At 45.8% G+C, this 842,363-nt stretch overlaps 328 protein-coding genes across 328 annotated transcripts; 156 read left to right on the forward strand and 172 right to left on the reverse strand.

The window, feature by feature from the left end:
• Nucleotides 1-6,815: 6,815 nt before the first annotated feature.
• N7478_007065 (uncharacterized protein) lies at nucleotides 6,816-9,178 on the forward strand (the record flags this gene model as incomplete). Its single annotated transcript, XM_056923279.1, has 3 exons — nucleotides 6,816-6,973; nucleotides 7,497-7,712; nucleotides 7,792-9,178. The coding sequence occupies 3 exons, from the start codon at nucleotides 6,816-6,818 to the stop codon at nucleotides 9,176-9,178; spliced, it is 1,761 nt and encodes a 586-aa protein (XP_056781316.1).
• Nucleotides 9,179-14,085: 4,907 nt separating this feature from the next.
• Nucleotides 14,086-14,371, reverse strand: N7478_007066 (uncharacterized protein; the record flags this gene model as incomplete). Its single annotated transcript, XM_056923280.1, has 2 exons — nucleotides 14,086-14,293; nucleotides 14,358-14,371. 2 exons carry the CDS (start codon nucleotides 14,369-14,371, stop codon nucleotides 14,086-14,088), a joined length of 222 nt encoding a protein of 73 aa, XP_056781317.1.
• Nucleotides 14,372-14,894: 523 nt separating this feature from the next.
• Nucleotides 14,895-17,054, reverse strand: faa4 (long-chain fatty acid-CoA ligase FAA1; the record flags this gene model as incomplete). The annotated part of the gene is made up of 2 exons (XM_056923281.1): nucleotides 14,895-14,984; nucleotides 15,048-17,054. The coding sequence occupies 2 exons, from the start codon at nucleotides 17,052-17,054 to the stop codon at nucleotides 14,895-14,897; spliced, it is 2,097 nt and encodes a 698-aa protein (XP_056781318.1).
• Nucleotides 17,055-17,841: 787 nt separating this feature from the next.
• On the forward strand, nucleotides 17,842-19,275 carry N7478_007068 (S-adenosylmethionine-dependent methyltransferase; the record flags this gene model as incomplete). The annotated part of the gene is made up of 3 exons (XM_056923282.1): nucleotides 17,842-17,902; nucleotides 17,972-18,133; nucleotides 18,536-19,275. The coding sequence occupies 3 exons, from the start codon at nucleotides 17,842-17,844 to the stop codon at nucleotides 19,273-19,275; spliced, it is 963 nt and encodes a 320-aa protein (XP_056781319.1).
• Nucleotides 19,276-20,037: 762 nt separating this feature from the next.
• N7478_007069 (uncharacterized protein) lies at nucleotides 20,038-21,636 on the reverse strand (the record flags this gene model as incomplete). The annotated part of the gene is made up of 2 exons (XM_056923283.1): nucleotides 20,038-21,162; nucleotides 21,250-21,636. 2 exons carry the CDS (start codon nucleotides 21,634-21,636, stop codon nucleotides 20,038-20,040), a joined length of 1,512 nt encoding a protein of 503 aa, XP_056781320.1.
• Nucleotides 21,637-26,606: 4,970 nt separating this feature from the next.
• On the reverse strand, nucleotides 26,607-29,064 carry N7478_007070 (Hsp70 family protein; the record flags this gene model as incomplete). Its single annotated transcript, XM_056923284.1, has 7 exons — nucleotides 26,607-27,111; nucleotides 27,166-28,175; nucleotides 28,238-28,404; nucleotides 28,466-28,570; nucleotides 28,695-28,760; nucleotides 28,825-28,948; nucleotides 29,038-29,064. 7 exons carry the CDS (start codon nucleotides 29,062-29,064, stop codon nucleotides 26,607-26,609), a joined length of 2,004 nt encoding a protein of 667 aa, XP_056781321.1.
• A 1,237-nt stretch (nucleotides 29,065-30,301) lies between these two features.
• Nucleotides 30,302-32,956, forward strand: N7478_007071 (uncharacterized protein; the record flags this gene model as incomplete). Its single annotated transcript, XM_056923285.1, has 5 exons — nucleotides 30,302-30,321; nucleotides 30,413-30,481; nucleotides 30,567-31,046; nucleotides 31,104-32,813; nucleotides 32,872-32,956. The coding sequence occupies 5 exons, from the start codon at nucleotides 30,302-30,304 to the stop codon at nucleotides 32,954-32,956; spliced, it is 2,364 nt and encodes a 787-aa protein (XP_056781322.1).
• Nucleotides 32,957-34,561: 1,605 nt separating this feature from the next.
• Nucleotides 34,562-35,011, reverse strand: N7478_007072 (uncharacterized protein; the record flags this gene model as incomplete). Its single annotated transcript, XM_056923286.1, has 1 exon — nucleotides 34,562-35,011. One exon carries the CDS (start codon nucleotides 35,009-35,011, stop codon nucleotides 34,562-34,564), a length of 450 nt encoding a protein of 149 aa, XP_056781323.1.
• A 1,575-nt stretch (nucleotides 35,012-36,586) lies between these two features.
• On the forward strand, nucleotides 36,587-40,706 carry N7478_007073 (SKI complex RNA helicase subunit SKI2; the record flags this gene model as incomplete). The annotated part of the gene is made up of 4 exons (XM_056923287.1): nucleotides 36,587-36,816; nucleotides 36,878-39,386; nucleotides 39,441-39,965; nucleotides 40,026-40,706. 4 exons carry the CDS (start codon nucleotides 36,587-36,589, stop codon nucleotides 40,704-40,706), a joined length of 3,945 nt encoding a protein of 1,314 aa, XP_056781324.1.
• A 647-nt stretch (nucleotides 40,707-41,353) lies between these two features.
• N7478_007074 (putative nonsense-mediated mRNA decay protein (Nmd5)) lies at nucleotides 41,354-44,881 on the forward strand (the record flags this gene model as incomplete). Its single annotated transcript, XM_056923288.1, has 6 exons — nucleotides 41,354-41,443; nucleotides 41,523-41,601; nucleotides 41,698-42,158; nucleotides 42,227-42,411; nucleotides 42,486-44,650; nucleotides 44,712-44,881. The coding sequence occupies 6 exons, from the start codon at nucleotides 41,354-41,356 to the stop codon at nucleotides 44,879-44,881; spliced, it is 3,150 nt and encodes a 1,049-aa protein (XP_056781325.1).
• A 1,000-nt stretch (nucleotides 44,882-45,881) lies between these two features.
• Nucleotides 45,882-46,109, forward strand: N7478_007075 (uncharacterized protein; the record flags this gene model as incomplete). Its single annotated transcript, XM_056923289.1, has 1 exon — nucleotides 45,882-46,109. One exon carries the CDS (start codon nucleotides 45,882-45,884, stop codon nucleotides 46,107-46,109), a length of 228 nt encoding a protein of 75 aa, XP_056781326.1.
• Nucleotides 46,110-46,479: 370 nt separating this feature from the next.
• vip1 (putative actin cytoskeleton protein (VIP1)) lies at nucleotides 46,480-47,433 on the reverse strand (the record flags this gene model as incomplete). Its single annotated transcript, XM_056923290.1, has 3 exons — nucleotides 46,480-47,104; nucleotides 47,179-47,265; nucleotides 47,354-47,433. The coding sequence occupies 3 exons, from the start codon at nucleotides 47,431-47,433 to the stop codon at nucleotides 46,480-46,482; spliced, it is 792 nt and encodes a 263-aa protein (XP_056781327.1).
• A 364-nt stretch (nucleotides 47,434-47,797) lies between these two features.
• N7478_007077 (zinc-binding alcohol dehydrogenase family protein) lies at nucleotides 47,798-48,886 on the reverse strand (the record flags this gene model as incomplete). Its single annotated transcript, XM_056923291.1, has 1 exon — nucleotides 47,798-48,886. One exon carries the CDS (start codon nucleotides 48,884-48,886, stop codon nucleotides 47,798-47,800), a length of 1,089 nt encoding a protein of 362 aa, XP_056781328.1.
• A 638-nt stretch (nucleotides 48,887-49,524) lies between these two features.
• Nucleotides 49,525-50,564, reverse strand: N7478_007078 (uncharacterized protein; the record flags this gene model as incomplete). Its single annotated transcript, XM_056923292.1, has 3 exons — nucleotides 49,525-50,094; nucleotides 50,155-50,228; nucleotides 50,342-50,564. The coding sequence occupies 3 exons, from the start codon at nucleotides 50,562-50,564 to the stop codon at nucleotides 49,525-49,527; spliced, it is 867 nt and encodes a 288-aa protein (XP_056781329.1).
• Nucleotides 50,565-51,650: 1,086 nt separating this feature from the next.
• N7478_007079 (uncharacterized protein) lies at nucleotides 51,651-53,285 on the forward strand (the record flags this gene model as incomplete). Its single annotated transcript, XM_056923293.1, has 1 exon — nucleotides 51,651-53,285. The coding sequence occupies one exon, from the start codon at nucleotides 51,651-51,653 to the stop codon at nucleotides 53,283-53,285; it is 1,635 nt and encodes a 544-aa protein (XP_056781330.1).
• A 990-nt stretch (nucleotides 53,286-54,275) lies between these two features.
• Nucleotides 54,276-58,094, forward strand: N7478_007080 (carbamoyl-phosphate synthase (glutamine-hydrolyzing) CPA2; the record flags this gene model as incomplete). The annotated part of the gene is made up of 3 exons (XM_056923294.1): nucleotides 54,276-54,627; nucleotides 54,856-57,911; nucleotides 57,987-58,094. 3 exons carry the CDS (start codon nucleotides 54,276-54,278, stop codon nucleotides 58,092-58,094), a joined length of 3,516 nt encoding a protein of 1,171 aa, XP_056781331.1.
• A 714-nt stretch (nucleotides 58,095-58,808) lies between these two features.
• N7478_007081 (S-adenosylmethionine-dependent methyltransferase) lies at nucleotides 58,809-60,547 on the forward strand (the record flags this gene model as incomplete). Its single annotated transcript, XM_056923295.1, has 3 exons — nucleotides 58,809-59,072; nucleotides 59,200-59,496; nucleotides 59,579-60,547. 3 exons carry the CDS (start codon nucleotides 58,809-58,811, stop codon nucleotides 60,545-60,547), a joined length of 1,530 nt encoding a protein of 509 aa, XP_056781332.1.
• A 200-nt stretch (nucleotides 60,548-60,747) lies between these two features.
• Nucleotides 60,748-62,944, reverse strand: N7478_007082 (tat pathway signal sequence domain-containing protein; the record flags this gene model as incomplete). The annotated part of the gene is made up of 3 exons (XM_056923296.1): nucleotides 60,748-60,952; nucleotides 61,017-62,667; nucleotides 62,740-62,944. 3 exons carry the CDS (start codon nucleotides 62,942-62,944, stop codon nucleotides 60,748-60,750), a joined length of 2,061 nt encoding a protein of 686 aa, XP_056781333.1.
• Nucleotides 62,945-64,446: 1,502 nt separating this feature from the next.
• pex1 (AAA family ATPase peroxin 1) lies at nucleotides 64,447-68,270 on the reverse strand (the record flags this gene model as incomplete). Its single annotated transcript, XM_056923297.1, has 4 exons — nucleotides 64,447-67,679; nucleotides 67,743-67,821; nucleotides 67,872-68,102; nucleotides 68,160-68,270. The coding sequence occupies 4 exons, from the start codon at nucleotides 68,268-68,270 to the stop codon at nucleotides 64,447-64,449; spliced, it is 3,654 nt and encodes a 1,217-aa protein (XP_056781334.1).
• A 316-nt stretch (nucleotides 68,271-68,586) lies between these two features.
• On the reverse strand, nucleotides 68,587-70,551 carry N7478_007084 (cytochrome P450; the record flags this gene model as incomplete). The annotated part of the gene is made up of 6 exons (XM_056923298.1): nucleotides 68,587-68,989; nucleotides 69,048-69,319; nucleotides 69,377-69,621; nucleotides 69,699-69,850; nucleotides 70,166-70,295; nucleotides 70,353-70,551. 6 exons carry the CDS (start codon nucleotides 70,549-70,551, stop codon nucleotides 68,587-68,589), a joined length of 1,401 nt encoding a protein of 466 aa, XP_056781335.1.
• A 1,735-nt stretch (nucleotides 70,552-72,286) lies between these two features.
• On the forward strand, nucleotides 72,287-74,773 carry N7478_007085 (vWA domain-containing protein; the record flags this gene model as incomplete). The annotated part of the gene is made up of 2 exons (XM_056923299.1): nucleotides 72,287-73,763; nucleotides 73,842-74,773. 2 exons carry the CDS (start codon nucleotides 72,287-72,289, stop codon nucleotides 74,771-74,773), a joined length of 2,409 nt encoding a protein of 802 aa, XP_056781336.1.
• A 2,336-nt stretch (nucleotides 74,774-77,109) lies between these two features.
• On the reverse strand, nucleotides 77,110-78,501 carry N7478_007086 (C6 zinc finger domain protein; the record flags this gene model as incomplete). The annotated part of the gene is made up of 1 exon (XM_056923300.1): nucleotides 77,110-78,501. One exon carries the CDS (start codon nucleotides 78,499-78,501, stop codon nucleotides 77,110-77,112), a length of 1,392 nt encoding a protein of 463 aa, XP_056781337.1.
• A 1,008-nt stretch (nucleotides 78,502-79,509) lies between these two features.
• N7478_007087 (DNA replication licensing factor MCM7) lies at nucleotides 79,510-82,136 on the forward strand (the record flags this gene model as incomplete). Its single annotated transcript, XM_056923301.1, has 4 exons — nucleotides 79,510-79,824; nucleotides 79,896-80,029; nucleotides 80,098-82,012; nucleotides 82,068-82,136. The coding sequence occupies 4 exons, from the start codon at nucleotides 79,510-79,512 to the stop codon at nucleotides 82,134-82,136; spliced, it is 2,433 nt and encodes an 810-aa protein (XP_056781338.1).
• Nucleotides 82,137-82,530: 394 nt separating this feature from the next.
• N7478_007088 (putative adhesin) lies at nucleotides 82,531-82,878 on the reverse strand (the record flags this gene model as incomplete). The annotated part of the gene is made up of 1 exon (XM_056923302.1): nucleotides 82,531-82,878. One exon carries the CDS (start codon nucleotides 82,876-82,878, stop codon nucleotides 82,531-82,533), a length of 348 nt encoding a protein of 115 aa, XP_056781339.1.
• A 1,633-nt stretch (nucleotides 82,879-84,511) lies between these two features.
• N7478_007089 (acid phosphatase PHOa) lies at nucleotides 84,512-86,109 on the reverse strand (the record flags this gene model as incomplete). Its single annotated transcript, XM_056923303.1, has 4 exons — nucleotides 84,512-85,314; nucleotides 85,370-85,660; nucleotides 85,720-85,864; nucleotides 85,927-86,109. The coding sequence occupies 4 exons, from the start codon at nucleotides 86,107-86,109 to the stop codon at nucleotides 84,512-84,514; spliced, it is 1,422 nt and encodes a 473-aa protein (XP_056781340.1).
• Nucleotides 86,110-88,934: 2,825 nt separating this feature from the next.
• Nucleotides 88,935-90,489, forward strand: N7478_007090 (secondary metabolism biosynthetic enzyme; the record flags this gene model as incomplete). The annotated part of the gene is made up of 3 exons (XM_056923304.1): nucleotides 88,935-88,955; nucleotides 89,033-89,513; nucleotides 89,591-90,489. The coding sequence occupies 3 exons, from the start codon at nucleotides 88,935-88,937 to the stop codon at nucleotides 90,487-90,489; spliced, it is 1,401 nt and encodes a 466-aa protein (XP_056781341.1).
• Nucleotides 90,490-91,472: 983 nt separating this feature from the next.
• N7478_007091 (uncharacterized protein) lies at nucleotides 91,473-92,183 on the forward strand (the record flags this gene model as incomplete). The annotated part of the gene is made up of 1 exon (XM_056923305.1): nucleotides 91,473-92,183. One exon carries the CDS (start codon nucleotides 91,473-91,475, stop codon nucleotides 92,181-92,183), a length of 711 nt encoding a protein of 236 aa, XP_056781342.1.
• Nucleotides 92,184-93,107: 924 nt separating this feature from the next.
• N7478_007092 (uncharacterized protein) lies at nucleotides 93,108-93,763 on the forward strand (the record flags this gene model as incomplete). The annotated part of the gene is made up of 3 exons (XM_056923306.1): nucleotides 93,108-93,254; nucleotides 93,307-93,708; nucleotides 93,758-93,763. The coding sequence occupies 3 exons, from the start codon at nucleotides 93,108-93,110 to the stop codon at nucleotides 93,761-93,763; spliced, it is 555 nt and encodes a 184-aa protein (XP_056781343.1).
• A 465-nt stretch (nucleotides 93,764-94,228) lies between these two features.
• Nucleotides 94,229-95,062, forward strand: N7478_007093 (uncharacterized protein; the record flags this gene model as incomplete). The annotated part of the gene is made up of 3 exons (XM_056923307.1): nucleotides 94,229-94,597; nucleotides 94,663-94,989; nucleotides 95,015-95,062. The coding sequence occupies 3 exons, from the start codon at nucleotides 94,229-94,231 to the stop codon at nucleotides 95,060-95,062; spliced, it is 744 nt and encodes a 247-aa protein (XP_056781344.1).
• Nucleotides 95,063-96,469: 1,407 nt separating this feature from the next.
• On the forward strand, nucleotides 96,470-98,291 carry N7478_007094 (cytochrome P450; the record flags this gene model as incomplete). The annotated part of the gene is made up of 4 exons (XM_056923308.1): nucleotides 96,470-96,976; nucleotides 97,040-97,736; nucleotides 97,801-98,064; nucleotides 98,125-98,291. The coding sequence occupies 4 exons, from the start codon at nucleotides 96,470-96,472 to the stop codon at nucleotides 98,289-98,291; spliced, it is 1,635 nt and encodes a 544-aa protein (XP_056781345.1).
• Nucleotides 98,292-98,672: 381 nt separating this feature from the next.
• Nucleotides 98,673-99,238, reverse strand: N7478_007095 (Nucleotide-diphospho-sugar transferase; the record flags this gene model as incomplete). The annotated part of the gene is made up of 2 exons (XM_056923309.1): nucleotides 98,673-98,774; nucleotides 98,807-99,238. 2 exons carry the CDS (start codon nucleotides 99,236-99,238, stop codon nucleotides 98,673-98,675), a joined length of 534 nt encoding a protein of 177 aa, XP_056781346.1.
• Nucleotides 99,239-100,579: 1,341 nt separating this feature from the next.
• N7478_007096 (uncharacterized protein) lies at nucleotides 100,580-101,664 on the reverse strand (the record flags this gene model as incomplete). Its single annotated transcript, XM_056923310.1, has 3 exons — nucleotides 100,580-101,105; nucleotides 101,161-101,533; nucleotides 101,598-101,664. 3 exons carry the CDS (start codon nucleotides 101,662-101,664, stop codon nucleotides 100,580-100,582), a joined length of 966 nt encoding a protein of 321 aa, XP_056781347.1.
• A 930-nt stretch (nucleotides 101,665-102,594) lies between these two features.
• Nucleotides 102,595-104,378, forward strand: N7478_007097 (uncharacterized protein; the record flags this gene model as incomplete). The annotated part of the gene is made up of 6 exons (XM_056923311.1): nucleotides 102,595-102,604; nucleotides 102,659-102,826; nucleotides 102,888-103,171; nucleotides 103,232-103,925; nucleotides 103,987-104,096; nucleotides 104,325-104,378. The coding sequence occupies 6 exons, from the start codon at nucleotides 102,595-102,597 to the stop codon at nucleotides 104,376-104,378; spliced, it is 1,320 nt and encodes a 439-aa protein (XP_056781348.1).
• A 657-nt stretch (nucleotides 104,379-105,035) lies between these two features.
• Nucleotides 105,036-105,807, reverse strand: N7478_007098 (RTA1 domain-containing protein; the record flags this gene model as incomplete). Its single annotated transcript, XM_056923312.1, has 3 exons — nucleotides 105,036-105,114; nucleotides 105,186-105,675; nucleotides 105,741-105,807. 3 exons carry the CDS (start codon nucleotides 105,805-105,807, stop codon nucleotides 105,036-105,038), a joined length of 636 nt encoding a protein of 211 aa, XP_056781349.1.
• A 984-nt stretch (nucleotides 105,808-106,791) lies between these two features.
• On the forward strand, nucleotides 106,792-107,144 carry N7478_007099 (uncharacterized protein; the record flags this gene model as incomplete). Its single annotated transcript, XM_056923313.1, has 2 exons — nucleotides 106,792-106,899; nucleotides 106,956-107,144. 2 exons carry the CDS (start codon nucleotides 106,792-106,794, stop codon nucleotides 107,142-107,144), a joined length of 297 nt encoding a protein of 98 aa, XP_056781350.1.
• A 526-nt stretch (nucleotides 107,145-107,670) lies between these two features.
• N7478_007100 (uncharacterized protein) lies at nucleotides 107,671-108,839 on the forward strand (the record flags this gene model as incomplete). Its single annotated transcript, XM_056923314.1, has 2 exons — nucleotides 107,671-107,763; nucleotides 108,153-108,839. 2 exons carry the CDS (start codon nucleotides 107,671-107,673, stop codon nucleotides 108,837-108,839), a joined length of 780 nt encoding a protein of 259 aa, XP_056781351.1.
• A 330-nt stretch (nucleotides 108,840-109,169) lies between these two features.
• Nucleotides 109,170-111,575, reverse strand: N7478_007101 (fungal specific transcription factor domain-containing protein; the record flags this gene model as incomplete). The annotated part of the gene is made up of 5 exons (XM_056923315.1): nucleotides 109,170-109,274; nucleotides 109,332-110,762; nucleotides 110,824-110,913; nucleotides 110,980-111,336; nucleotides 111,390-111,575. 5 exons carry the CDS (start codon nucleotides 111,573-111,575, stop codon nucleotides 109,170-109,172), a joined length of 2,169 nt encoding a protein of 722 aa, XP_056781352.1.
• Nucleotides 111,576-112,975: 1,400 nt separating this feature from the next.
• On the forward strand, nucleotides 112,976-114,431 carry N7478_007102 (uncharacterized protein; the record flags this gene model as incomplete). Its single annotated transcript, XM_056923316.1, has 2 exons — nucleotides 112,976-113,472; nucleotides 113,546-114,431. The coding sequence occupies 2 exons, from the start codon at nucleotides 112,976-112,978 to the stop codon at nucleotides 114,429-114,431; spliced, it is 1,383 nt and encodes a 460-aa protein (XP_056781353.1).
• Nucleotides 114,432-114,655: 224 nt separating this feature from the next.
• On the reverse strand, nucleotides 114,656-116,227 carry N7478_007103 (IQ calmodulin-binding motif protein; the record flags this gene model as incomplete). The annotated part of the gene is made up of 4 exons (XM_056923317.1): nucleotides 114,656-114,875; nucleotides 114,943-115,088; nucleotides 115,147-115,962; nucleotides 116,156-116,227. 4 exons carry the CDS (start codon nucleotides 116,225-116,227, stop codon nucleotides 114,656-114,658), a joined length of 1,254 nt encoding a protein of 417 aa, XP_056781354.1.
• A 4,594-nt stretch (nucleotides 116,228-120,821) lies between these two features.
• Nucleotides 120,822-121,455, forward strand: N7478_007104 (S-(hydroxymethyl)glutathione synthase; the record flags this gene model as incomplete). The annotated part of the gene is made up of 2 exons (XM_056923318.1): nucleotides 120,822-121,069; nucleotides 121,128-121,455. The coding sequence occupies 2 exons, from the start codon at nucleotides 120,822-120,824 to the stop codon at nucleotides 121,453-121,455; spliced, it is 576 nt and encodes a 191-aa protein (XP_056781355.1).
• A 281-nt stretch (nucleotides 121,456-121,736) lies between these two features.
• On the reverse strand, nucleotides 121,737-122,105 carry N7478_007105 (uncharacterized protein; the record flags this gene model as incomplete). The annotated part of the gene is made up of 2 exons (XM_056923319.1): nucleotides 121,737-121,942; nucleotides 122,009-122,105. 2 exons carry the CDS (start codon nucleotides 122,103-122,105, stop codon nucleotides 121,737-121,739), a joined length of 303 nt encoding a protein of 100 aa, XP_056781356.1.
• Nucleotides 122,106-127,847: 5,742 nt separating this feature from the next.
• On the reverse strand, nucleotides 127,848-128,291 carry N7478_007106 (uncharacterized protein; the record flags this gene model as incomplete). The annotated part of the gene is made up of 2 exons (XM_056923320.1): nucleotides 127,848-128,019; nucleotides 128,077-128,291. The coding sequence occupies 2 exons, from the start codon at nucleotides 128,289-128,291 to the stop codon at nucleotides 127,848-127,850; spliced, it is 387 nt and encodes a 128-aa protein (XP_056781357.1).
• A 101-nt stretch (nucleotides 128,292-128,392) lies between these two features.
• On the reverse strand, nucleotides 128,393-129,779 carry N7478_007107 (uncharacterized protein; the record flags this gene model as incomplete). Its single annotated transcript, XM_056923321.1, has 6 exons — nucleotides 128,393-128,569; nucleotides 128,617-128,720; nucleotides 128,776-128,920; nucleotides 129,335-129,430; nucleotides 129,497-129,601; nucleotides 129,741-129,779. The coding sequence occupies 6 exons, from the start codon at nucleotides 129,777-129,779 to the stop codon at nucleotides 128,393-128,395; spliced, it is 666 nt and encodes a 221-aa protein (XP_056781358.1).
• Nucleotides 129,780-130,154: 375 nt separating this feature from the next.
• N7478_007108 (uncharacterized protein) lies at nucleotides 130,155-130,633 on the reverse strand (the record flags this gene model as incomplete). Its single annotated transcript, XM_056923322.1, has 2 exons — nucleotides 130,155-130,408; nucleotides 130,597-130,633. 2 exons carry the CDS (start codon nucleotides 130,631-130,633, stop codon nucleotides 130,155-130,157), a joined length of 291 nt encoding a protein of 96 aa, XP_056781359.1.
• A 709-nt stretch (nucleotides 130,634-131,342) lies between these two features.
• ayg1 (heptaketide hydrolyase ayg1) lies at nucleotides 131,343-132,836 on the forward strand (the record flags this gene model as incomplete). The annotated part of the gene is made up of 5 exons (XM_056923323.1): nucleotides 131,343-131,435; nucleotides 131,507-131,581; nucleotides 131,657-132,405; nucleotides 132,460-132,592; nucleotides 132,657-132,836. 5 exons carry the CDS (start codon nucleotides 131,343-131,345, stop codon nucleotides 132,834-132,836), a joined length of 1,230 nt encoding a protein of 409 aa, XP_056781360.1.
• Nucleotides 132,837-133,544: 708 nt separating this feature from the next.
• N7478_007110 (uncharacterized protein) lies at nucleotides 133,545-133,822 on the reverse strand (the record flags this gene model as incomplete). Its single annotated transcript, XM_056923324.1, has 2 exons — nucleotides 133,545-133,724; nucleotides 133,814-133,822. 2 exons carry the CDS (start codon nucleotides 133,820-133,822, stop codon nucleotides 133,545-133,547), a joined length of 189 nt encoding a protein of 62 aa, XP_056781361.1.
• A 548-nt stretch (nucleotides 133,823-134,370) lies between these two features.
• N7478_007111 (GNAT family N-acetyltransferase) lies at nucleotides 134,371-135,100 on the forward strand (the record flags this gene model as incomplete). The annotated part of the gene is made up of 2 exons (XM_056923325.1): nucleotides 134,371-134,782; nucleotides 134,850-135,100. 2 exons carry the CDS (start codon nucleotides 134,371-134,373, stop codon nucleotides 135,098-135,100), a joined length of 663 nt encoding a protein of 220 aa, XP_056781362.1.
• A 1,022-nt stretch (nucleotides 135,101-136,122) lies between these two features.
• On the reverse strand, nucleotides 136,123-136,878 carry N7478_007112 (DUF899 domain-containing protein; the record flags this gene model as incomplete). The annotated part of the gene is made up of 2 exons (XM_056923326.1): nucleotides 136,123-136,763; nucleotides 136,854-136,878. 2 exons carry the CDS (start codon nucleotides 136,876-136,878, stop codon nucleotides 136,123-136,125), a joined length of 666 nt encoding a protein of 221 aa, XP_056781363.1.
• Nucleotides 136,879-137,205: 327 nt separating this feature from the next.
• Nucleotides 137,206-138,237, forward strand: N7478_007113 (D-2-hydroxyacid dehydrogenase family protein; the record flags this gene model as incomplete). Its single annotated transcript, XM_056923327.1, has 1 exon — nucleotides 137,206-138,237. The coding sequence occupies one exon, from the start codon at nucleotides 137,206-137,208 to the stop codon at nucleotides 138,235-138,237; it is 1,032 nt and encodes a 343-aa protein (XP_056781364.1).
• Nucleotides 138,238-138,746: 509 nt separating this feature from the next.
• On the forward strand, nucleotides 138,747-139,265 carry N7478_007114 (uncharacterized protein; the record flags this gene model as incomplete). The annotated part of the gene is made up of 1 exon (XM_056923328.1): nucleotides 138,747-139,265. One exon carries the CDS (start codon nucleotides 138,747-138,749, stop codon nucleotides 139,263-139,265), a length of 519 nt encoding a protein of 172 aa, XP_056781365.1.
• Nucleotides 139,266-139,491: 226 nt separating this feature from the next.
• On the reverse strand, nucleotides 139,492-140,265 carry N7478_007115 (uncharacterized protein; the record flags this gene model as incomplete). Its single annotated transcript, XM_056923329.1, has 1 exon — nucleotides 139,492-140,265. One exon carries the CDS (start codon nucleotides 140,263-140,265, stop codon nucleotides 139,492-139,494), a length of 774 nt encoding a protein of 257 aa, XP_056781366.1.
• Nucleotides 140,266-140,526: 261 nt separating this feature from the next.
• On the reverse strand, nucleotides 140,527-141,183 carry N7478_007116 (uncharacterized protein; the record flags this gene model as incomplete). The annotated part of the gene is made up of 1 exon (XM_056923330.1): nucleotides 140,527-141,183. The coding sequence occupies one exon, from the start codon at nucleotides 141,181-141,183 to the stop codon at nucleotides 140,527-140,529; it is 657 nt and encodes a 218-aa protein (XP_056781367.1).
• Nucleotides 141,184-141,780: 597 nt separating this feature from the next.
• Nucleotides 141,781-142,377, reverse strand: N7478_007117 (uncharacterized protein; the record flags this gene model as incomplete). Its single annotated transcript, XM_056923331.1, has 1 exon — nucleotides 141,781-142,377. The coding sequence occupies one exon, from the start codon at nucleotides 142,375-142,377 to the stop codon at nucleotides 141,781-141,783; it is 597 nt and encodes a 198-aa protein (XP_056781368.1).
• A 1,360-nt stretch (nucleotides 142,378-143,737) lies between these two features.
• Nucleotides 143,738-144,164, forward strand: N7478_007118 (uncharacterized protein; the record flags this gene model as incomplete). Its single annotated transcript, XM_056923332.1, has 2 exons — nucleotides 143,738-143,884; nucleotides 144,096-144,164. The coding sequence occupies 2 exons, from the start codon at nucleotides 143,738-143,740 to the stop codon at nucleotides 144,162-144,164; spliced, it is 216 nt and encodes a 71-aa protein (XP_056781369.1).
• A 1,124-nt stretch (nucleotides 144,165-145,288) lies between these two features.
• Nucleotides 145,289-146,173, forward strand: N7478_007119 (uncharacterized protein; the record flags this gene model as incomplete). Its single annotated transcript, XM_056923333.1, has 2 exons — nucleotides 145,289-145,384; nucleotides 146,012-146,173. 2 exons carry the CDS (start codon nucleotides 145,289-145,291, stop codon nucleotides 146,171-146,173), a joined length of 258 nt encoding a protein of 85 aa, XP_056781370.1.
• Nucleotides 146,174-148,131: 1,958 nt separating this feature from the next.
• Nucleotides 148,132-148,967, reverse strand: med7 (mediator complex subunit MED7; the record flags this gene model as incomplete). The annotated part of the gene is made up of 2 exons (XM_056923334.1): nucleotides 148,132-148,641; nucleotides 148,704-148,967. 2 exons carry the CDS (start codon nucleotides 148,965-148,967, stop codon nucleotides 148,132-148,134), a joined length of 774 nt encoding a protein of 257 aa, XP_056781371.1.
• A 265-nt stretch (nucleotides 148,968-149,232) lies between these two features.
• N7478_007121 (phosphatase PAP2 family protein) lies at nucleotides 149,233-150,387 on the forward strand (the record flags this gene model as incomplete). Its single annotated transcript, XM_056923335.1, has 4 exons — nucleotides 149,233-149,376; nucleotides 149,450-149,543; nucleotides 149,602-149,941; nucleotides 150,003-150,387. 4 exons carry the CDS (start codon nucleotides 149,233-149,235, stop codon nucleotides 150,385-150,387), a joined length of 963 nt encoding a protein of 320 aa, XP_056781372.1.
• Nucleotides 150,388-151,135: 748 nt separating this feature from the next.
• Nucleotides 151,136-152,815, forward strand: N7478_007122 (Zn(II)2Cys6 transcription factor; the record flags this gene model as incomplete). The annotated part of the gene is made up of 1 exon (XM_056923336.1): nucleotides 151,136-152,815. The coding sequence occupies one exon, from the start codon at nucleotides 151,136-151,138 to the stop codon at nucleotides 152,813-152,815; it is 1,680 nt and encodes a 559-aa protein (XP_056781373.1).
• Nucleotides 152,816-153,267: 452 nt separating this feature from the next.
• Nucleotides 153,268-155,210, forward strand: N7478_007123 (uncharacterized protein; the record flags this gene model as incomplete). The annotated part of the gene is made up of 2 exons (XM_056923337.1): nucleotides 153,268-154,398; nucleotides 154,455-155,210. 2 exons carry the CDS (start codon nucleotides 153,268-153,270, stop codon nucleotides 155,208-155,210), a joined length of 1,887 nt encoding a protein of 628 aa, XP_056781374.1.
• Nucleotides 155,211-155,711: 501 nt separating this feature from the next.
• N7478_007124 (F-actin-capping protein subunit alpha) lies at nucleotides 155,712-156,978 on the forward strand (the record flags this gene model as incomplete). Its single annotated transcript, XM_056923338.1, has 7 exons — nucleotides 155,712-155,768; nucleotides 155,856-155,874; nucleotides 155,977-156,062; nucleotides 156,149-156,238; nucleotides 156,302-156,354; nucleotides 156,428-156,565; nucleotides 156,627-156,978. 7 exons carry the CDS (start codon nucleotides 155,712-155,714, stop codon nucleotides 156,976-156,978), a joined length of 795 nt encoding a protein of 264 aa, XP_056781375.1.
• Nucleotides 156,979-157,477: 499 nt separating this feature from the next.
• Nucleotides 157,478-158,274, forward strand: N7478_007125 (PEX11 domain protein; the record flags this gene model as incomplete). The annotated part of the gene is made up of 3 exons (XM_056923339.1): nucleotides 157,478-157,625; nucleotides 157,678-157,832; nucleotides 157,900-158,274. 3 exons carry the CDS (start codon nucleotides 157,478-157,480, stop codon nucleotides 158,272-158,274), a joined length of 678 nt encoding a protein of 225 aa, XP_056781376.1.
• A 467-nt stretch (nucleotides 158,275-158,741) lies between these two features.
• Nucleotides 158,742-161,014, reverse strand: N7478_007126 (putative C6 transcription factor; the record flags this gene model as incomplete). Its single annotated transcript, XM_056923340.1, has 6 exons — nucleotides 158,742-159,012; nucleotides 159,064-159,788; nucleotides 159,847-160,541; nucleotides 160,597-160,682; nucleotides 160,747-160,865; nucleotides 160,919-161,014. The coding sequence occupies 6 exons, from the start codon at nucleotides 161,012-161,014 to the stop codon at nucleotides 158,742-158,744; spliced, it is 1,992 nt and encodes a 663-aa protein (XP_056781377.1).
• A 1,706-nt stretch (nucleotides 161,015-162,720) lies between these two features.
• On the reverse strand, nucleotides 162,721-166,681 carry ncr1 (sphingolipid transporter NCR1; the record flags this gene model as incomplete). The annotated part of the gene is made up of 3 exons (XM_056923341.1): nucleotides 162,721-162,833; nucleotides 162,885-166,326; nucleotides 166,409-166,681. The coding sequence occupies 3 exons, from the start codon at nucleotides 166,679-166,681 to the stop codon at nucleotides 162,721-162,723; spliced, it is 3,828 nt and encodes a 1,275-aa protein (XP_056781378.1).
• A 1,181-nt stretch (nucleotides 166,682-167,862) lies between these two features.
• On the reverse strand, nucleotides 167,863-168,890 carry N7478_007128 (tudor domain-containing protein; the record flags this gene model as incomplete). Its single annotated transcript, XM_056923342.1, has 3 exons — nucleotides 167,863-167,951; nucleotides 168,023-168,770; nucleotides 168,840-168,890. The coding sequence occupies 3 exons, from the start codon at nucleotides 168,888-168,890 to the stop codon at nucleotides 167,863-167,865; spliced, it is 888 nt and encodes a 295-aa protein (XP_056781379.1).
• Nucleotides 168,891-170,465: 1,575 nt separating this feature from the next.
• On the forward strand, nucleotides 170,466-172,413 carry yap1 (putative bZIP transcription factor AP-1/Yap1; the record flags this gene model as incomplete). Its single annotated transcript, XM_056923343.1, has 3 exons — nucleotides 170,466-170,930; nucleotides 170,986-172,166; nucleotides 172,263-172,413. The coding sequence occupies 3 exons, from the start codon at nucleotides 170,466-170,468 to the stop codon at nucleotides 172,411-172,413; spliced, it is 1,797 nt and encodes a 598-aa protein (XP_056781380.1).
• A 1,416-nt stretch (nucleotides 172,414-173,829) lies between these two features.
• N7478_007130 (uncharacterized protein) lies at nucleotides 173,830-176,227 on the reverse strand (the record flags this gene model as incomplete). The annotated part of the gene is made up of 4 exons (XM_056923344.1): nucleotides 173,830-175,621; nucleotides 175,752-175,863; nucleotides 175,923-176,076; nucleotides 176,219-176,227. 4 exons carry the CDS (start codon nucleotides 176,225-176,227, stop codon nucleotides 173,830-173,832), a joined length of 2,067 nt encoding a protein of 688 aa, XP_056781381.1.
• A 774-nt stretch (nucleotides 176,228-177,001) lies between these two features.
• On the reverse strand, nucleotides 177,002-179,226 carry N7478_007131 (putative glutaminase; the record flags this gene model as incomplete). Its single annotated transcript, XM_056923345.1, has 2 exons — nucleotides 177,002-178,722; nucleotides 178,788-179,226. The coding sequence occupies 2 exons, from the start codon at nucleotides 179,224-179,226 to the stop codon at nucleotides 177,002-177,004; spliced, it is 2,160 nt and encodes a 719-aa protein (XP_056781382.1).
• A 1,553-nt stretch (nucleotides 179,227-180,779) lies between these two features.
• On the reverse strand, nucleotides 180,780-181,205 carry N7478_007132 (uncharacterized protein; the record flags this gene model as incomplete). Its single annotated transcript, XM_056923346.1, has 2 exons — nucleotides 180,780-180,862; nucleotides 181,082-181,205. The coding sequence occupies 2 exons, from the start codon at nucleotides 181,203-181,205 to the stop codon at nucleotides 180,780-180,782; spliced, it is 207 nt and encodes a 68-aa protein (XP_056781383.1).
• An 831-nt stretch (nucleotides 181,206-182,036) lies between these two features.
• Nucleotides 182,037-183,165, reverse strand: N7478_007133 (putative NAD binding Rossmann fold oxidoreductase; the record flags this gene model as incomplete). The annotated part of the gene is made up of 2 exons (XM_056923347.1): nucleotides 182,037-182,777; nucleotides 182,839-183,165. 2 exons carry the CDS (start codon nucleotides 183,163-183,165, stop codon nucleotides 182,037-182,039), a joined length of 1,068 nt encoding a protein of 355 aa, XP_056781384.1.
• Nucleotides 183,166-183,686: 521 nt separating this feature from the next.
• Nucleotides 183,687-185,768, forward strand: N7478_007134 (uncharacterized protein; the record flags this gene model as incomplete). The annotated part of the gene is made up of 10 exons (XM_056923348.1): nucleotides 183,687-183,727; nucleotides 183,780-183,793; nucleotides 183,861-183,875; nucleotides 183,929-184,081; nucleotides 184,133-184,461; nucleotides 184,515-184,776; nucleotides 184,830-185,240; nucleotides 185,301-185,407; nucleotides 185,470-185,569; nucleotides 185,623-185,768. The coding sequence occupies 10 exons, from the start codon at nucleotides 183,687-183,689 to the stop codon at nucleotides 185,766-185,768; spliced, it is 1,578 nt and encodes a 525-aa protein (XP_056781385.1).
• Nucleotides 185,769-185,942: 174 nt separating this feature from the next.
• Nucleotides 185,943-186,476, reverse strand: N7478_007135 (EXPERA domain-containing protein; the record flags this gene model as incomplete). Its single annotated transcript, XM_056923349.1, has 3 exons — nucleotides 185,943-186,022; nucleotides 186,080-186,314; nucleotides 186,366-186,476. The coding sequence occupies 3 exons, from the start codon at nucleotides 186,474-186,476 to the stop codon at nucleotides 185,943-185,945; spliced, it is 426 nt and encodes a 141-aa protein (XP_056781386.1).
• A 1,729-nt stretch (nucleotides 186,477-188,205) lies between these two features.
• On the forward strand, nucleotides 188,206-189,354 carry N7478_007136 (uncharacterized protein; the record flags this gene model as incomplete). Its single annotated transcript, XM_056923350.1, has 1 exon — nucleotides 188,206-189,354. One exon carries the CDS (start codon nucleotides 188,206-188,208, stop codon nucleotides 189,352-189,354), a length of 1,149 nt encoding a protein of 382 aa, XP_056781387.1.
• Nucleotides 189,355-189,819: 465 nt separating this feature from the next.
• Nucleotides 189,820-191,567, reverse strand: N7478_007137 (AATF family protein; the record flags this gene model as incomplete). The annotated part of the gene is made up of 3 exons (XM_056923351.1): nucleotides 189,820-191,269; nucleotides 191,327-191,429; nucleotides 191,501-191,567. 3 exons carry the CDS (start codon nucleotides 191,565-191,567, stop codon nucleotides 189,820-189,822), a joined length of 1,620 nt encoding a protein of 539 aa, XP_056781388.1.
• A 223-nt stretch (nucleotides 191,568-191,790) lies between these two features.
• N7478_007138 (Mrp/NBP35 family ATP-binding protein) lies at nucleotides 191,791-193,123 on the forward strand (the record flags this gene model as incomplete). Its single annotated transcript, XM_056923352.1, has 3 exons — nucleotides 191,791-191,892; nucleotides 192,049-192,184; nucleotides 192,468-193,123. The coding sequence occupies 3 exons, from the start codon at nucleotides 191,791-191,793 to the stop codon at nucleotides 193,121-193,123; spliced, it is 894 nt and encodes a 297-aa protein (XP_056781389.1).
• Nucleotides 193,124-194,134: 1,011 nt separating this feature from the next.
• On the reverse strand, nucleotides 194,135-194,926 carry N7478_007139 (uncharacterized protein; the record flags this gene model as incomplete). The annotated part of the gene is made up of 1 exon (XM_056923353.1): nucleotides 194,135-194,926. One exon carries the CDS (start codon nucleotides 194,924-194,926, stop codon nucleotides 194,135-194,137), a length of 792 nt encoding a protein of 263 aa, XP_056781390.1.
• Nucleotides 194,927-195,399: 473 nt separating this feature from the next.
• Nucleotides 195,400-197,094, forward strand: N7478_007140 (MFS transporter; the record flags this gene model as incomplete). The annotated part of the gene is made up of 3 exons (XM_056923354.1): nucleotides 195,400-196,006; nucleotides 196,069-196,276; nucleotides 196,350-197,094. 3 exons carry the CDS (start codon nucleotides 195,400-195,402, stop codon nucleotides 197,092-197,094), a joined length of 1,560 nt encoding a protein of 519 aa, XP_056781391.1.
• A 761-nt stretch (nucleotides 197,095-197,855) lies between these two features.
• On the forward strand, nucleotides 197,856-199,025 carry N7478_007141 (cytochrome and DOMON domain-containing protein; the record flags this gene model as incomplete). Its single annotated transcript, XM_056923355.1, has 1 exon — nucleotides 197,856-199,025. The coding sequence occupies one exon, from the start codon at nucleotides 197,856-197,858 to the stop codon at nucleotides 199,023-199,025; it is 1,170 nt and encodes a 389-aa protein (XP_056781392.1).
• A 1,786-nt stretch (nucleotides 199,026-200,811) lies between these two features.
• On the forward strand, nucleotides 200,812-201,249 carry N7478_007142 (uncharacterized protein; the record flags this gene model as incomplete). The annotated part of the gene is made up of 1 exon (XM_056923356.1): nucleotides 200,812-201,249. The coding sequence occupies one exon, from the start codon at nucleotides 200,812-200,814 to the stop codon at nucleotides 201,247-201,249; it is 438 nt and encodes a 145-aa protein (XP_056781393.1).
• Nucleotides 201,250-201,262: 13 nt separating this feature from the next.
• N7478_007143 (uncharacterized protein) lies at nucleotides 201,263-202,269 on the forward strand (the record flags this gene model as incomplete). The annotated part of the gene is made up of 3 exons (XM_056923357.1): nucleotides 201,263-201,710; nucleotides 201,771-201,973; nucleotides 202,081-202,269. The coding sequence occupies 3 exons, from the start codon at nucleotides 201,263-201,265 to the stop codon at nucleotides 202,267-202,269; spliced, it is 840 nt and encodes a 279-aa protein (XP_056781394.1).
• Nucleotides 202,270-202,798: 529 nt separating this feature from the next.
• On the reverse strand, nucleotides 202,799-203,230 carry N7478_007144 (uncharacterized protein; the record flags this gene model as incomplete). Its single annotated transcript, XM_056923358.1, has 1 exon — nucleotides 202,799-203,230. One exon carries the CDS (start codon nucleotides 203,228-203,230, stop codon nucleotides 202,799-202,801), a length of 432 nt encoding a protein of 143 aa, XP_056781395.1.
• Nucleotides 203,231-203,568: 338 nt separating this feature from the next.
• Nucleotides 203,569-204,797, reverse strand: N7478_007145 (putative transcription factor; the record flags this gene model as incomplete). The annotated part of the gene is made up of 2 exons (XM_056923359.1): nucleotides 203,569-203,773; nucleotides 203,827-204,797. The coding sequence occupies 2 exons, from the start codon at nucleotides 204,795-204,797 to the stop codon at nucleotides 203,569-203,571; spliced, it is 1,176 nt and encodes a 391-aa protein (XP_056781396.1).
• A 591-nt stretch (nucleotides 204,798-205,388) lies between these two features.
• N7478_007146 (MFS transporter) lies at nucleotides 205,389-207,000 on the forward strand (the record flags this gene model as incomplete). The annotated part of the gene is made up of 2 exons (XM_056923360.1): nucleotides 205,389-205,717; nucleotides 205,779-207,000. The coding sequence occupies 2 exons, from the start codon at nucleotides 205,389-205,391 to the stop codon at nucleotides 206,998-207,000; spliced, it is 1,551 nt and encodes a 516-aa protein (XP_056781397.1).
• Nucleotides 207,001-211,145: 4,145 nt separating this feature from the next.
• Nucleotides 211,146-212,154, forward strand: N7478_007147 (EGFR-like transmembrane domain-containing protein; the record flags this gene model as incomplete). The annotated part of the gene is made up of 2 exons (XM_056923361.1): nucleotides 211,146-211,758; nucleotides 211,829-212,154. 2 exons carry the CDS (start codon nucleotides 211,146-211,148, stop codon nucleotides 212,152-212,154), a joined length of 939 nt encoding a protein of 312 aa, XP_056781398.1.
• Nucleotides 212,155-213,415: 1,261 nt separating this feature from the next.
• On the forward strand, nucleotides 213,416-213,816 carry N7478_007148 (uncharacterized protein; the record flags this gene model as incomplete). Its single annotated transcript, XM_056923362.1, has 2 exons — nucleotides 213,416-213,612; nucleotides 213,690-213,816. The coding sequence occupies 2 exons, from the start codon at nucleotides 213,416-213,418 to the stop codon at nucleotides 213,814-213,816; spliced, it is 324 nt and encodes a 107-aa protein (XP_056781399.1).
• A 48-nt stretch (nucleotides 213,817-213,864) lies between these two features.
• On the forward strand, nucleotides 213,865-214,119 carry N7478_007149 (uncharacterized protein; the record flags this gene model as incomplete). The annotated part of the gene is made up of 1 exon (XM_056923363.1): nucleotides 213,865-214,119. One exon carries the CDS (start codon nucleotides 213,865-213,867, stop codon nucleotides 214,117-214,119), a length of 255 nt encoding a protein of 84 aa, XP_056781400.1.
• A 719-nt stretch (nucleotides 214,120-214,838) lies between these two features.
• Nucleotides 214,839-216,661, forward strand: N7478_007150 (MDR family MFS transporter; the record flags this gene model as incomplete). The annotated part of the gene is made up of 3 exons (XM_056923364.1): nucleotides 214,839-215,018; nucleotides 215,082-215,515; nucleotides 215,593-216,661. The coding sequence occupies 3 exons, from the start codon at nucleotides 214,839-214,841 to the stop codon at nucleotides 216,659-216,661; spliced, it is 1,683 nt and encodes a 560-aa protein (XP_056781401.1).
• Nucleotides 216,662-217,863: 1,202 nt separating this feature from the next.
• Nucleotides 217,864-219,205, reverse strand: gprD (the record flags this gene model as incomplete). The annotated part of the gene is made up of 2 exons (XM_056923365.1): nucleotides 217,864-218,553; nucleotides 218,630-219,205. 2 exons carry the CDS (start codon nucleotides 219,203-219,205, stop codon nucleotides 217,864-217,866), a joined length of 1,266 nt encoding a protein of 421 aa, XP_056781402.1.
• Nucleotides 219,206-221,223: 2,018 nt separating this feature from the next.
• On the forward strand, nucleotides 221,224-221,893 carry aspf13 (allergenic cerato-platanin Asp F13; the record flags this gene model as incomplete). Its single annotated transcript, XM_056923366.1, has 3 exons — nucleotides 221,224-221,250; nucleotides 221,380-221,562; nucleotides 221,720-221,893. The coding sequence occupies 3 exons, from the start codon at nucleotides 221,224-221,226 to the stop codon at nucleotides 221,891-221,893; spliced, it is 384 nt and encodes a 127-aa protein (XP_056781403.1).
• Nucleotides 221,894-222,270: 377 nt separating this feature from the next.
• N7478_007153 (NADPH-adrenodoxin reductase) lies at nucleotides 222,271-224,003 on the reverse strand (the record flags this gene model as incomplete). The annotated part of the gene is made up of 3 exons (XM_056923367.1): nucleotides 222,271-223,137; nucleotides 223,187-223,618; nucleotides 223,713-224,003. The coding sequence occupies 3 exons, from the start codon at nucleotides 224,001-224,003 to the stop codon at nucleotides 222,271-222,273; spliced, it is 1,590 nt and encodes a 529-aa protein (XP_056781404.1).
• Nucleotides 224,004-224,275: 272 nt separating this feature from the next.
• N7478_007154 (uncharacterized protein) lies at nucleotides 224,276-226,593 on the forward strand (the record flags this gene model as incomplete). The annotated part of the gene is made up of 3 exons (XM_056923368.1): nucleotides 224,276-224,449; nucleotides 224,509-224,700; nucleotides 224,761-226,593. The coding sequence occupies 3 exons, from the start codon at nucleotides 224,276-224,278 to the stop codon at nucleotides 226,591-226,593; spliced, it is 2,199 nt and encodes a 732-aa protein (XP_056781405.1).
• Nucleotides 226,594-226,916: 323 nt separating this feature from the next.
• N7478_007155 (Lectin C-type domain protein) lies at nucleotides 226,917-228,852 on the reverse strand (the record flags this gene model as incomplete). Its single annotated transcript, XM_056923369.1, has 2 exons — nucleotides 226,917-228,701; nucleotides 228,790-228,852. 2 exons carry the CDS (start codon nucleotides 228,850-228,852, stop codon nucleotides 226,917-226,919), a joined length of 1,848 nt encoding a protein of 615 aa, XP_056781406.1.
• Nucleotides 228,853-229,166: 314 nt separating this feature from the next.
• N7478_007156 (Sec62 family protein translocation protein) lies at nucleotides 229,167-230,546 on the forward strand (the record flags this gene model as incomplete). The annotated part of the gene is made up of 3 exons (XM_056923370.1): nucleotides 229,167-229,653; nucleotides 229,751-230,304; nucleotides 230,382-230,546. 3 exons carry the CDS (start codon nucleotides 229,167-229,169, stop codon nucleotides 230,544-230,546), a joined length of 1,206 nt encoding a protein of 401 aa, XP_056781407.1.
• A 918-nt stretch (nucleotides 230,547-231,464) lies between these two features.
• On the reverse strand, nucleotides 231,465-233,939 carry N7478_007157 (peptidase family M20/M25/M40 protein; the record flags this gene model as incomplete). The annotated part of the gene is made up of 1 exon (XM_056923371.1): nucleotides 231,465-233,939. One exon carries the CDS (start codon nucleotides 233,937-233,939, stop codon nucleotides 231,465-231,467), a length of 2,475 nt encoding a protein of 824 aa, XP_056781408.1.
• A 627-nt stretch (nucleotides 233,940-234,566) lies between these two features.
• N7478_007158 (4a-hydroxytetrahydrobiopterin dehydratase) lies at nucleotides 234,567-235,166 on the reverse strand (the record flags this gene model as incomplete). Its single annotated transcript, XM_056923372.1, has 3 exons — nucleotides 234,567-234,728; nucleotides 234,810-234,872; nucleotides 234,996-235,166. 3 exons carry the CDS (start codon nucleotides 235,164-235,166, stop codon nucleotides 234,567-234,569), a joined length of 396 nt encoding a protein of 131 aa, XP_056781409.1.
• A 1,270-nt stretch (nucleotides 235,167-236,436) lies between these two features.
• Nucleotides 236,437-238,284, reverse strand: N7478_007159 (uncharacterized protein; the record flags this gene model as incomplete). The annotated part of the gene is made up of 2 exons (XM_056923373.1): nucleotides 236,437-236,744; nucleotides 236,808-238,284. The coding sequence occupies 2 exons, from the start codon at nucleotides 238,282-238,284 to the stop codon at nucleotides 236,437-236,439; spliced, it is 1,785 nt and encodes a 594-aa protein (XP_056781410.1).
• A 3,405-nt stretch (nucleotides 238,285-241,689) lies between these two features.
• On the forward strand, nucleotides 241,690-243,972 carry N7478_007160 (uncharacterized protein; the record flags this gene model as incomplete). The annotated part of the gene is made up of 2 exons (XM_056923374.1): nucleotides 241,690-243,195; nucleotides 243,397-243,972. 2 exons carry the CDS (start codon nucleotides 241,690-241,692, stop codon nucleotides 243,970-243,972), a joined length of 2,082 nt encoding a protein of 693 aa, XP_056781411.1.
• Nucleotides 243,973-244,455: 483 nt separating this feature from the next.
• On the forward strand, nucleotides 244,456-245,791 carry N7478_007161 (uncharacterized protein; the record flags this gene model as incomplete). Its single annotated transcript, XM_056923375.1, has 3 exons — nucleotides 244,456-244,887; nucleotides 245,016-245,415; nucleotides 245,628-245,791. 3 exons carry the CDS (start codon nucleotides 244,456-244,458, stop codon nucleotides 245,789-245,791), a joined length of 996 nt encoding a protein of 331 aa, XP_056781412.1.
• Nucleotides 245,792-246,756: 965 nt separating this feature from the next.
• On the reverse strand, nucleotides 246,757-248,981 carry N7478_007162 (carnitine O-acetyltransferase CAT2; the record flags this gene model as incomplete). Its single annotated transcript, XM_056923376.1, has 4 exons — nucleotides 246,757-246,889; nucleotides 246,947-248,609; nucleotides 248,766-248,805; nucleotides 248,901-248,981. The coding sequence occupies 4 exons, from the start codon at nucleotides 248,979-248,981 to the stop codon at nucleotides 246,757-246,759; spliced, it is 1,917 nt and encodes a 638-aa protein (XP_056781413.1).
• A 1,097-nt stretch (nucleotides 248,982-250,078) lies between these two features.
• Nucleotides 250,079-254,008, reverse strand: N7478_007163 (uncharacterized protein; the record flags this gene model as incomplete). The annotated part of the gene is made up of 2 exons (XM_056923377.1): nucleotides 250,079-252,828; nucleotides 253,630-254,008. 2 exons carry the CDS (start codon nucleotides 254,006-254,008, stop codon nucleotides 250,079-250,081), a joined length of 3,129 nt encoding a protein of 1,042 aa, XP_056781414.1.
• Nucleotides 254,009-255,647: 1,639 nt separating this feature from the next.
• N7478_007164 (uncharacterized protein) lies at nucleotides 255,648-256,025 on the reverse strand (the record flags this gene model as incomplete). Its single annotated transcript, XM_056923378.1, has 2 exons — nucleotides 255,648-255,723; nucleotides 255,814-256,025. The coding sequence occupies 2 exons, from the start codon at nucleotides 256,023-256,025 to the stop codon at nucleotides 255,648-255,650; spliced, it is 288 nt and encodes a 95-aa protein (XP_056781415.1).
• Nucleotides 256,026-256,795: 770 nt separating this feature from the next.
• On the reverse strand, nucleotides 256,796-258,369 carry N7478_007165 (NAD(P)/FAD-dependent oxidoreductase; the record flags this gene model as incomplete). The annotated part of the gene is made up of 4 exons (XM_056923379.1): nucleotides 256,796-257,061; nucleotides 257,121-257,706; nucleotides 257,769-258,058; nucleotides 258,120-258,369. The coding sequence occupies 4 exons, from the start codon at nucleotides 258,367-258,369 to the stop codon at nucleotides 256,796-256,798; spliced, it is 1,392 nt and encodes a 463-aa protein (XP_056781416.1).
• Nucleotides 258,370-258,779: 410 nt separating this feature from the next.
• N7478_007166 (uncharacterized protein) lies at nucleotides 258,780-259,598 on the reverse strand (the record flags this gene model as incomplete). The annotated part of the gene is made up of 2 exons (XM_056923380.1): nucleotides 258,780-258,909; nucleotides 258,991-259,598. The coding sequence occupies 2 exons, from the start codon at nucleotides 259,596-259,598 to the stop codon at nucleotides 258,780-258,782; spliced, it is 738 nt and encodes a 245-aa protein (XP_056781417.1).
• A 435-nt stretch (nucleotides 259,599-260,033) lies between these two features.
• On the forward strand, nucleotides 260,034-262,098 carry N7478_007167 (Amino acid/polyamine transporter I; the record flags this gene model as incomplete). Its single annotated transcript, XM_056923381.1, has 7 exons — nucleotides 260,034-260,292; nucleotides 260,354-260,393; nucleotides 260,451-260,589; nucleotides 260,658-261,009; nucleotides 261,075-261,538; nucleotides 261,596-261,874; nucleotides 261,931-262,098. The coding sequence occupies 7 exons, from the start codon at nucleotides 260,034-260,036 to the stop codon at nucleotides 262,096-262,098; spliced, it is 1,701 nt and encodes a 566-aa protein (XP_056781418.1).
• A 1,125-nt stretch (nucleotides 262,099-263,223) lies between these two features.
• Nucleotides 263,224-264,526, reverse strand: N7478_007168 (uncharacterized protein; the record flags this gene model as incomplete). The annotated part of the gene is made up of 4 exons (XM_056923382.1): nucleotides 263,224-263,832; nucleotides 263,891-263,976; nucleotides 264,038-264,384; nucleotides 264,441-264,526. 4 exons carry the CDS (start codon nucleotides 264,524-264,526, stop codon nucleotides 263,224-263,226), a joined length of 1,128 nt encoding a protein of 375 aa, XP_056781419.1.
• Nucleotides 264,527-266,487: 1,961 nt separating this feature from the next.
• N7478_007169 (putative MFS monocarboxylate transporter) lies at nucleotides 266,488-267,928 on the forward strand (the record flags this gene model as incomplete). Its single annotated transcript, XM_056923383.1, has 2 exons — nucleotides 266,488-266,561; nucleotides 266,617-267,928. The coding sequence occupies 2 exons, from the start codon at nucleotides 266,488-266,490 to the stop codon at nucleotides 267,926-267,928; spliced, it is 1,386 nt and encodes a 461-aa protein (XP_056781420.1).
• Nucleotides 267,929-268,684: 756 nt separating this feature from the next.
• N7478_007170 (acyl-CoA desaturase) lies at nucleotides 268,685-269,979 on the forward strand (the record flags this gene model as incomplete). Its single annotated transcript, XM_056923384.1, has 2 exons — nucleotides 268,685-268,904; nucleotides 268,964-269,979. The coding sequence occupies 2 exons, from the start codon at nucleotides 268,685-268,687 to the stop codon at nucleotides 269,977-269,979; spliced, it is 1,236 nt and encodes a 411-aa protein (XP_056781421.1).
• Nucleotides 269,980-270,483: 504 nt separating this feature from the next.
• Nucleotides 270,484-271,636, reverse strand: N7478_007171 (uncharacterized protein; the record flags this gene model as incomplete). The annotated part of the gene is made up of 2 exons (XM_056923385.1): nucleotides 270,484-271,497; nucleotides 271,550-271,636. The coding sequence occupies 2 exons, from the start codon at nucleotides 271,634-271,636 to the stop codon at nucleotides 270,484-270,486; spliced, it is 1,101 nt and encodes a 366-aa protein (XP_056781422.1).
• Nucleotides 271,637-271,962: 326 nt separating this feature from the next.
• Nucleotides 271,963-273,984, reverse strand: N7478_007172 (putative lipase; the record flags this gene model as incomplete). Its single annotated transcript, XM_056923386.1, has 1 exon — nucleotides 271,963-273,984. The coding sequence occupies one exon, from the start codon at nucleotides 273,982-273,984 to the stop codon at nucleotides 271,963-271,965; it is 2,022 nt and encodes a 673-aa protein (XP_056781423.1).
• An 828-nt stretch (nucleotides 273,985-274,812) lies between these two features.
• N7478_007173 (battenin family protein) lies at nucleotides 274,813-276,290 on the reverse strand (the record flags this gene model as incomplete). The annotated part of the gene is made up of 3 exons (XM_056923387.1): nucleotides 274,813-275,320; nucleotides 275,376-276,120; nucleotides 276,182-276,290. The coding sequence occupies 3 exons, from the start codon at nucleotides 276,288-276,290 to the stop codon at nucleotides 274,813-274,815; spliced, it is 1,362 nt and encodes a 453-aa protein (XP_056781424.1).
• A 736-nt stretch (nucleotides 276,291-277,026) lies between these two features.
• N7478_007174 (acetylornithine transaminase) lies at nucleotides 277,027-278,586 on the reverse strand (the record flags this gene model as incomplete). The annotated part of the gene is made up of 3 exons (XM_056923388.1): nucleotides 277,027-278,091; nucleotides 278,165-278,410; nucleotides 278,464-278,586. The coding sequence occupies 3 exons, from the start codon at nucleotides 278,584-278,586 to the stop codon at nucleotides 277,027-277,029; spliced, it is 1,434 nt and encodes a 477-aa protein (XP_056781425.1).
• A 267-nt stretch (nucleotides 278,587-278,853) lies between these two features.
• Nucleotides 278,854-279,282, forward strand: N7478_007175 (succinate dehydrogenase assembly factor 4; the record flags this gene model as incomplete). Its single annotated transcript, XM_056923389.1, has 1 exon — nucleotides 278,854-279,282. One exon carries the CDS (start codon nucleotides 278,854-278,856, stop codon nucleotides 279,280-279,282), a length of 429 nt encoding a protein of 142 aa, XP_056781426.1.
• Nucleotides 279,283-279,500: 218 nt separating this feature from the next.
• On the reverse strand, nucleotides 279,501-280,355 carry N7478_007176 (shikimate dehydrogenase family protein; the record flags this gene model as incomplete). The annotated part of the gene is made up of 1 exon (XM_056923390.1): nucleotides 279,501-280,355. The coding sequence occupies one exon, from the start codon at nucleotides 280,353-280,355 to the stop codon at nucleotides 279,501-279,503; it is 855 nt and encodes a 284-aa protein (XP_056781427.1).
• A 925-nt stretch (nucleotides 280,356-281,280) lies between these two features.
• N7478_007177 (uncharacterized protein) lies at nucleotides 281,281-282,210 on the forward strand (the record flags this gene model as incomplete). Its single annotated transcript, XM_056923391.1, has 2 exons — nucleotides 281,281-281,359; nucleotides 281,429-282,210. 2 exons carry the CDS (start codon nucleotides 281,281-281,283, stop codon nucleotides 282,208-282,210), a joined length of 861 nt encoding a protein of 286 aa, XP_056781428.1.
• A 526-nt stretch (nucleotides 282,211-282,736) lies between these two features.
• Nucleotides 282,737-283,666, forward strand: N7478_007178 (shikimate dehydrogenase family protein; the record flags this gene model as incomplete). Its single annotated transcript, XM_056923392.1, has 1 exon — nucleotides 282,737-283,666. One exon carries the CDS (start codon nucleotides 282,737-282,739, stop codon nucleotides 283,664-283,666), a length of 930 nt encoding a protein of 309 aa, XP_056781429.1.
• A 316-nt stretch (nucleotides 283,667-283,982) lies between these two features.
• N7478_007179 (putative pathogenesis associated protein Pep2) lies at nucleotides 283,983-284,749 on the forward strand (the record flags this gene model as incomplete). Its single annotated transcript, XM_056923393.1, has 2 exons — nucleotides 283,983-284,110; nucleotides 284,176-284,749. The coding sequence occupies 2 exons, from the start codon at nucleotides 283,983-283,985 to the stop codon at nucleotides 284,747-284,749; spliced, it is 702 nt and encodes a 233-aa protein (XP_056781430.1).
• Nucleotides 284,750-284,924: 175 nt separating this feature from the next.
• N7478_007180 (sugar phosphate isomerase/epimerase family protein) lies at nucleotides 284,925-285,923 on the reverse strand (the record flags this gene model as incomplete). The annotated part of the gene is made up of 1 exon (XM_056923394.1): nucleotides 284,925-285,923. One exon carries the CDS (start codon nucleotides 285,921-285,923, stop codon nucleotides 284,925-284,927), a length of 999 nt encoding a protein of 332 aa, XP_056781431.1.
• Nucleotides 285,924-286,425: 502 nt separating this feature from the next.
• N7478_007181 (uncharacterized protein) lies at nucleotides 286,426-288,457 on the forward strand (the record flags this gene model as incomplete). Its single annotated transcript, XM_056923395.1, has 2 exons — nucleotides 286,426-288,296; nucleotides 288,364-288,457. 2 exons carry the CDS (start codon nucleotides 286,426-286,428, stop codon nucleotides 288,455-288,457), a joined length of 1,965 nt encoding a protein of 654 aa, XP_056781432.1.
• A 324-nt stretch (nucleotides 288,458-288,781) lies between these two features.
• N7478_007182 (uncharacterized protein) lies at nucleotides 288,782-291,220 on the reverse strand (the record flags this gene model as incomplete). The annotated part of the gene is made up of 1 exon (XM_056923396.1): nucleotides 288,782-291,220. One exon carries the CDS (start codon nucleotides 291,218-291,220, stop codon nucleotides 288,782-288,784), a length of 2,439 nt encoding a protein of 812 aa, XP_056781433.1.
• A 1,803-nt stretch (nucleotides 291,221-293,023) lies between these two features.
• Nucleotides 293,024-293,507, forward strand: N7478_007183 (uncharacterized protein; the record flags this gene model as incomplete). The annotated part of the gene is made up of 3 exons (XM_056923397.1): nucleotides 293,024-293,076; nucleotides 293,144-293,233; nucleotides 293,354-293,507. 3 exons carry the CDS (start codon nucleotides 293,024-293,026, stop codon nucleotides 293,505-293,507), a joined length of 297 nt encoding a protein of 98 aa, XP_056781434.1.
• A 1,874-nt stretch (nucleotides 293,508-295,381) lies between these two features.
• Nucleotides 295,382-296,387, reverse strand: N7478_007184 (F1F0 ATP synthase subunit 5; the record flags this gene model as incomplete). Its single annotated transcript, XM_056923398.1, has 4 exons — nucleotides 295,382-295,495; nucleotides 295,561-295,650; nucleotides 295,718-296,032; nucleotides 296,226-296,387. 4 exons carry the CDS (start codon nucleotides 296,385-296,387, stop codon nucleotides 295,382-295,384), a joined length of 681 nt encoding a protein of 226 aa, XP_056781435.1.
• A 679-nt stretch (nucleotides 296,388-297,066) lies between these two features.
• N7478_007185 (Mob1/phocein family protein) lies at nucleotides 297,067-298,129 on the reverse strand (the record flags this gene model as incomplete). Its single annotated transcript, XM_056923399.1, has 4 exons — nucleotides 297,067-297,308; nucleotides 297,376-297,509; nucleotides 297,571-297,664; nucleotides 297,733-298,129. 4 exons carry the CDS (start codon nucleotides 298,127-298,129, stop codon nucleotides 297,067-297,069), a joined length of 867 nt encoding a protein of 288 aa, XP_056781436.1.
• A 576-nt stretch (nucleotides 298,130-298,705) lies between these two features.
• On the reverse strand, nucleotides 298,706-299,182 carry N7478_007186 (uncharacterized protein; the record flags this gene model as incomplete). Its single annotated transcript, XM_056923400.1, has 1 exon — nucleotides 298,706-299,182. One exon carries the CDS (start codon nucleotides 299,180-299,182, stop codon nucleotides 298,706-298,708), a length of 477 nt encoding a protein of 158 aa, XP_056781437.1.
• Nucleotides 299,183-299,444: 262 nt separating this feature from the next.
• Nucleotides 299,445-300,469, reverse strand: N7478_007187 (putative 3-hydroxyisobutyrate dehydrogenase; the record flags this gene model as incomplete). The annotated part of the gene is made up of 2 exons (XM_056923401.1): nucleotides 299,445-300,200; nucleotides 300,263-300,469. 2 exons carry the CDS (start codon nucleotides 300,467-300,469, stop codon nucleotides 299,445-299,447), a joined length of 963 nt encoding a protein of 320 aa, XP_056781438.1.
• A 619-nt stretch (nucleotides 300,470-301,088) lies between these two features.
• Nucleotides 301,089-303,692, reverse strand: N7478_007188 (putative intracellular protein transport protein (Sat1); the record flags this gene model as incomplete). Its single annotated transcript, XM_056923402.1, has 3 exons — nucleotides 301,089-301,969; nucleotides 302,021-303,088; nucleotides 303,152-303,692. The coding sequence occupies 3 exons, from the start codon at nucleotides 303,690-303,692 to the stop codon at nucleotides 301,089-301,091; spliced, it is 2,490 nt and encodes an 829-aa protein (XP_056781439.1).
• A 654-nt stretch (nucleotides 303,693-304,346) lies between these two features.
• rrg9 (mitochondrial ribosome assembly protein RRG9) lies at nucleotides 304,347-305,126 on the reverse strand (the record flags this gene model as incomplete). Its single annotated transcript, XM_056923403.1, has 1 exon — nucleotides 304,347-305,126. One exon carries the CDS (start codon nucleotides 305,124-305,126, stop codon nucleotides 304,347-304,349), a length of 780 nt encoding a protein of 259 aa, XP_056781440.1.
• A 349-nt stretch (nucleotides 305,127-305,475) lies between these two features.
• On the reverse strand, nucleotides 305,476-306,169 carry N7478_007190 (short-chain dehydrogenase; the record flags this gene model as incomplete). Its single annotated transcript, XM_056923404.1, has 2 exons — nucleotides 305,476-306,095; nucleotides 306,166-306,169. The coding sequence occupies 2 exons, from the start codon at nucleotides 306,167-306,169 to the stop codon at nucleotides 305,476-305,478; spliced, it is 624 nt and encodes a 207-aa protein (XP_056781441.1).
• A 1,027-nt stretch (nucleotides 306,170-307,196) lies between these two features.
• Nucleotides 307,197-315,071, reverse strand: N7478_007191 (putative polyketide synthase; the record flags this gene model as incomplete). The annotated part of the gene is made up of 4 exons (XM_056923405.1): nucleotides 307,197-310,806; nucleotides 310,867-314,293; nucleotides 314,374-314,507; nucleotides 314,578-315,071. 4 exons carry the CDS (start codon nucleotides 315,069-315,071, stop codon nucleotides 307,197-307,199), a joined length of 7,665 nt encoding a protein of 2,554 aa, XP_056781442.1.
• A 1,527-nt stretch (nucleotides 315,072-316,598) lies between these two features.
• N7478_007192 (cytochrome P450) lies at nucleotides 316,599-318,316 on the reverse strand (the record flags this gene model as incomplete). The annotated part of the gene is made up of 4 exons (XM_056923406.1): nucleotides 316,599-316,793; nucleotides 316,899-317,140; nucleotides 317,201-317,840; nucleotides 317,906-318,316. The coding sequence occupies 4 exons, from the start codon at nucleotides 318,314-318,316 to the stop codon at nucleotides 316,599-316,601; spliced, it is 1,488 nt and encodes a 495-aa protein (XP_056781443.1).
• Nucleotides 318,317-319,358: 1,042 nt separating this feature from the next.
• On the forward strand, nucleotides 319,359-320,566 carry N7478_007193 (zinc-binding alcohol dehydrogenase family protein; the record flags this gene model as incomplete). The annotated part of the gene is made up of 3 exons (XM_056923407.1): nucleotides 319,359-319,650; nucleotides 319,707-319,974; nucleotides 320,038-320,566. 3 exons carry the CDS (start codon nucleotides 319,359-319,361, stop codon nucleotides 320,564-320,566), a joined length of 1,089 nt encoding a protein of 362 aa, XP_056781444.1.
• Nucleotides 320,567-322,084: 1,518 nt separating this feature from the next.
• Nucleotides 322,085-323,907, forward strand: N7478_007194 (cytochrome P450; the record flags this gene model as incomplete). The annotated part of the gene is made up of 3 exons (XM_056923408.1): nucleotides 322,085-322,300; nucleotides 322,352-322,422; nucleotides 322,509-323,907. The coding sequence occupies 3 exons, from the start codon at nucleotides 322,085-322,087 to the stop codon at nucleotides 323,905-323,907; spliced, it is 1,686 nt and encodes a 561-aa protein (XP_056781445.1).
• Nucleotides 323,908-326,401: 2,494 nt separating this feature from the next.
• On the reverse strand, nucleotides 326,402-327,281 carry N7478_007195 (uncharacterized protein; the record flags this gene model as incomplete). The annotated part of the gene is made up of 2 exons (XM_056923409.1): nucleotides 326,402-327,162; nucleotides 327,221-327,281. 2 exons carry the CDS (start codon nucleotides 327,279-327,281, stop codon nucleotides 326,402-326,404), a joined length of 822 nt encoding a protein of 273 aa, XP_056781446.1.
• Nucleotides 327,282-330,152: 2,871 nt separating this feature from the next.
• On the reverse strand, nucleotides 330,153-331,121 carry N7478_007196 (ankyrin repeat domain-containing protein; the record flags this gene model as incomplete). Its single annotated transcript, XM_056923410.1, has 2 exons — nucleotides 330,153-331,060; nucleotides 331,112-331,121. The coding sequence occupies 2 exons, from the start codon at nucleotides 331,119-331,121 to the stop codon at nucleotides 330,153-330,155; spliced, it is 918 nt and encodes a 305-aa protein (XP_056781447.1).
• Nucleotides 331,122-331,392: 271 nt separating this feature from the next.
• On the forward strand, nucleotides 331,393-331,739 carry N7478_007197 (uncharacterized protein; the record flags this gene model as incomplete). Its single annotated transcript, XM_056923411.1, has 2 exons — nucleotides 331,393-331,524; nucleotides 331,575-331,739. 2 exons carry the CDS (start codon nucleotides 331,393-331,395, stop codon nucleotides 331,737-331,739), a joined length of 297 nt encoding a protein of 98 aa, XP_056781448.1.
• Nucleotides 331,740-333,648: 1,909 nt separating this feature from the next.
• On the reverse strand, nucleotides 333,649-334,513 carry N7478_007198 (uncharacterized protein; the record flags this gene model as incomplete). Its single annotated transcript, XM_056923412.1, has 2 exons — nucleotides 333,649-334,144; nucleotides 334,218-334,513. 2 exons carry the CDS (start codon nucleotides 334,511-334,513, stop codon nucleotides 333,649-333,651), a joined length of 792 nt encoding a protein of 263 aa, XP_056781449.1.
• A 1,690-nt stretch (nucleotides 334,514-336,203) lies between these two features.
• N7478_007199 (uncharacterized protein) lies at nucleotides 336,204-336,786 on the forward strand (the record flags this gene model as incomplete). The annotated part of the gene is made up of 2 exons (XM_056923413.1): nucleotides 336,204-336,501; nucleotides 336,566-336,786. 2 exons carry the CDS (start codon nucleotides 336,204-336,206, stop codon nucleotides 336,784-336,786), a joined length of 519 nt encoding a protein of 172 aa, XP_056781450.1.
• A 2,429-nt stretch (nucleotides 336,787-339,215) lies between these two features.
• Nucleotides 339,216-343,595, forward strand: N7478_007200 (NRPS-like enzyme; the record flags this gene model as incomplete). The annotated part of the gene is made up of 1 exon (XM_056923414.1): nucleotides 339,216-343,595. One exon carries the CDS (start codon nucleotides 339,216-339,218, stop codon nucleotides 343,593-343,595), a length of 4,380 nt encoding a protein of 1,459 aa, XP_056781451.1.
• Nucleotides 343,596-344,191: 596 nt separating this feature from the next.
• On the reverse strand, nucleotides 344,192-347,272 carry N7478_007201 (formin-mediated actin nucleation enhancer; the record flags this gene model as incomplete). Its single annotated transcript, XM_056923415.1, has 2 exons — nucleotides 344,192-347,125; nucleotides 347,210-347,272. 2 exons carry the CDS (start codon nucleotides 347,270-347,272, stop codon nucleotides 344,192-344,194), a joined length of 2,997 nt encoding a protein of 998 aa, XP_056781452.1.
• Nucleotides 347,273-349,720: 2,448 nt separating this feature from the next.
• Nucleotides 349,721-353,388, forward strand: N7478_007202 (putative PAB1 binding protein (Pbp1); the record flags this gene model as incomplete). Its single annotated transcript, XM_056923416.1, has 6 exons — nucleotides 349,721-349,875; nucleotides 350,214-350,397; nucleotides 350,456-350,723; nucleotides 350,799-351,736; nucleotides 351,795-353,121; nucleotides 353,180-353,388. The coding sequence occupies 6 exons, from the start codon at nucleotides 349,721-349,723 to the stop codon at nucleotides 353,386-353,388; spliced, it is 3,081 nt and encodes a 1,026-aa protein (XP_056781453.1).
• A 2,359-nt stretch (nucleotides 353,389-355,747) lies between these two features.
• Nucleotides 355,748-358,579, forward strand: N7478_007203 (COPI-interacting protein CEX1; the record flags this gene model as incomplete). The annotated part of the gene is made up of 9 exons (XM_056923417.1): nucleotides 355,748-355,870; nucleotides 355,945-356,082; nucleotides 356,167-356,277; nucleotides 356,336-356,482; nucleotides 356,537-356,910; nucleotides 356,965-357,259; nucleotides 357,308-357,511; nucleotides 357,562-357,734; nucleotides 357,790-358,579. The coding sequence occupies 9 exons, from the start codon at nucleotides 355,748-355,750 to the stop codon at nucleotides 358,577-358,579; spliced, it is 2,355 nt and encodes a 784-aa protein (XP_056781454.1).
• A 789-nt stretch (nucleotides 358,580-359,368) lies between these two features.
• N7478_007204 (uncharacterized protein) lies at nucleotides 359,369-361,663 on the forward strand (the record flags this gene model as incomplete). Its single annotated transcript, XM_056923418.1, has 1 exon — nucleotides 359,369-361,663. One exon carries the CDS (start codon nucleotides 359,369-359,371, stop codon nucleotides 361,661-361,663), a length of 2,295 nt encoding a protein of 764 aa, XP_056781455.1.
• A 331-nt stretch (nucleotides 361,664-361,994) lies between these two features.
• N7478_007205 (peptide alpha-N-acetyltransferase complex A subunit ARD1) lies at nucleotides 361,995-362,801 on the reverse strand (the record flags this gene model as incomplete). Its single annotated transcript, XM_056923419.1, has 2 exons — nucleotides 361,995-362,374; nucleotides 362,438-362,801. The coding sequence occupies 2 exons, from the start codon at nucleotides 362,799-362,801 to the stop codon at nucleotides 361,995-361,997; spliced, it is 744 nt and encodes a 247-aa protein (XP_056781456.1).
• A 734-nt stretch (nucleotides 362,802-363,535) lies between these two features.
• N7478_007206 (uncharacterized protein) lies at nucleotides 363,536-364,302 on the reverse strand (the record flags this gene model as incomplete). Its single annotated transcript, XM_056923420.1, has 2 exons — nucleotides 363,536-364,150; nucleotides 364,213-364,302. 2 exons carry the CDS (start codon nucleotides 364,300-364,302, stop codon nucleotides 363,536-363,538), a joined length of 705 nt encoding a protein of 234 aa, XP_056781457.1.
• A 1,363-nt stretch (nucleotides 364,303-365,665) lies between these two features.
• N7478_007207 (fungal specific transcription factor domain-containing protein) lies at nucleotides 365,666-367,157 on the reverse strand (the record flags this gene model as incomplete). The annotated part of the gene is made up of 3 exons (XM_056923421.1): nucleotides 365,666-365,809; nucleotides 365,836-366,430; nucleotides 366,478-367,157. 3 exons carry the CDS (start codon nucleotides 367,155-367,157, stop codon nucleotides 365,666-365,668), a joined length of 1,419 nt encoding a protein of 472 aa, XP_056781458.1.
• Nucleotides 367,158-368,098: 941 nt separating this feature from the next.
• Nucleotides 368,099-369,688, reverse strand: N7478_007208 (fungal specific transcription factor domain-containing protein; the record flags this gene model as incomplete). Its single annotated transcript, XM_056923422.1, has 3 exons — nucleotides 368,099-368,633; nucleotides 368,690-368,916; nucleotides 368,978-369,688. 3 exons carry the CDS (start codon nucleotides 369,686-369,688, stop codon nucleotides 368,099-368,101), a joined length of 1,473 nt encoding a protein of 490 aa, XP_056781459.1.
• A 1,047-nt stretch (nucleotides 369,689-370,735) lies between these two features.
• On the forward strand, nucleotides 370,736-372,055 carry N7478_007209 (FAD-dependent oxidoreductase; the record flags this gene model as incomplete). Its single annotated transcript, XM_056923423.1, has 2 exons — nucleotides 370,736-371,260; nucleotides 371,321-372,055. 2 exons carry the CDS (start codon nucleotides 370,736-370,738, stop codon nucleotides 372,053-372,055), a joined length of 1,260 nt encoding a protein of 419 aa, XP_056781460.1.
• A 622-nt stretch (nucleotides 372,056-372,677) lies between these two features.
• On the reverse strand, nucleotides 372,678-373,322 carry N7478_007210 (bZIP transcription factor; the record flags this gene model as incomplete). The annotated part of the gene is made up of 1 exon (XM_056923424.1): nucleotides 372,678-373,322. One exon carries the CDS (start codon nucleotides 373,320-373,322, stop codon nucleotides 372,678-372,680), a length of 645 nt encoding a protein of 214 aa, XP_056781461.1.
• A 1,081-nt stretch (nucleotides 373,323-374,403) lies between these two features.
• N7478_007211 (M20 family metallopeptidase) lies at nucleotides 374,404-375,672 on the forward strand (the record flags this gene model as incomplete). The annotated part of the gene is made up of 1 exon (XM_056923425.1): nucleotides 374,404-375,672. The coding sequence occupies one exon, from the start codon at nucleotides 374,404-374,406 to the stop codon at nucleotides 375,670-375,672; it is 1,269 nt and encodes a 422-aa protein (XP_056781462.1).
• Nucleotides 375,673-376,032: 360 nt separating this feature from the next.
• N7478_007212 (uncharacterized protein) lies at nucleotides 376,033-377,543 on the reverse strand (the record flags this gene model as incomplete). Its single annotated transcript, XM_056923426.1, has 3 exons — nucleotides 376,033-376,256; nucleotides 376,316-376,915; nucleotides 376,994-377,543. 3 exons carry the CDS (start codon nucleotides 377,541-377,543, stop codon nucleotides 376,033-376,035), a joined length of 1,374 nt encoding a protein of 457 aa, XP_056781463.1.
• Nucleotides 377,544-378,518: 975 nt separating this feature from the next.
• On the forward strand, nucleotides 378,519-379,692 carry N7478_007213 (SUR7/PalI family protein; the record flags this gene model as incomplete). The annotated part of the gene is made up of 2 exons (XM_056923427.1): nucleotides 378,519-378,960; nucleotides 379,040-379,692. 2 exons carry the CDS (start codon nucleotides 378,519-378,521, stop codon nucleotides 379,690-379,692), a joined length of 1,095 nt encoding a protein of 364 aa, XP_056781464.1.
• A 576-nt stretch (nucleotides 379,693-380,268) lies between these two features.
• Nucleotides 380,269-381,114, reverse strand: N7478_007214 (uncharacterized protein; the record flags this gene model as incomplete). The annotated part of the gene is made up of 1 exon (XM_056923428.1): nucleotides 380,269-381,114. One exon carries the CDS (start codon nucleotides 381,112-381,114, stop codon nucleotides 380,269-380,271), a length of 846 nt encoding a protein of 281 aa, XP_056781465.1.
• Nucleotides 381,115-381,902: 788 nt separating this feature from the next.
• Nucleotides 381,903-383,518, forward strand: N7478_007215 (WD40 repeat domain-containing protein; the record flags this gene model as incomplete). The annotated part of the gene is made up of 4 exons (XM_056923429.1): nucleotides 381,903-382,119; nucleotides 382,189-382,210; nucleotides 382,293-382,788; nucleotides 382,859-383,518. 4 exons carry the CDS (start codon nucleotides 381,903-381,905, stop codon nucleotides 383,516-383,518), a joined length of 1,395 nt encoding a protein of 464 aa, XP_056781466.1.
• A 613-nt stretch (nucleotides 383,519-384,131) lies between these two features.
• Nucleotides 384,132-384,804, reverse strand: N7478_007216 (dynein light chain Tctex-type family protein; the record flags this gene model as incomplete). Its single annotated transcript, XM_056923430.1, has 4 exons — nucleotides 384,132-384,416; nucleotides 384,482-384,556; nucleotides 384,625-384,663; nucleotides 384,775-384,804. The coding sequence occupies 4 exons, from the start codon at nucleotides 384,802-384,804 to the stop codon at nucleotides 384,132-384,134; spliced, it is 429 nt and encodes a 142-aa protein (XP_056781467.1).
• Nucleotides 384,805-385,759: 955 nt separating this feature from the next.
• Nucleotides 385,760-386,263, reverse strand: N7478_007217 (uncharacterized protein; the record flags this gene model as incomplete). The annotated part of the gene is made up of 1 exon (XM_056923431.1): nucleotides 385,760-386,263. The coding sequence occupies one exon, from the start codon at nucleotides 386,261-386,263 to the stop codon at nucleotides 385,760-385,762; it is 504 nt and encodes a 167-aa protein (XP_056781468.1).
• Nucleotides 386,264-388,043: 1,780 nt separating this feature from the next.
• N7478_007218 (uncharacterized protein) lies at nucleotides 388,044-389,705 on the forward strand (the record flags this gene model as incomplete). Its single annotated transcript, XM_056923432.1, has 2 exons — nucleotides 388,044-388,548; nucleotides 388,612-389,705. 2 exons carry the CDS (start codon nucleotides 388,044-388,046, stop codon nucleotides 389,703-389,705), a joined length of 1,599 nt encoding a protein of 532 aa, XP_056781469.1.
• A 197-nt stretch (nucleotides 389,706-389,902) lies between these two features.
• Nucleotides 389,903-391,628, reverse strand: N7478_007219 (Zn(II)2Cys6 transcription factor domain-containing protein; the record flags this gene model as incomplete). Its single annotated transcript, XM_056923433.1, has 4 exons — nucleotides 389,903-390,700; nucleotides 390,751-390,825; nucleotides 390,886-391,502; nucleotides 391,565-391,628. The coding sequence occupies 4 exons, from the start codon at nucleotides 391,626-391,628 to the stop codon at nucleotides 389,903-389,905; spliced, it is 1,554 nt and encodes a 517-aa protein (XP_056781470.1).
• Nucleotides 391,629-392,215: 587 nt separating this feature from the next.
• N7478_007220 (alkyl/aryl-sulfatase) lies at nucleotides 392,216-394,021 on the reverse strand (the record flags this gene model as incomplete). Its single annotated transcript, XM_056923434.1, has 1 exon — nucleotides 392,216-394,021. One exon carries the CDS (start codon nucleotides 394,019-394,021, stop codon nucleotides 392,216-392,218), a length of 1,806 nt encoding a protein of 601 aa, XP_056781471.1.
• Nucleotides 394,022-394,412: 391 nt separating this feature from the next.
• Nucleotides 394,413-396,156, reverse strand: N7478_007221 (MFS general substrate transporter; the record flags this gene model as incomplete). Its single annotated transcript, XM_056923435.1, has 6 exons — nucleotides 394,413-394,682; nucleotides 394,742-394,834; nucleotides 394,883-395,377; nucleotides 395,433-395,645; nucleotides 395,712-395,831; nucleotides 395,896-396,156. The coding sequence occupies 6 exons, from the start codon at nucleotides 396,154-396,156 to the stop codon at nucleotides 394,413-394,415; spliced, it is 1,452 nt and encodes a 483-aa protein (XP_056781472.1).
• A 919-nt stretch (nucleotides 396,157-397,075) lies between these two features.
• On the forward strand, nucleotides 397,076-398,352 carry N7478_007222 (TauD/TfdA dioxygenase family protein; the record flags this gene model as incomplete). Its single annotated transcript, XM_056923436.1, has 5 exons — nucleotides 397,076-397,244; nucleotides 397,306-397,823; nucleotides 397,873-397,921; nucleotides 397,975-398,106; nucleotides 398,174-398,352. 5 exons carry the CDS (start codon nucleotides 397,076-397,078, stop codon nucleotides 398,350-398,352), a joined length of 1,047 nt encoding a protein of 348 aa, XP_056781473.1.
• Nucleotides 398,353-399,092: 740 nt separating this feature from the next.
• N7478_007223 (fungal specific transcription factor domain-containing protein) lies at nucleotides 399,093-400,487 on the reverse strand (the record flags this gene model as incomplete). Its single annotated transcript, XM_056923437.1, has 1 exon — nucleotides 399,093-400,487. The coding sequence occupies one exon, from the start codon at nucleotides 400,485-400,487 to the stop codon at nucleotides 399,093-399,095; it is 1,395 nt and encodes a 464-aa protein (XP_056781474.1).
• A 1,075-nt stretch (nucleotides 400,488-401,562) lies between these two features.
• On the forward strand, nucleotides 401,563-405,588 carry N7478_007224 (hybrid sensor histidine kinase/response regulator; the record flags this gene model as incomplete). Its single annotated transcript, XM_056923438.1, has 7 exons — nucleotides 401,563-401,639; nucleotides 401,710-402,912; nucleotides 402,970-403,698; nucleotides 403,749-404,786; nucleotides 404,842-405,145; nucleotides 405,212-405,326; nucleotides 405,377-405,588. The coding sequence occupies 7 exons, from the start codon at nucleotides 401,563-401,565 to the stop codon at nucleotides 405,586-405,588; spliced, it is 3,678 nt and encodes a 1,225-aa protein (XP_056781475.1).
• A 190-nt stretch (nucleotides 405,589-405,778) lies between these two features.
• N7478_007225 (MFS transporter) lies at nucleotides 405,779-407,274 on the reverse strand (the record flags this gene model as incomplete). Its single annotated transcript, XM_056923439.1, has 3 exons — nucleotides 405,779-406,483; nucleotides 406,552-406,953; nucleotides 407,035-407,274. The coding sequence occupies 3 exons, from the start codon at nucleotides 407,272-407,274 to the stop codon at nucleotides 405,779-405,781; spliced, it is 1,347 nt and encodes a 448-aa protein (XP_056781476.1).
• Nucleotides 407,275-408,450: 1,176 nt separating this feature from the next.
• Nucleotides 408,451-411,608, reverse strand: N7478_007226 (NEDD4 family E3 ubiquitin-protein ligase; the record flags this gene model as incomplete). Its single annotated transcript, XM_056923440.1, has 10 exons — nucleotides 408,451-408,550; nucleotides 408,609-409,004; nucleotides 409,053-409,190; nucleotides 409,264-409,557; nucleotides 409,612-410,857; nucleotides 410,932-411,065; nucleotides 411,145-411,250; nucleotides 411,315-411,353; nucleotides 411,453-411,475; nucleotides 411,589-411,608. 10 exons carry the CDS (start codon nucleotides 411,606-411,608, stop codon nucleotides 408,451-408,453), a joined length of 2,496 nt encoding a protein of 831 aa, XP_056781477.1.
• A 1,034-nt stretch (nucleotides 411,609-412,642) lies between these two features.
• N7478_007227 (polyadenylate-binding protein) lies at nucleotides 412,643-413,471 on the reverse strand (the record flags this gene model as incomplete). Its single annotated transcript, XM_056923441.1, has 4 exons — nucleotides 412,643-412,780; nucleotides 412,848-412,935; nucleotides 413,013-413,269; nucleotides 413,400-413,471. 4 exons carry the CDS (start codon nucleotides 413,469-413,471, stop codon nucleotides 412,643-412,645), a joined length of 555 nt encoding a protein of 184 aa, XP_056781478.1.
• An 853-nt stretch (nucleotides 413,472-414,324) lies between these two features.
• Nucleotides 414,325-415,157, reverse strand: N7478_007228 (vacuolar protein sorting-associated protein 29; the record flags this gene model as incomplete). The annotated part of the gene is made up of 4 exons (XM_056923442.1): nucleotides 414,325-414,450; nucleotides 414,514-414,927; nucleotides 414,985-414,999; nucleotides 415,101-415,157. 4 exons carry the CDS (start codon nucleotides 415,155-415,157, stop codon nucleotides 414,325-414,327), a joined length of 612 nt encoding a protein of 203 aa, XP_056781479.1.
• Nucleotides 415,158-416,529: 1,372 nt separating this feature from the next.
• On the forward strand, nucleotides 416,530-417,803 carry N7478_007229 (alanine--glyoxylate transaminase; the record flags this gene model as incomplete). The annotated part of the gene is made up of 2 exons (XM_056923443.1): nucleotides 416,530-416,618; nucleotides 416,732-417,803. 2 exons carry the CDS (start codon nucleotides 416,530-416,532, stop codon nucleotides 417,801-417,803), a joined length of 1,161 nt encoding a protein of 386 aa, XP_056781480.1.
• A 240-nt stretch (nucleotides 417,804-418,043) lies between these two features.
• Nucleotides 418,044-419,217, reverse strand: N7478_007230 (uncharacterized protein; the record flags this gene model as incomplete). Its single annotated transcript, XM_056923444.1, has 2 exons — nucleotides 418,044-418,716; nucleotides 418,808-419,217. 2 exons carry the CDS (start codon nucleotides 419,215-419,217, stop codon nucleotides 418,044-418,046), a joined length of 1,083 nt encoding a protein of 360 aa, XP_056781481.1.
• A 1,420-nt stretch (nucleotides 419,218-420,637) lies between these two features.
• On the forward strand, nucleotides 420,638-422,339 carry N7478_007231 (uncharacterized protein; the record flags this gene model as incomplete). Its single annotated transcript, XM_056923445.1, has 3 exons — nucleotides 420,638-421,018; nucleotides 421,159-421,403; nucleotides 421,484-422,339. 3 exons carry the CDS (start codon nucleotides 420,638-420,640, stop codon nucleotides 422,337-422,339), a joined length of 1,482 nt encoding a protein of 493 aa, XP_056781482.1.
• Nucleotides 422,340-423,126: 787 nt separating this feature from the next.
• On the reverse strand, nucleotides 423,127-425,232 carry N7478_007232 (uncharacterized protein; the record flags this gene model as incomplete). The annotated part of the gene is made up of 1 exon (XM_056923446.1): nucleotides 423,127-425,232. The coding sequence occupies one exon, from the start codon at nucleotides 425,230-425,232 to the stop codon at nucleotides 423,127-423,129; it is 2,106 nt and encodes a 701-aa protein (XP_056781483.1).
• Nucleotides 425,233-427,466: 2,234 nt separating this feature from the next.
• N7478_007233 (uncharacterized protein) lies at nucleotides 427,467-428,690 on the forward strand (the record flags this gene model as incomplete). Its single annotated transcript, XM_056923447.1, has 1 exon — nucleotides 427,467-428,690. One exon carries the CDS (start codon nucleotides 427,467-427,469, stop codon nucleotides 428,688-428,690), a length of 1,224 nt encoding a protein of 407 aa, XP_056781484.1.
• A 357-nt stretch (nucleotides 428,691-429,047) lies between these two features.
• On the forward strand, nucleotides 429,048-430,865 carry N7478_007234 (Zn(II)2Cys6 transcription factor; the record flags this gene model as incomplete). Its single annotated transcript, XM_056923448.1, has 1 exon — nucleotides 429,048-430,865. One exon carries the CDS (start codon nucleotides 429,048-429,050, stop codon nucleotides 430,863-430,865), a length of 1,818 nt encoding a protein of 605 aa, XP_056781485.1.
• Nucleotides 430,866-432,668: 1,803 nt separating this feature from the next.
• On the reverse strand, nucleotides 432,669-433,806 carry N7478_007235 (uncharacterized protein; the record flags this gene model as incomplete). The annotated part of the gene is made up of 4 exons (XM_056923449.1): nucleotides 432,669-432,925; nucleotides 432,984-433,327; nucleotides 433,403-433,632; nucleotides 433,702-433,806. 4 exons carry the CDS (start codon nucleotides 433,804-433,806, stop codon nucleotides 432,669-432,671), a joined length of 936 nt encoding a protein of 311 aa, XP_056781486.1.
• Nucleotides 433,807-434,606: 800 nt separating this feature from the next.
• Nucleotides 434,607-434,984, forward strand: N7478_007236 (uncharacterized protein; the record flags this gene model as incomplete). Its single annotated transcript, XM_056923450.1, has 1 exon — nucleotides 434,607-434,984. One exon carries the CDS (start codon nucleotides 434,607-434,609, stop codon nucleotides 434,982-434,984), a length of 378 nt encoding a protein of 125 aa, XP_056781487.1.
• A 900-nt stretch (nucleotides 434,985-435,884) lies between these two features.
• On the reverse strand, nucleotides 435,885-436,970 carry N7478_007237 (class I SAM-dependent methyltransferase; the record flags this gene model as incomplete). The annotated part of the gene is made up of 3 exons (XM_056923451.1): nucleotides 435,885-436,342; nucleotides 436,406-436,505; nucleotides 436,581-436,970. The coding sequence occupies 3 exons, from the start codon at nucleotides 436,968-436,970 to the stop codon at nucleotides 435,885-435,887; spliced, it is 948 nt and encodes a 315-aa protein (XP_056781488.1).
• A 218-nt stretch (nucleotides 436,971-437,188) lies between these two features.
• N7478_007238 (uncharacterized protein) lies at nucleotides 437,189-438,009 on the reverse strand (the record flags this gene model as incomplete). Its single annotated transcript, XM_056923452.1, has 3 exons — nucleotides 437,189-437,347; nucleotides 437,420-437,716; nucleotides 437,899-438,009. 3 exons carry the CDS (start codon nucleotides 438,007-438,009, stop codon nucleotides 437,189-437,191), a joined length of 567 nt encoding a protein of 188 aa, XP_056781489.1.
• A 629-nt stretch (nucleotides 438,010-438,638) lies between these two features.
• N7478_007239 (N-terminal protein methyltransferase) lies at nucleotides 438,639-439,367 on the forward strand (the record flags this gene model as incomplete). The annotated part of the gene is made up of 1 exon (XM_056923453.1): nucleotides 438,639-439,367. One exon carries the CDS (start codon nucleotides 438,639-438,641, stop codon nucleotides 439,365-439,367), a length of 729 nt encoding a protein of 242 aa, XP_056781490.1.
• A 757-nt stretch (nucleotides 439,368-440,124) lies between these two features.
• Nucleotides 440,125-441,728, reverse strand: nemA (Nem1-Spo7 phosphatase catalytic subunit NEM1; the record flags this gene model as incomplete). Its single annotated transcript, XM_056923454.1, has 2 exons — nucleotides 440,125-440,267; nucleotides 440,339-441,728. 2 exons carry the CDS (start codon nucleotides 441,726-441,728, stop codon nucleotides 440,125-440,127), a joined length of 1,533 nt encoding a protein of 510 aa, XP_056781491.1.
• Nucleotides 441,729-442,354: 626 nt separating this feature from the next.
• On the forward strand, nucleotides 442,355-443,879 carry N7478_007241 (translation initiation factor eIF2B subunit beta; the record flags this gene model as incomplete). The annotated part of the gene is made up of 4 exons (XM_056923455.1): nucleotides 442,355-442,452; nucleotides 442,523-442,818; nucleotides 442,894-443,734; nucleotides 443,807-443,879. 4 exons carry the CDS (start codon nucleotides 442,355-442,357, stop codon nucleotides 443,877-443,879), a joined length of 1,308 nt encoding a protein of 435 aa, XP_056781492.1.
• A 756-nt stretch (nucleotides 443,880-444,635) lies between these two features.
• rps23 (40S ribosomal protein uS12) lies at nucleotides 444,636-445,209 on the reverse strand (the record flags this gene model as incomplete). Its single annotated transcript, XM_056923456.1, has 2 exons — nucleotides 444,636-444,814; nucleotides 444,951-445,209. 2 exons carry the CDS (start codon nucleotides 445,207-445,209, stop codon nucleotides 444,636-444,638), a joined length of 438 nt encoding a protein of 145 aa, XP_056781493.1.
• Nucleotides 445,210-445,651: 442 nt separating this feature from the next.
• N7478_007243 (DUF5315 domain-containing protein) lies at nucleotides 445,652-446,548 on the forward strand (the record flags this gene model as incomplete). The annotated part of the gene is made up of 1 exon (XM_056923457.1): nucleotides 445,652-446,548. One exon carries the CDS (start codon nucleotides 445,652-445,654, stop codon nucleotides 446,546-446,548), a length of 897 nt encoding a protein of 298 aa, XP_056781494.1.
• Nucleotides 446,549-446,851: 303 nt separating this feature from the next.
• Nucleotides 446,852-447,289, reverse strand: N7478_007244 (MICOS complex subunit Mic12 family protein; the record flags this gene model as incomplete). The annotated part of the gene is made up of 2 exons (XM_056923458.1): nucleotides 446,852-447,205; nucleotides 447,269-447,289. 2 exons carry the CDS (start codon nucleotides 447,287-447,289, stop codon nucleotides 446,852-446,854), a joined length of 375 nt encoding a protein of 124 aa, XP_056781495.1.
• A 376-nt stretch (nucleotides 447,290-447,665) lies between these two features.
• N7478_007245 (mitochondrial 54S ribosomal protein bL17m) lies at nucleotides 447,666-448,429 on the forward strand (the record flags this gene model as incomplete). The annotated part of the gene is made up of 2 exons (XM_056923459.1): nucleotides 447,666-447,881; nucleotides 447,998-448,429. The coding sequence occupies 2 exons, from the start codon at nucleotides 447,666-447,668 to the stop codon at nucleotides 448,427-448,429; spliced, it is 648 nt and encodes a 215-aa protein (XP_056781496.1).
• Nucleotides 448,430-448,676: 247 nt separating this feature from the next.
• On the reverse strand, nucleotides 448,677-449,195 carry N7478_007246 (uncharacterized protein; the record flags this gene model as incomplete). The annotated part of the gene is made up of 3 exons (XM_056923460.1): nucleotides 448,677-448,711; nucleotides 448,771-448,821; nucleotides 448,901-449,195. 3 exons carry the CDS (start codon nucleotides 449,193-449,195, stop codon nucleotides 448,677-448,679), a joined length of 381 nt encoding a protein of 126 aa, XP_056781497.1.
• Nucleotides 449,196-449,558: 363 nt separating this feature from the next.
• Nucleotides 449,559-450,718, reverse strand: N7478_007247 (aldo/keto reductase; the record flags this gene model as incomplete). The annotated part of the gene is made up of 4 exons (XM_056923461.1): nucleotides 449,559-449,928; nucleotides 449,987-450,521; nucleotides 450,584-450,622; nucleotides 450,673-450,718. The coding sequence occupies 4 exons, from the start codon at nucleotides 450,716-450,718 to the stop codon at nucleotides 449,559-449,561; spliced, it is 990 nt and encodes a 329-aa protein (XP_056781498.1).
• A 1,531-nt stretch (nucleotides 450,719-452,249) lies between these two features.
• N7478_007248 (sterol desaturase family protein) lies at nucleotides 452,250-453,308 on the forward strand (the record flags this gene model as incomplete). The annotated part of the gene is made up of 1 exon (XM_056923462.1): nucleotides 452,250-453,308. The coding sequence occupies one exon, from the start codon at nucleotides 452,250-452,252 to the stop codon at nucleotides 453,306-453,308; it is 1,059 nt and encodes a 352-aa protein (XP_056781499.1).
• Nucleotides 453,309-453,567: 259 nt separating this feature from the next.
• Nucleotides 453,568-457,518, reverse strand: N7478_007249 (uncharacterized protein; the record flags this gene model as incomplete). Its single annotated transcript, XM_056923463.1, has 4 exons — nucleotides 453,568-455,327; nucleotides 455,385-455,498; nucleotides 455,555-457,172; nucleotides 457,231-457,518. 4 exons carry the CDS (start codon nucleotides 457,516-457,518, stop codon nucleotides 453,568-453,570), a joined length of 3,780 nt encoding a protein of 1,259 aa, XP_056781500.1.
• Nucleotides 457,519-459,118: 1,600 nt separating this feature from the next.
• Nucleotides 459,119-461,910, forward strand: N7478_007250 (alpha/beta fold hydrolase; the record flags this gene model as incomplete). The annotated part of the gene is made up of 2 exons (XM_056923464.1): nucleotides 459,119-460,928; nucleotides 460,979-461,910. The coding sequence occupies 2 exons, from the start codon at nucleotides 459,119-459,121 to the stop codon at nucleotides 461,908-461,910; spliced, it is 2,742 nt and encodes a 913-aa protein (XP_056781501.1).
• An 854-nt stretch (nucleotides 461,911-462,764) lies between these two features.
• N7478_007251 (glutaredoxin) lies at nucleotides 462,765-463,755 on the forward strand (the record flags this gene model as incomplete). The annotated part of the gene is made up of 3 exons (XM_056923465.1): nucleotides 462,765-462,839; nucleotides 462,925-463,345; nucleotides 463,439-463,755. 3 exons carry the CDS (start codon nucleotides 462,765-462,767, stop codon nucleotides 463,753-463,755), a joined length of 813 nt encoding a protein of 270 aa, XP_056781502.1.
• Nucleotides 463,756-464,417: 662 nt separating this feature from the next.
• Nucleotides 464,418-465,460, forward strand: N7478_007252 (60S ribosomal protein uL6; the record flags this gene model as incomplete). The annotated part of the gene is made up of 4 exons (XM_056923466.1): nucleotides 464,418-464,463; nucleotides 464,768-465,071; nucleotides 465,174-465,351; nucleotides 465,410-465,460. 4 exons carry the CDS (start codon nucleotides 464,418-464,420, stop codon nucleotides 465,458-465,460), a joined length of 579 nt encoding a protein of 192 aa, XP_056781503.1.
• A 517-nt stretch (nucleotides 465,461-465,977) lies between these two features.
• Nucleotides 465,978-468,009, forward strand: N7478_007253 (triacylglycerol lipase family protein; the record flags this gene model as incomplete). The annotated part of the gene is made up of 4 exons (XM_056923467.1): nucleotides 465,978-466,061; nucleotides 466,150-466,289; nucleotides 466,362-467,169; nucleotides 467,239-468,009. The coding sequence occupies 4 exons, from the start codon at nucleotides 465,978-465,980 to the stop codon at nucleotides 468,007-468,009; spliced, it is 1,803 nt and encodes a 600-aa protein (XP_056781504.1).
• Nucleotides 468,010-468,307: 298 nt separating this feature from the next.
• N7478_007254 (uncharacterized protein) lies at nucleotides 468,308-468,684 on the reverse strand (the record flags this gene model as incomplete). Its single annotated transcript, XM_056923468.1, has 3 exons — nucleotides 468,308-468,428; nucleotides 468,504-468,574; nucleotides 468,640-468,684. The coding sequence occupies 3 exons, from the start codon at nucleotides 468,682-468,684 to the stop codon at nucleotides 468,308-468,310; spliced, it is 237 nt and encodes a 78-aa protein (XP_056781505.1).
• Nucleotides 468,685-469,418: 734 nt separating this feature from the next.
• Nucleotides 469,419-471,065, reverse strand: N7478_007255 (putative amino acid permease; the record flags this gene model as incomplete). Its single annotated transcript, XM_056923469.1, has 2 exons — nucleotides 469,419-469,456; nucleotides 469,544-471,065. The coding sequence occupies 2 exons, from the start codon at nucleotides 471,063-471,065 to the stop codon at nucleotides 469,419-469,421; spliced, it is 1,560 nt and encodes a 519-aa protein (XP_056781506.1).
• Nucleotides 471,066-472,112: 1,047 nt separating this feature from the next.
• On the reverse strand, nucleotides 472,113-474,503 carry N7478_007256 (uncharacterized protein; the record flags this gene model as incomplete). The annotated part of the gene is made up of 3 exons (XM_056923470.1): nucleotides 472,113-472,243; nucleotides 472,322-474,343; nucleotides 474,473-474,503. The coding sequence occupies 3 exons, from the start codon at nucleotides 474,501-474,503 to the stop codon at nucleotides 472,113-472,115; spliced, it is 2,184 nt and encodes a 727-aa protein (XP_056781507.1).
• Nucleotides 474,504-476,499: 1,996 nt separating this feature from the next.
• N7478_007257 (uncharacterized protein) lies at nucleotides 476,500-476,955 on the forward strand (the record flags this gene model as incomplete). Its single annotated transcript, XM_056923471.1, has 1 exon — nucleotides 476,500-476,955. One exon carries the CDS (start codon nucleotides 476,500-476,502, stop codon nucleotides 476,953-476,955), a length of 456 nt encoding a protein of 151 aa, XP_056781508.1.
• A 612-nt stretch (nucleotides 476,956-477,567) lies between these two features.
• Nucleotides 477,568-478,977, reverse strand: N7478_007258 (Mob1/phocein family protein; the record flags this gene model as incomplete). The annotated part of the gene is made up of 4 exons (XM_056923472.1): nucleotides 477,568-478,111; nucleotides 478,182-478,296; nucleotides 478,366-478,634; nucleotides 478,955-478,977. 4 exons carry the CDS (start codon nucleotides 478,975-478,977, stop codon nucleotides 477,568-477,570), a joined length of 951 nt encoding a protein of 316 aa, XP_056781509.1.
• Nucleotides 478,978-479,269: 292 nt separating this feature from the next.
• N7478_007259 (Paf1-complex subunit LEO1) lies at nucleotides 479,270-480,750 on the forward strand (the record flags this gene model as incomplete). The annotated part of the gene is made up of 3 exons (XM_056923473.1): nucleotides 479,270-479,448; nucleotides 479,507-479,684; nucleotides 479,755-480,750. The coding sequence occupies 3 exons, from the start codon at nucleotides 479,270-479,272 to the stop codon at nucleotides 480,748-480,750; spliced, it is 1,353 nt and encodes a 450-aa protein (XP_056781510.1).
• Nucleotides 480,751-481,163: 413 nt separating this feature from the next.
• N7478_007260 (Zn(II)2Cys6 transcription factor rglT) lies at nucleotides 481,164-482,527 on the reverse strand (the record flags this gene model as incomplete). Its single annotated transcript, XM_056923474.1, has 2 exons — nucleotides 481,164-482,359; nucleotides 482,428-482,527. 2 exons carry the CDS (start codon nucleotides 482,525-482,527, stop codon nucleotides 481,164-481,166), a joined length of 1,296 nt encoding a protein of 431 aa, XP_056781511.1.
• Nucleotides 482,528-482,717: 190 nt separating this feature from the next.
• On the forward strand, nucleotides 482,718-485,036 carry erb1 (ribosome biogenesis protein ERB1; the record flags this gene model as incomplete). The annotated part of the gene is made up of 1 exon (XM_056923475.1): nucleotides 482,718-485,036. The coding sequence occupies one exon, from the start codon at nucleotides 482,718-482,720 to the stop codon at nucleotides 485,034-485,036; it is 2,319 nt and encodes a 772-aa protein (XP_056781512.1).
• A 507-nt stretch (nucleotides 485,037-485,543) lies between these two features.
• Nucleotides 485,544-487,837, reverse strand: N7478_007262 (putative AAA family ATPase/60S ribosome export protein Rix7; the record flags this gene model as incomplete). Its single annotated transcript, XM_056923476.1, has 3 exons — nucleotides 485,544-487,412; nucleotides 487,477-487,716; nucleotides 487,784-487,837. 3 exons carry the CDS (start codon nucleotides 487,835-487,837, stop codon nucleotides 485,544-485,546), a joined length of 2,163 nt encoding a protein of 720 aa, XP_056781513.1.
• A 171-nt stretch (nucleotides 487,838-488,008) lies between these two features.
• N7478_007263 (ESCRT-III subunit protein VPS20) lies at nucleotides 488,009-488,872 on the forward strand (the record flags this gene model as incomplete). The annotated part of the gene is made up of 3 exons (XM_056923477.1): nucleotides 488,009-488,052; nucleotides 488,199-488,562; nucleotides 488,645-488,872. 3 exons carry the CDS (start codon nucleotides 488,009-488,011, stop codon nucleotides 488,870-488,872), a joined length of 636 nt encoding a protein of 211 aa, XP_056781514.1.
• Nucleotides 488,873-489,118: 246 nt separating this feature from the next.
• On the reverse strand, nucleotides 489,119-490,057 carry N7478_007264 (PITH domain-containing protein; the record flags this gene model as incomplete). The annotated part of the gene is made up of 3 exons (XM_056923478.1): nucleotides 489,119-489,539; nucleotides 489,741-489,852; nucleotides 489,919-490,057. 3 exons carry the CDS (start codon nucleotides 490,055-490,057, stop codon nucleotides 489,119-489,121), a joined length of 672 nt encoding a protein of 223 aa, XP_056781515.1.
• Nucleotides 490,058-490,581: 524 nt separating this feature from the next.
• Nucleotides 490,582-492,710, reverse strand: N7478_007265 (putative ATP dependent RNA helicase; the record flags this gene model as incomplete). The annotated part of the gene is made up of 3 exons (XM_056923479.1): nucleotides 490,582-490,713; nucleotides 490,773-492,431; nucleotides 492,486-492,710. 3 exons carry the CDS (start codon nucleotides 492,708-492,710, stop codon nucleotides 490,582-490,584), a joined length of 2,016 nt encoding a protein of 671 aa, XP_056781516.1.
• A 1,389-nt stretch (nucleotides 492,711-494,099) lies between these two features.
• Nucleotides 494,100-495,544, forward strand: N7478_007266 (CUE domain-containing protein; the record flags this gene model as incomplete). The annotated part of the gene is made up of 5 exons (XM_056923480.1): nucleotides 494,100-494,120; nucleotides 494,177-494,486; nucleotides 494,539-494,781; nucleotides 494,855-495,124; nucleotides 495,180-495,544. The coding sequence occupies 5 exons, from the start codon at nucleotides 494,100-494,102 to the stop codon at nucleotides 495,542-495,544; spliced, it is 1,209 nt and encodes a 402-aa protein (XP_056781517.1).
• Nucleotides 495,545-495,939: 395 nt separating this feature from the next.
• On the reverse strand, nucleotides 495,940-496,326 carry N7478_007267 (mitotic-spindle organizing protein 1; the record flags this gene model as incomplete). The annotated part of the gene is made up of 3 exons (XM_056923481.1): nucleotides 495,940-495,990; nucleotides 496,069-496,146; nucleotides 496,249-496,326. 3 exons carry the CDS (start codon nucleotides 496,324-496,326, stop codon nucleotides 495,940-495,942), a joined length of 207 nt encoding a protein of 68 aa, XP_056781518.1.
• Nucleotides 496,327-496,882: 556 nt separating this feature from the next.
• Nucleotides 496,883-497,377, forward strand: N7478_007268 (GNAT family N-acetyltransferase; the record flags this gene model as incomplete). The annotated part of the gene is made up of 1 exon (XM_056923482.1): nucleotides 496,883-497,377. One exon carries the CDS (start codon nucleotides 496,883-496,885, stop codon nucleotides 497,375-497,377), a length of 495 nt encoding a protein of 164 aa, XP_056781519.1.
• A 568-nt stretch (nucleotides 497,378-497,945) lies between these two features.
• Nucleotides 497,946-500,756, forward strand: N7478_007269 (putative transmembrane glycoprotein; the record flags this gene model as incomplete). The annotated part of the gene is made up of 1 exon (XM_056923483.1): nucleotides 497,946-500,756. One exon carries the CDS (start codon nucleotides 497,946-497,948, stop codon nucleotides 500,754-500,756), a length of 2,811 nt encoding a protein of 936 aa, XP_056781520.1.
• A 1,019-nt stretch (nucleotides 500,757-501,775) lies between these two features.
• N7478_007270 (PP2C family serine/threonine-protein phosphatase) lies at nucleotides 501,776-503,851 on the forward strand (the record flags this gene model as incomplete). The annotated part of the gene is made up of 7 exons (XM_056923484.1): nucleotides 501,776-501,811; nucleotides 502,214-502,532; nucleotides 502,664-502,737; nucleotides 502,808-502,892; nucleotides 502,950-503,156; nucleotides 503,211-503,453; nucleotides 503,535-503,851. 7 exons carry the CDS (start codon nucleotides 501,776-501,778, stop codon nucleotides 503,849-503,851), a joined length of 1,281 nt encoding a protein of 426 aa, XP_056781521.1.
• A 1,591-nt stretch (nucleotides 503,852-505,442) lies between these two features.
• N7478_007271 (choline-phosphate cytidylyltransferase) lies at nucleotides 505,443-507,193 on the forward strand (the record flags this gene model as incomplete). Its single annotated transcript, XM_056923485.1, has 4 exons — nucleotides 505,443-505,945; nucleotides 506,143-506,493; nucleotides 506,589-506,997; nucleotides 507,065-507,193. 4 exons carry the CDS (start codon nucleotides 505,443-505,445, stop codon nucleotides 507,191-507,193), a joined length of 1,392 nt encoding a protein of 463 aa, XP_056781522.1.
• Nucleotides 507,194-508,199: 1,006 nt separating this feature from the next.
• On the reverse strand, nucleotides 508,200-509,345 carry N7478_007272 (uncharacterized protein; the record flags this gene model as incomplete). Its single annotated transcript, XM_056923486.1, has 1 exon — nucleotides 508,200-509,345. The coding sequence occupies one exon, from the start codon at nucleotides 509,343-509,345 to the stop codon at nucleotides 508,200-508,202; it is 1,146 nt and encodes a 381-aa protein (XP_056781523.1).
• Nucleotides 509,346-510,776: 1,431 nt separating this feature from the next.
• Nucleotides 510,777-512,983, reverse strand: N7478_007273 (Zn(II)2Cys6 transcription factor domain-containing protein; the record flags this gene model as incomplete). Its single annotated transcript, XM_056923487.1, has 2 exons — nucleotides 510,777-512,430; nucleotides 512,487-512,983. 2 exons carry the CDS (start codon nucleotides 512,981-512,983, stop codon nucleotides 510,777-510,779), a joined length of 2,151 nt encoding a protein of 716 aa, XP_056781524.1.
• A 1,113-nt stretch (nucleotides 512,984-514,096) lies between these two features.
• N7478_007274 (DMT family transporter) lies at nucleotides 514,097-515,610 on the reverse strand (the record flags this gene model as incomplete). Its single annotated transcript, XM_056923488.1, has 2 exons — nucleotides 514,097-515,056; nucleotides 515,254-515,610. The coding sequence occupies 2 exons, from the start codon at nucleotides 515,608-515,610 to the stop codon at nucleotides 514,097-514,099; spliced, it is 1,317 nt and encodes a 438-aa protein (XP_056781525.1).
• Nucleotides 515,611-516,424: 814 nt separating this feature from the next.
• N7478_007275 (UTP25 family protein) lies at nucleotides 516,425-518,763 on the reverse strand (the record flags this gene model as incomplete). Its single annotated transcript, XM_056923489.1, has 4 exons — nucleotides 516,425-517,337; nucleotides 517,405-517,979; nucleotides 518,046-518,607; nucleotides 518,663-518,763. 4 exons carry the CDS (start codon nucleotides 518,761-518,763, stop codon nucleotides 516,425-516,427), a joined length of 2,151 nt encoding a protein of 716 aa, XP_056781526.1.
• Nucleotides 518,764-519,018: 255 nt separating this feature from the next.
• Nucleotides 519,019-520,264, forward strand: N7478_007276 (eukaryotic translation initiation factor 3 subunit F; the record flags this gene model as incomplete). Its single annotated transcript, XM_056923490.1, has 3 exons — nucleotides 519,019-519,120; nucleotides 519,205-519,917; nucleotides 519,985-520,264. The coding sequence occupies 3 exons, from the start codon at nucleotides 519,019-519,021 to the stop codon at nucleotides 520,262-520,264; spliced, it is 1,095 nt and encodes a 364-aa protein (XP_056781527.1).
• A 1,563-nt stretch (nucleotides 520,265-521,827) lies between these two features.
• N7478_007277 (uncharacterized protein) lies at nucleotides 521,828-522,404 on the reverse strand (the record flags this gene model as incomplete). Its single annotated transcript, XM_056923491.1, has 2 exons — nucleotides 521,828-522,261; nucleotides 522,317-522,404. 2 exons carry the CDS (start codon nucleotides 522,402-522,404, stop codon nucleotides 521,828-521,830), a joined length of 522 nt encoding a protein of 173 aa, XP_056781528.1.
• Nucleotides 522,405-523,732: 1,328 nt separating this feature from the next.
• Nucleotides 523,733-525,502, reverse strand: N7478_007278 (glycoside hydrolase family 76 protein; the record flags this gene model as incomplete). The annotated part of the gene is made up of 4 exons (XM_056923492.1): nucleotides 523,733-524,317; nucleotides 524,461-524,913; nucleotides 525,018-525,265; nucleotides 525,403-525,502. The coding sequence occupies 4 exons, from the start codon at nucleotides 525,500-525,502 to the stop codon at nucleotides 523,733-523,735; spliced, it is 1,386 nt and encodes a 461-aa protein (XP_056781529.1).
• Nucleotides 525,503-527,539: 2,037 nt separating this feature from the next.
• N7478_007279 (putative transcription initiation factor TFIID subunit 13) lies at nucleotides 527,540-528,546 on the reverse strand (the record flags this gene model as incomplete). Its single annotated transcript, XM_056923493.1, has 2 exons — nucleotides 527,540-528,027; nucleotides 528,120-528,546. The coding sequence occupies 2 exons, from the start codon at nucleotides 528,544-528,546 to the stop codon at nucleotides 527,540-527,542; spliced, it is 915 nt and encodes a 304-aa protein (XP_056781530.1).
• Nucleotides 528,547-529,518: 972 nt separating this feature from the next.
• On the reverse strand, nucleotides 529,519-531,960 carry N7478_007280 (pentatricopeptide repeat protein; the record flags this gene model as incomplete). Its single annotated transcript, XM_056923494.1, has 1 exon — nucleotides 529,519-531,960. The coding sequence occupies one exon, from the start codon at nucleotides 531,958-531,960 to the stop codon at nucleotides 529,519-529,521; it is 2,442 nt and encodes an 813-aa protein (XP_056781531.1).
• A 336-nt stretch (nucleotides 531,961-532,296) lies between these two features.
• On the forward strand, nucleotides 532,297-532,881 carry N7478_007281 (CCDC12/cwf18 family protein; the record flags this gene model as incomplete). The annotated part of the gene is made up of 1 exon (XM_056923495.1): nucleotides 532,297-532,881. One exon carries the CDS (start codon nucleotides 532,297-532,299, stop codon nucleotides 532,879-532,881), a length of 585 nt encoding a protein of 194 aa, XP_056781532.1.
• Nucleotides 532,882-533,235: 354 nt separating this feature from the next.
• N7478_007282 (zinc finger CCHC-type containing 10) lies at nucleotides 533,236-534,191 on the reverse strand (the record flags this gene model as incomplete). The annotated part of the gene is made up of 2 exons (XM_056923496.1): nucleotides 533,236-533,905; nucleotides 533,986-534,191. 2 exons carry the CDS (start codon nucleotides 534,189-534,191, stop codon nucleotides 533,236-533,238), a joined length of 876 nt encoding a protein of 291 aa, XP_056781533.1.
• Nucleotides 534,192-535,014: 823 nt separating this feature from the next.
• Nucleotides 535,015-537,625, forward strand: N7478_007283 (putative R3H domain protein; the record flags this gene model as incomplete). Its single annotated transcript, XM_056923497.1, has 4 exons — nucleotides 535,015-535,065; nucleotides 535,124-535,932; nucleotides 535,994-536,134; nucleotides 536,206-537,625. 4 exons carry the CDS (start codon nucleotides 535,015-535,017, stop codon nucleotides 537,623-537,625), a joined length of 2,421 nt encoding a protein of 806 aa, XP_056781534.1.
• Nucleotides 537,626-538,608: 983 nt separating this feature from the next.
• N7478_007284 (IQ calmodulin-binding motif domain protein) lies at nucleotides 538,609-541,563 on the forward strand (the record flags this gene model as incomplete). The annotated part of the gene is made up of 1 exon (XM_056923498.1): nucleotides 538,609-541,563. The coding sequence occupies one exon, from the start codon at nucleotides 538,609-538,611 to the stop codon at nucleotides 541,561-541,563; it is 2,955 nt and encodes a 984-aa protein (XP_056781535.1).
• A 481-nt stretch (nucleotides 541,564-542,044) lies between these two features.
• On the forward strand, nucleotides 542,045-543,391 carry cia1 (iron-sulfur cluster assembly protein CIA1; the record flags this gene model as incomplete). Its single annotated transcript, XM_056923499.1, has 1 exon — nucleotides 542,045-543,391. The coding sequence occupies one exon, from the start codon at nucleotides 542,045-542,047 to the stop codon at nucleotides 543,389-543,391; it is 1,347 nt and encodes a 448-aa protein (XP_056781536.1).
• Nucleotides 543,392-543,713: 322 nt separating this feature from the next.
• On the reverse strand, nucleotides 543,714-545,627 carry kexA (serine-type carboxypeptidase kexA; the record flags this gene model as incomplete). The annotated part of the gene is made up of 3 exons (XM_056923500.1): nucleotides 543,714-545,078; nucleotides 545,158-545,524; nucleotides 545,617-545,627. 3 exons carry the CDS (start codon nucleotides 545,625-545,627, stop codon nucleotides 543,714-543,716), a joined length of 1,743 nt encoding a protein of 580 aa, XP_056781537.1.
• Nucleotides 545,628-546,624: 997 nt separating this feature from the next.
• On the reverse strand, nucleotides 546,625-547,674 carry N7478_007287 (SAM-dependent methyltransferase; the record flags this gene model as incomplete). The annotated part of the gene is made up of 5 exons (XM_056923501.1): nucleotides 546,625-546,681; nucleotides 546,766-546,884; nucleotides 546,946-547,056; nucleotides 547,182-547,199; nucleotides 547,353-547,674. 5 exons carry the CDS (start codon nucleotides 547,672-547,674, stop codon nucleotides 546,625-546,627), a joined length of 627 nt encoding a protein of 208 aa, XP_056781538.1.
• Nucleotides 547,675-548,372: 698 nt separating this feature from the next.
• On the forward strand, nucleotides 548,373-549,096 carry N7478_007288 (endosulfine family protein; the record flags this gene model as incomplete). Its single annotated transcript, XM_056923502.1, has 3 exons — nucleotides 548,373-548,408; nucleotides 548,468-548,551; nucleotides 548,707-549,096. The coding sequence occupies 3 exons, from the start codon at nucleotides 548,373-548,375 to the stop codon at nucleotides 549,094-549,096; spliced, it is 510 nt and encodes a 169-aa protein (XP_056781539.1).
• Nucleotides 549,097-550,941: 1,845 nt separating this feature from the next.
• N7478_007289 (ICE2 family protein) lies at nucleotides 550,942-552,335 on the reverse strand (the record flags this gene model as incomplete). Its single annotated transcript, XM_056923503.1, has 2 exons — nucleotides 550,942-551,745; nucleotides 551,814-552,335. The coding sequence occupies 2 exons, from the start codon at nucleotides 552,333-552,335 to the stop codon at nucleotides 550,942-550,944; spliced, it is 1,326 nt and encodes a 441-aa protein (XP_056781540.1).
• Nucleotides 552,336-553,677: 1,342 nt separating this feature from the next.
• On the forward strand, nucleotides 553,678-553,920 carry N7478_007290 (Zn(II)2Cys6 transcription factor domain-containing protein; the record flags this gene model as incomplete). The annotated part of the gene is made up of 1 exon (XM_056923504.1): nucleotides 553,678-553,920. One exon carries the CDS (start codon nucleotides 553,678-553,680, stop codon nucleotides 553,918-553,920), a length of 243 nt encoding a protein of 80 aa, XP_056781541.1.
• Nucleotides 553,921-554,631: 711 nt separating this feature from the next.
• On the forward strand, nucleotides 554,632-556,377 carry N7478_007291 (amino acid permease/ SLC12A domain-containing protein; the record flags this gene model as incomplete). The annotated part of the gene is made up of 3 exons (XM_056923505.1): nucleotides 554,632-555,808; nucleotides 555,856-556,196; nucleotides 556,255-556,377. 3 exons carry the CDS (start codon nucleotides 554,632-554,634, stop codon nucleotides 556,375-556,377), a joined length of 1,641 nt encoding a protein of 546 aa, XP_056781542.1.
• A 705-nt stretch (nucleotides 556,378-557,082) lies between these two features.
• Nucleotides 557,083-558,226, forward strand: N7478_007292 (MYG1 family protein; the record flags this gene model as incomplete). Its single annotated transcript, XM_056923506.1, has 2 exons — nucleotides 557,083-557,138; nucleotides 557,212-558,226. The coding sequence occupies 2 exons, from the start codon at nucleotides 557,083-557,085 to the stop codon at nucleotides 558,224-558,226; spliced, it is 1,071 nt and encodes a 356-aa protein (XP_056781543.1).
• Nucleotides 558,227-558,947: 721 nt separating this feature from the next.
• On the reverse strand, nucleotides 558,948-559,517 carry N7478_007293 (Yae1 family protein; the record flags this gene model as incomplete). The annotated part of the gene is made up of 1 exon (XM_056923507.1): nucleotides 558,948-559,517. One exon carries the CDS (start codon nucleotides 559,515-559,517, stop codon nucleotides 558,948-558,950), a length of 570 nt encoding a protein of 189 aa, XP_056781544.1.
• A 181-nt stretch (nucleotides 559,518-559,698) lies between these two features.
• Nucleotides 559,699-561,705, forward strand: N7478_007294 (methionine--tRNA ligase MES1; the record flags this gene model as incomplete). Its single annotated transcript, XM_056923508.1, has 2 exons — nucleotides 559,699-559,832; nucleotides 559,902-561,705. The coding sequence occupies 2 exons, from the start codon at nucleotides 559,699-559,701 to the stop codon at nucleotides 561,703-561,705; spliced, it is 1,938 nt and encodes a 645-aa protein (XP_056781545.1).
• A 348-nt stretch (nucleotides 561,706-562,053) lies between these two features.
• Nucleotides 562,054-563,282, reverse strand: sonA (putative nuclear pore complex protein (SonA); the record flags this gene model as incomplete). The annotated part of the gene is made up of 2 exons (XM_056923509.1): nucleotides 562,054-562,881; nucleotides 563,019-563,282. 2 exons carry the CDS (start codon nucleotides 563,280-563,282, stop codon nucleotides 562,054-562,056), a joined length of 1,092 nt encoding a protein of 363 aa, XP_056781546.1.
• A 2,047-nt stretch (nucleotides 563,283-565,329) lies between these two features.
• Nucleotides 565,330-566,078, forward strand: N7478_007296 (uncharacterized protein; the record flags this gene model as incomplete). Its single annotated transcript, XM_056923510.1, has 4 exons — nucleotides 565,330-565,486; nucleotides 565,558-565,609; nucleotides 565,660-565,843; nucleotides 565,914-566,078. The coding sequence occupies 4 exons, from the start codon at nucleotides 565,330-565,332 to the stop codon at nucleotides 566,076-566,078; spliced, it is 558 nt and encodes a 185-aa protein (XP_056781547.1).
• Nucleotides 566,079-567,054: 976 nt separating this feature from the next.
• On the reverse strand, nucleotides 567,055-570,812 carry rgsC (putative intermediate filament protein (Mdm1); the record flags this gene model as incomplete). Its single annotated transcript, XM_056923511.1, has 2 exons — nucleotides 567,055-568,088; nucleotides 568,154-570,812. 2 exons carry the CDS (start codon nucleotides 570,810-570,812, stop codon nucleotides 567,055-567,057), a joined length of 3,693 nt encoding a protein of 1,230 aa, XP_056781548.1.
• A 419-nt stretch (nucleotides 570,813-571,231) lies between these two features.
• N7478_007298 (bifunctional phosphatidyl-N-methylethanolamine N-methyltransferase/phosphatidyl-N-dimethylethanolamine N-methyltransferase) lies at nucleotides 571,232-572,102 on the forward strand (the record flags this gene model as incomplete). The annotated part of the gene is made up of 5 exons (XM_056923512.1): nucleotides 571,232-571,280; nucleotides 571,356-571,395; nucleotides 571,457-571,473; nucleotides 571,545-571,971; nucleotides 572,030-572,102. The coding sequence occupies 5 exons, from the start codon at nucleotides 571,232-571,234 to the stop codon at nucleotides 572,100-572,102; spliced, it is 606 nt and encodes a 201-aa protein (XP_056781549.1).
• Nucleotides 572,103-573,064: 962 nt separating this feature from the next.
• N7478_007299 (RXT2 domain-containing protein) lies at nucleotides 573,065-574,849 on the reverse strand (the record flags this gene model as incomplete). The annotated part of the gene is made up of 4 exons (XM_056923513.1): nucleotides 573,065-574,272; nucleotides 574,338-574,491; nucleotides 574,597-574,718; nucleotides 574,777-574,849. The coding sequence occupies 4 exons, from the start codon at nucleotides 574,847-574,849 to the stop codon at nucleotides 573,065-573,067; spliced, it is 1,557 nt and encodes a 518-aa protein (XP_056781550.1).
• Nucleotides 574,850-575,449: 600 nt separating this feature from the next.
• On the reverse strand, nucleotides 575,450-576,395 carry N7478_007300 (uncharacterized protein; the record flags this gene model as incomplete). Its single annotated transcript, XM_056923514.1, has 2 exons — nucleotides 575,450-575,888; nucleotides 575,962-576,395. 2 exons carry the CDS (start codon nucleotides 576,393-576,395, stop codon nucleotides 575,450-575,452), a joined length of 873 nt encoding a protein of 290 aa, XP_056781551.1.
• Nucleotides 576,396-577,367: 972 nt separating this feature from the next.
• N7478_007301 (glycoside hydrolase family 127 protein) lies at nucleotides 577,368-579,370 on the reverse strand (the record flags this gene model as incomplete). The annotated part of the gene is made up of 5 exons (XM_056923515.1): nucleotides 577,368-577,607; nucleotides 577,674-578,099; nucleotides 578,159-578,489; nucleotides 578,542-578,895; nucleotides 578,964-579,370. 5 exons carry the CDS (start codon nucleotides 579,368-579,370, stop codon nucleotides 577,368-577,370), a joined length of 1,758 nt encoding a protein of 585 aa, XP_056781552.1.
• Nucleotides 579,371-579,927: 557 nt separating this feature from the next.
• N7478_007302 (uncharacterized protein) lies at nucleotides 579,928-581,951 on the forward strand (the record flags this gene model as incomplete). The annotated part of the gene is made up of 8 exons (XM_056923516.1): nucleotides 579,928-579,965; nucleotides 580,060-580,253; nucleotides 580,301-580,394; nucleotides 580,449-580,505; nucleotides 580,569-581,055; nucleotides 581,128-581,499; nucleotides 581,562-581,690; nucleotides 581,751-581,951. 8 exons carry the CDS (start codon nucleotides 579,928-579,930, stop codon nucleotides 581,949-581,951), a joined length of 1,572 nt encoding a protein of 523 aa, XP_056781553.1.
• A 497-nt stretch (nucleotides 581,952-582,448) lies between these two features.
• N7478_007303 (zinc ribbon domain-containing protein) lies at nucleotides 582,449-584,481 on the reverse strand (the record flags this gene model as incomplete). The annotated part of the gene is made up of 4 exons (XM_056923517.1): nucleotides 582,449-583,052; nucleotides 583,100-583,231; nucleotides 583,522-583,686; nucleotides 583,805-584,481. The coding sequence occupies 4 exons, from the start codon at nucleotides 584,479-584,481 to the stop codon at nucleotides 582,449-582,451; spliced, it is 1,578 nt and encodes a 525-aa protein (XP_056781554.1).
• A 1,140-nt stretch (nucleotides 584,482-585,621) lies between these two features.
• N7478_007304 (uncharacterized protein) lies at nucleotides 585,622-585,977 on the reverse strand (the record flags this gene model as incomplete). Its single annotated transcript, XM_056923518.1, has 2 exons — nucleotides 585,622-585,736; nucleotides 585,802-585,977. 2 exons carry the CDS (start codon nucleotides 585,975-585,977, stop codon nucleotides 585,622-585,624), a joined length of 291 nt encoding a protein of 96 aa, XP_056781555.1.
• A 573-nt stretch (nucleotides 585,978-586,550) lies between these two features.
• On the forward strand, nucleotides 586,551-587,142 carry N7478_007305 (uncharacterized protein; the record flags this gene model as incomplete). Its single annotated transcript, XM_056923519.1, has 3 exons — nucleotides 586,551-586,679; nucleotides 586,752-586,871; nucleotides 586,996-587,142. The coding sequence occupies 3 exons, from the start codon at nucleotides 586,551-586,553 to the stop codon at nucleotides 587,140-587,142; spliced, it is 396 nt and encodes a 131-aa protein (XP_056781556.1).
• Nucleotides 587,143-587,219: 77 nt separating this feature from the next.
• Nucleotides 587,220-589,634, forward strand: N7478_007306 (DUF2293 domain-containing protein; the record flags this gene model as incomplete). The annotated part of the gene is made up of 3 exons (XM_056923520.1): nucleotides 587,220-587,234; nucleotides 587,296-589,424; nucleotides 589,508-589,634. 3 exons carry the CDS (start codon nucleotides 587,220-587,222, stop codon nucleotides 589,632-589,634), a joined length of 2,271 nt encoding a protein of 756 aa, XP_056781557.1.
• A 482-nt stretch (nucleotides 589,635-590,116) lies between these two features.
• Nucleotides 590,117-590,421, reverse strand: N7478_007307 (copper metallochaperone ATX1; the record flags this gene model as incomplete). The annotated part of the gene is made up of 2 exons (XM_056923521.1): nucleotides 590,117-590,268; nucleotides 590,334-590,421. The coding sequence occupies 2 exons, from the start codon at nucleotides 590,419-590,421 to the stop codon at nucleotides 590,117-590,119; spliced, it is 240 nt and encodes a 79-aa protein (XP_056781558.1).
• A 416-nt stretch (nucleotides 590,422-590,837) lies between these two features.
• N7478_007308 (uncharacterized protein) lies at nucleotides 590,838-593,961 on the reverse strand (the record flags this gene model as incomplete). The annotated part of the gene is made up of 3 exons (XM_056923522.1): nucleotides 590,838-591,831; nucleotides 591,901-592,615; nucleotides 592,665-593,961. The coding sequence occupies 3 exons, from the start codon at nucleotides 593,959-593,961 to the stop codon at nucleotides 590,838-590,840; spliced, it is 3,006 nt and encodes a 1,001-aa protein (XP_056781559.1).
• A 336-nt stretch (nucleotides 593,962-594,297) lies between these two features.
• N7478_007309 (kinetochore Spc25 family protein) lies at nucleotides 594,298-595,141 on the forward strand (the record flags this gene model as incomplete). The annotated part of the gene is made up of 2 exons (XM_056923523.1): nucleotides 594,298-594,529; nucleotides 594,597-595,141. The coding sequence occupies 2 exons, from the start codon at nucleotides 594,298-594,300 to the stop codon at nucleotides 595,139-595,141; spliced, it is 777 nt and encodes a 258-aa protein (XP_056781560.1).
• A 122-nt stretch (nucleotides 595,142-595,263) lies between these two features.
• N7478_007310 (SKI complex subunit WD repeat protein SKI8) lies at nucleotides 595,264-596,537 on the reverse strand (the record flags this gene model as incomplete). Its single annotated transcript, XM_056923524.1, has 7 exons — nucleotides 595,264-595,447; nucleotides 595,506-595,692; nucleotides 595,751-595,844; nucleotides 595,898-596,064; nucleotides 596,126-596,386; nucleotides 596,440-596,476; nucleotides 596,535-596,537. The coding sequence occupies 7 exons, from the start codon at nucleotides 596,535-596,537 to the stop codon at nucleotides 595,264-595,266; spliced, it is 933 nt and encodes a 310-aa protein (XP_056781561.1).
• A 477-nt stretch (nucleotides 596,538-597,014) lies between these two features.
• Nucleotides 597,015-597,448, reverse strand: N7478_007311 (mitochondrial 54S ribosomal protein bL32m; the record flags this gene model as incomplete). The annotated part of the gene is made up of 2 exons (XM_056923525.1): nucleotides 597,015-597,052; nucleotides 597,151-597,448. 2 exons carry the CDS (start codon nucleotides 597,446-597,448, stop codon nucleotides 597,015-597,017), a joined length of 336 nt encoding a protein of 111 aa, XP_056781562.1.
• A 329-nt stretch (nucleotides 597,449-597,777) lies between these two features.
• Nucleotides 597,778-599,186, forward strand: aspD (septin aspD; the record flags this gene model as incomplete). Its single annotated transcript, XM_056923526.1, has 6 exons — nucleotides 597,778-597,916; nucleotides 598,001-598,129; nucleotides 598,202-598,283; nucleotides 598,351-598,488; nucleotides 598,572-598,785; nucleotides 598,842-599,186. 6 exons carry the CDS (start codon nucleotides 597,778-597,780, stop codon nucleotides 599,184-599,186), a joined length of 1,047 nt encoding a protein of 348 aa, XP_056781563.1.
• A 684-nt stretch (nucleotides 599,187-599,870) lies between these two features.
• Nucleotides 599,871-601,810, reverse strand: N7478_007313 (putative Golgi matrix protein; the record flags this gene model as incomplete). Its single annotated transcript, XM_056923527.1, has 6 exons — nucleotides 599,871-600,115; nucleotides 600,177-600,283; nucleotides 600,355-601,070; nucleotides 601,136-601,531; nucleotides 601,589-601,707; nucleotides 601,780-601,810. 6 exons carry the CDS (start codon nucleotides 601,808-601,810, stop codon nucleotides 599,871-599,873), a joined length of 1,614 nt encoding a protein of 537 aa, XP_056781564.1.
• Nucleotides 601,811-604,772: 2,962 nt separating this feature from the next.
• Nucleotides 604,773-605,069, forward strand: N7478_007314 (uncharacterized protein; the record flags this gene model as incomplete). The annotated part of the gene is made up of 1 exon (XM_056923528.1): nucleotides 604,773-605,069. One exon carries the CDS (start codon nucleotides 604,773-604,775, stop codon nucleotides 605,067-605,069), a length of 297 nt encoding a protein of 98 aa, XP_056781565.1.
• Nucleotides 605,070-606,575: 1,506 nt separating this feature from the next.
• On the reverse strand, nucleotides 606,576-608,001 carry N7478_007315 (Glycerol-3-phosphate dehydrogenase mitochondrial; the record flags this gene model as incomplete). The annotated part of the gene is made up of 5 exons (XM_056923529.1): nucleotides 606,576-606,812; nucleotides 606,871-607,139; nucleotides 607,197-607,561; nucleotides 607,632-607,783; nucleotides 607,834-608,001. 5 exons carry the CDS (start codon nucleotides 607,999-608,001, stop codon nucleotides 606,576-606,578), a joined length of 1,191 nt encoding a protein of 396 aa, XP_056781566.1.
• Nucleotides 608,002-608,254: 253 nt separating this feature from the next.
• Nucleotides 608,255-610,576, reverse strand: N7478_007316 (glycerol-3-phosphate dehydrogenase GUT2; the record flags this gene model as incomplete). The annotated part of the gene is made up of 4 exons (XM_056923530.1): nucleotides 608,255-608,334; nucleotides 608,408-609,736; nucleotides 609,799-610,058; nucleotides 610,146-610,576. The coding sequence occupies 4 exons, from the start codon at nucleotides 610,574-610,576 to the stop codon at nucleotides 608,255-608,257; spliced, it is 2,100 nt and encodes a 699-aa protein (XP_056781567.1).
• A 1,892-nt stretch (nucleotides 610,577-612,468) lies between these two features.
• Nucleotides 612,469-614,265, forward strand: N7478_007317 (cytochrome P450; the record flags this gene model as incomplete). The annotated part of the gene is made up of 4 exons (XM_056923531.1): nucleotides 612,469-612,837; nucleotides 612,898-613,655; nucleotides 613,777-613,895; nucleotides 613,955-614,265. The coding sequence occupies 4 exons, from the start codon at nucleotides 612,469-612,471 to the stop codon at nucleotides 614,263-614,265; spliced, it is 1,557 nt and encodes a 518-aa protein (XP_056781568.1).
• A 757-nt stretch (nucleotides 614,266-615,022) lies between these two features.
• Nucleotides 615,023-615,370, reverse strand: N7478_007318 (uncharacterized protein; the record flags this gene model as incomplete). The annotated part of the gene is made up of 1 exon (XM_056923532.1): nucleotides 615,023-615,370. One exon carries the CDS (start codon nucleotides 615,368-615,370, stop codon nucleotides 615,023-615,025), a length of 348 nt encoding a protein of 115 aa, XP_056781569.1.
• A 1,429-nt stretch (nucleotides 615,371-616,799) lies between these two features.
• N7478_007319 (DASH complex subunit DAD2) lies at nucleotides 616,800-617,353 on the reverse strand (the record flags this gene model as incomplete). The annotated part of the gene is made up of 3 exons (XM_056923533.1): nucleotides 616,800-616,900; nucleotides 616,958-617,017; nucleotides 617,152-617,353. 3 exons carry the CDS (start codon nucleotides 617,351-617,353, stop codon nucleotides 616,800-616,802), a joined length of 363 nt encoding a protein of 120 aa, XP_056781570.1.
• Nucleotides 617,354-617,712: 359 nt separating this feature from the next.
• N7478_007320 (shugoshin family protein) lies at nucleotides 617,713-619,742 on the forward strand (the record flags this gene model as incomplete). Its single annotated transcript, XM_056923534.1, has 4 exons — nucleotides 617,713-617,761; nucleotides 617,837-618,254; nucleotides 618,306-618,817; nucleotides 618,889-619,742. The coding sequence occupies 4 exons, from the start codon at nucleotides 617,713-617,715 to the stop codon at nucleotides 619,740-619,742; spliced, it is 1,833 nt and encodes a 610-aa protein (XP_056781571.1).
• Nucleotides 619,743-620,332: 590 nt separating this feature from the next.
• Nucleotides 620,333-620,939, reverse strand: N7478_007321 (PPP1R11/YPI1 family protein; the record flags this gene model as incomplete). The annotated part of the gene is made up of 2 exons (XM_056923535.1): nucleotides 620,333-620,670; nucleotides 620,732-620,939. The coding sequence occupies 2 exons, from the start codon at nucleotides 620,937-620,939 to the stop codon at nucleotides 620,333-620,335; spliced, it is 546 nt and encodes a 181-aa protein (XP_056781572.1).
• Nucleotides 620,940-621,560: 621 nt separating this feature from the next.
• Nucleotides 621,561-625,518, reverse strand: N7478_007322 (exportin CRM1; the record flags this gene model as incomplete). The annotated part of the gene is made up of 10 exons (XM_056923536.1): nucleotides 621,561-621,801; nucleotides 621,899-622,070; nucleotides 622,148-622,526; nucleotides 622,637-622,866; nucleotides 622,930-624,172; nucleotides 624,263-624,975; nucleotides 625,071-625,142; nucleotides 625,195-625,267; nucleotides 625,340-625,369; nucleotides 625,453-625,518. 10 exons carry the CDS (start codon nucleotides 625,516-625,518, stop codon nucleotides 621,561-621,563), a joined length of 3,219 nt encoding a protein of 1,072 aa, XP_056781573.1.
• Nucleotides 625,519-627,214: 1,696 nt separating this feature from the next.
• N7478_007323 (uncharacterized protein) lies at nucleotides 627,215-627,487 on the forward strand (the record flags this gene model as incomplete). The annotated part of the gene is made up of 1 exon (XM_056923537.1): nucleotides 627,215-627,487. One exon carries the CDS (start codon nucleotides 627,215-627,217, stop codon nucleotides 627,485-627,487), a length of 273 nt encoding a protein of 90 aa, XP_056781574.1.
• A 1,287-nt stretch (nucleotides 627,488-628,774) lies between these two features.
• Nucleotides 628,775-631,014, forward strand: N7478_007324 (uncharacterized protein; the record flags this gene model as incomplete). Its single annotated transcript, XM_056923538.1, has 2 exons — nucleotides 628,775-629,576; nucleotides 629,789-631,014. 2 exons carry the CDS (start codon nucleotides 628,775-628,777, stop codon nucleotides 631,012-631,014), a joined length of 2,028 nt encoding a protein of 675 aa, XP_056781575.1.
• Nucleotides 631,015-631,722: 708 nt separating this feature from the next.
• N7478_007325 (porphobilinogen synthase HEM2) lies at nucleotides 631,723-632,909 on the reverse strand (the record flags this gene model as incomplete). The annotated part of the gene is made up of 2 exons (XM_056923539.1): nucleotides 631,723-632,625; nucleotides 632,691-632,909. The coding sequence occupies 2 exons, from the start codon at nucleotides 632,907-632,909 to the stop codon at nucleotides 631,723-631,725; spliced, it is 1,122 nt and encodes a 373-aa protein (XP_056781576.1).
• Nucleotides 632,910-633,563: 654 nt separating this feature from the next.
• Nucleotides 633,564-634,363, forward strand: N7478_007326 (GPALPP motifs-containing protein 1; the record flags this gene model as incomplete). Its single annotated transcript, XM_056923540.1, has 2 exons — nucleotides 633,564-634,097; nucleotides 634,166-634,363. 2 exons carry the CDS (start codon nucleotides 633,564-633,566, stop codon nucleotides 634,361-634,363), a joined length of 732 nt encoding a protein of 243 aa, XP_056781577.1.
• Nucleotides 634,364-636,986: 2,623 nt separating this feature from the next.
• On the reverse strand, nucleotides 636,987-637,193 carry N7478_007327 (uncharacterized protein; the record flags this gene model as incomplete). The annotated part of the gene is made up of 1 exon (XM_056923541.1): nucleotides 636,987-637,193. One exon carries the CDS (start codon nucleotides 637,191-637,193, stop codon nucleotides 636,987-636,989), a length of 207 nt encoding a protein of 68 aa, XP_056781578.1.
• Nucleotides 637,194-637,195: 2 nt separating this feature from the next.
• Nucleotides 637,196-637,764, reverse strand: N7478_007328 (mitochondrial carrier; the record flags this gene model as incomplete). The annotated part of the gene is made up of 2 exons (XM_056923542.1): nucleotides 637,196-637,624; nucleotides 637,684-637,764. 2 exons carry the CDS (start codon nucleotides 637,762-637,764, stop codon nucleotides 637,196-637,198), a joined length of 510 nt encoding a protein of 169 aa, XP_056781579.1.
• A 666-nt stretch (nucleotides 637,765-638,430) lies between these two features.
• On the forward strand, nucleotides 638,431-643,526 carry N7478_007329 (putative vesicle-mediated transport protein (Imh1); the record flags this gene model as incomplete). Its single annotated transcript, XM_056923543.1, has 4 exons — nucleotides 638,431-638,466; nucleotides 638,538-639,122; nucleotides 639,913-640,423; nucleotides 640,504-643,526. 4 exons carry the CDS (start codon nucleotides 638,431-638,433, stop codon nucleotides 643,524-643,526), a joined length of 4,155 nt encoding a protein of 1,384 aa, XP_056781580.1.
• Nucleotides 643,527-644,470: 944 nt separating this feature from the next.
• On the forward strand, nucleotides 644,471-645,773 carry N7478_007330 (uncharacterized protein; the record flags this gene model as incomplete). Its single annotated transcript, XM_056923544.1, has 4 exons — nucleotides 644,471-644,524; nucleotides 644,734-644,749; nucleotides 644,938-645,212; nucleotides 645,285-645,773. The coding sequence occupies 4 exons, from the start codon at nucleotides 644,471-644,473 to the stop codon at nucleotides 645,771-645,773; spliced, it is 834 nt and encodes a 277-aa protein (XP_056781581.1).
• Nucleotides 645,774-646,154: 381 nt separating this feature from the next.
• N7478_007331 (GMC family oxidoreductase) lies at nucleotides 646,155-647,970 on the reverse strand (the record flags this gene model as incomplete). The annotated part of the gene is made up of 3 exons (XM_056923545.1): nucleotides 646,155-647,104; nucleotides 647,160-647,876; nucleotides 647,928-647,970. The coding sequence occupies 3 exons, from the start codon at nucleotides 647,968-647,970 to the stop codon at nucleotides 646,155-646,157; spliced, it is 1,710 nt and encodes a 569-aa protein (XP_056781582.1).
• A 560-nt stretch (nucleotides 647,971-648,530) lies between these two features.
• On the reverse strand, nucleotides 648,531-651,359 carry N7478_007332 (ankyrin repeat domain-containing protein; the record flags this gene model as incomplete). Its single annotated transcript, XM_056923546.1, has 3 exons — nucleotides 648,531-649,926; nucleotides 649,995-650,546; nucleotides 650,593-651,359. The coding sequence occupies 3 exons, from the start codon at nucleotides 651,357-651,359 to the stop codon at nucleotides 648,531-648,533; spliced, it is 2,715 nt and encodes a 904-aa protein (XP_056781583.1).
• Nucleotides 651,360-653,088: 1,729 nt separating this feature from the next.
• N7478_007333 (uncharacterized protein) lies at nucleotides 653,089-654,087 on the forward strand (the record flags this gene model as incomplete). The annotated part of the gene is made up of 1 exon (XM_056923547.1): nucleotides 653,089-654,087. The coding sequence occupies one exon, from the start codon at nucleotides 653,089-653,091 to the stop codon at nucleotides 654,085-654,087; it is 999 nt and encodes a 332-aa protein (XP_056781584.1).
• A 609-nt stretch (nucleotides 654,088-654,696) lies between these two features.
• On the forward strand, nucleotides 654,697-655,299 carry N7478_007334 (uncharacterized protein; the record flags this gene model as incomplete). Its single annotated transcript, XM_056923548.1, has 1 exon — nucleotides 654,697-655,299. The coding sequence occupies one exon, from the start codon at nucleotides 654,697-654,699 to the stop codon at nucleotides 655,297-655,299; it is 603 nt and encodes a 200-aa protein (XP_056781585.1).
• Nucleotides 655,300-655,620: 321 nt separating this feature from the next.
• On the forward strand, nucleotides 655,621-657,070 carry N7478_007335 (M20 family metallopeptidase; the record flags this gene model as incomplete). Its single annotated transcript, XM_056923549.1, has 4 exons — nucleotides 655,621-655,713; nucleotides 655,788-656,587; nucleotides 656,647-656,786; nucleotides 656,853-657,070. 4 exons carry the CDS (start codon nucleotides 655,621-655,623, stop codon nucleotides 657,068-657,070), a joined length of 1,251 nt encoding a protein of 416 aa, XP_056781586.1.
• A 727-nt stretch (nucleotides 657,071-657,797) lies between these two features.
• Nucleotides 657,798-659,601, forward strand: N7478_007336 (uncharacterized protein; the record flags this gene model as incomplete). Its single annotated transcript, XM_056923550.1, has 7 exons — nucleotides 657,798-657,925; nucleotides 657,992-658,085; nucleotides 658,133-658,257; nucleotides 658,307-658,465; nucleotides 658,516-658,885; nucleotides 658,939-659,346; nucleotides 659,401-659,601. 7 exons carry the CDS (start codon nucleotides 657,798-657,800, stop codon nucleotides 659,599-659,601), a joined length of 1,485 nt encoding a protein of 494 aa, XP_056781587.1.
• Nucleotides 659,602-664,031: 4,430 nt separating this feature from the next.
• fphA (putative sensor histidine kinase/response regulator) lies at nucleotides 664,032-668,334 on the forward strand (the record flags this gene model as incomplete). The annotated part of the gene is made up of 2 exons (XM_056923551.1): nucleotides 664,032-667,979; nucleotides 668,035-668,334. 2 exons carry the CDS (start codon nucleotides 664,032-664,034, stop codon nucleotides 668,332-668,334), a joined length of 4,248 nt encoding a protein of 1,415 aa, XP_056781588.1.
• A 963-nt stretch (nucleotides 668,335-669,297) lies between these two features.
• On the reverse strand, nucleotides 669,298-670,083 carry N7478_007338 (uncharacterized protein; the record flags this gene model as incomplete). Its single annotated transcript, XM_056923552.1, has 1 exon — nucleotides 669,298-670,083. The coding sequence occupies one exon, from the start codon at nucleotides 670,081-670,083 to the stop codon at nucleotides 669,298-669,300; it is 786 nt and encodes a 261-aa protein (XP_056781589.1).
• Nucleotides 670,084-670,216: 133 nt separating this feature from the next.
• N7478_007339 (uncharacterized protein) lies at nucleotides 670,217-670,429 on the forward strand (the record flags this gene model as incomplete). The annotated part of the gene is made up of 1 exon (XM_056923553.1): nucleotides 670,217-670,429. The coding sequence occupies one exon, from the start codon at nucleotides 670,217-670,219 to the stop codon at nucleotides 670,427-670,429; it is 213 nt and encodes a 70-aa protein (XP_056781590.1).
• A 1,320-nt stretch (nucleotides 670,430-671,749) lies between these two features.
• N7478_007340 (uncharacterized protein) lies at nucleotides 671,750-673,076 on the forward strand (the record flags this gene model as incomplete). The annotated part of the gene is made up of 3 exons (XM_056923554.1): nucleotides 671,750-671,773; nucleotides 671,837-672,072; nucleotides 672,155-673,076. The coding sequence occupies 3 exons, from the start codon at nucleotides 671,750-671,752 to the stop codon at nucleotides 673,074-673,076; spliced, it is 1,182 nt and encodes a 393-aa protein (XP_056781591.1).
• Nucleotides 673,077-675,070: 1,994 nt separating this feature from the next.
• Nucleotides 675,071-676,771, forward strand: N7478_007341 (uncharacterized protein; the record flags this gene model as incomplete). The annotated part of the gene is made up of 6 exons (XM_056923555.1): nucleotides 675,071-675,674; nucleotides 675,739-675,895; nucleotides 675,957-676,121; nucleotides 676,177-676,316; nucleotides 676,375-676,660; nucleotides 676,720-676,771. 6 exons carry the CDS (start codon nucleotides 675,071-675,073, stop codon nucleotides 676,769-676,771), a joined length of 1,404 nt encoding a protein of 467 aa, XP_056781592.1.
• A 377-nt stretch (nucleotides 676,772-677,148) lies between these two features.
• N7478_007342 (dihydroxyacetone kinase) lies at nucleotides 677,149-679,111 on the reverse strand (the record flags this gene model as incomplete). Its single annotated transcript, XM_056923556.1, has 3 exons — nucleotides 677,149-677,816; nucleotides 677,891-678,937; nucleotides 679,006-679,111. The coding sequence occupies 3 exons, from the start codon at nucleotides 679,109-679,111 to the stop codon at nucleotides 677,149-677,151; spliced, it is 1,821 nt and encodes a 606-aa protein (XP_056781593.1).
• Nucleotides 679,112-680,911: 1,800 nt separating this feature from the next.
• Nucleotides 680,912-682,198, forward strand: N7478_007343 (uncharacterized protein; the record flags this gene model as incomplete). The annotated part of the gene is made up of 1 exon (XM_056923557.1): nucleotides 680,912-682,198. One exon carries the CDS (start codon nucleotides 680,912-680,914, stop codon nucleotides 682,196-682,198), a length of 1,287 nt encoding a protein of 428 aa, XP_056781594.1.
• A 663-nt stretch (nucleotides 682,199-682,861) lies between these two features.
• N7478_007344 (uncharacterized protein) lies at nucleotides 682,862-684,738 on the forward strand (the record flags this gene model as incomplete). Its single annotated transcript, XM_056923558.1, has 5 exons — nucleotides 682,862-683,239; nucleotides 683,304-683,581; nucleotides 683,661-684,179; nucleotides 684,233-684,444; nucleotides 684,497-684,738. 5 exons carry the CDS (start codon nucleotides 682,862-682,864, stop codon nucleotides 684,736-684,738), a joined length of 1,629 nt encoding a protein of 542 aa, XP_056781595.1.
• A 450-nt stretch (nucleotides 684,739-685,188) lies between these two features.
• N7478_007345 (amidohydrolase) lies at nucleotides 685,189-686,677 on the forward strand (the record flags this gene model as incomplete). Its single annotated transcript, XM_056923559.1, has 3 exons — nucleotides 685,189-685,560; nucleotides 685,613-685,857; nucleotides 685,906-686,677. 3 exons carry the CDS (start codon nucleotides 685,189-685,191, stop codon nucleotides 686,675-686,677), a joined length of 1,389 nt encoding a protein of 462 aa, XP_056781596.1.
• Nucleotides 686,678-687,533: 856 nt separating this feature from the next.
• Nucleotides 687,534-689,080, forward strand: N7478_007346 (aldehyde dehydrogenase family protein; the record flags this gene model as incomplete). Its single annotated transcript, XM_056923560.1, has 3 exons — nucleotides 687,534-687,557; nucleotides 687,613-688,392; nucleotides 688,547-689,080. 3 exons carry the CDS (start codon nucleotides 687,534-687,536, stop codon nucleotides 689,078-689,080), a joined length of 1,338 nt encoding a protein of 445 aa, XP_056781597.1.
• A 752-nt stretch (nucleotides 689,081-689,832) lies between these two features.
• On the forward strand, nucleotides 689,833-690,216 carry N7478_007347 (uncharacterized protein; the record flags this gene model as incomplete). Its single annotated transcript, XM_056923561.1, has 2 exons — nucleotides 689,833-690,090; nucleotides 690,154-690,216. The coding sequence occupies 2 exons, from the start codon at nucleotides 689,833-689,835 to the stop codon at nucleotides 690,214-690,216; spliced, it is 321 nt and encodes a 106-aa protein (XP_056781598.1).
• A 603-nt stretch (nucleotides 690,217-690,819) lies between these two features.
• On the forward strand, nucleotides 690,820-692,522 carry N7478_007348 (putative carboxylesterase; the record flags this gene model as incomplete). Its single annotated transcript, XM_056923562.1, has 2 exons — nucleotides 690,820-691,068; nucleotides 691,146-692,522. The coding sequence occupies 2 exons, from the start codon at nucleotides 690,820-690,822 to the stop codon at nucleotides 692,520-692,522; spliced, it is 1,626 nt and encodes a 541-aa protein (XP_056781599.1).
• A 540-nt stretch (nucleotides 692,523-693,062) lies between these two features.
• N7478_007349 (uncharacterized protein) lies at nucleotides 693,063-694,244 on the forward strand (the record flags this gene model as incomplete). The annotated part of the gene is made up of 1 exon (XM_056923563.1): nucleotides 693,063-694,244. The coding sequence occupies one exon, from the start codon at nucleotides 693,063-693,065 to the stop codon at nucleotides 694,242-694,244; it is 1,182 nt and encodes a 393-aa protein (XP_056781600.1).
• A 271-nt stretch (nucleotides 694,245-694,515) lies between these two features.
• N7478_007350 (putative glycosyl hydrolase) lies at nucleotides 694,516-697,266 on the reverse strand (the record flags this gene model as incomplete). The annotated part of the gene is made up of 2 exons (XM_056923564.1): nucleotides 694,516-695,931; nucleotides 695,995-697,266. The coding sequence occupies 2 exons, from the start codon at nucleotides 697,264-697,266 to the stop codon at nucleotides 694,516-694,518; spliced, it is 2,688 nt and encodes an 895-aa protein (XP_056781601.1).
• Nucleotides 697,267-698,077: 811 nt separating this feature from the next.
• On the forward strand, nucleotides 698,078-699,732 carry N7478_007351 (aldehyde dehydrogenase; the record flags this gene model as incomplete). The annotated part of the gene is made up of 3 exons (XM_056923565.1): nucleotides 698,078-698,136; nucleotides 698,186-698,227; nucleotides 698,283-699,732. 3 exons carry the CDS (start codon nucleotides 698,078-698,080, stop codon nucleotides 699,730-699,732), a joined length of 1,551 nt encoding a protein of 516 aa, XP_056781602.1.
• A 565-nt stretch (nucleotides 699,733-700,297) lies between these two features.
• N7478_007352 (glycoside hydrolase family 1 protein) lies at nucleotides 700,298-702,487 on the forward strand (the record flags this gene model as incomplete). The annotated part of the gene is made up of 6 exons (XM_056923566.1): nucleotides 700,298-700,464; nucleotides 700,514-700,724; nucleotides 700,784-701,267; nucleotides 701,327-701,387; nucleotides 701,458-702,036; nucleotides 702,127-702,487. The coding sequence occupies 6 exons, from the start codon at nucleotides 700,298-700,300 to the stop codon at nucleotides 702,485-702,487; spliced, it is 1,863 nt and encodes a 620-aa protein (XP_056781603.1).
• Nucleotides 702,488-702,959: 472 nt separating this feature from the next.
• On the forward strand, nucleotides 702,960-704,956 carry N7478_007353 (mediator of RNA polymerase II transcription subunit 17; the record flags this gene model as incomplete). The annotated part of the gene is made up of 2 exons (XM_056923567.1): nucleotides 702,960-703,231; nucleotides 703,291-704,956. The coding sequence occupies 2 exons, from the start codon at nucleotides 702,960-702,962 to the stop codon at nucleotides 704,954-704,956; spliced, it is 1,938 nt and encodes a 645-aa protein (XP_056781604.1).
• Nucleotides 704,957-705,488: 532 nt separating this feature from the next.
• On the reverse strand, nucleotides 705,489-707,055 carry N7478_007354 (NAD(P)/FAD-dependent oxidoreductase; the record flags this gene model as incomplete). The annotated part of the gene is made up of 3 exons (XM_056923568.1): nucleotides 705,489-706,373; nucleotides 706,439-706,983; nucleotides 707,034-707,055. 3 exons carry the CDS (start codon nucleotides 707,053-707,055, stop codon nucleotides 705,489-705,491), a joined length of 1,452 nt encoding a protein of 483 aa, XP_056781605.1.
• An 833-nt stretch (nucleotides 707,056-707,888) lies between these two features.
• Nucleotides 707,889-708,222, forward strand: N7478_007355 (uncharacterized protein; the record flags this gene model as incomplete). Its single annotated transcript, XM_056923569.1, has 2 exons — nucleotides 707,889-708,003; nucleotides 708,050-708,222. The coding sequence occupies 2 exons, from the start codon at nucleotides 707,889-707,891 to the stop codon at nucleotides 708,220-708,222; spliced, it is 288 nt and encodes a 95-aa protein (XP_056781606.1).
• A 242-nt stretch (nucleotides 708,223-708,464) lies between these two features.
• N7478_007356 (uncharacterized protein) lies at nucleotides 708,465-709,406 on the reverse strand (the record flags this gene model as incomplete). The annotated part of the gene is made up of 4 exons (XM_056923570.1): nucleotides 708,465-708,650; nucleotides 708,721-708,877; nucleotides 708,933-709,040; nucleotides 709,096-709,406. The coding sequence occupies 4 exons, from the start codon at nucleotides 709,404-709,406 to the stop codon at nucleotides 708,465-708,467; spliced, it is 762 nt and encodes a 253-aa protein (XP_056781607.1).
• Nucleotides 709,407-710,045: 639 nt separating this feature from the next.
• On the reverse strand, nucleotides 710,046-711,414 carry N7478_007357 (uncharacterized protein; the record flags this gene model as incomplete). The annotated part of the gene is made up of 3 exons (XM_056923571.1): nucleotides 710,046-710,668; nucleotides 710,738-711,258; nucleotides 711,332-711,414. The coding sequence occupies 3 exons, from the start codon at nucleotides 711,412-711,414 to the stop codon at nucleotides 710,046-710,048; spliced, it is 1,227 nt and encodes a 408-aa protein (XP_056781608.1).
• A 1,705-nt stretch (nucleotides 711,415-713,119) lies between these two features.
• On the forward strand, nucleotides 713,120-715,545 carry N7478_007358 (ATP-dependent 6-phosphofructokinase; the record flags this gene model as incomplete). The annotated part of the gene is made up of 2 exons (XM_056923572.1): nucleotides 713,120-713,860; nucleotides 713,932-715,545. 2 exons carry the CDS (start codon nucleotides 713,120-713,122, stop codon nucleotides 715,543-715,545), a joined length of 2,355 nt encoding a protein of 784 aa, XP_056781609.1.
• Nucleotides 715,546-716,356: 811 nt separating this feature from the next.
• isn1 (IMP 5'-nucleotidase ISN1) lies at nucleotides 716,357-718,066 on the reverse strand (the record flags this gene model as incomplete). Its single annotated transcript, XM_056923573.1, has 6 exons — nucleotides 716,357-716,449; nucleotides 716,513-716,652; nucleotides 716,730-717,573; nucleotides 717,618-717,776; nucleotides 717,966-717,976; nucleotides 718,042-718,066. 6 exons carry the CDS (start codon nucleotides 718,064-718,066, stop codon nucleotides 716,357-716,359), a joined length of 1,272 nt encoding a protein of 423 aa, XP_056781610.1.
• A 709-nt stretch (nucleotides 718,067-718,775) lies between these two features.
• N7478_007360 (uncharacterized protein) lies at nucleotides 718,776-719,483 on the forward strand (the record flags this gene model as incomplete). Its single annotated transcript, XM_056923574.1, has 1 exon — nucleotides 718,776-719,483. One exon carries the CDS (start codon nucleotides 718,776-718,778, stop codon nucleotides 719,481-719,483), a length of 708 nt encoding a protein of 235 aa, XP_056781611.1.
• Nucleotides 719,484-720,058: 575 nt separating this feature from the next.
• Nucleotides 720,059-721,934, reverse strand: N7478_007361 (putative MFS quinate transporter; the record flags this gene model as incomplete). Its single annotated transcript, XM_056923575.1, has 4 exons — nucleotides 720,059-721,126; nucleotides 721,188-721,316; nucleotides 721,381-721,570; nucleotides 721,657-721,934. The coding sequence occupies 4 exons, from the start codon at nucleotides 721,932-721,934 to the stop codon at nucleotides 720,059-720,061; spliced, it is 1,665 nt and encodes a 554-aa protein (XP_056781612.1).
• Nucleotides 721,935-723,600: 1,666 nt separating this feature from the next.
• N7478_007362 (uncharacterized protein) lies at nucleotides 723,601-725,348 on the reverse strand (the record flags this gene model as incomplete). Its single annotated transcript, XM_056923576.1, has 3 exons — nucleotides 723,601-724,437; nucleotides 724,500-724,979; nucleotides 725,262-725,348. 3 exons carry the CDS (start codon nucleotides 725,346-725,348, stop codon nucleotides 723,601-723,603), a joined length of 1,404 nt encoding a protein of 467 aa, XP_056781613.1.
• Nucleotides 725,349-727,973: 2,625 nt separating this feature from the next.
• Nucleotides 727,974-729,166, forward strand: N7478_007363 (putative endo-1,4-beta-glucanase; the record flags this gene model as incomplete). The annotated part of the gene is made up of 2 exons (XM_056923577.1): nucleotides 727,974-728,169; nucleotides 728,265-729,166. 2 exons carry the CDS (start codon nucleotides 727,974-727,976, stop codon nucleotides 729,164-729,166), a joined length of 1,098 nt encoding a protein of 365 aa, XP_056781614.1.
• Nucleotides 729,167-729,557: 391 nt separating this feature from the next.
• On the forward strand, nucleotides 729,558-730,013 carry N7478_007364 (GNAT family N-acetyltransferase; the record flags this gene model as incomplete). The annotated part of the gene is made up of 1 exon (XM_056923578.1): nucleotides 729,558-730,013. One exon carries the CDS (start codon nucleotides 729,558-729,560, stop codon nucleotides 730,011-730,013), a length of 456 nt encoding a protein of 151 aa, XP_056781615.1.
• A 441-nt stretch (nucleotides 730,014-730,454) lies between these two features.
• On the forward strand, nucleotides 730,455-731,856 carry N7478_007365 (cobalamin-independent methionine synthase II family protein; the record flags this gene model as incomplete). The annotated part of the gene is made up of 3 exons (XM_056923579.1): nucleotides 730,455-731,003; nucleotides 731,082-731,470; nucleotides 731,535-731,856. The coding sequence occupies 3 exons, from the start codon at nucleotides 730,455-730,457 to the stop codon at nucleotides 731,854-731,856; spliced, it is 1,260 nt and encodes a 419-aa protein (XP_056781616.1).
• An 863-nt stretch (nucleotides 731,857-732,719) lies between these two features.
• Nucleotides 732,720-733,758, forward strand: N7478_007366 (5'/3'-nucleotidase SurE; the record flags this gene model as incomplete). The annotated part of the gene is made up of 3 exons (XM_056923580.1): nucleotides 732,720-732,909; nucleotides 732,973-733,181; nucleotides 733,240-733,758. The coding sequence occupies 3 exons, from the start codon at nucleotides 732,720-732,722 to the stop codon at nucleotides 733,756-733,758; spliced, it is 918 nt and encodes a 305-aa protein (XP_056781617.1).
• A 625-nt stretch (nucleotides 733,759-734,383) lies between these two features.
• On the forward strand, nucleotides 734,384-735,166 carry N7478_007367 (NPP1 family protein; the record flags this gene model as incomplete). Its single annotated transcript, XM_056923581.1, has 2 exons — nucleotides 734,384-734,613; nucleotides 734,674-735,166. The coding sequence occupies 2 exons, from the start codon at nucleotides 734,384-734,386 to the stop codon at nucleotides 735,164-735,166; spliced, it is 723 nt and encodes a 240-aa protein (XP_056781618.1).
• A 441-nt stretch (nucleotides 735,167-735,607) lies between these two features.
• On the reverse strand, nucleotides 735,608-740,331 carry N7478_007368 (putative ABC multidrug transporter; the record flags this gene model as incomplete). The annotated part of the gene is made up of 12 exons (XM_056923582.1): nucleotides 735,608-735,706; nucleotides 735,761-736,200; nucleotides 736,266-736,425; nucleotides 736,493-736,699; nucleotides 736,753-737,060; nucleotides 737,118-737,211; nucleotides 737,264-737,439; nucleotides 737,499-737,773; nucleotides 737,840-739,751; nucleotides 739,810-739,972; nucleotides 740,029-740,073; nucleotides 740,128-740,331. The coding sequence occupies 12 exons, from the start codon at nucleotides 740,329-740,331 to the stop codon at nucleotides 735,608-735,610; spliced, it is 4,083 nt and encodes a 1,360-aa protein (XP_056781619.1).
• Nucleotides 740,332-741,160: 829 nt separating this feature from the next.
• Nucleotides 741,161-743,574, reverse strand: N7478_007369 (Zn(II)2Cys6 transcription factor; the record flags this gene model as incomplete). The annotated part of the gene is made up of 6 exons (XM_056923583.1): nucleotides 741,161-741,718; nucleotides 741,784-742,007; nucleotides 742,057-742,325; nucleotides 742,411-742,565; nucleotides 742,679-743,372; nucleotides 743,462-743,574. 6 exons carry the CDS (start codon nucleotides 743,572-743,574, stop codon nucleotides 741,161-741,163), a joined length of 2,013 nt encoding a protein of 670 aa, XP_056781620.1.
• Nucleotides 743,575-745,598: 2,024 nt separating this feature from the next.
• On the reverse strand, nucleotides 745,599-745,805 carry N7478_007370 (uncharacterized protein; the record flags this gene model as incomplete). Its single annotated transcript, XM_056923584.1, has 1 exon — nucleotides 745,599-745,805. The coding sequence occupies one exon, from the start codon at nucleotides 745,803-745,805 to the stop codon at nucleotides 745,599-745,601; it is 207 nt and encodes a 68-aa protein (XP_056781621.1).
• A 1,380-nt stretch (nucleotides 745,806-747,185) lies between these two features.
• On the reverse strand, nucleotides 747,186-748,861 carry N7478_007371 (Glycoside hydrolase family 29; the record flags this gene model as incomplete). Its single annotated transcript, XM_056923585.1, has 4 exons — nucleotides 747,186-747,828; nucleotides 747,892-747,943; nucleotides 748,011-748,117; nucleotides 748,194-748,861. The coding sequence occupies 4 exons, from the start codon at nucleotides 748,859-748,861 to the stop codon at nucleotides 747,186-747,188; spliced, it is 1,470 nt and encodes a 489-aa protein (XP_056781622.1).
• Nucleotides 748,862-749,268: 407 nt separating this feature from the next.
• N7478_007372 (GNAT family N-acetyltransferase) lies at nucleotides 749,269-750,090 on the reverse strand (the record flags this gene model as incomplete). The annotated part of the gene is made up of 2 exons (XM_056923586.1): nucleotides 749,269-749,528; nucleotides 749,586-750,090. The coding sequence occupies 2 exons, from the start codon at nucleotides 750,088-750,090 to the stop codon at nucleotides 749,269-749,271; spliced, it is 765 nt and encodes a 254-aa protein (XP_056781623.1).
• An 830-nt stretch (nucleotides 750,091-750,920) lies between these two features.
• N7478_007373 (DUF1115 domain protein) lies at nucleotides 750,921-751,811 on the forward strand (the record flags this gene model as incomplete). The annotated part of the gene is made up of 1 exon (XM_056923587.1): nucleotides 750,921-751,811. One exon carries the CDS (start codon nucleotides 750,921-750,923, stop codon nucleotides 751,809-751,811), a length of 891 nt encoding a protein of 296 aa, XP_056781624.1.
• Nucleotides 751,812-752,734: 923 nt separating this feature from the next.
• On the reverse strand, nucleotides 752,735-753,821 carry N7478_007374 (dienelactone hydrolase family protein; the record flags this gene model as incomplete). The annotated part of the gene is made up of 6 exons (XM_056923588.1): nucleotides 752,735-752,777; nucleotides 752,857-752,924; nucleotides 753,009-753,153; nucleotides 753,208-753,269; nucleotides 753,323-753,654; nucleotides 753,728-753,821. 6 exons carry the CDS (start codon nucleotides 753,819-753,821, stop codon nucleotides 752,735-752,737), a joined length of 744 nt encoding a protein of 247 aa, XP_056781625.1.
• Nucleotides 753,822-754,893: 1,072 nt separating this feature from the next.
• On the forward strand, nucleotides 754,894-757,644 carry N7478_007375 (alpha-L-rhamnosidase; the record flags this gene model as incomplete). The annotated part of the gene is made up of 1 exon (XM_056923589.1): nucleotides 754,894-757,644. One exon carries the CDS (start codon nucleotides 754,894-754,896, stop codon nucleotides 757,642-757,644), a length of 2,751 nt encoding a protein of 916 aa, XP_056781626.1.
• Nucleotides 757,645-758,449: 805 nt separating this feature from the next.
• N7478_007376 (sugar porter family MFS transporter) lies at nucleotides 758,450-760,026 on the forward strand (the record flags this gene model as incomplete). Its single annotated transcript, XM_056923590.1, has 3 exons — nucleotides 758,450-758,498; nucleotides 758,552-759,001; nucleotides 759,089-760,026. The coding sequence occupies 3 exons, from the start codon at nucleotides 758,450-758,452 to the stop codon at nucleotides 760,024-760,026; spliced, it is 1,437 nt and encodes a 478-aa protein (XP_056781627.1).
• An 883-nt stretch (nucleotides 760,027-760,909) lies between these two features.
• On the reverse strand, nucleotides 760,910-761,230 carry N7478_007377 (alpha/beta hydrolase; the record flags this gene model as incomplete). The annotated part of the gene is made up of 1 exon (XM_056923591.1): nucleotides 760,910-761,230. One exon carries the CDS (start codon nucleotides 761,228-761,230, stop codon nucleotides 760,910-760,912), a length of 321 nt encoding a protein of 106 aa, XP_056781628.1.
• A 2,368-nt stretch (nucleotides 761,231-763,598) lies between these two features.
• Nucleotides 763,599-765,302, forward strand: N7478_007378 (transposase; the record flags this gene model as incomplete). Its single annotated transcript, XM_056923592.1, has 1 exon — nucleotides 763,599-765,302. The coding sequence occupies one exon, from the start codon at nucleotides 763,599-763,601 to the stop codon at nucleotides 765,300-765,302; it is 1,704 nt and encodes a 567-aa protein (XP_056781629.1).
• A 662-nt stretch (nucleotides 765,303-765,964) lies between these two features.
• N7478_007379 (uncharacterized protein) lies at nucleotides 765,965-767,821 on the forward strand (the record flags this gene model as incomplete). The annotated part of the gene is made up of 1 exon (XM_056923593.1): nucleotides 765,965-767,821. The coding sequence occupies one exon, from the start codon at nucleotides 765,965-765,967 to the stop codon at nucleotides 767,819-767,821; it is 1,857 nt and encodes a 618-aa protein (XP_056781630.1).
• Nucleotides 767,822-768,982: 1,161 nt separating this feature from the next.
• On the reverse strand, nucleotides 768,983-770,169 carry N7478_007380 (uncharacterized protein; the record flags this gene model as incomplete). The annotated part of the gene is made up of 4 exons (XM_056923594.1): nucleotides 768,983-769,736; nucleotides 769,817-769,887; nucleotides 769,946-770,003; nucleotides 770,156-770,169. The coding sequence occupies 4 exons, from the start codon at nucleotides 770,167-770,169 to the stop codon at nucleotides 768,983-768,985; spliced, it is 897 nt and encodes a 298-aa protein (XP_056781631.1).
• Nucleotides 770,170-773,773: 3,604 nt separating this feature from the next.
• Nucleotides 773,774-774,157, forward strand: N7478_007381 (uncharacterized protein; the record flags this gene model as incomplete). The annotated part of the gene is made up of 1 exon (XM_056923595.1): nucleotides 773,774-774,157. One exon carries the CDS (start codon nucleotides 773,774-773,776, stop codon nucleotides 774,155-774,157), a length of 384 nt encoding a protein of 127 aa, XP_056781632.1.
• Nucleotides 774,158-774,890: 733 nt separating this feature from the next.
• N7478_007382 (uncharacterized protein) lies at nucleotides 774,891-775,202 on the reverse strand (the record flags this gene model as incomplete). Its single annotated transcript, XM_056923596.1, has 2 exons — nucleotides 774,891-775,074; nucleotides 775,135-775,202. 2 exons carry the CDS (start codon nucleotides 775,200-775,202, stop codon nucleotides 774,891-774,893), a joined length of 252 nt encoding a protein of 83 aa, XP_056781633.1.
• Nucleotides 775,203-778,560: 3,358 nt separating this feature from the next.
• Nucleotides 778,561-780,606, reverse strand: N7478_007383 (uncharacterized protein; the record flags this gene model as incomplete). Its single annotated transcript, XM_056923597.1, has 4 exons — nucleotides 778,561-779,366; nucleotides 779,431-779,644; nucleotides 779,700-779,891; nucleotides 779,956-780,606. 4 exons carry the CDS (start codon nucleotides 780,604-780,606, stop codon nucleotides 778,561-778,563), a joined length of 1,863 nt encoding a protein of 620 aa, XP_056781634.1.
• Nucleotides 780,607-782,246: 1,640 nt separating this feature from the next.
• Nucleotides 782,247-782,686, forward strand: N7478_007384 (CVNH domain-containing protein; the record flags this gene model as incomplete). Its single annotated transcript, XM_056923598.1, has 3 exons — nucleotides 782,247-782,384; nucleotides 782,438-782,625; nucleotides 782,680-782,686. 3 exons carry the CDS (start codon nucleotides 782,247-782,249, stop codon nucleotides 782,684-782,686), a joined length of 333 nt encoding a protein of 110 aa, XP_056781635.1.
• Nucleotides 782,687-783,327: 641 nt separating this feature from the next.
• Nucleotides 783,328-783,966, forward strand: N7478_007385 (uncharacterized protein; the record flags this gene model as incomplete). The annotated part of the gene is made up of 1 exon (XM_056923599.1): nucleotides 783,328-783,966. One exon carries the CDS (start codon nucleotides 783,328-783,330, stop codon nucleotides 783,964-783,966), a length of 639 nt encoding a protein of 212 aa, XP_056781636.1.
• Nucleotides 783,967-785,111: 1,145 nt separating this feature from the next.
• N7478_007386 (M4 family metallopeptidase) lies at nucleotides 785,112-786,356 on the reverse strand (the record flags this gene model as incomplete). Its single annotated transcript, XM_056923600.1, has 2 exons — nucleotides 785,112-786,034; nucleotides 786,083-786,356. 2 exons carry the CDS (start codon nucleotides 786,354-786,356, stop codon nucleotides 785,112-785,114), a joined length of 1,197 nt encoding a protein of 398 aa, XP_056781637.1.
• A 1,621-nt stretch (nucleotides 786,357-787,977) lies between these two features.
• N7478_007387 (uncharacterized protein) lies at nucleotides 787,978-788,389 on the reverse strand (the record flags this gene model as incomplete). Its single annotated transcript, XM_056923601.1, has 2 exons — nucleotides 787,978-788,171; nucleotides 788,227-788,389. 2 exons carry the CDS (start codon nucleotides 788,387-788,389, stop codon nucleotides 787,978-787,980), a joined length of 357 nt encoding a protein of 118 aa, XP_056781638.1.
• A 7,245-nt stretch (nucleotides 788,390-795,634) lies between these two features.
• N7478_007388 (uncharacterized protein) lies at nucleotides 795,635-797,392 on the reverse strand (the record flags this gene model as incomplete). The annotated part of the gene is made up of 1 exon (XM_056923602.1): nucleotides 795,635-797,392. One exon carries the CDS (start codon nucleotides 797,390-797,392, stop codon nucleotides 795,635-795,637), a length of 1,758 nt encoding a protein of 585 aa, XP_056781639.1.
• A 787-nt stretch (nucleotides 797,393-798,179) lies between these two features.
• Nucleotides 798,180-799,115, reverse strand: N7478_007389 (uncharacterized protein; the record flags this gene model as incomplete). The annotated part of the gene is made up of 2 exons (XM_056923603.1): nucleotides 798,180-798,299; nucleotides 798,369-799,115. 2 exons carry the CDS (start codon nucleotides 799,113-799,115, stop codon nucleotides 798,180-798,182), a joined length of 867 nt encoding a protein of 288 aa, XP_056781640.1.
• A 38,841-nt stretch (nucleotides 799,116-837,956) lies between these two features.
• N7478_007390 (C-terminal helicase domain-containing protein) lies at nucleotides 837,957-838,371 on the reverse strand (the record flags this gene model as incomplete). Its single annotated transcript, XM_056923604.1, has 2 exons — nucleotides 837,957-838,011; nucleotides 838,037-838,371. The coding sequence occupies 2 exons, from the start codon at nucleotides 838,369-838,371 to the stop codon at nucleotides 837,957-837,959; spliced, it is 390 nt and encodes a 129-aa protein (XP_056781641.1).
• Nucleotides 838,372-839,544: 1,173 nt separating this feature from the next.
• N7478_007391 (telomere-associated RecQ helicase) lies at nucleotides 839,545-840,011 on the reverse strand (the record flags this gene model as incomplete). The annotated part of the gene is made up of 2 exons (XM_056923605.1): nucleotides 839,545-839,932; nucleotides 839,992-840,011. The coding sequence occupies 2 exons, from the start codon at nucleotides 840,009-840,011 to the stop codon at nucleotides 839,545-839,547; spliced, it is 408 nt and encodes a 135-aa protein (XP_056781642.1).
• Nucleotides 840,012-840,183: 172 nt separating this feature from the next.
• On the reverse strand, nucleotides 840,184-841,683 carry N7478_007392 (uncharacterized protein; the record flags this gene model as incomplete). Its single annotated transcript, XM_056923606.1, has 2 exons — nucleotides 840,184-840,414; nucleotides 841,018-841,683. Coding segments are annotated over 2 exons (897 nt in total), but the record flags the coding sequence as incomplete, so codon positions are not given.
• Between the last annotated feature and the right edge of the window lie 680 nt (nucleotides 841,684-842,363).

Here is an 842,363-nt window from a genome sequence, read left to right on the forward strand (position 1 = left end):
ACCGTGACCGTGAGACGGGCGTTGAAGCATATCGACCAGAAGGGTATGTCTTCATGAAATACCTTCTCGGCCGCGTGTCGGTGAGCAGGTTTTTTATCCTTGGCTTTATTCTCCGTGCAACGATATCTGCGCCCGGGTTGGTTGATTCATTCGTCCGGGATGGCTGGCGATAGCTCAGACGGATTGCCACGGCGCCAGGAAGGAAAGAAACAGAAACATTGCGATGTGAAGTTGATGACGAGATGCGCTTCTTTAGCCTTGCCTGCTTGCATATCCATTCCAGCTGCCTCTCATCTAGTTTCAATTTCAAGCTCCTGGGCTTCTTTCCTAACGTAAGATGCTCCCACGACAGCTCTTTGTCTTGATACTTCCGCAGTACTCATCCTTGAGTTCCGTCTGGGTCCATAAACTTCCCCTGCTCGGGAGAGATCAAACCCTGGCTTCACATCCTTGTTGTTTTGGCTGCCCGAGAGGCGTTAGGGGGCGAATTCTCGAACCCCATAGACCCGAAGCTGGAGCTAGGATGTTGATTTTCATCATTCTGATACGATCGGCAGCATCGGCTCAAGATCCTGGGTGGATCAAAGTTCAGGATAGCAGGACGCACATATAACCAATGGGAGACTCTATAGTTAATTAACCTCTCCCTACCAACCACCTAGGTAACAGGCAATAAAGTAACAGGTGTTCCGAATAGATACCGTCTGCGTCCTCCCTTACCCAGGTAACCGTCTCAGGAGTACACTACCGACAGTAAGGTCAAGTGTTGCCCCAAGTAACCCTCTAATGTTTGCAATACGTGATACACATAACCTTGTATCTAGATGCGGGGGGCAACACGCGTCGGTATGAAGCCATAATTAAGTTTTGGTTCATTGAGCAGGGAGAAGTTTACGGCCCCCGAAAAAGCCGTTAGTATGCTCCCGCAAGCCACCAAGCATAGTAGATCCGAGGAACCAGGGAAGGGGGTGGTCGACTCTGCAAATCCGTGAACTCGCTTTCTCGCAGGTCGCAAATCATCTTGCGAGCCCTTGTCGCGGTTGTGGAGATTACTCCCCGTTGAGTGACATTCATTCTTTGTCTTAAACTTTATTGTGGTGTTTTCGAGTGTCGTTCGTTGGGGGGGGGGGCAAGCCATGGATCCTGGATGGGGTTAAAAGTCAACGAGTCCACATTTGTCTTGACCAGTTCAGCCGTGGGATTCCAACGGCGTCCTTGTCCCGAGTCGCAGGAGGTAGAGGTGGTGGACTTCGGGAGATTTTTGGTTTTCATAATTCAGTGTATTAATTGTTTTTTCTCTTTTTAATTTGTAATTTTAGTGTTTGTAGTCTTTTTTTTCTGTTCATCGGGGCGATGCTGACACCCTACTAGGATGTATTCTACTGACCGGGCGAGAGCCATTGGATGCGGATCCACTGTGCGGGATCAAAAGATCCTAGACCAACGGGCATATTCTAGCCAGGATGGCGAGACAAAGAATGGAAATTGAAGAGCTCAACTCTAGAATAATACAGGCTTCAAGTACTTGTCTAGTCTAGTATCGAACCAATGGGAGACTCGAAAGGTTAAAATAAAATTAAAAATACCACAAATCCCGAAAAAGCCCACCTGCATAGCATGCCATTCTCAATTGAGAGAGTAATGACACTATACCTGGTTTTGTTTCGGTGGTCAATGGCATGCGCGTTGCTTTGTCCCTTGTCTCCGGTGCCGGTAATCGTTAATCAAGCATGTAGCGCTTCAATTTTTGATTTTGCTTCCCTGTCGGAGGGCCTGGTGGACATTCGGCCGGGTGCAGGCGAGGCATTGACGCGGAACTGGTCATGGCTATTTGCGTGGAGGAAACTATCAAGTCGTACATGGGAAACCGATTGGAATTCTCCTCTTGATCTCTGTGCGGTATCTGTCACGTCGAGATAACAACTCATCCCCCGCTAGAGCTCGACTCTCCGATCGTCGTCCACGCCAAGATCGACCACCAGATCCGGTGGCACGTGCCCACGAGAAGCCCTGGCAAGAAGAATTAGAAACATCGAGATTGAAATCCAGCGGGGTTGTCTCAGGAGAATATGCAACCTCACAGTCTCAACAAACTCAGCTCTGTTTCCAGCTTTTGTTGCCGATTTGCGTGGGCCGAACCATGGTTGGATTAATGAATTCATCCATAGAAAGCCTGCTAGTGATGCCTGGCGTACGAAAGTCAAAATCTAAAGCGGAAGATGCATGGATTATTAGCAGGCGAGTCAAAGTCCCAAACTGTAAAAGTCAAAATGTTCCGAAAAGAAAATAAAAGGAGCATGGCGTTTACAGTCTTAGATAGACACCCAGGTACCTGCAGAGAGGAACTAGAGAACGGGTAAGGTTTGGCCACTCTTTACGCTGCAGAGAGACATCAAAAACAGGTGGACGGTGACTCTTCACACGTTGCTAGATTCGGACAATTCTTTAAGAGCTCGTTCTCTTTATGTGTCTCATGCTTGGGACCTTTTGTCCCCTGGGGGAAAAGAAAAAAAGGAGGAAAAAAAGTGATAGATCGGAAAATGGTGGAGACCGGGAACTAGATTACGGGCTAGTGGAGCTCGGGTGCGGGTACGGGGTGGATTCGACATCTTTGGATCTGATAGAGTATTGGATACTTGAAAGTTGCTGTCAAGTAAGAAAGAAAAAAGAAAAAGCCACCAAAAATCACTAGTGGCCGTGACAAAGAAAAAGGCTTTTCCAATTTCCCATTTGGTTATGCAGAAGGTCGGGGTCAATTCACACATCTCGCATTCTTTACATCTATAGATTACTTGAGACTATGTATCTTGTACATGAAACTCCACTATTTGGCATCGTTACTCTCTCGATGTGTAGTAATTGGGTGATCATCTTAAGCGGAATACGAGGTTCTTCAAGTAAATAGTTCCACGTATACACTGCCTATGCACACTATGTACTCCAAGTACCCAGTACTTAGACCGTTCCCTGTTCACCGCCCTCCACAGGTGCCGCTCCAGTGATCCAACAGTCCGGGTAATGTGGATGTGGATGATCTTCTCCCCCCCAACTTGGACATGCTTTGTGACGCTTGGACACTCAGCCCTGGCTCGGCACTTGATCACTTCTAATCACCTTTTTTCATCACTTGTTGCCTGAACTTTTTGGCTTCTAGCGTGACGCCCCCCATCCCTGCACTTGGTACCGAGCTCGGTATCCTAACTTAACTGGTTTGCTGTATTCTACTTCTGGATGATCCATTGGGGGCGAAGGGGCACAAATTTCCAGTTGCTGCACAACATACCCTCTTTTGCCCCATCGTCCACACTGACTGGTCCTAAGGACTGTGATTGAAATTCCGATCCGCCAATCATTTCCCGTCGGGTGCATTAACAGTGGCCCTGAGCTTTGTCATTTGAACCAACTAGCCCTGCTGCAGGATGGACGATCTTTAGCCACTAACGCAGTTTCGTCTACACGATCAGGACTAGAGGTCCCACTTATGAGGGCCGGGATCGTGGATCTATGATACTATACTCTCCACCATCCAGCAGAGCCACGAAAGCTGGGCTAAAAGGTCTTTTTGTATTTGTATTCTATTGTTGAGCTCTTTTTTCCTTTTTCTTTGTTTCCTTTTGACATTCTCGATCTGACACTCCCATCTTCATTCTCCTACTATGGTGTTTAAGCTCTCGGTCCTTCTGCCCCTCCCCTCTTCATTTTCCGGGCTCCATGGGGGATTTCCATTTGTGCAATCCGGTGGGTCTTTCTGAAGCTCGATTCTGGAAAAAGCTGCCGGGTACGGACCGCACACCATCACCCTTCCCGCTGCAGCTGTTTTAGGCATGCCCCGGTGGAGCCACGGTTTTCTAGGTTTCCTACTCGGGAAATGATTTCATCCGTCATAGTCTGGAGGGGCCGGTCCCTAGCTCTTCTCCCCGAAAGTGGTGGAGGCAATTGGTCCGGAGGAAACTAATCGTCGCCAGTGCTGCCTTAATTCTTTTTTATTAGATCTGTCGGTGAAGAGCATTGCCAACATGCACGATGCAGCTGGCTCAATGAAAATTGCCGATCGCCTGATCGTCCGCGTTTTTGCTACTTATTTTTCATTTTGTCATGCAAGATACACTCGTGCTTCGAGCTAAAGGGGAAAAAAGGATAAATAATAATAACAATGAAATGTCACTGGGAAGAACTCCGACAGGTGTTGCTTCCTGCCCCAGTACGGAGTAAGCATGGGTTCATTTCCAAGGAATCATGATGATTATTTGCCCAGGGTTTATTCACACGGACGAATGGTCTTTTTTGGACTGGCTGGTCCTGGTCTATTGGCCTGCAGATCCTTAAAGTCTGATACATCAACCACAGGGCACTTGGAGGTAGAGGGGAGAGAGTGGATGAGGGAAAGTCTGCACGGGTATCCTTGGGTAAGTTAATCATCGCCTCTATCCTACCTAGTTTCATCTTATTTGGTGTTTCCTGCAGCGACCCGTCTTCGGGTGTTCGCGCTGGGACATCTGACTTCATCAAAGACCTCTTGTAAAGGAAAATACATCCTGCCTTGTTGTTATTGCACGGGGGCCGTATCGTGCCTTATCCACTTTGGATCGGCCACTGTCCGTGCAGCTTCCTTTCGGGTCCTCCCAGGGCACGTAACATGGTGATTCTGACCAATGCCATGCTCCTTGAACAATCAAACTGTCTGGAGCTCGGGCCAATGATTCAATGCTACAGTTTCCATCCTATGGGAATCCGTCTCTTTTTTTTACCCACCCCCCACAGCCCATTTTAGCGGGCTCCATAGACCGGGACCAGGATTACAAAAAAAAAAATTTAGTTAAATAATATTAATATTAATATTTAATGAATAATATCCATGACGAAAAGAAAATAAAAAGAAGGATTTATTGATTTATTAATATTATCATTATTATTATTCAACCAAAGGAAAAGAAGGAAATCCTGGATGCTAATTATGGTTGGACCCCTTATGCAAAATGACTGCTGCCACCCACTTGTCGCTTCGCCGAATACAACGTATTTCGTTGTCCCTGACAGGCCCAGAAGTTCCAGATTCCCAGAACCTCGTGGCGAGAATGATCCTCGGCCGATGACAACCTACGGCTAACAATTTGAGGGTGTTATTCCGCATCTAGGTTGCTAGCAGGGCACCAGGATCCACTGTCAAGCATCTCCATCTCGCAGGAAACAAATATCAATTGCATGCGCACTCCATATTTCAAGCAAAGCATCTTCCTTGGTTTTTATTTTTATTTTTCCTTTCCAGCCCAGCCACATCTTTTGAACCCCTCCAAAAGAAATTATTCTGATCGCTCAGGACTCGAGAGGCTCTTGCTCTTGCATTGGTGCCGGGGTCTGTACTCTTTTTTACCTGGAGGGTTCCCCCGATTTTCCCCACCAGAAAAGAAAACTGAACCTGAGCTTGTATCTGAATCAGAACGGTAACAAGAACAAGGTCATTGGTAATACCAGTGAAGTATACTATAGATCAGGGTTGCAGGGGACTTTTGGAGGGGTTGGGTTTTCCCTTCCTATCTTTACAGTACATTCCAGTCCATCAAGCTCGTTTGATTTGTGGACGTAAGTCACACCGGATTACATCAAGGTGAGTTTTCTTTTCCTTTTCTAGACTCTTTTTGGGGATTTTTATTTTATTTTGGTTTTTTGCCCCTACGATGTCATTATTCCATTTCTTGGTGGACATTAGGAAAAGTATATCATTTGTATTTTCTTCTTTAACTTTCCCCTCGTCTTTTTTTGATTTTCCATGATTTTATTTTTATTTTTATTTTTGTTTCTTGTTTCCGGGGGACTGCAAATATCCATCCGCGGGCTTTGCTTGGATCTTCACGATCTATTGCTCAGGTACTTGGATATGATGTCTAGTCCCTGATCTGATTGTTTCATTTCGGGAAATCAGAGCCCATGACCATAATGATGAGGACTATCCCTAATTAAGGAAACCAATGTCTATCAACCCTGACGCATCCTTTTGGGCCGAGCGAATTCCGTTGAATACTTCTACTTTCCGGTTCTACTGAACACGCAACATATACCCCCTTCACCTTCTTAGTCCTTCCCTGAGACATGCTCTGCTTTTAATTCTCATCCTCACCCTCTTTGTTCATTCCTTTTTCTTCTCTTCTTCTTTTGATCTAATCAGTGATTCTTTTCTAAAGCTGCTCTATACTATCCTTCCTCTATTGTTCCTTCCCCCCATGCTATATTCAACCGAAGATTCATACATCGTTTGATTTATATTGGCACTTGGAAGTCTCTTCAAGTTCTTGGTAATTATACAAGTCTGGCATTATCACCGACCTTGTGACGGGTGAATCGTGGATCGGATAGGATATATACATTTTCTGTCCATACGCACACCATCATATACACACTCATTCATTATTCCGGGGTTCCTTATCAAATTTGGGAATATCCTCGAAAACACTCAATTCTGTGACTGTGAGGCGAAGTCGAATAAAGCTGGACTTGATCCTGGCCCTGGTCACTAACTAGGCTGATTTCTCTAGACTATCATTCTTCGCCACGAAAAAAAAAACGTCAAGGGCCAGACACCAGCTTGGGCGTCTCGCTGGTGTTACCTCACTTAGCCATTCCTCAGGGTCTTTGAGCCACCTGCCATCATTTAGTTGAAAATGAATCCTTGTAAGTCACTCATTTTTTGCCTTTCCTTTCTTACCCTGTTCTTCGTCATTCTATGAGGCAGTCGGTTCAATATCATGACTAGTTTTGTAAATGAACACTGGTATTCAACTTACCCTTTCTTTTCAGCCCTTCTCCCCGAATCCTTTCCCATGGACTGCCCGGTCACTACAGATGGCGATTATATCAACTCTCATGTGACAGGGTTTCCAACCGACGAGGACGACAACCAGCGAGTCGGAGGCCTCGCCTCCATGCCTGTCACCAACGGCGTGCGGTACCACGCACAGCAGACGATGCAAGACTTACAGTAAGTTATTTTTTCCTTCTTTTAATTCAGGCTGCTCGCTCCACTTGGGCAGTCTCTCGACCCCTTGTCTGCTGCGCTTCCTCCGGGTCCGGGCAGCTTGTACTTTAAACTAGGCTGGTTCGGTACCTTCCATACCGATCCGCTGCGCGCATGCATTTCTTCCGATGTTTTTTATTTCATTCTGTTTTATTCTGTTTTCCTTTCTTGGTTCTTTCTTACCTGGAACTCGTCTTGTCTCGTATCTTCGTTGGGTTTCTTTTTGCCATTACCAGCTTCTCTTGCGTTTACCCTGGTTTTAACTTTTCTGGATTTGGTTTTTGATTTTTCGATTTTTATTCTGTCTTTTTTTTTGAACCCTTACCCTCTTTGTTTTTTACTTTTATTTGTATTGCGTTGCAGTCATAGTGGCTGCTTTGCGCTCGGATGCCCTTGGTTTTATGATTTCATGCTTCTTCAGTCCACTGAAGTTGCTTGCTATGAATTGGTGGTGATGTGGACATGCTAAAAGGATTTTATGTCCCAGTTATCCCGGCTCTTCTGCTCTTGCTATGACACCTCCTGATTCAGGCTCCGGTATGGCTTTTCCCTTCAGTGGCAACTTAGACGTTGGCCCCGGCGCTGATCCGACGTGCTATTTAATAGATTCCTTCTCACCAACCTCTGGCCCTCTCTTCCCTTACCTGTCTCAGCAACAACACCCATTTGACCGCATGACAGAGTTCCGACGTGGTCTATCACTGTGAGTATCTTCTCCATTCCAGAAAGTCAGCAGGTAAATCAAGAAGAGAGACTGATGAGGTCAACTTGTGTACATTTAGACAACCTCCAGTTGGCATGTCAACCACAATGCAAGCGCCATCTCATGGCGTCAGTTCTATTCCGGCTCTAATGGGACGGAATAACGCCTATTCCTCATCTTATGCCTTACCCCGAGGCATAGGGCTGCCCTTGGCGGGAGTGAATGATGTTTCCCGCTCTCACTCGTATCCCAGTGCTCCTCGAGCCCTAGAGGGGGGTTTTGATCGCTCACAGACCATGTTCCAGCAGCCTATGGTAGAAACCCCACAGCGATCTCCAGCACAAGTCGAAGCCCCACCATTTGACGAGACTAATATCCTCGAGTCCATCGTGGCCGATTATGGCGGTAACCAGACAATTGTCAAACCCGAGATTCACGCAAAGATCGGTCGAGGCTTTTTCGCATCTGACGGTAAATGGACATGCTACCGCCGCAATTACTTCGCCGTAACTTGCAGCTTTACTCTCGCACCATGGCCTGCAACCGTACCTCTTTACGTTCGACACGAAAATGGCCATCTAGCACCAATCAGAGGATTTCAAATGTCCATTTCAGCAATTGTAAATGAACAATACGGAGACACACGAGAACTTGTCCAACACACACCAAAGCGTGACAAGCAATCAGAACGAAAACCAGGCCCAGTAGCTTTGCAGCCTTCGCCACCCCCTTCCCTGGCTGCAGGCACAACCGGAAATGGCACACACTCCACCTTCTCCCTCAACTCGCAGTCTCTGGATTACCATTCGTCATTCTCGGGCGCGCCTCAGCCCTGTCAGCCCCCCACATCGACTATGTTCGAGCGAATCCAGTTTCAGAAAGCAACCGCTAATAACGGCAAGCGCCGCGCCCAGCAGCAATACTACAACCTCGTGGTGGAGCTTCATGCAGAAGTCTCGGATCCAGTGACTGGGGAATTTGAGCCGATTATCATTGCCCGCCGCCACTCACACCGGATGGTTGTACGGGGCCGTTCTCCAGGTCATTACAAGGACGGACGGCGTGACAGTACAGCGAGCATGGGACCCGATGGAAGTGCCGGGGATGGGAATGGTGGTTTGCCTCATGCAATGGGACCGTCCGCACGTTCACATCTTCTGATGTACGACTCTGCCCACCGTGGTTCACTTCCGTATGGAAGAACGGATTATCGTCAAATACCTACTGCGGAGCACTCTCCTTTGAGCGATAGTCCTCTTGTTTCGTCATCGTCTTCTTCCGGCTTTGACTACTCCATGATTAATGATACTATGGACCCGATGGATACGCTGAAAACCGACCCTTATCAAGACTCAGTGTTTGCTGGTGTTCCGCACCATCGTTCTAGTACGGGAGGTTACGACCCAGTTTACTCGACCTATGGCCGTTATGATCCAATTCAGAACTCGCATAGCCTATGCACCTGAGGTGTCCTTTGGGGTTCTTTGTTTTTGCCTTTTTATTCTTCTTTCCCTTTGTTTTTGATGTCATCTCTCTATGATCATTTTACGATTTACTTGGTTCTATTCGGGGTTCGAGGGATTTCATTTTTGCAGAATTGGGAAATGGGGAGTGGCTTACGGAGCGGTGCAGAACGGCGCGGGAGACGATTTTACGGCCCTTTTTTGAATTTCTTCCTTGTCTGATCACCATTGATTTTACTTTTTTTGTTTTCATGTTTTATGAACTATTTCTTCTCCTTGGGAACTTCGGATTCTTCTCTTCATTCAACCCTACACCACCTTTTTGTCCTGCCTGTCTAGTTTCTCAATCGGGAAATGGGGCAGTGCTCATCACCAAGAGTTAACAATTGGAGCATCACGCTCCAATTCAACTCATTCATCTACGTCAACCTTTTCATGATTTCCTTTTTTATTTTTTAACTTCTTGTCATGTGTTCCTACCTTCTAAAAGGAGAGCATACAGAATGTCATTACCAGCCTTCCATTTATTCAAGGTTCTGGAGTATCATAACTACCCATACTTATTACATACTCTATCTAAAATTAATATTGAAAATAAAACAAACGAATACCTACTTACATACTGAATACCTAGTTAGGTGTTGAGTTTCCCATCTACATGTGTTTGCCTGCACACTCCCATAGTACCGCCGCAATTCCCCGATTCGCGTAGCCCGTCAGGAAGCGTTATTTGCTGCGGTCCTGGTCCAGTTGCCCATTTTACCAGGGTGATGCAGATAAGTACAGGAATCTCTCAGTCCAGTTTCAATGGAACATCTTCTGAGACTACGATGTAGAGCTTAGACCTATCCAGATGTTTATTTTGTCTTATTGGTGAAATACTAGTACATACATCATACTACGAGTGGGTCCGGATCTTTAAATACATCCATACATACATCAGACATGCTGAAAGGCTGAAAGGCTGATGCAACAGGGCGCAAGCTTCCTCCTTCTTCTTTAGATTTATGTTTATTTTAATTTCGTATTTGGTTTTGATCTAGTTTCAGAATATAATAGAAGGCTATCATTGCCACTCGGCACCGTGTCCCGTATCAGGCTATGACTGTATGCGCATAGAAGCCCGGGGTAGTCAGCGGACAGGGCCATGGAGGGGAAGTTGCAAGGTTGAGCATATTAAGGGCTGGTGGCGTTTATGTAAGTTGCTTCGTCCGTTTAACGAGGTTGGTTGGAGGAAAGTCAACATGCACTTCTGGGATAAATAGGTAGCCAATCAGTTTGTTTAGCAATATCTTCTTTAGGTAGGATGATGTTTCTGCTTATTTGGTAATTTCCAGGCAGCAAGGGTTAGATGTGGAGTTTTTGGTGAAGGATCATGCGGAGTAGACTGGAGTTGATGTATACGGCGTCCAGGTATGTACGGGGTATAACAGGGCATGGAACATGGAGTGATGAATCCATGGATGTACATGTATGGGGTATTGATTGTGGAGTATGAAGAACGGATTAACTAGATCTATGTAAGGACGGCTTAGTATACTGATTTGAATAGGTACCGGATTAGCATCACTATTACGGTCGTGAGTAAACCCTAATTTTGCTTTCTCTTGCTTATTCAGGGTGTATTAGGGCGCACTGTTATCGTCACTGATATTTACAGGTCCTGCCCAGTGGAGGATGTGAATAGTGTAGATCCCGTGCCCTGATCGCCATCGGATCGACGGTGCGTGCGCAGGTGATTTATTGCGTCTCAGCTCAGCCCAGTTGCGGCTATTACGAATTCATGCAGGACTGGGGCCGGGCGCCAGTGGCGAGGCACTACTAGTGTGGGTGAAGGAATACGTTTTTATGATAAGCATAGATATGAATTCAAGTTTTTAATTCTTATTTCATAGGTAAGACATATGCGGGCTACCTTAGGCCATTACTAGTCTACTAGATGTATGTCAAAACATGACCCTAAATCTGCCTACTCTACTTCAAGTTGATGTCTTGAGTCATCAAATGCCAAGAAAAACATAGACATAGACTGCATACCATGTATCACACGCTATTTGGCTAGCCTCTCTCGTGATTCTGGCTTCCTGCGGCTCGGCAAGTTCCGGTGCTCAGCGCCCCCTGCTACGTCCTCATGTTGGTACGTTTTTTGTCTAGGCTATAGTTCCCGGTTTATGGACCAGGGTCCTGGTCCTGCGATGCGAGCTAGTGAGAACCTCATCTGGTCTGGTGTGGATGGAAAGTTTTCCTTTCCATGTATTTCTTCGTATACAACTGTGTACTTTGAATGAAGTACCAACTTAATGACCTCATCTAGGTAGTCTATCGCAAGCAAAATATCTCTCATTGACGAAATACCGTCTCTAAGGAGTATACACCATCACAATCACAAGGCGATAGTAGTTCAAGATTGGTTCGTACTTTTGTATATAACTTTGGGGAAAGACTTAATCACTTCCGTCAAGGTTTGTCTCTCTTAGCCTTTCCTAATTCTGATTTTAATCTATGTACATCCACATGTGAAAATGTGGCAGGTGTAGGTGGCAATAGGAAATAGGTCATTGGAAACAAAACAAGAATCAAAATCAAAACTGCCTTGGAATTTGGAGCTTGAGCCTGAACCTTTCAAGATCAAAATCAAATCAAATGAAATAACCTGATTCTGTGCATCTGGGCAGGGTTCACCCACCCTAAACACCAGTGTTGCACAAGAACTCCGGCCGAAAGGTCAGAGCCCCATGCCCGTGCTCATATCTACAGGTGCATATTTGCATGTGCAGCACGGGACGTCTTAGTCCAAATCATCGGATATAGAGATCATAGATGCCTAGTTTACCTGGGTATTGCCGATGGCTCAGCCTTGTTAGGTGTTTGGACTCACGAGGGGTTGACATGGGGTTGTGGTTTCACGGCAGGTTTCAGGCGCCTAACGATCCGATCAAATCGGGGTAAGTATCATAATCTGATGGAATGGGATTTGGAATATATTTGGAATATGCATATGTATGCAATCATAATCTGCTCATTGGTGTTATTTTGGTTTTTTTTTCCTTTGCTTTTTCCCTTTACGTGGCTTGAAATTGGATCTATAACCGCATTGTCCCTTATCAATCAAGGATTTTTTTGTTTTTTGTTTTTATTACAAGTTCTGATCCTTGGATTGTAAGTTCCTTGATCTGAATCGTGTTAATTGAACTATTGAACTACTGATCCTAGTTCAACAGAGCATATGCATAGGGTCTTGTTTAAGACACACTTGGACCCTGGGTTGTCGGTGCTACAGAAACATTTTGTGCGTAATTTATCTTCCCGGACAGAATCATGGGTGACTAGGATCTTGATTGCTGTAATAACTGTAGGGGATCTCAACAGTCTGTTTCTATAGCCTTCAAAGGTTGTAAGCTTGAGTAGGCGGCTCATTCCGAGGAAGTTGCCATTGGGGCGCTAGTCATTTTCTGCAATATACTTTGTCTAGTACCACATAAATCATTATACATAATACTTTATGGGCTGCATTAAACTACCTACTATTTAAGCACTTATTTCCAATATTCCACTATCCAATGCAGATCAAACAAGGATACATACTCTCGTTATGTATCAGCCCTTATGCCCAAGTCAATCACAATCACAATCACTTTCACTTTCATGGATCCAGCCCAGTCGATGAGATCTAAACCAAAAACCCGTGGACACGTTCGGATACAGCATCGTGAATTTTTATCTGTCCGATCTAACCTTTCAATATAGAGGTCCTAGCTTGATGCAATACCAACCGGTCACTCATCACCATCCACGGCGGAAGGTGGATTTCTCCGATGTGCCACATCAACGGCCTCTGAGTTATAGGTTGTACCAATCTCCCCTGATCCGCTCTAAGAGACCCGATAGCTTTACAAAAGGGTATGGGAATTTCGACCCTTGAATGGCACGTGAGAGTGTTGTTCGGGGAGTTGGATTGCAGTTCGGACTCGGGTGTCGGGGTAAAATGGAAATGGAATAAGTAGTCCAGATATGATCTTCAATATACGGTGCATGAGCGGGACAGGCTAAAGCTTGGTAGCGGTAACATGCATTTGCTAGGTACCTAGGGCTTAGAAAGCGTGGTATATCTCTAGTCTGGATAGGTAGTTACCAGGTACATAGGTACTGATCGGGAAGAACAAGGGTACCTATTCAGTGATGGTCGGTATAGCCCGGATAGAACAGAAGTATCAGAGTACCGTCGAGACAATATAAGACAATTGCCAACGTGCATTGAGTACAGCACAACACAACACAACCAACCAATCACTCCACCAACATCAGCTCAGAATCAGCATACTGGCTACCGACTACTTGAGACAGCAAACCAGCAAGCCTGCGGCTCGCAACCGCATCTCAATTCCGACCCCATCAAGCCCGGAGAATAAAATGTGTCGTCATTGGCTTCTTACAGCTTTGACCAGCTAAATCGCGATCTGGACTGGCCACACCACCTGCTCTTCTGCCAAGAAATGGTTTCCGGACTGGAAACAGCACAGCATTGTCATGATTTCCTGAATCAACTAACGGGAGTGGCGATCATTAATGGATGGATGAGCTTCAGTTTGTCGGGGATGGTCTTCATGCGCCAGCACAGACTTCATGCAAAGTATAAGACAAAATGTCAACATGGTCATGGATACGATATAGCATGACGGAGATGATTGTATCTGCGTTGAACCGGCCGAAGCTTTGCGGTCTGAGCGTATATGTCCGCGGTATGTTGACGTCGTTTTCGTTTTGCGTACCGGCGAGGCTGCAGTATGGCTCTGCTAGACCACGAATGAATATGAATCCAATTTGAATATCCAGACAAGGTACCATACCCCCTGCAGTTTGGGTAAGGCCGTACTCGAGAAGAAAAATAAGAAAAGAACACTATTTCAATCTTAATTGGTCTCATCCTTGTTATCTTCGCGTCCAGCTCTCGATATCCGCACGGCAAGCTGGCGATCCAGTGCCTCCTGCTCCTCCTTTGAAGCGTGCATCCCAAGCGCATCCTCAACTTTAGGCGAAGTCCACAATCCAATGGTAGCCCATGCCATTACGCCGACGCCGAAAAGCGCGCGTGTTTTCGGGGTTAAGCCGCGGTAGGTACTAAGGGTCCCGTTGTTAGTATACACATCGTAAATATCGGGGTTTTATTGGACCTTTAACGTACCTCCAAAGAGACATTTTGAGTGCGATCTGTTCTGTATGATTTGATTGGAATCTTGAAGACAGAAACTTGAATGAAGCAAGAGTTGAGAGCTCCGCGGATATCACGTGCCGGGCGGTCTAACCGCTTTTGGATATAGAATAGTTGGAGGTTCAAGTTTGGTTCCTGTGCCTGGTGGATGTTCCTGTCAGGTACATGTACCACGCGGTGGGTTGGTTTGGTGCTTTTGTGGGTATGGTGTAACTGTGGTTCATGTACTTTGATTTGCTTGGGACTTTGGGTGGCAGGGTTCGAGGTTATGTGTGATATAGTAAAGAAAGTTGCTACTTCATGTAATGGTGCGAAGATTTCTAGATAGAGGATCTTAGAATAATTTTTGGTTTACAGTATGGGAATGTATAAGTGTAAGCAATCATATCCGCATTCATTACTTAGCTCGTCTGAATCATGGGCGAGACAAAAAAAACAGGACAAACGAAATAGATGCCCAAGCAAATCGAAATAAATGTAACAATATGTTCCGTCTTTTTAAACAAGAGTTTATTTCTTGCCGTACGCCTTGTCAACCTGAGACTTGTACTGGTCAACGATCTTCTTGCGCTGCAACTTCTGGGCGGCAGTCATGAAACCCTAGAGATGATATTAGTATGCTTTTATTTTATTTCATCGCATCTCAGTAGATCAAGAACTTACGTTTTGAGGGGTCCACTCCTCATCAGACAAAACAACACCACTGACAATCTCAATACCCTTCAGACCTCCAGCACGGCCAGAACTCTGGAGTTGTTGAAGAACAAGACGTTGGATCTTCTCATCGTGCACAAGGGTCTCAAGGGTGTCACCATTAACTCCGTTCTCGCTGGCAATCTTCTTCAGAGCAACTTCAACGGGGACAATGATAGCAATTGGCTTGTCCTGATCTTCAGCAGCGTAGACGCAAATGTTACCAACAACGGGACATGAGCGGTAGACCGACTCGAGCTTCTCCAGTGCAATGTACTCGCCGTTCTGAGTCTTGACCAGGTTCTTCTTACGGTCGATGATGCTCAGGTGGCCGTGGGAGTCGAATTCACCAATGTCACCAGTCATAAACCAGCCGTCCTCGGTCAATGCAGCCTTGGTCTCCTCCTCGTTGTCGAAATAGCCGGATGTCACACTGCCACCGCGGATGAAGATTTCTCCCTGGGGAGGAGTGTTCTTGGTGAAGTAGCCGGCATCGGGGAAGTCGACGAGCTTGACCTCAATTGAGGCGGGAATGTCACCTAAAGCCTCGGGGTTCCATGCCATAGGGTCGTTCAGAGCACCCATAGCAGCGGTCTCGGTCAAACCGTAACCACCAATCATGGGGGCAATGGCCATAGAGAGGAACTTCTGGGTTTCCTTGGAGATGGGACCACCACCGTTCATCAGGATACGGAGACGACCACCGGTGGCCTCCTTGAGCTTCTTGAAGACAACCGCGTCAAGGATTCCAGCACCGAAGTTTGCGCCGGGGACACCGTTGTTCAAGAGGAAGGTCTTGGCAGCCATAGCACCCCAGAACATACCCTTGATGATGAAGCTGGTCTTGCCGAGGTTGTTGAGAACACCCTTCTTAACAGTCTCCCAGACAGCTGGAACACCGACTAGAATAGTAGGCTTGAATTCGCGAATATCACCCTTGCAGTTGCGCACAGAGACATCGGATAGTGTCTTAGGGTTACCGTATCCCATGGTACCACCCCAGTACAAGCAAAGGTTCTCAAACATGAACTCCAGAATGTGAGCCTGAGGAAGGTATGTAAGAAGAGAATCGCTGGTGTCGATGTAAGGCCCGACGACCTGGTTAACACCGGCGGTGGCGGCAATAACGTTGGCGTGAGTCAAAGAGACACCCTTTGGTGCGCCCGTTGAGCCAGACGTGTACATAATACAGCAAAGGTCCTCGGGGGTAGGTGGCACAGGGTCCACAGGGTTCTCCTCGCCAGACTTGCGAAGGTCCTCAATGCTCAACACCTCGATGTGGCTGAAATCGCTCTTCAGCTTGTCCAAATCCTCCTGCTTAACCTCGTTATCGGTGTTATAGATAATGCGCTTGATCGAAGGGATGTCTCCCAGAACTTTAAGGAGCGATTTGATCAGAGCAGGGTCCAGGAAGATAGCATCACTAGCAGTTTGCTTCAGAGAGTGCTTCAGACCCTCCTCACCCAGAGTATCGTAGGCAGTGACAATTGTAATGGACTGCGATGCAGCACCGTGCGACATGGCCAGCCAGTGTGCGCTTGTGGCGCCGTACAGGTGAATACGGTTATCCTTCTCGAGACCGAGCTTGCGCAGACCAGCGCCGAGCTGCAGACACAGCTGCTCATACTCTAAGAAAGACTTGTATGTGTATCCGCTCAACTCAAAGTATGTCCACTGCTTCTCGACCTCCTGCTCCACACCATCGACCATCTTCTTAACCTTCTTATTCTCGACATGGGTCTTGATCAGTTTGCGACTGGCGACCGCTTTGGCGTTACCGAATACCCGAGCGGAGCGGCGGAAGTTCTCGTATGTGGTGGAAACATCCTCTGCTGGGCGAAGGATGAGGCCGTCTTTGGCTGCTGGGTGTCGGCGGGGAATGGTCTCGCCCTGGACTGGTTCGTAGCCGGGTGCCTCGACGGAGAAGGGGCCCTTCTTCACCATCCGAGGCTGGATGTGTGCCTCGCGCTTCGACATGGTGAGTGTAAGGGACTCGAAGAAAGCGAGGATATATGCGTTAAATGGAAACAAAGAGGTGGCGCAAGTTCAAGTTGGAGAAAATTTGATACGCTGGACGAAAGTGACGTTAGTGTTGCTCCGAGGGGGGCGGTCTTGTGTTGGTCCGGGAAAAACAAGGGAAGCTTGGTCGGCAAAGCTCTAGCGTGCCTAGAGGTACACCATACCACGTATCTCCAAAAGGAAAACCTTACCTCTTAATCCGACTTTATATTATGAACAAAGTACAAGCCACCTCATAAATCCTTGGCAAAGAAGAGAGAGAAGCTGTTCCATCCGATTATATGATGTGGCTGGGTCGTCTCTCCCGCAGAATGACGCACGTCTTCAGGGCTAGCAGGATTCAAAGATATTACAGTAAGGATAGAGCTACAAAGAAGGATCCATTTTAATCCTAAATTAACGCAATACAGCTTGCAAATTGGTATTCTCTCTCGTATTTAGCGTGATGCCGCGGTATTATGATGCACCGTGCTATGCTTCGTATAAGATTTCTGTAGTTTATCCCGCAGATCAATTACTCTTTTCTTCATTTGTTGGGACCCAACGATGATGTGGGGACACCGAGTCCAATCACAGTCTTGATACTGGAGATGCTTCATCCAAGTACTCCGTGCTTCCGTACAAGACCGTATACTCCATCTGCACAGACTTCAATTATCTTGGCCATCCACGTGATCTCCACAGCAACAACTTCATTGTTCGCGGATAAACACGGAGCTTAGACTCATGCTCCATTCGAGTCTTTATGTCTTCCACCATTCCCTCCCTCCTCTCAATAGGGGAGGAAGTCACCGACGTCGAAGAGGGTAAGCTCAGAAGTTACTGCATTTCCTAATTTCGAGTCCCGCCCTGCTCACGGCCCAAGCGCGGTTTAGAATCCTTCCTTCTCTTCGCCCAGGATATCCCCACTACCAATTTGGGCTTCTTAGATTCCCGCGCAGCCGCAGTTGAGGTGTCGATCCGTGGCAACGAATACACCATCCACCAATCTCCAACTTTACTCTCCTCGTCTCGCGCTGGGGGGACGACAGGCGCCGGTAAGTTTTTTCTTCTTTAATTTTTATTGCTTTTATCTTTTGTGCAGATCTAGACATAATTAATGTCTATCTGAGTTTTTCGCCCACTCCCCGCTTCGTGTCCGTGCATTATCCCCGCAGTTTGTCTCGGTCCAGGTACGGTACAATGGGCAAGCCGAGGCTCTGCTTCCGTGTTCTGGCCTTTGATTTGAAGGAAAGGCGAGGCTGGTTCATTCTGGTAACCTGTTCGTCTCTGAAGGCGTTATCTGACCTTACACCTGCCTTATTTGCCTTATTATTGGAGCGACGGGAGACCATTTTCAGGACACTCAGCACTCATCTATGTTATCACGCAATCTATAAGCATTTTTTGTTTTTTCGAGCTATACTGAACTATTGAACTATGTATACTAACATCATCAGTATTATGGAAAATCACACCTCTCTTCGCAGAATGGATCTCCTCCCCCGATAACCCCCTCTGGACCTCTTCCTTCCTAACCCACGAATCCATCATCACAGAGCTAGGATGCGGTATCTCGGCCCTAATCCCACTTGCTCTCTCCCCATCCATTCAGCACTACATTGCTACAGACCAGGAATATGTCCGTCGATATTTCCGGACAAATATTGACGAAAACATATCTGCAAATAACACAGCCGCAGCTACGTCAAAGAAGAAAGTAAAGGGTGCTAGTAAAGCGAAGAAGGCGTCTAAATCATCTACATCTGCATCTGCACCTTCCTCCAATGTTACGTTCACGACGTTAGACTGGGAAACAGATCAACCGTCCTTTCTAAAGGGGTGTATAGAAGGGGATGAAGGGATACAGCGTCATGGAATCGACGAAGAAGATAAAGGCTTTGATCTGATTCTTTCCTGTGATTGTATCTATAATGATGCGCTTGTAACGCCTTTCGTACGCACTTGTGCTGAGATCTGTCGATTGCGTCCAGCTTATAATCCTGAATCTGAACCTGGTGATCGGAAACCGACGGTTTGTTTGGTTGCGCAGCAGCAACGGGCACCGGAGGTGTTTGATGCATGGTTGAAGGAGACGCTGAGAGAGTTTCGGGTATGGAGGGTGAGTGATGAGATCCTTGGGGATGGGTTAAAGGTCGGTACGGGGTATTTGGTGCACATGATTTTACTTCGAGAGTGAGGTTGTGACTTGTACAGTTGATTCGAGTTTCAGCATCAGTTCATCTCAGTGGGTTGAGATGATGTATATAGTGAGCGTAAATTTCCAAGTACATAAACCGAATTTAAGAGTGGATGTGAGGAGGTATGCACATCAACTTGAAGTTGACTACTACTTTGTGTCATGGCTAGATATCTCAGGCTGTATCCCTGGCTCGGCGACCACCATGGGGGTTTATTGGCAATAGAAACTGGAATTAATGTCTTGGAGGTAATATATCAACCTTAGAATAGAAGTGATACATCAAGAAACGGCATCTTATCAATCGTACTATTGCTCATGCAGGGGCATTTACGTTTCAGATAAAAAGCCAAGCTTAGCATTAGACACAGTCTAGATCCAGGGTCCAGATCACTGAATTTATTATTCACAATACGCTAAACATGCAAATTATGGACAAGCATCCGCGAATCTAATAGGGCGTTGCGGCTAACGATAACAAACCGGAGCGTCAAGCCACCCAGCTGAAACAATAGGGTATTGAAAGCGGACAAGAGCTTTGAGAGCAGAAAATATGTCAATGGAACTGACTGTTCAGTTCCACCTGAAACAAAAAGCAAATGCTAGAAGATGAGACGAGGCGAGATGATGCAAATGCGCTTTTTTGATATCCAACGATGGATGCAAGCCCATATAAGGGTAAAAGACCATCGAGATGATTATGTTGTGTTGAATTAGGTTTGATAGATGAGAATATGTAGGTAATGAAATATAGCAGCGATATTATTCAGGTGTAGACCTTTCCTTCGGCTCTGTATTTTCTTTCTCGGGTGAGTACTCGAATTTCCGCTTAACAGGCACCGTTGACTCGATGGTTGGTGTAGGACCCTGAGAAACAGGTTCAGAAGGTGGTAGAGAGGCCAGAGCTTCCCTTGTCTCTGGTTCAGGGGATCGATCAATAATAGACGAGATAGACTGCTTGGTTGATAAACCGTTCGACATATGATTAGGCACAGGAGACATATCGTGTTGTGCGGGCATATCGTGTGCGTCTGAAGGGCGATCCGACATTTCAGTCTTAACCCGGTAAGACTCCGGTGAGTGTTCGTCTTCCATTTCAGAGTCGGAGTCTAAATCTTCGCCTGTTTCGCCGTCGTGGTCCATTGGTGTTGCGCTCTCTGTTGAGCCGCGGTGGGCTTTGACGGGTGGCAGGGGTGAATTGGGATCGTATACGAGTCCACAGAGCTCGAGGGCTCGGGACTGGCTGCCCAGTGTGCGGTCTTTGTGCTTTTTTGTTAGGTGGCACATGAAGCCGTGGAGGGTGACGAAGTCGGATTTGCTACAACCTTGGATGGGGCATGTTAGGTAGACGAGACTGCCGTCTGATGGGCGCTTCCAGAGAGCTCGGCCTGAGGGGTCGTGGGCTGCTGGGCGTCCGTGACGCTCACCCCATGCTTCGACGTTTTTGATGGTGTATTTTTGCTTGCGGCGGATGGATCCTGGGCCGTTCATGGAGTCGTGATGGACTACTTGGTGGGGAGGTTGAGGTTGTGTAGTTTGATGGTGAGGTTGGTGAGAAGGATGAGAAGGATGAGGCTGATGTTGCTGGTGAGAAGGGTGTGGTTGATGTTGCTGATGTGCGTGGTGAGGATGAGAAGGATGGGCTGGGTGGTGAAGATGAGCTGGTGGGGGCATAGGAGGAGCTTGTTGAGCCTGTGATACAGGTGGAAGAGGAGTTTGACGTGGTTCTGGTGGGCTCTGTTGCTTGAAAAAGGCGAGTGTAGTAGCTGCACTGGTCTCTGACAGTCGGCGAGGTGGTGTAGGTCGCAGAGGAGGCGAATCAGCGGCTCCATTAGGTCCCAGGCCCATAGACTCTCTCTTGATCCGTTTGCGTTGTCTTCGAAGATCCTATTGCCATGGAAATTAGTATATCATCCACAATGTCCACAGAAAATAGACCCAAGAAATGAAATTCCCATAAGAGTAAATCCATACCTCTTCTTCTGCTTCAGCATTTTCTGTCATCCTGCGGAAATCTTCATCTTCCCGTTTACGTATCGCCAACAAATGAGTACGGGCTGCCATCCGGCTCATCTCCTCGTGTTCCAATTGCCGTAGACGCTGTTCGATCTGCTCTATGTTGGTTGGGCTCGGGGTGGGCGGTACAGCCGGGGGTCCAGCATGATGATCGTGCAATAAAGGTGGTGCAAAGTGACGGAAATGATGATTCTGAACCATTTGCTCTGGAGGAGGCATGGCTGGATGAGGTGAAGGGTTTGGATTCATGGCGATAGGATGGTAACGTTGTAGACCATTGGCAAGAGACGCAGGTCCATTCATACCACTGTCTGGGACAGGGTGCACCGGCGGCGCAGCAGTCATGATGTGTTTCTCTCAATTATTTCCTCGTATTTGAATGCAAATGACTCTGACGTGTTCTGGATGAAGATTTCTCTGTTTTAGTTTCCCTAGTACGGTGGGTTGCGGGTTGATGGGATGCTTTTCCTTATTAGGTCCCGGGTTACAGGGATTTAGGAAAGAAGCTTTAAGAGAGAAGAAAGATGTCTTTAGACGAAAAGAGTAGAAGAAAAACAGTACCCCATGCAGAACCGAGGAAAAAAGGGAATCGAGGGAAAAAAGAAGAGAGAGACCCAGTCTCGATCTATGGGTCGACGGTTAGGAAAGGATTGACAAGTCTCCATCCATCACCCCCACTGCCAATTATAATAATCAGAATTAAAATAAATAAATAAAATCCCGGGATAGTGGAATCATTGAATACTCAACCAGGAAAGTAATAAAAGCAAGTAATCCGCGCTGGTTAATTGTTCAAAGTCAAATATAATTTTATTATTATTATTTCTCCCCAAAAGGCAAAAATTGAAATTTAAGAAATGACAATATTCACTAGCGCGACCCTGCTGCATCCCCGTTATGATGGAAAATCACAAGAAGTAAAAAAAATTAGAATTCAAAAGTTATTAAGAAAATGAAATAAACAGGGAAAGGCCCAGCTAAGAACAGCTGCCCAAGGATCATCTTCACGGGCGTATCGCGATCTCCATCGCTCCAAGATCCTGCTGTAACAACCGAGCGTATCATCTTACTTTCTAGACCCCTTAGTGCGTTTAGTATGAAGCAAAACCAGTTTGAACACGATGCGGTCAGTGGACAGCTGCTCCCATGGATTGGACCGGCGCTAGTGGATGTAATCAAATCACAATCACAATCAGTTGGCCTAGCTCCATTTAGGGGGGAAATAAACACGAAACTATTTTTACTTTACTACAAAGTAGCCCGGGAGGTCTGAAGTTCATCCTATTCGCATCTCAATTTACTCCGTATATAGAAGAAGAGATGAAACAGACGAAAAAGAAAAGAAATCATAAAGTCCATATCCATGAGGAAGAAAATAGAAATAGAAATAGAAATAGAAATAGAAACAGAAACAGGTCACTTGACTCGCCTTTCTTCTTCCTACTTCTACTATCCACAGCAGAAGCTGTCTAGACTACTTAGTACTTTTGTGCATATACTTCCCCTTGCTACCCAGTATGAATATGTAGGTATGCCCAGGTTATATTATATTATATCATATCATACAGTATCATCATAAATGGAAAGCTTTACCACCTTTAACAATAAAGACACCCCCCACCAATAACCCGTCCCGGAACTTACCTAAAAAATTCTCTGCATTCCCCCCTAACCCCGTATAGCAAATCCAAAACAATCACATCTCTCCTCCAATCCAAAACAGCCAGAAAATTAAGATTACCGGAGGCTGTCCGTCGAGCGGAGAAAGGGACAACAAGTATAGCGAATACCCCGTTGATCTATCACCTTTTTTTTCCAGCTCCCGCTATGATGTGGGGTGGGTCCAGGGCCCAGGGCAAGAAGGTTTGCAATTTCCAGTTGTAGCTGTAAATAATCAAATAGAATAAATTCAAAAAAAAAAAAATTCAAAATAAGCAGCGTAAAATAAGCAGCCCAATAGGTACAAATCTTTCCGGTCAGAGGTGTCGACCAATGAGCGCTTCTAGATCTACCGTGGCCCGCCAAGGATGAAGTCGAGTTCATTGGAGAATCACATTATGTAACACAGGGGAAAGTGGAAAAATTGAAAAAGTGACCCCTAAGTCAATACGGAGTTCCAGCATTTGAAGGTGGGTTCCATGGTTGGAGAGAGAAGATGCTGGAACAAATTGAAGACCCGTGGATACACTGTTTTTCTTTTCTTTCAAAAAGTGTTTAATTGCTTTAACATTATACTGCATGTGTTGAGACTGAAAACATAACATACCCATCATTCTAGAATATTCAAAATGTAAATTAAATTAAATGGAAGTGTTGTGCTGGTTACACGGCTATATAGTACAGGGCACATATGTACGACTCCTAGCACCAGCATAATTGGATCGTGATCATGATACTCTCCTGAAAACGTTGTTGGCATCCATGATGGACAGAGTCATTCCCTCCCTCTAATGTCTGTGTCCCCTCAATCTATTGATGACTGGCTCCAATTGTTTTCATTTTTCATAAGAGATCCCCCTTCCTACCCTCCTCCTTAACCTAGTTCGTCAGATGCGTACCCTAAAACCCCAAAAGCCTAAAAAGGGGCACCGTTGAACTCCTGCGGCAAGGGCATCGAAATTGTACAGGATTCTGCCGTGAACGAATGGGCGATGACGACTAGGAAATTCATTTCAATGTCGGGAAATTGGTTTGTTCCCACTCCAGGGCTGCGAGATTTGTCTCCGCCCACCAACAAGGCTACTCTTTCCCTCTTACCCCCTAATTATGGAATGGAATTATGGATCGGATCCATTAGGTTCCTGAATTTTGTTCAGGTGACTACATACCGGTATAGAGTACATACATCGATTAGCTGGGTGACTGTCCTGTAGACTAATTGTATAGGATTCATTGGCGGTTCTATTGTAGTTCGGAGACGCCAGGGCGATGTCTAGTTCTGAGTTACTCTATTTTTTGAGTTTTCTTTAATTAAAAAAAATCGAAAAGAATAGGTACAGTATTGAGTCAATCGAATAGTGAAAAAATGGGAAAGAAAAAAAGTGGGAATCAATGCAAAGTGGAGCTCCGATGGGAAATAATCATAGACAGCACTAGGGGCACGCTAAAGCGGATGGTCTCACAAGACAAGCGTGATCGACGAATGATGGAACACGTACGGAGTAAAGTGATGTGAGCGTTCGAAAATTTTCGAGCTTGATGATTTTCACAGGTAGCTATTGCCTTGGTTTTCATCTGCATGTTAAAGGGGAGTATGTACTACGGATCCGCGGTACAAGCTTGAACCTCGGGTGTCGTCTGTCCATCATAAGGAGATTTCCGAATCCCTCAAACAATCTCCTAATGTACTTCCTTCGAGATCCAGACAAGATTGACAAAAACCCTAATATCACAACCCGAGAATTAAATTTTTATTTTAAAATTTAGAAGAAGACAAATAACTAAAATAAAAAAAGATCCATCCACTGATGGAACAGGTGGCTCCCCCCCTTCCAGGATCTCAGGCCTCGTAATTAACAAACATCATCATAGCCAAGCCCCACTTTATAGCCCAACTGGTGTGTACAACGATGATTTGTCCATCCACCGCGCCGATGCAGGGAAGCCTGCACCACAGCAACACTCTGTCACCGGCGCCTCGAATCCAGATTGGTCCAGCATGAAAATGTCTGTGTGCTTACTCGTGTACATCCCTATTTATATTGAATCCATGATGAAAAACTCACAGATAAAGTAAGAAAGTACGGAGTGCAGTATCCGTACCTAGACCTTATAAGATAATATGTGGCGACATTATACCTTCTTGACAAACGTCAAACTGAAGAAATGGACAGCTCTAGATTTCGATGATTGTCTCCCTGACACTGACGACCTCGCATCAACCTCGACACAATTTAGCTGTTGCTGTTTTAGCTTCATAGCCATTTCGCTGATAATGTATCCAACATCAAGCATAATAGGCGCCGTTGCATCGCATCATACATATGTACATGGCCCGGTTCTGTCCGGTAAAATCAGGATCATGGGTACCTAATGACCAGCTACCGCATGTATGTCCACTGTACTGTATCCACCCAACAATAGCGGAGGATATCATAACCTGCCCACTGAAGTTCATGTTCATGTTCATGTTCAAGTTCCGCCTACAGTACCCCGTACCCCGTACACAACTCGTCCATGCAAGGAATCGAGGTCTAAAGAGGCGATTGGTCCATCTACTTACACCTTTTTTTTTAACAAATTCTTGGTTAAGGTCGTGCACAAGAAGAGAACAAAGCTCGAAGAGCGAATCGTTTGAATCAATTTTAGTTTTTGCTTACTTTGGTCATGCTCTTCCATCCTCTTGCTGGGATTGGTCAGAGTGTACCCCGTAATTGAAACGGGGCTCGATAGTTTCGAGCTAATGAGCTAATGGCTACTCTCTCGGTTAGCTTCTACAGTACTCCGTACATACGTCAGGTGTGTTGGCAGGGAGGGTTTCCGACCTATCATTTTTTTTTTCAAAGAGGAGTTACTGTATTTAGCTATGTACTTTGGGGTTTGTTTTGATTTAACGGGAATGGGATAGAATAAGGGATACAGGGTGGAAAGTGTCGAGTGCGAACGAGGAAGTACTTTGGTACCTTTTATTAAATGGGCTAGTCGTAGGATTGACTACATTAGACTGGCTTGCATGATGCATTCGGATGAGAGAGCGTACAGCCGCGCCTTAATCTCATTTGTCCAGCTGAAGAAGGCTGGGTTTCGGGCATGTCATCGTGGCGCTTTCAGAGCCACAAACAATCCCAAGTTCCAATCATCCTCTTTGGGTCTCTCACCGTTACATAGTCGGAGTTACGCATTAACGGTCTTCTAAAATAGCTGGAAGTAGATTTGAATTTCGATCCAAAAGAGAGGAGAATGTCCGATTTCTATTGTCACATGCACCCAGATAAGCCAAAGCCTGCATCCTTTTTGGTGGCTACCCCCTTTTTGCCGTAATGTCATTAGATACAATGGTAGACAATGCCGGCATACACTCTGGTTGGCAATTTTGCCAATTCCTAGAGGTACATGGCCAAGAGAGAAGAAGAGAAGAAAGAAAATAGTTCATACAAGTTGGCAATCAAACACCGATACACCAGGGAACAAGAAGGGGGATAAAAGAGCCTTGAGAAGTATGTGTACAGTTGATGCGAGTAGAAGATGCCAGCAAAGAAAAAGAGCAAATCAGGGAGTCTCTAACACACACATAGGAAATAAAAAAACATAAGAGGGGAAAAAATACAAGGGCATATCAATAGCCTAGAGTTGAACAGCCGGGTTTACGAACGCATTTACTGCTTGTTCTCACCCTGCTGCTCACCCTGCTGTTGCTGCTGCTGCTGCTCGTTGTTGGCCTTGTGCAGCTTGTCGAAGAGAGACAGAGAAGCGGTCTGGAGCTCATCGGTCTTCTCCTTGAGCTCTTCAGCGGTAGCGGTGCCCTCGCCGGCCTGGTTCTTGGAGACGAACTCGCGGAGGGTAGCAATCTTCTCCTTGATAACCTCGGCCTCGGTCTTGTCCAGACGGTCCTCGAAGTCCTTCAGGGCCTTCTCGGTGTCGTTCAGGACAGAGTCGGCACGGTTAGCAGCCTCGATGGCGAGCTTGCGCTCCTTGTCCTGCTCACCGTACTTCTCGGCATCATCAACCATGGACTGGATCTCGGAGTCGGAAAGACCGGAGCCGGAAGCAATGGTGATGGACTGGTCCTTGTTGGTAGACTTGTCCTTGGCGTGAACGTGGACAATGGAATCGGCATCAATGTCGAAGGAAACCTCGATTTGAGGGGTACCACGGCTCGCACTATAACATTGTTAGCTTCAAATTCAACGCAAAAAGGACTCAGAAATGGCTTACGGTGGAATTCCGACCAACTGGAAGTTTCCTAGCATCTTGTTGTCCTTGACAAGTTCACGCTCTCCCTGGAAAACCTTGATCTCGACAGCGGTCTGCATGTCAGCGGCGGTGGAGAAAGTCTGGGACTTCTTGGTGGGGATGGTAGTGTTGCGGGAGATCAAACGGGTGAAGACACCGCCCAGGGTCTCAATACCCAGAGACAGAGGAGTGACATCAAGCAGCAGAACGTCAGTGACTTCACCGGAGAGAACGGCACCTTGAATTGAGGCACCCATAGCGACAGCCTCGTCTGGGTTGACGGACTTGGCAGGGTCACGACCGAAGATGGACTTGACAGACTCGGTAACCTTGGGCATACGAGTCATACCACCAACAAGGATGACATCCTGGATCTCGCTGGCCTTGAGACCGGCGTCGGCAAGGGCCTTCTTCACAGGGGCAACAGTCTTGGAGATAAGAGGGTCAACAAGAGCCTCGAGCTGAGCACGGCTCATCTTCTGGTTGATGTGGAGGGCACCAGCAGCGCCGGCACTGATGAAGGGCAGGGAGATCTCAGTCTGCAGGGAAGAAGAAAGCTCAATCTTGGCCTTCTCGGCAGCCTCACGAATACGCTGGATGGCGATTCTGTCGCCAGAGAGGTCTACGTTAGACTCCTTCTTGAAGTTCTCGAGAATATGGCGAACAAGGTGGATGTCGAAGTCCTCACCACCAAGGTGGGTGTCACCGTTGGTGGACTTAACCTCGAACACACCCTTCTGAATCTCCAGCACGGAGATATCGAAAGTACCACCACCCAGATCGTAGACAGCGACAACACGGTCAGCCTCCTTCTCGAGACCATAGGCAAGAGCGGCAGCAGTGGGCTCGTTAACAACACGGAGAACGTTCAGACCGGCAATCTGACCGGCATCCTTGGTAGCCTGACGTTGAGAGTCGTTGAAGTATGCGGGCACGGTAACGACAGCATTCTTAACTGGCTTGCCCAGGTAGGCCTCGGCGGTGTCTTTCATCTATGAAGAGTTAGATTTTGTATTTCCATTGTAGCGGATTATGTCGGCATGTAGATAAATACCTTGTTGAGAACGAATCCACCAATCTGCGAGGGAGAATAATTTTTACCAAGAGCTGAAACCCAAGCATCACCGTTGGTGTGCTGGACGATCTTGTAGGGAACCTCCTTAATATCACGCTGAACCTCGACATCGGTGTACTTGCGACCGATAAGACGCTTAGTAGCAACTGAGGGTTTGAATCCGCATTAGTGACATGACGAATCGTCGGAAATAGACGGGGGTCTTACAGAGAGTGTTCTCGGGGTTGACAACGGCCTGACGCTTGGCGGCAACACCGACCAAACGCTCACCATCCTGAGCGAAACCAACGACGGAGGGGGTTGTACGGGCACCTGGAGACAAAACAATTGTTAGAATTCGTCTTCGGATGTGTTGTGATGGAATCCAATTGGTAGAGCAAGATCTTCGAGATTTGGACCTCTGCCAGCACGGACGAAGAAAAAATTGTTGACTCACCCTCAGCGTTCTCGATAATCTTAGGAATCTTGCCCTCCATGATGGCAACAGCGGAGTTGGTGGTACCTATCATCAATGATATTAGTATAGTCCATTACGAGATGGTGAACGTGTTGCGACGATGACTTACCCAGATCGATACCAATGACCTGGCCCTTCACCTTCTCCTCGCCACCCTCTGTGGAGTTCCATCGGCGGAAAGCAGCGCCGGGGACTCTGGAGGAAGGAGCGCGAGCGAAAGCAGTGCGCGGGAGCTAGAACATTGAGTTAGTTGTATTGTTCGCGACGCGTGATAATTTTTTTTCCCTTCCCGCGAAAAGACGAAAAAGGGACTGGAGCTTACCGCGCGAGAAATGCGAGAAGCAAGCATTGTGAGTTAAATTAAATAATACAAAAAAGAAAAAGGGGTATGGCACTCAATACGAATCAACCGCAGAGTGATGGGAGTTAAGGAGAAAAAGGGGAGGATAGATATAGAGATGGAAGGAGAGGAAGGAGAAGAAAAGAGAAAGGTTTTGCAAGGTTTGGAAGCTTATGGAATCACGGGAACACTGCCGGATGGCCGAGCTCACCGCCCGGGTTGTGCCGGCGTGTCCGTTTTATGGTGACGTTGGTATAGAGTTCGCGTTGGGAATGATGTTTAAAGCTAGAATGGGAACTAGTTGGATCGGATTCTAGCTAAATCCTAATTCTTCTTAGGAGCTACAGTGCATGATCAATTTATTTTATACTTTTTCTCCCCCGGGTTGTGGTTACTACCCCCGTTTGTCTGCCTCCCTCTATACCTGCGCATAACAACTATAGGAGATCGGGTGCCGATTTTATTTTCTCTTTTTTTCAGAATATTTTCCCGTGCCCATTCTCTGCTTCTTCGTAATCATTTGACCAGCTTTTTGCTTCGGCATATTTGTATCTTTGGAATATCCGACCTATTTGATATCTTTGTGCTGCCCAATTGTCTCTCAATTTGAGGTCCTGCCGGGGAGTGTCGTGTGACCCTCCCCGGTCTTCGATTGCGAAGGAGCCCATGATCGGGACATTGGGTGCATTGGCTTAGAGTTACCCCGACTGGAGTAGCCTGGGGTATGCGGAGCCTACTATGAGTAAAGAGGAAGAGAAGAGAAGAGAAAGAAGAACTTGAGGTTCTCCTCGGCGGCTCATCGGAAGGGTACATAGGTAGGTATACTATTATGTGGTCTACTATATACCTTGCAAAGTATTGTTAGCCCAAATTGTATGAATCCATTCATTCTGTGCCTAATCTTCCCTCGGTGTACAAATTTCTTTGAAATACAGAACACAGGAAATAAACACAAAAAAGATAGCGAGCAAAATTGACTTTCCCCCCCCCCCAAGTGTCAAATTTCCCTATCGCAACCGGCTCTTCCCTCCACAACCGCATTCATTTGCATCTCCGGCTTTGAGCTCCACCCAAGTCTTACGTCATCCGTTTGAAAGAGTACATGCTACCTACTGTACGTTCGGTACTTGGTCCAAGTTCAGCTTCACCCCCAATATTCTTCATAGCTCTATCGGGGTCTAGGTGGTGCTCTCAGTCTTTGCCCTTTTTGAATCGGACAATGTCGCCGCGGGCGTAGCTGCTCACCATGACCTCGGACTCTCTCTCGTGAGTCTTGGATTTCCCCCTCTCCACTTTCTCTCTCTCTGGCCCCCTCCGGTTTACCTGTCGATTGGAGTTTCTGACTGATCGATCTTAGACATCGCCCGACCGAGTCTCTCGTCCTGCCCAATAAACGCCGTTTCTTCCCTTTCAGGATCCCCAACTTGTATGTACCCAGCTAGCCATCTCACCACACCTGCGGCCCCCCCATAACGGACCTGATCGCTCTGACAAATAAATTTGATTTCTAGCCACTCCCAACTTCGACACTACATCAGCACAGCAGATCCGGACCGTATCTATGTCGTCGTCGATCGCATCGTCTATGCGATTCATATTTCTGCACAAAAGCGGGAGGGCATAGCTGTTCTCCCGTTCGAGCCGCGATGCTTGGCGGCTGGACACGGGTGGATCGCAGTGGGTGGGCCGGACAGCGGCGAATGCGCTTTCATTAGGATCGATGAAAGGGGTCTACAGGTTCATGACGAGTCATCTCCACTCCACGCCTCCGATGTCGATAGTGCGCTACCGCTCGACCTCGATCTACCCTCTGGGTTCCATTCCCCAGGTACGTCCGGTAGTGATACCGGCTTGCCACCTCGTTCAGGGAGAAGAACATTGCCAGAACTCGTAATACATAAATTTGGAGGTAGTATTGTCAACTCGGTGACAATTCACCGTTTTCCAAATAATGGCGAAGGTACCTCCCATGAAGATGTCATGATACTCAGGTACTTCGACCCAGGTTAGAGTTGAACTCGTATTTATTGCTAACTATTCGTGAACAGTAACAACGACAAAACAGTGACTGTCTACTCCCTAACTCGTTCCAAAGTTTTGAAAAGCTTTATACATACAACCTGCATGAACTATGCGACAGTTTCCCCGGATAAGACGATTTTGGCAGCGGTAGGGGATGAGAACCAAGTCTATTTTTACCGAATCTTGCGTGAGTGGAGATCAACATCTGCGGAAGCTGGCAGAAGACTTGCGAGATGGGATTGGGAAGTCCTTCCATGCATTGAGATGGACATTGGAATGCGCCAAGAGGATGCATGCTGCTTTACTATTGCCTTCTCGCCATCAAGCCACTTGTGTGCCATTGGCTCCCAATCGGGTGTCATCACGGTCCTTGATGTGGAAGTCATTCGAAAATATGATGGGGAAGGCTTCGATGAAAATGCTATTCTTTACCAGTTCCTAGCGTCCAGACCTTGCCAAGAAGGCGGTGCTGTGCGTTGTTTGACTTTCTCGCCTGAACCTTGGGACCTTTTGGTCTGGCTCGAAGGATCCGGTCGGGCAGGAGTTGCAGATGTCCGGCAGGTGTTTTGCCGAAGACAACTTCTGCGCCTGGACCTCGATGATCCAGCACTGCAAGAGTTTCACTTGGAACCTGTAGAGGATGAATCTGATGGACAGCTAATGGATGATGACGATCCAATCCTGCCGCCTCCTCCAGCCCCTCGATTGAGGATCCATGGCACTGATTCTCCACATGAACGAGATACTGGGGAGTCTGAGCGTTCTTCGCTTCGCGAAAATCTAGCTCAAGGTCTTTCTGAGCGCGAGAGATTGATCATGGAGTTTTTGAACACGGCACGTTGGACCTCAAGATTGGAAGAAGGACTAACCGAGCGACCTGAAAGGCCAGCAAGAACAACAGTACACCCACATCCTGCGGCTCGCTCGCGGCAACACGTTGCTACAGACCAGACTAATCGGAACTCGCGTGCTACTCCACTCCAACACTCCTACGACTCTCCTGATAACATGCAAGATGGTGATGATGACTTGTTTTTACCTCCGCCACCTCCACCTGTCCAGCGTCTAAGCCATATAAATCGATCAGGCGCCCCTGAGCGTTTATATCACGCGAGACGTCAAAGCTCAGTCGTCCTATCTCAAGGAAGTCGATCTTCAGAAGCAGGGACTTCTAGTCATGATCGGCAACCAAGCATTACTGTTAGCCTGACAACCTCACCTTCCGAGCTTCAATCCACCAGCTCGGATATCGCCTCCAGAGTTGGTGACCCAGATGTTGCCAGTCACGAAGATAGCTCAACCTCAAGAGCACCAGACGCGCCAGGGTCACCAGGAGCGCCTTCTTTGATGATGGATCCTATAATGCGTTCAGAAGCTCTGGCTAGACTCCGATCCCCGCGATCAAGTTCTACACCGCGGCAGACCGAGCGGCCACAGTCAACTACGGAAAGGAGATATGATGCATCTCGGCTCTCAGCGCACGAGATTAGAGCCAACCTAGCAGCTGAGCGTCTGCGACGTCATCGTCTGGTACCAAGCGAGATGCATAATCGTGCTTCCCATGATCGGGAACAGCGACACCGCCAGCAACTACTTGGTTTTGAACAAGCTCATTCCCCTCGGTGGATCAGGAACATCATAAATGACCTCCCTGATCGAAGTTTGATACATGCCAATAGTGCCATAGAGCCGGACGCCACAGCTGGAGTGGGGTGGGGGGCCGACGGGAGATCACTGTACGTCCAATTGCTTACAATTACTTATAAACAAATTTCTGACTTACCATTTCAATAGGTACATTGCAACCGTGGAAGGAATCTTTGAGTTCCAATTGAATGTCCACGACCGAAGAACCTTTCCATCCTTCTCATACCGATAAGAACATGGTGTTCGAAAAGCCAACCGACTAAATCAAGCTTCCTCAGTATAGGGGAATAGGCCAATTTCCTTAATGTTTTATGGCTTTTTGGGCCTCAACTTTTATCTTTTGTATTTTGTGATATCTTGGTTTTCTTATCAGGTGCTTTTTGATTCCCTGCATATCCTTCTGGCGCTCGGGGTGTATATTTCTTCAGCCTTTCCCCCAAATGTCTTTGCACAGTTTCTTTTGATGGCTGGACCCGGTACAAAAGTTCAATGCAAATGATAGTTTCTAATTTAAATATTTCATATAAATTTCAAACCTCATGAATCCAGCCAAACGGTCATAAACTACATCTATATGTCCTTTCAAACGTCCCAACAGACATCCAATTAATTAGTAGCTCATCGATGAAGTTGATACTTCCTAACTAAATTATTGACTGGATGGCCTTGATTACCCCATCGTGCCCATTTATTTCAACTACTAATATTCGGGATGTCTCTTACATTTATAACCTTCTCTCACCCCGTGACAAGTTAAAGCTACACAATAGCTCGAGTGAATAGACAGCGGAAGATGCCGACTTGGAATTTACACCCCCAGGGCCACCTCCCACCCTCCTTCTCTTTTCCTGTGCTCTATACAAGTACCTAATTACTAGTAGTATCTGATACTGATGCGAACTAGATATATCCAAGGTCACTCCTGGCCGCATGCTCATATTTACTTGCTCATCTTTTCAAACCTTCTCTCATGTTCACAGTTACTGAGCTAGTAGCCCTCGCTAAAATGGCGGAAAGCACAACAAGCAATGTCTGGTACGAGTGTGAGTGTGATGGATTGTTCGACAACTTTGCAATCGATCCAGACCGGGCCATGAATATGGTATGGTGTTTGACCTAGAACGATATCATAGCTGATCCTCACTCGCTAAATCATTGAAAATAGTCGTCGATAATCTGACAACTGGAAGTGTTGGACAAACTCCCTAGTGATGGACAAACACGTTCTCATATTGCAGATTCAGGTCCCTATCGACTCTTTGACAACCGTGCCAGAAAGGCTTTGAATGCATTTCATGAGCTATCAAACCACATCATAGTTCAAGTTTGCGATCAAGTGCTACGTATATGTCTCGACGATGATCATATCACAGACTTCATGTTGAGTTACACAGTTCGACAGCTCACAGTCAATAATTCGAACTACTCAAATGAATCAATGGAGCCTCTGAAACAGTACGTGATGTTGACTAGTTAGCGTACTTGGCGCTTCAAGTTTCTCTGCACTGTGCCTGGTCAATTGTGTTTATCTATTTTCAATCAAGAGAGCTAATTTGTTCGATGATGATACGTGAGGCGATTTTGATGATGACTACTTCTACAGCAAAGCATGAGCATGGATTATGCGTGTCTTATTTTTGAGAAATATAAGTATCTAGAATTCGAAACGGCAAGCAACTAAATGGTAGAAGCAGGGCCATAAGTCGTATTCAATAGATGGGTACGTCGTAACGCGTCTCGATTTTGACTGTAGCTTTTTATCCATCTATGAACAGCTTAGGTTTTAGCCGCAATGTTCATATAAATGGTAATATATCAAGTACATACACACCCTTGTTTAAGCTTGAGTCAAGATAAACTCTTCTTCCGGGGTCTGGTCCCACCCGGCAACAACCAATTGGCCATTTTCAGCACGCAAGAAGTACCCGGAGTCTCGTGAAACAAGCTGATACGCGGTGTTGGAAACTTTCTCCGGGGTATAAACCTGTGTCTCGTTGCTTCCAGCTACACAAACAGAGCCCTCGGCTTCACCACAGTTAAGCGAACCACCAAGGGTACTTGTAATTGTGAATGCATCTTTCACAACTTGATCGGGAGCGAAGAACCAGGTTTGAGGTGGGGTTCCGTCTGCGTCCTGAAAAACAACAGGCTCGTCGGCAGCAACGTCGGTCAGAAGTTGAGAGTCAAGGGCAGCAGATCCGATTGTGTAGGTCCCTTCTTTGAAGGCAGCAAAAGCACATTGGGAAAGGGCAGCGAGAGTACAGGCGAGAGTGGCAAAGGTCCTCATGTTGATGGTGTTGAGATGTAAAGTTCCAAGCAAAAATATAGAAGGGTTCGATTGAAATGGAGTTGGAGGTGTAGAAGGTGTAGAAAGGTCTTGGATTTGTGAAGATATGATTTACACAATATGCCCACCCAATCTTGCTCTTATTTATAGGATTCCTGAGATCACCCCCCAGGTCCATCATAAACAATATGCAGTTCAGCTTCAGCCACCTTTTGATCGTGTTGCTACCATAACAAGATATTACTACATTAGGATGGAATATTATGCATGAACTATTGATGTGCACGTTCCAACTCTCAGCCCCTTACCCATTTTCATGTTACACAAAGCCTTCCTGCAAGGGATAGAATTCATTACTTCCCTACGGTAATAAAGTAGAGCAGATCATTCTTCGTGGAGACTTATGGCCCGTGCTACTCCCGAGAAATGTTGTTGGTTGTAATAAGCCTGAGACTTGTAGCTTCCCTCGAGGGCTGAAGCTTTGATCAACTTTTATTTCGTATTTGATGGGTTGCTGCACGATTCAATGATCGGCCAAGCTGGCGTTACACAACCCCACATATTTCAGACAAATCAAGAATTTACGAAAGTACGATGTAGATCAAATCACGCATTAGTGACTAATTAAGTAGCCCCATTGTTTTATCAACTCGCAAGGTTGTCACTAGTAGTCGACAAGGATCCCGAAGTTGATCTTCTTAGTAATATCCATTATGCAAACAAAGCTCTTTTTGGCGGCTTGGTTGAGCTCTACAGGTAAATAAATACTTTATTTCTATTTGTTGAGGTAATCACTCTTCTCTAGCATTCACAGAGTGCTCTACTTTTCTTAGGTACATACCAGGAAGCCCAATGTCCTACTATTCAGTGTAGCCCCCCCCCACTGGCAGCTTCCTAAATAAAACCCGTTCCTTGAATTTTTGGATATAATTCAAGTGGTCGCTTTAACAATCTCACGAACATGCCAGTTTTACGTACATATATAGTTTAGTCAAATACATGCCAGCTGAAAGAACTTTGCATACACACTAGTAGCAAGTCAATAATAGCATCATGATGTACTATTAATTGTGTACACGGCTTCTAGTAGTGCCTCAGCCTGACAGTGGCACACTAAAAATCCAATTATTCTAGTATATAGTACTAAATACTACTCTATGACTATTTATAGCCAACATAGTACCTAATAAGAATGTTAACAATGATGGTATGTGCTTGCGATCAGGGAATATAACGTTTAGGTGGTGTTAACATCAACTTAATTCCAATATATGAAGCCCCACACGACGTCAATGGATGGGTATATTGCCGGGATGTACCGCCTAAAGCTTCAGCTATCGGGGTGCGGACAACACCGTTAGCAATATTGACCTTGTCGGCTGGAGCATTGGCTGGAAAGCGAGAAGCAGAACTGAGAACTAGAAAAGCGTCTCATAGCCAACACAATTGTGAGCAGGGGCTCAAGAGACGCCGCCGTCGATCACTATCCCAAGCACGGACCAAGGTGGGGTGCACCGTTTGCCGAACTGAATTAAGCATTATAAGCCTTCGCCCATTGCACGCCCCAATTCCGAAATGGCCGACTCATTAGCCTCAGCGCTGGGCCAGCTAGTTCTGAATGCAAAGTCGCTGAGTCCTGAGTCCATGGAAGCTCGACTTGTCGAAGAACAGAGTGGAACATTTGAAAAACGCAAGCCTTGCAAACAAAACCGACAGAATGCGGAGGATCTCTTGAAAGAACTGGAAGATGACTTCCTGACACCTTCAGCTAGCTTCAGCTCTAAGTGGCTGAATCAACTGCAGAAGTAAGTGCTTGACGATTGTATTCTACCCCAAAGGGCTGTCCTAGCTAACTCATGCATTCAGGCGCTGGGGCGTCGAGACAGACCCATCCGACCTCTTCGAAATTGCACCCACACAAACACGCTCCGTAACCCGCTTCACAAGAGAAGGATTAGAAGGACGGGTAACCGGATATCAGGAAATCACAGTTCCTGCCTCAAGTGCCAATGCCAAGAACTCGACTTCGCTTACGCGCCGGCCGGCTGGTCGTGCGGATTTTGTTCGAGGTGCTGCTGGATTTTTCCCTTTTGCACCGGGTGGTCTGGAAGGAGTTGAGGCTCTTGCTGAGATGGAAGCGGGCGCAGAGTCTGGGGATCAATCGCGCTCAGGAAGACCGGGTGGCCTTGATCGCATCATCAACTTTGGGGCTGAGGGTGGACTGTTGTCAATACCCCCTGGATTTGACCGTGGCATGAGCTTTGAAGAAGCGAAGTTCAATCAGAATGCTAAGGAAGACGAGGAGGTTGAAAATGCACTCAATCAAGAGGAAAGTGAACTTAAGGCTGATAAACCCGAGGAACCCCAAGATACGGATGGAGGGGTCAAAATTGAGGAAGAGGGAGAAGTCAGTGATGAAGATGAGGAAGATATTGATGCGTTGTTACCAGTGGAATTTCCGTCACTTGAACCGCGTAACCCATTGCTGTCAGGTCTTCAGAGACAGAAAGGCCGAGAGTGGGCACATGTTGTGGATGTAAACAAGGAAATCACTAATTTCCACGACCTGGTTCCCGACATGGCCCGTGAATGGCCATTCGAACTTGACACTTTCCAAAAAGAAGCCGTTTACCATCTTGAGAATGGTGATTCAGTTTTTGTGGCCGCCCATACATCAGCCGGAAAGACAGTTGTGGCAGAATATGGCATTGCCCTGGCAGCAAAGCACATGACCAAAGCAATTTACACCTCGCCTATCAAAGCACTCAGTAATCAGAAATACCGAGATTTCCGTACCGAATTCGACGATGTGGGTATTCTGACGGGTGATGTCCAAATCAATCCCGAGGCCAGCTGTCTGATTATGACAACTGAGATTTTGCGAAGTATGCTTTACCGAGGTGCAGATCTTATTCGTGATGTTGAATTTGTTATCTTTGATGAGGTGCATTATGTAAACGATCAAGAGAGAGGTGTTGTCTGGGAAGAAGTTATCATCATGCTTCCAGAGCATGTAACCCTCATTCTTCTATCTGCCACTGTACCTAACACCCACGAATTTGCATCCTGGGTCGGTCGAACAAAGAAGAAGGACATTTATGTTATCTCAACACCCAAGCGACCTGTACCTTTGGAACACTATCTCTGGGCCGGGAAAGAAAAGTACAAGATCGTTGACTCCAACAAGAAGTTCATCGAAGGTGGCTGGAAGAAGGCCAATGAGGCTATGTCTGGCAAGGACAAGGACAAGGCCAAAAAGGAGGCTGAAGCTCAGGCACAAGCCCAGAATCAGCGAGGAGGGGGAGGAGGTCGGGGAAATGCCAGAGGTGCTCCTCGAGGAGGTGGCCAGCGTGGAGGTCAACAGCAAAGAGGTGGACGCGGACAAGGTGGGCGAGGCCAGCCTTCCAATCGGGGGACTGGTAACATTGCTCGTACTGGACGTGGAGGTGGCCGTACGACTGCTGCGCAAGATAAAAACGTTTGGGTCCATCTCGTTTCGCATCTCCGCTCAAAAGATCTTCTCCCAGGTTGTATTTTTGTTTTCTCGAAGAAACGGTGCGAGGAAAACGCAGACTCGTTGTCCAACCAGGACTTCAGCAATGCTACAGAGAAGAGTTTGACTCATATGTTCATTGAGAAGTCCCTCACCCGACTGAAGCCCGAGGACCGCACCCTTCCCCAAGTTATTCGCCTCCGAGAGCTTTTGAGCAGAGGTGTTGCTGTGCATCACGGTGGTCTTCTTCCAATCATGAAAGAGGTGGTCGAGATTCTCTTTGCCAAGGGCCTGGTCAAGTGCCTTTTCGCGACAGAAACTTTCGCTATGGGTCTGAACTTGCCCACCAGGACAGTTGTCTTCTCCGGATTCCGTAAACATGATGGCAAATCTTTCCGGGATTTACTGCCTGGTGAGTACACACAGATGGCCGGACGTGCGGGGCGTCGTGGTCTCGATACAGTAGGATATGTGATTCTTGCGACAACGGGCAGAGATGAAGCACCACCTGCTGCCTCTCTGAAGAAGATGATTCTCGGAGAACCCACCAAGCTAAGATCCCAATTCCGACTTACGTACAACATGATTTTGAATCTTCTTCGCGTGGAAGCCCTTAAGATTGAGGAAATGATCAAGCGGAGTTTCAGCGAGAATGCTACACAGGCTCTCCTACCGGAACATGAAAAGCAAGTCCAGCTATCTGAAGCTAGTCTCGCCAAGATTAAGCGAGAACCCTGCGACATCTGTGACTTGGATTTGGAAGCATGCCATGAATCTGCGATAGAGTTTGACAAGTCAACAGCTGAACTACATACAAGTCTGCTGGCATCGCCTGTTGGAAAACGACTATTCTCTATGAAGCGACTGGTTGTGTACAAGAAGGTGAGTATGCTCGGAGGAGTCGGAGGGGTTAATTATCCGCTAACTTTAAACTAGGATGGATTGCGCACGGCGGGTGTCCTCGTGAAAGATGGTGTTACTGGAGGTGCTATGCCCTGCTTACATGTCCTTGAAATTGGCACAGTTGGAAGCAAACGGAGTCCGAGTGACATTCTCCCATTCGTCCCAGTCTTCCGACCACACTTCGAGGCCCTTCCGTCCAGTGCTGCTTCTATGCAGCTGAAAGTGGCTAAAGTCCCACTCGCCGACCTCGAATGTGTCACAAACACACAGGTCAAGGTTGGAGGGCCGATCTGGTACCTGAACATCAAGAAAGGTACGGATCGATTTACGCCAGAAGGCGGACAAGTGCGCTTACAAGATATTCCGACAGAGGCCGCCAAGTTCGGTGACAAGGAGTTGACCAAATTTACCAAATCGTGGGTCAATTCAGCGTGGGATGAGATAGACTGGTCCCGTATCAAGGAGCTGCAAGTTCGTGATATTCTCAGCAAGCGGCAAGCCCAGGCACAAATCATACAATCCGCTCGCTGCCTGTCGTGTCCAAACTTTGTCAAACATGTGAGTCCAACATTCATCCTTTTCCTATTCCCTAAACTATTGCTAATATATTTTCCAAAGTTCGAAATGCAAAATGACGAGTGGCAAGTTAAGGAGAACATCTCGCAACTCAAGCAGCTGATGTCGGATCAAAACCTTCAATTACTTCCTGACTACGAACAACGCATTGAAGTGCTGAAGGAACTTGGATTCGTTGATGATCAATCTCGCGTGCAGCTGAAGGGCAAGGTCGCTTGTGAAATCCATTCCGCTGACGAATTAGTATTGACTGAATTGATTCTGGAGAACGTCCTCGCAGAATTTGAGCCCGAAGAAATCGTTGCGCTCCTATCTGCCTTCGTCTTCCAAGAGAAGACTGAGAGCACTCCTACCTTGACCCCTCGCCTGGAAAATGGCCAAAAGACCATTATCCGCATCGCCGAGAAGGTGAATAACTTCCAAATTCTACACCAAGTGATCCAATCTAGTGAAGACTCCAACGACTTCGCCAGTCAGCCCCGATTTGGTCTAGCTGAGGTGGTTTACGAATGGGCCAAAGGAATGTCGTTCAACCGCATTACCGACCTGACCGACGTTATGGAAGGTACGATAGTCCGCTGTATCACTCGACTGGATGAGACATGTCGTGAAGTAAAGAATGCGGCCAAGCTTATTGGAGACCCCTCTCTGTACACTAAGATGCAACAGGCACAAGAGTTGATCAAGCGGGATGTGATTTTTGCCGCGTCCTTGTACATGTGAGCGGGCCCCAATGTCATCATTGGCGCTCAGCAAGGTCTTTTGTCTGTGACGCCTTTAGGCCCCCATGCTTGAACCCCTCCTATTTGATTACTGCTTTCCAATGATATGGTTATCCTTGGAATATAGTGCTAGAAATAACATAATGCATTTATGACCGGGATCTTATACATCTTCTTCGTTCTATAGGGCAGATGGTTGGTTTATAGTCTTTAATGCAGATAGATAGGAGTAATTATGTGGCAATAGAATCAGATTGAAGCGATAAAGGGTGATAAAAAGCCTTTAACTCGATCACGTATAATATTGTAATTCACATATAGTATAAACACACACCATTCTTATACTATAAATCTAGTTGGCAAGGGCATAGAGTCATCCGAGTGGAGTCTCCCAAAATCGTTCAGTGTGCGCTGATTAGCTGCGGGGCGACCGCCTACGAAAATCCCAAATAATCTTTCTCCGTCTTTTCCCCCTCGAACATTTGAACTTTTGTGTACTTTTCCTTTTGGTGTTCACCTCCCTGTCCGTTTCCCTGGGACTACTCGAATCTTTTAATCTCCGCCATATCCTCCCCCTCCCGTGCTTTCTCGGGGTTCCTTGGAGTTATCATTGTGATTTTTTTTTCTGGCGCTGGGGTGGTTTGAAAGATGGACGTCACGGCCCTGCGAGACCGCATCCAGGCGACTTTAGACCCAAATGCGGAGAATCGCGGACAAGCGGAGTTGGATCTGAAATATGTATGTTGCTATACACATGTTGGTGGGGTTGATGCGTGAGACTGACCTCGTGGGGGGCATTTACCCCCTCTATTTCTAGGCCGAGACTCAGCCCGGTTTTATCAATGCGCTACTAGATATCTTGCAAGGGGAGCAGAACAATGCGGTTCAGCTGTCTGGTGTGTCTATCCGTTATGGATGAGTGGTTATAATCATGGAATGAAGATGATTTAAAAAAAAAGGTCACGGTTGTCGCTAATCCCGCCTCCTTTCAGCCGGTGTCTACCTGAAAAACCGAATCAGCCGCGGATGGGCGCCTATCGACGACAGCCCCTCACGAAATCCCATCCCTGAATCCGAGAAGCCTAGTTTCCGCGAGAGGCTGATTCCTGCCCTCGCCTCTACCCCGCCAAATGTTCGCGCCCAGCTGGTCCCCCTTCTCCAGAAGATCTTGCAAAATGATTTTCCCGAGCAGTGGCCTGGATTCCTGGATCTCACCCTTCAGTTGCTTGGAACCAACGATGCGAGGTCCGTTTACGCAGGTCTGCAGTGCCTGTTGGCAATCTGCCGTGTTTACCGATTTAAGGCTGGAGAGAAGCGCGAGGAGTTCGATAAGATTGTGGAGCACTCTTTCCCACAGTTGCTGGGCATTGGTCAGAGATTGGTCGATGAGGAGAGTTTGGAGGCAGCGGAGATGCTCCGTATTGTTGTGAAGGCTTTCAAGCATGCTATTTACGTGGGTGGATTGTATCCCTGGTTAATAAGTTTTTGGGCGAAAAAAAACTGACTGGGAATCATCTTTAGTTCGAGCTTTCGCCTTCTCTACAGACCCACCAGGCCACAGTGGATTGGTGCACATTGTTCTTGAGAATCATCTCCAAGACACCCCCTGCTAACTCCATGGGCGACTCAAAGGAAGAGCGGGAACTGAACCACTGGTGGAAGTGCAAGAAGTGGTCATATGCCAACCTGAACCGTCTATTTATCAGGTATGATATTCACCGCGACACGGAGTTGAGACATCGAACTTGTATATTGATTTGTGGCTTTTTCCGTCCCTTAGATACGGCAACCCCACCACTATGTCGAAGCAATCCACACCTGACTACACCCCCTACGCGAAAACCTTCATTGGTACATTTGCCCCGGAGATTCTCAAGGGATACCTGCAGGAGATCGAGAAGTGGGTCTCTAAATCCCAATGGCTCAGCAACTCTGCCATCTCATACACCTTGGTCTTCATGGAGGAGTGTGTTAAGCCCAAGGCAATGTGGGATCACCTTAAGCCTCACATGGAGAACTTGATTGCACACTTCGTCTTCCCCATCTTGTGCCAGACGGATGAGGATATTGAGCTGTTCGAGGATGACCCGTCAGAGTACCTGCACCGTAAATTGAACTTCTACGAGGAAGTTTCAGCACCCGATGTTGCCGCCACCAACTTCCTGGTTTCACTTACAAAGAACCGCAAGAAGCAGACCTTCTCCATCCTCACATTTGTTAACAGCGTTGTCAGCAAGTACGAGTCCGCCCCTGATGACCAGAAGCAGCCCCGCGAGAAGGAGGGTGCTCTCCGCATGATTGGATCTCTCGCCTCCGTTATTCTCGGAAAGAAGAGCCCAATTGCTGACCAAGTTGAATACTTCTTCGTTCGCCACGTCTTCCCCGAATTCCGCAGTCCCCACGGCTTCCTGCGTGCCCGTGCTTGTGACACCCTGGAGAAGTTTGAGCAGCTTGATTTCAAGGACCCTAACAACTTGATGGTCATTTACCGCAACATTCTGGAGTCCATGACTGACTCTGAGCTGCCTGTCCGAGTTGAGGCTGCTCTGGCTCTCCAGCCTTTGATCCGCCACGACGTCATTCGCACCTCAATGCAACAAAATATTCCTCAGATCATGCAGCAGCTTCTCAAGCTGGCCAACGAAGTCGACGTTGACGCCTTGGCCAATGTTATGGAGGACTTCGTTGAGGTTTTCTCCGCAGAGCTTACTCCTTTCGCTGTGGCATTGAGCGAGCAGCTCCGTGACACCTACATGCGTATTGTTGGTGAGCTCTTGGAACGCAACGCTACTAAGGGCGGAGATGAAGAATTTGGCGATTTCCTGGATGACAAGAGTATCACCGCTCTTGGTGTTCTGCAGACCATCGGAACTCTGATCCTTACTTTGGAGAGTACACCTGATGTCCTTCTGCACCTGGAAACCGTTCTTATGCCCGTAATCAGCATTACCCTGGAGAACAAGCTTTACGACTTGTATAACGAGGTTTTTGAGATCATTGACAGCTGTACTTTCGCTTCCAAGAACATTTCGCCCACTATGTGGCAGGCATTTGAGCTGATCCACAAGACCTTCAAGGCTGGCGCTGAACTGTACCTTGAGGACATGCTGCCTGCTCTTGACAACTACGTTGCTTACGGCTCTGACATGCTTGTCCAAAGCCCGGCTTACCTTGGTGCCATTGTCGGCATGGTGGAAGACATCTTCCGCGATGACAAGGTCGGCGGTGTTGATCGCATTTGCGGCTGCAAGCTTGCTGAGACTCTGATGCTCAACCTCCGAGGTCACATTGACCAGTACATCCCGCTCTTCATTGAGCTTGCTATGACTGTCATCGATGCCGGTGAGGCTCGCACCAAGTCTTACCGCATTCACCTGATGGAGATGGTCATCAATGCCATCTACTACAACTCTGTTCTCAGTCTCCAGGTTCTTGAGGCCAAGGGCTGGACCAACAAGTTCTTCAGCAGCTGGTTCTCCAACATTGACAACTTCCGTCGTGTACACGACAAGAAGCTGTCTATTGCTGCCATCAGCTCGCTTCTCACCATGAAGGCTGGCGATGTCCCACCAAGCGTCCAACAAGGATGGCCCAGACTTCTGCAGGGAGTGACCCGGCTCTTCCAGACTCTGCCCGCTGCGCTCAAAATGCGCGAGGACGCCACCAAGGAGTCTGACTTCACCCTTGATGATGACGATGAGATTGACGATGATGAGGATAATGACTGGGATGGTGAGGTTGAATGGAACGAGGAAGAGGTTGAGGGAGCCCTTGAGGATGACGTTGCCGACGAGAGCGCAGCCTACCTTGAGTTCCTCAACCAGGAGGCCCAGAAATTCGGCTCTTTCGTAGACGACGAGGACGATGAGCTGGATGAAGAGAGTCTCCTCGAAACACCCCTGGACAAGGTCGAGCCATACGGCATGTTCAAGCAGGTTTTCCTGAGTATGTTGTCCCACCCTTCTAATCCCAATTGATCCTTGACTAACTTTCCCTTTCTTTACAGACCTCCAGTCAGAGCAGCCACAACTGTACGAGAGCTTGATCAAGGTTCTCGGCCCCGATGAGCAGCAGGTCATCCAGTCTGTCTTCCACGAGGCCGATGCCAAGGCTGTGCTCGCTCAGCAGAACGCTGAAGCCGCTGCCGCCGCCATGCAAGCCAACGGCGCCCAATAGGCCACCCATACATAGCGAGCATCAACAAAACACATCCAGCGAGTGTCTGAAATGCTCACTATCACTACAGGTCTCTTGTGGGGATTTCCCATGATTCCTTATTCACGAGACATATGCCCCTTTTCATGTCTTTCCTCCTACATTCTAGATCATGTCTACCTCCCGTCCATACTTGTCTTTGTTCTTTTTGTGCGATTTACATTTCTCCTTTCAACCCTTTTTTTTCCAACTTTTTTTCATGTCCGCTCTGATGTGCCCTCAAAAGTCCCGACACCCCCTCCCCCTTCCTAATCAACCTCATTGCACAGATTCCCCAAAGATACCTTTACCTCATTAGGTCTAGGTGGTATATCAGCTACTGAAAATTTTTGAGTGCATGATACTTTTTTTCTAGTAATTTTTGTAGATCCTGTTCTCAGTAAATATAAATCAGGATTAGAATCGATCATCCTGGTGATCTGCAGTATTTCCCCCTAAAATTATCCGAAAAGCTTCATCTATATGGCGGCACGTGATCTGCAGACAAATGCTGGAAATGATGTCACTCAATCCCACCTGGGTACTTATTTCCTTGTAGATCTGGTAAGAAGCTTAAAACAGCCAAAGAATAACTCACCGTGGAATACTTGATCTGCATCCAACGTTATGGCAGGACCACGCATAGCACAATTTAACGTCATCATGATGAACCACCCAAGTGACCGGTTTAAGACTTCGTCACGTCAGCTCAATCGAGAATTCAACTACTAGAAACAAGTTCAATGATTCAGCACTTAACACTTTAAAGATTCCAATTATCTTCTTTTCCTACTAATTATTTCTGAATCTATCATCTACGATCATCTACTCATACTTGCATCCTGACAAAGTCACTCATCCTCATACATACCAGTACTACCTCCCAAGGTTAGTCTTCAAATTTCAGTCCAATGCATTATACTCTTAGCATCTAACAATATGTCATTTAGCATCCGAAAGCTATATCAAATCAAACACCACAATGTCCGCTCCCAACGCAGGCCGTCAATCTCCCTCCGAGGACCGCCAATCAGGTGCCCAGCAGCGCGATGTCCCAGGAAGTGGCAAGATCGGGGGTTCCTCCTCGCGCCCAGAACCTGAATTCTCGCAACAGTCATCCGACAAATCGAAGTCTGATACATTGGAAAGTAACCCGAAGCACCCACTAGAGGATATCGAGGCGGCGAAGTATGCGAAGGGATCATCATGAAGATAGTCACATCAGAATTGAGAAGTTTATTCCTGTTGGCATCAATACTTTAACGAAATTATTACACGTTTATTCACAAATTTTTCACAAATTTAAGAAGGCTTATCATACATGCATTTTCTTGAGTAGAAATTATCGTATTCATTGTAGGAAATTGAGAAGTCGTATGTCCGAAACTAATTTAATAACTTAATAAGACTAAAAGGGAATCAAGTCGCTACAGAATCGAAATCACATCGCAATCGTAAGCTCGTCCCGGAAACATGTGTAGAGCAGATTGAAATGCCCAACACTAGAAAAAGCATGATAACGCAGGAACCCAGTCTTCAGTCTTGACCTCCTATCTACTTCCAGTGGTTTAGAAATCAATCTAAGCCTTAGGCTCAGTAAGGGTAGCCTCAGTAGAAGGAGCAATGACAGGGGCAGCAGAAGTAGTAGCGTCAGTAGTAGTGGTAGCTGCAGGAGCAGACTCATTCTCAGCACCACGACCAAGCTTCAGATCCGCAAGACGACGAGCCTCATTGTGAATATCACGAACCTGCTTATCACCCTGGATGTAGAAATCACGCAGCTTCTGGCCGGTGGGATGCTCAAGAGCCTTCTCAAAGTAAGAGCCCAATGAAGACCAACCGGTAGAAGCCTTGTTGGAGATCTGGTAGCTTTCATCAAGACCACGAGCACGCTCGGTAGCGTTGAACTTCTTGTCGAAGTTGGCCAGGGCAGATGTGAACTTGGATGAGAAGCCGTGCTTCTGGTCTAGTGCGATGGCCTTTTGAATTGCACCATCGCTGACGACATATCCGTGCGCAAGGTACTCGGCTACAATGCGGGAGCGGGGCTTGTCTTCTTGTTCGATGTGTTCGTGCTCGGCTTCCTTCTCGGAGTTCTGTGCGGCTGTAGCGCCAGCGAGGTCGTCGATGTTAGAGGCGGCTTCGACGTGGACTTGGGAAGCACCTAATTGGGTTTGGTCGAGGAGGAGAGCGGTTCTCGCGGCGCTGTAATAGAAAGGTCAGATTTTATTTGTTCTTGGTTGGGGTTCGGCTTGACTAGTGCGGGGTAGTTGGCTTACGCTTCCTTTTCGAAGGTGACGGTTGCGGACTTGGGAGAGTCGGCTTCGGAGGTGGTTGGGGTGATGGAGAGGGAGGTGATCTTTCCACTGTGAAACTCGTTAGCTAGGATGATTTTATTTTTTATTTGATTTTCTTGTTGGCTTCGTAAAGCTTGTTTTGGTGAGGTATACGAACCAGAAGCTGAAGAAGTCGCGGACATCCTTCTCGGCGGTGGCGGGGGCAATGCCCGAAACGTGAATAGTGGTGCCAGACATGTTGGAGGTTTGGATATGCAAAGTAAGGAGGTATTTGCAGGGGATTTGATTATTTTCAGGAGTGAGAGAAAGGAGAAATGGGTGATGTCAAGTATTTATAGACCTGCGCCACAGGTGACGTAGAGCGGGGCAGCACCGCCTCGTCATACTCTATACAATTTAATCTAAAGTGGGCACGGCCAAGTTTAATGCTGAGCTAGTTCGATTCAAGCTATTGGCGATTTATTAATAGCATGCGAAATAGGCAGTAACTTTAGTTTTGTTTATGTGTTTATACTAACTTGATAGATCTGCGCTCAAGTTAAATACATGTGATCCTCAAGCTCTATGCTGATCTGTGGCAAGAGTTCAACAGCTGCCCTGATCAAAAATGAACTTGCCACTGACCAGTCACAGTTCCATTCGAATACCCATCCAAAGTCTTGTTAACAATATCTAGATCCAGACCTTTGATAACCTGGAAGCTAGTTGGCTTTAGCTTTTCTTCTTCAATCCAGCCAACAATATTTTCCCATAGCGGGATAGTAGTAATAGGACTCCCAGTGGACACACCCAGTACATCTAGAGTATCGAAGCCTGCGGGCTTTTGCGACGACAATTTTGATACATCAACCGGTCCCAAAGGTATCAGACGAGCAAGCTTGCCAGTCTTTGTATTCGATAAAGCCTCAACGCCAACATATTGGTTCCCCGGTTCGTTGATCGTGTCAAAGGCGTATATCAAATTATCTCCGACGATCTCTTGAACTTCAGCAGCAATATCCGTAGCTGACAGAGTTCTGTCAATGACATGCGTTGCTCCCAGTGCTTGAGCATCTGCTGCACCTTTCAAGCCAGCGACAACTATAATTTTACCAATCCCTACCAATGCAGCCAATTGAATGCCGAACTTTCCAGTATTCGAACCACCACCAAGAATCAGTAACGATGTACCTTTGTAATCAAACTCTGCTGCTACTGGATCCCAAGGTGCAGGGATACCAAAGCAACTTTTGTCGAAGAGAGCGACTGCAGCAGGCACGCAATTGGTAGGCACTGTCGCCATTTGAGCATCGGTAAATCCTGAAGGTACTTTGGCTGAGTATTTGATATCTAGAATTGCATATTCTTGGAGTCCTTGGGTGTCAAAATTTGGCGCTCCGAAATTGAAGTAGCCCCCTAAGTTCGGTCCTAGCAATCCAGCTTGTCCGAAGACATGGTCTCCTTCCTTGAAGCGAGTGACATTAGGACCTAGGCTGGTTACAACGCCGACGACATCTGCGCCTAGGATGGCAGGAAGATGATCTTTAATGAAAAGGCCGTGATCTCGAGATTTGGCATCGTGCGGGTTCAGACCTGCTACTGTGACTTTGACGAGGACTTCTCCTTCCTTGGGTGCAGGTATCGAGCGCGAAACCTTGCTGAGGGGCTCGCCGAGTTTTGTCACAAGAAGAGCAACTTGGGTTTCTGCCATATTGTATGTGAAATCTGGTTGAGATTAGGGAGACTGGTGAATCAGTATATCGCCACTAAAAGCCTAAAGGTGATAGTTGCTTCTTATATGTTGGTAATGACTGGTGAACTTTATGTAGTCCGAACTTAGATTATAAATCATTCTCAACGAGCCGTAGGCGTGATGACAAGACCTTCCACCAGTATGACAAATGGTCTTGGAAGGGTCATTATGCAAAAAGAATAATTGTGAACATTAAATAAACCGCCCCCACGACACAGCATAAGTGGCCGGCGGGATGGCATATCCTGACTTCCGGCCCAGACGGCCTAAACTAATGCCGGTCTAGTTCAAATGTTGATGTGATGAGATCGCATTCATATACACTACATGATAAGAATTAAGTGCCTTACAGACCTATACTTACTAGAAAATATAAATGTCAAAAAAAAAGTCTTCTGGGTTCTTTCACAATCTCTAGATAAAAGTTTGCCTGCAAACCATACCCGAAGTAAAAAGATAAGCATAGAAAGAGAGAAAGTCTGGTAAAAAGCACTGCTCCCGGCAGACAAAGTGAAAGGAATGCAAGAAAAGAATGAGAAAAAGAAAAAGAAAAAGAAAGCCTGAATGAAAGCAGGGCCCGAAAAGAAAGTAATTCGTCAAGAATTCGCCGTTTCCTCCTTTTGTTTCTTCAATATCTGTTCCAACTCCCGTACCCGCCGTCGCAGCTGCTCATTCTCCCGTTTGGTGGTTTCCAATTCCGACTTATGTAAAGCGGCCTCTTCATACCGGGCTAGAGAATTGCTGGAAAGACCCAAGTGTGTTTGAGATACCGACGTTCGATGTGGATAGATCGAAGGACTGTTTCCAAAATGGGACACATGATCTGGATGTGGGTGTTGCGTATATGAATTTAGTGATCCGATCGATGGGCGACGGTGAGTGAGCGATGGTTCACGGCTTCGGGGCGTGCGATGATGCTCAGTTCTGGAGGGTGCGATTCCAGTCACGCTTGCTTGGCTGCCCTGGACAGATGGGGTTTGGGAGCTCAGGCTGGATGAAGAGCGTTGTCGGCGGTATGAATGGGAGTGTGTGGAACTGCCCAACGATGGGGAGCCATGGGTGGTGCCATCTGGGGGCTCGTTTAGAGTTGAGGTTGAAGATGTAGTTGATGCTACGGATGCAGTCTGCTGGCGGAGAAGAGAGAGCTCTCGGGTCAAGCGATTTACCTGTTATTGAAGTTTTTGTTAGCGGGTGGGTATAGTTGTTTGTGAAGATGTTTGACCTACCATCGCCTCTTGCTCTTTCTCCAGAACCGAGTGCAAGTCAGATGGAGTCAACGGCTTGGGATGTCGCAGAGGTCCTGTAGTTCATCATTCTGTTAGTGTCCAGAAATAGAAACAGCGAGAGTAAAAAAAATCAAATTCAAAAATAATTGAAGTATGACATAGCCATGAATGTGGTATATTTATTTACCTTGAGCGCTACTAGTGACATCATGCTCAGTCGATCCCAACGGTGGACTTCCCCCATGAAGAGAACTGGAACTTTGAAGAGAATGTCGCATAATGGGAGATGGGGGAACCACAGTGGGGAGAGACGTGGTGGCTGCTCGGGGCCGTTGAGGGGTAGAAATGAGGTCGGTCATGGCGGAGGTGTTGAGATGAGTGTCCAGCTCTTCTGGGCCAGCAGAAGGCATGTCAGTCCGGAAGAGGGGGAGACTGTGGAACTATAAAGGCTGTTTTGGCGTTGGGCAGCGAGGAAGGCAAAACACTGCCCCTTGATCGGAATGCCGCGAGACATTCCCGGGGAGAGAGGGAGGGTATGATGGGGATGCAGGTGAGTTCATTTGACGCACGATGCAGGCAGCTACCTAGTTTCAATGTAGAATTGAATTGATGACAGCTTGCAAATAATAATGCAATAGCGCAATAATGGGACGGGAATTGTTTGATCGGGTCATTGTTATTGGCTGGTCTTTGGTACCTGAGTTAGATCCGAGTCCTTTTATTGTTGATATTGTTGATGTTGATATTGGGATTATCTATTAAGCTATAGACTTATTTTCTATATACACTTGTGATATACAAAGTCAATTCATATTTGACAGAATCTATGTCTTCTCGCCCGTTACCGTTACCTGTGTATACGTTATGTAGTAGTATGCGAGCAGCAAGGTTCTTTGTACATGCGTTTGCAGATGGATGTATACATCAACCCTTCCTGAGTGAACGAGGCAGATTAATGTACATAGAACCAGTTGTCCTTTTTGTTTAAACATTCCGAAAACTACGCAAAAGCCTCGATCGCCATGGCAAACAGGCGAAACACAATTTAATTAAATCATTGCTGGAATCTCGTCATTAAGATATGGATCTTCTACCTGATCTACAATGACGATGTACAGTGCTCGGGCCTCTTATGAGATGTCTCAACTCTAGTTGCCAACAGAGCCACAGCTAGATGACCGATCATACTGTAAACATCAAAACTGAAAAGACGCATCCACTCCTCCTCACAGCAGGCAAACGAGCTATATTCCCACTAGTATAAACAAAAATAACGTAGATAAGCCCCAAAATAATCCCAAAATAAGCTCGCGGATCTGCGGTTTACATAATCTCCACCTCCGCGGAACCAAAACAATCGGGGAAACAAGCTGCGTCGAATTCATGCAAGATAAAAGACAAACAATGATCGGAATCATATGAAACGTCTCCTCCCCACTGTTTCAGGAATTCATACACAGTTGCCGACCGGGGGAAAACCCTCTACCAATGATACCATGGCCCAATCTTACGAACCCTACGAGCCCAACGAACCCCCTACCCACATTCCATCTTTCGTGAGGCAGCTCACTCCTTACGTCAAGACGGAGCAGGAAACCCTCCGCATCCGCCAGGTCTTGACATCCTACCTTCGATCCCTGATCGTCTTCAACGACGACACTGCCCATGCCTCCCACCTTGCTCTCTGCGCGCCCGCAGACGCAGTCCAAGATGTTAAGCGCATCCCGATCGAACTCACCGGCCTGAGGAAAGAATACCTGAAGGCATTGCAAGCAAATGTAGCCGCCAGGAAGGAGTTCAATGGCTTATCCGACGATGTGGCCTCCCTGAGACGCCAGAGGGTGTCTCGCACACGCCCTGCTGACCCCGCCGATCCGCAGGAACCCGGCGCGGACCTGCGTGATTACCTTTTGCTCCTGCGGGATCGCCGACGCCATTCCAAGCTCCAGATCTTCCAGCATTACTTGGAGGAGTTTAGACAGAAAGGAGCTACAACGGTGGATCTGGGCGAAGAGAGCATCGCGCAGCAATCGGTGTTACCAGAGGGACTGGAAACGGATACAAGTGGTGGTCGAAATGGGACCGATACAGATCTAGATGGACTTGTGCACAAGCTCGAAAGAGCTGTGGTGCGTGCCCGTACACAATTGGACCAGGAGAAACGCTTGTTCGAGAAAGCTAAGGCGCAACACGATTCCCGAGAGGAGACATCTGAAGATCTCACAACCGCTGTAAAGGCACAGGCATTGCAGCGAACACGCGATGAGTTGGTACAATGGGTTGAAGAACGGCTGGTCAGCGAGGTAGACCCCGATGAAAGTCTGGTGCAAGATATGCCGCCCGAGGAGATTGAAAAGGCCCAACGGTTACTAGAAGAGCAGAAGGCTCATATTAAAGAACAATATGAGGCTTATCTACAGGCTCGACGGCAGCTTCTCGATGTTGCGTCTAGGGCTTGCCAACCTGCCACTGTGCCTCCGAAGCCACCATCTCGTTCTACCTATAGAATGGAAATCCCCCCAGAGGAGATCTCGCCTCCAATCCCGGTTGATGTTTTGTCCTATGCAACTGAGACTCTGATCCCACTGTCCAAGAGCCAAAAATCATTGGCCCTCCAAAAGTCCTACCTTTCTGCACTCCTTGCTAAAGAGAAATCCACAACCCTGCGAGCTTTACACCGTCTCCGCGACGAGAGCCACCTGCTCCACGAGTATCCCATGCTCGCGCACCAACCCCGCTTCAAACATGCTGTTGCAGCCCTTAGCTCGCGCAATTCTTCCCAATCACCCGACGAGAAGCAGTCCGACGAACTTGTCAGTCTGGCTGAGGCATGGTCATTTGCCTCTGATGCTGCGGCCTCTAACGAGCGAGAATACATTCAGCAAAAACTCTTATTGGGAACTGAAGTCAATCAAGATGCACGGAAGGTCTTGGGTGATGTTTATGGTACTCTTAATCAGGATCTAGATAGTGTTTTGCAAGAGGGTGTGGATCCCGAACAAAGAACGACAGATATCTGGACCTCCGAAGCTCGCACCGTGCGAGGGACCGGCGACCACAGTGGGTCCCGTTTGGAGAAAAGACCAAAGGGTCCCTGGTCGGGATTGAGCGGGCGCATTGGAGTGGAATGATGATAGGCTGGATCTGAAGTATGTTTGATTGCGAAGAGAGAGAAAAAGTCTGTCAACCACACATTATAACGGGTTGGAATGAATTGATCTACATTCCCCCTCGGGGAATACAAAATTGTATATAATATTTCTGTGAACTGGATTCTGTATAATTACATGTAATTCCTTCAATTATGAAATTGTTCTACCTTATCTAAGATACTTCCAGTAGGTGCATGTTTACGTATTTACAACAGTAAGATCGAATAATCGAGGCTTATGCTGGATTGTGTGCATGTACTAGTCTCCCACCATTACACTTAGAACTTGAAATAGACTAGCGAAACCAAATGACGTACCTATAAAAAGGGAAAATCTCTCGTAAGTTGAACACTTTCCCGGCCCGGGCGCACACAATCCATATCTTTTTATCTGTGGGGATTTGCGCTAAAGGGGACGAGTTCCGGCATCGGCATAGGGAGGAGATATATGGTCCATACTGACAGATAGGCACATCCAGTCTGGATATTTGACTTTCATATGGTCTTTTTCTTATAGAAGTTTATGGATGGGGTGAGCAATGTCTAATTAATTAATTTAATTAACTCAATCTTGTTCAATTGCTCTGCAGGGGCAGATTGGAATTTATATGTGCTCGGGTGTCTCCACTAGCTAAACATCCACTGGATTTAACGATTGACTCATACTTGAAGAAATAGTAGGAGATAAAAAAAATTTACTAAAAGAAATAAACTCATTCTTGTAGTTTCCTTTCCTCTTTATTCATCTTTGTATTATACTTCAATTGTCCTTCCTTCGTCCCTTTTCTCCCATCGAAGAAAAAAAAAGCCAAAAGAAAAAAAAGAGTGGACCCGATACGGTGAAGAGGACGAGCCAATTAGCGAGGCCGGTGGGGGAAAAAAAAGACCTCCCGTCGGCGACTCATCCTCTGTATTCAACTTCCCACCATTGAGCCATTGAACCTATCTAGTTCTTGGAACTTGCGGCGCGATGGTTCTTGCAGCTCGCTGTGGGCAGGCAGCTAATTTGCTGCGCCAGCGATGTCTCGCTGAGACTCGCTCGGCTCTCCCTCTCCGTGCCTTCTCCTCTCAACCCTCCATTCGATCTACGGCCTCTGCTCTGCGTCTGCAGAAGCTCCCTTCCCCGGCCCGTTCTCAGCAGCTGCGTTCTTTCTCCAGTTCGCTTCTTCGTTTGGCTGAGGCTCAGAAGACTCCTTCCGCTGAGTCTTACCTTGCCAGCGGTGTTGTCAAGCCTGGCAGCAACCTTGTTGATGTGAAGAAGGTGCTCGTCATTGGTAGTGGTGGTCTTAGCATTGGCCAGGCTGGAGAGTTCGATTATTCCGGTACGTATTGAGAATTGGCTCCTGGAAACTATTGCAATGCACTGTGGTGTAGCCTGTTACTCCCTGAGGAGATGGTGTTGCGGATGCGGAGACGCAGGCACACGATAGCTTTCCCTTTTCAATACGCTGCGCTCTCCGCGGAGAATCGCATTGAGCTTGCCCACTTGCATATGAATTGTTTGTAAATATGGATCTGGAGTGCTGACATTTGGATTTTCTGTCAAATAGGCTCCCAGGCACTGAAGGCCTTGAAGGAGGCTGGTATCCAGTCCGTCCTGATCAACCCTAACATTGCGACCATTCAGACTGACCACAAGTTGGCTGATGAGGTCTACTACCTCCCTGTCACCCCCGAATATGTTACCCACGTTATCGAGCGCGAGCGTCCCGATGGTATTATGCTTACCTTCGGTGGTCAGACCGGTCTGAACTTGGGTGTCCAGATGAACCGCATGGGTATCTTCGAGCGCTACGGTGTCAAGGTTCTCGGAACCAGCATCCAGACTCTGGAGACTAGTGAGGATCGTGACCTCTTCGCCCAGGCACTGAATGAGATCAACATCCCCATTGCTGAGTCTATTGCTGTTAACACCGTTGACGATGCTCTGAAGGCTGCCGAGACCGTCGGCTACCCTATCATTGTTCGTTCCGCCTACGCTCTCGGTGGTCTGGGCTCTGGCTTCGCTGCCAACGAGCAGGAGCTTCGTGACCTCTCTTCTCGCTCCCTGTCTCTGTCTCCTCAGATCCTCGTCGAGAAGTCCCTGAAGGGCTGGAAGGAGGTCGAATACGAGGTCGTCCGTGATGCTGCCAACAACTGTATCACTGTCTGCAACATGGAGAACTTCGACCCTCTCGGTGTCCACACCGGTGACAGTATCGTTGTTGCCCCCAGTCAGACTCTGTCTGATGAAGAGTACCACATGCTCCGTACCGCCGCCATCAAGATTGTTCGTCATCTTGGTGTCGTTGGTGAGTGTAACGTCCAGTACGCTCTGCAGCCTGATGGACTCGATTACCGTGTCATTGAGGTCAACGCTCGTCTGTCGCGTTCTTCCGCTCTGGCCTCCAAGGCTACTGGTTACCCTCTTGCCTACACTGCTGCCAAGATCGGTCTGGGACACACTCTCCCTGAGCTTCCCAACGCTGTGACCAAGACCACCACTGCCAACTTCGAGCCCAGTCTGGATTACATTGTTACCAAGATCCCCCGTTGGGATTTGAGCAAGTTCCAGCACGTTAACCGTGACATTGGCTCTGCTATGAAGTCCATTGGTGAGGTTATGGCTATTGGTCGTACCTTCGAGGAGTCTCTCCAGAAGGCTATCCGTCAGGTTGACCCTAAGTACCTCGGTCTCCAGGGTGATCACTTCGAGAACCTCGACGACGTCCTGGCCAACCCTACCGACCGCCGCTGGTTGGCCGTTGGCCAAGCTATGCTTCACGAGGGCTACTCTGTGGACAAGGTCAATGAGCTCTCCAAGATCGACAAGTGGTTCTTGTACAAGATCCAAAACATTGTCGACTGCCACCACGAGCTCAAGGAGATCGGCAGCCTTTTCGGCCTCAAGCAGGAGATGATTATGAAGTCCAAGAAGCTTGGTTTCTCTGACAAGCAGATCGCTCTCCTGGTTGGTTCCACTGAGGATGATGTCCGCGCTCGCCGTAAGTCCTTCGGTATCACTCCCTGGGTTAAGAAGATTGATACCCTGGCTGCTGAGTTCCCTGCCGATACCAACTACCTGTACACTACCTACAACGCCACCTCCCACGATGTCACCTTCGATGACCACGGAACTATCATCCTGGGTAGCGGTGTTTACCGTATTGGTAGCTCCGTTGAGTTTGATTGGTGTGCCGTTAACGCCACTCTCTCCCTTCGCAACATGGGCAAGAAGACTGTGATGATCAACTACAACCCCGAGACTTACTCCACTGACTTTGATACCGCTGACAAGCTGTACTTCGAGGAGCTGTCTTACGAGCGTGTTATGGATATCTACGAGATGGAGGCTGCTAGCGGCGTCGTTGTCTCTGTCGGTGGCCAGCTTCCTCAGAACATTGCTCTCCGTCTGCAGGAGACCGGTGGTGCCCACATTCTGGGTACCAACCCTCTGGACATTGACAAGGCTGAGGATCGTCACAAGTTCTCTCAGATCCTGGACAGCATCGGTGTTGACCAGCCCGCCTGGAAGGAGCTTACCTCCGTCTCTGAGGCTGAGCGCTTTGCCGAGACCGTTGGCTACCCTGTCCTGGTTCGCCCCAGTTACGTCCTGTCTGGTGCTGCCATGAACGTCATCTACAGTGTTGATGAGCTCAAGGAGAAGCTGCTCAACGCTAGCGCTGTCTCCCCCGACCACCCCGTTGTTATCACCAAGTTCATTGAGGGTGCCGAGGAGATCGATGTTGACGCTGTTGCCTCCAACGGTAACCTCCTGATCCACGCTGTCAGTGAGCACGTTGAGCCCGCTGGTGTCCACTCCGGTGACGCCACTCTGGTTCTGCCCCCTGCCAACCTGGACGAGTCCATCATGGCCCGCGTCAAGGATATCGCCGAGAAGGTTGCCAAGGCCTGGAACATCACCGGTCCCTTCAACATGCAGATCATCAAGGCCGATGCTGAGGGTGCCGAGCCTCAGCTGAAGGTCATCGAGTGCAACCTGCGTGCTTCTCGTTCCTTCCCCTTCGTCAGCAAGGTCCTGGGTACCAACTTCATTGACGTTGCCACCAAGGCTCTTGTTGGCCGTGATGTCCCCGAGCCCCTCGATCTCATGCAGGAGAAGCGTGACTACCTCGCCACCAAGGTTCCCCAGTTCGCCTGGACCCGTCTGGCTGGTGCTGACCCCTTCCTGGGAGTTGAGATGTCCTCCACTGGTGAGATTGCTTGCTTCGGTAAGGATCTTGTTGAGGCCTACTGGGCTTCTCTCCAGTCCACCATGAACTTCCGTATGCCCGAGGCTGGTGAGGGTATCCTCCTCGGTGGTGACGTTAGCCAGGCTTACCTGGCCACTATCGTCGACTACCTGAACCCTATCGGTTACAAGTTCTACGCTGCCAATCCCGAGGTCAAGGCCCACATTGAGTCTACCTGCAAGGACAACGTCTCGGTGCAGGTCATCGAGTTCCCCAAGAACGACAAGCGTGCTCTCCGTGAGGTCTTCCAAAAGTACGACATCCGTGGTGTCTTCAACTTGGCCAAGACCCGTGCCAAGACCCAGCAGGATGAAGACTACGTTATGCGCCGTAACGCTGTTGACTTCTCTGTTCCTCTCTTCATGGAGCCCAAGGTAAGATATTCGCCCCCTTCCTAACATCCTCCCCTCAGATCTTTTCTATCTAAGATACTAATGCATACTCTACAGACTGCCCAGCTTTTCGCTCAGTGCATGAACGAGAAGATGCCCCGCGCCGAAGGCATCCCATCAGAGGTCCGCAGCTGGTCCGACTTCGTTGGTGGCAAGCTTCTGTAAATCAATGGCTCCTTGCACAAAATTGCCTAAACATCCACCTCGACCTGAACCCGTGTAGAGTGTACTCTACCGTCTGAATGTCACCGTGAGGTGGAAGAGTCTCTTGTCGATAGATGGCGTGCATTTACTGAATCCTCGAATTTGTCTTTTTCCGGTTTAATTATGTATTCAGGTTATTTTATTTTACCCTTTTCCCCATGGCGAAACAAGGTGGGGGACCTAGAGTTGGACTGTTCAACTCGGATGGATTCATATCTGTGCCGGACAATTTGGACCTGTTGATTTGGTCTGGTTTTGGGGTCTTTTTGTTGTTGTAGTTGGTTTTTGTGTTTCAGCGACAAAAGAATTTATTTTTTCTTCATATAATTTTCTCTTCTACTCCCCCGTAAACCTGGAACTGTCCATTGTATTTGCTTTTCAGCTCGAAGTAATTCATAGTGGTATGTAAACGTCGAATGACAACATTGCATCGAATCATGCAGGGATAGCTTGGGCGTACCCGGAATGGGAAAAACGCAAACATGGTGGATAGTATGATAACTCGAAATAATTGATTACTATGAGTAGCATATGTCCATCCCTAAGAATGTTCATGACCGAAAAGGTGGAATTTCATTTTGCCGTTCCGCACGGATTTGACACCTAAGATCCAAGGTAGAAACAAAGGGGACGCGATCAACATCAATTTGATTAATCCAATATATTCCCAAAGAAATGTCTTCCCAGGGCCATTTGCCATCAGTAACCACAAAGACTGTACCGGGCCCGGCCCCTAATGGCATGGGCAATGGCTTGTTCGCCACCGCAGATTTCAAGGTTGGCGAAGATGTTGTGCATGCTAAAACGCCCTTTGTGGCGGTTCTTGACTCCCCACGTTTGGAAGATACTTGCTCCGGCTGTTTTGGAAAACGTCAAATGGAAGGGAATTCGGATTTGAAAGCTTGTACTGGATGTCGAGTTGTGAAATATTGCGACCGGGTGAGTTTGATCAGTGAATGATGTTGTGACGGCTGCCGAACTATTCCGACTTTATCTTGGTGGTTCAAAATATTTCTCTTGATATGTTGCCTCGGTGTTGAATTTGCTGACATTGATATGGAATCAGACGTGCCAATCAAAAGACTGGAAGTTCGCTCATTCTTTAGAATGTAAAATCTTCCAGAACCTTAGGCCTCAGATCTTGCCCAACAATGCTCGTGCCATTCTGCGTATGGTTCTGCGCACTGGAAAGGGAAAATACACTACACAAGAACTGGGTGTATTCTCAAATCTTGAAACACACATTGCCGATATCCAGAAACACCAGGCCCAAATGGACCGTATCTCTCTCACTTCTCAGGCTGTCAAAAATTATTCAGAAAGTGACATGACCGAGGAGGCTATTTCTGCGTATGCCGCAAGAGTATGTTTAAAGATATATCTCTCACTTCTTGAATTAATCAGCAGAGGCTGAATGAGGATATGCGCTAATCGCTCACCACCAGCTGGACCTCAACTCCTTCAACTTGACGACAGCTATGTACGACCGTATTGGTCTGTATCTCCACCCATATGCAGCCCTCATCAATCACAGCTGCGACTACAACGCAACGGTCGGCTTTGAAGGAGAGGAACTCTATGTTAAAGCAATCAAACCTATCAAAAAGGACGAACAGATATTTGTCTCTTATATCGACACAACTACTCCCCTCGAAGTCCGCCGGGGTGAGCTTTCCGAGCGCTACTTCTTCAAATGCGACTGCACAAAATGTCAAAGGGGCACAAAACACGACGCACCAGAAAACGAATCCCTCTCTTCCTCACCTCTTTACCAAGAAGACAACCCACTAGCGTTCGTGGAAACCGCCGAGCGCGATGCCCTGGAGCTTCTTCAAACTGCCACAAAGCCAGAGACTAGCCCCGAAGAATCAATCAAAACACTCAAAAAAGCCTTAACCTTCCTCTCTTCAACATCTACCTGGCCCTTGACGAGACAACCGTACCCTCAGCTGAGAGACCAGCTCATTCTCTCATATCTCTCAACAAACAATTTCAGCGCTGCTTTCGTCCAGGCTGCGATCCGGTATCTGCGCACCGATCCACAGCTGTTTAGTCCCGCGCATCCAATTCGACAACTTCATGCGTGGATTTTAGCCAAACTCGCTATTTACCTTTCGCAGAGCTTTGAGACTAGTCCTGAGGATGCGGTGAGATTGAAGGATTATGAGTTGAACTTCCATTTTGTTCTTTGGTATGTGCTTGCGGATTTGGCGAGTAGGCAGATGGAGAGCTGTACCGTCCCGGCATTTAAGAGGTTGGTCGGGTCGAACTTTAAACAAGTGAATGATGAGTTCCGGGCTCAGGGGATTGACCTGGCAACTAACGATCAGGCTAAAGCTATGCTCAGTGGGGCGTGGGCGAAGCTTGAGAAGGTTGTTGAGGCGGCGTTGGAGAAGGAGAATATTGGCAACTAGTGGCTTTCAGGTCTTTACTTGAGACTGGATATTTATGGCTTTCAAGACTTGCTAGAGGTATTAGAACGTAAGATGGAAGACCATGAAAAATATCATTCAGGCGAGTCAGATTTTCTCGTTACAAAAACTTCAATCAATGAAGACAATCAAACTATATACATGTCACTGCAAACGTCACAGCCTGATAAGTTGTGTATTCCCTATTCAAGATACTCATTTGGAATATAGAGCGGCATAGAGTCCTCCCAGATAGTATCGGTGAGCAACTTCTTGTTGGAACCATCGTAATCCATGATCATGATTTGACCGTAAGGCTGGAAGGTGTTGTCGAAAAGAGCACTCTCGTCCTTGAAGCCGTACATACCGGTGCTCCACATGATGCGACCATCTTGGGACCAAACAGCGCTAAAAGAAAAAGATATTAGTATTTGGTGTCTTATCAAATCTGGAGATTCATATATAAACTTACTGTGCGTCGTTGGACAGACTATCCGTAACCCGGTTCAAGTCCGAGCCATCGGGCTTAATGGTGTAAATATCGAAGCGATCCGCGTACCAGCGGGCACCGTACGATTCAGTCCAGTTGTTGTTACGGGTGAAGACGATACGTTCACCATCTGGAGACCAGCCGGGGGTGTTATCCCAGCCCGTAGTGAGCTGGGATGAGGTGTTGGTAGTGAAATTGTGGACGATAAGACCCTCAGGGGCACTGGTGGTCATATTCCACAGACGGTAGACGTATGAGGATCCATCGGGAGACCAAGATGGGAAACCGGCATTATCAGACCAGCTTGTCAAGGTACTGAAGGTGCTACCGTTGGCCGTGGCGCGGACGATGGCAGAGGGAACGGTAGTACGACTCGTGAACCAGCCACCGAAACCAGCGAGAAGCTCGTCACCATCAGGGTTCCAGGAAGGCTGGAAAGCACCTGCTTCACCTTCGAGAAGCCACTCGACTTCACTGGCGTTGCTGGTTGAGTAGATCTCGTAGGAATCAAGTGCGGTGACAATATCCTTGTAGAGTGGATCGGTCGATACCAATGAACCATTTGCAGCTCCCAGAACCTTTTGGGTGCTGGCAATACGGTTCACGACGGTGTTGTGCATGGGGAATACGTCCATGTAGCGGTAGGCCCAGTCGTTGTCGTAGCTGAAGAGCTCGAGGTCGGCAGCTTGTTGGGTCCAGTTGGGAATGGAGTATACGATCTTGGATCCGTCGGGAGACCACCAAGGGTCACGAAGGTTGGTCAAGTTGAAAGCCTTGTGGGTGGAGTCGACCTTTGTGTAGTGAACACCCTCAAGATCACCGGCCTTGATGAAGTAGCCAATGTTGCTTGAGCTGCCCATGTAGTGCTGGCCGAACTTGGGGTACGAGCCCGAAGTGTGTGCCACGATGTTCTTGCCGGTAGCGAAGTCAACGCTATAGATTTGAGAGGAGACGGCAGCTTGTTGCTGAGAGACACCATGGGCACCGTATGTGTTCTCGCGGGTGATGTTGTTGTAGATGATACGCTTTCCATCGCTGGACCACTGAGGAGTGCCAAATGCAAATCCTTCCTGGAAAACCACTCTGCGCATCTTCGTGCCATCCTTGCGGATCACGTACACGCCCAAGTTCTGTGTGTGCTCCCAGCCAACGCCCTCAGAGTGGCCAGTCCAATCCGTGTCACGATCAGAGCTGAAGGCAATCCACTCTCCGTCAGGAGACCATGAAGGTCTGAAATGGCCGGAGGGCCAGGTGTTGTCGGCGCGTGTCTTCGCGGTGTCGGTCAAGTTACGGGCAATCCCGGTCTCCAGATCCTTAACCCAGATATTTGTAGTGTAGTTACCTTGGGTTGATACGTATGTAACCTCTTTGCCGTTTGGTGACAGAGAGCCAACATCTTCGACGGAGTCTGTAGAAGCAAGGCTCTCTAGCCCTGTGCCATCAACTCGCACACGGTAGAGATCAGACTGACCAGGTGCACGACGCTCACTTGTGAAGACAATCCACTCACCGTCTTGAGACCAAGAGGGGTGATAATCAAAAGCATTTGTCTGGTTGGCCATTAACTGGGTCTTGTTGGTACCGTCGGCATTAGAGATCCAGAGTTGCGATCCGGAAGGTCCAATTCGGTTCACTACATAGTGGAATTAGTATATGGTATTTCTTGGCCACCTTCTTTCTTCAGGAGATAAAATGGAATACTTACTATAGAAGATACCCTTTTTGCCCTCAATTGGCCCTCGACGAGCCAATTTGGTTGGTTTGGCTGGTTGCTTCTCTGCAGCACGCTTGGCATATGGGCATCCTGCAGGAACAACAGCGTCAGCAGCAGCCCGCTCTGCATAGGGGCAGCTGTCGGCAATAGAGCCAGCAGCCAGAGCTGCAACGGCAATGGCGGCGGAAAATCGCATCGCGCCTGGTTGAAGCAGTAGAAGAAAAGAATATACAAAGAAGAAAAATATGCTGAAGGGCTGATCAACTGCCGAAGATGGAGAGGATTGACAGTGTATATATACGAAAAGTTGGCATTGGCCTTCTCCACTTAAGGGCTTCGGGACCCGCTCCGTTTAAAGGAGATGGAACGAGTGCACGGGTTCTGCAAGTCACAGAAGAAACGGGGAGCGGCGGAGAAAGATAAAAAACGTATATTGGGATCTGCAGCGGGATAATGCGACTTCGCTTCGACGTGGCGCGCTACCCATCCTCATTGGGTTGAAGGAAGGCAGTCATGGAAAATCTAAGTTTATTATTGGACTTACATACCTACGTCAATCTGAATTGAAGCATAATAATCATTGCTGCCTTCCACACAGCCACCACGTATTACAGTTCTAGCATTCGATAGATCTCCACACCGATAGAGGTCAGGAGATAGATGGGAGGAGGGCAGAGGAACAGCGTTGCTGATCATTTCCCCACTGATTGATATGCTACGTAACAGGCTTAGTCTCCTGTACCGAAATCTAACAAGGCCGGCAAAGCAATCCTTATTCAGAAATTTAAAATCGTGGTGGAACCGTCGGATAGATGCAGGGCACGATACAGACAGGATGAGTTTTGTCCTTGATCATAAACAAGGGAGATATGATTTGACCCGGGATAGATAATCATGCTTTACTCTATCTCTGACTGGTCTAGGCTATCTGCAGGGAGAATTCCTTCCGTCCGACTTTATAGGTCAGTAGGACGAGGCATCTTAACTATATGCGCCACATTCTCCGCCATATATTAACATCGCATGCGGTTAAGGACGTGGGTACCACACTCTTCAACTTCATTTCCACCACATATTGTAAAGCCTTGGCCTTTTTTTGAAGACTTATTGCGCCAAAGATTCTAATTCATGAAACCTGATTTCTTTCCATGCTGCTGCAATAAGCAGTCCGAACCCTTGGCATCCCCACAAATAGTGGACCCCCTGACGGAGACTCCGTCCGGCTCCGTGAGGGTTCGATTACTGCCCCCACTACAATTGGACTTGGCAAATGTCTTCCATGCAATATACCTATTACATCTACAGGGGCTAGTAGTGCATGCATGTGGTTTGTTACCCTGATGCCTATTCTAGATTTGAATCGGGCAGTGTATTTCGGCTTGCGATGACGAAGTCTCAGTAGGCTTATCAGCCAATTGAATAGTTTGATTTGTTTCGTTTGAGTTGTCCAATGATTAGAGCTGTATTGGCATTGAAAATTTTCAAGAATTTCGAGAATAATGGTGATGAGTGGCATTTGAATATACATAGGTATAGGTATGGTATAGTGCCTATTCAAGTAAAGGTCAATAAATACAAGAAGAGGGCGAAATAAAAAGAATAGTCACAAATAAAAGCAAAGATGTAATATATACAGATATACAAGATCCTTCTTCGCTAAATGGGCCGACGGGGAAAAAAAAGTATTGCTAAGCCCGATCACATAAGGCTTGTCCGGCCTCCAATTTCATTTCCGGCTTCGCCATTGGGCATCTCGCCATTACGCCCGACCACAAATTCCCGGTAAATCCCTTGCAAACGGCGTCGCTCGGTGGAGCTGAGAGATGAACGGGTGGTATTGAGGGCTCGTTCCACATGTTCCCATCGCACGATAATTTCGTCACGGAGCTCATCCGCCGAGGCCTCGGTGCCATTAGCTGCAGGCGCTGAAACAGAGGCCGGAGCAGAACCGGCAGTGCCGTTTTCAACTTGACGTTGCCGACGACGAGAGTTTTTGATTGCATCTAGCTTGGCTGCAACGACGGCTGGAGGAGGCATCGTGACCTTTCCAGACGCCTCTTCAGAGGATGAGTAAAGGAACTGGATGAAGTTTCTACTTGAAGGATTTGACGAAGGCTTGGTGGCGCCTGGCTTGGTGTTGTTGGGCTTGGCATCATCGCCAGTATGGTCACCTAGCGCATCGTGCACCGCTTCCAGGTGCGCATTGTACACCACGGCCTGGAGGTCAGCACCAGAGAATCCTTCCGTCTGGGCGGCGATCTCGTCTAAGCGAGCTGCAACCTCATCACTCATCTTTAGCTTCTCGCTAACTGCCCGAACAATGTCGACACGATCCTGCTGTGACGGCATGTCACAAAGGAGAGACTTGTCCAAACGGCCGGGACGAAGAAGGGCGGGATCAATCAGATCAGGTCGAGAGGTTGCAGCCAACACATACACACCAGAGAGTCCCTCAGCTCCGTCCATTTGGGTAAGAAGCTGGTTAACAACACGATCGGTGACACCAGTTGAGTCGTGACCACGCTTAGGGGCGATACTGTCAAACTCATCAAAGAAAAGCACACATGGTCGAGCGGCTTGAGCTCTCTCGAATAGATCACGAACACTCTTTTCACTAGCACCAATGTACTTGTTTAGAATCTCAGGACCCTTGACGCTAATAAAGTTCAAGCCACATTCACCAGCAACCGCACTTGCTAGCATTGTTTTACCGCAACCCGGGAATCCGTACAACAACAGACCCGATCGCAACCGTAGTGGACATTTTGCAAAAATTGGCGCGTACTTCGTTGGGTATTGTAGTGTTTCCAGCAGCATTTTGCGAGTCTCGAAGAGACCGCCAATGGCTGAAAAGGTTGTAGTAGATGAAGTGAGTGTGACATTGCGGAGAGAGGCGGGGGTAAAGCCCTTCAAGGCACTTTCAAAATCCTCAAACCCAAGACTGATCATCTTAGACTCTGCGGCAAGATCCTGAACAGATCGGATGAGTGCTTCATTTCTAGCACGAGCAACCAATAGTACAAGGTCACCTGGCATGTAACCGTCGGTCTTCCCAGCAAGTTCAAGAAAATCTAAGTCTCGGCTTAGAGCAAAACCATCACCGCCGGAAGAGCTGGGACGACTACCAGGATTTGAAGGGTCAAGCCACGAGTCTTGAGTAGAAGTACTCTCCGTGCGGTCATGACCGTTCATAGTTTCTGTGGGTTTGTCTTGGCTGGTAAGTGTCTCCAGTACCTTGCGCCGACCTTCCTTATCTGGGGCTCTCATGTTGATGATCTCTCGGACAACGTGGCCCCCGATAATGACATTGTTCAAAGACTCTTTAGCTTGGGCTGTTGCTAATAGGACCACGGAAGAGTTCATAGTGCAGTATTCTCGAACCATAGAACAAATGACTTCGCTATTTTGACGACTGCGTCCATTGTCTCCGCCCACCTGCAATTCAGTCTCTAGAGGACAGAGCTTGTCGAGGTCATCCAGAATGACCACAGCCTTTCCACCGAGACGAGCACACCAAGAAGCAGACATGAACAGTCGATTCAAAACCTCCTTGATGTTTGAGATGCGAGTTTCATCAGTTACGAGCTTGCGACAGGAGAAATATTTAACGTTGAAGAGATGATCTTTGCGCAGACGATGAGCAAGAAGATGCGTCAGGGCTGTCTTTCCTGCGCCAAGTCCGCCAGTCAACAAAATAGACGATGACTTTGTCAGGTTGTTTAGCGACTGGGAGATGAACTTGTCAATTCCAACCAACTGGGGAGCAGTCTCTGGGATGGGGTCATCTGTAGGAAGGGCCGATGAGCCTGCGTCGGATGGCTTGGGTATCTCTGCCTGCACATCGAGATTGAGAATGGCCTCAGAGCCCAGGAGCCATCCAAATATGGTCTTGGTTTCATCAGGACCTCCCTTCAAGGGTGGATCAAATCGTAGGATCGCACCATCAAATGAAGACACAGCAGGATGATTCTCCACTTTAGGTAAAACCATGCCATCTGTCAGTGGGCCTGAAAACAGTCCAACGTCAGACCCAGTGCTGCCGTAGATTACTTTGAGACGTTCAGCCAAAGCATCTCGAGAAGCGATGGTGTCTGCCCCAAACTTGAGCCCATCCTTCTTCTTGGATGCATCGGCCATAAACGGATAGACCTTGAGTGTCTTGACAGTCGATCGATGCAGCTGTGGTGGGGCAGCTTCCACGCGGACAACTCCTCCTACCATGTTCTCGGCACCAAGAGCCGTGCAGAGTAAAGTAGACATCGCTACATGCTGAGTATCTGGCGCCTCTTCCCATGGAAGCAGTTTCGCTACCAATTTTGTTGTAGGCGACCCAGCCTCATGCGAATTCTGTTCCTGTTGGGCTAGTTGCTGCTGAGGATCAACCGGTGGTTTGAGTCCTGAAGGCTGGACAACTGAGATGGATGCCCATGTTGTGCCACGGAGTTCAGGTGTTAATAACAACTCTGGATCCACCCATACGCGAAGTCCATCATTCTCATCCTCTTCCATCTCGGCGTCGAACAAGTCGTCGGCTGCGCGACGATCCACGCCGCGGAGGTATACAGACCCTCTACCAGAGTCAGGACGAGAGCTCTTCGGGCGCACAGTACTTGAAGCACTGCGGCCTCCGGAGCTTTTCCTGCAACTCCCGGCATTGCTCCGGCTGTCTCCTCGGGATGATTTGCTAGTCTTAGATCGGACCTTCGGCGCAACAATGACCTCCGCGTCGGGCGCAATCTTGGCGAACGGGGCGGTGTTCGATGGAGCGGGAGTGAGTGAGGTAACAACAATATTCGCTGTCGATGTGGGCGACAGGTGGAGGGCGAGTGGGTGCATATGCTCCACTTGCGTGGTAGTATAGGATGGATTGGGGAGGGCGCGGATCTGTGACAAGAGGTTGAGTTCCAGAAACGTGGCATGGAGTTCGATAACTATAGCAAGTCATGTAAATTAGTCGGTCACTCTTATTTTCAAAAGCTCATGTCAAAACTTACTCTCCCAGTCCTCTGGGGTCAATGGCTCGATATTGATGGTATGCGCGACGGGAGGATCAAGATGCACGAGCAGGCCGACCTGCAAGGAGTTAGCCACATGAGCCAAGTACATATAGAATGAGCATATACCTTCTGCCCATCGGCAAGCCCGAGAAGCCTTCCGAACGTTGTGTCCAGCTCAACGGTTGAGATCTCTTGCTCCCTGGAGTTATTGATCCCCTCTCGGCCTACTACCGGCGCAAGCCTTCGCTTGCTCGGCATGCCAGTCCATCCCAGATAGCACGAGCGCTGCGGCGGAGCTGCATTGGCCTTCACACTTGTCGACTTGAATTGCAATTCAATGATGACATTCTGTGCAGTCTGTAATCACATGAGAATTAGCCCGGAAGGTAGAAGTGACCGATTTGGGAGACCAACCGTGTCTGCATTGACCAGCAAGGAGACTAAAGACGGCGGGAGATTGACAAGACAGTTCTTCAAGGGAACAAGAGCGACTTCCGCCGTTGTGGAGGGCTTCTTGGGCGCCATAGTTGAAGCTGTGTATAGGAAAGACGGAGGAGGTGGGGAACGGGGCATTCCCCGGGGGGATCTTGTGGTTGTCACCGCCCGGGAATCGGTCCGCGGTGAACCTCGGCTGCTTTGCGATGTTATGCCTCAGGCATAAACAATATTCCGAAATAGTTAGGTACATCAAGTCCGAGTCCCATATAAATCGATAGTGACTACACTTTGAAGATGGATTGCAGAGTTCTCGAATAGGAAATCTGGAGAACATATTATATACACAATTATCTCGTATAAGCCATCTTATCTACTTGATTCTTGCGACATTGAGCTCTGATCTTTAAGACTTGGATACACTCGCGAGTAGATCGGCATCACTGTTTTCCCATGGATAACGAGTCTCTAAGGATTCAACAAGGGCTCGATGCTTCGGGCTTCGTGGATAAATAGATACTTTGTAAGGTGCGGGGTGGCTGATCAGTCCTGGGTTAAATACTGCGGTAATATCTTGAACCTTGCCATTCTCTACCGGCTTCGAAATGTTGAATGTAGCCAGGCATTGGGCAACGGTGAGAAAAATGTTTGAATCGGCCAATATACGGCCTGGGCAGGCCCTGCGGCCAAAACCAAACACTAAACGGTGCGGATCTGGTGCCGGCGGATGTCCGTTCAGGGAGTCCAGGAAGCGCTCCGGTCTGAAGGACATCGGCTCCTCGTAAATGCTTGGATCATGAGTCATACCCCTAGGTAAGTTAGTTTTGGAAACCAGTTGTAATCAGCTTTATAATTCAAGAGAAATACCAGATATTTGCTATAACCCAAGACCCCTTTGGAATGAGAAATCCCTCGCAAACATCATCCTGTGTTGACACATGGGGTATGTTGACAGGTACAACGGGGTGCCATCGAAGCACTTCTTTAACAACCGCGTCAATATATGGAAGCTGTTTTCGATCCTCAAGTTGAGGCAACTGGCAATTTCCGATAATCGAGTCGAGTTCCTCTTGGGCCTTGCTCTGTGCCTCAGGGAACAAAGCCATGGCCAAGAAGAAGCAGGAGATAGAGGAAACAGTCTTAGATTTTGTCAGTCATAGTATCTCATGTGCGCTCAGCTTTGCAGGTATCCTCACTGTATCCGATCCTCCGGCATACATTGACCCAGCCGACCATTTAAGAATGATTTCTTCTTTGGATCCAGGCTCGACGGGGTGTTTTTGGAGAACTTCAGACAGGAAAGACGGGCTGAAAGAGCCATTCTTCATTTGTTGTGTTACAAATTCATGTGGCACCTCAGCAAGTGCCTGCGCATCAGTTTTGAACTCCTGTGCTAGTTTGAGAAAGCCTGCCCCAGGAAACCAAGTCGGTAGGCTTTTCACTAATGAAACATTGGTTAATATATCCTCAAATGTACTATCTATATACATCAAGAAGGTTGCTTGAAATGAAGCTTACATATTGGCATAAAGTTGACTGCCCATGTTGTTGAAGAAAACGCAATAGAAAACCCTTGCATTGCCTTATCAGCTAGATTAACAAGGGGGTCGTCGTTGTGGGGTTCGATTGTGTAGCCATATGCAATCTTCAGAATAATGGCTCCGGCCTCTCTAGCTTGAAGTTAATGTGCTGCGCTGTTTGATATGAGGGCCGAGTAAGCTTATGGATTCTTACTTTCTTATATGAGCTTGGAGCTCATCTGGCTTCTTTAATAGCCTCAGCAACATACGTCCGACTTCTGCTGATTGAATGTCGTTGAAACGAGAAAGAGACCTGGCCGTTCCAAGTTCTTGATGAAAATATTTACGTGTTGCTCGCACATCGTCGGCATTTCGAAGTGCTCCGAGAACTTTATCCCAGCCCGACCTTCAAGGAATCAACAATGATGGTTTTTTACATACTTGATCAGATTATTTTTGACTTACATATCGAGAAATGCATGGGCTGGGCGCGATGAGTGTATACTAGAGCGCTTTTCCAATAATTGTAAAGCTAGTTTAGCGTCGTTGAGCATCATAAGCGAGTGCCCCCCAACATTCATGTAGCTGATAGGCCCTGCATGTGGATGGTCAATGATCGCTATATGCTATTTTAAAAACGCAAGCCTCTCACCATATATTTCCTTAAGTTTGAAAAAGTGCTCCCACTCCTGCTGATTTGGGCTTGAAAGATCCCACAAGTTACCAATGAACGGCTTTCCAGGTGGACCAGGTGGTAGAGGCGGACGCTTCCATTTAGAGAGACGAAAGACGACCCCAGCGTAGAATGTAGCTAGAACAAAGATAATAGTTGCTCCCAGGGCAAACGACATGTTTTCCTTCTATAAATTTGGAGAGGATTTGTGAGTAAATACAATCCAGAGCGGGGAATCCTCGACATCAAATATACCCCTTTTGAGCCAGGGCCCTCCCAGGCGAGGAGGGGTATCAGTGATATGCATCGTCGAATATTTCCATGAAAAAAGACTGGCCAGATTCAGAAGCTAGATGGTGGTACAGCAGAAGGTAATGCATCAGACTGCAAAGCAACCTCGGAAGTTCTGCATGATGGGATGAGTGGGGTAGAGTAAGGCATCATAACAAGGCCTAGATGCGTACTTTTGTAACACCCCTGCTGTATGCAGCCTATCTGCTTCAACTTGAATATCCTTTCAATATATACACAGCATATGACTGGTTTAATCACTGTTCAACTTCCCAACGCGACCCGACCTGACATCATTCTACAGCTTTTAGATGGAGACATGCATGCGACAAAAAATGAAGTTGATAGATGTCCATTTGTTCGGCCAGGCTGGAGTCATGCATACTATATTCACATGGAGGTAAAACGGCGGAGAATCATAGATGGTTCATGATAGGTCATCCTGGCCTGCCTTGTGCTGTAATATTATTGGTGTTTCCATCGTTAGGCGACTGTAGGGTACATACTATCACAAAGTTCCCCAGACTGGTGATTTCGCTCATCTCTTTTGTCCTGTCTCCGAGTCGTTCTGTCACAACATTTAAATATGCATATTTAATCAACACCTAAGCGGGGAAATACTGGAAACCTGACTAAAATTATTTTGACACCAGTTTAATTGGAAGCTTTAAAGGTTTTGAGCTAATTTTTGAGATGAAAATTGTGGACTTGGTTGACAGGATATATGATCTGATCATGCCCAGGTGTTTTCAAGTTCAACTTGAAGGTGTCTAGTAGTAGTATAAAATCCATGGATCTTTTAGTAATACTTGTGCTACTAGTTAGTAGTTAGTACCAGTAGTACGCCCCACCTCAAAGTCAAAAGCTTTTGTATTTTAGTCATCCCAGGATGATTTTATTCAAATTATCAAGTATCAGATCGGAAAATTTCATTTTTAGGTAAAAGTGGGCATTAGCATTGCCAAGCTCGGACTAAATCAGCAATCTATCTATAGCAGGCGAGGTAATCCGCTGAAAATAAGCCAGTTGGATCATTTTGTCACCTGAAAAGCCTCTCATCATTCTGATATGGTGAAATCATGCTATCATTAGGGCTGCAAATATTATCCCCCACTGATACTCCATATTGAACCTCTGTGGCTCCCCTATCGTCTATATTGGCCCGGGCTTGGACCGCCGAGCCGCAATCACCCACTGAGCTCCACCTCGTAAAAGAAAGTAAAAATGACCCACTAATCGGAGAGATTCGACCCACGTGCTACGATATAATCATAGTATAGATTAAACGTGGCTGTGGTATGTCGCTCTGCAGGGAGGGGAAGGCACTGACGAACTTATATCTGTCATCTGGAACTTGAATGTATCGACGATCTTCACCTTTTCAACACCTCCCCCTGTCGCATTTTTGCGGGGGCTAAGCTGCCCTTAGGAAACAACCTAGCAACCTTACTTTTTAGCCATTAGGCTTTGTGCTGGGGGCGAACGAAGCAGCAGCGCTTTTATCTCTGCAGGTAATTATTGTAGAGGACCACCGATCGCTACTTGACTAACTATGCCGAAGGGAGCCGAAGGAAGCCAAGTGTCAGTCAGGCAGAGAATCGTTAGTTTCACATGATGCCAACATGGACAAATACAATAGCCACCGTCCACCGTCATCTGTACGAAGCCTAGTCAACACATCCAGCTTTCATCATGTTGCTCCAACAGTAACACCTCCTGCATCACCTCCCTCTTATCCCTCCCACCCGCCTGCATCCTATCCGATCAGCCCACCAAGTACCCGCGCATCAATAGCGAGCGTAAAAACGAATAACACGAACTTCGCAAATGAGCAACGAAAACCACATACTAATCCCATCATTGAGGCAACGAATTTACGAGCACAAGATGAGCAAGATATGCAAAGCATTCTCCATAATGTCCAATTGTCGTGTCAAATCTGGAATGCCGAAATCGAGCCGGAACACGAGACGACCGATCTCTGCGATTGTGCTGTTCACAAATACTATAAGAAAAAGATCGATCGACTAGAAGTTCAGGAGATATGGTCAAAGGCTGTTTTGTATCCTGGAGAGAAATCATATCATGATTGCACTCACTTGCGTCTGTTCAACAACAACCCATACTCAACCGAGATCATTTCACCATACGGCTTCGGTGGTGTGGCACTATCCAAGATTGCCAGAGCTAACCCCGAATACCATGTTGAGTTTCTCCACCAGACAATAGCACTTAACACAACTCTCAATGCCAAAGCAAAAATAGCCGTTCAAGCTCTGGAGCCCTCTTTCAATATATGGGACCTTGAACAACTGGAGTCGCTGGTCAAGAATATGTCTGGGCCTCGAGCAACGCCCGATGACGATACTCACGATCATAAATTATCCAAACGGGCAACTTTCAAAAAGGCCTTGTCGGTCAAGACATCCGACGAGAGAGCTGCCGGCAAGATAAAGAAGAAGTTTTCCGGTGGCTTCGAACTCCGCGAGGCAATTCTCAAAGAAGAGAACGGTCGCTGGCAGAATGAATGTGATAAAGGAATAGTGCAATCATATCAGCAGGTGATCGGCATTTCATCGCAAATCAATGAGCTACGAAAAAATCACCCCCTTCAATATTTGCATCTTCTACGTGCAGGATACTTCGAACCTATTCCTATAGCATGGACTCGAGACTCTCAGACATCCAACGTCCTCAAATTCTCAATAGATGCTGCTGTGGGATGGAGAGGAATAACCCCTGCATGGAGGGGATATGAAACTACTGCTGAAGAGAGACTGTACTGGGTGTTGAGCCATCGCAACGGAGGTGGTGTTGTCATGAAGCCTGATATAGTCTCCGCTTTAGACACGGCTCGCGCTCGTATGGCTTCAGCTGTTGAGATACCTCCAGCCTATCATTCAACGGATGATACTTGCCATATTCAGAACACCTCACAGGGATATTCAAAGCAAGTCAGGAATACTTTTAGATCCTGGAGCGGCGCCCTGTCGCGCATGGACGAGACAATGATACTATTGGATGCGTCTGGATCTATGGAATTCAACCCTGCACGACCAAAATACAACAAGTATCTTATCACAGGCTTCTCCAAAGTGGGTCAGCCAAAGAATAAAGGTAGATACTAGCCAGCTGCTTAATTTTAACACAAAGCTGACGTTACTTGCTTGTATACAGATCTCGCAAAAGCAATAATTAGTCGATTCGTTGACGCCATGCAAACCTTTAGTAATTCATCATACGGCTATCATCTGGTCACATTTTCAAATCAAGCAAGCGATATAGGTCTTGTGAATAGGTGGAACATAAATCAGATCTGGGGAAACGTTCAATTTGGAGGACGGACCCGAATCATGACCGGATGGAGCAAGATTAAAGAGTTACATTTCCAGAAACATTCCCAAACAGCAAAATATCATCCCACATATGGGTGGCAAGCAGGACCTGAGACCCCAAGTCTAAGGCTAGTCTTGATACTCGATGGAGAAGCCAACGACATGGATGAATTTGAACTTGATCTTCTCAGCCTTTCTTGGGCATATGTCACTATCTTTTTGATCGGCGTCGAAGGAAGTCTTAACCATCATCGGCACGCCAACAGATTACAACGAATAAGTGAGATCAACCCTCGAGTATCCTTTGTTGAAGCACAAGGAAACATCTCTGAGCGATTTGTCCTGCATGAACTCCTCAAAAGACATATCGGCCGTGAGATTCCCATGTCCGAATTGAGAGACCTAGAGCAGTCCACGGCGGAACTACCATCTCCACAGCAGGTCCGACAAGAAAGACACCCTTCAGTTGGGGTACAAATTGAACAAACCCCGGTCGAGCTGCCTTCACTAGAAGAAACAAGACATTGGCAAGTTCGGCAGCAACATGGCTCAGCGCTGGTCGAACTACGGGCGGATCGCGATCCCATCGAATTACCTGCTACAGAGACGTTGTCGATATCACCAACCTCGGGACGATATTCACCATTTCCGCCACCGGATAGGCCCCTACCGCCGCTCCCTGCTCTTCCCCGGCTTCAACGTCCGAGCCCATTACATCCCGAACAGTCGCCACAGGGACCACTGCCTCCATACTTTGAGAACTTCATACGATAGATGAAAATTATTGATGCCTGTCGACGCTGAATTTTTTTACCACGCATAAAACCTTCTTTTGGTTATCCCTCTGATTGGTAAAACCTTAGAACTTCAGAGAAGCTGCAAAGTGTTAAACGTTTAAGCGACTTCAAAATCACAGGCTCCATATTAGCGCTTGCCCCATAAATACATGAATATTACCACAGTGTTATAGTCTTATCACTTTTTCGAGGGCGAGTTGTTGGCTAATTAGCGTGTGATATGCTTTGCATTAGTGCTCGCCAACGAACAAGGATAAATTGACAAAGAGGTCATCAGTTGACACCAGAAGATCGCAAGGAATTTTTCATGAGAAAAGACTGAAAAACCAGGAAGATTATCCTTCGTCTTCGCACCCCCTCTTCTGCAACCTGTAATTCTATTGGTCTTCTTTCAAAAGACATGCTTAGAAATATGGAAAGTGTTAACTACTTAATTATAGCGTTTTTCGCTTTCTTTCTTGGCTGGGTAGGATACCACTGTTTTCAATCGCTCAAGGGTTACCAAGTGAGTACAATAATACCCCTAAGTAGAGAGACTAAGGCTTATGTCTCTTATGGGTGCACGCTACCCCCAGAGCTACCAAAACGATGGCCGCTTGGGATCGATCGCATCAAAGACCTCTGGGATGCAAACGAGGATAGACGACTTCTGGCTTATCTCTGCAAAGCTGCAGAGAATTTAAATCAGGGAACAACCTATTTCATTTCTTGCTTTTTGAACCTCGGGCTTCTCATATCCTACACCCTTCAAATCTTGAAGCTGTTTTATCCACAAATTTCCAAGGTAGGACCTTGCAAAAATCATTGAACCTGAAATAGCGTGAAACATAAAACCGATATGAGGTGTCGCTTTAAAGACTTTGGCCTTGGTGCTAGACCTGCTATATTTGCTCCGTTTCTGGGGAGCGGAACTTCCACTCAGGAAGGGGCAGCATGGAAGCATCCACGGGAAGTTTTTCGAAAACAATTCTTGCTAACACATTATCAAAACTTTGATTTCTTTCGGGAACATGTTGACAACTTGCTTAATGTTCTCCCGAATGACGGGGTGATTGGTCTTCAACCGTTATTCTTTGATCTGACCATGGAGACCTCGACTGCTCTCTTATTTGGGAGATCTGTATATGCCTTACGAGCCGGCATTGATCAACATCAAGAGAATAGGATGTTTTCAGAAAACTTCGAGATTGCTCACAAGAAGGTTTAGCGAAGCGGTTTCGTATGACGTCGTGGCATTTCCTCTATAACCCGCATGCGCATCTGTTCATCACTTTGTTGAAGACTATATCAACGGTCTAGAATTGGAAAATACAGATGATGAAGATAGACGGCACGGATTTATTAAGCAGACTGCTGCTGAGTCCATGAACATCGCGAATCTTCGAAGCCAGCTTTTGAATAACTTATTAGCCGGTCGAGACACGACTGCATGCTGTTTATCTTGGATATTGTAAGTACGACCTAAGACTCTAAAATGTCGAAAGAAGGTACTGATTTCTCTATCTATGGTGGAAATCGATTCCTTTTCTGACACGAGAAAGTATTAGTACGTTTACAAGAAGAGATCAGCATTGTGACGAAGGGCGAAAAAGTTCTTACCAGAGAACAAATCAGAAAAATGCCATACTTTTCCTGTGTGATCAAGGATATTCTCTACCTATTAATTCTCTTCAGAATCACTCATTATAATATTAGCTCTTCGTTTATACCCACCTGTCCCTTTAAACAATCGGGAGGCAATACGAACAACAATATTGCCAACAGGTGGAGGACCTGATGGAGACAAACCGATATTGATAAGAAAAGGGGAGCTAGTGGTCTTCTCATCATATGTCAATTCTCGAAAGCGGAATATTTATGGAGATGATGCTTATGAATTTCGACCTGAGCGATGGGAAACTGGGGAACTGGACAAAATTGGCTGGGCATAGTTTCCTTTCAGTCGCGGGCCCCGACAATGTCTGGGAGAAGAATTTGCTACTATGGAGATATCTTACCCGGTTGTCAGACTGTTGCAGGGATTTCAGACTATTTCGCTTCCCGCGGGCGAGGTCAATGAGCCCGCTGGACAAGAAAGGCAGTTGTTGACTCTTGTTCTTTTGAGTGCTGATAGCTGTCCGGTTCGACTTCAACGGAAACGCAGGGAGATCTAGAGAAACGAGCTTAGGCATGAAGTTTGATCAAATAACATCAAAAGCCATAATAGAGGGTTATGGGAACACAAATATCTGAAAGGTTTAACGGCATATAATGCGCTTCAATCAAAATTTTGGAAAGAGGAACAACATGAATCACAGGTAGTTCATAGGGACATTATATTACTTCCATTGTTTCCCATTCTAGATATTCCCACCATATCTTTGGTGCTTTATCAACCCCATCTGGCTTCGTCATCATAAACACCGGAACCGGATTACTGAATACGCCATCCTTTGGAGCCGCATAAGCTAGACATACACGTTGGTGCTCAGCTGGAATTCTTTGTCCAATAGGCAGAGAGACAAGAGGAGCTTCTTCATATTCGAGAACTCTTTCGACTACCCTGAGCAAAACTTTCGCATTCCAGAATCCTTCTGTTCTGGAATGGCGCGATAGAACGGATATGGCTCTGCGTTGAATAAAAGGATCGCGGCATCTAGCTGCCGCCCACCAGGCCATGGGAATCACTTCTGCCTCCATGGAAAAAAGATTGGAAAGTGGCGAGTGAGTAACGTTCTCGTTCATGCCGAGAAGGAGTATTTGTTCTGCCCCATTGACTATGCCTTCCCAATGATACATGTGTGCATCATAGGCTGTCTCGGTTAAAGATGCGGCCGCCTTTGTATATACTGCACATGTGTGGAATGCAATATCGACAATTAAGAGGGACCGAGGATCGAGAGGTTTGGCCTTCTTAGCTGAATCCACGATCAATCTATGAAAGGCCGGCTCCCACTGGTCATACATCTGCAATATCATGGCGTATTCTTTTTGTAGTTCCGCGCCTATCAAATCTCCCTTTTCATCTGTTGATATCGATGTATTAAAATCTGTAACGCGCCGCTGCATCCGCGTAACCATCTCCCTGGCCTCCTCGATCGTGTTAAAATGCATAGCTTCCCCTGGCTGATGTTTGGGCTCGGGTAGGGGAATTAAAGGTCGACCGAGAAATGGTAGTTGACTGTTGAGGCGAATGAGTAATTGGGCGACCGCGGTCTTTATGATACGATCCCCTACTCTCGCTTGATATTTATGCAGCAGTCGTAGCGCGCCCTCTAGATGATTTACTGCCCGGCCTCGGTCACCTTTAACCATTTCCAGGCATGTAAATAAGACACAGGCAACGAGTACATGCTCGAATTCCGAGGCCTCGGCTGTAGCCGTAAACTCAAGAAAGTCTTTAATGGCTTTGTTATACTGTCGGAGCGCAACCATTCCATTTCGCTCTTTAGCCTCTAACTGGGGACAAAATTGTTGTAGACAGGTAGCGCTGACGGCTGCGACTGCATGTCGAATCATGGGTCTGTTTTGGACGAGTTGCGGAATGAGTCGATCCCAAAGATCGGATGGAACATAGCCTCCTACACATCCTGCACCTTGTTCGTAGAATGTGTGGAGAAATTGGCGCTCTTGCCTACTACCCGGGACGATAATTAGGGTGCGATCTGCACCGAACTCCGCTGTTGGACGATATGAGGCCATGTCAAGTCTTGCTCGATGTTGCATTTGTGTTTCTGTGCTGTAACCATCGCATTTACGACCTGATAGTAAGCATTTCTGGCAGTGTGGTTTTTCCTCTCCGCATTTAACGTGACGGATCCTGCCCCTCGTTAGTTGTGGGTGATCTTAAAGTTTTTCTCTCTCTTTATTTTCAATCTCATGTTTCAGTGCTTACTTGCAAGTAATGCAGCCAGCTCTCGACCTGGCACTACTTCGTCGGGCCTGCTTGGCCTGCTTCTCCAGCGTGACCTGCCGTTCCTGCATGGTGGGATTGAGACCTATGAAAACTCCAGACCGTGGAAGGTACAAGCTGGTACTTCGGCTTTCAGGGGCTGATCATTTTTCCTGGCTCTGTTGTGGCTGAATGGGGGCCGAATTTGAATCCAAATTACAGCGACGCTTATTGAACAATGATCCTTGTTAGTGGATATGTGTGTAGATCAAACCCCGGCATTTGTGAAGCAATCTAGTGCATTTTAATCAATTTTTTCCGAAACTTAAATCGGAAAGCGTACATAAAGAATAGCTTGCGTTAGACGAGTTCAATGCATGTTGTTGATCATGCTAGGAGTACATTTATAAGCACCTGAGCAGCCTTACAATCCGAAGAACTACTCAGCGACGTAGAACCTTTGTAAATTTACCGAAATATCCAGTTGTACACACCATGATATATCCATGGGTTTTAAAAATACAATACGTATGGCATGTGCAGCTTGCATGTATATTTCCGACAGGAGAGACGTCAAGAATGTATAGAAAGCCAAAACCGCGGAGCCAACTGGTCGATTATTACTAAGCAGTGCTTCCCACCAATCACAGGCGAGGTCTCTGGAATTTCTTGGCGCGTCACTCTCTCAAGTGCTAACCCGCTTGGACGCGTCGACGTGTTTCGCGTGTCTCTAGGGGCTGGAGATCCATCTTACCGCAAAATCCACTCCCCACCACTTTTGCGTTCTCTTCTCAACCGAGCGCAACTTCTACTATCCCACATCAACCTCCCCACCTCTCAGCATGGCTTTACTCTCATATCATGCTCCGGTTGATTATGCCGCCCAATTGGATGCCTTCAAGGATTTCTTGAAGCATTTCAAGACCCTGCAGTCCACCTCCGAGGCTGCTGCGACCGAAGCCTTGGAAGATTTGAACATCGACGGCAACCGCACCAGCGATGAGTACGATTTTATGGACGATGCGGAAGAGGATGGAGCTGCAACTCGTGGAGCCAGGAGGCGCCGGGAGCCCAAGCTCAAGTACATGCAGATTCTGCAAGACGTTGCTAATCGCGATGTTCAACATATTTTGATTGAGCTGGACGATGTCGAAGTTGTGAGTTCACCTGGAGGGAATGTAGCTCATGTTTCTGCACCGGGCATACAAGCTAACAATTGCGATCCTAGTTCGAGAGATCGCTCCCCGACGACCAGCAAGGCATGAAGCTAGTTGAGTCCATCGAAAAGAACACTAAACGCTATATCGATATTGTTTCACAGGCCGTGGATGGAGTTCTTCCTAAGGAGACCAAGGATGTCACGTATGTTATCTCGATAGTCCCAGTGGCTTTTTATCGCAATAATATTTTCTCATATTGACAACACGCAGTTTCAAGGACGATGTGTTGGATGTTATCATGTCCCAGCGTGAAAAGCGCAACGAAACGATGGAGATGGCCGCGGAAGCTGACATGGACGCTGCCGCTGCTGCAAGCATGTTCCCCCCTGAACTCACCCGCCGATACACCCTCAACTTCAAACCCCTCACTGCCTCCGGATCCAGCACCGATCGAGGCAAGGCCCTCGCTGTCCGAAATGTCCGGGGCGAACACCTGGGTAGCTTGATTACCGTGCGCGGTATTACAACCCGTGTGTCGGATGTGAAGCCAGCCGTTCAGATCAATGCCTACACTTGCGACCGATGCGGATGTGAAGTTTTCCAGCCTATCACAACCAAGCAGTTCCTTCCCATGTCCGAGTGTGTGTCGGAAGACTGCAAGAAGAACAACTCCAAGGGCCAGCTTTTCCTCTCGACCCGCGCCTCTAAGTTTGTGCCTTTCCAGGAGGTCAAGATCCAGGAAATGGCAGACCAGGTTCCCGTTGGCCACATTCCTCGTACTTTGACAATTCACTGCCATGGAGCTCTCACCCGTTCTTTGAACCCCGGCGATGTCGTTGACATTGCTGGTATCTTCCTGCCTACCCCCTACACTGGTTTCCGGGCAATTCGCGCTGGTCTCCTGACCGATACCTACTTGGAGGCTCAGCACATCACCCAGCACAAGAAGTCCTACCAGGACATGGGTATGGACTCTCGAACATTGCGCAAAATCGAGCAGTACCAGAACTCAGGTAACATGTACGAGTACCTATCCCGCTCCATTGCACCTGAGATCTACGGCCATCTCGATGTGAAAAAGGCACTTCTTCTGCTCTTGATTGGTGGTGTTACTAAGGAGATGGGTGATGGTATGCACATTCGTGGTGATATCAACATCTGCTTGATGGGTGACCCTGGTGTTGCTAAATCTCAGTTGCTTCGATATATTACAAAGGTTGCCCCTCGTGGTGTGTACACTACTGGTCGTGGTAGCAGTGGTGTCGGTCTCACAGCTGCTGTCATGCGTGACCCCGTCACTGATGAGATGATGCTGGAAGGAGGTGCTTTGGTTCTCGCTGACAACGGTATCTGCTGTATCGATGAGTTCGACAAGATGGAAGACTCTGACCGTACTGCTATTCACGAAGTTATGGAACAACAAACCATTTCCATCTCCAAGGCTGGAATCAGCACCACTCTCAACGCCCGCACTTCCATTCTGGCTGCTGCTAACCCTCTATACGGCCGTTACAACCCTCGTATCTCCCCCGTTGAGAATATCAACCTTCCTGCTGCTTTGCTTTCCCGTTTCGATGTTATGTTCTTGCTCTTGGATACTCCTTCCCGCGAATCCGATGAGGAACTGGCCGCCCACGTCACTTATGTCCACATGCACAACAAGCACCCAGAGAACGAAGATTCCGGAGTTATGTTCACACCTCATGAGGTCCGCCAGTACATTGCCAAGGCCCGCTCCTACCGCCCTGTTGTGCCTTCCAACGTCTCTGACTACATGGTCGGTGCTTACGTTTCCATGCGTAAGAGACAAAAGAAGGATGAGGCCAAGAGACAACAATTTTCGCATGTCACTCCTCGTACCCTTCTGGGTATTGTTCGTCTCTCACAGGCCTTGGCCCGTCTCCGTTTCAGCGAGGAGGTCGTCCGTGAAGATGTTGATGAGGCACTTCGTCTCATTGAGATCAGTAAGGCATCTCTTCACAACGACGGTGACTCTGGAGCCGACCACACCCCTACTAGCAAGATTTACACTCTTATCCGTAACCTTTGGGAGAGTGGTGCTGCTGTTGTCGATGATGACGAGCAGAATGCTATGAGCATCAGACGCATTCGCGAGCGAGTGTTGGCCAAGGGATTTACAGACGACCAGCTCACGACTGCCCTCCACGAGTACGTGGAGATGAATGTAAGCTTTCTCCTTTACCACAATCAATAATCACAGGAAACTAATTTTTTTCTAGGTATGGCAACTCTCCGACAATGGCGCTCGTCTGATTTTCGTCAACGCTGACGACGAAATGATGGGTTGATCACTGTACTACTACTTGCTGTTTTTTACGTTGGTTGAGCTTTCTTTGTTTTGTATTTCTCTTCTTGTGCGCATCAGGCTGCATTTAGTGGAACCGGTAGATGATTCCAGGCGATGGGTGTTATAGGTGTATTGTGGATCAAGGGCCTCTTGTGATTTCTTGGTCAATGAAGATCGATGTCAAACTACTTTAATTCGACTAAAAATTCCATATTGATCTCAGAAGTATCATCATACTAAAATTTTGAATATCCGGAACAAAGACTTTCATCCACTTAATAAAGGAGTGACATGTAACGACCCCAACGTATCTACTCATAACCCGAATTCAATATCCACAACCCCATCGGACCTCATATCTTCAAAGTCCATTCCAACCCATTTCAGCTCCTGGCTCAAACCTTGCACTGATCGTAGATTGGCACTTCCTGGCAAATAGTATTTGGTGCTCCGAACGGATTAGCGCACAAGGTATCACAGGCCGTGTTCTCAGGCACAAACACCAAGAACTTGTAGTCGGGCATATTCAGCCTGAATTGCGAATGGATATCATTGTTGTGGCTAGATGCCTTGTAACCCGCGCGACAGGCACAGTGGAAGGCTTTGCCCGTGTTGATGCACGAGGTCGTGATGTCGCAGCTGTTTTGCCCTGAGACGGGGTTACAGGTGCCGCATGTTGGGGGTGTTGGCTTTGCAAGAGCAAGTCCCGCGGCACTGAGGAGGAGGAAAGCTGTGAGTTGCATATTGAAGCTGGTAGCAGAAGTTTTTTGATTGAATCCTTTGCGTGTGATTGATTCTTGACTTTGGATTTGAATTGGAGTTAGGTGGAATTCGGGCCCTTTATATAGTACTTGTATCGAGAAATTCAGATAGACAGTGCATGCCCGAGGTAAGGACTCATGCGATGTCTTTCTGACATGGACACTTACCTGTTTCCATCATTATCAAGACCAATCCATACTGCTCGTTTATGCGCAGTCCATACTAAACACACTCAAGGCGTCCAGCCAAGTCACCGGGATTCCGGCAACAAAACTCAGACATCAACCCTGTCACTCCTGTCTAATGATTTTAAGACAGTACCATAGTACCCACGGCAAAGACAAGGATCCCAAACCTAGCTAGACTGTTCTTCCTAGATACCGACAGATCATATGCTTCTTCACAGATCGGAAAAAAAGGAAAGCCCTCGATCCGGACCAGGATTCGACGCCTGAATACGAGATCTGGAACATAGTCAAGACACCACCAATCCATGGTCTCTGATGATTTCAGTGGCGGCAAGAAACAAATATAGATACGACGTATTGGTTTCTTTGCATAGAGTTTTATCGTATTGCTCAAGCGGGGTACATGTCTCGGTTCGACAACCCTATTGCGGGACCCTGCGTCGGACCCTGTGGTGGTTTTGATAAATGCGGGGAATACTTGATGACATGTCATTGCGTATGTCTCAGGTACACCGCTTCGAGAATTTGTTTAGGACAGCTGAGTGGTGAGGTGAAGACCCTGGTTGGACCCTGGTTGGACCCTGTGCTACTTGAAGTTGCCACGCCTCTACCTGGTAACGAAAAGGCGGGTACGTATTTCCGATGTACCATTGATCCCTTAGATTATTTATATGCCTGAACTGAGATGGTGCTGCCCTGAATGATCATGATTTATAATGCCCAATTGAATGATCCTTGTAGGGTTAATTACGTACTGCTTACTTTTTCTCTGTTACATGCTCTGCTTACATGTCATCAGGTAAATGCATGTATCATGTACTTAGGTGGAGATATCTTAAAAATGTCACTACGACTCCTCTCTCTGATTCAAATTCCTGAGAGCTCACCTCATCTTCAATGTAGGATTTTGTAATGATCCGGTAGAATATCTTACATATGCAATTATTGGGAGGTCAAATGATCGGCGGCCAATTGTGCCTCTTGTGGGAGTGGCTCTCGTATAGTACACAATGCAGATAAGATATTGGGTAGATCAGATTGCCGATCGATAATACCAGTTTTCCATGGTTTATGTTCCATTCAATATAGTTAATTGGGGCGTGAAAGCTGCGCCTTGCCTCGATAGCCCACTTCCACGAAATTATGTGTCATGATGGATTCAGCTTTACTCAATGACCGTGCATAAAACATTGACTTTACGAGAAAGGTCTGCTGAGATTTCAGATTTTCCAATTCGAGATCCATGTAAACCTGAGCTTGAGTACGCCTGACAGTGTTGTCTTATATTTCTTCATGCTAAACATAGTATCAACAACTTGAATTGTTTATAGATAAAAAGATAGATGAATGCCTATATATCGTAAACAAAAATAAAATTCATCTTTTATAAAGTCATGAAATCACGGAATATTCGTTCAATGCCAATTTACAGGAAGGCAGCAAGAGCAGCCATAATAGCAGCAACAGAGCCAGCAGCGGGGATGGTCATACCCGAAGCCGCAGACCCGCTGGTGGAGGAAGAAGCAGCTGAGGAAGAGGTAGTGCTGCTAGATCCATTGCGAGTATCATAGACAACGGTACCAGTGGAGTTGACACCAGAGACGTAAGTAGAGCCATTACGAGAGTAAGAGATACCAAGGTCAAGGTCATAGCCGGTGTCATATGGGAAAGGAGAGGTGTAGTTGTAGGTAGGAGTCTGGTTCTTGTAGGCTTCAACAACAGACTGCAAGATACCGTGACCACCGGAGCAAGTCTCGTTGGTGGCGGGGACAGGCCAGCTAGCACGGTACTTGTTCAGATCGTTCTCGGAGAGAGGACCGGGAAGGGACTCGTTGATGTAAAGGTTAGTGTTGTCAACGTCCCAGTTGGTGTAGCCAACCTTGTCGGCGACAATCTTGAGCAGGTTGGCACCGCAGTCCCAGCGACCCAGGGAGGGGAGACCCCAGTTAGCGGAGACGGAGGCAATGGTTGAGTAGTGGGTGTAGACTGTGTCGTCCTTTGTGCCGACGAGGTCATCGGGGACAGCACCACCGAGAAGAATACTGAAGACGCGGTTACGGACGGCGTACTCCTCGTCAGTGGGGACGTCGTAGGTCTCGGTCTCGTCAAAGGTCAACAGAAGCAGCGTGTTGTCCCAGAAGTAGGTGTTGTTCATGAGGCCCTCGACGAAGCCGCGGAGCCACTCGGAGCCGAAGGTAATGTTGGTGTCGTGGGCGTCGTTAGTCATGTCTGGAAGTTTGTTAATTTTATCTTTTGGGATGGGAGATAGATAGAATGGACTTACTAGGGGTGATGAAAGCCCATTGGGGTAGAACCTTGTTGTCAATATCCTCGTAGAGCATAGTGAAGTTCTTCATCAGGCGAAGAGCGGTGTCATTGGCAGATACATTGTCGAAGGAAACCAATGGGTTGTGCTTGCGCATGTAGTCATTGGCATAGGTCTCCTGGTTGGAGTAGTTGTATCCCTGGTAACCGGGGAAGGGGATGTGCTCCTGGTACTCAGCCCAAGAAATGCCCTTGGTGTAAAGCAGATCGGCAACGGTCGAGACGTTAGAGGGAATGTCGTGGAAGTCATCTGGACAATGTAATGGTCAGCTTTGAAAATGTGAAGTTCCAATTGCTTGGAGAAATTACCGTTGTCCATGCCGTAGTTATCACCACTTGCGGCGGCGACATAGTTGGGCTGCGAAGGGTGACCAGTTCCATAGTAGTTGGTCAATGTGATACCCTTGCTGGCCAACCATTGCTGGTTTGTGTCGTTGGCAGCATTGTCGTAATCCTGTTGCGGAGGTCAGCTATTGATTCGCCATGCTCGACAGAAGGTTGAATGCATATACTTACGACATTCTCCAGCCAAACTTGGTAGAAACGGTCGAAGACCTTACCTGTGACATTGGAAGTCCAGGTCTGGGGGGTCACGGTCGCCTGAGCCTTCGCGATAGCAGCCAATGCAGGCTCGGTGGTGGTGATGGTAGCACCAACAGCCATACCGGCCAAGGCAAGGAAAGCAGTGATGGAAGCCATTGCGCGTCAAGCTCTAAAAGCGAGGAACAAGGACAATTAGAGAAGAAGAAAGTGGCACGCGTCCAGGAGATAAAAATCGCAGATCGCTGGTTCCTTTTATAATAACAATCGGTGCCTGTAACATCACGCAGGTGCTGGTAGCTACCAACGGAGAGTATGCATGGGGCGGAAATATCGGCGATAGGTTTAAGCCAATTAAACTCGCGGGTCGATAGCACGTTCTTGATTGTCTCACGCCAGATAAAAGCACCGAATGGAGCAGAGCGGAGAATTGTGCATTAACTTGATGTTGGTTGGTTGCTATATGTCCCTAGTGGAGACTGAGCGGGGAGGGCGGACGCTTATGTTTGGTAAGCAGCCAATGACCATTTAGAACAACCAGCCTCGTGAACAACCGTGATTCTATCTGGGACTTGCTCCTGCACGGCATCGTTTTATTATACTTCCTTCGCTTTGAACATATTACTCTCGCCCTGAATTCTGACGCTAGAAAAACCCTTCGGTGCCACTAGATGTTGGCCCGGACAAGCCATACGAGCAACCGGTTGTTCGGCACGCAGAGCCGTGAGATATTGGAGCGTGAGCAGCCAATCGGTCAACTTGCATTTCGCGTTATATTTTCTATTGGTTTATCTTTGGCTGCTCGTCTGCCTGCGACGATCCCACGTGCTCAGCCCTAGTCAACATCTCGAAAGATCGTGGTGCCACTTCCTCCAAGTTTACATACGCCCTGTATCCACAATGTGTTTAGTTGTCCCAAGTTCCTATGGCTCGCATGCGACAAACGGAAATTGGCTAAATCGAGGAAAGAACAAGCTTTCATATGGCTCAATAAGTGACGGATATCCTATCCGCATCCCCACATCGAAAATAGACGAAAAATTGCAAGCCTTGAAGCTCCCCATAATGAAAATCTTTCCTCTATGACAGCATAACTTGCTAATTTATTTTTACGACTTGGTGATTTGAAAAGAAATATGTCTTCAATACTCACTCGAGAAACGAAGTAAAACAATATCCAATAAAGTGTCAATATTGAGCATTCAAACATTAACATCAAGCTATCTCAGGCACAACATCAGAGTTGGCAATATACAACAGTTGCGAAGGTGGATGAACGATGATCATATGTACCAAGCTTTTATTTTTTGATCGTCGGCTAGTATAATAGAAATATCTTCATGGCCCAAGCACGAGAGGAAGGAAGAAAGCGGTGTCGATTGTCTGGCTTGATTGGAAGCTTCAAGTTTCACGGAATCGTTGCGATAGGTGAGGAACATACGCAGCGTTCTCTAGATAAATACCCTGCTTGGAAGATGCCAGTGAAAAGGTATCGGAAGTTTTCATGCTCGGGTCAAACGCCAGATATATCATGGCTCATGAAGTACTACTACTAATAGGTAGTATCCGTTCGGTAGTCTGGCACACCGATAATTTAAGCTTGGCCATACAAGGCCTTACATATCAATTCTCGAGCCTGATCAAAAGCCGAGCGCCTTCCTCCGATTCCAATATTTTTGCACAAGTATCCTCCTCGCTCAGTCTAAATTTTTTCTATTGGATGTTTGGCAATGATTTAAATGCCAGTCGGCTTATCTGACAACTGGAAACACTTTAGCCGCGATTGCGCGCATCACCTGCTGCAAGAAAATAAAAACCATATTTTACTTGCATCCAGAGAGCTTGCCAGCAATTACAAACACAGCGCTGAATCATTGATTTTATCTGAGCCGTCCTTTTACCTAGGAACGTGTCACTAAAGGCTCCAAGATAATATCGCGATTTGGTCCTTAGGCTTGTGAAAATTGGCCATCACACCGGCTACTTTCAAGTTGGCAGAAACGGGATCGGATAAGTTCAAGTTTAGATCTTTCCCCGCCGCAAATCTAAGTCCGGATACTAAAAATCAATGTCAGATCATCCCCGTTAATGAAAATCAGATAGTACCGGATACTCAACCTGCTCTATCTAGAACTAAAGTCGCTCAATTGCAGTTGCAAATCAAATACTCGGCCGGAATTTAGATTGATAGGTTTCGTCACAAGAATTATGTAGAGTTCAGAATACAAAGGAAGGTCCATGGATATGCCCTTTCCTAAAATGGTAGAAAATCTACATAAAGGGTATATGCCACGGATTTAGGTTTCTGTCTCTAAGGTTTATATCTTTCCAATCCTTTTAACTATCTCTAACCTAGATAACTCCCAAAAGGTCATGCCAGACACAATTTTGCTCCCCCCTATCATCAATAACAGCTATAGCCACGTAAAAGAATACCGGACTACTAAGTCGTCCATAATCGAAGAGCCATCGCGGCAAGGTTAATAAGTCGGGGTAATCTAAGATCATATGGCGGCATTTAGTAGAGATGGAGCTGTAATTCTAGACTCTTTTGGATAGGTCTTGCTTCCTGTAATTTGTTTGGAATAGCGAATCGAGGTTTTAAATATACTATGGCTCAGAAGGTAGGAGGGGTTTCCCGTCGTTAGGATATCACCAAGGAGAATTGGACGAAAGTCCCGGGCCTAAACTGAGAGGGGTAAGATGTGCTTCTCCTGTATGGAGTTGAATACGAACCACAAGGTGGCTTGTAATAAAAACGCTCGCAATATAATAAAAGTGTTGACTCAAGCTGGGGCCAAATCCTGTCGCCCCCTGTGGATTCTCCAATGCGTTGGGTGCTAGTAACGCGCGGGCAGTATCAGCCTAGTATCCTTGGCATGGATATAGATTACCAGCCCTTCAGAGACTCCTTTGACTTAGAAGATGGGTTTAAAAGGCCCGCTCATTCCTCATTTCTCTCTAATCCCAAGGATCACCGGAAAATGTCTAAAGATCAGCAGCAGGTCAGTATTTTCAATTCCCCCGTCTATATTTTGCGTTTTTGTTCTGAGTGCTACATCCCAAGCTAACAGAAGGACAGTTCACCGTTCCTGATGCCGTCCAGGTAGTGGATGGTCCGGGGTGTGAGCAGTTCAGTTATAGCCGTTTGATACTCGCCCTCGTGGGAGTCCCCATTGTGGTAGCGCGTCTCCTTGGCGGAGGACTGTGGATAACTTCCGGACTTGTTTGCGCTCTCTTCGTCCCAGCTTTGGTTTTATTTTGGACTATCACCTCAAGAGTTCCAATTGACCGCGAAGGGCTTGATGCGGACAAGCAACCAATTGAAAACTACTTAGACTTCAAACTCGACTGCGACCGCGAAAGGTACCGGGGCGATCAGAAGATTCCAATGACTCAATTTACTGAAAAGTACTTTGATAAAATGGTGGACTTCAAAATGGATTGCCATGAAGCTCTTGAGCGGCGATACGACTGGGCAACTTTCGCTTTCACCCCCGAACTCTTCAAGTTCTTCCTCTTCAAAATGGTTCCCGATGTTTTGTTACACACAAAAAGCCGTGGTATGACTCAAATTACTTCCAAAATTAGGAATACACAACATTCAAACTGACATTTTCGCTTGCTCTAATGAATTCAGATCGGAAACAGACTCACGAAGTATATGATCGTGGCAATGACTTTTATCACTTTAGCCTCGGCGATTCGATGACATTTTCGTCCGGAATCATCTCCGATCCACACAGAGCTGAGTCAATTGAAGAGATGCAGAGGAATAAAATGACAGTCGTATGCCAAAAACTCGGATTATGTGAAGGGGAAACCGTTCTAGATATGGGATGCGGCTGGGGAACTTTCAGTACATTCGCAAGCGTGGAACACAAAGCTAGAGTCACCGGCGTGACCTTGAGTCACAATGGTGCCTCTGCCGCCTCAGAGCGCCTTGAAAAGCATGGCATATCCTCAGATCAAAGCCAGATTCACTGTATCGATTATCGCGACATCCCTACATCGCCTCGTTTTGATAAGATTGTTTGTCTTGAAATGGCAGAACACGTGGGTATTCGCAAGCTACCTGCATTCCTAAAACAGATGTACAATCTTCTAGAAGACCAAGGGGTATTTTTCTTGCAAATCGGCGGTCTGCGCAAACGCTGGCAGTTTGAAGATTTGGTTTGGGGTCTTTTCATGAACAAATACATCTTCCCTGGCGCGGACGCGTCGGTCCCACTTGGCATGTATATCAGCCTCGTGGAGAATGCTGGGTTTGAAGTCAAAAGTGTTGATACGATAGGCATCCACTACGCAGCAACAATTTGGCGCTGGTATGATATTTGGAAGGGCAATGAGGCTGAGGTTACAGCTAAGTATGGCGCGAGATGGTACCGCATTTGGTTGTACTTTTTGTCTTCTGCAACTATCCAGGCTCGCAACGGTGGTGCAACAGCATATCAAATCACTTTAGTAAAGAGCAGAAATCGAACGGAAAGGGTCTTGGGAGTTAAGAATCAGCTTGGAGTTCGAACTAACCAGGCTTGATTGGTTTGTTAACGGCTTATAGTATGAGCTTTCTGGGAGCAAGCTTATCGAGGGTGTGAGTGGGTGGGAACGTTTAGAATTGTGACTCGCCATTTGTCAGATATCTCTGCTTGAATAATATGACGATGTAATTTAGTACCCAAATATACGTTGAAGACTTTTACCTAGTCAGTACCGCGTTCCAATTCAATTCCTGATACGGCGACCCCCGGGCTATGAAGTCCGTGCATCAAACATAGACAAAAAATAGCGCATGGTGGCTTAATTAGTAATTCCGCTCTCTGCGGAATGATGTGAATGCCAGTATCTTGCAACTGTGTGTGGATTGCTACTTATCTTCCGGTGGCCTCCTAGGCGTGCAGTGGAGGTCGGATCATGGAAGAGTGACATTGCAGTGTATTTGCCTCACTGGTCACTGGTGACCGACTTGCATTGCTTGTAGCATAGCAGTGAAATAGGTCTTGGTGCTTAGAGCCAAAGGGATCTTCTCCGATAGCGTGCTCAATTGTCAATTTGAGCACCAACCTCATCGATTGCTGGCTTCACTAGTCCTCAGACTTGAGGTGTATCGCAGCCACGATACCCTTTTCGCCAAGTCATCCCACAAAGCAGAATTATGTTTGGCCCCCGGGCTTTGGGGAAATTGTTGGTTGGCATTGGCATGATAATGTACTTGAGTGGCTTTTTAGTTGAATCCTTCGGGTGCCGAGATTTAGCGCTCACAGCTGAAACTGGGTTGACCATGCGTGGTCGTGCGGCCTGCGTCGTGACAGCCGACTCAAATTGGAAAGCATTATGTGCCAGGAAGTAATCTGGTTTGAGACTTTGGCGGAAAACGTAGATTTCCTAAAAGATCATTGTACTGCCATCTTCTTCTTGTACAAAATTCCCGCCGCTGCTACCTTTGACACCGAACTTCGGCCGCGCGTCCATGACAACCCCAAGTGGCGCACTACCAAACGGAGAAGACAATTGGTGCGATAATGAGATCCTCTACCAAGACAAGACCAAATATACGACCAAATATACGAACAAATCCCGATCGTCGATACAGTGCTCGATATTTAATTCTCGTTTATCACGGCACGCGGGCGCATTTTGACCCTCTGGAAATTCAAAGACTAGTAGCAGGAGAGCAAGCAAAATGTACCATCGTTCGACAGTCTGAGGACGACAATATCTTCAACTATTTCGCTTTTATCGACTTCTCTGGGAAGCGTTTTCAGACTCGTAATCTTGCGTTTTTCGATATTCAGCAATACCATCCGAAATGGATACATGTCACATCATCACCATGGCAGAAATTAGACGAAATGATGGCCCAAGGGGACGTCCTATGGAACGGAATTGACCGACCAAATAAGAGACCCTCTGCCGATCGCAGGAAACATGCAACTGGTAAACCACCTTCTTCTGGGCAATGGGAGCTGCTAGGCAGTGTAACAGACGAAGCTTCGTTCGAAGAATTACTCAGAAAGGAAATGAGCAGAAATGAATCCGAATCTGAAGATCCGTTAATCGAAGACTTCGAGTATGAGGTCAATCCAGAGGATGGTCAAACAGAGATGGCCCGCAACGTGCAATACTGGCAGGACGGCTATCGAGCAGGCTACAAAGCCGCAACTTCGAAGTTCGCTGCTCATCAAACACCAGACAAGAATTTCTCCAAGTATGATATCTGCCATCTGAATTGACAAGGACTTACTAAATTATAGATTTAGCACCTCGGATATACCATACTCTGATAAAGTGGGGCGCTTGTTCTCGCCAAATGGAAGTGATATTCTGGACGCAGGTGGTTCGACATCCCATAGTTTATCACATCTTTTCACACAAACAGATACACAGATCCAGACAGAGGCCTCGCAGATAGACTGGAATCTTGAGCTAGATGATGTTTGGAATAATCAACGAGCCCGGTGATAATGAGGCTCAAATGGCCTTCTGAATTGATGTTCGATATTTTGCAACATATAAAATTAGTAGTATATATTTGTTCTCTTCCAAGCACAAGAATAGAATTAAATTGTAGTACTATATGGTTGGAATCATGGCCCTCCTGTTTGGTAGTGTTTCTCCAGATGCCCGAGCCTTTCAAGCTTGGTTCAATTGAGATTCTCTGGCTGTCAATAGCTCCTGGTGAACGTGTGCCCTTTGTCGAATATACTTACTAACGTGAGAACCATGCAGAGCCACGCACCCGGATTTTAATGCAGGGAACGAAGAGAATTCCCAGATTGAATTTCAAACTTTATGAATAATAGTACCTTTACGCAGCTTTGAGACGCGTGGGGAGCTTTGGTACTTCGAGTCACAAATCGGGCTACTACTAATGCCATCCTTAAATTCATTGCTAAATAATCGTAGTATTAAGTAAGCCGAGCGAGGGAACATCTTACTGTCGTTGTCACAAATGAGACACCGTCACCGTGTTCCATATGTCCCATTCGAGCCATTTAGCTTTCAGCATGTGGAAGGTTCTATCTTCGGGATCACGGGATCACTCGAGGGCATTCTCCGCTTCGTCGAAAGAGAGAGAAAAAAACACAATATAAAACTTTTGATATCCCGAGTACATACTGGTCTGTTTAACTTCATAATACGATATTCCAATAGCCATGGAGACCGAAACATCACCACAAGTCACATCACAAGAAAAGGAGTCCACGCAGCTACCCCTCCGTTTCTACTTTGCATTTTCTTCGCTGTCAGCTCTGGCACTGGCTGCAGCACTGGCTACTACATCGCTTTCTATTGCTCTCCAGGTAAATAGCCTGTTTTCAAGTCACTGGTGTGGTGGAAATATTTCATTTCCAGGCTAAAACAAGTCAGACAATCGAGGAAGATTTTCAATTATCGACACCCAAAACTTTCTGGCTTGGGACATCAACTGCTCTCACTTCCACAATCATTCAACCATGTTGTGCAACTCTGGCCGACGTCTTTGGTCGCAAGGCGACGTTGACCGGGAGCGCTGTGCTCCTCGCTGTTGGGTCTCTGATCGGTTCTGTTGCCCCTAGCTATGCAGTTATCCTCGTGGGTCGGGCATTGCAGGGCCTCGGGTCCGGAGGTATCTCTGCACTTACAGACATAATCGTAACTGATATTGTTCCTCTACGCGTTCGCGGGAAATGGTTCGCTTTTATTAGCGTACCGTGGGCCATCGGCACGACGATAGGACCGGTCATCTCTGGCATACTGACAACATCAGGCTCTTGGGTAAGATATTCGTTCTCCGAACTCTGCCAGAATATAAGTCCATTATCAGACGTGAGCTGACGTTGCCTCTCAGAGGTGGGTTTTTGCAATCAATGTAATTGCCAGTAGTATTGCAACCATCGCATGTTGGTTTGCGCTTCCACCACTTCCTAGTGCTCGGCACTGCGTATCAAGGTTTCGACAGATAGACTTTGTTGGCTTCTTGTTGTTAGCCTTGTCCTTGGTTGCAATTCTAGTACCAATTATGCAAGTAAGGCTTTCCTCCACTTTCTTCCGCTTTGCACAATGAGCTGCTTACAGATGCTAAATGAACGTCAACCAGGCGAATGTAGTATATTCTTGGCGAGAAGCTGCCACTCTCGTTCCACTACTCTTGGGAGTTTTGGGTGTCTGTCTTTTCTTTCTCTTCGAGCTTTTTTGGGCCCACAATCCCCTTATACCACTCACACAGTTTCAAAACCGATCGTGTATTCTGACCTTCTTTTGCACTATACTCCATGGAATGGTTCTCTGGTGCATTATGTACTATTTGCCTGTTTACTACGAAACCATCAAGGGATTCAGCAGTCTCGAAAGTGGACTTGCTGTATTGCCCGAAACGTTGTCATTAGTCCCTGCATCTATTCTGATCGGATATCTGGTAAGCTGGACTGGTAGTTACCGATGGGCAACATGGCTAGGCTGGGTGATCTCAGCCCTTGGTTCAGCACTCCTGTACCTTCTCGAATCAATCACTTCGAAGGGTGTCTGGATTTCTTTGAACCTCCCGATTGGAGTGGGAATGGGCCTACTGTTTGGAGCAATGGGCTTTGCAGTCCAGGCAGCGGTAGACGTTGAGATTGTCCCATTGGCCGTGACCCTTTATTCTTTTTGTCGTGCATTTGGTGCCGTAAGCTTTCCAACCCAGGGTGTCAAATTGGTCCATGTGTCATTTCTAACCAAGGGATATACCAGGCTCTCGGAATCTCAATCGGTACTGCAATTTTCACCAATGCAGTTGGGGGTCAAAATTTGAGGTCCCGTAGCTTGGAATATAATGGAGCTGCCTTTGTCAAGAACTCATCCTACCAAAGGGGTCTTGGGGAAGACTCTTCCCCAAATAAGATTTCAACATTGGCCAATTCAGAGATGACTGCTTTGCGACATGTTTGGATTTTCTGTGCAGTATCCTGTGCTGTCGCACTGGTCGGAAGCTTTGGAATTGAATCCATTTCTCTAGACCAACCGCTCGCCAAGAAGAATGATCATCACCATACGCCGTGTGATCACCCTGAAGCCATTGTATGAGATTTATTCTTTATCCCAGGAACGATTTATGGAAGGGCTTGAGAGTGACCTGAGTATGACCAATTAGTAAACTATCCATGCCTTGAAGTCATTGATTGGACCCCTTGACGCGTGCAGCTAGATATGAAATACGTACATGGGTGCTTTTAGGCGATGAAATATACCTAGCCCATCATGATACAGCATTTGATGATGATCCTCGAGCCGGAACTTGAAGCTTCTAAGCCCTGGGGACCGCCGGTGTTGGTGCGCATGGACTCTGGAGTATCGAAATGTACGCAAACTGAAACTTGGATTACCGTCACCCACCCCGAAACCGTGAAATATACTAGTACTTCCAATCTGGTTGAGCTTATATTAATGAGCTGATGTTACAGACCCTTACGTCGAAAATAGATATGGCAAATTGATGGCATGTGGATGAAAAGACCGCGTATAACACGATATCAATAGCGATACAAATAGAAAAAGAAACGTGTTTCATTATTATTACTGTCGTCATGAGTGAACCTTGGTCGATATGACGTGAAGTACCCACCAGCGGCTGCTGAGGGTTGGGGATTGCGGCTTTAAATTTGCCAGCGTCGGGTTGGTCGGACTCTAAGAAGTTGAATACCACGGTAGATGATTCGATCAATTATCATTCTTCAAAAGGTCAACATGTTTCACTTTTTTCAATGTATTGAAGGTTTGTTGAAGATAGTGGCCCATACCTCCGCACGTGTATACTCTGATCTTCCCTCATGGATTCATGCCTTTGTCGACGAAAAACATAGTACTGTCTCGGGCGATCAGACAGGGAGGAACTTCGTTCTGTAGGGCAAAAGTAGATTAGATCCTTTCAATTTCAAGAACCATAGTTCAAACATTATTGTTCTGGCTCTCTTTTACCTCGTCTGATTGGATATGTTTGGGTATTCACGATAATAATGAGAATATCGCGGGGCATCATATCTATCGTTCCTAGCTGATGCCGATCAAAGTGCAAAACCGAATGCACGCTATCTTCTATATAGCTCATTAGATATGAAAGTTTGTAGTCATCCTAGCCGAAGTCATATTTGCTTAGGCATTTTATGCTCATGTTTACCACTGAGTGAGGCAAGTGGCACACTGCGTCCCAGCCCCGACTGCTATCCGTCACAACCGAGGCAAAGGATAGTGACAAATTGAGTAAACCATTACAACTTGAAACAATTATTGTGAGACTTTTGCTCAGAGCCCACTGTGACGAGACTTGCACAGGGTGTAGTGATACTCGGTTTTTAACCCTCTGTCATTCATACGGATGTGCCAACCAAAATTTGAAGCCAACTGGGAATGTTAGGCCCGGGGTGAATACTAATGAACTTTGAACTCCGCCAGTCAGGAGAGCGACCTGCATCAGTATATAAACTGATATATATCCTGATATGTATGAAGCTTATTGTATCCAAGTCGCAACCCCCCGCTCTCTACTACTTCGTGTAGGGATATGGACAATTCCTCGTTATCCTGGGCTATGCCTGTCGCTCTCCGTCCCCACGTTCCCTCTACTGACAAAAGTCATGAGATTATCCCTTCGTACCGCTTCCTGGCATACTTTATTACTTTGGCCGTCTCTATTTGCAGTTTTATTGCGGTCGCAAAACTGAAGCCATGGCTTAAAGTCGCACGCTCCCAGGAACTCCACGAAAGGCCGTTGTGGTACCCTCACAAAGATCCCATTCTCGGCCTCGACATCTTGTTTGCCATGGCCAGAGCAGTTTACAGCCATAGGTTCCTTGAAGTAACGGCAGAACTCATTTCCCATTTTGGCGGAACAGTCACCTACCTTAGTCTCGGGCGACAGGGTGTATATACTATCGACCCAGCTAATCTGTACGCCATGCTTTCCGATCGAACTCGATTTCATGATTTTGGCCTTGGAGCTACACGGAAAAATAGTTTGCAACCACTCTTTGGTAATGGGGTTTTCAACTCGGATGGTCCAGTTTGGCAGGTCTGTTGGGAATCACTCTAAAAGTTATCTATTGTGAATCTAAAAGTTTAAATTATGTTCTAGCACCACCGCAGTACATTGCGACCTATTCTAGCTCGGGTTACGACGGCCGAAATTGATATATTTGAGATTCATCTGCAAAAGCTGATCAAATCTGTGCCCGCAGATGGTAGTACGGTTGACCTTCAGCAGGTGTTCAATGCTCTGGCCCTGGATATTTCAACACACCTTTTCATGGGGACATCGACAAACACAATTCACTCTCTTAGTGACAAAATATCCCCTATCTCGATAGGGCAAAATTTTGCTGCAGCATTTGAGCATTGTCAACGCGCTGTGTCTGGAATTGATGATTTCAGTTTGTCGGGGCTTTGTTGGAGAATTCTATTTGGTGATAGAAAATTGAAAAGGTCTCTTCAGAAAATACATTCCTTTATCGATGAAAGCATTGAGCAAGCGAGTCAATGCTTTGAAGAGCAATCCAAAATGTCGCCAGCCGGTGTTAACGAAAGCCAAACTGTCTTCGACAAACTTCTTTGCCAAGGAAGATCTAAAGAAGATATCAAATACGATATTCTAAATCTCCTCTCTGCCGGAAAAGATAGTATTGCTTCCTTTCTTTCGTCAACATGGTACGTTATTTGCCAACGACCGGATGTGTGTGACAATCTTCGTGCGGAAATCGGTGGTCTCAAGGGGCAGCGCCCGACGCTTGAGGGTTTGTTCAAGCTTCCATACCTTCGTATGGTCCTTCAAGAAGGTATAATTTTGCTCTCATATACCATCTGCAAGACTAATGCTAAGTCACTTTCTAATATTACCAGTACTGCGACTTTATCCCCCCGTTGCAGCCAACCAGCGAACGGCTGAGGTCGACACAATTCTGCCTCGTGGCGGGGGAGCCGATGGAAAATCGCCACTGCATGTACCACGCGGCGCATCCGTGGGGTACTCGGTTTATGCGATGCATAGACTTGAAGAATTCTTCGGAGAAGACGCTAGTGAATTCCGACCCGAGAGGTGGTTGGAGATCAAGCCAAAGGCGGCCTATATGCCATTCCATGCGGGCCCTCGTACTTGCTTAGGGCGTAAGTTGATAAGACACCTTCCTGCCTTGAGTGACTGGCATATTAACAACTGTCTGGCAGAACATCTCTCATTGTGTCTTGTGAAATATGCCACAATTAGACTATTGCAGTATTACGAAGGTGTGGAGAACAGGAATGTGGAGCCGTGGCAAGAAAGGCTAGGACTTAGTTGTAGTTCGCGGCACGGAGTCAAAGTTGGACTTGCTGCGTACACTCCAGCTCGATGAGAGATTATTGGAAATTTGTTCATGCTCTATACCAGCTTTTACTCACGTTCTTTCCAAACAAAACACACATGTCTAAAGGGACTTGTATACACCAACTTCTTGCTCTTGATTCAATATCAGATTTCATGCCTTAATTGCATTTCTCGCATACTCGGAGTTTTATTGAGATTGGCGTGATATCATGATGTCAATTCACCACGGAGATTTAACGAATAATTTTCACCTCTCCATGTTATGGTGTTTCCGAAATTTGCAGCAACCCATATGGGAAACGCGAGGATCTCCCGTGTCAGCCAGCACACCATCCATCTACGCAGACTCAGCTTAGCATAACCCCCCTGTAATTCTGGGAATGTCGTTTCTTCACCCCCAGTGAGAGCTTCATTTCTTTGATGCGTATCGGATATCAGTTGAAAGAGATGATAGTCCATCGTGATCCACATAGAAATGGTGGTTACCATGAAAATTGCAGAAAACGACCCTCTGTATATCGTTGATAATTCATTTGAGCTTACTCGAAGCAGAAAGGAGAACGCCAGTGATGCTGCAATATCGCAAAAAAAGAATTCCGTTGTTGGTTCCAGAAAGGTGCCCAGCGGAAAGTTCCACTTTCGCGCCCGTACCCATCTCATATGACGAATGCAGTATTCTCGAAGTCCCAAGTTCACAGGCTGAATTGCAAGTTCTCCCAGAAGGAGACCATGTCGTTGGCGACGAGAATGATTCTTCACGTCCCACATAAAGTCGGCAATCATTTGATCTTCGCATAGAACGTTAGAAAGGGTATCGAGACCTGTATGACTGCAGCGTTTTGGTTCGTGTTGCTGCTCAGTAATGGCAGTTTTATGTAGTTTGCATTCTCTGGTATCAAGGTCAGACCGACGGAGCATGGTCGATTTGCCCGTAACACATGGACCGATTTTCCAGAAGTTTATCGCAGTGTACATTTTCGAAAAAGACGTCGATGAGTAGAGTCCTTCGACCTCCCCTCCAAAAAGGGGAGTGTCTTGTGTACCATTATTGTCTTCTGTGGGTCTTACTGGAACGTATGCTGGAAGGTGATAAACCAGGTTGTATGGGCACTCAGCAGAGTTCGTGTGAGAAATCCCTTCTAGCTTTTCTACCATTCGCTGGCAAGCACCGGGCCGCACCCAGACGTTGCAATCCAGGATCCATATTATGTCACTTGATGCAGCTCGATATGCTTGACTCATATTGCGGACTTTAGGATTTGGACCAAGATGGACATCAATGGGACCTTCATCTTCGACAAATATTCGAGTACAAAGTTGGGGGTAATTTCGACAAAGCCGTTCTAGAAGAGAGAAAGTTGGCTCTTTTCTGGATTTAACACAAAAGAATAAGGTCAACTTTTCAGCAGGATAGTTTTGTCGAAGAGAAGAAACAAGACACTGCTCAATATACGGGTCTAACCCGCTGCAGGGACGAATGATCGTAACACGAGGGAGGTTAGTTGACGATTCCTTCGACTGTTGCTTTCCCCCGTTTGATGGCCAATGAAAGTTTTGAACCCTGTTTTCCCATTAGTGCGAATTTCTTTTCTCATTATTATTCTTCCCTATGATCGTATGTCGAACACGTACAAGAGAAAATACCCGGTCGCATTAAGTGTCAAAACAATGATAAACCATAGGATTATCAAAGATGACAGAGCAACGGATAAGCACAGCATGGTGAATTTGCCACTTGAAAGGACCAGGGTTTTTGAGAATCCTCGATTCTCTTCGCTGAATGACTTATTGGGGCCGAAATGAGAAAGGGGGCCAGCTAATTAGTATTGGGACTTTTGATGCGATTTCATTCCAAATCTCGCTTAGTCTTATCCGACGGAATCCTTCGCAACCCATCGGCTATTGTTTTTGTTTTGATTTCACTCGAGAATTGAAATATTTATATACGGAGGAAATTTTGACCCATTTTCATAGGAGGCCCCACGCCGTCTCTATGCGAAATTTCGAATTGGGTATACCGTGACTGCAGTAGAAAAGGATTAAAGGAATCACCGTCGGTAGTCCTTCCAGTTCACGCGTCATTTAGGGAGAGCATCACATTTGAAGCAAATTCATAAATTCATTAGCTCTGAAGACCAGAAAGGTTGTAACAAAAGTGGGTATATAAGATTAATCCATAATGAGCATACTGAGGTAGACGGAAAGAAAACTCGAGAATTCTTTGCTTTACTGATGACCGTGACCACGCATAGACTTTCACCTTGACTCCTGCTACCCCGATATTGTGTTGTGGAAATAGTTGACAATCGTACAAGTCTATGCCTCGGAGTGAATCGGCCGCTGGTGTGAGCCACTGACAGGCCCAGCGTCCAGTTCGTGGTAAACCGGAATGGGACTAGCAGGGTATGCGGCTTCATAGATTGAGCGACCGTCTAGTAAAGCCGGTGGCGGGCCGATTGGTTTTCGAGGTACAAGCATCTCCTGCTCTTTGACTGGACTAGACTTGTTCTCAGGCTCGAGAAGCTTTTCACTCCCCAGCGCTGTTTGAGGAATAGGTGAATCTGTCTGAAAAGTCCTCCGTCGACGCGGTTGTCTTTGTCGACGCTGCCGAAGTACGTACAATACAGCCAGCAATAGGAGGATAACAACGGCAATGACACCAACCGCAATACCGGCTTTGGCACCTGCGCTGAGAGAGGAACCTCCACCGTCGACTGAGCAGGAATATGATCCCCTGAATACATCGCTGGACCGTAACGCATTCAAGGTAGTGCAAGACATGGGACTTTTACCTTTTATGGTAGTGGAGCCGTCGACCTGATCGAGGGATGGCAACAATACGCTAGACGATGATGTTAACTCTGCTAAATGATATGTCTGTCCTTATCAAAACTTACGAAGTGAAATATCCAGTCAAATCCAATTGACCATCAACTTCCTCTAAATTTTGAAACTCCAATGATTTTAGGTTTTTATTGTTCGTGATTGTGATGCCGGACTCCACTTTGGACAATGAAGCCATGGATAGCTTCGTAAGGGAACTCATATTGTCGATCGTCAAAGCACTGCTAATGCCAGTTACATCTGGAGCAGAAATTTCCGTGACGCTCGAAGCGCCTTGTGCCGTGAATGACCCTTTGATTTCGGTGATATTGTTGAAAACGATAGAACCGCTTGCTGAGGATGAGAACGTGATACTACCCTCGAGGGAGTCGCAATCCGCTAGACTGTCCGCATCGCTTTGGCTGGATATTGTGGTGCTGCTTTTGCCTGAAGAGTTATTAGCAATCATAGAGCCCCGTGTAAGTTGACAATTTTTTGAGGAGACCCATACAGGAACTTGAATCTGCAATAACTTGCTGCCAGGCACTGGCCAGCAGCAAGAAAAATAGAACATGCATTGGTCACAAAAGCACGACCTCTCCCTTCGACCAGCTGTGACTTTTGAATCAAAACAAACTACCTTTCACGCGCATGGGACACCCCACTTAGAATATAAAGGAAAGCGGGTGTAGTCTTGGCCAGCTGAGGCGCAGTGAAGATTTTAGAGAATTCCAAGACTAACCATCATTTCGGCTAATTGAATGCAGTTTAGCTTGTTTTGATCCATACTAGTAATGGCAAGGTTCTTTGACATATGTTTGGTCCATAAAGCACCCCATATTTTGCGTGTTTCTTGTGTTGGTACTAAATTTTCCGTCTAGGCCCACCGGACAGGCCGAATAACCGGTGCCGAGCAGATTCGTGCAGTTTAGCTGCGGCACCATATCAGTCCAAGCTCATTATCGGAGATTGAAATTGCTAGAGGATCCACTATCCATCGATTTTCAACCATTCAATTATCTAATAGGATAAGTGACGTCTGTTCTCAAGCAGGCTTCTGAGTCTGTGCAAAAATTAGGTAGCGATGATTTCTATTTTTGATCAGAGGCCCACAGGCAGCAAAATTTAATGATCAACAATCAAGGCCGGAGTGCGCCGTAGAACATATCGGATCTCATGTTTGGAGCATCTAACCCTGAAGAAGTATAGCCGTATGTAGTGGCGGGAGATTTGTCTTCTCATTCGTCTAATATAAGAGGGCATGAATTGGTGGCGAGACGCCATTTAATTGCGTGGGCCCATTCGGCGATAGTTACTTATTAATAGAGAGTGAAAGTGCAAAATGTTTACGTGATCGATCTACGAGGGGATATCATGTGACCGGCGTGTTCATAAACGGTTAGTATATGCGGGGAAGACCCCATTCAATCAATTGATCTGATGGGAATCTACATGAAGACGAGATGAACAATATTTGAGGATCCGCTTCATACCTCCATGCCAACTTCATGAGAGTAGGTAAGGGCTGTGAAAGGTGCCGCCATCGCCATATTCGCTGTGTCATCCCTCCAGGGGCATCGTCTTGTGCTCCCTGCACTCGCCTGGGCCGCATCTGCCACCTTGACCCTCGATTTCAGTTTAAAGCTGTTCACCATGTCTATCAGAAAGGTGATGGCGCCTCCGCTCGATTTGACTTGAATTGGGATGATGAACAGATTTGGGTTGATGTATCCAGGCCTGGTAAGGCTCTTTCTCTCTCCGGTCGTTCAGTGATTACTTGAAACTAATCCATGTCCACTAGTAACATTCATCCTCGAGACCGACGACCTGAACTTAGACGAACCTCCCGAAGAAATCGATAATGCGTCTCCGCTATTCAATTTGACTAAAAACAAGCCTCCTCCTCTTGCACAAGCGCCCACCCCGGATAACCTGCCAATTGTGAGCCCTTCTTCGCAGGTGCCTGCTTTGCAACATAACCCCGCCAGTGCTAGTCCCTTATCATGTAAATCGGATCAAGACTCAGCGCTATCGCATAGGGAGGCGTCTCTCATGCGATCTTTTATCCAAAAGATTGCGCCCTGGGTGAGTAACTCAGCCGCCAACAGCCGCGGTTCAGAACCATGAACTAACATCCAATGTTAGGCAGATATTTGTGACCCCCAATCCTCGTTTAGCACCGTTGTACCTCAAAGGTCCCTACAGGTCCCCATGGTATTGAAGGCGTTGCTTGCTCTCGCCGCCCGACATGACGCGATTTTGACTGGCAATAGTGACTGGGAGGCCTCTTCTTACCATGGGGAATGTCTGGAATTACTGATCCCGGCGCTGAACGAACCAGAGCATACATATAGCGAGAATCTCTTGATAACTGTTGTCATTTTGCGGATATGCGAAGAATTGGAAAATAACACAGATGAAAAGTTTCATCTGCTAGGATCAAACCGTTTGATCAATTTGATGTCTCGTTCGGCATCTTCTGGTGGATTGGCAGAAGCTGTGAGCTGGCAGTTCTTACGACAAGCCATATATTCCTCCGTCGTGCAGCATCAGCCACTGCAGTTGAACTTGCGTAACTATGAGAGCTCAGCTATGTTCCACCGCAATGACGATGCCGCATTTGCCAACATGATAATTTTTCATTGCGCGCAAATTATTCAGAATTACCGGGATGTGCATTGGGCGTCGGTCGATGCAGCCTCCTGGCATGAATCTGCCAAATCCATCGAGATGTGGCATCAATCCAAACCTAGCACCTGGCAACCGCTTCGTTATCAAGCTCCAGATGCAGCTTCCGATCGACCGTTTCCCGAAATATGGATGATGTCACCCCCAGCAGGTTCGTATTTTGTTGAACCCAAATTGAATACTTAGGCTGAAGGTTCTAATACCGTGTCTAGTTGTCGGTATGCAATACTATCATGCCGCATGCATATTTCTCTCGGCGTCGGATCCCCTTTCCAAGCCGACTAGTGACTTTGAGATGGCGCGTAGTCGGCGTCTAGCTGAGGTATGAGTTGCTCCCCATTCTTTCTACTCTGGGAAGCTGAGAACTAAAGCAAGATATAGAGAAATATTGCTACCCATGTCGTGACTGTCATTGGTCTGTCTTGGTCAAATGAAAGTGTGCAAAATGCATACTTTATGGCTTGTCATTTGCTGTATCGCTGTTCGTATACATCCTTCCATGAAGCTCATCTCGCATGGAGTACGTACTAATTCACTCTTTTGGAAACAGTTGGATATTGCCTTCGACATCCTGCAGAACAACAAGGATCCTTGCGGTTTTTAAGCCGCCTCGAAAAGGTGTTAGGATGGCGAACATGCTGGATCAAACGAGGCCTTGAGAAACAGTGGGCTGATTTAGCTGAGTTAGATCAGCCACATCTTTGATTTCCCTCCATTCTCGTACTGTGTCTATATCGTCTCATACTCATTTATGATACCCCGTATTTTATGAACAGCCCTACGCATATTTACCTACACATATTTTCCTGAATCTGCTAGAATAAATATCCCATAAATTTGGTCATATCAATAAAATTGCATAACAGAATATATTAACAGTAAGATGGGACGGACATGCCAGGGAAAAGTCTATGAAGGGTGTAAACCCAATTATGACATAATGTGCAATTCGAGATAAGACATTTTGTATCCCACATAGAAAAAGCACTCGAAACTTTAATGTTCATCAAGCACCTCATGGAGTCGAGGTTCGGCTCATGAAGGCGATGGCTCTTTGCCTCTACGCCATGCTGTGATATTGAGTTTTCTGTTCCAATAAAACCGCATCCTCTGTCACCTCCTTTTTACTCGTATTACGCATCTGCTGAAAACAGTACCCAGGATGCGCTATGCATAGAGCTAGAACTGCTAAAGCACACATGCTGTACGTTTTATCCATTAGCAAACTAGGGTTTATTTATGTTTGGATGTTGAATAGTACTCACACAGACTCGAAAATGATGAACCCAGTCTCGTCTTGCATGATTTTGTTTCTCCAGCCTCCGGCCATCTCGGCAATTCTACAAAAGCAATACCATATTAGTACTGAGCGTGGTAGCTATTCATATCATTCAGATAAGGCGATGCTTACCGATAAACACAGCGAACATAAGTGGTGGTAAAAGCCAGTACAACTCCCCACCAGAAGAACCAGAACTTCCGATCCTCCCAAAGCTTCTGTGCATCGACAGAGAGCTGGTACTTTGGTGTTCCCTTAACCAGAAGGAAGAATTGACAAGAAAGGAGACCGAAGACAGTCAAGGTGATAACTTGCCAAACGATGCCTGCGAGCATAACATCGCTGCCGGTTGCACTCCCTTGGCTTGTGGTAGCGGTAGCTGCTAGGCCACCTCCAGCTCCCTGGAGTGATAGTGAAATAAGATCACAGCTCACGAAAATGAAAGGGTACCATTTGGGCTTCAGCGGAGAGAATTTCGTTCCAAGAACATTCACCTCGTGCTTCAGGGTCAGATAGATGGCCGCTGACCAGAAAGCGGGTGCCATTGTCAAGGTGCAAATCTGAGTTTCGAATCCGGTGGAAGAATAGGCATTCTTATGCAGTAGAATGCGACCAACATAGCCTATATCCGATGGGGAATTGTTGGTGGGAAATTCAAAGTTTTTAGTAAATTCTGAACTTGCTTACCTGCAACTTCTGAAATAGCTCCAAGGAAAACAGCAATGCCGAAGGACCACATTCGCCATTTAATCATCTGCAGAAGCTGTACCAAGGAACAAATACCGAAGATTATGCAGAATGCATAACTCGCTATTATATTCGGTGCGTAACCATATATAGTACCCTCGACTGTACAGTCAGGAGTAATGTCCGTGCAATCATTGGGAGATTCTCTAGCGAAAATCATCGTTCAACCCGTAGAGTAGATGACCGTTGAATTGGTTCAGTGAAATATAACCTAACGAGAAAGAAACCTACTCGTAGTGAGCGATATGAATCATTTGTATTCTTCCAATTCCATATCCCTCTAGTTATGACTAGACAGTGCCCAGAAAACTTTCCTCCAGTAGCATCGGCAATGGTCCTCCAAGTTTCAGCTCGAGAGGAATAATACGAGCTAGACCATGGTTTTGGTCTTGGCTTCTCTCAAAGGCGTTGGCATAGCTGAAGTGTTAGTGGTGCGGTCAGAAATATCGGCCGTATAGAGTCTATAATGACCATAGTCAATAACGGGACTAGACTGGCATAGCTGACAATGTAAACTAGAAAAAAGTATTGCATCCGTGACACACTGAGCTAAAAGTAAATTGACCCGCTTTTTAGCATTTCACGTGTTTATAATTGGCTCGCTCCATAATTTGTGGGTCTGTATTTACGGCCGTAGGCTTCACAGCCCCACATCCGCCTGTTTCTAGTGGGAAAAGATTGTTAGTGAACGTTGGTTTTCTTACTTGACCGTAATACATGTTCAAGCCTTCCATAGCTCCATATTGCTGCTGATTGGTTTGTTGGGAAGAAGCATCTCTCTGATAATCACCGCCGTAGTATTCGCGATTCGACATTGTGATGTAGAGTGGATTGTGAGGATGCGGGAAAGAAATGATAAGCTTGTTTTAACTGAGATAAAACCTTGTTTGAGTCTGGTCAGATTCCGAAGTGAGAATATATACTAATACTCTCCGATATTGCGAGATTAAAGCCGAGACTTAACTTTGTCGGCTGTATGCTTCAAACATACATGAACCAGGCTCAGAACCTTTGGCAGGAGACTTCTAATCCCAACACCATAGGTGAGACTCCGGAAGGTGAAAGAGGGCTGGGTGCAACGGTCTTTGGTGGCACAGGAGTATGTATATGAGAATATAACCCTCTATCGAGTAGGCGCTTATCATTATATTTTAGGGCACGATCCTCGGACATCATTTCGGAAAGAAGCCAGATCATGGCACTTTAGGAACTGTGGGTGGTGCCTTGGCTGGCACGGTGCTTGCGAATATGGCTGGGAACGCAATTAAGGGGAATCACGGTCACCGAGGAGCTGGTGGACGTCGGCGCGAGAGATTAGAAAGGAAAATTGATCGATTGAGTTAATTTGTCACTTATGAGGTTGATGATTCTATAATTTTTGTATCTTTACTTTCTTTCATAGTGTTGTTCCATTTATGAGATATCGTTTGCAGTCTGGAATGTTTTCTATGTAGACATATTCTAATAATACATATTGACATCAACTTGAATCAGTGATGAGATCCGATCGTAACAGTTCAATACTACTCTATCGTATCCAGTGTCCAAATAGCAAACGCAGAAAATTCCGGGGCGGAGTTCCCGTTTCTTGCACAGGGATAATAGAAATCAGTAAGACGATCTTCTAAAGATTGAACATCTTCTTAACGGTGGTAGTGTAATCATGCTGTAGCTTCATTCTAAGACTATTCAAATGGATCAATATTAGTCATTATCAGGGAAATTCAAAAGGAGATGAATAGAAGGGGGGGGACTAAGGGCTCTGCTGTCGGTAGATTCGTTGGGTGACTGATCTCCCTATGCGACGCAAACTATAGTATAACTGTAGATTTCAGCCTAATGACGATTCCTTGAAACTCAATTATAAAAAATGTCGATCTTCTCCGAGCTTGTTGGCACCATAAAGCCCCCAAGCTTAACAGCTGAGCCGCGCCTTTACGGCCGTAGAGGATGGGCTGGAACGGTAAGCAATCAGGGTTCACTGCCAAGCAAAAGTAAGCCCAAAGCTTAACTTAGCGCCCAGCCGGTTCGTATAGATCCAAGAAGAAAGTTTTGAAGATACAAGTATATATTAAATTTACTGTGTCCTCCAATTTGAATTATTCAGAAATTTAATTAACAAAGTATAGCAAACTATCTTCTAAGATTTGAATGATATGCAACCCCACGAGTCTTTGGCATGTGTAGAGCTTGCTCTTTACGTTGCTCTTCTTCCCCCAACTACATTCTGCACCATACACTACCTACTTCGAGGACAAACGGCATGGCTATACCTACATGCTTTCATTATTGGTAACACTCCTCGCATTTCCCAGGTAGTACTACCAAGTACTAACAATTTACTTAGCCAAGATTGCTGGTCCAGCTCTCCTAATTTACATATCTGAACATTCCAACCCGTCATCAGATATGCAAATGGCCACCCAAATTCTATACCAAATTGCTCTCGGTCCCCTGATGTCTTCCACTCTCTCTTTCGCCAACTCTTCATTAAAGACAGACAAATATAACTCAGGGCCCTCATATTCGCCCCTAGGAGCTCTAGGCCAGAAGAAGGGCCCATCATTCTTCCTCCTTCTGGTCCACCCCATTATCATGCTAGGTCTTGTCCTCGGTATAATCGGCGGTATCGATCGCTCACCGAGCTCAGATGGCACAATCAATGAAGACAAATATGATCATGGCGCAACCTTCTCCAAGGCCTCCGCTGCATTGTTCATGGTCGCTTTGGTGGCCACGACCCTTGGTTGTCTGTTTTTGTGGAAGATAAGAAAAGACCTAGCCATTAGCTCTCGCTATATCTTTGCGTGTTTACCGGTTGTTTTGCCCATGCTTCTGCTTCGTATTGTGTACTCTGTTCTGAATGCGGCGAACTTGGACACTTCGACTAGTTCGGGACACACGACCAAGTACAATATTATGAATGGGAGCTGGGGTATATATTTTGTTATGGGATTTATCCCGCAGGCATGTATCACGATTGCTTATATTGGAAGTGGTGTTCTGGCGTGGAAAAGGTCGCGTGGTGGCAGACAGTAATGTGTATTCGTGAATGAGGAATATGGGTGGTCGGTGAGATTGCTTCGGTGAAAGGGCGTGTTTTGTTCCATGTACATGTAGTATTGGGGCTTTTCTTTTCTTGGGATTTAATATGGGTGCTTTTGCTTTGCATTGTCTTTAATGAATTGGAATTTTCAAAAATTCAAATTGAGCTGCCTAGTATTGCGTATTAGAACCTTGTAATCATGTGTGTTTATCTCGATCGCCTAGAGTTTTAAGGTATTCACAATATTGGAAAGTCTCAAAATCAATTGTTATTAAGATACGTTCTTCTGATCAATTCTCAATCTTCATTTTAATAATATTTCTTTAAGTCATACCGTTGAATGAGTTATACGACTGCCGCATTGAGTCATCTGAGTAATCCAGGTGGCCGTCGTTGACTTGAGGTGGAAACATCGTATCCCACAGATTCTGCATGGTTATTCAATGTTAGGAATTATTTTTCAAAGTTTATATTGACGAACATACCCAGTCAATCTCGAGCATATTCGAGTCAATCTCATGTCCTTGATGATTTCCCTCATTAGAATGAGAATCCAAAGAGCTATTATGCGTCGTTGGACTAGGAGCATATCTATGATAATAGCCTGTATGCAGTCCTGCATTAGGCTCACTATCCACATAGTTTCCTGGATTTTCAATCCAAGGCGAAATTGACCTGGACGATGAAACCCACGTGGGTGCCATGTACTCCATATTCTGAAGTGCTGGATTCCATGACATGTCGGGCGGACCTGAAAGGTTCACTGGTAAATGTTGCATTGTAGGATCCGGGCCTTCTGGGTAAGCTGATGAGTCTTCAACGCTGATTTCAATATTACTGGTATGGGTTTCAGCAGTCTGAGAAGGTGGTTCAGCTTGTGGCTCTCCGTGGGCAAAATTGAGAGGCATATGAGGGTTCGAGGTGTCGCCTTCCTTTTGTGGTGTGATGATGATCATAGAGTCATCGAATTGAACTGGATTCTTCAAACCCTTGGCCTTATGATAAGCACGCATCCGCTTGCAAAGTAGAGTGAGAATGTATCGCGCTTTTGTATCGCGGTGCGCGATGATGTCCTGAAGTGTGGGGCCATTTGCGCCCGTATTCAGCGGCTGTACATGCACTAGTACTTCAGCGAAAATAAAGTCTAAGCATCTCCATATCCGGTTCGCCTCCCTCCGCATCGGGTAGGTGAACACCTCAACCAGTAAAAGAAATGCTGCATGGTACTGTTGGTAGGAGCCACTATACCATGACCATTCTTTGAGATCCTCGGATGTCTCAAGTTCAACGGCAGCTTCAAGAGCATCGGTTCCTTTGCTCAGCACAATCTGACGCAGTCTGTCAGGTACCCTATACGTTACGCTATTCATGTATCTGTGCAGCGTGATAAGATATAGAAGGTTGGTGAAAAGCTTCATGACCTGATGTGCGAGCCTCTGCATTGCGCTGGGTGATGCTGCGTTGAGAAAGGGACCGTATTTAGAGTCCATGGATACGCGGAATGCTTCAATCTTGGATAGTGCTTTTGTCAGACTTGTCTTTTTCAGGTCTACTCGATCTCGCAATACTAGACATTTGCGCTGCATTTCTTGACATTCAAATCGGATCATGGAAAAGATCATGTCGTTCCAAGCCGGCTTTCCGCCAGGGGATGTCTTTGCTAGTAAGGCTATATCGAGCGGCAACTTGGTTGTATAGCCATCGTAATGAATGAATGGCCGGGGCCCCTGAATCTCACTCGTTTTCAAATCGAGGTAGCAAATCTGATACCAAACCAAACCTCGGACTTGGCATTCAGTCGATGAGAAGCCATACTCAGAAGGATCGCGGTGCAGGCCCATGCATTCTGCCTGGCGTACCACCATTCCAGTCAAAACAGACAAAGCCCGAGAGACATCATCAATACACATTGCTAGCTATGAAAGATACTGTCAATTTGCGTCTCCTCTATTTCTCAGTTATTATCTGGCTACTCACCAAATATGCCACAAATGCTTGTAAGGGTTCAAGCTTGGTGGACTTTAGTAACTGGGATCTCCCAATTGAAGCCTCCACCCCCAACTTCAGCTGTTCCATCAAAGATGATCTAGAAACTTGGCATGTTTCCAAAACCTGTGACTCAGACATACTGACCACAGCAGAGAATAAGATAGCGCAGACCAATGCGGCAAGTGAGGGCGCCACTATATTTCCATTATCGATGTTTTCCCATAGGGTCTCGTACCGGTGTGCAAATGAAGGCCCGTGAAGAATTCGTGCGACGGGGTGCACACTTGTCCAGTACCGCGATAACAGTCTGTCAGAAATTTTGCGACTGGGGATATAGTTCACAAGTGAGTCCTGAGAAGAATGTTGAGTAAAAAGGGAATCGATCGATGCAGCGGTGAAATAAGGCCCAGGTTTTGAAAATCCGTCCTCCGATGTTATAACCACTGGCACTGACACATTTGAGGAACCCCGTGTAGGAAATCCTTCAAGAGAGGACATGATCTACATTTCTTTCAGTTAGCAGCGATTGACCCCACGTGTTCAATTCCACGTACTTCATCAGCTATCCTTGGGCGATACAGCCCCCCAATTCTCTCGCCAAGTCGCATCCGTCCAATTCGGAACCCCAAATCTTCAACATCATCGGCCACATTATCTGCATATGCAGCATCCTGAACTGCAAGTGGCGTAGGCTGCAAAAATCCATCGTCTCCAGAACTATCTGAGTCCTCGCTTGGCATTTCATCCGGGAGCCTGGAGCGCTTGTGGCGCGATGCAGATGCAGCACTTTGCGCTTTCGGATCTCGGGCATCTATGTTAGTCCGCAACGTACTATCAATCGCATCTTTGGCCTCCTTCACCAGAGTCAATTTTTGACGTAGTTCGGCATTGCTCTTAGCGGCATTGACGTAAACGCACGTCTCTCCTGATGTGCCGCAATTTTGACAAGGTTCCTATCGTTGCTATTAGAATACCAGTAACTACAATGAATATTCCGGTTTATAAGTACTCCTCTGTCACATTTCAGCTTTCTGCGACGACATTCCAGACAAGAGTGGATGACTCGATTGCGCCGTGCCCGTTCACGCGCCTTTGGAGCCCCTTCTTGTGACTGGTCTCCCGAGCGGGGTCCGCCGCCGGGTAGTATGCTGGGATCTGGTTGAATACTATTTGAATCCATGTAATTTGCTTCTTTGCATTAGTACAAAAAGAAATCTGGTCGCAAGTCGGACGGGAAAAAATAAAATTGCTATGCAGCCCTGAGGCTATGCAGGGTTCACGTCAGCAGCAAAGTGGGGTCCACCCAACGAGCGCCATGATTTACGCAGCCAATTGGGAAATTAGCCTGAGAATGACACATTTTTTATTTTTACGTTGAAAATTTCTGTTTAATTGATATACAGTATGCATAAGTACTATTATTCGTGACTGGTGCAATATAAAATGGTAATTTAACGGTGTGGAGTATATGGAGTACTCGGAGACGCTGCATATTACCCCACGGCTGACTGATCTTCCCCGCACTCAATGCCGAGATTGGTTGAAGAAGAGAGTAGTTTCCCAGGTGCATCTGCCATTTGAACTTAGCCTGGTTCGTGCTCAAGCTGCTAGTAAATATTTGTTCCTCGCATAATTATAAAGTGACTGGTGTGCGGTTCTATTAGCAGGAGGATCTCTGATCTTGTGTAAGATGGTTGGCCTAATCACGAATCTAGGAGATGAGAGTGTAACAACTTGAATTCGAATTCGACAGCATAATGATATCTGGAATGCCTATCAAGGGGTGATACAAATATGAAGTCATAGTCCGAGGCGTTTGACTCGTATTTTCGATTGTTTTGAGGTCAAATCATCTGAGCGACCAGGAGAGATCTGCCGATCGCACTCATACAGCCTACTTGGAAAATGACAATAATAAAGAAAAAGGCCACAGCCCAATATTTCTTCTGTCGCTACTAGCATCTAGATCCCCATTGGTAAATCGGCTGCCCTTTGAACGCGTAGCAGCATAAATGAGGGGCTTACACTCTTTGCCTCGGATCCCTCGGCTACAGCACATCCCTCGTATTTGCTGCTTTCCCCTGAGAAATCCCAGTTTAAGAACTTAATATAATCTCCAAAATACTCACATATTCCCAAAATGGCTTCACAGAGCTCCCCCACGAAGGCTTATGTGCTTGGTGTAGGCCTTACCCAGTTTCTCAAGCCACGTCGCACTCGAGAGTATCCCGAGCTCGGATATGAGGCTGGTGTCAAGGCAATGACCGATGCCCAGATCAACTATGATGATGTACAGATCGGTATCGGATGCTACTGTTATGGCGATACAACATCTTCCCAGCGCATCTTTTATCAATTTGGGATGACAGGTATTCCCATATACAATACGAATAATGCATGTGCTACAGGGTCCACCGGTCTTCATTTGGCACGTACCATGATCCAGGGTGGTCTTGCGGACTGTATCCTTGTTGTCGGATTTGAACAGATGCGCCCGGGCTCTATTAAAAGTGTCTGGGATGATCGACCTAGCCCGTTAGGTCCCTCAACCACAATGATGGAAGATACATATGGAAAGCATAAGGCGCCACGAAATGCGCAATATTTTGGGAATGCTGGACAGGAGTATATGGACAAGTAGGTCATTGTTTCTCTCTTTCTTACTGGTTTCGCAATGGTCTAGGATACGTCCCGCTGACTCTTCGTTCAGGTTCGGCGCCAAAGCTGAAGATTTCGCGGAGATAGCACGCATCTCTCATGAAAATTCTCAACGTAATCCCTACGCCCAGTTCCGCACAGCATACTCATTAGAAGAGATTCTCAACTCAACTCCTGTCTATGGACCTCTCACAAAACTCCAATGCTCCCCAACAAGTGATGGCGCTGGATCTGCGGTGATAGTCTCGGAGCGCTTCCTAGCTGCTCGCCCACACCTGAAGTCACAAGCGATCCTGATAGCTGGACAGAAGCTTATGACCGACGGTCCTGAAGTGTACTCTCGCAGTGCGATCGATCTAGTCGGATTCAACATGTCCAGGCAAGCAGCTCGACTTGCGATGCAAGAAGCCCAAGTCCGGCCCAGTGACATCAAAGTATGCGAGCTTCACGATTGTTTCTCAACTAATGAACTGCTGCTTCTGGATGCGTTGGAATTCTCAGAGCCAGGGAAGGCGCATGAGATGATACGTCGCGGCGATATTACCTATGGTGGACGTGGCCCAATTATTAACCCCTCGGGTGGGCTGATCTCCAAAGGGCATCCTCTGGGAGCAACAGGGTTAGCTCAATGCGCTGAGCTTACTTGGCAACTCCGTGGCTGGGCAAATAATCGCCTTGTTCCTAATGCAGATGTGGCCTTGCAGCACAATCTTGGACTTGGGGGCGCAGTTGTCGTAACTGTTTATAAGAGAGCTGATGGTCAAAAAAACAGCAAAGTATCTGATAGTGATGTGGAAAAGGGTTCTTGGATGAGATACAATCCCGCTGTTGAAGCTCAACACATTACTCCTGAAGATGGTGAGCGTGTTCGTAGCAGAACCAAACGCCACCAATATGTGCTGGAAGATACTGTGAGAAATCTCCGAGCCAGAATCTAGTGGCTGAGATAAGCTGGGTTCGAACTGTTAAATTAAATTAAGATACTCTCCAAGGTGCTCATCGCTTTATGAGTATAAGATAAACCCACCCCTTGTAAAAGTGACCTGGAGAAAGAGTTTTATTTTTCACGAGTCTCCGTGTCCTTCCAAGCTTGTACCTAGTTGCGATTTTAAATGCGGTGATTTGATATATGATTCCTATCTTCGCCTTATTCTTCCGCGTATCATTTTTGAGCGGTTTCTTCCGGGTGACGCGTCGGATGGATTTTTTGCTTGGCTCCCTCAATTTTCTCGGTCAGCTTGCGTTTTGTCAACGTGTATCCCTCGATGCCTGCTAGGATAGCATAAGACTTGCTTATAGAGACTCGGGATAGATCAACTCCTCGATCTTGCAAGGAATGATGAAAAGCTCGGAAATTGGCAAGATGGGGTCGATAATGACCACTGTAAGTAGTTAGACCTGTTCAGCACTGAATAATGAATTAGTTCATTCTATGAATGTAGTTCGTACCTAAGCGGAGCTAAACTTCTTAGTTTGCCGTGGCGAATCTTGAGCATTCCAGCTGCTGCAATGCGACCTCCCCTAAGAAAGGAGGAGTGTTGAAAAGCACCGGGCTCTTTAATGCCAATATAAATACGAAATGAGCTGTCCGCAACCTATTCCACGCAGTTAGAATAATGAAAAATGAATCATTTTCAATCTTGAATGGCTCACAAAAATCCACATTCCATCCTTTACAGAGACGGTGCTCGCGAAATGGTCATAGATCGCCTCAGGTTTTATGCGAGAGAACTTCTTGACTGCTTTCCCAAGCTCGTAGTCCTGTTCAGTGAATAATTGCCCTTCTTCACTGCTGCGTGTGCTGATGGTGTGTTTGGGAGTAGATTCTGATGAGCTTGATGGGTTAGATTCAAATTCTGGTGTCGAATTACCAGTAGTCGAGTTTCCTTCAAACTTTGGCGCCTTATCTTCCATGTGCACAACTCCATGTATGCTATCCTTGAACTTGTTCCTGTCGGTCTCCACAAGCTCATTGTTCTTCACCCATCTGAAAAGGCCCTCATCATCTATCGTCACCATGTACTTCAGGCGCTCTGCGGGCGAAAGATATCGGACCTGCTCCTTTTCAAGCTTCTCGCGCGGGCGCTCTGGCAGATCCACCTCCTTTCCATCTCCATAGTCCAACCAATAAAAAAAGTTTTGGTTTGACGGGGAGTTCTTCCACACGTTGTGATAAGCCCGTAGGTTGCTTCCGTGTCGGTGTTTAACGTCCACCATCTCCAAGAAATATTGCAGATCCATTATATTTGGGGTTCCCCCAGGTATTGTCTCGGGACTTTTGGTCGGTGCGTGTTCGGAGTGGCTAGCTGAGTTTATCATTCGATTATCATCACGGCCAGCTCTGATCGCGACACTAACAGCTCGTTGCCAGTTTTTATGAGCCGCGCTCTCGTTTCGATTGGCGCTATCATCAGGTGGTTGATTTTCCTCATTTTCAAGATTCTCATCGTAATCGTCAACTTTGGGCTTCTATCAAAATATCAAGGTCAGTTGCACTGCAGTAAACTAATTAACTGGGTTCCACCCACTTGTAAATTTCGTGTTGATGCTGCTACACCGCAGCCATGAATTTCACGTCGAGTCCGATGTCCACGGTATATTCTCTACAGAGGTTTCAAGTCAGCAACTCTGTTCCACTTTGACAACATCTCATTGAATTTACCTGTATTGTGCGAGCAGCCCCTTCCTCGCGACCCTTGCAAGCTGTGACGTCACCCACGATTTGAGTACCCATCTTGTCCGTTGACGTGAAGTATGTTTTCCAACGATGAGAAATTTCAGTCTAGCTCATGTTTAGAATGGTATGGGCAACGATTTCATTTGGGATCCGTGTCTAAAAGCAACGGAAATTCTTGAATCTGGTGTTTATGTTGGAGCAGGAACAGGAAAGTGGTAAGAATGGTATTCGGTCCAGTGACCCACTCTGGTCCAAGGCTGGGCCTGGGGAATCTTATCGATAAGATAACGATAAGTGGCTCATTGTATGCTTGTCATTTCAGGTGTCAATTGTCCCTTGTTAACGTTAACTTAAGTTAGTTAGTTAACTAGTTAACTAACTAACTAATGTAACTAATTCACCACTGAGTCGATCAGCTAATCATACCCTACCATTTCAAACCTATTAAAATCAACTAAAATGTAATATAATTAATAATATAAGCTATCTAGGTCTATTTGAACATGCTGTTCTTCTATGACCCTTATTTCCACAGGCCCTGTACTTCGGTAAACTCTTAGACGTAGTTATAATAGTAGTCGGGGCTGCCGAGGCTGCCTTAGTATCAATACTATCGGTAGTATAGGTAACGGTCTAACTATAGTTATCTTGAAGTTCTGTGACTAATAGACCTATTCCGCGGCACTGAATATTGTGGTTGGGAGAATAGTATACATAGTGTAGTGGCGAATCAGCATACAAGTAATTGTTTTTTATTTGACAGGAGGTTCCTAGCATATGTGGGGTTGTCTATCTACCTCTGCGGTAGCAAAATACCGGCTCACCCCCGTTTAACTCCGATTCTTTAATATCCTTGCTCCTGATATCAACATCCAAAATGTATTCTCTATACTCATCGATTATTACTTCCCTCACAATTTGCACGATACTTGGAGAACTTTCTCTCCGATTGGATGGTGAGCCTGCGGTGCATTGTTCGACCCTGCTTTCATACAGAACCAAGCCGAACTCGTTCAGATTCCGGTAGAACTCATCGGTGATATTCTGGGAGCTGTGGTGAAACCCAGTCGACTTTTCCGTGGCCCAATAAACCTTATGGGTAGACCAGTGAGTCAAGACCAAAATTTCGAAGAGCCTTTCCATCCGTATTCCATCGTGTCCGGATTCTTGCATCTTTAAATCTGCCTACGTCCCACATGTTAGTCACCCAAGACTTTGAAATCTGATCATGGTGGTAGTTGGCAACTGACCGGGATACTAGAGATTCTGGCACCATCGCCGTCCCTTGAGCTGGATATCTTTAAAATTCCAATCTCGAAGATCGGAGGCTGTCGGACTAGCATCTTACGCCAGCTTGCGTCCTTTCGTATGAGTCGAGCCATCAATGAGGCGTCTTCAATCATAGGCAAGCTACACAAGGGGAATCGGCTACCCTGCCGTCCGTCTCTAACAGGAAAGAATGATGGAAAAACTTCAATCAACAGTGGGTTGAAAAATTTTCTTTTCATTCCCCATTCGGAGTTCCTAATCGGAGTGAAGAAAAGGGCCTTTTGGATGGATGGCGATTTGCTAATCATGTCTAACCAGCTACGGGAGACGCGCTGAGCAGACGTGAGAAGCGTGCGTATATCCACCCGAGCCAGAATTATGTCCAAGATTTCTGGAGTATCCAGACATTTTTTGGTTGCAGGTCCATATTTGAGACATTTCTCAGTATGACTTGGCATTGTTTCTGGTTGGAATCTCGATGCCAGAAAATGGCAAAGGATGGTAAAAGCGGGGCAAAGACCGAGATTATATCTGCATTTCTGAAAATAACCAGCATCTCACGTCATCAAGTCGTTCTATAAATAAAAACCAAGTAGATATGAGGCATGATTATTTACCGCTAAGCGAAATATGGATAAGTGTGGCTTCGGGTAGAGAAAGATTCTATTAAAGCAAAGAGGTGAAAATAATTTCGATCCATCCTGTATGCCAATCTAATCAGACGCAGATGGCCAACTTACCACAGCCTAGCAAAGTTATTCTCTCGGTATATGCTGAAGTTTGAGTGACAACGTCTTTTTTTTTCGTGTTTGGCTTGATTGGGATCACAGTCGATACCTTGTTTTGCTTTAAGGTTGGCTTTGAAATAGAGCAATTGAAATCTTAGTCCATTTCTTGTAGATCGCATTGTGATGCGCTTCAATGAGTCGCATATTCTAGCAATCTTTTACTAAAATTGTGAGCCTTCTCCCGTACGGAACATATTATGCTCTTCGTCTGCCAAATGTACTACACATATTAATTCACTCTCACGACAATGTGCTCAAGAGCACTATCTCAAAACACAGCTCTATCTATTTCTGTGTGTAAGGTAGAGGATTGCTTTATTATCCGTTTCGAAGCTGGGTATTGCCAGTAATAATGACCTAATCTCGTCGGGATTTCCGTGTCGTAGTTAAGCTACAGTACTTTGAAGGACTCGATTATGCTTAGACAACTCAAGAAGATAGCTTCGGTGTTGTTGATCGGAGAGAGGATCGACAACACAGCTATAACCCTTTTCTGTGCATTTTGTACAGAGTATCTCTCCAGAATACTGAAAGTTTTCTTAGTTACATACCTGAGGGAGTTAGCGTCGCGTTCAAATCTTGACTCGCTTCTTTTGGCACTTCCTACATGCCAGAGAGACCTTTCTCTTTTTCTCTTGATCTAGGCTGACTTGTGATCCAAGAGGAATATCTCCTCGGGCAGGTAATAGTGCACGAAGGCCCTTATCTTCTGGTATTTTCGGTTATTATCAATAGATAAAGGTATAAACTAAAAAGAGAATAATCAAGAACGACTAAGAAGAGAGGCTTACTATATTTTATGGTGCTTGGCTTTTAATAATAGAATCGTTTCCTTTCTTGGTCCTGATAAAATATTTGCCAAACAAAGAAAGCCGCCAGGTGACACAATTGCTATTAAGCGGCCCATAGGTTCCATCTCGCGGGTGTGTAAGGATAGCAAACAAAGAATTCAGCCTCACTTGGTTTTATAGACTTACCTTTCGTACTAGGCTCACCTCGAGCACCTAGCTGATTATTTTTACTTCTTACTATATAGCATAGGAGACTGTCACTGTCCTAGCCCAGAGCAAGTTAGACAAGATATTTAAAGAGGTAGAGTCAGTCCAAGACTCGTCGGAACTTATCTCTTAGTCCGAATAGCAAAGTACAGGTCAGTCAGCCAATTTCAAATAGTATCCACAACAGTATCTTGGTAACAGCAGTAGTGAAACTCTCACCATGTGTTCTAACACATTAACACACAATACTTTTCAAGAAATACTGAAACCGTCTTATTAGAGGAGCTATCAGGAAGAGAACGGGAAGTAGGGTAAATCCGCCAGTTCGGCTGTTGCTTCGTTTGCTACGTTTTGAGACGGTACGTGCAAGTTTCTACAGCTCCCTGCTTCTAATTTTAGGCTTCTATACCCCTGCTACAATACAGTCAACTGACTGGAACTACTATCAGTAAGGACCAGGCATATTTTCCCACTGTACTATGTTAGTAAGACTTGCTGAATCCTTGATGAGTACTTGTTTGTCCGCAGAAGAAAATAGGTACTGGATGTATTGAATTTACAAGCTAACGCACATCTGAAAATTCTATGTACTGTTTCGCGTATAGAGGAGATTTCTTTATTCTTATAAGCCTAGATAGCCAGTAATATTGCTACCCTCTTTCTCGGTAGAATTCCGAGAGGATTGGGCGCGAATTGGTGGCATAGTGGGTAGTTGAAGACAAAGAGGTTGAAAATTGACTCGTTTTCGCCTCAGCTGACCCACTCGGTGGTGAATTACGTTAACTGAGTCTCAAGTGCTCTCTATTGTGTGTACGCTCACAAGGTTGGAGGGACCTTGCGGGTGAAACATTTATATTACATATATAAAGAGCATTCATTCTCTTAATTGATACCACTCTTTGTGGCGCTTGCTTTTGACAGGAGCCCAAGCTTCTCAGACTTCATTCAACCAAGCGACATTGTGGAACCTGGAAAGATCTCAACGACCTACTTGTCGGATAGCATAAAATCGCGTACAACCTTTCATTAACTATGGATTTTGATTATGTGAATTGGAAGGAACGGCCACGTTCCCCGAATCACCGATTGATGTTATCAGCACCGATTTCTGTCAGGCTGTGGGACATGATGATGCCATCCGATGACTCCCTTGAAGGACTGCAGCTTGGAACAAAAGTCGATCTTCGCGACAAGTGAAAACGATCAGATACGTCGATTCCTTGCGATTAAAGTCTCGACTTCGTGTGGAATCTCACAGAAACCCGGAGTTCTCGGGCGGCCTCCCGGGTTGGAGAAAGGATGCCCCTCAAATCTCACCGCGGGATACGGGATTCCCCTACCGCTTTGGTCTCGGGTCCCCGCAATGAAGCTCAATCACGTCCCGTCAAAGCCATAGTGGGTACGGTTTAGATTAGAATGCCATGATTGCCCCGGAGGACGGCCCGCTCCCCTCGTGAGGAGAAATTGGAGCTGTGAGGAGGGATATGGAAATTCATGTCAATATCAGATCCGAAGACACCATCTATTTATACTTCTAGTACGCGCTGCAGTGTTTATAGTCCCATATCCAAAACTTTACAAAAGTCCGAATTCACAATGGCACCTTCTATCCACCCTCTTATCGACAACGGCCTTACCAAGGGAGACCCCAGCTTTGCTGGAGGCTCTCTGCACTGCCGCTGCGCATCCAACCAAGTCGTTGTTTCTTTGAAGGGCAACATTGCACACAACCACGCCTGCGGCTGCTCCAAGTGCTGGAAGCCTGCCGGTGCCCTTTTCTCAGTTGTCGGTGTTATACCTCGTGACCAGGTCAAGGTTGAGGCCAACGAGTCTAAGCTTCACGTGTATGTAGACCTTCCACTGCAATTCTTTACTTCGTATGATTTTCTAACTTTGATTTAGCGTCGATTCCTCTGCTGTGATCCAACGCCACGCATGCAAGGAATGCGGAGCCCACCTGTACGGTAGAATTGAGCGCGAACACCCTTTCCACGGCCTAGACTTTGTGCACGCTGAGTTGTCTGATCAGAAGGGCTGGCAAGAGCCCCAGTTCGCTGGCTTTGTTTCATCAATCATTGAACAAGGCTACAACCCCGAGGGAATGGATGCTGTTCGTGCTAAGTTCAAGTCTGCTGGACTGGAGACCTACGACGCTCTTTCACCCCCTCTTATGGACCTGATTGCCACATTCACTGCCAAGAAGGCTGGTGTGACCTTTGCCAACCTGTAAGTGGATATGTATCAAATAAATTTATATTCATAAAATGAAACAATGGAATGAGAAATGTCAAATGTCTAGGTAGATATTGATGGAAATTAAATTAAGACTCGAACCTATCGCATGAATCCCCATAAGCCATCTTGCTTTGCGTTTACACACCTCTAATCCATATCTCTACGTAGGTCCATCAAACGCGGCGAATACAAGTTATAAACAACTTGCCTTGTTTAAAAGAAGGCTCTCCGCAGTCTTGAGATGATCTGTATATAATGACTTTATCGACGGCAGCATCACGCGAGCTTGCTATCCTCAATCTTCTCAGCGGTAGCACGGAGCATGTCTTTCTCGCCATCTGCCCTCTCCGCCTCCGCAGCCTCGCGATTTGCAATTACCTGGGCAAGTTTTGCTCTTGAGCTTGGGCCAATGATCCAAGAGTCTCCGCTCTCCTCAAACATGACAGAGATATCTTCCAGTGTTCCGTTTAGTGTCTCAGGAACTGGATAATTATGTTAGATTTCAAAAATAGTTATTTCTCGTTGAATAGAACGCTCTTTCGACTTACTCAGGAAATAGATTATTGGGATGAAACTAAGATTTGTTCCGCACCACAGCACATAAGTACCCCATTGAATGCGACTAATCAAAACGGGCGAGATCATCACGACTGTAAGAACCAGAAAACAGAAGAACTTTCGTACGATTTAACTAAAGTATCAAAGATAAGGAAAAAGGAAAGAGGGGAGTTAGGCTCCCACGCGTTATTATATAGGAGAATCAGACAGGTATAGGATTATGTGATCTGTCATATAATCCCGCAACCTCGTAACCTCGACATTAGTATTAACTCAGTATTGGTTTGTTATATTACCCCCCCCTCCGAAAAAAGCCTAGCCTCTAGGCTTTAGCTATTAGAATATTATCGCTTTCATTATTATTAACAAATTTATTCTCCTCTGCCGCCTTAAGCTATATAGGTAGATATATAGAAGACCCTGGCTTATTAGGGTATTAAGTATAGAATTCTTTTAATTTCTCTAGTATATTCTTAAAGTCGCCTGTAGGGTACCATTTAGTATCCTTATTTCCAATCTAAGATACTTAATATTGTAGACGTCGATAGTATATACAAGAATCTTTAATCTTATTAATCTTGTAAGCCTCCTCTTTATTAACAATAATTAGTGGTATTATATCTAGGATCTATCTGATAAGAGGCTCTATATATACTATAGGATATAGCTTATCTAGTAAGAAGATAGGATATACCTTCATAGAGTCTAATAGCTTTAAACACTATAAATTACCTTCTTTTTTTACGATTTCAAACAGTCTATATTACTAATTAGACAGCTTCCTACTCTATCTTCCTATCTTCTAGATATATATAATAATAAAGACTAGCTAACTAACTCTAAATTTATTCTTACAGCATTATATATCTATATATCTTTTCTAGCTTACTTATATAACTCTTATCGCTTCCTAAGTATCATCCTATATATTCTTTATATTATTAGTAATATCTCTCACCTACTATATATCCTTAGAGAAGATAGCTAGGATATCTAATACCTAATTAAAGATTATCTTAGGATTAAATCTATATTCTATAAAAAAAAAAAATTATCCTATACTAGCCTAGGGAAGTATAACAACAATATAGTCTATCAGTAGAAGATATTTAGACCAATCATCTTAATAAAAGTTTATATAGACCTATAACTATTAAGCTATCTATTTATTTATAATTTTACTCTAACTATCTATCTAAGTATAGTAAGCTATCAATAGCTTCCTTTTAATACCCAGAACACATATTAATTCTATCTAGAATTTAGATATAAACTAAGGTCCCTAATCTAATACAATCATATCCGGAATACCTAACTAAGGGAGAATCCCTTAGATAAATAAATATACTATCTCTTTTATATTAGTAGTTTTATAGTATAGAATCAATACTTATCACTTCGATAGATAATTAATAAATACTAAAACTATATTATATCTATATTTATTCTTAGGGAAGGATTAGAAATCTATTAAGAGATATTTACCTAGGTAAAAAGGGATTAGAAGTAGTTATAATAGTCTAAGGACTTTATTCTACTAATACTTTATATGCTTATATATCAGATAGTTATTGATATATTGCTTTATGTTAACTATATATCCAGCCTAGTAATAACGATCCTTAACTAATCTTAGTATCTGGTTATATCCGGGATATACTATATATAGTTATTAGTAGATTTCGTCTAAGAGTCTCGCTCATAGATCTCTATTATTAGGGACTACTAGATATTCTTTAAAGAGTAATAGATCATTCTTAATTATCTATTAGGATTCTTTCTTATTTAAAGTCTTTACCCTATAATCATTAAGAGAAGTATATACTTAATTAGCTAAGAGAACACATTTTACTATAATTAGTAAGGTATTAAGATCTATTAGTATAAGAGATAACTCTATTAAGATATATAGCTCTACTATTTTGGTTAAGAAGATTAAGGACTATTTATCTTTTCACTTAAGCTTCTCTTTATGAAATAGAGTATTAGCAATAATATTTATCTTACTAGGTTAATATCTAATAACGAAGTAGAATTAAGAAAGAAGTTTACTCTAATATATTTATCTAAGGCTAAGTACCTTCTTTATTATAAAATATTATAAGATATAGTAATCTATATAGATACTAAACCTATTATCCTATTATAACCCTTCTAATTCCGGGCGCTACTTATCTAATATATGTACAATAGTAAGTAACTCTTAATCTAAAATACTATAATTCTACTCTACTGAGTCTATTAACTTCAAGAAGAAGACTATAGGCCTCTATAGATCATCCTTATTTATTTATTAAAAGAGAACTATATCTATATATCCTTCTAATATATTAGTCTTAATCTTTATTTCTAGACCCAGTTCGTAGTATTAAAAGACTAAAATTTCTATTAGTCTTCTCTTAATCTCTTTAAACACTATCTAATAACTAGTATCCTATTAAAAGGTAATATCTTTCTATATTAAGAGATATAAAAACTATGTAATATGACTATAATCCTTGATAAATCTCTGATAGAAATTATTAAATCCTAAGAAGGATTATATACCCTTAACTATCCCTAGTTATTACTAATTCTATATAGCTTTAACTTTCTAGGGATCGACTTCTAGACCTTCTATACTAATAAAGAATCCTAGGAATTTAGTATAAATCATATAGAACTTATATTTCTCTAGAGAAACTTATAAACTAATATTAATTAGTTACTATAGTACTTTATTTATATATTTAATATATTCCTTTAGTAAGTTACTATAAATTAAGATATTATCTATATATACTATATAAAAGTTATCGAGATATTTTACCAACATCATATTAATAAAACACTAAAATATAGCAGGGATATTAATAAACCTAAATAGTATTACTTTATATTTAAATATCCCATATTGTATCCGAAAAATTATTAAATCCTCTAAGTCTATATATATCTAGATATAGTAGAATCCCTATTAGATATCTAATCTTATAAAGATCTTTACACCTACTACTTACTATAACAGCTTATCAATCAATAGAATAAGATATTTATCCTTCCTAATAATAGTATTTAGCCTCTAGTAATCAACATAAAAACACATCTTCCCACTAGATATCCTAGCTATCAGAACAAGTAATATAAAGGACACAAAGCTTAGCTCAATAAAGCCAAGATAGAGCTTCTTAGTAATATACTTCTTATAGACTTTCAACTCTTTAAGAGATTACTTATAGAGAAGGTAATATCCTAGATCAAAAGTACTATCTATCTAAATAATATAATTAATACTACCCTACTATAGTAGTATACCATTTAACTCTAGCTTAGAAAATACTTATACTAAGTAGTAGTATACTATTAATATCTTCTTCTTAATCTCTATAATCTCTTCTTATAGAGATATCTCTTCAATAATACAATCAATCTTATAGAATAAAGTTATAAAAATCTCTATACCTTCTTTCTTTATATATTAATAGAATCCTATTACTTTAATTATTATAATCTTAAGGAGAGGAAAGAGATAGAATAATACCTCCTTAAGCTACTTCAAAAGTAATTCAATACTAGTTAAAGCCCTATCTATCTTTACTTATAATTCTTAGTAATCATACTATTATCTAACTAAATAACTATATCTTAATCAAGACTCTAGAGACTCTTCCTAAGATATAGGCTCTTTAAGTATAGGAATAAGATTATTCAGCTAAATAAGCCTATCGTTATAATAATCTATCAAGATATAGTATCATACAAACTAGTCCCAACCTAGGATTATATAATATTAACCCAGGTCTACAATTAAGAAAAACAACCTAATCATCTTCTATCTATCTATTATTAAATTTAATTATACTTTATAAGTAATAGACTTACCTTTATATCCATTAAAACCCTTTAAGATTATTAAAACTAGAAAACAACGGTTCTTCAATCCAAACTTTTCTAAAGATATAATAAATACTATATCTATATATACGAATCTAGTAGCTCCAGTATTATCTAATACTAATATAGAATAAGAATATTTATTAAAGGCTATCTTTATCTTAAATATAAATTTCTTACCTATAGATATATCTTCTATATTTAACTTAGAGATTAATATCTCTCTATTTATTAAAAAGACTAATAACAAGCCTAATCTTTTCCTACCTTAATATTTACTTCCAACTCTACTACTTTAGCTACAATAAAGATCTTTCTAGCTATAGTCTCAACTATAAAATAAGCTATACAGATAGAATAATCCTTATTATAATAGCCTTATTTATTATACTTATAATAATATCCTTCCTTTCACCATCTCTAAAGTTTAACCATATCTAACTTTAAGTATAAGATAGCTAAAAAGAACTAGTTAGAAAGGTCTATAATAGACTTTATATTCTATATATTCTATATCCTACTAGTATTATTAGTAATATTAATAATAATAGCTATAGTTACAATAACCTTTATAGCCTTTATCTACTAGATATTAGTATCTATAATCTCTAAGATAAATATAATACAATAAGCCTTCTCCATATAGTCCAAGAAAGTAATACTAATCTTTAAGACCTTTCCAATAAGCTTATATTATAGCTTAGGGGTTAACTTCCGATAGAGAAGTTTTATATATTTCTTACAGGAAATAATAGTATTATTAGCCAATCGGGTAAATTCAGTAAAAAAGACTATAAATTTCTCTATTTCCTTTATATAAAGCTTCTTAAAATTAAATTCAGTACAGTCCTAATAGACTAGGTCTCTATAGATCTACTCTAGATAGTCTAAGATATTATTACTATCGTTAAGGGTATTATCATTATTATTATTTAGAAGAAGTATAATCTAATTATATACAGCTCCAGTTAACCAACTTATTATATATATCTTATATAGATCAGGGGTTAAGAAATAATCTATATTCATACATAGCTTTAATTCTATAGCAATATACTAACTATAGAACTTTATATTAGTCCCGCTTCCATCAATAAACAACGGGGGATCAATAAACTTATAGATCTTTACTTTAGTTCTCTTAGATATTAGTACCTCTAGTTAGGAAGTATTATATATATTATTAAAAACCTATTAAAGTTTATCTCTCTCTTACTTAGCTTCTTAAAGCTATTAGAGATACTACTTTAAAAGATCCTAGAGCTAAGTAATATCTATATAATTCTACTTATAGGTATTAATCCTCTTATAAACTATATTTAGTTTATCTACTATATCTTCCTAGATATTAAATAAGTATCTATATCAATATAGATCCTTCTATAAATACTCCTATAGATCCTTAGATTAGCCAAACTTAATAAAACTATCCTCTAGATCTAGTTCAAAGAGATCTAGATTAGTAAAGATAAATAATCTTTAATCCTTCTTTAGGCTTAGAGGATTAAGCTCCTCTATATTATTAGATTATCTATAACTACCGTTACCGTCAGTGGGTTCTTCAGATTTAGTTCTATATATTAGTATCTTACCGATAGTAGAGGTTTCACAAACCATAGTAATTCATTCATTCAAGAAATATAAGATAGGTAAGACGTAACCTAATTAGCCGAGACACACTTCCAAATAGATATAGGTCTATACAGCTTTAAGTAATATAAAATAATCTTTAATACAATATAAGAACCAGAAAATAGAAGAACTTTCGTACGAATTAACTAAAGTATCAAAGATAAGGAAAAAGGAAAGAGGGGAGTTAGGCTCCCACACGTTATCATACAGGAGAATCAGACGGGTGTGGGATTATGTGATCCGTCATGTGATCCCGCAACCTCGCAACCTCGACATTAGCATCAACTCGGCATCGGTTCGTTACAACGACGAAGAAGTCTATTTTCATGGATTAGATACAATCTTGTCATCATGGATGAAGAAAGGCTTATTGCATAGCCAGAAGCAGCCCGTCGCAATGGAAACAGACTTGCCACGAGTCTGAAGGGGAGTAAGCTCTACAGGGAGCAAAAATGGGATACCATCGAACCCAATTCCAAAAAAGGTGTTGAAGACACTAAACAGTGTCATTATTAGCACCGTTCTTCACTTATCGAGAGGAAAGAAGTCATACAAGAGAAATACGGATGCAATTACTCCGGCCGATGTACTGTCCGGATACGCGGTGGATCCTGCCAGAACCGCCATACTGATAGTCTGGCCAATGGCAGAGAATAGAAGAAGCGGGCGACGCCCAAGACGATCGATCAAAGGGATTGGGATAAAGGTTGCCAGCCAATACTCGAGTCCATTGAATCCTGATAGAAGAAGACTCATCCTGTGAGACATATTTAGGCTATTTTGGAAAATTGTGGGCCTGTCGTCATCGTTATAGTCAGATTTGTACATGAATTTGGAGTACTTCAAGTTCCATTGAAGAATCGGACTACTCACGCATAGTAAGTAATCAGGTTTATACCGCTTAATTGCATCATACTCAGTGATAAAACAGCCAGCACCAACCGTTGGAAAAATTTGGGTCGGCCCTGGGTAGTAATATCGCTCCAGCTAGAGTTGCTCTCGGCTTCTTCTGCAAGGATTGTCTCGATGGCAGACATATGAACGTTCTATCAAAGATGAGTACAATATTTGGTAGGTTTCGTTAATTAGTTACCGTGGCATCTTCCCTCTTCGAAGGGTCTGCTTCCAGTGATAACATATCAATCACATCTCGGGCCTCTTCTATGCGACCTTGCTTAACCAATGCTCGTGGTGAATCTAAAAATCGTCAGCAAACACTTGGGAGATAATGTAGAGTATAAAGTTATGATACCTGGAATGAAACTTGCTAAGAAAATGGTTAAGGCGGAGAAAAGCACTTGAAGAGATAACGGAAATCTCCATGACCAATCCGTGTTTCCTGTCAACGAGGATTCATTGAGGCCAAAATCAACCCAATAGGCAAGGGCAACGCCGAACTAACGTAAAAGATATCAGTATATGCAGTACCCTTTTGACTTTTCTCTTGGAATAACGCACAATGTTTACGTTCAATTGCCACATGACAGCGCGGCCTCGACTAGTTGGACGCGAACCTGTCGAGATATTATTAGCACCTGAGTCGAAACTTTAACGAGGCATGCAAGATCATTACATTCACCGTTCCATGTTGGCAAAACAGCAACAGCCATTCCATTCCCGACGCCAGCTATCGAGTTTTCAGTACTATATCTCCCATCGAGAGTACCGCTATCACTCACTAACAATGCGACCGACAATAAGTTGAGCAAGTGAGTATGATGTAAATTGTAGCCTATTTTGTGCTATTCGTTAGTTGGATTCCCAGCAGGCGATGAGCAATTCACTGACATTGCCCCAACTATAAGAATAACCTGTCCATAGATCACAGTCGTTCGTCTGCCGAACCGATCGCCACCAAATATGACAGTTAGGGCACCAAATGCGCATCCAATCTCATATACGGCCACCTATAATGTTTAAATGTGTTACTTGAAATAGTCGCCATCCGGATCCGTTCGGAGTCTTGTGCTTACTGTAAATCCTTGCAAGGTCGAACTGCCCGTGGTTGTCGCGATAGAAGGGAATGTATTTTGAAACGGTATACTGTCAAGAAAACCACCCATCACACCTGGAAAGGTCTATTAGTTATGAATGATTGAAACAGAAAGTAGTTTGGTCGAGCTACTTGCCTTGGTCATACCCAAACAACATGTTCCTGTTTCATTCAAAACCTCCATTCAGTATCATGACTTTCCCCCTTTGAATTGAGGCGCTTACCCAATAGCACAGGTTGCTGTGATCAAATATTCTATCCATTTTGATGATTCACCCCTGCCTCGCAGGCGATTCGTCAAGACAGTATACGGGGCAGTGAACGGCTTCATCTTCGCCTGGATGTTTTAAGGAGGTTCACGCAACAAATTCAAATAAGCGCCTAAGATATGAATAAAGAGTCCAGACTGCTGTCTTTATTAAACAATTCCCCATCTTCTGAAATGAACTCAATTTCCTATCAAAGCTTGGATTATGTCTTGTGGGGAAATCTGGGGTGAGGGGCCGAAAGACCATGATGCCTCGTATCGAGGATGTGGATACTTGCTAACGTCTGAGTGGCCCGTGGTTGCAGGATTTGCTTCGTTACTCACCAACGAATAAGTATCAAGCCTCGCATGGCTCTTTTATTCATTGTGGTTAGGGATCATGTGGAGATAGATTGACTAGCGTCTTCCTGATGTAATGTTTTCTTGGACAATCCGAGATCATCTCATCGTAAATGGTGCCTGCCGAGCTGAGAGGAAAAAGCTTGTCTACCAGAACAGGTCCAGGGCGACTCAACCCGGTCGGGATAACCGGCCTGTTTAATATTGCCTGGGCGATGCCATCTTCCAATTGACTTGACATTTCACTAGAGATGTTGGGTCTCATAAAGTCATTCTGTAAGACATCTGGTTATAAGAGAAAAGTTGAACTTTCTCGCCTCGTTCATCTCGTTCACCTGGTTCCACTCTGTTCCTGCAACAGTACACTTTGGCAAGATCAAATCATCGCGTGATCAAGCGCGGTTATTGATGATGATCCAGTACTTACAGAAATAATAAATTTAGAAGTTCTATTGCTTTTTGATGCCGCGTACCTGTTCCGATCAGACTTTCATCGCTCGTGGACGGCATGTTTTGATACCTTCTACGTCCAATAACTCGAAAATATACACCCTTTCATTTTGGTTAGCGTTCTTTTCCCACGAAATGTAATGCATGCCTTATGTTGCTTTAATCTTGGTTATCGTGTCAGAATGTGAGATACGCAAGGGGTCGGTACATAGCCTTCCGCATGCGGTAATAAGTACAACAGAGCATTCCACAGCTCTTTCCCAACTTCAGAACACGATGAAAAAGAAGATAATTGTTTCATTATTTTGCAGAGATTACTTTCATTGAACGGAATTCTAACTTCGGGGCGAATTCAGGTTTAAGGTGTAAAATGAGGTCGACATAATGGGTTGTATATCGAACTTGCTGCATTCGGACGACAAGATCCTCGGTCTCGATGGACAAATGTCTCAGAAATATTGGGCAAATCAGGCGGCTGAGATATGCCGATCCTCACTCAGCCTGCAGTATGTAGCAGCCAATGTGGTGAATCTTGCCACAATTCCCCACTTCTTTCCGCAGACTTGCTGTTTTCATACAGCTATATCACTTCATCTTCCGCTACGATACTAATATACTAATCCGGACAGTATGTTCACAGCTCCCTGGAGGTACTTATAGTAGCTACCCCAATTCAAATGCTTTCGCACTTTAATGTACTATTCTGGTCCTCACTAAATCCTAGCATTGTCAACCAAAGACATTCATCCAACTAGTATCTATTCTCATCATGGTAAATTGGATTTTAGGCGACCGGTTTGATACCGTGTATCCTCATAAGGGTTCGATCAAGGCTCTTTGGGAATCGAAATGGAAATTTTGTGTGAGTTTTCGCTTTCCCTGCACAGGCTCAAAATAAAGTGTCAACCCGCTGATCTACTCATCTGCATGCAGAGCCAAAAGTCTATTTATCCATTTCATGATGGTGAATTTGAGGATTTTGAGCCTATCTTCGAGGAGCTGATTGCCGTAAGTTGTGCCGCGCTCTACATATTGCCTCATTCCAAAATAACTTCAGAGCAAATAGCTTATTGAAATTACTAGAAAAACATCAATGATCCCTTCACGGACGCCTACACCAATGCTTTCTCTCCTATTGTTGACAAACTTGAAGAAGAAGCAACCACCGCACTGAATAACAGCCACCCAGACCGTGCCGCTGATCTCTTCCGCCGTGCAGCTGTAGTGCTTCGTATCTCCCGTTTCCCCTACGTGAGCCCAACAACACGTCCAGACACCGTAACTAAGCGTGCAGCTTTGGATCGCCAGAAATACCTCTATATGAAGGCTGCTTCACTCTGGAATCCAGTTATCAACGAGGTTATCATCCCGCATACCCGCCGCTCAGCTAAGGATGGACCTAGCATCCCGCTGTATATCCGTGTGCCTGAGGAGGCTAGCGCCGATCGCCCTGTGCCTGTCATTCTTCTTATGACCGGATTGGATGGGTACAGACCTGATAACAGTCAGCGAACGCACGAGATTACCAACCGTGGCTGGGCAACAGTTATCTGTGAGATCCCAGGCACGGCAGACTGTCCTGCAGATCCTGCAGATCCGGAGTCAGCAGATCGCCTTTGGACTGCTGTGCTAGAATACATGGCTCAAAGACCTGAGTTTGATATGACTCGTGTTGCAGCTTGGGGACTTAGTGCCGGTGGATTCTATGCTATCCGGGCAGCTTGTACTCATCGTGACTTTCTTGCCGGCTCTGTGGCTCATGGTCCGGGTTCGCATCATTTCCTTAGCCCAGAGTGGCTAGCCAAGGTAAATGATCACGAATATCCATTCACGTAAGTTATCAATACCTTAGTGAGAAGCTATCTCTATTAACATAGATACTATAGAATCACCGATTCCTGGGCAGAGAAGTATGGCTACGCTACTACTGAAGACTTCATTCAGAATTCCCAAAAGAAATTTTCGCTTGTTGAGACAGGTATCATGGATCAGCCTAACTGCCGATTGCTTTTACTTAATGTTTGTTGCTTCCTTCTCGCGATAAAAAAATCCACTATATCACGGTGCTAATAATTTATTCTAGGGCGTGGACGATGGTGTTGTCCCCATTGAAGATTCGATGGTACTTTTCAACCATGGAGGTCCTAAGGAAGGGCGATTCTTCGAGGGTACAGTTCACATGGGATATCCACACAGCCTACCAGTCGCCTACAAATGGCTTGAGGATGTGCTGTCTCCCAACGCAACACAGGTCAAGAACTAGGCCTTGATGTGGCCTGTGGTTTCAGGAAGAGGTTTTGATTTATGTTGCCCTGCTCAATTGATTTGATGTTATGATTTCCTTGTAACCAAGATTATATTCAAGTCGCTGCGTATCTTAAAATCACGTATTATTATATTCTAGTCCGGCTTGATCTGACCTGCAAATGGCGTTTTAACTTCGATGATGGATCCGAACCTCTTTGCGAGGCTCATTGCCACCCAACCGGTCTTGGTTATCATGATATACCTACTTGCCAAGGATCTCATCTTATTAGTATGATTTGTAGCTTGGAAGCTAATATTCATGGTGCCTGAGACTGGCTCCTAACTGGCGGAGAATAAAAAAATGCTTAGTTGATAGTATGGGCAGCCAGATGCGAACCCAATTGTGAAACTGAAGCTCACTTGCCAGGGACTCTAAAATGAATCATGTTCATTCAGTAGGTAGGACCATTTTTATCTCACTGAACCACCTAAACCATCTGAAGAGACGAGGACTAGCTCTCTCTCTCCTATGTAGTTCAGACAATCGTACATCCCAATGGTACGATTGGGTAAAACGCGAGTTCGACCATAAACCACGGGGAAGAGTGACGGGTCCACAAAATCCACCAACTTATTTTCTGAGCTAGGGCGATGGCCTTTTTGTTCTACGGAGATGTTTTTCCTGTTATTGAAAAGCTTCACAGCATTCTTGAGTGCTTGTTGATCATCTTTGAATACTATTGACGACACCAACGTCAAATGACAGAACAAACCCATTTTCTTTCAACGTTTCAGCCTTCCGTTGAAGCTCTCTGTAGATCCAGTCCATCATTGAGCGTCGCAGGTCCTGGCAGCTTTGAGCTATTTCATCACTCCAATCTGCGGTGATGTTCTCGTCGAAAACCTGCCAAGTGTCAACTTGAAAGAAATACATTTCTAGGTATGCACCACTGATAAATATAGCACATACCTTCTCATCCCATGAAGTCTCACCCTACACATATCTAGAGAGACGCAGAATTGAAACCAACAATTCAAAAAAGAATTGATTTACAAAAATGATCCGACATTATGAATCAATCCGAGAAAATCATTCGCCTTCACAGAGCGCTCATGGTTATTGTTGACCCCCGCACGTCCACTATCGAGATTTATCAATTCAAACATCATGAAATTTGTGTACTAATTCCTGTGCTCTAATTCTATCTTGCAACTATCAATTACTTTGATACCAAATACAAAACTATCTGAGTAGATTTAATGGGCCAATCCCGAGGGTGCAACAGGCCAATGAGAATTCAACATTCCTCTATCTTAGGGCCCACATTTTAGGCCATCCTCAACTAGGAGCCCGCAATATGGCGGGGACTGAAGGGCGTGACCGAGGTTACAGTCAGCATCATCCCAATGAGTCAACCCTGTCTAAAGATATACTATTCGTGAAAAGTCTTAAAAGCCCCATATATTGTCGGCAGTTAATGAGATCACTCTTCACACATTTTCCAATTTTCTCAATTTGCAAACGAAGCTATCACACGCGATTCTCCAAAATGGCATATCAAGTCGAATACGCCACGGAGCAGGATGCCTCAGAATTAGGCATCATCAACAATGACAGCTTCAGAGAAAGGGCACTTCTTCCGGTCATATTCCCCAAGAGCAGTGAGCCTAGTCTACGCGCATACAAGGCTATACATGTCCCCAAGCACCTGGCGGACCCCAAAACCCATGTGTTGAAGGTCACAGACCCCGCGAGTGGAACCATTGTTGGCTATGGCCGTTGGTATATTCCAACAGAGCTGGGAATCGAACCGCATGTCCCCGAATTGAGCGAACAAGGCCAGGTCTACGCTAAGGATCCTGTGGCCTTTGCGCCTCAGCCTATGAATATGCGCGTATTCACAGCTTTCAAGGCAATGCTGGAGGAGGGGCGTAAGCGCCATACTACAGAGCGCGACATGAGTAAGTTTTGAATGAATCTTGCTCTCTTTTAATTGCTTATTACTTCAATGCTGATCAAAATGTTTAGTGCTCGATATATTGGCTACTCTGCCTAGTCATCAAGGCCGTGGTGTTGGATCCGCCATCCTCCGCTGGGGTTGTGAGAAGGCGGATGCATTGCAAGTCCGGATTTACCTTGAGGCAACTCCTGAAGGATACCCTCTGTATGTGAAGTATGGATGGAAGGCAGTCGAAAACGTTGATTTTGATATGAATGAACTGGGCGCTCATGGCGTAGATGATTTTGTCTTTATGATTCGAGATCCTAAGCCAGCTTGAATTCTAAAAGCCTTGAGGGTGTATACTATAAAGAAGCAGATACCGAAGGCTGCCTACGTGGTTATATGATTAATCATGGAATCAGTATAATTCTTGGCTTTCAATTCTATTCATTTTACCACCGCTTGCACATGTGCTATAGTATGCATCGGCATGAGATTGCTTTGGTATTCTCTAGCCTGAGGGCATTTGATTTTAATCGCAATGAATCATTGAGAAATCCATAGAAACTGATATTGAACGGATACCATGTATACGGATGGGAGATGGTATGGACTTTCATGCCCTCTAGACCTCGGGACTAATGACATGCAACTGCAGTGTACTGTTGACATACGGACTATACGAAGTATTGATATGCAGATTTTACCGTTGACATGCAGTCTTGGCCATTGACTGGCTGATTGAACCATTGACCATACAAATAAGCCATTGACTCCCGATTGACCTCCGATTGATTTCAAGTTATTGGCCTCCAGATCAATATGTTAACCTACTGATCGGGTCTCGATTAAACTCAGTCTCCTGGTCCCCCAGTCGGATACCCGATTAAACTATGAATCTCCTGGTTACATGCCGATTATTCCATTGACCTCTCGGGCTCTCAATTGAAGGATTGATCTTGATTTCAAAATTGAATCTGATCTGACCAATGTCAATATCTCCCGAACATACGATGATTAGCTGTTTTGGCTCATAGAACTCACTATTCCAGCTCATATGATTTGAAGCTATGTTAACACACAAGGCTAAATGTAATAGTATATGGAAAATCACACTCCAATACTTCGGCTTTACATATAAAAAATGCCAGATATTTTGGCACTGAACTGAAGTTTTTGGATTATAAGTTGTGTTCAAAGTTACACAACAGTATTTCTCGTGGACAATTGACCAAGTTATATGCTCTCCGTCATACACAGATACCACTCAAGCTGGACAGGCAGCTTCTACCCAGAAAAATTAAGCGTGGTGCAGGACCAAATGTTCACAAGTTTTTGCTCTTTTTCGATATTTCGCCTTTAGTATTCGTCATGACGACTGAAGTTGTTCATTCCATTTCCCACCTCTTGCCGGCCATGCAAGGTCATATCCAGCAAGTGATATGTGGACAGTATAATCTCCAATCCCCGAGATGACGTCTCATAAGTATGAAATACCTCGTCACCTTCCTGATAAAAAGAGCAAAGACCAAAGTAGCCGTTCCCAGGCTTCCAAGTAACAAGTTCACCCCGTGCCTCGATTTCGGCCCATGTCTCATGCGTTCTGGCAGAACTATAAAATGGGAACTTCCAATTCATCCGATCTTTATAGGCCATGAGATCATCCAATGGCGCAGTAGCTACGGCAGCGAAGGAAGTTTCCCTACTCCAGAGGTGGCCGAGGTCTGGTATATGGTCCATGCAGAATGAACAACCCACGCAGCCCTGAGTCTCCTGGGGTCCCAACATGAAATGGTAAAGTATGAGCTGTTTACGTCCATCAAACAAGTCTAACAGGCTCTTTGATCCTTCGGGGGTGTCGAATTGAAATCGTGCTGGATCTTTGATGTGCACCATAGGCAACTCACGGCGCAAGGCTGCAAGCTCCTGTAGCTGGCGGGTTACCGCTTTCTCTTGCTCGAGAAGATGAGCTCGAGCAGCCTGGAATTCTTCGGGGCTGACTATATTTTTCTACTCGGATATTAGAGAAGCTCATCAAAAAGTTGGGAGGATAGAGGTATACCTGGCTCTCCATTTTTGCAAGTTATAACGTGAAACTTGACGAGTGTGGTCCATTTCAAGCGGGAGCTGATGAACTCAATGCGGGCTTATGTAACCATCCGAGGCTCGATCTAACTAATAATTGAAAATTATTCTCTACAATGTGGCAAGTATATAATTACAGGTTGAGAAATAATGCGTAGAAGTATATCAATTGGATTTGGTCTCAAGACTGTATGACGTGCGATCAGCGATGGATAGCTTCATCTCCGAAGTCTCGGCTAAGCTATTAAGCCCAGGCAACCCTGCTTCCGTCTCCAAATGTGGGGAACAGCGGGGTTGGCTATACAAAAAAAACGACTTCTAGACAGCAACCACCACCACTAAGCCACTTAATATTTCATGGCGAACCCCAAATTCGCGATCCTGGACGATTACCAGGGCATTGCGACTCAATACTTTGCCCACCTCGAGTCCCGCATCGACATCTCCAGTTTCCCCGAGACTCTTGACCCGCGCAACCCCGCCCAACACGATGCGCTCATCCAGCGCCTCGAGCCCTTCGACGTGATCCTAGCCATGCGCGAGCGGACCCCCTTCGCCGCAAAAACAATCAATTCCCTTCCAAACCTAAAACTCCTCCTCACAACCGGCCTAAGAAACCTTTCGTTAGATCTTGAAACCTTCACCGACCGAAAAATTCCCGTAGCGGGTACGGAAGGTCGACCACCCGGCGTGAACAGTACAGTCCAACACACTTGGGCATTGATCCTCGCCTCAGCACGGAATATAGCGCGGGATGACGCGGCTGTCAAACAGGGTGGATGGCAGGGATCATTGGGAATGACTCTCTCTGGGAAAAAATTGGCGTTATTGGGACTCGGAAAGCTTGGGTCGTGGGTGGGCAAGATCGGCATTGAGTCCTTTGGAATGGACGTCATTGCTTGGTCGGCGAACTTAACGCAGGAGAAAGCCGATGAGCAGGCGATTGCTCATGGTCTCCCCGCGGGCAGTTTTACAGTGGTCCCGTCTAAGTCGGAGTTCTTTGCTAGTGCCGATATTGTCAGTGTGCATTATGTGCTTTCTGATCGTAGTCGTGGCATTGTGGGTACGGATGAGCTTGCAGCGATGAAACCCAGTGGCATTATCATTAATACTTCTCGTGGGCCGTTGATCGACGAGTCCGCTCTACTGGGTGCGCTGAATGCCGGTCAAATTCGGGGCGCTGCATTGGATGTTTTTGATCCTGAGCCTTTGCCTTTAGATAGTCCGTGGCGTACTACAAGTTGGGGACAAGATGGACGTAGCGAAGTGCTTTTAACTCCCCACATGGGATATGGTGAGGAAGACTTGCTGCGGGGATGGTATAAGGAGGTCGCGGAGAACCTGGAGCGTTGGTTAAATGGCGAGACACTATTGCGTAAATTAAATTGATTCTCTCCGCTTTGAGAAACTCAATTGGGGTCGGTTATAATTAGTCTTATGTTATTTACCATATCGTCCATGCTCACATGCAAGACCACGGGTCTTTTACCTATTGTAGCCGTGATTGGTTTCACCGAAATCGTTCCGGAGGCTGATCACCCGCTAGAAGATTCCTAGCGCGATCTCCGTGGAGTCTAATGGGCGTTAGTTTGGTCAGTTTGGCGTGGTTTGGCTTTGATTCCGGGTTATTTGCTGGACAAGGAGCCTCGGTTTGCGGAAACCAGGCATTCTTGGCCGTGAAGCCTCCGACTCCACCGTACATTCCCTCGGTTGAAGGGAAACCAGAAAGTTAGATCATCGTCTAATATGCCTTGCTATAAAGAGCAGTTTATTTATTCCTTTCAATTCCCCGCCTCTTTGTCTTCATTCATCTCGTATTGAGCCTCCGATCACTCTCAAAGCTCTCTCTCCCTCTCCCTCTCCATCTCCCTCAAAGCTACATACCTCAGTCAATAAAAATGGCTCCCTCTGCCGATCCAATCCCCGCCGTTCCGGCCCTTCGCGAGGAATTCCCCTCACCTACCCATCCCGACCGGTTGCACGTTAATCGGAGCTCGAAGGCCTTCGGAAGTGGGGCATACTCATTGATCGACCTTCCCGCCGGCGCATTGTTCGCCAAAATTACTACTGCCACTCCGGGCAAGAAAGCATACACAAGCGTCCAAACAGGTGCCGACACGCACATTGAGCTCAATTCAGACTTGGTTTTCTGCAACCATTCCTGCGCTCCAACAGTAGTCTTTGACATGGCGCGTATGGAGGTTCGAGCGGTGGATGACCGACCATTGAAGAAGGGGGATGCATTGACCTTTTTCTATCCGAGTACTGAGTGGGATATGGATCAGGCTTTCCAATGTACTTGTGGTGCGAACGAGTGCAAAGGGTGGATTGCTGGGGCTAAGGATATGCCCTCGGCCGTTTTGGATGAGTACTGGCTGAACCCGCATATTACTAGCTTGTTGAATGAGCAAAAGTGAGATGACTGTGGATACGATATACTATCCGGGCAGGTACCCGGGGTTTTCAGCGTTGAGATGATGTTTAAAGATACCAGGGTTGTTTATTAGAAAAGAACTAGATAAAAATAGATTATATGAATTGGCGAGAATGACTTGAATTGCGCTGCGATGACATAGATGTAATGTAGATGGAGAATCAAAGAGAGAAAATAACTCGATAAATCAAGTACCATGAAGAACAAGTTCAAGAACCACCACCAGCTCCTCCGATTACAGCGCCTTGAATCACGCGACGTCGGTCAATCTCTCGCTTAAGCATAACAAGACATGTTGCGACGACGACAGACTCGTCTAGGTTCAGTAACTGCAGCTCTGCCTCATCGACCTGTAGCTCCCCGCCATTACCGGCCGTGCATTTAGATGTACCGGGTGTTCGAGAATCGGAGCTGCGCACCAACTGTGCAACACGGCGATCATTTTGTATCTCCTTTCCATTTTCGTCTGAGCCAGAAACGTGTCGGAGAACAATGAGATTCAATTTCTGCCCATCGGATCGCTTCTCCTTCGCATAACTCCATTCATATTCAGCGCCAGTCGACATGGTAAAGTGTGCAGAGCGCGAGGTCCATTTGCCGGACACTTTCACTTGCTCGGCGAGAACACTGGAAGTTTGTAACAGGCATAGAACGGGATCTCGGTTCGGGCCGAAAAAGTAGTCTGTACGAATCAAGTTTCCAAGCTTAGGATGTGAAAGGACGCTATTGCCGGACCAACGCCGGTCGCGGGTGGAGACATATGCCGGGTTGCCGTCGGAATGGGTGATGGTGATTTCTTTCTGGTTAGGAGGGAGCGGAAGGCGAAAAGCGCTGATTCCATGTGCATCAATGTGCAAGATGTGAGATGGGAAAAAGGGGCTTGAGTCGTTGGGGAGTGTGCATAGAGTAGTACTAGAACTGCCAGCGGACAGGGATGTGCGAGCTTCTTTGCATTCTAGTTGGGTGGTAGTCGTAGTAGACATGGTGTATTTGCAGTGTGTTTCAATTTTCGTGGGAATGTTTTGATTTCGTTTGTCTCTGATCTTTTTTTCTTTCTGGTCTTCTTCATGGCGATTTTCCGAACATTTTATATCCGTGAGGTCATCTTGGTCATGTTCGCCCGGATACGAGAGTTGCCTCTTCAGGAAGAACGGGGCACCAGATCCGCGGAACTGTCGATCGCGGGTTCCAATAGAGGTTTAAATTGGCTTGGCCTCGTACCCGGTTCAAGAAGGCGGTGCAGCTTACATATGACCTCTGACAATACTTCCAGCCATAAGGTCAACAATGGGAACATATGGGGTGTTGCGATATTCCTTCGTAATGGCTTGGGTCCACTGCCCCTTGCCATGCTTCTGATCCAAGAAAGCTCGTGTGCCACCCTCAGCTGTACGCCAGTCCATGGCAACAACTGCATTTGTCTTCCATAACTCATCGAATGTATCATGGCACCACATCTTGCTGTCAAAGCCGCGTGCTTTGAATTGTATGCGATCGTCACTCTGGTAGATGTGAATATCCGGGATGACCTCCTTCAGCTTTTGCATCGATAGAACCTTTCCAATGACAGTACACACGAGTACACCAGTGTCGCGGTCAAGGTCGGGCACGTTCACCTCTTCAAAGCACCATGGGTGGGTGATCACGCCGTCAGTTCGTTTGACGCCGCGTTTAATGTGGTACTTTGTGCCTTGAATCGGCTCGATTTCTTTCTGTGGATTCTGACTTCGACCTTTGAATTTTGGGGTGACAAACAGCGCGTAGTGAGGGGATCCGGAATCCTTGGGCTCAGCATAGAGGGCAAGAAGGAGACGCGGTTTGTTGAGCCTCTTCAGTTTCGTTTTGATGTTGAGGACATCAAAAATACTCAACATGTCGTTGGTATTCTTTTGCATCGACATAGCGGCCACGTGGAAATAGCAGGACACTGGGGGGCCCGGTAGAGAGTGAAAGAGGAAGAGAAAGTGGGTTGGATAATGATGATCAAATAGGTGGGCTCACAATCAACAAGTGGGATTGTGCACATGTATCAACAGGAGCCTAACGTTTCACTACAAGCCACCTAGGCACACTATTTACTTATTTGCACAAACAATGATAAATTTCCAACTCTATCGCTCATCAAAGGGTTGAATCAGAGCTAGGCGTAGCCAATACCCATGATTTACTAGGACTCACTATACGATCAAGCTGCACAGTCTCCCTGGCTGAGGTCTATTCCCAGTCTAATTCCATGATTTGATGCAATACGACGAAGTGCAACGTTCGCCTGCTCGTCCTGGCTCTGACTTGCATATCCACTTTGTGAAAACACTGAAAATGGGCCAAAGCAATCCGAAGCTTTGAATCGCCTTAGCGCCAGTCTGGATACCATTTGTATAAACACTCGGGGCGCCAAATACATCCACATCGCCAAACGCAAAGGGCAAACTTTGACAAATTTCAGCTACCATGTCTCTGATAATGTCTTCAGGTCGATCGGCTATCAAATTTCCCTGTTATAAACCGAGCCCCAATGGATCGGGAACGACACGGTGATCGATACAACGATGCAACTGCAACATCGTCATCTGAAGAAGTATTCTTGTCCCCCGGCGATAGTTCCAAACTCCAGCTGATGTGACATCTGGATACAGAAGAAGGACCTCCTGTGCGTTTGATGTATGTTTCTGCGGAAGCCACGCCTCGGGCAACCCACAATGCCATTGAGCGGACTCATTATCAAGATGATGTCCGCGATCGAGCAAAGAGGCAATGGTCAGTTCATCTGGCACGTTGCCTTCCTCACATTCGGAGAATGTCTTCGAAGCTGTCGCACAGAACTTACTGATGTTGATATTCGCCGCCATCATATGATAGATTGGATGCGGGATAGTGAGTGCCTCTAATAGCCAATCCAAGTCTATCTGCAGAGGATCTTTCAACGCCTTGAACTGAATGACCATCTGCGTGAACGCAAGGCGGAAAAGCGATCGAGTCGCTGGATCCGCCAGCTGTCCGGGCCCACGTATTTTCAACAGGTATTGGGTCCCAGAGACACGCGTACTCATCAGACTATTCAGTTCGCCGTTGATGTCTTCAAAGCGCATCAGCATGACGATAGCGCCGAGGGTCTCCGTTCGTGTGGCATCTTTTACTGAGCACAGCCGACATGAGCACAGCGACAGGCTCAGCTTTTGCAGAGCCTCTCCATACCTTCATCGAGCTTGAATACCAGGCACTTTGCCACGATTGGCCAGCGACGCAAAGGCCGCTGCGTCTAGTGAGGCCCGCAAGCTCGCAGCGGGTGCATCATTCGATTTCCCCTCACACAACGTATATAACAATGGTATAGAATCAAGAGGTCCTGGGCTCCCATCAGGCTCAGTAGGTAAGGTGAACTCGTCAAGAAAATAGCAGTGGCCATGATGTTCACAAGAAGAATCCAAGAGGAAACGTGGAACAGCCAATTGATCTTTTATCAGTTGACGGCTGGGGGCCAGGAGCACAAGCTCTGATCCATTATTCCTGGATTCTACTCTTGTTCTGTTCCGGCGAGCTTTTCGAACCCGCTGCTCCGTCTTTTCATTCTCACTGCGAAAGATCAGGGGCGGCGTTCTATAACACCCTGGACACTCGCTGCCATAAATAAAGTAGTTTCGGCAAAACGGTCTAGTTTCGTCACACTGTGGCTGTTTATTGGCTTTTGCATGAGACGTAACTGGATCTCTGCATTACCTTGACTTTGCGTTTTTTACAGAGAAAACAACCTTGGCTGCGCGGGCGGCTGACCAGCATGGCGAACCAACATGGCACTGTGCTAATGTTGCCAGCCTCAATCCCTCGGGAATGGGAAATGTACTCCGTCTAGGAAATCGGGCAGTCGCTCAGCCCCGATCGCTCATCAAAGTTGAACCCACCCGAGAACCATGCTGGGATGGATATGCGTTTATTTTGGTTGATAAGGGCAAAACATGAGCCGACATATATCAATTGGGCTTGTGGTTTAGTGGTATAATACTCCCTTAGCATGGGAGTGGTCCGGGGTTCGATTCCCCGCGAGTCCATCTTTTTGCCCTCCTCCCACCTGGGAAAGTTTTTTTTTTCTCAGTGGGGTCATGTGTGAATGTACATGAAATAATATGATGACTTTTCTTCAAATCACGCATCTGTGGTTACATTAGAAGTATGCTACAATATATAGATGTTAGCCAAACCTGACAATTCAATTCTTCTATTACTACTGCTGCTGCTTTCGCTTCTCTGTAGATCTTCCAGTCCATGGTCAAAGGGCCCGCTATCTAAATCCAAAACTCTTGATCGAGCTTGACGTGCGCAACAGTATGTCCAAAACATCTGCTCGCATGCAAAATCCTGACTTTCATATCAGCCTAGGCGGCCTGGTATTCTGTGATATTTTACTACGGCCTTGTTTTATCCCCAACTTCTATTGTTTGCAACTGCGGCCATGCCAAGATGGTATTTACAATCGTGTCTGAAGAACCGAAATGGAAGTTCTTAATCCTTATTGATCTCATTGCTGACGCTTCCAATTCTTCTTCGCAGATCGCTTTGCGAAACATCTCTGCCCTACCTCGATTTCCCATGTCCTCGTTCACAAATGTGAGCTCTGCTGTTAGCGCTGCTTTGCATATCGCATGATCATTGCCTGCTTGCATTGCCTTGTGGAGCATCTCTCTCATGTCTCATGTCTCATTTCCCCATATCTCTGCTTACAGATGGACTAAGCTATTAGTATTGCTATATATAGAGTATGATTGACTTCTACAATCTAGCTCGCAGGTACTATACTAACATAGTAATGGTAATATAGGCCATTTTGCGTTTTGTCCAGGAGGCTATGCCAATTGTGGCCCGCATGGCCATCGAGGCCATACGCTAGGTAATTCCTTCATCATCATCAGTCATCCCGCTGGGACCTGTCTCGACAAGTACAACCGATCATCAGCAACTATCACACCTCAATACCTGGTATTCAGACTCTGTTCATATTTGCCTTCATTGGTCGTGGAACGCTCGGCGGTTCCCAACACCAAAGCGAAGTTTCATTTACTGCCAAAAATGGAAAAAAAATATCAGTTGGCAACAACTAAGACATTCGCTATTGGGAGAAAGTCATATAGACGTCCTTGCTATCCTGGATTGTTGTCTCTCGGGGCTGATAGAACCTCGATTACAAGTGCCCAAACAATCAGAGTTATGACAGCGTGTGGGGCCGCCGAATAGGCTCGTTCTCGACAATCCCGAGCAACATTTTCGCCGACTTGGAAACGGCGATAAACCATGCGACAAAATTCAAACCTTATCGAAAGACAGCAGTAATCGCCTTTCATTGGGAGAATGATGATATGAGGGTGCAGTCCCTCGAGAGAGAACTCCTGAACGTCTTCAAATCTGTTTATGGGTTTGAGACCGAGAGTTTCCCGATTCCGCTTAGATGCCTGGGCCCGCAATCAAGGTGTTGATAGTGATAGTGATAGTGATAGTGATAAAACGGATAAGGGAATGACGTCGGAACCCTAGAGAGGAACAGGAAGCTACAAGGCTATATATATATAGTGAGCCATGAGTGATAGCATGGTTATCGCATCAGACACTTGAACGCTCACGCTCCACCGACTCGGCCTGATTATTCTCCGAAGGCAAGAGGTAAAAGAAGCAATGCCCTAAGTATGAAGTGAGGAACGCGTCTTGGTTTATTGACTCGGCGCCCCACTTGTAAGGTGAAGACTCACTCGACAGAGAGGAAGAGAGAAAGAGAAGGGTGACTGCCTAATTCGGTATATTTATATTCCTTTTTCATGCCTTTATGCACCGTATAAAAGCACGCTCTTAGGGGGTTTTGATTTCTTTCCTTCTAAGGTTCTAAGATTTCTAACTCCCGAGGTCTCTCGCACGCAAAAATACCCGCGACCAATTTTCGCTTCCTCGAGAGTCTTTCTTGCTTATTTTCTTGCCTCTTTTCCCTTTTCTCATTTTTCCCTCGTTCATTTTTTCTATTCAAAAATGAACGGTACTAGCGCCGCCGGTGCCCCCGGTAGCAACGATGATCGTCGAGACGGCGGCGCTGGCGATGATGAAGAAAATCGGCTGGTGGCAGAAGTGAGTTTATTCATCAAATCATTCTTTGCCCATTTATGAGTAGCGATTCATGTGATCTGCCATTTCCCTCTCCCTTTGCGCGTTAGACACCCCGCTATCCATACACAGCTTGCCCTTTTGTGTGCCCTTGCAGCTCCCACGCCCACCGCAGGTAATAAAACATGACGATTGCTTTCTCACTCCGTGCCCTCAAAGCATATGTGCCCACATTCAAGCCCCTCCCCCGTTGTCACCGCTTGCAAATTGACGATTGCTGGCCCTCATATGGGCATGACATATTATTGCTTGCCCACCTTCCCTTATGAGGCATCACTGTCCTGCCTCTTATATGTATACCAATTATATATATCATATATCCGACTTATTGTGCCTGTTCTCACTCATGGATTACGCTAGTAGCATTCCTATACGTCTTGTGTGATGGTACAATACTAACATGATATGCGGCGATATAGGACCTTTACCAGCTCTATAAAATGTTGGACCGTTTTTTTTTGCTATAGCTCTCCATGCTATCGAATTTATTGGACAGGTGATTCCTTCCTCATATATGCCTGCTTGCCTCTTCCACCACGACACTATTCTCTTCGCACTTATGCATACCAAATATTAACGCATGTGGTTTAGGATGAGGAGATTCAGGCCGCACTTGCGGAACTGATACGGGTTAGAAACACCCGTGGTGATGCAACAAATACCCATGACGGTAGAAATGGCCCCGGCTGTCCTGCTCGTCGTAGTCGCCGTGGTAATTCTGGCCGTCGTGGTGGTCGTGGAGGTAAGTTCTGAATGCACATAACCCTCACTGTTGAATGAAGAAGCTATATTAATGGCAGACATCTGTTGCAGGCTTCCCCAGCTAGTAAGGGGGTTGTTACAGGAACAAAAGGCTTTCTGACACAGTAAGGGAAACTATTTCTGGCGGTAGTGGATGCTTGTTATATTCTTTGTATTACTATTTCTTTCCAATTAAGGTATGTACCGATGGGTCGGTGTCTTGGTTTTCGTTTTTGTTTTATCTTTCTCTTCCTTGATTTTGTAGAGTTATTGGGTCTACTGCATGCATTTTACTAAAGTCGCAGGCGAAGAGTACTAATAATGCTGAGGAATGGGGAGATTGTCTATTATACTGTGTGAGTCCCCTTCTCGCTCCGTGCTCTCAAAGGATAGTAGTATATACCCCACATTCAATCCCCTCCCCCTGTGTCACTGAGGCTGCTTATGAATTGACTGTTGCTGGCCTCAGGCTTTCTATGGGCATGGCATACTATTTATGCCGCTTCCATCATCTTCAGCATCTTGAAATTAATCTACCCAGTCCTAGCTGTGGACATGAAAGCTGGCCTGCTGATTCAGTTAATGAAGAAAGTTGCAAGGCACTTTTGGAATATTCCCGTGAAATCCGGTCTCAGTTCCCACCTATGCTTTCATCTATGCACGTTAAACTAGGGAACTGGGAGAGGTTCAACCACGGATTAGGCTTTGATATGCTTTGAAATATGTTATTGCTACTTGGTGAATGCGAAGGCTCTAGTGAGATGCATTTCCGTCGGCTTTGTCCTCATCGTCGCACGGGGATTTTCAGCGACAAGGAGTGGAGGAGATCTTTACCGCAACACCTTGGAGATAAACGTACTCAGTGCCCCAGGTCTTATGGACAACGACAGGCCACGCATTCTCCCATTCAGCGCAGATTGGGGCTTCTTTCCATGAAGGTTCAGAGAGCTCCGAAGCTGTTGAGGTGGTTGTAATTGAACAAGATATCAGGAATTTAGATCTCGTGGTCGCTCTTCTCGTAATTCGTGAATAATTGTGGAAAGGGGTGGTAGTAACCTGGCACCCGGGCACTCAAATTTCGAGTTTCATATGGGAAAATCCAAAAAGAGCTGTGGGTCAATTCAGGTTTCAACATCCAAATCAACACACTCCCATTCTTTTCCGTATTACTTCAATATTGCAGGGTTAAAGAAATAGTACAAACTTAGACCACATACAGGAAGTGTAACACGGACATGCAGGCAATATTGTCTAGATATGCGGAGATTCCATGCACGGTAAAGGTAAAGGCTCAAGCGTTAAATGCAGCCCCAATCCGAGCAGTTCCGATGCAGCAAGGACCCGAAATGCTTGAATGGGTTACCGGCATTTTAGGGATTAAAGATAGTGGTTCTCCAAGCAAAATATCTCGGCCAATGTGAATGAAAAGAGAAGTCAACCGGCACGAAGCTTTTTATTGTATCATAAGGGTATAACTAATCAGATCTATGAACAGATTATACGTGTCCAATATACTACTAATATCTATATCAGTGTAGTAAAAACTCCAAAGGACTACTTTGAATGCTTGAGGACAGGGAAGAAGCCCACTTATCCATTCAAAGGGTGGGTTTGTTTCACTATGCGTATACCTGGCACATTCAGTCCTCTCTCTGTAGGTCACATAACAGCTTTCTCGTGGTTGCTCTTACAATTGTCCAGCCGAAACTGAAAAAAAAGAGATCGGATCCGAAGAGAGATTTGACTGGGGGGCATGATATCCCGGGGATTGAAGACCAGCACATATTTGCAAGTATTTCCGCCATCGTCTCATAAGCTGTGGTAGCCAGTGGAGAGCGTGCGAGCTGCACCATCGGGCTGGCATTGAGTGGCCACGCTGACAGGTTGGTGAAGTGTAATGTCTCAGCATCTTGGTCGATATATAGGCTGATTGAGTTCGATGTCTCAGAAGCGCGTTGAGTTGTGTGTCATCAGTTGTCGTTCTCCAGAAGCTCCCACACCAATCGCGCATCTTCTGCCTTTTGTAAACTGATATCCGACTGACTGCTTCCATTCGCTAGCTGATCAGCCGAGGTGATACGGTAGCCCTCTGTTTGTAATTCTTCAAGGGCAGCTTCAATGTCGGTTTTCATCTTGTCCATCTGTTTGATTTCATCCTTGGTCCGCTGTAGCTGTTCCTCCATCATCATGATGAGAGATTCGCGAGCTTGATGTGGGCGATACAGGTTGAGTAGATGGTGTGCGTTTATAAACATATTGCGCATATCATTGACCTTTGGCTCGAATTGCTCTGGTGATTCCGATAAAATTCCGACGAACTCCAAGAAGTTAAGAAGAAGCGATTTGCTGATCTTCAGCAGGTAATAGGCATGGTTCAACGGTTGAGGAGGCTTCGAAGGGTCTTGGTTGGGATCTGCACCAGGTTCGGGGTAGAGCTGTTCGATGTCCTGGTCTTTTAAGGAGGGTAATGTTGTAGAAAGCTAATAACTAAAAGTCAATATCCAAGATCCCGACGATTGAGTGCAGGTCTGATCTAACTCACGCTTTGTAATTCACCAAACACTGAGTATTCGCTCGTTGGGGCCTCTGGTGGCACGAGGAAGCGAAGTTCTGGGGGGACATCAAGCGCACGCAGTTCTTCCCCTGACCACTGCTTAGTCCGATCAGGCTGGCCGTTTTCTTTCTTTGACGCCTCGTTCTTGATCTCATCTAGCTTATCAAGGTTGTCGCGCGTGAAGTATTTCCACAGTGGTGGGGGCGGCGCAAAGGCTGTAGGCACTGCACGTTGCTGATTAGGATCGTCCATTTTGTTTTTTAAAAAAAAAACGCGATTCAAGGTTGAGCAGGGAGCTCGCCAGGTGTGCGGGGGAGTTCGAAGTTGAATGGAGCAACTGGGGTGGTGGTTGGTAGAAACGCGGCCGGAGCAAAAGTGGGTCTGTGCAGGGCGCGGACTTGGCCCGCCCCGGCCCCCGGCACAAGTAACAATCTTACTGACTTCCTGACACGCGACCTCAGTGAAGGAACCCCTGTTCCTCCTTCACTTATTACTTTCCGCGCATCTTACCTGCAAGATGCCTCGCAATGGTTCCGGGAACGGAGGCCCAACGTCGATGCTCCATCGCACAGGGGTTATTGGAGCAGTAGCTCGGTTTTACCAGCGCACCTACGCTGGTGACTATATCGCATTCGGAGTTTTGGTGGCAGCATGGTTTCTGGTAAAGTTTCAACAGTGGCTTATCCCGGTTTCCATGGCGTCAAATCCTAACATCAATTGTTGCTTGTTATTAGATTCACGCCTTTATAAAACCTTTCCACCGCATGTTTTCCCTCGATAACAAGTCCATCCAGTACCCATATGCTACTCAGGAAAGAGTCCCTCTGAGTAAGAGTCCAAATATACCTCTTTTATTATGCCAACGGCTACTTATTCATCCTCTTAGATATGATGTTTATATGTGGAGGCTGGATTCCTCTTGGTGTGATCCTCGTATGGGCTGCGCTTAAACGTCCTGGACTACAGCAGACCCAGGCCACAGTGATCGGCTTCGCTGTATCACTACTCCTTACTACCGTTTTGACAGACATCATTAAGAACGCGGTGGGAAGGCCTCGACCTGATCTGCTAGCGCGGTGTAAACCCGCTCGTGGCACCCCGGACAATATACTTCTCACTTGGGAAATTTGTACGGAGCCCAGCAAAGGATTCCTCCACGAAGGATGGCGCAGTTTTCCCAGTGGACACAGCAGCTATTCCTTCAGTGGCTTGGGATATCTTACTCTGTGAGTATATCTCTATGTCAGAAGCAGGCCTTAGTTATATTCTAACAAATCGTTTTTATAGTTTCTTGTGCGGTCAAATGCATGTCTTTCGACCTCGGACAGACCTGGGCCGCAGCCTTATTGCATTCGTCCCCCTCTTTTGCGCCCTCCTGGTAGCATTGTCTCGTCTGGCTGACTATCGTCATGATGTATGGGACGTGTCTAGCGGTGGAACCCTTGGAATGCTGGTAGCTTGGTTTTCATACCGTCGTTACTACCCGTCCCTGCGCTCCATCCACTGTGATGTTACCTATGACAAGGCCAATGATGTTCCTAGTCGGGAGCGGTTTCATAGAGCGGATGATGAAGAGCAGGGCGCATCGCAACCCTTCATCTCACGCGACGAGCATGGGTCTGACGAGAATTTCCAGCTGGAGGAGATGGATTCGCCCCGCTCAATGGCATAGGACCTTTTGTCTGTTTTTACAGAACAAGACCACAAGTGGAATATTTGAACTTCAATCCTGCATCTGAAAAAAGAAACCCGCGGCTGTTTTGGACGAATGTAGTCTCCCTAAGCTACCCGTTATTCAAACAAGATGGCCTTGCTTGCACTTGCTGGGTACACGAGGACCAATATATATGTACATACACAGCATAACAAATGCCTTCACTTACATGTATATATATCAAGATTCGACAATTTTTATCATTAAGACTGAGGTCTTTAGAACGTGGCATGCATATAGCCCTAGTAGCTGCCCCAAAGTACCGATTCAATCAAACTTGGAAGCTTTGGTGGTGTAAATTCTTCCACAAAGTAGTAACCTTGAAACTTTATGGGCCAGCTCGAAGAAGACCAGTTTTGTTGCCCCCGCTTGAAACAAATATGGTAGTATACGTCCGACAATTATCCATTATCACGCTAGCGACTTGGTGAATAAGGGTCCTGCATGTGCGGGGTGGCCACTAAATTATTAAGCTTCAACTCTTATCGCCACGCGGGGACCCGTTTTTTCTTGCTTTCTCGGCTTCCGTCCAACTAACTTCACCCCGCGACACTTCAAATCCTCCAAATCTACGGTGGCCATTTCAAACGTTTGAAGACCTATCACTTGCAGTTGAGCCGACTTATATACACCGCTCCCTTTTCCTGATGGACGCCTGACTCGTCCTCCGACCGGGTCCATGTAATATTCGCCTTCGACACATTGGATGCCGCGCAGAAAAGCCGCCGACCGTACGGGACCGGTGAAAACCCGGTCTCGTAGCGGCTGTCAAGAATGCCGGACTAGTCGAGTGAGATGTGATACCAAGAAGCCTGCTTGTACACGATGCTGGGAGAAGAGGCTCCCATGCACGACGGGTCTCGTCCTTAAATGGGAGTCCGAGTTTGCCAGTCGTGGTGTGGCGTTTGGCCGCGCAGGAGTATGGAACAAAGCCAGATCAGATGGAAGTCAATCTGGAGCCTCACTTCCTTCTACCCCGGGGCTATCCTCAGATGAGATGAGTCAGTGGTGTCTACTACCGAAAATTCAGCCATGGGCATTCCTCAACAGTGGAAGAGGGACATATGAGCATCCCAACGATGTGGATGTGGTCTTGAATGATTCAAATAGGCTTTCACTGGCTCTTCGCAATGGTCCAAGCGATCTTTTTGTTGCTTCACTTCCTGAGACTAGCATTAGACCGGCTCTATCATTGTTCCCGCAAGCATCACTGGTTGGACACGGGGAACTTCTGGACTATTACCTCCGACAGGTTTGTCCTCGTACCAGCGCCAGCTCGACCATGTCTTCGCCGTTTGCCTCTGTTATTTTGCCGTTCAGTGTTTCTGGCTCGCCTACACTTTTCAAAGCTATTCAAGCGCTGGGCGCTAGTCATTGGTCTCGAGTTGATCCCTCATACGCTGTGCTTGGCCTTCGTTTAAAGTCTGAAACATTGAGGGATCTCCGATGTCGTTTATCAAGGGAAGGGCCACTTGCCTGTAGTGCCGATCCCGAAGTTTTGGTGATAATGATGATGCTATGTCTTTATGAGATCGCAGACAAATGTGACCAACAGTGGGTCATCCACCTTAAGGGCGCCAAAGACTTGATTCGATTGAGGAGACAGCGCACAATTGAATTCCCGGAGGAATCAAGTGCCCTCGAACCCGCTTCCGACTTTGCTGAGCATTTCTTTGCCTTCCAAGATGTTATAGGGCGGACCGCCTGTGCGAAGGAAAGTTTATTTGGGAGTGACTATTGGAAGGCGGAGGATCGCAATATCGATACTTGGATGGGCTGTAGCCCTGAATTGGTCTCGATTCTTTTGAAAATTACTGATATGAGTGGCGCTCGGCGACAGCTTAATTCGGACTCTGCCCGGGACTCTTTTCATGCTCGAGCGAAGTCCATTGAGTATCAACTCGAACATCTAATTCAAGAGGTTGGCGATGGGAGCGAGAGCGATGACACCCTCGCATCCGCTGCAGAGGCCAAGCGACTAGCGACATTGCTTTATCTACACTGCGGCCTTTATGGGGCTGGTCCTACTACACCGTTGGTTGTGGACTACGTGCATCAGATCCTACGATTGGTGTCTGGTCAGTTGGATCGAGGAATTCCGGCTGGTGTGACATGGCCTCTTTTTGTGGCGGCCGTTGAACTCGACCCGTCGCATGATGAGCTATGGTCTACTGCTGATGGGCCTGTCTTCGGTCGCTCAATGATTCTCCGCGCATTGGCATCTATGGCGGGGTCAACGATATCAAATATTGCCCGCACAAGGGCTGTGATTGTACAGGTTTGGCAGGCTCGCGATCAAGATCTGCTCAAGACACCACAATTGAATGGGCTGAACGACTGGGAGTGGTATGTCGTGCCAGTAAGTGATGCAATGAGCTTGGCATAATATGATATTTGTATAAATAAGACGAATTTTGTTTGGTGGGTTTAAATTTAATGGTTGTTGTTCACTCGGTTTATATCATGCCCAGGCGGCCTTGTGTGCCATTCGTATACCAATGAGAAAAAAACCAGAGAATTAAAAGACAAGTGAAAAAAACCATGCAACTCATTCGTATACATTGATATCTATGCCACTCCTGAACATTCATTTCTTTCACTGCTAGTACAAATTTACATCGTAGCCGCGGCTAGTATTATACATTCTTAAACTTAACTGGGTCTTAACTATGTCAAACACATCAAAATCGCCACTGCGGGGCGACTCCGCTTTCGGGTTAGCCGCCCATCATCATCATTTCGCGATAACTTCACGCGTCGAGTCCATTTACCCATTCCTCCGAACAATGCCGATTGTATAAGAAGATACTGTATACCATTAACTATAATTCTTGGAGAATGTCCCAGATCCGACCTCTCGGGCCCGAGCGAAGCGCATCAGCTCACCCATTTGAGAGCAAACTAAGCCAGCAATTGCAGCCCGAGTCCTCATTTGCACAGGACCCTGTACCGCGTTCTCCCAAATCACGGTCCTTGTCAGACGCATCGAGACCAACTTCTGGTCTTACTACACAGCCATCGACGGGTGATCTAAGCCGCCCTCCGAGTAAGGATGATAGTTCGCTCCCAACATTACCGGCTACGCCTAATCGTTCGAACAACCACCACCCGAACTTATCCTTGAACCTCCCCTCAAAGGCCTCAACATCCCCCTCCGTATCTCGTGCCCCGCTTTCACCCAAACTCGACTCCTCCCAAATTTATGGTTCGCCTGGCTCAGTTCTACCGCGGCGCTCCCGTGGCCTCGACTTCTCACGCGCGTGTACCAACCTCCATCACTCTACTCTCGCCGAGTCTTCCCCGGATTCATCGCCAACAATAGGAGGCCGCGGTATGGCGATACCCCAGCGACGTGGGTCTCTTAGCTTGACTTCTGTTCCACCTTTCTCTACCTCTGGTCCAGCAGATCGAACTGCCATTTCAAGCTCTGTCTCTAGCGCCAACATGATGGAATCGGATACCAGCAGCAGTGAAGAGGATGAAGACGCCATGATGGGCGACCGTGAGGATGTCATACTTAGTACACCACAAGCAACACGGAATAGTGGTGGATCGGGTCCCTTTGCTGCGGGTAACATCCAAAGTCCTGGGAGTGAATGGATGGGCGGTTATTCTCACGCAACTGCCAGTCTTATGAGTTTCCAACGCGCACGGCTCGGGAAAGGGCGAAGCCGGCACAGTTCCAGCAGTGCGAGTGGTAATAGCTCCAAACCCAGTCCTGGCCCTCACTCTCCTCCCGTCATGAAGAGCGTGGAGAATTCGAATGGAGGATATTTCGGTCGGCACCAGTCTATCCACTCCCGCAGAGAAAGCTTAAGTCTTGGAACACGAGATCTTCGTCTGTCTGATTTGAGCGACGATGGTGAGAGCCGCGCCATGCGGACCGGAAGTCCCACGGCTGGATCACATTCGGATCGTGGGCCGTTGGGGGTCATTCGTCGTGCAGTCACAAGACGAGGAAGCTTATTGGTATGTTTATTTTCTGAATATTGACTCGTGGATGTCTGTCTAATGATATAATACAGCCGAAAAGCAAGGGATTTGCTCGTGTTCGCGCGGACCTGATGGAAGAAGGCAAACCTGTCGACAGTGATATCAAACGTGAAGCCGAAGTGATTCGACAGGTCCGAGACACCGAACCGGAAACATCTCCTACACTTGGAACTTTTCCTTCTCTCCAGCCATCTCAGCCACTTGAAGAATCACCAGGTGCCGAATCCACGCCCTCAAAATCGACTCCGTCCACGAGTAGTTTCAGCAAGCAAGCCAGTCGTAACTCAGGAGGGGTTGAGTTCTGGGACTCATTTGATGAACGTTACCGCACCCCTCCACCTCCACCTCCGAGACGGTCTGCCTCATCCGTGCCTGAAAACGATATGATAATGGATATGACACCATCCACAACGATGGGCTCCACCACCACCGACTCCAAACCTCGTTCTCGCTCCTCGACACCTCATCCCCCTGGAATGTCCATTGTGAGCGAGATGCGTCGGAAGCGGGGCCGCGAGGACGATTTTGACCCCAATCTCTTCAAACGTCGCGCGGTCTCACCCAGTGTTAGTGCACAAAGCAGCCCAGTGCTCACTCATACTTCCACTGTGGTAGACAATGGGCCTAATATCTGGGGACCACCATCCAAACTCGGCGCACCTTTTTCAGAGCGACCTAGCACTGAAAATGGAACCCGTACTACACCTCATAGTGCTGGAACAAAGCGTATCGGTCTGCAGGGCATGACTGAGACTAGTGATGGCTTTATGAACATGAGTATTGACTAATCTCGGCGTCAACTTTGTTTTCCCTTACGGGTTTGGGATTTTTCTGGCTGATTGAATTGGCTTACTGTTTTCTCTTGATTCTTTTACTATTTTGAGCTCCGGACTACATCCATTCCATTTAGCGGGGGCTATGGCGGTTTTTTTTCTTTTGAGATATCGATTACAAGTTTGATTATCTATGCGCAGGGTGTTTAGGGACTTGGTGCACACATTTGCTTTTATTGTTATTCTTGGGTCTTTTTCTGTTCTTTTTTAGCGTCAAGATACCTTACTACTATCATGAAGAATCATGAACTGCATAATGAAAATTTCAAACAATTTCAAACTTGAAGTTACCATTGACGCTGCACTACTTGAATATTGTTGTTGATATTATTGTATGAGCAGAAGGCGGAACCACGTGCGGGTCCCCGCCCAGAGCTCGACCTGACCTCCGCAATCACAACTTCTCCTCTCCGATCTCTCCACGAATTCTGTCACGTTTCTTGTATTCTTTGCAGCATGGCTTCTACTGTTGAACTCGCATCATCATTCATTGAGGGAGCTCCTCCGGGCGAGGTACGCATCTTGGTTGCATCGGGGACCGCCCCCGTACCCCTCCACTCCGTGTTTGTGATCTGGCTGACCCTTTGATTTCCTTTATAGCTCGCCGACGTTGTCGCTGGTAATTGAACCCTATCCTATCCATCGATTCAGTCTCGAATGCACCCATGCCCCCGCGCGGCCTACCTTTCCCTGTTGTAATGCTGAACCCCCATCCCGCTAGATGTCCAGGCCCTGACCGAGGGCGACGATATCCTTCCCTCTCTCGTGCCGGCGTTTGAACGATACAATGAGAGCCAGCTGGCGACGGTAAAGCTGCCAGGCTCAAGTCAAGAGGTGGGGTGATCCGTGGCTCTTTATTTGGATGACACCGAAATGCTGATGTCTGAGGATAGGTCATCATCAGTGAATTTAATAAGCTCGAGGACAACCGCTACTTCGATACCGAAAGTCAGACTTCATTTGAAGTTGATCATACCACACAAGTAGGTCGGAAGGAATTATTGAAGTGGAAGGAGATTATTGGAAGCTAACGCATCGCGATTTAGACTGCCTCCGCAGCGCAATCATCTCCGTTGGACTCTCAAAATGCCGACTTGATGTAAGGACCATGGACCACATTGCTAGCCTATTTGTGCAAGCATCAAAATGAACCCATTCTTACATTTATCTAGTAAATCCTTGCTCAAGTCTTTGGGCAACCACGCCCGTGAACATTACTCTAGCTCCTCATATGGAGTCTACCCCATTGAAAACGATTCAGCCGTTGCGATTCTGCTGGTCGCAAATCGCTATTCGCCTAACAACTTTTGGTAAGTATTGAGTCTTACCACGGATTCGCTTGACAATATGTTAATCGTTGGATTTAAACAGGAACGGTCGATTCCGCGCTATTTACACAGTCCCCGTCTCTTCCTCCTCTACAACCGTGACCGGCAAGATCCACGTTGACGTCCACTACTATGAAGATGGCAATGTAGCCCTCAACACTATCAAGACCATTAACGTATCCGTTTCCTCGGTCTCTGCCGAGTCAATTATCTCCCGCATCGCTTCAGCCGAACGTGACTACCAGGAGGAACTGAACCGAGCTTTTGTCGGTATGTCTGAGGGGGCTTTCAAGGGTCTTCGACGACAGCTTCCTATCACCCGACAGAAGGTTGAGTGGGAGAAGGTTGGTGGATACCGATTGGGACAGGATATCTCTGGCGGCAAGGGCCGGTAAACAATCGATCTGGGATTAAGTCAAATACATGGATCAATTGAAGAATACACCCAAATCACGACTGTCATATTTCAGTTCCCTTGGATTGTCCAATTAGGAACATCGAATTTTGTTGCTCAAGTTATTTGCACTGAAATACACAATTCGAGGTTATGGTTCGTCAGTAGATCAGGGAGTTTGTTAGCTCTGTTAAACATCTTTCCTTGTAGAAGGAACAAAACCCATGAAACGAACAATCGACAGAAAGCATAGAGGACATTTTTGTAACAAAATTCTCCCCCACCCCGGCCATATCAATCAATCAATTTGCTTTTGTTGATCGACTAGTGGAAGCTGAATAAGCAATACCATGAAGAACCTTGGGAGGACATCTCTTCCAGTCCGGGAAAGTCTAGGCGACTCCTAAGATAGGGTCTATTGATTGACAGCGCATCCCCCTCCACCCCTTTCACACTCCTCCAAAAAGGATAAAAAAAAATCCTATTCACTGCATTCAAAGATGGCTCGAATTACCCGTTTCATCAATGATGGCACCGGCCTAGAAAAGACACTCCGTCTAATCCAATCCATCGCGCAGATCGCCGCAGTCTTCACCGTCGGCAGCACCGCCGTCCGGCTAACAACCGCCAAACTGCAATTGGCTTTGAGTAAGTCTGCCATTGGATCTTCAAAAACCATGACCTAACTCAGAATGTATAGGTCGGCGATTCTTTCGCTTTTTCTGCTTTCTAGGGTCATTCGAGCAAGTGTCTGCTCTTCTCACAAATGGCGGGAGAAACTCCGTAGCCGGTTGGCTGGACCTAGGCAAATGGACATCTTTCGGTTTGTATTTCATAACCGAAGACTTGACTATCGTATGTTCTACCCTCTCTTTTAACGCTGAAAACATTGAATCGTGACTTATCAGAATGAAATACACAGCTTCACGCTATGGGTGTTTGGACAGTGCCCTGGGAAGAGCGTGTTATGCGCCAAGCCAACACTTACTGGTTTTTCGCACTTTGCTTCTCTTTAGCTGGGTCACTTTATAAGATCTTTTTCTCGGCACCAGCTAAGTCCGCAAATAAATCTAGCTCTAAATCTAAGTCTAAGGGTGGCAAGGAAAAGAAGACCGAAGAGCCGGTTGTTGAGGCGCCGAAGACTTCTGCGCTTGTGCAGCAGTTTGTTGTTGATAGCTGTGATCTTTTGCTTCCTTTGGAGCTATTGGACTGGTATCCTACTGGAGATTTGGTGCTGGGTGTTACTATGGTTTTGAGCACTATTTTGACTGGGTGGAATGTTTGGACTCGTGTTTAGAAACTTCCAGGTCTTGGGAAGAACATTCATGGAAATTTGCACCTGCTAGATAGATGGAAGCATTGAATCATTGGGGTATATCTAAGATAGAGATGTGTATAGATGAAAGTACATAGGTGAAGGAACTACCGTCTTTGGCGACGCGAAATGTGGAAATGAGTGATGCCCTCTGTAGAGGCCACATCTGTCGCCCTAAGAAGGGTCAAGAATTACATTTTGCTCTTTTCGGAATATCGTGAAGACCATAGATCTAGACATGGGACAGTGAGTATTGAAGTACCATCGTGTGATCATGGATTTAATTTGTGCATGTGGCTTAGGCCAATAAGTCTATCATTAAGTATATGTTGCACATTCCATGTGTATTCCCTTAATCGCTGATAACTATGGATGCAATCCACATACTCCGAGCGCCCAGGGCAAAATGAAGCAGAATTAAACAATGAGAGGAGAGGAGAGAGGGGAAATCAGCGTGCTGAAAGGGCGGCGCTGCTTTGTTCACGCCACGCCTTGTCAATGGCACATTCAGCTAGACGTTTCAATTCCGACACGAAGTCAGCCACCAGTTTGAAGTGAATAATTTCTTTGTTAGGGAGATTTGGGAAAAACATGCGCTCCATTATCACCGTCGCCATCTTAAGACGGCCTAGATCTTCATGGGAGCGAGGATCCAAAGGGTTCGAAAGGATACTGCAGAAAATACTGAGGAGTGCTGACATGGGATAGAAGAGAAGGGTCCTAGTCATTGGTTCAGTATAATGATTGTTGTAAGTAGGAAGCATTGCTTACCAGAAAATACCATCGACGAGGACATGTTCAGCCGCGCCGAGATAATAGAGGGTTGAGCGGCTTGCCTCGACTGATAGTGCGAGACTTGTATTAATTCCGTCTAGCATTCCAGTTCCTTCTCGCCATGATTTGCATCGACTGCTTGCTGAGTGAATGATAGATACGCATAGGTAGTAGTTCAAACGTAACAAGACGGTGTGCATACTGGCGTTAGGGTCCGATGCGGCGGAGAAGGACATGGTTGGACGCCAGCGTGGCGGGATGGACAGTCGCCATCCCTCCAATTCATCGTCAAGTTCCCGGATTGACTTCAAGAGCTCAGCATCTGTCTTTTGAACTCCGCTCACGGAGTAAAGTGCACTGTGAGTGCGGGACTTGATGATGCTCAAACGTAGGTCGAAAGGGAAACTTGGTTGTGTGAGATTTACTGTTGGATCTTCAGGGTCTAAAAATGCATTCTCAGCATAGTCCGGTGGTAGAGTAAGATCGCAGTTCTCATCAGCAATGGCAGGTGGCTGGCCTGTGCGAAGAGCAATATCTTTGTCCATTGTATAGCAGACCCAGAACAGATTACGTAGCTGCTTCTGCCTTCTTTGGGCCCGCTCGCCATGGGAATAGTATCTGGTATGTAGGATGTTTCCGCCAAGCATGAATATGAGACGTGCTGCTATAGCACCATAGTAGTTTGTGGCTCGCATATTCCCTGATGACACTTCATACAGTGTCTGAAAGGTTAAATTAGCAACTAGCAAGCTGTGTCATGTATCACAACTAAAGACGTACCATCATGATGACTGCCTGTACGCCTTCTAAGCTTGCGGGCTCTTGTATAACCTGTGACAGTAGGAACTGAGCCTTAGAAATCAGAACCTCATGGTCCGGATGGAGGATATCGTGTGAGGTACTCGCGACAATTTCCTTAACGGGCGGAAGACGGGAAATAAAAGCGACGAAAGCAATAATGCAAGCTCTGGTGCTCGCTTGACCAAATGCGAAGCTTGAATGATGCTGCTTATAAGCTTCATCGATGGTTTCCGCGAATAATACCTCATCCACAACAGGGAAAACAAGCGGCATCACCACGGAGCGTTTGAAAGCGTCAAAGTACATATCCACGATTTGCCTGTCAGGTAACTCGAACAGATCTTCATTTCGTAGATTCATCAAAATGTCATTGTAGCTATGGCCTCTTTCTTTTTCCCATGGTGGCCGAGCAGGACTGAACTTCTCGCTTGAAACAGCCTGTCCAGTGCGAGCCTGGATCCAGTCCTGGCCTTCTGGTAAAAGAAATGGGATACCAGTGAGTAAGCTGATGACACCTAACTCTCGACCAGCAAAGTGCACCCCGGCTGAGGCTGAGAGAAGATCTTGGTTGTTGCCACTGGTGCTGGTAGTGGTGCTAACACTGGTGGCCGGAGAATTAGCCGCAGTCGTATTCTCCGTGTTAGTTCCAAGAGCATCCGAGTAATTCATCGGCTCTAGTTCAAGTCAAACATCAGTCCTTGAACACCATGAATCTAGCAGCAGACATACCGGCGCTAGCCCCACGCAGAATTTGCTCCTCCAGAAGCTGTTCAATGCGACTAATCCGCTCTGACAGTCTGGAATTTTTGCTACGCCTGCAAAAGACATTAGTATGCAACATCTTCTATATATTCAAAAGATTCCAAATGGTAAGCTCACTCGTTGTCTTCATCGTCATCTTTTTGTTTTCGTTTGCGTTGCACCACTCGGTCGAATGTGCAGGGGAGATTATGGTGGCTACACCAGTTACATTTTGGTGACGCTGCGTCACATTTTATCTGGCGGGGTCAGAATAACCGAACAGAGCGCCGTTGATCCACTGAATACGTACCTTGCGTTTGTAACAAGAATCGCAAGCGCGTGCAGTGCGCTTGCGAGATTCGTCAAGTTGATCCATCGCCGTTTGAGAGAGATAGATCGCGGGCATTACTGATCGTCACGGAGGCGCGGAAGCCACAATCAGGCGCTGAGTCAGCGGGATAAGGCGGCCAAGGGTCCACGGGTGTTTTTTGGACGCTATGAGGGATCTAGTTGGGACTTGGGAGGATGTTGTGGGAGATTTTTATATGGTGCACATGGCATGAACTTTATTTTGAATGTTTCAATAGGTATGCATTGTCCAACAACCAAAAATGGTGTGGTATTCGTAACCTGGAGTATCGCCATCGTAGATCCAATAGGTAAGGCAGAAGGGGATATATAGAACAGTTAAGCGAGAAGTGAAGAGATAGCAAATCTGCGAGACAAAATCAAAGACGACAATACACAAAGAGGTTTAGGAAATGACAATCCCATCGAGATCATTACAGAAGCCTTGCCGACGGACAAATATTCAGGACGGGCACACTGGTGCCAAACATCACATCACGGTGCAAACACAACAATCGCATTCTTCGTCTCCGCAGTCACATCCAAAACATGGCTTGGAGACTGACTTAATGGGCTTTTTCACGGAACCTCCTGAGCTGCTGGAGGGAAGGATCCAGTTGAGCGGAGTGGAAGCGTTAGAGATCATCTTGAGTGGGTAATGTCAACTAGCAACTAAGTACAACCAATAAAGAAAGTTAGTAAGGTCGGATCTGGGGTGGATGTCTAATTTGACTCGGATATGGAGCATAGAGGAGATCTTACCTGAGACACAAGCTGGTTTTTGCGGGCGGAAAGAAGAGAGAAGCCTGATTCTCAGGGTGAAAAGTTTCCATGCTCTTTAGATGCAGGCAGCCATTTTTATGGTTAAGTATCCACAGGCCAATCAGACGGTTCGGCACCAGTTCAAGGGTTCATAGAAGGTCCGACCACATTTATAGCTATACTTACGTTGAAAGAGCCATGACTGAACAAATAAAAATAATGTGTAATTGAAACAGAGCTCCCTATATATTAACAACCTTGGAAAGTAACTTGGATAGTAGGGCTGCTTTTGCGTTCGACAACAGTGCGTTTCTCTAGACGCTTGCCCTCGTATTACTAGGATTGTCACGACTACCCCATATTGTTTAGAGAAGGTATAGTCAGCGAAAGTCCTCGAAGCTGGGCAAGAGATATGCATCCTAGGAGACAACCCCGAAAGGAAAAAGCGAACCTTGTGGGACAAATTTGCGCAAGACCGCAATACAAGGTACAGTGTATGAATTTCCCAGCTTTCTTTGCACGAATACTACTAGCAGTAGTACTAGGCCAGCAACATAGAAAAAGATATGTTAGGTACTACAGTTCACCCGATAAATAATCTCACTCGTTGTAGTACGAATGGCACATATGCAGAATCAATTGTATTGCTCATGTAAAACTACAAAAGAGTCATAGTATGTCATTTCAATCCCACCACATTAAATCTTACACTGTTTACCATCTCCTCATTGGATTCACATCTATATTAGCTTTAATGAAAGGTTTATGATATATTTTTCTATCAGGTATACAGTTCCGAGCTTCCAAGGTTAGATACAATCCAAGGCAATACCAGCCAAGCCAACAAAAACCGAAAAAGAAAGACAAAAAGAAGACCAAAAGAAGACCAAGACGCCTTAACCGGCTCTTGCAGTAACTCCAAATCCTGCACTAATGAGGATAGCCAGTCGCGACTGTATAGTTTGTGGTGCGCAGAAAAGGGTTCAAGATTAAAGGAGGATATTAGAATCCATCAGAATCATAATCGTCATAATCGCCATCAACTAGTAATGAGCGGTATCCTCGGGAAGCAAGGTTGGCCTCTAAGCCACCATCAGAGGCCGGATCAAAATATCCTGGTTATGGTTAGTTTAATATCTAGGGAGAAAGTCGCAAATATAACTTACCTCCGCCACCAAAGTAGCTAAGAGCGACTGGTAGAAAGATGAGGGCGTGGATGGCAGCAAAAATGACCAGTGCCAACCAGACACGGAAGTAATAGATCTCAAAGATCTTACTTCGAGTGAAGGCAAGGACGCATACACCCAACAGTTTTGTTACTGTGATTCCACTGAAGACGCTTCCACCAACGTTGACCAATGCTGTCCAGGCCCGAGCATCCTTGCCGCGGAATTTGGTGGGCGCCTTTTCCAGCAGCGTACGAGAGGGGAACATGAATGCCCGAGCAATATGGGCACAGAATTCGACACCAATACCAACGCAGATGACCAGATTTACCAAAGATACGGCATTCAAGGATACCCCAGCAATGGCCATCGTGCCAATAATGTCCACCACTGTCATCACCACAGTGGTTGTGACGACAGCGCCAGTGGCCACGGAGCCCAGTATGATTGAGGTCAGGGCAAAAATGATAGCAACAGCTGACCCCAAGAGAGTACCAGTCAGCTGGACAATTGATACATATTGATCGAAGAAGATATAGAACTTCGAGTATGGGAAAACGTCGATATCATGCTCTTCAGAGATACCATCCGCGATTCGACGAGCCGCGATGTACGCCTGAATGAAGTCGTCCTGGGTTCGGAGAGGGGTATGGCTAGTGCGGAAGTGACTGGCGTTGATCATGGTATGTTTATCGTCGATGACAACAGCAGTACTATATGGTGCTTTCCCACCAAGAGGACAAGACGCTTCGGTCGGGGAATCGATCCATTTTTCGGCATAATGAATGAACTCTTGTCCCGTCGGCATTCCGGAAAGAGTCAAGTTCCATGGAGGCACACGATCTTCGAAGCATAGCTTGCCGTCTTCCTTACAGCAATCCTGCTGTGGGTTCAACCAGTAGAAAAAGTCATCGATCCAACTTGCAGCAGAACCAGAAATATAAGAGACTTCAGGCCTCTTGGATTCTTGCTCTAGGACGAATGGCAAAGAGTATTCTTCACATGTTGTGAAACGTCCGCAAAGTTGTTGTTGGTGGTGGCGCTCTGTAATATTGAGATTGCGAGTCACGAAATATACAGGTGGACCCGTGCGGAAATAATCGTTGAGATCGTCGAAGTATGAGATAAGGTATGAGTCGCTTGGGAGGGCGATCCTTTGATCTAGCCCAAGGGGAACCCCCGGGATCAAAGCCAAGCCAGCGGTCAAGAAGCCCAGGAAAATAATCACAACAGCCGCCTTCACCCGTCTGTCGAGAATGAATGGTGCATATACACGACGGATGAAGGTCTGCAAAGCACTCTCGGCTTCCTGCTCATCGTAGATCTGCTCGTCGGACAGTCCAGAAGAGTTGGCTTTGCGCACTGTTATACACGGGAAGCAGTCTGCGCGAAGGCTTTGTACCCGCCGTTGATTAAGCGCAAGAACTGATACAAACATGGTCATTTGAAGAATGGCATTTATGAAGACAGCCCCGGCAGCATATGCGGCGAAGTTCTTGACAGCAGGCATGCCGACAAAGGCACCCAGGGAAAATGCCACGGTCTCAGTCAGAGCAGACAGGAAAACGCTAGGTCCAATTCTTCCCACCGCACGAGCGACCCGTTCGTCAATCTCATCATCTGGGTGGCTGAAGTTGACCCGCTCGAATTCATGGACGATCAAGAAAATGTTGTCCACGCCGACAGCAAGGACCAAAAATGGAATGACCTCAGCAATGATTAGTGTTACCTTGACACCCGCAGCTGAGAATAGTCCTACTGAAGCAGAGACTGACATCAGAACTATGAGAATTCCAGCAATTCCAAGCGTGAATTTGGATTGTACCAAAGCATTGGCGGGATTGGTCAGAAGGGACTTCCAGGTGACTGTCACAGACCCCAAGGCCATAGAAGCATAGATAAACATGATCACATAGCTGATAACAACGATTTTGGCATCTGTATTTGTAGACTTGTTGAGTTCTTGTTCCAAGCTGACTTCCGCGTTGAAAGAAACCCGCAGGCCGCGCTCTTCCGCTTCCTCTCGGACAACATCAAACACGGCGCGGAAACTATTTTCCCAGTCAATCGCCCTCTTTTCCCCTTCGGTACCTTGGTCAAAGTTGTTTACAACCCAAGTAACAACCAAGGCCTTGGCGTCTAGAACATTTCCACTGTCGTCATATCCACCGAGAATCATTTCTGGTTTCAAGGGCTGTTGGAAGTCAGGAAGACAGGTGATATCACCAGGTGAATCAGTGCAGTGCACGAGTCTATCTTGCCAATCATCAGGATCAAGATTGAAGACCGACCCGCCGAAGTATCCAGTTAATGATTGTACCACACAAGCATCGCCATTCGGTTTGAAGCAAACATCGTCCAGGTTCAAGCCTTCGTCTAGAGAAATCATGCGTCGAACGCGTGACTCGACATCGAACCACCATAACAATGTCTCGTAACTCAAAACAGGACCATTGTCATTTACCAGGAAGGCTTGTTCAGCTCGGTAAAATGGGCCGAAATTTTCATCAAAGTATGCCTTTTCCTGAGCTGCCGCGGATGTTGGGCTCACCCAAAGGCGAACTGGGTCAGTCTCGACTGTAAATCGCAACCAACCTAAGCTCAACAATCCGACCGCTAGGATGCTTGAACCGATTGTCAGCGCAGGGAAGCGCGCACATGCTCCGCCGATTTTGTAAAATAGAGTCGATAGCAAGGTGTTAAGCTTGTACACGCCTTGGGGCTGCTCCATATATCCCCCGCGATGTACAACCTCTCCTTCATCCTCCTCATCACTGGGAGTAGGGTCTTGAAGAAGGCGCACTCGTTCAGGTTTGCGGAAGCGGCGCTCCTTGAATGTGACATAGCTCGCAAAGGTCATGACCAAAATCAAGAACGTAGAGTAGACAATAATCACTGCAAATGATAGGCATGGTAATAGCCCGACGTGGCAAGCATTGTGAACGGACACAGCAGGTAGCTCAGGGCATACCTCGGGGCAGTCGACACAGGAGCAACGGAATTTCTCATCGCGGTCATTGCAAGCTTTGGGTTCGAGCGAATTGGCCTTCATACCATCATGATCGGGAGAACGAGGCTCAGTAAGGTAGTTGATCTGGAAGGGGCTCCCAAGCAGTTTCTTGTCGCCCAAAAATTTCATGAAGTGAGTGTAGTCCTTTGCACCGCCACCAATGAAGTCGATCGCTTTGCCGCCAGATGCACCATTCTTGACGTTCTTGCAACTGTCAAAGAAGCCACTCTGATATTCCTCCGACCAGATGTTATCCAACTCGGTCACAAGTTTCTTTCCGGATTTTTCTGCAGTCTGGGTTACGTTTATAAATACAGATTGATCGGGCGAGCATGTAAATGTGCAGAATGTGTTGAAGAAGTTTTCCCGGCAGGCAGGACAAGATGAAATAATGCCTTCGGCGAGCTTCAAGTTGGTAGCAAGGGTACCGATCTATAACAGCAGCATCCAAATCAGTATAAGTCATTCTTTACCACCTTATGTGAGCATGTTCGCTTTGAGGGGTTTCTTTTACCTGTTCATCAAGACAGCAGACTGGACCTTCCTGCCACTTTGGACCACACAGATCCACCAACTTCTGTCTTGTTGATTCCTCCGGTTCACGTGCAAAATCATTATCTGGGCAGGGAAGTTCACCACCAAAGATTGATTGTTTCCCACAATTCCCGCGAATAGCGCAGCGGCCTTTCTCGTGAATCACTGTTTCACCGCTTGCGCTGACGAGCGATGGCTGGAGGGCAAGGGAGCCCAAGCCCACGATCGCAGCCACAAACCCTACAGACCGCATCCTGCGGTGAGATAACAATCAAGTTCCAAACGGCGTTATCGGGATCGCGTGTTTCTGTAATTTATATGGATGTCGCAGTCACTGTTGGGTATTGTTGACGGCCATGGGCCAGCTCCGAATGTGTGGAGATCGGAGATCGGAGACGCTAAGCTCGGTTCGCAGGCGCAAGGAGGCGAGCAAGGATAGGGTTGAAAGATGTGAAGCCGGAAATTTATCACAAGCCTCCACGCAATGGGTCCATAAATCGAAAGAGCGTTGAATTAGACGGCGTCAATGATCACAAGAGTGATAGATGATAGATGATAGATGGTAGGGGAGAGCCGAAGTTGGCGGCCCATGACGTGCACGGGCAATCAAGAACTGAGTGGGTACCACGTCAACCCACGTCGGCCCCGCACGGCAACCACATCACAACTTGGCATGTAACTTTCATGGAGCCGAGAGAACTAAGGTGAAACAACTAACGTCAGGCACACATGCTCCAGATTCCCTCTGATTTGGCTAGCAATCGTGGCTCAAATTCTGGCCCTAGATAATCGATTCTTGGCTTGCATATCTTCAACCTCGGCATGAACTGTCATGGGCTGGGGTTAAATAGAAATCCTGCTTATTCCAAGAATTCATGCCGCCGTGTCAGCTTATCCCCTTCTGTGATAAGATAACACGGTGTCCACAGATATGTACTATCATGGCTTTACATACTTTGAAACTGATATAGTTTCACTATTAAGTGATTACTACGTAGCAACTTTGGCTCCCAAGGTTGGATTATTCCAAGGAAATCGGCTTTGAAATAAGGATTAAACCCCTATGTAATCTTACTTGTATTCTAGTAGGATTAAACTGGAGAAAAACATAAAAACATTTGAAGAAACTCCAAGTTAATGATTTAGGACAACTTATCATGATATCGTTTCGTAGGATATCAAATCCCACATCAAACCACAACTCTCTATGAATACAATCAACTCCGAAGAGAGGAAAGAAATAAAGCCCGGGCTTTATCTGCATCGCCGATCCAGTTAGCGATGAAGAACATTCTTGGCCAAATAAATCAGATAAAAAAGAAAGCAGGAAATGTTTCTTGAGAAAACCGTGAGAGAGCCTTTGAAATCCAGCTTCTTAGGTATAGGGTATCATCTTATTGCCGGAGACATAATGGCTGGACCTGAAAAGCATGTTCAATAGCCTTCTTCTTCACCCTGCTGGTAGATATGTCGAGTCCGAGTGGGATCCTTGCGCATCGATTGACCAGATCCAGTAAAGCCCACTGAAGTTGAATTGCCGAGGTTAGCTACAGGAACAAGATAATCATATTGGAAGGGAACCAGTCGATCTTACCTCGTGCGTTCACACCTTCGCCAGTGCGGAACATGCTGTCCTTTTTGCCGAGTTTTCCTTTACTCATTCCTTTGCTCTTTGCGGCAAAGTCCTGCCACTTGTTCTTGCCGGCCTCTAGCTCCTTGTTGGCTTTCACCTTACGCGGGGCTTTCGCAGGTCGAGCAGGTCCATCGGTGGCCTTACTAGGGTCCATACGGGCCTGATCAGCGAGAGCGGGGTTGATATCAGCTGCAGCAGAGATCACATTGGGATGTGCCGCGGGCGCGGGTGCGGGTGACGGCGACGCTGAACTGCTTGGGATTCCATCAGCCTTGCGCTTGCGAGTGTCATTTCCAGAGACCGGCCGGATATCCTTGGCCGTCAGGTTCTCCACCGTTGCATAAGACTTAAATGACACCAGATACACAGGGTTACTAGAAGATCCAGTAATGGACGTGATACGGGCAGGGTAGAAGCCGCCGTCGCCTGATACCCAACGGGCGAGGACAGTATCATTAACAGAGAAGGAGACGGGAGTTTGCGGAGTGGCGTCTGCATTGTCTGTGGCCTGTTTTCGGGAATCGGGTTGTTTGGACCATTTGTCTGAGCTTGATGAGGGTTGGGACTTTGATGAGGCCGGGGCAGTAGGCGGTTTGAGTTCGACGATCGATGTTTCGGTGAGGGTTATGAGTTCTTCGAGTTCAGCTTTGAGACTTTGCAGCTCTGTGTTATCGGGATCTACCTGTAAGCTGGACTGTATAGTTTCAAGCTGTTCAAAATTCAGATTAGCTAAATGGTCTTTCACAGGATGGGCCAAGGCTTTTTTGGTATTTTTTACCTGAAGCTTGAATTCCTTCACCTCCGCCTCCAAGGCTGTGACGTCGGACATGATAACGAATTCAAGAAGAGGAGACAAAGATCAATAGTCTGACCTTAAAGGAAAATAGCAAAAATGAGAGAAATGGTAGAAAACAAGACGGAGTAAAGGTCAATTCAAGCACTACATGATGCGGAGATAGCAGTAGAATTGATGTTCGATTGGGCGATACGGGGTCATGTGACCAACACTCTATTCTGCCCGGTCGCGTTAAGGTGAGATACCCCATGCTGCGAGATCGGGGATCTACCTGATGTGCCGGTTTATTATTTATTATAACTAGATTTTAAGATTGATATTATTCTATATTATTATAGCTAGTTAGATCCACTTCCACGCGAATTCAACATATCAATAAACTAGATGTCACGCTATAAAATATTGATGTACAATAATCAGTATGCCTACGGAAGGCTACATAATATCCATTTCATCGAATTATTCCATTGAGGCTGCTCCTGTCTGATAAGCGATAAGACCGAATCCATCATCTTACATAAAGTAGGGATCGGCAGCAGGCCTGCTGCAGTTTGCAGCATAGCGGCCACGAGGGGGAAGGCTTGGACGGAGTACGGGGTATGGAATTATGCCGTCTTACATCGATAGGTTTTTAGCGCCAATTCCAACAATTGCAGGTATAGTCTCTTCTTTGCCCATATGAAACACCAGCATGAAAATGAAGGATGCTTCGGGAGTGGACCGGAAACGGCTTCACATTTGCCACGCGGGACTAGGATTCACAGATGGTCTGATCCTGGCTACTCCGTAGTGGGGCCCAGACCCTGTAGGCAGTAAAACAAGGCCAGGGCAATACGAGGTGAGTCACATTGCTATTGGATTGAGCATTCTGGGAGCTATACTCCGTAGAAGAACTAGGATCCGGTTTCTGATCTACCCAGAGAGGGAATAGTCAGGTAAAAAGACTTGTCTTTCGTGGGGTCATGGATTCATGGACTCATGAGAGAAGTCCCCGAATCCTGAGTATGGGTAAGTATAGTTCGTAGCTCAGAGTATGTAGAACCAAGTACTGCGTGTACACTTGATACTGTAGTAGAAAGAGATCGAACTGGATTTCTAAGCAGGAATTCAAACCCCGCAGGCCCCGCTCTGATTGGCCGTCGATCACCTGTAACATTCGGGCCAATAGTGCCGCCCACAGCAAGATCTCCTTCATCATCTTTCCTTCTTTCACGCTCGCAATCTGGCCTAGTCTTCTCTTTTCTGCTTAAGTGGAAAAAGGCGGAGCTCAAGACCGATTAAAAAAAAGTTGGGAGCCTCAGGCCCCCCAGGTCGTAACCTTCAAACCCATTATTCCTCTTTCCTCTTTTCTTAGCCTCTGCAACCCCGAGTCCACCGCCCCTCTTCAGAGGATCATACATACCCTCCACCTAATTTTCTCACCATAATCCTGGGTGATCAGTCTTGCCCTGATCCCCCAGAGTCAACTCTTCAGAATCTTACATTTCGACTGTCATTGACGAAGAGGTAAACTCACAGCCCCGCAGAAGCACTTGCATCTTGCATCATCACATCTTGACATCCCGCCGTATAACGCCACCCCACTTATCGTCCCTTCAACCCAGCATCATGGGCGATTACGATCAGCTCTATCAGCAGGGGCTTTACAACCTCTCTCCTGATCAACAAGATCTATTGCTGGCAGCCCTTTCCTCCAATAACCCAGCTCCCAAGCAACCCAATCACCACAATGTCAAACCAGAGGGAAGCCCTGACCAGACATCCTCAAACGGCATGAGTGCCCCTCCATCTGGGAACTTTGACAACCCCCAGTCTCACTTCAACGCTTTTGGCTTCGGAAATGACGAGAGTCCATTCCTTGAGTTCAATAATGATGTGGATTTCGAGTTTCCTGGATCGGGTGAGTTGATTGGAGATCTTCCAGGAGATACTCCCCACGACTACGAATTGGGAGAGAAGCGAAAGTCGATTGATGGCGAATCAGCGGTGGACGTCGAAGAGACGGCCAAGAAACGCCGTGATAGTGAGGCAAAGAAGCCCGGTCGGAAGCCACTAACCTCGGAACCCACAACTGTAGGCACTCCGATTGCTATGTGTGGTTACAGCCATGGTGACTAACCTCTTTTAGAAACGCAAGGCTCAGAATCGAGCTGCCCAGCGGGCATTCCGTGATCGGAAGGAGAAACACCTTAAGGATCTGGAGACTAAGGTGGATGAGTTGCAGAAGAACTCTGATACAGCCACCCAGGAAAACGGTGTTTTGCGTGCCCAGGTGGAAAGACTTCAAACAGAGCTCAAGGAATATCGCAAGCGACTCTCATGGATGACAAGTGGAAGCGGTGTTTCCGCAATGAGTGCAATTCCAAGTGCTCACTCCCAGGGAGCGTACGGCCTGCAGAACAACGAATTTATATTCGATTTCCCCAAGTTCGGGGATCTGCCTGGTTCACATCTTTTCAAGGGACAAAATAAGACTGATCAATCCAATGCTAAGGCCAATACGCCTCGTGCCCCTGGAGTTCTTAGTCGCGAGAATTTGCACGGTCTCGTCGGAGCCCCCATTTCTCCCCCTACCTCCAAATCCACTTCCAGCACCCCTACCGCCAGGACAAGCACGTCAAAGTCGACGCCGAACAGCGCCACATCAGCCAAAGCCCCATACGCCAATTTCAAGAAGTCGAACGCACCGACTCACGACAACTCAACGTCGGATTCTCCGTCTTCTTCGTCCGATTCGCACCAGAGCCAAATGCTCTCGTCGAGTGGCACCTCACCTGAGCCGAGCTTGAATTCTCCATCAGACCCAAAGAATCATGAGTCTGCGTGTAGCATCCACGGCTCCGTCAATGGTGAGGAATCTTTCTGCGCCAAACTTGGCATGGCCTGTGGCAACATCAATAACCCTATCCCAGCTGTACGGGATCAACAGGCCACACCTAACGGTGCAAAATCGAACGGTGTCACACCAAATGGTGCTTCGAACCCCCAGCACATTGATCAGCAAGACTCCAACGACGACCCATTTGGACTTGAGTGGTTGACCCAGCAAAATGGCGGTCAGTTCGACCCAGTGCTTTTCGGAGACTGGCGAGAGCCGCAAGATGCCGTGCTCTCCCAGGACTTTGGAACATTTTTCAACGATGCCTTCCCACTGCCAGATCTTGGTAGCCCATCACACAATTTAAGCCAGGCAGCTCCTCAAGCACAACAGCCCAAGAAGGACCTAATCTCTCAAATCGATAGCAGATTGGAAGAAGAGATGGTTCCGGGCGAGGACAAGGCCCAGATGCTGTCATGCACAAAGATTTGGTATGTTTTTAAATCCCCTCCACTCCTTTTGAAGTCCATTTCCTCTATTTTACAACCCGTGAGACTGGTATGACAAAATACTGACTTTTATTCCAGGGATCGCCTGCAATCCATGGAGAAATTCCGGAATGGTGAGATTGATGTTGACAACCTATGTTCTGAACTGCGGACCAAAGCTCGCTGTTCAGAAGGTGGTGTGGTCGTAAATCAAAGCGATGTCGACGATATCATGGGCCGTGCCAATTAGTCGCACTGGTCCATTATAGGCTTAGTCGACGACATATTGCCCGACTACTCAATTTACGATTCACGTTCAAACTGTACCTACCACGTTGTTTCTACTCATACCCATTATCGAAATCATTTGAAAACCAATACGGCGTCATGAATACGGTCAGGAGAAAACCAAAGAGGAAATATTGGCGGTCCTGCACTCACTTTTTATATTTGGATGTTTTTTTTTTTTTTACAATTTTCTCTTCGAAATTAAAGTCTACGCTGTGGTCTCACTCATCCCTGGAGAACCCATCTTCCTTCCCTTCTACCCTTACCTGTTCTTTTTTCTTCTTGCTTCGGCCCGAAATGCTTGTTTGAGTTTTTCATGGTTTTTAGTAGTCTTGTTTGCCATCTGTTTTCGTGTTCTTTGGGATGTCATCAAGCTCGGCGAAAGGGGAATACGAGAGTTTTGGTGCGGCTGGTTGGTTTCTCGTTTCAGCCTTTCCTTCAAACACACGGTGTCTTGCCATCCTTTCGAATATGACTCCCGTTCCTGGGGAATATAGGGTGGGTGGAATGGTTTGCGCTCCTTAGGTAGTTTGTCCTTTGGCATATGCCCATGTACACAATCTGGATTTCATATCTTATCAATCTACTTGTTGTTTGATCAAGGCTTGACAACGTGGAGCAGTATGTACCTCTACAGCATGATACTCGGCTACCTATACTATACTACTAGTATTTATGGGATGCAATCAGGAGATTCAAATACCACCACACTCCAAGTCTACACCCAGAGGCTGGCAAACATTATGGTAGATATATAGACTACAATTACCTATCACGAAGACTCTACATCTAATTACTACGGTCGTATCCAGCGATAGGTTTTTACAAAGAATAGAGTCTAGATTTAAAAGTCTACCAAGAGCACAAGTCAAAGTTGAAGGGTATCGATGTTGGTCTCTTCCATGAAGAAAACTAAAGTACAAAGAAAAAGGTCCCCTGAATAACACAAGGGCAAAGAGGACACGCAAGAGATGTTTTTGGGAAATTCTTTTTTTTTTCTTTTTCACTTTTCGGCTTGCATCTTCCACGGTCCTGTGAACATCAACCGTAGCTTGTGGGCTTTCCTCCTAGCCCATCTTCCTCAAAATTCCATCTACCCAAAACGCCAGGCCGTTCCAGTCCCATCTGGATTTTGAGGTGTAAATCGCGACGTGACGAACGACCAAGAGAACATGGGAGGAGAGGGCCATTTCACAGAGGCAAAACCAGACAAAAACAAAAGAAGGGGAATTTGGAAATGTGGGAGGAAAAAAAGACACAAAAGAATTAGAAAGGAGGAAAATTGACATTGATGCGCATGACGTAGGTGCAAGACTATCCATTGGAATGAATAGCGTGCAGGAGGGGGGTATGGTAGAAATATGGATTGCCTCAACGTTTAGGCATCGCCAGATGGGGCGGGCTTGTCACCGGATGGAGTCATGGGGGCAGAGGAGTCGTTGGAACCTCCGGTCTTGAAGCCGCCACGGCCGCCACGTCCTCCACGACCTCCACGGCCTCGGTCACCGCGGCCACGTCCACCGAATCCTCCCCGACGAGCACCCTCGCTGTCACTGGCACTCTGGTAGCCACGGGGGCCGGTGTTTGAGCCACCACGGCTGCTGCTTCCCCATGTACCGGCGTTGCCTTGGCCACGAGTGCGTTCTTCAAAGAATTTGAAATGAGGCTTGCGAGGTTGTCCACCGATTGAGGGCTTCTTGTTCTCAATGGGTTGACGGTCCAGGACGGCCTTGGCGTCCTCCACACTGGGGAACGTCACAATATGGTTAAACTTTCCATATTTCTCAATCTTCTCAACTTTGGCAAGGTCTTCTTCGGAAAGAAGGTCACGAACAGCCTGCTCGTTGTCGACATTAGCCAGGAAAAGAACGTTGTTTGTCTTCCTCTCGCCGCGAGGAGCAGGAGAATCGGCACCCTTGTCAGTTTGTGTGGTGCCGTTGGTATCGGCGGCGGCGTTATCATCTCCGGCAGCTTGACCTGAGGCAGTTGAGGGCTGGGGGCTCGGTGCTTTGGGAATGACTGGGATAGGTGATGCGCGAGCAGGCTGGCTCTTGGCCTGCTGGTTAGGAACAGGAGCACGGGCAGGGGGAGCCTGGCCAAACTGAGGAGCCACCGTGGGACGACCAGCACCGGTAGGGGCTGGGGAAGCAGTCGTAGCAGGCAGACCGCCAGAGACGGCCTGAGAGCCACCAGGAGCAGGCTTGCCGCTGCGGTGAGCAAAGTTGAAACCTTGTGCCCGCATCTCAGTGGCAATACGGCCTCCTTCGATTTCCAAAGCCAGATACCCGAAGGCGGCATCGGCCAAATTAAAGTTCCACATATTCTTGAAAGCGCTCTCGTCAACTTGGCCTGCGGCATTTCCAGCAGCAACGGGGCCACCAAATGGGTTTCCACCATTGGCAACGGAAGGCATCTTGTTGACAACGTCAAGAGCATTGTCGAGCAGGGTCTTCTGAGCTTCGTTGGAAGAGATAGCAGACTCCACCTCGCCTCGTACGGTTTCCCAGACATCGGTGAAAGATGCCTTGGAAGCAGCAAGCTTTCCGCGGTAGTGATCTAGCGTAGGGTTGACGGAGAACTCGTTGTAGGAAGACCCGTAGCGGAAGTGAAGACCAGCAGAGATAGAGAAATCGGCCTTAAGAGTCACTGAAAGCTGGTTCAGCATACCCTCACGAGCTGGAGAGGCATGGGTGACGAAAACACGAGTCTCTGACGGGTCATAAACTCTGTTGGCAGTATCGATCAACTCGCCCATTTGCAAAAGTGTGGTCCACATGGTACCCTGGCCGCCAGCAATGGTTGTCTTACCCTCACCATTATCGAAAAGCTTGTGCATCACCACAGCACCACCCAATCCGAGCAAACGAAGCTTCACACCGCCAATGTCCAACAGCCGCGAGTTGGCCTCATCAATAATGTGCAGCTTGTCAACTTTGTATTCACCCGATCGGAACTTCTCCAGTACGCGAACATCTTCGCAAGCGCCCCAAACTGTGTAAACTGGAACTTCGAGAGTAATGCGCTTGTCGAGCAGCATGGACAACTCAGAAAGAGGCAGCTGGTCTGGGGTGAAACGTTGCTTAATCGACTGCTGAGGAGGGGTTTGTGCGATCGTTCGCTTCACGTTCTCGGGCAAGAGAGGGGAATATTGAGCGACATGCTTCAAAGTCCTGCACGTAAGCCATGAGGTTAGCTGAGTTCGTTGGGTTTTAAGGTCGGTGCCCAGTTGACGCGAAATGTGTTGTCTCGCGTCGGGCAGCAAAGGGCGGCTGCCCCGAAAGAAAGTAATGTTACACTCACTTGTCTGCAATGCGCTCCAATGAAGTATCATCATAGAAACCAAAGTCACCGGTGTGAATGATATGGTCAGCGCGAGCCTGTTTGGCCAGGTCGTTCAGAGATTTCAGATTTCCTATATGCCCAACTTGTTTAGCCTTGCTCTGAGTTGAACCAATTCTCGCTCATTCGTACCTCGGACATCCGCAATGCACAGAATTCGGGTGGGCCCGTTCTGAATTACTCTGCCATTGTTGGGAAGAAGTGGCGTGGCTCCGGGCGCCGGAGCCGCCTGGGGAGTACCGTTCGAAAGAGGGTAGCCTTGAGGAGCGAAGGTGTGCGGGCGGGGCTAGAGAGATAGGACGAGATATTAGTTTATGAAATTTCGCGAATGTGGGTATTATCAAAGGCTGGAAGCTTCGGGGGGTCGGAAGCTCAAGTGAAAGTCCGCGGCCAAGAGGGGAGAATGATTTGAGGGGGGAGGAACTCACAGAAGCCATGAGGTGGTAGGAATTAATATTTCAGGATGTCCTTGAGAGAAGCGGAGATGAGAAGGAAGGAGAAAAGCAAAAGAAAAGAAATAAGGAAGTTGGTTTCAGTTGAAGGACAGGGAAGAGGAATAGATTCACTGCGCATTGATGAAGCAACGGACGTGACTGAACGACGCTTAGGTAAGCCACCCCTGGCAGCCCACAACAAGTATCCCTTTTTGGGTGTGAAAGCTTTGAGATATCGTATGAGGTAGCCTAATCTTCAAGGATGTGTGAAGGAAGAGTCAAAAGAGAATTTGGTAAGATGTTGATATATGTTGAATCTGAAAATACAGCAGCCTTGTGGTTCTACTTATACTCTTCGAGCTTCATGTCAGCTTAGATCCTATTTCTTCACGCACACTCCACCACTACTATCTATATACTACAAGTTCATTCTTCTAAGGCTAGAAAGCACTACGTATCGTAAGCCTTTACTTTTCCATCCGTATCTCACATGTAACCTATAATATTGATTTTTTTCAACTCTTTTGCTCTCGTATGTGGCCTTTAGTGTTCATTCTTTGATATCCATACACCAGTCTCTTAATTCTCAAAGAGTTCATATAGTCACGAGATCCATGGATGCTTAGTGAGAATTGAAAGCTTCTATGGTGAATGCCCGGCATAAAGTTATTTGTGCCTAGGTATACACAAAAGAGGTGGTACAAGGTCTCAATAACTCATGTAATGGTTTTGCTGGGCTCACTTTGGCACCATCAATATTTATGCTATGGCTATTCTTCACAGCTCGGAGTTGCGATCAACCCCCATGCTGGTATTCTTCGATTGTTTGCTAGGCTTATGAGTGGTTGATAGAGAACTCATTAAAGCCGGGCCATGTAAGGATAAAGGAGCAAAGTGACCACCAACCGTTGGCCGAGCTCGACACAGAATTGGGACACCCGGTTCATTGCCATGAGCCGACGTTGCGACATAGCGATCTGAAAATGGCCAATTATGCTTTCCATTGGTCATGAATGCCCACAAGTCATCAATAAATTGGCCTTTTGTTTCCTTATCGAATGTGCTTGCCAACCACATATTCCAGTCTGACTTCGCCCAGTCTTGCCTGTTATCGAGCGGTACGCCGTACTCTCCTCTCACGGAAGTTGAAAAGAAATCATTACTCATTTTATGTGCCTCTGGGGGGAAGGTTTCCAGATCCAAAAGAAGATCGGGATATATGTTGTATGGTGTCTTCCATGAGTCAGGGAAATCGGGATACTCAAGGACAAAATGGGTTTGCTGTTCATCGGTACCTAAGCCTTGAGTAAAGAAGAGATCTGCATGCTCATCGCCGACGGAAGAGTAGTAATTGATGCCACTCAATTCACCAAATGCTTTTATTCCGACAGCTGCCTTGATTGCTAGATTAGTCTCGTTTGGCAGAGGCCCCGCGGCATCATTGGAAGAAAGTTGATTGGCGATATTGATACTGTTGTCCACAAGATATTCGGCGTACTGTTGAAAAGTCTCCAAGTACTGGTCGGTCCAATCTGTATCTCCGGTGGCTTGTACGTAGGCCAGTGCGAGTATCAGCAGATTCCCACACTCCTCGATTGGCATCGCTTCAGCCTTTTGGTCATCATGGCCAACAGCATGTGGATAATGTGAGCCCAGGTCGTGGATAGTGTACGGTAACGACCAACGACCAGCATCTAGGTATTTCATCACTGGCTCGAGTAATAAGCGAATCCAATCGGGATCTAGAACCCAATATATTGGGAATGCCGGCATAATCACATCGATAGTGTTGATATTTCCATCACTAGAGAGCTCCTTGATGAACGCTAACACATCATCGGTGTCAAGCGAATTGTAAGGGATTGTCAAGTCAATTCCTCCGTATGCCTGCCTAGTTGACAGAGCAACAATATCTGCGTACTTAGGACCGGCGGCAGCGGTAGCAAAAGTCTTCAACTCTTTGTCAAATTCTAGAGACTCCCAGAAAGCGTCCTCATAGTCGTCAAAAAAGAATGCGAGCGCCTCATGTGTCGTTGGATAGTTGGCCCGATAATAGCCTGTATAATCTTCTCCCAGGTAGTCAATGGCTTCTTTTCTTTCATATCCCACTGCAAAATTGACCGAAGCACCGCCAATGACAGATCCCAGATCATGGGCTAGAGCTACAATACCTCCAGAAGACCAGGTTGAGTCTTCTCCTGATATATCGCCCCCGTCGGCAAAAAGTCTCCGAACGGTCTGGGGATGCCCGGCACCCGCGGAGAGAGAACTCCTTCTCTCTGGACGAGACGCTAGAATGGCTTGACCCCATAATGCCATGTCATCTTCTTCCGCGTATTTTTCTGCGTTATCAACTAAAAGCAAATGAATAGCCAGATCACCGTGTTCTTCAAACACTCGCGTAGCACGACTTTGTTTGCCCGTCCATTTGCCATCAATATCAGTGTAGATTTGGATGTCATGCCCATGCGACCTGGTCACTTCGACAGTCAAATAACCTAATGTCGCTCTACATTAGACCCGTAACCAATACCCATTGGAGCGAATAGGATTTTGTACTTACTGAAAGGCAGCGATTGGCGCTCATAGTTTGATGGCGAAACAGGAGAAAAGAAGTCTAGGGCAAATGAAACCGGTCCAGTCGTGAGATGGAAGATAGAGTGGGTTGCCGTGAACTCCGCACGATGAACACTTGCTGCACGGATACCGCTGTCCTCTAAATCGGGAACGCCCATTAAGCTGTATGCATGGCCGTCCACACGCACGATCACCGACCAGCCAAGCTCCTGGCCAGCCCAAAACTGAGAATCGGCATAAGGAAGCCGCTCCACTCGATCACTTGGCATCCATGTTGATAAATAGGGATTTCGTACTGCTAACGGGTAGGATGGGGGCTGAGCTGGGTGATAAGTGATATGGCCCTTGCCGCCGTAACCAAAGAACGATAAGGCCGATGTGCACAGCGTCCCGATCTCCAGCAAATTCCGCAGCTTAAATTGCATCTTGCTGAAGACCTGTCGTTGGAGATCATCCAAGACTCACAAGTCGAAACAGTCCAAATGGGGTCGTCCTGAAGGCTTCAACGCAATTTTGCAGGTACAATTCCAGTGTTTTTTTTTTGTTTTTTTTGGTTTTTTTTTAAAAAAAAAGGGCTGGAGGGAGTGCGAAGAGGCACAGAATAAAATCGGTTTTTTGTGGTTGGAATCTCAAGTGAGAGTATTTGGGAAAGAGGTAGCTAGGAAGAATGCCCCTTGGGAAGCTTACGACGATTCGACCTGTCGTCATCGGAGAATGGGGAACTTTCCCCACACATCACCTCATGCTGGCATTGCGAGACGGGACCATCTAGTCTCAAACAAGTAAAGTGGATAGGTCCACCAACCCGAGCCCGCATTTTAGTATTTGCGACAGTCAATGCCCTGCCTGTTGCGGGGTTGACAACGTAAGACGTCCAGTGGCGGGCCGAGTTGGGAAAGGGACAGTGCACATCGCTCCGATCAACTAGTATGTATATCCTGACAGTCGAATTTGATATGCTCCCTCTACTTTGGCAACTTATCTGAGAGAGGTTGCCGAATAATAAGGGATGTAGTAAGTAGATATCTCCAGCTTGAGACAACAAATATTGTAATACTACACTGGCAATTCTCCATGTCTCTAGCCTAGCCCCCCCAAATGGCCATATTTGACAAGTTTGATATTTGAATATGATCTTAAATATAAAAATGTACAAGGCTATCATTACATCCACAAACATTTCCTGTATCTTCTCCAGGCTTTAGAAACGGGACTCGGCTCAAACCTGAGCCTAGTCAGCTACCTAATAGTACATAACCTTACGTGAAATTCTTTGTAGTACAAATCTTCCAACGGTTCTAAGAGCCAATACATAAACCAGACTCACTAAATACCTAGCGATCCCCAATTCAAGTTTATGTCAACGTAGTATCGACTTGATTCCACAGGCACCGATCTGTCGAATAATCTGCGGAGGGAAGCCTCCCCTGAACTATCTTCCTCGTTTTGGTATCTTCGAAATCAAAACGCATATCCCGATGTTTGTGGACTTTGCAACTTTTGTCAAAGCTGCGACCACAAACAACTTGAAAATAAAAAGACCCTGCCACAATGTTCATTTGGTCGTCCAATCTGTAGTACTTGTCCACCGATATTGAGTGAAGCCAGGTAGATACGAGCGAGCAGCTCTTCCATGTGTCGCAGTCGACAAAACCCAAAATGCGGGCTTAAATTTCCAGCGGAAAATCACCTTTCGATTTGCATACTGCACGGCGGCTCGCGGCTGCTGCAAAGAAATTTACCAGGGCCGGGAGACCAGGATTTTCCTTGACTGACACCCCCCTTCATCATCACATCTTCTGTCAAACACCTTTGTTGGTAACTGAATAAACTTAATCTGGTCAGAAGCAATTGAGACAAGGGCAAAGGCCAATTCACGAAAAGGCATTGATTCTGGGCTTCATTCTGCGGCAAGATGAACGATATCTCCCTTGTACTGACGAATCGTATTCGCAAGAACTTGAGTGAGAAATGCCTTTCAAACATCTACAATGTTTGTCTTCGGGGTCACAAGGCGAAATTCATGTTCGAAGTTCCAGTCTGGCTTGCGCGGCTGTAAGGCTAACGAGACGGCATAATGTTCTGAGATAATATTGAAGTCAAGGGTACGATGTGGATATATAGCGCTATCGCAGAGAGCATTGTACCATACCTGCCCCTGGCGTGGAATATTATTCAACTTCATATGTATGGTATTGAAAATAGTAAAGATTTCATTGTCAAGGTTTATGATGTAATTTGTGTGGCAAAAGTGGCCTTCATAGAGATTTTGAAACTCACAAGGAAGGTTACATTTAATTCCTAGCTTTGGAGAAATGCGTCTAGGGTTGTTGCGAATCTCGTAGACAATTTTCCCAAGGGCGCTTTCCTTGGCTGATAACGGGCGCGCATCATCTTCGGCCATTCTGAAAGCTGTTAGTATATCTCAAAGCATAAGGTCCGCTTCAAAATATACCTTCATACTCATGGGACTCAGTGGGGATCTCTGCAACTATTTGCACGTCCTCAATGCCCGGGGGCCTAGTGTCGCCAATACATGGGTTTTTAGGCACATCTTTGAGCCGACTGTGGAAGTAGTGGCGCTTGTTAAAGCGCACTAGCCTCAAGATTCACCTCGTATGTGGTTTTGCCATAGCTTTAGAACCCTACAGCAATTTTGATGGTCCAGATCCAAACACTTTGTGGATCAGGATGGTGAAAGGGTTGAGTACAAATGAGGTAGAAGATTAGCAAGATGAACATGAAGGCAGAGATATAGCCAGAGATGAATGAAGATGGAGGAGATAGAATCTTGGAAGTATTTGTAAAGATGGAAATCTGTCAAGCCTGGAGCACTTTCAGGGAAGATACGTTGTATTCAAGTGCCATTGTTCTCTGCTGAGATTCCAATTTATACGAATAGTTGATTTTGGAGATAGCCGGCAGAATACAAACGCAAACATTAGAAAGTACCACCTCCTCCAGGGCTTCAAATTATTTACCTAATAATACTAGGTGATGATATAAGCTGGTTGCTTACGCTCTGCGCATTCTTCCCGAGCGCAATTTTGCAATTGCCGAACACTCAGATTTTACGATCTTCCAGGCTTGTTACACTTGGCCTGTTGTTTCGGCAATAGTGTAGAGTAATAATTTCTAAGTTTAGTAAACTTCAATCCTCGTAGTCATTTCTTTTTCGTAAACATAATGATCTCTAAATAAATAAAGGAATTTGTAAAGTAAAGAACAATGTTCATTACAGTTGCGCCTTTTCAATGCGACGACCAATTTCATCAAAGTGAAGCTGCTTTCCTGTAACCAGCGCCTCCTGCAAATAAGCGCCAATCTCAACTGCCTTGACAGCATTGCTCAATTTCATAGGAAGAGGAGTGTTGTCCAGACACGCGGCAGTGAACTCATTGGCTTCTTGCACGAAAGCAGCACCGAATCGACCCATGAAGTTAGGAGGGACCTCACGAATGATACCACTAGAGGTGTAGGTATTGACTAAGTTGCGCTGAGGGTTGGTGTTGACTGCGATCTTGCCCTCGGTACCAATAATCTCGGTGGTGTCCTCTTGTCCATGAGCCATCATGCGAGAGCAGTAGTAGTTTGCGATCTTGCCGTTTTGGAACTCGACAATTCCGACGGCGTTGTCATAATCCTTGTGCTTCTTCAACTCGGGTTGAACAGCGGTAATACCGTGTGCTGAGATGCTCTTTGGGATGATATCGTCACCAAAGAACCACAATGTGAGATCGATGTCGTGCACAGACATGTCAACGAAGACACCACCTGACCAAGCTGCGTATTCAACGAAGAAACCGGAGGGGTCAAGCTTATCGCATGTCTGGCTGCGGATGATGGAAGGTCGCCCAATGATTCCCTGCTCAATCTTGCTGTGGGCTTCACGGTAGGACTCGTCGAATCGTCGGGAGAAACCGCACATCACCTTAAGGTGAGGCTTCTTCTTGGCAGCTGCAACAACGGCCCTGCACTATTTCAGTTGTTAGTTTGGAAAATAAATGCGAGTTGCATGAAGATAATTTGACACTTACAACATCGATATGAATAGAGAGGGGCTTCTCACACAGAACGTGCAATTCCGCATTAATGGCCTTGATGGCCTCTTCGGCATGAACTGAGGTGGCCGTTCCAATAGCCACGGCTTGGAGACCTGGGTGCTTAAGCATCTCATCGTAGTTATCGTATAGAGTGACACCGTGGGGTTCGAGGTTCACTCTTCCCCAGGCAGTCTCAGCTGGGTCCGGGGTAAAGGCTGCAACAAGTTCGGCTCGAGGGGTTCGTTGAAGGAAGTTCATGGCGTGGAACTTGCCAACGCGACCGAGACCGGCCATACCAACTTGGAGCTTCTGAATTCCCATTCTGATGTTTGTGTATACGATCTTTAGGATTCAAGGAATGAAGGGAATTGTTGTTCTTGATTTCTCCCAATTCGAGTCCTGTCGACGGGGTTTAAATACATCGAAGCAGTGCGGAGCTGTCCACATAATGGTTTCTTCTGTTTCTTTTTCTGGTGATGTTAGGAAATTCTTCCCATCTATACTGAATACAATGAATATTCTGGCCGCTGCAGCCTGAGAAGATCGACCGGAAAGAATTACTCGATCAACTCAAAGTGGCAACTCCAAACCCCCGCAAGCCAAGACTCAAGTGGAGCACTTGAGACTTTCCCCCAATTTCCCCCACGATGATTCGATTGACTCCTTCGGACCCATAGAGCCTCAGGTTTCTGCTGAGGGAGAAGCTACGTTCTTATTTCAAGCGGGTCTTTAATAGAGAATTGCGGGGGACTTCTTCCGACTCCCCGCATCCCGGAGTCCTCTCCTCTTCCAGCCCCTGAATAGCAATTCTCTCCGTTTCAACATGCTGCTAGGATGATCCGATGTCTGCACCACCGAAACGAAGCCGGCTTGTGACGGGATGGTAAGTTCCGAAGCTTTCTCTATGATGCGACTGCATATTAATCAAATCATAGTCAGCGGTGTCGGGGTATGCATTATTCAGTCTAAGACATACAGGTTGAATTGCTAATTCGAATTTGGTTGCATATCTACAGTTCGGCATCTAAAATGTGAGTTTTGTGCAGGGTATAAATAATAGCATTTATCTAATGACGCCCCTCAGGTGATATTCATTCGCAAGCTTGCAGACATTGCCTCAGTGCTGGATTTGAATGCGATCGAACGGCGATAAGATTTCGCAATGGGCTGGCATTACCCAAAAACCCGGATGTTGCATTCCCCGACCAAAAGGATTGGCCTCGAATTCACGGGAGAGGTATGTATTACAGCCCTATTTCTTGAATCCAAAATACCAATATTTCTATAGTCCGTTTCCACGATGAGACACCGGAAATTGTCAGCCTGTATTTGAGTTCTTCAGAAGATGCCAATCATCACTGGAATCACGAGGTAGAGAGAAGTGCAAGTCCAAAGCAGAGAGCGCCCTCCACCCAAGCGAATTTACACACACCCCAACCCGTTCCCAAAGATGGCGTATACCTTTCGCCACATAACTCCATTGATCTCTCACCCCCTGGCGCTTCCTACCACTCCGCTGCATCTACCAGATCGCGGGCTAGCTCAAAACCATTACAACCGTTCACCGAACGGGAATCAATATTGCTAAGGAATTTTGTTGAGAACATGGCCTTATGGGTAAGTCCTTTAAGTAGCGAGAAAAAGCTTACCTCTAACTGATCCGTGTTAAGGCTGATATCACCGATCCCCATCGACATTTTGAAATTGACGTACCTGTGAAAGCATTCAAAGAGCCCGTTTTGCGCTATGCAATCTTCGCGTTCTCATCGCGGCACTTGAATAGACAAGAGACGGGTAATGTTGAAGAGGCATTGGAGTACCATAACCGTTGTGTGCAGATCCTCATCCCGGCACTTTCTGATCCGGAAGAGCACATTACAGAGGACATTTTGGCTGCAGTAGCTATTCTCCGCCAGCATGAGGAGATGGATGGTAAGCCCTTTCTACTCATTTCAATTGATTTCTGGATACTAATATCTTACTAGGGGAGGACAATCAGTTCCATCTTACGGGGACAACTCACATTCTCAATACCGTCTCTACCTTCGGGTCACTGGGTAGTCTCGGTGAAGCAGCGGCGTGGCTTTGTCTACGTCAAGACATATATGTATCATTAACAACTCAACAACCCCTTCGAACCAATTTAGAAAACTTCTACGATTCGGACATTTTCCAACGGGATGATGATTTTGCATGGGCCAGCAAAATGGTATTCTTACTTGCCAAAGTGTTACAGATTGCATTTTCCGACTCGCCAGTACTTGACACTATCAACGAGGATGTTGAAGAATGGTTTCGCTCTAAGCCACATACCTTCAATCCACTTCGAACTGTCTCGCGTGCACCTACCCTCGATCGGCGTTTCCCAACTATTTGGATGTTGTTTCCTGTTCATGGTAGGTGGAATTCTAATTTCACCTTATACCTAAACCCGACCAACTCATCATTTTATACAGTGATTGGCCTGCAATATTATCACATCGCAAAGATTGTTTTAGCTCTATCCGAATCGTCGCAGCCGTCATCTGCATATGATAGTTTGCGGCATTCCCGAATGATTGAAGTCAGTCATAAGTCTCCGCCCAGAAATCTTGAGCAACTTTCTAATACTTTCATTGTGTGAAGATAAATGTTCGACATCATCTCCTCACAATTCTAGGACTGGCTCAGTCAAATACTCGAGCTGAAAACACCCTCTTTACTGCAAGGCACAGCTTAGTCGCATGTAAGCTTTTACTTGAAACTTGGGAGAAGCTACTTGGCTAACTTCTATCAAAGGGGGTTGGGTGCTTCGGCATCGTAGTGATCAGGAAGCAGCGGAGGCTCTTTTACATGATATGCATGCAACGACGGGATGGAATATGGATGGCTTGATTCAATCATTGCGAGGACAGTGGCAAGATGAGGCAGATATCAACGAATGACTAGGCTGGAACTAGCTTTGTATAGATAAATGATATTTTATATTCGCTTTTGCCAATGTTTACTCTATCTTTGTCCTGTAAACTTTCTTTTATCATATCCATCTAATGATATATGCACCCTGAGACTTGAAGTCATTCGAAGTGGTCTCCCAATGCATTCGAAATTCCCCTTGTTTACAATTTCTTCTTTTCAGATTGAGATTCGGACTTTCGAAATGCTGTGACGAACGCGGACGAACTCTGGTACATACAATCTACAAATTCAGTTAATAAATAGAGCCCAATTTTCTTCCGAAATTCAGATCACTCACAAGCTGGAATTGCAATCCAGAAAGCATTCAAGAAGATAAAGTAACCCCAGTAGTAATAACCCTCGGGACGAGAATAAGACCGTCCATTGTAATAATCTTCTAAAATGCTCGTCCCGTAGTACAGAACATCGCCGTAGAACTGACCCATGGAGACCAGAATTTGTGTCGGATGACGATAAGGAGACTTGACAAGAATCATCCAAGCGATGATGTAGGAAAGTGGACCCCAAAAGACCTGAAAAATAATTAGTTTTCAGTTATGGAATTGAAATGAGCGCATACATACAGCGGTGACTGTTTCCATGCTAACCACAAATGGTTCAATCGTCATGTATCGAGAGTCGGCTTTTGCGTATTCTTTCCACATTTGACCACCTAGGTCTTGCATGAGGGGCATAATTTGGTGGTTGTAAACGAAATAGCCTTCAAGGAATAAATGGATACATCCAGCTGGATTCGCCCGTTAAAAGTGCTCGGTGTTGAATTGTACATACTATTGTAACAGCAATTTTGAGGTTGCTTACTGAAAATAAACCACCCGAAGAGGATCTTGTCCTGGCGAGTTATGCTCGGCTTGTACCATTTCAAGATAATGGATGTGAATGCAATCACTGCCAGCGTTGAGAAGGTAAAAAAGCCAAGAAGTACCTCCACCCGTATTGTATTAGGGACATACTCGGTAAGACGAATGTCTAAGGGGTAAAAGGGGTGATCTGAACTCTCCGACATACTGTCACAAAAATTGCATTCGAATCGAATTATTGTAAGCAGCAGAGAATCTGGTCGGAAACTTTTTACGTAAAGTGTGATCTGAAGAGGAGGGGAATACTATCATTCAGCGGGCTTTAAGTAGACATCCAGCCAAGTATATATATTATCAGAGACCGGATTTGAAGCATCCTGATTCTTGAAACCCTTGGATGCCTCAGGCCTTAGGACCTCGACAATAACTATCATAAACATAAACTACTCCAGCCAATAACAATGAGCGTATCTAGTGGCGCCATCGGCTTGACGGCGAGCCGAATACGCCCCCGGTTTTTTGAATCCATTGACAACTCCTTTATCTAGTGGGGCCCAATGGATGCACCATTCATTTTGATTTAATTACCAAGAAGGATTGAAATGGATATATCGGGATTGAATCTAGAATTTTTTGAGTTGAGGCAGGGTAATTATATGCTAAATTAATGGCTTGGAAGTGGACTTTTGAGGGCTGCCTGGGAGGCTGTTTGTTATCTTGGCCCAACGCTTTCTTGAATAACCCTAGAAAATCAATTCATTATTCGGCGGAGAGAAAAGCGGACGAAAACAACGGACGAAAAGAACGTTCCCGCACGATTGGCTTTTGCGGCAGGGTATTGTGGCAAACCAGCCAATTTCAGCAGGGGTATATAATTTCAAGATATCGATGAAGTATCGGCACAGTTAGGTGTCTCGGGGACATGACACGAATCATGACATTCGCTCTCACTGCAAGCTCTATCAAAGTTAAAATAATCGTGGGCCTGGGGATGACGCAATCAACAAAGTCAATAACGTTACTACTCCCCGACAATCTGACAATCCTACAATTCTCCTTCAAGTTTTTATTATCATTATATCTCCGATGAATATTCTAAATTTGACTACTTTCCTCAATCTTAAATTCACTAATACCCTAGAATTCAATTGTTAATTTAAAAAATTATTGGAAAATGATCGTATATTATGGTTGAAACACACTGTAAGTGGACCCGATATTTCAAGATCATTATGGAGACCCGGGCCTTCCGAGCCGCCGAGCCGCCCACTTATGTCGTAGTGCGTCCTAGAATTTGGTAGGAAACACGTTAATGGGTAGTCATCGCTGCAAACAAGTATCGCCAAGTGCTGGGTTTGCTCTACTATGTGGATGAGGTAGATATCTACGGAGTATGATTGTCATGCTTATCTCCGCCTATGTTGACATCGATGATCATTGCAATGCAAGTTTGGACCTGGGAAAGAGGTTGAAATTTTTATATAGGATTCGATTTCGAACATAAAAAGTCATGTCCCTTTCTCTAGTCTCGATAGATTTGGCAAACCTTATTAAGAGTTTTTTTGGTGCTAATCTCATCACTTTTGATAATTTGCTCTCAACAATGTATCAAAAGGCTGCTCTTTCGATGAAGCTACTGGGCATCATCTATTTAGCGCAATGGACGCTTGCAGAGGCTGGTGGAATATATCCACATCGTGATCAGGGTTGGGGAGATCAACCCGATTGCTTTTTCTCATCTACTACAGTTCCTTGGCCACCCGTTACAAGCACTAGTAGTTCCACCACCACATCTGATATTATTCCTACCACAACTACTCCAAGTTCTACTTCGACAACATGTACTACTTCTACTACTTCAAGTTCCACAACTCCTACGGACTCAACCACATCTACAACCATAACACCTACCACGACTTCTACTACTACAACTCCAACATCAACGACGTCCACTGATTCTACCACGTCTACTACTAGTAGTACAACATCTACTACTACATCAACAACTTCTATTCCCTCCACCGATTCAACCACATCTACAACCATAACACCTACCACGACTTCTACTACTACAACTCCGACTTCAACGACGTCCACTGATTCTACCACGTCTACTACTAGTAGTACAACATCTACTACTACATCAACAACTTCTATTCCCTCCACCGATTCAACCACATCTACAACCATAACACCTACCACGACTTCTACTACTACAACTCCGACTTCAACGACGTCCACTGATTCTACCACATCTACTACAACGTCAACAACTTCTATTCCCTCCACTGATTCAACCACATCTACTACTACAACACCTACCACGACTTCTACTACTCTTACTACCACAACCACCACATCTACCACCTCTCCAAGTCCGACTACAACATCAACATCCACAAGTACCACTACTACTTCGAGCACAAGCACATCAAGTTCTCCTGTTCCTCCACCCTGCGAAGTCTGCATTCCCGACCCTGATCACAACAGATGTGATGCGTCTGCAACCTGCAATGATTTCGGTGCACACAATAACCAACCCCTTTGTGCTTGCTCACCTGGCTGGAAAAATAGCGAAGGTCTCGGATTCAGGCTACCCGATGATGTCGCTGCGCCTAATTTCGAGTATGAGGTTTTCGTGCCACTGGAGACTGTATGTGATGTGCAGTGTGATTATTATAATGTGGCTCCAGCTCAGCTCTGTTTGGATGTGCCGGTTCTTGCAGATCAATGCACACTTGTGCCACTTTAGCCTGCAGCAAGATAAGTTACCTGGAATTCGGGTGGGGAGGCAGATCGAATGATAATTTCAATCAGCCTGGCTTCTAGCGAATGAAAGTCAAAGAACTAGATTCAGCTCTGGATATTGGGATATTAGATAATTCTGGGCTTCAATGTAATTCTTAACTTTTCGATGATGTTCCAGAAAAATAAGTATCGTTTCCATTTACTTTCCTACCCAATAAATGCCATACTAAGAGGGGAGCACCACGGATCAGTACCTACTGTAATCATTGTAACTTGTGGAAATTCAAGGCGGCATAGACATATTTAGATACACAAGGAATCAATTCTGTAAAGCAAAAGTTGGAACATGTTTATCATGAAAAGGTATATGCAAATTGACCATCTGGAAATTGTATTTTTGGATGCTGTCTAGGCAGAACTTTCCTAGAAGCTTCTGTACATTGATATGTTACAGAACAATGGTTGTTGTTCAGTTGCGAAATAGTTTCAAGCCACCTTCTTCGCGGTCGTTGTCACTCTCTTCCTCGCTACCGCTCTCATCACCTTCGCCCAGGAGTCCACTCGCAGTCCTGCCAAGCAGAGAAGCGAAGAACTCTTCACGGGCACCCGTCGTCCATACGCCCCGGTCCTCGGGGGCCATGAAGTTCTGAAGTTTTTCGTGAACATTGAAACGCATCTTGCGACCCTTTGATGCGCGGGTATCAATGTCTCGTTTGACTTTGTCGTTACGCATACCGGTGACAGGATGGATAGGTAGGCGAGATGGCAGCTGGTGGAGGGTATCCATTCCACCAGTCATGGCATCCGATGAAGACATGCGTTGCTCAACAAGATCGCGCAGAAGCGATTGGTAAAAGATAGTGTCGTCATAAATTGGTTGAGGGGCATCAGACGAGTTGGCACCGGTAGATTGACGGGCACGTTTGGACGATCGATCGCCAAGTTCAGTAGCAACGTGGGCATCGAGAACAGCAGTAATGGTTTGCTGGCCAGAAGGACCAAGCAATTTGCCTCTGGCGTTGGGGAGAGAAGACGAGTTGCCTCTGACCTTAGACGACCATTTATCGAGGGTAGAGCGGCGGTGAGCCAGCGATTCGGATTCTAAATCAGCCATGCGTTGCCAAAGTAAATCAGATTCGGTGGCAGGAGTGACAGGCGAAAGTCTCTTCCTTTTCTTGTTACCATCCTTGGTGTGAGCGTCTGCAAGCGCAGTGCGTAGCTCCTCAAGGGTGGACCAAAGAGCAAGTGCTGCGGACTCAGCTGATTTGATCGCATCCTCATCTGCCGCCCCCTCATCACTGTCTGCCGTCGCATCTTTCTCGCCACTCACTACAGAGCTAGACATCTCGTCAATTGCTGACAGTCCTTTTTGAAGCTTGATGCGTGTGTTGAGCAACGAGTCAAAAGTGATACGTTGCGCCTTAACAGCCTTTCCCTTGGCAGCGTCTGCTTTGGCCGCTTGAGAGATAGTAGCAGCTATTGTTTTCTGATCGGAGGCCATCAATCTTCGCAGTTCCTCTCGATCATCGGGCTTCGCACTGCCGTGCTTGACAGATTTCGCATTCCGCTTCGCCGTCGGCGGTGCGCCTTCGTCGGAGTCATCGCTCTCACTCGCTTCAGTCCCGTCATCCTCGTCCCCCTCCCCACTAGTGATGTCGTCCGAATCGTCATCATCTTCATTTTCGGACCCGTCGAGGTCTACGTCAGACGCAGAGTCTGAGCCTGTAAGTGCGCCGTCGTTGTCCTCCTCCGCGTTGGAGTCGATCTCCTCGTCTGAATCTTGATCGTCGTCGCTCTCCCCAGAGTGGGCCGCAAACGGGTCATCATCACTATCGGCGTTGAGAGCATCCCTGCTTACACGAGCACCTGCGTACTCCTTTCCCAGCTTGATGCCCTCTTGTTTTCGGAGCTTTCCCTTCCTATTCGAACCCATTAGTGCCCTGTATTTTTTCAGTAGGTGTGGAGTCGCAACCTACCCAACAGCCTGATAATGCTCTCTTCCAGCATTTGCGTCAGACGTTTTGTCGCCGCCCTCGTCGCTGGAGGAAACATCACGGTCAAGATCTTCGGGATCGAAGTCTAAGTGTTTAAGTCAGCTAAGGGCAGTCCACCGAATGATGAGTAGAAAGAATAAATTGAATATCACATACCCTTTGGAGTCGGATCTTCTAAATCCGCAAGCTGGTCAGCCAGCGAACGTGCTTTTGTGGGCGCCATTGTATGTGATATTAGGCTTGGAGAAATCTAAGTTGCCAATGACTTTTTTTTTGTTTTTCCGTTATCCGGATAATCTGTCCTTAAATGGTCTAGCGTTAGATGGCTCTTCAATACACCGAAGGCGGTCGGTCGAAGGCGGTTTCATTTCTTGCTGGCAGAATCATAACAATTGTCGTCGTTTGCTCATCGAACTCACTTCTCATCGCATACATCATTGTCCATGATGATCATTGCTAATCAGTTTCGAGTACCAGCTGGCTGCACTGCTCATTTGAGGAGGGCATTTTCCTCAACTAGCAGGACGCTTTCACATGACAACCCATTGGTGAGTAAGCTCTCAAACCTGTTCAATGCATCCAAATCCCTATGTTGTTTGTGTTCATGTGGCAAAGCATTCTTACAAGAAATTGCTTTCTCTATGTTGAATTACTCGCCTCTAACTCTACTGTGTCCACTTTATGGTTTTCTGACTTGGTGTTAGGGACTTCCCCGTTCCGGCACACCACCCTCTTTCCGAAGTCGGCGAGGGGTACCTGAGAAGCGCAAGATTCGGGATGTTAAGAAGGTAGTTGCAGTCTCTTCGGCAAAGGGAGGTGTAGGGAAATCAACAGTTGCGGGTGAGCTTTCTTCCGATGTCAAATATCTAGACATATCAACTGCAAATTCAAAATCATGCCAGAGTAAAGCTGAAATGTTTCCGGTTCAAACTAGTTAATCTTGCTCTCTCTTTCGCTCGTCGGGGCATTCGAACTGGTATTCTAGACACTGATATTTTCGGCCCGTCTATACCGACTCTACTAAACCTTTCCGGAGAACCTCGTCTCGATGAAAGTAAGATCCACCATCTGATTCAATATTATCATCTATCAAGGTCTAGGCTCACCTTAATACTCTTCTTAGATAACTGCTTGGTACCGCTCACAAATTATGGCCTCAAGTCAATGTCAATGGGCTATCTATTACCACAAACTCAAGCCGACAGTGAAACAGGGGAAGTACCCATGGACACAACGCCGATATCTTGGCGTGGACTGATGGTAACAAAAGCCATGCACCAACTTCTTCATTCCGTCTCCTGGGGTCCTTTAGATGTCCTGGTTCTGGATCTTCCACCAGGTACCGGTGATGTCCAACTCACCATCAACCAAGAAATCATCATCGATGGCTCAGTCATTGTAACAACGCCGCAAGATATCGCTCTCCGCGATGCAGTCCGTGGGTTTGGCATGTTTCAGCGCATGGATGTTCCTGTTCTCGGCATGGTCCGCAATATGGCTTATTTTGCCTGTCCAAACTGTGGGCACCAGACTCGTATTTTCTCGCATGGTGAAGCTCATGGTTCGAATTGCGAAGATCACGGGGTGGTAGCAGAGTGCAAACGTTTGGGTGTCGATTTCCTCGGCGATATCCCCCTCGATGCACAGGTGTGCGAAGATGCTGATCGGGGAATGCCAACTGTTGTGGCCGAAGAGTCGACAGAGCGAAGTGCTAGGCGAGATGCCTTTCTCAGTGTTGCCGAGCAAGTAGCACGCAAGATCGGCTTAGAGTGGAAGTAATCTGATCCTCTGGCCATCCTACTGCCTGTAACATTTTGGTCCTATCTTGTACATTAGGAATTGTGCGGATATATGGTGATATTTATTGAAACAGGATAAAATTCTCTCGAGCATCAGCCGGTGGCTCTTTTTGCTGATGATAAGCCCGGGCTCTTCTCTTCAAAGGGCAGGCCAAGAAGTATTGATTTGTATGTATTATTAAAATGTTTGAGGCACCAAAGACGGTCTCCATCTTTTGCAAACAACTTCATGAAGTGCCACAAATGCTTCTAATCCTTTTGGTGGGTCTTCAGTGCTGAGATGACACCACCGATCTTCGATAAGCTCCTTCATAGATCGCATGTTATATGAGCACGAAAGTGGAAGAGAGTCTATCTGGTCAGGCACAAAGCGTTCGAGGTGGTCATAAGCCACTTCGACCATCATGCGAGCAAGGGTATCAAGTGTAGCATGTGATTGCTCTTGAAGTTTGGCTTCGGCCAGATCTGGAACTGAAGATCGCTTGAGAATATATTGATGCAAACGGACAAGTGACCTTAGTTTGTACGATATCAACTTCATAGTTCTCATAGAGGCCATCGTGTATGTGAGAACTTGAAACGGCTCAACATACCTTATTACAATCCCGTTCGCACCACATGTGTGCTTTTGAGAAGACTGGTTCATTAAAATAGTCAAAAACCCGCGTAGCTTCTCATCTAATTTGATAATCTTCGAAATTGGGGCCGATTTCGCTTTCTCTGTGGTATGTAGGACCTGAATTAAAAAAGATATCGCCTGGATTTGGCGGCCAAACGATCCCACATTATTTGCATTAATATCACCAATGGAAGCTGTTTGACCAGGCTGTACTTTATTTGATGATGAATCCATGTAATTTGTTGGTAACAAATCAGAAGGTAGTTCAGTCTCTGAATTTGGGAAGTCCAAAGCTGGTTTGAGGTTATCCAGGGGGCATTCATCCAGGACAAGTCTGTGAATCAGCATAAGCATCGGTCTCGTTCTATTCAATCAAGTTCTCACAAACCTTTCTAACATAATCATTGCCCAATAGATATTTTGAATTTCAAGAGACTTCAAGGTAGAGGGGATGCCACTGCTGTCTCCCTTAGCAGTTCGATGACAGGTATCAATCCCAAGAATTGTAGCCATCCGCACACATATTCCGATGGACACATACGCAGCATGGGGTCTACCAGAAGCATACTCGTATGCAGCCAGGAGTAGGCCAGCTTGAACCAGTCGTGTAGAAGCAGTCAATGCAGATTGAACACGGGTAAGAGATATCCGGAACTCCAGATATAAGGTCTGCGGAGGTATAATGTGCGTCTTGCTGAGATCAGATGGATCCAGCGTGACCAAGAACATAGCCATAATGAGCAAAGAAAGGTCTGCTGGTGGGCATTGTTCACCGTGCTTTGCTGTAGCTTCCACTAATAGATCTTGGGATACTACCGGTAGCCACCGATGGAAATTCCAGAAATACTGGTCGCAGACCTCCGAAAAGGTTCGGTGGGTGATTCGAAAAACTTCAGAGACTTCATGACGCAGGAATCCCTCGATTGACTTTGGTGAATAGGTTAATGAGCTCGTATTCGCAAATGAACTTGAGGAAAGTGAAGGACTAATAGCCCACAATACATTCCTCCCCGCCAGGTTGCGGCGGCCTTCTGTCTCCACGATCGGGTCATCATAGACGCATGTCAGGCCACGTTGGGTGCAATACCCACAGCTTGGACGGGTCTTGTCACACCCCTTTTTCCGAGCTTTGCACGTGGTACAGACTCTTGCCGCTCGTTCCATAATGGGCCACCGTTCTCGGGGATACGGTCCCTAGTCTACTTCCAGGGTGTTCTTTGCTCGACACGTCACCCTAATTCAGTTAATCGGCGATGACATAGGCTCGCGGCCGCCACTAAGTTTGACCTGTGGCTCTGTCGAGCAAAATTGAGCGACAATGCGGTATTCAAATCAAAATGGGCCGCTAGAGTACTGTAGGTGGGCTGTCAGCTCATGGATAATGCGCGGATGAATAAGTGGGGACTCGGCGGCCGCCGCTTTCCCAATTCTGGAATAGTGCAGATCATATCGTCCCGAAGGAACTGTACAGATTCAACATGAAAGAGCAAATTTTATCGACTCGTTAATTTGGTTTGTGGATTCAAACTACTTGGTGGGGATATTTATGGGCTATTTTTTCACTCAGTAGTATATAACATTGATCATGTTCCTTAGGAATCGTTCAGCAAGTTTATAATCTTCTTTCTCTTCTCACCATGGCGTCCTCTGATCTAGAAGCTCAATCACAGCCAACTGAAAAACCAAGCTTCCAGAATCTTGAGTCTTTCAAAGTTTCTTTCGAGCCAGATGATCCTAACAATCCTAAGAACTTCACATCAGTCTACAAAATATGGCTCGTCTTTCAAATGAGCTTGCTTGCAATGACTGGGGCTCTTGGTTCATCTATCATTTCACCTGCTTCGCCCAAGATTGCAGAATACGCAAATATTAGCACTGAGGTAACATCTCTCACGGTCGCTCTTTTTGTTTTGGGTTGGGCTGTTGGACCCATGATATGGGCTCCTATCAGCGAAACCTATGGGCGTCGACTGGGCATGTTACCGGCAATGTTTGTCCTGGGGCTCTTCAGTATTGGCACCGCTACCAGTAAGAGCGCCGTAGCAATATTCCTTACACGCTTTTTTGGTGGAATTTTTGCATCTGCACCAATCAGTAATGTACCTGCAGCTTTGGGTGACATTTTTCTTCCAGCGACCCGGGGCAATGCCATGACTTTCGTGTCCCTATGTATTACAGGGGGGCCTACTATCGGACCTATTGTTGGATCAGCCTTGACCGTCAATGACAAACTAGGATGGCGCTGTTAGTATACCTTGCGAGTCTCCACAATTTCCAAGATCCTACTCTAATGAACGCATCTTCAGGGACGGAGTACATCGAGGCCATCATTGCGTTCTTCTTATTCGGCCTGTGTGCATTATGTCTTCCAGAGACATACGCTCCAGTGCTTTTAAAACAAAAGGCACAGAGACTACGAAAGAGCACTGGGGATGATCGTTACTGGCATCCTCACGAGGAAGAGAAAATTAGTGTTCATAATATCGTAACCAAGCATCTTGCTCGGCCATTACTGTAAGTTGGTCCGCACTGCCTGAAAACGATTGCATCATCTTATTAATTGTTATTCTTTTTACTGTTTTGATAGCATGTTGTTCACCGAGCCTATGGTCACGCTGATCGCCATATATGCTTCATTCACCTACAGCCTGATTTACTTGACCCTCGAAGTATTTCCGATCGTGTTCAGCGATGATCGCCATTGGGGACTTGTGATATCAACTCTTCCCTTCCTTTCCATCTTAGTGGGTGTTCTCTGTGCTGTTTTGATCAACTTTGCGAACCAGCCACGTTATAAGCGGGTCGTGGAAGCCGCTCAGGGCAAGGCAGTACCTGAAGCCCGCTTGCCCCCGATTTTCATTGGAGGAGTCCTATTATCGATAGGTCTTTTCTGGTTTGGTTGGACAGCAGATCCAAAATATCCTTGGCCATCATCGGTGATAGCAGCTGGTAAGAAATGCGAAGCTATGCATACCCTTGGTGTGAACACCCCTTGCGTGGCTGACACTCAGATCATAGGTTTCATCGCTGCAGGGTTCAGTGTTGTTTTTCAACAGTGTCTCAATTTTTTGGTCGATACTTATGGCCAATTTGCTGCCAGTGCAGTGTCAGCGAATACGATTCTGCGATCTGTTTTTGCGTGCGCAATGCCGATCGCAGCACGGCCCATGTTCGAAAATCTAGGACTCGGACCGGCAGCCAGTCTTTTGGGTGGCATTTCATGCTTAGCTCTACCGGTCCCTTTCCTTTTCATGAGATATGGGCAAGAATTGAGAGCCAAGTCTAGATTCGCCGAGGAGATACGTAACGGCCCGCGCACTCGTATTATTTAGTGCACGGTCTGCACACCGATGTAGATCAAGCTTGATATTCATCGACAATTACTAAGTTGGAAAGTATTTGGCATACATTATAGTTGCCTAAATATCACGCCTTGATCTCACAATACTTTATGGGTTATCAGCAATCACAGCGATGTTTTGTTAAATAAAGTTAAAATTGCATAGCCACGATTTGGGCCACGAGAAGAAATTTAACCTCGGGGGGGTAAAACGAGCTTTCCAGGATTATTTTCGGGCGTTTACCCCAGATATGAAAATGCATTCTTCAGGTTAAACATTATGAAGCCACATCATATCCAAATTTGTGGCAATTGACCCCCTGGTTAAGGGTCCATCACTCAGGTTACAAACCTTCCCAACAGTATTGGCAGTGATTTGTGGAGGCGCAGTCTGTCCAGTTCTCTAATTTTGGTATCTAACGTCTGCGTAAAGAGTATGATGACGGATTGACAATCTGTGGTACCTAATCCGGTATCTCGAGTACTACCGTTTCAAGAAGGTGTTTAGCTGAGTCGGAGTTGGTCACACCAATTCAACCCGGCCTCTAGTAAGTGAAAAGTTTGAATTACGAGGTAGAACCCGGAAGCGTGAAAGTATAGCGGCATCTATCGATGAAATTGGAAACATGTCTGTATATCGCAGCATCCTGTACCACAGGTACTACAGATGGAGTCTGAGGATCACCCCGCGGTGAATTATTTATCTGACGTGGATTCCCCTCAATATGACCATGTTATATTCAACCAGCTAATATGACAATGATACAGTTCTTATTTTCCTGTTGTTTGTTCTGGGCTTTGGCCCTTGCGGCCAAATTCCAAACCTTTACACCCCTAGGACCGAATGGGCTTGCCTACAGCATCCATATCCCCGAGGCCACGGCCAATTCTAGCAGTGGACCCATTTACTTCCAAATGAACTCGACTAAGCGCATAGAATGGTTTGCCTTAGGTCAAGGAGATCATATGGCCGGATCTAATATGTTCGTCGTGTATACTTCTGGCAATAGTGTGACCGTTTCCCCGCGATCCGGCGTGGGACACAGCCAGCCATTGTATAACCCCGCGGCCCAGATTACTGTCATGAATGGCAGTGGCGTTGACGGCCCAATGGTTACAGCCAACATTCAATGTGATAATTGTCTTCACTGGGGAACTGCTAGCATGGACCCTACCAGCTCGAGCAGTACATGGATATGGGGTGTTCGTTATGGCCCGCCACTCAACACGAAAAAATTATCCGCCAATATTCTGCAGCATGATATCATGGGGGTTGATGTGGTGAATTTGAAAAACGCTACGGGTCCAACTGGCGACAATTCCTTTGCTGACCTTGTCAGCATCAATCCCAATCCTAATCCCGACTACCCCTTCCAAGAGTCCGAGTTTCACGCCAAGAAGATTGCCCATGGAGCTCTGATGATAATTGCATTTGTTCTTCTGTTTCCCTTATCTGCACTCATACTCCATCTTTACTCGTCATCAAATGTTGTCACGATTCATGGAGGTCTGCAACTCTTTGCGCTTGTTGTTTCTATTGCTGGGCTGGCTCTGGGGATTTCCATGGCCCAACAGGTTCATATTCTAGACAGCTACCATATTATTATCGGAATATTCGTTATTGCCAGCTTGACTTTATTTCAGCCGGCTATGGGTCTATTGCAACATCGTTATTTCCGAAAGACTGGTGGAAAAGGGCCATTTGCTTATATACACCGTTGGTTTGGACGGATCATGATAATATTAGGGGTGATCAATGTGGGACTTGGGTTCAAACTCACCGGTGTTGGAGATCCTGCCGCGCCGAAGGGTGCTGTAATTGGGATTTCGGTGCTTATTGGTGTTATCGGGTTGTTCTACGTTCTTCGTGTGGGATACGTGACTAAGAAGCAACGTCGACGTGCCTCGGCTGAGGCAGAGTAGTGGTCTCAGAAATGATTCAGGTTTGCACCAATTACTTCAATAGTGGGGCTCATCGTTCGAGATGTTCTAGGGATTAATATCCATTTCAATTTTAAATAAGCAGCTGGATTTGAAAATCAAGGGCTAGAGCGTTGATGTGAGATCTGCATCGACATGTGATGATTTTTCTTCCCATGTTTGCGTTCTTTAGTTCAATCAATGATGTGTCTGTGGAACAACAATCCAATCAACCCGTTTTAATGTTGCGAGGTCCACCTGGGCCCTCTTCAAGGGCATTTTTCCGTGGAAAATCTGGTCTCCATCGCCAGAATGGACGCATATACGAAGTACTCAAATCCCCATGCTCGATAATATTTGCTGCATCCTATTGAGTTATAATCAAATTAGTAGTGTGGGTAAATGACGGTCATCTGAAAAGACTAGTATATACCTTCCCGGAACAGGGAGAAACTTGGCACCGTGGCCACTGCCGCCTGTGCAGCTGGCAAATCTGAATATCAAAGTTCTTGCTTTACAGAACTAAAATATGAAAATTGGTGCTGTTTGCATTTTGCAATCCATAACGGGCATCTGCACACCGTCAAACTTTTATCAGAGAACAACATTAAGCCGCCAGAAAGACCTTAATATATGGCACCAGCTCTGCCTCTATCAGCTCTGCTCGGTCATACGGAAATCACCAAACTGCTAATAGCAGCTAGATTCCATACTTCCGCAAAGCTATAGCGCTTCACTGCCCTGGAGCAAGCCTCGAAATACAGCTATACAACAGGGTTGATATGTAACCATAATGTTGTCCTGGTGTGTTTGCCTGGCATTGGACGTGCCTATGCAGCCACAGTTGCAGCGAATCTACGATCAAGCTTTCAGAGTATCCGTCTTGCACTAATAGTCGGAGTGTGTGGAGGCGCTCCAGAAGGAAGCGGCAAAGGGATTTTCCTTGGCGACGTAATATTCAGCGATGAAATTGTGACATATGATCTTGGTCGAAGGTACCCAGCGGGGTTTCATCGCAAGGAGGGTATAACAGATTCTGCATTGAATGTGGAAGTGCGATCCTTTCTGCACAGACTCAAAAGTCCAAACGGCTACCAAACACTGATGCAGAGAACTTAGCATCACTCCATGGTGCTTCAAAGCCAATACGGGTTTTGTCGCCGTGCGCCAAATGAAGATCGTCTTTTCCAGGCCAACTACCACCATAAACATCACAAGTCCAGGTGCAAAAAATGCAAAAAGAACAAGCATTGTTCAAAAGCCCAAGAGGCTACATGCAATGACCTGGAATGTGATCAGAAACATGTTGCTCGCTCACGGCCCTCCTCGCGTGGCATCGATATCCACTTTGGGCGACTTGCATCAAGAGATACGGTCATGTAATCCGGACTAGAGCGAGATAAAATAGCCTCAAAGGATAGAGTCATCGCGTTTGAGATGGAGGGTGCAGGTGTCTGTAATAACTTGCCGTGTATTGTGATCAAGGGAGTTGCGATTACGCTGATAGTCACAAGGATAAGGTTTGGCAGCCCTATGCCGCTGAAACTGCGGCGGCGCGCATGAAATCTGTCCTAGAGCAATGGGCAACAATTAATCAACTTGGAGAGCTTACAAGATGCCACAGCAATTCATTGATCGAAGCTCCGCAACAACTCCGAGTCTCTTGCAAAGAAGCAAAGCCCTCATCACCCTACCCTGATGAAGGCTAACACTCTCCAAATACCCAAAGTGATTGGATTATTTTGGATGAAGCCCTCCTGGAAGGTAAATAAAAGCTCCCCCTCACTCAATGTTCGAGCCTGGTCTAACTATGACAATTTCATCAGGAGTGAAATTCAGCTTTAAAGATGCACTCCGTCATTTCAAGAAAAATCGCAAATATTTACCTCGAGACAATGACCTCAAGCAATGTTTGAAAACTCAATTTCGAATTTATTCGAGTTGCATGGAAACTCTCAAGTTTGATGCCTTTGAGTTCGTGAAGACCGGTTTTAGCGTGTCCCAAGATAACTGCTGGGAATTCGCTATGGCTATTCAGCAAAAACTCAAGCAAATTACGAATCATACAGAATACCTCCGTGCTGAGGTTAAGGCGGGGTATCAACTCGAGAGTATCACTAATTGGGGTGGCCAGCTCGCTTACCGAATACGCTACACCTTTCATGCTTCTCGGATCAGTACCCACACCTATCGCCTCTGGCCTACTCACCACAATCGAATACAATGACTCCTTGGTTAAAATGACCCTATTATTGTTCTTTCTCGGCGCTGGTGTTGGTCTTGGCGTTCAAGTACCAGTGTTCGCCGTACAGACAGTTCTTCCAGACAATGACATGGCCACTGGAGTCGCTATCACGGGGTCCACAGGACTTCTCGCATCTGCGCTTTTTGTTTCGGCATCTGTCGTGTTATTCCAGAATCGCTTGGCGGTAGAGGCGGCACGTCACGCACCTGGGACTGATCAGAGTATTTTTGACGACGAAGGTCTCGAGGATGTGAGTGGGCAAATAGGATCTGCTAAGCTTGGTGTCTTGCTTTCTGGGTATTATGAGGCGTTGATTCAGACGCTTTATATCCCTGTTGCGTTGGCTTCGTTGTCTGTTTTGGCGAGCGTATCAATGGAAAGGAGGAAGGTTAAGAAGTCACAGTACTCTTTACCCTTGATATTGGTTGGAATGCTGCGAGAATGTAATGAGCTTGCCGGAATTATGGCTATATCCAGACTATTATGACTACGATTACATCAAGCTCCCGAACAACGTCACGCAGGGCCTGCAGCTCTTTGTCAGCGCTGGGGGGTAACGCAGACTGCTCTCATTCAGACAACCTGGGCAATTGTTCTCGGAGCTTTCACAAACCACGACGACGTCTACTTTGGATACCTGGCTTCCGATCGAGATGCTTCGTTGGACGGCTCCGACTCCAGTGTCGGGCTCTTTATGAGCATGCAGGTCTGTTGTGTTCGAGTGAAGGGATCCTCAAAGACCTTGCCCAGGACGTCCATTGGAATACTGTGAGTGGACTAGAACATCGAAACTGCTCCTTGTCGGAAATTTAGAACATTATTGGTGTGAAAGGCAGAGCACTATTCAACATTTACATGACTGGAAATGTGGATCCACGGGAGACGAACGAGAAGGCCCTGGCCGGGTACTATGGCCAAAACCTGGATCGACTCAAGCATATCAAGAGGGCAGTGGACCCGAACGATGTTTCCCACAACCAGCAGAGTGTCCCTGTGTCTTGATTACTGGAGTTTCTCTGCGTACCAATTCTAGCAATAACATGATCATTCTGGTCGAAATAAAGAAACTGACATGCAACTGCTAGAATAACCCCTTGATTGGATCCAGGGGTTTGAGATCGTTTCCGACCAGGAACGGCAGCAAATTATTTGGTGTTTGTATTCATGCTTTTAATTAGGGAAAATGGTAAACCTTTGAACCATGGCATGGCTGTGCGGAAATTTCCGAAAAAGCAAAAGTCGAAGCTCTTTGAAATGGTAGGCAGCGTTCAGATATGTATCTGGTCAAGTCGCTGTTGACAAGCCAGAGGTACCAGGAAATCGAAGTTGCGGCCACATTCAGATAGCAAGTCGGAGACTTCTTCTTCCTCGATATGCCATTGATCTGGTGTCCAGCATCGGCAGGCTTTGAACTAGCTGGACAGATGCAGCTGGGGTACTTCATCAAATGGAATAGATGGAAGTATGTCAATATATTAAAGCTAAGCAGGGTGCCTCATCCTTTCCCCCAGTTTGCATGGTCGCATATATATCATGACCCGAGCACATCAAAATTGAGCACGTCTTCCGTCCTAAATAAGAATTCATCGAAGTCAAAGCGGATATCTTGGAAAATATCATCGAAGGACATCCCTGCGCCTTCCACCAGGGGCTCACACCCACTCTGTGCGACTAGACCGGTGGGCTGTAAGATCTTGGCGGACAATGCCTCAAAGGTACAAATGCACTGCTGAATATATGTACTCAGGTGGACATGTGCGCGGAGTCCTGCCAAAACATCCTGCCATGATTGAGCGACTGAGTCGGTAAAGAGATCGGATCCGACCATGGCTGCGAGGAAGATCACGCCCGCGATGTGAAGGTAGTAAATACGTGTCCACCAAGGGATGATTCCGATAGGCTCACAGGGCTCTAATGTTTCGGTCACCAAGGCAGTGACACCTTGCGCGGCATCGACGCACATCTTAGCACATTCTCTCAGAAGCCGCTCGCTGAGAGTTGCGGGATTCGTGGACCTTGATTGGCCATTGGATTTCATGGAGTAGAAGCGGGCGAGTATTGGCCTGTAGAGATAGATACGGGAATGGAGAAAACTATACAGTGGACGATATTAGAGAAGCAATTCTCAAAGTGCAAAGAAATATTAGTACTAGCTTACCGAAGGTGTATCAAATAGCGCTCCATTCGGACTGCCCTGTCATCCAGAAACTTAAGATTCCGCAGTTGTAAATCGTTTGGAAGACTGGTCTCCCATTTGTTGAGACAAGCGTCTAGGCGGACCGCCGCGGTGTGGTATTCCTCCTATTGATCTAGACAAGGCACCACAGATCGAGATGCGAGGGTGCTTCGTGTCTGAATCTGGGCCATCTGAATCTGATTGCCTATCTCGTGAAGTTCCAGTTTCCATCGAGAGTGCCAGGTTGGATCGCCTCCCTGCTGACAGTCACTTGTCGGCGATGGAATGAGTGCCAGCACTGATGTCTTTCCGAGTGACCAGGAAACACACCTAATCATATCAGCGAGGTTTCTGGGGTGATATTAAAACGGATAAATACTTACCGATCCAATGCAACACAGCTCGCCCAAACCTTACGCTTCAAACGCGCGTCATTGCCGGCATCTTTGCCTGAGGGAGTCTCAAGGGAATTACAACACATTGTTTGCGCGATGCGCATTGCTAGTCCAGCAGTCATCCATGTCTTTTGCTGATGAGTTGTGCAATGGATGTATCGGTTCATAAGTATCAAGCACTGCACACGCTCAAGAGAACCGGGTTCCCAAATAATCGACTCGGTCGGGAATAGCGCCCACGCACGTTGAAAATAAGTATTCCCCTCTTTATTCCGCAAATTGAAGGGCACCCGTTCCTGTCTTTGCACTGCGAGGGCAAATATCACATTGAGGATACTGAGCTGAATGTGATGGTCCGTATGCGCGAGGCAACCTTCCGTCGAAAATGACTTTGCATATACCTGCGAAAACTGATCATAATCCAACACAGGCTCAACCGGATGTATGTGTCTCCAATATATATTGGCGAGTTGATCTGCACGAGCGCGGGAGGGCAACTCGGTGGACTCCGAAAGAGGGGAAGATCGCAGGGGCAAATCCAGATCTCCAAATAAGGGCGCATCGACCAGTGGAACAAGGTATGTCGTAGCTGGTGGGGCTCGACCAGCTCTCTCCTCTATAGCCGCCGCCACCTGGCCGGCGAACCGGCCGTGGGCTGCGTGGTATTGACGGTTGAGATTCGAGTCCGAGTTCGATTCTCGGTAATTATCCGAGAAGGAGCGTGACTCAATGCCTGGGAGAGTCAAGCTTGTCGACGTCGAGGACGCCTCAATCAAATGAGCTGGTGAGAATGAATGGGCTGGTGAAGATGGAGGTGAAACAAGGACAGGAACATGCTGGGGTGTTTCCCTTGGACTAAGCTTGCGCGGAATGTCGCCAGCCGCACCAGGACGATTGTAGTTACAAGACTTCGCTTTGGCTTGACACCTAGTGCATGCTGCACATTCTTGTATCAGCATAGCTCGTGAGCACCAAAGAGGTAAGTGAAGGACAGGGGTGTAGATTACCTGGACGGCTGCCGTCACATTTGATCTTTCTTGACCGGCATGCCTGACAAGCTGTGATGACTTTCAATCGCTGTCTACGTATTACGCACGAGTCGTTGTGCTCTGGTTGAATCATGTTTACCATTCCAGCCGTAGCCATGGTGGAGCTCCCATTATCGTGTCTGGCCAGTGGACACCCTGTAGGTATTGACAGAGCACCCAACACGGCGACGAAGTAGGAGGGAAGTCGTAAGGCTAAGGCGTGAACAAAGAAATGCACTGCCCAATCAAATGGTATTCCGTCGAAAAGTACCCCATAGCGGAACGCTTTATGATTGGGTATTTCCACCAAGTCTCACTAGCAAAGACCAATGGAACGCAGAACCTCCTGGACCCGCCGTTATTCTGGTATCCAATGGACATGCATCCCGCTTTCACATCACGGAGGGCATCAACAATAAATACTCCGGTCTCCCTGAACGTACTATATAGACCACAAAAGCCGGACTTGTAAAAGCGCGATCAGATAGCTGTGTCCGCTTGGTGCTGTTTATTTCGATCACCATGTCCAGCGCGACCAAAGTCAATGCCGACCCGGCCGAGGTTGAGAAAACACCCGTTTATGATGGCCATGGAACCGAAGAAGATCCATTTGTTGTGGAGTTTCAAAAAGATGATCCGGGCAATCCCATGAATTGGGGTTCTTTCAGAAAGTGGTTTATCACATTTGTTGCGACGATCTCGGTTTTTGCTGTCACTCTGACCTCCTCCGCATACTCCGTCTCCGCCAACGAGATCTTTCAAGACTTCGACATTAGCTCCGAAGTCTTCACTCTCGGTCTTTCCCTTTTCGTCTTAGGGTTTGCTATCGGTCCCGCTCTATGGGGCCCTCTGTGAGTACAATCAACTCTCGACAAACAACTCTCCAGCACTGTCTTGCTAATCTTCTTTAAGATCTGAACTGTACGGCAGACAGAAACTGTGGATCATTACCCACGTCGCCATGGTAGCCTTCCTCGGGGGATCAGCTGGGGGTAAAAATGTGGCTACGCTGCTGATATTGCGCTTCTTTGCCGGCACATTTGGGGCATCTCCCCTCGTCAACTCCGGCGGCACAATCGCCGATCTCTTCCCGCCAGCTCAACGTGGACTCGCCCTCACTGTTTACTGCGTTGCACCGTTCCTTGGTCCCGTCCTTGGCCCGGTCATGGGAGGCTTTATCTCCGAAAATGTTGGCTGGAGGTGGGTTCAAGGCTTTTGCACTATCTTCATCGGGATTGTCGGCATCCTTGGAGTCATCTTTATTCCCGAGACTTACGGCCCGGTCCTGCTGCAACAAAGGGCTAGTCGTTTGTCTAAGGCGGATGGAAAGTTTTATATTAGTGTTCTTGAGAAGAGTCAGGGCAAAAAGAAGCCATCTGAAGTCTTCCAGCGAGCCCTGTTTCGTCCCTGGATCTTTCTGTTCCTTGAGCCAATCGTCTTGATCGCTTCGGTCTATATGGCAATCATCTATGGTACAGTTTATATGTTCATGGGAGCTATGCCAATTGTTTATAACGAAGACCGTGGCTGGAGTGAGGGAATTGGGGGACTTTCATTCCTTGGTATTGCCGTCGGCATTGTGTTTGGTCTTATCTATGCGATCTGGGACAACAACACCCGGTATATGAAACTGGTCCTCGCGAAAAGCACAACCGCCGAATCCCGACTACCACCTGCTATCGTTGGTGCAGTCACTCTCCCGATCGGAATGTTTGCATTTGCATGGACCAATTACCCCAGTATCCATTGGTCGGTAGCTATCATTCTATCTGCACCTTTCGGCTTCGGATGTGTTCTTGTTCTACTGCCAATCATGAACTACTTGATCGACTCCTATACAATCTACGCGGCTTCAGTCTTGGCCGCGGCTGCTATTTTCCGTTCGGTCATTGGTGCTGTGTTTCCTCTGTTCACGACACAGATGTATCACAATCTGGGTATTCACTGGGCGTCTAGCATCCCGGCCTTCATGACACTGGTATGCGTGCCGTTCCCGCTAGTCATGTATCGGTACGGTATGCAAGTGCGTATGAAGTGCAAGTACTCGTTTGAAGCGGCGGAGACCATGAAGAAGATGCAGATGCAGCAGGCCCAGGCCAATCAAGCAAAAGAGGATGATGCGGGCTCAAAATAAGGAGATATGACACGGCGGATTCGTGGATGTGAAGTCTAAAGAGGTTTACATGAATTTCAAGTTTTAGGGAGATCATCGGATTCATGCTGTGAATAGAAGCTGGTAGCAAGAAAGATCAGGCACTTTAACTGTATAGATCTAATATTTTTGAGAGTTTACTAGAAACACCACCCCTTTGGATAACGTAATCGGTAAGCGAGTGGTCTATGTAAGCGAGTGGTCCAGAGAACGATTATTCAACCTTCTATCTTCAACCACCTACTATACCACCAATTCACACCAAAATTATCAAAAATCTACAGAATAAGAGGGAGGGATATTACTAGCTATTTAGGCTACTGAAATACTATAAAACTGTTAAGGTTGACGTCAAAGGGTTAGGCAGATAAAGAATAACGATATTTGATAGAGTTCTTTCATAAAAGTTATACAGAAACTAGTCCTTGGAAGTCTACTACTTCCAAACATTCATACATTTTATACCAACCATGGTTCGTGTGCTTCACGTGAGAGGTCCGGGGCTGGAACCCTCGGTAAATCATGTGCCCGTTCTAATATCAATATGCATGTATACGGTAACGCTTGAATATAAACATGCATGTATGCCGTAACAAGAAAAAAGTAAAAAAGAACTCAATTAAAGCGGCAGATACTACTAGAAACAGGTCTATTAGTCGCAGAACTTCAAGATATAATTGAACTATTACCTATACCACCGGTAGTACCAGTACTAAGACAACCCCGGTAGCTACGACCGCTATTACAACCACGTCCAAGAGCTTTACCGAAGTATAGACACTGTTGAAATGAGGGTCATAGAAGAAAAGCATATCCAGATAGACCTAGATAGCTTATATTATTAATTATATGGCGTTATAGTTATTTTTAAGGATTTGAACTATAGTAGTTAGGTTCTCTAGACCACTCTCTTATATGGACCACTCGCTTACCGATTACGTTAAAGAACGCTACTTCTGCCTGTATTTTCAGTTGTCGGCTGTCTTTCATATTTTTAAGTCGACAGAATTTTGCGCTGATCTACTCGCCCTGTCTCTCTATCCCTGTGGCTCATATAGCTAGCAGTGTTGCAGTGTTGTGGTCAGCATGGTCGGCATCAATACCCCGGACTTTTGAGGTCGATTCAGGGCCGAATCCCCTTCGAGACGCCTATGTATCAAGGCCTACCCAAACCCTAGTGTATTTAAGATCCCACAAACATTTCGGATTCTTGATCTCTTCAAGAATTAGTCTATGTATCGACGACCAAGAGACCCTTCGTTATCTGTCCGATTCCCTGCCTAGTCACAGGTCTCTAGCCTGACAACTTAGTAACCATTACAAAGTTAGTGTTAGTTACTTTCTTACGAGAAAGTCTCTCTATCTATTATGTGTTGATAAGCCTTAATAAACTAAGATAATATCTTGATTATGTATAGTGCCTAGTTTAATACTATATTCTCGTAGTTACGGAGCGTAGCTGGAGTGACCTACTTATGGCAGATAGTATTGACCACTTATTCCTGAGTGTTCTAATACTTGTAGGTGAAACCACGTAATGCGGTACATGCCTTCCTCTTGTCCAGCTTTTTTTGTATCTTTTCTGGGGATATCTTCGGTCAAGTAAGTAGTTGAAAAAGAATTTAGGATAGCAGACTGGACTTAAGCCATCGGGCTTTTATTATTTACCATCCAGACAGAGAACGCAACGTATTGTAGTGGGTATTCTCACCCCTCTTACCCTGTTCTCACCCGCTCTCACCCCGTTCTCACCTCTCTCACCCCAGTCTCCAGAATTTTCACACTTATCACCCGCACTCACCCTCACATCCAAATCAACGCTACTTTAAGATCCAGGGCTCTTGGTCTATTGACCGCGTTTAGTATGTGGCTTAAGTACGGCTGAGCGGAAGGGAAGCCCTGTTCTCCACACCTTATGGTCGTATGTACTAGAGAGTCAACAAGATTGGAATATGACATTAAATTGTTGTCGCGTTTTTCAATGATCAGGCATTTAGCAACCACTTACGAGCTGGAATCTCCAATTATTGATGATGAGATGTGTGGCAGTAGTGCCCTTGTAGCCACGTGATTAGCCACGCCAATATGGCTTGAGGTGAGGATGGCTTCATCTTCCTTCCTCACCACCACCCACCATCAACGAGAACGCGCTTGAGAGAATTCCTACCTGGGACCTTTAATCACTCCAGACATCGACTATTAGATATTGTGGATAGCTTCGAGATATCTTAGCGAAGGAACTGGGGTGAAAATAGCAGGCCTCGAAATTCTATTATAGTACAGTTTGATTGTTGCATTGGGGGCAAAATTTCCTTCTTCCCTCTGGCATAAATACCCGAGGATATTCACAAATGCAAGGATTGACAAGCTTAATTCGGGCTAAACCATACAAACTGGTTTCTGGGCGGCTCCACTCCGTAGCTCCAGACCCATAGCATCGGAATGTCGGGGCCGAATTGAAACTGCACGATACCCGCGTAAGTTTATAGTATCGTGGCAACGGCTTTCTCCACGTTGTTCGATCTGACCAATTCGTCCTCGGTTGGCTGATTCCCACACGTGGATTTAGTGATCTGATCGAGGACAGAAGCCTTAATCCGCAGACAACGTGCATTACGGCCGGAAAAAATCTTCAGCAAGGGATCAGTCCAAAAATCAGCCATGGAGTCGCGCGGCGCTCCCCGTGAAGCTGATTAGATTGAACGATGGAAGAATTTGTGTTGGTAAACAATGACTAACGATGGCGCTTTGCCAAGCCGGGCATTCGATTGGATTTTCCACCATGGAACTTGCCGGGAACATAACATGACCTGCTGTACACGTGGGAAAAACAAAGGCTTGTCGGCTGGGATCCAGATGACTTCCTTCTCTAATCCATCTTGCAGGCACACAGTGTTAATGTTAAGCCCTCCTAGACCCCGCATTAGTGGAGCGGATAAGGCGGCAACGCATGGTTCGTTTTAGTCCTGAAATGCACCCGGGTGAATACGGTGGGTCAATTTGGCCAGACAGTCGTTTTAACATGCTACATACTTTAAATCCCAAGGATGTGAAGCCATCTAGCCTCTATTCGATCGAGGTTACTTTCTACAGAACTTCACTGTATATTTCTATCCCCGTGGAGGATATTAGCATGTATATTTCTAGCACATACATTGATACTAGTATGATGTAGTCTAATGTTCTGACATTGACACCTCTTTCCAAATGTCTTTCCAATAGGTAACTGGTATGAGCCAAATCGATCGGTGCTATAGTATTTTGCTGACAAGCTTTAACCCTCCTCCTCAAAATCAAAGTGACTAGCTTGCTGGATTACTTCGTCGCAGGTGAAGCTAAATGCGCAGTCATGACCAGGTGTTCATAATCCAACTCGAAGTTTATTGGTTCGCCAAGGTGCACTGCAGTTTGACGCCCCACCTGCAGGTATATCTCTGCCAGTGGGCGGAGCCTTTAGTTCCATCATTCTCCACTTTTAATGTAAGATCTAGCCTTACGATATGATATTCACAAATGCAGCCAAGGCGCCGTCTTAGCTCCGGTTCGTTGGCCTTTGGGGCTGAGACTGGATTCCTGAAAGTTGGACGTTGGGCGTTGATACACGAACCTAGAAGGTGTTTATTAAAGTTGGTGAGGAAAATGATTCTTAAATTTGTTATGCGACATACCTGCGGCCGAATATATGTCTATGGCATACGAGTGACCGCCGTTAGGGGTTGGTCTTGCCCTCAATTCCCTTTCTCCCATCAGCCGTAACAACTTGGAAGAAATTCGGCCCGTAAGCCTGTCTCTGCGCTAACAACGCATCTAGCAGGGTTCAGTAGGTCAACTGATTCCTTTTCCTAGAATCCTTGACTGGACTCGCCAATCAAAGACGCGCAAAATTCGCTGGCCTCGGACCTGCAGACGCAGCCTCAATCTGCTCTACTCAGCAATGATTATCCCCATCTTAAAAGCACCCCCCCACAAATTTGGGTCTGCTGGGCTTCCTTCGAACCGAAAGGGCCCTGGCCCGGTGGAACGCTCCCGACCCGCAGTTTTCAGGTTTATTCCATTCTCCCATTCCAAGGTTCTTTTTTTGTCACAAGCAATAGTCTTTATCAAGACAGAATACAACTTTAATTATAATGTCGAACTCCAGCTCGAATCACTTCTACTGCCCGTCTGGCGGCACCTGGTACGTGTGCCCGGACGCGCCGCACTTCGTTGGCTGCTGCTCCTCGGATCCATGCGCAAACGTCGACGCAAACAGCTCCGCGCCATGCCCTAACGTCTATCCCGCCTCCTTTGACACCTCCATCTTCGACTCTATTTTACCCAACTTGTGTATCGACGCCGTGAACAAGGACTGGTATTCCTGCAACACGACGGACCCACCCTTTTTCGGCTGCTGCTCGATCAATGCTTGCCAGAACTCGGGGTGTCCGGCCGATGATTTACTTGCCGCTGCGTGGAGCCCATCCAAACAGGGTCAATTTGCCCTGTTCCAGGATGAGGATACAGGCGATGACAATAATGAGGGTAGTGGCGGAGGGGGTGGGTTATCCGGCGGCGCGATCGCTGGAATCGTGGTTGGGGGTGTTGCAGCGCTGGTGATTGTCGGAGTGCTCGTTTGGTTTTTTATGCGGAGAAGGAACAAGGAGGCTGCTACAATGAGTGGAGACGGGCACACACCGTCTGTTGTCGAGGGCGAGCACATGCATCAGAGGATGTATCCATCCCCGGCGTCGCTGTACCATAGTATGTACCACTCTCCTTCCAAATTGGATCTCTCAAAGTCCATTGGCTGATATTTATTGCGTTTGATTAGACTCGCAATTTTCCAGCCCTGCCGGCACGACAACAGCCAGCACAATAACAGGGGCAGGAAAGGATCCGAAATACATGACATACTCACCAGGCGTCAGCCTGCCCTCACTCTCTCCCGGACATCACTCAGGAATCGGGCGGCCAATTTCAGATCGCTACTCGAATAGTACCGGGAGCGAGGATATGTCGCAGCAGAAATGGATGCCGGGTCAAACCTACGGGCTCGGTGTGCATGGAGCACAAAAGCCAGAGCCGATACAAGAGTTAGACAGCAGTGTGGCTGAGATACATGAACTGGACGGGCGTGGAGGAAATCGGTCGTGGTGAGGCCTCGACCGTGGACCGGGGTTTTGGATAGATTGTGCACCGGTAGAAACTGTGAGGCTTGAACGAACCCGGAAACTATACCTTGCTCACATTAACATTCGCAGGGTCGCTCTCTCTACTAATAGCTTCCTACTTATGGGATGGGAGATGCATCCATGCTCAGCGTTGAGGCCGAAGACCAGAAGGCTTTTCTGTCGCATACTTGCGGAGGTCAGCGTCGAGATAATTGAATGTAGCCTGTGTTTTTTCCATCATCTATTTAAGCACATGATAGAAATGCGTAACTTATATAATAATGCATGTCAAAATATTCACAGAATCTCAAGGAATTTAAAATATTGAGAGAGGCTCAACTAGATGACATGACGCGCAGTAACGAGCTCTTGAGGCTGACGGGTGATCAAAGCCTATGGGTCAATTTGACTGAGGTCAACGTTTTAAGTCAGCATCAATATGTAACACATAGAGAGAGCATACAGGATTTGGCGGGCGTAAACTAAGCTCACCTGGTTGCAAGACATTGATCAAGAATATGAGGGCCTCGAAAATGGTATGTGTATCAAATTGAGAAGCTTCAAGTTGTTGTACGAAATGAGCAAGATTGGAAACCACGACCTCGTACTTTCCCTAAACTATAATGCAGCCTTAGAAAGAGGGCGCATATTAACCAGCTCGTGCGCTTCCGAACGCCTACCTACCAACTTGCCGCTCTCCAAAATTCCAGTGGCAATAAAGTGCCCATCCGTCGTTTAGACGACCTTTAACCCATTGAAAAAGATCTTGAGAAAGCGCAATGACTATAGAGTCATATAGTCTGTCTATCTCTTTGGTAACCCTTCCTAGCTACCACCGTCATCTCGCAACATGAGGATAATGAGGGGTCTGCCTACTAACACGCGACTTGCCGAGGGTGGCTATCCCCTCACGCAGCTGAATGTCAAATATGTTAGTCACACAGCGATTTTCCACATAATCAACCAGCATGTGTACGGCAAGACGTTAAAACCCCGGACATATAACGACCTGCCTGAACGTGTGGGGAATACTTGGGATGACTTTACCAAAAGCCGTCATTATTTCTTTAACCAAGAGCTTGCTGGAGTTCGCCGATTGATGATAAGCGTCATCAGCAACTCGACAACCGTACGGGGTGGCAAGTGGTCGATCAATCGCACAAATGTCAACGTTGCAGCGGACCTTTTTTCGGAGCTTTATAGGTTCCGTACCGACGGAGGCGATCATATCAAGGCTGAACCTAACCATGAGCCGAGCACAGAAGCTCATTATCATTATCGGAAATCTCCAAATCTGGGATGAGGGTGTCGCTAGGTGGATTTCCAAGACCGGCACAGCTTCTTTCCTCTCCAATATCCTGTTCGACTGTGTGAAAAAGGGCCATGTCCTCACCTGGAGAGGTAAACCAACTGTCGAAAAACCGGGGGCAGATGTTGCCATTATGTATGGGGGACATGCCGAACGCCACAGGCGCTGCTTGCATGAAAAAGACCTATCCGCCAGCCCCAACATACTCTCAGTTTAAGGAGATGGATGAAGATGCTGAAGGAACTGAACCTTCCCTACCGTCTCAAGATGTGGAATATTGATGGTGAACATTATTCACGTGTCAAAGATGAGATCCATACCAAAGACGGTCCCCTCTGACCGGTCCGGCACTCGATTCCAACACCCCGTGCACCCCAACATAGCCGCATGAAACGTCGTTCACTTTCACCTCGCGAACATCCTACTGCAGTGCGTTATCGGTCACGATCGCCCATGCAGCAAGATAGCAGGAACAGGGGATCTCTCGCGGCTAAGTCTAGAGCGGAATTGGTACAATCCATTCAAGCAGAAAAGGCAGTAGCGGAAAGCCTTGAGGCATTAGCCCAACAAGCCAGGCATGAACAATGGGCACTGGAACGCGAGCTATCGGACCTCGACAAGATGGATGACGACGAGCCCTAAGGCTCGCATCTATGCCATATTGAAGGGGTTGGTGATTGAACAGGTAGACCTAGCCAATATCGCTTAACGATTTGTTGGGGGAGGAAAGTCTTCACACGAGATTGGGTACAACTCAGGCGCCAGGTCGGGCGGGATGCTTGCTATTGTTAAGGATTGTCAAGTATTGTCAAAAACAGCTAAATAAACCTCAATTGTTCTTTAAGTCTATTCTTTGAACGCATTAAATATGAATCAAGCAATATACTGGAGGGGTCTTCCGAATCGACTCGAAATCAGAACATTACCAAAAGACGAAATACTTCATGTAGGCCCTTTTTAAGTAGTGCAGCGGCTTGTATGGCGGGGCAAAGGTGGGTTTCCACAAAGATCGATCAAATTTATAAATAAATCGAATATTTCAAGGAAAGAACAAAGGAGCATAGAAAAGAAGAGAATGCGAATCTAGTATTTCGTGTTCTCTTGCATCATCAAAGATGGGCTTGGTGGCTGTGGAAACTCGGTCGCAGCTAGCAATCTCGGACCCTTCCATGTCTTTTCTCGGCGCCGAAGCTGGATTTCAACATTCTTTCGGCCCCGAGGGGGAAAAGGAGAGTCCGACACATTTAGTATAAGAATCTTGGGTCACATCAACAGTAAATAGCATCAATGAATTCATTTTGAATCAATAATTACCGTTGATTATTATTCTTCTTTATTGATTTATTGACACCACTATTATTATGACGAAACCACGACACCAAATAGAATCTGACCGAGCACCAGAAATCGCACCCAATGATGTATCACCAGCCAGCCAGGAGGCTAAAGACAAGTCAGAAAATGAGGAGCAACTTTTGACAGGCTTGAGGCTTGTATTGGTTATTGTAGCACTTCTTTGTGCTATGTTCCTCGTTGCTTTGGTAAATTATCCTCTTCAAAAATCTAATCTGAACGCATGGGTCCTAACAATAATCTGATATCAGGATCGAACTATTATCGCGACAGCCGTACCCAAAATCTCCGATGAGTTCCATGCTATTGGAGATATTGCCTGGTATGCCAGTGCCTACCTTTTGACGAGCAGTGCAACTCAACTTCTCTGGGGTCGCGTCTACACCTTCTATTCGACCAAAATCATATTCCTCACGGCGGTAGTCGTCTTTGAGGTCGGATCCGCAGTATGCGGCGCTGCTCCCAACTCCACAGCCTTTATCATCGGACGTGCGATTGCGGGAATTGGCTCTGCCGGTATATTTAATGGGTCGACTGTGATCATTACACAAATTTTGCCTTTGCATAAACGGCCAATGTTTGTTGGGCTTATGGGCTCAACCTTTGGAATATCTTCAATTGTCGGGCCACTTCTCGGAGGTGCCTTCACAGACCGAGTAACTTGGCGATGGTGCTTCTACATAAAGTATGTCCCAACTTCCACTTCTGTTAGCACTCGAAGGCATGCTGGATAAATCCATACTAACCAATATCTCATTTTAGTCTCCCAATCGGCGGTCTGACTTTAGTCGTCGCAGCCATTTTCCTTCACGCTCCAAATGTCACTACAAATGCCAGTCTAAAACGCCAAATTATTCGACTTGACCCTCTAGGTACAGCTTTGTTCTTACCTGGCGTTATCTGCCTTCTTCTGGCTCTCCAATGGGGTGGAACTACCTATGAATGGAACAACGCCCGCATCATCGTCCTTTTCATCCTTGCAGGTGTACTCCTAATCGCTTTTGCGGGTGTCCAAGTCTGGCGACAAGAGGATGCGACAATCCCACCACGAATCATCAAGCAGCGGAGTGTGGCATCCGGCGCAATCTATACATCATGTGTCTCCGGTGCCATGATCACCATGCTTTACGCACTTCCCTTATGGTTCCAAGGTGTGAAGGACACAACTGCTGTGCAATCAGGCATAGACAATATCCCAATGGTACTTGCACTCGTTGTAGCCAGTATCCTATCCGGGGCAGCAATCAACAATACCGGACACTACGTCCCGTTCATGTTCATTGCAACCATTTTAATGGCAACAGGCGCGGGCCTAATCACCACATTCAAATTGGATACAAACCATGCGGCTTGGATCGGATACCAGGTTCTTTTTGGCCTAGGTCTGGGCTCGGGTATGCAACAGCCGACGATGGCCGCACAGACCGTCCTCGATAAAGCGGATGTGTCGATCGGCGTCGCGGTCATGTTCCTGTTCCAGTCGCTGGGTGGCGCAATTTGGGTGGCTGTCAGCCAGAATATGTATACGAACTATTTGACGAGTAGATTGCCAGCCATCTCTGGTATTGACTCGAGTTCCATCCTTGGCGCTGGGGCAACGGGACTAGCGAGTCTCGTACCGGCTGACAAGCTGCACGCTGTTTTGGTTGTGTATAACGCGGCTCTTCATCGGGCGTTTATTTTGCCGGTAGCGCTTTCGTGCGCGATGATCTTGCCGGCACTGGGAATGGAGTGGCGCAATGTCAAGGTGGAAAGTGAAAAGCGAGAAAAGGAGAAGGCTGGCACTGATAACGTGCTTCAGGAGCCGAAGGTTGGAGCCCTTGAGGCTTAGAGGCTTTTCATACAATATGCTACTCCAATCTGTTTATGGAGTATAGCGTTTGAAGTTTCTCAAATTTGTGTACATTTAACCTTTAATAGGGGGTCCCCTGTCTGTCATCATGTATCTATGGATTAATTTCATATCTCCACTTCAAATCTCACATGCATGCGATCCCCCTCCCCGAGCCGTCTCGATAAAGTAGTTTTCCCGTAGAATAACCCAATTTTTTGCTTTATCGGCAAATTTAGGTTTGTCCCACAGTCATGGCTTTGGTAAATAGACGCTTTCATCTATTCATGCTATTGATTCTACTCATGCGTAATACTAACTATTTCAAATTTCCCAAGACAGTCAATTCTACGGAGCTTTGTGTACGATCAGCAGTCTCGACGATGATATCACATCTGCAACTTATCGAGTAATAAAGGGTTTCGAGCTCAGAAAAGGTGGACTTTTTGTTCGTCCGAGATGAGGATCTACTCAGAACTCGTCGGATGGGCGCAGGCCAAAGCCGGATTTACAGTACACGTTTCTGAAGTGAGACGGCATTTTCCGACGAAAAATTCTAGTATGGCCGCTAGAAGGTCTCCACTATTACAGCTAAGCAGTGACCATTGTACGAGGGTCCACTGCGAAGCGAAAAGAAAATTGGGTCCAGTTCCACCTCACTTCCACTGGCTCAACCTCGGGAATTCGATGGCAATGTGGATCCCAATCTCTCGATAGATACTGTTACAGCAAGCCTGCGCCCAAAGCTTCGGATATTGATTCAGGGGGTTCGAGTAGTCTGGGCCCATGATCTTGATTGATAGTAGCACGATACGTAGTATTCCAAAGTGGTATCGTGTTGGGATTTGATTGAGTATCTTTTTGATTGACGGATATACGATTGAAGGAACTGACGCCAGACTTAGCTTCGGTCCAGCACTCCACCGGGCGTCAAGTTCTGCACGTCAAGTTTCTTCAGAAATTGACAGCAGGATGGATGTCATCGGATTTTCTAAAATCCAGGATGTCGCACAAATATCATGCATGTAAAGCCAACTACGCAGAACAAGCTCCTCGGGTAAATTCAAGTCATTATGTATCATTTGTAAAAATAAAATAAAGAATGTGAAGAGCAAATATGCCGAGAAATTCAACAAGAGGGAGTATCATATACACAGAAAAGCCTTATACAGGACAAAGAATCATACAGCATTTCCAAGGTATTAGCCGCTGTGTCGCGCGCTTCTCTCCTCCGAATCAATCACAGAGACAGGCTCGTGCGAAATTTCAATGGTGGTCTCCTGGTACACACCAAAGTTCGACATTTCCATATCGTTCTTACCCACGATATCCTCGGTGGAACCGTCAAATGGACTGGAGCGAGCATCCTTGTCCGCACCAGTGCTGCGACGGAATTTAGATCCCATGCCCATCTTGAAACCCTTCCGTGAGCGTGTGCCAGCATTAGTGGTGATGTTCGTTTGCCATTGAGAGTCGGTATTGTTGTCGTAGTTCCGGTCGGTGGTACTGTGCTCGGTATCGATGAGGAGATGACGACGGGTCAAAGTGTAGACAGTCACATCGACGACACCAGAAAGGGCCATTAAGCAACCAGCGACACCGAAGTATGTTTTGCTGGGGGAGTCGCCGTTTTCACTAGCCATACGGCCGGCTGCAAGTGGGAGCGACATGACGAGGTATACGAGAGGGTAGATAACCATGTAAATGACGACACGGTTCAATCGGTGTAGAGACTCTTGTTGGCCACGGCGAAGCATCTTTGCTTGTTGCATACGACGGCGAAGGTAAATGAACATGATTGCGTACAGCACGAGTGTGCCAAACTCAGCGAGGAAAATCCAGATGTAGTGGCCCCAGAGGCGCTCGTTTTCATATTTAGGACTCAACCAGCACTATCAGATCAGTTAGACTATCGTCATTTCAAACACACCTAGTCATGATTTGTTTCTTTTGAGAGACAAGACTTACCCAATTGGCTTCGGAAATGACGAACACATCGTGCCCATATAATCCAACCGGTATGAATCCCAGAATAAGAATAAATACCCATAGTCCAATAACGCAGTACACAAAGGCACGGAAGGACAGTTGCCGACCACGTATCACAACGAAGCCAGTGTGGAAGGCGATCGCCAAGACGAACAACCCACTACCTGGATCTCCAGTTTGAATCCACCAGCCTTGTAAATAGCATGCTGCCTCGCCAAAGTGGACAGATCCTCGGGATGCCCAGTATAAAGAGATTGTGAAGGCAATAGCCTGTTGCAAATCGACCAGCAGGAGGTTATAAATCAAGACGACGTATTGGTTGTGGGCGAGTGGATGTTTGTAGTATCGTTGCCAGTAAATAAAGCGATAGGTAAGGAATGACAAGAGACCCAGAGTGGAACCTAATGAGAAAAGGGCAATAACGCCCATTGCAATAAAGAGCGACCGGTCGCTACCTTCAAGCGGTTCTGTTTCGCGAAACTCCCAGCGACGGGCGAGGGAGCCATCGCCACCGCCAGCGTATAGAGAACGCAAGACGTGTGTTAGCATAACCATGATTGAGGCCTCCGAGTACTCTGAGAATGGATCTGAAAGTTTCGAGCAGGCGGGCCTGTCGTTGTATAAAAGTAAAAATCAAGTGGGCGCCCACGGTACAGACTTGAAAATTGGTCTTACGGCATCCGATACTCCACTGGGAGGCCCGATGTATCAAGACTAGGGAAAAAGCTTTTTTTTAAACTGTAACACAAGTTGATCCTAGTAGTAACCGCCATGTAGAGCCATGGGGGTTTCTCCAGTCGGACGGCAAGACAGAATCAGATCCATGGTTCATCACTTTCATAGTGGCTGCATAGTCGCTCAAAGAAGTGGAAATGGAAGACTGTTTACTCCATTTGGGTGAATAGGATGGCGACAATTATGTGGCTCTGTATTCTGTATGGCTGAGATTGAATGAGTTGAGCAGAGTATACCCACATTTGCAAGCGGTATAGGGTAAAGCGTTCGATTTCCGGAAAATTGCGGCGTCGATCCACTACCCCGAAAAAAATACAAACAAGATTTGTCGAGATGCAAGACCACGACGCACAATCTTAGTCTAGGCGCGCAAATAGCACAATGGGCGCTCAGATCAGAAGCTAGGCGCAAAGAGGCGAAAGTAGTGGAGATTGAGGCGGGGATTATCATCATCAAGCCGTTCTTTTGTTAACGCAGGTGGAGCTGTTGTTCGTATTGACCCCATCAAACTTTGTAGATCCACCACACACAACATGGTACAAGGGGTTCGCGGAGCTTTTTTGTCCAGTTCCTCTCCGTGATTCGAGAATTTCAAAACAATAGTCTGCGTCGATCCAGAGCCTCGTGGAGGCCATGCTATACAATCCACCCTGGGGACATAATTCGAATCCTGAACTTTAGGGTATTGAGTCCCCCGACTATAATGGTCGATCCAACGCCGAGCGTGCATTTGAATACAGCGCTATTCCCTGATCGAAAATTCCAGTAGTTTATCATAAGTAATGTGATGTACAGCTGGAATGATCATACCCTTTTTTAGTCATTGTCCCGGATCAACGCTCATCAGGATTCTATCATTGGCAGGTCGGCTGCTGTGATTGGAATGAGAGCATGCATATGTGGATGCAACGGCATAAGTAGAACTCAAATAAGGAATTTCCGTATCATGCCCGGATATTCCGCGGGGCTTATCAGTTGTTTGAGCGCTTGGCGTATGGCTTCTTGAATCATGATTGCAGAGCCACGCAGAGCGGAGGACGGAGAACAGGGAATTCCAGGGAGTGGGTACGTGTACACATGGGAAAGACCTCTCCATCGAAATGAACATACGGAGAAGATATCACGTAGTTTTAAAGTTCCCAATTCTCATTGGGCTTGGTTGATGAAGGGGGTTTGGATCATTCGTAATAATTCACACTTGAAACCCCATGTGTTCGTCGGTTCCACGGAACATTGGTGATTGCGATGAAGATCAGAGAAGATCGATCAACAACATTCCAGCTTTTCTGTAGTGTGCCTTAAGCGACTTTCCTTTATATTTCTAACCATTGGATAGTCTTTCATCAAATCGTCTCCGTGGCGCAATTGGCTAGCGCGTCTGACTGTTAATCAGGAGGTTGGAAGTTCGAGCCTTCCCGGGGACGGTTCTTTTTTATTTTTCTTTAAGGTGTAATACTTTTTTTCTTTTACCTATTGCTTTTCTTTTTTTGAATAAAGGCGTTCTCATTTTAAGTTTCTTATCTAAAATCTATAATACACAGAGATTTCACGAAGTTCGCTGGTTTTTATTCATATACATCTTCTGGAAGCACAATCGTGGTCGTACTCCGCCGACGCGCACGTACCCGCTATTGGCGCAGGCTTCAATACCAGCTGCGAGGGGCCCTGGGTCGCCTACTTGTAGTACTCGTTATTCATCGTATATCTGAGATGGCCTTAGTCAGAAATCTTCAATTATTCATCAGATCTCTAAATAGGAAACAGCCAGCTTTTTTGTGAAATGTTGGGTCCACGGGTCCACGGGTGAATCATAGACATCGCCAGGATATATAATCGACATGTACGATAGCAATATGGAGGAAATAGTAATGAAGCCTGTGGAAACCTCGAATATTGAATACTATAGATATAGAAAATCATATCCTGAGTTGCTACAGCCTTGGAAATTGAATATTCCTGTTAAATCGTGAACCAATTTAACCTTCGAATGCTAGATTTACAATGAAGTGCCTCCAAAACGTGCCCCTTTGCGCTCTGCTCTTTTAGTAGCCGCCCACATTGCCAGAGCTGCTCCTACCCCAGAAATCAAATTCAACACCTCTACTAGAGGTACATTTAGTCAACAGGTCTCAGTCTCCCAAGAATCTACTTTTGACAACGGCGCAGCTTCTTTGAACGTGATTGCATGTTCAGATGGTAACAATGGCCTAGAGCGCAAAGGTTACTACTCTACGCTGGGATCGTTATCAACGTTACCGCTCATTGGAGCCTCACCTACCATTGACGGCTGGAATAGTCCCAAACTGCGGGAAATGCTACAAAATAAATTAGCAGTCTGGTGGTGTCGATCGGACTATTCATGTTTTTGCAGTTGATGCCTGTGCAAGGGGATTCGATCTCAGTCTTGAGGACATGAACCGCCTGACTGATGGTCAGGCTGTGCAGCTGGGCCGAGTGGGTGCAGCTTATCGTGCTGTGGACAATGGTGGGTGTGGTGTTAGAGATTGAATTAGGTCTACACATATTCATTTCAAAGGTTACTATACATGTGTGTGCAAATTGAAGAGGATCACTATAATACGGACACTTAGGTTTGACTAGGTCCGTTAGTGAGGTATTCTATATCCCAAGGTAGATCAATCTGATAATTTCTATGTTAGGGTTTCAACTTTGTTATCAGAAGGAGGATTGGAAAGAGGATTGGAAGGAGGATAAGGGGAGTTCTACTCATGAACGTAGTGAAATATAAAAGTATGCGGGTTTCAGTAACCTCCTAAATCGGACATTTGAGAAGGGGAAGTGGGAATATATGAATCATGCTATGTAAGAAGAGATTTACGTAGAATACAAGGCATAAGTAGTTTACCGATTATACATGGGGGGTTTCAATCAAGAGCCTCCAACATTTCTTCAACACGAGTGAACTTTTCTCGGGGCCTGCCCTTCTGCTCACCATTCTTACGCTCGATGGCGTCGATGTGTTGCCAGTCTTCCCATGAAGTTGCCCGGAGACCACGTTGTTTTGCAGTCTCCTTGACCCCATCCCAGCCAAGGGAAGTGCCGTGGCCAGGTGCATGTAAAAGAGAGCCATTGTGACTTGCCAAGTCCTGGATAATAGTATCCGCTGTCGTGAAGGCGTCGGTCATAGTGGAAGCAATGACACCCGTCGGACCTCGCTTAACCCATCCGGCACAGTATAGACCGGGAAGATGGGAGATCAAGGAGCCATCGGGTAATTTTTGGGTTTCTCCCCCATCCGCGGGGCCATTCACTCGACCGAATCCATCATTGGGGATCACACCGCGCCGAGAATCAAATTCAATTCCCAAATCTTCAAGCCCTGGCAGGGGAAGAGACTTGTAGCCGACGCTTCGGAAGAAAACACTGCTTGTGATATTCACTTCTGCACGTTTCCCATTCCCAAGGGTCTTCGGTGTAACTTTCGAGCTGGGGCTGTAGGGATCGGACGGGTCGAGTTCGTTGCGAGAGAATTTAGTATGTGAAAGGTGGTACGGGTGGGTCGGGGACCAATTGAGGCACTCAGGAGAGAGGAGGAAATCTAGAGACCATGACTTGGTCGCAATTTGCGGGTCATTGGCAGATCCCTTCGCGAGAAGCTGCATCAACCGCTTCTGCGCCCGCGGTAGCCCGTTGATAAATGAGTCTGGAGGCATAAGATCTTTCCGGATTGGTTCGAATGAGACGGACGGCAATTGGAGAAGCTCCCGGACTTCCTTGATGGTGAAAGCGGCCTGAAAGAATTAATAAAGAGGAATGGTATACGGCTTTCTGTACGCTCACCTGCAACGGGCCTCGGCGACCGACCACCCGTACCCGCTTGACCCGACTTTGTGCTAATGCTTCCAGAGCATGAGCGGCTATATCCGTCTTCCGAAGAGCGTCTACATCGGACAATAGAATTCTGGCGACGTCGAGTGCCACATTTCCTTGTCCGACAATCACCGCGTCCTCGCCGGCTAGGTCTGGGTTCAGATCTCTGTGTTCGGGGAGACCATTGTACCAACCAACAAAAGACCGAGCTGAGTATACACTGCGCAAAGCTTGCTCCCCCGGAATACCCAGCTCCTTGTCCTTGGATGCACCGTATGCGAAAAGAATAGCGTCGTAGTGGGGCTTGAGGGCGGAGAATGGTAGGTCTTTGCCGAGGTCGATATTACCAACGAAGCTGAAGCGTGGGGACGTTGCAACTTCGGTAAATTTGTCTTCACAATTCTATCAGAGACGGGAAGGGTTAGCCTTAGCCTAGTGGTCATAATGTGCAGTGACGACCTGAACAGGCTTGCACATTGCGGTTGACGGCACATACCTTGACCTCGGGATGGTCCGGGGCTACACCATATCTAGCCAATCCAAATGGCACCGGCAATTTCTCGAACATGTCAACTTTGACATCTTCCTGCTTGCTCAGAAGGCGAGCTGCCGCGTAAAACCCGGCAGGTCCGGAGCCGACAATGGCAACTCGAATGGGCCGATTCCCCGGAGCCACATGACTGTTCAATCGCCTCAAAAAAGACCGGGCGGGGATTGAGGAGACCCGCAAAGATGGGCGAGTCAGACGTGCTGTGCAGCCAGCACAGACAAACGCGCGATCGAGCATAGCGGTGTGGGGGTTGAGATCGTCTAGATTGATTAAATGCATCTATCAGATCGGAGTCATTGGATGCACGTGATCGATTATCTATGGGTTGCCTGGCCAACAATCGGTGTTGACCCTCTTGTTACTCCGCACACCCACTCTCATATTGCCGCATGCCATAAGGTTTCCTTTAGGAATCTGTCACAGCGCATCCATTCCACGGTTCAATTCCATTCATTTCCCACATTCTCATCGTCTCGCGTGGTTATCACGGGAGGCTTTCAGTCGCTACTATGGGGAGATCGGAGCCTCCATTCCTTTACGATCGCCCAAACGCATATCGCTTCTATGGACCGACAGACCCTGAATTTGACCCAAAGGCCGTGACGCAAGCGAGCCGGACTCCTGCGTCTCCCAGACAGCGGCCCAATGGGCCACTGGTCACTTTCAATAGACATCCAGACACAGTATGTGCTATGCTATTAGAAGTTTGTTTGTTTGTTTGTTTAACTAACAGTCGTTCTAGTGGGAGACTTTGAATGAAAAGAAGCCAACATGGACGCCAATGAGCCCTCGAACAAAAAGCTGGGTCAAAGGTGTGAGGGCAACGCAGCTGTTTGTGCGCTCTGTTACGCTCCTTGGTGCGCTTGCATCTCTTTTCTGTGGCATCGTTGTCACAAAAGCCGGGACAACGGTTATCTGGATTATCAGAGCGGGGGTAAGTTCATGATCATCAAGTCTAAGAGCTGAAATAGAATTAACGCCAAGGACATAATAGCCGATTGTTGCGATTTTGCATACACTTTACGCGATTTATCATCTTTTCCGTTCTCCAGTCACGCGCCCTCCGGCTTCCCAGGCTAGTTATGGAGTGTTCGCTGGCGTTTTAGATGCTGGCTTGATACCGTTCTACGTGTTTACAGCATTTATGGCTAACCGGGACTACTGGGATGCGACGGGCGAGTACGACTGGAGCACTTTAATCGGCGGTGACGAAGTCGCCCTCGATATCGTCGAGGCTATGTTTATTTGCGGTATTGTCAACAGCGGACTGCATCTTGTTTCCTTCTGTCTTTCCATTTTCCTGGCAATTGTCTTCAAAAAGATTGCGCAGTTGCCTCCTGACATGAACCCACTGGAGGATAACTTGACAGCGCGTCCACGCAGAGGCTTCCGCAAGATCGATACAGACGAGAAGCATATGAGCTCATCGACCTTGCATTCAAATACCGAGGACCCACTCATGGGCTCGCCCCGCACTCTCGCATTCATGCATACTCGTAACGAGTCTTTTGGAGGTGAAACCATTCGAGGTTCCGTGGACTTGAGCAACGAGAAGCCCCAGCCTCAAATACATGTCCAACACCCACACCGTCTCTCCCATTTGGAGCCAGCAAGCCCAGATAACTACTTTGATCTCAACGTTGACCATGAATTCGATTTCGCCTCAACCGACCCTACCCCAGAGTATCGCAATGTGCCTGCGCGATCGCCAAACATCGTGGAGCCAGAGACTCATACTCGTCAACTGGCTTCTCGTACTGCGAACAGATCCGACTCTGTGAGCCCTATATCCAACAACTGGGTTGCGTATCCAGAACGTGACGGATCACCCATCAGCGATGTGCAAAGCCAAACTGGTCAGAATAACAATAATGCCCTCCGTCAATCCTCTTCGGTCTATAGTCGACGAACAGATAAATCCGCAACATCAACAGGTAGTGGAATCCGTGACTGGTTCGCTTACGCCCCAAAGAACGCCCCAAGCATCGGAAGCGCAATTGTCGAAGATACCCGTGGAGAGTATGCATCTCTGGCAGCGCACGAGTACTACGGAAATGGGGAAGATAAAGAGCAAGACCTCGGAGATCAACAACGCTTCAATGTCTTCCCCGACCCAGCAGAGCATGATCATGATAACGACGATGGGCCGGCTGACGGCCTCCCATTCAACCCTCTGATGCTAAACCCACCTACACCGCAACCCAACTTGACTGAAACGCAAGAGAATACCGACCCCGTTCGCCGCAGTCCACTCGGCGATAACCCCAATTTCTCTCAGAACCAAAAGGCACGCGGCTTTGTTCCGCATGAAGATCCCGATTTCTCTCCATCCTCCAAGAACGTGCTCCACGGTGACTTTGATTTCGAAGAAGACAACCCCAATCTTACTATACGCGACGTAAATGACCAAGAAGATATGAAGCGGAAACCATCAAAGCTTACTAAGAAGCGCAGCAAAAAGCTATCTGCCTATCAATCTTTGAAAAAGGATGACAGTGACGATGAAGGATACCTCAGTGCTCGTGTGCCTTCCTCGCCCGCAATCCAGGAGAGAGATCGCAAGGGCCGTGTCGTTAGCAACTCCGGTGCTGACACAGCTCGATCAGGTCTTGTCAGTGGAGTCGGTGCTTCTCTGTCTTCATACGGAAGCTATATTGCTGGACTAGGTGTTGGACGGCGCCGCGACGTAAGTGGTAAAGTTGCTGAAGAGGGACGCGGAGGAAAGAGTGTCGAGGTTCGACCTGCTGCTAGTGCTAACCCCAGTCCGAACCAAAGTCCTGCTGGTCCTGCTCGGGCTGCTGGATGGGCACGGTTTGCGGGGCTGTGATGGATATGAGTTCGGATTAGGATATGGGAAAGGGAACTTGGGAGGATATTCATTTTGAAATTTACTGGGTACCGGCGTTAGAGCTATTATTGTGTTTTTATGAACGGCATGTAGCGGACTTGTCATATTTGTTTTTTGGGGATAATTACCCCCTATGTGATCTATTTGTGATGGAATTATGGAGATGAATTCAATTATGGAAATAAAATTGCTGTCCCATAGCTGATGATCGTAGTTAAGTAAAACATAGAGGGTATCATTTGAACTCCAAAATTATAAACACAGATGTCAATAGATAGATGTGATGAAGTGGGTTTGAAGGGTTAAGAGGGCACGCCCTCGTACTCCCAGCCCTCAATCACACGCTTGCGACGTCGAGAGTTCCGACGATTAGTATTACATTTGATGAATGTCGTCAACGCAGCTATGACACAGATCACGACCGCAGCAACAACGGAAACAAGGACTGTCTTCCGCTCTAACTGCTGCGGATTAGATGCGTACGGACAAGTCACATCCGGTCCACCAGTAACCCAACAAGAGGTAATATCAATGGAATTGAAATCAAGGTAGACTTCACGATATGCGGGGTCCATCGATGTGGGATCCAGAACCGACGAATCCTCAGTGAGAAGATATTTGTACAAATAAAGATTTTCGAGTCCAGTTCGAGGCACAGCAAGACTAGAACCTGGCGGGCAGTAGTCTGAAATTTCATAATAATTTGCCGATTGAGTCGTCAAGTTCCACTTGAATGGGGAATTGCCTACTCGGCATGCACCGCGTCGTACTTCTGAGCAATTGGTAGCACCCCAGCGGCCTTCTAGTGAGAGATTCATAATTGAACAGCGGTCAAATGCTGGCTCTCCATCTGTACCACCACCTGTCCCTGCACCGTGAGGCTCACCGAGCGCCCATGCCCAGCCTGATGAAAGTGATACGTTGCGGTAGTATTCGAGACTGGAATCGGCAGTTTCGCCGAAGAGTGTATCGTTAAGCATTGGGGACATCCCGCAGGCTGTCATGCTAGCAATAGCATCTACCATGTAATCGAGGGTACTTTCTGTGGACACTCCACCTAGAACTGGGATGCGACTGGTTGCCCATGAAGAATTGGCTTGTGACACTGCGGTAGCCTCTGGTTCATAGAAACAGCCTGACGTTAGGGTACCGTTGCCTGCAACGGAAATTTTCACGCCATTTGTCATGTAATCCGGTGTGAAAATGAGATTGGTATCCTTATCAATATCGTAGTCTGCTAATTGGGGATCGACAGATCCATACTCGACCATGATTCGATCTGATTTAGCTAGCTGGATGTATTTCGCAGACGGCCACCCATCAGGAGTACTCTGTCGACCTTCTGCATCTCTGTTGATGGTGTAGTATTCCACGATGGGCATGTAACTTGTTTCAACTTCGTACCAAGATGCGTTAAGATCACTGCGATCCTTGGCTAGCTGGGAAGGAGTGTAGATGTAATCTTCAAGCTCGAGCCCGAGGTACGAACCCGGTCGTTCCGTATCGGTCTTGGGTAGGTCATCTCCCGTCACTGCAGATGCGGGCTCTGTGGGTGTCGAGCTACTGCCTGCTGCATGGAGATTCACCACTAACCAGGTTGTGTATGTCTCCAGGTCGGACTTTGTATCTTGGAAGAATCCGGAAAGAACGTCAACGAGCGAGCTCAGATGAAGGCCACTGGTGCATCTGTACGGTCCAATCTCATAGACAGTATCTCCGTGGGAGTCCACGTAGCCTGTTATCGTGGCATCTGCTGCATCGCTTGTCGTTGTTGAGGAGGCTAAATCGGTCTCGACGGAGGTAACGGTAGACGTAGCTGAAGACGATGAGATCGTTGACGTGTAGGCCGAGACAGTCACATCAGCTTTAGCGGGAACCTCGACGGGACAAAAAGTCCATGTCCTCCGGCTAACAGACCAATATATGTCCAGGATCAGTCTTCGGTATCCGACGGATAGGAGGTTGGATATGCATTTCGCGGCATCATCCTTGTCGTAAAGGCCATTTCCGAAGCAGGCCGCCGATAACGACACAGATGGATTGGTCACGAAATTGATTGGGATTTGAGCAGCGACATCGCGTTCGCTCTAAATATTTCGCGTTAGATTTGGGATGATTCTTAGAAAGATCCAACTATGTAATGCATAGCGGGGAAATCGAAGGAAAAACACGAACCAGTAAGACAGCCAACAAGGTCGCATCATCAATGAGCGCGTCAGAATCATACGAGACGGACATAAGTGCAGAAAAGTCGCATAATTGCCCCCTGCAAGCCTGAGTACCTGAAGTTTGTTTGGAAGTAGGTAGAGAAGAGATGGGATAGAACTGCGGGTTCGTGCAGGTCGCATCACGTATCGTATCCAGGGCGGGAACGCCGATCACCTGAGTCGATCTGGCCACTTCAAATGTTTCTCCTAGAACTTACTTCTTCCTCATAAAATCCATTCCAACCCCACATCGTCATTCCTTTGTTTCCTATTTGATTTCGACCCAATCGCCTATTTCTTTGACGATCCATTCACGTCCAAAATAACAAAGAAACAACACTCACCATGGCCCAACCGGCCCAACCAAGCCCCCAGCAGATGGCGGCCATGCAACAACAGTTCGCCGCAGCTGCCGCCGCACAAGGCCTTACACCTGAACAATTCGCACAGAAGCAGCGTGAAAAGCTCACAGCTGACGCCGCTAAGCAAGGATTAACTCCTGATCAGTACGTTGCGCAGTTGCGGATGCGAGCGCTCCAGGCGCATCAGCAGCAGATGGAAGCTCAGCGACAGGGTCAAGGTCAGGGCCAGGGCCAACAACAGCCTGGTCAACCTGGTCAGCAAGGACAGCAACAACAACAACAGCAGCAGCAGCAAGGCCAAGCGCAGAGCCCACAACAAGGACAGCCGCAGCAGCAGATGCACCAGGTGCCTGTTAATGCAGGACAACCCGCCGACCCCAAAGCACTAGCTGTAGCGAAGTTCTTGCGCTCGCAGGATCTCAAGCCCCGGACATGTATTATGGATGGACAGCGAAAGGACATGTTCAAGGGTACATCTACCTCTACCTCCACCTCCACCCCACGCCATGCCCTCAGAGACACACAACCCTCAAAACCCGATCAAAACTAACACATACACACATATAGTCAAACGAGCAATCCGAGCCATTGAATCTCCCGCCTACGCCAAAGCAGCCGCAAAAAAGAACTCCCTCCTCCCCCCCGTGACAGATCGCGCCAGCGCCGAAAACGCATTCAAGCTCCTCCCGCTCTCCCTCCTCGCTCTCCGCGTAAGCAAAGTCGACCCACACGCAGGCCACAACCACGCAAAACCAAAGCGAGTCAAAGGTCTCTGGACCGTAAAGATCGAACAGCACCAGGAGACCGACCCAATGATGCACTATGTTTGGCTTTGGGAGGGACCACAGTGGAAGCAGAAGGCTATGGCAGCAGCTGTTGTTGCGGGTATTTTTGCAGTTGTGCTTTTCCCGCTTTGGCCTATGTTTATGCGTCAGGGTGTTTGGTATCTTAGTGTAGGGATGATGGGTCTTTTGGGACTTTTCTTTGCTATGGCCATTTTCAGATTAATTTTGTTTTGCGTTACTGTCTTCGCAGTGCCGCCTGGTTTATGGTTGTTTCCTAATCTTTTTGAGGATGTGGGATTCTTTGATAGTTTCAAGCCGTTGTGGGGATGGCAAGAGGTATGTTGGAACCTTTCTTTAGAGGGTTTTTTTTTTGTTCGTTTATTGGTGATGATGCTAATTGGTTGTGTTCTCAGGGCAAGAAAAAGAAGAGCAAGAAGGATAAGGCTGAACCTGCTGCTACACCTGTTACAGAGGCTCCGACAGCAACGACTTCCTCTGCTGAAACGACTTCTACTCCCGGTGTAGCACCTGTTAAGCGACTTGATCTAGCAGCTCGAGTGGAAGAAGTCGAGGAATAAATGTGTTAATCTCTTGTTCTCATTCACCATTTTCTGAGTATGACAAGCAATTATAGGCAGTGGCTATTCTTGATTGTCATATTTAGCTTCATTCATCATCCATCTTTGCTGTGTTTGTGCGTATTCGCAAGGGGATGATCATCTCGGCGTTTCAGTTCCAATTCCATTTTCATTTTGTGTATTGGCTACTTTGTTATTTTGCAATTATTCTTCGTCAAAATCGGATCATACGCATCCATCTTTTACCTATCACCATTGCAATCTTATGACTGTTGAATGATAAAGTCTGCCTACCATCTATCATATACTTGATACTGATGGGAACTTGAATATCTACGGTAGTCGTAAATAATACCATAGGCAAGAAGAGTATGTATAGACTGCTCAGCGTCATAGTATTTTCAAACCATTAATTCCAACTCAACGGGCTCATCCCAACCAATAATAAATCAAAAAATAAACCGAAGAAAACAAGGTCCAAGCCTCAGGTGACAAATACAAAAATTTAGAGTCAAAAAGGGGTATAGATAAGACACAATACAAGAAGTGAAGGCAAGTATGAGTACAAACAAGAAATAGAAAGATGGGAATGAGATACAAGCTTGGTATCGGTGAACGTAGCCAAATGACCAAAATAAGAATCAATATAGCCCAGTAGATAGGAAATGGTCCAGATAAGTAATGTGGACAGTGTAGCATATGCAATGTGAGGTTCGCTTGGGGTATTGTATGATGTAGTGTTCAAATATTGCTTCTTCCAAGACCGAATATAAACCAAGTGAATACCGGCGCAGATTAGGAACAGAGGTCCAGTGGAGTGGGGTATATATGCTGTATTGACAAGGGATGGCAGGGGAAATGCTTTTGTTCAGTTCAGATGTTCAGTATAGCGTATATTGTCTGTGCATGACCAGTTCATTAAATCATTCTGGACTGCCGAGCAGCTGTTCTCGAGACGCTTTGCTGTGCTAAAGAGGGACTCGCAGCTGCACCGGGAAGATGACTTTTCCGTCGATCCTGTACATGCTCGCGGACTTTTTGGGTTCCGTAGAATCGGTCTACAGGGACCTGAGCAGGAGCAGGAGCATGGGCAGGGGGACTCGTAGCCCATGGAGGCAGCGCCTGCGCAGCGATGGGGGAGGGAATTTTAGGAAGTGGGCAGTTTGGCGGAGGGGCGGCGGGGGGGCCTAGCGTGAGACCGGGCATGCTCTTTCGGCGGGACATGTTTTGTGCATTTTGATAGTCTGTGTGTGCGGTTGATACGCGAACTCGGAGCGTTGGCTCGAGTGGTGGGAGATTTTGAATTGTCTGTGACGATTCATTGGTTGTGTGGATTCCTAGACCAGATCGACCGACTAAACTTAGTGGTCGTGAGGGGGGACTAGTGTCGGGAGTGCCAAGTGGTCGGGCTAGACGGGCGAATGCATTACCGCCGTGCGCGGAATGGATGATTCTAGATAGTGCGTCTTCTGAGTTGGAAGGACGGAGAGCGCGGCGGGTGTTGGTCCCAGCTCCAGTTATGAATGATGGGTCGGACGAGTCTGTTTGGCGCGAGCTTGCAACACTGTATGTTGGTGATTGTGGAGGAGGCGAGGCACTGTAGATACTAAAGTCGCCTGTACTTTCACCTCGGCGGAGGGTACCAGGAACATTTGGTGGCGGGGAAGAGGCCTGGGAGCTGGAGTTGGGGTGTATACTCTGTCGCGAGGCGAATTTCTTGCTGAATGACGGCACACTGAAGTTCGGGGCTGGTGGGGAGGCACATCGAACTATGTGTTCTGGAATAGTGGATTGGATTTGATTGGACTGGGGAGGCTCGGTGCGAGTCTGAGCAGGGATTGGCTGTGCACGAGGCGATCCATACTGTGATTGACGTTTCTCGTAGCTGGAAGAAGGTGGACTGCGAGCATAGACAGGCTCTGGCTCGGACCTTTGTAAATCGTCTAGGACTGCAGTTCCCACTGGAGGTGAAACGGGGACGTTCACTGAACTAAATGACGAAGAGTTGTCATACCCGTTCACTGGGGGTGTGTTTTCTGTGATACCCGTCGAGGTAGACCCAGCTCTCGAGTCTATCATCGAGCGTCGACTGACAGATACATAAGAGCTTCGCCTGGACTGCCATGTCATACCACCCACAGAGCGACCGTCGTCATCCTCATCGGGAGTCTGAAGAGCCTGAGCCTGAGCCTGAGCCTGCGGCTGCAGAAACAAGCTCGAGATACGACGGGGATCCTTCTTCACCAGTTGCCGAATACTTGACTTATTCCGAAGCTGATGAGGCACCTCGTCATCATCCGAGTGCTTCTCCGTGGTAAACTTAGGTCCTCCGCGAGATTCAACCTCGGCACGAATAGCTATAAGCCACGAAATCATAGAGTCCGGGTTATCAAATACCAACAGAAAGCTGCGGGCTAACCGACGTGCATGCGATCGATGAAACCCAAATCGTGAAGCAAACTTCGGCTTAGGAGGCTCTTTAGCATCGGGAGCAGACTCCGCAGCCGAGTTCTGAGACACCTGCACCACCCAATGCTTCCCAGGAATAGCGTCGCTAGCAAATGCCACCGACTTAGGACCCAGTTGCAGCATTTTCTCGGGGAGCCGATCATGTTTTCCTTCACCAGCATACTGAAGAATGAACCCCGTAGTAGCTAATACATATATCTTCTGCGTCCACTCAACCTTATTTATAGTACCGGACAATGTACGAAGATGTTTTCGCTCCTTTTGTTCTCTCTTTTTCGCATCGTCCTGACCCATCTGGTTCCGAGGATCATCAATCGATGTCTTCCCCGTTGTCGCATGGAGTCTCAATATCGAGTCCGCAGACATCGCAGGCGCCGATAAAGACTCATGTTTCAAAGATTGCGGATAAGCCTGAAACAATGGCGGCGGTTTCCAACCAATTTGCTCTTTCGACGGCGTGGGATCCGTCTCCGCGGGACGCGGACGGGCCGTTTTCAAGGTAGCCCGCGCCCTCGGCGTAGTAGGCGATGTAATCGTCGTCGGGGTAGTAGGTACAGTGTGCGGAGTGGTAAGGGCAGGCGACAAAAGGTCCTCCGTCATTGGGACAGCGACGGTCTGCTGTGGAAGCTGAGTTTGAGCTTCTTCGATCTCGGTCAACTTTGTATCAGGTGCGACAGCTGCGCGCGAGGACTTCTCCCGGCTAAACAGGTTGCGCAGACTTGATTTCGACGTTTGGCGACGCACTGGACTTTGGAGAGGAACCGGCCCTTCTAATCCGTTTGTGCTGGGGTAGTCTGTTGGCCGAGGACGTTGGAGTCGGATATTAGACTTGGCGGCTGCAGCATCATTGCCGACGTTTGTGTTTAGAGGTGCGAGGCGATGACCGCGACGCTCGCCGAATGACGGGGCCGTCTCTGCGTGCATTATATGTTCGGACATGACGACGTCAAGGTTGATCGTCGTTTTTTATCGTGAAGCTGTCACTGTCACTTGGATTTATGCATCACTCATCGCAATGGAAAAGGAGGTCTGGATGAAGAGGGAAATGATCGGCGGGATTGGGGGAGGAGAACGTGGTGCGCCTGCACGGCCGTTAAGCCCAACGTCATTGGGGTGAATCGTGAATGAGTAGGAAACAGAATGCGCGGGATGAGATCTCTTTGCTCTTGGAGGAGATTGAGTTTTATCTTCGAGTCTTTTAGGTGGGAAGAGACAAGAGGAAGAGGAGAAATGAGAAAAGGAGAAAACGAGAAAATCGGTAAATCGGTAAACAGGAAGAGGAAAAAGTGGGGGGAGGATCTACCATTAGCAGCAGAGAAAAGAGAAAGAAAGTGATTCGAGGTGCATGAATTTGAGTCTAGATGAGCTCACCCCTTTTTTAGCGAGGAAAGAGACTTGATCGTATATTTGAATACAATGTAGATCTATTTCGTATAGATCATAAAGCCCTGGCCTTGTTTGCCTGTATACTTCTACCGGTACTAACTAATTCTTATTATACAGGGAATACACATATACTCCCCTCGAGAACCTCGAGTACATGATCCATACTTAGCTTTTTGTCTCACTCGGTCCACACTTCAACGATTGTCCTGCATCCACAGCTCCCATCAATCCAGCTCCATTATCACAGTGTTGCGCGAGCGCAATATCCTTGTGGGTGAGGCCTCGCGGCTTATGCGTAGTCCAGTGGACATCAACAGAGCCGAAGCGCTAAAGTTGATTTGATTTGTTAATTAGGTTCCAGGATTTCTTTTTCCCCTTGTCTCCAACCCGCTAATCAAAGAGACTTACCACCGTCATAGTGGGGTGATGCTTCTTGGCCGAGCTCTCGGCCGCAATCAAATTCATGAATGCCTATACGAGGATCGAATTAGTGTCAAGAGTTTGCGATGTATCAACATTTGAAGTTGAACATAAAAAAGGGGAAAAAAGCAAAACCAATAGAGCTGCGCTGGAAAGAATACGAAACAAACTTACTATCGCCTTGAAATAACTCTTAAAATGAAATGTTTTTAACACTCCCATCCCATCTGTATCTAATATCCATTCCTGCGTCTGCAAAGCTGCCGTATCGGAGCTAAGCTGCTGCGGGTCTTCGCCCTCCGCAAAACACGGCGTAGGCGTAGGCGTAGTTGTGCTCGACGCCATTCGGAACTGACACGGCGAGATCTTTGCAATTGGACGTGAGCGCGATACGGCGCCATTCCAATTCCAAACAGGTCGGATGGGAGATCGTCTTCCGAGACGGAGAGACAGACGCAGAGTGGGGAGGCTGTTCATGATTCAAATGCGACCTCGGTTGATGCAATAAGCAATTGGGTGATGGTGTTTGGTCCATTTGGCGCTGGGGAAGGAGGAAACGCACGGGCCAGGTTTGGTTATCTTATCGCCGCGTCTGGACTTTGGCATGCAGATGTATATGTACATGAGGTTTTTGTAGCACTGAAGGACTGAAGCTAAGACTCTAATCGTGATTGTGAGACGCGTTATGTTTTCAATTCGAGCTACGGAACTTATATCAATGGATCATTGGATGGGTATATTGCTATCGTAGTCTGTTACCTATCCGAGTCATCACTGCTTAAACATTAAGGCGTTATCGGTACTAATAGAATATAGAGTGTGTACTACATCTTGTTCAAGCTGTCTGCATTGGTGTAGTACATGGGCTTTATCGAGGTCTTCAATGTTGGACATACGTGTAGCTCGCATGTACATATACTACGTAGACAGTCTAGGTTTATTCAAGCCCAAGTTAAGTGCTGACCGCAGCACTCTATGTACTAGCCCTGGAGGTATAGTACATCTCAGATTCCCTATTTCAGCTCTAGCCCTAGACACCGGGGAATCCCTTGTGTAGTAGAACATTGAATGCCGCGCAACGTCTCACCGCATACTACCCGATGTTCCTTCAACTTGAATCCATCCCTGCAAAACTTTGATGTATTGCTGTGTCTAATTCGGTCTATATGATAAGGCACGTTTATAGACAATAAGCTAATTCATAGGATTCATAACAGGTAGGTATCACTAAGCCAAACGCACGTAAAGTACATAAAAACACCCACCACCCCATAAATTTCATCTCGACTTGTACAAGCCGTCAACCACAAGACTGTAAAAGAAACAAACACATTATACTGATACACCTTTAAGAAACAAGGCGAAGACCGCTCTTCATCCTTGAATTTACCTGATAATCAACCAGAAGACAATGGAACACACCATTCACGCCCAGCGTAAGGAATATTCATGCTATGAGGGGAAAATGCACAGAGAATAGAAAGATTTGGGACGCTCATAGATCCTTCACTTCAAAGCCATTGTAATCGTTCTAATTTGGGATAGGCTTTTAGCACACTCCAGGTGATCGATGATCTGTATAGATCGACCAATTGGACTGCCAAGCATTTATTGCTTAGGCATTCACACTGTTGCGGCGGGAATTGGCACGAGAGTTGGCGCGCGAGTTAGCACGCGAGTTGGCGCGGGAACCAGGGCGGCTTCCCGTAGCCTGTCGGAGGCGGAGGTCTTGCTGGGATCTTGCATAGGAGTTGGCGCGCGATGCAGCGGGCACCTTGGAGGGGCGGCGGCTGTGGTTGACGTTGTTGGCAACTTCCGCACGAGCCTCGGACAGCTGTTGAGCGAATGGGGAGCGCTTTCGTAGGGCTGGTCCATTGAAGTAGATGACGTAGACGGCAATCACCAATACCACTGAAATACAGGCTGTAAAGATATGTTAGCTGAATGCCACGCCTTAATATCCAGCAGTTGAAGATTAAAACTTACAGAGAATGGTACAGGCATATTCGACATGGTGATCAGATCCTATATTGGTGAAGAAAGGAGTAGCCGGAATAGTCAGAACACCGGCCAAGAAGTCACGCGACCATCCATTACCACCTGTGGCAGATGCTGAGTATGGACCGTAAGCACAGATCATGTAGTCAATGGTTGCCATGTAGATGGCATAGTTGGCAATGCCGATGATGGCAGCGAAGATCATAGATCCGATCCAATGGCACTGAGGCAGACTGGTCCACGCGAAACCGATCAAACCGATAGGCAAGCAGGGCGCTGTGTATAGCAACCACCACAGACGAGATTCATACTGAGCCCGCTCGCTGTCAGGGTTCTCGGCGCGCTCCTTAACATTACGTTTAATGATGGGGAACCACGAGAACCAAGCAATAAAGTAGCCAACCAGAATGGGAAGGAAGGCCAGACCCAATTGCCAGTCGTTGAATCCACGTGGGCCATAGACAAGAGATAGAGACTGAATGAACATGAAGATCAGAGCGTCGCTGAAACCGCTCAGCAAGGAGAGGGTCAAGACAATTGGCTCGGTCAAGAACATTTTGAAGGGACGAATCCAAGTAGCCATCAGCTCGCGAGGGGGGAATCGCTCACGGAAGGTCATGCCTTCAGTAGGACCATAGATGTTAGGGTTTTCGCCGCTCTCGCGCATCTCCTTAGCAATACGGTCCATCAGAACAGTAGTGCGAGTCTCGGGAACGATAAGGAAATGCATTATCTGAACAAAGCCACCGAAGATAAGCTGAATCCAGATGTTCCATCGCCAGGGGAGGAATTGCTGAACAAATCCACCGACTACTGGTCCGAGGACTGAACCACCGACGGAAGAGAAAACGACAGCTGCGACCGCATACTGCTGAGTATCAGCCTCCCACAGATCAGCAATCATACCCAGCGTGACGGAACCACCAGCAGAGGCGAGACCACCGAGCGCACGGCCGACCATGATAGAAGCAAAGTTCGGAGCGAGAGCGACGGGGAGTTGGAAGACGTTGACGAAGAACAGAGAGCCCTGCAGGATGGGCTTGCGACCCAATTCCTCACTCCATGGCGCCCATAGCTCACAACCGAAAGCGTACAGGACCAGGAAAATCATAGCACCGCAGCGAGCTGCTTGCAGGGAGACACCGAATTCCTCGGAGATACCACTGAGACCGTTGGAGTATAGCGAAGTGTTGAAGTTCATGGAGACTTGGACGAGGAAAATGACACCGATGATCATCCACTTGCGAGTCTCAGTGAAAGAGTAACCGAGTTTGTCGTAGCACATATCCTCGGTGAGCTCAATTCGACCGGATGGGGAGGCATTTTCTAATTGATGATCGGTATCTTCATCGCCGAGATCCTTATCATCAAACGGCAGAACGGCGGTTTCAGTGCGAGTAGTACTGGAAGCTTCTGAATTCTGGAGGGTCTCTTGGGCCCCCAGCTTTTCTGGGATACTCGCCATGGCTGAGTACTGGTTGGATGGTTAGCACTGGGGTGCTCCTTTTGTGGTATTCCTCTTGTTGAAGTAATGAGGGAAGGTGATGGAAGGTGATTGTACCTGTATGTTTGTACCTGTAGGTCGAATAAAAGAAGACCAAGTTTCTGATACCACCCAAACGCAACAGTGGTAAATAGAAAGGAATGAAAAAAACCTGGAGAGAAAGTGTGGGGGAGAAAGCAAAGAAGCAGGGGAAAGAGGAAACAATAAATACTCAATGCAACAACGCCGCAGTCAGATGCGGCAAGGACATTCCTTGGATCCGGGAGTGTGAATGGGGTACTATGAGGTACGTTAGGATTTTAAGCCCCCAGATTTCACCAGGTTGGGATGGATTTCATTGGGGGAAATTTGACTTTTCCTTTTTATTTTTCTGTTTTCTGTTTTATTTTTCTCCTTTTGCGCTCTTTTTTTACAATTTTATTTCATAATATTTTCACTGTTTAAATTTTGTTACCTATTAAAAATCACTGTTTACTCCAGATTTCTACTCCATTGCCCTGGTCGCTCTCCAGTTTCCTCGTTCTTTCCCATCTCGTGCTCCAGTTTCCTTCCCGAGCGAAAAAAGCGGGATGCCGAAGTACCCAGTCGCACTTTCCCCGTGGGTACATGTACACAGACTCCAGTACTCCATACTAGTACATAATCAACGTCCGAATAATCTGGGGATTCAGTCCCCCAAATCCCGATTTTAATCAACTTGGGGGCGAAAAGAAAACTACTCTAACGATCTAAAATGTTTATTCCGGCCAGAAAATAAAAATAAAAATAATAAAAATCAAGCCACAGATTCAACAGTCGAGGGACTTGCACTTCCCTAGGGATGATGACCCCGGAATAGGTAAGCCCCACGGGCAGGAAAAAGCCCGCAATTGGATTGTTCGGCTCCACTTAACCAGCCCAGGTTGGCCGATGGCCGATGCGACAACTGTAGGCACTGAAGAAAACAGTTCTTTGTTCCGGAAGAATCCCGAGATGTCCGCTTAGGGGTTGGGCCAAAGAATGTTCCGTATCGGGCGATCTAGGGAGCGGTCCAGCCGTTTATTTGGTCTTCTTAACAAGATGAATGCGTTGAAATGACTAGCTACAGTTCATCATTTAGATATCTACAGCCCTGGAGTATTAGAGAAAATCAAAATCCGTCTAAACTAGTAGAACAAGGATCGTGTGGCGCCCCACGACGCAAGGATGCCGGCCCCTGGGCCAATCGTGCCCTGAACCATAGGGCCATCGCGTCAAACAGAAAGTATCCAAGTAATCGAAAAAAATATATAAAAAAAATTGAAATGAAGCACTATGAAGAAGATAGCATAGTAAAATAGCGCAAAATAACTAAACCCGACTGAACCGAATCCTGCAGGTGTCATCTGCCCCATCCCCTAGTAGACTGCAGAACTCCCCAGGATTGGGGATTGTTAATATCCAAGGCAAAGACCGGAAAGAAAAAAAAAATCTGGAAAAGTGACGTCAATCTGGATTTTCGTATGTATAATCAGACCGAGCGTTGGCCATGGTTCGTTCAGAAATCAGGAGACAGGTACTTCTCGGCCCAGAGCTAAGGGCGCCAAAGCGCGGTCAATTACGGGCGTGGCGCTGCGGAGATCGTCATTCGAGCAGGGGCCCAGAGTCTTGTTTCGACGGGCTGCGGTTACTCTATGTGTCCTGTGGGGGTATCAGTACACTTGAAGTCTCTTCGGCTGTAAAACCCTCAATGCCCGATTTTTCAATCCTGAGATCGACATCTCGAAGCCGCTGACAGGGCAATCTTTCCAGAACGTCGTCACAAATAGTCAAAGCGCCGACGTCAACCACATGAAATAAGAAGTTGGGGGTTAAGATCCGAGTCCCTTGCGGGGGAAAATGGTGACTGTTGTCTCGGCCCCCAATTTCTTCTCTCACTCTCCCCATGGAGAAAAAAAAAAGTAGACCCAAGGGCAAAAGGAAAAAAAAGACTGGAAACAAGGTTTTGTTAATTCATCGAGTCACATTGTACCGGGTGGAGAGGGTAGAACCAGCAGAAAGCAGAAAGCTGAAAGTGCCCTGTACGTTGGCCGGAAACAACCCAACCCGAGAGATTTCCGCTTCTGGGAAAACTGGAGTTGCATTCTTGCCTGCACATGGGCATCGGTGTTGATCGACAAGATCGTTCCCGAGCAAGCCACGCGAGCCTTGTGCGGTGATCCTGTGTAGACATAATCCAAAAAGTGAAAAGTATATTTGGATCTGGATAGGTAATGTATCTATTTTGTCCTCCCTTTTTGCGTTCCTGAATGTGAATGTTGTGGCGCGCCACATACATACAGGGACACCGGTGATGCCGTTCTGGTTCCTTGGCACTTGGCTTGCCGGGCTCGGTCATGACTCGGTAGGACCGCCTGCTGTGTACAGGAATCCTACTTTGATCCCTTGGTACAATAACTTGGTGCCCCTGGGCGCTGGTGAGAAAGATGGTTGCAACGTCGGAGACGAAACAAGGAATACTCGCCGTGAGTCAATGGAAATGTGATCTATCTAGCGCAGGGTGATGCTGTATACCCCAGGTCTCCTATATGATCGCATCATTTATTGCTTCTGGTTCGTTTATTACTAGTAGCTCGTTTGCCACTGTTCATTATACATATATAAAAGGCTATATCTACATATGCATCAGTATAGGGAGGAATCTAGGTACAAACAGACATGTATATTTCGATGAACTCATGTTCGCCGCATCCGTCCGGCCTGATCGAGAATTGCTAATACCACCCCTCAAATGGCTAAACCCACCCCTTCTAAGCCGCTTTGGGAAATTCTGCCGTATTTGTAATATGAGCCGTTAACAAGGCGGTGTAATTTAAAATGGGCGGTCAATGGAGGCGGTGGACGCCCCGACACACCAAACCACACCAAACCACATCAAAAAAGGCGTCTATTGCGGAGCGCCCGGATATCTCTATTCTTTGATAACAATCAATTATATTTTAGCACGTGATTATTAAATAACGTATATTTATTAATCCAGAAGGGTTTTAAAAAATGGTTTAAAATGGTATTGCTGTAGTAAATCAAAGTAGGGGTTAAAATATGTAAAGTTACTATGTAAAGGTAAATAATAGGGAAATGGCAAAGTATGGCGAGGTGTAGTGAGCATGTGACCTGCCGTTTACGGAAATATTAAGAGAAGCTGATTGGCTGCCGAGGCCCCACAGTACCCTCAGGAATGTGCATTTTTATTACTCCCGTTACCATATCAATATTTTAAGCAATAACAATATTTTAAACATATATTTGAATACCTCCCCTTCGCTAAAATGATTTCTTCTTTTAGAGTATTGTTATTTTCTATCTTCTCTACTACCCCTGAAAATTTGAAGCTATTTGGTTATTATTATGTCACTGGAAACTACTGAATCTCTTATGTCTAGTCCTAGGCTGTCAACTACCCCTCCTCCTACGTTCCGCGATGATTTTCTCAACACTATCGACACAATTTATGACGAAGAGACTCAATATCCCGAAGAGCCATTGGCTGATATATACTCAGATATTGAGCCAAGTTTCCCTCTATTTAAGCTGAATCCGCCCTGGAAACTCGAGTATTCTTCGCCGGATGAAGCTCAAACCGAGATGAATCAATTTGCAGCTACCCAAGGCTATGCAGTTGTTTCAAAACGCTCAAAATCCTCTAACGGGGTAAAACTCAAGGTTATTTACCAATGCTGGCGAGGTGGTGAATATTGTGACCGCCGGACTATAGGACTTGATGCAGAAAAACGCAGAAGAGGCCGTACAAAAAAGTGTAACTGTCCATTTGAGGTTATTCTTCGTCGACATGGAGATATATGGTTATTGGAAATTGGAAATGGTAGCCATAACCATACACCATCACCCGCCGTCAATATTCCTTATCTTCGCCAAATGGCTATGAAAAAAAGAGGTTTGGAGATTGAACAGGCTATCCAGCAGGGGCTTTGGCCTCGCCAGATTACGGATCAGCTCAGGAATGAAGGCGAACATGTTATCGCGAAGAACATCTATAATATTAAGATGGATCTTAACAAAAGACGACTTGGCGGCCGCTCATCTATTCAAACACTTCTCCAAGACCTCCCAAATTCAGGGGATTGGTGTATCCGCTGTAGATCGGATAACAACGATATTTTACTTGCTTTATTCGCCATCCACCGGACTTCCATTGGATTTTTACGTCTTTTTCCCTATATTCTTTGGATGGATACAACATTTAAAACCAACAAGTTCAAAATGCCATTGCTTGATATTACTGGAATGACATCAACAAACCAGACATTCTCCGCTGGCTTCTGTTTTTTATCAGACTCTACTACTGATTCATTTTGCTGGGCATTACAGCAATTACAGTCAGTATTAGCGGTAGAATCAATCCCTGAGCCATTGACTGTATTTACAGACAAAGAGCTTGCAATTCTCAGTGCTATACCAATGGTTTTTACACTTAACCATATGCTTTGTTTGTGGCATATCAATAAGTGCATCCTTGCCCATGCGCGTACTCCTATTCGTCAGTATCTTGAATGGGAGATTAAAGAAGCTGCAAAAAAACAAGAGATATTCTCTTTGAAGAATGGGTGTATACGGCAGGAGAAGCTTCATCGGTGGTGGAGAATGAAACAGTTCTGGCATGAAATTGTTACTGCTTTAACGCCTCAAGATTTCGAACAAAAATGGCAGGAATTTCAGCAAACTTACTGTCATGAGATCTTCTCTAAGCTAATTCGTTATATCCAGAAGGAATGGCTTAACCCAATATATGCGAAGATGTTTTTACACCATTATACTCGGCATTATTTTCACTTTGGTGAGGTAGCAACATCTCGAAATGAGTCGGCACATTGGGCATTTAAACGTGATCAACAGGTAATTCTCCTATTATTATTGAGGGATTTTCTATTAAAATTTAGCCAGGGAACCTCAACTTCTCTCCTTGGAGCCTTTGATATCTTTGAACAGACAATTAAACGTCAATATTCAAATATTCAATATCAGTTACATGACCAGACACTTGGACGATTCACAGATCATCAATCCTATACATTTTTACTACCAAATCTCATACAGAGAATTTCCCTTGAAGCCATTCGCCGTCTGGAGAAAGAAATCAACACATATCTACCTATCCATATCGAAAAACCTCAAATTCCTATCTTCTGTGTATGCGGCAAAGGCAGGGGCATTCCATGCATCCATCAAATTATTCCATATTATAATGAGAAAAAGCCACTTCCTCTTGATCTCTTCCACTTACAGTGGCATCTTCAGGAGGCTGATTCACCACAGTTTCATCCAGATCTTCTTCGTATACAGGAGCCAAGAATTCGGGATGATCGGAGGGTATGGATATCGCGAGGATCGTATACAGCATCACAGGCCTCGGTGGCCACATCACAGGCCTCGGGGGCCCGGCAAGACCCCCGAGGCCCAGAGGGATCACAGGGGCGGATCCCAAGCTTATGGGAGCAGCTAGATGCTGTTGAAGATGCTGTAGATCGTGAGTTTTATGAGCAATGGTCCCAACAAGGCTCTCAGCAGCCACCAACTGTGCAATCTCGGAGGAGACCCAATACATGTGGAAATTGCGGCGTGGAGGGGCATAAAAGGCCTGGGTGTCCGTTGATCAACAGATTTGCCAGTTAATTCGACTGAAAATGCATTTGCCGGTGTTTTTAAAATCAGCCTCTGTTTCCTCTTTAGGTTTAGCTTGGAATGAGATAACTTGCTTGCATATTAAATGTCGTTAAATGTGTGGTAAAATGGAAGCTTTTTACGTGGAGATGAGATTTAATTCTGGACCGTATTCATGCTGCCGGCAGAAAATTGATGCCTTTGTGCCTTGTGGTATTACAAATACGGCGGTGAGCTTAGAAGGGGTGGGTTTAGCCATTTGAGGGGTGGTATTAGCAATTCTCGCCTGATCCACTCATGCCTGAATAAATAGGCATTAAGTGTTGCCTCAGGCCTCAAACCGGGGTCATCCGGTATCATGTGACGTATTACTGCCCCGCGAATATGAAAATGACTAAGCAACACATCATGCGGTTGTTTGCAATTGGAGCTTCCTAGCATCAGGTACTGTGTGAAGCTACATTCCATCTCATCCGCATCTTGTTCCTTTCAGCTATGTGTCCGGATATCAACTCCCTTCCACCATCTCGCTCATCATCCTCTTCATCATCCCTGCCATACCGTAACCTTCCCCCCAGCTCCCCAGGAACTGCCCCCGCACCAACAAACCCCAGCAATACTACGACCATCTCTCCTCGACCTTCCCGTGGATCTAGCGCGGGCCGATTATCAGTATCTGGAAGACGTCAATCAGCTGCAGGAATGAATACACACCAGAACGAGGGGCCAGCTGCTACTACCCCGGGAAGCCACGGTGAAGGACCCTGGTCAGAGCACCGCTCCTCTATCGGGCATGCATTTCGCACAGCCAGTCCCACCAGCCACGGTGGGAGTCCTGTATTCGCAACTGCAGACCCACACCATCAACGGGCACCTTCTTTAGGAGAACTACATCAGGAACTGGAACAGGAGCAAGAAGCACAAGTGGTGGGTATTCCTTAGTATCCACAACTCTATTCCACATCCGGAATACAGTATATGTACATAGCGGGGCTAGCAAGCAAAAATACTATACAAAGGAAGGAATAAGCTAACTGAATATGTGGGGATAACAGAACCGTCTCCTCCAGCTGATTCGCAGCCAACAAGCCCAGCTACACCAATATCAACAATCCCACCCAGGAACAAGCACTGCAATCGTCGACGAGCCCTCCTCAGCATCTGAACGATCACCATCTTTCTCTCTCCCCATGCCCCCGCCAATAGCACCAAGTCGACTTTCCATTTCCTCAGTCTCAAACCGTCGATCATCCCGTCCGTCAAGCCAAGCAACATCCCCAAGTCTTCCACCTCAAGATTCCTTACGATCAATGGGAGTAGATGGCACGGAAGCATTCCCCACATTACGCGATACATCACGCCGAGGAAGTAGAGATGAAAGTTCATATTACCAAGCCGAAGCATCAATGCTAAGTCGAGAGAATCAAATGCTTCGACAACGAGTCCGTGAACTAGGTACGCAATGCAGCATAACCATAAGCACTAAATCCCGCCCCATGTTTCAGAGCTTTTTTCTTTTTCTTTTCTTTTTGCGGAGAACTAGCCCCCATTTCAAAGAAAAGCTGGGGCAAGCGCTCGCCCCCTGAAAGAGGCGTGGTTGAATTTAATTTTTATTATTCATTATCGTTTATTTTTTGTCCCCCATCTAACATTTTTTCTTTTTCCAGAACGTCAGATTGGTGACTTGACGACGTCCCGTGTATCCGCTTCCCCGGGTACAACGCCTGCACCTACAACGGGTGAGGCGTCAGGGCCAGGGCAAGAGGGGGCCGAAACCGAAACGGTGGACCCGCCTACTGCAGAGGAGAGATCGGCGGATAGAAAGGAGTGAATATCCTTGGCAGATTGAGAGAACTTCGTCATATTTCAAAGGATCGCCGACCAATATCCTTCCTAATCGGTTTGATTAGGATTGAGATTTTTACCTCCTTCGCTTTTTTTTTCCGGCTTTTTCTTTGCCCGGGCAGTTACCTGATGTCTCCTTTACTTACCTCTACAGTAAGATAGATGGATGACATTATCTCCTGATTAGGAGTTATGATGCGCTTATGTTTTATTCATGAGGATGGAGAATTTCCCTTTTTTTTTTCAATTACGGTTCTTGGATGGGGATTGTTTCGTCTGTTTTTCGTTTTTTAGCGAGTTGCTAGTGACTTGCTAGCTGGGACTGGGACTGGGATGGAAGGATGAAGGATGGAAATGATGGATGGAATGTCCCTATGGATATTCAAGCATAATAAATTGTACATGTGAGTCTGTCGACTCGCAATTTACTAGTTCTGTGAAGTGAGTGGATGGGTTTGCAGCCCTTGAAGTTGTATCATGCATGATCTGGGGATCATGCATGATTCACCGGTTGCCAGCGTGCCTGCTTCGAGACTTTGTATTAGCTAGTTAGTTCGACCTCATGAATACCATGTCGCATACGTGCAAGTGTCGGCTATTTAATTTGAACTTTGAATCATCCCAGGATTACTACCTAGTAGAGGTACGTAATACTTCAAACCAGTGCAAGAGGTAGAAGAGTACTACATAGTACATGGATACCCGTAGACACACTTCGTATTTTGCATTCTCTTCACCGTCTAATTCATAGTCATGCATCAAAATGAAAAGCCAACCAAAGCTCAAGATAAAGAAAGATAGGAAATATATCCAAAATGAAACTGCATTGTATACATATAAAGACAGTACAGAAGATATATTCATCTATAGAAAGCGCTGAAATCAACGAAAATGGATCCAACCATTGGATCAACCAATCAAAACAAACAGTAGTAAAATGCAATGACCCATCTACAGCTTAGCCTTCTCGCTCTGGGCAGCAAGGTCAGGCATAAGGACGTCACGCAATTCAGAAGCAGCCTCACTCAGGAAGTAGCTCATGCGGTGAGCGCCAAGACGCTTGCAGACAATGTTGAAGTTAAGGCTGATAAAATAAGTTAGTGATATCCCAGTATCTGAGGGAAAGGGAAAGTAAACATACCTGTTTTCATTGATCATGTACGCAATACCGAAGCCATCATCGATAACCTGGCTCCATCCGTATCCGTTGAAGTACTCCGAGCTCAGCTGGGAAGAGGAGATGTACCAGGAGCCGGAGTAGGCGAAAGCGGGATCCTCGTAGAGAGCAGGAAGCTTCTCACCGGGCTGGAGGAGCTTCTTCAGACCGAACAAGTGACGGTCGACACCGCGGCCATCGGAAGCCTCGAGAGTGTACTTGGTGTGTTGAGAGAGAGCAGCACGGAAGAGCTTAACGACCTCTTCGCGGGGAATGGTGTGGTCGTGGAAAGACTTGCAGAAAGCGACACTCTCGTCGGAGACTGTGCGGGTGGTTTCGGTACGGCCCTCCTGGAACTTGCGGGTTGAAGCAGACTCGTAGGTGGGACGGTTCTTGCCGTACATCTTGTAGTAGGCGAGTTGGATGACCATCTGGACGTAGGCATCGGGGCTGCACTTGAATTTCTTAATCAGACCCTTGCCGTAGCCCTGGTAGGCTTGGACGACCAGCTCGTGGGAGGCGATCTGCTTGCGGTGGTATTGGGCTGCGACATCGATGGCCTCGTTGGCGGCATCGTTCAGGTGGAAGGTTATGGGCTTAGGGTCGGGAAGCTGGGAGCGCACAGACTTGGCAGAGAGATCGATGCGCTTGTTGAAGATGAGGTTGTTGACGTGGTCGTTCAGACGGTGGGTGGGGGTGCCGTCCATCATGCTGTGCTCGCCCATGAATCCGGCAGTACCGTTATCATTGACAATGAACTGGAGGGGCTTGTCGAACCAGCGATTGGCGCCGTCGCCGTGCCAGTACTGGTGCGCGCGCTCCTCAAGGGTAACGGGCTTGGCGTCATCCAAGCAAATCACGAAGCCTGCAGACTCGATGTCCTTCAGAGCCTGCTCGTTGGCAGGGTCAGCTGCAACGAGGGTCTTGCGGGCGGCGGTCCAGTGGTCACGGTCAGCCACAGTCAGCACACCGACCGGCGGGGCTGGCTGGGCAGTCTCAATGATGCGCTGGAACTGCTGCTCCAGCTCGGAGACATTCAAGGTTTGACCGTCAATGACGAGAGGGACCTTGAAGAACTGGTTCTTGCGGGCGACCACGATGTGCTGGTTCTCCGCTGCAGTGTACTTGCGAGGGAAATCCTCGCCATCAGCAGGAACACGGCAGCAGTTGAACATGTACTCGTAGGAGCTCATGGCCATTGGCTGACCGCGCATGTACTCGGGCTCGAGAGAGCCATTGTCGACTTGCACCTTGAACTCAAGTGCGGCGGTGGTGATGGCAGCAGCACGCTTGGCTGGGTCACGACGCTCACGGTCATCCTTGTATGAGTAGAAGTAGGAAACATAGGGAATGACGGGGTCCCGGTAGCCCAGGTAAGCAGCCTGGTTCCACCACTCGGCGATCCAGTTCTTGACTTTGGGGTTGGCAGCGCGTTCGACCAGACGCTTCTGCAAAGGCTCACCTTCACCGCCGGGGCGAATGAAGTCCTCGACTGCATTCTTGGTGCGCTCGTACTCCGCCGCGGAGACCAGGGGGTGAACCGACTTCAAGTAGCGGCGGCCGGTCTCCTCCAGGGATGGGACGGGGAGGTGGGGCAGGGAGTCCTCAAAACGGAGCATCTTGCCCTTGGAGATGTCCTCTTTGTATCCTGAATCACAGATTCCATTTTGTTAGCCTTCTGTTGTCTTTGTTCTCCTTATTCACAGGGCGGATCTGATTGTAGCGGTATCGCGTTGAGGTGGGCAGGGCCCCATTCTCATGACGGCATCTGATCCACAACAGAAATCGCATGTGAAGCACTTACCCTCAGGGACTGAAGATGCCTTTCGAGCCATAGCGGGTGTCTGAAATCACTGTCAGCTTCAATTGCTTCGTAGAATCATGGACTTTCCTAAATCGCGGTTTATCGCAACCAGGGAATCGGAGATGGCCGTCGTACCGAGCGGGCAAGCAGTTGTGTCGGAGGGAGCCGGGGCCTTGACAAGGTGGTGAGACGGCTTCGAGCAGAAGCAGCAAACATCCCTCTTGTATAAGGAAGTAAGTTAGAGGAAGAAGAAAAAGAAGGAGAGAAGAGGTTGAAACGAAGTTGTTCCAAGTTGAGCAGTCGAAGGACCAAATACCTTCGAAGGAGATGAATGAGCCTCGGTTGCGAGCGAGACCGAAGCGCTGTTGCCCGCGGGTGTGAGTAACGGTGGTATTACGAGTGGGGTCGTGTGGAGCGAATCAAAAAACGGGAAAACGGTAATAAACTCCACCTACCGGTAACTTTGGTATTGATTTGGGCCTCGGTTGTTCTGAGTCAATTTGGATCTAGAGAATGTGGGAACAAACCTGCAGTCACAAGATCGGTCGACTCGGGATTCGGGATACCGAGAAAAAAAAAAGGGGGATAGGAAATAAATAAGGGCTGTGTTTTAGGTGGACTAGTATTGTGTATTGAATTTTAACCTTTAGGACTTCTTATTCCCCTACACTGCTGCGAATGAAAAGGCAATGCGGGGAGAGCTTCTTAGCGCCGGGGAATCGGACTGCGGAGAGCTTGATTTACGGCCAGATATAGGAGACGGGATTTGAAATCTCTCCGCGGGGAGATGGAAAACGATATATGGATATATATCCATTCCTAGATGTATCCATGGTAAGTTCAAAAGCATCATTTTGTACGAAAGGGTCCCTGCTTAACATGTCAGGTGCTAATCTGACATATATCCCTTCATCCGGGTCCATTGATCCGAACATTATTGTCTACTATGTACTTAAATGATGCGCACATGATAAGTATACAAAGAGAAAGAATTATACATAGTTAAATAGATAAATAGATAGATAGTAGATGATATGTAGTAAATTAGATCGTGACCAAAAACACGCTATTCGCAGGTATCAACAGCCCAGAAAAAAAAAGGATCCAACGCAAATCACCACAAAGAATATCATATAATAAAAAGAAAAAGATGAACAAACGCCCCCATGAACAAGACCAGAATGGGAGAGAAAGATCTGACTCCAGGGTAATTAGTACAGAGTCCCCACCTGGGTAAATCAAAATAAACTGCCGAATATTGTAAATCCAAGAGGGGTAAAAAAAAGGTAGGGTAAATAGAGAGAGCCACAGATCTACGAAACTGGCTCAACGGTTGTGGGCTGCTCTTGGCCGTTGATGGGTCGGGAAACTTGCACGCCGGTTCGTCGGAGCTCATCAATTTTAGCCATGGCGGGCCCCGTACAGATGCGACCGGTCTGCATCAGTGTGCGTAGGCGTTTGCGTCGGGCTTCTCCGCTTCGCTCCTCGCCGCGCCCAACACCATCGTCCACCCAATCCACTCGGTGTACCTTGAAACTCACGCCATCATGGCGACCATCCCATTTACGAGACTTGATACCAAACATGACGGTGGAGTCATAGCGCTCCAGACGAGGCAAAACCAATAAGGTAATATGAAGATCTTGGTCAGATGGAGGAAGAGGTGGTACACGGGGGCCATTGGTCTGCGAGGCTGACTTGGAGCCCTCCTGTGTTGCTTCCGCAGTTGATTGCGGGGCGTGCTGGTATGTGTCTTTGATTTCTAGATCGAGCATGGACTCATCCACATCATCGCCCCAGGCCCCACGGATGAAGCCCGAATGGATAGCAGCGGCGACAGGATCAGAGTCGTCTGTGTATACACCAGTGCCCCATAGTGCTCGTCGCGTACAGATCTCCTCGCGATGACTTTGATCGATCCGGAAACGTGGTACGCGAATAGTGAAAGTGCAGTTTTCGCGCTTTTCGAGACGCGGAAGAGGCTGGGGACTTGTCGTGTAACCAAACTTGGAGCTCTCAGAGGAAGCCTTTGCCGAGGGTGTACTGATGCGAGGTGTATAGAGTGTAGATCCGAGATGTTGCCTGGGAAGGTGGGCGACACTCGAGAGGAGCGGCTCAAGGTTGACGGTGGTGCGGGGTTCTCGGAGAGGAGAGGCTGTCGCAGGAGCAGGTCGTGGAGCATGATGATGATGGTGGTGGTGGTGATGGTGATGATGTCCTGTGGAAGGTTCTGCTGGAGTAGATGTTCGCCCAAAGAAGCCTGTAGATAGCGGCCGGTGTAGACCATTCAAGGCAGCTGCCTCCTCTTCTGCTTTGTGTCTGTGATGATGGTGGCTGTTTAACGTAGTTAGTGCCTGGGAGCCGTTGATAGACCCGTGTCCAGATACATACTGGTGATGATGGTGATGTTGATGTTGGTGCAAATGTCGAGCTCGACGGGATCGCGAAGACAGTCCACCACCCTCAAGCTCCATCTGATCTTCATCCCGGGATTTCCGGGATCGCCTGATACCTGCTGTGGATGTAGGACGAGGAATTTTCCCATCATCAACATCACCATTCACGGAGCGCGCGGTAGTCCCGTCGCGCTTAAAAGGACTTGATGTCAAAGGCGTTGACGGTCCACTTCCAGATGAACCGGCCGTCACACCTCCGACACCGCTACCAATGCCAGAAAACACTCTTCCTAGATCATTCTTTATACTTGGCTCACCCGACGCTCCAATAAACGGGGCTTGTGCGCCTTGTACAGCTTGAGGAAGTGGAGACGCGCGACCGCCGCGCTTTCCATCTATACCTACCGCAAGCAAATTACGGTGTTGCAGTAGTTCATCACTTCCCTTTCGACGCCCTTCTTCTCCAGCAGCTGCAAGACCAAGGAGGCCTGCTCCAGCCGCAGCCGCTGAGGCCGGTGTAGACCCGAGACGTGAGGGTTGTGTCGATTGTTTACTCAAGTAAGGTGACTCGCGAGGAGAAGATGTTGGCTGAGAATGACCAGTATGGAGAGACAGTGGCTGACGGCCACCGCCAGGTTGGGATCCCAAAGATTTAGTGTAACTTTGGATCGCTCCAAAGCCAAAACTTGACGCCGGCTCGGGCGCAGCGATACGCGTGCTCTCTGGAGAGGATGGATGTGAGCGGCCATGATCCCATGACGAAGCACCTGAATGCCAATCATGTGATTCTCTCTCACCGTAGATCGAGCTGAATCGAGTTGATCCCCCCATCGGCCCTTTTGGATCCAAACCATGAGGCGCACGATCGGCATCCCGATGCGTAATCTCCTCTGAACGGCGGTCTCCAAACAGACTTCCGAAACGATTATGATGATCAAGACCTGCATATGCCGCGGAAGCTCTTTGCCCATGATCAAATCGCTCTGTTAATCCCCCCGACGGGCGGGAGAGCGGGCTGTAAGCAGGCGGTCGTGCGGCCACCTCGGCGTTGAGTGGCTGGCTACTGGAGCGGGCGATCGGACCACTGAAACTCATCCGACGAGGCTCGTTGTGTGGAAGGTCAGCGGGTGAGATATGAGGGGAGGGTTGCGTTGAATGGGATTTCTCGGGGTATTGCGAGGGAGGCATGCGTGACAGGCTTCCGAATTTTGATTGATCTGCACCTAGGAAGCTTGATCCGCCACCAGAGCCAGATCGGTATGGACGACCCGGCTGTGGCTTTGAAAATGCTTTCTCTGGTGTCTCTGACCGACGAAAGTCAACTGGGGAAGGGCGAGTTGGCCCAGTGGGAGGTGACATGCCGGCTGTAACGGAAGCCGAAGTGGTGCCAAAAATCGACGACGCGGACGGGCGCGAAAACAACGACGATGCATCTCGGCTCGGTCGCTCCGGATCAGAGCCTAACATGGCGGATATAGACATGCTACTCCCCGGCCGATGAGACTGGCTTCCTGGCCCATCGCGAGAAAGTAGGGATGTAGGCGCGTTGGCTGACTGCGATCGTGAGGCGTAGGAGTGAGGCGATGATGGGGGAGGCATTTGTCGATGGCCGAACGCGGGAGGCGCAGATTGTTCTTGTTGTCCTATAGCGCAAACGTTAGTTTGTTCTGAAAAAATCTCTCTGTGGAGACATATGAAGCCCGCGATCGATCCCAAGCAAGTCCGCAATGGTGTCAGAAAATGGGGAATGGCGCTTAAAGATTCATGTCGCATCCGCCGTCAAGGGGACCACTTCACTCACCCGTGTGACCAGGGCTGCCACTGCTGCCCTGGGATGCACGGCGCGCGGGGTAGGAAGATGCGTTATTCATCGCGCCATGTAAACTGATCAAAAACGCTAGGGAAGGTGGAATTGATTCCAGGACCCAGAAGCCCAGAACCCGTGACTCCGGGAGCTCGACCGCTAGTCCCAAAAGGGAATAGTCGTTTATTCCCCGATTGGGCCTAGCGCTCCCGAGCGGAGGATCAGCGCCACCGGGGAATAACAAGCATCAGGGGGAAGCAAGTAACAAGACAAGGGGGGAAGATGGAGGAGGGAGGAAGGAAGGAGGAGGGGGGGGGGGTAATAGTGCGGAATATTTCATAGCAGCCAAGATATATACTTCAACAGGACAGGTTATAAAAAATACTACCTGTCCGGTCAAAATATCCTTTCTCGTCTAAACATCGCATGCTCCCCCGATCCTTCGAGAATGATGGGAAAGTGGAGAGATTAGTTGGGACAGGAACCACGGGACAAGTCCGACCCCAAAGTTCCTGAATCCGGGGCTAGTATACACACACACATGCAGGGGATAAAATCGATAGAGGGAGAAATAACCGGTTTTGAACTTTCCACCAAATTTGAAAAGAAATAGAAAATAAAATAAAAATGCAAGATAAGAATGAGATATAATCAAATGTCTTACCTTCTCGGGCATGGCCTGATTGTGGCTGGGAATGGTTTCTGCGGTGTGCATGTGGTTGATGCCTTGACTCTAGACTAGCGTGCCGACGATGTTGTTGTACTTGCTGGGCCTTGGATGGCGAGACATGTGCGCTGGTGCTTTCGCGAAGCGGGTGCGACATAGATGCACGCGATGCGCCGGATGAATATATAGGGGAAGTCGCATGGGGACTCTCGTAGCGACTTGTCGACCGTACCTTTGCATTCTCAACTCGTCGTGTATCCTGAGCAGCGGGGGAAGTGAGCGTCAGAGCACGCTCGTCGCGCGGTTCTTGCGAGGTTCCTAACGGTGATGGTCGTGGTGGATAGGAGCTATGGTGGAGCCGTCGATAGTAATCCATTTTGTGGGTATAAGAGTTCTCTTCTCGATTGAGGTGATATACGGGGAAGATAGGTGATTTTGCGGTGTTCGTTGGCGATGGGCTGGCCTTGAATAGCGGTGGAAAAGGTGCCGAAGAAGGGAAAACTGAGTTGTAATGACGGATCAGCGGTTGATCCCGAGAGCCATGGCCTCCTCGGAATTAGGGCGCGACCGTGAGGGGTGCGGAGATGGCGTAATGATATCCGGAAAATTGAGGGGGGTTCGGTTCCAAGGACTGTGGCAATCGCTCAGACTGAAGAATTGACTCTGCGACGAAGAAAAGAAGACTAGGGTAAGCAAAGAGTCCTGAGCGAACGGAGAAAAAAAACGGTGAGTGATGCGGCTTTAGCGTGATGGGGCCAAGACTGTATCTTGCATGGCGGAGATCGGATCACGGTGGGAATCACCGCTCGTGCGCGATAACGAAAAACAAAAGACAAACGATGAACTACCCTTGCAATATTTGGTTTGGCCTGTTGTACGCACTGTGTATTATTGTTTATTTGGATAAAATCTAGACCTGGATATTTCTGCTCGCCAGTTTCATTGATATTATGGCTTCGAAAGGGTTCTATAGTATAGGAAGTAAACTGCCCAGGTGTCTTCAGGCTGTATATAGTAGTAATGGTTAGGTACATACTATCTCTTTACCTAGTTAGGTCCAAATTAGGCAGCAGATCCTCCCAAGTTACAGGAATGGCTCAACTCTGTCGGGTTTCCACTGGCTTCTCTTGAACCTTGTGACCATCATGTTCTAGGTCATCCCCTGCTGAAAGACACATGAAAGCTGATCTGATCCACGGGAACCTGTATGTAGCCTGCCGTTATTGACGAAAAAAAAATGCTCGGACCACATTCCGATCGGGCCCCGTGGCACACGTTATTTGAGGAATGTAATCAGATGTTGCACTGCTTCATCAATAAGGGTAACCCTACGAAGTATGAAAAAAAGAAAATATGAACTATAGAGTGGATCGGGAAATTATAAAAAAAAATATGGACTTGATTGTTGAGATAAACTTGGTAGACTTGGTATAGGGTATCATGAAAAATTTGACAAAAAAAGGAAACGAAATTATATATATAGGTTTCAGAGCAACGTGGAATCATTCGGCGCACATCAGAGTCAAATGATCCTTCGTCAATTTCCGAATGGAAACATAAGAGGTTTCGTCAGCACACGGCGTTTGGCGACGCGTTTCCCTGGATGAAACCAGAGTGGCTCAGCCTGATTAGAAGGGTCGGTATTCTAGTTGGTAAAGGAGCTCCAGATAGGAGAGAAAAAGAAGTGGACGAGGTTCAAGGATGAGAGATTGAGCGTCCAGTCCCATGAAAGGAATATTAGGTCGGTCGGTCGTCGATCGTTCCTCGTTATACACTATTCAGTGTCGTGGGAGATTCGAGTCGTAGAGTCCACTGCAGGCTCCCAGGCAAGTAAAGCGAACAAAGTCGAAGTCGCACATCATGCAATCAGTCTCTTGCCTGAGATAGAAAACTGCAGTGTCGATTTAAAAATTGGCATTATGCAGCCAGATGCTGGTGCAAAATCTATTGCTTTGCAGTAGCATGCAATGCGCCCGAATGGGGGGACTTGTATTTCCCTTGCCACCCGCGAGGGCTTAAACGGGACTCTGCTGGTCAAGGTAGGTCTTTCCCCACCACACATGGGAAAGCTGGATCAATTGAAATGCAAGACTGTAATCAGTCAAAAAAAAAAGAAACGTGTTAGTGCTTCCGATGCGATGAATATGGGGACTAGTAATTTTCAAAGAATGTGACACTTACAGGCACAGAATAACCAGAGCTATGGCGCGCAGTAGAGATTGTTTCCATTGCTTCCGTAGTGAAACAAAGCTTTCAGATATAAAAGGGCCCAAACCTGGGATACACTCGGTGGGATGCGAGCGGAGCGGGTGATCGTCCAATAGCCAGGGAGCGTATTCGTACTGCGCGGTTTGCGACTCCAAGTCGACTTCCATCTTTTCGGGGAGGTCCATTTTTCCGGTAAGCGAGAAATGACCAATCAGATTGATCAACAGTCCAGAAGAGAGATTTGTGGGGAGATGTGCGTTGTGGTTGATATATTGAAAGATCTCCTGTACGAGAGATAGCGGTGAAGGCCCGGGGTGAGGGTAGATGCACCTGGGTTCAAGTTGACGAAATGATTATCGAACGGGCCCGTGGGAGTTATATAGACACACGGGGTCTATTGCCCAGAGAGAGTTTAAAGGGTCTGGAGGAGGTGGAGTGGGCCATATCGCGCCATCATGGTGCAGCTAGAGCTAATGATCAGTAAAAGCACGCCATCATGATTGGTGATGGCGGATGATCGACAGTGGGATTTGGACATTTGGAAGACATTTGGGAGGGACCAACCTGTTTTGGTTAGGTGAGGAGCATGATTCAGATGAATCCTTTGAGTTAAACTACATAAAACTTCAATGGTAATTGTTATTGTTCCTCAAAGTATGACTCCTTGTTGTAAAGAGCTTGAAGATGTGGTGTGGGTGGATACTCCGCACACTAAAGGATCAGCAAAGAGATTTGTATAGGTGGATCCCGCACACAATTCACCATCAAGTTGACGTTTTCTGACCGCCAAGCCCATTGCCAAGCATCACCAAGTTTGCTTTTTGGTGGATATTACCGAGAAAGAAGCTTAGACTTGATAACTGAGTGGAGCTATACGAGTTTGAGCTATAAGGCTAATATCAAGACGCCATTGCATGTTATTTAATTAAAATCTACGGCGAGATCCCGGATACCCTCATAGTTTGGCCTGCGTCGTAGCCGGGGGAGCTTTATCGGAAATATTGCTCTTTGAGGTCGTAATTCTTTCCTGGCTGGTTTTAAACAGTCGAGGCAGTTTAGTCTCTTCAAAGCTTGCTTCATTAACGACCATCTTCGCGAGGGCTTCAGCGACCAAGAAGATTTGTGGCATTCCATGTCCCGTGAACCCAGCCAGAATAAATTGACCTTCTTGTCCAGGAACTTGACCGACATGAGGAAGACCATCGGCAGAGTATCCCATAACTATAAATTATGAAATGAGAAACAATTCGCGCAAGGAGGGAAGAGGGGGATATACTTACTTCCCGTCCAGACCCGGTCGGTATATGCATGGCTATTTTCCCACCCCACGAAATTCCTTTGCATGTATCCATCGAAATAGCGTGCTGCAGGCTCTAAAACTCGACTATCATCACTAACATTGAGCCAATTCTTTTCGTCATGGATAAACGACGATCGTGCCCCACCCACCACAATGCTCCCGTCTCCACGCGGAATAAGGTAGTCATAATCCCAAGCATTCAGTCGCAAGGTGTAAGTGTTTGTCAAGCGAGGAGCTTGAGATCCAGGCGGAACAACAATGCGACTGCATGTTCCACGCACAGGTACAATTTTACCTTGATATTGTGGGGCGAGAGTTGAGGTATAGGCATTCGTTGCAAATACTACCACTTTGGCCGCGACCGTGCCGCGCGAGGACGTCTCCACTCTCCAGCGATATGGAGAATCAGAATGGGCCGACTCCGAGACTTTACTCACAGGTGTGTGCGTCTGCAGATCAAGACCTTGCGAGACCGCATTTTCCAAGATGTGGAGAACGAATTTGTAGGCCCAGATGTGACCTGCGTCGTACGCAAAGCAGCCCACAGCACCTTTGACGCCGGAAAACTGGACAAAATATCAGCTACGAATCTAAAGCATTTTGAAATTATATGGACAAAAGGACGTACGTCTTTTGCCTCTTGAGACTCAATTATCTGCGCTCGAGCCGTTGCTTCGATACCGCCTGCGACTAAACTGTGGTACCCATCCTTGAGCTTTTTGAAGTGTGACTCGGTCAATTGAACATCAAGGGCCTTAGTGACTGTGTAATCGCAGTCGATCTTCTCAGCCTCAACGAAATCTTTCATTGCGTATACATGCTTGGCCTCGAAAGCTGCCACTTCAGCTGCGGCATCTAATCCATAATTTTCGGCCAGGGTTGCTATAAAGTTGTAAATATCTGGCTTCATATGCCCCCCTGTATGAAATTGGTTAATACTCGTTCGGAAACATCCCATCCACCAGCATGATCATCTCACCATTGCGAGCAGTCGCACCAGAGCACGCCTGACGCGCTTCCAAGATCGTGATTGAAGGTGCTTTGGCACCATTTTTTACATTTCGAAGAATATGGTGCGCCACCGATGCCCCCGCATACCCAGCTCCAATGATGACGACGTCGCTTTTCTCAGGTAGAGTTTCGGTGGAGCGATAATTGTCTAGAGGGTGGGGATCTGTCCGCCAGAAGGGGAGCGTCGCGTTTGCAACAGGGATATGTTTTGATGTCATGTTTTCTTGATATTGTCTCTTGATCAAGACAACTTTGAAGCTTGGAGTACGATATAATCGAAGAATAAGGATTTTATTGATTGTCAATATTTACGATAACGCATGGTATCTGAGTTGTTGCGACCGGCTTTCTTTCCCCACCGGCTGTTGCTCCCGCCGGGACCGGAGTGGAGCCGTGAATCAATCCCACACAGCATAATGATTTGCAGAGATAATGTTGACCGCTGTTTTGGATATGGTGTTTTGCGACCTATGACGTGATTTATACATCTAACTAATGACCTTGCAAATCTACAGGGTCTATGTAGTTAGTCTTAGTATAATAAATTTACGCGTCTTTGTACTATGGTGAATTCTTTGCTTGTATTGATGACTCTAGCTAATTCTATAGAGTACAGAGCAGTTGCCTACTAATTTCCTGCCTGATGGGCAATGATCTTATCAGCCATTCCAGGTAGAGTATCATCAATGACATCCATATCTCCAAAGAGGTCCGTCAGTGCCTCCTGCTCTAGCACTGTGCAGTATGCTCCTTTGAATCTGCCCGACTTATTAGAACATGTTCGGTAAAATCCATCCACGAGGGGTAAAAGAAAAGAAAAGAAAAGCTCAGCAACTTACCCAGCTCTACGTGCGGCAGATACGTCCCACAGATGGGCAGCAGCAAACCAAGGCGTCTTTCCCTGGTTATCCGAAGTCAACTTGTCCAATAGAGGCTTATACGCAGCCAAGTCTGGCTTCCCAACTCCAGCAGAGTCACAAGAGATCAAGTTCTCAGCTGGCAATTCAACACCTGCCTGCTGGAAGTAACCACCAACACGCTTCAAGTCAGCAGCAGTAAATGCCCAGACTGTGAATCCAGCATCGCGAAGCTTCTTCACGCATTCTGCTGCTCCAGGACGCATCGTCAATTTCTGGTATTCTCCCATTATCCACGCGAGATCGTCGGGAGAAGCAAATTGGCGAGGATTCTCAATTCCACCCATCATTCCGAGAACGCGATAAAAGAGCGTCTCCAATATCTCTGCGTATGGGACATATCTCCCCGAAATACTGAGATTGGTATATTCGCGTTCGGTGGTCTCCATCCAGGCAGATCCTAGAAGCCAGGGCTTGACACCCTCGGCACGGAGACGGTCGCCTAGTCGGAGGTCAATTGCATTGTATAGATGGTCATAGGCCACAAGTGTGCCCACGATATCAAAGACGACATTCTTGGATGAAGCCATTTTGGATATAGGTGTATAATGTAACTGGCCTTGAAGATTGTTTCGAAATATCCTTATCACAGCCCTGTTTAATTGGGCTTGGTCGCAATTTATGCTTAAGACAATGGGGCCAGCAATGAGTCAGACTCAATATGAGTCAAAATAGCTGAATTGTGATTGATCGTCGAGAACTTGAAGAGAATACCCCGCAAGATAACATTGATAGTTTGAAGTGCAGGGGACTTACGTGATCAATAACCCCGCTCTGCTCTTCCCGGTGGGAAAAGCGACCGGGTCAAATTCCCGGCGGATGAGAATGAGATAGCAGAATGTGATATAGCAGAATATGAAAGATAAACAGAAGAGGGGAAATATGAAAGACCATGAGATATTTGGAGATGGCTCTTCCCGGTATTTCGTGATCTATTCAGCGTTTTATTTGTAGTCTCCACAGCGATGGCCATAACGAATGCTGAGGCAATGAATGAATTCTCGGAAAGAAAGGCGGATATCAAGAACAACACAGATGATATAATTGATATTGAACGGACAGCTACTACGGGGACGGAGCAAAATGGAGACTCGAAGGAGATACTCGCAGAGGACAATGCGGGATTTCACCGGTCTCTTACAAGGCGAAAGGTCATGATGATGACCTTTGGGGCTGGTATTGGAACAGGCCTCTGGGTTGGAACTGGACAGGCACTATACTATGGTATGTTAGTATTAAAATCCATTCGAAGGTCAGATCTCATGCTAACTTGCGTTTTATTTAGCTGGGCCTGGCGGACTCGCTATAACGTATACTCTGACTGCGTGAGTAAAACTGTTCAATTCATTGAATATACTAAGTGTCTGACAATATTATGTTAGCATGATTGTCTACGCTCAATACAGCTCTATCGGCGAAATGATGGCTTACAAGCCAGTCCACGGAGGCTTTATTCGTACATGTATCGAGTATGTGGACCCGGCATTTGGATTTGCAGTTGGAATCAACTTCTGGTTTGCTGTGAGTGGAGACTCAAAACTTCATGAATGAATTCAAGCCAGCTACTTACTGACTTTATGATGTAAAAGTGGGTTATGATCATACCAGCAGAAATCACGGCCGCGGTTTCTGTGTTGAAATTCTGGCCTCAAACCGATGCTCTTCCGCTTGCAGTATACATAACGATATTACTAGTCGTGATGGCCGCGGCTAATGTCTTTCATGTCCGAATATATGGGTACATAGAGTACTATATGTCATTTTTCAAATGTGCTGCGGTCGTATTGATGATTTGCTTTTTGTTTATCATGACATCTGGTGGTATTCCGGCCACTCATGGACCGATTGAGTTTCAGTACTGGAAAAACCCTGGTGCCTTCAGAAATGGAATGAAGGGAATTGCTAAAGCTTTTGTGCAAGCTGCTTTTAGCTTTGGTGGTGGTATGTTAACTTCAAGTTATAGTATATAGTGCTAGGTCAATAGCAAGGAACTAACGTCTTTCTAGGTGAACATATTGCTGTCATTGCTGGCGAGATAGCTAAGCCCCGACAGACAATCAAAAAGACAGTTCGCCCGGTCTTCTGGCGCATGTTCACATTTTTCGTTGTCAACATTTGGTTGGTCGGAATGTGTGTCCCATATAATGACGAAGATCTATCTTCTAGTGGTACTCTAGGAAGTCCCTTTGTCATCGCTATCAAGAGAGCGGATGTCTATGGACTTGCCCATGCGATTAATGGGTTCATTTTTCTGAGTGTGATCAGCTGCGGTATCACCAGTGTTTATGTTGCCAGCCGTAGCTTGACAGCTCTGGCAGATCTTAATATCATACATCCCTTCTTTGGTCGCAAAGATAAACAAGGTCGTCCTTGGATGGCGCTTATCATCAGTTTGGGAATTGGTGGTGGATTATGCTACCTTAATTGTGATAGCATTGGAACTGTTGTTTATGGCTGGTTCTCATCCCTGGTAAGTCTAGGTATAATATGATATGGAACATTTGAACTCAAATTAAATTATGAATAGGTGGCTATTGCGACTCTTTTCGAGTGGTCTGGTTGTTATGTTTCCCATCTTCGCTTCAGGGAGGGCCTCAAGGCACAGGGAAAAGATCTCAATTCTCTTCCTTTCAAGGGATTCTTGACGCCATACTCACAATACTTCAGTCTGGTTCTTGTGGCATTCATATTCGGTTGTGAATTTTACCTCTCGTGTTGGCCATTCGGAGAGAAAGGTTCACCCAAGACCTTTTTCTCGACTTACTTGGCGGCTCCGCTGTTTGTTTTTGACTACTTGGCTTATAAGGTTAGTATTTTCTTTTGAAAAGAGCGACGAGACATATCTGACATTGGTACATATAGTTCTGGTACAAAACGAAAATCGTGAAAGCCAAAGATATGGACTTCTCCGCAGCAGAATATTTCGACGAGGAAGATCGGCTGGACGAAATGGCGATTCAAGCACAGGGTTCAATGCTAAGCGAGAAGAGCACATGGATTAAACGTGTTCGATATGTGATTTTTGGATAAAGAAGACCCCGTGAGATCATGTTTGCGGATCCAAGAAGACTTCTGGGTCCAAGTTTAGGTCGCTAGCAGTCCAGCCTGAATTAAGTAAATTATTCCAATCATTAATATCCGGATTAAATGCACTTCCAGTTCCAGAGTTCAAACATGACACTGGACTGAAAGATGACAACTCCGTAGTATTTCCGAAGCATTTGTCCCTTTTCATCGATTGTGTCCAATCCTTGAATTTTTCATACGCTGAAGAAGATCTCTGTGCCATGTTTGACCCATGTTCGTCGGACTCATTATTTGATAAAAGCTGACGAATTGCTATTTCCATAGACTCGATATATGAGATTTCCGACTGAGAAGATGTTCCACCCGTCATTTGCCGGATAAGAACCATGCCTCGATTGAGGCCACCGTGAAGCGCCGAAGACATTCCCGAATTGAGACTTTCTGCGAGTATGACAAGGAGAGCCGCTCTGCATGAACTGAATTCCGTATAAGAAGCGCGACATAAACCAAAGTTGTCTGCAAGTGATTGTAATGTGGCGAGAATTTCGAAAGCACTTTGTACACAATCATTCACCAGTTCTGACTGCTGTTCTCCATTACCGTTATGTTCCCCTTTTGGATGTCTGTTGCGCGGATTAAAAATGAAGGGGCGGCCCATATAGACGTATATGCCGAGATAACATAGCTTGAGATGGCAATTTTGTCGGAACAAGGGTCTCTGAGGCGTTAAATCTCGACAATCATAATTTATTGGCAGTGATTCCCACCACTGCCTCATCCTTATCTTCAATTGCATGAGCTTTTCTGAATGTTCCGGAAGTAATCTCTTGGGGCATCTTTTGAATTGCACTCTGCGGGTTACAAGGTTAGACGATTGTCTTGAATTTGAATAGGTAGGGAATTCTCTTACAAGGTCTCCGAGACTTCCCCAGTCCAAGAAACTAAATCGATAAATGCTATCATGTTTTCAAAGTCCGGGGAATCAAATTCTGGAGAGTTTGTTGGGAGATCGGCATTAATCTCGGATCGTGCGAGAGAACTAGGTCTCCCATGCATGATACTTGTTCGTCTGCTGAAACGTTAATCTTTCGTTTCACGAGAATACTAGAGTACAAAAGCTGCGAGAGATCACCTTTCTAGGGAATAGACCGACCAGAAAAGTCGATTCCTGAGCTCAACAGTCTTTCTGTCAAAATCATCACCAGTATACTTTCGATGCATACCGTTTTGTATGGCCATCTTCATAGCCAAGCCGAAATAAGTATATGACAGGCCGCCAGTAGAAACCGGCAAAGCAAAAACTGCCAGTATAAGACAGGCTTGTACACTTTCGTACGATGCCGCGAGAATGACGTCTGGAACCAACTTGCAAGCTATACGATAAAACCCAAGTCCAATTGCATCTTCGGAGCAGGCAAATATATCCTCTGGGACATTAGACTCTGAGTCTGCTCTGTCCTCTTCCATGTGTGCCATTTGTGTGCCTACAGCTAATATGGCAAAGACTGAGCATACCCAAGGAATATCGCTAGAAGTGAATTTGGTGTTGGAATTATAACAGAGATCCAGCTTTGCTTGTACCCAGGGTCTTTCTGCGTAGAAAGAGTTGACTTCTGTATATTTGAAGAACATGATCGACAGGAATTCAGCGATAGGTCTCGGTGGTAAATGTGTCATGGCCTCGGCAACGATATGGATGGAAGACTGGAGATGGGTCGGTCGCCAGTATTCTTTGACCTGTCAAGTTTATTATTAGGAACTCATATTGTTGACACCCATGGGCTCAATGACAAACGTTTAAATCAGATGACGCTCGACGAGAGCTCATTCTTCGACGTAACTTTTCCGAGAAATTCCAGTGAGAAAATTCTCCCGAATAAACTAGCCACTGTGCGTTAGTTCAAGTTGGATATATGTGAGGGAATTGAAAGTTCCAACGAACATGCGACATCTTTAGACACAAAGTGGACATCAAACGGTTCTTCGGCCACATCTAGGGAATTTTCCATCTCTTTTGACTTTGCCTCATATGTTGCCGCGACCCGCGCAATACTCTCTTCTTCTAAATCTATATCACCAAGAAAATGTTGCACGATCTGTTCCAAGTTCTTTTGATGGCGATTGCTCTGTTCTGGATTGTGACAAAGTAAAGAATCTTCTCGAGGCGAATAATTTGGTCTTCGGGTAGCCTGGGGAGTTGAAAATTGGCACCGTCGATCTAAGCGTTGACATCGCCAGCATGGCTGACCTCCTTCGCATTTTTCCTTTTGCTTGCGACATGTATCACACCTTGAAGAGTTAGTTGAAAAATGGAAATCATGGGCCGTATGAGCTGCATAACTCACGCGAGGGACGTGCGCTTCTTGACCACCGTTGCTTCGCGCTTGCGCTTAGTCCCACATGCGATCTCCTGCCTAATACCCTCGGACATGGATTTGGGGTCGTTAATGTCCGGGATTTGGTAAATGTAACCTTCATTAGGGGTTGCAGAATCCTCAGTGGAATAGGGGCCATGGCGGCTCTGAGGCTATCTTTAATAGAAAGATATGGCAGAGCAAAATGCGGGGTAAAATGCTGAAACCAATGATAAGCCCGACAAGGCTGTGTCCATGCGAAGCCAAGATAAATCTGACGATGTGAATCGGCGTGTTTCCGGGTGCTCTTATCAGTCCCTTGTTGAACCGCAGAACTCAACTTAGGGGGTCCGGGAGCTCCAATTGTTGTTAGCGTATCCAGACTTCTAGCGACCAGATAATGTGTAAATGTAGCCGGACAAATACAAAATAACCACGGCGCGATAATATTTCTTTTGTTCTAATTTCAGATGGGTTGTGCGCTCAGGCTTTGACCTTCCATTCTAGAAAAGCGGCGTGAAATCCAAGTCTGTCATACAAGACCCAGATTACTTCTTATTTGATGTACCACTTATGAGCATGACTAACTTCCAACTTCCAACTTATTACTATTATTTTCAATGTATACTGATCTACAATATTATCGATGTATTAAAATATCTCAGCTCAATATAGAAAACAAGCAACAAAAGAGATTAGGGGAATTCGAGCGGGTGAAATCTGGGACCTCCTCTAGCTTCCTCCCAGGTCGGTCGTTGCTAAGTGAGTGTGCTAGACACTTCAAGTCGCCTATTCCAATGATTTTATAAGTTGTACTAGTATCTATCATACGAGTGTGTTTCGAACGGTCATCAAAGTGGGATAGATGATGCACGTGGCATAGGCCATAAGTTGAAATAGCGACACATCCCAAGATTACGTTTCTGATTCCAACAACTCGAGTATGCAATAAACCGGAAATCCCAATAATATATTACAATGAGCTATATCATGGTATAACGAAAGAATTGATTTCGCTGAACGCCAATGGTATATGAAAACGAAGGACTCCGAATAAACTTTGAATCCGTAAATTCTAGAAGACGCTTGCTTGAACCGAGAAAGCAAACGAGATCTGAAAGGGGAAGAAAACCCAAAATTATCTCGATAATTTCAACTGGGAGATTAAGAATGGGCGAGGGTTGGAAGAAGATAGGTTGAGTGTTGACCAATTCTTCCTGGGAAGCGCCACCCAAAGATAATCGTATCTACAACATCATGATCTTAATACTAGATCCGTGGATTGATATCACACGTCTTATACCAGTGGATAAGAATTTGAAGTCCCGGGAACTTGAATATATCATGACGGATCTGCAGTCTGAGCCCCGGGGCCTGCGGACATCCATTTACTAGTATGAAAATCGTAATAAAATAGATCTATAGACCCATCTACTACTAGCGAGGTGTATAACTAGTACAGCTCCCCTTATCACTTCCCTCAGTATGAGGCACATACATACGAGTGATAATGAATTATTATAGTCATTAAAGGAACATCCGTAAAGTTCTGGTGATAGCTGTGGCGCCTAAAAGATACAACTTTGGAGTCGCATTACCATATTTCTTGCCGAAAAGCATTTGAAGTCGGCTTCCTCGGTTTCATGCCGAGTTTTGCTCCTCGGTAAGAGCCTTGCGTGTTTTGAAATTATGTGCATCAAAATTCAAACGTCTGAATGAAATCTGCATGGGAACTATGTGGTCATCGGCCCTTTTCGGCGAAATGTATATGAGTATATAAGCTATCGCAGGTACCGTACGGCCATACTAAAGATATGAAAGCTCAATTAAGTTCCAAAAATACTTCTAGAGCCTTGCGAAGCCCATATTTTCGAATACTTGATTCCTCACCTTTCATTACTAACAAACCCACCTCGGCTTCTCGATGCTTACTCCGAGTTCCGCCGGTCCCCCGCGCCGAGACTCAACCAACTTGCGATCAATACAAAGACTCTTCTTCTTTCCATATATGAAGATCTCAGAGTAAAAGTTCTACAACATGGATCGGCCACTCGAGCCCATGACTTTGTCTGTTGATAATAGCCAGACCCAAAGCAGTCGATGGGAAAAATTGTAAGCTCGCCCTATTATATCCGTCCCAGAGGTGGCCAAACTAACTACGCCTCAGACAACCTGCTCTCGTTGTGACATCTTCCACTGCGCTCGTATTCACAGTATGCGGTATCAATTTCTCTTTTGGTGTCTGGCAAGAGCTTTACGAGTCTATGTCAAAGACACCCAATACGCCGTTCACCGGAGCGACGCCAGCACAAATTGATTTAATCGGTACCTTGGCTATTGCGCTAATGACTGCCGGCGCCCCATTCACAACAGCCTGGACCAAGCAATATTCGCCTCGAGCCGTTGTATGCAGTGGTAGCATCATCTATGCGGTCGCGCTAGTCTTGGCCAGTTTTAGCCAGTCTCTTTGGCAATTCATTCTAACACAGGGCGTTCTCGTGGGAGTTGGAACTTGCATGACATATATGCCCCCTGTGACGGTGGCGCCAACCTGGTTCTCGCAGAACCGTGGCCTCGCGATGGGAATCATTATGTCCGGGACTGGGGCGGGGGGAGTGGCTTGGCCACTTGCATTTCGATCACTTATTGAACGGGTGGGATTCCGCAATACACTTCGTATCACTGCTTGTATTGCTTTTGCGCTTAATTTGACAGCGGGGATGTTCATGAAATGGCCACCCAGTCAAATAGCCCGTATACAGGCAGAGGAAGCAGCAAGTTCCAGATCAAGACCAAGGAACCTATTCCTCATTCCAGTAATGGACTGGCGCGTTGCACGAACTCGTCAATTTGCTGCTCACGCTTTGGGCGCTTCCCTCCAGTCTGCAGCATACTATACTCCGGTTTTCTTTTTTTCGGCTTTTGCTCGCACCCTCGGATATTCTACCACGTCGTCGGCAAACTTCATTGCAATCTCAAATGGTGCCAATGCACTTTCTAGGGTTGCTATTGGATACTTTGCAGATCGCATGGGCAGGCTCAACATACTTTTGGCCACTACCTTTATTGCAGCTGTTGCAGTTCTGACTTTGTGGCTCCCTGCGTCTTTGGCATCCTCCCAATCAACTGCCAGCGCTTTATTTATCGTGTTTAGCATATCATATGGTATCTTTGCTTCGGCCTACGTGTCACTATTTCCAGCGAGTCTGGTTGAACTTTTCGGAGTGCAACATTTCGTTAGTGTTAACGGGGCCCTTTACATGATTAGAGGGCTTGCTACACTGCTCGGTACACCAATTGCAGGTGTACTAATTCGGAGTAGTCAAACCCAGTCCGCTAGTCCTAAAAGCTATACAAACACCAGTATAATGGTGGGCATTTTAATGGCGGCGGCAACATTTGCAGTTCTGTGGACGCGATTTGAAGCGGTGTTTTCGATGGAACGATCTCAAAATCCCAGAAGGAAGTGGATAATTTGAAATATAATCAAAGAATCGTGTTTCTTCCTAATGAAAAGCGTGGAGATGCTGAGGCTGTTTGTATCGGGCACTGGGCACGTGTAAATAAAAACTAGAATTATAGACTCTCCAATAATCAACCCGTTTTTCGGTTGCACAACTCTGTACATTACAAATATTGTCAACGGCATTTGATAAGTAGAAGGACTGACTCGAGTCTCAACCCTGAAAGTTATTTCTTTTTCTTAACTTCGGCGGTGATACCAATGAATATGGGTTGGGACGCGGGGGACACGATATTGTTTGTTCCACCATAATTGCTTCTTTTAATAATTGTCAACTGCATCGTCACACAAAGGCACAGCTGACACAGCTAGGCTTGGGAAATCACACATTAAACTTCAATAGAAGGCTTTTCAAGAATTGCTTTTTAACTTGACAGCAGTTTCGATAGCCCACATGCGAACAGATTTTGGTCAACATGCGTCACTTCTGTCAAGGAAAAAGCAATATCAGACAGAAACTTGATAAAGAGTCACATTTTGAGCTCAATTTGGCTTATGACTTGCGATAGTGATATATCAGAAATGTTCAGAGGCAATCATGCACGGGCTAAAATAACACAGAATGATATTGCTTATCCGTGTGTGCGCCACCAGTTGGGAAGGGGGATGTCTTTTTCTGAGATATAGTTATAGTTGACGCCCGGGATGAAGCTTGAAATCAAAATCTTTGAAAGCTACTAGTACTAGCTCTTGATTTTTTGAAGCCTTGAAAATGGCGTCTAAGATCTTGCAAGCACCGCCAAAATCTGGCAAATATAGCTGGATCGCGGATTTTCGGTACTATGCAAAGCACTTCCATGTCTTGAATGCTATCATCTTGCTTGGGGCAATTCCAACTTATTTTACATCAGTTTTGTATGTACCTCTACGATGGGAGACCTTCTTGTTGACAGGAGTCTTCTACCTCGCTGGAGGCATGGGAATCACAGCTGGTAAGTATTCTTTCTGAGCCTTTTCCATCCTCAAGTGATATGCTAATTTCGTCTTGTAGGATACCATCGACTCTGGTCGCATCGCTCCTATAAAGCAAGCAAACCTCTGCGATATTTTCTTGCAATAATGGGTGCTGGTCAGTGGCAGTGGTCAATTCTGTGGTGGGCTCGTCACCATCGCTCACATCACCGATACACCGATACCGAGAAGGACCCATACAACCCTACCCGCGGCTTCTTCTTCTCACACGTTGGCTGGCTAGTTGGATACAACCCTAAATCGTGGGGGAAGGTCGACTTATCTGATCTACTAGCCGATGAGGTAGTAGTATGGCAGCACAAATGGGGTATGCTCGTTGGAACTTTAACTGCCATCGTACTGCCTGTGCTCATCGCGCATTTCGGATGGAATGACGCTCAAGGAGCCTTAGTCCACACTGTACTTGGCCGACTAATGTGGATTTGGCACCTTGGCTTCTTTGTCAATTCTATTGCCCATTTGCCCGCTTTCGGTTCTCAGCCTTACTCTAACAAACATAGTGCACGTAACGTACTGCTGTTTGCATGGGTTTTGGCAGGAGAAGCAAGTCACAACTTCCACCACACCTTCCCGGCTGATTACCGAAATGGACTGCATTGGTATGAAGGCGACCTGTCACGGTGGTTTATCCGAACATGCGAGAGACTCGGACTTGCGTGGGATCTTCATGTTACTAGTCCCACGGAAATCGAGCGTGCAAAGCAGCGTCAGCTTAATATTGCTGAGGGAATTGAGCACGGTCCTGAGATTAATCAGCTGCCACAGATGGAATGGCAGGATTATGTTGACCAGACGTCTGCTGGTCGTTGTCTTGTTGCTGTGCATGGAATCGTCCACGACGTTACTGATTTCATGGCTGATCATCCTGGTGGGCCTGAGCTGGTGCAGGGGTATATTGGGAAAGATGCCACTAAGGCATTTTATGACGAGGAAACCCATGTTCATTCGCCTTATGCTGAAACTTTGATGGGGAATATGCGAGTTGCTGTTACTCGTCGACAGGAAGGACTTGAGGAAAGGAAGAAAGAGGAGTAGATTTGGATTATGAAGTGAAGTGATTTTGGAAGTCGATCACATACTTGGCAGATAGTCTATTAGTTTTCATACGCCATTTGAGTAGTAAGTAGCTTTCGGAATTCAAAACATTCAAATTCATTCTTTTTCTGAATATTTGAATCCTTCAATCAAACTATAAGATGTTCGCTGTAAGTAGAACGATGTGAGGCTTTAGCCATGATTATTGCTGCCTCCTATGAATTCGCCAAATGCACGCCCTGGAGAGAATCTGATCAAATGAACTCTGCGCAAACCCTTCGATAGTCATGCGAGAACAGGGGGTTCCACCCGATTAATGAGATGTTCTTTGCAATCCTTGTACGGCGTACCATAACTCTGTTTGGCTAATATACCCAGGTCGGCGTTTGCATACCTGCTCTCAAATAAATGATTTACTGGCTAATATTAATGGTATTACCGAGCCATTTACTCTATCTTGGAACATGCAAACGAAGTGTGAAGAATAAAAAGTGTAACATTAATTCAAGGCGCTTTATGCGGCATCGATATTTGCCACATTGCTTCGTTGTACAAGGCGTGCATACTCACACAATCCCTACTACCCGCAGACTCCTCCTCCACACTTATCTCCGTTGAAACCCTGATTTCATTGCTATGATCCCCTTGGCGGGTTAATAGGTCAGGGGCCGAAGCCGCCGCGTTGCTGATAGACATATCCTCCAAATGGATAGCGTCAGGCATGCTTACTTGTCGAATTTTCGTATTCTTTGCATGTGGCTGCTCGCTAGCTCTCTCTCCAGACTTAATATTGGAATCCGGAGGAGATACGGAATTTATACCCTCGTGTCGCTGCACAAACCTGACAAGCTGGTTCAGGATAGCAAACTCAAGCTTAAGCTTTATAGAGTATATGACGGCTTTGATCCCCTGTTCCCAGATGAATAAGTTATTATATACGACCGCGAGTACTCCGATATTCATCAACACAATCAGTACGTTAATACCGAAGAGTTTCCACATGATCTGTCGCTTGTTGCCGGATGCCGTCTTGAGCATGTTCACCGTCGCCCAGATGTATAGACTAGAGATAAAGAATTCCTGGACACAGAAAAAGGTGATCTGTACTTTTTCCATGACATGGTAGACAGCGTTGAAGTTGTTCCTGCTCGGAAGAGGGCTATATATAGATCCGAATAGAAGAACAGTAATGGAGATGTGCCAGACAACAGCGTCGCAGATGATTATCCAGAGGACGGTTCGCAGGATAGTGGTATTGTTGAGCACTAGATGCAAGCGCGAATACAGGACGACAGATTGGCCTGAGACCACCAAAATCCAGCCAATAATATCGAGTGTCACGCCTATATAATCGACTGAGGGCTTGAAGTTGACCAGCGTCCAGCCGACGGAGTATGGAATCAATCCGAATGAGGCTAGCGTTATGCTCCAAAAATAAAGGCCCTTTCGTCGCTGAAAAGTCATCAAGACGAGAACGAGGAGTTCGAGGGCATTGTAAATTGCTATAGCTGAGCAGACCTGAGAAGGATATTAGTGTCTTATGGCTATCCTAGCTGAAAGGGAACCTTACCACTACTAGGATGGCCATCGGGCTGCCCTTCGCGAGTGGTATTGAACTATTCATCCTCTGCGTTCTCTTCAAGAACGAGCTGGCCATGGTGGCCAGTTTTAAGGGGGTTCATGTATCAATGGGATGAGGGTATGTGCACGTTGGAAACTGGAATTCTGTCGTCGTTTCATCCCCGCGGGGTCGTACGAGTATTAAAGTTATTACGGGGGAGGCGCTAAACTCCATCAATTGATGCTCGTAAAGTGGCAATTGGCATAATCTTCAAGCGTGCTCCACCCATGGATCTCTGAACTTTATTTAATCGCCCCCTCAACCAAAACATACTAGCTGAAATTGACTTCAATAAATTCAGTGTGGGTTTTGATTCATAACTCATCAAGCATGCGTATATCGTATCTATGAATGTCTAAATTCTAGGCTCCTGGTGTCTGTGCTCTCTCTCCCAAGCCGCCGCCCATAAGTCCGCCAGCAATTCCATGCATCCGCCGATCTAATAGATCCTCCTCGCTGCCCAGAGATGTGATGCTTCTTCCACGTGGACGAAGAGCGTAAGGACTCCCAGGGGCACTGTTGATATCTCCAACGGCAACTTCATCGTGGTATTTATACTTCATCTCAAGGTGTTTCAACCTTGCTAGGAATTCACCCCCATCTTCCGCACCGTGTTCGGCCTCGTCCTCATAGGTGGTAAAGCCAGCGAGACGAGACGATGCAAATGGAGATCGGGACTTTTTCCGACGCGCTAGTAGGCTTTTCGATGAGAAGTAATCTTCATCAGTTGATGAGCTCGTCATCTTCGTCATGCCCATTTCTAACGGTCGGTCTTCATCTCCAGATGATTCCCCTGTTCGCCTGCGATGATGATGTTTTTCTGAGAACCTCCTATTCTCCTTGTTATTCGCAGGTTCTTTCTGTTTTATCGGTACACTCTTGTTTGAAGCCCCAGACATTTGAAGTAGACTATACTCCGATTCGTACATCTCAGATGTCTCAAATAGAGTCTCTATCCAGACGGCACTGCGCTTAATGTACTTCCATGCCTCTGGATAGAAGCCTGCCATTTGCAGAAATCCATGCGATACGCCAGGAATCAAAGATACCTCCACATGATCCCTTTCACGAAATGTACGCCGGGAGTTCATAAGACCAAGATCCTGACGTTCATGAAAATCCTGAAGCTTTGCCTGGCGCAAGCGGCCTGCAAAAATGACTGTATCATCGACCAATGGATCACGTTCGCCAGTGAAAATGTACGTTTTGGGAAATCTGGCAAGTAATGCATCCGGTGCGAGGACTGGAGACAGGTAGAAATCGGTGTTAAAATCAGGTCTTTGATGTGGCCCAATATATAGAATGATCATTGCGCGCATCATTTCGGGCGTAAGAATTCTATCGTGGACATAAGAGATCATAGAGGAGACAGCAAGTCGGGTCTGAAGTGGTTGTGCCTCGCCGGATGTGGGAGACTTGGGCTTTCCATTGAGCTCTTCGTTCTTTTTTAGTTTGTCGCGGAGAGCTTTGGAAGTCTCAGTTGCTATGTCGGTTTTCTCCTGATCATCCGCTTGTTTAGAAGCAGTTAAAGAGGTCAAATTCTCGACTGAATGGCCCGGTGAGGTAAATGGAGTGAGCTTGCGATATTGGTCTTGTTTGCGCTGCAGGATACTTCGGTTGGTTTGGCGTGAGCTTTTATCCTGAATGAGTGACATTTGCTCGTCTGTCATCCAACTTTCTACTTTGACGTTGAGCGCTGGGTATGCCAGAACTACCCCCTCGGGCCGTGGGAGCCCTTCTCCTCCTTGCCAGCTTTGCCCCAAGCTGGTCTGAAGGACCATCAATATCATACTGACTGCCAGATTGCCTCCTGCGCTTTCGCCAGTCACGACAATTCGGGGGCGAGTCAAGCCACTCAGACCAACACAGCGTCCATTAGTGGATATGATAGTATGATATACATCGTAGCATTCGTGCAGCGCATATGGGTACGCATATTCTGGGGCCTTCTTGTAATCAATACTAAGAACGGGTATCTTCAATTTCCCTGCCCATGACAAAAGCTTGTCTTCGGAGTTTCGCGGTCCCATAGCAACAAAGCCGCCGCCGGGAATATCCAAAACGATGCAAGTCTGCTGTTTCAATGCGCTCAGAGGTCCATCGAAATACAGCCACCCACTCACGGGATCGGTATACACGGACTGCTTCGGTCGAGGGATACGAATAGCCCGCGGCGAGTATCTGGTCATTCGTGGGCGTAGCAAACTAGCCATAGCCCACAAATAAGGCGTGGTTGCTTTGTTCCATGAGACACGCATATGCTCCAGAGTCAGAGTAGCGCGGACTCGGCGCACCTTCTCATCCGCTTGCTCCGCGGCAATGAGATAGTAGACTGTGAAAACCAAAGATGCAATATCCCGTAGCCACTTCGGTTTAATATTCATGGCCGTCCAAAAGCCTGCATCTAGCCCTGTGGCAATCCATGTCGCTCGAAAGAATGATCTTGAATATAAGTTGGCCAAAGGTTCTGGGCACTCTAGGCCAAGCAATTTACCGAAATTGCGGGATATGTATAGCGATAGGAAAATTAGAACGGTTGTTTGCCATGCTGTCAACCTATTTGAAAATCGGGTTGAAATGGCTCGGAGAAGCGGAGGCCCATGCTTATTTCCACTATTCAAAGAAGGGATCAAGGAGTCAGCTTGGATCTCACAGCGTATCGCTAATTTGGGCGATCGCACATACCGAAGTAAATAAGTAGACCAGAATGAAACCACAGCTAATACCTGGATCTTACGGAATCTGGTGGATGGTCGTCCAAGAACGTGGTCTGGAGATCTATGTTAGTCAAGTGCGTCATGGGCTGCAGCACTGATCTGCCGATCGTACCTATCATTTCCACCCGTGATGCAAGGCTGTATCGTGCTATACAGCCACCCCAAAGAAAAAGCAGAGCTCATAGATCAAGGACTCAAAAAGGAATAATGCAGAAGATAGATCAAAAAAACAGACAAGAGACAAAAATGCGGGGAGAGAAGGGTGAGAATGAACAAGAAACAGAATGAAACAAGAACGTCAACAATCACATGTGAATTCAAGGCCATCACATGCTGAAGATCAGCATCAGCTGACTTCACATACAACAACAACACCACAACATGTATAAGGCCACACCTATGTATAATGACGACGGATTTATGCATTTACACAGTTGATTGAAGATCGCTTCTATTGAAAAGAATTCATATTGAGCTAAATGTATCACAAAATATCTATATCACCCGACAATACTCCCTGCCATGAATCATTTGGAACCTGCAAAGGAGAACTTCCAAGGCCGTACTGATAAACCCCGCAATGCAGATACCAGCCGAGTCACTCACAGTCGTGGCGCCAAGAGAGAACTCGCGCTCTTCTTCTGGGACTCGGTCGCTGATTTCTGCAAATGTGTTGACGTATACTAGACCACCAAGTAGGCCTTCCCAGAAAATCACCAGAAACACAATGTAGACATTAGGGATAAAATTGAACATGGAATGCAGGGTTAGCACGACCAGGTTGAGCACTTGTAAAAGAGAGGGGACATAAAGATGGTGCACACGAAAGAATGGGGTCGAGGACCGCGAGACAAAGACACCGGCTTGGTATATCGCGCTGTATGCCGGGTAAAAGGAACGGAAGTCCTTGAATGGCGTAGTATATAGAGGGAAGAGCAGAGTCGGGGCAACGCCCTGATTGATCACGTACTCGGCAATGAACACCAAAAGTAATGGAAGCATACTATACATTCACGAATTAACACCATAGCAGGAATTAAGTAACGGGAATAACTCACAAGGGGAAGAACAACTTCTTGAGCTGTCTCAGGTTCTGTCGCATTCGGTCCCACCAACGGGACTCTGCATTCACGTGGACGGGCTTTTGTGTACCAGCTGAATGGACAGATACGCCTAAGAGTCCTTCTGACTCTTCGCGCTCAGATTCGTAACCTTCATGCCCTACATCTTCTGTCTCTGAGCGCTCCCCTCGTTCTACAGCCTGGTACCTATCCGAAGAGGCTGTTGCTCGCATTGAGTCTCGTGGTAAAACAATGAAGAAGCTCACTGCCATCAGAATAGGCAAACTGGCCGACGCAAAGAGAGTAGTATGTACCGAAATGCCCATGGTATTCGTAGCTAATGCGTAAGCTCCAGCACCGACTAGACCAGCTGCACCGGTGCCACTACTCCAAGCAGCCAGACTGAAGTGTCCGTAGAAATGGGTGAGCCCCATGAAGCTCAGCTCCCCTCCGCCAGCCGACAGACTAGCGAGGATTATACCCACGATCTTGGATATGATCGTACCTCCTTCAGTATAGCTTGGGCTCATCGCAACGATCACCATGCCCACGGTGGAGAGCAATACAAATACAATGACTCGGACAGAGTACGGGACCACATGAATGAAGTAGGGCGCGATCAGCTTGGTCGTGAAGGATGGTATGATATCTGCGAGGAGTACGATGCCTTTGGGCAAATCTGGTCCGACTAGGTCTAAAGCTGCGGAGAGGAGGATCACATAGAGGACGTTATTGATAAGGCCTATTAGCGGGAACCGGTTAGTGACTATTGCATCCAGTGAGATCTCGAATATTGAGGGTACCGAATAGCCAGAAAGCGATGCAGACACGCGGGTCCGCACCGCTGAAGGAGCGTTTGAGGCGATCGGAAAAGCGAGTCCAGCGCGGAGGGGCGTCATCCTCGATGGGCATCGGGGTGTCCCCGCTGTGTTCGAGGGGCATTCCAGGAAGAGAAAGTTGTCGCGTGAGGGTGGAAAGAAGACAACTACGTGGGAGAAAGATCAAAGATCAAAGATCAAAGCCGGCAAATACCAATTCATGTTCTCAAACTGGCGCAGGGGGGTTATCTGGGACCAGTGGAAGACAAGGGCACACGACAGAGGTAACTGGGAGTGCTTATCATGGGTAGACGGAGTATTTGGTTCCACTACGGGTACCCACTGCCACGCGCGTTCTTCCTAGAACTCCGAACGAGAGTACGAGTACGCTCCGCTCGGCTTATGGAGTGCCGTTGTTCCTCTCCACTTATTCATAGTACTTGAAACGCTGGAGTATATATACATTACTCGTGACTATTCTCAGTACACATGTATATTCAAAAAGTAACTAAGACTTAATTGTTGTTCTATTGGAGAGCTTACTATACGATCCGCTACTTGGTAGTACAAAATATAGGGTTCGGTTGCGTACATATGATCATAAGACTCTACTTAAGAGACTAAACCCTTGGAAGACCTTTGATTTTAATATATATCCTATTCTATGGCACCCAGCTCTATTCAGGGGATGCATGGGCAAAAATCTCAGAAGAAATTAACAAAAAATATACGCTCCGAAACGACAAATCAATGAAATGGTATATCAAACAGGCATGGAGCACATCATGGGCCAATTTGAAATCGGACCGCACGCGGCCAGTTTCCCCTTTTTAGGAGCTAATGACTGACTCCAGGGATTTTTCCAAGATGTTGAGGCCAGACTTGATCTGGTCCTCGGTGATAGTCAGAGCAGGAACAAAGCGAAGACAGCCATCACCAGCAGTGATGATGAGCATACCGCGCTCGCGAGCGGCCTTGATGATATCACCCGCCTTAGGAGCAGCGGATGGAGACAGCTGTAGACCCAGAATGAGACCACGGCCACGAATCTCGGAGACAGACTCGGGGAACTTCTTCTGCAGAGCTTGGAAGCCAGCAACGAAGACCTCGGACTTCTGCTGGACTGCGCTTTGGAGCTCAGGGTCAGCAAGGCGAGCAACGATGTGGTAGGCAACACGGCAAGCCAGAGGGTTTCCACCGAAGGTAGTACCGTGGTCTCCGGTCTTGATGTGGGAGCCAACGGTCTTGCCGGAGACAATGGTGGCACCAATCGGGATGCCGTTGCCCAAAGCCTTGGCCGATGTCAAAATATCGGGGTGTGCGGCCTCGCCTGAGGCTGGGGTCAAAGAGGGATGGGCATGGGCCCAGAGGCTACCTGTACGAGACAGTCCGCACTGGATTTCATCGAAGATCAGGACAGCGCCGACCTCGTCGCAACGCTTGCGCAGAGCGACCAAGAACTCGGGAGTAGCCATGTTAACACCACCCTCGCCCTGTATAGGCTCGACAATCACACCGCAGGTCTTATCGGTGATGAGGGTCTGCAGCTGCTCAACATCGTTGTAGTTTCCGTACTTGAAACCGGGGATCATAGGCGAGAAAGGTGTCTGGTACTTCGGGTTGGGAGTGGCGGAGAGCGCACCCATTGTACGGCCATGGAAGGAGTTGTGGAACGAAACGAACTCATGCTTGTCGCCGGAGGGGTCGAGGGTGCGTCCGACCTTGCGGGCGAACTTGATAGCAGCCTCGTTGGCCTCGGTTCCGGAGTTGGAGATGAAGACCTGCTCGGCATTGCGCATAGCACCTGACTCACGGGTTAAGTTGACTAGCAGTTGACTCAGAGCACCGGTCCAAGGGTTGTGGTAAAGGTTCGATGCGTGAAGGAGGGTCTCGGCCTATAAGAGATCATTAAGTTAGTTCAGCGATTCGTGTGTAGATAAATAATCTAGGATTCAATTGGTTGCGCACCTGCTCCGCAATAATCTTGGAAATCTCCGGATCGCAGTGACCGAGCGAGTTAACCGCAATTCCCGCAGTTAAATCCAGATAGCGCCGGTTTTCCATATCCCACAGGTAGCAACCCTGGCCCTTCATCATCATAGGAGCTGGGCGAACGTAGGTTGGCACCATGAAGGGAGCCCGCTCATTAATGAACGAGACTGTGACGGAGTCGGGTGAAGGGTCGGGGTTGGGGAGAGAAGCCCCAGTCTTGAGCTTTGTTAGTTCTCACGATATCGATATACCCTATACCGGATCGATTGACTCACCTGCGCCTGCTTCTGAGCAGCATTGGCGGTCGCCGCAAATCGTCGCTGAATGGGTGACTCAACAGAAGGCACAAGGCGGGTTGCGCGAGGGAGACGGCGCGCGGCCACACGGAGGGCAGACATGGCTATAGTATAGGGAAATTAAAAAACGAGAATCCTTCAACCGCTAATAGCAATACCAGAAATAACAGAGAAAGAGAAAACCCCTCAGGCCACTGATCTTTCTGAGGAGATAAAAAAGCCCGCGATATCGGGACCCGCAATGGAAACTTAGTCAGGATCGGCGCCACTTCCGGTGGTTCGGCTCTGCTATATTATTATCGTAGGGCGCGCCTTTTACCGAGCTCAACCTTCCAACATCCCATTTGTTGCCGATAAATCTCTCTCATCATGGCATTTTATCTTGCTTTGCCCCGTGGCCGTCTCGCATCCCTTACGAAGGGTACTGTCACCATTCGATCGATCTCCACTACTACCGCCCTGCGCAACTCCAACGACGACAAGAAGCCCTCGCTTGCATTCGGCGGCGGTCCCGCTCCGCCACGTCTACCTAAGGAAGAACAGGAGATCTTTGAAGAGCTCCAGCGTCGCTCTACTGGCGCTTTCAGCACACCACAAGTCAACCAATCACCCCAAGCGGGAATCAAGGTCAACGGCAATGGCGAGGAGCTTCATCCGGATGCGCCACAAGGGCTAAAGCCCGAGTTCGAGGGCGAGAAGAACCCGAAAACTGGGGAGGTCGGTGGACCCAAAAATGAGCCTCTCCGATGGGGCTCTGCCGGTGATTGGAGTTATGGTGGCCGTGTAACAGACTTCTAAAGTGATACAACGGGTTTTTCGCCAGACTCATTACCTCGCAACTTGCATAATACTGGCGTCGGGATTCTATTGCATTCTGTATATTGGATAATTTATTGGCAATGTAAATATTATATGCACTCGCCAGATCAATCAAACATCTATCGTGGATACTTGTTTTGAGATATCTCGTCTAGTCTCATGCCCGTCTAGTTGCAGCAGCCCTTATCGATCGCGCATCAAAGCATTCCAACTCGGGCCTTCTCGGTTTCCCGCTCATGAACAAAGACCGCCTCTTCCATTTTCTCAACCGGTGGCTCGAGACCTGTCCATAGTCTAAACTGGTCATATGCTTGTGCAAGCAGCACCTCTAGACCCGTCACCGTCCGCCACTCCTGGTGTCTCTGTGCGGCTGTGAGAAGCGGAGTTTGTCTCGGCTTATACGCCATGTCGATGCAAAGTCCTCGGGTGCCAAAAATAGCAGAAAAATGTTCTTCTGTAGTGGTATCCGCAGGAACTGTCCCGATTATGACATCTGGTAAAGAAGGAAGCTCCTTCAGGTTGTCGACAATGTCGATCTGGAATACACTCTGGAAATCCGCCTTCACTTTCTCTGCAACAGCAAGTGTCCTGTTGATGATGTATATTTTCTCAATGCCTGACCGATGCATAGCATACAAAGCAGCTCGTGAGGCTCCTCCAGCACCAATTACAAGGCCTGTCTTGGGTTGCTGGTTCGTTTTTGCGGCATGGATAGTAATGATGCTGTGCAGTCCAGACCAATCCGTGTTCTCGCCTGTAATTGTCCGCTCGGTTCCAGATCCTTTGACAATCAGTGTATTGATTGCCCCGATAAGTCTGGCGATGTCGGTCTGCTCGGTGCAGAACTTGTGGACGTGGAGTTTGTGTGGCATGGTTACGCTGCCGCCGCCGAACCTTTCTTCCTCAATTGAATTGGAGACCTGATCTATTGTGGTAGACTCGCGGATATCGTATGTATATGGGAGAGTATAGTGACGGAATCCAGCATTGTGGATAGTAGGAGAGATGCTGAACGAAATGCCACTTCCAAATATGTGAAAGTCTTTTGGCATTTTCGCTGTGTTTGAGGCTATAGGCGCATGCAACATGTGAAATAAATGACTTTCTTTGTTCTCGGACTCGGAGGAATGAACTGAAACTGTTTAAGTGCGAATTGATCATTCTTGAATCTTTTAAGATCTACTAAATGGTTGTCAACCTGTAGATTGAGAGTGTCGGTTAAGAACTTAACCTTCGTTTAACCGTGCTAGGGTAGGGGATCGTTGCCTGTAATGACTACACGGTCGCCAGCATTGGAAAAATCACAGCGTAACGATACTGGCAATGAATGGCATGTCCTTGCAGTCTCCTATGATCTGCTGCATCAAAGACAAACCGCCATCTAGCCTAGCTTGACACATGGTCGAGCCCTAGAACGCCCTTCTACTATCTACGCTGAGTCCGAATGTACACACTAAATAGATGGCTTAAATTAAAAGTTAGTATTCTAGTACTCTAGTACTCTATACCTATGAATTATTTATTTTTATGAGAGGATAGGGTCTACGCTGCCTGTTTTGCCGGGATGGGGCTCAAATGAATTGCCTCACCTCTGACCTCTGACTCGGGCCTATACTGACTATGTATTAGTATGTCGAACCCAATTTCTTCTTCACTTCATCATCGTAACATGGTCTCGGAAGATTTCTGCTGATCCTGTTACTTACATGTTTCTGATTCAAGCTGTTCAAGAACACGCCTTGGTTTAACAAACATCTCACCGTTCTAATACGCATTCTCCGACACGCTCTCCAACACGTTCTCATAACCGTTCTCATAATCTCATTTCTCTTCCTTTCTCTTTCTTATCCTTTCCAGCTCTAACCTTCACATCATCCAACAACAAATTCTTCTTCGCTTTGTCAAATCTTTCCAATATATTCTTCCCTCTTCTCACTATCTTCATTTTCACCATCAACAACCCTTCCTTCAACCAAAATGGAGACCCCTCCACCAGACGAGAAGCCAAAGATTCCAGATGAGCTCCAGTTTGGAGATGCTGTGAAGAGACTGATTGGTAAGAGCAAAATGCTGCGTGCTATACATTCACATTAAAACTTCGATTGCTAATTTAAAGACTACTCAGAACTTGATCTGGAGATCACCAATGCCAATGGCAGTCACAATATCCAACTGCCCAGCCCCAAATCCTCACCTGGTGGCTCTGACAAATGCACTGAGACGTTTCAGACGTTGGTTGATAAGCTCCAGCATGGCCTCGACCTCCAGGCTGAGTCTGTCACAAGAGCCCACAAGCAAATCCTTATTCTGAAGGAGGGCCTTCCCACTCGGTTCAAAGAGTGCCTCGAGTCAGCAACGGACATAGAGAATATCGAGCATGAATTGATGCAAGCCGATGTCATGATTACTTCTGTCGCTCAAGCTATCTCCCGCGTCACCAAGACGAGCGAAGATTTACCTCGTGCAAAGGAGGAGCTTGGATATGTCCAGAACGCGAGCAAGGAAATCCCAGAGGAATGGAAAAAGCTCATGGAAGACTTTGACAATCTGCTCAGGACAGTCGACACGCTCAAGAATGACATGGCCTTCGTCATGAGTCAGTTGCTTTCCGGAAAGACGGACTTCACAGACATCGTCGAGAAAAGCTCTTCTGGTGATGCAAAGGACACTTCTTCCATCAAGGAAGATGAGCAGAAGACTCTATCCACGCCTGATGATAAGAAGGCTCCATCTAACAACGACGAGAAAATTTCATCCAGCACTGTTTCATCCAGCACTGTTTCATCCAGCACTGTTTCATCCAGCACTGTTGCATCCAGCACTGATGAAAAGAAGGGGTCTACATCTACCCCAGAGGATAGCAAGAAGCCCCTCGTGGCCAATTTGACCAAGGGCGATAAGGCCTAGGTACATCATTACCATTTCTACATCATGCGCTTTTTGAGGGCAGGCTAAAATGCGAAATTTGGCCTTTTTTGTTTTGTTTGTTTTTTGTTTTGTTTTTTGAATTATTCTCTTGCTACCTCTTGCTCGACATCCTCGTTGCAATGATCCTGGCACATCAGGCTTGTGCGAGGAAAATGACCAAGAGAACATTGTTTGACTTTTTGCTTTGATTTTTCCAAATTTTCGACTCGCAATCTTACTTCATCTTTCATATTTCTGGTTTATTTTTCCCAAATTGAAATTTACTACTGAATCATCCCCGAGACTCCGTATAGTAAGTGCTTCAAGTAGATGACACAGTCACCATCGGCTAAATTATATCCGACAACTTGCCCCATGTCAAGCTTAAATTTCGCCGAGGTAGTGAACAGTTCCGCTGGTAGCAGAAGGTATAATATACCTCAGTTGTTACACATACTTCTCGTCTTTATCTTCGTTCACACTTTTACTCCGCAAATAAAGTCGACACCGCGATCTTCTACCCAACATGGTCCAGCAGACCCAATCAGAAGAGCGAACTCTTCATTTAGTTGGTGTCGGGGTTACCCATTCAATTGCCCCCAAAATGCACAACTATATTGCAAAGACCCTTGGTCTGCCCTGGAAGTTTTACGCTACGGAATGTCAAACAATCGACGAGCTACATGAACTTGGTCAAAAGCCCACTACCGCGGGATTGGTCGTCACAATGCCATACAAAGGTTCTATAATGGGACGCCTGGACGAGTTGGATGATCTTGTTTGCATTATCGGCGCCTGTAACAATGTCTACTATAAGGATGGAGACGTGCGACGGCTATGTGGAACTAACACAGATTGGAGAGGGATCAAAGGATGTCTTCTGGAAAAGGGAGATGAAGGACGCAGGCCCACCAAGGAATCCCCTGCATCGGCTTTGATCGTTGGTGCTGGTGGCGCGAGCCGGGCAGCAGTATATGCCCTTACTATGCATCTTCATTGCCCGAAGATTTATGTTCTGAATCGCGACGATCAAGAAGTTCTGGATCTTATTCGTGACTCGGGAAGACTTCCTACCGTTCCTGAAATTGTTCATGTCAAGAGTTTGGAGCAAGCTGAAAGCCTGGAGGGTCCATACTATATCGTTGGCACAGTGCCGGACTTTGCGCCATCTACAGATTCTGAGCTTACTGTGACTTCTGTGTTAGAGTATTTTCTTTCTCGGTCTGAGAAGGGTGTGCTACTTGAGATGTGCTTCAAGCCTAGGAGGACCAGGATGCTTAAGTTGGCGGAGGAGTTAGGGTGGCCATGTGTCGAAGGAACTCATGTAATTGGATACCAGATTGAAGAACAATGGCGTCTTTGGGCTGGAGAAAAACTTATGTCTAAACTAGATAGCGCAGGGGCATGGAGAGTCCTGAACGAGGCTGCTGAGGAAAGCAAAGCAATCAACTTCTAGCTATTATGAATATACTCATTTTATCTGCAAAAGCTCTTCCAGTATCTCTCAAGTTTGAAACTATAGGTTTACTTTCCTTGTCCCCTTAGAATCTTGCTATTCTTGTTAATAAATGTTGAAGGCACACACGCCGTAATCTGTACTCCTCAAGCCCCACACCGTTCCACGCAAACAATTCGTCGGGGATGACATTAACCGTCCCCATCTCCGCATTTCGAACTTACCCGAGGCATATATGAATAAGTAATGCGAGAGATCCTTTTCATCGCTCTATTATTTAAATACTACGCTATACCAGACATTGCCAGAACCCAAAATGCCTGACTTTCATTCCCTGCCCGCTGGAACCCGGCCCAGCCATGCCATCCGCAACAATGGCCCAGATTCCTTGGTGCTCGAGCGTGCAAAGCTCCGAGAGCTTGCAGAAGGCTGGCCATGCTACCGGTAAGAAACAAATAAAACAAGAGGGAACTCAACTTATGCGTTCAATGGGCTAATCATACATTCAGGGACGCTTGTGAATGGGAAAACTTCGAGTCGATATTCCACGACGGGGCCCAAGTTTACACAACATGGTCAGGCCGAGTTTCATACAAAGATTTCATCGCAGCTTCCAAGGCCGGTATGGATAAGGGCGCTTTCATCATGCACCGTTGCCATGGCGTAACAAGTGATATTACGCCTGAGGCGGATCGGGCAGTTACCAAAATGAAGGCGACTATCACGCAACGCTTTACAATTGATGGATGTGAAGTGGATGCTGAGGCGGACTGTCGATTTTGCTTCTTTTTCGAGAAGGTTGATGGGCGATGGGGTGCTCGGCTTGTTCGTCATTGGTATGAGAAGGACAAGCTTCTGCCGGTGAATCCGAACAAGATTCCTAAGATCGATGAGGCCAAATTGAACTCATATGCTGAAGGGTATAAGTGTTTGTCCTACTGTCAAGAGTTGACCATGGGTGTTACTGTTCTGAAGGATATGCCTGGACACAGGAGACATATTGGAACTCAAAATGGAGAAAAGCATGATCTACTTTACCAATTGGCAAAGAAGTGGCTGGATGGAGAAGATATCAATGCCTAAATATCTCAGTAAAAAGACTATGTCATTATTATTCAAAGGTTTTTCTACAAAGTGAATAAGCTGTCTAGAGTAAGTCTTCTTTGTCGAGGAGTTTATGTAAACCGACGATACATACTAGTACTCAGGTTTAGATTTAGATTTTTACCAACTGGTGCCCTAAGTCAGATACTACTTATCAATCAAGCTTAAATTTTGCCTGGAACTTCTTCCATGCCAAAATCCCCCTCTCGGCATGCTCCGTGGGAACATTATCCCCTTCCTCCGACATGGTCCTAGAGAATAATTCCATAGAAACATAACCCACATACCCCAGTCCAGAGATAATTGCCCGTGCAACATCCTCCACGGGCAGATATGCTGCCCGATCTTCTTCATACATGAACGTCCTTGCATTGCGAGACCAGTTCATGCGTGCGGGCTGCCCGTCGACATGGAACGGATGCCCAGGGACCAATGGGGACTCCATGCGTTCAGCATTTACAACTTGGATATAAAAAACCTTGGCCACATCAACCTCCTTCACGAGTCGATCAATAGATTGCTTCAAATCGGCATCGGCATTTGGCGTTTTCCCCGTTGGAGATGCAGGATCGGCCCATACACGACCCGCAATATTGAATGTATCAAGACACATTCCAAAATTAGGTCTATCAACCCGCTTAACGACATCCCACACCTTCTCCCAGGTGTCGATGTGAGTGCTCCAGCATAGGTTCTCATAGGCAAAGCGAATAGGAGGGTTTTCTGCATCTCCCATATCTGATACTTGTCGAAGATCGCTAGCAATGATGTCAAGATCATCTGTCAATTGGTCTGCTGGTAGGAAATTGGCAGGAATCTGAATAGTTGTTGTGTGGAGTGTTTTGGCCAATTTGAACCACAGTTTTAATTTCTCGATCAACTTCGCGTGTTGCTCTCTGTCTTTGAGACCCTCGTAGAATAGAAATGGTTGAAGGCCGATGATTTCAAGACCCTGCGCTTCACAAAGTGAGTAGATACGCTCTGCAGCTTGAATCAAGTTCTCGGGGCTTGGACTGTCAGATCCGGCGATTTTTCTGGCTTCATAATCTAAATCCTCGTAGAAGATCTCGATGCCTTGGAAACCGGCCTTCCCCGCTTGTTGGAGTTTGTTTTCAAGATCGTGAAGCCATGCTCGTCCTAGGGACGCACTCATGATGGCGGGTTGGTATCTCATCTTGAAAAATGTAAAGTATGAAGATAGATGTTTTCTTGATTGGTGCTATCGAAAATGCATGTAGAAAGAAGTTCAAGCACATACATCAATTTACAGGTGGATCAACGTCATGATTTGCCCTAGGCTTACGGGTAAGGCCTTACCCTGATAGAAGCCTGAGGATAGCGATGTCAGGAACAAGACACCACCTCAGACGTATATACATTATGGACTCTAATACATAATCTATGCTGATATACATTTATACTAAGTCCAATCAGTCTGTATAATTATCTCAAATTAAACTAATAAAAATTAATAATAACTCCGGTTCACAGAGCAGTAAAACATCGGCTAAATTCATACCGATCACATGACCCTCTATCGCCACGGCCATCCAGCACCCATAGTTACCAACCATGCGGAATGGAATGTATGACACATCAATTCCAAAAGCAAGGGCTAAGAGCTACGTGAGATAAATCCACAGCCGCAAATTGCAATGTCCAGCCCAAGAGCCTCAAAACGGCGACGAATATACCGTGCATGTGACCAATGCCGTCGCCGAAAATCAAAATGCGACGGAGAACAACCAGTATGCTCCATCTGCATCTCGACAGGCCGGAATTGCAGCTATGAAACTGGCGGCGGTCGACGGGGTCTTGCACCGGGATACGTGCGGGGTCTGGAAGTTATTCTGGGCCTTGTTTCAAAACATTGTCCTGATAGTGAAATTTTGATTCAGGAGATTATCTCTGATTCTCGTGGAAGTAACTTTTTAAGAAGCAAGGCGGCTAACAATGCTCTTGGTTTGTGGAGGAAGTCGAAGTTATCTAAGAGTCTTGGTCGGATGCTTTCGCCTTCTGATGAGGTTGGTGATGAGTTGGATTCAGGTTGGGAGCCGGGTGAGGAGGAGCAACTGGATCAGCAGGTGCAGGATCGTGATGAGCGTATGGATGATCCTAGCCCTCGGGCTAATAATATAATGGGGGTTTCGAGGCAGTTGCAAACGCCTGCGGTTCGGGTGATTAAGGCTCCGAATCCACTTGATGCTTCATTTCCAGAGGATACTCCAGATTTACTTGATTTCTATTTCACTTATACTCATTGTTGGCTACCAATTGTTGAGCGCCGAGAACTACTTAGAGCCATGCACCTTGGGCCCGAAGTATCAACACCAGGAACTTCCTCATCACGATTATTATTATGGTCTGTCATTATCTACTCATCGACTATGGGAGATGTCACTGTCTCGGGTCTTCCAAGCCCGTCGGAAATTCAACTTGGCGTTCAGCAACAGACTCTAGATAGCTGGGATAGCTTAGATCTCGCCCATATCCAAGCATCACTGATACTTTCTTTGATTCATATTGCTACTGGCAATATCAGTTTGGCATGGAATGTCGTCGGACAAGCTATAAGGATGCTTTGGACACTTCCTCCGTCTACGAAGAAGAATCGATTCACTCATACATTCAACGGGGCTGTCTTCTTAGATAACATTTTATCTGTTACTCTTGGGAAGACACCTGGCTTATCAAATCAAGAACAAATGAGTCATGGCCCAGTCGAAGAAGACGATGTAGATGAATGGGATATATGGACCGCTATACCTCGTGCCAACATCAATAATATACGCAAAACACCAATGCCATTACGAGCACTTAGCACCTTCAACGCTATCCGACAGCTTATGGACTCTTTCGTTCAAAAAGCACACCATCAAGTCGATACATACCTCCTAACACAATTAATACAATCGTCACAATCTATCTTGCAAAAACATCCTTACCAAAGACAAAACGAAGCATCTCCGCCTCTTCTCATCTTACACCTCACTTCAGCATTTATAGCTCTCGCATTACTTCGCAGGTTCGAGCAGGTCTCACTAGCACCTCCTATAATAGATCTCTGTGTTCGAACTATTCATCAAATCCTCGAGTTGCTGAATCACTACGCCGAGATAATGGGTGACATTCGTCCCTCTCCACTGGCCTCATGCTTCGCACTCCAGTGTCAGCAATGTCTCCCTTTAACAAGCGGTTCGATAAATAATACCGAAAGAGAAAATATTGAGCGCCAAATCATTAGATTCTCACAACCTTTTCAGCCCGTTAATCCTCAAACGGTGCCGAGGGTGTTTCAAGTTACACCCTCAATTCAAGTTGAAAATGGAATGAATCAAAATGTATTTGACTCGGGGGCAGGTCTTCCTCAATCTATCATCAATGAGTCGATTCTACCAGCTCAATCTCATACTTCGGCGATGGATATCTCTGTCGTGCCGCCAGGTCAGGATAGTGTTATCCCTGGTGGAATTGAGGGATATGATGCGTTATTCGAGGAGATGGTGACGTCTTTTCCGTCTAGCAGGTATGTCGTGCATTCTGATTTGTTTTTCTGTCCTCCGTAAGGATATTATATTGACTAATTGTTATAGGCAAGAACCTGTCTTTGCGCATAATCTGGGCTTTTATGATGGGGATTTGGATACCGATTTCTTGGCTCATCTTCAACATCCTCCTGCGAGCTGATGTGATTTCCAGGAAAGGATTGAATGAATTAACGAATCATATTGATCGGTTGTCATCGGCTAATTTCATTGCCGGCTGTGACTTGGTGATTACGATACTTGTATATAGTAGAACTAGTATGAGAAGATATCTCTTAATAAGACGGGCATTGTATATCATTACAACATGGAACTTGAAATGGCTAGGCTTTGGTGGAAATACTTAAAGTAGTTCAATAATAGATGCAATCAAGGTTCTCAGTGAGAAATCGTACTCGTTTCAAATAAGGCTTCTAATCAAATACCCAAGTAGATAATACAATTATAAATGTAACAAAATCATCACTCATCCTTTAGCATCGTCAGTGCTCTCAGCATTAAAATCACTGGCACTACCCCGGCGAAGGGAGAGGATGTTCTTAATGGCCAATTCATCTGAAGCCCGTTCAGAGGCTCGCTCAGCAGCTCGCCATCGATTAACAGCTTGTTCCACGTCTTCGAACATTTCCCTTGAATCCTGGATGATGCCACCTTCATCACCATCAGCGGACTGGGTGCTCTCTCGAGAACCCCGATCACTGATCATGGGGAAGTGAGGACCGAAATCACGCTCGGGAACAGGGTTAAACATGATAGCGTTGGCAAACATGCGAACGAACTCTTTCTCCAGCTGAGCGGAGTTGACAATACCCTTTGGAGGAAGAAGTTCTTCCGACTTGGGCAGCATGAGTGCGTTGTTCTTGGATGAAGCTCCAACGCCGGGTGCGGGGGATTCACCATCTCCGGCGGGGGTGCTGACGGCCTCTGTCGCGATGGCTACGGCCTTGCTACCTTGGTGAACGGCGGACTTGATAGACTTGAGATCTTGGGGTCGATATATCAGGTCGTGATAGCCGGGAGCATCGCGTTCACCTAGGGGTTTGGCAAATATGGAGGCAAGCTTATGTGTAGTCACATCGTTCAAAATTGGGGCGGCAGTTCGATGAAAACCACGAGCACACATGACATATCGAGGGTTATCAAAGAGTTTCGGTACCTCTGGGGCAACGGATTCTTGTTCTGCTGATTCACTGGGAGCTCGCTTGCGCTTTGAACGGCCTTTCGGTGTTTCCCCGTCAGGACTTGCTGCCGCACCCCTTTGACGCTTGGAGGCGCGAACATCGCTATCAGGTTGGGCGGGGGATGTGCCACGAGATGCAGCAGATCTCCCTCGGCTTCGTGTAGAGGCGGAGCTCTCGGCGCGCTTCCTGCGAGATCCGGATGGCTTCTCTGTCTTAATAGTTGGGGTCTTATTATCTGTTGTTGCTTGTCCACGACGGGTCGTTTTCTTCTCTCGGGGAGTTGACAGCTCGAAATCCATAGCGTCAGGTGATGGTGCCCTCTCGCTGATGGGACTGACATCCTCGGGCAAAGGCCGAGCAGGAGATACCGGGGAATCTGGAATTATCAAGCTTGGAGTTCGCTTCCAAGGTGTAGATGAACCGGGTGTATCTATTGAGAGACGAGGACGTGAGCCTCGTCTCTCTGAGAATGCTGAAATGACAACGCTCGGTGTTTGTGAAGGTCTCGGATGGCCGATTGGAACGGGTGTCTGAGCTCCAGACGATAATGGGCCCGGCGTACTAGGAAGGGTAGATGAAATTGAGGGTTTATGCTGAGCTGAAGGGACTTGAGGAAGCGGGGGTAAAGGTTGTTTGGTGGCAGTAGAACTGATTTGCGGTGTTGTAGTGTTGGATGGTGCGGCGGGATATGGTGATTTAGGAGGCGGTTCAAGCTGCCATTGCTGGAAGCTTGACTGGGTAGGAGTTGATATGGGAGCGGAGGCAATTGGCGGACCAGGAGTTTTCACCACGGCTGGAGATGCGGCTGTAGGAGGACGCGGCGCAACCTGAGATGGGTGGGCGGGCACTGGTCGCGGGGCTGCCGAGGGTGTTGGTGTTGCTGGAGCTACTTGGGCTCGAGGAGCAAGCGGCGGGGCAACAGGAGCCTGTACTGCAGTCGGGTCTGTCTTGGGCGGTGCTGGTGCTGGTTGTGGTGGTTTTGACTGTGACACTGTTGCGGGGGGTTTGGCGGGAAGTTGAGCAGGCGGCTGTTGGGTTTCCTTCGGGGCTTGTACAGGGACTGGGGGTTTTGCAGGCGATTGGTCTGTTGGTTTGACCAGGGTAGCCGGGGTCGGGGGAAGCGTTATGGGCCCAGGATGATTGCGTCGCGGCTTTTCTTGCTTTACATCCACCTTGACCAGTTCTGGCTGCTCGGGCTTCTTCACTGGTACAGCCGGAGGAGCTGGTGCGGGCGCGATTGGTGTCTGCGGCTTCTGCTCTTCCTTTGACAGACGTTTGATCTCTTCTTGAATGAGGTCATACTTATTTTCGTCCTCTTTGATTTCCTTCGTTACCAATTCTCTATAGCGGGCGTATAGATGCGACACAAGCTCCGACACCTGTACCGAATGTGTCACCCCATCGGAGCTCCCATCTGGCTTTGGACTTGAGATCTTGCGCTTTTTCGGATTGCTGGTGCTGGCGTTGGAGCTGTCGGCTGAGCCTCCAGCGGGACCTTGACTTGTTTCGCGATTGAATCTATCGCGCAACAATGTGGCATATAGATCCTCCAAGGCCTCTGGGCTTAGGCGATCAGCACTGAAAGCAACATTCTCGCGAACGAGCTTATTATTGGTCAAGAGATGGGAAATGGATGCAAAGCTCGCCGGTCGCACATCATGGGTCGCTAATGATTGAAAAAAGAGTAAGGATTCAAAAGGAGTATAGGCCGACAGAGGAGGCATTCCCCATTGCCCGCCCGGTTGGCCGTTTGGGAGAAGAACTTTAGGAATGGGGGCCACGATGGCTGGTGGAGAGGCAGGTCCTCCAAAAGGTTGTTTCGGCGCGCGAAGATTTCGATCGGGCGGGATGGCTGGAAACGGAGATTGTCGGTCGCGGGTTGGCGGAGAAGATTTAGGGAGCAGGGTCGAAGGGGTAGGAGAGTTGACGGGGCACGACAAGGATGCAGGACACCGTTTCCATAGAGGCCGGAGGCGGACGGAGTTGAAGATAGCGACAACGGGTTCAGATGAAGATGGTGTGGTAGGATGGAATTTCAGGTATTCACAATGGCATCGCGACAAGCTGGAACCTTGGAACTCCGTGAACAGGTTGCAGGGGAAGACTGGATACGTGTAATTTACGGTATTTGTGTATTGTGGTCACATGATGTGGTTGCTGGAGTCACGCATTCTTGATTACGTGATCGCCAGTTGACAGCACTCTAGCCCTGGAGTATGTAGCATCTGTTAGCTATACGTATTCACTGCGTATTCATGTCCTAATCCAGTTACAGATTGCACATATCTATACACTATAGTCAGCCCTAGCGATTACTATCTCTATCCGGATAAAATCTATCCTGTCCAGAGCAGGAAAGAGGCAAATCCCCAATTATAGCTCGCAGCCCCAACTGATTATGATTTCTATCTCTGGTATACTGTTGGCTAAATTGCCTCTTCCCCTTTAATGCGATATTTAAAATGAAGTAAACTGCACTTCTCCTTCCCCTTTTCTGGTTTGTATCCACCAAGTGGGACCCCGGATTATTATGATAGTGTCCTTCCGACCATTAAGCCCCTGAAACCCAAATTGGTCCTGGAAGCCACTTATTTTAGCCCATCATCATCATGTAATGTAAAGACCCCCTGAATCTGTTTAAGCTATCCGTACTCCGTACAGTCGATCTCAAATAGGTCATGACGTGAAGAGCCCCCTTGTAATACCATAACCAAGATTTCAACTGTTCCCCTTGCTGTTGATCAATAGTTGCCTCTAGAGTACTTCTGTGGTACTCTGCATGTACTATACCCACGGTGGAGCTCAAGGTATATTCTCGGTAACAAGTGATGTATTGATCCCCTCTGATCTCTGATCATTATTACAGTCAGTCACTAGTAACACATAGTTAAACAGTGATCGTCCTTCTCCATATCTTTTTCTTTCCCTTTTCTCTCTCTTCTACACTCTTTCCTCTCTTTCTCCCTCTTTTCTCCTCAATCCCCAAAGATCGCTATTCTGACATTGGTCCAAACTCGCAAAAGGCCCGCGTTGCCTCCCTATATCATCCGTGCACTCAAGCGCGTTGATATCCTGTTCAATATATCTCCGGTATGGAAATCTTGTCCCGCCCCTTTCATTGTCATGACACACTATCGCCCCTCTCTTCCTCCTCCCCTCCCGTTCCTTGGGGGCCTTCTTCTATGCTTCTCGAAGTATACAAAACCCAACTTTTTTTTTCTCCAACTCTCTGACTCTTCTTTCTTCATCCCCCGAAACAGTGCTCGTATCGTCGATCATTCTTATAATTTCAATTTCCCCGGTGATTCTTGGCTGGTCCTGGTCTCCACGATCCTCCTATACATCTCCTTGAGTAAAGGTGATCCTTAATTTGTGGCCGCTGTGCCCCGCCCGACACAAGTCGCACATACCCCACGAAACAAAAGAGCCAAAAAAGGAGAGAACCAATCTTTCTTAAGCTTTAAACTTGTCCTTTTCAAGCTCCAACTTCTTGCCTAAGCTTCAACAACCTTACATATATCTTCAATATGTCTGAAACAGAACAGGAGTGGAAGCCCTCTGGCAAGGCTCGTCCTCAATCGTGCGTCTATGCCTCAAAACAAACCACCGCTTCTTTCCCCGCAATGAAATTGACCAAGACATGGCAGGACCATGGCACAGGCTTTCTCCAGCGCCTTGGATAGCGCTTTCTCGCTGGACAGCGACGTGAACCAGCTCTCCCTGAATATTGATCAGAAGTATGTGTTCACCCCCAACAAACCCGATTTCGAAAACTCCGGCCGAAAGACAATACTCCCCCATGCGCGCAAGCTCATAACACATAACCAAGACAATAACTAACCAACTTCTCCAAATAGGAAACAACAAATGATCATCCAAAGCCGTGAACTCGAGGCCTTACAGGAACGCATCCGTGAAGCCGAAGAGCGACTCAAGCAGTCTCCAACGGACGAAAAACCCCCTACTCACGGCGGACAACGCCAGACAGCCGGTAAGGATGAGTCGTCCTGATCATCTCCTACCATTTATTTGCATCCCAAAGCATAGCTGCTGCTGGTTTATATTGTTTTTTATCTTATCTTGCAACCTGCCAACAAGGACTGATGTGAACTTGAACCATCTTAGTTCCTCGTCAGGAATCCGAATCCAACTCGGCCAGCATCTAGCTTCCAGCATTAAGCTAAGCCGCAGCGGGAGTAAACGGTGTCGGTGTCGGTATCGTGATTTTGGATTTTCTCATCCCGTCTCATTCGCTTTGCTTTGATTGCCTGCACGATGGAAACAACGGAAGACTGATCGATTTGATTGATATCCTTGCTTGGCTTTGGCTTTGTCTATTCGTCTCGTCTCGTCTCGTCTTGTTGCATTATCTTGTTCTTGCTCTTGTATACCTCACCTCGTTCTCTGTCTCTCCATGGACAAACCACCAGGGTAAATGGATCAGGTAAATCACAGTCTCTACCTGTCCGATGCCGATATCAATCAAGCTGTGATTCTAGTGCGGTGGTTTTTGAATTGGATTGGATCGGATCGGATTGAACTGGGATACTGTACCGCCTCGCCCTGGATGGCGCTTGTCTTGCGGTTTTGTTCACTATTGGAACACCATACTTCTTGTTTATTATTTGCATATCTTTAAGCAACACCCTCCTCATTATTTGTATGTACCCGGGCCCCCGCCGGTCTGGAGCCCTTCGTTGGCACTGCTACGGCGTAAATTGAGTTTTGTGTTTTTTTCTCTCTATCTCTTCTCTTTTTCTTTCTCTCTATTACCCCAAACTGAACTTACATGCTGCGTCCTGCAAAGAAGATCATTAAACGCCACCATGCAGTCTGGGTCTGAATCCTTTATCTTCTAGCTAATGAGGAGATTGTCAGGCTGAAACAAGGTACCTACGCCCGTTGATATCCGCTGGGGCCGTTGGTGCCCTTGCATTGGGTGGTTACTAGCTTGGATTTGCCGATTATGGATCAGGTACCGTGGCTATTTTCTCGGCAAGATCTGTTGCAGAAAATTATCGATGTCATTTGCGTATTATTATTTATTTACAAGTTGTCTGTATTGTCTTGTAGGGGCTGCGTTTCATCGGATGTCTAGGTGGTTTTAGATGTTTCATGATACGCCCCAGCTTAGTTGGCATCTCCAAATTTACATTTGTATACTTGTCTGCTTGTCTATTTTTAAAATCATAAAGAGGTGTATGTGTACTAATGGGTCCATTTAAGTTTAAGCTTTTTCTGATTTGGGTCTAAGGTACTCATTGAGATCCCCAAAATGGCAATATTGCTAGGATTTAATATAGAGCTCTGTTCACGGATGACACTGCAGCTGTTGCTAGCCAAAGGGTATTAGCAAGTTCGTTGTTCTCGTTCGTAGAATGGGCTTGCTACTCTGGAAAGTATATCCAAGTACAGTTTGGAATGGGAATTGAAATTGGAATGTGGCTCATAGAGCTTCTCGGAGAAAGTACTTGCTCTGTTTTGGCCAGACACCTACATACTCCAGAAAAGAGACGCTACATGATGGAAAACATACAAAACGAATCCCTTCAATAGGCTATTCCTGAGTGGGCTCTACTAGCTTGCTACTCCATGCAGTATTTACTTTTCGATTGCAAGTGGCTGGTAAGCGTAAACTTGGTAGGTTTTACAGGACCAGCCAGCTTGCATTACGCCGGGATAATTCCAGTGAAACAGATTGCAGTGGGAAGAAAAGGTGTATTGTGCAGGTTCACAAATAATGGAAACAAATCGAAATGAGAGATCAAGGGCTAGGGAAATCATCCAGAAATCCCCTTCTCTGCCTTCACCAAACGCTACCGTTCATGCGGGATGATGCTATATCTAAAACACCCTCCCAACAAATCTCAAGGGCTATTTTACATTTACAAAGCATCAGTCAGAGCCTTGTTCATCTTAGCGATCTTGGAGGAAACGCTGAGGTCAATGGTGCGGTCACCGATCTCGACAACGAGGCCACCAACAAGGTCGGGGTTAACCTGTAATGGAAATTAGTTTGTACTCTCTTGGTCGATTTCAAATTGTGATAGGATTTTGGACGTACAGTGGCGATAACCTTGAGCTTCTTGCCCTGGCTGTACTCGGACTTGGAAACGGCCTTCTCGAGGCGGGAGAGGGTCTTGGCATCAAGCTCCTATTTATCAAGTTATGTTAGACGCAATCCATTTTATCGATAATATTCTCTCCTTAGAACCACGTACCTGAGCGGAGGTGACGTTAAGATCGATCTCGCCACGGTAAGCACCCATCAGGGTAGCGAACTTCTCGCAAACACCCTCAAGGGCACCGAGACGGTTGTTCTCAGCAAGAGTCTCGAGGAAGTTCTTGATGATGTCGGCCTTGTCAGCGCCAGCAACCTTCTGGAGCTCCTGGACGATCTGCTGCTTGTCGGCGTAGGTCAGGGTGGGGGCACCGAGGATGGTTCCCAGCTTCTTGTCGGCCTTCAGGGTCTGGCCGAGGGTAGCGATAGCCTTAGCGGTCTGGTCGATAGCAGCAGATTTCGAAGAGGCAGTGAACTATTATAAGAAGAAAATAATATGGTCAGTCGAGTTTTCGTATAAAAATATGGTTCTGGTTCAGGCTCAAATGCAAGCTTCCATTTTCGGCATTGAAAACAGAGGGGGTTGACGGGAGGGGTCGGGGAGACACGGGGTCGTCGAGAAAAATGGATATCGCGAGATTTAGTCATTGGGAAGGTCGAAGGCATACCAGAGCAGTGGCGTAGGTACCATCAACACCGAAGAGAGCGACGGGAGGGCGGACTTCCTGGGCCGGGGTGGCATAGGTGCGCAGACCCATGAAGGTCGAGCGAGGCGCGGAGAATTGCTGGGCGGCACGCAGGCCAGAGCGGGCGACACGAGCGGACATCATCGTGGAATTGAGTGTGAGGGGAGCCTCGGGGTGAGGGAGGTGACCAGGGAGTTGAGATGGGGGAGGATGCGAGCGGCGGTCGGGTGTATCGTGAAGGTTGAGATGGAGGTCCGACTTCTTCCCGGATCACGTGGTGCGGATCAGGTAAGCAGCCCGATTTTCGCAGTAATTTTACTTAGTGCGGGAGCGTTAAGCTTGATGAATTCATAAATCAACACATATGAACAAGCCTTTCTCTTTTCAAGTTCGACTTCACAAGTAAAATATGGATGTTTCCAACTATTTTTTGATCTCTTCTCGTAGGTATTCAAACCCAGTGGTCATTACCTAAGCTTGATCCAACAATATAACACTGCGAGATACGGACATGGACGGTTTGCAACGAATTACCTATAACCACATTGGTAAAGGTTTTATAATAATTGAGTGATAAAACTGCAATATAAGCATACACTGGATCTTTTCCAAAAACACCGAGCAGTTCCCGTAAACGGGGAAAGTAAATAAATCGACGTCAAGTAATGCATGCTCCACGCCCAAAACGCCATCGAGGATCCCGCCTGTCCCTTTCTCCACCGGAAACTGTCGCCGCCAAGATAAGATCAAGAGCAAACGGCCTCCTCATGCACATATGGCCATAATTCTTCATCATAAAGGAAACCGAAGCAGAGAGGAAGCCTTAGTCACTGCGCAACATACTGTCGACTAGATCGCCTAAGGGTCCCCAGTAATCCTTCCCACTGGCCAATTTGTGCTCGTCGATAAATAAGACGTAATGCTTGAAGCTGGTGTTGAGGTGTGGCTCAAGGCCAAGGTGGACTACAACTGGGTAATGGTGGCAGTAGATATGGGCGTAAACTCGGTACAATCGCTTGAAGATCTGACGCAGGAGACTTGGAAAGGTTTTGGGGAATGGGACGCCTGTGGAAATCAATTTGAATCAGCAATTAGATCCAAGGTAATTGTTGAAGGTCCTTGGGTGACGAACCGATTCGGCTCGGGAACATTTGTTCATTATCAATATTTCCTTGGACCCAAGTCATCAGGTGTTCAATGTATTCCGGTGCAGACATCTTTGTAGGTCTCTTGAATTTCTCTGAGTCTTGCCACAAGTACTCAAATCTGAATGCCTTGTTAGCCCAGATCGGGTAAAAGCATCTTGTCAGTCGCAAGTTGATCGTACTCATCCGTAGCCTTCATCTCAGGACATGTCTGTGGTGAGCAGAATTCTGTTATGGATCCGTATAGGAGGTTGATTTGATTGTAGAAATCGACAACTAAACCCGAATACATAGCGCTCTTAGTATCTCGCCGCAAAGCAGGTAACGCAACCAGAACATCATACCGTTGACCGCAAGCCATTCGTTCAAATCTTCGCCTTCGGGAAGCTTTACAGCTTTGCGCAAGCTACCACTACCTAATGTGGCTTCGGCGAACTGTCTCAACTGGTAACTGCTCGTGCCTTTGGCGGCAGATCGAGGCTTGAAGGGAGCCCTTGTGCGTGCATTGCTGGGAGGTGTCAGTCCAAAGCAGCCTTGTTTGAGGGCGCGAACAGCAGGTGAAAGATAGGATGGTGGTTCTAGTAAAGGGACATGGGAGGTGCGGGTCGTCTGGTAGAACGAGGGGCTCAGGCTCAAAGAGGAGGATCGATTTGGGGACGATCGAGACACGCCCGAGGCAGTGGAGGAATGAACAGGGGTAGGAGGAGCGGGGACAGACATGGTGGTGATGAAAGAAGCCATCTTCAATCAGGAAGAATTCCTTGAACAGTTATTTGCGGCGTGGGTGGGTAGATCGCGACGTCCCTGCATTCCGATGTCAGGTCAGCTGGCTCTTTCTTCTAGAGTTCTCGGGGAATGGGATTCGGCATGCCGTACGTCAAGAGTGGTTCCAAGGTTCGTCTGCGCGGAAAATTCGATGTGATACAAGGGAGGAAATAAGACACGATCGGCGATGTGTGCGCAGTGCAAGGAAGTGGTGGTTATCGGGTTCAGCTGCTCCACCAAATGTGATAACGGCGGATCCATGGATGAGCCCCGCGTTGCCCCAGTTACCACCACATCCACGTCAGATCGAATCTATGCGAGCGACGACGGCATATGAGCTGTCTACAAGTTGATTTTAGTTAAATTAGATTATATTTTTGAGTTCTGGGCTTGGGATGATTCAGATAATACTTTCCACAAGGCCAGAAAAATACTAGTATTGGCTTTCAATATTCGACTTTTTCTTCTATATATAATTCGCCCTAGAGCATGCACTTTTGAACAGATCAAAAAGCCCCGAACAGTGGACCAGCAACCAAATGTGATAAGCAGCTATTTCGACTCGTTTTTCGCATCTTCCTTACTCTTAGCCTTCGATCCAAGCTCACGCGGCATCTCTCCCTTCTCAGCCATCTCATTGAACATTCGTTCAGCAGTTTTCATCGCATCCACACCCGCAGGAGCACCACAATAGACAGTTACATGGATAATAGCCTCACGAATCTCAAGCTCGCTCAATCCATTGTTACGAGCACCTCGAATATGAACAGCCAGCTCGGGCGCACGGTTCAAAGCCATTAACATGCCGATATTGAGCAGACTGCGATCCCGTCGCTCCAGCCCTGGCCTTGTCCATACATTGCCCCATGCCCATTCAGTAATATGTTGTTGTCCTGCCCAGGCGAATTCAGATGATCCGTTCTCAAGGGCTTGGTCGACGTAGGAATCGCCTACTACGGCACGACGGACTCTGAGACCTTCTTCGAAGAGTTGTTGGTGGAGGTCATTGTATTTTGGATCGGTGGACATTGTGGGGAAGGACTAGGATGGTTTATGAGGTTGTACTGAGTTGATAATTGTTTGGAGCTTAAGAATTGAGGAATTGCTGATTGATATGGTAGCCGAGGACTTGTATGGGTAGCAGGTAGTTACTGTGGTCCCGGGTCGGATTAAATAGGGTATGTACAGGGCTTGTAGGGCGGCGGTCATGGTGCCCCGCATGACGGCATATGTGCATAGTTCAAGGGTATTTGCTTAAGCAGAGAAATAGAAATCTCACTTTTTATGAGACTCATTTCTGATCATTCCGCCAGTTCTCATTACCACCTAAATAACGAAAGATAACCCTGGAGTCTAGCTCTGTACATCGCGGATCCTCACTAGCACCTTCATAGATCTTCAACCCAGCCCCACCAAGGACATTTCGAGACTCAGCCCTGTGAGCTAATGCCACTGCTAACCCGAAATCCCTGCGCATCATTTGGACATCGAAGCCATTCCTAAATCCGTTCGCTAGAGGTGCTTCGGGGTACACACCAGGAACAGGACAGAATCGATCACAGATAGTATTCTGTGCCGAGCCAGACTCGTACACATTTGCCAGAACTCGAGGATCTACTCCACAGCGAATTCCCATGTCCATGGCCTCTGCACAGGCTATCGTAATTATGCCAGAGAGATAGTCACTCGACAGTTTGGCAGCTAGACCAAGAGATGGGGCTCCGCATCGAATAACCTTGGATCCCACGAGGGACAGTAATTCAACCAATCTTTCAAGCTGTGGATCGTTGTCATTTGGGCATCCTAGTAGAAATGTGATGCTACCCTCTTTGGCTTCAGTCTCTCCTCCATTTATCGGGGCATCGTAGAGTTTTGTTGACGGCGAGAGGTTTGTTATATGATCGCCAACCTCTAGGAAGCTGGCCGTGTCGATGGTCGAGCAATCTATAAGAAGCTTTCCCTTGATATCACCAGAACAGATTCCATCTTCTGACAGATAAACCCTTTTGACATGTTTACCTTCTGGTAGTATTGTCAGAACGATATCCTGGATACCAAGGTTAGGAACTAGGATTTGAATCACGTAGGGCTGAATCGACGCTGACATACCGATCGATCTGCAACATCTTTCGGATTGATACATTGGACCACTTTATTGGGGTATCTTGAGGATAGGTCGTTCATGAGCGGGGTAGCTTTGTCAAAAATAAAAATCTGCGTAGTTGCAGGTAACTTCTCTGCGAGATGAGCTGCCATCCATGTTCCCATAGACCCTAGGCCCACTAAGCCAACGCTGTTGAGATTTTCAAGTGTCATTTTGATTGATAAGGATATAGCCCAAGAAAACGAAAAGAGAATACGCTGTTAGCTTGTTATTATATTGTAGGTTTCTTGGATTATTTTTCATTCAATATGATGTCAAGTCAGTTCTTGGAATGCAGCCCTACGTCACGCTATTGGGCGCCCCTAGGTCCAAGCCAAGCTTATTCCCCCGCAATGTTTGGGCCCCGTGGGCATTCACGGTTACATAGGGCAAGGAAAGAATCGTATAGATTCCTTGGAAGTCGGCCGTTTCCCACTGCAATATTAAAAGCGAATCATGTGCCACCAATCCTTGGTACATCCATCGCCAGGAAATGTTTATACAAGTTTTAAAATACTGCCGGGCATACCAGTATACGATAATATGATTTGATATGAACAAGATGAAATAGGTATTTTAGACTAGACCGCAATCTAGAAAATGGTGGACTAGTAGGCAATAATGGCTGAGATAGAAACAAGTCAAACCGACCTACATGTGAGTATAAAGAAATGGACCAGATCATGTAAACTGGTGGTAGGGAGATATCCACGACCGGATAGAGGAATATCTAGATCAAATACAAGTAGGACACCCGCACGGCAGGCACCGAAAGAACCCCGGGGATCACGTTTAAATGGCGTATCCTTCCTTTTCTTCTGGATTCTGCTCCCGTACTGTTTCTCCATAGACAGTCAACGGGATAGATATTTCAAAAGATTCGCAGCCCAAATGCTCCATAGCTGAAAGTACCTTTCCACGGTCATCAGAGGACATGGTCTCAAGGAGTTTAGTGCCCGAAGGCCCTTGACCGTCCCCATTCAGAGTGTTCGGTGTTACGAACTCAAAACGCAAGTCCCAATCGAGCGTTACTCCACTTGTGAGAATCGTCGGGGTAGCGGATATAGGGATAGCAGGGTTGAACACCACACGGGTGGCGTACAGGGTATTCTCGAATAATGACGCGTGAATGCGACGAGTAGTCCGGTGAATACTGGCGTTTGATCGGACTGCCAAAGTAGGGACAACTTTCTCTGACGTCTCCAGGGACGCTCGCACTGCATAACAAGGGATAGCAGCATTGCCAAAATCGACAGTCGCAACGATGGTTTCACCTAATCTGTGCACGGGGCGATTCAAAACAACCACGGCGATCCGTTTTCCATCACGAGCAATTTCAAACCTATTGGGACTGCGCCGTGACTGAATGGCCTGATTGCTGCGAAGAATAGCCATATCAATGATGTCCTTGCAAGAGAGCGCTTGGGCAGGTCCATCGTAGCTCGCTCGTCTTTCTGGGAGAGCACCCGGTGGAAAAAGTGTGTTTGAGCGCGCACGCTGGTCAAGAATTTCATCCACATAGGAGAGGAAATCACCAGCAGAGTTCCATAACCCACTTAGGCTCTGGGGATTTGGAACGACTGGTGCAGCGGGCCCAGTTTTTTGGACCTTCGCTTCGTCTCGCAGGAGCACGTATGGTGACATCAAATCATGTCCTAGCACATCTCCCTTGTCTGAAAATCAATTAGACTAGCTCAGATAGTAGTTCGGGGAGATTAACTTACCGTTCACTCCACTGTATACACGGAATGGGATATTGATGCGATTGACTCGCTGGGTATCGTTGGGTGCACTAGGTCGCTGGGTTCCAATGACCAGGTTATAAGATATCTTTATAGCTTTTCCTTTATGACTCGCCGGGAGTCCTCTAGGAAGCGAAAATGAGAATGAATATGACTGCTCTTCTCCTGGTGCCAGCCGCAAGTCAACGAAAAGAAGTGACTGTGGAGTAGATAGTAGGGGAATTGAGCGTGAGGATGCCACGCCACGCATTTCGCGAAGGCCATCAAGCTCATTGTTTGACAAAAGACCATTGATCGAATCTTCAATAGCGGTCCACTTGAGTGCACCCCAAAATCCACCTCCCTTGCGAGAGCGCTCAGAGCTGGCTGAACTTGGTCGTCCCGGTAGCCCACCAGACCCAGCTTGACCACCGACAACGCCTTTGCGTTTCACTTCATCAAAAACGGATTGGTTTACAAGCGACCCGTCTACGGTAAATGATGCACTTACTTGCGCATAGCCCATCAACAGCGCCTGGCTGTCTGCGGGCTTCATCGAAGAGGTCACAGCACTCGAGTAGTGTCTTGCATGTCGAACAGAAGGGGGAGCACGCGAGCCTTGCGCAGAATAGTTCGTGTATTCGGATGCTAACGTTTCGCTTGAATGATCACTGATGGAATAGAACTCTCCACTGCTTCGGCTACTTCCATTCACACTCGTGGCCGAAATCACACGCGCAAGCTGTTGATGAGGACGGGGAACGCCCCCTGATACATCTCTTGGAGCTTTTGATGGCGATGGGATTCGTTCAGATTTCGGCGAAGGGGTCAGAGCAGGGCGATTGTTTGGGGCTTCGTTTGGAGGACCTGGTGGGAATTTGAAATCGAAGGAGGGTAATTGAGGTCGGCGTGCAGAGCGCAAGGACTCGGCTGGGCCGACGGGGCTGTTGGCAATGGATCCAGGACGACCTGGGCGGCCAATATTGTTGGTGTCAACTTTGAGGGTAGCGGGGGCAGCAGACTCGCTCGGAGATTCTGTGAGTGGTAGGCCACGCATGGGAGCTCTCGCCGCTGTAATCAGACAGATTGTTAGTTCTCATGCCTCATGGCAGATCATTCGTATGCGAAACGTACCTTTCCTGTAAGAATCATCGTAGCTATCATTCCTCCTGGGAACAATTTGCAGACTAGCTGATCGTCCATGTCCCCTGGCAGGTTTGCCCCTGTTATAGTGTGGCGAGGGCGAACTATCTGTTTGGCCCTCGCTATCAATGGAAAGAATCGATACCGATCGCTTATGGCTGTGGCCGGGCTGCCAGCTTCGGGGGGTGGAGGAGGGGTTGCTGGCGGGCGGGAAGCTATGGGAAGCAATGGTTGGGGTGCTCAGGGACGAGGCGGCACGATGGTTTGAGGGTTTTCTTTGAGAGCTGATAGAGTACGATCGCCGACCGGAGAAGAGACCCTGCGGCGATTTGAAGCCGAGAAAGGAGTCTGAGTTATTGTTGCTGGTGTGGTTCGCGACTCGAGACGTCTTGCGCTGGTGGCCTTCGCCTGCAGGGTTGGCGGTCGACTTGGTCTCTGCCACGTTCTTAAACGTGATGGTACATTCCACATTCTCCCCGGCAAAAATTGTCTGATCCTTCCATTTAACGAAGACCTGGATGTTTGACGGCATGGCGACGCGGTGTGAGCATGTGGGCCGTCAGCTATCTCCGGGGGCAGATCTTCAAATCCGTTGAGGGTCAAAGGAATTGACGGCGATTATCACGGATAGTCGGAACATTCCATACGTCAATAGAGGTGTTGACATTCGTTATAGGTCATGGTGAAAAGGTCATGCTGATTGAGCTGATGCAAGGTCGAGGTGCAGAGAGGTACAAGAGAGGTACAGCGCTGCCGAGGCGGAGATCAAGGAGTTGTTGCGTGGGCGGCACCTCCGCAGTTCAAGCTCCGAGAGTTAACTCTCCAGAGGTTACACTTATTGAATTCCATTGCTTTGGAAGCAGAAGCTCCAGATTTATTTCAATATTGAAAAGACTAGCTAGTGAGTTTTCTGATGTACGTTCGCTTTTCTAAAGAAACCTTAAGGTAACTTGAGTCAATGGATCTACAGGGACAATCACTTCGAATTGAATATGACAATTGGGGTAAATTGGAGATATAAAGAGGAATATTTTCGTGATGATTTTGAAATATGAGACCCAAGCGCCACGCCAGAAATATGCAAATGATATAATACATGTAGTCACTTGTTGATGCAAAGACAAGTGCGAGCTTGGAGATATTTATACAGAAAATTATACAGAGGAAAAAAGCCCGACGAATTGGACTATTTCTTGCTCTCGCCTTCGCCTTCGCCTTCGCCTTCGCCATTGTCCTTATACAGAGTTTGTGAATCTGCCCATGGAAGCGAGGATTTAGTCATTGGCCGAAGACCAAGCTCGGCCATATGGCTCCAAATGCGCTCGTGTCTCTTTTCCCATCGTTTGCGCCTACTTTCAACCTCCTCGCCAGACGGCCTCCACTTGCTTTTCAGAATTCGACGAATCGATTCAGGCGAGATCTTGAACTCTTCAGCTAGGACAGCGGTTGTGAATTGCTCGGGCGCACTTGCGTGCAGCTGGCGTATTCCATCCAGTGCATCGGGAGAGAGCTTCTTTGAAGGATTCCAACCTGCGGGAAACTTCTGACTGAGCGCCTGTTTTTGAATCTGCCAATCCTCAGGCCCCATTTTGACTTTGGGCTCTTGGTTTAATTTGTTGATCTTGTTCCATTTCTTATCTGTATCTTTGGCAGTCTTGCGATCTTTGCCGGCTTTGGGGGTTCTGTGAGGTTTCGTGGTGGAGTCGGATGGAGATTTAAAGGAAGTATGGGAGGACTTCACAGAGGTCTTAATATCGGAGGTTTTGAAATGGTCGGAAACCGCGCGATGCGACTGTTCCTGGTCGTGGTGGAACCGACTCGAACTGATTTGCCTAGCTTGTTGAAGAGTTCGAGAATAGCGAACAAAAAGAGAAGGGCGCGGGGAGTGAGGGAGTTCGGAGCAGAAAAATCTATGAAGGGCCCTTGGCAAGGCTAAGCTTGCAGGGGTAGCACATTTTGTTGCCATAATGGAAGGAGTCCTTGGTGCAAAAGGAGAACTGGATATGCGACAGAGAAAAAGATGATGGATGGCAAACATGCGATAAGATAAGAGATTCCGCTGCCTTGACTTTCAGGCGCGAAGATCCATACACGATCCATGGTTCTTGTTTAGATGAACTAATACAGTTTACAAATATTTTAATATTTTAATAGATTGATATTGAGATTTTTGTGGAGAAGAACTTGATTAAGAGCTGATGTATACTATCGTAATGTTCCGTTTCTTGTAAAATCTAACGTCAAACTACTTCATTCCATCGATGCCATCCATAGTAGTAACTATTCATCATGGCGGTATTTAAGCTTGGAGCGTTTTATTCAGCCTTCTTCTTCGAAAGTCTGGATAAATCAAATATCTTAGAACAAGCCCAGTCATTCAACCATTCCCCGAAAATGGTAGTTCTCCACCACGCTCCTCGTGCTAGTCCTCCGGACCAGAACCAATCTGGCCGACCAAACCAACTCCTGAGAAGCCATGGAACCTCATAGCTCAAGGCGCTGGCCACCAGCTCTTTTGAAAACAGCTTAGTATCGTATGGATTTGCTTTGTTGACAAATCTTTGACGTTTCTGGAAAACGTCATCGACAAGAAGATATACCGAGTCTGTGGCTAGACTCCTGTATTCCTTGTTATGAATATTGGATCGCACGGTTCCTGCCATACAAACCATAACTCTCACACCAAGTGGCTCTAGCTCCTGGCGTAAAGTACGGCTATAACTGACAATGGCACCTTTACTGGCACAATAGGCACTGCCAAACGTGTATGGTAACACGGCTGCCGAAGATGCAATGTTGATGACGAGGCCATTGGCCACAATAAGAAAGCCTGAAAAGGTAGAAATCATCGCCATCATTCCAAAAACATTAACCTCAAAGGTTTCCCGAACCTCTGGAATAGAGAGGTCTATTGCGGGATGCACATGAGTGCGGCCTCTAGAAGGAGATTGTTTAGCTTCATCCTGCAATGAGTGTTATAAGAGTACGTCAGCCAATTTACGTACGCATTGTTCACCAAGATATCCAGGTGCCCTCCAGTAATGGTTTGAACGGTTTTGTGACAATTTTCAATGCTCAGGGGATTGGTAACATCAAGTTGGACGGTACTCATTCCCAGCTCAGCCAAATCTGCCAGGACAGACAATTCCCGCGCTGTAGCAATGACATGCAGTCCTAGAGTATGATTAGTGTAATGTATAGTGGATCGATGGATATTATGTTCAGAATTTGAATATTTACCGTACCCTGTTGATTAAATTCGTGACAAAGGGCATGTCCAATGCCACCAGGAGTGCAACTACTCTCGTCAATTCAAAGCCATGTCTCATGAATACCTGCAGTCCATTCTTGCTCACCCTGTAATGAGAACTGTTTTCTTTCCAATATGGGCCGACATTTTTGCCTGGGCCCTGTGAATGCAAGGCAGTGAAAACAAGGGAATCAGACTGTCTCTTGAGCTCTAAGGATACTGTGGCGATGCTCACTGACTGTGAAGCTATCTGACTGTGTTTTGATATGGTACTTGTCACGCAATAAGGATATCACTTGGGGCCGAAAAGGTCCGTGACATCATCTACACGCTCACCGTTTTTTAGCCATAAACATGGACGATCACCATCGTCAGAAGATGGGGGCCGCGGATACCTGATACGGCAACTCTATTTCCAAATTCACGTTAGGGATTATAATCAGATGATTTTCTGAAATTTCTATACTTCTGGGGTGAAGCTAAGAAGGGAAAAATTAAATATATGGAGGATTCAAGATAGAGTTGATGCTATTAAAATTAAATTTATCGAGACTTGGGACGTAACTAAGATAGATAGAATTAATGCTGAATAGATCAATGTGTAATGTTTACTTGGAATGGAGCTACATTACTTGAGGCGGGAGAAAATTTGAAGAACAAAATATAAAATCATTTTGTAGAAACGCTAATATAAACAGGACAAAAATATAAACAAGACAAAGGAAATAAAATACAAGTCAAAAACGCCATCGTAAAAACATAAAAATAATCAATCTATCAATCTATTTACTCCTTGTCCTCGTGATCACTCACTTCAGGAGTGGTGAGGGGATCGGAGACAAGGGATCTTGACTCCTCAGAATCCTCGGCAGAGGTGCCCTGTGACTCTCCTTGCTCGCTCGAGGCCTGCTCGGTTGAGACTTCCTTAGAGTCACCCTCGGGCTTGGAGCCCTCCTCAGGTTTGCTGGCGGCTGCGGAACCCTTGACATTAGGGATAAGCTCAGGTGCCAGTCTTGTGACGGCATCCTCCACCATGTCCTCAACAGTAGCACCACCCAGCAGCTTGAGAACTGGCAAGTCTAGATCAAGCTCACGGGTGAACCAGACTCGCATGTCGACAGCAACGAGAGAGTCGATACCAAGCTCGATCATAGGAGTGCTGGGGGAGATAGCACCATCCTCAGGGCGCATCTGAAGAAGCTTGTACAAGTTGGCGACGAAACCTTCAAGTAGAGCTGCCTTAACACCATCCATGGTAGTCTGCTCCTTGATGTTGTCACGGACAGAGACCTTCTCACCATCAGCGCCGTCGTTGTTCTTGGAGCGCACACGACGGTACCAGGAGAAACGGGGAACATCGATCCATGGGGGAGGGTTGTCGTTGTCACTGTTGACTGGCTTGATACCAGAAGTGAACTCCCAGATACCATCGGAGCCGTTGTCGGGCTTACCAGCCAGCACGGCCTGAGCGAAGTACTGGAGGTAGTCCCACTCGGAGATGTTAGAGTAACCCATCTTCTCGAGACGGTCCAGCAGGTTGGCCTCGCGACGAGTGACATATCCAATACCGTAGATACCAGCCAAGTGCATGACGGAACCAGCAAGTCCTCGCTGGCGACGACCCTCAGCCATACTGGACATGAAACCATTGGCAGCGGCGTAACTGGCCTGTCCAACATTTCCAGTGACATAGGAAAGCGACGAGAAGATGATGAAGAAGTCCAAGTCGTTGTTGGGGAACAAAGCATCGAGGTACTGGGTTCCCTTGACCTTGGGCTCCAGGGTGCCGTTGAAGTCCTCGTATGACTGGTTAGCAACAAGACCATCGTGAAGAACCATGGCACCGTTGCAGACACCAGCCACAGGTGGCATAGTCTCGAGGATGGTGTTGTAAGTCTTCTGGACAGACTCCATGTTGGTGATGTCCATAGGCAAGGCCTTCACAGTGGCATTGGCGTTCATGGCATCCAACCACGCAGCATCAATCTTGGGGTTACGTGAGGTGAGCACAATGTGGCGAGCACCACGCGAGATCAGCCAGCGAGTAAGAGACAGACCAAGGTCACCAGTAAGACCGGCGAGCCAGTAAGTCTTGTCGCCACGGAACTTGACAACATCCTCGGGGGTTCGGAGGGTGCTGGTAGCGAACTCCTGCTCAGGGGACATGTCAAGGGTCTCAATCTTGAAGTGAGACTTGTCCTGTTGGTAGCTGGTAATGTCAGCCAGAGTCAGCTCCTCGACATGCTCAGTAGTGTCAAGGTCGGAGTGGTCCTTGTAGAAGGTCTCAGCCTGCGTAAGCAGGTTAAGAATATCCGCAGATGACTCAAGATCAGCACGCTCGCCCAAGAACTTGTCAGAAGAGACACGCTTGACCCAAGATGGGAGGTGTGCCTCCAGATGGGCACCAGAACGGGCCGATTCATGCTCGCCTGTGAAGTAGGCGTAGGTAGACAGCTTGGCAGGCAGAATAGACTTAATCTTGCGACGGTGAGCAGCGGGGTGGACGAAGTTAATCTGCACATCGTTGCTCTGGCGCAAGGGGTCGGAGGTTGTCAGACCAACAGCGATGTTGCGAGAGCGAGACAAGTCTGTCAGAGCAACAGTCAAAGCATCGGTTGGCTCGTGAACCAACAGTGAGGTGTTCTTGGTAGTCTGCGAGACCAAGTAGTTACCAAGAAGGAAGTTCGTAGCAGCCACAAGGAGCTCCTGAGTCTGGTCCTCGGGAACGTCAACACGAAGAACCTGGTTCTCAGGGATAGAGATCTTCGATTGCACGGTCTCAGTCAGAGCCAGAACGGTCTGGTCTTCTCCAACAACCTTACCGACAAGCAGGTGAACAGATCCAACGGAAGGAACTGCAAGAGCTGCCAAGGTAGTGCGGAGAGTCTCGATCTCAACAAGGTTAGTGCGCTCCTCAACTTCCCAGTGAGCCTTCTTGACCTGGTGAAGCTCAGTGACACCCTTATTGCTGTCGAGAGAAAGAACAGTATCCTTGAGAGAAACCTTGTTGTGGACCTTTCGGCGGGAGGCGTTGTATTGCTGGTCCAGGCCATCGCAAGGAGCCATACGTGGGATCCACTTCTCACCACCCACGGCGCGAATCTCACGCTCCAAGACCCAGCTGGTGACGTAGGTCTCAGCCCAGTTCTTCCAGTTCTGGGAAACAACCTTTCGCAAAAGGGTGCTGGCAATGTACTTGGTATCGATGGGCTCATTGGTCGCGAAATCAAGAAGAGAAATGCGAAGATCAGGCTTCTCATGAACCAGAGCACGGGACACACCAACCATCATGTTGGCAAATGCGTTGTCACCGCTCACACCACGAGTCATCCAGAGAATGTTGAGTGCCTTCTCAGAAAGAAGCTGAATGGCGCTCCATCGCTCAGCAGTGAAGGGGTTGAAAATGTTGTGGTCGAGCTCCATGAAACTGATGACCAGCTGCTTTGGCTCAAATTGCTCGGCCTTCAAGTCCTCAACCTTGGCAACAATCTCGACCTCAGTTGTGAAGGGCTTGAGAAGCTCAAGGACCTCTTCCTGAATACGAGCGGTGGCTTCGGTCTCACCAGAAATGACAAGAAGCTTAGGAACCTTGATGGATCCCTCGTTGTCAAGGTTAAGTGGCTCTCTGATGAGCTGCATCTGGGTGTCGACAGCCTGGGTCAGCATAAGAGTGAAGGGAACAGCGGACAGACCAGTCTCAGGAGTGGCAGTGTCAACACCGGAGAAGCCAGCCTTCTTCAAAGCTGAATCCCAGTCCTTCTTGGCGAGAAGAGGCTGCTCAACGCGCTCATCATTCTCTTCCTCGGTAACCCACCAAGATGGCGACAGACCACCAAAGAAGGAAGAGTGCACGACACCGGTCTCAGTAGTCTCGAGGAGAACAAGGAATCCACCAGCCTTGAGAAGCTTGCGGGCATTAGTCAGGGTCTCATCAATGCTCTTGGAGGCGTGCAAGCCTCGAGAGGCGACAATGAGGTCGTAGCTTTCCTCACGGAAACCTTGCTCTTCAAGGTCCTTCTCCAAGTCGAAGGCCCGGTAACCGAAGCGAGAGTCATGCTCCTTGAAAAGCTCTTGGGCCTCCTCGAAGAGATCGTTGGTAAGATCAGTGTAAGTGTAGGAACCAACGTGGTAACCGACACGGTTCAGGATCGCCTCAGTGGCAGCACCGGCACCGGCGTTGATCTCGAGAATATCCATCTGCTTGGCCTTATGACCAAGCTGGCCAACAAGATCCCCGAGGAAGTCGGTGTACTCAGAAGTACCATATGTCTGGACGTTGCTCAGAGCGTTGGCATCACCGAAAACATCCTCAACGGAGGTCTCGCCACGGACAAGAGAAACGAGGTTCTCTCCAAGGGTCATGACAGTCTGGAAAGCTTCGTCCTCCATAGCGTAACTGTATCATAGCGATTAGTAAATTCTCTTCAAATATCCTTGTGTTGTTGTTTTGACTTACTCATTCAACTGGGACTCCAGGGACTCCCTAGAGTCGCTCAGCCACTCTTTCTTGATGGTTGGGTGAGATCCTTCAGCCACAGCATTGACGACGGAAGTAGCCCAGGCAAGGTACTTCCTGTTCTGAGGTTCCGCATCTTGGATATCCTCGGGCTTGATGCTGTCATGCAGCTGCTTCATGTAAGAGAAGCAGACACGCTCGAAGAACTCGGCCTTCTCCACGTTCTCAGAGTCCTGCTCCCAGAACTTCTTGAAAGAGCGGGTGGCATCGTTTCGCTCAGTGTCCCAGAAGATCTTGGAGAACTTCTGGCCATCATCCTTGGCAGTGATCTGAGTCACTGGAGTAACGGAAAGACCCTCAATTTGCATGATGGCGTTGCCGTTCTCGTCGAAGACATCGATGTCACCAGCAATATCCAAGTTGGATCGGTCCACCTCAACATTGGCATCGAAGGAAAGATCGGTGTCAACACAGCCAGTCTTGCAGGTAGAGGGGTTGACCTTGATTGAGCGGATGATGGTAGGAACCATCAATGTCCAGAGCTGACCGTCACCGGGTGCTCCGATGGCACCGAACAGACCTTGGAATGCAACATCCAGGGGTGCGGGGTGAACAATCAAGTCGGGCTTGTATCCATCTTCGGATGCTGTGTGGATAGTACCAGAAGATGTCATGGTGCGACGGTTCATGTAGGTGACAGTCTTGAACATGCCATCGTAGTTGTAGCCCAGCTTGGCGAGAGAGTTGTAAAAGATCTCGGGGTCGACATCGGTCATCTTGTCGGCCTCGGATCGAGGCTCGCGAGCGGGAAGGGTGTCCGCGGTACCGAGACCAAGGGTGAGCTTAACACGAGCTGTAGCGTGGGTGGCCAAAGGTGCGTCCTTGGAGGGAACGGCTGAGCAGGTGTAGTCGAAGGTGACGAGACCAGAAGTGTCATCATGCAAGATGTTGCTAAGACTCACAACGATCTCAACACCAACTTGCTCATCCATGAAACCCAAGGCGCGGTGGATCTTCAGATCCTCAAGCTCGACGAGTTCAATCTGCTCACCGAAGTCATCCGCAAAACCCTTGCTGGCCTCAATAGCCATAGAAGCGAAACCAGCACCGGGGAAGATAGTCTGGCCCTGGATAGAGTGACCACGGGTCCAAGGCATCTCGGTTGGCTTCAAGAAGTTGCGCCAGCGCATCTCATTTTCACCACTGTCAATACGGTTGCCCAGCAACTCATGGGGAGGGGTGCTACGCATACGCATAGCCTTCGACAGACGAGATTCAGCCCAGAAGACCTGGTTGTGGTCCCAGGAGTAGGCAGGGGTTGTACGCAGGAACTTGGGCTTGTCAAGAGGATCGCTGACAAAAGCACCATCGAGAGCTCCGTAGTTCAAGTCAGTGGTACCGACATTAGCCCACACGGCACCAATTGCATCGGAGAAAGCCTCGACATCGTCTGACTTGCGACCGAGCACGCCGGAGTAAGGAACCATAGAACCAACAGCTTCTTCAATGACGAGACTGGCTGGTCCCTTGAGAGCTGGGTGAGGACCAACCTCCAAGGCCAAAGCTGGGGCACCCTCGGCCTTGACAGCGGCCTCGAGAGCCTGGGAGAACAGTACAGGCTGGAGCAGATTGTCTCTCCAGTATGAGCCAGCAAGCTGCTCCTTCATGTCACCAGTGACAAGGTCACCTCCGAGCACCGAAGAGTACCACTTGCATGAAGGGTTAGGGTCGCAGGCGGCAACCTTGTTGCGGGCCATCGCATCCATGTACGGCTCAGAGCAAGGCTCCATGTGGTGCGAGTGGTAAGCAGTGTCGACCTTGAGTTGACGCACGAACTTGCTCTCATCCTCGAAGATGAACTTAGCACGCTCAATTGCCTTCTCGTCACCAGATACAGTCACACTGGCGGAGGAGTTGCTAGCAGCAACGTTGAATCGTCCGTGACGCTTCATGGTTGGAAGCTCGGCCAATTCTCTGGCATCCTCCATGGAAGTACCAACAGCCATCATTGAGCCAGAGACATCGCCAGGAGCTCCGGCCAGCTTACCATAGAGACCACGGTAGTACGCAATACGAATGGCATCGCGAGCACTGAGGAAGCCAGCAGCAAAAGCAGCTCCGATCTCACCAGAAGAGTGACCGACCACAACATCAAAGGTGACACCAGCCTGCTTCAGCAGCTCAACGAGAACGATCTGCAGGGCGGCACACAGGGGCTGAGAGTAGGTACCTTCCATAATGCGAGACTCATCAGCAGGCTTAGCCAGTTCTCCTTGAAGGGTCCAGTCGGGGCGGTCTTGCTCTGGAAGGGCCTGCAGAGTCTCATCCAGTGCCTTGATCAGGGATTCGGCGAAAGGAGAGGTCTCAATTAGCTTGTAACCCATGCGGGCCCATTGGGCACCCTGACCAGTGAAGACACCCAGGATCTTGGTAGCCTTGTGGGAGGGACGAACACCAAGAGCGGTGCCGTCGCTCTTCTTGGCCTCCATTGCAGCGTTAAGCTTGCTGCGCAGAGTGTCCAGTGTAAGGGCAGAGACAGGAACACGGATAGGGAAGGCAGAGCGGCGAGAGAGAGTCCAGGCCAAGTCGCGAATGTTGGTGTTCTCGACATCGACCTCATCCAAGAAGGCAAGGTACTTCTCGATCTGGGCGCTCAGTGCCTTCTCAGAGTTGGCTGAGAACAAGAATGGCACCGGTGAGGTTGTATCCCGAGTAGCAACTTCAGCGACAGCAGTGGCGGGCTCGTAAGACTCAATGATAGCGTGGGCGTTGGCACCACCAAAGCCAAAGCTGTTGACACTGGCACGCTTGGGGACACCGGCAGGCAATGTAGGCCATGGCTGAGCCGCCTTAACGATCTCGAGCTTACCGTAGTAAGGCTCAACATCCGGGTTGAGCTCATCAAAGTGCATGTTGGGAGGAATGAATCCATGCTTCATGGCAAGAGATGCTCGGATCAAGCCAGCGAGTCCAGCAGTACCCTCAGTGTGACCAATGATAGTCTTGATGGATCCGACGTAGAGCTTGTCGTTGGGGTCCTCGCTGGCGTTTTCGCCGAAGAAAGCCCGGTAGATAGCACCGGCCTCCTGGGGGTCACCAGCCTTGGTACCAGTACCGTGAGCCTCGAAGTACTGGCAGCGGTCCTTCACGAGGTCGAGACCGGCCTTGGCATACGTCTGGCGGATAAGCTGAGCCTGGGCGGTGCTGCTGGGCATGGTGATTCCGGGAGTGCGACCGTCTTGGTTCACACCGGTCTCACGAATAACACAGTCGATGGTATCACCGTCGGCGATGGCGTCGCTGAGACGCTTGAGAATGACGGCAGCGACACCCTCACCACGGGCGTAACCATCGGCCTTGTTATCCCACATGCGACTGCGGCCAGTGGGCGAAAGCATGCTAACGTTACTTTCGGCAACATAGTTGGCTGTTGGCGTAAGCTGGTTAGTATTGAAAAAACTTGAAATGTTTGGAATAATAAGGAGGATAGAAGCCGAGAATACTTACTGGGTCCAAAGATCAAGTTAGCTCCAGCCGCGACTGCGACATTTGATGTTCCGTTCCGGAGAGTCTCAACTGCCTGATGTGTGGCAATAAGACTGGAGGAGCAGGCAGTATCAATAGTCATAGAAGGACCGGTCCTGGAAAGGAACAATTGTAAGCTAAATCCTGCAAGATAGGAAACAGTATGCTTAATAATGAATTACTCACCAATTAAAGTAATAAGAAATTCGGTTAGATAGAATGCTAGCGGCAGTACCAGTAGCAGCATACTTGGGGATCGACTCCAAGTCATGGTATGTAATATGCGCATAATCGTTACACATCAGACCGACATAAACGGCGGTTTGAGTGCCAGATAGCTCCTCAATTTTATGACCCGAGGCTTCCAGCGCCTCATAAACGACCTCCATCAGAACCCGCTGTTGGGGGTCGATTCCATCCGCCTCGGAACCAGGAATGTTGAAGAACTGAGCATCAAACTGGCGCGTATCCTCATCAATCAAATAAGAGTTCAGTACGTTACTGGTTCCATGGTGACTACCATCCTTGTGGTAGAAACCGTCCGCATTGAAGCGGTCAATCTTGCTTCCGACGTCGCGTGGTGATTTCATAAGCTCCCAGAGCTTGGAAGGAGAGGTGGAAGCGCCTGGAAATCGGCAACCAGTACCGATGACGGCGATAGGCTCGTTCACGTAAGACATTGCGAGTAATTATTGCTAGGAATGCTTCGAAATGCTAGGAAGGATGGATAAATAGAGTGATCGATAATGTCGAAGGAGAGTGTTTGAGAAGCGAAGTCGCTAGTAGAATTGAAGCTGGGTGAATAATAGATAGAATGAAGAGAATAGAGTGAGAAGGTAGTCAGCCCAGATGTGTTTGATTTATGATGACCTAGTTGAAGTCGAGAGCTTCGATAGTTATATACCGTAGTGTGCCATGGATTCATAACTACCCTAAAATCTGACGAATCAACGCTATCTGCAGGATGCATACAGCCTGACAAGCCAGTGTAGTAGACCAGTGGGGCCAATATTCACAGGTACCCGCACGGCCCCAAAGCCCCCAAAATATACTCCCAGGAGCGTCTTAGACCATTATCACATTTGGGCCCCCATTGGGGGCCTTTTTAGTGGCAACCCCCAAAAACAGTAATGACTTGCCAAATTTGATTAGTGTGATTGGTGCATGATCGGGAACAATGACGATGATTCGGGAACTTTAAAGATTTATTTAGTTCATTGTGTTTTCTTTTGTCCCCGGGGCCAATTCTTCCAGAATAACTCCGACCACGAGAGTGGAGTGTTTCATTTCATGCTTGGGGGCTATACGGTCGCTTACTGGAGGAGAATGAGTAGGGGTTTTCGGCAACAGATCGGTCATTAGTCTTACGTACATCATAGTTAACTAGCCTCTGAAGAAACGATGACCTAACCCTTTTAGAATCCGTCTTGAAACAAGCTCCACTGGAGTAACCGCGCTTCCTTGCTAACACAGATTACTGCAGCTGTTGGAACTAGCCCGTCGCAGCTTTTGGCCCCGTGTTGTCTGAGGGCATCAAGGTAGCCTTATCAAGTTTCCCCAGCCCCGTGCGTCATAGTCAGCACTTCACGCCCCAAGGCTTTTAGTGCTGATTGGATGGAAGTTGGAGATGTGCTAGCCATACATGCAAATTGATCCTTCAGGCAAGTAATCTCAATATTGATGATGGTTCACAAAGTAGTAGCACGTGAGTAGGGCGTTCTTCATTCTTCCATACTAACCTAGATGGTCAACAAGATACTCTACTAAGCAGCCAATGTAAGACTAAATGGATATTCTAAGCACATTAAACCCAAAGGTCGTGTGCTGTTCAATTCGATGTCTCAATCAAAACTCAAAGGTAGCATTTTAAAATATACATCCCGAATCTTTTTATAGCAGGAATGGGAGGTTTCAATAGTACTAGTAGTATTTTCAAGCTTTACTTTCAAAATTGTAATTTGAAGTTTCATTTCTAGACCAACAGTAGCCAAATATGTTTAATCTTTCAAATAATTGCAAACTTGAAGATTTGAAAAGACGGCGTCGAAAATGTAGTGTGAATTAATCTCAGTGAACAACATGTAATCAAAAAAGATGGTTAATTTATTTGATCAAACTTGAAGCAATAATGCATTGGTACTATAGGAGAGCTTGCTAATCATATTCATAAAACATATCAAAGATTTCCACCACTAGAAACTGTAGATCTAATCTTTCTTTTTCCACAACGCAATCTTACAGCCGCTCTGGCAGCTCATGGTAACAGCCAAATGCTCCTTCCAGGGCAAAGGATCTCTAGGCTCAATACGCCCAAAAGTTTGTAACATCCGAGCCACGAGGTAGCTAGTCTCAACCAGGGCACTTTGCTGCCCCAAGCACAATCTGGGCCCTCCATTGAAGGGCTTAATTTGTTAAGTTAGCGCGCTGGATCTTGTGGATTTTTGAGTTTGGCAACTCCTTCAAGGAGGCAGGGGTAAGCATGATCGTCTGGAATGGAGTAAACTCACCAGATAGCCCCATCCAGGTCGTAGAGGGTTCTTCTCATCCAACCAGCGCTCAGGACGGAAAGCCTCTGCGTCATTGCCCCAGGTTTCTGGGAGACGGTGCAAAGCCCAGACAGAGTAGAACATACGGGCTCCTTTGGGAACGAACATGGGGGATAGCCCATCTGGGCCTCCACCACGTGGAAGTGTAGTATCCTTTAGTGCATAGCGTGCATTGATTGGTACCGGAGGAAAGAGGCGAAGAGCTGTTATTCAGTGTCAGCATGTTTTTTCTGACGGAAAAAAAAAGGATTGGAGGTTTTTACTCTCATTGAGGACAGCCTTCAAGTACGGCATCTCCTTCAGAACCTTATAGTCGGGGATTTGACCACCCGCCATTGCTTCAATCTCTTGGTTTAGCTTGTCCCACTTTTCAGGGTTACGAGACAAGAGATAGAAAACACTGCTAAGCAAGCCGGCAGTTGTATCTCTTGCTGCAAGTAGAATGTTCAACAACTCATTTCTGATTTGAATAGGATCGTTGGATTGTTCTGCCAACTCCGCGAGCAAGTTGTATCTACCAACTTTGTTGCCACCACGAAGAGCTTCATGGATGTATCCATCAGTGAATTTATGAACGTTGGCACATGCCTCTTTGAATTTACGTCCACCAACAAGGAATGCAAGCTTGCCCACTTCCTCACGTTTGTGAAGAAATGATGCTGCGTAGTCGAACCCTTCGGAGAACTCCTGCGAGGCTGTCCCAGGTGCGCTTCCTTGAGTGTGCACTGAGTGCCCAAGTAAGAAGTCCGTAGCACTGTCGATGGTAAGATTGAAGAACAAGGGCTGCAAATCAACTGTCACGCCATCTTCGGTGGGAAGGCATGAAATTAAAGCTTGTACATGCGTTTCAAATGTTTCCAAGTCGGAAACCTGTGAACGTGTGAAACCAGGACGAATCAAAGCCTATTAAAATGTTAGGATGTTTTCAATGGTCCTTATTTGACGGAAAGCCAGAACCTGAGACCTACTCTAGAATGCTGCCATGATGGGCCATCCGTGGTGAAGATTCCCCTGCCCAATAGAGGTCCCCATGCGGATTCTCTGGGACCAATACCAAAGTCGGTGAATTTGGTTGCAAGAATAGTTTTAATGCACTCTGGATCGCATGTTGTAATGACTTCATGTCCCAGGATAATAATAGTGTGAGTGCGGCCAAATTTCATGGCTCTGTTGAAAGATTCTGGCAGAGCGACATGGTCATCTCGAGCTTTTTTCATCAACTTGTACGCTCGCCAACCAATAATTCGTTCACTCTGGGGACTGCGGACTGGTGGCTTGCAGTGATTGGCTTTTTTAAAAGCTCGAATCTCCAAATATCGACGAATTCGTGCACATAACAGCACCAATACCGCGCCGGCAATAATATAAGAGAAATGCATGGTGTCAAAGTCGTTGTGCTTTACCCACTCACTTCGTGTAACAATTTGACTCTGTCAGATAGAAAATGCGTAGAAAATATGGAGTATTAAATTGACAATGTCGATGATATGGAGAAAATATGGTAGAATTGGATAGCTTGCGCAATATTCAACGACCTGCGTTGGAATCAGACAATGTGCAAATTCAAGATGACAAGGAGAGGAATAGACAATCAGCCCAGACTCATGCAACTAGTTTGCTGATTTCAGATTATTTCCTAAAAAGGATATTGATCTTCTCTGTAAGGAAATCCGCTAAACTTGGCCCCCGCAACTCAGATTCTCCGGTGGAGGGCCAAAAAAACTTTTTAAATTAGAATCTGACCGTTCAGCAATCCTCACGTGGTCCTGAATTCTCCTCTACTATGAACTATAATTACACATTTATGGACCTGTCAAGATCTGCACGCGAGCCTAGCCGCCGCTAAGATGGATGGAGAACCGAGGTAGGGGCTAATGCCTGGCCGAACCAGAATAACAATCGGCCCCCACTGGGCGAGGCTATTTGCTAAAACCACTGAAGAGTCAAGCCCCCACTGACGCCATAAGCTAATCTGACACTAGCATAAGCTCACCCTGACGAATCCAGATGCATGGCATTACAGAAATTGAGCCCCCACTGACGCAGCAAAAATCAATTTCTTTTTTAAAAAAAAGGCAACGAACTGGCTCTCAAGGTTGAAACAAGCCCCCATAAGCCTTAGAAGCCCCTGTAAGCCCCCACTGCTAGGTTAGTACGTCATTGCCCATAGTAGGAGATTGGGGGCTGCTAATTAGCCAATCAGAATACGTTGTCCAGGGCGTCTGGTGGGATTATATCTGTACTATTCATGGGCTTCCTCTTATTGTCAAAGCATATATCTTTATAACCTAGGAAACAATCGCTAGGTTAAATTATCTCAGAAGGAACATCACATAAAGCGGGCAATTCAGCATTCCTTCTTTCGTCGTTCCTTCGTTTCACTTTACACCTTTTGACAAATTCATCAAATATTAAACAAAAATGCCTGGTATCGCGAACTTGCCTCCGACAATGAAGGCCCTCATCGCCGGTGAGGACCTTGGATATGAAGTGTCGGATAAGTTACCGATCCCAACCCTTCTGGACCATGAAGTCCTCGTTAAGGTTGAGAGGATAGGATTGAATCCCGTCGATACCAAGCTTATGGGTTCTGAGTTCGTGACTCCTGGTCTTATCTGGGGCTTCGACTGCGCTGGTCGCGTCGTTGCCATTGGTAAGGATGGTCACCGTAATCTGAAGATCGGCGACCGTGTGTGCGGTAGTGCTAGTGGAAGTAAGCTATCATTTGAACTAACACATGGGCGAACTATGCTAACAATGTATCTTCAGTGAACAAATTCAAGCCTGAGGGCGGTGCCTTCGCTGAATATATTAAACTTGATAATGTTCTGGCCTTGAAGGTTCCAGAGCATATGACTATGGAAGAGGCTGCCACTCTGGGAACGGCTCTTGCTTCGGCTTGTATGTCTATGTTCTGGGCTATGCCCTGGTCTCTTGGCCTTCTGGATGGTGAGAGGCCAGAGGGAGGACTCGCCCCTGTTCTGGTATATGGTGGCAGTACTGCGACTGGTACTATGATCATGCAGTTCTTGAAATAGTAAGTATATGATTTAGTTGCCCTTTGCTTCTTAGGTTTCGGATACGCTAACACAGTAATTAGCTGTGGCTTCCCTATTATTACGACTTGCTCGCCCCACAACTTCGATCTAGTCAAGTCTTACGGTGCGGACTACGTGTACGACTACAAGTCTGAGAACTGCGCCCAAAAGATCCGTGAGGATTACGGCAACTGCTTGGAGTGGGTCATTGACTGTATCTCCGAAGATCACTCGATGCGTTTCTGTTACGCTGCCATGGGCCGTGCCGGTGGTAACTATGTCGCGCTGAACCCTATCAACGATACTCTGGCTTCTAAGCGCAAGGTTATCACCCCGGACTGGATTCTGGCTACCCGTATTGCTGGTGACCCTTGTGCCTGGCCTGCTCCTTTCAAGTGCGAGCCTGAGCCCCGTCTTCGTGCACTGTGTGACCCTTGGTTCGATCGTCTCCAGCACATGCTGGACACTGGAGCGATCAAGCCCCACCCACTGCAGCTCGAGCCTAATGGACTGGCAGGTGTGAAGGAAGGTGTGCAGAAGCTTCGTCGCGGTGAGATCTCTGGTACCAAGCTGGTCTACTCTGTCCCATAATTTTTCGAAATTACCTTTTTCTCACGGGCGCATGATACAACGGAATTACTGCGGGGCATATGATTGCCTAACTAAGTAATGTCACTTTTTTGGATTACCCTTTATAGAAACTCATACTCAAACATATGTACCATTATTCCTTAGTATATGCAGGTCAGATTCGACAGGAATACTATTTTGCAAACCTATTTTTTCCTCCTAATTTACATGTTTCTCAACTCCGTAAAATACGCCGCATACGATAAAAATTGTTCACTTCTTGTATAGTATCACGGCGAATGTCTTCTGAAGAAAAGGAAATAAAATTGAATAACTACGAATCATGCGCAATCTAATGTTCTCCCTCATCTACGGATAAAGTCATATTACAAATAGACATAAGAGAGACAGTAGCGATGGGTGCACGATAAAAAGAGTTAATAAAATTGAAAAACGACGAATGATGTGCAATTTAATTTTTTTTTCAATACTTATGACCCATGTTATATCTACTACGAAAGACACTTAACGGATTTATTAGACACGCCTACAGAATATTGGGATAATTATCCAGCTTAAGTACAATCACGACCAAAGAAGGGCGCACATGGCCATTCATATGTCAAAATCATACTGACGATGTTCATCGTCCTCGGTCAAAATAAAAGACAGAAATCGTACAGTGGCAAGTAAGCCGGTGCCCTGGTGGCAATCCACACTGTGCCTATTGAGGAATCTCTTTTAGGAAGCAAGCGCTGAGGCGCTGAAACCATCACCTTTTTGGTCTAAGTTTCGTATTTCGTTTAAACAGCAACATGTTCCCCACCTTCTCTAAGTAGCTTAGATTAGGTTGTAGGCATACAGGCAAATTAACCCCAGATTGTGGCCAAGACATCATATTATGTAAGTCCCATCAGGCAATTCAGGTATTTTCCGACCTATAAGGCGAGTGATCGACACTGGGGCTTACTTCGTTTGGTCGAATATGGCTAATTTACAGTGAAGAACGATCGGCCGCTAAGCGAATTAAGGAAAGTTCAAGTCAAATTGAGCCTATTATTCTGAATAAACGACATCGAGCTTGCCGAATTCGGCAACATCAATGGCGAGATGTTGAAACGCATGGTCCGATTATTCTGGCCTATGGAGTTGTCTGCGTGAAGAAATATTGCCAGATTATACAACCTTGTGGGCTGACTGATTTGCACATTGCTCTAGGAAATACGCAAACGACATATCGTTTTCCCCATATGGAAACGGCATTGAAACTACTCGACTCTGGGTGGCTCAGAGATTACCACGGATTTCAGTCGAATGCGAAGATGAATTGCTTTATTAACAGGGCGTTGGTGCCGCTCAAACAGAGATTTCAATTCATCGCATCATCATTGAACAACTCCAGCTGGCTGGACTCCTTCACTTATACTTTGACTTTTGGTTGTGACTATCGACAGTCGATCTCTTACTCATACTATTTTCTTAATTCGTATTTGAGCTTTACGACAATTATTCCATTATCTTATTGAAACAAGCGCAAAGATGGCGCCTATTGTCTGGAAACTTATCCAGATCGCCATAGTTGGGGCAACCTATGCTGTAGCTCGTTATGGACCAGACGAGGGGTTCACAGCCCGTGTTGGCTGGTTAGGATGTTTCTCTATCTTGGAATCCATCGCTCTCTTTGGATACTTTGTTTATGCCAGAATCATCTGGCCACTATACCTCACCCCTCTTACCAAGCTGCCCCAGGTCAAGGTAAGATAACCCATTTTCTGTTCAAAATCGACAAATACTAACTGAATACAGGGTGGTAGCTGGCTAAATGGTCACTTCCGAGACATTTTCATGAATGGCACTGGCGAGTGTGAGAGAAGATGGTGTGTACCCATCAACATACCCGAATTCTAAATTCATGTTCAACTCTGGGAACCCTTCATTTGCTAACTAAACTTTCTCTATCCAGGATGTATCAAGTTCCTAATGAAGGATTTGTCTACTACCGAAGTCTCCTAAACATGCAACGAGTCATTGTCACATCGCCTCAGGCTGTACAACATATTGCTACCCACACCGATGACTTCAAGAAGCCCTCCCCAGCGAAGGCTATTGCCGGAAAGGTTCTGGGCGAGGGTCTTGTTCTCGCTGAACTTGACAAGCACCGCCATCAACGCCGAGTCTTTATGCCTATTTTTGCTCCTCAGCACATCCGTGAAATGTTCCCTATCTTCTGGGGCAAGACCCGCGAGGTGACTCAGAAGCTGACACAACATGTCCTTGAGTCCCAAACAATCCCCTGGTCTAAGAATGAAGGCGCCGTCTTCGAAATTGGTAACTGGTCATCTCGTGCTGCTCTTGATATCATTGGAATGGCTACCCTTGGTGCGGATTTCGGTTCAATCCAGGATGAGGATGCCCCAATGGCGACCGCTTACCGTCAATCCATTGAGCCATCTCGTGGTCACGTCGCCCATGCTATGCTCAAGGTGTTCATCCCTGAGTGGTACGTTGACATGCTTCCCGACAAGTGGAACTCTGCTCAGGATAACGCCGTGCCTATCATTCGTGGCGAGTTCCGCCGTCTACTGCGTGAGCGACGTTTGAAAGAAGCCGAGAAGACCAACACCGGAAAGGATCTGTTGAGTTTGTGCTTCAAGTACGCCGAGACTGCGAATGCCGATGAGGAAGACACTATCGATCAAATGGCTACTTTCCTGGCAGCTGGTCACGAAACTATCTCCGTTGGAATCACATGGTCTATCTACATGCTTTGCTTACACCCCGAGTGGCAGCCTATCCTTCGTGAGGAAGCTCGTCGCGTCTTCCCAGACCCCAACGCCGATGATGAAAAGAACGGTGCAGGTGTTACCTCTGCTGACCTTGAAAACATGCCCATGATGCAAGCATTCACCCATGAAGTTCTCCGCTGGTTGCCACCTATCCCACAGAACATGCGTGAGCCTCTCCGTGACGTGGTTATTGATGGTGTTCTCATCCCCAAGGGTACTTGGATCGTTGTCCCCTTCAAGGGTCTTCAGCGTGACACTCGCTTCTGGGGTCCTGATGCTGGTGTATTCAACCCTCACCGATTCCTCAACCCCGATGGCACCTTCAAGCCCAGTGGTGGTTGCACCAACAAGTATACCAATCTCTCTTTCTTCCAGGGTAGCCGCAGCTGTGTTGCTCAAGGCTTCTCCAAGGCCGAGATGGCTTGCATTGTCGGTGCTTGGGTTGGTCGCTTCAACTTTGAGCTTGTTGATCAAGAGCTTCACGATGAGGAGAAGATGCCAATCACCCTCGGTAGCTTGTCATCAAGACCTCTTCACGGCCTCGATGTCAAGTGGACCCTTGTGGATGGATGGTAAAAATCCACCTTGCATTCATCAGCGAATCATTTTTGGGGTTTGGTATTGGCGTTTATCTCACGGGAGACAACTTAAATTAGACCTTATTCTTTTCATAGTCAAACTAGTATGAATTCATGCCTATTATGATAAAATCAAAGCTCTTTGTAAAGATCATTTCTTCCGATTCAGATTTTGACTAGCGGCTTAGTGCAGACGACACAAACCGAAAACAAAAGGGGAAAAGGGAATAAATCAGCGGGAATTATTGATGCGAGTTTGCCATCGCACGAATGTCTTCAACACTACCCTTCTTCCATACAATGTCAGGCTTTCTTGTCTTCGACCTAGTTCTGATGGAGAGGATATAACTGCGAGCCGCTGACTGAGTTGAGGATTTGTCTACCCTGTCAGCAAACTCAGATTTCTGGTTCTCAAACAGACATTCAACGCCTCCATTGCAAAGTTTAGCATGGTCAAGGCCCGTTTTGGCCGTAATTATGCGACGGACGATCTCGAGGGCGGAACAAGTTTTGAACGGATGCAAAGATGGCCAAAGGTTGACTTTTCTTAGAATGGTAAGGAAATCCACTACTCTAGTGTCGCCATTGCAATATCTTCTCATCAGAGGATTGTTCGAACAGAAGACGCATCTTTAGATATGACGTGCGGAAGCAAGTCCACAATTGTGACAGACCCATCCACCGTGTTGAATTCGTCCGGATATATTTTGACATGACGGTCAATGAAACAAGGAAAAGTCTAGTCGCGACTAAGCCATCGCCTTTCACGGTTAGGAAATCGTCTCCCGTTCTCGTCAATTGTTTCTGAACTGGAAGTAAGAGCCACGGTAGGCGCCTGCTCCATAACCTCTTCAGTAGCCATACTTGATGGAGGGATAGGCTTGTAGGCAGATTACGGGCAGCAGTTAGGTCAAATCAGACCAATTATGCGTGTTCCACCCGGCAAATAATGAAACTATGTCGCGTCGCGTCGCGTCGCGTTGTGTCAGGTCAGTTCACTGAGCGGTAGAAATTTGGCAGAAATGAGCGTTATCTGATGAGCGGTATCTATGTACCATGGGGCACATAAGTTCGAAGTGATCATGACGGGAAAAGAAGAACAAAAATAATAATAAGCACGTCGCAAGACTACTGGTGTATGTAAAGTTTTCGTCAAACATTAGATCTAATGTATATAACCATATTTATTATAGGTCCATGGTTGTCCCATGCTGGGCTCGGGTCAAGCGTTGTCGTCGATGGTATATATCAGTATATATATAGTACTATATATCCCTTTTTAGATAAAAAGTACTAATTCATTTTTAAAAATTAATAAAAAATTTCAAAATAATAAAATACTAACTATCTTTCATATCATTAATAAAAATATTTCATTAAATATAAAGCAGATACTATAGGATTTTTACTTAAAATAGTTAATGCACCTAACATAATAAATATTATTTATATTATGTCTACATATTCTATTAAAAATCCATTTGTCTGAAAAAGATAGTGCTTTTGAATGTGGTTTCCATTCTTTCTTAGGGCAAAATAGAACACAATTTAGTATATCTTTTTTTATATTTGCTTCGCGGTTACCTCACCGGCCCATCGCAACGCGGTTTAAAGTGACTTCGTCTGTCCGTGTACCAATTCAATGTGGGGCATTCTCGAGAATTAGTTAACTGTGCTGTGCAGAATATCTAATCATGCTTTTGTACTCAAGTGCTGCAAGTGAACACGGCAGCTAAACCTAAAATGCGGGTTTACTTCTCTCAATATGGGAGTTCAACAATTTTGCCAATACCTCAAAGACACAAAATGTTGGATTTAGACACAAATCACAATGTGCGAAACTATCAATCTAAGAATGCTATATCTAGGTAATATCTCAGTTACTTCTGACCTGTTAAACAAATTGAACTTGAGTTTCCACTGCCTGCAAAACCCATTGGAACTTAATACTACTACTACTACCCAGGGCTTAAAACATGGAAATTGAATGTTTTCCTTTATTAAAATCCAGAGTATGTCCGTGGCGTTCATAGCTAGATACTAGCAATTAATGGAGACTTTGAAGAGGAAGTTGTAAAGTATACGTCAGTTTCTCTAGTCATCACCTTCAAGTTCCAGTGACCTGAGGTGAACCGCTTCATGAAATGGGCGACTCGGAGAATATGAAAAATACAGTGCTTCCATATTGAGTAAAAAGGAATTGTATGGGGGATTCGCCAACTAGAAACTTTACATGGCTATGCGTACTTACTCCAGTCTACGTGTCGATTATGCCTCTTTTATCCAGAATACAATTTTAACGATTTTTTGAAATGGAAAAAGATTGACTCCAATTTTGCTAGGGTAAAATGAACATATGGAATGTATGAATAGCAATGTGAACGCCGCCCCGTGTATAAATTCCATGTATGATCTGCATTTCAGACGACCCGCATCTTTGCACTTGATTAAGAAAATTCGTAACAAATGGCTCTGCCATGGGTTTCAAGCACTTAAGCGCTGGTAGCCACATTCAGCTGTCGGAAGACACCAGCAATGTGGTTGGTCACTTGTGGTGTCCTGGGCAGATCGTGTCCACCCTGGTGGTCGTGGAATGATTGCAGGTCCGGGTTGAACAGGTTGGCCAGCTGCACACCGGAGGGGAAGATAGGGTCCTTAGCACCAACGATGTGGGCACTAGGCATGTTGATCAAAGACTCCTGGGGCAAGAAGTTGAAATCCAAACCATAGCAGTTGGATGGTGGCGGGATTTTCTTAGAGTTGTGCAGAAGTCCCTTCTTGTCGTCCCAGATGCCCCCAACAGGCTTCACAGTAGCTCTTGAGATTGCAGCCATGCTATCTTGCTTGGCCTTGACCACTGACTCGCACTTGTACTTTGTGCGGCGGGCTTGGTCGGAGACGGGCAGTCCGTTTTCCTCCAGGAGGGCATACTCGATGCTTCCGTTCATGAAAACGACGCACTTGGGCGCACAGCGCATGCGTCGCTCGTGACCTTCACGAGACTCATCCATCATCATTGTGATAACTGGGACGGCACCCTTGGAGAATGTGCAAATGCAGTCATATGGGCCGTTCTTCTCAATGTAGTTGGTGAGCCAGTCGGCACTCTCACGAAGTCCCTCGAGGGAAGGTGTCTTGAACCACGTGTAGGCAGTTGGGATGAGGTGACCCATGCCCTTTGGTGGCGCGCAAGAGACAGGACCATCAATGAAGTCAAATGTGTAGGCATTGCCTAACTTGCCCATAATTGGCACTGTTGAATAATTGTTAGCTATGGGATCATAGATGCTGTCAATGAGAGTACTACTCACTCATCTGCGCCTTGAAGATGGTGGCGCTAGTAGCGTGACCGTGAAGCATAAGAACACGCATTTTGAATATGATAATCGTAGACTTCTAAGTTGATTGAGGGTATAATGTTTAGAAGGAAAACTCGATGGATTTCTGAATTTGCCTTCCTGACGAGAGGGCTTTTTGTACCCTTTCTATCTCGGGGAGCTTCTATCACGGTAGTCGCCATCTTGATCCATCTCCACTTTCCCATGTAGGGAACGCGAGCACCATAGGCTGTTGTTGAAACGACTCCGATATCTCTGTGTTTCGAACCAATGGTTTGCGATGATCTTTTGCCTCTCTGATCGCCCGGGCGTAGTTCATAGTGAGACGCAGATGATAGAAGCCTCACACTAGGGTCTTTCAGGAAGGAAGTGGAGTGTAGACATGAGGTTTTAGCGGCTCAAAAGATCGCGGAATGTTCTTGTTGGATTCTTCTCCAGATTATCATGTCGCAGAACTGATGATTGCCACTGTCAAGTTTCATTGCGATTTTAAACTAACCAGACTCGGAATCCTGAGCGAACGGGCGCTGAATCGCCCAATGATAAGTGTATACAGATTGCCGTTTGTGGACGAGGAAATTTTGAATAACCTCATTTGGAAATCGTACGGAGTCAAAGCGGTGGAGACTTTGCGCCTAGCTTGTTTCGGATTTTCCTCTGCACGCCATGCTTTATTTATCCAGAGAAAATCAACTCACGTCATCTTCTTCAGCCCCCACGGAGCTGGCCGTACTTTGGTACGGGGTCCACTTTTTATTTATTTATTGTTATTTCTTTTATTTGTGCCGTGCCAGGTCATTTGCCAGAGGATCCAAAGGATGAGAAAATACTCATTAGCCCTGGCGGAGAGCTTATGCTTATAATAGATCGATTTAAAGCCACGATTGAGATCCTGCAATGACGTAGTGATGCAAGATATGGTTCAGTTTAAAGAGATACAAACAAAAATTTAGGGTGACTTTGCAATGATCCAGTATCACTAATTTTCCGGTTGGGAGATAACTCTAGTAACTAGATAGAAGAATTGATTTTTCTTCAATTCATTTGACCGCGCCACTGATTTCTCCATAAAAGTGTTTCATGTCGGGGTTGATAGTTATGATCAACCACTCTCGCCTCTTAAACGCAAAACGCGCGAATCGTAGTTACCATATGCATGTAAAAGCCGAATTAAAGTATCTGAGATCGGAAAAATTGGGAATAACAACCAAATCTTTCGTGCTATTGGAGAGCCACGCCCGAAATCGGGCGTTGAGGTTCCAACTCTACCATGTAGATTTGAGACTGGAAGTCGTGGCGAAGGCAGCTTGTGGATTCGACCGCTTGAATCTTAGATGCCAAAATATCTGCATACCACGAGTTCCCGTGTTTATGCGAGCATGCCGTGGATTACAGCCCAGACTCTCTACGGGATTTGGTCTTGGTGGGTTTCTTGATAGCTGTGCCGCGGACAAGGAGCCCTAGTTGAATAATAAGCTCACGAAGTGCCTTAGTGCATGTGACGGTGTGACTGATCAAGAAACTCCTACTGACCCATGTTTTGTACATAATCTATATTATGCCAACATCTAAGCAAAAAAGGAGAATGCGCAGAGAGGGAGAGATTAGACCACACGTATAGTGGGGCTGCTGACAGGAATTACTATGGGGGCTTTAATATTGTAGATCTTCGCACAACCCCATTTTCCCAATGAGGTCATAGCATCCAATAGCAAAATAAAATACTAATGCACCATGCACCATGCAGAATCCTGACGTGGTACGAGAAAACACCAATTACTTCCTCGGAACCCCCAAATCGTGGCAAACAAACTCTGCAACAGAGATGATATCTCAAAGCCATGCAAATTTACATGCGAATAGGTGAGGTAGCATGTATTCATACAAAATTATCACATAGAGTGAGGTTATCACCGAAAGCTATGAATAGAACCACAGGACATGAAGTGGGACATCGCTTTGAAAGTGGAATGGCCGGTTATTGCCGACAGAGTGGCCGTATGGTTGGCACACTAAGCGAACGCTAGGCCATTGGTCAAACAGACAGGGGCTAGTGGGAATGACGTGCTAGGAGAGGGCCGTTCATATCTGACAATTACCCCATCGTCATCCACTCAGCCTTAAGCTAATTGCACTATGGACGTTAGTAGCTCTACACGGCGGCCATGGCCGATCAAATCTCCTTCCATTTTGGTCCATTACTGCAAGAATGCCTGCAATTCCTTCATCCTTCACGCATCATACGAGAGCGTCATGCTCAACCCCGCTTGCAATTCAATCATTACATAGGCCTGATGGTAATAGTTGGGCGAGACATCATGGCGCCTCTGTGTTGGAAAGTTGGAAGTCTAGTTCAATTTAAATCATAGGAGTAATAAACAAACATTAGAATAAGCTTACGCTTAGCGGCGACTATCTTGGTGCTCAGGCCTGGGAAGGTTCAAGAATTCGAATGCCGGGAGGAAGAGTACACAACCAATGCAGTAATCTATTAGGCTAGTATAGAAGGTCGCTCGTCTTAGCTATTTTATTCTTTAAGTATCCATCAAGAGAAAGGAACAGAAGAAGATATTTGGTCGTAAACTAGTTTCATATTTCAAAAGTTTATGTTGTAAAAGTACTCAAAGAAGTAGAATAATCAATCGCTGAAATAACAAAGATTTTCGCTGCATTAATCGCTAACGACATGATGTGGTGGTGATACAGGCGTGGTAGATTCGGCCTCGGTCTTCTCCGCCAGATAAGCTGAATTATTCACCCCGCCAGCAGAGATTGTTCAGTCCGGTGAAGAGCCAACCTAAGGATTCGCCTATCCACAATGCAAAAGGCCCAGAGTGTCATATAACCCGACACAACAAGGCATTATCAAACTAGCCTTAACCCAAGTGCTCTTCCAAGTTCTTTCTTAACCAAGGGGGGCGCGAGGATCAGCACCCCGCTCAAGCATCAATCGCACGGCCTGGCCAGATTCCTGCATAACGGCCTGATGCAGAGAGGTTCTTCCGGCGCTATCAGGGATTCGAACCATCGCTTGGCCTTGATTATCATCCAAAAGCAGGCGTACGACATCTGAATGGCCCTTTAGGACGGCCAAGTGCAGTGCAGTGCGTCCCTCGGCATCTTGCATAAGAGCGTTCGATCCAGCCCGAAGCAGTTCAGGGATTAATTCGATGTGGCCTTCGGAAGCGGCTATATGTAAAGGAGTTTGACCCTCGTGGTTGAGTAAGTCTACATCTTCGGGGCAGACAGAGAGTAGAAGGTGGATGATGGAGAGCTTGCCAAAGTGTGCGGCAAGGTGAATGGCGCTGAACCCGCTTAAGCCAGAGACGCTAAGACGGGGATCTGTGGAGATGGATGGATCAAGGCCGTCCATACCGTCGTTAAGCATTCCTGCGACTGAGGGATCCATGAAACCGGTGTCCATGCCCATGGAGAACGAATGTGAATCCATAGACTGGGGAGTAGAAAAGAGGCTTTCGTCAGACATGAAAAGATTTTGAACCATGGCATCGTCGGTCGGACCAGCGAAGTCGAGGAATTCATGGTTCATTTTCCAGTCAGGCATATCTGGGATGGTGCTTGGTTGACTGCATGGACTTAAGTAACCAGTCATGTTGGCCGCCTGCGGCTGCTTTGGTTGTGAGGAATGCTTTATTGTTGGGTTCTTGTTGGCTGAGACATCAGGCGAGGCGGAGATTGTCCTCGCATTTGTGTGAAGAGAAGGTGAGATAGTACGGGGTTGAGTCCAGACGAGCTCGTTGGGCGCACGGCGCCGTCTCTTAGTACCCTCAGGGAAACCAGATGATCGAGCAGCTATGACATGGGTTAGTAAGGAGGGGGATAATGAAGCATGAATCGACATACCAGAAGACATTTTGTAGAAAGGATGTTTTCAAAAGATTGTTGAATGAATGTAGGACGTGAATTAATGCTATAGTCGTAATACCGTGAACGCGCAGCGTGGGGGTATCTTTCGTCTCAGATGCAGGCCTCACAAATGTAGGATGAGGCTGGTATTTAATAAGAATACCTTAATAGCACCGAGTGGGGTATTGATCCTGATGTATAGGAGAACGAAATGAATTTATGCAGGCTATGGTAGTTATTTATTGACTATAGCGCATAAGCACCAGCCGTGGTCGAACATGGCCGATAAACGCATCAGACCAGTGAAACAGAGTGGCCCCGTGGCAAAATGCGTATTCAACGCTGTTCCGTATCAAGTGGAGTTGGGATCAACCGACGTGCTTCAGGCAGACCAAACCTGGTTAGAAGAGGTTAGCATAATTTCGGCTTTCTTAGAAAAATATGTTTCGTCACTATTGAGTTTGTGCGTTTACGCCCCATTAGTCTAATGCGCCCCCAAGCCGAACGGGGACAAGTTGATAATGAATGGCTATTAACAGCGATGATGGCACAGGCCGCAAAGGTGGACTGGTCGAATCCTTCTCTGCAAGAAATGCTTGGACATTCGGCGGAAAGTGCAGAATGATCATTCATCGTGATCATAAAAGTGGGTCGTTCGTCCGGGGCTAGTTCCTGGGGGCATTTTGGCCCCGGGGCCATTTCATCTGCGACATTCGGCGGTGGACAGCAAGAGCTGTCTCCGTTCTCCAACATGTTGGAAGACTAGCTTTACAGATCTGCAGCGCTAACAAATATGAGGTAATATGCCTTACTTAAAATCGAAGTTGGTTTATTGGGTCTGCCGCGCATGGTCACATTCTTCCAAGGTTTGTGTCAGTTTCCCTGCAGAAAGAATAAGCATTCATTGAATGGCTCCGAGCCGCTCTGATGCTCCCTGTGGGGCGCCAAGAAACACTGCAGACCCCTGCAAGACCAGAAACCCGGATTGGACTAGCATAGCATCTTGCTTTCCCTTTTGGAAAATAAAGTCAGCACTAGCCACTAATAAGTGGAGGAAAGTGAGAAATAAGACCAGTGGCAACGGCCCAAGCAAAAATGTAAGCAATGTGTTGAAGTTTCATCAGTCACCAAAAAAAGATACAAGTGGAGCATTGTAGTTCGTCTCAGGTTCTGAAACCAAGGAGATTTCCGTCAAGTTTCTGCGGAGCATGAAAAAAAGGGGGTTCTGGGTTAGATCATATGTCGATCAAACTTGCAAGGCTGTGGATCAACCTTGAATCTTGAAATGTACGGGGAACGGAGAGAAGGATTGGGTGACGCGCGCCAGGGCCAAAGGAAGGTGTCTCCCGATGTCGTCGTCTTATTTCCGTGGATTTTCGGGTAGGCCGAATTACCATCGGGCGTCAGCATATGTATCTATGCGTGTGGTGCCGTGGCATGACCGGTCTACCTTCCTGAGCCGATATAGGAGTTGGGGAACCTTATGACCCATGCAATGGTATGAACCTCTATAGGTCAGAAATGCCGTACACTATGTTCGGGGGTGCTTTTTATGCTCTCGGCCTGGCCGAAAAGAATCACCACTTTCCCAATTTACTACATCCATATCTATATCTGTTATGTATAGTCTTTGAGATACTCCAATTTGAAGAACTCCAATTTGAATGTAACCATGAATCGCATTTTACCCACACTACAATGTTGAGATAACGCCCGATCGCTACACGCATCGGTGAAGCCGTGGATCATGATTTTGATGTCGATGTTTCAAGTAACGTACAGAGGCAATTTGGGCGTCGGGATTGAGCTACGCCTAGTGCCCTGAGCTATCTTCAATTCTATTTGATATGCCAAGGGAAAAAGTTGGTGGATCCCTCCTACTAAATTCATGGAAAGCCGTGTTGTGCGAGTCAGTTAGCTACTCCCTGGCTTTGGTTTGTAGGGAGGCGTGCATAATCTTAGTATTTCAAAGTTAATGGAAAATACGGGGTGTGGCTCAGTGGCCACATGGGCTTGGGGTCGGGCAACGTGGGCAACGTGGAAAATGTGGCGTTCGAGTGTGATCAAGACGTGTAGACGCGTCGTATGTTGAAAAGCTGAACGTGCTCAAGGCCCAGAGAGGATGTACACAGGATTCGGGATTATTCAACTACAGAATTAACTGAAATGACCTATGCTTCAGTAACTTGGAATGATCATTTGGCCTGATGAATTTGCATCAGAGCAAATTAGGAATTTATGCGAGTAAATGTGCGCCAGAGTGTCAATTAGCTTATAGAAGGATTGTACATATAATGTTGTGTAAATATTCATATCGGTGTGAAAGTATAAAGTAGTTAACTCAAGGTTGCTAATCATGTAGCCAAAAAATGACTACGCGCTCAATTAGGAGTCAAAAGGAAATTGGAGAAATCGGGAAAAATTAGATAAACATTACACGCCAATTAACAAGAGGATGTCGTGCCACCAACTCGTGTCAATTGATAATAACAAATATGAACGCGGAGATTCAATCCGTTCCACCCATCGAGAGATTAGTAGCGTCGAGCCCCCATTTCTGTTTCGCCCTCGGGTTTGTCTCTCATAGACTCGGGAAGCTTCGCCAACCGCAAGCCCGAGATCACAAAGAACGCGACAACAAAGATCTCCTCCAGAACAGCCATGCAAAGAAGAATTGTGACATTTCCGGTCAGTTGGTTGAATTCGGGGCGCAGATGTTGCGAGAAGTCTCCGATGATGCTGTACAGGTATCTCGCAAGCATGAAAGGGATAGACACAGCGAAGCAAGCAAGGAGTCCACTTTCAGGCTTTGGCAGTTCATTCCACCTGGGTGCAAAGAGAGCGAACATGCCAATGAAAAGCACATACACTGCGGGGAAGATGATGACGGAGGCCTTGAGTTCACTGTTGGTTGACATGTCGCCGTCGGCGGATGACCAACCACCATAGATGCCGAGTGCCAGACCAATTATAACCACGATTGAGGCAACGCTGAATATTCGTTGAGGGATGATGGTGACCCATTTGTTCCTGTTGGTGACATTCGATTAGCCAATTTATCTCACATCATAAGACGGGTCTTAGAATCAGAAGTTCAACTTACAATCGGACGAACAGTCCCATGTTCAGCAAGGTCAGTGGAGCAAGACCAATTCCCTGGCAAATGAGGGCGCCTCCATAGGTTGCCGTGCTAGGGTTGTTTATTGAAGCAAGCTGGAATGCACCTGCTAGTACACGCAAGATAGACAAGGTGACAATGGCGATCCATCCATCTGAACGCTTAAATCCATGACGGAAACACAGCACGGAACCAAGAATAAGGAATGCCGAGAAGAAGAACAGTTGAATGACAGCGACGCCATCGCGGTAGGTAAACTCGCCCTTTGGATCCAACCCCATTTTGTGTCGTAACTTCTTTGGTTCAATAAAGAGCAAGGAAGATAAGTTGAGATAGAAGGTGACAGGCGCAATGCTTCGACTATGATCACCAAAAGGAAGCAAGAAGTATAGGAAAGGAGGATAGGATAGCCACGAAAGAAGATAAAGAAGAATTCGAAGGAATGTGAACGTGATTAAGTACAATTCTGCGTGTCAGACCCCTTAGCTTACTTCGGGCTAGCGTTGTTGGGGTGGAAGAAAAACTTGAATCTTAAAAAATAGATAGTCCGTAAATGGCGCACGCGTTCTTTGTCTGGGAAAACTTACAAGGGTAGTATGGGGCAGGGGGTCATCATGTGGGATTCATAGCCCTCTCTCCACACCCACCTACCCTACTTGCTGCAAGAGAAAACAGCACCCTAGACGCGCCTCGCTGGAACACGGGCGTATTCCTAGAAAAGCGTAGTTACCAATTAAATAAAAGAAGATTACGGTGTTGACAAATTGGATTTGGAAGATTCTGTTCACTAAGGGGCAAGAATATCCACTTGGTAGGTTACAGAGCATAAGCTTTTCCAATATACGCAATACTAAGCATCAGTATATTAAAAAAGAAAAGTCTTAGCAGTTTAAACTGTAGGGCAGATTAAAGATCAGCGGCGCGGTTTGACCATCCGTAGGCAGTGCACATCTCTCCGCCGTCGATCATTTTTCGCAACCACTTCCAGAATGGATTAGGCCTCATTCCCGAACAGCCAATGATACCGTATGGTGGTGTGGGCTCCGAGCCAACCACGAACAGGCATGACCCCAATACTACCCCTGCGAGCCGCATCTAGATCTGCTCGAACGTATCCGCGATAACGTGGTTGTTGGCCCAAGCGTAGCGCTGCCTAGTCTACCCTGATCTTCTTTGTCAAATTAGTAGAAGATGCGACGCGCTGTTGGATTTACCTAGCGTTGTTGGTACCACGTCAAGCAGCACCGGAGTATCTTTGAGGCAAGACACATTCCCTCCGGCCCATTGTATTCTTTCTAGCAAACCCTTGAATCGATGACGTGGGGAATATGGGAGAAAATGGGCGTTTCCTACCGACGCCGAGTGAGTGTGTGCAGGTGCGCTTAAGTTGATAGGTCGACAAAGGGGAAGCACAATTTCCAAATCAAGCTCCGATCGGCAGTCACCCGTTCAGCCTTGTTGTTGTCGGTGCAAAGTTGTGGTTATTAGCTTATGGATCACGGACATTAAAGCTCAGGTAGCAGCATTAATTCAGACAAGGTAGCGCTCAGTAGAATTCGAAAACAGATTACCCCTCGGACACACTGGCTATCTTTCCCAGCGCCCCACCCAGATCGCGCTAAACTGAATTCGGCCAGTCAAAGTCCCCTCTTTCCTTGATGTATTTCATCGCCGCTTGGCAGACAATAACCAAATAATTTCCGACGCATGGATCTATCTATATTCTGCCAAAGCAAACCATCTCTACACACAGGAGTCATTATCAAGATACCAGCCTGGTTTTGATATCATCCAGTCAACCTTGGAAATACTTTCAAAGATGATCGTTACAAGATACATCACAAGTTAGGATGGGGTGGCTTTTCCACAGTATGGCTTGCAAAGGACATATAGTCAGTTTATCCCTGACTGGCTTTGCTCATTCCTAGCTAATCTCACGCCAGTCGCAATCAATGGGTCTCGTTGAAAATCATGACAGCAGATTCATCGGCATCGCGAGAGCTGCAAATCTTGAAATATCTGGAAAGGCATTCCCGAGGAGAGCTTTCTTCGAATCATTTGGTTCAACTTCTTGATGCCTTCACCCACGAAGGCCCTAACGGAGTCCACCAATGTCTTGTATTTGAATTAATTGGCCCTTCAATTGATAAGGTCCTTGCAGACTACCATGAGAGCCACGACAAGCTCTGCTCGGAAACCGTACTCCGAATGTCTACGCAGCTTTTAAAAGCCGTCAAGTTCATTCACAGTGCCGGCATGTGCCATGGAGGTGAGGTCGCTTCCCCCTCTACGTCCATGCGAGAGTCGCTTCCATTGTACTCACTTCTTACTAGACATTAGTGGCCGAAACATCGCATTTATCTGCACTAATTTGTGGGAACAGACTGAGGAGCAGCTTTTTGATGTTCTCGGACTCCCGGAAGTTGAGCCGCTGACCCGGGTTGACGGGACGCCTTTAGGAAATGGATTGCCGTCCCAGCTGGTCAAAGCAGCCCAATGGGACGACTGGATAGACGAGGACGACGAAGATATCAGACTATTTGATTTTGGATAGGGCTTCTTTCAAGGACAGGAACCTGAAAAGCTGGCCCAGCCAGGTTCATTGAGGGAACCGGAGACGATTTTCACGGATAGTTTTGATTATCGGGTCGACTTATGGCGCACAGGTTGCATGGTGTGTCAACATATCTTTCCTTGAAGCAGGAATACTCACGGAGATATCAATTGTAGATTTATGCTTTCTTATTCACGACATGGCCATTCTGGTATCTTGGCGAGGATGAAGTCCTCATTTTCCAAATGATTGGCTTTGTGGAGAGGTTGCCGGCCGAGTGGGAGTCTAAGTGGACATCAATGTTGATGAGGTCTAGCCATGATCTGGAACTAGAAGAAGGTAAACAGACTGATGCACAAATAAGCCTGTTGCTCATTTTGCTCAAAGATTACGGAACGTCGAGGCTTGAACGGAAGTTTGCTGGGTTGGTGCCTAATCCAACACTTAAACCTCTACTTCATGTGATTCAAGGATTGATGCGATTTTTACCGTCTAGTCGCCTGACTGCAGAGGACGCACTTGTTTTATTTAGCAACTCTCGGGAATAATGATAAAGAGATCGCTCGTCTACTATGAAGAGGAATCGCGTCATCCAATACGGCGAATACATCCAACACATACCAAAACGCCAAAACCCAACCCCAACACATTCTTCTATACCATTTCAATAACAGGTATCTGTTCTTCGCGTTTTCAACCCAGTCACAATTATTTTCCGCAAAACTCCGGGCAATTCCGGGCTTGATCCCTTTGCCGACGAAGAATTCTGGGTTTTGATCCTTGTAAATGTGTTTAAGTTCAAAGCCAACTGACAGCGTTATCTGACATGCTTGTCGAAATCCAGCTTTGAGGGTATCATCGGTTATATTCGATGCAAGCCACTCATCATATTCTTTGACAGCTACGTCTTTGAACCTGCCCCTTCCCCCTCTCTTCTTGATCCTGCCCCAGACCTTTCCATGGGAGACTTTCCATGGGAGAATAAAGTAATTTACAATTAATCACTGGACAGTACAGCCCAATACGATCTATACTACCATCTTTTCGGCAGGTGTTGTTTTCATAATAACATTATATGGCCTAGCGTCGTTAATAGGTACGGGTCGAGAAACAAAGCGTGTTTTGTCTCAGAGTAATTTTTTTTTCAAATTATACTGTAGTCTCCATACAAGGCTCAATAAAGTTTTGGCGTTGTGATGCTCGCAGATAGATCCGAATTGTGCAAAGTACGCTGAGCTGGGAAAATATTCGGCGATCCTGATGTTCCAGCCCAGCCCAGAATGAAAGCCATTTAATCCCTAATATAAATCCCTGTTAACATATTCGGTGCCCTGCCCTTCTCTCCTATTCTTTCCTTTGTTTTTATGCTGCCCTTGTGGCCATCCATAATCTCGAATGAGATAACTGCATCTGGGTCAAATCAAACAAAGATATAAGCTTCAACCCTGGATCGGAGATTTACATGGCGCATTTGTCTTTGTTGTGCGATTTGGGCTTGTTTTCAATATTTTGTTGGTGTGACAACGCTTTATTTGGAAAGTCTTTTTGCTTTTGGCCCCCATCTCACGAGCCAGAGAACCACTCATCACAGTCGGAATTTTACGTCACGCAGCAAACCCATCACACGAAAACACGAGAAAGTGGGGGCAAGACCTTTTTTGGGTGATAAGGGGCCAAAGTATGGATTATGTTCGAAGAATGCCAGTTCAACTCCTCACAGAATATTCCAAAAGTCAACAGCTCAAAGATTCTATAGTGTGATGCTCTATAGCTCCACATGCTGATATCCTCCCTCGGTGATAGATTATCGCTTGATATTTTTGCATGATTCTTCCCACCATAAGAGTGGTGCCTTTATTGCCGTTGCGCAACACGACGAATTCTGACTAGTGTCTGTTTCGTCATGCTTCAAGTCAGCTCCATAGGGCCAAATCCAGCCAATAAGCTGATATGAATCTGCGGCACTATTTAAAAAAAGGTGAGTATCTTGAAGTGTGGCAAGACCCTTCTTCAAAAGCAGTAATTTTTGGGGCATTGACATCGATGGGTTGCTTCATCTGGTAAGGGCCATGATCTTTGCTAATGATCTCCCCATCCACGTTGAAATAGCCCCCGATATGCTCCTTCCAAGAGGTAGTTGGCTGATATCAGAGCATGTTTCATCTAATTATGGGCTTCGTATATTATTCAAATACCAGCACCTTGAACCTTGACCATTAATTCCATCGCCTGATGTCTTACTATATCCAATAATAACCCGTAGGTGATAGTATTCACGGGTCTGTTTCTGCACAAGATCTATCAGTCGCATTTGCGATAAGGAATCATTCCTCCGTCCACACTATCGTCTGGGATTGGAATAAATCTCGATTAATACTCTTGACTCGAACCTTGAGTTATACCCGTGGACACATACAAGTCTCATAATCATGGGATCAGTCCTACCAGAGCAGGTGCAGGCCACCTCCATCCAGGATCTCCCTGTGTCCAAACTCCCTTGTTTCAACGTCAATGCCTCAAAGCCCGACAACAACTTAAAATGGGCGCACACATCTACTGTCCACAATGTGCCTCTTCATTCTAGTATTGATTCCGAAGCGTTACTCCGCCGTTACGCACGCTTCGTTGGCGATATTGCCGGCTCAGATCAGGTAGCATTCCTGGCGGATGCTCCCGAAATTGGGCATGTATTGCTTCAAGCTGTGATCCCGGCCCCAGGTCCCTCGGGCAAGACCTCGGAGCCACAGGTGGAGTTTGTTGCAAACGCGACTCCTCGGGATGAAGCCGATTTCAAAATAATCATCACAACCAGCCATGTCATTGGGGCGGCAAAGGAAGGCCCATCGGTCCTCTCGGTCGTTTACACCCAGCCGGACATGGCAGATATTACCCTCACAATAAGAAGCGACCACGCAGGATCGTACGCAACACGACATTTGGCTGAATTAGCCGCGACTTACTTGACCTCTGCAACATCGGAGCAGATCATGGCTGGAGCTGGACTCGAGCCATCGCGCGTCAACTTCGAACCTTACCGAGATGGATCGTCGCCATACAGTCTGCCGGTCGACAATGGTGTTAAAAAGAACCATGGTTATCAGAGCCCAAGATTGCTCCATGGCGCATTTGAGGAACATGCTCGACACCACCCCGACAACATCGCGTTCGATTATCTGTGCCGGGAACCTACTGCCACGTCAACTCCATCAAGACAGCCTGGAAACCATCGCCGCGATCTCACTTACGGCGAGGTAAATACCTTGGCCAACTTCCTTGCCTCTGAGCTGGGTCTGCTGCTACAGGTGCTTGAAGATCAATGGCGTCCTGCCCTGGGTGATCAATACGCCTTTCCCTTGTTCATGTCACCAAGCCCGGACCTCTTCCTCACTAAGTTGGCCGTTCTAAAATCTGGTCACGCCTTCAGCTCCCTTCCAGCTGATGCGCCGCCTGAACGAATCCGAGCCATTGTTGAGGATCTCGGCTCCCCAGTTGTTCTGGGCTCTGGCCCGGTTCCGTGGCAAGGGATTCGAGGAGATCAGGAGGAAATCGACTACCTGGTCAAGGAAATCAAGTGGATTGATATCACCAACCCAGACAGCTGGCGAAAGGATCTTATCATACCCGATTCAGTCGAATCCTCACGTGTTGGCGTTCGTATTCCAAGCGAAACTGATCTTTGCTACCTCTTCTACACCAGCGGGTCTACAGGAAAGCCCAAGGGTGTTCTCGGCAGCCATCGCTCTGCCCAGGTTACCGTCGAGGCAACTCTGGCGGGACCTCTATCGCATCTTCCTGCTGGCCCACGTCTTCGTTGGCTGAACCTGAGTGCCCCATCATTTGACCCTGTCATTATCGACACTTTTGCACCATTGTTCCTTGGTGGCGTTCTTTGTATCGCCGAGCGTGATCTGCTCCTCACAGACATTGAGGGTTGTGCACGAGAACTTAGCGCCACTGCCTCATATGCTGTTGCCAGCTTGGCGCTTTTGATGCGCCCCGAGAATATGCCTGCACTGAAGACGCTCATTGTTGGTGGAGAGGCCGTCAACGGACGAGTTATTGAGAAGTTCGCGGCGGTCGAAGGATGTCCTGATGATGATCGGCGCTTGGTCAATGCCTATGGACCAACAGAGACCACCATTTTCTGCACTGCTGAGTCCTGCACACAGCCTACGCGAAGCTCCGTCATTGGTGGGGCTTTGGACTGTGCCTTCCTACTTGTTGCTGACCCAGAGGCATTGAGCCTGGGAGAGTTGAGAGAAATGCCTCTCGGTCTTGAGGGTGAGCTTATCGTCGGTGGCCCACAAGTTGCTTTGGGATATCTCAACCGTCCAGATGCTACTGAGGGTGCATTCCTTTCTGTGGACAAGTTCCCTCAGCTAGGCCTTCCTTCCGGCACCATGCTTTACCGTACCGGCGACAAGACTCGCGTTGTATGGGATGCAACTGGAAGACGAAGCATCGACTTCATTGGCCGTATCAGCTCTGAGCAGGTCAAGTTGAATGGTCGCCGCGTTGAGCTCAGTGAGATTGAGAATGTCTTGACTAGTGCAGAAGGCGTGGCTACCGCAGCTGTCGTGGTTATCAAGCCCCCAGAGGGAGGTCGAGCCGAGATCAAGGCATTTTTGACAACTTGGACTGATGCAGACCCCGAAGCGGTCGAAGAAAACTGTCGCTCGCAGGGACACAAGCTTCTACCTGATTGGATGTGTCCTGGTACTTACACAGTCATGGAGAAGCTTCCATGGACACTCAGCGGCAAGATTGATCGCAAGACATTGTTGCAAATCGCCACTGGAGACACTTCAAAGACCGCTCCTGTAGCGAAGACACCATCCCCTACGCCTGTCAAGCCTTTGCAGAACAAGGAGGATGTCAAGTCACTCCCACTGGATTCAGCATCAATTGTCAACCGCGGCTTGGTTTCTGCCATTGGCGAACGTGTTGCAGACTCACCCCTATCGACATCTCTTTTGAGCCTTGGACTGGACAGTCTGCGCGCTATCATGCTCCTCCAGGCCATCCGGGGCGATGGTATCGATGGCTTGGCATTGCATCAGGTTCTTACCCTGAAGACAATTGATGACCTTGTTGGCCTCGTCGACACAAAGAACCCAGCTTCCCAGTCATCAGGCCAATATGCGGTTGCAGATGCACCCCTTCAGCCTGAGACATGCGACGATGAAATGATTGACGATGTAGACGTTTCTGCTATCTCACCTGATGACGAGGAAGCGTTGTATGAGCTTGGCACAGCTACCAGACTCCGCCACTTCTCACACCATTGCATGGATCAATGTTTGTCGTACCTTGGTCTGGAGCCAGCTGACGTTGAGCGTGTTCTACCTCCAACAAGCACACAGACCCGTATCATCTACCTGAACACACTTCCCGAGCATGTCGACCCTACCCTGACCTTCCATCAGCCTCAGGTGGAGCATTTCCTATACGATCTCCCTCTCGACAAACTTGAACCTACTCGATTCAGAAACGCTGTGTATTCCGTTCTCAAGCGACATGATGCTTTCCGCACACTATTCTCCGAGGTCAAGCACTCGATTGCTCCATTTGCTATGTGCATCTTGAGCAAGAACTCAAAGCGTGCCACTATTCCAACAGTTGACGTCGTCTGTAACTATGACCCCAGCGAAAACAGTCTCTGGAACAACACCGTTGTGTCGGCTCAACGCACCGCTGAGACCTCCATGACTCCAGACAAGCCTGGTGTGACCGTCACTTGGGTCCGCTCACCTGACAACTCCCGATATGTCATGGTTCTCACGCTCTTCCATGGTATCTATGATGGTGTTTCTCTCGCCCATCTCTGTGAAGAGTTCGCCGCTGAGTACGCACAGCCTGGCAAGCTATCCGGTATTGCCAGCTGGACTGGCGACGGCTCTAGACTTCCCCTTCTGTCTATGCGCGAGACCATTGGTCTCACCTACAACTCCACCGATGAGATGGAAACCATGTTTTATTGGATGAGGAATGCCGCTGGCTCGGGTCTCTTCACTTTAGGATCCAGTACCCCTATCGCCGATGGAAGTCGAGCACTCACTTTGCCAGGACAAACAGAGACATACTTGCGCGGATGTACCCTATCCAGCAAGCTCACCATGGATCAACTTGCAGATGGCTCTGTCTCCATCCTCGGTACCAGCATGTTGGCAGTAGTCCAGGCTGCATGGATCAGTGTGCTGGCCCAAACCCGCGAAAAAGACTCCGGAAAGGACAAGCTCGATGTTCGATTCGGCTCTGTTCTTCATGGAAGACAAACGCAAGACCTATTCCGCTGCTTAGCACCACTTCTGCAGACCATCCCATTCCGCATGGGAGTTAATGTCGATGGGAAGACCAAGAACCTCACAAACCGTGAGATCTGCCAGTCACTTACTGAGCAGAGTGCACAGTCGGCACCATACACCGATATTCCTTGCCCATCTCTTGACATGTACCGAACTGGAGAGCGACTGATGGATACATCGGTCAACCTGCAGGCTTATCGCCCAGCACACTCACAGGATGGTGGTGTTCCTCGCGAACTACCAGGATGGAGCCGCGACCACAATCTCTTGATCCCGTACAAGGAAGTCGATATTGGCATGCCAATTATGATTGAGGTGTGGCCCGCTCACTCCTTTGATGGTCCGGATTGGAGTCGCCCGATGACCTTTAAGAGCACATATCATGTTGGCAAGTCGAAATTCCCTTACGTCAACGAAGAATATATGGCTGGTGTCATGGGTGCATTCGATGAGGCTTTGGTCCGTATTATGGAGAAGCCAGATGATGAGTTCTACGTTGCATAATGGGCAAGATGAAGTGCTCTATGGTGTTTTTTGATAATCATGATTATGAAGCTTTTTCTCTTTTCTCTTTTTTTTCTCATTCCCTTATCTTTTCCCTTTCGATTTCGTCTTCCTGTCCGCGTCCTTAGCTTGTTCTTCTCTGTTCGGTTCCTATGTTATACATGTTGCTATAGAAATTACTATCTCCCCTTGAAGAATTATCCTCAATTTCAATTTGGAATAAATGCATGATCAATCATTTAATTGTGACTAGCAAGAAAGGAGCAAATTTATTTAAAATGGCAATATAAATTGGAAAATGCAAAATATTGCACATTCGTGTATTGAATCAGTAGTAACACTAAATAATGAATTACCTGGGCACCAACTCCTCGCCGCGCGAATGAACAAGTAGGAAACAGACCACTGAGGTGGAAGGGTATCGTCAATACATGACAGGCAATGCAACATTGAAGGACACATGGTATAGAAAACGCGCCACAGGTATAGTAGAGGGTGAAATGCAATAAAATGGAGCCCATCATAACAAAACAAATGCAAAATAATAAAGAGGGTGTCAAAAACGGGTTTAAAAATTGCTAACAAGCACCAAGGCCTCAAATGGATCCTGGTTCATGCCATTCTTGATCATGCTTGGCTTCATCGGAGTTAGACTCCTTCTCTTCTCCAACAGTTTCATCAACATCCTTAGCTTCCTGCGATGGACCCTCATTGGGAGCATCCTCGCCGTCCGGCTTTTCCTCTGCACTTCCTTCAGCGGCAGCGGCGGCCGCCGCAGCTTCTTCAGCTTCTTCCCTCTCCATCTCCGCATTGCGGGCTTGTTGTCGATCCCATACTTCTTTTCGAATACGATCGTCTTTGGCATTACGAAGTCGTTCAGCCTCTTCAACGCCGCCGCTCTTCTTTAACTTGCCCTCTTGGACAAAATTGCCAAGCTCCTTCTGGAATAGCCCAATCCGTCGGGTTTCCAGTTCCTTCTTTCGAGCCTTTTCAGCTCGCTCAATAGCTTCAATGCGGCTCTCATGGTTTGGCTGTAGGGCACGAACTTCGCCCAAAACGCCATCCTTAGCCTTCATGGGATCAACTGTGGGATCAAACCCAATATTTCGTGAGACAGCACGTAAGACAGGAGCACCGGCAACACCAGTTGTACTCTTCTCCATCGCTTGTTCCTTGGTAGCTTGTTCCACCAAAGCAAAAGTCTGAGCTGCCTTCTCAAGATCATCCTGCAAGTCGGCAGCCAAATCTTCTTGCATAGTAAGCTGATCACGTTCCTCACAGACGAGTTGCAATTGTTTCTCCCAGATCTTGGTCCAGATTGGTTTCTCACGTGCGAGGAAATCTTGCATCTTCTTAATCTCTTTCATGACGTTGCTGACATCTTTGCTAACACCCTCTAATTGTCTTGGGAGGGGTCGAACACCTCGTGTAACCACGTCTTTCCGAAGATCCTCGACAAGATCTTGCAGATCATCAACTCGTGCAACGAGACGTTCCGACTCATCGGCGAGTTCCTTCTTGCCTGTGTTAACTCGGGCACGGCCGGCATCGCCCTCATAGGTTGGAACGCCCACATCCACTGCGGCAGTCTTAACCTGGCTGGCCTTGGAGCGAACGGCACTCATTGAGCTAGCAACATCAGATGTAAAGTTCGAGTAAGTTTGGCGTAGAACAGCGAGATCTCGGCGTAAACTTTGCAGTTCCGCAATCTGGCTTCCACTCGCAGCAACTGGCGTCTTGGTGGCTTCAGGAACACTAGCTGCCACTGGGACAGGCCCTTGGGGCGCTGCAGCCAGCCGAGCCATTTCCTTAGCAGCTTCCAGCTGACGGTCTGAGACTCGTTGAATAGCTAGCCCTTGCCCTGCCAACGACTCTTTGACACTTTCCACTAGGCTAAGAACACCCCCGAAATTGTCATCAAAATGCTTTTTGACTTCATCTAAATTGTCCACGTTTAATACAAGGACCGAACGATCCTTGACGTCATTCAAATCTTCTAGCTCATGTCGGATGCCAGAAATCGGATCTTGAACATAAATTTCAGGTAAATCGGCACCATTGTTGTGTGTATTCCAGGCGAACTTCTCGATGAATGCCAATTGTAAACGTCCAATAGTAAGATCCGCGATGCCATCAGGCAAAACGTATTTCTTGATTTTGGTTTTGTATTGTAAGAAGAGTGTGAGCTCCTTACCAGGTGACGGCTGCTCTATCGCATATTGGGGGACAGAGGGAGGTGTGGCAATGCCAGCCGGCTCGAGTCGCGCAGCCTTGGGTGTTTCTGGGCGGGCCTCTGCAGCAGGACCAGCGGTTTTCTCAGGATCAAAAGCATCATCCAACTCTGGGGCCTTTGGAGATGGTGGGAAACTCAGTGGCTGTTTTTCGGGCTTCGCAGCCGGGATATCGTCCTTGGCCGGCGGTTCAGGCTTGTGGCTAATAGGACGAGGAGTCTCCTCATCCTCAGTCTCTGTGTTTGCTTGCGGAGAGCGCTCACCACTTTCCTCTTCAACTGCCTGGGGAACATTAGCTGCCGCTTGGGTCTGTGCAGCCTTGACCGTCTCCTGCATGCGATTAGAAGATCGCTGTCGACTGTGCGCATATGATCCTCGCAAGCGAACGGCATTGAGAGATTCGCGAACATCTCGCCCTCGGTTTGGAATTGGGGAATTCTGGGAGGGAATAACAGGAACTCCATTTGATGAAGTCCCCAGATGTTTCTGGATTTGGTATGCGGAGAAACGCCGCGATGCTCGCCGCTCCAGTTCTCCACTTCGCTGTAAAGCGCCTAGCGCATCATCTTCTTTCGGAGGTGGCGGAGGAGCTGGGAAATCTGGAGGGGCTGAAGGTGGGGCATTTTGTGAAACAGCTGCACCACCCTGAGGCGGTTGGCTGAGCATTTGTTGAGCCTCCCGCCGCGAGACATCTCGTTCTGAGTAACTGCGCTGCTGCTCGCTTGATACCGGCGGTGAGTCCCGACGACTCATTTGAGGTTCTTCCAAAGATCCCTGGCTCCCATATCGACGCGCCGACCGTTTTGGAGATTGAATATTATTCTGCGGTATAGTGGATGCTGCGGCCTCGTCGTAGAGTTGTCCAATATTCGAGTCTCTGCTGGAGAGGCTTCCTGCGCTAGCCTGCCGACCTGGAATCCCACGCCCCTCCTCCTTTTGTTGTTTCGATCGAAGTCGTGCTTGCTTTTTCTTCAGGCCATGGAGCAAGTTGATGATGATGTCGCGGATCTGGGGAAGATATTTGTCAAGGCTTTGTGGGGAGGCATCTTGGCTTAATGTGTCTTCAAGTATGGTACGCAATATATCTGGGACGGGGCCGAGATCAGACGTTTCAACGCCGATAGCATTGAAAGCCCGACATGCGAGGTTGAACTCGTAGCCCAAGCGCACATACACGTCAGATACTTGGGTTTCGGAAGCGTGTTTTCGAGACCAGTTGGTCAAGGCTTCGAGGAGCTGCTTTGTAGCGACCAGCAGATGAGTGACTCCTTTTTCGATTTGAGATATTTGTTTATCGGCCTGTATTGGAGAGAACGAAGATAGGAGACATTAGCATTGGTCACACCCTTCTTTGAGAGATGAGCCCACAGATCTGACACCTACCACATTCTTTACTGATTGCGAACGGCCAGAGGCAGACGAGCTGCGACCTGAAACGGAAGACATGGGTTCGACTTAATCCCAGTGGTTTAACAGAGAAGGGATAAGTAGGGTCTCCAGAGAGCCCGAAGGTGTGTTGACATTGATAAGTGACGATGGGGGGAAAGAGAGCGAGAGTTGGGATGCCAAGCAAACACCCAGCCTCCCACTATTCCAGCGTCCAATACCGGATACAGGCGGTCACTGTAAGGGGATTGGCCCGGCGAAAGCCAAAATTACCGTAACCCGGCTGTATGGTATCAATGTTCATGTGATTTTGTAGCGCTACAAGGCCAAAGCATCCTCTACATAGTTGAACCTGGTACGGGATTATAGATGGATATACAACTGGGCATGGGCCTATCCATAGTAGTCTCGAGGGCCAGGCTCCGGTGGTACATTTCACGGATCGTCAGAGCTATTGTCTCATTGTCGCAGACGAAAAAGTGGAGAAAAAAGCAACGCAGATGGATACAATTTCTCTGCATGAGATCTGAGCATTTAAACTCCGGTCTGTATAAAATGGGCCCTTGTGAATTTGTCAGTCGCGGGGGCGGTCTCACGATATTTAGATACAATGTATACTCATGTGCGTTGAGATAGATCGAGGAAAATACATAGTACACATATGGATGCCCAGTTGAATAATAGGAGTGATTTGTCTAATCTTCCCCCCTACTTGGTGCCGGCCTTTCTCCAGTCCCGGGATGGTGGCAATATTCTATGTGTCGACAAGGTAGGTAGCCAATCACTTTTGGAACAGCAGCCTTACAGTAGTTACTCAAGATTTCTTTTTTGAATGTGTGAAAAGAGATGCCCTCGGACGTGCCCTTATGTACCCAAGTGGATCTGCAAATCTAGACATCCGATCGGCCAGAACATTGAAAGAGGTGGTATTGACAATACAAGTTCAATCCATACTCATAGGCACCATTGTTAGTACTTTTTGGATAAGTAGAATATTTTAGGTTTATAAAAATTTGAATATATCTTGCGTTGTGTAATTGCCTACGGATATTTATTGATACAGTGTGAAGCTATTCACTGTACCAGCCCTTGTGGCCAAGTGAAGAAATATCATATGTACTGGGATAATATTAGTCAAAATTACATACATATATGTAGGTTCAAACATTTGAATGTTCGATCATACGCAAAGTTGCGAAGGCGCTAAGCATAAACATACCCGGGGAAGCATACTTATCGCGGAGAACCACCAAGACCAACTAGTAAGTTCAACCCCGGGGACAACTCCTTTTTTTCTTAGTTTTTATCGTACTATACTTTTCAATTCGCAAAACTTGAGTATCATGTAGGCCTGAGTAGGTTTCACTAGCTCTGCTAAAAGAAGTGAGTTATTATATCCTTTTTCCTTTTTTTTTCACCAGAGTTACATATCTAATAATTCATTTAGACGACACCTTCTTCGACTTTGCTTTGGCTGAGTGATCCTGACGAAGGACGCGGAGCGGCTAAGCTACCACCAGCAGATATATGCAGTATAGTACTGTTTAGTCTAATGCTAGTGGAACTTGAACTATACTATGTATACTATACAAAGGTGATAGTAGGAGAGAGGTTCTATAGCCTTTATAGCCTTTACAAAAAATAATCACCTGGGCAGAGATGTGATCTCTATGACACTCCTGGAGGGGTGTAGTGTCGGCTACTATTACAAGGATGCTGATAGCAAATGTTGCTGCACATGTGCCCAGGTGATGATACTATATAAAGCTCCAAGGCATACAAAGTAAGCGTAGTGCTAGTAATGCGACCCCCGGGGTAGATTCTAAGGCCCAAAATACTATCCATGGATATACATAGTAACAGCGGGCGAAATATATATAGTGTCAGGGAGATAATTGGGGGCAAACATTCTAATGTTCCAGGGTTGGAGATATATGCTATGTATAGAATAAAGGAGAGAAAAAGAAAAAAAAAGCCTCCCCTGTCCGAAAATCCCACAAAGAAATGGGAATAAAACCATGAAAACCATAAATTTCACAGCTCTGGACTAGAAGATAAACAACTTGAAGCACTTGAGGTAAAAAGGTAAAAATAAAAATAAACCAAAAAAGAAGTAGAAAGGATTACATCAGTCCGATCGCCATAGTCCACCCCGACCCCATAGAAATCGACAATCCCGCTGTCAACTAGGGTCGCACCGATACCGTACATTACCCAACTCCTCCCACCTGACTTGCTCTTCTTCCCCCCCCCAAAGAAATTCCCATTTATGACTTTCTACCCCTTCCTCTAATTTTAAACCTCAGACATTATTCCATTGTCTTCCCCTTCAAAGTGAGAGTGTGTGTTGTTGCAAGCCAACTTTTGTCCTGCCCCTCTCCTTTAACATTGTCCTGTTTGTGCAGGCGGTGTGAGCGTGTTAGTTCCCGTTTCTCCATTGTCGCGGACCTTCCGTTAGAAGTGCCCACGACCGCAAGCCTGCGCTGATTTGACCATCCAAGTCAATCAATGGCTTCTACACTCAACTCTGTGCCAGCTGCCAATGGCTCATCTGGCAATGCTGTCAACACACAGAACACTGGTCGCCCATCATTGAGGCCCAGTGCTAGCACCAAGGGGGATGGTCGCCGCCAATCTGGCAGCCCTGGGGATGGTGGTCAGCGGTACGTACCTCATTTTATGAGCTTTCTTTCCCCCCACCCAGATCAACACTCTCTCCACCAGTTCCAATAAGCTATTGCCCCCTGTTCCGCCTGCGTCTTACAACCTAGGCCATGGGCGGGGTTGTGGCCTTGCTTCAATCCTGTCTACTCTGAACCCCTCGTTCACTGCGCCCATACACGTGCCATCTTATTGTCAAGCTGGTCTGAAAGTCCAGGCTCTTGATCGGTTGAAAAGCCAATTCAAGCTCTTGGAACTGGTGCCAGCAGCTTGTTCTTTGTGTTTGACCTCTCAAGACTGTCGGTTTCATTCGCTAACTAAGGCATGTTCTACTGCATAGGCGCACAAACTCCCACAAAGCCTGGTCCCAAGGGACGAATCCTATCACGCAACGCGCCTCCCATGCCTCGCCCAATGGCAACGTGTCTCGCCAATCGGGCTCCCCTAGGCCCAATCAGAAGGAGTCAAACACACCCGATAACCACGCCCATGACCGTTTGGTCTTTCTCTTTGCCAGTTTTATTGTATGGCAGTTCCTCGAGTATAGCACATGTACCATCTTTACTGACGCAACTATTTTAGGGCTTGCATACAACTATCACCACAAAGAACGGAGATACGTACACCGGAGTGTTTTCGTCCTCGACCCTGGAGCCCACCGATTCGTCCTTTTCGCTCAAGATGGTGCAACGCGCACCCGAGGAGAATAAGACGAATGGTGTAAACGATGCGACTACCCCATACCTAGGGGCTGGCATTGATCATGCCATGTCGTTTGATATTAAGGACATCGCAGATATCTCTGTGCCAAATGTCGTGCCAGCGGAGGTGTCTGTCAAAGAATCAAATGGTAAGATATCTGAACATATTTATGAGCTTAATGGTATTATTTGTGCTAATTTATTCTTTTCTTCAATCTATACAGGTGGATTCCGGACAGACAGTGATATCTCTGGAAATCTTGCCATGCGAGAGCGCACTTTGAAGCGCTGGGAGCCGGCCGAGACAGACGTCGACTTGTCACTGGAGAGTACTACGGGGGAGTCGTCCAACTGGGACCAATTTGAAGCGAATGAGCGACTTTTCGGCGCAAGAACTAACTATGATGAAAACCTGTATACAACTGTTCTTGACCGTTCAGACCCTGCCTTCCGTCAGAAACAGGCTGAAGCAGCCCGGATTGCACGCGAAATTGAGGGAACCGATACCGAAAATCCCCATATGCGCGAAGAAAGAGGTCTTGTAGCTCCAGCCACCGGTGATGATGACGAAGAAGCCAAGTACAGTGGCGTTCAGCGCGAGAATAAAGCTTTCCCGCCGCTTGTTTCGGGCCAGCCAAACAAGTATACACCACCTGGGCGCAGACAAGTGGGAGTCCCTCCTGCCTCAACCAAGCAGCCCCAACCTGCCCCAACATCTGCGGCACCTCAAGAACCATCCAAGGAGCCTAATGCTGAGAAGCGGCAAACTCCGGTGCCCACGAAACCTGCTGCCGAAACAGAACAAAAGACTATCCCCACAAATGCTTCCGCTGTCGCCCCTGCCGCCGCTGTCTCTGCTTCGAAGCGTCCAGTACCTGAGAATGCCACTGCAAATGTCGAAACTGAGGTTCTTGACCACTTCCGCCAGTTTGCCAACAACGAGAAGTTCAAGATACAGGAACGTCGGCGTAACCAGGCCTCACATGACCGGACCATCAAATTGAATGAATTGATGAAGTTCTCGAAGAATTTCAAGCTTTCTACTCCCGTGCCAAAGGATTTGGTACCAATTCTTGCTAAAGACCCGCACAAGCAAGAAGCCATCATCTCCCGAGTTCATACCCAGGGGGATAATAAATCTCCGAGCAAAGCTGCTGCGCAGGTCGCTGAGCAAAAGCCTGCAACTCGTCCCGTTGCGCCAACTGGACCAGTCCCTCCAGCTGCACCCGCTGATCGTCAGAATTACCCCCGCGGTCGACAAGGATATCTTCCCCCCCACCGGCCCACTTGCTGGACCGGGTGGCCGATTCCCCCAGCAGCCCATGCAACCGGGTCGCCCCGGCACTAGTACTCTCAGCCACCGACTAGCCGACAATTTGCAGCAACGAAAGGGAGGCAATGGCATGGCCCCTGTACCCACTCCATTGCCAATTCAAGATGTTCGTGGAGCTCCCACTGGCCCTGCTAGCGAGCAGCCTAGAGTCACTAGCCCTGCTAAATCGCAGACCCTCGGTTCTGCTGCTTCCAAGTTTAACGTCCGGGCTATGGAGTTCAAGCCAAATCCAGCTGCCAGCACATTCACTCCTGGTAGTACCGGTACATCTGGAGGCCCCGCGGCCAGTCCTCGTCCTTTCTCAAGAAACCGCTCAGTTTCACACACAACAACCCCTTCCACATTCTTTGGAATTCGAAAGCCTCTCCCTATCTCAGAGCGTCCGTCTATTGATGACCAGTTTAACCCCATTAAACGAATGAAGAAGGAGAATGCCGAGTCGACGGAGAAATCTTTCCCCTTCAACGGTGCCATTCCACCACCTTACAGAACACTGCCGACATGGGATGCATCTGAGGGCAACGAGGAAAAAACTTATGACCAGATGTTTAAGGCTTCCAGCGGCGGTCAATCCGTCTCTCCCCAGGGTAGATCTACATCAAACAACCCCCACCTCCCTCAGCATTCGATCCAGTTCCAGTTCCAGCAAGGCAATCCTGGAATACCAGCGTTAAATGGACCTCCAAATGGGCCCCATGTTCACCACCCTCACGGCCCTCATGATGATCATCGCATGCAAATGTCTGGATCATCATCATCTCAAGTTTTCCCGTCGCCTCGTATGCAGCAGACGCACATGGGATATCCTTCTCCCATGGCACCTCCGGCACAACTTGCATTTGGGCAGCCGATGCCACAATTTTATGGAGGCGGCCCACAGCCCGCTCACATGAGACCATACCAAGGTGGCCATGGGCCCCAATTTGTTAACCCCCAAATGGGGGCTCCCATGATGGTACAGCAACCTTCTAACGGACCTTATATGGGTGTTCCACAAGGAATGTCTCCTTATAATCAGATGCAAATGTACTCTCCATCTCCGGGCCATGCCTACCCGCAGCATGCACCTGCCCAGCCACACAGCGGATATCCTAGCCCAAGCCGTGGCGCTCCGATGATGATGCACCAGAACTCGCAATCAGGTCAGCCACCGCAGGGCATGATGTTCATGTCTCCCGGTCAACCTGGATACGGCGGTCAACAACCTGGGCACGGTTAGTATCTTTATTTGAATTTCCGGTCAATGTATCATTTCTGATTGTTTCAACTCAGCACCCTCTGGCCGCGGCGGTTATCCCCAACAACAACCGCATTTTTCTTCCAGCCCTCACCAAGCCCACCATTTCCCTCCAAACCAGCACCGTGCGCCTAGCAATAACTTCAACCAGGTCCCTCAGATGCCTCCTCAGATGTCTCCAAACGCCCCTTCAAACTCCGGGCCAGGAACGCATTCTGCTGAGGCTACCGATGAGGGCAAATGAAGTGCATAACTTGCTCATGGCCTACAACTCGACCGACTGCTTACCCTGTCCATACTTGTCACTTATCCGCTGTGACCTAGCGATGGATATCTACCCCGCCGGCAATCTCTGTTAGTCAGTCACCCGAATATTTATATCCCGGCTTCTGTCCTTCCTGCACCTCGGGACACTCCCGTACGGGTGGTACTACAAGACACATTTATGAGCCTTAAAAGGTACGTCGAATTGCCGGGTATTGTTGTCCAAATTGAAACCAGCTAAATGAAGTAATTAGATCAAATGAGTGGACCTATTTACCATGTCTTGTTACATCCTACGACTGCGGGCTCAATGGGTTAGATGCTAGCGAAGTATCTTCATGTTACCCAAAGTACACCCTACGTCCAATGCTGTTGATATCCCACGAGCCACTGAAAGTGCCTCGCGTGAACTGCTCTTCCGATGTATGGAATGACTGGTATTACAAAGTGTCTCCAAATTTGCATTTCTTTTCGTTCGTTTCACTTTTTCGGTACTTGTTTCTTTTCTTTTCTTTTCTTTTCTTTTCGGCTGTCGATGCTATGCGCCTCTTACAATGTGCGCGTGTGAGGGGGCAAGGCGGATCCAATTTTCTCTGCCAATTAGGAAGAGATGAGTGTGATGAAATATTTGCCTCAATCATGAGGGTTGGATGGGGTACCACGCGGTTTTTAGGCGGCCTTGAACCTGTGCTAGGGAGAAGAAGTGGCAACGAGTGGTAAATGGGCTCTGATGAAGTGGTTGCTAGTGCTCTAACGAGATGCCAATGGAATGATTGATATGAAATTATTTATTAAAGTTTCCCCCAACCCGGCGTACAACTTAGATTCGCGAGCATTGCTTCTCATAAAACGATCGAATACAAGATATATCAACAGGAGTGGACCTGTTGTAAAGTGTATTAGCAATGTCACTATAGCTGGCCATGCCATCGGCGGAACATAGGACCAAAGCAATCGCTTTTCTCCTCAGGTCTTTTCAGTTTCTGAATAATCGTCATTCAAGCCCCAGACATCCTTGCTCAAGTTCACCGCGGTGCTTCGAACAACTTTCACCCAGCCAGATACCCAACCCACCCAGATCAACAAGGAAGATTCCGAGCCCACATGGATACCAACGTGCACCAGAAGCCCCAAGACCCCGAACCCGGCAACACTGACCTCTTCCACACTCTTCTCCTACCAAAGCCACATCCAGCCCAATCTCATATTCAACCTTCTTCTCTTCGAGCAGTTAAATCCGAAGACTCTTACTCCCACCTATAGACCGTAGCCATTAGTTCCAATCGGTCCCCATAGAGATAAAGCAGACCCAGGAACTCCAGAAAACGGCCCTACATGTCCCATACCAACAAATCACTTTGTCAATATGGACCATGCACTGATGTATACGTGGATACTCCCAAGATCCACTACGGCTTTCTCTATCTAGTCCCTCGTAGACTTAGCCCTGTGGCGGGTGCGGTCGTAAAGGCTGTAGACAGATATAGCTTGCAGCTCCCCCGAAGAGGAAGTCATTGTTCTAGGACTCGATCTTCTGCCTTTTAGCCACGTATCTGCGGTCACCGAAGAGTTGAAGATTGGAATATGAGACTGAGCTTGTACAGAAGTAGTTCGGAGGAGATCACAGTCGTGGACCTTTGTGTCAGTCGAGTGGGAAGCGATCAATATCACCAGCTACCGAGGGCTTGGTGTAGGACAAATGATGGCTGGAATGAGCTGGAGCCCTGTCGATGCGTAGATAGGTTGGGAACACAGAGAAGTGGAGGCAGCTTTAAGTACCTTCGGTTTTGAAGGAGAGCTTCGGTTGTCGGGTCTTTATATAGTCGGACCTTTTACCAGGTTGACATCATTGGAGACGCGACGAGGTCGCGGGTTTGAGGAGGAGATTGAAGGGGGTTGACTGACCTAGAATGCATGTAGGAGTGGACTCAGCACTGCAAATGTATAATAAGTAGGTATTCGCGTTAGTTAGGAGTTGGTTTCGAGCAGGATAGACATCTTTATCAGCACATGGTGAGGTTAAAAAGGGGGAGGAGAAGAGAGGAAGAAAACAATCCAGCGTTGGTGGATCCGGCGAAATTAGTTAAAGGCCAGCTCAGGCCGATAAGGCGGGGCCCGCAACCAACTTTCCAGCTCTCCGGTCAAACCACATAAACCAACAACCCCCCGTCGCATTGTCTCCCTTGGAATTCGAATACCGCAGCTACATTAATACGCTTCTACACCCTTTCCTCTCTCCAAATCCGTGTACGCATATTTGGCCATTGAGCTGTACGCTCATCGGGCCTCGAAAACAACACCGTAGCACCCCCGAGAAGCTACGCCGCACTCGCACACCCATGGATTTCCTCAAGTCGGCTGTCGCCTCTGCGATCGCGAAGGGTAGCTCATTTCCTTTCTCTCTTGGTGATAGAGTGGATATTGGTGATTCGATATGGACTCTGCACAACGGTACGAAACGGGTACGATAGTTCTCTGTTCTATGCAATATGTCTCGGAGGATAAGGCTGACGGATTTGTTTTTGCGGGATTATAGGACGATGGCTCTGCATGCAGTGTTTTTACATTCGATATTGCGGCTAATAAGTCGCGTCTGCCTTTGGCGAAAAATGCGGTGCGCAAGTCAAGGACCTTGCGCCATCCTGGTGTGATTAAGGTCTTGGATACAATTGAGGTATGGTGGGATGGACGTCTTTCGGTCCCTGTCACGCTTGAGAGGGGTATTTCGCTCCGTTTATATGTTGACGTTGGGTTTTAGAACGAGTCGAACCTATATATCGTTACTGAGCGAGTCGTCCCGCTTTTGTGGCAGGTTAAACGCCGAAGTTTGAGCGAGGAGACTGCGAAATGGGGTATTTATACTGTTTCGGTAAGGTGATCACTGGTGATACCATTGGATGCTTGCTAACGATTTGCTGTTCGACTAGTCTACGCTCAAATTTATCAATGAAGATGCATCGTCTGTTCATGGCGCGGTGCGCGCATCCTCAGTTTATACCAGCGAAAGCGGCGAATGGAAACTAGGAGGTTTCGACATTCTGAGCTCCATGAAGGAAGATGATGCTATTATATACGTCAGTCTATGACCTATGGGCGAGCTGCAGTTCTTTTATGCTGACTTGAAATAGACATATGGAAGCATTGTCCCGGACGCAGCTCGATACACCCCCCCGGAAGTTGCCAAGGGCGGGTATGAAGTCATTAAACGCCATCCTTTGGCCGCGGTGGATGCTTACGGACTGGGTGTATTGATATTCGAAGTCTTTAATGGTCAATTTTTGGGTGGTGATCAAATTGGCAAGACGACGAATATCCCACCTAGCATGCATCAAAGCTATAAGCGGCTTTGTACAGCCAACCCTAAGCTTCGATTGAGCCCGGCGCATTTCGTTGAACAAGGGAAGAAGCATGGTGGGTTCTTTCGAACTCCTCTTATTCGGTTGACGGAGGATATCGAGAGTTTGGGTCTCAAAACCGATGCTGAAAGGGAGGAATTCATTAAGTATGTTTTACCATTGATTATCGATACTATTCAGCATTGACTGACAATAAACAGTGAACTTGATAATCTGTCTGATGATTTCCCCGAAGACTTTTTTAAGATGAAAGTACTTCCCGAACTACTTAAATCGGTTGAATTTGGCGGCGGTGGACCAAAGGTTCTTGGAGCTACCTTGAAAATTGGATCTAAGCTTTCAGCAGATGAGTTCAACGCGAAGTTGACACCTGTTGTTGTGCGCCTGTTTGGTAACCCTGATCGTGCACTCCGTGTGTGTCTGTTGGACAACCTGCCTTTGATGATTGATAATCTCCCCCAGAAGGTCGTTAATGACAAGATCTTCCCTCAGATGGTAAGCCCCCGTATATGCGCTTATTAGGGAATTGCTAATTTGGTTTAGACATCTGGTTTCACTGATGTTGCTCCTGTGGTTCGTGAGCAGACTGTAAAGGCTGTACTTACGGTTATCAACAAGTTGAGCGATAGAGTGGTCAATGGAGAGCTTCTTAAATTCCTAGCTCGCACTGCCAATGACGAGCAACCTGGTATCCGTACAAATACTACGATTTGTCTTGGACGAATTGCAAAGAACTTAGGTCAAGGTGTAAGTTACTGTGAACCAAGATTGATGTGCTAGTGCTGACACTACTTCAGACTCGTTCCAAGGTTCTTATTGCTGCTTTCTCAAGAGCCATTCGTGACCCCTTCGTACACGGCCGTAATGCAGGCTTGCTTGCTTTGGGTGCCACGATTGATGTCTTCACAGAAGAAGACTGCGCTGTGAGGATATTGCCCGCTATTTGTCCTGCGTTGATGGACAAGGAAAAGTATGTATACTATGATCTACCTTTTAATTCATCAGGCGCTAATTGGTATTTTCAGACTTGTTCGAGACCAAGCAAACAAAACGCTTGATCTTTACCTACAGCGAGTTCGAAAAGTCGCTAGCACAATGGCAGACACTGTACTACCACCTACTGCTCCCGCGGAGGCCGAACCCAGCAAATCCGATGCCCGAATTGGCACATCAAATGATAAGTCCTGGGCTGGGTGGGCTATTTCATCATTCACTAACAAAATCGCATCCGCCGATGGAGAAATTGAGCCTACGACCACTACTACTGCTGCCACTAAGCCTGTTGAACCCGACACTACCCGGTCTGCATCTGTGCCCCGCCCCACTAAATCCTCTCCTTCTACACAATTGGATCTGCCCAAGCAGACCCTACGCCCGATTGCCCAGCCATTAGGTCGTTCGCTATCCGACCGTCCCGCCCCGACTGTGTATGAGCCTCCAGAACAGGAGGAAGGGGACGATGTTTTCGATGCCTGGGATGCTATGGACGAAAATGAGGACGAAGAAAAAGATGTAGACCCTTTTACTGCAGCCGTGGCCTCCCCCAAGCCATCATCGCCTGATCCCTTCACAGCTAACGCCGCCGCCACGCCTTATGATGATGGCGGTGAGCCCGACTTTGCAGGGTGGTTGGCAGCCAAGAATCAAGCTAAAGGCAAGAGCGCTTTACCGAAGGGGCTAGCCAAGTCAGCTTCGACAAATACGGCTACTAGAGCCCCTGTTAAGCCACGCGTCGTGCCAGCCCCGATTAAGAAGATAGATACGAAACCCAAGGACGAAGATGAGGACGACGGATGGGGAGATGCTTGGGATTAGAGCTCCATATTTTTTCGCCTTACAACTGTTTAATTCCTTTTTTTTTTCTCACATGGGAGGAGTTGTCCATGTACATATGCATCGTGCGCCCAGATGGTAATGACAGAGCTGGCACGGATCATAGCGCCCGGGTAGGTAGAGCGGGTCTCTCAAGGTTTCCTTTTTTTTTTCTTAACGAATAATTAATGTGCTTTGATGTTGTCGATCGAGTGGACTCAGCCCTATGGGATACCTAATATAATTGCCGATACCCCGCCATTGATAGCAATACACGCCATTTGGACATATAAATCACGCTTATCAGTGTCGGCTTTACTCAATCCTCACTCTATAAAGCCTCTGAATTTCCTCTCATCACCAACATATACTTGCACTGTTGTTGTTAACTTTATATTCTGTCGCATTCTGTTGTAATTCCGTGGGTCCCGTGCTTATCTTATCGAGACCTCCGCCTTTGCAACAACTCCGCGGGCCTTTCGGTGTCTTCACCTGGGCACACATTCCATACCCCTCAACAGTCTTACCAGACTTGGGTTACGGGTGGGCGATCATTTGAAGACAGAGATACAGATGAGAATAGTATCTATGCCAAGCTTCGGCCATTGATATCCAGCTGGTCGTCACAATCCTGCTGCCTTCCAACCATTCGCGCTTCTTACTATCCTATCGCGGTATGGCTGGTCCGCAGTGACAGGCTGCAAATTACCGGTGCCTTTTCCACCCACTACCTAACCAACCTATTGTTTATTCTCCTATTATCTTACAGTGATTGCAAATACTCCGCTCAAAATGGATGAGGAGGAGGCCCCACCACCACCTTACGCCGCTGTCGATCCGTTAGTCCCACCAGCGAATAATAGCAGCAACAGCACCTCCCAGCAGACGTCGGTACCCTTGCGCCAAAATGTTGCAGAGCCCCCGGTAGCAGGGAGCTCCCGGATCGCGGAACCCGGGCCCTCAATAAGGCCTGCTATTGTACCCACCCATTTCACCTCCGCGGCGGCTTATTTTGAGGAAAGGCCTCCATCCGTGTTAGACGACAGTCGCAGTATCTTGCACCACCATGTCACAATATACCCGCGCAGTCAATCGAAGGACTTCCCTCGGAGACCTCGTTGCTGGGCATCTCGATTAGATGAGCTACCGCAACAGGACTGGGATACTTTTCTAAGGTATCTTTTCCCCCCGCATCTAGGTCTGGCCGCAGCGTCGCACGATTTGCCTCGTCAACTGAGAGCGGAGATACAACGAGATCGTAAAGATCGGCCGCAAGAGTCGGACGAGCAGCGGCGTGCCCGTATTATGGCCGTGGTAGACGAATGGAACGAATGCTTTTTTGAGCCCCGTGCTCTACGTATTGTTTTCATCTATATCGGAGAGCCCGATGCAGCTCCTACGTCTGCTTTATGCCCACGCTGTTATCCAGCTGCCACCAAAGCTACTCAAGGTAGCGGTTCCCCTGCGGTTCCTGCTGAACAGCAGAATCCATGGACCCCAAGTACCTCGTCTCCTGTTTCTCCTGCGCCAGGCCCCCACACTCAGCCACCAGCAGGCTGGCCCTTCCAACACAGCCCATTCGGGATCCCACCTGGTCCTACACCCTATGGTGTGCCGTATGGTATGCCCCCTGGTCAATTTCATTCACCCCCTCCGCCACCGGGTACCGCTCCTTGGCAATGGAACAATTGGGGATATGCGCCGCCCCAAAACCAAAGCCCCGGTCCACCCAAGGGTGGCGCAATGGGCTGGATCTCGAATCTCACGGCACAGGCACAGAAATACGGCGAGCGTTTCGCAGAACAAGCCCAGCATTATGGCGATCAAATAAGTGCCCAGGCTATGCAATATGGTCGACAAGTTGAGGAACACGCTTTATCTCATGGCCGGTGGATGGATGATCAAGGTAGGTATGGCCGGAAACCAAACCCTTACCCGCCAGCTGGATACCCTTACCAGCCTGCCTGGGGCCCCGCCCAGACCAATGGAGCTTTTTACAATGCACCTACGCCCCCTTCAACAACTTCGCCAATCGGACTTAATCCCCAAAGCACAACAACTTCTCCGAGCCCCAGTGCCCAAGCTCCACCTCAGCCCCGACCCCAAGACAATGATCAACGTCCAAACCCAACACAACATCAAAGCCAAGATCAAAGTCAAAAGCAAAAGCAAAGACAAGATACCAGCAAAGAGATACCATCCTTTGAGGGCACCCGCCGTGCATCAGTTAGCTCCGCAACATCTGAATCCTCCCTCAGCTCTTTCAACTCTCTATCTACCAATTCCGATCTTGATGCCTCTGACCTAGAGAAAGTCCGTACCCAGCTCCAATCTTTGAATGACTGCCATGAGCGAACGCTATACGATGCTGCAGCCGATCTTCGCCACCAGCTTGATGTGCTTCAAATGTCCAGGCGTGAAGCCCGGGCCTCTGGTCGTCAAGGATGGCGACAGGGACGTCTAAATAACCAGAGCGACCCCAATAGACGCGATCAAAATGACTGGGGTCGATGGGACTCGCCAGAAGAATCGAGACGCCAGGCTGAGGAGAAAAAGGCATTGAAAGTCGAGCTACGTGCTACCAAGAAGGCTTTCCGAGAGGTGGTTCGCAGAGCTCGCCAGGAACAACACGACGCCAAGAAATCACGACGAAATCGCAGACGCCAAGAAAAGAACAAGAAATCTATTGATGGCGGCAAGAAGAACCTGGATACCTTGATTGGATCGACGGAGAATCTGACTCTAAACCCCTCTAAGTCTACCGTTACGACTCGTGCTCAAACGGACCCTCTTGCTCAGTCGCCCATTGCTCCATTCAAAACTAAACCTATGCGTGCTGAGACCAGTTCAAGCATTAGCAGTGCCAGCTCAATGCATACACCTTCGTCCTCTCAAGCGAGCACGCATGATCGCCCTGGGGAGCTCCCCGAGCGCAAGGGGAAATTAGGGACGCAGACAAGACTTCGAGACAAGTTGAAGCCTCGTTCCAAGAAACAGCAGCAAGTCCAACGGAGCTCCACTGAACCGATTTCCAAAGACGAAGACTCGAAGGGTGACAAGTCAAGCTTGAAGAAAGGAAAAAGATGAGGCTTGAAGGTTGGAATCATGTACATTTGTCAGAGCACATATTGTCATATTGCTGCAAGTGAACCTTTGAAAGGGCAGCTCCGCTTGACCTACCACCACGACGTTACGATCTAATTGCATTTGGAATGGATTTATATCATTGTATTTTGGGCATATGTACATCCGTACAATTCGAATTAGACACGCAGGCATAGAAATCCTGCATACTATCCGCTTCTCACATCAATTCTTTTTTCATAATCCTCTATAGCATTCAAACCAAATATGGCCATGTCACGTAAAAAGACCTACCCGGTAGAGAAACCTGCCGGTAACCAGCAAATTATGCAAATTATGACGATGGCTGAGACTCATTCCTTTCCACCAGCTCGCCAACACCAAGTCCACGTCCAACCTTGACCTTGACCATCTTCTCCTGGTCCTTCGCGTCGTCCTTCTTGCCCAGATCGCCAACGGCATCACCCTCATCCTGTGCATCGTCGTCCTTCTCGTTTTCCTTGTCCCGCGCTTCAACGGCCTTCCAGTCCATCCACATACTTTGCAGATTCAAGTGCATAGCATAAGCATCCTCGCCATCAGCATAGTACTTGCTCTCCACCTTCTCAACCTCAAAGCCTAAGGTATCGCGATATAGACGCAGCGCAGCCACGTTAGACATGCGGACATGCAGAGAAACATAGTTCGCACGGTGCGACTCAGCCATAGCTTTTTCTACATTCAAAAAACCAGTCAGTTTCAAATCAAGTCAATCTTCAAAAAGTAGAGAATACGCACGGCTCATGCGCATCAATCGCTCCGCAATTCCCAACCTCCGATGCGTCCGCATAACACTCAAACTAGTAATATGTCCATGCTGCATTCCGTCCGTCGGCTCCTCCTCCATCTTAGCAAGCACATACCCCACAACCTTAGGGTAGTTTCCAGACAAATCACCCGCGCCAGCTTTACTAGTACCAGCCTTGTAACCGCCTTTGGGGCGCACAACCGCTACAAAGCTTAGTTGGGGCCATGTAAGCGCGTGATAGAGGTAGTATTTCAGGAAGTAGTTCTCGGGCAGGTTGGTGATGTTGCAGGTTTGGATTGAGGGGAGAAGGTCGATGTAGGAGGGGTAGGAGCTCAGAGGGACGATGTCGACCATTTTGGGTAGTAGCGAGGGGGTTATGGCCCGCTTTTGAGGTTAAGGGAGTGTTTGTATGAGAGGACCTCGGCGGAGGGTGAATTGAGGAGGTTGTGAAGTACAATTGTGATTCGGGGAGCAAGGTCGGATCTGCGGTGGGATTTGGGATTTGGTGGTTGCGATGCGGGGTCATGTGATTGGATGTTTGGCCTTAGGTGTTAATGGATCTTATCTACATTGCATTACGGAGTATATTCGGCATTTTGCTGCATGGAATGATATGTAGATAGCTTGATGTGTATAATTAGTTGTATTGAATATAGAAAGTTAGCGCTGAATTCTTTTTGTGAAGATTATGTTACTATTTGTTGGACCGAGGCTGGGTTTACTATAGGGTGACTCTACCACTTGTGTAGTATGCTTTCACTAGCCTAATGAGGAATAGAGCGTTGAGATACAATATGAATTAATGAGTTTCGTGCTAGTGGTTCAAAGCTACATCTACATATTCATGAAATTGGGCAATCTTTGTGGATTGATTTATAAAATACCAATGCGTGCGCTATACACCGGGAGGCTCAAGAGGAAAAAGAAAGGTAAATCCGCTACGGATGTTCTAAGTTGGGATACCACTGGGATAACGAAAGATCTACACTATGCGAGAGAAGCAGATCGTGATGAAGGTTTAGCGTCTTTTAAAATTTTGGGATTTGCATTGAAAGATTAGAAGGATGATACTGCTCCTAGAACTACCCTCATATCCACTGAAACCGTTGATCTCGAGGCTGCATGATTTTGGCTGCTTGAGAAAGCCACAATTGTTCAATATTTTGGTCTTTGTACCCTTTTAAACCCCCCTCATTGCTGGCTGAACTTGACAAAGACTCCCAAATCTCATCGTCGCCGGGAAGTGCAAATTGTAAATCTGCTAGGGAAAGAAGGCGTTCTCCAGGTGAGCGTCGACCACGCCGAGTCTCACAGTCAAATGAATCATCCAATAAACTAAGATCAGTTACCAAGACATTCTGGCACACTTTATACAAGGACAGATTGAATCGTTTGACTCCCTCTATAACAAGCCAAGTGGACTCCTCTGAGCCAGTTTGCGTCTTGAAATGTGCCAGGATCGAGGGATAATGAAAAAGATTTCTTTTGAGGCAGGTGCGTACAAGACCCACGAGAAGTTGGGACGGGACCTCAGGTAAATCGTGAGTCATTTGTATATTTCTAGACTCATTGGTGAGAATTGAGAAGATGAGTTGGATCAGAATTCCTTGGTAGGTTGCCATAGGCCAAGATGTCGGCCCCGGCGACAGGATCTCATGGAGTTGTGTTTCTGATCCATCTTGATCTGATATATCCCATTTTTCCTAAATTTGATCTTAAAAATCTGTTTTCAAATAGACACAGAATTCAATCAGTCCCGACTTACTCTTTGGTCATAAATTGCAGCACATAATGTCTCATGTAGCTCCCTTGCTACTTCTTGTGACTTGTCGTCCTGCATTGTCCACAGACCCATCATTGCCACAGATTGGGTGAGAAATGAAGATTCATGATTTTGTTTGAATGTCTTCGGATGTAAAAATGGCCAGTGTGGATGAAAATTGTCGAGGTAAGCCTTTATACATGGGGCGAGTGTATATGGAGTGCTGCTTGTTGTTTCCAGCGGTTGATCCGGAATCAGTTCCATTGGAAGAAAATGAGATGGGCTTAAATAGTCTGGTTCCCCAGAAAGCAAAGGGCTGACCGGATGATCTACGTCTTCGCCTCGCTGCCTCTTGCGTCTACCACGTGAACCTCGCGCATATGAGCAGTCAATTTCTCGGCTTGAGCACGCCTCGCAAGGAAGCTGACCATTGCATTTGGATCTACGCGATCGACAGTAGTTGCATGCTTTTATTGTTCGGGAAGTCTGGAGTCCTTTCCCCTGGTGGTTTGTACGAACATGCTGTCGGAGGGTGTCGTTTCTGGAAAAGCTGCGGTCGCAAAATGGACATGAAAATGACTGCGGTTGAGCGTGACGTTTGGAATGTCGGGTCAAATGCTCTTTTCGTCTATAGCTCAAGCTGCAGCCTGGAAAATCGCATGAAAATGATTGTTCTGTTGTCATTGGAGTTGAGTATAGATATACTTCAATATGGAATCGATGGGGATGGGATGATCCGATGTCAAAATCTGGGATACCGAGATCGGGAAGGTGGGGAATGCGCGCGGTTGCCAGGTCCACGGTGAACGAGTGTATTTCGGCTAGACGGTCAAAAACCCTTGGGCGCAGTTGAATTATAGAAGCACCGTGTTATATTTAGCTTAGACTATTAAATTTAAATTCAGTTAGATCGGCTTTCATATTTGTGTTTCCATAATTCCTAAAATTAGAAGTTCTACAGTATTGGTCGTCTTTTTAGACACCTGTGCAAACATCTACAGATAGATACCTTTCCAATAAACCTACAAGGTTGTAGATGGAAACATTATGAGACACTGTTAGGCTGACCCAGTGGATTCATGTAAAAATTTGCGTTTACACTGTTGATTTCCAAGTTTACTAAATCTTCAATATACCATGCTGAGAAGACCGCCCGAAAAAACTATCATTGTATGTTCAAGTTGTGACTTGGGGACTCCCCAAGTACAATCCTGGCATTATGCGATGAAGACAATTTTCACACAAAGAGAAGGCTCGATGAGCCGCGGGGTTAACCGAGCCAAATTCTTGGAGCCAAAGCATTGCAATCTGAATATGAGTTGCGATCTTGCCAATATCCACGGCACTAGATTCATCATCAGGACTGCATGCAAGACTTAGTAATAGTGCGGTGACAGCTTGCATCAAAAAGTGAACAATGCTCCACCGAGGGGTATAAGAGGAGAGCCATTCAAGATCAGGCCTTTCGGGCAGAACACCGATGAGAGAACATGCTGAACTCAAACATCTGATAATTCGTTCTTGACGAAATGTGCTTTTCGACTTGCTTCTTGGTCTCTTTATTGTTGACAAGCAAGGGCGGCAAAGCGAGATCTGAGCACTGTAGTAATTGATAGCTAGACAGACACGTTCCCGCAGAAATGGGTTGTGGCCATATTTATCATCAATCGCGTTACCAGGACCAATAAATTTGTATGAATCGGGTAGCTTAAGAAGCCAAGCATCCAAAAAGTCACTGTAAGTGCGGGTACGGCGCCTTAGCTCTATACTAGTTTGGCGTAACCCTTCTATGCTGTAAACTTTGGTGAGAAAAGACTGGTTTGTTGTCATTAAGTCAACCATGAAGTGGAAGACTAGGGACGAAGTGGGCTCGCAAGTGTGCAACAGTTCAATGGTCTCCTTTTTCTGCTGCTCAGATTGGAACATTGGCGGTGTGAAATGAGATGTATGAGTGGATTCCCCTTTCAGAGCTGCATCCATTTGGGGATTGCTTATTCGGCTCTCATAAAAGGGATTGGGTAGACCAACAGCGCTGAGGCTCTCGTTTGTACCAGATATTCGACCTGTAGTTGCCGTAATCAGACATTCCACGCACAATATTGACCACCATAGACGAGATCGTATCTCTTTTGAGAATTGAGCGGTGGTTTCATCTACCCATCGAAGATTCAAGCCTAATATTATAGCAGATTCCAATGCCAGATGTGACATTCGGGATGCTCTGCGATAGTTAGGTACGGAAAAATTGGGGTACAAATAATAACGTACCTATTGACGTGACCCACTTCAATCAGATATAGAGCGGCTAGAATGGTTACTTGAATTTGTTGGAGATCCGCATGTTGGAAAAGAATATCTCCAGTCAGAGCAAGCTTTCTTGCTCGGTTCATGAAGATTGTTCCTTCCGATGTCTCTGTGTCCCCGGAAGACTGGCAATATCGAGCACCAAGCGCGAATATCATGTTCAATACCGCTAGCCATCTAGGGGGAGGCTTTGACAGGTGGTCATACATTGACTTGTATTGAGCGGTAAAAGTTGGTTCTCGAATGATCATGAACGATGAATGAAAAGTCGTCAAGTATGCATGGTAATATCGATCGGCTGCTTCCCTTGGGGGTAAGACATATGGATGGACCGAGTCATCTAATGGAGCCTCTTGGTCATCCAAATGATAGTTGAATTCCTTGATACCCGATTGAATAGGATCATATTTGTCGCGACTGGTCGACATTCTTCTGCGCTTATGTGAGTTCGTCTTACCAATCTCTGCTTTGAGGGTATCCTCAAGTCGTTGCATCCATGATACCTCTGAACCTTTTCCGAAATGTCCGACCGCGACCGAACTGTCATTTCGGCTGATGTCCTCTTGTACTAAATCTAGATCTCTGTAAGACCCCACGGATGAATCGCTCGAAATAGCCTCATCGCTTGAGGAACCACTTGCCATTCCCTACAAAAGTTAGCGATAAGAACAAAAACAAATCCGAAGTGCTCTACTAACATCCATAGCTTTCCTGATCTTTCTCTTCGTATCCTGGTCCACGATATTTTGAATCTCGCGTAATAGCGTCTCGTATCGATCAACTGTATTAGACAGTGTGTCTAGCTTCTTCCGGTCGCGCACTCTTTTGGCATCCTGATAGAAACAAGAAGTATCGGCCGACCGGCATTGTTTACATGTAGGGTGATCTCCACTACACTTCATTTTCTTTTCGCGGCAGTTTTGGCAAGCCCATGTTGATCTTTTCCGACTCGTGTCCGCTTGGGCTGGAGCTAGTCTTGGTATTGCCACTTTATCATGGGTAGAAGTTTGTGATGGAGAGGATATGCTAGAAAACGACACTGTACGCTGGCTAATAGGCACAGGGACATGATATGGTATATAGCTTGGATGTGGTAGTTCCTCGCTATAAATTGTTGGATCAGATAAATTTTGTGACCATTCGGGATCTGCTGGTTGAAATGAGAAATTTGGGATTTGGTTGGTCATTTCTTCTTTGGGGGCCGGGGCATTTGGATCCATCGATACGGTCGGAAGGTATCTTGATTTTAGGTTAGGCTCTGGGGTGGAGCTGATTTTACCTGCTTTGGCCCTGAAAATAACGGTATTGGGAGGGGAGCGATGTCAAGATTTACTCGAAGCTTCTCAACATCTACCCCTCTCCTGTGCCTGAGGTTGAAATAGTGGATACTTTTTGAATTGCGGCGTCATGGCCGATCAATCAGGGCTTACTGGAAAATAATTCCTGAGTTGATGGGCATCGCGGGCGGCAGACGGGAAAGATGCTACCGCAACTCAAAAGTCCAGTCTGCAAACTAGTGGTACATTCTAAAACCTGCGTGCATAACTCATGAACTCAATTGAACTATTTTCGGTCTAGAACATGATCAAAGCCCCACGTTGGGACTGGCGTAATAATCATCCCATAAGAACCAGTCAAAGGTGCGGTCCGAGATTGGCTTTTGAGAATATGCTGGTCCACATTCCTCAAAGTTATGCGAAGGGCGGACTTTTGGAGCTTGAAGTTCTGTTTCAAGTATCTGAAATGTATGGTTCATGTCAATCGGCAACCAGTTCAAATATGGAGTGATATCAAGATCACCCAAATCCATATCGATCAGATCATTCCATGGCGGAACAGCCTCTTCTTCCTGGGATATGGGTGCTTTGTCTTTGGGCAACTTTGTCTCGCCCACATTTCCAGTATGGGATTGGGCCAGTTGGAAGAAAACGGACATTGTGTGCTGGAGTTTGGAGCATAAACTCGAAAGTAGTCGCATTTGAGATTTCATCTCGGCGTAGTAGTTTACCGCGGTCGCCAATAAGCGCAGATCGTCCTCGTATCCGGCATATTGACTAGGCTGTTGTACTACATTCTCGAATATCACGAAGAAAGGTGTGAATGGGTAATAGAGAAGTTGCCTGTTAACTTTGTGGTTAGAAGTACACAAATATTGCCAATGGGGGTGTACTCATACCAAACAACTCCATTGTATACCGAGCCCCAGTTCGACACCAAAGATGGAAGTATGGAAATTGCTTCTCGCGCACAGGATAGGCGAAGAGCCGAATATCGATCCCCCTTTAGTAATAGAGTTAGGATATGCAAGTACTGAAAATTGACACTATTGATTCCCAGCTTCATTTCACGGATTTGATAGGCATCAGCAGATGCCTGCTCATACTCCATGGCTTGTTTTAATGCCTAAGTTCATGAATTAGATTTTTAATTTCCCACTGGCAACTGCTTATATTGTAGAGCTTACCACATGTGTTGTTGCGAACCAGCCTTCCAATTTTGACCATATGTCTTCCTTGAACTTCTCCGATTTAACCTCACTCAGAACGACCAAAACATCGCTCATCAATTGGGCGAGCGCGATTGTGCTCTTTAGCACCAGAGAGCCGAAGCAAGAAGTTTGAGCCTTTTCCAACTGGGTATCGAGAAGCCTTACGTCGTGAGGACTGAACTTGGATATGATGGCTTCATCGGGAATTGGCACATCCTGATAAAGCGATAACGGCAAGAATGCAGGTCGGCCAAATGCCAGCGCACAAGATTTGTCCAATGTAAAGAGCAACCAAAATAAGCAAAGCTTGTGTTGCCATTCATCTAACGTATCCTTGCTTTTCCTAATGTGCAAGCCCAAAGCTTCGGCTTGGCGACATGCATGGCTCAAAAGCATCCACGATGTATTGGGTGAAGCATAATCCTCACCGTGGACAGCAAGTAAAGCTAGTGCTTGTATATTAGCTAAAGATGGCTCAAGAAAGATTCGGCTATCGTTCAGGGCCAATTGCGAGTTATGTCGGAGTATTTTCTCGTTCTCATCGTGCGGCGCGGATATGGCAGCAAGTAAGGTATAGTTGAAAGACACAATCCATGCCCTTTCGCGGACTTTCTCAGGCTCGAAAAGAACTTGTCTCAAAATATCCTCGGAGGGGGAAAGAAAAGAATGGTTTACCAAGCTCGGCATGTTTTAGAAACTCTAGCTCCGCGCATCTAATGTTAGTGGAGCGATTGAATGTGGAGCATAGCAACGAGAGGGGAGTTGGCTCACTTCCAAGGAGGGAATATCCTTCGGACTTTGATGGTATATGAAATCGCGATGAATATTCTATCGGAACTCTCGCTTCCGACGATGCCAGGCGTGAGGACATCTTGTCAATTTCCGAGATGGCACCCTGCACAAAACTATCATCACCGGATCGAGCTAGACGATTAATGCCCACGGGGGTTTCTTTGAGAAATGAAAATGAATGCGACGGCCCGATGTAAAGTTCTGAATCGGCTTTCTCTGTTTCATTCGCATTCATTTGCTCGGGTATAATTGCTCTTCTTGAGTTGGCCAAAGTATTGACTTTATGCTCCAGGGATTCAAGGCGACCCTGAAGTTTATATTTTTCAGCTTGGTCCTTATCCTCATCATCGAAGGCTCTCTTCCGAGTCCTGCTTGCGTTCAATTTCGCCACTTCTCGTGAATATACGCAGCTACTGGTCCATTCTTTACAGACACTGCATTTCGGTAACTCGCGCGAACATCTTTCATGATTAGCTCAGATGAGAGCCCATGATGGATGGAAAAGAATGTGTAATACTTTAGCTTTTTTGTTCGACAGTGGTCACACTGGTACGATCAGTTTCCTCGAATTCCCGATCTTATCCACATTGCGTACTTACAGAGAATCGAGGGCGCCTCTGCCCGTGATATTCTTCCGAGGACCTGGTGGCTTCCATCGTAGTTGAAATAAAAAGACTATGAGCGATATTCTGGACTCCTGAAGGAAGGAGAGAAGTGTACGAAGTGTGAGGTTGCTGTGAGTGGTCGTATCCGGAGAAGCCCCGGAGATCTCCTCCGGCTTCAACCAATCAAAATAATCGAAGCCGGAGGAGCAAGTATACAAATTTCCAGTGCAATCTTAGGAGACGGGCTTCTATATAAACCGTTAATTCGAAGTTGTGTACATCCTCCGCATCATTTTTCATCTTAACAAACTGGAAAATTATTTTCATGCATCTCACTATGCATCCTCAGCCTTCCATCGCAATCATCGGAGCTGGACCGAGTGGTCTTCTCTTCGCACGCCTTCTTGAGGTGAATGGCCTCAAGAACTATGTAGTTTACGAGCGTGACGAGTCCTCTACCCCTGGTCCATGGCAGCAAGGTGGCTCTCTGGACCTTCATGGGCCATCCGGGCAAGAAGCGCTCAAGAAGGCGGGCTTATTCGATGAGTTCAACACTGTATACGCACGTTGGGATGCATCAAAGGTCCATATTCTTAACTCCTCTGGAGAAACGGTCGGGCGCTTTGGTGAGGGTCGCGATGCACCGGAGATTGATCGGTTGCAGCTGCGACAACTTTTGCTCGATTCGATTCCCGCACACAAGGTTCAGTGGGGACAAGGCTTGCAATCTATTGAGCGGGAGAAGGACGGTTCGGGAAATGGGGGTAATGGCTATACTCTTTATTTTAAAAATGGTAGTTCTGCTACTGGGTTTGAACTTATTGTTGGCGCTGATGGGGGTTGGAGCAAAGTTCGTCCGTTGGTAAGTTAAAACCCCAGAATTGACAGAAAATCCGATCCTAACCTCTGCTTTAATGGAAAGGTCTCTAGCGCTCAACCGGTGTACTCGGGGAAAATGTACATTGAAGGCAAAATCTCGCATAGCAACGCGAGCTACAAAGAAGCCCACAAATTGGCTGGGCCAGGAATGATGATGGCGATGGGGCCAAACAAGAGTTTAGCATTACAGCAAATGGCCGATGGCACGTACAGAATGTACTTTGGTATTATCGTTCCAGAGAATTTCTATCAACATCACCATGGTAGTGCCGCAGAGAAGTCCGAGGCGGTCCGACAATTGATGCTATCTTCTGATAAATTCTACGCAAACTGGGCACCAAGCTTCAAGACTCTCGCTTTAAATGCGGAAGGTCCCTTCCGTGCTTGGAGCTTGCATTATTTCAGACCAGAGGAAATTGGTTGGGAACGTCATTTAGCTCCGGGCGTGACACTACTTGGTGATGCGGCGCATCTTTCGACGCCTTTTGTTGGCGAGGGAGTGAATTGCGCTATGTATGATGCTTTGATGCTGTCTGAGCGTCTTAAGGAGGTTTGTGGTAAGAATTCGGATATTGTAAGTGCGGGGAAAGAGAGATTGGAAGAGGCCTTGTTTTTGTATGAAAAGGAAATGTTTGGGCGAGGTAGAGATTTGATTCGTCGGAGTGCGGAGAGTGAAGGTGTGCTTTTTAGTGAAAATGCAGTGGAGAAAGTTCTTGGATTTGTGGATGGGGAACATGAAAAATTGCTTTATGATGTCAAGGTCTCTGGTGATAAATAGATCGTTCAATCATGCTCAGGTTCAAGTTCAATGTTGTCATCCATGATGTATCCCGTGGCTGGTATTAGCCTACGGACTCGGAGTATGTACCAGTTAATCTAGTTGATCATAGCCTGTCATAGTAAATTTGGAACAAGCTATACATACTGTGGGGTAAGGAGTTCCCTAGCTCAATGTATTGACGGCGCAAATGCTATGCCTAACAGGAATCTCATGATGTGGACAGACCCTCTTACAAGAGGTAGCCAATAATTTTACTACGTGCATATTATTCCAGGGTGATGGGTGTCTAGTGCAAGTGTGGGTTTCAAGTTCTCATTCTGGTCCCAGGATATAGGTAACACTTACGCACCGTATAACCATTTCATTGGTCGGAACTTTTTACCAGCATGTATAATAGGTGTCTAAAAGATCAATGATCGACATCGGGCTTTGAAAGAAACAAGACTAAAAGCACCCACATTGATCGACTACAGATTGAATATTCGTATATGACGCACGATTTGTTTGCCCCCTATACCGAGAATATATAGAACCCTGTAAGAATTGAGGCTGACAGGTATACCTCATACGAAAAATCCGATCCATCTCTGTAAAATATTTGGAATAGATTCAACTTGCGTCATATATTAGGTACATCAACAAAGCTGTCAAGTAATCCATCTCCATAAAACTCCCTAGTGAACTTTTCATCCATTGACGCCTTTGATGCCGTCCCCGGATCCACAATCGACTCGTCCGACCACGTACTAACTGAAAAGGAAGGAGATGGGCACTTTAGCGGATTTAAAGGGTTGCCGAGGGTATTGGTACTGATGGGGACTGGGACGGGGTCTCGGTGATCATCGCATCGCGCATGATCCAGTACTTGGTTCTTGAGATGCCATACTTCCTCTTTTAGGGCGGAAACTTCCGCTACCAGCGCTTGGTTTCTTGCTGTTTCTGTTTCAAGGGTATATTCCATATTTTCTTGGGCATTTTTTCTTTTTTCGCGACACTTCTTTGCTGCAATTCGGTTTCGTTCGAGATGTCGCGATTTCTCCGGGCTTATTTTCTCTTTTGAGGTGTTGGTCCTTGCTCGGCGACGGGGCTGTGCTTTTGGTGGTTGTGAGGGTTGAGCGTGGGAGGAACTTGAATTCGCAATCGCAATCGCAGTCGCAGTCGCAGTGGCATTGTGTAAAGTCAGGGTGGGATCAAGCCATAATGGATTCAAGTTCGGAAATTCTGTTGTTGCCTGGATTTCTCTCGTTCCTAGTGACATGGCCATAATTTCGAGTTGTAGTAATGAAAGAAGGAAAGAAAAGACAACTGTGTACTGTATGTACCTCGTCTCCAAGGTCCTCAGTTGTATGTAAAATGAATTTGAATTCGGAAATCTGTTTTGTAAACAGCTGGCAATGCGAGCGTACAGTATGTTTGATGATGAGTCTGGGGGCTTTGGGAGAAAATTCCATGTCATTTTGTACTCCGCACTAGAATTGCAATTCTGGCTGGGACATGCGAGCAAAACATCGGATGCAATGATCCGAATATTACGGGCTTTATGAACTCAGGCCTGAGCACTTTCGCGTGACCCATATTTAGGCCAAGATCGCCGGCCACGGAATCAAGTCCCACGAGCGCCACGTTAGCTCGATTTACCTTGTTTCCAAGGCGAGTGGAGAACCAAACAACTGCCAAGTTTATGTACATGTGTGATTTATCAGTGGGCAGTAAGCTTCAGGAGGTTTTCTTGTTGAGGTGCAGGATGACGAAAGGGAAAACAAGGTAAGTTTGGTTTATGGCTTGGGTGGTGGAGCCAGTGGAGGTCTAGACTGACTCCATGGTTCTAGTTCTACATGTACCGTGATTGTGCCCTGATCGGAATTCCTATCGGGGTTAGTTTAATGTAGATGCTGGTTATAGATTGATTAGTATATTGATAACGGTCGAAACTTGAAACTTCAATCGAGTGTAAATCAAATATTGCGCAGGGGGTATCTTCCAAAGTTAGCTTGAGAATTAGATAGACATATCGATCCCAAAGTGACCTCACATGCATACTATCAGGACAGAGCCCTATAAAACTTATACAAACTCTCCTACTCTATACAAATGTTCGACCGACTAAGCTCCAGTTTGCACAAGTCTCACCTAGAAAGTGGAACCCGAGAAGATACAACTGAATTGCATCCACTATCAAGCGGGGTCTTTTCCCGAAGAACGTTAACAAAGCTGCATCCGGCTGACTCACCCCGCGGGGAACTTAAACCTCACATAAAACATCCAAAGCTATTAAAAACTTGAACCTGAATGAAACAAGCATCAAGCCGGTGATAGCAAATCAAAACAACAAACCTCATAATACAATGGCAGCAAATACCACCATATCCGATATCCTCAAAGGCGCAACCACCCTAGACTTGACCCCTTACGAAGATCTGTACAAATATTTCCACGCTCACCCCGAGCTCTCGCTACAAGAAAAAGCAACATCCAAAAAAATAGCTTCCCATCTATCCCAATGGAACAAATATGATATCCACACAAACATCGGCGGCTACGGTCTAGTGGGTATTCTCAAGAATGGACCAGGAAAAACAATCCTCTTACGCGCGGATATGGATGCCCTCCCCGTGAAAGAAATTACTGGATTACCCTACGCCAGCAGCGTGATGATGCCCGACGCAGATGGAAATGAGAAACCCGTTATGCACGCTTGCGGTCACGATATGCATATTACATGTCTTCTTGCTGCGGCTGAGATTCTGGCTAAGAACACAGAGATCTGGTCTGGAACTTTGATAGTTCTCTTTCAACCGAATGAGGAGCGAGGAGGAGGCGCACAGGCAATGGTTGATGATGGACTTTACGATAAGGTCCCTGTACCGGATTATTGTTTCGGTCAACATGTTATGCGTCTTAGAGGTGGGAGTATTGGGTTACGAAGTGGGACTATTATGGCTGCGGCGGATAGTATGAAAGTTACTGTTTTTGGAAGGGGAGGACATGGTTCATTACCGCATCAAACTGTTGATCCTGCTTTATTAGCTGCGCATATCGTGGTGAGATTACAGGGTATAGTTAGTCGGGAGATTGATCCTTCTGATCTGGGCGTTGTGACAGTTGGAAGTTTACAGGTTGGACAGACTGAGAATGTTATTTCTGATCGGGCGGAGATCGGTTTGGATTTTCGAACTGTTAAGCTTGAAACGAGGGAGAAGATTATTTCGTCTATTAGACGCATTGTTGAGGCGGAGTGTGTGGCTAGTGGGAGTCCTAGGCCGCCGGTCTTTTTGCCTACGAGACGTTTTCCCCCTACGGATAATGATATCAATGCTACTGGGCTGTTGAGGGAGGCGTTTGGGGGGCATTTTGAGGATTTTGATCCTGACACTCCTAGGAGTAATGTTAGTGAAGACTTTTCAACATTGGGGCTTTGTAGAGGGATTCCGTGTGGGTTTTGGTTTTTGGGGGGTATCGACCAGGGTCTTTGGGATAGGGTGCATGGGGATGAGGGTTCTGGGGAGGAGATTGCTGGGAATCATTCGGCGCTTTTTGCGCCTGTTATTCAGCCTACTATGAGGTCTGGTGTGGATGCTCTTTGTCTTGCGGCGTTGACATTTTTGAAGAAGTGATGTTATGTACTGGGAAGAAACTGGAAGTGAGGTGTTTCTGTTATGCATGAGATAGATCATAATACTTGGAGAGAAAAGTAGATGTCAATAGGAATGAGAAGAGTTGTTGAAGTAATTTTTCCAAGAATGACATTTGGTCCTGGAAGTCTAAGGTATTGTATGTACATGGTGGCATGCTGGTTCTTCAAAATGAGAAAATTATCATGTACCAAGCGCCAATGACCATTATCGATATCGATACCGATGTGAATGGTCGAATGCTAGAAAGGGAGAATTCGCGGAGCCGAAAAACAGTCGCATCGTCGGGAGTATTCAAACAATTGAAATTGAAAAGTCACAAATCGTAAAGTCGTACTCAGATCAAAACGCTGACAGAACAAGCTGGATAGCCGCTACGACCAGGATCATAGATGAGACGCCGGCGACATTCATACCGTGCACAGCTGCGGACTCGGTCCCACAGCAGGATTGCTTGTTATAAGTAACGTTGTTCATTTGCGCGGCGACTTCGAAGACGGAACCGTTGAAGTTGCCATCGTTGTAGAAATCTACAAGCAGGAAATTAGGGGGGCGATCCCATTTCGCTGGAGAAGAATTAGTTTGAGTTATTTTCCAATCATTTATGCGTAAAATTGAAGCTTACTTGTGCACCTGCGTGCCATGTCACCCAAACTACCGGAGCCGTTTACTGCGTTGGTCTCATTGAGGATAGCAGTGTTGGGAATAAGCAGGTCAATTGTACCCAGGTTCAAGTCGACGTTAAGGTTGTGGTTGGCCATATACATGCGGTCCTTAGCCTGTGTCGTAGAAATACCTGGTGGGCGCTGTTGTGTGCAGGGGAAGTTGGCATTTGTAGGTGAGAAAGGAGTCTCCCAAAGCTGAGAGAATTCATCCTGAAGCCAGGGGACCGCAGTCTGGTTGGCCTGGTAATCCATGAAGACGACAACCCGCTTGTTACTGTAGATCATGTCGGATAAAGTCGGCCAGTCATCGAGCGCCATGGGAACCTTGGGTGGCGTGTAGATGTAATTCATTATACCGGATGACTCGAATGGGTCCACGAATAGGGTTGGTGAGACGTAGTCGTAGTTGCCCATTAGGATAGTGACCACATCCAAGGGGTGGGTGCGAACCCACTCGGTCACGGTGGTCAGGTATGACTCCAAGGTACCGACGTTGAGAATTGAACAGGAGGTATGGCAAAGCGTCATGACATTGGTTTGGTTGTGAACCTGGAATTGCACTATTGGAGGAGTCAATGGTTGGTTCTGTTTTTTTTTTTTGGAAGATGATTATCAAGTGCAATTTTGGAGGTACTTACGCATGCGAATTCCATCATCTAATTGATATTTCACGGTGAAATCCTGGTTGGCAGCTGCATTACCTTTCCGCACGAACGGGCTGTTGTGCGCGGCGACCATGGTGATGTTGGAGTATTTGCGCGCACAGTACTCGGGGTAGCTGTTACACGGGCTGGTATTGGTGACCGTCTGCAAGGCCGAGGTCGAGGTCGCGGTCGCATTCATACTGGAGTTGCCTAAGGTAGTCGTTCCACCACCTCCACCTCCAACCAAGACAGTGACAGAATCGCTGGTAGTTGTATGAAGACCTGTGGAATTCCCGGTCGCTGTTGTGGAGGCGTTTACAGCGTAAGTAGTAGTCAGACGGTCACCATCGGAGAGGGTCAGTGTGGTGCTATAGACTTCATAGCTTCCCGTGGGCATGGCGACGGAGGTCGGATCGGTGATGGTCGTGCCATTTGACAGGTCCATGGAGGTGGTTGAGGATGAGGAGGTGGACGAATCAGTGGTGGTCGAATCATCGGCGACGACCACTCCTGCGAGGAGGGCGAGCGCTAGTGACCACCGCATAATGGGAGAGATGCGAGTGATTAGATGAATATACTCGCAAAGCTTGAAGATCACATAAAGGAAGGGGGAGGGGAGGAGGAGAAAGAATAGAGGTAGAGAGGTAGAGGCAGCTACAATAATTGATTTTCCCTTTTTTTTCCCTTAATTTACTCCGCCGACCCCGACCCTGATCCCTGCTCTGTCAAGACCCAAACTCTCTCTCTGATTTGATCCAGGGCTAGAACCAGGGTTTAGTGGAGACTTCAATGGATGACGTTAGGCTCCCACCATTTATTGACTGAATGGATTCGATTAACCAATAATGGACAGCAGAAGATGGCAGATCAGATATCAGATAGCAAACAGACGGGATTGACCTGATTGACCCTGGTTGTTACTCTGTTGGTTTCTCAGGAGTTGAATTTAGTAGGAAACGATCCGAATACGAGTTCTACTACTGGACTGCACATGTGTATTGAATTGTCAACTTCATTCCTCATGCCACACAGGCTGACGCGGCCTCTCTACTTCCTCTACTCCCACTCAATTACACCAATTGATCCATTCAACCCCATATACTAGTCAATTATGCTTCCATACATTAGCCTCCATTGTATCGTTTCCGGCACAGCTAGGTCGCAATAAGAATGATCCATCAACCCCTTGAGTCCGTCTAGCGCCGAGATTCCGTCTGCATGATCGGCACGGCTAGTATTCAGCCACTGACGATCGCATGGGAGAGTTTTTATTCTTGGTGGAGCACGATCGGATGGTTAAACCAAGAAGAAAAATACAGCCAAGTTGACAAGGTTGACCAGGTTGAACCTAACTCCCCTCGCTTGTACAAACGTCATCCTTTTGAATTTGCCAAACTTGAGGGACGGAGACAGGAACATCTTCTATCTCCACCTCCACATCTTTCTTTTCTCCCTTTCACACCACCACCACCTCCTCCTCCTCCTCCCCCCCTAAGTTCTCTCCCATAATCCGCCCATCATGGCCGATGGGACGGACGCCCCTGTCAATGGCAGGCGCAGACTGCCTTTCTTCCGCAGTACCCGACCCGATCGGCCTATCGCCCGCCGACGCCAGTCCACGGTACATTGGCATCGCGGCCTGCGCTCCTTTCTCTACTTGATCGCATTTATCTTCTGCGTCTTGGTCGAAATTGGAAACACCTTTGACAAACCCGTTTTACGAAACACATACTTCCTTTACCTCGATCTTTCCAACATCATTCCGGTATCCGTCCCCAATGCCGTCTTCATCAACTCTATTGCTAGATCCATTGGTCTACACGATTTCTACCAGGTTGGTCTGTGGAACTTTTGCGAGGGGTACGACGGGGATGGCATTACACACTGCTCTAAACCGGAGACTTTGTACGCCTTTAACCCCGTCAAAATTATTGTGAATGAACTACTCTCCGGAGCTAGTAGTATGTCTACCTCTCTTCAATTCTGCACATTCCTTTTCTCGGGTCGATCATCATACTAATTAATGGCTGCCTAAACTAGTCGCCCTCCCCTCTGACATTACATCGCCTCTCAACCTCGCCAAATTAGCGTCAAGATGGATGTTCGGCATTTTTCTAGCGGCCACCATCCTCAATTTCCTGATGATTTTCCTCAGCCCCTTTGCCGTCTCCTCCAGACCCCCACAGGCAATTAAATACCTAGTGGACAAAGACAATAATATCCACGACGCTAATGGCACCAACGGCACCGATAGCTCCGCGCTAGGCCAACTGCCCCACCGCCGCCGTACTTTCATCCTCCTGCGCTCCTTGCCGTTCCTCTTCCTTACATTCCTGACCGCTCTCCTGACGGTCGTCGGCTCCGTCGTGGCAACCGTCATGTTTATCATTTTCGCAAATGTCTTCTCAAATGCTGATCCAAGCTTGAACATCAAGTCTCATATTGGTAAACAGATGTTTGCTTTTATGTGGGTTGCTTCGGCATTTAGTCTTATTGCTTTTATTCTTCAATTTGGCTCCTGCTGTGCAGCCTGTTGTGGTGGTCATAAAGCGCGGAAGAAGCTTAAGCAGGATGGTATCAATCTGCATGAGAAACGTTCGCATCAAAGCAGTTTGACTAATACCCGTGATGAGCATGAGAATGAGCGTGCGCAGGAGCATGTCGAGCCTCATGCGGTTACTACGGAAGATTGAGCGTCATCTATTCATTTCTGTTAGATATAATTTGGGGCTCTGTTATTTTGGGCTCTGCATTTTGCGTGGATTTGTCAGTTATTTACTTGTAACCTTTGGTCACAAGTTTGTGGATAAATTATTTTTTTCTAATTTACGAGATGCATGTTCTGTGCCCGGCATGTTTCACTCGACTGTAGTAAAATATGCAGATATTCATGATTTATACATAGATCAAATGATGATATCGATACCTACTATACTTCTTAACTATTTCAATTCCCAATAGTTTATTTTTAAGCTTAAAGCATCTGCAGGCACAACCTTGGACGCACTGACCCAGAGCCGTGGACCATGCTAGCTCAATTTACATAGACAGAAAGTGGTGGGCTACAATATTTTCTACAATATTATCGGCAGCTCTAAGGATCTATATTCAATGGCACAAAAGCTTGGATATGGAGATGTTTTCTGATGTAAACACTTGGGGTGTTGAGTTCAAAATATGACAAAAAGAAATCCACCTTTCACACCATTCCCATCTTTCAACCCATTCATTTCTCCCAACATCCAGCCACAGAGGGCCTGCTTAAAATATCAAAGCGAATGATCTGGCAGGCTGTATCGATGCCTGAAAACGCCGACCTGCTTGCCGGAATCAGGGTCGTGAAAGAAGGCCAAATCACAGCAAAACTCGACTTCAATAGTGGCCCCATATCCCCGGAACATGTTTCGAACCCACTGCCGGAATCCATACCAATTCATAAAGGTATCACGTGTCACCTCGATTAACAGACAAGGGTAAGGATGTTGATCCTCCTGTATTATGCCCACATTAAACAACCCAATGGCGACATGATAAGTGAGATACTGGGTTATTTCAGGCTGACACTTAGACAAACACTGCTTGGCTCGATCCCAATGCCTTCCTTCGGGTACGGTTGCATAGAATCTTGGGGCTCTAGAGGGGTGGAGATGGATTCTGTCATCCCTGTTTTCTGACCGTTGGACTAGGTCATCAATTTCATCTCCAGTGGCTTTGAGTTCCCGGTCAGAGATATCGATATTGCTGAATGAGATGAAGATGACCCTTAGCGAGCCTTTTTCAAGCTCAAATGGCCGAAGTTTATCGTTCCACACGCGGCGTCCTGTAATCTTCAGGTCTTGCAGATGGTTCCTTCGGGCAACCGCTTCGATTCTGGCCTTGAGGGGGCTTGTCCCGATATTGATGTCGCCTTCTCTATCTAACCAGTCTTGATTGTTATGTACCCTCATGTAACTGAACCCGCGTCCCCATGCATTTGGAAGAGTGGTGTATTGCTGTCCATATGTAACTATGTGGTACATAGAAATGGACATGCGTCCCTTGGCATGATTGGATTCACGCCTTCTCGAGCGTTCCTGTTTGATAATGTCAATTTCACGCTGTCTCCGGAGCTGCATCGAGATATGTAGGCTTACTAGTACTACTACAGCGTATCATGGTTGGTGTAGGTCTTTTGGATCTCGTCAGTGGTTCCGAGGTTGTGATGTGAGGCGAAGAGATGTAGAAATGGAAGGAGAGCCACGATCTTTATTTATGTATGAATTACATACGTTTGTAGGTTTATATAGTCACTACTTAATTATATCATGGTATTCTAGTACTAGTAAGCCCAAGGGCGAATATACAATGAGAGATCCATGCTTCCAACGTTGTTGTGTTTACCCAAAGTGTCTTCGGCACCATAATGAACGTGCTGAATGCTTAAGAAAATTCATACTTGAGCAGGTCTTTCTTGGTCAAATGGAAGCCAAACTCGAAGTTGTTTGTTTTGTTTGTCCTGGGGGCTGGGAGGCAGTGGGAGCCTGGGGTCTATGTTAAAGTTACTATGGTGAAGTACTGTCTGCCAATACTGCCGTTATGGATAGATACTACGGTATGGGTATACAGTAGTATATCCCCAATCGGCCATGTTTTAACAAATCGAACTTTCAGGGACGTACTTAATTATTTCACTCTGTTTCCATATATATATTCTTGATCAAGCTCATTCAAGCGAATCGCCCTGCTTATTCATTTTCTTCCTCACTGTTCCTTTCTTGTTTCCAATTTTTCCAATTTGTTCAGCTTTATCTTCATGCCATGTTCCCTTGTCAATTATTCTACTCTGAGTGACCCACCAGACTGGACCGTCCCACACCATTTCCCCTACCCGCATGTTATTCGCCAGCCATAACACGTGATACCAATGGCAGAATTGTGGGCCATTCCACCTCCGCCTAAGCATTTACTTGTGCCTCAAGCTGGTGTACCTTCCATTTATGAGAGGCTTGCTGATGGTTCATACCATATATTACGCCCACGCACTTACTCGAGCCGCCCTCCTATCCCAGTTGTCACCCATTCACCAAAGGCACTCCAGCGCAAGTTTCGTCGCCTCAGTATGAGTGTCATCCTCTGTACTGGTGAGTCTCCAATCTGAGCTCCCCGCATTCTTTACCGAGCCTCAGCTAATGATTGTTCACGCTCGACAGCGGGGTATGACCATACCATCCGGTAAGAAAGAAGCCCCTTGACCTCTTCCACTGGTCTGCAAAGGCACCTCAAACGTTCGTAACTAATTTTATGCGTTGCTCAGCTTCTGGGAAGCACTCTCTGGTATCTGCTCGCGAACCATCCAGCACCCCGACTCTCAGGTCAATCGCCTGTGCATCACTCCCGACAAGCGATTCCTTGCCGCCGCCGGCCACAACAATGTCAAGCTCTTCGATATCAAGTCTACCAACCCCAACCCGGTAATGACCTTTGAAGGTCACACGGGCAATATCACAGGAGTCGCATTTCACTGTGAAGGCAAGTGGATGGTCACCAGCTCAGAGGATGGAACGGTCAAAGTATGGGATACTCGAACCGGTAGTCTCCAGCGAAATTATGTTCATCGCGCGTCAGTGAATGACGTCGTTATTCACCCCAACCAGGGTGAGCTGATCAGCGGTGACCGTGCCGGTATGGTTCGGGTCTGGGATCTTGGTGAAAGTGTCTGCACGCACCAATTGATCCCAGAAGATGACACTGCTGTTCTAAGCGTCAGCGTGGCTAGTGATGGGTCTTTACTTTGTGCTGGAAACAAAAAGGTACTGCCCATACTTTACCATTCCCCATATTCCACTTCTATCAGATAACTAACGAATTCTTCGTATAAAGGGCAATGTCTACATTTGGCGCATGGTCCAAACTGAAGAAGCGACTCGAATTATTCCAATTTGCACCTTCCAAGCGCACAAGGACTACCTCACCCGTGTCCTTCTCTCACCTGATGTTAAGCACCTGGCAACCTGCTCGGCTGATCACACCGCCAAAGTCTGGAACCTCGACCCGGACTACGCACCTGCGAAGGTGGCCATTAAGGAATGGAACGAGAAGCAAGAGAAGAAGGCAGCAACGGAAGATCAGAGTGAACCATCCGCCGAGGCTGTTCAGGCGCAACAAGGCGCTGAATTGATGAATCAGGCGCGCGACCTGCTGCGCATCTTTGACACCCCGTCGAAAGATCGAGAATTACTCCGTATCTCCGATAATCCTCCTCGTACCGAGACTCCTCAGCAAACCTTTACTCCGCAACCTGATGGGCCACCTATGGATCCCGCAAATAGCACATTGTTCCTCGAGACTACCCTCGCTAATCACCAGCGTTGGGTCTGGGATTGTGCCTTCTCAGCTGACTCTGCGTATCTTGTCACTGTTTCAAGTGACCACTATGCTCGCTTGTGGGAGCTGAGCACTGGTAACATCATTCGCCAGTACAGTGGTCATCACCGAGGCTCCGTTTGTGTGGCATTGAATGATTACTCCGAGCCCCGCTAGTAGGGGACTCGGATTGTCTCGTTGATGCTTTGTTGAACCTTTAAGGCGTTTCTTTGGAATGGTATTCTTAGCATGGCGCAAGTAGGACTGGGCGAAATGTTTCTCTTTGCTTGATTTAATGATCCCTCGTTTGTTTCTTTGTCGGGGATCTGCTGAAGATACCACAGCATCAGTCCGGGTTGTCATAGAACTCCCGTAATTTCTTACTGCTACCTACATACATCTATCACTTATTGATGAATGAATGAATACCTTGATAGCCTGATTACACGGCCTAATCAGATATCCGTGTCTGAACACTACCTAATTACTAGCAATATTCACCAACCGCAGTCTTGTAATCTAGTCAGCATATCCTGAGTCTGAGTCTAATATTGAAAACTGATAAGACGCCCATCGCTTAAAAACGAAAGACAAAAACAAGGAGACCATTCCTCATAACAATGTTCCAATACACCATGACAAGTAAGAGTATTGATACACTAACAGCAGATCATTCATGAATAGAAAAGATCGATATAAACTTTATGATCAAACACCCAAAGGTTAAGGATATAAAAAGAACTGTTCCTCGACCAAACAATTTTAACAAACAATTTCAGTTGTGACGGACTCAAACAACCGCAAACCAGGTCACGCTAACCACGATATCGAGCCCCCGCTCCTCAGCACCGGGGTACTTGAATGTCCACATGCCGTCACGGTTGACGTCCCAGAACGCACCGGACGCGGAATGCATTCCACGTTTACCGGCGTTGTTCTGTGTGCCACCGGCCGCGGCAGACTTGTCAATCACACCCTGCTGCACGATGGTGCTGTTCACGGTGAAGCGGTAGGGAGCTGGCTTGGTGGTGTCGGAGGGGACGGTAGCAGCGATAAGGGCTTGGAGGACAGTGTTCTGCTTCGGTGTTAGTTGTCTGTCTTGTCCTAGACTGAATAAAATAGTGAGCGAGTGGGATTTACAATAATCTCTGAGTTCCACTTGTCGACGGCGCTGTGGTCATATTCGGTGGTGGTTTTCAGGACATTGTCGCAGGCCTATAATTATGATTAATTCCGGTACTATAACGTATCTTCGGCGTTGTTTGGTTGATGGCGCAGCTTACATCGGAGGTGATCTTGGTCAGCTCGGTGACTGGGATGGGCTGGTAGTTCGAGCGTTAGCTTGTTTGTTTCTGGGTGCCCGAAGCTTTGGGTAGGTTGAGGGATGCTTCTCGTCATTCGATCGAGTGCGCTATCGCAATGGTTCCACATACCGATGTAGGTGCGGAGCTGTCGACTGCCATTGTGATGGAGTACGCACTTGTGCGTTTATTTAAAAAGCTGAGAGCAGATATTGTTAGTGACGGCTGTCTTTGTTCTATAGACCGGTGCAGGTGGGCGCTAATTTGCGCAGAGCATCAATTGTCGTGATTTGATTAACGGCGCGTCTGGGGTGATATGCGGGGTGGGCTTGGGCCGTTGTTGAGGCTTTCAGGGGTAATGGGCCGCGGGGCAGTTTGTGTGTTGAGGATGTATGGAGGGACTCACAAGTATTGAGGTTTGAATCGTTATAGAAAGCGTGGGAATGCTTGGGCAGCGGGCAAGATTGATTGTTTTGGGAGGTGGCATCATCGCGTGGGCGCTGCGGGATCTGGTTGGTTGGAGGTTAGCGTGGCGCTCAGTCAGCTGGAGCCCATAACGGGTTAAGCCAATAAAATTGCAGGACCTCGTTGTCGTTTCTACACACATATTGGCGCTTTATACCAGCACCGAGGTTGATGCACCTCTTTCTCCTGTTTTTCTCTCTCTCTTTTGTAGTAAGAAGAGGCTATCTGGAATTGCGCAGATTTGATACTTGTATCGTAAAATCTCTTGTTACTCGGAATTTATATTGTTTTTACTTTCAACTTCACTATTCAAAATGAGTATCAAACAACGAGCCGATCTACAGTGTTGGTATTGAGATCAGGGAACTGAAATAGAAGTCAAAAGCACATATTTATGCCATTATGGGTTGTTGATCTCCCAGTTCTTTCAACGCATGCTAGCATATAGATACAGCTCAAATCCTCATTGTAACACATGCTCGCCCATGTGCCATCGAAATCGCTTATATGAAATGAACAAATGAATAAAAGAATGTATTCCCCCTTGCTCACTGGAAAGAAACAGAAAGCAGAAAGGTGCCCATTTGTCAATTAATGGACGATGGAAATAGTTGATCCGCCCTTCTCTATACTCGCCCAGATGCTGTCTGGTTTACTTCCTACTGATCCTAGCCAGACCTTCCACCCAATTCTGATGACCCAATAACATCGGATTCGGCTTGGTAACTGCCAGCTGCGCAGCAGGCTTTCCAGCCTGAGATTCCTGCGTCAGAATGCGGACAGCACCCCATTCCGTGTCCTCGATAAGCCAGGCATGGTACACATCAATGGCGGTTTCCTCATTGCCATCCTGCCATGCACGCCAGGCCAGCCGACCGGGGGAAGTCGGTGTGGGAGCAACAGATTCCATTACCTCACTTTGGAGTGGAGGGAATCCAAAAGTTGAGAAACTGAAGCGGTCATTCTTGCTGAGTGTCGACCCGGAAGCGGGCGGAGTGATCTGGCTGACGTTGTCGTAGTAAGATTCCCAGCGGGTGATGTCGGCGAGATTAGGCCAAACTTGCTCGGCTTTTAGGCCAACAATGTAAATTTCATTAGAGACGAAGTTGTCTGTTGTTCCGGGGAGAAAGCGTTGTGGCCAGATTATGGAGGACATAATGATGTAGTGTGTAGAGTGTGAAGTGGGTGAGACCCTCAGCGAGCAGTGATGTATTATACATTATCATAGCATTACGTTCGAATATGTGGGTCCGAATATGGCTTAGCAATCCTGTGAACAGTAAAGAACCTTTTAGGAAGGTTGTATACTGTTATATGCTGCTAATTGGGGACCTGAAAATTATATCTCATTATACTTCTTATTATACCTAGCTTGTTACTGAAATGTCATTTTCTCACTGTCTGGTCAGACTACTGTATGAAACCAACCAAGAACTATTCTATTTTTACAAAGATCGACAGAATACTTCGATCAATGAAGCCTTGACATATTTCCATTTATTCTTACCGCATATGCTACTAAAAATCATTATTAATGCCTATTCTACTATCTATTCCACAATCATAACTAACCGCAGCGGTCTAAGGAGACTAGAGAGTAACAGTAAAGGATTGCTTAGCCATGGAGCTTGATTTTTTGCCAAAAAAAATAAGGTGCAACCACCTTTAGCTCGAGAACTCTTTATTATGTAGCCTATCTGATATGTTATTTGAATACCCAAATATTACCCATTGCATCAATTGATGTAGATATGAAGAATGTGAAGGGGGCACAGCAGTCTGTTCGAAAGGGAAAGAGTTGGAAATGAGACCCGAACGTAACGGTTGTACCAATCTCAATGACACAAAATATCGCCACAAGAGAGTGGGGTTAGTATTGAACCTGGTCACAGTTATCAACAGGGATATTATGGTGTGATGAACAACTCACCAGCTGGGCAAGTACACCCCACATGAAGTACCCGAGCAAGAAATGCATAGGGCTGATCCAATGCATCAGGATAGAAGGCCCATGCGCATTGACCGTTAGTGAGAACAGAGAGAATCGGTATCATAACGAAGACAACTTTTCTCTCCTCTGAGGGATAAAAAATATCGGTTTGCGTGGTATACAAACCAAGACACCCGATGTTCTTCTACAGTGAATACGGTCTGCTTATTCTATTGGACCAGGGCCTTGATAAGATCCCCCCCTCAGCCCTATTGCTCAGCAGTTTTGACTTTGAGTGTAATAAAGCAATCATTTACAAGTTCAACAAAGCGGAAAGGACCGTAATATGGGGGCCGAAACACTCGGGACATGGATGCGTGGGGGCGAACTTTCAAACAGCGCTTCACAGTCAAGAGCACGCAGGGGATCCATTCTGAAAGCCAATTAAGTCTAAGCGGAAACCAGACTTCCCGTTGCCTTGTGGATACTGAAGGCGCTGGTTAAGCATTTTCGCCTTGAGCTTAGCCTGATCGGGTTCAATCTACGAGTGCGTCCTTCGAAGCTACTGCTGTAGGGTAGGGGTATATGCATAACGAATGACGACTAAAATGCAGGGTGACGTTTATCTACACATGCTTCTCCCAAGGGTAAGTGGAAGTTCGAAGCAATGTTGTTATTTAATGACGATATTGGGTCTATGGACTGAGCCAATTTTATCTTCCCACCAACGGTATATTTGAATACTTTGCCAATCAATCTTCAACATTTTCCCAAGGTTGGCACTCTGTTTGTAGCGACAATGGCTGCAACATACGACTACTCGAAAAATCAAATGGTGCAACCAATGTACTCTGGAGTTGCATCCTCTCTTCCACCTTATGCTCAATCCGGGGCAAACTCATCTGGGTCAACTCAACGAGCCATGCCTCAAGGTGGATACGCATACCCTTCCCCCGTTCAAGGCCAAGCTCAGCCAGGGGCATCATCATATGCAGTTTCACAACCAATGCCCTCGTCTTCGCAATACGCTTCATATAATGCCGGCCAACGACAATACCAGCAAGGTTATCCCCAGGGGTACCAAGGCTATCAAGGATACCAGAAAGATCCTCAGCAGCAGCAGGAACAGCGACAGGATACCAGCCGTAGCCAACCACAGCAGCAGCCACAGTACCCGAATGCACAGTATTCACAATCTCAGTACTCACAGGCACCAAACCCACAACCTCAATATGCCCAGGCTCCTTGTTCGCGACCCCCGGTCTCACAGGCTCAATACTCGGAGCCGTATCCCCAGGCGTACCCTCAGATTCAACAGCAATACCCGCAGCAGTACCCTCAGCCATATCCTCTACAGCAGTATCCGCAACAGTATCCTACAGGCTATCAAAATGACCAGTACCAACAATACCCGGCTCCTACTCCTGTACCGGAAGAATCCAATGCCGCTGAAGCGGATCCAATTCTTCGCCCATCCTCGCGGTATGGGAAGCGACCATGCGTCATCCCTCGTAAGCAAAGATTCCTACATTCCAAATAGCACACCCAAAAACTAACAAGTGTTCAAAATATAGAGGTGACAAAGGTATTCGGTGGATCCTTTTTCAGTCCCTTTGTGCGTGTCCGCGCCCCAGAGCTGGAGGAAACCTATCCCATACCAGAAGCCAAGTTCCTTCAGTTTCTTGATGGCCTCAACGAGGCGTTCATTGCCAACCCCGCGCTTCAGGCTGCCGACGGAGTTGGAAATATTCTCGGTTTCATCCCTTCTATTACTACCCAAGTGGTAGGTGGTGGCCTCAATATTGTTGCTGGTTTCGGAACTGTCGGTGTATCGAAGGGCCGCACAAGAAGTTATCTTAAGAAAGCAAACCTGGAAATTTGGAACCCAATTGGGGTGCATGCCCAAGTTTTAAAGACTGAGAAAATGCTTGCTCTCGCTGGAATACCCAAAGAGAAAAACCCATTCAATCCCAAAACAGCGGGAGATGGAGTCAATAGTCTCATGCCTGCTGGGCCGCCTTCAGCTAATGGCGTGGGCATACCAACAACGCAGCTGCCACCGCCACCAACGGAGCAGGATATGAAGGTAGCTATCAAAAAGCGTATGGATTTACTTGGAGACAATGTTATGCCACTTACGTTCAATAATGTTGCTCCTCCTACTGAGCAGACCAACTGGATGAAGAAAATGGGCGCCAAGGCTGCAGCTGAGAAGGAAAAGGAACAACTGAATGAGATGCATGGTATTTCAGATCGAGGTGATGTGAAAGAGGCGGAAGAAGATGTGCAAGAGCTCCAGGCACAGATGGATGCTATCAATATAAAGATGCAGAGGGCCTCTGGAAAGAAAGCTAAGGATTTGCAGAAAGACATGGAAGATGTGCAAAAGGACATGCGCACTGCACAGGAGGAGCTACAGAAAGAATTGGAAAAAGCGCACAAAGCAGATGATAAGATTAAGAAGAAGCAGCAGAAGGGTGGAGGAAAGGTCCAAGCCAAGCAGGTCAATGGGCAACGCTGGCTTGTTATCGCCCCCAAGGATCAATGTTTCGCTGATGATGATTTGGAGGAAGATGGCAGCGATTCCAAGGCTGGAGAAACGACAAATGCAGGAAGTGGACAAAATACAGGTGGTGAGAAGAAACGCCATTGGTGGAGCAGGCACTAAGTGGTTGATACGTTCATGGCATCGAGACTACTGAGTTTGGCGTTATTTGGTTTGTCCGATTTAGAAGAATGAAGGATTTGTGTTTCTTAAGATGTATCTGTCCGTGGACATCATCCCTGAGCCCATTTAAATATTTTTATACAAATCAGGTATACACCTTTATACACCACCGACGTGCTTTACTTTGAATCTTTCACTTATTCCGATGTCACTGACGGTGGACTCTGAGTCTCAGTCACCCTGCCCTCTGGGGCATGAAGAACATATACATATCGGCGCGTCCCAACTTCAAACCCATGCATATCGGCCATGGCTTGCAGGAGCTTGAGAAGCCATTTTTTTACCCCTCCTCTATCGTCTAGATGGCGGAGGGCACTATTTAACGGGAATAGGATCATAAATGCCCCCATGCTATTTCGAGCTTTTTGCAAATGAAAGCTCGCCATTCGACAAATCTCAACAGCGATGTCGTATCGTCTACCCTGCATAGGTAGAAGAGGATCGCTCAAATATGGCGTTGCAGGAATCTTTATCTCTACCCCTGCTTCGTCAAGGGCAGCAGTTATGATCAGCTGGGCGGCGTTGTAAATAATCAGCTCGGTGGCGCGGTGATCGTCGTGAAACCAAATGAGAGTTTTGAAAGGACATGAAGAAGGAAGGTATAGGGCCACAGCGGGATCGAGGGTGGCGGTTGAAATGAGGTATGTAGCATCGGGGAAATCTTCTTGCCAGCGCCAGCGCCAGGAGTACAGTCCTTCGAGTAGTAGATGGGCACGCATGGCGAAATTCGCTTGAAACTCTGCTTTACCCGGTACATTTGGACCCCATGCTCGAAGACGGTCTAAATCTTCGAGAATTCCAGGGCAGTCGACGAGATAATCATGCAGTTTTTCAAGCGGCATCCTGGATTCTAGACCACTTATCGCCCATGGTATTGTTTTCCATTCAGGGTTCTCCAGAAAGCAATGTTTCCGTTGGATAATCCAGGCAATTGACTTAGAATGGGTTAGACACTGTCAAATTTGCCAGATAGTGCTTATCTTACAATAGTAGATCTTAGCCTTGGGAGCAGAGCGTGTCCCACCCCCGTTTGATGACGATATGGCCCTCGGAGAGCAGTCTGTTCAGCGTTAAAACAAAATCCACACTTATACATAAATACAAAATATCGAGGACTCACCAGTCTAGCTAGACCTTTGTGATGGTTAATCCACGCCGACAAATCCGTGAACATGATTAATTCATAAACGGACAGACAAAAGACCGAGAGAAGAACGTCATCGTCAAAGACCAGCTCTGAATCCTGCAGTTGATCCTGCAATACTCTTAATGCTCGTGAGTAGAACGCTGTCCCTTTATGCATAATAGAAGGTTCCCCATGGACCTTGGCAAAAAAGGAGGTCGCTAAAGCACGGAGGGAAGTGTATGCTAACAGTCCTTCATTTTCAGTGCGCCCCACAAGCACAGGCATCCAGCTAAAAGATGAATATTGAGCTTGTGGCTTTTGCCATGTAAATAGTCTATCCACCAAATATGTTGTAAAGATACTATGTTCATCCCATCCCGGATCTGCTTTGACGGGAAAAAATGGATATTCTGTGATGAAAGTAGTTTGGACGCCTGGCTGGCTGGTAATTGACTGAGGACTGCCAGTAAAGCCGGGGCTGTTTGACGTTTGAATTTGAAAGTCTTTGCCAGCTATTCGAGTTGTTTCATCGTGGAACTCCACAAACTGCGTGTATCCTTCGCAAATCTTTCCTGCCTTGTGGCAGCGGGCACATTTGGGTTTCCCTTCATCTATTCAAGAGTCAGTATATACTCTGCAGGAATTAAAGCTTAAATTCGGAGTTAGGACTTACCGCATTTGACTCTGCGCCTGCGGCAAGTTTTGCAGCCTTTACTTCGACCCCCTACGCCGACCATGATGTTGCGAGATGCAACTTAGAGGGGTTGTGCCTGGTTTAAATCCAGACCAAAGTCTTGAGGGGATTTAACCCCAGTAGGCCAAGGGAGCCAATGGGGCTGAATGATCTACCTGGGCTGAGCAAGCTGAGAGTGACTGTTTCGCCGCGGTAATATGAAATATGCAAGAACGAATGTTTTGGGGGCCGGAAATTGTGGCGGGGGATGATTACCCACCAGACCATATCCACATATATGCACGAAGTTTATCACGGAAGTGCGCGGAGACATCTTTCAGGTCAAATAGTGTCCGAGGCAGATTTGGGATTTTCTAATTGCGTCGATTATGTGATTTTGAAATAAGTAAATAGGAAGCAATTCAGCCCGATCGCAATGTATACTCTAATCGGGCGCATACGTACCCCAGTAATGCGAGGCTCCAACATTCCCTAACCAGCTGAACGGTACAATTTGTTGTTGTAACATCAAAAACATCATTGGACAATTTATTTCAATTTGTGAGAGGGTTCTATGTATTATTAGAACCGGAGTAATTGAAAGTATAGTCATTTGTTGCGTGCTTCCCCGGGTATCGACAATATTCTACTCTAGGTCTCTATCAACGACAATAACTTTGGAATCAAACTCCAATCACCTGCGTGCACTTTATCTTGTTGATCTCCGCCCGTCAAAGCATCTAGAAGCTCATTCGTGTTCAGTTCTAGAGTCAAATTTGACTCCTCTTGAAGCTCGTCTTTGCTCGTGGCATTTCGATACGTAAGAGAGCCATTGCTCAGGTTAATTCTCCACCACTGGCGACTGTCTTTGACATAGAATTTGATCGCAAAACATTCATCACCAGCTTTGAGGCCATCGAGACTGATGGAAAGCAAAGTGAGCCATTGGTCAATACTCTGCATTGGCTTCAGTTGATTCGCCAACGGTCGGCCGACGTGGGGCTTTTTTGTGGCCAAAAGAGCACTCGCTTCTGACAAATAGAAATTCCGCCAAGTGGAATTTTCGGCGCCATATCCCAATTTTCTAAACACCGATGCAAGCGACGCCTTAGCTTGCTTATGCGATGGGTCCAAAGACACTGCGTGGCCCAGTAAAGTCGTAGCAAATCGCAGATCACCTTCTGCCTCGAATTCTCCAGCTTTACGAATGACCTCGTCAATCCCGCCCATACAAGCAACGTATCGTTTAGCATTTTCTTTGGGTGGATATTCCCATAGATGTGCAGCGTTTCCATCGAACCAGCCCATATATCGCTGATAGATTCCTTTCACATTGTGGCTCACGGACCCATAGAAGCCTTGAGTATGCCATAACTTTTGCAATGATGGAGGAAGAGTAATTTCCTCTGCGATTTCGATGCCCGTCATGCCGCGGTTCATCATACGCATAGTTTGATCATGGAGATAGGCGTATAGATCCCGTTGCTCGGATATCATATCAATGATTTTCTTTTGATCCCAGGTAGGCCAGTTATGACCAGCCAGCAAAACATCCGATTGGTGCCCGAAAAGAACAAGCGACTCGTCCAAGTATCCTGACCATGCCTTTGCATCGCGCACTTGTGCTCCACGGAGAGTAATTATATTGTGAAGATTGTGGGTTGCGCATTCTGCAATATAGAGAGCTTGGTGCTGTGGAAAGTAAAAGTTCATCTCTGATGGTGCTTCAGCCTCAGGAACCATCTGAAAGATCATATGCACTCCATCAATAAAACGTTCGTCACCTGTTTCAGAGATTGTAACATTTGGTGGAATCAATGATCGAATACCACCTGAAACGCCCATGCCAATACCACAGCCAATTTGGCCGTCTGCAGCTTTGGGTAGACGTGTTCCATACATGTGGGCAGCTCTTCGAGACATTGCCCCTCCAGCATAAAGATTTTCACTCGTTGCTTCGTCCATGAATCCCTCTGGTGCGATCACAGGAGTTACTTCCTCCGTTCCATCTGGTAAAATTCCCTTTGCCCCCCCGTAATGGTCAATGTGGGAATGTGAGTATATTATACCCGTCACCTTCCGGTTTCCTCTATTCTTTCGATATAGCGCCAGGGCCGCAGCAGCACTTTCCACCGCAGTGAGAGGGTCAATGACAATCACCCCCTCTTCACCTTCCACGATAGTCATGTTGGAAAGATCAAATCCACGTACTTGATATATCCCCGGCGTGACTTCGAATAATCCCTGGATGGAGGTCAATTGGCTCTGCCTCCATAGCTTTGGGTTCGCCGTGTCGGGACATTCGGCCTTGAGAAAGTCGTACTCATCATTATTCCATACAACCCGACCATCGGCTGCTTTAATGATGCATGGCTTGAGAGAATCAATCAAGCCTCGATTGGCATTGACGAAGTCAGTCTTGTCGGCGAATGACGGCTCAAATTTTTGGCCTGACATGTCGGAGTGATTTGCTGTAATTAGCCAAGACTGAGAGTCAAAATAACCTAAGGATTAATCCTTTGCCAGGTATTGTCACGTGGGTCGAATTCGTTTCAAGAAATCCTTTGATTCTTCTCCAATCAACTGCTGCGAAAGTGTGATTTATAGTGAGACCCCTATCGCCGATTCCCGATGAGCGGGGTATGGTTCCGCTGTGGTTGCGCTGTCCCCCGCGGGACGCTTAACGCTTTACTATATGGGTATAGCAATTCGCCATCCTAGCCATTCTCTTCAAAGCAAAGGTTCAAAATACGTGATTTATTCTAAATTTACTGATATATACGGGAGAGAAAAATTGCAAATTCTGAATATCGGCTTTGGTTTAGAAGTTATTTCCTCTGACGAGGACTCAATATGTATACTTGAAGCCAGGCAAGTTCCCAATCACCAGTTCGCCGCGAGCTACCTTCTTATTTAAAATATAGAAACGCAGAGAAAGAAGAAGAACCAACACAATAGCCAGCACCGAAAGCCCGAGGCTAGTTAGAACCCCAGGATGGTAATTTGGCGCATCTTGAGTCCTGAAGACCAGCGACCCTGTCATGCCGCCCGAAGCACCCAGTCCTACAAATACTGCACTAGCAAAGGCTCGTTTCCATTGACCGCGGATATTGTTGGCCTATGTTTCAAAAGCACGTTAGTTCCGTCATATCACTTTTTGCCCGGTTGTTTACTGACCTGATATGCCATACTTGCTGGAATATTTGCATTGCAGCCCATAGTGGTAAGGAAGGCCCCGACCATACGAGGTGCAATTCCTTTCGTGAAGCCCTGAGAATAGTCAGAATCACGTTTGTATTTGAATCATCCCAAACTCACCAAAAGAGGAAGACCAGTAATCGTGACGAGGGCGTTGAAAATAATAATAGGGCCTCTGATATGATACTTGTCTCCAATGCGGGAGGTAACAACCATGAGAATCCCAGCTGCAGCATAAGGGGGAGCATAAAGACATAGCGAGGCACCCCTAGAGAATCCCATTCCTTCATATATGGTCGGCAGGAAAAACGAAATAGCATAGGCGGTCGTTGTTGACGAAAAGTAAATAAATCCAAACGCCCAGATATTGATGTCAAGACCTGCCCCAAGGTACTTTTTTAAGCTGAAGGGCTCGAGGATAACATCTGCTCGATCTTTTTCAATCCTTCGCATTATGAAGTCATATTCGCTATCTGATAGGAAATTGCGCTTGCTTGTCTTCATTCTGTCGGGAAAGTCGATGAGCACGAACCAACCAATTACGGCGATGACAGAGGTAAGAAGTCCTTGGATCACGAAGATCCAACGCCAGGCTGTTAGGCCACCGAGGCCATTCTGGATGCAGTTAGTAATATAGATTTCTACCGCAAAATCAAATATAGCGACATACCATGAATGTGAGACCGTATGAGAGAATACCCGTGAATGCGGCGGCCACACAGCCCAACAGGTAAAAGATTGCATACCGCTGTTGAATGTCATAACGTGTATACCAAGTAGAGATCAAGTATACACTGGCTGGGAAGAAGCCTGCCTCTAGGCCGCCGATAATAACTCGTATCCCAACCATTTGCTCCCATTTATTGACAAATCCAGCCGACAGCTGCACAATGGTCAGTTTAAAGATTCAGGGGTTTTGGGAATCAGATTTCTTGAAAGCTACCATTACCGCTCCCCAAATGAAGCAAACGCCAGATAGATAGTTGATCGGGCCGATCTTGCGCACTAATATAGGGCCAAATATTTGCAAGCAAATATATGGTGGAAAGAAGGACACGGCGATCTCATTCTGTCACTTTGTCAATAGTTGCCTCGGGGATTGAGATTTGCCCGTGGATATTTGAAAGCCTTACATATTGATTGCCAACCAGATGCAGCTCCTCTATCATGCCTGTCACAGCAGCTCCTCCTAGATTACCACGATCGATGAGACAAACACAATGAAGAAACCCCAGCATTAATATCAAACGGAAGTCCACGCGGCGAATAATCTTTCGTTGTTCTTTATAAGAGTACACTGGGTCATCGTCGATGTTATGAGGTGTGGACTTCTGAGTCTCGACTGCTTCCACAAGGGCGTTTGAGTTCACTTTCTCATTATCTGTATGTGTCATCTTGAAGGAGGAATTGAAAATGAAAAGGTAATATATTTTCACTAAGCTGAATTCATCAGAAAAGCAGATAGGCATAGACAGATATAAGAATATTTCATTACTTCATGCAGCACCGTGTGGTGAAAGATGCGCCAAATATGTTGCAATTACACCTTTCAAGCCGTTCCAAGGCCAGGCAGGTGCGTGCCGACGATTGCCACAGATTTTGTGGGGTAATAGACCAGGAATTGAGCCTGGAAACTTTGACCCTAAATGCCTTTATTGCAATTGGATGAGCTGAAACCTTCGCCTGCGGAGTTGGTAATTGTATATCGGCATATCGGCGTTAAGCACTATGGACCTTTTACCTAGGGACGCTCCTATCGCCGATAACCATTCCAGCTTCTGGAATGTTTCATGAATACTCTTTTTAATTGGACCGGCCCTTTTGAGTTGAAAAATCTTATGATATGTGTTGATATGCATGGCTGATGGCGTTATGTTGCTCCATTCACAAATTGGTGTGTTGATTGATATTGAATTTTCTGGTTGTACTCCTCATCTCCCATCTTTTAGATTACTCAACTTGACCTTTATAAGCTCACAACCATCATTCACATGATTTGACCATGAACGATCGGAATAAAAAATCAAATGCTAACGCTTTTTTATCCCATATTGGAAGCGAGCGAGCTTCTATTCGCTTTCCTACAATGTATCGAAAGCGGGCGTGGTGGCCGATCACTCTTAACGCCGAAAGCCGATGAGCTTCACGTCCGATGAAACGGCTTTTGGCCTTTTTATGTAGTCACGCAAATATATATAGAAATTACGTCTCACGAAATGAAAAACATATTTTGAAATCATCTTAAGATCCCAAACTTGTTCTCAATCCTTGCAAATCTCCAAACCGATCTCAGCGTTCATGAATACATTCAAAATGCATCCGCCAGCCCGCCAGCATTCATCGGGGTCACTCGACCAGTTCGAGCCTGTTATGGTGACTCCAGTGATTGGAAATGAGTTCACAAAGGATACCTGTAATATCGTTGATGATATTCTACATGGTCCCGATGCTGAAGCCCGCATTCGTGATCTTGCCATCATGAGTATGATCTGAACCCTTTGAAAGTGTACAAGACAGACGCTGATTCTCCGTTGCCTTCTCAGTTGCCGAACGCGGAGTGGTTTTCTTCCGAGCCCAAGACAACCTTACCAACGACCTACAGAAAGAGCTCATCCTGCGCATGGGTGAGCTGACCGGTCGTCCTTCCGATCACGGCCTACACATTCACCCAGTGACGAACGATGCTCGTGAATTCGGTGACTCAGATCCTTCAATTAGCACTATCAACTCCGAGGGCCGGAAGAAACTCTACAAGGACACGCCCTATACACAGCAGGCGGCTGTTTGGCACAGTGATATCGGGTTTGAGAAAGCGCCTGCTGATTTCTCCTCTCTGCGCTTGGTGCAATTACCAAAGACTGGGGGTGATACACTTTGGGCTTCGGGGTATGAGATCTATGATCGTATTAGTGAGTCTTATCAGAAGTTTTTGGAAACTTTGACTGCAAAGCATGATGGTGTTGGATTTAGACGGATGGCTGAAACGGGGAAATTTCAACTTTATGAGAAGGAAAGAGGATCTTCGGTTAACATTGGGCCGACACTTTGTGCAGAACATCCTGTATGTTTGGAATTTATTGCATTTTGTCGCTTCGGCTAACATGATCTAGGTCGTTCGAACTAACCCAATCACTGGTTGGAAGTCTATTTTCGCAGCTGGTAAGCTGGCCTTACTCATCGTGAGATTCGTACTTTGCTAATTGACATAAAAGGATCTTTTCCAACTGAAATCATCGGATTAAATCGCAAAGAGAGCGCGGCAATGCTACAATGGTTTCACGATCTTATTACCTATGGCCATGATCTTCAAGTTCGATTTAAGTGGAATAGCCCGAATGATATCGGTACGGTCCCTGGCTTTCGAGTATGTTTCCATTTGAAGAGAAGTTGACTAACTAACATCTATTCTAGCTATTTGGGACAACAGAAGTGTCTTCCATACTGCGACTGCGGATCATGAAGGGTTTGGACCACGGAGTGGTAATCGAGCTGTAGGTGTTGGGGAGATCCCTTACTTTGACCCGTCCAGCAAGTCGAGGCGCGAGGATTTGGGCATTCTGGATGATTTGGCTCCTGCCCATCGCGTCTGAAAGTCCCAACCATGGAATATTAGTTATTATGACTTTATGCTACAGCTTGAATAACATAAACAACCTGACATGTATTCTTGTGATCCGAATTATTTAATGTGTAGAAGTCTGCTTCATCTTTGGTAGATGGAATACATAGAAGTTTGATTTGTTGATTTTTTAGAATGGGTCATTAGCCCAGACTCACGATGGACTCTATTGAAATGGTACATTCATACTGTCAATTCCCCAGAAATCATCCGCGAAAATGCTATTGAACGCATCCAACGCATGCACATGATCGGCAGTAAATAGATACTGCAAATCGGGAGAGAATCCCGGCATGTCTAAAAATATATTGGTATTTTGAAAGTGATGCGAGTCTGCTTCGAGTTGCTGGGCCTCGGTTTCTTGCAAAGGTTGCATGGGTTGTTGTATATTCGGCATCGAATGTGAAGTTGAAGACGTGCGTACAGGTTCATTGTTTCGCATGTGCAATTGAGATTGCATACCAATACTATTGTTGATTTTACTCGTTTCATATGCATTCTCGACGAAATCCATGGTACAATTGATCACGTTTTCAAGCCCGTCGCGATACCTTTTCAGCTTGGTGTTCTTTTCTGACATGACAGATAGTGAAAAGGAACATGCGCGGATATCATTGGATACGGTTGGAGACCAGAGACTAGGACATCTAAAGAGACAAAAACTTGGATATCATGAGTGCCATGCTTTGATTTCATTCGGTTCTGGGTTACCTACCACATGGTCAAACCTGCAGCGAAAATTGAGTTGACAAGGAGGAAAGAGTGAATGGTTGAGTCCCTTTGACGAATTCTCTTGAAAAGTTGACACATTTGTCCAGATGCGTTCAGACTGGTACTGATAAGTTTGTCTTCCGGATGAAGGAGGCCTAGGAAAGGTTGGAGTACAACCCGGATAGCATTATTCCAGTGCATTTGGATAAAATCATTTTCGGCAAGGTCGAGAGGGGGCAGATTCTCTTTGAAACTTTGCAGTGTAGACATTAGGGTTGTGATCTCTGGTAATAGGCTTATGGCGGGCCGATCAATGCGAAAAATGCGCGTGTGTATGTCGGAGACTATTCTTTGCAGCCGGATGGTTGCGATAAATCTGCCAAGTTTTGGCTTTGGAGAATGAGGTTGTAAATTGGGTTGAGTCTGGTCAGTCATCTCAAGCATTTGATCAGTATCCATAGAGACATATATATTAGATGGAGGTTCGACATCAATTTCCTCTTCGGGAATACTAAATGGCCGACCGAGAGCCCAGGCAGTGTGGCGCTCAACGATGTAAACACACCAGAACAGTCGGCGATGCGACTCAGCCTCCTTCGGGTTACAATTCTGATATCTTGATTCCCTGTGCAATCCAAAATCGATGCAGGTTCTCATTGCCAACCCAATCATGTACCAGACACTGGAATTTGACGTGGAAACTAGAGTGTGTACTACCAGAAGCATCATCGCTTCGATGCTGGCGATAGACATCGATTCCCGAAAGGTTGGATCGAAACGCAACGCTGTCGTAAGGAATGCCCTTGGAGGGGTCGATTCGTATGTTCCCGACATTTGAACTACTTCCGACCCGACCGCATAGACCATGTAGAGTTTGAATCGACCAAACTGTCCTTCCGGGCTTGTTCCAATTGGCTGGTACCTTTTTGCATGCAATTCGAGGATCTCACTATCATTTAAAAATGGAAGACGGGAATGTGTATTTTTGAAATAAGCATCGATGATCTGAGCCCCAGTTTCATCATCTGGTGGAGGTGCCATTGTTTCGTCACTAGTATCTGGCATGAATGGCTGCTGTGGCCGATTACCGGGAGTTACAGGAAGTAATTTCCCCTCTTCGGCGTAATGAAGCATTTTCTTGACATTCTCAACCAGAGATACCCCTGATGATGGTCCAAGATACGACTGTTCTTCATTGGAGTCATGACCAAGAGTCAAAAATCGGACAACACCATGCAAGTGGTGGTTTCTCTTCGTATTCTGGCCATGTGACTGCGTGGCTGTCGCGTCAAGCTGCTCGCCCTCCCTTTGGGCGATAGAGGGTTTCCCTTTCGAGACGGCGGCAAGTTGTGCCTCGAGTGATTCGATACGACGTACAAGTGCGCCCTTGGACATAGCATGATGCCAGGATGGGGAGCTTTCACTGCGTGAGCAATGTTGACCGGCGGATTGGCAATTGGAGCAGGTCGGAAAGCCCGCACATTTTTGTTTGCGGCGGTGACATCGCCGACACGACTTGGGAATGCGATTTCGAATTCTTGATTCAGTCTCCATTGGCATGAAGCGTAGAAGGAGGAACTTTGACCGAGAAGCTTCCCCGCATTATCAAGAAGTGTTCTTTAGGACCGAGGCTTAGTTAGTTACACATTTTAATGGTGGAGTCATCTCCGGGTCCAAGCACGCCATCCACGAATGATGTTGAAGGTATAGTAGATATAGATATGACAGATCCGATATAGATACAGGATACAGCGATGAAAATCGATAAGTCTAAATTGAAATATTTGAAATAGTTCAATATCAAAAAAAAAGGCATTCCGAACTATTCCGTCCTAATCAGCTGATGGCGTCTCGTATGTGCAGCCAACTAGGCATAACAGAGTTAAAATAGTACATGTAAACAGGGGGGAACTGAATAAATTTGAGTTCATAGGTAGATCATCAAGTATTATATCAGTCCTACTATGTACTACCTAGGTAGTACTAGTAACTAGTACCTGATCTATGTAGATCGTGTCGTAGGAACATTACAGTATGTCACCGGCTGTATATTCTGCCCTCGAATATGAAACACCAAGTCGACAAAAATAACAAAATTCACAAAATTCACAAAATTCCTCTTCTCCACTTTGCATCTCAACCATCTCTCGGCTTTGCTCCCAATTAGAATTCGGGCAAAAGCGGGTACGATATAAGCCACATGAGCACCTAAACCACTTCTAGAATGCTCTATCTCGCTTCACCGTTGGAACAGAAAAAAGGCTGGACCACGATAGAACTGAACATGACAGCCGATGGGCAGCTGTTACCGAGGATTGAATTCTCTCCAATGGCGAACAGCCAGTGGGGGTAAAAACAGGTTTCCTACTAGCGCAAGCTCGCTTGAGGCCTGTTTTCTGGGGAAAATCTCCATTTTCATCAGTTACATCTACCTTCAAAATTCGACAGGAAATGCTTGAAAGTCAATATAATGAATCGAACAGGCTCTCTCGCCTTTCCTCCGCCCTCGTGTGATGCTGAGCGTAAGAGGATCCAGGAGCTATCCAGGTACGAGACTTCTGCTATGTACCAACGCGGATACCCCTCCCGCCGATCGTGCTGACCACTGCCAAAACAGGTATTATTGTACCTTAGATCGTCCAGCTACAGATTCTATATCGCCCGACGATCCGGAAAAAGAGTCCCTGTCTGAGAAAGATGCCTCGAAAGGAGATGAACAGCCAACGGCCGCCATTTTATCGCCGGATATCACCTTGACGGCTTTGGCCCAACTCGGCGTACATCGTTTGGGATGCAATCGCTCTTTCGTATCCATCATTGATGACGATAATCAGCATATAATAGCCGAAGCGACTACTTCCATCTCCATCCGGAATGTAGATCAGCATCTACCTGGCGATGGAATCTACTTGGGAGCTCGAACATTGGATTTAATATGGGGGGTCTGTCCGCACACCATTGGCCTGTTCACTGGCCAGGATCTCTCACGCGTTATCGACACTGCCAACGTCACTGCGAATCGGACTCGCTACATCATTCGCGATTTCACAAAGGAAGACTGTTTCAAAGACCGACCGTATGTTTGTGAATGGCCTCATATGCGATTCTATGCGGAAGTTCCTTTATACAGTCCCTCTGGATACGTCCTCGGCTCCTTTTGTGTCGTGGATGATAAGCCGCGCGAAGCATTTGGTGATGCCGATGTCAACGTCTTACAGGAGATATCGGATGCCATTGCCCTGCACCTCGAAAACACTCGGGTCGTCCACTATCATCGCCGTGCGGAACGATTGGTCAAGGGCCTAACGACCTTCGTCAAAGATCATGCAGATTTTGACCCTCGCGAGATTTCTAGCAATCATCGTCTCGAATCAAGTACCCGGGCTGCTAATGTTGGTGAGCTTTCGAATGTTGGAATCGGTAATGCTCCATCCCCAGTTATTTCATCGCCCGAAACACAAAATGCTAGCGGTCTTCTGCCACGATCATGCTCCACCAGCCCCTCGGAGGAGCCATCGCCACTCTTCTTCTCTGGGCCACCCTCAGGGACCACCACGGATCTTTCGTCGATCAATTCGAATCTGTCAGATCGCCAAGCTCCAACACCAGGAGAAGAGAAATCGCTAGATGAAGTACTACGATCTGGATTTGTCTCAAACAACCCAATGCCTCAGAATACATCTATGGTGTCCTTGACGGACAGTATACCCTTATCCGACCGTATAGAAAGAATATTCTGTCGCGCCAGTGCTCTTTTGAAACAATCCATGGACCTAGATGGTGTGGTTTTTCTGGACGCAAGCCGAACTAACCCTTCTTAGTGAGTACATTTTCTCTCGAACAAGTAAATACTCGGAATATTCGCTCATCTCTACAGTCTCCCTACCGGAGAAGAAGATGGCTGGGAGCCATTACCAAAGTCTGCTTCATCTACGTTTCCATCGGCGCCACTTCCAAGTCCTCTAGGGCCACTGAGCAACGCAACCCATGAACCAAATATGCCATGCGAGATTTTAGGGTCCTCTTTGAAGAAATCTCAAATGGAGGACATGGACCCGGGTCGAAAATTATCTATATCAGAACAACTACTCGATACATTGGTTACACATTTTCCTCAAGGTCAAGTCTTTGATCTTGCAGATTTGAATAGCAGCAGAGAATATTGGGCTCAAAAAGGTGTAGACTGCAACACTGAATCTCGCGCCGAAAATCTTGAGACAATACCCCTGGACCTATCCAGAATGCTTCCAGGTGCTAAATCAGTTCTTTTTTTTCCGCTCTGGAACTATCATCAGTCTCGATGGATGGCGGGAACTCTTGTTTGGACTCGAGACAACCACCGATCTCTTGGACTCGAGGAGCTGCACTATTTCAAAGTATTTGGTGATTCTATCGTATCGGAAATTTCTCGTCTTCATTGGAGTACTACTGAAAAGTCCAAGTTTGATTTTGTTTCGTCTGTCAGCCATGAACTGCGATCACCACTGCATGGAATATTAGCAAGCGCCGAGCTTCTGCAAGCTACAGCTCTATTACCTTCACAGGAGGATATGGTTCAAATGATTGAATCATCCGGGCTTACTCTGCTTGACACAACTGATCACCTGTTAGTATATCCGCTTTTTATTGAACAATTCTCTCACTGACAATCATTAGTTTGGATTTTTGTAAAATCAACAACTTGACACAAACGAAGAAAGCCCGGAAGAAGCGCAACCAAGAATTTTCGGGTTTGATTTCCGAGTTTAGCCTTGATCAGTTGATCGAAGAAGTTTCAAATATTCTATACACTGGTCATAAAATTCAGGATCTCACATCTGGCGATACGAACATCATATCATCATTAAAAGGCGCCGGTACAGATAGCGACTCTAGCGAAATGTCTGTGGTGGTACGCATCGAACAATCACACCACTGGAATATTCGATCTCAGCCCGGCGCTTGGCGGAGAATTGTCATGAATCTCCTCGGGAATTCAATCAAGTGGACCAAGAAAGGTTTTGTGGAGGTGTCCCTCTCGCGAACCAAATGCCAACCTGATTCACAATCTTTCTTCGTCCATCTTACTGTTACCGATACGGGAAGTGGAATCGCACCTGATTTCCTCAGACACAAGTTGTTCTCCCCTTTTACCCAGGAGGATTCACTGGCTGAGGGCGTTGGACTTGGTCTTAGTATCGTGCGGCTCCTTGTAGCCTCACTGGGTGGACATGTTAATGTCAAGAGTGAGGTTGGCATCGGAACTCAGGTTGATGTTCACATCCCCGTGCAAGGCGTGAAAAACACAGCGGATACTAATCTGCAGGATCCTAATTCGAATTTGTTTCAAAGTGCTCTGTCTCAACCGCACCGCCACGCTTGTCTAGTTGCTTTCAATGGGTATCCCAACTTGGCAGAAACGCCGACGGGTCTGTTAACGGCCGAGGCGAAGCGGAAACTGTCGATACAGAGCACGTTTGCTGATATACTCATGTCTCGTTTTGGCTGGGGTGTCTCCCTTGTTGAATCTCTTGACAAGGTGCAAGGCGATGTTGCTGTAATTGAAGAGGAGACCCTGTGGACCGCCATCGAGAATCGACACTCATTGGAGGCACTCGCTGAAAAGTTTGGTGTCAAGTCTTTCATCATTCTCGGTAGTAAAATATCTATCTTGCAGGATGCTGTTGGATCTAACTTTGTTCGCGTCTCTCAGCCGTAGGTCTCCATATTCCGTGTGAATTCTTTTCAGATGCTGATTTTTCTATATCAGATTCGGGCCACGAAAGATAGAACAAGCAGTACTAATGGTGCAAAAGTTTCTCCAATCTGATGCACAGAATCAAATAATACATACCCCTATGGACCTAGAAGCTCCTGAGCAGCCTCCATCATCCCCCGACTCGGCCGAAACGGTCAAAGATGAAGCTGAAGACAGAGACACAACGCCAAAGGCATCAATAGAGGTGACTGTGGCTAATTCATTGACTCTTCCGATCATTTCTCCTGTCTCCTTATCACTGGAAATTCCAAATTTGCATGTTCTTGTTGTCGATGATAACAATATCAATCTCAAAGTGAGTTAGAAATGTCATACCAAGTACCGCGGCTAGAGCTCTTATTCTAATAATTGACCTCAACAGATCATGGCCACATTCATGCGTAAGATCGGCTGTACCTACGACACGGCTTCAAATGGTCTCATCGCTCTGGAGAAGTACATGGCGTCCGACAAGCGATATGACTTTGTTCTTATGGGTAGGTTTCCTTTATACCTGTCAAATAACGTTATTTCTGATACCTTATAGATATTTCGATGCCCGTCATGGATGGCCTAGTATCGACAAGCAAAATCCGACAATACGAAAAGGACAAAGGCATGACACCATCTTGCATCATGGCTGTCACTGGTGTTGCCTCTGACTCCATGCATCAACAAGCTCTTGCATCTGGAATTAATGACTATTTAATCAAACCATTGTCGCTTAAAGAGCTGCGAAGACTTATGGGGATCTCATGACACCAATACACGGGGTGTGGGGCGAATAGCGAGTTTCTTCTTGTTTCATTTCTTGATATCTGGAGTTTTGATATACACGAGTAGCTAAACTCAGCATGATACCAATTTTGATCTTCTGATTTTAATCTAAATAATCTTCATTCAATTAGATTGTTCTCAGACTAATCAGTAATCATCATGACCGTTTAAATCAGACATGGTGCATCTGCTCTGGCCTTGGGGCCCGAACAATCATCCCCCAAACACCAAGAGCAACAGCCAACATAGCCAACAGAATAGGCTGAAGAATACTCACACCTTTAGACTGCGAAATAGCACCAATGAAAAACGGGAACACCGCACCCCCACCCATTGAAAAAGCCGCAGCAAATCCAATAGCAGCTACATGTAAATCCTTAGGCAACAGTCTAGTCGCAACAACCACCACTCCCGGGAATATAGTACCGAGAAAGAACCCAACAAGCGCCACAGCAACAGCCGACACGATGAAGTGTGGGACGAGCCAGAATATAAGCTCAAGCGCCATTGCTAAAATGATATATAAAGCGATAGATAGCTTTTGGCCTAGGCGGGGAGAGACAAAACCTAGCACGAATCGACCAACTGTTATACCGAGCCAGAATCCAGTTTCTGTCATTCCTGATGCGAAGGCGCCGCCGTGGCGGACGTTGGTCATAAATAGAACTACCCAGCCTCCTATTGCTACTTCGGTTCCGCCGTATAGGAAGAGGAATATTGCGCAGATCCAGGTTACTCTGTATGTTAGTGAGATGCGGGTTTGAGTGAATGGGCCGCCTCTGTTTCCTGTTGTTGGATTCTCTTCTCTGTATTTTGATCCTGTTTCTTTCCAGAAGGCTGAGACGGCATAGACGAGTTCAATTGCCGCGGCTCCGGTCTTGTAAGGAGTGTTAATTAGGTCAGGTTGGGTTTGAATCAGGAGTACATTTCGAATGGTTCACGTACCATTATGTAGTAGAAAGAATACCATTCCCAGTTGGCCTTTGTTATCAAACTTGTAGCAATCAGTGGACTCACAGTGGCTCCTACCCCGAAGAATCCATGGAAGAAACCAAGTACTTCGTTCGAGTTTGCCATGTTTCCTATCCAGACGTTCCATGCTGCATTTTGAATTCCGCTGCCAAATCCAACAAAGACATACATTACCACCAAGACTGGAAACGGCGGATGTTGGCATATAACGATGTAAGTGATCAAATGACAAGTTGGTCCGATGAATGCAATTCCTCGTCTCCCAAGATGCTGATGGATAACATGGCTCAAAATAGCTGATATGGTATAGCCTATGAACGGTGACAGAAAGACTAGTGATATGATGGTGTATGTATGGTGGTAGTAAAGTTCAAGCTAGCAAAACAGCATGAATAGATTATGTTAGCTACGTCTTGTTTACCTCATGATCAATAGAATAAAATACAAAATACTCACGTAAGGAATGATCGCTCCGTATGCAGCATCATTAGCACCCATAACAAAGGCACACACACAAGTCGCTGTGACTCTCCATATCATGGTCTTTGACTCGTTCCATCGGGGCGCGACGTTAACCGCATGTAAAGGTGGGGTCTCGTCGGGATCTTCTATGTTGCTAATAGGACGATCTTCGGATTGACTCCTTGTTGACGGGTCTAAGCCCGCTGGACTGGGGATCTGAACGCTGGTTGCCATGTTTACTCTCCAGTGTTTTGATTTGGGAGAAGTGGGGATGGTTCCAGCTACAAATTGTGTAGTTGATAGAGGGAGGATGTGAACATCAGCCCCACGGGGAAGTGTTGGGTGGTATCGGGCCAACCATGAATCCGAGTCTAATCCCGAAGCCCACTCTTAGTAAGGTAAGGATAAGCGCTAGATAGATACAAGTACCTCTTTCTCGAGATATAGTTCTTTAAAGATGATTGGAATCACTAAGACTAAGTGTATAGTGTATAGGTATTGCTACTCTTGTAGGTTACCGGTTAGCCTGATGATATTAGAATGGATTCAGAGGCTATGGTCATTTGATCGTCGGATAGATGAAGGTATCTGCGGCATATACTGAATACTTTCGACTTGATTAATGGGACACCTTATTTCCGGGCATATGGACCGTTTTTATGGAGTGGGGAATACTATCCATAAACAGCGGATCCATGCGAAAGTATCGATCTACAAGTAGTAATCGTTGCGTGGAAGGTGCTAATTGTTAGTGGGCCTTGAATACAGCTTGGTTTGTTATCAAGGTCTAGCACTATTCCAAGTATACATCTATAGGTAATTACAATTTTAGTAGGTTGGAACCGAGGTTGGCATCACGACTGGCATCGCGTTGGAAAGACGGTTGGAAATTATACCACCTGGGAGGCGTTTCAGTAATTCCCTACTGGGTATTTAAATAATTTCAATCCTGATGAGAAAATTCCATATATTATATTCGTAGACGAAGCACAAAGCACAAAGCCCCGTTAAGGACGAGAATAAATTCAGTGGACGTGATCACGCAATGATACACAGAAATACCTATATACAAGCTAGGAGGTGCCTCGAAGCACAACAAATAGAAGTAGCGCAAAGCGATAGGTCCAAAAATGGGATCGGGATTTGCTCTGTATGATCAAAACCTTTGGATAATAGGGAGCCGGAACGCAACGACTGGATAGAACAATATGGGTTCCGGATGCCATGATTCCATGCGTGGAAGCGCACCACCGCTACAATATGGCAGTTGGAAGAAATATAACGAAAGGTAGATGTGACGAGTGGGCGGGTATGGAACAGGTAGAAGTGGTTACAGGCGCTTAGTGAATAGGAACAAGGAATATGATGCTGGAATGTTCTGCTGTCTGTAGCAGGGGTTAAGCTGGATATCTATTCCTGTCCAAATCCAAGAGTTTCCTCCACAGCGATGGACATTTTATGTTCCAAGGCTTCGTGAGTCTTGTACGGTGGCAGGTCAAGACGGTTAAAACTGTAACATTGTTAGTAAGCATGTCATTTGTGTCTTGATGGGGCTGAGATAATCATACCATGTGTGTGACTTGGGAAGGGCAGCAGGATCACCAGACTTTTCGATAGTAAAGCGTCTAGGTCCATCAGAACCTTGGAGATCCTTGAAACCGTTAACAGGAATACGAGAAGTTCCAGTAGTAAACTGGAGAAGACGGGACTTCTGTTCCGCATCCCAAGTACGGACAATCTTCCAGAAGTTCTGGATGACCTCGTCCTGCTCTTGGTAGCCACGATAATCGGTATGTTTCTTCCAGTCATCAACATCAATATCAGCAATACCACCGATGAGAAGCTCCAGTTCGCGCTCATCGAACACATTCACCAGATCTGCCGGGATCAGCTCGTTAAATCCGGACATGAATGCATTGAATTGCTCTTCTACACGCTTAACAATCTTCCATTCGGTAACCAACCTACACAAGTCAGTAACGGAAAGTTGTCTCATAAGAATCATCACTTACTCAATGTACTGAGGCTTGTTCTCGTTAGTGACCGGGATATCTCGGCCATCGGGTATCAAATCAATAGTGCGACGTTCACCAAACTTTTCATCGTCAACCGAAAATGTAAGCTCGACAATGCCTTCGATATCGTTATCCCTGTGAATGACGTTTATTAGCTTCCGGGTGAATGCAAAATAACCAGCAAAGCCGGCACTGAGAAAAGACCCACAAAGTCCACGCTAAGTTGCGATGTAAATCTTCGTCAACACCTTCCATATCTTGAAGAGTCACCTTCTTGCGAAGCATCATCTTGTAGAATGCACCGATGAAGAATGAGTCCAAGAAACGGCGATGGAAAATCGCCAGACCAACCACACGGCCGATGAATTTGAAGTAATTGAGATGCTCAGGGTTGACGCCAGAATGGGGATTAATTTGCAGAGTATAATTATCGTGAGCGGAGTATTCGAAGAGGCAGTAGAAGGGGTTGAACATTTCGTGGGAGAGGAGGAAGAAGAATTCACTAGACGAGCGGTTAGTTTGAAATATCAAATAAAATAATCGCTGGAAAACATACCGAGAAAGACCACCGTAGTCCAGACCATCTTCTCCATCGAACTTAATCATCAGGCGCTTCTTCAGGTCGGACGCACTCTGTCGCATGATCTCTGCGTAGGAATCCTCGAATATATTATTACGGCGAACCTTGACATGGCATTGGCCGGACATGATTCGCAAAGCGGGCTGAGATCGGAAGTAGATCAGCTTGCGGCGGAAGTCACGCTTGTACTGCGGAACGCCCTGGTCCAAGGATGAAGGCAAACGAGGATCGTCCCAGGTCGTGGTTTTGGTATTGTGGTCCACAAAGTATACACGGGCAGTGTTGGTAAGACGCATTTCCCATCCGCTGGGCAGAGGACCCAGTTGAGAAACAGGTTGCTGCTGAATGGTAGTATTGTTTCCACCCTGGTTCTGATTCTGTCCATACATGCGGATGTACTGCTGACGGCGGGGGTCAACCCATGTGGTTGTGCGAGTATTGTGATCAACAAAATATGACCGTCCCTCGGGGGTAGATCGCTGTTCCCATCCAGGTGGAAGCTCGCCAGTGCCTGCAGTGGTGGCTCCCGTTGCCATCAGTTGAACAGCATTTGCAGAGGATCCCGCTGGAGCTGCTGATGGAGCCGACGCGGGTGGAGGTTGAGTCCCAGGAGGTGGTGTTTGAGGTTGCTGAGAATCTGGCAGGTTAGGAGAACTAGCACCAGTTCGATCTTCAGGCAGCATACGACTCTGATGGGCCCTACGTTCCAATTGCATATTGGCCTCACGCTGACTGCGGTGGGCAGATTCGTTGTAGTTTGCTGAAGGACGCGACCAAGTCGTAGTGCGTGTATTATGATCAACATAGTACGTCCGTCCCAAGCCATCTTCTCTTCGTTCCCAGCCAGCGGGTAGACGGCCCTGGCTGTCCTCGAAAGAACTCAAGTTGGTGCGAGAGGCAGCGCTCGCACTAGGAGGGGCACCGTTAGGAGCAGGGAGGCCAGGAGGTCCGGCAGTCGATGGGGTACGGTTATTGAGCGACACGTTCGACATGGCGTCGGGTAGGGCGTCCCCTTGACCGGGACCAGCCTGGGAGGGAGGTGTTGGTGATGCAACTTGTGGGACGAGACCACTGGAGGTTGAGGATTGAGCGTTTTGCGGGCGTAGACCACCATTTTGCTGGTTGGAAGTAGTGGCTGTAAGGTTCGTTGACAGGTTGATAATCAGTTTTCCGTGGACAATCAGATTATCGTTGGACTTTTTGAGGTCGCGAGTGAGCATCTCTATTGAAAGGAAAGAAAAGGTCAGAATGAATCGGTCGCATATTGAGAGATCGTCAGGATCCACCACGACATACCATCGCCCCCCATCTGAAGATCGATGACATCGCCGATGCGAACATTGATGACTCCAAGGAATCCTTGGTCCTTCTTTTTGAATTTCTTTTGATCGAAGATCTGGATCGCCAGAATGCTATCCTCGTTGACTCGCCTATACCGATAACCAATTCGTTAATAAGCCACTTCCGTTTCCGCCCGTACTCGCGATCAGATAATATGCCATCACATACAAGTCAAAGGGTTCATTCCAGTAAGGATTCAGGGTTTTCTTGATCACAGAAGTAGTGTGGGTTTGTTCGCCCCCAACTGTAGCCACCGCGAAAGGGTCGGGGAAGCCTAGAGAGATGTTAGTCGACCCCGCTTGGGGCCGAACCGAGCAAGTTTAAAGAACATGACATACGGAAGACATCGCGCTTGTAGAGGCCGTCCGCAGCGATAACTGTAAAGTAATAACAAGAGAAAAAATTGTCAGTTTCCGTATCTTCTGAGAGGAACCCCGCAGTGTCCCGCCAGGTGGGCAAGGACTAGGCAATCTTACTCGTGACTCGCAGATTTGGCTGGCTGTAACATTCGACAAGTTAGCATTGGTAAAATCAGGGCCGAAACATGGATTTTCTCCAAAATTAGATCATCGGGGTGAGATCCCTGGGGTAAGGTGACGACAAAGAACATACGCAGGTAGATTGGATGCCATGGTGGCCCTGGTTGCTCTTCACAGCACACCGATTTGAGGAGGCCGATCAATCAAGCCCTTAATGAACACGGCGCGCGCATCCAGGAGGGGTCGGGTGCGGGAAATCGCGGTATCGTCAGATCGCCAATCCACCAAAAAGACTTCGACGGGGGTGAAACAGTCGATATGAGGGTATGTTGGTGGAAAGAGGGGGGTGTAGAATGTAGAGATCCGGAGGAGAAGAGAAGGAAGAGGGAGGGAGGCCGGGGCGTATGTAATTCACTTTCACTTTGCGGGATGTATGGCGTAAGTACTCCCACCACGTATTAAGTGTGGACGAGGTACTTTTCTTGGGGCTGAGCAACGGGAGATCGCCTATGGACTAGCCTGGGCACATTATCTCAGGATTTTTTGGATATAAAGAATGTTTTCTTATTACATTTGTCCAATGTCATCTTTTACTCAGGTTTTCCATCATGATCAAGCCACAGCCCTCCCCAGTCATGGCGTACGTAATCCTCGTTCCAGTGCGGGTGGCGATTAGGAACTGATTAGGTATTGGTCTACAGGTACTGAGTACTTGTCACTGATGCAGTTAGAGCCATTACTAGGCAGCGACTTTTATTTACAGGGCTTAGACAAAAGTTTACTTTATATGGTCAGTCAAATATACGAAATAGTATATACGAAGAAAGTCATCTTGTTCTATGGTCAATTGATCATTGACAAAATATCCATTACACAATTCGCCGAGAGTCTCCCAGCTAAGAACCCTCGATGGACTGTCCGATTATTGTACATATCCATTTAAAAAAGAAAAAAGGGAAAAAAAAAGAAGATATCCTCAACTCCAAATTGTCCACTCCTAACCCCGAAAGGAAAACCAATCATGTCTTTTTTTTAGGATTCGGACGCCGTCATGCGGGACGTTTGGAGTGGAGGTAGTTGGCCCTGGCCTGTCCCTGCCGATCTATTGCAAAGGAAGTGGGCTCTTGAAAATGACAGAGAAATAGGTGCAAGACCCTAGGACGCAATTTACGAAAGCAACGACGAGTTTAGTAAGGTGCGAAGCCACGTCCGCGACCCCGGAAGCCACCACGAAAGCCACGGAAGGGACCACGACCACCGCGTCCTCCCCGACCACGGCCACGACCGCGGGTCATGCCTGGCAGATTGGTACGCTTAGGGGTGACCTATTTGACGCCATTGTTAGTAAAAAGCCGTGTGAGACAAGGAAGAAAGAAGATAATTGAAGCTTACCTTGAGGTTGCGGCCACGGAATTCACTTTCATTCAAAACCAGAGCCTGGGCCACAAGACTGGGCTCAGAGAATTCCACATATGCGTAGCTGTAAAGAAAGATCCCTCAGTCAGTTTATCTCTCCAAGCTCCTTGTACCAGGTGTAGGGTAAGAGATCAAACGCACCCCTTGGGTTGACTAGTGAACTTGTCTAGCAGGATAGTCACTCGGTTGATTGAGCCACAGCTTTGGAAGTGTGCCTGGATCTCTTCAGGTGATGCCCCATAGTCCACATTGCCAACAAAAACACTTCGTGCGTCAACATCCTCTTTGTTCTCTGCGAGGTCCGACGATTGCTGGTCGAGAGTGTTCTGCATATCGCGCAATTTAGCAGCTTCGGATTCCATCTCGGCGACGCGCTTCTTCATAGCTGCAATTTCCTCCTATTTAAAGCAAAAACAAGTAAGTCATGTGAGTATTTTTTGTGGTGTATGGTTCTTTGTGGTGCATGGTTGTGAAAGAAAATTGGGTTCATGGCTTCGACTGGAAGGTTATTGCGTCCTAAATACATACTTCCTCGTCGCCGCCCTCCTCGTGAGGGACCTGCAGCTGCTCCTCCTTGATCTCTGATCCTTCGGTCGCCATTGTGTATCTGGTGGGTCCGGAGAAGACGTGGGTGGTGTGTTGAAGAGCTGGAGAGGTGCAGAAACTCTGGACTTTGGGTGGAGTTGGTGAGGAACCGGGAGCCCTTGGGGCTAGCTTTGAGAAAGATTGAGTAATCAGGGGGAAATTTGAAAAGCACTTAAGCTATAGAATGGATGTGAAATAAGATCAAATGAATTATACCCTGTGAAAAGCAAGATCCATTCAATGGGGAGTTGATCTTTGCGGGGTGGAGTCGAGTCGCGATGGGAGTTTCATTATTTCATAACTCGCGCTTGCTGTTTTGGGACTAGCGTCACTTACTGAACACCCGCTTTGTTAACTACTACAACGGTAGTACAGTAGCCCCGGGGTAATAGATACTTCCAGAAGAGTTATTCTTTTGTCAGGCGGTGAATATTTAATTGTAGATGTTTCTTCAAAGAAGATTCTATCGTTAAATCCCAATCCCAAGTTCTGTTGAACCAATCAAGTGGGTTCTCATCTAGCCTATCCATCCAACTAGTTAAGCAAGGTCCCCGAGGGAAGCCTGCAGGCACCCGCCAAATTAAAGTAGCACATGATCTAATAGAGCACACGGAAATTAAATCAACAGAGCATAAATGACACCTGATGGAGGATGGGAAATGAGCAAGATGGTCCTAGTCTATATGATATAAGTCGTATATGGATTGAATCAATTGCACTAGCTCAAGGTATCAAAGAGTCATGTTGAGAAAGCATGGAATCCAGGCTGGAGGACAAACAGAGAGGCAGGAGACAGGAGAGACTATTTACACGGGATCGAAGATCGGGGGTGAGGAGGAAGAGGCGGAGTAGGGGAGACTTGGCTGGATCATGATGAGGCCGGGGCTGGAGCGTGGTTCTTGCGAAAGGAAACCTTCTCGACTGAGACATTCTCGACGCCATTGGCATCCGTCTTAAGCTGGTAGACATACAACACTAGAACGTCTCCTTGGATCTGCATAATGTGTTAGTAAAGTAATCACTGCCGGGCACCGGTGACTTATAGCTCATTACTTACATCCATTAGGCAGAAGCTTGGTGTAGGCTCCTCTCCCTCCGCTGAGTATCCTGAAGTCATCGCGCCCGTCGCGCTACCGGGGTTGATGAAGAAGCGACCTTCCATCTCAAAGGCTTCAAAGCGGTGGGTACCACCCCAGAGAAGGACATCCACGTCCATTTGTCGAGCTGCAATCAACAAGGCATCAGCATCACCGGGTGGAATGATGGTATGACCATGGGTGAAACCGATGCGCAAGCTGCCATGGTTGACGATTTTGGAAAGCGGGAGGTTCGGAGAGTCGACATCGTAGTCACCCTTGACCATTTGCAGGTCCGGGGCTACCTGACGAAGGTGTTCATAAGTCTCGCGGTCGGTGAGGTTGCCCAAACATAAGATCTGACCGATCTTGCCGGGGGTAAGCAGTTTCCGGAACTGCCATGAGGATTAGCGATGATCGCCAGATGATCATGTCAAAAGACGAGTGCATACCTTAGGTGGGAGATCCTGTGAACGATGAGAGCTGATGAGCTAAATGATTCATGATCTATTTTGGGACGGGGAGGTCCAAGGTCCATGGAGCTCAGCTCATATACGGATCAACTTACAGGGGCTCGGTCGGGAATGAACAGGTCACCGATGACCAGGACTAAACGAGCTGTCATCCTGGGATTGGCGGATTGGTGGGGCCGGAGTAACAAGCTCAAGCGTCTTTTCCAATCGCGGTCGCAAGGGACAGAATGCGCGTGGTTAGGCAGTTGGGGGAGCTTTCGCGGGGAAGCCACGTCAAAGCCCTATGCCCTATGAGCTGAATTGGGGTGGTTATGGGTGTTGGTGTTATTGCATGTGGTGATAAGCCTAGAGTGATGATTCCCTATCGCAGTTTAGTTAGTTACTTTGCTTACTGAACCATATTACTAAGGGATCCATCTCGGGATCTCCCTCCGAGGGAGGAGGGGATATGGTGTTGCTCATCTTCTTATTGCACAATTGGCTAATTAGACCGAATCTCTCGCCCGATTGATGTCGGCTGCAAATATCCAATCGAGAGAATATAAAATATAAGACCAAAGCTTTTGTTGCGGAGCTCGCCGTGGTGCAGCGGGGAAGTTCATCAAGACAGTGAACTACGGCGCAAACGCCAGACTGCGATCGGGACGAGAATAATTAGGGAAGATGAGGGTGATATTCTGAATAGTGAGTTGTTTGTTAAGTTTGAGGTAGGCGAAATATGAATACATCATGACCTATCGTCTAGTTGTACTGGCGTATATTGATCATGGCTCTAAAGCAGCTGTATACTCTATACTATGACCAATTGATCGCATACATTTTAAACATCCCTTCTATAGACCAGCCAGTCATATCATCTCATTCAAACAGAGTTTCCTTGGGTCCAAATCTCCGGAATATAGAATAGAAGCTACAGCGTAGACTCCCTCGCTATACAGTAACAGCCATACTGTACTCGATCGGCCCCGGCCGAGAAACACCCAAAAACCCTTCAACGCGGGAAAAATGTTGGGGATACGAGAACATTGAATTGATCTTTGGAATCCTTCTTAAACATCTCGTCTCCCCCGGATTTCAAGCTCTTCTTTAATTCTCTCCACAGTCCATTGTTGTTTCAATTGCTTCAAAAGTCAAGGTTTTAATCTTCGGCTCATATCCGTCGTATCCTTAAGTACCTTAAGCCTTACCTAGGTAGTCGACGTTACCAACCAATCCCAACCACCCAAATCATCTCCTTCGGCGGCGATCCCCGATCTTGCATTTCCCTCGGGAAATCACAAGCTACCACTACCAAACCCAAGGTCTCTAACCCCGCGGCTGCCCCGCCGCAAATCGGAAAAGCTGGCGCCCTCTACGCAGCAACGTCTTAGCCTGATCTCCAGACACCTGGACCAGCGTCTGCCGTTGCCAAACTTGAACACTCCCTTCTCGACCGAAAGAACCTCACTGCCTCCTGACGACCTTGAATATAAGCCTATCGATCGCACTATTCCTGACTCTCCTTCTACACCTTCAAAGCCCACTATGTCTACTCAAGCGCCTCACAACACCCTGCTCATCCCGGGCCCTATTGAATTCGACGATGCCGTGCTGCAGTCGATGGCCCACTACGCGTGAGTCAACCCCTCCCTTCCTCATCTCTCACTACTCTTGATACCTCCCAACTCCTCTCAATTGATCTCTTATTGTATCGATAACTAACCTCAGTCTCTTTTCTGCCATCTAGTGAGAGCCATGTCGCTCCCGGCTTCGTCAAGGTCTTCGGTGAAACCTTGACTCTCACTCGCAAACTATTCCAGTCCACTAGCCCCTCCGCACAACCCTTTATCATCGCCGGAAGTGGTACCTTGGGCTGGGATCTCGTCTCTGCCAACCTGATCGAAAAGGGTGAGAACGCCCTGGTTCTGAACACTGGTTACTTCGGAGATTCCTTCGGCCAATGCCTGCAAACATATGGTGCCAATGTCACACAGCTGCGTACGCCCGTCGGCGAGCGCCACTCCCTCGAACAAGTGGAGCAGGCTTTGCGAGAGAAGAAGTACAAGGTCCTCACTATTACTCACGTCGACACCTCCACCGGTGTCCTGGGCGATATCAAGGGTGTCACCCAGCTCGTTCGCCGAGTGAGCCCCGACACTCTCGTCGTAGTCGACGGTGTCTGCAGTGTCGGTTCGGAAGAGATCAAATTCGACGAGTGGGACCTCGATGTCGTTGTTACCGCTAGTCAGAAGGCCATCGGCTGCCCTCCCGGTCTCAGTATCGTATACACTTCCGGCCGCGCCATTAATGTCGCTCAAACCCGCCAGTCCCCACCAGGCGCTTACTACGCCTCCATCGCCAACTGGCTTCCCATCATGCAGAACTACGAGAACAACAAGCCCTCGTACTTCGCTACTCCTCCTACCCAGCTTATTCACGCCTTGCACACTACTCTGAGCCAGATTACTACTCGTCCTATCTCCGAGCGCTTCGATATCCACACTAAGGTCTCTGATAGCGTTAAGGCTGCTGTCGCTCAGCTGGGTCTTAAGCAGGTTGCTCCTAACCCTGACGCGCAGGCTCACGGTATGACTGCTATGTACTTGCCTGAGGGTCTTACTCCTCCCGATGTCCTTCCCGGTCTGCTTAAGCGCGGTGTCATCTTCGCAGCTGGTCTGCACAAGGAGATCGCTACTAAGTACATTCGTTTCGGACACATGGGTGTCAGTGTGACTGACCCTGGCCGTAACGATGTTGAGAAGGCTCTTGCTGCTCTTAAGGAGGCTCTGGCCGAGGCTAAGCAGGCCAAGGGACTGTAAATCATATAGTGGTATTGAAATCATCGAACATTACGTTGAAAATGTGCATAGAATTTACAGAATGAAATGACTTTATCATATAGAATGTTGTTCTGCCTATTTCCTACTCTTTTTTCCATAAATTTGTGTGATAGTCAATTCTTGAAATTAAACAACCCTCCATTAAAATTGAAAAGATGAGTGTTGGATATAAAGGCCTAATATACATGGTGACTGAAGATTGAAGCGACTCCGGTCTGGTTAACCCCTCTTCTTCCTCGTATTCTGCTTGTTTTCATCCTCGCCCTTTCGTTTCCTCGAATTCTCAATCCCTTCTTCATGCTCCTCTTCCTTTTCTGCCCGCGCCGTATCTCCAGAGGGAAGAACCGATGTATCCTGACCATCGAAATACCCCGATATCTCAATATTGCGTAGCACGTATGCGACTTTCTCAATATCAATCTGAGAAACAGATCCGCATGCAGATATACCAACTTCCCCATCTCCATCTTCAGCAACACGCTTGCATTCCAGATTAAGTCTCTGACTCAATTCCACACTCGCACTCCATAGTTCCTTGTATTCATTCAAATTATACTTCACTTTCAAGTCTTCCTTCACCCGCTTCGTCCCAGGTTGCATATCCGGATAATCATTCAAAGCGAGCCAAAAATACACCTCATCACTGTAAAAAGGAACCTGTAGAGCCAATCCACTCGATCCTGTCATTATAGATAGAATCAAAGATGCAGTAGCTGGGCCAACACCACGAAGAGGCTGGAGTGCATCGAAGCTTTTTTGAGGAAATGCCTCGCTCGCCTCTGTATCTGCCGTAGGAAGAGCAGTGTTAGCAGCTGATATACAGGTTTGTACTAGTTTGTCTTGATTGGATTTAATCATGCCCATAAGCATGGGACGAGAATGGCCGTGGGTTCTTATGAATGTTAGTGATAAGTCATGTCTCTCTAATGGTTAAGATCTAAAATTTTATGAGGAGAGGAAATAAATAAAGAAGTAAAACTCACGTTTTCCATTCCATCACGCTGGTAAGTTCGTCTTTACTCATTATATCATTCTTGCTCGTACCCCGTCGCGTAGCAATAAGTGCTGGCATCTCCTCATACCGCCACGCATCGAGCTTGAGGAATTTTATCAGTCCAGATTGTATGTCTGACTGGGTTGAAGGACTTAGATCCGCTTCTTGAATAAGATCTGCATCATCTATGTTCTTTGCGCTTCGTGAGCCCTTCTTTTTAGGCTGGAACTTCCGTAGGAGTTTGTGGTGATGCACGTGTTTCACTGCGGCTGGGTAGCATTTGAGTAACTTTTGAAAGGTCGAGAGGGTTATTTGATCCGCATGAAAGGATTCAGAGCCCTTGGTAGGTGTTGACTTTGTCATTGCTTGGGAGCTGGTGGTTTTGACGTTTTTGGGCATGTTTGAGTTGTGGTATCTGCCTTGGTAATCTGGACTGCAGTTTTGGAGATTTTCGCAGTGTAGGTTTGCTATAATTGGCTCAATTTGTTGGAGATTGACCGCTGTAAATCGCCTGGTATGATCAATATTCGTTTAGAATGGAGTCTGCAGACGCGCTTGATGCTTGCTCTCGTTATCGCGATAAGGCTTGTATTGCACCTGTCATAGTAGAGTTATAAGGTGATATGTATTGTAAGGTATTGTATTGTATTTCACGACTTGAGTGGCCGTTACTTCAATGTTAGCATCCAGGACCCAGGACCTCTAGTGATCTATACAATTGAATCAATATGAGAAATAACGGCCGGCTGGTTATCAATTATCAAGCGACTCATGCTATCGAGCTCTAACCCCTTGCTGTGATATCATGTTCCCATTTTGTCTTGCCTCTATAGAATGTCACTGGATTTATCTGAAGGGAAATACTTCCATGTCGCAAGAAACTAGATCATTTATTCAGTCAATGGAATATTTCAATATGACTACAGAGACTGCAAAAGAATATGAGAAGCGTTTTATTGAAAGGGGGCGTTGAACGAGACCCAATAGATTTCTCTATGCTTTGAAGGACTCGTATAGGTAGGGACAGGTGAATTCCACCGTATTCCCAAAGTACTGTAGGATAGGTTTGCCACCCAGGATGAGCACATATGCAGGCATCATAGTTTGAGCCGTAAACACGGACACACTTTTGGGTATCAAGTTCCAAAAGTTTAATCCCACTGACAAGATTCCATTCCATGCCCAGCGAATTGACTGCCGTTTGAATATGCATATGGGTATCCTTACAGGGGGCGTAGATCTCTGAAATCCGATTGATGGAATATACGAAATTACTCAATGAAGATAAATCTACAATCAAAGTCCCTGACGCGGAATAATAAAGCACTAATCAGTTCAAAAAGTACCGTTTCCAATCACCTTCTATGGTCTAATTGGCGGGTAGAATTGTGTATCATCCGGGTTAAGGATAGAACCGTCGAATGCAATGATATTATTCGTGGGTAGCCGCTTTTCATTATCAAAGATTGTTGTACGTGAGTGGCGGAACCAAAACCGATCGAGTGTCGCGTCCCGTTGCATACTTTCTTGCTCCCACTGACCTGACGTCATTCGTTGATTGCCATGGAATCTACAGCCAAACTATGCAGACAAACGCGCACTCAATTAAAATTAAAATTCGCAGTATTGACGTATATCTCAAAAACGTTATGGAACAGGTTTGAAAGGGGTGGAAAGTTTCTTTCTGTCGATAATGTCGCCACTTTCCATATCTTTTATATCTACTGGTAAACAAGCTCATCCAGACCTAGAACCAGAGCCAAAGCACTGTAATTAAGTCTAATTGAACTTGGTCGTGGGTCTGCAATAACCTTGAACTATGCTCGCTATGAAGAATACTCCTATCTCTTTGTCCTGGGATATTGATCACTTGGGTATCCCTTCGGATGCTCCTTATCCCAACATGTCATCATCTTTAGGGGCTGACACTACGCGCAATCCGAAATCGAACACTACATCTAAACCGAAACCAATACCTGCGAAGAACCAAGGAAATAAAACTGCTTCTTTGGAGCGTCCTGCTACTCAGAAAAAGTGTGATCGAACACTTCCTTCATATCCTGGCCTTGAGCGATGGCTTCTACTAGAGAGGATTGGACAAGGAGCTTTCAGCACTGTCTACCGTGCTAAGGATGGAGAAAAGAAACACGGCGAGGTCGCTGTCAAAGTATTGAGGAAATTTGAGATGGATAAACAACAGGTATGTACATTTGCTTTCATATTTGGTTCAAGTGGAGAAAATCCAGTTCACCTCCCTCCATCTGTTGGAGGATAGGGCTGGATACCATATGAACAGGATATTTCAACAATTGCAAATTGATTTGACTAATTCGATAACAGCTTTCAAATATGCAAAAAGAAGTTCACATTATGCGATCACTAAATCACCCGAATACCACAAGCTTGATCGATGCCTTCGAAACAAAACAATATTGCTATATAATCATGGACCTATGCCCTGGGGGCGAATTATTCAATCAAATAGTAAAATTGACCTACCTCAGCGAAGACCTAAGCCGACACGTCATAATGCAAGTCGCTGAGGCAGTCAAATATCTCCATCTCACATTAGGAGTTGTTCACCGGTAAGTCTGACTCGGAGTCCATCCCATTTATCCACACCTACCACTGCCTAAACATACTAATCCGCATGATTTGAATACAGAGATATAAAACCTGAAAATATCCTCTTCTACCCTATCCCACTAAATAAAAGCAAAACACCCCAACCAACCTTCCCAGGCGAAGAAGCCAAGCTTGACGAAGGAGACTTCATCCCCGGAACAGGCGGTGGTGGAATCGGAACTGTTAAACTAGCAGATTACGGCCTCTCAAAAATAATAATTGGTGATTCGGCAGCAACACCCTGCGGGACGGTGGGATATGCCGCGCCAGAAACAATGGGTGATCAGCAATATACAGCTGGAGTCGATATGTGGGCACTAGGCTGTACGCTTTACACGCTTTTAGTGGGATATCCACCATTTTATGATCCTGATCTTCGGACTTTGATTAAGAATGTATCCCGTGGAACGTTTGAATTCGCGTCTCCGTGGTGGGATACTGTTTCTTCTGAAGCGATGGATCTTATTCGGGGTCTTCTTGCTGTTGAGCCAAAGGAAAGACTTACTATTGAGCAGTTTTTTGCTCATCCGTGGATTACCAAGGGATGTGGTAAAAGGGATTTTGATGTGCATGTTGATTCGACATCTCAATCCCAGTCCCAATTGGTACCTACCCTCGATACGGAGGCGAAGGTTGAGGCGAGAACACCCGATGCTATGAATGTGCGGGAGATCTTTGATGTTGCGTTTGCAGTACATCAAGGCCAGGGTGTTCCTGGTCCTGGGTTGAGACCTACTTCTGTGAAGGGGGTAAGTGATATGATGTTTCAAATGGAGTGTACTCCTGAAGAAGACAAGAAGGGATCTTTCTTGGATGGTTGTGGGGATTCTCTAAAACAGAGCGGATTGGATATGTCTAAGAGTACACTTCTTGAGAAGAGGAGAGGTGAAAAGTAGATAGGTTTAGATTGGAGTTAAAAGATAGGGTTTGTTATTTAACGAAATTGATGACTTCTCACGATACCTTGCATAATTTTATTATTACTTAAACTTCCTGAATATTTAAAGTAAGAAAAGTTTGCAGCCCTAATTTTGGTTCCACTTCATCTATACCATGCATACCATGGAATGAGGCGCTAGGTCACTAGAGGGACATATGCTTCTGATCTAGCGAAGGTGTGCACATCTAAGTGGCCATCTTAAAAGGGAGGTCGGTCTTTACTAGTACTCGGAACAAATCGACCTTGGAAGTATCCATGTAGAGTTACTTATGTACAAATCCCACGGTCATGAAAAAAGGGGGGGTTCGGTTTCATTAAACAAGATATCAAATACAGCATCATGAAGTTTAAAAAAAGAAAAGGTCATCAACCCAGCTCATCATAGCCATCATCAAGATGGGCCCGTGGACCGAACACGAACTCGCCCGGCGTACATTAAAACAAACAGAGAATAGCACTGTCAAGACAGGCAATAACAGGGACAGCTAGGAATATGATGAGGACGATCTAATACAATCAATCATTCATACATATCCTTTCGCACAGAAAGGAAGAGGGGAGTAAGGTGGAAGAGCGATACATGTAAGTCGATAAGATACGACAAGACAAGACAAGACAAGAAAGACAATTGACGATCGGAAACAAGTCCACGGTAAACAGGATGGTGATATTCTTGCTTTTGTGAGTGGTGTTTTGTTTTTTGGGTGTCTTTTTTGGTTTGTTTTTTGCTTTTGATATATTTTTTATTTCTTTGGCGGTGACTGGTTGCGGTTGTTGTCCCGGGTGTTTTTGGATGGATCTTCGTTTTGAGGATGAGAGTTTTGGTTGAAGTCGGGTCGCATGAAGTTCACCTGGCCTTGCTTTTGGAGACGATCAAGCATCGGGTTGAATTGTTGATCGTCGCGACCACGGTCATTGAATGAGGGCATTGTGGGGAGGTGGTTGGGCCGACTCTGCTTCATAGGCTTGGAGAGTGGGGCAGCGGTCGGTGGCAATGAGGTTTTCAAAGAGGGACCAGGCTTGGACTCTGTTGTCGGGGCAGAGGGGGCAGTGGTGCGTTCATCATCTTGGACTTCGATGTGTCGGAACTCTTCCTCGTGGTCAGAGTCGGGACTGTCCGAGTCCGAGGCAGCTTCGTAGTCATCCTCGTCATCGCTGACCAGACTGGGAGCCTGGTTAGACTCTATCGTGTTGGGGCTGAGATTAGCCGGATGATCTACTGTATCACGAGATGTATCCATGGGAGATGTCTGATTTGGACCATGTAACGATGAGAGATTGTGAAACAAAGACGGCTGTTGGTGTGCCTGAGGCCGAGTGGGAGTCATCTCCTCGGGCAGCTGGAGGGCCTTTCGGCTCTCGGTTCGCTCAGACGCAGCCTGAGTAGTAGGCATGCGCATGGGCTGACGAGCTGCTTGAGGACCTTGCTGGGCTGTTGAGTCCTGAGATACCTTGGTGGAAGAACGAGCTGACTCGTCCACGTCCGATTCACCATCAGAGAAATCACTTAAGTCAACAGGAGCCCTAGCCTCTTCGACCAGTTTGTTCATGTTCAGACCCAGACCACGCTTCCTCATCAAAGCAGAGAGATGAGGAGTTGCTGGCGAGGGCATGAATGAGGGATTGGCTGCCTTGACAGGCTCCCGCTTAACAGTGGCTGGAGGAGTCGCGACGGCAGCTGCGGCTATAGTCGGGTTGACCTCCGAAGGCTTCCGAGGCGTTACAGACTCCTTTCTGGGAGTCGGCAGACTCGAGGTCGTTGGGATTTGAGTAGAACGAATAAGCGGGTGAACATGACCTGGTGTCGACACGGTGCTGGGAGTAGTCGTGGTGGGTTCTGACCGGCCGCCAATCACGGCGCCAGACTCATCCACCTCGACAGGCTCACCAGAAGCCATCGCAGCAGCGTCGTGACTAGCAAAGTTTCGATTGTGTGCAATTCGACAGTGGTTGATGAAACCTTGTGTGCTTGAGAAGTTGTCACGACGACAATCCAAACAGACAAGCTTGACCAGAACCTGATCTGACTTGCGTCGAATGAGCATGGGACCGGCCTTCTCCTTGACGATCGGATATCCGGTCGGCAGAGATTGAAGTCTTGACCCATTCAACCCACGCGAAGGTCGTGTCTTACCAGCCAGCGCGCTGAAGTCCATCGGGTTTCCACGAGTTGAACGTCCCTCGGCCATCTGATAACCACTTGCGCCGGTCGCAAGTCCCGACTCCACCTCACCGCCATCAAACCTCGGGTCTGGCAATAACCATCGCGAGTAGTGACGTGAATAAGGACCTTCGGTGACACCCCATGGCGCCGGGGACATCGGTGCTGGGCCATTTCCAGGCACCCAGACTGACGCGCCCGTACCAGAGCTGACATCGGCGGAAGGACCAGTGACACTGGATCCCGGGTAAGGGATCTCTGCGCATCGTCGCAACTGTTCCAGGGAGACTTGACATTTGGCGATTTCTTGGTCGATCAAACGCAGTTCGTTATGCTTCAGCAATACTTCCAGACTCAACTGCGCGGTGATGGTATCACGCAAGCGATCTACATCCATTGTCCGACCGGCGGCCTGCGCCGGGGGATACGCGACCGGGGAAGCGACCGAGTCGTCTGAACGTGTCACCGAAGGCGACGGGGTTAATTCGGAGGATGGAGCGAAGACTGCATCGACGCGAAGTTTTGTCGTCGCGGGAGCATCTGACGGGGAGGAATCGGAACGTTTGCGCTTCAACTTGGGCAGTGATAAGGTATTCACGCCGGCGCAGTTGGGCGCCAGCATCTTAACATCATCTCCCATTATCTTGTTCCCTCCGATCGCAGAGGGCCAGGGTAGCAGGCGAAACATGCCATGCGAAGTTTATGAAGATCGAAAATCCGATCGGGGATAAATAAAGTCAATTAATCCAGTTGACAGGTCTGAGCGTCCATGTGTCTTCTTTTTTTTTGGTTGTGATTTGGGGGGGTTCTTCTCTCTCGTTCTTTTTTTTATTGATAATTAAAAAAGTAAATAGCGGTGAATGAGAGAAAAGTGGGAGAAAATTTGGACCCTGTTCTCACGAATAACAAGAGGGAGAAAGGGGGAAGGAATGGACGTCGACGACAAAGATATGGTCGCGCGACCGTGTCAAGATTCGGGCGCAGGGGGGGGGGGGGGGGGACACAGATGGAGCCCAAAAACGAATTACGGGAAGAAAGTGGCGAGGTTTCTATTATTAATGATGTTTTGAGAGAGAGTCAGGGGAGGGGAGGAAAGAAGGAAACGGAAAGGGAAAAGGAAAATAGAAAAAGAATAATCAAAAATCAAATCGAAGGGAGAAATCCAGTGGAAAAGGGGGATAATATGACAGAATATTTGAGGAATAGAGGAAGTAGAGTCCACGGAAAATACAAGCAAAAGAGAAGAAAGAAGAGAAAGGGGGAAACGGTCGAATCCGATGGGGGCGGAGTCTAACATGATGTGATTCTCTGACGTGGAATCCGACACGTCATGTCTCTCTCTGCCTGGTATATGATAGATATACTCTACTCTACATATAACTATTAAAATATTAATTATGTACTATATACTATATATTATATATCATAAGATTTCTATACTATTCTATATTCTATTCTTTAATATGTTATCCTCAACATCTTCTATTCCCTTTCTCCCACTTCGGATGCTTGCGGCTCCGGATTCTCTTTAGGCGCCAAGGATAAGGTGTGGTCTGGGCCTCTCACATCACACTATTACTAGCAGTCATAGTCAATAGTCCCAAGATAGTCCCCTCCTATACGACTATCAATCCCAACAGACTAGACTTATCTCGTCCTAGTAACTCCATGATTGCCGTCAACTATCACAGCCCATGAACTACATGTATACACAGGTACGGAGTACATACACATGTGTCTCCCCGAGACATCAACCAACTTCCCACTTCCCTATCTTGACCTCGGCTCCGCGTTCCATGGTTCCAGCTTCATTTCCACGGTTGATAGTGTTTAGTCTTATAATCCCTACTGCCTACAGTACTCAGCTCTGATTATGATTTGTACAAATACAGAATAATCTTTCCCCCCCGTAGAAGCACATGGAATCCCATAGAATCCCCGTCCCGAAGATCTCAACCCTGAGGCTCTCGGACCCGGCACTAAAATTCAGGATCTGTGAGACCATCGCGCCTTTACGCACTTAAGCACAAACTCACTGAACTCTGTCTATTAGGTATTTGAGTAAGCAGGAGCCCAGACGAGTCGCGGGAAGAATCTAGGACAGGTCAATGCGCGCGGAGATAACTGCGACGAATCACAATGGGAGTAGCGGGCCGTCACTGCAGATGGATCACAATCACAGATATATATATCTACTATCTAAGGTTCAAGTTATAGTGGGCTGGTGTTAATACTGGAAGAAAGATAAATAAATAGATAGCTTCTCTTCGATTGAATATTCCCTATACAGTTCTAAGAACAGATACATGTCCCTTAAACTTGAACTTCAGGTATACCCTTAGTTTATTCTGCCATGGTCTACCGCCTATCATTACCATCTTATCGCGACCGGAATATGCATGTGAGCCCTAAAATCTGGTCATGTATCTCCACCGCTGAAATTACATCTTCCAAGAGGAGCAAAATACACGTGGGCACTACGAGTCTATCGAGGGCTACTTTCAACGGTAAATATTTTGAGGATTGGTAGCTCAGGCAGTGCTACTCGGACTTTCCGACTTGCTCGGCTTCTGGTACCACAGTTTTTGCCTGCTTGGATCCCGTCTGGAATGTCCGAGCGAATCACCATCACCAGTCATACCCACTGCTGGATCGTACCCCCCGGGATATACCCTTTTAGGGTAAATAAACACACTAATATTTCCCCTTTCCATACAATTTCATCAGGATTACCCGAGATGCGGCAATTGCCAGTGACGAATTCTCCGCTTTTGCGGGGAAGCATGGAAAAAGTTCTCGGATTGTGGGGAAACCCCTATACACGAACAGTAGAGAGCACCAGTATAAATTGATGGACAGAGGACATAATGTACATATTCAAGTTTTCACGAGATCTCAATCAGTACCATACCAGCGTACACCATGAGAACTTTATCCCCCCTCCTCGCTCTTGGCCTCTACACAGCCCAAGCACTTTCCAATCCAACACCCCACTCGAAATCCGACACCAACACCAACAACAAAAATGACTACATTGATTGGCGCACCTTCCACGCTCACGGAGTCAACCTCGGCGGCTGGCTAGAACAAGAATCAACCATAGACACCTACTGGTGGGCTAAAGAATGCGCCGGCGCCACAACCCTCTGCGACCTCGGCGAATGGGGTCTATGCCAACACCTAGGCGCCCAATGTGGACCCGTCCTCGAACACAGATATGCAACCTACATCACAACGGAAGATATCGACAAATTTGCCAGCGCCGGCGTCACGATCCTTCGTATCCCAACAACCTACGCTGCATGGATTGATCTACCCGGATCCGAACTCTATCATGGAAACCAACGCACATACATCCACCGCATCGCAACCTATGCTATTGAAAAACACAATATGCATATCCTTGTTGATATCCACTCTTTACCTGGTGGAACTAATGGGTTGGATATCGGTGAAGCTACCGGTCATTGGGGATGGTGGTGGAATCAAACGGCGCTAGATTGGTCCCTTCGCGCCGTGGATGCGTTGATTGATTTCGTTCAGGAATCTGGTCATCCAGAAAGCTACAGTATTGAACCTATCAATGAGCCGGCTGATAATACTGATTTTGCGGATTTCGGAACTGCCGCTGCGTTATCTGATCACGGTGCTGAGTGGTTATCTGGGTATATTCATAAGGTCATTGAACGGGTGAAGAAGGTGAATCATCGCATTCCTGTTATGTTTCAGGGATCTTTCAAGACGGAGGAGTATTGGTCTCCTTTCTTTGAGGAGGGGACGAATCTCGTCTTTGATCTGCATCATTATTATTATCAGTATGATAATTCTACTTCGGAGAATATTATGGAGTTTCTTTGCAAGGATGCAAAGGCTAGTAAGGGGGATGGAAAGTTTCCTACTTTTGTTGGTGAGTGGTCGATTCAGACGGGGGCTAATAACTCTTTGGGGTTGAGGGGGAAGAATGTGAGAGAGGGGATTGAGGCTTGGGGGTCTTTTACGAGGGGGAGTTCCTATTGGACTGGGAAGTATTTGAGTAATGCTACTGTTGAGGGGGAGGGGGAGATGGGGGATTATTGGAATTATGAAGGTTTTATTGATAATGGGTATTTTGGGGCTCATGTTGAAGTGAAGGATGTTTGTTCTTAGGATTTGGACTGGATGTTTTCAAAATCCATGGATGAATGTATTTAGAGTGCAGTCATGTAAATAGGTAAATGAAAGTAAATAAATCATAAGCTTTAGCACATATTTTTGGATTCTATTCGCTAGACTTCTTCCTGAGTATTATCAGTGTTAAGTTGAGCTAACAGCTGGTAGGATGTATTTACAGACCTCCGTATCTACGAACTTGTGTGTCGTGGGGTTGCCCCACCCTTCATCCCCTGGCTAGTGCGTCACGGCCAGTTCCTACAGCCTTGCAAGTCAAGAACAGCAACTCATTATTCGCGAATGCCGGAGGAGCCATATTCATGCCAATACATCCTCCATTCTAGAATTTTCATGATGAGTGGGCCTTCGAGACCTCACACAGGCTGTTGGACCTGCCGCCTGCGCCGAAAAAGATGTGACGGCGCACTTCCTCAATGTCAAAACTGTACAGGACTGGATATCACCTGTGACCGCTCTCCAACACGGCCAATATGGATGGATGGTGGACTGCGAGAGAAAGAGAAGACCGAGGCGATAAAGCAGCAGATCAAAGATGGTGCAGTTGGCAGACGACAGAGACCAGGGAGAGATCAAGCGGCATCAAGCGGCAACTCCTCGACTTTCATTGTCACATCCCAAAATGATTTTGTCAATGCAAGCTCCAATGGCGAATCTCCTCCATCGTATTCCCAAGTCTTCCTTTCAGCGCCATCTACAAATACAGGACCCAGTCAATCGACTATGGAAGAGAGAGTTGATATCACCAGACATCTTATGGATGGGAGCTTGGTACCTTCTTCTACGGCAATTGAACCACCAGACACTGCTGCTGATGCATGGGAACTTGATTTCGTCATGATATACATGGATCACGTCTTTCCATACCTATTTCCTTTTTACCAGCCCCCTTTAGTAGGAACAAGTCGCGCCTGGTTACTATCATTCGTGAAGCAAAATGCCTCAGTCTATCATTCTGTCCTCAGTCTGAGCTCCTTCTTCTTCACCGTGGGCCACAAGGAGGTCTTTCAAGATCGGCTTCAGTTGTGCCGCTGGACACTGTGGGACCAAGTATCCAAGCGAGCTAAACTGTCATTTGAAATGATACGCAAGGATATCGCCCTGCTGAACAATCGTGACAACCCCCCTAGCTTGTTGCAAAAGGCACAGACGATGGAGACGGTCGTTCAGATGCTAATATTCGATCAGTTTATCGGCGGGTCTGACTGGAATGTTCATCTTACCATAGCTATAGATCTGTTTGAAAACATCTTTTATGAATCTTTTGCACGCGATCCAAACAGCCCAGGCATTGAATGTATATTGAAACGAATGAGCCTACCGGGACCCCGAGTGGTTGCGACTGAAAAACTTCTTTGGAATGGCTATCAAGCGGCGTTTCGATTTTTCACGGCAATTCTCATACAATTTGATATTATGGCTAGTACCACTTTTGGGGGTCCGCCTCGACTACATGAGATTCATTCAAATATACTAGGGGATCTCCCGTTACATGAGATCGGAACTCCCCTGAATCTAGCACATTTCATCGGCTGTGACAATTGGGTGCTCCGTACAATTGGAGATATAGCAACTCTGGACGCATGGAAAAAGGAAATGGAGCGAAATCAGACGCTTTCCCAGCTGGAGCTTATGGAGCGCTCCAAAGAACTTTTTACAACACTGCAGCAAGGTCTTGATTCCACTGTCTCAAGTCAATCACATATTAGGCCAACGGATACCAATTCCTGGCATCTACAGCCATTCTTTCGCTCGAAATTTCAGCTTACAGATCATGGCCTGGGAGAGAAATCAAATCTGATATGGATATACGCGGCCCGAATCTATTTATCTGTGATATCATTCGGGTGGAATCCACATGATCTACAGATACAAAATGATGTGTCAGAAGCAACTGCATTGCTGAAAATTATCGAATCTCCAGCGCAGCTACATACACTTCCATGGCCTATATGCGTTATTGGGTGTATTGCGGGAACGCGCCCAGAGCAGGAAATTATCGATTCTATCATTGGAAAGGCAGATGAGTCACAGTTGATGAACTCTGTTCGTGAAGCTGGGCGAATTATAAAGGAAGTGAGAGCATCTGGTGTTTCCCATCGAGATATTGCTTCTTGCCTTAATGTCTTCGGTAAACCGATGCTCTTAGTATAAGTACAGTAGAATTCGAAAACAGATTACCCCCCGGACACTCACGCTTTGTTTCTCGGCCCGTACCCGAAACCACACTAATCCATAAGAGGTGACTTCAAAAACAACCCCTGTCCAGTAGTATCGTGGTATAGAACGTTTTGGACTTTAGTGTCTAATGAGTTATTGTAAATTACTGTATTCTCGCCTGAAATGTTTTAGGACAGGCTTGAAGGGGCGGGGAAGATCTGGCGATCTGGCTTGATTTACGCCCACTCCCTTTCCTTTGCAGCCCTCATTTCTATCTATCTCTACTACTGTAGAGGCGTGATTCCCGGTAGTCTCAGATGGTTCTCGTTTCTGCTTTTCGTAGCTCTTGCTCCCTTCCATCCGTCATTGGGTGTTTACGCACAGCTGTACCACCCACTTATGCTGACAGACTGTATAAGCGTCAGTCGTGTATAGATATTAGCGGCGGCTTGTATCACGCTCAGTGAAACCATGAAAGTCTACCTATCTAATAAGCACGGTACACCGTTAAGACGCATCGAATAATTCTGTTGCCTAGGAATACGAAAATATTGAAAAGCAGCCATTTATCGTCGTAGAGGAAGAATCACAATGCGAACATCACGAATATACCTATTAGAGAAGGAATCCCCTTTAATATCCCTAATTTGCGAGAGGAATGTTTCACATGGTACAGAGCGATTGGCGACATCAATAAGACACCACTACTAATCTTAATACACAGAGGTCTAGGCGCTGGCTCCGACTACTATCTCCATCTTGTGAAGCCACTCGAAGCTGTAGGCATTCCTTGTATCTTCTATAACTAGGTTGGCTGCTTATACTCATCTCTTATCCGCAAGAGAGCTGAAGATGAGAGTTTCTAGGGCTTTGATTTGTTCTGTGCTGAGCTCGACAATCTTGTAGACCACTTCGAGCTACAAAAAGTTAGATTCTCTATCTACGGCCACAGCTGGGGTAGTATACTAGCTAGCATATATTCTAGAAGAAAACGGCGTAGCCTTCACAAGCTGGTCATCGCCAATTCATGTCTGAGCGTAGATCTTTCCGCCAAAGAGAAAGAATGCTTATTCCGACTGCTGCCCGTCAACGATACTATTATACAGATAGATGCGGACGGGGATTACGACAACCTAGTATATCAAGAAGCGTATAACCACTTCTCGAAAAAGCATTTCTATATACTCGAACCGTGGCCTGCAGTATCTACTGAATTATCATGGGAAAACAACACGAGAATATGGAAGACGAATAGCAAGAAAGGTATCTCCCTCATCCGACAGTCGGCTTCATATATAACTATGATGCCATCAAGACAGCGGAAGATATCGAAGTACCAGCACTGCTTCTATCAGGTTGGTACGACATGAATAATGATTCGATCATAGCCCCTTAGTTCGAATCAATACCACGGGTCAAATAGGCCGTGCTTGAGAAGTCAAGTCATATGCCAGCTCTTGAGAAGCCTGATAGATATGCCGAGCTCTTGGTGAATTTCCTACTATAGAGACAGTAAACAATCACTAGTCTAGAGAATGGAAGCCGTACCGTCTCCTAGGCTTTACACGAGCTCGGGCCTATACGTGGAAAAAACAGTAACATACGTTAAGCGGTAGTTCTGAATTTAAAAAATGTCCATTCTATGAAAACGATTGTTTACGCTTAATATTAATACGGATTAGCGTAGTTTCGGGTACGGGCCGAGAAACAAAGTGTAAGTATCCGGGGGGTAATCTGTTTTTGAATTCTACTGTATAAGATAAGAATCTATAACTACTCGTGGGCATATTGCTTTCACTAGTTCTTACCCTTCCAAGCGCCCATAATATCCGCAACAGATGATGTCTTAATATAAGGAAAGATATCATTCAAAGTTCCCTTGTTCTCTGGGTTGTTGAAATATCCACGAATGGAATAGAGCCCAAAAAGAGAAAACCTTCTCTGTGCAGCTGCCTTTGGAATCCGGGAGTAAACCATTTGATGGCATGGAAGCTCGGTCATATTCCCTTTTTCCAGCTTTTCAATATCATCATGCACAACGTGGAACTTGGCCCCTATAGAATAAGAATTTAGTTGAATACCCGCTCACTTTTAAATGCCTTGGTTACTTACCGATATTTTCCTCCGCCAATTGTAGTACCTCATTGTAGGTTCGGATATCACCATAGCAAAATAGTTGATCATCCCATTTAGGTAAATCCAAAGCAGCTTCCACAAAGCGCGCAATGTCAACACTGTAAGTGAACATCATCTTCTCATCTCCTGAACCAGGGATGGATGCAGTCTTGTTAGACATATCAATATGGATACCGATAGGTCCCATGTAGCTTTTTATATGCGGGATACCGAACGAATCCATGATGAATCCGTTGTACACGGTCGTCCATTCGAGATCTGTCCCACAAAGCTCTTCAATGGTCGCATTCCGGATCTCCTGCTGTGGTAGATACAAACGCCTAGAATTCATATTAGTTTTGTTGCTAGTAGGGGTAATATGAAAATTTAAAGAAGGCTGGTTGATTATAACGTACGGATCAGGGACTGGGATTGACCACTCGCTGGCGATGAAGCGCTTTGTTGTTCGAGATTGAGATGCAGCTCGTACTAGATTGATTTCGCACGCTCCGGATTCCGCTGAGTTTACCTGGAGGGTAGATATGATTGTGTGCACCGATTTGGCCTCTAGCTGTGCCTTGAGGCCTTGAGCATCAGTATAGTCGACTGGGAGAACGGGGCAGCCAATATCAAGCTGGCTAGAAGTCTATTGAACAATGATGTAAATATTATTGTTTGTATTTGAGATCAATATTATAAGGTTAGATTGGAATACCTGTCGAGATAAAATGATGACCTGGTGCTTGTTGCCTGCTTTCAATGCCTTGGCGATGGTTCGGCCAAGCTTGCCAGTGCCTCCAGCGATTGCAACGGTAACCATGATGGAGAGGTAATTTGGATGAGTAGATATACTTGGAGATTTTGAAAGAAGAAAGAAGAAAAAGAATTAAAGACGAAGTAGATGCGCAGGAGGAAAGACGGGATACTGAGCGAAAGAGGGTCTATATATGTGCAAATTATTTCCTCTGGATCGTTATGGATCAATAGTTTGTCAATTCACCACGAGGCTCTGATCAATTTATATTCTTATCCCGCGCGCGCTTCCTAATTCGGTTCTGCGCGCGGGATCCCCAAATAGGAATAGCGAGATGGATGTTGATCGGGTTGATCGAGGTGAAGTGGGGCTGAGTGGGTTCAATGTTAACGCCCGACCAAAGGATCAACATCAACACTTGAGCGATTGAGCGATTCGGATATTCAGGTCTTCTTTATCGTCATGAATTTGCTAGAGAGGCTTGGTAGTCTTCCTACAGAGCTCCTCTACCTAATTATTGATCTATTGGATTTTGTGGCACTGGAAGCTCTTTTACAGCTATCGCCTCGAGTGCTGGCAATATTCAACCATGATCCGGCTCGCATAATGAGGAGGAGCATCGTACCAAACTCTCCAGTCACTGGATCCGAGCTACGATAATTGTTTCTCGAATGCGCTTTCATTCACAGACCATCGCTACATATTGCGTCACTAAAGGAATACGAGCTTGCATATACGTTCCCAGTGGAACCAACCCTCGCCGGGTATTTGTCGGGAAACATCGGGCTGAAACAAGACTGGTTATGCGAGATATGATATGCGTGGCTGCTCAGATTCAAACGCTCGCTTGCACTTGTTTGCACCTCATGCGAAAGAGCTTATACGCTATTGTCAGCTCTAGTGCTTTGATGCCCGAAAGAGCGCCTGGTGCAGCATTGAGACAGCCTTCGTGGATCGAGGAGTTTCGGGTCTATCGAGCTTTATGGCACATAAAGTTGAAGTCAAACATAGCCAAGGCAGCACATGGCTCTTGGGTCCACAACCAATACTCGTCAGAACTTCGCTGGGGGGGTTGGAATTGGAAACCATCCGACCAAGAACGAGTCTATAGTTGGTATGAGAGCAGAGTGAACCCCCGGGACCTCATTGAGGCTATTGCCACTTCCGACGTTCTCAGCATGATTCCTGTGTCTTCAAAAATTGTCTCTGACAAAGTCTCTCTATCGAGCATTGAGGCAAAGTAAACCAGCCAAAATTCAGGCCGCTGTGGGCCATGGCTCCGGTACCTTTGAACTGCGAGCTAGAACGATTCACGATCCCAGCTCAATTGGCGGTATGGAGAACTTCTCGAGAGAGACTACTGAGAGTTGGGAGACTCAGGGAACAGCCTTGCTTCATGTTTGAAATTAACATTATCGGGGTTTTCATATGGGACCTCGAAAGGACGTGGCTTTTAGGTTTGACCTTGCATCCTTTGTTTCCGGATAGCGAAGACATTGAAATTGAACCCCCTTCGGATCAACCTCGTCCCATAGGGGACGCCACTTCTGAGAGCAAAATGGAAGAGCAATCGAAAGTGAGTCTGATAGAAAAGCTAAAGAACAGATGGCATTCTCTTCTTTCCAGTTATAGCTCCCCAGAACAGCATGACGCTTCTTATACTAAGAAATTAAAACAGACTATTGTCGCTTGAGAAGCAAAGAGCGATCCCGTTTCCAACATTTAATAAGGGACTCTCGTTCCGGTGATTTGAAAAGTAAAATGCTGCAGGGCAACCGATAAAAACGTATTCGGCCCTTCCACACAAAAATCATTAAGCAAGAATATATCCACGGTCGGTGTTTTTTTGGGGGGGTTTCTGTAATATTTCACTCTCATCAGGTAGGTTTAGACTCTGTTTCTAATGACGACGTCGGTGACTGTTATGTTTGTAACATCAGTCGACCATTCTGCGTCAAATATCCCAGCATAACTTCGAGGAAATGTGGGAATGTACACTTGCCAGATGCTTCTGAGCAAGAAAAGAGGGGGAGAGGGGCATGCTGGGGAAGCTACAGAAGAATGGGATTCTCTTCTTCCAAGATATAGCTGCTTGGTACAACATGACGATCAATCAGTTTGTGAAGAAACAAAAGCAGACTATTTTATATTCGCTTGAAAAGCAAAAGTGCGGTCCCATTTCCAACCTTTAATGAGGGATTATCGTCCTCTTTTACACCTAATGCTTGACGTACTTCTATCATTGCTTTTGTGACGCAATCCTCTTCTGTGCCTATGAGGTATGGATGTGCCTCTCTCCATCGAGTCACCATGCTGGCGGTCTGTAGGCTCGCCGAGAGATTATCCACAGTTGTCTCGTCTGAACCCTCGAAGAAGTTCTCCCCGTCTGTGAGTATTCCATCACGATCCCATTCCATTCGCACAAATTGTGACTCGGGAAATACATTTTCGATACTCTCGTTACTAATATTCCATGGAAGTAACAGGTTGTCATAGCATTCGCGTGAAAGTCTATTTTCTGGGAGCTCAAAGGGAGCAAGAACCTCCCTTTCCAAACGGAAGAATGCTTTTTGAACCTCTAAAGCATTGGGGATAGACGGATCTAAATGACATGATTAGTGGATTTTTCTCAATTACATTTTGAAATTTTTATCAATCTTCTTACGGCAGTAAAGGGACGAGTGAGTCCACAGGGCAACTGTTCCCCCAGGTTTGAGTATGGTAGCAGCTTCTGTCCAGAACTTGGGCATATTGAACCAATGAGCCTGGTTTAGTCGATCAGTAAGCATAATTCTCCAGTGTAAATGGGATGCGCAACAGGATTAAGTTGGGGGGAGTACCGCCATGGCAGCCGTGATCATATCCACTCCTTCATTCTGCTCAACGGATGGTAAAGTGATGCGAATTGCGTTAGTAATTGATTCAGCCCCGGAGACAACGTATACAATGGGTTCGTTGATTGCAGTGGTCCCCGCCAGCGAGCGAGCGGTATTGATCATTTCAACTCCAGGATCTAAACCAATGGCATGTTCAAAAGAAGCTGCCAGCGGTCTTGTTGAATTACCAGGACCACAGCCGACATCAGCGAGGGTATTTAGTTTGCCCCCGGTCTTAATGTGATGCTCGAGGATAATCTTGTGTAGGGATTCTGCGTAGTTTCCACGGCCCTTGGCGTAATCGCGAGCTTCGCTATTGGTGTAATTGACGAAAGTCGGATCAAACTCGGACATTTTCAAATTATTTTTGGATGAATGAAATAATAGACCGTCGCAGTCCAAAAGGTGCGATTAAGTAGATCGGCATCACAGTCATGATGAGTCACTCTGACCAATCAGCGGACTTGAGGATGAACTTGAATCCTTCTACAGAACAAAATGTGTAAGTTTCAGATAGGAACTTTGATTTTTATTCGAGGATGATTTGATAAAATCTTTTTTTACTTTGACTTTCATTCTACACATTGTATATGTGTATCATCTGTCCAAGCGGTTTCCTGTAAGATAGCAAAAAGTTCTTCCCTGATCTTTACATAGCCATAATCTTCAGCGGAGTCGAACTTATTGATATTGTTATGATCTGAATTGATCACAATATAGGAAGAGTTAAACTGTGACGAAGATGGATTCTAATTTTTGAAGAGAGTTAGTGGAAAGAACAACCAACTATTTCGTCTTCTTACCTGTGTTTCCGCTTTTTGAATTGCCTCTTGACCATTCCGAGGAGTAACATAGACATTGCGATGTCTCGCACTGTGTGAGATGTATTGATTCAAAGCATCCAGTAACCACTGTGCTTCTTTGTAAGTAATACTGTTCACTTGTTCTGATCCTTCGGCGCTTTTCAAATAAGTTTCCATGCCATGGGTACTTATCCCCAGCTCGATCGTATCAATAAAGAAAACTCCTCGGGTTGAAGCGCTGATTATGTCGAGATTGCTAGCAGGTCGCTCTTGTTCGAGATCTGAGAATATTAGAGCCTGTAATAGTGCATGTTAGAATTGCCTTCTCATTCGGAGGGAGAGGCCGATGTTACACTTTTGACAAGGCTACCACCTAAACTGTGGGCTAAAAATACAATTGGATGGCTTTGTGTCTGAAATGCATGTCAAAATTATACGAAGAAGGGGATGACTTTTTCATTAATGGTGATATGGCTTACCTTGGTCATCTCCCGCAATTTATACAAATCCAGTACTAGTTTCTCCGAAATGTTCTGTAGAGATTGCTCTTTCCGGTCAGGGCCAGGCGAGGCGTTATAGCCCCAAGACATGATCCTGCTATCTGGGAGATCCTTTGGAAGGATACTTTGAAGCCAATTTACTCCGTTTGAACTTGTCCATGACTTTTCTCTGTGTCCACCGAGCCCATGAACAGCAACAATACTGAAAGAAGTTAGCCTAGTCATCTCCAAGTCGGGTAGAGGGGTTCATATGTACTCGAATTTCGAAGCAGGCCCTTCATGTAACATCTTTAAACCATCATCTGGTGTTTCAACAACAAGCACTGGTTGGATCTTTTCAAGGCTTATTAGGAAGCAATCCTTTTGATGCTAAATGGGGCAAGGCGCCATACAATGCTTTGGACTTTTGACTGTGATCGTGAACGCTTGAATGGGCAAAGCCACTTCATATCCAACTTTTCGAGCATATTACTTGCCATCTTTGCTACTTTCGGAGAACTTATGAATCTGATCGTAAATTCGTGAGACACGAAGTTATTACGAGGCTGAGAATGGTGTGGGGCTCAGATATACATCATAATCACGTGTACAATAGCTACATTATTATGTAATGGTCTTTATGAGCATAAAATTGTTTTCAAGCTTCTTCTTCACCCCACTACTACTGCCTTTTATCACTGTGAATACTTCTAAGTTCTTCGGATTGGAATCAAAAAAATATGACAGAAGACAGTTCTACACAGGGGTCTGCGGACTCTAAAATTGACCATGCCGCCTCCATCAACTATTGGAATAGTAGACCCAGCACCTCAAGTGAAATGCTGGGCATGCTAGGCACTTATCCCTGGTATACACGCATTGAGCTACAGGGATCCAAGACCTTCTTGACCAAAGTTCGTCGATCAGTACCAGCGATTCCCCAGAAAGGCAAATTGAAGCTAGGCGTGGACTGCGGAGCCGGTGTTGGACGAGTGACCGAAGGCTTTTTAAGTCAAGTCTGTGATGTCGTGGATGCAGTTGAGCCAGTTCAAAAATTCACAGATGTTTTGGCTCAGAGCAAACTTAAAGAAGACGGTGTTGTGGGGGATATCTACACTGTCGGTCTTGAGAACTGGTATCCACAGAAGAAATACGACTTGATCTGGATTCAGTGGTGTATTGGACATCTGACCGATGCACAATTTCATGAGTTCATTCTGAGATGTCGTGATTCGTTGACAGATACTGGAGTTATGATCTTGAAGGAGAATTTGTCCACCGATTCCGGTAATCAAGATATGTACGATGATGAGGATAGCAGTGTTACAAGAACAGATGATAAGTTCAAGCAGCTGTTTGCTGCTGCTGGAATGAATGTTATCAAGTCTGAGATTCAAACTGGATTCCCGAAGCAATTCAAGCTTCTTCCAGTGAAGTCTTATGCTTTGCGACTTCAGACTAAAGTCTGAACTGCCTTGTCGGATGGATAGTGTCCAATATTTTGCTATACAAGAAGAAAACAAGCACCACTCAGATCGAAGCGTACTTTCGACCCGGTCAAGCATGAGTCGGATTATGAGCATTGGAGGGTCTTTTGAGTGCGAAAATTTCAAGATGGAGTTGATGAAAGGAAGAAATGAACATCTCCATGACTCCCATCGATCGAAGCTGTCTTCCACATATCAGCACTCAGACTCAACGTTATACGGATGTCCTCTGAGTAAATCGAGAGCACCATCTTGATGCTGAGTAACTAGACAACATTATAATGTGGCATAGCTGGCACGATACACTACATAGCTAGTTGTAATAATGACATGTTTCACGTATTCTGCGCGCATGAAGGGCGAAAGTCTACTATAAAATCAAAGTGAGATTGTCGCCGGGTTTATACTATCGCCTTATGTAGACAATAAGAAAACAGGATCCACAAAACGAACTCGTCAGTCGAATCTTCAATGTTCAAGGAAGGAAGCTGTAGTCCCGGGGGTATGTACTTTCGTCCATTCACCATTAAACAATACACTCGATGCTATTATAAATAAACTGTGCTGGAGCTTCGTAGCTTCATTCACCGCCCATGTCCTCCACAAAACCAATATGTCTTCCTTTTTGAATGGATATTGCTTTGTTGGTTTCTCGTTGAATGGACTTCGCTTCCAATAAAACACAAAGACTCCCTTTACACCTACATGCCCATTCCGTAGTTACAAGAGCGAAAAATGACTACGTTTCAATTTCGCCACGTCGAAGAGCCAACAATGCCCGAACATCGGTAACATATTGCAATGCCTCCAGCATTGGAACCAAGTGTAGAAGACCATTATCCGTGGGGTCATTGATCCAACCTTCAATGGGAATCGCATTGTCTAAGCCAGTTGTGTCAGTGATGATATAACAAGAAGAGAATCTGAAATATAATTGATAAGTCTGAACCTACCCTCGTGGAAGATATAGCTCATTGGACTGTTATCCAAAATCATGACTTTACTCAAATCCGGTTCCACGGAGCTAAGGTCTTTGATGTAGGCACCATTTCGGAATGTGCAGTGCTGTCGGTAGTATCGGGCCTGGAAGTACTTGCGTTCTTGCTCGAGCCAGTCGATCACGGGGTCGGCATACTCCTGGACACTTGCGGTGAAGATTACAAGTTTGTACCATTTCGAAATCTTGCGCAAGAAGTCATCGCAGTGGGGCCGCTTATGCACATAATATAATATGGGATGCTGGGGCCCGACAGTTGTTTGTGGGCCTCCGGGGCTTAGAGCAGTAGTCATGGGCATGTTAAGCTTGACCTCAACCATGTGACCGCTCGACATCCGGCCACCCTTGGCGAGCGAATGAATGAGCGTCTCGTCGAGGTCCAATACCAATGTTTTCTGCGGTAGCCTGGCATTCCGAGGAGCTGCTGTATATGAGGGCAATCGCGGAGGAAGAAGAGGTCGTGGCGGTGATGGAGAGTGCGGGTATTTGGTTAGGCGATGAACAGACGGCGACATGGGAGACTTCAGACTATCCAGGCTAACGGCCCCCTGGACCCGACTTACCCCCTCCGGCATAGGTGGGCCCAAATCTGTGCTTTGTGACCTTCGTTGCCTTTGTCGCTTAAGCGTTTCCTCGTTATTGAGCTTGATTCGTATAGACCGGCGCGGCGTGCTTTCATCGGTATTGGACTCTGGGATAGACTCGGATATACTCGGTCGACCTTTGATGTGCCCACCACCTTTGGCAAGCCTTCTATCTGTATCGGATTCTGACGTTGTGGAGGTGATTGGTTCTCGTGATGTCTGGGGTTTCAACTTGCGAGTGGAGCCACTTCGTCGCCGATTTCCTTGCCGAGATCCCCCTTTATCCGGTCGGTTCCTTGAGCCGGCAGAAGTTCTCCAAATCTTTCTCACCGGAGCAAGAAGCGAGTAGTGACCGTCATCGGTTTGGAAGCATTGAGCTGCATATACACCAGGCGCGGCAAGTGTGGAAAGAATGAATCGGATTGTTTCGGTGATCGCGTCGAAAATGCGTCTTGTAAACAGTCGCCAAGTGCTTTTGGTCACTATCGTACCATCATACTGAGTATCATGGAGTAATGGTGATTTCTCATCGTACAACTGTTGCGTGTCTTCTTCGTCGCCGTCTGCGAAAGATGCGGAACCGTCGTAAGTCTTCTCGGGGGCGAAGCTGGCCTTGAAGTTATCTTCGCTATAAGATCTAAACTTAGCGAGATCACCTGGCAGGGCCGCGCGCCTCTTCTCGCTCTGGGATTGCGATCGCGGGCGTGAAGAGTTGGAAGACTGGCCAATGACTCGCGAGGACAGGATGTTCAAAGAGTTCATCTTCCAACAGAGCCCACCGGAAACACGGGCGCGTAGGATCTAAAGGACGGGTAATCGTGAGCGACTAGTTAAAGCCGGGTATAACAGCCCATATGAAGTATTGTAGAATCGAATAATCTCAGTAGGGAGGGAGGGGCATCGTAAGGAGGCGTCAGCTGGGCAACTTGGTGAGTTCTACCAGCCTCGATGCGCCAGTCACCCGTTTGCCTCGGATGTAATTCTGCGCGACTCCAAACAGGAAATTCTACCGCGAGAGTGAGTGAAGATGTCGAGTTGTATCAGAAATCCCCAAGGACAAAATAGAAGATGATCCAGATTAAAACAAAACTCGCCAGAAGAAAAGACGCGACGAAAAGGAGAGAGGAAGGGACAATTGAAGTGTGGGGAAGCGGACAAAAGAACGGCAGAAAATCGGTTTCTTTGCCCACTTTGCATTTCTCTTGTGACTGAGTCTGCGGTCCATCCAAATTGTCTAGGGAAGAGGAAATCAGTTTCAAGAAGTATAACACAGATTACAGGAAAGAAGAAAAGAGTATGTGAAATATCTTGGGAATCATTTATTCAAGAAACCAGCCCTAACTCTACAGTCAGCTCCCCAATTCACCCACCTCATCCCACCTTCCGCAATGCCGTCAACGGCTTTGGCTCTGACGCCGGGCCTGTCGTCTTTCTTGAAATCGCTGAAGACGAATCCCATTGATACTTCTATTGAGAACTTAGTCTCGTGCGCTTATCCTGCTCCGCCTCTCAAACAATCTCAAAAACTAAATGTCGGGGTTTTAATCCCATACCAGGCTACTCAAGCGACGTCAAATCCGCCATTCTCGATCATGCGCCACAGCAACCGCCTACCTGCTCCTCCGAGTAGTATCCGCATGTCGTACTTCCGAGTCCACGAAGCTCATTGAGCGTGTGCAAAGTGTTGGTAGACGTCTCATGGCTGCGCAGCCGCGGGAGATGGTAGTGGGAAATATTGTGCGACGAGTCCTCGGTCTCATTCGTGACGAAGCGGAGGATGACCGCGAAGCTGAATTCGCACTCAGTGAAGCTGGATCAGAGAGCCAGCCTCAGACTCCTCGTGCTTTCGACGGTTAGTTTCCACTTGCATTTAGTACCTCTGTGGTTCGTGAATTTTAGGAGCTGTGACTCATCAACCCTCAATCAGATTCATCGATGCCCTTGGATCGGGATATGATTGGTATGCGATCCGATGGAGACCGATCCTCACGACCTCCCTTGACGTCCATGTTCAGCCTTCTTTCTCATCCAGAGCCTGAAAACTCTCTACCTAGTACTCCCGGCTCCCAATCTCCGAATGCGCGTCTGTTCAGCCATGGTCACCAAAAGGATGTACGAGCTGAAGTTCTAGAGGGTATTAACGAGATCATCGACGAGTTGGGTCAGGTGGACGACCAGATCGCAGCTTATGCGTTAGATCACATCCACTCCAACGAGATTATCCTTACACACACTTCCTCCACGACAGTACAGAAGTTCCTTCTGAAAGCTGCTGCCAAACGCAAGTTCACCGTCATCATTGCCGAATCTTTTCCGAATAACCATGAAGCAACTCATGCCACTGTAAGTGGTAATATTGTTGGTGACGACGAGAATTTGAGCTTCGATTCCTTCCAGAAACCCTTGATCGCTCACGGCATCACTGTGATTCTCATTCCCGACTCGGCTGTCTTTGCGCTTATGTCCCGTGTCAATAAAGTCATTCTGGGTACGCATTCAGTCCTTGCTAATGGTGGTCTGGTGGCTGCTGCTGGCACTCGTGTCATTGCCCGTGCCGCCAAGGTTCACCAGACCCCTGTCGTTGTTGTCAGTGGTGTCTACAAATTGAGTCCCGTCTATCCATTTGACTTCGACTCGCTTATTGAGTACGGTGACGCTAGCAAGGTTCTGCCTTTTGAGGACGGAGATCTTGTTGATAAGATCGACGTGCAGAACCCCATTTACGACTATGTACCAGCAGAGCTGGTTGATCTTTACATTACCAATTTGTAAGTTTTCCTATGTTGCAAGCTAATTTCATGGATACCCATTTACTAATTCTTTTTCTTTCTGTTTATCAGGGGTGGCCATGCTCCATCATATCTTTACCGCATTGTGTCTGATCACTACCGCAAGGAGGATATCAGCTTCTAGAGCTTCTAAAATGAGTTGGCGAGCTGTTTGTCTCAGTGACATTCCTGAAAGAAGACGAAATATGAAAGCCTGTGGCCTCTACTGGCAACGATACCCGAGGGCTTATGTGCGATGAATGTTACGTGGTGTTGATTAAAACTTCTATATGAATTAGTCGTGGGATAGATCTAGGTGTCAAAAATTCAACTTGAACATTTCGAATGAAATTAGAATGACCATTCTGGACCTAGAGAAACTTGAAATGAGAAGTGCAGGGAATCAAAAGGAGCAATGACCTATTTCTGTTATGACCAGGGCTCAATGTAGTCAATTATCCAGAGGATGCTATAGATATACTAGACACATCGAACAAGGTGATATCATTTCGCGTATATCCAAATTTAAACCTTTCTAAACACATACAAGTGCAGAAATATCCACATCGTCGAACGCCTAGATGCAAGATGACGTCTTTGCTAATACATGTGAGATTCTCAGCTTTGATGGCCCGCTAAGGATTCTACAAGTAAATTTACACTACGAGGAACATGGACAAGGGCCTTTACAGGACACCCTAAATATGAAGATCATAGCGCCATTGTTTTTTGGAATTGTATCAAATCGTTGTAATTCGCACACGTAATCCCAGACAATAACCCGCCCGGGTAGTATTTCCCAAAAAAAAATTCTCATGAAATCCAGGCGCTTATAAGGCGGGCTTCGTCCGACACCGATGTTACTCCTCCGACCCCTGCATTTTGCTTTTTGACTCTTCGCTTAAGAGCGGGGCTTCTCCTTCTTCTCCTTCCACAGAGCGAGCAGACCGACACCAGAGACCTTGACGACCTTGAATCGGACACCGGGAATATCACCCTTGGCCTTACCCTTACGACCGAAACCGGCCAGGAGAACCTCGTCGTTCTCGTCGATGAAGTTCAAGCAACCGTCATTGGGGACTAGGAAAAGATGAGCATGTTAGCATTTTGAGTTTTATGATTGTGTAGTGATGATTAATCCTCCAGCACAGTCCAAAGGGAAGGTGCCAGATAAATTCAGTCCACCATGTATCTTCCATAAATAAAGGGCACCTACCGAAAGCAGCGACCTTCTTTCCGTTCTTGATGAGCTGGACCTTGACACACTTGCGAATGGCGGAGTTGGGCTGCTTGGCCTCAACACCGACCTTCTCAAGAACGATACCCTTGGCGTGGGAAGCACCACCGAAGGGCGAGGACTTGTAAGCCGTTCCGAGGAGACGCTTCTTGAAGTGCAGATCGGCCCAACGCTGATCCTTGCGGTGCGCCTCGAGCTTGCGGGCGGCGTTCAAACCACGGGGCTTTCCTTTACCCATATTGTCGGATTATTCTTGACGGTCAACTAATAACGATCGACGTTAGTAAATCGGTTCTGTTTTTAAAGTATCGCGCTGGTAGGTGGGTTCGTGATATTGTTCGTGTGTGGGTATGATTCGATTGATTGTAGATGGAGAAAGATTTCAGGGTCTGGAGACTTTGTGCGCCAGGCGATATGGTTGGGAGCATTGCCTTTTTGACGCAACAAATGATTCCACAGACTGTCCTCCAGCGTGCTGATAATAATGAAACGGTGTACGTACCGACTGAAAATGGGTGTTGTCGCCAAAAGGGCTGGGGTCGTAGGGTGTCGAAAAGTCGAAGGTTTCGGAATTGCCTTGAACGCCAGCGACTCGCTTGCTTGGGACGCTTTCCCTCGTGACTTTGTGCGCTTGCCCTAAGCGAGTCACCTGACCCCGCTTGCCCCCCAATTGATCTTCGATGATTATGTCACTCTGCGATAAGCCGGATAAGCCTAATCAGTCCGATAAGGCCGTGTTATCGTCGGATCCGTTCCAGAGCTTCTCCGGTTGCCCCATCATTGCGTGTCGCGACTATATCATCGGGTTTGGAAAGCACCCAGCAATGGAGACCTCAAGGAAAAATGCAAGCTCACAGCGATTACCGCCACCAGCGTTATTTCAAGGTCCCCCATCTCACAATGCTTCCAATATCTCCCTTTCAGTACCATCTGCCCCAATAGCAGGCAATCAGCCTCCAACCTTCGACCGAAATCAGCCATCAAGTGATCCTCGTGCGAAAGCTGGAAGCCGGGGCTTACATTCCCCTTTTCTCTCGAGAAACTCGTCCAAAAATGATGTCGACGGATCAGACGCTATCTGGCAGGAGATGCAAAGTGCCTTATCAGAAGTCGAGTTAAGTGCCGCAACGAGCGAACATGTATTTGGCGAGAAGCACGCAGAAGCATTGGAGGATCTACGAATGAAGCAGTTGAAACTCGCTCAGGCCTGGGCACGCAGCGAGGCTGATGATGAGGTGGTAGATTCGAGCCGCAACACTGCGAATGGGGAGAACACAACTCGACAGCATGCTTCGGCGGATGAGGCAAGCACCGACGTTCCGACAAGTGAACAAAATCCCACTAAGGACCGAGTCTCCTATCATGGGCTAGATGAAGAGACTGAGAAGGATATTATTATTGCGCGCAAAAGACGCGAGGCGAATGATCGTTACTTTGACCGTGTCAACCAAGGAGTCTTAGACGTGGTTGCCAAACTCGAAGAGGTTTCACAGGCAATGCGAGCTGTGGAGCGGGAAAGTAAAGATATTTGGAGTGACAGTGATAGTGTGACCACAGCAGATCCCTCATCAGCATAGTCTATGGTCACTGGGATTCTTCAGCACCGTGCCTCTTTGGAGCTGGTGTATAATGCCGTTATGACTCGGCGCTGGACGCCCATATATCCGTTCGCAAGATAGCCATGATCTATCATATAATCTCATGGCAACGATGATTGGCGTACAATCAGCATAAACAAACTCTTTGGAGAAATTCTATTCGGACATAAATAAAGATATGGGGGTATCCAAGCTCCAATGCTAGTCATGCACACGCAATGATAATACACCAAAAAAACCACAAAACCGCCCTAAGCATGATACAAGTTTGACAGGAAGGTATCAATCCTTTTTGAAAACGTCCCTCGCAGCGTTCCATCCATGCGCTGTCGTATCTCTGATATCCTCCCACCGAGTCTCGTGGGCTTTCTGGGACAACTTTTCGACTTCTTGGTTCCAACGATGTTTCAAGACCTCCTTCATTGTAATAGATCCATCCTTCTTAGATAGTCGATCCTCTAATCTGCGAGGAGTGTCTGGAGGCAGGAAGCTACGGTCATATGCGCCGACGGAGGAGGCGAGCCAGTTTATTTGATCGACTTGTTCACGGATGACCCGGCGCTGTTCCAATCGATTGGTGTGATGTATTTGAATAGTGATATAAAGGACTGAGGTTGTAAGGGCAAAGCCACTAACCTATTTTTCGAGTACACGCGATTAGTTCAAAGCGCATTGGTTCATTCGGAGGTTTGTACGTACGAAGCCCGTGAAGAAACCCATCGGTATTATTCTGCGAAGACAATGGCTTCAAATCCAGTTCCGGTTGTGGATGTAGCTCAATAAGAAGTAAATTAAGTACTCGGGGATAAGGATAATTATAAACCGTTCCCCTTATTAATTCGAGTTTGAAGTTGACCTCGTTGACGCGAGGAAAAGTTGGAGTTGGCCAAGGCGGTAGCCACGCTCCGATTGGCCGCGATCCCCAACTTCGAATCTTTTGCCCGGAACTTGTCCCTTTCGTGATCGAAGCTACGAAGATTACCCCCCCCCCCAACCAATTCATACCGGGGAAGGTTACATTGAATAACCCGCGTCAATTGAGGTTTCTGCTTTCTACCTTCGCCTTTTTCGTCACCTCTTTCAGACCTCATAAATCATGGCCGGCGGCGGAGGAAAATACCGACACCTGGGTCGCAAGTCTTCGCATCGACAGGCTTTGCTGCGTAACTTGGTCACCTCACTCTTTGAGAATGAATCAATCACAACGACATGGGCCAAGGCCAAGGAGGCTCAACGATTGGCAGACAAGTTGATCACATTGGGCAAGAAGAATTCTGAGGCGAGCCGAAGACGGGCACTGGAGATTTTCTACGTATGTCTGCCCCCTCTACTTTCTATCCGATACTCTTCTATGTGTCTCTTTTTTTTATTTCTCTTTTTCGTCTTCTCCCTGTCTCTGTTTCACCAGCTAACCTGTTCTATGTTTAGAAACCCCATTCTATCATCCCCAAACTTTTCGGTCCTCTCCGCGAACGCTACGCCGAACGTCCTGGTGGATACACCCGCGTGCTCCGTGTCGAACCGAAGCAGAAATACGAATTTTACTCCGTCCCCAGGGGTAATAAGAATGCTGTTCCTGAGCGCAAGCCCCAGGATCAAGCCCCTAGCGCCATTTTGGAACTCGTGGACGGCCCCAAGGACATGCGATTTGCCATGACTGCTCGTACTCTAGCGCACCAACGTGAGCGCGGTATCGAGCGCTTGAATCAGCTCACTGCACTGAACGTACGAAAGGTCACCCGATTCAGGAAAGACGGTATTGAGGTGCTGGAGGATGCGATCTCGAAGTTGAAGATCTCAAAGTCTGGCTCAAAGAAGCCCGAGACTGAGGCGAAGAAGGCCGATGCCTCAAAGGAATAGAGCGATTGAACTGTCGGGAATTAATCTTGCCGTTTGTGTTATGTTGATCCCACTACGTGATATGGTGGGACCATCTTTTCTTGCCTGTTTCTATAGGAGTTCTTTTCTTTGGCATTTTTTGTCTTCGCTTTTACGCCCATGTGACATAGCCTGTGTACAGTATAAAATATTTCGATACCTTTTCTCATTATCTATATATTTTCCGGTGTATATTCAATATCCTATTAGAGTTTCTGAGCTACCGGTGCTAGACCATAGTGATCTCGACAGATGCGCCCTGGTCTAGCAACATATCGAATCAGTTGGCACGGTCTCCTCAGTAGACAAGAGACATTTCTTACCTTGCATCAAATCGGCAAAAAGCAGGTTGTTTGAGCTCATCAGTGGTGCACCTTCAACCGCAAATCAGAACGTTAGAAAGATATTTTGCTCATGACAGTGTTGATCTGCGAGCTAATTCGTGGGACATACCAGAGAACAAGAGCGAACAAGTAGTTCCATTTGGCTTCGCAGTGACCACATGAATTGCACTGGCATTGCCTTCCTCTTTTCGGAACCAGTAAACCCGCTTAGGGAGAAGACTGCGGTCCTCGACAAGGGCGCGGCTTAAATAGCAGCCGTTGGACTCAAGGCGCCCATCAATCAAAGTGAAAGTGGCTGGCTCTGAGCCAAATGATGCTTGAATTTTGCCTTCTCCGTTATCCTCAGCGTTAGAGACTGTCTGGCCGTCAACTTTTATAGTGAAAGCTCCCTCGATAGAAGTCATGGTGTGGTTGTTGGATCAACTCTGCTCGGCTCCACGTTGTTCTTGACTCCCCACTATCCTTGCAGCAACACATGTGGCACAGTCGGGTATTGGCCTGGATAGAAAAAAGTTTTAAAATTCGGGAACTAATTATCATTTCCATAGTGATATGTCCTATTGGATCCAGGAATATAAGTAAGTTGCTCATATTATGCCAAATGCCTATAAGATGATATTGACCAAATAACTAATCAACTAGCAAAGATCTTTGTTTCAAACCCCAAAAGTACATCATCTCTACCATGAATAACAATTGAAAAGTCCAAGTATTGAAATACTGATGAAATTCTGTGAGGCACAGCGCAAATAAATGCGTATGGCCATCTAGGCCAGCCAATTTCCATCTGCATCTTCCCAACCAAACTCTTGATTTGTCCAATTCATGATTGTCAGTTGGCCATCTCTTTCTCCTGCAACGCTATCGATATGATCTGCAAGTCGAAGTTTGCCAAGGGTAACATGGGCGTCATTCATTTCCGACATTTCCTTTTCAGTCAATGTTACTAACTTGAGATTCTCTTCAATCCGAGTCAATGAGCTACTCTTCGGGATCACACAGATTCCTCGTTGAACTGCCCACGAGAGAGCTAGGACACCAGTAGAGCACTCGTGATTTGCTGCAATACGCTTGAAGAAAGGGTGTGTAATAATTTCTTTGCCCTTGGGTATATGGTCGCCTCCACCGCCCATAGTACTAAGTCCTTCGTTAGCACCAAATACGTATTGCTAGGTGGGTGAACGGATTTACTTACCTCCAGCTCATCACTTGGATGCCCTTCTCCTGGCAGTATGGAACCAAACGTAGGTTTGGGTTAAAAGCATGTAGCTCAACCTGATTCACAGCCGGAACGACGGTAGTAGCTGCTAGAAGTTCATCGAGTAACTTCTGCGAGAAGTTACTAACTCCAATGGCCCTGCATTGATCTCCGACGCACTTCTCCATCAATTTCCAAGTGTCGATAAATGTCGGGCTCGCCGTGATAGGTAGATATTCTTTCAAATCCGTTGTAGCAGCATTAGGCCAATGCATTAGGAAGACGTCGATATAATCTAGACCTAACGCATCCAGAGAGATCTGCAGCGCTTGAGCTGGGTCATGGTGCCAGTGACCCCAGAATTTGGTGATAACGGTAATTTCGCTGCGAGGAATTCCTGATAATCTCACTGCTTCACCGACAGCTGGTTCGACATGGTAATGCTGTGCTGTATCGATCAAGCGATAACCGCTGCGGAGGGCGTGCATAATGGAGTCTCGTACTTCATTGTGGTCTTTTGTGCTTCCGTTTCCTGTTGTATTGGACAATTGTTAGGGCTGAAAAGCATCATAAACCTGATTGTATGATTATTACCTTGCCATGTCCCTAGACCAACGGCGGGGAGGTTCGTTCCTGTATTGCGTCAGTATCGAGTCGTCAGGCGAGATTATGGACTGAAGTACCATTGTTCAATGGAAAGACGGTAGTACAAACTGTCTTCTCAGACATATTAATGAAATATCAAATTGGATATTGAATGTTGGTCTTTTGAACTAGATATTTCAAGTGTGATAATGGGTCGAGAAAGTTTTATTAAGCAACAATGTCATTCTGCTCTGCATGGGGGGCTAGTGTTAGTGTGGGGGTTTGATTGTGGTACAGGTTGACCCCTCACGGCATATCCACTTTTTCGACTCGCCATCTACTGATAACCAACTCTAGCCACCTCCAACGGTATTGTTGCACAGATTCCATCGTATAAAGATATCATGCTACCAGCATGTTCCACGCCGTTCTCTACCACTAGTTGTAGTAGCTAGGCCGAGTCTAAATCCGTCATACGTTTGGAAACGAAGCTTACAGATATGAACCAAGCGCAACCACCAGTAGCCATCACATCTAAGCATGGGTGCACGAAGAAACACACTCAATTCTAACTAAATACTGACAGATATCACTGACCTTTGTTCTGTTGATCTCGACTGAAGTACAACATAGTTATCTTGTACTACCATTTTTGACTTTACCAACTGCCAAGAACAACCGGATGCATTCCTGCTTTTCTATCTTAGCGTCAAGCCCTAACACCATCACACTTATGCGTTTGTATCGGCTATATGGTCTATAAAAAGGCTATAGATCTCAAGCTTATACCACATGCGATATTGCGTCAAGCACCTAGGTTACTACCCTATGCTCGATTAGGAATGCATGATGTAGTTATGAACTGATGCTGCAGATCACTCGGCGCCAACAATAGCTCAACTCTTTACCAAGAAATTTTTGAACATATTTATGAGAAAAAAACATTAATGACGATTATCAACTGCCAATGATGATAACACAGAACATCATGGTGTTGGAGAAACGAAGAAGTTGGTTGAATCGGTTCTAACAGCCGACGCCTGCTTTGAACTTCTCTGAAAGAATTTACAATGCCTTAGGTCTGAATACTGCTTCATGAATATCATGAAAACGAGCTATTTTAATGCATCTATTTATTATATGAGATTCGACACATGCCTGCATTGACATAAGATCATCGCCTCAAGATCGCCAAAGCAGCTTGACGCACCAGGTACCTAGAATAACGAGGCCAATGCATAAGTCGAATCAATGGCTTCTCAATACAAGCATGACCAGAGCCAAGGAACTCGCTGTTTGTCTTTGGGCTCCCCGGAGAATCAGTGGATCTTCCCCCGCGTACCCCATAGGCGATATCCGGTAACCGAGGCAGCACCTCAATCACAAGTACTGATGATCCACCGCACTAGGTAAGCCTAGTCGCCCCAACAATCACTCAACGAGCTCCTGGGCCTCTAAAGGACCATAGTGATTCGCCAACCCTGATAAAGTTCTTCCAAGAACTCTGCGTTGTGTGTCATGAATGACGATCTTAACTTCACATGCCACATTATCTGATACCAGATCAACACAACGTGACCCACCAGCAGTAAGTATTTAAACATATATTAATATGACTATCTATAGCCTCTTTATTTTTCTCTTGGTGTAAATATCAACTGAACTTGACTTGAAAATGTCGACGAAGACAATTACCATCACGAGGAATCCCCAGGATTCCATGGTGTCCACATGGCGCCAGGATCGATCTCAGTGGAACTTCTGGCACTGGATGATTGAGATTCTCGGCTTACATCTCATCGATCTCGATAAAAACGTCCCTATATTCTCTAAGAAAGATAAAATCCCCGCCATTAGAGAATGGACCGTCCACCTATGGATTCTATCGCACGCCATCATCCCTCTGGGTTTACACCATCTCTACGTACGCTATACGGGCCACAACCTAAGTCTCCTGGGCGCCTTCGCACTATATTCAACTGCCTTCAAGGCAAGCGGCATTCACGAAATGCATATCATGCGCCGACTAGGTCAAGTCTACGGCTTCTTAGACGGCGACAAGCACCCACGAGACGATATCCCCGATGTAGGCGTTGGGAAAGTTCTACGAGAACTAATCTCCACGTCCTCTTTACGAATGATTATGTCCATTTACCTTACATACCAACCTGATGAGACTCCATCTTCTCTACAGTGGAAATGGCTACCTCTCGAAATAGGCATGTACAGTATCACTGTCGACTTCTGGTTCTACTGGTATCATCGTCTAATGCATTCCGTCGGACCCCTATGGAAATTCCACCGACGACACCATCTAACTAAGCATCCAAATCCGTTACTTTCTGCTTACGCGGATCATGAACAGGAATTCATGGATATCACCGGTATTCCGCTCTTAGCGTATACTACGTTGAAATTTATGGGTTTGCCGATGGGTTTCTATGAGTGGTGGATTTGTTTTCAGTATATTGCTTTTTCGGAATTTATTGGACATAGTGGATTGAGGCTTCATGGGGGTGCTCCGTCGACTTTTAATTGGATTTTGGAATTCTTTGATGCGGAGTTGGTTATTGAGGATCATGATCTTCATCATCGTTATGGGTGGAGGAAGAGTCATAATTATGGCAAGCAGACTAGGCTTTGGGATAGGATTTTTGGGACTTGTCATGAAAGGATTGAGAGTGTGAAGGAGAATGTGGACTATACGAATCTGGTTACTATGCCGCTTCTTTGATACTGGAAGGTTTGATGATATTGATGTTGATGTATGTGGATGATTGATGAACTTATGGCTATGCAAAATTTATGAGCTAGATGATAGGCTTGGAGGGTACATATGATTATGATTTTCTTTATTATGTCTTTAGCGCTTAGGCTTCGTGATCTAAATTTCGCTTTATCTTGTGGGTAGATGATATCTAAGACGTTCGCCAGTAATACAATAAGATGTTTCAGTTTCACATGTACAAGTAGAATGATCTCCTAATGCTATTCTAATCCTCTGCATCGACCCATATCAAAACACCTTTCTTATCTGAGCGCATTTCACCAGTTGGAAGAACTCGTAAAGTCTTGTTGAAGTACGTATCCACGACGACAAGTTGGGGCTGGATCCACAGACCCCGTTTCGCGGCCAAGAGATTGTAACGTACGGTGTGGCGACTGAGAGGTACCAATTGAACAACAGTTGTCTTGGGTCCACTGAAAGCGAAGTTTTCACTAGCTTCCATCATCAGGTTGAACGTAAGGAAGTGGGTGGATGGGTTTTCGAGTGTGTAATCCACTTGGATTAAACCTGATAAAGCGGTAGATGGAGACGCCGAGGCAAGCACTCGGGGCTCACCCATAGGCACTACATAGCGAGGAACCTCGAGAGTGGTGGTAGTTGTTTCATTTTCGTCGTCTTCAGTGGAAGATGCACGATGCCAGTCGATTTCCAGGGCAAAGTTGACTGCTGATGGGCGGCGATCACCAAGCGTGAGCTTTTGGAGATCCAGGCAGAAATTGGACTCGCGAAGCTCCTCCGCTGCGATTTGTGGTGTCTCTGCGCTTACCAGGGTCTCGGGTTCGAGATTGCAGACAGCACCACCGCTCAAACTTAGAAGCTTCAAGGACATTCGATCAATGACAAGAGGTTCTAATGCAAAGGAGACAAGTTTGGAATTGAGGCGCCATCTTTGCATTAGACCACTTGGTCTATCTGAAGATGTGTCGCCAACCGAATCGTCATCGACGGAAAAGAAGTTGGGCCACGATTTTGAGTGGATGAGAGGTAGGAAGTCGTAGTTGGACTCAAAGGGCCGAATAAAAGAAAGCTCAACATCGATGGTCTTCATTATAGGCGTTTGGATATCAGAAACCAGATTATACAATGTAGTGATCTCCAGTGTATGTTTCGTGGCTTCTTGAGTGTCTCCCAATACAACAATAATATCCTGTGAGGTGCCGCTTTCCATGGATCCAACAACTCTCTTTATGAAATGAGATGGGCCTGCATTCGGAGAGCTTGTCCCAGATGATAAAGGCTCAGCGATATCATCTGCATCTTGCCATTTGAGATGAGTAGTGGATTCTGGAGGTCCGAATAACCTAACCTCGGTCGAAACATCAACAGCTTCGTCTTCTTCGTTATGGATGCTGATCTTTAGGGCCACCCGTTCATTGGTATAATAAGTTTTCTTGAGATTCGGTGTAGAGATACGGATCTTGGGCGGCTTTGGAAGAATCTTGCATTTTCCGGTATCTCGGTCTTTTCCGACTCTTCTCCGAGACGGTCCTTTCTGGGTCTGATGCCACCAGTAAGATTCCCGTGTGTTGTGTTCGGTGATCACGTAAGTTAAATCGAACTTTTCTTCTTCGACCAGCATCGCTATAGAAGCAACCTGTGCCTCTCCGGCCTCGCGTGGGATGCACGTGAGGTTGAAGATTTTTGTTTGAGAAGGCCCGATAGTCAAATCAGCAATACCGACAAGAGTAGGTAATACACTAGTAGGAGATTGTATGCTCGAGTCTTCTATGCTGCTAGGCTCCCGTAAAGCTATTGACGATATGCAACACGGAGCTGTTGTGTCGGAACTTTGATCCTGATTGGATTGAAGTTTGACAGGGCGAAGACATCCCTCGAACACGAGTTTGAGTTGGGAAAGCTTGATCGGAGATGAAGATTTTTGGGCACAAGATGTTATGGTAAGTTGAGCTTGGAGCGTCTCGCCAACGTTACCATCGGGCTTTTCGAAAACAACAGATGCGGTTACTAAATACTTGAATCAGCATTTGGAAAGTAGTAAGTTATGCGTCAAGGCAAACTCACAGCCAGTCATCACATCCTCGGCTCGTAGAACGACGGACGGTTTGGGCTTCTCAATGGAAACATCCTTGAGGCTTTGATGGATATCGTAGTGCGATGCAGACCTTGGTGGGAAAGCTACAGACGAGTTAGTACTGATATATGTGCAAAAACAGATTTGCGCATCGACCTACCTTTATTAAGAAGCTCCCAGTCTACTCGTAGCGCCGTTTCAGGCTCGTTGATTTTGAGAGCAGACTCTCTTAATGTCCAGCCAAAATTCTCAATCAGAGACCACCATCCTGACTGACGCCAGGTAAGAGATGACCACCGGGGCTGGAGAACATTGTATGCTTCTGTCCATGACCCATTTCGCATGTATTCCTCCGCAAGTTCCAAGCTCAACTGCTCCACCTTTCGGGTTTGACCATGTTTGGAGAATTCATCAAGGGAATCTTTCAGAGTACTGATAATCAACTCCGAGTGATCAAACCCTTTTTGTCCTGGTTGAGGATATTCAATGCATGTCTCTGGTGCAAGGTATGTGTCGTACAAGTATGATTTGCTTGCCATTTGGGACGCAGGTGATTGGCCAGTTGATACCCGGTCCTCGTCGGGGATGAGTTGTGCAAGTGCTCGTCGAAGCATGGTATGCTTAGCTGAGCGGTGTAGCCAGTATCCCTCATGATGCAGATGTTCCCATGGGCTGATTTGTTCCGTTGTTGGGATAATTTTCTCGGGTGCGCTGTAGATGAGAGGTGCCTCTAGGCCCTTGTCAGTAGAAGCCCCCGGTGATGAAAGTGACGAGCCTGCCCGGCGTATCATCTGAGCCATGACCATTGACCACCGGGCTTCCCATGCCTCCCATCCGTAATTTTTGCTCCCTTTGCCTCTTCTGTTTACGATATCTTTTGTGCGAAGTCGGTGGTCAACCCAAAAGCGGGTCGCGGCGGTGGTTTGTTTCGTCCATAGTAAACAACGGATTATACGAATAGCAAGAGCATCACCCAATAGACGTGCATCATTGAATCTAGGGTTCCAGCCCGCAATGTTCTCAAAGACCTCTTGACCAAACAATGTATCATATGCACTCTCATAGTTTCGACATGCCGCGTCCATCTCTTGCCGAAACTCGGCAAAAATTCCAAGTTTAAATTCATACCGAGCATTCCACCCTTGAAATGATAGCGTTTGAGATGTGCCGCTCGTTGGAGGTGCAGTTGGCGGGGGAATGTTGCCCCTATTCCGCTTGCGCCGAGCATGCTTTGACAGATCCCGATAGTATTCCACCACCGATGGTTGCAACAGTGAAAACAAAGAGGTTGCGAATTCCTTCAATTCTGTCGATATGGCGTCCGGTGGGATTATAAAGATAGATTTCTCATCAAGATTGGTAGATCGTCGGATTGCCGCTATGCGATCATCAATTTCCCCGACGATGCCCCCGTCGCCCTCTTCCGATATCAAAACAACTAAGAACCTTGTTTTGAAACCGGAAGCCGCCCATTCATTTTTCAATCCATTGATTTCAATTTTCAATTGATTGTCTCGGAGTGAGTCCATATTGGGATCGAGGGAAAAGGGGAAAAAGTTGATCACCGCGGCAGGGACGAGATCTTGGTGCTTCGTCACCCATGCTGGAGTAAGAAGCCCATCAGGGAAAGTGGGTGAGCCTGGAGACAGGGGGGAGATAGGAGAGTGAAGGATGTACGATGTATTCGGATCTGGAGGATTTGTATCTGGGTTACTGGTGGGACTTGTGGGTGGTGAGCTCTGCGGGGGTGCTGCTTTCCGCGGCGGTAGTTGATAAGACTAGGAGAGACATGAGTGAGACGCTTCTCAAAGGGGAGTTATCAATGGTAGAACATACACGTCCTGTGCTCTTTATCTTGTAACCTATTTGCAGAGACGTTCCCGTTACGCTAGGCACATATTTCCAGGGTTTCTGAGAGGCATCCTCTTCCAAAAGCACGCTCCGCAATTCCTCCGCAACGGCCCCGCTTAGAGGTGGGAAGTCCGAGAATATCTTGAGGCCGTTCTCAGCTAGAAGAGGATAATCAACTGTTTGATTTATTTCATCTTCTGAGCCGGCCTCTAGTCCTGATAGAAGAACTAGAGGCAGGTTGTGATTGATGTAGTCTTCAGGGTATGCGTCCATGGCGGACAATAAGGCTGAGTGTGTTGGGTCGGTCACCACATTTCTATGCCAACGATAGCTCGTTCCGGGGGGTTCGCGGGTATTAGATTATCTCTCTGTATCGGATATCTGGTCGACAGGATCAAGACTGGTCAGTTCCAGAAAATGAACAACATTAGAATGTGACAATAACACGATCAAGCTTGGGCTTCAACGGGGAATTACTGCCGGGTCTCCTGGGGGCGGTCAGGCGGCTGCCACCATCTGGAACAGTTGAACTAAGCTTAAATCACTATAAAATCAATTAGAAGATTGCACTCCTTTCAATACGATTGAGCTCTTTTAATGTGTACTATGAAAATATTTGCGATATAGTGTTGATCATGAAGTGTGCTTGAAGTTCCACCTTCAAAATAACATGCACAGCCTGTTTGTATAGATCCATAGACGGATATATATACCTGTCATAGGTAAAGTCCCATCATCAGCCCCACAACAACATAAGCAAGGATTTCCCCCTTTTCAAGATACTGTATATAATTCTTATGTATGGGGAAAACACTAGAAGACCCTGTCAACCTTATTGAAGACTATGATCTCAAGATATAAATTTGATCAAATGACTAGTTTAATTTTAAGCACCGTCCTAGTCGGTATAAGGTTATCCATGCATATGTAGGAGAGATGCAGTAACGTCACTGGCTAAGTCCAACCATGGAATGGTTGGTAAACACAGGCAAATATCAAGATGTACATAAGCATAATATTGGCCAGGTAATCTCCGACCTCTGGAGATCGTGGGTTTCTGATTGCTTGGCATAATCAGGGGTCTAATGATCTTCGAGTATACTGTACTATAATATATGCAATACTAGTACATATCAGAGACGTAATCCTGCATGCCACGTGGAATTCTAGAACTACTATAGACAGACGTATACTTTTAACATTACGTTACTCCGTACTCCATATATTGATTTGATATTATACTTACAGTATTATATACCCCCAGCTGAAACTTCTCATCTCTGTCCCCTGATTGGATCCACGGCCTCTCATGGATCATGACCATCAATACCCGAATAGGAGAAGCACAAACCAGTGGGAAATTAGGATCCAGCAGTGGAGTCGGAAAGGCGCGAACGCTAAAAAACCTCCATCTCCAGATCGCTTTTTTTTTTTTTTTTTTTCTCTTTTCGTATTTACGATTGTTTTCTCTTGAGAAAGAAGAAAATATCCATTCTTTCTTTTTATTGATTCATTTCTGTTCATTCCTTTTTTTTTTTCTTATTCAAAACGTAATCTCTTGTTCTCTTCTTGACCTTCCTTTATCCTTCCCTTCCCTCCCCCTCTCTTCTCTCGCTCCTAAACAATCCCATACTCTTATCATCCCGCCCCACGTCCATCCGGAACTCAAGTAAGGGGGCAGATCAATATTTTCTTTTTTTGCCTTTTCATTCTCTCTTTTTGCACAAGCAGGGACCCGCGAATTGCGCAAAAAACTATCTTTGGTACATCGCAGTGTAAATCATGCGCAACTGCCTATCAAAACCTTGCATATTTCGTTGATCCTTGGGGGGAAATCCTGACTCGATATCCCTTGAACTATTGAAAATCCGTCATGCAGCCGAACGATAGTGTCCCGGCACTCAAACCGGCCGAATCGGCCCTCTTGAGTCGCCGTCGCCGTCGCAAGTCACTCCCTTCTCGTGGTCAGGGTGCTGGAAATTCCGCCGATCCAACGTCTCCGGAGCTGATCTCGTCCTTGATCTCGTCCCTTTCCACCATCTCCGTGCCCCTGAACTCGCATTTTGAAACAGTACCCCGGATCGACTCTAAGGATTCATCCGATCCTGGATTGCCCGAGGTACCACACACTGCGCCCTGTTTCACCATCCCTCCGTCCCAGCAGAATGGCTTTGGGTTGAGCTTCGGCACTCACCTGGAGGAACCTGAACTCGATTCGAGCCCATTTTTGCATCCGGATGATGCTGCATCGTCGCCAGTCATTCGCATGGCCAGAGCGCCCCCATCTCCCAAATCACCGAGATCACCCCGATCGCCAAAGTTCAAACCTTTCAGTAGATTCGATCCATCTCCCCGACCCGCTTCGAAGGACTCCCATTCATCGGCAAGGGCCGTTCCCGAGGACACGGCCTTCGGGACGATCAGTACAGAGCCCGGCCCTCGTCTCTCCACTGCCGTGAGCGTCGCATCCAACGGCTCAGGTGGTCGAACCAAAAGCTTGAAGGGCCAATTCAGCCTGCTTAGAAAATCATCCTCCCGGGATCTTGCAGCCACTGAGAAGGACAACCCAGCCGATCGCTTGCGAAAAACACACAGCCTAAACGAGGGACTACGATATAATACCCCCCGCAACCGGGCTAGCTTGCGCTCAATGCATTCCATGGCAGACGTTGCTGAGGAGGCCGCACCCAAAGCCTCAGATGACGGTCTTGTGGCAAGCACTCCTCCGACAATGGAGGAACCATCCGTTCAGACTACCCCAGATAACCATCATAATCCGGGAGGAATTGGAAGCGGTAGAATTATCCCCACACGCGACTCATCTTTACGACACCGACATAGCCACTCCTCTGGAAAGCGGAGGTCGGCTCGTCATAGTCGTTTCCCCTCAACTGCCAGCAAAGAATCCAATTCGGACAATGGTCTACCTGGCACCAGTAATGATGCAGAACAGGTGACGCGGAGGATCCAGGAGCTGAAGGATCAGCAACAGAAGATTAAGACGGAGCTTGAAGCAGATGATAGCTCTAGTAAATCTACGAAAATGACCCCAGTCAAGCAGCCAAAAACCCCACGCAGCACGAGTCAAGTTGATCAAACTCGCGGAGCTCCGAATGGATCAGCCCAAGCCGAGCGTTCTGTTTTGAATGACAGTGCGCCGTCACCCTCTGTTATGACTGGTAAAAGTCGACCTGGGAAGATTGGCGGGCCTTTAGCTTCAAAACCCACCAACTTTGCACCGCAGATGTCCAAGTCAGCTTCGGATAAACTTGATGAGCAATCGCGATACAGAAGATCTTTGGAGCCAACCACACCCACCCAAAGTCATCGTCGATCACCTTCGGGGCCCAGCATTGCCGGTCGAACCTCAGCTACCCATGAGCGACCATCCAGCGTTGATTCGATTGATTTAGCTGTTGAGGATTATGTTTTTTCTCCAAAGTTGACCCAGAAGGTTGTACATCCAACCACGGGACGCACAATTGCATTTTCTGAGGTGGGCAATCCCAAGGGTCACGTTGTCTTGTGTTGTCTCGGCATGGGTCTCACTCGGTATCTTCCTGCATTTTACGATGAATTGGCTCGCACTCTTAACTTGAGATTGGTGACTTTGGATCGTCCGGGTGTAGGTGAAAGCGGACCACACCAACTTGATGAAACAAGCAACCCTCTCAGCTGGCCTGGTGAGTTGTGTCTTATTCTCAGCCGTGATAAGTACATTGATACTAACTAGAACTCCCAGATGATGTTGCTATCGTTTGTAACTATTTGCGAGTCACCAAATTCTCCATTCTGGCTCACTCTGCTGGAGCCATTTATGCTCTGGCTACGGCTCTTCGGATTCCACAACATATTCGTGGACGAATCCATCTTCTGGCTCCTTGGATCCCTCCATCACAACTTTCCAGCATAGGTTCACAAAAGGAACCAGCTCCAACTAATGCAGTACCTTACTCGCAACGAATTCTTCGCGCTCTCCCAACGTCCCTTCTCAAAGTGGCTAATACGAGTTTCATGAGTGCCACCAGTGCAAGTATCACGACCAGCCTTCCTAAATCTCCCAAACGAGCCAAACGCAAGGCCGCTGCGAAAGAAGCACCTATCGCCGACTCAGATTCTATTGCATTGGATATAGCCGAGGCCAAAAATAAAAAAGAGGATCCTGCACCATTGGGTGGGACGAAGCCTTCCAATGTCTCTAATCCCTCATATCGGCGGAGTGACGCCACACTTGCGTCGCGGGCTAAGTCTCCAGAGGAGGAGCGAGAGCGACAGCAAGACTATGATACCCGCCTGACCCACAAAATATGGGAACTTGCTACCACCAACGCCAATCCAGCCGTGGATCTACTGATTTGCCTGGAACGGCGACAGACTATTGGTTTCCGCTATGTTGATATCACTCGATCTGTAGTGATCCACCACGGTAGCAAAGATACTCGCGTCCCCGTGGAGAATGTCAATTGGCTAGGCAAAACTATGCGTCGATGTGAGGTGCGCATCCTCGAAGGCGAGGGCCATGGTCTTATGGCTTCTGCCGGCGTGATGGGCAGTGTCTTGACGGAGATTGCCAAGGAATGGGAAGACTGGACTACTATTGTCCAGGGCAAACGCCGAGCCACTGCTCACCACGCCGCCCGACCTGGACTTTCCATCCAGACCTGATCATACATAATTGATGAGATTACATTGATAGTCGTCTCTTCTACTCATCACCCTGCGTTATGCAATACGCAAAGATTGGCCCTGGTGGACCAATCATCTCATCCTACCTTAATCTCCTTTCTATCTTTCCGTTCCTCCAGCTGGTCCTGTGGATTCCAGTGTGCGTTTTATGTCTCTTCCACGCCCTGTTACTTTACCTACTCACCCCAACTCCCTACTACCAATGTCCCCATACACATACACCATGTTTAAACCTAATATTGGGCTATGTACGCCGCGTCTATGGATCTCACATGTGGAGATGTCTCCAGACCCCAAAAGCCTTGTGATTTAGCATAATACCCATGTCAGCTATCTGTTTACTGAATTAAATAATATTGTTCTATAATAATAAACTACTAGCCCTGCTATTCTTAGAGTCAACTTGGCTCCTGCCAAGCATCGTAATCAGGTCGAGGACCCCTAACCGCCGATTAAGGGGAACAATAAGCACCCCACCTAAGACTATCACGCCCCTTAAATTAGGGTATCTTATAGCCATGGGCATCTTTGTAGGGAACTTCCATTACTATTTAATTTTGAAATCAAAAACAGCTACACTAACATTGCAATAGACTATAAAAAATTGTTCAGAAAGGAAAGATACGAGATTCCAATCCGGTTTCTTGCAAACACCATGTTTAGATTGCAAAGCTAAGCAGTTCTTGGCGCGCGGGCCCGTCACGTCCACGGGTCTCGACCAGCGCCTGTGCATCATTCCTCCTTAATGCTGTTATTCTCACATCTTTAATCCCTATTTAAAAACCGTTTTTATCACCCGCTTCTCTGATACATCTCCATATTCCGAGTTCATCATGCCTTCCGCTCGGCGAACACGATTGCTCGCTATCGCGGTCATCGCAATCCTCATTATGACCTTCTACTATTCCGTACGTGAGACGAGATCGCCGTCAACATCGACATCATACCATTACCCGCGCAATGCACATCAGACTAACACATGCTATAATATAGGGTGAAGGAAGCAGTATTCAAAATCAGAAATTCTACAAATCGACCCTCGAAGCGATGAAGGCAAAGGAGAATGCGAAGCAAAAGACAAAAGACAGGATTCAGGACGCTATGGCTAAACCCGCTATTGCTCCTGCGGTTAATGCTGATGCGGAGAAGGCCGCTCCTGTCGCTAATGTGAAGGGGACTGAGGAGATGGAGGAGATTCCCATTGCTGGTCGGACGAAGATGACTGTTCCGAAGAAGGGTCCGCAGGATACTTTGTCGGAGCAGGACTCTGAGAAAGCTGGGTGGGTGGCGGAGTCTGAGAAGAAGAAGAGTGATGATGATGAGAAGGAGAAAGAGAAGAAAGAAGAAAAAGAGAAAGAGGAGGAGAAGCTGGATGCGAAGGCTGAGTTGAATGCTATTCTTAAGCGCGCTCCTAGTATGTTGCTCCCCGCACTCCTACTTTCTTGCTATTGCTATTGCGATCTTCGTCTCCAATAGTATCTATAGTCTAACAATTCTTCTGTTACAGTTATTATCTTTTCCAAGTCTTACTGCCCCTACAGCAAGAGGGCTAAGTCAATTCTCCTGGAGGGATACACTATCTCCCCGAGACCGTTCGTGGTTGAGCTAGACCAACACCCTATCGGACAGGACCTTCAAACTCTCCTGGCTCAGAACACCGGTCGTCGCACTGTGCCCAATATCCTCGTGAATGGCAAAAGTATCGGTGGTGGTGATGATATTGCCGCGCTGGATCAGAGCGATGATTTGGCGTCCAAGCTGCGCCAGTATGGTGGTAAGTGGGTTGCGGATGTCACACGTGGCCCACCTAAGGATCACATTTAAAAAAGAGGCTTTCAGACGAAGATGCCTTTCTTTTCTACTTTTTGATTGATGCTTCATAATTCCCCTGGACGTCTTTGATCATGGGCGGGCGTTTTTGTACATATGGATATTTGGGATTGGTTTCATTGGTGATCGGGTCTGGTTACTCGGAGGAAATGTAATATTTATACAGATATCTACTCTTAGCAGAGGTGAATAGCTATCCATATGTTGAATGCCTTTGAACTCCAGTTAGTATGCATAGCTGCGTATTCTTTACACTTACGCGGTACACTACACTAGAAAAGCTGCTGAAGGACAAAAATGAAATGTATATTCGGCATACTAGTAGGGTTAAGAATTCGTGCATTCTCTCAAGGTTGATCGATGTCTTCCACCAGTAGCTACATAGACCTTGTTGGGGGAGGATCCATGTTGAGCCTGAGTCTTCGGGCAGAAAGTGTGAGATAAGATAATAGATCAGACGTTATCACCATGTGACGATAAGATATCGTCCACGATGACTAAGTAGATAAGCAACCCTACGCTAAACCCGATTCAAGGTTAAGCGACGCACAACCCCGTGACGTTCAATTTCGCTCCACCATCAACTCCAAACCGAATTTTGATCCTCCCGACATCGACAATTCACCCCCTCGGCCAACACCACCCACGCAGTCAAGATGCGGTACATTCACTCCGAGGAACGGCTGCCCATTCCGGACAATGGTGAGCATACGACTTTTTTCTGTTTTGCGAGGAATTCCAGGTTATATGTGAAGGACAAATATGGTGGGATCTGGGCGCACACACATCCACGATCTCATGAGGAGGACCATTCGACTACAATCATTCCTATGCAACAAGGGGAATGGAGGAAAAGATCAACTTGCCCGATTTTTGTTCCAGGTGTCTCAACACGCCGGACGAAGAGAAAAATATCATATACCTGGAATTGCGCACATTTAGATGTTTGATTTTAAAAAAAAGTCAAGAGGACCGACGGCTGATTCATGATTTCTTTAATCTACAGTGAAGGTTCACATTCGTTCGCGCATTGTGACCGTTGAGGGTCCCCGTGGCAAGCTCGTCAAGGATCTCTCCCACATCGCCGTTACCTTCGGCCGCCCCGAGCAGAACGTTATCTCTATCGAGCTGCACCACGGTGTCCGTAAGGGTGTCGCTACCCTCCGTACCGTCCGCACTCTCATCAACAACTTGATGATCGGTGTTACCCGCGGTTTCCTCTACAAGATGCGTTACGTCTACGCCCATTTCCCCATCAACGTGAACATCGAGAAGAACGCCGAGACCGGTCGCAACGAGGTTGAGATCCGGTATGTTCGATTCAAAATCTTGCTTGGACTTCTACTCTGCCCATGAGTTGGATCTTCAATTTGACATGATAGCATCAATGCTGACGGGTCTTTTTTTTCTAGTAACTTCTTGGGTGAGAAGTACGTTCGCCGCGTCACTGCCCAGGCTGGTGTTGACATTGTTCCCTCCGCCAACGTCAAGGATGAGCTCCAGCTGTCCGGTAACTCCCTCGAGGGTGTTTCCCAGAGTGCCGCCGACATCCAGCAGATCTGCCGTGTCCGTAACAAGGATATCCGTAAGGTATGTGGAATTGCATCTAATCACAGGAATTGGAGAATCAATACTAATATTCTTATAGTTCTTGGACGGTCTGTACGTTTCTGAGCGCGGTAACATCATTGAAGAGTAAAGAATGAAGCTTGATGGGTATTTCGGGTGTCCGGGAGAGCTTCTTTTTAATTTCGCCTACTTGCATATAGGGAAGCAAAGCGAAATGACAAAAATCAAACGACTTGCAAATTCATGATTCTTCATATTCTTGAACCATTCGTAGATCTTTAATTTGGATTTATATCTACTCGTATTTTCCGGGGCTTATCGGGTTCCTTATACTTGGACTTCAAGTTGTGGCCCTACAAGGATTTTCCCTTAACCCTTCCATTATTGAGGACCACAAAATCTTCCCACTCATTTCTCCATGTCAACCAACCTTAAATCTTACAGCCCACTTGCTTGTATCTAACCTTTATTCCTGTCTATTCTTTCTTACAATCTATATATTTATTATTATCGACCTCGTGTTTATTTCTAAAAAAGAAATTCTTCCGCTTCTCCATTCGTCTGCGCGCGTGACGACATAGCATGTGAAAGCCCCAATTCTCGACAAGTTTCTTCCTCAGCATCCTGGACCTCTTCGTAACCTCGACATGAGGTCCTGGTGGCTCGGCATGTGGAGTATTATGACAGCAATATTCAGTATGATACTGGATGTCGCGAAATTCTGGGAACAAGTGAGTCGTACTCCATATTAACGCGGGGGAGGTGGCTGGTCTCCGCATCCCGAAAGCGACTTCCTACACTGGACACACATGCTTATAGAATCCACAGAAATTCCTATCATGGTGGCACTCCAAATCCCCACGAGCACAACTATTCCATACATTGGAAACAGCACATAGTTATCAAGAATGGGAAGGAGCCGCCTTTGAACTGGATGAGATCCTGAATAAAGACCTTTGGTATGCCCATGCCCATAGTACCCACAACACCCACGGACCACATTGTGACTCTGGCTAATCTCCCAATCACAGGCGGCAGAATAATATCAGTCGACACTATGACCATCGACTTATCCTAGGTCGACTGGAAGCGTTGATGCTCGCGAGGGAAAGCGAGAATGTCCTGACATTGGTTAGCCTCCTTCGTTCGGGGCTGGTGCGCAATCTAGGCAATATTACATCGACAAAGCTGTTCACACATGCTTATGCTGGAACGAAACTTTTGATCGACGATTATATTACCCAGGTTGCATTGTCGATTCAGTATGTCACTTCGCTTCAACCCGTTCCTGGACACACAAATGGTTTCACGTCCCAAGCGAAGCTGGAGCTGCTACATGATACCCGGCAGGCCTTTGGGCGGACAACTTTGCTATTACAGGGCGGGTCGGCGTTTGGATTGTGCCATTTAGGTGTTGTCAAAGCGCTGCATTTGCAAGGGTTGTTACCTCGAATTATCACTGGTACCGCGACGGGGGCTATGGTTGCTGCTCTTGTGGGTATTCATCCGGAGAATGAGTTGCTAGCACTACTGGATGGTGATACGATCGATTTTTCGGCTTTTGATCAGCGGGGGAAAAGTCAATCCAATGGAACATCTGGTAGTAATGGTAAGGGGGATGGGTGGTTACGGACATTTGTTCGGCGGATGATGCGATTCATTCGCACAGGACATTTATTTGATATGGAATTATTGGAGGAGTGTGTACGATCTAATGTTGGAGATTTGACCTTTGAAGAGGCTTATGCTCGATCTAAGCGCATTTTGAACATCACGATAGCCACGGCAGGCAAAACTGGTACACCCAATTTGCTTAATTACCTCACAGCACCTAATGTGGTAAGTTTCTATGCTCTGTCCATCTCACATATCTGTTTATGTTCGAATATCTAACGACTGGACAAATAGTTGATCTGGTCCGCGGCTGCAGCCTCTAATGCTTCATCTTTCTCCTCGCGTTCTGCCCCTGTCACCATCTACTGCAAAGATGAAACCGGATCTATTGTGCCCTGGCCACATGCACAAGATGCAATTTTCCAACCATGGAGGCACATTCACTATAACGAGGGCGAATCACCTCTCGCTCGAATTGCAGAGCTCTTCAACGTAAACCATTTCATCGTCTCCCAAGCAAGGCCATATCTAATCCCTTTCCTTCGTTCCGAACTCAATCTCCTCGATCGTCGCCAAACTGGCTGGAATAATCTTTCCCGATCTCTTATGCGCCTTGTGCTAGTTGAGCTCCGCCATCGTCTCCGCCAACTAGATTATCTTGGTCTTCTCCCTGGTGCTGTTAGCCGCCTCCTCATTGACGAACTCATTCCCGGTCCAAATTTGACTCTGGTTCCTGATTTGGCCTTTTCGGATCTTGGGAGGCTTTTTCAGCATCCTACGAGGGAACAGGTTGCTGAGTGGACGCTGAAGGGGGAAAGAGGTGTTTGGCCTGCTGTTAGTGCTTTGAAGGTTCGGGAGGCTATTGAAATTGAGCTGGATCGGGGATATCAGATTGTAAGGAGGAGGAGACCGAGTGATGTTTCCCTTCCTGCTCCGGTGGTGCAGCATCATTCGCCTAATGAGGGTGTTCCTCGTCGAAGACGGATAGATGGGGAGAAGGAGAAGGAGAAAGGGGATGATGATGAGTTTCTTATTGAGGGGGGGGGGGGGGGGGGAATTTTATAGAAAGGGTGTGAGCGATGTCTCCGGGGCCTCAATTATAGACTATTAGCTGTAGGATGCAATTTACTATGGATTACGAGATTTATTATATTTATTATGTTTAGAACAAGAAATTGATGGGGAATTCATATGTCGTTCTTTAATCCGTAACTCATCCTCATTTGATCTTTCGATCCAAATCCTAATCTGCATTTCCCCATTCTAATTCCCTATTCCGATTCCCCATTCCCATTCGTGAAACGCTCTCTCAGTCACCATTTAGTTGAGTTAAAGCAGAGCCTCGGTACCACATTGCATCCATCTACTTCTTCGAGCTAGATCCGCTGGAGCCATTGGAGCTAGAAGGAGTGTAGGTAGAACTTCCCTTCCCATCGTTGTGGTAGGTACTCCCATTAGAATTGGAGTAGTAGTAAGATCCATCCCTAACAAAATATCAGTCATGAAGCTCGTTTCCATCCTCACTTCTTTACTTCCTCAACTGGAACTTGGGAACTCACGTGTTAGAATAGTGGTAGCTGTTTGAGTTCGAGGCGCCGGACCCGTAGTCGCGTGCGCAGTAGTGGTTACCCTGTGTAAGTGTGATGTAATTAGTAACTCGTTTCTTCTGTTGATGTGTTATGCCTTTTCTCGTACCTGGCTGTTGCTGCCGGAGCTCCTGTAGGTGTAGTTATCAGGCATGGTGAGGGTGGGTGAGATTGTTTGTTTTGATTCTTGATTGGTTGTTCAAGTTGCAGAAGCTGAATGAAGAGACTTTGTGGTATGGGGGAGGGAAAAGGAGGAGAGGAGACGAGAGAAGAGAAGTGGGGTTTTTAAGGTGAAGTGAATGGGATGTGATGCTTCAAATGTTTGGTTGGTAGCGTTGAGTTAGATTGGCCAGCGGTTCGGGTAAAGATCTTCGTGTTCATTAATGATGGATGTGGCTTTCTTTTCTTTTTTTGCTTCTTCTAGAGTCGATCTTGACAGTTACATGCAAAGTCTACCATCTAAGGTGGTCCTCAGTTTTTAGGTGGGTATTTTATGCATGTTGATGAGCTTACCTTGCCAAGTAGCTTGATTTCTACACATGTCTACTGGATAGATAAATCTGTGGTATGAATGTAAAGAGAACTTTCCAAGGTTACCTCACCGCTGCTCTGGAATCGACGTATCTATTTTCTGTAATTGGGATTTGTTTCTGAACTAGCGATCTGCAGTGGGGTGATGTACCGAGGTACTGCCATGTACGGCGTGCATACAGATCACGTTCTGGTCTTTTTAGCCAAGGGAAGTGCGAGTTATGGAATCAGCTTATCATTAATTAGGACCTGTCATTGGCGATTCTGATAAATTGATTAGATACTTCTAGTCCATTATAGAGGAAACACAAAAGAACGCCCGAGAAGTCAGTAAAGTCTCATGATATCATGACGCATCTAATCCAATGCGTCAGACTCGGGAGGTCCCTTGTAATCTGCAGTCGAGTAAGTTAGAGAAATGCAATTGAAAACCGATCATCTGTGTGACAAATGAAAATCAAGAACAAAGGACATCGACTTACGTTTCCTTGCATAAACCACATACCACACAGCTGCAATGGCCATGAACCCCACAAACACAACAGATGCATAGTTCATGGAGGTTGGTGTCACAGGCAACACAGTCGGCATACTGAATAACACCAGCTCGAATAGGATCCAAACAATGGCAAGGATATTGACTGTATAGCCTACCAGCGAACCGCAATTCCAAGGAGCCTGCTTCACCTCTTCACGACCATTCAACACACTCAAAGAGATTGGAATGGCATACGCAGCAGCCAAAGCAATGACACCAACTGAGACAAATGCAGTAAACGCACTCGAACTTCCAAGATTGATCAGACCGAGCAACATCTGAATAACCGTGAGCAGAATGAGAGACCACACCGGCACACCGAGATGGGGATTAACATGCGCCCAGAGGCGGGCTAAAGGAATCGCATCGTCACGCGCTACAGCCCATGTACACCGAGAAGCAGCTACCGTGATACTAATTGAGCAGAAGAGAGTGACGACCAACACCAGAAAGACGAGCCCGATAGCGGCATTTGGGGATCCCATCACGCGGTTCAGGATATACGGTAGTGCTTGGCCGCCTGGTGCTTGGATGATATCTGCTAATGGAGGTAATGTGGCGCAGATAGGAATAACGAAGAAGAGACCTGCAATACCACCGACTGGTACACTCCATGAGATGGCACGGGGAACCTTCACAGCTGGATTTGGACATTCCTCTGCCATTGAGGAGATCATGCCGATGGCAGAGAATGTATATGCTGGTGGGAGGAAACCGATGAAAAAGGTAAATCCTCCCCAGCCTGAGAAGCTCTTATCATAGTGCGATAGGGTATATGACACGCTGTGTCGGCCTACATCTGCCTTGACGGAGATAGCGATGAGAATGACGAGGATGGTGAGCGCGGTCCATGTTGCACATGCAATATCCACCTGTGGTAGATAGCGATTTGCAAATGTGCAAATAATCAAAGAACCCAGACAAACCGCGTAAAAGATCAGAAGCAATTGCCAGTTATTCGCGCTCCAGTCCGGGTGATACATGGATATAGTTGCTGAGAGCATGGATGCGAATCCAAAATTAACAGATAGTGTAATTGTCCAATTACCTATTAGCCAGATCCAGGCATTGATGAATGAGATTGTTGTTTTGGATGTTCGGGCTATTTGGAAGGACCAGTAGTATGGTCCTGCGGAGGTGGGATACCGAGATGCTAGCTCTGCTAGTGACATGGCGATACATTGATCTAGAAGACAGACTACTATCCATCCGACGAAGATTGATAAGGGGCCTCCGCCGTAGATTGCGCTAGAGAGGGCACTGCCGTCGCCGTAGGGAATTGCTGCTATGGCGAGTGTTTGGAAAAGTAGTGTGAGGACTGATCGGTTTCGGCGTAGCTCTTGGGTGTAGCCTAGTCTGTCTAGTTCATCTTGTTCGTGAATGCTGGCGATCTTGCCGGCTTCGTGGTCTGGTTCATGGGTATCGGGTGAATTGGCGATCTTCTCGTTGGAAGAATCGAGAGCCATGATTCAGTGGGAGGGAGGTATTCAATTGTCAGAGAGGGGAATATGGAGAAAGAAAATTATGAAGCAGGGGTAATATGGAGAAGAATGTGAGTGTAAGCGTAAGTGTAAGTGGTAATCCGCCCTTGATAAAGAAAAAGAAATCATCTCCTCTCCTGTTCCTGCGGAGAAAAGCAAGAATAGCCCTGCAACTTGAATGGTTGCACAGGCCACGCCACCGGGATATAAAACAGAATCAGATTTATGCTGCGGAGGTCGAGCCTATCGCTGACGTCCATTTTATCATTCAGATATACTCGAGAGCTCGAGAGCTTTCCCCTCCTGAGATCTCCGCAGCAGGATCCTGCAAACGGATTAGGGAACCCTGTCAGGCGGCTCGGGGGGGACCAGTAATCAGCTACTGTAAGCGGCATTATCTAGGTTAAGGTTCCCTTTATAGATCTGGCTTTGTTTTGTTTCTTTTTCTTCACATTGATTTACTCCTTTATCTTATCAGTTCTATTGGAACGTTGAAGTAATCTGAACAAGGTAGGCTAGACCACTAATGGACCCATAGGATCCACTTTGCGCTATCAACACAACACTTCACGCGAAACTTAAAGGGAAATGATTGCCCTTATTTCAAAGCGAAAGATAAGAACATCAATGGAGGGGATATGGATTGCTCTAGTTATTCCGTATGGAGTAGGAGGATACGATACTCGCGGGATTTCATGTTCTCTGCGCATAATTGCTAGACCAGATCAGGCAGTCTGATGCGTCGGTCGTTCTCCGCATGCCATCCACTAAATGCTTAGCTGGTTATTGGATTGATGTCAAAGGGAGAGTTTGAGATACAAACTATAAACGGAAATGCGGGGAAATCGACTCAAGGTGTACATCAAGTGTCTGTGCAGAGGTAGCGAGTTCGATGTTTCATTTAGTTGTAGAAGGTACGGAGCTTAGATTTGCAGTATCGTGGATTGTAGCAAATTAAACGTATACAACTATCAAATTCACAAATCTGAGGTATCAAAAAATCATTAAGTAGAAATTATATACGCATTACGATTAGTGAGCTGTTGATGGGCGTCCTGCGGGCTCGGCCTGTGCGTGCGCATCATGATGGACATCTTGACGCGAAATGCGAGAGCGAAGGCTGTGGCGGGATGGGGGTGGCGCAGTAGAGGTCAGAGGGGGAACTGAGAGTTTCAATTTTAGAGGATATTCACACCAGCTTGCTATAGGAAGAAAACAGGAAGAAGAGGGGGTAAACTTACTACTAAAGCCATAGCCCTCGGTAGTTCCTTGACGGTCATGTGGGTCAATCTCCACACGGATCGCAACATCTAGACCACCATACGTGCCACTATCGCTGCTGATACCATCGGCAGCCTTGTGAGTTGTGCCTGCTTCAACTTCACCTCTGTGAAGGGGTGCGTGGCCATCCTTAGGAAGACGATCAAGCTTGGTGCTTACAGGCTCTTCAGAAGATCCATTGGAGGCGGGAGCGACAACCTCAGTCAAACAAGCAAAGTTACGCGATGGCATAGTCACCTTGTTCCATGTGGCACTCTTCTCTTGGCCGCCGGGTTGCTGGTCGAACATGTTCATCAATGTCTCATCACAGGTACGGTCAAGATGGTGAATCTTGTTCCGGCGGGCTAGGAGGTTGGCCACAGCCTTGGGAGGGGGCTTGTTGGTAATGGCACTACTGATAACATTGACGATGTAGCGGTGGTCATTCTCACCAGCCAAATTCAACTTGGGGTGGGAGTAGAAACGTCCGATGGCAGCCAAGTGGACGTCACCGCTCAGAATAGTAACTCGTACAGAGTGGACGCGGGCAAGCTCTTGCAGGCGATTAACCAGCATCTTACGTTCACGCTTGTGTTGGCGAGCAGTGTAGTGGTCATCCAAATCGTCCAGCAAGTCGACTTGTCCATCGAATTCATTGAAAAGACCGCCTGCAACACCGAAACGCTTGTTCAGCAGACGAATTGGGGCAATAATGGGGGAAGTCAGAATGTTCTCCAGCCACGCCAGACGCGGGTAGGCAATTGGGACACCCAGCAAAACGACCAAGTGCTTGATTTCGCCGTTAGCAGCAGCAATTTCCCGCGCGACTCTTTGGAAAAGAAGGTCGTAGGTGTCGTTATAGTTGACCTGGTGGCGGGTGCGCTCTGTTCGAGCATCCACACCCAAAAACGCGATGCGCTTTCCGAATCGCATGTACAAATTGCGGCTGCGTTCCTCTACATAGGGACCTGGGCGCTTGCCGATAATCCAGCTATCATCCTCAGTCTGGCTATCAAGAACAAATGTGTTTTCGAGTTGACGGGGGTCAGCACCGGCAGTGCCATTGACTGCATGCATGGTCTGAGGCGCATCGGTGGTGAAAGTCGACTTGGGAGGAGCAATATGGTGCTGGAACAGACAGTAGTACTTGAAGGCAACGCCACCAATACCACGGAAGACTGCGCATTGCATAAAATGATCGGTATATGAGCCAAATCCGTCAATGATGTCGTGGTCATCCCAAATGTTGACTTGGGGAATTCTGCCGTTGGCAGCTCGGAAAGGCTCGGTGTTGTACCAGCGCACGTAATTAGCATAGTAGTACTCGTCACAGTCAGCACGCATCTGTTCGCTGAAATCATGGGTACGGCGCTTGTGGGGGTTGCTAATGGCTGTCCATTGCTTCAGGGGACCATCTACTCGAATTCCGTCGTTGTAAATCTGGTCGCCTCCGCCAACCATAACGTGGAAGGGCTTCTTTCCGTGGACGCGCAGCACGTCATTCCACAGATTGGGTCCCAACCACGCATCCATATCGGTGCCAACAGAGAATCCGTTGCATGAGTGGAACATGATGCGCATAGACTGGTCCTCTGCGGGGACCACAAAGTTCCAGGGATTTTTGACCTGCTCCTCAGATTCATTGTATAGACCTGGAATATCGTATTCCCAGCTCGCCTCGTAGGCCTCGACGGGTACATCAAGTGAAAACCGCCAGAATGCCTTGTGTGGGTCTTCGTAGAGCTTCAGACCGGCGATGGTCTGGTCTGTCTGGGCGTGGGATGAAAGTTGGCCTTCGGACGAGACAGGACCAAGTTGGCGCAAATGCAATTGTGGCTGGTCCTGGCCTGGCTTGGTGACAATCAATACACTTCCGTTCCACACAGCCGTAGACTCGTAGTGCATGTTCTTGAGGTTGATCAGCGGACCGGAGATCAGTTCGAAACGGCCGTTGCCGGTACTGGAGGCTACAATCGGAGCTTCATCGCCATTGGAGGTGACCCCTATGATAGTTGCTGTTAGTGCTATTCTTTTGCGCCTGGTGGGTTTTCTTTGCCCCTGTTAAGAATTGGAGCTGTGGCACTGCTTTGCGGTGGGATTGTTTTGTTTTGATTTCTTTGGACGGAACGTACCATTGATGGGGGCTACAGTAGGGTCAGCCATTGCCGAGGATTGCGATACACAAAACACCGCAAAGCGCTGTGGTAGATCAGGGGGGTGTAGGAAGAATTGGAGCGAAGGTCAACCGAGGACTTGGAGAGTCTCACGGGAAGAAAGAAGGTGGGATGGTGCTTATTCGGAACCACAACAAAAGGAGGAAAGGAGCAGGAATGTAAGATTAGGCAGGACTTGGCCAACTATAGGGCTGCAGGGCTGAGACGCAACAACGAAACGGAAAAAAACGAAAGAAAGGTCAAAGGGTAAAATAAAATAAACGAAATTGGATGCAGATCGGAGAGTAGCTAGTACCTGGGACACTCAACCAGATCGTATACCGGGACCAAGTATCCACTACATTAGGGGATAATTCTAGTACTATCTGCACCAATCAACAGCGGAAATTAGCAAACTGATTCCATGACGCTGCCCAGCCCCACGTCGTAGCTTTCTCTCCGCGCAAATGATCTTGGGCCCAATGATGACCAATTGGAATCAATTGGATCTAATTATACTCTCCTGAGCCACGTCCCAGCCACAGAAACCGGTTTTCGCAAAGTTACAATTGGCTACAGTGAAGTGGCGGTGCGGACTGTTCGCTGCTTAGCTACATCTATAGTCGGTCGCCTTGCTTGTTCGACTCCGTATGTTCCGATTGTTTTTGCTTTTGATGGGCAAACGGTATGTCACGATCGGAGTTGAGCGACTGTGTCGCATATGTGGGCGTATGCAGGATGAACTGGTATTTTGTGCATGTTACGTGTACTGTACAGCTTAGAGTTTACAGAGGATAGCCTGAAAGACTTGAGATCTCTTGTCTACACGGTACAAAGATGCTAGGAATAAATAGTAATTAATACGTAGTAAGTTATGGAATATTTTCTTCTTTTTCTTTGACAAATCTGCAGTCGAAATAGATAGTAAGATTACTTCTGCTGTGCTCTGTACAATCTGTACCGTATCCATCCATCTGAGCCATAACCAGCCCCCCACTCACTCTATAGGCTTGGCTTGGATCCACCAGTTTCGACTTCGGCCCACGATACAACTAGTCACACACTATATCTGCTAGTCGGAGATCAGGACAGAGAAATGATGAACGCCAATGTCAAGATCATCTGGCATGTTTGAGTCACGCCTCCTACAATTGCTCAGATAGGAACTGTAGGTACTGATGATCGAAAAGATCGCATTCCCAACCGCATCCAACGAGCTGAAGGGCGGGAGTTGTGGAGTAGACGGGGCTCTTGGCACGGAAGAGCGGTCGAATAATAAATCACACGAGATGACCTGTTTCATTTGGTTATTTGGCGATTTCCAAGGTTGGTGACAGGTGATTCTTACTCTGTACTGCTGAAGAGTTAGTATGTCCCGTGCAAACTGGAAATTCCCAGCCTACATATTGGAGTTGGTCGTCTCCAAGTCTTTCCAAGATGAATATTTCTAGGCACTGCAGGGATTTGTATAGACTGATACAACTTTATTCTTCAAGTTTCTTCGATTTTGTTATCTTGTAGGAGTACATGGATACTATGTACTACATAGAATATTACAGAAAGCAATATCATAACCTTCAAGTTCAAGTTGATTACATACTATGCATATAACAGTGTCCAGGTGTTTGCAAGGCTCAAAGGCTAGATATATCTCCGAGTCCACAAGTTGAACTTGAACCTTTGGACATTATAATTGTAAAAACAAATGCACTGCAAAGCCAAATAACTATTTTAACATACAGTAGAAGGCTGTTAGATATCTATTTCATTTTTTGTACCCCCGCCGCTGCCCCAATTTACATACATATTCACCCAAAGGCCATAGAAGCCATAGTAGGCGCCCTGGCACGCGTGAAAAGCGGCGATAGCCCCACTTCAGCAAAGCTACCCATCTCAACGCTGGAAAGTGCTACATACACACCCATCAAGCTTCAAATCCTCCAGTTTCTGCACACTACCACCTTGAAATAATACCCACATCTCTCTTGTGTCTTAACGAGATCAATATGACCACCACGGCGCCCTCTATCGACCCCACCGCTTTCGCTGAAGCAATTACCGAGCTGCCCCTCTCAGCAGTTTATAGCAAAATCTCCGAGCTCCGCAACTCAATTGCGCATCTGTACCGGTCGAACTCTGAGCTTCGCCTCTTTCTTGAAGAGTCCCAGGATACCGAAGAAGAGAAGAAGGAGCTGGAGGGATATATCCTGGAGAATGAAGGCGTGGTTACCTCTATAAATGTACGGGTTTCATTGCTGAAGACTGAGTTGGAGAAATGGGGACAACCCTGGGTTGAGGGGGAGGAGCGAGAGGATGGAGATGGTGATAGAAATGCAGAGACGCAGGATCATTCGGAATCGACAGGTGCAGAGTCGGGGACAGGGACAAGTACAGGGAATAATGCGCTGACGAATGGGTCTGGGTCTGGGTCTGCTGGCCAGGATGATGGAGTTTATCTGTAATGGGGTCTGCTTCTTATGACGACCGAAACGTTTAATGGGAATATCAAAATATCGAAATGTTGCACATATTATGCATTTGGTTTTTTAAAGGTGTTTATACTTCGTCTAGATATATGCGCGAGGAGCGGGTACATGTCTATAACTAGTACTGGAGGGATTGGTTCGTCAAAAGAAAAGAAGGAAACATCTCCGTTCCACTGGATCTCCTAATTTAAATCATCCCTCATTGATCATGCCAAATTCAACTGGACCCAGATGGGCTCGGGTCAAAACGAGCCATGTTATAATGAATCATCCGTCTCGACGAATCGATACGGACAAGGAGATAGATGTAAAGGAGAGATGCAAAATCGTCATGATAAAATATTCACACCGCATGCTAAATGCTCAAAGCCCGGGTTCCGGGCTGTATCATCGGCAATTTGTCTCAAGTTGCCCTTGTGGCGCAAAGAAAGAAAGCAGAAACACGAAAGTAAGATGAGCGCAGTCCAACGCCAGGTTGAGGAACATGTAGTAGTCGTCACTTTGTAGAGAGAGAAATATGATGGATGGGGAAAAAAGACAAGAAAAAGAGATGGGAAAAATGCGCTCGCTCACGTTGCCAGGATTCATCTAGGTAGAGGCTTGTTGAGCCCAATGTCCACCATTAAGGGCCTCGGGAGGCACACGTTGCTGCTTGATAAAGAGATCAATCAGAGGCTGCATTGGCTCCATCTCCTTATCCGAGACCAGCTGGTAGTACTTGGCGACCGTCACAAAGTGCACGAAGCACATGTTCAGGATATCATGCTTGTTGATGTGCCAGAAAGGGTTGAGCCAGTGGGCATGGTAAAGATGCGCGTAACAGCGGAACATCTGCTTCATGATACCCTGACAGTCCTTGTAAAAGGTCTGAGGGAAACCACTTGACTTGCCGATCCATTCGTCGGCACCAGCACCATTTGTTCCTGGGTTGGCTCCTTCTGGAACAGGGGCTCCAGTGGCGGCGGCTGCAGCATCTCCGAGGGCTGAGGTTTCCGGGATGCCGTTCACATTCTCGGTGGGGAACATGACCGGGTCGTGGATCTTACTGACAATCCATTTCTCGACACGGTTGATGAACTTGGGTGCTGAGATCTTGGCGGCACGGCCATCGACGAGCCACGTGTAGGTCAACCTATTTAACAACGTGATATTAGTCTTGCGAACCCCGGATTTTTTCGATACCCCGCAGTTATTCTACATACCGTCCAGCAGACATTGTCGGACATGTGCTCTCATTGCAAATTTGGACGCCTGTCACACCGTTCACCTCTTGGATAACCTGTAGCATGCCATGGAGCAGACGGTATTGTTCAACAACTAATACATCCACGTATCAGCGTTTGTATCCATAGCCTTAAGATGGCCGTGTTATTCAATGGCACTTACTCTGGTGAGCCAACCACTCGCCGATCTCTACATTCTTGGGACAAGCACACAGGGTCAAGAAGTTGCCCCTCACATTCAACGGAGCGTACTTCTCTTGGAAAAAGTATTTGGGGGCATCGGGATCATTGGCGGCGAGGTTGTCAATAGTCAGACTGTTGGATAACGAGGGCGAGTTCGACATGGCGCCGGTTCGAGGATCTTGTGGTGCTTGCGCGGGGCTCTTAGGAGGATTGTTCTTGTTATTTCCTCCCCTGCCAAACCCTTGGCGCCTAAATGAAAGAAGGGCGGATTAGCAATAGGTCCGGGTGCTGGGTCAGCTGCGATCCTGGGGGGGTTGAAGGATGGAAGACAAGCAAATAAATCACTCAGGGAGTAAGAGAAGAAGTGCATTGAGAAAAGAAAGAGGAATGATTTAGACTTTGGAGTAGGGGGAAGCTATATTGTGATGTGGCGCTGTGCTCTCAGATGCATTGTATATGAGGGGGGGGGGGACAGTGAGACCGCAAATATGGGGGAAGGAGGGGGAGAGGGAAATCAAATCTACAGAGGTAGAGTACCGCATTTCCATCCGATTAGATTTCAAACTTACACACTCTGGAAAAAGGTCGCCATTGTCAAAGATTCAAGTCGAATGCTCTTATATATTCACTTCAATTCCTAATGAGAACGAAAAAGGATCAAGAAACGGTGAAAGTCGATACCCTCCTGGGTCCACTTAACTCCATTGGGCCCGGCCGCGGATAATCTTGTTTGTCCGTTTTGTCCGCTCCGTCAATATGAACTGAGAGCAAAAGAGTCGGAGCTTCCCATTGATCACTTTTTTCTTCTCTTGGATTTTTCTATAACCTACCAATACATACCGAGCGCTTCCAATCCCTCTAGACCGTACTCTCTACCCCCCATCATGTTCTCTTCCGATGAGGAAGCTGTCCGCCGCCCCGGCCGTGGTGCGAACGACATGCAAAGTCCCGCTGCGAGTGACGCTAATGACTCTGGCAATGAGAACAACAACGTTGATATGGATGAAGACAATGACGCTGATCTGTTTGGCTCGGACGGAGACGACGATGGCGTTGATAATGAGTATGGAATATCGCCGAACCCGAACGGAATGCGCAAAGAAACTAACTAGCTTTTCTAGCCGACCAAACCGCAATTTAGATGATGAGCAATTAGATTCTGGAGATGATGAGAATCGCTATGACCGCCGTGAAGATCGCATGGATGAGGCGGTCGACGAGGATGGTTACCCGGTAACAGTCAACATCATGGACGTGGGCCTTGCGCGGGCGCCAGTGCCAGCGACCAACGATGGACAGGTACGAATACAAAGCTGTTTGGAGGGAAATAATCATAGAGAAAGACGTTTGAATTAATTCTCCTCCGCAGATTTACACCATGAAGGTTCCGGAATTTCTTTCAATTGAGACGGAAGAGTTCAACCCGGAGACCTACGTTGCGCCTGCTTATTCCACCGCTGCCACATCCCTATGCTGGCGAAAAGACCCGAAAGATAATACCCTGCTGCAGTCTAACGCGCGTATAATTCGATGGGAAGACGGCTCTATGACTCTGCAGCTTGCATCCGCCCCTCTCGAGCAATACCGCTTTGCATCCAAACCTCTCGCCCCTCTCTCCAAGTCTGGAGAATATGATACCAAGTTGGACTCACACGTTTATCTTGGTGCAGCAATCGAAACTGCTTCACTCTTCCGACTGACATCTCATGTTACACATGGTCTCACCGTTCTTCCGACAACATTGGAGACAGACGACGCTGTCCAGAAACTACAAGAATCTTTGGCAGCTGCTTCTCGCGGCAGCAAGCAAACAGCCGATGGTTCCGCGCCTGTCATTGAAGTCAAGGAAGATCCTGAACTGGCCGCACGGAGGGCCGAGGCCATGGAGAAAGAATGGCAGCGAACCGAGCGTCGTCGTCAACAACTTGAAGATCGCGAGGCGGAGCGTGGTCGCCGCGCCACTGGTCCCCGTCCTGGTGGTCTTAGTGTTGGTGGACTTGAGGATGGTGGCCTGCGGACTACCCGTCCTCGAGCTAAACCCCGTCGTGTCAACCGCCGCGGCGAGATTAACACAGATGACGAAGAAGACTATGGTCGTGGCGGTACTACCCGTGAAGACGAGTATGATGAGGATGATGGATTCTTGGTTGGTAGTGATGAAGACATTGAAGAAGGCGAGGATGAAGAAGATGAAGCTGAACTGGAAGATGACGACATGGATGCTGAGGGCGAAGTGGATGATGAGGTCGCCCCAGCTAAGGCTTCTCGTAGCAAGCCATCTGACACAGAGACACCTCGTGGAGGATCACCTCCAGCTCGAAAGAAGCATCGTTATGTGGTGGATGACGAGGACGAAGATGAATGATCTGTTCTCAGTCTTGATTTCTTTCTCCCCATATCCTCAATTACTACTTCCTCTTTTTCTTCTTTTTCTTTGTGTCCTTCATCCGGCCTCTATACGGCCGAGGCGTCTATCTACAGGGTTGGGCATTCTACTTCGTTCGACTTGGCATTTAGCTTCGCAACGCATCCGTCACTTTCGATACCAAAATCTATAATGAAACGATCGATAATTCCACCAAGCTTCTAACAGATTTTCAGAATGATGAATTATGATTCTGTTAGCTTTTGAAATGACATGTTGAACAATTGTGGTATATATGTAAAGTAGAGGTTCCCTCCATCAAGGAGTAGAGATTCCCTCCACCAAGGAGCCTTGCGCCTGGGAAAACAAAGTCGAATCAACAGAAGAAAAGATATAGTCAAAAACTCCATATTTCAAGCCCTGGTATCTATTTGTGCAGTCTCATGCCTTGTTTCCCCTGGAGCAAGTCCTTCAGGATATTCATGTGGATCGAAGTTGAATTTTGCTATGACAGCTCTCGCACTTCCAACAACTCGCATGCAAAGTCTCTCGTTTTCATTATGACCCTGTCCTTCATCTGTAACCGCAATGGGCCCGAAGGGGTTGTTATTTTGCAATGGATGATTCCCTGGGTCATGCCAGCGGCGTTGACGATTTTCAACTTCGTTAATCAGAGCTAACAGTGATGGCTGGTCGGAGCACCGGGCCATAGAATTTGAGTCAATGGGGCCACCAATGACAGCTCGACGAACAATCTGGTTTAACCATTTAGTCCACTGCTGTTCTTGATTGGCGCTTTGGAGTACACCAGAGATATACTCCTGTGGGGCAGATTGCATGCCCAATTCGACGGGGTCACTGTGATACACACGAAGCCACGCATCCGCAACTACTGTCAACAGTGTACCTGTGAACATGACATTCTGTACACCCGATGCAAAGTTTCTAGGACAGGATTCACAGCGGATAATATCTTGAGCTGTTCGAGCGGCGATGTAGAGGGAGCAGAGGGTATGATTGTTGATGGGGAAAGAGCCAATAGAAGAGATGTGACTGAGGCAAAGGTATAAATAAGACAAGCATGTGCACTGAGGGGGTGTGGACTCGGAGCATAAAGACTGTGGGGTGAGTGGTAGTGAAGACATATCGAATAAGTTTGCCGGAGGCGCAAAGGGCATCGCTGACGATTCGGACACCGTAGAGAAATCTGGCCAAGGACTTGAAGATGGAAATACTGGGAGATTTGGGTTCTTCAAACGGTCTGGGCGCCAACTGTGGTTGTGGTCTTGATCTTCCACTAGTAGGTCGGGCTGTGGTGAAAGCGAACGATGATGAGATTGCCAAAAGAGCTGTGGACATAGTCGATGTGCGTCTGATGGAACAGGAGGATCCCCGGGTATATTGAAAGAATTCGATTGTGTATCCTCTTGTCCCTGCCAAGCGCCGTCGTTATACTGTGTATTGAAATCAAGTCCCTCCTCGTCGGCGCGGGCTCTCTTCTTGGGTGGTCGGCCCATGGTCTTTTGTGTGGAGTAGTGGCATGGAATCGACTGTTTTAAACAACGAGCACAGCCACCGATCCCGCCAGAGCATTTTAACTTCCGTTTTCCTGTAAATTGGACAGAAAATTAGTATCAATCTGGTGGCAAGTCATATCGTTAATGCCTAGCCACCTACTACATTCATCGCAAGCCGCATGTCGTTTTGGCTCCGAACCCAACGATCCCAGCGTTGAGCCGTTGCCACGGGTTGTAGATTCTACTACAGGGTTCGACATGACCAAATGTCAGTCTCGCATTACCCAGCAAGAAAATTAAGAAAGTAACAGTGCTTATACCAAGGTTGATTAGGTCCGATCATTGATACGCGATAAGATTGTAGAGCGGGCAGTCATGTGAGCGGTGAGCGGCGTCGACAGAAAAGAAAAAAAAATCGCGGCCGAAAATCACTTAAGCTCAACGGCAATCATGGTCGCCAGAACAGCGTCAAAGAAGCGCAAGGCGATTACTCGCGATGTGGAGGAGGAAGCCGGAGTTTTCTCTGGTGATGAATTGAGTGCAGGGAATCTTGATGGCACCCTTTCAGACAATGCCAACGACCTTTCGGAAAGCGAAGACGATGATAGCGACGACTCCGAAGTCGAGCTGGTTGACGAATTCAGCGATGATGATGACGAAGATGGGGAAGAAGAATTGGATAGTGATGAAATCCCATCTGATGATGATCTGAAAACCTTGCCATCTACCGACGAGCCTAATGTTCGCATTGTCAAGGACGCCAATGGAAACGACCGTTACTTGTACGACGAGATCAACCCAGACGACAACTCAGATTTCTCCGAAGCCGAAGAGAATGCCAACACTATCGGTGAAATTCCTCTTACATTCTACGATCAATATCCTCATATCGGTTACGATATCAATGGAAAGAAGATCATGCGCCCTGCCAAGGGTGAAGCGCTGGATGCATTGCTGGACAGCATTGAGATCCCCAAGGGCTGGACCGGTCTTACTGACCCTTCAACCGGCAAACCATTGAACTTGAGCCAAAAGGAGTTGGAGCTGTTGAAGAAGGTGCAGATGAACGAAATCACCAGCGAGGGATATGACCAGTATGAGCCACTCGTGGAATACTTCTCTGGCCAACAAGAGATTATGCCCCTCAGTGCTGCTCCTGAACCCAAGCGCCGTTTCGTGCCTTCCAAACACGAGGCCAAGCGTGTGATGAAGATTGTGAAGGCCATCCGTGAGGGTCGCATTCTTCCTTATAAGGCACCCGAGGAGCGCGAGGAGAAGGATGACGATCTCATCAACTACGATCTCTGGGCCGATGAGGCTGAACGACCGGATCACATCATGCATATCCCAGCACCAAAACTTCCACCCCCTGGCTACGAAGAAAGTTACCACCCACCGGCAGAGTATCTGCCTGATAAGAAGGAGCGCAAGGAGTGGGAGCAGACTGATCCCGAGGACCGTGAGAAGGACTTCTTGCCTAACGATTTCGGCTCTCTCCGCCGGGTACCTGGTTATGAGAGCTATGTTCAGGAGAAGTTTGAGCGTTGTCTGGACCTTTACCTTGCGCCCAGAGTGCGCCGCAGCAAGCTGAACATCGACCCTGAAAGTTTACTTCCTAAGCTTCCCAGCCCTGAGGAGCTTAAGCCCTTCCCAACAACATGTGCCACAGTATTCCGTGGCCACAAGGGCCGCGTTCGCTCGCTCAATGTCGACCCGACTGGAATCTGGCTTGCAACTGGTGGTGATGACGGTACTGTCCGCGTTTGGGAAATCCTGACTGGTCGTCAGCTCTGGAGTGCCAAGGTTAGCGACGAGGATGCCGTGAATGTCGTCCGCTGGCGCCCTGGTAAGGATGCTGTTATTCTTGCCGCTGCCGCTGGAGACGACATCTTCCTTGCAGTTCCCCAGATTGCCGATCCTGAAATTGAGAAGGCCAGTCTGGACCTTCTTGACGCCGGCTGGGGTTACGCAGCATCCGCCCCTGCCCCTGTCGGGGTTGAGGCAAACAAGATCAACAAGCCCGTTTCATGGATTCGACCCTCATCTGCTCTGGCTGATGCAGGCATCTGCGTTGTCATTCCTCTCCGCTACGTACCCAAGTCTATCTCCTGGCACCGCCGTGGTGACTACTTCGTTACTGTTTGCTCGGGTGCTTCTACCCCAGCATCAGTGGCTATCTCCATTCACACCGTCTCCAAGCACCTCACCCAGTTCCCCTTCCGTCGCCGCCTCAAGGGTGGTGGTCCCCCACAGACAGCTCATTTCCATCCCTCAAAACCTATTCTCTTCGTGGCGAACCAGCGTTCCATCCGTGCTTACGACCTTTCGCGACAACTCCTGGTCAAGATCTTGCAGCCCGGTGCCCGTTGGATCTCTTCTTTCGATATCCACCCCACATCTTCCACTGCTTCCGGTGGTGACAACATCATTGTCGGTTCTTATGACCGTCGTCTGCTTTGGCATGATCTCGATCTCTCGCAGCGCCCCTACAAGACTCTCCGTTACCACCGCAAGGCTATTCGTGCTGTGAAGTTCCACCAGGGTGGCCGCTACCCCCTGTTCGCGGATGCAAGTGATGACGGCTCGTTGCAGATTTTCCACGGCAGCGTCACCGGTGACATGCTCAGCAATGCTAGTATCGTTCCTCTCAAGGTTCTCAAGGGCCACAAGGTTACTGGCGAGCTGGGTGTTTTGGATATTGATTGGCATCCTCGCGAAGCCTGGTGTGTTAGTGCTGGTGCTGATGGAACATGTCGCTTGTGGATGTAATTATCTTTTGGGGGTATTATCTGCATGATATGCCTTTTTCTTTCCTTTTTCTTTATGTTGTTCCTGGCGTTTCACTGTTCAATGTGTGCATGGTTCTCTTGTATAGCCCTACTATGTTCCAAAAGTACATTTGAATATTATTCAATTCTTCAAGCCTACAATACACTACAACTTTGTAATCAAATTATTCCAGTAGACCTCAGGAATGTTATGGGTTGCCTACCTAGTAAAAACCCCCACGGTTGATCATATCGTTATGGACAAAGGGACTCTTGCTTGCACGAATAAAACTTGGGTTATTCAAGTTGTGGAGTGGATAGGTAGGATGTCGATAAGTAGAGCTTAAATGGAATTTGATCATTAACAAGTCAACTAGTTGCTTATAATGCCACATCAAAATATTAGAGGGGGACCTTAAAATTTCCGAAGCGTCTAAAGTGGGTGGTCTAAGCTGTGTATATCAAGACGACGTTATATGTATAAAAGTTTCACAAAATATGACGAGTTTCAAACACCACCACCCCAGTCTCTGCGCAGCTTTTCATACTTCTTCAAATCAGTTACACTAGGTCTTATGAAAGACTTAGCAGCCATGAAATCTTCAACGCGCATCGCATCGCGGCGCTTAATGGCCAAGTAACCAGCACGGCGCAACAAGCTGCCGAGATCCGCACCACTGAAGCCCTCACATTCTTCGGCAAGTCTCCGCAAATCGTCACTGAAGTCAATGGGCAGATTCCGGATCAAAGTTTGTAGAATATCGACACGCTCAAGGGGCGAGGGAAGGTTGACAAAGAGCAGAGTCTCGAGACGACCAGGTCGAAGCATGGCTGGGTCAATGATATCGGGTCGGTTGGTAGCGGCAATGACATAGATGCCTTGCCGAGTGCCTAGACCATCGAGTTCAGTGAGGAGTGTGTTGACAACACGGGCCGAAGCTTCGGAGAGAGAGTCGTCACGGCGAGGCACAAGAGCGTCCAGTTCATCGAAGAAGATAACACAAGGAACAGAGGAACGTGCTCGGACAAAGACTTGGCGTACTGCACGCTCGGATTCACCGACGAATTTGTTCAGAAGCTCGGGTCCCTTGACGCTGATGAAATTGGCGCGCGACTCATTGGCCACGGCCTTAGCCAGCAGAGTCTTACCACAACCTGGGGGACCCCAGAGGAGAACACCCGTTGGCGCGGTAATACCGACCTTTTCATAGATATCTGGGTTCCTGATTGGCTCGACAATAGCAGTGGACAGTTCGTCACGGACACCACCCAGAGCACCAATATCGGCCCATGTGGTATCGGGAACGGTCGCAAAGCCTTCACGCTTAGAGGATGGCTGGATCTTAGGCAGGGCGACAAAGAAATCTGCGTTCGAAACATGAACTACTTCTGCCTCGTCGCCAATGGGGTTCTCTTTGGCGTGTGAGATTAGACGGCGCAGTTCTCGGACTCTGGGGCTAAGCTCATCCTCTCCTTCGATTTCCATCTCCTCGCCACTGTTGGATTTGAGAATTTCCAAGTATCGCTTAATAGCAGTTGATCCTGCGGTGGAGACAAGGTCGTTAAGATCGGCACCAACAAATCCAGGAGTTCTCTTCGCCAGCGTCTTAAAGTCCAGGTCATCCGCTAATTGCATTTTGCGAGTCAAAGCCCGGAGAATTAATTCTCTGACTGGCTCGGATGGAACAGTCATGTTAATCTCCTTATCGAAGCGACCACCACGACGCAATGCAGCATCCAGGCTGTCTGGTCGATTGGTAGCTGCCAGAACAATCACGGGCTTACCGTCTGTCTTGTCGAGAGCAATCTCATCCATACAAGTCAACAGCTGGGCGACAATTCGCTTTTCCATTTCCCTTTGTGCACTCTCTCGCTTTGGTGTAATTGCATCAATCTCATCAATGAAAATGAGGCAAGGCGCAAGTCGCTTAGCCTCGTCGAAGTGTTCCCGGAGAGCCTTCTCAGATTCACCCGACATACCGGAGACGATAGAAGGAGCGGAGATTGAGATGAATGGCACACCTAGCTCCGCCGCAAATGCATTGGCAATCATAGTCTTACCACAACCTGGGGGCCCGTGTAATAATACTCCACGGGGAGGCTGTACATTTGAAGAGATATAAACCTGTGGTCGGGTCATGGGTAGGATGACGAGGTCACCTAATTCTTGCACCACATCGTCCAAACCACCCAAATCGGCCAGACTGACATGTGTTGGCGGGGACCGATCAATAGCAGCATCTGCTTTCCGCCTCTTAGAAGCAGACTCCCCGCCATCTCGCCTTCTCTTCGAAGATGTTCCAGACGACTCGGATTTCTTGGTTGGCTTCGGGGTGTTCCACTGGCCAACAATGCTCTGGTTGACACCGTTGGGTTCCTAAAATAGATTTATGGTCAAAAATCTTGTTGGTATTATTCCAATCACCGGACTTATTGCATACTGTAGTGGGCGGTTCTTCCAGACCCTCAAAATCACCCTCCACAGAGTCCTCGTCGTCCTCTCCCATGTCAGCTTTCACCACTTCCAGGACTCGTTCCAGACTGTCCTCCAGCAATTTCTTTGGTTTCCGATTCAGGCTCGAGTTCGATTTCTTGATTTGTTCGTAAATTGATGGAGCCGAGAGACGAATACGACTGGCATCCGGTTGGTCGTCAATAATTTTGCGTACGACCTGGTAGACCTACAACAAACGGATATGAGTACATTGAGTGGGTAAATCGAGTATTTCTTCTAGCGATCGATCATACCTCACGGTCTAAACCCTGACTTAGGGTCGGTCGTCCCCCGCGATTCCTCGGCATCCTTGCAGTTGAGTGCGATAACGGCAAAGAATAAAAAAAAATTGGGGAAAAAGCGGAAAGATGAAATTTAGCCGCAGATTAGATTAGCGGGTTAGCGTCGACGATGGCGGTGGAACACCCCCACGTCATTCGCGGGCCGTGGGTGTTTTCGATCCTACAACATAATGCGATATGGGAAACACTAGTAGTTCACAGAAGATATCGTCTCAGGACCGGTAAGTGCGAGGTTGCGAATTACCTTCTTGCTCTGAATACCGCGGAGTTCTCCCCATCGTGGCGCGGGCTCCCCTCACGAGACCCCTCCACGACACAACTCCACTCTGGCTCCAGGTTACGCTGACAATCGCCGAGGAAACCACAGAGCAATCCTTGATCTTAAAAACCAGCGCGATAAGCTGAAGCAATACCGAAAACGTATAACTGTTCTGACCGACCGCGAGACCGAGATCGCCAAGGAATGTCTGGCGCAGAATGATCGGCGGCGAGCGCTGCTTGCCCTGCGACGCAAGAAATACCAAGAGTCGCTGTTAGATAAGACAGATGGTCAGCTCGCACAGTTGGAACAGATAGCGAGCCAGGTGGAATTCGCGCTGGTCCAGAAGGATGTGATGTTTGGCCTACAACAGGGTACTGAGGTTCTAAAAGCGATCAATAAGGAAATGGGCGGAATTGAGGGTGTTGAACGACTAATGGGAGAGACGGAAGACGCACGCGCTTATCAAGAGGTACAATTAAATGATTTTATTAGCACTATCGCTATCTGCACTGTCTGTATAGGAGGCTTGCTAACGAGAGTTCAATTTACAGGAGATAAGCCAAATGCTCGAAGGAAACCTAACAAATCAGGACGAAGAAGATGTCGAGGAAGAATTACTAGCTTTACAACGCCAGGTTTCAAAGCCGAAGGTCGCGACTCCGAACTTGCCCAACGTCCCGAACAATGCCTTGCCTACACCTGAAGAGACCGAGGTAGAGAACCCAGAGGAACCAACAAGGACCAAAACAAAGACCCGAACGCCTGCGCTTGCTGCATAGTTGGCTTTTATTATTATTTCCATATTGGCTCGATCATTTGCATATGACATTGGCCAGAACACTGCATGGCGTTTTGTTGCACTGTGATATTTTTTATTCATTGCTTTTTGTTCATCATTCATTGTCGCTGCATGTAGACATCGTTAATACTATGTTTTGAAGATTGCCTTTCCAATATCATGTTTTCGAAACCCATTATTTCCACCTCAGTTGACATCGGCCTTCCCAGTGACCAAAATCCCCAGCCTACTGACCAGGCATGATCCGGCCACCGGCGTCCTTGACCCCCGGAATAGCAACGTGATCGCTAGGGTTAGCAGCCGCCTCGTACAAGAAGCTTACTGGCTCCCGATTAAGTGCCATAAACTGGCCCTTAAAGCCAATGTATCCGACTTTAGTCACATCTTCTTCTCCGTCGCTCCAATTGTCCTCAAAGAACAGTGTGATTGAAGTAGTTGTGTTCCAGTGCGCGCGATTCAGAGGAAGCTCAAAGACATCGGCACCGGCTTGTGGCTGTGGAACTTCAATGGTTTGTGTTGGTGAGAGTTCTGAAGCCGTGGAAAAGTCGAGGTCGTCGCGATTTTTGAAAAGTTTCACGGTTTTCGGAGCGGAGGAGGTAGGCGCAGTGTAAAGCAGTAGAGAGTGGACCTTGACTTGGCCAGTAAATCTGACAGGAGAATAAGTTAGCTTTTTGTTGATATTTTATTTTATTTTTGAGTTTGCGCAACGGCAGCACGCTTTGGATACTAGGATGGAGGGGCATAGCGGGGTATTGACAATTCCAGATGACAAGAAGAGCGACAAAGCAAACATTCAAAGATAAGAGTAGAATTCAGATCTCATATGGAATATATTCGAGGCAACTCACGGGATGTACATGAGCAGCTGTTCATCAGCATCGCTCTCTAGCTCAGGCGTATCGTTCAGTCGTTCCGCCCATGTCTTTTGTACGACTGAAGCTCCGGATCTTGGTGTCGCCTCTAGCTTGGGCATAAGTATCATGCTTCATAAAAAGGGTGCAGTCATTATACGTTGGGGGGACTTACCATTCAGGGTGTTGATTGAATCAAAGTCGATCTGAGAATAGAGCAGAGACTGAATAGCTGGAGTGATATCATTGGAATGATCATGCTCCCCATGGCAATGTCCACCGTGGCCATGGTCGTGGTGATCATGTCCAGACATGGCGAGTGTTTTAGAGACTAATACAAAAAAGGGAGAGTGTGATTCTGCAAAGGGAAAACAATGTCAAGTTTCGAAAGTTGAGCAGAGCGGAGCTTCTCCGCTTCCCGTGACGTCGATCTGCGCGGCCCCGGTACAGCGGCCGATAGGGTTCATTCCAAGGTTAGGAAAAAACTCCCTTGGCCCTATATTGGCATTTACCACATAGTACACCGCTATCTGTACCGCAAGCTCTACGTAGATTGAAAAACAAGTGGAAAGACCATTGGAAAGAGAGTTAGAAAGACGAATAGAAAGACAAGTAGAGAAATATACTACGGATGAGCTTAAAGTGTTTACTACATAGTATAGTACAAATACAGGAGAAAACAGGTGTTGGCTGATGACAGTACTTCTAAAATGTAATCAGCCGAATATATGATTATGTATCTTTTTTGCTTTAGAGCCAGAATGACAGAAATTCAACGCCAACGCCTGGGTATCTTTCTTTCCCCCTCTTCTCTGGTACCTCGGTAGCCAAGATCTACTTAGGTTACCCTGTAGTATTCCGGTGCGTATTCCAAAAGATAGCTCTTCTCAATCTTCGTAACATCACGAATATAGGTCTTATCACCCGTTTGCATGATCTCATGGAAGATCACCCAATCTGCTTTCCGATTCTAAGAAGAGTTAGTCAAGCCATATGTCAGAAGCACGGAAATAGAGGCATAGTACTCACAAACATTAGAGAGCTAGGGTGGGCATGGAGGGTAAGACCTCCACTGACAGTCTTGAATGTTCCATCTGGCTGCATCTTGGCCGCATGAGCAAAATAGCCAGTTGTAAGACACCGTTGGATCTGTTGTGCTTGTCTAGTCGGGTCAACCGCCTCTTGCCGAGATGATAGGGTTTCTTCAACCTGGATACCAAATCGTTCGAGGTATCGTTTCAACTGGCCTCGAATGCTAACCGCTCGTAGCAAAGCGCGGTAGTTCAGAAGATGATCACGACACCACTTGGGTTCCTTCTTTCCTTTGGTGACAAATGCCTGGTATACGTTCAGATAGGTAAGATGATCCCCTTCTTCGACAGCAAATTTGCGACGATGGCTTTCTGCGGCCTTCTTATTATCATGGTCTTGAACCCAAACAGTGCCCTGAAGACTGACCATGGCTGCAATGGTCAGAATCTCACTAAGACATTTGAACGTTGGTGCTGCAAGTAAGACTTTCGCCATCATAGGTTCAACTGCAAGCTCTGCCATTCGCATGCCAAGTGGTTTGGTGAGTTTAGCATAGTCGTCGACTGCGCCGAGGGAAAACAAAAGTTCAAAGGCTCGGATCACCAACTCTGCTGGAGGTGAGGTCAAGAAATCAAATCTCACAATATTATCGATACCCAATGCCTTTAGCTGCATAACAATAGGCGCAATATTTGAGCGCTGTATTTCAGGTACCGTGGCTTCAGGAAGCTGTTCATGAGTTGTCTGTGTGTAGAGACGAAAGCACTTCCCAGGTCTGGTTCGCCCAGCTCGACCAGCACGTTGAGTAGCAGAGGCCTTTGAAATTGGCACAGCTGTTAATGTTTCAATTCCAGTGCTGGGATCATACGCTCGGAGTTTCGCAAATCCACAATCGATGACATACACGATACCGTCAATTGTGACAGAGGCTTCTGCAATGTTGGTTGACACGATCACCTTTCGTGTATTTTGTGGAGTTGGTTCGAAGACGTACATTTGCTGATCTGTCGTAAGACCAGCGTATAGCGGCAATGGAAGCAAAGAGGGAGACTTTGGATGTAAAGAGGCAGCTCGTTCAGATACCAATTGAATTGTGCGATCGATCTCTTCTCGGCCCGTTAAAAAGACAAGGATATCGCCTTCTGCTTCCTGATTGTGGATATCAAATACAGTTTTGACAGCTCTTTCGACATAATCCTCTGCAGGGGCTTCGAGAAACAATGTATCTACTGGATACATTCGCCCTTCGAGGCTAATGATTCTCCCCACTTTACCACCAAGATCAGCGGGCTCCGCGTCGGGTTGATATTCATCCCCGGCAAAAAATTTGAGAAATTCTTCCGCTTGTAGCGTAGCACTACTGACAATGATTCGAAGTTCAGGACGCCTTTTTCTGATCTTCTTGAGAATCCCAAGGAGGACGTCAGTGCTTAAGGATCTCTCATGAGCCTCATCGACCATGATAACGCAGTAACGTGACAATAAAGGATCAACTAGAGCTTCTCTGAGTAGCATTCCGTCTGTGAGGAATTTGACTCGAGTTGCAGCAGAGGTCACGTCTTCAAATCGAATTGAGTAACCTACTGCTTCTCCAACCTTGCAGCGCATCTCTTCCGCAACTCGCGTAGCAACTGTAGTGGCAGCTACTCGCCGAGGCTGGTATAAATCGTTAGTCAAATCCAATTCAATACTCACAGGATCGTCACGTACCTGGGTGACAGCAATAAGCTTTCCATCTTCACACCAACCTGCTTGATCAAGATATTGGGGGAGCTGAGTTGTTTTCCCGCTTCCAGTCTGGCCTACCACAATGGTAACTGGATATGTTTCAACCAAATAGAGCAGACTTGCTTTGTGCCGTGCAATAGGTAGGAGTGATGCTGGCTTATACAATGCCGGAATGAAGGAGGTCGAGAGATCCTGCTCCGATGTCATTTTTCCGCTTTTTTGAGACGCAAATCAAACGTGTAGTATTTGACTTATGCCTGAAATTTCGAATCATGTGTACATGCAAATATGAAAGTGCAACATATTCAAACAGCTATCGACCGGGAAATTTAAAAATTCATGATCGACCTCTCGGGTAGTAGGTGTAGTATAGCTACATGGAGGAGGTCGGTCGGCGGGCATGTTTGCATATTTGGACGTTTGCTTAGTTTGACCCACTCTCGGATACAGACCAATCAGCTTGATTGGCCCGAGAGTGGGCTCCCGACATGTACGTAGGATATCTCTCTCTCTCTCTCTCTCTCTCTCTCTTCTTCCCTTTTTCTTCAACGTTGTTATTCGTTGTTTTCGCACCTTTTCTCCATCCTGGTAGAAACTTAGGCACCCTATCACAGTAGGCGTCATGGCAGCCAATTAGAACAGGCAACCAATGCGGAGACGTATGTATATGTACATACACATGTAGACGTTTGCCTGGATTTCCCCGCACGTCATCCGGGTGAAATTCAAACAGACAAAGGCAAGGACGGGAATTTAAAATCGGAAGTTTGCGCAGGGAGTGTGAGACTCGAGTAGAGTGGCTCACAGGGTGGCTGGTTGACTCCCAGTCGTCTCCTATATACATGGTAGCCTAAATAGGCAGATTAAAAGAGATTGTAACCTCAAACTTGAAGTCTGCATATAATCGCGACATTATCTTTTGTAGACAATACTATTTATAGTGGCGTAACGTTTGCCTGATTCGCGCGATAATGAAGGAGAAATAAATAAATAAATAAAATAAAAAATAAAATGACAAGGTAAAAAAGAATTCGGCAGGGGGTCTTTGGCAGGCGCAGGCCCGGGGCAGAAGCCCCCGAAGCTGTTCTAATTTATAGAAGACTTAAGAATAATAGAATTCTAGCTATCATGGTAAACTATAGTAGTAGATATTATTTCAAACTTGAAGGGACCAATAGCCCAGTTCCGGCGCCGTCACCTGGCGAGCGCGCCCGGCATAGCCGGGACGGAGCCTTATAGATTTAGCCTAGTTTGGGGAGTGAATAGTTTTCTTATGTTCAATAGCTCCCAGGGCTGATATTATTTGTTATGAGATATTATCTTTAAACTTTATAATTAGATACTATATCTATTTAATATATCTAGCTTTTTTAACTAGGATTTCCTATTAACAAACATCCCATGTGGATGACTATAACAGCTCCCGCTTCATCACGTGCACCCCACGTCACTTGTTTGGAGCTTCCCCAATTAATCTTCTGCCTGCGCCTCACTGGACTCCGTATGTTTTCGACAGACAACCTCTTTTTTATTAAGCCTCTGTTGCTACCGACACAACCCACTTATTTTGATCAGCATATCTAGACAGTACTCAAGATGTCCGAGGAGGAGAAACCTGTAAGTGACAGCTATGATCTACGACTTTGAATGCGAAGGCTCACTTTAACTAGCAGTCTACTCCCAGCAAACCCCTGGTTGCGCCAAACAGCCCTCGGGCCGAGTCGCCTACCACTGCGCGACCCTTAGACTTTGACGATGAACCCCAGGAGTCCGGTGTGACATCGGTTAACAACACTCCTTCGCAAAAGACCGCCACCGAAACCCCCCCCGCTGCCCCGCCAAAGCCACCGCGACCTCTGGGCCCGAAGGAGCACGCAGAGAACACACTCAAAGAAGCCTTTCCCACAATTGATGCTGGGGTAGTTAAGGCAGTGCTGACTGCAAGTAATTGGAATGTCGAGCGAGCATTTAATGCCCTTCTTGGTAAGCGCAAAGTGCCTTCTTGTAAGAAAACCGGCAAATTGACGGCCGACAGGCATGACCGATCCCACTGCTCAGGAGGATATGGTCCCTCCCCCCAAACCTCCTCGCCCTACTCAGACCCAAGCTACCTCTACTACTCAGAGACAATTGGATGCCGACGAACAGTATGCGCGTCAACTGGCGGAGCACTATAACTCCCGTCGCGGACCAGCGCCTGGTTGGCAGAATGATCCCCGTTATCACCAGCCACGAGGAAGCGAAGAGTCGGAAGAGAAGGAATACAGCTTTTTTGATGGTAAATTTCCTTACTCATTTCCCTTGCCTTTGATAAATTTCATAGGATTAACAGTATGGCTTGTGGCTTGCAGATGACTTACCCGTGATTCGTGATAATCTTCGCAAAGGATTCCTGGACACACAGTCCAAGGTAAATTCATGGGTTACGAATTTTAAAAAGAGACTCGATGGAGATGAAGAAGATGGAGAGTCTAGTCATGATCATGAGCAACCTTCACCGTACGGACGACCGCGACGAAGCGGCGAGATGGGTCGCCGCAGTGGTGATCGGGAACGCTATGATGCAGACCCCCAGGTGCTGGGTGATGATTTCTCTGCTCTTGAACTGAGAGATTCCGAAGGTTTGTAATCCCGCAACTCTTGTATTCTTTCTATGTTTGACTAACAATGCATCAGCTCCCCCGGCCCGTCCTCCCCGTCCCCTAGCCAACCAGAACCTCAAGAAGACCTCGTCCCCCTCTCCCGACAGGCGCAAGGTGTCCTTCCAGGATGGACCACCTACCGAGATTGACACTGGACGCAATGCATCAAGCGCTGGCAAGTCGAGCAAGTGGCAGCCCTTGGCAACTGTCGAGCCTTCTCCAGTAGCAGAAAATGACCCATTTAGCCTGGGAGATAGCGATGATGAGAAGGAAACTAAGACTAAGGAACAGAATACTGTCCCCGAGAGTGATCAACTCAAGCAGGCGACAGCGGAGGCTATGTCTGACGAGATAGGCTCTAAGGATAAAGACAATAAGGCGGAGTCATCATCAAAGTAATTGTGAAGGGATCGATATTTATTCTGTTGTGCTTTTTTGAATATTACCTGTGCTAGGCTCAAACTGATTCTATTCCCATGGTTTGCAGCTCACTTAGCCAACTATACTTATATCTATTCCCCTGCTTTGGGCCTAACTTTCCGATCCAAGTCGAAGCGTTTTCCGTTTACACTACGTCTAGTCCAATGTTTCTAGTTTATGATACCGCAGGAAATTGAAAATGGCCTTCAATTGAATTTCAGGACATTTTCAATTCAATTTTGATGTAAGAGACAGCACAGAACAAAAGGGTATCTTTCAGACCAGGCTAAATAGACCATGCAACGCCGTAATAGAAGTCTTAGCAATCTCTCGACCAGGAAAGGTGCCGTACAAAGTCAAAGAAGTATTGGTCTCTAGCCGCGATTAATGTTTGCTGTCTCCTTTCGCAAATCTTTGATCACGGCCTAGATCATGGGAGAATTAGTTTCAAATCACCTCTACCGTAGAGGGAAATTTGCCCTGGTTGGCAAGGGGCATCGTACCGCAAGAGCATCAGGATTGACACCATTCTCAATTAAGGAGACGCACAGGGATAATTCTGTACGATTCAAGTTCGTGTTCTAGGAGCTGTTAGTGTATATTCCAACGGCCTTGGTATCTAGGAACAACGGCATGTCTGTGTTAAGAAGCCGATGTTATTTATGGTGGATCAGGCGACAGACCAGGATTTTGGAGATATCCTCAAGAATATCAATGACATCACGCGCAGCTTGGCGCTTGTTATCGGCTTCAGTGGGCATTTTGTCGGTTTATTTTGATCTCTCGTTGCTTGAGGTAGAGATGTTGCCGTTGATCTTGGATACGCGTGGGTGTGAGATTGTTGGGGTTTAGGTGGAGACTCGTTCTCTCCGATGTTCTACACCCCGGAAGCTGAAGAGAACCTTGACGCGGGTTCGATTCTCTCCACGAGCGTCAGCCCTTTTCTCTAGTAACCTTCGAAAGAAGAAGAAAGCCATACTACTCCTACAAAAAGAAAGTGAGAAGGGTTACTCCATCTTCTTCTTATCTTTTTGCTCCCATAAAAAAGTCACCATGGATTAGATACTTGCTAAGAGCAATACATACACAACATATTCATGCCTGAGGCGCTAAATCTGTGGATGCCGAACAAATCCTGCGTTAGATCAACATCTACCTCATCTACTTCTACTGCGCCTTTTTCGAGATCGAAAACTCAACATCTATTTTTCCTTTATCCACAGGACGTCAAAATTACTGTCTGTGGCGTGTCTCACTTAGTTTCAATTAAAGCTGTCACTCCTGGAATGAGCTGGGATCTCAACGGCGCGATCAAGAATGGCGCCCACATTGAACATCTCCGACATTCATTCCTTGAAGAGGAACGAAGCATTGGAGATTCTTGCCCAGATATCCCGCGTAGAGAAAAAGACATTTCCGACCAATGAGGCATTCAGCTTTGGAGAAGAGCTGTGGAGAAAAAAGCCCAACACGCGAGTATTATACGCGACCCAACCCAAGGAGGGTGGTCGATCGGAGCTTATCGCCTACGCGGTGTACGTGCGCCAGAAGGGTGTTGCTCTCCTTCACAAGGTTTGTGTAATAGAAGCCTGCCGTCGACAGGGTGTTGGGCAACAGCTCATGTCCTACATTCAAGAGCGCCTCCGGAAGGAGGGCTGTCAATACATACAGTTGTGGGTTGACAAGGTCAGGGAACCTGCCCGAGCATTATATCAACGAGGTGGATTCAAGGAGCAAGAGGAAATCCCTGACTATTACGCCCCTGGACGAACGGGGATTCGAATGGTCCTAGACTTGGACCGTGATGGATGAAAGCCACCTGCAGCTATCCGAAGGTCAGCGGCACGTTATGGACCTATCTTTTCCCCCCTGTTTCTTCCTTATTCGCCAATTATTGCTCACAGAGTTAAGCGCATTGTATTTTCGACCCTTTGAAAATATGACGAGGGGTCAAAAAGTCATGGGTGTGGTTGGTCGCTATGCTCCTTGGCTGTAGAAGGAGCTACCCCTTGCTGCTTGAAACGTGAGCCCGAAACCCCGACGCGCTCTCTTCATTCTCGGCTTGTCACTCTGCACTCTCTTGCATACTTTAGTGACGTCGGGCATATCCAGGCATGGCTATCCGCCAAGGGCAAGCCTTGAACGGCTCCCTATCATTCCCTTTGGCACGAGAGGGAGCGGGTCTCCTTCCAAGAGATCGTGAAGGCTTTCCTTCGCATTTTTGGTTTCTATCTTCTTCCATCTACTTTGCCATTTCTATACGCCACTTGAGGGCTTCACTTTGGTACTGAGTTAGTGGCTTCTGACCCTGGTCGTGCTCGCTGTGTCTCCTCGAATCTATACACAGTCCCCGGACTTACGCCGGGTATCTCGACCAGGCATGGCGCTTTTTTTCGTGATTGCCCTGGCCTTCGTGTCAGTGGTAAACGCTGCAGCGCTTGTTGCCAACTATCCCATCAATTCTCAGTTACCTCCAGTCGCGAGAGTGTCGAAGCCCTTTCACTTCGTGTTCGCCGGCGGCACTTTTTCCAACTCCGACTCTGACACCAAGTATTCGCTCTCAGATGCGCCATCATGGCTTTCTGTGGACAGCGGCAGCCGGACTCTATCTGGAACACCTAAAGACGGTGACACTGGTTCTAAGACATTCAAGCTTGTCGCATCAAAAGGGTCAGAGTCCGACAGCATGGATGTTACACTTATCGTAACGGCAGATGAAGGTCCAACCGAAGGGAAATCTCTCGTTCAACAACTACAAAACCTCGGCCCTGTCTCCTACCCATCGACTATTTTTATCCACCCTGGTCGCCCGTTCTCAATTGAATTCGATCCAGCTACCTTCCGAAATACTCATCCTTCTACGATCTACTACGGAACATCACCAAATAATGCTCCACTACCATCATGGATGAGCTTCGATCCTGCTGCCCTTAAATTTGGAGGTAATACTCCAGCCTTTCCAGGATCCGGACCCCAGGCCTTCACATTCCAGCTCATTGCGTCTGATGTGGCCGGCTATAGCGCCGCCAACATGACTTTCCAGCTTGTGATCGGCCCACACATCCTTGCGTTCAATGAAACAGCTCAGACATTCAATCTCACCAGAGGCGAGAAATTCATTAGCCCAAACTTCGAAAGCTTACTATCGATGGATGGATCACCAATCTCTAAAAAGGATATATCAAAGATTGATGCTCATCTACCTGATTGGCTATCGATGAATAATGATTCAATCTCCTTGAGTGGTACACCTCCAAAGAACGCTGTGAATCAAAATATCACTGTTATGATCACGGACACATATTCAGACCAGGCAGCGCTCATGGTACGATTGGACTTTTTGGAGCTCTTTTTGGAAACTGTTGAGGGCTGTGAAGCGACTATTGGTGAAGACTTTGAGTTTGTTTTCGACCAGTCTACTGTAACCGATAACTCGGTACAGCTAGATGTTGAACTACCCAAGGATCTATCATCATGGCTCACTTACTTCTCTGACAATAAAACACTATTTGGCCACGTACCATCAAACACCAAACCACAAAAGCTCAATATGACTTTGACAGCGCACCAGGGCGACACAGAGAACACGCAGGACTTCCAATTGGACATTCTTGAGCCGTCGGACACCAATTCTAGCTCGGGAGATCCGTTTTCTGACCAATCGAGCGGTTCTCACAAGAAGGCTGGAGTGATCGCCATATCAGTGGTCATCCCAATTGTAGTGATCTTGAGTTTGATCATATTATTCTGCTGTTGGCGTCGGCGGAGAAAGTCTACGACAGTGGAAGAGGGTCAATTTTCAACGAAGTCACCCCCGCCGCGACCTGCACGACCTGAAATGTCTGACTGTCAACCCGGTGGTCATGATGCAGCCTCGCGAGATGACAACTCAGACGACTGGATGAGTCCAATTTCGCCTTCGTCGGATCTTCCCAAACTGGAACTTGGTCCTACATGGAACGTCGCATCGTTTGCAAAGCCCGCAGACTCTATGGAAGCAATTCCTACGCCAAATCCACCACCACGTTCTCCCAAGCGAAGCGCCTTTGTTCCCCTCCGAGATTCGATTATTGAAGAAGAAAAGCCAGCCCCACAGTCTCCTGCCAAGAAACAAAATCAACGCCTCTCATTCACAAACAGCCCTCCTGTGCGCCGTCGTCGATCTACAAACCGCTCGCGACGTGAACCATTGAAGGCTATTCAACCTCGAGCTATGAAACGCGAATCTATGCAGTCTTCTCGCTCAAAACGATACTCCAAGCGATCTAGTGGAATCTCGTCTGTCGCCTCAGGGCTCCCGGTGCGGCTTAGCGGTGCTGGCCATGGAGCAGGAGGATTTGGTCCCCCCGGACACGGAATCGTTCATATGTCGTGGCAAAACACGAAGGGTACTTTAATGAGTGACGATAGTAGCATGATGAACATCGCACCACTGTTCCCTCGTCCCCCTGCCGCCGGTCGCATGAGACATAGCATGGCTTCTAGCATCCCCGAGAAGAGAGTCACTCTGAGAGCCATAGAACCCGATGAATCGACCATTTCCGAAGCAGACTCCCTGGAGGCGTTTGTTCACAGTCGAGCAAAGCACCGCAATTCTGCCAACCCATTGTTTTCTGCCCAAATCAGTCGTCGTACCTCTTCAGGATTGCGTGCTTTAGATCGAGCGCGCAGCATCCGAAGCCGTGCCGATACCGTCTCCGTGTCCACATTCACTGATGAGTATCGACGATCAATTCAGGGACGACCACATTCTACCGCCTTATCTGTTTCCGAGTATGGTGATGAAAACCGTATCTCCCAATACCAGACTTTGCAGCCCCCTCAGAGTTTATTCCCCTTGGCTGAAGGAGGTGGCAAGAGTCAAAGTCAGCTGAGCTTAGCACAAGACTATCGAGGAGTTATCTCACCTCTCCCCCGATTTTGGAGTGAGACTAGTTTGAGCAGTGCTCGGCGTCTAGACTCTGGCAACTACTCCAAGGCTGAAGCCCACCCGGCGGGTCCATCACAAGTACCGCTCAGCTCTTCTATTGCATCTGATCTTGAAGAGCATCTCTCTCGGAAGGCGAGCCCTCCCAAACCCTTCAGCTCGAACAACCCATTCTTAAATGCGCAATTGAGTCCACCGCCGATCCGAGATCTGAGCAATCGTGGCCTACCTGTCGCTAGCAGTGGCGAATTAGCATTTGTTTAATTTTGGATTCCTTTTTGATTTCTTTTTTGTCATTTCTGTATCTTTGGCGTTTTGGGCATGGCGGAACATGATATCCATTGGGTTTATATGATGATTTCGTGAGGCGATACTTACTACTAATGAGTATAGTTATTATAGTTCAACAGTTGAGCTAGCATACGCTAGTGACAGTCTTGAATAACATTATTGCAAGATAAGTGCATTGATCATGATCTACTCTGGGGGAGAGGCACAGGACAGTTGGTGGCACGTGCAGTGGTGATTGTAAAATTACTATAAAGAGATTTGATGTCAGAGCACTTCAGATATCTGATCTCAGATGGGTTTAAAAGTAAAATAATATTACCATATAGAGTCCTATCAGGTCTGGTTTGACCTAACAGTTGACAACTGGCAAACTCTGGCATAATAAACTTGGACAAGGAGGTAATTTCCCTCGGTATGGGGCCATACAGCCGCATTTGCGTGATGAACACGGTAACTCCAGCCCTGGCGGTATGATTGCTTGAGTACTTTATTTTTGACTCAAAAATAGGCCATATTTAGAATTCATTTGAAATGATCTAAAGATCTAAAGATTCAAAGTATACCAAAACTCCAAGCTATATGATCCACAATCTACTATGTAGTATACCAGCACACGACCGTGTAATTTTACGGGAAATCTCTGCCTGGCAGAAAATGCTAATTTCCAATCCTTTCCTTTCCCCCCTTTATTTTATTTTCCTTTCCTCTTCCTCTAGTGAGATTACAAAGAAAAAGAAAACAAAAGAATCCTTCTTCCAGACTTGACTTTGTTGCTTTTTTACCCTTTTTTCCTTTCCAAAAAAAGCCCTAGATCGTCATTGTTCCCCACTCGGCAGGCGACTTATCGCGGGACCCAGAAACGCGCTGAAAGGCCTGCGCCCTCACCTGACTTTGTCCTTTCTCCTCTTCCACTCATTCATCTACATTTCCCTCCGATTTTCCACCACCTCTACGTCTCCCCCGAATCCCCCGTATTTCAATTTTGCGCCATCATGGGTCAGACCTTGTCGGAGCCCGTGGTCGAGAAGGTGAGTTGAGTTCCAATTTTCCATTTGCATTGTCATTGCCCCTCCCCACACTGCCAGATGGATCTGCCGGCGGTTTTCTTCCCCCGAGGCATATCACAACCCATCCCCGGAACCCGCCAGGTTCGGTTTTCCTTCTCAGGTCGAGTTTCTCTGTCGCCAGCTTGGATTTTGCATCGTCGGAATCTATCGGGTTGCATGTCCTGATCATGAAGAATACAATTTTCCCTTGTTGGGATCGGCCATGCGGGGTCCTGCTGACTTGGAGGGGCTGAGATCGCTTCGGCAAGAAAAGGCCTCGACAACTCTTTTCTATTCCCCTGATCATGTCATTTTCCAAATGCAAATGCTCAAAATTTATATTCGTATGAGGTGACTGACTGGCTCTCTTCTTTTGCTTATTAGGTATCTGCCGAAGGCGGAGATGACTGTTGCTGGTATGGCGTGTCTGCTATGCAAGGATGGAGAATCAGCATGGAAGATGCCCACGCCGCTGTGCTCGACCTTCAAGCAAAGTATGTACGCGATGACGATAAACCGACAGATCCGGCCGAGCGTCTGGCCTTCTTCGGTGTTTACGATGGCCACGGTGGAGACAAGGTGGCGCTATTTACTGGGGAGAACCTCCACCAGATTGTGGCCAAGCAAGATTCATTCGCCAAGGGAGATATTGAGCAGGCCTTAAAAGATGGCTTCCTGGCTACTGACAGGGCAATTTTGGAAGGTTCGTCAGGTTCTAGTTTATAAGGGGGAAAGGGTGTCCTTCATTTGAGGCCCCCCACTCCTCCTTTTCTATGCTGGTTTCTTTCCCTGGAACGTTTCTAATCAAGGGCCACTTTTTCTTCGCTTCTATAGACCCGAAATACGAGGAAGAAGTCTCTGGTTGCACTGCTTCCACCAGCATTATCTCAAAGCACAAGATCTGGGTGGTACGTGGCTAGAACTATCACTTCCTCGTGAACATTGGAGATGCCTCGGGATGACTAACATGCGAATTAGGCCAATGCCGGTGACTCACGATCAGTTCTAGGTGTCAAGGGCCGTGCTAAGCCATTGTCATTTGACCACAAGCCTCAGAATGAAGGTTAGTAGGATATCTATTGCTTGGTTATTGCCATCTCGTACTAACTGTCACCTACAGGCGAGAAGGCCCGTATCAGCGCTGCCGGTGGTTTCGTTGACTTTGGCCGTGTCAATGGCAACTTGGCCCTGTCTCGTGCCATTGGTGATTTCGAGTTCAAGAAGAGCGCCGAGCTGTCTCCCGAGCAGCAGATCGTCACTGCCTATCCCGATGTTACTGTGCATGACTTGACTGATGATGACGAGTTCCTCGTCATTGCCTGTGACGGTACGTAATCGTTCTCTTTTAGTTGTCAAAACCAATGTTAACTCTGTGATTTAGGTATCTGGGACTGCCAGTCCTCCCAGGCCGTGGTGGAATTTGTGCGAAGGGGCATTGCCGCCAAGCAAGACCTTTTCCGGATCTGTGAGAACATGATGGATAACTGCCTGGCTTCCAACAGTGAAACTGGCGGCGTGGGATGTGATAACATGACCATGACTGTCATCGCATTGCTCAACGGCAAGACTAAGGAGGAGTGGTATAACCAAGTTGCAGAGCGGGTTGCAAGCGGAGACGGCCCTTGTGCTCCGCCCGAGTACGGCAAGTCTCACGAGGAACCCGAAGGAAATCCCTCTTCGTGCTGACGGTCAGACTTGCGCACAGCCGAATTCCGAGGCCCTGGGATCCGGAACCAGTTCGAAGATCAGCCAGATGACTATGACTTGGAGATGGAACGCTCGCGAGCTTTCAGCACTCGTTCCGGCCGGATTATTCTACTTGGAGATGGCACCGAAGTTATCCCGGATCAGCACGAGGAAGAGCTATTTGATCAAACGGAAGATCAGGATCTGGCTAACCAGGTGCACCCTATCCGGAATGACCGCGAGGCCACCCCTGGTCCCCAAAGCAAGAATGATGGCTCTCAAATATCCGAGTCCCCGGCCTCCACTGACAATAAAGACAAGTCGACAACCTCGTAGTTTTTGATGAACCTTATTCCCCCCCTGTCCTTGTTTGGCTTGCTTCGTTGTCTATTGTCCCCTGTCCTCCCGTTTTGTTAGTCTTGCGAACAAGCTTCCGTCAATCCCCCTTCTGACACGACCTACCTTTCCGCTTCGCCTCTATCTCCCCCTTTCTACGACCTTTCTCCTACTATTTCAATTTTTGTCTCTTTTTTCTTTTTCTTCTTTTTCTGCTTGAGTTATCTTGGGGCGCCATCTCCGAGTCCAACTGGTGCCTCTATTTCACCTTTGGGATGGATTCTTGTTAGACTGGGATGGAAACATGCAGGAAAGAGAATATTAGGGTTGTGAGGAAGAAATAACGGGTTTGGTCATGGATTTATGAGGCCTTCGCCGGGAGCCATGGGCCTTCACGAGCACGTTCTGTTTTACTTTTTTTATGCCTTCACACCACACGAGATACCGCAGAAAATGCCCCTGCTATTGACGAACCATTACACTTTTTTCTCTTCTATGCTTCCGTCTCGTCTTCTTCTCTTATATACTTGGCTTCTTCTTCTCCTCCCTCTCCACGTGGTCAATTGTTTGGTCCGTACCTAGATTTCACTCCTAGGGATGTGAGGACCACAAATCCAACATGGGAAGTACTACGAACCTGCGAACCCGGTGGGCGACTTGGACATTCGGTCTGAAGAGAAAGGAACATTAGGCAAAGAGGTTTTCTATGGATCCTGCGTATTCTCTGATGTATTCCAAATTTCGGCCTCGGTATATGAGTTCTCTGACGGTATCTGCAATGGTAGATCTTGGCTATTTTAGCACTGGAGTTTCGGGAGATAGTGGGCCAGTGTGTCCCATCTCAGCACAAGCAATGAAGCTTTCCTTTCTCTCTTTATTCCTGTTTTGTATGCCGTAGGCCTGTTTCAGGACCTAGTGGGGCCGGTAACGTAAACTGGGTCTAAATACCTTGCGAGAGCAAACGCCACGCCGTCACCTTATACTCACTGCAATGCTGCTACTGCTACTGCTACATATCTAAATTAGGAAGGCGGTGAGCCTGGATTCGTGAGTGTGTTTTAGGGGGCCTTATGCTAGATACGAGAAAACGTAGCACTTGAGGTATATATCGCTATACGTCAGAGAATGATAGCTTAATCTTCTTTCTTTACTACAAGTCTTCCAAGGTTCCAAGGTTATACTCAAGGTATACTCCTTGTAAGTTTCTTTTTTGCCGCCTTCACCAGTTCGCGGCAACTGTACATGTCTCCACCGCCTCCCATATGTAGTAAAGAATCACATCATCACTACGGAGTACACATTGTGGAGTCCATGATGGTAACACTCAAATCAATCTGCCCAGATTGCCCGTGCCCAGCCTGGCAGTGTCAATGTGTGGGGCACTTTGAGGAGGTACAGGGAAAAAAAACCGTCTCACCCCTGTAAGAAAGCATGGCAGCCCCCACTTGAACCCCAAAAAAGAAAATTACCCCCTAACCGGATCAATCCGCTTTTCGAAGACCCTTTTATCCTCTCCTCTCCTTTCCCATCAAGAAGGCAGCATCAAGCCTAATACTAATATAAGACAAAAAATTAAGCTTCCATCGCCGCAATGTCACCTACCTCCCCCGCCGGCAAGCGCAAGCGCAGCGCTTCACACCTTCCTGTGCCCCAGCCGGCCACTAATGAGCTCCAACCCTCTTCACGCGACGCGTCCGGCGAAGATGGCGAGGACTCAACCGGTCCTTCCAATGCCACCCCCAACAAATCTAGCAAGAAGCAGGATGCTCCGACATCTTCTCACAAACGCGCCCGCAAGAACTCTGGAGATACTTCTCACCCGACTACTAATGGTGTCGCTGAGCCCCGGACTCACGAGGATCCCGGCGAGCCCTCCGAGACTACTGTTGCTTCTTCCGATATTGAGAATACACCTAGGAATCGGCCCGGTCTACACATCGATTTGCCCACTGATCAGGATCAGGAACAAGACTCGATGCCACCACCGCAGCGTGGTGTCTTGCAGGATCCTGTTGGTTACAAGACTAACCCACCTCCGGTGGGACGTCCTGTCCGTGTCTATGCTGATGGTGTCTTTGATCTGTTTCACCTTGGGTATGTTCTTTGTTACCCTATTGATTGTTCTTGTTCTTTTTTTGCTTCTGTCACTTGGCATGCATGCTCGGTTTTTTGATCTGACCTCGGTCGCAACTCGATCGCAACTCGATATCCTTTCCTTTCCTTTTCTTCTCTTTCGCTTTTTCTCCAACTTGGATGTCCCTATGTTCCGAGCTGTTGCTAATTCCTTATAGTCACATGAGACAGCTCGAACAAGCTAAGAATGCTTTCCCCGATACCTACCTTATTGTTGGAGTCACTGGTAATGAGGAGACCCACCTTCGCAAGGGTCTGACTGTTTTGAGTGGTGCTGAGCGAGCTGAGACTCTGCGTCACTGCAAGTGGGTTGATGAGGTTATTCCCAACTGCCCATGGGTTGTCACTCCCGATTTCCTGTCCGAGCACCAGATCGATTACGTCGCCCACGACGACTTGCCTTACGAGGCTGCAGAGGGTGACGATATCTACGAACCCATCAAGGCCCAGGGCAAGTTCCTGGTCACTCAGAGAACAGAGGGTGTCAGCACCACAGGCATCATTACTCGGTAAGTGATTCAAAACGGGAAACATCTGTTGATTCTTTCCAATTATCATACCATTTCCAAATTCCGTGACTAACCAAGGTATCGTCGTGCTACAGAATTGTTCGTGATTACGACCAATATATCTCTCGCCAGTTCAAGCGTGGCGCATCCCGTCAAGAACTTAACGTGTCGTGGCTGAAGAAGAACGAGCTGGAGATCAAGCGCCACGTGGTTGAACTTCGTGACAACATCAAAAACAACTGGACCATGACTGGCCAGGAACTCGGTCGGGAACTGCGACAGATCTGGCAAAATAGCCGGCCAGGTAGCCCCGCGCCTAGTAACCGCAACAGTGTGGACTATGGCAGTGCCCGTGGTCCTCTGGCTAGCCCCACTGGTGGGAGCAAGTCGCACTTGTCTCGTGTTGAGGCTTTGAACCGTCCTGATAGCCCCATGGGTGGTGCTCGCAACGAGGATTTCGCAACTGGATACAGTCTGGGACTGATTGGAGGTGTACGAGCATGGGTAAGTATTCCCTGACTCTCATTGATTTTGTTTATCGACATGGACCCCTTTGCTAACTTCTTATCAGATGATGCGCAGTCGTCAATCTCTCCATGAGCTTCCTAGTAATATGCACTCACCATCAGAGGAAGAGGAACCTGATTCTGAGCGGGTCCAAGCCTACGAAGAGGAGCTCCGTGGTCGTGTCTCAGCGTAGTTCAAGGAAGCGATTTGATTGAATTTGATTCGAAATTGACCTTGCATTTCCCCCCCTCTGTCCCCGTCTCCCCCACCCATCCTTTCTCACATTTGCATTCGGTTCGTGTCTTATACTTTCTTGATTGTGTTTATCTACGCCTCCTCTTTCTTCATCTCTGCCTAGATATTATCTCTAAATTGCTGGCAATCTCCTATGTCTGGTGTATGGCGTCATTTCTTCCCTCACCTGTTTTGCCTCCCTTAATACTCAGAAATCGAACCCCATTTCTCTCTGTGCTGGTTATGGCTTGCCGTGACTGTTGTTGTGATATGACCCGACTTCTACTGTTTATGGTTCTATTTTGATGTGTGCATCTTCATTTATTCGGGTTATTGGCTATAATATTCTTGCTTGGCAGGTTTTTCGAATGCAGGGTTGAGTCCATTTGTTTCGGATTGGACAATGAAAAGCTTCGAGTTGATTCCACTGAATGGAATAACAGAATAATGGGATTTTGGTTACTCGGTCACTCGGTTACTTGTTGTATAGATTATCTTGACTCTTGTCCTAGTGCTACATATGGGTTCGGTTTATTTTATCGGGTTAGCAAATACGAATCCGCAATATTCACAGGGATGTCCTTGTTTATAGAAAGTCTAAAACTATCAAGGAAACAATCAAGTATTTGCCGTCCAGGCACAGGCCAATAGATCGAGGGGAATGGGTTACATGGAATTGAATTCACAAGGAAGAGAGTGTTTACGGTGGACAGTAGCGATCATCGGGGAAACAGCCATTTCTCCTTTTGCCTTCCTAGATGTCTTTCTATCTATGTAGAGCTTACAGTACAGCTAGCGGTGTAATAGGCGGTAAATATGATGAACCTTGCACATGTGGAAGAGAGTGTGGTCAGATGCAGTGTATTGGTCTAGTGAGACTCTACTGGTCGCTGTATCTATAAGATAAATCCAAGAGGGGTATCATAGGAGAAAAACAAAGAAAAAAGAAGAAGAAAAGACGAAGATCAAGCCGCAGTAATAGCCAACCGTGCACCATTCCTCCGACTCTGCTGCAGTAGTAATTCCTCCCCTTCCCCCCTCTCCCGTAAAGCCTCCAAAGCACACGCCCACTCCTTCAGTCCAAGTCCCAAAATCCCTCCAATCGACATCCCAACAGGCGAACACATCACCGCTCTCAACTGATCCCTTAAAACCACCGCATCCCTCACCAATTCCTCCTCAATCACCCCCTTAGCTGCAGCATCACATCGTGCCGTAACAGCAAGCTCAAACCCCTTCAACCCCCTCACATTCAACAACGGTAACAACCACCCCTCACTAAGCACAAGTGGAATTCTCTGCCCCGCAACAATAACAGGTCCTCCGCCTATCTGCGTGCCGGTAAATCTTCCCAAATCAATACTGAGTTGTAACTCTCTTAATCCCCGCATAGAGGATACAACGCTCCAGAACTCGCTCCATAATGCATCACTGTGGGTATGAGCGTATATTGATCCCTTGTGATCTTTCCCCGTGAATGGTTGCCAAACCGGCATCCATTGCACGGTTAACTGCCGGATACAGTTGAGCTTTTGGGTTCCGATCGCAGACGCAAATGCAATAAATGTATACAGGTCATCAACGTCAAAGTTACTTTGTTGATAGAGTAGGTCTGATGCTTCGAGATTGATACCTTGGCAGGTTTGAAGTAGTGCGTTCCCGCTATTAGAAAGATGATCGGGTAACAGGTCATGTGTATGTGGGTAGAGAAGTCTGTCCGAGTGTCCGGGTACTCGGCCGTCGTAGATTCGCCAGCGAGCAGGTGTATAGGGACAACAGTGTCGGTGTTGAGTTAGAGATGGGTTTGATTGGGGACAGGCGACGTGGCGGATTTTATCTTTCACTGTTACGAGGTGGATGGTTTTGGAGCCGAAGACGTAGCCCCAGATCATTTGGCGGATTTCGGGTGGGAGTTGGGACAAAAGGGGACTTGTTGATTGAGGATTTATGGGCTTGGTGTTTGTGGGTTCGGTCTCTGGTTCTTGGGATGGGGAACAGATCTTGCGCTCTTGGATTAGAGTGCGGACTGTGTCTTGCCAGCGACGGCCGGTAGAGTAGTAGTGCCAGATTGAATATGGGTCTCGCACGACCCAGGCGTCGAAGTGGCGCATTTTGAGAAGAGTTTTTGTGTGGTTGGGCGTTGGGCGTTGGATTTAGGATGATACGTCTATATCAGAGTGCTATTTCAATGTTGGGATGGATGATTGGACTTTATACACTGGTGATCATCCGATCATGATCCACTCAGATGATGATCTTGAACAAGTATATAGATGATCCTGGTATAATGCCGAAGGATCTGGATGAATGAAGGAGAAGACAGAAGTTGAGTTGAAATCTCCAATTGTCTTAAGATGGATTAGAGATCGACGATCCGGGGGAGTCAAATCCACTTTTCTCATCTGCCAGACACGTAAGATAAAACCGGGGCACCAAGTGGGCTTTTATAAAACGTATCCACTCTTCCACTCTCTTCTCATCGTCTCAAATGTCCATTCTCGATATCAATCAACCTCCAAACTGGCTGAACCAATCACATCTCTCGGGAAAATTCGGATTGGCGTTGGGCGCTGCAACCCTATGACGTCGGGGTGGAGCAGTGGACTGATGCGTGAAAAGGCAAGGAGCAGAGTGCTCCGACCACTCCATTTAAAGAGATCTGGGGATTTTAGCTGCATTGATCTCGGGCGAAGAATGTATGTGATTGGATCGGGTGAAGGTAAGTGGCTGATCCTGGTTCATCATGTCTAAATCAAAGTGAAACCGAGAACTCCGATGTTGAATATTGAGTTCCTATGCACTCTGGAGCCCTGTCTAGACTGCCATCGTCATCGGCGGCATGGCCCGAGCCCTTGGATTGTCCAATACTGGTCCTTACTGTTACGTATGTCCTGAGCCTTGACCACGGTGTACTCAGGTGCTAGGGATATCTCCTCTTTTTGAGGATGATAGCTGCAGCGGGGGTATTTCGGCCAGATTGGCTATTAAATTAACATCCAAGGCTAGACACCTGTCATAGAGTTATGGATCGAGTCAAGACAACCTACCCTATAAACAAAAGTCTCCGCAATGAGATAGTGTCAGAATGATAATATTGGTTCCTATAATAGACTGGAGTCCGGTTCAAGTTCATGGCGTAATTCAAGATCAATCTATCTCTAACATTCCATGGTATAGATTTGCGCAGGCTGGTAGTCACAGGTACGAGGACGCTAGCTCATTGATAATGCGATCATCGCTTTCTCTCGCTAATTTGCGCTAATTTCCCGAGATAATTTGCGATGACACGGAAAAATTGCGCGGTCGATTTGGAATTAATTGCGCGGTCCAGAATTGGATCTTAGCTTAAAGACTGACATCATTTGGATAGCTGTGTTACAGATGAGATATGTTCTATTAGGGGTGAGAAGCAAAATATAATCGAAAGGCAATATCAATAGCCCATTAATCAATGTCATGTCTTAAACTCGTATTTCTCTATCATCATGATAATTGAAATAAAACTCGCTTTATATCTGTTATACATCCATTTGAAACATTCGTCATGATAAGAAGGGTTCGCCAAACCAGGTTGGATTTTGCGGTTGGAATCCAGGATCTCCCATATTCAGCATAGAGGACCAATCAAAGGTTTGCAATCCTTCAATTTGGCTAGTGGATATGCCACTAGAAGGGAATACCCCATACATATCTAAATTGTCAGACAGCTGGCCAGAACTCGGCGTATCCGTGAAAATGCTATAAGCCCCATACGTCGTGATATCCTCCAACAGGTCAGGTCGTTTGTGGCCACTTCTGAACTCTGCCTTCAATTTTTCCATCAGACCGAGAAATCCAGAGATCACCTTGCTACACAGGGCATAGACGCATCCGCCAGCGAATGCAGCTTCAGCTGTTCTGTCCGATGATGAGGCCATCTTGGCGAGTCGTTCGGCGCATTCTTTGAATAGCTCGAGTTGCTTCGGAAATTCTGAATGTAGGTATCCAAATGATCTAACCATGACAACGTTGTTCTCGAGGAGATTTTTGGCATTTGTCACGCGTTCTATTCCAAAGTATCGCGGTGGTGGACGGAAAATCACGCCATTGAGCCTCATCTTTGAACATTCAATGAACATATCCAGGAGCTCCATTAGCTGCTTGGGATATACTTTGCCGAAGCGGACCAGAATCTCCCTGAAATGCATGTTTGATGGATCGCCGGGACTCTTCCAAGTATTCGCAACTTCGGCTCCAATTTGCGTTGTATCCTCTGGGGTTATGTCGGAACTATTATCCCATATGCCATCTCGGATTTTCCTTCCTAGCATTGAGGTGTAAAGCATTCCGAGAGCAATTCCCCAGTTATTCACCGTGCAAAATCGATGCTTCAATAATGAACGGACGGCCAGCATCTCTTCATTATCTCTGGGGGAGATGGCGTCTAGGAGAAAGTTGCTGTAATGAATTTGTTCAATGCACTTTCTTTCATTTTCTTCTGTGATCATAATGAAGGCACTCGAGTCGTGCAAACTTTGTTTGACACTAGTCAATGTCTCGAAGAGGATGCATGTAGATGTAGCCCATTGAATATAGTAGATAGCGCGCGGTGTGCACGGGCGAGTAGTGAGCGCAATCTGGTACATATCAACGCGAGATTTCATGTAATCGGTCAAAACTTGTAAACTGTGAAGTGGCTTTCCTGACAGGCCGTCCACTGTCGCGTGACCGGCAATTACCTGGAATGCGTGAATGGAGTCGAAGAGCCAGCTCTCAAACTCGCCATAATCTGGAGTGTTTAGACCGTCGGCAAGTTGGTTCCCCTGTTGGTTCACTGATTCCAGTCTATGAAAGACGCCGTACGCAATATTCATGTATAGTTCTGACTTGATTGCTTTATGAGCGACACCTTGCGTGGTAGCCATAGCGGTTGGTTTGTAGTCTGATAAGAAAAGACAAACAACAACGGTGTCTGGGTGCGTTGGCGGGGAAAATATAAATTCTTGGCCGAGGAAGGATACAGCTTGTCTCAAGGTTTCTCTTAATGGCAAGTCTTCTTGAGTAATATTCTCGCTCAGGTCAAATGCAGACAGGCCAAGGAGCGCAAAGAGCAACCTCGTTGCACAGTTGCTGGTGAGAGGATCATTTAATACCAGTCGTTCTCGGAGACTGACTAGAGCCGGTAGTTTAGGGAGAAAGAACCGATGCCAAACCAAGCTATAGTGAAACGATTAGAATGTTTATATAGATGGTTGAGAGCATTTGTAACTTACCACCGATCAAATGATGCCGCCATATCTTGGCTGATCAGGATTGGTAATGGCGTATCCCAGCTCGTGGTAGCAGGCGCAACATCAGAGCCGAACAGGCGATCTTTCTCAAGAACCGAGAGGAAGAAGGCATGAGGCTGGATCATTGACTGGAAAACCTCCTCTTTTCGCGGCGTGCGAGCGGGTTCCGACCGGCCGTCTTTTGGAATTATATTATCATCTTCGTCGGCGAAAAGATACTTCTTGATGTCTAGATTGGCAGGGTCATTGGACAAAGAGTCCGACTGGGTGTTCGGACTTCGCTCTTCTGACTTTGCAAGCTGCGTACGTTTGGACTGAGGCCGTCCGAGCAAGGTATAATCAACAATGCACTTCAGACCGAGGCTGCGACATCGCTCGCAGGCTTTCTCTTTGGGTTGCGGGGTACTCAAGGGACCCAAGTTTTGCGTATCAGGGAGAATGCATTTGATCTTTCTGGCGCGACAACCTCGACAGATCATACGGGCATATTTGCCCCTGGGGCCTCTTTCCGTCATCTTATACTGTATAGTTTGAGCAGCTTTAGCGGCGGGGTGAAGGAGGATAAAGCTCCTCAAGGATCTTTGATAAGGCTGCCATGAACATACCGGCAACTGAGTCATCCGATGTTACGGTGGCTCATCGTGGCTATGGGATTTTGTTGGTTTTCAAATTGAAAATCCTAGAATTTAGGGGCCATTCGCGTGTAGATCCCCAGTCTGGTGGGGCCAAGTTTACACGGGCTGATGAATGAAATCTCTGGATCCTGCGTCAAGTGGGGTTTGTGGAGAACTGTACCCTGTACAGATGTTGGACGGACGCCTTGCACGAAGAGCCCCTATTACGACTTAAATTGGCTTTCACTGGTTATAAATAGCCGCTGTAATAATTCTGACTCTTGCAGAGCAAAATCCAAGATTACGTTGATGCTCACCTCTCTTCTTGGTAACTTGCCTGGTGCCTAGGTGTACAGTACTTGTAAAACGGGCCGGCGTTGAACAGTGTGCATTATTCCAAATCATGTACTTGCATAGTAACCGAGGATGACGATCTATTCAAACTGAATTTGAGCATAATATGAAGTCATGAAGTCTATACATAGTCTTAATATAGCAGCAGTATACATGTATTTCATCGACTTAGTTCGCAAGGCTCGAATGCTATCTTCAGAAATCATAATTTCCTACACGAAAAGCCTCCATTACCCTCTCATGGTATATCCGTGGGGCATTATGATGCCCCCGTACAGAATATCAAATACTCACCTATATGAAAGTGGGTATTGCAGGATTAGAGTACATGTACATGGAAGTAGCCTTCCCGGGGTCAGGGATAGGCGGGTCTTCACACGAGGTCTAAAAGGAGAGGCTAGAATCGTGTCTTAGGATGAATGAACAATGAATCGTTTTTATAGACTATCGACCTTGACTGGTCTCAAGTGCTTAATTAAAGGCTCCCAGTAGCCGTCGGAAGACGGGGTTCAAGGTGCCTGATGCACCTATGCAACACGGAGAATCCGATGAACCATATGATCCAAGCAGGAAACAAAATAGAGAACCAAGACAGAGCGTCGGTGCACTCTGTAAGTTCCCACCTCACCCCTGTGCAGGGTTAATCAGCGCCTCCTCGTCACCAACGTCCTTGAATTGCGGGTGATTGTCTGATTGTGTTACTGGACCAGGGTCCGATCGTTCGTCCTGCATGACAGCCACGTAAATGGCACACGCGAGAATGAGCACCGACCCAGCTGCACTCATCAATGAAAGCGTAGTGCCCCAGACCACTTTATCGTAAAAGAGCGCAAACAGCACCTGTGTATACACCATACTCGTCGCTCGCGATCCCTGACTCGCTTTACTATTTGCCACCTCACGCGGTGGCACGTAAGATAACCCGGCCGTCAATAGGAACTGTAATAGGAACCCACACACTCCCAGTCCGGCCATGAGTGTCCATTCTAAAGGTGTGCTGGGGAGTTTGAACTGTACCCAGGGAAACGCAGCCATTGCGACAAGTGAGATGATGGTTGTCACACTTGAAAAGTACGTCACTGACACAAGCGGGTGAGCGCGTTTTCCAATCACGCGAATGGACGTGTAAGCTCCTGCTGCGCCGATAACACCTATAAATGCCACGATTGTTGCCATGACGTGGTGATATGAGTCTGTTGAGTTGGGACTACCGCCTTGCTCCTGACTTTGGTCCTGGTTACTGGCATGACTGTCGCGCGTACGGAATGGTCGTGCGATTAGCATTACACCTGCTAGGGACACTAGCGCTGCGGCTTGTTGGCGCTTGTTAAATGTTTCGCCAGGTATTAGCAGCGAGCAGGCGTAGCAGGTCATTATCGGGGCTAGGAAGGTAATAACAGTTGCTTCGGCGAGAGGCAGGTATTGTACTGAGTAGTATAGTCCGTATACTCCCATGAAACCGAAGACGGCACGCGTAATGAGGAGGTGGATGATTGGTTTGGTGCCAAGGGGATGAGGCACACGCGCATACCACATGTAAAGGTAGCTTGCCAATGCTGTGATTGACATGCGGGCAAATAAGATCTGTCATGAGTAAAGTTGTATATGGTTAGTCGAGGGATCTTATAGTGTATAAACTACTGCCAGTAGGAGCTTCTGTAAAGGAGAGATGGAGATCGCGATTGATCAAGAACAATGCATAGACTTCTGTCTCTATTTTGGATTCTTTTTCTCTCTCTTTCGCATAGATTTTGGCTTATATGTTTTCTTATCCAACCTACCTGGAATGGATGCAAAGAGCTATTGATCTCTAAAACCTTCGTCATAACATTCATTGACGCGCCAAATGCCTGTGCCAGCAGTACAAGGAAAATGCCCTTGTTCTTCAACCAAAACACTCGGAGCTTGGCCTGCCACGCATGACGGGGTCTGGATGATTCCGCAATGATATCTTCATTCTCGTTCTCGTCGCTTTCATCGATGGGACGCGGTTCATATTCTACAAGGGAGGGGATATAGGAGGACTCGTCGTCTCGATAAGGCTCGTTTGGCAAGGGCGCATCTGGATGCTCGCTATCGGAGGAATATGGGTTCCGATCTGCGTTATTTGAGGGGGAACGGGGCCGAGGTGATGCCATGTCTTTTTAATTTCTTTTGCTCTATCCAGGCACTCTACCGAGATATGCCTTTCTGAGAGGAGAATGAGATAAAAGGGCAGGGAGAGACGATAGAAGGATGAAGAGCGAAGAGCGAAACAGAAGAAAAACAAGTCGTTATATCATGATTCGTGTGATGGGGACAGAGAGAAGAAAAAGAAAAAGTCCGCATGACAAGAAGGCGAAGTGGGGAACCCGCTTTCTCGTGGGTCTTCGACTATATGAAGTCGGACACTGCAGAAGTGTATAACTCGGGTGACCTATATTGTATAGGGCGTGATGTACCTTGGCGATCCTATATAGTCAGTTTAAAGGAAAGACCAATGAAAAGCTAATTAACAGGTTGACTCTGGAATCATGAAGCTTTTTTTTTTTGCTTCTATCATGACCACGTGATCTCCTATTGAGCCGTGCATTTTTCATCTTGAAGCGTTTTAGTATTCATCTATGAAGAAAGAATGAAGAAAGCGATCTTTCGTTTCATTCAAGTTAGGAGTTCATGCATCTCCGACCCTGCTGTGCGACCTACGTCAAGGTTCCCGTCGATTCCTACGTAAATAGTGCATAGTTGTATCTCGTGCATACTATTTATGCGCGGGAGACATCAGTCACAGAACGTACCAATCAGAGGAATTATCTGAAAGAGGGGAGCAGGGGTTACATCAAGGCAACGATCTACATGACTGGAAATATTGCCGTCTAGTTCGCATGAATAGTATGTACTCTAGTAGAATATTATGGCTTGTCTGAGATTATCGCTGCAGCTGATGACTATGATCATCATCACAATCATGATCTAGACAAATGTAAATGTGTCACCCCCCTTCTCACGCAACATATTCCCCACACGTTGAGTGCCTACAACGCGCTCCAATTTCATTGCATCCCACTTGGAGAATAATGCTCGCACGCCACCTTCAGCCGCTTCAGCCAACGCTGAAGGGTCAAGTCCCAAGAACGCCACAATCTCATCATAAAAGGTAGGGTTCTCCGGTAGCCCGTACATGATGACGCGCTTCACCCCGCGGATCTGATAACGGCGGAAATGGTGTGCACGTTCCGTGTACAAGAGTACTGAATGACGGGCACTCATAAAATGGCTGCGAGCCCGACCCATTTCACGACTCTCGGTGTACTCGGAGATGGCGCCGAATGAGACGTTTGTGGTTTGTGTGGAGGTGGCGAAGTGGTTGCGCACACGCACAAAATCAAGGTACGAAGGAATAAAGATCAGCGTACCTGCGCTGCCTTTGCCGCGTCCTGTGACGTTCTTGACTAGACTCGAAAGGATTGTCGTGGTGAAGTGCTTGAATCGTGCATCGGGGTCCTTGGCTGGTGATAGACTGTCGACCCGGGAAAACGTTTGCTTGACAGATACTGGAAGAGGCAGTTCAGTGATGGCGCCTGCGTAGACAGGGGTCATCTTGATACGACCGGTGGCATTTTGCATTTGTGTTGAGAAAAGCGCGTTGATCTCTGGTGTGATAAAGGACGATAGCATGATGGTTTGCCGAACGTGCCGGGCCTGGTCATCGAGATACCAGTTTCGTACACGACTAAAATCACAGCCATGAGCTTCCTTGGGCTGGAGATTAAGATGTTGGAAGATGTATGTCATGTGGTCCCAGTTCTGCATAAGAAGAGCGTCGGCGTGGTCCACAATCACAACTTCGATGGACGAGAGAAAGTCATGATCTCGCTTCTTTGCACTACCCAAAAAGTCAGCCTTGTTGTCCATGTACCACATATACACTTGATCATAGGGGGGTTAATTACTCAGATTGGTCCATGATTGTCCGTAGACCAAGTGGACTGGCCAGGATAATATCTGAACTGTAGAACTGCGAGAAATATTTCACCGTTTTACGGGTGAACTTCAATCCTAGTCGGAACATGTCATCGTTGTTGCCCCCGAATAATTCACGAGCATCATCTGTCTTGTGGTTCCATCCATCATCAGATGCAGAGAAGGAGTCGGTAAATCTCTTCTTATTCTCCTGCTGTTCAGCCTGGTAGAACTTAGTGATCGAGTTGACTACTCGCACACAAGCTTGTCGAGTAGGCAAAATATACAGAACTTTGGGTCGGGTGAATCCTTGATCACGGTACTCGACATCGGTGTCGGGGTTCTTGGCCAAACGAGCGTTGTTCTTGAGCACCTGGTCTCGAGTTTTTACAAGGTGGTTGACACTATGGAGGGCCAGAAAATCGCGCATAGCATCTGCAGTATCCGTGGAGCGTGCGCCAAAAAGAACATCCTGGTAGTCGAATACATAGGGCGCAACTTGTTGAGCAGAACTCTCGATGGTGGGGAGAAGTTCCGCGACACGAGGCTTCAGTTTGTTCTTGAGCTAGAGAAATAAGCGTTAGCTGGAATTTTCGCTTATTTAGATATATATATGATTCATATGATATACCTTTAGGCCAACGGTGGTTTTCATCGGTGGGAGGAATGATGGAGTATTGTCGCCAATATCGGGGACGCTGCGCACCAGTCGCAGTCCCTCCACTTCTTTCTTAGCTGAAGTCCACTTATTGGCATCGATTTGCGTAATTTGCTTGGTCAATTCAGTTCCTTCTCCATGATTGAAATGCTTTTCAAACGGTCCGAGGCCATCTTCATCGTCATCTTCGTCTTCATTATCTGCTTGTTGGTCCTCTTGTTCGTCGTCCGAAGGCGCATCGGCTTCCAGCGCATCGTTGCCTGGGTCGGATTCTTCTCCCTCCTCTGAGTCGGGAATTTCGGCTGGTTTTTCCTCTGATTTTTTCTCGTTCGCTATTTTTCTTCGCTTCGGAGCTGGTGCCTTCGAGTCCGCGTTGGCGTGCAATAGTTCAAGTAATTCGTTGTAGGGGCGACCGGCGAATTTTTCCTCTTCTTCTTCCTCGCTGCTAGATGAATCTCCATCTGACATAGACAAGTCCTCGGCGCCTTCAACCATTGGAATGTTGCTTGCATCATCGCCGGAGGATTCTTCAGATCTGCCCCAGGTTTTAGCGGCCAGTGCTTCAAGAGCTTCAATGATCTCCAACTTACTCGATATCGTGCAGTCGCGAAGAAGTAAAACCTCTGCGACCAGTCCCTCTTCCACGAATTCCACGGCCTCTGCCGGATCTACCGCCTCTTGGAGGGGGCATGGTGACTTGAACAAGAGTTAAAACTAGCTTGTATGTGGTGTTGCTCTTTTTTTTTTTCTTGCTAAGGAAAGAGACTTGCTTATCTTATCTTAGCGCGAAAATTCCCACACACAAAGAATCGGAACAACCACAGTCACGCCGCACTCCACTCTCCAAAAGGAAAAATTGTCCCTCCGAAGTCTCCAAAGGTCCGAAAGTGAGAGAGTGTCGAAAAAAACCACCTCCCCACCTTCTCCTACTCTCCCCAACATCACCATGGCCGACGATTCTTTCCTGCACCTCGCACGCCCGCTGGCTCCCGTCTCTGTGGGGACCGCTCCCACCACTGCCCCTCTGAATGTGGTGATCCAGCCCCAGGTACGAACAACTTAAAGGCCTTTCCATATCATATACAAAAAAAAAACATACAGCCTTCTAATCTGTCGCTTTCATCCATTTTAGGCTGTCTTCTCCATTCTCGACCACTCACTTCGCCGCAATGCCGACCAGGAACGTGTCATTGGTACTCTGTTGGGAACACGATCGGAAGATGGAGGCGAGGTTGAAGTGCGCTCCGCGTTCGCTGTGGGCCACTCCGAGGCTGAGGACCAGGTCGAGGTCGATATGGAATACCACAAGCAGATGCTGGCTTTGCACTTGAAGGCCAACCCGCGCGAGGTTCTTGTCGGCTGGTACGCCACTGCTTCTGAGCTTAACACTTTCTCCGCCTTGATCCAGAACTTCTACAGTGGTCAGGGTGATGGCACATGGCCCCACCCCGCCGTGCACTTGACTGTGTCAACCGAGCCCGGCAAGGATCTTGAGACTCGCGCCTACATCTCCGCTCCCGTTGGTGTCACCGCTGAGCGGGCCGCCGACAGCGCCGCTTTCATCCCCGTCCCCTACGAACTCCGATACGGTGAGGCCGACAAGAGCGGTCTCGAGGCCATTGCCAATGCTAAGGAATCTGAGGAGCGAACCACTTCCCTCGCCACCGATGTTGAAGCTTTGGAGCGTGCTATTGAGGAGGTTATCAGCATGATTGACCGCGTCTCACGATATGTCGAATCCGTTATTGACGAGGAGGCTCCTGCTTCCACTGCTATGGGCCAGTTCTTGCTGAATGCTCTTGCTCTCGCCCCCAAGGTTGAGCCTGCTGATATTGAGCGTGACTTGTATGTCTTGCTATACATAATTTACTCCACACCCTATATATTCCTTGTTTTGCTAACTGTGCAACAGCAACAACCACATCCAGGACGTTCTCGTGGTTTCCTACCTTGCCAACACCGTCCGCACACAGATGGAGCTGTCTAACCGGCTCGCAACCGCCCAGTTGACACTGGGTGGTGGTGAGTCTGCCAATGCTGGCGGCGAGGGCCAGCGTAACAACAACAGCAACAACAGCAACAACAACAACAACAACAACAACCAGCGCGGTGGCAAGGGTGGTCGCAACAACAACACCAACAACAACAACCAACGCCAGGACCGTGCTCCTACCGAGGAGGCCCGCGCATAAATGCCTATGACGGAAAAAAAACGATGCATGAAGTGATTTCAGTGGAGCTCCAACCTCTTTCCCGTTGATGTTCCTTATATCTCGATTCTTTGTTCCGACACTATTGGGTTTGTCTCTTTTATTTTGTTCTTATTTTACGCCTTTTTATTTCCCTCCCTTTTCGACCCCCATTTTGTACTTGAGAGCCAAGGATTCTCCGGAGAAATACATTCTTCTCTCCACGTTCTATCTCTGTTATGGTTATCTTCGACGCCCAGGCAGTATGATCTGGCCGAAAATAAAATAAAAAGCAAAGTGGCGCATTCGGTGTCGACCTGGCTTTGTTCCGATAGACCTTGTGAGGGGATATGAAAGCGATGGAGTCACTGCGAGGATGCAGATCGGTTGAGAGACTTGAAAGAGAGTCTGTTGGAGAGAACCATATCAGGAGGATAACCCGGGCTTTTATTACTCCCGGTTTCACGAAGTCGCATCTTATTTGGGCGCGGCGTTAGTTATGATGAAATGGACATAAAAATGTTAGATCCTGTGCATTCGTACATGTATGTCGTCTTTTTGACCTACACTGTTCCGATGGCGTCCCAATCCGCTGCGAGTCTCACCCTCCAACCCCTTGATAATCGCCTAAGCATGACCAATGCTAGTGATACGCGTGAACAAAATCTGTAAAAGAGACATGCAGTCCATAGTACACCAAGGAACTAGCAAATTAACCGTTGTTCTGGGTGGAAGCTTGTAATACAAAATCGTGCCTATGTTCTATAGTTCTGGCCCAAGCACCTCCCCCGCATCCTATATTGCCAGCTAATACATAATTCTCGATACAATGGTAACCAGGGGACTTTGGAAGTTGCATCTTGATGGTACAGACTTTACTCTAGCATTCAAGCAAACTACTGGCACAGCTGTTGCAGGGGAGTGGTATCGTACCTTCACCCTCCCCGTGGACAATCTTCATCTCCAGACACGCCATTAACTCTGAGAACTATCCGCCAAATGCTTGCAAGATCTGATAAATTCAAACGGGAAGAAATGCTATCTCTAACGCCGCTTCACTTCAGCTTGATTATATTTATATCGTTGATGAAGACGCTGGTCATTTTACAGTCGTGCATTGGAAAGGCGTGGATGGGACCCTATACCCGAAATTCCGACGAGCGACGTTGGCTCATATCCGAGAGACATCTTTAGAATTAATAGACACACTTCTAGATGCTGTGGTGGAAGAGTCTACACACCGTGAGTACTCGCCGACCGGCTTAGATGATGAAACCTCAGTGGAGCGTTTTCGGGTCTTGCATGTGGATTTGATTAGAAGAGGGCTTTATGAGATTATTATACAAAACATTAACAACCAATTAGATAAACCGAGCCACAGTCCCTCTTGATCATGTTAGGTTTTACTATAGCTTTATTTCGGTACAATCTACTGTACGTACCTGTGTGTAAAAACGCATCGCAGACATACTGTGGTAATATAACATAGGGTAACGTTTTGGACCATCGGGATTTCCTGTCCAACCAAGTAACCCGGGAGCACGAGTCCACGCATCGTCGACCAAATTAATTTCGGGGTCTTGCCAAGAGTGAAAATTGGTGAAAGTTTCTCATTCTCTCTCGCTGCCAATTCGGGGATTGTGTGACTTTATGAAAACATTCTTCGTCTGTTTCTCGCTGGTCACGATCATCTTCGTTGGCTGGTGTCCGTTGTACGACATAAAGATGTTTGGCCGATCTTGCAAGTTGCGGTACAAGCTGTACACCGGTAGATCCTGTGCCGATGATGGCGACTCGTTTATCCTTCAGTTTGCTCAGGCTTAGAGATGGTTTCTGAGGAGAACCACCAGTTACATCGTATGCCCAACGATATGAATGGAATACCTCGCCTTGATACTCCAAAATTCCTGGAGTATTTGGTAGTTTAGGCAAATTTAGAATGCCAGCACCGATCACAACGAATCGCGCGCGAATTTGAAGATTCTTCTCAGTAGATTCTCCTTTTTGACATTGAACTAGATCGACCTGCCAGCCTTTCGCGGGCTCATCCCATACGATCAGCCTTCAATTTGGCTATTTCTGCTGGATCAATTTTTCCATTGGGAGAAGAGGAAGAGGGGCTGGCATTGTTTTCATCAGACATAATTTCTAGGTAGTGGCTTGTTTTGTGGTTTTCGATGAAAACCCCAAGGATGTAGGAGAAGTGAAAGAGATGGAGGACTGCAGATTAAAGCAGATGCAGCTGCCTCTTTATAATCGTACTTACCACTGTCTCTGTGGGCTAATAACTAGTCCATATGTATGTCGCGAGCCTTATGAGGTAGTCGTCCGCGGACAGGTTGAAGCGGGGCTTTATGGGCCAGAATGATAGATCCCTGCTAGAGTCTTGTGATTACCAAATTTGTTATTACATGGTATTCTATGTAGCGTAGCTTTGTGTGATATCTATTGAAAGAATATTCTGCTTATATAAAAAGTATGTTATTCAAGAATGAAACTTTTTGTCCTCGTTCTTATACTCTTGTACTTGTAAGACCACGCTGGTTAAATTGAATACGATGCTAATAGAGAAAGAGAGAGAAGATATGATGGATTCAGAGTGCTCAGATTGCTCCGCGGTATAACTTAGTATTCGGTTATTACAGGAACTAATCGCTAACCTTCCAAAGGGCAGCTCACAGGGGGATAATAATAGTTAGATATCTCTAAATAATATAGTAGATAGTAGCTATCTTAAAGTAGTCTAACTATTGCTTGACTGGGGTGTAGATCTAAATATTGTAAATAATTATGGGTGGACTCCTATTGACCATGTAGTAAATAAAGGCTACTGCTGAGGCCCTGGGCCCAAATGGCACAATGATGCCAAATGGCAAAAAGAGTGGTGGAGTGGTGTTCTGAGTGGTCACTGAGAGTGAGGCTATATTTTGCAACGACTGTGTATGCTGTAATGAACAGACTAATAAAAGAATGTCACCCTTGGTAGGCAGAAAGGTGCATGAGCCTCTACACTATACCAATTGACTACACAGCGGCGGGCAAATGTGTGTAATCCGGAATTAGGTTTCGCCGATTCCGCACGAACACAACTGGGACCCGCTTGATTAGACACTAAAGCGTTGCTTCAATGCTGTTGTTATACAATAAATCGAATGGCGTTTCAATTGATTTTATGAATTTATGATTAGGATTACGCTTTTTGGTTAAAATCAACCCAGATTGGCCATTTATTCAATTCTTGCTCAAATGCATTAGAACGGTGCTCGAGGTACGTGTCTGTAGAAAATGTAGGATACCTCTAAGTACTGGATGCTGGATCCAACGGAAATATTATGATGCCAAAATTTAATATTTCTCAAAGAAAGATGTTAAATATTCCAATATAGTACAATATGTGCACCGATAATATTAAACCAAGATAAGGAGACAGAAATATATGAAACAATGCTAAGTGCTACTCAACGCCAAAAATCAAGGTCCAAGAAGCATGAAGACGGCCATGCCAACTATGCCACAGATAAATACAGCAGTGAGGATTCCAGCTCCCGCCCTGTCACCAGTGGTAATAGGGGACGCATTGGTTGAGGAACCCTTGTTATCATCCTCACCGGCGTTCGTATCACCAGTACTGTTTCCACCTGTTGTGGACGTGACTGGGGCAGCATTGTCTGTCCCATTCAACCACTTCAGCATCAGAACACTGAACGCATTGCTGGCGCTAATCTGTGCTTCCATTCCTTGTAAGCCATCCCACTCCTGTTTGTACCAAGCTACACCGCAAGTATTGTTATTGTTGCCTGAGCATGATTTGGCTGCTCCCGCAGCGGTAGACTGCAGCTTGGCAAGAATTTCATCGTACAGTGATGGGATCAAAAGTGCTGTGTTTGCGAGCCATGAGACGACGAGACCCTTGAAAAGGATTTCATTGTCGTTGCACTGCGCTGTAGGCTCACATTCCCAGTCTTCGATGATGTAGTCGTTCTTTGCGGTGAAAAACGAACTGAAGAGTGTATCCATGAGACCATTTACGCACTTAAGCCAATACGCGTCTTGTGTCTATAGTATCATAATTAGGTTCAATCCACATGGCCAAAAAAGTGGGGGGAAGGGTGGAGTTTAACATTCCTTCTTCTCTTTCCAAATATAAAGGAAGAGCGCGGAAATGCTGAGAGTTCTCAAGGGCATAGATCAGCACTTACTTGGGCATACAAATAGGCACAACCTCCCATGTAAATTCCATAGTTGTAGGTCCATTGGACAGCATCCCCATTCGCGCAGCCTCCTTGCCCATCAGTCGAATCCGCAATAGTCCATGTTTTGTTGTTGACTAAAGGTACGCTAGTTGACCAATCCCATGACTTCTTAGCCCAATCATAGTAGTCAGTGTTATTGGTATATCGGTAGAGGCGAGCAGCCAGCTGAAAGAATCCACCGTTGGAAACGGCATTCATCAGGTAGTATCCACTACCTTCATAAGCCCAGATCTGCCATCGTAGGCCTCCATCGCACATGGTTGTGTCCCATCGTGCCTTTTGGGTGTTGAAGGTACCCTGTGCGAGGTGAAGCCAAGAGAATCCAGTGGAGCGATCGGGAAGTTTGTATTCAGCCGCGGTTAGGGCTGCGAGACCCCAGAACATTTGGTCATCATTACCCTTTAGGAAAAAGGACCCATTAGCATTCCGGAGACTAAGTTCTTGGCAGGGTCCTCCCGTCTCCACGGCGGATGGATACCGTGTTGGGTCCGATGCTTACTTACCAGGAAACTGCTGTAGTTTGATGGCATATAATCTCCCTGATCACCTCCCTGCCACTGTAGGGCAACACTCAGTTCATCGTTGTAGTAATCATCTCCCGTAAAGTGCCAGTAGTTAAGCAGGGCCATCAGCAAGGCCGAGCCTTCCCACCACTTGGTGGGAAATGCACCAGGAATTCCACCAGTTTCATTTCCCGTATAGTATGTCATCATCGCGTAGGTCGCGACATTGGCGGCATTTTTAATCGAGTCTATATTGATGTGAAAAGCATCATTTTATTAGCCACAGTCTTTTTAAGAGGGGTTATTGATTTCAGGAGATCGGGCATAAGCGGTAACAGCAACACTACGCGATCAATATAGCGTAGTAGGGGACAGGCAAGCTTACCTTTGTCCGTGACATCTAGCTCGATAGCCAAGACTTGGCGACCCAGTGTCAGAATGTATAGGACGGCCGTCCATATTGACCTGCTTCCGTTGATCTGCATGGCTAAGGGTTTGGTACTGAATCAGAATCACAGCCAAGATTTTGCAAAGGCCGTGAAAGAATGTCAGCAATGGGCCCAAAAAGAGCCCAGAATGTGTTTCCACACAAAAAAAAGGCTCCGTCTATGGTGTCTAGGACCTGGAACCAAGCATTTAAGTATCTGTGTGTCAATGGTGCATAGGATCAGAAAGGAAAAGACCAGCGACCTGCCAAAGCCAAGAAATCAGTGCCCCGCGAGCCTCACACTCATTAGGCCCAGGCGGAAGGCCCCCAGGCCCCGAAAATCCTATGAGGCCCTGGAAATTGTGATAGACCCTGTGAGAGTGGAGCCATCGCTTTGCAGGATTCGACCCGGTGTCTGTGAGTGGCTGTAGGTTACAGAAGGGGTCTGTTTGAACCCGCTTTTGTGCCCTGCTTCGCCCCAGTGTTTGTGGTGGAGACGGAGTTTTTGTCTCTCACAGATTTTTGGGAAAAGCCAAGAAAAGGTACAACTCTTATTTACCAATAAGAATTATTAGATTGAAGGCCGTATATTTCTTGGCAACTCACACAGAATATACTATGGTGATACACATGCATGGATACATAGAACATGCAAAAAAGAGGGTATTACACGGACCCAATATCCCATGTCTCACTCCAATTATTTTATTATTAGAATCTTGATGTCAGCCAATCATAACATAAAGGGTCTCGCCTGTGTCAAATGCTCTTTTCCGCTTCTGACCTTTCTGACCCTTCTAAGTTGGGCCTTATACAAACAGCCCTGGAAGATAGTATCATTGATTATAGATTTGGCTGGGTTTTTGATTTCTATTCAAAGATATATACGGAGAATACATGTTTTTCTCTCTCTCTTAACTTACTGCTTATTTCCTTATATATCCATGTAAATTGGCACGTAGAATGATCTATGTGCATGTGTACTCCGTACCTTTAGTCTATCCGGACCATCCCCGTAGACCCCCGTCTAGATTTTCCCCACCGGGACCCAGGCTGTAATTTGAGAAGGTGCTGCATCCTACAGCCAATTTATATGGCTTCGAAAGTATTGACTGCACAAAAAATAGCATTGACGAAATGCTTACGGTCCGGCTTTGATAGTGAGACCGGATAGAGACCATTGACATAGCGTTCAAAGTATTGACACAGGATAAAAAGCATTGCCATGATGTTCACGATCCGGGTTTATTAGTAACCGTGGATGGAGCGCATTGATATAGTCAGATCCTTACGGCCCGGTTTTGTTAGTGAACCTGGTTGGAGAGCATTGGCATGAGATCGAAAGGAACGACACGGGATAGAAATTATTGGCAAAATTCTTACGGCCCGATTTTGTTGATCAACCCGGGGTCGAGAGCATTGACATGAAATTAAAAGGACTGATTGACATGGGTTAAAAGGATTGGAAAAATCCTTACGGCCCAGTTCTGTTGGTTAGCCCCCGGGGCCAGGGTCAGGTCGAGATCATCGATATGTAGTATCAAAAAATGATGATCGCCTGGGCACCTGTGGTAGGTGACATAGTAATTAGTATTGGCCTAAAAAGTCTATCTACCTGGGCGTAGGAACATTAAAAAGTATGAGCTTGTTATGTAGGTATGAACTTGGCTAGATGATTGGCGTCTTAAAGAGGTTATAATTTCGTCAACAGTTTAACTACACTGTTGTTTGGAACATCCGGATCTGTAAGGTCCGGTGCTGGTCCTACTTCAAACGTTTCTCCATATGTAACACCAATCCTGAAAGCTTTATTACAAACCTAGAAGATAAGACAAAACAAACTCCTAACGCCACGGGTATCATGCGGTAGGTCTGTATTCCATACACCCTTTTAAACGCCAATTAAGCAATAATTCCCAGTCGACCTTCCCATTTATCATTCTTCTTAACACAATCTCCACCTTTCCGCCACATCCCATTCCGTTTGCGTCTCCTTTCCTCTCGCCCCTCCGCATCTTGCTCTTCACGCTCGCGTAAACGCCCACACAGATCAAGGTTCAATCGAAAAGAAACGACTTTGATCCATGGAAAGCGGTCAACCATTAGTCTTCCTCTTTTTCGAAACCGATTCCTCGGTAGCGTCCGACCCTCTTCTTGTTGTAGCACCTCGTTTGCCTTTACCTTTGTTCTTCTTCGCAGGACCACCAGCTACTGATTCAGCACCACCTTCCACCTCCTCGGTGGGGGCCCCAGGAGCATTGGTGCCCTTTTTACCAGCATCCTTGGCTACCTGATCATCATTTTGATCGAAGGCCTTTCGCGCCTCCTTTAGTTCACGCTCCATACGTAATAGCTCTTGTACACGGCCCAGCTTATTGGGATCCCGGCGCAATGCAAAGCGGAAGTCGTCTACTTTGATCTTCTGTCGTCGAGCATGGTGCGCGACCTGCGCAGCACCGTGGCAAAGTTCGAGGATGAAGTCTGTGACAATCTCGTCGAGAACGCGGACTGTCTCCGGGAGCGGTTCGGAGGGGAATGATGGGTGGGGACTGGGATCTCCATATGCAAGTAGAAGAAATCGGACTAGAAAGAGTAAATGGAGATGTTAGGATTGTAACGTTAAATGGGGATTTGGAAATCGTTCAAGAGCTTAATTGAAATCAGGGTAGACATACGTTCAGATGAAAAGTTCATCTGGCCCTTGTGCCGGGCGGCACGGGCGCGTGGCTCAGCCATGAAGGGGGTACGAGGGGCACGTTTGTTAAAGCTCTTTGAATCTGATGAATTTGGCGTCGGCGTCGGCGAAGGCGCTGGTGTCGGGGTCGGTGTCGGGGTCGAAGTTGTAGGGTTGGTATTCGGGGTCCAGGCGGGTTTATACCCGTTGCAGATAAGGAAGGTGTCCTTGAGATTGTATAGCGAGGGTGACGACAGTGGGTTACCCGCTAATCCTGTTATAGGGCGGCGCGATAGATTCGATGTGCTTATTGAAGAGCTACGAATAGGAGGTGGGCTCAAATTTGGCGTAAACCTGGAGCTCGAAGGAGAAGATGGCATCCTCAGGTGGAGACGCACTCTCGGGTGGCCCGTGCTTTCAGCGGACATGGCGGGCAGAATGTCGTGAGGGACAACCGACTGGTAAAGCTTCGTCTTCCACTTTACTGCACCGATTTGATTTGCTTTCTTGTTCTAGAAAGGACGCTGGAGTGGGCTTGAATCAAGATGGTGAGTATGACTGGCACTTGACTTTTATCGGAGCGGCGTGATGTGGAGGTCGGAGCTGTACAAGGCAACAATAGAACAGCTTCAGCATACTGTGTACTCCTGGCAAGTCGCAAAGGACATCATCGCTGACCGTTGAACTTACCTAGACGGCGCTCTTCAATCTCCAATCACTTGTTTTGGTGATTCTGTTGCTTATTTGCACGAGCACCTATGCGCACTCTATCATGCCCGGGATCATGGATCGCAACCAGAATGGGTAAGGCACCCCGAAGACTTGAGCCAAGAGGAGAAGTGACGAAAGAGAAGGATCGTGGCGGCGAGATGCTGATTGTATGTAGGTTGTTTGGAATATTCTGGAAATGCGCACGTATAGGAGAGCGACTGAGTCCCTATGTCAGCATATGCTGCTTCCTGATGGCAGTAAGACACCCCGGACACTTTTCATTATTCTGGTCAGGCAAAAAGAAGTGAATACTCACCGAATCAATTGAATGACAGGTTTCTATGCTCGTTGGGGGTTAAACGCCAGTTTTGGCTATTTCTTATTCGAAGCGGGGAAGCTGGCACCAAAAGTGAAAGAACGACATGGCATGGACAAAGAGAGGAAAGGTGTTAGTGGGCCTTGGTGCGACTTGGTGCCTCCCGGCATTTTATGAATTACTTCTTTGAGCGCATGCCGATTTCCTTAATGATTGTATGTATAGTAACACGACGGCCGAATTAACATAGGAGACTCGCATAATAAACGCTCGCTTTCTGGGCCAAATCAACGCCAATATAGTGTATATTCTATGGTACAAGAAGTAATTTTTATACATGAAACAAGAAACGAGGGGCTGAGAACCGCTGCAATTAAGCTTTATGTGAAAACTTGGAGCCCAACTTTTCAAGGCCATTGTCAACCAGCTGGTCAAATTGCTCTTGCCTGTTGATGAAACCAAGCTCGGAGTCTGGAGCAAGATCTGCCTCAGATATCTCCATAGCTTTCTGATCCAACTCTTCAACGGCGACCCAAAGCCGCTCCGGATCGCGGAGATAACGCAAATGGTTCATGGTAAAAGAGTCAATGGTGAATCCTTGCTCCTCCATAGCTTTGATGGCAGCTGCTGTCTCCGGGATATTCTGAGCGTTCGCATAGCCATTGATGATTGTGTTCCAAGTCCGATCATTGTATCGAACATTATGCTTGTCCATCATTTCTCGGATTTTTTCTGCTGCGTCGACCTGCCTATTGTATACGAAGGCACCCATAAGAAGGGTCCATGTGCTTATAGTAGGCTTCTCTGGAATAACGGTCTGTCCATCTTGGGTCTCAAGAAGATTGGGGAGCGCAAGCATGTCTTCAACAACATGTACGCATGAACGCAAGCCACGTGGACTGTGACGGAATGCAATGATGAATTCATTATGCATATGATCAGTCTTCGCCATGGGGGCGATCGTAGGATGGCCCTGAGCCACAAGCTCACGAAAACGACTATAGATACGTTGAACGTTTGAGTAGCGATTCTGACAGCGGAAATATGTCGCCAAAACAAGTAATAGGGCGACTGTGGAAGGAGGGGATTTGACGCCTTCGCTTCGAGGAACATAACGATGAGGAACGATAGTGAGTTCTTTGAGGGGCGTAAGGTCGTGAATTTCATTGTACATGTCAAGCATCGCATAAAAGACGGCTGAAGGATCGGATTCAGCATCCATAGTCTTGACCGTGAACAGGTAATATGAATGGAATATTTTGCTGGCTATCCATGGATTCTGGCGAAGTTCTTCGTTTGAACTAACCTCGCGTATGAGAGAATCAACCTTAGAACGGTCTCCACGAGCAACTGAATCACTGAGAAGGGTCAAGTAACTATAAGAGTCGAGGCTGTATCCGTGACCCTCCATAAACTTGAGAATATCAGCGCCCAGATGTGAATCATTCTTGTAGGCGTTATGAAGCACGACGTTGAGCATGTCTCGGTCTGGCTTAATACCCATCTCCAGCAACTGCGGTAGAATCTTGAAGTTGCGACCTTCTGAGCCTTCCTCGACAGTATCCAAAGTCAAAAGCTTACAACAATGACGATGGACGATTTCAGAATTTATGTCAAAACCAGGCTCGTGTTCCTTGGTAATGGAGGGAAGAAGAGCTAGGGACTCTAAAGCGCGATCCACATCCCCAAGATTGGTAAAACGCCACGCGAAGTATAATGCCGAGCCGCTGTATAGGTCAATGAACCTTTCTTTGGCAACTTTAAGGCCCAGACAAAGGGCATCATGATTCGCTCGCCGAATGTACAAGCGGGGGCCCCTTTGAGGAAGCGATACTAAAGGCCAATGATATGGATCAAGGCAAGACTGGATTATGGAGTGGTAAGTGCGAGCTCCATTTTGCCAATTGTCAAGCCAGTTTGGGTCCTTTTGATAATAGAATGTGTCCACGTAACATAAGCAATCGACAAGCATGGTAAAATCGGGCCTCAAATCTCCCTCTGCTGTGACGCTCAAAAACTCCAAGAGTAGCCTTGTATCGTTCTGCAGCAGCCATATAGCCAAGCGCTGCCAAACAGAGGCTCTGGATTCTCGGCTCATAGCCCGCCATTCTTCTCGAAAGCTCCCTAGGCAATCCACTTGGATTTTTTCTTCCAGTAGTCGCTTCCCTTCACGCCCAAGACCTGGAACGGCAGCCTTGTTTTGGATCTCCGCCTTGTAATACTTGGCATCAGAAACTTGCTCATACATTAGCTTCCATTGCTCACAAGACCCCCTGATATTCGAGTAAAGCGAGTTTGCCCGAAGTAAGGTTGCCAACCTTAGCCTATTAAAGTCAAGATGTCGGCCATTCATTTCCTTCTTAATTGCTTTGTTCAACCGTTGGGTCACGGAATCAGCAAGGGCGGGATCTAGGCCATGAGCAATAAGGGTATCTTGAACAATTTGATTGTTTAAACGGCGCGACACCGCCTTTCTAGGATTCCTGGTCGTAGTTTTCGGTGGCAATTCGTCATTATGTGTCTGTTCCGGCTGCGTTGTGGATATTGATTTTTGCCCGGCCTCCTCGACCGAATGTGAACTTGTGAGTGCATCGTGACCGGGCTTTAGGTGTAATGCGCTGTTGGTTGTAGTTTGTAGCCGATAGTCCTCTCCGGGCGTACTGATGGCTGGGGCTCCACTTGAATAGAAATTGCGAGTTTTGTAGGCAATATCCAGCGCCCGTGGTCTCCAATCTGATCGAGCAAGATTGCTACATCGTGCCGCTAAAAGCCCATTGAGCCGAGGATGAACGAATCGGTGCGGACGCAGCGACATTCAGGGGTGTGCGATAATCGACATGTGGGGGATTTTGGCTATCGAAAGAGGGTGGTCGGACGCTGGGAGATATAAAATAAATTGTTGCGGCGCAAAATGGTAAATGTTAAGAGATCGCGGAAAGATTGAAGAGGCTGCGAATTTGATGTGGCTAGTGTGTGGCGTTTCCCCAATCTTTAATCCTTATCGCGGCAACATCGTTGTTCTGAACTTTTTCAAGCTGCGGAGGACTTTGGGACCTTTATTCAAGATCGACTTTGCTATTTCAACCTAATTACTACCCGACAATCTCTTATAATACTCCTTACATCCTTCCGAGTGTCGTTTAACGAAATCATGTCCACAAACAATGCCTCTTTGGATGCGGCATCCAGCGACCGCAAATCCCGTCTCGCCAAGCTCGCAGCTCTGAAGCGAAAGCAACCTGAGCCAGAAACGCCAGCAGACCTCAGTGCAGGAGATTTAGAATTAGGCGACACTGCTTCAGAAATTACAACCAAGTTTCTTTCTGGACGCAACTACGATGCTGAGACTCGTGGCCCCAAACTAGGTTTCGAGCAAGGCCCTCATGAGGGCCAAGTGACGGTGGAGGCACAAGCAGCCCAGATCGCAGAGGCTGTTAGAGAAGAAGCCCAAAAGGAAGATGCCGATCAACCAATTGATTTATTTAAACTACAACCTAAGAAGCCCAACTGGGATTTGCGACGTGATTTGGACGAGAAGTTGAAGACATTGAATGTGAGAACGGAGAATGCCATTGCCCGTCTTGTCCGCCAGCGCATAGAGAATGCACAACGCGAGGCCAAGGAGCGAGGAGCGAGTTTAAATGGGGACGATCAAGGGGAGGAAGTGGGCATCGAGGGGCAAATGCTGGTGGAAGGGATTCATCTTCGCGAAAAAGAAGCGGAAGATGAGGATTGAAGTCAACGTGATACCCTCATTAAAGAATTACGGACTTAGGACTTCAATTTCGTTCCTCCTTCCTCCGCTCGCCTTTTTCTTTTTTTATTTGTTTTAAGGCAATGTGGATTCGAACATGTTTTACTGTTTTATTTATTGTGAGCGTGATGTCTGATTTGGGCCAAAAGCATCTCATGGATCCAAAATTGGTAGGCGTTGGAAAGGGTCTGCACATTGGAATGTATGAATATGCTAGTAATACAATTGTTCCACATGGAACCGAGAAAGTTGGCAACGCAGTTGCACCAATGAGAAGAAGAAATCCAAAATTTGTCCAGCCAAAATATGAAGATAGAAGAAACAAGAGGTGTTCAACTAGTTTCCGATTGACTGGGTCAAAGCAAGTCGCTTGCTGTAAGGACTCGGACTTCGTTCCCGAGGTTGATCTGGCCGAGCTCGAGAATCCCGCTTCGATCGACTTGCCTGGGAAGCATGAGGTTGACTAGACGGGCCTTCTCGATCCCGGTATGACCTTGGTTCAGAACGAGCATGGCCGGTATCTGGAGTCATGGAACGTCTTTCTTTTGTTATTTGGCTCTTGTCCGTACTTGGATGACGTCGATGAGCCCGGTGTCGACGAGAATCGCGATGCCTTCCGCGCTCTTCAGGGCTACTTTCTCGGCGACGTCGCCGAATGTTCCTGTCTTCGGCCCACTCCTGAGACCCGGAGCGATCTTTGACATCCGAAGAATAGGAAGAACCCGAATAGCTCTCACTGGAGTCGCTATACCTTCGCTTACGTGATTTTTCGGGTTTGGTTGGTTGGTCTTTGGCATCGTGTCCATTTTGCGCACCCCGACGAGCAGGTGATGCTGAAGCAGAACGAGTTGTGGATATCGTAGAAACTGAATGAGCCGAGTGGGATGAAATAGATCGCTCTCGCTTTTGAGAATGCCCATATCGATCTGCTGTATCTTCATCATGGTCTTTCTTACGACCACGCTCCTCCTCACGCTTCGCTAATACTTCATCGGCCAAACCCTTACTATTCCATGATTAGCTTCAGGGTCTTGCTGTATTCGCAAAGATCGTTCCTTCGACACTGAATAAAATAGAAGAACGTACGTAGGTAGCAGTTCACCCGGCACTTCCGTCGAAAGTTTGGGGATTAATTTGGGGTTCTGCAATTGTTGGGTTCGCGAAGGTCGCGAGATGTATGGGCGCTCTTGTGCCGTCGTCTTGCATTCATAGCTATAGTGTCGTTTATCACTGTCAGCATCAGACTGTTCTGGGTAAGGGATCACGAGGGGCACATATCTCGTTTTAGACATTTTTGGCATAACGTATTCGGCGAGGCTTTGCTAGGGCCTCTAAGAGTGGGGGCGTTCCGATATCGATTCATGGAGCTTGAAAATACGATGGCAAGACAAGAGAAGTTTTATAAAGACGAATGAGTCCAGGCAGAAGATCAGTGTGAAAATCGTCCTCCCCTAAAATCTGTTTAGATCAGACGCTTCTCAAGTGGTCGCGGCTGTTGAAGGAAACTGTAGACGCGCGGTAGAGGCGGTCGGGCGCGGCAATTAAATCACCCACTGAAACTCTTCGGGCGTTGAAGATTCAGAAATCCGATCCTCCAACGTTCCTTCTTCTCCCCATTTCTCTGCAGTCAGGGATTTGCTGAAGACTGATCTTATAGCAGTGAGATCATAAATCGTGGTGTTATCTGCCGCCAGTTCTCGCTCCCCATCAAAATCGCTCTTCCAATACCAATTCGAGTTCCTTTATCGGCCTGACCATGAACCAGCTCTGATATCGTGTAAGATCTGCTTATCATATTGATTTCCTCTTGGTTGCTTACCCTTATTCCCACCCAAACACACAGTTGAATGGGCTCCGAAGTTTCATACCGATACTAATTTCTTTCTTTTGTAGCTTTTCCCTATGGCGAAGGCCCTGTACCCGAGATATGTCTTTCTTTTTTGGCTTGTGTGAAGCGGGAATTTCCAGTCACCTCTATTCGTTCCAATCGCCGATTTTTAGTGGTAACAAGACCGAAACTTGTTAATTACGGCTTTCTATCGACTTGATTTCCATTCTTCTGAAATCTTAAAAACATAAAATCTTGTTATCCACCTCGTGGCCTACATTGCAGATATGGCATCGACAAGTACATCGCAAGGGGACAGTCACTTCTCCTTTGCAAAGGTTTGCTTTCTCGTGAATGAATTTATGTGTCCGAAATTAATATTTTCCCCTCCATTAGATCGCTGCTATGCCCGCACCTAGTAATCCACAATCACCCTCGTTATCCGATGTGAGCCACGATGCTCTACCGGGACACTCACCAAACTATTCGGAATCACTTGATGCTGGTGCACCGTTGCCAGAAACCCATTCATTAAACACAATCGAACCGGAAGGCTCTCCAGGTGATCATATAGTTGATGGCCTTGGGAGAGCAGTGCGAGATATCGACATCGGCCTGCGGAAAGACCGCAACGACTCAACTTCCTCGCTTTATGGCCATGAAAGTGGTATTCTCAAACGAGACAACTTCTTTGATGATGATCGCACCCATCTCTCTAGCTCATCAACAAAAATGACCAACTTCGACTCAAAGAGTCTCGCTTCAGTAACTACTTTTGCAATGGACGAGAAAGACTCTGTACGACCCGACGATAGTGCCAGTGTTCAAGCCATTGACGAAGAGGAGTCCCTTTCAGGCCCTGCATCTGGTGCACCGAATTCGGTCACAGGCTCTGAGGCTGGGGCTCGAGCTTTTCGAGACCATTTCCGAGACGTAAATGCCCAGCGGCCTCGAGGGATTCTTCCTGTACCCGACCCCATTTCTAGTGGAGGCAACCAGCGGGGTTTAGTTGCTATACCCCCGGACTCCGTATCCAACAACTTTGTGGTCCCTGCCGACCCTGGCGGTTTGCAAGACGATCAATTACTTCATGGGTTTCCGCTTGATCCAGACGAAAAATTATTGGAGGCAATGAAATCGCCCAAAGACCGGCTTCTGATTCTTCAGTTGGAGGAAAAGATACGTTCTTTTATTAAAGACGATAGGTAAATAATTTCCACCACGTTTTGTTTACTATTTCACTCAATGCTAATCTTCAAAAATTAGTGAGCAATCACTGGAGTTGCCACCATCAAATGCATTTGGACGACTTCTTGCACATAAATTGGGTGACTACTACCATCTTACGCACTTTGTTGATAACAACGTCACGTCAGTCCGTCTTCATCGGACGCCTTTCTGCAGACTGTAAGCAATCCTAAATTTTCTCCATATCCGTTCCAATCGAGTATTGAAGACAAGGAGCTAACTGCTACCAGCCCTACACCTTTGTCTGAATTACATGCCGCCAGCAATACTACCCCACCGCCAACTGTTCCAGCGATGAAGATCATGCGCCGAAACGATGTGGGACGGCCTTCTACCGAGGGTAGTATAGCAACAAGCTCGTCTGTTCCATCCAAAGCTCCTTCGGAGGCTGGCGATGGCCAAGATTCGGGATCTTCGGGTGGAACGCCAGCCAAGGACCGTCTAACGTTGACAAGAGAAGAACGAGAAGCCAAATATAACCAGGCTCGTGAGCGTATTTTCCGCGATTTTCCCGACAGTGCAAAATCAGAACCAGCTAGTGGCGATTCAAATCCTGATATGTCACGTTCCAGCTCCACGACCGGACGCAAGAAAAACCAAAAACAGCGAACTGCTCACGATGATGGCTTTGAGGCCCGGTCTCAATTTAATGCTTACTACCCCGGAGCACCGTACAGCAATGGTTCAGCCCAGTTTGCCGGTGGTAATGGAACTGTGGGCGATGGATCCTACAACGGCCAGGTACCGTATTTGGTTGGACCAGGTGTTCCTCCGCCCACAAATGGCTACGTCCCTTCTGGTGGAAACAACGGGATGTACAATGGAGGAAACATGAATATGAACAACATGCCACAATACCCATTGGCTATGTCGCCACAGATGCCCACAAATGGTTCGTGGCAGGGAGGAAACATTCCCCAGCAATCGCCCTACTCTGGATATGCATCGATGAACCAGAATGGAATGATAAGCCAGCAATCATCAACCAAGTCGTCTCCTTCCATGAACAATTTTGCCGTCCCCCAGCCTGGCCCGTATCAGCAAAATCCTAATTGGAATCAGCAAAATTATCCGGCAAATTACCAGCGCAATCAACATCCCGTCCATTGGCCCAACTATCCTTCTTCTCAGACCATGTCCTCCAATATGGCCTCTTATCCATACGCTCAATACCCCGGGCAACATCTGAGTTCTACACTCCAAAATCCCAATGGGTCAGCCATGGCAGGAAATATGGCTAGATCACACTTCAATCCCCAGACACGCTCATTTGTCCCAGGTGCACTACCGCCATCACGTCATCCAATGCAGGGTGTGCAACATCAACTCCCTCCGTATGCCAATATGGTCCCTGGTGTCCAAAGCCAATGGCCTGGCTACGCGGATCCTACCAGCAACCGGAACTTGGAACACAACACTCCGCCCCGAATCCCAAACTCCAACTCCCGCGATTCAATCGCGAAATGGGGCACGCCTTCCCACCTCCCACCTAAACCTCCACCATCTGAAGTGCCTTCCGAATTTGATCTCAAGCACCGTGCAGGAACGACCACGATGCCAGCCACCTCACCTTATACCAGCGGTGTTGTCGGTACCAAGAACGGCCCGCTTGTAGTTTCTGGAGGCAACGCCGCGTCTAAAACAAACTAAAATCCGACAATTGGCTTTCTCCACTAACACCGCCTACATTTCTTTTCTTTTCGTTTCGCGTGCATTCTGCCTGGATGTAAATCAGGCCATAAAGATTGTTGATGGTTTATGATGGTCGTCAGGGGAAAAAACCCCATATTTACATGAGTGCTACCTACATAGCATTGTATAGTTTGCAAATTGCATGGCGATATGGGCGCCCGGGGTGCAACTCGTCTAGCTATGAATCTAAATATCCAATGTCTCTTAAATTCTTTCCTACTGCATAATGCCTTTCGTATTCAGCCCTTCAACCATACCGACGGGCACTGTACCTGAGTATGTAGTCGTAAATTGATATATGCCATGACGTAATTCATGGAGTTTAACATAACAGTCTTAGCAGCTAAATAGACACGAATCTAAGGAATTTTTCAAGTCGCCGGAAACAGCCGTGACATATCGTTTCGGACCATTCATCTGCCATCGTGCATTTTACTACTACTAATATGTCTGTCATTGCTTATAAAACGGGATAAACGATTCCCGCAACCACGAGGTGGATTAGCTAAGCCTCGTTCACGTCTTTCTGCTTGCGGCCATGAGATTCCATCGCGCAATAAACAGTTCCTGCGTTCGTGATCTTGGGTGCTGACTGTTGTCCATTCTTCATGTTCGCGTCCTTCAACTATTCCTTCCTTTTCAAAATGAATAAATCCTTCTCCCTTTCCTGAAACAAAGCACGGATCCCTCCGTAACCCCGGCCGCCCTAGCAAGAGCATACTCCTCCGAATCCTCGTTTCAGGCCTCCATACTTCTTGTATTCGCTCCTGGATCCCAGACCTGACTTGAAAACACACCGCCAAAAGGACTTGTATGGAACTCTTATGAGGAACGCCTTCCCAACCGCGTAGATTCGCTTATCAGTTGTGGACTGCCCCGCCGCGTTCACTCCCTCCGCCGGCTACACTACATAGCGTGCTCTACCTTTATTCAACTTCACGATGATGCGTCGCAACTCAGATATCGAAATTCAACTCCCCGATTCAGGGCCAACCCCTATTTCCCCAGGCTCTTTAAACGAACCTGACGTGGAAATGTTATCCGAGGACCCGGCCCTTCCCCTGACCCTACCACCACATATCGCTGCACGGTTCTACCGCCGAAGCAGCAAGGCCCGGCGCTCCTCTGCTGCCTCGTCACGACGAAGCTCTGTTTCATCCCTACATTCACACCACTCGAACACCTCCTCCAATGGCACACCAAGCGCAGACCATATTGCTCAACACCTCCGGCGCACATCTATCCTCGAAACCCGTAAGGCGCGGCTGGCTGACCGTGCGCTCCACGCGGAAAAGGTCAGGTTGCGCGCTGCTCTATCGAAAGCGGCGACGAGAAATTTGCAGATCGAGGAACGAGCGCTAGCCGCTCAACAAGCTCGGGAACGTTTGCTAGCTGGTATAACGGCCAAGTGCGAAGAACAAGTGAAGCGGGCCAAGAAGAAGGCGGAGGACCAACGGGAAAAGAAGGCTGCTGAATACGCACGTCAAAAGTTGGAAATGGCAGAGAAGTTTGCAGAGGCTGAAAAGCGGCGAGCTCTTTACCAACAAACTCATCGGCGCCAGCGTACCAGCAGTCTCCCCGTTGCAGAGGAGAAGAAAATGTCTCGAGCGGTCACTAGGTCACTCACTCAAGACGTAGCTGCCCGAAAGATTCAACGAGTATGGAGAACTCACCATGCAAAGAAAGTAATGGGGGAATTCAGGACTCTTAATCTATCAGCCGACAGAATTCGGGAGATGCCGTTCGAAGAAGTCGGGCGTTTCGTCTCAAAGGGCACCGTACTCGACACCATGGTCAAAGTCCTTCGACTTTGCGGGTTGAACGATATGGAAGGAGGCGCTATGGGAGAACGCGGCGCTGTGCGTACGTTCCTCAGCAGCTATCTCATTGTGACCCATCCTACTGAGGTTTTGAGCGGAGATGGTGAACAAGAGCAAGATCTGATTTCTAAGGCCAAGGAACTCCTTGTAGCCTTTGATCAAGTTGCTGCCTTACTGTCGTCCGGATGCTGCTCGCCCACTGTGATAACTGCAGATCTCCAAGCCTTATGCGAAGCCCACAATGTATTCTTCTCGGCATTCCATGCATGGAAATCTCATGATTCGACTGTTTTGATCGAGATCATGCTTGCCCAGTTTGTCGAATTGGAAATGATATGGCAGACAGTCAAGGGCGATACGGCTGGTGGAGTAGCAGAGGACTATCGAGAAGGCATTCGGCAGAATCAGATCCTTTTGTTGGCCCGTCTCAAGCGTCTTGCAGGTTCCGATCGTGCTATGCAGATGGTACGAGATGCACTCAAGAAAGCAAAACGTGAGAGAAAACAATCTGCTACTAGGCAAGCCATTCCTCGCTCAGCTGAGGCAGTTCCCCCATCGACGGACGTCTTAACAGAGAGTATGACATCTCCTATAAGCGAGTCGTTTAATAATGTCGATGCCGCAGTTCTTCAAGAGTTGGAAAAGCAACGATTCTCTCCACATGAACAATTTACCAAAATTTTAACGGCACTCCCCGAGAACCGAGTGCTGGTGCATGAGCTTCTACTCAACAAAGAATTTAAGATCGAAGAATCTTCATACGCTGATCCTAGAAGGCAGGTTATGGAGCACATGTGTCAGCAGATGAGACGAGATGTTGAAGCTGGCCAGGGAACTGCATGGACAGTCTCCATGGCTACCGTGATTCAAGATCGTCTCCTACGCTCCCTTCGGCCGGGGAATTCTCTATATGTGCTTATCAGCGAAGTTCTCGATCCTAAACTAGTGGAAAGCCAGTGTAAAGCTGGATCTTTCTCGTATGACAACTTTTTTGATTTCATGAACAACATGTTACCCCGTCTTTGTGCACCATACCGTGACCCTGCGGTCAAGGCGTTTGCCGAAGATACTTCTGGAGATGCCATTGACCGACTAGCAAGGCTTATGAGCATCATTGACCTACTTTCCCTCGACCATACAAATTTCATGATTCAGATGGCGGCTCCTCAATTGATCCAAGAGGCTCCGGGGTATGAAAAGCGTGCATTCGAGCGAGGGGTTGCCGACAACTCAATTACATTGGGCAAAACTCGACGATTCTGGCGCACTAACAAAAATGTTATTGTGAACGAGATGAAGAAACGAGACCCAGAGGGTATTCATGGAGAACCACGTCCACATACCACGCGAGTATATGCCCACGGCCTTGCAGACCTAGTGTTCAGCAACGCTACTGTTTCAGAAGACCTGATACCTGAAACATTAGCTCTAGATCATCAGCGACTGGAGCGTCTTCACGCTAGAACCTTCCAGATCGTAGCCACGGCATCGATTTTGTTGACCGCTAAGAACCTGCTCAAGCGTGACGCACGGTCTCAGTGGAAGCCGGAGGCAGATCGTATTCTCTCCCTCGACTTTAATGAAATCCGTGCAGACAGAGTGCAGTCTATCCTTGAGGCAACTCATCCCATGCCCTCTGCCGCAAGTGCTCAGCTTGCTGCCGCAATCAAACGAGTGCTGGCACCCGTGGCAACCGCAAGTACAGCGGCCGCACCATCCACTGCTCTTCACGTCCGATCTGAAAGCTCTTCCGAGATGTCCACTTCCTCTAGAGACTCGACCTCAGACTCGACTGGCAGTGCATCTCCTGCACCTAGTTTCTCGGACCCAGTCGCGCGATTGATCCTTTCACGACTTCGAAGTCATGTTCTCTCTCGCCTGAGTGCTTCTAGTGCTTCGGAGAGGGTGCGTACAACGACAACGGCTAGTCAGAGCTTGGCTGCGGCGGGTATGCCCGAGTTTGTAAGCGAGGTCTGCCAGCTGGTGGAGGAGTTGGAGAAAGTGCGTGAAGTAGATTGGCTTTGCCATGGGGAAGTTTATGAGCGATTATATGAAGAAAGCGCCCCTGCACAGTGATGGCGTTCCAGGACTGCATAATTTGAGTTCGTTTTACTCTCTTGATTAATATCATGGTTTCTTCGGAGTTTTTCCTTTTCTTGATATCTTTTTGGTCTAATTTTTGTTTTCCTTTTGGGACTGGACTTTTGTGCTTGGGTAGAGGCAAATATTGTATATGAGACAATGAGAATTATTGGGCGTTTGCATGGAGAAATAATACAGATGGGATGGAAATTGAACACAATATTGACCTGTTTTTAATCGATTTGTTTACATTAAAGAAGTAAAGGAGCTGCTACTATAGTAGAAGGTAGAATCAATAGTGTAGACTCCTATCTAATCTTGCCCGTCAAATCCCTCTATCTAATCGCGAACCACCCCACATGCCTGTGCAGTATCAACCTCACAACTTTAAAATTTCCCCCTCCAACTTCACCCTCGACTCTTTCCTCCTTCCCTCCCTCTATTTCTTCTCTCCGCTCCTCTCCTTCAATAAACCATGACATCTCCGACCCTCACACTTCTATCGGACTTAACCCCTCCATCCTTAGAGCGCACTTGGCTCACAGCACCACACCCCACTCTCCCCATCGTCGCAACCTGTAGCTCCGACAAAACTGTGCGGGTATACTCCCTCACAAACTTCAAACTCCTCTCAACTATCTCAGGCGGGCACAAACGGAGCGTCAGAACATGTGCCTGGAAGCCTCACATTAAAGGCGAAAGCGTATTAGCCACCGGCAGCTTTGACGCAACTGTCGGCATCTGGCGACGATGGGATAACTACGGCCGTACCGAAGACGAAGCTACTGGATTGGGACTTTCTAGTGGTGCCGATGGAGTCGGGAAGGGTTCATCAAATGCCAATGCTGCGGATTCTGGAGATGATGATGCCGAGGATATCGATGAGGAAGAGTGGCGCTTTGCAGTGCTTCTGGATGGTCATGATAGCGAGGTGAAGTCTGTTTCATGGTCGCCGTCTGGAATGTTACTGGCTACTTGTGCGAGGGATAAGTCTATTTGGATCTGGGAGGATTTGGATGATGGGGACAACAACTTTGAGACCGTTGCCGTTATGCAGGAGCATGCTGGAGATGTTAAATGTGTTGCTTGGCATCCTGCTGAGGAATGTCTTGCTAGTGGCGGGTATGATGATACTATCCGGCTTTGGCGTGAAGATCTCGATGATTGGGGCCAGGTGACTTGTCTCAAGAAGCATGAGGGCACGGTGTGGTTCTTAGATTGGGAGGGAACTGAAACTACGCCTAGTTTCCGGGGATCAACGAATGAATCGTCGCTACGGTCCAGATGGGCGGAACAGCGTGCGCTTTCTGGTCCTAGACTTGTCTCTTGCTCGGATGATAAGACTGTTCGGGTTTGGCGTCGCTTGCCGAAGGCGAATGGCGATGAACCGGGAGCTATGTCATCTGCTGCTACTGGTATTCCAAGTATTATTCGACCGACTGGAACAGATGAAAACTGGGAGGAGGATGCTTTGCTGCCGCATGCGCATGAATTGGCGATTTATGCTGTTGCGTGGAGTCGGCGGACCGGTCTTCTTGCGTCTGTTGGTGCTGATGGACGAATTGTTCTATATGAGGAGCGTGTTGTTGCGTCTCCTGAGTCTGATGCCGATGTTATGGATAGTGAGCCTGCGGCGGAGAAGTCTTTGCTGCGGACGGAGTGGACTATCGTTTCTGTGATTGATGGTGCTCATGGCCTATATGAGATGAATCATGCTGCTTGGGCTAAACGGGCGGATCGTGGATCTACGGAAGAGGAAGAAGATGTCCTGGTCACAACTGCGGATGATGGCAGCGTTAAAGTGTGGACGTTGCAGCGGTAAAAATGAAAGATAAAATGTACCTCATTCATGTGTGGTATATCTAACTAAGTATCTAGACCTGGTTGAAGCATATAAAATTCTTTGCATCAACTATATAGTTGAAAGGATCATGTCAACATCATAAAAATTTGATATATTGAGTCTATTGATTAAGATTTCAATGAATACGCCTTTGTACAGATGCACACCATAGCTAACCTGCCAGGAAATGAAGACCGACCCAGAATGGATAATGAAACAAGAAACATCCAAGATAGAGAGTACAAAAGATAAAAAAGCAAATCCATTAAATACTTCACACGACATGACGTGATAATTCGGATCATAAAGGATCGGTATGCTTATCGTTTTCTACTGTGGGTTGTCGAGAGTCCACATGAGAAGAAGAAGCGTCGTCGTCACTTTCATCACCGACGGAGTATTGGTCTCGGTGAAGACCAGGCGAGTGCAATTCGTCCAACTCAGATTCATCAAAATCGCCGGCTTGAACTCCAACTCCACCGGATCGCTTGTTCTGGAACCGATCTAATATGGATCCAGCACGCATCTCCATATCCATATCTTGGGCTCGAACACCACGGTAGCCCTTGTGAGATCGACGACTGCGCCAGATAAAGAAGCCCCAGACTGTGACACCAATGATAACAACCACCAGAATAGCTTCGCCGGATTTGGCGTACGCGTGCATTTCGGTGTCTTTGATCTTTTGCTTTTCTTCCTCCTCGGCAATTGTGCTGTTGGGGTGGCCACCCACAGATGTCTGGGGTAGCTTTTCACCATCAATACGAGAATCGGCGGGACGTCCACCGATGCTACCAATGTCTACATTCATGAAGCGGTCAAGCATATCACGAGTTTGACGAGGGGCGTCGAAAGGAACCATATGACTCGAGTTGTAGAAAAGGACGTAAGTCAGGTTACGGGCATGTTGATAGATACCAGCCGGTTCACCTTCGAAAGTCCAGTCATGGCGCGGGGCCCATACTCCAGGCGCAGTCTCAAAGCCAGTTCCATCCTTCCATTTCATGTTATGAATGTAAGTTTCTGTTCCAATGTGATTGCAAATCAGATCCTGGTCACCACTGAAGAGAAGAACGTTGACTCCTGATTCGATGAGGCCAGGAATCAATTTGCCGGCGGCGGTGGAATTCGAGGCAGACAAGGCCCCATGCACATGACCATCGCATTCCTCCCAGCCAGTCATCTTTTCTGGATTGAGATTCAACGCCTGGACGACATCCTTTCGTCGGAGGTATGGCGTGATATATTTCAGATCTGGGGGCCAGGAATAGCCACAGGAGGAATCTCGAAGACGAATGTCGTACATATTGAGGCACGAGTCATCGCCCTTCTTGGTTAGATCGAGTATCTGCTCCAATACGAATTCGCACTTTGCGACGCTAACTTGTTTCCTGGTATCCTCGTCTTCCAGCTCGGTCAAACATGAGTTGTGTAGAGACTCCACTTTCTGGTAAACGTCTGTGCCCTTCTTGATTACACCTTCACGCGCGGCATATTCAAAATACGACGGGTATTGCGTTGGACTCATCCAGCCATTTCCAATAAGTAAACCTTTCAGCGGCCATTTCTCTTGAACATCCTGTGAGATCGCCTTGTTGCGATCTTTAATAGCCTTGGCGATATATGGGATGTATTGTCCTGCATAAGATTCGCCAGCCAAGTATATCTATAAGAGACCAAACAGTCAGCAAAGAAGCCAGATCCAACGATTGTGGCCAGAGACCAAAGAAGTATAGAATACGCACATCATCCCTCTCAAACTCTGGGAACATTTCAAAGAATCGATCCAAGAAAATCATGAAATGCGCTGCCATCGCCTCCATATTATGAACATAGTTTTTCTTGTCTGTGTTGAAGTAACTCAAGCCGGTGCCGATGGGCTGGTCGACAAAGAGCAGATTGGCGAACTCATCCCACGATCCCTGGTTGTATTCTAACGTATGATCATCCTTCAGTCGATACGGGCCAACCTCCATCAAAGCTCCATCCATAGAGCTACAGCCCGGGCCGCCATTTAGCCAGATAACTGTACGTTGTCGGTTCGCGATGTGATGGTTCTGGAAATGCCAGAAGAAAAGGTTGCCGTTTGACTCTGGGTCGACTTCGATGTGTCTATTGAATGTTTGCGATTAGAGCTATATCCCTTTGTTTTTGCCTTTTTTTTCTTTACTTCGTTCAAAAACCAAGGAATTTTTTAAGCTTACCCAGCATGCATCTTCAGAAGAGGGCCTTTCGGCGCCCCTGGTAGATCGTGAACATAATAATCAGCGGCCGAGAGAGCAGCTGTAACTGTTGGTGCTAGCAACAAGGAAAGCCCCCATGATAACATGGCTAGGGCCCCGCCCCTCTTGGAACAAGGGAGCGAGGGTATCGAAGACATATCCAATAGCTTCCGATACCAGCGGACTTGTGCACTTTGTGGGTGTTGCTGCTAGTTGTTGTGTTTCAGTGAGGGAAGGGCTCGGTGTTGTTGGAGAGGTCCGCGACGGATTTGGTATGACGAGGTCAAGCGCTCATCGGATAGCGGGGCGGAGAAAGGAATGGGGGCGAAGGACGCCGGAGGGAATAGAGAAGGAAATTATGGAGGGCGAGATTCAAACTGTTTCTGCTTCGATATCCAGGGGAAATATCAGGGACAAATCGATTAAGTGGAAAAAGGGACTCGAGATGACGGGACAGAAGCGGGTTTGGCTGGCGTGGCCTGGACTGGTTATGTAATGTATACTGTACTGGTATTCTATGTTAAATACCAATAGTCTTTCACCTCAGCGTGGGCTCGTATTGAAATTCTTCGTACCATACAGCCACATTACATAACCTGTTACAATGCCCAGCTCAAATGCCCCGATGCCCTTTTTGGGACTCTATAGATGCGCCCAGGTGGGCTTATTGAGAACTGTTTTAGGGGAAATTGATCCCTGAGGATGGAATATCTCTTTATCTCTTTCAATCAGTATCACTAAGAGCAGGCCACTCTCGATGTAGTCAAATCAGGCAACTCCATATTCTCTCATCTGCAGGATCATCAACTTCAAACACTGAAGCTACCTATAGCAGAGGGGTCTAAGGACCTCGGCATTGGATTTACCGAATAACTATAACTCTAAGTATAAACAGATCATTATAAAAAGATTTCATTTCGTCTTGCTCATTTCTCTATATTATTTTACTCCCTTTTTTTAACTCACACCAGTGGGTTGATTAACCCGATCTTAGAAAAGATCACCAACACTTTTGTCGGCGTCATTTTTAATCAGATCCACCATCCCCTTAAGTGGATATTAGCCATGTCCATTGCAAAATAGGTACTAGCGTCTGTGTCAGGGGAGGGCTTAGGGGCTTAGGTAGCTTACATCAGGCATGATCGGCTCGTTATTAGCATCTTTGACGTAGCGGAAGGGCATTTCAGTGCGTTCATGTTCGTTGATTAGAATTTCCGGGTAATCGACATAGGGGATTTCCTCCAACGGGACTGAAACAAAGTTAACAAGTGAACCTTGGAATCCACCTAAAACGGAAGAATTGGGAATTACCTTTCTCGTGCACCACCATGCGAGTTACTCGCACGGCGGTATCTGTGGTCATTTGCTTGGGGCCGAGTCGGCGACCAACGTAACCCTTTTTGCGGAGTTCAGACGTGCGATCTACAGGGAGTTAGTTGATTTCTTCTTTCTTCTTTTTTCTTCCTTCTTCTTTCTTCGGGTTTGGGCTGTATAAAAGATCTTGAAGAGCATAGCCCTGGATATATGATAGTATATATCAGACATACCTCTTGGGGGATCATCACCTGACGGTTCATATTAAGTTAGCTTATAGTTTCTTTTTAATGAAATGTTCAAAATTCTTTTTGGTTTGAATGCACACAATTATAAAAAGAAGAAATGGCGAATAACCAAAAAAAAACCAGCAGAAAAGAAACAGAAATAAAAGGGAATCATACCAAGAATACCGCCGAACAGAAACACATCAAAGGTGTCACCATCCTCCGGGCTCAATTCCACCTTAGCCGACGGATCCAATAGACAAACCTTGTCCTTGCGATCCGCAAAGATCTCTTCAACACTGCGTTGCTCCACCTCCAATCCGCGGGTGGCGGCGAGGTCAGCGGGCATCTGCAGCTCGGCGGGCACAGAACTCAGTAGGAATCGAGCCCCGCGGTCATGCGATTCGCGAGCAATGGCAGCATATTCCAGTGCAGACCACGGGCCCAGCTCGGGATCCAAGTGTTCAACCACAAAAGCCCGGGTCGTCTGATCAGCCATGGCGCCGGAAAAAAAAAGGGGAAATGGGGAAATGAGGGTTTGAACTGGGGGAAAAGAAAGACGGGAAAACTATGATCGAGGGAAGAAGAGTTGGTAGAGTTCGCGGGCCCACACACATCCGGGTTACAGTCGAGGCAATTGACAGTTTCAAGTTGGAAGGGAGGATTAGTTTCTATTAATTCTTATAGATTCTCAATATTTACCGAGTCTCTTCTTTTCCAACTTGAATTATATTCATTGGTTTGAACTACTAGTATGTCTCCTTAGATACCTATACTATGTATACTAGAGTATAATGATCTCCTTGATGACGTACAGTGTTTGCCTATGTTCGCCTCACAAAATAAAGGGATTTAATAATGATCCGATGATTCATGTTTCTATATTTGAATTTCATATTGAATTGTTTCTTCTTCGAAATCTCCCTTATAATTGAATCCAGTGTGATCCCTCCCTGCATAAGTAAAAGTACCGAGTTTCTTCAACAATTGGGCTGCACCGGATAGTCTGTTATCGATACCGAGACTCCCATTGACCTTCCACCTCTCCTCCTCCAGTTTCTCGAGCTTCTCCCAACTTTCTCTCTTTCAAACCCACTTCATCGTCCCAATTTTATCTCCATACACTTCTTTTCACCCTTGAAGTCCTTCAATAACCATCGCTCCCTTCATCTCTCCCCTTGAGAGAATCCGCCCACCATGAATCCCCACCAACAGAACAAGATCGATATCAACGTGAGTCGCAACACTCCCCACCATGAAATATGTCTTGACACTCAAATCTCCCCTTCTAGGCCATGACCCCAGAGGAACAGAAACTCTTCCGTCTGTACGGCAAGATGCCCAACAAGAAGGATCTCCTGCAGAACAAGCTCAAGGTGAGTTCTAACCCCTCCCCCTCGCACATAGCTGTGAATCCTTCCACCGCGGGGTTCCCCTTTGTCAATCTTTTAATTATTATCATTATGATTTCTTTTTTTCAAAATCAAATTCTAATCAACTCTTTCTTTTTTTTCTCTTCTTCTCTAAATAGGAACGCAAATATTTTGACTCAGGCGACTACGCCCTCAGCAAGGCTGGCAAAGCTTCAGATGTCGGCGTAACCAACATCGGCTCCCAACACCCCGTCCCCGAGAATATCCCACACTTAACCGCTACCTCCCCCGGTGCCAATAACCCTGCTACTGCGACTGGCAATGGTAGTATCAGTGCTCAAGGAGGCCAGCAGATCCCTGGTAGCATTAGCGGTCACCCGGGCTCGGTCGGGTTTCAGAGCCGCAGTCCCATTAAGGAGGGCAGCTTTCTGAACCGGGGTACTAGCATCAGCGAGGGCTCAGCTGGTCCTGATCTGCAGGATAAGGAGCCTAGAGAACCCAGTGTGAGCCCCCCGCCTGCTCGAGAGGGTGTACCTATTCGCCGGTGATTGACCAACTCTTCACTTGATGCATTGCATGGATATCTTATGGGGTTTTCTTTTATTATCTTTTCTGTCTTTTTCTGCTTCTGCTTCTGCTTCTGCTTCCTCTTCTTTAGTTTGATTTTCAATTTCTTTCGATTTAAATGACTTATTCATTTTGGGAGGGGTTTACTGCCTTATTTCTCTTATGTGCTTATGTTCAAAAGCCTGGCGCTATGGAATACCTCGAGGGATGAGGTGTATTGCGGGACAGGGCAAGAGAGTATCATCGATATTGGTACATGGGGTGATACATTTACAAACTCGAAAAAAAAGAAGAGGAATTGGAGTATGATTGTGATCGGTTCATATTGAGTCTGAACCTGAAGTCGATTGATCTCTATGGAACATCAGCGCGTTGTGGCATTGGTCTCCTCCCTTTCTGCTTGTTTATATGGATTAGTTCCGATTATATTTTGCATTCGATGTATTCATTTCTACAGACTACAGTCTACAGACTACAGTCTTTTCCACTTTGCCTTGTATCATTCAAGGCTCCAAATACTTATTTGTATGCCCTTCTGTAATTGTGTGGAGCGTTATCCTATCTAAATTGTCGATATCAAATCATATGCCTACTGCAACAACCGACACAAGAATAACAAATTGCTATGCCTGTAACTGTTTCTAGCGCAATTAAATAATTATTTATACCTTAGCATGAGATAGAGTTGGATGTCTGTTCATATTCATGACTGTCAGCATGCAGCATGCAGTCCTTATCGGGCGGGGAAATTCTAGATCATCACATCATCACACAAAAGGGTTACGAGACTCAGCTTACAATTTCCGATATAGAGTGGATGCTCTTATCCTACGACGTCATGTATATATTTCTAAAAATGAATGTAGATGATTAAAGAAGTTTCTCTATTCAAAAAGCCCCAAGGGGACTGCGGGGTGGGGTAGAAAAGGAAATACCCAGGTATCCTATGTACAAGAATTGTGAACTGTGAGCAAGAGGAATGGAACACATTACGGAGGATGAGGGAAAAGTAAAATGCCAAGCTTCAACTAGCCAGAGTGCAAAAAAGAACTGTAGATAAGCCAGGCTAGATGGGAGAAAACACAGGGTATAAGCTGGCAGTCGTGAATAGGAAGGTGTGATAGCAAGAACATAGCAGCTGGTATCATGGGGTCATGAGAAGAAGTTGAAAAGGATGAAGACTGAAAGAGAAGCAGATAAAACGGTAAAAGAAAATGGATGAGAAGCTAGGAAATCTCATCAAACCCGACCAGAGTGGGAACTAATGAGGGGGGTAAAGTGAGAAAATTGTATTTTCAATGGCGTTGATGGTGATCCTCCAACATGACGATTGGAGATAAATTGGATGAGGAACACTAGCCATGTAGCCAAGGGGCTTTGAAGGGAATATGGGGGTTCCAAGGTGTGCGCATAGCACTGGAAAAGAAGTCTGTAGATGAAGACAAGAGGTGCGCCATTTTGGTTGGTCGCGAGAGCGACTTCATGGGCAACTCGTCACTGTTAAACCAAGACTGGCGGTTCTTGGAATGGAAAAGACCTCGAAGCAAAGGGGGGGGATTCAAGGAAGCGAGACCAGCTCTTCGGACGGGATGAAGTTTTATAAAATGGCCCAGTAGGACTTGGTCAGAAAGATAAAGACTAACGTCGCGTTTTACGGCAGACACGTTTGTCGGGGATCGCTTGAATCGAACATGGTCTTTCACCTCGGAATTTTGGACACAGTTGATGGTCAGAGATCAGGACACTTAGATCCATTCTTAGAAGGGGCATCACTCGAAACATGAATGCATGCCACCCCTTGGTCACTCTGTAGGCTTGCGTTTCCCTCAATCAGTCTTCCAGTGACCAGCCAGACCATTATCAAGATCATCGTTCTCCCCAAGCCAGAGCTCCACTGCGTACAGCGCTGTAGTGCAGGCTAGATTGATCCATCGCCAAAGGTTGCCCCCTTCAATACCTTGAACATCCCACCACTCGCCGTCTCCTCCCATTGCTTGTGAGGTGGTTGAGAAATGCTGCATCAGGAGACTGGTGTAGACGGCAATGAGAATGGACGGAGAGAAATAGCTCAAAAACGCAAGGGCCTGACCAGCTGCATCTGAGTCCTCAAGAGAAGCCTCCTGCGACAACGCACGGGCTCCAGATTCTCGTACCGCGGGGATGATCCGTGTTGATGCATACAGAACAAGCAGTCGATAAGAGAGCGAGATCAGAACCGAGGGAGTGACGGCACTGAAGACAGCGGTGATCACATTGAAAGCTGCATGGATGATCGAGGGGAGGAGCGATAGAGCGTGCATGAGTGTGGAGTACGACGCCATGAGAATCGGTGGAAGCGGGGGAAAATCGCCAGCTTGTGTAGGAGACGGGACTTGCTCCAGAGGGTATGAGGGCTGGTAGTCAGTAAAGATCTGGTAGATGCAGAGAACAATGTAGGCGAAAAGCAAAGAGCTCTCTACTGGATTTCCGCGCCCGCTACCAATACCCCAAGCACACAGAATGACCGCGCAAGTGATAGAGACACCGATGAGGGCCGCATCCACGTTGGAGATCTCAGGGAACTGAAGGACGCGCCAAAGGAAATATACGGAGCTGGAGATGATAGTCGCGGATAGAACGAGGAGACCGATCTGTTCGGATTCAGGTTAAAATTTTGTGAGAACAGCCAAAAGGGAGAGAACAAAGTGAAATTACATACCATCCAGCTATCGCTGCGCCCGCCACGATTCACAAGCCATCGGGTGATTTGGCCTGCAGCTTGGATAACCAAAAGACTGCAGAACCCCTCTGCCAACTGGAACACGGGTGTAGACCATCGCAGAAGTCGATCCCAGTTCCCTAGAGTCGCTGATTCGACCAAGCCACCCCGACCAAAGAGCCATTCCTGAATAGAACCATCCTGGGCGTGATTTCCGGTAAAGGTGCGCTCTACCCATCCACTGGCATTATCCGGGTCGACAGAAAAGCGATTCAGGGACCAAATTAACAGAATCGGGATCAGAATCCATTGTGTGGAGCGAACGAGAGTGACGATTGACGCGCGAACCCATGAGCGATCCGGGGTGGTGAGGCGCAATAGTGAAAAGAGGAAGTAGAAGGTCGCTAGGGATAGGGAAAAGGCCAGACCACACGTCTTCCCTCCCACGTCAAAGGCCAGCGGGATGGAGGAGACGGTGACGGCGAGGAAGATGGCCGACGAGAAGACCCGGAATAGCCACATTCGGGGGGTAGGGGCGCACGAGGGCGGAGAGATTGGCTGTTGGAGTGAGTTGCAGAAGGTGAAGGGAAGAGAGGGGGGAGTTGAAGAGGCACACGAGCGGGCTGTTTTTGTATTATTTTATTTTTTCTCTTTTTTTCCCTTTTCGAGCTTATCTCTGGATTTCACGTGGGCTTTGAGATAAATTGAAGGGTGTATAACCCTTGTGTGTTAAAAATTAGAGAATAAAAAAAGAATAAAAATCAAAAGAGAGGTCTATAGACAAAGAGAAGATTCAAACAAACTTGAATGTCAATGAGGTTTTTTTTGTTGCTGAAGAATCAAGCGCGATTTGCTTCTATGTGTGTCGTGCTAAGGGAGTCTCGACTGGCGGTCAGAGCGCCATCATCGAGCAGAATCTCGTAATAAGGAAGATGAAGAGGAATAGTATAAGAGACAGAGAGAATAAAGTTCTATTTTAAAAGAAGCTGAAAGAAGTAGTAGAATTCAATATACTTAGTATATTTGCTCTGCAGCATTGGGCTATATCGACCTGATCTAAACTCGCATAAATACCAACTGCCGAGGCGGGATGGTATGTTATGTATGTGAGTGGAATGTGGGCCAGGAGTAAATGATAATGATGGTTATAAAGGACAGTCAAAACGGTGTCTATGATATAGAGCTGACATCAATATATATTACTACTATCTGTGTTCAGTTTATAAAGCTTAGAAGTTGTTCAAGTTTGTTATTTTTAACGAGGGAGATGGTATTGCAGGGGAAGTTCCATTGTGCAGATGTGGGGTTCAAGTTTGAACATAATAATGGCACCCTACTTACTAACTGTATAGTATATATTAATTAGTTAACTTAGTTACCTAGATCTAGCCCTTAGTAATCTTCTACCGAATCCATCGATTATGATTGGCCGTTCTTCAAGTCTCCTCCACTAGTACTACAATTAGTACGCCACCACCCTGGCCTTATATACCCCAGTATCTCTCTCCTGGAAGACGTACATTTACTTCAGAATCTTTCTTTCTAGCGGGTAGGGATCCAGCAACCATGGGTTTATCTTGATTTTACTCGATAATGAGACATTCAATAAAACAAATCTATTGATTTGACTTAATGACCCAGCCTACTTGCAAATGAAGATAGTCTGTCAAGGCAAGGCTCGCAGGTAATTCACTAATTAGGGTAGCGCCACTCAGTGTCCCTTCTAACTTGGCCCCCATCACCACTCAAGAATAACAAAGCAAACCATCAATGCCGTGAGATAACCGCCAAAGAAACAAATAGAGCAGTTGTACTCTGTTAGGTGATGGTCTCGAGGCACTGACTCCCTTAGGAACAGACAATCATGTCAATGATGATTGCCAAACGCAAGCGCGCGAAGAAGGCATGCATCCCCTGCCACCAACGCAAGAGAAAGTGCGACGCAGAATACCCATGTGGCACATGCACGAGCTACGGATATGATTGCAAATATGCCAACGATGACACAGCTAGCACCGTGAGTAGTGGCGGACAGGCAGCACCTACGACCAAGCGTGTGAGCCTCGATAGCGGAAATATTATGACGAGCGGGACCTCTGTCAAATAGGAGATCAGGGGTATAGAGATATCCAGTCTGCGTCTGAATTTATAAGGGGACGGTCATGTCTCTCCTGTCCAGAAAAGAAATTCAAACCAACAAGTCACTTCGATCCAAACTCAACACAAAAGTTCAAGCAGCCATGCCAATTCCATCACCAAGCCCGATCATAAGTACTAATTTGTATTAAAGCTTATATCTCCATGCATTAATATTTCAGCCAAGCTATTCCCCGCATCCACATATAGACAGCCAATTCGCCTCGGAGGCCTTGCCGATGCTAATCTCCAAAAGGCATCATGACCACTTCAAAGTCCTCGACTATACCCACAGATCATGGCCCCAGAGAACTGGTAGCGGAAACTTTGTTCAAATTCACCAAAGCTGATAAGTAGCCCTCCAATAGCCTTTCAGCTTGGGCCCTCGAACTATCTATACTCGTATCTCTGGCCCGTCGAATAGCGCGGAATCAGAGATAACTAGCCCTTTCAACTACCTTTACCCCGCATGTCCCGGAACTTGAATCTCCAAAGCTCATTATTATCCGCTCACAGGTCCGGGGCTTTGTAGAGCCGACATGGCTAGTGTAGTTGGGTCTAAATGATTAAAACAGCAGTGTGATCCGGGTGTGTCTTCGGAGTATAATCCGCTGCAGAAGATTCCTATAAATTCCCATTCTTCTCTTCATCAGCACACCGAACTCAAAATCAGAAATGCAAGATGAAGAAACCAGAAACTAACTCAGCTGATGATATTCAGCCAGACACCATGGCTGATTTTGCCGTGGGAGATGTCACACATGAAGGGAAAATGGCCCTCGAGCTGAATCATGGTGGTCGAGGTGCCACTCAACGTCGCTTGAGAAACTACCAAGTGACCATGATAGGATTTTGCAGTGGAATTGGCACTGGTTTATTTATTGGAACTGGCTCTGCATATACAAAGGCTGGACCGGCTGGGCTCTTCCTTTCTTATTTCATAGTAGGAATGGTTTTATGGTGTGTTATGCAAAGTATTGCTGAACTGGCAACTCTATTCCCTACAGCCGGATCTTTCCCTCACTGGGCTACTCGCTTCATTGACCCAGCAGTGGGATTCTCACTGGCAATCTCATATGGTTATTGCTTTACTATCGCTATAGCCACTGAAACTTCTGCTGCTGCAATCATCGTGTCCTTCTGGTCAGATATCTCGCCTGCTGTAGTTGTGACTGTCAGCCTTGTTTTGATCCTTTCTATCAATTTGATGAGTGTCCGCTTTTATGGAGACTCAGAGGTCATTGGAGGTGCTGTGAAAGTTACTTGTTTCATTGGATTAATTTTCGTGTCTATCGTCATCACTGCTCGGGATAATATAGGCTTTCGCTACTGGCATGACCCCGGCGCATGGACGAATTACGATGGCATTACTGGGCCAAAGGGCCACTTTTTAGGTTTTTTATCATCCTTTGTTAATGCTGCATTTACCTATATTGGTATCGAAACTGTTGTCATTACTGCTGGCGAGTCGGTAAATCCTCATTATGCAATTCCCAAGGCAGCTCGCTATATCACTTACCGCATCGCATTCTTCTACATCCTCGGGGCCTTTTTGATCGGATTAATCGTCGATCCCAGAAATCCAGATCTTACAGCTGGCTCCTACAATGCAAATGCGTCGCCATTTGTTATTGCTATAAAGTCTGCCGGAATCAATATCTTGCCATCTATTGTCAATGCGTGTATCTTGGTCTCCGCTTGGTCTGCGGGCAATTCATACTGCTGGGTCGGTTCTCGAATGATTCTAGCCATGACTACAGACCGGCATCTACCTCAGTTCTTTGGAAAGGTCACTAAGAAGGGAGTACCTTATGTTGCTGTGATTACGTCTTGGTTATTCGGACCTCTAGCATACCTGAGTGAGTTTCTCTTTTGCTCATACTCAGACTAGAGCTGACCTCCGCAGGTGTCGGCACTGGAGGAGCATCGCAAGCCTTTGCATGGCTCCAAAGCCTGGGAACTATGGCAGGATTGATAGCATGGGCCATTCTTTGTGTTTGCTATATTCGCTTCTACGCCGGGCTTAAAGCTCAAAACGTCAGCCGGGATACTCTTCCTTGGAAATCGCCATTTCAACCGTATATAGCTTGGTTTGGCGCTATCGGAGCCACTGTTATTCTACTCATTACCGGATTCTCCGTCTTCATTAAAGGTCACTGGTCTACGCAAACCTTCATATCTTCATACATTGGGATTCCGATTTTTGTTGTGCCTCTTATTGCCTGGAAGGTATGGCATCGCACGAAAGTAAGTGATCTTTATTGCTCCACTGTTTTTATTCAGCATTTAGGACTAATTGTCGCAGTTTGTTTCTGCCTCGGAAATGGATATTTGGTCAGGACGCCTTTTGGAGGGGGAGATCGAAATACCCGTCGATCCAAGCCAAGAAAAACGCACTTGGAAGCGCATATTGGACATGATTGTCTGATACTAGATCAGGTTAAGTGGGAATAGGAAAAATTCTTGTCTCCTTCCTGACTTCAACTGCGGGGATACTCGTATTCTTAGTCCTACAATGGATTAGCTGGTCCGAGTCACGAGCTACAAGTCTGGGGAAATAAAACCTGGGGAAGTGGGGAACTAAGCCGAGCGGGGGCTAAACTTTGGCTTGTGGCTGTTAGTACCTTGGTAATGGGTCCTTTAGGAGACAGCAAAACCTCTCATTTGAGACAAATGGAGGCTCTTCTCAGTCTTATAGACTCCCGCATTCCGACCATATGACAAGACTTAGAATTGTGTTACGTTGATCATTGACTTGGGTGTACCTAGTTTGAATTTCCGGTTAATACTGCTCTTCGGAAGAAATCGTACTTTCGTCAGCGGCAAATATGGTCCAAAGGCTTCAGAGCACAATGAGGTTTGCTAATATCTTCTCAAATTCAGTAATAGCAGTATAAGAAGCCCACAACATCAGAGATTTAGAACATGCCTCTAAGTTTGTCACTTTGGGATTCTCCAGAGTAAAGATGATGACTAACCCCGTATTCATTTCTGTCACATGACCTAGACAGCCCTATTGCAGGGCCCTTATTTCCCGATATGGACCACCCCGCTGATAAGCTGGACCAGCCAGATCGAAGCAAATCATAATCGCATTCTCTTGTACATGCTACGATTCCATCGATTCTTCAAAATGGCTGAAAACGTGGCAAAGAAGCTCAAGACATCTCCCGTGATTGGAACCCATAAGTTTGTCATCCCATTGGCTAAATAAATTCCTTTCTTCCCATAAAGAACCTGGGACTAACAAGCTCCAAATTAGTGGTCACTTCCATGCGGATGAGGCTTTAGCAGTCTACATGCTCCGCCTGCTGCCCGCCTATGCTTCCTCCCCGCTAATCCGCAGTCGCGACCCAGCCCAGCTGGAGACTTGCCACACCGTGGTTGACGTGGGTGGTGTGTACGATGCTGAGACCAACCGTTATGACCACCACCAACGTACCTTCGACACTACCTTCCCGCAGCACAACACCAAGCTCTCGTCTGCGGGCCTGGTTTACATGCACTTCGGCCGTGCTATCATTGCCCAGTATCTGTCCCAACCCCAGGAACACCCGGATGTCGACTTGCTGTATGAGAAGCTCTACACAGACTTCATCGAAGCTATCGATGCCAACGACAACGGTATCTCCGCCTACGATCCCGCCGCAATCTCAGCTGCCAATCTGGAGAAGCGCTTCAAAGATGGTGGCGTCACTCTTGCCTCTATCGTCGGCGACATGAACAACCCAGACCCTACTAGCCCTGCCGGCGAGCCCCAGGACGAGGACAGTCTGTTCGGCCGAGCCAGCACCCTCATCGGTAACGTTTTCGCTCGCAAGCTACACCACGCCTGTAACTCTTGGTTGCCAGCCCGTACTACCGTCGGCACTGCGTACCAGGCTCGTACCGAGGTCCACTCCTCTGGTCGCATTATTGTCTTCCCTCAGGGCGGTGTCCCATGGAAGGAGCACCTGTACAACTTTGAGAGCAACGATACCACCGGTGGTGCTCAGGTTTACTATGTTTTGTACCCTGAGAGTGCTGCTGAGGACTCTAAGTGGCGTGTGCAGTGCGTTTCCGAATCTGAGGGTAGCTTTGTCTCTCGTAAGCCTCTTCCCGAGAGCTGGCGCGGTGTTCGCGACCAGGACTTGGATAGTGTGATGGCTGCGGAGGCTGAGAAGGCTGGCCGTGAGAAGATTCCCGAGGGCGCTATCTTCGTTCACGCTAGTGGATTCATTGGTGGCCATAAAACTAAGGAGGGTGCTATGGCTATGGCTATTCGTGGCTTGGAGTAATAGTTTTGAAATGACTTTGAAACGGATACAAAATATAAAAAAGTTATAATGATTGTTGTTATGATATGGAATGGACTTTATAGTGATCGTACCAACCAAAAAGAACGAACTCCCAGTTTTTATTACAATTGGAAGATTGCATTAGAGCGAATTTTACTAAATTACACTTGGGCTCTGTCTGCAACTTTTAAGATTCCTCTCTGTATATCGGGAAATTGCTGATATTGTATAAACTAAAACTTATTGGATTTGTTCAGAAGACGTTTCCTTCGTGTGGCTATTCTAGTAGCCACATTCGACTGGAAGCACTATCGTTCCAATTTGTAATATATAATCGGTCACAGTTCATGAACATGCTTTGCTAACACATTTTTTGAGGCAGACAATTCTTGCAGATATCTTACAAGGCGACTGAGAAGACGGCAGATTGTCTGTCGCTCCAGCAAACATTGATCAACGGCCTGAACAGCGTGCCTGTCATGCTGGCGCATTAAGGCGAATAGATATGACGGGCAGTTACCGTCAGCTTGGGCCAATGGGCGCTGCAATTGGCCAGAGATTTGTGTCGCCTTCGGAAAGATTTGTGTCGTGAATGTTCTTGCTGCCCAAGACTGTTGAGTATGCGAATCCTTCCGGAACTTTTGGGTGTGATGTGCCAATGGCAACATGCGGTGGATGGGCGCTGGCATTCCAGCAGCTTTGCATATGTAGATAGCCTTGTTCAATGACGAAAGCTCAATGAACTAATGTCTTCAATACTGCCCGTTCCATCTCCTGGCTTTGTGAAATCCTTGGCAGTGGATCGGGCACTCAATGGTTCTTCGCTTTCGCCCATAGCTCGTTGGATAAGCTTGGCTTTCACTGCAGCACCTCTCAAACGCTCGTCGACATCGTTGACGGCCTCCTCGGTGTTTCTCATGTCTAGAGTGGCTGGATCCACCAGCTCCAGTAATGTGGCAAGGTTTCTTGTCAGACGAGTGCTGTGTGCTGGGATTTTCGGCATAGCATTGCATATCGATGGGTCAAGCGATAAGGTATCTTCTTGTTTGACTTGATGTGGCATCAGTCCAGTTGTTTCATCTGGTTTGCTTTCGGCCAGTCGCTGTGCCCAGACAAGGGCCTTGCCATACAGCCGGCCCATCTCCACAAATTTCTCGAAGCCGTTTTCCACGGCGAAGACGCTGCCTTCCGTGTAGCCCGCTTCGGCGCCATCGGCGACGCCCAACTTGTAGCCTTCATTGTAGAATTGCTCCTCCAAATCAAGGAGGCTGTCCAAGATATTTGAGTCCATGGCTTTATATAGACTAATCCAATTCAGATCGCAAGTAAGGGGTAGTAGTTGAAAATCTATGAGTCAAAAATTGGATTCAAAGGAATTTTTGATATGCGGGGCGGGTGTCACGAGCTGATAAAGCCCGCTTTTTTTCGATTTTCCGCTTTCCCCTCCATCACACCCATCTTCATACCACAATATGGCTTCAGAACCAATCTTGCCAAAGGATGGCGAGCGCAATATTCTCATCACTAGCGCACTGCCATACGTGAACAATGTGCCTCATCTGGGCAACGTTATCGGCTCTGTCTTGAGTGCCGATGTCTTCTCGAGGTATGAGTCAAGCGCATGACCCCACCAATGGAGTCGTGAAGGAAGCTAATAACTAATCCCTCGGAATAGATACCACAAAGCTTCTGGTCACCGAACTTTATACATTTGCGGAACCGACGAGTATGGCACAGCGACGGAGACAAAGGCATTGGAGGAGAAAGTGACTCCGGAGGAGCTTTGCGCCAAGTACAACAAGATTCACCAGGAAGTCTATGAATGGTTCAACATTGGATTCGACCACTTCGGTCGTACCCCTACCCAAAAACACACAGAGATCTCTCAGGCTATCTTCAAGCGTCTGCATGAGAACGGATTCCTGGCTGAGCGTACTGCCCAGCAGCCATTCTGTGAACAGCACGGTTCCTTCTTGGCGGATCGATATGTCGAGGGTGAATGCCCCCGTTGCCACTACGAGGATGCGCGTGGAGACCAGTGCGACAAGTGCGGAAACCTTCTCGACCCCTTCGACCTTATTAAGCCTCGTTGCAAGCTCGACGGAGCTACTCCGGTGCTGCGCGATACGAAACATATCCATTTGCTGCTAGACAAACTTCAACCGGAGGTCGAGAAGTGGGCACACGGATCAATTTCCAAGGGCGACTGGCCTAAGAACTCCCGTGTTATCACTGAATCCTGGTTGAAGGAGGGATTGAAGGACCGTGGTATTACTCGTGACCTGAAGTGGGGTGTTCCTGTTCCACTGGAGGGCTTTGATACTAAGGTGCTCTATGTGTGGTTTGAGGCTTGTATCGGATACCCTTCCATTACTGCCAACTACACTGATAACTGGGAGCTTTGGTGGCGCAACCCTGAGAACGTACAACTCTACCAATTCCTGGGTAAGGACAACGTGCCTTTCCACAGTGTTATCTTCCCCGCTACCCAGATCGGTACCCGTGACCGTTGGACTATGAACCACCATCTGAGCGCTACTGAATACCTACAATATGAGGGCGGCAAGTTCAGCAAGTCCCGAGGAATTGGTGTTTTCGGTAACAGCGCTAAGGAGACTGGTGTGCCTGCTGATGTCTGGCGTTACTACCTGCTGAAGAACCGCCCAGAGACCGGAGACACCTTCTTTGAATGGCGTACATTCGTTGATGCCAACAACAGTGAGCTGCTAGCCAAGCTGGGTAACCTCGTCAACCGAGTTGTTAAGCTTGTTGCTGCTTCCTACGGTTCCGTCATCCCAGAGTTTACCTACCCAGAGAGCTTCAATCCCTTCTTTGAGGAGGTCAACACTCACCTCCGCCAATATATCGAAGAGATGGAGAGCGTCCACCTTCGTGCTGGTGTCGTTACTGCTATGCGTATCGCTGAGGCTGGTAACGGTCTCATCCAGGCAAACCGTCTGGACAATGCCCTGATTGCCAACGAGCCCGAGCTTGCTGCTGCCGTTGTCGGAGCTGTCGTTAACCTGATTCACCTGCTCGCTGCTGTGTTCTCCCCCTACATGCCTGCGACTTCCGTATCCATCCTCGAACAGTTGAATGTTCCTGCTCTATTGATCCCAAGTCTGGAGAGTGTCAACAACGGTGGATGGAAGGGCGAAAGCATCAAGCCAGGCCACCAAATTGGCAAGGCCAAGTACCTCTTCTCCCGAATTGACCCCAAGAAGGCTGATGAATGGCGTGAGCTGTTCGGTGGTTCCCAGGCTGAGCGAGCTCAGAAGGCAGAGGATGCTGCTAAGCTTGCTGCTAAGAAGGCCGCTGCCAAGGCTAAGAAGAAGGAGAAGAAGGCCAAGGGTGCTACTGGTGTTGAGGCTACTGCTAAGGGCGGTGCTGAGTCTGCTAGCGCTGTTGCGGAGGGATCTGAAGATGCCGTGCAGAAGGTCACGGATGGTGTTGCTCAGGTCTCGCTCCCTACATCCTAGATAGGAGAAGTGAAAGAAAGAAATAGAACGATTTTTTCGTTTGTAGCCTACATGTACGCGATAGTTCACTATCAACTTGAACCCTCCAAGTACACACCGAAAGAAACCATAGTGGTAAATCTTTTTATTTCTATCTAGAGTAAACGATAAAAAAAAAGCCGCAGCAGGCCACGCAAGCTAAGTAGATTTCAGCCGATCCCATTTGCAATTCGGGTTTAAAAAAATACATGCGCCGATATGATAGGGAAAAAGTTTCATTAAATGCTCATAGCGCCAATCGCTCCACGAAGGTACCGGGAGGCAAGCCCGTCCTCTCCCCTTTCTCTCTCTTCCTTTTTGAGATTTCATCTATCGCTTCCGAGTGGGCGGTCGAGGCTTAGTCTCATCTGGGCCCACAGGATGAAGCATGATCTTATTCTGGGCGCCCTGGGTATTGGAAGCGTAGCCCTTACTCCAGTCATAGCTGATGGAGTAAGCAAAGATACTACCGTCGCGGTTGAAGGCAGTGCTGGAGATCGGGCCTCCAACCATTGGGTAGCCCTTGAGGCGGTGCTTGGCGTCCTTGTCCCAGAAGTGGAAAGTACCATCGCTTCCGGCGGTGCTGAAGGTGCCATGCACGGGGTGGAAACAGATAGAGTTGACCGAGTAGATGTTGCAGAGGTCGCGATTTGTAGGGTTCTCACGGTGACACTTGAAGGAGAAATTGGAGGCAGAATCCTTTTCTTCGACGTACTGGATGGCGCAACGGCCTTCGATACTACCCACTGCGAATCCGGTGGCATCGGCGAAGCAGCTGACTACCCGCGTCTGCCACTTGAGGGGGGATTGCATGGTCTTGTAGAATTTGGTAGGGTTGTCGAGGTTCACGATGTTGATGTAACGGTCAGCCGTGCCGATGACTAGGAGCTTGTTCTTGACATCCATTGTGTATACACGTTCCTGACAATCGATATTGGCGATGGGGTTCTGTTGTCGCAGATCCCAGTATTTGACGGTCTTGTCCCATGAGCCAGTTACCAGGAGTGGTGAACCTCCTACGGATGGATTGGGGAACATATGGCAGGCTCGAATGGGGGCATCGTGTTTGGCGACTGGTACTGGGGTAGTGCTACCAGCTCCGAGGTCGAGCATTTTGGCCATGTTGTCAGCACCTACGCCGACGACCTTGGATCCATCCTGGAGAACGAGATGTTAGCTTGTTCATTTGTACATACATCTTGAAGGGGCGAGTGGAAAAAGCTTGAGGCAATGAAAAGTGGGAAATGGAAGAGAACAGACAGAAAAAGAAAAGCTCATGAAGCAAGGATACATACCGGAGACCAGCAGCAATTCATGACAGGGCCATCCATGTTCAACATTGCCTTTCCTTCACTTTGGCCGTTGCCGCCAATTTCATAGATGCGGACTTTGTTGTCCCATGATGCGACAGCGAGATGGTCTGAGGTAGGCGAGAATCGAAGATCAGAGATACTGTCCTCAGGAGGCTGGCTGACCGTGACATCCTTCGAGATATCACCGGTAGTGTTGGTTTGGCCGGCTGTTGTGGCTGCCGGAGCAGCAGAGCCAAAGAGGGACATCGGAAAGAGTGTAAGAGGACAAGCTCTTGTATGCGGTGGTGTGGAGGTGGATGATGAAAGGAGTAGTGGTGATGGAAAGAATCAGTGGTGTTCTTTCAAAGCTTGCCGCACCCGAATATTGAACGGGGGGAGATGTGGAGAGAGGGAGAAGCAAGGTTGCTGAGAGCCGCGTGCTAGAGCTGGAAAAAGTGACTGCGCGGAACTCGAACGTCTTGGGATGCGCGACGTGGTGGCAGAAAACAGCTTCTACCGCCTTCCTATTTGGTTATTTTCCTAGGATGAGCAAAATCAAGGTGAAAATGTAAGCGAAGGTTGTATGAAGAGATCTTTGAAGAGAAAAGAGCGTATATTGATTGCTTGGGTGTTTTATTTGTATTTGTTATGGGGAGTATGGTTACTATCTTCAGAGCTGCAACTACATAGTCATCACTTAGTGTACTCAGGTATATGGTGGCCGGCATGCATATACTTCTGGGTATGTCAAATCATCGCTCCTAGTTATTTTAGAGCGCAGTTCTCTCGTGATAGCTTTGAGCTGCCGATCGGTAACATTGAGGGGTAAATGCCAATATTATAAGTAAAATGATTGAAATGTTTGTACCCGGGCCGTACTGTTCGAGGATTAAAGAAATTAGATAAGGGTTGTCGTGTATGACATGTCTTCTAAGTGATAATTTGCAGGCTAATATACTTTAAATATTAACTTATCAATATTTGCCTTATGGATACAGAAACTTTTGCTACTCTAACTGTCCGGTCCCATGGCCCAGTTGGTTAGAGTGTCAACCTGGTATGGCCATGGTATCTGGAGATATCTTTGGGTGATTAAACAAAGGGAAATAAGTTCAATGTTTCAGCAATAAGAGATATCTGCTCGACAAGTTGTGGTAATCGATAGTTTTATGATGCAATGACACTATTGCGTCGAAGGAAGCTAGGTATACGACGCTTTACAAGGTTGGGTTATCATAGACTACTGGAATTGTCAACTGCGATTCTTTCTTCGTATCTGGTATTCGTTTCACACTCAAAATATGAATAATTCTCATACCACTATGATTAGCAAGACAAAACTGCCTTCAAGAAAAAAGAGAAGGAGAAAAAGGCAGAAGACTCTCATGGGTGTGGTGATGCATTCTTTCTAAGTACTGTATACATTGCTCGGACCTCTGTTAGCCCAAGTGGGGAACTAGGGATCCACTCCGATGTAGAAGATCGTCACAGCCGAGCTCATGATGTATGCTGTCGATGGCAAACGAAGCGACGTGGAGACCAGTCATTTAGGGTTATTTAGACCCGGACCATGACAGGACAGAAATGAATCGATCATGTAGTTGTACACATACATGCGATGTACAGCTACAATGGGCTGATCGGAGGGAAAGTCAGGTGATCCATGGTCCGGGTGTTTCACAACGTTAAAGAAGAAGAAGAGTCATTCCAGTTTCAGGGAATTAATTGAGTCATAGGAAAAGGTTCTTTTAATTCTGACTGTTCTTTAGTATTCGATAATGAATGACCATCAAATGAATAGGGTCAATTGCACAAGTCCTCGTCGATCCTAAATAAAGTCGAGTGGAGTAGTAGAATGCGGGGTGCAGCACCTGGATTGGCCCACTTCCGCCCCCCTGATGTCAGTTGCTCGTGTGATCCGGGGATGCCGTTGGTACTTGGGATGGACATTCCAGAGTCTCATTTCCATGGTGAATTGAACAGGATTTGGACAGGAGAAAAAGGGAAAAGGAAAAAAAAAGGGAATCAGGAACACGAGGTATTCATAGATGGAATCTGATTATCATTCCACATTTGACTTGAGATAACAAAGTAATACCAACCGAAGATCCCAGAGACAATGACAAGTACAAGATCGGCTGGTCTCAATTATATGGAATGACATGTTAGACTCACAACCTTGCAAACCCCCGCTCCCTCTGGTCACCTGCCCATTTCCCCTCTTCCCCTTCTTCTTCCTCTTCCCTTCTTTCCTCTTCCTCTCTCATCACCATCACACATACTGATCTCTATTGCTCTGCTTCCATCCCCAATCATGTCTGTTCCTTTAACCAAAGTTGATTCTGCCATCGCTGGATTGAGTATATCAGATGAGAAGCCTGCATCTCATACGGAAACTGAGGTCAAGAAAGACAAGAAGAACAGGCGACTGTCTTCTCAGGCGGATGATGTCTGGAACATCAAGGACCTAGGTACATATTCTCTTTCCCGGTTGATACTGAAAAATAACTAGCACGAAATCAATTTACTAACATCTGAATAGAAGAGAAGCAAATTGAAATCGCTCTGCCCATCGAAACCCAAAAGACCGGATGGTCAGTGGTTCTGAGTCGCTGCCTGTATTCTCTTCACTAACATTTCCCAGGAAACTCAACACCTCCCCCAACACAATTGAGGATAAAGATATCCTCAAACTCAAACTCACCGACCCGCCAGTCAAGAAGATTGACCTACATTTCCCCTTGGGCCTCGAGGTTACCGCCCGAAATCTCAAGGGTGTCACAATCAAGGACGCCTTAGACGCCATCTACAAACAGTTCAAAAAGAAGGTTTGTCTTCCTTATCATCATCTATCATCGATCACTTCGGATATCTGGACACATGACTGATTGATAATAGGCGGACGACGAAATGGAGAAACCCTACCTCGCTGGCTTCGAGTGGGATAAAGAGGAGTGCTGGACAAGATTCATCGTACATCAATCAAACGTCAGCACCGCCCAACAAACACCAGGGGATAATAGCAAGAAGTCCAAAAAGAAGAAGAAGGACGAGGCTGCATAAATCAGCCCTGTGTTTCACCACATTCCCCTCCCCTCCTCCGCGTCTCTGTGAGACCCTCCGCGAGGGCAAACCCCCATTCTTATCTTCTGAAATTTCTGCTCGTTGATGCTCCCCTATTTACAATCGATGAAACGACAAGGGTTCACCCCCTCTTCTATCTATCCCTGCTGCGGAATTTTCTTCTTCTTTTCCCCTATGATCTCACGGTTAGCCTTTCTCTTATCTTACACTACGCAAGTTCAATCGACTGCTCTAAATTGCGTGTTTCTCCTGCTTTCGGGATGTAGAAACAAGAGTTAAGAAGGGCGCAGGTGGAAATTGAGCCTTTTGTGATGTATCTTGCTGTCTTGTATTTCCTCCCCTCTCTTGTCTCCCCTACTATCTTGCCGGTCTTTAGCAGCTTTTAACAGGAGTTGATTTACTTATCCTCCTTGGATCTGAGTGGGGTTCGATGATCGGGTATATTCTGTGTCATCTTTTCATTCTTTTTTTTTCTTCACTCAGAGAGTCCAATCAATTAATATCCAATGGGTTTTGCTTGTCTTGTAAGTGTGGGGCTATAGTTGTAGTTGGTATACACTTGACGTCGGAGTGGGCATCGCGCTAGTGTAGACAAAGTGTATCCACTTTGGCCCACAACCCGCGTCTTAGCACCCTTTTAGTTGATCCTGTTGATTTTGGGGATGAAAATAGCAAACTCCTCTATTTCTGAGAAAAAAATACAAATTTTTGAGAAGCAGGAGAGTAAAGACTTTGTATAGTAGACATTCCGATCATTATTCTTGATATGTACATTAATATGAACATTCACAACAGATGCAAATCCCAGCACAGAAAAAGGAAGAAAAAGGAAGAAAATAGAACGAACAATAGGCTAACAATGGTGGCTAAACTACCCGAGAGGAAATCAAAATAGAATAGATCAAGCGTGTCATAAACAGGTCGTGTAATATAAGAAAAAATAGAGGTAGGTAGGTCAGCGGGCGCGAATGGATTCCCGACTGCCAAATAAAACCAAGACGATTTCGTCAAGGATCGTGAAAGCCAAGTGGGTATTAAGCGGTTTATTGTTGAGAGTAGCGAAGATTCGACGTGCAGCTGCTTGAGCATTGGAACGACCAACGACATTAGCGGCCAAATCCGGGATTAGAGTAGCTAAAACAACAGTAGCTTCGGTGCGGCTTTTGTGCCGTTCGGCTACGGTGCGAGGAACAAATTTGCGCAGAACACCATCAGGCCAGAGACTTTCTTTGCCTAGATTTATATATCGCATCAGTGAGTCTTGTTGGAGAAAAGAGCGAGCGCCATCTCGGACTTTGCGTTCAATGGTTCCGCCGAGAAGCTGATGGAGAACGACGACAACGGCACGGCCGCGTAACCAGTTATTTCCGCGATTCAACTCAAAAGCCTCGAGGAAGAGGTCGCAGATGGGCTTGATGAAAGGCTCGAGCTCACGATCTTCGAATGCATTCAGCTCGGCTTCCGCTTCGGCGGTTGTTACGGCATCTTCAGTAGCGAGAGCAGGGTCGTGGGAGATATTGGTGTTGATGGTCGCCTGGTTCGTTGCGGCTGATATCAAATTTTGACCTGCTGTAGATAGCTGATCTAGGACGCCAAAGTTGCCGAGAAAATCGTCCATCCCATCGGCGACTGAATTATAGATGCGGGTGACAAGATCCTTTGTGTCGGCTTCGTTGTTGCGTGCATCGGCTTCTTGTCGAGGCAATATGGCTCTCTGAGACAAAAAGGCTCGCAAGTCCCGGCTACGGCACACTTCGGGCATGAGGAGCAATTTTTGTACGTATGCTTCGAGGGCCTGGCGTCGCTTTTGAAGAAACTCTTTTTGAAGCTTCATTACCATACGCCGTCTGGGAAATTCGAGATGTCGCACGGATGCATAGCTCATGCGCAGCTTCTGATGGAGCTCATGGAATTCACTATAGCGACGAGGAACTGCCCACGAAGCGGCGGGCATCTGCTCACCAGCATTACGCTGGACCTCGACGACATCTGAGGGTACATGTTAGTAAACTTAAAGACAATATAATATGTTATAGTATCAGAAGGGTTCTTACACATTGCAAATTCCCGCCCATCCTCCTCTTTGCCGACCATAAGGGACTTGATCCGCACAGTAGACCGACCGTAAAGGCTGTTATCACTTTCCTGGATCATATATTGTTGCCGCTGCATTTCTTTGCGATGCATTTCGCGTTCAATGCTGGCTTTGGATTTGCGTAAGATCCTCAACTCGGCCATATTGTTTGTCAGTTCTGCTTTTCGTGTCAAGGCCTCAACCACCGAATCTTGAGCTGATAATTTGTCGATTTCGGTAGAAAGTACCTCGATAGCTTCAGTGAGACCAAGGTCACCTGGGGCAGCTTCATGGACTTCATCAGCTGGATCTTTTTCATCGTCGCCCACTGGCTCTTCATACTCATCTTCGATGAATTTCTGCTGGTCTGGAAACAGATCATCGTCGAAGACTCCATGGCGAGATGAATGATCCACTAGTCCTAGTGAAGCAATGCTTTTCTTTGCTTTGTCATTCGGACGCCCGTCAATTCGTGGGGTCTCAGATGAGCCACGAGGAGAACTTTCCACGTGGTCTATCTCAAGCAGAGAAGAGGAAGGAGGATCACTGCCCTTCAAATCCTCTACGTGGTTGTTTTTTGGTTCATTGATAATTATGTCATTAAGAGCAGCTTCCATAGTTTCAAGAACATGACTTTGATTTGCATCGTTGTCGCCATTTTGCGAGTCCTTCCCCAGACTTTGGGTGGACATCGCAAGTTGATCGGTGTCGCAGTCATCGTCAAATAGAGGCGCAGATCGTTCGGAGTCTATAGATCGTCGTGGCGAGTCATCGTCATCAAACAATTTGCCCATTCCGCGAACATCGCTTGATGAAACAGCTGCTCTGCGAAGATCCCTGGACGGCCTGTTAGCCTGTTGTGAGTTTGTTCGCACGATAATAGGAGGGAGCGGACGTCGCTCCCGAGGCTCAACCGGGACCGCTGGTGGAGATGGATCGCGCACTGGCGCTTGAGAGCTCGACGCTTCATCAGACGCAATGTATTTCCAATAAATGTCCGATTCTTTGAATTTAGGATAATAAACGGCTTGCATACGCTCCAGTACTGCCGACTGCGTAGCCAAGACCACCATCCGAGCTTTACGGTACTGCTCGGGAGTTGCACGTTTTCCTGCACTCAAGAATGTTTTGACTGCCCGACGGGAGTCGTCGGAGACCTTGAGCTCGGATTTTGTAAGGTATGTCTCACTGAGAAGCGCCAGATCATTTCTATCGGCGGTCGTCCAGGTCACTGCGGTGGGCGCAGTTTCGTCCCCGAAATCATCTTCTAGGGGATTCCGAAAACCATCAACCACAATCCAGAATTGAACAAGAGGCATTAGGTTTTGACGATCCATGAACTCCATGAAATACGATAAGCCGGCAGCATTGTGGAGCACATCTACCAGAGAAGACTCATGTGCTGCAGAAGAGCTACCGTGGCGTTTATGCTTAGCTCCCACAGGTGGCATATGTGAAGTTTCGCCCGGCGTAGAAAGCTTGGCGACCTTTTGATCCAGGACTCTTTTGCCTGTCTCTAGGCGTCTGAGGTAGACTTGGTCTTGTCCTTCAACCATGCTTTCTCTTTTCAACTGGCTGGAAACAAGCGCCCGAAACCGACGAGCATCGGAAATATTGTTACAACGTCTGATAGCTCGGACAAAGCGCTCAAAGGCTCGTTCTGAATCCTGGGCCGAAAGCTTTGGGAACGACTGCCCGTGCTTAGATTTGGGAGTAGGCGATGCATGTTCATCTAATGCAGCCCGTAATTTACGAACCGTCTTTCGGTCTTGCAAAGCCGTGCGTCCATATGCTTCCACTAACTGGTTCCATATATCAGGATCAGACAATGCCGTCGCTATTGGGAGTAGAACAGCACATGATATAATTTCGCGGGTTAGAACAGAGACGATTCTGCTTTTCAGCACACTCTCTGGGAAAAGTTGTGGAAGCAATGTGGTCGCAATCTTGCGCAAGTAATCTTGCTGAAGAGTTTTTTGGTCAACCGAGGCCAGACCAACTGCTGGATGAAGGCGGCCCTCGCGGTACTTGTTCGCAATCGCCAAGTCTAGCTCCTCGGAGTCGGTCACGTTGCGGTTGAGATTACGCCCGCGGACTGAACGCTCGGCAACATCAAATTCTTTGAGGTGGGAGGTTAAAATGGGAAATATCCTAGATACAACCAATGAGATGAGATCTTCTGCCAGTAGTCTGTCTCGAAAATTCTCCAGCGCAACGCGAATCACTTGATCGATTTCATTTGCGAATGTGGCAGTCGAACTAATATTGTGGTACCATGACGAAACAAAATCCCGAGTGATCAAAGACAAGAGTTGATCGATTCCTTGGGATACAACGGAGGACTGAGGATAGAGGGGTCGTGGTCGGTATTGTGTGGCCTTGCGCGCATTCAATAGCTCCTTTCGCCAGTTGTTTGGCCTAATGAAGGCGACCGACACACTTTTCGAGTTATTGGGGAATTCGATGCGATTTCGGGTCGTGAGTATAAGTATCGAGAGAAAGCCGGCGCAAGTCAATGCTACCCCCAGACCTAGTGCATATCCAAGATAACGGAGAATCGGTAACCAGTGCACCACCAGGCCCCAGGCAATAAATCCACCGATGCCGGCTATAATGAGATCTCGACGCTGAAGGTTCATTCTCCCCTAACGGACATGAGAGCTTCACGTCTCATGACGGCCTATCGGCGCAGATCTTAGAAGGTGGGAGCTGGACGGATCATTGGCGGTGCGATAAGGAGGTCGACTCGAGGGAGGAGATGACACCTGTGACCTGAATGGCTATCCTATTCTGCGCCAAGGTCTAGTTGACCAGAAGGCAAAAAGATTAAGAGTCACAGAAAGATCTAGCGAAGCGTTGAAGTTGTAAGATGGAATATAATCGCGATGCATTGAAGTCCCGTGACCCGGGAGGGAAAAACGTCACTTTGTTTACTTAAGCCTGCAGCTTCGATCGACCACGGAAGCCGCTTTCTCCTCCTCTTTCTCCCACCTTGACTTCGTACTTGCCCCTCTTTGGTCTTCTCTGCGGTTTTTCTTCTCCCGGGAAACTCCACATCATGGCTTCTCTCTCCAACTTCGTTAACTTGTCTTCTCCTGCCTTGTTAGGTAAGTAACTACGTGATGATCGACTCTACTGCTTTCTCCGCATTTGACATGTGATGCGGGAGCTGACCCTTGCAGTCTCTGCGGCCACTATTGCTTTCAACCCAATCTTCTGGAAGTAAGTTCACCTACCTCACGCTAGAGATTACTTTAGACGGAGTATTAATCATATCATGCAGCATTGTTGCTCGAGCAGGTAAGTCGACGACTCGGCCCTCAAAATCACCACGGTATCCACCATCACTCGAGACTAACACCAACGGCTAGAATACAACAACCATATCTTGACTCGCATTTTCGGGGGCCCTTACAAGGGATGCTACTTCCTCGCTTTTACCATATTCGCTATAGGCATTGTGCGTGATCATGTGTACCAGGTCGCTTTGGACGAGCAACCTTTCTACGCCCCCGTGCACCAACCCATTATTGGGGGGATTCTGTTTGCATCTGGCTCTGTTCTGGTTCTTTCGAGTATGTGGGCTCTTGGTGTGACCGGCACCTATCTGGGTGATTACTTTGGAATTCTCATGGATGCCCCTGTCACTGGCTTTCCATTCAACGTTACTGGCTCGCCAATGTACTGGGGAAGTACCATGAACTTCCTGGGCGTTGCACTGTGGAAGGGCAAAGCTGCTGGATTGTTACTTACCGCCGAGGTCTTTGTGCTGTACTGGTTTGCTTTGCAGTGGGAGGAGTAAGTCGCGCCATTCCCCCTCCCCATTTACACTGCCATACTGACAAGTATAAAACAGCCCTTTCACTGCTGAGATTTATGCCAAGCGTGAGCGTGAGCGCGCCAAAAAGCAGGGCGGCAAGAGGCAGTAAAGACTTGCATGTATAATAGGGTTGGCTTGGACTTTCAACATCCACAATCCGCGCATGACAATATCCGGCAAGGCCGAGATACATAAAGACTGAACCTGGTCATTTCCCAGTCCAAGTTGACAACCCAGCACATGGACACATCCAAATCTTCAACGATGCTGTGGAAAAGTAGAAGATAGACTCTGCTTCCGCACCCATGCCCAAGCAGACAAGCGACAGCGACTATCACCGGCATTTTCTTCTACATATTCGATTCTCCCTTATGCGACACCAAAAAGAACAATCTCCACCCATTGCGACTTATTTTCACCCTATCGACTCTTCGATTGCTTAGAATAGTATATGGTAGACACATTGTTGTGGTTCCAGTATATTTAGATTATAAGAAGTCAATACAAAAAATTATCTTATAAAATAATCCAAGATATGATTTACAATCTGCGCTGACCTCATGTGTCTATTTACTTCCAAACAATGACTGTAGTAGTACTGTACAGAGGTACAATGCACAGCAAAAACCTGCTTATACATGTATGACAGGAAGGTTATTCATGTTCAAGTTTGTGTGCGTATATATGGCCCCATATTTTCCAAGCAGAAAAGAAGCGAGTGTTATGATAGTAGTTTTTGGCTTATATGAGGTCTTTATATTAAATGACAGTTCTATTAGCATAGGAAGTGCATTACTGGCACCTAGGCCCCAGCATAAGAAGAGATAAAAGGAAAAGAAATCAAGAAGTACGATGGAAACGGAGCAAGATATGAGAATATAAGAAAGAGGCAATGTACATTTGACACTGTCCAAAAAAGGGGGGTATATTGACACCGATGTGGTTCAATGCACAAGGCAAGAGGCGATGTTCTCTGCAATGACCAAATACCACCAACACCACGCTATGATTGACTAAGAAGGAGACCACATGAAACAAGAGAGATGGCAAGGAAGAAATTGTGGTACACCACTATGCTCGACGCCCACGGCCCCTTTTGGCCGCCGTGGTTCGGCTGTCATCCACCGTCTCCACGTCCTCTTCATCAGTTCCCTTCTTGAGATCCTCGCTCTCAGCTAAACCCCATTTTTCCCGATCGTACCAATCTTCCCCATCGCTCATCTCACCCACATGACCCTCGGCCTTACACCATTCTAGCACATCGGCCTTCATACGGCAAGTTCGGTATAAAGAGTCAAGCATGTGCTCGAACCCACGCACAGTCTCTTCCTGTTTCTGGATGTAAGACCATAAAAGACGTCGAGTCTCCTCAGCCTCCGAAGAAGGGAGGCCGAAATTTGCATCTGGTCGAATATTGCGTGGAATGAGAAACAGCGGGTGTGGAGCAGGAAGGCTGCTGGCAGAACCCACTGACGATAGGGGCGATCGATTACCATCATCTTGAGAGTTTGTGGCATTGGCTTGGGCACGCGTAGTCATACGACGAGGCGGCTCAGGTGAAGAACCATCTTGCATCTCCGCGTCGTGTTCGATATCGTCATGTGTTTCTTTCTGATCCGCCTGGTCAGTATCGGCTTTAGCCTTCTCGCCATCTAGAGAAATATCCATCTCTTCCGATTTGTTGTCGGTGGCAGTATTGTTGATATGAATGCCATTGCTGACTTGAGTGGATTCATCTGCGCCTTTGGGATGTGGTGGGAGGTCATTGACGGTGGCATCAGCTTCCTCTGATTTGAGATCAGTATCTGGTTTCTCAGAGTCAGCATTGGCTGTTGGTTGTTCTGCAGAGCCTCCTGATGCTTCGGCCATTTCCAGATCATTTTCCACGGGCTGGAATCCACTCTCCGTGCCATTCTGTGCTTGGTGTGTGTCTTTTGTGGATGAGACATTCGGCGCACCGTTCAGTTCACCACTGGTAGTTGGCGTACTGATTTGACTTGTCTTCTGTTGACCCAAAGATCTGCCCTGGAAGTTCTCTTCGTTTCTGGGCTCAAAGATGTAACGGTCCTCGGGAGCCTCAACTATGCCACCTGGCATCCATCCGCCGTCTCCCAGAAAATTCTGGTGTAAATTTCGGGCTCGCCATAGAAGAGCGCGTTCTTGGCGCAGCTTCTCCTCGACTGCTCTTGTCATCTGCTCTAGAGCCTGTGAGGTGTATGGTTGCGATAGCGAAGGGTGGTTTGGGAGTTCAGAGGGGTGTTTCAGAGGACATAAAAGTGCTATTGCAATCCATAAGTTAGTATACGGCGGTGAAAATTATATATCAGACGACGGAAACACTGACTTTCTAGCGCAATCCCTGAAAATGGGTTCTCTTCGGCGGCCGCGGTATCAGCCTCAGAATCTTCATCCTCTTCGTCGAGCTCGTCTCCTTCTGAATCATAGCGAGTAGGATTGCGTTGAAGAATATGACGAGTGTATCCGGCATGTTCAATTTTCTATAAGTCCAAAAACATGGGTATGAATTAGTTCTCGAGTCTTTTACATCGCCACACATCTAGCCCGCCAGAAGTGGGCGGGGCCTGGCCCAATGTACAACATACCTCTCGATAGAACTCTTCTGTATTTATGTATCCCAAAGCCCCCTCGCGAACATGTTTCGCGTTTGCTTTCATTTTGTTTCCGCGGTTCGTAGGCTGCATAATGGGCTCATCGGGGCCGGTATCTGGGAGTGTACAGATCAGTAACATGGTTCAATAGAGAGCACAGGTAATTCGACCAACCATCTCGTTCTCTTCGCAATGCCCTCTTCATCCCGGTAATTGTATCGGCGATCAGCGCTGCCTGGGTCGCCATGACTGCGAATCTGTGAAGAGGCCGTAGAATTAAACACGTGGGGAGGGGCACGTTCAAAGAATATTTAAAGACTAAGATTGAAAGTATCGCCTTTAAATCCAAACAGAAGTTCAATATAACGATTGGAATGGAATAAATCCAAAGATTTCAGAGGGATTGCTTATCTGCAAGAGCGGCATGAATGGATGTGACGAAGCTCGCGGAGAGAGCTGCGACGGCCGATTAACGCTAGCCGCATTAGGACGACATTTTGATAAGGGATATTCACGTGATCGCCCTTTATCGACGCCTGTAGTTGTGCCTCTAGTTGTGTCTGTAATCTCTGTATAGATAGATCTTCTCCATCGCTTTTTGTTTTATCGCGTCAAATTCATAGCAGCCACAAATTGCTGAATTATGCTTTCTTTAGTGGAGACTCTTCATTCTACTTTATTTTCAATGTTTCTTTCGATTCATTCCTCAATGGACATTACTAATTTGATGATGTATACATCATTATCAGCGTCAATTGATGCTTCTTCCAGTGCCAAATTCCAATTTCTTTTGTGGATATAGTAGTACTAGGTACTACATAGATCATCCCTAATGCAGCGAACAGTATCATTGGAGCATGATTGCTGCACCCAAGGCCATTGCAGAAATACAAACACCGACAATCATACCCAATCCATCGAATGCAGGGTGGGCTACATTTAATCTTCCCGCGGCATTTGAGCTAGTGGCAGCAGCTTCGGCCCCGGTGCTTGTGGCTGCTTCGATGTCAGACTTCTGGTACACAAGAGTAACCATAGCCTCAGCAGACATTGCGACAAAGCTGGAAAACTGGGTGTCTCCTGCGAGAGTAATAATTCGGGTACTTGTAGGTACTAAGGCGGTCTCGACTCCAAATTCGTCTGTGACCGTAGTAGTGGCATCGGTAAATGTCTTGGTGATGGTTTTGAAATTATCGGCAGCTTCATACACTTCACAGGCTGAGGTAGGGGTGTAGTTTGGCATGGCAGACCAACAAGCACCCATTCCCCAGTCTCCTTTCATGCCACTATTGAGTTGTATCAGATATCATAGACTTCGATTGCTGTGATTCATATGTCAATGCGTCGCTTCAAACATACCTTGGACAACATAGCGCAAGGGTCTCGCTCGGATCCAGGATGTCGGCTAACATGAACGCGCCGATCTCGTAATCCTCCCCGCCCATACTCATACTCATAATCCCAGACGAACTCATGGTCTTGTTTGCACCCCGTGCAGCGACACCAACTGTGTTCCATCCAGAAGGGCAATAAATACCCGGAGAGTAGTAATATCCCTGCCACGGCCAATTGACGTCAAATGTGGTAGTAGCACCCGTAGCTGTTATGATGCCTGACGGCGTACATCCAGAAGCGTCATAGGTTGAACACTCCACGCGTGCGCCGAGGCGAGCTTCCGGGCTCGTTGTTCCAATATAAATATTATTGGTACAGGTTGGAGCTGGTGTGAAAGTAGTGGTCAAAGGTCCAACGTTGGTAAAGGTCCACCCATTGGTGACTGAAGCGCTAGGCATTGTTGCAGGGTAGAACACCGACTAGACAGTTAATAAAGATCCAAGAGTATTATTCTTCTTAAAGAGGATGATCATGGTTTAAATGTGGACAGTGCCCTGGGCTCCAAAACAGCCTGATTCAACTAATGGTCATTTGCCTATAGCCTCAACCCATGGACGAATCCGAGACGAATTCCGGTGGTTTTTTCTTGGCGGGGTCTGATTGCTCATCCTCCGGCGCCTTGTTGTGCTTAGTATATCTTAGGGTCACATCCATAAACGTTAAATTTGGTGCTCAAATACGTATGTAGCTCTACGGAGCTCAAATCTCTCGGTACAGGTATATAGCTAGGGCTAAGTTGGGGACCATTGGGAACGATTTGGAGCTGGTCAACTGTGAGAAATCGATTTTTTCATTCATTTTCATTCACTTTTTCCCTGGACGCCTAAATGCCAAGGAAATTGCTTCTTACAGAGGACTTTGTTGGACTGAACTGACCCTCGGTGGGGCCAGCTAGTTTAGTTCGATATACGAATCCGAATACGACAACTTGCCCGACGAATCATTAATTGTCAACATACTCCGTATGAATATCCTATTCGGGAACTTTGGCAATATACAGTATACAACGTTCAGGGGTCAAAGCACTATGTATAAGCTTGTGGCTGAAGAGACTCAAGAGCTACTTACCCCTCAATCCGACTCTCATCTGTCCATTCCCACCCCGATTCGCTCGCAGGTAATATGGGATAAAGCACAAGTCTCGTCCCTCTGGTGTGTTTTGGTTTTGAGAGTCCGCCACGATACGTCGTATCCAATCTGAGGTGTCTAACGAGCCCGTAAAGCCATTCTCAGCGATAATGGCCACATAGGCATCGGGCTTTGATCGTGGCTCTTCTCGCAAGGGTGCACTGGGGTCAAAAATCGTGTTCTGCGGGGGTTTTTTTTTTTGAATTAGCTCATTGCATTTTTGTATGTTCACATTGTTTTTTCTAAGACAAATATATTACCTTGAAATGACTCTGCTCCCATGGGTTGTCAACATCTTCGACGCAGTACACAATGGGGCCCCGTGTGATATAGACCACCGGCTGCAGCGTCAAAGGATGAGGTCGGACCACTCGTGGCTGCATAGGGCAGGATAGTTGAAAGTTAGGATGCGCTTGTAACCATTCAACGCTCAGATACAGGTATCCGTTTCGAACATCAAGTGTACCTGGGGAAGGCGCGATCTTTTCCATTGATATCAGCCTCAAAAATATGCAATGTGTGTTTTCGGCGGCGCTTCATAAACTTACCTGCCACGATTTCGCCCAGTCTGGAATACGCAGTCGTATCTGCAGATCAACAGGGGGCCCATCAGTCTGTACGTCAAAGTTGACATCGCCATTCCACGGCCAGTCTGTCCGTTGCGTGATCATCACAGTAGATTCAGAAGTTTTGAAATTGAGAGTTGCGGAAGAGTACAAGTGTACATTGACGATAGCGGTCTGATCATTGACTGTATGGCTCCATAGGTATCCCCCAAGAAAGCCTAGAGTGCGAGTGACGTTAGGAGGGCAACAGGCGCACTCAAACCACTCGTGCCGCTGTGAGATATCTTGGTCTGAGGACGCCAGCTGATTCACATAAGTGAAGGCTTTGCCATCTAGGCTCATTCCAGTCAATACTGCATTGTAGAGACATAGTTCCATAATGTCTGCATAGTGACTATCAAGATTGATCTAATTTCATTAGCGACGTTGTTTTAGAAAAGACAAATATGGTTATCACTTTTACATACCTGGAGCATTCTCTCGGCAAGCATCATGACTCCAATGGCAGCGCATGTCTCTGCATAACACCCACCTTCATCAGTCCCATGGGGTAAAAAGTAATCTATCCCAAACCCTTCCCATTGTTTCATCGCTCCAACTCCCCCAGTAACATAGGATTTCTTCTCCACCATATTAGACCATAATCTTTCTATAGCCGGAAGGAACTTAATGCCTGTTTGACTATCCGGTTGACGAATTCGGACCAAATCTGCAACGGCTGTTAGGAGATACAAAGCACGAACAGAATGTCCCTCGATCGTCTCTTGATCAACGATGGGAACATGGGCTTGTTGATACCTTTGCAAATCTGTCAGCTTCTGGTCGAGTTGAAATTCCATAGACTTCTTACCAATAGCTCCTCGCAGCAGGGTAATACATTGGCAGGTCATGTTCACTTTCACCGCGAGCTTCTGCTTCGTCATCATAGTAATGACGTTGGTTTTTGCTTCCTTTTGGATTTCCTCTCTCTTCGATGAAGAATTGAGCCAATTGAAGATGTTTTGGGTTTGCTGAAACCTTGTACAGCCGCAAGAGAGCAAGTTCAATCTCTGGGTGACCGGGATACCCGGGAATTTGACCCTTTTGATCACCAAAGGTCGCAGCCAGAAGGTCCACGTATTTCAGAATGGGAGACAGCAGTTCAAAATTACTAGAGTAACGATGATGGGCGAGAGCGGCTTCAATAAGATGACCAGCATTATACCTAGGAAAGAGAGACAAGTTGTAAGTCAGATTCCACAACTGTATCAGAGGATATAAGTCAAAATTTACAATTCATGCATATCTCGCAAGTTAGTGAAACGCTTCCCTGGCTCAACAACGGAATAATGAATGTTCAAATATCCATCTGGATGCTGCGCTCCTTTGATCATCTCCACCAACTCCTTCACAGCTTCTTCAATTTCAGCATCAGGGCTATCCATGAGCAAGTAGCAAGCACCTTCAATCCATTTAGCCACATCGGAGTCCCAGAATTGATGATTGGGAATCGGATATACTGTGGGAGGAACTGAATAACTTGGATGCCAGCGTAGTTTGAATGCATCATACCGACCCGTCTTCTTGAGCATTTGAAGCTGATGTCGCAGGGTCTGAACTCGAACCACTTCACGAAGACGTGCCCAAAATGATCCTGGCGCAAATTGCGTTGCAGCGAAACTCTCTTGTGGATATTCCATGATTTCGTCTGTTGTTTAGGGCTCTAATTCCTCTGTTTTCGATACAGGCGAGAGAAACAATGTTCCCTCAGTGACTTGACAAAGCATCCTTATAGCATTCGGGTCAAAAGCCCCTCGTCGGGACCCTGCGCTCGGAGATTGAGCGATCCCGCTCCAAATATGTCGGCTTTGTGGCGATAAATCAATGTGGTACTCCGCCGGAGCGTGCCTTAGATACGACTATCCCGAGTGGGATGTCCGATGAGCAAGATCCCGGCGGGGGTTCCTCCGGCGGGGCGGGCTCCAACCTCCGCAAGCAGGATTAAAGGTTATTTTCTTTTGTTGTTAAGATACCTTAACCCCACATTTAGGACCGTTTAAGCTTTGATTTTCTGGGGATTCGCATGTACTCCAGGCCAATGTCTGGCCATAAATGTGGGGTCCCGAAGGTCTTGCTTCTCGAACTGCCGGTAGGTGGTATATATACCACCGCGGAAGGAGATCGTCTGCAAGGAATAATGGTGAATATGTTCTCTTGTTAACTATTTCGGCGTCTACTATCAAATTATCACGTCAAGATGGGCATCACAGAGAAGTTTCTCCCCAAGGATGATCGGTAAGAGCCTCAAAAGTTTTCCCCGTGGGGATTTTAAGTCCTCGGTTCTTCCAAGGTTGCATATGATACAGTTCTGAAACGCATTATACGTTAGTTTTGCCGCATTGTTACTTTATGGCATGGTCTTTTCGACCTGCTTCAATGGATATGATGCCGGTATCATGACGGTCATTTTGGCCAACAAGCAGTTTATCGACTACTATGGAATCAATGATGCTAAATCTGGACTAGTAGCTGTGATTCCGTGGGCGATGACAGGTATTTCACTTGAAACTCCTGATCTTTCTGGTAACTCATAACTTGAATCAGTATGACTAATTTTGATTTCTGTATAGGTGTCGCCCAACTATATTTAGGGGGTACGCTTGCCGGATGGCTAGGACGTCTGTGGGCTCTGCGAATTTCCATTTGTATCATGATCGTCGGCGTGTACGAAACCTTGACAGTATCTCAGCATTTGAATGCCTACTAAACATAATATAGGATCGTCCAAGTTGTTCCAAACAGCTTCGGGGTCTTGATACTTGGTCGTCTTTTGACGTAAGTCCCTGAAACCTCTTGAGGAGATCTTTTTCTTTATCAAAAATTCTCACTCCCTCGCAGAGGTTTAGGATTCGGCTGTGTTTATATTGCGACTAACCTATACGTCGCCGAATGTGCACCCACCAAGCTTCGAGGTAGCTTTGTTGGTACTGTAGCACAATTTGGATATCAACTGGGTACCCTTATTGCCTTTTGGGCTGGCTATGGGATGTCCTTCCACACAAAGCCCTATAATATTGCATGGCGGGTATCCAATGTTATCCAGATTCCTATTGGAATTGCCTTCATAGTTGTCTCTTTCTTTTACCCGGAGAGCCCCCGATTCATGCTGGAGAAATACCCAGAGACACCTGATCAAGCCCTCAAGGTATTGAGCAGATTGAGATCAGGAGCACCGACAGAAGAGCGCATTCGCACTGAGTTTCACGAGCTGGTTGCCTCTTATGAATTCAGACGACGATATGAGCCTGGTTATGTTGGTCTTCTCAAAGACAAAAGTATGCGGAAACGCCTTGTTTATGGATTCTATATCGCAAGTCTTCAGCAGGTGGGCCTCCCTTTCATATATTGGCTGGAAATACAAAAAATAGGCTGGAAGGAATACTAATCCCATATATAGTGTGGTGGTATTGCAGCACTTACTATGTATGCCACTCTCATCTATGAGAGTCTCGGATGGAACTCTGGCTCGCAAGCACTGGCTATCAATGGTATTCAGTCTTGTCTACAACTACTCATTGTTTTGGTGAATACTTTCACTGTGGATCGATTTGGCCGAAGACCTCTGCTACTCGCAGGTTTCTGCATTCAGTCAATAGCATTGTTGATCATGGCCAGTCTCTGTACTGCATTTCCAACCAACGGCAACCGAGCTGCTGCTATTGTGGAGGTCGCCATGCTGTTTATAGTTGGCTTGACGTACTGTTGGTCTAATGGCCCTATCCCATCTGCAGTCATCGCAGAGATCTTTCCACAACATGTTCGAGACAAGGTACGTCGCGATAAACTTTCATCAAATGCCGGTATCTTGAATGTTAACTTTATCTTAAAAAGGGATTTGGATTGTCAATGCTTGGTCAAACGTGTTGGCTTATCCTATTAACGGAGTCATGGCCATCTTTCAATACCAAGGTTGGGGGCAGAAGCTACTGGCTGCTAGCTGCTCTCAATGTGCTTGCTGGGGTAAGTGATAATTCCAGGTGTCTATTCTTTAGTTTTCTTACGTGGCTAATCGATTCCTAGATTTCCGTTTATTTTATTCTTCCAGAGACTAAAGGAATCTCCTTGGAGCGCATGGAGAAAATATTTGGAGGTGTTGATTATGTCGAGGCAGGAGAGTGTGAAGGGGTGCCAGAGAAGCGTGAAGCCCAGGCCTTGGTGACCGAAGACAGTGAAAAGGGTGCAACTAATCATGTGGAAGCTACTACGATTGAAGGCCGGTAAATATTCATGAATAGTAGGGACTGAGTGAATAATGGATATGATGAAATTTTTATGGCATTGAGAATGCATGGCTCTCCTCTCGTCTCGTCGTGATGCTAATGCGAGTGCTAAATTGAAAATATGCAAGGGCCATGCTGATGGAAGCAGGCTTCTATATCACTAAGAACCAGTGATTCTTCTTCGCCCAAGGTTAAACCTAGTCAGCTTGGACTCGGTGACCAAAAATTCGCAATCCCAAATCTTTGCTCTCAAAGAGAGGAACCCATGAGCCATCTCCCATAGAAACATCGGGATGCCTCCAGTAGATGGGTGTTGGTAAAAGACTTTGGCTTCTTAAAATGGCCTTTGTCTTGGTCGCATCATGCTTGGTAAGCCAATAACCCAAGGAATGGCAAAAGGAAGCATATATTCCAATTCCAATCATTGATACTGGCGACTTTTTTCTTTTTCTCTTTGTAACAGATGACTGCTCAATTCAAGGGAACCCCCAAGATAAATCATCGGTGACCAAAAATGTCGATGTACTCATCTTCTTCCTCGTCCTCTTCATTATCCCCCTCTGCATCTGAAGCCGAGGATTCCGAAGACTCTGTACCATCGTCGTCCTCGTCTTCGTCTTCGTCTTCGTCTTCTTCCACTTTCGGTACCCCTTCCCCTGGAGTGTCGCCTGAGAGAAAGCCATACCGATCTCGGAACTTCTTACTAAGGAAGTTTAACGCACCGTACTCCGCGTCATTGTCTGGTCGAGTTGCACTTCCAAAGAATGGTAAAGAAGAGGGTTTCCCAGGTTCTCGATCCGGCGGAAGACCAAAATAGTTGCTAACGATTGGAGAGATAGCACGACCCCGAGTCATATTGTATGAGACAAAACGCTGGTCGGGAGCAGCAGCCAGTGGTACATTGAGATGAGACTCAGACTCAGACTCAGGTTGCTGGTTTGTATTGAGGTGAAGTGCGGCCAATGATGTTGCTGGCTCCTCGCCTGCATTTAATGAAGCGGATCGGGGCCGTGGAGGGACTTCACTAACGCCTTCCTGCTCGAGCACTCCAGAGACGTCGCCCTGCAAAAGTCGAATTTGGGCTGTATTGTAAGACTCGCACCTAGTATTATTAGATTCTGCATGGAAAAAATAGGTATATAAACTTACAGATCACATTTCAAGCCAAGCCAGTGGTACTTGACCACGGATTTAGCACCGCAATCGTTGCAGTAAATGAGACCATTAGTGTCCTTAAACTCGACGGGCATGGGCTGACTTTCAATGGTTCGATCTAGATTTCTGAAAGTCGATTCCATGTTTGTTATCGTTTTGCTGCAAATTGGGCAACGAAAAGAGCTCTTTGAATATTCTCCTAGGCATTTATGGTGGATACTATGTCCACATCTCACCACAACAACTGGTTCCGGAGAAGTGAACATATAGTCTCCACAAATGGGACAGTCGCACTGTGTAGATCTCTCGATGCATCGATGTGTATCCTCAATAGAGATAGGCAGGCAAACGCAGCATGTCTGAGCATTGTGAGTATTAATTTTCTTTTTTTGGTGTCCTGAGACGATAAGACTTACCTTGCAATGAAAGAAATCCTTTCCAAGCCCTTGCCCAACCCGACATATACCGCAATCATTGCAGTGGTAAATGCTCTTTTTGCCATCATTGTCCCAAAGTTTACAGATGTCGCAATAGTATTGCGCAGTCTGTTCGCCGCATTTTCTACAATTCTGATCCGCAGGCTGTGGGTGTCCACACAGCATACATAGCATATTTTCCGTTTCTCGCCGGATTAAAGGATGATCCTGCACGTCATCATGGCAGAAACGGCAGGTATACCATTTTTTACAACTGAAACACTGAAGTTTCACGTTTCGCATGTAATGCTGGCAGCCTAGAGGCGTTCCATCTGTCTCCTCGGTATCAGGGTCCTCATCGCCCGTCTCGGCCACTGGGGATTCAGATTCAGGTTCAGGTTCAACTTTCGGCACGTACGTAGGTTGTATATCTTCGGCAGTAAGGGAGAATGTAGTTTCGTATTGGGGCTCGAGCGGGGTCAAAGCCGGACTGATCGGACTCGCTAGATTCGCGACAGATGATGGACTGAGAGCTGGATCAATGGCCGGAGAGGATAGCAGAGGGGATACTGGCGGTAATGGTCGACAAGAGTTATATTTTTCCGTCATGAGTTCGTGTACCATTCGTGCCTTTTCGTTGTTATTGAGATCCAGCTCTCGAATGTTATGGATTTTGTTCCTAAGACATGACATGCCGTCATCCGCAGGTAGCGATTTTTGTGCCAAATCATTCATATTAGTCGATTGAGCTTGGTTGTGTTGAAGGCCGTCCCTTGTTTCATGCCTGGGTCTCGAATCTGTACCAGATGAGCCATTCGGTAGTTCTGTTCGTGACTCGCCATGTTGACCATCTGCGGGCTGCTGAGTCATTGGAGAGTGCCCTCCATCGTCTCCACGGCCAGTATTTACTCCATCTACAGTTCCCGATTCACTCATCGCCGAAGCGTCGTTTTGGAACATTCGTCGAGAGGCTTCCAAGTTAGAAGTATGCCCATCCATATCCTTTATTAAAGTTGTAAAAAATGGCGGTGTCGGTAAATTGGCCGCATCTCCGCTATTCGATTCTGTTTGTGTACTATTTCGACGTTGGTCGGAAACCGTAGGATCGTCGACGTGGGTGGTAGAAAGCGGGCTTGTTTGTCCACGAGTGTCCTGCAGGTGGGTGTGGCGGGGAGGTGCCCGATTGAGAAGTCCAAGGTCAGCCAGCAGCGAAGAGATGAAGCTGCTCATGAAGGGCTGAAGGTCACATCTAGTGATAAAAGCAAAGTGACCAAAATGCAATTAAGGGATCTCAAGCAAAATTAAATCAAAAGGGAAGACAATATCGTGGATATGTTGAAGTTTGAATGTGTCGGGGATTATTAGCATGTGACGTCGGAGCTGCTGAATCATCCGATTTGAGTTACGTGAGCGTGTAGATACCCCGTACACGTAGATGGTACTAATTTTATGCTTACTAGCTATATATCAGGCGGTCACTATTGACAAGTATGTACGATTTCGGACTGATAGATATTGAAATTCTCGAGTCTATTTTGTATGAACGCCCAGAACTTCTGATCTATGGAGCTTGCCAGGAACTTGTTGAAGTATAGAGAACGACCACCGTATGCACGTAATATTAGGTTAACATCCAGACACATATCAGCATGATTATGCAGAGGAACCTTGAATTAATCATGGTGATATGAAATCCGATATCTGATTGATATCCGCATTCCAAATTTGGCTGATCCGGCAGAACAGAAATGCAGCGCTATCGACGCCCATCGGCCAGCGCCCTGCAGGCGCATGAACCAGGTTATCGATCTATAAGCTTGTCTCGCATGACTACAAAGGGGAATCCCGGGATGGTACTTCATCGGCTGTGTTTCTCCGGTATTAGAGGCGTATCATGTAGAGCCTAGAGAAGGAGGAGTGAGAAGGGGGGGGGGGGTGCCATGCATCAGACCTTTGAGTCCATGAGTGTACAATTGCAGTCAGCACCTAGGTCGATTCCCATTTTGGGAGACTTGCTTTAGCGCCCCGTTTGAAATTTATGCCCAAGGCGACGTACGGGAGCCTGACGGAGGACCGGTGGAGCAGTGGATCTTTTTCTCCTCACTTTAGGCACGTCCCTAGGCTTTCGTTCAGGCGTTCAAGGGTCAGATTATAATGCTCGTAGGTATTTTTGCGTAATCGGGCCTCTAGTCTCGCAAGGCCTAGAATCTTTAATCTGGGGCCATGTTAGAAACGGGAATCTTCTTTACCACAACAATGGGTGTTTAGGATCACACGTACAGACGGGATTCTTTGGCATTCTGGGGATTCTCCCAGTACCTCGCTAGCAGCAAATTTTTCACAATTTTATGTTCCAGTCCCCGATATTCGCTAGCTCGTTCCAAAAAGCGCAAAGTGTTGGCAATTTTAACAGGATTGAACTCATGCGCTTGAGCGGAACGGAAGGCACTCCGCATGGTTGATCGTAGGGTGTGTCGGGCGGGAGTAGAATACCGGATCGCTTTGAGGGATTGTCGATAAAGATGTCGATATGCATGAACCACTTCGAATGAGGACGTCATGTCAAATTATGTTGAAGTATGTTGGGGGAGGGAGCGAGGGAATGGGAAGTTGGAGCTGCGGCAAGATTGGTAGATGAGAGTAGCCTTAGGCCCCACTTACCTGAAGAAACAGGTGACTTTGGGCCGTAATACTTCAACGGTTCGTGTTCGCGTTTTCTTCCCTTCCTTGTCTCTTCAGGGGAGAAAAAAAGGGGGAAAGGAAAATATACTTCTCAAACGCGAGTCCACAAGAGCTGGCTCTTGTTCTGTTCCCTATCACGATTTTCACTCTCTTTACTACTGAATCTTGTTGTGTTCGTGGTGACTTTATATGACTTGACCGCCCCATCTCACAACCACTTTCTACTACCCGATCTTCCAACCTCCAGCATTTTCACTCGAGAACCATGTGTTGAGACCTTTCCTTTCATGGAACAGTCTTCCAAGGCTGAACGCTAAAACCTGAAAGAGGAGGGAAAAGGAAAAGAAATGACTCGAGTCGTGAGAAGAGGCGCCTCGGCGTGGCGCGCTCCCAGCCGAGCTATGCAGAGAAGAGCTAGAAAGCATAAGGTTATCATGGAATCAATGACCCAAGAAAAGAAGAAGCTTCGAAGCGTAGTACGTCGTTATATCCCTTTGTCTTATTGTTAGCTCTTGGCCTTTATTCATATATTTTAACATTTCAAACAGATATCTTTTGAGGCGAAAGCACCGACGGGTTACACTTTTATACCCGCAGGAAATCCTCACCTCACGACGGCTTGCAAAGAATGGTGCCGTAAAGAGGGCTGTCAGATTTATGCGGTCTCGGTAAGATGCACTGCTCTTTTTGACTTGCTTTTATTGGTTTTAGCTTGTTGGACCCTGCTCATGGCCTCCCAGACAACCCCTCACATGCACACGCATAACCTCTCCCAACATGTTCATCGAATAGGTTATCATTTTCCAAGTACCGTGGTGGCAGCGGCATGTTCAGAGCTTGGGCTTTACCTCACCAGTGCTGGGAAAGCGGTTCCCTTTCATACACTGGGCTCTCTTGAACATCGCGCACCCGCGGACTCTGAAGCCTCTCAAGAGGTAATCAACACAGAGGCAAGGGATACTATCAAAGATTTATTTCCTAACATTCCAGACAAAGACCTTTTTCAAATTATCAAAATGTCTTTTCAAAAGGTATGTCCAATCTTCATTCATCTGTTATAGGGTCAGGAATGCCTGACATCGGGGATGTCAGGGTCAACGAAAAGTTGGTACAGCATCGGAACTACCGTTAGCACGACGGGCGCAGCTAGCCGTGGTGGCACATGTACGCCATCTCTACACTGACTATGACCGTCTTCTCAAACAGGGGTCATTTCACGAAGCAAGATCCTCTGTCGAACAGCCTACCTTGGCCAAAGTTGTTGCATGGCGCGGTGATGACGAGAACGGTCAAACTGTATTAGAAGATGTTTTCCGGGAAGTCATCGTTATCTCAGATGACGAGGACAGTGACCTTGAAAATGAAACAGCCAATACCACTGTTAATGCGGAGCTTCTGTCATCCAACAGAGCCGAAACCTATGAAGTACAGACTCAGCCGATCAGGGCCGAGAGCGTGTCCATTCATGATCCCTCCCTGGAACTTCTCGAGGAAGCACCACCTGGATTCCGTGTCATTACCCAAGTGCCCGCTAAGACAACCATGGACCGTCGTGGATTCAGCAGATACCAAGCTTGGAACCGTGCGCTGACTCGATACCGAGCTGAAGCTCAACGTACTGAGCAGCCACAACCCGGCGAAGCTTCTACTGAACGACAAAGCCCACGCTACACTCAACGACCCGCTGTGGTTCAAGAGAGTTTGGAGATTACCAGGCGCAGGGAGCCCCCTGCTCAACCCGTCGAATCCAGTTCTAGAGTCGTGTCGGGATCTGTATATACTGAAATCCCACCCCAAAGACCGTTGCAAGCCAAGAATTACGTAGGTAGTACTGAAAGGCGGGTTCGATTGGAAACCCAACGCTCAAATCCGCATTTTGAGACCAATGGATGGCCTCATGCACTAACTACGCAGAAACCATTCGAGGCTCATAAGTTGGAGACCAGTCCTCGCTGGGCCATCAGGTCTACTTACCCCCAAGGTAAAATCCCGTTACACATGGATTCAACTCGATCGGACAGACTCCCCACATCACCAAATGACAGGACCAATGCGCCTGTTTTTGTGAGTGGGCCGAAGGAATTGCAAATCAGCCATGATGTCCAGCTTGGATCCAAGCCTGAATTTCCAGTGCGTCCTCAAATGAGGTCCGATGTATATTCCCAGGATCATGTTCTTCCCTCCATTGAAGCCCCTTGGCCATCCGAAAAACGGCGGACAGACGCTCGTTTAGAACAGATGACGAAAAGAATGTCGCTCCGTTCTGTAACCCCAGTCCACCACTTAGGAGATAACCATGGAAGTGGTTCTGGACCTGGCAGTCCAGATGATCAAAATTCCAAGAGAAGAAGATTGGCTTATCACAATGCTCCTCAGCTTGGTAACCATTCTGATTCCCGAGATACAAGACCCATTGGGATATCCACTTCTGATGAACAAGGCCCTAGAGTACAATACCGTGGCGATGAGCTCGGACCCGAGCATCGTTCGCAGGATATGCAATATCGCCCTCGGGACCACCTTAACTTGACGGAGAAACCTCCTCTAGGACCTCAACGTGAAAGGCCATCCGGCACATTTGCTCCACAGGCCAATCCAACTGGAAGGTGGGAAATGGAACGCACGCGCACCGTTGATCCACCTCTGGGGCATATTCCGAGGCATAACTTTCAGCCCTCTTCTGGACCCGGTGGCACAATTCTCAATGGTGATCGTTCACCCAGGACCACTCTAGATGCTTCTCGCCCCGGGATTCGCTCGTACTATGGTGATCGTAGCCCCCGCATGGATCATGTTCCTCATTCAATGGCCGAGCAAACCCGCCTGCCCACTTGGAATCCCCGTACTGATGGCCACCGCGCCCTTATCTATGATGCTCCTCCAGGGAAGCAATACGCCGATGGCTTTGTCCGCTCCGTTGACATCCGCGAGGCCCGACCGGCCGAGTACTATGTTGAGAACCCACGCCACCAGCCCAGCCGGACAAGTGGAAACATCATTCAGCCTAGTAGGGCCAGGATCCCAGACCAACTGATTGTCATGGATGTGTTACAGCCTCGGGCCGTTTCAGAGCAACGCCAGCTACCCAACTCCCGAGTGGCACCCCCTTCTCACCACCAGACGTCTCACTTTACAGAGACAACCCTTGGGGGCCGCCAATTTCACAGGCGTGTTCCTACCACTCGAGAACGACGCCCTGGTAGCGGTCTCAGCAACACACGGTAAGGCTTTGATTCACAGGGAAAATCCATATAGTGGCCCGCCCTTCGCTATGTGATTACCTTTGAACCTAATTAGTCTATAGGCGCACCCATGATCCCCGAGCATTCCAAATGGCAGAACAAAATCGCCCGATCTATGTGCAGCGAGTTGAATCACAACCGCCCCAGCATAATATGTCTGACGAGAGACCGGTCATTCTGGTGGATTGAAGAAATCCAGGAAGTTACAGTGCATACGTTTTACGGCAATAATGATCTATTTTCTCCATGTTTGGTTTTGAATCTTTTGTTGTTTTCTTCTTCTTCTGATCTATTTTGGCTTTGCATTTCTTCATGTCTCCTGTTGTCCATGATACCCATCTGCATGCTGTTAGAACGCCTGAGGTCATAGGACACTACAACACAACACTACTACCTGCCTATGCACTTTTGGATATACCTGCTTGTAGCTTAATGCACGAATCTTCTTACTTTAATCTTTCCATGTCCCTATAACATAGTATATGGTGATAATAGTAAATGCTCCTGATCAAGAGATGCAAAAGGTATATTGGGCTTATGACATAGAGAAGCCGATATGGGCATGATTCATCCAAGCGACTTGTTTATGCCAATGAGTATCTCATTTCGATGCCGTTTCTTGCCAAGGATGATCTATTTAGACGTGACACAGAGCGTTCTCTTCCGGATGTTCAAACGCTCATAGTCTGACCATCTGCCTCCCCACTGTTCACAGTTTTTCCAGTCTTCTTAATAACGGCCAGCACGGTATCGTACGAAACAGTCGGCTCGGTGGAAATGGTCGCCGTTTGAGATTCGAGGTTCACATCGTAAGACTTGACACCTGATTCGGAAAAAACAATCAGATCAGCCTCGAGGTTAGACACCGGGATTAGCTGGGATACATACCTTCCAGCTTCTTTAGGACCCGCTCAACGGCCCCAGAGCAGCCGCCGCAGCTCATAGCCACGTTAAATTTGTATTGGTGATCAGACATGGTGGATAGTTGGTGAAGATTGGAGATTTGGGGAGATGGAGGGGCTGCGGGTAGATACACAGATGAAACACGCGAATCGGAAGAAGTGGGTTCCTTTATGGGGGAGATCCTTTGGGTATATTGGATAAGATGTATTCACCGAAGCAGAATAAGATAGAAGATTAAATTGAATTGTACGTAAAATGGAAGAAATATAGAGGAAGAGAAGGGTTATGGATTTATAAGCCGGAGAGGGGCATATCATCCCTTTAATGAGCGATTAATGCGATTGGTTTCTTCCAATGTTGTGTGGACTGCAATAGTTGACACCATTATACTTAGACATTGACTACATACTATTCTACTACTTTACTTGTGTATATGAACTTGATAGGGTTTCATTCGGGGTATCCTGGTTTCATTAATCACATACAATATTAAAATCCACCTGCTCTTCGCTTCTTCTTCGTTTTATTGCTCTTGATGGCTTCTCGTGTCCCAAATTGACCACGCTCGGTCTGGGTCATAGGTGCCCCATCCACTGTAGGCTGGCTACTTGCCATTAGGAATGGTTGAACTGGCTGACTGCCCCATACCCGAGGTATTGGTGCCACAGGGGTAGGCGGCAGGGATGTTCCGTCGAACCTAGGTGTCACCTGTGGGCGCTGCGAGAGTTGTGACGGTTGTGGGCGTTTCTTGCGTGATTTCCGCCGGGGCTTATTCAGTTCTCCCTTGCCCATGTCACTCTGCGCCTGGGATATCATCTCCCAGTCGTAGGTGGAAGGATCAGCCCCTTGTTCCCAATGGGCAAGCAGGTTGGCCACATTCTGAGATCGTGCACGAGTCCCCCTAAATGGAGGCTTGAATGTAGTGAATGCAGATAGACTGGGGTATTTTGAAGAAATAGCATCTCCAGCCGTGTCTTGAGAATTGTGATCGTCTTGATTGTCAGTCACCGTGACCTGTGACGAAGGAAGTTGTGAAGAGGCCAATTCTTGACCAGCGTCTTGAGATACAATCCCCGGTGTCCCCTCGACTGGTATCATGGTCCCAGTAGTTTGAGGGGGTTTTATAACCTTAGGGTTGTTTTTAATTTGAATGAGGCGTGAGAAGACGAGATCTAGAGCAACGCCGCGAACGATTCTCTCTTTGAAGAGACGAGTATGGTTTGGAATCCCATGAGGCAGTCTGGAGAGCCACTCTTTCATCAGTCGACCATAGGTGTCCCAAAATTCCTGGCTGATTTCTTTCGGCTGGTAAGTTACTGGGATTTGCGGAAATGTGCTTGAAGATGGTAGATGCAAGGTAATGAACTGAGGCCCATGTGTAGTATCAGGATTTCCAAAAGACATTATCGAGGAAAGATGTGCTAAATCATCCATGGTCTGATCCATATCGCCACATGCGGGTCGGCCGCCGCTAATCTCTAGCCTGGTGTAAATTAGCAACCGATCTTAGAAAACCAGTAAACTAAAGTATCTCATTGACTGTTCCACTTACATTGTTTTACTGTTCCGCCAGCGATCTGCGCCTCCAAGTGTCTCGTCTTTCAACTCCGTAATGAGTCGCTCGAGTGTAAGTCGGGATCCTTCAAGGTCTGTACCGCGGTTGGCAATATTCGCCACGGCGCGCTTATAAACGCGTGCCCAGCTCAAAGTGTAGTCTAGGTCTTCGGGGAATGAAGTGGGTAAATCATTTTGTGACTTAGCCCTTGGGAGCACTTCGGACTTGTCCCAGTCCTCAACAATAAAATCGTCTAGATCACTCCCGTCATCAGTTGAATCATCATCGTCATGTGAGTCGTCTGGGTTGTCTAAATGTGGCTTAGGGATACGAGGCCTGTTATTCGCAGGTACTCTGCTGTTTCCGGTGGAAGTTCCGATCTTCATTCCCACCCGCTCCAGCAAACTTTGCGATGGACCTTTGAAGAGCGTTTCATGGACGGCGTATGATGAATCAATCCAGTAGAGCTTGATAAGAGTCATATCAAGGGCATCATTTCCTTTTTCCACTGTCGGCGAATGACCAGCTTCTCTGAACAGAAAAGTTGAGTAGGGTGCTCGCTTATTGGGAGCAGGCATCATTTCTGCTGGCGGCATACGTAACAAGAAGGGATCCGGTCCAATAGCAGTCACCGTTCTCGCATCGCCAATGAAAGAACACGGATATACCTGAATGAGTTCACTCGTCCTAGAATATAGAACAATGTATGAATCTGTGGCCAGTCAGTGATCGTCCATAATGAGCTCAAGGGAAATACATACTTTGGCCTATTAATAGTTCACTGAGCCGCATTGATATGTCCTCGTGGTTCCTGAAATGGTTCCACGCAAGAGAATGCTGTAAAGGCAGTCTCAGTCCCTCTTCATCCATTGACGCTGTCGTCAGATCAAACCACAGCACCCGAGCAGTTGTGAGAACAAAAAATTGTGACATGTCCCTCTTGCTTCTCTGAATATCAATAACCCATTCGGATGATTTCCCTAGTATCAGCTCGACAGAGCGGGATCGGATCTCATCGCCTTGAATGTGAAAGACCATGACGCATCGACGATCGGCAACAAGAATGCTAAAAGAGTCCCCAATCCACAGAATTGATCCCCAGCCATCGTGTCTGATACAGCTTGAGCTTTCGAGGTCCATTGATGGTAGTGAGCTTCTCTGTTCGGGGGTAGCGATCCCATTACCCTCGCGTCGATTGTGTCGGGTTTGAACCTTCCAAAGACTCCAATTGCCCCTCATGTCAAGGATGGCCACCTGCCTTTGATGCCAAGGGTTGAATGCAACAGAGGCATGCAGGAAACCGCCTGTATGCGCACTCGATATCTCAACCACCGGGTTCGCATCTAGACGTGGGGCTGGCGGGGTTGACGGAAGTACTGCAGAGTCATAGTGATGTAGATACCTAGGATTCAGGTCCCACTCATATAAAGGTCGAAATATCGTGGTAGACTCCGGGAGGCGAGCGGCCATCCAAGTGGCTTTGTCTTCGTTGTTCTTCGCAGGCTGGGAAAAGCAGACTTGGCGGATCGGGACTCCTGGTGTTGACCATTCAGCGCTTTCTGTGTCTCCAATCGTTGGAAGCAAAGCCTCCAATCCATCAAATTGAACTTCTGAGGTATCTTCAACCAGTAGCCTCAAAGAAATAGTATTCCTGCATTCCCCAGTCACGACCGCTGCAACAGGTATGGGATTTGAATCTTCTTCTCCGAGATCCAAAGCATGGCCGAGATCGAGAAGTGTGGAAACGTGGGGATCGTAAATATCAGTGACGGCTGTTATAAACCGAGAGCGTTTCTGTTCACGAATAGACGGCCATTGCACGCCTAGATCAGGATATGCCCGCGGAATCGACTTTGGATTAAGTGGTCGGCCATGTGGGCCATGTAGTGGTCGGCGGGCGTTTTTCTCAGGCGAAATCACCGTTTTCACTGAGCCAGCATAGGTAATAGGAGGCGCTGGGGTAAATGATCGTAGAAAGCTCCAGGACTGGGTATCCTTGAGGTAGACCGGTCTTCCTACGTGCCCATAGTTTAACGCACTGTCCTTAAGTTCAGCCATCGGACTTTGGTTTGCTTCTTGCAACATGCGCAAGATCTAGCCAGACCATGTCGAGGATGGAAGACACAGATATCAAAACCAACCAGGCACGATAATGGCGGGTTGGAATGCACAAACGTTGAAAAGTCATATACTGATCGAAATGGAAGCTGAAGCGGACAAGTTTTTTGGAGCTCGTTATCGATAAGGCCCCGTTGCGCCGCAACCCAAAACAACGTCGATCCCCCCACGCGTCGGCTTTTTGGCCTAATCTCTTCTTTGCCTTCTTCAATCCAACACCATTGCCGGGGAGCACAAGTCAGAGCATTCAACAGACCTACCTTTCAGATCAATAAAATGTCGTCTTCTTTCGAACCGTCGCTTTCCACAAGCGGCATGCGTCCCCCCTTAGCCTCAGCAGATGCGCCCTCCATGGCAGACTCCTTACCTAGCGTCAATTTTGGATTCGAGGATCTGCGCAATCGCATGGCTCAGTTTACAGCAAGATTTGACGCATTTATTGAAAAGGGCCGTAAACAAGTCCTTGAAGAAACAAACCAATTTCACATCAATCTCGCTGAGTTGCAGGGTTCGTTTGGAGTTGCTGCCCAACCATTTGATTTTTGAGGTATATGCAGACTAATTATAAAATACAGAGAATCAACGAATGCGTCAGCGCGATATCGAAATAGAGAACCTGAAAGCCCAAACCCATGCACAGACGCTACAAAAAGAATCCGCCGAGGCCGCTGAAATGCACGCCGCCATCTCCTCAATAACCCTGGAGCGCGACTCACGACTCACAAAGCGCGATCGCCTCAGGCAACAAATCGCGGAAACTCAGAAGGCAATCAACCAAAGACTGGAGGCACAAAAGAATCACGCGAGAAATTTGGATGCGCAATCGCGTCTCAACAACCCGGAGTTGGAGTTCTGGCAGGATTATCTGTGTTTACGGATTGACGGCGCCGGTCGAGAAGACCGATTGAAATTTGTTTACAATCATATTGTGGAGAAGGATTGGGAAGCCGAAGCATGGTTCGAGTTAGGAACTGCTAGTCGTGATTACGAGGTATTCCATACCCGGCCTAAGGTGGACCGGGATGCGTTGGAGCGCGAGGTGGAACTTGTCAATGATGATCGGGATTTCGGGGCCTTCCTCAAGCGAATGCGCAAGTTATTCGTTGATACAATGAACTGAGCATGGATACCTGGGTATGAATAATATAATTGACGTTTCATCTGTTTTTATGCATAGCATTGTTGTATTCGCCGAACTCGTTATTCTTGTAGAAATAGGTACCAAGTTGCAGAGTTGTCTCTCTAACCTCCAGTAGCTTCGCGGTAGAACGCTACGCTTCGATTCGCACCAGCAGTGGCGAAGGCTTCGGATTTCGCATTCTTGGGTAACCACTTGACGCTCCAGACTGCTTTTTCCGTCTCTGAATGGGTGGCAACACATGATTTGCTATCAATTGACCAGACCTTAACCTTTCCGTCAAATGAGCTAGAAATATTGTGAGATTTGACCCATGTGTATAAGGGGGAAGTAGGAATGGATTTACCTGCTAAGAAGGTATTCTCCGGTGGAGCTCCAAGAAAGAGACAATACCCAGGCAGAATGACCGGAGAGGTTTGCGATTTGTTCTCCAGATGATGTATCATACAGAACTATTACCTTGGAATCACCAGCTACAGCCAGAATCTTACTTCCGGGTGAGAATGCTACCGCTCGAACGGGTTTCACGATACCTGCCAACCCATTAGTTCATCGAAATCTCCAACTGCCTGGGGCTACTGTATAACACACCTGACAGAGAGAATGGCATGCGGCCAGTCTCAGTGTTAAAGATATAAACGGCACCATTCTCATGTCCAGAGGCAATCAATCGACCATCGGGCGACTGTGGTTATTAGCAATGCTCGATGCAACGAAGGGGACTCTTTAAGAACGAACCAGGTCGATACAGGTACCAAAGCTGCCTTTTGTTTCATGGTCTCGTATTTGTGTACCGTCTGCACCCAGGTCCCATACTCCCACTCGGCCATCTGGAGACACGCCGGCCAAATATCGGCCATCATCTGATAAGGCGATTGCCCACACTTTCACATTTGCCAGGTTGGCTACAAACATTTGGTTAGCACAACCCACACCTCACTTTAGTCATCTAAATGGATGTATCACCTGAGGCAATCTGGTCTGCGGCCCAGTAGCCATCCTCACAGGACCAGACCTTCAAATCTCCTGCGAATCCTGCAGTGACGGCGCGAGAGCCCTTCGCGTCGGTGACCACATGGTGGCAGCCCAGTGTGTGAGCTCCATCAATAGACTGAACGAGCGGGAAATCTGTCTCTGTGGTCGAGTGGACCTTCAAAGATGGTGCTCCAGAGGCAGACAATATCTGCTTATCTGTAACTGCTAGTGAAAAAATATCCACGGGGTGCGCTGGAGGATCGTTGTGAGCTGGTGACTTTTTTTGTATCCTGATAATCACCCACCATTATCTGCTGAGCCCCACGCCAGATATTGTCTCGACTGTAGATGATCATTTAGAAATGATACGTTACAAAAGGTAAGGATTTGAAAATTTTACCATTTTTGTAATTTGTCGAGATGTAATCTCGGTAGTTGTTTGCTCTATCAGGCGTGGTTGTGGGAAGTGCCCATGACGTCCATTTGAGATTGGGTGCCCGCATTCCGCCTTTGTGACCCCCATGATTTCAATTGCCCCCAAAGCTTTGATTTTAGCTCTACTATGAGGAGACATGGTATATCCGCCCAAATATTAATTATATCTACAGTTGATAAATTCGTGAATATTGTAAAAGGGTATGGATTCATATGCCCATTATGGACATGTTTAAGATAATACAAGTTTTCTTTTGTTCCCCAACGTAACCAGACGCCAAGTGCCATGCAGCAGATACTGTAAATACAGTCGATCTGCAGATCCCAAAAAAGAGAGAGAAATCAACTCTATAAATACACAATACATTTTCTCTCTGACCGGTGCGACGCAATTGCACTCATGAAATCAGAGTCCCTCGTTCAAGGACAATATCGCGTTACCCATTTATGCGGTTTGAAGCGATTTCCAGGATTCCTTGATGTCTGAATTGAAACGTTAGCTTGTTGATCCCACGCAAAAACCACGGCCACACGACTACTTCAAGCTGTGGAAAGGCTCTCCAATGGTCTCCCACACGTACCTTTCACGCAATTGGGGCACAGCAGATGTGCTCGCTTGACCTGACCACAGCCGGGACATTTGTTGAGACCCTGGACATCTTTCAAAGCTTTTCCGGCCATTTGACGATGGCGCTTCTTCATATGAGAAGTCTTCTTCTTCGGAACGGCGCGGAGGACAGATTCCCAGAGGTCGGAGAGTATCGGCGGAACGGTGATAGAGATGGCGGGCAGAGCGATGGCCGTAGAAAGGAAGCCGAACCGGGGCAATTGAGGCAGAGCTCTGGCGAGCGGAGATAGAGAAGCCAAAGCCATAGCCATGATTGAAGCTTCCAGGGTTTCCCGCTGAGAAGAGGTGTAGTTGTAGGTGTGTGTCAAAGCCAAAGAAAGCAAGCCGCAGGCGCAAACAAGCAAGAGCGACCAGTGTCGTTCCTTCCCAAAAGAATCGGTTTGCGAAGTTGACACGCTAGTCCCGATCGGGGATAGCGCCACCCCTGAGTTGTCGATAGAGGGAAAGAACAACTTAAGGGGCTTCAGACCTGATTACTTTCGTGATTGACTCTTTTGTAAGGGAAAGACTTCATTCGTTCTGGTTGCTGTCTTGTTTTGTTTCTCTCCTTCATATTACCCTCCTCTCTTCTCCCTTCACAATGGCCGCCGCTACCAGCGCTGCTTCAGCTCAGCAGCCCACCGTTTTCCCCCACAGTCATGTCGGTTTCGACAGCATTACTTCCCAGATTGAGCGGAAGCTGTTGAAGCGTGGCTTTCAGTTCAATGTCATGTGTGTCGGTATGCGCTACTTCTCCTTACTTCTCGTGTCTCGTTGAGTTCAAATATATTTACGAACTTAATTGTACTAACTCCCCATACAAGGTCAAACCGGCCTGGGAAAGTCCACCTTGGTCAACACCATCTTCGCTTCTCACCTGATCGACTCTAAGGGTCGTCTCACCCCCAACGAGCCCGTTCGCTCCACCACCGAAATCCAGACCGTCTCGCACAGTATGTTATTCAATTTTTGGGCCCAGAGAGAATATCTTTTGGAGAGTACAAGATAGCTTACGGGTTACCTAGTTATCGAGGAGAATGGCGTGCGTCTTCGTCTAAACATTGTCGACACCCCTGGCTACGGTGACCAGGTCAACAACGATCGCTGGTATGAATACGCCAATTTTCCCCTCCGCGCGGTTAAGTAAGATAATTTTGTGCTAACAGAGCACCAGCTGGGACCCCATCGTCAAGTATATCAAGGATCAGCACTCGGCATACCTTCGCAAGGAACTCACAGCTCAGCGTGAGCGTTATATCCAAGATACTCGCATTCACTGCTGCTTGTTCTTCATCCAGCCCTCCGGCCATGCGTGAGCCTCCCCCGTCCAAAAATAGAGGCGCTAGCCTGCCCGCCGATCAGAGCTTTGTTGACTGACCTTTCATAATCTTGCAGCCTTAAGCCCATCGATATCGTTGTTCTCAAGAAGCTCTCGGATGTTGTCAATGTCGTTCCAGTTATCGCCAAGTCCGACTCCTTGACTCTTGAGGAGCGCCAGGCTTTCAAGGAGCGCATCAAGGAGGAGTTCTCGTTCCACAACCTGAAGATGTACCCCTACGATAACGATGAGCTCGATGATGAGGAACGTGCTATCAATGCTCAGATCAAGGTAAGGCGAAATATATGGGAAACTTGGTGCGATTCAGATATTGACAATGCGTGCAGGACATCATTCCTTTCTCAGTTGTTGGTAGTGAAAAGACTATTGTGGTCAACGGCAAGCAAGTCCGTGGCCGTCAAAACCGCTGGGGTGTCATCAACGTCGAGGATGAGAACCACTGCGAGTTCGTCTACCTGCGCAACTTCTTGACCCGCACCCACCTCCAGGATCTGGTCGAGACCACCAGCCAGATTCACTACGAGACCTTCCGCGCTAAGCAACTGCTGGCTCTCAAGGAGAGCAGTGCCGCTGGCGGCGGCGGCCACAGCGGTGGCAGCCGACCCATCAGCCCCTCCGCAGATCGCGAGCTCAGCCGCAACTCCCAACGTGCGGCCATGAACGGATACTAATGCCCTTAAGGTGGCATTGTAATTTTGCCCATCTTTGGTCAATTGAGTGATGTGCGACGGTAAAAGACCTCTGGGTAACATCATTCTAAAAAAACTTACTGTCCCTTTCGACACCAGCCTTGCAGATATCCCATTTTTTTCCCTTTGCGTTTCCTGCTTTCGTCCACATTCTGTGTACTTTCCATTTGTTTCTCTTCGGAAAGGGATCGGGCTTTTCCTATTATCATTTATGCTGCCGGGAAAAAGTGTCTGGCATCCAGCGCTCGTGCTATCTGGTCTTCTCCATGTACTTAGTTTCCTTAATTATCCCTCATGAGAAACTTTATTGTTGAATTCACTAGTATATTTTAGTACCATTCTGAATCTACTGTTTCATTCACATCTTCGCTCTTGTTTGTCATGATTTTGATCAAGTGGGGACTATCGTAGGACGAGCATCAATGTCATTCCAGACAGGAAGACGCCGGGGGATACTTAAGATAACAAGCACCATGGGCAAAAGTAGTCGTTTATCTAAGAACTTCAACTTCCAGCTCGAGGCAGAATATGAAAATACAAAGCGTTGTTCGTCAGAAATAAAGACATTAATGTGCCTGGTCTATGTATGAACTTTGTCTTTCTACCAAGGACAGAAAAGAAACCCCACTCCATCCTTGGGGATATTCAAACATGAGGGATGGAATACTAGGACTTGGCCGGTCCCGGATGGCTTCCTCGTCTCATCGTATTGAACTTGCCTTGTTCAGCCTCCTGTTCCAAGAAACTGGACCAAAGCTCTGCTAGAGTTTCTTTGCTAGCGTTTCCGTTGTCCATGAATTCGGTGGCTAGGTTTGGTGTGCTAGGAGTACGCAATGGGGTTCCAGGGACCCGCAGTTTGCTAGGCATACTTGAGGTGCCTGGTCGAGCGAGTCCGGCTTGTTCTCGTTGTTCTAATTAATGTGTTAGGAAAATGGATTTTGAATAACACTGGGGGAACTGGTCGATGCTCACCATCGTCCCAGCCCAGAAGAGCCGCTATGAGTTGTAGAATCTGGAACTTCTTGGGATCCGATCGATCTAATGCTAGAAAATGAAGAAAGTGATTGGTAACAATATGCCTTGTAACGGTATGTCAGTATTCCGTCCTCCAGATGTCAGATCATTGATATTTTTGGGAGAACAGGCTTACCTGTCGACATTGTCTTCTGGTTTTCCCTTCTTGAGGAATCGCAGGGCCTTGGTAAGATGGTCATTGAGCGTGACTGCTTCATGTCGCAACTTTCCGATAAGAAGATTCTTCTCCTTCACCTCTTTCTCAAATGGCCGTGCTCGATCTAACTCTTCTTGTGCGGTAGAAAGATTCTTGTTTGCATCACTGGCTTGTTGCTGTGCTTCTCGTAGGGATCGTCTCAGCTCCTCTAGCTGCGTATCTGAGCTCTCTACAAGCTCACGGAGCTCCTGCTTCCGTGCTGATTGAATCTCCTGCAAAGCTCGCTGAAGACCATCGACAGTGGATTGTTGAGTATCGCGTTCTTCTGCCGCCTTTTCGTATGCATCGCGGAGGTTACCAAGTTGATCCTCAAGGTCAACGACTTTTTCGCCTAGGTTCTCTCGAATAGATCGCTCTTCCATCGCGAGCACTTCCCAGTTATGCATGGCTTCCTTGGTCTGGTCAAATTCAGATTGTAAGTAGGCTTCCTGCTCCAACAATTCGTCTTTTTCCTTGAGCCAATTCTGCTGCGACAATGTTGTCCGGTCTCGAAGTGAAGATATCTCTTTCGATTTTTGTGCTGATTCGTCCGAAATCACTTTAATTTCCGTCGATTTGGATTCGAGCTGTGACTTGAGGCCTGCATTCTCATCCTCGAGTTCCTCTAGCTGAGACCGTGCGTTTGCTAGCTCTTCCTGTGGGGGTGTGTAAGTAACAATCACAACCAGCGGCTGGTAATCGGATGAGCCAATGTACGCACTTCGTCTTCTTTAAGTCGTTCTCCCAATTGAGACTTGATTATATTGACCCGCTCCAACAGTTGCTGGAACTGTGTTTCTGCATGTTCCTTTTTGCTCTCCATATCATCCAGATTCTGTTGCAGTGCTTCCATGTCTACTTTATGTTTAGACTGGATCTCTTCCAATGACTTCCGCATATCAATGACCTCTTCTCGCAGCGAATCTCGGTCTCGGACAAGCGCGTCGAACCGGTCTTTGGGTTCAGCTTCGGCATCGGTCGAAGAAGGCTCGGGATTATCGTCAACAGGCTCGTGGTCGATGGTAGAGTGGTTGACCTTATTGTCACCGGCACCATCGGGTTGAGGTGTAGCCGCCGTGGGGTCTTCTGCAGGGTCGGCTGGTTCATCGGGACCGTCCTACAATTCTCAGCAACGTGGTCCCAATCGCGCAGAACGGGGAGTTTCACAACACACCTGATCCGCATCCTCTAGTTGTTGAGCATCATCTCGAGGTTTCTCGGTGTTTGAATCGGTCAGCTGAGCATTCGCCTTGGCCTTGGCTGCCTTCTTCTTGTTCTTCTTCGCTTTCGCGCCTAGTAGCGGAGGGGTTGGATGGTCAGTTACAATGCAAGACATATTAGGGGGTTACAGCAGCATGCGCGCACCTGAAGCAGCGGATGGAGGGTTATCGGGCATCCTGGGATTGATTGTGGGTGATTCTTGGACCCAGATCGAATTTGCTGAATTGGAGAGAATACAAGGAAGCTGTCAACACCTCTCCACTTGGTGCGGCTGGGGGGGAGACCTTCCGCCCCGGGAATCGCGATGATTAATCTATCTGACACGCGCAACGTCAACGATGATCTATGGGTTAGTATTAACGTAGCCAACATGCATTTATGGAAGTGAATTATAGAATCTTTTAAACTTTAGATTAATTGAAGATTATTCAATTGAAAAATAAAACTTCGGGCATATATACGCACCAAGTGACTTTAGTATGGATGTTCATAGGGCTATGACACTTCCTCTACAACAGCCCTGTAGACTACGAGTACTATGGGATACTATCACTAACCTTGGGAGGCTACGTATGTGTCTACGTACGTGCTCATTGGCGAAATTTGATTACTAAAATGTATATCTACAGTATGATTGTTTTTCAGATTTGGTCTATTCAAAATGGCTTAACATGTATCATGCAATGTAATCTTCAACATCTCGAGCCAAGTACGCAATAACTAGACTTCACCCTCTAAGAATTCATGTCATGCTCAGCCAGCTCCCAATTTTGGATCATGTATGATCGCTGGATCCACAAACGTTTTTTTTAGCCACGTTGATGCCAAAATCCCTCTCTGTGGCTTCAGTGTAACCGCCCACTGCAAAATTAGGTTTCAACACGGCAAACATCATGATGATCCATGACCGAAACTCTGCAAGCGATCTCCATACATAAGGCCATGGTCGCCTCTGACTTTCTGTGGCTGAAGACAATAGGTCTTCCCTGGGAATTTCCCTAGGTATAGCTTGAATGAACAGGCATTCTCATTCCCTGCTTTCTTTAGAACGTTAACTTGAATCTCAGCATAGATTGAGCCGATGTCACCGATTCTTGGGTGAGGATTGAGTTCGTTATCGGACACCTGGGGCCCTTTTTTGGCTTCTGAGGAGCCACAGGTGGTTCATTCACTGTATTAGAGTTGAATGTGGAGTCCAATTGTTCGCTTTTCCAAACAACCGTGGAACTTGGCCAAGTTCCTGAATTTCTGTCCTGACATCAACGTCAATTTTCTCAGGATTCTTCCGACTAGCAGGAATTCGGATGCTTCCACGACCAGCTGCGACATTCAGACTCGGTTTTTAGAGTTAACGTGGGGAAAGCACCTGGAACTTCAATTCCGGCGCAATGACCTGTCTGGGCTTTAGCTTCCTTTCTGTCGGCACGAAAGCTTTGCCATGGAGCACGCATAGCTCAACGCCCCCCTTTTTAGGGTGGAAAAAAAAAAGGAAAAAAAAACTCCCCCCCGAGAGAAAGAAAACAAGGGAATAAATTACTCCAAATATCCAGTTTTCCTCTTTCATTTCCCGGAAGTCCGCTGCCGAACTTCGCCGTTTCGGATAGCTTGGTTGTGAGATCGGGGCTCCATCGATCGCGCATGTACCGGCCGGAGACATTCTGAAACGGACCAGGAAGCGCGTTTGATCAGCGAATTAACCTAAATGGATTCCTTGAAGGTCGAGAACAAGAGAAACAGGTCTCCATTAACATAGGTCATGGATCTTCGACCGTGAAATCCTGCGACAAATTACAATCATGAGGTCTTCCCCCGTTATACCTACATATCAACCTCTTTTCGAAGGATGTCAGACCCTGTGCGTCCCTTTAAAAGGATGACATTTTAAGGAAGAAGAATACGAAAAATCAAAATCAAAAAATCAAAATCAAAAAATCTCCCAGTAAAGACCTCGGGAAACCAGCCGAGGCCGATCGACAACTGACTCCTAAATTGCCGAGCTTTACAAGGGTAAAGCATACTGCCCTGACTCAGGATTGTACCCACGCAACTGTGTACCCACGCGGCGCAACAACAGCTCTGGACCCATGACGATTACCGAAGAATCACCGGGAAACGATGGAGTCAAAATGGGTTCGGACACCCAGAGCTTGCCATGGAGCAGAACATCCGAACGGAAGTGGTTCAAAAAGTATATGGAAAACAGCCACTGACGCCAATCATTGACATGGGAAGAACGGAAAAAAGAATGGAGCCTCACCAATGTCCTTCGGAGGACCATCGATCTCCACTCAACTGATGCACCGGACTTGCTGGGCTCTGGGGCCAACACCCTTCTACGTGCGTCGGATTGGCCGCGAGTTTAATCTAAAGACTTTAAGCGATATGTCCGACCCTTGAACCCTATAGCTCCTCGACAAATCAGAGCTTGGAAGTCACTGGTCTCGTCTCGATCCTCCCCTGCTAGTCCGATCCTAGGCCGGAGCATGTCATTTCGTGGCTGGAAAAACCGTTACGCCAGTGTAAACGCTCCTGCGGGCGAGCCCGTCCATGGCAAACGACTCCCCACCCTTCAAAAATGAAATCTCATGATGCTCCAAATGTGTTGACGCTTTGAAATGAAGTATCTCCGGAATGGTTCATGCTCGAAACAAAATACCATGCTTCTCTAACCTATGATCGACTGATACTGCCCTCTTCTTGACTTATACGGGGGAGGGTGAACACCGGCCCTTGGGCCTTATGCTGTGCAACAGAATTATCTCGGTTGAACTTATTTCACCCTTTGCTACTTGGTCTCTTCCGACTTGACACTGATAATCTCGGGTTTACTGGTTCGGGTCACTCACACAATCCTCCCTCCCACCCCCCCTTTCCACTCGACCCCCCCCCCCCCCCCCTGCTCCACCTTGGCTCCATTTGATGTTTGAAAAAGACTTAAAATTTCCGTTGGTCGCATGTTGAATTTCACCTTCTTATTTACGCCATCTATCCTAATTCTTGTGTTTCTTATATTCTCGCCCCCTCGGGCGCATCTTTAAATCCCTCTAGTTCCGTTCCGTGATCCTCATTTTTCACGGTCCTCGAAGGAAGTCTTCTCCTCCCCCAAATTTCCTCAATTCGCCAATCTATTTCTCGACATGCCTGATTCTTCGAAGGATCAGGCAGCTATCCGACAAGCGTTGGACCGCGCCCGCAACTGTGAAAACGGCGCGCTGGATTCTCAAACCTCCGGTGTTCTTGAGGCAGCTATCACCGATCTATGGAACCGACTTCAAGCCGAGCCTGATACCTATGTTTTGAATCGGGATGAATTTGCTTTATTCAATTATTTTATGGAGCGATATCGGGGCTCTAATATCACACAACGAGCTGTGGCTCGGTTTTGGAACAACTATCAAGGCGCGACAAATGCAGATGTGGGGTCAAAGAAATAGCCACGCAAAGATCGGGTACGAATAGATCAGCTCAGATACTCAGATAAACTGTGTTTATTTGGGATATTTTTTATCGTGCGGAGGAAGGGGAACCGCAGTATCTTGTCTTGATCGCAGCCCTCGATCGATGGGTATACATACATATTCCCAATAGGGCTGCGCTGACAACGTTGGTCTTCTCTGCTGCTCTCTGTCGCGTGTTAGCGCTCTCCAGATGGATATGTCAAGCAGTACTCCCACCGGGGGAAAGATCCTTATCCACCGAGTTCCACACGTCACTACATACTGTACACCGACCTTACTTCCTGCGAAGCCAGTCATTTCAGAGCCTTTAAATTTCCCTTAATCTTGAAAGGGTGGGCTCTTCGGAATTGTGGATCAAGAAAACACTACACTTCTTAAATTTTTTCTTTGTGATTACTCTGGCCCTTGCCCCCTAGCTTGCCTATAATAAGGGGGAAGGAAGAGGGGAATGGCTGAACGTCATGCAAGCCGTTGCGCTTCCGGCGGCTTCTACTTAGCGGGAATGGGCGGGTTATATGAGATGCATATTAGGATAATCCCTGTTTCAGTCGGGAACCCATGCGTCAAGCAGGGCATCTCCGCATATTATAAAACTGATTGAAGGAATTCGGGGGTGGGGGAATTCCGTGTCTGTTTCAAGTTCTACCTTGTCATTTCTATGTATTAATAATTACTAGTAAGTATATAATAAAAGAGACTCGGAGAAAGAAAAATTTGGCTGGGGAAAATCTTACAGCCCTATATGCTTTAATCATCATCGTTGCTTTTGTTTTTCTCGATTCTTTTTTGGCCAGGTTTGTCTCCTATGTGGAGAGCGTCGGGTGACGCGCATTATATGGACCCATTAGCAATTTTCCGAGTGGCTCTGGCTATGGCCTGATCCACCAGTACTTTTGATGGTAACCACCGACCCGATTGTAACTATGGACTCGGATATATACCTAGATTGATACGGTTGATTATCAGAAACTTGTTTGTCCAGCTGATTTGAATAGTATATTGGCCGCAATTTGATTTGCGAAACCCCTTTAGGTATTGGAGACCCCCTCTGAACTCTCCTCCATTTTGAATATGTATCCAAGCAACTAGCCATGCATGAATATTTTGCTTCATCATACCCTATGCGGGACTCCTCCAAGTATCACACTTGCAATTTGATAGTGTCAAGGGAGCGAATTGTCTGCACAGGAGAAACTGCCTCCTCCCACCCCTTCGCGCAGGTTCTGGTATATGGACCGAACGGAGGAGTAAAATCCAATTATGCACTATTATTCCAGACAAGTCAATGTCCAGTTCAAATGGGCAAGATGGGTCTCTTCAACGTACAATGATCGATGCCAACACAAGCAAACAAATATTGAAACAGAACATCATTTTCTGTTTCCATGTCAGGAACCAAATATTCCGGTTCAGATAGAGCCAAAACATTCCCGGGGGACCAAAAGAGAACCAACTTGCAAATAATGAACTCTGCAAAAATGGTCAGTTCAAGCCGGGAACTCGAGCAATAAAGACACATACTGCAAGCCCAAGCACATCATTAAAGACAGGAATTCCCTCCGCAATGATCCATGAGACGATCCACAGGCCGGCACATATGACCGCCCATGTGGCTCGAGCTTGAAAATATTGGGTATGCATCGCGTTAGTGCCCCGGAATCTGGAGACATAGATAAATTTGACTGCAACGTGGGCATTCACTACTCCCCCGATAACAATCTGGTAGCCGACACATTAGCGATGAAACTGATACAGTTCTTTCATTTAGCCCACTTACCGTCGGAATTGCGATTCCATAAGAAGTCATGCGAAAGAGTCTCCCCACAGAGCTCAACACGGGAGATGTTACTTCTTGGCCTACATAGGCATAGAAGACAATCGCCGAGACGGTGTACAGAATCATCTCACAGGTCTGCAAAAGTGCAAGGGCTTTAGGGAAATCCTTGATATCACGGAGCTCCGAGAAAAAGGTGAAGAAAGCAACATGCCCGGCGTATGCGAAAACGATATTGGCAATAGCAAGGCAAGTTTCATGCACCGTGGGGACTGGTGAGAATGTCGGTAAGCTGGGCGAAGTTCGCCCTACAGAAATCCCGACCATACTCACTAGAACTGCGCCGCAGATGCTTACGAAGCTAATTGTTGACAGATGAGATAGCCGTTTGAGTCGCCGAGGGAGGGTCAGAACAAATGAAACGAGCACTCCGATCGATACGTATAAAATGGTGCAGTTGGAATGCTCTGTAAGAACGTTCATCATGATGGAAAATGTCAATATATGACTTCCCATCACAAAGACGAAGAATAACAGCTGCGCTAGCCCTAAAGCCCGGCTACCATGTCTCCCCATCAGAAGAGCTCCCGCATCAGCCATGCTGTGGATCTGCATGAACCGTTGTTTCAGTTGACCAACTGTATACCCGGTGTAGGTAGAAATCAAACCAATGCCTAGGATGGCCGCGACACCGCTGAAGAAGAAAGATCAGAAACCTGCGTCGCAAGAATCAGGCACAACACTATAGCAATATCTGAACGTACGGGAAAGGGCCAAGAACGGAGAGCGCCTTGGGCAATGCAAGGATCCCGAGCGAAATGGTCTCTGCAATCATAACTTGAAAAGAGGTTAACGACAGCACCGGCGTCAGGAAAGATGAAACGAGGGTGAGGAAAGCATACTCATGCCGGCTTGCCTGGGAACATCGGTTAGCGCTAGGGATTAGGATAACGATCAGAAGATTACCAACCACCAAGCCATGGTCTTGTATTTGATCTCAAGATTGGTTTCATCTCCAAATGGATCCTGGTTCACTGGGAGGCCAGTGCCTGGAACGCTTGATGCATCGAACTTGAATTCGGGTATATGCGTCTTGGGGAAGTGACCAACATTCCTTTCGCTTGTCGACTCCATTGTTTGGTGAGAGGGGAATAGACTTATTGCATCCCGAGGTAAACCAAAGCAAGATAAAAAGATTAAGATGAGTGGAGGTAGGAATGTGGAGCAAAGGGAAGTGAACTTTCACGTTTTCCAAGCAACGACTGGGGTTCAAGTCGTGCTTGCCTACTTGTATCATGAGATAACAACCAACTCAGGAAACTGCTGAATTATTTTAATGGAAAATTAACATTTCTATTTGTACAGGACAGATCTATGAAACACATATCTATTTGTTGACAGAGGCCTCAGTGACGGCAACAAGAGGGGAAGTGACAGCGTCACTCTTCAGGATGTCTGCCGGTGGTTCTAGGAAAATTGTTAGTAAAGTCCTTATAAGAATCAAGGGGCAGTGAGAATTTAACTCAGGGAGTCGGCTCACCAGTTCGAACAACACTCTTGTGCTCTACCTCATTGACGGCCATGACACGGCCACTCACAACCTCCTCTCGAGACATGTTAAGGAAGACCTGGGGAAGACCCATAGACCGGAGGTATGAGATGGAATCCTTCCATTCCGTGTCCTTGCGCTGGCTGCTCCAGTTCAATTCCTCGCCCATCAGATCAATCACGTTAGGAAGCGCTTCCAGAGCGGCCTCTGCGTTCAAGAATGCAAGACGGGTACGGCGGGCAATGACATCAACGGCAGTTTGAGCGTACTCATGACGGATGGCATAACGAACCTCACCATCCACGAAGGGGTACAAGGTCGAAATGCGCTGGCCGCGGACAGGGAAGCGCTGGTTGGTTGGGGAAGAGAGTGCAGCCACTTGCCAGGCACGGTCACCATAAGACTCGGTGAGATGCTGAGCGACATCGGTCTCGAGACCAAAGTGCTGAATGAGGTTGATGAAAAGGGTCTTGGAGAAACCGTGAGCACCGATCAAGCGAACCTGGTGGGTCTGACAGGAGCCGTCCAGAGTGGCACCGTCAGCAACCAGACCGCTGCCACCAACACCACTGATATCCGGAACTGCGTTCATCTCGCGGGGCTTGAGCTTGAATGCATCGATGGCCTCGTCCACGGCCTCCTCGGCCATTTGACGGTAGGTAGTCCACTTACCACCGGCGCAGGTCAAGAGTCCGGACGGAGAAACAGAGATGAGATGGTTGCGAACCAGTGCTTGGGAGCTGGTCTTCGCCGGGTCACGCACCAGGGGACGAATACCGGACCAAGCGGCTAGGACATCGCTTCGGTCAACGTTGATGTCGGGTGCCAGGTATCCACGGATCTCAGACAGAATCCAGTTGATATCCTTCTCGGAGGGTTCGGGGTGGGGGGTGATCTCAGTGGGGGCGTCGGTGGTACCGGCAATGGTGTTACCCTGCCAGGGCAAGAAGAAGATAACACGGCCGTCTGATGTTGAAGGATCAATGAGACCCATGTTCTCCGGGCTGTAGTATCCGGGGAGAATGATGTGGACACCGGAGCTGGGGGCGACGATTTCCTTAACCTCGGGCTCGTCCATCTTGCGAATTGAGTCGGTGAAGGGGCCAGTGGCGTTGATGATACCCTTGGCGCGGATGGTGAATTCCTCGGTCTCTTGGCCATCAAGCCCTGGAATCACGTCCTTCACGCGAGCACCGCTGAGTTTACCAGAAGCATCCTTGGTCAGGCCAGTAACCTCCATGTGGTTGACAACAGTACTGCCGTATAGTGCGGCAGTCATAGCCAGAGAAACGTTCATGCGAGAATCGTTGTGTGCACCATCTTTCAAGTCGGTCAGCTTTTATTGGGGGAAATCGATCGGGGGAAGAGGATTAGCTTCTTACCATAGTAAACCATAGCTCCCACGATGTTGTCTCGCTTGAGCATGGGGAAGTTATCAATTGCCTTACTCTTGGTGAGGAAGTAAGAGGTCTCGATACCCTCCGAACCAGCCAAGAAATCATAGGCCTTGCAACCGGCCCAGAAATAAGGAGCTTGCCACCATTTCTGAAGCGGTACCATAATAGGTAGCCATTGGGACAGATGAGGTGCTGTGTTCAAGAAGTACTTGCGCTCTCGGAGAGCTTCCTTTACCAACTTGTATCTATATTTGGAAACAAGGTGTTAGCAACCAAATTCCATGCCTCCTTGGGGGGAATCGAGAAAAAGACAAGAAATGGAAGCAACTGACTGATTATAATCCAATTCCCAAACGGCCTTCTCCAAGTAGCGCACACCACCGTGCACCAGCTTGGTGGACTTACTACTGGTTCCAGCACTGAAATCATCGCGCTCCACCACGGCGACCTTCAATCCACGAGTGGCAGCATCCAGTGCAATACCAGAACCTGTGGCACCAGCACCAATCACCAGCAGATCGTATTCCTCCTCGGATTGACTGCGCTTCAAGTCCTGAATTTGTTGAATACGGGACTTGATTGTGGGGAAATTCGGGGGCACCAGCTTGCCCTCATGGTAACCGGGGGGAGGAACGGCGGGAGCTTCGAGGCCAGGGATGTTACGTGGACGATAGGAGATGTAGAGGACACCTGCTCCGGCGGCCGCGGCCGCGGAAGTGTAGAGCAGCGGTCGCAGAAGTTTGCGTGAGTGACGAGCGGCCATTATCCGGGGCGAAGGTTAATGGAATCTGGAGAAGAAGAAAAAAGGACACCCTAGTAATTCACGAACTCGATATCCCCAATTGGATAATAATGCGAGCTACGCAAATTGGAGTAAAGGGATGGGATGGGGGAAGGGATGAGGATAATTAGGAGGAGAGGGGAGAATTGGTAGAGAGAGTTGAAGTTTGGGGGCAAAAGAGACTAGGATGATGGAAGATAAGAGAGGAGAGGGCCCGGTATACCTTCCTATGGGAAAAAGGAAACCGGATGAGCCAAAAGAGGGAAGTCTGCGTCATTCTGCCTAGTGTCCAGTTGGTCTCCACTTGAGCCACTTACCACTTGCCAACCCTTGGGGGAGCTCGACAAGGGGATAATCCCACCAATCAGAGACTCGGGATGATAGGAACCGCTCGAGTCCGGATTCCCACCCCGAATACATGTGACCAACAGAGATTTTACTAACATACAGTACTACACAGTAGACAGTGTATACAGTTTGATCTTCGATGATCAGCAAGGAGAAAGAAAAAGGAATTAAAATTAAAATTAAAAATAAAAAACTAAATTGATTTCCGTTTCATCCCCCTGTGATCAGGCACATGTTCAACTCCAGTCTGAAGTATGGATAGGTCTCTAACAAGTATGCTAGGTATGTATGTCTATATATAGCTGAACCTGTCCATACCAGAAATCACAATCATAGTATTTCTATTATGAGAATATCTAACTCTTTATTCCTCCCTTTTCAATTCACATCAAAATGGAATTCTAACTTATCCTGCTTATTCCAGAACACTGCCCGCGGATCCTCTTGGCCTAGCCGCAAATCTCTGCATGGCCAGCTGACTGCGGCTCAGCTTCACCCGATCGCGGCCCCGGTTTTCAGGGGGCAGAATTGCCTTGTTTCGATCCACTCGCCCAACAAGTTGAAGTTTGAATGTTGTCATTTACACTGTAAAGATGCATGTTAAAAAACCGGATAGAATGTGTCCAGCAATGCCAAGTTCCGTTCACAATTCTCCGTTAGACGCGTGGAATGTCGTCAATCGATACAAATATAGTGGGCAATTATAGTATTCAAATAAGTGGTCTGAATCTGTACTCTGGTCTGAATGGTCTCATAATTAATCCCAATAATCCGCAATAATTCCGAAGTGCACTGGCCATCAACCTGCTGTGGACCACGGTGAGCATTATCGCCCACGGGCCACGGATGAGCTCTGGGAGTGGATCAGAACAGTTGCTGATGCTCCATTTTCGCCACTAGTTGCCATTGCTTTTTTCTTATTTTTATTTTTATACATGCGTGTGCATTGTAGATATTCTCTGTACATATACTGTGCCAGTGTATTAAAGGGGACGAAGTTCTTTTTGTTGTACCTACATCAATCTGTAGGTAGACGCTATTCCCGATGATTGGAGGAATAACAGCCTTCTACTCTGCTTCGTAGCTCTGTTCATAGTGCTGTTTGGCAGTGACCGATAAGAAAACTAAAAAGGACCTGTGCTTAGCAGAGGATCGAAACAGAAGGGAAGTCCATAGATAGTATACTACAGTTGTAGTATAACAACATTGCAATCACGTGGTAACCACCGCGCACTGTTTCCGGGGAGAGCGGAGGACTTCCGTGCGGAAACTCGGTTGTGGCTACAGTCGCATCCCCGAAGTATGAGAGAGTGTGGGGTAAACCAACCAGATCACGTCCCTGGGTAATCTCTACCTATACTCTCCGGCTATTAGAGGTCGAGGACACCTGAGCAAATGAGACCCCAGTACGGAAAGGTTCCATTGGCCAAGTGGTACCGGTAGCTTTATATACTATAGAGGAAACGTCATGACTGTCTCCAAGGCTGTAAGTTCAAGTTTCTCCTACAGCCAAACACTTGTCTACCATGGCGATCGCATCTACGCTCATGGCCCTCCAAGGTCAAGTAATTCAGCATCCATGGCACTCCCTTAGTATCACAGCACTTGTGTTACCGATTCTCTACGTGATTCTAAATGAGTTTATTCGAGCTTCGGCCCGCGTCAAGGGCTTGAAAGGTCCTCGAGGTTTGCCTTTAATCGGAAACCTGGTCCAAATTCGAGTAAATGCCGCAGAGCAGTATCGAATATGGTCTAGAAAGTTTGGAGCCGTGTACCAAATCCAGCTTGGTAATATTCCGGTTGTCGTCGTGAATTCTGCTGCATCCGCTAAGGTGCTCTTCGGACAAAATGCCCAAGCACTGAGTTCGCGACCGGAATTTTATACATTTCACAAAGTGAGTAAGAAGATCAGATAAATTAATAGCCTCGGAAAGTTAATGTGGGGTGACTGCTAGATTGTTTCGAATACCGCAGGTACCACCATCGGTACATCACCTTATAGTGACTCCCTCAAACGTCGTCGCAAGGGAGCTGCCTCTGCCCTCAACCGTCCCTCGGTAGACTCCTATGTCTCCCATCTCGAAGTGGAGTCGAAGGCATTTGTGGAGGAGTTGTTCCGATACGGTAAAGGTGGCAAAGCCCCTGTCGACCCGATGCCGATGATCCAGCGTCTGAGTTTGAGTTTGGCTTTGACACTGAACTGGGGCGTTCGCATTGCATCACAAGAGGAAGATATGTTTGATGAGATCACTCATGTGGAAGAAGAGATTAGCAAGTTCCGCAGCACGACTGGCAACCTCCAGGACTATATCCCTCTGCTACGGTTAAACCCATTCAACAACACATCAAAGAAGGCAGCAGAGATGCGACTTCGTCGGGATAAATACTTGGGCTCCTTGAATCGAGACTTAGATGATCGCATGGAGAAAGGGACCCACACGCCATGCATCCAAGCCAATGTGATCTTGGACAAGGAAGCTAAGTTGAACAGTGAAGAACTTACCTCGATCAGTCTGACTATGCTGTCGGGTGGACTTGACACGGTTACCACACTCGTTGCATGGAGCATTGGCCTTCTCTCAGCGCTTCCAGATGTGCAGGATAAGGCTGCCAAGGCAATTCAGGAAATGTATGGTCAAGATGAGCCCATGTGTTCAGCCGACGATGATCAGAAGTGTACATATGTCGCTGCGCTGGTCCGGGAATGTCTCCGGTAGGTTCCACATGTTCCTCGATTTCTTGAAAATGAGGAGTTTGAACACCCCCCCCCCCCCCCCCCCCAAACCTCCGCCGAAATGATCCACAGCCTCTGACCAATGTTTGAATTTCCGTAGATATTTCACTGTCCTACGACTGGCTCTGCCTCGAACATCCATCCGGGATATCACCTATCAGGGGACAGTGATCCCCAAGGGTACCGTGTTTTTCTTGAATGCTTGGGCCTGTAATATGGGTATGTTGTTACACAAGGTGGCATACTAGACTGCAAGCGGGCTAATATCGAAATGATAGATCCGGATGTGTGGACAGACCCGGAAGAGTTCCGACCGGAGCGCTGGTTAGAGCAACCTGATGCTCCACTTTTCACCTATGGCATGGGCTACCGGATGTGTGCTGGTTCATTGCTAGCCAACCGAGAGCTTTATCTGGTCTTCATGCGGACTCTGAATAGCTTCCGCATTGAACCCCACGACACCACAGACTGGCATCCGGTCCGTGGCAATTCGGATCCAGCTAGCTTGGTGGCCATCCCGCAACGGTACAAGGTGCGTTTCGTGCCCAAGAATGAAACGGCATTGAAAAGCGTATTGGCGCAATCATGAATAGAGCCACGACATATGACGCGATGAAACGACGTAAAGGAGACTTGACCCTTGGGAGTGGAGAACCTCAATCACCAACGTGGCGACATAGAGAACGAAATGGTGCCACGGGATGATCAACTAGCTTCGAAGTGGAGAATACCCGACTTTGCACCCCCACTTGGATCCATTGTTTTTCGGTTTTTTTTTTACTTTGTATACGGTACAATTCGGAAAGAAGTTCTCAAGAAATGGAATATTATATCGAGGCAAATCAGCCTTCAAGTTGTTTAAATTAATCTACAATCTGTATCTGAATGGGCTGTGGCTTGATAGAGAAGTCACAGCCATGAACATCAAACTAGTAATAAAAAAGATGGAGAGAGACCACCAAGTACTCCAAATCCTCTCGTGGACTAAAACAATTTGGTCCAGTTTATCATGAGGCCATTAATTCCAACGCCAGTATATCACACGCAAATCGAAGATGAATCGTATAGTGGAAAGAGAAGAGAAGAGAAGAGAAGAGAAGAGAAGAGCGAGAAGGGGGTATAAGGGTCGTAAAGCGAGGAGTTGACGTAAGAGGAAGTTTCGAAGAATCCATGAATCCTTCTTTTTTTTGAGAAGCAATGACGCCTAGGTTTTTCTTTTCCCGAGATATGCAAGAGTTCGCTGAGAGCAAGAGGTTCGAAGGAGGAGAGAGAGGATGAGGTATTTGTCGACACCAGTGTCGGAGATGGATGAAGATGAAGATGATCGGAGATGACCGGAGTCGGTATTAAGAAGAAGCCATTCGTCGCTTGAGGTCACGAACGGGATCAAATGAGCTGGCATAGTCTCGCAATTCATCCTGAAGATGGCCGGAGAGAGCGGCGTTGGAGGTATGGCTCCGAAGGGAAGAGAGCGATGTTTGAGACGACGAGGCCGACAGACTACGAGCTGATCGGGTCTCTGGTTGAGATTCAAGAGTAGAAGATCGTGAATGAGAAGGCTTTCGAGATAGATCGTCTTCAGGGGAGGTTCGATCTAACTCGGCCAAGCGACAGGATTGGGAGCAGTAAGGGCCGCTACCCAGGGTCTGACGATCACAGACCAGACAGAAATCCAAAGACCATTCAGTAGACATGATGATGATGGTAAATATGTTTGTGTAGGAGGAAAAGATTGAGTTGTGTATCCGATAGAGAGCTAGAATTACACAATGTGGATGGTGATCCGATACAAACAAAAAGTAAAAAGAAAAAAATGAAACGAAGGAAGGATCAAGACCGTATTTGAAGAAGAAGAAGGAAACGATCACGGCCCCAGGATCGCGACATTAACGACAGTGCAAATCACCTCATCTGGGCTCCACTAACAACCGCACCATCATGCCACAGGGTGCCATGACCACCTGTCTGCACGCCGACCTATGAGGATGGAGGACGACGATGTATTGCGGGGGCCAATATGGCGTGGCTCGGGCGCTTAAGGCAAAAAACCCACCTCATCAACATCATTGAGAGCGAATTATGCGAGCTGCAGGAACCTGGAACGGGCAACCATCGACAGGATCCACTTGTATGCGGGCGTCATTGGTTTACTGCAAAGCCCTCAAGCCCATCATCTGCATCCCTGAGGTCTGAGCGTCTTCTGTCTGTGCCTGATCACTAGGATGGTCCTAGACGAATCAGCGATGCTGACTGCCTCAGATGGACATGCTGCAGAGATTTATCATATAACTAAAATTTCAGATGATAATGAGACACGATGGGGGTGTGGAGAATTGATGATGGTGGTAGATCATGGATGTTCCCATGTATACCTACATACATAGTCTAAGCATGTGCACCTAGGCAGTACGAAGTACGGGGTACACTAAGTACATTAGGTACACTACATATGTACAAAATCCACTTCCCTCTCATCCCACAACTCTTAAACTCACTAGTCCCATGCACCCCTCTCCTCTCACCCCTCGTTGGTTCCTATCTCCTATCTCTCCTGGTACAGTTTTCTCTTTAGCTTTCCTCCCCCCACCAGATAAACTTAGCTGCATTTGTCTTCCTCCTTCCAGGGGGTCACGCGAGAATTCCTTACCCCTAAAGAATGCGGGGAAAGTGTAAAACACTAAGGGGCAAAAAGAAAAAAGGGAAAGGAAAATCCCAAAAAAGAATCAAACAGCCTAAACTAAAAAAAGAACAAAAGTAGTGGAAAGATAAGAGAAATCAAGATACAATGAGATAGAAAGGAAATCAAATCTGGAGAGAGACTGAGAGACTGAGAGGCGCGTGCCAAAACCACTCTACCCCGTGAGGACCCGGGAGAGACAATGGGATTGCGTAGGGGACTTTAGAATTTTGCCCTCTAATAATGAAGGCGTTGTGAAACCCCGGCTTGTCTTGCCCTTTTTTTCTTCTTCTTTGCTTCCCCCAAAGGTCCCCATTTAGATATGGGTGGGGGATTGGGGAGAGGGGTCAATTCCAGCGCGCGTGTATACTCCGTAGAGGTAGTCGTAATTCCCGACGTGGCGCGCGGAGTTTTGAAAGTGAACAATGCGACGGGATTGGTTTCATTCATTCACCTTGGTCAGGGATGCGAACCAAGGTGGCTGGTAATCTGGAGTCATTTGCAGAATCCTCGGCTTGATCCGGGTCATGCAGCCCACCAGCTTTGCCTGCATTTCGATTAGTAGAAATTTCATGTACTGATAAGACCAGTGATGCAAGCTTACTGGAGGCGAGGCTGATAGCTCGGAGGACATTGTCCCAATTGGCAAGAACGCATGCAACGGCTGGAGCCACATTAGTCTAGGTACTCAGTGGGGAACGAAAATGACATAGATAATATTAAAACAATAGACAATAAACAGAATAATTAAATAAAAAATAAACAATACAAAAATTGAAATTGAAATTGGAATCTTACCTTCAGTGCCATCCTTCAACGTGGCAATCTTGCTCTCAAGTGCTTGCATTTGCATCGCGAGCGTTCCGCTCAAATCACGTAGTTGGCGTAGATTCTCCAGCTCGGCTTTCTTAGCAGCAATGCGGGTGGTCAGAGCAGACGAGGGCTGAGGCTGCCTAACCCCACCAGGAAGCATTGAGGTTGGTCGCGATGAATAGGCCATGGTCTGGAATGTGGCAGGATCACTGATCTTTTTCCTGATATTGATATGGATAGTCTTAATCAATGTAATGATGGTCTCGGGTACAGATAGTGTAGTTTGTTTGGTATGCAATGATCAACTTCGCCTGTTGGGGAAGCCGCGATCGAGCACTGGAGAGAGAATCGGGTCGAGCCAAACAAGACAAACAAATCACGGGATCCACCAAATATGCACTAGTCCAAATACAGCCAAACATCAACAAAGCTGTTTACACACCTGGTCGCTGCGCATACCACACGGAGTCTCAGCCATTCGTGCCTGGTCTCGATAGTTGAAATTTTTTTTGTTCCAACCCCCACCTTGGTGGCTCAGGAACCATCATGGCCAGGCTGAATGATTACACGGCTCCCCCAGAGTCGATTGAAGCCCGTAAGTGAAGAGGAGAGGAGGGGCAAAATCTATTCTATCTCATCTGCGCAATTTGCTGACGCGATATCTGTCTAGTCAAGCGGCGATTCGTACGGCAAAACCGGGAGATCGCACGAGTGAATTCCATTCAGTCGCTTCGAATTCGGAGTTTAGAATCAGAAGTGTCGCATCTTCTGGCCGAAAATGTCTCGCTGCGACAACAAGTCATCAACCTTAGCCAAGAGACCGAACGACTAGAAACGACGAAGACTCTTCATAATGGAGTTTATGATATCAAGTCGCGACTTGATGCTAAGCTAGCAGAGCTGCATGATTTAACCTCAGAGCTGGGCATGCTTCCTCGAAAATTCGGCAAGCTAGACAAAACCGACTCTGAGCGACCAAAGGCAGCTGAATCCCGGCCACAACTTTCAGAACCAGAGCAGCATGGATTGGATGATGGGAAATTACCAGCCATTCTGGAGGACAAATACTTCCCTCGAAGAACCCTTGAGTAAGTTGATATGAGCGGGCGCAATCTTGGCCTATAACTGATTCGTGACAGAGCACAAGAAATACAGGACATTGCCCAAATGAGCTCGAGCCCATTTCAACCAGTAGTGGAAGAGGATCTATTACAGCCACCTGCTGGTGATATCGGAAGCCCAAGCCCGAAAGTCCACGAGATATCGGACGTCCAACTAGAAGATCCCGGCAGCCCTGATCCATTCCTTCCACCTACACTCGAGACGCGGAAAAAGAAAAAGAAGGCAGAACCAGTCATCTCAGAGGATGATGGCGCTTCACCCCAGGTCCACCATACATCAAGCAATAAAACAGCACAACCGAGAAAATCAGGATCCAAACGCAAATTCAGCCCAGATGAGGATGGCACTTTATCAGACGGAATGCCCGAAAGTGACGAGTTCCAATTCAGCCGACCTTTTCAGAGCCCAAAAAAGCGCACGGAGCCCTTGGACATGGGAAAGCAGGACACCACACCAACCAAGACCCCTGTGGTCGCTAGACGAGGACGACCGCCTAGTGGCACTGCAAAGCGCAAGGTTCTTCAACCAAGTATGAAATTCCCCTTTATTCTATCCTAACTTTCCTATGGTAATCTTGAAACTGACCAACTTGATTAACAGAGACTTCGAATACGAACTTGAGCTCGCCTAGTAAAGCTCGTGCGTCGCTGCAGTCAGACAACAAGATCTCACAACCACTTGGTCGCAACGAAAACGCCGTAACACTACAAAAAACTAAAGGCAAAAGCTTGAATCAGGCAGCACGCCGACCGCGTTCAGCTTTGGATACTCAAAAGGAGAAGCGTTCTCAACTGTCCGTTGAGACAGATCAACAACATGAGCCAGCTCCCACATATCCAAAAGACCCTTTCATGATGCAGGAAGACGGCATGGCCAGCACCTCCGACGATATGTCTGCATCTCGAACATCTCGTCGCCGAGGCGCTGTAGTCAGCTACGCGGAGCCCAATCTACGTGCTAAAATGCGTCGTCCAACCACAGATATGATTGATGCAGTAGGCAAAAACGGTGCCCGCAGATCTTCCAGTTTCCTGATGGAAGGGTTTGATGAGGCTAGTGATGTACAAGAGGGAGAAAGACCAGCAGTTGGTCCTTACTCAGCCAAGGGTGAAGACGACCCATCCGATCTCGCCCTTACCCAAAAGACCGCAAGCGCTCCGTCCAAATATGAGGCTTCCGATCAACTTGCGGGGACGGTATCTCGAAGGAGACAATCTCGTCGGCACTCGTCGAACCCTAAAGGCGCCACCTACGAATCGTCATCAAGAAAGGATTCAATGGAGACAGAACACTCCCCCGTATGGAATTTATCACCGGTTACAGCTAGTAAATATTCCGCACAAACAGACGGCTCTTTTGAGGCCGATGACTTTACATGGAGCAAATCAACAGTCGACAACAATACTCGGCGGGAAACTCGTGTGGCGGCACGGAGGAGAAGTATGATGGTGTAAGAATGGTATCACTCAACAGAGAGCTGAAGTGCATAACCTAACATTCAAGTTCTTTTTTTTTTATTTAATTGTGTATTTACATTTTTGGTCTGTGTTTTAGCGCAGTTATCATACAGATACCCTTTGGAGTTGCTAAATCCATTTCATTTTTTCCATTTTTTCATTTCTTCATTTCTCTTTATCATGGTTGCTACCTTTCGAGTTTCAATAAAAAAAACCTTCGTAGGACATATGTAGTAGGCACCACGCAAATGATGTGCTTTATGGCAGTGGACTTGTCCACAGCGGGTGAATCTATGTACTATTCCCCACAACATACCCTAAACTACATATGTAGTCATAATTTAAGAATGGGGTGTGAAAAGCTTTTTGCTCTTGACTGTCGCCTCTGTGGCTGGTCGATTTTCGGACCATTGATTGACACCCTCGCATCCTTTTACCGTGTTAAAAGCTTCACTGCCAGAGTTCCGGAGGTCATGAAACTCCTTTTAATCATATCTTATATGCTGCTTCCTCCGCTAGAAACAGGTCATCCACGCCGGGAATACCAATTCTGAGTCTGAGTCTGAGTACTTCGCTAGACCGCTTCCTCAAGAAACCCGGGATGTATTCTTGGATGGCTTAGGCATCTTCTCGTATGCATTTGGACTAGGCTTTCTTTTGGGTTTCGATCGACCATGCTGGTGTTGTGAGCAGCATGCGTCTGCGTTCTGATTTTCCGAAGGATCCGATGAATCTTCATTCCCACGTCGGCGGCCCCGAGAATTCGAATGGTTTTGGTTATGGTTGTGGTTGTGCTTGTTGTTATGACTTGGTCTCGCCCCATCGTAGCCAGTGTCGCTGTCGCTGTCTGAATCGGAAGAACTGGAGGACTCGGACTCAGAGCTACTCTCGCCGACTGGTCGAGCTTTGTGGTAGATGCAGCATACTAGTTGATGGAGTTAGAAATGGTGGTTTGGATTTGTCATGGGGATGGGAAATAATCTTACCTTTGGAACTCTTTTTGCCCATTCCCTCGTTATCTACGACGTCTTCGCTCCATCGGATTCGTCGAGAGGTGGATGGCTCGGCGGGCGCGTTTGAGGTCTCTTCGCCTCTCAGTCGGAGAGTAGTTGGAAGTCGGACGGTGGATGAATCTCGGGATGTTTCGGTTATCGTTTGGAGATGAGGGTTTCCTGGTTGTCGCGTTTGAGACATGATGGGTATATGTTGCTTTGGAATATAACTAATTGAGAGGAAGAAGAGATGGAGAAAGCTATGGGTGCCTTTTCTTTGAGATGGCGTGGGGTGAGAGCAAAGGAATGGTACCACCTTGAAAAATCTCACCGCCTACGGTCATTCACCAGCCATTCTGACATACTAGTATATGGCGTGAGGACTTACAGAAATATGAGATTATTTACTGGGAAAACAAGGGTAAGCATCTTGAATCATGGTCATTTGGTGGATTTTTATCTCAGAAGAGATTGTTCATTTTTGTTTTGATAAACTAGGAGGAAGAAAGCTATCTTTAGAGATATCAAACAAGATCCCCATGGTAAGAGGCAAAAGGACAGCGGCTGCATTATGGTGTAGTCAAGCTCACCGCAAAATGACTCAAGAAAAAGAAAAAGGATCAAGAAATCAAGGTTTGGGTCTATGAGGTATGCTTCTTTCCGACTCCAACTGAATGACCCATGGTCCATCGATGGCTTATAGGTCGTAAGTAGACCAGCCATCGAGACCATCATCCCTGGATGTTAACTTCGTATCTCCCCTCAATTCGGTAGAGCTAACCAGCTTAGGTTGTGGTAGCTCTGAGCGTAACTCTTCATCCAGTCACAGTTCGTCCTCCTGGTCCATCTCAGATGGCTTCAGCAGACCGCCCACCTTCATTGCACGGTCCCTCTCGGCGACTTGTGCGTCCCGAACAGCTTGCTCTCGCTCTTCAGCATAGAGCTCTGCATTATCATCAGAGAACTCCTTCAGTGAAATCAAGAAGTCACGCAGGTGAGTCTTAAACTTGTTCAAGTCATCAGTGTAGGTGAACAAGCCAATCACAAATTGCTGGATTTGTACTCTGCAAAAGTTGGAAATATTAGCATTTGTCTGATTTAGACTAGTGAAAGAGTGGAGAGGATAGAAAGATATAAAATGACAAGACAGTGTGTACATACTCTTGCAGGTTCTTGAACGCATTCTGAAGCAAGTTGGCAACGTATTGCTGTATGAATTCCTTGTTCGAGGTTCCAGCAGGGGCCTGATCGGGAGTGTAGATGGGTTCCGAAATCTTTTGGGACTCAATGAAGTAGAACATGCGGGACAAGAGCATGGCCTGAGATTTGAATCCTGTGTACAAGAATGAACAGTCAGTTTCACTTCAATTGATAACGGTTATGTGGCCAAAGAAACGTGGAAATACGTACCCGCCTTGTGATCACTGTCGGTGAGAACGAAGAAAACATCCTGGAGAATAGGAATGTAGAATTGTCGGAAGAAAATGGTTGCGGTCTGAACATCGGTTTCCGCCATGTTGTTCATCAACTCCAGGCACATAGCAAGACCAGTGTTCTCCACCTCTCGGTTGTCATGCTTCGATGCCCACATGCATGAATCGATAACAAACTTGAACTGAGATGCATCTAGCTTCAATAGTGCTTGAAAACAGTACAAGTTGATGGCTTGCAGCAACTTGAAGAACTGTACTCGATGTTCGGGATATTCATGGAAGTCTTTGTTGATCATCTCCAATGTACAGGTGAAGACACTGTCCATGATAGCAGGAATTTTGTCTTCCATGAGATTCTGTGGTAAAGTAAAACGTCAGTCAACGGACTACACAGGGATGCGCAATCCACATTGCTGTTGAGAGAGGGGCAGGATGTTGAGGAAAGATTGTGGAAGACTCGACTTACATGAAGCTTATGAATTATGGTTGTCATGACATTCAAAACTTCTGCTTCTCGTGCGTCTGGTACATTTCGGTGATAATCAACGAGAACCGCCTCCAAGAGAGGAGGCACCATGTTAGCGTTGACCATTTCGAGATCATCCGACTTGTCCACATATGTGTCAATCAGCTTCAAGATCTCCTTCTTGATGGTGCGAAGACCCCGGACTTTAGGTGTTTTGGGGGCAATTTGTCCTTTTGCAGCGTTAGTATGGTCTATAAATTACCCATTGGAGTGCGATAGTGGGGTTTACATACCGTCGCTAGCCACCGCATCATTGATAAGTTGACTGGAGGCGCGGTACATATTTAACATGTCATGGTATATGCGGCCAATCTGGGAGTAGAAGTAGGTTCCAATAGATGAACAAGCGGCTACATTGGTCTTCATAATGTTGCCGATAATCTTGATAGTATTACCATCCTGGAGGATTGCAGCATTCTGGTTGGCCTCCGCGATAATCTGGTCCCAAGCTGAGTTGGGCAATGCCATCAGATTTTCGATCAACCGATCCTGAAGACCCTTCTGCCCTTGCGCAGAGATCATATAACCACACGCTTCGTAGAAAGTGTGAATCTGCTGGGGAGAGAGATCCATGGTGATCTTTCGCATGTTTCTGACGATCTCCTCAATGAAAGGCTCGTTTTCGCCAGGTTGCAAGGCCACAAAGTGTCTGCGACACTTATTGGCGATCTTAATGAAGGTATCGCAAGCCATATCTTGGACACCTTCGTGTGTCTCATGCATGAACTCGAAAAGCTTGTTCACCACAGTCTTCAAGAACTTCCAATGGGCCTTCAAGAACCGGGGGTATTGGCCGACAATGTACATAATATTACTTGCCACGACCGCCTTATTGTCCTTGCCACGCTTCTGTTCAGTCAAACCCAGAAGATCCTTGATAACGGTAACCAAGAAACGCTTTTCCGTTTCCTCATTCATAGCTCCAGAGATCGAACCAATCGCCCAGCAGAGGGTGTTGCAGTTCGCCCAAGACCATTCTGATCCGTCCACTTGCTTCGCCAATTTGTCAATCATGATAGTTTCGGTATCCACAACATCCAAGTGTGTGAGGTAGACCAAGCACTCTCGGATCGTTTTGTACAGCTGGATGGTGTCACTCTCCTTGACAAATTCACGCACGATCTCTCCCTCGTCATTTTCCACAATCAAAACCTCTTCTGGACGGACCATCTTCTCGATCATGACCGTGCGAAGGTTTGAGAGAACGGTTTCGTACTTGTGTTTGCGCAGAGGGTAGTTGGCAAGGGTGCTTGGGTGAGGCGCACCCCCGTTTGCCAGACCACTCACACCCATCGTCACGAGCGGGTTGATATCGGTGATTGGGAGTTGTTGCATCTCTTCGTAGAGTTCTTGCACCAGTCGGGTCCAGTAATCCAGGCAAATTTTGAAGACTTCCCGATCATCAATCTGACTGACGCGAATTAGGTAGAAATGGGCGTGAGTAAGGTAATCTTGGTTCGGAAGCTTCTCAATCAGCTATAAAAAAAGGTATAGTTAGCATCCAACCGGTTCAATCCGGGGCGAGGCGAACGCAGAAGCGAGAGGGAAATCAATCAGTTCACATACCTCCAGGTGAGCACTGAAGAAGCTAGACAAGAAAAGTGCCAGATTCGAGACAAATTCTTGGTCCCTGCCGTTGCTACGCGCATAGGTCTCCTTCAGATCTAGAGACAAGGGAATGACGTTAGAAACTGCGGTCAATGTCTCAGTAAACATATGGATAAGTCTTTCGTCGTAGTTGTATGGAGCGCCAATCTGCAAGCCTCCAATCTCGGTCAAGCATTTAAGGGTCACGTTTCGGAATTCGGGGGTGCCCAAGAACCGTGTAAGAAGGGTGTTGATAATGGGGGTTTCGAAGATATATCCTAGGGGGATCCAGTTCAAGAAACGCAGGAGCGTTTCCAAAGTTGCCTTGACCAGACTGGGCTGGTTTGCTGTGTTCAAAACCTCGGAGCAGAGCTGGAAAATTGAAGCGAATTCCTGGGTCATGGAGGTCTTCAAATTGCGAGCCTTGATCGAAGTCATCTGGTCTTGCGAAAAGTCAAAGACCTCTTCGGAGAGTAGGCGAAGGATGGCCATATTGTTTTCGCAGATGGAGAGACTGGAATGACAGGAGGAGATGATCTCATTGATGAACGTGGGCCAGTTGTGCGGCCATTCCTGCTTCAGGATCGAAACCAAGACCAGGTTCAGTTTGTTCAGGAACGCGCGCTCATTTCGAAGCTTTTCCTCGGAGCTGGAGTTTTCGATGATGAAATTGACGATGAAGTTTCGGATTCCTATAAAGCAGGAGCGAAAAATCGTTAGAGCGCATGTTTTCGCAGGACAACGAAATTGTGAAGCAGGGGAGGGGGAGAAATTTATTGCAACATACCTTGGCACTGGTCTCTGGGTAGCACCTTCCATCGGGTCATAATCACATCGTCGAGGACTTGTAGAGCAATATCTAGCGATGGTCAGCATGTGGCGGTCCGAGCTTGACTAGGTAGTTCACGCACATTTTGTCTGAGGATACGATGCCTCCTGCAGGATATTTCCGACGGTGACCCAGGCATCGGGATTTTGCTTGAACTAAATCGGGTTATAAGAATCGAAGAAGGAAAGAATCGGTATGGATGCGGGAGAATATAGTAGGAGGCTTACTTCGGTGAGTGTCTGCTGGGCTTGTTTTTGCTGGATATTGTTAGTCTAGGATTCCCCAAAGGCGGATGATCACCGAAAGAGGTTGTGTCAGAAAAGACTGGAGGAAGACTTACCACGTCGCCCTTGCCCTCAAAGAAGGCGCGGACCGTGTTGTCCAGCTCTTGTACAGAAACAGACATGACGCCGCAGAGATTGGCGAAGTCGCCGGGATCACGAAGGCGTCACGACAATCCCTCCCCAATGGAAAAGAGAGAGAGAGAGAGAGAGAGAGAGAGAGAGGAAGGATCGGCGGTTCTAAAAGAGGAATTGGTGGAGACCGTTACAGCCACGTCACTTTTGGAGGAAGAGGGAGGGGGGAAGGAAGTGAAGATGGGGGGAGGGGGGAGAAGGAAGAATAAGAGCGGGTTTAGGTAGGAAGAAGAGAAGACTGGTGGGGTAGCAAGTTTGGGCTTTTGGAGGGGTTTTCGGGAGGAAGTGTTGAAGTAATAGGACAAGCTCTTTTTTACCCTAAAAGAAAAAGAGCCGTCAGGATCTGAAGAAAGAGATCGGCGTCAGGAACCTCTAACTGGAAAAAAACTCTCACGAGAGTCGGCTTGGTACAGTAGCTCGTCAACACTGGCGGTGAGGCGCGTTCCCGTTGACGCTGAAGGGGAACTCGAGATATTAGTCAGCCAAGCTCTCACGGGGTTTCCATGGTTTGCACATACATAGTATAAGTAAGTAGAAGTAAGTAGGAGGTATATGTGTTGTGTGCTGTGTGCTGTGTGCTGTGTGCTGTGTTATTGTTGTGTTTCATTTCTTTTTACTCTTTGTTCTATTATACTGATACGATTGAATGTCCTCATCTCCCTGTTGGTAGTTGGTGCACATTGTTATTTTGACTGTATGTATGGTATTTCGTTTTGTTTTTTCAATAAGATAATATTGGCATGATTATGAGGAACAAATTAGGATACGGATACTAAGAGAGTTATAGAGTGTGTGTTTAGAACAAAGATAAAAAATATAAAAATATAAAAATATAAATTAAATTAAATTGGTCGCGACATGCACGTATTTTGTATATCCATACTTATGCCGACAATCTCGACGGGAGTGCTTGTTTGATGGTTGTGATGACCGAATGATTTGGGTGCGCGAGAGAGAGGGGGCAAGTGGGGCGGGGCCAGACCACATCCTCGAGGGGACAGAAATACGTTACTTACATACTTACAATGTAGTACATGATGATAATGGAGATGTCTGTGTATGTATCCATGGATATATACTAGTATACTCTCCCTATTAATATCAACTTTGAAGATCCAAGTCGGGGGCCTTGAATGCCATGATGAGTATTGTTATTTTATTTCTTTAATTGTGATTTCTTATTTCTTTTGCTTAGATGTCACAGCCCCTCCTTTGGACAGGGGTCTTTCCAAGGTTGAACCGGGGGCTTGGGGTCCCACTAGACAGAATTCGAGTAAGCGGCCCCGGCATCATCATGACTCTGGAGTCTCATCACACGCTTTCCACTGTTCCTAGAAGAATGGTGATGTGAAAGCCTTCTTGTTTTTTCTTCTCCCCGGGGGTGTGCCAAGGACCTATTTACATTCAATCTTGGTACATTTAAGTCTTGTCTTGTGGAAGGATAGTTCCCGCCATACTAATTGGTTAGGTTTAGCCTCAATGTATAATATAAATGAGGATTTTTTTCCTTTGGAAAAAAAGACGAAAAGGCAGCCAAATAATCAGCCAAAAAAAAAAAAAAAGAGAGAGAGAGAAACAAACAAACCACAAAAGAGGGGGCGAAAAAAACCACACTAAGATGTGACTTGAGCAAGCCAGGTGCAGCGCGCGGGCGTGACCAGCTGATAAGCGATGCATAACCGCCCAATGCGCGGACGCGGCGCCAATGGCGAATGTGGAATCGCGCCCGTACCATGTCAGCAGCAGGTCAGTTACAGGACAGCGACAGGTCACTCAAAGCCGCCCGAAGCCGCCCGAAGCCGCCCAACTATTTGCGCGCCCCACTGGGACACACCAGAGCAGGACACGGGGCGCCAGGGAACGCGCGCCATTGTCGCTCCGGTCGCCTGGGAAATGATGGGTGTCTCAGGCCCGCGCACACTTCACCTGGTTATGGCGCCTGCGCCTTCCGATTGGTAGACGGGTGTGACGCCGTCCTTGCCGATCCGCGCCAACTTGCTCCTTTCCCGTTTTTCCCTCTCTGTTTTCTCCCCGTGGGTTTTGAGCTAAGACGAGGAGGGGTGAGGAGAGGAGGTGGGTTTGGTAAATTACTCCGTCCCAATTTGGGGGCCATTGGGGGCGTCAATGGTCTCGAAGACTCGATTATTCTCTTTGAAATTGACGAGGAGGGGGGAAGGCTGGCCATGAAACCACAGGAATTAATAAATATAGGATAAATATAGGATAAATAGGAAGAGGGGGGTTATAAGGGAGATTTATTATACATCGAAGAGAATAGTAGAAAGAGACGAAGAGGGGGAGAGAGGATTGGGAAGAAGGACAGAAAATAGGAAAAATCATGGGTTTCTTTCTCTCTCTCTCTCTCTCTCTCTCTCTCTCTCTCTTTTACACACGCGCTGGTCTATTATAATTCTAGAGTCTTTTATCTTTTCTTCTCTCTTTTTTTTGTTTTTTTTTCTCTTTTGATTTTCCTTTTTTTTTATGTTATACTTGTAGTAGTCCACCCCCATTATTATAGACTCTCTCACTCTCTCTCTCTATATTATTAGCTCCCCCCTTCTTCCTCTTTCCCTTTCCTTTCCTTCTTTCTATCTTCCTTTCCCTCTCCCACCTTTTCTTCCCTCCCCCCCTCCTTTTTCATCCTACGAACTATTTTCTTTTTCTTTTTCTCCCCCACTTTATTGGACTCCTTACACCCTAAATAGAGGTTTCCATTGTCTGCTTGATCAGCCGCTCTGGTTGTTGGCGTGTTGGACTCAAATCTGGGGGCCGCTCGGGAAATCAACCCACTCTCCTCCTTTTAACGCCGGGCTCCCCCATATATTTATCTACGGGAAGGATCCGTACCAAACTCAAGGATTCTGGCCATCTGAACCACCGAAAAAAAGCGAGAGAAACTAAGCGCTCTGAGCTCAAGACACTAGAATCTCAGAATCCCAGAGTCAGTCAGCTCGAGACGCATTGACAATAAGCGCGGGAACCAGACCGGAAGCCGCTCGTGTTGAATCTCGGCAACTTCCCGCGCGCCTCTGCGGGAAACAGTGCGTGTGTGAGCGCGCGCCTTGACAACCTTTCCTTTTCTAAACTTCGATGATAAAAAGGAATCATTCATAGTTGGGGGTTTAATCTTTCTTCTTCCCCTTTTCTTTTTTTTTTTTTTAACCCCCTCGGAGGCAGCGCGGAAAGGACGCAATAAAGGGACACAAGCCATCAAGACTACTTATACTACAACTGCCAAAGATTGAAATGACCGCTATTGCAACCGCACCAGTCATGAGTAGCCATGACTCAGGAACAGAGGCGGGCACAGAACATAGCCCTTCCCGTTTCACTGCGGTGAACGGCAAGGACACTTCCGTTCCCCTCAATGGGGCCAATCCCATTCCAACTCAGCAAGACCGAGTCTCCGTGAGTCTAGATGTCCGGGATCATTCCAGGCAAGATATCTCAGAACATGACGAAAATAGCCCTGAAGACTTGTCATCACGGCCATCGCCAGGGACATCGGCGCACAGCCACAAACGCAAGAGATCTTACTCGAGGGAGCAAGAGTCACGGCATCCATCGGAACCGGGTGGCACGGGCAGAAACTCCATCAGCCATCCATCTGAATTGAATGCTCCGCCAAATTCCAGTGGATTGGGCTCAGGGTCCGTCTCAGATGTGGAGATAGCGCCCCATTTACATGGCCGATCCGACCCCCCGGAATCCGCCCAGCCTCCCTCCAATGGCTCATGGCCGGAATATGATTCTCAGCTGGTGAGCCAAGCTCAACGAGCTCAGCAAATCGACACATCCGACGCTCAGCTGGCTGATGCGCTTCAGAGAGAGGCGCATTCCCAAGATCCCAACCATCGCAACTCATCCCGTCCAAACCCCTCCGCCCCCACGAGTCAGCCCTCCTCATCACCCGCGTATTCTTCGGAGCGACCGACGACAGCAGTACAGGTCGCACCTAAGCGTAAGCGGGTCTTTAGTAACCGAACTAAAACTGGTTGCATGACCTGTCGACGCCGAAAAAAGAAATGCGACGAGCAGCATCCATCATGTGAGTACATCCTCCGTGGAGAAAATTCTTTCTTCTGCTTCAATTCTCAAACTTTTGCTCTTTTTCTTTCTTTTTGTTCCCTCTTCATATCCTTTCTCTCAGTCTTTGAGAATTGATGTCGATGTCTCTGGTTTCCTTCCGCCTTTCATTTGAAGTTTGAAGTACAAGGCTCGACATGACAAATGGGGCGTCGAGCTAACAATTAATATCAGGTAATAATTGTCTTCGTGGAGGATTTTTATGTGAAGGATACTCATCACGAAGTACTTGGCAAAAGCCTACGACCCCCAAGGCTCCGGTTCCGCTACAGTCGAAAGAAGGATATCCTGAAATCGGCGGACAATATCTCCCAGAGGCACAGCATCATGACCGACAAATGACAGAGCACATGGATGTTCGAAAAATGCGCCCAGTTGTGGTAGAGGAGGAGCGACCTGTCCCACAATATAATACTAGTCCTACAGAGACCAACTCCGCCCACCCAACGTGGCCGAAACGTGTATGGCCAACGCCCAACCACCAACCACCGTCATATCCATCTGAGCATGTGGACAAGCCCGATTACCGAGGGGTCCCATTAATTCATGAACTTCCCCGAGAGGCACCGCCCAAGCCGGACTATCCTAACGTACCCCCGATTCGAGAAATCTCTCATGGACCACCACCAAAGGCAGGCATGCCTCTTCTCTTCCAAGGCTCTACGGTGCCGCCGGTTCCTGCTACCACTACTATGGATACGAACAGCCCCCAGGTGCAAGCCAGAATGGCGTTGAGTATCGAGAACCAATTATCTAATCGCAAAAGTAATACCGACACCGAAATGGACAAAATGATCAAAGGCGATCTTTACCAGCCGTTTGACCTGCAACTCATGGAGGCAAAAGCACGATGCCGAAGTGCGCTGGCGCGATTCAATAATGCCTGTAACCCCCTTGGTGGGCTAAGCTCTAAAGAGCAGAATCGCCTCCTAAAAGAAATTCTGGCACCTCAGCCTTCATGTATGCTTAAACCTCCTGGGTCGCCGGGCCCCTCCGGTTCGATGTGTCGCCCCGCCCCAAGCATTGAGCCAGGAGCAATTGTGGAGTCTCCCTTTACTTGTCATTATGGCCATCTCAGTATTGGCGAGGATGTCATGATCTCTCACGATTGCTTTTTTATCGACGACTGTTATATTTTTATTGGCGCCCACACCTGGGTTGGGCCGAAGGTCACCATCCTCACTACCATGGCGCATTTAAGCATGCAGGAACGTAAAGGCACTCAAAGTCGATATGAAGGGCGGCGAGTGCGCATCATGGAAGACTGCTATATCGGTGCCGGTTGCACCATATACCCTGGGGTAACACTAGGCAGAGGTGCTTATATTGCCCCCGGGGAAGTCGTTCGAAGTGATGTTGTTCCTTATGGATTTCAAGGGTTCAAACCCAACTACATGTGAGGTGATGAAAGTGGATTAATATTTTTGCGAGCTACGGATTTTATGGAGGAATGATTCCCAAACTTGGATGTTTCTTGTTGATTGACTTATCTTCTTTTTATGTTGAAGTTGCATTTTCCCTTTATTATATTTTCCATTATATTTTCTTCGTCTTTTGTCTTCATCAGCTATATGTTGATTTTATTTCAACTGTATATGATTTTATGGCGCCTTGGGGGATTTTCTATTATGGCTAGAAAGGTGGGGATCGGAGCTAGGCGAGTTGTCATGCAGTACATATTTAATCTTCTGAAGTTCGGAAGGTCCCTTTAGCAGTACAGCCTCCAGATAGGGTTGTACGCAATGTTAGACGACGAATATGTGTATATAGTATGACTTGAAATGTTGGTTCATGCAGATCAAGAAGAACGAGTTGAGATTATCTTGTGTATGAAATCTATCTAAACAGCTGGCATAGATAGTTCAAAATGTTTTGTAATACAGCATTTATCAACGAAAAGAAACAATGAGACATCATGTAAGGAGGGGGTATCTATCTGATTCTGGGTTGTGGCGTAGGATCATTGACTTGCAATGCAATACAACCCATTTGAATGTAGTCGTTAAGTCAAAAATGGTTGTACAGTTTTTGACATTTTTACTCCCCTGGAGCTATGTTCATGGACCAGGGGAGTCGATGGAGCCATAAATGTATCGGCATGCAATTATTTAGAGCCAATCCAAGAACTCAGGAGCAAAGTAGGTGACAACAATTCCAGCCCCTGCGCGAAGAATGCCTTCGGTACTCTCAAACGCCATGGCCTTCAAATCGAAAACGCCAGCCTTGGCACCAGCATGGATCATGGCAAATTCACCACTGACCTGGTATGCCGCAACGGGCATATCCTCAGCAAGGTCCTTTGCATCCCGGATGATGTCGAGATAACTGCTGGCAGGCTTCACCATGATGATATCAGCGCCTTCATGGATGTCACGTTGAATCGCTCGTCGGGCAAGCCCTCTGCCACCGGGTGGGAGCTGGTAGCATCGGCGATCGCCAAATGAAGGGCATGAACCAGCCGCGTCACGGAATGGGCCATAGAGACAGCCACTAAATTTGGCGCTGTATGACATCAAAAGTACGCGATGGGCCAGACCGGCTTCAATCAGTTTGAGTTTGATTGCTCGAACTCTCCCATCATTCATATCAGATGGGGCGACACAGTGCGCTCCTGCTACGGCATAGGCCAGGGCCACGTCGGAAATTCGATCAACCGATTGCGCATTATCCAGAGTCCCATCCTCCCGAAGGATTCCGCAGTGGCCGTGTGATGTGTATTCGCAAAGGCAAACATCTGTTGTAATGTAAAGTTGGGGGAAACGAGATCGCAGCAGGCGAATTGCCTGGATGACAGGGCCTGCTGGGTCATCTGCGGCAGTTCCAAGTGCATCCTTGGCCGAGGGGTGTAATGGAACACCAAAGAGTATGACGGAACGAAGGCCTTTTCGGACAAGGGGAGTCAAGAATGGGACAAGTCGATTGACGCCCCATCGATATTGGTTAGGCAGGGATGGAATAGGAGTCTGCTCGTCGGGGTTATCGGTGATGAAAAGCGGGTAAATGATCATATCCTGAGAAAGTCAAGCGAGTTTCAGCATGGCGACATTTCAAGACTCAAGGAATCTTAAATACAAACCTTGGTCAATTGTCTCTCTGCTTGCCATGATCTGCTTAATGGGTGACTGTAGCCCGCATGAAGTTGGCTGGAGATGTCTCCAGAGATGCTAACACTTGTCGCGGTGGTGCTCGCATATGAACGAGCGGTGCGAGACTGAGCATGAGAGATCTGGGAGCCCCGCTCATCGCCGTTGGAATCTCTAAACGCAATATCGGACACAAGGTTGGAGAAAGACATGGCGGAAGAGTATGTAACAACCTTCACATATAATCAATTCAAAGCGAAGCTAGGAAAAAAGAAATGAAAAGATCCTGAGAAGAGAAACGTGAGTGGCGCTTTTGAGGGGAGGAAGAGTGAGAGTGTGAGAGAGAGAAGCGGGTAAAATGTGTCAGCCGAGGGAGCGGGTAAGGCGAATGGTACCAGCCGTGATTGGTTGATCTCTTTACTCCTTCATGGAGTTACGGAGCGGATATCACGGAGTACACACCGATCAATTGATATGTATAGTATTCATAAGGTACTTACTACAATTGAGTAGGTAGGTATAGTTCCTTTACAAGCGATATAATTTTTTTTTGACTACGTTCACTATAGCACTATCTACTAATTAAATCCAAGCCCTTCCAAAACCCCCTAATTACTATCTAGAGATATGAGAGCGCCTGCGCTAGCTGCGGCTCATCAATTTGAACCACTCGAGTCATGTACGGGAGACGACAGCCTGACCGCCTAGCACACCGCTATATGTGCTGCTCCAAGATGGGTCCATATTAATGGGCCGCGGAGCTACTTTCTGCCACCTTAGATGCCCCACCCTAAACTCTTCTTCTTCTTCCCTCCTTATCTTCCTTGGTCTACCTTGTGTTAATCCCTTTCAAATATCAGCCTGGAATGGAATCAGATAAACGAAAATGGGCGGCTTCGGGTGAAGACGATAAAACCCCCCAGAAGAAAAGAGTTCTTGGCCCTTCGTTACCCCCGCCCGCTCAACCGTCCGCAGAAGATAGTGAATCGGACAGTGACGATGATTTCGGGCCCAGTCTACCTCCTCCAGAGGGGTCATCTATCGATCCAGGTCAAAATCTAAAGAATCGACCAAGTCTTTCATCGCCAAACCACGAGACCAAGCAGCCAGATACCCAGCGAGACCAATGGATGCTACATCCACCCGAGCAAAGCGATTGGGCCACCAAGATTGATCCCACGCAATTAAGAAATCGGAAATTTCAAACTGGCAAGTCGGCACGCACAACTACTTCTAAGCAGACCGATTCTTCCTGGGTGGAGACTCCGGAGGAAAGAATGCGTCGACTCGGAGACCAAGTGATGGGTGTGGGAACTTCCTCCAATAACTCCAAGGAACGGTCTTCTAAGTCAAAGCCCGCCAATTCTGAACTCATGGAAGATAAAATCAAGAAATACAATGTGAGTGGCTACTTTTGTTCCGTTTTTGTCCTGGGCTTTCTCGGGGGAAGCTAATATGAGCCTTCTAGGATCGAACTGGGAAATCTACTCGCCTAGAAAAGCCAGAAAGTGAACAAACCGAGGCAGAGGATGACCCATCTGCACGGGCATTCGATCGTGAAAAAGATATGGGAATGTCATCGAAAATCTCTAGTGCGCAACGCCGAGACATGGTAAATCGAGCTAGTGACTATGGCTCCCGGTTCACAAAGGGTGAATTCCTATGAACCTGCCTAATAATATAGCTATTGTATATACTAATAAACCAGCGTATATTGTTCTCTATAATTGCTTTTGTCGTACTAAAAGACTGGAGTCTCCATTCTTGTCTGGCGCATCCACATTGGAATCTTTCGATTAGATCTCTCTTTCTGACAGTATCAGCCATCCAGCTTTTACGTTCTATCGCAACGTCAATATTCTTTGATATCTTCTTCAATCCCACGTTTTGTACCGAAGTAGGGAAGTTGATTATATTGCCTTTCATTACAGTAAATAGTATACTCTGTTGAAGATAGACTTTATGGTTACAAGGTCATATTATTGAAAAGTCTGACAGGATTCATAGCCGGGCTAGCTGGGATACGTGAGACATTTAAAAAAACCTACCCTCTATTCTCGCGAAGAAGGACCAATAATCAATCCGGAGATCCGCTATTCGCTTTGTTTACTAGAGGATTGTATGTATATATCATTTTATGGAAATCAATCATGAAGTAAAATCTATCTGTAAGAAGGTCGGTATGCACTGACAATTCTTGCGTTAGGCTCGGCGGCTGTCGGCCACCCTTATATTGGAGCCTCGTACAACAATACCCTTCTTCCAGATGCAACTGTATTCATGGAGTTGTGTGCGAGGGTGTCAAGAGATATGACGGCTCATTGAAACCAATCAGCTGAGGTACGAGAGAGCACTTTGATCTTAGGGCTTGTCATTGCTGGATTATAAGGTCAATTTGGGCAACCTACAGACTGAAACTTCGACTTTAATGGACTGGACTTGCTAAAAACCAGACCATTAGAAATTGAAATGAATTTTCAGGTCCCGGGATATGGTAAATTTTCAAAATAGGAATTCTATGTTTACTAGACTTCACCAGAACTTTCAATCTTCCGATTATGCATTCACTAGTTATCTCAATCGATATTAATCTAGTTGATGTTTATGTGTGAGTTCTTATGTACCCAAAGTAAGTTTCAATTGTAGAACTTCTGGCTAGGATACCACCAACTGCTCTTATTCTTGAAGGTCAGAGTGATCTCCTCAAATCTGTTTTGACTGTATTGTATGAGGATGCCAATATTAAGGATCAGATTTGCTTTTCAAATATGACCTTTTTGCAATATAGGTCTTCCTGAACTGGCAATATACGAAGGCGCATCCATAGACCACTGATATTTCCACATGATAAATACCAAGTTCCTCAGATGCATTCTTACAGGGTGTCTATGATTCCTAAATGCACATAAAGATTTTCGATTTATTGTACTAACACCTCCGTCCAACTTCCAAGGGCGCACTTATCGAGGAGGAGATCGACATATCAGATAGAGGGCAGGGTCAATGGCCGTGGATGCTAAGCTCGGCTTGAAATCAACTGCCGACTAATAGCTTATTTTAAATGAATTAATTTGTGTTTTGTATCGTCTCCGAAACTCGTCATTTGTGTAAGTGACATAGGTACTCGGGTGTCTAGTGCATGATATATCCCTAAGATGCTGCGTTTTCCGTGTCGAGTTGTCCAGCATTCCTATTTCCCCAAAGAAATATTCCGTTTATCTTCCCAACTAACAACGTGAATGGTTTAGCCATTTTGTTTTTGAGAATTATCTTGGGCTAGGCTAGTTGTTTCGGGTTAAGCAGCTCTACGAAACTAAGAAATGTCGGTTTAGCCAGGCGTATTCTTCTTTCTTGTTCCGGGAAAGCTTGCTGACATGCAGGAGCTCAAGTGCTCGGTTTTGGCACGCGAGTGCTATGATTCGCCCGCTATGAGCACAGCCGCACCGCTCGTATAGCTAGCGCCGGCGTGAAGGCGCGCCGGCTTAGCTCCCGCTTACTCCCGACGCCCATTGGCGCCGCTTATTAGCAGAGCCCGGTTCATGAAAAGGAATCTTTGTACTCCGTACTTGATGGGATTATAAAATTGGGCAATCGGTGGGATAATGTGACGTACTTGCCAATGCCATACAATAGCAAGAAGGCCAAATCGAATGAACAAGATGACTATGGCTAAAATGTACCTTGGAATAAAATCCATGGTACTTTCATCTGATATGTATATGACTAGTGTGTGAAATACAAGACAATAAAATATTACATCTATTATTTCGGGACTTCTTAGTTCACTCCTAAGATTATTTCTACACAAATAAACCAGAGATACACAAATGTATTATAATAATATACATTAAGAGATAGCACATGTTAAATTTTTGTCTTCTTACACTATGTGTTACGAACCAAGTCTTACTATATAAAGCGTGATCAAATATAAGTCTCTGTGACAGATCAAAGTCGGGACAAACAGTGGCTAGATTATGTTCAAGCCATTTTATCCGAGCACAGCATCGTACCGTGAAGCTGACGGGGAAATTTTATTAGAAATTGCTTTCAAGAACATATTAGTTGTGGGGGACATGCTAATCAGGAAAGGGTTAGTCCATTGTATAACAGTCTCATAGATCGAAAAGCTGAGAGCGCCCGAAACCTAGGATCGAAATATTAGTCTCATAACAAAACCAACAGCAAGAACGAGAGGTACGAACACTCAATCTAATGAAGCGCGGTGTGGTGCCTCGCCATAAAGCAGAAACACCCTCGTGTTTAATCACCGAGTGGACACAATCCAGCTAACCTCGATAGCGCTGGTTTCCATCAATGGCCTGGAGTCGCGTCTTGACCGAATCGAAAGGCATTGTCGCGTACACCGTTACAACACTTGCCAAAGCACCGGAGAATATAGCAGATACTGACTTCGGGATGGACATCGCTTCCATTCGCCCCAGGAATATGTTATAGCTTGTAAACCGCACCATCGCATTTGCGGACTGCTTCATGGTCACAGGGTCACACCCCGATATAGTCCCGGTAAGCCTTCCTTGCGGAATATGGAGACAATCCCATATATAGTGGATCTATATAGCTTGGGTCCAGCCCGATCGTCAATCCTTTTTGTCTTGATCGTTTCATCGGGAGTCACTACCACCACGGCCTCTGCCACTCCTGCCATCAGACCCGCACACATATTCCCTAATGTTGCGACTTTACCCGTTTGGTCAATTAGCATAAATTGCCGCACCGTGTCGAATGGAAAGAAACAAATGGAAGATTTTGACGCATTTGAGACACAGAAAGCTCCAGCGCCGGTGTAAAGAGTACCGATTTCTTGCTGGTGAGTTGTAGAAGCCAGGAGTTGGATGAGTGATTGTCGATTGATGCTACCGGCCCTCGAGAGCTGTTGGTATGTCTTAAGATACTCGGTTGAGTACTGTAAATTGGCTAAATGTTAGTTTATCTCTCTCTTGTTTGGTAGAATGGGCTCCATACGGTGATCAAGCTCTCAAAGCCGCCAGCAGCGGCTCCTGCTAATATAGACTGCCATGATGAAACTTGCTTTCGAGGAGACATGATTGATGAAAATATATCGCTAATACCAAGTAAAACATGCGGATGTTTAGTTTAGTTTACCTGCCATCATGGCCGTATTAGAGATGAGCTAAGATGCTCCTCTAAGGCGCGGGTGCCGATGGCGGGATAGAGGAATCGGCCTCTATGGATCTTTCCGACATCGCAACTTCAAATTTCAAGTCGATATACACGAAAGAGTATCGTACGACACTATCCCTATTGTCCGGAACTTTGCGCGAAAATCCTTTCGTGGTTGAAGGAGTCTCGTTTCTCGAGGGGGCAGCTTCCTTTCGGAGCACTCCAGAGTCCAGACCCACTCGGAGCTCTCCAAAGCATCACGTCTCCACTTTTCAAACCCCGGAGTCACCCTCGTACTATAGAGCATCAAAATCTTTTGGGAGTGGACGCTAATCAAGTTTCCATTAGCATTTGTCCCTTGGAAATAATGTGGAATGTCTGGTCGGGTGTCTGACTTGTTGGCTTGGAATATCCGAACTGGGCTTTACCCAATTGATTCTCTATATCTGTCTCTTGTCATGAAGTAAATGATACCTTCTTGTTTGTTCAGCGAAGCACGTAAATCTACGCAGCTCATTTCTCCCAAGCAGACTCTCTATCATTCAATCTCAGTCCTCCTAGCAAGAATGTCTACCCCCCTTTTTCCAGATGGCGGATGGGACGTCCACCACCACATCTGTGAACGTAAGGTCTAAAAAGACATCCCTAGACATTGATATCGGCTTCGTTTTATCTCACATACTATCGATCTACAGCTGTTCGATTTCCCTACGATTCAAACCGTCACCTCACTCCACCTCCTGCATCAATCAAAAAAATACAACGAATTCAAGCTAAAGACTGGGATCACACACTCGGTATTGACTCATGGTCTCTCATATGGCGCAGACAGTAGCTGCCTAACCACATTCACAGCGGATCTTGGACGAACCGTAACGAAGGGAATCGCAGTAATTGACCCAGAGATAGTGACGCCAGACGAGCTTGCAGAAATGCACGCCAACGGGGTCCGCGGTATCAGAGTCAACATTTATAAGTACAACGCAATGCATGATGTTGAGCATCAGAAAGTTGTCTTGACGGCCCATGCGCGGGCGCTGGACGGCAATGTTACACACTGGAATATGGCGTTTACGCATACTCATCCGGAGTTTTGGGGGGCATTAAAGCCTGTTATTGTGGGAGAGATTGTACCGAGAGGAATTCGACTTGTGACGGATCATTTTGCCTTGCTAAAGGGGGCAAGTATGCTGCCTTTTGAATGCGAGGGCAACATCAATCGACAACAGGGATTTGAAGATATTCTGGATCTAGTCCAGGCAGGTCATCTTTTCGTGAAGGTCAGTGCGCCTTACAGGATTCGTCTTCGGGCACCGCACTTTGAGGACCTGAAACCTCTTGTTCGGGCACTTTTCGATGCGAATCCACATCAGCTTGTGTGGGGGAGTGATTGGTATGTATTGGTGTTTGTTGAATTGCAGCGAGGATTCTGACGCTTTTTCAGGCCACATACACCCTTGATGAAGGTCCGCACGGGAGGAGGCGTTGACTGAAACTCCATATCTGGAAGTTGATGATATGGCTTGGCTGGAGAGCTTGCGCTCGTGGTTATCGGATGATGAGTGGAGGATGTTGATGGTGCAGAACCCCAAGAAATTGTATGATTGGTAGGAACTTGCATATCACAACTCGGAACAATTGAAGTTCAAATATGCAATGAGTATGTCACACTTCATATATATACGAAATATGTAGAGTTCTTCAATAATTGAGTCAATATTTGAGCCTTGGTCAACGGCGTTATCAGCTGTCCACTATACTGCGCATGTCTATAGTCTCTCCGCTGGGTGGTCCGAGCTTGCGGGCTTGGCCAACATGTCCTATCATTAGAAACCTGAACCCATTTCTTACCTCTTCCTTCAGTGCCCCCTTCGTTTTTCTTTTTCCCTACGTCTAAATACATTCCACACTGCCTGGTCTTGGTCTAGAGACCTGTCGCGGTGATGTTTCAGGTAATTCCCTAGGATCTCCATTTCAGGCTCATCCGGGGAGAGGATAAGGCTGCAGAGGCCGCGCAATGCGCACAAGACCACAAAGAACCCAAGAAGACTGACACTGCTATTTCTACAGCGCCTGCGCGACGCTATTGACTCGCGAATCGCAGAGGAACAGGCTCGTCAAAAGTCCGCCCAAGACAATATCACCCGCTCCAATTCCTCTCGAAGACCACCCTCCTCATCCCCCGGTCAACGGCCCCGCGGACAACGCAACGCAAGCACCCCGGTTCGAGGCCCAGATCCAAAGGAGTTCGAGGCAGAATTCACCATCGGCGATGATGATGCCTCTAGTCGCTCGGGGACTCCCCGCGTAGATACCCCGGACCCGGCCTCGGAGGTGACTAGTTCAGCGGGCGATCGTGCGGAGGAGACAGAAACGGCCCCTTCCACTACCGATGTCTCTGAGGACACCACTGAAAACACTGAAAAGACCGATAACTCCGATAAAAGTGACAAAGAAAAGGAACCTGCCTCGTCCGCTGCGGCTGCAGATGCGGAGTCAAATAAACCTGCGGCAACCGAGTTGCCTGCTGATGTCAGGGCTAAACTGCGCCGGTTGGATAAACTGGAATCCCGTTACCATGGTATGTGGCGTTGAATTGGGAAAATACATCCTGTTGAACTTGGGGGAATACCGGGTGAACTGACATTTTGAATTCTGTAGAACTTCTCAAAGCTTACCGTAACGCACACTCGCGTGTCCTGTCCATCGAACCTTTCGAAGCTGCCCTGCGCGAAAATACCCCTCTTACCTCGATTGGCGAACCCAAGGCCCTGACAGAATACCTCAATCAGATCTCGCTCAAGTCGGATATGGTGATGGAGGAGATGAAGCGGGTAGCGACCGAGCGCGATGACTTCAAAAAGAGAATGGACGAGGCAGAGAAATCTGCAAAGGAAGCTCTGGATGAAGTCACGGGCCTCAAGAAAGAAAAGGAGGAGAAGAGGCCTTCTAAAGAAAAGACGTCTTCCGATGACAAGGAGGAAACCAGCGAGGAATTCTTCTCATTCGATAACGAGGTTCCCCGATTGGAGGGCGAGTTGAAGGAAAAGCAAGAGGAGGTTGAGACTCTGAAGTCAGAGGTCGAACAGCTCAAGAAGGATGTTTCAGTCACCCGCGAATCTACGGAGGGCATGGTACAAAACTTGGAATCTGCCACTCGGGAATTGGTGGAGTTGCGCGACACCAAGACGAAGCTTGATGAGGAGATCGAGGGTCTTAAGTCGAAGTCCAGCAACACTGAAGACGTCAAGGCGAAGCTCGCGACTGCCGAATCTACCCTCGAAAGCACAATCGCCGAAGCTGAGAAGCTGAAGAAAGAACTCAAGGAAAAGAGTGACGATATCGAGAAACTTCAAGTTCAAGCAACCGAGGCTGACAAGGCTAAGAAGACCGAAGACAACTCCGAGTTGGTATCGCAGCTCGAGGAGGCCAAGAAGGTTAAGGACGCCAGTGAGAAACGTCTTAATGTCGTACAGGGCCTAGTTGACAGCCTCAAATCCCAGCTCAAGGACGCTGAATCTACTGTGTCTGATCTCAAGTCAGACATTGCCAAGAATTCAGAAAGCTCTGAGAAACTGCAGAAGGTTGTCGATTTTATGGACAGCAACATGAAGGACAACAATGCCTGGAAGACTGCCAAGGAGAATGTCTCTGCAGGAAAGGTCGCCGATTTCGAAGAGATTCGCAAGAGCTTGGCTCCCGCCGAGAAAGCCACTCAGGCTAGCACGACTGCTACTCTCCAGAAGGATTCAACACCAGCCGTCACGCCCGCATCTACCGGCGGTGGAGCTGGTGGAAATAAGAAGAAGAACAAGAAGAAGAAGAAGGGAGGCAATGCTGCTGCAGAACCAGCTAAATCCAGCGATGCGCCAACTGAGCAGGTTGAACAGGCCGAGGAGCTTGCAGAGCCAACCGTACCCGCTGCAGAACTCGAAGAGCTAAAGCAAAAGATCGAGAATCTCAGCAAGCAGCTATCCGACAAGGAGGACGCTATCGACCGTCTTAGCGCTAAGCTCAAGGGAGAAGAAGATTTGAAGGAAGAGATAGAATCCTTACGTGATGACTTGATCAATGTGGGACAAGAGCACGTCGAGTCTAAAGATAAGATTAAGGTGCTTACTGCGGAGAAGTCTGCCCTTGAAGAAACTATCGGCAAATTGGAGAAGGAGTTGATTGATCTCCGGACTAGCAATGCTTCAACCAGTGCTGATTCAGAGAAGTTACAAAAGGGCCTCAAGGAGGAATTCGAGGCTCTGAAAATCAAGGCGGCTACTATGGAAACAGATCTTTCTGCCGCAAAGCAGCTGGCTGCCACCCGGTTTAAAGACCTGACTGACTTACGCGAAACGCTCCAGAAGGTCCAACCAGAGCTGCGTAACCTCCGAGCTGAATCGTCAGAATTGAAGAGTCTGAAGGAGACCCTGACGGGCAAGAACAACGAGCTGAGGACTCTTGAGTCCAAGCATGAAGATCTACGTGCAGAGTTGAAGACTTCAAAGACAAAAATATCGGAACGTGATACAGAAGTCAATACTTTGAACAAAAAGATCCGCCAGGAGACGGACAGCCGTCTCAAGGCAGAGGAGCATCTTAATGTTGCCCAATCAGACCTCCGCTCTGCCGAGTCAAGAAAGCAAGATGCTATTAATGCCAAGGACAAGACCGCGGGAGATCTCTCTAAGGCCCAAGATAATCTCAGGACCTCTCGCACAAAGATCCGAGAGATGGATGAGCAAATGAGCCAACTGAACAAGGAACTCGGAAGCTTACGCGAGGAGATCCAGTTGAAGACAGCTCAACACTCCAGTGCTCAGAGTCTGATGAACAACATGCGCGATCAGACTGCTGAAGTCGCCATGCAAATGAAAGAGGCTCGTGAACGATGTGACAGTTTGGAGGAGGAGTTATCAGATGCTCATCGTCTACTGAGCGAGCGTACTCGTGAGGGTGAGACTATGCGTCGTCTTCTCAGCGAGATTGAAGGTCGCATGGATGCCAAGGTTCGCGACTTCAAGGAACGTATGGAGACAGCCGTCGAGGAGCGCGACCGTGCCGAAGACGAGGCTAGTACTCAGGGACGTCGTCGGGCCCGCGAGATGGAGGAGCTAAAGGCTAAGGTCCGCGAAGCCGAACGGGCACTGCGCACCGCAGAAGAAGATAAAGAAGAGCTTGAACATTCTCAAAAGGACTGGCGGCGACGCCGTGAGGAGCTAGAGCTTCTTTCCGAACGCTCTACCCAGGAAGTAGAGGAAGTTCGCCAAGCCATGGCCGGGCTACGTGAAGCACTAGACGGAAGCGAGAAACAAGTTCGTGATCTAGAGAAAGAAAAGGCTGAGCTCCGTCGCTCCGTGGAGGAGACAAACAACCGACTGGAGAAGCTGCGGAAATCACACAAGACGCTTGGCGAAGATGTTCGCCTTCGTGGATTGGATTCTGGTCGTCAATCTTCACGATCATCGATTGACTCTGGTTCTCGACGCGGCATGGCTTCTCCGTCTGGACAAGATCGCAGCGCGTCTAGTCGTCGTAGTGAAACGCCATCTGTATCTGGTACGGCGAGCAACCAGTCCATTGATTATATGTATCTCAAGAATGTCCTGCTGCAATTTTTGGAGCAAAAGGACAAGAACTATCAGAAACAGTTGATCCCTGTCCTGGGGATGCTGCTACATTTTGATCGGTAAGTTATGCTCCTTTATTCTTCTCTTATGTACTTGTATACTGACCTTTTGCAGAACGGACGAACAAAAATGGATGTCGGCCATTATGTCTAAATGATTCTATAATTAACCCCTTTATATGTCCCATATGGACGTGATCACCTTTTATTTTCCCTTGTCCTGTGTATAATATCCATTGTCGCTAAAGTATTTATTCATTCTCGTGGAGATAACACGAGGTATATTTCTCTATGGCTTTTATACTCGTGCTATGGCGTTTTTACTGAAGCAGTTAGAGTTACTAACTCCAAATCCGCGACTATTTCAAGTTTGCACCGCTCCTATCGTGTCAGATCCAGAAATAGATACAGAATAGTATGTGTAGGGTGTCAGCGTGTGTCAGCACCTGGGTAACAGCACTTGAGATGTGGCTATGTGCGGCATTTAGGAATTTGTTGGTAAAGTGGCTACGATTCAATCTTGTAGATTGAGATAATGCCAGACAGTATTTCATCATAGAGCGTATGAAGGAAGTCCTAATACAGATCTATCGCTAGGTAATGGAAGTTGGACTATTAGACAATAAAGAGAGATGCTTGACTCATGCCTGAGGTGTCGACAGCAACATATTCAATTACGTCATTCATAGGAGCTCTTCGGAATAAATATATCCCGTTGCCCCGTGTCCACCGCCTTCTTTTTCTGCCACCTCCTATGAACACACCAGCTGAAAGCGGCAGAATGGCGGATTGTTCGCTTACCGCACTCGTGTCTCTCGTGCCTGACTCAGATCGTCCCCCTCCACCGCTCCCACCTCCTGCTTACAGCATCTTCAACTGCTTACCTCATTCAGCATCTACATTCAAAACAAGCAAAGACTTCATCCTTCAGAGTTAAGAAACCGTTCAAAGGGCTGCATATTAGCTGATTAGCTCTGGTCCTTCAAACACCCCCTTTTTCCCACTTCAATGCAACCTGCGTTGGCGCCAGCGCCGCATCCCAGTATGCAATCTTCTGCTCAGGTAAGCAGCTTAACCTCGACGCGTTTGTCATCAGATCGTCTTCCCGCGCCAAGTACAGTTAGGAGCTATACTTGATGCATGATATTGGGTAGTGTAGACATGGTCTCGCGAAGGGCCTCAGGACGCGTCGCACCGCGTTTCTGGCCTTTCCGCGCAAACCCGGGTCCTCGCTATATCTTGGTCGCAAATCGCTAACCATCTGGATATAGGACCACGCGGACCAGGGTATGTCTATACCAACTTTGCTAGTTATTTGATGTTCGAAAATACTCCTTTGCCCTTGAATGAGGGCTGGATGACGATATTGAATTCACTACTTGATCTATTGCATCACTTTTTTGGCTTGTGGCGAAAACGCGCACAGAGCTTCAAAAATGATCGGCTTAGTATAATGGCTGACTTATAGCTTGTAGTCCTTCATGACCAACTTCTGGCCGCTCAGCACCAGCTGCAGAATGCTCGCCATCAGGGTGGCCCGGGCCCTCAGCAGCATATGGCACCAAACACTGCCAGCCCGCGCGACCAAACTAACATCGACCCTGCTATCTCTGGCGCCATGATGAACGCTGCTCCCCCACAGACCCCTAGTCAGCCTCCTCAAGGTTCGCCAGAAGATGACAGCCCCAAATCATACGGAAAGCGTGAACTCTCAACATCTAAGCGTGCTGCGCAGAACCGTGCTGCTCAGGTAAGTAACCAGACATTCGGCATTTGTCCAATCGCGCCTAAGTCGTTACTCAAGCTAACTGTATCAAACTAGCGTGCCTTCCGCCAACGTAAGGAGACATACATCCGTAAACTTGAAGATGAGAACAAAAACATCGATAGTTATAAGGACACCATCTCTAAACTCATTAATGAGAACTATGCTCTACGAGACCACGTTATCAACCTGCAGACTCGTCTGATGGAGGCCCAGGTTGAAGTACCAGACCTGCCACCAAACATTGATTTGACCCAGCAGCCTCGTCATGACCTGGCCCTTGCTGGTCTTTCCGCCGGTGGCCCTGGTTCCGTACCCCAACCCGGTGGCCCGCAGTCCCAACACTCTAGCAGTGTCAACGATGACATGAACTCTTTGAACCGCATCGCCGTCGCCGGACTAGGAATGCGAAAGCACCCCGATGAGACCAACTTCATGGGCAACGCTTTCCAGCAGAACAAGCGCTCGCGCAGTGACGAGAACACCACGGATCCAGACCTCGTCTCTAAGCAGGAGCCTAATCCACATGGCCTTCCCATGGCTTAAGTTTTCAAATTCCTGCGTTCTTTCTCCGGTCCAAGCAGCCCCCTATATCCCGTCTTATTTTGTTGCTCCCTCTTGACGTCTGCTTGATCACATTTCTCTCCATATCTTGGTTCCAGTAACGGTGTGTGGCGCGATACGCGACTTGGCTTTTTTGTGGATTTCTGTAGCTCGGTGGTGTTTGTCACGTTTTTGTTACTTCTGTTCATTATTTGTCCCAACTGTTAGCATGGCGTTATTGAGCACCTGGATGTGTTTCAGGGTTCATGCTTTATGTCACAATAGCTACGAAACTCAATTTCACAGTGAATAACATTGATTTGCGCTATCTGGACAAAACTCGATCCGATTCCCAAGCTAGGAGTTTGAACATCAATTGGTACATTACGGTCGATCCAAGCCATACTCTCGAATCAAAACATCTGCGCAAGTAGCCCCTGTCACATACGCCGTTGCCTGCGTGTGATTATTTGTCAGAACAGGGACAACACTCATATCCGCAACTCTCAGATTTTCAACTCCAATCACCCGGAACCGCTTATCAACTGCTGCATCGGCATCTCCTTCTTTCCCCATCTTCGCTGTTCCAGTCATATGCCAACTAGTCGATGCGTTACTCCTCCAGAACTCCAGAATGTCTTCATCAGAGTCGGATTCCGGTGCAAGTGCCGGGGCAACTGTGTCCTTTGCAAAACTGGGATGACGGGTTGCTTCGAGTAGATGCTTGTAAATCTCCACAACTGCGCGCTGGTCGAATGGGTGGACTAAGAACTTCGGATCAAACATAAGAGGGTCGTCTGGATTAGATGACTGCAGGCGTACTTCGCCGGATGATTGCCCGTTCATCAAGAAGGCCACCAGACAGACATAGCTGTAGTCCTGGAAGGTCCCAGGGAAGACAAGGTGTACGGGGAACCCGGCAATAACTTCATACTGTGGAATTGTTTCTCTGTTCATAAATTCCTGGACTGGCGCTTCGAGGTCTTTGAATTCCTGGCATGATGTGACTTTGTCGGATTTGAACCAACCGCAGCTCACTTGGCACCCATATTGAGTCCATGATCCCGTATTGTCTTTGTTCCATTGTGTCAGCGCTGCATCCATTGCGTCTTCAGAGCCGTAAAATGCGTTTCTGTCGTTGCTCTCGGGGCTGCGCATTAACATTATAGGTGCGAAAAGATGGTCTTTGAGTCCTTGGCCTACTGCGGGTAGGTCTTGGATTACTGGGATGTTGAACTTGTTGAGTTCTGCTGCTGGGCCGATCCCGGAGTGCATGAGGATCTTTGGTGTGTCCAGGGAGCCAGCGGACAGAATGACATCTTTGCTAGCGAAGTCTAGAATGTTGTTAGTTGGCTGGTTTTATATATGATCAAATGGTTCGTGGCTTACACTTGCTCCCTTTGGTCTCAACTCCGATGGCCTTCTTGTCCTGTATGAGTACTCGTTGAACTGGCGTATCTGTCACAGTAACCAGGTTGTCTGGAATATTGACCAATAGATCTGCTGCTGTAGTTCTGCGTCCTTTACTCGCAGAGTTGATCATCAGGCCCATTCCAAGGGGATTGCCAGAGTTATGATCTAAATTCTGCGCAAATCCAGACTCCCATAGGGAATTAAGAATGAGAGGTACATCACTTTCCCACTTTTTCGCATACCCAGTCTGTAAACCTCCGTTATTTCCATGATCAGCTGGATTAGGTTGCGCATACTTTCGATTTTCTTCAAGGTCAACTCTCCCATCAAAAGTCTCAAGATTCTTGAAACGTCGCTGCATAGCATCCCATCCGAACGTTCCCTCGTCCTCAACTATCTCCGCCCATGTATCGTAGTCATCTCTTGCGCCGACAGTATATACCCCAAAATTAATGGCTGAGCCTCCGCCTATTCCTTTCCCGCGTGAGTAGTCCAGGACTCGCCCGTTACAGCCTTCCTGTGGAGTGGTTTTGTAGCCCCAATTCAATGAAGGTTCTGAGAAGGTTGTCCAGCGTTTTCCGTCGACTCTTAGTGTTTCATCTTCATTCTTTCCGCCGGCTTCCAGGAGAAGAACCCGTGGTCTGGCCGTGGTTTTGCTGAGGGAGGCCGCGAGAGCGCAGCCTGCTGGACCGGCTATACAAGTATACTCAGTACTTATTCATGAAGATTTGAATATATACTTACCTCCTACAATAATGAAATCATACGTGTCTTGTTCGTATCCCATTCTGGCGATGGAGTTTCTTGGAGATGAGGATCAAATGAAGGGATCCTAGGTGTACTATGGGCCTTGGTGCGGTAGACCCACAGCTTTATATTATGATCCAGCCCCGCATCAACTTGCATTCATTGCAGGTGTAATTAGCCGAGCAGACTAAGCGATGGGATGAAAAGCTGCAGCTTAATCTTTATTACCGATGTCTCACCATGCAGGCATCATGCAGGCATCATGCATCATTGAAGTGGACTTTGGTTGGATTTTGTCCAACCGTGAACCATGGATAAGTACTGGCCAGGCGCTACACCTCGCTACTGTCTTCGTCCTAGCATTCCCTTATTGTGGGTGGTCTAATCAAAGTTATAAATACTCGAAAAAACTCCGATCGCTTACCCTGTCCAGCAAAATATTGGGTTATTTCCTTTAAATTGAGTTTTGTTTATACTATAATTAGGGTGAGGCCATTGCGCCCTTATTGTCCAATGTCCATTGACAACGAACTCCACTATGGAGTTACGCAGAGAACCATAAATCAATTGTAAGTTGATTTCTTCTTGCTACTAATTTAATTATGGAACTTGAAGGCATGTGCCCCATGGCTTTGAGGCTAGTAACAGTCTCAGTATTGTCTTGTTTTTCGCAACTTCCGCGTAGTCCAGAGCTGTATGACCAGCGTTATCCATCTCATCAATATTCGCACCAGCTTTCATAATCATCCTAACCGTCGTGGGATCTTCAGACAACACAGCAAAATGCAGTGCTGTTTGTCCTCGGGGGTTTCTCATCTCAATATCGGCCCATCCTCGTTCCAGCATCAGTACGACGATCTTGCCGCAGCCCCAGAGTGCCGCGGTAAAGAATATGTGACTATCATGTCCTATCGCGCTTTGTAACTTAATGTCTGCACCAAGTTCGACAAGCACTGCAAAGGCGCCGGCGCAATCTCCATCTACTGCGCAACCGAGATAAGTTTGTTTATCGTTTTGAATAGTGTTAGGATCCACTCCCCAGCGAATCAACTCTCGAACTGTCTCTGTTTTATCCGACTGAATGGCGCAGTGTAACGCGTCTCCGTACCAATTGCGTAATCGCGGATTAGCGCCATGATCCAGCAGAGTTCGGGTTGTTTGGACATGTCCAGCCGCGGCAGCGTGGATAACTGGTGTGCTACCCATTTCCGTGAGTTCGTTAACATCGTATGTGCCGCTGTCGAGGAGCTCACAAACTGCCCGTTTGAGACCGTGCCGGGAAGCATGATGGAGCGCTGAAAAGCTTTTGCATTCCTCGGAATCGTAGTATTCAAATCTCTTACCTTGCGAATATTGTCGCACTTGGTTCGAGATTGCTGTAGCGACGGGACACGAGAAAAATACTAACAATGCAGACCAAACTTCAGCATCGGTTTCGGTTACTCGCGTAAACTGGCCCCAATACACAGTGGCCCAGGTGAGAAAAGGATACATTTCCATTTTATCCTCAATTTCACTATCATCCCACCAAGGCCCACCATGGAAGTCTTCAAGCACAAGATATCGTAGACATGTCACCGCAATCGTGGCTTTGGCTTTCGGGAAGAGATCTGTCGCATTCTCTCTCAAATATTCCTGAATTGCGTAGTGGGCAAGCCGCACGTAACCCTCCACATCTACGGTCGCAAGGCCCTGGCAGCATTCGAGGATCGTCTTGACGTATGGCCGGTATCTCACATTAACAGTATTTCCCACGCTGCGAGCAGCCAAGGCATCGCTCAGTTCCAGTACGGTCATTGCCCGGGGTGTGTGAGAAAGCCACATAAGAGCACCCATTCCGAGTCGACTACGGCTCTCGGGAAGTCGCTGGATACGAGAAATAGTATCCGAAAAGGCGTCACTGAGACTGTAGGACATGTCTGCTATTCTGTCCTCCATCTCGCCGATAGTAGGTTCTTTGAGAATTGTACGGAGTTGTAGAATTGGAAGAAGAAACCTAATATGGAAATGATACTCATGTCAGGGCTTTTACTTTCAAGCTAGTGGATCATCAATATGGCATACATTCCCTCTGCATTCTGCGTCAGTTTCCATATCAGTCTGCTCACAAATTCATGATCTGCGATGTCATATATTCTTGCTGCGTTAAGTTCTTGCCGCAAGCACATTTGCAAATCGTCCTCATGGGCTTCGATTTCGAGCTTCGGGTGTTGTTGGAAAATATTTGCGATATCTAGAATATGAGGTCGACATGTAACTAAAAATCGTACTTTAGGACTGCGTATCAGGTTTTGAATGCTTTGAAGGCAGGTTGTTCGATGCTCTGACTCGTCGAGTCCGTCGAATACCAGATATACACAATCCAAATTAGAAGCAAGGTCAGTTAGGAGTCTTTCAGAATCGTGAACAGGTATTTGACCATTCCGGCCACCCTTCTCATAAAGCTCGAGCACGGCACTGGGTATGGTGGGTAGACTTTGTAGAAGTTGTCTCAAAATACAGCGTAGAACCAATGGTGTACTTTGAGATGATTGATCTTGGTGGTCGAAGTAGAAGTAAGCAACAGGTGAGTTCTCACTTGAGCTAGAGTCCAGGAGTTCGTCGATGATAATGGATCTGCAAAATCAGCTCAGTCTTTTAAAACGGGTGTGGGGTGTCATACGCAAGGTTTGTTTTGCCAGATCCTTGAATGCCATAACACACAAGAACATTTGATGCAGAACTATTGTTTCGCCACTGAATGAACTCGTCTTTCTGCAAGATCCACTTTCCGGTGTTCTGAACTCTTGAGCTCTGCACAAGCTGGTGTTTCTGATCGTGTTTTCCATTCGAGATCCAGTTGAAAATACTTATTTTGGCTTCTTTCTCGATATTGACTTTGTTTGTGTGTCGTTGCTCTTCGACAAAATCAAGGATTTGAGCGGTATGTGCTTCAACTGTCTGGATGGTTCTGAATTGTTCTAGCTGCTGTCCCATCAATTCTAAAACATCGTCTGATGTGCGAGAAAGAAGCCGACAACCCTCAATCGACAAAGCGAATCCCATCCAGTTAGTGAAATTACGTATTTCCTGGATTAGCTTTTGGTACTCTTTCTCGGTAAAAGGCCATAGTAAGCGACTCCCCTTCCTGTTGGCGTCTTTAGCCAGCTTCTTGCAAAGCGATCGCAACCTTGTCTCGCATGCAGCAGAGCAAGTTCGGAGAACCGAAGACTCTTGAAATTGAATAGAGCTGGTTCTTATGGAATCGCCCTTTAGGAGATCATGTAGATTTTCCACGTTTGATTGGAGTGCTTCGAGCTCGATCACCAAGGTTGCGATTGATTCCTTCGCGCACTTCACGTTGTCTATATATTCTTTTGCCGTAGTGATCGCACCGGCTATCAAGGGCAAAACACCCGCAATACCAAGCGATATAGATAGAGGATCCATTCTCAACGTTCAGGGGGCTTGGAAAAGCGGGGTGTTGATTTACGAGTAGCCAGCTGTTGCACAGGTAAAATGCCAAGAGCATGAGGGGCTATAGCAAAGCCACGGCCGTATTCAGATTAGTGCGAGTAAATAAGCCACTTTGATTCGAGCTGGATTTTTCTGACGAGAGAAACGCTTTCACGAGCACTAGAAGCTCCCAGCTCATGTCAAAATTCGTATAATAAACTTTCATAGCCAGTACCACTCGTTGTGACTCGACGAAATTGACCAGTTATGGGGGGACAATAGCGATCATCGGGACAGACCCCATTCTCTATGTCTTTCCACTTGTCTTCAGATCGATGTACTTGAGCTCACAGTACAGGTAGCAATATAATAGGTGGTAAATTTCATAAATAGCCAATAGAGGCCTTTTCCGATGATAGCCATGGGCCTCGTAACCAGTGAAGATAATAACAATGAACATACTCTTCCAGCCCTTTCTTATTCGCTCCCTCGGCGCCAATTATGTCTTTTATTACAATGACCAGAATGCAATCCTCAGCAGTGAGTTCCCCCAGCCATCAAGGACGACCCTGCGTCGAGAGTCCAATCCGATGCACATTCCCATTTCAATTGTTTCGAAGGTCCGATGGAGTGTATCATGTGAGAATTGAAGGGTCAGTGGATCAATAATTGGGTGTCTCCAGTCGTCGTGGCTAAAACAATCCTTGCTCATTCGAGGAGCTGTTAGTAAGGGCGGGGCTATATGGCTGGGGTGGTTGGTCTCGGCTTGGGATCGGGACTATCCAGCCATGTCTCCATACTGTAGCATAGTAAGAGGTTGGTAGTTCCCCAGTGAAACGGAAGGAACGGCAGAAAAAGAAGGCGGAAAGTGGCAGATCAAACAGGGCCAACACAGCAAACAGTGCAAACAGGTGACTCTCCCCCGAAAACTTCCACTTGAACTGCCTAAAGCGGGTTAGCGTCCTTTGCCCCGGAAAATTAGACTTTTTCGCTTTTTCGACCTCTCGAGCCCCAATGTCCGTGGTGACATTCATAACATTTTCCCTCTCTCATGAGGGTTATATTCAGTGATTTCAGTTCTTCTATCTTAGTTTCATCATAGGCTATTTAGCTAGCCCGTTGTGTTCTGCTGTGATCGGCAGTTTGGCGCGTGCGGAGTCGCTAGAACCCACGCAGGTGGAAAGAACCCACTCTGTACTCCATCTTATTCTCCTCATTTCGTTCGTTCGCCTGGGGGGCGACCCAGTGCCACCCTGCTCTCGTTTTTGGGTTCCTGCATATATTCTTCATAATCTCTTTTTTTATTTATTTCTGGGGGAAATTGAGTGTCTGTCACCACACTTAACCTGATTTCAATTATCGATTGTTCGCCCTTGTCTCCGATCCTCCCGCTCTCGGCGACCGTGAAGTTACATCCGACGTCCACACACATACTCGAGATCGCGAAACTCGAGAACAGCGTTCGAGACCCGTTATCGCCCTCCGCCCCTCATCATTCTCACAAGTACATATCGCATTCCCTACACGCTGTCCATATTCGATAATATCCTCCTACCAATACATACAATCGCACGAATGTTCAGCCAATGCTAGATCATGGCTATGAAATTGATCAATCGGAACAAGTTACGCATACGACAGGGGATTCAAACAAGCGGGGTATAACGAATCACCCCGAGATTTTCAATACCATAACACAAACGCGCTGGTCAATTGCCTGGTCATGGGGGACACCCTAGATCAGCCTCCCGATGGCCTAATCGGCGGTTACCATGGTGGTAGTCTAACGGTGCGCATTTTAATGATTGTGTTTTCTTCGATCGCGCTATACAATGCTATTGAGCTCTTTATCTTATTATTCTTAACGTTCCAAACCTACCGGGGCTTATATTTCTGGACTCTACTACTGTCCGTCGTGCTCGGTGTCGTCCCTCATACCATTGGATATATTCTGGAATTTTTTGCATTGGCTCCGCTATGGTTGTCATTGACCTTGTCGACTATTGGTTTTTATGTCATGGTGCCAGGCCAGTCGGTTGTTCTATATTCTCGACTTCATTTAGTCGTTCAGGATCGCCGAGTTCTACGCTTTGTACTTTGGCTGATTATCATCGACGCCATCATCCTTCTCATCCCAACCACCGTTCTTACCTTCTCTACTGCTTATGTGCGGACCGATCCGTTCATTCGAGGCTATAATGTGATGGAGCGCATGCAGTTGGCTTGGTTCTGCTGTCAAGAATTCGTCATCTCTGGTATCTACATCTGCGAGACGGTCAAGCTGCTTCAAATGATGCCAGATAAAGATCAGCGTCGGACTAGAATCATGTATGAATTGTTGGCTATCAACTTCGTCATCATTCTGCTCGACGTCGCTCTGTTATTAGTTGAGTATATTGGCTACTACTCACTGCAAACCACTTTGAAACCCATGGTGTACAGCATAAAGCTCAAATTGGAGTTCGGTGTTCTTGGCAAACTGGTCTCCTTGGTCCAGACATCTCGATCCCAGCCGACTTCTGGAGAACCGGAAGAATACCCACAATTTGTGGACCCGACTCAGCTGACTTCCGACGTCACGCATGCTGCTCCTGTGGAGCGCGCCCCTCGTGGTATGCGCGGTTGGAATAATATTTCTTTGGAAAGTTTACCAATTTCGGAACAAAGGATTCGCCCATCAACACGGTCACGGGTCTCGAGCGACAGTGGCCATCCATCTTGACCCACACCATCCCATTCCATACAACTTCCTCGTCTTTAACAAAATATCCGTGTCGCGCACGGATTGTATTGTTCCTCCCGAAAGCCGATCTCTTCGGCAATGGCTCAATGGTGCCATGAGGCAAATGCCTCGTATTCGTCACACATATCTTGACACCCCCCCTCCAGCTTCGCTGCACCTGCGCGAAGCCTCGCGCACTTATCACGCGCCGAGACATGAGGCTCTGGATCTTCATATTGGTGAAATTCACATGGACTGCATTGTGTACAGCTCACCACGGCTTCCAACACTGTATAATTTTGCCGTGTTTTGTCAATAAATTTGGTCTTGGGTCTGCCCTCCAGGGGCTATGGCCGTCAAGTTTGTATAATTACATCACAAGTGTTATTTACTGTTAACTTTATATACATTGGAGATATCGAAAATTTTATACCTAGGACTTCTCTGACTAATGGTTTGTTTCATGATATGAACAGTCATAGTTCGTGATGACAACCATACTACGTTGTTATGACGGATGATAAGGGAGTACAAATATTGACTTCTATGACACAAAAAAAGCCACTCGATCTTGAATCTTAAATCTATTCGGCATTAACGTATATCAGTATGGCACACGCTGTCTTCATTCATCATGGTCCCTACGAATCCATCCCCGACCATGCAACTCCCGGTCTACGATTCCTCACGCGTTTCCTCCCAGCCGTGGACAATCTCAACCCAGTTCCTAACCCTGTTAGTAATTTCTTCGATCCAAATGCGCCTATCACCATCGACAACAATCCTCCAAACCCAGCCAAGTCTGCACTCCCCCTCCTCGAAGTCCGAAGCCGCCACTTGTCGCACTTTAGACACGAAATCAATATTGCGTGGGATATGGACCTCAGCAACACACTATCCAACAACGGCTCCAGGAACAATAATCCAGATCAATACTCGAACCCCGATGAGCGAAATGATACACAGGGTCCCTTGAAACGAACTGTCATGTTTGAGGCGACATCCGAAACGATTTTTAAAGTTGATCCAGACCAACTCCCCATAAAGATTCAAGAGTTCAACATTTTGGATCTAGAGGGTTCAAACGAAAACGAACTTCAAGTTAAAGAAATGCGCATCTACCTCGAGGCAAGACCTGTTCAGGCTCGTGCAGCTGCATTACAAATGGAATCAGCATTTGGTGAGTCACAAAGGGAGACACAACTGGAATAGATATTCTCGGTCTCCTCAACAAGAACAAACCTATGACCAATCTTTTCATGATTGTTATCTCGATTCTATCTCCACTGCGGAATGATCGCGGAATGAATCTAAATCCCCTGCACCGGCGGGGCTTGGCTATCGCCTCGACCTGGTGCTTTGGGCATGGTTAGCCGTCACTATGGCTTATCAGTTGCGGGGTCGGGAACGGCTTGTCTCCGGGGATTTGCCATCTACCGATAGGATGGGTGGAGCCATAAATACAATTCTCTACGGCGATTGAATTTCTAATCTTTTTTGTGTTTGAGTCTACATTTGAATCGAATCGGCAAAATGCAGTCTGTTCAAGATCAACAAGATATCATTCAAAAGGTTCGCGAGATCTTGGATAAGTATGAGACTTGTCTTGGGGAGATCAATCAGAAAGTAAGAATAGCAACACTTTACTTCCTTTTTTTATTTTTATTTCCAAAGCTAAATGAACATGTTTCTCTTAATAGATCTGGTCTAAGCCTGAACTTGCTTTCGAAGAATATTCAGCACATGATAATATCTGTGCATTCTTCGATTCCCTTGCGGATGAGGGCTATGTCGTAAAACGTCATGCATACGGCGTTGAGACAGCACTTGAAATTTCCTACACACATGGAAGAGGTGGTCGGGTAGTTGCATTCAACGCAGAGTATGATGCTTTGCCTGGAATCGGACATGCGTGTGGTCACAATCTCATTGCTACTAGCTCCATTGCTTCTTTCCTAGCTACTGCCGAGGCAATGAAAGCGCTTTACTCTGATAAAATTGGATTCTCGGCTCGTCTTCTTGGTACCCCCGCTGAAGAAGGGGGTGGTGGTAAGCTGCATCTGATAGATGGGGGTGCTTACAAGGGTGTTGATGCTTGCTTCATGGTTCATCCTTTCCCAGTCTTGTCTGGCGCCCCAGACCTCCTCAGCTCGAGTTCTTGTACGGGCCAGTACCTTGCAAATGATAAGGTGGAGGTTACCTTTACTGGAAAGCCGGCTCATGCATCTGCTGCGCCGTGGGAAGGTATTAATGCGCTTGATGCTGTTGTGGCGGCTTATGTGAACATCTCAATGCTGCGACAACAGATTTTGCCCACGCAGAAGATTCATGGTGTCGTATTAAGGGGTGGTGAGAGGCCTAATGTTATTCCCGCCTCTACGACGGTGGATTATTATATTCGGTCGGAGACGAAGAAGACTTTAAAGCCTTTGACTGAGCGCGTGTTGAAGTGTTTCGAGGCGGCAGCTATGGCTACTGGGTGTACAGTTGAGTATAAATGGTATGTTCTAATTTGTGTATCTACAGGTTGGGAAATAATAACTAATATGTTTTCGTTAGGGACGCTGCTTATACCGACATGAAAAACAACAAACCTATTTGTGATAGTTACACATCGGCTATGAACGCCATGGGCTACAGTACTATACTCGATGCAGTTGGTCAGGAGGGTGGCTTGAGCGGAGGCTCAACTGATATGGGTATCCTTTCTTACAATATCTCCCTAGACGTCGTCTCTGGATACTGATTACTGATAATTCTCCCAGGCAATGTATCCTACGAGGTTCCGGGTTTCCATGGAGGGTTCTATATCCATACAGAGGGTGTTAACCACACACCTCATTTCACTGCTGGTGCGGGGTCTCAAGAGAGCTTCAAGCGCAGTTTATACTGTGCAGCTGGAATGGCTGTAGTTGGATGTCGTGTGTTGGCTGATGACGGGTTTGCAAAGGCGATCCAAGCTGACTTTGAGAAAGACCTATAGACGAAAAGAAGTTCGTTTTTCTAGAAACAATTCAGATTATTTTACAGCAAGACTTCAAATCTACAAATCTATTTGCCAAATTCTGAGCTTTCCGTAAATCCTTTGTAGAATCTAGTAGCCAACTTCCCACGAGTACGAGTACGAGGCACGTTATATTCCATCGCGGCTTCACCAGCGCGCCTAGTAAACTTTAATTACCAATAGAAACTCGCCAGTTTAAATGACTCGGTACTTCAACGCCCAATATAGCAAAGCTCGTGTAAATCTGCCGTGAATGAGACCCGAAGAGGAGAACCTTATGCACCACCTAAGTCACTCCGCTGCACGCTCCCGGCAAGCAACCCCGCGAGTCCAGTCTTGCGGGGAAATTAAATGCATTAGCATATAAAAAGCATATTTCGAGCTAAAAAATACTTTTATTGGCTCTGCTCGTTAATCGCACCCCTTCTGTCTGGTGGGATCCACCGCGGAACTACCCCGTGTTTCTATATTGGTAGGTTCAAGCGACTTTGTAGTGTAAGTCCGGGGAAAGGAGAGGAAGTTGACACCGATCTTGGATTTCCGGGTTGGAATGTCGGGTATCTCCTATTTTGTTGATGGGGGTGATATTTATTATAAGGAGTGCAGGGCCAGTGGGTATTTGAAGTGAAGTGAATCCTGGCACATCTGTTATCTTAAATTATCTAAGGGTTGCCGTTGGTTCAGCCTTGGAAGCGTATCTGTCAAAATGGTTGACGAAAATGATCTCAAGCATGATATCGAGCCACCGAGTCATGACTTCGATATTGGGCAGATGCTCGCTGTCGAGTCTACGCCAGAGGAGGAGAAGAAAGTCCTAAGAAAGCTGGATTTTGTGTATGTGATTTTGTCTACACAAATACATGCTATGCCTCATGAACTAATTATTCACCGTTGTATTAGATTGATCCCACTAATGGGCGCTGCTTATTTTCTGCAATTTCTCGACAAGTTGGCATTGAGTCAGGCGACTTTGTTCAATCTTCGCGAAGACCTGGTAGACCATCTCTTCCGATTTCCATCGTACTGAAACTGATTGAATAGAAATTACATGGCTCGCAATATTCGTGGACTTCGGCGGTCTTTTACTTTGGATACTTCTTTTGGAGTTGGCCCAGCTCATATATCATCGTTCGTTTGCCAATTGGGAAATATTTGGCTGTCTCCGTGTAGGTCCAACTCCTTGATTTCTATGATTCAAATTCACTGACAAGACAGCTTTATTTGGGGCGGGATTTTAATGTGCCATGCTGCATGCACGAATTTCACTGGTCTGATGATTGCTCGATTTTTCCTGGGAGTTGGAGAGGCTGCTATTGCACCTGGCTTCACGTTGCTTACTGGAATGTTCTATACTCGGGCTGAGCAGCCTGTTCGGTATGTTGTTGCAGATTGTCTTGTTTGAAAAACAATCACTGATGTTTTAGACAATCTGCCTGGTTCTTTGGAAATTGCATCGCTGTCCTTATTGGGCCCTTAGTCGCGTACGGCATCGGCAACATCAGTTCGGCCCCAATCGAGACATGGAAGCTTATGTTCTTAATACTGGGTGCCATCACATCGTCGTATGGTATCGTTCTTTTTTGGTTTCTTCCAGACTCTCCAACTAAAGCTGTATTCCTCACGCAAAATGAGCGGGCTATTGCGATCCAGCGTACCATCAAGAATAAAACTGGTGTTCTGGACAATGGGAAGTTCAAGTGGTCCCAGGCGGCAGATGCTTTGAAAGATCCACAGGTTTGGCTTTTGGTTTTGAACTCCTTTACATCGAACCTGTGCAATGGCGGAATCACAACAGTGAGTTACCAACTGCAACTGCAACACTATCGACATTGCTAATCATCGTATAGTTCACCTCGATTATTACCGCAGGGTTTGGTTTCAGTGATCTCAAAGCTCTTTTGATGCAAATGCCTCAAGGCGGAGCTCAAATAGTATTTCTTGTCCTGACATCTATAGCGTGTACCTTTATCCCCCACTCCAGAATCATAGCCATGATTTTGAATACAATTGTTTCTGTGATCGGCTTGATATTGATTTGGAAGTTGAACCCAGAAGAACAGGTCGGTCGCATGGTAGGGCTGACTCTGGCTGTTGTCTATGCCATCAATCTGCCCATCTCACTAAGTGTTGTGACGTCTAATATCGCTGGGTTTTCGAAAAAGAGTGTGGCTAGTGCGCTCTTGTTTATCGCCTACTGTGTTGGCAATGTTATTGGGCCACAGTTCTTCCTTGCCTCTGAGGAGCCATCTTACCCTGTAAGTTTTATTATTGATCTTTCTTATGAATATTCAATTAATATTATGATATAGACCGGTATCAAAGCAGCCATGTCAGGACTTGTCTTGAGTATATGTTTCTTGATTTGCTTGCTGGCTTACTACATCTGGGAAAATCGACGACGGGATAGACTTCATGGTTCCCCTGAGGAGATGACGGTTAGAGCGGAGTTGCAGGATGAGCTGTCAAATAACACAGACCGGGAAATTGATAGTTTCCGATACTTGCTTTAGCTATATATGACTTCAAGTTGGACTAGTTCTCTGTTACTAAGCTACAACCCAATTCATTGATCCACTCGAACATTTGACGGTACTGGTATCTTCAATTTTTTTATATTCTCTGTATTGAAGATACATTATAAAGAAAACCCATGATTCTGATCAATCACGCAATATCAGTGGTACTCTTCATCGCAGTAATCATCATAATCTCTGCTGAGCACAAACTTGAAGTCGTATCCACGAGTGGGTCATATCCATGAATATCCACATTGGCAATAGCCACGGCGCAATCTAAACCAATCAATCATCGAGACCGGAAACTGTTCACGGGAACCTCAGGCTCAATGGAGACAAGTCGACGCCACGAACCAGTCAGGGCTGCGTGAAATTGAAGCCACTGGTTGTTGAGGGTTAAAAGTAACATCGCTTTAGTTCTAGATCTTCTTGATTCGCAGCCTGGAAAAGTGTATGATTTATAGGTTGGAAGGACGTCTTCACTGTCGGAGAGTCCCGGGATACTATTAAACAAAGTGGAAAATCTTGGAATCTACCAACAATAATGGGTACGTCGCCTTCATTGGGAAAGAAATGAGATGTCCAGTTCAAGTTTTTCACAGCGTATTAATTTTTTTTCCCGCCTCGACAGGGCGATGAACCAGAGTAGTGTGTGATGGCCCACGGCAGAAACTTGTTTTCCTCTCTCTTTTTCCTCTCTTCCTGTTGAACGTTGGGCCAATTGTAATAGCGAGATCTTGCCGAGCACGGTTAACTGTGGGGAAGACCCACACATACACCGCGCTCCCCTCGAGGAGGGTCTCGCAAAAGGAATGCGACCGCGACTCACACTGTTCAACGACAGCCTTGGATGTTATCATTGTAGTCCATCGCCACAAATGACCCCAGAAGATGGCAAATATCAATATTCTCCACCATCAGGTCGGAGGTTGCACGTTTGATCTCACAAACAGGTGCGCATGTTGTGGTTTCTTACACTGGGGGCCGGAGATCGCTGACCCCTCGCCAGATATTCTAGTTTACGACTGCTAGGTGTGGGAACACATGGCCTGGTTTGGTAAATTGACATGATTCATATCCTTTCTTCGAGACTGTGAAGCTGATCGTGTATTTAGCGCGGGTGTCGACCTATTAACAAATGAAGGCGTCGCCATAAAGAAGGTTCGTTTGCCGTTTCACTCAAAAGGTGAAGCAAAACGAATCTTCAGAGAGGTGAAACTTCTCAGGCATCTTAACCATGATAATGTTTGCTTGTCTCCAGGATTTTGTCCGCATTACCTATGTGTTGTACTCAGGCTGATCTGATACCGAACAAGGTGGTGTATCTACGCGATATCTTTGTTTCGCCTCTTGATGATATGTCAGTATTACAGAAAACTCCATTCTCTACCTTTATCGAGTGTTTCATGCATGATCTTGCTGCCAACGGCGTATATCTGACTTCGGTTTAGTTATATAATTACCGAACTTCTCAGTACCGACCTGGCCCATATTATTCGGTCAAGGCCGATGGAGAATCAATTTACTCAATACTTCTTCTATCAAATCATGGTAGGTTTGGCAATATCATCATGATACCCACTGTCACTTCCTCGGCTCGGTTGCAGTCTAGTTATGGTTCATTTTACTGACTGATAGCATCAGCGTGGTTTGAAATACATACACTCCGCAGGGGTGGTCCATCGAGATCTCAAACCCAGCAATATTCTAGTAAACGAAAACTGTGATCTGAAGATTTGTGACTTTGGCTTAGCCCGCATAGTAGATTCTACTATGACGGGCTACGTGACAACGCGATTCTATCGAGCGCCTGAGACTATGCTCACCTGGCAAGAGTATAACGTTGAAATTGACATGTGGAGTGCGGGCTGTATACTCGCGGAGATGATCGAAGGCCGCCCATTATTTCCAGGCCACAGTCATGTAGATCAGCTACAACTGATCATACGGATTCTAGGCTCAGTTCCTGACGAGATAACACAAAAAATATGCTCCAGAAACGTGGGTTTTATCTCAGGCTCAACCCCAGTGTATTCAACGCTAGATGTGCTGACTTGCTTGTTTTAGACCTCGCAATATGTGGAATCATTGCCACATCGCCCGAAACAGTCCTTTACGAACATAGTCAAAAGAGCAGATCCAGAAGGTAAAATCCAATTCTTACTTTCATTGCTTGAGAAATACCTCTCTCTAACAAACAACTAGCTCTGGACGTACTCGAAAGGCTGCTTGTATGGGACCCAGCCAAACGATTGAAAGCAAACGCCGCATTGGCGCATCCATATTTGAGCAGATATCATGACCCAGATGATGAACCAGTGGCCGATAGGCCATTCGATTGGGCTCTGGTCGATATAGACCACACAATCGACTCTTTGAAAAGTCTAGTGTATGTCCTTGATTTGAGAACGGTCATTTCTTTCAATATTTTGCTAACATGTTTATTTGGCCAGCTTTACTGAAATTCTGGATCACTTCGGTACAAGCCTGGAGGAGTACGATGCAGACATACCGGCGGTGCCATATGCAGCACCCGTAGCATAACCGTTTGATGATCAATGACCCACTTTTGTATTCTTGTAATGATGTTAATGAACTATTTTCGGCCATTGCGGCATATTTCTTTCATATTGAGCAGTGAGTTCTTCCTCCATTCTTGATGAATATTGAATGTGCCTCTCTATGCAGGTCTTCATTTGGATTTCTCATATTTTCTAACTTGAATTCATAGTGCTGCTCCAGCTCCATCACTCTGATACCACCAAGAAAGGGCGAAATCTTTTCATTTAACCTATCCTGGACGTGGTAAAAGGACTTTTTGGAGTGGTGAACAGTTCAAGCTCCACCGACTACGCAATTCTTCTCGATTTGATTGATTCCTAGGTAGCCAGGCAGAAGGTCTTTCTCGGTTCAAATACTTCCGCGTACATACATACCATTTGTTAGCGTTCAAATGTTGGCGATTTTGATTGATATTTTCATGAGAAAGATTGGTACTATTGCATATTGGTGTATGAACGGAGCATGGCATATGTATTCTACAATTCAATGTTGTAAGTTGGTCAATCAATATCTATCTATAAATTCATGTATTTCTTGGCACTCAATGACTCAGGGAAATTGCGACATCTTGCAATTATTTGCCGGATTGTAGCAGGGCTCCAGGGTAGGGAGCGGTGAAAATCTGAAATCGCATAATGAACTTTCCCCTTGGTTCGGAGTGCTTCGATTATAAACGAGCAATGCTATCTCGCTTCTGATGACGTGGTAAAGTATCCAGATTCGGACATGTGCGATACACTTTTGTACCTTCGTAGGCCGTGGCGAATGGGCTGAGGTGTCTTCAAGTGGATCCACTGTGATCGAATCGCCGAGGGTTCGGCCGACCGTTTGCCTATTAAAGGGCAGATGAATATTGACGATGTCATCGTGCATGGTACCTTGAAATAGACGATCCTCTTGAAATCTCACAGCCCGATGATGTCATTCAAATCTGGGGAGAGCCCCAAGGACAGCCATGCTGCACCACCGAATCATGATGATGCAGAATGGCTCCACTCCTGGATACAAACCATCCATCTGAACGAGACTAACCGTGCGCAAAGAAAACCCTGCAGTTTTGCCACACCTTACCCAAGACCAAGACGCCAAAACAGCCCGATAAATCACTAGCGTACGGAGTGGTTCAGCCACTGAGAGCGATGTGGACTTGCGGATCTCTTCCGGATTGGGACATTTGAAGGTATTCGAAACTCCACCAAGAAGCGAATCTCAACTTGGGAATGGCAGAATCAAATATATGGAATCTCTCTCTCTGTGTGTGTAGTGAGACACAGTTCCATGCGTCCTCCGTCCAATGAGTTGTAGTGTGTAGTTAGCCTGGGGCCCCCACACGCGCAAATTCCGATCAAATTGCTTTGACCGCCCACACCTACAGCCTCTCCGCCTTTGCCCCTCCATGTCCTGGTTCGGCTTCTCTCTCCAGTATCTTTTTCTGCTTCTGTGATCGGCACTGCTTTTTCTGTCTCCTTCTCTATCTTGAGCATCCTTTCGTGATTCCCAGGATCTTCACGCCTCCCCGGTGGGTGTGGATTCCCCTCATGCCCCAAATACAAGGATCCACCCCGTTATCCCTCTTCATTCCTTTACCCGAATGAGATTCGATGATATCCACCTTGCAAACGAACCGGCTACATTTTATAAATGCACTTCTCCCGCTGCTCATGACCGCGTTACGTTCCCTACTGGCTTTCTGGCGATTCCTCTACGTTGAATAACACTCTATTGCCTGTAAAAGCGGACAGATCAACATCAGCCCCACACAGATCCCCGAGGTTGCAATCGCCAATTCGCCGTTCGACCTGCCTCACCGGGCAGGTCAAAATTGGATATAGACTCCCATTTTCGAACAGCCGGGGTCCATCATGTCGTCGCCAGTGGAACAAAATTCGCGATCGGGGACGCCTCGGAAGCGTTCGGAGAGTGCCGTAGCACCATCGTCACGGCCCCTATCTATGCAGTCCTCTCACGGGGGGTTAGAAGGGCGAGACCGGCCGCAATCAGCTTCTCGACACGATAATCCACAGTTCCCAAGTGCTGGGTTCGACAGCATTGACCGAGTGTTCCCTATTCGATCGGTGGTATCAGTTGATCCTCATGCGGCCTCACACGCAACACAGGCTCGTTCAGCAGTGTCACCCACCCGCGAAAGCGCAGGCGCACGGCAATATTCAATAATAGATTCCCATGCGTGGAATGAATTGAAATCTCAGTCTCAGTCTCCCCCTCCCGTGCTTTCAAAACCGCCCTCTCAACCGCCCTCGTCCCATCCCAAATCCGAAGCTGGACCAACTATACCAGCCAATACCGTTCGACATGAAACACATGCCGTGGATGATGCAACGGAGTTAGGAGCTCATTCTATGGCATCTCATGTTGCCCAACACCCTGAAATATACGCAGCGCCTAAAAGCGACAGTCAATCCGGAAGCGCTACCACCCAATTGCCAGCGTCGCAAGTCGCCCGACCCGATGAGCCTCCTGGCCATGTTACAGCACGGTCCACGCACATTACAACGGAAGATGGTCATGCAGTTATCACTGGAAGAGATGGGAAATCATTCCAATACTGCGAAGATGAGCCTATTCGGGTCCCGGGGGCGATTCAGAGCTTTGGTGTAATGATTGCCATGCGAGAGGAAGCGCCAAACCAGCTTGTTGTTCGCGTCGTGAGTGAAAATTCGGAAACATTAATGGGATACACTCCGAATCAGCTCTTTTCTGTGGATAACTTCTGTGATATCTTGAGTGAGGACCAAGCCGACATTTTACTTGATCATATTGATTTTGTTCGCGATGACGCCTATGATCCCAGTATCGACGGGCCTGAAGTTTTTATACTAGCTATTCCGACTCAATCTGGAGAAACCCGTCGATTTTGGTGTGCGACCCACGTCAGCCCAACTCAAAAAGATTTGATTATCTGTGAACTGGAGTTGGAGCACGATGAAGTAAATCCACTTAATGTCGACGGCCAGGTCACACCAGCGACACCGGCTGAGACGTTGGGCGTTTTTCCATCCGCCGAACAATTCGCTGCCAGTACCATCAACATCAGCCAACCTCTACGCGTTCTCCGGAATGCTCGTCGGAGAAGAGGCGAAGCTGCTGCTATGGATGTATTCAGCTTATTGACCCAAATTCAAGAGCAATTAGGCCGAGCCAATGATTTAGACCAGTTATTGAACACCACTGCTGGTCTCGTGAAGGAACTCACTGGTTTTCATCGAGTATTGATCTATCAGTTTGACAGCAGCTGGAATGGACTAGTTGTTGCAGAGCTAGTGGACCCAAAAACGACCATCGATCTTTACAAGGGTCTTCATTTCCCAGCATCCGACATCCCTGCCCAGGCTCGTGAGCTCTACAAGATCAACAAAGTCCGCCTCTTGTACGATCGAGACCATGTCACATCTCGCCTCGTTTGCCGAACTTTGGATGATCTTGAATCTCCATTAGACATGACTCACGCCTATCTACGAGCTATATCTCCTATTCACGTCAAGTACCTTGCTCATATGGAAGTTCGCTCGTCCATGTCCATTAGCGTCAATGCGTTTAATGATCTGTGGGGTTTGATATCATGCCATTCTTACGGCTCGGCGGGCATGCGGGTTTCCTTCCCTATTAGAAAGATGTGCCGTCTGCTTGGAGATACAGTTTCGCGGAACATCGAGCGGCTTTCATACGCGTCGCGATTACAAGCACGAAAGCTCATAAACACTGTTCCTACCGAAGCCAATCCTTCAGGTTACATAATCGCCTCGTCTGATGATTTACTACAACTTTTTGATGCGGATTATGGCGCCCTTTCCATTCGCGATGAAACCAAAATTCTCGGGAACAATGCCCATTCACAAGAGGTTCTCGCCTTACTAGAGTTCCTTCGTATGCGGCAAATAAATTCGGTCTTGGCATCTCATGACATTATCAAAGATTTCCCAGATTTACAGTATCCTCCTGGTCTCCAAGCAATTTCCGGTTTGCTATATGTCCCATTATCGACCGGTGGCAGTGACTTTATTGCATTTTTCCGCAAGGGCCAGCTTACGCAAATAAATTGGGCTGGTAACCCTTACGATATCGCCAAGCGAAAGCAGACTGCTGGCTACTTGGAACCTCGCCACAGTTTTGCAGCGTGGCAGGAGACAGTTCTCAGTCAATCCCGGGAGTGGTCTGAGACAGACGTCGAAACTGCAGCAGTATTGTGTCTTGTTTATGGTAAATTCATCAAGGTGTGGCGTCAAAAGGAAGCCGCTATGCAGAAATCCCAGCTCACACGATTGCTTCTGGCGAATTCTGCCCATGAGGTCCGCACGCCATTGAACGCAATTATTAATTATCTTGAGATTGCGCTTGAGGGTGCCCTTGATGATGACACTCGTGAAAGCCTGACGAAGTCGCATTCTGCTTCTAAGTCTTTGATTTATGTCATCAACGATCTGCTTGATTTGACCAATACTGAGACAGGACAAGAACTAATCAAAGACGAAACATTTGATCTAAAATCCACCTTGCACGAAGCCTTCGATATGTTGGCTGGAGAAGCTAAGCGCAAAAACATTTCATACTCTATGAATGCACAGCCAGGGCTTCCTTCCAATGTCCTTGGAGATCAGCGTCGAGTGCGTCAAGTTTTCTCAAATATCATATCCAATGCCATCCAGCAGACTGCATCAGGAGCAGTTATAGTCGAAATATGGCGCTCGGCTAATCAACCGCTAAACGACCATGTGGCAGTGGAAATGATGGTTGTAGACACTGGCGCAGGCATGTCCAAGGCGGATTTAGAAACACTTTTTTCTGAGTTAGAACAAGTGTCGACCGAACAAGACGATTACGACGAACAGAAAAGTATGACTGAGGAACAACCTCAGCAACGTGTCCTTGGACTAGGCCTTGCTCTCGTAGCAAGAATCGTTTACAGTATGCGGGGCCAACTTGGAGTCAAATCAGAAGAAGGCAAGGGGAGCCGGTTTAAGATTCTTTTGAACTTCCGTCTGCCAGAAGGGTCCGAAGATAAGACTCCTGATACTACCTCTGATAACGCTACGGTTCCACCTACACCTATGATCTCAGATCAAGAATTTACTCTGACTCGCAAGGGTTCAGACACACGAGAAGCACGCCGGCGAAGTTCCGAAAGTCTACGGTCTGGAGGCAGTTCGCGAAGTGGACGCAGCCATGCAGACCGACTCATTAGTGCCATGCAAGAACCTGCTCTCATTCAAAGACCCCCCAGCGAGAGCTCTGATCGTAGCAGGCTCAAGCACTCCGCCAGTCCTCACAGCGCTGGTCCTATTTCCGCGTCAGTTGGTTCCCCGCCTTCACACAGCAGGTGGCCATCGAACGTGCAAGATCCTCTTGCTAGTCTCTCTACTGTCACCCACACTCCGCCATTGACCCTCCAGCCATTGTCAACCCCTCCACATCCTGGGACAGAGAACATTACCGATTCAGGGGTCCCTATGGGCGCTCTTCGAATCTCCGAGCGTTCGGCCAAACGCACTAGTTCACAGCTCCAAGAACGGTCTTACTTCCCACTTATGCCCGCTTCTCCACTGCGTACCCAAACAGTCGAAACCGTTTCTTCTGTGGGTAAATCGTCTACGTCACCAACCTCCGTGCCTCCAGATAATTCAAAGCTTCTACATGTTCTTGTGGCAGAAGATGATCCTGTCAATAGCAAGATCATCCACAAACGCTTAACCAAGCTCGGACATACTGTCGACCTCACAACAAATGGCGAAGCATGTGCAAACATGTTCGCTACCCACAGTAAAGCTTTCGACTTCGTCCTCATGGATATCCAGGTAGGTATTTGATTGAGATCCTAGTAGGAAGGGATTCATTGACAAATGAACTTAGATGCCCATCGCGGATGGTTATACTGCAACCAAGATGATTCGCTCATTTGAGTCTAAAGCAGGCACAGATTCGCTTTCAAATACAGCCAGACCCAATTCACGTGTCCCTATCTTCGCCGTTTCAGCTTCTCTTTTGGAGTCTGAACGACAGAAATATATTGACACTGGATTTGATGGCTGGGTTATGAAGCCCATCATCTTTATCAGATTAAATGAACTTCTGAGTGGCATTGTCGATGCGGATGCTCGGAAAGAAGCTACATATAAACCGGGCCAGTGGGAGAACGGCGGATGGTTTTAACGTCCGACACCGATGTGTCAGTGATGCTTTGTTGTGAGACACAACTTGATCCTTCACGAGAAGTGTCGGTGGCTGACATTCATCATGACCTAGACTATGCATATTCATACCCCATATACCTTCCTCCTCCACCACACACAATTATCACCACTCCACGGCCGATACTCAAGACACGACCCATCTGTCTCCCCATACTACGACACACTTTAGTTTTTTCATCATGCAAGCAGCACAACGAAATTTTGGAACTGGCAATACCCATATGCGTTGGATGATTTTCATTGATAAACGATTCACATTCATGCCAACCCTGTTCTGCGTTCCGCATGACCAGGCCTGTACACGTATGATGCCTGGCGCTTTTTGGTGTTTCTTTCTTTCTATTTTCCATGTTTCTCGGGGGAATACATCTATACCCACTCTTGCTTTTGCTTCGTTTTTCATTCGTCATCCCATTTTTCGATATCTCATATCACGTCTAGAAATGAGTGAATTGACGATTTACCCCCGTCTATTTTGTGTATCATAGAGCGCGACAGATTTCTTCAAGTACATGCGAGACTATTGATACCAAAAGATTCTATGAAAATATAGCCCTTCACTGGGCAAATTGAAATTCAAAACTCGAAATTTGAGAACTGAAATTTATTAAGAAACGTAAATAGACAAGTCAAAGGGTATAGAGCAACAATGACACAAAGACCCCGCCCATGAAATTTAAAGTCGACGCTGGCTAACCACCCAAGAAATGAAAGGGAATGACAGTGAGAAAGGAGAGGGACAGAGAGAGGGACAGAGAGAGGGACAGAGAGAGGAGAAGAGGAAAGAAAAGAATAAAGCAATGGCAGAGGAAGTAGGGGGGTGTTCAGCAAATTAATGATGGGCGACATCTCAACAATAAATATTGCGCAGATGAACTTTTGAAATTAATGGGCAAGTCGCAATTTGGGAGCTCATTTATAACTATCTCAACAGTAGACCGGTGTCCGCTGAGCCAATCCTGGGACGGTTTCCAGTCTTCTCGCCGGGGGTGTCAACAATCCCACATATATTAACAGGTGAAATCATATTCTCGGTCGAGGTGGTTTCCCGAAATGCCTGATGAGATTTGTGTGTACTTCCACGAAACGAAAGGCGTCGTGGGGATGGAGACGCACCCAGAAAAAGAGAGGGAGACTCGATATCAGGTCGCGTACGTGATCTCGCCAGTGCCATATCAAAGACGTTGATGTCGCTTGAACGTCGTGGTGTATTGGGCTGGTCGGTACAGGCACAGGGTACTGTGCGCGTTAACAAGCGCAGGCGTGTGAGAATGGCGAGTTCCAGTTTCAGCTTAATACTGTATACCGCTGTTTTGAAACTGACTTCGAGGTAGTGGGCTTTGAATTCCAATATTATGACGAGAATGTTCAATATCACGACAATCACATTCACTACTATCAGGTGAATGATCACTTTTCGACCTTCGCGCCCGCGCACTTCTAGTACCGGTTGGAGGGCGCGACGTGCTTCGTAAATGTAGAACGCGGAGATGACAAAATCTTGTAGGAACAACCCTGTAACCTGGATCCTGTCATAGATGTTTGCTGCGCGGTCCAGTCGTGTGATGCCTTGGTTCACGCCGAAGAAGAGAATGGTCATTGGAATATGTAGGATGATGGCGTTTATGATTATCATGAAGAGGATGTAGCGCATGAGAAGTTTCTCCGAGACGATGAGTTGTAGTCGTGAATAGAGGACCAATGGCATACCAGCCAATTATGAAGGGGATATTCATCGAGAGATTAGATGCTTCAGACAGAAATCGTATTTGGGCTGGGATTCCATGCAGTAGGATACCCCATGATGCTACCTGCATGCTCCAGAAATATAGACCGCGGCAATGAGTGAACTAATTGAAAGTGATAAGGCCGACTTCAAGCGCGTTGTATGCACCTATGGAGAACATGGACACAATCTCAATGACGGCGATGTTTTTCACGAGAAACTCCGCCACGTGCGGGGGGAGACTACTCATCATCGTATCCATGATACGAAGCAAGAGGCACAAGCAGCATTGGGAGGGAAAGAAGTTGGAATACTGCGAGATAATTGAAAGAGATCAAATGGGGGAAGGAGGGAATCATCCAGCAACAGGACCAGGTTTTGAGGGATTGGGCAGGCCCCTGACGCGCAATGATAGCGTCAACGAGACGACAGGTCGAGTGGAGATGGGATCGTCCATGGAGACTTATGGGACTTTCCCCATGGCCGTTTTCCAACTGCACCTGGGAATATTACTGGTGGGAATGTGATAAAGTTGAGGGGATTTCGGGAAACGGTCCTGTAGGTCGTTTTGCGGGTCGTGAGTCATGGAGCGGGCCGTTTAGGGAGTCTGTGCGAATCGGATGAGGGTATAAATCATTCCGTCCAGCTCAGCGAGGCCAGGATCTTTGAAAGAATGCATAAAAGACCTGTCCGGGCTTGTCTGCCTTGTCTACCATACAGGGCCCGGAGTAGTTCGGTCTTCGATACACCCTAGTCAAAAACGCACCACGGCCACCATTTCTTTGTATAGAAAGCTGAGCCGATCTACGTGATCGGGAATAGTTACTTGGGTCACCCGATGAATTGTTAGAATGGCCAATGAGCGAGTTTGTGAGCACTGAGAAGGGGAAGGGAAGAGCTCTCGGCATGCAATGCAGCTAAAGGTGCCGATTGACTTGCATGGCGTTGCGTGGATCTGTTGATTTTCCAAGGTTTAGACTATCGAGTGCCGCGGGAATTTCGATCAAAGAAAGATGTGCTCAATCACATATGTTGGAATATACGAGCCTATCAATTGGCGCACCGAACCGATGTAGATCCCCGCTTCCCCGAAGCAAACATTTTGTGAAGCTATCGGCGCGCCGGACAGGGATCCGGGTGGCGACTGTGTCAAATAGAACAAAGAAACTGGATATAACCCATGAACCTGTTAGAGGATCTGGTGGCAACGCTGGGCCAGATCAGTCCAGATTCTTTGATAGCATTTTCCATCGTGGGAAGACGGGTCATTGGACCATGGGTGTTTCTGAGACTCTGGTTTAGCCATTTTAGCAGAGATCTCGCGCGCTGTTTATTTTGCTTGTTGTATGTAGTATGGAGTAAAGCCGGAGTGTATTTGTCATTGTCCTATTCAGGGGGACAATTCCGGACTTAAAAATATCTCCAAGTAAATTGCCTCTTCAATGTGTTTCATTTGGATTGGACTAAATTAGTCCGCTGGAGATCTTTGTATGAAATAAGATTTGAGATGTGAGATGTGAAGTTGTAAGAGTCCAACGAGTGTGGAGATGTAGACGTCGCGGGAAACAAACAAGGCAAACATACGTCAACTTGAGCTCCCGCTTTCCATCTCGCGCAGTAGTGGGTAAGCTGGAGCTTGTCACTCACCATGGTCTCATTTTGGCCCTGGAAGGTAAGCATCGGGGGAATTCAAAAGTCACCTAGTTGAGATCTAATACTCACTGTTTTATTTCAGGGCGAGGATAATTCCCCAGCATCTTTCGAAAAGACGTTGTCCACGCTGTCTACTAAGATCGCCCAGGCCACCACTCGCCTCGATCAGCAGCGCTCGACGTCACGGCGATTCAAGGCCCTCTGGACTTTATATTCGACTTTTGCATACCTCTTTTATTCTATTATATTGGCTCTGGTTTTAGGATGGGAGAGTTGGGGTCTAAAGGAGTACGCCGCAATTGCTGGCGGCCCTGTGATGTATGGCAACACTTTTCTCCTTCAAATGTTTCTCTTCTGCTCCAAAGCAAAGTATGGTTACTGACAAAATATCTATTAATAGGATTTACGGGGTTCGCGCTACTAGCTCTCGATTATTTGATTACCGGATCTCCAAATCCCAACGCAGTCTCAATGAGCTTCACAAACAACGTGAGGTGACGATCGAGAAGCTCAAGGTCGCTACGAGATACAACTCCACGCAAGAACTGCTCGAAAAGTACGGCGGAGAGTCTCCTAAACAGTCTTCAAGCCCCCAGGCCGAGACCAAGGAACCCAAACCAGGATCACCACGCCCACCTCCACAACGAACAGGCCTTCCTCCTCCCCCCACCGCCAACATTCGCCGTCCTCCTCAGCCACAAGCCGGGCCACAAAATCCTCCGCCTCCTCCTTCTCCCCATCGGATCTCCCCGCAACAGCAGCAGCAACAACAACCTCTACATAATGCTCCCTCCCAAGTCCCACAACTTACCCCCACTGATGAGCCCGGTTTTGCACCTAATGCATTTCCAAGCTCGGGACAGTATATTGAACAGCCACACTGGTACGACCGTCTATTAGACGTGCTGCTAGGTGAGGATGAGATGCAGCCTCGCAACCGAATGGCTATGATCTGTTCCACCTGCCGCCTCGTCAACGGCCAAGCACCCCCCGGTATTAAGACTCCAGAGGAACTGGGACGTTGGAGATGCGGTAGTTGCGGAGCATGGAATGGCATCGAAAACGAAACAACTCAGATTATATCTAGCTTACGTGAGGGCGCCACTACAGAAGGCTCATGGGGGCCAGGTCCTACGGTTGGGGGCGATCAGCAATCCCAGCCTTCGGATGTGGAGGATGTTGAGGAAATGACACCATCTAGCGAGGGAGAGCAGAGTCCTGACTCAGAAACTTCAGGAGTTGAAGAAACTCCGGATGAACAGCCTGAAGAACCTAAGTCTGAGCCAGTACGTCGATCTAAGCGTGGCAAGTCGAGTCAGTAGATAGCTTGTATGCACATCATCATTACGCTTGGTCTCAATTCAAATTGTCAAGTACAATTGGCTTCGGAGTTTTGCTTAATCCTCAAGATATCCACCGTGTTTGTCATTCTACATTATAGTTAACACCCAGGAGTAAAAGGCGCCTTGTCACACTGGTCCTAACGATCGTCGCGTGGATTGTGTCTTGAAATGGCGATGCATGAAACACGTGAATCCTGATGAGTTCTGGCCCCCAACCCTAGGTATTACTTCCTTAGGAACTTACTCAATTAGGCAACCTGTTTGTTTAATGATCCCTTCTACATCTCGCCCGGGGTCTTTGGTGTGTAAATGAACTGGAATTATTCTAGACGGTGGATGTTGAGTTGTGCTTGAGATATAGCGTAGGTACTAACTAGCTATACTACTCAGTAGATACGCATGACCGTAATCTAGTCGAGCTATTACCACAGCAAAAGAATCTCCAGTAAAGAGAAGAGAATCTTTCTCGTAGGATATTTGATCTGTACATCTAATGTATCGAGATTTGATCTAAGTTTCTTGCAGAACGTCTGACTGTACAAGCTGTAGCATAAGCTTGAACTCCCGAACTCACCAAAATACAAACGGTGGTCTTGATCTAACTACCCTTCTCTCTCAGGCTCCCTTTACCATTTGTGTGGGCATATCCACAAAGCTAAGCTTATCGTGTCATTTGTACTTTGTTGAATGTCTATAGCTGATCTGGTCTTCATATTGACTGTGAACAACGTAGTCTTTATTGCGCCAAAACTCAGCAAAATTATCTCCACCTTTGTACACCACAATATTTCTAGATTCTAGGAGTGAATCTTTACACAGACATTCCTACACCACATATTTAAGTAGAGTAATTATCATGTTCAAATGTCGGGTCTTGCTAATCAGTCTGATCTCGTTCTTCGTTGCCACGTTCTTCAATTCAGAGAGAAGGAGTAGATAAATTGTTAAGAGGGCTGATTATCTGGAACCGAATTCTGTCAAAAGAGTGTCTACCAGAATCTCTCATGGAATAGGACTGCCGGGTGGCATTTTGCTCTCCTGCGCCATGATCCTGCATGGGGCTTGAGGGACTTGGGGTCCGTACAGAGCCTCCGAGCCACGAGCATATCTGTTCAACCAGATATTATATGACTTAATACGAAAATACGAAGTCTCCACAGTAATGGAGGATCTAGCGGTAGCCTGGTAGCCATCCAAAGATCCTTAATCCACATCTATCTCATAGTGGACTCGTAGCAACAAGCTGCCCCCTAGCTTGTTCCAGACTGCAAGCAAGCTAAGCTACATGCGCTCCACTGGGCATTACGGAGCCAGAGTCATCAAAGCCATCAAATAAAGTCCGAGAATGCGTTGGAGTTTCCTGTTGACCCCACAAAATTCGTTTCGGTCACTGACTTCTATGTATATCTTTGGCCTCCAAGGCGATGCTGTCAATCAACAGCTACCCCCATTTTAAGGAGAATATGCATAACAGATCGACGTGGAGAATTAACCAATTTGATCCTTATCGAATTAGATTTTATTCAGTATTCGATGGAGCATCATGATGAGCTATCTCCACTCCGTTTCATGCCTCCTTATTGGAGTTGGCCCCCGCCCCCAACTCGTATCGCCTTAAAGAATCAAATCGTCGAATGAGCCAAACCCAAATAGGTATTTTTTGTGAAAACGATGATTAGAATAGCTCAAGGAGGCAACACCTTCACTTGTGAGTATCAGTGGGGGCAGGTCACCTAGAACATACAAAATCTCAGCACATCGCGAAGTTATTCAACAACAAACTTTCGATCGTCCTCAAGTCTCGACTACAATTTTCATGTCGATACTCACTCTCACGTCAATTGTGGCTTTCAACTAAACACACATTTATCTCGTTTCTCCTTACGCCCTGGAAGGCGTTAGATTTCGACTTCATTCACTACCTACTTTATATCTACATACCACCAGTGCACCGCTGTGCATAAACTCTCATAATGGTTATTAATTATTTTGGCTACCGGGACGATCCTAGATTGCAAGCTCCAAGCTATCCCAGTCACTGTCTCCATTTTTTAAGACAGCTTGGAAGAGGCTCTTCTCCCGAACCTGCTCCAGCATCTGCCTGGAACCCGTTAGACATTCATATTGTCGGTGCTGGCATCGCGGGTCTTGCAGCTGCAATCTCCTTAGCGCGCCAGAAGCATTCAGTCACAGTTCATGAACAGGCTCATGAGCTTCCTGATGACGACACTGGCATTCAGCTTCCCCCAAATGCTGCACGTCTGTTACTTAAGATGGGACTAGGCTCCTATTTGGAAAAATATGTTACTGAGCAGGAGAATGTCTTCCTTCGTCGCTGGAAGGACGGAAATGTGATTGGACGCACAAAACTTGGCTACGATTTCCGTCAGAAGTTCGAGGCTCCATACTGGGTTATCCACCGTTCTCACTTCCATCAGGCTATGCAGGACATGGCTGGTGATTTGGGTGTAGTGATTGAGATGGATTCTAAAGTGGTCTCGTACAATACTGAAGCACCCAACCTCACGTTAGCAAATGGAAACGTTATAAAGGCAGACCTTATTATTGCGGCAGATGGTATATACTCTCTCTCCATCTTGGAGTACTTCAAGCATCAGAGCAGTTACTGATCAGTGTATAGGTGTCAACTCTTCGGCGAGGAAACTCGTTCCCAAGGCTTTAGAGTCTACTCCTCGCGTAACTGGATTCGCCTCCTATCGTGCTGAGATTAACATGGAGCGCATGAAGGAAGATCCAGAGCTAGCTGAGTTACTGGAAAGGTCATCCTTGAACCTCTGGTTGGTCTCTATTGGTGTTTTCAAGTATGCAAGTTCAAGGGCTGACTTTGATTATATACAGGCTAGGAGATAATCGGCATGTCCAAACCTATAAGATTGACTCTGGAAAGACTTTTATTATGGTTATGTGCTACCCTGATAACGATGCTGGCATGGAGTACGGTGAAGTTGACCCAACTAGCGCACTGCTTCACATGCGCGAGGAGTTTAAGGATTGGGATCCAGTGTATGTATAAATTCTCCCTTCATTCTCAGGTAGCCCAGGCTCACGTTTTTTTCAGATTGACCAAGATCATCAACATGGTCGAGCATACCCAAAAGTGGCCCATGTACAGCGGTTCTCGTCTCAAACGTTGGGTTTCTGGCAAGTTCCTCGTCCTTGGAGATGCTGCTCACACAATGCTTCCTTATATGTCACAAGGTGAGTAACCTCTGTTTAAAACGACATGCTTGAGCCAACAGTTTCTAATATTCTACAGGACCCGCAATTGCTGTCGAAGATGCCGTCGCTCTCGCCCACAGTCTTGGCAGGATCACCGCAAAGTCACAAATCTCATTGGCTCTATCAGTTTTTGAAAAGGTTCGGGTTGAACGTGCAAACCAAATGCAGGAAGCAAGCCTTCTTAACGGCAAGATTTGGCACTTCCCCGATGGCCCACTTCAAAAGGCCCGGGATCTTGCTATGATGCCAGAGGTTAAGGGACAGCCCTTCTCTCATAGTCCTAACCAGTGGAGTGACCCAACTACACAGATGTGGGCCTACGGGTGAGTTCAATGGTCTTGATTCAAACTTTGCTGGGCTTCATTTACTGATTTATAATTAGCTACAACACCGAAAGAGAGATTGACCTTGAATGGTCAAGATACCGTGTTTAAGTTGCTGTCTTAGCGGAAAGGGATAAAACTTGATCTCCATCATGACGCCTGGTGCTATTCTAGATGACTCAAATGCTCTCATTTACGTCGATATTAGCGAGTTTGTATATCTACGTATAGCCCTTCAAATGCCAACTCATTGAATATTTGAACTATTCCCCAGTCTAGATGTCTCGGACAACGCCTCGCTCATGCGAATTTCCTTTTTGTTCCCTTGTAAGGATAAAAAATCAATATGTTGAATATCCTGAAGCTTACGCGTAACAAAATAAAGTCGCCCATACTACTTCATCAATGGGACAAAAAAGACAGATTGAAATACATATTATCATTTATTCTCCTATAGAGCCAGCCCCAGTTTTGAAGGAACATAATCCTTAGTTCGCAACTTTAAACACGCTCTGAATACCAGTACTAATAGAAACAATTCCACATGCTCCAGGGTCTGGGATACCCTTTGTGGGGTTATCATCACCTTCACTAGCACCCACATAGGTAGAGCGCCCGAATGATGACTTGATCCACTTTGTTGACTCCGCCCCAGTTTCAGCGGCCTTATGAGCTCTCTGCAATGCGTTCGCAGCACTTTCTTTATCATCAAAGACTGCCACCGATAACTCATTAATGAACGGAATTAATGCGTCCATCAATGTCCGACTATTCTCGCGTGCATTGGTGTAACCCTTCAGAGTTTCGAGAGCCTGAGTTGCACTCTTGGAGAAGAGTTTTATGTTCACTTCCTTGATCTCTGTGTAATTTTTCTGTACTGCGGATACGAAGGAGTTCAAGAATATACCGTAAAGAGCGCCAGATGTGCCGCCCATACCACTTCGAACAGATGAAGCAACCTTCATTAGACCCTTGGCCAGGTTATTGAGATTGTCTTCTTCCTTGGATACTGCGAAGGCAGCTTTGGCTCCTGCTAGCAGTGTTGTGCCGCAGTCTCCATCTCCCATCAGTGTATCGTACTCTGTGAGCTTTGGTTCATCTGCAGTGACCTGAGTGAGAATGTTCTGGAGAATGGCGGTGAAAACAGCCTCGTCGCCTATATGGTTCATTATTGTTAGTTGCTGTTGGGGATTGATTTTGGTCATTCTTCAGGGGTGAATGCGAACATACATTTTATCTCTTCCTTCAACTTGGGTGAGTCGGAGCGTTCCTCATTCTCAGGAGTTCTCTGTGCAGCAGTTTCTTCGTCTAATGGTTGACACGATGTCCAAGTGTTTGATTTGACGGGCTCATCCAGCAGTGATAACAGGTCGGTGTCAGAGGAGAATAATTCAGGAGTAAGATTGGCCAGTGTGATGTTGAATCCAGGTGCGTCCAACGCAGTCAAATAGGTGTTGACATAGATTCGAATCGGTCGGATATTGTATTGGTCTTTGAGGGTTTCCAGAACGACGTTGGCAATAGCTTGGAGCTCGAGCACTGAAAGGCCTCCCAAGTTGTTTACCATCAAGACGAGTTGAGCTTTGCTTTGGGGGATTCCTTGGAATTTCAAAAATCCGTGCTCGGGATCGTCTTCAGTAAGCAGGAGTTTCAACATTTTGCTGACCAGCTGTTCAACTGTAGGTTGGGGTGAAATGCGCTGAGCACCAGGTTCATTATGAATTCCCATTCCTAGTTCAAGGGTGTTCACTGGGATGGAAGGCTGATCCACACCACCGGGAAGATTGGCATAGTCCAATGAGCATCCAATGGTGGCCATGTTATCCGATACATGCTGCGCGACTTTAGCAACCTCGGCCAGGTCCAATCCACGGGCTGCAGCAGCTCCGCTGACTTTATGAATTAAGACAGCGCCAGCCAGTCCACGGCGACCGACGAGCTTGCCTCGCGAATAAGGCACAGACACGTCATCTGCCACAGTCACGATGTGAGTCGGAATCCCTGTCTGTGCTTGATATGTCTCAGAAGCAAGACCAAAGTTAAGCTTGTCGCCGGTGTAATTCTTGACAATGACGAGGATTCCTCTTGGTGTTGCGACATGATCGAATGCTGAAATAATTTGGTCGAAATTGGGCGATGCGAAGACTTTGCCACATACGGCTGCGTCGAGCATCCCTTCGCCGACGTATCCGGCGTGGGCGGGTTCGTGGCCGGAGCCACCACCACTGATTATACTCACTTTGTTTCCCTTGGTGTGATTGGTTGGACGATAGAGGACTATATAGAAGGTAAGAGTTGAAGTTAGTCAATTGCATCTATCAATCGGAAGGTTGGGGCAGGCTAACCTTTGTTTGTGGCGTCAAATCGCAGTGTTGGGTTTTGTTGCGCCAGCGATTTACACATATGGTCGACAATATGAGCCGGATCGTTGAAGAAAGCCTTTGTCTTCATCTTGGAGGTTGTAAAGCAACGAAAAAGGTATTTTGTACAATGAGGAGACGAGGAAGAGGTCCAGTTGGCACGATTTGCTGGGTTTGATGGCTGTTTGAAAACGAAACCCAGCAGCGTCGCAGACACCCTCTCCCTCCTTATATACCACATAGCCTCGGAATAGTATACTTATCCGTAGCACAACCCCGCAGTATCGGACCCCCAACGCCCGGTGCTTAGATTTCCCTCGTTCAGGATTTTCTTGGTGTACCCATTGCCTAGGGGTGTGCACAGACCCGAAATATCCCATTCACCTATCAGGCGCAGCGGAGGCGGCTATTCCGCAGTCAAAGTGGATCCGCCGCCATGTATCTCTCAGGTGATGCTCATGTGGGCCTTTCTAAGTCCATAATGAATGTTCGATTCGATTTCTTCGACGAGGCTGAGGAAGGTTTTCCGAATATCAAAAACAAATTTTCATGATCATGCGCCTATTCTTAATCCCCACAACTCCACGAGAGCTCCACCGTCTAGACGCAAGGGCCACGGGATCTTGCAGGCGGGGCTCCATGTTAAACAGGTCAAAGGCAGGTTCAGTGATGATCAACACGATTGATCTCCACCGGGCTATCCTAGACTGGATTTTGGTTTCCCCCAATACCCCCTATTTCCCACCAATGACTGGATGGACTCGAAATTGGAGGCGATTTATGGGAAATCCCTGTGAGAAGAAGCCTTGATTTTACACAAACTTGTATTCTGATCAGTAAACCTGTGTACCTATGGTGTAATCAATTGATTATGGGTTTGCAATGCCTTTTGATGACCGTGACACACATCGGCTATACCGCTATCTTGATATTCCATAACCTGCACTCAAGGCACTCATTTTCGGACCCCTTGAGCCCAAATGTTCACCGATTCTTCAGGGGCGAAAAAGCAACCATTGGGATCAGCAAGGGCTGGGTTTATTTGTATTCTATAGTGCATACGAACTCGGCAAGGAGAAATAATAAAAAATGGGTCGCGGCAATGGCGACATGTATGCTTCTTCGACTCAACGATATTGAACACGTTGTTCGTTGAGCATTTAAAGTAAAAATTGGATTTATTTTTAATCACTCCACAAGGTTAGTGATTCACAGTGGATATGCATGAGGACCAGGAAAGGGTTCCTATTGATAGAACGTATTCGCAGGATCTACTAGTATGTATGCAGGTCCACAAAATATGGTCAGCTGTTCATCCTTATTTCATCATAATATGCCATATACAGTAATGTACGGCCACTGGAACTTCTAGGCGTCTCCACTTTATATCAAGTACATACCAGTCGCCTATACTTTAACAATGTTGAAGCCTGTCGTTATTATCAGCAAGGTCCTCGGCAAACCTGCGTAGAACATATCCAGCATACTATTGTACAGTACACCTTTTAAGACATACATATATGCGACCTAACTTGGAAGAATGCAATTGAATTTCAAAGTTTTGATGCACATTTGTGAGTTTTGTAGGTGCTCCAGGCCCATCATGATCATAGTATATATATCTATACTAGACACAGGTACCTCCGTGTCCCCAACCCTTGCAAACATCCAAAGTTCTAATAAATGTAATTGCATCTAGTAAATATTCTATATATATGCATTAACACATACCAGTACAATATGTCTTCTATTATGTCCAACTCACCCAACTCTTTCTATTTCGAGACCCCGATATGCATGTCGGAACTGGAGGAACCCGTTTCTCCGGTCGGAGTCCTCTTTAGTCCAACAACGTCAACTTGAACACAGCAAAAATTGTTTGAGTGACAACATGCTTCGTTCGTGCTTTAAAGCTGCCCATGTTTCATCTCCTGTATCTCTTTCTCGAACACACACACCTTCTTCCATCCGTCTCTTTACCTCTTCTAGGCAAAATGTCTACCAGTCCAACAGATTCGCCTCCACTATGGCCCACATCCCGCCAGCAGTAATCAAGGTTCAGGGGCCCCACAATACATCAAACCCAGACCATGAATCGCACCTACAAACCCAATTGCAATCCATATCTCGTAATGTGGCCCACCTGCTGATTGACACGAACACGCCTTCAGATGCTGAGTGGGCTCTTCTCAGCACTCATTTCCATGCTGTGGAAGACCTCGAGCTCGAGAGTGGCTTCAGTGAAGAACTCAACGACAGATGCCTCCCTCGTCATTGGCCTCTAAAGAAATTGAAATTGAGCTCTGCGTGTGGTGAACTCATACAAAGCCCATTCGTACGTCAAGGGTTGGTTCAACACCTGAGCTTATACTTTACATGCAACCTGCGATTTGAAGGGCCAACAACGGAAGAGTTCTGGCGCTTATCTCGAGAAACAAAGGTCCCGGAAGAAAAAGATGCAGAGGGAAAAGAGGGAAACGAGAAAGGCATCGAGATTACTTATCTTCCCGAGGTCGTGGTTAACTATATGCAGAAAGTCCACTTGAATCCCGACCGAAAGCTAGATCCTGAAAATGAACCACCCGAAGGCGCTATCAATCTCAGAACACTGGAGATTTGGGAGAATGACGCGATGGACACATTCTGTCACTTTTCTGCGGCCCTTCCTCATCTAGCCGACAATCTTCACACGCTTCGACTTCGATCTACAAGCGGGTTGGATTTTGGCATGATAGCCGAAGGAACATTTCGTCAACTCCTGCCCGTCTTGGAGAACCTGAAGGTTCTGAATTACACCGTCGGCGACGTATTTCACGACCCTTTATTCTTACAAACCATTCACAAGTTGCTTCCGCCCAATCTGACAACTTTGTATTTCCGTGCGCCTGCCTCAATTGCCACCTCTGATCAATGGCCCAACTGGCTGCGCGTATTTGAGTCTCGCGAATTTTTACCTCATCTCGAAGACCTTGCTTTCGTCTTGGATTTGCATTATGAGGATCGGCCTGATGGGTCGTCGGGTAGGAAAGAAGGTCCGGCGCCAATGGGATTATTACATCAGGCACGACAGGAATGTGAAAATCTGTATGCGATTCTTCGTAGGCGCGGAATCAATGTCGTTTCCATGCCCTCAGAGCCCGACTCTAGCCTTTTAAGACCGGTTGACCTTCGATGGTAGGCTATTTGGTCCTTGAAGTTATGGTTCTTCTCTTCATGTAATAACATTATGACAATCTCTTCTAAATGAAAAAATTCATATTCCGTACAGGATTGATATTTGATTTCATATAACGACAGGTGATCAAGAGTACCTTTTAAAAAGCTTGAGTTTGGTTGTCAGGCGTGGCCTCCGCGTTGCTTAATGCCGCTCTACCTCTCCCCGCAAGGTCAATTCCCGGCGGGGTGGCCAAGACATGCTCGGGAGATACACAACCGAACACCCTATAAAATACCTGCCAAGTGAAGCCCGCTCCTCCTCAGCGGGCTAAACGTGAATCCTATCGGGTTATCGATGCCCGGAGCTTTCTTAAGAGTGGATAAACGGAAGATTCCCCGCGCCGCCAAGAGCCGGGGAAGCCTGTTTCTTCATAGTCTTCATTGGCTCTTCGGCTAATATGGCTTTTTTGACTTCCTTTGGCTGGCTTATAGCTCTGTTCAATGCGCATGATGATTCTTGGCTCGTATAGGAACTTCTTGGCTCGGGGGGATACGCGAAATGCTATGCGGCCGCTCCTCGAAGGACTATGAAGGATGATTTTGTTTTAAAGGTGTGGATTGTCTTGTATCACAATCCCCAGTCGACTTTATTATTATTCTGTTCAGTATTGTTGTCATTTCTGCCATGAGTCAGAACGTCACCCATGCCCACGATGGGGTGGATCCTGTGAGCGCAGCAAGCCCAGGGGTCGAATTGGAAGATTATCAGTCCCCAGCCAAGAAGGATATCTCTCATGTCGAACGAGTGCTTTCACCCACAGATGATCTACAGAAAGAAGACATGGATTTCTCTCGAGTGGACAATGAAGTTCAGAATTATGCTGCTCGGGGACAAGTCCATATTGACGAGGCCACAAACAAGCGTTTAAAACGTATGATTGATCGACGCGTCTTGGTTATCATGATCTGTACATACTTTTTACAGGCCTTGGATAAAGGGACCATGTCCTTCTCGTCTATAATGGGTATCAAGACAGATGCTCATTTGGAAGATGGTCAGAAGGTAAGTTTGAATCTCTAAAGTGCGCAAAATTGGATCGTAAATGCTGACTTTTGTATGCATCTAGTATTCCTGGCTCACTACATGTATTTATATTGCCGTTCTTACCGTCGAATACCCTACCAACTGGATTATTCAACGTGTTCCAATCGCAAAATATCTGGGCATCAATATTTGTTTATGGGGCACGATCCTGGCCATGCATGCTGCTTGTCATAACTTTGCCGGATTAGCTGCTGTTCGAACCCTGCTTGGTATTTTTGAAGCTTGCTGTCAGCCTATTTTCGTCGTTCTTTCTTCAATGTGGTATAAGAGGGAAGAACAGGCAGCTACAGTCACTTACTGGTAAGCTTTATCGGCCCTGACAGCATTTGGAATGCAACTTATTTTGCTTTTATAACAACTTTTACTGAAATATCTCTAGGTATATGATGAATGGCGCGCAGCAAATTGTCGGTGGCCTGTTGGCTTATTGCTTTACTCTCATTGGAGCTGACAAGGTTTTGAAATCCTGGCAAGCTTTGTTCCTATCTTACGGCTGTTTATCTGTGTTATGGGGCATCTTTGTCATTTGCTATATGCCCGACTCGCCGATGCGTGCAAAATGTTTCAGCGAAGAAGACAAACACCTGATGGTTGAACGCCTCCGCTCCAACCAGACAGGTATTCAGAATAGGGAATTCCGTTCCTACCAGGTATGGGAAGCACTTCGGGATCCTCAAACGTGGTGCTACTGCTGTATTCAAATCTTTACGACCCTTCCAACCAGCGGGCTGGGAGCTTTCGCGGGTATCATCATGACGGGATTCAACTTTACGACTCTACAAAGCCAGTTACTCGCCATGGTATTAGGATTCTATATCATCGTTATCTTGTTGACATCCGCGTGGCTTGTTAAGAAATACCAGCAGAACCTTCTGGTGATGTTGCGCTTTATTATTCCGTATGTCATTCCGTCCACGTCGTCATTTCGTGCTTTTGCTGACTTTTTTTTAGTTCGTATATTGGTACTATTGTCTTGATGACCGTGGAAAACACTAGCATGGCTACAAAAGTCGGACTTCTAATCAGCTACTATATCACGCTGTCTTTTTGGTCTGCCCAAACTCTGTGTTTGTCTATGGTATCTCGAAATATTGCTGGACAGACCAAGAAGGCGACAGTAGTAGCTGCTACCTTCATTTCTTGGGCGGCAGGTAACGCAATTGGTAAGTTCATGTGTAGCATGTTCTCATAACCCGTACTAATGGGGATTGTTAGGTCCCCAAGTGTTTCTTGATTGGGATGCCCCACGGTACCACATTGCTTGGAGCGTTCATCTTGCGTGTTACGCCTGCATGACGGCAGCTGTGATCTACCTGCGCTTCTACCTGATGCGGCAAAATGCAAAGAAGGATGAAATGCTCGCTGCGGAGGGGTTCAGTGGGGCTGATCCGGATCTTATCCATGCGTTCGAGGATAAAACAGACCAGGAAAATATGAATTTCCGATATGTTTACTGATTTACGAATGATTATTTGGTGCTATATCTTGAGTGGACATTCTTTTTAATGTGTCTCTTTACTAATTGTCCATTATAAATGAAAACACATGAATGGCCCGAAGCGTCCCTTAGGCTATATCTACATACAGGTTATGGAGAATGTCGATAGATTGCGAACGTTTATTTCAAGTTGATGGGAGATAAGATAAAAACGATAGGATGCATGCAATTTGAAGCGTAATCCAGGCCTGCTATCTCCCACTATGGAATCTGTTGCCGGTGTGGATCTCGTAGATCGGCGAGCTCCGACCGGAGAAATAGGGGGTGAGAAATGCAGGACACGTAGCTTAAATACTACTTGACGCGCTCCACTATTCTCGAAAATTACCAAACTTGCTGTTTAAAATTAGCATTTCACTCTAAAGTTAAGCAAAATTTGATCGATCATCATTTATCTACGTGTCTCACTATGTTGTACACTCACGCAACTGTCATCACCGTTGACGGTGAACGCCGCATTATCAACGACGGAGCTATTCGTGTCGTGGACGATATCGTCGCGGATATTGGGAAGAGTTCTCTTCTCAAGGAGCGTTATACCGAGGATGAGGAATATGACCTCACTGGACGTATTGTGATTCCTGGGCTGATTTCCACCCATATGCATACGGCGCAGACTCTCTTGAGAGGCACTGCGGATGATCTGGAACTAGTTTCTTGGCTTTGTGAAAGAATCTGGGTTCTTCAAGGTAACTTTACTGAAGCAGATGGTTATGCTGCCGCTAGACTAAGTATCGGCGAGATGCTCAAATCTGGAACCACTTGCTTCTTGGAAAGCATGGTAAGGACACATGACCTAATGCTTCCATCTCTTCATTTCTAATAAAGATTAGTTTGCCGATCGATATGGCTTTGACGGACTCGCTCGCGCTGTCGAAGAGTCCGGTATCCGTGGCTGCTTGGGCAAGATTGTCATGGATATCGCCAAGTATGCTGAGGAAGATGCCTGGGCTATGCATCCTGGACTTGTGGAGAATCGCGAGATGTCACTCCTTGGAAGTGTCAAGATGTGGGAAAAGTGGAATGGAGCAGCGAATGATCGCATTCGCGTCTGGTTCGGAGCTAGAACTCCTGGAGGGTAATATAAACTACTTTTTGCGACTAAAACCATTAACCATTCGAATAGAGTTTCCGATGCCCTGTACAAGGAGATGACTTCCATTTCGCGCGAAAGGGGAATCCCTGTCACGATGCACTGTGCCGAGGTTAAAGCCGATCGCGACTTTTTCGAGTCTGTATCCCACACGCCCATGTCCTACTGCGACTCAGTTGGACTTTTGAGCCCCAGTACCGTACTGGTTCATATGGTTCATTTGGATGATGACGATATCAAATTGTTGTCTTCTTCTGGTACCCATGTTGCTCACTGTCCAACCTCGAATGCTAAGCTCGCATCTGGTATTTGTCGCGTTCCTGATATGCAGAAGGCTGGTGTGAATATTGGTCTGGGAACTGATGGTGCCCCTTGCAACAATACCTGTGACTTACTGCAGGAGATGAAGCTTGCGGCTATCATTCACAAGAGTATTTCTTATGACCCTACGGCTGTTCCGGCCGAGTCGGTTTTGGAGATGGCTACTATCAATGGTGCTAAAGCTTTGGGTTTGGATGATAAGATCGGAAGTCTGGAGGTGGGCAAAAAAGCCGATTTTGTCGCTATCGATGTGCGTGGCATTCATGCACAGCCCTGGTTTAATGCTCCAAGTGCCGTGGTGTATACTGCCACTGGTCGGGATGTTGACGTGGTTGTTGTTGACGGTAAGAGACTTGTTCAGGATGGTGAGCTTCTCACTATGAATGAGCAGGAGGTTGTAGAAGAGGCGAAGAAGCGCAGCAAGGAAGTTGTTGAGCGAGCTGGTCTCTCAAGCAAGATGACCGGACGTTGGCCAGTGGAGTAAGTATGATTAGTTAACTTCTTTTTTTACGTTAGACAAGGCGTATTGCAAATGTATGTTTGAACAATGAATATTGTCTTTCTGGAAATTGATACTCTACTTTTCTCTACTGGTGTAGCTTCCCACTACTTTAGCTCGATCAACGCTACATGAGCTGGGCTGGAAAGATGTCACCCAGAAATTATATGAGTCCAAAGTAGAATCTGCCACGTATGGGAATCTTACGTGTGCTGAATCAATTGTTTTGGCATTTTGACTTGGCATCGGTAGACGATCAGCACGAATGTGAGGACCAAGAAACCTACGCCGTATACTACGTGCGGGTGCGGGTGCGGACTCTACTTTGAGCGTGTCATCCCCACTTCGCATGCCGATTCTAGCACATCAACATTCTTAGGCTTCGGAAACAAAGTTTCGTGTTCGGAAATTGTGACCATCGAGATCTCGTAAGCTCCGCAAACCCCACAAATTCTCCGCACGGTTGTCAGCCTAACCTCCGCATAGCTTGATCGAGTAGTAAACGAGGCAGATCCGGCTTGTTCATGCAGCGCGCTCGAAATGGAACCGTTGTTTGCTATAAGCAAACCTATCTTTTCGAATTTGGGGACTCACTTCTTTCAGAAAGGTATAAGTACCATGCATAGCACCGCGCATATCCCCTCTCGATGAACTTTGTACCGCTTGAGGCACCGCCCGGTAATTGCTTTTTTCCTGTGCATGTCTATAACAAGATCGTTCACGGCGTCAGTCACTATTGAAACCAATTTTTCTCCCCTTGCAAGAGACATTTTCTCCAATCTTGCAACTCTCAATCCACGTCTATAACAAATTTTATCGACCTCGAGTTCTGGAAGCCAAAATGACAGCCAAGCTTAACTTCACTGTGTGTGTCCAAGAAATCACTTTCTGTCTTTATGACTATAAACTAATGAAATAAGATATATCACAACATTATCAATAATGAGCTGAGCGCTGCACCCTCAACTCGACACAGCATCAATCCAGCGACCCAAAAGCCAAATCCCGAGGTTCCGGTTGCGACGCAGGATGATCTTGACCGAGCTGTAAAAGCCGCCCGCGATGCTTTTGAAAATTGGTCCAAGACCTCCTTTGCGGAGCGTCAAGCTGCACTGAATGCGTACGCAAATGCAATTGAAGTTATGGCTGACGATTTTGCCAAAACCCTCACAATGGAACAAGGGAAGCCTCTAGCCCAGGCTGCGACGGAGGTAGGCATGGCATCTACCTGGATTCGAGCAATCAGCGCTTTTGAAATCCCTCGAAATATTATCGAAGAGACGGAAAATAGGACTATTGTTCAACGTTATACCCCTATAGGCGTTGCTGCTGCTATTGTGCCGTGGAACTTCCCTGTGCTTCTGGCAATTGGAAAGATTACTCAAGCTGTGTATGCAGGGAATTCAGTTATTGTGAAGCCTTCTCCTTTCACGCCTTATTGTGATCTTAAGCTAGTTGAGCTTGCTACCAGGTTCTTTCCTCCTGGCGTTGTGCAGTGTCTCAGTGGGGATGACTCGCTCGGTCCAATGATCACGGAACATCCTGGAATTGATAAGGTGTCGTTTACGGGTTCTATCTTGACTGGTAGAAAAGTTATGGCGAGCTGTGCCAAAACGCTCAAGCGGGTGACGCTTGAGCTGGGTGGAAATGACCCTGCGATCATCTGTGATGATGTCGATATTGATGCTGTTATTCCCAAGGTGTGTTTCACCTGTCGGTTCTGGCTTCTGTGTCTTCTTTCAAAAATAACACTTTGACCAGATCGGAATCCTCTCTTATCTGTGCAGTTCTCAAATTTGCATGATGATCAAGCGACTTTATGTGCATGAAAAGATATATGATACATTCTTACAGAAGTTGGTCGATTTTGTAAAAACTCTCAAAGTTGGCGAAGGTACAGAAGCAGATGTCTTTGTCGGCCCTGTTCAGAACAAAATGCAGTTTGAGAAGGCCAAGGATCTCTTCCAGACTATCACCACCGACAAACTTAAGGCTGCACTGGGAGGAGCCATTCAAGATTCCACCGGTTATTTTATTCATCCAACTATTATTGACAATCCGCCTGAGAACTGCCGGGTTGTTCAGGAAGAACCGTTTGCGCCTATTTTACCTGTTCTAAAATGGTCCGACGAGGAAGATGTCATTGAGCGAGCTAATGCGCTAGAAACTGGACTTGGCTCGTCAGTCTGGAGTAAGGATCTCGATCGGGCTCAACGTATTGCCGATCAATTACAGTCGGGCAGTGTCTGGGTCAACTCGCATTTTCAGGTCGCGCCTAATGCTCCTTTTGGCGGCCATAAGCAAAGTGGTATGGGGGTTGAATGGGGGTTGACTGGTCTTTTGGCCTATTGTAACTCTCAAACCCAATGGCTGAATAAGAGTTATTGAAATTATATAGTTCCATCTGCCTAGATAGCGAATATTAAACCTTTTCTTTCATTTCTATTTCTATTCCCTTTTTTTATAAAAAAACAAAACAAAACAAAAGGGGTTCAATCCAATGATCCCACTGTCTATGGTACAGCAAATGTCCTCACCGATATTTGGATTGCACCTTTTTTTGCAGATTATGAAACAAACACTCCATCCAAATGATAGAAAATGATCAAAGTGCGTCATCTGGTATGTATCTATTGTTAAACTTCAACATTGTTTTGTATCAAGCTCTTCGGGCTCTAGTGACGTCACATTGGCATGACACACAATCTCCATCGAAATATGAAAAGTGACCTCCTAGCAACATTCATATTATGCGATATCCCTGCTAAAATGATGATCGCTGTCATAAGCCACAGTTTTAATCTATTCGTATGATGTGGCGTCCTATTGTGTGTCGCTATGCAGCGCCGATCTCTTTACGGATGACGTGCCGTCTTAGCGGCGGTCCACACAGCAGCTGTCATCTTCCCTTCGAAGGCGACAAGGCCCTTGGCGTACGTTTTTCTATCTTCTGTAGGTAGATCCTGTTTATTACTATCATGCATACGTAATCTGAGGCGTTAACTATCAACGATAAAGCAGAGTATTTAATCTTCAACTTAGTATGATCCTAAATTGTATCTCACATCAATACCCAAAATCTACTCATTATCCATCACGAAACGAATTTGAGATAATTTCTCTTTAAAAAATCTGCCAATATGTTCTATCGTCGCAAACCAAGAACGACAAAGACTACCACTACCAAGCCGACTTTGATGACTCGCTTGCGAGGCCCTAGCGCACGCACTAAGACAGTCAAGACTACTACCACCACCAACACTCCTCACGCCTCACATCGCACTACCAAGCGCCATGCTGGGCCTCATCATCATAAGAGAAAGGCGACCTTTGGAGATAAAGTGTCGGGCGCCATGTTGAAAATGAAAGGCAGCATCACACGTCGTCCTGGTGTCAAGGTAAGTGACATACTAGTAGTCCTGGATTCTACGGAATGAACAGATGCTAATGGTTTCGTACAGGCTGCTGGTACTCGCCGCATGCATGGAACTGATGGTCGTGGGAGCCATCGCCATGTATACTAGATGATTGACACTCACGAATGTACGATATGGAACTCGGCGTGGATATTCATGACTCTTTGGGATAGCCTGTATTATAGCGGAAATTTAGCAACCGAATTTTGATGACGCAAAAATTTGAAATCCATCAATGTAACCTACCTACCTGTATCATTCAAAGTATTCCCAAATATGATTCCCCGAGTTCAAATGTTGCTGCAAACCCCGCTTGCTCTGGTCCCTTCGGGCACTGTTGAACCGATGTATACATGCAGATCCCCCATTCGTTCAAATGGAGCCCACCAATCTGCTGCAAGTAAAAACCACAACAATTATCCAGTGGTGGATTTCAAATCCCATCATTTCCATGCAAATAGAGTCTCCTCCAATGCGAGTATCCCCCCAAATTAAATGCAGCTTACAGACCCATTTATCCCCATTCAATAGTTTGACTCGGCGGGATGATAGTCCGGGTGACTCAGCGGGAATCTGCATTAACTAACTAATCGAAGCTGAAGAATTAACATAAAGGGAGCAGATGAGAAGATGCAATGGGGGAAACTTCCAGGGCTGCCAGGGCTGGTGTTTGGATATATTGCGCGTCATAGGTATATATTCATAATCTTCATGGCGCTCATGGTGATTGTTGGCCTGGTAGTCGGTCTAGTCATCGGCTTGGCATCTGGTACTTCTGCTTCATCATTCCCGCGATCGGGCATTGTTGATCTCGGATACTCGCAGTATCAGGGGTTATCCCTGCATAATGGGATCGACGAATTTCTCGGCATGAGATATGCGAGGTCTCCGGTAGATAAATTTCGATTTCGAGCACCACAAGATCCAGTCGAAACAAATGCAGTTCAAGATGCGACATCGGTGAGATTCCCCGTCAATCAAACTCAATATCCCCTTTACGCACCATAACGCGTCTTGCTAACTTTAGCTCGAATTAGTTCGGACCTGTCTGCGTAGGTGTCGGGCAATCGAATAGTGCTACCCTCGCGGAAGATTGTCTCTTTGTCAATGTTTGGCGACCGAATAACGCGTCTACTGGAGATAATCTTCCAGTTTGGTTATTCATTCAAGGGGGTGGATACGCCGACCTTTCCAATGCAAACTTCAATGGTAGTGGAGTTGTGAATCAATCCGGAAACGACATTGTTCTCGTCAACTTTAACTATCGCGTGGGTGCATTGGGATTCCTTGCTAGTGAAGATGTGCGCAAGAATGGAGATTTGAACGTGGGATTGCTCGATCAGCGGAAATTGCTGGATTGGGTGCAGCAGAACATTCATCTTTTTGGTGGAAATCCTGATCATGTCGTGATTCATGGCGATTCGGCGGGCGCAGGCTCCGTCGCACATCACGTTACGGCTTATAATGGAACGAACATGAATCTCTTTGCTGGTGCGATAGCTGAGTCGAACTTTTGGCCGACTCAACGCACAGTCGCGGAGATGGAGTTTCAGTATAAGCGATTTGCGCAAGATGTTGGCTGTGGCGATGTCTCAGACACATTGGATTGTCTTCGTGCCGTGAATATTTCGACAATCATGGAATATGATGTGGATAAGCCGTTCCCTGGTGGCAGCAGCAGCCCTGCGCCCCTGTGGTATTTCCTTCCTGTGATCGACGGAGACCTTGTGACGGATAATCTTTATAATCTGTTCGAAAAAGGCAAGGTTATTCACGTCCCAGTCATGGTCACAGACGATACCAATGAAGGTACTGCTTTCGCAGTCAACGCGACGAATCAAGCGGAAGTCGCACAGTTTATGAAGAACAACTACCCAAAACTTAGCAAAGACCAGCTCAAGTCCATCAACAATGAGTACCCACTCATGACTCCTTTGGCTAAACATGCTGCATACTTCCCTTCCGCGGCTGCAGCATATGGTGAATCGACCTTCGTCTGTCCTGGGAATCTTATGTCTGCCTCCATGGCCCAGTTCGTCTCCTCGGAGAAAGTCTGGAATTATCGTTGCAACATCCTTGATCCCACAGAAATCGCCGATGGAATGGGTGTACCTCATGTATTCGAGCTTCCTGCTGTCTTCGGCCTTGGTGACACCAATTCAGCGTCGGAGTCCTTTGCTACTACCAATGCGGAGATGGTGCCATTTATCCAAGATTACTATTTGAGCTTTGTTAAGGCTTTGGATCCAAATACTTTCCGAAATTCAAAGGCACCTTTTTGGAAGACATGGGGCACAGGGGATGGAGAGCGTCTGAGACTGCAGACAAACTCAACAGCCATGGAAGACGTCCCTAAGGCCCAGGTGAAGCGATGTGAAATGTGGAAGAAGTTTGCTACCACGATGGAGCAATGATATAATAAGTAACGACTGTATATAAGTCGTCGTTACACGCTAAGGTGTCGTGATACCTCCTTTCGGGTCTTAAGTATTTTTGGGTCTATAATAATCTACATGTTAATAATTTGATGAAATATAATGATTTTTTTCTTATGCTATGTTTATTCAGGTATCAAAGTTTTCTTCTGTGCCTTCCTCATATATGTTGAGCCATCTATCTCAATATGATCTCAATATCTCATGAATTTCCAATATGGTCAAAGAAACAAACATCCTCTAATCACCCCAAATGTCCACATTCCTCGTCATCATAATTCCGGCCGTCTCCGCAATGTCTCGGCGGTTAAGTTCAAGTTCTTTCTAGTCAAGTGAGGGGTAGTAGCCTTCGTGACCACTGACAGCTGGCTTATTCCTTGGAAATCTGGGGGAAGCTCCACTGCTCTCTCCACTCTCCGCTCCTCGTTCCCCACTGTCATCATCATAGATGAAAAATGCCAGCTGTTGCAAATAGCTCTCTTTCACGTCCATATTGACTTTGATGATGATAATATAATCATGAAATCCACTGCATCCACTACATTATTCCCATCTCTCGCTGTCGAGCTTGTCGAGCTTATTGCAGACTCTCTAGACGCCGAGGACTTACTTGAAATACGTCTCGTCTGTCGCGACCTGCAGAAGAAAACCTTCAACCACTTTGCCCGCCGATTCTTCTCCTCTATAAAGACTGATCTCTCGGAAGAAAGTCTCGGTCGCATCAACGCACTCTCTCAGCATGAAGAGCTACGATCTTATGTCCAGGGTCTAGGATTTATGCTTCAGAATGGAGTGGGTCGAGGTCTGGTGTGGGATCGCCATTCATGGGGCCCTTTGTCAGCCCCGATGGAAGTTGAAGCGATTCAGCGTCTTCGCGACAATTTGGTTCATAATTTGACAAACTGTCGCTCGTTTTTCATTTTCTGTCGATATCCCGAGGGCCATCCCGATATGAGCCGTGTCACTATCACCGATGCTGTGGCTGTCTTCTTCGCACTTGTCATCGAATCCCGCTTACCAGTCTCTTCATTTCATCTCATATATGCAAATAGATTCTCTCGTACACTGATGATGGATATGCGACGACTACCTAAGCTTCTATATCGCCAGCCGAAGTTTCGTTTAGCTTGGTCCAATCTCCAAAAACTTTCGCTAGAACAATACCTAACGCTTGATAACTTTGGATTCCTCCTCGAATTAGTGCTGAGTGCGCCCAATCTGAAGACATTGTTGCTTAACTTGGGCTCGCATGACTTGGCAGCTGAATTCATGCATGAACTGGCTGAGACAGCAGCATTCTCTCAACTGGAAGAACTGGCGTTGTTCAGAACGGTACTACGGGCTTCTGATCTGAAATGCCTTCTTGGTGGCATTCGAGAAACAATGAAGACCCTGACATTATATCATGTGTCTTTGTCTCCAGAAGACGAGTGGTCCTCTGTTCTGAAGGATCTTGGCCAGGGATTTGCGGCCTTGACGAGCATTTCATTGTATTACCTTTGGTCTAGTGCCTCAGCTAAAGAGCTATTGTCATTTCCTGGCCTTCAAAAAGCCCCATCAATATGTGAAGCACCAGATCATCGCCTTCATATGTTTTATTCGGAGAACTCCAAAAGCCCTGCGGTGTTGGGTGTCGAGTATTCCGGGTCAAAGATGGCCCAAGTGTTAGGCATGCTACAGACAACAGCTATCTATACCTGAAAACATTTTACGGCCTTCCGACCGGGCGGAATTTGTATATTGGTCTTTTAAGATGCGAATAGGTCCTATATATAGTTTTTAATTATGGGTTTCTCTGTTTTTTATGGCTGTATTGGCTTTTTTTTTATTCACAGCGTGTCGAATTACACTTCCGGTCAAAGAGCATCAATTTGAGATAACACAAGCAACTGAAATGATCAACGAGAACTTTGAACTACCTAAGATAAACAATAAAAATCTTCATTTCAAAGTAAATTATCCCCCAGGACACCTACACGATGCGTTTCTTGATCGTCTGTGTCGCCACATTACGCCCAGAGACTTCAATCTGGATGTTTTCGACATCACCCTGGTAGATCACCGTAATTGGGAGCTTTTCCTTTGGCCAAAGAGTAACATAATTGTCAGACCAGTAAGCTGGCTTTATCTCCATCTTGCTTTTTAGGTCAATAATATCAAGTCGCATGAACAGCGCGGGCGTTTTGGATGTATTCTCGAGTTGGACTTCAATAGAGGTCCATCCGGTAGCTGGTCGATCCAGCTTTGTATTCTTCAAGGTCATCTTCACTGGCGATGAATGAATAGATTGCAGCTCTGTATAATCCGAATATTTTGTCACAGGGGTATAGTACCAGTTTGACTCTGACCAATCTAGGACATCCATTGTTGGAGATAGCCAGTATACATTTCGACTTAGATCTTTCTTGTCCTTGGTATCACGGAGAATGAGTCGAAGGAATCCAACATCTTCGATATCGTCAACCTTTTGCACAGATAGAATTTCCTTCGAGGAGCTCGGTATAGTGCTTGTCTTCGCCTGGGTGCTCCAAATCTTTTTGCCATTCTTGTCTATCAAATCAACTGAAATCTCTCGCTCTCCCTGGTTCTCAAGCGAATGGTTGATCAACCAGACACTTTGACTCTCATAATTGTATGCAACATGTTCCATTCGCGTTGCAATCTTGGTGCCGAAGTATGCTCCCATCGTGTTCAGATAATAGTCAAACAGTTGCCAGTGGAGATTTGGCCAGGCACTGTTTAGCATCCAGTAAATCGTGCCTGTCGCGGGCCTGGACGCATTTTGTCGAGTGGAATACGCCTCAAACTGGGCACGGGTTGCTTCATAGTCTGCCATTTGACACTTGGCGATGTAGTCTTCAAGGCTCGATGGCTCGCCGTATCGAGAGAAAAGTGCCTTGTTATAGATAGAACGATCGTAAAATGATGAGACGTTGCTGGACATATGGTACAAACCGGCATCGGGCTTCTTCCAAAGAGCTTCGAGATCTGAATCTGTCATGAATATCTTCAAACTATTCATTTCAGGAGTTCCTACTCCTGCACCGAGTTCGGTTCCAAACCCGAAAGCTGCTCCATCTTCGTCTCCATACCAGTAATTTGGTGGAACCCAGTCGTAAGGGCCGTTCATCTTCATTCCTGACGGACCTAAAGCTTCAGGATAGCCCCTTTTGCTTGCAGATGCAATAATCGGATTCTGCCAATCCATTTTCTGTAATGATTCGAGATAAACTTCGGTCGCACGGTCATTTGGCCAATAATCAGAGCCCACTAGGAAACCGAGGAGAGAAGGATGTGCTTGCATCATTTCTGCTTCATGGAGCATCGCTGCACGCGCAATGGGGTAGTCTGATTCTCCCCATTTTACGCCATCGGCATCATTATTGAACTAGAACTGACATTATTATATGCACTCAAGCATATCTGATCAGATTTGGGTAAGTTGACTTACCTCCCATCCTTCCCACTTGTCACAGCATTCCCACCCAGCCAGGACCATCAACCCCATTTGATCGGCAAGCTGGTAGAGCTCGGGGTGCTCTTGTTTCCCTTCTAGTCGTACCGTGTTTAGTCCCATATTGATCATGTATTGAAAGATATTCGAAACCCTATCTTCGTCAAATCGCAGGAAGATATCTGGACCATAACCAGCACCCAACACTTGGAATGGCTCCCCGTTGACAACGAAAGCTGTATCACTGTGCTGATTTACATATGAAGAGACATGTCGGATACCAAACTGCTGAACTGAGGAGTCGGAAAGAACAAGCTTGTTTTCTCGGATCATGGCGTCGACGTGAGCAACATACATTGGTTGTTCACCCCACGTAGCGGGCCACCAAATCTGTGGATTCCTGATGGCGCTTCGTATTGACACAGTCTTTGTTTCCCCTGCATTGAGTTCAAAAAAGCCACTTATAATGGCGGTATCAGCCCGGATCGGACCTGTGATTGTACCATTTATCTCCACTCGAATAGCTCGAGGTGAATGGTTCACAAGGTCTGTTTTCAAAGTAACATTGACGAGACTCTTCGAGTCGGGCTTCTCAAAATCCGTGAGCACTCGAAGCGGTGACATTGAAACAGCTCCTGTTTGAATTACTTCCACATCTCGCCAGACTCCAGTTCCATTATCTGCTGGATAGGGGTTCCAATCCACGAAGCCCATTGCAAAATCTCGAAGATAATTTGTCGGATAAGCGCGAATCAAGATACAGTTAGACCCAGATTCTATGTGGCCGGTCAAATCGTAGGTGTGACCTCCATACGAGCCTTGCTGTTGATCACTGGATGCAATCTGTGCGCCGTTCACGTATATGTCTGCCTTGGATGTGATGCCGTGGGTCCGGAGAGTATAGTATTGATCGCTGGAGGGATTCATGCTGAATTCTTTTCGGTATATCCAGGGCGCTTTGAAGATCGATTGCCCAGCCAATTTCTCCATATTATCAGAGTAAAAGAGGTCCGTCTCGTTGTATACATTGTTATCAAGGAGACCTGCCATCACAGTACTGCGAGGCGCGACTTCATACCACGAAGACACGTTTATCCCTGGTCGAGATATGTTGGATATGTCGTCTTTTATCTTGGTGACTGATTGCATCCGCCATCCTGGGATTATTGAGCTTTCACCTGGAGCTGAAACGAGAGGTTCTGCATAGGCTTTCAAGTTGGTCGCGAAGAGGACCACAGAGAAGACCCCTAGGCTTTTCGGGAGTTTCATTTTGGTCAGAGGACTTGAACCCACTCTGTAGGTGGATTCTATTTTGAGCTTTCCACTGTTATTTGTCTGACAAGTGTTGTTGTAGTAGTGAGTTGTGGGCATGTACAGAATGGACGGGTGCATGCGATTAAATACTGTGGATGACAAGGTGCCATGCTAGCCACAGGTGATTGTGTGTTGCATGATGTCGCATAGATCACCAGAATGTGCTACAACCGTGGTAGATCGACTGTCTACTTTACAGTTTCTGGATGCAGGGTCTTCTTGGCGTTTACTATTCTGAGCATCGGCGAACCCGGTGAAGCTTCAAGTTCCCCGGTTCAGTAATTCTATGCCAAAACGAGCGCGGGTTGAGTTGCAGATTTACATTCTAATATGATTATTTAAGTTTTCTGTTAGTCAAGTTAAAGTTCATTAAAAAGACCGAGTAGTTATTAGTGGGACACTTACTGATCTTCTATACTCCAGAGTGCTGTGTGCCGCGGGTGTAATTAAACATCCATTTTCAACAAAAGTCCTGAAGCTATGTTCTATATTATCAGATCGTTTAGCAGAATCATTGGAGGTTAACAACTTATTTCTGGTGATATTATGAGTTGACGTTGTAAGGTAGATGATACTATGCAGTAGATAGATTTAGTTCCGGTGCGGGGTTGTCTCTTATCATCTCACACGCATCGTCTGATTGACCACATATTACCTACCTAACACACTTACCACCAGATTTCATATATGACAACTCAGAGTTCATATTGCATTAAGCCTCAAACCAAAGTCCAAATTCACTCCATTTCTTCGTCGTCGTTCTGTCATGGCAACCCCTTATCTATTATGGCTTGCGGGCAAGGAGCAGCAGGGCGGGGAAGCTTTGTATGCGAAACCAGATCTGAATCAAAATAATGCCTGCTAATTATTGTAGAATTCCCATTGAGAACCCTTCTACTGGAGAGATCTTCGCGCAGTGAGTTGTTCTATCGCCCTTTGCTCTTGTGTTCGCCTCATTCTAACGGCATTAGGTGTCACGCGGCGTCGGAAAAAGACGTGGAAGATGCAGTTCAGGCTGCTCATTTGGCATACAAAGCCGGTGTATGGTCTCAGAAAAGTCGTCATGAGCGCGCAGATGTTCTTGAGAAATGCTCGGTTCTACTCTCGGACGCCCTGGCGGAACTCATCCCGTTGGAAGTGAAGCAAACAGGTCGAGCCATTCGGGAAATGAAGGCTCAGGTCCCATCCCTTGTAAAATGGTTCAAATATTATGCCTCAATTCTTCGAGTGGAAGAGCGATCAGTTCTTCCAACAATGGGCAAGTTGCATAACTTCATCGACCGTGTGCCTTTAGGTGTGGTGGTTCAGATCACTCCGTTCAACCACCCACTCCTTATTGCTGTGAAGAAGCTGGCTCCAGCTCTCGCTGCGGGGAACAGTGTTATTCTGAAGCCTAGTGAGCTGACACCTTTGAGTTCGCTTCTTCTGGGGAAGATTCTTCATCGTGCCGGTATACCAGCTGGTGTGTTCAGTGTCTTGCCAGGCTATGGCGCCACAACTGGAAAAGCTCTAGTGTCCCATCCTCTTGTACGAAAAGTTGATGTCACCGGGGGTACTGCTGCAGGGAAAGCGATCGGGGCAATCGTTGGTGGCAATTTGGCCAAATATACTGCGGAGCTAGGCGGCAAGGCTCCATTGATAGTATTCGAAAAGGCTAACATTGATGTCGCTGTAAACGGAATTGCTTTTGGAAGCTTTATTGCAAGTGGCCAGACATGTGTTGCCAGTACGAGAATCATCGTTGCCAACAAGATTATGGATCAAGTGCTACAGCGATTGAAAGATAAGGTTCATGGAATCACGAGACGAATGGGGTCCCCCAGCAACCCTGAGACGATGATGGGGCCGTTGGTATCAGAGAAGCAGTTACAGAATGTGGAAAAGCTAGTGAAAGATTCTCTAGCAGATAATGCAAAGGCCCTTATCGGTGGTGCTCGCATGCGCGGCATAAGCTCTCTAGACGGATTCGAATTTTCACGGGGATATTATTATGAGCCGACAGTCCTTGTCTCCAAAACATCTAATAATATTGTCAACTCATCTATATGGCACCAAGAAGCATTTGGGCCCGTGATTCTGGTTGTTGGCTTTGATACGGAAGAGGAGGCTGTCGCGCTCGCCAATGACACCGAGTTCGGCCTGGGTGCGGGCATCTGGACGGAAGACCTCAGTCAAGCGTTCTCGGTCTCCGAACAGATTGAAGCTGGGATTGTCTGGGTGAATACTCATCACCGAAATGACCCGAGTAGCCCCTGGGGGGGAGTCAAGGCTTCAAGTGGCGTGGGAAGTGAGAATGGGGTTGATGCTTATCATGCTTACTCATTAACGAAAAGCACCATCATGAATTTTGCAACTGCGGAGGAGTCACTCGCAAATGATGACTGGTTTAGCGAAGCAGCATCTAATGTTAGATACGGATGAATCCTTGTGCACGGAAGGTCTAGCAGTGGCATTCTATCAGCCCGGAATGTACCATCGTAAAATCTACTGCAGTTTTATCTAAATACAAGCTATACGGCTCATTCATCTTGGATTATTTATGATCTCAGACTGTCAATGGATAATATTAATAAATGCCTCGGCTTCTCGCAATTAACCGGTGGAGTTCGTGGATAAAACCTCCGATCTTACTCCTGATGCGGGGAAGTATAGAGTCACTCGGATGTGGGTCCGGACTAATACGACCAAGAACTGCAACGCAGCCTGATTTGGACGAGAGAAAAGTGCAGATCGATACCTTCTTTCTTCCCGCTCGGTGCTAGCCCGATCCATTATAATAGATTTGGCTTTGACGCCACGACCAAGATTGTCTACCTCATGGTGATCCCTTCTACCCTTCTACCGACAATTCCCCGGATTGCGTAGGTTGCGAAATGTGGGGCTGCAGAGAACAAGTCGAGGGGTTGGACCAGGAGAAAACTTTTTAAAGGGAGTTCCTGTACCACTGTTCATGGGAGGGTTGAATGCTCTGCATAATTGAGCAATAATGGTTCACCTTTCAGTTAGTATCGCGGTTTTTGCTGCTGCTGTCCAGGCACAGGAACTCTATATAACAAAGAACGGCACATCTACACGACCTAAATGTACACATGCGGTCTCATCTCTAAATTATCAATTTCAACCATTCTCGTATACACTCAACGAGACTGTTAGGTGAGTTCCCAACATCTTATTCTCTGAAGCTGTACTAATCCGGAGAAAGATACGCAACCTCGGTTCCTTCGCCCACCAAGACTAAAGCATATGCACCTGCATACACAAAGGCTGTTAAAAAATTAACCACAAGCTTATCAACTTCGACATGGGGAGATTGGCTCCCGGGTCAGACCGCAATCAGTGCTACTGATACAAATGATCCTTATGGTCAAGCAGCGTGGTCTTCAATGTGGCTAGAGGCAGACCTTCAAAATTACGTTCGTTGTTCAGAAAGTCCTTGGAAATTGCTTTAACACACACTGATCATTCCTTATAGACGACTACGGGTCTCTTTTCTACCACTGTTAGCCCCACTGCCGTGCCATCAAGTGAGCTCGTTCTACCCCCCCGCGACTATTTTGGTCCGACCGATTGCTACGACTTTCCCAATGACTTTATACTTGGAGTGGCTGGAAGTGCTGCTCAAATCGAGGGTGCAATCGGCCTTGAGGGTCGCTCTCCGTCACTTTTGGAAAAATTCGGTGGCAATGGTGAGCCAAATGACTTTGTCACCAATGAAAATTATTTTCTCTACAAACAGGATATTCAGCGGCTAGCTGCCATGGGCGTCGAATACTATAGCTTCAGTATTCCATGGTCGCGCATTCTGCCCTTTGTTCTGCCCGGAACTCCTGTCAATCAGAAGGGCATTGATCACTATAATGATTTGATTGATACTATTCTCGATGCGGGAATGCATCCTATTGTGACAATGCTTCATTTCGATAGTCCCTTGATGTTTGTTGCTGATGACAATATAAGTATGCCCCCTTGTTTGTATTTGAGTTTCCTCTTTCCAAAGTGCTAACATTGCTTCTAGCGGCACATCCAGTCATTGGAAATGCTAATGCCGGTTATCAAAACGAGACCTTTGTGGACGCGTAAGTGAACGATCTGACTTGAAGACTTCTTAGATGACTTGCGCTTCTTTCTAACTCATTTATTTGCCAGATTTGTGAACTATGGCAAGATTCTTCTTACTCATTTCGCGGATCGAGTTCCCATCTGGGTCACATTCAACGAGCCACTCTTATATGCATTCAACTTCCAGGGTGTGGATAATGTCATCCATGCTCATTCGCAGGTATATCACTTTTACCATGATCAGCTCAAAGGCACCGGTAAGATGGGCCTCAAGTTTAATGATAACTTTGGTGTTCCCAAAGACCCCAAAAACGCCAGTCATGTTGAAGCTGCCAATCGATTCCAAGAAATGCAACTTGGCTTCTTCGCCAATCCGATATACTTGGGCAAGCAATACCCTGACTCTATACTGAACACTTTGCCGGGAGCTAGGAAACTCAATGCCACTGAGCTCGCCTATATGAATAATACAGCAGACTTCTTTGGTATTGATGCGTATACTGCTACAGTGGTCTCTCCTGCGGATGAAGGCTTTGATGCCTGCGCTTCGAACAACTCAAGCTCGAATTCTCTCTTTCCTTATTGCGTGAATCAGGAGACAACCAACGTCTATGGCTGGAATATCGGGTATCGGTCAGCATCATATGTATACATTACGCCAACCTAGTAAGACTTACCTTTCTTGTTTGAATTGTTTTAAGATCTCTTTCATTCACTTTTTGAAGCAATAACCTGTCATTCTAATGATTTAAACAGTCTCCGGGAGTTTCTATCAAACATTTATAACACATGGAAACATCCGGTGTTCTTATCAGAATTTGGCTTCCCTGTATATGGCGAGTCGACCAAAGAGCTACCTGACCAGTTATTCGACTCTCCTCGCAGTCAATACTATCTATCGTTCATGTCCGAAGTCTTGAAATCGATCTATGAAGACGGGGTTCATGTTATGGGCGCCCTTGCATGGAGCTTCGTTGACAATTGGGAGTTTGGAGACTATTCGCAGCAATTTGGCATCCAGAAAGTCAATCGCACAACGCAAGAGAGATATTATAAGAAGAGCTTCTTTGACTTGGTGGACTTTGTGAAGACTCGGCAGAGCTCGCGGCGAAATTGATATATCTAGTCAAACTGAATGGATCAGTTCACTATTGTTTTTTTGGACAAGATTTTCTTTAGATTTTGACAGACAACTCACTACTACATACCATCATCCGAATACATTCTATAATATAATTTCAGCTCCTGGTCTTTCGATTTTAGTCGTAATAATACCTCCCTAAGCTAATTGATGGGTTCTGCAATCAGATAGACATGATGTGATGCCCATGATTCATTTCCAGTTTCTTATGACACATTCATACACTCTCACTTAACCTTATTTTGACTATTTTTACGTATTTTTAACAAATACTTCATCATGCAATTCATTGTGCTGGTAATGACTATATCCTCACGTGACCCATACTTGCTTTCCCCGACTGCAACTGATAACGCGCATGGTAGCTCCATCTCGTTCCCCACCCTCTCTCTCCCTCTCCTCTCCCAATACAATTGAGTGTGGTGGGGTTTCAAGCACTCTTTTCACCATGTCGGATTCCTTCACCCTACCTCTTCGATCCGTCTTGGAGCGACAAGGCAATCCCGACACCTTGCCAGTCGAAATCGCCCAGATAGCCGAGCATTGGGGTTCCTTCCGAGATGTCAACGAGGAGATTCTCCACGCCAAAATAAAGGAAGAAAGGGAGGACGATGGGATACAAGATTCCGAACATGATGATCAAGAAACGAGCGACCTCGACACCACAGAGCGCATTGAACAATTATACAAGAAGCGAAACGAAATCACCCAATTCGCCGTGTTAGTCCACTCGCCTGACGAATCCACGACTTGGATAACAACTAACAAAGGATCTCTAGACAATCGCATATGGAAGCTTTGTTCGCTCTTGATTTCATTTCCCTCCTCCTATCGAAAAACGCCCCACGCCAAGCTGAAACCTCTATCTCCGCATACTTGAAACAAGTCGCACCTCTTGGCTCCCTTGATGCTGAGGCAGTCAACCCACCTCCGAAGTCAGAATCGGCTACAAAGGATATATCGACCGTGTCAAGGGGATGGAGGATTCAAAACTTCAATTCGGCATCGAGCAAACTCTTGAAGGCTGCCTCCAGACTTGAGACGGAGGTCACATCAGAGACCCGGTATTGGAACGAGGTATTAGCAGTCAAGGACAAAGGGTGGAAGATTTGCCGGTTGCCGCACGAGAGACAAGCACTGGGTGTGCAATATGGGTTCCTGGAAGCTACACCTGTCTTTCGCGACCGTGGTCTGGCTTCCTTACGGCGGTCAGAGGATGGAAGTTTAATCTTGGATAAGGGTCTGATTCCTTCCGGAGTTCGATTTGTTCGAGTACGTGTGAGGCAAGGATCACTCATCACGAGCAGTACTAATCCACGGGCTACAACATCTGATAACGCGGAATCGGTTGAGCAACGTATTCTGCAAGCGCGGGACTCGGTCTTCGAGGAAGAACTGTTCCATGAATTAGTTCGTGAAGCTCGATCCATGGCTAGCTGTGGCGTGACGACCCGTCAAAACCTCATTCAAGTCCCTGCATCCGACGATACGGAAATCTTATTGGATTTGGTAGATGCGAATGATGAGAGTCTCGAGGCCGACCAGAACTCTACAGAAGCAGATAGGCTTCTTGCGGACGGCTTAGCGCACTCCATGCGCATTCTTCTTGCTTTCGCTCATCGCCAGAATCTACGTCGTCGCACGCAAGTACCGCCACCACTGACCTCTAAGAAGCGGCCGACTCCAGAATATCACCTCCTTCGCCCCGCTCTTGCTTACTTCCAACATCTTGTGCAACTCTGCTTGTTGAACTCATTTCTCCAAGATATAACGTCTGTTTTCCGTTTATCTGGATTGGAGCTTCCCGAATCGGATATCAATGCATTCACTAACAAAACCTCCCTCCGTCCTTCTCCTTCAACACCTACAGTTGAAGCACTTGTTCAAAAGTTCCTCATGCCAGTCGAATCGGTGTTTCAAGTGAACCTCAAGAGTCACAATTCTTTCAAGATTACAATCCGAACCAATCTATCTGCCCCGCCATTCGGAACTTATTATGATGTGTCCTTCAACTTCCCATCCTTCTCTGATCTCAAGTCTCCAGGCCCCATTGGCTTGAGGGATGAGGTTGAATCTGCGATCACTCATGCCTTGCTACTAGAAGTTATTTCCCGCATTTCCTCTGCGGATCTACCAACGGGGGGAAAGAGTCCAGATGGTGTCTCCAAATCATGGAACGCAATTTATCCTCACCTTGGCGAACTGTTACTCTCTGGTAGCAGCAGCAGCTCCTCAAAATACAAGAAGATGAAGGTCAACCTGTCTCGCCATGACCTCTCCCTTTCAACTTACTTTGTGCGCGGTGTGGACGGTTTTGGACGTGGAACTGGAGAGCAACGGTCTCATTCCGAGTCAAATACATGGAACTCGCCCCGACGGTCCACAGAAAGTGCAAATGGCCATACTTCCATGATGGAATTTGTCATAGCTGAAGGCACAAATTGAAGCGGGTCGCGCGATCGGGTTGTCATCCATACTTAACTCCCCACTTCCCAGCCGTTCCCAACCACTTCACGGCCTCGACCCACATCAAATTGGGCTTGTGGTTTAGTGGTATAATACTCCCTTAGCATGGGAGTGGTCCGGGGTTCGATTCCCCGCGAGTCCATCTTTTTGCTTCCTGATAATATTTTTTACAGTCGAGGAGCTTTTTTGGAGTCGCCAGGAATCGTATATCCAGTCAAGGGGGAGAAAAGTCCATCGCGGCGGGTGGGGCTGCACCCATGAAGAAAATAAAAAATTTTGCACCCAGCAATCATGCATTGAACAGGCGCAGGATACCCTTTTCCCATTATGTAAATTTCGATATAAATTAATCTCAGATTTGACATTCTCTACAAGATATTCGGCGGGTACCTACGCGGCCATGAACCTCAAATTTTCCAATGTTTTTATTGACTACATAAGTATGGCGTCTGGGGACGGTGCATCGATGTTGTTCTGGTATTAAATGAATTGGATTGACCTTCAAGTTCAACTACAGCTTCGAGGTTAAGGCCTTGATGGATTCAGGCGCAATCAGAACATCTCGCAGCCTCTCTTCGCCAAGTCCATATGCGCCAGGAAGCCAGTCACTCTTACGATCTCCAAGCATTGCAGAAACCAATTCCTCGCCACACATTAGACAATTGGCCATACCATAACCATTGAAAGCTGCGGCGATCCATTCTCCCTCCCCAGAGCGCCCTGTCAGTGACTTTGGCAGCTGGCCCACTAAAGGCAACCCATCAGACGAAAAGCCCATGATTCCACTCCATGAACTGACGACTTTGCAGGGGATGCTCTTCCCAAAGAACTGTGGTAGAACAGTCTGAAGATGGGTTACGGACTTCTTATCCACGAAGCTATCGTCCGCCGAGAGGACATGTTCTGCACGAGCATTTTCGCCTCCGAGATAGAAATAGCCTGTCTTGACACTTTGTCCCAAATAATATAATCCGTGACCGGATTCTTTCGTCTCGGGGTCATAGGTAATTGGATAGTGGAATCCCCACGATGTGGACTTTCCTCGGTTCTCTATCGTGTTGCCGGGGTCTTGGACCGTCATAGTACCTTTGAACGGGTGCACTCGTCCTCGTAGATTGGGCAAAAGGTGCCCGCTGTACCCATTGGTGCAATATATTACATTGCTGGCTCGAATGGATCCACGGGTTGTCCTAATGGTATACGGAAATGCAGATGTTATCGGTGTGGCGGAATTGGACTCATTCTCGACGGCCATGACAGGTGTGTTTGCCTCGATGGTCAGTCGATCGGGATATTTGTCCATCAAGGCAGCAAAGACTTTTGTGACGAGGCGATATGGCCAAACGGTTGCTGCAGGAAGCAGAGCTCCTCCGGCAGCTCCGTGAATTCCGTGGTCCTGAAAAAGAAGAAGAAAAGAAATTATAAACAATTCTTACGAAGAAGAGATCAATCAAAACAAACCTTGATCAAAGTATCTTTCTCAATAATTCTATACAGGCCTTCCCATGAGGGATGATCCGATAGTAAACGCACAATACTCTTCTTGAAATCCCGAAAGGTATCCTCTGTTAAAAAGGCCCGTAATTTCTGTAATTGCTGCATCTCGCTCGCTTCAACCGCATCATATTCTCGAATCAAATCTTGCATTTTTTCCAGGTTCCGGAACGTAAACGCTACAATCTTGCCAGCCATCTCGGAGCCGTGTGCATCAGCCAGATGCGAGTATTCCTCGCCCACATTAGCAGCCATCTGGCCACCATTGCGCCCTGTTGCGCCAGAGCAAAGAGTTCTAGCTTCTAGTATCGTTATTTTTGCGGATGGATGTCTCTCCAAGAGGTTTTTAGCGACCGATAGTCCGGAAATCCCTGATCCTATTATCACATGGTCCCTTTTGGCAGGTAAAGTGGTGGATTGTGTATTTGCCAGTGCGTGAGGAACATGCTGCCAATAGGATTGGGTGGGATTGGGTCTTGGTAGACCTGGATCGGCCATCACCAGCTTGGTGACTAGGATACATTAGTTAACTGTGTCTTGCAGGATGTGTAGCTGGCCATACCAAGATCGATATTCGGGTCCATGTTGATTACCTCAAATCTGCAACAGTCCTGCTAATGATTTTCACCAATAATTGATGAGCTAGTAAGATATCCAGCCAAGTCAGTGAAAGAAGGAGCCATTTATGTTGATATCGAAGTTTTTGGTGTGCCGTGCGGGGTTTATCTCATCTTATCAACGCTCGCGGTTCGACATGCCGTGTTGGGACTCGCGCGTCTCCATCATACGGACATCAGTCCGCTTGTTTAGAGTGTATAGTCTAGTTTCTAACCGATATCCCCTCAAGAACCTACATTCTCGAGGGTCTTATAATTTGAGGAAATCAATGCAGTCGCGATTTAAGATATCTCTACCATCGGACTGACCATGCAGATTCCCCGAAGGCAATCGTCGCAATGGAAACATCTTCTCAGATTGTTTCGGGAGATCAGCGTTGCCTTTTCTGGAAACGGAGTATTTAGTACATGACAAGGAGGTTATTACATCAAGCTCTTGATGTGTAACTTTGAAGGCTAGACAGGTCGGTGTTGTGTATAGAATTCCTTGGCTGCGGTCAGTTGACACTCAACTCATTCTCCCCTCTCACATAAGAAGGAACTAACCATTAGAGATAAGTCGCCTTAAAGTACTCGGTAGAAATAGCTCGCTTTACAGACACTAATATGTGAGACTCCTTCGGTGTGGCATGCACCATGTCGTAACTACATACCAGCGAACATTCCATGGGGGGCAGATCTAGCAAGGTTTGTTTGTCCGCGTCATTATCTAAATGATTAATATAAATTATCTTCTATTTCTTGTTCTCGAGAGTTTACTACTACCTTTGATATTATTATTTTATTCAAGCCAAGTCAAAATGAAGTTCTCCGCCGTTGTTCTCGCTGTTTTCACTCTAGTGTCCACAGGCCTGGCCGATAAGACGTGCACTCCTAGCTTTGACTACTGCTCCGATGTTCTCATCAAAGACAAGGGTATGTGAAATGGATCAACTGTTGCAGCACGATACTAATTATGTAGGTTTCACGGAAGCGGATCTGGAAGATGTCATCAAAGGAACCGACCTGGAGAAGCAGCCATTGAAGAATGTCCTCTTCCACTGCAAGAACCCCGGTATTGTTGGTCATCCCAAGCTCTGCGAGAGTGGATGTGAAGATCCTAAGACAGAGGGGAGCCACTCTTGTGCCGCGTAAGTTTAATCTATTCTTCTTGCTTTGATTACATTAGACTAATAATCATTGTAAATACTTAGTAGCTAAACGGTGCCCATATATGGAAACATGCCATCTTGACAACATACTGCCTGTTATTGTACCTATCTCAGCATACTTTCAAGATAATTTAATGGAATAATTCAGAAACAATTCCCTTCATGCTCTCCGGCAAACTACTATATCCGTCGATCCACTCGAAACTCACCTAGTCAACTTGCTCTTCACCAGCCTGACTCTCCGCCTGGATATTGGTTGGCCCCTGGTGCATTTTCCCATCCTGCAACATGGATGTTCAAGAATTTACCATTCTGGTGCGGTCCTGTGCTTTGTATTATATCCACAGTCTTCTCGGCCCCGACTTCAACGGGAAGATCTGCACGTTCGGTGCCAGCGTCGGTACGTAGCCACTGGTAAAAGTTAGCAACGAGTCAATAAAGACTGCTTCAAGGACTGTTTGATATAGAGTTATAAACCTACGCCAGGACTAATTGCAACAACGGTGAAGCCCTCGGTTTCGAAGGTTTGGGCATATTGCAACGTCAACATGTTCAATGCCGCTTTGGTCACCTTGTATGCGGGAGTGGGCGACTGGCGATAATTCTCAATCAACGCAAAGCTGCCCACTGTGCTCGATCTGGAAGTTTAATGAGTATTTGGATGGCATTAGTTTGAGCGTTAAAATATCTCACATGTTGATGACTGTTTTCTTGTTTCCGTTTCGTAGTAAAGGGAGCAAGGCTCGTGTCACCATATGGACTCCGGCGACGTTTGTTTGGAAGAGTTCATTGAGTTTGTCCCTAGTATACTTTGTCAACATCAAAGGGGTAGTGTGAAGTAGATCGGTGCTCTTACATTCCCTCCACGCCGGTTGGGGAGTAATCCATTACTCCGGCGTTGTTGATCAGGAAATCAAGGCCCTTACCCTGGAGCACGCGTTCGACCTCGCCAGCTACCTCTGATACGCTTTTCTGATCGGAGACATTCAATTTGACTAATTCTACCCTTCCTGATGAGGTGTCGATAAGCTCTTTGAGTTTAGGAGAGTTGTCTGAGCGCGCGGTGGCAATGATCTTTCCCACTTCGGTTGTTGGCAAAGCTGCTAGTCGGGTTACCAGTGCTAGACCCAAGCCGCGCGAGGCGCCAGTGACTAGATATGATGCCATGTTGGAGGAGATTTTGAAAAGGAGAGGGGTCTTTGATTTTAAAATAGAAAAGTAGATCTGAGGCTGGTTGATATGGAGACTTGATGAGTGGAAGAATGGATACAACCTTGGAAGGGGTACTGGATGGTTTATATAGAGTCCAAGTTCATCTACCATGAGTTACGCTCTTAATAATCACATATGAAGCCATAGAATACTTTAATTTGATTGGCTTTCATCAGCTTCGACTATGGACGTCTTAAGATCTCTCTTCCTCGTAATCGCTAACCCCGCCGCTTAACGCCGAGATCGTCATACATTAATTGTCTTGGCATCGTGAGTATAGCTCACAGGTCTCGTTGCTGTCTTGGGAATGATTATTCAGAAAACGTATTATTAATTTCTTATTAGGACCGAGTAAGTTACCGAGTCTCATATACAATCCAATTAATACATTGACATTTAAACCGAGACACAATCCACAATCAAGCGGAGTGTAATGGAGTATACATGAATCCTCGGATGCAACAACAAACGTAAGTCTTATGTGATAGCACATAAATTAATACACATTATCAATGAATGAACATGTAAGCATGTCTTGACCACCAGGGTAGGCTTGTTAAAAAATCTTTTTCTTTTGTACATGTTAAACCCTCATTACACCATTGCTGGGCCGTCAGATAAGGGAGATACCGGTGATGGCGGCGGTCTCTGCCTCATTTGGTAGATTTCCTGCATATTATGCGAGTCATTTTCGTATCCATTATCCACAGTAATTTGCGGCCATGTGTTGTTCTGCTCGTGCTGCCTATTCCGTACATCCTGGGTATGCGCAGTGCTCCCATCAAGCTCATCGCGACTAGTATTTCTGTATGTCCAATTATCGATTCCCAGAGAACTTGGGAAGCCGAAGCCTCGAATGAAGGCCCGACGACCAGTTCGTGGGCCCCATGCCCAACCTGCCCCTCGTCGGATAGGAAGCTGATACATGTTGAATCCAACCCAGGCGAAGAATGCTCCCATCAGAGATCCAAATATTATATCGAAGGCATGGTGTCGATAATTGAACCATCGAGATGCAGCAATGAAGAATGCAGTGCATGTTGGGACAAAGGCAAGAACCATGAGCATTACTGGGGGCGCTGCTCCACGTTTACGGATTGAGATTTCGTCATCGTGATGGTTGTCTCCCTCGATAGGGTATGATGGAAGATAGGGAAATCCGACCGACGTTTTTGCGGCCAGCCACAGGGTCAAATAGCCTAGTCCGGCGAAAGAACCTAGGAAAAAGTATGGGATCAATAGTTGTTCTTTGTGTTGCTATTGCTGTCGCTGATGACTTGACTCACTAGATGAATGACCACTGGGAAAACTCGAGAATCCGTCAATTCTCAAATTCGAGTCCTGCTTCCGGCAGATCTTATACCACACCATGGTGGTCGCGCCTGGCAAGCTTTGGCCTAGTCCACCAACGGCGTAGGCCGAAATATTATCGATGTCGGGATCACAGCGCGCCAGTAGATCCGGGCGTGGTCTACCAATTACCACTTTGAGTCCTTGGGTGGCCATGAATGCGCCGGCGTAGGCCACACCTAGTCCCATCCACCCGACGTTCCATTCCCAGAACTTGCGACGAAGAACCTGTGCGATGGATGGTTTGACACCGGCCGGGGCGGCGGTTCCGGGGACGAATAAAATGGCTCCCAGGACGACGATGGCGGCAGGAGCAAGAAGGGTCACTAGGACGAGGGTTGTGTCTGTGACTGTCTCATCTTTCGTATAGGGGTATGAAATAGTCGGGTCGGATAAGGAAAAGGGGTGTTGGTTTGGTGTTTGCTTGTAAAAAGCATATCCGATTAAAGCCACGCCGCTGTTGTTGAAGAAGATGTTGGTTAGAGATGGGCAACATATCGTCAAGGATTGATATGGTTCAAAGCGCATACATGATGAAGACCCAATCGATGATGTAAGAGACTAGGGCGCGTTTGGATATGTGCGAAATGACATCTTGGGGACGGGGACCCATGTTGAATTGAGCAGGTTGGCGCACGCCGTTTTGTCTCATATATATACCGAGTCGCGTCTTCAAGTTGAAGGTGCCGTCTGTCGGTAGGGGATCATACGCACCCCACTGGGTTGATCTTCTTCACGATCTCGGGTTCCTGCACGAACTTGCACGGGCGCTGGGCAACGATCCCTGGCTTTAGTGGGACCGATCTCGGATTGGTCGAAAAGGCTGGAGAGAGAGATGATGCTTTATGCAAATTGAATATTGAAGAGCAAACAAGAAGGGGAAAGGCGGAAATGGAGGATTTTGGGGGTGGAAGCCTGACGATAAGTACTAGGAGTTGAACTAATGGTTTGAGTTCGTGCCGCTCGCGATCAAAGCCACAATTGCTGTGCGGGCAAAGCTTATTAGTTATGCGTTACTTTTGAGGCTTTGCCTAGTGTGGCAACGAAGCATGTGGCCCAAGTCTGATATAGGGTTGGATTTATTGGGGGCTGTTTCATCTGTTTCATCTATTGCCATTCACAGATCATGACGATCATGCTTTTATGATCGTGAAGATGCTCCGGGTAACCTTCAATATTATATTGCTTCCTACTAGTATGAACAGTACTTGATTGAACATCCATTTGCGAACTGCACATGCTGCACATGCGGGATACCATGCATATCCATCATGATGAGGATATATATTGTCTTATATATTGTCAATTCAATTCATTCACTTTTTTGGATTCATTGCCTAAAGGGGAGACACAGACTATGCCCAATCGGGTATTTTTTATTATGTAGCTAGCATTGCGCTTATATAACATAAATCCGAGTCTCGTGATATCAACTGGGCTTGTGGTTTAGTGGTATAATACTCCCTTAGCATGGGAGTGGTCCGGGGTTCGATTCCCCGCGAGTCCATTTTTTTTTGTTTTCTTGTTTTTGATCTTGTTTTTCCCTGGAGCCTTTTTGTGCTTCGTTACCCTGTTTATTTCTAGAAATTATAAAACTTGCTCATTCTGAAATTTTTACTTTTGTCCTAATATATCATCTACTTATGTGCATGGCAGAGTACATGCATCATGCGGAAGGCCAGAGCACAGTAACGTTGGACTGCGTACATCCACCTGCATACAAAAGCCAATGACCTCACTTGTGTCAAGCCCTCGTTTCCGGCCCTAACAGCCTGATTGGCGTACGCCACACGATCTACATGACATAAACAGTGCCCCGCACTAAGCCTGAAAGAGACAACGGGCGGTGAACCCATTTCTGCAGCTTCACCGGCAGAATGACTCAGCACCGATGATCCCTCTGTGACCATTTCACGTCGAGGAACAGAGAGAGACATACAGAGAGAGAAATATACAGGGAGAGATAGAGATAGATAGAGAGAAAACCTGATTATACCTCCCCCCTTACCCTGCATTTCCTCTAGAACCCCTCCTCCTCCTCCCCTAGTCTCCTCTTAGTGGCAGTCTGAAACTTAAACCAAGATCATTGATCTCATCCGTGTCAGTGACGACACTTTCCCCCACTTCTGCTTTGTCTCACCGGATTTGAGCGCAACCCCTCCACTTCATTAATTAGTCCTTGGCCAACGGCTATTGTGATAATTTTGCTTCTCTCAATTCAATTCATTGCTTTATTTCTCTTTTGAATATCCCTTCCCCCATTCCCCGTTGGTCTTGTTTGTTCGACCAGACCAAGGTCGACTCTCGCCAACCCCAACATGGAACCCGTTAAGATCCCCGCCAACCAGGCCAAGAAGCGCCGCATCGGCGTACTCACCTCCGGTGGTGATGCCCCTGGTATGAACGGCGCCGTCCGGGCCGTGGTCCGTATGGCTATTCACTGCGACTGCGAGGCCTATGCCATCTTCGAAGGATATGAGGGCCTGGTCAATGGCGGAAATATGATTCGTCAGTTACATTGGGAGGATGTCCGTGGCTGGCAGTCTCGCGGAGGTACTTTGATCGGATCAGCACGTTGCATGTCTTTCCGTGAGCGTGCCGGTCGCCTGCGTGCCGCTAAGAACATGGTTCTTCGGGGCATTGACGCGTTGGTCGTTTGTGGTGGTGATGGTAGTTTGACTGGTGCCGATGTCTTCCGTGCCGAATGGCCCGGCTTGCTGGCAGAGCTTGTCGCAGAGGGCGAATTAAACCAGGAGCAAGTCGAACCCTACCTGGTTCTAAACATTGTCGGTCTGGTCGGTTCCATTGATAACGATATGTCTGGTACCGATGCCACCATTGGCTGTTACTCCTCCCTGACTCGCATTTGCGACGCTGTCGACGATGTCTTCGACACTGCCTTTTCACACCAACGAGGATTCGTTATCGAGGTTATGGGTCGTCACTGTGGATGGCTCGCGTTGATGTCTGCCATCAGTACCGGCGCTGACTGGTTGTTCATTCCCGAGATGCCCCCCAAAGATGGCTGGGAGGATGAAATGTGCTCTGTCATTACGAAGGTATCTTTGGGTCCCATCATCCCCTCTACACATTATGATCGATAGCTAATACGAGACGGAACAAAATATAGAACCGCAAAGAGCGCGGCAAGCGTCGTACTATCGTCATCGTTGCCGAGGGTGCCCAGGATCGCCAGCTGAACAAAATTTCGAGCAACACCATCAAGGATATTTTGACACAAAGATTGGGCTTGGATACGCGCACCACAGTTCTTGGTCACACACAGCGCGGTGGTGCCGCGTGTGCATATGACCGATGGCTGTCGACTTTGCAGGGTGTAGAGGCCGTTCGTGCTGTGTTGGAGATGTCTCCCCAGTCCCCCGTTCCCGTCATTACTATTCGCGAGAATAAAATTATGCGCACCCCTCTGATGGACGCGGTCCAGGCTACAAAGGATGTTACAGCCAAGATTCATGCCAAGGATTTCGACGGCGCCATGAAGGAGCGCGATGCCGAGTTCAAGGAGTACTACCGTGCTTACTTGAATACCGCTACCCCCGATCACCCCAAGATGGCCCTCCCTGAGGGCAAGAGGATGCGCATTGCTATCATCCACGTCGGTGCTCCCGCCGGTGGTATGAACCAAGCTACTAGAGCTGCGGTGGCTTACTGTTTGACTCGCGGCCATACCCCTCTTGCCATTCACAACGGTTTCCCTGGTCTAGTCCGCCACCATGCCGACACACCAATTAGCTCTGTTCGGGAAGTTAAGTGGTTGGAGTCTGACAGCTGGGTCAACGAGGGAGGTTCAGATATTGGAACCAACCGTAGTCTCCCGGCGGAAAATATGGAAGGCACTGCTAAGTGCTTCGAGCTTTACAAGTTTGATGCCTTGTTTGTGGTGGGTGGATTTGAAGCTTTCACTGCTGTTAGTCAGTTGCGTCAGGCTCGCGAGAAGTATGATGCGTTTAAAATCCCTCTCGTTGTGCTACCGGCCACTATTTCCAACAATGTTCCTGGTACCGAGTATTCCCTTGGCAGTGACACTTGTTTGAACACCCTGATCGATTTCTGTGATGCCATTCGCCAGTCCGCCTCATCTTCTCGTCGCCGTGTCTTTGTCATTGAGACTCAAGGTGGAAAGTCGGGTTATATTGCAACAACTGCTGGTCTGGCCGTTGGTGCCGTGGCAGTCTACATCCCTGAAGAGGGTATTAACATCAAGACTCTATCGCACGACATTGACTTCTTGCGTGATAACTTCATTCGTGACAAGGGTGCCAACCGTGCTGGAAAGATCATCCTTCGCAACGAATGCGCATCGGGCACCTACACCACCCAGTTCATCGCTGATATGATCAAGGAGGAAGCCCAAGGCCGTTTCGAGTCCCGTGCGGCTGTGCCCGGTCACTTCCAACAGGGTGGTAAGCCCTCTCCCATGGACCGTGTTCGTGCTCTGCGTATGGCGATCAGGTGTATACAGCACATGGAAACCTACGTTGACAAAGACCTCGAAACAATTGCTGCCGACCCGCTTTCGGCTGCGGTAATTGGCGTGAAGGGTTCTCAAGTGCTCTTCTCACCTATGGGAGGGGCCGATGGATTGGAGGAGACTGAGACCGACTGGAAGCGTCGTCGCCCCAAGACTGAATTCTGGCTGGAGCTGCAAGACGTTGTCAACGTTCTGTCCGGCCGTGCCGCTTCCCGCGCCCAAGAGACCTGGTCTTGCTACGAGAGTACGTAAATGTCGACAAAAATCCCTTTTCTATAGCGTCTATCGTTCAGTTCAATTCGAATCTTGCTCGTCATCTGCTCATCAACATGCGACCTTTTTTTGCTCATTGCGATACCATTCCGCCTTTTTTTTGCCCTGGATATTAACATATTTCTCTCTCTCTTCTTCCCAGATCCCACCACAGTCCAATCTGTCCCCTCCGTCCCCTCTGTTCCCGGCTCGCCATGAAGAGGCTCCCACTCTCCGGAACACAGCTTCTTCGAAGCGCTCAAGAAGTGACTGATCTAGTCACTCGTTAGAAACTTCGAGTATCCTCTTTACGAATGAGACTGTCCACCCCGATCCAATGATTGGATTCTCGCGAACTACTGACCTTGGGCGATATTAATGGACATCTCTACCAACGTTTGTATGATGCTACGCCAACACATCCCAGATTCAACATCGAACTGGTTCTTTAAGGCTAGGGAGTCAGTACTGATGTCTGCTCCTTTCTGTTACTTGTGTCCGTATTATCGAGACACTGGTTTCGACGGCCACGAATTTACATTTAGAAAATAGCATGATTTTAGCCAACAACAATCGAAAGATGCGATTACAGACATTGCCCTTGTGGAAGAAATTGTAATTTGAACTGTAGCATCAATCAACAACCAAATAAATAATGTCAAGAGATACTAATTGAGAATGCATCAAGGAAATTTCGCTTTAAATAGATAATATCATGAATAAATGCAGATTAAGAGGTGATGAGATTCAAATTTCTCTTCTGGTCATCTGCAGGTAAGACTCATATTATGTCGGACCCAGTGCCTAAACACTAGGATGAACCAACTGCAGTCTCCAGCTCGTCCAAAAGATCTACAGTCTCAGCGGGGCTTGCAATCCAAGCTGTAGTTGATGCCAGGCGAGCCTAATTTATGATGAGATAAGGTCGGCTTGAATCATGTGGGAAGGGGTATTTAACTATGCATACCTTGAAGTCGTTCGCTCCGGCAGATAGGAACTGGTCACCAATATGCAAAGTCCTTGAAGGATCAATTCCACCAAAATATTGTTGACAGACGCGAACACCCCATGATTTATCGCCGATGTCCACGAACACATCGTTGCCACCTGTATAATGTTAGAAAACCTCAAGTCAGTCTCGCTAGCAGGGAAGCGAGGTAAAAGGGGAAAGGCAGTATATCTACCATTGAAAGCACAGAATGGCAGGCGAGAACCGACGGTGGATCGTTCGACAGTGTTCTGAACCACAAGGACAGTCTCTTCTAACTGTTCACGATTGATTCGAACCCCATTCACGGGATAGACGCCGACTGCTCGATCCTTGCGCAGCACGCCCGCTGGGAGCTTGAGATTCGCAGCGCATGCTCTCAGAGCAGACTCGGCGAGATCTAGAAGCTCCTTAATGTCATCCTCAGCCCAAGCCGTCATGTCATCGAGCAGCCATTCATCTCGAGGAACATAGGTTAAGCGGACATCAGAATCCTGGTCGAACCGGAACAGGAAATTACTCTCGCCACCCATGACAATGATCCCTTGTTTCTGAGCGGCAGTAAGGGTGCTCGAGTCGTGCACAGCATCCAAAAGACCTTGGAGCCGATCGTAATATTTCGGTGCTTCCTCGTATCCTGCAGCTGTCACGATGCCTACTTTGCGGCCTTGTTCCAGGAGTCGCAGAATCCGTGGAATCACTGGGTTATCTGGCATTAAACATGCCCCATCGTCATATAGAGTCACATCACCGTCGAATGTGACTAGCTCAACGTCACTGGAGCGAGCTAAGCCTAACAGTTGGGCGGAGTTCAATATGAGTCGGATGTCGTTGAAGGATGGAGCTACGAATCTCCGCCGGCTGATGAATCGTTGATCATCCTGATACTTGAAGGCATCCTCGATGTCCAATCTTGTAAAGAAGTTCCCCACCGAAGGTACTAGAAGCTTGAGTTTGGACTTGCCTGGTGCGTTTCGTTCGTGATGCTGGACTGCGAGCAAGTTCAAATCAGCCTCAATTCCACCAAATATCTTGTTTGCCTAATTTCCCTTCGCTTACTGTGATTATTGATGAGATTTTCCACATCTCGCATAATCTCTGCGTAGCGCTGATAAGTGTCGGCCGCGACTGTTTTCAATCCTTCGCTGTTTTCCTGGTATGTCACGGTCGGCTGGGAATGCAGTACAAAGGGGACTGCCAATAGGCCCTGGTCGAGGAGGAGGCCCTTAGTATTCGTGATTGCCTGAAACTCAATATATATTGAAAATGACGTACTTTAATCCATTCTATCTATTCAAATCTGTCAGCCTAAGGTGCGTTTGCATGTGCGAAGCCTGCGATGCACCTACCAACTGATCCCGTCGATGGGTCTAAGCTGCGGAGTTAGTGTACACCCCACATCCCTGATGATTGGCTAACTCTCTCCTCTTACCTTAAGAGCATCTATGTACGGGAGTCAAGGAGTCAGCAGAGTCAGTAGATGGGGTAAAAAGGGTAAAAGGATATACATTCAACGCGATAACGAGTCGTCATGGTGGATGGTTCCTGATGGATCAGGCTACGGTGTCATTTGGCTAACGAAAGATGTCAATCTCCGGCGCACGGTCCTTCTATAGATTAGGCCATTTGGTTTCTGACTCATGAAAGAGTTTGTTGACTCATTTCTGGAAAAGACTTACGAGCAACTTGGGGTCTTTCATACTAGCGGGCTATTCTGAAAGGCTTCAACAACACACCATTCCCTTTCTATCTAACGCTAATCGTGTTGGCTTAGTGAAAGCTTGCCGATCCTATTCGTGGATCTGAGTCTAGAAGGCTGGAGGCACCTGCAATTGCAGTAAGTATGAGCAAATGTGACTCTTTCTGCGCCATGAATGAACACCCTGGCCTTTTTTTTTTTTCGCTCCACAGCCCGAGTCAACACCATCGGCGTCCGAGATGATTACTGCTCTGATTTCAGCTTAGAAATGACGGTATGATGCGTTTGCTGGATGCCTGGATGGCCTGTAAGCATGTGTACATTCAAGTACTTAAATACCTTGTTCAGGCATCTGAATGTCCTCGAAATTCAATTCCAACAGTCAATATATTGAAGATTATCCAATCGTGACTCGCCATAGAGATCAACCTTTGTATAGAACTCTCTACATTTGTGACTTTCAAAATCGCAGTTTACTTAACAGGAATGCTACTAGCATCACCACGATCTATCCACACTTCAGCTGCTTCAATAGCTGTGATTATGACTAGTCAGGGCAAAGCAGATGCTCCACCACCTTACGAGTCGTCAAAGGACTATGATGACTTTGTGATCGACAATAAATCTAAAGAACTACTTCTGCCTAACCAGCCCGACGACCTTGGGTTCGCAGTCTCATCTACCTTGACTAGAGGCCTGCAAGTACCATCACGAACCGCCACAACCTCATCTGGGTTTGAATATCCAGAGGAGCTGACACAACATAATATCTCGAAAGATCAATGGGGCGACTTTACACAGGTTATCTGTGAGGAAGCAAAGTTATCACGACAACAATGGACCACAGTGGTCGGGAAGGGGCTGGGCACACTCGCCATCGGCGGGTTGATGGTCGGTTTCCTAGGTGCTATTCCAGCCGTTCTTGTCGCACGTCATATTCGACGACGAAAAGAACAGCGTAATCTCAGTGCTGCGATGACTGGATCTCAGGGCGAGCGTCTCGCGCATCATATCTCGCACTGGAATGAGGGTTTCTTTCGTCCTCGAGGACTCTTGATCAGAGTTGATCTTCCTGATGAATTAGTCGATGATATGGAAGATATGGATCTGCATTTGGGAGATTGGAAAGCGAAGGCTGACCCAAAGGCCCGTGATAAGGCTGCTCTTAAGGCGAGAATTGTTATTATTCCATTGGAGGGAATAGCGTCAGATTCAGAAGGTACTTGGTACACAGCTACAAGAAGTGTTTGATTACTTCAGGCAAAATAAGCTGTGCCTCAACCTCTAACGAATTTTCTACGCCTTCAAGTTTATCCTCCTCTCCTCAACTCAAGCCTTCTCTCCTCTACTCAAGCCTTAACGATTTATTCTCCTCTTATTAATAGCGAATCTTTGTGAAAATAAAAGCTTTCTTTGTTGACCTATCCAGTTTCCTATCCCTTAGAAGCCCGAGGTAATATAAATGTTGTCTATATAAAGGGAAAGCGAAGCATTATAAAGCTATTCAAGTTGTTGATTGATTTGCGATGTAGATATCATTGGCATCGGGAGGGAATCCATCCTAAAACCATAAGTATAGATTGAGAGCTAAGTTCCTACGGCGATGCAATGCTAAGGCTATGGTAATAAGCGATTGTGGAAACTCTTACTGTGGCAGACGCCGGAGTTTATTCATTGACATAGCAGAAAAAGAAGAGAAAAGAAAAGATCCAAATATCTGACCAGAGCGTACATATCATTCGTAAAGATTTATTGAAATTTGAAAATATTTGACATCAAATCCCAAAGAATTGAGTTAATTGAATTCAAGGAATTCAGAGCGAGTGCTAAACTCGAGCTGAAGCATCTTGCTTCTCAATATGTTGACTAGTTCCGACCATCTCCATTTTACTTTCCATTACTTGGTCACGATCCTCAGCATCTTGATTACCATGGCGACCGATTTGATACCACGGCAAGGCAAAGAGCCGATCCATACTCTCCAGAGAACGACCGGCCGTCTCTGGAATGCTAAACCAGACCCATATTCCACCAATCACCGTCACGATACTGAAAAACCAGAATGTACCCTTAGGATCAATACCGCCCTGGGCGACAGGAAGCAGCATATTTGGAACTGCTCGCGAGTTGCCGTATTGGTTGGCAAAGTGCAATGTCATCGCAAGGGACGTAGCTAGAGCACGAATGCGGAGCGGGAATAATTCGGCTGTTAGGAGATATTGCATGGAGTTCCAGCCAAGTGCCCAGCCAAATCCAGAGATATAGATCATAGCAATGGCTCCCTGGCTAGCACCCTTTTTGTGGGCTGGAAGTTTGAAGCTATCATCGACGCCCATTTCTGGCACCGCGGTCAGGAAACCGGCGACGTAGATCATAGAGATTGCCTGGAAAGTGATTCCTAGAAGCAATGCTCGCTTGCGGCCAATCACATCAACCAAGAACAGAGCACAGAGAACGGCGGCTACTAGCTTGATGATTCCGAAGATAGCTGTGACGAGCAGGTTCTCGTTATTTCCGGTGATTCCCAATAGCTTGAAGAGATCTGTGGCGTAGACTGTGATTGAGCCTGCCCCGGACCATTGGGACAGGAGTTGAGCCATCAGGGCGATGTAGATACGGTAGAGGTTGGAGGGAATACAGAAGGCTTCTTTAATAATTCCTAGAGGCCCAGAGCCCATAGTTGCCTCCATCTCGGCTTGGTGTGCGGCATCGATGTCAGTAAACTCCCGCACGACATATTCATGATCTGGAGGTAGATTGCGAATTCGGCTGAGATTTGCTAGAGCCTTCTCCGGCTCGCCTTTTTTAATGAGGTATCTGGGCGACTCATATTGCAAGAAGGACAGAATAAAGATTAAGCCGGCAAAAATGACGTGGAGACTGGTGGGGATTTCCTGCAATAGAGAATTAGCAAGAAACTTAGATAGTTATGTAGCTTCTATTTGTGTCTCTTACCCATCTCTTGTGTGTATTGTCGCCGATGTTCACCTGGCACCCGTAATTGGCAAAATAGGCCAATACAATACCGAGATAAACAAATCCAGTGAAGACACATGTGCATAGTCCTCGAATCGAGGCAGGTGCCTATTGAAACATGTTAGTGATTTGCAGAGAAGATCACGGATGATATAGTTCAACGCCAACGTACGATCTCAGCCAAGTAAACTGGAGCGACAACCACAGTCTGGCCCACACCAAGACCAGCAATAAATCTTCCAGCATAGACAGCACCCAGACTACCATTATTTCCCATGAAGATTGCGATTCCAAGGATCCACAGGATACACAGCTGACGGGTAGCCCAAGTACGACCGATTCGATCACAGACTAAAAACGCGCTAGAATTGAAAACAGATGTAGTTAGCATCGAAGCATTATGATAGAGGATAAGAAATGTCAAGCAAACATCAATGGATGTACTTACAAGAGAGCGCCTCCCACTGATCCGATCTGAACCATGGACGACACATTGGCTTTGATGTTGGTTTGCTCAACAGTGCTGTAAGAGCTGTAGTTGATGTATCTTTGGAAATCCTTTGAGTTGAATGCACCAGAGATCAAGCCCTCGTCCACACCACGAGCTGCGCCCATCAATCCGAAAGAGATGACTGCAAACCATAGCCTCCAGTTGAAGATCTCCTTTGGTTCCCCTAGATTCTTCAAACGGAAGATGTTGACAGGCTTCTTCGCCCCTCCTGCCATGATGAGTGATTTTGACAATTCAGGACTAAGAAGAGAAGAAAAACAAGAAGAATAGAGGAATATAAAAGAGGTAAGGAGGGTAAGAGAGAGAGGAAGGTGGAAGAAATCAAGACGAAAATGAGAGAATCCGGTCACTTCTCGGTGACTTTAATAGCTCCGAGCACACAAAGAGCACGGGGATCGTCTCTATCACATCGGCCTTGGTAATGCGGGGGAATCTCGGTAGTGACAGCAAGTTGCATGCGTATACGGAGTACATTGTGTACGAGCCAAGTGCGATGGCAGCTCGGGTCTCCTGCCCCGCGATAATAGCAACATAGTACTATAGGAAAGATATCCACACTGCTCGGCCTTTGAGCATTAAATGGCATGAACCGAGTATCGGTGAAACTCAAACAGGATCGGCCACGGCTGGGGAGCAGCGCCAAGAGAGCTTGCATCCCGAGAAAAACTCTACGTTGCATTTTGATTTGCCGGAGTCGCCGTCAATCACTGTCGGGTCCTTTACATGCCAAGACAGAAGATGAAAGCCCTGCGAAGACGACACATGGCTCATGCGGGTGTGCTCCGGAACAGGCTTGACCCCTGTCACACTAGGTCAGCTGCTCAGGTGGTGTTGGGGTTAGGTTTAGGGTTGGGGTTGTCTGATGGCACCGGGCAGAGATGAATATACATGAGGTTCTTGCCCCTGGAAACCTTCCCTGAACGACTTGGAGTTGAGGCATCGTAGAAAGTGGCGTTGGATGTTGAGATTGAATACCCCATTTCCCCGGGTTGAAGCTGTGTGCGTCCTCGATCACCACGCGAATTCGGAGAAGTTCCGCTGGGCGAGAGTGCGGGTCTGTGCTGCTTGGCGTACACGATGTCAACGGGGGCCAAAGTGAGTGGGCACCTGGGGGGATTTATGACACTTATCGCGATGATGATTGGCCGAACAGCAGCAATACGGGGAAATGTCACTCCGCATCTTCTTGGCGTGGGGGAGTCATGGCGCATGGCGGGGTGCGGTAGTTGGAAGTTTATCGAACACACAAATTGAGTTGCGGAGACTGGCCGTAGTCCTGGAGGTACTCCGAGACATATGTCCATTGGCTTGCCTTTTAGAACGTCTGGCTAGTTAATATGCCCTTTCCCGATGTCGCTGGAGTCGTCTTTGAGGTACTTTGACTTTCCGTCTATCGGAATCATACGTGAGTGCAAGAAAATGGACGGCGGCATTTTTTCTATCTCAGAAGCTTGTATCCTGTTATATGCGCGACATAAAGAATGCAAAAGGCGCGAGCTCTTGATCCTAGAGAATGTTTGTATACATAACAACTTGACCTTTAAGGGTGCCGCGTTACGCGCGAGATCAGTCGACCTGTTCATTGTTGCTTATACTTATGGACAGATAACAACCCCTTGAGACTACTATACAAAGTGCAATTTTTTAGATATGTAGAAATACAGACAAATTCATAACCACAGGTGCAGCCAAGGATGCAAAACAAAGAGAAATAATTCAATTCTGCTGGATCAACTGCCTAAAACGAGAATTGCGAAAAGCCTATTACGACAGCCAAGCGGATTAGCTCCAGACCGAAGCCCGCACCACGGACGTTTAGTATTAAAGACTCGGATACGCCGATCTAAGGTGAGGCATTTTTATTTTTGTGTTTTTCCCCGATCACATATCCAGCAGGTATGGTGTATCAAAGCACCCGTATCCTTTAACAACACTCATCTCGTCGATATCGGCGTGCTTGGTTTTGAATGTCCAACCACCAACTGAGTTGTGAAGCATGTCACATCCCCCATGAGGGGATTTCCTTTCCCATAAGCAGGTTCCAAGGATACCTAGCTCTGATACAACTTCTCCACTCTCAATTCCAGCGGGACCCATTAAAAGATTGGCCAATAGTGGTGGCTGTATTCTTTCCATTAGGATATATGAAGACCACTCTGATTCAGGAACAGACTCTAGGAACTCAGGGATGTCATCTCCATAGATATTATGCCCTCCGCCCTCGAGTGATGGTTTCAGAATATAATTAAACGCGGTATTTGGATTTCTGGCTTGCTCGCGGGCATAGCGGCCCTCGTCAGAATGGTCCAATGGGTAAACGGAAACAAAGGTCTCGCGGATGGTAGTAGCAGCCTCGGCATCTGCCAAGAAATGCTCTAGGGCTCCTGGTGTAGTCAATGCTTGCTGAACCTTCTTGAATGTTGTGAGATGGCCCAGAATAGAGGGGCATTTGATTGCAGCCGATATCTCTAATCGTAGACGGGCGTCCCATCCCACTTGATCGTATTCTCTTGCTTCATACCCGGCTCGCATATAGACGACGGATATTTCCACTGGCGATGTGGAAGTTAGCCAGGGTGGCTGGAACAACAGTTCCCGGTTTTCGCTTAGTTTTGTATATTGAAGAACATCAGGTCCAAAGTCCAGCCTGTAGGCTGGAACTGGGGTTTCTCTGTCCCACAGCGCATACTCAATAGGTCGCTCATCGGCGATGTTGAACTGGAACATTATTTGAAATCAGCTTTGGAACAGGGTGTAGAGCTTGTAATATCTCTACTAACATTGTTTGGCTGGACAATAAATAGTACCGCTGTCTCTTTAGCCAAGTTACACTTAGGCTTGCCATAAGTATTATGTGCCAATGCGAGAAGATTGGCAAGCGATTCGAGGTTCTTGTTAGCAGGGAGGGCTGAAATGTCGAATTTTGTTTCTTGTCCATTGTAGGCGCTGATATGAGTTAAGTAACGGTGCATATCCGCTACCTTATTGGCATGAGTAGCACCAGCACAAGAGAATGAATTGAACTCCACTTGTTTCAGGGTCGTATTTGTGATAGAGCCAACAGATCTTGTAGAATCCTTGGCAGGGACATGAAGCATGTAGTCAGAACGAAATAAACCAGCAGAAACATTCTGGACGAATCCGGCATTCTTAGCTGCTTCATAGATTTCCCAGAGCGCGGCCGCAAGGGGTTCAACATGAAAGAGATCTTTGATAGCATTGAAGACCCATTCTTCATCTTCTGAAATCGCGCAATATAGCTTGTTATATATCGTCTGTATATCTTGTGCCTGCTGAAATCGCGCCCGGGGAAATATTGTCGGGAAACACTACTTCTCTCTCAGTATTATGATTCCGTACCCTTCAAGTTTCTCTAACAGACTTTAATAGGGAGACTGACAGAAACACCCACAGGTATAGACCGAAAACTATGTTCAGTCTCCATTTGAACTAGTTTAAGCAAAAAGCCATGATTAAGTTGCCAGTCCTGAGTTGCATCAAGGTTAGACTCAGTAATGTCCGTTTATATTGCGAGATCGAACAACCTTGATTTGAGCAACCAGCTCGATAAGCTGCTCCTCATCCGGTGGCGGAGGATGATTTCGTGCTAAATCGCCGGGCCAGGCCATAGTCTCCGTCAAATAGGGGTTCTACTTATGTCAAATTGTCTGGCTGAATCACCAACCGTGATTCACGTTGAAGTTAGTCGGGCTCTTTGTGTGAGAGCGGGGTTTATTTCCGCGGTCGCCACGGATCGCGTTTATGAGCCACGCGCCCCACACAAGCTCGAGATGACGTCTTCCGTTTTGCGTTGAAAAGCTTTTTATTTGAACAATCGATTGGAATACCTTTCTAGTGGCTAATTTTCCTCACTATGTTCATCGTTAGGTCTTTTGATCTTGGACGTGAATTGGAAGTCTTTGACTGCGGCCAAATATGCAGAAAATGATTCTTTCCATTCGCATCTCACATCAAACGACGTACTAGGTCTATGAGAAACCAAGAATGTTCAAACTGATGCAGTCAGAAAGTCCGACATGGTGTAGTACATAAAACCCACATTTTCATTATACCGCAACCTTAGAGAACAGCCATGACGGTATCGCCAGAGCATCACAGGCAAAAGATCTTGATAGTCATCCCGATCGTGGGCACTGCCGTTGCGACCATCGTGTTTGCTTTGCGGTTGTATGCTCGTCATATTGCAGTTCGTACTTTGCGAGTTGAGGATCTTCTGATGGGGATGGGGTTACTGTGTACTTATGGGGTCGCAATATGTACCGTATACTGTAAGTGGATAATCTCTGGGTGAACTGGAAGCCCCATACTAGTACAAATAGTTAATCTTGTGACAACAGCTGCTTTTTATGGCATTGGCCTTGGGCAATCAATATACGTTTTACCTAGGGAGGTAAGATTGCGCATTGCCTTGGTAAGCCGAGATGAAGTTCTACACAAGACCTTGATGAAACTATACTCATTATTGAAACTAGTCCAACTGGATTTTACAAAAGTTCTGGCCATGTGCCCAGATATTCGTCAAAGTATCAATTGTTATATTTCTTCGAAGACTTTTGGATTGTCTTGAGCATTTCAGACCGTTTGCGACCGCAGTGATTATTTTGGTAGTTGCATGGGGAGTGACGGCTCTGATTGGAAATACTTTTCAATGCTGGCCAGTTCAATATTTTTGGATTAAACATATACATGGTCATTGTATGTCTGGGCAAAATACCTTCTTTATGATCATTGGCTCTCTGTCAGTGGTCGGAGATGTGCTTATACTATGTCTTCCTCTCCCGATCGTCTGGAAGCTTCACACTCCTATACAGCAAAAGATTGAGATGACCTTGATGTTTTCTATCGGCTGCCTGTAAGAAAAAAAACGCTTAGAGCCGTGGGATATAGATGAAAGAGCTAACGACAGAGATTTGCAGAGTTTGTATATTCAGCATACTTCGCCTGATCGCACTCAAGAACTTCCAAACAAATAACCTCACAAGTCAGTACCTCTGGATTTTCAGCGTTTTAAAGGCAACAGAGATCTTATTTTTTGGATTTTATATTTCAGTGGACAGCTCCTTAACTCTAATATGGACGATATTAGAGCTTGACATGGCAATAATTTGTGGATCGCTACTGCTGATGAAACCACTTTTCAAATCATGTATAGGCTCTGTGAAAAGCAGCATAAACCAATTCGTTGATAGAACCCGGGCTCATAGCTCCACAGATGCTCCCATGACAGGGGAAATTTACAGAAATTCAGGCTTAGGTGAAGGGAGTCATCGAGAATCTCCGAGCCAGATGGGTCAGGTGCTTGAAGGAAGGCCAGAGCAATGCCAAGTGCAGCATGTTGATGTATAATACCCCGGAAACCAGAATAGACACGGATGTCCTTCAAAGAAAACATTTGTCGCTATTCTTTTAGTATACATTCACATCGACCGAAGTATTAATATTCAAATTGGTAACATGTCCCCGTGAGCGCGGGATAATTCAGGCGGATATCGCATCAATGCCGTGGCCAAAATATCAAGGCACAAACAAGAAATAAATCCAATTGAAGGTCCATTTGACATTTGTAACCTTGGTTGATTTAGAACTCATCGTGAATGGGGTTGAGTGGGTCCTAATTTCAAGCGCTGTCGACTGACCAACGCCACAGCCAATTTATCCGGCACTAATATGACACACTTTGTTGCCGCTCCTGTTGCCAAGGGCGCCTAGTGCAACGTGCTTGCAGCCTAGCCTTGTTTTACGCTAATTGTGCTGTGTGAAGACAAATAGAGTCCTTTATCGTTGTGATGTCCGCGATGCATTTGATAATTTCCGTTCATTTATCTCGATTTGACACATTTATTGAGTGGCATATGTGACTGTCTGTCTTGTTTCGACACGGACTTCTATATTGAGATGACTTCATCAAAAAAATCCGATCTAGGGAATATAGACTGATTTCATAAGGCCTTTCAAAAATTCATGTGTAGGTCTTGATTACAGCTCCCTCAATCCCGGCTAATTCAGAACCAGCCACATGTTTTACTACCCATACCTCCATACAGTGGGCGTTTGAAGACATCGGCATAGGCTAGTATGTGGGATCCCACTGGATACATAAAGCCTGACATTCCATGATGAAATGAAACAAGAAAAGCTGAATTACCACGAACTTTCTGCAAGAGCAAAAGCAGCAGCAAAAAGGAGAAAAAAGAAAACACAATTCCGATATGAGAATTTCTGCTTGCCCAAATATGTCACGCGTTGTGACCCCGTTTTTCTTGGCTACCTTGGTTCCATTGGTCGCTGGCCACGGTCATATATCGAACATTGTGATCAATGGGGTCTCTTATGAAGGATGGGATATTAATGTGTTCCCATACGAGTCCGATCCTCCGGCTGTCATAGCATGGGGCACCCCGAACACATCGAATGGATTTATTACTCCTGGTAAGTTGCTAATTTTGTCTGAACGAGGTCACCACGGCCTATTCAAAGTAAAGTACTTTTGATGTAATTGTAATTCAATGCTGATAATATCTCAGACCAGTACAATTCGACTGATATTATTTGTCATTTGAGTGCGACAAATGCAAAGGGTCATGCGCCGGTAGCCGCCGGTGACAAGGTTAATCTTCAGTGGACAGCATGGCCCGACACACACCATGGGCCAGTCATCACTTACCTTGCCAACTGCGGAGATTCTTGCGAGACAGCAGACAAAACAACACTCGAGTTCTTCAAAATCAGTGCTGTCGGACTGGTCGATGACACAGATGTTCCTGGAGCGTGGGGAGATGATCAGTTGATTGCCAATAATAACAGTTGGTTGGTTGAGATTCCACCAACCCTGAAGCCTGGCTATTATGTCTTGAGAAATGAGATTATTGCACTGCATAGCGCGGAAGAGGTGGATGGAGCCCAGAACTACCCTCAGTGCATTAATTTGCAAGTGACAGGCTCAGGGACTGCCGAGCCCTCCGGTGTTCTAGGAACCGATCTGTATAGGTCTACGGATGCCGGCATTTACGTCAATATTTACTCCTCTCTGTCGACATATGATATTCCTGGACCTACACTCTTTAGCGGCGCCGTATCTATCACACAGTCTTCTTCTTCCATTACCGCGTCTGGAACCCCAGTAACTGCCAGTGGATCTGCTAGTGCTGCTCAAACTACAACATCGGGGGTGACTTCCACTACAAGTACCGCCATCACCACATCACAAATTTCGGCCACAAGTACATTTACTACTTTGCAAACAACGACCGCTCCTTATACAACAACAATTGCCACAACAACTATTGTCACGTCCGGCGGCTCAACGCAGTCATTATACGACCAATGTGGAGGCACTGACTGGACAGGTGCCACTGCTTGCAACACTCAAGCTACCTGCACTTCATATAACCCCTATTACTATCAATGTGTTCCAACAGCAAATTGAGTGCAATGACGGCCGAATGCAGAGTTGATTGAACCTTGGAAGACTGTCAATTTCTAGGTTGAGTGTCTATTTAGCTTGCTCTCGTTTACCTAGCGTTGGTATAATTGAAGTTGGACCTAAACTCATCATGATTTGTCACGCATACTATTGATGCCTTGTAGGATGGTAAATAACAAACTTTCAGAAAATGACGCGTCCACAGACATATGTCGAGACCCCGTTCACGCGTAGATGAGCCGTTTGATTGGCTAGCAACACATACCCGTCAGCTCCACGCGTCGTTGTTAATTGGGGTCATGCTTTGGAGGGGAAACCTGGAGGACTTTTGATACTGGTATCATTTCACCTTCCAATACTGTATACTTCAAGGTCATTCAGCGGTACTGTGATCATGGCATCCTCCGATGATTTCGGTCTCCCACAAGAATATTCCCTCCATTTCGGTTATCCTTCCGTCGCCCACTATCTGGGTCTTCGCTCCGCGACCGGTCTCTCCCCCAAAACACCATCGCAAGCGGCAGCAATATCGACCGGAAGTTGGTTCGGGTGCTATATCACCTTTGATGATGCAGGACATGGATCGCAAATAATAGGGATGGGTCGAGTGATTGGAGATGGCGGCTGGTATTTTCATATCGCGGACATGGCTATTCATCCTCAACACCAGAAGAAGGGGCTCGGAGATATTGTTTTGAAAGTGTTGCTTCAAAGGATTAAACAGGAGGCACCAACGGATGGCAAGCCTTATATATCATTATTTGCTGACGAAGCTGGGAGACGACTATATTTCAAAAATGGCTTCGTTGAAGCAGCCCCGGGACAAATGGGAATGGTCTTGAAGTCCTAGACCGCAGGGCTTTTTTATAAATAGATCTATGAACAGGAATATAAGCTCCTGTGGTGATATTCATATTCATTCTCTACTAAGTTACCGAAGAATGATTTTGACCCTCGACAGCCTCGGATGGGACGTTTTTTATGTATCGTGTCAACTGGTTGTCTTCCCCACAAAGACTCCCCACTTTCTCTTATGAACTGCCCCCGCTTTCTTTTGGTATAAGCGAACTGTTCATAGTATCTAAATCGTTGAAAGCATTAGATACCCTTCAATGAAAATGGAGAAAAGAAAATTCACGGTCGCACAACAGTACGCAGGATCATTTCCAAACGTACTACTATGAGTCAAGTCAACTCTGCACAGCGACAGCTGAAGACTTCGTCATCGGCAGCTTGGGGGGCTTTGATACGACCCCCACATGCCACATCTCTTCAAGCTATATCATAACCAATGTCTGCACACATCCAGAAGGCACACATCGACCCATTATTTTTGTCTTCTGGTCAGCTTTTCGCTATGGCTCCTCCCTTTCATGCCGAACAGATTGGGTCTCTTATGAGACCACAAGAGCTCTTAGCTATTCGCTCCACTGCAGGGTTGTCAGATACTTACTCTCGAATAACCAACGAGGTTCAAAAGGGGACAAAGGCAGCGATTGCAGAAGTCGTTGCAAAGCAACTCGAACTCGGAATCCGACCCATCACGTCAGGGGAGTATGAGCGAGACAAATTCTATTCAGGATTTTTTGAAACCCTTGATGGCATGCAGGTATTCAAAACTATTCCTGTCCCCGAAGGATTCAGAACCAATTTTCCAACGATCAAAATACTGCAATCCCAAGGCATCAAAACTCGCGACTCTGTCGTCGCAGTGGATCGCATTCGACGCACCCGTAGTGCCTACATGTCAGAGTGGCGGTCCTTGCGTTGCTTGATTCCACATGATAAGTGGCGAGAGTGCAAATTGACGATGCCACCAATTACCCATAATCATATGCAGGTGCGATTATCCCCTAATTTTTGTTTAGATCATCTCTTGTCTCTTTCCAAAATCATGGTCGCTTATCAATTGAAGTAGATGGCCGTTGGCACAGCATATAGCCCGTCTGTGTATAATACCAATCGAGAGTATTTCCAAGAGCTTGCTAAGGCGTATCAGGAAGAGTTTAAGGAGCTCTATGACGCTGGTCTACGATCCATACAGATTGATGACCCTAACATGTTGTTTTTCGTGACAGATGAATTTCGTTCTGGCTGTGTGGCCGATGGGATCAACCCCGACGAATTGCTCGATGAATACATATGGGCCCACAACCAATGTCTGGCTGGAAAGCCCGATGATCTACATGTGGGATTGCATCTCTGTCGAGGCAACATGAGTGATTCGACACACATTATAAGTGGATCTTATGAGCGCATTGCTAGGAAAATCTTTACCGAATTGGCATACAATACATACTATCTCGAGTATGTATAAACATCTATAAGTCTTGAGCATGGCTTTAGGAGTGTCAATGCTAAATATGGATAGGTATGACACGGAGCGGGCGGGCGACTTTGAGCCCCTGCGCCACTTGCCAATTGGTAAGAATGTGGTTTTGGGTGTAGTGTCTACAAAGTCGCCAGAGCTAGAAGACTTGGACGAGCTTGTTAATCAAGTACACGTTGCGGCCGAGACTATCGCACGTAGCCAAGGGAGGAGCGTGGAAGAAGTTATTGAGACGTCGCTTGGAGTCAGTCCTCAATGTGGCTTCGCTAGCATGAGTCTAGGAGGAGGACGCGGTATGACGATCGAAAGGATGTGGGAGAAACTGCTCTTGGTCAAGGAATTAGCTGAACGAATCTGGAATTGACGAATAGGACTACGTGTTCAAGTCCCCGTGTTGATATCGTTTTTGGCGCCTTATCTTGATTGCCAAATGCGAACTTAGCGAGATGGATGGAGTTCATTTTATTGCCATGGTCGCTCGTATGCATCCGTGGGAACGGGGTGATAACATGACGATGTAGTTGACATGTCATGTCCTTGGTCGCAGGTACTGAGTGCCGATCATGAACCAGCCAAGAGAACCGACGAAGTAGGGAAATCCTGCAGATGCTTGAATGGCTGAAGGCTCTGGTGGATCTTAAAACTCGCAGGGCTCATACAGTACATGTACCAAATTGGCATAGTAACCTTGCACGCCCGAAGTTTTCCCGGTAAAATCAAGTCCAGTGATTTTGAAACGCGTTTAGATAATCTCACGGGAATTTTAAGATTTGTGCATAATGAAAGTGCACTTGCGGATGTCAGTATGTCAGTGGGGAATGGACGTATTCGTATCCGTGTGAGAACGGAATTCCGGTCTCCGTAGAAAAGCCGAACATAAGATGCTCTCAGACGCAATGTAGGAAATTTATGCAGAGCTAATAAGGGGCTTGCGTGTCGAAACTAGATTACCACTGGTACATTCACGTGGGTCGCTTAACGATTCCCCTGCGTGATGCATGACGAAAGAAGTCATGATCGTCGTTGCACAAGGAGAGAAACGGTTCTCATCCCGCTCGTCAGCCGAGAGATCCGCGATTCTGCACATCTGTGGATAGAAATCGCGACCTCGTCTCCGTATATAATGATCGCCATGTAAGCTTTTGATCAAAACACTATTTCTTCAACTCCGTACTGGCAAGACAGCTTCATCTCCCTTAGTCTATATCTTACATCTGACCCGGAGAGATGCGTCTGAATACTTCTATTGCTGTCGCGGCCTCATTGTGTCTGGTGGAATCCATTCACGCGATCAACATCATTTCATCCAATGATGATGGATGGGCAGAGGTCAACATTCGCGCTTTCTATAAGTCGCTAAACTCAGCTGGCCATGTCACTGTTGTATCTGCACCTGCTGAGAACCAGAGCGGAACAGGTTCGCCACTGCTTTGTACCCGAATGATTGTACTTTACGACTAAGACAGAATATTGAATACAGGATCCAGCCAAAAGACACCAACGGTGCTCAAAGCGTGTGAATTCGATAGCTGCCCAGCAGGAAGTCCTGCCATCGGGTACAACGCATCAGAGCCTCGTCTGAACTATGTGAATTCGTATCCAGCAACTTCGATCAAGTATGGCATCAACTCTATTGGGCCTAAATTCTTCGATGGAGTGGCTCCTGACCTAGCAGTTACGGGTCCGAACGTAAGATTCAAATGAAATTTGTTGAACACATGACAGGGCTGATATGGATTGTACTTAGGTTGGCAATAACATTGGACTGGAGGTCTATTTCTCTGGAACTGCTGGAGCCGCCACCTACGCTTCTTACAATGCTGGTATCCCGGCGATTGCATTCTCAGGTGCAACTGGCTCTCAAACCGCTTGGAATGCTTCTTTGGATTTCCCACTTTACAGCGAAGTTTACGCCGATTTGGCAGTTAACGTAACTGACACGCTGATCGCGTCGGGCACGCCTTATCTACCTAACGATATTTGGCTCAATGTCAATTTCGGATCTGTTTCTGATTCGGAATGTTCCGATGCAGATGATTTTAAGTTTGTTTTATCGCGTATCCACACTGCTATTCCCCTGATCACTCCTGACGATGTGACTACCTGTGGTAGTTCACGTTTGCCAAGTGAGCTGGAAGTGTCACTGGAATCTGGGTGTTACGCAAGCATCTCTGTGGGTCTAGCTAGTAAAAAGGGTGATGCCAATGCCACTATGCAGGAAACTGTTATGAAGAAACTCAGTGGCATTCTCACTTGCCTTGATTAAATTAATGGACATGCACGTGTACGGATTATCACCTGTCATACACCGTGTGGATGCACATATTGAATATACGATTTTCAAATTAATTTCAAGCTAGAGGATTGCTCAAAAGTAATGTGTAGACGTTGTGCATGTGCAAAACGAGGAAAGAATAAGCAGCAACTTGCAATAAACGATCGTTAAACCATTCCGTGGGTGCGAATCAACTTATGTTCGGCTGCGTTGATGTGGAGTAGGAGATTAATTAACCTCAACTTATAGAATAAGTGAAACTCCCGCTCAAGGCGAATCAGTCTCATCACGTAGGCCACGAGGAACACGTCTGTAGAGAAACCTGTATTCATGTGGAGCAACAAGCGGACTTTAACCTCCTTTTGGCATGGAAAGCCGTTTTTGAAATGGTTAGTCGCCGAGGTTGCAGATCTCAGCTATTAGCCACAAATCCAATTCCCATCGAGCGTTATAATATGTGAGAAAAACAAAAATCAAACCAAAAACGAACAAGTTGCATACCTTGATACCCAGGATTTTGACTGGGTCAAGTAAATAAATAGGCTACTCTGACACCCGAAAGCCCGCTTTCAACTTCTCAACATTGATCTTTTATTCTGCAACCCTGTCAAAAATTATGGCATCCAAATTCTGTGTATATCTCGCAGCTTTTTCTTCCTTCGCAGCCCGTGGCGTCGCGAAAGAACTGTCTCGTCGAGATATCGTTGCTTCTGATGAGATTGTGGGATTCGATCAAATAGTCCCTTCAGGAACGGTCGGTGATGTCTATCTGGCTTATCAACCTTACTTGTACGTTGTCAATGGCTGCGTTCCATTCCCAGCAGTAGATGAGGATGGGAACACGAAGTAAGTGACTGCTCTTTCTGACCTGCCCTTGAAACGGAATATTAAAACTAATATATATAGTGCTGGATTGGCTCCCGCAGGAGCATCCGATGGCGACTGTAGTAGCAGCACAGGCCAAATTTATGTCCGAGGAAACAGCTCTGGCGACTACTATGCGCTCATGTATTCCTGGTACATGCCAAAGGACGAGCCTTCAGATGGTATTGGCCATCGTCACGACTGGGAAGGGGTGATTGTTTGGCTATCCGATTCTAGCAGCACCACCACAGACAACATCATGGCCGTGTGCCCTTCCGCTCATGGAAGTTGGGATTGTAGCACGGATGGGTATACGGTAGATGGCACCGCACCATTAATCAGATACTACAGTACGTGGCCTATAGACCACTGCTGTGGCCTCACAACTACTGTGGGTGGTACGCAGCCGTTGATCGCGTGGGAGTCACTTCCGACAGCGGCCCAGGATGCGCTGGACACGACTGATTTTGGCTCCGCTATTGTGCCATTCATTGACGCGCATCTTTCTACGAACCTCGCAGATGCTACTTTCTAGTGAGCTGTCATTGAAGGGAATTTACACGTTGAGGCATGTCTTTTTTCAACTGCCTGAAATTTGGCATCCCCGTCTATCAACTGGAAATTCATATATCCAATATGATTAGACCGGGCCAATATGTAAATAATCCATTCTAAATTATGCGCAATTTTTGGTCAGACAATGATGAATGAAAAGAAATGTCAATATAGAGATCTATTAATCTATTGAAATATAAATAGGGGCAAAGACGCGCAGTTGGGGTAAACAGGAAAGAATTAAATTGAGTTAATGACCGTGTGATCGGAAAGGGGTTTGAAACAATGCAAGTGTGAGAGAGAGACGAAGAAAAGGAAAGCAGCGATTGGGCTATCACTAGTAAATGAATGATGGGGATGGGAAGATGCAATATGGGTAGAGGAAAGGCAGGGTTTGACGAGAATTTGGCGAGAGCTTCCTTCATTCAGATCGAGCACTCTTTGTCTTCTTGCTTCGCAACTTCATCATCAAGAAAACCAACCCATACGAGCTGATACAGAAGAGTGCCGTAATTCCAGTCTGATGGATGAATTAGTAAGGAAAATTGAAATAGAGATGGGTTGAGAAACTTACATCTCTCCATGCGTAGTATTTTTCTTGGATATTGAACGTCTTTGCATAGTCTGCACCGGTCGAATATTGGCAGAAGGAGCATTTTTCAGTAGAGTTTGAGTCCAGGAGATATCCAGCTTGGGATGACAGGAAATCGGCCATGTATTCACCACACGTTTGGCCAGACGGGGCACTAAACGTGACGTACTCCGAGGGCTCACACTTTACCTTGACGTCCCAAAGCACCTCACCCAAAAGGCCTCCAACAAGATAGGTGAAGGGATCAAGGTAGTAGATCCAGTACCTCCAAAACGGTTGCATCTGACTATATGGAACGACGACGCCACAGAAACTTACCAACCCTGCTCCAATAAGCACAGGATTCATCACAGCAGCAAAGTACTCATTCGGAGCATATGCTGCAATGGCTTGTCCGATTGAAGTGTACAAAAGTTCATAGACTGCGGAAATAATTAATCAATGTTAATATAGAGTATTATTGCTTTTGGGAAAGGAAAAGGCTTACAGATCATTTGAAGGTAGAATTGACCTGAAACCCTTGATACCAGGGGGAACCCGACCGTGAAATAAAAGCATAGGAAGTAAAGCGTGGCGCAAATTATCAGATATGGAATTTCAGTAATAGCCTGTGCGCCAATGAAAGCAAGCCAGTGATATGTCTTGGACTAAAAGGTAGAATCTGATAGTTAGCAGTGGCCAGAAAGGGATCCATAGATGAAGATTGACTCGAACCTTCTTCTCACGCGTCTCAAATATATCACGATTTTGTAAAAAAAAGGGCTGCATTTGGTTGATACACCCAGGTGCAACAAAAATGAAATTGAAGATGGCGAAAAGTCGTAGTTGTAGGGAGAATGTTCCCTCTCCAAGTTTCCAAAATGTGAAACCACTGAAGAGCGCGGCGAAGATGTGAAGAACAATTTTATTCCACATATAATCCTTGAAATCATCAGTATGCGAATTGCTTCAAGTATTGAATAAATTTAACGTACCGGAGAGCGCCAGATTTGGATAGTAAGGCGCTTGGATACCAGCTTAAATTGGTACCAGTGAGAGGTAGCATAATTTGCTGTATCCTCCACGTAATTGGGATCGCTGAGTCCGGCCGCATTGAGAGACTCAAGCTCCTCCAAAGCACGTTTACGCTCATCAGATTGATCCCAAACTTCGACCCAGTCAGTCTTCTGGGCTCCATTACTTTGGACAACTTCAATGATGTGCTCGGCTGGGTTCACATCGGGTGGACACGGTGCTCCATTGCGAGAGAAGTAATCCAATATCTTGTTTGAGTCCTTGCCAGCTAAGATTGGGACATTAGAATTACGCAAAATATGTACCGTGATAGTTGAGCACTTACTTTCACCGAAATATGTCATCCTTCCACCCTTTGCGAGGAGTAAAAGGCCATCAAAGGCATCGAAAAGGACAGCCGACGGTTGATGAATAGTACACTGTAAAACTGTCAGTTTGGCCTTTTCATATTCTCCAGACTTGAGAACCTACCAAGACTGCTTGCCCACCATCGACTAGCTTCCGTAGAAAGCGGACAATATTGTATGCACTCTGGCCATCAAGTCCTGAAGTAGGCTCATCCAAAAACAATAGAGTAGGCTTTGCCACTAGCTCAACACCCAGAGTCACGCGTTTACGCTGTTCAATACTTAACCCAGCACCAGGCACTATAATATATTAGCTTCGAAGGAAAAAAACGAATCATATGGAGGAAGACTTATCTCACCTCCAATAAGAGCATCACTAATCTCTTCCAGCTCCAGCAGGTTGATTATATGATTCACATAAGTGATTTTTTCTTCGTGTGAGACGGTCGATGGCTGTCGAAGAAGAGCAGAGAATACTAGTGCCTCTTTCACAGTTGCTGTTTTTTCATGCACATCCTGTTGTTCACAATAGCCGGTGGTACGCTGGAAACTGATGCCTTGAGGCCGACCATCGATGAGAATTGACCCAAAGATTTCACCAGAATCTTTCCGCTGTGCAAGAACATCCAATAATCTGTTTTGTGAAAGATCAATCAATTCGAAATTTTAATACCTGAGACATGGTAAGAATGGAACGTACGTTGTTTTTCCAGCACCAGAAGCTCCCATCAATGCGACCAAACTCCCTGGCTTGACAAATCCAAAAACTTTATTTAGGAGTTGCTTCTTCTCGCCATGAAATGGGACGTGGTAATCGAGATTGTTCCAGGTGAACGTGGACTGTTTTACTGCGCTTGACAACGCTACCTCATTGACTTTTTGCTTAGCAGCAGGCTTTTCTTCAATGACCTGCGGCTTTCTCTCACTGCCACGCTTGTAAAGAAGCACAGAAGAGCCACTCTGACTGTTGCGCAACTCAAACCCTAACGAGGTAGCAAATATGAAGAAAACCCAAAAGCCAATAAGAATGCCAAAGCTTCGCCAGATATGGTGGAATGAATAGCTGTACTGCTCTCGAATGTAGGCTTCTCCGCTGATCACACCATTCGTGCTCCCTGGAACAGAGCAGCCCCGGTTAAGGGATACTGAGCTCGAGTAGCCTTCTCCGTAGGGAATGTAGTCAGGCTCAATGCAGTTGAACTCTCGGCCGACGAACTCATTTGCCATTAGAGCCTCAAATGCATATGCTCCTGGGTTGAGGTAGAAGATCCAACGAAACCAAACGTGCATTTTGTGAAACGGAATGAGATAACCTCCATAAACGAAGAAGACAGTGGAGAGCAGACCCGAAATCTTGGATGCATTTCCAAACTTTTGGCAGACTGCACCTACTGTTCGGAAGAGCTGAATGAAGCACAAATTCTGAGCGATAATAATAATCCAGTAAGTGAAGAACCGCCCTGCATCCATCTGAAGAGCTGCCATGAAATATAGAATCAAGGAAAAACATGTCACTTGGAGAATAACGATAGGTATATCCGTGATAGCATTGGCAATACAGAATGCAGTCGGTCGATAGAATCCGAATCGTTTCTGGCGAAACAATATTGGCCGGCCCATGAATGAACCTGTCGTCTCCGACATAGACTCAAGCAGAAAGTAAAGAATGGGAAAGAATAGAACACCCGGGCGCAGGAAAATCGAAGAGCTGTCTTCTGCGAGATTGTAGAAGAGAGACCCACATACCAACGCCTGAAGAATAGCCGAACAGACTCGGACGATCAAGGAGAATTTGTCGCCCCATATTATCTGGAATTGTCGAAGCACACAGGAGTGAACTTGATTCCAGATACCAGCGGTGTACACACTGTCCTTTCGAGGAAGATGATGCTTTCTTTTTTCGCTTGATACAGCAAACTTAAGATCTTCTGTCTCATAAACAAGTTTTTCCGGAGATTCAATAGAGCTCTGTTGATCCCGGCAGATCGAACTGTTCTGATATCTAGATTCAAACTCTTCTGGTGTATTTGGAACTTTTCGTTCCCAACCAGGCCGAACAAGACGCTCTGTCAAAACCGTAACGGATGTGAGATAATCGGCAATATTAGCACCCTTGGGACAGTCAAATCCCATATCTTCGAAATAGCGCCTTGCCAAAGTGCGAGGACCATAGTAGGTGACTCGACCCTCGGCAAGAACGAGAATTTTATCGAACTCATCAAAAATGCCATTTCCTGCCTGATAGGTTGTTGCGATGATGGTCTTGTCGTTCTCATCCGCTTGACGACGTAGCATTCGAGCAAACTCTACAGCAGCTTTGGAGTCAAGACCGCGAGTTGGGTTATCCCACATTTGAACTGGGCTTTGTCCTGCCAGAACCTCTGCAAGCGAAACACGCTTACGTTCGCCACCAGAAACTCCGCGAATAAATTCATTTCCAACAAGAGTTTTCTTCGTGTGACCGATGCCCAATGAGTCCAGGATTTGGTTACGCTTTTCCTGGATAAAGTCGCTGCGATTGCTGAGCTCTTCCGGTCGGTCTTTCGGAACCTTGTTTCGAAGAGCAAATTTCATGGTTCGATTCACGGTCAGAGTTGGGAAATGAAGATCATCTGGAGGAAGGCTGTCAGCGATATTGGTAATTACCTTGTAGGGCCACGCAGAGTATACCTTCGTTATTGAACATGATTTGTTGGCGAAATTGTTGGGCGGCTTCGTGGTCCATGCTTCCATAACGAGTCTCTCCACTTATATCATCAAATGAGCCCCGGTCGTTGGAGAGGACTCGGAGGAGCGAGGTACACCCAGATCCTGGACGACCTAAGACCAGAAGCTGTGTCTATTAGCTTTTATATCCAATGGTGCGGGCTTGTCTTTATCATGACATACCATTTCCCCGGGCCTTATTTGGCCAGTTACATCTTTCAAAATGGTCTAGATATTTCAGTTAGATATGAGAGCCTCGGATTCCGAAAGGTCATGCCTCACCCTTTTGGGGCGCTGATTCCGTCTAAACAGGCCTGCAAGCTGACGCGGATTCACTTCTGACCATAGAGTGTTTCCCAACGCAGCATCGGGAGCTGCAACCCGAACATTGAGATCTCTGAATGTGAGAGTTAACCTCTTTCGAATTTTCTCTGTCCTGTCCTCGACATCTACTGGCGTCAATGTGCCAGACGAGAGTGTCGCCATGATGAACAAGCTCGTAGAGTTGGGCCCTTGACCAATTCTCACAAACAATAGACTATGTTCAAATGGAAAGAGAGGTAGAGTCCGAATATGAAAACACCTGGCCTTCAATCCGATTATTATGACTGTGGGTGGCTTGTTTTCTTAAGTTGGCTTTCCAAAAGCTGGGATTACTTGTCTATATCCGTACTCGGAGATAGGTGGATCCCTGATATTTCCGTGCTCCAATATTGAATGAGCGGATGGACCGTATCAGATAAATGTGGAGTAAATCGGGCCGGAAATACAAAACTCGATATTTCGGGTTTATCTCCAGCAGCTGAGTGGAGTTTCTTTGGCACTTTGTAGAGGGGATTCTCGGATATAAAAGTTTGTTTATTTCGATTGCCAATCAGCTAAATAGCTAGCGCGCCCTTGTGAAGCAGCTATCCCCACAATATTCCAGGCTTCTTCTGCCGCTTGTCTGCACTCGCAAGTATTCTTAAGTCCGCCGAGTTTGGGTAGGTAGGACTTGAGCAAACGTAATATGACCGTGTCGGGATAAGCACTTGAAATGGACGAAAGGGTTGGCGGATATTAGGTGGCGAATGATAACTTTGCATGTGGATGGAAATCGAGCGAACGTGCCATTCAGAGAGCAAAGTTTCGTATATCTTTGACTTGAATATTATAAAGATAATCCATCATATCAAAATCCCACGAGCATTCTCCGTTCGGTGATTTTAGACCGAGTAATGCCCTAAAAGACTGATAAAGCCGGTGATGGAAACCCGCATTTTCATTAAACATCATTTATTTCATTTCCTCTAGTTTGATTTTTTGCAGTGTTTGGTCATGGAAAACCACCGCCTGGTACAAGTGGAGGATCGGTCGGCTGATATACAGAAAAGAAGGCCTCGAGATCCATGGTCGAAAAATCAAAGTCCCATCCCATATCCGATTGAGTAAAGTCCAGCAAATCTTCAGTCGACCCACCAGAATGACCAGTCTCAGGGCCTTCGATCTGAGGAAAGCTCAAATGCGAAGAAGGCACACCGGATGACAACCCCGGGGCTGAACTCTGTTGAAAGCCGAGGCCATTGAATGTCGGTGAGCTATCATTAGCAAACGTGTGCGGAGGAGCCCGGGAACTAGTCCCAAGGGTTTGCGTATAACTCTCTCCATGTTTGCGACCAGACGACCATTCATACGACGGATTGATCTTTTGGAGAGTTGTTTGAATCGCAGTTATGGAGCTTGTGATGGGATCACCTTCTCTCATCGTGGACAGAGTTTGTAAAGATGCATAGACCCATGGCAAATAAGAAGAGGCCGCATTAGGGTCGTGGACGAGATCATATATCAATGTGAATGCGGAGCTACTAAGAAAATACCCATGGTATCGCAGTTCCTGTTATAGAGGTTCTATTGTCAGCACATTTTTATACCAATGTCGGTAGCGTGGAGTCATAGTACCCTGACAAGATCATTCAGACGAGATGCTTCGCTCAAATGGTGAATCGTCTTTTGCGCGGCGTTTATCACGTGATGACAGGCTTCATTTAACCAGGGCGGAATCTCAGCCGGATGGCTGGATGGACGACCACCCGCCTGCTGCGCTGCCAATTTTCGTTCCCGTTGTAGGTGTCCGCGGAATATAAGGAAAGGCCGAAATGTAAGGAGCAAAGTGTGATAGTATACTGTGTAATTTAGCGTTCCGTTGATTCTAGAAGTATTGAAAGAACATACAGGTTGTGAATATTGTCTGCTGAACACCAATAGAGCCGGTCTGGATCGCACTGTCAAGGCCAAACCCCAAAGTCTGGCGTGTGAAGAATTCGTGATCTCGAAGATCTTTATGAATTGAACGTGCGACGCGCCACATATGCAACAAAGACTCGTGGTGTTGACCGTATATCTCCTCCGTTGAACGAGATATGGTTTTGCAGAGATGAACTAGTACCCTGACAAATGGATCACGAGAATATTCGATTGCAACATCTTTTAATGCCAGAGAGCTGGGACGGCCTGTATGGAAACAAAACCAACTGTTGACGTCAGTCACAACCTGGAGTATACTAACAATTCAACCGGTAGACATACGTTTCGAAAAGATAAAGAGACCAAAAGGTTATACGACGAGCTTCAACCATCTCTGGAGTTTGCACCTCCCCATACGGGACTTCTTTGTGTAGGCCAGCGGCGAGGGCTTTACGGGCAGCCGATCCAAGTTGCAAGAATGCCGAATTTGGCCGACCCTGCTCGTTTTGATAATTGGCGTAAAGGCTCAGGGTTCGTTAGCTAGGTTATCTGCGAGGGGCCACGGGGGACATATCATAAGCAAGGAAACTTGAACAGTTTGAAGATTCACTACGTCATCGTATGATCTGAGTAATGCCTTGACGCGTTCATATAGAATATCTCCCCATGCGTAGTATTCCGTCCCTAAGGACGAAGTTGCTAGAGCGAGTAGAATAGTTGCTTGTGACAAAGTGTCGGGATGAGAACTTGGGGATGGATTGTAAAGTCGCAGCAGGCTGTTCTCGAAAAAGGCCCGTGGGCGAAATGGCATCATATTGTAAAGAGAAGAAAGAAAACGCGAGAGAAACATTTTTGCTGTCTCATACGGCAGAAACATCACCGGAAGATCACCAGGACCTGATCTGCCTGTCTCGTGAGTATCTGGAGTGCCGAAGAAAATACGGCGGAAACTGAACAACTCCAAACCTGCACCCGCTTCATCTACTCCGCCAGATGGGTGGGGATGTGCGGTGGAATTGGAGACCAAGTCCCGATAGATGTGTTGCATGAGTGCGAAGTGCGAAGTGGCTCCATAGTAAAGCTGCATTGGGCATGATGGGGAGGCCATGTGCGTCGCTGAAACACTATTGGGGAAATTCTTCATTATTGACGAACTCCACTGCCTAGATGGCTGTGGAGAGGCAGAAGGCACTAGACGCGTTCGGTCCTTGAGATTGTCATCCTGATACTCATGTTTCCTCTTGCGGTGTCGAATGAAACTTCGATACACACAAGGCGTATCTCGCCGCTCACACGTTTTGCAACTGCCGATATCTTGTTAGAGATCAAGACACGCACCAGTCGTTTGGTTACATAGGTGAGCATAGGAAGGATCAATCATGAATACACTCACGGATTTAAGCCATTGCAACGGATCTTGCGCTTTCGGCACTCTTCACATGCCTTAGGGATGCGCCAGCCGGGGCCTGGGGAGCCGGGGCCAGGGGAGTGAGATTCCTCCGTCATATCCGACAAATATCCGAAAAAATGCCAATCTCAGCCTTGTAGACCCGACTCTGGACGTGATTTTAGCCTTTGGGGGTTTTGTGTACTGCACTTCGTTTCTCCGGTTGACCCGTGTATATCCGAAAGATCACGTGATACACTCCGCGTGGAGACCTATCTTGGATTTTCGGCTCCACATGAGATTAAAATACCATTCTGCAAGTCTTGCCCTAAGGGGATTATCCGAATATGTATGTCTATGAATGACGGAATACAATAGAACAAAAAAGAGAAATGATATGGTGATCACGTATCACGCGTGAATTGAACCTAAGACACATCTGTCGAGTAAATGTTTCTGAATTAGTCATCAGCAAATTTCAAGGGGGAAAAAGAGACAAGCAGCTGTTTATGTGACTGGAATCAATCTCGAAGTACAATATATGTACATCAATGTCTTTATGCTTTATGTTTGGATTGCCCTTTGACAACCCTGAAAAGATGTAGAATGTAGTATAGCTATATAGAGCAGGTTCTGGGTGGGTATGTTTGTATATTTGGGCGTTTACTTAGTTTGATCCACTCTTGGGTATAGATTAATTACGGATTGGTCTGAGAGTAGATATCCGCCTACATATATATAGTAGAGCTTCCCTCTCTCTTTCCTCTTCTTTTAATCTTGTTATGTATTCGTTGTTTCTGTACCTTTTCTCCATACCGGTAGAGACGTAGGTGCTCTATCACATAGAATGCTCAAGTTTGAAAGTTTACAATTCGTTTGCTATATCTACCGCCTACGCACACTGGGTTTGCACCCCTCAAATAATGTTGCATCGAGTGGAAAACCCCGGAGTCTCTAACAAGTCTTTACATCTAAAATACTTGAAATCAGACTCGGATGAGACGAGGGAAGGCTGATTGTGAAAAACGCTGGATCAAGTGGGGTATTCGACTTGCATGGTTCATGAAAGGGTCAGGTGAGAAGGTTCAGTGGCGCTTGACCCATGCAGTGTCGATCCTAGACGAACTGTCAGGCAACCTTCACCAGAACGCCAGCATCTGTTTTGCGAATGTGAGTACCACTGCTATAAAACTTGATTGATAGTATACGAGGCGCTAACAGTGAAAATAAGACTAAATAAACTGAGATGGATTTAGACAACAGATGTCAGAATTTATTTTCCTTTCCAGGTTTGAAGAGAAAGCCAGAAAGCACAAAGAGCAGCTAACCCGCCGGCAGTTCTTGGAGCCCCCACGATCATCTAAGTCTCCACGGGGCATCAGAATTGAGCTTATCCCGTTCTAGCATATGAACCCAAATTTCAGGTTTGCATAGGAGTGATATCTCTGCATATACGCATCAGGCACTTGAATGAGCCGAATATGACTGGACTGGGCGCCACAGAAACGCCATTGGTCCAATTTGCCAAGAGACGCATGTAGATCCCGCCTGTCATAGCTGCTTTGTCCACAATAGTGCACGAATTAATCCCAATAGCTTGCGCGTGATGTGATGGGTTTGCATAGACAGGAGCTAGCATGAGGAGGAAATCTTACTGTTGATGCGAATCAAAGTGCACGGCCGGCTAAAATCACCAAAATCCAATTCCAGCGACGGGGCTGCAAACAAAATGACATGTTGAAGCTGCATCAAACCAGAGTAAAGTGCGTTGGCAAACAGAGTAGCTGCTCAGCTAGCCAGTCAATTTTCAGCTATCTCGCCGTCAAGAATATTTTCCAGTCCAATTTTCAATGTTGAATACCCTTATAATTTAATTTAGCCAACGCGCAGAGTAGCCATTCTATTTCTTTCGAGGGAAAAGAATATATCATTCAACAAGTTTCAATGATGTGGCTCTTTCCACGCTTGTGACCATGCTACTGCTGCGAGACAGTGCAATTGCGCTGTCCTTATCATTTCCTTTTGCCGTTCCATATCCATTTTGCTCCTCGACAACTACTTTCACCCTTTCTGGTGACTAGACCATTACCTCTATGAAGACTGTTACTTCTGTATGTCAAGCATCTATATCGAAGCGCAAGACTTATTGAGCCAGGCTGATGTGTAGAGCGATCAGGCCAGCAGTATAGTGACCGTGACTGAAGTACCATCGGTAAGTTGAATCAAGCTTTCCAACATCCACTGTCACTGTTCGCTGATCACTTCTTAGGTGACCATTGAAACGATCACTACCACTAGCTACAAGCCCACCGCCATTGAATACCTGGTGTCGGCCACAACTATAAGCCATGTCGCGACATTTTCCCGCTTGAAAAGCGCAAGCCCGTACAACAAACTGCAGATGACTCGGCATCGTGCCCAACTGCGCACACGGTGTCGATAATTCTGCCAACACAAACGGGTCTACCTTGCACTGAGCTGGTAATTGGCTCATTAGATATATCGTAAGTTTCTCGTCTCTAAAGAATGGTAAAGATTTGCGTTGCTACATGGTACATTAGTACTGAAACAAAAACCATCACTACTACCACACGCTCAACTACTTTCGTCCGTCCGACAACTGCAGTCACGGCAACAGAGGAGTGGATCCTACCTACCCCAAGCGCATATAAGGGTATTTATTTCCCATCACCAGCTTATATAGTGCTCACTGACAATTATGTTCGTAGGTGTCAATTTATACCAATATATCAACGACTACTTCTACCCCGATGGAGACCAGGGATGCCAATACTGTGGATATTGCGGGAGTGGCTTTGAGACAAGCGATTAGAATGGGAACTGCAGCTACTACACTAATGGCACGACTCAGGATATAAACTTCCAGTCTGGGAACTACCCGTCTTATTCGACAATTCTTTGCCAGTTGCCGGGAGAGGCAGAAGCCACTGACCGTGGACAATGGACGGTTGTCTTTCAGGGCTACCTCCATGCCACTCGAACCGGAAATTACACACTGGCCCCGACTTTAGCTGAAGACAATGCTCTTTTCTTTTGGCTGGGAGAAAAAGCATATTCCAATTATACAAAAGATAACGCGGATGGGGGTGTAAGCGGTACACAGCCAACGGATTTGCCTCACACTTTTTCTGTTCCAATGACAGCTGGAGAGTTCCCGCCCGTCACTTTCATCTACGCAAATGGATACGGGCCTGCTTTGAAATAACTGACGATTGCCAAGTCCAATAGGAACAACGTACCCCACGGACTTGGACTTCTTTGTGCCCCAATGCCTGGACAGCCCCTTCATTCCTTGATAGTTGGGCGCTGGTTCAAGTTCCGTCAACAACGGGTGATTACTTGGTTTTTGGGGGGTTGAGAGATACCAATGAACTGGATTGGAATTTCTTCTGGGACTCATCCTATACTGTCACATCCTTACACAGACGGCCTTTTACTAACACCTCGAGGAATAAAGGTTTATTTGCTATGTTTTAATCATGAGGTTGTTCCAATTGTCCCCATTTGTTGTTCATTCATTTGTTGCTTACTCATTTGCAGCGAAGAGCTAGTAGTCTTATAATATATTCTAATAGTATCAAGTAATAACTTTCATACTGTGAACTTGAAGCTCGTTGCATTCTAGCCATCGGACTTATAGTGAAATCGAGTATAGATTTGAAGAGTAGCAAATCGCAACAACGCGATCAATGGCTCCTGCAGTATGAGTTTAGTCATCCTCAGTCGAGGTTCCATTTGCTGCCAATTGATCACACAGATGAAGCGAAACGCTACGCCACTTTGGAGTATCGACAAAGGTTGTATTAATGAAGATCCCCGTGGTAGAAATTGCCCGATCGAAAATATCAATCTTCTTATGCCCAACACTTGTGCCATTCGATACCAAAGTAAAGGGGACATTCAAAGTGCCATTTGCATCCTGGCTATCAACGATCTTTGCGAAGACTTCATAGGAGCGAATCACTTGACCGTCAGATTGGTCTTCCATCAGAACAATACGGTCGATAGCAGTTGGATAGTCAAGAGTGATACTATACTCCCCATTTTTGGTTGATGAATGGACTGCATTTGAAGTAGCAGGTTTGCCGTAACAGGAACCAATGAAATCACCGAGCTGCCTGTAGCGAGCTGCATAGCTGGCGGGAATGAGACCACTCCGATCAGGAGTGAGATCAAGCTCTAGTAGACAATTGCGTCCAACCGTCTGGTGGTAAACGTCGATCATTTCTTCAATGGATCGCAACGGCTGATCAACGCCGAAAAACCACCTATCATCGGTCTGTAAAGTAGTATCGCACTCAGCCGGACAGAAGTAGGGACTTGTAGAGTCCCCACCGTCGTTTGTGACACCACTAAACACGAAGTATTAGTGTCGGGAAGGAATCGAAAAAAATATCTTTCATGGGGTGTCATACGTGGACCAGTTCTCCTCTGGAGCTTGCCCAGCTTCCGTTCCAATCCATCGGACTATGAATGTATTAGTACCTTGTGGCAATATCGGGTGATTTGAAGACGCTTTACAGAGTCAACGTACTAGAATTTTCGGACAAACAAGTGCCATTAGTATCACATCCATTGAAAATGACTGCCTGGGGCTGAGTCTCCTCCAAAAGAGCCTGAATTTTGTCCTTCTGAGAGCTACTATATCCGCCATCAAACCATATCTGTTACATGCAATAAGAGTTGTCAGTGGTATGTAGGCTTGTTTAGAACGAACTTTTTGGCGTTGCCCACTTCTGTTAAATTTCCATAGTTCTTCCATAGATCGCTCAATTGGTCGTAAACAATTTGGTCATATGTGCTGTTTGTAATATTCACTTGACCAGGAGCCCAGGTGTTGGGACGGACATCAGAGTTTTGCACATTCAGATAATTGTTCACGACAACGCTGTAATAAAATCCATGACCGATGTCATATTTCTGTGCAGAATCCACAAAGCTCCTGACAACATTCTTACCACGCACGGGAGACTGAGCAATTGTGTAGTTATAGGAGACGGTTTGATTTTCTCGGTCTTGGAATGTCACTTCGCTGGGCCAAGTTGTGAATCCACAATTATGCTTTGCCACCAAAGTAGCATACTTTGCGCCCAACGCGGTAATGGTATCCATCCACGCATCTGTGTTTAATAAAGTTGGGTCAAACAATGAGGTATTGGGGACAAGATTGGGCACATTATTGCAACCGTCGATGCTGAGATAGGTGGCAATCTCAAAATGAATCAGAACTCCGATCTCTTTCTCCTGGAATTGAAGTTGCTCTTTTGTTGGTAGTGCGATTTTTGAGCCATCGATAGGAGAAATTCGATAATTTGGTTGGTATGCATTAACGAAGCCACCTGTTATAGCACAGAAGCTGAACAAAGTACCGATATTGAGCCACATTACTTATTACTCGTGCCTGGAAGTTCCTCAGCTTGATACTATCGTTATTCAGGTGCGGAACCTTCCTTTCCTTTTATTAGCAACTTGCTTCTGTATGGCAAGCTAGAAGTAAGCTTAAGCGATCTTTTAGCAATGTAACCTATCCACTCATATTTTTACCGTAGCATCCTGGCTTGAGTCGGGAGCGGGGAAGTAGATAATAGAGGTGATCGACATGATCCGTGCCAACACTCTAAACAGCCCCTCTCATTCCCCTCTATTTGGAGTCCTTGCATGAAGTCGAGAATTACCCGCGGACCGGAAAAATAAGACAGAAATCGGCATGGTAAAAGGGAAATACTCTTTGCTCGGATAATTCTGATGCCTACTTATTTTTAAAATGCCCGACTGGCTGCTACGTTTCTCATTCAATTCACGCCTCGCCATTTCACCACAACAATGGACCGCATGCCCCCTCCACGACTCTCGGACACGGGCGCCCAGTTCTCGAGCGTGCACGTTTCCTCGAAGTTATTTTTCAAGAATACTTTCAAGCTACCTTGATTTCCCACAAAGGCAGAAGCTCTTATATCCCTGACATTCATGCGTGGCACTGCCCAGTCGTGAATCACAGACCGTATTGCGACAGTCATGATACCACGACCATGATGCGATGGTGCCAAGTAATCTAAGGATATTTAGAAGTGGTTCATCTACATGAGAATGGGCAGCGTGTGCGACGAACCTCCGAATTGCCAAACGATACTTTCATCTCCGCCTGGAATAGCATTATTTCGATCTTTCGCAGCTTGACGTTCGTCGCTCCCCGGGCGAAATTCATAAAATGAATACCTAACAAGACCGATATCACCAATGAAGACATCTTTCAGAGGATCACCGTCTGGGGTCTCTTCTGTTACTTCGCGAATACAAGTAAATGGACATTTGTCGAAAACGCGGGCATTTTCTCCGTTGCGAGAGGGTTCTTGGAACTCGCATACTAATGACTCAACAACCTCTCGCATTTCGTCGCGTTTGCCGTTGCACCAGGATTCTGCATGTTCCTGAAGATGAGGGTATGGGGGACCCTCGAGGCACAAAGCTACTGCTGGATGATTCAAAATCCGGATCCTCGCTGGTATCCCATCCGCGATTGGGTCCGACCGATGTGGGGTAATGATTATGTGCGAGTGTGGAGCTGCGAGCCGCAGATACGGTTCATTCGTGGTGGAATTGAAACATAGCGGCATATTGAACACGATCACTATTCCCGCTGAAAGAGCTTAAGGTGGTTTGGAGGGAATTGGGGGGTCGTGAAAGTACTTATCAATACACACTCTCCTTGTCTGAGTCATAAAGATGACTCTGGTCAGAGCGGATGTCCGTCGGGATTTGGCCCCACTATTAGGGAATTTACCCTTTTTGAAGTAAGCATAGTCATTCGGGACGCCTTAATGATAACAGCAAATGGACGCCTCGGAGGTAGCAATTGGCCTGAAATGGCAGCCTCAATGTACCCCCTTTTCCTCATGGGCAGTTAATGCGAAGAAATGGAGGTTTCGCCATCTGCAGTCGATGTGGGAATTATACCTCCGAAATCAAAAGATCCAAAAAAAAGAGATTCAAGGCAACTAGGGGTTTTACGAGACTGGCACAAAATAATTCCATGTCAGCGAGAACAGTCGGTGCCTTAAGAACTTAATGTAAAATTGACATCTATTTGCAGTGAATTCTGATGCTTGATGCTCATATTGTTCACTTTGTACACTTTCTAGGTCGCATGAGGGCGGTGGGGCCGATAATCGGACGGAAGATCGCGAGAAAATTTGACGTGCAACACTGCAGCAAACAACCTTCACCCAAAGCTTAACCTGAGTCTAAAGGGGCAAATCCAATGCAAGCAAATGAATTCTGGCAACATACTGCTATACGTTACTTCCAATCTTGAAGTTGTCCATTCAGCCCTCCAGCTTGTCAAGCACATCACATCATTTTATCTCTCGTATTGTGGAGAATCGCGGAATTTGAGGTCTCCAAACAAACGGTGAAAGCCTTCTATACATATACTGAGGCCTCAAAAATGGAGTCGCAGCACCTATCGAACCTACCTGCAGAGGTCATGGAATCCCAGCTATCTATAATTGACCTGTTGACGGCGATGTTCCCATCTCCCGGGGAGCTTGATATTCCCGAATCTACAACACAATGTATTGAAATATTGAGACATTGGTGTGAAGACCCAATTTCTGCGCCTCCCAAAATACCCTCGAACATGGCTCTTGCCGTTACTCTGCCAATTCAAGATGGGGCGAAATCAATTCAAGTCAACATTTCAGTGCCACTGAAATGCGACAATCCAGAGGAAATTGACCAACCGCCCTCATTAAATTACACAATTCGACAACCTGACTGGATGACGAAAGCCGAAGTGGGAAAACTAGCCACCTCGATGCCGAAGGATGATGCTTTAGAAGCATTTGAATATATTCAATCGGAGGCAAATGGTTTTCTAGCAAGCAACGATTCCAAAACCAGAGAACTGGAGGAAGCAAGCCTACAGAATGATTCAAAAGAGCCAATAGTCAGAGTTTGGTTTTATTTCCCATCCTTATCCACTCGTAAAAAGAGAGATGATATGGTAAATTTAGCTCCTGAATACTCACTGACTGGCTTTGTGCTGGCTGGTAAGCCAGGTGTTTTATGTCTTGAGGGTATATCGACGAATGTTGATGCTTATATGAGCTTTATAAAGACCCATTCATGGGGCGATATTCCGAGCCATCAGAAAAAAGTCAGCGAAAGGTTTCGCCAAACTAGTGGAATCCAAAGAGCGTTTTCGGCAATGGAGGAAATCACTGACTCGCTGGGAAGTCGAGGCGGCCAGAGAGCCAATAGAGGTGATATGCAAGCACTTGAAGCGTGGCTGGGGACGAAAGGGCTACAGGAGGCCTTTGAGAAAGTCATTTTTTAGGATTGCAGGAATTTTGGAGTAGTTATACTCACTAGGACACACAAACTTGGAACTACATAATCCATTGCTTGTCGGTGTTTCCATCTGCACTTACCGAATGTCATGGATATCCATCCACAGCATTAAGATGCATGAGTGTGCGTATAGCTTGAGTATATGAAGATCTGCGCCAGAATGCATGCGGTTCTTCCCTTGTCATGAACACCCCCAAAGACCTGGTCCTGCCCTCACATATAATCTATATGCCGGTGACGGGCCGCTAGCGGGACGAGACCGGCTTAATGTTGGTCGGCGACTTTGTTTGGGTAATTTTCATGGGTAGGTCAAACTCGGTATCGTAAGACGCCGATCACATCCTTTCTGCCTGAGGCTTCTAATTGCTCACCCGATTGGGAAATGCTTGGGCCGGAATCGGAGACAGTCAAAACATGCGCCACCATACCGCTGTCTATGAATGAGCAACTTTGGTGACAAGCATTGGGCCCTAAAGACATGCAAACCGATAAACCGTTTATTTATTCGACATTTAGCTGAAGTTCCTGATATCCCACTATACCCACGACTGTAAGTTCAAGTTGCGGGGAACTCAAAACATTTACATGCTAGAGATGCAGATACAGTATATACTAGATAGTACCACCCCAGGCTCCCTAAGTTAAATATTAGTAGTACCTAATATTCACGCATTTGTAGTATACCCATGGATGTAGTAGATCTATCCATGATCAATTTCTGTGATCCGGTCACCTACTCACATGTGCAGTGATACATAAATGTTGCAATTGCCATTTGTAGGTAGCTTCAATTTATACCAACTGAAAGAATAAAACATTCGATTTATGGACTATATATCAATCTGACTAGTACAACTAGATACAGGCAACTTGTTCTAAGAAATATGTTTGTGGCATCTCATCCCTGTTCTAGGCTAGGTTCCTTTCAAAGAAGTCGGCCAACTGGTTGTACCTGTCAAAAAAAAAGTCAGTGATAAAAGTGTGTAAAAGTGTAGGAAGCAACTCTAATGATGACCTGGCAGCCAACTTACCCGCGCGTGTACTCCGCTCGGCTTTTTACTTGCTCTAGATTAGCCCGGGCACCCATCCATCCATGCCACTGTTGTTGAAGGAATGTGCATTAGTATTGTCAAAACAGTTTCATATGCATGGGTTTTCACTTATTTTCTAATAGACAACGTACCATGCTTGGATAGGTCTCAACATGACCTCCTCTTCCCTTCGTGATCACCTCTGCGTACCCGCCAACCACCTCCGCTGGCTCATCCTTAGAGGCTAAAACAATATGGGGAATAGTTAAGCTCTGGGCATCAGCTATGTCCATTGCACTATAAGTAGGTCAGTAGAATGTTGCGCTTAACGAATAGTGATCGCTGACACACCCGGGATGAACTTGGCCTGATGCAGCGAAGGGGCTGTTGGCACTAGAAGCGAGGGCAGTGACCTGGAGATATTAGCGAAGTATACCATCAATCAAATGCCCATTTCAAGTCTCACCTTTCCACCCCAGCATAGGCCAAATGCACCCCACTTCCCAACATTCGAAAAAGAAGCTTTATACTGATCAATAGCGTGAATCAAGATGTCGACATTTTGAGGAACATTGGCCTTTGTTGCCAAAAAGCGAGTCATCACCTCACGCTTCTCCTCAGTATCAGGCGGGACAACTTCATGAGGTAAGGCATCTCCGTCAAAGAAATCCGGAACTAGCACTATGGCATTTAATCGTTGGGCTAAAAGATCCGCGCCTTGAAGGGTTTGACTAGCCAGCCCAAAGATATCATAGACGTCCACCAAGCCTATATTAGAGTTCGAATCTCCGGTAATATCTGAAATTATCTCAAATTAGTCTTACCTTGGAAAAAAGTAAACAAGTCTTCGGATAATAGAATGGAAACTTACAGGTTTTGAGGCCAGCGAGAACTTCGTATCTGCCTTTTGGAGTATACTCCCCCGAAATTACAGGGGGTATAGTGCGACAAGCTTCACAAGACATCTGGCCTAGAAACTCAGGTTAAATCGAATTTAAAAGTGGTTTTCGTCGTAGGAGCCTGATGTTGGCGGGCTTGAGTTATTTATGCCCGCACCGGCTTTCTTGCAGTTCCCGGAACCGGCTTCGCTGGGTTCATTATTTAGTCAACATCTGGATGATATTTAGAGATACTAGTGGCAATAACTTTTTTTTGATTGGCCTAGGGCTTCTTTTTCTCAAATATAGCATTAAACGTGCTCTCATCCACTTGGATGGGAAAATTGGCTCAACTATGAATTAACATGGCATCCACGTATAACGCCCTTAACTGAATCTTCAGAGCTTTAACAAATTCTCAGCAACAGGCCAAGTTGTAAATAGAAATACGATTTCAGTTTCCTTAAATATTTCGCAGAGGAATACGGGACTAGTCGCTGTTAATAGAAAATATATTCTTTTCTTTTTTGAAAACCGCAAACTAAGACTCTAGTCGGAGGCAATAGTCAACGAGGCATAAATAGCGAATCTTTGCTCGCGAAATCAATATGTTCTTCTGCTTCAGTGAAAGTTCCTACTTCTCTTGTTTTCCATTCACAGCCGACTGAAAGTTGAATCATGCAATAGACACATGTGCAGCTGGAAAGACAGAATATATGTAGTATTGGTTATCCAGTTCCTACCTTTGCCCTTTAATCCCAGCTACTAGTATGCCTCAATCGCCGTGACAAATATGCGTGAGTAGCGAGCGGAAAAGTTCCTTGCAACAGTTCTGGTCTAGATTCTCTCATATGCGACCGGAAAATTGATCGCGATGGGCCCAGAAAATATAAGAATATTGCTAAAACCCGGGGAAGCGGGATTAGTTTATTTGCCGTATGAAAAAGCCGTGTTTCAGTCGGTCGGGATGGCTTCCCCTGCATCCCGACATTGCCTAGATTCGGGTTAAAGAGACCCGATAGCTTTAACTCTCGGATTTCCCGAGAGATGGTCCCCCGCAGCCTTGTCTATGCTAACATTGAACCTTTGAATGTACTCTCCATTCCAGTGCGCCCAGACTCCAGGGCTTTACGATAATTCATACTCGCCTCTACCGACCATGAAGTTCACTCGATGTGGTATTCATGGGTTTCATGAGGTGCTTGGCATCGATACTGATGAAATAAGAGTATACTGGGCGTTGGACAGCGATGTCAAAAATGAATCCCAGATTGCCTACCGGGTAGTACTTAGCACAAGCACAGATGCTTTGATGTTCGAGAATCAAGATCACAGCAGCGTGGAGTGGGATTCTGGATACATCGAGAGCAAGGAACAGAGAAACATTCTTTGTAAGCCTCGAGATGGCTTCAAGTCTACTTGCAGTTACTTTTGGAAGGTCACTGTTTGGAATCAAATCAAAAACCCCCACCACAGCACAGTTCAGTATTTCTTCACTGGCTATCCCAAGTCTCGGCTGTTACCCCCTTATAGCATGAATCAAACCTACATGCCACACTCAAGCCTGATTTTTCGTACCTGGTTTGAAGATGAAGCAAATCGATGGAAGGCTGTTTGGATTGGTGATGGAGGTGATAAACCGATATACCTCAGAAAGTCATTTGAATTGTCGCGAGCACCAAGCCGCGCAATTCTATTTGCATCCGGTCTGGGGCACTTTAATATGAGTGTGAATGGCCACGCTGCGTCAAATCACCGTCTCGACCCTGGGTGGACCAATTATCATAGACGGGTCCAATTCACATCTTACGATGTGACCGATCGCCTGACGATGGGGGAGAACGTGCTAGGTGCACATGTGGGCAATGGGTTTTATGCGGGCGATAAAGGAGAAGGTCGTTTCTTTTGGCCAATGTATGAAGACAACACTTATGTTCGCTATGGCAATGAGCTCTGCTTCTTTTGTGAACTGCACCTTTTTTACAAGGATGGTACTCATAGCACCCTCATCTCCGACCCTTCCTGGCGTGTATGGAAGAGTGCAACAACTCTAGCGAACATATATGCCTCCGAAACACATGATCGTCGACTGTACCCAAGAGCTTGGGATTCCATTGGATTTGATGATGCCGAATGGCCGCTAGCCAAGCCCTTGACTGGCCCGCGGGGCCAAATTTATTATCAAACACAGCCGCCAGTCGTGCTTCATGACACGTTCGAGCCTGTGGAGAGACGCAGCCCTCGACCTGGAACCGTATGCTTTGATTTAGGTCAAAATGCATCAACGATGGTAAAGATTGTTGTTGAAGGGATCGCGGGGTCCGAAGTGATCATTCGCTATTCCGAGACCGTGAAAGAGGACGGCACAGTTTTCATGCCTGATCCTCTTTTCAAGGAGTTTGAAACCGGCGTTTTTTCCAGATTATATCTCGCGGGCACAGGCAATCTTGAGACTTGGGAGCCAGACTTCAGTTTCACAAGTGCTCGATACATTCAGATAGAAGGAGTTTCTCTTGACGGCAAAGATGGTCTCCCCGTCATTCATTCTGTTGTGGGTCGTCATATTTCTTCTGCAGCTAGAAAACTTGGCTCCATGACGACCGACAAAGAAGACGTCAATTCTCTTCTCAACGCACTCTACTGGACCTTCAGCAGTAATCTTTTCAGTTACCATACTGACTGCCCTCAAATCGAGAAGTTTGGCTGGCTAGAAGTCACTCACTTGCTGGCACCAGCAACTCAGTATATCCGAGACATGGAATCGCTATATACAAAAATTTTGGACGACATTCTAGATGCCCAAGAGCCTAGTGGACTTGTACCCACTATGGCTCCCGAGATTAGATATATGTGTGGCCCCCTCCATGACACTATCACTTGGGGCTGTGCTTTGTGTCTTCTTCCTGACATTCTCCGTCGGTTTTATGGTTCTACCCATGTAATAGCTAAGGTATATCCAGCCGCCGTGCGTTATATGGAGTATATGCGCACTAAAGAACGCAAGGGTGGTCTCATTGAACATGGCCTGGGAGACTGGGGCCGTGACATTGCCTTTGGTAATCACCAAGCGAACATTGAGACTGCTGTTTACTATCAGTGCCTTCAATGTGTGGAGATGATGGCCTGGGAGCTTGGCAAGATTGAGGAAGCAGACAAATTTAAACAATGGGCTGCACGTATTTACAAGGTCTATAACAACCACCTTCTCGTCACAGATGATCATTCACGCCCAAGTGCCTACTACACATCTCTGGATAACTTTCCTGAGCGCGACCGCACTGCTATTGCTCAAGCAATGGCTCTCCAGCTGGGATTGGTCCCCCCTGAATACACGAAAGATATCATGGCTGCGTTTATCGATGACGTCTCGGACGGCAAGATCCGAGCTGGTGAGATCGGATTACGATTTCTTTTCAACACACTTGCGGACGCAGAAAGACCTGATTTGGTCCTCCAAATGGCCAGACAGGAAGAACACCCCTCGTATATGCGATTTCTTCGTCGTGGAGAAACAACCCTCCTTGAGTTCTGGCAGGATGAATGCCGGAGCAAATGCCATGACATGCTTGGTACAATTTACGAATGGTTTTACGTGGCTGTTCTGGGCTTGAAGCCTACCAAAGATGGCTATAGGTCTTTTGCGGTTGACCCTCCTTATGAGGCTGAATTTGGGTATGTCAAGGGTCAAGTGGACTCTCCTTACGGCCTCATTGAGATCGAATTCCAGCGGAAGGAGCCAAAGACAGTAAATTTGCTGCTTCGGGTTCCCTTTGGAACAACTGCAATGGTCAAGCTACCTACCACTATGCAAGAGGTCGAAGTTGTGTCTGATGGACAGTTACAAAAAACGAGGGAAAAGAATGATCTTCCGCTTAGCCACGGTTTATACACTATCGTGATCAAATCTTAAACCGTGTCTTTTACGAATTGAAAAGACTACAATATTCCAAAAAGAAAGTAAGGAATTCCAATTAAAAGAACATTGTTTTATTTTTTCATAATTAAAGAATTCTCAACCCTCAATTTAAGCTAGCGAAAAACTGGTGGTAGTAGTTCTTATTTACTATTTATTAGTGTTAATCATATAAAGTTCGCTACATTGAGGGACCCGTAAAAGGAGTGGCCCTTTTCCCTACAAAGAAGAAGAAAAAGAAGAAAAAGAAGAATAAAGGAAAGAAGAAGACTTCTAGTCCTTGGGCATGACGGCCGGATTCTTCGACACCAATGCACCGTCACTCAGATGCTCGCGTAGATTCGGGTGACTCACAGAGCGGCCAGAAGAGGGAAACACGGCATGTCATGATGCCGAAGTCATACCCGGGGATCTAGAAAGGTGGAACACATGCGAGACTTCCCCGTAGTGCGACGGATCTGATTCGTGGAGAATCCGTGGCTTGCTGGCGTTAAACCCCGTGGGGTTATATGAGAAGCTTGGCCACCTGCATCGATGACCAAAAAGTGCGAGGGACCAATTGAATTCTTTCGGACTCTTTTGTACCGAAAAGAAACAAACAAAAAACCAACTTATCTACCACGAGCCAGAAAAGATCTCGTCGGAAAAGCCGCACCATGTCTGATTAGAGGTTTTGACAAGCCACTCTAAACCCGCAAATCTTGTGATCGGGGTTGTTGTTTCTATAAATAATGGATACACTGGAAGCCATTTTCAATTTCACCCTTTCATCATTTAACTACAGTCACATCGCACAAGTACAATGACGAAATTTAGCACTTTGTTGTCGGCCGTCTTCTTGGCCATTGGAGGTGCGGAACCTTCCAATGAGGAGTTTTCTAATTCTAATTATGGTACTACACAGGCTTCCTCTTTGGTTATGATAGTGGTATCATCACATCCACTATTGGCCAACCGGAATTTATAAAATATTTCTCGAACCCGAACGATAACACCACCGGTGGAGTTGTATCTGCATTCCAGGGTGGTGCTATTCTAGGAACCATTGTTAATGTATTTACCGGTGATCGCCTGGGTCGAAAGCGCTCTGTTTTTTTTGGAGCATGTGTCTCATGCTTTGGATGTGCTTTGCAGGCGGGCTCAAAGAATATGACCATGCTGATAATAGGCCGATTCATTGCTGGTATTGCAGTCGGTATGCTTACATCTATTGTTCCTATGTATGCTGGTGAGATGGCCGAGTCATCGACGCGTGGTATGATGTCTGGGTTACTTCAATGGATGTTAAGCTGGGGATATCTCATCGCTCAGTGGTTGGGCTACGGATGCTCATATGTTGAGTCCTCTTTTCAATGTGAGTCACATATTCAATGCGGCAATCGTCCATGGGGCAACTGCAGGCAAAACAAGAAAATGACAGAAGGCTAACTATCATTAATAGGGCGTTTTCCACTAGCCTTCCAGTGCATTCCCGGTCTTATTCTCGCTTCTGGAGTCTGGTTCCTGAACGAGTCACCTCGTTGGCTGATGGAGAAAGACCGTCATGATGAGGCCCTTGCGAGCCTTCAACGTCTGCATGGAGATGGAACCCCCGAGAAGGGCCAATATATCGAACTTGAATTTCAGGAGATCCGTCAGACAATTGAAGCCGAGCGTATGTCGAACAAGATAACTTGGAGTTCAATTATTACAAAGCCTTCCTGGCGTCGTCGCCTTGCTCTTGGTTGTGCAGTCCAAGCCTTTGGCCCCCTTTCAGGTGTCAATGTCATAAACTATTACGGCACGCGTATATATGCCTCGCTCGGCATTCAGACACATACCTCGCTGATGATTATTGGCATCTCCGGTGGCCTTTCTATTGTGTACTGCACGGCGGGGCTGTATCTTCTAGAGCGTGTTGGACGTATAAAGCCTCTAATAATCGGTTCCGCTGGCATGGCCGCTGCACTTGTTTGCAATGCTGCTATGTCTCAACACTACGAGGAATCAAATTCTAACCAGTTACGCGCCATGGTCGCGATGAACTTTGTTTTCAGCTTGTTCTATACCTTCATTGGCATCATTTCATGGGTTTATCCTGCTGAGATCTTCCCTGTGGACATCCGCAACCAGGGCAACTCAATCACCACTTTCACGAACTGGTCGATCAACCTAATCTTTGCACAAATTTCGCCAACAGCTTTGTCAAATATCGGATTTCGCTACTTTTACGTCTTCTTTGCTCTCAATGTAGTGGCTGGAATTTCATACTTTCTCTTCTTCCCGGAAACCAAAGGTAGAACATTGGAACAGATGGATTCGTTATTTGGCGATCAAGATATTTCCGGGGCTACTAAAGAGAAAATTACCGGCGACGCTGCTATTGAGCACATCGAATAATATGAAACTGCATACGGGTGTGTCATTGGTCATTTTCAAAGGCGCATGATAGTTTGCAGGCATCATGTACATCCATGAATATAGTATTCAATGAAGAGAGCATTGAGATCATGATTAGTATGAAGACGCTGCTAATAGCTTCCTTGGTCTTGAATTATACCCAGAACTTTTTGCTTGCGTAATATATCTAGTTGCGAAACATGAAAAACCGGTCCATATGTGTTCTATCATTATAGGTTATTCATGAAAACATCTACAGTGGATATTCCAGCCGCACTATCAGTGACTTGAAGATTTCAGAAGATTTCAGAAGCTTCCATGGATGTTCATTAGAAGAACCCCGTATATCATGCACACGAGTGATGGTAGGTCTAATGTTATAAACGGTGGATCATTCCATGCTCTTGAGTAAAAAATAGATATCTCGCAGTGAGAAAATGCATATTATTGCATGAATCCAGTGAGTGTACGATTCAATATCGTCTAAACCTTCACGGCCTGCTGCAAAGTATTCGCCAAGCGACCAGGCATACTCAAAAATGGGGAATGCGAGCTGGGCAGGCGATACGTGACTTCCGGCCCGCCCATTTTGGAGGCAAAGAGCTCTTGAAAGGGTGAAGGCAATGCATTATCTTGCTCGCACACAATATAGGCACAGGGTATATCTTTCCAGGGTTCATATGTTGTCTCTCCAGAGAAAGGGCACGGCAAGCATGTTGAGCGAGCGAGTTCCACTTTTCTTGGCATTCGAAAGGGAGGTCCTGCCAGCCAATATTGCCAGCGTCATCTGCCAACACGTAATCTCCCTTCTCTCATGTTAGTTCTGCTTGAATTAATGCGACCCAACCACCCCCTCTAGAAGTAGAGAGACCGCAGCATGTCTCTATAGACTCACCTCTATTTTCATCCAAGGCAAAAAGTTCCCACCTAGCATGCCCAACAAACTTTGGCCCTTGTCCAAGGCAAATGCGGCGAGGTAAATCACTTTTATAACACCTCCCGACTTACCATCCTTCTCGCGAGCTTGTTTGCTTAATCCATCGACAGCGCATGAGGCTACGACGCCGCCATAGGAGTGAGCCACCACGACCAAGTCGCGGCCCTCGTCTGCGAGCTTGACCAAAACATCTCGTAGAGAGGCAACGTCGTCAGGCAATTCCTTGGATGGGGGTTCAGCGCCAGTGGAAGGGTGCGCAGGGCACATAGAGGGGTAACCAAGAGCGTCCAAATGGGCGCGGGTGGAGTCAGAGACCTCTGGCGTGATCCAGGCTCCGAGAGAGAAGACAAATGTTGGGTTGCTAATATTGAAGGGAAACCGAAGAAAATAGATAATCACGATTTAGATTTATTCAAAAGGGGGAAATTTTCACAGCGACAGCAATTGCACAATATTCTGGAGGGGAACATCCGGCTAACGGCTTCCGATGCCTTGCTGTCCCGGGGTAAGGCCGAGGATTATTGCCAAGGGCCTTGAAAGACACGTTGCTCATCTAGGACTAAAGGATAATCTCGTTGAATCTGGTGGTTGCTTGACTGTCCCGTTCGGATAAAACTAGGGAAGCCCTATGTGGGCCCGCGGCTCCATAATGGCGATGCGTTCTTGCTCAACATGACTCAATGAACATTAGTTCTGCTATCAACCAGCAGGCCGGGTGACTATTGTGGGTGTCCATCCTATCAACGGCTCACATGGAGTCCCGTTCAAACATTAGTGTCTTCGACCAGACCCTCAAGCGACCTGGATCGTCCTAGACTCATTTTAGCATAATCCCCTTGTCTGATCTAGCATCTCTGCTGTGGGGGTCAGCACAGATTTTTGCTCCTCACGTTTGCCCATCATTCAAAGGATGAGATAGCAATGAAGTCAACGGATGCTAACCAGAGCACCCAGCATAAGCAGCGGGCGACCACTATCGTGGTGACGGTGTTAGCTATTGACTTCTTGTTCCTCAGAATACTCGCTCGACATGTGAAAAAGGTCAACCTGGGGGCGGATGACTGGACTTTGATCGTGGGATTAGTTCGTTCTTTCCCATCTCATCGCATTGAAAATTGAGATCGATTGAGACCATCGGCTGACCGGACTATAGCTATTTGTTTTGGTTGTTGCGGCAGTTAATCTCGCTTGTATGTCTCAATTGGAACTGGAAATGCAGAAGCAAGGAACTAACAAACCGTCAATGCTAAAGATGTACAATATGGCATGGGAAAACATACTGGAACAATACCTCTATCCGATCAGCTCATATATTTCAAAGTATACTAGAGGCAGCCTTTTCCCTGTCTTGCTGTGTCGAAAAGCAAGCGTTAACTTGGATTTCAATGCTGTATAGCTGCTCTATGTTTTCGAACCAATCTACATTACCACGGCCGGCATCATAAAAATCTCGGACCTTCTTATGTATTATCAAATATTCCCCGTCCGTTACGTCAAGATAGGCGGATATATCCTTGGTGTGCTCACCCTGGCATGGGTCATCGCGATTGATGTACTCGCCATTTTTCAGTGCAAATCGATCTCCAAGGCATTCAACCGCACACTTCCAGGCCAGTGCATCAATCTCAAGGGGCCCCTTATTGGCAACGGAGCGCCGAACTTTATCACAGATATATTCATTTTGGCTTTACCAGCAAGGCTTATTTGGGGCCTTCAAGCGAGTACGTGGCAGCGCGTGTCGGTCATCTGCGTATTCTTAACCGGAAGCTTGTAAGTTCCTCACTAAGCCATGAACGGGTGCTCACTCCAACTTGGTTGCTTTTGGAAGAGATACATGGGATACCACAAGTTGAGATACCTGAGGAGTTGAGAGCCAACTAACGTTGATTCCATAGCGTCGTGTTTGCAAGTATCTATCGCTTTAGCCTAATCTTCAAGTTCCGTATTGTCGATATTGCGTGGACGATCGCCGATGCACAAACCTGGTGCGTCGTTGAAGTCGCAGCCGGCGTTATATCCGCATGTCTACCCACCACGGCTCCTCTTGTCAGGATTTGTACCAGACGACTTGTTTCCACCACTCGAACTTTCTCCAAATCCAACCCGACACAATCCGAGAATACGGCACTGTCGCGGGGTAATGCCGGAGCTACGCGATCAATAAACGTGGAGGAAAGTTTCACAGACAAAACGGAGGTCGGAAATGGTCATCGGGCCAGTGCTGCGAGTTATACATTGTCTGAATTGAGCCCTCGGGGGAGCTCGCATTTGAAGGGCAAAGGGTGGACAATGATAAGCACTGATTGTGATCAAAATAGCGATTCAACTAGAAACTGAAATTAAATAAGTGTATATCCACATGTAAATATTGAAGAGATTCTCGCGCGTCCAAGACAGGTGATCCTGATTGTATCAACAACCATCGGAGAAGCTGTCGAGAGACGTGTGGACTAAGGCGGTCAGGTCAGCCTGGGCGGTAGTTAATGCCGGTTAGTTAACTAGCCGTGCCTTACCCTACGGTCTGGACACCAAACACGACTAGCCGCATTTGGTGTCCCGCAGCGCAATGTAATTCTCACCGGAATGTAATTTTTCTTTTTACACATCTTTATTACTACAAGGTACCACCTTAAATATGGCCGATTCTATTGAAACTGAGGTATCTCGTGTAAATGAGGCCGTGAAACACGCTCGAAGCCAAAAAAAGCCAAATTTACGTGAGGTCGCGCGGCAATATGACGTTAATTACAGATTGTTATGGCGACGCGTTAATTGCAATATGAAGCCTAAAACAGAGGTTAAACCATCGAATTACACCCTAAATGTCTATCAGGAGAAGGCTTTAGGCTATTGGATAAAGACTTTGGATGCTTCCTTCCTCCCTCCGACGCCTGCTATTATAGAGCATTGGGCCAATGCTACACTCGCGCGGTCAAAGACACCCGATCGGACGGTCGGAAAAGATTGGGTATATCGCTATATTCGTCGTTTCCCAGACACTGAGATGAAGCTTAGAAGGCAGAAAATTATTGATTCTAAACGTCTAGGAATTACAGACGTTGCAGAGCTTTATCATTGGTATGATTTGTTAGCTAAGGCTCTCGAGGGTGTGAATCCACGCAATATTTATAACTTTGATGAAACTGGCTTTCAAATTGGACAAGGACGGACCCGACGTGTGTTTTCTAGCCAATCTGGCAAAGCTTCAGACCTCCCGGGCACAGAACATGGTGAAAGGGTAACGGTCGCAGAATGTATTGCTGCCGATGGTTGGCGAATGCAGCCCTTGGTCATCTTCAAAGGACAGCATCATATGGAGTCGTGGTATAACCATCCAATACCTGATGAATGGATAACTGCGACCGCAGAAAAAGGCTATATTATTGATAAGCTTGCTGTGCGTTGGATGGAAGAATTTGACCGTGAAACACGCACTCGTCTTAAAAACGGAGAGCAGCGTATTCTCTTGGTCGACGGCTGTGGCTCACATCTAACATTTGAATTTCTTGATACTGCGACCGAAGCAGGTATTAAGATATTTGGATTTCCGCCGAATCGAACAAATTATCTTCAACCTTTGGATGGTAAGCCTTTCCAAGCTTATAAGGCTTATTTTAAGACACAAAATAACCTTATTTCTCAATGGGGTGGAGGTCTTCTCGCATCAAAATCATCCTTCCTAAACGACCTTTACCAATTCCGAGACAAAGCCCTTACACCCCGAATGTGTCGAAATGCCTTTTCAGAGCGAGGAATTTATCCAGTTGACGCAAAAAAAGTCTGTGAGAGCCTCGAAAATGCTCTTCCTCCTATCCCAGACATTGAAATTGATCTATCGGGAGAGAAAACACCCTCTCCGGAACCAGATCTTTTGTCGTCAAGTCTTGAAAACACACCTTCAAAAACCTTTAAAGATGTGGAAAAAAGGCAAAAACATCTCTCTCCTCTTCTCTGCCGGCCTGATTTAACGCCCAAAGAAAAAAAAACACTCGCACAGGTCTTAGATGAGCAAGAGTTCTATTTTAACGCCTTAGCCAATACTACGGCTACTATACGGGAAATGGCCGCTATCCGAGCCCCGCGGGAGAAAAAAACTACTAGACGGCGTGTTATGGGCCTTAGTGATGATAGTGTTATACGTGTTAAAGATGCTAAACGTAGTATAGCTGAGAGGAAGGCAAAGGAAGACAAAAAAGATGAGAGACGGGCGGTAAAAGAATTGGAGAAAAAGTACGGTGTTCCTACCACACCACGTATTACGGAGGCTCAAAGAGAGGCAGAGGCAGAACCGTTATACAGCGAGTCGGGAGAGGTTATTGGTTTTTATGATAAATTCTAAATTGCTAAAAAAAATTGTATATAAAGGCGAAAAAATTACATTCCGGTGAGAATTACATTGCGCTGCGGGACACCAAATGCGGCTAGTCGTGTTTGGTGTCCAGACCGTAGGGTAAGGCACGGCTAGTTAGTTATTGTTGATGCCATGTGTGCCTCAGGCATCATATCATCTCATAAACACCCAGAAACACAGATTTTGAACGTCCAACTTAATCTGCAATGAACCTTCTGGATGACCTCGCTCTACACCTTCCAAGGTTGTAATTCAAAACATCCTGAGAAGGGAAAGCTGCAACTTGGGCAAGGATCCCGAACCACAACCAAATAAGTGAATCCCGAGCTATGAGGAAGAGGGTAATGGAGCAACAACTGTGAGGTCTTGATGTTATTTTATGCTAGCTCAGTCAGACCTCCTGTCCATTTTATAACGGGTATTCGACTACACATTAGAAGGTTTGTTATGGTGCTTCAACAAAACTTGCAAGACCGCGGCGTGTGGCTGAAGTGGACCCACTCTACCATTCTACCACACGACAACGGAACCGGAGAAACGGAGCAAAAAATAAAATAAAAACGCTCATGCTATGAAATCCCGCCGCCGTCAGAGATCCCCACGCAGTCTTGGTTATGTTGAATGGCAAAATTTGAAGACAAGTGCTCCACATGACTTCAAAGCGCCCCCTTCCCATAGATGAGATATGGGGAGAACCTGATGCTTACATTGAGGCGTTGCTCTCCTTCTCCACCACGTCCGTGCTGTTTATGAATTTGTGTGGTGGCGTGCATATGGTCGACTTTCTGACCCGCGAACCCGATGTCTATACAACGTTATTGCCAGAAAATTGGAGATCATTTTTTGATCAACATGATGTTCAGCAAATTATCGATCTGCTTTTGAGGGAGGACATTGACCATTTGCGAGGGATTCAACGTCCCACTGCCGACCAGGCTAGCCTTACCTGGAATGGAGCAGCATTCCCTCCACAGACCCTGCTAGACTATATTTCGTCAGTCCGTCGACTAACGCTCCGACGAGATCTATGTACCCCACCTTCAAAAAGTATCGACCTACCAACGCAAGTTGCTATGCGCATGAACCGAAAAAAAGCGCATGAGGTTCAATGCTTCTCTCAATATGTTGCATCCCTGTCCGACACTGTCCATGAATACCGAGGAGAGCCAATCTCTCATATCGTCGATTTTGGATCTGGTCAGAACTATCTTGGACGTACGCTGGCCAGTCCTCCTTATCATAAACATATCATCGCAATCGAGCGCAAGCACCAATATATTACAGGTGCTAAAGGAATGGATGTTCGAGCAAAACTAGCGGTTGACCCGAAAGCTTTGTACATACAAAGGAGCAAAAACGATATTGATTGCGCCAATGAAACAACGAAAGAGACTGCCACTGAGACAACAAATACCCCCTTGCTAGTGGAAACAAATTTGCAGGTCTTGGACTCGGAAAATGCCACTGCTCCCAATATTTTAGATGAAATCACCCTTGGGCCAGACGATGTACTAGGGTCTACTACCAAAGGCCAAATTCGAGAAAGGGCCCCGAGGCCGGAGATCGACAGCCGTGGTAATATCAGCTATATTGAGCATGAAATTGAAGATGGCTATTTAGAGCATATTACCAACCCAGTCATTAAATCATCCTCCCTGGAATTTTCCAATGAAACAGCAGAAAAAACCAATGCAAGACTAATGGTTGTTTCTGTCCATTCTTGTGGGAACCTTCTTCACCATGGCGTACGATCTCTGATTCTAAACCCTTCAGTTGTGGCCATTGCTATGGTTGGTTGCTGTTACAATTTGATGACTGAGCGCCTTGGTCCAGTAAAACAACAGCTTTCTATCTTCCATTCCCAACACCCCCGACTTGAGGAGACTAGTTCATCATACGATTCACATGGGTTTCCAATGTCAAAATACTACGAATCTTATGAAACTCCCGGAACAACAAGTGGAATACGACTGAATATCACCGCTCGTGCACTGGCCGTGCAAGCCCCACATAATTGGACTGTCAAAGCTAGTGAGGTATCTTTTACACGCCATTTTTTCCGTGCTCTGCTTCAACGTATCTTGGTTGATCGAGGCGTTCTTCCGAATTGCCCAGGGCCAGGCAGTCCTTCCGGATCTAATACAAGCACTCTTATCATCGGATCATTGCCAAAAGCTGCGTTCAAGTCTTTCAGCGCATATTTTCGTGCTGCTACGAACAAGATGAGCCAGGACCCCGTCTATGGTTCCAAGATACAGGAACACGTTGACACCCTGAGCGACAACGAAATCCACGAGTACGAGGACCGGTACTCACAAACAAGAAAATATGTCAGCGTTTTGTGGAGCTTGGTGGCATTTAGTGCTCAGGTCGTCGAGTCCCTCATCGTTGTGGATCGATGGCAATTTTTGCGAGAACAGGATTTAGTCAAAGAATGCTGGATTGAACCAGTGTTTGACTACGGTCAAAGTCCACGTAACTTGGCAATCGTCGGTCTAAAAAAGTGATTGCCTCGAGCAAAACCCAATACAAATGTACTCCGCACGTCGCTCGCGATCTTGCTGTAAGGGTTCCCCGTCGTAGAGATTCATTACAAGGTGACAGAGCGACGACTGACTACTGTGCTGTCTACAAGCCAGTCTAGTCTGAACCTAAATACGAATTGAAGGGCTCTCTCTTGAGACGTACTCAGTATATTTGTTGAATAGAGCTAAGATATTCTTGATATCGAAGAGCTGTCTCCAGTCGTTAGGTGTGAGACGTAAGGCTTCGATATTTGGCTCATCATTGACAGTATCTTCGAGCTTCCGGCGACACTCTTCAGCTCTCTCAATTATAGTAAAAGTAGAGTTCTATCGAGTATCAACGTCATAGTGGATAGATTTTATACAGCCAGGTCGATTATCCCACATTTGTATTCGCTGAGGAGATCGCGCAATACAAAGGATATTCTATTCTCACTGCCACTGGTAGTCTCGGGGGCATTTGTTACGAGCTGGTCCTGCTGTACTGTAAGTAGACACAGTCCTTCGGTCTTATACGTACCTCAAGTGTATTCCTCAGTCGTACCATTGCCTTGAAAGCCTTACACGGGCTCGGACCTATAAGAGTACTTGCAAAGGTTGTGCAGAAGGAGGGCTCTCAATAGTAAGTCGGAGACGAACTATTGATTGGATTTTAGCTGCGTTTGAGAACGTCAAACAAATCCGGCAAAAGGCAGTAGTAAAGAGTAAACAAGTTGGCAATCTGATTTGCTGATACTAGTAATCCAAGTATGATACTTAGGTTGAACACGAAGAACTAAATACACGATGGTAAAGACCGTTCCTTATATATCTAACTCTTCTCATCGCCTGATGAGCCCGGAGCTCATCGCTCTCGGGTCTTGCTCACCGTCCTATACGTAAAGGCGGTATAGTTCGTTCGCCCGGTTAGGAGGAGGCTATTTATGGCTCCTTTTCCGAAATGTTTTCCTTATTGTTCTCGGGGACTACTGGGGTATTATGTTCCCTACGTAATCCCGTGGCTCTGTGTTGAACGTAGAACTGATTGGTTGTCGTTGGCCGAAAGCTAGGCTCGCCCCATCTGGGTCCGTGACAGCATTCTCCTGCATCTGCGCAATGTCCGCAAGCGAATATCCTTTGTTTTGCTCTGTTTTGTTTTCACTCTTAGAGGTCAACAAGCAGCCCCCGAGGATACATAAACTCATCCAAACTCATTTCCGTCTGCTGCCATTTCTCAGGGGAATCTCTCCACTGAGAATAAAGGGTTTTCTCATCAGCGGCTAGCCGATGAATGTTGCGCTTGGTGCTGAAAACCATGTTCCAAGATCTTTCGTCGTGAAAGTGGGTCGGATCATAACTTTCGATGTCTGAATCTTGAGATGATGGGCCTGCTCGCCTATATGTTCCAATCAGGTTAGGCGATGGAGCGTAGCATGAAATGCTCTGTCGACCTGCAGCGCCACCGCATAGATCGCTCAAGGCATTATCAACTGGAATCTCAATATGATCAACGGACAAGGCGGCAAGTATTTTTCTCGCCCCTTGGCTAGTCACTGCATACCCATATAAACAGCATCCCGCTGCTGCCTTGTAAATATAGCGCGTAGAATCCTCCGAGAACGTCTCTTTCCATGATTCTGGGATGCCCGCTGCACCTTGGCGCTGTTCAACACTAGGGACAGTAGGGTCATTCGGTATAGCATAGAAGTGGGTCTCATTGGAGCTTGGCCCGGACAGACAACCACCGATCCAGAGAACATCCCAATTTGTGCCATACGGGGCCTCTCGGGAAACCCTTTTATTGCCTTGTATTGAGTGAAGCCCATGGGCAAATTCAGTCAACTGAGCCTTAATGTTGATGTCCCAGTCCGCATCATCCTCCATGATTAACGCAGTCGAGTATGAATTCTCGACCACCCTAAAACTCGTGTAATATTTGTCAGTATCGATGTATAAACGCGAAGGGATCAAGGATAGAAGGTTTCACGTATAGCTTACCTCACTAGAGCGTTCATATGCGCACGCCAACATGCAACAATAGTAGGCACAGTGCTTGAGATATTCAGACCCTGCTTCAATATTAATTGCGATTTCTTTAAGCAACCGAGCCAGTATCCTCATAAGTACCTTCGGCATGGCCTTCTGTTGTAAATTATCCGGCTTGACACCGTCAAGCCATTCCACTCTGAAGCCCGATAGCGAAGATGCTAGGGTTAGGAAATCCCGCTTGTCTGTTCGCTCTGGTAGGCCTATGGCAAATATGTGTTGAAACTGGAATACTCATCAGTTTAGATTTTCTCAACAACTCCGGAGGAACGTGTGAAAAGGCTGACCTACCCCAAGGGTCTCATTCTGTATGTGATCGCGTGTGTTCGAATCGATTAAATTGTGGGAAATATAAGGCAATTTTTCCGGCCATGATGTTTCTATAGAATGCCTGAAGAAAGCCCCCAGTAATAGATATGTAGCCAGACATATGATTACGAGTTGAAGGGCTTTGTACCCTTTCATAATCATGATGAAAGTTGACACACGGCTTTTCTTCTCCGTCAGGCAGAAGAAGGAGAGAAAGATAAATAGCAAGGGGGTAGCTAGCCCAGGACAGCTCAGTACCATGCATGTTTCCACATTCCTCGGCTGGGCCCGGAATGCCAATTTAAGGGACAATAAGCAATGTGTTTTTGTGCTTTATCATTGTCAAGCTGCTGCTTTCGGTGGAATGCAGAAATTGCATTTGTACATACCAATCTCGCTAATTGACACAGAATGCCACGGATGGCACAATTCAACCCGAGTAGTAAAGTTTGCTATTTTGGCACAGTTTGTTGTCTAATAAGCTCCCAGGTTCCAAGGTCCATAAAGCAACGTGTCTGATTAAGTCGTAAATCAAATTATCTTATCTTCCTATGTAAGCTGTTCCACATTGCTAAATGGAACGGTGATGTCAATGTTATCAAGTATGACACTAGCTGCAGATTACGAACATTCCAATAAATGTATAACTAACCAAGGGAAACATTGGCTAGATTTGCTTGGAGGCTTAAAGCTGTAGAATAACTACAGGGAGGAGGTTCGGGACGGGCATGTTTGGACGTTTGCATGTTTGGACGTTTGCTTGGTTTGACCCACTCTCGGCTACGGACCAATCAGATAGTTGGTCTAAGAGTAGGCTCCCTATATATACTGAAGAGGGGAGATAGGCCTGTATTGGAATACTAGTCAGAATAACCCACAGCGAAACATCAATATCTTTCCCTGGTCAACGCGGGAAATCAGAATTGCAGAACGGAACGCGAGCAAAAGAGTGTAAGAAGTTTGTTGTGTGTTGTCTGTTTTGTAGCTAGAAGTGATCGCAACGCGAGACTATGTACGGCCGGAAGAAATAAAAGGGGATAATAACTCCGCGACCGTAAGGGTCATTCCTAACAGGGTGGAGGTTTTCCCCACTAAACCATGAGTGAGAGGGTACGATTGGTCACCGTGCCCACGGTTCCTTAGATTATCCACTTTTTGGTAACGTGTGGAACTGGTATTGAGGTGTCTGTTTTCTTTTTTTCACGAAGCGCTCCATATTATGGGGCAGATGCCAATCAGACATTTGGTCGTATAACCCGTCGAGAAGTTTCCAATTGTATCGCTGAGCATTTTTAGGCTCATAGTAGAATACCATTCTTCGGGAAAGACCGCAAGTCCTAGATTTTTATCAGTGAGCTTCACTAGTAGTTTATTGTCTATTAGCAAGTCGCGAGCCCTGTTCCAATTCATGTTACCATGTTTGGGGGCCAGAGAGGCAATGCTAGAAAGTGCTGTTCCAAGTTGATGGTCTACCTCTTCCGTTGCTTTGTCAAGGCCAAGCTCGATGGCCACGGAGGCCGGTTGCGGTTCCCAGAATGGATTTGGGACGTGGAATTTGGGTTCAAACTCCTTGTTCTGACCGTCAGGTCGCTTTTGCGAAATTGCCAGCGGATGCGTACCATTCTAATGAATTTGTCTTTTGCATCTTGGACGTCATGGTCCTGTGGTCTGGAATGTAGAATAAACTTGTGGTTGACTGCCAACAAGTATTCGATGTCAATTGGGAGAACGACATCGGGATGCTTAGAAATTCCGGATTTCGCGGATTTAAGCGAATCCGCTTCCCAACATTTCAAAAAGGAAAAAGCTATCTTTATTCTGTATATATTATTAAGATCACAGTACACATAAACATCCCTCCTGGAGCCACGGTCTGGAATCCTTAGAACATTGATGCATGAAAGCATCTATCGCGATTTCTTTTTCTGCGAACGTTTGCCATTCTTCCCGCCCTTTTTCTTGGGTACATGGCCGTTGGTAGGGCCTTTTCGGTTTTGTTTGGGCTTTGGGGCTTTGGGGCTTTGGGCTGTTTCGCTGGGCTAGTCTCTGTCAGCATGCGAGAGCCCCGTTTTTGGGCTTGGGTCTCACCTTTTAGGTTTGCGATTTCGGTCCTGAGGGTTCTCATCTCCTTTCTGATGGTGTCTCGAACGGTATTCTCCTTCGAGACATCCGTCATTTCCACGTCCGTATCCTTTTTAATACCCAGTTTTGAGGTTTTCTTGAAGTTCGGCGCAATCGATTGATGCTCGTGCAAGGGCTAAACACCGGTAGGTATAAGCCTCCGAGGTATTTTACAGGAAATTATACTCATTTTATTTGAAACACTCTGGTATTCTTTGACTCTTTAAGGTTCACCGCGAATAAGACGCTACTCAGATATATATTTCGCGCAGTTCAAAGCTCTCCTGACATATGCTCTCGATCATTAGCAGGAAAAGCTTGTTGAGTGGGCCTGCTCATTTCTGAACTTACGTTCTTGCCACTGCTAGCGTGTTCCATCTTTCTCACCAATATGACTCTAATGGAACCGCAAAAAGTCCCAATTGGAGATGCTGGAGCTAAGGATGAACGGAAATATCATAGTAGTGGTAAATACTCTGTTAGCAGGCCTTTATACTATTTCTTCAGTCGCTGACTCAATTCACAGATGCCCACTGGAAATGGGACGACCCATATGTATCGCAGCAAGCCGTCTTTCAAAAAAAATGAATTGCTAAAAATGTGCCTTGAGCTAGTATGCGAATTATGGCTGCACTAGGACAATGCCATGAGGATCAAGTAAGCTTATGACCTTCACTTTGTGGGTCCGGCTTTAAACATGTGCCTAGATGATATGGTTCTTGGCTCCAACCAATGTCCTATGTAAACAGCAACTGCGCTCCATGACTGGAATACACATCGGTAGAAATATATATCTGAGGCACTTCCATGAACTGGATACTATTGGTGGGACTAAGCTCAGTGCTCAGAACCTTGGAACATACGGCGCAAACCTATTGTGAATACATAATCCTTACGAAAACAAGACTGACTAACTATCTAGTTAACCTTGGTTGCTGGCGATAAGCTGGGGTTTGTTTAAGTATAACTGCGGAGATTTTGCTGTATGGATAGCTACAGCCCGAGTCCTACCACGGTCGGACCATCCGCACCCACCATAAGTCAACATCGAATTTTCATCCCCAATTACCACCCTTTGGAAATGTCTGACGAGCCTTCATTGAATGGGAATCACAAGAGTATATTCCCGCTTAAAGCTGACCAAAAAGTAAAACAATTCTACACACAAGAAGTCTGTGACCTGAGGTCCCGAACCGTACTGAATTGAACCCCACCCCAAAGATAAGGTTCACCATACAACACTCTAAGTTACTGAAACCAACCCCAATTACCACACCCCCGTGGGTAAGGGTATAGGTAGTGGATTTAGAATGACTCCAATCGGCTTGATCTTGGCTACTAAATGTAACCAAGATATGACTCGGTAGCTTGCTCCTTTGTTACAGATGCTCACATTGATTCTTAGTTCTCCAAGATAATACCTTCACCAACCATACGTCGGCTGAGGTTTCGGGCGTTCCAGTCATAGAATTCAACACCATGGAAGTCGAATTCCTCAGTAATGTGCGCTACGATCTCTTCGTTACGCCGACAGAGTTGTCGCAGTGGAATCAGAAATTACTTGAAATTCGGAGATATTTAAATTGGCAGACCTCAGTGCAGCCACCAGCGAGCTCCGAACAAGTGCCAGATGGAGAGCCACAACTTGGGGAAACCAGTTTGATTGATGCAAAGTATCGCCCAATTCGAGTGCTGAACACGCTTCTTTACCCTCCTACCAGGCGCTCACTTTGTCAGAATCGGCAAGTAAGGCAAACACAGCATACGCAGCCTCAATCTAAGTCTATTGCTATGACTTGGCGGCTTCTTGCCATGGTGCCAACTCAGTCAAGTGGCCCTGAATCAAATCCAGGATCTAGATGACGGTGTGGAAGGAGCTACGTCCTTTTCTTCTAAACTCCATTACTCTTGCCCGCTCCCCAATTTGACGCGAGAGCGCATATGAATTTCACTTGATAGCTTGCAAAAGTCTAGACTGTCATCGATATTCAAATTTTGATCAATTGATCTGGAATTTCTTTGCTTCAATAGAAGGAAATATTGCTTTGTTGACTACTCTTATATAAATATCTTAAGATTTCTCTGCATCATACCTAGATTCCAATAGGTAACTATTTTGCCAGTGAGAGGCCTCTACCAAACGTCGCATTGGCCACTCCCACAAGCACAATCGCCTGGTCATCTTTTGATAGACTGCGCACGACTTATATTTCTTTGAGGATACGAGAGATCACTTCAGGGGATAAGTTGGTTGCAATTTGTTCCTTCACTGTATTGTTGAATAGATTTTTCGCAATTGAGATCCCTATTGCGCCCCCTAAAGTACGCATTTGGCCAATTCCGCCGCAAGATGTAGCTATTATTGTTAAAATATATGGAATATGTTGACCGGGACAAAATGTACATACCAAGGTCGCGCTGTTGGACCACCCACGGAAGAATATTTAAAACGCTGTGAGATTCAAGCCAGATCCAAAGCCCACCAAAATTTGGTATCCATAGATACACACTGGAAAATCGGTGCTAACAGGGACAGAGTATAGCAGAAGCATGCCAAGAATCTGAACTATCGCGCCAAACGTGATGACTGCTTGTTTTAGGGTGCCACTCGTCCTCCCACCGTTAACGCACCGACCACGGCAGATCCCAACGCAAGGGGTACTGTAAAAGGCAAGACGTCAATGCCTGTGTTGAGACTAGAGCGCTCATTGATGCTCTCAAAACGGGGAAGCAGCTCAAGAACGAGAGTCACGAGCGGAACCTCAGAGAGCATAGCAGTCCTAGAAGTAGAACGTGCGGATTAGTAAATGACCCAGGATAAGGACACTAGTCAAACTTACAATACATGTCCGTCAGCACCCGATTCTTCAAAAAGGGTCAAGGGAATACCGACTCTGTCTCGGAACATTTGCCATCAATATTCCACTCCCATACAGCAAATGCCAGGAAAAGAACACCCGCGACGACCAAAAAAGCAATGACGAGACCAGAGGTCCAGGAAAATACGATAGCGGCCTCCTCGATGGCAGCAATCAGCAGAACCGTTGTGGCGAGCAATAGGAAAAACCCCGGATAGTCAATTCTTCCACAAAGAGGTATGTTACGTTTGAAGATACTAAAGGGATTTAAAGGTTCCGTTATTGCAGAACAATGAGGAAATTCCGCCGGCATAGCAGTAATGATGAGAACCAATCCGATCACACCGACAGGGAGGTTCATCCAAAAGATCCAACACTAAGTTATACCATCTAAGATAGCACCACCAAGGATCGGACCTAGAAGGAAGCTGAACGCTATGGCTAGTGCAACAATCGCATTGTAGGCACCGTACTTTTTCATTTCAACCATCTCCCCAACAATGATGGGAATCATGCTAAAAATGTCAGCGCCTCCAATGCCCTTAAGGCATAACAAATAATACTGAGCAAAGAGCTTAACAATTCAGATCTTTCCCCTTCCTGAAATGTTTGCCTCTCTATTTCAGTGAGATTAAGGGCCTGCTTACATTTGAATTGTAGTTTGTGCTCCTCCACATCCTGCCGAAAAAGCAAGAAATAGTATTACGGCGCTGACAAGTACCAATTTGCGACTGACCAGGTCGCTCACATTAACCCATACTACGAGAAAGTCTATTGAAGCGTGAGAAGAGAATCTTTAATTAATCTTCCTGTTTGTACTGATTGAACGCATTCCTATTGTAGCGCCAAATCGTGTGGGGCAAATTAAAGAGGAGCGAAGGAAGGGGTGTTAAAGTGAAACGCCTTAGCCATTGGGTACTTACTAAAATAAGTTGTTAAATAGCTAGAAAAAATCCAACTACTTTTGTCGAAAGCTTGTAGATCATTGGAAACTGCCGTGAGGGAAGTGCTTACGATTGTGATATCTAAAGCGGAGAGGAAGTTGCATAGGCAAAGCCTAAAAGTCCAGATTAGCAACAGCTAGGCTTGGAATATTGAAATCCTATAAACCTAATGGTGAGGACTCTGTGATAGTATGCCTACGTTTCTACCAGGATCGAGAAAGGGTACGAAAAACAACAAATAACAACGTTAAAGAAGGGGAAAGAGAAAGGGAAGCTCTACTATGTATATATAGACAGATATCCACACTTCAGACTAACCACCTAATTAGTCTATATCCAAGAGTGGGTCAAACCATGCAAGCATCCAAATATACAAATATACCCGCCCCCGAACCTTCTCTATATAGCTATACTATATCACCCCTACCTAAAATACAGACAATCCCTTAACCGTATCATTATCTAGATATTGACTATAATCATCATAGAAAGGAAGTAAGATTGAAATACATCAAAACACCTAACACTCTCCCTGAAATCGGACCTGGACTTTCTTTTCTCTCCCATATGAATCGACTCTAGGGACTTAGGGTATCATGTGCAGACAGCAGTCGAGCTAAATAGGGGTTGCCTGCATTTATCTTTGAAGACGCGACAGACATGACGTGTGTTGCTTAAGGCTGGTTCAAGAGCACGAGGCCGTTTGGGGATTTCACGTCCTCCAAGTTCACGATTACCAAATGGTGGCCTACGTTATCCCGCAACATCTTGCGCCTCCGCTATCACCGTGAATGATTCCGTGCGATCGTAGTACAGCCAAATCTTCCTCGCGCGCTTGCAGGTCTACATGCCAGCGACAGATTATCTGGAGAAGAAAGACCGGATAAAGTGGGCGCAGATGATAAGAGCGAGACTGGCGAGAAGCATAAGAATGAAGACCAGGCCGGTAGAGGTACGCATAAAGAGAATTTCGCCCAGAAGAATAGAGCAGATGATCGTCCCATGAATATAGAGGATGGAGAATGAGAGAAAATTCGAAAACATGCGGGGTACAGTCGTAACTCTTTGGGCGATGAGAAGATCTACGACAACATTGTGTCGTTCGCCGGCCACAGTACTGCTGATATGATAAATGTACACTAGAAATATAAACACGAATAACGGCGCAGCGAAATATCCGACAATAGAGAGCCAGAAGATTAAATGCGGCATACTATCCAAGTAGGTAGACCCGTCTTTGATCAAATATCCAGTCCACATCTTCTCGGTCGGTCGTTCGCTAGCTTCAAATCCACCGATGTGGGAATCTAGGGCTCATTTAAGCGGCAGAAGGCGCTGAGAGAGAACGGATTAGCCGAGCGTATAGCTTTATAGGGTGTTCTCAAGAAAATCCTCATCGATACCCAGAACATAGCTTACATAAGTGCTGCTGGAAACCGTGAAAACTACAGCAGCAAAACAGTCACTGGTGCCGTGAACGGACTGTTTACAGTAATCGAATAGCGAATCAGGACTATCCACAAACTGTAGATCGAACGATTGCATTCCTTCGTCCTGAAAGACTGCGGCAATGGTCTTGTTCAGTTGGATATTCTGAATCCCATTCGTGGCAACGACTATCCGTTGAAATGAACTCCTGGAAACGGCGCAGGGCAGATCCACGACTATTCTGCCAGTGTGAGAGATGCCGTTGGAGCCCTAATTTTCAAGCTTGATCTCCTTGAGGAAAAAAAAGACAATCTTTATGGCGATCGGGACGAGAAGTGCCTTGATCAAAGAGGCAATGGGCGATTTGTAGAAGACGAGGAGGTTTTTCCAAGTAAGAACCCGGGTTTGTCGTAAGGTTCGATGTAGTTGCACCATTTTGTGGTGATGAAAGATGTTGAATGCATTTTGCTGCTCTTAACAGCGTCGCATAGAAAACAAACTGGCATCTTGGCATCTGCCTTGTAAAGCGTTGGGCCAGAATGGGGTGGCTTAGATGACGGTGCTTTACTCATCTCCATATGGATGAGGCATGGCTTTATTCTGGTTGGGTGAGCTGAGACGATCAAAAATCCAGGGTTTGAGTCGAGGGATACTTAGTTACCCTTACTGGCCTGGGGGAAATGGCCCCCAGGCAGAATCGGGGATTCGTTCCCCCCCCCCCTCCTGAGCCACAAGAAACGGATGCCAAGAACCGAATTAGAAATGGTTCAAATATTGGAAACGGTCTAAATGGTCGATTGGTGATGGAGGATGTGGAAGGTGGATGTGGAAGGTGGATGTAAGGTGTAGGTTGATATGACAATGGAGGGAGGCTAATATAATAGTTAACTAGTTAGCTAACTAACTAGGATATGGCTGTAGATCAGAATAACTTCTAGCCGGGTATTTTAACTTAATCATTCAGTCAACTGGCATGATGATACGTTAGATTTGATTAGACTAGTTCTATATTAGACACGCAATACTAGATACATTTTTATAAAAATACAGTCATATGAAGCAACATAACGGCCAGAGCCAGAAGTCCTCCGGGCAGAATGGTTCCAGCACCGCTGACATGAGGGGTTGGAGACGAGGTGGTCTTCGCAGTGCTAGAGGCCTTTGCAGAGCCAGATGCACTTGCCGGCGAAGTAGAGTTGGTCGTCGCTGAAATCACGGCATTCACCTTATCCCAGAGCTGACAAGCGCTGAAATCGATCGTTCCAGGGACGGTTGAGTTGGTAAAGAACAAGCCAGGGGAAGTGCCGTTCCTGGAAGGTTGGAATCGGGGCCATTGAATGGAATCAGTGGAAGGGGCGGCATTGTCTGCCATTGCAGTCCACAAACTCACCATCTGATTGCTGAGATGATACTCTGCAGCGGTAGAGTTGCAAGAGTTTCTGCCCGGAAAGTCAAAAGCCATGTTACCGAAGACGTAAGAAATTTCCGCAGTGTGGGTAGCACCCAGCTCAGAGACCTCAGCCTGTGCAATGGATTCCATCCAAGCGCAGGTGGTGTTGTGAGTGAATTCGTAAGCCCATGTTGGAACGTTGTTGCGTGCAGTCGCAACCGCGCCACGCCATCCAGGGCACATGTAATCAGAATCGGTGATGACTTTGGAAATAGCGCCAACAACAGCCAACTCGCCCAGAGACGCGAAATTTGACAGAGAGTAGTACTTCTCCACTGTTGAAGCCATAGGACCGTAGTTTGCCTTAAGGAAATCCCCATATCCAGCCTCAGTACAAGCTGTTTCGTTCGTCTCGCACGTTGAGCCGGCGTAAATGACGCCTTCATCTAGGTCTAATAATGGGTTTCATCGGTTAGCTTGTACAACGAAACATCGATAGAGAGGCAAGTGACATACTAAATCCAAAGATCGCTGGAACTCGCGAACCACGACTGAGAGGTTCTTGGGAAATGACCTTGCCATCGAGGTAAGGAGAGAAGGCATGAGTATTGGCACTAGTGACACCAATGGCACCATCTATTCCAATGCCGTAGCTGATATAGCCAGAGTTGGTATCCTTTGTGTAGGCCTTGAGAAGCTCGCTTGAAGACTTCGATTGAAGGCAAGATTTCTATGTAGAGATTAGACTTTTTCAAAAGCAAGTGAAAGTTATGGCTTGGTCTCACGTCGCTGGAGGCACATCCAAGGATACTAGCGTAATTCGCACTAGCAGATTGCAAAGTAGCATTAGTTTGAAGGTTCTTGCCACCGCCAGATTCAGAGATGAAACTGTTGATGAGTTGAGGAGCTTTCGGCAAAGATGCAATGATGAAAGCGTCCTGGGCACCGGCCGACTGTCCGAACAGGTTCACCTTATTCTATTTGAGAAATCATGGTCAGCTGCACACTCTTCGCCATCGGAAACTCATGAGGCTTAAGTACCGGGTCGCCGCCAAATTGAACAATGTTATCCTGTATCCACTCCAGCCCAAGAAGCAGATCTTGGATACCCTGGTTTCCAGAAATTCCGGCATTTTCAAGTGCCATGAACCCAAGGGGTCCAAGTCTGTAGTTGATTGAAATGAGAACTGCGTCTTGATCCGCAGACTTGCAGCCATCGTATAAAGTGTTGGAAATTCCGCCATTTAAGTTCGACCCTCCGTAGATCCAGACTCTGACGGGGAGCTTTGAGTCTTTGGTGGCATCGGATGGAGTCCAGACATCTAGGAAGAGGCTAATCCAGATTAAAGTTAGCAAAATCACTGGCAACAAACCAAAGAATGGGACTAGATTCAAAGCGCACCAATCTTCGGACTCAGCTTCAGTTTCGTTAAATGTGCTTGTCCATTGAACACAAGCAGGTGCTACGGATGTTGCATCAAGCTTTCCCCCCGAAAATTGCTTCTTGGCGACCGGAGACTCGAAACGGAGCTCTCCGACGGGAGGCTCAGCGTAAGGAATTGACTTATAATAGACTGCACTTGTATCGTCACACCTTCCACCTGTAAGGGTCCCGGCATCGATCGTTACGGTCGGCTTTGACGTGGCTGCTGCGGCCAGGACCGGCAAAATAGCTGATAAAAGCAGCTTCATGGTTATGTATATAGCTAAGAAAGATGAAGGAGATATTCAAATTAGGGTGAGAAAAACCGTCGGGACCACATCTCCTTTATACAAGACGTCTAGTTACGGTCCACCTTTTCGTACTTGTTGGTCCCCAATGCTGAACTCAATTCGGGGGCCAGGAACTGATAATTTAGCGTACCCCAGCCTTGTCGAAGTGGGTCAATTTGAGATGAATCTGTACCCACGGGGGCACATAATTGGGTAGTGACTGCGCCGATCATGTACTATATAGGAAGAAACTGCGAGGGCGAATCATATTCGACTGGGTGAGCTTGTTTTGATTTATCTTCACCGTCTCAAGCTAATAATAGGCTACACCAACCCCATCAACTGCGAAAATACGTGAGCTAGTGATCCACGTTACGAGATTGCGACGCATACTCGGAAATTAACAAGGCTAAGGAGGAAGGCTTAGCATCGCTTCTGCTTCGGACTGGGCAACCTTTGGAGCTAAGTTGTCCATAGGGCTAGGGAGCACGCAAGCGAAGCTCAAATCATGGTGAGACACTCCAGAGCTGAAAGGATTCGATTATTGCGAGAAATCGCAATTTAAAGTATTTGACCTTTTAGCCACTGATTGGCATGGAATGCGGGGTCCCCAAAATCGGATACTCGGTATTCGTCTCATCCGCAATTCCACTATAGCCGCGCCATAAGGGCAGCCTAACAATAGGAGCGGCAAATGGCCACGATAGGCCGTGACAAGGCTCTAAGTTACAGTCAGAAAATGGATCACTCTACTTGTATATAATCTAAGATATATAAAGAATTCAGTAAGCGAGCCCCATTCACCCCGCAACTACTGGCCAAAACTACGGCTGAGACAACCTATACGAGCCGCGTTTCCGGGTTCCCGGACATCATGACATCAGCACGGACCAAAACAAAGCAGGCAAGCCACTCGCGCATCATCAAGACATAAGAACTCAGTCAACGGCCCTTTGAGCCAGTCGCAATTTCTTGGAATCCTTGATTAGAGCCGTGGAGAAGAAGAAATTGCCAAGAACTTTTAGATCCTGATGCAAACGGATAACACCATACGCCATATAGGTCTGCTGACCCGTGACTTCATGAGTGGTTCACCTTAAAGAGGAATGTATGGTTCGGGGCTGGCCGAGACTCGGGAACGCTATCACGTAAATTGAAAGTGGCAAATACATGTCTAGATTTATTTGTTTGTAGTGTCACACCATGATTTAGGTTGGGACATTAAAAAATTTGAATGGGTGATTTGTGGCATATATCCGGTAGCATACTACTTGAGCGGTCCGGAGAAGTTCTAGACTATCGACTCCTGAATTCGGACACGGCTAGACCGGCTCAAATGTAATGTACGAGCTAGCCCTTATTATTATCTCAACTTGTACATATGGAAGTGTAAGAACAGTCAAAAGCTTTCCATTGTGCAAAATTAAGGTTGAGTGTTGAATCACTACTGGTAATGATTAGAAAGGGAAATTGGAACTCTGTCATTAATTAGTGTATAAAATGCAGGTAGATTTATCGAAGAAGGCCATTAAATATTTTATTCCAACTTACGATAATCCAATACTTGGACCTTTCAACTTTTACTACTATAGCCCAATTCAACTGACGAACCCTTCAACATGAACGGAACACAGAATCTTAGCATCCGCTCTGATGGTCCGGACACATACCTATATGGCGAATGCAGATTCAATCAGGACCCATGGGCCTACAGAAGAAGCGAAATACGCCTGGATGATGTCCTGGGAGACGAACATGTAGGTGTTTTGTATGGGCCCACATATAATATCTAATACTAACACAACACCAGGGCTTTTTCAAATGGGGTGGGCATGATTTTACCGAGAAAGCATTAGATGTGCATTTCGGTATTGAGGGCCAGCAGAATGTGCCTGTTTTACGCGCCCAGCTTCGTGGAGACTTTGGGAATGATTATGCTGCGAGAGATGTGAATCTGGCCGAGCATATCTATAACTCCGGGGGCAATCTACAGTATCGGTGAGTGCCTTTTCAAATTTATTTCCTTCTATTCGGACAAGTAACAATTCACAGCCCGTAATTTCGAAGTTTGTGGAGACAAGTATGCGAGAGGAATATCAAACGGGTTCCAATTTGATTTTGCAGTGTATTGAAATCTTTTCGTGTTTGCCTTCTTTGTTTTAGGTTCGATAGTGAAAATTGACTAAATGATTTACTGCCCTGTAAGCAAGTGCAAAAATAATTCCAAACAGTATCGATTCGAGGTCTAACCGAAGTGTTGGTCGCGCGGAAACTTTCATATGGATTTTTCTCCTCACTGGTAGTTCCACGGACCAAGACAAAAGATCTTACTGGGAAAAGCGACACAGTGACTGCAACCTTTTGTAATGAGAAGAATATATAAATTAACAGTTTAGAAACGGCTTATTCACCAGCTCCGCTATTCAGGCAATACGTACGACTTCAAGCTCTACCCACAGAGTCCTATAATGTAACCTTAATTGCCTAGATAGTTTGGGCAAGTCTAGAACAACAAGATCGTTTAGAGCGGTTCCATTTCAAGGTGTCCCAAGGTATGGACCGAACCTTACCAGATATTTCCAATGCCATCGAGGAGAAGGGCCTTGAAAACGATAGACGGAAAAGACTAGCGCAGATACCTATAAATCACTCCTAAGGCCTCTTGTTCTCAAGACCAAAACCCGACCCCTGACAGGTACCATGTCTGAGCCTGACCAGCCTTCATCGCAGACCTCCCAGGAAGAGCACCATGTGTACCAAGAATACATGGCCGCGACTTCCAATTTACGAAGAAAGCTAATCCAGAAAAGAAAGCATCTGAAACTGCAATATGGAATTAGCTCCTTTGTTTTCAATTTCCTCACAATGGTGCAAGTGATCATTGGTGCAGTCATTACAGCACTGGGGCCGTCAGCTGCCGACCACATGGTGGCAATAACAGTCCTTGGTGCTATCAATACATCGTGCGCTGGACTTTTGGCCCTTCTTAAGGGGAGAGGACTACCACAGCGTCTTAGGGGAAGCATGATTGAAATTTCCAAAGTTCTGGACTACATCCAAGATACCTCACTTCTGTTGAAATATGATAAAAGCCGCGTCCCCGAGAACGGAATCGGTCCTCTACTAGAAGAGTCTTTTCAGAGATATGCTTCTGCCGAGCAACTGATTGAGGGCAACCAGCCGGATACGTTTGCCTCTGGGATCAAGCCTCCAGTCAATACCAACGCGACGGATGCGGAAGATGGTCAAGGTCAAGGACCAGCCACCTACAAGACGAATGGTAAAGGGCCTCAAATGGATGAGGAAATGGGGTTTTTGGGTGGGAGTCGAGGTACATGATATACTTTAAAAGCTCGCCATATATTGCGATTGCAAGTTGCTACACATCAAGTGTTCAAAGGTTCGTTGCTTTACTCTCTAAACATGTTCGTAATATCGATCCTACCGTTTCTTGTTCTTGATGAGTATGCCATTTAACGTGGATTACCCCCTACCTGCCGTCCCCCAAACACCATGGTTAAGGCAATAAATTACAGCTCAATATCTCAACAACACTTACTTTGTAAAACAATTTTGGATAAGATAGTATTATTTAAAATATTCCTTCCAAGGTTGTATGCTTAGATATTCTTAATTTCAATTTTACTGCCAAATATATCTTTATCATATGTTGGTCAAAAATACTCGGTAATTCTTAATATTCTATACAAATAATAGCTTGAATCACCACAGAGTTCTTTTTATTGTGTCACTTGAGCATGACCGGTATGCCAAATTAAAATCGAATAAAGGTGTTGTTGTTGAGATAATTATATTTCTTAACTATGGTGTTTGGGGGTTAGCGGCTAGGGGGTAATCCACATTATCCTTAGTGCACTCATGTGAGTCATTCACTTAATCCGTCAAAATGCTCTACTAACAAGGGATACTAACTTTTTAGTTGAGTCACGAAAGGCGTTTTGGAGCCATGGAATAAACAAACTCACGATAAAATCCCCCGAGCCCGTGGTCAAACCAACTTCGCACTTGTTTCCAGATTTTAGCTCCATCTAATCCTTACCTGTAATTTGAACTCATTGGATAAAGGTGTAGTATAACTACATGGAGGAGACTCGGGACGGGTATATTTATACTGTTTGACTATGTTGTATGGTTTGACCCACTCTCAGATACAGACCAATCACCTGATTGGTCGGGAGAGTAGGCACCCGCCTATATGTTTGTAGTATAGCTCTCTCTCTTCTTCCCTTTTCCTTAATGTTGTTATTCATTGTTCTTCGCATCTTTCTCTATTCTAGTGGATTGTAGGCACCTTATCACAAAAGGTAGGAGACACAACAGACTTTTGAATAATACATATCGAGGTTATTGTAAAGTCAACTTTTATTAGTATCAATCTTGGAACTAAACCTTGGAATTACAAGATCCACATTCGAATAATTAGACAAGAGGTAAAACAGATAATAAAAATTCAAAGTCGTTGTTCACAGTTCATCTCTGCCCTCGTCGAATGGATATCCAACCTGCTTCCAAGCCTCTTTGATACTATCCTCGTGGTCACCAGCATTCAGAATAGTAAGGTCAGCAAAATCCTTAAACGAAGCATTCTGTCTAAGCTTGCCACAAGTTAAAGCCTTGTACCAAATCGGCCCAGCAGTTTGCCAAGAGTAACCCCCAATCAGTGTAGAAGCCAAGTAGAACGCATGATTAGGGATGCCGGAGTTGATATGAACCCCGCCCTGGTCTTCCGAGAGCGGAAGTTTCTGGAAGTTCTTCCAGTGACCCGGTTGGCGGTCTGACCCAATTCTTCTATCGTTGTAAGCTGTTCCCGGTGCTTTCATATCACGTAATGCTCTGCCATTGACACCTTTCGCCCAGATACCCTCTCCAATGAGCCAATCTGATTGCTCTGCAGTCTGTGGGTTGGCTGGGTCGTTTCCCCATTGCTTGATCATTATCCCGAAGACATCTGCAAGCGATTCATTTAGCGCACCACTCTGGAATGAGTAATCCAGCGGGCTCGTATACTCAACAACTCCATGGGTGAGCTCATGGCCGATGACGTCTAGCTCATCGGTAAAGCCGTTGAAGAGAACCCCGTCCCCGTCGCCGAAAATCATTTGTTTACCGTCCCAAAATGCATTTTGGTACCCTTTACTATAGTGCACAAAGCCGGCAAGACTGACACCCCGACCGTCGATTGAGTCCCGGTTAAAGAAATTAAAGTAAAAGTCGTAGGTTTTTTGAAACCCAATGTAGCATTCATTGGCATCGAAACTTGGGTCTTGCTCCTTGGAAATAAGAGCGCCCCCTTCTTTAATCATGATTTTGCTGCGTGGTGGATCTCGCCTGTTGGTATGCTGCGCATCATAAACAGTGCGGTTCAAGTGTCGCAACGCTCCTGTGACTGCATGCTGATTAGTATCGTGCTCCAGCGTATGGAGGGATCAATTACGTTGCTCTTCTTTTGAGGCCCCACGGGCAATGGTTTCAAAGATGTAAGATGGAATTATACCTTCAAAGGCTGGGCGCTCCTGTTCCGCTAGGAGACTCTGCTTATGTTCAATACGGGTATTGTGCAATTCTTTTGTTTGGTCAATAGTAGACCGGCATGCATCCAGAACATGTTGTTGTGCCTCTCCTACGTCGAGAATATTTTGCAGAACATGTTCTGGTACAATGCAACAAACTGGAGCCATTCTGGTGACTTGTTTCGGTGCTTTGAGCATTTGATAAAAGTGGATGGGTAGGAACCTTCGCATTGTCCACGGTTTACTTCCTAACAATTTTCATTTTGACAGACATAAACCCTGCTTCTATAAAAGCAATTCGTAGTACATTGTAATCAAGCCAGTAAATATCAGGTATCTGTTCGTGTCGTCATGATCAGCACCCGAATCCTTTGGTTTCCCCGAAAACTTTCCAAAATGCGAATGTATGTCGGCTTCCATTGCCTGAATTGCTTAACTTTGAGTATCAAGTGATCTAATTATTATTCTTCATTCCAAAATCAGTCACCTGTGAGGGATAGACCATGTTCTGGAACTCCCTTCCGCTGCAAACGTACTCTATCCGACTGAACCTCTTTTAAATGCCGCAGATCGTAATGCCAAGAGCTTGGCGTTCTCCCAACAGATATATCCGAATTATAGATAAGCTCTTTTATAGAACGGGCTAGATAAAGCGACGTGAATTTTGACCATGGAGATAGAAATGCCAAATAGGCGGAGTCTAGAGCCGAACCTGCCGTCCAAGCCTCAAGTGCCCCCACCCATGGGTACGGGTGGACCCGCCCGTGGACCGATTCTCGAACCCAAATTGCTCGACGTTTACAGAATTATCATTCATGGATGAAATGATCAATGTGGCTTTAGGGATCCAAGGCCGGAGGTGGCTCAGCGTCAGCGCTGTATAAAGACCTGGGTATACTTGAAATGGCCACCTGTTCCACGGATGATTATCGATTCGCAGACGACATCTACCTTATCATTGGTACTGTGCATCACCGAATCACTCATGCTTATTTCAAAGCAAACTTTGATTTTCAATTTGATTTCTTTGGGTAACATTTGGTCTTCTCCAACCATTGCGACAGGTTTTGGAACCTGGAAGCATCGCTCACACACCTTCCGCCTTCTCCCTCCTGAGCTCGCTCTCCTCTCCCCATCTTTCCCCCATACCCAAGCCTTCGTGTTCGCCCGTCTGTCATCCCACGGAACGCTGTGTTCATGTTTAGAAATCGAAAAACCCAAAGCGCAAGTCCTCGCAGGTATAGGTAACTAGGTCTTCTTTTCAGTTGGTAGCTAGGCTACAGTCATTCGTTGGACTGCTGTCAAATGAGGCTGAAAACGAACAAAGCCGCACTGCACCAGATGGGATGATTTTCTGTAAGAGAATCACACATATTGATTTGAACCGTGATACCAAGCAAGAACAGCGCGACCTGGCAAGAGCGGAAGATAGTGAGAACAACTGGAAACATTTCCGGACCATCAGGGGCACGTAGAGCCACTGAAGTCGTAAGTTTATTGTTAAGCATCGATCCGCGCAATACCTATGCATAAATTCGACAATTCCAAAGTCTAGATAGAAGCTTGAATATGTCTCAAATGGTGAGATTACCCAAGACAGCGGGGGAACAGGGGGACTGTTTTCTTTTGTTTTTCGTCGAGCTCTCCACACTCTCAGCGCCTTCCTCGATAATGAGCTCATCGCTCATCGTGGGGAAAGATTCGGGCTCCTTGCCACCGACGCGAAACTGGTTCCAAGTTGCTAAAGCGGGACTGTAAAGGTACGGCTTGACGGCGTAGCCATCGCCTTCGCCTTCGATGCAGGGGTCAATGGTCCATTTTACGGTTTTGAGCGCCGCATGAATCCCCATGGCAATATGTCGCGGATCGGGTAGTCGAAGTCGTTGCCGAAAACGACGTCATTGCCGTTGATATCCTCTTTAAATACAATGGATGATGAGATGGAGTATTGGTCTGTTTCAGGTAGTGGATGTCTGAAGTATGGACTTGTGAATGGCGATGAGTCCGGGTATCCTGGGGATATTCGTTAGTATTCTGTCACGAGTGATATGTTGAGGATTGTAGTTACTGCCGTAGTCCTGGATTCGGACGTTGAGCTCAGCTTGAGCGCGGGGACTTTCGAACTTGAGAGTCTTGCCGTTCACTTCGACTGGTTTGTGCGTTGAGGGGTCGTAGTCCGGGCCCGCTGTGACTTTGAGGCGGTACTTGGATTTTCCAACCTGATTGGCCATTGTCGCGTCTGTTTAAGTTTAACGCGACTGGCTGTCCCAGTCAAGATGCGCAGCGTCCTGTTAAAAGAAGGTGTTTGGATTCGAGTTAGTGGTGATTGGGAAGTGCGATGAGGTGTCCCGGCGCGAGTCTTGCTTGTTGACGTCGTCCCGCCATAATTGCTAAACTTGGCATGACCTGCACAGTCGATATGCGATCCTGATTTCATCTATACAGTCTGAATTATTTCGAATAATGCCACGAGAATTCGGGAACTGATCTACCTAGGCAGCTTCATAGCGATCGATACACCACACTTGTAATGTTTTTATCTTGTTCGTCCCATTTGCGCACTTGGTGCAATGACGTCATCCGTATCTATGGCGTCTCAATTTCGATGAAACAATTTGTGAAACGAAATATTCAGCTGTCAACTCTTTTCATAATTTGAGTACTCCAAACTCGCTGTATTAAATGGCCTTGCCAGTTGCTATAGTCTGCTTTTTTCACTTTCATCTCTTCGCCCGCTCATCAAGCAGCTGGGATGCCGTTTTACCCGCGGAATTTGGCTGATCCATCAAGCCTCCAGCCTCCACTAAGACTTGAATCCGATCTTTTCGAACTCCTTCCAGATAGTCTTTAGTCTGCCCTAGAAGAGGATATCTGCGCATTTCATCCATCTGTCGGAGTAAAGAGCCCCTCGTCGCAACTATGTGAAGAGGTGTGTTTCTTTTATGATTGACGGCATTGGCGTCTGCTCCGCGGTTGATCAAAAGGTGCAATGCATCTTTTTGATCCATATTACGAACCAGATAATGCAGCGCTGTATATCCACTCTAAGAGTGGTGATCTACCTAAATCTTACGAAAATTGTCGACAAGAAAACTGCCATCATATTTCACAAGGTCACATCTTATCGTTTGCCTATCGTAGGAGAAGTATAAGTCCAGAACTGGATGTTCTCATACAAGGCGGAGCATCTTTGCAGCATATCCCTTGCGGGGACATGGTTGAGCAAGCAGCTCGTTCACATGATTACAAAGCGTGTTTAAGTTGGTTAATCGACCGAGGTGCTTCTCCGAGAGGCTCAAGGCGGTATCAATAGGCTTTGTTGTGAGGCATATGAGGGAGGCGACTTTGAAAGGTTTCGCTGGCTGTTCTCAAAAGGGGCCTCTTTGGATGTTTTGGCTGGAATGGTCTTTGATTTTTCTGGCCGTCATATGCCAAGGTCGCGTGAAGCTTGCCGTTATCATCTACGTCCGCTGGAAAGAGCCCTCGAAGAGGGAGCAAAGCCTAGCGCCTCCCATAAAGCCCTTACCATAGAGCTGAGCCGGGCTCGACGCAAACAATCCGGTGGCGGCAGGACAAGGTCGATCAGCTAGATGTGCAGTTGTGTTCATATCATGAAGGTACCCAAGCAGATTCAACTTCTACGTCATCACAATCCTCTTGGGTCCCCGCCTCAAATGCAAATCGCTTATCTAATGTGGAACATGAAGTGAAGAACATACCTCACTATTACAGTTTTGTAGCGATACGACCTATTTCGTCCAACTCGTGGACAGGTGCGGACTCCTTGGTCTCAGGCGGGTTTCCTTTGTTTGCGTTGTTTGCAAGATCATCATTCTAGAATCTGCTAAAGCCATACAAGCTCCATACAGAATCTAGTTCCAGGGCTTTTTTTACGCTTGTATTGAGATACCGCCAAGACACGGGGTCAGGAGCAGAGTAACCGCAATAGGTATAGTATGTTTCGAAAAAGGGTTCGAGATAGATTTGTCGGATAGGGGCGAACGCGTATGAACTAGTACAACTGGATACTATTCAGAGAGGGTTGTTCTATCTAGGTGCTCGATTAAGTTGAGCGATCTTGCCTGATTTATATAGGCTAGTTGTATAGCCTATACGTATGCTTACGTACGCTTTATATATAAAAATAGTAATATAGGATCTAAGCCTGCGCTAAATTATCAATCTGTAATAGGAAAGGTAGTAATCTTCTCCTGCGGAGTTCGATATACCTCTCTAGTGTATATAGTATTCTCTGTTCGCTTCTATTTAGGTTGGACTAATTAATCTAGTAGGTCCTTAATATCCTTAATTCTAAGCTGATGGACGAAATCGGTGTATTTCTAATGTAGTAGGAGCTTAGTGAGACTGTCTGTGATCATCTTATTTATTCCTATCTATTGAACAATAATATTTTCTACCTGTACTTCCTAGTAAAGCTAATAGTGATGAATATCTATATGCTGTAACTTTATATATAGCTAAGACTACTTTTTCGTGAGTAATCTAACTGTCTGTTGATTATTGTATTTAATCGATAGTAGGTGATTAGGATTAAATTTGATAGCTATAAAGAGATGTTTCTATATCTATATTATCTTTATATCCTCAAAGATAGTAAGGAGTTCAACTTCGGTTATACTAGTTATGATTATATATTACTTTCTAGCTCTCTATTTAACTGGTCCTCTGAAAATTATATATATATATCCTTCTAAGCTCTTCTAGTCTAGATTATTAGTAAAGGAGGTATTAATAAAGAAGGAAACAGCTTCGATTTTATTAGATTGTTAGGGATAGTAGGTGATTATATATAATTATATATAGTAAAGATAAGTAATTACTTTATTAATTGTATTTAAATACTTAGGTCCTAGATTCTTTAGGAACTATACGAGGATAGTAATATATTTAGTAATATCTAGTTATATTATTATAGTAGTATATAGAGTTAATCTAACCTTTTACTAATATTTATAGATCTATTTAGATGTTACTTTACCGTTAAACTCCTAAAAGGATATATTTAGTAATAGTATTACTGTTTGTTGAAGATAGGTAAAATAGTATCGGCTAACTATTAAAGAGATATATAAGTCTTAATAGAGTTAGAGAGCCTTATAGTTATAATCTTAGGTAATTTAAATCCTAAGGAACCAAGTAGCCTTACTAATATCTCTTAACTCCTATTTATTTATAAATTATTATCTAAGCTCTTATACCTATTCGGCTTAGGAAGGGTAGTTAATAATAATAATATTATTAATATAAAAGAAGATAATAATTCTATTACTTATAAATAGATAGAGATCTTCTTATATTACCTAAAATCCTAGCTTTATTAATATTTTTGTAGTTTCTCTTTACTATAGATATAGGGACTTTCGTAGGCTATATAATGCTTTTATAAGCTTCTAGTATTGTTTAGGTTATTGATAATCTTTTAGTAACTCTATTATTACTTCTTTATTAAGTATACTATTAAGAAAGGTATTAATAGTATTAAATTAGTAAGTATTAAGATTAAATACTACTACTAAGATAAAGATAGCTTTTACTATTTATACTATTAATATAGCTAAATATTTCTCTTCAGCTATAATCTTTTATAGATTATCTTATATATAGATTCTTACTTTTAGTTTGATTAAGAAGCTATTACTATTAAACTTATATATATATATCTAATAAAGTAGAAGGATCTAGGTACTTTGATTGTTTAGTCGGTGAATAACCTAGTATATTTCTTTTTATTTAAGTGTCTTTAATTTAAGTATTGATACTTCTAGGAAGCCTTTTTAGTAAGGATGTTTTATTATCCTTTACTAGTTCTCTAAGGTAGATAGAAGCTTATTCTTATAGGCTTTTATATACAAATGGGTATTATTTAGTCCTATTATAAAGATAGAGAGAGTTCTATCTTTATAATTATTATTAGTATAAAAGCTAAATTCTTTTAGTTTTTATATATAACTCCTTATAATAATATTATATTTATCTATATCTCTATTAATATCTTTTAGTATATATAGTATAATTATAGTTATAAGCTTATCTTAGAGTTAATTAATAGGATCTTATTTATTCTAAATTATTCTATTAGGTATTAGGGATAGTAATAAAAGCTGCTGATCCCTTTCTTTTAGTTGTTATTTGTAATTACTGGTTGACTGATTTAAAGATTTAAGTTATATATATAAACTAATTAGAGGCTGTTTATTAGTTAGATCTCTCTCTATATCTAACTCTGATTTATTACCTATTTAAGATATTACTTCTATATTATTTCTAATCTATTTGATTATAATATCTTGTAGGTCGAAGAATCTATTCTTATTAAAGGTTATATCTTAGACCTCTTAGACTATTACTTATTATAGAAACTAAATCTTCTAGATATTTAAGGCTTTATATCTAATAAGATAATCTATTTCTATATATATTTATATCTTATTAACGTTCGGAATGCCTTGTTTTCTTATATATATATAATAGTTATATACTTTTAGGTTTGTAAGGTTGATAGATATTAGTAAGGAGTTTGATGCTAGTATTAGTACTTCCTAATATAAGATAATCTACTTCCTATCTAGTATCTTTATGGGTAATCTATTTAGAATCTATACTATTACTTAGATAGCTTTAGACTAGAGAGCTTTTAGTAGGTCTAAATCTATTATTAAGCTTCTATTAATTGTGATTATTATCCCTCTAGATCTTTCTATAAAGGAATTCTATTCTAGAGTACTAATAACACTATATTCTACTATAAAGCCTTATTCAGCTATAAAATCTTTAATTGTACAGCCAGCTGATTACTTATTATTATAATATAATACCTTGATTAGTAGATTCTACTGATTTCTTATATATATAATAAATTCTCTAATAATATTCTGATAGCTACTTTTTCGTTTGTATATAAAGATAATATATAAGTGTATTCCTACTATATAAAAATGGGTAATCCAATAGTATTTATTATAGCCTAGATCTATTTAGATTAAATTAAAGTAAATATATCTAAATTAACTAAATCTTCTTATATTTAGTCGTTAGGATATCTGCTACTTTATTTTGGTAAGCTGATAGACTTTGTATTTTTCTGGATAGTTTTGTTTATCTTTATTTAATTTAGTGATTTATATACCCTTAACTATCTCTTAAATCCCCGAAAGGTTCTGTTTAGCTATATATCCTAGGTATTAATATTATCTCTCTATAGATGCTTCTAATATTAAGGGTTTCTCTAAGTAACGGACAGAGAATACTAAATATATTAGTATAGAGTCTATAGTATTAATAATATATAAGCTGTTCTATCCTTTTACTACTAATATTAGTTTATTTATATCTTTCTAGATAATTATGTTTTTATTTAGATCCTAATAGAACTTACTATACTCTATTTAGTTATATAAGATTATATTTATATAGAATCTTAGTATATACTATATATCTTTAAGATATAGATAAACTAAAAGTTTCGTATAAGGATTGTTATTTATTATTATAACTTCTTTAGTTCTAAGGATTTCTGTATATATATCTCTAGTTTTGATCTTATTAGATTATAGTAATAAATATTTAAATATTATATAATTATTATAGATATAGACTAAGGCTCTAGAGTTAATAATCTAGCTTAATTATAGAGGGCTTATCTGCTTAATTAGGAAATAAGATACTATAAATACTATCTTTTCCTAAGTATATGGTTTTATATTATCCTCTTTCTTTTTCTATTGTATCTTCTTAATTTAATTATAATCTGATTAGTTTATTTTCTTAATGTTCTCTTATACTTTCTTAACTATATTCTTATAGAGTTCCTATTCTTCTAGATAAATAGTTTTATTAAGATAGAAGTACTTTGAGAAATAATATCTTAGTAATCTATATAGATATCTCTATTTCTTATCTAACTACTTTAGCTCTAAAGCTTTTGCTTCTAGCTGATCATTTAGTGTTGTAAATACTATCTTTAATATTGATCTTTAGGATATTATAGATAGATTAGTATAGTAGTATCGATAGTCTACTATTACTTTATAGAATTTAATCTTATCTAGGTATTTACTTAGCTTTTGTTTCTAGTCTATATAGAAAATATTATCTATATTCTATATAGTATTAAGAAAGTCTCTAATAGTAAATATATCTTTAAATAAGTAATCAGGAATCTTTATAACCTTCTCTTCTTTAAATAGGGAATCCTATTAGGTAATCTACTAATTAATATTAACTAATTAGTTAGGCGATCGAATTATTACTCTCTATACTTATTAAAGCTCTTATTGGTGGCTTTCTAGCTTTAGGTAGAATATTTTAGCTAGTTTCAAAAGTTTCTCTCTTAGTAAGTCTTTGTCTATAATTAGATAGTAATATTTAATAACTAATAATCAGATAATAAGACTATTTAGATATATTATTATCTTTAAGAGCTTTATATATTTTAATTTAGATCTCTTATAGATCCTTATCTTTAAATCCTATACTTAGATCTTATCTTTGGATAAGTCTTTAAGATCTTTTAGTTATCTATAATTATCTTTAGGGACTTCCGGCTTTAATAGAGCTACAGGAATCTCTAAGATCTTATTATTAGGTCTATTAGGATTAATATAGTTCTATATTCCTTCTAAATTTACTACTAACCTAATATATCCTATCTAGACTCTCTAGTATACTTTTAACTAAAGCTTCTAGTTAGCTAGAATTATTATAAACTCCTCTCTATCCAAACTAACTATTACGATCTATACATTTTCTATCTTAGTTCGATTTGATTCGACTAGGGTATATAGGTAGCTAGTAAATTTCGTTTGTAGCGATTACTTTGCGAATTTAGGGGTAATCTAATCTATTTGTTTAACTATAGTCTATCTAAATTGTATAGGGGTATATAGTTAGAAACTATTCTAAATATCTAATTCTATATAACGATACTAGGCTTATAACTGTCGGATAGGGGCGAATATATATAAACTAGTACAACTAGATACTATTCAGAGAGGGTTGTTCTATCTAGGTGCTTAATCGAGTTAAGCGATCTTACCTGATTCGTATAGGCTAGTTGTATAGCCCATACGTACGCTTACGTACGCTTTACATACAAAAACAGTAATATAGGATCTAAGCCCGCGCTGAATCATCAATCTGTAATAGGAAAGGTGGTAATCTTCTCCTGCGGAGTTCGACAAGATTCTCTGTGTGTAAGTGGTGAAACTGTTTTCGCTCCAGAGTGTATGCTAGTGCTTCTGATATGTACTTACAAAATTACTATTATACCACACTCAAATACTCGATGCGTTATATTGTACGTGGAAGAGGGATTGGAACTGATCTGAGATTATAAAGGGGTTGGTCCTAGTATCTACGAGCGATATTGCCATCGGTAACTCAGCTAGCGAATACTCGGCCGATAACACTCGAAAATCAAAGGGACTGACTGTGTTCGACATATCGAAACCTGTATACTACCGCTTCATGGGCTGTATACCGCGTGAAAGCTTGGATCGAAGTTCTTCATCGTCATACAAAAGACCAATATCCGCACCTGGGTAGGGCGCGTCAAGTTCATCTTTCAACTTCTGTGCAGTTTCAGTTGAGAGCCACATGTATCTCTCCACCATTCCCGGATTTGCTAGTCCGCCTCCATATGTACCTCGAGTTTCTTTGTGTTCGTTTCCACCGGGATATTGCCCATACCAGATCTCCATGTCATTGTAGCTGACAGTGGGACCAGTGAGATCATCTCTAGGCTCCAGGTCAGTCTGTAAGCCTGGTGCAGTGTGATCAAAGTTCTTGAAGCGGTGAAAGTCCGGGGGAGTTATGTTGCGCTCCTTCATGATTTCCTCAAGGTATTGTAGGTAGAATGGATTTTCACTTCGCCTGGCAGCCACATACAAGGATCTGGTGTAGGGGGGCTTCAAACTTCGGAATATCGAATCGTAATCACACATTATACAAGTGATCGCAACTTGATGTCCCATGGACGGACACTTTCGAACCAGATCAGCTAAAGTGTTCTCAGAGGGCTTCACGGGCCCCCATATGACCCACGGGAGGCAGTCCGAGTCATCGTTGATGCCAGAGATATCATTGTTCATTATCATGCGGGCATTTATCGCAGTGCGAATCTCTCTGCACTCCAGTTCATTGCCTTGGCTGAGCAATTTACCTGGGAGGATAGCCCGTCCAGGGTTTGTTTCCAGCTGATAAGCCCACCATCTGGCGAAGGTTGTACTGTGATAAATACCACGAAGAACACAATTGTATTCAAGTTTGGTTCTCAGCCTGCGCGGGTGCATTAGTCGACTGTATCGATCCGCATTGCCCTCCCACGCGGCTATCTGTGTCTGAAGGCGCTTTTCAAGATTTGGGAGATCAGGCGGAAGGGGCATCCACAGTTGTTCGGACTGGCCTGGGCCCAGTTCAGCATATTCCTCCATTCCGCTGATATCCTTCAAGCCGATATCTTGAAAGCCGATAAATCCATCTTCCTCGATGTCAATATCATCAGCAGTCGTCTCTAGTAAATTTTTACCAGGGAGAACTCGCTGTCCCAAAGCCCATCGGGGCTTCATATCGCCATTCAGAAACGCAGGCGTTCGTGGGGTTTCAAGATGAACGGATCGAGAGAAATCTTCCATGACAGCATATCGTTGGGGGGCGGACATGATAATCTTGTAGATTTTGGCGTCTTTGTCAACTTCGCGGGATTCTTCCGCAATAGAAACGTCAGGCAAAAGGTTCAATTCTTTGTAGAGATCTGTATAGCATGCTGCAGCACACGCCCGGCCCACTTGATACCGCATAGACGAATACCGACGGGCAACTTCGCGATATGTTTCTTCTGATGCAAGGTCGGGATACCAGATACAGTACGGCTGAGTGGCAGGATTTTGCATATCGGGGATTACATCACTCATAATCAGGCGAGCATTGCGGGCGCGGGAAAATTGATGGGCCTGACCATCGTCGCCGGAGCATAGCTCAAGAATTTCCGGGTTTGTTGCGAATTGAAGTGAATCACGAATCCCACGGATGACTGCTCTCTGATGCCAGAACGAGCTTAGATCGACGGGAAGATACTCCCCCTTTATTGCCGCAGCACATTGATCCTGGTCGCATGCAGGTATAGGTTTGCCGGAAGAGTCATACGCCTGCCTTTTCGGTAGAACGATATTGTATTGGCTCATAAGGCTGATACCAGACTTTTCGGTAGCCGCCATTAGGAAATAGCACGGGCAGTGGTGCCAGTGGCGCTGGTGCTGCGTGCAGTGACAAGTGGGGGAAATGCAGTTCAATGTTGAGGAAAAGCAAGGGAACTCAACTTCTCGAAGGACAGGAGTTTGCTTCGACCAGCAAGTATTTATAGGCGATGTAGATCGCACCCCAATTTTTGGGTTGTAATTCTTTTTTTTTCGAGATTTTATTTTGTTTTGTTATTTTTTTCTTCTCATTTTCCACTCAGCTTTGACATTCAATTTGCCCCTGCAGTGGTGCCCCACCACATGTGACGGCAACTGTACCGTAAACTTACAGTACAAGCTCATACGCAACCTTGGAAACCTTAGTTAAAGTACGTCGAGACTATATGATTCCAACCGCGAATTCTTTCAAATCTTTCTCAAAATCAAATTAAAGAAATAAAAATTAAAGAACATCTGAATGGCTAGTACTCTCGATAGATACCCCTGACTCCAAACAGAAATCGCGGCTTCCAGAGACTCTCGGAGGGCCCCGGGGAGATTCCATGCTGACCATCACTGCCCAGGTGCCGATTTTGGATAATATGTAACATTGAATAAAACCTTGGAATGTTCACGATAGCTTCAAATTACACCCATTTGTACCTCTTAGGTCCTAAATTAGGACTATCTTCAAATGTTACATGTGTACGTGCCCAGGTGGTACTTAGTAACACTGATCGTGCAACTTGAAAGCTAGTAGGAGACGTTATATACATCTTTCCCAGTTCACCAAGTATGAACGCCAAATCTCTTGACATCTGGAGGATCAACACTCATCTATCCAAGATTTATCCTCCCAAGCGACGATCTCTTGCCAATGGCTCACGCTCGAGTCGCTCGCAGCAGGACCCTTGGTACTGGGTAAAACTTCTCCAAGCTCATTGGCCTATGTATCAACATATAGTTAGTACCTCTAGGGCTTATTAGATGACACCTTGAAAGAAGGGAAACTCACCCAGGTCTGAAAGTCGACTCCACTTTCAATGTTCTTCCCTTGAATCTTCTTAGTGTTGAGTGGATCGGCAAAGGTTGCTGGAAAATCGATTGATTGGTATTTGGATATCTCGTCTTCACCTGGAACTCCGGTGTCTGTGTCGTCCACGGTCGCAACAGTGGTACGGGTTGTACCGTCATCAGTTGTTTGGAGATTCCAACCATCGTCTCTGGTTAGATACTTGATCATCCAGTTGATTGTCGAGGCTTTTCTGAGGGATATCATTCGTTGACTAATCATGTCGGCGCGACCAAGACGTTCGGAAACATCCCCAATACTAGACTCGTCCGCATCATCTCTGATCGAGTCCACCTTTACCGTGACTTTCTCAATAAATCGGGTATGAATTTGACTGCTGTCACCTGTCTTGAGGAAAGGGTTGACTTCTTTCATCTTAATTAGCCCATCGAGATGGTTATCAGTCAACTCCTGTTCTGCTCTCACAAGATCATCCTCAGAATCTGGCGGCGTTATGTCAGGAAGAGTCGCGACCGCCGTGTTTTTGCCGCCCAATCTTAGCATGAATTCAGGATACTCCAAAGGATAATTTGTCGACGTCTTCGAGCCGCTAATAGTTATCAGATGTCGATTATCTCGCCCAGCCGAGACAAGTGGTGTTCCGTCGTTCTTCAAGTGGAAAGGAAGTATGAGCTTTTGTTTATCGTAACCCTCAAGTTGACTATATTGAAATACCGAAAACTTAGTCATGAACAACTGAAATATTGGATAGATGCTCCAAGAAGGCAAAACCCGCTCGGTGATAACGTACCCAATTATTTTATAGGCTTCCCACAAAAACAGCTTTTCGTAGGCATGAGCACGTTCATTGAGCCCGTTATTAATGATACCTTCAACATCTTGAAGATTGACTCTTCGATGGTGTGTGTGCAAATGACTATGAGTGTAACGAACCGATGCCGAGTTGATGCTAATGTCGAGGTTGTGAGGTTGTAGGATCACATAACGGATTACATGATCCTACACCCGTTTGATTCTCCTATATAATAATGTATAGGAGCCTAACTCCCCTCTTTCCTTTTTCCTTATCTTTAATACTTTAGTTAAATTATACAAAAGTTCTTCTGTTTTCTAGTTCTTATATTATATTAAAGATTATTTTATATTACTTAAAGCTGTATAGACCTATATCCATTTAGAAGCGTATCTTAACTAATTAGGTTGTGTCTTACCTATCTTATATTCCCTAAATAAATAAATTACTATAGTTTATAAAACCCCTACTATCGATAAAATACCGATGTATAGAACTAAATCTAAAGAACCTATTAATAGTAATAGTAGTTATAGATAACCCGATAGTATAGAGAAGCTTAACTCTCTAAGCCTAAAGAAGAATTAGAGATTATTTATCTTTATTTATCTAGATCTATCATAAGATTCCTGAATCCCTTCAGGTATGATTCGGGCACGATTCATAGCCGCTCTATAGGCAAATCTATAATAATACACCTACTAATATATAACTACCCTAAGTTCTAATAAGCTCTACTAATATTAAAATATATAAATAATAGCTACAATTCTTATCCTATAAGAATTAGTTCTTTATATTAACTATTCTATTTAATCTTTACTATCTAATATCCTTATCTAGTTATAGATCTCTAGCTTAATAACTTAGTAACTATTATAATTCTAATTCTTCTCTCTTAATTATCTAAGAATTAATAATAGTACTCTCTATATACTAAAACTCTATATCCTTTTATAATAGTACTTAATCTAAGCCTACTATATTTTTTTCTTTTATTATTAGATAATCTAAGATTAAATTAGTCTTAGATTAATATATAAATCTAACTAAATCTAATCTAGACTAGATTAAAGAAATTACTAATAATCTTATAACTAAAAATATTAGTAGATCTAGAAGTATTACTATAGATATCCTAGAAGAGAAAAGATATAAACTAGAATATCTAGAAAAGTTCCTAACCTATAGGAGTAATTATAATCTACTAGATTATATTTAGGGTAGGGTGCTTAAGTATAGGGAAATAAAAGTGGGTTAGGGTTTATTACATTAAATATTCAACAGTAGACTACAATTATATTTCAGACTTATACAAGACTTAGAGTTTTATATATTTTATATTTATATTTTAAGCATCTTCTATTTTAATTTTAGATTATTTAAAATAATAGAAAGAATAGTTATAGGGGTTTAAAAGCAGGGAGTTTTTTTAATAGGATAAAGAGCCTACCTAACTATAAAATATTACTATATAAATATTACTACTAGATATCTAATAGAATATAGATAATTATATAGTTTAGATAATTAAAAATTTAAATATTGATTTACTATATTCTAATTTATATTCTAATTTTTTTTTTAGATTAATTAACTAAGTTTTACTTATATAATATTACTATTATATAGATTTTATATAATTATCCCTAGATATATATTTCTATTTTTAGTATATTGTAGACTATCCTTAATAATCCTAATACTAATAAGTTTTTTTCTATTAATTCTAAGTTTAATATAGTAATTTACTATAAATATAAGTATATTATATAAAGGAATAATATTATTATCTATTTAACTAGTATTAATTATTAGGTTCCTTATATAATAATATAGTATATTAAGTACTATATCTAATAGTAGGATTATATTAAGGACTAGCCTAATATTAGTAATTAATCTATCTAAATTAACTAGTCTATCCCTAGGTTACTAATATATAATAATAGTTTATTATATTTATAATATTAGAACTATATTTACTATATAATCTAGTTATTATAAGTCTATTAATAGTATATATATAAATAGTCCCTTAGTAGCTATTATAATTAACTAAAACTATCTAAGAATTAATATATCTAGATAAATATTAATACTAATTTCTAGTTTATATTATACTAATATATTTTTAAGTAGTAATTAGGATTATATTTTATCTAGGTTTATTAACTAGATATTAATCTATAGCTAGCTAAGCTAGTTATATTATCTATTAATATTATATAATAAGTAATCTAGTATATATAAGTATTTTAGATAGAGTAGGTCTATAGCTAACTAACTATTATCTAGACTAGTAAATTAAATAAGACTATCCTATAGTTAAACTATATAGGATAGGTCTAGTATTTATAAGATATCCTATCTTCCCGTTAATCTAGTCTATAGAGCGGCTAAATAAGGATATAAAGGGCCTTAAGGGTATAGTATAGATTATTTAATAGGCTATAGAGTAATTAGCTATAGTAAGTTAGTAGATTATCTAAGTAAATGGTTTTTTATTATAGATTAAGACTATATATATATAGAAGACTAATTCCTTATATAAGTTATTATTAGTATATATAAAAGAGATAGAGATTAAGGACTATATTAAGCTATAATAGCGGATTTTAATATTTTTTATATAGATATAGTAGTCTTATAAGTAGGAGAGTCCCTTATATTGTCACGGGCCAATGCCCGGTATAAGGTCACGTGGCATACGTGACCATAACAACCTAACACGTAGAACACCTACTTAGTAATTCTCTCTTTAAGCTTTTTATATATAGTACGTGGCCTAGCTCAATTGAATATAAATTCTACTTTAGCCCTTTACAAATAAAAAGCTTCTAATTGGATATTGTAAAAATCTAAAACTATATACGAATTGTCCCTAAATCAAAAATAATTTAGCGACGCGACCCCTAAGTAAAAGATGCAGGAATCTACAAGCCTACTATTATAGACACAGATGTTACTGCAACAAATAGCACAGTCGTAAGCTATACAGAGCGAATAGAACGAGCGAATCGATATAGAATATATAGTATAAGAGGAATTAATACGACGATACGACTAAGAGCATGTTACTTAAGACAAATAAATCCATCGCCTAGAGACTATAATAGAGTAATTAGCCTTACAGTCGACGACAACGATAGGGGAACTAACTCCGATATAAACCATAATTAAATCAACCCTAGAACCCCTACGATTAGAACCTATACATCACCTGAAGACATAATTACCAGACCTAATCCTATTTGGGGGAAAAATAACTAACTAGCCAATGTGGTATATAATAATAGAGAATAAACTATATATTAATAGTATAGTAATTAGCTTACCCCAAGATCAGTTTATATATATATTCTCTAGGCTTGAGAAGCTTATTTAGAAGAATACTAGAACCTTTATAAAATTACGACGAAATAATAGGGATCTACAGACAATTCTGGACTATCTTAAGGATATTTATAAGGACCTAAATATTAAAGTATATACTGTAAGACGTCTCTACTAGATATACCAATCAAATAATATATCTTTTATAAAATTCCTTCCTAAGTTAGAGAAGGAGTTTATAAATATAGATATCTTTAAATAGTATAATAAAATAAAGAGATAGATCTTATTAGGATTCTTAAACAAAAATATAATAAATTTATTAATAAATTATAGTATTCCTACTATATTTTCGGACCTTATTATTTAGCTCTATAAAATTAGTACTAATATAGATACTCTTAGTATTAATACCCTAGAAAGATCGTACTATATATATACCTAGTAGCACTAGGACTTAATAGATTAGATCTTAACTACTATAATTAATTAAGCCGAATTCTATATAAAATACTACTAATTAGGGTCTAAAATAAATAGATAAGTAAAGTAGGTTAATTATAAAGAGATAGAGAGACAATAGGATAAAGGAAGATACCTTTATTATGGCAAACAAGACCACTTTATTATAAAGTATTCCTTATTAGCTATATAATATTAAGAACTAAGAGAAAGATACCCCTATAGGATTAAAGATAAGAAAGCTAGATATATAACTAACTATAAGTTAAGCGTATTAGCTTCTAAGAACAAACTTTTTTTAAATAAGGATTTAGGAAAAGAGTAACTCTAGTTCTAAGTTATAAATAGAAATAAAAAGAAGTTAAAAAGCTACTAAAACAAGAAATACTATTATTTCTAGTTAATGCTAGAGTAAATAAAATCTAATTTATATAAGTCCTAGTCAATAGTAGATACTATTATTATATAACTGTAAACAAAATATTAGTTTAGTCACTTAACCTCCTATATATTAAGATACTTATATAAATCCTAGATAGGGTAGTCCTGAATTAAGACTAAATTACTTAGGTTATATACTTTAATCTAGATATTTATAACTACTAGTAAAAATAAGTATTTATATATATTATTCCCTAGTAAGAGGATAGTATAATATTAAGAGACCTTTAGCTATAAGATATTAATAGCTAATACTTAACAAGAAAAAGATATATCAATATATTTATAAGAAATAGAGAGCAGATAAAGTACTAAAACTATATAAACCATATAATCAGACTAACCAATATAAGAAGAATATAAATTAAGAAGTTAATAACCCAATCACTATATGACTTTATCTACAAAGAGAAGTAGCCAAATCAACTATAAATTAGTAAAGTTACGATAGATAATATTAAGAAAGTACTATATCTAAAGAAATAGGATAACCTTAAGAATAAGCTACTAAGATACTATTAACAGTAGTTAGATATCTTTAGCTAGCAGTTAGTTAACAAGTTACTCCTAAATTGACTAGGAATTAACCATAAAATCACCCTAAAATAAGACTATAACAACATTAAAGAACTATCTCTATATAGTCCCCTCTATAATATAAATAGAGAAAAACTCCTATACCTATAAAAGATATTAACAAACCTTCTTAGAAAAAGCTTTATCTAAGTAAACAAATTACCTACTGCGGCCCTAGTCCTACTAGTAAGGAAGCTAGGCGGAGGAGTATAATTCTATATTAATTACTATAGATTAAATAAGTTAATAGTAAAGGATTATTATCTATTACTACTAATTAGAGAGATACTAAGGAATATAGGGTAGACTAAATGGTTTTCTAAGCTAGATATTATTGCTACTTTCTATAAGATTTATATCTAACTAGGAGAAGAATAGAAAACAGCGTTTTAGATATAGTATAGTCTATACAAATAGAACATTACTCTATTCAGGCTAACTAATATACTAATAACTTTCCAGAGATATATTAATAGGACCCTACAAAAGTATCTTAATAATTTCATATCTATATATATAGACAATATTATTATATACAATAGTAGATTACTAAGAGATTACTAATAGAAAGTAAAATAAGTACTACAGAAACTACAAAAAGCAGGCCTACAATATAATATTAAAAAATCAGAGTTTAAATAAGATTCTATAAAATATCTAGGGTTTATTATATAAATAGATAAAAGAATCTATATCAATCTGAAAAAGATTACAACTATCCGAGAATAGGAAATACCAAAATTAATATAAGATATATAAAGCTTCCTTAGATTCGCCAACTTTTACTGCCTATTTATATCCTAATTCACTAACCTCTTAATACCCCTAACGAAATTAATAAGAAAAGATACCTAATTCATATAGAATAATAACTACTAATAAGTATTTAAAGAATTAAAGAGCCTTTTTATTAACACCCTAATTCTAACACATTTCAAAGAGGATAAGGAAACTGTTATTAAGGCAGATACATCAGGATAGGCTACAAGAGCTATCTTATCACAATATAGACTAGACAAGTAGCTATATCTGTGTGTCTACCTCTCCCAGAAACTATCACCAATAGAGTCAAATTATAAGATTTATAACAAAGAGCTACTAGCAATTATATATACCCTCTAAGAGTAAAGACCAAAGTTAAAGATAGTACTCTAATTTACTATCGTAATAGACCATAAAAACCTATAATATTTTAGTAAAGTATAATATCTAAATAAACAATAAATAAGATAGGTAGATATCCTTATAGAGTTCAATTACAAACTAAAGTATCGCTCTAGGAAGCTTACTACAAGACCTAATATACTTTCACAACAAAGCCAAGACACCCTACAGTATATCACAAATAAAAGACTATCGAATCAGTTCCGAACCCTATTAAAAAAGGTATAGATTAAGATAGAACAATCTAACCTACTAGTAATAGAGAGAATTAATTTTAAGAAGGAAATACCCCTATTCGAGAAGCCTATACTATAATAAGAATAGAAAAATATAAGATCTACTAATCTAGAGTATCAGAAGATATATAAAGTCTTAGAAAAGAAAGATTAGTGAATCGCCACCGAAATGAATATAAAAACGAGCCTATCAGAGTACTACCTAGATAAATAAGGGCTACTTTACTTTAAGTAGTAGATATAGATCCTAGATAATAAAATACTATATATAGGGATTATATAGAAGATCTATAACTCTTATATTATAGTATACCTTGGTCGAGATACTACCTATATAATACTATTATAGAGATTTTTTTAGCTAAGAGTAGTAAGAGATATACAACACTTCTTACGAAACTATATAATTTATAGCTATAGTACTATATAGTACAATATAAAGTATAGACTACTAAAACTACTACCGATTCCGCAGCGAATATAGGTAGAATTATCTATAGATTTTATTATAGAACTACCCCCAACAGTATATATAGGTACAACAAATTTAATAATAATCACAGACCAGCTTATAAAGAGTATAATTCTTATAAATATAATAAAAATAACCACTAAGAGAGTAGTAGATACATTCTTTACCTACTTTTATATACACCATAGGCTACTATAAGCAGTTACAAGTAACTATAGGTCCTAATTTATAGGTATATTCTAGCAAATAGTATATAAGAAGCTATTAATTTAATGTCAACTATCAACCACTTTCCATCTATAATCTAATAGCGCTACAAAGCATATAAACCAAGAAGTTGAACGAATCTTATATATATTCACAACCTATATATAGAGTAATTAGAATATACTACTCCCTATTATCACTACAATAATTAATAATTATAATACTAGCACAATAGGACTATCCCTTTTTTTTTTTATATATAGTTACTATATCAACCCCATTAAGATAGAAGAGATAGAGGAATCCTACAAAACCTATACACAACCGGGAATCACAGGCGAAACATTTATAAATCGACTATAAGAAGCTACTGATTAGGCCCAAGCCGTAATTGCTTCTATACAAGCTCTACAAGAAGAGTAATCAAATAAGCGACAATAGGCTATACTAGTCTATAAGAAAGATAACTAGATATAGCTAAATTTATAGAATATACACACACAACAACAATCAAAGAAGCTAGATTAGCTATATACCCAATATCAAGTTTTAGACGTCCCCACATCTTATATAATACAATTAGAGATACCTACTAACGTCTATCTAGTATTCCATATAAAACTAGTTAGACCTATCGCTTCAGACCTATTTCCATTATAGATCGTGGACAATTCACATCCCCCACTGATACTAATTAACAAGGAACTTAAGTATAAAGTAGAAGAGATAATAAACATAAGATATAAAAAAGTCAGTCGAGGATACTATAATAAAGCCCTAATAAAATAGATAGGTTAAGCGGAATAGACCTAACAAAGCCTCGGCGATATTCGAGATTGCTCCACATTAGATACCTTTAAAAGACAATTCGGCCCCATTTCGACTCTATTACAGGCCTGAAGACAACCAAATACAACTATAACACACATAAGGAGGACCACCCTAAAGGAAGGATACTATTACAGGCCAATACCCAGTATAAGATCATATAACACACGTAACTATAACAACCTAACACATAGAACACCTACTTAGTAATTCTCTCTTTAAGCTTTTTATACACAGTACGTAGCCTAGCTTAATTAAACATAAATTCTGCTTTAGCCCTTCACATATATAAGTTTATATCCTAATAGTAGTAGTTATAGAAGATTATATAGTACTATATATAGGCTAGGGACCTAACCTATAGGGGTAATTATAATCTACTAGATTATATTTAGGGTAGGGTGCTTAAGTATAGGGAAATAAAAGTGGGTCAGGGTTTATTACATTAAATATTCAGCAATAGAGTATAATTATATTTCGGACTTGTACAAGGCTCAGAGTTTTATATATTTTATATTTATATTTTAAGTATCTAACCTATAGGGGTAATTATAATCTACTAGATTATATTTAGGATAGGATATTTAAGTATAGTGAAATAAAAGTAGGTTAGGGTTTATTATATTAAATATTTAGTAATAGACTATAATTATATTTTAGACTTATATAAGACTTAGAGTTTTATATATTTTATATTTATATTTTAAGTATCTTCTATTTTAATTTTAGATTATTTAGAGTAATAGAAAGAGTAGTTATAGGGGTTTAAAATCAGGAAGTTTTTTTAATAAGATAGAGAGCCTACCTAACTATAATATATTACTATATAAATATTACTACTAGATACCTAATAAGATATAGGTAATCATATAGTTTAGATAACTAAAAATTTAAGGGTTGATTTACTATATTCTAGTTTATATTCTAGTTTTTTTTTTAGGCTAATTAACTAAGTTTTACCTATATAATATTACTATTATATAGATTTTATATAATTATTCCTAGATATATATTTCTATTTTTAGTATATTATAGACTATTCCTAGTAGTTCTAATACTAGTAAGTTTTTTTCTATTAATTCTAAGTTTAATATAATAATTTACTATAAGTATAAGTATACTATATAAAGAAATAATATTACTATTTATTTAACTAATACTAATTATTAGGTTCTCTATATAATAGTATAGTATATTAAGTAATATATCTAATAGTAAGACTATATTAAGAATTAGTCTAATATTACTAGTTAATCTATCTAGATTAATTAGCTTATCCCTAGGTTACTAATATATAATAATAGTTTATTATATTTATAGTATTAGAACTATATTTACTATATAATCTAGTTATTATAAGTCTATTAATAGTATATATATAAATAGTCCTCTAGTAGCTACTATAATTAACTAAAGCTATCTAAGAATCAGTATATTTAGATAGATATTGATTTTAATTTCTAGCTTATATTATACTAATATATTTTTAAGTAGTAATTAGAGTTATATTTTATCTAGATCTATTAACTAAATACTAATCTATAGTTAGCTAAGCTAGCTATATTACCTATTAATACTATATAGTAAGTAATCTAGTATATATAAATATTCTAAATAAAGTAGACCTATAACCAGCTAACTATTATCTAGATTAGTAAATTAGATAAGACTATCCTATAGTTAAACTATATAGGGTAGGTCTAGTATTTATAGAATATCCTATCTGCCCTATTAGTCTAATTTATAGAACAACTAAATAAGGATATAAAAAGCCCTAAGAGCATAGTATAGGCTATTTAGTAGGCTATAGAGTAATTAGCTATAGTAAGCTATTCTAAGAGGGTTAGTATAATGAAGTTCATTACACCTTACCCTAACTTTTTTTACTAACAAAAAAAAGTGGGGACAGAGTTCATTATACTTCGTTTTCGTAAGTTTATTACACTTCAAAATAATCGTACGAGAAAACTCAAACTTTCAGAAGTTCTAAGTTAACTATTTCTATTTCCCCCATTTTAATCCTAGACTTTCCAGTGTAAAGATCAGCTTATATAAGTATTTTAAAAATAGTTAGTTTTAGGAATTTATTTTAATAGGGTATAGTCGGCTACCTACCCTAATTACTAATATTTCAAAAATTAATAAAAGATCTATAGAATATATATTTATTTCCCCCTATTCCTTTCTCTTTACAATATTATTCTTCTTTTTATAATTTATATAACTACTATAATTATCTTTCTTATTTATATACTTATCTCTACCTTTATATAATTTCTTTTCTATATAAATTAGATATTATAGCTAATTTAATAGATTCTACTACTAATAAATACTTCTAATTTATTCTTAAACTTCTAATTATTGTATACTAAAAATATGAAATTAGTATATAACTACAATAAATTATCTACTATCTTACCTATTCTCTATATTAACTTCTTAAAAAGATAGTGAGATCTTTGGGTGCGAACGGGCATATATTACTAAGTTAGGGGAAACGATAGTTAATATATATATACTGGTAAACAAATATAGCAAATAGATATATCTGATCATATACGATCAGATAACTGTAGATAGATGGCAACAGATATAGACATAGATATTGCTATATATAAACGAATGTAACAGATCGTAATATATAAAATATATAGGGAGAATTAGGTAAATTTATCTTATCTTCCCCTATTTAACTAAGATCGTCTCAATCTTAAGTATTCATATAGGGCGATAATATATAAAATACCTATAGTATAATTATATATATAGGGGATTATAAATATTCACAATTCACCTTTTCGAGAGTGCTATATTACTTGTTTTTTTGGCTACTTATAAAGTATCTTGTATAATAGTATATAATAATATATCCGGCTATATAGCGGATAGTCTTATTATATAGTATATATTGTGCGAGGGAATACTAACAATATTAAGGATCGTTATACAATAGTAGTATTCTAGGGGTATTAAGGTAATAGAACCTCTTAAATTACTTTTCTAACATATAAATCGACAGCCTTAGGCTTAATAGTAGTCTACTAGTTGTTTTCTAGATAGTTTTAACAATGATATGGTAAATAGTATAGAGGGAGAGGCTATGATCATAGGTTATATAGTGTTTACCGAATAGTATTATAATTACCCCTTCCGGCTATATAAACACCTATATTAGCCTAAGGCCTCTTACTTAGCTTCATAGAGCTTCTTGTTTATAGGGGGCCTATATAAAGTATTAACCCCTCCTCTAGTTGTGAGCTCTCTTTCTCTTTAACCTCCTATCATAGTTTAACAATTAGTATCACTATTATTATTATATTATCTTTCTCTCCGGCGGTGTGATTCTGCTTGTTTGCTAAAGCTTACTAATACTATCTTTATATTATTTACTATCCTTCTTGTGTGTTGTTACATTACGCTCTCTCTTCCTTTATATACTTTTTCTCCTATACTTCTCTTCCTGAATATCTTATTATATCTCTTCTTTTCTAATAGGTATGATTCTAGATTCTTATAATATTACTTAAGCTAAATATAAGCTAATATCTTATTTCTTATAGAAATATTAAATATTCCATCTCCTAATATAGATATAATCATACCCTAGAACTTTGGTGTTAAATCTCAATTTATAAAAGTTATTATATATAACAAAGGTATTAATACATTTAGCAATACCTTTCTTCTTAACTTCCAATCTACTTCCGATCTTATACTTGTTGCTACACTAGTTGTATATAATATAGATTAGCGTAATATCAATAATATTAAAGTTAATTTAAAAGGATAAAGATGTATATATATTACCCAATAAATCAGGATAGCTATCTCTCTATTATATATACACTATTTAGTAGGTTATAGGCCTTTTCTTTCATATATAGTTGTAGTTCTTAATAATAGAGACGTTATATTTAGCAGCTTTTATATTTTGTGTATATATAGGAATACTATAAGTAGATACTCTTTCTATTAGAATCTTTCCAAGAACCTTATTCACTTTATACAGGATACTTATCTGACCTTCTATTATTATATCTCTCACTATCTAGTTGAAGATCTAGCTGCGGAAAAGGATAATCATAATATAAAGGAAGCTTCTTCTTCTGTAATCACACCACAAAAGTGTTATATTACTATCTCTATATCTTTTTCTAAGGAGACTATATCTCTTATCTCTAAGAAGCCGCATATAACTATTCCTACTCTAGTAACTCTAAAGACTTTAGTTTATACTAAGCTGGTTCTTTCTTTTATATAAAAGACCTAGAAGATCTAATCTTCTTTTCTTATAGCTTTTTCTTCCTCTCCTAGTCCGAAAGGATCTACTTATACTACTAATATTAAGTGTCCTAATAGGCTAGTCTATCTAATAGACTAGTATTTTTCTCTGCTAGATAATCATGATATCTATTATTATATCAAAACTAGTAAGTTTAAGCTAATACTAGTAGTGTATAATTAGCTTTCTCTTATAGAGTCTTAACTAGTCTATAATCATATATAGATGGTGGCGGTTCTAATAGAATACTATATCCTTAATCCTAATAAGAGTAAGGCTAAGTTAGAGAGGAATCTTTTTATATTTAATATAGTTGAGGCTGTATCTTAAGTAGTTATCTTATCTATAAAGAGGGATGATTATTATAAGAAGAAGTCTATTCTTAAAGAAGAACTTAAAGAGTTCAGAGATATTATTTATAATAAGTCTAAACTTTCTACCTATAATATCTTTAATAATAAACTTTCGTTTAGTGTATTACCTAGATCTCTAGTAACTTTTTTAAAGAAGACTATTAATAAATAACCTATTCACCATAACCAGTCTTATAAGGGTACCTTAGTATAATCTATATTATTTTATACTATTTTATACTACTTCATAATATTTATAACCTTTTTCTAGGGATGATTCTTAGTATTTTTCTGTATTTAATTTAATTATATTTTCTTTTATATTCTTAGCTAGTGTTTAATAAGTCTTATATATCTAATATAAATCTCTATTTTATCTCCTTCTCTTTTTATAGACTTTATAACTTAGTCTTTAGGATTATAATAATAAAAGGATTATCTTTCATTAGTATCCTTTTATATATTATTATAGTATATAGAATACTTCTTCCTAGAAGAATATCTCCTTCTATATCTTAATCTTTATTTTTAGAGGTATACCTAGCTCTATTGTTATCACTCAAGTCTAAACTTAACTCTTCCTACAACTCTTTAGGATTTTTCTATTTTAGATCTCCTTATATATATTAGTGTTTTGCTATATGTCTATATACTTTCTTAATAATATATTTTATAATTATATTCTTCCCTACTAAACTTTATTATATACTATTATAATAGAACTCTTTCTACTCTTTATAAGTAAAAGTCAATAGGTCTAAGTAAGTTAGTAGTAAAGTATTATTCTCTAGGATCTTCTAGATCTCTTCAAGCCTCTTTAAGTTTAAACCAACTTATTGTATTATAGTTTAAGTAGCTTATGATATCTATAGTGATTTCGGGTTATCTACTTTTATTTCTAGGAGTCTTAATCTATTTATAAGATTTCGGAGTATATAGCTAGATAACTCTACCAAAGTATATATTCTAAGGATATAGGTTACTAGGATATAATATAGTCTAAACCACTTACTTTTAAATTTCTTCCTACTTTTATTGTATATTAATACCTAGTTATCCTTCTAGAAGCTAGTTTTTATAACTTTACTATCACAGATACAACCCTTCTTAATTATATAATTTAGTAATAATTCGTTTACCTTTGTTTATATATTATTTAAGTTCTACAACACATCTAACCTTTCTATAAAAGGTTATACTACTATCGTATTATTATCGTCACTAAGTATTTATAATTATTTACTGTACACCAAATAAAATAGACTAAACCCTGTTATACTATATTTATATATATACACAACAAAAACAGCTTATATTAGATAAAGATCCTATAACTTTGTTAGTTTATTTATTAAATACTTTATTAGTATTCAGCCTAACAATCTATTAAAGTTTTCTATCTTCCTATTTGTATATAGGTAATATAGAGTAGTCATTTAATATTAGGTACTAAGAAGCTAGATATAGTATCTTATTATCTCAGCTAATAGATTCCGGCTGTTGTTAGTAACTATTTCTCTTAGTATACTATAATTTATAAAGATTTACTTATATATAAACTAATCTAAAGCTTCTTCTATAACTTCTAGAACAGCCTATATAATAACCTAGCTAGTAGTATAATCAATCGTAATAATAATCTAGCGATTACTATTAAATATACAAGGAAGGTATCCGATCAGGTTAATACCCTATTATTCGAACGGATAGATACTATTCTCTACTATATATTAAGCCATCTCTTATTCTAAACCTTTTTGAGGGTTCTGGTTAACTTAGTATTTAGGGTACAATTTTATAATATCTTCCACATCTTTTTTCATATTTAGCTACTACACTTATAGATAAACAACTTCATTTATACCTAGATATCCTAAATAACTAAATTCCTTATAGAGGTATAGTAACTATTCTCTATAAAAGAGAGGTTCTAGATAAGATATATAAATCTTATCTTCGTAAATAAAGACTAATTAATAATAAACTATACTTATAGATTTTATTAACAACTTTATATTACAATATAATAAGTTCAGAACGAACTTTTCCATAGTTTTTATAAACTTCTTATCAGTAGGGAGTATTCCTGAATCTAAATATTTTTCTATAGTCGCCAACTATTCTTTTTCTAGGACTTTTATAACCATCCGTTCTACTACAGTCAAGATTACAGTAAAAGTAGTATTCTAAATTAGAGGGAATAATATATTCACAGGGTCTTCACTAATAAAATCCAGCCTCCTACTAATAGCATCAGGAATAATCGCCTCTTTACCTTTTTAATACTAAATCTTTAGATTATACTCTTAATACTCTATAACCTAGTAAGTAAGCTACTTATTATAGGTTAACAATATTTATAAATACTATAAACCCTAGTGATCAGTTATAATGGTTGTTTTTATATTGTTTTCTAGATAATGATCCTATAGATATAAGGCCTCTTTAATAGTTAATAACTCCTTTTTATATATAGGGTAATTTAATTCCACACCAGAAAGCTTACGATTATCAAAGATTATAGGATAGAGTTTTCTATTCTTATCTACTTGGTTTAGGACTATCCCGATGGTCTATTCAGATGTATTAGTCTTAATTATGAACGGTTTTATTAGGTTAGGTTAGATCAATATAGAAGTAATAATAATAAGGTACTTTAGTTATCTAAAAGTCCTTTTATATACTACTAACCACAAAATTAGATAAAGCTTATCTTTTTGGAGCCACTCGTCAAGCTCCTTTAATAATTTATATAGAGATACACAGATTCTAGTAAAATCCTTAATAAACTATTAGTAATATATTATAAGTCCTAAGAATTGCTGGACTTTGTGTATATTTATAGGCCTTAGCTATAATATAATTATATTAATTTTTATCAATACTACTAAGACTTGTTCTCTTTCTATATAGAACCTATAGAACTTAATATATTTAGTAGCGATCTTATATTTTCCTAGTACAGCATATAGCTAATATTCTTTTAGTATAGCCAATACTTTTTTAAGATACTTATAATATTCTTCTATAGTTTTTAAGAAAATAAGGATATTATCTAAATAAACCACGACAAATCAGCCGAGAAAAGGTCTTAATGTATTATTTATAATAGACTAGAAAGTAGTAGATATATTATATAGCCTAAATAGTATTATAATCTACTTATATTTTCTTTATATTATATTAAAAATAGTCTTTTTGATTAACTGTGCTTCTATTTAAACCTGCTAGTACCTAGATATTAAATCTATCTTAGATATAATCTTAGTAGTACCTATATAATTAAACAGATCTTAAATTCACAGTAGTAGATAACCATTTTTCGATGTTAGTCTATTTAATATACAATAATCTATATATATCTTTTAGCTACTATTTGGTTTCATAATAAATATTATAGGGAATCCCCAAGTGCTTATAGATAGTTGAATCAGACCCTTTTCTAACAGTTTAGATACTTATTTTACTTATTCTTGTAGCTTTTGCTTAGATAATATATATAAATTAATGTTAATAGGTGCAGTATCTCTAGTATATATATCATATAAGATAGCCTATTCTAATAGTAACTCTTATAGTAATATTACCCTAAAGATATTCTTATATCCTATTAGAATAGTATAAATCTTCAGGTCCCTATATATAAGAATCCCAGATAACTTAGGTATTTTAAACTTTTTTGTTGCCTCTAGATATATAATATACAATACTCTTTATATAGACTTATACTTCAGTTCTTTTTATATTTGTTTGGTTAATATTAAATTTAGTCGTAGGTTATTATTATTTAAGATATACCTATATTGATTATCAATCTATACGATATATGTCTGGCTACGATTATAAATCTTTATAATAGATATTTTCTAATAGATCTTAGGGTTCTAATACTTTAGGAAATCTTATTTAAGGATAAGTTTATATTCTAGTAAATTAAGTACCTATACTAAAATAGTTATATACTAACTTCTGAGAGTTATCAGGAGTCAAACCTTCAATCTTGTAATAAGTCTCTCTCTATTAGGTATTTAAATATATATATCTAAGCTTATTTTATAGTAGTTAGGATATAAATAATTTTTCTTAAGGAAGTTAATAGAAATAAAGGTATAGGAAGCACCACAATTAAATAAGGTACAAATAGTTATGTTTCTATCTTAGTTATATACTAAAACTTTATAGTATAATAAGGAATCTCCTATAGTATAGAGATCTATCTTAATATTAATAAGTTCAGCTTTCTTCTTATATTTTTCTATGTTTTCTAGCTTCTACGAAACAACTAGAGTAGTAGGAATTACTAACGCTAGGTCTAATAGATCTAGATCTATATATACTAGTGATTTTAAAGTCTTTTTTATACAGTTGACGAGAGTTTTAATCATCTCAGCCGTCTTTAGTTTTTTAATTTTTTAGTATACCTAGAATTCCTATTCTAACTCTTCTTAGACGATCAGTAATTCTATTTAATATACCCTTTCTTATTACAATTAAAATATATCCGAGTTTCTTTCTATTGGTTATCCTTTGATTTATTCGTAGACTTAAGAATATCTAAGTCTATTGTATTAAGGTCGTACTAATTACTATATAGATTACTACTTTTATTCTTCTTTTTTAGATAGCTGGTGATTATAGCTCCTTGTTTAAATTATATAAAATATTTAATTACCTTCATAAGTCTTGTTAAATAATTTTGGTCCTCCGCCTAACACTTCTATAATTATGTTTTTGTACCCTTCCACAGGAATTGAATAAGAATAGCCTCTAATATCTTAATTCTATATTTAGCTATAGCCTCTTAGAGATCTATCATATACTTAATAAAGATATAATCTCTTTAATAATACTTCTAGAAGCGGTCCTATTATTTTTCTCTACCAAGATATTCTAAGAACTTATATTTGATCTATACCCTATATACTATAAATATATAAACTTCCTAGTTAGGATCTATAACTATAATATATTATTTATAATATTTCTAAAACTAAACTACTTTTCCCTTAAGAGCTCTACTAGCTTAAATTACTTTATTATATTCTTCTGGTTGTACTCCAATAAACTATATAATCTCGTGAAAGTAGTATTCACAATCACAAAGATACTTTTGTATAGTGTTGTCCTGAATTCGGCCGTCATATTTATTAATTATATAAATACTCTTTATTAATACCTATTTAGTAGCTAATATATTTAACTGGGTATAAATAATATCAGATATTATATTATACTAAGTAGTCTATAGTACTCCTTACCCTATATATTTATATTTAAATACAATAGTAGTCTAGATAATAATTTTAGACACAGCCACTAGGTTATTATTAGTACTCTATATATTTATATAAGTCTCTATAAGTACCGATAGAAGGATAGAAAGTATATATATAGTTTACTTATCTATAGATAGAGCTTACTAGTGATCTTCTAATCCGTCGTTAGTAACTTTATATAGATGATAATTATCTATTATAGTTGATATATTCTAGCCTTTTCTTTAGTGAAATTAAATATATTAACTCTTCTTTTCTTTATAATAAAGTTCTTTTAAAGATATTAAGTCCTTACTATATTTACTTTTTTACTTCCCTCAGAGATAACTATATTATAGTTCTTAATCACTAGTCTCTGGTTTTGTTTGGAAGGATATCTTGAAATAGTATGGTCGATATAATATAATGTAATAGTTCAAAAATGAAGTATTAATATATATAGATCTATAGGATTTACTATATCTTGCCTATGCTTGGAGTCTTGATTGTCTGATCACAGTAGTTTGTGCTTGTTCTATGAACTTTAGCTTCTGAATTCCCTTAGATAAAAGCTATGTATATAGTATTAAGCTTCTATATACTATTACCACATTAAGACCCCTTCAGCAGATCTTATCGCCTTTCGAATTGTTTTTTCTAGGGTTATATAGATGTTTATATTATACCCCTAGCAGCCCTTGATAGGCTATAAAAGGTACTATCTTCAAAATAATACTACTATATAAGATCTTTGGGTACGAACGGGTATATATTACTAAGTTAGGGGAAATAATAGTTAATATATATATACTAGTAAATAAATATAGCAAACAGATATATCTGATCACATACAATCAGATAACTGTAGATAGATAGCAACAGATATAGATATAGATATTGCTATATATAAATAAACGTAACAGATTGTAATATATGAAATATACAGGGAGAATTGGGTAAATTTATCTTAATAGCTTATTCTATCTAAAAGACTATTTATTCTAAGTAGCTAGTTAAGCTAAATATCTAGGAATTAGATCTTTCTCTCTCTATATAAACTCTGATTATAGGAATTTATTATTATAATAATAGTCTTCTCTATATCTAGAATACTATATATTACTATATTAGCCGGATAGCCAACTCTTTTAAATAGTATTTATATACTAAATATCTATCCTTATCTAATAATAATATCTCTATAATCTCTATACACTTAACTACTAACTTATTTACCTAATACTCCTATTAAGTTAATTATTAATATATCTTTACCTCCTAATATAACTCTTACTATTTTCTTATCTAAGGGACTAAGTAAGAAACTATTCTAGATAAGCCAGTATAGTAGGATATTATTAAAGAAATCCTTCATACAACCAAGGAATTATATTAATTAGTCTTCTATCTAACTATATCTATAATTAATACAATAGAGGTAAATAAGGCTAACCCCTAGTTATATTAGATAAAATAGGTAGACTATCTAGAAGGGATATTACTAATAATAATCAAATTTCTAATCTATATTCTGTCCGATTATAGTAGGGAATATCCTGCGATCTTGATTATCTACTAGACCCTTGCTTATCTTACTTATACAAGCCAGTAGATTACTAAATATAGTAGCTATACTATCTATCTTACTATTATCTATATTAAAGCTAATATATTACTAAAGACCCCCCTTTATGTATATATAGATTAAGAGACCATTGTCCAATATCTAATTTCTTAGTAATAGATTATATATTTCTTTACTTAGACCTAATTATTCTTAGATAATCCTATAAGTACTATAGAGTAACTAGGATTATCTTTATCTAAGTATCTTTTTCTTCCTCTATATTAGTTTACTTATCGCTAATAGATTATATAGGAATAACTCTAGATAGTTACTACTATAGACTCTTTAAGCCTAGATCCTATAGAGATAGATAAACCTCTATCAAAGTTTTCTTTTAATCTACTAGAATCTACCTATTTAGACTTTTATATAGAACTTTTAAATTAAAAGACTAATATAGATAAGTATAAATATACCTTTCTCTATATAACTATCTATCTTAGTCTTTCTTATATAGAATAATAACTACTAGAGTTATTCTCTTATATCCTATCCTAGATTATTAAAATTACTTAATTCTTTATTCTAGACTAAACGCTATAGCTTAATTTAAATACTAACCAAATTATAGCTCTTTTCTCTAACTCTTATATAAGTTATAATTAGGATAGTAGTAGTATATTAGATAATAAGACTTTCTTCTTCTTATACTAAGATAAAGATTATACTAGTTCTCCCCTTCTTCTATCTAGTTCTCTATTACTTCTTTTATCTAGTAGTATTCTACTATTAATCTAACTAAGTCCCTATTAGAATTATATAATAAGTCTAACCTATAGTAAATAAGTAATTAAGTTAACTAAAAGCTTTATAATCTATAATATAAAGACCCCTATTAAGTAGTTACTAGATCTTTATATATATACTTAAATTATTAGTAGCAACTCTAGCTCTAAGAGTCAGGTAATCTAGGTCTATTAGAATACCCTTCTTTATTAAGATATAATATTCTCTATAGGAACCTTTTATAACTAGACTTATAGTCTAATCTATACTCTCTAGTACTCTCTTTTAAATAATCTCCTTTAGAATAGGATAAGTCTACTACCGGAGATCCCCTAGACTAATATAGTAGATAACCCAGCAGAATATTAGTCTAGTTAGAACTTTCTTTAAGATCCTTATATAATATAGCTGGTTCCTAGATCTAATTATCTAATTAACCAGATCCGTTATTATTCCTTATTTCAATATAAATAGATCAATTATTATACTAAATACTTTTATACAATAACTATCTAGTATTATTTCAATTAGGTAATCCACTTCTATAAGAAACTAGCCATTCTAGTCTATCTAACTACTAGATAGCTAGCCTATACCCCAGAGATTCTATCAATCTAGTATTTAAATACTACTAACTCTTATTATAATCTCTTTATTAAGAATAATATAGTTATAGTAGCTACCTACTATTATAAAGACTTCTACTTCTCTAATAATATTAAACTAATCTATTAGTATCTCCCTTAGGAGATTAGTAATCTTCTTATATAATACCTTTAGCTAGTCTTTTTATTTACTAAGTATCTTAAGATAATCTTTACTCCTTCCGAGTATACTATTTATCTAACTAACTCTATATTAATTTAGTCTTCCAATCCTAGTATAAATTAAGCCTAATACTCTACCTAATTTAATTAGGTTCTTTATTATAAGTCCTAGCTAGGCCTTAGTAGTTATATATTAAATATTCCTACCTATTGTAATTATATAATTACTATTAGTTAATATTATCTTTATATAACTAGTATCTTTTCTTAGAATTCTAGTAAATAAGATAGTTATCTAGATAATAAAGAGTTAAAAGAATCTACTAATCTATATAATCCTAATTAGTTTATTAATCTCTAAGCTAGCTATATCCCCTATATCACTAGCCTTTATTATATCTAGGATATCTTTAAATAACCTAGTGCTACTACTAGTTATTATATCTAGTTTCGTATATAAAGTATTAATTAATATAAATTCCTCTATCTCTTTCCTACTAATACCTACTATTTATCCCACTAGATCTTCCCCTATAAGAAAGTCTATCTATAAGAAAAGAATCTAAAGAGTAGTAGAATTATTATTGTACAAGGCTAATTAATACCGATCTTCCTAAAGCCCTCTAGTATTTTATAGGTAATAAGCTTATATAATTCTATCCTAATTAGGAATCTACCCTCTAATTAATCTATTATAGGGTTAGTCTATTAGTAGTAGTAATATTAACTAGTATAGGTAAGTTCCTTTTATTTATATTACTAGTATAGCTATTATCTAAGACTCCTAGTCTTACTATAGTTATAGTTCCTTTAGTTATACTTTATTATAATCTAATAAGTTAATATACTACCTAAGGATTAACTTATATTAAATAGAAGTCTAGATAATATCCTAATTATACTTCTATCCTTTTAATTACCCTAGAATCTACTATTACTAAGAAGTTTTAGATATTCCTTAATCAACAAATAATTACTTACTATCTAGATTAAATTATTATTAATAAGTATTATATACTCTTAAATCTTAGTCCTACCTATTATATAAAGCTTACTAAACTTAGTTAGTTAATAAATATATATATATAGACTATCTTTCTAACTACTACTCTTCTATTATCTTTATAACTATAACTATATAATTATCTTACTCTATATCTAACTAATCTTTATATTATTTATTCTTATATAAGCTAATCTAATATCTACTACTTCTTCTTCTAGCTTACTCTTATACTAGTATCTAATAATTAATCTACCTAGAAGATTACTAATCTAATCCTCTAATTTATCTAGAAGTAATATAACTAATCCTCCTATAGTTATATAATTATCTATATAGGAACCTAAGAATCCACTACTCTAGTCACTAACTCTTTAAACTATCTAGCCTTCTATAAAGATCTTCTCTTTAAAGAAGAGATCTAGTTAGAGTTCTAGTCTTATCTAAATAAGATGATTATTACTATAGGTACCTTAGGAATAGGTATTAATCTTCCTAATATTTATTAAGTAATCTATCTTAATATACTATAGTTACTTTTAGACTATATCTAAAAGAGTAGTTAGGCTAGATAAGATAGTACTTCTAGTAAGACTATTATTATCTAGCTTTATATAATATCTAATATTCTACTATAAATAGAGATTAATCCTTAGTAATATCTATTAGTAGTAGAAGCCTAGTAGATTAATCTTAATCTTATATAAGAGTATTTAGATCCCTTTAGTCTTATCTATTATTAGGTTCTCTTAGATTAATATCTAAATAGAGATAAAGACTAAGTCTACTATAACTAGGATATTATCTAAAGGATCTTATATAAAAATACCTATAATCTATATCTATCTACTATTCTAGTTAAGTCTATCCTAGATATCTAAGTCTCTTAGCTAAGTCCCTCCCTACTACTAATTAACTCTTTATTATTCCCTAATCCTATTCTAATCTATATATAGTACTAACTTTAATAATAAGACTAGTCTTATATAACTCTTAGCTATAAGTATTAGTACTTAGCTAAGATTAGTATTAGTAATCTTAATTTCCTTAAGTAATAGATTTAATAATAGTATAATCTCTATTAGACTTATTCAGTTAATAGTCTTAATCTATATTATAATCTTTTCTAATATTATATAATCTAGAACTTACTAACTTATATATAGTTCCTCTACTAATATAACTAGATCTAATTTCCTAACTTTATTTATTACTTTAGATATTTTCTTCTCTAGTTAATTTACTAGTTAAGTTTAAATAATATACTATATCTTTATTATAGGGCCTTAATATCTATATTAACTATAATACTTTTTATCTAATCTTAGATAAAGGCCCCTTATTATTTTATTAAGAAGATATAACTAAATTAGTATAGATATATCTAATATATAGATCTTAATCTAGAGGATTATAAGTAGCTTATCTAATTCCTTACCTAAAAAATAAATATAGATATAGAGGAGAGAAAGATAGTACACCTCTTTATAGATATATATAGAACTACAGTAAAAAATAGTCTCTGACTTATTTATACAAAGCTTCTTATACTATCCTTAATCTATCCTCCTACCATCCTAGAAAGCAGGCCTCTAAATATCTTCTTCTATTTTTTATACGAAACTTCTACTTAGCCCTCCTCCCTCCTCTTATTCTTTTTTGTTTATCTAGCTATCCCTCTATCTATAAATTACTCTCTATCTTCTAATTTAATTCTTCTTTCTTCACTATTCTTCTTCTTCTCCTTTAATACTTATCTTTCTCTATACCTCACCTTCTATATATCTCTTACTAGTAATTATTACTTATAACTATCACTACCCTCTATCTATTACTATATTATTATCCATCCTGGTTGTTCTAAGAAGCCTGCCTTCTCTATCTAATACTATCAGCTATTATATACCTCTTTAATATGGTCACAACTTTATACAAGACTAGTAAGTTAAACCTTTTAGAGTTAGAATATTTTGATTTATACTAATATAACTTAATACAAACAGGCTACTAGACCTTATCTTATCTCTACTACCCACCCCCTAGACAAAGAACCTTACCTTTCCCAACTATTCTACTTTCCCCTAGATAAGATATCTTAGTCCTTTATATTAGTCCTATTATATCTAGTATCTCTATATTCCTATATAAGATCCTAACTTCTTTTAATTAAAGCCTTATCCCCCTTTACTACTACTATCTATTAATTCTAACTATTCCTTTAATAATATAACCCTACTAATCCTTACTATATTAATATTAATTCTATTTAGGATTAAATTATTTAGATCTACGACAACCAGGATCCTAAGATTTAGATTAGATAATACCTCCTACTGGTTATTAGGGGATTCTTTCTTTAATATCTTTATTATAACCCTATTTAACTAGAAGTTCTTAATCTCCCTGGTTATAATATAGACTTTATAGAGAAAAGTATCTATAGTAATTAGATTTAAGGCTATTAACCTTTATATATTAATACTCTTCTAATCTAGAGTCGTAGCCAGGTTGTTATCTATATATATTAATAATATTCCTAAATAGACTTTATATATCCCTTTTCTATCTATATTTATCTCCTAGACTATTTTAGGGGCTATTATAGGAATTATAAGTAACTAGATTATAGATCTTCTTATTTTATATAGGATAGTTAAGACTAAATAGATACTAATACTACTTAACCCTAGACTCTATCCCTAATTCTTAGCTATCTAACTTAACTAATTAGTAATACTAGGACTAATCCTATTCTAATTAATAAAGATAACTAGGTAATTAAAATTATTAATCTCTTAGATAATAGTAAGAACTATACTTATTATAAGTATTAGGTTATCTATAGGACTCCACCTATTATCTATTAATATCTTTTTTATCTTCCTTTAAGCTATCTAACTTAACTAAAGGTCTAGATCAATCTTCTATACTAATTCTATCTAATAATTCTATATTTCTTATACCCTTTCTCTAGTTCCTCCACAACATTAGTAATTAATCTTAATAATTATCCTAGCCTAGATCAGACCTTAGTCCACTACTATATATCTTAAATATATAATAATAATCACTTAGACAATAAGCTAGAGTTATAGAAGAAAGCTTAATTAGTCTTTTTCTCTTTTTTCTTTTTTCTTTTTCTCCTTTAGCTATACCAATAGTAGAGAATAGGCTCTTAGATAGTTCTTTTTTTTTTATTAGTTACTTTTTAATCTTCTTTCTAATAAGGTTATAGGATATAAAAGCTTTAGACTTATAGTTTATTTTTTTCTTTTTAGGGTAGTTATTGTTTTTAGTTTAGCTAGTTAATTATTATCTAAGAATTCAAGTCCTTCCTCTTTCAATCAAAATCCCTAATTTATAAATAGACTTCTTAAATTTAGTTTATTTATAATTATCTAAGGATTATATATTATCTTAGTCTTAAGCAATCTTTTAGAAATTCAAATCACTCTTTATATAAATATAATCTTTATTAATCTTTAATATAGAAATAATAATAATAATATATATAATCTTAATCTTAATAACCCTTTATAAAAGAAATTACTATAGTAATCCCTAAAATAAACCTAAAAATAATAATTATCTTTTATATAAGTCCTAGATAATTACCCTTAAGCTATAATAGCTAAAATTAAAGGTATCGTAGCTTCTAGATCTAGGTTCTCTTATCTATCCTTTAGTCCTAGCCTAGGACCTGGTTTCGGATCTAGAGATTAATCTCCTACTTTATTATTACTCTAATCCCCTTTAGTAGAAACTAGATTATCTAAGGTAGTCTCTTCTTTATCTAAATTATTAACTAACTCTTCTACTTAGCTAACTAGTATAATCAATCTACAATAATAAGGCATCTAGAGAGGCTTATCCAAATAAATAATATTATATTTATTTCCCTAATCTCTCTATTTACAATTTATATAATATCTACCCTATATACTAGGAATCTAAGTAATCTTTAGTCTAAAGGATATTCCTATTAGAATTTGATTATAAGCTCTATTAGTTACTTAGCTATAAGTTATAATTAAAAGAGTATTAATATAACTCTAGTATCTAGTCTTAATCTATAATTAAACTATTAGTTTTATATTTTATATAAATCTAATAAAGTCTAGAGAATATACTTAACTAGTAATAATATATAGGACTTATTTATTAATACCCTTTTTCTTAGTTAATTTTACTAAGAATTTATATAAGGGATAACACTAGATTTCTTACTATAGGGAAGTATAATAAAGGTCACAAAGGGCTTTATTCCCTAGATATATTAGTTAATAGACTAGGTATATATCCCTACCCTCCTCTATTATAGCTTATTATATAATCCTTAGGACCTATACTAAGTTTAGTAATTTAGTACTTAGATCGGCCTTTATATATTTAATATAGGCTAGCTTAATAGTAGTCTTTTCCTCCTCTAATATAGTAATTACCTTATACTTTATATCCTATTTTAGTATTTTATCCTTTTTCAATAGTATTATATAAGACTTAAGAATAGAGACTAGTTTAAGAATTAGAAGAAGAGTTAACTATAGTAGTAATCTTCTCCTAATAGAGTAGGGTCTCTATTATTTTATAGAATTCTAGAGAAAGAATCAATCTAATTTTAATAGACTATTTAATAGTATATAGTAGCAAGACTACTAATAATAGTAATAAAAAACTTATATAAAACTAAAGACTAAATAGAAGAAAGGAGTATTAAGAAAGAGATCTAAGATTCAATTTAGACGAAGTAAGATAAAAAAGTAGTAGTAGAGAATTTAATAGAAGTATTAGAAGTAAAGTAGAAAAAGATCTAAGATTTATTATAGATATAGTAAAGAAACAAAACAATAGTATAGAATTAGATTAAAGTATTAAGAGTAGGAAAGAAAGTAATCTAAGAATTATTCCAGATATAGTATAATAATAAAGTAGTTATATAGAATTAGATTAAAGTATTAAGAGTAGGGAAAAAAGAAATTAAAGATTAAATTAGGATATAGTATAGTAATAAAATAATAAGATAGCTATATAGAATTAGATCAAGATAATAAAAGTAAGAAAGAAAGTGATCTAAGAATTATTCTAGATATAGTACAACAATAAAGTAGCTATACAGAATTAGATTAAAGTATTAAGGGTAGAGAAGAAAGATAAAATACTATAAAGGATTATTCCTCTAAGATATCTAGTTTAATTAAGATTATATAGTTTTTAGTATTATATAAAGCTATCTGGTTAGATCTTAATTTATTAGCTATCCGATAAGGATTAGTTTAGGGTATATCTAAGAAGTATTTTTGTAGGAATAATATTACTATTATAGATAGATATATATTTAATAGAGAAGATAAGGGTTATACTAGTAGTCCTATATAAAAGACTACTATTCCTAGTTCTATACCTAGATCTCTTATTATATCTATATTAGGACCCCCCAGCTAGATCTAGGGTTATTAGGTAATTTATATATTTCCTAAGTAGTTATAATTAATAGTTAATATATTTATAGTATATAGGACTAATAGACTAGTCTAGTAGTTATTAGATTTATATATATATAGGAAGAAGATATTTTTCAATATCCTACCTATAGGGTATATTAGATAGAAAGGAGTAGAGAAGTTATTATATAAGTAATTATATTTTATTATAGGTAATTTCTAGGAGATAGTCTATAGATTAGTTAATTATATATAGTACTAGTTCTACTACTAGTTATTATTCACTAAGGGTATATAGGTCTTCTATATTAATAGTAGGATTTATATAATAACCCTACCTAGTAGACTATAGATTAGAGTTTTATCCAGGATTCCTATATAAAGTAGCCTATCTATAGGACTAAGTAGTTAATCTAGTAGATAGCCTAAGAGCCTATATTATACTAATAATTTAGTAAGAGTAATAGCTAGGGGTTCTATATATATATAATTAACTAGTATTTTACTAAGGTAGCCCGATTCTATAAGTAATTAAGTATAACTATCTATATTACTACTAGTTAGCCTAGCTATATACCTAAGTTATTAAGTATCCAGTACTAGAACAGTAAGCGGGAGATCTGTAATATATTTATTAAAAATAGGATAGTGGTGTTTATAAGTCAATATTATAAAGGGTTCTATATTAGTAATAATATTAAGGTGATCTAGTAGTATTTACTATTAGAGGTAAGTAAATTAGTTATATAATATATATAGTTAGTATTACTATTTATAGAGATATTATAGGTATACTAGTAGTAGTAGTAAGAGATTACCTCCACTCCCTAGCAACTAGAGTATATATAGGACCTAGATACTAGTAGTAAGAAAGAATAGACTAGTATACGATTTTATAAGATATTAGAATCGGCTACCACCGCAGGGTTATATAGGCAGTCTATCTATATATTAGTATACTATAATATTACTATTACTATCAGCTGGTAGTATTTACAGGGTAAGAGCTAGTTTAAGAGTAATATCTAAGAGAGCGCCACCGAGCCCGCTATCCTATACAACCCTAATAATAAGAATAGGATAGATAAGGATAAGTTTATAGGGTATATTACTGATTTATAAGCTATATATTCATCCTATATAGCCAGGATAATGTATAGTTATACAATTATAGAGTCTACCAATAGTACTATACACTAACAATAGCGGTTCCAGTAGTCCAGCCAGGATTAGTATTAGTTTTTAGGATTCCTATCCCCTATCCGAGACAGGGCGTTAGGTAAACAAATATACTATCTATAGAAGAACAACACCAAGAAGAACTATATCTAGTAATAATACTAGTTGGCCAACATAACTATATTACTATTGTTCTAGTGGATAGTAGGATAGCCTAAGATAGTATTTTATAGGGTCTAGGAGCCTGCGTTACAGGTAATCTAGTAGGGTGTAAGTCTAGTAGTAGTAATAATACCTATAAGCAGTAGTAAGAGTATATTATTTATATTATCTACGTAGGTTAGCGGAGGGTTAACCATAGTGGTAGTTCTATTAGTTATATTACAGTAGGATATGGTCGTCCGGTATAGGCAGTTAGGGATTTTATATATATTGTACAACAACTAGCAGCCTCTAGACAAAGTATTAATTATATTAGTCATACCTAAGGCAATATATAGCCCGGTATTCTAGATATTTTTAAACCGGCAGCAGTTATTATAGTGATTAGAGTAGATTATAATTAATAAATATTATATAATATTAAATAATTAGAAGGATTTCTAGCTATAGTTATAGGAGATAGGCTAGTTATAGGTTATAAAAATATAGATAGTTATATTAACCACTATATTACCCCCAGCGGCTAAGTTAATATTATTTTACCGGATAGGGTAGCCACAGGATTAGGTTGCTATTTACTAGGCTTATATATACTAGCCTAATATAGTATATTAGATATAGTATCTAGTGATTAAGAAGGGATATAACTACCTATACTAGTAGATCTAGATAGATAAGGTAATCTAGTTTATCTAGGACTATGTCTATTGGGCTAATCGTAGGTATATAATTATATATAGTAGTATTATTAAATACGTACGAATAATGGCTAATCAGTTAGGGTATAATATATTTTTTGGTAAGTAGTATGATTTAGAGGGGATATTAGTCTGATTTCAGTAGATTGCTAAGATTGTGATTATAGCTACTAATATATTAGGTATAGGGATTAATATTCTAGATATCTATAGTATGATCTATTTAGGATAGCCCTATACAATATTAGATTATATATAGGAGAGTAGGCGTACTAGGTGTGATAGATTTCTTAGTAAGGTGATCATTATTTAGCCTAAGGGCTAGCAGGTAGGATATTAGTACTATCTAAGATAGATATAAAAGTCTATAGAGGAGTAATAGTAGATATAGTAATATATATTTCTGTTTGACTAGGGATATAGGTGCCGGTAGGTGATATTAGATAAATATTTAGATAGATATATCCAGCCCAGGTATAAAGAAGACGAATCTATATATAATAGATATAATCAGGATTAGTTAATATAGGAGATAGATATCCAAGACCGCTATATTACAACCAGACTAGGTTAGTTATCTAAGGAAGTAACTAGTCTAGATCAGCCATATAAAAGTATAGCCAGGCTAGATCAGCTATACCAGAGAGTAAACCTAGGTCTATAGAGTTCCTATAATAATTCAGTACCTAGTAAGTCTAAGAGTTTAATATCCTAAGCACCTATAGTTAAATATCCTAGTCCTATAGCTAAGAATAGTACTATTCTAGATTCCCTATCTATCCCTATAGCTATATAATATTAGTTCTGGCGATAGGATATTAAATATATATAATTATCTAACCAATAGCCATAGGCCAGCTAGGAACAAGTCTAGAATAATATATATTTCTAGGATAAAATCAAGCAGTAGTTAATATAGTATTAGTTGTATATATAGGATAAGTTAGATAACGGGTATAAGTTATTCTAGTGCCTATAAGGATATAATATTAAGACTAAGATATAGTAGAAATAGATATATATATTCGATAGGATCCAATACTAGGATTATAATATACATTTCTAGTGTAGGATATCCTAGTTAATTACCCCTAAGGGGATCTAACTAAAGAGATATCCTATATAAAGGAGGCCTAGTAAGTATATGATTAGTACCGGTATATATTATTATCTATAGTCGTTATAATATTGTTCAGTAAGAAAACACATATAACAATCTATACAACATAGGATTATTAGTTATAGTATACTGGGGTAGATAGTATAGATAAGGAGTAGTTAAAGTAGTATTTTAGGGGGATAACCACTAGGATTATATTATAGTAATCACAGTTAGTATAGAAGGTTATTTAGTATTAATAGATATATTAAAAGTATAAAGCCCTAGAGTAATATTATTTAGTTAGGGTTTAGATATATATTTTATAGGTAGGTAATCTAAGATATATATCCTGTTTATACAAGTAAAAAATATAGATTAAGGGATTTCTATTTAAGAAACCACACAGTATTAGAATATAACCTATTCAAGATTCTAGTATTCCTAGTTAGTAATATTAATATATTTTACAAGCCTAATACAAGTTTAATAATTAAGACCTAGTTTATATAAGCTAACTATTATCGGTTTAGGTAGTTCTAATTTTAGAAGGTAATATAGTATTAAAGTATACCCGATTTTAAATTAGTAGGTTTCTAGCTAATAGATTTAATTTTAAGTATTTTACTAGCCCGGTTATAGTTCAAACACCTAGATTAATATTTAGTTTATATAAACTAAAAGTAATAATTTCTAGGATTTCTATATTAGGAAGGTAGTATAGTATCAAAGTTTAACCGATTTAAGATTTAATTATTCCCAGCTAGTTATATTAATATATTTTACTAGCTAGTTTAGGGTTAAAGTATCAAGTTTTATATCTAGTTCGTATAAACAAAAAGTTGCTAATTACAGGATTTCTATTTAAGGAAGATAGTATAGTATCAAAATACACTAAATTTAAGATTTATAAATTCCTAGTTATTAAGATCTATATATTTTACTAGCCAGTTTATAGTTTAAGTAGCCCGATTTATATTTAGTTTATACAAACAAAAGATAGTAGAATATAGGATTTCTGTTTTAGGAAGGTATTAAAGTTTCTATAATATATCAATTTTAGAATAAGTAGTTACTAATAGTTAGGATAGATATATTTAATAAGATCCTAGGAAATTAGTTACTAGGGTAGTTAAATAGTAAGAGTAACTAAATAATAAGAATAGATAAGTAATAAGAGTAACTAAGTAATAAAAATAGCTAAATAGTAAAGATAATCTATATAAAGATTAAATAATAAAAAGGATATAAAATATCTTAATTTCTTAATTAAAAGAATTAAAAGATTAAGAGTCTCCCCCGCCACCCGCTAAAGAGAATTAAAAAGAGTTTAAGTCTCTCCCCCACCTATACACCGGCTGCCGCGGCCCCCGCCGGCCCGCCGCGTACGGTGCGCGGCACCCCCCGGCCCTACGACTGCCGTCGCCGTGTCTCCCTCCGATCTTTGTTCTATCTCTAGAAGCCTAGGATCGTTCAATCCGTCTTAGTGTATACTATCGAACAGTAAGTATTATATCTAGGAGGCCCTCTATTATAATCTATTAACTGATGTGTATCTATCGGGATTAGGTCTCCCGACTAGTTTTATCCAATATACTGACTGCAGTATTGATTATATCGCCTTAAAAGATATATAATAGATATTAGATAGATAGCCTGTAAGGCTTACTTAAGGCTCAATTAATAGTAATAACACCTTTAGTCAATTAGTCCCCGCCGGCGTATAGAATTCGATCCTATATATAGACTAGAATTGTAGTAATATATATCTCTACATCTATATCTTATATCTCCTTATCTGGTACAATCCCCTCCTCTTTAGGGTTAAAATCAGAGATAGTAAAAGATAATTGAACTCCCTTAATCTCCCTCTAAGATTACTAGCTTATTAAAATACCTCTCTAGAACTAAGAGAAGGGTATAATACTAATAGGGTCCCTATTAGTTTGTTTATATAGAGAATAGTATCTCCTACTAACTTTAGGATCTCTATAATTATATAATCTAGATAATCTTACTAGCGACTATATACCCCTATAGGATACTATCCTTATTAGTAGTAGTAACTAGCTATAACCTAAGCTAGTTATAAGATATAATTGTTACGAGCTGGTCCTACTGTACAATGAGTAGATATAGTCCTTTAGTCTATACGTACCTTAAGTATATTCTATAGTTATACTATTACCTTAAAGCCTTACACAGGCTCAGACCTATAAAAATACTCAAAAAGGGTTTATACAGAAGGAGGGCTCTCAATCGTTCGTCAGAGATGGACTATTGATTGGATTTAAGTCACGTTTAAGAAAGTTAGATTGAGATATAACTAGAGCAATAAGTAAGAGTAAACTAGTTATAAACTATATTATAAATAGTAGTAATCTAAGTAAAGATAAGATTAAATATAAAGAACTAAATATATAATAGTAATAACTATCTCTTATATATCCTAATCCTCTATATACTCTTATAGTAACTCCTAGGGGGTAGGTCCTAGAGTTACTATAACTCCCTATATACTCCTAGAATAGGTTAGGAGTAAATAGTTATATAACCAGAGAATATACAATTATCTAGAGGGATGATTACTATTTATACTAGGAAGACCGTTTCCAGCGGTCTCCGCACCATCCTATCCTTTAATAGGATATAGGTTATAACGGTTAATAGGAGGCTATTTATAGCTCCTTTTCCAAAGTATTTTTCTAATCCTAGTGCCTAGGGATCCTTAGGTACCAGATCCTATATATAACTTTATAGCTCTATATTAAACATAGAACTAATTAGCTCTTAATAGTCTAAAGTTGGACTTAGCCCTAGTAGGTCTATAATATTATCTCCCCCTCCCTAGGTCTTTATCCCTAAAGATACTTAAACCCAGTCAACCCCCTTAAATAAGTAAAATATTGTTTCACTGTCTTTCTTTTCTAATTTTTCCTACAGCTATATACCTTTTATAATATACCTATTAATAATAAAACTCAAAAATAGAATAAGTTTACTTAATATAATAATATTCTCTAGTTTAGTTTAATCACTAAATATCCTTATAATTTTTATACTTCCTATTATACTAACTATATTATAGATCCTAAGAGTTATAATTATACTAAATATACCTATTAGGGTCATAAGTATATCTATAAGTTTCATAACAATACTAAATAAAAGAAAGTTCTTAAGGAATCTAAGGTAATTAATAAATATATAGAAGAAATTAAGAAACAATAAATATAGTTAACAATAGAAATACTCTATCTTCAGAAACAGTATCATCTTTTTAAGTCTCAAAATAATTAGATACTAAGCTATAACTCCTTCCTTATAGAACAGCTTAATACTAAGAATCCTCTTAGTTCTAAGGACTTTACTAAGCTAGATCATCTTATAGATACTAGCAATACTTAGATATTAGTAGCTATATCAAAGAGTTCTACTCTAATATAGATAATTATATCTACCAATCCTAACTCACCCTTTTCTTAGAGTAAGATAGATATTTTTTTACTGGGGAATATAATGAAGTCCCCTTCTTCTACTAGTAGTACTATTAAACTAGCTAGAGATAGCCTATTAAATTCTTAATAAGTTCCTATATGTTTTCTAAGGTATCGTAATCCTACTATTTTACTAGGTATTATGATTTTCTATTAACCTTTTTATATACTAGGATTTCCTTAACTTTATACTCTTTTTCTATTTCATTATTAAGTTTAACGTTAGTAGTAATTTATATATTTTCCAGTATAGGTTCTAATAATAAGATATAGAATACTAGATAAACCTACTTTATACTTTCTAGTAGTTATAGTTTATAATTCACTAGTCTAGTTTTTTCTTTAATCATAAATAGTCCTAGCCTTTTATAATCTAGTTTATTACTTAATTATTTTATTTTAATATTTTGATATAGAAGATATACCTTCCCCCCCTTTTCAAGTTTAGGTCCCTTTTTATAGCATTAATCGTAATATTTTTTTATATAGATATTAAAGAATTTAACATCTCTTATTAGTTGAAGATATAACTTTTTCATATCTATAGCTATAATCTATACTGATTCCGCCACCACATATTCCTCTCTTAGCTCTTATTCTATGCTAGGATTTCTGCTATAGTTCGTAAAGAACAGCATCTCTTACGTTATTATATACATTAAGTTATTATACATAAGCTATACCACTAGTAAGAGGTTTACCCAATTATCTTATTCATAATTAACATAGTATCTTAAATATTATTCTAATATTTAGTTTATTTATTCTATCTACCTATTTATCTATAAGTAATAAGATATTAAGAGTTTTAACTCTATACCTATAATATCTATAAATAATTTCCACATTTTCAATATAAAGAGCTTATCTCTATTAGATATAATCTTTTATAACATCCTATAGTTAGTAAAGACATACCAGATAAACAGTATTACTATATCTTCCGCTGTGATTGTTTCTATAAAGATGATTATATATATATATTTAGTAAGTTTATCTACAATCACTATAATTATATTATTTCTACTAGAATCTGGTAGTTTAGTAATAAAGTCTATTATAATCTATTCCTAGGATTCTATAGGTACTTCTACTAGTTATAATTCTCTATAAGATAAATACCTTACTAGTTTATTTTACTAATAACTATTATAGTATTGGATATATTTTCTAACTTTTCTATATATATTTAATATATAGTAGTTCCTCAATATTTATTTTACTATTTTTTTTATTCCTATATGACCAAATTCTAGTAAGTTATAGTATTTTCTAATAGTTTCCTCCTATAGGGATTTTAGAATATAGATAAGTCTATAAATCCTAAAGAGTTTATTATTTATTTTATTACTAGTAGTTCCTTAGATATTCTATAATAATTTATTCTTAATAGTTTTATTCTTAATCCATTAGATCTAATCATTTTCTTTTAAGACACTAGTTATTACTAGGACTTAGTGATTATACCCCAAAGTCCTATTATCGTTTTCTTTAAGTATTATTAGTAATACTTCCTTAACCCCATTCTAGTAATCTAGGCGTCAGCTTAATATATCTACTTATCTATTCACTATCCTAACATAATATTTAATCCTAACTATAGTCGGGCCCGGACCCGGGGGGGGTCTCTGCATTAAGAAGTCTTGGCAAGGGGGGGGGGTCCGAGTGGGTCTCTAGAATAAGTGGGTCTAAGACGGACCCCCCTCCTAAATCTCTAATCTTTAAGATATTATGATCGCTCTTTTTGGAAGTTTTATAATTAGGCTGTGATCTATTATATTATTAAAAAATATAATAAGATATAGAAATATAAAGGGTAGACCCTAGCTAGTTTGTATTTCAGGAATTCAGTTTTGATGGGGGATAATAAACCGAGTGGGCGCGGATAGGCTATTCCCTTTTAGGATTTCTTATTAAAGATAAGATAAGAGAGATAAGACTATTTAACTCTAATCACCCTAATATAACTACTTTAATATATTAGACTAGTATTTTATTAGTTTAATAGTAAAGATATTATAATAAAAATTATATCTTCTAGTAGAGAAGCCTAGCTATAGACAGCTAAGCTAGTTAGCTATATAAGCCAGTTGGCTAGCTAAGCTAGTTCGCTAGTTAATTAGTTAGCCTAGTAAGCCGAACAGAAGAGTAGACTAATATATAGTTTAGCTTAGATCAATCAGTATAACTAGCTAAGCTAGTATACTAGTTAACCACCTTAATCAGTTAGCCAGTTAGCTAGTTAGCCAGTTAGCCAGTTAGCCAGTTAGCCAGTTAGCCAGTAAGCTAGTAAGCCAGTAAGCCAGTAAGCCAGTAAGCTAGTAAACTAGTTAACTAAATAAACTAGTAAACTAGTTAGCCAGTTAGCTGGTTAGCTATTTAGCTAGTTAACTAAGTAAGCCGAACAGCGGAGTAGACCAAAATATAGAGCAAGCCTAGCCCACTAAGTCTAATATAGCTTAGCTTAGATACACCAGTTGATTTGATATAGCTCGGCTTAATTAGGCCTAGTCAGTTTAATACGATTCGGCTTGCACTAGCCTAGTTAGTTTAATACGATTAGGCTTATACTGGCCTAGTCAGTTTGATATGATTCGGTTTAGATGCGCCAGTTAGTTTGATTTGGATAGGCCTAGTTGATTTGATATAGCTCGGCTTGGTTGGGACCAGTCAGTTTAATACGATCCGGCTTCGTTAGGCCTAATCAGTTTGATACGATTCGGCTTAGATGGGCCTAGTCAGTTTGATATGATTCGGTTTAAATACGCCAGTTGATTTGATATAGATAGGCTTAGTTGGTTTGGTATGGCTTAGTTTAGATGCGCCAGTTGGTTTGATATAGATGAACCCAGTTGATTTGATATGGCTCGGCTTAGTTAGGCCCAGTCAGTTTGGTACTATTCGGCTTGGTTGGGCCTAGTCAGTTTGATATGATTCGGTTTAGATGCGCCAGTTGGTTTGATATGGTTCGGCTTGGATGGGCCCAATCAGTTTGATACGATTTAGCTTAGATAGGCCTAGTCAGTTTGATACGATTCGGCTTGGTTGGGCCTAATCAGTTTGGCACGATTCGGCTTGGTTGGGCCTAGTCAGTTTGATATGATTCGGTTTAGATGCGCCAGTTGGTTTGATATAGTTCAGCTTAGTTGGTCTGATATAGCTGAGCTTGGATGCGCCAGTTGATTTGATACGATTCGGCTTGGATGGGCCTAATCAGTTTGGCACGATTCGGCTTGGTTGGGCCCAATCAGTTTGGCACAATTCGGCTTGGTTGGGCCCAGTCAGTTTGATACGATTCGGCTTGGTTGGGCCCAATCAGTTTGGCACGATTCGGCTTGGATGGGCCTAATCAGTTTGATATGATTCGGTTTAGATGCGCCAGTTGGTTTGATATGGTTCAGCTTAGTTGGTCTGATATAGCTGAGCTTGGATGCGCCAGTTGATTTGATACGATTCAGCTTAGATAGGCCTAGTCAGTTTGATACGATTCGGCTTGGATGGGCCTAGTCAGTTTGATATGATTCGATTTAGATGCGCCAGTTGGTTTGATCTAGATAGGCCCAGTTGATTTGATATGATTCGATTTAGATGCGCCAGTTGGTTTGGTATGGATGGGCCTAATCAGATTGATACGATTCGGCTTGGTTCGGCTTGGATGGGCCCAGTCAGTTTGATACGATTCGGCTTGGTTGGGCCTAGTCAGTTTGATATGATTTGGTTTAGATGCGCCAGTTGGTTTGGTATAGATAGGCCTAATCAGATTGATACGATTCGGCTTGGTTCGGCTTGGTTAGGCCCAGTCAGTTTGATATGATTTGGTTTAGATGCGCCAGTTGGTTTGATATGGTTCAGCTTAGTTGGTTTGGTATACCTCGGCTTGGATGGGCCCAGTCAGTTTGATACGATTCGGCTTGGATAGCCCCAGTCCGTTTGATATAGCTCGGCTTACACCGGCCCACTTAATTCAATTTAGTTTGATTTAGCTAGCCTTCTCCTATTAAGCTCTATAATAATCATATAAAACCCAAAATTGGACCGTTAGATAGAGAAAATCCATGGCTATCCAGCTATAATAAAATCATTGTATAAGACATATAGCAAAACTAGTAAAACTCCAAATTAATCCAAATTATTACTCCATGCCCATATCGCTCCAAAATTCCTTAGCAAAACCATAAAAAAACCATACCCCAGCTACCATCTCTGTATCTAATCTCCATATCTGCTCTCTAAATCCAGTAGGCGTCCATTCCTTAGGCACCCATTCCCCGTTTAGGCTTGGATCTATTACATCAGCCTCTGTATTTTCTTCTATTATTTTAGAAGATAACACCCAAAATACTAGTGCGAGCTCTGATGAAAAACAGCCTTTATCAGTAGACAAAGCCCCTTTACATAGCCTAGTAGGCAGATAGCAGTTAAAACAACAGCTATCTTCCTCTGGATAGACCATAGCCCTTAGCCTGTCAGCCTGTTGTTTATAGCCTGTCCTATAGTAGTAACAGCTAGTAAAACAGTGTGCAGAAGCTTCATCTCTCGGCTGCTCTGTTTGATATATAGCTATATTTAATTATTAGCAAACAGATATATAGATATATAGATATATATTTATATATATATATATAAAGAGAGAGAGAGAGTTATAACTTACTATACCATCCTAACCAGCATATAAAACATCTCTCCTCGGTCCAGTATTTTACCGCTCTAGCAAAAAAGGCCATATCGTTATTATACTGCCGTTCTAATGCTTTTACCCTTTGGGATTGAATAGTTAGGGTAGCAAATCGGCTAGCACAGAGATCGCATAGAGCCCAGCTAGGCTCACAACGCTCTAGGGCTTGGCTATCAAATACCCGAGCTATAACTCTCCGCCGGCAGATATCTTCATCCAGATACTGCTGAAAATAAATCTGCTCGGCAGGGCCATTTGAAGATATATATCTTCCAGAGCTAGACGGAATTAGACAATAAGCCCATGCAGATAGATTCGGTGATCTCCCAGCTCGGCCAGATTCCTGTATAAAACTAGTAATCTCGTACCGGCCAGGCTTAAAATGGATTACAAGATCCACATCTGGGAAATCATAGCCAGCTCCGATACCACTAGTAGCCAATAAAATTGGACCCTCGGCTCTGAAATAGGCTAATTGGGCTAATTTGTCTTCCTCAGATAGATCTGAATGGAATCTAGCTGCCTGAGGCTCTAAGGCCTGATATAGCTGATCAACTATAGCCTTTGTACGGCAGAAGACAATAGTCTTCCTCCCGGTATAGCTAAGCCGATTAGCCCTAAAAGCCTTAATCCACTGTATCAGATAGCCAGCATAGTTCTCTGGCTTTAGCGAGGCCGGTAAACTCTCTACCCCATAAGCCATATTTTTTAAAATTAGGCTCTCTCTGATCGTATATGGCTTAGATTGCAAGCCTAGCATCCCTGTAAGCTCAGCTTCTAGATAGATCGGTAAGGTAGCCGAGGCAAATATCATTGGAACCGGTAAAGCTAGGGTATGCCAAACCCGTTTCATAATAGGCCTATAGCTCTGCGAGAGTGGGATTAAATGGCATTCATCCCATATTAGCCTAGCTAGCCGTTGCTGATTGATTAGATAGCTAGCCATCTCGTAGAATTTAGGGTATATAATATACTCAATTTGGACGAGAATCAGCCGAGATTCCGGATCGAGACCCTTATAGCCGATAGCAGGCTCCCATACTATTGGCCTTAGCCCTAAGGCCTCAGCTTTAGCTAGGATATCTAGCTTCAGAGATATCAACGGTATAATCAATATCGTTATCTGATTAGGCAATATACTAGCCCCAAAGAGGAATAGGGTAGTTTTACCAGATGCGGTTGGTAAGATAAGATAGAGATATGGAATTTGCTTTATTATAGCATAAAAAGCTTCCTGTTGGCCAGAGCTCCGAAAAACAGCAGTATTATCACTAAGGAATTCCCTAAGCATCTGCGTTAGGGTACCCCTATCGATATAGCTGCTATCTAGCAAAGGGGAGTATACTAGGCTGCGTGCACGCTGACTGGTATCCAGATCTGGCTGATTGGGCCTGGTTGACTGGCTAGGCCTAGCTGGCTGAGAGAGCCCGGCTGGCTGAGAGAGCCCGGCTGGCTGAGAGAGCCCAGTTGGCTGAGAGAGCCCGGCTGGCTGAGAGAGCCCGGCTGGCTGAGAGAGCCCAGTTGGCTGAGAGAGCCCGGCTGGCTGAGAGAGCCCAGTTGGCTGGCTAGGCCCAGTTGGCTGAGAGAGCCCGGCTGGCTGAGAGAGAGTAGCTGGCTGGCTGCAATATATATTGCTATATAAGTTTAAAAACTCATAGAACTGGCCTAGGCTAACCTGTTTAGTAGGCCTGACTGCCCCTGAACGGATAGGGTAGTGATACTGTACAACCGGCCTCTCTAGGGGTAGTAAAACAAGCTCTGGAAGGCTAGAAGAGGCTGGCTGGGCTTGGACTTCGGCCTTAGGCTTCACAGATTGCCTATTATAGAATAGTGTGCCTAATATAAGCTGATCAGCTGATATACCTAGATAGGTATGCTATTGTTGACTAAAGCTAATCAAAGCTGTTTGGATATCTGCCCTAATACCCTGGAAGCTTGCTATATTTCGGCCATATACAGCTAAGCCGGTTCCACGAGAATGGTTCATCTGTTCAGCTCTAAGGCCTTCCGCATCTAGCCTATCAGTACCCAAATCGTCTAGCGGATCGGCTAGACCTAGCCCATACCGGATAAAGCCTTGCATTAGATGCCGCCAGACCTTTATATTGATACGCTGAGTAATCAATTCTGAGGTCATACTCTTCAGTGTATGTGAGAGTATCTTAGAAGAGAACGGCTGAGCTATCCGGTGATCATAGAATAGTATAAAATGGGCCTCAGGCAGCTGCTTATTCAGCCAGATCAGCAAGCCCTCTTCAAACGGCCTAATATAGGCCAGATAGGCTAAAATTAGCCACGAGATTGATTGTGGTAAGGCCCGTACAGCATCTTTCTCTTGGCCATTTTGGCTAAAGGTCTTCGAATAGGCTAGCCGGATCAGAAAGATATGGTTCACTGGATCTAGGAATAAATTCCGTTGGTTGGTAGCTGTATTTTGCCAGATCACCTGATTTATCTCTGTACCTCTAGCCGGTGCGCCGCTGGCTATATGGGTAAGGGTTAGAAGGCCTTTTAGCTAGTTGCTGGTAGTCTCTAGATAGCCTAGAGCCTTAGGCCGGGAGAGCTCTATATCAGGCCTATCTTCGGCTACTATCTCTTCCGTCCAGGCTGGGGAAGCTAAAGCCTTCTGAAGTAAGAAATCAGATGGCTGGCCAGCTAGATAGACTGATAGAAAAGACCATTGATTTGTTATATTTCCTATATCTTCGAAGCTGGCAGCCTTGGAGAGAGATAGAGAAGATTGGGCCTAGATAGATAGATAGATATATATTAGTAAATATAGTAAGATATAGAGATATAGCTAGATATAGATATATATATATCATACTCGTTAGGGTTGTTAACTTACCGCTTGAAAATTTGTAAATTCCAGAAATAGATCATTTGATAAAGCTAGGGCAAGCTGATTTATACCTTTAGCTAGGAAGACCCTTAGATCTTGCTGCGAGAGAGTAATATGTTGATACCGAAGGGTATGGGGAGCTAGGCTATATATCTTGCCTAGCGAGGTGCTAGATTTCGATATAGCAAAGCCTAGGGCACGTAAGATCAATATATGCCCTAACGGAGTCTCCGATTGTGCAATAAACCATTGGTGCATCCAAGATCTAGTATAACTAGCCATAGATTGATCAATAGCTAAATCAGTAAAGATATCTGTATATAGCCAATATAGTATAATCAACTGGTAGCATTTGATAATCGCTGAGTAAGAATGGGTGATTTGGTCCAACGGTTTAAAGCAATCACGTTGATAGTTCCGGCTAAAATAGGCTAGGAATGCATAGAGTGGGATATCTTGTCTATCTCTAGCCTCACATTCAGCTAGAGAGAGGGCTAGCTCAATTACTAAGCCTACACCCTTAGAGATCTGTTTATTATCCAAGCTAGCTTGCGGTAGTATCGGTAGAGTATCGTTATCGGAACTGGCTGTATCGGAGCCTGTATCGGAGCCTGTATCAGATAGATCATTAGGCTGGAAGGAAGCTGGCTGATAGGCAGCTAGGCTCTCGGATGGAGGTGGCAAAGCCTGTAAAAAGTGATCTAGGCTTGCTAGGCTAGCTAGCTGCCGCGGTTGTAGAGTATAAAGACCCTGATAGCTTGCAGGGCCGCCGCTATCGATAGAGAGATAAGAACGTAGTAAAAATTGAATTAAAGCCTGAAAAATCAGGCTATATTTCTTGATGGAGGCCTTATTTTGTAGACCCCGTAGCGGACGTAATGTAGCCTGGGTAGCGGGGTCTAGGCTAAAGGAATTCAGAGCCGCTCGGGTCTGTGGAGAGGCTGTTTGAATATAGCTATTCCCTAGAGAAATCAGCTGATATATAATAGCGGAGAGCCAGATCATCTGCTCCGGGCTCTGTAGGGTAAATAGGGTCTCTAGCTCAGCAGCATCCCGGCCAGCTAGATAGGCTGGATACTGGCTATCTGTGAAAAAGCCCCTAGCCTCGTAGGTCTCATCAAGGGGTTGGATTACCCTAGATTGTTTCAGAGAGCTCCGTAGATTAGCCAGGCTAGCTAAAAACTGGGTAGAGAGAGCTTGTTGGGTTGGCTGGCTGGGCCCGGTGCTGGCTAGGCCGGTGGCTGAGAGAGCCTAGTTGGCTGGCTAGGCCCGGCTGGCTGAGTAGCCTAGTTGGCTGGCTAGGCCCGGCTGGCTGAGAGAGCCCAGTTGGCTGGCTAGGCCCGGCTGGCTGAGAGAGCCCGGTTAGCTAGCTGGCTAGGCCCAGTTGGCTCAGAGAGAGTAGCTATCTTTAGCCGCTGGCCTGGGCTAGAGACCGAGCCTGAGAGAGAGAGCTCTCTAGATCTCTTACGAGTGAGAGTAGTAGGCAAAGATAGCCTAGGCTCGGTAACACGAAAAAGATAGGCTGAGCCCTCTAAGGCTTGGATCAGGCATATAGTAGCTTCTGTATCCTGAGCTGTATAGCCTTTGATCCCATGGCTCTTACGTAGATGGATACGGGATTTACCCTGACTCAGAGAGAGAGATTTGCATAGTTTGCATTGATAGCCGTTTTCTGGTAGTTTCAGTGTCGGTAGCGGCGGAATAGGCTGAGTTTCCAAGATTGGTTAGGGTGGTTAGGGTGGTTAGGGTGGTTAGGGTGGTTAGGGTGGTTAGGGTGGTTAGGGTGGTGGTTAGGGTGGTTAGGGTGGTTAGGGTGGTTAGGGTGGTTAGGGTGGTTAGGGTGGTTAGGGTGG

The sequence above is a fragment of the Penicillium angulare genome, assembly GCF_028827245.1.
Source record: "Penicillium angulare strain IBT 27051 chromosome Unknown utg000004l_segment0_segment0, whole genome shotgun sequence".
NCBI lineage: Eukaryota > Fungi > Ascomycota > Eurotiomycetes > Eurotiales > Aspergillaceae > Penicillium > Penicillium angulare.